Source organism: Epinephelus fuscoguttatus, linkage group LG24 (genome assembly GCF_011397635.1).
Source record: "Epinephelus fuscoguttatus linkage group LG24, E.fuscoguttatus.final_Chr_v1".
Lineage (NCBI taxonomy): Eukaryota > Metazoa > Chordata > Actinopteri > Perciformes > Serranidae > Epinephelus > Epinephelus fuscoguttatus.
In genome coordinates this window covers 14,079,052-15,164,301 of record NC_064775.1, presented here as the reverse complement: position 1 = coordinate 15,164,301, position 1,085,250 = coordinate 14,079,052, and the positions used below count along the sequence as shown (strand labels likewise).

Below are 1,085,250 nucleotides of genomic sequence, written 5' to 3'. Positions count from 1 at the left end.
CGGTGTCGATTGGCTCGGGCTGTGGCTTTTCTAACTTGCACTCGTTCCCTCTCAGGGTCCACTTGACCCAGTTTCCTCGTCTCTGTGTGTGTTCATGCCTGTCATGGATCATTTGGTAATGTGGCCTTGTCTCAACTTAAACCATTGTCTTCCTTAATTGACTCAGTGGTGTGTGTGCGTGTGATTAAAAACAGCACAGGGTATTTTTTTTGTTTTGCCACCACCGTACACTCCTGCTGTTTTGGAGATGGCACATTTCGTTGGTGTTACCCACCGGCTCTGACTTGAGCGTGTCACAGCTTGAGGGTTGCTCCACATAACAAAAATTTCAGACGGAAAAATTTAGCAGCGCACGGAGAGAAGTAAGCAGCCTGTTCTCCCCAGAGTGTACCAGAGGCGACACGTTTTCTCGTATTCATTATAATCAACGCTGATGTTTACAGCAGCTCCAAACAGCCGACAGCCTCCATCACACCACTCTGCTGTCTGTTTCTCGCCCAGTTAAACGCAGCAGTTTGGTGGATGCTCTCCCTTCACTGTTTCACAAAAAAGTGTGGATTAGAAAGAAGCAGACCAGTTTGTTAAACACTTTTGTGTCCTGATTTTACAAACACAAGTTGTTCCCTGATGTTTAAGTGTTAAAATAATGTTGTCACAATAGAATTGAGAGAAAATCTAAACGTGTAGCTGTGCAGCTTTAATTTAAATGGTCGCTCAAGAGATATACGGTGGTATTGCTCTTAAATAAAGCTGAGAGACCTGCGAGAGCAGAAGTCACTATTGCCGCAACAACTATGATTCCTGTAGGAGCCAAGTTACGTTTATACTTATTTTAGTTCACTAAAAAAGCACAGTCTGTATTTCGTTTTTAGGTATATTATGCAGGAATTGTCGATTATTATTTCTGAAAATGAAAGTAAACCCTAGCTTTTGCTGCTTGGCGTTTCACCTCACTATATTTGTACTTTTTTTTTTTTTTTTTTTTTTTTTTTTTTTTGGTGTTGCGTCCGTGATTTTTGTAGCTGACTCTTGGATGGGTACTGCTCACAGTCTGGCACCTGGTTGCTACTGTTTTATAAAAAAAAAAAAAAAAAGGTACCGACCTCACCTTTGTGCTGTTTCCAGGAACAAGCCGAACATGCCAAAATAAGAAGAAAATACAGGCAGGGCATGGGCAGATTATGACACAGTGGGCCCCTGGGCACAGAAATGCAGAAGGCCCCACCATCTCTGCAACATGGGAGCAAGAGACAGACTTTGTGATTGTTTAGTGGCTCTTTGAAGTAAATTTGTGTCTTAGGTCATTTTGTGTCTTTTTTGGTCCTTTGGTGTCTCTTGTGGTCATTTTATGTCTCCTTGTAGTCATTTTGTGTCTCCTTGTGGTCATTTTGTGTCTACTTCCAGTAATTTTTTGTCTACTTCCAGTAATTTTGTGTCTCCCTGTAGTCATTTTGTGCCTCTTTGTAGTCATTTTGTGCCTCCCTGTGGTCATTTTGTGCCTCTTTGTAGTCATTTTGTGTCTGTCTATTGCATGAGACAGAGGGTGTCTTACTTTTGTATGAGTCTATACATTGTTTTGAAGGAAAATCCTGCATAGTATACCTTCAGTCGTATATGTAAATTGAGATAAATAAGTGATTTAATTTAGTAAGTTGATGGAAGTATATTTTGTTTGTCAGCCTTCTGTGAGAACAGTAATGTAGGTTCCCGCTGCTTTAAGAGAAAAAGCCCTCTTATGCACATTGAAGTGAATTCATTTTTTGCTCAGTTGAGGCTCAAGAAACAACTGAGCCACATTCCATCTCAAATTAATGTACGGGTGTTAAACCAAGGCATCTTTAAGCTTCTACTCCCACAATCCCTCACTGGCTTCCCACCAATGAACATTAACATTCGTTTCCTGTGGGACTGAACAGAAAAACCTTCTGATTTAACGTTTTCTTCTTTTTTATTGAAGGAATATCATTATGAGCTAGTTTGAATAATACATATTCATCATGGACCGGGAATTGAGATCCCAGTATTTCCAGGGAATTCTCGCCAAAATCTGCTCTGTTTCCCAGGAAACCAGTTTGAAATGGATGACGTTAAGAGGATCCAAACATCCTCTATAACTGGTGGTGCTTCAGAGAGTGAACTTTTAAGAAGAAAAGAGAGGTTGAGTTTTCCTGCGTTTCTCTCAGCACGTCAGCTCTGACAAGAAGCTCAACAGCTGTTTCCCTACAAGAGCTGCTGCAGCCTTACTTGCCCTGGGTGTGAGATGATGGACGTCTTCAAACCCGAACCCCAGAACACCCAAAGCATGTCTTTTCAACACCCCGTGATGAGGCTGAGAGCTGACGGAGCAGAGTGGCCAGCCTGGGGTGAGATCTCACTGACGGTGTCCATGCAGCTGAGTCACTCATCACCAGCAGCAGGAGGTTCACTTCAATTAACTTCAAACTTTGCAGCGTGGAGAGGTGAAACAAGGCGCTGTGCTCTTCACGCCAATGCTAATTTCTCCTATCCCCACAGGTGATACTGTACCTTCCATTTTGGCTCTGATGGTACCCACAGTTTACCCACAATGCTCCACAGTGGCTTCAATGTGGAGCCACTGTGTATTGTTTGGGATAAAATTCTGAAGTATTTCTGCAAGTTAAGTCTGCTCAGCCCTTTAGCTTTGCCTTGGATTACTGCTGTTAGTTCAAGAATTTAAACAGGATGTGTGTGCACGAATGTGCATAAGTGTGTGTGGGTCTGAAGCTTTCATAAGAGGTGTGTCTCCAGCCTGGCTTTTATCAAGCAATTTCCAGACTAACTAAAAACACAAACAATGAAAGTGCAGCAGGATGGACATATATCATGTTTCTGTTTTGCAGGCCTGAGGTTGGTGCTTCAACACCTCATCAGCTGGGGCCTCAACACATACAGTAATCTTACACGGGGACACTAAATCTTAAGAGCCAGGAAAGCAAATTTCGCTCAGTCACCCACTTCAACTGTTATCACTTGATTTATGGGTGTTATCAGCCGATATCAGCCTCATTGATATGAGGTATGGGGGCTGCAGCTAGTGGCGACCTCTTGTGGCTGTAGTAGTTATGATGGGAGCACAACAAACAACAACAAACACAGGACTTTGACACAGGAGACCTGGGTCTGTGTCTTGTTTGAGCCCCAAAATCAATGTTGAATTATTTCAACTGAAAGTTTATCACATAACGTTAAATTTAACGTAACCCAAACCATGCTCTTTTTTTAACCTAAATGCCAAGGGCGTAGGTTTTAAGACTGAAGACTTAATTTCTATTTTTATGCACGAAATTCTGTCTTACTTTCATATTTATATTGGGAGGGGGGACAAATGCATATGTTTTAAATATTGAGGGGGATGTATCCCCTGTGCCCCCCCGGAAATATCCACCTATGCTAACCACGTAGTTGTGGTGCTGAAACCAGAGTCCTGCATTGGGTGGAGTACCCAGCGGGTGAACTGTAAAAAAGGTGATTCACAAGTGGTATTTTGTTTTAATTTTATTTCTGGGCTCGGTTCAGGGTGAAAAAAAAACATGCAGGTCAGATTGGTGTGGTGTTGGATGATGAATATATTGCATTGGTATCTCCTCTGCTGTCCTTTCTTGTTTGTCTATTGTACCAACACACCCAGGACAAACTTTTTTGTTGCCCTATGTAGGCACAGTTTCACAGCAGCCCTGGGACTTAACATGATAAATATATCACAATAAAATTAGAAAAATAATCATGTAATGTTTTATGGTTTTAATCATCTGACTGCTGGCTGCGTGTCGACTCTGTCTTGTGCACCAACTGGTATTTGAGTGCCACTTTAATCAGGTGTGTTACTGAGAGACGCATTAACTGTGGAGATGAGAATAAGCAATAACTGTATTTCCAGAATTACCTTTATTTTAACATTGGGGTGGCTGTGGCTCAGAAGGTAGAGCAGATCATCATGATTGGAACACCAGCAGTTTGATCCCTGGCTCCTCTAGACCGCATGTTGCGTTGGTTGTTGACGCTCTGGGGCACCGTGTCAAGTTCTCTTCTTTCAAGATTCCATTTCACAGAAAATTTATATCGGTACAACTCTGTGAATTGACTTTTTTTCCTTCAACAACAAACACAAGTGGTTGGGTTTGGGAAAAAAGAACAGGGTTTGGCTTTAGAATCTTGCATGATGCGAAAACCACTCTTGGATGAAAGTCCATTCGGACTTTCGCAACCATAACTTTCGTCCTTGTCCCACCATGTTTCCCTCTGAGGCCGCCGGGTGCAACCTGCCCAAGTGTCGTATTTCGACGACTTCAGAGTGAGACCGGGCTCGCCGAACCAAATTAATGGAACACCACATGGTTGTCAAAGGATTTGTGGTTTCAGATCAGGCCGCTGATCTTGTGTTGGCGAGTCAGGTTGCTTTGTGGAACTAATTTGTCATGTATGGGTGGGGAAGGTGGTGCAATATTACTTGTTGTGGTTGGGATTTGGGATCATTATCATAACTGATAACTGCAATTTAATGGGCGGATAACAGCCTTCTGAAACAACTAGCAGGGTTTACAGGCCCCTTCTAACATATATCAATGAGGCTTTTAACTGACACCCATTCAATCAAGTGAAAACATTCAAAATGGGTGGCTGTACTTTACACTTTACTAATGTAGTGTATTTAAGTACAATACTAGGCACATTTCCTTCCACTACATGTATTTGATAACTTTGGTTACTTTGCAGATTCAGATGAATGATGAACCAATGAAGTCTGATGACGACTGTTGAACCCCTGGGGGGAAATTCACATACAACCCAGCATTACATCAAATAATCAGCTGTTACCAAAGGGATGCACACATGAATGTATGAATAATTATAATCCAATCCAACATACATAATTCTCTAATGAGCCACTCTGCATAATGAGGGGCTGTAAAATGTTTCCTTGTGTAAAATTTTAAATGCAGAGCTTTAACTTGTAACAGTCAGTAGTTTTGCTATTTTTACTAAAGTCAAAGAACAGACTGCTGCTTCCACTGCTGAAATTATCCGCTCAGAGCACATTGTACCTCCAGGACACTGCAAACCTCTGGGCTCTGTGTTTCTTTATCGAGGCTGCAGCAGCAGTCAAATATTGGACTGGGAGAGAGCATCAACTGACCCCCCCAGAGTAAATGTTAATGTATGTGTGCATGTGAGCACGCTCCCAGGAATGCAGCGATGACTCGTCAACACCTTCCCCTCACCATGGAAACTATGTCAACACATGGGTGGGGGATGGTGAGAGAGGAAGAGTGTATATGAGATGGGGGGTGGCATTGTGTGTGTGTGTGTGTGTGTATGTGTGTGTGGTGTGTGATTTATTATTAGGTAGAAGATATTTGACCTCACTTCTCCATGAATCACTCTCTTGTGCTTTCGCTCTCTCTCGCTCTCACACTTACACACACGCACACACACACAGATATGGACTTCAGAGCAGTTAGATCATTTTCAGAGTCTCTTTCATCTTCTGTAGACTTTCACTCAGTTGATTTATAAAACATTCAAACTCAGACACATTAAGAGAGTTACACTCAGTCTGATAGCAGGAAAAGAAAAGGGTTTCAGCAGGACAGGATTGTACTTTTATTACAAATCAGATGTGTCCCAGTCAATGTTGTCCGCCTCTCAGATGATGCATATGATGCAGCTTAATTGATTATTTACTGTAGAATGAATCACTACTGCTCTGGCTGGATGCAGAAACACCTCAACCTTATTAGCCTCCAGTGAGAAGCTCAGATTCTGCACAAGAGGAAACATTTTATTGTGTAACCTAAATTATGGACCTTGAATGAGATATTTTGATGGGAATGTTAAGATTTAAAGAAACAGTCAGATGCTTTCGGAGCCATCTTGTTTGTGAAGAGTCTTTTGAAAGTGTTGGGTCTTCAAATATGACGCTTATCATCTAGTATGTGTCATACAGGAAACCCTTGAGCATATGTGATGCATTGTGTAACTTGTGAAATGATCCCTTTTATGTATGGGCAACAAACCTGCTTGGCTAAGCATGTAAAAGCGATCATGATCAGCAAAACGGCGCTGACTTTTGGTTTCACACGGGACACAAACTGCGATCTCCATGGTGAAAGTTTGGTTTTGTTTGAGCCATCCATCACCGCTCCTTCCCACCCTAAACAGACTTTCTGGCTCCTTATACTGCATCAGATGCTCGCTGCCTCAAGTGTTGTTGCAGAAGCGACATGTTGGAGGTAAGTGAAAGCCTGGTGCATCTCATAAAGCAGCTGAAGGGTGTCTTTGGCTTCAATACGTTTTTAAGTGAAAGCACTACATGTGTGTACAAATCCACCCAGTCCAGGAGTTTGTTTAAAGTTCGAGCAGTCCTCAGAGCTAGCAACCCTCAGACTTATCAGAAAAACACTCCAACACATAACTGCAGCTTAAACAATCATGTCTCATTTTATGACCCTCAACATAAGGCATGAAGTGCAGCAATGTTTTGTGGTCGTGCCACTGATTGTTGTCTATAAGAAGCATCACCAGCATTTTTTAAACAGCACACACATTCGTCACGGTAACCAACAGTAAACTGCCTTGACCTTATTACTGGGCCATCTATACACCACCTGGGTTAAACCGTCACAGAGCTGCAGCAGTGCCACCCTGCAGACAGCCTGATCCTGCAGCATGACTTGTCCTTGTATGGTGCTGTGTCTTCAGCATGGCACCGCTCCAGCTCTTCACCAGGCACACATCCACATTATACAAACACACACAAATAACTGGTACTGTAGGTATGACTCCACATTATCTCCCTCTCCCTCTCTGTGGCACCGTGCCAGCTAATATCTCTGCACCAACTGCTGCGCTCTGATGCTGCGAATTACCTCAGCCTCCAGATGGGGAGTAAAACTCAACAGGGAGAGACAGGGAGCCATCTTTGGCCTCTGAGGACCACTGAAGGGAACTTGTTACAAGTATCAATTAGATCTAATCTGCCCTCCAAAATTATATGACTTAGAGGGACTTTTTGGAGCTGTCTATTAAATATATTACATCAGTGTATTGTTATCACTGATGTGTTGAAATGTGAGCGTTAATCCCTGACAAATAAGTCTCATGGGTAGACAAACACTCACACTGCAGGCCCATCACAGAGGTGAAGGAGGCTTTGCTTTAGCGACCCAAAACACAGTCTGCCCTAAATTTGTATTATCAAAGCCCTTAAAATATGTGCAAAATAATGATGAGTGCTCCAGACACACACACACACACACACACACACACACACACACACACACACTAATCACCAACAATGTGTATTGGCATAGCTGTAATTCCGAGGCTGCAGGGATCTGAGCTAATGCTTCACCAGGGAGCATTAAAGCAAAAAGGGATAAGAGAAGTCAGAAAGACTTCGACATGTCTGTGTTTGAAGTTGTTTGAAGCTGCGAAGACGCCGCGACTGTCGTTTTCTGCAGACTTAGGTAGCCCCTGATCAGCTTTTTCACGCTTTAGACGCTTAGTGGCGACACGTTTGAGTTCATGCTCAGGAGCAAACTGAGCAGTGTAATGTCCACAACACACAAATTAATTTAAAGGAGTCTGTTTCTCCTGTTTTTAAGATCAAGGAATCTGGAAACAAATGCAGAATAAAGCAAGTGGCTTGAGCTGGCAGGTGCAGTAAACTGCGTTCATATTAGTTGTAAACTTCCTCATAAAACCCGACTCGACCTTGTGATCCTCGATCACTTTAAAAGGCCCACAACTCATCGAGCAGCTCGCCTTGGCTTGATTTACACACAACATCAGATTTGTTTTTGATAGGAAAATCCCGGCTTTATTGAATCCTATGCAGCGATGCAGAGAGGTCAGCCTGCTCAAGTCAGGTCAGTGAACTCATCACATAACTGCATGCTTTCTGCCTTTATACTCAGATCCACAGGGCCAGTGGTGGAGCTTCCTATAAGCGACATAGGCAGCTGCCTAGGGCGCCACATGGATGGAGGGGGTGCCAAACTTGCCCCTATTACCAACATATGTAAAATTAAAAGTAACTTCCACTTTGTTTTGCTGTTTTTGACACATTTTAAAAAATGAAGAGTGACCTGCAAATGCACCCCGAAGTGTGAGTTAAGAGACTGATTCTGCACCTGAATACACAGATGAAAGTAATGAAAGCAACACACACTCTCTGATAAGAACAAAGAACTTAAACTGGGCCCAACAGCTCTCACACACTGCTAACAATAGCTGCAGTCACTGTAGTTATATGCGATAAGACTGTGAGCATGTGAGAGCGCTGCAATTTGTGAGCTGAAAACTTTAAGTTTGTGCACATGTGTGGTTAAGTGTTTGATATGACCCTCAACTAACTGGATTATGGCATGTTAACATGGCTGCAGCTGTCGAGTCGAGGGGGTGGTCCTGCTGCTGTAGCACAGTGTAGTTTTGCACTTTCTGTTCTGTGGATTAACAAACAAACAGTCAGATGTGATGTGTAACCTCGTGCGACCCAGATCTGTTGCTTGTGCCATGTTTGGACAGCAGAAGCGAAGATGTGGGTCAAGTCATCTTCAAAGTGCGACATGGGCGTTTGTGTGTAAACATAGTCGCCGTACGTGTCAATCACTGCACTTCACGGTCACATAAACCAGAATGAGGGAGGAGGGAGAGCAGAAATATGTCACACTTCAAACACAATCACCAACCATTGCATCTTGTACATTATTACACATATTACACACACTCCCTGCTCATGCATGACAGCACAAGAGGACAACTGTCAATGCAATATACATGGAAGTGCATTCAGACTCATGTACTGAATGAATCAGAAGAATATCATCACTCAAACAACTGCTTAAACAGGGATTTATTTTTGTCTTTTATCTCTGTTATAGTCTCGACTGGATTTTTATAAAGATCACCAAGGATGCAGGTTTCAGATTTTAAAAAAATGTGGGCCTTTATTTACCCCCATTTTAAATGACACAAAACAAAAGTGAATATTGTTTGCATTAGGCCCTAAAAAAGGCTGAAATATCCATCAATGAACTTCTTTGCTGCAGCAGGTGTTTGGTGCATTCCTGGGCCCAGGTGTTGCCATTTATCACTGCTCATTGCACCAGTCAAGTCTTTGCATGGTGGAGACTAGGAGCAGCAGCACTGTAACTCATAAGGAGGATAATATTGAAGGGTGAGTTCTGTATTTTTCAACCTATACCCTGTTATCCCATGTTTTGTGTCTCATTGACAAATATGGGAACAATTTTGGTTTTGGCATGACGTCCATCAGAAGTGCTTGTTTTTGCCATTAACAGGCTCAGATTGTTATTCTAAGTGTTTGTGAACATTTTGAAAGGATCCCCACACAGATAAACATTTTTGATAAAGAGTAAGATCTTTTTTGTTCAACCAGAAACAGCTTCAAAATTGCTATCACCCACCAGACTCCATTTTAAAAAAAACAGGGATTTTATCACCATGAAACACACTTCACTCAAAGTTGACAGCAACAAAATAAAACTCTCAAAAGCCATCTTGGTTCATATTTCCACTGTTCCTGCAATCACCAACTCTGTTTTGGTTGAAATAAACCCTTAATTCACCTAGTTAGATGTGAAATAATCCTGGCTTTATACACGCTTAAATGACTGTTTATTTAAATGGAGTCTGGTTGGTTTGACAATTGTGATTTCAGGGCTGTTTCTGGTTGGACAAAATGGATCTTACACTTTAAAAAAAAAGGTCTGTCCCTGCAGAGATCTTTTCCACAGTGTTGTCAGACAATTGAAATAATCTGAGTGATGAAATTGCAAAAAGTGAAAATAATGAATGTCAAAAACCTGCATACAAAATCAAACAAACTGTCAGGAGAGATCACATTACAGGTGAAAATGGGCATGAATTTACTGAGGATGTTAATCTGCTAGTGTGGCCCACAAAAAAAACCATTCTGAGTTGGTCCAAAGCCGAGTTTTATCTTGTGGTCATGTGAGTGTTACCTCCAGCCACACCCCAGTAAAACAAATATGTTTTTTTTCCCGCAGGGAAAAAGAGAATAAATGCATCATTTACGTACATTACAACAATTTCACCCTCCACTGAATCATGCTCGGCCACTTCCTTCATCCGCTCCAGTTTACACCTCACAGAGCAGTGTATATGTATTATACACACAGAGTGTCAGATCCCATCATTATCACGCTGACCCTTTATTATTCTGGCTGTTATGATGCTCTGTGGATGCTCATATTCAGCCTGAGGCCAACTTACATTAACCTCTTTTCCACTGAGAGTTTGACCCAGAAGTCCTGCTTCTTTACTTAATGAAGAGAGTAGGGTCGGGTCACATGTGGGTAACTTAATCTCAGCTTCAAATGGAAGAAGGAAAGAGGTGATTTTTTGTGTTTTCCTGCTGCTGGGTGTCTTTTTTTATTGAGCCTGTAGTTACTCACAGGCTGCAAAATGTAGCATTAGCACATGTTTTCAGAGTAGTAGTTTGTTGAGTCAGACTGGAGCAGATTGATTCTAAAAGCTTCAGTAGGCTATATTGGAGCTGACGCTTAACACAGAAGTGCCCTTAAAAAGCAAATAAACCTGACATAAAGTTAAAGGGAACCTATTATGCTTTTCCTTATTTTCTGTATAAAGTTACAATGTTGGATGTTCATATTGAATGTGGCCAAAATTTCAAATAATAAAGTAAACATTTGAAAAAAATAATCCCTGTGCGCAAAAACCTCAGGCTTGAGACCACTCTGAATAATCTGTTTCCAAAGTTTTTTCTACTTCCGTGACAGATTTCTTTATATGGTCATCTGCACCACGCATGCCACTTTTGAGTCCCGCCCTGATGTGCTGTGATTAGCTAGTACTAACCCTAATCATGGCCTCTTTGCCCGAACCACCTTCACCCTTGACGCCTCGATGTGACAAATACTCGCCATGCACAGTCGGGCAGGACAAGGTGGAGCATGCCTGGGGAAAAAAATATGCCTGAGTCACTTAGGCTACTTTCTCAGCTGGCCACCAACATCATTAGATTTGGTTGAATTCAGGTTGACGTTGGTTGATCAAAATACAATGTCAGGACAACGTCTAATGCCAACGTCAGTTTGACATAGAATTCTGAAGATAGATGACTTCACGATTTTGTTGGTTTTAAGTTGTGTTGTAAAGTAACCACAAGCCAGCGTCTTCCAAACGTCTCATATCAACATCGTCTTGACATAGCAAAACAACGTTTAGTCGTAAGGTATGAAGAACAAAACCAAGCTCCTGCAAAACATCACGTGAACATCCATACAATGTGAAATTCTAATATTGGTAGAGATTTAAAATATCATCAGCTCAGTTTTCATGCCAACTAAAATTTAATATCTTTCCAACAGAAGAGTCCAGTGTTTCTCTGACGTCAAACTGACATCCAGTACCAGCTGGGCTGTACCATGTAGCTTCATGCTAATATCAGGGAAATGTAATCTTGGTTGCCAGTGTTAATTTCCCCTGATTGTGGATCATGTTCCTGCTCAGCCTTGCAGAAAATATCTCTCAGTGGCCACTTGTGGTATTCCAGCGAAAAAATCCCTGCGGCCCAGAAAGCATTTTACTCATAGGCAATCACTGTAAAAGAGACATCTGTAAAACTGTTGACAGGATGCCTCGACCTCCAAACAAGGTTAATTAGGACTCATTCTATTCTGATTTTTTGATCCATGGAGGTTTAATATCTGTCGAACCTTCATCAAGCAGAGAAAAACGATTAAAAAATCTGTGACGTCACAATATAAGTCTATGAGCTGAGCGGGAACTTGCAAACGGGGAGGGTTTCAGACAGTGTGAATATGGGTGTTCCAGCAGCACCAGACAGTGTTTTTGATCATTAAAGCATGTAAACATTCTGATAGAAACCCAAAATACAAGTATGAACCTGATAATGAGCACAATAGGTCCCCTTAAGAGCATAATTCACTGTAATAAAATCTAAATTCAGCCTTGACGCGCAGTATTTTTATCCCTCGCACAATCAATAATATAACCTTCTTCAGTTGTCCAATAAATGTTTTCAAGTTGGATCTTTTCTTCGTCCATCCCTCATGATGTGAACACGCATAATTTAGCCCGTGTGCGGAAAGCAGCTGAGAACAAAAGAGAGCTCTGTACCATGAGCTGAAGTATTTATGAAACAAATCAATGAATGTGTTTTGGATCTCAAGGCACACCGTTTTCTTCCTGCAAAATTAAAGGTTATAGGGGTTCAATAATACCTGCTCAACAAAAAGCTCAGGGAGAGAGTTCAAAAAAGTTCAATATTTGCTTTTTCTTCCTCTGACAAACCAAAAGGTGTTTCAGAAAGATCCACATGTTCCACCTGCTTCTGTCAGACCTTCAGATACACACCCAAAAGAAGCAGCAATCAGCAACGATAAACCACTTTGAGTCATTTGTATCAACTTGCAGGGGCAGAGCCAGACACTGTAAACATTCAGGGACTCAGCCCAAACCTGGGGGGCTCCAGGGGCGGGCCATTGACAAGTTGGAAGTGAAAATGTGTTGTGTTATGTGAATGACACAAAACAAAAGCTATTTTAAAAAACATAAAAGATTTGAGGCTTTTGATTAAACATTTGGGGTGGAGCCCCAGAGGCCACCTCCTGCTCCGCCCCTGTGAACTTGCATTCTCTTTCTCATGTTTGATGATCCTTTAATGCTCTGATACATTTTGCAAAACTACAAAACGGACTCTACCTGACCCTGTTAGATAAGAAGTCAGGGGATGACACAAGTTTTAGAACGCATCCTCCGGAGATCATTAAAATTTCAGGGCGAGCCATCCAATATTTGGCAGGATATTTCCCTCCAGAGCAAAGCGGTGAACCCACCAACCGGCTAGCACAACCATCCCCAGAGCCCCACTGCTAGCATGGCTAACAATACACCAAACTCCATTAAATGACCCTCTGAGACACAAGATGGCAGCTCAGTGATATTACTTTTTAAAGAATAGCTCAGTTTGCACTTTAAAGTCTTCTTCTGTGAAAAGTTCACAACAGAGGTCATAAGAAAACCCATGTCACTTTAACAGAGGAGCTCTCCTGTCAACAGCGAGTGTAAAAACCTTCAAAATATATCATTAAAAAAAAAACCTCTCTCTTTGAATTCCTCTCTGCTGTATAACACTGCATGATAATCTATTGGCTGCAAATGATCAAGTGCAGCATCTTAGAGAACTGACATGGATAGATTTCTGTCTTCTGGGTCCCCCACTTCAAAATAAAAGTCAAACTGTGCCTCAGGTTTTTAAGAAACGCCAACCTCCCTCTCTTGCTAACATACATGTTCTCTCCTGGGTCGTCTCCTCCAACGCTGCGCTAGTACCGCCTGCAGCTACGTTTCAAATGAAAGAGCTGCTCCATGCATCTAAATGTTGTCCTGCTATGTTTTACACTTCAGCCATGATAAGAGGAGTGTTTGCTATGTTTTATTTTGCTGGATTTTAACCCCCATTTTTTAAAATTAAACTGTCAAATCACACAAAGAAAACGACTATAAATCTGGACGGCCTGCACCATGTTGACTCAACATTGTGATCACTTTCTGCAGGTCTGCGGATGACATCAACAGATGTTACTTTGGGTGCAGGGGGCCTTTTCACCACTGCAGGCAAAGATTACAAAGGTGAGTGTAAAATGTCTCCTTCAGAGTAAGACACTGTGATAAATACATCCAGTTCTGTCTGCGGTTTATATCTCTAACCGCCACTAATTCACAGAGTGGGTTCAGTCTTTCTAATCCTCGCTTAACCAGCTGTGTATTTACAGCAAAAGCCCCAGGCAATAACTGCACACTATAACCGGTCTTAGATTGTTGGCAGATGGAGGTTTATTCCAATTTTACCAATTGCCTGGATGACCAGAGGATATGTTCTAAACATGACTGTGCCCCCAGTGGCGCTCTGAGACCTCAACGTTTATCCTGAAACTCCCAGCAGCTGCAGCATTACACTGGATATGAATCATTCAGACGTCGAATGGTAGTTTTATGTGTCTCAGTAGTATGAATCACTAAAAGGTATTTCCCTTGGGGGGGTGCACTTAAAGGTTTCCCAAGACAAACTTCCATGTTCAAACACGTTGTGATATATCTGCCCTACATTATTGTCTGCAGGCAGTGGTGGAAAAGTATTTACATAATTTAAAGAATGAGTAAAAGTAGAAATACAGCAATTCAGACTTAAGTTAAAGTACATCAGCAAAATGTATCAGAGTATCAAAGGGTGAATTCCCACACTGTAACACTACCCTGTTCTACTTTTGTTGTGTGGTAGTTTATTCATCATAAAACAATTTTTCTGACACATTTGTGTTGGCACTATATAAACATAACATCAATTAAAGGTCCCATATTATGCTCATTTTCAGGTTCATACTTGAATTTTGGGTCTCTACTGGAACATGTTTACATGCTTAAATGTATAAAAAACACTTCATTTGTCTCGTACTGTCTGCCTGAATACACCTGTATTCACCATCTGTCTGAAACACTCCATTTTAGCGCCTGTTTCTTTAAGGCCCCCCGCCCAAAACCCCAGTCTGCTTTGATTGGTCAGCATTTCCGGGTCTTCCGCATCTGTGCTCTTTATATCTCAGCACTGCAATTGCAGCATTTTCTGTATTTATAAACCACTTCCCTGGATTTGCATTGCTCGGTAGCAGCTTGGGTTGTGACATCACAAATTTATTTTATTTATTTATTTTTATTTCATTCACTGAAAAAAAAGAAGAAAAAAAACATGATACAGTATAAACACAACATTCCCAAATCTGAATGAAACTGACGGATGTCCTGACAGTTTGTTTAAAGGCACAGTTTTTAGCGTAGTTCACACCAAACACTCACAACGAGAGGAAACTGTTGTTAGAACATTGCAGAGAAGAATTGCAGCCGTGTGAACTGGCCGGTCAGAGTTCGACTCAAGCCGGCTGATGGTGTCACCTGCGATTCAACTGGTTAAATTGCTCGTGGCTGGTTTTAGAATGGAAAGCATGTCACCTTTTTCAGCAGCCAGTTAGCTTGTAGTGAGTCCTCTTTTTCCATCACTCACTCTCACTATCCTGATTCATATGTGAAGAAGCTGCAAATTATATTCAGCCACAAAATGAGCCTGGAAAACTGGATATCAGAGCAGAAGTACAGAGAGTTGTTGCATTGAGATGATACACCGTCTCATCTAGTAGCATTGGTCTGAACCAGCAGGTTTTTAGAATGTTGCAGAACAGTGTGTTGCAAGTAGTTGCAAGTTTTAACCCATCTCATCGCGAATCTCTGGTCTGAAATGGGTTTTTGAATATGGACTATGTGCATTCATCCATGGACTGAGTGTTTTGATACTTTCACAGTATTTACACAGCACCTACACCTGCTTCATATTAAAAAAAGACATTAAAATCTGACAGGGACCTTTAAAATATTAAAGGTGTTAGAAATAGCGTTGACACACAGCTCCTCTACATGACAGAGCCTCAGGGTAGAAAAGCAGGAGCCACCTTAGGGCCTTTACCACGTCAGTTTATATTGTGCTTTAGTCACAAATGTGCAATTAATCAAACTGACACACAGATAACCTGGGGTCTTTGTGCCCCTGTGGGTCTGGGGCCTCAGGGGCAGTTGCTAGCTTTGCATTGCAGGAAATTCAGCCTTAGCAGGAGAGCTATGCTAATTCGAATATAGGCCATCCTAACCTGAATTACTTGTCAAACGATTTCCCAGTCACAAATAAATCGCCGATGTTGACCCTTTGTGTGTGTTCAGTGTGCGAATAATAATTCACATTGTCTTTAGATGTGAGAGGGTGTCAGACTTTAATCTTTAAAAGTCTTTTTATAGTCTTGTCGTGCATGTGCATTGGTGATAATAAGGTAAAAATATTTACTTATTCTCGAAGTCCAGCCGAGAGACTCAAACTTTTCAGTGAGGGTTTCATTTGTTTAAAGTTATTGCAACGAGCTCACAGTGTCTCAGTGTTTCCGCTAATGTCTCTAATACTGATGAATGATGCACTGATGTAAAAATGTTCCACATTAGTGCCTTTCTTATTTATAGCAAAGTCAATATGTGTATTACCGAAAAGAAGCTTGACTCTGTGGGTTAGAGCTGCGGAAGAATTGATTCTGTTCATGAATAATGACTTAAGTTTGCAGCAGAAACAAGAGTTCATCATGTCTGATATTTACACTCAACTTTATCTGTGTATTCAGAGAACGTTAATGAATGAGAATAACTGCTCATACTGTACACTGAAGACGTGAGGTTATTTGAGTCCACACACATTCAGGGTGACTGAGGTCGGGCGCTCTGCATACAGCAGCTGACTGGCCTTCATCACTCAGATGGTCTAAATGACTGTCTGAGGCAGGTCTTACTGGATCAACCTTTACACACACACACACACACACACACACACACACACATAGTAGGAGGCTGTTGGAGTCCTATTCCCTCCAAAGCAGCTATTGCTGCATTTGCTGTTGCCAAACCACCATATGCATGGACCACATACAGTAATGTGCAGTGATCTTTAGCAGGCTGACTTGTCCTGGTGCCTATTAGGTAATATGGCATCCTGATCAGTTTCAGAACCACTGTCTTATTTACATTTAGCTCAAAAAGCCAAAGAGCAAAAATTAGAATGGAGGGAAGGAGAGAGACAGCTTTATACCATACATGTACACTTGTTTTTATTTAAAGGAACAGTGTGTAGGATTTAGTGGCACCTAGTGGTGAAGACTGCAGATTGCAGCTTCTCCATGTGCCATGTGACCCAGATGGAATTCCTGTAGTGTTCACTGTTGAGAAGGTTTTTACTGGGAGCCATATTATCCACAGAGGTCAGTTCCTCAAATGCAGAAGGGCTGCAAGTCCAGCTCCTCCTAACGTGTGCTCACCTTTTTTCTTTGATACATTAAGGGTCCAGACAGTTAAGAGGTTTTTCCAGGGAGCTATATTAAGGTGGATTTATAGGCTACTTGTGTGTCAGCTCTGTGCAGACCCTACACCATAGCCTACGATGTTGTGAGCATTTCTACCTGTGCGGTGGTGTGTCTGTGTCTCTGCACTTACACCTCCAAAACACTAGTCAACACTGGGGTTTCTGTGAAGTGCTGTAAAGTTTAGTTGATTCAAAAGACACAATAAACATGGATAAATAGTGACAGATTCAAACACAAGTACACAAACTGGTTTCACTATAACACAGACAAACACTTGTCTCTATCTGGGCACATTTTCCCCACAAGTACAACATGCTAATGTTATTAGCACAAGTCTATGGCATTTTACATTGTATAAATTAGCCAAGTAGTTAGCTGACTTTTCCTCTGCTCATAAAAAACTAGGGACAACAACAACATTTAACAAAGGTAACATTGCAAAATTCAGCTCCATTACAACTCACAAGGTTCACTGACAAAACAACTATCATTTTACATTGTATAACTTGGCCTAGCGCCGACATGAAGCCAGGATAAATCACACACTTAACTTAAAATGCTGTTGTGTTGGGGCTTTAATGTCTTCACAATTTATTGTTTCTTATCTGTGAAATTAAAGTAAATAAAAGCTTCTTTTCCTCTGAGGGAAATGGTTTCAGCTTCCAAAAATAGACAGGAGGTCTGCGTCACTGCTACATGTAGTTACATTTCAGGGGAGGTGCACGTCAGGCTGCGGTGTAGGTGACAACGCACGGCGTTGATTCAAGGGAGAAGTATAAATCCTGCTTTATCTGTAGAGGTCTTTTCCTCTCCTTAACAAATGGACCCAGTGATTTAAACCATTTAAAACACTGAATAAAGCAGTTTCATCTTAAAAATCAATTTTTACCAATGCTGTTTGGCTCGTTATGGACGGGCTTCTAACAACAATGGCTGATACAAAAAATGCAAAAAACGTGAATGGCCCTGTCTAGAGTCAGTGTTTGGTTTGTCCATTCAAGGCTATTTCAGATACAGCAAAGGCAGACTCTGGACGAGGACCTGTTCCGTATGTGATACAAACAGCTTTTCAGGTGGTTATACATTAGAGAAAGAAAACATATTATATTACATTCCATTTCTGCCAATATATCCCCCTAAATCCTACACACTGAACCTTTAAAGCCGCATATCAATGTTATTTTTGTTTGCTGGCCACTTGAGGGCAGCAGATCTAGTTAACAACAAAACTCACACATTATCGCCTTGTTGAGTTGCTATGTCAAATTTAACCATTTTTGTTTCCTTGTAATGTTTTTCATTTTCTACTCTATTTCTATTAAATTGCCATCTTATGATATAAATGTGTAATTTCAATATTAAAATTCCTCTCCTGATTTCTTTGAAACATTCAGTTATGCCATGATTATCTCTCAGGTAGAGAATAATTCATTAACTGTTTTATTGTAATGTTCTTTTCTCTCTATTAATTTTCCTCCTGGGTGAAATTAGCATCCATATATTTGAGCGATTGGCTCGTTAAAAAACCTCTTACTCCGGCAGAATTTGTTTTCAGTGATGGCACAGAAGGATGGAGCCCTGCAGTGTAGAGATGTTATTGATTTAGAAAAGGAATGAGCTTTTTGTTTTATTTGCTCACAAAGGTTTTCATTTATAATTCAGTCGCCACAGTGTGTGTTGAGGAGTTGAAGCCCACATAACCACCTTTTTGTAGTTTGAAGTTTGGGGAAAGCTCGTGAGCAGAGAAATCACTGCTGACTGTTGGTTAAAAACTGGATGGGAACCACAGCCTCCAGCACATTTTTATTAACCATAACAACAATCTTACCAAACCATAACCATAAACTAATTTGCCATAACCACAGATTTCCCTAACCTGAACCACACTGTAGCTGCTACAGATATTAAAGACAGTCAGGACTTTGTCACCCCCTGTTAGCACTATGTCTCGTTTACACAGAAAATATTCTAACAAGCTTTTGAGATGACATCTGATGCATGTTTGTAGAAAAATATACGATGTATGGAAGCCTATTTCTGCCAAAATTATTTAAAACTTTTTGATCATTGTTAATGAGAAACTTTCTCAAAAAAAAAAAAAAGACTTGGTATCGCAAGCTTCTTCTTTGTCATTATTTTGAGATACAAGCTCATTATTTGAGGAAGGTTTCTCATTATTTTAAGATACTAACAAATTATTTTTGATTAAGTTTCTTATTATGTTGAGATACTAACACATTATTTTGAGAAAGTTTCTCATTATTTTGCAATTATTTATTTATTATTATTTATTATTATTATTATTATTATTATTTTGGAAACCTTTTTATTACTTTGTGAGATATAATTTGTTGTTTAAGAGTTATTATTTTTGAGACACCGAGTCATTATTTTGAGAAAGTTACTTATTATTTTAAGATAACGAGTCATTATTTTGAGAAAGTTACTTATTATTTTAAGATAACGAGTCATTATTATTATTTTTTTTAGATATAACTCATTTTGAGACATTTTCTTATTATTTTTGAAATATTAACACATTATTTCAAGAGAGTAACTCACTGTTTTGAGATACAAACTCAGTATTTTGAGAAGATTATTTATTTTGAGATAATAAGTCATTATTTTTTTAGAGTATTTTTTTAGAAATAGAAAAAGTAAATTTTAGAGTTTACTTATTATTCTGAGAACATTTCTCATTATTTTTTAGATACCAAATCATTATTTTGAGTCAGCTTCTCATTATTCTGAGATGGTAACATATTATTTCCATAAAAGTTCATTAAAATGACTAAACTGGGCATTTTTCATCACACAGGTGGAAATGTGCTTCCTTAATAATGCACTTGTTTGTTACTTTTTGGCAAACATCAGCCAAATCAATGTAAGGTAATGTCAGCATAGGTGTTGTGACGTCATCCTCCACTGTGGAGGGTGGGGAGCTGACAGATCAACCTTAATCGGCCCCGATGGGCACAGTTTTAGTTGGAATCTTTTCTATTAAATAAATAAGGCTATATGACCAATGCTGGAGGCTTCGCTGTCTCATTCAAATGGTTTTTCTAATCTGCTTTTAATGAATCACACTGCCCTTCCAGTAAAATGTTACCAAGTCAAATACATGTAAGCACACACTCTCACAAGTTACATAAGAGCTCTGAGCGCTGGTTCACTGCATCGCTTGTTACTTCAAAGAAAGGGGAAAAACAAAGCAGGAGAGAGGATGGGGTTTGTTCCTCCTCATTCGTCAGTCAAGTTCTCCCTCTCTCTGTTAAAAAAGCTGAGCTAGCATTAGGTGTCAGCATGTTTAGGAGTGTGTGTGTGTGTGTGTGTGTGTGTGTGTGTGTGTGTGTGTGTGTGTGTGTGTGTGTGTGTGTGTGTGTGAGAGGATCAGATGTCCCCCCAGACAATAAGACGCCCTTATTTAAAACAACTGAGAGAGGAAGAGAGACAGAGAGGAGGAACAATCAGGAGGCAGACTTTAAGAAAGAGTCAGAGAGATTAGATTAAAGCGTCCTTCTCTCTCTGTCAGTGTTTTCTTTTCTTTCTCTGTGACTTTACATTGGACCAAATTCTAGACAAAGCTAATCCCACAGAAATGAAAATAATTTGAGAGCAGAGGGAGACATTAGTTTCGCATTTAATCTGGGTTTTTGACACATTCCGAAGTAAAAGTAATGCCAGAATACTGCCTTTTATTCTATTACACCTCCACTCACTCTGTGTGTTTCTTAATGCCTTGGACTTCATTGTAGCAATTTATGCCCCCAGATCTCTGCACAATGTCAACATAACTGATGCAAATTATGGACAAAACTATAAAAAGTAATATTCTGGAGTTAGCCAATCTTTACAGAACCTCTCTATCATCTTTTTTCACAGCTCTCAGATGAGCTCCAGCTAAATATTTACTCTGACTCCGGGTTGCCATTCGACTATAAACATGTGATAACCTCTGAGTGTTTCTGTCTGAGAGCAGGCAGCTGGAGATTAGTGGTGTCCTCGTAAGAACCTTAATGTGAAGACTGTTCTTTCCACTTTGTTGATAAGACCTAAACACTAACAGCTGGTTCCAGAGTGGTCCTTATTTGGAGCATTTTGGGTATATTATTAAAGGATTCCTCAGAGCAGTGGTTTAAAAGTCAGATACTGTACACCCCACCTCACACACACATAAATGCAACATGTAAAAGGTACTGTTCATTTATTTAATTTGTCTATTATTACTCTTTGTCTTAATTTAATTTGGGAGATGATCATGCTCCATGATTTGGGGAATTTTTGGGGTGTAAACGGGAAGGATATAATGATGCCATGATATCAGTTACCTTGCATCTCGTATCTTGATGTGGGTAGTCCATGAAAATGTCTAAAATGTGCTCAGGCAAGTTCTGTAGTTACTGTATAAGGAGGGTCTTTTTCTGTTATTATTAAGTGGCTTAATGAGGTTTAGTCATGACTATAATATTCTCAGGAAGTGTAAGTCACCCTGACTATAAAAATTAGGGATGTCCCGATCCAGCTTTTTCACTTCCAATCCGATACCGATATTCCAGCCTTGAGTTTTGGCCGATACCGATCCGATCCAAGCGTGTATTATACATATTCACTTATTTTGTTGTCAGTCATGTTAGAAAAGGTTTGATCAAGCAATATTACTCTAACAACTCAACTACTTAATCGGGTTAGTTAGAATGATCCACAACAGTTGGTATGAGAAACTGACCTGTTAATTGTTTACAGGGTTAAAAAAAAAAAAAAACTTTAAACTTGAACATTAACATTAAACAAAAAATATAGCTGGTTTGCTTTGGCTGCTTTGGCCCCTTAATAAATAGAAAATAAATCAACACAAGAAATCTTTAAAATGTCTAACATTGAAATTAAAATAGCAGCAAGACTCTACACACTTGTGCTTTGCTCCCCTAATAAATTAAAAAAAAGATTAACACCACAAGACACTGTTGACATTTAACAAACAATGCAGCCTTTCCTTTTCAGTTATTTCAGTAGTGTCAGTGCCAGCCTGGTGCTGCTGTTTCCTGGGACCAACAGAGGGGACAAAAAACCACACACAATATTGTACAACTGTTTAAACAAACAATAGTCCATCCATGGCTCCAATTTCACTAACTGTGCCCAAAACAATGCCATCAGTGCTCTTTACTTAAACAGTAAGAGTGTAAACCAAATAAAAATATCACTCTCAAAAAACCACAGCAGAAAACAAATAGTCAGTTAACTAAATTGGCCGCGACTCTTCCTACCCTTCCCTGTGTGTGTGTCTGCCGTCTGCATGCTGGCCTGGTGGATTGATAGTAAGAGCTGGAGCGGATCACTGGAATGGACTGCTTGAATTGCGGAGCGTTGGGCTGGCCGGAAAACCTGGATCAGACTCTATGGAAAAACTGGATCGGAGTTCTTGGATCTGCATTTTTCCATGCAGTCCGATCCGATGCCAATGCCCGTTTTTTGCTAATATCGGCGGCCGATACCGATCCAAATGATCGGGACATCCCTAATAAAAATATATGCTTCATGGATGTGTATTCAGATATGATTTGAGTTATGACTTCCAGAAGAAGTCCGAATTTTGAAAGAAGTAATTTTCTCACCTTTAATTCGCTGTCTTTCTGCCACACACACTCAACTCCTCAGACCATGCCCCTCATGCTGTCAGGGGTGTGTTTGCAGAGGTCACAAAGTCATGTGTGTTTCTCAAGTTTCTCAGCCGCCTCTCTGCCCTCACACATACATATCACCATAGCAACGTTACATTAATTGCCCTGGCGACATCACACTGTAAATATGTATTAAAATTTCAGCAGCTCAGGGCTCACATCTTGTGTCCTGCTTGAAGTCAGTAGGCCTATTGACTTTCTCAGTATTAAACCACAATCTGTCTCTGACTTGATCAAGTTCTTAAAGTTGCCTAAACATAACCATCCATCCATCCATTCATCCTCAGCTGACACAAGTTGATTTTATGGGGAAATACTCTGATATTGATCGTTTTGCCTTGTTCAGCAGTTCTTTATTTATACTGAGCAAAAATATAGGCTGCTTTAAAAACATAATCAACACAATGTACAGCCTCGCTCTCACACCAGTGTGACTTTTAGTGCTGGTGTTACTCAAAATTCAATCACATTTTTCATTAACCCCGGGGGAATCATCTCCCCTCACACACACACACACACACACACACACACACTACAGTATACACGCTTCTTGATGATGATAAACATGTTGGAAGTGATTTTTCCATCTGCCTTTCCTTCCTTCCACCATCTGCCATCGCCAGCAACTCTCAGAGCTTCAGCTCTGTTTGTGTTCAAAGAATAATGCCCTCCTCTTTCTCCTCCTCCTTCTTCTTCATCTCTGTGCTGCAGAGAAATCCCTTTTTCCATCTCTGACACAGTGGCACCCATAATGACCCCCTGTTTATCTTTCTCATCGTGCACTGTACACATATTCTGTTCACTGTGGGTCAGTTAGTTTTTCTTACTTTTGATTAAACATGTATTTATTTCAGAAAATGCATGTAAGCACAATATCAACTGCAACAAAGTTATAAATGAAAAACAGATCCAAGCTACTTGTTTCCCTCTGTTTCCAGTCTTTATGTTGAGCTAAGCTAACCAGCTGCTGGCTCCAGATACAAATTCAGCTTACAGATATGATCAGTCGGCCATGCTAACAAGATGTAAAATCCCTGTGAGACGAATCAGTGGCACCGTCATGGAAGGATTACTGGGCAGGCAAACTGGGCAGAGGTCCATGGGCACAAAGCGTGAGGGGGGCCCCCTGGCCCTCACCTGCAAAATGTCACTCAAATTAACACACAGTGAGCAGGAAGAGATTCAAAATGATCATGAAGAGATGCAAAGAAACTGCAAAGAGGTACAAAATAACTACTAGAAGATGCAAAACAACCACAAAGAGACCAAAAATGACAAAAAATTATGTCTTGCTCCTATCTAGGAGAGGTGGGGGACTTTGTGCATATCTCATTATCCACCCCTGGGCACCTCACTCTGACATCTCCCCATGTAATGCATCTATAGGTCCTGTTCGTGCGTGTGTGTGTGTATTTTGGGCCTGTGTGTAAAAGAATGAATTCCCCCTCGAGGATTAATAAAGTATATCTTCTTTCTTCTTTCTGCAAACCATGGATATGTTGCATTTGTGGGTTATTATGAAGCAGGTATGCTGAAACTTTCAACAATGCTGTGGTTAATGTGTGGTTGGGTTTAGCCACAAGAACCACTTGGTAATGGTTGGGAAAAGATCACGTTTTGGCTTAAAGTATTCGCTTTTTGTGGAGTGATCCAAGCAGGAAATGCAGCAATGTCTTGGTAAAAAATAACCGCCTTAATGGCACAGTCCCAGCTGGAAACACAGCACTGTCTTGCTAAAAAAACAACCATGTTTGGTGGCCAAAAAGCCTCTGGAAACACAGAGATGACTTGCTGAAGAAGAAACAGTTTGGTTGGTTGTTGGTCTTGAACTTGTTGGTCTTGGTTGTTGGTCTGAAGGTTGGCAGGTGTCTTGCCTGGGTGACACACCATCCACCATCCCCTCCACCTCCTGATGACAAAGTCAGTTCATACACTGTCATGTTAGAAATGTTGATATGCTGCACACGATACATACAAATGTAATGTAGCCGTGGTTTGCAGAAATGATAACGGCAATATTTTCCTCTGGTGAATGGCCGATCAGGGGTTGGAAAACCAGCTTTGGGAAGCAGAGAGGAATACATTAATATTTAGAGTTTTTGTTAAAGATCATTTCATGAAATTTCCTTTTACACCCTGGCAGATGATTAATGATACTTTTCATTCTGCAACATAACCTTTTCAGCCTCTGTGTTAAAGCCAAAAGACATGTTGGGCTGTTTGTCTCCATCTGTCAATCAGCTGAGCACAGAAGTGTCGTAGACTCGCGGGGACGCTGAGAGATGAGATTAAATATAGTCTGTAAAAACCAACTTTTATCTGATGTTTTGGTTTTCCCTCAGTAGGGATACCCGTTTGTGTATATTTGATTGACAGAGTGGGTTCTTGAAATTTCAAGTCAGTGTTTCACCACAAAAATGGTCTATTAATATTTGACGGGTGAAGAAAAGAGAACAGTTTCTCTGTCTTAGTTTTTGTGAGCAGAGATTCCAAGTTTGAAGGGAAGTGGGAGAACAAAACATTTCAGAGGACGAAGTGACATTAAATCTGGTCATACTTTCCAACCCATCCCACATCCAAAACCAAAATCTTCTACAGTACTACAGGACTGTTCTGTTGTAACAGCATGTAATGCCACGCTGTCAGTTTAGGAGTCATTCTATGGAGCAGACCTTTCAGAGCACTGAGACACTTAAGAGGAATAAAACAGTAGAATTCAGAGCAGAGAGCTGGTGGTGCTGTTTGTTCAGTGGAGCAGTGGCGCCATCTGCTGTTAAAGACTTTAAACAGCACATTATTCCACAGAATAATACTCTGAGTTTACTGCAAATAACACCTAGGTGACAAATAACAACCCTACCTGTTCCTGACCTGCCTCTGTCCTCTCTTCCCTGGTAATCACCTCATCCATCTGTCTCTGACTCTGAGTCCTGCCTGCTTCCTTCCTGGTTCTCGTCTACTCGTCTCTGTGGCTGCATGGTGCTGCACCAATCCTGTTTACTCGGGTCTCCTTCAAGATCAACAATCATCATCTGAGTGAAAAAGAAATGCATGTGGAGCCAGAGTGTGCAGCATCTGTTTACTACTTTCAAAAATAAGCCAGTTTAAATCAACTGGAGACTGGTGTTCAGTAAAAACAGAAATGATAAAAGTGAAATAATAAAAAAGAGACATAAAATAGATTAATGCAATCAAAATATTTAAATCAAGAGAGCAGTTGAAATTAAATATCAAAAGCCAAGCTATAGTAAGAGCTTTAAGTTTATATTTTAAGATATAAAAAAACTCTTGTCTCAGATTCTGTTTGTGATATTCATGGACAGGATCTCAAGACACAGGTGAGGGGAGGAAGGGCTCGGGTTTGGTGACCTCAGAATTGCATCTCTGCTTCTTGCAGATGATGTGGTTCTGTTGGCTTCATCACACCCTGACGTCCAGCATGCACTGGGGCGGTTTGCAGCTGAGTGTGAAGCAGTTAGGATGAGAGTCAGCACCTCCAAATCCGAGGTCATGGTTCTCTTCCAGAAAACAGCAAATTGCCCCCTCTGGGTTGAGACTGAGTAACTGTGCCAAGCAAGGGATTTCAAGTATTTCGGGGTCTTGCTCACGAGTGATGGATCAGCGGTTTCGTGTGGCTTCTGCAGTAATGCAAGTGCTGTGCCGGACTGTCGTGGTGAAGAGGGAGCTGAGCCAGAAGGCAAAGCTTTCAGTTTACTGGTCCATCTATGTCCCAACCCTCACCTACGGTCATGAGCTCTGGGTAGTGACCGAAAGACTGAGATCCAGGATACAAGCTGCTGAAATGAGTTTCCTCTGTGGGGTGGCTGGGCCCAGCCTTAGAGATAGGGTAAGGAGCTCGGACATCTAGAGGGAGCTTGGAGTAGAGCTGCTGCTTCTTTGCATCAAAAGGGGTCAGTGTGGCTGAGTGGAAGCAGTGGGACTTCAGTGTTACCTCATGCTGTTCCAACAGTCAGCTGCAGCGCAGTGACGACCCACATTGTCTTTGTTGGGGAAATATGTCTCTTGATAAAAGGGATCTGCTGCGGCGGTGCGACACTTGTTGAGCTGAGTTTGACATTTATGCAGTTTTAAAAATTGAATGTAAAGTCATTTTCTGATGGTCAGATCAGAAACTGACTTTAGAGCTCCTTCACTGCCTGTTTTATGAGTATGAATGATCAGTAGTTCATTTTTCTTGCTTTGCTTTGTTTCTTTATCAAATTAGCATATCAAACAGTGCCCGTCTGGATTGCAATGTGTGATTTTAGGCTGAAAACTGTTCTTTCCCTGCTATGGAGGCAGTCAGGTTAATGGAAACTATGGGCACATTTCTCTATTGTGTGCCTCCTCGTCTTCTCTCTCCTCTGTCCTCCTGTCTGTGACCCGGAAATCAATCTCAGCGTGCCATCTTGAAGGATGTCTAAATTCTTGTCATGGCTAGATGGTAACTACAGACTTTCACGAGTCACTTCAAAACATTCTTGCCTCAAGGTCTTGTGAGGTTTAGGCTCAAAAAGCACTTAAGGTTGGGGAAAAATAATGGTTTAGGTTGATCCTCAGTTCTTAAAATGCATCTCGAGAAGGGAGGAGGCCTGCAAGAGGAGCTATTAGTGAGATTATGCAGGTGTTTCCTTGGTAAATGTCTCTCTAGCACCTGAGACGTAGAAGAGGTGTGACACACAGCTGGTGATGCAGCTGTGTCACACGTTATAATTAATTAATGCTGCTTTAAAATAATGGTTCTGAAACAAGGATATCTCCTTTCATTAAATGCCTCTTCTTTTGTCTCTTCCTTGCCTCCTCTGCTCGCTTCTCAGGTGGATGGATGGATTGTTAAACAGGCATGCTGGGTACAGGCCCAAAGCGTCAGCAGCCCCCTGGCCTCCAACTGCAAAATGTCACTCAAATTAATATGGACCCAAAAAAAGACCCAAAAAAAGGACACAAAATCATTTAAAAAAGACACAAAATAATGGCAAAAAGGAACAAAACAACCACAAAAAGACAAAGTCACTACAAAGAGACACAAGGAACCAGGAAAAAACACACAAAATAATCTCAACGAGGCACAACACATCTACAAAAAGGGACAAAGCAGTCAAAGTCACACAAAATGACCTCAAGGAGACACAAAATCACTACTAAAAGTGACAAAACATCCAAAAATAAACAAGAAATGACCCTGAACGACACAACATGAAATAAGACACTATAACTGCAAAAAGGGGTAAAACAATAACAAATAACTATAAAAGGAGAGCAAAAAGACACAAAATGATCTCAAAGAGACATAGAATAGCTACAAAAAAGGGTAAAACAACCAAAAAAAAAGATGCAAAACAACTACAGAGACACAAAACAAGCAACAAAATGACCTCAAGGAGACACAAAGGAACAAAAGGGATAAAACAAGGGCATAAAAAGGGCCATAAAAGCTAAAAAGAGACACAACATGACCACAAAATAATCTCAAGGAGACACAAAATTACTACAAAAAGGGGCAAAAAAAAAGAAAAAAAGATTCAAAATAATCTCAGAGACACAACATAACTACAAAATTGGCGAAACAACCAAAAAATAGACACAAAACAACCAAAAAGAGACACAAAATAACATGAAAGAGACACAAGAAAAAACTATAAACAGAGGCACAACAACAAAATACACAAAATGACCCCAAGAAGACACAAAATAACCTAAAAGAGACACAAAATAATGACAAAAAGGGGCACAACAAACAAAAAAAAGACACAAAATGACCAAAAATTACACAAACTGACAATGAAGTGACACAAAATGACAATTACAAAAAGAGACAAAATAACCACAAAGCCTCTGTATGTGTTTCCAGTATTATGGAGAAGAGGTCATGTGGCCTTCTCATGTCTGTGCCCAGGGGCTCTTGTCCCATAATTCTCCCACGGGTAGGAGGGATGAAGACATGAGGAGAGGGGGCGAGGAAAGGAATCAAGGATGTACAGGTGAAGTTGATGAGCCTTGATTAGTAGCTCCATGTTAGTGAAAACATGGTCAGGACTCCGAATACCAATGAAAGCAGAAAAAAAACTGCAGAAGAAGTGATCAGAAAAGTTAACAAGCTTTCCATTCTACTGTGTTGTTTTGTGATCGCAGCAGCTGAAGCTGGATATCTGGAAAAGCAGCTGCTCAAAATGACTGAGAGGCCGAGAAGGGAACAGAGACTGATGAGAAGCCAAGCTCCTCCAAATCTGGATCGCCTGAGTCCAGAGAGAAGGACATTAAGCCGGGATGGAGTCTGGCAGACGACCTCGGGTTCAGTGGGGAATTATATGATATTACTAAACGCTTTGCCACCATGAAGGACAGTGAGCTTCAAATACATGGTGAGTAAATGCCTCTACTTCCATGCTGCTGCTTCCAGAGCTGCGCATTGGCACCATCTTGTGGCTGAATACAGCAACAGCAACAATGTACGGAAAGAGACAGTCTACCCCAAACCAAAACTACACATATTTCATTTCCTCCTACTTGTAGTGCTATTTATCAGTCTTGATTGTTTTGGTGTCAGCGGTAGAGATGTCTGCCTTCCCTTGCATATAATTACACTGGATTGCACTCAGCTTGTGATTCTCAAAGTGCCAAATAAATGGATAAATGAATAAATGACACATTTGAAAAAATGTGTTGGTAGTCGTACCAAATCACCAACATGAAGCTTCGGTATTTGATTTGATTTTTGATTTGATTTATTCATTTTGAACATTAAAAAAAAGATAAAATAAATTACAATATATTGTAGAATGAACAGACTTATGAGAGACATAAATTCACATTTCATGGCCAAAAAGGAGTCGGAAGAGGCGACCTGCTTGTCTAGCCCTATCCCCAATCCGACCTGGGAATGAAACTCAACAATCAGCTACCTTTCTTCAGAACTGCAAACTGAACAAACACACACTGAATGTACAATTTAAAGTGGAGACCATTTTGGCATCTAGGAAAGCTTAAAAAAGCAACTTTTTTTGATAGATTTCTGTGTTTTAAAATCAAACCCAGGAACCAGGAAGTCCAAAGAAGAATCTGATATATTCTGATAATGCTGCAATTTCAAAGCCACATGAATACATTTAAAAGCTTGTGTTCCTGTACACAGTGCACAATTTATAGTAGGCATGATACAGCAAGTGTTGCCAGTGCAAAAACAACAAATTCCTTACCATCAGTTCCCTGACACAAACAAAAGTCAGAACCCATCGAACTCAGACCGTGGCTTATTGTTTATGAAAAATGCAAAATCATGGTGTGTGTGCAGAAAGTAGGACTTTGCTGTCACGTTAACGTCGCGCCTTTCTTGGTAATGGGTAATAAGGTGTTCATGGTCAACACACACACACACACACACACACACACACACACACACACACACACACACACTCTAAAACACATGCAAATAATATATTTTGATATACTTTGCATGCAAAACCCCAAAAAACAGTCACGCAGGCTTGAATGCAAAGTTGCATGCACACACAGATTTTTATGTAACAATACACAAACAAGCATGCAAACACAGCGCCAAGTCAGGCAGCGTTCACGTTCTCATGACTCACACATTGTGTGAACACTTGGGTTTATAAGTAACTGTGTGTGTCCTTGCGTGTGTGTAAATCCACATATATGTGTCTGTGTACTGGATACATGTGAACCCCCTGCAAGCTGCATGGTCTACTTGTCCTAATTGGGAAAATGTCAGTGATCTTTGGTTTACTCATCAATCCATATGTTTAAACTAATAGAGTGCGACAAGGAAAACAAGTTGAAGAATAACAGTAAAGGTAGAGACTTCTTGTCAGGAAGTGGAGGGGAAGACTCCTATTAGATATCTTGTGGAATATAATATGTGTGTTATGTATAAGTATTGTTATTCCAGAAGTTGACGAAAGTATCTTTTCTTTTAAACCCATAATATTAAACCTTTAAGTTTGTTTTCAGAGAGTGGTTGAATGAACTTTATCATTGGGGTCAAGATTTCTTGTTTTAGGTGTTCACTGTATGGTATGGGTTAAAATCCTGACAGGATACAAGTTGTCCTGCCATTAAAGGTCCAGGATGTAGGATTTAGGGGGATACACTGGCAGAAATGGAATATTGTATTACAAGTATGTATGTTTTAGTGAGTGTATCATCACCTGGAAATAAAAAATTGTTGTGTCTTTGTTATTTAAAATTGTTTGTCTACATAGGGAGCAGGTCCTCGTTTATGGAGATTGCCTTGTTGCACCACAGTAGCCCAGAATGCACGAACCAAACACTGGCTATAGATATGCCCTTCGCGTTTTTGTATTGGCTACTGTCATTAGAAACCCCTCAGCAACAATTTAGCCATTGCCAAATGTACTTGGGAAAAGGGGCCCCTGAAGGCCACTTTTTGCAATGACAGCTATAAATCCCCTTTACCTTCCATTAAGGCACTACAGTCAAGGAAGGATTATTGCACAGACCTACGGGCAAAGGCCCTGGGGCCCAAAGTGTAAAGGGGGCCCCTTGTTCTTCCCCTGCAAAACGTCACTCAAATTAACAGGAAGAGATTTAAAATGACCGTAAAGAGATGCAAACAGCCTCAAAGAGACACAAAACAACTACAAAGAGTTTCAAAACAATGACACAAAATGAGGCTAAACAACTAGAAAGTGTGTGTGTCTTGATCCTGTGTAGGAGAGATGGGGGTACCTTATGGATATCTGTGCCCAGGGGCCCATGGATTTATACTACGTCCCTGTAAACAGTGCACCGCCTCTCCCCGCAAAACCCCCCTAAGTGGGGCCCCTTCAAAAGATGATACCATTTCTTAGAACGTTCAGCTAGCTACCTGTCACTGTCATACACACAATGTTAGGTATGACCATCACCGGAACCATCAGGACCTCGATGGGCTTTACTCGGGGCCCCTCAGAATCTAGGATCGCCACTGGCAGCCGCTCTCTGATGGTCGACAAAGCTTTAGTAAAGACCATCAGTTGTGCAAACACAGTAATTATAGTGTCACCAGCACAACGCAAGATCTAGCTTCTCTGTCAGAGGGGCTCGTTCAGAGGCCCCAACTGAAAACTGAGCATTGTTATGCAACCGCCATGTGTAGCCTCAGGAGAGGTGGTCTCAGGTAACTAGACTTTTTTCCACAGTGCTGTGTCAGCGCCAACGAAAGGTCTGGAAACATATAATTATTCTGCTATGGGGGGAAATGCTGTGGCTTGTTTGTATTTGTTTACACCAATCACAATCATTGTGGGCTTTGCTAAGATCAGGATACCATGACAGGTGCCCTGCCATTAAAATGGCAAATGTTCTGCAAAAGAGAACACCGCAAAAAAACCCCAGTAATGACAATTCACAGTGTAAATGTCTTCAGTTTTGTCAGAATAAAAGTCCTCTGCTACTTGTATGTTTTTGCAGGGGGGGCAATTACACATGTTCTAAATATTGACCCCTGTCCCCCTGAAATCTACACCTACGGCAAGATATATGTGGCTCGTAGATGATATCCCAGAAGCTCAATTCAACTCTGACTGGCCGTGTCAGAAAACAGCTCAACATCAGCCACAAGAGTCCTGTGAAACCGAGTCTGGGCTTTTCTGACGTTGTTTTCATTGTACACCTTTACAACAATTCACCAAAAGACCAAAGCAGGCACGCCTCATAGTGGAGATTTTGAAAATGGTACACGCGGATAGTGGATGAGGGGCAAGAACTCCAGCCTAAATAGCCACAGTCTACAGGACAGGTATTTACTGTTAGGTTGATGTTGGCACATGGAAAAAGACAGGCGCATTGTGTCTTTGATGTCTTTATCATAGGTTTATGAAGGGAGAAGTTGATGCTAAAATTTTGCTTTTATGTTAGTTAATAAGGAGAAAGACTGGGTGGACTTCCTTACGCATAACTCCCTTAAAATCTAATAGAGAGACCTCTAACATATGCCTGTTTTTAGTATACATACTGTCCTGCTCTGTACTTGGCGGGTACCTGAAGGCATCACAAATGATGCCTTGTCTTTATCTATTTTTCATACCTGGAAAGATCCTAAAAGTAAATCCAGCCATGCTTCCATTGAAACCACAAAGCAACGACCCTTTTGTTCATAGCAAATCCACCCTTTTCTCTGTCTTAAAATTCATGATTTTTATGCAAGTTAAGGTTAGTTCAAAAACATTTAGGTGAAGTCTATTACCACAACTACTTCTACAACTAATAATAATAATGATAATAATAATATCAGTTTCTAGTTTCATTATCCTCCATCATTAACCGGTATTTATTCTTTTTTCTTCTTTTTTTGCGCACAAATTTGAGTGGATGCAGTTTAATCAGTGGTAAAGAGTTTCGATGGCTGCACAATCAGCAGTCACGTTAATCTGCACAGCATCATCATCCTCATCAGAGCGCGAGCAGCGAGTTTCCCCTCCACCCTGCAGGTGATGATGATGATGATGCTGCTGCTGTGGGCGGAGGCTTCCGCTCCTGATAATAGCCCGAGGACTCTGCTGTTCTCCAACTAGTCTGGGACTCAAACCAGCCTGACAATAAACTTTTCCACTGCAAAGACAAACTGGGAGACGACACAGAGGAGATCAGCCGCCCGGCAGGTGAGTCTCGTGTTTTTTACTTTACTTTGAAAGTGCGGCTGAAATATGGACATTCAAACGGTTTTGTGACCTGATGGATTTAATTAATAGGAGTTTTGTCTCGTATGTTGGTGTAAAATTTGTCACGGCTAATGCCCACAGACACGTTTAACTGTATAAATATGCTATTAAAATATTGTAATTAAAATAAAGGGCGCTGATCCACAGGAATTAAAAAGAAAAATATCAGAGGTTGAAAAGTGCAGTGGAAAACTGATTACTGAGTCAGCTGAAAAAGTCTCTCAAGGAGAAAAAGAGAGCCAACTTAAATTAATTAATTAAAACAGCATGAATTACAGCAACCATATATTTGAACATATCTGGCTTCAGTCATATTTTGTATGAAAACCAAACTTCTTATTATACTTTTAAGTATCACAAGATGTAAGTATACAATATAACTCATAATTTATTGAAATAATTAAAACAGCCACAATGAAATAAACCAGAGAATGAGAATATTATAGGAATATGATGGCAAAAAAAATCCTACTGATACACTCTGCAGAAAGTCATAATTATTAATATGATCACATCACACCATGCTTTACTTAAAGAACATGATGTAATGAAGTGATAAAGATATTCTGCATTTGAATATATAAAAAACAAAGGGACCTATATTATATAATTTTTGAGTTGTGTACTTACATTATCCCAAATGTTTCCAACAATGCTCAGAAGTCGGGCAGCATGACAGCTCCCAAAGCCTATCCTAAAAATGATTTCTGTCATTAAAGAAATAATGTTTACGATAAGTTCGGGTTTAATTAGCTATCTGATGCAATTAAAAAAGGGGTGTGACGTTATGATTGACAGCTGTGTGTTTCAACTGGTGTGCTTATGTTCAATGGCTCTGTTCACGAGTGGATAGGACAGGTTTATGGGTGGGAACTTGATACCACAGCTCAACTTCCCGAATGCTACTGTGCAAGTTCTGGCTCCAAAAGTGCAAAATTTGGCTGCGATTTTGTGCAGTGGAAGTAGAGATACTTTGTCCATCTTTTTATACAGTCTACATATCAAACCCAGAGAAATCTGTTTATCAAAACACAAATGAGACAAGCCAGTTAAATGGTATAAGCTAGATAGCTAGCACCCTTGCAATCTCTTTGCATCACTCCCCACCTAAAAGACTACCTCACTGGGAGGAGAGTGGGCTGCAACTCCAGAGATGGACCTTCAGTTCCACCGTGGTAACTCATATTTAACCATTGCAATACCCAGTCGCCGGTGGGGTCACAGCAAACTGGTGGCCAGTAGCAGCGCTGAGTGTAACCTGGGTAGTGGCAGTTTGCTGATCCGGTGGGGAGTTGGTCGGCTTAATTCAAGTTGTTACAGGGTACTAATGAAGATCCATGACCCCCACCAGTCAGCTACCACTGCAAATAGAATCTACTTCTGTGGGAAATACCGTTCAACACATGACGTTATTTTTAGTATGATTGTTTTTAATGATATCAGCACTTGACCTCATCACAATTTGTTGGCTACACTTACTGTATGGATAAGTGTTAGACAACTCATCTAATGCTAATAGTAAGTTAGCAAATTAAGGTTAGCTATTTTGTAGCATGACATAGCGTGATTGACTATAATGTTAAGAAACTTTTATACATTTTCTTGTCTGTCATTATGATTCCTGCCAGAGTTGTGTCAGATAGATTTTCCATCTGCAATATGGTGGTTGTTTAACATGACGACACACTCCCACAGTCCCGTGCTGCTTCATCAAAGTCTCTTTTGTTGAGAGACCCTGAGCAGCAGAAGGTACATATTGTGTGTTTAAGTAAAGGGTAGTTATGTAATCCTGAATTTTACAGCAGTAGTGTTAAAAGGGCTGTGTGTCTGGTTTCGAGGCTCCACACCCCCGTGGTCCACCCATATATGTCTTTTTGTTTATTTGCATATTGGATTCCTCATCAGGGGTTAATGTAATTTTTGTTGGTTTGTGAAGTTTGGTGGCTCTGTGCAATGCCAACATAACCCAAGAGAGTATAACCATAGTGAGCACTCTGCTCAAGAAGTCAGTTTTCCTTGTTCTAATTATTTTAAATCAATATTGACTCTGCTGCAAGTAGCAGGATTGATTCCTGCAAATAGAAATAAAGACAGTCCAAGGTCCTCTGGTGAGAAAATGTCACTGATGTTTTTGTTTCCAACCATTTACACGAGTGAAACATTTCCATGCTGCCTGCACAGAGCTAATTTAAAACTGTGTGGAGACATTTTGATCTTCCAGAGACTTGTATGCATTCACACAGTCAACCCCAGCTGTCCTCTACCGACCTGCACACTCTGGTCAACAACAAACACAAACACCAGCCCCAATGTAGGACCCTCATACTACAGTCCTGTATCAAAGCAGCATTGGAAACAGAAAATACAGCTAGTTATTTCTGGAGAGCAGCTGACATGTGATGCCCTACTTCTACACATGTCAATACATGCTTATATTTGCTAATTCCACCCAGAGCTTTGCAGCCTTTCATTCTCCATTATGTTACAAGCTTGGTCTACCACAGGAAATTAATATGCAACTATCATATGTTTAAATCACTACAATACTAAACTTAATATCTTTGGGTTGGACAAAACACCATCTGTAGGCCAAACGATTAATTGATTTAACTGATGAGATAATTGGCAGAATTATCAATAATAGATTACCTGCAGGCCTAACCCCAACTTGCTCTTTCAAAAACACAACAGCAGGACCAACATGCAAACATGCTCCATGGTAGTCATTCTTCATTCATGATGTTAAAGGGGTAAATTGATCTGGCAGAGGCCGAGATATCCAGACCTTCAGTTTCTTGTGTGGACCACCTCCCCATTATGCAACTTGACACCCTCCCTGCCCTGGAAACGCCCACACTACACTATAAAATTTCTGTTTGGCATGCAAGGACTTGCTTACTTGTGACATGATGCAAACTGGAGGAGTGAGTCTGAATACACTGAGCTACAAGGTTTTTATATAATCTATTAACAGCACGGTTGCAGGTGACATCAGGAACTTGTAATCATCGTCAAAACAGAAGGTCGAGGAAATGGGCAGACTTGGAGCTCGGGTCACCCAGCTGATTATCAATTTACTATTTATGGGGAGCATTACTTAGCCTGTGGAAACAGCTGTGTAATGTCTGTGGTGACTCCAGAGGGATTTTGTTTAGTCTGAGAAAACAGTCCCGGTGATGTTATAGTGATGTCATCAGGGTTAGGTAGGTCTCGGAATGGAGACTTAACTGGAAGTGGGGATGTGAGTTTGATTGTTCTTTCCTTACCTTAGAAACAGAACTTGACAAATCAAGGAGATGTGGTGACCTGGATGTTTAACGTGATGGTAGGGTCGAATGAAAAATGCAAGGTGACAGTGACCTTGACCTTTGACCTTTGACCTTTGACCACCAAATTCTCATCAGTTCATTTGTGAGTCCAAGTGGACGTTCGGGCCAAATTTGAAGAAATTCCCTTTTGTTGGTCTTGAGATACTACGTTTTCGAGAATGTGATGGACAAGGGCACAGTGACCCAGACCGTTGACCTTTGACCACCAAATTCTAATCAGTTCATTCTTGACTCAAAGTGGATGCTTGTGCCAAATTTGGAAAAATTCCACAAGGTTTTCTTGAGATATCGACAACCCAAAAACATAATGTGGCCACGGCTATAAAGAGACTGATTGCCTTGAAGGAATCTCAGTCCACTGAGGATTCAAACCTCTGACTTTCAAGGGACAACCCAACTAAAGTGCATTATAGGAAACGTAGGAACAAGTGTTTTTGGTGCATGCCCCATGCTAGGGATTAAACGTCTGGATATCTTGACCTCTGTTGTTTCCATTTTTTTCTCACGAGACATTCAACTTTTTTAGAGATCAGTGTACAGCCCTGTTGCTTACTTCTATGATATGTTGCATGTTGACACAAAGTTAAAAGCTAGGGTAAGCAGAAATCTGGAAAAGGCAAGAAGACTGGCAGAACTTGAAAATAAACCCTCCTCCCGCAGCTCTCCACTCTGCATCCTCCGCTCTCCATCCTAAGCCCCTCCCACCAGAGGACCACAGACATATGCAAGTGCTTCATACAGTAATCCAGAGTTTCCCATACATTGATCTATTAAATCTTATTTCATTGTAGAGTCGGGGCTGTCCAGAAATACATTTTACACATGTTGCACACAACAGGAAATTGTCTGTGTCAAAAGCGTTCTCACCCACTGGAAATACTCTTATGTGGTTTATGCGATGGGTGGTGCTTGGGTAGATATGCAGGAGGCAGGAAATTACACAATGGTCACGTAGCCCATTTCTAATTTAGTCATAAACAACCGAGTCTTCTGCCATTCTTTGAATTCTCCTGATGATTTTGGCATTGGCCCTTACTGACAGCTCTTCCAGAATCTTGTTGTCTCTTCAGTAACACATTCTTGTTGGTGTCTTCATGTGAATGACTCTTCTCCCTGCCACACTGCCCACCCCAGTTTTTAATGAGCATGTTGACATTCTTTCATGAAAACCAAAGTTGCAGGGACTGTAAAGTTATTTGGGGCTAAATGTAATTTATAGAGGCATTAGAGATTGTAGATGGAAATATGAGTAATTTTGTCTGTACATTTGCTTTTGTTGCAGGATTCATTTTACAAGCTGACAAGCCAGAACTTGGATTCATTGCCAAAGCTAAGAGATACTCCAACGGAACAAGGACCATTAATTTCAGGCTTTGGCTTGATAACTGCTTTATACTACACTATATGATCATGTGCAGATGACTGCAAATGATGATTTTGTTGCTCAGTTGAATACCACTGTTTGACACCCTAAAAAACAGGTAAATCAGGCATCTTTGGACTTAAATTTGTGCAAATTTCAGTGATTTTTCTGGACAAAACACACAGCTTTAGTTTAGTTCTGTTTAAGAGCTACAAAACTGCTCAAACATGGCCGCTGCTAGCATCATGGAAGTGGCAGACATCACTGTTGTAGTAATCTACTTCATCCTGGTGCTAGCTATTGGTTTCTTTGCCATGTGGAAAGCTAACAAGAGCACAGTGAGCGGGTACTTCCTTGCTGGTCGCTCCATGAATTGGGCAGCTGTAGGAGCATCTCTATTCGTCAGCAACATAGGAAGCGAGCATTTCATTGGACTGGCTGGATCAGGTGCTGCTAGTGGATTAAGTGTAGCTGCATGGGAATTAAATGCTTTACTATTGCTCCAGTTGTTAGGCTGGATATTTATCCCTGTGTATATTCAGTCTGGAGTCTACACCATGCCGGAGTACCTGTCCAAACGGTTTGGCGGGAACAGACTGAAAGTGTACTTTGCAGCGTTATCACTTGTCCTGTACATCTTTACCAAGTTGTCTGTGGATCTCTATGCCGGGGCCTTGTTCATTCAGGAATCCTTAGGGTGGAACCTCTATCTGTCAATCATCATCCTCATCACCATGACAGCTGTGTTGACAGTCACTGGAGGTCTGGTTGCTGTCATCTACACGGATACAGTCCAGGCATTCCTCATGATTGCCGGAGCACTGTGCCTCACAGGCATCAGCCTCTTTAAAGTGGGAGGACTTGAAGGTCTGTATTGATCTTATTTATACATTAAAGTTAAATCACTTGTACCATGTAATCAATTAAACTATTCAGTATAATGTATGCTAAACCATGTCCTGGCATGTCATTTTAAGGTGTGAGGACCAAGTACATGCAGGCTACTCCGAACATCACTGCCATCATGCTGTCTTCACCCAACCTGACATATTCTGAATCTTGCTACCACCACCTCCACCCGAAGCCAGATGCCCTGAAGATACTTCGAGGCACGAGGGATCCAGACCTGCCTTGGCCTGGTTTCTTACTGGGCCAGACTCCTGCTTCTATTTGGTAACTGTCCAGTTCTTTTCACATAGTTTCACTTCCTAACTGGTTCAATTCCATGTAGTTCTTTTATGTGTGTATGCCCCAAGAAGATTAATCTTAACCCACTTGGCCTTTCACTTGAGCTAGTGTAAAGCCTGCACAGAACAGCAGTAAAAATAGATTTATCAGCTTGCCACGAAATTTTATGAACACATCCATGCTTTCCAGAAAGGCTCCATACATTATAATTATAATTTATGGCGATCCATCCAACACTTGTTGAGATATTTCAGTTTGGACCAAAGTGCGGGACTGACTGACCGCCTAGCACTATGCCTGATCCCTGCCCACAATACTAGCCTTTGGAGTCAGTACAGACAGCTCAGGTAATGGGAGGTGAACCAGTGTCCTTGCTATAATGCTACTTGATAACTGAGAACTTAATGTTAAGTCTATGCATTTTTCCCTTTGTGTTCCAGGTACTGGTGTGCTGATCAAGTAATTGTGCAACGTGTTCTGGCAGCAAAGAACATTGCCCATGCCAAAGGTTCTACTCTCATGGCTGGCTTTCTGAAAATACTTCCCATGTTCATCATTGTCATACCAGGTAAAACCATTAATTGCTTTTTAAGTAACTGACACCTAAAGTCCCGACTCACTAAATAACTGATTTACTTATCATTATGATTCCAGGGATGATTTCCAGGATCTTCTTTCCTGATGAATTGGCCTGTATCAGCCCAGAGCACTGCATGGAAGTGTGTGGTTCTGCAACTGGCTGTAGCAACGTAGCTTACCCACGGCTCGTCATGTCTGTGATGCCTGTTGGTCTCCGCGGCCTAATGATGGCTGTCATGATCGCAGCTCTAATGAGCGACTTGGACTCCATCTTCAACTCAGCAAGCACCATATTCACGTTGGATATTTACAAGATGATACGAAAGAAGGCGTCATCGAGGGAGTTGGTGATAGTCGGCAGGTTGTTTGTGGTTTTCATGGTGATCATCAGCATTGCCTGGGTGCCAGTTATTATTGAGATGCAGGGAGGCCAGATGTTCTATTACATCCAAGAAGTTACAGATTACCTGACTCCACCTGTAGCTGCTCTCTTCTTGCTTGGAGTGCTGTGGCATCGCTGCAACGAGACGGGTGCCTTTTGGGGCGGGTTAGTAGGGTTTACCCTTGGTGCGTTGCGTCTGATTTTGGCATTAGTCTACCGTGAGCCTGGCTGCGACCAGCCTGATGAGCGGCCATCTTTCATCAAAGATGTTCATTTCATGTATGTGGCTGCCATCTTGTTTTGGGTGTCAGCTTTGGTGACTGTAGTTGTGAGTCTTTGCACTCCTCCGCCCAGAAAAGAACAAATCAGAAGCACTACTCTGTGGGGGTTAAACAAGAGAAAGAAACTAAAACAACAAGAAAAAGAGAAAACTGGAGATGCTGACAATGCTTTGAAGCCTCTGAACCATGCAATCCTAAATGGAAACAGTTTGCTTTGTGAAAAAAAGTGTCAAGACCTCCCAAACAAGATCAATGGGGTTGAGGCCAATCATGAAAATGCTAAACCAAGCAATGGTAATGCTGTCACAGCCAGTGACCTAGAAACACACCTTCCAATCCACAGTGGTTGCACCTCACCAATTTTTGATCCTAAAATGGTAGAAGAGGGAGAAGGGAGAGGAGTTAGGGATGAAGAGGAGGAAGGCTGCCTTGGAGAAGGAGTGGAGGGTGGGAGGTGTATGAAGGCTTTAGAGTGGTTCTGTGGCTTCCAAGAGAAACCACCTGAAGCTCAGGTCATTAAAGTGCAGGAACAGGAGAAGATTGTGGATAAGCTTTTACATGAACCTCCACAAACCAGAATCATCCTGAACATAGGACTGGTGATGATTTGCTCTGTTGGGATCTTCCTCTTTATCTATTTCTCCTTATAAGCTTGTTTAATTCCAAACTGTTGGACACTTTTGACCATAAACTACAAGCAGGGGTGTTCTGCAGATAAGCTATCCTTGAGTTTTTCTCTGAAGGGTTGCTTAAAAAAGAGCATGATGAACAGGAAAAATGTTCCTAAGAACATTTTGTCCATTGTCAAATTGCAAATTATGTGCAAATAACCTCTTTTAATAGGGTTGAAAGTATTGTAGCAGTGTATGACCATACGAGTACAAATCAAACCTTCAAGAACATTTTTTTTGCCCTGCGTCTCAGGCTTCCTTCTGAATAGTTAATGAGGATGCTTAGATTAACATATCATTTCACTGTCCAATCAAGGAGCCAGGAGGATGGGCCTACTTTGCTGCAAGTCTGTGGCAGCAACCAAATGACAGCTACAGAAGCTTGAAAACTAAGCATACATCAACACCAGATCTTCGCATTGTATCTTGAATATGTTAATCTGAGCATCCCTACTGGCTATTCAGGAAGTATGAAATGCGGGACATGTATTCAAAAATTAAATCTGTATTTTTTTCAGATTTTTTAAATTTTTTTTTTTACATATTCAAACATTTGAATTAGTTTAATCAAAATGATTTACACATTCACACAATTGATGGAATATATATAGTAAATACTTTCACATATTCAGATATGGCCATACACAGCTACAATACTTTTGACCCTACTTTCTTTCCAGATCTGGATACACAGTTCATCATTCTTCCGTTTCTTTTACCTGCAAAATTGGATGTAGAACCCCAAGCAGATTTGAAATATGCTTAGAGTTAGGCTGCGAAACCAACTCTTGAAAAGAGGTTTTGGTTGTTTTTTTTAAATAGTTCTTTGTTGTATTTTATGAAATTTATTTTTTACACTGTGTATAAGGCGGTAGGTGTCAAGGGTTCAGTATGCTTCAAACAAATTAGCTTGTTAACTCTTGATATTTGCACAATGATAGTGGATAAAACCTTTTTCTCTGGAAAGAAATCTGACAACTTTATGAAGTGACAAGCCATCAAGCATGGAATATCAGTTTGAAAGTTAATAAAATTAATGGAGGCAGCCGCTTCAATTCACATCAGAAAACCACTTTGAAGCATTCTCACTCCTTTTAGGAGACACTTGTTCTGAAGATAGTCTTTTACTGCTGTAGATAGTCTTTTTATTAGTTTCACTGTGTCATAATCAATCAATCAATCAACCAATCAATTTATTTGTCACATGACATCATACAAGGTACAGGTCCCATGAAATGTAATCCCTGTCGGCTCCTTTAACTTGTGCTTTGCAAGTCCCTTTTTGCCTCCTTTACTGGCGTTCTTACATTGTATGCTGCTGCTTAATAATTTTCCATGTTTTCAGACTGTAGCCATAAATCGTAGGCTGCAGTGTGTGTGTGTGTGTGTGTGTGTGTGTGTGTGTTGCAGCATACCAGATGGTTATGGTAATCCATGGTTTCTGGTGGTAAAATTATTTAACTGTTTAGGGTACAGGTTGCTTTTGTTGTATTTCAAATTAAATCCACCACAGACTCAATGAATTCACTGATACATCGGTGACGTTAACATTGTTGTCATGGAATATGCACCAGACTGCATCATGTTATGCAGACTGTAGGGTGGCCTCAAACTGGCTTGACAGTTTCTGGACCTTTTGCGCCACTATGGCCTTGCTTTGTAGGTTGTTTACATATTTTGACCTCAGCAAGAGGGCATTGTCATTCTTACCACATACTGGCAGCAATTGCACTCTGTAGACGCCTCTGAAAGGTATGTAGCAGTGATTCAGAGTGTTTTTATGGCTCTGCTCTGTTAATTGTCATGGCAGGAGGCAATATGTTTTCAGGTTGTGCATGCGTCCTTTTCTCACAAATGCAATATCTCAAAAAAGCCATTTTCTTCAAATTTGGGACAAGTATGAACTGATTAGTTTCATATGGTCAAAAGTCAAGGTTACTGTGACCTCAGCTGTCTCATTCTCAGGAACGTGATATCTCAAGGAAATCTTCAGGTAATTTTTCCAAATTTGGCACAAATGTTTGCTTGGAGTCAAGGGTGAGCTGATTAGAATTTGGTAGTCGAAGGTTAAGATTACTGTGACCTTACGTCTGTCTCATTTCTGAACAATATATCTCAAGATAGCCTTGTGGGAATTTCCTCAAATTTGGCAAAAATGTCCGCTTGAGATTAGAATTTGGTGGTCCCAGGTCAAAGGTCAAGATAGCTGTGACCTCACAAAACATGATTTTGGCCATGACTCAATAATTCATAAGCCAATTATGACAAAATTTCACACAAATGTCTTATAGGATAAAATTATAAAATGATATATCCAAAAGGACAAAGGTCAACTTCACTGTGGCATCATCATGTTCTGCAAAGACACTTGCCTGGCCATTACTTAATGTCATAACTCAGGAACAGAAGGGGCGGCGTTTGGACGCATACTTAATTGGTGACACTAATCTCGGGTGTCCAATGTGGAACTGTGCAAATAGTATAGATCTTCTGTGCTGCTGGGGGGAAGATGTGGCACAAGGTGAGCAGGAAAGGGACAGCATTTCAGTATTCCTACTGTCACACTAATCCTTATTCATCAGAAAGCGCATGCCTCCTCCTTTTTTTTAATGCCAGAGTCCTCTGTTCTCTCGGATCAGATATTGGAAAAAGAGTCACCCGATTGAATGGCGCTGTCTGGTGTTACAGGATTTAGCCAAGGTTTGGTGAAACAAAGGACATTGCAGTTCCTGATATCCTGTCAGAAACAGATGTAGGCCTGGAGATTATCCAGTTTCTTCTCCAATGCCTGTATATTGGTTAGCAGGATATTCGGTAGAGAAGATGCCTAAGGCTGCGACCCCAGGCGGTGTTTATGTGGATATGTAGATATGGATATAGAGATGGTCATACTTGTTTGTGTGGTCATAATTGTAGGTTTTGCCCATCTTCTCCACCTTTTTCCTCTGTGTTTACTCTGATGTTTACATGGTAGCAGAGTCGACAGGAGGACCGTAGTGAGTTGACTTCCCCGTCCTGTAACCATTCGTCATCACTGTTCAATGCAAATCACAAAAAGCACAAACAATATTTGTAAAATACATGTAAGAGCATAAAATTGCATAAATTTAGTGGAGCTGATGTAGAGGCGACTGGAAAGGTCCATACCACTCACTGAAATAAAGTCTTCCTCTTTCTAAAGGGGACGATCTGGAACCCTCTCAACAGTACAGAGGTCCACAAACTCCTGACTTCAGGAGATGAGCGCCGATGTTTGGTGGCAGTATGGCACCAAAAATAGGCGTCATGGTGATGGTAGTTATTTACATTCATCCATGAATTGGGAAAACTCCCGGGAATACTTCAGCACCCCACCATCTACCATCTGCTGTGACTAAACATTCACTTCATCAACAACAATCGTCATTCCATTGATTTGACTAGACAATCCACTTGTTTGAAATGCAGCTCAAGGCTGACTTGTAAGGGATCCGTTCAGGTAGAAGTTACTCAGGGGTTTTGGTGTTGGTTTCTTCACATAGTATCGATTAGTGGGGAATGCACAAGAGTTTATAAAGCAATATTGCCAAGTGCAACTTTTCTATTTTTTGTACGTCATCTGTCGAATCTCCTTTTGCTGTGTGGCATGTACACATAAACTAGGTGCCTTACACCTACATAACACCACTGTGCAAAACAGCACTGTGGCTGTAAACACTTTGGGGTTTTTCAGGAGAATGTACTGTTACTTGGCAGTCATTTTTAATACATTGGATTGTTATTATAACACATGAACATGATACTGTATGTGCTTGTCCTCAAAGTGTTGAAAAGTATTTTTAAAGCTGTCTACAGGGATATGTTGGGAAAATAAGCATTTAATGAGATCTTGTCTTTTTACTTTTCTGCACCTGTTATAGAACTCAAGGGCTTCCTCCACTGAAATGGTTAAAACGTTTTATGAACGTAGTTGTAAATGATGGTGTTATTGTGTTTATTTGTAAGAACTGATGTTAAGCCTGATTTCAGATGTGAAGGAGAGGGCCTCCTCTCCTGAATCAATTTGGTGAATATAATTGCAATGTTGTAATTATTTACCACTGAATGATGTTCAAAACCTAATCTTTGCAATAGAAACTGAGTCCAAATAACTTGAGTGGTGTCTCTCAATGTGGCTATTGTGTGAGTTTCCATTAAAGTTTTACTGGCTGTAAAGTGCTCGTACAGGTTTACTGTGGGACTCATTTTTGAGGATGTCATGACATTAGAAATATGCTACATATCACAGAAGTAATCGCTGCTGCACTTGACACCATTCTTCACTTGTAGGTTGTAAAACACCTAACCAAACTGGTCATTCTGGTCCATTTAAAGGCCTCCACCAGGCACAGTACATGAAGGTTGTTACATGTTAACTGTTCACAAACTACACACTATGACTTGTGGGCTTTCTCCGGACTGACGTGCTTGGCAGAGAATTAAATCAATAAACTGTGAATTTTTGTTGATGTATTATGACTGCTGGTTTATTTTTTTGTAAGTGGAGCATCCAGTGGCACGAAGGTCCCAGGAGGACAGATTCCAAACAAGTTTATCATTGACACAATCTCTGCCATCGAGTATACAAAAAAACACCCACCCATCTGTTCGTTTATACATCCGTACGTCAGTCTCATTCTTGTAAACGCAATATGAACGCCTCAAGGAAATTTCTTCATATTTGGCACAAACGTTCGCATGTACTTTGGTTTTGGTGATCAAAGGTAAATGTCGCTGTGATCTTGCATCTGTCTCATTCTTATGAACACAATTTCTCAATAAGGCCTTGAGGGAATTTTCCAAAAATTTGGCTCAAATGAAGTCCAAGTGAAGTCACGTGTCACTAGTGTTGAAATCCAAGGCGACTAAAAAGTCTTCTTTGATTTTGTTAAGTCCAGTCTAAAATCATCACATTTGTGACTCGAGTCCAAGTCATATGACTCGAGTTTAGTGCTAATTAGCAAATGTTGGTACGCTATCACACTTAACTAAGACAGTGATATTGATATGATGGTTTATGAGCAAGATTTTTTCTTTTTGGCGGGGTCAAACTACTAATTCTAAGGTCAAGAAATAACTTTTGGTGATAACCCTCAACATTTTGGGATTATTTTGCAGACATTTTGATAGCAATTAATAGTCTGCAGATCTGCTTACTATTAACATTTGGCCAACCTGGTTGCATCACCAGTTGCTCTCGCCCGGACCGTTGGTGTTCCTGTTACCTAGCAACCAGTTGTGCTTGATGAAAGGAGTAAGCTAGTTAGTTAGTTAGCCCTAAATCATGGACACAGAGATTATTATATATATATATATGTATGATTATTTAATACTTGAGAAGATGATTCGCCGCTTGAGAATTCATCATTTGATATATTTCACTTTGATGACGGACAGTTTTCGGGTAAACTTATCAAATTAAGATTGTTTAAGCTGTGTGCTTTTAGCTAACAGTAATGTTAACAACAGTCAACCGTTTGCTAGTTAACAACTGTTAGTTAACTTCACTTAATATATAATCGTCTCCAGCACACAATGCATTTTGGGAGAGGCTGGGCCACAAAGGATTCATCCATTGCATCCTCCAAATTCTTGGAAAGATGGCTGCATTTCTCGGCCACATTTGAAGGGGCCTTCGAAATGGGACAGCCTTGGTCGCGCTGATGTGGCGCAACAGGTCTTGCAGCCCCTGAATTGAGGCACAGCTAAAGTAGTCTTCAGAGTTTTACGTAGTTTTCTTGGTAATCTACCAAAAACTGTTCCAAATTATCTGACTTCACGCTACATGAAGTTACAAGTTACAAGTTACATGTGACAGTTACATAATTAAATTAAATGTAATTAGTTACAGTACAGTTACCGAGAAAAAATAATTAAATTACAGTTACTAATCAAATGGTAGTTACAAAGGGGTTACATATGAATATATTATTTTTGGTAAAAAGTTTATATGTAGGATAAAACATTAATTCTGTTGCTCTTCATCTTTTTTTCTGTGCCGGAATGTCTTCTTTTGGCATATTATTGGACAAAGCATTCAGTAAAGCCATTAGAACAAATTTGAGTGCAATATATGTGCAGTCATGTGTTTAGGGACTTCTCAGCTTTATTGCCCAGTTTAAAACATTTGTTAGAAAAGTTATCTAAAGGAAATCAAATGTAAAAGGGCCTAAACTACATTAATTAAATGAAGTAATTAAAATAGTTACATAATTCATTACAAATAATCTGTATCCTATTACATGTAAAAGGTAACCTTTCCAACACTTATGATTACCAAGTGATGCCTCGTCATTTTTCTGCCCTGGAAACCCCGACAATTTTCCCTCCACCCTGCAGGTGATATAGATGCTGCTGTGGGCGGAGCCTCCTGTTTCTCTTAATAGCCTGGGGACTGCGCTGTTCTCCAGCCAGCCTGGGACTCAAACGAGCCTGACAAAAAACCTTTACACTGCAAAGGCAAATTGGGAGACGACACGGAGGAGAGTCAGCAGGTGAGTCTCAACTTATTTACATTTTACAGTGCGGCTGAAATATCGCGATGCACAGTCAAACGCTTCTGTGACCCCCTGTGTATACTAACTAACAGACACTTCATAAAAATGTTTGCTGAATATTATTGTAATGCAGACTAGAAAATTTAGGTCACTGATCCAAGAAAAAAATAAAGAAATATTCCATGAATATTATAAGAGGCTGATTCAATAGAAAACTGTTGACTGCAATGTGCAAGACAGTCCCTCAGGGAAAAATGCAAAGCCAACCAGGCTGCATGATGGATAATTAACATTATAAAGCCACACAACTTACTTCATAACTATATGAGAATATCACAAGAAACGATTATATCTATTTTCACTTGCAGTTCCATTGTAAATCTATTTTCACTGTTGCAGTAAATGAGATAAATCATAGAGATTAAAACAGTATAAAGCACAGCAAGCATATGTGAGCATGTTTTGCTTCAGCCATATTTTGTATAAAAGCTACATGAATGTCACAATGCACCACAAAAAGTCTCTCTGTAGTATAAGAATAGTAGCTAGCTCACCGTCTATATTACAGGGTTATAATTAAAGTATCCTATACATTGCTGCTATAGTCTCTCCAGTAGAATATCATAGGTATATTCATGCACACGATCACAGTCACACCATGCTTTACTTTTTAAGTGAAAAGGAAGTTTTGTTATCTTGTGTTAACCAGCAGCAACTCCAGTAAGGGTTTATTTTTGACTTAAACACCCCATGGTCCACACCCATGTGTGTTTTTTTAATGCCTTGTCAGATCCCCTGTCAGATGTTTTTATTGGCTGTATCATTTTATTGATCCCTGAAATGACATTGTGCAGTCCCAATATAACTCCACCGAACTTTAACCTGAGCAGAGGTGGAATTAGCCAGAATAACTGGAAACACCTGTTGGTGCAGGACATCAGTACATTTGAGGGTCATTCAGAGGATAAAAAAAGGGCAAAATGCCATTCAGGTAAATATAGACATTCAAATTCCACAAATTGAAACAGTGTGGTCTAGAGAGGGTTGCACTTTTGAGTCCCTTTCTTCAATGAGACAGAAAAAAAATAGAGGACTTGTAAAAAATGTCTCCCGAACAAAGTGTTACGAAACCTCCCTGCAGGTCCAAAACTGTTTGGCAGAAGTCCCCCGATAAAACCAAGAGGAGGGAATAAATGCAGATGTCTTAAAGCTGGAAATGTCAAAACCTCTGTTTACCCAGCATTCCCCTTCTTGTACTATTTATCTTAAATTAGTACTCACTCTGTTGCAAGTAGCATCAGGAGTTAACCCTGCACATGGAAATACAGTAGTTCAATGTACTCTGGTGAGAAAATATCACTGATGCTATTGTTCCCAACTGTGTACACTCGTGAAACATTATCATGCTGCCTGCACAGAGCTAAATTAAAGTAAATGAGGCTGTGTGGAGAGATTTTGATTTTTGTGCTTCTGCACATTTATACCAGCCCCAGCAGTCATGCATGGACAAGCACACGCTGTTGAGCAACAAAAACAAATTCCAGTATTGATGCAAGATCCTCATACGTTCTTAGTTTTCTACATTAACCCTCTGAAACTTGGAGGGACATAATTTTTCTTGTGCTGCTTTCAAACCATTGAACTCTGAGCAAACTGGTGCGATTTCTTTCAAAAACAAGGGGAAAAGGTAATGAGCAACTTGGCAAAAATGTTACACAAATTGCAATAAAATAAGTAAATTTAGAAAATTATTTTTAAAAAGATAGTGGGGGAAAGCCAAGGAAAAACTATAATGATGATTATTGCATATTTAAAATTATTTTACATGATTATTATAATATTTAAGCTATTCTTCCAGGTCATTTCCTTGTTTGTTTTTAACTAATCTTCTTGTTTTTAATTTAATCTTTTTACTAACTTCTTGCCAATAGTTGTGGGTCATTTCTTTTTTTTCATTGCTCATTGCCTCCTTGTCATGTTTTTGAAATAACCCAAGCCAATTTGCTCAGGTTTCAAAGGGTTAATAAAACTCCCACAGACATGCAGGTTAATTGGGGACTCTTGGCTGTAGGTGTGAATGTGAGCGTGAATGAATGTCTCTATGTGTCAGCCCTGTGATAGTCAACCTGTCCATGGTGTACCCCGCCTCTCTCCCAATATCAGCTGGGATAGGCTCCAGCCCTCCCGCGACCCCTAACAGGGTAGGAGGTTACGGAAAATGAATGAATAAATACTTTTGGGTTGGACAAAACAAGACATTTGGCGATCGCTGTGGCCAGAGGCATTATGTTTTCGGGTTGTCCACATGTCCATACGTCCCATTCTTGTGAAAGTGAAGTCTCAAGAACACCTTGAGTAAATGTCTTCAAGTTTGGCACAAACATACAATTTGACTCAAGGACAAACTGATTTGATTTTGGTGGTCAGAGATCAAAGGTCAAGGTAATTGTGACCTGGTCTGTCTCATTGTTGTGAATGCGATATTCTCAATAACACCTTGGGGGGAATTCCTTAAATTTGGCTCAAACATCCACACGGACTCAAAAATTAAGTGATTAGAATTTGGTGGTCAAAAGTCAAGGTTACTGTTACCTTTCATTTGTCTCATTCTCTTGAATGCAGTATCTTAAGTGGGTCTCGAGGGAATTTCCTCAAATATGGCACAAACGTCCATTTGGGCTCAGCGATGAACTGATTAGAATTTGATGGTCAAAGGTCACTGTGACCTCATAAAACATGTTTTGGTGATTACTCAGAAATTCATATGCTAATTATGACAAAGTTTCATGCAAATGTCTAATACAATAACATGATGAAGTAAGGACATTTTATATCCATATCCATTGACCATCACTCAGTGTTGAATGTCAACTTCACTGGGACATCATAATGTTCTGCAAAAACACAAACAACAAACTCAACCTAATGGAGACATTTGGTCAGATACTGAATTGGTGGCACTATTCTTGGGTGTCCGCCTTGAAACTGTGCTGATTGTATAGATCTTCTGTGCTGCCAGGTTGATCATGTGTGTGAAGCATCCATGTTTTAGAATTTGTAGCTTCTTTGCAGCAACATCCACATTTGAAGCATTGTAAACCTCATGTCATGGCTACACATGAGTCTGGACAGACATGGATGTAAATTGTAATTGAAACTTGAGTGGTTCGTGGAGGAACCAACTTGCAGACATGCTCAATGGTAATCATGCTTCCATTATGATGTCAAACTGAAGCAGCAGAGCCAAAGATATCCTAACTTTTAGTATCTAGTATTGGCCACTTGCCCAGAATGCAACTTGATACCCTCCCTGGTGGCTAAACACCCACATCTTTCAACACTGCATTTCAGAATGCAGAGACTTTAAGAGGTTTGCAACTTCACTTGTAATTTGTTTATGCAGACTTGTGAATTGAGGCAAACTGGGGTGAGTCTGAATGCACTGAGCCATGGGCTTCTTATTTGATCTATTCCAGTTTAACAGCACTGTTCCTGGTGACATCAAAGCTGCTCTGTCACTCTTAAAAGAAAACCTGCAGAAAGAGTTAAGTGCTGACTACTCCACTTAGATGCAGCACAGACAGCTTTTTGTCACTGCCAAGCTCCTCCACCCTCTAAAAAGGCCACAGGGATGAGGAAACAATGGTCTTTATAAAAGGCTGTGCTGTGCAGATGCATCGCAAAGACAAGAGAGAAAAGAAAAGAAACATGTTTCCTGTGTTTACACAGCTTGCGGAGGTCTCGATATGACCAAAGGTTGCATTAATAAATAAAAAAAAAATCCATTCACCACTCTCATCCTCCTGACTCGGCGACCTGGCCAGTTGAGGTTTTCAAATGTAAAGCGAGTAAACATCAAGGAAAATGTAGACAAGTTGGGCACCATCTACAGTACTGGCATTATGTTTTCCCATTCTCGTGAACATGATATCTTAAAAATACCATGAGGGAATTTCTTCAAATTTGGCACAAATGTCCACTTGGACTCAAGAATGATCTGATTAGATTTTGGGGTTCATAGTTCAATGGTCAAGGTCACTGTGACCTTACATTTGTCTCATCTTGTGAATGTGATATCTCAAGAAGGCCTTGCAGGAATGAACTCAAATATGACACAAATGTCCACTTGGACTCAACAATGTGATTAGAACTTCAAAGAAGTTGAACTTCAAAGGTCAAGGTCACTGTGACCTCACAAAACATTTTTTTTTTATCCATAATGCAAGAATTCATACTCTAATTATGACAAATTCAATCGGCTAGCTAATAGGATAAAAGGTCACTGTGACCTGGTCTGTCTCATTGTCATGAATATGGTATCTCAAGAACATCTTGGGGGGAATTCTTCAAATTTGGCACAAACATCAGTTGTCCACTTGGGCTCAGCAATGAACTAATCAACGGTCACTGTGACCTCACAAAACATGTTTTTGGCAATAAGTCAAGAATTCATATGTTAATCATGCCAACGTTTCAGTGTAAAAGTCTAAAACAATAAAATAATGAAGTGATGACTTTTATATCCAAAACTCAGAGGTCAACTTCACTGTGACAACATAACGTTCTGCAAAAACTCTTCTGGCCATTATTCAGTGTCATATCTCAGGAACAGTAGCGGAGACATTTGGTCATACTGAATTGGTGACACTAAACTTGGGTGTCCACCTTCAAACTGTGTTGATTGTATAGAGCTTCTCTGCTGCCGGGTTGAAGATGTGAGTGGAGCATCCATGTTTTAGAATTTGTAGCTTTGCTGCAGCAACATCCACATTTGAAGTGTGTGAAACCTTGAAAATGTGCTGATTATATAGCTCCAATGTGCTTCGGAAGCGAAGATGTGTGTGACGCATCCACATTTTCTCAGAACGTGAACTGTAAGTGCAACTTAATAATTAATAATATACAACCGCAAAGTGGTAATTCTAGTTGAGGCACAAATAAAAGGAGCTGGTGAGATTACATTTCACTGGAATTGTATTGTGGCATAATATTATACAAATAAATTGATTGAAGTCAAAGAAATGAGCAGACTTGGAGATAAGGTCATCCAAAAGATGTTCAGTTTACCCATCATGGGGACTACTGCCCAGCTGTGACAACAGTTGTATGATGTTTTTGGTGACTCCAGTGTTGTGAAGATTAATGACCATATTGACATCCTCGCATAGAAAATGCTTTGACTACTCACTAAGCAGTGACCATCAAGGTAAGGGCTAAATGTACTTTGTAGAAGTACATGTCTCAGTCTTGGTTACAGCATGTCTTGCTGCGGGAATAAGAATAATTTTGTTTCTACATTTGTGTTTGATGCAGGACCCAGATGACCACTTTCTTTTGAGGCACCCAGCGACAGTACACCACCATTTTGCAAGCTGCCAAGTCACAACCTGCTTTGATTACGAGGGTTGAGGTTATTTGGAACAGGAAAACATTTTTTGGACATAAGCACAATCAGTGGTTTATACTGTATATATGAGAATGCACAGATGACTTTAACACTCTAAAACCAGATTCAAACAGGAATCTATGGACTAAAATTAGTGGAAATTCCATTGTTGGACGTGTAACCACACGTGCATTTTATGTCTGGGGTCATAACTAGCAAAGTGCTTGAACATGGCTGCCACTGCCATCATGGAAGTGGCAGACATCACTGTTGTAGTAATCTACTTTATCCTGGTACTAGCAATTGGTTTGTTTGCCACGTGGAAAGCTAATAAGAGCACAGTGAGCGGGTACTTTCTCGCTGGTCGCTCTATGAACTGGGCGGCTGTAGGAGCATCTCTATTCGTCAGCAACATAGGAAGCGAGCATTTCATTGGACTGGCTGGATCAGGTGCGGCTACTGGGTTAAGCGTGGCTGCATGGGAATTAAATGCTTTATTATTACTCCAGTTGTTAGGCTGGATATTTATCCCTGTGTATATTCATTCCGGAGTCTACACCATGCCGGAGTACCTGTCCAAACGGTTCGGCGGTTACCGGCTGAAAGTGTATTTTGCAGCATTATCTCTCATCGTGTACATGTTCACAAAGTTGTCTGTGGATCTCTATGCCGGGGCCTTGTTCATTCAGGAATCCTTAGGGTGGAACCTCTATCTGTCAATCATCATCCTCATCACCATGACAGCTGTGTTGACAATCACTGGAGGTCTGGTTGCTGTCATCTATACGGATACAGTCCAGGCATTGCTCATGATCGCCGGAGCACTGTGCCTCACAGGCATCAGCCTCTTTAAAGTGGGAGGGCTTGAAGGTCTGTATTGATCTTATTTATACATTAAAGTTAAACCACTTGTACCATGTAATCAATTAAACTGTTTATTTAGCATAATGTATGCTAAACCATGTCCTGGCATGTCATTTTAAGGTGTAAGGACCAAGTACATGCAGGCTACTCCAAACATCACTGCCATCATGCTTTCTTCACCCAACCTGACATATTCTGAATCTTGCTACCACCACCTCCACCCGAAGCCAGATGCCCTGAAGATACTTCATGGCCCAAGGGATCCAGACCTGCCTTGGCCTGGTTTCTTACTGGGCCAGACTTTTGCCTCTATGTGGTAGTTTTCCATGTCTTTCCATGCAGATGTCCTAGCTGGTTCAGATGTATTGCTTTTTATGTGTGTGAAGATTAACACACTTGACATTTCTGCTTAAACTGGTGTGATGCAAAACCTGTGAAAATATATTGAGGAGACTGCCATGAAATTTACTCGCCAATGTTTGCTCTCAACAGCGTTGCTAACGTTAGTGCAAACTAATGCATTACTAACAGGGAAAGGAAGCTAACGCTATCGGCAGTGCTAACTTGGTTTGTAGTAAAGTAAAACCAATACCTGGAATCTAAGCTGGTTCAGACTACAGCGTGTCTGTGTTCTGAACCTGTGTGAACCAAGATGTCAACACCATTGTTTTTCACATTGTCTTCAGCAGTGTATTACAGCTTCATTGGGTTTTTTTACCTCTCAGAATAGAAATCTAACTTAAAGTACTCAGAGCATTTGCTAAGAGGCAACTTAGCAAAGTAGCTTACACAAGTAACAAGTACATAGCTTCAGTATTTTCTATGTAGTCCTGTGGCTTCACCCACTTTTCTCCAAGCCCTCTCCTTTTTTGTTGTGATTCTGTACAGTACTGACATGGAGTAGTAGAGCCCAGGGTGCCCACAGAAGATGAAAATAAGTTTGTCCTCCATTTCTGATTCTCTGTGACATCAGGAGCTTAATGCTGATAGGCGTGGACTCCCATGCAATTGCATCACCCAACACATAATTTGCATCTAATTGCATTTATGCATTGATTTTGTATGTAATTGTGCCACAGGTAAAATATGCTTTGTATTTTTGTTTGAACACACCATAAGCATCACCCCTTTGTGTTCCAGCTACTGGTGTGCAGATCAGGTGATTGTACAGCGGGTTCTGGCAGCGAAGAACATAGCCCACTCCAAGGGTGCTACTCTCATGGCTGGCTTTCTGAAAATCCTCCCCACGTTCATCATTGTCATCCCAGGTAGCACCATCAGCTGCTTTTTAGTTGAGTCACACCAACAGTCCCACCCATGGGCTCACTAAATAACTGATTTACTTATCATTATGATTCCAGGGATGATTTCCAGGATCTTCTTTCCTGATGAATTGGCCTGTATCAGCCCAGAGCACTGCATGGAAGTGTGTGGTTCTGCAGCTGGCTGTAGCAACGTAGCTTACCCACGGCTCGTCATGTCTGTGATGCCTGTTGGTCTCCGCGGCCTAATGATGGCTGTCATGATCGCAGCTCTAATGAGCGACTTGGACTCCATCTTCAACTCAGCAAGCACCATATTCACATTGGATATTTACAAGATGATACGAAAGAAGGCGTCATCCAGGGAGTTGGTGATAGTCGGCAGGTTGTTTGTGGTTTTCATGGTGATCATCAGCATTGCCTGGGTGCCAGTTATTATTGAGATGCAGGGAGGCCAGGTGTTCTATTACATCCAAGAAGTAATTGATTACCTGACTCCACCTGTAGCTGCTCTCTTCTTGCTTGCTGTCCTGTGGCATCGCTGCAATGAGACGGGTGCCTTCTGGGGTGGGTTAGTAGGGTCTTCCCTTGGTATATTGCGTCTGATTTTGGCATTAGTCTACCGTGAGCCTCACTGCGACCAGCCTGACGAGCGGCCATCTTTCATCAAAGATGTTCATTTCATGTATGTGGCTGCCATCTTGTTTTGGGTGTCAGCTTTGGTGACTGTAGTTGTGAGTCTTTGCACTCCTCCGCCCAGCAAAGAACAAATCAGAAGCACTACTCTGTGGGGGTTAAACAAGAGAAAGAAACTAAAACAGCATGAAAAAGAGAAAACTGGAGACGCTGACAATGCTTTGAAGCCTCTGAACCATGCAGGTCTAAATGCAAACAGTGTGCTCGGTGAGAGAAAGAGCAGTCAAGACCTCCCAAATGTGCTCAATGTTGTTGACAGTCATGAAAATGATCAACCAAGCATTGGTCATACTGTCACAGCCAGTGACATAGAACCACGCCTTTCAAACCAGAATACTTGCACCTCATTGATTTCTGATGTTAAAATGGTAGAAGAGGGAGAAGGGAGAGGAGTGAGGGATGATGAGAAGGAAGGCTACCTTGGAGGAGGAGGAGGACTGGAGAGTGGGAGGTGTATTAAGACTTTAGAGTGTTTATGTGGCTTCCAGGAGAAGCCAATTGAAGCTCAGGTCTTTAAAGTTCAAGAAAAGGAGAGGATCGTGGATGAGCTTCTCCATGAACCTCCACTAACCAGAATCATCCTGAACATAGGACTGGTAGTAATTTGTTTTATCGATATCTTTCTCCTTATCTATTTCTCCACATAAGCTTGTGTAGTTCCAAGCAGTGGGACACATTTATCCTTGTTGGGTAACACCCTACAAGATCCCTCACCAGATTGGATCCCCAATGAGTATGTCATGTGATGTGAGGGTCCACGTGTGACCTTGTGTGTGCTTTCAAGAAAATATTACAGCTACAAGCGGGCAGGTCAGAAAGTGACCATTCTGAGTTACAGAAACATTGCGTGCGATAGTCCACCTTCCACTTTTGCTTCCCTTCCCTCTGTCACTCTCTCCTTCCCTCTCAAACACACATACACATCTTTGAGAGTGCCACTCTTTGAGGGCACCTGGGGAACCAACTTTTGAAAAGGGGTTTGTTTGTTTTTTTAATAGAGTAAATAAGTGCTTTGTCATATGTTATGAAATGGATGTGGTGACTGTTGAGGTTTCAGTAGGCTTCTAACAAACTAGCTTATACAACAGAAGCGTTTCCACAATACACTTCAGTTATGGTACCCATTGAACTCGTATGTAGTCCATACGGACATATACCCAAACCTTCAAACTGTTTCACTGTCTGCATTTCCACTGCTGACAGTACTCTTAAAAGTAGGGGAGTAGTTAGTTCAGAGCAAAATAAAAAAGGCTGGAGTGTGAAGAGTCTTTCCCAATCAGTGGGATATTTAAAAAGAACATTTTTGTGCATTGAGTCCTTGTTGAGCAAGAGTGACAACTCTCTCCTAAACAATTAACAGACTCCTGTGTTTCTAGTTTCATCTTTTAGATATTGGATCAGTGTGCAAGGTACCTTAGCAGAATGGATGTTGTTGGTGCCCTCAACAAAATTTTTGACAATGGAAACACAAAAGTAGCTATTCTGATGTGAAACAAATTGAACTAAACCACTGCTTGGTAGAGACAAGGTGCAAGTGTCAACTCTTAATGTTCACAGAGCGGTCGTGGATGGTACATTAATTGCAATATATTTGGAAAGAAACCTGGTGACTTTTGTCAAGTATTGATTATTAGTTTGAAAGGTACAAAAATTGATGGACGCAACTTGCCGAATCAGATGTCGCATAGTTACTGAACAAAAGACTATGTACAGTGAGACCATGTCTCTATCTGCAGTGAGACCATCTACACAAGTGTCTTGTGTAGATGGTCTCACTGTAGACAGTCTTTTGTTCAGTTTCACTGCCCCATAAGTTCCACTAAAAGAAATATAGTATTTGTCTTTCTAAAGGGGACTATCAAGAACCCACTCAATAGGACAGAGGTCCACAAACTCCAGATTTTAGGAGATGAGTGCAAATGTTTGGTGGCAATACAACACCAAAAAATGGCCGTTATGGTGGTGGTCTGTAAAATCTTCAATGAAATGGGAAAACACCCAGGAAACCTTGAGCACCCCACCATCTGCTGTGGGTAAACAGACACTTTATCTATATTAACAATCGTTATTCCATTGCTTTGACTTGAAATGGAGCTAAAGGCTAGCTAGCAAGGGACCCACTGAGGTCGAAGTTACCCAGAGGCTTTGGTAATGGTTTCTTTACATGGGGAAAGCACAAGAGTTTATATATGTAAGTGCAACTTAAAATGTTTTAAATATTTTTGTACCTCTTAGTGTCACCTGTCATATTTTGTTGTGTGGAATGTATATGTACATACAGTATATGCTTTACAACTATGTAACACCACTGTGTAAAACACAACACTGTGTTATTGGAAATGTATAAATAATCCTATTATGTTTTGCTTTTTCTTGGCAGTCTTTTATATTTACAAGGGTAGTCATCTTCAATACATAAGTACATGCCAGATGTTTTGGGAGATAAGCATTAAATGTGATGTTGTCATATGTTTTTTTTTCATTTTCTACACGTTTCGTAGAACTTAAGGGTGCCTTCCACTCAATATAATAATTTTACAAGTGTAATTGTGAGTTATGGTGTTATTGTTTTAATATGTAAGAAGTGATGTTTAGCCTGATTTCTTCTGTGAAGGAGAGGACCTCCTCTCCAAAAACTGATCCAACGAATGTAATCGTGTTAGCGTAATAACACTGAAGTTTAAACATTACACACTATGCCTTGTGGGCTTTCTTTCAGCTGATGTGCTTGACAGAGATTAAAAACAAACACACTGTGAGTTTTTGTTGATTTATTATAATGACAAGTCATGGGTTGTGCCTTCTCAAATAGGTTAGTGGAGATATTGAAGTTGCATCAGTTATATCAGAATTGGAGAGTATGTCTTTTATTTAAAAAAAAGAAAAAGCAAAGAAACTCAATTAAGATGTTTTCGCTTTTCTTCTGACTGACCCGCCGTGATAGACAAGTGGCTCATCACATCCCCTGCCAAGTAACAGTTTCCAATGATGGCTTTTCAGATAGCTTCCTTTAACAAACCCATCAGGCGCGTCAGGTTAGGGACACCGAGCAGCACAAAGTTTCCAGGTGGATATTCCCAGCAAGTTTATCGTTGGCATAATCCCTGTTTTAAACTATACAATAAAAACATACCCAACACTTTTTTTCACCTGTCATTTGGCTCAGACTGAAATATCTCAACATCTATAGATTGGAGCAAATTTTGGACCAGATGTTCATGGTTTCTAGAGGATAAATGTTGTTGATTTATTTATGATCATCTATTCCTTTTGCACCACCATGAAGTTGACTTGTGACTAATGAATTTTCATTTAACTAGCTAGTTAATGTGATGTAGGCTAGTTCAGTTTTCACCCAGTAGAGTCAACCATAGCTCACGTTTTCATGCTCTCACATTAGCTGGCTAGTTAACAGAAAATTCATCATAGTATATTTAAATATACATGTTAAATATTACACAATATAACCATCATATACTTGAAATAATGACACACATGTCGGTACCATGTTGATACTCAAACACTGTTCATCTGCACACACTGCGATGCCACACAGCTGGTTCAATATCAGCAAAGTTTCCCTTTATACTCATTGTCTTCTGTGGCAATCAGCAGTGATGTATTGGTTCACTTTTACACCGTGATCTGTAGCCTATAGTTGGGCTTTAGCTTCTAACTATCTTTGTCTTTTTAATCTGTTGTTGCTGCTGAGTCAGTTTGACATCCTGGATATATCCTTCAAACACAGACTGTAGACCCCTCTGTCTGCTTCTCTCTGGAATCACTGTTTAATTTTTCCAACAATATGATAATATTTCTTCTAAACACAAAGCATGTGTTAAAAATTAACATACAATGTGTTATTCTTAACACATCTGTTATAAGTCCAGTGAACCAGTCTTGAATTTAGACCAGCATGATGGGAGAATTTCCACAGCAAAGACAAACACCGATCAAATGGTTTCAAAATTTTAAGAACATACTTGTAAATTATGGTGTTATTGTGTTAGTTTGTGAGAACAGATGTTAAGGACCTCCTCTCCTGGATCAATCCAGTGATTGTAATGGCATTATTGTAATATTCCAACACTGAGTGAAGTTTAGAACCTAATTTACGCAATAGAAATTGATCAAGTCCAAATAAGTTAAGTGCTATTTCTCAATGTGGCTATTATAATGATTTTCATTAAAGTTTCACTGGCTGTAAAGTGCTTATACAGATTCATTAGGGTGGTCATTTTTGAAGATGTCATGACATGAGAAATAAGCTTTAACTAATAGATTCTTGTACAATATAATCTGCCTGCCCTAACTACATATTACAGAAGTAATCAGTGCTCCATTCTTCACTTATAGGTTATCTATTAATGGAAAACATTAAACCAAACTGGTCATCTGGCCCACTAACAGTTCCCATGATATGGTTAGCAGAGTGCCTGATAACCCCTTGAGTTTTGATTGAGCTTTGATTGATTTTATCAATGGTAAATTGACTTTAGATGGCTGCTCAGTAAGACATCTGTTAGATTCAGTAAACAACAGGCACATTGACCTGCACATCTTCATCATCCTCATCAGGGTGCAGGCAATATGTTTTCTCTACACCTAGGTGATGATGATGATGCTGTGGGCGGAGACTCCTGTTGATAGGCTGAGGACCTGCCGGTTTCCAACTAATCTCACACCAGCCTGACAGTAAACTTTCCACAACAATCACCAAGCAGATGAGTCTCCTGTTATTAACTGTTTAAAGTGTGGTTTAAATATTGCAATAGATGTCTAATTGGGTGCATTTTGTGACTTGCTTTATCTAATTATTTAGTTTTGTGTCTTGTATGTTTGTTTAATGCCCACAGACACATTAAGGTTCTAAACATGTAATTTGCATATTGAAAATTAAATTAAGGACACCAACATTAATAGAATAAGAAGAACATCACAAGACACTCATCCCTTGTGTATCCTTGAAAAAAAAAGATTCCTCTTGTGTCAGAAAACAAAAATGTCCCCATTGAAAAACTGCCATTAAAATGAAATCTTTTGACCAGCTTCACTCTTAAACTAATTACCAAATGTGCATTTTTTTATTTTTATTTTTTTTTTTTAGAATTTTAACCCTTTAAATGACAGTTTGTTTTGATAAAGCCACTGTTATTTTTTATGAAAACAAACACTGAGTTTTCACCCCTATTCTAAATGCTAAATGGATTTTTCTTTTTTCTCTTTTTCACAGTCTGGGGCATGTCAATGATAAGCAAAAACGATGATTTTAATCCATTTTTATTTCTGGTGCAGTGTCAGTTTTGCCTGACCCAGACTTAAAGTGGCACCACAGGTCTGTCAACAGTAAGTAACAGTAATAATCAATTTGATAGCACTGCAAACACAGCATCTTTCCATCTAACTTTAACGTGACAACTGTAAACACGTTACACCTACACCGTCAACATATGATGGCTTCCCTTTTACTCGGTTTACAAAAGATGACACTCAGTCAACATTACTCATGCACTGCAAGCTGTATCTCCTCTTTCTGTATTTATTACTTAATACAGAGAACAGACCGTGGTGCTGAGACACTTTGTACTGTCAAAAGATTCCCCTGGGCGTCATGTAGCTTTACAGAGATAAAGATGTAGATCTTGATCCAGTGTCTGGGTTGTCTGTTCTGGGCTACTGAAGAAACAATACAATGGATTCTGTGGAAGAGGACCTGCTCTTGTTGTAGATATAAATGGCTAATTCTGGGGTAACAATTAGCATTACCGCCTCATGATTGTTTGCATCCACACAGTATTCAGTTTTGTTGTAATTATCTTGAATACTTGAGTTATGGCGGAAAACATGTTTTGTGAGGTCACAGTGACCTTTGACCACCAAATTCTAATCAGTTCATTCTCAAGTCAAGTCAAGTGAACGTTTGTGCCAAATTTGAAGGAAACTAATTCAAGGCCTTCTTGAGATACTGTGCTCAAGAGAAGGAGATCTATGCAAGGTCACAGTGACCTTGACCTTTGACCATCAAAATTTAATCAGTTCATCCCTGAGTCAAAGTGGACGTTAGAGTCAGATTTGAAGAAATTCCCTCAAACCGTTCTTGAGATATTGCATACACGAGAATGGGATGGACGAACAGACAACCTGAAAACAAAATGCCTCCAGCTGTGGCTGTCACTGGCATAAAAACACAACAATTCTTATTTTGAGGTCAGAAGTCTTTATACCCGGTATACGTGCATATACCCCCACTACCCGTTCTGAATTTACTCCCTTTAAACAGCACTGATGACATCAAAGCTGCTCCGACACTTTTGAAGGACAGACTGGTTGAAAGGGTTAAGTCTGTCCTTAAGTGCTAAACTCAAACTTGCTAGACTCAAGACAGACAGCTGTTTGTCATTGCCAAGCTCCTCCACTCTTTTAAAAGGCCACAGAGATGAGGAAACAGGTTTATGAAAGGGTTCGTTAATTTGGGGACAACTTAAACGCTTTAAAATTGTTACAGTTTCAAACTTGGTTGCAGCATGTTCTGCATTGCTTTGGAAATAAAAGTAATTTTGTTTGTACATTTGCATTTGTTTCAGGACCCAGATGATCATTTTCCTTTGAGGTTCCCTCAGTCAAAACCCAGTGACAATGCAACGTCACTTTGCAAGCTGACAAGCCACAACCTGGACTGATTCCCAAAGCTGAGGTTAACAACAAAGGAACAAGGAACATTTAGACTTTGTCTTGATAACTGCTTAATCCTGTATATATGTGTAGAGATGACGGTAAATAAAGCTGAACACCACTGTTTGATACCCTAAAGACAGATTAAATCAACAATCTATGGGGTTAAATTAGTGGAAATTTCAGTGTTTTAGTGTATCTACACTTGCGTTTTACATCTAGGGTCATTTTACATCTAGATTTAAAGTGCAAAGATATTGCACCTGATAAAAACAGTGGTACTTAATTCATTTTGTTCTAATAAGACCGAAGAAAAGTGCTCAAACATGGCTGCCACTGCCATCATGGATGTGGCATTTTGCCATTGACTGCTCAAAAATATAAAGGAAACACTTAATCGTCACACTATAACACCAAGTCAGTTAAACTTCTGGGATATCAACCTGTCCATTTCAGAAGTACAAGTGACTGTGAATCAGTTTCACCTGCTTTGGTGCAAATGAAAGTGACAACAAGTGCAATGCAGAGGCAAAAGCAGACAGGTTGCTCTCTCCTTATCCTTCCTGACTGATTCTTCTCTAGTTTTGTGTTCTGCTAGTGTCCTTGTCACTACTGGTAGCATGAGGTGGCACCTGCAGCCCAAACAGGTTGCACAGGTAGTCTGATTCCTCCAGGGTGGCACATCTACAGTATACGTGTATTTGCAAGATTTGCTTTGTCTCCCTGCACAGGCTCAAGAGCATGGAGGAGATACCAGGAGACCAGCCGTTACACCAGGAGAGCTGGACAGGGCCGTAGAAGGGCATCAACCCAGCAGCAGGACCGGTATCTGCTCCTTTTTGTGAGGAGGAACAGGAGGAGCACTGCCAGAGCCCTACAAACTGAGCTCCAGCAGGCTACTGGTGTGCATGTTTCTGACCAAACTGTTAGAAACAGACTCCATGAGGGTGGCATGAGGGCCTGACGTCCTCTAGTGAGACCTGTCCTCACACCCTGGCACCGTGCAGCTCAATTGGCATTCGCCAGAGAACACCAGAATTGGCAGGTCCGTCATTGGTGTCCTGTTGTCTTCAAAGATGACAGCAGGTTCACACTGAACATATGTGATAGGCATTAAAGAGTCTGGAGACGCCATGATGAACGTTATGCTGCCTGTGACATCATCCAGCATGACCAGTTTGGCTGTGGACCAGTGATGATCTGGGGAGGCATATCCTGGGAGGGTCGCACAGACCTCCATGTCATAGCCAGTGGTACCTTGACTGATGTTAGGTACTGGGATGAAATCCACAGGGCAACCTTGGTGCAGTGGGCCCTGGGTTCCTCCTGGTGCAGCTGGCCCTGGGTTCCTCCTGGTGCAGTGGACCCTGGGTTCCTCCTGGTGCAGTGGGCCCTGGGTTCCTCCTGGTGCAGTGGACCCTGGGTTCCTCCTGGTGCAGCTGGCCCTGGGTTCCTCCTGGTGCAGTGGGCCCTGGGTTCCTCCTGGTGCAGTGGACCCTGGGTTCCTCCTGGTGCAGGACAATGCCTGGCCTCATGTGGCCATAGTGTGTAGGCAGTTCCTGGATAACAAAGGCATTGATGTCATTGACTGGCCCTCTTGTTCCTCTGACCTCAATCCAACTGAGCACCTATGGGACGTTATGTATCGGTGCATCTGACACCACCAAGTACCACCACAGACTGTCCAGGAGCTCACTGCTGCCCTGATCCAGGTCTGGGAGGAGATCCCCCGGAACACCATCCACTGACTCATCAGGAGCATGCCCAGACGTTGTCGGGAGTGCATACAGGCATGTTGGGGCCAGACACACTACTGAGTCACATTATGAGCTGCCATGATAACATTCACACAAGTTGCAGCCTGTGATTTAAGTTGTTTACTTTAATTATTGGTGTGATTTTGAATCCAGCCCTCACTGGGTTGATGCCTTTGGTTTCCAGTGACCTTTGTTACAAATTTTGTTCTCAACAAATTATACAGTGTACATTAGTAAAGATTTTCAACTTGAATAGTTTGTTCATCAAGATCTGATGTTTGATTTAAGTGTTTCCTTAATTTTTTCGAGCAGTGTATATTAAGTGCGGGTCTGGGGGTCCTATCCCTGGAAATTTTGAGTATCAAACACTTACTTTCCTGCATTGTGGTAAATTTTTCTGCATCACTTTTCTGCTCTGACACACAGACGCTCTCTGAGGATGATTTCTACATCCACGTTCTTCACTTAGATATGAGTGCTGAAGAGAAGTTTGGTTCATTTACATAAAATTCAGCCTTCTACAAACATGTTTCTTTGCTACATGCCTTATTGCAGGGCTTGTTTTAATTTTTTTCTTGTTACTTTCCCATCAGAACTCTGTTATTTCACACGTGATCCAGTTATTTATACACCAACATTTCATGCTGATGTATAAATAAATGATTTTCACATTTTTAAATTCAATCTGCCGCCTTAGAATTTGTAAACAATGATGTTTTATATCAGAGAAACCACAACAATTCTTCTAATTATCTTCTAAATACACTTTAGATATTCTTAACGAATCCCAGAGCACAGACACGTGCAGCCCCACGCTCTTCCTCTCCTCCTCCTGCGCTCTTTGTGCACAGAGTGTTCCTGCAGCACTAAACCCCATGTCAGATTTCTTTAAGTGAATTATCAAAGCCAACATATTGGAGACATAAACATTATTTCATCTTATCTTTTGGTTTCCAGAGACATGTAGAAGTGGGAAAGCAATTCGGCCACTGTCTCTGCTCACACTGGGCAGCTGGTGAACCAGAATCTGGTGTGGTTTTACACCACAGTAGCTTACTTGTTAGTCTGGCTGTACTGAGATGTTTTTATAGTTAATTAATTTCAATTACAAACAATGCTGAAGCTTAGGGCAGACATTAAAGTTAGCTGGGTGTTCATGAAGGCAGGTCAGGGAGACGTGATGCTGCTCTGCAGGGCACTCGATTTGTGTGTCTTAACTGTGATGGCTGTGACAAGGAAAGTCAAAAAGGGCAACACACTTTCAGAGAGTGATGAAATGGGCCAAACTTAAAATATAGAATTAGAAAAAAATCAAACTTGTCTTGCAAAAGGGGCACTCATCTAGTCAGAGGCCAAAGGTGCTGGTGTTTGAGCACCACCTGTATTCTATGTGTGCATGTTCCTGGTGTCGTCTGTCTGTCTGTTTGTCTTCCTCTGTGTTATTTACCAAAGGCGAGGCAGCCACGGGGAAAAGCGACCCAGCAGTCACATTTTTCAGTTTAGTAATTTAAAAAAATCCAGTTAGGTATTCTTCAAAATCAAGTACTCTTTATTACTGTAGACTGTTTGATTCTTCTCGGCCAAAAAATGTGCATTATTTCCCATAAACCTCTGATAAGTACCCTTATCAGTATTCTTAATTAATCATCAACCAGGCTACTGTAATTAAAATGACATCACTGGCAAGCTGCGACAGTTACTTGCAATTGCACTTATGCCATTTAGTCACTGACTGGAAATCTTAAAGCCATCGTAAAATGCAGCTTAAGATGCTTTCTAGTAAATCAACAAAAGGTGGAAGTAAAACTTGTGCCTCAAAGCAGAAGACCTGAGGCAAGGACTTATGTAATGACCCAGCAGGTCATGGTATGTGAGGCAGAATTCACATCCTCCAGTAAAAGGCACCACAACAAGTGTACATAGCACCACAGTCAGTTAAAATGCCATCAACAACAGCCTCTGCCGCAGTGGAAAGTTACAGACTGGAAGTGGAAAGTTACTGGGTAGACACATACCACAGTTTTTTTTCCCTTTCTGTCTTTGGTGTTCAAGTTCACAGACTTACAGCATGCAGCCTGCATAGTGTTTCAGGAAATGTCACTTTATTTTTTTTAATGAACTCATAATCAGGAAACTTAAAGTGAATAAAAGTGCAAAAGTAATGGAAGCAGTTGTTGCTTGTCCTGAAACAAGTAATAAGAAAGTAAGTTAACAAAGGGGAAATACTTGGTAATGCACGGTGTAAAATCAGAGCTTGAAAAGCGGCAGGTGTTACTAATATCATTAATGATGGCTCTGTCCCAGTAACTCAGCAGTGAGCCAGCATGCTCGATATCAGTGAAAGGACATTCCTTACAGAGTCAGATAAGTTTAACTATTTCTTTATCTCTCATACAAGACTGTAAATAATTTCCATTGTGTCTCCATCTCTTGAATTCCTAAACTGACACAACATAAACAAGTTGCACAGTCTGGTTTGACAACATTGTCGTTCAGTATCAGCTTGGTGAAGGCAGGTCCCTGTACTGTTACAAACAAAGCACGTGTACAAAAGTGTATCTCCAAAAAGCAAAGTGTCCTTCACTTTGTCCTAATTTTAATTTGAAGATACATCATGTAAAACCTCAATAAAAATTGGATTTTAGCCCCACTCTCTAACATTAAACTTTACCATGAAATATAAGAATTAGAATCCCTCAGAAATCTTATTTTTTTGTATTATTGTGTGATTCTATTTCCAATTTATGCATAAAATACATTTTCCTCATTGAAAATCCATATTATGTGAGTTTAAATACACATTTTAGTCATGTCTCCAGGTTTTCACTCAGTCATTCCCCCCTCTAAATATTTGGGACATCACCCAGTCACATGATCAGCAGGAAGTAGCCTCATTTGAGTCTCCTGAAGGCTGAAGTAAATTCTCTTAATTTATTTTCTGGATTTTTGATCATTTTGTAAGTGTGACTTGCAAATATCAATTTCAGCATACAGTCCTGTTACCTTAATTATTTCTTTGATGTTTTGTCAAAGATATCACTTGAGGGTGCTAAGTGTTGTCATGCTAGTAGCATTAATGCCTCGAGGTTACATTATATGTATTTGCTGTATGCTAAAAAAGCTGTCACCTTCAGCCCTGTCCCAGCTGACACACGACCGACCTTCAGCGTTGAAATGTGGTTAAAATTATGTCCGTTTCAAAACTGAACATTTAATTGTGATGGTCACCAAAATTCTTATAAATCAACACTGAAATTCCAGAAAGATCTGTTTCAGAAAATGGAGGGAGATGACTGGTGGCTCTGTGTATACACATATAGAACAAAGTCTTGTGTCAGGTGCTCGTGGACAAGACAGTTAAGGCACTCCTAAAATTATATTGTAAAACAAGGAAGGAAATATTAAAAAGCCTTTTAGTGGAGTGGCTAAATCATGAAAAGAGCCAACATGTTTCGACCACTGCAGGTCTTCAATGGGGTTTTCAAGACATACAACACAGGTATAGCCCCGCCTATATAGTGGCAGGAAGCCATCTCATGACCCATGACAGGTGAAACAAATAGAGAATAATGAAAAAAATAACAAGATAGGATACCCAGAAAAAAAAATATATTTAAACATATACACACACCTATTCTAACCCACAGGCTGTGAGGAAAAGGATGAAGCTTGTAGAGAATGATGACAAATCACAAAAAACAAAGTCTATATCCTCATTGAAACCAGGATGCTTTAAAGCATCCAGCTGATGGATCCAAAAAGCTCCCCTTTGATTAAATTTCTGTATTCTGACCCCATATGAAATTAACTGAAATGAATGAATGAAATGAAACATGTTGGCTCTGGAGGATTCTATCGGATTAGCTGTGTTGCACCATCCAGATTATAATACTGTGCTACTGTATGAGAATCAATGCCTACAGAACCTCACTCTTTGTATAGATTGTGCAGTGAATAAAATTTCCTGTGTGACCAATTTGATTCATACTACTCAATATTATCATGGTTTTCAATGTGAAGTTCATAAACTTTAAGAAATAATGATGTCAGACTATACCTGTACAGAATGTAGGCACAGATGGTTTATGGAAAGTTTGTAACAGCTTTTCTTGTAACCTCAGATGTTTCAGGTCAGTGTGTTCATATGAGTGAGCTGTCTATGAACTTGCACTTTAACAGCACCACACTTCCTATGTGTGTGTGTGTGTGTGTGTGTGTGTGTGTGTGTGTGTGTGTGTGTGAGAGAGAGAGAGAGAGGGAGGGAGAGTACAAAATTGATTCCCCAGTGGGAACTAACAGAAAACGTGTGTGTGTGGTGTATATGTTTATGGGTCACAGTTGAAAACCTACAGCGTGCTCAGAATTCATAGAGTGTTTAGTTTTGGTGCACCACCACCTCCAACCAATATGCCAAACCAGCTGTTGACGTAGGAGAAACAAATGTTGCATGTGTTGCGCTGCATCTAGGAAAACTGTGTGAGTCAGAGTGTGAGATGCAGCAGTGTGTCAGAAAAACCACCATGTATGCACATAATGGGGAATAAACACCAGCATGACTTCCACTTGAGTTAAAATTGACCATGTACTCTGTAAATGTGTCCAAATTAGAAATAATTCATGTAATCTCTGCCATTTAATCTGTGTCTTTCCATATCTGGTAGTCATCAACTAATTATCTTTGGTCTATGAAATGTAAAAGAATATGATGTCAACCATCTGGTGTTACTCTTAACCATCTTAACAGTAACACCAGACCTTAACAGTGTCTGATGCCCAAAAGCAGCTGATATACATTGATTAATTCAAGTTTCATAAAGAACTATTATTGTTTATTTTAACAGTTGATTGGCGCCTGTCAAAAAAACATTGTTACACTTCATGTATCTGTGGGTGTTAAAAGTGACAGCAGGGCTGCGGGGGAGCCGTCTGTTTGTTCCACAGATACAGGTATGCACAGATCATGAGAGGCCCATTATACATGTATGTACTTGCTGACAAACGCAGACAAAGACAGAGAGAAGGGGTTGGAAAGCAAATAATGCATGAATGATTACATAATATTAATAGGATTCTGTGTATTAGTTCCCCAAGAAGACATCTAGGGAACAGCTAGATTTTATTGTCATAAGTTTGGAAGCTAAATATAGTCTAAGGTGCTTAAGGCAAAAATGAACCCTCTTTCTGCTGGCAGCAGAGGGCCCCACTTGTGGAAACAAATAAAAGGCATAAATATTTGAATTTTAACAGCCACTGAATATGTCCCAATAGTAGGAGGCCCTGGGGCAGACCTAGAACACACTGGAGGGATTACATATCTCATCTGGCCTGCGAACACCTTGGGGTCCCCCAGGAGGAGCTGGAAAGTGTTGCTAGGGAGAGGGACGTCTGGGGTGCTTTGCTTGGCCTGCTGCCCCCGCGACCTGGCCCCGGATAAGCAGGTGAAAATGGATGGATGGCTGGATGAATACATAATACTGAAATTTAACAGCCACTATGAAAATTGATAGCATTTTTTTAAAGCCTGATCTAGGGTGCCCAGTATTTCAGTAGGCAGGGCAGGTGCCCCATGTATACAATTCCAGCCCATTGCCCCCTGCAGCATGTCATCTCCTCTCTCTTCTTCCCCCTTCACCCCTAAAACTGTCCTGTCATTGGAAAAAAAAAGAAGAAAAATTCGACAGGCTGGTTTGCAGATCCTGTCATGGGTAGCTTGGACGTTGCTGTTGATGTTTTTGAACTTGAATTTTTAGATCTGACTTTAACCAATCAAATTTGAGCAGCCTGTATCTTTTTTCTTTTTTTTTAAACTTTAATTTTTGGATCTCGATCTGTAAACACTGAAAAAATATACATTTAGTGTCAGCTGGTGAAAGTGCAAATCAAGAAATTTCATATTTTAATTTCAAAGAGTTGAATTCAGTACAAATACATTCAGATACATAGTTTTCAACATAAATATTTCAATACTATAAATTCAGTGGTGTTTAAATTTCTATATCATTCAGTGGCTGCCAAAACCAAAATACTTAAGTCTCTTACTTGCTTCTATACCCCTGCTGCCCCTTCCCTCAGAAAGCCTGTTCACATCATCCTTCAAAACTGAAAGTGTTAAATGTTTTTAAAAACAAGTGTGACTGCAGAAACAACTTGTGTCTCACATTTTTATCGAACTGGTTATGACAATTTGTGTAGTAAATGAATGGAAATATAAAACACAAACTGCAAAGGCAAAGCAACAGAGTGGAAACTGTCATTATCCAGTTCCACCACAAGTGGGAAGCATTTATCAAAGCACAGCCACAGACAGTCCTGAGATCCATCCTGCCATGAACAGGAAGTTCTCATTCATAAACTGCACTGTACTGAGCTGTAGATAGCCGTTTACATGCTGTAAAAATATGACACTCTCAATGGAGTCAGCAGCAAAACACATACAAATAGGCAAGCAAAAACAAGGGTTATGGTGCACTGAATTTCCACCACCATGTGTCAGTAAGGCCACATCCAACCAGAAAGCAACTGTCTTTTCTTGAGAAATTAAGTAAAACTTTCAGAATAAAATGTCTGATAATACAAGTGGTTATTTTAAATGTCTGAGGCAACCAGCATGCACACCAGCCAGAACCACAAACGAACAGCAACTTCAGGTACGAATCAAAGGCTAAACAAAAAACAGTGATGCTGGCAAAGCAAAACTGCAGGTAAAGCATCAGTGGCAAAACCCAGCTTGTTGCAAAATCCTAAGAACATCAAAGCCAGTGAGGGGAAAATATAAATGTATGCTCGCAGATGTATAGTGGATGTTTCAAGTGTTTCACTCTTCTGTACCTCCTGGATTTCCGTAACTGCTTCCGTCTGCCCCACACAGTGCCGTTTTTCATTCCTGTGGCAGCAGAAGTGCAGACATGGGTGTCCACAAAGCAATTAATGTGCCAGGAGTGAATAAATACTGGAAAATAATATCGTTGCGATGTAATTCATCCATGCCCCATCCACGTTATATTTGCAGCCCATGTTCAGTTAGCCAAATTCGCCCTAACGCAGGGGCGGATTAACAGGTAATGGGCACGGATATTGAAAAGGCCCCCCACCTCACAGCAGCAAGACACACTCTTCATATGCTGCTAAAAAAAAACAAAGGGAACACATAATCATCACAGTGTAACTCAAAGTTAATCAAGCTCCTGGGGTATCAACCTGTCCAGATAGGAACCAATACTGATTGTGAATCAGTTTCACCTGCTGTTGTGCAAACTGGACAGACAACAGCTGGAAAGGAAAGGCAATTACCAGACAACCCCTGTTTAGGAATGGTTTTGCAGGTGGTGGCCACAGACCATTTCCCTCTCTGTGTCCTTTCTGGCTGATTCTTAGCTAGTTTTGCATTTTTCCAGTGCCCTCACCATTAGTGGTAGCATGAGGCGGTATCTGCAGCCCACAGAAGTTGCTCAGGTAGTGCAGCTATTCTAGGATGGCACATCCATACACGCAGTGGCCAGAAGGTTTGCTGTGTCTCCCAGCACAGGGTCAAAAGCATGGAGGGGATACCAGAAGACAGGCCAGCACACCAGGAGAGCTGGAGGGGGCCGTAGGAGGGCATCAACCCAGCAGCAGGACCACTATCTGCTCCTTTGAGAGAGGAGGAAAAGGAGGAGCACTGCCAGAGCCCTACAAAATGAGCTCCAGCAGGCTACTGGTGTGCATGTTTCTGACCAAACTGTCAGAAACAGACTTCATGAGGGTGGCATGAGGGCCCAATGTCCTCTAGTGGGACCTGTCCTCACACCCCGGCACCGTGCAACTCAATTGGCATTCGCCAGAGAACACCAAAATTGGCAGGTCTGTCACTGGCACCCTGGTCTCTTCACAGATGAGAGCAGGTTCACGCTGAGCATGTTACAGACGTAAGAGTCTGGAGACGCCATGGAGAACATTGTGCTGCCTGTGTATCCTAAGGGGGGAGGGTCACACAGACCTCCATGTGCTTGCCAGGGGTACCCTGACTGCTGTTAGGTACTGGGATGAGATCCTCAGACCCATTGTCAGGCCATATGCTGGTGCAGTGGGCCCTGGGTTCCTCCTGGTGCAGTGGGCCCTGGGTTCCTCCTGGTGCAGTGGACCCTGGGTTCCTCCTGGTGCAGGACAATGCCCGGCCTCATGTGGCTGGATTGTGTCAGCAGTTCCTGGATGACGAAGGCATTGATGCTATTGACTGGCCCACCCGTTCCCCAGACCTGAATCCAATCGAGCACCTTTGGGACATCATGTATCGTAGCATCCACTGCCGCCACATGGCACCACAGACTGTCCAGGAGCTGACTGATGCCCTGATCCAGGTCTGGGAGGAGATCCCCCAGGAGACCATCCGTCATCTCATCAGGAGCATGCCCAGACATTGTAGGGAATGTATACAGGCACATGGAGGCCATGCACACTACTGAGTCACATTATGAGTTGTCCTGAGGAAATTCACAGAAGTTGGATCAGCCTGTGATCTGGTTTTTCCACTTTGATTTTGGGTATGATTCTGAATTCAGTCCTAAATGAGTTAATGATTTTGGTTTCCATGGATTGTTCTTACATTATTTTGTTCTCAAAAAATTACACTGTGTCATCAGTAAAGATTTTCATCTGGAATATTTCATTCATCGAGATCTGGGACATGTGATTTAGGTGTTCCCTTCATTTTTTTGAGCAATGTAGTTGTTTAGTCTTGTTTTGTGTTGTTGTTTTGCATCTGTTTGTCATTGTAATGCATCTTTTTGTAGTTCTGTATCTCTTTGTAGGTGTATTTTGTCTCTTTGAGGTAATTTAGGGCCTGTGTCCACATTGTGTCCTATGTGCAGTGCGTCATTTAAGAAGTGCTGGAAGCGCTTTTTCCAGGAAGAAACAGTCCCCAGCACCCTGCTATCTATTCTGTCGAAGAAAAACACCATGCGGACACACGGCCTAAGTATTTCTTTGAGGTAATTAAGTCCCTTTTTTGGACGTTTTGTCTCTCTTTGTCGTTATTGTAGTTACTTTGTGTTTCTTTGCAGTTCCTTTGCATCTCTTTGAGGTCATTTTGGATCACTTCCTGGTCAAAATGTTTTAATTTGAATGACATTTTTAAAGTGAAGGCCAGGGGCCCCCATACACTTTGCCCAGTAGGCCTATTCAGTGATCGTTCCATGCCGTTATGAGACAAATCATTTGCCTATTTTATACACATGCCCACTTTTTAACCTTTATTTGGAAACTCACTCACAAACCTGCTTTTCAGCCAGAGGTAAATTATGATCCTCTCACCTCTGAAAGCACTGACTGTGCTGCATGGGACTTCACTTTGCCAAGTTTCAATGCTTTTGTCACTTAGAGGGTCATCCTGACATCTAGTAGCCATGTGTTTGTTCAGCTCATCCTCACCACCTTCTGGAATATCCAAACAGATTCATATTTCTTCACTAAAATCCTCTGAAACATTGATTTTGGATGTCTCCCATTTACATTCATTCATCTTTATGTTAATGCGGCTTTTCCAATTACCTTTGTCACTGCTGTTTAATTCTTAGTGGTCACCAATGGGGGCTGAGAGACTGTTCACTGCAAGCATCACATCATTTTCGCAAACTTTTTCTCAGAGCTGTTTATACATGAACAATTTTGTAAAGTGTATGCCGACATAGGAATTCCCATATATTTGTTTATTAAAAAGGTAATTACATTAATTTCGCATCCTTTTCAAAGGCAAGTGCTGATGGTTAGAAGACAACGGGCAACCTACACCACATTGTGTTCAGTGGCTGTATCGCGACAAGCTGTGACGAGTCTCGCGGTGTTTGGATTAATAACATTTTAGATGCGTCGGTCAAGCTGCCTGAGGCGTTCCGGAAGTAAGGGAAATAAATGTTACATTGCAATTGACAAGATAAGATCAGATAAGATAAGAGATACGATAAAGTAAAAATATACTAGTAAAAAATACTGTATGTCCATGATTGATACTACATGATTAACTACAATTTATGAAACAATGTATAAGTTTTTTTTCTTTTTAAATTTACTACCATTAAGTAATTGTAGCTTATTTCCTGATATTGTATATGTTTTTTTGTGTGTGTTTTATGTATGTATTTTGATTTTCTCTTTACCTTTTTTTGGTCTCTACATATGGGAAATAATCCTCAAAAATGAAAAAAAAAAGGATAACTGAAATACACACATGGTGGGCAGTATATTTACTGTAAAGATACAGCAAGTGGTAAGATTGCACAGTAGGAAATTGCACAGGCATGTTACACAGTATAAATACAAAGGATACATATCTATCTATCTATCTATCTATCTAAAAAAAAAAACAGCCACACTTCCCCTCATCAACAACAACACGATGGTATTAAAACAGACATAAAATGAAATGTGTATAAATAGAAATTAAACTAAACAAATTATACACACACACACACATATATATTTATATATATTTCAACAAAACCAGCATACTTTTGCAGACGAATGAAAAATGTATTTTCATTAAATATAGATTGATATTCATTGATTAATTCAAAAATTGTCATTTAATACTATTTAATAATTAAAATGTTTATTATATATTTTCTATTTTTATTTTATTTTTTAAATAATTCATTAATTATTAATTCTATCATGCAGATTAAGTTATATTTGCTCAAATATAGCAAAATGTTACGTTGACTCATATTTATAGACTTTTATTTTGACACTACCAGATGTTTTTGTGTGTTGCATTCAGGCTCGCTTAACCAGTGCATGACGGCTTCATCTCAGCTTCAAGCTCAGGAGCAAACCGACATCAGCTGAGTTTGCATGAAGTACCATCCTTGCAGCGAAATACAGGAATTTATCATCACGCAAAATTCAAGACTAGCATTTTACAAAGTTACGTGTAACTGTTAAACCAATGAAATAACTGTCATCTGTCGGAACCACAGAAACAAGATAGGGGCAAAGGAGAAATAACATTACATCAAACCCGGCAAACAAAGAGGTCCTTTTTTCAGCGACAACATTTTTCCTCCATATTCTATAGTTATGAGTCATGTGGCCGTCGAAAATGTCCACGGTCTAGAGCAGCAGGTAAGCCGCCTCAGTTTGATGTGTGTTGCAGCGTCAGTTGGTAAAAAGTGTTATAACGCCAGGGATAAATGTTAGCTTACCGGCTACCCTGAAAACACCGCTAACGAGATGCTATCGTGCTAGCTAGCGTTGGGTGCGCTTCAATTGTACACCCGCGTGACCACGAGAGGCTGCGGAGCGGGTAACGAACCAAAGGATGTGGGAAAACATCGTTGTTCTCTCCGCATTTCAACGGTTTACGTAAAGATATGTGTGCTACACCATTAAGTCTTCTGGTAGTGATATAAGAAAGCTGTTAACTGTGATTGTTAGCTTAAAATGCGGCAGCCGAATGACCAATTGCGCCTGAGTGGTTCCGTCGGTTTTTCCGTGTGCACATATGAAACGCACCCATCAACTATTATCTTCACTGCGTTTGTCTTGCAGCTTGATACAATAATAAAATGGAGGTATGCAGAGATGGAGTTAGCGGGGCTGACACACAAACAATGCGGCGTTTGGCAGCTTAGCCCGCTGGCTTTCTGCTCATACGCAGTATTGCACAGTTTCTCTAAACTGCGTCCCGCTTAAAGAAATGCTCATTTCTTCTGCGTCACTAGCAACGTAGTCGAGCTGTGTCTGACTGGTCAGACAGTTGGATGGCAACAGAAAAGTACTGTATGTTCTCGGTTGATATTTTGGAAAGCTTGTATTGGTATCATGTCTACTGGAGCGTTGGATGCACAACATAACAAAAATTTTACATTTTTTCCAGCTGGGATGGAAAACATACTCTACTGGGAATTTTTTAAATGCAGATATCAGTCCCTCTTATGAGCTTAGTTTATTAAATATTGCTGCAGTAAAGTAGAGCATCCCATCCTTAATCGAAATTCAGTTTCTTTAAATAAGATCATAAAATCTAAAGTTGTTTCTGTGACAGCAGTTTCAGTCTCTGCTCAGAGAAAGATGGAGGCACCAGCAACAAATCTCCTGCCTCTCATCACTTTGATTTCCTCTGTTGTTGTTGAGTGTCTCAGACCAGCTGTGTGCAGTTTGCTGACATCACCATAATGGGATTCCTGCACCTTACGGTTAAAATATTTTTCAAAGTAGTGTGCAGAGTGGTCTGGTGCTGATATAAAAAACAGATTATCTCAGTGTCCTCTTCCCTTAAAGGTCCCATGTTGTTAAAGTCAGATTTAACTACCTTTTATTTTACATCAGGTATAGGTGCTATATAAAAAATACAAACCACAGAGGACTGCACTCAGTCCGTATTCAGAAACTGTGCCTTTCAACGAGCTGTCAGGACTTCCGTGACGTTGTGATGTCACAACTGTACAATATAAAGGTACAGATTGTTGCTATAGTGCCGTTAAGGGTTGCAGCGGTGTACGGTAGTATAAAAATTGATTGCTATCGCACCATGTTTGCCTATCTATGGTATTGGGAGAAAAATACAACCAGGCGAAGAATATTACCTATATTTTAGTTGTTTTCAAAAATTTTCCACATATTTCCATTAAAAAAAATTCAGTCGTTTGGGCTTTTTCTGTTTTAGACAGATGCTAAAACAGAGCTTTCAGACAGAGCATTTCATACGGGTCAATTCAGGCAGACATTATGAGGAAAATTAAGTTGTTTTTGTAAATTGAAGCATGTAAACATGTTCTAGGAGAAACCCCAAATATAGCTATAAACCTGAAAATTAGCACAATATGGGACCTTTAAATCTGGACAGTTTAGTGACTCTAGTGTTTAAAAGCAAAGCGTTGTAGTAGGCAGCAGCTTTTGGTGTCACCTGCTGCAAAAAACCTGCTGAAGAAGTATTCTCTAGACTCAAACATGTAGAACAAGGCTAGATATATTTTGTCTGCTGGAAATACCTGAGTTGTTGTTGTGCTGTTTTTCTTATAATTTGCGTCTGTCTCTCCAGCTCGCTGTCCTAGACTTGAGTGCGGCAGACGGACAAGGTGGAGGTACCAACCGTAAGCAGCCTTTGTTTAAACTGTGCATACACACTCACAAACCTGAACATTTTACCTCCACACATTATAAACTGTGGTTATATAAACAAGGAAGTACTCCACAGAGAATAAAATGGGAGGGGCAGGAAAGCAACTAAGGGGCTATTTCTCATTATTGAGGAGTACTACCATTTAAAACTCCTTTAAATTTAAAGCTAATTTATTCACTGATAATTCCAATTTAGTACAGTTTAAATGTGTCATTGACACAAGACAAATTTTGGAAATATCTATTGGATTTCCATGTTTTTTAGCTTTAGATGTGCACCATAGATCAATGAATGTTGGGGGTGCTTCAGAAATTTTCAACAACTTAAAATCAAGTCCTTAAAGTCTAATAATTCATCAAATGATATTGGACACTGTCTCTCTCTGTCTGCAGGGCGATACATTCCTCCACATTTACGGAACAAAGACGCTTCCAAAAATGGTGTGTAGCATCAAGTTAAAGCTGTCCTGTGGAGTTTTCTTGTAAACAAACAAAAGGCGTTACGTCATGTTTACATTTAGTGTCACTCACCACAGCACTTTGTGTGAATCCTTGAGTGTACTTCCCTCCTCATAAAGCAAGCGCACAGCTGATTTGCTCTGAATATTTAGTATTATTTACATCCATGTTAGCCTTCATCTTCCTCTGTGCCTTTGCTGGTGCATCACTACATACCTTTGCACATTACATTACTTGCGTCAACTGTTGATCAGTGAAATAGTGTGAAATTGGTGGACGTATGTGTATCAAGTCGCCGCATGCTTGTGTGTCTAAGTATGCATGCACGATAGAAACAAAATGGAGTCCCACTTGTAAAGACATTACTCTCTAATGCTACCAGGGGTCAAAAACTCCACAGGGTACCTTTATTAAGTGCATTTGTTACTGATTAAAACCATGACTGAAACACTGTCTTCCTGTCCAGCAGGAAATGCCTTTGCTGCCGGTCGACAGGGTGGCTACACCATAGCGCCCGCAGCTAACTGTAAGTTCATCTCTCAACTTCTAATAAACTCTGCTTTGCAGTTTGCTGCCATGCACTGCTGTTCATTCTGTACTGATTAGATAACATCACTCATCTGTATTTTTCCAGTTTGTTGCCTCCTCTCAGTGAGGTTATCACTTATCGATCTACAATAAGAATTGGTACAGTAATGTCAGCAGTGATGAGTAGTATTCCTGCACATGTGGTGTTTTTGAAAACTCGGATCACTTAAATTTAATTTTAAATGTTTAATCATTGTCCTTTCCATCTTTAGATGGTTGGGACGGGGGGCGCAACAACTTTGTCAATGGCTACCATGACAACCGCATGGCTGGCGGCAACACGTTCACCCGCGGCCCGCCTCGCATGGAGCGCGGCAGAGGTGGCGTCGGAGGAGGTTACCGTGGCAACAGGGGCGGAGCTTTCAACCCCATCAACCCAGCACAGCAAATGGCCTTTGGTGGCTACGAAAATAAAGGTGGGGTTTCAGTTTACTGCATGACACTTAAAACCATCTTTCTTATAAAGTGTAAGATCTGCTCTGCAGGTAACATGTACGGAGCCCCCCAAAGCTCAACGGGAGATCTTTATTTATTTTTTGCCGTTTTATTTATATTATATTGCTTTTATTTTGTAGGGGTGGGAATCACCAGAAAATCCACAATACAATATTATCATGAAACGTCAGTCACAATTCAATATTGCAATAAAATATAATGTGATATATTACCTTTTTTCAACTGTAAATTATGTCCCCAAAGGAAAATTCTGCCAACATCTGTTTTATCGAATAAGATAAAGTTTTCAGTCTGTTCATCTCACTTGAGCCATTTTTTTTTTTTGCAGCAAAGTCTATCTAGTGGACTGGAAAAGCAATTGATGATATGATTCTAGTAGGCTACCTAAAGGTTAATTTGCATTTTTAACATTAATAATTTATATAATGAAAAAAAAAAGATACTTGCACTGTGTGACGATTCATTATTGCCACACAAAAATAACATGATACTATGTTGTATCAATTTTTTCCCCACCTCTTTAATATTTGCAAAATGTTGGGTTCCCCCATAATTAGTGGTGGGCAATATCGAGAGGAGTTATTGTCTTAGATGGATATCATAATCTTAAGCCGGGTACACACTACACGATATCAGCCCGATGCAGCATTGTATGGGGTCGCCATGGATCGTGAATGACAATGAGTGTTGTATGCGATAATCCATCCTTTTATCTCGTATGGTGTGTCATAGTAGACGACAACCGATACCACGTCTGGGACGACCTCATGATGTTCCAACAGAAAGTCTGGCATGTTTGATTTTCTTTTTGTTGTTCACGACTTCTCCCGTCACAACCATCACTTTGATCAATAGAAACACAGTGCGATCTGCTGCCGTAGTTAACTGTATGACAACAGCATCCCAGGGTTTTTGATATTTCCTCGAGGGATATTATCATGACAGAGTAAAAAGGGAAGATTATGGCGTGAAACAGCAGAGGCACTTTATCAACCCGATGATTACTGCCATTAGCATCAGGCTAGCAGAGAACTTTATTTCTTTATAATGGAGACAGACAGAAAGTGTCATGTCTGTCGGCCAAGTCATGATGCGATTTAATTGCGTAATGTGACATAGTGACTGTTGGAACAGACAAAAATGTTGTGTAGTGTGAACCAGGCTTTACTCGTATCTTAAGATGTGCTGTGATTAGAGCCAAAAGGAGTCAAGACTGTCCCCTCTTTTTACCTGCAACCTGTACGTACAGTAGACCTATCTATAATGTTAACTTCTTATGTTTTTCAATCTTAAATGGAAAGTTTGTGATTAACTGCTGACGTTTTCACCTTTTTCACTGCAGTGAGACTATTGTAAGGGAATGCAAACTTGTTTGACCCTTGGGGGTAAACATCCTGTGTTGTCTTTCAAGGAGAAAAAATACTCTTAAAATAAACTGCTTTATATGTTGCACCCTGTTTGTGCGTATATCTTCATGATGGTCAGACCAACTGAAGTTTTCTTCACACACTGATGAATAAGTAGTACTAATACATACTATGAAGTACTAATAATACTGTATTAAAGTGCCTTCAAATAATTTTATGTTCATTCTGCCAGATACAGGCGGCTGGAACACTGCCAAAGATGCCTATGGCAGTTTTGGCAACAACCGAGGGAAGTCAGCATTCTTCAACGACAGAGGCAACGCTAACAGAGGGAGGTAAGGAGATGAGACACGGACAGACTGATAAGCTGCTGTCACAGTTTTTTTTGTCTTTTTTCTTTTCTACCTCTTGTGATCCTTTGTGTGTGTTACACTGTCCTGGTGAGAATTTTTGTTGTTATGTAAAAAGCGGGTGGCGTGACTTTATGTATGTCACGGTTGACTAATGGCTGTTGCCTGCCCCTGGCCAACAGAGGGAGCAAGACGCAACAGGGACTGCAGTGTGTGGCCAAGTGGCTGTCCAAAAGATTTAAAATACACAGTATGAATGAAATAAGACTGCTACTTGTCTAATGTAGAGTTGGAAAAGATCGCAGCATCATCCATGTTGCATCATCGTCCTTGTGTTCCCAGGTTTGAGCATGGTGGATTTGGTGGCGGAGGAGGAGGAGGAAACAGCCGCTGGGTGGAGGAGTCCAGAGATGACGGAGATTGGTCCAAACCAACGCCACGTAACGAACGCCTTGAACAGTGAGTCTGTGCTTTTATTTTCACAACAGGAAATATCAGGGAAACTGTTCAGGAAGGTGGTAAAATAATCGGATTTATACTGGAGGCACGCGTCATGATTGAACACATAGATTGTAAAATCAACATTGCACTATTTATGACTTAGTGTTTGGGTTTATTTGGTCATAGAATAACGCATGATGACAACTGGATTCCTGAAACAGCTAGAAAATTGTCACTTCATCCTTGAAATTTATTGTACTCATAGGCAGATGTCAAATCTTACATCACAACAACAGTATGCCAGTGTGAAAGCATCAGTCCATCTGGCTCTGAAAGTCAAGTCAGAATAACCAGAATCACAAAAATATTCATCAGTTAGCTGATGAACAACTGTTTTCTCATGTTCTCTCTTAAAAATGGCACAACACACAACCCTGGTAATGGTAAGAAAAGAATTGGTGGATTCACTGAAAGTGAAAATAATCAGTGTTAAAAAATCTGCTGAGTAATCCAACAGCAGTGAGTGATATTGTTTTAAGATAAGACAATAGTTCCAAAGAAAAATGCATTCAAAGACATGTTTTTTAACAGCTGCATATATTGTAAATCTTTGTGAAATGTCATGCGTTTTCTTCTGCTCTGTTCCTCCGTAGTGAGTTGTTCTCTGGCAGTAACACTGGGATCAACTTTGAGAAATACGATGACATTCCTGTTGAAGCCACAGGACAGAACTGCCCTCACCACATCGAGAGTGTACGCTGCTCTTGTTAACTCAACATCCAGCAATATTACATTACATATCAGCTCTCCACTGCTCTTTTTATAAATGTCTTTGACTGTGTGTGTGCTGTGTAGTTCCAAGATGTGGACATGGGTGAGATCGTCATGGGTAACATCGCTCTGAGTCGCTACACCAGACCGACCCCTGTCCAGAAATATGCCATTCCAATTGTCAAGGCTAAGCGAGACCTCATGGCCTGCGCACAGACAGGTAGGACACACACACACATCTAGATTGTTGGGATAATGCTATGAAATGATGTCTGTACTGAAGGCACGTGGAGATGGATGAGGTTGATTTTGTGTCTTTAGGTTCTGGGAAGACTGCAGCGTTCCTGCTGCCGATTCTCAGCCAGATCTACACTGATGGACCAGGAGAAGCCCTTAATGCAGTTAAAGCATCTGGACAAGTAAGAGGAAATAATGGCGCTTTATTACAACACATGGATCAATTGGAAGGGGATTAAAAAAAACAACACAAATTAATGCTAACGTGTTGTGTTCAAAGTGTACGTCTTTTAGATTAGACAAGTAGTATTTATTTTCAGAGCAAAATAAAACAGACTGCAGTGAGAGTCTCTCTCCATGGGATGTTTAAAAATAGTGGGTTTGTGAAGTTTATAAAATGTTCAAGCATAGACTGATGCCACCATTATTAGAAATGTTTAAAGTTACAATGTGTAATTTACGTGGTTGTTTATTAGCAAATATCAACTATTGCTTTGATAAATATATATTTACTAAAGTGTAATGCAATTCACATACAAATGGAAGCTTTCTCATAGGCTTAGAATGATTTCTCTATATATACACAGGCAGGGCGCGGTCTGCTAGAGGCTGCCCTCTTGTGTCGCCATATTTGATACAGTGGCAGAAAGGGATATACGCCCTTCGCATTTACCTAGAACTTGCCGTCACTGGAGAAGGTGAAGATCAATCCGGGGCGATTCTGCGTGAATCTGCTTTGTACTTTTATGATTCTGTCACACTTTAAATGGAGGAGCATACACACATTTTGCCCTGTAAGAGGGAAACCATGCCACCAAATAAAAGAAAAAGATCAGAGAAGCGAGGACGGGACAAAACGCGAGTGAATATCAGCGTTGCTTATTTTATTTGAACTCCTGTGGAAGAACACTCTGGAAACGCATATTTTATAATCGTACCAACCTATATTTGCCGCACTGTGCCGTGACTATCACATAAAATGTGTTATTTTAGCATTACTGTGCTAATGTTTGCTCATGTTACCAAAACAATTAGAAATAAAACACTCATAACATAACATAACATTATATCTCACAGATAATCTATATGTCACTGGTAAGCTATAACATATTGTAGCATCCGCCAGGACGTGTGGAAAAGATGACGCAGTTATTCGGCAAACCACCGTTAATTACTGAACAGTACAGGTTACTGTTGGCCGTAACTACGCCAAAACAACCAACAAACAAGAACTTAGCTGTAACTCCAACTGTGCACTGCTGCTCCCTCCTCCAGCTTGCTCATACACACACCAGCACACACACTCACACAGCCCTCGTCCCCGTCACACTCGCACACAACATTGTAACATGGTTTAGATTCCTAAATAAATATTCACCTCGTCGCTAGATAGGCCTACTTCTGAAAAACTCGAAAAACTCGTGGATGGATCTCTGCTGTCTGCGCAAGGCTTTTTATCCTACGAGGCCACCGTAACTTACCCGACGGGAGGGGCGAGCGAATGAGCGCAAGTGAGCCCTGCAATCTAGAATTTGACTGTTGATGTCACTGTTACTCACCATTTTTACACACTGAGGCTTTAAGGAATCTTTTCACAATGGAATCCTTCCAACATATTTAAGGGGAGCACTAATCACTTAGCTGCCAAAACCGGGCAAACTGAATAACAAATGTGAAAACTTCAGGCCAATCAGTCTTTTAAATGTGGATTTAAAAATTTTGAGTAAAATAATAGCCAGGAGACTTGAGAAAATAATTCCGAATATTACTGACAAAGATCAAAATGGCTTTGTACAAAGTAGGCAAGGCTTCCATAATGTTAGGAGAATTCTAAATATATTATTTGAGGAAAAGGGAGCAGCAGATACAGCATTACTGTCATTAGATGATGAAAAAGTGTTTGACAGAGTGGAATGGCTCTATTTATTTGAAATCCTCACATGTTTTGGCTTTGGAGAAAACTTTAATAAATGGATAAAACAACTTTATACAGAACCATATGCTGAAATCATGACCAATCATAACATATCCAAAACCATTAAGATACAAAGAGGATGTAGACAGGGAGATCCCCTATCCCCTCTGCTGTTCATTATGGCTTTAGAACCACTGGCAATAGCGGTAAGAACACACCAAAACATAACAGGCATATCAATTGGACAACAGAAACACCGTCTGGCTCTATTTGTGGATGATGTAATAATATTTCTTAAAAAGATGGAAAAATCCATTCCTGAATTATTAGAACTCAATAATGTATTTGGAAAAATCTCAGGATATAAATTAAACAAATCAAAATCATCAATAATGTTCTTAAATCAATTAGAAGTAAAAGTCCTCCTAAAATAGCCACTCAATTTAAAATTGTGGATTGCTTTACATATCTAGGCATTCAAATTGTCCCACAACTTAAATATATTGCAGCCAGTAATTATGAACCATTACTGCAAGAAATCTCAAAGTTACTGGACAGGTGGACACACACATACCAATGTCACTAATAGGAAAAATAAACGTCCTTAAAATGAATGTACTGCCCAAACTATTGTATTTGTTTCAGAATCTTCAACTTCCTCCTACTTCTTCCAAGTAACCCGTTCACTCAACTTAAAAGATTGTTTGTTAGATTTTTGTGGAATAACAGACGTCCCCGGACACGACTGTCACTATTGTACTTACCTTATGATAGAGGGGGACTCACATGTCCCAGTCCACTCTGGTACTATTGGTCAGCACAATTAAGAATACTTCACAGAAAGAGATGCTCCTCTCTGGAAAGAAATGGAGGACCTCCAGCTAAGTCTGCCCCTCCCAATATACCTGTACTCAGCAAGAACTAAAATCCTTAAAAAGAATACAAAAAACCCTATTGTGAAAAATATGATTGTCGTGTGGCATCAAATTAAAAAATATCTGAGAGAAATGCCCTCTCCCTCTGTCTTCAGCCCAGTATGGGGGAATTACTTCTTCCCTCCAGGTAAAATAGATGGGGGATTTAAATATTGGGCTACTAAGGGGCTGGGAAAAATAGGAGATCTTTACAACTCGCACAAGGTGCTGATGACGTTTGGAGAAATAGTTGATGAATTTAACATACCCTGTAATGATTTTTTTTAAATTCCTACAGTTGAGAAATTTCATTAGAACACACCAAAATCAAACATTATGCATCCCTGAAATGTCTACCATAGAAAAATTAATGAATATGAATTGTTTAGGGGAGGGGTTTAATTTCCAAAATTTATAAATGCCTGGTAGATGGAAGTACAGAAACATCTGCAGGACGGCTGGGGGCATGGAGAGAGGATCTACAGGAGGACATCCCATGTGACATGACATGATGACATGTTTGTTCAAGACATGTAATTGTATTTCTTTGTTATGTTGTGATAACAATAAAAAGAATGTTGGTTAAAAAAAAAATAGCAGGTTTGTGCATTTAGTCCTTCTCAGGCAAGAGCAATGTTTAGTGTTGCCGTAGCCCACAGGAACGATGCACTGCTACGCTGTTTTTTACTCTGTGTGAGGATTACAATAGATGCCGTCCTAGTTGAGGTTAATATATATATAAATGCTTGAAAAAAGTGTATGTCATATAAAAACTAAAGTAATGGTCAAAGTTATCCCAGTGAAATTCAAGGTGTGTTGTTGTTTTGTCGTTGTCTTAAAGGAGAATGGAAAGTATGGGCGTCGTAAGCAGTACCCCATCTCACTGGTGTTGGCTCCAACCAGAGAACTGGCTCTGCAGATATATGATGAAGCCAGGAAGGTGAGCAGACACACAAACACACACAGGAGCATGAAATCCTTTAAGATGACAGACATTTACCCATGCATGTCCTTAACCTTTTTGTTTGTGTCTTTAGTTTTCCTACCGCTCCAGAGTGCGCCCGTGTGTGGTGTACGGAGGAGCAGACATTGGGCAGCAGATAAGAGATCTGGAGAGAGGCTGTCACCTGCTGGTGGCCACGCCTGGAAGACTGGTGGACATGATGGAGAGAGGCAAGATTGGACTGGACTACTGCAAGTAAGACATGGACAGGTGGAGGGAGTGATGGATGGAAGTAGGATACAACCTCTAACACTATTTGCAGGGTTGCCACTGCGCTCTGGCCAACTGGTGCATTATCCTAGATGCATGTATCTATATTAAGAAGAGAGGGTCACACTCAGAAATCTATCAATCATAAGTTTCAATGATTATTTGTCTGGCAATTCACAGAACGTTTTTGGCCATAGAATCTTAATCAGTGAGGCCAAAGGCTTCAACCTCTTCATCTTCCTTTGTCCTCTTAACTTCAGCTACCTGGTCCTGGATGAGGCAGATCGTATGCTGGACATGGGATTTGAACCCCAGATCAGACGCATCGTTGAACAGGACACCATGCCGCACAAAGGCATCCGACAAACCATGATGTTCAGCGCAACCTTTCCCAAAGAGATCCAGGTATGTTTGTGTTGCATTTGCAGTGGCACCAGGAATACAGGAATATTTTTGCCGTATTCTCGTTAGCATGTGATTGCGACCACCATGACCCACCTCTTCACGAGCATGTTGAAGAACTGGATGAGAAATGTGTGAAAAAGAAAGAGATGTGTTTGATCTCCAATGGCTCAGGTGTAAATAACACCATAGCGCTGCACAACACTACTTCCACAAGGGTCCACAACAGTCAGCTCCAAACATACGTGCAGGGGGTGTTATCAGGAGAGACTCTATCCAGGGGCAAATCTGCCATCTGCTGTTGTTACACTGTATTTTTCTCTTAGAGATGCTTTGGATAAGCCTTTGTTTCACACTGTTGTAGCAGTAAAATAAAGTTTTGTTTTCCACAGGGCTTATTTTCTGCAATAATCCAAAAAGCCAGTGGAATAATCCCATAGGCTTTTTTTTTTTCTCGAGGCAACCAGGCGGACGTTAACTTTCCACCACACCTGAACTGACAACAGTCCAACCATGAGCACTTAGCCCATGCTAAAACTCTATTTATAAGCACATTTACTGCTCCTTTTCCAGATCCTGGCCAGGGATTTCCTAGAGGAGTACATCTTCCTGGCTGTGGGCAGAGTGGGTTCCACCTCAGAGAACATCACTCAGAAAGTTGTGTGGGTAGAGGAGAGCGACAAGAGGTCTTTTCTCCTGGACCTGCTCAGTGCTACAGGTAAGACAGTCACATAACAATAACAGCGCATTACTTTCAGATGTGTGTTAACACTGCAGGTCCATGACACATCAAACAACTTCAGTCTGAATTGATTTTTGTACATTGGATAGCATTAGCAGGAGCAAAAGCTTTCAGCAGGTTTCATCCAAAGATCGACTATTTTCTTAGCTCCAGGAAGGCAACAGTGAGGATGTTCCATAAAAAGAAATGTCATTCCCACTTTGTAATTTTCAAAGAATATTTTATTTTTCTTCATTTCCAGTAGAAACCAATTTAAAGAGCCACCTTTGTGGTTGGACAAATAAGCCATTTTCCTGATTTAGTATAACAAATTTAGTGAACTGAGGCAAACAGGAACATCAAACATGTACAGTTGGTTTTCTGCTGCTGATTGAGTGCAGTTGACATGTCGATGGTTTGGTGTGGTTTTATCCCAAGTCATTCCCAGCGAGGTTCAGGACAATACAGGAGACAACATAGAGAAACCTGGTAAGATCCTCAGTGGGGAAACTTATATCTGTCATGTCATATTTAAAATAATTTTGCTTGCCCTTTGATGTTCCTCTCTGTGGATGGAGAGTCCTTCAGTTATTTTTGGTTCTGTGTACCATTTCATGGGTCCGGTTTGCTGACCTGAAAACAAACATGCCTGCTGTATTTTTTTTTTTTTTTTTTTGTGGTATTTTTATGTAAATTATGTTGCTGTGGTGTCTCTGTCAGACCCAAACAGCCTTGATGGAGAGAGTCTGGTTATGTTGTTGTCTCAGCAGCTAACCAGTGGATACAAATGTGGGCCAGTGGCCTCGCTTCATTTTCAGGTAGTGATGTACACGGCGCATTGAGGAAGAACTGTGACCACACTCTTTCCATCAGTGGCTCGAGTCACAGTACCTGTGCAACAGCACAGTGCTGCTCATACTGTTAAGCTATTGTTTGGTATTATTATTTTGTTTTTTTTCCCACACTGCACTCCCTGCTTCCTGTTGCACTGTTCTGTTCATAGAGAAAATGTACTGTAATGTGAACATTTTATCTAAATTAAGGTGCATGTTTTTAGGATTTATGTGTCACACCTGGAACTGAAAAGCCTTACCAGAAGACCTCTAACCTGCTCGTAAGGCTGAAAGAGGAACTGATATGATTTGTTTATACACGGAAGGATTTGCATGTCGGGATGTCCGTATGATGCAACATATATTGTGCCTACAGCCCTTTTTTAAATGGCAAATGAATGAATAAGATACAGTGAGATGGTGAATTTCCACTCAAGCGTTTGAAGAACTTTTGTCTCCCCCCTCTGGCCATGAGAGTAATTACACAAACACATGATTATAACATAATGCTTGCAGGTGAGCTCACTGCATCTCCCCTGCCCCCAGGAGTGCTCCCTTCAAGTCTTCTTGTGCAAATTATTCAAACTTAGTCCTTCCTCTGAATGCCAACTTTCTGTGTATGCCTTTTAGGCATTCTGTTTTCGGGTCTGTGTGTCCCCTTGTGGTGAACACAATATCTCCAGAATTTAGTGCAAACGTCCATTTGGACTCAAAGATGAACTGATTGCATTTTGTTAGTCAAAAGTCAAGGTCATTGTGACTTTGTGTCCATCTCATTATCATGAATGTGATATCTCAAGAAGGTCTTGAGGGAATTTCCTGGAATTTTGCGCAACCATTGACCTTGTATTGGACTCACTCTCTTGAATGGAATCTCTCAAAAATACCTTAAGGGAATTTCTTCAAATTTCGCACAAATGTTCACTTGGACTCAGCAATTAACTCATTGGATTTAAGTTCTTAAAGTCAAGTTCATGGGCGCCCAGTAGCTCAGTGGGTAGGGCAGGCGTCCCATATACAAAGGCAGTGTCCTTGTGGCAGCAGCTGTGGGTTCGATTCCACCCTTTGCTGCATGTCATCCCCATTTCTCTCTCTCGCCCTTTCATGCTTAATTTGTCCTGTCAAATAAAGGCAAAAAGCCATAAGCATAATCTTCAAAAAAAGATGTAAAAGTCAAGGTCACTGTGACTTTGAGTCTTTCTTATTTTTGAATGCAATATCTCAAGAACACCTTGAGGGATGTTCCTTAAATTTGGCACAAATGTCCACTTCGACACAGCTGAGACATTCACTTGGACTCAGCAATAAACTGATCAGATTTTAGTTGTCAAAGGTCACTGTGATCTTGGGTCTGTCTCATCCTCGTGAATGCAATATTCTTGAGAACACCTCAAGGGAATTTCCTCAAATTTGGCACAAATGTCCACCTCTACACAGCGATGAACTGATTAGATTTTAGTGGCCACATTTTAGTGTTTGTGAGGTCATAGTCACTGTAACCTCACAAAACATGTTTCTGGCCACTATTGAAGAATTCAGAAGCTAATTAGGACAAAATTTCACTCAAGTAGGATAAAATGATGAAGCAGTGCCATTTTATATCCAAAAGGTCAAAGGTCAGCTTCACTGTGACATCATACTGTTCTGCAAAAACACTTTTCTGACCTTTACTCAATGTCATAACTCGGGAACAGAAGAGGAGACATTTGGTCAGATACTGAATTGGTGACACAAATCTTGGGTGTCCACCTTGAAACTGTGCTGATTGTAAAGATCTTCTGTGCTGTCGGGGGGGAGATGTTTGTGAAGCATCCATGTTTTCACAGTTACAGTCACAGAGGCATATAGTCATGAGACAGTAATTCTAGTTTGCCATGTCATCAGCAATCTCCAAAAATGATGAGGCCATCTGATGTGTTCATCTCCTAGGTTCAGGGCAGGGTAACATGTCAACAAAAGATCAGTGGGAAGTTTTATATGCATTCAATTTTGTATAGCTACTAATCTCTATCAAAATATTCCTCATGATTTTCGTGACCACTCTCACCTTTCTACTCTGCACTTTTCAAAATCTGTGGTGTGAAAACAGAGAAACATGCAGCAACTTTATTCTCAGCAAGTTAAAATCAGCTCTCTGTGTTATACATTTAGTGACCACCTTGAATGATTAACCTCGGGTGTCTTCTTTCTCGGCCCATCAGGTAAGGACTCGTTGACTCTGGTTTTTGTGGAGACCAAGAAGGGCGCAGACGCCTTGGAGGACTTCCTGTACCGGGAGGGCTACGCCTGCACCAGTATCCATGGCGACCGCTCCCAGAGAGACCGAGAGGAGGCCCTGAGCCAGTTCAGATCAGGAAAATGCCCCATTCTGGTGGCCACAGCGGTCAGTAGAAATGAACAGTTGCTTGTAAAAATGGTTAAACCTGCCTAAATACTTTATATTTCACACTCATATGGCAGGAAATATTAGAAAGATACCGGTCTTGCTTTTAGAGACTCATATCAGTTACAAGTGCATAGTATCACTGCGTGTGAACTTGTGTGAGTGACCTTTTTTCCCTCTTTTGTATGAACTTAGGTGGCAGCTCGCGGTCTGGACATCTCCAATGTGAAACATGTTATTAACTTTGACTTGCCCAGCGACATAGAGGAGTATGTCCACCGTATTGGACGTACAGGAAGAGTCGGAAACCTGGGTAAGACCAGAGCTAATGTCAGCCAGTGGTATGAAGCCCAGTCATGTGTGGTACATAATCTGAATTAGGACAGACTTGAAGCTTTTTCACAAAAGCTTTTTTTTTCCACAAAAAGCTGTGATTGAATGCTACTGTTACTTTTTAACCTGTAGGACTGGCCACATCATTCTTCAATGATAAAAATGGAAATATCACAAAAGACCTGCTGGACATTCTGGTGGAGGCCAAACAGGAAGTGCCCTCATGGCTTGAGAGCCTGGCCTATGAACACCAGCATAAGAGCAGCAACAGAGGACGCTCTAAGAGGTATTCATACACACCGTCTCCTCTTAATAGGTAAATGTGTTTTCTATGAATGTTAATGCCATTTACGGGTCTCAACCCATCAGTGTTTTGTACAAATGCAGTGACGTTCACTTTGTGTCTGATGTAAACCAGGTTCTCTGGTGGTTTTGGAGCACGTGATTATCGACAGACGGCTGCTGGAGGCAACGCTGGAGGGTTTGGAGGACGTGGAGGTCGCAATCAGGCAGGACATGGAGGAAACCGTGGGTTTGGAGGAGGTGAGCATCTGGTCTTTGGGTATGACTATTGCCGCAAAGTCGAAGTTACTTGTGACCTTAGGTTCATTGGGAACATCTTTACTTTGTTAAATAAGTATTTCACTGCTAGAAAGAAAACAGTTTTTTTATAAAACTGGGCTGTCCTTTCAGTAAATAGACAAAAATACTTTTGAAATTGGTGCTGTATGACCAAAGAAAACAGGAAAAGGGATGTGGTATTTGTTTTTGCTAAAGAGGTAGAAAACCTACAACCTACACCCGAATGCACTGTGCCACAGCGGACCAATAAACAGTCTCTCCAGGATTTCATGGGCTGTTTTTTGGATTATTGCAGCCTGATGTCAAGGCAACTTCTCCCCCCCCCCCCCCCCCAAAAAAAAATTGCAATCAGTGTTGCGATACGTGTTTTTTTGTTGCAATGAAATTGCAGCCAATTGACACAGCGTTAAAGGACCGTCCTTGTGAAATCCTCTCCCTCTGCTCCTCTGCTTGGTGAGCATGAGCTAACATAGCACAATGCGATCTCATCCCTACATATTTTACTGCTTGAGCAGAAGCCTCACAACAGCGGTTAACATCCAACACCAAGCTGTTATCTCACACCAGAACGGCTGAACTCTGCTATTAAACCGTTGATTAACTGTTTGGTAACATTAGCTTTGTGATGCTAACAGTTAGCCCTGTCACTGTGTGTGTATTTGTATGTGTGCGTGCATGTGTGTGACTCTGTTCCAGGCACAGAGCTCCGGTCCTGCTGCAGTAGTCTCATGATAATCAGAGAGAGACGGGCTGAGCAAATCAATACGGTGCACGCAGCTTTACATTGAAATGAGATTTTACCTGTTTTAAGCGGTGGGTAGCGGAAAGCGTGCACATCTGTTTTTACACAGGAAACAATATGGCGGCTGGCTGGTAACAAATGATCGGTAAGCTAAAATATGGTTCTGAAAAAATTTGAGGCGAACCAGGCGACACAGTAACAGAATTTTTGTAGTTAAGTCCCAGGTTTTTTTAGACTCCATTTTTACAAAACAGGAAACAGTATTGCATACACCTCCTGTTTCCAAATTCTTTGATTACAGCCAAACAGTACACTTAAATAAGTTTGAATTAAGACATTTTAAGTGAGAAATAGGCAATACAGAGACATAATCTATTTTTTTTTCCATTAACACTGTCTAGTTGAGTCGAGTTTGAGAGAGACAGAGAAAGGGGCATGTTTCTCTCTTGATCCGCTTCTATGCTCTTTGTGTCCGTGGTGGGGAGCATACGGAAATTCAAAAGTACAAACTTAAGTTTGAGCAACAGCCCTAAAACCAGCAGGAATTTGTCTAATGACACAAACTGAGTCACTCAACAGATTTGAGCTGGGAGATCTTGGTGCTGGTAAGGTGAAGGGAAGTTCACTTCATTCACACATACTACCCACACTGTTATGATACAAAGCTGGTTAAAAATTGTCAGAGTGTCCCTCTAACTTTTCTCCTGTGTTTCCTCCCTGTCAGGTGGTTTTGGCAACTTCTACACCAGTGACGGCTACGGAGGGAACTACTCACACTCTCAAGTTGACTGGTGGGGCAACTAGGTTCCTCCTCCCCTCCTTTACTCATCCCTCTTTCTTCCTCTCACTCATCCTCCTTCCTTTCTCCATACTGTTGTCTACACTCCATCTGTCTCCTCCCCTTCATTAACCCCGAGAACCCATGTGCATGTTATTAAACTATTTATACTCATTTATATAGCCCTCCTTCCATCCCTGTGCACTCAGATCTTTTGATTATTTGACTTTTCTCGTCCTTTCCATCTCCATCCTCGTCTTTACGGTCGACCATCTGTTTTTCTTTTGATTTCTTAATTCCTGGTAAACCTCACCTCGTACAGTAGGCCACATTATAAAGGGATTCTTCAATTTTAGGTCGTTATTTTTTTTTAACACATCCTTAAGTTCCAGAGGATGTTTTGAAATATTATCCCTTTGTGGCAAGTGCTTGAAGAAAAATAACCAATTGAATTTAAGTTTTAGGTCTTCCTTTAACCCCTTAAGTTTAGATGGACATGTAAGATTTACAGTGACTTAGTCCTGTGAGACAACTGTAGAAGACCAGGAGGAAATCTTGTTGGGTTTTTTTTTGTTTTGTTTTGTTTTGTTTTGGTTTTTTTTTCACTTTAGATTTCAGTTTTGGCTTCATTGTGTTTTTGTCTGCATTCACCCAAAGCCAGCCAGGCGTCCTGTGTACCTTCACATGTCATCTTTGTATGTAACGCATGGCCATGTTGTAAATCACCGGCCAAAAACTTTTCTAAAATATAGCGCAGAGATAGGCAAGATGTCAATTCTGAGCAAAATATGTCTGCATATGAATTCACAAAATGGGAACTGGCTGAAGTTTTCTTCATTTACATGATAGATACTAAAAAAAAAAAAAGCGGCCACAGAAACAGAAAAATGTTTTTTTATTATTTTTTTCACCTTTTTAAAACATATTGAAGTCTTGATTTACAAAGATCTGAGAAAGACGTCTTACAGAGACAGCAGGGACAAGGGAGCTGGACAAACTGAAACACCCAGCCTGTGGGACGCCAGCAGACGTTGTCACCCATTAGCAATGATGCTAGCAAACAGTCTTTGGACTGCGAACAGCATTTTCTTTGTTTGAAACAAAACATAATGAAGGATCATTTGTTTCTGTACTGTGCCTTTAAGAATTTGAACTTTGTCTCTTATTTCCGTTGTTTTAATCGCCATAATACGTAAGTGGCTACAAGTATTGGCCAACTGTGACAAAAAAAAGTGTATTTAATGTCATGTATGGGTTTAAACATGTTTTTCTTTTATTTCTATTTGGAAGGAAACAAACTAGGCTTGAACTAAATCAAACCTTGGCAAAAAAAATAAAATAAACAAAAACTGTGATGAGGAAACTCAAAGAAATTCCTTATCTGTTTATTGGAGTTCAAATTCATCAGGTCTCTGATGAGCCGATTCCCAAAAGCATATTACCACTGTAACCATATTTACAGATTCTTCTGATATACCCTCATCCAGAGTGACTAAAATAAGTCAAAACAAGACATTACATTTGTTTTATGCAAAATAAGAAGTTAATTACAAAACTACTAGCCAGTGAGCGCTCATAACAACAATGGTTTTATGCTTTTGGGAACCGAGTCCTACTAATTGACCTATATGTCACATCTACAGCTCAGGTCTGAGCATGAGTTTGAGTTTCCCAAAGGCATCTTGTCACTAATTGTTGGGTCACATAACATCTCAGAACAACTGAGAGAGAATTAAGCCTACCGGTGTAGCAGCAGTCATGTTACTTCTTCTACTATTCAGACATGTGGTTGTAAATAAAAATATGTTCCAGGTTTATTTCTTTTTTTTTTTTTTTTTTTTTTTTTTTTTTTCCGATCCAGTGCGGCATATGAGCTTAAACCGGTTTGATTTTATGCAAACTGGCTGAACTGACATTTGTCATTTTGAAGCTAACGAAGAGGTGTTCTAACTGGCCTACGCTTGTTGGCTGTTAGAACATGATGTCGTTATGTCCTACTCGGGAGCGGCTGCTGAGTCAACTGGGACACCTAGTAGTAAAATTCAGAATACTGGTCCGGTGCCTTAATGTCAAACCGGTTTTAAAAATCTTACACTGCCCCAAACCTAATAGCAGTAGTGCTCCTGATGACATTAGCGAAATTCAGTATATTCATAGTATGATAAGTATCTTTGCAGCGAAATAGGAAAGAATATTTTGACCACATCCAGCAATGATGTGAGCAATGCTGCAGCATATTTGAGGTGTAGAAATTAAAACCAGACTGCTGCTGCAGCAGCTACATAATGTAACCAGCTACTCTCGTGCTGACTCTTAGTGACACCGTGCTCTTGGGAAACAGGCTCCGCCTCCACCACAAACACTGAAACCCTTGTTTGCCAAAAGCTTCTTTCAAGGGGATACACAACTAAAAGGCTTAAAGAGTTCAAAATTTTCTCGCTCACTCTATCCTGGAGAGTTACATGAAAAGTCTTCTCTAAAATAAGTCATTCCAGTTTATTCGTTATGTCTTTGAGATCTGTCGAGGTCAGGGTTCAAAGTAAAGACTTGGATAATTTAGCCTAACCCACTTCACAGCAGAGAGAGCCGGGGCTTTCCAGAGGATTTAATGCCACGCTGCCATAGCACATTTTAGGCATGTCCTCATCTTACTGTTAGGTGAAATGTGATCACGTGTCCTTTCCAAAGCACTGGCAGGGAAAGGGCATTACTTACTTGGGACTTGTGTTAGTTGTTTGAGAATTTGCCCAAAATGTGACTGCACCTTTTGAGTAGTTCACTTGTGACGCTGTCTTTACGCTAAATATAACTAGGCTTCTGCTTGAGATTTGTATACACTCCTATTCCTTCTATTTATTCAACAGTGCACTTTGGCTAGCACTAGGGCTGGGTACGGGTACGCAATACCTCCAAGGTATTGACCAAAATCATGTAGTAACAAGAAGTAACAGATCTTCTCCAGTCAAATGATTATTGGTCCTTTTTGTACCAAGATCTGGTTTTGCTTGCAGCCAATCACTGCATGTGTTTGTCGATTTATTGCAACATGCGATTGGCCCAATCGGCCCACATTGATACTGGTATTGTCATTTTTTAACACTACTCAGGCCTAGCTAGCACCATACCTTATGAATGTTAAAAGGACACCGAGCTCGGCATAGCACAGTAAGACAGAGGACCAATAAAGTGTGCTTGTAGAAAAGTGGCGCAACAGAACTCAAGATCTTTGGCTACAACGTGCAAGAAGATCAATTTATTTATTTTTTTGTGATCCCTGGTCAGCCCCAGTCGCCGCTGCTGTGGAACCAGACGTCCATGTTTCATCCCTGATTGAACCTCCAAAAGGAACTCCACTGTACATTTGGACGCTTCAGTGGTAGAAGTCCGATCCCCCCGCTGTGTTAAATAGCAGCAGAATAAGCCCCAAAATGCTCTGTTGCTACCTGGTGGGAGAAATTGTTAATCTTCATCAGGGTCTGAATTTGTTTTGTTTATATGAACAACTTTAGTGAAGTGAAAATATAGATTTAAATGTAAATAGTTAAACTCTTCTTAAGACAAAAAGAGAAGAATCTCCACTGAAAAAGAATGTGAATTACAAGTGAAACAACTTGTGTAGAAATCACGTCCGATCACTCGATGTTGGACCAGGCAGTGTCTGGTATGCTTAGCTCAGTGGGCAATTTGAATACTGTCATCAGATTTTTTCTTTATTTATGGAAAAGGTGTAAGGGGAATTTAATTACTAATCAATCAATTCAGGAACCCATCAGTTACTGGTTTGACGACGAAAACTACCTGGGTGCAACATTTCACCAGAAGAATTATGGCTGATGGGTTCTAAGATTACATTTTGGGCAGTGCGTCCCGTCTTTTTTGCGCTCCACTGTTTACCTGCATGCAACCAAGCCTGCTCAGTCGTGATAAGGCGATAATACTTTGACTACAAACGGAAACCAATTAATGCTCACCAGACAGAATACCTCAAATTGCCCACTGGTTTTGGCAAATGACAAGGCTGGACCAAGACAATAAAACATATGCAAGTGTTGTTGTTTTTTGGTCAAGGAGTTAATGAACGCCAAGCAAATAGGTACAATTCTACGGCAGGCTTTAGTTTTGTTAGAACTCTGATTTTTCCCGTCATCTATGATTTTGAGACTTTTTAACTTTCAAGAGGTCGTGTTCGGGCCAATCTATTTCCTTAAAGAACAGTTTGTCTGGAGGTTTAGGATGGATTTGGCTTGAACGTGATTTTTTGGAGAATTCAGGTTGAGTAATGCTGAAGGACTCAGGATTCAAGCAGACAGCAAGTCACATACAAACTCGATTTCCTGGTGCAAAGGCACCGGCTTTTGTGTCTGAATTCATGGCGGGAGAAATGAGTTCAGGGATTTCTCAGTAACTTGGTTCACCTTCTTATGGTTGAGGGGCCAGTTTATGTTCAAGGACAGTTGTCATCGGATGCAATGTTAGGAACTAAAATGAAACTCCACCATGTAACCACTCAAAAAGCTACCGAACACAGAAGGTTAGTTTGCATTATCTTTTGGCCACTTGCGATTTAATTGTCAGATTAACTGTCTTTGTTGCGTACAGCATTATTATGTCGCTGTTGTTCAACTTCAAGTCAAATTTGGGCTAAACTACCATGAGCAGCAGTTAAAACAGTGATTGATTGTTGACCAGAACTGTGTTTGAGGTGTCCCAGAAGATGATTTTAGCAACCAGTCAGAGAATTTGTCTGTGGCCATGATATAAACACCAAACTTTAATTTTTCCTGCAGCATCTCAGAGAGAACTGTTGCTGTTCAGTGTGAAGGTATAACCAGCAGGAAGATAAAAATCAGTAAGAGGACAATAAGTCAAAGATAACATTGCAAATGACAATCAGTTATGAAGGATTTACTTAGTTTAAAACTCACTTTACACATCAATAAAACTCTTTCAGTTGCACTTTTTTGATAGTCTTTGGGGACACCTTCACATGTAGGAGTTTTCTTAACCAGCTGTCTTGTTGGCAGTTGTATCATAACTGTCAAATTTTCCAGTGTGTGTCCCCCATCATGGAGGAGACGGATCTGCACAGGCAGACGAATGCCAAACTAATGCATTACCTTACAGTTGAATTTGCACTCTTGGATTTTGTTACAAAAATCAGAGAGTCCACCTTTTAATATTGACTGAACAACAGTTTTAATGCCTGACTGAATTATCAACTGACACATTCCCTGTGTGAGAGGAGACATTGTCAGCGTTTGTTACTTGAATTCATGGCTGTTGCCAACCACAGACTTAGTATGCAGCTAGTGCAGTCGCTTGTGTTTTAGTAATAATGCTAAGTATGCTAAAATCAAAGGCCTACAGTGGGAGGCAAAGCCACTTGGTTGAATCTGGTTGAGTGTGTAGACATTGCTATGCCTTCTACCAGCCACTAGGGGGCAGATAGAATAACCGTGAATAAATGAAAGGACTGAGAATTTCGCCTGCAGTGATAAATATTAGAATTGCTGATATAATACAAGATAAATGCTGGTTGTTGACTGCTGATGGTACAGATAGGAAGTTGTGCAGCAGAGTCATGGAAGGTTAAACTTCAGTTTACCTCACTTTTTCATCTTGTTGGTAGAGCAATCTTGTCAAGTAGTGTCGTTCAGAGTTCGCACATGTATATGCAATGTATTTAGGTCTTTTACTAAGGCAGACAGATCACATCTGTCAGCTGTAATTACCATTGAACTGTGTTGAAGCAACACATAACTACCACTGTGCCCCAAACTCCCTTCCCACTTCGTCAAAATGAACCCAACTTCTGCAGAAAGTGCAATAGAGATCAATTACTTGTGGCTTTCACTTTGCTGTCATCAAGTTTTTCTGCGCGAGATGTTTTCCGTCTGTGCTCCATTTGGATTAGAGCACAAGCTGGCACAAGTGAATTCAGCCCAAAGTCTGACATGTGCACGGTGCCTTGAAGTGACTGAATCTCTGATTTACTTTAGACTGAAACTTTTTGGTTAGGGCTGGGTATTTTTCAACACAGATGAAAAAACCAAACCATTAGGGACTGTTCTTTATTTATCAGAGCAGAGGGGTGCCTGGGGTGTGACTTTGTTTTTATTTTTTCTTTATTTTTTTGACCCCTGAATCTACAAATATTTTTCCTTTAACCGGATGGAAAATGCACTCTCCACTCTCCGCCATGAATTATTATTATTGTTATTAGAGACTGAAAGTTAAAAGTTGAAGACGAAATCCAGAAGTTGAAAAAAGCCGTGGATTTTCACTCTTGTCATGCATATCAGTCAGTTCGTGCAAACTTTTTTTTTTTGCCAAATATAAAAAAGACTCGTTTTCTTTAATAATCTGCAGTAAAATAAATACAAAATACAACCACTTAAACTTGTATGCCCCTTCTAAAAAATAATATGACATGCCTCTCCTTTTGCACCACCCCCATTCTCTCATAATAATGAACAGTCCCTTACATAAATGATTTCTTTTATAGTAGAAATATAGGATACAGTAGGGGGCATGCGTGTGACATCACTGTACGTTGTCACACACTTTGGGTCATGGCCAAATACCTGCAAAACTGATACTGTTGCCATTAGCATCATCTGTACTTTGTAGTTAGTGCTAATTAGCAAATGCTAGCATGCTAAACTAGGATGGTCCACATTACCTGCAAAATATTAGCATACTAGCATTGTCGTCGTGAGCAGGTTAGCATGTGGATATTACCATTTAGCTGTGCCTACGTACAGCCTCACAGAGCAGCTTGCATGGCTGTAGAGTCTCTTGCTGTTCGTCTTGTTCAAGTTAGTATTTTGCCATTTTTGGTCTGTTTTGCCACTCGGTAGTGTCGAAGGTAGCATCATGTTAATAAATCCACACCCTCTACAGTAAATGTAACATTTGTTTGGATCTTCAGCTTCACAAATCAGACAGTTTAATTTCCTCTGGAAGAAAAGTTCTTATTTAGAAATGCAGCACTTTAGTTTTTGAAATGTTTTAAAAACCTTTTTGATGCCTTAAATCCCAGGGTGATACCCAGCCCTAATGGAGCAGATAGTTGGTTACACTGTATACAGCATTACCATGGCAACAGACTCACTGACACTGACAGTGTCACCATGGAAAATGATTCTGCGTCACTACGGTAACTAACTTTCCAGCCAGAGTGCTTCTATTGTCAGTGAACAATTAATGGTGCTATGCTCCCATTGCTGCGGCCTGCAGGCCCCTCTGTTGTAGTAAACCCATCGAGTTTTACAGAAAATACTTCAGTTACTTTGTTTAATGTTCAACTAAAGTCTTCTGTAGTACATGTCCTTCAAAACCTCCGAGAGGTACGAAGGAGCAAGTGAGAGTGTTTGAAGTGTAGCACAGCCAGGTGTCAAAGAGAGAGGTTTCTCCACAGTTTAGTGCGTGATGTGTGTGTGTGTGTGTGCACGTGTGTGTATGTATCGTATGGAAAGGTTCTTCCAGATATGAAGCCGTTTTATTTTTTGGGACCAGGTGGAGTTGTAGTTAACAGCAACCGTAGGAATCAGCTGTTTGCACACAGAGTTCTCGAGTCTACTTTCGCTGCTAGTTTGTGTAATTTATCAAGCATTTTTGAGAAATATTTATTTTTATAAGCCTAATACAAAAGTTGATATTTTACAAAGTGACTTGACCAAAAGACAGTAAACAAAAACACTGGCACTTGAATGTTGAATGTCATTGGTATGAGTGAAAATTTCTATTTTTCTGGGGTAGTGTGAGCTTTTTAATGTTAAAGATGCAGCGTGTAGGGGTTTCTCTTTCAATATGTCGCTGTAACAACTTGTGATGATGTAAGTAACAGATTTTAAAAATCCAGAATCTCACATTGGTACCAAAACTGATTCAATCATCTGTTAATCAGGAATCCAAAATCACCAATTCCCTGTGCAAGGGTGCCATGCCATTGTTCTGACGTTCCGTTGGTCCGAAAAATATCCTGTTGGACTGAAAGTCTATTTCACTCACAGTCCATCATCCCAAAAACAAAAGCCTGTTGTTCCAAAGTCCAGTTTCTCTGAAAATAAGATAAAGTACAATTCAAACATTTTTTCTGGGGAATGGGTTGTCACACTGCAGGGAGGATATATTTTTGGAGAAACTGTACTTCGAAGCAATGTACGTTGGCTTTTTGGGATAACAGACTGTCGGAGAATGGGTTTTTTGTCCAGTAGGACATTTTCCTGACTAACTAAGCTGCAGAACTTTGGGCCGTCTGAACGATGGGCAGCCCCCTGTGTAAGGTCAAGACAAAACAACCCATGCTATGTGTACATCTTTTCGTGTTAAACCAGACTGTTTTTGCCAACCCAGTCCCAAACCCCAGAACAGCGCAGTGTCTGAACCTGCACTATACATTTTCCTTAAGTTTAAACTGGCTTTTGTCCATACAAAATTGGACCCTAAATACTTACAAAGTAGCAGCACTCCTCACACAAGGCCACAGAGTGAAGACAGTTTTATTACAGCCGATGCGACTGTGACATATTAAGAGAAACATCCGACACAGGTTACCTTTAAAGTCACATTGGACTCAGTATCAGATCCACAAACCTGTGCGACAGGTTCCATTGCCAATAATGATAATCAAACACAAACAGCCATTTTTAATTGGCAGACAAAATTTGAGACAATACCACCATATATGCCAAGGTTTGGATTAAAAAAAAAATTTAACAAAACGTCAAGATCAAAGACCATTTTGTAAAAAAACAAACAAACAAAAGAAACATGCAGTACAAAAAACAAGTGTCCAGATTCTCTCCAAGTCAGATGTTGTTTTGTTTTGTTTTGTTTTTTTAAATTCATTTGAGTCTTTACACTTTTTCCTTCCCGTTAATACCCTTGTTGTGAATGTCTGGCAAGTGGTGATCTTTAAAGTCTTCATAACACAGAATTAACTGTGGTTCTATTGCTATGTTGTTGTGATTTGCATATTTTCAGGCGTTAGGGTGTTAATGCTCATACGGGGGGAGCGCCTGGCCAATCAGAAATGAGGTAAAGATGACCTGACAATGCCCATACAGGTTCCTTTTATCCATATGAGTCTACATCGGTCTCTTGCATGAGACATTCTGCAGTTACACGGGGACAGAATGCAATGTGGCCCCAGCAAAGCCACGATTAATGACCGATCAAAGTTCATGCCTCTTCTCTAGTTGTGAACAAAAGGCATTCTCATTGAGGAATAATTATTGACTGAACTGAAAGAGGGAAAAAGTCCAGTGCTGTCCCCATTACTGACTGGCCAGACTCCTCAGTGTGGAGACGTAGCACCTCCAGCCTGGTAGTTAGTATTTGCTTTATGTATTAGTTTAGCAGTTGTGCACGAAGAGGAGCACTGCACGAAGAAAAACAACTGTCTATTCTGATTTTACCACAAATAAAGGTTTGGATTTGCAAATGTAAAAGTGTTTCGATCCATTTCTTCTTCTTCTTCTTCTTCTTCTTCTGTGTCTTTAAACGTGTACAAAATTAGATGTTTGAGAAAAGCAGGTCAAACACTTTGAAGTTATTAAATAATCAAGTTTATTTGCAGTACATTCTACAGAATGACATGATAAAGATCTCTTAACAATGTGTATAAAACAAATGACTAAAATGAACTGACAGTCTTGTTGAATGTTAGCAGGAGCTGGTGTGTTTACATGTTCTGAAAAGTTACAGCCGTCTGTCTCATTTCTCTGAGTAATCTCATTAAGTGCATGACAATGTAATACACGTCTTCCCTGTTTTGAGCTGACCATCACTACAATATGTGGTCATTTGATTTTTGAACTATGAGGGCAACGCAGCAAAGGAAATAAGACAACTGCTATGCTCTTTAACACCAGCTGAATCAGTAATTAATATCAAAATAAAGTGCATTCATTTCCAGGTGAAACTTTGGTTGACGGGAGGCTCTGCCTTCCTGTTGTCTGGCACTTCAGGGCCTGTTGGTCCAGCGATCACTTACAGACAGTAGAGAATAAAATATGCTGTACAGCGAGACTGATGTTCGCTTATGTGTTCAGTAGCTGTTAGTTAAGACGTAAGTCAGGCCACTTATTTGTTGGTGGCTTGTTCAAGCTTGCTTCTGATTTGTTCTTGGTCCTCGCTCGGGTCTGACCAGAAGTCTGGGTTGTCTTGGTACCATTTGACTGAAAGACACAGATGCAGAACACAGGGATTAAAAGCACAGACTACAAAGAAGGAACCACCAGCACCAAATTATTATTATAATTTAATGTAGGTAAATACTGTGTGGTACCGTGAACTAGATAGCTTACACTTGTGTACTATTGAAACATACGGCCAATTAGCTTTATTATTATTGAAAGTATACGGACATTCTTGTGAACAATGGATAATTTTGTAACATTTTCAAATGAGATTCTGACATACCGTCCACCTCAGAAACCACAGATGAAAGTACAGAGGGTGAGGCTAACACACCTAGCCATGCTACAACTGCTACTGACTTAGAAGTTACCGTCCCTTTGCGCTTAGGTGTCCTTAGCCTGTAAAACCCTCAACACTCCTGATTTAGATGGACAATTTGGGCTACAACATGCACCTTTTCAAGATGAGGCTTAAATGTACTGGTTTATCTCCTCGCTTTAAAGCTGGGGTAAGCAGTTTTCTCTGTCCTAAGCCCCTCCCACAAGACAAGCACGGGCATATGCACGTATGCTTCGTGCAGTAACCTGTATGAGCCCTGGTCATTGATTTTAACCATTGTAATTGTGATCCTGAAGCTGGTACATATGCTGTTTTCTTTGCAAACTTTTGGGCCTCTAAAACCCTTTAGATATCACACTTTAAACCAAGGCTCTAGCTAACGTTAGCTACATAAACATCGACTTAAAGCTGCAGCTGTGAGCCTTTGACTTTTGTTAGCAGAAGGCTAAACTACTCACCCCAGCTTTAAATTAGAGTTTTTTCGTGTGTGTTACTGTACCAGTCTGTCTGATGCCTTCAGCCCAGGACACCTCTGCTCTCCAGCCCAGCTGCTGCAGCTTCTCACATTTGATGGGGTAGCGCAGGTCAACACGCGGCCTACAGAGCAGAGGTTAGAGTTCATTAAGCTTGTGGAGGCTGTTTTTTTTAATAGATTTCTCAGGAAATATTTGTTTCCACTCACCTGTCAGGCACAAACTCAAGCCAGTTGTTCACTTCAGAGTCTGTCACGTTCTTCACCTAAAGAACAAACAAAGACAGTTTATTGAACACCTGCTACCTCCTGCTGTATGATTAAATTAAAAGAACAGTTCTTATACGCACCATCTTAACAAGTTCCCTGGCCAGCTGCACAATGGGAACCTCACAGCTTGTTCCCACATTGTAGATTTCTCCCACAGTCCCTTTCTCCAGAACCAGCAGGAAGGCGTTGATGGCGTCATCGACAAACAGGAAATGGCGGGATTTCGGGAGGGTTCCCTGGATGGTGCTGCGGCAGAGCGGAGACAGAGAAACCCAGGTTAGAAACTACACATACTCTGCTTTATTTTTGTCTTGATATCAAACAAGTATTGAATCTGATTTGTCAGTGAAAAACAAAAAGAAAGTCAAGCCTACCATTTCTTGTTCATGCGTAAGAGGGTGAGAAACCTTGGAATGACCTGAAAGATTGAGAAGATGATTGCTGGCTTCAAAATGGACCAATCTGATCAAGATGTCACAGTAAAGTCTGGGTGCTGTACCTTCTCAGTGTACTGCCTGGGGCCGTAGATGTTGTTGCTCCTGGTGATGATGATGGGAAACTGGTAATAAAAAGACAGAGCAGTTCTTAACATGCAAAGTTGTGAGGAACAAAATCATGATTATTGCATCTGTTATTAAATGTCAAAATGAGCTAACCTGGCAAATACAGTGTATTTCCAATCGGATAACCACGATGATAAACCTTAAAGCTTAATTGCATCTAATATTGTCATAATATTAACTATACATCTTTAGTTTCAGCCACTTTTCTGCCTGTGTGTGTGTGTGTGTACCTTGTATTTGTCCCAGTAGGATCTAACCAGGTACTCTGCCGCTGCTTTAGTGGCAGAGTACGGGTTGGAGGGCCTCACTGGACTGCTCTCATCAAACACCTGCAGACAACACACACCCAGTATCCACATCATTACGACTCATGACCCCATGATCCACTGAACGATCTGTCAACTAACTCACTGTCCACTGACCTGGTCCAGACTGGCTCCGTACACTTCATCGGTGCTGACGTAGACGAAGCGTCGTGGCTGGTGTCGGGCCTGATGGGCGGCTCCCAGTAAAACTCTGGTCCCATCGATGTTAACGCGCTGGAAACTAGACGGAGTTTCAAACGAGGATTCTGAACAAGGGAAGAAAGAAAGAAATATAATTTTCAGAAGCTGATTATGAATACATGACCAGTAAAATCAGCCCGGCAGATGAGTGTAACCTCAACTCCTGCTCACCAACGTGTGTTTTTGCTGCCAGGTGAAAGATCACATCGATGTTTTCAGTGTTGAAAATGTGATTTACCAGCCGCGAGTTACACACATCTCCCTGTTAAAGAAAGGAGTACCAGTATGTTATGTTATTTTAATAGAGATCACTACACCGGACACTGTTGATCTCTAGTTTTACAATATTAACGCAAGCAGCTCTCACCCTGATAAAGGTGTAGTTGGCTCTGTCTTCAACACTCTCCAGACTCCTGAGGCTGCAGCAGTAATCCAACTGGAAAAGATCAGACAATGAGAAATCCTACAGTACATACATATCGCATACTGGGATATATTGATCTATATATTCATTCATCCATTTGGAGTGTCAGCACGACCAAACACCAGTAAGAACTTACGATATCCAGGTTAATAATTCTCCAGTCAGGGTGTCTGTTGACCAGCGAACACACAAGATGGGAGCCACTGTAACAGAGATGGGGAGGTGGAGATGAGAAGAAGATGACCTTTTATTTGACAGCTATCGAAGATTAAAACCCATAATAATTACTCCAAAGTTCGTGCCGCCAGAGCAAGTCTTCTTCTACAGAGATCTCCATGTTGCACCACCATGTTTCTTCAGTAGTCCAGAACAGACAAACCGAACACTGGCTCGAGATAGGGCCATTCGCGTTATGACTTTTTTGCATCAGCCACCATAGTTCACAGCCCTTTTGTGACAAGTGTCAGAAAAACACTTTTCTTTTAACATGAAACTGCTCTATGTAGTGTTACCGGTTTAAATCACCGGGACAGTTTGTGTCAGAGAGGAAGAGACCTCTGCGGGTAATTCGGCTCCTGGTAAAAACCTCCTGAACATCTGGATCTCAAGTAATCAGAGAAAAAAGCTGAGCACACATCAGCAGGTGCTTCCCCATTTCTGACATGCCAAACAGCATAGGATAAACACTGAGTTTTAACTTGAAACTACTTTATTCAGTGTTTTTACCAGTTTTAGTAACCTGATCTGTTTATGTCGGAGAGGAAGAGACCTCTGCGGATAATTTGGCTCCTGGTTAAAACCACCTGAACATCTGGATCTTAAGTTATCAGAGAAAAAAGGTGAGCACACATCAGCAGGTACTTGCCCGTTTCTGACATGCCAAACAGCATAGGATAAACACTGATTTTTAACATGACACTACTTTATTCAGTGTTTTTACCATTTTTATCACCTGGTCCGTTTATGTCAGAGAAGAAGAGACCTCTGCGTATAATTCGGCTCCTGGTAAAAACCTACTGAACACTGAACACTGACTAACTGGGAATTTCAGCTTTTTGCAACCTGCAGTCCTCACTGTTAGATGACTCTAAATTCGGTTAAATCTTACTAAGGTTGCAGTGATACCGGTTTCGAGGTGTAACGTGATATAAAAGCTGACTATTGTGTACATTTGCTTACCTATGATACTGAAAAGAAAATACAACTGGATGTTGAATCTCCCTTTTTATGTTAGTTATTTTCAAAGGCGAGACTTTTTACACAAACTTCCATTAACAAAAAGCTTTCAAGTTTCAATTATAGTGATAAAATGTTTGTTCAACCAACAATAACCCTTTAATTTTCATTCCTTTGAGGGTCATTCTGACTGATGATAATATAAATTCTGTAATGTGATACAACGATATTTTGTGAGACGGTTATCTTACTGTGAAGAAGACTGGTTGCCTCATGAGACTGAATGATGACCTGGTACAATTACCTGAATAACGGTGAGTCATGTCTTTATTATCAGTTTAAACTGATTGAATAAACTCACATGAATCCATAGCCTCCGGTCACCAGAACAGTCCTGTTAAAGTCCATCTTCCGGTCATCACACTGAACACCGACAGCTGTCTGTTCACATTAAAGTCTCCTATAAACATAATAACGACATCTTCGTCGTTTCTAAACTCCGTTATCTGTCCTGCTACCTGCTAACAAGCAGCACTGAACTTCTTTATTTTCGTCAGTACACTACCTACATTGTGTAATTTACGACAGTCGATGGCCACTTTACAGCAGTGTTGACACGTTGAAAAGGGGCGGGATATCTAGCGCATGTAGACGAGTTTCTGATCTCTGATTGGTTGTCGTGTCTGACGGAGAGAAATGCGCGCTGTTTGATTGGGTGAATTTTAAATCAGTTAAACTGTCAATAGTGCCGATTTGGCATGGCAACAGTGTAAAGTGAACTACAATACATATGGAACTTCCGGATTATATTTTCAAAATAAAATTATTTGTTAACTAAAAATGTATTTATTATCGAAGAATAGGTGCTTTTTAAAGTTTATTTACTAGTTTATTACATTTGCAAGGGTGAGTTGATGTTTTGACGTCACTCTGTACACCATAAATCTTTTCTTTTCTGTTTTATTATTTTATTTCACTTAATAGGATGCAGAGATTCTGTATATAATATGAGGCAAGCATTATTTATTTATTTATTTAATAATTACCGATTTTCAACTGTAAATTATGTCCACGAATAAGGATCTGTTCATCTGTCCATTTCACTTCAAGATTTTTATTTTGTGCAGCAAAATGTGTCCAGTGGTCTGAAAAGACAATTGATTATATTATTCTAGCAGGCCACCTTTAATTTGTATTTGTAATATTAATAATTGATATAGTTAAAAAACAACAACAACACCAACAAAAAAAATGGCACTGCGTATGATATGATACTGACACACAAAAATATTGCAATACTATGCTGTATCGATTTTCCCCCCCAACCCTAGTAATGTTATTTATGTTTATGATATTTTCCTCATTGTTTTGAGGGAAATATGGCAACAAAGATGGTGTTATCGCTGGATTTCGAATTTATGATTAAGTGATAACCAAGCCCACAGAATTTTTCAGCTTTACAAATTATTATTAAAATTAATTAAAATATACAAACCCTCCCAATCATCTTTTTTTTTCATTTTCCAAAGTGAGCTCTTATGTGAGTGCAGAAACACCTAACTTCCGGTCTCATCTCTGCTAACTTTGAACAACTTGACGCAGCTGGTTTACTTCTGGCTTCGTGGCTCATTGAATCCAGTAGCAAACGTTTATTTGTCGGTAACGTCAAACTGCAGCGGGGGAAAATGTCGTATTTATTAGCTACACTTGTCGCCGCAGTGCTGCTCGGTTCTGAGGTTTTGGGGAAAACTGTGACGGGACGTTTTAGGAGCGAAGCGGCGAGACAGCAGAATGGCCAGTTCATCACTAAATTCATGTACCAAGGTAACGACACTGATGTAATGATGCTAACGTGTCATTCAGGCACTCACTGGGCTAGCTCATATTCACTGTTAATTTTTAGCATGGCGTAACAGTTGTGTTTTGAGTCATTTTACTGTATTATTTCTGTTTTATTTTCTCTTTTGGCTCTTGTTTTATTTGCCACTGGCTCATCAATGGGTGTAACTAGGGTGTCATCACTACTTTATCTGATTATATCTATCTTACATCACTTTCAATAACCTGAGTTTGTCCATCCTCAGTTTCCGTATTTGTGCCGCTTTAAAATCACAGCAATCTCTTCCAGCATCAGCAGTTACTATTTTTATTTTGAGCATTTTCTGAATCAGGGTGTCTTCATTCAGTTATTTGCTTCAAGACAAGTTACACGATGTAAATCAGCCTGCTCAACCAATACAAGTCTTCTCCTACCTCATCCAATAATCTGGACTTTCTACTGCCCTTCCAACACCCACCAAAGGTCCAAGAGTGAGGTCAGAGGTTTGCTGGATCCCACTGAGCTGATAGGGTCATAGGTGGATCATGAACCAACTGGTTCCTGCAGAAGGCACCACATAAGAGCATGACACACAGACTTTATAGTTATTTAGCTTCTTTTTGTTGTAGTTTTGCATCTCTTTGTAGTTGTGTGACTCTTTGTGGTCGTTTAGAGCTTCTTTGTAGGTGTTTTATGTATCTTAGTGGCCATTTCAAGTCTCTTAATAGTAGCTATGTGTCTCTTTGTCGTCATTTTGAGTCCTTTAATAGTAGCTATGTTTATCTTTGTAGTCATTTTGAGTCCCTTAGTAGTAGCTATGTGTATCTTTGTAGTCATTTTGAGTCCCTTAGTAGTAGCTATGTGTATCTTTGTAGTCATTTTGAGTCCCTTAGTAGTAGCTTTGTGTATCTTTGTCGTCATTTTGAGTCCCTTAGTAGTAGCTATGTTTATCTTTGTAGTCATTTTGAGTCCCTTAGTAGTAGCTATGTTTATCTTTGTCGTCATTTTGAGTCCCTTAGTAGTAGCTTTGTGTATCTTTGTCGTCATTTTGAGTCCCTTAGTAGTAGCTATGTTTATCTTTGTCGTCATTTTGAGTCCCTTAGTAGTAGCTTTGTGTATCTTTGTCGTCAGTTTGAGTCCCTTAGTAGTAGCTATGTTTATCTTTGTAGTCATTTTGAGTCCCTTAGTAGTAGCTATGTGTATCTTTGTAGTCATTTTGAGTCCCTTAGTAGTAGCTATGTTTATCTTTGTAGTCATTTTGAGTCCCTTAGTAGTAGCTATGTTTATCTTTGTAGTCATTTTGAGTCCCTTAGTAGTAGCATTGTGTTTTTCGTCGTCATTTTGAGTCCCTTAGTAGTAGCTATGTTTATCTTTGTCGTCATTTTGAGTCCCTTAGTAGTAGCTTTGTGTATCTTTGTCGTCATTTTGAGTCCCTTAGTAGTAGCTATGTTTATCTTTGTAGTCATTTTGAGTCCCTTAGTAGTAGCTATGTGTATCTTTGTAGTCATTTTGAGTCCCTTAGTAGTAGCTTTGTGTTTTTTCGTCGTCATTTTGAGTCCCTTAGTAGTAGCTTTGTGTCTGGTTGTAGTCATTTTGAGTCCCTTAGTAGTAGCTATGTTTATCTTTGTAGTCATTTTGAGTCCCTTGGTAGTAGCTTTGTGTCTGGTTGTAGTCATTTTGAGTCCCTTAATAGTAGCTTTGTGTCTGGTTGTAGTCATTTTGAGTCCCTTAATAGTAGCTATGTTTATCTTTGTAGTCATTTTGAGTCCCTTAGTAGTAGCTTTGTGTATCTTTGTAGTCATTTTGAGTCCCTTAGTAGTAGCTATGTTTATCTTTGTCGTCATTTTGAGTCCCTTAGTAGTAGCTATGTTTATCTTTGTAGTCATTTTGAGTCCCTTAATAGTAGCTATGTGTGTCTTTGTAGTCATTTTGAGTCCCTTAGTAGTAGCTGTTTATCTTTGTAGTCATTTTGAGTCCCTTAGTAGTAGCTATGTTTATCTTTGTAGTCATTTTGAGTCCCTTAGTAATAGCTATGTGTGTCTTTGTCGTCATTTTGAGTCCCTTAGTAGTAGCTTTGTGTATCTTTGTAGTCATTTTGAGTCCCTTAGTAGTAGCTATGTTTATCTTTGTAGTCATTTTGAGTCCCTTAGTAGTAGCTATGTTTATCTTTGTAGTCATTTTGAGTCCCTTGGTAATAGCTATGTGTGTCTTTGTAGTCATTTTGAGTCCCTTAGTAATAGCTATGTGTGTCTTTGTAGTCATTTTGAGTCCCTTAGTAGTAGCTTTGTGTATCTTTGTAGTCATTTTGAGTCCCTTAGTAGTAGCTTTGTGTATCTTTGTAGCCATTTTGAGTCCCACCAGTTTGCAGGTGAAGGCAAGGGGGACTCCAGACACTTTGCGCCTGAGGCCTGTGCCCTGATAGGCCCGTTCAGTAATCTGTCCATGGGTAGATTGTCTGGCTGCCTCCAGCTGGGTGGATACTTAGTGGTGGGTGGGTTAAAAAATAGTGGAGCATGAGAGACCATTTTTATTTTGCTGCGACTAACTGATAGAAATCTAATAAATGAAGACGTGTCCGACCCTTGTCCCGTCTCTGTCTCTTTATAGGTGATAATGGTCTGTTGGTGTGCAGGCTGGACAACTCTGGTCTGGCTGCTGAGAAGGAGTCCAGGCTGCTGCTGTATCAGGATATGGACTCCACGCTGGACAACCTCAGCTGCTCTGAGAGGCTCGCTAAAGCTGAGTTCTCCAGTAAGAACCAGCATTGATACGATGGGTGTGATGCAGCTGTATTGATTTTTATCCTTGATATCCGTCCATACTGTCACCTCACACCACTGTGTTTGTCCTTTTTGTCCTCCTGCTTCAGTTTCTCTCAGTCAAGACGAACACAACCAGACGATCCCTCGTCAGTTCTCTCCTACATCGTGGCGGGCCCTGTATGCTGACAGATATACATGTCAGGTAACTTCAGACATTGGTAACCCCACCTTAACAAACACATACATGGACATAAAATCTGGAGGAGGTGACTCAGGTTGTAACAGCCGCTGTGTACAAATGTATGAATGTGACCGGATCAGGGCTGCAACTGATTATTATTTTATCATCGATTAAGGTGCCCATTATTTTTTCAGTAATTGTTTTGCCGATAAAATGTCAGAAATTGTGAAATGAAAGATTTCCGCCAAACAAAACCTTACGCTTGTAGAGTGAATATCTCTTTGGCATTATGCAGTTGCAGCCCAAAACCTCCAACAAACCATATCACAACATCTGAACAGTAGACTAAACACGACTGATGCTGATAAAGTAAAGCAGAGAACATTTAGAGAGGTTTTAGTAGAAACATGTTACAGCAGGATCTCCATGTTGGCCATTTGGGTTCATTTGAGTACAATTTGTGCCTTTTGAAATTTTCTCTGGTAATTATAAAACTCATTTAATTTCACGTACATGTCAAGACGTGTTGAAGTGTTGCTCAAGTGCTCCTTAACATAGTTACGTCGTCACAGGCTTGTGTGTGTCTGCTACTTGCCAGAAACCACCTCACCTTGACGTCATCTAGAGTTTATTGTCTCATTTATAGTTGTGTGACTACAGTGACAGTTACAGTGACAGTTTTTAATGAAAGTTACCAACCACAGCTTTAATACAAGAGTTAATGTAGTACCATGATTCAGCCACTAGATGGAGACATAGACCATGAAATGAGCTGAAGACTGACATACTCAGATGAGTCTTCTTGGGGTCATTTCCCATGCAAGGGATAGAGAAGTTGGAATATACACCAGAAATAGACTTAAAATAGCCTACAGTCTTATTATTCAAGCAGTAATGGATTTATGTGATCAGATCAGACAACTTTCATTGAAAAAAACAGCTAAAATAAGACATAATTTATGGCTATGGCTGTATTAAGTGAAGTATATTTTTGCTCTTCCTCAGCTGCCAGGTCAGTGAAATTTGTGTATAGTGATTAAACACATACCATTGGAATCTGTTGAGCCTCAGCTTTGTGTTGGCAGTGAAATTAGCTATTGCAACCCATGCGCTTATGCACCGTTAGTGTGTTTTTGATATGAGAATTATAAACTTTATTTATGTAGCATCTTTCAAAACATGGTTACAAAGTGCTTTACAAAACTGAATAAAAGACAAAGCAAATAAAATAAGATAAAAGCAGTAAAAACAGAAAACACACAACAGCAAACCACGCGATAATAAAGCTGTTAAAATAAAGGCAAATTCAAACTAGGTTTTCAGAAGTGATTTAAAAGATGAGACAGAATTTGCCCTGATCTTCTCAGGCATGTCAGTCCAAAGTTGTGGAGCTCTGGCTGCAAGTTACTCGAGTAACTAAATTTACAGTACACATATAGCACATAACAGCGTCACTGCCAGTGTGAAAACTCCAAATAAATAAATATACTTAACAAAACTGAGCTGGAAAAATAACAACAAACACCCACGCTTATACCAGCAGTAGTAATATTAATGTCAGGGTTCAGAATGTATGAGATTCCTTAATAATCTTTATCTATTTTCAGTACTTATATTGGTACTAAGAGCAGTCATTTGTTACTTAAAACTTTCCTTCTCTATTTCCTGTTTGTCTCTGCAGGAAAGTGCAGTGATTCCAGCTCATGCTGATCTTAGTTTTACCATCTTGCTGTTTAACCCTGACTCAGCTGGGAATCCTCTGGAGCACTTCAGCGCGGAGGAGGCAGGTCAGAAATAAGGGCGTTTTTTATTTTGATATATTAAAGTGGGGAATCCCAAGCCCTGATTTTTGTTTGACAAACCATGTCGACCCTTTTTTCAGTCTAAATAGAGTCATCCAAAACCACTGCTTTATGCTTGTGTGGTGCTGTTAAAAAAGATGTTTATGTTAAATATTTAAAGGGAAGAAAGTGCATACACATGCTGTCAAATCTCTGGTACTCTCACGCTGCTCACCTGTGACATTATAACAAGAGGTTATGATTTGTTCAAGATGTAGAGACCAGTCCTGAGAGATCTGCATCATTTATGTGGGACAAAATGTTTCCTCTTGACTCATCTTATTCTCTCTCTCTCTCTGTCCCAGGTCTCCACAGTTTCTACTTCCTGCTGCTGCTGGCCTACTTTATCGCCTGCTGCATCTACATCCAGCCTCTGTACCAGGCTCTGAGGAAGGGAGGTCCCATGCACACCGTCCTCAAAGTGCTGACCACGGCGCTGGCGTTACAGGCCTGCTCCGCTCTCTGCAACTACATCCACCTGGCCAGGTAGAATCTGCAAATAAAGATATAAGATTTCCTTTTCAATTTAATAGCTTTTAGTCCCAAAGAGGTAACACTCCAGCGTATCACAAGAAAAATTAACAGAATTAGAAATAAATGCACATTTGTGCAGCAAAATTAGGTTCTTTTCGAACTTGTATTTCATCTTGCACATGACTGGAGCATTCACACCCATCAAGGCAGCCTCTTTTTACGAAACAGTCATGCATGATGGGTGTCTTGATCTAGTGAATACAGGATTTAGATGAAGTGGAGAGCAGCTTTCTTCATTTTCCCCTTATTATATTTATTAACAAATTTCTTACCAATTCCACATATAGTTTTTTAAGCAAGGAGCCTTTGAACTTTGCAATTAACTCTGTTGTTTTGTTTCTTTTCTTTCTCCTCTTGTTATATATATAACTATGGCACTCTATTGTCTCCTGTTCCCTCCTCTTGTGCTCCGCAGGTATTCCAGAGATGGTACTGGTATTCCTCTGATGGGCAGCCTGGCAGAGTGTACGTTGTCTCTCTCCATCCGTATTTATATCTACTTCTGAAGCTTGATTCAGTTAGGGACTGTGCCCACCCCCAACACTGTGCCCACCCTCCAGTCTCCCCAGATGCTTGAGCCACAAACACCCTTTAGCATTGTTAACTGTGTAACTGATAGCTCCATTAGCATCGTCAGCACAGCAAGCGGTGCTAAGATACCTTACAATGCTAAAGGGGTTTTGCTGCTTAAACTGAAGCTGCTTACTCACCAGGTAAAGCTGGGGGGAGATCGAAGGGTGGCCACCATGTTTACACAGCAGGATGGCGTTGCTGCATAGGCGTTCCTTACACATGATGCGTTCAAGAACTGTCAGAAATGTGGAAATTCAAAGATAATTTCTGTTTTTACAGTTTTTAGCGATGATAAATGGTGTCATTTTGGTGATTTTTTTTAAAGATTATTTTTGAGCTTTTATTGCCTTTATTACAGTGCAGCTAGAGAGTGACAGGAAAGGGGGAGGGAGAATGGGGATGACACTCACGAAGGGCTGCGGGTTGACACACTACTTGCTGAACTAGAGGCTGCCCCCATTTTTACTTTTTTTTTTTAAAGAAAAATTGCCTTTCAAACCAGGCTGTGTGTTTTGGGGTTCAGAGGGTACTTAAATAAATACAAAATACTACAATTTAAAGTTGTATGTCCAAAATTAAAAACATAAGTTCCTCCCCAGTGCCTAAAAAATCATGACATGACATGCCTCCCCCATTTTTTCACCACCCCCATCCTGTCACATAAATAACAAACAGTCCCTTGAAGGCATTAGATTCTCTAATTTGTAAACAGACAAGAGATTAATTTGTTAATTACCTTCCTGTTCCCTGTGCAGTCTGGGATATGGTGTCCCAGGTGTCCATGCTGTACATGTTACTGAGTCTGTGCATGGGCTGGACTCTGAGCCGGGGCAGGAAGCCTCAGTCCAGACCTCTACAGTGGGAACAGTCTCCGGCGTCCACGGCTGTCGCTGTAGGTGGAGTGGTTATACAGGTACGCAGGATTACACTGAAAACTAATACTTCAGGGTGATAGTGAATTTGAATGTAAATGAAATGTGGTAAGATATGGTTCAGGTTGAAGTTATCCTGTATACTAAAAGACACTGACAGTGACACAGTGTCATTTTCAGGGCGTGTTGCTGCTGTGGGAGCAGTACTCCGAGACAGAGAGTCAACACCACAGCTACCACGCCCAGCAGAGTCTGGCAGGTCTCCTCCTCATGGCTCTGAGAGTGGGCCTGGCCCTCCTGCTGGCCTCTGTCCTCTACCAGATCATCTCCACCGAGAGGAGCACCCTGAAGAGAGACTTCTACCTCTGCTTCACTAAAGTAACATACACAGCACACTAATGTACCCTCAAGACACACAGATACTCACCTACAGTTCCTCAGGTGGTCATGTGGTGTTCCTTGTGTTCTGCAGGGATGCTTCCTGTGGTTCCTCTGCCATCCCGTCCTCTTCCTCATGTCGGCCATCTTCAACGAGCACCAGAGGGAGAAGGTTTGAACACACTAACAAACCACATTTGAAGTGTAACTTATTAATAGGTCTGAGCTGGAGTTTTCAGGTAGGGGAAAATGAGCTTGAAGCAATGTAGTTTGCCTGCGTCGCCACAAGTTCTTTGGTGTCGGTTTGGTGTGTCAGGGCCTTAACTCTCTCCCTCTCTGTAGGTGGTGACTATCGGCGTGATCCTCTGCCAGTCCATCTCCATGGTGATCCTCTACCAGCTCTTCCTGTCTCGTTCTCTCTACTGGGAGGTCTCCTCTCTCTCCGCTGTGTCGCTGCCGCTCACCATGTCCAGGACGAACCACAGAGGGCGCTACTGAGCGCATCCACTGTCACACACACAAGCCAGGGAGAGCACGCTATGACACGGAGGCTTCACCTCCCGCTACCTCCCACTGTGTGCGAGGTGGGAGACCTCCTGAGCATGAAGACAGGAAGTGCTGTAACACTGCAGGGACTGTTCTCCTTTACTGTTACTGTTTCCTGGGAGACAAGTAGCAGCCACTAGCAAACAAGTCAACAGGGAACTACAGCTCGGGTCACTAAACGACCAGAGGAAGATATTTACAGTAACACCCTACCTCTAGAACCAACATTGACATTACTGAGCAGGAGGAGAGATATTTAAAGCAGGACGCCAGGCTTTCTGTGACACGCTGGATGTCAGAACTAACAGCCAAAGTACAATTTCAGAAGAAAACACGCATGATGAAGCTGAATTGCCAAGATTCAGGATTTTAGGATGCATCTGCACATTGCAAACACTGACTCATCATCAGTGTCGCGGAGAGATTATTGTTTGGACCTCAAGGACACGGCCCAGGATCAGGATCAGATCAGAGGGGTTTGTTGCATCTGAGGAAACTTCTCTGCAAGGACACAAATGTGCGTCTTTGTGCTCTTGGCTTCAGTCACTATTACTATAAGGGAAAATGCAAAGCACAGGGAAGCGTTACACCACTGATTAGCTGTGGTGTTAGGGATGCAGGAAGGGTTCTAGTCATTCAATGAAACTTGGATCAGATCGCCAAAGACAGAGCTTGTAAGTCAGATGTCAGTAAGGCTGTTGTTATTCTGTGTTTTTCTTATTGCCAACAAATCCCATGAAAAGACAAACACAACAATCACCTTCACCTCACCTGAAGAGGTAAATCTTAAGCAGCAACTCAGTACTTTCTGACCTCTCAACTGCAAGTCCAACATGTCAGAAATATATATTTTCATTTTCAGAATCAGCTCAGTAATTTCCAACAGCTGGGCACTGTAGTTTTTTGTAAATGTTAGTTAAACTGGAGTAAATGCTGCATTTGTTTGGGACTACTTTCAGCTGTGGATGCATACACATTTGGTCTCAAATGCACAGTTTAAACAGAGTCTCTTACCTTTAATTACACTACATTTTCTCCAAAATAAGTTCTCATGGTGGTCCATTAAAACAGGAGGGACTTTGCCTCTTGAAACACTGTAGGCTCTGGTCTTTTCACAGGATTTATTTACAATAAGAGAGCAGATTAACATGCGTTGATTAATGGATCAGTATGTGGTAAGATTGATATGTTACTCTGGATGAACAGATGGAGGTGGAGAGTGAACTGGACGGACTTACAGATGGATGTACTGAGGGATGGACAGATGGAAGTGTGGAGGTGGTTACAGTATGTCAACAGGTAAAGTCTCCGAAACACAAAGGATGAGTGCGCTTCTGTGTTTGCACATGCAAAGTGAGCCAAAAAAATCAGTGTGTGCTCCCTTTAAGTTATTTCTTTACGCTTGACATGAGTTTACGAGCTGACAGCATGTGAAACCTTGAAATCATATGAACTTCATGTAGCTGGAGACACACTGCATGACATCTTTTTTTAATGTTTTATTTTCCATTCACTGCACCCTGAGCTGGAGCGCTCTCCTGGGCCAATGATATTCCTGATTACACACTTACAGCCTGGTGGGAACAGACCTGTGGGTTCATTTAGGACTGACATACAGAAGAAAATAAAATTCCACTTCTGACAGCTGACGTAATAGGTGACATATTTATTATTTGTTGTGTATTTATTTCTTTAAAGTGAATGTAGGTGTGTTATCTGGGCAGTATGTACTGTATGCACTGTACTGTCTATTTTATTCGACACTATGACACTCCTAGTCTACTTGGGAAACAACAAAATATTTGGAACAACATTTAGTCCTCAGATTGTTTCACATGGATACGGTTCAGGTTATATTCGTTTTAAAAACGGGAAAACAAGTTGTGTCCAGTCATTCCATTTTTTATTTTTGCAGTATTCAGACTCCAGTGTCCATATGTCACATATATTTATTTTCTAGACAACCCAGCCTGTGGAAATTTGGGATCTGTGATCATTACAGCTGTAATAAAGCAAATGTAATAAAATACATTTTGAAATAACGTAGCTAATCTTAAATGCTTGTGTTCTGGCTAATGTTCTTCATGATGTTATGCTGGTTTCATTATTAGAATATACACCAGAGTCATGGGGCTGTTTACTTAAACTATGGAGGCAAAAAAGAGGCACAAGTATTTTAATTTTAACAACCACTGAACACTTATTATTGAAATGTAAACACCATTGAATTCATAGCATTGATTTTTTTTTTTTTTACTTTGAAAACAAAACATGTACCTGAATTTATTTCTGCTGAATTAACCTCTTTGAAATTAAAATATGAAATATATTGATTTGTAATTTCAAAAGCTGAATGTTAATATATTATATATTATTATTATTGTAATCAGATAGTTTCACATCTGTTTCATTATGTGCAAATACATTTTGAGGGTACCCATCCACTTCCTGATAGTACATTTATTTGACAGACAACATCACAAGATTGACCACTTTTTTGTGTGTGTGTGCAATGAAAATATTTATACACTAAGATTATCCCCCACAAGGTCCATGTTAATGGGGTAGTATATATGACACATGATGGTAGGAGCTTAAGAACTACCAAGGAACACAAAATGACTACTTAGAGACGTAAGTAACTACAAAGAGTTTCAAAATAACTACAAAGAGACACAAAATAACCACTTAGACACAAAACAACAACAAAGAGCCTCAAAATAGCTACAAAGAAAACACAAAATGACCACCAAGACACATAAAGTGGCTACAAAGAGCCCCCAAATGGCTGCAAAGAGACACAAAATAACCACTAAGACACATAACAACTACAAAGAACCTCAAAATGACGACAGAGACACAACATGACCACAAAGAAACTTAAAACAACCACAAAGAGCCCCAAAATGACTACAAAGAGACAGAAAACAACCACTTGAGACAAAACCACTGACAGAAAAAAAAAAAAAAAACAACAAAAAGGATGAGGCTAAACATCTATATAGGCTGAGTGTCTTGCTGCTATTTAAAACTCGTGGTGGGGCGTTCTGTGTGCCTGTTGTCTCATCATCTGTCCATCAAAGTAATAAAATGTTCAATGTAAAAACAAACGAAAATTCGTCACGAACAGGATTCGAACCTGTGCGGGGAAACCCCATTGGATTTCGAGTCCAACGCCTTAACCTCTCGGCCACCGTGACTACGCATGCCTACCTCGTTTCGACTTTGAATTTAACCATGGTAAAGGACGGATAAAGACTAGTTATATATGTATTGTTGTTGTTATTATTATTATTATTATTATTATTATTATGTATTGTGTAATCAAGAATTTGAATATACATCGCGCCGTGTGGGCCGGGAGCGCCATCTTCTTCACCTTGAGAGGTTCGTACTCTGTTATCTCTTTTACCAAAGTGTACGCAGTCAGTCCAAGACGGAAATGATATGCAGTGTCCGAGTATGTGAGTCGAGGACGTGCATCGCGGTGAGTATGAGCCAAAAGGATCCAAAGCTCCAGTATTTAAAACAACCTTTTAACGAGTGCTAATCACAGCATCTTCCATCCGCGTCTCGAACTTTCAACAACATACGAGTTCTTCAAGAGAAATGATGCCTTCATGTGTAATGGGAATGCAAATATTATAGCAAAAATACACAATACAATTAACTAAGAAACATTGAAAACTAGTTTTACAATAATAACAATACAGTTCAAGAAATTTTTCATACTTAAATTCATATCTATCACCGCGAACTCCATATATATATGTTAATGCCACAAAGGTGGATCATCACTTGAAGTTCCTAAACTAAAATATTTGAGTCCATCCGTTACATGAACGCAGCACTACTTACGTTCAACAGAGCCTGCATTTCAATTGGCCGGTCACTGCAAGCCCCGCCTTCTTCAGAAAGCATTAAAACCTCTCTAGCTGTCAAAGTGAAGGAGAAACTTCTATACTACAGGCGCCACAATGATTAACTGGAAGGTAAATAAACTCTAATTTATCATTTTATAGATACATTATGCATGATTTGTTATTAGTGTAAAAGCTGTTTCGCATGTGGTTCTCTAATAACGCTTAGGTTGTCTCAACTGTCACTAGCATAATGCTAACGTTGCTACAGCTGAGTGAGTTTGTGTGTCTCGCGTTATCTGCCACAACTGTCACAAATTGGTTATATAATAAAATAGAAGTTTTTGTGGATGCCTTTCATGCTGTCTCTCTGTCCCGTAATTTGGCTCTGTTGTTAGAGTAGTCGTGAATTTTAGGCAAATATAAATGGGAAACCTTTGCGACAGTCCGCTTGGAAATACGTCAAGATTAACCTTATGATTAAATTGACATTAACGGATGATGCAGTTATAAAAGGTAAAAAAAATAAATTAAACGTGTTCGTATTGATGGCTTGTGTGTATGCCGAATTAGTCTCTGTACTGTAATGATTAGGAGCAAATCGTGAAATTTATCATGCGTTACCAACTTCGGTCAGTATATGTTGCAATTTAAAAATTGTCACTTTTTTGAACGAGGTCTGGGCGACAAAAACTGTACCACTGCAATCCCAGAATGCACATGGCTTGCAGCTGCTTCTCTCTTTCACACATCTCCTCCTCTCACTGTGACCAAATTAACTCCCACCTCCTGCTTGAACAGCTGAGGCCACTGGTGGATAAGAGGAAAGGGGGCGGGGGGAGAAACCGCTTCAGGATGCCTGAATGTTCCAGAGCTGTCTTTTTCTTCTTTCATTTCCTATGGATATAAAGTAGCTCTTTTTTTCTGCAAACATTGGTAAAATTCTTATGTTTGGAAGAAATGTGCTTTGCTCTCTATGATTTGTCTGGAAGCAGAAAAATGCATAGCATTCCTCAAAAATAAACTCTGCCTATCCGCAGGTTTTGGATAACGTCCCCATCCTCCTGTACATCCTAGCCCTGAAGACAATGCTGCTGTGTTTGGCGTTCGCCGGGGTGAAGATCTACCAGAGTAAGAAAGCTGATGAGGCCCTGAAGAAGCAGCAGGCTGAGAAGAGGAGGCTCGCCCAGCAGACGCAGGAGCTCATAGACAACAAGAAGGAGGACTGAGCAGAGGAGAGAGGCAGCTGTACACAGGTACTGCACTGTACCATGCCATAAACATACAGGGATGCTTAAGTAATCAGCTGTTTTACAGCCAGTAGTGATTCATTCATTATACTGTTATACAGAATGGCTTGAAACATCTGATTATATTGGAGATATTTTATTTATTTTACTTTTTATCGCAATTAGCAAAACTGCAAACTGGTGACTATACGGCTGGCTTTTTAGTCACACAGCCAACTACACCAATTAAGTATTTACCACACACTGTTGCACCCAGGGGACACCAACACTTTGTAGATTATTCATAAATTGACAGTGCTGCTTGTTTCAGTCATGGTGGTCATTTTCAAAGAGGTCATTACCACATGATGTAAATATGTCATATAGACCGATTACTGATTGTGATCCATCTCACTTAGTTAAATTCTCTCTCTCCAGGGAAACATGTTACAGACCTGAGCAACAAGCCGCTGTCTCCACATACGAGCTAGATGTGCGACTCTCAGCAGCGGGAGGACCGTCCTGTGTTTCAGGAAGGGTTTGTGGTTCGGGTGAGACTGAGACACTGAGATAAGGGACTGTTGTGTCTTTTAAACGGACGTAAAAGAACCACAGCAGGCTCAGCATCAACATAGTTTTTCCCAAACATCCACTCCTTTCTGGGCCTCATCCTCTGCCTTGTGTATACTCTTATCTGTCTCAACACTTGAATGAGCTCCACTTTGTACACTGGATAGTGTAGGATCAAAGCATGTCAATTTCATCTGTATTTATTCTGTAATATTCCTTGTAAATTGTGAACCAACTTTGTGCCAAACCTTTGTAATTTATATTAAATAGTTTGTTCCACATGCTACAATGTTTGGTTTGCCTTTATTTCCCAGAATTCCTGGAAGTATGTAACTCCTTTGCTCCTTTGTTTCGAAGCCACAGCGGAGTCACGTTGAGTCTTCTCTCTCAGTCATAATATGTTCCAGCATTGTGAGTGCAGTCCAGATATCACTAAACCAGGGTTCCCACGGGTCCTTGAAAGTTTGACAGGGTAAAATCAAGGCCGTAACAATTTTTCTAAGTAGACAAAAAAGACGTGAAATTGCCTGAATTTATATATTTTTGTGCCAGAATAGGCTCTGTTTAATAGTTGTCCGAAGCCTGCTACTTCTCAAAATAAAAATCCGCAGTTTTGTAATTAAACTAGATCCGTGTCAGGAACTATGCTGTGTTGTGTCCTTGAATTTAAAGGGAATTGGGTGGTGAACCCCGCGCAGAGCTAGTTTCGAGCAGCGCAACCCGAGGCGCGCGAAGTTTGGTAGTTTGGCAGACCGAGGTGCGCTGAGATGGGTGTGGCGACGCAGCAGGGGGAGGTGTCGACAGATCCAGCTTTGCGCAGTGACAGTTTCGTGCCAAAAGGCTTCGCCAAAGGTGCGCTAAAAGCTCGCCATCTGAAACCATGTCTACTGTCAGCGCAGGTGGAGCGCAGGCGGTGTAAGCCGAAGTTTGGCTGACCGTGGGACAGTGCACACACGTCACCAAAACCTCACAGGCAGGTTTCCAGAATATCAGGCACATTAACAATAAAATAAATAGCCACAAAACCACTATTCAATGCAACTATCTGCAATCAGCACATAAATGTATCTCTATACCGACTGTCCCGTCACATCTGATGTCAGATCAAAGGGGATTGGCACGTTTGGCACGCGTAATGGAAACCCAACCTGATTTGATTAACACAGCTGCAAACTAATGAGTTCACGTCCCTCTCAGCCAACCACAAACAGCCACAGCATCAGATAGGGAGTATATATTCAGCATCTGTCATCTTAGAAAGTCAAAAGAAAAGAAACAGAGTGAGACTGCGAGAGAGAAAGAGAGAGCGTGCACGCACACGAGAGAAACGCAACATTGATTTACAATTGTGGTGACCTCCTCCCAGGCTACCTTTGCATCATCAGCCCGTGGAGGTCTGCTCGCAGTTCCGTATATTTGGACACTGCGAGCTTCGACCTCCTGGACCAAAACAAAAGCTTCCTCCTGGGAGACGTTTGGCCATCTGACGCTGCTGCTCTCTTCTGCCATGGCAAATTGAGTAAACTCTCATTACACCTTCGCGCGGCGCATTTAAGGGCGAGGAGAGGGGCTCATTTGATTGGTGTGATGTGTGTAAAAACCCACTCCACGCCTTCTCTCCTCCCTCTTTCCGACTTGTGCCGGTAGGAGGGACAGAGGTGGGAAAGAGGAGTAGCTGCGCCAGCGTGCACGGTGCGCCAAACTTACAAAATCCGCCTGGCCACACCCAGTTGGCGAAGCGCAGGTGCGCTGCGCCCGGTCTGCGAAACTAGAGCCCTTTGTGTTTAACTCTCTGAACTATTGCATATCGTCAGGAACATTTGTATCTGTTTCTCAGAGAATCAAACTCTCCTGAAGCTGTCTTTGTTTTGTCTTTGTTCATTTTTGTGTATTTGAAATAAACGTTTGTTTTATTCTTCCCGCAATTTGCAGCAAACATTTTGTTGTGCTTTCGTTATTTTTTAGGGTTTTTTTTTCATATACAGGATTTTTAATGATTATCTGCAATTACTTTATTGTATTATACGGTTTAACAAGATCTAACAAGATATAATTTAACATCTCTACACACTTAGTAAGTTTTCTTTGACGTTGATAATAACGGTGTAAACGAAAGTATGTGAGTGCCTCTTTAACTGACTTGGACTGGACTGTTCCACTGTTCCAGAAGGGAGACGTCACACGCTGTTAATACAGGGTTTCAGAGCAAAATAGCATCATTGGCAAAGTCACTACTTTATTCGACATTTCATTAAACGATAAGTGAAATACTTACAGGCGTTTACGTACTCCAGAGATCACCTTTGCATCGTAATTTTTATAGTGAAACCACCACGCACAGAGATAATGGTTTAACCTGCTCACCTGCAGCTTTTTGGATTTAAGCTTCATTTTATACAGTCTATGATCTAAGCAAAGCAAGCTTAGCAACAACATGGCTAACGGTGCAGTCCTGTGTCTCCTTTTTGTGTCGGGGTTCTGTCAGAAAGGTAGGATAAATATAAATAATATTACATAATATTACACATAATATTTCACGTATTGGTTGGTTTGAAGTCTATTTGTTTTGAATAGGTTAAACTGCATTCACACGTGATAACACTGTTCAGTTAATAGCATTAATATTAGAGTGCTTTCTATTTAGCTAGCTTGTCAGGTTTAATCACTGACTTGTAATTGCTTATTGAATTACAAGTCACAATGCTGAGCAGCCAGCAGAGATCTGTTACAGAGACACACAGTTGTTTCCCCTCATAACTGTCAGTTCATTTCCGCCCTGCAGGTCTAGCAGCTGTGATAGAGACTCAGCAGACTGTGATGGCAGCAGTGGGAGAAGAGGCTCTTTTAAACTGTCAGCTGATGCAACCTAAAGATGTTCGTCAAGTGTCATGGCAGAAAGTTTTACCTGAGGGGGAGCAGAATCTTGCATCTTACAACAAATACATTGGTCAGAAAGTGAATGATGGTTTTCGGGATAAGGTGGAGTTTAAAGATGCTGGACTGCAGAACTGTTCCATAGTTATCAGGAGGGTGACGGAGGAAGATGAAGGATGCTATCAGTGCCTGTATAGCACCTTCCCTGATGGAGCTTTCATAGCTAGAACATGCCTCCAACTCTATGGTAAGAACCTTACAGTGTTATATTAGGGACATGTTCATCCTCTAAGTTGTGATTATAAAAACATCTTTCCAGGAAAATAAAAAGTTAATCCTTTCCTCATCACACTTCAACATGACAAAAAGTATAATGTCAGAAGCTGATGTCTTTGTAACGACTTCATTCATGTGATGTTTTTAAATGTGTGGTGTGTGCAGAGCTGCATGAACCCGTTCTACATGTCAGAGAATCAAACTCTCCTGAAGAGGCAGTTGTGTCCTGCTCGGCCACAGGTCGACCTGCTCCCACAGTAACACTGACTGTCCCTCACTACAACTCTACCAGTGTCACCAACACCAACGCTACAGTCACTGTCACCGCTACAGCCGTGCTGCCTCGTCTCCATGGCAACAGCACACAGGTTGGATGTGCAGTGCGAGTGCTCTCTGGTCCTCAGATAGAGGTGTTTACCATGATTCCTGAGGTCACACTGTCGTCTGCTGATGGTGAGAAACACCTCGGCGTCAGTAAGTGAACCTTTATGTGGTCTCATGTCAGTCTCACCATTTCATCTGTAGTTGCTTTATGAATGTTTACTAACTTTCCTCTTTTTGTAGACTTCATTTTGATCACTGTGTTGGTTGTGGTCATGTCCTGTGTTTGTGTTGCTGCTGCAGTCATCACCTTGCTTAAACGAAAACATAAGAACGGGTATTTTTAGACTTTTAACTCAACACCTGTCTTGTTGTAACACCAGTGTCTCACATTTAATAGAATAATGATTGATTTTGATCTTTTCAAACAAAACCCACAAATAAATGTTTGTTCAGCACTGACTTTTCTTAAATCCTTCAGGCTGTGACACAAAAACTGTGAGGAGAACAAGGCGTACCAAACAAGCATCCAAGATATCAAAGAGTAAGACACTTTCCTACCGTTGCAATTAATGGTAACGCTTTAGATTACAGCCCGCAATTTAGTTACAGTGTAGCCTGTTGTACTAATGGTATACCAGTGTAGTACGTACCAATACATATATGTAGGTACAGGGGAACAAGATGTTAAGTTATGGAATAATTTCACAATTCGTGAATTTACAGAGAACTTATACAATAGGTATTTTTAACTACTGGGTACCTCTTCTATTATAACAGGGTATGTGCGATCTACTGATCAATAATATGGAAGTTTGGGGGGAATTTAGAGAGAACATAGGGTACTTATTCTATTATTACAGGGTACAGTATGACAATAAATTGGGGGGAAGATGGAGTGATGATTTCTGCGGTAAGTAATAAATCAGATGTGATTTTATTTCAAAATGACTTAATTACAAACAAACAGGCAATCTACATTGTTCCTTTATATTTTTAGGGGGTAGCCTACACAACTACAGGGTACATCTGTGCGTTTACTTTGGAACAAAGGTCCAGGTGACAGTATGTTGTCATGGATACTGTTGGTGTCTAAAGACCGTCTCAGCTGTCCCTCACCTCACCAGCATTAGCCTACATTAGCCTACTGGACGTTTGTTTATGGCTTCATGACTCCGCTTGCCATCGGCAGACAGAATTCACCCACCCTAGATGTGACTCACTTGTGTTTTGGTGTAAACACGTTGACAATTTTTAAGTCATTAAAATGTTGCAGGTATTCTCCCTGGCAACTGTGTTCGCCTGGCATTACGGCTCCTCAACATGCAAACTTACCCTTTTCCAGCTCTGTGCACACTCTCCTTTCATCCCAGGAAATAAATACAAATATAGCAAGATAAAACACAACGCATGAATCACAACACATATAAATGGTTAATATGTTTTACTGTCAGCTTACTGTGCAGTTAATTTAGTTTGTTCTTCCATGTTTTGAGGCAAGTAAAATCAAAACAAACCTCTCACATTGTTCTCTGTATATACAGAACAAGTGATAGGCTATATGCAGTGGTAGTTTTCCTCTTGTTACTTTAAATTACAGGGTAAGTACAGGGTATGCAGGCTGTAATATTAAATGTTAACTGTACATTGTGTATCATATAAAAACAAAATATTACATCCTTACTTAAAGCCTTTATTTAAAGAGGCAACAGATAGGATTCTTTTTTTTTAGCTTGGCGCCACCTAGCGTCAGCGGTGTTGCTCGCACTGTCGCAACGACCAAATTGACCGTGGGGATCAGAGATAATCAATAAAATGTAGGCTGTAAAGCCACCAGTATACCGCTATGTATATGTAGAATGAGAAGCTGTGTGGACCTTATACTTAATAAATGAGCAAAGAGACTGAGCACCAATTATCAGATTTATCTGAAGAAAAAACAAATATTAATGCAAATAATTATACCAGAATGTACAGTACCAGTACAAACAACTCACAGTAAATTATACCAATATGCACAGTATCAGCACAAACAACAGTAGACACGTAAGGGATAGAAAACAATACTCCAATACTTCCATAGGCTATTATTGATCAGTAGGTCGCACATACCCTGTTACAATAGAATAGGTCCCCAGGAGTTAAAAAAACCTATAATATAAATTCTCTGTAAATTCACGAATTGTTAGCCCCTTATTCCATAACTTAACATCTTGTTCCCCTGTACCTACATATATGTATTGGTACGTATTAAACCTGTACACCGTTAGTACAACAGATTACACCATAACTACCCAATAGTTACGGTGTAAATTGCGGGCTGTAATCTAAAGCGTTACCCAATTAATTAACACAATTATTTTCACAAATGACTTAAATGCTCTTTGTATATTTGAACATGGAGTCATTATTGTGCACTCATTGTCAGCATTTTAGTCCTCATATTCAGATGAATAATATTTGTAATAATTAACTATTTAGTATAATTATATAGTTGCAATCATATAATTATATAGCAATTATATAGTAAATTATAGTTATAGAAATATGTACCATATAATGTAATTATTTGAGTCTCTTTCTACTTCAAGGGCCCACAGACGTGTAGACATGAAGGACAACAAGCAGACAGAACAATGGACAACTCCTGAGAAAAATCAGACCAGTGACAGCCCAAAGCTGTCACCTTCTTTTCTAACCATGCCAGCAATTAAGTGACACTGCAGATCCTGTGCAACATCCATTTGCTCAGAGAATCAGATACATCTTATCTCTTTTATTTCTTGATTTGTAAAACTGTAATGTGCATTGATAAAACAAAACCGATTCCTACCTGGACACAGGTCAAACTACTGTCTGTGTTTTCACTTCCCATGAAAAGCAGATGATCTAAGTGTAACTGAATCTTTCAGTCTTTGTGTTTAACTCTCTGAACTTTTGTATGTTGTATTCTGTCAGGAACAGCTTTGTACCTGTATCTCAGGGAATCAAACTCTCCTGAAGCTGTCTTTGTTCATTTTTGTTTATTTGAAATAAACGGTGTTTTTTATCTTCCCACAATTTGTTGTTCTTGCGTCATTTTTAAGTTTTTTTTCTTTCATATACATGATTTTTGAGGATTATCTGAGGTTACTTTATTATATTATATGGCTAAACATTCACCGGAAAGAATATTTAACAAAAAAGAAAATGCGTACATTTTTACAGTTGTACACACTTGCTGAATGTTCTCTGACCTTAATAATGACGGTGTAAGAAGAAAACGTAAGTAATGTGTGAGACTCTCATCTCTGTCTCCGCCTGACTTGGAGTGGACCGTACCACTACGCGGTGCAGTAGGGGACCATTGAGACGTCACGCGCTGTTTATACAACGGATAAGAGCAAAAGAGTATCGTTTACCAAGTCGACAGTTTATGTGATATTCAACTGAATTAATAAGAACATTATTACAAGGCATATATATATTTTCTAGGGACTACCTTATGGTATTTTTTATAGTGACACCCACGCACAGAGATAATGGTTTAACCGACCTCCTCACCTGCCGCTTTGAATCTTAACCGCTCTTTTAGCAACAACATGGCTAACGGTGCAGTCCTGTGTCTCCTTTTTGTGTCGGGGGTCTGTCAGAAAGGTAGGAAATATAAATAATATTGCACATAATATTTCACGTATTGGTTGCTTTTAAAGCCATTTGTTTTGAACAGGTTAAACTGCATTCACACGTGATAACACTGTTCAGTTAATAGCATTAATATTAGAGTGCTTTCCATTAAGCTAGCTTGTCAGATTTAATCACTGACTCGTAGTTGCTTATTGAATTACAAGTCACAATGCCGAGCAGCCAGCAGAGATCTGTTACAGAGACACACAGTTGTTTCCCCACATAACTGTCAGTTCATTTCCTCCCTGCAGGTCTAGCAGCTGTGATAGAGACTGAGCAGACTGTGATGGCAGCAGTGGGAGACAAAGCCTGCTTAAACTGTCAGCTGATGCAACCTAAAGATATTCGTCAAGTGTCATGGCAGAAAGTTTTACCTGAGGGGGTGAAGAATCTTGCATCTTACAACAAATACTTTGGTGAGAAAGTGAATGATGGTTTTCAGGATAATGTGGAGTTTAAATATGCTGGACTGCAGAACTGTTCCATAGTTATCAGGAGGGTGACGGAGGAAGATGAAGGATGCTATCGGTGTGTGTACAGCACTTTCCCTGACGGAGCTCTCACTGGTTCAACCTGCCTCCAACTCTATGGTAAGAACCTTACAGTGTTATTAAAGACATCTCCATCATCCTTAAAGTCTGGCCTGTAAAAACTTGATGTGATGTTTTTAAATGTGTGGTGTGTGCAGAGCTGCATGAACCCGTTCTACATGTCAGAGAATCAAACTCTCCTGAAGAGGCAGTTGTGTCCTGCTCGGCCACAGGTCGACCTGCTCCCACAGTAACACTGACTGTCCCTCACTACAACTCTACCAGTGTCACCAACACCAACGCTACAGTCACTGTCACCGCTACAGCCGTGCTACCTCGTCTCCATGGCAACAGCACACAGGTTGGATGTGCAGTGCGAGTGCTCTCTGGTCCTCAGATAGAGATGTTTACCATGATTCCTGAGGTCACACTGTCGTCTGCTGATGGTGAGAAACACTTCCAAAGATCCAATGAGGAATCTGCGTCTGACAAAGGTGATTTCACTAAGTGAACCTTTATGTGGTCTCGTGTCAGTATCACCATTTGATCTGTAGTTGCTTTATGAATGTTGAGTGTTACTAATTTTCCTCTCTTCTCACAGATGTCACTTTGATCATTGTGTTGGTCGTGGTCATGTCCTTTGTTTGTGTTGCTATCATTATTGCCAGCCTGCTTATTCAAAAACATCGCAACTGGTAATTATAAACTTTAAACACCTGTCTTGTTGTAACACCAGTGTCTCACAGTTAATATAATAATGACTGACTGAGATCTTTTCAGACAAAACCCACAAATAAATGTTTGTTCAGCACTGACTTTTCTTAAATCCTTCAGTGTGTCACACAGAGACTCTGAGAAGAACAAGACACCACAAAAAACAACCAAAGACACTGAAGAGTAAGTCACTTTATTCATTTTTCATTTGTGCTTTCATCTGTACCTCCCTAACTAATGTGTTAACATATTTGTGAAGTCAACCATGATACACTGTACTCTTCATGGACCATTATGTGTTCATAGTCAGCATGTTTGTCATCATTGTTGTTCAGAGTGATTTGGAAACCGACTAATACCTTGTTTTATCTGAAGGCCCAGAACACCTTTACTGAGTCAAGAGAACGAGGTACGGCAACGGATGTCCACTGGGAAAAAGGAAGAAAATGTCTCCCTAAAAGAATCATCTCTGAAAGCAGGGTGTCAGCGACAGCTGAGTCAGCAGTTCACTGACACACAATGACCCCTAAGAGTGTAGTGCCTGAATGAAGACAATTGGACAAAGGTGCCTCAAAGCCTAAACTCGTGTATAAGATGAATGTTTGCGTACAACACAGAGAACATGTCTGTCCCAGTTAAAAGATAATGGCCCTCATTTATCAGTCTTACAAACCAGCGCAAATCCAAGGACAGAAATCATCTTATGATAGGGTTTGCTTGTAATTCAAGAAACGTTCTTATCTCGCCAATCACAGCATAGGAATGATCAGGTGTTGACATGGCAGCTAAAAACAATCGCCAAAAGAAAATCATCACTCCAGTCAGCAACTCAATGGACAACTGAACTCGATGTGGGAATATTTAATTCATACATCCATTATATTTCAGTCTTCATATATATGTTAATATGAAATATGAAGTGACAAACACCGCACTGGATATAGTCCAATAACAATTTTCCTCAGTTAGATCTACTAAAACTGCGTACAGGAATAGAGACTTGATGTGAGATCTGACCGAGGCTTCCACCTGTCTGTAAGCTACTTAAATTTACACGACCATTAGAAGCATATCTACTGTAGTAACGGCTCTTATGTAAAAAGGTACTGGGTTACCCTAATTTCCCTTGGGCATTATAATCTTGTGTATCAATCTATCTATCCACCCACATCAACATTTATGAATGCTGAATTTAGGGTGTAAATTTCTGTACGCTTAGTTTTCTGTTGTACATTTGTTTCATAAATGAGGTCCAATGATTCTATGCAAGTCAAGAACAGCCATGCTTGCAATTATTACTTTTGCTACAACTTCACAACTTTCATCAAACTGTAGCCCCAATACTGAAGAAACTTTACATTTAAACCTATTAAAAATTATGAAGTTCATCACTGTTTTGTTTTTTTGTTTTTTTTCAAAAACTGTAAAACTTCTTAAACCTATCTCCTCCCACAATTTTTGCTCAATTGACACCAAACTTACTACAGAGTATCTTCAAACTGTCCTACAAAAACTGTTTCTCAGATTTTTGACTTATCAAAAATTGAGCCTACAGTGCATCAAAATGTTTGACTGTAAACGGTACTGTAAAAATATACATGCAAATTCTTGCTAAATAAATCTTCAATGTTCATGAAAAAAAAATTACAAAATTCTAGAGTCATGGTAGATGATGTGTGGCAAATTTCAGAATTTTATCTCAAAAACTGAATTTTTGACAGCATTTTGAATTTTGCTCTAATGTGAACAGTTGGAGTCAATGTAAAAATGGCAACTTTAAACATCAGTTTTTCACTGATGGAGCAAATCAATCACTGTTACAAACAATGTCTCCATGCTGTCTAGATGCAATATGAGTATTTTCAGATTTTTGTTTTGATAACTGAATTTTTTACAGTGGTTTGAAATCTGCTTTTCCATGCAAGGATGGCTGCTAAACCTGCACGTCTGGCTTAGTCAATTTGTGAAGCTACACATGACTTTTCACTGACTAATTAGTTCAGTGAGATCCTTAGTCTCAGAGGTTGTGAGTTCAAGCCTCAGCTGATGCAAAAGGCAGATTGTGTTGCTAAAATCCTAAATGTCTTCCAATTCTTCTGCTTGTTGCTCAGAATTGCCTAAAAATGCCCGCATTCGACCCATTGCTGCGCAGCAGCCATAATTTGTGATGTATTTCTTGCAGTTCACTGAATGTCTGTAGCAGATTTTTAGCAGCACAAGCACAACATGGCCACCGGAGGTCATGCTTTCCTTCAGTTTACCTAAAGAAGAGTTGAAGTCTAAAACCCCACAATTTAAAACTGAACTTTTAAAATTGAAAATAAAACATTTGTGTTTCTTTGGTTGGGAAAATAAATGCAGTCAAAATGGTAATTCTGCCACAATCTCTCTTCCTTTTCCAACCTATCCTAGCTTTTATCCCTCTGTCTTATTTTAAACAGCAGGACTAGCTCACCACGCCCTTTGTACGAATCACCAAAACACACCTTATCAAAGGATGAGGGTGGTTTTGACCTGCCACACTCTAAAGTTTACTACTGGACGGCTCACTTAAGCATCGTATCATGGTGGGAAAAGGGCCCAGCAGCTGACTCAAGTGGCTGCCCAGTATGGCAATCACTAGAGCGTGTTCTTTGCTTCTTGCCCTTCTTAACAGCCCCACCAAAACGTTTGTCTTGAAAGTGTGCATAAATGCTCCGTTAACTCTAGACGGTGATACTATTTAAAACAGTGCATTGGCTGTTCTACTCCAAAGACAGATTGCATTAGACTTTCCCTGATGTTTCCCCCCTTTGTAGAAGATACAAATAGGCAGATGGGACATCAAGACATTCTCTTTGGACATGTCAGAAATTGTTTATTTACTGGAAAAGTATACTTGAATGTTTCTCTAATGCATTTGAGGGGAACTGGGAACCTAACCCACTAGCTGCTGTCCTAGGGGCCAGCAGGAAGGAGAACAGCCTTTCCAATCCTGATAGGAGAGGAAGGTGGAATGACAGGAGATAAATTAGACACACCTGTGAGCGGGGGAAGGGGGAAATCCATCAACAAGCTGCATGAAGGAGAATGGAGAGGAGTTAGAGTGGCTCAAGGAGAGGAGAATCAAAATTTACTTCAGTTATGGACATTCTTTGCTCAAAAACCTTAAACGGAGAAGCATAAAATTAAAAGTAGAGTGAGCATTAGTTAAATCAAGGATCGTCTGAGCCACGTAAACGTTCTGGATAACAAAGCTCCTTGAGGAAGTGTGCTGATCCCAGATGAGGTGGAATGAAAGGACTCTTTATCTAACTGTGTCACCTGTTTGGATGTACCGGTGGACTTCTTTGCAGTGTCTGTCTGATAAGTTCACTTTTACTGCCCTCTCCTAGCTTCTCCCTTACTCACAGTACTTACTTCTGCGTTGAATTGACGTTGCAACTAGGCGTAGACTCTGCGTCAACATGGAGCCTTTGCTGTAAGTTGTGGCAACACAGACCTCCTGTCTTTTTTGTAAGCTGAAACTATTTCCCTCAGTGGAAACGAAGCTTAATTTCACAGATAAGAAACAATAAATTGTGAAGACAACAAAGCCTCCACAAAATAGCATCTTAAGTCCTGTGTGTGATTTATCCTGGCTTCATATGAGCAGAGGAAATCTCTGCTAGCTACTAGGCTAATTCATACAATGTAAAATGCAATAGACTTGTGCTAATAATGCCAGCATTTTGTATTTGTTTGGAAAACGTGTTTTGTATTAGACAGTTGTTTTGTCAGTGAACTTTGTGAGTTGAAATGGTGCCAAATTACGTACCATTACCTTTGTTACATGTTGCTGTTGTCCCTGGCTTCATGTGAGTAGAGGAAATGTCCACTAGTTGTGAGGCTAATTTATACAATGTAAAATGCCATAGGCTTGTGCTAATAACATTAGCATGTTGTATTTATGGGGAAAATGTATTTGTCTGTGAAAGCTGCGAGTTATAATGAAGCCAATTTGTGTACTTATTAAGCCATGTTTAATGTGTGTTTTGGGTGTGTTTTGAATCAACTGAACTTCACAGCACTTTTTTCACTGCAATGGTCTAACTGAGTAGCAGTACATCTTCTATCACTTTGTATATGTATTTTATTTAACTAGTAATAGTTTATGTTTTTCTACCTGCAAAGATATTTGTGGCTGAGTTGATAAACCTTAATCATAAAATGAAGGTAAAAAAGTAAAATTCATCAGTTAACTTCAATACCAGACTCCAATACTAACAAGTTTTCTTTATGAGCAAAATGCATGTGTGTGGGATGCACTGAGCAAACAACTGGATAGGAGACTTGGGTTATACTGCACGAGTTGTGTGATAGTTTGTAAACAGATGTTTGGATTTAGTTTTGCTGCTGTTAACGGTTCCTGATCAATCAATACATCAAGTGACTACAGGCCGGTGGCACTAACGTCACATGTCATGAAGACATTTGAGAGGTTTGTTCTCCAGCACCTGAGGACACTGCTCTCTGCCTTCCTGGACCCCCTGCAGTTTGCTTGCTCACAAGGCCCTGTCTCACTTGGAGAGTGCTGGAAGCACTGTGAGAGTCAAATTCTTTGACTTCTCCAGTGCCTTCAACAGCATTCAACCCAGCCTCCTGAGAGACAAGTTGCTGGATATGCAACTTCACCCGGACATCACTGCCTTGACTTTGGATTACCTCACGGGCCGGCTGCAGTATGTCTGGGTGGATGGCTACGTATCTGAGGTGGTGTCAAGTAACACCGGGGTGCCCGAAGGAACTGTTCCACCAGAGGCAACCTGCCCCAGCCACCATCCAGGGCGAGGAGGTGGAGATGGTGGACTTGTACAAGTACCTTGGGGTCCACATCAACAATAAACTGGACTGGACTCATAACACAGATGCCCTCTATAGGAAAGGACAGAGCAGGATGTTCTTCCTGAAGAGACTCAGATCGTTTGGCGTCTGTAATGGGCTCCTCAAGACCTTCTACCAGTCTATGGTTGCCAGTGCACTTTTCTTTGCTGTAGTGTGCTGGTGGGGTGGAGTTAAGACTGGTGAGGTCAACAGGCTCAACAAGCTTGTGAGGAAAGCTCACTCTGTGGTGGGACTGGACCTGGACAGTCTGGAGACAGTGGCTGAGAGGAGAGTGAAGGACAAAATCTGTGCAATCCTGGACAATCCTTCTCACCCTCTGCACAACGAGCTGTGGCTGATGGGCAGCTCATTCAGCCAGCAGATTATCCCACCCAGGAGCAGAACTGAACGATTCAGAATAATATATATTATTTATATAATATTATTTGAAAAATTATATCACATAATATAATATAGAGTAATAAAGCATAAAATGATATACAATTTAATACTGTATATGTAGTACATGTTATTATATTTTTGTATTCTATTTCATTATTTTATATTAATAATACAACAACAAAACCTTACATCCAATTAATTAATTTATTTTATTTTATATGATATCATTCAATTTTATGTTATTTTAGATAATCCAATTACACATGTCAAGAGTAACAAAAAATTATGCCCATATCATGATGACACTTCCCTCAAGCGGGCAAGGAAAAACTCCCAAACTCACCCTTCACGGGAGAGCTGGAAGAAACCTTGGGAAGGACCACACGAGAGGGAACTCCCTTCCAGAGATAGTGTAGTGTCTTATGGGCAGCATATCAAACAGACAGTCATAACAGACGTCTCCTGTGCAGGCGTTACTTACCAACCTCCTAACGACCTGATATTACCCTGAACCGTTGATCTGTGGTCCTGATCCTTTGTCCTGGATCCGTCGTCCTCCGTCGTCCTCCATTGGCCTCTGTTGTCCTCCGCTATCCGCCGTGGCTCTGGTGGCCTGCCACTGTCCAACAACAACAAAGTTTAGTTATGCCAACTTCTCAAGTTTGCATAGCAAACTTTCCGTTACAAATTTTAATTCTCACAAGTATCAGACCTAAAGTTTCTTGATTTACAATCAGCTGATCCTGAGCGTGAGTTGCATTAGAAGAGCTTACCTGCACGTGAAGGTGCACCCTCAATCCAGGCTCCTCTCTCTCTTTTTCCTCTGTGGAGGAGCTGCAGTCTGGATTTCTGCACACATCAAAACTTGTTTGAATCTCTTGAATCATAAAGTCTAATGGGACAGACCGACTAAACAGGGATGTGACGCAACACCTACCTAATTGGACACTTTCCTTTTCCTCAGAGGTCTGGTTTGGGCCACTGTCACCGGAGAGGATCTTTTTCTTGTTTTTTTCCTCTTTGGAGATGAGCAGTCTGGGTTCCTGCAAAGATGAAATGTTGTTTAAATATCTTGAATCCTACAGTAACAGCACAATCTCTTTAAAACTGGGAAGTGACAAAATACAAACTTTTCGATGATCTCTGGATTTTTGGCCTCACTGGATGATGCCTGGTTAGATTCCTGGCACTTCCCTGTGGGGAAAAAAAGTTTTAAGGTTTCACCAAAACCACCTGCTTTGTTTTTAACTGAGACTGAGACCCACTGAACAGGAGTCAAAGATAAGCTTGCTTTTCTTTTGTGTCTCAGACTCATCAGTTGGAGCCTTATTTGAATCATGTGACTGGCTCATCTTCCTCTTCTTCCCCTCTGGCGAGCATGGAGTTCTGCATAGATGAAATGTGTTTGAATGTCTTGAATTTAAACAGTTGGCATAAATAAGTTCAGACAAATAAAAGAACACTTACCTTAACCCAGGGTGCGAGGCTACAAAGGTCGCCCACGTCCTTTTTCTCTGAGGTTTAATTTTGGCCTCAGTGGACGGAGCTTCAGTTTGGGTCTTGCTTAAAGAATCCATCACTTTCATCTTCCTCTTCTTCCTCTCCAGTGATCCAGTGTATGGATTTCTGCATAGATGAAATATGTTTGAATGTCTTGAACTTGAACAGCAGGCTTTAATAAGTACAGACAAATAAAAGAACACCCACCTTGACCCAGTGTATGAGGCTACAAAGGTCGCCCACGTCCTTTTCCTCTGAGGCGTAGCTGTGGCCACGCTGGATGAAGCCTTGGCTGGAGTCTCTTTGAAGTTTCGTGTTGCTCTGCATAAAAGGAAAAATGAAAAATATAAAGTTATGATGCTTACAATGCTTCAACATGTTATTCATTTACAGCTGATCTCAAATGTGTGCTGCTATAGATGATTCTACCTGCATGTGTCTCGATTAGATCCATCCTCATCCTCTTCTTCGGGGCTGGGCCGCTCTCCAGACTTCTGCATAGACCAAATACAGTTTCAGTCTTTTCAATTTTAACAGCAAATATCAGGTAATCTGTATATATACACGTATACTGCAAAGTAAGACCAGGAAGGGTATACAACACTCACCTGTCACCGCTCTGTGAGGTTTCAGAAAACCTCCTCTTCAGTTTCCTCACATCCGATACTTTGCCAGTATCGGATGTAGTCACGGAGGTGGTGGGCAACTGGTGCTCTGGCGTTGCCTTTCCTTTGGCAACGGAACAGCTGAGTTGCTGTGGCCGTGGTGGACTCTGGTCGTCACAGATGGAGAGGCTACTGAAGATGGCCAATGCAACCTTCAGTACCAAGGGAATGCTCCTGGTGATTGTGCCAAGCAGGAGCAACCTGGCTGGGGGTATTGTGCTGGTCCAGGGTGGCTGTGCTGGTGGAGGCCTGCGGGTTGAGCCATGAATCCTGTTCCATGTCTTCTGATCTCTGACTCTGATCCCGACAGACTTCCATCATCTCACAAGCTGATTTGGTGCTAAGAGAAGATCAATAATTAAATCAACATTCGTCCATCCGCACCAGCACAGATGTTCTACACACAGCATTTTAATGTAGACCTACTAGAAGCTGTTGGGGTAGCTGTCAATGAGGTCAGTCATGGTGATGAATGGATCCTCAAGAAGAAGGCTGGGCGATATCCGTTTCCTTGGGTCCAGATAAAGCATCTTCTTCAGCAAATCAATGAAGTTGTCCACGTCTTCAACTTGTGCCATGGTGTCCTCATCTGACAGATGGCAGACTGGTCTAATCTGAGAATAAATCAGAATAAATCACAAAGGTCAGAAAAATCTCTGTTTATCTTAATGGTGCTTATGATTTGTGGCGAATGTACTCATTTTTAAGAAGAAAAAATAATCTGATTTGCCAAATGCAACTTCCTAACTTCTTCAAATCATCCAGGGAGTTGAACTTGCTATTGCCCCTGGTGACTTGTCCATATTCCAAACGTGTCTGAAGAGAAATTTCATTCGATTAGCTTAAACACAGTGAGCAGCATAACAAAGACAAAGACACTGATGGATACAAAGATAAAATGGAAGCCATTCTGGCTGAGAGTCACTGAGTGTTTGTACCTTCAGTCTCCAGCGGCGTCCATGGCGTCTGCCACTGCAGAAGAAGTCCCTTGTTTTGCTGCCATTGTCCAGAAGTCCAAGCGGCAGCTGACCCTGGGTCTGAACCATATGTCGTAGCTGTTGGCACTACACGAAGTCACAAAGTCAGTTACACTTGGTCAATATTAAGATTTCTTTTTGTTGTTTTATTTGTTTTGTTAGAGGAGTAACTGCAAAGTGACACACTACTGCACAAATATAAATGCTCATTACAGCAGAGCCCATGGCCTAGCCTCTGTGTAGAAATGACACACAAACATAAATCCGTCTTTAGTTGTAATACTGACCATGTCATACTCGCTGCTGCCAGGGTACAGGGCATAGCCTAGGAACAACTCCGCATCAGTGCAGCCTAAAGACCACATGGCAATGGCTGCTGTGCAGGGATGTCCCAGGATGACCTCTGGAGACCTGAGAAAGAAATACAAATACATTGTTTAGGTTATTTGTTTTAGTTGCTTTAGTAGATATAAAATCTAAATCCTGAACTCTGCCACCTGTTACTTACCTGTAGTAAAGCGCCTGCATTTCTTCACCACTCTTCATCTGGGAAGCATGACGGGACAAGCCAAAGTCAATCATCTTAACCTTCAAAGGCTGGTTTACATGGTCCACCATCATGATATTGTCTGGCTTGAGATCTGTGTGCACGAGTCCAAGGCTTCCCAGGAGTTGTAGAGTCGTGGCCATCTGAAAGTCACGAATGAATCATGTTATAAAGTCAGTCGCTGTATACAGGTCAGTTTTTGTTTCTGAACATGGGCTTTGCCAGGCTGAGGGCCCTGTAAGATCTGAGCTGAGTATAATTTCAGAGCAAATTAGTTATTTCCAGTTGGTGGAACAGAAACAGAAACACCTGACAATTTAATACAGTGGATTTGAGTCCTGTACAATATGGATTATAGTCCACCTGGTGGACAAAATAGCAGGAACTCCCTATATTTAAATTCACCAGAACAGTGTGCTCCAGGGATCAAAAATGCAAACTTATTCCCAGGTTTTGAGACTCTATATGACAGCACCACAGAAATACCCTCAAAAACACTACTCTGGTTGCCAAATAGCAAAGTCCAGTCACACCTTGGCTATAGCGACATTGATCATAAACAGGTGAGGAGGCTGACCTTTAACCTTGGACATGTTGCTTTAGCCTCAGTTTTTGTATTTTAATGTGACCATCTCCTGTATGCAGTACATACCTGGTGCAGGATGGGGCGGATCTCTTTCACAGAGAAACAGTTGCGAGGTCTCTTATGCAAGAAATTGCACAAACTCATGTCCAGCATTTCAAACTCAAGACAAAATCACTCTTTTATCAATCAGTCACTTTATTTGTCCCCAGTGGGGAAATTAGTTTTGTAGCAGTGGGAGCAACACAAAGTACAAAAATACACAAATACACAGATACACACAGCATAATAAACACATTGTGGACAAGCCTAATAAATACTCACTCATACTCATGTTAAAAACAAAAAGAATTAAAAAAGTGAAGTTGCAAAGTTGTATCTGTCTGAGTCGAAAGCTCTCAGTTGTTTAAGGATGGCAGCCTGGGGAACATATCAGATGTTAGATTTCAGGCAAATGATTTAAAGTACATTTGAAGCATCGCACTGTACAAATGAAACCTTTGATACCTATCTCGTTCAATGCCTCAAATTTATAGGTGTTGTTGATGATCTTCACAGCCACTGTTTCCTTAGTGGCTGACTTGGTGCACTTGGCGACTTTTCCAAAGACTCCCTGCCCCAAAAACGAGCAGATCAAGTAATCTGAGGAGGGGGAGGAGAGGACGCTAAGGATGACCTGGGACTCATCATCTGAAGATGAGGAGGGGGATGTGGTGTCCTCTTCAGATGTTGTAGCATACTGTTTTTGAGTATTTCACATGCGTATTTGGACAAGGTACCCTGTGACAAGAGGACTGAGTATGGTACCAGGAGTAATATGCCTATTCTTAGTGTATATGAGTTGTTATGTGTACGATAAGATGTATTATGGTTATTGGTATTTGTTTAAGGTGTAATAGGGTATAGGATAGCAGTATAAGATACATCAGCAGCTGACAGCAGCAGAGCAGAAGTAGCGGCCAGTACAGGATGAGTGAGTTGCAGTGTGCAAGCTACAGAGAGAGCTCTTGATCTGAACTGTTTTCACATTTCCTACAGGAAATAATCGTGGTGCACCAAGAGTGGGCGTGGCTTCATTTGTAAAAGTGTAACACAGTGTTGACTTATTGTTGTACTGCTTATTGAGCTGTCACTTTCAGTGTCTAATACATAAACTCTCCGACAACAATGTGTCCATCTACCTCACATACATAACACCATTACCTCATCAAGACGTCTGACTGGTTATTGACTCAAGGCACAGAATACAGAATACAAGGACACAGTGTCACTGACAAGAAAACTTCAATTTATTTGAGCTGTAGCCCCAAAATGGGGAGGAAGGGGTCCGGTTTGTGACCTCAGAATTGCATCTCTGCTTTCGCAGATGATGTGGTTCTGTTGCCTCATCACACCGTGACCTCTAGCATGCACTGGGGCGGTTTGTAGCCGAGTGTCAGGACCTCCAAATCTGGGTGAAGAGGGAGTTGAGCCGGAAGGTGAAGCTTTCGATTTACTGGTCTATCTACGTCCCAAACCTCACCGATGGTCATGAGCTCTATGTAGTGACTGAAAGAATGAGGTCAAGGATTCGAGCAACCAAAAGGACTTTCCTTCATGGGGTGGCTGGGCTCAGCCTTAGAGACATGGTAAGGAGCTCGGACATCCAGTGGGAGCTCGAAGTAGAGCCACTGCTCTTTCGCATCGAAAGGGGTCAGTTGAGGGGGTACAGGCATCTGATCAGGATGCCTCCTTAGCGCCTCCCGCTGGGCATGTTTTGGTTACGTCTCACTGGTAGGAGGCCCCAGGACAGACCCAGAACACACTGGAGGGATTACATATTTCATTTGGCCTGCGAACACCTTGGGGTCTCCCAGGAGGAGTTGGAGAGCGTTGCTGGGAAGCTTGGCCTGCTGCCCCCGCAACCCGGTCCCAGATAAGCGGATGAAAATGGATGGATGAAAATGTATATTATACTCAAATGTGGTAGAATATGTAGTGGCTGTTGTCATTTGTTTTGATGACGTGATTGGCTGTAGATCCTTTTGCTCAACCTAATGCTGAGGCATGATGATCTAACCACTATCAGCTGTGTGACTGTGATTTGCTCAACCTAATGACCTAATCACCTAATCATCATCAGCTGTGTGACAAAGGTGTGGTCCATATAACAGATCAGTGTGCCCGTGTCTCAGTATGTTTGTTAATCTTGAAGAAGGCCCAAAGGCTGGATCATCATCAAAATAAAAGACCTGCATATGGAGCCAGAGTGTGGGACACTTGTTTTCCACAGACAAGTCTATTACCAGTGATCAGCACCTCATTATAATTGTTGATGTGCATTACTTTTATACATTAAATGCTTTGATGTTTTGCCTCTAAGCTGCCATTCATCTAGTTGGTGTGTCAGCATCAGCTCACCTCACCACAGCTTGAGTGTTTGTGCTTTTGCTGTCTGATATATTCAGACTTTGGGCAACGTGAAGCTTTTCTAGCTCTGTATTTCAGCTCTTAGCTTCTTTAGGTAAAGCAGCTCAGCTTCCAGCTCTGCCAGATTTATATCTTGTGTCTTCAGTCTGTATTAAATCCAAACACAGGAAATAATCTGGCACATAACCCCCCTGTAAAACAAACTGTTTTCACACTGCAGTTTTGTATGTTCACTTTGGACAGAGCCAGGAAAGCTGGGGCCTGTATCATGAAGCAGGATTAATGTCTTAGCGAGGTAACTTCAGGGTTAACCCTGGGTTTTCGGTCTCACGAAGCCGGTTCAGTTCTTATCGGGGTAGATCACCATGGTAACTTACTCTGAACGGCTATCCTGCTCCGGAGCAGGGTAAGTTCAGGGTTGAATCTGATCCTATAAAAAGCACCACCCACTGGCCAATCAGCTGTTCAGAAAAAAATGACTCCGCTGACAGAAATGCAGCAAGTCATGACGGGAAGTTTAATTCATTTGATTGATTTTGATTTGAAAGTTTATTTTGAACATTAAAAAAGAAAAGAAAGCAACAACAACAGACAATGAAAAGACTGTTCAAAAAGGAGTGGAAAGAAGTCGAAATGTCATAAGAACGAAACTGATAATTTGCGGACACTTAATAGCACCATTAATTAGTGCCAACATTTTGTTTTGTTGGAGGAAATGATCCCTGTTAAAGATAATGGGCCTAATTGACAGTTTTGCTGCTGGAAATGTGGAAAGTAGCCTATCATGTCTACACTTCATGGTGTTTGAGGGATTTTCAATGGGAGTTTTTTAAAGAGGGAAACTAGGTATATTTTTGCGCAGCTGTTAATTTCTAACACAGCTCAATACCAGGATTATTTTATTCAGACTATCAACTTGGTGTTGATAGGATTTAATTGTGGCGTCAGCTTTAAGCTTTATTGTAGCATATATAACGTTATGACAAAGAAGACCAATTAATCAGACGCAATGATGTTAGACGATAATTGTAATACACGCAATTCATCTGCACAGCATTGATTTCATGGGATTCAAGGGTGTGATCAGTGTCAGATGTACAGGTACAGGTACTGTAGCTACTTGAACCAGTGATGAGTAATTTAACCTACACATCATTTTATTTGCTACCTTGTTTTGTCTTGATTTTTCCCTCTCTCCTCCTCTATTTCTTCTTTCCTTACCCGTTTTTTTTTTCTTCTCTATTATGTGATTTCACTGATGTTTTGACAGGGGAATTTCTTTGATAAGCTTTTAGTGGCTTCTAACCTCTCCGGCACTTTTCTTTTTTAATCCTGTAAATTCTATACTGTCTGGTTTTAACATTATGTGCAAATAAACTAATCTAAACTAAAACTAAACATTATTCATCCCGTTATGCGTTGCCATGCATGTTTCACATGTGACATGCGGCGCTCTGTGAGGACGCTCAGTGACGCTCAGTGACGCTCAGAGACGCTGCACTTCTCTCATGATTGTGATTGGTCCGCTGTGTGCACGTTCGCGGCTCTTGATAAAGCAACCCTGGGTTGAGTTACTGAGTTAATATCCATTATCCTGATACCAATACCGATTATCCTGATTGCCATTGTTAGGGTTAGTCAACCCAGGATAGGTCTGGGTAACCCAGGAAAGGTTGATCTCGCTTCGTGATACAGGCCCCTGTTTCCCCCTGCATCCAGTCTTTATGCTAAGCTAAGCTAACTGTCTACTGTCGTCAGAGATACTGGATGAAGCGAGATACCCAACTCAGCTCACTTCCTGATTCAGTGACATCAGCGCCACGCCCCCATAGGAGACTTGTGGCAGCTCTGGATGTATTGTCGTCAATGAGGAAAATGAACGTGATCACAATTTATGGTCAATTCTTTCGCCCTGTAGTCACAAAGGTAAATATTGGGTTCATTTTCCACAAGTCACACATCTTCCCAATATTCTGACACTAAAGCTGCATTTTTCATCCGCACAGATCAAGCGAAAGTTAACTTTGTTTGAGCCCTGTCCATCTCAGAAAACAAGTTCTCGCGAGATCTTGTGATCTTGATAAACAGTAAAATCACAGTTAGCTTACAAACAGTTATTTACCGCTAGTAATAAATAAAAAATGCCCAAGCTTTCTGCAACAATAGGCTGCAATAATAGGAAGAATGTATTTACATTCCACCTGTTTGTCTGTCTGTTTGTGTTCCTCGTTTTGTGTTATTCATTCATGTTTAATCTGATTCCTGTTTTATTTTGTAGATTCTCTCCTCATGTGTCATGTCAGGTTTTACTTCCTGTCTTTGTGTGTTTTCCCACCTGTTTTCTGTCACACTTGTCTCGTTAGTCCCTCCCTGTTCCCAGAGTCTTCCCTTCACACCTGTTCTGTATTAGTCTTGTTTGCTCCACCCTTGTTGTTAGCCAGTCTCCCTCCTTTTGCCCATGTCTTCCTACTCCAGCTGTGTCTCGTTCTTGTGATTAGTTTCCTGTGTATATATACCTGTGTGTTTCTCTTTTTTGTCTTCTTTGTCAGTTTGTCTGTGTTCCTTCTGGGTGCGTTCTTTTGTTCATCCTGCTTTCATCCCTATTCATTGTGTTTTTCCCAGTTGGTTTTCAGTTTAGTTTTTGTTCAGCTTTCATTCAGACTTTGAGTTGCCTGCCTGTATTGGATGTTTTCAATCAGCGACATTAAAGCTCACTTTTTGTTAAAAACTCAAACTGTCTGTTAGTCTGCATTTGGGTCCTCCTCTGAACTGACTCGTGACACTAACTCCTGGACCTGGAGAGCTTTTTCATCAAACCATATTTTCTGGTCTTGTCCTTTTATTCAGACTTTCTGGAAGGAAGTCGCAACAATCATTTCAAAAGCTTTGGCTTTTAGTATCAGTACAACATTTACATCCCTTTGTCTATGACACATCTCTGATGGACTCAGTAAAGATTATATCTATCTACTCAAGATCCTGCTGACAGAAAGTAAAAAGGCCATTACTAAAATACTGGCTCCAGAAAAACTGTCCCACTGCTCGCCTCTTTATTATTACTGTTAATCACTCACACCTTTTGGAACAGATGAGATATTGTAGAACATGTTTTTTTAGCCAATGAGACAGATGTCACATGATAATTGTATGTACCATATATGAAACCTTACTTTAGGTTAGTGTTCATAAATGTTCATAAACTAAATGCAATAAAAAAACTGAGCTATTTACTAATTGACACGCTTGCCTGACATGACTGATTACTGTTGATCAGGTGAAAACAAAAAGTCCCACAACTTCTTCTTCTTTGATGCATAATTCAACCATTCAACCATTCATAAAAACAACATTTCACCATTACATTCAGCAGCCTACACCTGACTTAACATGGCCTGGCTTTGTGGTCAAAAAACTGTTCAAAATACTGTTTCTCTTTACTTTTCGAAGGTACTGCAGCTGCCCATAAAAAGTATATACTGTTGCATGCAATATGCACACAATTGGAACATACTACTTCCTCATTATGTCACGCCCTAAACTTTTGCCATGTTTGCCTCTTTGCCAATAAACAGAGATCACCTCCGAAGATATATCTCCCTCTTTATATCTACACAACGGAGACATCACTAGAGTCCAACAGTTACATAGCAACACCTGTCCCTGAATAAATGGCTCCTGCCTATGTTGACAGATACTCATGATAGAACAGTGGCCCCTACAGGACAAATTAGCATACCACATACATTTTACACCAGGGATGACTTTATTGAAAGTCTGATTTTTGTTATGCCACACCTATGCGCGCAAATTATTGCTTTGTTCAGATTTGCTTTATTTACTTTGTTGAACCAAATTTATGCTTTCAGCTTGTTGCAGTAAATTTCTACTTCAGTGAATTCATGAGCATTTTTTTAAATTTCTCCAGGTCGACTTTCTTCATGATGACAGCCTTGTGTTTCTTCTTGAGCAGCTCCATGTAGTCAAGCACCATCATGCCTCGGGTGTAGGTCCCCTCCAGCTCCACTGTAACTGCGACCTGGAGGAGGAGCATGAGACGTTGTTGGGCAATGACTTGAGCTGACATGTTTTGTTTTTTAAGATATAAAAGCAGCAGATACTCACCTTTTCACTCTCAGTTATGAGTGTGTCATCGATGGCGGCAGCCAAGGCATAGGTGTCACAGGAATTAAACCCTTTGCCCGCTGTAATCTCCTTCTGATATTCTGCTGACCTCGCTTTCTGCAGAGACAATACATGATGAATTCATGTTAGACATGTTGTAGTCTCAGTGGGCGGAAGTTCGCTGCATAGATCAGCCTCTCATTGGGCGGAACGAGCCACCCGCTGAAGTCCCGCCCTACCACATCCGGTCGTGTAGCAGTTTTCAACCGTTTTCAACACGTCCTTTACTAACTTTTGCGGTGTTTGATCTTGCGGGGATGTAGCCATTTTTCTGCCATGGTTCACGTCCTGTAGCAGATATTTTTTGTGGGTGTGTTACACCAAAACCTGTTTCCCCCGGCAATATTTTTGCAAGCGCACCTTTGCTGTGGCACCTCCCAGAACGATTGTGATTGGTTGAAAGAAATACAAGTAGCTGGGGCGTTTTTTTCCTCCAATCTCAAAGTGAGAGTCGGCCCAGCCAGACCTTTCTTTTCTTGAGAAAGGTCTGGTGAGGGAGACCAGACATGTTGTGACCCGACACTGTTTTTTTCCCCCTTATTTATTGTTATAAATCTTTTAAAGATACACTTGATACATAACATTCTATGGGAAACCCATTTCCACTAATGTGATGAAAAAAATACCCTGTAAGTCACAATAATGAGAAACTTTCTCTTAGAATCTGACAATAATGAGAAACGGTACTAAGTTATGACTTTGAGAAAGTTTTTGATTGTAACTCACTATTTTTAAGATACTAAATTCTTGTTTGAGATACAAAGTCATTACTTTGAGATAATTTGTCATTATTTTGAGATACTAACTCATATTTCAAGAAAAATTCTTATTATTTTGTGAAAGTTTTTCATTATTTCAAGAAAGTTTGTGTTATATTGACTTACTGGATCTTTTTTTTCATCACGGGCTTCCACACAATTGTGTCAATCATATCTAGATATTAACAAAAAAAGAAGAAGGTTTGTGGGTGCAAACTCTTGGGATTAAAGGGGCCTGTACTGTGGATGTACCTTTATATTTTCACTTGTGATTTTTGGGGTGATTTAGCTTTTGCTAGCACATTTTGGGGTTAGGTTTGGAGAGGATATTCTGCACACAGCCCAAAAAGCGTAAGCAAGCCTGGCAAGCCTTTTTGAAATGTTGTATAATGTAAGTATAATATAGTATAAGCAAAAAGAAATTAAATAGTACCCGTAGGTTATATGGCATAATCACCCGTCTGAAAACATTGCATACTTGTCTCAACATGCTCTGTGGTGCATGCTGTACTATAAGCACAGTTTTCTGAGGCTTACTGTCAGCTTCCACAAAATATGACAATTTTCCTCGTATTAACACAATATGCATGTAAGAGTGTGAATATTATAAAGGTTAATTTAAATATCATGCAAATAAACACAGTCAGCATGTCTGCATCTTACTTGTCTCAACATGCTCTGTTGTGCATGTACTATAGCACAGTTTTCTAGAGGCTTACTGTTTCACAAATATGACATGTAAGAGTGCATGTAAGAGTGTGAATATTATAAAGGTTAATTTAAATATCATGCAAAATGAATTCCCAGACATTATATAAACATATGTAAAAAAAAACAAACCAAAATGCATGTATGTTGAATTTTGATAATGACGCTCCCTTTAACTTTTAATTTATTTCTGCATTAGGCATGGGAGCACATCGTTTTCTATGGTGTGACCCAGCGTGATTTCAGCTTTTTCAGTAATCGTTTTAATTCATGTCAGACTGAAGTTACTGTACCTCCAGGTCATGAATGGCTTTTTTGATATTTAGAGGGAATGCCACCACAATGCACACTCTTACCGTCATTGAAAGGTGTGTAATCTTTTTCATGAATGCAGCCTTCTCGGTTTTCATGTCCAGCCAAGGGTCACAGAAAGACTGAGGGAGGTAAACAGACAGTGTTCAGCATTATTACGTCTCTTTTCACATGACTTTAAACTTAAATTCTGTTGTGTTAAACCTAAGAAGGGAAGTCTTTACCCTCTTAGTTAGCTCAAACTCACCCACGGCAGGCTGTTTCTGCAGGTGAACTCCCATGTGGCGATGTAGGTGGGGCAGGTGTAGCGGTCCAGCACAATGTAGGCAGCCTCAGAGTCAGCTACAAAGTTAAACTCTCCACACGCTGTGGTGTTACCCCTGGCTGCACATACACATACACATCATTCTCTGTACTCATACACTGTTAGTGAATAAGAAACAGATTGAATATATGTCAGAGTTAACAACAGATTACATACATTCCATGTTTCCTCCCATGATGTAGAGCGCCTTCAGTTTCTCAGGGAGGGAAGGCTCCAGTTGCACTGCGACAGCCAGGTTAGTGAGGGGCGCCGTAGCCACTAGAGTCACCTGTAGACAGCAACAGCAAAGAAACACAGAATTAGTGTAGGAACTATTTTCTCTCTACCAAACTACACCTACCAACTGCATCACTGCGCAGACGGAAGTATGCAGTTTAACTAGCACCACTAAGCTAGCCAATGTTAAAGCCCAGCCAAGGAGGACGCCATTACATCTCACGCTGTCACAAGCACGAGCCTCTTGTCCATGAGTAGATGTACGCTTCCTTCTGCGCAGTGATATGGTTTTAGGGTGTTACCCTCAAATTTCATCATGTTAACAAGATGTTGGATGGAGTGAGGTCTCACCTCTCCAGGGTTCGCTTTCACCATCTTGATCATGGCCTTCACAGCGTTTCTCTTCTGCAGCAGCTCCAGACCTGGAGCATCAGGATCTGGGACGTCACCCAGCCCGTCCTTCCCGTGGTAATCTCCAGCATGTTGTTTATGGGCCAGCAGGGGCTTTGAGCAGCCTTTATACACTGGGATCTGTGGAGTATGATATGTTGTGCTTTATGCGGCATCATGTGTGGGTCATATCTTCAGTTCCAGCTACACATTAACCCCTTCAATACCCCAAACTACCAATTTCTGTTGAAACACCAATGACTGAAGTTACAGTCCGCTACAAACTTACATCCAGCCTGTTGCAGACTTTCAGGACACGCAGTGTGTTCTTGAGGACATTCTCCAGGGGTGTGTTGCCATGGCAGCAGGTGATTCCCAAAATCTCCACATCGGGGGCCGCCAGGGCCAACATGATGGCCTGGGCATCATCCACACCTGTGTCCACATCGAGGATTAACTTCTTCATCCTTTGTTTAACAGCAAGAAAAGGTTAACACTAAAAGAGTATGTAATTACACATACTTTACGAAAGGTTTAAGTCTTCAAATAGAGGACTCAAGATCCTGCTGTTCAGGAAAACACAGTATGAAATAAACAGATTGAGCCCGTTCATGCTTGAATTCTGACTTCTTCAGTCAAGATTTGTTCCCTATGTGTTTTTATTCCTCTTTAGGCATGAAAAGACAAATTGACGTTCATTTTTTAACATGCATTTTTCCACGTCCACTTGTGAAAACCTTGCTTCTGACCCTTCAGTTAACCATAGATCTTATTTCAGGCATCTAACAAAAAACTCACTGACTTCAAGATGAGGGAACCAGGAGTGCTAAAATGCTAACTCATTCCTGGGGCAAACTATAACTTCAAAACCAGGCCCCCAGGAAGTGTGCTGGGCTTTGAAGCCAATTTTCACAGTGGACGAACAGTGAAATTACAACTTCCGAGCCCGTCATGTGATGTCAGTGGGTCCAAACCTTTTCCAGTAAACTTATATGGCAAAAGAGAGGTCCGTTAGTCAGTGGATTCATTTTTTTTTTTGCCTCAAAGCCCCACAGAATGACCCGTTTTAGTATCAGAAATTGATTTATACGGTCCAGTAACATTTAGAAAGTCTAGAGGAGTTACATACTCTCTCTACATGACACTATACGTGTCAGTCCACGATCAGCCCCTTTCGACTCTTAGCCTGAAAGCAGAAGCTCTGAAGAAAATGCTAAGTTAGTGTTTGGCTAGCTACGTAGGATTAGCTTAAAAGAGAGGCTGTTAAAGTTAATGGTTAAAGGTTGCATCTCATACGTCTTCACATATAATGAATTAAAATTGGATTATTGCTTTATTTGGCCTCATAACTGTTCACGATGTTGTAGTGTGGTTCAAATAGCATTTGGCACAGTTTGCAGGGGTGTGTCTTGTCCGCTACCAATGGAATGTGCCTACAGCTATACATGTCTCCAATGATGATGTGTCCAGGGACACAATAAAAAGGCTGAGCAATAATTGCTGTAATCATGAGCAGCTGGTGTAATATGAGCAACATACCATTAGGTGTGGCAGGGCAGAGAAGAGCATTGCTCAAAAGATTACATGCAAACCATTTAAAGTAGTTCTAAACACTTCAGAAAGTTGCAGTTAAATATTTGAAATATTGTATAGTTAATCTTATTTGATATGGATATTATAATAGCATTAGAATTGTGCATTTATCCACAAGAATCACATGCACTGTGTTTAGTGCAAAATGCTACTTTGCAAAATCTGTCCACAGGAGGTTTTTTAAATGTTAAAATACATCTACACTAAGGACAAAATACAATACATTACAATACTCTTGCTTGCAGACGACATATCAGGGGATTATTGTTATTTCTAAGAACTGTCTTTTAAAAGTAACCATTGCAGGGCTTTACTTGTGCTAATACACACTTTTAAATGTCTGTGGTTTGAAAATATTGGAAAATTCTCACCTGGCTAGTAGATCCTGACGGATGTTTACTGATATGTTGACAGCGGAGAGGCGGCTGCTGACTGCCTGAACCTGAAGCACTGCCTTTTAAAGGTCAGAGACACACCTCAGGGGTGGTGCAAATAAGACAATCCCCCCACTCCGAGGTGTGTTTCTGTATGCGAGAAATACCTAAAAGCCTCTCAAGTAGGTGGCTTTCATTTTCGTAAGTTTGGCTCACATTTAAATGGCATGACTTAACCATCAGTGGTGTTTTGTTTCACAAACCCCCTCAAGAGGATATCTTTTTCATTTTTTCATTTATTCATCAAAAAAAAAAACCACTTGAACATCTTGATGTCTTTGCTAACCACCAATGTTGGTCATATATGACTGCAAACCAATCACCACAATTAATCTCCCCAGCAGGTATATCTGTCATAGTCCCGTCAGGACCACTCTTGGGTTCTTGCTCCATTTCCTCCCGCTCCATTTCCTCCATCAGCATTGCCAAAGGCCACCTCTTCTTCCTCACTGCAATAGAGCCATCATGTTCCTCAGCCTGGACCCTGGCATGTGTGTTTTCAGTCAACTGAAATATTGTTGGGCTGAAACACTGGCACATCTGTGGCTCACTGTAGAAACATGACAATGATCTGCAGTAGATGCCGTTTCCGTAAGGTGTGATCTGATAGATTTTCCTCGTTGCTGGTACGGGTTTTAGTGGTTGAGAAAGGAGTGCATCATATGTCTGCATGTAAGCTTCAGTAATATGATAGAGATAAGTACTGCGCAGGCTTTTCCCAACCAGCTCATGAAGGATCTTGCCATCCACAATGTCATTCCCCTGTAGTAGAAGGTGGTCTGCAGTCTTTTTCACAGTTCCCCCAATGCCATCTGGAGTTCCCTTCCCATGTTGGGTGGCGAAGAAGTTCCAGGTTGTTCTCTGAAAACCCAGTGTTGGAGGGACACTGCACAGGAGAAACAAGTTTTTCTTGTTTTTGTATTGCTTGCTGGGGCCATCTGACCAAAAGTGAATGCTATTAACATTTGGAAACTTTAAACAAATATCCCTGAGGACTGGTTCCATTTGTGTCCAAATGGCAGACGCATCCTGTCGCTTGTATTCTATACTGTACAAAACCCTGTTTTCACTTCTTTTGTGTAGTACATGCCAGTGTGCAGATTGAGCTGTGGGAGGTTCTGACCAAAATGACATGACTGTATCTCAGAACTATATTTGCATTTCCATGCCTCAGAAAAGTCCACATGCACAATTACTGTGTTTCATTACAGCTCTGTATCATGCGCCTGTATTCCCTGGACTGGTTCTGAACCAAGCACACGTGTGGTGTAGTTTCACTCTTTAGTTTGTCTTCATTCAGTTTGATGAGCTCTGCCAGTGTGCCATTGTGTGTCACAAGTCTTGTATTGTAGTAAAGTCCATCTGCTGTGTGGTCCTGAACTCATTCCCACTGCTGCCATTCAACATCCATGCACTCCTGCTGTAGTGTGGGACATGTTTGCTTGTGGAGACACCAGGTGTAGGAGCGCAGAAGACATGCCTCGCTTGTCTGAGAACAACACACAAGTTCAAGACTATCCTCCAATTTACTAGACTTTACAATACCATTTTAAAAGATTTTTTCATATTTTTTTATTAAATTGAACTGACAATTTCTTGTCTGAGGACAACTGATTTTGAGGGTAATGAGGTGACATATAATCATATAATTCATTAAATTAAAATTTAACTCATGAAATAAGTTTATATTTGTGTAAAAGACCCTCAGATGATCAACTCTGATTATTTTATTCATGAAAATGTTATTTATTTTTAACAGAATTAGCACTTTTCTTAGTGGGACATGTTTTATCCAAATTCTCAAGAATCAGTGACTTGCTAGCTAGTTTCATGCTAGGAATAAACCCACTCCTCCTTAATAAGAACCTGTGCTCACTATTGCTTTGCACATATTTTTATAATCTTTATTGCTACAAAATAAAGAGCAGGGTCAGGGATGAGACAGTGGGCCAGAGGCCAGCAAGGATGATCATGCAGGGTCTTCACAGGTGAGGAGAGAATATAACTGGCTGAGAAAAAATATCTGTAGCATAAAAGTGACTTTGCAATTAATTTCCACAGCTATGTCACCACTACTATTCTTAATTCTATTTCTAAATTTTGCTTTGCACATTTATTATCTACACTGAACAAAAATATAAACGCAACACTTTTGTTTTTGCTCCCATTTTTCGTGAGCTGGACTCAAAGATCTAAAACTTTTTCTACATCCACAAAAGACCATTTCCCTCAAATATTGTTCACAAATCTGTCTAAATCTGTGTTAGTGAGCACTTCTCCTTTGCCGGATAATCCATCCCACCTCACAGGTGTGGCATATCAGGATGCTGATTAGACAGCATGAATATTGCACAGGTGTGCCGTAGGCTGGCCACAATAAAAGGCCACTCTGAAATGTTCAGTTTTATCACACCGCACAATGCCACAGATGTCACAAGTTTTATGGGAGCATGCAATTGGCATGCTGACTGCAGGAATGTCCACCAGAGCTGTTGCCCGTGAATTGAATGTTCATTTCTCTATCATAAGCCGTCTCCAAAGGCGTTTCAGAAAATTTGGCAGTACATCCAACCAGCCTCACAACCGCAGACCACCTGTAACCACACCAGCCCAGGACCTCCACATCCAGCATGTTCACCTCCAAGATCGCCTGAGACCAGCCAGCCGGACAGCTGCTGCAACAATCGGTTTGCATAACCAAAGAATTTCTGCACAAACTGTCAGAAACCGTCTCAGGGAAGCTCATCTGCATGCTCGTCGTCCTCATCTGGGTCTCGACCTGACTGCAGTTCGTCATCGTAACCGACTTCAGTGGGCAAATGCTCACATTCGATGGCGTCTGGCATGTTGGAGAGGTGTTCTCTTCACGGATGAATCCCAGTTTTCAGAGCAGATGGCAGACAGCGTGTGTGGCATCGTGTGGGGGGGCGGTTTGCTGATGTCAACGCTGTGGATCGAGTGGCCCATGGTGGCGGTGGGGTTATGGTATGGGCAGGCGTATGTTATGGACAACGAACACAGGTGCATTTTATTGATGGCATTTTGAATGCACAGAGATACCGTGACAAGATCCTGAGGCCCATTGTTGTGCCATTCATCCACGACCATCACCTCATGTTGCAGCATGATAATGCACGGCCCCATGCTGCAAGGATCTGTACACAATTCCTGGAAGCTGAAAACAGTTCTTGCATGGCCAGCATACTCACCGGACATGTCACCCATTGAGCATGTTTGGGATGCTCTGGATCGGCGTATACGACAGGGTGTTCCAGTTCCTGCCAATATCCAGCAACTTCGCACAGCCATTGAAGTGGAGTGGACCAACATTCCGCAGGCCACAATCAACAACCTGATCAACTCTATGCAAAGGAGATGTGTTGCACTGTGTGAGGCAAATGGTGGTCACACCAGATACTGACTGGTTTTCTGACCCCCCCAGACCCTCCCAATAAAGCAAAACTGCACATTTCAGAGTGGCCTTTTATTGTGGCCAGCCTAAGGCACACCTGTGCAATATTCATGCTGTCTAATCAGCATCTTGATATGCCACACCTGTGAGGTGGGATAGATTATCTCTGCAAAGGAGAAGTGCTCACTAACACAGATTTAGACAGATTTGTGAACAATATTTGAGGGAAATGGTCTTTTGTGTATGTAGAAAAAGTTTTAGATCTTTGAGTTCAGCTCACGAAAAATGGGAGCAAAAACAAAAGTGTTGCATTTATATTTTTGTTCAGTGTATATTATTGCAATAGATAGAAGAGGGACAGGGAGAAACCAGGCAGGTATTTGGCATTTAATTATCTGGCTACTTACCCTATAGATGCTCGAGGGTCATTCTGTGTCATCTCAACCAGTTTGGCAGCTAAAACTTTAGATTTTGCTAGTATATAATTTTAAAGAACTAAAGTCGGTCCCCTGGTGCTGTACTGTGGCTGTTTGTGGTTATGTGGTTCTTTAGCCGCTAATGAGAGGTGCAATTGAATGTGAGAGGATGATAAATCACTCAATAGACCTCTGAACAATATGTCCCCCTCACTTCTGAAATGATGGCTACACCCCTGACCCATCCATCCATCCATCCATCCATCCATCCATTTTCATCCACTTATGCGGGGCCGGGTTGCAGGGGTAGCAGGCCAAGCAAAGCCCCCAGACGTCCCTCTCCCCAGCAACACTTTCCAGCTCCTCCTGGGGGACCCTAAGGTGTTCCCAGGCTAGATGAGGTGTGCAATCCCTCCAGCATGTTCTGGATCTACCCTGGGGCCTCCTACCAGCGGGACGTGTAATAACCTAGATAAATGGAAATCAATCAATCTTACCAAAAATGGTAGTTGCTCCTAAGTTTAACGACAAATCATTGATGAAACCAGTAACGATTTCTACAGGAATTTTCAAGCAGTATAATCAGATAATGAAGGACTATTTATGTAATGGAAAGAAACCTAGAATCAGCATGCAAAAGCTTGGATGGACACAAAAAAGAAAAGGAAATCACAGCCCCATTCAAACCAACTGAGGCCTTGTCACAGAATGCTGTGGGTAGTCTAAGTAGTGAGGAGAGGAATCCAGTCTTGCAACGCAGTGTGGGCGAAGTAACATGAGATGGTTTCATATCTCATTTATCTGTTATAATGCATCTATTTGAATAGGGCTAAAAACTTGTTTGTGAGATCCTTGCTGGTGAAGGAATTTGAATAAGATTGGAGACCTGTATTCAGGATAGGGGATTTTTGTAATTTTAAGAGATTAGTGAGCATTTCAGACTGAATGAGAAGAGAGATTTTTGGAGGGACCTTCAGTGAAGAAATAGTTTCAGAGCAAGGCAGTGATTTTGCAATATACTGAGTGTAAGAGCCATTTAAGCACATATTCATATTAGGTAAAAATGTCTGTGTTGATATGACATATCATATACGTTCTGATAGTATTTAGGTTTGCACATCAGTTTCTATATATTTTGAACAATGTATAGAAGTGGACTATGCTAAGGGTATGTTTATATTTCCTTTATTTCTGTGTGAGAATACAGGCACAAGTAATTTACGACAGGCATGGTGCAAAGAGGCAGTTTAGTGTGCATGACAAAAGGAGATTGTTTACAACGTTGTGTGTAAAGGTGACGTGAAGTCTATTTTTGAACAAACACATTATACTGCTGGAAAATATCAATTATTTTTTCCCATGCTAAGACAGGTGTAAGTACCGAATGTGTCTGGGCTGCCAGATTTGTCCGGGGTCCCGTGCTAACTGATGACATCACGCATTATGATTGGCTTTATGGCAGTCACAAATCCTGATTGGTTGTAGCCATGGTTGGGGCTGGAAGTTTGAGGAAATGGTTGTAGCTAACGTTAGAGAGTTTGAGGAGAGAATTAAAAATAATAAATCTCAAGTTTTCTCTTCAGCTGTATGCTGAATGAAGTATTAAAACATTAACCTGACAAGCGGCAAACATTAACGAGATCGGCTCGGTTCGGATTAGCCTTCTTACGAAATCAGCTGGGCTCGGATTAGCCTTCTTTTAAGTTAGCATTAAGTTAACGGCTAGCGGCTAATAATAAAACGGCTAAAAAGAAGAGAAATGCATAAGAAACATAAGAAATTACTATTAGATTGGCTCGTGGTCGGAGGGTGTCTCACAAATCAATGTACAGTGTTTCACAAATCCAGGGTTAGTGTATCATATACTATATTTATGTGTAGGCTATCTGTATACAGTATGAAAAATAAATAAACATAACAGCATGTAATTGTAATTAACTTTATGTTATTTCTTTCTTTGTTTTGGGACTCTGAACACTGGCTGCACTGACCCTTGGAGCAAAAGGTTCATTCGAGATGAGCCAGGCCTGCGCAGATTCGATCACTGGCAATGGGCTGCACCGACTGCACCGCCTGGCTCTCATCTGATCTAACAGCTGATTGGCTGAGATGTCATCTCAACAAGGTGACATTTTTAGATACAGAGTCTACTGTATATTAACACTGGACTTTTTAATTATTAAAGTATTTAGCAACACAGAGACTTGTGGTCAGTGGGATGTAAGGATTCTTAAAATAACATCAGATGTGAAGCCCTGACTGTATCTGACTGAGCCTTAATGGAAGCTGTTGCCTTGTATTTTTTTTCCTCTGAAAATATTAATCTTATAGTCAAGCACTGTTTATTTAGCCCCTGTAGTTGAGGGGACAGGTCAAACTGATATGATGCTGATTTACAGGAGAATTCATGTAAAATGGAGGATAAACCATGAACATAAACTACAGATCACCTGTAAAGCATTTTAATAAATGAATCTATCATAATTAAAACAACTGGAGACTGAAAACAAACTGATATATGGGTCTGATCACTTTTTTAATGAATTGACATCGTTCCAGACAGGATGTAAGCGTGTCTGTGACTTCCTGTACGGACTGAAGACTGCTGGAAACTGTCGGGAAACTGTCTGACTTCACCACTTTTTGTCACCGCCCCCCCACTGCACCCACATGCTCTGATGTACTTTCCAGGTGAGGCGCCGTTCATCTCGAATGAGTCTATAGCTGTTATGCTGTCAAATACACATATTTGTGAAATATTGTACACTGATTTGCCCTCCGACCACGAGCCGATCTAACAGTAATTTCTTATGTTTCTTATGCATTTCTCTTCTTTTTAGCCATTTTATTATTAGCCACTAGCCATTAGCTTAATGCTAACTTAAAAGAAGGCTAATTCGAATCGAACCGATCTCGTAAGAAGGCTAATCTGAACTGAGCCGATCTCGTTATCTCGTTTGCCGTTTGTCAGGTTAATGTTTTAATACTTCATTCAGCATACAGCTGAAGAGAAAACTTTAGACTTATTATTTTTATTTCTCTTCTCAAACTCTCTAACGTTACAACCATTTCCTCAAACTTCCAGCCACAACCATGGCTACAACCAGTCAGGATTCGTGACTGCCATAAAGCCAACATAATGCGTGATGTCATCAGTTAGCGCAGGACCCCGGACAAATCTGACAGCCCGGACACATTCGGTACTTACACAGGCGGGAACTGCCCATTGGTTCGACAGCCCATTGGTTCGACATCCCATTGTTCCGACCATATTAAACTCATTGTTCCAAAGTCCGTTCCAAAATCATCATGATGCCCTGTGGTTAAGGTCTGGTTAGGTTTAGGCACAAAAACCACTTGTTCAGGGTCAGGAAAAGATCATGGTGTGGGTTAAAATGAAAAAGAAAGTGACAAACACATAAGCCGTGAGCCTGCTCTGCCTCAAGCCGGTCGCGGCGCACCATATGCCCGCCGCGAGCCGTTCAGCACCACGGAAAGTCAGACTAATGGGATGTCGAACCAATGGCCTGTCGATCCAATGACATGGACCCACACAGGCGACCATGCACCACCGTCCAAATTAATCATTAACAAATGAATAATCACATAATCATAAATAAACTTCACAAACTACCATTATTATTATTACTGCTTCTAGTATTCCACTCTACTGCAGTTCTGTATGTGGTTTGTCCAAGTGGCGCTGCCGTACATCAGCAGCAGCCATTGCTCGACTACTAGTATATGAGTGTTTAATGAAGTAGTCCTTTGATTTGTCTTGGTGTGTTGTGTTAGGTAGGTGCTGAATCTAAGGTTTTTACATACAGTAACATTTTGGGTGTGCTTGGGGCTACTTATGTTAAAAAGAAAATCATGTTATGTAACAGATTATTTGATAACCGCATTATATAACCATGTACTGTATATATGGCCCTGTAACAGCTGCAGTGGAGTCTACATCACCGGCACTTTGACATTTTGTGGTCTCACAGCCCCTGTTGAAACCTGCAACAAGGATGGTATGTCAAGCTAAAGGCTGTAATTTGCATTATATTGTGCTTTCACCAGAGGCAAAGGAGAACATGAGGAACCTGTCTGATGACTCTATACATCTGAGAGACTCCCACCTTATACATATGAACAGACTCACCCTGATATCAACACAACTTTTAAACCTACCTTCGGCTCAGATTTTGCCAGAACATGATCATGGTATTGATGCAACTGTGGGCACATCATTCCCAGCACTCACATCATGTTCGTGTAGCTACTGGAAATGTTTTCTCTTATGTTCAAGCTCATTATTGAAGGTGCAAGAACAGAAGTCTCACCTACAATTAAATCGTACTGTGTGCAGAAAAAGCAGTCATGACCTGTTCAAAGTATTTCTTGTCTTATGACACAAAAGAACACAAAAGTGCAGAATGTCTTTAATAGTAAAAAGATTTTTTTTAAAAAAGGATAATATATATATAAACTTTATTGCTTTGATACAATGTGGTAGTTTGATTTGTTCAGCTTCAAGGCGTGCTCATTACAAAGGGGACCTATTATGCTCACTTTTAGGTTTGTCTTTATATGCTTTAATGTCCAAAAAGCTCTTTTTCCCCATATTGTCTGTACTGGAACACCTGTATTCACCCCTGTCTGAAACACTCCTTTTTAGGGCCTCCTCCTGACCAAGCCCAGTCTGCTCTGACTGGTCCACGTTTCTGGGTCTTCCATATCTCGGTGGCTCTGCACTGTCTTTGAAGCCGGAGAACGACTGTAATTGAGAATAGCGGCACTTTTCACTGTGAAAAATCACCAATAAAATCTTGTAAACCAAAATCTTCACAACTGGACATGTTACGGCAGAAATATAATCCAATATCAGGGAGAAATTAAGAACATTAGGAACCAAGATTACATGTTTCCCTGACGTTAGCATGTAGCTACATGTAGCGGTGTACTTACAGCTGGGGGAATGGAGTACAGCAGCACTCTCCACTGTGAAAAATCACCAATTAAAGCTTCTATATCCACAAACCGGACATGCTCCAGCGGGAATGTGATCTGAAATCAGGGAAAATTAACAGCATCTGCAAAAACTATTACATTTCCCTGGCATTCACATGTAGCAGTGTATGTGATTTAAACGCTCGCAATAGCATGCCTGGAGCAGATGACCAAAAAGAAATCTGTCATGATTTGACATCAGCTTGTAGCCAAATTTTCTAAAAAAAAAAAAAAAAAAAAACGTATTGAGAAAGCTCATTTACCTCATTCTTTGAAACTTTGGCCATGTTTAATATAAACATTCGATATTGTAACATTATATATATTTCACAGAAAATAAGGAAAAGCATAATAGGTCCACTTCAAGTTAACATGATTTTATTTTTTAGGAGAAAAAACAAATATATTATCACATCTTGTCATTGGCATGAAAACAGTAACTCATCCGCTTATAATTCGACCCAAATTTCATGTCCTTTTTTTAAAGTCCATTTGATCAACAGGGGATTTTATTCCCCAGGATCCTCTGCTTCTTGTGAGGCAGGTTTGGGCTTGGCCAGGTTGGCCCTGACTCGAGCCTGGTCCACAGCGTCCAACAGGTTTTTGGAATCCAGTGCCAGGGTGTGGGCGGCCGCCAGCATCTGCCGCTGACATTCCTCCTTCAGCGACGTTACGGAGTTCTGCTGGGCCAGTCGCATCTTGTTGATCAACTCCCCTAAATCCTTGTTTAGCAATTTCTTAGTGCCCTCGATCTGAGGCAGAGAGGAGCGAGGATCACATTAAGCAGTGTGGTTTAAGTTCAGTTTATCCAGGTTATTAAGAAATTCTTTTTGGTAAGTAACTTCAGCTGAGCAGGATACTGGATTTGAAAATTTCAGCATTTAACTTTGAACTAGCAGGTACCATATCCAATTAAGTAACCACAGTATATCTATTGACTGCATTTATGTCCACTGTCACAAATAAAGAAGACAGACAATAGCTCATGCAAAGAGAGAGAAGTGAGGCCTACCTCTGTTGTAATGGAGCTGTGCAGAGAGGGCAGGATCTCGTCAACACTTTGGATCAGGCTACGGAGAGTGATACCAACCGTCTGAGGGTGGATGAGACAACAGGAGAGAGTAGGGAGGATAGAGTGAAGGAGGGCAGGAGATGGAGAAGGAAGAGATTACCATTTCTCAGTTTACTGGGGTATTTGTTTAAGACCTACAGACATGTACAAAAATTTGACCTTTACACAAGACAAATAAAAATGTAATGATCAGGTTGCAATTACATTTAGTAAATAGATATAAACGCCCCAGAGCATAAGCTCTTTTCAGTTTTTTGGCCACTCCATGATTAGATGTTTAGGTACCAAACTTGGTACTTTTAAGGGCACCAACCAAATTACATCGGTACTACCAAGTACCAATTCACGTTAAATCTATCAGTGCCAAATTTCAGTATCAAAGAGCAGAGAAAGTAAGGAACTGAAAAGGGTATACTTGGGTACCACAACTGAATTCCAGGTACTGTAACTGGTACCACTATAAAAATGTATACATCTGAGAGACTCCCACCTTATACATATGAACAGACTCACCCTGATATCAACACAACTTTTAAACCTACCTTCAGCTCAGATTTTGCCAGAACATGATCATGGTATTGATGCAACTGTGGGCACATCATTCCCAGCACTCACATCATGTTCGTGTAGCTACTGGAAATGTTTTCTCTTATGTTCAAGCTCATTATTGAAGGTGCAAGAACAGAAGTCTCACCTACAATTAAATCGTACTGTGTGCAGAAAAAGCAGTCATGACCTGTTCAAAGTATTTCTTGTCTTACGACACAAAAGAACACAAAAGTGCAGAATGTCTTTAATAGTAAACAGATTTTTTTTTAAAAAAAGGAAAATATATATAAACTTTATTGCTTTGATACAATGTGGTAGTTTGATTTGTTCAGCTTCAAGGCGTGCTCATTACAAAGGGGACCTATTATGCTCACTTTTAGGTTTGTCTTTATATGCTTTAATGTCCAAAAAGCTCTTTTTTCCCCCATATTGTCTGTACTGGAACACCTGTATTCACCCCCTGTCTGAAACACTCCTTTTTAGGGCCTCCTCCTGACCAAGCCCAGTCTGCTCTGACTGGTCCACGTTTCTGGGTCTTCCATATCTCGGTGGCTCTGCACTGTCTTTGAAGCCGGAGAACGACTGTAATTGAGAATAGCGGCACTTTTCACTGTGAAAAATCACCAATAAAATCTTGTAAACCAAAATCTTCACAACTGGACATGTTACGGCAGAAATATAATCCAATATCAGGGAGAAATTAAGAACATTAGGAACCAAGATTACATGTTTCCCTGACGTTAGCATGTAGCTACATGTAGCGGTGTACTTACAGCTGGGGGAATGGAGTACAGCAGCACTCTCCAAAAATCACCAATTAAAGCTTCTATATCCACAAACCGGACATGCTCCAGCGGGAATGTGATCTGAAATCAGGGAAAATTAACAGCATCTGCAAAAACTATTACATTTCCCTGGCATTCACATGTAGCAGTGTATGTGATTTACACGCTCGCAATAGCATGCCTGGAGCAGATGACCAAAAAGAAATCTGTCACGATTTGACATCAGCTTGTAGCCAAATTTTCTAAAAAAAAAAAAAAAAAAAAAACGTATTGAGAAAGCTCATTTACCTCATTCTTTGAAACTTTGGCCATGTTTAATATAAACATTCGATATTGTAACATTATATATATTTCACAGAAAATAAGGAAAAGCATAATAGGTCCCCTTCAAGTTAACATGATTTTATTTTTTAGGAGAAAAAACAAATATATTATCACATCTTGTCATTGGCATGAAAACAGTAACTCATCCGCTTATAATTCGACCCAAATTTCATGTCCTTTTTTTAAAGTCCATTTGATCAACAGGGGATTTTATTCCCCAGGATCCTCTGCTTCTTGTGAGGCAGGTTTGGGCTTGGCCAGGTTGGCCCTGACTCGAGCCTGGTCCACAGCGTCCAACAGGTTTTTGGAATCCAGTGCCAGGGTGTGGGCGGCCGCCAGCATCTGCCGCTGACATTCCTCCTTCAGCGACGTTACGGAGTTCTGCTGGGCCAGTCGCATCTTGTTGATCAACTCCCCTAAATCCTTGTTTAGCAATTTCTTAGTGCCCTCGATCTGAGGCAGAGAGGAGCGAGGATCACATTAAGCAGTGTGGTTTAAGTTCAGTTTATCCAGGTTATTAAGAAATTCTTTTTGGTAAGTAACTTCAGCTGAGCAGGATACTGGATTTGAAAATTTTAGCATTTAACTTTGAACTAGCAGGTACCATATCCAATTAAGTAACCACAGTATATCTATTGACTGCATTTATGTCCACTGTCACAAATAAAGAAGACAGACAATAGCTCATGCAAAGAGAGAGAAGTGAGGCCTACCTCTGTTGTAATGGAGCTGTGCAGAGAGGGCAGGATCTCGTCAACACTTTGGATCAGGCTACGGAGAGTGATACCAACCGTCTGAGGGTGGATGAGACAACAGGAGAGAGTAGGGAGGATAGAGTGAAGGAGGGCAGGAGATGGAGAAGGAAGGGATTACCATTTCTCAGTTTACTGGGGTATTTGTTTAAGACCTACAGACATGTACAAAAATTTGACCTTTACACAAGACAAATAAAAATGTAATGATCAGGTTGCAATTACATTTAGTAAATAGATATAAACGCCCCAGAGCATGAGCTCTTTTCAGTTTTTTGGCCACTCCATGATTAGATGTTTAGGTACCAAACTTGATACTTTTAAGGGCACCAACCAAATTACATCAGTACTACCAAGTACCAATTCACATTAAATCTATCAGTGCCAAATTTCAGTATCAAAGAGCAGAGAAAGTAAGGAACTGAAAAGGGTATACTTGGGTACCACAACTGAATTCCAGGTACTGTAACTGGTGCCACTATGGGTTTAAATGTGAACAGTACCCAACCCTAGTCCGTGACCTTTTGTCTAGCACCAGAAACTTCCTCAAACAACCTACTTTGACAGCGTTGGGATACTCAGAGGCTGGCAGTGTGTTGACATCATTCTTCAGCCGGACCACCTGTTTCACCATCGCCATGACGCCAAGGTAAACCTGGTCACCTGATCGGTCCAGCTCAGCTGTGGGCCGAGGCTACAACACAAGACTTACTTTTTAATGACCAAATTTAACACACAGCTCAATTTCAGTACAAAAAAATGTGCAAACCAGTTGAACTTTTCTCGTCATTGTTGCAGCTTTAATGATTCTTTTCATAATGACATAACAAAACCAAAGAATATTTTACCTGTGTGATTGTGGGAGGCATTGGTGGCTTCTCTGGAGGACCTGACAGACAGAATTTTGTTGACTCACACATTTTCAGCACTTATGTTTGACATAGCAGAAGACTTTGAGTGTGAGTGTCAATATTCTATCCACAATATATGTTCTAAAAAATGTATTCTTTAATCTTAAATATCTTGTTCACAGTCTTTCTTTTTGTCTTTGAACGTACTGTTCATGCTGTAATTATTATTTTGGGACCATTTATGCTCCGTAATTCTGCTTGTAAAAGTCTGATATCAGATATCAAAGGGTCCTTTGCAGATAAAACATTGTGAGCGAGAAAGAAGAGAAAGAAAAGCTTGATTCACAAAGAGCTCAGCTGAAATGAGGTTTCTTAATCTGGACTCACCATTTTCTGGGCTTTTTTTGGGTGGCTGCAAGAGAAACAAGAAAAGAGAATGTGACTTTATCACTTTAATAAGTTTGAGTTTCAAACATCAGGTCACGTCAGAGCTGGTGGACCAAACTACATCTTTAACTCTTGTGTTTAACTTGTAGCAGTATAAGGTGTGTCTCTGCCCTCTAGTGGTCAAAAAGTGCTTAATGCAGCTTTAATATCCGTCTCAAATTAGCACAAGAGCAACATCACTGTACCTTGAGGTGTGTATCCACTCGCACACCCAGATCCTACAGAAAATACAGAAACAGAAGCAGATGTCAGTGAATGCAGCAAAGATCAATGGCTGTGATTGCGTAATGTAGATGAAGCGATCATTTCTCTTCTTCACGTGTCATGCGCTTGCCAAAGATCTTCCGCTTTCAAGACGCATCACTCCCGTCATTTCATCACACTGCCGAGGCCACAAACTACTCCCTGCGCATTCTTTGCTGAGCAGTGCAAGGGTAAGATATCTGTGTGTGTGTGTGTGTGTGTGTGTGTGTGTCTGTGTGTCTGTGTCTGTGTGATCCCTCACCAGTTGTCTCTCCTCTTGCTCCAGCCACTGTTTATCCATCAGCATCTCTCTTCTTTGTCTTTGTAAAGTGTCCTCCACTTGCTCTTTCTCTTTCTCCCACACTGGCCGGGTATCTCTGTTTTTTCCCTACACACACACACACACACACAGCCTTTAAATGTCAGTATTTTCACTTTGGTACAGTTGTGACGATATAACTTGGCAGTTCGTATGATCTATTTGGACTTCTTTGTCTTTGTGTGATTTCTGTAGCTTTTTTACTTGATTTGTGATCAATTATTTTACATATCAAAATAGACTTTTTTTTCTCTAGGGTATGAACTGAAAAAGTTTAGTCAGTTTATTTCCATGTTATTGCTTAATCATCCAGACTTTACACTGGCCTTATAAGTTGAGCTGCGGCTGGCTTTGCAGAACATGACTCAACAACAAACTTCCTTCCCTTTTTTTGATGTCATTTGGGAGGTTCAGACATTGTATGTATAATATGTTGACACAGAACCAATGCGTGCCAGACTTTCACTGCATAATTTTCAATACTACAGTGTGTTTCCTCTCTGTAATGGAAGAAGAAGTCCCAGCGGGGGCTGACACAGTTCAGTTAAACCTAAATTTGGTCAGATATGAAGCTCAGTGTGTGTCTTTGTAGCATATTAGCCTAAGTGTGTGTGTATGTGGACACCTGTATGTTTGTGATTCGAGGAAGGGTGTTGCCTTGTACTCTGGATGGCTATAAGAGAGAGAAAAAGAGGAATTTAAGTCATTTAATAGAGGGATATTGGGTGAAAAACACAGCCTGTACTGGTCGTATTGGAGTCTACAGCTCTTAGCTACTATTTTATCATTATATTATTAATCAGAGATCCACATTTACTGCCAAAAAAAGTGGTTTGGTTGTCTCTCGTATCCGCGTTAAAAAAATAACAGGCATTTTAAAATTGCAACATACCAAAACATAAAAATCATACATCAAATACGAGGGCTGAAGGAACTGCTTGCTAGCTAACTAGGCCATCAAACCTCTTGCGACCAGCAGTACTGCAGTACACTCGTGGCAGGTATCTAGACGTACCTTGGGTGGAGGCTCTGTGGTGAGGTTTGGGTTAAATGTCAATGCGGTGGAGCGCCGTCTGTCTTGCCTTGACCCCTGCTCCAACTCCATCCTGTGGATGTCACTATCAAACACACAAACAGACTTCAGTTAGTGTGTGTGCTGGTGTCCTCGTTTCAAATGTGTGAGCAAAAATAACATTTACAGTTAATGCAATTATATCTTGATTTCATACATGTTGTTAAAGGTAAACTTCTGTATTAACTGACATGATTTCTAACCAATAAAAACATATTTTTGGTAGGTTGTTAGCCCCTCATAACCATGTAAATGCTTAACCCCATTGTTTTTCTCTGATTGGAATGAATATATTCTTGCTGCGCATGTTTACCCCACGTGACAATAACGTTAGGTGATGCAATATGCTGCACACAACATGCTGCAACTGCATTTTCTGTGCACCTCCCTCTGCTGATTCTGACAAAGAGTAATTCATAAATGTAACAAAAAGATTTGAGCTTTGCTAGTGCTATGTTCTTATGTGAGAGCTATGATTAAAAAACTTACTACTAAATTGTATTAACAGGCAGAAACACTTTTTCTCCTTCCATACTATTATGTATTGTTAAATAAAATTCAAAAAATATAATATAATATATATATATATATATTTAAAAAAAATATTAAAAATAAAATATATTAAATGTAATACAGGACTTTCACTCATAACAGACTGCTGCTTTTACTTCTTTTAAAGATCTGAATACTTCTTCCACCACTATGTGTACCTGAGGGAGCAGACGAGCTGGCTGAAGGTGGGCCGGCCGTGCGGCTCGTAGGACCAGCAGCGGGTGAGCAAGGAGTAGACCGGGGGCGGGCATTGCTGCGGTTTAGGGAGTCGAACTCCAGACTCCAGCTGGTTGATCACCTGCCCGTTCTCCAGCCAGAAGAATGGCTGCTGGGCCATGGAGAAGATCTCCCATACACACACACCTGGGTGAACACACACACAACCAGCTAAAATAACAACTGTCACTTGACCCTGCCTGACTCAGTCTCAGTGAAAATCAGACATGTTTCACAAATTTAAAGCATGTATGACATCATGAATAGCTTTATATTGCACACACATTTCTTCCTCTGGTTGAGTATAAGTTGATATTTATGTTCAGATATGTGCATGCAGACGAGTGTGTTTCTCACCAAACATCCAGACATCGCTAGCTGTGGTGAAGCGTCTGAAGTTGATGGACTCTGGTGCCATCCATTTGATCGGTAATCGACTGACTGAGGCTGCACACAGAGGGGACATATGTGATAAGAAACACAGATACAGATTGGACATGTGTCTGTACTTTAAAGAGGCAAGAAGAGTAAGTGTAGTAAGTGTAAACACTGAAGTGCGTTTCTGCGACATTGTGCTTCTCTAAAATGTGGACCTCAGACTTCTGTGTGTAAGTGCATGTGTGTGTGTTAACCTTTGTAATACTCTTGTTCGTCAACATAGCGAGACAGACCAAAGTCACCAAGCTTGACGCATTCAGGAGAAGCCACCAAGATGTTTCTCACCGCTATATCTCTGCAGCACAAGAAGAGGAACAGAAACCAGACCAGACTATTATCTATCATGAAATACACAGGCATTAAAAATAGCAGAGTGTCTGTTTTTAGGTTTTCTCTGATGAGTCTATTACCTGTGCACCATATTGAGTCCCTCCAGGTAAGCCAAGGCTTTGCAGATTTGTAAACAATACAGGATTAAAGTTGCCGTGGTCAGGATGTACTTCTCCTCCAGGAGATAGCTCCCCAGCTGTCAGCGAAACAAACACACCCACTTCATACAATATAGTTTGTATTCATATGCGTCTCACCTTTTGGTGAAACCTGAACTCAGCAGATGAGCTGCAAGTTCAGCTTTACAGTTGTACAATTTCAACAATAATGTACAAATCAGCCATTCGCACACACGCAAACACACACCTCTCCATGCTCATAGAGCTCCATGACGATCCAGACAGGATCGACCTCAATGACTCCGATCAGTCGCACAATGTGGGGATGATCCAGATTTTTCATCAAGCCTGCAACAGACAGAGCAACTGGGATCAATAAAATATCTTACTATATCAATAAAAATGGTGTTTCAGAGGAAACGTGTTGGGGGCAGAGAGGGGAATGAAATGCAACAAAGGTCTTTGGCAAGAGAAACAACCATTACTGTAGATGGTATGTCTCTTATCCACGAGGACACCGGGCAGCCCAGCCGCCAGAAGAATGTTGGTATTGTACATTACTGCAAACCACGGATACATTACATTTGTACGTTTCTCACTCTGGCTTTGTCACATATTGACGTTTTTTTTCGTCTGTGTCTGACACTGCAACTAACTGCCCAAGCACTGGATTTTGACAACTTTGGAGCGAGTCGCTCTCAACATTTCCAGCCTGACTGTGTCATCAGTACCGGGTATTTTATGCCAAAACTGTGATGATTCTCTTTTAGTTTTGGTTTTTGGGTGGATTTTTGTGTACTCTCCCTTCCCCCTTGCCTTGCTGTTTCTGTTCCTGCCAGGCTTGTGTGTGGCAGGGGCGTGGCTGGCTCTTTCCACTGCAGCTGACGAGGCACACCTGTTTCTACTCAGCTCATCAACCTGCCTACATATACCTGGTCTTCACTCCACTGCTCTGCCAGATAAGTCCCTCTGTGTTTGGTAATGCCAAGTATACTCTTATCCAGTGTTGCTTCTTTGTGGGTTTTGGTTTTTCTAGCTGGCCAGCACCCTGCCTCCAAAGTTTCAACATATCTGGTACATAATAGTGTACAAATGTTACGTGTTCATGATTTGCAGAAATGTACAATGCCAACATTTATCCCGGGCCAAGATCAGCTGATCCATCTTACTTTTGTGCTGGTTTTTCAAAGCAACATTGGACTGAATCACCCTGATCCAGATACAGACCTTTCAGGGTTACCAAATCTGGATAGCCAGGACCCTAAATGGGACTACACATCAAAATGAAGGCAGCCTGCCAACGAACACACTGCAATTAGCACTTGCTGCCATAGGTGCTGCCATAGAAAATGAAACCTGATCTTTGAGATCATACCTTTTCAATACTTTTTGTTTGATTTTGACAGCTATTTGGGGGATTCTTTTATGGGGACCATATCCTTTTTTTGACTTTACTGTATAGAAATGCTCAATAGTTAGCTCAATGTCTACTTTATTCACGTAATCACAGTAACTGTTAATAAATCAAGTGCAAAATATCATTAGATGTATATATTAGACCAATTTGAAGGTTTCTTATTATATTTTGTTCCTGGAATCCACCTTGAATCTACCCTTCTGCTGGGATCAGGATAATCCTGATTTTTTGGATCAAAGGTAACCCAACACTACTAAAGTTTTGATCGACACATACTGAAGGTTTGATCCTGAGCAAAGCCAAGACTAGGTTCCATGATCTAATCCAATTTCAGACCCCTTTTCTTTTCTTTTGAACAACCCATTTTCAGGATTTGATCCTGTCTGATAGCTGGAATACAATCAGATTGCCTCTGACCAGCTGGGTCCTGATGACGTAGGTACAGCGGGACACCACAAGCTTTCAGTTTTAGTTGACAGGAAAACCTTTATCACAGCTTTTACCACTGTGTTTGTGTGGTAGAGCTTGGGGGAGGGATAACTTATCTTCCTCTTGACAAGAAATATTTCACACCTTCTCATTTGTACTTTTATTAACCAAAAGCAATGGCATCTGGTTTCAGTTAAAATGCCTGCTGAATGCTATCTGTTCAGAACCAAACAGCAGAAAACTAGCTGTGGAGCATTTACAGTAGGAGCTAAAAGGACCAGACATTTCCCGTAAGGAGTTGGTGGAGACCAAAACAAAGCTAAAAGGAGACTGACTACTGATTCACAGTCATCAGGTGGTCATGAACAGGATTCTGAATGAATACTGGTGTTGTTCTGTGACCGCTTTATATGGAAATTGGTATTTGTTTACCGGCAAATTCAACATAACAACTTCACAAGATGATAGTCTGTCAAAGTTGGGGTTAAAACTTGTTTCAGTAAAAGGCAAGACTATGTAACAACACATCCTGTGCCTTAATCATGTAACAATATCTTATAATTGTCATTTCAGGCTAGAGTTTCCGCTGCTCAGCAAAAGATACACATCTTACTTTAAAGCAGATTTTTTGGGATTCGTGAAAATGTTTTTGTGGCACCATCAGATCAGAGTTTCCAATTTGTGCTCAAGAAATTTCAAAACATTTGTGAGTACAACTTCCCAATAAATCCTATGACCTTTCTTACAGCAACCACAAGAAAGTTTCATTTTGTGTTGATTTTGACGTCATACTGTGGACAAAAGCAGTAGTGTTTTCATGAGCAACTGCATCATGTTGCAAAGATTTTGATCTGGCAAAAGCATGCATTTGTTTTAGGAGCGAGTGAAAGAAAGACACATATTATTGTGAGCAACCTATGGAGTACTATTTATGTCCACAACATTGTCAGCAAATGTAGATTGTTATTTTTTCTAAACCTGCACTTTGTCTGGAAAAAAAAAAAATCAGATAAGGTCTCTTGTCTCAGCTGGAGGATACCACAGCCCCCAGTCTGAGTGTTTCACAAAACCACGACCAGGCAACAGGAAGTCGACTACAGCAATATTCTGACTGATGAAACACGTAAAACCCTCAAATGTTCCAAGCTCATGTACGTCTACTCCTGTCATCACATTATACCTTTAAATTGCTCACCGCTGCCATGTGTTCACTGTGATTAAAACCAAAATCAGTCATATTTTTATGTAAGAAAAAAGTAACAACCAAAAGTGATTTTTATTTTTATGTAGTTAAGGAAGAGTTTTACACTTCCTGTTATTTACATCTGCCAGATTTTCCAGTTGCATCACAAATCTCCACACAAACCCTGGGGGCTGACATACAACATACTGTACTCACCAGCCTCACTGAGAAACTTTTCCTTCACCTCAGCCGAACAGTCCTTACAGGTTTTGATGGCCACATTGATCCTCTCTCCAGTCTACAAACACACACATTAGTGCCATGCTTTCATCACATGATTCAAATATTTTATCTGATCCTTTAGAGTAATGTTTGGACCATAGATGAACTCACGGGGCTTTTATAAACTCCATCGTGAACCTCTCCGAAGAATCCCTCACCCAGGATTCGACCCACGACAACGTCATCTCTGGAGATCCTGTACTTCTCTAAACACGCAAACATTAAAGGGACAGTTCACCCCCAAATCAAAAGTATATATTTTTCCTCTTACCTGTAGTGCTATTTATCAATCTAGATTGTTTTGGTGTGAGTTGCAGAGTGTTGGAGATATCGGCCATAGAGATGTCTGCCTCCTCTTAAATAAAATGTAGCTAGATGGCACTCAGCTTGTGGTGCTTAAAGTGCCAATAAAATACATTTGAAAAACTCAACAGCAATGTCTCTTTCCTGAAATCATGACCCGGTTACTCAAGATAATCCACAGACCTTGTTGTGAGCAGTTTCATGTAGGAACTATTTTCTTTCTACTGAAGTACATTCAACTAGAACACCACGCAGAAAGAAGGGTGCATCTACTGCTAGCTTGCCAAGCACCACTGAGCTAGCTAAAGTTCCAGCTCAGCCAAGGAGGACTCCAATAATGCTCATATCTCAGACTGTCACGAATGCGAGTGTTCGTCCGTGAGTAGATGCACGCTTCCCTCTGCCCGGTGACATGATTGGTAGGTGGAGTTCAGTTCAGAGAAAAAAGGTCCGACATGAAACGTGCTTTAAACACCACAAGCCGAATGCCATTTAGTTCCATTATATTGGAGAGAAGGCAGACATCTCTGTGGCTGACATCTTCAAGACTCGGCAACTCACACCAAAACAATCTACACTGTTAACTCGCACTTAAGGTAAGTAAATGACATAGACACTGACATTTCTTCACTGATTGCCTTGTTTAAGGGCTTCATAGCAACATCTTGCTAGTTGATGTGAAGGTTAATTGTGAGTGTAACATGACTCACCACCAGTGTCTGCTGTGCCCTCTGGAATCTCAGCATAAATGTCCGAACCTTCAGAGTGAAACACGTTGAAATTAAAGCTGTTTACTTTGCATTTGTAATTCAGTATACAGTCACAGGAGATCAGAAGAAACCTCAGAAAAAAAATAGAAATGATTGTTGCATGATGTAAATTACAGAAGTCCAAATCAGTCATTAGATTCGCTCAAACCTTTGCTTGGACCACTGGAAACAATGCTGAAAGAGAAAGGGAGACATTTTGTTTTAAGTGTCTTCTTTGAAGCAAGCAGTCAGTATCAACTACAAATCAGCCTGTGCTTAAATATCTGTGACATTTCTGTCCAGCACACAGACAAGAAAATGAAAATTTGACTGCAAAGGAGGAGGAAGGTGAGAAAATGAAACCCCACACAGTGTATGCCTCCGCCACATGACTTTCCAATATGATTCATTACACACTCACGGTTTTGGGATGTCAGGTAGTTTCTGTCTTGCGTCTCTACCTGAAAGAATCAGATCATTGGTTTAGGGGTTTGTCCAACATGATTTATCTCTGAGGTTTAGAAAATTAAAGGAACATTTAAGGGTTTTTATAACTGGTCGTACTTCGGTACCTTTGGACATTGGACATTAGCTTAATCGTTATATGGAAACCCTTTATTTTAACTGAGAAAAAAAGCAAATGCACCTGAAATTATGTGAATTTAGTGAGTAATGTCATCATGATTCATAGACACTTAAAGCCAAAAGTACAAAAGTATCCCAGGTTGTGCAATAATAGAAATGGTGCAGGTTGGTGTGTCACAACATTTTCGCTCAAGTGTACCTTTGCTGGGCCGGGTAATGAGCGACCTCTCAGAGCTGCCTTCCAGCCGACAGTAGCCGTCGATCAGGTCGGCCATGTTTTCCGCCATAGCCAGAGAGGAGGTGTTCACTGACAGCGGCTGGAGGGTTGAAGATACAAGATAGTCAGTCTGTCTCCAACTTGCTTTGCATTTAAACCACAACTGACTCTTATAGAGCTGCTGTTCAGAGGCCAGGCCACATTTAGCATGTGTGAAAAAGGTTGGAAACAACTTGTCTGACCGGTCAAAATATCTCCTGCAAGTCTCCAGGAAGTCACAGCACTTACAAGAAACAGTTCCAGCATTTATCTCCTCTTAAAACCAAAACTTGTCACTTTAGTTTTTGTACGGATTAAACAAATGGATTCCTAAAAAAACTATTCCTTTATCAAGATTACCTGTTTGGCTCCCTCTATGTTTACAGTGAGCAGAGCCCGACCGTCACTCTCAGCAGAGCAGGAGATACTGCGCACCTGAGAGAATGTGGCCAAACAGACAGGCTGCAAAAGAGACAAATACGTTTATTCCAATATATATAGATACACACTGTGATAGATCTGCCTCTGCAAATAAGGCTCATTGTTATATTCTTGTTTTCCTATGTTGCAAGTGCTGTAATCAGCATGCTAAAATCTGTAGTGTCTTGTAACTGTATGCATCCTCTTATCATTTAGCACATCCTTCATCCAGACAAAGAGAGTGTGAGCTCACCGTGGAGTTTTCTATTTGCTGACTGATGCCGTCAGGGCCAATGACCAGGTCTATTGTTAGACTCCAACCGTGCTGTTAAACAGGACATACACGCACAAACACTTAAAGAAAACACAACATTCAGCTTGAAGTATGACAGAAAATAACCTGTAAACTGTCTCACCACTAGCTGGCAGGCGAAGCTCTCCTGTGTGTAGCTGTGGCATTGAGCCAGAGTGGTGAAGAACCGGGCCATGCACTGGTCCTGCTTCAGAGTGGAGTAGCCCTGGAACGTCTGCTGGATGAGTCGACGTAACTGTTTGGGCTGACAAACACAGACACACAGCATTTATCAAATTAAAATGTTTGGTTTTACTGTATTTTGTAACTTGAACATAATACCAGCAGGTTTAAGCAGATAAAAGTGACACTAAAACAAGACTAATGACTGTATAGGAGTTGTTTCAGCGCTCTACCTTCATGCTGTCAATCAGCTCTCTGGGAAAGAACAGGTCCAGCCCTACGTCCTTCCTAAAGGAGGAAAGGCAGACCACCATCAAAAAACAAATGCACCTCTTTAATAGCACACATATGGAAGCTGAGAATGGCTGTGCTTGCAATATTTCAAGAAATCGTACTTGTGTTTTCTAGAGAATCTACATAAAGAAAGCCGTTATCATGAGAAAACAAGCTCTGTTATCTCGAAACGAACAGAATCGAAACTACTACTCAAAGACACACAAACCAGGAGCCTTCCTGCTGCCAGGAAATGTAACCACACCTCAAATATATCTGCCACCAAGGCGCAAAAGTCCTGATTTAAAAGACAAATTGCTCATACACAACAGTCACACATGACTTACTCTAATAGCTCAAAGTTGGACTTTTTCTCCAGTCCATTTGGATTCATGTCTTTGTAGAATCTCCTGCAAACATGATACATGAATACAGTGACACAATCAGCGTTTGATTTTTCATTAAGGATATTAAACTATCTCTAATCTTCTCTCTTAGATCTGGAACACACGCACCTAATTTCCAGACAACCAAGCTGTAGAGCCATCCCATCGCTGACTTTTGAGGCATACTGCTGCATGTAGTCACTTCGTACCTGGGGATAAGCACACACACACCTCCATGGACAACAGCCATGTAAAAAATTGAACCTAATCTAGAAATAAAGAGTTAAATGACCTCACTACTATAATCTCAAAATGAGTTGCAGTGGTATTACTGACCTGCTGGTAAAAGTACAGCATTGTGGTTCTGTCATCTTTAAATTTCTCCAAGAAGTCTGATGGGATGTATCTGATCCTCAGGTCGTATCTGGACAAATAAACATCACAGTAAGCTTTGCCAAGTCATTTCTCTACACACATGTAGATTTTTACCTCACTTTCTTGAAGTAAGACAATGCATGCAACGAAGACTGAAGTACTGACCTCCACTCAGCTTCTAGGTGCTGCTGCTCGTAGCGCTGGGTGAGTTCAGACACAGTCAGGTCTGGGTGCAGCCAGTGTATCACCGAGGACTTGAGGTGTTTGAGTAGAAGGCCGTAGCATAAGGTGTATTTTATGTCTGGACCCACACAGCCACTGGACAACACCACTTTAACAACATCCTGGGATAGAAGTCATTACAGTAATGTCTCTGAGATGTTTCAGAATGTGAATGTGAGCAAACATTTTATTTATAGTTAACACGAAAGAACTCACAGTTAGCCTTGTCTACAAATCATTTTCTTAACAATGACTGTGCTAGTCTTATCTTCTTTAACCTGCAGATTTCACTTCCTTGTTTTCTTGTCTTGGAGTTTGGTGCAAGCAAGTCAGCAGAATACTGCTTCGTAATGTAAAGATAAACAAAAGTGTGTTAAAGAGTACAGCTAGATACAGACAAGTACAAGGAAATACAGAAAATGCAGTTGAAGAAAGACAAGTAGAGCACAGACAGATTATAGAGTACAGTATAGAAGAGCGCAGTAAAGTACATTACAACACATTAGAGTACAACAAAGAGCAGCTGAGTAAGTGTGTTCCCTCTTGGCCATCTTATATGCAGACATATAAGTTTCCATTTCTACGCAGATGATACTCATGTCTATTTAAGCTGTGATCCAACAAATAACTATCTGATAAATTGCCTTTGTGACATTCACAAGTGGATAACTCAAACCTTCAGTTTAAACAAACATGTAAATTCAGTAGTTCAATCCAGCTTCCACCATCTCAGAAATATCTCTGGGATCAGATCACTCCTTTCCAACAAACATCTGGAATTCATGCATTCATAACCAGTCAGCTCACCCAAAACTGTACTCAAAAAACATGACCACATCACACCAATCCTGGCTTCCCTACACTGGTTACCTGTTGGTTTTAGAATTGATTTTAAGATTTTACTGATTACTTAAAAAGCCCTTAGAGGCCTTGCTCAAACTTACATAACAAATCTTTTATTGCCCTATTCTCCTTCTCGCACCCTGAGATGCTCAGATGCATCTTTTCTTGTTGTTCTGAGGTCTAGATTAATTCACAAAGGTGACAGAGCCTTTGCAGTCAGAGCTCCATATCATTATCATTAGAGTATGGTATAATGGATTCAAGCAAAGTAAAGACATCAAAGTGCAGTAAAGTAGCCTACAACAGCCTGTAGCATAGTGCAGTTAAGGAGAGGATATGTTATCGTACAGTAGGGTACAGTGGTCCACAAGGAGAGGAAGAAGACTGCATGCGGAAATTCTATTTTTTTTACTCTGATGTTGTGTACACACAGGCCCGAAATACACACACATGTACAAACAGGACAAACAGGAAAGTAAAAAGTACAGCCAAGTAACAACAGAATAGCACGTGAAGTACAGCAGAGTACAGTGTAATATACCTTGACAGTCCATCCCTCCTCGCAACGGACCAGTTTGAAGTTCTTGCCCAGGTTGGAGCTGTTGCTAAGGAAACACACTTTGATGATCTTCACCGGGAAGATGCCGTCCCTGGTGACAGTTGCCGAGGGAGACAGATCCGAGGAATCTGACTGGCTGGTGGGAGACACGCTCCTCCAGGACAGGGTGCTGGTGTCACCCGACATCACACACACACACTCAACACATACACACCCAGACACACACAGCGTGTATGCTACTGCTTATAGACATACATTGCTGGCTCACCAATATGTCACTCTCTTCCGTCACTCTCATACGGTCTCATTAAACACACACGAGGAGATGCATTGAAGCTGGAGACAGACAGGAGATGGATACAACAATTATTATATGATCATGCAGTTGGATTTGAAGAACATTCATGCCTCAGTAAATGGTTCAGCTTCTGCTGTGATCTCTCTGTACTCACCAGTCTTGCACAAGCTCCACGGCTCACCACCAGAAATTTATATTATCAGTCCCAAGAAGTGAATACAAGCCAGTGCCAGCAACTAACTGTATTCATGTTACTTTTTAAAGTGTAGATTTGGTCTTTTTTGTCAGATTAGCAAAGCAGACTTCTCCGAAGCTGTGCCTGGTGAAGAATCGCGGTAAGCGAAAGAGGAAACGGTGCTCACGGGCAAATAAGGAAGTTGAAGAGCAGCAAACAGAAAAACTGACAGGACTGATGAAACCGCCATGTCACCCCATGTCTCACATGCAATGGCACAGTCCAGCACCAAACCACAACCCACCCCTAACTGAGCAAAAGAGGCACAGCCTACAGTGCACTCACTTACTGAGCTAAAAGTTTTGATGAGCTAAAGCACAGTACAGGTAAATACTGGGGATCTGGGCCTGAAGGGACATATTTTGTACAATATCCTTATCAACTATTTCAAGTAAAACAAGCACAATGTGTTGATCATTTAGAAGTTTGTAACCACACTATGCCATGTACATGTGGTTCAGACATTCATGGTCCTCAGAGGGTGACTCCAACTCATTTTGCCAATCCTCTTACTTTTTCTCTAGTGCCACCCTGAGGCTGACATTTTGGGTTTTGAGTAAAAAGTTTCCACGACTATTGGATTGATTTTTTTGAAGTAGGGTTTTATGAGGTAGATGATGGTCAATGCACCCTGGATTTGGAGAGGCAGACAAGAATACCACCACTGAAGCTAAGCAATGTACAGCTGTGGATGGGGGCAGAAGCAAAACATATTTTTTGCCACCTAAAAATATCAGTATCAGTTTAAGAGTGCGCTATATTTAGAATATTTCCACTGCTTTACCTCACCCCTTTTTGACAGGGAACTAAACTGAAAGTGAAACTTACCTATGCTCTCTTCAAAGCCACCAGACTCCACTGACAAAAACGGTAATTTAACCTCGCTGAACACAGGAGCTGCTGGTCCACTGCTGCCTCCTTTTTGGTGTTACTGTGTGATTTTGACACCAAAGTCACCCAATAACACAAACAAACTACCAATCCAGGCAGTGGTAGACCAGCAGCTCCTGTGTTCAGTGAGGCAAAATTACTCATTTTTGTCAATGGAGTCTGGTGGCTTTGAAGAGAGCAATATAACAACTTTGTCAGTGGGCCGTCTGATGGCTAAGTAAAGTGGTGAAAATATTCTAAATATAGCATACACTTGAACTGATACTGATTATTCCAGGTGGGACTTTTTTAAGTGGCTAAAATGGGTTTTGCTACTGCCCCCATACATTGCTGAGCTTCTATGGCAGTACTCCTGTCTGCTTCTCCAAAGTTGGGGCAAGCTGCTGATGATACTGTAGGTACCTCATACAACCCCACTTCAAAAATAAAAATAAAAAACATTTAACTACTGTTACTGGGGGGTGGGTTTAACCTAAACAGCCATGGTAAATATTATTTTAGAGTCATTTGGGGGTCTAATCAAATGCTTGTTATTTTGAACATTATTCTATTATTAGATAAAAGATGAAAAGCATCTATGCAAAGCTGCAGCCTGACTGAAGCTGTTCACATGCAGTGAGGCATACAGTGTGGTGACCATGAGGCTGTTGGTGGAAAATTCTTTCTGTTCTTTCAGATTCAGCCTCAGTGGTTTTTTTCTGCCTTGGCTGACTCTGAGGCAGAGACAGGCGCCTCTCTTTAAGCGTGTGAGTGAGATTTGGGTCACAGATGCAGAAAGAATATGACCGTGTGTCACAACAGAAACAAATGTCAGGAAAAGTGCAGCCTTTGTTATTTTCAGAAAGCAGTTTGTTTCTTCTTTTGAATCAGTTTGATACTACTTACTGTCTTACTTTCATGGTGATAGTATTTGTAGGATAATGCAGACACATAGATGGGAACTCACCTGTCTGAATGTTTAATCAGTGCAAATGTATTCTTGTATCAGACAGTTATAGAGAGGAGAGACAGATATCATGAAGTACGTCTTCATTCCTGTTACTGACAGTCTTTACACTTTCAAGTGACACTGTTCCACGTATCAGTACTTAGTGTGACATCCTGTTATGCGAAGTGCATTATATTTTTCACACTCAAGACCCAACCTATTTTGCCATGAACCCAGCCCGAGCTGAAACTGTACTTATAAAGCATTAATTTGACAGGGTGAAGACAAAGGGGGTGCAGAAAGCCCAAAGAGCATGGTGCATGATGAGAATTACTAACAAAATTTTTGCATTAGAACTATTAAATTAGTTGCTGTGTTAGTTACAGTTCCTGAACTCAATTAAAAGCAGTGTTCTGCTACTTTATAATCTTGTTTTGGGGTTACATTTGCCTAATTTCAAGGGCAAATTTTCTTCTCTTTATCTTTGTTTCTTGTCAGAGAAAATAAAGTAAAATAAAAAATAAAGTTTTGCATGGAGCTGATAGACCTCTCTTAAATATCACTACATAATTTCAATAATCCATGGTTTATAGGGAGTTTGTGTCCAAAAGTAATGCATTTTCATACATCATTGCACTTTTTATTCACTATATTTTCTTATGACGACATGTTTTCTGGCAGGGAGTAATCCTTTAAGAGTGTCCAGTGTCTTTGCTTGAGTAAAATGTTGCAGGATATGTCACTGACATAAGGTTATTAATTCATTGACAACCTAATGTGAAGTGAAACCTAAACTGTCCGACAGAGGGCGCCACAGTCCATTTTGACACGCTTGATAAAAGGCTTTGAGTCAATGAATTAATAATGTCACCCCCCTGCAGTCATTGGAAGAAATCGACTTAACACGCAAGTTACGGTTCGTTGAATAAATCAGTGCATTAACACAAATTAGACCCACGGCTGACATGTTCTCAACAATAATGAGGCACTCTTCATTATTCTGTTATCGAGTAGACGCTTGATTTAATTAAGAATATTTTAATTAATTGGCTTCTTCCATCAAATCGCAGCAGTTGTACAATTTAAGACTTAATTGTAAACAATACTGAGACTAAATGTGACGACAGTATTTTGAGTGTTACATCACCGTGTGGATACATCGGATACATCATTCATTTTTGAGTTCATCTGTCCAGCATATCTCTGGAAAAACAGAGTAGCCTGCCGGAAAGGGAAACACTGGTACATTTCATTTACAGCCATATGGGAATTTAATCATCTATTTTAATCTCTGACTTTATCAGATGAGGCCGGTCGGCCGTCTTCGCAGTGTGGTTTAATTAAGCTGTTAGTCATCAATGGGACGGTCCTGTGCTGCGCTGCGTCAAACTCATCAGTGACAGCAATGGATGAAGCGGAAGTTAGATGGGGTTGTCTTCAAAGTAAAAGTGCAAAAATGACTGACATCAAAAATTAAAGTGCTGCATTTCTGAAATGATACGTATCACACACATTTTCCTTATTATTTCCCATTAAAATTCGGTGGGTTTTCCCTCTGTCATTTTAAAAAAGTAAACTCAAAACAAAAGTAAAAAGTAAAAGTAAACTTAAAAACAGAACAGATTTACATCACTTAAAACTCAGTGACCGACAAAATACATATATAAAGGAATACAGTATGGCGCCATGAATAATATATAATTTATTTTGCAATAATTTTGTAGATGGTATGATAATAGTACATATTAAATTTCCTTATTTAAGCCTTCTTCTGTAACTAAATAGTGTTCAGTTCAATTCAGCTTAATTCAAAGAACTTCATTTTTCCGTCAGGAACTTTGTCTGTGAAGCGCGACAGTGTATATTAGACAAAATAAATACAAATAGATAAATACAAATGTTAAAAAGTAGTAGTAGATATTTACTGTACCCTCCTGGACATGCATAACTTGACAGCAACTACTCAGCTTACATTTGTATGTGGGGCCCATGTGGGTAGTAAATGGGCTGAAAATTGGGCCCTGTCCATGTGTTCCATATTGGCCCCATGCCAATTGCCCACATGGGTGGGTTTACCCAAGTGGGCTACGGATAAGATGCCCATTTCAGACCCATACCCACTTTGTATCCAGGTAGCCTCATCAGATATCATGGCCCACTTGGGTAAACCGATGTTGATAAATGTCATGGGGCCAATATGGAACCAGTGGACAGTTCCATATAGGGCTCATTTTGCAGCCCATTTATTCCCCACATTGGCCCCACATACAAATGTTGGCTGCGTAATGGTTTGACGATATAGTTTTCAGTCTTTTCACTGAAATTAATTTGAATTATATTTCTCTAATTTCAGTTTCAATTTACTGTGTCGCTGCATGTTAAGACATTTGTGTTGCCAAAACATGTCAAATAAAAAAATGTGGATAATGAAAAGGAGCAATCATGGTGCTACAACTGGTTAAAAACAAATTGAGCTCAGATACATGCTTTTAATTGGCAAAGTGTGAGAGGAAATGGTGTATTACAGCGTCTGTCTTGACTCAGTGCTGCTGCTACAGTTGTGCACACAAGCAAAGGTGATGCCAACATCCGCTGAGACAGAGAGCAGTGCGGGACAATAGGAAGCTTCTAAAGGAAGGAACCACCTTTCTCACTTCCACATCTATTTCTTTTTCTATTTTAAAACAACAGCCTGTGTGATCCAACCAGTGCGCGCTGACTGTTATGTTCCAACAAGGCGGGGCTGACCCCTCCTGTCTCATTTGGACCGTCCACAAGTAGGATAGCCTGGACACTGAGGAGTGCTGCTGTTGCTGCTGTTGCTGTTGTTGTTTTATGACATTAGAGACTCAGGCATGAATTCGGCCGAACAGACTGTAACGTGGCTCATCACACTGGGGGTCCTGGAGTCTCCCAAGAAGAGCATCTCGGATCCAGAGGCTTTCCTCCAAACGTCTCTGCAGGATGGAGCGGTGTTGTGCAAGCTGCTGGAGCGACTTAAACCCGGGACGGTGGACAAAGTAAGTGAATGGAGGGGTAGAAGACTGAGGGAGAAGAAAATAACCCATACTGAACTAACTATTAGACATATGGGGTATTTAAAAACATGGGGAAATACGTAAAAGCAGAAACACTGAGAAATCCCCTTTATCTACATGATGATTCATTAATAGTTAACATTCTTAGGCATAAGGGCACCTGAAAAAAACAAAGTTTATCAGTAAAATATTTTAAGAATTTTAGAGTACCAGTGCCTTAAAAATAAGCAATAAAATATCCCAATTACAACACATTATTCATAAGAAAATATTCAGCGAGCTGAGGCTTTGAAGTGTTTTTTTCTGTTTAAAAAAATCTAAACTGAAAGGAAATGAACATTTTAGGCACTTGTAGATATTGAAATTGTTGTCGTATTACATATAAATCCACCATTTACTATATTACCTACCTGTTAACGCTACAAACTCAATAAACAGTCTATAGATAATCATAATATTGTTTATTTTTACTGTAGCCACATTGTTATGCTTACCTTTATGTGTTTTTCTTTTAATGTCATTTGGTTTAATTCTTATTTTTCACTACTATTCAGGTTATCTGACTTTTTACATATTTATAATTTTCTCTTATTTCTATTTATTTTAGGGGAAAATATAAAAAGGGACGCACATGCATGTTCCTGCAAAAATTAAGTTATGCAAATACATTTCTGTCGTATTTATAATAGGCTACCGATAGAAATACTGCAATACAACTTGCATTATTAAATGTATGGGCTAATTCTACCACTAATTCGGCCACTGGCTATCAGAGCTCATAGATCCACTGGTCATAACAAGCAGTGATATTGCTATAGCCTCCTACTTTACTGCATATGCTTCCTGTTGCTTGTTACTGCTGGGGCTGTAATAGGCTTTATCACATGCCAGTATTTTGAATCTCTCTCTCTCTCTCTCTCTCTCTCACACACACACACACACACACACACACACACACACACACACACACACACAATGGACCATGGACCTGTAACGTCATATCCTCCTGGCTTATCCAACTTCCCTGAGAGATTGTAGATCTCTATCAATGTCGCTTCAGTTAGCTGCAGAGTGAGGCAGTGCTTCTTTCAAAATAAAAGCATATCACGCTATAGGTATATAAAATATTAAAATGATACCTCAGAATTCACTGAAAATGACAGATATCCTTGACCACAATAAAAAAAAGTGTATAACTACTTACAATGGTAATGTATTTTTTTTCGTGAAAGTATAATTTTAAACACAAAATGTTTGAAACGTCTCTCAATTATTGCTTTACTTTGAAAGTTGTAACCGGAAGTTATCTTATTACGCTAGCTAGCTTGATACTGGTGAGCAGCAAGTGGCAAGTGCACTAGCAACGCCTGTAATAAGATTGTTTTCATGCGGAAAAATCCTAAACACTTTTTTAAGAGTTTATTAATATTTTATCTTAGTATTTAAAGCTAATTCAGGCACTTTTTGTGTGTAGTTTTTCCAGGAACCGAGGGGCGAAAGCGAGTGTCAGAGGAACATCACCGAGTTTATTAAAGGCTGCGGGGCTTTCGGTGTGGAGGTGAGTTAATATATCAATAATGCATTACTTACACAGCATGAAGCCTAGAAGACAGATAACCCCATACCAGCAACTTACAGACCTATTTATCCTGTAAACCACCTTGTAAAAAATATCTGTCGTTCTGTTTATGAGTGACGTCTTTATGTTTGGCCGTTACTCCTGTTAACGGCACGAGACAGCAACAGGTAGTACACTCACGAGCGACCTGTATGGAGGCAGTTACGAGTGAATATGGCTTTGTTGGGATTTTTCGTCACAATATTCGTTTAAAATGTGCAATTAAAATACAAAAATGTGTTTGTGTTAAACACTTTGTATTGTATTGTCTACGTGACGAACACAAAGGTGAGCTCCACTGAGTGATTCATAAGATAAACACAGACCATAATGTGTGTTACTCATATCCTCAGGAGCAAAGTGGGAGTGTTTTTAGTACTGCTTTCTGATATGTGTTTTAGTTCTTACAAATGTTTTGAATGCTCTTCTTCTCTGATAGGAAGCAATCAAAACAGGTAGTAGGGTGCGTGCATGTGTCTGAGTGCTTGCACAACAGTGGGATTAAGCCAGGCAATGCAGCCTACTATTTCAGGATGTGTTGTTGTTGTTGTTGATGTTGTTGTGTTTACAAAATTTATTTCACAATTAATCAGGGCCCGATATATTGGAAACGTTTCTTTGTTCGCATTCAGGTGTGACCACATGCCAGCCCTGTGTCAGGGGTGCAATGATATTGCTGAGACAGTTTGATAACCATCTCAGCAAATATCGCAGTTTCATAGTATCGTGGTATACAGAAATACAGAGTTATCATTATTAAATGAATGAAAACAGAAGGATTATAAATGTGTAAAAAAAATCTGACAGGCAGTTAAGGAGGAAAGGAGCTGTGCATGTGCAGGTGAGATTCTCTGTCACTGGTTGTATTTCTTAATATTGTAGATAAGAAAATGTACACAAGGTGATATTCATATATTTTTGACCACTGATGCAGACTAACTGGTTTGTTATGGTAATGTCACTGGCCAGTATGGGGGTTGAACCCATGACCCTGGTGTTATTAGCACCACGCTCTAACCATCTGAGCTAACCAGCCTTCTTTTTGTTATGTGCTTTACGAAATTAGTTTCATAAATTAATCAGTATGATAACACTGTCAGTAAATATCATGAATGTGTTCGGGGAGAGTGTTCCAGAGGGAGGGGGTGCTTATGGAGAGGGCTTTGTCACCCCAGGTCTGAGGCTTGGTCCTGAGTGGTGGAGTCAGGAGGTTGGCGTCGAAGGAGCAGAGACTATGGGAAGGAGTGTGGCAGTGGAGGAGGTTGGTAAGGGAGCTAGGAGGGGGCATGGTTATGGAGGACTTTATAAATAAAGAGAAGAACTTTGAATTGGATGCATTTTGGGACAGGGAGTCAGTGGCGGTTCGGGAGGATAGGGGTGATGTGATTGCAGAAGCGGGGATCGATGAGCAGACATGCAGTGGAGTTCTGGAGGTACTGGAGTTTATTTAGGACTTTGGATGATGTACTATAAAGAATGCTGTTACAGTGGTAGATCAGATGTCCACAGTATGACATTCTATTTTCTGCTGCAGATGCATAAAAATAAAATTTATTTTTGTTGGGCTGTTATCACTGGCCAGTATGGGGATTGAACCCATGACCTTGGCGTTATTAGCACCATGTTCTAACCATCTGAGCTAACTGGCCTTTTAATGGTTTGTGTTTTACGAAATTTGTTACGGAATTAGTCAGGGACAAAACAAAAAAACATTGCATTCATTTTGGATGTTTAGTCAAGTGTGATCACTATCCGGGTTAGCATGTGTGGAGGGTTTATATCGTAAACTGCTTGGCTCAAATGGGAGTTAGTTACCCACAGTGTGCATACTATTTGTTTCTGGAGAGCAAAATACTATGTATTATCTCAAAGCATTACAGACTTACCCCAATGTGTAATGTTTGCATTTTGCAAAACAAAGTGGCATTCACAGCACTATTCCAGCCACTCTCTTCACCATGGTACTAAGGAAACATGAACAAACATGAAATTTCAACCACGAAGGGACTCGAACCCTCAATCTTCTGATCCGAAGTCAGACGCCTTATCCATTAGGCCACGTGGTCATGTAAAAGCTATTGCTTTACAATTGAGCAATAGCATTTTTCCCCAAATATTACATAAAAATTGTGTTTAGTTGATTTATGTTACTAAATGTTTGTTTCTTAGCCATTCAGACATCTAAACTCTTTGATATAGTGTTAAATATAAAAGTGAAATGTGCTCAAGAGCAGCCTGGAAAGGTTTTTCTTATGAGTAAATATGGCTGTGGTGAAAATTTATTTTCCAGTCAGAAAGCTGTGTAGTTTTGCAGAATTGTTTGGCACAGAAACTCTCAGCTATAAAGTTGGAAACATTGAAATCGACACAGTATGTTTGGTATGTTTGTCAAAAAAAATGTCTGTATTGTTATCAGAGCTCAAAAACATAGGGTGTGTGCCTGTGTCTGTGTGTTTGCACAACAGTGGTCAAGCCAGGTTATGTCCTGCCCCGGAGTGGGTGTGTAGAGAGGGCTGGTGAGTAGTGTGGTACAAAATGACAGCACACACTCTCTCACTCACTCACACACTCAAACACTATTGATCTTAGTCATGGAAAAAGCCATGTAATAAATGGAAAAGAGCAGATTATGCAACACAGGAGTCCTGGGCTGTGGAACTGTAACAAGGTTTTGCTCCCAACTTGGAAAATGATTTTGGTGTCCCTGAAAGCCCAGTCAGTAAAAAAAAAAGCACTGGCTTTGAGCCAAATCTTGAATCTGTGGCAAAGGAGAAATGGAAAGAGTATGAAATGATGAAATAGAGGAGAGGAGAAAGGGTGGGCTGATGTAATGCGACACGCCAGGCAGTCAGTGGATTTTCCAATCAGGTTGATTAGAGGCATGTCAGCCATGTTGCTGGAAGCCAAGGCCTCCATTACCAGCAGCCTGACTGACATCAGCGTAGTAACTCTCCCAGACAGTCATCGGACAAGCAGAGGACGAGCCAGGCTGTCGGTCCAATAGCGCATGAGTACAGAGTGGGCTGCAAGTGGCAGTGTGAGTGTGGTTGAGTTCTGACTTCATGATAATCAGAGCAACACAATTAATTGGATCATAAATTTGGCTTCTGCTATTAATTAAACTTAATCGGGTGGGATATTGATTCTGTGCATTAAGAGTCTGCTGCAGTAAATCAAGCGCTCCCTTTTGTCAGGTAAGCCGCACAGGCATTTGTTTTAAGCATGCTGTGATTATATGCTCTCTGCTTCTCACAGCTGCACGTGCACAACCTGCAAGATGAAAATAGTTAATAATATCTTTTATTTGGTTGTTAACTGCAGTGCCATTATTTATACTACTTATATTTAACTTCATAAAGACATTAATTTCATGAAAACTATTCATTTTCATTCAAAAATGTACATAATTAAAGCAAGTTTTACTTTATTAAGTACGATGTGAAGATAAGGACAGTTCTCTCTCTCAGGTGCAGTAAATGTAATGTGTTCTAAAGATGAAAAAATAATTTAAATAATAAATAATCTTTTATTTAGAATTAGAGGAATGTAACTCATTGTAATACTTGACTCTGATCAGAAATCAGCAGCAGCTCACGTAATTGAAATTCACGTACAGGGTGAGATGTCCTCTGTGTTACTGAGCCTGTTGAGGTCATGTCTTACTTCGTGATAATGACCAATTGTATTGCATGAAATCTAAAATGAAACTAATTTTTGCGTGGATCAATAAAGTGTGATCTAATATTTCAATATCAAATGGACTTTTTCCTCCATTAGTGAGGTATAAGATCCTCTGCAAATGCCTTGCTGTGTCACCGACACTCTACATGTGGTTCTCAGATTTCAGTCATTTCCATTGATACATTATTGTACTTAAGGGAGCGGCAGCTAAATATCCAAAATGTGTGCAAACGTAACTCAAGCGCTGATACATTTCTACTGCGGCAGTGACTCAAAAGCCTCATGTTGTATCTCGGACCAGTGCCAGTGGGAAGGATGGAAGCGTGTATTAACTGTTGGGTCCATACTGCTCTGACTACTAATCAGCCTGTGAATATAAATCAGATGAAGTGGGTTCTTAAAAGCAGGACTACATTAAACACCGGTGTAGTTTTATTGGTATATTAAAGAGACACAATCTGAAAAGAAATTGGGATATAGGAAATCTTAATGTTCAGCTATTTCTGGCTGCTCTCAGCATGTAACCTTGGACATTTAAAGGAGCAGTGTGTAAGATGTAGGGAGATTTAGTGACATCTAGCAGCAAGGATTGCAGAGTGCAACCAGATGAAAGTTCTCCTGGTTAGAATTCCTTCTGTGTTGTTGAGGAAGTTTACACGGGAGCTGAATTATCCACAAAGGTCTCATACTTATATACCATTTCTGCCAATATATTCCCCTAAATCCTACACACTGGACCTTTAATTTGAAAAAGCTGTCAAATCAGGATGTTTCAGCTCTGACATTTACGCAACATGTTGCTCCACCTTCACACCTTGGGAATGTAGAAGGCAGTCAGTGTGTGGTATACACAAGATTAGGGGCTTCAGAGGTATTTTGATTATGGCTGTGTGTGTGTGTGTGTGTGTGTGTGTGTGTGATGGGGAGATTACAAGGGGAAGCTCAGACTTTTAGTAATCCTGCTCCAGACTGCAGTTGGAGCAGGGATGTAAACCCCCATGAAACTCAGTATTTCTTTATTTTTAGGTTCTTTGACTGTAAGTTGTCATGATGTAAATTTGTAATGAGAACTGATGCAAGCTAATTAAGGATAGGGTAAAGAAACAAAACCACGATTTTTAAACCATATTGACATGATGTGTTTTAGAAAATTGTTTTTATTGTAGTTATAATGATCATGACTTAAAGGTCTTTCTATTCCCACCACATCTCTGCGTGAGATACTTGCATGCAAATGTCAGGAAGGTTGCTTTGTGTCCTTGCTTCATGAATTTTATATGAATGTTTGTACACTACATGCTTTTCTTTTCTCTTCTTTCTCAAACTCCTCTTCGCTTTACTGCTGTTTTAAAATGTATATTATATTATTGATTTTGTTTTCTCCCCTTCAGCCTTTTGAGGTCAATGACCTCCTGCAGGGACTCAACTTCTCCAAGGTCCTAAACTCCTTGGTTGCCCTCAACAAAGCTACTGAAGGTAAGATGGTTGTTTTTATGTGTATTTTTTAAGGCACATTTTCACTGTTTTCAGTTTTCTTCTTTAGTTCTCCTTATTTTTTTAATTTCTTATTTATGATATTCTAATATATGCTCTGCTCTTTAGGTTTGTTGTTAGTGTTAGTATCTTTACCTTACCAGGGTCTATATTGAATTTTACATCTTTTGATTGTTTAACTCGACTGTTAACTGAAGCTCTGTGTGCAGATTTAGGAGTTTCTGAGGACAGTGTGTGTGTGCCGCACTCCTCCCACTTGAGGATCAAGTCATTTGACTCTCTGAACACTCAGAGTCGCTCCTCCAAAGTGCTGCAGCCTCAGTACCGCAGCCTGGTGAGTTACCATGACAACGACAGCAACACATCTCATGAGTATTTTGACAGTAGACAAACACTGAGTGGGGTCAGATGTACAAAACTGATACCAGTCTGTTATGAAAACACAGATCCACTGAATCCACAGATTCAGTCAGCTCGTTGTAATTCTCCTCTTCCTCAGGACATGTCGGAGGGCAGTGGGTGCGGCCACGTGCTGGTCAAGGCGCGCTTTGCTTTCCAGCAGACCAATGAGGACGAACTCTCCTTCTCCAAGGGCGACATCATCAGCGTGAGCCGACAGGAGGACGGGGGCTGGTGGGAAGGCTCGCTCAATGGCAACTCTGGATGGTTCCCCAGCAACTATGTACGGGAGCTGAAGGGAAGCGGTGGGTGCAGCTAAAATAAACATTTGAGTCACACACTACTGTATATCAAACATTATAGTACAGCCAATCCTTCCAGTATGAATTTGAAGTGTGTGAAATTGTCTCAAAGTGGTGACACACACATGTAAAGGACATATATTGGGCTAATTATCCTTGAAACGTACTGTAACTGAGAGCTAATTTGTATGTAGCTCGCATTTTGGATCATTAGATGAGACATTTTTCACTTTTGTAAATCTTGAGACACAAACATATCTGAAGCTTTCAACTTATTTTGATTTTTGCGTCAAACAATTTATTTACAAGTGTGATTTTTTTCCATCAGAAATGTGAGATAATTGCTGCACTTGCACACTTTGCATCTCTGACTTCAAATTGACCACAGTTGAGGCTGCTAACTGCTGCCTCCCGTGCTCATATCCTTGTGGTCTGATTGTGATGGTTGGTTGTGCTGCTTTCTGAGGAGGGAAGGCAGGAGCGAAGGAAGGAAGCTCCACAAGCACACAAAGACAGGAAGCGTCAGGCCTGCTGTATAGAAAGGCACTTCCTGACTTGAAGCTTACAGCTGAAAACAAGGACCATGATAACAGCGCTCTGAGGAATGGCAGTAAATTCATATGACCGGTGGGAGTTGTGTGATGTGAGAGATAGCAGACTAAAATGTATGATAGCTGTGGTTGTCTGTCAAGTAAACAGCGGTGAAATGGAGGCTGTGTGTTCCTGTTGTCTGGCACAAATTATTGTCACTGAGACTGACACATGAACAGAGATGCTATAGGTTATATAGCAGTCTTTGGACCTTCCTTTGTGTCTGCTCTAATACACAATCAAAAGAAGATCTAGGCAGAGGATATCTCTTTGTTTCTGTAACTGCACCCTAATTGTAGTTTACTTCCTCTCGTCAGTCAGATAAGTCTAAAAGTACATTAAACGGCTCATTATTTAGGAAACACTCGTCGGTCTTTCTGCTCTACATGGCAAAGTCTGCAAAGGACAATGAACTGAAGGATATGACAGCATGCTCTATTATTGGCCATACAATGTTAAAAAAACAAAACAAAAAAAAAACAGGACAGTGAAATGACATGTTGGAGTCAGTATGGTAAAGAGTTCAGTCATTGGTCATCCTACATTTTGTACATTAAAGGGACACGACATCATCCTGCAACCCAGTTCTTATATGTATTCCAAACCAAACATAAACATGTAATAACTGACATGTATAGAGACGAGCAGAACATGTGCTCATTTAAAATTTTTAGCACTTAAGGTGTAACTTGCTTACACCTTGTTCTTGTCTCCATTTGATATTTGAATTGTTTTCTCCTTCTGTCTCCTTTTAGACAAGACATTAGACAAGCCAAAGTCTGGGACACTGAAAAGCCCCCCCAAAGGTTTTGACACCACCATCATCAGTAAGACCTACTACAATGTGGTGAGCATCATACACTTATAAAAGTGTGTGTGTGTGTGTGTGTTTGTCTGCATGCATGCATGACCAAATTTTCTCACAGTCATAGAAAGAGGAAGAAAATCTACCGTTTCTCAGTTCTACCAGAATAGTTTCAGACTATAATTATCATGTTGAATTTGAATTAGGTCTGGTTTATTCATGATACATGTTAGACTTCTGGGGTAATTAATTCTGAAGATATCATTACCCAGAAATGTAATAAACATCTCCTTATTTATGGTTTCTATCTCTCATTAGAGTGATGGAGTGAACCAGATTAACAGATAGTTCTCACACGTGTGTCTGCTTCTGTGCAATCAATTATTTTTCATCTGCACATCCAGTAATGATTGTGTAGCTGCGTCTGTCTGTCCGTGTGTATAAGCATGTGATGGTGTGTTGAGTGTGCATGGCACCCCTGTGTGAGTTTGTGTGAGAGTGCAGCAGATGTAATGTAGGTTACTTCTTCCATCCCAGTGGTTTCTGGGGCAGCCTTGCCCCAGGGTTGGCTATGGCCTGTGTGTGTGTGTGTGTGTGTGTGTGTGTGTGTGTGTGTGTGTGTGTGTGTGTGTGTGTGTGTGTGTTTTAATAATGCAACAAGCTGCCACAGTCTCTCCAGGCAGTCCATTTTCATTTGGGGTACCTGAGTGTCTCTCACAGACCCTGCCTCAAGTCAAAGCTGTTCTCAGACTGAAACGCAAAACAAAAAATGATATGAATAAAAAAGTTTTTGTCTTTCTTCTAATGGACACAAGAGAAGCTTGTATAAGTCGAAGATGTAGCCTTTGGGCTTTTTTTTTTGTGTGTGTGTGTTTGTGCTGTTTTTTTAAGACCATGCTATGACCATTTCAAATTTGAAAACACCAGTGTTTTTTTAAACCAAAATTTTGTTCCCACTGCCTGCACTGAGCTCCTCTCTGTATCCTCTTACACATCAGTTGATAATTTGATTTAAAGATAAATAAAATCTGTATACCTTGATGATGCCATTCTTCTTGTAGCTTATACCTCTTATTATATTTCGGCAGAATGTCTGCCGTGTATCCATGCGTCCAGGATGTTGAAATCTTCCTGGACACGTGGACTTGCATCAATTTGTCCTAACAGAAACCCTGAGGGGAGACACAACACGTGTCTAGAACGCAACAATTTATTACCAGATCCCTCATTCCTGAGAGGCTGTGATGTTGTGGAGAGATTAGCCAATTAGCCTGTAGCATCAGACGCATGGAAAGCAACTCGAGCTGGTGTTACAGCTCCCATAGGGTCTGATATCGCTCTCCATTATGCATCTCCTGGTAATAATTGAATAGCTCCTAGAGTCATTTTGCCTTAGCAGGATGTTGTTGGCAGCAGGTCTTGTCTTACTTCTGGACGTGTATTCATATTGATGTCAACAGCATAATGAAAACAAATTGTTGGACTTACGACTCTAAAATATTAATATTTTCCTTTGTACTAATAATTAGAAAGGATGTTTGGAGTAATGTTACAGTGTATTTTCAGTGTAATATGTTAAGTTGCTTTAAACCGAGCATACCTGGTGCATAAAAGTTGTATTATCAACTGGGTATTGTTATAAGCAAGAGCATACACCACTGCCATTTATAACTGCACTCATATCCCTCTCCATTACTTATTCTGTATATCACTCACTCCATTTAATATTAAAGCCTCTGTGTGTATTTGTGGTCCGTGTCTCGGTCAGGTCCTGCAAAACATCCTGGAAGCAGAGAGTGAGTATTCGAGGGAGCTGCAGAGTCTCCTGGGCTCTTACCTGCGCTCACTTCACCCCACAGACAGGTGGAGTTATTTTTACACTTTTTACTGTTTTATTCAACACAGTCAGACTTTAGAGGCAGCGCTACGCACACTGGCATATCTGTTGCAACACCTATATTATCTGTCAAGTTCTAGAGAGTGTAAGAACTCATATATGCTGCATATTTAATGCACATTTTACAAAATGCACGAATTATTATCCTTATATATTGGTGCCCCTCTCCTCTTTTCTCCTCTCCTCCCCTCTCATCCGTTTTGCAGACTCAGCAGCATTGACATCGGTCACATTCAGGGAAATCTGGAGGAGATCTCGACCTTCCAGCAGATGTTGGTTCAGTCCTTGGAGGAGCATACAAAGTCAGTGCACTGATCTGTCTGCTACAGATGCCACTGAAACATGATAAACAATTTCTATGATACTATAATGGACATTTTTCTTTATTTTCTGCCAGGTTACAGACCAAATAGTTAATTTGTCATGAAAATGATTGGTTGATAGTTGATAGTATATATATCGTACTAGGTTCACTGAACACAGTTTGACAGGTGAGCATAAAAGCTCTCATAGAGTATCAGACTCTTCTCTCTGAAACCTGCACAAAACCCTGATAAACAGCTCAAGCTAACATCCTGTTTAACTTTCAAATACATCCTCTGGCTTCGCTTCAAAAAGGAGGGGGGCAGGCAAACTGTAGCTCAGACCTGATAGTGGCCTGAGTAGAGGCAGTTATTAAAGCTACAGAGACATCTAGTGGTAGACTCATGTAATAGTCTGTTTATCTGAGCCCTGTGTGATCGCAACGTACATAGAGAGACTTCTTTTTAAAGGAATGAAGAAAATTCAATTCATGTTTTACTAGATTTTTCCTCTGTATTACACATCCTGGGTTAAATCCCATAATTATCATCGTTTAAATCTTTACCTTAATGTGTGATTTATTGCTGACAGTGGCAGTCGTTATCTAATGGATGTCATTTGTGTGTGTAGGCTCCCAGAGAACCAGCAGAGGATCGGGGGGTTCTTCTTGAATCTGATGCCCCAGATGAAGATCCTCTATGTGGCCTACTGCTCCAACCACCCGTCTGCAGTCAACATACTCACACAACACAGGTACAGTCAGAGATGTGCTGTGTTTTGTGTTTGCAGGCCTGTATTTTTTCTTGTGAATATATATTGTATATTTGTATGTGTGTGTGCATCACAGTGAGGAGCTAGGGGAGTTCATGGAGTCAAAGGGGGCGTCCAGTCCTGGGATCCTCACTCTGACCACCAGTCTGAGTAAACCCTTCACCAGACTGGAGAGATACCCAACGCTGCTGAAAGAGCTGGACAGACACATGGAGGTTAGTTTAAACCTACCTGTCTGTGTTATTGTCCAAATAAACCAATACACTAAAAAAAATCCCATTGATGTGTTCCTATACTTTCTTTTTTCTTTGTCTCAGGACCAGCACCCTGACAGAGCTGATCTCATTGCTGCCATGATGGACTTTAAAACCCTTGCGGTAAGATACAAGCACACAGACACATAGATGGATCCTATGCGCACCAAACACCAGAAGACTTTGAAAAGGCTTTTAAAAGACTAAAGTTTGATATTGTCTCATATCTAAAGTCACACACTGTAAGATTTTGCAAAGACTGGGGATCTTGCAGGGTCATTATTTGCAAGACAACATTTATTAGACAACATTTGCATTTATTTGTCTTTGAATGCTTCTCTGTATGTGTGCTTAGGCTAAGTGCCAGGAGGTGAGGAAGAAGAAAGACCTGGAGTTGCAGATATTAACGGAGCCAATCAGAAACTGGGAGGGGGATGACATCAGAACCCTCGGCCCTGTTCTCCACATGTCCCAGGCCACGGTCCACACGCAGAACTGTCAGGTACTGATCACAGTTTCCAAACAGTTGACCCAAGGAGGCTTAAAAGAGAAGTCATGGCATCATATAGTGTGATATAACAACACATGCACAGTCACACCTGGTCTGCACATGTTGAGAGACTCACTAGCTACCGCACGATCATACAAGATGGGAATGATTGGATCATTTCACTGAGGGTCGGTCGGCCTTGGGTCACAAATTGCCTTGAGTTTTCCTGAACAGGTGTAATGTGAATGTACGTAAAAAAGTATGTTGTTTTTGATTTTCAGGAGTCAAACGAACGCTACCTCGTCCTCTTCCCTCACACTCTGCTCATGCTTTCTGCTAGCCTGAGAATGAGTGGATTCATCTATCAGGTAAGTTATACTTTCTCGGCAGCATACACATGTGGTTTGGTCCTTGGTCCACTAATTTATACACTGTGTGTTTGTGTGTGTCACCACAGGGACGGATGCCACTGACAGGGATGCTCATCTCCAGAATAGAAGACGGGGAAACCCTGAAGAATGCATTTGAAATATCCGGTCAGCCCTTTCTCTTTAGCTGGTTCTAATTGTTTAAGACAAGATCACTTCATCCTGATTTTAGCATGGCATCACAGGCAGGTTCCTGTTGACTGTGCTTCCTTTATACTGGAATCTGTGACATCTTTAAAAGCAGCACCATCACTCAAGTAAGAAAACAACTGTGTGTTTGTCTGTGTAACCTCTGCCTGTTTGTTGCTCAGGTGGCCAGTGTGAGCGCATGCAGGTGGCATGTAACAGTCAGCAAGAACTACAGGACTGGCTCGACCTCCTCACCAAACACACACACACTCCAGCCTCGCACACACACTCGCACAAGCCCCAGTCCGTCTGTCACACAGTAAGTCTCAACGAACCAGTCGATCAGTTGAACCTCATGCAGTATCTGTCTCTCTTTCCTGTTTTCTACAACCTCTCCTCTGCTTCTCCCAGCTGCCCTCTCACCCAGCCACTCCATCCAGACACTCGGAGTCTCGTGGAGCGAGTACAGGAAACACCTACCACACTCTTCCCCATCCTTCTTCATTTGGGTCCACCCTCAGCAGCAGCAGTCCCATGTGGGGGCCCCTGGAGCAACCGAGCACCCCTAAACCCTGGAGCCTGAGCTGCCTTCGCCCTGCGCCTCCACTCCGGCCCTCAGCTGCTCTCTGCTTCAAGGAGGTGCTCAGCACTGGCATATCAAAATGTGTCCTAAGTGTTTTTGAGGATGTTTTTGAGACGATAGGGAACAGTTTGATTGATTCCTCCTGTACATATTTCTGTATCTTTGTTTGTAGGATATGAGTAAGAGTCCAAAGAACATGAAAAAGCTGCTACCTAAGAGAAAGCCAGAGAGGAAACCTTCAGAGGAGGACTTCACTGTCAGAAAAAGTAAGTATGCAACTCAGCAAATACACCACCCCAATGGCAAGGGGAACAATTTGTCCTCTAACTGTTAAGAAAGCTGTGGGAGATGTTCTTTGAAATTCACTGGTACAACAAATACGCTGTCTTTCCTCCCCCTTCCTCCACCATCTCACCTCTCTGTCTGCCCTGTCCTTGTGTCTCAGGTACAGCGGCTCTAGAGGAGGACGCTCAGATACTGAAAGTGATCGAGGCCTATTGTACCAGCGCCAAGACACGACAGACTCTCAACTCCAGTGAGTGCACACACACATCCTCGTACTCATATACATGCTCACGCACTGTCTCATTGCTAACCACTGTTTGTTCTCTGCTGTCAGCTCTAACAATGTTTTCTCTTCTCTCTCTTTTTATGTCTTTCCTGCTACCCTCCAAATATTTCTTTCATTAACTCCTTCATCCATATGTTTGGTTTCATTGTCCTTCGTTTATTCTGATTGATGTCTTACCCTTGCTTTCTTGAATTTGACATGATTTTTCCCACACAAATTGTTTTCATTTTATTTCAAATGTCCCGTCATCCTTTATCCGATAATCCTCCATTCATTCCCCCCACATTTAATTTGGTTTGTTCCAACCCCGTCTATTACTGGTTACGTTATGGTACAGCCTGGCAAGGGACCGACCTCATGCACAACCATGTGCTCGCTGACACCAGCCTCACCATCGCTGGTTTCCCCGGCAACCTGCCGTGTTCAGACCAGTCAGAGGACTCGGATTATGACAGTCTCTGGACCGCACATAGTTACAGGACTGCCTCATTTTCTCGTAAGATATCGGTGTCCAAACAATAGACATGCTAGTGAGCCGGCTAGATACAACTTAGGATAGACGTATATAACTGTGTATCTTCCCAGCCTTTGACCTGCTGTGTGTCAAGTATTTGTCTTAGTGTTTGAGCCTGTATGAGCCCTATAGTACAGTCTATTTAATGGCTGGATGTGTTGTAACTGCAACCTGGAACCCCATCAGTGTCCAAGCCTATCTATGATGTCATCCCCTTTGAAGTTAAAATGTATGTGTGTGTGCACATGCATGCGCAAGGTTTAAAACTTACACTGTTTTCACTGTTCAATCAGGGTCCAGCAGGAAGGATGTACACATGTTGTTCCCGGACGAGGAGAAGATCATAGTGGAGGAGACCAGGAGCAACGGACAAACTGTGGTGGAGGAGAGGTGAGAGACGACAGGGGAAAGGTGTGCTTATTGTGTGTTAATGCAGGTAAGTGAGGCTGTGACAGTGGTCCCTGTGGAGAAGAAGAGTTGCTGCAGCAGCTCTAGTACAAATATAGAAAGGGTTGCCAACTGTCAAAGTGCAACGTAGAACATAGCAAAAATACAAAACATGCAATATATGAAATGAGACATTGTGTGAATGAAACTGCAGTCAGGGTGTGATACAGTAAAGCTGATGTGTTCCTGCAGGAGTCTGGTGGACACTGTGTACAGCCTGAAAGATGAGGTCCAGGAACTCAAACAGGTGAGTCTGTAGTTTATAAAAGGTGTCACTAACTGGGACTTCTCCTTATCAATTTTCATATTTGCTTTTTTCATACTGGTGCTCTTTATCCTTTCATCCTCCTGTCCTCTGTCTTCTGTCTTTGTCTCACGTCTCCAGGACAACAAGAGGATGAAGAGGACACTGGAGGAGGAGCAGCGAGCGAGGAAAGAGCTGGAGAGGATTGTCAGGAGAGTCCTAAAGAGCATGAACGACCCAACCTGGGACGAGACTAACCTCTGAGATCAACATGTGTCTGATCATAACGGACGAGACCCACGTCTGACTTTGAAATGACCAAATGAGCTGTTGTTCATCTGGCTTGGACACAAGCTGCCAATACTTCATTCAACATGTCCTCACTTGCTTTGACCTTCACAGTGACCTGTCTGTACCAAACTGTGGACCAAGAGGAAACACCTGCCAGCCATTAGCAAAGCCATCCCAACTGACCGTAAAGCTGTGATGCCAAATTAGCTGGTAGGCATGATGACATCACTTCCTGTCACACTCCTTTACTTCTTTCAACAGCCTTCTGTGGAGCACTAACAAACCAATAACTTTCCCTCATCCACGCGTGTTTGTGGTAATCCCTCCTTGTGCTTATTTGCATTAAGTATGAGATTTAACCAGTATTTTATTGACTGAACAGAAGACCTCTATTTCTATTTTATGATATAAGTTACTGAGTCGAACAAACTATGAAGTTAGTTTATTTGTTATATCAAACACAAATTGTTGTAGGAACCAAATTTTAAAGTCAACCTAAATTTACCAGCACTCTTCAGTGACAGGATGAGATTAAAGTTCTCTGTGCGATGTAAAGATCAGCGCAACTGTGATGAAGAACCCCAAGCTTTACATTTTGGAACAGACTACCAAATTACTTTGTGGATCCACTGCATTGCTTCATGGGATACGAAGCAGATACCACGTCTCAAAAATGTGACGTACCGTAAAATCATCTTGTTATTGTCAAAGGGAAGCAGGAGGGAGATCTTCTCAGGAATTTACTCGTCCATCAGGGAGTTTCAGCTTTCTGCTCCAGATTAACTTCTATTTCAAATTTCATATTTTTGCAGATAGACACTCCAAACAATATTTAAAGGTTCAGGATGATTTTGAATCGTGTTATTTTCAAATAGGGACACAGTAAGAAACTGCGCTGAACTCATACAGAGCACCAAGTCACACAGATACCATCACAGCTCATTTTCAGTTTGTCTTAACCTACAGTGACTCAGCTCGCTGCTCTTTCTGGTCCTAAACCAAAGCAATACAACACTGGAAACTGTTTTTTTAATGATGTTTATGATGTCAATATGCAACTTACTGTAGAATGTTTTCTTATTTTTATATTTGTGATTGTGTTTTTACTCTTATCAGCTGCTTTTGATTTGTAACACCACTTATTTTCTACTTGACCTGGGTGATCACACTAAAGATGATTTGTACAGAGAAGCAGCCTATTTCTCATCAACGTCAGGAGATGTGCCTTTGGGAGAAGAACATTTCCTTTGCTAAAGTTATGAAGCATCAAAACTTCACCAACTGAAATAGGCCTATAACTGAAATTAGAAACCACGCTAATGCAAGCTATGTAATACAGTATGTCAATTATTGATTCTAACTTATGTATTTAACTGAGAGTGACTGATGTAAATGTATTGTGTGTTCAGTTGTTACAATAATGAAGGTGATTACAGTAGTTACTATGACAAGAATCATCCCCCCTCTCTTTATTTATTTCACCCATTTGTCTGTGAATAAAATGTTGACTCAAACAGTTGAATCTTCTGTCTCTAGTAGATCTTTATCTCTGTTTTGTTGTTCAAATATTTTTACTGAGGTAATATTTCAAATGCAGGACGTCGACTTGTAACAGAGTATTTTCACAGAGTGGTATTAGTTACTTTTACTAGAGTAACGGATTTAAATACTGAAAGACTCCACTCACATAACATACCTGCTGCTGTCAGAGAGCAGGTGAGATAATAACACACTGTTAAAATCCCCAAACGTGAGCCCAGCAGGAACAGGAGGCCAAAAGAAAGGCACTGAGGAAACGGTCTCATGGCGCACGGCGGGCGCACATCCACACATTCTCAGATAGTGAAATTATGTGGGGACAGCAGGCAGAACAGTCGTTACACACTGTGGCAGGATCAGAACCTCGTACAAATACGAGCAGAGTCTGAGAAAGCTGCAGCGCATGTATCGGCTCACTTCGGTGCGCTCCCGCTTACAGTTATTAATGCAGTCAGTTTCCTCTGCTGAGCCAAGTTTATCCAAAGCTGCGTTCAACCATGGGACAGCAACGTATAGGTGGTCTTGCTGTCATCAGCATCGATGCAGAATTCGCTCAGACACACACACAGGTGACATGTGACTGTGAGATCAAACGTGCACAAAATGGAGGAGAAGGATTCCATGGTTGCTATGGTTTGTCTCCAGGTGCATCATTTATACAAGATCATCATTATAACACAAACAAAACCGAGGACGGTCCACAAAAGTTTTTCACGGGCTTCAGTCGACGATTTCTTCAAAATTTCATTTTAACAGTGACTCACTGAAAGACACTCAACTCACTTCCATCATGCAAACTGTAAGATTTATACTCTTTGACTGCTTTTGTGTTTGTGTGTGTGTTTCAACAACGAGACTGTAAGTTAACTAACACATTATCAACAGGCTCTGATCTCCATATAGATCTGAATGTGTGAACACTGGAAAGAAAAATCACATTCAGCTTTTAAAATGCAAATAAACACATTTAATATTTAATATTTGATATTTAAATAAATTCAGATACATGGTTTTCACAGTAAAATATTTCAATGCTATGAATTCAGAAGTGTTTACATTTTAAAATGAAGTATTCAGTGGCTGTAAAATTAAAACAGCCTACACTTTTTTTCTCTTACTTGCTTTCACACACTCCCCCCATTCCATGTGTCACATGGTACACAAAATATATTGAAGAGGAAATCAATATAGCCTATATATTATATTGATATTTATTCGTTGCAGGGAAAACTGTACTGATCAATTCATCTGCTTAATTAAAAATAACAAAAATCAAAATGCCCGCCTCACTGATGAAAATCATTTAACTGTTGATGTTTCTCATGAAAATCATGAAATAATTAAATCATTTAAGTGCAGTAAAGGACTAACAGGCGAACAAGCCTCAGTCTAACATGAGTGTGTCTTGTAGCCGTGTGTTGTGCAGAGACTGAGGAGGTGGCGTGTAGCCTGCAGGAAGAGTTCATGCTGCAGCCATGACCAGGTCAGACATTTGATGTCCCACATTGTTGTGAATGTAACACTTAATAACTAGAATCAGACAGCTTTACAAATGTTTCATTTGACAAGGTGGTCCTCTACAGAGCGTCTGATGTCTTTGTCTCCTGTCAGATTATAAAAGTATGTTGTTAAATAACAAGTTTACTGGAGCCTGACATCCTCCTGTGTGTTGCTGACCTTCCCCAGGTGCACCAACCCTTGGCTTCTGCTGCTGCTTCTCCCCAGAAGAGGAAGAGGAAGAGGACCTCCGTGGCTCGTCCTTCCGAACCTTCGGAAGCTGACTGTTTCCACGCCTCAGCCCTCCACATTGGACACTGACATGCTGTCTTTTTTTAAATCTGGTCCCCAGGCCTTCAGCCACCATCTCACCTGACGAGCTGCCAGTGTGCTCCGGTGTGGCCCCCGGCCCCCAGCCCTCCACTGCTCCGCTGCCTGATGACGGCCCTCTGATGATCCACAACCGCTCCGTGGAAGAGTACCAGCGGCTCTACCACGAAGTTGTGGACCCCATGCTGAGGTGTGTTTGAGTCAGAATCATCTTTCAGTCAGATCATCATCACCTTCTTCAATAATTATTACTTCAGAATCATATTGAAGCTTTTTAATCACATGTATCGTTATGATTTAATTTCTGTTTCTTCTGCTCCTCACAGGTACAAGGATGGCCGGCTGCGTCCTTACAGTCTGACGTTGGGGAGGTGCATCAAGCAGAGGCTGTGGGAGCGACTGGAGCATCCAACGTTCACAGAATCAGTCACTGTGGACGTGTCATACGGGGTTGAACACCATCCTCCCCTGTATGACGTGGACACTTCAGGAGAGCCCGAGCCCTGGACACCGCCACACGCCAAACGAGCTAAGCACTAAATATTAGTCCTATTAGCTCAGATATGTAAATAGTTCTGTAGTTTAAGTTAAGTGTTATAGTTTAAGTTAAGTGTTGTGCTTTAAGTTAAGTGTTGTGCTGCAACAGAGCAAATCTCTCTCCACCTCTGTCACTCTGCTGCACATCCAACCTCTGCCTCCACCCTCTGACAGCAGCTTTTACCACCCAACTGCTGCCCCATGCTCCACCTGCTAATTCTCACACACAGTTAAAGACACACCTCCACCTCCAGCCTCTCACTGCTACCTTCAGGTTTAAACTCTGCCACCTAGGCTATACTGTACAGCCTCTGCCAGCAACCTGCAGCTGCCGCCTCCACCTGCAGATTCTGGCAGACAGCTGCAGCCAAACCATCTATCGACTCCTTAGTGTCCAGCTCCATCCTACACCGAAAAAGCTATGGCCAAACCTCCACCTCCAGCCTCTGCCAGCAACCTGCACCACTACCTCCACCTGCCAGTTCTAGCAGACAGCTGCGGCCAGACCTCCACCTCCAGCCTCTGCCAGCAACCTGCAGCCGCTGCCTCCACCTGCCAGTTCTAGCAGACAGCTGCAGCCAAACCATCTATCGCTTCCCAAGTGTCCAGCTCCATCCTACACCGAAACAGCTACGGCCAAACCTCCACCTTCAGCCTCTTCCAGCATCCTGCACCTCTGACTCCTGCCCTGTCCCCATGCGAAGACCTCAGTGGAACAGCAGGGACCAGAGATACACACGTAAATATAACCTTTCAGATAAAATGATAAAACAAAGCTTTGTAATAACAGCATGCCTGGCCTGATAAATTAAACCCACCTTTCTGTTAACTATCTGCTGACATCATCTTCTTCACCTCACAGGTATTTCAGACGGTGTGTGAAAGAAGAGCACACACCTGTCAGCATGAACCTGGCTGAACTTCATCTACCAGAGACAGCTCCTCTTCCTCCACTCGTCTGAACTCAAGGTAGTGTGGAGCAGCCTGGTGTATAGCACTATGACATATTTTGTAGTTTCTCAGTGTGTGGTCATGAATGTTCAGTTAATCTGATCTTTGAATGCATGTTAGAAATGATCAAGTCTGTAGAAGTCACTGAGTGAAATCAGGGATGTTATATATCTGTGTAGTAGAAGGTGTTAGAATAATATCTGAGGTGGGAACTCTATGTGGTTTTCTTCAGGCCCTGATGGACTTCAACATCCACCAGGAGCTGATCAACGGCGAAGAAGACTGGAGATGATTATGCCTCCTCCCTGTGCAGAGATGCTCCCATTCTCCCTCCCTTCCACTCTCCCTCAGTCTAACTCCCACACTCAGTGCCCCCTTCTCTCCCTCCATCCATCCACCCCTCTCTCCTCTGTCACGCTCCTCCAACCCAACCGGTCGAGGCAGCCAACCATAGCGCCTGGTTCTGCCTGAGGTTTCTGCCTGTTAAAAGGCAGTTTTTCCTCGCCGCCGTTGCCACAGTGCTTGCTCATGGTGGGAATTTGTTGGGTCTCTGTTAACTAAAGAGTATGGTCTACACCTGCTCTATATGAAATATAAATAAATTTGACTTGATTTGGCTTTAAAATGTTTGTGTGTCTTTCACTTAAGTCATCATGTCCACAGTTAGAAATGTCAATATGCCATAAATAGAAAGTCGTTAGTTTTTCAGTTTCTGATGAGCCATCAGCAGAAGCTAACAGCATGTATAAAATAATGTTATAAACCAGTAATAAAAGATTCCTACAGTAATCCATTAATCTTGGAGTTGTAAATGTTCATCATTTGTTTGTAAATTGATTTTCTTCTTGACGCTCTGCAGCCCTTTTCCACGAGTTAAGTGGTCAAACATTTAACTTGTGTGATGACTACAAATGTTTAATAAACTCAAAAAGAAAAGAAAAATAATAGTCTAAATACAAACAGTTGCAATGAAGCAACACATAACGCTCAGTGATGGTAAAACGTACAGAGTCTACCTGATCATATGAATTTTGATGGATATTTTAAAATGTATTTAAACTCAATATACATGTTACATTTATACATAGTTACATATGGACTTGATCTCAGGTGCTTTGCAGGCTGATTGGATCAAACTATAGATGAGGGGAAAATCACCACAGTGACAAACTTGCACAACTCAGCTACGGTGCTTAAACAGTTATGAATTCTTAAGGATTTAAGACGATACTTTAAGTCTAATTTAATTCAACTATAGTGTCACTCAATATGCAAAAAAAAACCCCTTTGACTGAATACTGAATACTGAATACCAAGTCAAACAGCGCCCCTATGTGTCAGTGGTCAAAGTGTGGTATTACACCCTAACAGAAATCAACGGCAGGTGAAAGTTGCCTCTCTTAATTAATATACAGTGAAGTATCAAACAGTTCAAAGCGGCCTCTGTACGGACACTCTGACACCTTAACGGACACGTTCCCGGTAAATAAACTTAATAAAATAGCCTTTTACACTATAAACAGCATAAAGTTAACAACATAAGTTACTTTACATAAAGCAACAGTTAGCTTCCAGGTAGCTGTACTGTTAGCTAGTATTCTAGTGTTGCTAATGATATCGGCTAACATGCTAAGCTAGCTACATGTAGCAGCCACAGAGAGAGGAAACGAAGACTGTCAACGAAGAAATTGACTGTCAAAGCGGAAGAGGACTCTGTCAACAAACAAACAAATAAAAAGAGACTGTCAAGATGAAGAAGACTTCTGTCAACAAATAAACAGAGACTGTCAAAGCAGCAAGTGCAGTTGGACATCAGTGTCTACTTCATCTCCATGACAGAAAGATGAATGGACTTGAACATCAAATGTAAGTCACATACACTCTATCTGTCTCTCTGTCTGTCTGTGTTTGTCTCTTTGCTTTATTTCCCGATGTTTAAATGTCCCGCTGTGGTTGCTTCCTGTGTGTGTTTAACTCCTTGCAGTGTACTTGCTGATGTTATGAAGGTTGTTGGGGCTGTTTGTCTGAAGGTGTTGTGCTGTTGCTGCTGTCTGCAGAGGCTTTGAATGATGTGACATCTCTCTAGTTTTGCATTATTTGGTTGTTTAATCAGTCAGTCACCTATTGATGGTGTCTAATATGTGAATGGACCTATGTGGGAATTGCTTTGTTTTTAAACTTTGCTGCATTATGTGTATTGAGCTAAGTAACTCTATAGGCTTTATAAGCCATACGTTGTGTACCATGCAGACAGATAACAGTGTGTAAGTCATGTATTTGATACATGCATTGATACTTTTTGATGTGAACAAAAGGTTTTAGACCTGTGGATGTTTCCTCAGTATTGAGGAGTACCTGCAGCTTTGTAGTACTGCATATATTTCTATTGTTTGAGAAATCATACAAACATGTTTAAGTCATGTAGCCTATCTTTGATATGTGCATTATATTTGATGTGAATATCATCACTTTGTATTAAAGTTCTGCTAAAATGAGGCCTTTATATCAGTTATTTTAAGTGGCTTGAGTCTGTCCCCTGTGGATTAGATGAGCTAGAACCACTACCAGGTGATAAAACACAATCCACAAAATGTCCTTGAGCAGTTTGGTAAAACACCTCAAATTAGCCTTTTACTATTTAATAGCATTTTGATCAGTTTAAATATCCTGGAATCAGCTGTGGTGTCGCAATCAGTGACATTGTGATGTTACACCTTGCTGTGCTTTTGTTTTTCTGTGTGTGCGGTACTGAATAATTAGAATTTTATTTCTTAATGCTTTGCATGCCTTGTCATATTGGTGAAAATGCTCTTAACATTTTCATGTTTTCTTCAGCTCTCTCTGTTTTCCTGCCTGTGTGAAAACAGTGTTATCTGATATAAGTAGAAGGAGCTGAGGAAAAGAGGGAACTTTAGATATGTTAGAGTTGTTTTGCATGGTCGGGATAGGTGTGAACAGCAAGGTAAAAGGTGTTGTATACTTTGCTGAAGTCTTCTGTAGCTCTTTATCTTACTGGTTGCTGTTGTTGTGTCTCCTTGCACTGTTCTTCCCTGCAATTTTTGAAACAGATCCACTGGCCAAGTGTCACAGAATATGTCTATATCTTTATTGTGTGCAGTTCTTGTAGCTGTTGAAAAGTGACACAGTAAACAGTGAGACTTCTGTCTGTTTGAAATGAAAATATGAGCAGGAATATATAAAACTTTAAGCCACTGAGACTCAACTTGCAAGTGACTGATTTATGGAGGCTGTATGGCTGTACGGTGACATTTAAGTACAGGATTAGAGACGACGTGCCATTTTAAATTCACATCATAAAGGTTTTTGTCAAGGCCATACTGCAGGCTATTGATGTCAGTGTGCAGGACACCAAGATAGAAAGTGGATATTTTAATTTGACAGTAATTACCAGTGGTTTCAGTCAGCTACAGTACGTTAAAGGTGAGACGCCTATTGTACACATTTATTCATTGTAAAGCCTCCATAAAGAAGTTTATTCTTGGATCTGATCACCACGCATTCACTTGTGATGCTTCACAATGCATCACTGACAGTTTGATAGCTTCCATGTTAGATGTCTGTTATCAATGCAATCAATAACATCACATGGCGAAATTGCCAACAGGTTTTGGCAGGACACCAGTGAAAAGCATTATTCCCATAACAACAGAGGAGAAAGGAGTCTTTGTGGAGTTGTCCTTACTAAATTGACAAGGCCTTTTACAGCCTTTGATACAGGGCTGGCTGCCTCGCACAATGGAAGGCATATAAATTTGCAGATGTCGTCTGGAAAGCTCAAATGTCAACGCTTTTCACAACAGCACCAGGGCCCTGCTAGAGGAATAATTGATTGGTTCACCTTTTGTCTCGAGCCAAATATTCATCCAGGAGGACAAAAACAGTAGGCAAAGCAAAAGATGAAAGAGCATCTTCTGCAGTCAGTGTGTGCTGACGCTATTCATTTCTTTCCTTTTAAGAATAATAGTATTTTCCCCCCATATTTTACAGGCCACTCATGTAATACATGGTTTGGTTAAGGCTTTTCAGCTTCATATCAAACACTTTATCGTCCCTCCTTCTGGTACATCTGGTTTTGTGAGACTAAAACTCGCACCAGTTACACAGCTATGTCTGTACCATAATCATAACGTACTGTAGCACCCAAACCCCTGAGTGAACTGAATTCAACAAGGATGTGTTTTATTGTTTATAAATTCAACTTTTTTTTTCTTTCAAAAATCCAAGAAATGTTTGCGTAGTTGGAAAGTGTTGTGGGATCTAGGTTAGCACCTTTCCTGCTGGAAGGGAGGTTATCTCTTCATCCCTCAAAACCAAGTAACTTATTACTTCATCATTTATCTGTAATACCTAGAAGAACAAATAATGAACTTCATTATTTCCAGGGCTTACAGTTGCTTACAGTTAATGGACAACATTAATTTTTACATCTTGCACTGTCATGAGCCTCTTGTCCATGGGTAGATGCACGCTTCCTTCTGCGTAATGATTCAGTTGGTGGGTGTAATGGAAAGAAAATAGTTCCTACATGAAACTGCTCACAAATACATCTGTTGGTTATGTTGAGTAACTGGGTCATGATTTCTGGAAAGAGACATGTTTCAAATGTATTGTTTTAGTGCTTTGAGCACCACAAGCTGAGTGCCATCTAGTTCCATTAGGCTATATGTGAGCAAAAGCAGACATCTCTACATCTCCAACTCACACAAAAACAATCTAGACTAATAAATACAGCTACATGTAAGAGGTAAAACATGTATTTTTGATTTTTGTCCCTTTAAAGCACTCACACAAATCAGAGCCAGGATCTGAGAAGCAATCATTAATTCTACCAGCATCTCTACACACACCTAGAGGTCTGCAGAACAGTGAACTAGAGACACACTGTCGACAGCCTCATTGTAGATTAAATGACAGTGAGTTACTGGGGTTGTATTGTTTTTGGCCATGAGCCCAACAGGTGTGTGAAAGGTACTCTCACAACACACAAACACACTAAACTCCTCTGGAGTCGTACAGTACCTTTCTGTCTCCTCACTGTGTTCAATAGCTAGTGATAATTTAGATTTGACTTGTATTGTTGCATTGTGGCTCCCTCGTCTTTCTCCCTCTCTTTCCCTTCAAAGCCTTGCCATGAATTTTCAGCCTCTGCAATTTTCCTCTCCAATAGCAGAAAGGAGCAAAAGAAAAGAGAAAGAAAGATGACAAAGACAACACAGGACTCCTCTCTTCCCCCGGCCCTGTTATTGTACAAAATAGCCAAGCAATAGTTTTTTTGTCATTGGTTTACTCCTAAAAGCCCATTTGACGTCGGCCCTGAAAAGAAAGCAATAAAGAAACCTTTTCAGTGGCGTTGAATGAGCGAGAGAAGGAGGAATGAATCCCTTTGGGACGTTGCGCCCAGAGAGGCCTTTTTATTGTCTTTGCTCTGGTAATCAAATGGAGCTGAAATGAAAATGGAGTTTTCTATGAAAATAGGGGCCTTTGTTGGCTTTGGAAGGCTAGTAATTCATAAACAATAAGCCGGCTCCTTTTGTTTGGGTTATAATATATTCCTGCTGCTCTGAAAGAGGTCTCTCTCCGCACACACACATACGCACACATGCACACACACACACACACACATTGAAGCCAGGGTAAAAGCCAAAGCGAGGCAGCAGGGGAAGAGAGAATATAAAAGGAGGCAGAGAGGCAGGCTTTCCATTCATCCTCCTGGCTGAGAGACGGCAGGATGCTCGACTCCTCAACTCTCCATCCTTCACCTCTCTTTCTCTGTTCGCTCCATCAACCTCTTCCTCTCTGTTATGACTAACAGCCTCTCACACCTCTTAGTCGTTTTTTTTCCCCTGCAAAAGTTTAATGGGGTTGACTGGGCCAGCCAACAGGTGTGTGCTGATCACTTTTGCTTTTTCCAAGGAAAGGACTTCTCCTTCGGTCGTTGGATTGTGTGTATGGGTCAGAGCATCTCTGATTTAACTTTTTTTTCTTAATGCTGTCTCTGGTTATTGAATTTGCCCCTAAATATTGGAGACACAAAGGAAGACGAGTGATGCAGCCTCTGAGATGACAGAAAACCTGCAACATCAGCAGCATGATGAGATGACGCCAAAGTCCTGCTGAGCAAAAACATGGACATTTTACTGTTCTAACTTCAGTGGAGCAACACCTCAGTGTGAAGAGAGTCATTCGTCTGGATGGTTTAACCCAGAGACGAGACAACAACATGGGTGTTTTAGACAGAATGACACCTGAATGAGTTTGTTTGCCAATGGTTGGAGCTCCAAACAACATCTTTTCTGAGTGTCTGGAAATCAACCTGGTGAATTCCTTTCTTCAATGGAAGAAGACACTGAAACACTCATATTGCCATACTTTGCACCCTCTGGATCAATTGAAGTTTGCAGATCAGAACCAGGCACATTTAAACGCAAAGGGATTTGGATATTTACAAAAGTATGGATTTGGAATGAGCCAACATGACGTAAGTGCGGCATTTTGCGTATTTCATATCCTGTATTTTTATTTCATCTCAGCATTTCTTTACTTTCTTTTAGTCTTTAGTCACCAGAGGGAGTGGAAGAGAAACTTTTATTTCCTCAGATGTCCACAGTGAAAGGGAAGTGTCTTTTTAAATTGAAGTAATCTCAAAAATTAGAGCTGCCAAATGCAAGTTCCATGTGTTCTCTCGATGATTTTTGCCAAATATGTTTTAGAGGGAAATATAGTTGCGGTCAAGGTGGTCATGATGGATAATGAGTGAACAGAAGTCATGCTTTAAGTCAGCGTCATTTGAACTCATACCACACAGTCTTTCTGAAATTTTAAAGTGTATTGAGTTGCCTAAACATATTAATATTAATCATGCTTAAGTTGTAACAATTGTTATGTTAGCTAAACAAATGATCGTTATGCAGATGCTTTTCAAATTAACATTTTGTACGTTTGCAGATTTGTCCATGACTATTATTTGTGCTCATTTGGTGTTGCAGATTAGTTCGAGCAGATCTGTGTGCAGCTATTTGCTTCCTTGCTCAGCCACTCTTTAGTCATGTGACATATGGTGCCATGTGGGCGTGTCTTTGAATGAGTTTGCAGGAAGCAGTTGGACCCTTTTTAATTAATACAGACGGGAGACAGTTCCTCTGCTGCCTCCGCCCCTCTTACAGTCTAACTTCTCATAGAAGGCTACATGCTTTACTTATGTTAACATAAGCTGCTGTGGCATTGTAGCCATCAGATGAAGTTTAGACAGAAAAATAAACCAGACGGGCCGTATCCAGGGGTTAATAAGAGACTTTAATCAAACTGAGTCAATAAAAAAGGAATAAAAAGCGATGGGATGATACCTGGAGCTGTGATATCTTTCAACTGTCCTGCAAGATAACATTATTACCTACCTACCTTTCTCAGGATAGTCACAGCCTGGTGAATGGGAAAGATGAGAGGGAGAGACCACAACAAAATACTTACTAAACAAGAAATGTCAAGTATGGATTTAATAAAACAAAAAATATCTGCACTGCATGGACGAGTAAGAGATGTTTGCTTTGGACAATTCACATTTATAAAGGGTAGAAAGACAAATCTAAGCCAATGGTAAATAAATGTGCAAACTTAACCAAATTTACAGCACTAATATTACAGACGTATAACTCAAGTAGAAATAGAGCTGCTTTTCTGATGTATGCTGCAAACTACTGTGCTGTTTTTACTGTAACAAACTCCACTCCTTGTCCTTGTTCATTCACTCCTGAGCCGTCCAAGGTCATCTTAACATGGCACCAACAATGGACTGGTTACTGTCACAAGTGCACAATTGTCACAACTGTACAATTTGGTCAGTTATATCAATTGTTTGAAGTTGCTTACCTTATTCTGTGAAGATCTGAGATTTGATTAGCAAGCCAAAACTTTAGTGATGACATTTCCAGCTGCTCTCCAATTCACACTGCTACCACTTGAAGATGATGTTCTAGAACTCATCAAAAAAGGCTTGAATTATGTGTTTAGCCTCGTCATTTTCAGTATCTATGCCTGATAAATCATTAAATCTGTGTGTTGCTGTCAGTTGCTCTTTCCAAACCTTGGTACTTTCTACTCAAAGACTGTGGGGTGGACTTGCAATCATCTTTAGTTTTTTGTGTTTAACGCCTCTGAACACACAAGTTACATTGATTGTTTTCTGAATCATTGCAAATACGTCAGCTAAGGAAATCGCTCACTTAAATGAGTTCAGTTTGTGTTTGTTGCAAAATAAGTGTTTATTAGAACATGTTTGATGATGTAGCCAGCTGGGATCTCATTTGATGGCTGGTTCAGCTGGTGGTGGAAATGTTGGAGAGGTTGTAACCTGGTTACAAAAGGGCCACTTATTTCTGCACTAATTGCTGCATCTCTGCAACCCTTATTTCTTCTTCTAGCACCACTTTAAATTATAATAACGTGCTTTTACAAATGGCTAAAAAGTTGTCCATTTACATGTCTGTCATCCTCTGTCGGGAAAAGAGCAATTTATTTAAGTGAGAGGAGAGAGAATTAACACAACAGCAACCTCTTATCTGAAACCTACATCTCCTGATCATTTCCGCCTCACAGTTTCTTGATGTTTCATCTCTGAACTAAGTGTGTTTGTGATGCTCTTCTGTGTGATATCACCATCATTTCATGGCTTCCAACTGACTCATTGTCTTCCTCTAGTCGTCTGTTTTATGATGCTACGACTAAGTGACTTCTTTTAATAATGCAAGCACAGATCTGATATGTAGTTAATTTTATCTGCATCAACTTTCCTGATCGTGGAGGTCTTCTCTGTTCAGCCATGCGCAATATATGGACTTTGCTATGAAAGTCCAAACTGACTTTTGCGTCTTTGCTACTTGCATTTTTACAGATTTCTATTATCTAGCTACTAACTGTACAAACCTTTATCAGTGGTGATTGGTAAATACAGTCTTAGATAAAAGAAAAGAAAAAAGAAAACAAATGGACAGAATTAATTGATTTGACTCGGGATTGACATGTTAATATTGGAAACAATGCTGGTAAAGATGATGAAGAAATGGTGCAAGTCCCAATTTAACCACTAGATGGCAGCACAGTCTAATGAACAGAAACTCAGTGGTACTGGTGCCGCCAAGTCACAGTTGACTTTTCATTTTGTCTTCACTTCTCTTACATGTAAATGCACATTTGAGCTCTAACACATTCTTAAATATAATATTCATTTTTCATTTAATATGACGCATTAATAATTAATTTACAACTAGTTATCTTGCCTACTTCTGTATCTTGAGCCCCAGTCTTTCTATACACAGATTTGAAACATACAACCCGTGGAAAAGGTCAAATATTTATGTATGTAATCAGCCACCTCAGGAATTCTGGTTCATTATGGGGTTACAGTGATAACCTTAACTCTGTAGAGATGAGCCTCAGTTCTCAGATACCATAGCCTCGGTAGATAGTTTTTTTTTTTTTTTTTTAAAATACTGAGGTCAAGAATCCTACTCAAAGAACATGTTGTTATAATGCAAAACAGGACAACATCAGATTTGTTTTGTAGCTTTCTTATTACTCAAAGTAAAGGCGGGTCAGGACTTTCATTTATATAACGCCAAATTGTAGCAAAAGTTCTCTCAGCAGGTCTTGATCAAAGTCTTTAATGTACAGAGACCCAATAATTAAATTAATTCCCATCAAAGTAAGCTGAAATGTGAAAGTCAGGCCTGTTTCTTAGAAATCCAAATTAACTTGTTAACTGTTTTCTACACATTGACATTTGAGACCATCAGCGGTCCGAGCACAAATAACGTTCAATGAATGGCATTGAGAGAACTTCATCATTGTTCTACAAATGTAATCAAAGCCAGTTAAAAGATTGGGTGACAGTAGCTTAGTTGCTGGGGACTTCGTATGGGAACTGAGGGGTCACCGATTCAAGTCCCTGTGTAGACCAAATTTGGAGTGTGGACTGAAGGGATACATTTCAGCGACCTTGTGTGAATTTCCTTGTGTAAATTTTTTGTGTGACGATTGACGAATGACGAGTTGATCCTGTAACACACATATTTGTGTCCAAGATTGCCCCGTGATAAAAAGCTCTGCTCCTTCAACTTTTCTTTAACTTGCCTTGAGAAAGTGATGCTCAGTGCATGCATACTTTTTTCTTTCATGTAGCCATATACAATGTAGAAACTGTCCACTAGAGGGAGCTTGATATCCACTTTAAAATTTTGTCATTTAAACCCCAGAGAGCCCACTGAAGGTTTGAGAACTATTAGTCCCCAGTGTATATAAACTCTGTAAACAGCTGTTTTCCAGACACTAACTGACCGTGAGCAGAAAAATCAAAGCTTCTGATTTACTCAGTCGTTCTGCGTCTAACAGGCAGTAGCAAAAAGCCAGTGGACAAATAACATAAGACAAAATATAAGACAAAAAATGATGTGTGGTACTACTTTTACTTACTGTAGTTTAAGAATTGAATTAACTTAAGTTTTGTGTTTAATTTAAGAGTAAAGAATCTTTTGTTATTTGACTGTGAAAGTTCAAAATTGAAGTGCTTTCCTGATTAAATTTGTGTGGAAAATAAATTGAAGGGTATTTTAATTTTCTAAATAACCAACAGAAAAATAAACATTGACACCACGTTTTCAACATGATGTGACTGATACTGTAATTTTGACATCAATAAATAGTAACCTGAAAGTCACCATGTCCACAAACCTTGTTTGACTGAGTAAAAGGGGCGACAAACACAGCAAATTCCTGCTCTTGTTGCCTTAAAATGCATCAACTCAGAGCAAACGATCAGCATATTAATTGAGAAACATTCACATCACAGGGTCATGGTAGTAAGTTTCTTTTTTTAATTTTACATTTTGCAGTAACTAAGCTACTGTGAGATATGAATCACACGTATTGGTGGATTCTGGTCGCACACAGTAAAAGCATAAATCTCCTCCACAACAGACTGTATGGGCTGTTTTTTCCAGAAGCGTAGAGATTTAAATATGAATAGACAGATATCACTTCTTCACACTATGCGGGCATTATGCCATTTCTTCAGCTGTTATTTAGACTAACTGTACCATAATGGCCAAACAAGCTTGAGTGGAATAAAGACTGCCATTATGTGAGCTCAAAGTCTCGACCTGTTGATGCACCATTAGCTTCACTTCTCAAATGTGTCTGGATTGTTCCACTGTGTTTTTCACTCCTTGCAAAGACTTAAGGTTAACTGGGTGTAAAGACAGGAGGGGAAAAATAAAATGGTAGAGTGTGGTGTCGCCCAGAATGCAGCAGGAAAGTCTGAGCTGTCACTGCTTTTATGTGGAGGAAACTCTTTTGACTTTGTAACTTTTTGCAGTTAAAACTAGGTTGGGCAATATATTGATATTATATTGATACTGTGGTCTTAGATTTTGGATCCTGTAATATTATAAGTGTTGTCTTCTCCTGGTTTTAAAGGCTACATTACAGTAAATACATGTAATTTTCTTAACTTACCAGACTGTCTAGCTTTTCTATTTTTTTTTTTTTTTTGCATTTATCTACTTAGTCATTATACCCACATTACTGATGATTATTTACCAAAAATCTCACTGTGTAAATATTTTGTGAGAGCACCAATAGTCAGCCCTATATCATTGCAATATTGGTAATGAGGTATGTGGTTGAAATTATCATATTTGATTGTCTTCATGTCCCCCAGCCCAAATTAGGACCCATAGAAATAAAGACAGCTCTTGACTGCACACTGCATAATATTGCAGTCATCTTATGAATGATAGTTTTAATTTTAATGTATTTCACCATTCATTATAGCAGATTGGAAACAAAAAAACATCAAGCTAGAGGGTAATTTAAAACAAGTTGTATTCAAAGACAGCAAAATTAGTATTTTAACACCTTTTTACCACCCCATTTGGAAATTATAAACAATAAATTCTTAGTAAATTGTTAATAATACACTGTTTTGTCAACAAATATAAAGACATTTCTAATTTAAAAGTATTTATGTACTTATGTCATTCACAGGCAGCTTTAAAGCCACTTATAAATGTGTTCAAACTCACGACGACATGTTGAGCTTCAAGGTTTACTTAAGCATGACAGAAACCCCTTCACTCAAGGTCCACTAATTTTCTCACGTGTCCTGGCCTTTATCAGTGGACGAACTTTGCTCATTTGTTCTGTGACATAATTATGAATAAATGAATAATTTAAATATTCTACATGTGTCTATGTGCTGTTCTTATCTTAGTGAGTCTGGAGCTAACGATGAATTGATTAGTATTCAACTATGAAATTAATCACCAATGTATTTGATTATTGATTTAGCGGTATTAGTAATTTTTTTAAGAAAAAAAGGCAAAATTCTCTAATTCTAGCTTCTGAAATGTGAGTATTTTCTGGTTGGTTCGCTCCTCTATGACAGTAAACGATTTGGGTACTGGACAAAACATGACGTCTGTTGAGGTAATCTTGGGCTTTGGGAAACACTGATTGACATTTTTCACCATTTTCAGACATTTTAAAGACCAAACAACTAATCGAGAAAATAATTGACAAATGAATCAACAATGGAAATAATCATCAGATGCAGCCCTAACTGTGTTCATAGTTTAAACACAGAACGTAGACTAATGTGTCGCCTTCCTTGATTAAATCAATTGCAGGATGTCGGAAAATGTCCTCAGTTCTAATGATGGTGAAGCTGAGGTCATACAGTACTAATTGGACCAGAAAATGCTACCAGCCATTTTAACGGCAAGATAACAAATAGTTTGAAATCTTTCTGCAAATTTTGATTCAGATCCAGTTTTGATGACCGAGTGGTAAATTTAACTGCAGACTATCAAGGCATTACATGGCCATCCTCACTGATTAGTTGACCCTAAATGTTCCTGATTAATGATGGGGCTCTGCTGGTTATTCTGAGGTCTCGGCTGGTGACTAATCGTGCAATTGCAGCCAAAGCAATTTAACTTTTTTGACTTCTTGGTGAGAGTCTTGGTAAAAATCCAAGATGTGTCTTCTAATTTTACCCCTTCACTTTTGCCATTTTGTTTCCAGTGTTTTTGCCTTTTATGTTTGCTTTTTCAGTTTACTTTATTGTAAAAAGTGCTGTAGAAATGAGATTATTCTATTATTATAGTTGCTTTTAGATACAGCATGAAGCACACTGAAGAAAATAATCTCTCTACCTGCAGAACATCAGCATTTTGTGATTGTTCAGTTACTTTTGGAATTTCCAGAGGAAAGAAACTGATGTGAGATTTTTTAATTAGGCCTAACAGCGTCCAGTTTATCTTTAGATTTTTGAACACGGGTCAACACCGCTCTCTATGCCCAAGTTGATATTTCACTAAAAGACGTAAGAGCAATAGCAACAAAGACAAAACAAACAGCTTTACTGTAGAATTCAATAAAACAGCAAAATCTACCACCAGCACGACTACACAGGAATTGTTTTTAAGTGGCGTGCAGCGTTCCGAACCATTTGCAGAAAAAGCAGGGACCAGTGGGATATGAGAGCCTTCCTGTGAACTGAATTGCCTCAAAGTGCCAGGCTGCTATCAAACCGCATTAATGTGATGGATATCCGGCATTCTGCATTCATTCTCCACGCAGTAAATGTGGGAGCTGACAAACAGATCCTGGTGAGAAGGCTTCCAGCACAGAGCAGCCGCTCAGGCGCTCTCTGCCTCTAATGCATTGACAAATATAGCCTGGGTTCAAGCACATTTTATGTAAAACTCACACAAATAGACACACTTTTCCTTAACCCAATTTTTGCAATTTCTTAAGAGTAAGCAGCTCAGTCCTCCTCTTCTCGTTCTGGTATATGTGTGCGGACGGCAGTCAGTGTGATCAGGCTTGTGTTTATCTTCAGGCAGAGTGGAAAAGGTCACTTTATTGCATTTTTTTGTTTGTTTGTTTGTTTGTTCACATTCATAGTGTCCAATCACAAGCAAACCTGAGCTTGCAGAGAAGGCACATGACTTACAAATATCTATTATTTTATCTTTTTGTAGCACAATACAGTTGTTTCTTTTAAATACAAAGCTGTGAATTCATATACAAATTTAAGATGCATTTACTTCTGACTGTAGAATCAACCAGCGTCATCTGATGAGTAATACAATGTTAAATTTAGAATTGATCAGGGCTCTCTCCAAGATTTAGATAACCTTAAATCTTTGAAATTTTAGAATTTTAAATGTGATTGCTATATGCTTGCTTGCAGTGCCAGAATGTATTTGTTTCTGTGGGAAGAGGAGCATGAAAACTTCTCAGATCATTTAAAGGGTATACATAAGTGTTTAGGGGTTTAATATTTCACCCCCACAAAGATGGGAGGCTTGCATGAGACACATTTAAAAAAGGCAATCCAGATTTGCAGCTGGTTTCCCATAATGCAACCAAATAGCCTTTTTCATTTGGCTTTCCCTGCCTTGCAAATGTCTACATATTTTTGCCTGTATGCTCCACTTTATGTGTCAGGCTTTCTGTCAGAAAGAATTATTTGTTCAGAAACTGGGTCCACACTGCACAGGAATACAGCTGACTTTGGGCCGTACAGTCGTCAACAAAGCCCTGATTTTTTTGGTGATTCTAAAGATCATCTTGCCAGATTTTCTTGTGGTGTAAGGCAAATTAAACACGTTTAATATTTACAATCTGATATCTTGTTGTGAGAGGGGAAACTAAAGGATCACCAGTGGTCCTGTGGGTCTCAGAGGATTTTAATGAAATATCAAATGGGATTCAACTCGCAATTTACTCACCTCCATCTTGCACTTTAACATGTGCAGTCCATGTCCTCTCCATCTCCATGACTTTCTTTGTCAGTTTTCTTTAAAAAGTGGCACAAAAACTAACAGCTAGTTCTTCCTGCCCATAGTTCCTCAAATTTGTTTACTCTGAAGTCAAGTTTTATTGCAAGAGATATCAAATTTTGAGAGTCAAGAGTCGGGACGCCATGTCATTGCTCTCCACATACTATTGAAACAAAACTGTTAAATTTATTATTACATGTCATTATGTGTGGGCTCTCTCCCATTTTCAACATCTGTAAGGTTTTGAAAAATCTTTTACTGTGGGCTGCTCTTTCAAAGCTCTCTCTAGATGTGTAAAGCTGGTGAAATGCCCCTTTAAAGCCCCCCAAATTCAAAGAAGCAATACCAACTCAGTGGTAGCTATGGCCCTGTTACTGGAGTTTGTTTGTTCTGTTTTGATTCTATGGTTACATCATCCCAATACGGCGCTGAGGATTTCAGACAGCAGGTGTGAAGAGAGAACCATGAATGTAAAAGTCTTAATGAACTGTTGGTTAAGTCAGTATTATGTGTAAACTGTGGCCAAAATGACATTTATTGATAAAAAGTTGGATTCTCACTCCCAAACACACACCTCAGAGGAGAACAGAAGTGCTTGGTTCAGGTCGATCTGCTAAATGACACATCACGTCCCTGCTGCCTGGTTGACGGGCATCACAAATGCAAATCTGTCTCTGTGTATATTTAAATAGGTTTCTCCTCCATTCACATGTCAGTGCTCCTCCCATTACTCAGACCCCCTCACTATGAAGGAACTATGCTGCCATCATCACACCACTACAAGCATTACACAAGATATTCAGTCAGACTAAATGGTCCAACCAATTACATTGATTTTAGAGGAGCTATGTTGTTTGCATTAGCGGAGGAAAATGGACTGCCATTTTCCATGTTGTTGGGTGGAAATTGAGAATTGAGCCCTCTTCAGGGTGTATAATGGACAGAATACCAATCAGCCGGCTGATGTAACTCTCGCTACACTCTTTTGACCACGTATCACATCATGCACTTACACCATTAGAAAGTCTTCTCAATGCATTTCTAATTACATGTGCAAATACATTTCAGTGCTAGTGAGTGTGCCGGGCTGGAGGGAAGGCAGTGTGCATGCTGGTTTGGAATGGAAAGACTGTATCTCTAACGCAGACCTATTCAGCTGGTGCCAGCGGGGGACCAGTTCCATTTACAAATTAATAGAGTTTAAAAACTCGAAGAAGGAAAATCACGCAAACAACAGACATTTTCAAAATAAAAGTTTTGAAAATGTGGTGGTACGTTGCGTCAGTTGTACATACATACTGAGAATAATGACTCAGTGACTCAGCCCCTGAGTCCTTAGCTTTCTGAAAACAGTATTCCCACTGTCATGAAATTCCTCGGAAAATTATCAAATTAAAACTGTTTTCCAGGCCTTCAAATTGTTCAGAATTAATTGAATGTTTTGGAAAAGTTTTGAATATATGTTATTTCAGCTACTGTTAAAACTATGTTCATTAATGTCACATGATACACATTGTCAGTTTAGTAGTTTGCTTATCTGCAAATGTCGGGTGCTGTCAGTGTTTAATAATGTATGGCTTTCAAAAGACAAATATAACACGTAGCTCAAGAGAGACGCCCTACTCTGAATCAAAACGTTAAAAGTTTTGGTGCAGAGTAGAATAGGGGCCACATTTAGTCCAGGGTAAATGTAGTGTGAGTAACTCTCCACATTTGGAATGCGCCCTACTTCAATTTGCAGCTATTCATAGGTGTCCAGACAGACTGTTTTAAACTGCTAAAATAATGGCATGGAAATGGGGTAAAATGTTATAGAAAAAGTTTTGAAAAGTCATGAGTAAAAATGTTTGGGAACCCTGTAAAAAAGTGGCCCCATGAAGTTGACTAGCCGTGATTTACGTACATTGATAACATTGAAATCTATGACATTTAAACAGAAAATCTATACAAAATGTTTACACATTTTAGCCCAGCAATACAAATCCAGCATTAAAAACTTGTATAGAGAGTGGGAATATTTTCTTACATTGAGGCACCTTATAATATATGAATGCTTGGTCTGAGTTATAGTAAGAAGTAGTGTGGCTTTTATAATCTTACAGGCTCTTTTTCAATTAAATATATACCCTTATTACTCTGATCTGAAGTTTGCTGTAGAAATGCGGCTTGTCCTCTTTGGTTATTTATCAATCAATTTCAACAATTTTAGCACCATTCCTGACGATTGAACCAGCAACAGATTACAATTTTAGGAATTTAAAGTCTGATATTCATTTCCCTCTTAATTTTTCTCAAAGCAAAAGGGCCAAATATTCTCAAATTTCAGCTTCTCAAATGTGAGGATTTGCTCATTTTCTTTATTTTTTGTAATTGTAAAATTAATATCTCTTGGTTTCAGGTTTTTGTCTGGACAGAACAACCAGTTAGTAGACATCACCTTGGACTCTGGGAAATTATGAGGGGCATTTCTTTTTTTGACTTTTCACTCGCATTTTTTCTTTTTTTTAATTGGAAGGAAAAAAAAATTGACACTGAAAATAACTGTCAGCACAGAAGAGGCACTTGTCTTCCAGAAAAGGTTGCTCATAGTTTTGGTTATGTAAAACAGACAGGACATGTTAACGCCAGCTACCGCTTACACGTTTAGATCTTTCTCCTCCAACTGACACACACAGAGACAGACACACATACACACCTAAAGCGGAGTGCCTCTGAGTGAGAAATCAAATGTCATCTTCGAGGCCAAGTCGATTTCAATCTCTATTTTCAGCTTTTTCCAAAATCTATAAACGCAGCTCTTAACACATGAGTGTGAGCTGGGTGAGCAGAGGGTTAAAGGGGCTCCGGGCCTCTGCAGGGCTTGGGTTAACTGCCGTGTCAAAGTGGCTTTTGTCCTCTGAACAGCGTGGGGATGATGGTGCGTGGCATACAGACGGTTGCTGGTTTGAATCTTCACAGTAAAAGGGACGAGTTGCTGCTGCTCAGGAGCCTCTGATTCAGCTGCCAGAGGGTGTTTTATATCAACCTTTGTAGAGGAACAAAGTTCTTTTTTTTGCTTTAAAAGGAGCAGGGGGATGTTTTATAGGCCTTGTCACTCAGTAAAGACAAATATCTGGTTGTGTACGTTGCTGTTGTATGATCAAAATGCATTCGGGTCTTATAGTTGGCAATAACCACAACAGAAATGCCTCTCCAGCCACGTATCATAGCTGTCTCACAACAAGCCTCGCCTCAAAATAATTTCTTAATCCATTAATTGGCGTGGAGCAGCATTCGGGGCAGGGCTTTTTGTTCAATATGTTTTTCAGAGATGCATACTAATCATATAAAGTGATCCTTTGTACTCAGGTTGACAGCAGCGACGAGGGCTTTTAGACGCACACACACGTACACACACACACACACACACGCCGAGGCATGTGTCTGGGAGCGCCGACGGCAGAACGAGTGTATTATTTTCCCTGAAGAGTGTTATTTTCCTGTCAAGGCTTGATGGCAACGTGCCAACAGATGTGACAGGGAGCGATCATCCCTCCTTCATACTGTACAGAGAGAGAGAGGAAGTGAGGAGGGATGGGTGAGGACAGAGGGAGTAAGACAGACAGACAGACACACTAGCTGGGTTTCCATCCAGGCATTTTTATGCAAATTACAATATATCGAACTTGAAAAACATCAGGGAAATGGCAAATTCTAATGAAATTTTCTCTCAAAGTTTTTCGCTGGAAGTTGAGAAATCGTTATCTGAAATTTATTCGTCAAATATAGGCTGATCTGTCCACCCTGATCTCCCAATGATGGACTGCTGTTGCGCCCACAAAGGCTCATGTATCCATTAGTTGGTACTTCAAAATCCTGCTTAGTGATTTCTTTAGATTAAAGTTTAAAACATGGTGTTAAACATATGCTCATATGAAAGCCTCAGTGCGATTAGAACATTTGAGCTCAGTGGAGTTTTACTTTTGGGGACCATATATTAGAGCACATTGGTTATATTTGGAAAAGTCAACAACTTCTCGTCACTAAAATTAGGTGGGGAAAAATGGATATATTGCTATCGGTATCGGTTATAGGCCAAATAAGTTGTTATATGTCGGAATATCGGATATCGGCAAAAAATCTATTATCGTCCATCCCTTATCTTGGGTGTCCACCGTGTTACTTAGTTGTCAAGGTTTCCAAAGTTGTCTGTTGTGTGTTTCTGCATGCGTGTCCTCTGTTTGCACGTGGGTCCTATCTGGCCCTGTCACAGTGCAGTTATTATTTTTGGTGTGGAGTGTGTGTGAAAAGTGTTTGTAGTGGGAACATGATACTTGAAATTCTCCCTCAAATACCACATGTACAAGCCCAGACCAGTTTATTAATGTATCAACTGTAAATTCCACAGCCTTAACAATACATATTAAAGCTCCCAATAAGCCTCAGAAAAATTTCTGGCAGCTCCAAAATGATTTTTTTTGCTGCAGTCTGTGGTGGAGAAAACTATTTTTTCTTTTTGGTCAGGGCTGCTGATTTACTCCTTTACCGATGATGTGGATGGCCATTAATTGAGTGTGTTTGTGTTTGAGGTGACAGACACTGCGAGCACTCAGCTTTGTCAAGTTGTATTCATGGTTCTGCTTTAAGGGGTTACGTGTGGGGCTCCATATCTGACCACATTTTGGAGCTACTGTACAGTGGCTATAGAGACTGCAAGAGGTGTGATTGGTCAGTAGTCTTATCTTTTCACTGAAACCCTTTTCACACATGCAGTCTGAAATGCTGTTTCTTATATGGGGTCATGTGTAAATTGGAGCAGGTATTGATTTTCAGGGAATCTGTACTACCACTTTCCCACCTCAAGACCTTATAAAATGTCAGGGAAAATGCAGGTACGACTGTATTGTAAATGAAAGCATTAACATCACAGTGATGAGCATGTAAAGGGTTATGTCTTTCCTACAAAAGACACTTTAACATTGAGCAAGCTAACGGTGCCTTGTTTATCATTAAGCATTTACGGCAACGCTTTGGCGAGTGAACTTATATCTTTAAAGATGTAAAAAGGACATGAATGACATCAGACAAAAACAGCTTCCAGTCCATCATGTTCCTGAAAATGATAAGAGATGTCTTCCTCCACATACATGTACATCTGGCCATCTTCTTCTTTTTCTGGTGAGTTTAATGGCAGTTGGCATCCGTAAGTGTTGCATTACCGCCATCTGCTGCACTGTGAATTAAGTTATTTTAGTCTTCGACTCCAGATGCTGCAAGAGCCAGCAAAACATCCTTTCATTTCATAGTTACAGTTTTATAATTAAACTCTCCATGGTATGAACAGTGGTTACAGAAAAGACTGAAAACCAGCCTTAACTCAGCCCTGAGCAGAGGGACCGTCTGCTATTGACCAATCAATGGACTACAGTGTTCACAGCTCCACCTTTTAGTACCAGATCCGTGTGCTAGGTACCCCAACAGATGCTAGAAATCTGTGGGACTTGAATCACTGTTGAATGTTACTCCTTCAGACTAAATTTGGAATCTCACTCCTGAACTTGCCTCAGTAATCTGATCTCCTGAGCCAGCTCCTCCGGAGAGGCGCACAGTGCCTCTCAGATCAACGCCACTATTCACAGCTACCTGATAAATAAGAGCCGCTGCAGATCAGATTATAGTGTGTGTGTGTTAATGGCACTGTTCTCTTTTGTCATGCGGTAAAGTCTGTAAGTAAACTGATTCTCTCCGTTATCTCCCTCTCTTTCTGTGTTCCTCAATCTCTCTCTCTCCCTCTGCTCCTTTACCCTCTTCATTTACTTCTTCTCTGACTAAAAAACAAAGAAAAAGCAAAACAAAGCAGAAGAAAACAAAAGGAAAGCAAGAAGAACATGTCATTACTGGTTTTGTTTCTACAGCGGCACAATACCCTGACCACCCTCATCAAATGATAGAGAGAGATTGCGTGCGTGCAGGCGAGTGAGAGAGAGAGAGAGAGAGAGAGAGAGAGATAGAGCCCCTGTGTGACGAAAGGCAGTTTAATTTAGATAATTATCTCGCAAATTAACCACAAACTCCTTCCCTGTTAATTACCTGTCTTGGGGAGCAGTGCAGGAAAACAAAAAGCAGAGCCAGGGAGGTCTTTGTTCAGATCTTCTTGGGGGGGCCATAAATTGGTTACGCCCCTGCTGAAAGGCCAGATAACCCTTTGAGGGAACAACCACTAAAGCATTTGATAGGCTAATGGGGAATACTGTTAGCATCCTCGTTTGTAATTGGACGTCATAAATCTGGAACAGGTGATGGGGAAACAAAAGAGGGGTTTTGTGCGGGTGTCGAGGCCACGGCGCGACTTGTAAATCCTTCCCCCTGCTGAATGGCGCTATCTGATGGTCCACATATGGCTACAACAGGAGATGCACGGCAATTGGATCTCCCACATCGATCCTGTGGAGTATTTATATGCGTGCAGATACACAACCATATGTATGTGTGTTTGTATGAGTGTGTGTTTGCCCCAGCAGTGCTAATAAAAAGACCTTTTCTTATCTTGGTGTCTGCTGAAGGTGATTCTGTCAGCAGCTATTAACCTTGCCTTTATAATGACAGCTCGCCTGATTAGTTTCAACACTTAAAGTCCTGACATTTTCAATTTCACTCTGGTATTTTTCTTCTTCAGGTCTTTGTCACAGTGTGAAATACATTCTGTACACCATTATCTTCTCTAATAATGACTTATTAGTGTTGTTAGCGCACCTCATTAAAAACCAACATTAAAGCTTTGTTGTTTTTACCCTTTTTTTGGATCAGGTGTGGGGGAGTAACAAAGTTTGCTTTATGTAAACTTTAATACTAAACTTATTTTCAATGTGCTTAGCAGAAGAAAATCAAAAGGTAAAATAAATGTTTCATTAAATTTAAAAGTGTCTTTTCAAAGAGGAAACACAAAGAGGCACAGTAGGTGGTCAGACCACTTAACAAATCTGGGAAACAGATTATATTTGAGCATGCATGAAGAATTTGACAAGGTTAGTGGTTTGACAAAACTCCTCAGCTTAATTTCCCTTTATATCTCCCTCTTAAGTGCTAATAAGAATATCTGTCTTTATCTTTGGTCAGTGTCAAGGAGGTATTTTGTTATCTCCTGATTTCAATGATTTTGGAGACACAGTTGTACACCTCCAAGACACCTCTGAAATCCCTCATCCGTCTGAGCTGGAAGGACACATTTAATGTCATCCTCTTATTACACCGGCACAATGTTATTGCTTCTGTCAGATGAAATGTGTTTTCATTCTCCTCTGATGGCTGAAAGATTTGGACTCATGAAACCTATTGAAAGTCCCTCAAACAAACACAAAAATGCCCAGTGGTCAGACTAAGGTGAAGGCTGATTATCCTCCATAAAAGCTGACATTTTAGATTTTCCAGATGTCACCCTGAGAGGGCAATGTCCTTTTGCACATCAGGCGCATCAACTGTTAAAAGTAATTTATCTACTGTGTGTGTGGTCTTTGGTTTAACTAGATTGCTGTGGTGCTTCTGCTCTGTACTTCTCAGACATTACCTGTCAGTCCCAACAGTGTGACATCACTGATATGATCTGGGTTTGGTTTGAAAATCAGTTGCCAGTCTTTCCTGTAGCTTTTTGCTCAGCGACGTTTTAAGCCTTCCTCTGAATCACTCATCTGATTATATTTGCTTGGATTTCTTTTGCTGCAGTTTGAGTGTCACTTGGTGATTGATTAAACAAAACAACTATTGTTTGTTGTTTCTCTCCAGAATGACAAACATAAGCCTTTTCTGATCTGATGCCCCCATCAGCATTACATCATTTTTCTGTGCCCTCCAAATTACTAATCACTGTTGCGGAAACAGAAAAAAAATTGGTAACACTTTCTGAGAAGACCACATCTATAATGTGTTATGAGGGCATTAATAATGATATATAGTTATCATATCACAGTTATCTTTATTTAACACATAGCTATAGTTAGCTATGTGTTAAATAAAGTGACATACGTATTGATGCATCAATCATCAAAATGTTTTATTGTTAGTGATAAGTAAAGTGTGCTGCATTTCCAGATGGTGTTTATAGATGCTATAACTAGTTTGCTAACCCCTGTAGGGGCTACTTGCAAGTTTATTGCAGATATTCCAGTGGCTGACGTTAGCTTACAAGCAACCTTGTTTGAAATGGGGAAGCTAGCTAGCTAGCTATATCATAACCCAAACCAGGACTTTTTCCTAACTGTAATCTAGAAATCTCTCTCTCACAAAGCCCTCCGGGGAAACTCCTTCGACCTGCCAACAATTTTTGAAATTGGTCCAGTATTGAGCAAGAGTGCTGCAGCCAGAGGCGGTGATCCAAGCTGCACTGTAACCTTTTGGGGCATGTGCATCCCATCAATTTATGTTCATCAAAAGTGGTTGTTTTTGTCACTATAAGGCTCAGATTCTTATTTTAAGTCTGACAGCACAATGGTTAAGGATCCCTATAGAGATAGACCCTTTTTGTGAAAGAGTAAGGTCCTTTTTCTTTAAACAGGAACAGCCCTGAAATCACTATTGCCACCAGACTCCATTTAAATAACCTGTACCGTACTGCTTTGTGGACACAATCTGAGCCTGTCAGTGGCAAAAACAAATACATTTAATGGACGTACGTTGACAGTGTGAACATGCCCGGTGTGGTCACATTTTCTTACCCAGTACTAGACCAATTTTAGAAGTTGTCTCCATTTGTAACTTAGACATAAAAACATGGGAAAAGTCGAGGGTGACAAATACTAAAGTAACCCTCTGAGGTTAGGGATCAATCATGATCATAGTTAAAAGAAACCAACCCTTGGAAACTGGACTCTAACAGCTGTCTCCCATGTCAAAGTCGAGCATTTATATGTTTGGCACACTATATTGTCTTTTGCTCCTATTGCTCTGAGGGCCATGGTGCTGATCACTTCTCAGTCTACCTTTATCTATCACCAACTAATTTTTATTTTTACCTTTGTTACAGATAAATGTAAATAGAAAAGTAATAGAAAAGAAAAAAACATTACCTCTATTTACAAGCAGGTTATTATTCTGACCCTCACAAAAAAACATCTAAAACTAAAAATCCATTTTGATTTAAATATGTTGACCTTAAACACAAGCTAAACAAGAAGCAAGAACCAGCCACTTTGAATTAAATTCTCTTCGTCTTTCTATCCGCGTGGGGACATTTGATAGAAAACCACACACACAAATTAACACACATGACGGTGTAACTGTGACGACAGCGGTGGTGCTAATCTGTAGCCACGTTCTCCAAACCAGGTGTGCGAGACATGAGAGCGCACACACAGACACACACACACACACACACACACACACACACGCTCCTCATACTTAACACACACAGCGAGGGGAACATCGGAGCTGCACCAATATTTGTGTTTTGCGGCTGTCACGTATTTGTCCAAGTCCTTGTGGCTGCTCTCCACATCTACCGGCAGCAGGTGTGAACAACTCTTGTGCTGAGAGGGACGCACTCTACCGCCACCCTGTCAGAGAGAGACAGAGAGACATAGACACAAGGCCGGGGGAGGAGAGGGGGGGGAGGCAGAGGGAGAGATCAATAGTAGTGAGTGTGGAGTTTGGATAATTACAGTTGTTAGCAGGGAGAGGAGAGCAGCTATAGTGGCCTCTCCACTCAGAGTCTCTTATCACTCTCTGGCCTGTCATTACAGCTTTAAATGCTGCTGTAGCAAAGTGGCAACTCTGTGTGTGTGTGTGTGTGTGTGTGTGTGTGTGTGTGTGTGTGTGTTTCTGCCTTTTTTCCTCTCCTCTCCCCCTCTTTTTACCTCCTCTCTTCTGCTCTGTATTTCTCCTTTGCTTATCTCCTTCTTGTTTCTACTCTCCTCTTCACAGAGTATCTCCTCTTCTCTTTATCTCTTCTCTTGAATCGTCTCTCCCTCTTTACGTCTCCTCCTCATTTCTCCTCTTTGCTGTTTTTACCTCATCTTCCACTCTGTATATCTCGGCTCGTTGTCTTTTCCTTCCCCTTCTCTTCTCTCTTTTCCGTGTCCCCTTTGCTTTTTTGTATCTCCTCTCCTCTCCTCTCCTCTCCTCTCCTCTCCTCTCCTCTTTTTGCTTCCTCTTTTCTTTCTCCTGTACTCCGAGCCCCCCTTTCCTTGTCTCGCGTCCTTCCCTCTCCTCTTTAAATCTTCTCTCCTTCTCTTTTCCTTCTCTTCTTATTTCCTCCCCTCTCTTCACCTTTAACCTCTTCCTCATTTCTCCTCCTTTAATGTTTTTACCTCATCTCCTCCACTCTATATATCTCCTCTCCTTGTTTCCCCATCCTCTCCTTTCCTCTTCTCCTCCTTTCTTATTCCCTCGAATCTCCTCTTTTACCTTCTTTCTTCTCCTCAGCCCTCATTCATATCCTGTCTCTTTCCATTCCTCACCTTTCTTCTCCTCCTCATCCTCTCCTTTTTTCCTTTTCTTATCCTTCCTCTTCTTCAGATCTCCTCCCCTCCTTTCTTTTCTTCTTTTTCCTGTTAATAACTTCTTTCCGACTTTCTAGTTCCTCACCCCTGTTCTTTCTCACATCTTTTCTGCTTTCTCTGTTTTGTCTCCTCTATATATCTCCAATCCTCCCCTCCTTTCCTGTCTCATCCCCCTTTTTTTATTTCCTCCCCTTACCAAGCCTTTGGTCAACTCCTCTTTCATGTCTTTTGCTTCTGGCAATAATCTCCCGTCACCTCTTCTTTTCCTCGACTTTGTTGTCTTTCATCTCCCCTCCTCTCCCCTCCTTTTTACTCTTCTTGCCTTGCACCTTCTCCTCTAATCACGTCCTGTCTTCTCCTACAATCTCTCTGTTTATCCTAGTTTGTTCCTCCTCTCCTCTCCTCTCCTCTCCTTTCCTCTCCCTCTCCCTCTCCTCTTCCTTTTCATACACCAAAATTTCCAGACTTTTCTAACCTATCAAAGAAACCTCTCTACTCTGGCAGTCTGGTCACTTTCAAGGTGGCTAAGTGTGTTTGACCCAGGTTCATTCCTCTGAGGCAGCTGGATGTGTCTGTTTAAGCCTCCCATGGAGAAACGCAGAGTAAAGTGCATGAGGCTATGTTTAGAGCAGGGAGTCACTGTGTTTCTGTCGGGCTGAGGAGACTCTTCTCACTGGTGCAGCAGTGACTCACTTTAGACGAAATGTTTGATGATGGGGTTTTTATTTTTGGTCCAAAATGTTGTGCAGCGCTCCAGCTGTGTTTGTCTCGTTCATTTTCTAATGGGTTAAAACTGAGCATCTGGCTGAAAAGGACGCTGTTCAATAAACTTTTCTTCTCATTAGGTTGTCATATTATAAAATGGTGATAAATAACTTCATGAATCAAGTTTCTTTATTTTCCACTCGTCCTTTCTTCACTTTCTTACACTTTCTTCCTCTTTGTCTCTCTTCTATCTCTGCTCCTCATCTCTCCTTCCCTCTGATCCACTCTTTCCATCACCTCCTCTATACAATAATCTCTCCTTCTCCTAACTTGCTCTCTCCGCTCCTGTTTTCTCTGCCTCTCGTCTCCTCACATCCTCCCGTACATCTCCTCTCTCATCCACTAATCTCTCTTCATCTCCTATCTCCTCTTTCCCGCTCCTCTCCATTCTTTGTCTCTCCTCCTTCCTCCTTTTTCTGACACCCTCGGTGGTGCCAGAAAGGGGAATTTATTCTGGAGTACCACGCTCTAATTTCTCAGAAAGAGACGGAGAGAGGTTTTGACTGTCCAGCCAGACAGGATTTTCTTAGTTGTTGAGTCTTGACACGCGACACTAAAATAGGCCTGGAGAAACTGGAGTTAAATCCCCTTTGGATGGCTCTGTGGTTGTTTCAACATCCTCTCTCCACACTCACTCACACACACACACACACACACACACACACACACACACACACACACACACAGTTGCGGTTTTGTTGATCTCCACTGATGTTGAGGAGCCTTGTCAGACATAAGAAGGAGATGAGAATGATGGAGAGAAGGATTAGATGGGCCCAAAACAACGGCGGTTTGTCCCCCCCCGGGCTGTTTGCTCTGATTTAGATGGAGCAGGATTAGCTGAGGATGAGGAGATCAGAGTAGTGTGTGTGTCAGTGTATATGTGTGTGTGTGTTTGTGTGTGTGTGTGTATTGAAGAGAAGTGGGCTGGTGATATGTAGACGCTTGAGGCAAAGCTGTCAGATATTCGACCGATTTTCGTGTTGTGTTCCGTAGGTGGTGCATGGTACACCATGAGAACGTTGCACACACACACACACACACCATGCACTACACTGCAACACGACAAAAACAAAAATAAAGTTGCAAAACATCAAACTCCACCAACATATGTGGTTCAAATTCTTGTCTTTTTCTAAAAACCTGGACAGAATGTTCATAAACCAGTCGAAATGAAAGTTTATGGCTTTCCTTTCCACAATATTCTTGTAAATATTCAGATTTTGGTGTCAGTGCACTTGCAGGTGGTCTAAAACTGTAAATGTGTCAATGGTGCGCATGTTATTGAAGCCGATCGGGAAACGGAACTACGTGAATGTGGTTTTGATCGTCAGGAAGCGCTAACATGGCGGCTCATGAAACCAGACTGTCAGCTGTCTCTCAAAACCCGCCGTGCTATGTGTGTGTGTGCATGTATGCGTCTTTGTGTGTGTGTGTGTGTGTGTGTGTGTGTGTATGTTACGAGCATTGAGTCGAGTATCACAATGAGACAGGAAATCACTGCGAGGATAAAAATTCTCTCTCTCTCTCCTCCTCATACAAAACACTCACAAATAACCCGCTAATCTCTGCCTCTGCCCGCGTGCCATTCAAGGCTTCCTCCAATTAAAAAGCATCAGGGAGTCGAACCCGCCATCTTATTTATCATATTAATTAGAAACTCCCCTGACAACAAAGAGAGGCCTACAGCTGTGGAGCAGAGGAGAGGCCTGGGAAATGAAGGATGGTTTGATTTGTTGTCTTGCTAATGTGACACCTATTATACAGGTTAGGCCTCAAATACAAAGACGCCACAACAGCATATGGTAATTGTAAGTGTGCACGTGCATGTGCAAGTGTGTGGGGCGAATGCGTTGGCATCAAAGGATCTGCTTTGACTAAGAAGTTTTTGTATTTAGTTAACCACAGCTTGTGTTATTTCATATTGGTAATACATCACTCATACCTCCTTTTATGCTCATTTTCAATTTGTGCATAATAAGCCTGGGTGGAAAAGCCAAATTTGAAATAATCTTGAAATAAGGCAAAAAAAGTTTTTATATGCCCTGCAAGCTCTCACCATTATTACTGGATGGCTTTTAGCACACTTATACACACAGGGTTGTTACCAGAACTCTTCCAAGTGTACACAGCTGTAATACTAGTTCTTCAAACTAACATCATTGTTTTCCTTTATTCAAGTTTTGACTGGTGCTCTTTTAATGATGTCATCTCTTTGCGCCCTCTTCCTCTAATGGCACCTATAGAATTAGGGCTACCTACTGCTTATCTCAATGAACCAACGCCCAATATTCACATAACAGTAGTGGATTAGAAAGAGCATAAATTCACATTTTCTTTTGCTGATTTTCTTAGAATTCTACATTCTGTAAAATTTTTACTACAATTAGACAGAAACTAGAATGTGGAGCTTTATATGGTCGCCATAACCTATCACACCATACCTGAATGGCACTTGTAGGTTTCAAAGTATCACATACAACATGTGTACATGTTAAATAATGTGGCTGATACATCTCACACTTGGATATAACTTTAGACAGTCAGTTTTCTACATCACCGTTTCCAACTCATACATTAATATGTGGCGGCCTGCCACAATATCAACATTGATTTTCTATTTTTGGAGCTGCTCACACTCTTTCTTTCTTTTTCTCTCTCTCAAAAACATTGACTACAGACCGACCTACATCTATTGTTTTTCAAACTTTCTTTAGATGAAATTTGATGCTTTTCCATGGAAACAGCAGCCACTTGGGGGCTTGCGAAATATGACAGCTACAGTAGCTTGGAAAGGTGCTTAATTTGACTTTACTGTTAATCAGACCACAAATGTAACAATAATTAACTCCCTCCACCAACAGCAGCACTGGGGCTAACCTGTGTAACGGCAGTGTGTTCATATTACAAATCTAATTCTCTCCATAATATACTGTACTGGGAATTCCACTTGTTATTCTGTCCGCACTGCAAGAACTAGGAACGATCGTAGTTGATAGAATGCTGTTTTGAGGGACTTTTATAGCCCCTATTTCAGAGTACTTACTCTTCCAGCACAAGTGGAACCATGAATGACGTAAGAGTTCGGAGATTGGTTGAAACAAGGCAACCGGCACAGGCAACAGCCATTTTTAGAAACCTGTGCATTAGAACAGTAGATTGTTTTTGAATGTCCTACAAAAGCATGTTGCTTTACTAACTGCTGGCTGGCTCATGTCACTTCAGCATTCCTATTAGCGGTGAGAATGCAAGCCAAAAAAAATCTCCCTTGAAGATATATACTTCTTGTGGGTACACTCATGGAGACCTACGTGACTCAGAGGATACAGAGAGATAATGATGATGGGACGAAGGTTAGTGTTCAATTACTGGATGGAGACCATCTGCCAGTCGATGAGGTCCACCTCATATGCTGCTCTTTTTTTGATGACGTATTCATTTTTGAACAGTAGGTGTTAATTATAAAGGAAGCTTAAACATAAGACAGTGAGTGTAAAAGTGTTTAATTGTGACTGAAATGCTATTTTAGAGATTTTGGTACCACTCTCTATTGAGGCACTTTTTGCAAAGTGTTGGTTCATGAGTTATTACGAATTGGTTAATAATACATCTTTGTTCCCAGTCTTTGTGCTAAGCTAAGCTAACCAGCTACTGGGTCCAGTCTAATTTTTAGCTCACAGATATGATCATCTTACTCTCTGCAAAAAGAGTAAGACAAAGTTGAATTATTCTTTTATTATATTTCCACAAGGTTTCGACATTTGTAGCTTCAGTCTTAACAACGAGTACAGTAATCCCATATCTGACGATGCCTCAGAGAGAAGACCAAGAGGGGAGATAAAGAGGTTAAAGACTGATAGACAGAGAGTGGTGGGGTGATGTGCTCTGTGATTACGGGTCTATTAACCTGCCCTCTATACGTCTGTGATGGAGCTCGAGCGTTGCCCTGTGGAAGATAGATGCTCGCCATACTTGACAGCTGACAGGTGTGTGTGTGTGTGTGTGTGTGTGTGTGTGTGTGTGTGTGTGTGTGTGTGTGTGTGTGTGTGTGTGCGTGTGTGTGTGTGGCAGGGCGTTGCAGGGCGTTGCAGGATCATTTTTTTCTAAGCATGTCGAAATTGTGCATTTCAGCCAGAACTTATGTGAAAAATCCTGAATACTTGTAGCATTGAAGGTGTTCTGGAGGTTTGTGGTCGCTTAGAAACTTAAGACAGTTCATGTTGATTTACTTGTTTTATTTGTCACCCTTCTGTGGATGCAAGTAGCACAGACGTTCACAAAAGTGCATTAAGTTGAATAAAGCTTGTATTTATCAAACAAATGTTACCTAAACTTTGGCCTTACAGTGGCGCCAGAGGGATTATGGGATCTTCATGAGCACTGAAAGCGAGTCTGGGTGTTCTCTGCCAAATTCATGTGCATGTCACAGTATCAAAAGCTGTAGCACCATTTAGTGCTTGGCGCTGTAAATATGGGCAGAAAATATTGCCTGCAAAAGAGAAGGCATAAGTGTCGCTGACCATGGTGCTGAAGTTGTGAAGGAGCTGTCCGCAGTTGTGAAACGGTGGTTTCATCTCGAGGCATGTGGCTCTGTGTCACCTTAGTAGCTGACAGGAAAGGAGAGATAAGCTGAAACAGAGGGAGATAAAGAAATGGAGGGAAGAAAGAAGACAGTGTTGAATGGATGGAGGTAGAGATAGATGTTAGATGGGAAGAGACGATGATAAATGAGTGGAGCATATCTCAGCTTTGAAACAAGCCTCGCACTCTGTCTCTCCCTACAATATTTTTGCTTTGAGCCACCAGCTATTGAGATTTGACAGACACTGTCAAATGTGTGTGTGCATGTGTGTGTGTCAGTCCAGCCATCTGGTTACCAGGGCATTGTTTACTCTGTCACAACTCAATATTTGCCCATCCATCTCTCATCCCACTGCAAACCACGAGTGTGTGTGCTTGTAGTAAACTGTATATGTGGGTTTTTGTTGTATTTTGTGAAGGTGAAATGTCAGTTTTATGTGTTAAAACAAAGGTCAGATTTCTCCAGACAAATTAAACCTTTCAAATGTTTTAAATAAATTTGGGATTTTTTTTTTAAAAAAAAAATCATATTAACCATTATTATGGACTAAACTCAAAGGTCTAGTGTGAGGGATTTAGGGGGATATATTGTCAGAATTTGTATTTAATATAAAAAGTATGTTTTCTTTAGTGTATAATCACCCAAATATAGGAAATTTGGGTGTTGTCATGAGCTAAAAATATGTCATTTGACTTGCTTCTTGCTTCAGCCTCAAGTGGCCATTAGAGGAACTGCAGTATTTGGCACTGATACAACACTTATTTTCAACATGAAAGTGTTTTATTTTGTGTTTTTACTGGTTTTAATCACCAGATCAGTTTGTTTTAGGTAGGAAGAGACCTCTGCAAATAATTTAGCTCCCAGTAAAAACACCGTGAATGTCTTGATCTTAAGTTATCGGAAAAAAGGTTAGCACACATTAGCAGGCGAAGAACGTCAGAGAAGCATTGATTTGTAACATGAAAGTGTTTTATTTAGTGTTATTACTAGTTTTAATAATGGGGTCTGTTATTTTGGAGAGGAAGAGACCTCTGGGAATCTGCAGTCCTTTCTGCTAGATGCCACTGAATCCTACATACTCTGTGTGTAGAGCCAGTGCCTTGGAGTAATTCTCCATTTGGCTGCTGGACAGAAAGATGTATGTTGGCAAGACAATCTACTTATTGAAGTAAACACACACACAGACACACACACACACACACACACACACACACACACAACCATAAGACCTTGCTATAATATAGCTTTCATGTGTTTGTATGAGCATATATCACAACATCAGACTCAATGCACTGCTTTGACATGCCCCAATAGCAGTGCACTTTACACAGAGAGGGAATCATATCTTTGACGCTGATGTTATTTCTGCCATGGATCTCCATCTCTGTCTTGCTACTGCTGGAACACTCTCATCCCTCCATCTACATTTCCTTTCTCTCCTGTCTCTTTGTAATATCTTGTTGCTTTTCCCTCCATTCCCTTTCTCCCCCTGCCTGTCTCTGATCTCCTGCTGCCGTCTGAGCATCAAAGGTGTTGAAGAGGTTTGCCATCTCACCTTCCTTGCCACAGATCCCTTCATCTTCTTCAAACAGGGAAGTGCAAAGGCTAACCGTGGGTTTCAGACATCTTCTGTTCTGTCGCTCTCGCTCCTCTGCCCTGGCCTTTGCTATGAGCAAAGTATCTTGACAGAACTGCTCTCTGGGTGTAGAAATGATCGAGACATACATGACCTGAGCTCTCAGATCATCAGAGCCTCAATTTGTTTTTGCGAGGCTGAGAGGTGCCATGCTGATAAAGTTTGTCAAATAACTGACTTGTTTTTATAAATGCATTATTAGTTTATATGTCTGTTACTATACTTATATTAGATATTTGAAAATGAGAGTTAAGTTGACTTTTCCATGATATATGCATCATTAGAGTCAGTAGTGGGGCTAAAATGGTCTGTGTTACATGTGTCCTACAGATGGCGTCAGAAGAAAGGTCATGAGGTCACTATAATCAGAGAGCATGATGTGTTTATAAACTTTTATTGCATTCCAAAATCAACCTTGCACAGACATAATACCACCCCATTTTTTTCTTATACTTCTTAAATAGACATTTATAAACATTGTGTATTCAGATCTCATGGAGAATCCACCACAGTACACAGCAGCTGAACTGAAAAACAAACACAAACTCCTGACATTTCACATATCGTCCTGTTTTGGGATGCAGCATGTACAAAAATTGATAATTTTCAGTCTCTAAGTGTGTGTAAGTGGGTAGCCGGTGATCCTGGCAGCTGCTCTTCACTGTGTAAACACACACTCACACACACACACACACACACACACACACACACACACACACACACACACACACGATGGTCAGAGCAACCCTGTGTGTTTGCTGACTGCACAGTATAAGCACCTGTCTGCAGAGCCATGCACAAACACTTTTAACATTGTGCTGAAAGTTAAAGTGGAAATCCTTTAGATCCTCCGTTTTTCTATTTAGTCACCATCTGTGGTGCTAAGAGCTCATCGCTGTGGTGTTTCTAAACTGTCCCAACAGGAGGCTGGCTGTCAGTCAATCTGTGTGTATGGTACAGCGACGACTTTTACCTTACCTACCTAATTTGTCTGGTCTTCCTGTTACTTCGGAGATATCCAGCGTGAATTACAATTGAAAGAATTAGGTATAAAATAGATACAGTGTGTAGTATTATGTATTTGTATAGGATTATACAGGATTAAAGGACATTTGGGCATGTTAAACCCCTCGGTGTGATGTTCCAGAGGGCCCAAAGGCCTAGACCTTACATGCTAAACCCCAGCAACCTCCCCCCCCCTCCACACACACACATTTCAACCTTTACCCTAAACCCATTCCTCATCTCTGCAAGAGCGGACTCTGAGTGAATGGCCTCGCTAAAGGCTTTTTAATAGACTGCTTTGTGCGGGGAAAACTCCGGGTGACAGGGGTGAGTCCCAAGGGAGATGTGGGGGAGGGGGGCAGAGACACACAGAGTGAGAATGGCTCATTGAAAAACTAACAGAGCAGGGAATCAGTGTTTGCTGCCCTACTGATCCTTAAACACCTTATTTAAATCCAATAAATCACAATTACATCTGTGACATTTCATAAGAACAAATGTCTCCGCTCTCCTGTAATGTGTTATGACTGACGTAGCACAAACATAGATAAAAACCAAATAACCTCTCACACACAGCGTATAATCACAACCATAAAAGCTTTCACATTTGCTGCTTACCTGGTGACCACTAAACAAACCTGATGTTCTCCACATCAAACCTTCATTTGGTTTCAAGTCTGTTTTTACTCGTCAGAGATTATACAACATTCAGGCTTTAGAAATAGCTTGAAATAGCTCCTCTAAAATGCACCCACACACACACACATACACACACACTCTGAATGCCCTTTTTGGAAAGAGTGTGTTGGATCATGTTAAATGAAATTAAATGAGAAGCAAATCCATTTACACTGTAATGTAATGATAATATATGCTATTTATTAATTGTATCTACAGTGTTTAAGTTGCTGTCGGAAACCATTAATATGTGCTCAAAAGGTACAGGACAGGCATGTCCACAGGAAACCTTTGAATGGTCCCTCATATGCAGATTGATTGTATTCATACAGTGTTTAAAAATGTGTCACCAGTGGCTGTGATTAATGCTGGATCTCTGCTCAGTGTACTAAAAGACTTCAACAATTGGCCAGCACTTGGAAAGCGTATTCGTATTCGTAGACTGTAATCTAGTTACACTGCTATATTTACTTTTACTTGTATTTTGTTATGTCTTTTTAAATCTCTTGCATTTATGCTTGCTTTTTTGGCTGATTGTACATGCATGACGATAACTGATAATGAATTCAGTCTCATGTCATGATATCTGTTTAAAGTGGGAGAGCAGGCTGTACATTAATTGTAGTACGGTTGATGGTTTGATTAACTGCTCCTCCTATCCATGTTTCAAAGTGTCCTTGAGCAAGACTCGTAACCAGGGTTGGAAATTGCGGAGCAAGACACCTCCTTGCGTTGCAGCATGAGCCAGCATTGGTAGGCTAAATGTTTGTAAATCATTTATCTTACCCATGTAAATGTCGTCTATTTACATGTGATGCAACTCACGAGTCTTATCTCAAATGATACTTTATTAAATTACAAAAATAAGGGTAATCTTGTTATTATTGTCATTGTTGTCATCATAATTTCTCAACCTCATATGAGGGGAGTGGGAGGGTGTGGGTGCGGGTTTAGTATCGGAACTCATGTCACTAAATGGTTTTGTGACGACTCCTAAAATGCAAACAAAATGTGATCATGAAAATAAATTAATAAATAAGGGTAATCTTTTCATTACTGTATCAAGAACCGCAGAGTGTATAGACCCAAGGGTGACTTATTACGTAAAATAAGTGATATCCAGACAGAGATGTTTATCAAAATGTTTGAATTTAAAGCCCCCTACACTCAAAAATGTGTTTTTCTTTTTTATGTGCCCTATAAAATGTCTGATTTTGACTATAGTGACATATATATGTGCAAAGTTTGTCACATGAGAGGTGTTTTCACATCCCTGTATTTCTGTATTCCTCAACCTGAGATTCAAACATACCAAGGGCAAGCTAGATTATAGGTATGTCACTCAAAGAAAAGCCAATCACTGTCTCATATGGAAAACACATATCATCGGGTGAAGGGACTTTGATACAACACAGGCAAAGAAACCTGAAATTTCCAGCACGGAGCGGACCTTTCAGTACAGAGAGCAGAGTTTGCATGAAAGTTCTGACAGAAAACATTGTAGAGGGTGCAGTTACTCCTCGTAGCAGATACTATTGTGTTTTATAACCACTCATGTGTCAACCACTAACTGACAAGCTAATAGACAACATAAACAACAGGGTTGTTTATTGGGGCATCTGTGGCTCAGAGGTAGAGCGGGTCGTCCACCAATTGAAAGATCAGCGGTTCGATCCCAGGCTCCTCCTCCATGTCGAAGTATCCTTGAGCAAGATACTGAACGTACTGAACCCCAAATTGCTCCCGATGTCTGGTCCATTGGTGTGTGAGTGTGTTAAAACTGAGTAGCAGGTGGCACCTTGTATGGTAGCCTTGGCCACCAGTGTATGAATGTGTGTGTGAGAAGAAAATGTGTGTGTGAATGGGTGAACGTGACTCGTAATGTAAAAAGCGCTTTGAGTGAGAAAGGCGCTATACAAATAGCTATACAAATGCAGGTTCATTTACCATCCAATGGTCATGGATAACCTGGAAAAGTCATGGAATTTCATAGTCTCCTTTTCCAGGCCTGGGAAGATATGTTTGGATAGGAAAAAATGAATGTTGTGACATGGTGATTTAATGTGTAGGGTCATTGATTCAAAAGTTTGCGTACCTATGTCATGCCCCACTATTGCTTTTCAGTTGTACTGCATTTTTGAATTGGAGCAATGTTCATGTTAAACATTGTGAGTGAGTGGTTATGGAAATTTTATTACTGGTCCTCGAGAGGTCATGGAAAACCATTCTGATAAGCCTACTAGTTGCCGATTGCCCAACAGACTCCTCATTTGAGTCTGGGTCTGGCTCTGACATTGTATGGCTAATATTTTGTGTATCGATAACCATCTTCATGCGCACTGCTCTTTCACTGGTCAACCTACAGCGAGCAGCACTGCAGAAAGCAGAAAACGAAACCTTGTGAAAGTGGCGACAGCAGGCAGGTTGGAGGCTAAACCCAGAATTTCTCAATGAGTGAGAAACAGTAGATCTACTTCAGGCCCCTTTTCAGAGTTTTATCTTTAACTATTACGTGGGAAAACCATGTAAAACAAAATTAGTATAAGTAATGTACTTTAAAAAAATGCCTGGAGGGGGACTAAAATCAGGGGGACATCAATTTTAATCAGATGTTACACCAAAATGTGAGTATTTCGTAGAGAAGGTGTTGATTGGTCTAAGATTGGTGCTACAATTTCAGGTCAGTACAAGGTGACATGTTTGACTGCATCATCCTTGGGAAGGCGATATGTTTGTGGTTGCCGTGTATTCCTGTCCCCTCTCTGCTGCGGAGTGTGTGAATGAAGACATTTATTACAACAGAGACACAGAGGATTAGCAGAGGGCTTAAACCATTCTCATGGTAATGTGCGGAGCTGGGAGTGCGCAGATAAACACAAACACTCACCTTATCAAAACACCCAGACCTGAAAGACTACTCCTTAACAGCACCGACAGACCGGCTGAAAGACACTGACAGAAAACAGGAAACAGACAGAGAAAGAGAAAGATGTCAGTTAGCTGTGGCAGATTATGGCCTCATTCAAAAGTAATGTTTGGACAATGAAATCATTCAAGGGTGCACCCAGCAACACTCAAATGCAAAAGGTATGACGCTATTTTCCAAGTTAATACAGAAAAACAATTTCTGACATGGAAATGGACATGGACCTTGGTTGGGTGAAGCACAACTGGACATTTGAAGTAGTACTGCTGGTTTTTGTAATTTTAGATGCGTCATCCAAAATACAGTTCATGAGTTTGAATGTGAAAAAACATCAGAAGACCTGCTGTTGTTAAATGGGAAACCGACCGGAGAGTTTGTCTTTTTTATTTGGTTTTTTTTGTGTGCACTTTTTCCACCTTTTGTGTAACTGTCGCTGATGAGCCAGAATAACACTTGTGCTATTTGGTGCCTGTTGCCTTGGAAGAAGTTACTTTAATTCTGAGGAGAGAAACTAATGTTGCATACATCAATGGCCTTCAAGTAGATACTGCCATGAGGACAAGCACTCCATCATCTCTATCATTTACCGGCTAGCAACGGTGACGGAAGCTGGTTAGCATGTGAAGTGCTATTAAGAGATTTGCATCAAATTTTAATGAATGGAGGACCAAACTTTGGTGTCAGCATCTTAAATGTGAAGATTTGCCGCTTTTCATAGTTACACAAGATAGTCAATTGAATGTATTTGAGTTTGGGACTGCCTGCCTGTAAGGAAGAGAGGCTTTGCCCTGATAGGCTTTGAGAGAACGTTTTCTCCTCCAGTCTGTTTAGATGTGCTGAATTTATAGCTCACAGCAACTGAATACGATACAGTCTCTGACTTTTGTCTGATATGTGTTGGCAAAAAGTTAGCTGACAATTTGCACATTTCTGATTTGTCGTTAGCATAGTTGGTATGTTTTAGTTTGGAGGGCTAGTTTGGCTACTTTACAATATGACGTGAATGTCACTGTCACCTTGAACAATCGAATATTTGTGTTGAACAGCCAAATCCGATAAACTGAGGCATTTTTTTGTCTACTTACTGTGTGTCCATCCATTCATCTATCCTTTTCCCAACCCAATTGCCAGAGGAATTGTTGGTGTTGTACATTTCTGCAAACCTAGTTAAGCTATTTTTGTACTTAAGTATGTAGCAGACAAGTTGAAACTTTGCATTTCTTTGTTTTCCAACGACGCTTTGGTTAATGTGTGGTTTGGTTAATGTGTGGATTAAGGCACTAGAACTACTTTTTGCAGCACTATCTCTGGTGGAAAAACAGTAATGGGTTGCTAAAAAAACATTTGAAGGCTAAAATGTCACTACAAACACAGCAATAACTTGCTTGAAAACAACCAAGTTTGTTGTTTGTTGCCTCAGATGAACCTTTAAAGCCAACATTTTCTTTATGCGACTGGACTGTTTCATATGTACCTGACATTTTTGTCAGTACATGATTTTAATTTATCTGATGAAAGCTTTTTTTTGATTGCCTGATTGATTTTTCATCTCAAGCTATAATAATCCTGCGCCAGCTCATGTGAAAGACGGAGCAGAGAGAACCATAAGCTCCCTGCCACTGTAATCCACAGTATCCTCTCTGCTCCAGGCGATCCGATCCACTGTGTTCACTTGTACCTTCTCAACATTGTAGTCAGACAACAATCTCAGCCACCAAATCCACGTCTCTCCAAATCTTCTCTCTTGGCGTCAGGTTTGTTTTTTGGCTCCTTCAAGAGAAGACGGGGAATAAGCTGAGCTCTGAGGATTTTTATATCCCTCTTTTCAATAGACTCTTCCTTTTTGAACGTCACACTGTAACAGCATATCATAGAGAGAGCAAGACTCCAAGATTCTTTCAGCCATCATATGCTGATAAAGGAGCGCTGTGTGCATGTAGAATTTGACATTGATGATTTAAGCAAGCAGTATTTTTGTATTTTACTGTCACCAAAATGCCTGAAAAAGTCATCAGTAATTGTACTTACAGCTTAAGCTGTTTTAACAGACAAGTCCAGGTCAAGTCTCAAGTCTTTCAAGCCAAGTCAAAAGTTTTTTAGAGCAAGTCTCCATTGCATCAGTTTAGTTCTATGTAATGTCACCGGTATTTTAGGGCATGTCCAAATCAAGTCTTAAGTAATTTGAAGCAAGTTCAATTCCAAGTCATTCAATGCCAGTCTCACTTCTCAAGTCTTTCAGGTCAAGTCACAAATGTTTTAGCAAGTCTACTCTCAGGTCTTTCACTGCAAGTCTTGAGTAAAATCCTTTACGCCAGTTCATGTCTTTAAGACAAATCCAAGTCATCTCAAGTCATCCAAGACAAGTTTAAGTCAAGTCTCAAGTCTTTCGGTGCCAGTCTTAATTCTCATGTCTTTCAAGTCAAGTTGCAAGTCTTTAAAGGCTAGTCCAAGTCAGATCTCAAGTAATTCAGGTCAAGTCCAAGTCAGGTCTCAAGTCTGACACACCAGATGTCTTCCGTAACATCTCAAGTTTTTCAGTACAAGTTTTGATTCAGGTCTCAAGCCCATCAGTTCATGTCCAAGTCAAGTCACAAGTTTTTTGGTAGGTCTTTAGCCATTTGAGACAAGTCCAAGTCATGCCGCAACTCTTCATACAAAAAATGTCTTTGTGAGTCTGAAGTATCAAGAGTTCCTTAACAGCATGACTTGAAACAAGGGACAAGTTATTCAAAGGTTTTTTTTTCTTTTTTCTTCAAGACTAGGGGAAGGTGCCATTAGATACTACAGTTTTACTTACCACCTGCATTGGTGTCATGCTCAACAGTTTGGGACCCTTTGGCCTTCCTGATGCCATCAAGAAGAAATCTTTGCACTGAGCTTCAGTCCAGTCCACAGGGCACGTAAACCTGTAACCTTTGCAGTGTCCGTGCCAGAACCACAAGATATACAGTACATAGACACATGCTCCTCTTCCCCTGTCCAACTAGTCTTCCCCTCAGTGACAGAGATGTAGCTTCCAGATCTCTCCCCTGCCACCTCTGATTAAGGCCGGCGTGGGCGAGACACACCTGTACAGCTGATGGGAGACAATGCCGCCGCTTCCTCCCCGAGATTGATTTTCTCCATTAAAACGGGCCCTTTGTCTAAAAACCCTGCACCCCTTTTGTTATGCTAAAGAGAAGATGGAAGATTTCCAATTCAATTTGGGCTGAGCCGAGGGCCGGTCAGCTATATGGGCCTCCATTGTTCTGGCTGAGCCCGCTGGGACGACGCTAGCGTCTCCCAAACGCCAATTAAGCCGGACGGAGAGACGGACAGGGGGATAATTGACAGGCAGGAGAAAGGCAGCCTTCTTCCTCTCTGTCTCATCATTGAAAAAGAAAATCAAAGAGAAAGAGCAGCAGAGAGGAGGAGAAGTGAGGGATGAGAGGGATAACAAGGAGGAGAGGAGTAATGACCTGTAATATGTTGCCCAGAGCAAATTCAGATTACATGAAGTGTTTAGCTCACGTACACGACTTTGGCCCAGCGGCACCAACAAGGCCAAGAAAAGACAATGACAGCCATGATTAAAAGTACAGAGTCAGCTCTGATGCTGCTTATTATTGGTTGATTTAATGTTTGTGAAAAGAATGCAAAGCGGTCATATAAATTACACTAACTTTCAGTATCTTCATCCTCCATCATTAACCTGTCACAGGTCTGCTCACGTATTAATTACTTGAAAATGTATCTAATTAAGACTAATTTAACTTAAACTGTTAAATACGTCCTGCTATCTTTCTCTGTGTCTCAAAGAGAGGTGTCCCCATGAAAACTTATCTTAATAATCTACAGCACATTCTCCTCATAGTGAAGTGGTTTCAGTTGAGATGAAATGCTTTTGTAACTCCTTTAGATCACATTCCTGGTCATATTGTGCTCCTATTTAACAACATATACAATAATATAACCAATAATGTCATTACATCCTACCATTAGTCAGTCTGCAACTTTTGGCCGCACAGAGCTAAGATTCATTGGTTAACTAGGTCGCAACAACATGGTATGTTGGTGTGACTTCGAGTGTTCACCACCCTAAACTTAATGATCTTTTCTTCCCAAAATGGTCAAGGGCCTGCTGGTTAGAATTTTCTCAGAGTACGCAAAATGCTACCCATGACAGTTCCAGATTATGTGCAAGGCATTTTAAAGTTGACTGCTCAGGCAGCTAACGTTACATAGAGCATATGGTGGGCTTCATCTCTCTCTGTGACGAATGCCGTTATCTCGTCGTTGTACACCACTGGGTCCTCGGCATGTTTGTTATGACACGTCCACTTTTCAGCAATAAAATCAGATTCCTCTCAATGTTATATCCACCTGCTTATCCAGTTTCACTCAGAAATACAACATGATACTGAAGCTAGATACTTGCTTTTTCATGTGGACTTTTCAGTTATGCAAAGGAGTCAATTCTTTTCCATCAACCATACACATAGCTCCCACCCACACCACACCCTCTTTCTTTTAATGAAGATTTCCAGTGACAGTGAATTTTTAAAAACCATTTGCATCTAAATAGACAATACAGGTGTATTGGTAAATTGTGGCTGCAAACTATAAATCATAAACATACTTTTTGGATGATGTATTCTACAGAGATTTTGGATGTATTTTTAACTATGCAAGGGAAATGGCTCTAGTGATTGCAATGTTGGTCTGTTTGTTGGGCGGTCCATCATGTTGGTCCAGATTGCCATTGATGGGTTGCTGTGAAAGTTGGTACGCACATTCATAGTTCTTGACTTTGGTGTCCTCCTGTATTTTAGGTTCACTGATAAGGCAGTAGGGCATGCAATTGGTTGAACTGATGTTGAACTTTAGGAGTGCCAATTGTGGAGCTACTAGGAAACAGTGCTTTGTGCTTTATAGAAAATAAAAAATCAATCCAAACAGCTTATTACAGTTTAAATGTTTATTCGGCAGGGAGCCAGGTCCAGCCCCCATGATGTTCTCTACTACCGTTTTTCATTATTATTTCCTGTTAGCCTATACCTTGGGCCGTCACAAGTTAATAACAAGCACCCTCAACTCAGGGCCGTTTTCTCTCAGGGGGCCCAAAGCCCTCTTTTTGGGACGTTTCTGGTGAAATGATGTAAATGCAAATATTAGGGCACTACAATAGCATATATAAGGAGTATCCTTACACAAAGGGGAAAGTAGAAAAATAAGATTATTGGGCATGCTGCTGTTACATTTCAAAATATCACACAACACATCCCCAAAAAAACAAAAAAAAATGACTGTCCATTTGACAAATTCTCATCAAAAATAATTATTTTTCATGACCTTGTGTTTAATATTACTGCTTCACTTGAAAATAGAAAACTTACCAATGTTGCAAAAAGGGGGTTTGGGCCCCCTGAGACCAAATGGCCCTGAGTTGGGGGTGCTCGTTATCAACTTGTGATGGCCAAAGGTACAGGCTAACAGGAAGGTAGCAGAAAACATCATGAGGGCTAGATTCTGGCTCCCAGCCTATTATTTTTTCCTCACATTGGAACAAAAGCTTCAGTGTTGAATAAAAGCGACAGCCCTATGGGTTACACAACTCAAGCAAGTTTCAGGAGTATGTTTTTATATTGTATAGAGTGAATGGAAAACTAATGTAGTGACCTGGAAAAGTAGAGAGAATATTCTAGGGATTGGACTCATTAAACATTTAGGGCACACTGTGTATTGACCTCACAGCGGCCTTCTACCTGTACATTTCGGTGTATCAGCAGCACCTGCTTTGTGTTTCATTACTGTCAAATCCAATTAGCGCTTCCTCCATTGTGTTTCATAGTAAAGTAAAAAGAGCATCTCTTTCACTACTTTCTTTCCTCCAGACGTCCTTTTTCTCAGTTTATCGCGCTCTGTTTCTCCATTGCTCAAATCATAATGTCTCTGCCTCCCTCCCTCCCCCCTTTTCTCTCCCCCTCTCTCTGCTGGCTCGTGACAGACGGCCTAATAGGATTTAATAAGCCCCATTTGCATGTCAGCCTTTTAGATTTTCTGTAAGAAAGAAAGGCGATAGGAGGGATGGGGGGTGGACAGGGAGAGAGAGGGAGGGAGGGAGGGATGGTGTGAAGGAATAGAAAGGAGGAGAGAAAGAAAGAAAGGAAGGAGGGAGGGATAGGGGTGAGCGTGACGATGGATGGATTGAATTAAGGACACATTTCGCTTTTGATAAAAGTAGAAAAGCATAATACCAACTGCTTTAAAAATATACTAGAGCCAACATTGGCCTTTCTTTAAAATATGATCTCATGCAATATTATTTTTTTCAATCTTTTTTTCTAAAATCGCATATAAGCAGAGAACTCATTCAGTATGCACTGGTAGTGACAATTATTGTGTCTTTCAGTGTATTTTGTGGTCTAAATGTTGTTCAGAGGTGTCTCTGCCTCTACAAATATTAGATTTTGGTGGTAAATCTATGTTCAGCTGGAGCGAGCGGCTTCATGTCATTTCCACTAAGTGGCTTTTGTCTTTTTGTTTGGATTTGTTTGTTGTTTAGAGCAAATGTGAAGAACACAACGCAACAGGAAGAGAAGGTTCTCAAAAACTGATTGATAGACAATGAGCTATCTGGTGTTACATGGCAATCATATGTCATCATGTTGGAAGAGCTTATTGTTCTCATCCACACTGCAATTGCCATTTTTAATTTCATTCACTTTATAGACCTTTTTGGTCAGTTTTGGTGATTGCAGTGGTAGAATGTCCTCACTAGAAAAACAACAGCAATGATTGTTTGTTTTAAATACTTAAAACCATCTATGTTGAAGCTTTGTTGACGTGTGACCTCTTGGACCAAGAAGTGTAGTTTCTTAAGCCTGACAAAACCTTTTAACTGTAGAGGTGACAGATCAGAAAAATAAGTTGCTCAGTGGCAGATAAAGCTAAATAAGTCTCTTCATGGTTATAAAATTACCCAAAACTCCGGCATCTATAAGCCCAGAGAGCCATCGCACTAGCGTTTTCTTTAACCCTGCCTACCAACCACTTGGTTTTGGGCTCACTAACTTCAGCAACAGTTCGTAAAAGTGTTCGCAGTGAGAAGTAAATGTACCTAAAAAATAAAAAATAAGATCTTCTGATTTACTGACATCTCTTTCACATTACAAATCTAAGCAACAAAGTCTTTTTGGCCCATATGACGAATGCAGAAGTTTTAATTCAGCGGTTGGACCACGATGCCAAATTGGCTTTAAATCCATGATTAACAGATATCTTTTGTCTACTCTCTAATCGCTCTTGTTCGAACATCGTCCACAGCTGCTAGGTGTTTTTAGACTTTTAATTTGTGATTTGTTAAATTAGTTTTTATGTAATCAGTTGCTAACAAAGCTAGCTATTATAGCTGTCTGTCATGTTGCTCATACAACAGTCTGAGTGACTGTTTAGCAAACAGCCTCTTTTTCTTTGACTCTTGTGGGCTCTTTGCATATGTGTACCAAATTCATTACCTTGTCAAACCTCCCATAAGGAAGTAGTTTTTAGGGTTCCCACAGTCATGGAAAACCTGGAAAAGTCATGGAATTTCTCAATCTCATTTTTCAGGCGTGGACAAGTCATGGAATCAGTGAAAATCATTGAAAGTTTTGGGAAACTAATGCAGTTTTGTTGTTTGTAATGAAATTAGTTGTTACAGTAATCTTCTGGGGATAACCTTCCACGCAGTGTAACATAAGGACGAATTTATTTCACGCAAGTTTGCCGTTAGTAGCTCTAATATGCATCAACTTAGGGATGCACAATATATCGTTTCAGCATCAACAGTGTGATGCGCAAAAGTCACATCGAAGAATGTACAATGTCAAATATGGCTAATCAACTCAAACAACTCATTTAATACTTGATACAAATGGAAAACTTGCATGGTTTCTTCGTTTCACTGTTTCTTATGTGAAGCGAGAATCTCTCCTGCATATGTTTGTGTAGAAAAGTAATCAGGCCAGCACGTGCAGTAGACACAATGAAGTGCATGCTTTTCTATACTGAAAATAATATAAGGGGTTCTTGAAAAGTCATGGAAAAGTTTTGAAAGTCCATGGAAATGTGTGGGAACCCTGAATGATCTATCCCCACTAACTAATTTGACAGCTAGTCTGTACTGAACTAATTTAAATTCACTTTTACAAGTAAATTTAAGTTGAATTTAAATTGATGATGAATGAACGTGCACTGGTTAACCTGTAATCTTTTGGCATGGAAATTCAAATATAACGATTTTATGATGAGTTGGCATGAAATAGCAATTTAAAAATATTGGTACCAGCCCATAAGCCCAGATTGTACATTATTTATATCAGCTGATATCTATTCATTATTACAAATGATTAAAAACATCTGACACATTTCAGGAATGAGCCTTTTCCTGAAATGTATTATTTTGTTGTACAGTATATCATGCTTCTCCAGTCCTTACATGGATAGTTACAGAAACCAAATATGTACGTGTGTGTGTGTGTGTGTGTGTGTGTGTGTGTGTGTGTGTGTGTGTGTGTGTGTGAGTGGCAGAGGGAGACTGTCGCTCTGTAAAGGAGGATAAAAGGTCCAGCCAAAAACCATGAGTGTTGCACACATCTCCACACACACTCACACACTCAGTAATCCCCATGTTGGTAGCTGATGTTTATTGCCATGTAATAGGATCAGGATGAGGCAGCGTCAGTATCAGAGCAAACATCTCACACACACTCACACACACAAACACATGTGCATGCACGCGCGCGCACACACACACACACACACACACACACACACACACACACACACACACACACACACACACACACACAATCGCTGATCAAACATAGCCCAGGAAACATTGTGATCCAGGAGAGATGAGAGGACTAATCCTTTTAGCCTTCTAAGAAGACTCTCCTCCTCCTCCTCCTCCTCTTCTCTTTTTTTCTTCCAGGCTCGCTTCCTCAATCATTCTTCTTCCTTGACTCTCTGCCTTTCTCTTTCTTCTCCTCTTTTGCTTGACAACATTGTTTTCACTCTCCCCTTCTTCCACTTTTACTGACAAGGACAAGGCTAAAGAGAGAGAGTCACTGAGCTAAATATACATACCATGTGTGTGTGTGTTTATCTATGTGTTAAGAGTAGATTGATCTGCTTGGTTTGCTGAGAGATTAGACCTGATAAATCCTCCTTTTTATACCAAACCAGGCTCCCTCCTCAGCCTCCTCCCACCTACACTCTGCATACGCCTGTGTGTGTGTGTGTGTGTGCATTCCTTCAGGTTTGCACAATGATACCCATCACATGTTAAAATATCAGCTCAAGCTATTCAAGTTCTGAAGGGTGAAACTGATTTTTTAAACCATAGCTGATATGTAGGGCTTGTTTCTTGCCAGAGGATGGGGTTTGGGATGTCTATTGGTTGGTCTGTCTGACAGCTTGATAGAGATAAGTTATCTCTACAGCTTACCATGAAATTTAAGACTATATTTGTGGTCCTCCTGACCATTACGCCAATGTTACCCTTTGACCAATTCTTTGGTACGCAGGGTATCTTAAAATGAATAGTTTCGTAAATTATTTTGTGGGAGTCAAGTGTGATAAATTGCATCTCTTTTTGTCAAGAGATGACAGGATTTGAGTATAGAGAGAGATGGGGATTGCCACTTACCATAAACAATGATGCCTCCAGCTTGCTTTCAGCTAGGGGATGCTCTGGTTAATGGTGAGCACCTGATACTTCTTGTCCACTAGAGCAAAGCCTTTAAAATGCAAATAAAGTTTTCTAAAATATACAGTTTTTCTCCATTGCTTGGACACGCTTAAAGTAACTAGGATCCACCATTGGTTGCACACAAATTTCAACCCTTTTTCAAAGCAGTTATTAAAGATCTCATAAAGGGTTTCAAAACTTAATTGGATGAACCGTGTTAAGCCTCAAAAATGGACATTGTTTTGCATGATTCTGTTATAATAGATCCAAAATATGAACAAGAAGAGCTCGAGCATTCATTCTTTGTGCAGCAGAGAGACAAGGCTTCTGTCTTCCCTGTTATCACGTCATGACCTTGTGTTACCTCACTTTACGTGCTGTGCCAATGTGGGATTTTGCCGTAATTACGCCAGAATTTCTGTCATGGCCACTGGAGATTGTTGTTTGAATAATCCTGTATCTGTCTATCTAAAATAAAAATATAAGAGCGAGAGCATTCATTCTTTTTTTGCAGCAGCAGAAAGCTAAGGCCTCTGTCTTCCTTTAATCATGTGGTACGCTCATAATAAGGTCACAAGGTCGCAATGGTATGTTTGGTGCAAAAAACACAGAGGCGTGGGAGGAATGAATGACAGGTCCATAACAACTCCTTTGCACCCTGCACATTGAAAAAAGAGTATATCTCAAAATCAAATAATGCACATAGTTCAATAACATATCGAGTGTTGGGAAATATTTGTTTATGTTTCTACATTTAGAAATATTTTGGATCATTTTTTTATGACAGTGTCAATACTTTTGTTGCTGATAGCTTACTGAGTGACTTAACCTTTTAGCTTAGGTTGTACAGATTTAAGGGATAAAAAGCATTTGAAGATACTCTAAAAAATGACATCACAAAAAGCCAAACTTCGAATATAGGCACTTTTGAACCATCTTATTGCAGAGTTCAGAAGGTTTAACAAAATGAAACATCAGTTCAAAGCTGATAGAAGTTACCTGCATAATTATGACTCTCTAATGCACCTTTGTGAAACTCACAATTCTTCAACCAGCAATCAGTCCTTTTCCATCTGTAAAAGATACCGCCTCTTTGTTACTGTTTGTAAGCGTGGATCTCAAAATGTGTAAAAAGTGAGAACAAAATACACCTCATGTAATATGCTTGCTTGCCTTTTTTTGGCACCTACTATGTAAAGTAACAAAAATAGCACAGGCATGTAGCACAGATTAAGGCTGAGCTGCTTCATATTGATAGCTGTATTTTGTATTTTGTTGTCCATTGTGTAATGATTGATTGAAAGAATATATTAATTTGACCACAAGCTGTGTTATATGATAGAAAATATTTGCTTTTGTTGCATGTCTTTAATGTTTCGTGAGTGTTGGAGCAAACAAAATGTGTCATTTTGCCACAGTGACCTTGAGTTTATATGTGAACAGTTTTGAAAATTTAACATCTGAATGGACAAATTTGTTCAAATTTGCAAACAGATTGCCCTAAAAATATAATATATATTTGTTTCTGTATTGACCAGAATATAAAAATAGTTGTATGCAGGAAATGTGTATGAAGCAAACAAAAATAGCTTTCTCCAGTTGAGTTCAGTCAGTTCATTGTCCAGTAGAAGGACTTAAAACATCATAACATCTTCCACATGAATGGTAATTTTCCCCTCTCCATGTAATTGCGTTCACATAATATTACAGTACTTTGTATATGCTGTATGTCTTTGTCAGTCTATTTTCTCTTTTTTTTTCTATATGGAGCTTCTCTTTTGAGTTTCCTTTTACATCCTGTTTAAAGTTAGGAGCCATTACAGTCGTGTCACATTTTTATGGCATGCTTTTCTATACAAGGCGACTTGTTGTGCTTCTTTCTTCTCCTGTTAAACACAGGCTTTCATTTTATTTACTCAGAGTGAAGCCATGCCCCTAAATATATACTGTATGTATCTATAAAAATGACACAATGTTATTATTGCATATCACATTCACAGGTTCATGTAAATGCTCACTGCTGCATACAGTTCATGCTTGTGAATGTGTGTGTATGTGTGTGAGTGTGCGTGTGTGTGTGTGTGTGTGTGTGTGTGTGTGTGTGTGTGTGTGTGTGTGTGTGTGTCTTCAAACAGAGCTGTGAGTGCTTAATGAATTTACTTTGCTCTGATTGGAAATTAATTAAAACAGCCTCAAACAGACAGCCGCCCACAGGGAGCCACTGGCAACACACTGACAGACAGATTACTGCTCTGTGGAGGGAGGGAAGGAGGGACGAAGGGAGGGAGGAGGTAAGGGAGTTTACAACTATCTGATGCACTCCCTACGACCCCACGTGTCATGGATTAATGCAACCTTAGCCTCATTATCATCTTATTTTATCTTTCTTATCTGCAGTATCAGTTAAACAGCAGCAGTCTGGATCCTATACAGGTGAGCAGGTGGCTTTCTCATCTCTAAGCTTTTGATAGACATGTTTATAACTGATGCCAGAAAAAAAATCAGGTTCTGATGCAGGAAGATGATTTGATTCTTCAGAAAAAAACAACTTTTCTAGGATATGTTTAAGTGACATTTTGGGCAAATGTGTTGCCTGTTCCCATAGGCCAAACCCCAGGTATTAGACCCTGCTCAATGTATCCACATATGACAGTTTGTATAATATCTTAAGTAACACATATACACAGTTTTGTATTATATCTAATGATTTAGTGCCCCACAAATGGTGTTGTCATGTTATGTACTTAATGTAAAGTTACATACGTTAGGTACAGGCAAGTGAAAAATAACATAGGTTAGGTTTAAAAGAAGAAACATGGTTGGGTGCTACGAAGTTATGTACTTAACATAAAGTTATGTAGGCTAGGTGTGAGCGAGTAAAGTTACATAGGCTAGGTTGAGGAAGAGAAACATGGTTGGGCGTCATCACATCACATACTTAATGTAAACTTACATATGCTAGGTTTAGGCAAGTAAAAAGTTATGTAGGTTAGGTTTACGAAATGGACATGGTATGACATTCGCAAGTTAGGTACTTAACATGAAGTTACATAGGTTTCGAAAGAGACACATGGTTGGGCATGGTTATGTAACAATTTAACAAAGTGACATAGGTTAGGTTTAGGCAGGAAAAAAGTTACATAGGTTAGGTTTAAGCAAGTGAAGTTACGTCAGTCAGGTTTCGGAAGAGACACATGGGCCTCTAGTTTGGCAGACCGGGCGAGGCAGAGGCGCAGTGCACCTGCGCTTCGCCAACTGGGTGTGGCCAGGCGGATTTTGCAAGTTTGGCACACTGTGCGCGCTGGCGCAGCTACTCCTCTATCCCACCTCCGTCCCTCCTACCTGCGCAAGTCGGAAAGAGGGAGGAGAGAAGGCGTGGAGTGGGTTTTACACACATCACACCAATCAATTGAGCCCCTCTCCTTGCCCTTAAATGTGCCGTGCGACGGTGTAATGAGAGTTTACTCAATTCGCCATGGCAGAAGAGAGCAGCAGAGACGGCCAAACTTCTCCCAGGAGGAAGCTGATGTTTTGCTCCAAGCTCGCAGTGTCCGAATATACGGAACTGCGAGCAGACCTCCACGGGCTGATGATGCAAAGGTAGCCTGGGAGGAGGTCACCACAATTGTAAATCAATGTTGCGTTTCTCTCGTGCGCGCGCGCTCTCTCTTTCTCTCTCGCAGTCTCACTCTGTTTCTTTTTTTTTTTGACTTTTCTAAGATGACAGATGCTGAATATATACTCCCTATCTGATGCTGTGGCTGTTTGTGGTTGGCTGAGAGGGATGTGAACTCATTAGTTTGCAGCTGTGTTAATCAAATCAGGTTGGGTTTCGATACGCGTGCCAAACGGTGCCAATCCCCTTTGATCTGACATCAGATGTGACGGGACAGTCGGTATAGAGATACATTTATGTGCTGATTGCAAATAGTTGCATTGAATAGTGGTTTTATGGCTATTTATTTTATTGTTAATGTGCCTGATATTCTGGAAACCTGCCTGTGAGGTTTTGGTGACGTGTGCGCACTGTCCGCTGGTCAGCCAAACTTCCACTTACACCGGCTGCACTCCGCCTGCGCTGACAGTAGACCTGGTTTCAGCTGGCGAGCTTTTAGCACACCTTCGGCAAAGCCTTTTGGCACGAAACTGTCACTGCGCCAAGCTGGATCTGTTGACACCTCCCACTGCTGCGCCGCCACACCCATCTCAGCGCACCTCGGTCTGCCAAACTACCAAACTGAGCACTCCTCGGGTTGCGCTGCTCGAAACTAGCTCTGCGCGGGGTTCGCCACCCTGCGCTGCGCCGGGAAACTAGAGCCCATGGTTGGGCATGGTTATGTAACAATTTAACAAAGTAATGTAGGTTAGGTTTAGGCAAGTAAAAAGTGACATAGGTTTAGTTTAGGCAAAGAAACATGGTTGGGCATTGTCAAGTTATGTTCTTAACGTGAAGTTACGTAGGTTAGGTGTAGACAAGTAAAAAGTAATAGAGGTTCGGTTTCTTAGGTTAGGTTTTGGGAAAGAAACATGATGACGCAACCTTAAAATAATCCAACGTCCACCTGGTTTCAGACTGGACACCAACACTTGTCTCCTGGGGGAAAGTCCTGTCACCAACCCATCCTGCCTCCTTAAGCATACTGTCGTTTTTTATACTACTTCCTTCTTTTCTCCTGTCAGCGCATTGGTCATGTGATTGCAGCCTTTCTGATTACGTGGATTGTATACTAATTCTGGCGCATTACTTTTCGAAGGTGTATGTACAAACAGTGCGGAGAACAGCCTGCCCGGTTTAGTGTGCAGTTGTATGTTGCTAAACTTCAAACACCCATTTGATGAAAAAAATTATCTGTGGGAACATTTATATAAATGTACCAAGTCTTTCTTGATAAAAGGACACCTGTGCAACATTTCAATACATTAGCATAAATGTTTTCGATTTCCAATGATTTCCATGATAGAATGAACTATAGTTGAAGATTAGATAGTTTTCTTTTGGCTTCATATTTCAATATTGTCACACGAGCATCTCATCTTACTGTTTTTTTGTTTTGTTTTTTTCAATATATCAATCTTCAAATATGGGTAAAACAGTAAATAAATTAATTTCCTTCGAGTTTAAGATATTTGCTGCTTCTCCTTTAAAACAGAAGTAAACAGTGGTGGTGGTACAACTCAATAAGCGGTTTGGGAAGTTGGTCATTAAAAAAATGACAGTATGGGAGGGTGTTAATACAGTTTATTAATCTGTAATTGCAGAAGAATTGAACAAAAGTATTTGATTAATGTGCGAGACAGCTGGAGACTGAGCACACGTCAGTGAATGATTCCCCACCAGCCCCTCAGGGAATGTGTCAAACACAAAAGGCACAGAGGAGTAAGACAAACAACAGGCACATCAATAATGACAAGTTATGGTGGTGAAAGACTTCATCAAGAGCGGCCACATGTCAGCCTCTGAGTGATTTCCTACCTCCACTCAAATCAAACAATCCTTTCAAAATCAAAATCTGGCTTTCTGCTGTATATCATTATTGTCATGTGAAAATGTGAGGGTTTTTTAGAAAATAAGAAGAGCCTTGAGCTCATGTTCAACAATGTGTTTCGAAGTAACTGATTTTAAAAGGTTTTCATGAACCAAGTATTCTCAATGTTGTCATTCAGTCTGTGCCAATGCTACTATTAGCAGGTTGTTCCAGCAACTTCGTCTTGCACTTCCATAAAGTTCGGGGACTTGGCACGAGACAGATCGAAAAAATAGCGGTTAAAACTAATGTAGCAGAGGCCAAAGTATCCTTGCTGTTGTTCCATAGTTATATCAGAGTTATAGTAATTATCAATTTCTGACTTGTAATGTCAACATCCAAGTTGTATTTATGTCCAGAAAACTCTTTTTTTTTTAAAGTGACAATATCTTGTTGTTGCCTAATTATACGGAAGCCACCATGGACACTTCACATCAGATGGTGGCGCAATATGCAGCGGCCAGAGTCTGGTGAAAATGGCACAACAGCAGCTTCACATCCTAAGAACACACAGGAAAGCCAACCTGCCACTACAGCTGCTAATGTCCTTTTACCACTGCTCCACTGAGAGCGTTCTGACTAGGGCTACACAATATCAATGTTCAATGTGGCATTATCTGGGGAAGAAACGTGGCACATCGCCTGGATGATAAAGCACCATTGTCACTTATATCATTGAATACAGCATCTGCTGTCACAACAGAGGTTGGGATATTAGATATTAGGAATGTCTGAAGTAATATCCTACATACTCGTGAATTTGGGTGTATTTTTGAACCTTAAAATACAAGGTGATTGTCTGCCAGTGGTCCCCGGGAGTCAGATCTGTGCAGAGTACCAGAACAAATACACCAACACGTCACATCATCGATATGATAATAACATCCAAAACACAAGTTTCACTCTCAGTGGTTTCTGGGACATGATAATTACTTTAAAAATTAGTTGAGTCACCTGACGCCACTGTTTAAACAAGGATTGGTTGTTCACAGTCACTTCGTGGCATCTATATCCGGGCATCTAGGGTGGTAGGGATCCATCTGATTGGCCAGATATATAGAGATGCAGTGTGTGAATGCATGGCACATGTTAATACTAATTATCACAGTTCAAGCAGTCTTTGCAAAACCTTTATGGCGTATGCTGATATCACTGGAAAGGTAAATTTTTCATATATTGTGCAGCCTTAGACGTGATACATGGGATCCCTGGGTGGTTTGGCAATAGTTCTGCGGCTGACAAGAAGGCTCTGCAGAGAGTCATCAACACAGCCCAGAAGATCACCACCACACATTTGCCTGCCCTGGAAGACAAATATCTATAGCTCACATTGCTTGCAGAACACATCCTGCATCTTAAAGAACCCCTCTCACCTGCCCATCACTTGTTTGTCCTTCTGCTCCCAGGAAAGTGATACAGGTCCATCAAAATACGCACCACAAAATTAATAGTTTGCACCTTGAGGCCATCACCACACTAAACTTTACGCTGAAAGAACACCCCTCACAGACAATATTTATACTGTACAATACCTTGTATATTTGAGCTCCACTTAGGCAGTGCACCTAAATTTCATTGTATGGCCCTGTACAATTACCGCAAAGAAATTCTATTTAACAAGTCAGTTAAGGTTTTTAAAGACAGCCCTTCAACCAACAGCACCTTATTCTTAGACAATTTTTGTAGTCTCTACAGTTTGGATACATTTGTTCTAGATCATGTGCTCCAGAACAGTTGCTAAGTAGACCTTGAGGTGCTGTTTCAAAGCTCAAGATTAAAATTTCAATCTGAACTTTTGACCCAACATGAGCGAAAAGTTCAGACAAAAATGGAAATCTGAATATCTGTAATTTAAATGGACTTTGAGGGAACACTGTTTTGTCAAATGATAAAATACACTGAAATAACGGGCTAAATTAGGTATAAGGTGATGTGACGTCTCCTTCACATAATGCTCTGCAGTAGATACATTATATTCCATTAAAAGGAGCCAGACCCCAACTGTTGATGCGTCTGAACCTCTCAGCTCTGCCTTCGGTTCAGGAAGTGTTAACCGGTCCAGCTCCCTCAGGCAGACAATGATGTTAAAGACTAATTGACGAGCACTTTAAATAAGTCCTAATTAGAGCACGGCTGGTAATAATTGGGCAGGCGGTCTGAGCACTAATTAGCGTTTTAGAAAAAAGCCCACTGTGTGTGTGTGTGTGTGTGTGTGTGTGTGTTACCGTGTGGATGAATGATCTCTACAGGGGGGCTGATAAAGCCCATACTTTCAAGAAGCAGACAGAGCAAAAGAGAGCAAGTGGGTGAGAGAGGTAGCGGGAGAATGGAGCGGAGAGAAAGTGGGGAGATAAACCACCTCCCCTCCTCGCTCTTTTGTGATGCCGTATGGTTTGTGGGTGGCCCTCTCTTCATGGGAGGGACAGGGTGGAGGGCAGGTGTGTGTGTGTGTGTGTGTGTGTGTGTGTGTGTGTATGTGTGTGTGTGTGTGTGTGAGTGTGCGTGTGCGAGCTGAACTTACTCCTAACAAGACTAATTGATTCTGTAGCCTTTCTTTATCCTTTCCCGTCTTCCCCTCTCACACACTGTTTTTTCTTCTCCTCTCTGCCTCTAATTGTTTGTGCTGAGAGGCGTCTAGAAAACAGCACTAATAGATTTCCCACCTGCTGCAGAGACACATTAGTAACACACTCAAATGACTTGTTTGCCTCTCGCTCTCTCCCTGCTGCCGTCTATTCATTGTTTACTGCTGGGCCTTTCAGCCGGCGACCCAGGTGTACTGATCCCCCCTCTGGTTCTCAGCCAGGCTGCATATTAAAAACACAACCAAAGTGTCACTCTTCTCAATTTTTATCATTTCTATTTGATCAAATTTCATTAGTGTCATGTAGGGTTTGAATGCAGCGTATTAAGGGCTGATATCAGTGATTTGTCCTGTCATTAAAACCCAGATGCTGTCGAGTCATGAATATGATTTAGCTTGATTGATTCCTTGTTTCGTATAGAATTAATTCAGTGATGAACACATTTTGTCTGTGGTAAGTCATTTTGGTCAAATTACACAAATTATTGTAAACTACTGCTGGTGGTAGCCTGAAATTTTTTGTGATATGTGTGTTCAAGGGATGGGCATTTAAAGTAACATCCATATTTAGGTACTCACATGAAAGTTAAAAGTAAGAATAAGAATGTAAATTGGCCAACAAGGAAAAAAGTCTGCAAACTTTCTGTTGCTGCCGTCACCATTACATTGATTAAATGCAGCACTGAAGGACTGTCTCTGAGTTGCTTTCCTCCAAGTCCAATGTCTGCCCAGTTAGCAAGATCTAACACCGCAACAGTGGCTAATATCCGACACCGAGCTGTTTAACAGTCCCAACAAACGGCTTGACTCTGCTGTTAACTCATAACTAACCGTAAGTTAATGCTAAGCTTGTGGTGCTAACTCACTCTGTGTGCAGAAGCAATACACTGCATGCTGCTCTAGAATAAAATAAGATTTTAACCATTTTAGAGTGTGAAAAAAGAGACTTATGCTCACATGTGGGAGGTACAGGGGTCAGTACTTTATACCTTGAAGGAACACTGATGTCCAAATTAGTCCTCCAAAACATAAAGCCGATGTCTACTTTTACACCTTTACAGTCTGATGCCATCCAATACAACTGTTCTGCCATACAGTCTACTTTTATTCACTCTGGAAGAGGCTGCAATGCTATACAAAAACCATGAATCAGACAGTGCTTTGCAGGTGTTTCTTAACAGACAGCCACCCACAGTATATAGAGTATATAGAAGTTTCAGTCTGGCAAAAAGTCAGTGTCAACTGGAAGAAACAATGTGCTCTGCTCAAACATTTTGATTTAGTTAACTGCATATTTGAAACTAGTATGTGTGTCTGAAAAAGTCTAAACAACAGCACAACCTCTCTGAAGAAGCGAGGAGTCTAAGGGCTCATACATATGTTGTGTCTTTAGGCGCAGGGAGGCAGGTTGCGCCAAGGGCAGGGAGGCAGGTTGCTCCTGATGTTGCTAAGAGACCATAATCAGCATACTTACCAGAAATCCTGAGTTCAGGGCTAATCTTTTTCAAGGCATTATTTTTTAAGTTTATATTAAAATACAGATGTAAAGCTCTGGGTAGCCCTGCAGTTAAATGATCAACTTTTCTCCCAAATTTACCATCAACTGATAATTAGGTAAGAAAGGAAAGATATCTGCTGACTGTGATTGGTTGTTCCTCATCACATGACATATAGTGTGAGACCCTCCATGTTTAAACTTCCTGGTCAGCACATTCTGACAGAACAAGCTTTGAACAGTCATCAGTGAACTGGGTTCAACTTTGAATATTTTTATAACTTTGATCACAGTGTGTAGGTGGTGCACGACACCCAACCTTTAAGGAGGTAGCCCTCCTCAAAGGTTGCAGTGTGATTCTTCTGATCAAGCCCTGGAACTTGTGTCCTACTGGCCACAGCAGGATTCATCACTCAGACAGATTTACAATTGAAAATTACTTCAAATACTAATTAATGGCACAGCAGAGCCAATCTCAAATTGGCAGTCTGGTTTGAACATGCCAGATGTACACTTGGTGGTCTCTAATTGCTGGTTAATTAATTAAATATCCAGTGGATTAGAGGAATTATGGGCAATTGTCCCTTAATGACCCTTAACGAGGTCTTGATTAGGGTCTTCAGCCATATCCTGTGGCTAAAATGATCCTTCAATTAGTCATGGAAAGCTCATGAAGAGAGAGCGTTGGAGGATGAGAGGTCACTTGATGGACAGCAGACATTTGCAGTTACTTCAACCAAATGAGGGAGAAGAAAAAGTTCTGAGGGGTGACACATGATATCACCATCCAAAACTGGTACTTTTTTAACAACGGAAAGTCACATATGTCAAGTGAGAGACGTCACATGTAACATTTGTGACATCATATACGTCGCATCATGACACAAACATGACCTCACATACGTCATCTCACATACTTCACGTCACATCACATGCGTCATGTCCAATATGTCACATCACACACATCCCGTCACATACGTCACAGCACATACAGCACATCACATACGTCACATCAAATACATTACATCAATATGTCAAGTCACATCCGATACGTCACATCACATACATCAAGTCACATACATCACATCACATCCAATACGTCATGTCCAATAGGTCACACCAATACGTCACGTCACATACATCACATCACATCACATCAAGTCACATATGTCAGGTCCAATACGTCACATCACATACATCACACCCAGTACGTCACATCATATACATCACATCCAGTACGTCACATCACATACATCACGCCCAGTACGTCACCTCCAATACGTTACATCACATACGTCACGTCCAATATGTCACATCACATACATCACGTCCTGTACGTCACATCACATACATAAAGCCAAATACGTCACATCACATACATCACGTCCCGTACGTCACATCACATACATCACGTCCAAAACGACATATCACATACATCATGTCCAATACGTCACATCACATACATCACGTCCAATACGACATATCACATACATAAAGCCTAATACGTCACATCACATACATCACGTCCAATACATCACATCACATACATCATGTCCAATACGTCACATCACATACATCACGTCCAATACGTCACATCACATACATCACATCCAATACATCACATCACATACATCATGTCCAATGCGTCACATCACATACATCACATCCAATACATCACATCACATACATCATGTCCAATACGTCACACCAATACGCACATCACATACATCACATCACATCACATCACGTCATTTCACATGACACATCACATCACATACATCATGTCCAATACGTCACATCACATACATCACGCCCAGTACGTCACATCATATACATCACATCCAGTACGTCACATCACATACATCACGCCCAGTACGTCACCTCCAATACGTTACATCACATACGTCACGTCCAATACGTCACATCACATACATCACGTCCCGTACGTCACATCACATACATAAAGCCAAATACGTCACATCACATACATCACGTCCCGTACGTCACATCACATACATAAAGCCAAATACGTCACATCACATGCATCACGTCCAATACGACATATCACATACATAAAGCCTAATACGTCACATCACATACATCACGTCCAGTGCGTCACATCATATATGTCACATCCAATGCGTCACATCACATACATTACGTCCAATACGTCACATCACATACATCATGTCCAATGCGTCACATCACATACATCACATCCAATACATCACATCACATACATCATGTCCAATACGTCACATCACATACATCACATCCAATACGTCACATCACATACATCATGTCCAATACGTCACATCATATACATCACATCCAATACGTCACATCACATACATCATGTCCAATACGTCACATCATATACATCACATCCAATATGTCACATCACATACATCACATCCAATACATTACATCACATACATCATGTGCAATACGTCACATCACATACATCACGTCCAATACGTCACATCACATACATCACGTCCAATACATTACATCACACACATCACATCCAGTACGTCGCATCACATACATCACGTCCAATACGTCACATCAATCACGTCCAGTATGTCACATCACATACATCACGTCAAATACATTACATCACATACATCACATCCAGTATGTCGCATCACATACATCACGTCCAATACATCACATCATATACATCACGTCCAATACGTCACATCACATATATCACGTCCAGTACATCACATACATCACGTCCAATACGTCACATCACATACATCATGTCCAGTACGTCACATCACATACGTCACGTCCAATACGACATATCACATACATAAAGCCTAATACGTCACATCACATACATCACGTCCAATACGTCACATCACATACATCACGTCCAATATGTTACATCACATATGTCACGTCCAGTACGTCACATCACATACATCACGTCCAGTATGTCACATCACATACATCACGTCCAGTGCGTCACATCATATATGTCACGTCCAATACATCACATCACATGCATCATGTCCAATACGTCACATCACATACATCATGTCCAATACGTCACATCATATACATCACATCCAATATGTCACATCACATACATCACATCCAATACATTACATCACATACATCATGTGCAATACGTCACATCACATACATCACGTCCAGCACGTCACATCACATACATCACGTCCAATACATTACATCACATACATCACATCCAGTACGTCGCATCACATACATCACGTCCAATACGTCACATCAATCACGTCCAGTACGTCACATCACATACATCACGTCCAGCACGTCACATCACATACATCACGTCCAATACATTACATTACATACATCACATCCAGTACGTCGCATCACATACATCACGTCCAATACGTCACATCAATCACGTCCAGTACGTCACATCACATACATCACGTCCAGCACGTCACATCACATACATCACGTCCAATACATTACATCACATACATCACATCCAGTATGTCGCATCACATACATCACGTCCAATACATCACATCATATACATCACGTCCAATACGTCACATCAATCACGTCCAGTACGTCACATCACATACATCACGTCCAGCACGTCACATCACATACATCACGTCCAATACATTACATCACATACATCACATCCAGTACGTCGCATCACATACATCACGTCCAATACATCACATCACATGCATCATGTCCAATACGTCACATCACATACATCATGTCACATACATCACGTCCAAAACGTCACATCACAACTGTCACGTCACATACATCACATCCAATATGTCACATCACAACTGTCATGTTACATACGGCACACCAGTATGTCACTTCACATACATTACGTCATTTCACATACGTCATATCACATCAAGTCACATACGTTACATCACGTACATCATGTCCAATACGTCTCATCACATACATCACATCCAATATGTCACGTACAATACGTCACATCACATACGTTACGTCACATATGTCACATCACATACATCATGTCGCATACTTCACGTCCCATATGTCACTGGCATAGTATGTTACACATACAAGTACATTACACTAAATTGTCATTTAAAGAAGTCAGTGTTGACCTCTGGGCACAAACACCCATCCGCCACCCCCCCTTCCACCCTATAGGGAATTCTTAGATCCTTGTACAACATTATGTGGACTTTGTCACTTCTAATACTATGCCACCTCACTTTTTTATTGAGAACTGTTACTATTATTATTATTATTGGAAATGAATTAAACATATTTTCACACCTCATTACACCATACACTGGTGATCAACCCATCTTTTTATTCACCCTGAGCTCTGGGGTTGTTTGGTGAAGATTTCATTGAGCTGGAACAGTGATTTTTTTTTCTTTGATTTTGATGTCGGCATTATGTGCATGCATGTCAAAGTTTGTTCCAGCTTTGATAGAGGAATATGGTTAAAATGTAAGGTAAATCAATACATTCTTTTTACCAAATAAAACATATGTTTGTATTTTCTGTTAATGCCCTAGAAATACTGACCCATTTGGAGAGCTGCTCAGGAAAATAAGTCTTCTATTTTTGTTGAGAATTGCAGGACTGAGGCAGGGAACAAAGTGTGCATCACTTTCAATTTGGCCTCTATTCAGAATAATCGATTTTAACCCATACTCCATTTGTGCAAGACATGTTTTTGTTACTCTGCATACACATCGATGTGAAACCATGTGTTGCTGAGACCTTTCACTTGATTCTCGCACGGAGTGGTAGTCTGTATTTTCTACATTTCCCTGGAACATTGTGGACATTAAATGGGAGAGCAGCAGAGTTGGTGCACTATAGTCTCAGGACCATGATATTCAGCATGACGGTCCTGCATCAGCACTGTTAATAACTGTGTTTGAGTGCATCCATGTGTATGTATAAAACTGGTGTGTGCATGTGTGTGGGGGTCCCTATATTTCATGTTTCTGACACAGTGACAGGAAGATTTCTATGGCCTCTGCAGCCTTGTCAGACAGATAAATGTTCTCTAGATCTCCCATCATGCACACACCCTCAGACACACACACACTGGCTGTATGGAGATAGGAAGGTGGCTGACATTTGTGGTGTCTCGTGTGAGGACATGGCCTTTTCTCCTCATTTCTCCTGGCCAATCACCCAGACTGAAAGGGGAAAGGAAGATAAGGCCCTTTGTTTGGCCTGACAATGTCCTACTGATACTGCCATGGGAGACCATTCAGTGTTGTAGACAGTGTGTGCGTGCATGTGTGTGTGTTGGGTCTATCCCATCCCTTTAAGACAGGGAACCCCTCGGAGAAGTCATTATTACAGAAGTACACTATCAGAGATTCACACACACACACAAAACTAATGACCACACATGTGATCACAGAGCTTACATACGCGATAGCATAGAACATTTGTCTTACTTTGAGGAATTTGCGATTGCAAAACTAAATTATATTCACAAACTTTTTATTAAATTGTCACCACTTTTTTCACTTATTAATGAATTCATAGCTGCAGTTGATGCAAATTCCTGGTAGATTGCTTTCTAATATGATCAAGGTGATTCCTCAGTTCATCTCATGATTGTGGCAATGGCGGATAAAATGATTGTTGCCAGAGCTTCAAAATCCTGTCTCATAGTATTAGAAAAAACCCACTGGCAACTTTGTCATCCAGCTCATGTCATGTACTTGAACTGCGCTTTGTGTGTTTTATCCCAACCTTCTCTGTTCTTTGTTGTGGTAGCTGGGGTGCCTGCGTGTCCATGCTAGTGCATATGAGTCACTCCCTTCATGTCCCAATGGCTAGCTAATGGCTGCCGCTCTGCACTGTGCTTAGCCTATATGGTGGTTACCGCTGATAACAGTCCCGACCCTCCAGTTCCCCCACACATTAAAACTGTTCGCACAGTTAGCGTGACACTGAGCCACCTCCATGTTTGCTTGTGTGCTCAGAGGTGAGAGCTCTGTAGGTCCTTTAAAGGGGCAATAAGCGAAATCGTTTCACTGCTAGGTTCGCTGTTGTGCACTGCCTGTAGAGCAAAACAAAGTGTGTCATGAGCCACACCTCCCTCTACCTCTGCTCTCCGGTTGGATTCAAACGGAGAGCCAACTGGCTGTGCTGGCAGCTGAGTGAAGTGGAGCATGAGGAGGAAGCACCGGTTAGCCCCGCTTTCACTGCAGGCAGATTCACTCGCCACAGGGGCGAGGAAATAAAACCTAAACAGCCGACTTAGTTTGGCTTAGTTTAGAAGTTAGCGATGTCTTTCACTCACTCTTGGTCTCTGCTGTGTTCAGCTATTTCCCTGCTTTCCTGTTAGCGTTAGCACTACCCGGCTGCCACGCTAACGCTCCAACTCCAACTGAGCCGGGAGCCCGCCAGGCTCATGGTCTCACAGAGAAGAGTTGGCATGTTAGCATGGCAGCCAACTAGTGCTAACGTCCCTATGCTTCTCCGCCAGGCTCAGTGAACCAGAGCCGAGAAGCGTGGGGACGTTAGCGTTAGCACTAGTCGGCTGCCATGCTGACGTTCCGGGAGCCTGCTTCTCGGCTCACGGAGCTTGCTGGAGCCGAGAAGCGCGGGGACGTTAGCGTTAGCACTAGTCGGCTGCCATGCAAACGTCCCGGGAGCCTGCTAAAGCGTGGGGATGTTAGTGTTAGCACTAGTTGGCTGCCATGCTGCTGTGAGACCATGCCGTGAGACCGTGAGACCGCCCCGGAGAAGAGAGAAATGTTAGCGTTAGCTCCCAGAGTTAGCACTAGAACTACTACGGCTACTGGAGTAGCTTGCAGCTATGGAGCTCCTCTACCAGCTTTTCTAGTCACTGAGCCTCGCCTCCATTTCAGCAAATATATTACATTTATTACAGGTACCATCATCATTGAAGTAGGCAGGGAAATAGCTAAACACAGCTGCCGGGCTGCCCACCGGGCTACATTTTACAATGCTAATTGCAAATGTTAGCTGGGCTGCCGAGCTACTTACCTAACACAACCGTAACGCCTGACCCATTGCTGGGACCGAGCCGCTAATAACTCAAGCTCTGGACATTAACCCATGCTACGATTGTAACATTAAATTTAATTGAATCGACATAGTGACATGTGCTTAATGTTACTGTAACACTAATTAAAACACATCACATGAACGCGCAGCCAGACCGGCTTGTAAACAAGGGGCTGGAGATCAACACAGAGAGAGGGTGTGTGAGGTCATGCTATACTCCACATGAAATTACACCTCTAGTTCTTCACATTGCGATTTTTTAATTCCTTCAATCTAGAAATGATGAATTTCGCTTATTGCTCCTTTAAGTAACTCAGCTGGAAATCGATGTTTCCCTTTCTGTGCTGAAAACCATTATCTGTTTGTAACTGACAGGTCACAGCAGGCACAGATTTTGGTTTCCCTTGTTGCCTGTTGTAGGACCTGTGAACAACATTTCTCACAAAAATAGATACGTTCGTTTCAAACAATGTAAACGTCGCTATTCTCATACTTCCATGCATCCTTTAGGAATGCATAGCTACAGCCAATAGATGGCACTAGAGGGCATAGTCAAAGTCTGAACAACAATCATAGCGACCGTGACGGAGGTTGTTATAATGAACCTTTCAACAGTGGCAGCATTGGAGACAGCTATGGTCTATGTGGCCATTAAATACAACCCGACATGTGGACAGAAAATTCACTATATTATTGATTTTTTCCCCCATTTGTTAAACATCTTTGTTGACTCCTATGGCCGTTTCTTGAAATATACCACAGTGCCCCCACAGTCTCTGGTAGTGCTGTTCCATTTCATCCATATCCGTAAGCTGTCAGAAAACGTGCACGAATATGGAAAAAGTGAATGCAGTCTATGGACAGAAGACTCTTACCATGTTCATGAACAGATTTAACATTGAGCATAAATGAGCCCTAATCCAACAGATTCGTCTTCTGTTAAAGATGCTTTATTTCATTCAGGGGTGTGCTATTTGTTTAAATACCAAACAAAAATATGGCACAGCGTCTTTTTGTGGTGTGCTCCGGTGTGTGTTGCACCCTAGATTTGATTTTTATCCCCAAGGTTAGAGTCAGAGCATATATCATAACCTAAACTATAAACAGGAAAGTAGACATGCTAGGCTCATTATGTGCCAGACCAGCGCTTCACACGCTTTGGACACCATGCTGGGGAGATGCCGTCCCATATCACCTTGTTAGCAGTAAATGGTGTTAAGATAGTGTCAGGTGGGAAGGGGGAATGCGCTCATTTAAGATGATATCACTCCCAGAAAAAGGGGCAGCAGCCAAATGCAGGAAGATTAATAATTTTGTCAAATTGCCTGTAGCACTTTGAGGCCTCGCCGTCAGCTGCCGAACATCTTAAAGAAGATCCTGGTATAATATATGAAGCCATCTTCATAATGTATCAAAATTGAATGGCTGGAATGCCACTTAAGGTAGTGGTGGTGTAATTGGTACTCAAAAAATCTTAATAGTATCATATATCTTGAGCTGGGCTTTTAAAAGGATCTATTGTGAGATCTTGCCTTGATCTCTCTCTCTTACACACACTCTCTCTCTCTTTCTCTCTCTCTCTCTCACACACACACACACACACACACACACACACACACACACACGGGATAATGCATTCGAGACATCACTTCATCTCAGAATTCCCAAGCGTATTGGGACACCACATGCTGTAATGATCCTCTGTAAATGGCTCGGTGGTTGGACTGCTAACTTGTGTAAATAGTGCAGGCAGAGTCTAATGTACTGTCTTGTAATAGGGGGAAATTACTCGCCTATTACAGGTAGACCCACGGAGAGGGAAGGAGAGGAAAAAGGAGGTGGAAGACGAGGAGACAGGAATAAAAAAAAAGGGAGGATGATGAGATTGATGAGGAAGATGAAAGGAAGTAAGGAGCAGAAAGTTTCTTTTGTGTGCGAGGGAACTTTTGATGTCGACAAAATCTAACAGAAGCAGTTTAAGGGTCTTGAAGGGAATATCCATGCACAAAATATTGCATAACACAGGACATGTCTGTTTTCTCTCCATCATCCTGTTCTCTGCTTGTTCCAAAGACCTTTTTCAAACTGCGTTCTTCTCTTTACTTGGGTTCTTGTGAGCCTTGTAAGTGTTAGGTAACTGTCCCAATTCAAAGTCAGCATATAGCCAGGAATACTCCAAATAGAGTATTCGGTCAATTCATTCAGATAGTGCTCTCTTATCTTGGCAGTGCTTTTCATAATTTACTATTTATCGAACTGTAGTGGTTAAGATATGAGAAATATTTCCTTTTGGAAGATTCATTAGATTCTCCAAGAGTTTAAATTTAATATTTGTTGCGGGGCAAGTTAATGTGGCTGAAGGTTACGTTTTATGTGGGTTTTTTGGGCAGTTAGTTAACATTGAACAACAGCATAGCTATCACCCAGTTAGGTCAAAAAGTTTGTTCCTGTTCCTGAAAATTTGGACTGAAGAGTCAAATTGTCGGAGATTGAACTCCCATGAATGCGAGTGCAAACTTTTGTGTTTTGTATTGCGAGAGACCTTGAGTGTGAAACAGGAAGCCAAAGAGCTGCGGGAAAGAAAACTGCAACAAAAGCCAGGGTTAGTCAGGGTTGTGCTGTGTGCAAGAGCAAATGTTGGCAAACTTCTGAAGGATCATACGTCGAAACAACAGAGCCTCGGAGTATCTCAAAGATCAGCTTCATAGGATTGGAGGAACTTGTGCCCACTGGACTAGAGCTGGTGTGGTTGACTTGGTCTTAAAGGTGTTCATTAGCAACGCAGTATTTGCCAAGAAAATTCCCTCTTTTATTGTGAAATAGTAAGTAACCACTATGCCTTTAAAATGAAGATCAAATTAAGTAACATGGCAAGTAGGAACATAGCATCCTTGGTGTCATTTTTATGCTGTTCTTTTAATCATTTACAACATCCTCCAAGGAGATTATGTGGTCTGTTTGTCAGCAGGAATACAGAAAACGATTGGCCCAGTTTATATGAGACTTGGTGGCAGAATTGAACAGGCGTACCAAGCACAGGGGCCCGAAGTGTCAGAGGGCCCTCTAGCCTTTAATAGTAAAATATCATATTAACATGGAATGACCAGGAAGAGACCCAAAATGAGCACAAAGAGATGCAAAGAAACTGCAAATATGGGCAGAACAACCACAATGTGACACAAAATTAACTCTTAAGAGACCAAAATGACTACAGAAGACACAAAACAACCAGAATGAGACACAAAACATCCAAAAATACCAACACAAAGTCTGTGTGTCTTGCCTCTGTTTTGGAGAGGTGGTGGGGCCCTTTGCATATCTATGCCCAGGGGCCCATTGTCTCATAATCCACACAGTTGCTGTGGTGGAATGTAACAAAATATATTCACTCAAGTACTGTACATAAGTACAAATGGCAGATAGCCTACTTGTACTTTACTTTTGGGTATTTTCTTTACCTGCTACTTTATACTTCAGTTCAGGGGGAAATATTGTTCTTTTTACTGCACTAAAATTATTTACAGCTTTAAATACTTCACTTATTAAGATTGTTTGCATACAAAATATGTGAAAAGCATGTAAAATGTTGTACATACTATATATGTTATATATGTTGTATATGTTATATATGTTTTGTTGTAGAGTAACCTTCTCAACAGTGTATTTAACTACAGCTGAAATAATTAGTTGATTAACAGTTAATTTATTGGCAAATTATTTTGATCGTTTGAGTCATTATTAATGCAAAAACATTTTGTGTTTAAATTTTGAATACTTAAGAGTTTTTTCTGCATTGAGTACTTTTACTTCTAAGTACTTTTTTTAGTACAATTTCCTGAATATACCAACATACTTTAACATAGGCTAATTATTATTTTTTCCTTACTCCAACTTTCTTTGATTTTGTCAACAAATAGGAAAAGGAAACTGCACAGATACCTGCATGGCGTGAGGAAAAAAAAGTCGATAAAAAGGTTAAAAAAAAAAATGAATGTGAAGTAAAATAAAACTAAACTAACATAAATGAAAAATTAAAGTTACAATAATAATAATAGCGGGATCATGTGGAGCTTAGTCAGATGAGGGTCTTGGGGATAAACAAAAAAAAAAAGTGTAGTTCAAGACATCTATCCAATGGTGTATTAAATAAAGGAAACATGGACGTTCTTGTTTCTTCTGGAGTATGTCTCAAGATTCTGGGGAAGGTCTATGAAACATTTCCAGCGCAGGACTTTTACTTGAAATGGAGTATTTTTACAGTGTGGTATTAGTACTTTTACTGAAGTAAAGGATCTGAGTAATTCCTCCACCACTGCTTGGTGAAGGGGTGTAGCATGGGCCAAGGAAGAACCTGTAAACTTTTGGAGTGGATTTGAATCACAGTGCGGCTAAACTAATTATTTTTCAATTTTGTTAAAGTGCAAGAGAGGGAATGTGGCCTGACTGGAGGTCTGTGCTCTCCAAGTGCCACTGTAGATGGATGTTTGGATGATGATATAAGTATTCAATCATGGAAAACAATGATTATAAGTCTTGGACTAGTTGCATAACATTTTATGTCCTTTTCCACATTATATTGAATAAGCAAAACTTAAGGAGGCTCCACTGATTGAAAATGTTGGGTAAAAAAAAGAAGTATATGAATGTAAGTTCCCATAAAGGCCTCATAAGTGTTAATTAAACAGTTGCAAAGGGCCATTCAGGATGTTGTGGTTAATTTGAATTTCATTCTAAACAAAATATGAAGCTTCATAAATCTCCTTTTCAAATCTGGATTTTGTTTGCAGACAGAATTCAGGCTTTATAATACCAACACCATGTTTTGTCATGCTTCTTTAAGGAAATTAATTGAAAATCTCTGCAGAGCTGGTTGTAAAGCACGCTAATTTCCTTCAGCTATTGGCTAAGCATAAATTGGCAAACATTCGCATAATGTGTTCATGTGAATAGACAGTTTAGATCGCTGTTTGTTAACAATATTTGTTTGCTTAGTTATTGTATTCATGGGGACAAATATGAGGCATGTCTTTTTATGCTGCTTCATTTCTTGTTAGTTGTTTGCTATTATGATAACAAGGATCCATTTGATGTCAGCAGGCCTTTTATCTTCAAATGAGCCATTTAAATGTCATTACTGTAGGGATGTGTGTGTTTGCGTGTGTGTGTGTGTGTGTGTGTGATCATTACATTTACAAGGCCCATTCATGTCTCGTCATTTTTCCTACAATGAGAAATTACCAGCATTCACTCTCTCTGATGCCGCAGCAGTAACAATATTCAGTTTTTAATAGTTATTGTTCAGTGACATAAATTCAAGCTTTTGTCCATTTGGCTGTCCTCAGTTGTTTACTGTTTATGCAACAGGCCATAGCATAATGACACAGGAAATTAGAGTCATTATTCACTAATATGGTCAACAGTAATTTTGTTGTTTATAATGCGTAACATGATACGAGGTTTGGAAAGTCAGTATCACTTTTTCAAGATCAAACTTGTCGGTAGCTTATCAACATAAGGATAGTGAGGATAAAATAGGGAGTATGGGCTCTGTGTAGTTAGTTTTTCAGAGATTCAGATTCTGTACACTATTAGTAGTTCAACAAAAATGAAATCTTCAATCTTCTACAAATTTAAATAGCTCTCAGGTACAAACATGTCCCCTGGGATCTATCTATCTATCTATATATACATATACATATATATATATATATATATATATATATATATATATCAACAGAAGATTTCTTTCTCTTTTAGCAAAATCCTTAATGACAACAATGAGTTGTTTTTTTTTTTCCACCTGGACCTTTATGCTCTGCCATTTCTCCTCTAATCATAACGCTGTAACTTGTAACTATTGCACATTCACATATATGTAGTTTTTTGTTGTGTAACTTGCTAAAAGAGTCTGAGTAATCCGAGACTGTTCATTTGGATATATGGAGATAAATTGTGTCTGTGTTATACTTTTAATAGTCATCAGTTGTTTTAATTGAAACATTTGATGTCAAATGTTACGTCTGCCCCAACATGCAGGAGTGATTATAAGAGCATATGTGGTATGAGAGGCATTTTATTAAGCGAAATTCGACATTTACAGCAGTGCACAAATGTCTAAAGCCCTTGTCCTAACAGTTGATGTGCTAAATATCTTCCAGCAGCGCAAAATTAAAGTCACACACTTCAGCACCACTGCTGGATAATTCAGTTTACTGTATAGACATGCATCATTACAGAAATCCTCACAATTGGTGTTACAAATTGTAATATACAAAGTCAGTACTAACTATGGCTGTCAAATACACATTGATAGTGTTGCAGTTTTGTCTTAATAGGTGGGTATACGCTACTGTGGCTTGTCCCCAGACTTGGAGTACTTCCTGTTTGTTGCTTGGGAGGATGCACTGCCTTAAAGGCTGAAGTCAGCTAATTGCAAAGATTACATGAAAGATAGTATTATGTTTGGCTGCAGTCTTGCTCTGTAAAGCCCCTTTCCCCCTGGACAAAAAACCCACAACACCCACTAACATCTGACTTTTGTCTGTAATGGGTAAAGTTACAATCAGCATTCATTCTCGGGCCAAATGTCTCTACAGTCTTCATCGCCTCCAGCTCCAATCAGCAGTGATAGAAACATGACACCCAGGTGGACATGCAGAATTTTGCCCCCTTTCTGGTGCGACCGTCTGTAATTTCTGCAACTCTTTGTCATCTCAGCTACAAATTCTGTCCATCTTTGTCCATGCAGCGCTAAAAAATCATTTCAGATTTGTTGACGCTGAGTTTCAAAAAAAGAGACTGAATAATAAACATATAAAAAAGACTGTAACCTTCTCACTGGCCTTTTTACTACTTTCTCTTGTTGTTTAAGAAACCCTGTTTTCAGGTACATTTGTGATGTCAAACTTGACACACCACTAGAAAAGACACAAAGGCATACTCTACTAGTAAAGGGCAAACAGTCATCACCTGTTTTTAAAGGGTTTTCCCATGTTATTAAAAGCTTGTGCTGAGTTTGTGCTGATTTTGTTGGTATAAGGTTGGACAGAGATACTTACTACTACAGTATTTTAGAACTGTACTTAGTTACAGTACTTGAGTAAATATACTATTACTTCCCTGCACTGCCTAATCAGCTCTGATACCAATGCTCCAGATGAGCTCAGGGCACCTAACAGCGGACCTCCTCTCTGACTGAATGATACGTGCTTTTAAAGAAAAGCTAATGTTGGCTCCGTGTCCTGTCTAACCTTCACAGAGAGAGTGCTGTCTCCATCTCTTTGCTGGAGTGGCAGATAAGCTATAGGGCAGCCCTCCCAGTGCACTACTGGTAATTTAGGAAATCCTTACTGGCAGGTTGAGATGACACGGCCACTGTGTTTGTGGCAGCGCTCTGTAATTTGCTTGTTTTCCACTCCGCCATAGAGCTGACGCACTGCAGGAGCAGGCAAGCCAAGGAGCATCTCTCTCTCTCTCTCTCTCTCTCTGTCACTGTCTCCCTCCCTATCTCTTTCTCTTGCTCCCTCGCTCATTTGCTCCGGATTCGCTCTCTCCTATTGTTGTCATTGTGTTATTCAGCTCAGCTCTGTGGCCTCCAAGTAAAAGGAAAAACACAGGCTGCAACCACCACAGAAATCAGAGCCTAATCTCTTACAGCGATGAAATCCACTGCAGGAGTGAAAACACAGTCCTCTGGCACATTTGAATACAGGGATTTTTTTAGTTTTCAGAAACTGAATGTGAAATATAAATGAAAAATAAATATCTGTATAATGAGTAGAACTTTTAACAAAACTGAAACTGCCAATCATCAGTCTCTTGTGAAATCCTTTTGATTGAAAGGTGATTTAAAAAGTATCTAAATATGGAGCTGGTGTTTAACTGTTAATGTCATTTCTTGTGTAATTTCCATTTCCTGAAAATGCTATTTTTTCACATATGAAAAATTGCAAAAAAAATTAACAGGATTTGGTACAAGCGCCTTCCTCTGTCTCGACTAATGAATGTATGTGCCTCTCTTTTGGCCTGGAGCATTGTAGGGAATTCCTGCCCGGGATATTTTAACAGGGTTATTTTTCCTAAATGAAGTGTAAAACATAAATTCTAGTTAAATGTAATTAATAGATGTTTTATGAACATTTTCCAAATCATGAAACTGCCAGTCAGTCTCTGTCAAAATATGGATACAGTATTGATGCACGTCTGTTTGTCAATTTTTATGTACTCTTCCTAAAAATGCTTATATAACACCCAAAAGAAAACAAACAAAAAAATGCCAAAAAGTGACCTGAGTTTGGTTAAAGCTTGTTTCTTGATGTCTTTGAATGAATCATGAATCTTCTGTGTTCTGCACAGTGTATCGTTTTCCTCCCTGTTGCCCTGGAGCATTGTGGGGAATTCCCTCCTGTCATGGCGTATAGTTTTCTCCCTCTTTATCTACTTTCATTAGTCTCTGACTTGTAATTGGGAATTGTAATTGTTTTCTGAGGAAAAAGCAGCATCGGACACAGGCTACATTTGTGTATGTGGAGAGTGTGCGTGTGTGTCTGTGTGTGTGCGCGCATGTGTGTCAAAAGAACTTTGACAAACAGCTCCCCTGTTTACCATGGCGACGCCGTGGCCTCTGTTCTCTCGTCTCTACGGTAACCGAGGCCCTGAGCTCTCTTATTGGCTCAGCCATTGAACTCCCAGCTAGAGACAAAAGAGAAGGACCCAGCGCTGGTAATTTCTTATCACCAAATCCCATTAGGCTCAGGGTTTTTCAGGGTTTTTTTTCATTATACCACACAAAAGTAAAGTGGAAATCACCATACTCAGTCAGCGCAGCCCCTACTGTGCGCCTGACTAGGCCCCCTAATAACATCACTGTGCTCCAGCTCGTCTGGATTAATACAAGAGATACATGCAAAAAGTGCATTAATAGAATCAATCCAAAATGGAAAATAAAAAGCTTTGGTTGTATTTTAAAAGTGCAATACTTAATTATCACATTAATCCTGATGCCTTTGTGAGAAATCGTTGTGAACAAATGAGAATGGCAGACAAAGATAGCCTCTGTATTATGTAAGTGATACTGTTAATTAATAATTTATTTGTTTCTATAGACGGGTAAGGGACACCCAGAGATGTAGAAATAAATTATCTAAACATAAATAACAAAAACCTAAGAAATAGATAATACTCTAAATCTACTTTTTTTTTCTTTCTGGAGAGGTGAATAATAAGAAAAGGGATTTTAACACCAGCCTTTCACTTTGTATACCATCCTGTTGGTGTTTGCTGGTGGCTCCCTGCATGTAAATAACATATGATATGATCCACAGATTAAACGTCCAATAAAGGAACACTCTCCCAAAGTGATCAGAGAATGTGTATGGGAACACATCATGGGCCTGGGAATTTTGAACATCAAACAATTTCCTGCATTCTATTAAATTTTATCAAGTGGCAATCTCCGCGGCTAAAAAACACGAAGCCTGCAGTTCCTCTAATGGCCACTTGAAGCTGGCTCCAAAACAGAGTAAATCCCCATAGACCCCCATGTTAAAATGCCCAACTTTACAGCAGAAATAAACATGTTTATAGCCTGGTACAAAAAAACAGTTTTGGTCTCTTTAGCTAATTTCAACATTCATGACAACTGTATGGAGGTGATTTTTTTATATAACACACCCATTTTCATTTTATTAAGGCTTAAAATTACCATAATTTACCCCTCGCTCCTCCACAGCTCCACCCTCTCATCCAAATATGGTCATTTCTGGCTCCAAAAATCCAAGATGGCCACAGTTGAAATGCCAAACTCGATGCTTCTAAACGTGAATCCACAAACCAGTTGCTGACTAAATTGCTGGCGTTCACATGGGAGGTTGGGATAGATCCAAGTATAAGTGTTGTAAAAAATGATATGTGGGAAACCTCAAGCAACACTAAACATACAATGCTGCTAACAAATTATATCACATTTGGCGCTGTGATTAAACACCAGCAGGGTCATTACATCAATGTATGTTGAACCATAAAGTGGATTTTACAGCCAATTCAACCCACGGACATAAAATGCAAAATGCAACACTGAACTCTCAGTCTTCAACAGTGATCTTGTTCTTTCTTTTACAATAATTATACTAAAATCTCAAAGTTAATGAGGTAATGGCTTCGTTAAAAGCATGTATCACCTCTGAGGAGTGCAGGGCCTTAAGTGCTGTTTTGAGCATATCTCAAAGTGATCTTGTAAGAGGGAGGAAATGCTAGGAAAAGGAAAAGCTTGTATGTCCAAGAAACTGGCCAAAAAACAGTTTGTGCTTTCTACATTGTTTTAATTTTGTGCTGAAAAATGCATAAAACTTTATTCCACAGCAGAGTCGGCTGATGATCTCTACTGACATCTCAAGTGCTTTTTCTTCCCGTATTTCCTGTCAGAGTGAAATTTTCACTGTGCACAAAAATATGTGATTGTTAAAGAAACAAGAGTAAATAATGCCAATATATTACTTTCTCAAAAAGTCCTTTCTCAGAGGTCTGGAACAATAAAGCCTACCATAGTAATACTGGTAAACTTGTGAATACCTGCCGTCTTTTTGACATTTCGGCCAATCCAGTCATCATTTCTCCATCTGACACCTCTCAGCCCACTGAATGGGCCTTATATACCTACAGCCATAATCACTGACGTTTCTGCACGAGTGTGTGTGACAGTAGGTGGTGGTTAGGTGTATCTGCTCGTGTGTGCGCGTGATAACCGCCTCTATGAAGTTGGATTGACAGACAAAAGCCTAATCGCTCCTCAGCTCCAGCAGCCAAACAGCTCAGAGGAAGTATTGACCCAAAAGCACCATAATCCCCTTCACCTAACACGGGCAATTTCATGTAATACCTGTAATAACACGCATTTAGCTCAAAGTAGTCATCAAAAGAGCTCTGAACATCTGATTTTGAAAGGTGAGCTGTTTGAATAAAAGGGACCTGAAGAGTATATCAATCTGTAATAACAACATCGTGGCCCGGACTCGCTTTCTTTTCAACTCCCCTTATCGCCGCTCCTGTGAATCACTTTCACTGGCGTTCTCTCACTCTCTTTGTCTCTCTGTCTAAATGTGTTCCTCAAGTTGCTTTGTGCTTTTCAGCTTTTTGGAGTTGTTTTAAAGAAACATATGGAGTCTCGCATGGTAAAGAAAAGCTGTGTCAAGTGGAGGTTTCACTTTCTTTGTATGCGTCTGCAAGTATGTTTCCTTATGTTTGACATTTGAAATGCCTTTGTACAGTACAGTTTGCATACTTCTTGTCATTTCTTGTTCTCTGCTGTCAGTAAGGGTCTCATACCAGCGTTCAAACATCATGCTAATACAGCAAGACTGTTGAGATTACTCTAGAAGTTCTAAAGTTCTCACGTTGTCCAGTTCATGAAAGACGCGGCATGTGTACTGCCCCTTAAACCTCCAATAAAGGTACTATACAGTGCACTGCTGCTGCTTCCCAAACCCCCTAAGCTAGCTACCCTATGAGAGCTGGATACTATTGGTTAGGACAGAGCCTTGATTACCTGGGCCCCCCCAAAATCTAGGATCGCCACTGCTGACTCCTAATCTGGGAACTACTGCATTTAAAGTATTTAGATCCTCTGTGGACAGGAGGGAAACTAATTAATCTTTGCTGCTGAGCAGCTAATAAAACACTGAAAACTTATTTTCTGTGTGCACCATTTCTCTCTCGTGAGATTTAGACAATTGTTGTTTTTCTAAATACCTTGACAGAAATGTGTAACTGTTTCTGCAGGTCTTATTGTTTGTCTTGATTAAGCTCATTATGAGGAGTCATCAGGTCAAACTGTATTAAAATAAAAACAAAAGGAAGCACACACGGTCAAAGTAGTTTTAAAAGCAAAATGTTTAACTTTTTACTTTTCAGATAAACAGGAAACACAAAATCCACTTTTTCTAGCTGGCTGTTTGTGGCTGGATGCCTCTAAAATATTTAGCAGTGAACTTATTTTTGCCAACAGTTCACCAAACCTCACGGCTGAGATTCTTTCTTTTTGTTAGCACTTGTGTATTTTGCTGCTGCACACAGAGTGTGTATAATGTGAGGCTTAGCGAGGAGAAGTGGTGCACATGATGGAGCACATGGTATTCTCTGTTTGTGTTGGGCTACATACACACACACAGCAGTAAAGGTCAAGAAAAGAATCACTAGAATGTTTTTGGAAAACGTATCTAAAAAATACACAGAGGTACGTTCAGGGTCAGTGTTGTGGAGAGTTTATGAGTTTGGAGACTGACTATAGGTCGAGTCATTTATCTCACTGAAGTGAAGTGTAGTGCTCCTTGTTTATTCGAATCCAAATATTCAGATTCTGGTTTAAGTATATATGTTTTAGGATCAAAACCTTATTTTCTCAAGCTCTTCGAAACGTGTTTTCCCACATGACGTGGTGGAGGTATCTGCATAATGACATTGTTAAGTATAAACCCTCTAACCCACTAATGTGCCTCTTCGTGACTGAGCCAATCCTCCTTTGTGAATTATGTGTCATCGATCTTCCAAATTAGCTGTATTCCGTCCGTCAACATGAACTTCTGTCTTCACAGGAAACGTTATGTTTGGCAACAATAATTCTTGGTTACATTTAGAAAAATGATCATGGTTTTGGTTAAAATAACCACGAATTTACAGTTACTTAATGAGTATTTCACTTGACGATTATTTCATGTGACATACACCAGTAACTATGATTTGTGGTTAAAAAAACTAAAGATGACTTTTGGTTTCACACTTAAGCAGCAGCGTCCTCTGTGAAAGTCTGGTGTGTGTTTGACCCATCCACAACAACTCTCTCCTTCCCTAATCAGATTTTGTGCTCACTCTTCTAGAGCTGCAATGATAAATCGATTAGTTGTCAACTATTAATTAATCGCCAACTAGTCTTATAATCGATCAGTCAGTTTGAGTGTTTTATTTAAAGACAAAAAAATCTCTTTGGGTTGTGGACAAAACAAGACATCTGAGGACATCATCTTGGCTTACATTGATCAACATTTTTCACCATTTGCTTACATTTTTAGAATGAACAACTAATCAATTAATCAAGAAAATAATCAAACATTAAAATAATCTTTAATTGCAGCACTTATTTTTATTACATAATTCCTGCAGACTGGATTACATTCCAGCCCGGGGCGTCTCACTTTGTGAGTCAGTAACAGAAGCTGAAGGCCACTGACCAGGCTGCCATATATGACACCTGGGGAATGACGCAAAAGTCACACGATAACACAAACTAGCTAACCAATTGAGGCAGCGGTAAACCAGCAACTCCTGTGTTCTGCTAGGTAAAATTACTCTTTTGTCAAAGGAGTCTGGTGGCTTTGAAGAGAGCGATATTATACCTTCTCTCCACTCCATCTCCACTCTTATCTACGTCACTGATCAGTTGAGTGGGCATTTCCATTTTAGAAAACCCGGAAAAGAACGCAGATACAGTTGACCTTTAAGTTTTGAAACATATTTGTAAGAATCACATTCTGTGACAAATGAAAAGTTGAATTCACATGCAATAAAACACACTAATGATCAGTCCAACAAACACAGGTTGGTTTGCTGGTACTGTCTTGTCTGGTATGTCCAGAAGCTAACGGTTGCTAACATTAAGAGGGGCTCTACTCTTTGTCTTATAAACTTTAAAAAAGAAAAAGCATTTTGATATTTTTTGTGCAGGAGATGATGTATTGAGTCTGAAACCTGATCTGATTGACTACTGAAGAAGTGGTTTGTGTCATCATCATCACAACCTCAATCTTTGCTGTATGCATTCACTCACACACACTTTTTAGCCTGATTTGGTATTTATGTCACAGCGATTAATCAACCTCATCGCTGTCACACACTGATACACTGTGTGTGTGTGTGTGTGTGTGTGTGTGTGTGTGTGTGTGTGTGTGTGTGTGTGTGTGTGTGCCTCTATCACCATTCTGCTTATCTGCATATTAGCGCTGGACCATCCCTTTAATTTCCTACAGCAGCTGATAACCATCTCATCTCTCGGCCTCTTAGTCACTCCCACACAGCACTCTGAGATTTTATATGAGTGTGTATTTGTTTGTGTGTGTGTGTGTGTGTGTGTGTGCGTGTGCGTGTGCGTGCGTGCGGTTGTTGACTAATACCATCAGTTCTTTCTGTTACCCAACACACACACACACACACACACACACACACCGGGACTGTCAGACAGGCATTGACATCGTATTGATTTACTTTTCTCTTTGATAAGTGAAATGATCTGTGTGCCATTAAAAGGAGATGTAGAGAGCGGTGGGGATGAGACAGGAGGTCAAACAAGCTGTGGGAGGTTTAATGATATTGAAATGGTGTGCAGGCCATCACAGGGCACTAAAACTCTCCACCAAAACGCAGGTTGATAACAGTCTGAATTGTAATTACATTAGATTTGCAAACTTTTACATTCGCTTACTTTGAATCTGTTAAAAACGTCTCAATAGAATCAGTTCTTTTTCGTTCCTACTATAGATGTCCAGTGTGACAAACATTGTTTATCACGTGATGATAAAGCCAATCTGACAATCAAACACTTCCCAGGAGTAGGATATGTTGACAGCTGCTGGTCAGTTTGCAATGAAATTTGGTCCACATGATTTTCAGTTACTTCTGACCTTGTGTGTTAACATTACATACACTGCTACATGTAGCTACATGCTAACATCAGGGAAACTTGTAATCTTGGTTGCCGATGTTTATTTCTTTGAGATCTTGGATCATATTCCTGCTGGAACATGTCTGGTTATGAAGATTTTGGTTGAGAAGCTTTCAATGGTGCTTTGTTTACGGTAGAGAGTGCCGCCATACTCTGTTACAGTCATACCCTAGCTGTGAGCACACTGCTACATGTAGCTACGTGCTAACATCAGAGAAACATATCATCTTCGGTGTTGTTATTGTTACTTTCTCGCTTTTATCAAATCAAAAACATGTCCCATTGTGTTTCGAAGCTGTTATTAGTAATTTTTCACAGTAGAACCCAGAAACGCTGAACAATCAGAGCAGACTGGGCTTTTTTGGGAGGGGGGGCTTAAAGAGACAGGTGCTAAAAGGAAGAGTTTCAGACAGAGGGTGAATACAGGTGTTCCAGCACAGACAGTGTGAGGAAAATAAAGTGTTTTTTGAATGTTAAAGCCTGTAAACATGTCCAAAATACAAATATGAACCTGAAAATGAGCATATTAGGTCCTCTTTAATGTAACTGGCTCTGGAGGAAGCAAATTAAACAGCACAATGACTGTCAAACCAAAGCAGAGTGAATAAGTATAACACATCCTGTCCACAAACAACCAGACAAAGATACATTTTTAATAAAACATAGAAAGGACTCGAAGCTTTAGAAACTTGCAGTGACAGGTCAAGTGACCGCCGTTAGTCTGCAGTGGGGGGACTGAGTGTCTTGTATGCATGTAGCCTGGCGGGCGGCTCACATGTATGGTATTGATTTTTACCTCTGATTTGGTGATGAGATGGTTGTTTTGACTGATAAACAGTCAGACCTAAAATTACATGATGTACATAAATGATATACAGGCTTTATATAGAAATTAGTGATTACGTTTTCATGTGACTGCAAAGTGTGTGATTGGATTAATGACATTTTAATATCAGGTGTGAATAAGGGATGAACTGTGAGTCAAATTAGCTCAGTATTATGCTTTTGATGTAACTCTTATGGTTTTTGTGATTTTAGTTTATCCGTAATCTGACTAAACGCGACACATTCATCTGTACATTCAAGTGATCCATTCAGGAGATAAAGTGTGTGTGTTGCATGCTGCAAAATGTTTGCGTAGGTGTTTGTGTGTGTGTTACATACTACATATGGTGACAAGAGTGTGTTTGACAGCTCCACAGCAATTATTGCTTCACCTTAATTAACTCTGTGAGGTCTAGGCGAGTGGCCTTGCAGCAGCCTGTGTGTTTGCGCGTGTGTGCACTGTGTGTACTGAGTCACACCGCATCGTGAGGAGGCGAATGCTAATCTGCCATTTGCTATTATTCTGAGAGACCTTGGGTGAGACGAGAGGATGGAGATAGAGATGGGGGGAGCAAGACAGCGGGGGAGAAGGAGAAGAAGCAGATAGGGAGGTTATGAATGAAGCCTTTGTGTGTGTGTGTGTGTGTGTGTGTGTGTGTGTGTGGGTGTGTGTGTGGGTGTGTGTGTGTGTGTGTGTGGGTGTGTGTTGGTTGTAGACAAGAGAAGTAGTGCGAATTAGAAGTATGAGAGGAGCGAGCGCCTGTATGTGAGAAAGAAGTGAGGCGGTGAGAGGCGTCATGTGTCTGGCGCCCATTATGTACATCTGCACCTCACCAAGGTCGCTGAGAAAGAGAAGAAGTCTGTTAAAGTTTCTTTAAGCACAAATATGTTTGATCAAGTTTGTATTTTACCGAGGACTCAGGTGTAATGGATTTACAGTAGCGTTGTGGGATATCTGCTTTTTGTCAAGACATTACACTGATGTTTGTGACAAAGACAGTTGACCATGGTGTAATGACTCAGCTCAAAGCCAGTTCCCTGACCAATCATAGGTTAACAGAATTGACAGAGTTAGCTTGTGACCAGAATACTGGTGGTTCTGTCCTCACAGTGCCATCACTAAAGTGCCTTTGAGCAAGGCCCTTAACCCCACCTGCTCCAGCAGAGCTGCTCTGTAACCATCTGATACAACTGTGTGAACAGGGCCTGACAACAGTGGTTGCAAGGTTGCCATTGGCAACTATTTTAAGAAATTGGCAACCAGTGCTTGGCCTTTGGATGCAATCAGTGGCAACCACTTTTTAAAATATGAAAAATAGTGACAGCAAACAGCAAAATGTGCACCCCAAAATAAATCAGTGTCTAATATGTGTTGCATTAGTGATCTTTAAGTATTGCTGTTACAGTCAGCAGTGGAACCTGACAATGCTGCACATACGTTGGAGTTAAGGCTGCACACATTAACTGATGACACTCAGAGGATCAGTGTGCAGGATTTAAACTGGTCCTTTTTCACAGGGCACCCTCTAGAAACAAAATATAAATAAAATTGTGCCAAAAATTAAATCAACAGAGCACTGATCTCACTTTCATCTTGTCTTACATTCCTGCTGATTAAAAGAAAATCATTGCATCAAAATCAGACTTAAAAATCAGATTCTTCTTCACCTGAATTCAGTGCATCTCCTACGGCTGCGTCTCTGTCACTGTATTATTTTTTTTACAGCAGTCACGGTACTGTGGCTGCTCTACAGCAGCTCTGTTATGAATGTTTGAGTTGACACTGGACAAGGACGGGGATTCAGTGATTCTTCTTGGCCTTCATGCATTCATCACACTGCAGATTGTGGTGTTTTTTTCAGGGAGTTTAACAAATTAGTTACCAGTAGTTCTATGTATATGATTTGTTCTCTCCTAAATCTGAAATACTTCCAAACAACAGATGATGACGGTTGTTGAATGGATGATTTTCGTTTGGCCTGTCTGTAGTTGCAACATTTCAGAAAGTTTTTCATAGACTGTAACTGCAGTCTATGAAAAACTATAGGTTGCAGTTTAGGGAGCGCTTGATTTGATTTGCAGCAGAGTGGGGCACACATTTTAAATTTCAATATAACAGCTGATCACGTTTATTTAATTGTGGGAAACCAAAATCGTGATTGTGATTAAAATTCGATAAATTGTGCAGCCCTAATTCATAACTATGTTTTCATTACTGTATAATCATGTTGTCATCAAAATAAGAATCATTGTTTTTCATTAACGACTATATAACTATATAACAAATGTTTATATCTACATACGGAGTGGCTCCTCTTCCATAGAGTTTGCCATGTTATCTCTACAGTAGCCCAGAATGGACAAACCAAACACTGGCTCTAGATAGGGCCATTCATGTTTTCACGTTGACCACTGTAAGTCTCCTATGTGCTTGGCACACAGGAGATGTTTCAGCTGGTTGTAGTCTGAAACGTCACTTCTAGTTGCCACTGAATCCAACACACTGGACCTTTAAGATTAGAAATCTTTAAAGTTTAAGATGAAACATAAACTATAAAGAATTTTTAACTGTGAGTGTGAAAAAAAGAGCTTTTTTCTGTCAGTGAAACTTTGGATGAGTAAAGTGTGTGAATTGCACACAGCAGAACATCTTTATCAGACTTTCGTTTTTTTTCACAATGCCTAAAGAAAAAGAAATACATCCTCTTCCTCTCTTCTACTTCTTTTTAGCTGCTAAGAATCCGTACTGAAGCCCACAAAGATCAGGTGTTCCTCTGAACTGCTTTGTTGTTCATATTGAATTTACCTGCAGAAATCACTGAATGAGTAACCGTCTTTTATTCCTCTGTTTCCCAGGCTTGACATGGCATGGCGACTTAGCTGAAGTTGATAACAGAGACGATCAACACCTCTGAAAAGACGCAACCTGTGCCTGATGCTGACCATCCTTTCCAAAGGTGAGCAGCCTTCAATCAACGTGTTAGATCAATCTGATAAACTTAAAGCAGGCTGTGAAGGTTGCTCTTATTGACTGCATGTTTTTATTGACTCTATAAAACTCGGACACATCATGCCGTCCTTTGTTTGTAGCAGAAGGATACATACTGCATGACCCCCACGTTGAAGTGCAAAGTTTGGTACAAACGAAAATCCTGGTGGTAATTTTACTTTGACATTCAAATTGTTACATTTTAAGATATGACTTTGGGCTTTTGTACGAATTTAGTTAGATCAACTGCATCTGTGGCCATTCGTTGCATGGACCTTCCCGCTACAAAAAGTTTTTTTTTTTCATCTCTTTCAATCCTCCCAAGGCTGATACCGAGTGTGTGTGTGTCTGAGTATGTGTATGAGTGTGTGTAAGAAGCTTTCAATGAGATAAACACTTGAGCTACAGATTCTTTGCGGAGGGAAATCTATAATGTTTAATACCAAGGTCAGAGTTATTGTTTCTGTCTCTCTCTGCCTGTACGCTCTGCCACAATAGGCGTATTTTTCTCCCTCAAAGAAGAAAAGTTTCCAATCAAACCCTGCAGCTGAACGCGTGCGCGCAGCATGGATGAGGTGAAGTGTCAACACCTCCATCTGCACCTTAAATCGGCAACTAATTATCAGAGGCCCTTTGAATGAGGACTTCTCTTAGCAGTATCTGGATAAAGCAGGATTTAGTTTTGTCTGATGAACAATACAGGACTTCTGCTAAAGTGAGTTTAACCCAAGTACTTTGTGAACACACTCACAGACAAGCAAGCTTTGAAGGACGAGGCTGGTAATATTTAAAAAAAAAAATTGCCCTAAAAGAAAAACCCCTCAAAACCTCTTCTTGTTCCTCCGTGCCACAGAGCTCTATTTTTGTCCAAGAACTATTAAAAACACACCAATGAGCCACAATCCTGCTCTTGTTCCATCATTACAGTGTCACTTTATGTTATCATGAATCTAACATATGCAGGATTACCTTTAAACCATCTCATGTTCATTGTGCTCATTGATTAAGTCAGCTCGGGCTGAAACTAACAACATTTTTATTACTATCATTGAACAATCTGCTTATTATTGTCCTCTGTCAATTTATAGTTTAGGAAAACGTTTGCCAGAGAGTCCAAAATTAAAGATATTCAATTAACTCTCATATATGACACAGAACAGTGTCAAGTCCTTAAATTTAAGGGGCAAATATTTGATCATCTTTAAATACAAATGTGACAGCTGACACTTAAATTTAGCTTCTTATATTGTTGTCAGTTGACAGAGGCATTTTATGTTTTCACATGTTACAGGTTGATACCTAGAATCTTAGGTATTTGTAAATCTGTAAATCACTCTAAAGCTACTCATAAAAAATGGAAGTGGAAGCATTCTTACTAAATTTTGAATAAATAAAGTATTTTAAAAATAAGTATGTTTTAATAGTACAAAATTGTAAAAGAAAAAAAAATCATGATACAAAATGTGTACATTCTAACCTGTTATAAAATACCTTCAGAATCAGAAAACCTTTCCTGTCCCTTGCAAGAAGCAATGGAAATGTGTCTTTGACATGCTCACAGATGTACATAGAATAAAAACACAAGTTAAAACACAGTTTAAACATAGGACGTCAATACAGAATAAATACAGTGAGGACATTAAAAGATTTCATTGTGAGTTGTTGATGATGTTGATGGCGGATGAAATGAATGATTTTTTTGACTAAGTTTATTCTTGCTCGGGGGACCGTGTATCTACAGCCTGAGGTTTTGGTGTCACTGCTTAATTAAAAACAGCAGTTCACAAGCACTGCCCACACCATCAGATAATATTTGGATAAAATATTTTTCATTGGATATGAAACATATGAGTTGTGACTGGCAGATGTGGGCTAGGCTTAAGGTAGGATCTACCATAACTTCAGCAGACCCCAAGGGACCCTATGAGAGACAACGAGTTTTTAGGATTCTAGGACACTCAAGGTTTAACCCGGACGTCTGTTGGAGGGTCCAGGAGATCCTCTCCTGGCACTTAGCCCTGATAAATATGCTTTATTTTGATGCCTTGTTTGCAGTCGAAGTCCACAAAAAGTTCTTAGTGCAAACCAATTTATTTTTTATTGTGGATTATAAAATGGTTGTTGGGCCACACGTTGAGTATCACTGTGACAGAGGGAGAGTAATGAGGGTGGTGATGGGGACAGGCAGTGCAGTGGATTTATAGAAGTGTTTGAAGTGAGGTCCCTCTCCTGAGCGTTGGTTCAATTATCTCAGAGTCAAGAGGAAGGACTACACCGTCAAATAGGACGAGAATATACAGTAATAGTTGTGTTTGGTGGATGCATGGTTCATTTCAGATGCTGTAGTGTGATTTTATGTTCCTAAAAATACGCTTATGTTTTCTGCCGGACTGAAAAACTGAATCTTATCAGTGCAGAGTGACAGTATGTGCTACTACATAGAGCGATATATGTAGTGTATTTGTGAGTGTGTGTGTTTTGTGTGTGTGTGTGTGGCCCAGAAGGAATAGAGTGCTGACAGCACAATGATGAGATGATAATGTATGTTCTTCAGACAAAATGATGGACACGGCTGCTTCCTGCTCTTATCCTGATCATCTGTCCAGTTCCACTGACTGAGCAGTGACGCTCCGCAGTCTTTACCCAGTCAACCTAAATACCTACCTGACAAGCACGTGGAGGACGGTGTGTGGTGTGTGGAGGGATGAATGATGTATGAAAACTAAAAGTTACATGATGTCAGTCAGGACGGCTGCAGGGACAGCTGAATGATTTTTGGATGTATTTTCCAGAGCAACCTCCAAACTAAAATATCTCAACAGATATTGAATGGATTGCCATGAACATGTGACCCACACTAGGAATAAAAAGTTAGGATTTCTCACCCTCTGTCACCACAATCTTTTTAAATACTAGATATTTTTAATGCAGTATCTTTAATTTCCAAACTGTCTCCTTAGCGTTTCCCCCCCACCGAACACCTCCCACCGTCCTCCTGTCATGCACTCGATCCCTCCACCGCTGTCAAGTCACTGCTTTTATCTCGTCACCCTAAGCAACACCTCTCCATCTTATTGTCCCGCTGCTGCTATCTGCCTCTTTGTTGCTCTGATGAGGGTCAGCGGGTCAGCCGGAGGGCTTGTCATTAGCTGGGAGTGTGCACGTACATGTGCATACATGTGAAGTGTGTACACAAGATAATAAGGTCCTTTAATGACCGCTGAGAGGAAATTGTAGCAGAGAGGAAAAGTAGCAGGACAAAGCATTTAAAGGAGAAATAAATTAATGTATGCGGAAAACAACACTACACGCTCAGCCTTTCAAAGTACTTTGACTTGCCTAAATATAACTTCAAAAACATGATCCAGATGACTTTAAATTTACTGTTAAAAATTAGTTTGTGGAGACAGACTTGCTGCCAGCCCACATGCCTCACTAAATTTAACTCCGAGACACTTAACCCTCAGAAATCGATGTAGAATCATCACAGGAAAATGATATTTTAATGCTATTTTATCAGCTGATATCCTGTTTAAGCATTTAGCAATTCATGTGTAAATAAAAAGTAAAGAAATTAAATTCCTTAGATATAACATGCCGTATAAATGAAGATATTTATAGTGTGTATTTTCCCCTGACACATGCAGTCACTCTGCCAGGCGTCTCCCTCTTTCTGTTGCCTTCCATGCTGACCAGTTGATGTCTCTCTCTTTCTCTGTGGTGCTTTATCTGTGTCAGCCCAACAATAGGCACCAATAGGAAACTGCTGATGCTGTTGTGGTGGTAGTAAACAAACAGCATCCAGAGCTGTCCACCAGCCTCCCATTCGATCATTTACTGCTCTCGCCTCTCTTTTCTCTGGGTAAATTTAGCACATTTCTATCTGCAGTGAGCCTGTGCGATGTTGGAAATAAAAACCTATTTACAGATATGAATTTTTACCACAACACATTAACTATATTAAGATGAATCTAATGTTAAAGTGTGCTGGAGGAGAGTGTGTGTTGCTCGCTGGCCTGTCCCTCCAATTTATTGTGTAATGAAAGACTCACTGGGTATTGACCATGTAGCTCTTCTGTCTATGTGTGTGTGTGAGACCATAGCTTATTGTGCTGGCTGGTAATGAGAGCTGCTTGGCGTGTGCTGCTACCGTCGCTGGGCCTGTTTGTTTAGGTGCTGGTGTCTGCGTGTGTGTATTTACATACACATGTGCACGTGTGTGTTTGGATGCCACTATTTGTTCAGCTTCGCCTGCTTTCTCAAGGTTGCCTCATCGCAGCCAGGAGACAAGCATAATAGTGGTGTGTGTGTGTGTGTGTGTGTGTGTGTGTGTGTGTGTGTGTGTGTGCGTTTGCCTGGGGGAATAGAATCTAGAGTAAACACACATGTCCATCTCTTTCCCAGGTGGAGTTGGATGAATGAATGAGCCGACAGTGGTATTGACAAGCTGACCCACTGCTCATGTATGTGTGTGCTGTGTGTGTGTGTGTTGCTCTAAAACATGGACGCATGGGAGAGAAATTTGAGTTGCAGCTTGCACACACTTGTTCTGTATTTCAGCAGCAACAATTGTCAGTTTAACTGATTAGAAATCAACTTATTTACCTTTATGGATTTTATGGATTTTTTTTAAACCGGCAAATTACAACATTTACAACTGACATTTTCGGTGAGTAATTAAAGTCCAACGTCTAATTTCAGTCCACCATCTATTTTTGACAGATAGCTTCAGTGTCTGGTCTACATTTCCCATGAGTGAATCTGGCAAAAAAAACAAACAAACAAACAAACAAACACTGATAATCTACTCTGAACAATATAAGGGATATTAGATATTATACAAGTGATCTAAACATGATATATCAAGAAATATGCAACTAGTGCTTTCACTTATGTCAGTCATGTCAAAACAGAGAGCAAGAGAGACGAGCAGTCACACACAAACACACACACACACACACACACACACAAGCAAATGGAGACAGAGCTTTACGTGTGATTAGAAAGCAGGGGAGCAGAATCGCTTGCTGACTGGTGCAGAGAATCAGGGTGCTTTTGCACCCAGTGTGGACATGGCGTCAGGCTGATAAGTCCAGTAGTTGTTGTTTGTAGATACGCTCATTCACACACACACACACACACACACACACACACACACACACACACACACACACACAAGTATGCACACAAACAATGAAATGCAAGATCCCAATGTGAAATAATGTGCCTTTCTTTTATAAATGAAAAGTCAAAATCATAAGCAATGAAATGCCAATAGCTTATAGTGGCAAATGTTTGCTTATATTAGCATACTTTAGATCGATATTACCTGGTATTAATGACTCAGTTCACTGACTTCATGACTCCTTTCTACTACGTCACAGTGCTCGCCTTGGCTCACTTTAACGCTCGATCCCATTAATCACATAATGAATCACATAGTGGAATTCCATGAAAAACTGAAATTAAACATATTCAGAATCACAAATAGTTCTGTCTGTAAAAAGTAAGATGTGTAGTTAAGGACTTTAAATGCTGACTATGTTTTACTAAGACTTTAACATTTAAAACAGAGGGTCAACATGAGAACAGACCCAGATTAAGGTGATGAATTCTGCCATCACAACCTGTCCGATGTTGACAACTAGGGCTGGACTGATATGCTTATTATTACTGCGATTTTTCAGTACTACAACTGTACAAGTACCATGACTCAATATTAAGATTATTTGCAATTTATTTTTGTTTACTTTTTTAACACCAGGCCACTAGGAAAAGGTAAATGATGCACTTTTAGAGACTCTATATCATGAGACATTTTAAAAAACCATGCACATCTCATGTCAGTTAGTCTTTGTGGCGGTTTGTGTAAAAGTGTAGAAAACTTTCTTGCTTACTAAAATATGTTATATTGACTATAAAATGAATGAAAAACATACTTTTCTTTATAAAGTAAACTTAAACTGCTACAATAAGCTGTCCCTGTTCATCAAGCCTGCTGTGTTTCCCATACATTGATTTATTTGTGGCGGCTGCCTCAGTATCTCCAGCAGGGTGGATCTAATTTGTGTCACTGCAGCAACAGAAAGTTTGCTGATCCGGTAGGGAGTTTACAGCGGGCCGGCTGGATTCGAGTTGCTTATAGCAGCTTAGGGTTTGTTCACCATTGTCTGCTTTCCTACTTCCTACATATTCTCTTTTCCCACCTAAGTGATAAGCTAACGATATGATGTTGGGGGGGGGTTTGCACTGAAAATGTTCTTTTGCCCCTTCAACCAGCAGTTTTAAGCTAAGAGCAGCAGGTCAAAGTTGGAGCAGGAAGTTGGTCTGTACACTGGGATTGATGGATGGATCTGGCCTGTTTAATGTATTTTTAATTTTAGCAGTTAACATGGTGATTACTGTGTTAGTATTTCTGGTTACGACTGTGAAAATAAGAGCTCAGTTGTAATAAAACCCAATCCCCACAGTCAAATGTGCACCATGGTAATGCATATGCAGTCATCAATTTGTGTGCAGACAGAAGCGTATGTGCTCACTGTTATCAGTCATTACTCACAAGGTAAGCTAAGTGTTAGCATGTAGCACTGAAACCAGTTTTTGGTACATTCTCTTCTCTTCAGACGATCTATCAAAGTGTAACAGGGTAAACAGGGACACGAGAGAGAGAGAGATGATGCATCGAGCTGCTGTGATAACGTCTCTCTCTTTCAGTCTCTAAAAAGAAAGGGATAAAGGGCCTTTTCTCCATCCCACATGCCAGGCAACTCCCAGCGGCCTCTTTGTTGACACAGCCGCCACAATGGGAACTAAAGGCCTCCCAATGCCTGCCATTATGAGCCTAACCCAGGGCCCAGTCGCTGCGCTGCAGGGTTATCCAGTGCAGGCCAGCCAGCATTGGCCAAAGCCCCCTTGAATATCAGCCTGGATATATAAGACTACCCCCCCTGCCCCCTGCTGCATTGTTCAGCGTTATTCTGCTCCCACAATGGGACATCACACTTTGGAAGTAATTTTCAAAAAGGGGAAGCCAATCAAAAATAATGGCACTTATTGTTTCTCTTTTGACACACATTGCTGAGCGGCCTGCCCCTCCCTCGTCTGTCACTTTCTCTGCCTGTGTAGCCCTAAACCCCGGGGTTCATTCACGTCTATTATACGGACAAATTAAATAAAACCCAGTATGGGTCGGAGGGGAGCGGAGAGCCACGCTGGCTGTCGGCAGTGGTGCTAGAAAGAGTCAGGGATGGGAGGAACGCCATGGAGGTAAAGACTGAGGAGTGGACAGGGAGAGCAGAGCTTGAGGAGGGCAGGAAGGGACGCTGGAAAAGACATGGCTGCTGAGGGTAGGGACAGAGTCCAGTTTGTGTTGCAGCAAGTCATCAGGTAGGGTTTCAGTTTCAGCTGTTGATGGACACATTAGCTCTGTGGGAATTTAACTGAAGATGTGATGCTGCTAGGCTGAGACAGTGAGAACCTGTGAGGAGTAAGGGGAACATCACTTGGAGACTGTACACTTGGCTTCCATATCTTTCTCCTGCTGTACTCCACGGGAGGAATAGAGTGTGTAAATGACATCCTGGATGGACTAACCGATGGATATATCTCCTGCTTTCTGCCATGGATAGATGGATGCCTGGTGACAGGAGGGAAGGTATGTTGCTACTTACCAAAGGGGGGAGGCCCTATTGAGACATGAAGGTGTGCATTCGGTGGTTGAGGTTCATTGGCTCATGATGATTGCTCTACTTCTGGGTTTTAGGTTCAATTCAAATTTAAGATTAAGCTGATAAATGTAATCTCACTGAAAATAATACAAAAAAGTGGATGACTTGTCTTTTGACCATGATGCAGAACAGTAACTTTAACTACATGTGCACAGAAATTAAAAGAAGGCTTTCACGTCATTTGAACATTGGTGGAAAAATAATAACATAATTGCATCCACTTGTAGCAGCAGGGTCCTGCACAGAGCTGCTGTACAACTCTGCAGCTACAGAAATGTTCTGGGGTGTCTGGCTGTTTGATGGCTGACTGCAGTTTCTTGATCTGTTAGTTGGAGGTGGAATTAGAAAAACACCGGTCAGGTTTAGTTGATGTTTTGCCTTTCAAAAGCTCTCCACCTGATTGGATTGACATGAGTGCATGAATGGGTTTAACATCACGAGTGGTGTCTTTTTCAAATCTCCTGTTGATCTAAATGTTGGTCAAGACGTCTCATGGCCCTGATGTGACCAAAAAGTTTTTACTCTTTCGAGGTAGCAGGTCAAAAGACGTCTAGACTTGGTTGTTGCTTCAGCCAAGCCCTGCCTACTTGTGACCTCCTCCTGTTGGGTTGCACATCTGTGAGCTATGAGCAGTGAATTAGAGTTGTCGGATTGCTTCATTTTAAGAGGTAAAACTGCCGCAAAAGTCGGAAAAAAGTAAAGACAGTTTTGCATAGCAGAAATGTTTCCTATCATGTTTGTCGTCTTGTGACCTCTCCGATTAATCATTAGAACCCTAAGGGAACCAGACCCACAGGTTGGAAAACACATGTCCGGAAGTCTTGATAAACATTTATTGGAAAAAAATTAACTTTTGAGACGTCAAGGTTTGGTCCCTCTAGGATTGTGCGACTGTTTTTAGGATTGTTGTGGCCTAAAGTCTTGCTCAAGTATGAATCGTGCAGTGAAGAGCAGGAAAAGCCAAATATTACAGCTGTAGAAAAATAAAAAAGGAAAGGTATGAAGACGAGAATGGTGCACCTGCGTGATAGAGAGGAAGCACGATAAGAAGAAGAGGAGAGGAAGGTGACGTGAGGGACAGGACTGGAACGAAAGGAAGAAGAAAAGGTTGTTGAGGGACGGGAGGAAAGGGCAGGAGGAGGAGAGCTGCTCTTTGGGGTCTTTGAAAGCAGCAGGTCCCGGCCGCTAGCTTGACCCCATTTAGGAGGAGTGAGGGACACGGAGGAGAAGTGTGAGGCAGGAAGAGAGAGGGCGAGACACTCCTCAGCCCTGCACTTAAAGGCCCTCCCCAGGAAGCCCTCATTCTTCCCCTGAGCCCGACACCCCCCACCAACAGCAGAGAAGATGGAGGAAAAAGCCCTCATTTAAGATGAGTGGAGCAGAGAGAGGACCCCCATCCTCCTCTGAGGGGGGCCCTCATATCAAAACTTTCCCTCAGCAGGATGGAGAGAAATGTCAGAGAGAAGGAAAGGTTTAGTGTCTTTTATCATTTGATCTGGATATTGATTTGTGTCTGCAAAGCTTGTCATCAACCCCTTTGACCTTTTCAACATTTTGTGATGTTGAATTCAAAATTGAGCGAACTATTGTTTGTCACTGATCGCCATGATATACATTCAAAAAACTCAAGTTGTACAGCAGAAAATAAGTGTTTCAGATCAGTGTAAGTCAGTGTAGCCAAGTATATTTATTCAGGTACTTAAAACATTTATTTTGTGGCCTTTATTCCTCTACTGAGCCACATTTTAGAGGAGCATTTGTACATTTGCTTTAATACGTCTGTACTTTTACTTAACTAGGATTTTTCATGTGGTGGTATCACTGCTGTGACTTAAAAGATCTGAATATTTCTTCTGTCGCTGCATTTTGGTGCCTAAATTTTGATTCTGTCAGCATTTCTCTTGTACCTGTGTGCTTGTATGTGCTCATTACACAGTGTTACCTTTCTGTTTTCCTAGTTCTGGCCACTGTACTATTGGTCATGACATTTAACTTGTCAGTTTCATTGTAGAGACTCAGACACTACAGTCAGCTTTAGGTTGAGTTCAGATAACTGGTTCCAGTTTAGATATATTATCATATAGGTATGAAATAGTTCAGTAGTATTGTTTTTCCATGTCTGTGCTATAACGTCGTGTTGTGTTTTTGTAGCTGCAGTAATTGTAGTTGTTTATATAGTGGCATTTTTCTCACAACTTTACTTTATGGGCACTTAAAACAGGTTAAAAATGTTCAAGTCTGTCTCAAAACAACTGTCTGATGATACGAACATTGTTCTATGACAGTTCTTGTTGCTCTAATATCTCCTGTTTATCCTGGACATTAAATGACCCCTAATAGAAAAGCCATTTTCACTGTTGACATGGAGATAGTGAAAATGTGTTTGTGGCTTGAGATGTCAGTGTGTGTCATTATGAGGCATTACAAAAGTGGTGATGTTTCATGCAGTGGCAGACGTAACAAAAATAGTGCTGGTTCTAACCTTACTAACAGGACTTTTTACATGTTTACACATCAGTGATCAGTTACCCTTCGACAATACTGAGGAACAGTATGATAGCGTATTTTCAGGCTTCTGATTGGCCAACATCTGCCTCTGCTTCAGGATTGCAGTTATATTGTCTCCTGTTGGTTTGGTATGCTCTTGACAACACTGTAGCTGTGTTTTTGCGGTTTCACTTTGACAGAGATTTTTCTATAATAGTGTGTGTGTGGACAGGATTTTTTGAGAATGAAAACCCAGTTTTCAAAATACTGGTCCATGTGTGGACCAGGCCACAGACAAATCAAGCTGGTATCTCCTAAGCAGGGCTGTAGTGGTACACTGTGATTTACAAGTTGATGACTGTGAACCTGTCCTTTAAAATGTCAGTACGACAGGTGGATGTGGTTCTTTAAAAAAAGTCTTTCTGACTGTGTTGTCATGTTCAGCTCACAGAACTTTGTGCTCTACAGAATCATTTTCAGATGTGTCAGTTAAAATCAGACATGATGGTGCTGCTGGTGGTGTTGGGGGTTGAGTGGGATTAGCTGGTCTTGGCCACTCACACCAATGACACACACACACCTACAATTCTGCCAATGTTGCACAACAGCAGAGAAAACAGCTGACTGTCAACTAGAGAGGTTCAACGTGCTGGGCTGACACCTCTGTGTGTGTGTGTGTGTGTGTGTGTGTGTGTGTGTGTGTGAGAGAGAGTGAGAGTGAGAGTGAGAGACTTGTAAATGCTCCGAGCCAGGCAGACACGACTAACATTGTTATAAAATCATTTTCAAAGTAAAACAGAGCTTAAAATGAACTTACACAGGACCAAAGGTCTCACTGTGCTGAGGTCCATGTGTGTGTTATGTGTATATGTTTGCATTAGTCAGACAGGTTGGACTGATGCTGATCACTTTAATGTGGTCATTGTTATTGTGTGTGTGTGTGTGTGTGTGTGTGTGTGTGTGTGTGTGTGTGTGTGTGTGTGTTTGCATTGGCTGGGACTGGCTGCTCCCTCAGAGGGACTATCATTGCTGGTAATCCTCTTCATGGTCCACTAATCTGTTTTCGCCGGGGTCACTCCATCGCAGTCCTTCCCTCCCTCCGTCCTCTCTCCTTTCCTTTTTCTTTTCACAGCTCCTCAGTGGGGTTCTCCCATCTCTCTTTACCTCATCCTGCAAAGGTCAATCCTTCATTCTTTCCTCTGTCTCACCATGTTTCCCTCCATCCTTCCTCCCCCTCCTCTCTGGCTGCCCTTCTCCCTTTAATAACACTAATCTTGTTACACAGAGAATCAAAGCTTTCATGTTTACCTCCTGTTCATCAGAAAATCAAACTCATAATGAGAGATTAGGCATCTTCTCTCCTCCACATCTACCCTTTCCTCCACATCACTGGTTAAGTTATGGACACTGATACCAACTTCTTTTAGGCTAGCTGAGTTCACCCAGTCTTGATGCTAAGCTAGGCTAACCATGTCCAGGCTGCAGCTTTGTCCTCTTGGGGGGAAAAAAGGGAATTCTCCAATCTGTTACAGCCATATTTTAGAATTGACCAATTGTGTGGCAGAATTGACACAATCTATGAAATTGATGTATCAGCTCCTTCCTCCCCCCTCCGTCTTCTCGCATTCTCTTGTATCCTCATATCCAATCATCCCCTCATCCTTTTTAACCCTTCAGCCTACCTCTGCTCTCACCACCAACAAAACCACAATCAGATTTCTTCATTTCCTCCCACCTCCGACACACACACACACACACACACACGTAAACAGGGGAACTCAAACATGTGGTCTAATCATATTTCCTCCTATCTAGAAGCAATCAGTGATAGTGTTGGCTGCTTGCGAGCACTTTGACAATACTGGCAGAGAGGGAGGCTGCACATTCTCTAATTAAATTAAATGTATGTGCTGGTGTGTGTGTGTGTGTGTGTGTGTGTGTGTGTTTGGGGGGCTTTGATGAGGGAGAGGGAGGTCCAAATAAAATGCAGCCGCTGCATCATCACTGCTTGACCCGCCTGTAGCAGATGTAAGGATGATGGGAAACAAAGGTTTGATGTGAAGAGCTCAGCTGAGAGTATCAAAGGTCAGAGCAGGATGCTGATCAGCGCTGCTGTGCACTAATATATCATCAGTCATTGTTTTCAATCATCTGTTTTAGCACAGCGTTTCTTAGACATAGCATTATATTTTAGTCATTACCAGTCCATGTCAATACTTTACTCTTTAGTAGCTTACATTGAATACATTTCTCAGCTACTGCGTCAAACTGCGCTCTGCTGACAAGCATCTGTCAGGTTAGGAATGACAACTTGTAGAAAGCTGATTGTATAGCGACTTGTGGCACCTTGTGAGTGTCGCAGGCATTACTTTGTGTCATCAGTGCCAGTGCTGTTAGCTACAGTTAGCGATTTTGATGGACATCTCGGCAGTTTAATGTGGAAGTGAGATGGAAAGGATCTTTTGTTTGATATGTGCCCTTCTCCTGTGCAGCCCTCAATCACATGCTGGTTCCTTAAAGTTGCACTCGATCATCATAACTTTGAGAACCCCTGGTACAGTACAGATATGTCTATAGGCTATGTCTGTTATTGGAGCAGGAGACACCTTAAATGTCTTCAAAGTGTTGGTAAATATGTCTCTGTTTTCTGTCCAGACTGCTGAATGCCCTCAGGGACTTGAAGAGCCTGGAAGAGACAATGGATCGCATGGAACTAAAAATTTGGTAATTAATCAATTTATTTGATTTCTAACTTAGCACACAGCCTCCCTTCTGTTTCTATAGCAGTGGTTCTAGTATTTGGAATAGTAGTTGTTGTTGTAGTATTTGTGGTAGTAACAGTAATGGTAGAATTATATGAAAAAGTAATTTAAAAAGGTCATAGTGTCATATGTCATGGTATTATACCAGGGTTCCTGCAGCTCGAGGCGAGTTAGATTCAAGACTTTTTCAGGCTTTTTTTTTGACACTCAGAATGAAACTTAAGACCAGTTTTACAAAAACCAAACTTGAGAAGAAGGAAAAAACATGAACTATCACCAGATACCTAGGGTTAGGGCCAATTTTGCCCAAACTGATTGTAGGCATACACTCAAATAGTGTTTGGAGATCTGTTGCTGCTGACCCTGGTGTTGATATAAGAGATGTAAGATGTAAGAGATACTTTAAGATTTTACAATTTAATATTACAAAAAACAATTCATAAAATCCTGTGTTGTTTAGGGCTTCTGAATGACTGATTTGTGATATTATAATATCAGTTGCCTTATTTTCTGACTAATGAATTAAAAGCCTTTTTATGGATGTACAGAAACCCCGAGTTTGCCTTCTAAAATGTCACCAAAAACAGCATTGTGAAAAGATAATCCATAAAAAAAGGTCAGAAAAATACCAGTCATTGTAAGGTACTGCGAAACAATGTCATAAAAAAAATTGTCAGTACTCTGGATCAAACTTGAATGAGTAAGTTTCATGTATTTATGCAGTTGTCAACACATCAAACTTTTTAAAATTCTGGTTTTCTGTGCCATAACCCCTGCATTTCATTTCCCCGAAACACCGGGAGGAGACACACGTCTCAACTCCCTTTCCACAGTGGAGCTCTGGACACAGTGCCCTCACAACGGTGAGAACCGAACCCGGCTCTGGCGCCTTCCAAACCGGGAACTGACAGACCACGCCACCATGCCACGCACACTTGAAACTGTTCTCTTCGTGTATTTGTCTTCTTCATTTTGGGAATGATGTCTCAAAATTCACTGCACCAAATGAGTATTGAACTCTCAACCTCCAGTCTTCAGACCAGTGTCCTTCCTCTCTGAGCTATCTTATGAGGTGCTTCACTATGGTTTAATAGCATATGTCTTCTTCACTTTGGGTTGTTTGACTACAAAATTGAACATACCAACTAAGTATTGAACTCATGATCTCTGGTCCACAGACCAGTGTTCTACCACGCTGTGCTATAGAATCAAACATGCTTCATTCACTGCACCAAATGAGTATTGAACTCTCAACCTTCAGTCTTCAGACCAGTGTCCTTCCTCTCTGAGCTATCTCATGACCCAAATGATTAATGACTAATTGCGTATTTGTCTTCTTCATTTTGTGTCTTAGACAAAATTCACTGCACCAGCTAAGTATTGAACTCTCAGCCTCCAGTCTTCAGACCAGTGTCCTTCCTCTCTGAGCTATCTCATGACCCAAATGGTTAATGACTAATTGCGTATTTGTCTTCTTCATTTTATGTCTTAGACAAAATTCCCCACACCAGCTAAGTATTGAACTCTCAGCCTCTGGATTACAGCCCAAGTCTTCTACCACGATGTGCTATCTGATCCAACACACTATGATACTTTTCTGTTGTGTATTTGTCTTCTTCACTTTGGGTGTTGGCCCTTAAAACCTTTGCCTTCTCAGAAGTCTACTAACAGCCTGAACTACTTGGTCATACCATTTCCACTCAACTCAAACACACAAAACCTCTGGAAAAACTAGTATCTGCACAATGTGAGAAGGAAGTAGTAACAGAGGCTAAATGTCTCAGGTAGTTCAGTGTGATAAAAGATTTGTTGGAAGACTGGAGAGGGTGCGTTTAATCGCGATGTAATGTAGTGAATTTGAGGTCCAACACCCTAAGGAAAGAAGACAAATACACTATGGGAAAGTTATGAAGCATGTTTGATCAGATAGCACAGCGTGGTAGAACACTGGTCTGTGGACCAGAGATCATGAGTTCAATACTTAGTTGGTATGTTCAATTTTGTAGTCAAACAACCCAAAGTGAAGAAGACATATGCTATTAAACCATAGTGAAGCACCTCATAAGATAGCTCAGAGAGGAAGGACACTGGTCTGAAGACTGGAGGTTGAGAGTTCAATACTCATTTGGTGCAGTGAATTTTGAGACATCATTCCCAAAATGAAGAAGACAAATACACGAAGAGAACAGTTTCAAGTGTGCGTGGCATGGTGGCGTGGTCTGTCAGTTCCCGGTTTGGAAGGCGCCAGAGCCGGGTTCGGTTCTCACCGTTGTGAGGGCACTGTGTCCAGAGCTCCACTGTGGAAAGGGAGTTGAGACGTGTGTCTCCTCCCGGTGTTTCGGGGAAGTGAAACGCAGGGGTTATGGCACAGAAAACCAGAATTTTACGTTATCTGAAGTTATCATTGACACCAAACAAAGCACTGTGACACTGCAGAACTGAGTCAGTAGAAGATGGCGACAATGATGTGAAGAAACTTGCTAGCTTCAGGTTGGTTCAGAAGCTGGGCACTTATCTGGGGAGAAAAGAAGAGAAGGATGACATCAGAATTGGCATTAAAGTCACATACATATCAGTGTACATACTAAAACTACAAAATCAATTAATATTACAAAAACTTGTTATTGTTTTGTAGTTTTTTTTCTGTGAGTGCTAACTTAGACAGCCACAAAGGAAAGCTGTACCCTGTGGCATACTATCCACCTTATTCCTAGGGGGTGCTACTTGAGAAAAGATTATTGGTAAAACCTCTGGTGAGATAACAGAAGTAGCGGTAAGCTAGTTAGTCCCATTGACTGACATTGATTGTTAGCTTCATTGGCTAATCATGGTGACTAACCACCAACAGCAGTTCTTCTTTTATGTAATTTGCCTTCAATTTAGCAAACGCTGCTTTGTTTGTCAATCATTTAACTCAATTAACATTAACTAATTAGCATTTTCTAAATGTTCTTGTGGAGCTCTGGTACCTGTTGCACCTCTACATTTGTAACGTCACTAACAGCCAGACAAAGCTAAATTTGTGGATTCAACAACAGTGTTGAACGCGCACCACGAACAAAAACGGATTGTTCCTGTAACCATCGCCTAGGAATAGGCTGCCACCTGTTCTGTATAATATCGGATTGTCCCGTATTGAAAAAGTAATTAAAGTGTGCCTTATTGAATCAATATGGGACACAATTGGTCCAGTATTTTTGTGCCTACATTAGAAAATTGCCGGTCATAAAATACACTGAGCAGCATACCTTGAATTGTGTTATGTCACCTAGGCTGAGAATGTGTTACTGATTTGCTGTATGTCTTTCATATCATATAAAAATAAATGCTTGAAGTTATACATTTTACACTTTATTTACTATGACAGATTTTTAATGTTGTTGATGTTTAATTCAGCAGAGCTCAGATTTAATAAATTAAGCAGTGATTAAACTGTGTAAACTGCGTCGTTAGCTGGGAAACATCACATTTATTCATGGAGCTAAAATTAATACTGAATTATGTTAAATGCTTGCCGAACGTTAGTGTCCGTTCATGAGTCACGTGAAATCATAAATCATCTTTTAGAAGCAGTAGATGCAAACAGTCAGCTAGCGCAGCTCTGTTAAGGGGAATGTTTTAAGGGGAATTGAGCCCATGTTCAAATTCATACATTTTGTTCTCATTGTCTTAAGCCCAGTTCAGACCAATAATTCACTGGTGGTGTGTTCCACATGTTTTATTTCCCAATCATCCTAGGAAGAGGATTAGTGTGCAGTTACCAATGGAGAACACTGGTTGCGGTTCAGCAACCAGTGTTCTCCATTGGTAACACTGGTTGCGGTTCAGCGCTGTAAGTCACGGGATAATTCATGCAACATATCGTGGGGGCTAGGAATAAGGTGGATATTACAACATTTTTCAATTACTTTTTATCACTTTTTTAAATTAATGGCATACTATACATGAGACTTCTACAACCACTTATACATCAAGTACATGACAACTACAACATCAACTACTATGACTACAACTACTGGTACGAGTTAATTTCATAGGTACCAAATTTTGGTTTGGTGCGCACCACTTGCCGCCTCCTCTGGGCCCTTCAAGTCCCTTTGTTCATTCAGCAGACTGTACATAAAACAGAGACATTTTCACCCATATTTACAAAACATATAAAGTCTCTCCAGATCCAAACCCTAACCCATTTTTACACAAATCTTTTGCATCAGTTTTCATGCAAGATACATCAAAACACAGGTGTATATATACTGGGACATACTTGATAATCTGATGATATAATCAAATGTTCCTGGTGTGATGGTGACAAGGTGTTAAAAGTGATTTCATCACACATAAAGCCCTTTAAGTCACAAAATAGCTCACAATGATAAAATAGAGACTTTCACTGTCTTTCAGTCCATTCATTTGGTCACAAGTGTGACAGAATAGAAAATATATAAAGAAGAAAGAAATAAAACATTCCTGTAAAAGTTCTCAAATGGCAAAATGCCGCAAAAATATCTTCAACACAAAACACATAAAAAAACTTGAAATAATAAAGTATACAAAGAATATTTTGCTTACTGATGTTTCCTTACTCTGTGACTTCGTCTGGCATCCTCTGCTCGTCTTTGACCTTGTCTCAGAGGCAGCTGAGCTGCTTCTGAATAACTCCCTGTGGTTCTCTCGCTGCTTCTCCAGCATTGTCTGCAAATGATTAAACATATTACCGACACACAATCATTCAAATATCAAAATCATTTAATCGTATGGTATGCCATAAAAATGGCATAAAAAATGTAACAGTATGCAATAAAAAATGTAAAAATAAATCGTAAAGTATGTCATAGTAAATGAAAAAAAATGTCATAGTACAGTATGTCATAAAAATCCTCGTATAGTAAATCATAAAAATATCATAAAAATGTTTGACATTCAATAGAGAGGCAAAGTTCAGCACACTCCACCCATGGAAACTTCGGAAAAGCAATTCTCCTGCAGTTGATAGCAATAGACATGCCATGAATTACTTGTTTGTCAATTTAAAAGAAAATTTTGCAAGTTGAGAAAGTCGCAGTTGGTTGTAAGACTGCGAAAATACGCAACAAGAAAGAGAACACAGGCCACGTAAGTGACGTCAAAACTTCTCCCTCTTGCTGAAGCTACAATACCTGTGTTACGTACCAGGATGTGCTCACAGAGGGTGACGTAACAGGTCTTGCTTGTTCTTTTGCTTCCAAACTTGTGCCATGTCATTATTCAGCAGCTCATTTTTCCAAAACTCCAATAGTCTGAAAAAAACAACAACAACAGGACATTAGGACAGACGGTAGGATGGACAACCCGAACACATAATCACAACCCAAATATTTGTTCGCATAATCGCCGAAAACAAAGGCCCACTGCTCTAGTGGCCCATTGCTCAAAAAATACAAGCTCTTCCTGTAGTTAGAACCACCAAATTCTAATCAGACCATTGTTGAGTCCAGATGAATGTTTGTCCCAAATTTGAAAAAAATCTTTTAGGGTGTTCTTTGAGATGGATGCAAGGTCACAATGATCCTGACTTTTGACCACCAAAATCTAATCAGCTCATCGGTGAGTTAAACTGGGCATTTGTGCCAAATCTGAAGAAATTTCGTCTGAGTGTTATTGATTCTCCAGCTCATGGAAAGGGTTACTATGACATAGAGTGATTACATTAATCTGTGTGTCACAAAAAAAAATAATAATGGTGAGATTAACCAAGAAAAAAAGATCCTGAGGTGCAGCCCTAATTGGCACCTGGGAAGGTCTGGTGATCTGTTTGAAAGAGTGTGTATTTTACGAGCAATTGGTGTTTCTTTTTGTGATAACTGGCAGTTGGACAAATGGTCTTTCGGTTCAATGGATTACTGGTGTTTAGGAATAATGAGCAGCTGGAACATTGCATTGTGCTGAAGTAACGGACGCACTGTATGGAGCAGACACGAAGACAGTTAAAAATGCAATCAAAAAATTATTTGTCACTTCCTTTTGACTACGGTTCATATTTTTTACTGAACAAGGTCCCATGAAGTACACCTGAAGGGGAGGGACTTGGTCTCTCTATACACTACTTGGCTACTGCATCAAATTCACCCTTTGTTGGCCTTCTGATTGGTCTACTGACCCACCAACTAGAGTGCTCCTCCCCATAGCAACAGTTGTTAACGTACTGGGATTCGCCAAACATTGCCCCAGGCTGTGTTCTCCCAGGCTCGTTGGAAATGGCATCATGGTGAAACGCAGAGCTTTCTGGCTGGCAAACATGGATAAATCAGTGTTTTATATTATTTTAACATGATTAAAAGCTGTGCTTGGGGTGTCTGCAACAGTAATTCCAGATATCCAGAACGTATTCCCGGAGTAGTTTTTATTCCATTTCCAAAACCTAAGGGAAATCATGTCTCCTTTGGATTTGACTCTGTGGACGACCACAATGGCAGTTCAACACATCGACTGTCAATAAGTATACTTACATATGCTCGAAAATAAGAGAAGCAATATGGTTTTCATATTTTATAATAAATGATGTGATCCAACAATGTTTCCCTAGCTACAGACTGTTGTTGGCTCGCTATGCTAACCTGTTGGGCAGGCCTCAGACAGGCCCACCTCGTATTAAACGTTAACTTGCTGGCAACATTGACATTTGTAGAGGACAACATTGCTATTCATATAGCGTCAGCTAACTGTTACTGTGGTGTTCAACTTGTAAACACTCTCAATATAACGTTAACGTCAGGCAAGAGAGCTAGCAACCGCGGAGGGACAGCTCACGTTAGTGGCCATGGCTACCGTCAGACATCGGGACAAAACAACGATTTTCACCAGTTTTCGGATATGTCATGTAATGCCCGTTCACTCAACTGTAGCCACATTTGTTCTCTATCACTGACACCACGTTTTGGACAGAATGATCAATTCAAATTACGAGAAAGTTAAATCTCCCAGTATTTTCCATTGTTTCCTATGGGAATAAACCCCCGCGAGACTAGTTTTGTCGAACCTAGCAACAGTAACCAAGGAGGGCGGGACCATGGGCAGGTCTTGACAAGAGGTGAATTGCAGTTCCTTTAATGAGCGTTTGCCAGGTTAGGAATGACAACTTGGAGAAAGCTGGTTGCATGGCAACTAATGGCACTTCAGTAGTGTAGCGTGATATATATTCTGTCATCAGTGCTCGTGCTGTTAGCTTAAGTTTGTGACTTCAGTGGACAACTTTGCAGTTTAATGTGGGAGTGAGTTGTAAAAGATATTTCGTATGACACGTGCACTTTTAAGACACTCAGTCATCAATACTTCGATAGCATTTGCTGTGTAGTGAGTGATATGTAGCACTCATGATTTGGTCCATGTCTGCACTGTTTTTTAAGACATAAAAACAATCTTTCTCCCACTAGTTTCAGACCATTATAGAAGGAGCCTATTAGCGATGAGTGATGTGGCTGCTAATTGCAAAAGTACTCGGTGAGAGATGCTGTTGAAAATGACTGAAGGGCTTATTTACATTGGGAGCTCAATGCTGAGCTTCCCTTTTTCAGCATACACAAAACTGATGTGAACATGGATGTGCTCTCCACAACAAGAAAGAGCAGCTCAGAATATATATATTGTTGGGTTGGTTTTGTCTGTTACAACAGCTCTAAGTATGTTACATCTGTGTGAGAAATGACAGAATGAATAGTCTTGAAGCTCTGGTGTAAACGCAGACTTCTCTGCCTAAAGCCTGGGCTGTCTGGCAGACAGGCAAAACCCATTAGCAAGGCTCTGTTAGCGATCGTCTTGTAAACCGAGACCCCGGGCATTCATTAGGCATCAATCAAAGGACGAGGTGCGATGATTAAATGATGAGTGCAAATGCTTAACAGTGTTCGGTACACCAGGCCACTTTACTCTGACACTTGAAAGTGGGGGAAAATGGATGGAAGAAAGATGATGTTAGTCTCCGTGTAGATGGCTGCAACTGGTTAATTTATTCATGGAAGTTATTAAAGAAAGTGAATTTCAAAACCTTGAAGTCAAAGCTTGATGATGCCTCCAAATGCTGTTGGAGCAAAGGGAATTCATTCGCATTGGCTCCCAGTAATCATCATTAAATTGCACTCAATTTAGGAATTCACAGACTTTGTTCCTGTTTCAAAGCTCAGAGTATCAGCAGGCGCCAGATGAATGGAACACGACCACCAAGTTTGAGATCTGTGATACACTAAAAACTTGAACACGCTTAGGCATCCATCCATTTTCATAGCAGCTCATATGGGTCAGGGTCGCAACGATGAAGAGGCACCTGACTTAGAAATAGGCCAGAATTTTTTACTGAAAGGTAGTTTTAAGGCCTTTATTGTTTCAGTGAATATTGAATATTACATGGTGCAGTTTAAATGTGTGCTTAAAGTTTAACTGAGAAAAAATATTAGCATTTTTAAGATATTAGAATAGATGTCTTTGTTTTGACTTATTTATGCTTACCAAGAAGAAGAAATTTAACTGTTCTGCAGTGATAGTGCCCCCTATATTGGTGTTGACCAGAGCGTGTGCATTATGGTACCAGTGTTAGCAATTACATTGTCCAATCTGTGTTTTGAGCGCTGCCTACGTTAATCCATCTGGAGATAAAGCCATACTGTCATAAAAGTTTTCATAATACAGCATGCCATGAAGATTTCATAAAAAAGACATGCCAAAAATGTCACAAAAATTCACAATACAGTGTGTCATTAAAAAAAATGTTGGTTGCAGAACTCACAGCCATCCAGCTTCTTCTCATCAGGTGTTTTCTGTGTGCGCATATTGTCCAGGTTCTTCTGTGTTGGGCTTTTTGTCAGTGCAGTGTATTCCTCCACCTGCAGTGAACACAGGTGAGAGCCATATTGGAGGTCTGCTACAACATCAGAGTAGTGGTACGAAAGTCATTGTATGGTATGTCGAGAAAAGCCATAGTAAAGTATGCCATAACAAAGTCATAGTATTTCACCAAAAAAATGGTGTGGTAGGTCAGAAAAAATGTAATAAAAAAAAGTCATAGTAGAAAGTGTCATTTAAAAAGTCACACTATGTCAAAAAGTCAAAGTCAGTGTATAAAAGTCAGATCACAATGTAACAGCTCTCCCTTCACAGCAGAAATAAAATAGAAATACCTTGAGTGACAAAATACACAGCAATAGAAATTACACTGAGCTGATATCTGACAAATGTGTTTCATTCCTTTATGAATGGAGAGAACATAGGGCTTTCAGAAGATATAGTATTTTGCCAAGAGACTACTGATCCAATTTTCTATTAAACGTAATCTCAGCTCTACCAGTGTTATTAGATATGCTGAAAAGAACCTTTCAGTTTCAACAAAATACTGTTGCAGTACTATTAATGACTATTTTCATCATCAGCTGTGTGAGTGCTGTGGGTCATATTTAAAGTTCAGAAGGTCTGACTGTATTTCTGAGCACTTAATGTGACATATGTCATAGCTTGTTGTTGTATGTATGTATGTACTGTATGCATGCATGTGTGTGTTAGTGTGCTCCCTGCTCTGTCTGTAAGGCTGAGCTCCAGTGGAGCTGACAGCTTGCTGTGACAGAGAGCCTTAAACAAACCCACTGGGTCGGCTGCTGCACAGGAGAAATGCCTTTGATTCTATTAGGCCTGTGTGTGTGTGTGTGTGTGTGTGTGTGTGTGTGTGTGTGTGTGGCCTGTTGGCTTAGAGATTTCAGGCCTAATAGCAGTGTGAAGACGTGAAGAACATCCTTACTGCTGTGTTTATCTCCAAGCACTCTTTGATCCTGTGCTATGTCCATGAGTGTGTGCTGAGAAAAACAAAGTAGTGATAGCTAATGCGTGATTATATGTATTGATCAACATGATTGGTTTAGTTCTGATGTCTCTGACTTTTGGTGGCAGTTTGGTTACACTGAGTTTCGAAAAATTCAGTTTGTCCTTTTTTTCTCAATATAATTCCTCAAACCTTTTGGTTTATGCTCAAAAAGATTTCCACCTCATCTCATGGTTCACTGAGCAAAAGACCATGCGTCTGGATTCTCTTCACCATATATTGCACCCAGAGATCAAAAGTGATCTTCCACCTATAGAATGATGGTTTGACTTGTATGGGTTATTTATATGTGTGAGCTAAAGCTGCAAATACATGACTCATGCATGCATTTGAAAGCCAACAGCTTCTAAAAATGTTCACAGTTCAGGACAAAGTGTTAACCAGGGGGAAGTGGAGGATGGGCGCTACGCCTCAGCGACAACACCATCCCTATATTAGCAGTACCCGTTGTTTAAGCGCAGTGCAAAGCAGCTGCATGAGCTGGCAAGTGGAATACACACATGCACTAACATGCATGCTCAGCCGGACCTGCTCACCACAACAAACGACAGAGAAGCTCAGACTGCAACACACACTGATAACTGATAGTGTCCATTGTGTCATGGTATCTTCACATGGTTTACTGCTATACTAATGCTCTGAATGTCTCATACAGAACACCAGCAATTAGACCTGTCTACTGGAAGTTGCTTTTTGAGTGGCAAAGACCTGGTGCTGCCAAACAATTTCATTGATGAGCGTAACTGACCTAAGCTATTAACTTCCTAGATGTGAACATTTTACAATGCAGGCTTCAGAATAATTTAGATTAACAACAATAGCTATTTATATATTTTGTATAAGTTATTAATTTAAATAGATTCATTTTGCAGCTCACACAATTTTGACTTTTTTTTTTAGGATTTATATCTACTACTGGGGAATTCTTATATTCAACTTCAATAATTTAATTTATGTTGTGAGTTATTTTAACTGATATGATAATCTGCATTTTGTTGTTATGTTTTTCAAATTTTCTATTTTATCTTTGACTGTATTCACCTGAATGGTAAGACTTTGATAGGGTCATTATCTACATGGCATCATTAACATTATATTACAAAGAACTTCAGTGTAGCTCAGACACAGCTTACACAAGGTTACATTACTTGCCTGCAATTTGCAGTAAAAGCCAAATAACCCCTTGAAACCAAGGTTAAGTCAAAGTAACCCAGAGCAGCAGAAGTGCATGCAGTGTTTCCAGCACTGTCCCATTGGTCCACTGACTGTCCTGTTCCACACAATACCTGTTACAGTTCTCTCTGGGTATTTCCAGTTAGGCTACGCTGGCTCTACACTGCTGCCTGCTGAATATCTACAACATGTGGGTTACTTGTTCATTTTATTTTAACTACCACACAGGCTGTGCTTAAACTCGTGGAGGCAAAAAAAAAATATTGCAAGTTACTTATTTTAAGGATTTTAAGAGGACTGACGAGTCAAAATTATCTATTATTTAACAGTTTTACTCTCTAGAGACAAACATTTGTAACAAGCAGGATCAAATTAACCCAAATAACCAAATCACACTATTTAACTCTGTTGTACCATGAGATATTAGAGGACAGTTATAAATGATGCCATGTATTGACCTGCATTAGCTGGGTTTGTCAGTATTTGATATCTGTGCATATGTAAATACAGAGAAGAGTTATTGTTTTCTGATTGTGTTTCCTGTCCCTGCTGCTATCAATTCTTTTCAGCTTTATCAAAGATACTGTTTTATTGCAGATATGGAAATCTCTGCTTCACAAACTTCTTCAGGGAAACTCTGTGGAAAGACGAAATCACCCCCAGCAGAACAGCGTGTTTGGACACAGTTGGGAATAATCAGTCCTGCAGGCTTTCATTGATCTGGAGCAGAAGCAGAACCTGTCATGGAGCTCCATCTGATGTGTCACCATCCAGCTACAGAGACACTGAATGGATAAACTCAGAAACTCTGCACAAAAATACCATCTTACTATCCAACTTCTGTCTGCTACTTCTCTTTAAATCATGTGTCCCATGTCCCACAGACAGACAGCAGCCTGCCTCCTCTCCTTCATATGTAACTTATGAGCACATCAGCTTGTTGAACAAGCAACCAAACACCAAACAAACACTAGATGGCCAATAAGCTGCATCACATTGAACAGCATGTAAACACACCTGTACTTCTTCTGTTTTAGATGCTGTTAACCACACACTGTCTGCCCATGTTTGTTTACATTGACTGCAAAGAGGGATGACTAAATATGTTTTTAAATAGACTTTGATCAACCCAGTACAGACTGCAGTTCCTTCTCTCTCCACAACACAGAAGAAACATGCAACTTTTTTAAAAACGCGATACTGAATCAGTACTATTAAAATCAGAGCACCTCTCATGTGTTGCTTGATTTGTCTGAATTACTGTCTCAATCATTTTGTAATTGCACTTTGGATATATGTGTAAACTAGAGCTGCAACAAATCATCAGTTTACTATCATCAGAGGTGTCGTGCATAATTATAGTGGGTCATTTTGAAGGTTACGTAACCAACTTTTCTGTCCTGTTTCCTGTTCAAGCACTGAAAAAATGTGCATGGATTTCAACCAGATTATGTGAACTACAAATGTTCTATTTCCTCACTTGGAGGAAAAAGTGTCGGATTGTCTTTCCAGCAGCATGACACCCCTGGTTGTCAACTATTAAATTAATCACCAACTATCTGACAATCAATTATTTGGTTTGAGTCATTTTTTAAGAAAAAAAAAAGTCAAAATTCTCTGATTTCAGCTTCTTAAATGTGAATAATTTCTGGTTTCTTTGCTCCTCTATAACAGAAAATTACCATTATATTTTATAGACCAAACAACTAATCAATAAAATAATCAACAATGAAAATGATCATTAACCATTATCACTTATATAAGATTATGCCATCGTCACTCTTAAACATTGTAAAGTTGGTCAAGACACAAGTGCAAAGGTTTGTATGAACCACCTGGTGGTCAAAATTCACAAATAGGTCCACTACACTCAGCTCATCAGGAGCCATTTGAGACCCTCATTTCCTCAGCAGTGTAATTCAGCTGAAGTAAATCAGCACGGCAAAAAGCATCGCACATGAACCGAGAAAACAATAAAATACAAAGAGCTATGATGTGACAGAGCCGATGATGGTGGTGTCCTTCTTTCTGTTCACTTATCAAACAAAGCCAACACACAGGCGTCGACTCTCAAAGGTCAACATGTCCGAGACAGTGTTGTAAATGATCTGAATCTGAATGTCCCTGAAAATCTTAATTCTCCATATCAGCTGTTAATTCAGTAATCTATAAAATGCCTCAAGACTGAGAGTAAATTCAATAAGACTCACAATGCCACAAAGTCTCGGCACATGAATCAATAGATGAATAGACAGCACATTAGAACACTGAGCAAAGTGTGCTCACGGACAAGACATTATTATTTAGTCAATGTCAAATATTTCTGTCCATTCGCTGATTTGATTTCCACCTAAAGGACTAACAGCTAAATTTTCATGATATGTTGTACATTTCAGAGATACAATGTGCTTGTCTCTGTGTGTCCATGTGTTTCTGTGCCGGATGCAAAAAGGCAGAAAGAGAGGAGATTGTGAGTAAAACAGATCATACAAGCCACTTAGCAGCACTATAGCCGACTGGTACAAGGGAGCGAGAGGAAAATCCAGCCATGCCAGCATGCCAATATAGTTTACAGCTCGCTGAGAGGCGGGCCGCACCTGACAGATGCCACTTGGGAGCATAATCCCAGAGGGCTGAAAAGATCCTTCACATGACGGGAAGCCAGTGAAGCAGGAGGAGACTGGAATACCAAATGACAAATCGCAACGTTAAATCAAATATATATCTCTTCCTTTCTTTTCATTAGAGCCAAATGCAAAGAAATTAAAACATTTCAACAGAGCAACTGTAAAATAACAAGGTGCAATGATTAGTGGGTCAACAAAAATAATAATCAGGGACTACTGTGATGATGGATGAATTTTCTGAATTATTTCTTGAGCAAAACACGAAATATTTGCTGGTTTTAGATACTCAAGTGTTCAGTTTGTCTGGGTCCCTTTGTTTTGTATGATTGTAAACTGAATATCTGAATGTTGTGGACAAAAAGCTCTTGGGAATTTCGGTCTATGTGTATTAGTAATATTAATATTATTGGCAGTAGGAGTATCAGACGCAGGAATAGAAATAGATTTAATATAATTTAACAGTTTAATAACACAGGTATTTTTTGACAATGGCACACTCTCCTTTCCAGACTCAATAAAATTATATCTTTCAGGAGAACTGCTTGGCAGAATTGTCCTTGATCCTTATTATCAGAACAGGAGCATGTAAGCGGTCTCAGGCCTCCTGCAGCAGGCCCGCAGCTGCAGGTTTATGGCGCCCACATCATATTTCATTACATTATTAAAACGTTATCATGAACAACATATATATTTCTAACATTTATGATAGGATTACAGTAGTTTTTCTAGGAGGGGTTAAATCTCTCCCTCTTTCTCTCGTGCTCTCCCTCAGCTTTGGTGAAACAAACAAAAGGGGCGCTTTGAATGGCACGTGCTCCGGGCGTCAGTCACCTGTTTCCTAGCAACGGGCACAACAGAAAAGCACCTGTGGCTCTGAATAGGAGGCGGTGGAGCCCTTAGTTTGACAAAAACCAGGGAGAATTTTTTTTTAAATACATAGTCCTTTCCCCACAGATAATTATATCTATAAATTATATACCCTATTTCTGATTAGGTAATGAGCTTAAAAGGCTACTTGAGTGTTTGTAGTTATGCCCCTAAATTAGCTCCCGTACATTGTGAATATAGAGAACAGCCTATTTTAAATGTAAATATTGTGTACCCAGTTGGGAACATTTGTGCTTGTAGTTGTGATGATGAAGATGATAGGATTATTAAAGCTCTGATGAATCATTCTGCTTTTTTCAACAGCTTCCATATTTACTTTATTTTGATTAAATTCATCTTACTTGTAACATATCTGTTGTTGCGCTGGAGCCAATGTCGTTCTCATTAAACTTATATTTTCTTTGCAGTGAAATATCAGAGCGCACAGACTCTGTGTAGGACATGCGCAAAATTATGGGAATTAAACTGTTTACATGATGTGTGTGTTTTTTTTTGCCACACACACCAGCTACACACGCAAAACAGATGACAGAGGGAGTAATTTTTAGGTCTCGCGCTCCGACGTCACCAGAACCTCGAGCATGCAAATCACGTCTCCACTCGAGCCTCTCCATTGGCCGTCTCTCGCTCATTTAGCTGCTGTCAAAGCGCGCGGCCCGGGCACGCTCTGGTAACTTTTCCCAGTACAGCTTCAACCAAAGTAAGCTCAAACAACTGGTTTCTATTCTTCGCTGCGCTCGCGGATGACAGGAAAAAAAGGCGAAAAGGGGAAGTGAGGAGCAAGTTTACCTCTGAGTGGATTTCATCCTGAGCACCTTTTCATCTCCCTCCGTGTCTTTCACTCTTCGTCTGTCTCTTCCTCGGAGGTTTAGCTGCGCGCGGGCCAGCCTGAATGTTTCTGTGTGTTTGACTGAGAAGTGTTGTCCTACAAAGACGAGGTGAATGTACAGCATCATGATGGAAACGGACTTACATTCCCCCGTGGTGCCCCAGACCAACCCATCCAACCCGGGGGGACACGCGGGAGGAGGAGGCGGGGGGCCCGGCGGTAAGGTCCCCCAGGACAGAATCAAGAGACCCATGAACGCCTTCATGGTGTGGTCCCGGGGCCAGCGGAGGAAAATGGCACAGGAGAACCCCAAGATGCACAACTCGGAGATCAGCAAGCGGCTGGGTGCAGAGTGGAAGGTGATGACCGAGGCGGAGAAGAGACCATTCATCGATGAGGCGAAGCGGCTCCGGGCCATGCACATGAAGGAACACCCGGACTACAAGTACCGGCCGCGGAGGAAGACCAAGACGCTGCTGAAGAAGGACAAGTACTCTCTGGCCGGCGGGCTCCTCGGCTCACCTGCGGGTGTAGGGATGGGCGGCGGGCAGCGGCTGGAGAGCCCTGGTGGGGGGCACGCGGGGGCAAATGCGGGCTACGCCACGCACGTGAACGGCTGGGCAAACGGCACATACTCGGGCCAGGTGGCTGCTGCAGCGGCGGCTGCTCACGCGATGATGCAGGAGGCGCAGCTGGCGTACACGCAACACCCAGGCACCGGAGCTCACCCGCACCACCCGCACCCGCATCACCACCCGCATCACCACCCGCACAACCCGCAGCCCGTGCACCGGTATGACATGAGCGCCTTATCTTACAGCCCCATCTCAAACTCTCAGAGCTACATGAGCGCTTCTCCGCCGGGCTACGGCGGGATCACCGGCTACACTCACCAGCACCAAAGCTCCGGTGTCTCCCCAGTGTCCGGAGCGATCGGAGGGACTTTGGGGTCCCTTGTGAAATCTGAGCCTAGCGTGAGCCCCCCGGTTTCCACCGCACGCGCACCACCGCCGTGCCCTACGGGGGACCTGCGGGACATGATCAGCATGTATCTGCCGACCGGAGAGGCGGCGGGGGAGTCCCCCGTTCATAGCAGACTGCACGTGCTCCACCCGCAGCACTACCAGAGCAGCGGCTCCACTCCGGTAAACGGGACGGTTCCCCTGACTCATATTTAAATCTCTAAATGTACTATAAGCACTACAAACCACAACCAAATATTTAAAAACTTAGATGTGGGCGCAGGCTGCTGATGAATTGTAAATTATAGGCGGTTATAGCCATAAAAATGCAATCACTTTGAACAAACTTTTTTATTGTTATTTTTATTTTCTCTCAGTGATGGATTTATGTCTGTCCGAGCTAAAGGAAGGCGCATCCGATTTACTTTTGCTCTCTGGAACAGAGCATGCCAAGTTTTGACACGATTTAAATTATAATCCGTGAAGGCTGGTGCATTTTGAAGGTTATTTTTTTCCGACTTTTTCTGTGGAATTAAAAGGCACCAGCGGTGTGTTTGAGGGATCCTGAAAACCTGTTTAAAGAGGGAACCGTATAATAAATGGAGGGCGGTGTGGAAGATGTGTTTAAAAAAAAAAAAAAAAGTTTCTAGGCTGCAATTTAAATTGATTTCCAGTTTTAATGCTTGTAAACATGTGAGTCAGTCGGTGTAATTTGAATTTGTTTTTGTTGTTGTAAAATCTTGTAAATTGTGAATAAATAGGCCTACTGAAAACGCTTTAATGCAAGTGTACATAATTTACAATATACCAAGCTTCTTTTTCGGGTTCAAACAATTTTTGCGCTGAGTTTAACACATTAAAAGTGTGAGGTTTGTAGGTTTGTTTTATATTTGCAGGTGGTTTAAAAGGCTCATGGAAACTGTACTTCCGATAGTTGTGTACATTTAATACATTTCTAAAATATATTTAAAAATACTGACAAGCTTATTGCATCATGCGGGTTAAATGAAATCGTAGCAAAAAATCTGGTCAAATTGTAAATGACAAATAATAATAATAACAGTAATAATAATAAGAACATTACAGGCAGATATGTTTTCTAGGTGATGCCCTTTTTATTTATCGGTCAGGCTCTTAATTAATTATTTCTCCTAGAATTAAAAATAGCCTAACTGAAACATTATATTTATCTTTTTTCCCCTAATGGAAAAAAATGTTAAACCCTCTAATTACCCTCTTTTTAGTTTGCATAAATCTTAATAATAGGCATTTCATCAACATAAATTCACGTTGGACATCAGAATGGGTGATGTGTAAGAATATGGTCTTTTAATTGGGAAAAAGTATATGAAACAGACTACATTTTTTCCTGTAATTATTTTTTGTTTTTGATATTTATATTTAAGTTTTCTGTCCACAATATCCATGATATCTGTAATTGCAGAATTATGTTTATCAGATATAAGATTAATACATTCAGTTTATCTGACAGCCTGTCCTAACACTTGTTGGCTGAGGATTTTCTCCACAGAGAGAGGAAGCTAGAAAATATATGCCTAATAATGTCCGAATTTTTGCATAAAATGGGGCCACATTTTAAATCTACACTCTCGTGGTTATTATTCATTAATGCCACATGCAACAAAGAAGAAGGAAACAAGAAACAAAACTGATAACAGGGATAAATTCCATTTTCATGAATTATGTTTTGTTATATATTGAATTCCTGTTTCTCTCTCTGTTTCTTGCATTCTTGCAAAAGTGATAATGTATTGAAGATTTTTCTTTCAAAAGCTAAATAGCCTTTTCTATGAGCCAGCTGCAAATATGGAATCATCTACGTGATAAGAAGGCCTCTGTGTCGTCTTATCACAGTTAACTTATTTTTGCAGAAATTCTAGCACAATTATTCATCAACTTGATCATGCATCATCTGAAATTTACTTCAGATCCACTTCCACATGTTGATGTTATGGGTCTGTCTGTATATTAGTGCACTCACAGGCCAGTGAGTTTCTTTTTTATTTACCTGCCTCAGGGTCATGACCTCAGTGATTTAGATCTCAAGCAAAAGTAAATCCGTCAACATCAGTATCCGCCGGTCAATGAACCACTAATTCTTCAGCTGGCCTCGACTGGGCCCACTTCAACTGTACCTCCACCTCACAGGTCCTCCAACCCTGCCCCGTTCCTCTCCCTCAGCATCAAACGCCTGCACCTATGTGTGTGCAAGTCTCCTGGTTGTTAAATTATTTCCTTCTTTAAATTTGATGGCTGAATCACTGGAGGCCCTGGGGTGGGATGAGGCAAGGAGGGAGGAATGAATGAGAGGAGGAGGAGGAGGAAGGTGAGGAAAGGAGGTTTTTGTGTTGGAGGAGAATGGGGATTAGTCCTGGTGTAAGCTGGGGCAGCCCGGGGGTCACCCCTAACAAAAAGCCCGGCAAACAACACCCCTGGTTTTATCAGACTAATTCCCACTCGGGTCTGGACTTAAAAACAAGAGGGCAACGTGGATGCAAATCACATATAATAAAGCTGTTTCCATGGATGTCAGCTGTTTAAACTGAAGGTATTTATTAGCCCTGAATGATCCCTGTTGGATTTATTGTAGTTAAATTCAGATTGCTTTTATTTTTGGGGATTGTTTTTGCTCTTAAAAGTTGGATTGATACTCCCTTAATACATAAAAATATAACATATACATTTAAATTAAAGCCAACAAACCTGTACAGTTCTGAGGATGGGGTCATTTTAAAGAAATAATCCATAAATATGTTTTTGTAATTTGTGGAGGTTGTTTAAAAAAGACACATTTCACCACCTTTTTAACTGCATTTTACTACTGCATGACTGATAATTAATAAATGTTAATTATTGTTTTGTCATTGTTTTTTCCACACATTAATATATATATCTCCTGAGCTAACAGGACAGGGATCATTTAAAGAGCAACTTCAGTGGCAATCAGTATCCATGGCTGCTTATTAATCCCTACATGAATTCCACATTTACAGTGATCGATACTTGATTAATTGATGTGAAGGAAATGTACGGCAAGATTGAAAGGCTGTCAAAGATTTGTTGTGCAGACTTCAAGACACATAAACTGACACTAAAGAGTGTCAGGCGATATTTGTATCGCTGAAAATACAATTAAAACGGGTGCCAGTCATCTACGTTACAAAAAGCTAAGAAACCTACAAGTAAAACACATAAGTGTCTGTGTGTCGAAGAGAACGCATCACCTCTCTTCATTTTTAAGGTTTTTGGAGCATCTATATCCTTAAGTTTATTGAGGGATCAAAGGGAATTTAAAAGAAAAAGGCACTCGACTGTTTAGTTGTCACTCATTACAAGTGAAAAGGTGATTAATATTAAATGAATGCCTTTAAATATTGCTTGAGTTGGACTTTTTTAGTCTTCATGATTCAAAACTGGAGGATCAAAAATGGACGGATTTTGCCACAAAAAGCGTTTACTGTACAGCTACTGTGAGGAGCATCAGTTCACTAAAGCTCAAGGTATGTCGAGAGATTTCCCTCCAAATACACCAAATATCAAATCCATGAAAAGATATTATAATCTGAGAAGTGTGATGAATCAAATTATCACACCACATGACATCAGGCCTCGCTGCAGCTCAGGTAGGAAGAAACTTATGCAAATGAGGAATATGTGGAGCACTTTAAGGCAAGACTCAGTGTTTGTACTAAGATATTTGGGACTGATCAGTCAGAATTAAAGCTCAGTGGCCCAGGATGCTCCCGTCACTCAGGCTGGGGGTTGGACCCATCCACACATGTGTCTGCAACTTTTCATCCTCCCCTCATGTTGTGCTTGGCACATGCTTGGACACCGCTGCTCTGGCACTTCCCACTCCATAACCCTGTGCACCCCCCTCCCCATCCCGCGTGCTCCCGGTGTCCTAAACGTGGCTAATCGGCATCAGTTTATCACGCCTTCGCATATTTCCCTCCCTCTCCTCCTATAAAAACCCTCACCTCCGACGTTGGACCCGGTTCTGTCATGGGAGATTACGGGGGACCGATTGCACAAGACCGAATGTGGCGCGAGGAGATTAGCCGGGACGCCATAGAAAATAGCAACGGGGCCAACGGATTCCTCGCGAGGGGGCCTTATCGTGCAATTACACGTTGACACGTTTTAACCATTTTTCAGCCTCTTAATCCGAGGGCCCCCTCCTCCCCTTCCCTCCCCCTTCTCTCTCCAAAAGCAGACCTATTGGTGCTGAGGGAGCCTCGCTGCTCTGTCTGACTCACTCCATCACTCTGCTGCTGTCTGAAAAGTCTTTTCTCTCTTTATCAGCCACTGTTTATATTTCAAAACATTTAAAAAGGGAAAACAAACCAGAGAGTTGTTCACAGTTTGTGTCTGTCTATCTCTAGCTCTAAAACTTTAAAAGCTGAATTGGGGGGGGGGAGTTTACTCAGGGTTAGAGTTACAAAGTCACTGAAGAACACTGATGACTGAATGAATAAAAGGTAATTACACAGATCAAATTAAACAAGACTAAAAACAGAATTAAGTGCAAGACAAAATCTAAACATGGGAAAAAGAAACTTTATATACACTGGCATCGACTTTGCAGCTTTCACCAGACCCCAACATAACTGAGTCCAAATTTTACCACTTGTTATTTAATATCATCAGAAGTGCAAAGTGCAAAATTTAATCTTAGAATATGCATATAGGACGACTCTCAGCTCTGCTTGCCACCGTGTTATTTCTACAGAAATAACACTTTGTACATTTTGTTATTTAACTTCTTTGTTTTCCTTAAAAGATTTAGCTTTTTGTTGTGCGCTGACAAGCGTGCTTGGGCCTAAGTAAAATATATTGTCAGTCTCAAGGGTGTAGGCTGCGTTTCAACACTGGGGGCAGGGCACATATAAAATTGGAGTTTGGAAGTCCACTTTTAAGCATCAATTTTTGCCATTTTTTGCATCGATTTATGGTGGAAATGTATTTAATTTAGTCAAAAATAATAGCCCTCTGCTCATGTCATGTTTTTATTGGAGGGGAGACATTACATGTTCTAAATACTTTAGGGAACATGTGCCCTGGGTCCCCCCAAAAGCCACGAATATTATGGGGTCAGATCAGTCTCATAATGAATGAACTCACGCAGGGTTTTTCACGAATGCACATGCTCTGGTTCACAGTTGTATTTCGGACTCACTAATGCACACGATCTGTTTAGCAATGCACACGCTCTGGTTCACAAATATAATGTTTATGCAAACTTGTAATATAAATTCGGAAATGCACACGATCTGTTTTGCAAATGCACACGCTCTGGTTCACAAATATAATTTTAATGCAAACTTGTAATATAAATTCAGAAATGCACATGCTCTGCTTCACAAATATTATTTTGAAAATAAATTTAAATTCACAGATCATGCAAATCGCTGAATGTGCATTTACAAACTGCTTCTCATTTGTGAACCACTCTACATTTGTGAGAGAAATCTGTGTGGTGAATTTTGAGACTCCCCTGACGTTGCAGGTCAACGAACGTTACCATTGGCTGATAAATCTGTCAATCAAATTTATGACTGTGATTGACAGATTCATCAGTTAATCAGGTGTGTTTGCTTTCAGCCAGTCGTATGGCTCCTTACATTTTCTCCACACTTTTAAACCAATCGCAGAGCTACTGAGCTACTGTTTGCAGTGTTCAATCAAGATGTGCTAGACTGAAACGGTGGAAGAGACATGGATCAATCTCAATCTGTAAGTAACACATTTATCTTGTTATCCCCTCGTTGTAAATCATGTGATGTTATTGAATTATAATGAGTTGAAGCGTTCTGCTTAGCCAAGTAACATGTTTGAATGAACATAAACTATGAATACACCCTACGTAAGGAGCCATACGATTGGCTGAAAGCAAACACACCTGATTAATTGATGAATCTGTCAATCACAGTCATAAATTTGATTGACAGATTTATCAGCCAATGGTGATGTTCTGTGACATCAGGGGAGTCTCAAAATTCACCACATAGAGTTCTCTCACAAATGTAGAGAGGTTCACAAATGAGAAGCAGTTTGTAAACGCACATTCAGCGATTTGCATGATCTGTGAATTTATATTACAAGTGTGCCTGAAAATAATATTTGTGAAGCAGAGCGTGTGCATTTGCGAAACAGATCGTGTGCATGAGTCCGAAATACAACTGCAAACCAGAGCATGTGTATTCGTGAGAAACCCTGCGTGAGTTCATTCATTATGAGACCGATCTGACCCCATAGAATATGGTCAATCTCTCCTTATACAGCACAAAGGATAGAGAAAATTGCTTTTTTTCCCAGTGCAATGATGTACACAATTAAAACAAGTATATGAAATGGCTACAAAAAAACAGAAGACGATGATACAATTCCTAGGGTAAGTGCAATGACTGTTGATTTAGTGCAGTCTTACATATAAGATGTGTATCACTTCATTAAAGATCACTGAAAGACAGATGAAGCACATTACTTTTAACTGCTCAAAGAAGTGACAAAGCAGTATTTGTCATAATGATGTCGTGGTTTCTCACCATACATTACTGATGAACTTCAACTGACATCCTGCAGTGGGTTTTGCAGTACCTCTTATAGCAGTCTAAAAGTCAAAGATGACACAGTTCTGTATTAGTTGTAGACGATGTAAAAACTTTTCCTACATTAATCTCAGTGTAGACTTTACACTGCAGCCACTGCCTTGAGGTTTTTTTAACATCAGGCATCAAACGGACTGCATGGTGTGTTGTTACACCATGCTGCTCAATTCAATTAAGGCCTTTCATGACAATCAATTAGGGAGTACCCCCTGGATCTCCCCAGGGGCCTATAATCATCACACACCGTCTGCTCAGACAGGCACTGGGGAGCCCCGCCCACCAGTGGCAAGGACGCCTCGGTGCTACGTAACAGGGCCACTGAGAGCCCTGAGCAGACAGTTTGTGCTTTAATTCAAGGCATTTTACTTCAGATTATGTCCCTGTTTTCTTCACTGGCTGTGTGTTGAATGTAGATTTTCCCCCTTTAAATTTTGCTCGTCTGCACCAATTTTCCTGCGTGTTAGGGGTTTTACCGGGACTGCCTCTTTTTTATGCTTTGGGTTTGTGATAATTGGTAATCACATCCAGGGGTTACAGCTTTGTTGTCTGAAGTGTTGCTGACTGAAACTGCACTGATCGGCAGAGTATTTACTGAGAGATTGAGGTAACTAATAATCACTTTACTGGAGATTTTATACAAAAATACATTCAGTATGGGCAGCAGTGATGGACAATAAATACACTTACTTAAGTACTGTGCTTTTGTACATAATGAGGTACTTGTACTTTACTTTAGTGTGTTATTTGCTGCTACTTTCTACTTTTTACTTATGTATTTGACGGCTTTAGTAACTTTGTGGATAAAGATTTCACATACAAAACTGACAATCAGCTTCTAAAATGTGACAGACTGTTAAAGCTCTAACTAACACATACAATTCGCTTCACCTCCACCAGCTGCAACATTAGACAGGATCTCAGTTCAGATCAGTTTGACATATTATAGGTCAGTTCACCAGTGATGGAGAATACTCAGTAGGGGTGTAACAATAAACATGTTCATACTGAACCATTCAGTACGAGGCTTTCGGTTCAGTTTGGTACGCATTACAAATGGGCTTGCAAACAATACATTTATACTGAAAAGATGCTGGTTGCATTATGGGAAATGCAGGATCTAAATTCATCCATACTCTGAACTACAAGCCAGGATATGTCAGCCTCTGCTGTGCCATTTTGAACATTCTTCGAGTACTAGCAGACTTTTTTTAATACATTTGTATGTTTATCACTACATGTCGTCACTGATTAAAACAATGTTGTTTATACACGTAGGGAATTATTTTTCCTTGGCCCCTCCACACACAGCTCAAAGGTCATTGTCAGCTAGAGCAATGGTTCCCAATCTTGGGTCAGGACCCCTACATGTGGTCATTAGATCAGTCTGAGGCATCATGAATGGGACAGAAAAGAAGAAGAAAGATAATGTTCTGGCACATTTCCTTCATCTTTGCTGCTTTCTTGATAATTACTGGGTACTTTATAGTTATTCAGATAAAACGATGTAAGAAAATAACTTTTTGGGTAAACTTCACCCCACTCAAGGACAAATTCAAGCTGTGCCAAAAACATCATAAACCCCCAAGGAGTGGTGGAGATTTTACCTCAAGGCTGTTTCAGAGGGCTGCATGCTTTCAGGTGTGTGAACACCTTCTGACTGACTGCAGGATAGATTTGAATTTTTGAGCATCAAATCCTAGCCAAGGAAAATCCACCTTCAAATAGCAGCCCTGACTTCATAAATTTCTTTTCAACTAGGATGAACAAATGCTCACTATCTTTGCTATTCAAATGTTGAAGAACTAGACAGCTTTATAAATAAAGTGTCTCATAATCATGATTGAAGCAGGATCACGTCGCTGACCCCCAGTGTACTTACCAAAATGTTTTCATTATAGTTTCTGCAAACCATGAATACATTACATGAGCACATTTAGTACATACATACTAAAATGATGTAATATATAGTATGGGCTGACCTTTGTCATTGGGATGTGGAGGGGACGATAAAATGTGTGTTAACCTAGGCAAGACGCCTCCCAAGCTGCAAACCGCTGCAGATTACTGTTCCCCAAAAAAACCCAAAAACGGTTGTTTTCTGGTGACATTTCGCATTCACATTTCATTTTTAAGTGAAAAGGTCTTTTCCTAACCATAACCAAGCCTAAACCTATGACCAAAACCTTGTGACCCATGCAGTGTCCGAAATAACCAGCCAAGGGGACTGGTAAAATGAAGAAATCCACCTGCCAAGCACATTTCCGACCAGCCAAGATAACAGTTGCAGACCGACAGCAACAGATAGTTTAGTTTATATCGAAAAGGTATATTATTTTTTGGCCAAATTGTACGCACATGGATATGACTGTAGTATTTAACTATTTTAAAACGCTGCTGTAGAACAACTTCACACAGAGGTACCAGGGGACCTCTGAGACAAACCTGAATTATCCTTCAACTACCCATCATTAGTGCTGACTGTTGAGATGTTTTGGTAAGTGGAGTCACTTCAAAAGTTTCCACTGGAAAATCAATTACAAGACTTGATTCTCTTAGCTCTCCTACTCTATATACTACTCGCATATATTTTTATAACTTAAATTGGAAAACATACAGTAAACGTAGTTCTTAGAGCTGTCCAGGTGCTGAAAAAAACAAGTTGCAATAAGCCACAGGGTAATAATTCTACTACTTCATGTCATCTAATGGACCTCACAGAGTACTAAACACGACTTCATTTAAACCACTTCAATAATTATAAGATATAATTATAATTGTTAGAGCGCTTCAATATTCCCTGCTGGTCTAAATGCACTGACAGGAAGAACACTATGGTGAAAATGTGTTAAATTTACATGTATATAATTTCAAAATCATAAATGTATTCTTCCAAAGAAAATAGCAATGTTTATGTTTCAAGTCATACATGCAGCAGCTGTATCCTACCAGCAAGAAAAGTGAACATTGGACAATAGAAAGCAGGAAAAGCTTCAGTGTTTCTACTTTTAAACAAATTATAAATGCAAGAGCAAAAGTGAGGTCTCCTCAAGCCAATTACCTTGAACACCACGGTACTTTTCCTGGAGAGTTAAGGCAATTTGGAGCAGAAAGAAAGAAAAGAGGGAGAGAGAAAAGAGGTAGGAATGAAGGAGAACAGGAAACACTAACATGATTACAACTGTAGCTCAGGCTCAGGTAATCACTGGAGTTAAAAGGTCTCCTGCCAGCCCAGAGGCCAATGAACCGCTCCCTCCCTTTCACCTCTGCAGAGGGGAACTCTGTCATTTGCAGATTGCAGGTGAGATCTGGTTCACGTCTCTCCAACCTCCCACCAGTCTGGCCGCCAAAAACACTGGTCAATTAGTGCCAATCATCAGCAATGGTGCCATAATTATTTAGTGGTGTTTGACATGGGGAGACCTGTGTGTGTGTGTGTGTGTTTGTATTTCACAGATTCAGGTTTTTAACAGCCCATGCAGATGTATTCTAAGTTGAAACTCCAAAAGGCTACAATTCAGTTGTTTTAAATTATACTTTAAATCTAAAAGACTGAAAGTTGTATAGTGTTGAGGGGTCTATATTCTTTAAATCTGTAAATCCATCTGTAAAAAAAAAAAAAACAACAACTTTTTTTCTTCCTTTACCTCCGGAGGCACAGCCCGGAGTTTTTAAACTAACGAAAGTGCAGGGGCCTCGGAGATCGCTCAACCCCTTCACTTCCAGCGGTGCCCCCAGGGAATCGCCATGTTGTTTACAAATACTTTGGGTAGAAAACCAGCAGAGTTTAGCTATATATCACATTTTTCAGGTCACTATATCACCGTGTAGACTAATCTGATGTTTGTTAAGTCTGTAAACATAATGATTGAACAAACGTTACTATTTGTGTGTGCACGTTTTGTAAATAACATGGTTATCGTAGATTAGCTGGGCTAACCGTTAGCTGTTAACGTTAGCCGTTAGCGGTGTCTGTAATAACCATAGACTATATAAAAATAAGGTATTAACTCAATAAAAGGTCTGTGAAAAAAATATTTTTTCCAGCGGATATCTTAGTTGCAACGTGATTGAGCTAGCAAAGCAGTTTTGTGTTGCTACGTGTGGTATTAATTCAGTTATGGGAAATCACGATGTCTAGAAAGCATCAGTGGCTGCAGCTGACAGGGACAGTTAGCAAAGCTAACATCAGGATGTCATCTGTTCAAAGCCTCCCGTTTTCGGATACGACATGAAACTACTCCAGTTAGCTCAATCATGTTGTAACTCAGACATCCCCTGGAAAAAATTATTTTTTTCATGTTGACGAGACGGCGTTTTGGGTGGAGCGGTCACTATTAACGCAGAGCTTGCTGTTTATACATATACATGATCTGTGTGTGCTGAGTGAATGAATAGCTTGACTTCTGTACCAACTCGTTAAAACTCACTACAACCAAGGTCTGCAGAAGACCATCTCTGAACCAACAACACATCGAACCTTGAAGCAGATGGGCTACAGCAGCAGAAGACCACAACAGGTGCCACCCCTGTCGCACGGGCTCACCAAAACTGGACAATAGAAGTTTGGAAAAACGTTGCCTGGTCTGATGAGTCTGGATTTCTGCTGTGACATTCAGATGGTAGGGTCAGAATGTGGTGTAAACAACATGAAAGCATGGATCCACGTCCCCCACCCCACCCCCCACTGGCTCTAATGGCAGTGCAGCAGCAGCAGCAGCAGCAACAACCAGTTGGAGCCGCATTGTCTAATTCTTGCCTTAAATGACTTCAGAAACATGTTTTAGTGTACTGTTGGCTGTAAACTAAAATAAAAAAAATAAAAAACCAAGCCCCGTCCACCAGCCAGAACAACATTCTCATTTTACAGCTAAACAGTACACTAAAATATATTTCTGAAAACATCTCTAGGGCTGGGCGGTATTGACTAAAATGTGCTATGGCCTATTCAAGTGCTGGAATTTGTTATTTACATAACAACGCCTGAACACAGGCTCCCGTCTGTTAGAGACTCCTCAGCTCTGATTGGTTGTTTTCATTCACATGCGTAAGGCCATTAGAAGCAAATCAAGGGGGCAGAGGAATATGACTGCTTTCATAGATCTTCTGTCACATGCACTATTGTGTGAATACAGTGACAGTTTCAACACATATGACAAAAAGTTATATTTTAAAAGTCACCAACTTTAGGTTTAACCTACTCAACAGTATGTAGAAGTCACCAACCTTAAAATGCTACTTAAAGTTTACTTAGAGTTTAATAATCCTTTAATGTCTGGGAACACAGTGGCTTTGCTACAGCACATTCAGACAGGCTTTCACTAGCTGTTTGTCCAGATAATCTAAACCATGTAATTTGAAGGTAAGACTGAGAGTGCATCAAAAAGTCAACCAAGGAGAAGACTGAACACAGGTGAGGTTCACGACCATACTAACTCCCGCTTTTCAATTGGACCATATAGCTTTAAGTGTTTACATAGGAGAGCTTTCATGCATGCGTGTGTGTGTGTGTGTGTGTGTGTGTGTGTGTGTGTGTGTGTTTGTTTGTGTGTGCATGCTTGTGTGCGTTTGGGTAAAACAATATGCTAATCTCTGGCGTGGAGTAGAGGGATTTGCTGTTTAAAGGAGAGAGAGAGGAGTATGCTTGTTAGCGATAGCCTGGCTGAAGATTCCTACACACACCCACCTCCCTGATCCACTTCCACGGGCCTTCTAGTGTGTGTGTGTGTGTGTGTGGCTGATCTGTCGGAATATATGGTTTCATCTATACATTTCCTGTTTCTCAGTCTTTTGCGAATGTTGCATATTGAATATTGATATCTGTATGTGTGTGTGTGTGTGTGTGTGTGTGTACAGGAGGATGATCTGTGTTGGCAGCCAGTTTTTGTGGACTCAGATTAAACATGGAGAGGGATTCAGTCTGAGGGTATTTACAGATTCTCATTATAGACTCAGAATATGAGCACGCACACACACACACACACACACACACACACACACACACACACACACACTCTCTCTCTCTCTCTCTCTCTCTCTCTCTCTCTCTCTCTAATCTTATCACCTATATAGCTTAATCTGTTTACTGTGATTAGCCGAAATTTGAATGTAACATATTTTACTTTTTCAACCAGGTTTCTCTGGAACTTCAATGTACACAACAATAAATTCAGATGGTAAAAACACAATCAGTGTTTCAAGACAATGAATACATGACTTGTCATTCTTGTATAATGTGCGAACCTTATCTGACCTCTGGCCTCAACTCACTCATGTATTTCAGAAACTTGTAACCTTCATTTTTATAATCAAATCAAAATGATTTTTAATAATAAGTTCAATTCAATTAGAAAAGCTAAATGACTCACTTAAATGCATAATTTCTCTTTCAATCACAGTTAATTTCTTTTCTTCTCTCACCTCACTCTTAAACTAAAATTATACTTTTGATGTCCACATAGCTTCGAGGGTCTGAGTGACGTATCTACCCATGGCTGCGAGGTACGTGTGAACACAATATACCTATGCAGACATGCAATGCAGTGGAAAGAGAACTGCATGTATGTTGACTGGCCGCAGCTCTTTTTGAGTACGGTCAGCAGCAAACTCTAAACAAATGGTAACAACAGTGTCGGAGAATCTCTACCCCTCAGTAACAATAAAGTAACTTGCTTCCACCCTGCTCGCACCCTCTGGACGTCACTCCCTAAAGACATCAGAGACTCCTCCTCACTCTCCACCTTCAAGAAAACCCTCCAAACACACCTTTTCAAAACTGCCTACAACCTCTAATTTCAGTGTACTTTGCCCTTTCAGCATTATTTCCCTCTCTACCACTTAGCATTCGCTTCATCATCATTATATTAGTTATAAATCCTACATGGCCACAAATAGAAACATTACCTCATCACTATGAAACAGCTGTGTTTAAAAAAGAAAAAACGTATTACAAATAAATTGCATCTTTCTTTCACTCGCCTCCAAAACAAATGTGTGCACTAGCCAGATCAAAATCTTTACAACACGAGGCACCCATGCTCATGGGAAATGCAGTATTACGCTACCGCTTTTGACCACACTATCGCAAAAATCAACACAGAAGTTCCTTAGAGTAAGATAAAATTCCATCCATTTTCATCTGCTTTTCCAGGGCAGGGCCATGGGGGCAGCAGGCTGAGCAAAGCACTCCAGATGTCCCTCTCCCCAGCAACAGTTTCCAGCTCCTCCTGGGGAATCCCAAGATATTCCCAAGCCAAATGATTTATATAATTCCTCCAGCATTTTCTGGGTCTGCCCCAGGGCCTCCTACCAGTTGGTCATGCCTGGAATAGCTCTAATGGGAGGTCGACCAGGTGGCATCTTAATCAGATGCCCAAACCACCCCAACTGGCCCCTTTTGACGTGAAGGAGCAGAGGCTCTATTCAGAACTCCCTCCGTATGTCTGAGCTCCTCATCTTATCTCTAAGACTGAGCCCAACCACCCTACAAAGGAAACTCATTTCAGCTACTTTTATCCTTGATCTCATTCTTTTGGTCACCACCCAAAGCTCATGAGTGTAGGTGAGGGTCAAACTATGTTTAATTATGTGTTATAAAGCACTACTATTTAAATCCCAGTGTAAATTAAATAAGGAAAACCCTGCTGAGCCACGGCAGATGAAACCCAGCTTGCAGGCTCCACACTCATGTCAAACATCCTCAGGGGGAAACTTTACACAATGCAGCTGCTGTTTAGACACAAACTTTTTCTTGTTTTTTTAAAGTAGACAACTTGGTTGGTGGAGTGGAGAAGGGGAAGGAGGGAGCGATGGCGAGGGATGTGGAAGGATGAGAAAAAACTGAGGGAGGGGAGAGCGGTGCTGAAACACAACGGGAGCATCCATCCTTTAACCGGTGGGGAGTTATCGCCCGACGACAGAGCCTTTCCAAACGCTTTAAAAAGCACATTTGAAGATGTATTAGTGCATCCCTGAATCCACTTGCTGCCAATAGGGGGCTGTTCGCTGGGCTTTGTGCATGTCTCTGTGTATATATATGTGTGTGTGTGTGTGTGTGTGTGTGTGTGTGTATGTATGATTTTTTTTTTTTTTTTTGTAGCTCCCTCCAAATTCCCTTAGCGAGCGTTGCTAAGGTGCTTTAGGGATGGGATTAGCTGGAGGCTCATCACACATTCCATAACAGAAAGAAAAAGTATGAGGAGAAAGAGAGCGATAGAGAGGAAGAATTAAAGGAAGAATGCAAGAAAGAGGAAAGGAGGGAGGAAAGAGTGATGAAAAAGAAATGATGGAAAGGCTGGGAAAAAGAAAGCAAGCAATCAATGAGGGAAGGAGGCAAGAAAGGGAAGGAGGGAGCGATGAAAAAGAAGGAATGGCTGGGAGAATGAAAAGAAAGGAAGGAGTCAAGAAAGATGAAAGAAGGGAGGAAGCTGTGATGATAAAGAAATGAAAGAAAGACGGACGGCAGGAACGAAGAGAGAGAAAGGAAGGAAGCAAGGAAGAGGAAATGAGGAAATAGTGATAAAAAATGAAAGAAAGTACAGAAGAAAGGAAAGATAGGAAGGAAGGAAGGAAGGAAGGAAGGAAGAAAGGGGAAAGAAAGGAGGAAAGAGTGATGAAAAAGAAGTAATGGAAAGACTGTAAGGAAGGGAAAAGGGGAAGGGGGCATGAAAGGGAAAATGAATGACAAAGTGAAAAAGGATGAAGGAAAGACTGGATAGAAGACATAATGAAGGACAAAAAGGAAGGACAAAATAAAAAAGACAAGGCAAAAAAAGACATCAGGAAAAGACAAAGAAATTACAAGAAAGAGGACAATAGAAAAAGGAGCAAGGAATTGATTGGAAGGGAAGAAAGGAAAAAACAAAAACAGAGTGACTGGGAAATAAAGAGGAAAAAAGTGACAAAGGGTAAAATGGCACAAAAAAAGTAGAGACAAGAGCAATAATAAACAGTGTGGTAGAGAGAGGAGGGGGAGACGTGGGGATGAAAAAGAGGGGAGGAAAAAGAAGGAGGGAACGGTGGAGAAAAGAGTAGGAAGAAAGAGGAGGGGAGCAAAGGAGTGAGCTTGCTGACTGTTGCATCAGCCTGTTAACCGAGGGCAATATGATGAGAATAAGCTGCATAATGAAGCGTGGAGGCAGCTGTAGAAATGTGTCCAGGAAGCCACCTTGTCTCCTCTGCTGTGATGTTTGAAAATCCATCAGAGCAGCAGTCTGGCAGGTTTTGGCATCCTGGTTCACACGACACTGGAGATTAAAGACACGCGGGCAGATGAAACCGCTAATCTTCAAGATCCTGGTTTATTTTTGGTGTGATGTTTCTGTGCTGCACTTCGAGAGATCACCTGTCAATCAAATGGTGTGGGCGGTGCTGAGATGTCTTTGTTGGGTTTGTGGAGATCTTTGCCGTGCTAGCCATCCGACCAGTTCTCACTCCCAACTCGTCAAATACCAAGGCTTGGTCAGTGTCCCTTGGTGGCACATACTGATGACCTAAGGCACCCTTAAGCATCTGTAATAGGGCTGTAGTCTCCTGGTCGACTAGTTGGTCACGATGCTCTCGTCCAACCAAATTGTCATTAGTCGAATAATCACCGTGTTACTTTATTAAGAAAAAAGTGCTACATCAATAGCTTTCCTGGATTAAGCGACAGGCCAAGTTACCTGTGAAAATGTTGTTGACAGAAAGTTGAACTCGCCCACTCTCACGCTCAGCATCGCGGTGAAGCAGACCTCCTGTCAGCTTCTGTGTACCAACACTATTTCACTCAGTGGAAATGAAGCTTGTATTTACTTGTATTTCACAGATAAGAAACTATAAATTGTGAAGACAGTAAAGCCTCCACAAAAATAGCATTTTAAGTTGTGAGTGTGATTTATCCTTTAGGGATTTGTACTTCGGGATTTATCGTGGCTTCTTATGAGCAGAGGAAATCTCCACTCGTCGCTAGGCTAATTTATACAGTGTAAAATGCCATAGGCTGGTGCTAATAACGTTAGCATGTTGTATTTGCTTGGAAATCGTGTTTAGTATAAGACAGTTGTCTTGTTGGTGAATGTTGTGAGTTGTAATGGAGCCAAATTATGTGCCGTTACCTTTGTTACATGTTGCTGTTGTGCCTGGTTTTATATGAGAAGAGGAAAAGATCGCTAGACACTAGGCTTATTTATACAATGTAAAATTCCTTAGACTTGTGCTAATAACGTTAACATGTTGTATTGGTGGGGGAAATGTGTCCAGATAAAGACAAGTGTTTGTCTGTCAGTTCTACAATTTATAGTGAAGCCAGTTTGCGTAATTGTGTTTGAAATTGTCCCTATTAAGCCATATTTAATGTGTGTTTTGAATCAACTATATAAATAAAGTTTGATTTGAACTAAACTTCACAGCACTTAACACAGTCCTCTACTGCCGACTAGTGTTTTTGAGGTGTAACTGCAGAGTGACACAGACACACCAGTAAAAAAAATAACATGCAGATGTTTTTTCCCCTCACGACTAATCGATTAGTTGAAAATTATGTGCGACTTTAGTCAACCAAGATTTACAGCCCTAGTCTGTATGAGACGCACTGGGCCACATCATTATTTCGCTGTCTCTAGTAGACTATAAAGAGCCTTTATAACCTTAATATAAAGTCAGAGGAAGGAGGGATGATAGATGAGTCAATCAAACAAACACAGAACGTTCACCCAGAAAGCCGCTTGTGTGTGTCCAGTGTAAAACTAAAATCAACACGCCTTTTATAGGAACAAAGCGGAATATGTTGTACGACATGTCACATACACAATACATACGTCATCTTACATTACATTAGTAAGAATGGTACTTATTTTGTTGGATTGGAAAGAGGGGATGACATGCATCAAAGGGACATAGCCTTAGTACATGGGTTGCCTGCCCTACCAGGTGAGATACTGGGTGCCTCGACTGGTACTCACTTTAACCCAAACCATAACCTTTTTTCTAAACCTAACCACGAACTTTTGTTGCCTAAGCCCAAGGAAGTAACCCTAAAAATGAAACACATCTATGTTGGAAGCTTATTTTGAAACACATCTGTATGTATTTAACATGCAACAACCAAGCACCTCTCCTGCATCACAAACTTCTTTGTAAGGAGGCCAGGGTGACTGGGTAAGTCAGCAATATGTGTGACTTTTTTTGCATCAATGGTAAGCATTGGTTTCCTTTAACCATGACCATGATATTTTCCTAATCTCATCTATCAATCCATGACCACAACCAAGGACTTTTCCATCACTCCTATGCAGTCTGCAGTTTGGCAAAGTTAAGAGAGCAGCTGTGAAAAACTTTTTAGCTTGCTGTTGGGTTATCCTGTGTTCTGTGTACAATTACACAATGAAAAAGAACAAAGTCTGATGCTTTAACTGGAAACGTGACATTCAAATCAAGCTATAGACTGTTTAGGGTAGGGCCTAGTTTATGTTTAAGACCTTGAAATGCCAAAAATATGTCTACAAAGTTCCAAAATTAAGAGCAAAAACACAAAGAAGCAAACAAAACCTGCTTTTTTTTTGTCTTCTCTAAAATCTATCGATTAGTCTGTTAAACAGTTATGAGCTTCAATTTTAGAGAGCCAGGGAAAAAACAGCTAATGTCCATACTGTACATCCAGTGTGTTTCTAAGTGTGTGCATGTGAAGCAGGGGGATAAGGCTAATACCTGTTGCATAGGTGTGGTCTGTTAGATCTCCTGTTACCTGGCCCTCGATTGCAACCTGAGTCTCTTCTGTTTGGACAAATTGACACAGTGAACCGAGCTGACAGGCAGCCAGATTTCCCCCTCTGTTTATTTCCATCTCTCTCGTTTTCTGTTTATCTATCACTCACTTTCTCTCTATCTGTTGACGCATGGAAATAGAATAGAGACAGAAATATTCTTTTGAAGAAATGACAGCATAATTTTTGATAGAAACATGTTTTTTGTTGTTGTTATAGATATTTGAAATGTTATTTTGGATCAAACGTTTGATAGAAATTCAGAGACTGCTTCTCTTTTCTTTTTGATTCAGGAATAAATATTTACAGAACTTTTCATAGCTGTTCTGCCATTTTTCTTTCTCCTTCTCTCTCCTACTATGTCTCTATGTCTTTCTTTCTCCCTCCATCCATCCGTTTAGGGTTTCCATGATCTCATTATGTGTCTATGAAAAGGGACAGGTAATGCAATCTGGCATGGCGTGGCACGACTTTGTGTGTGTGTTGATTACCTGAACAACAGTCAACAGAGTCTCTATTTCACCCACTTATCTCGTCTAGAAATAATCATCTAATCAATCGTGCACACACACACACACATGCATGCATGCATGTAATGTATATTAGTGTGTGTGTGTGTGTGTGTGTGTGTGTGTGTGTGTGTGTGTGTGTATAAGCACTTCTCTGCAAACTGTGCGTGCACAGGCTATAAACAATCAAGCAGAAACTTGTCATGGCACAAACTTGTTTAACTACAAACAGTTTTGCATTGACTTACATTGACTCCCTGGACACTTAGCTTAACCTTAAAAGAAATACTTCAACACCCCCCAAATTACCTCTTGTATATCAGCTTCACACATCATGTTACATTCAATGTATGAACAATGCTGGTTTTCTCAGTATTATCAATTTAAGAACATAGCAGAAGAGGGGGAGAGACGCTGTGCTGCTGCCAGAGGAGCCGCTGAGTGAGTTCTCTCTGTGCGATAACTTACTAAAAGAGTCTGAGAAGTCTGAGGCTGTTTAAAAAACATTCAGGACACCCAGGCCGAACAACGCCAGTTTATTCCACGTTACTGAAGCTGCTCCTCTTTTTGGAACCACCGCAGAGTCCGTGGTCATTTTTCTTTCAGCCATGCCTGTTGTTGCCGTGATTAACAGGTATGCAAGAATAACAGTTTTCTTCACGAAGTCAACACAGGATGAGTAATTTATATACAGAAGGTCATTTGGGGGTGGAGTATTCCTTTAACTATGAACACTAGATGCCTAACCCCAGCTTTCACCCTCAGAGCATAAGGGTGTAAGAATCTATATTTTCTTACTGTGGACAAAGACCAAAGCCAACAATGAACTGATCCTACGAACAAGTATTTTCTGGGCAAGAGTACAGTTTGGTTTAAAATGGAAGAAAAGCAATTTAAACACCATTATCATTCCAAAATTTTAAGTTATTTATTAAATCATGGAATATTTTGCTGACTTTGATATTGTATTAACTCGTATTTCTCTGGTACATGAACAAAAATACTAACTAACACACAGCTAAGCATATGTCCACAGAAAAAAGAAATTAAATGTAGACAACTGATGTATTAAACCGACATGAAAAACAATTATTAACACCCACAGGCACTAAAGGTAGTCTAGCAACCAAACATTTATTCATTCATTTCATGCCAACATGAGTCAATCCCCCACACACTGTCGTGGTAAATACGTACCATTTATTACCTGTTTAAGCAACATTTGCTAAAAATTATAGGGTCCAGCTAATGTAGGCAAATTGCTAAACCTTTTTAATATATATAAACTGAATGTCCTCATTGTCGAGACAAGTCTTAGACAAAACTTACTGACATTTAAGATACACACAATAACATTAGGTGTATTGTTTCACCCTTCCCTAACCCTAACCAAAAACCAATGCTTAACCCTAAATATTTTAACTGGATACATTGTGGGAACCAGCTTTTCACCTTCTAACAGGAGTGGAGTCTCCATAATATGCCTGTGTGAGCAGATTAATGTCCCCACAACATGATTAATACAGGTACCACACACACACACACACACACACACACACACATAAATGAAGATACATTACAGCTGTCTGTTGGCCTTGCGCTGAAAGGCTCATTTGAAAACATCCTTCATCTCCCTCTGCATTATATTCAAAGCACAAAAACAGCAAATGATTCATAGAATTTCATTTTCAGCGACTTAAAGAGGTATGTGTTTGTGTCTCTCCAACATAATGCTCAATTGGCAGGTGCCTTTGATATTAAAAATCACATATTGAACCGCAGTAAACACACGACAGCTAGAGAGCTGAAAAATAGATCAATCATGCTGATGGGAGAGAGGGAAAAAAGCAGTGAAAAGAAAGGCAGGAAGGGGGAGGGAGGCCGATCGACTGTAGTTTTGACCTCTCGGCACTTACAAAGCCCCCCTCCCTCAAAAAAAAAAGCCTCAGAGCCCTCCACGGCTAGGGCATTTTACTGTATCAATTGCCCCCCCACTCCTGCGCCCTCTCAGCCACCCAACCCACATGGTTGGACAGCCGATAAGTTGGAGCCGAGGACTAAAAGCTCCCGCAGGGTGTGCGACAATAGGACTCCTACAGCCAAGGAAAAGAGAGTGCCCTCTCTCTTCTCCCTCACTTTCTTCCACACTCACTCACTCTCTCTCCGTTCGCTGTAGGGACACATTATGAAAGTCATTATTCTGGCCCTCCAAGTTGCCACAGAAGCTTCGGGGCTTTGACCTGGCCGTTGTGTGTGTGTGTGTGTGTGTGTGTGTGTGTGTGTACATGTACATAAGCCCTGCAGGATGCCTTCCAGCCCCACTGAGTGTGAGATGAGGAGAATTAAGAGTAATTTTTCCTCAGAGTCCCGACTTCTTTCCCCACAGAGGAGCAATGTCACACATTTTACATTAGTCCTGGAAACACTTTGATATGCACACACACACAAGCGCCTGGTATGAGGCAAATACCTCAAAGGAGTTCAAATCAAACAACGTGTTTCAAAATAAAAACAGAAAATGCACTGTGTAAAACTGCAGCAATGAGTGTTACTATAAACATCTAATATTGCTACCCACTGAGGATTTTTCATGTCTTATATTGAAATAATATGCATTAAAGTCAATAGTTAATCAACATCATACTGATGAGTCATTGGAGGTGGAAGACAGAGACAAAACAGAGGCTGAGAGACACTAAAGCTTCCCTGGAAGCAGCCAAAATACTGATTTATTGATTAAGGATCAGGTTTCTGGGAATGTTTCGTTAAATTTAGTTGCTTTCTTTTCGCTCTGCCTCTGAGTCGCCACTGAAATCCATTGTAACCTCAATGAATCATACTGATTACAGCTGCCAGCTTTTAAGAACGAGCGAACCTTAAAACATTTGAAGCCATTTTCAAGACATCGTTCTTTAGTTTTCTATTTTTGTCCAGTTTGTTACAGATTAAGCTTTATGTTTAAACCAACTGGGTGCAAGGTAAGGTTGGTACAGGACATATGAGGACGATGTATTCGAGAGCTGTGATTGACAAAGAATAGACACATCCTCAGCACATTGCTGCGGTGGATAAAGCATGTGAGGTTCACCCAGGTCAGGTTATCTTTGTGTTGGTTCGTGCAGACTGCGTCTCTGTGAAAAGCTTTTCTTCCACTGCCAAAATTCCAGTTTCAGTACCAGTATAAAACCCAGTTGCTGCAAATTAACAGGGAGCATTAGCCATCAATCATTTTCTAATACACAGAATTTGACATGGAAATCATGGTGCCATAAGCCGAGGTGAGCAGTTATACAGAAGACCAATTCAGATGTCATGAGGATTGATGTACTAACTCTGTAAAGGACCGACTTTGACATAATAAATTTAGAGTCAGTACCAATTACAGCCACCTAATCTAAATGTTACAGCCAGGTGAGGTTGGCATATCGCTACCGAACAAACTGCATGGATGAGCAGGGGAACTGTATGTTTGCCAGAGAGGAAGACGTATCCACATGCCGATTTTTACATTTTACATCTCCACAAAATTACATGGTTTGTGGATTATCTTGTGGATTATCCCTGGACTATTTTGTGAAGATGCATCGTTACCCTTGCAATGTAAAACTCAGCAAAACTAGACAGTAACTATTAGTATTTAATCATATCTGATGCATTTAAAATTTGAAGTTTAATTCTGCAATATTTGTCAGAAACGTCCTAATTTTTTGTCCGAGACAAAAATGATCATCATCCCCATTGGATCACTAAATCGTCATCATCACCTCTAATCTTTATTGCTGTATTTGTCATGTTAAATATTGTCATCAGAGGTTTCTTTCTGCCGTTATCAGCTCTGCCATCGTCATGATCACTAGCACCTTTACTGTCATCCTCATCATCATCACTGCTGTTGTCGCCCCCTTCATGATGCTGACCTCTCCGTCACTTTCCTCTTTAGGGCCTTTGATTTTTTCTGGACCTCTTGTCTCTTTTTTGCCAGTGTCTGGAGAGGGCCTTTAGCTTTTAGGCTGAGCGACTGATGGTTAGAGAGAAAAGGGGATAAAAAAAAAAAAAAGACGAGAGAGGACGGAAGAAAGAGGGGAATCAGGATGGAGGCTGTAATAGGAGACACGCAGCAGGAGGGCTGTTTACTGTCACTGAAGGAGGAGAAGAGAGAGGTGGGGGGGTGAGACGGAGGGATATGGACAACGAGAGGGAAAGAGGGAAGATTAGGGGAAGATGAATATAGAGGGGCAACGTTCATGGAAAAGACAGACTGCACAGTGATGGAAAATGTTTCTTTAGGCTCACAGAATCTTTCCATACTGTCACATTCACTGTACAAACGTAACTTCTATAAATTGGCCAACTTGCCAGTTCTGTATTATCACAAATATTACGAGTTTTTCATAAGCTTTGAGCTAGCACCTCCATGGCATATTATGTACTGTACCTAAGGTGGCCAGACCCCAACAAATCAAATGTGGGACAAAGAGTACCTTTGTGTGAGACACACCTGGTGCACAGTCTGTATACAATCACGTTTTTCTGTGCATTTCCAGTATTAACTCTTTAACCAGCAGCTGCATGTTGGATGTTCAGTAAGACACAGGACACAGAGAGGTAAGGACTGTGCACCACAGACAGCACACAACCCATGTGTGGCTTTTGACACACAGAATGATAATCTGACCATTTTATCTCATGTCACTTTTTCTTTCATGTTTCTGATTATGTGGCACTGGTTTGTAACATAGTGGTTAAAATCTGTCTGCTCTGCCACTCGTAGCTGGATTTAGCTGTGTGTACTATATGGAGAAATACACACTCACACACACACACACACACACACACACACACACACACACACACACACACAAGCGCATACACACTAGCTGAGTATCTTCTTCTTTTGTTTCTTTTGTGGTACGCCACTATGCTTAGTAATGCTGCCTTCACCCGACAAAGTGTAATTCAACAAAGAAAAGTATGAGCTTAAGCAGAAAACCATCTGTCCTGCAGTGGTTTGATTTTTGAAAACTACAGCCAATCAAATCGCAGGACATTGTCTAAATATGTGGGACGTGGGACAAGACGATGTAGTGCAGTCCGGCATAAAACAGCACCTAACTGTACCTGAGCTTTTAACTGTGTAACTACATGACATAAGGTTAAGACAATGCTAGCTAAGGGTCTGTAACCACATAGCATTTTTTCCCTCAAAGCCAGTGTCTTTTTTCAATCGTTCCCAATGAGGAGAGAGTGTACTGTTGTCATAGAAACAAAACCTACGCAGCGCTCCAGAGCGCCCCGTCACTGCTTTTCTGTTGAAGAAAAACATTATGTGGACACACGTCCTAAGGCTAAACCTTGCTAACACTGGAGAAAGACTAGATACTAGGTTGCAAGAGGTCACTTGAATAATTCTAGTAAAGCTGCTCATTAGGCACATACATCGAAAGATTTCTGCATAGGCTACCAGCATAATGAATGACAATTAATTCCACCTCCAACCTTGAACCTTTGATTCATTCCTTCACCAACTTTTCTTTTACTAATAATTAACCATCCATTTCACACTGTTTAACCCAGTCCACATGGCAACAGGCTAAGAAAGGTAGCTCTATATCCTCTGTAGTTTTTTTTAACTTGATGGTTTTGTGCGTCAACTTTTGTCCATGTCCTTTCCTATTTTAGCACACCAGCTCTCTGACTCTTTTCAAGCCTTTCCCATCACTGGCTCCTGAGCTGAGACCAGCAAGTTAACACCTGCTGCCTGCCAAGGAGCAGTTCTTTCTGTTCTCCGGCTCTGAACATGAACTGGCACCTGGCTTGTTCAAAAGGGATATCAGAGGACTCTGTGAGGGATCTGTGAAGCGCCATGACCAACTAAAATCCAAAGCATTTAACCCGACTATTCAGTACCTAAGCCTCACTTTAAGACCCACTGCTCTGACATTTACTGTCAAATGTCCATTTCGATGAGATAAACACATGAATTTCACATTGTGAGCAGACATCGCCAGAAGCCATGATGTCGGCATGGCGCCAATGTGTGAGGCATGATAGGAATGGCATAAAGCATTGCTTACTGTAATCACATTTTGAGGTTTTCAGGCTGGCCCAAACTGCAATAAATACCTGTCACCTGCACCTTTTCGCCTAACCAGCCAACTTGTGGCTGCATTTTCTTTTTCACTGTCTCTCACTGTGGAATTAAAGCAATCTGCCCACCACAAACTAACAAAAACATAACATCAAAATTAAATGTAAATGTTCAATTGATCAAGCACTTAATAGTCAGTTAAGTAAGCAATGATATAAGTTCCAATATAAGAGAATAATGGACAAGGTGGAAGCAAAGAGCCTCACAGTGTGTTTCCTCCACAGAGTCTATTATGAGTCAGCCATGTAACTAGTGAGAAACTGTCGGCTTAAAAAAGCACACATATTGTCTGCATGTTAATTGCTTACTGAATATTTGTCCATGAAATGACAAATCAAATGCTGTGTGTTTTTCTCACAAGACTCCAGAGACACAAACAAAAACAAAACGACACTTAGTACTGATTTGGTGATGAACACATTTGCAGTTCTGTATCTGGAATGAAATAATTTGTGTACCGACGCTCTTAAGAAAATGTCTCTATGCTGCATCTCTCGCACACACACACACACACACACACACCTCGAGCATGTCTTCCAGACGCTGTTGGGAACATTCACACACTGACACTAATGTATGCTGCTGCTTTGAAGATAGCTGAGCAATAGAGTAGGAGGGAGGAGGGAGAGACAGAAAAAGAAAGGAAATTGGTGAGAGTCTTACTGTGCTTTCTAGCAATCAATAACAAAAAGTCTTCCAAGAGTAAGAGGAGTCGTTACTGACATGTTTAGCTGTAGCTTCTCAGTTAAAATAACGTCCACTGTGTACATGCTGAAAATCTAAAATTCAACATGCAACGGTGTTTACTGTGTAAAATTTGTCGACTTGATCTTTACTGTGGCCACGTCTGTCTAAACAATGAAGGATTCTTTCAAAAATATAGCTTTGGGCATTGGTGCAGGACAGGGGTGCTGCAGCATCCCCTTTTGACAAAGTGTAAAACAACACAGTCTGCAAATTTTTGGCTATTTTACCATAACTTAGGGGCTATCTGAACATCTGTATTAATTTTTTTTTACAGTACATGATAGGGTGCCTGTAAGAAAATATATGAAAAAAAGGAATCACTGATGTAAGTATGTCTGAGAGCAGTTTTCCTGTAGCCCCTGTGTGAGCATGTGCACATACATAGTCATGCGGACACATTGGGCCTCATTCACAAACAGTATGTACACAGGAATCTGTGCTGAAACTGTGCATACAAATGTCTAACAGAAATCTGGGATTTATCAATACTTTCTTACCTCAACTTTTTAATACTCTGCAAACAAATTTAGAACAGCCTTGACCATACATACATACAAATGATAAAGGCCAAACTGTCTTAGAAAATGTTGAGACTAGGGCTGCACGATTCTGGAAAAAATGAAAATCATGATTTTTTGGCCTATAATTGAGATCATGATTCTCTCATGATTTTTTTCAACATAAAGATTTATTGTGCTTATTTCCTGATACAAAAGGAAAAGTAACAAAAATTATAAATAAATAATAAAATAATATCATTAAAAAACAAAACCTATGATTGTGCCTGATACAAGAGACACAATGCACATAAACGCTGGTTAGCAGAGAGGGAACACTCCTGTTTTTAGCTTAAATGCAACAGCTGACAGCCTGACACTGACCGTAAAAACAATAAACTTTAGTCTCGTCTTCTCTTATAGCTTTTGAACAATTTTAACAATAATATCAATGTTGAACAACATTTTTCTGAGGTAGGTATTCTAGGCCTGGAATTAAGTCATTTTTAGGGCAAGGCCACTTTGGCCTTTGATAAATACAAATTTATTGGGGTATCACGGCCAAAATGTGGGGCACCAAGGCCAAAACCAATGGCGCAATAACAATATGTGCTAATTACACTGAATGAAGACAAAACAATAAATGTGTTGAAAAACAGTACTGAGTTTATTAAAACTGTAAACTGAACATTTGACTTTTCCACAAAATGCTGTGTGATAAATGTTATTAAAATTAAATTAAAATGTGAACAATTCATAATATTCATTGTTATTGTTATGATAAAATAAAGTCTAAATGGACTAAAGAAGATCAAAATTAAACGTTTCAACACCATGCATTTGACAGGAGTATTCACCTAACATGGCCTACATATCTTTAATTATATAATTATTTATATGTTTCTATGTAAATCTTTACATAAATCCCCAATATTTTATTTGCCTTTAAAAAAAATCCTCTTCCTTCATTTCATTTGACAATGTTTACTGTATTGTATTATATGTATTAATTCTCTACACAATCTTGTATGTTCTTTAATGTGTGTTCAATTTATTATAAGAAAAAAAAAAAGTTTTGGTGAACCCTGCAGCAAAGTGAGCCCTCTTGCTCAGAGAGGATCTTTGCCTCCCAGTTTGTTCCTGGCGGCACAGCAGAGGGAACCGTCTTTCTTCTCAGAGGATCTTCGTCCCATGAGAGCAGGCAGATTTGGTGATTTGACAGTCACTAGAAGCACATTATGACCCTTTGTAAAAGTTTCTGTGTGGTACCTGTGTTGTACATGAGCAAACGTTAGCGGCTAAGGACTGAGAGGCTGTCCAGTGTGTGTGTGTGTGTGTGTGTGTGTGTGTGTGTATGTCTGTCTGTCTGAGGAGTGTCAGTACGTTAACTTGTAAGGGGTCCTCCTCATGTTGTCGGCTCTCTCCTGCTCTTGCTGCTTTCCAAACTGCCGGCCGGCTGTCGCTCTGCATCACGTGGTATAACGCTGCGTTGTTGGGAGCGCTTGTTTTCATGCAGATGATGTCCTGACTCCCGGCACGGACGGGGCCGGCAGAATGGCCGTCATTGAAAAATTAGATCGCATATGCATATGAATCAAGATCACAATTTTATTACGATTAATCGTGCAGCACTAGTTAACGCACACCATTTTATTTGATGCACAACATATAAAAACCGTAATTATTTCAATGGGTTTCATAGACAATATTTAAAACTGTTAATTTACAAATGCTTCTGTCAAATGTATTAAACAATTATAAAATTGACACCCTTTCATCCTCATCTACAGTATTGCTAATTAAAAAAAAATCAACTATGAAAACATGTTTCCCAGTTTTTATTTTATGGATAGCCAACTAATTACTTGGTAGCCTATTACTGTACGTTCACGGCAGAAGCTTCCAAAGAGGCAAAGTCTGTTGCAGACGCCCAAGAAGCATGACTGTCAATAATATTTGTGGCAGCTTTGGTTGCTCTAGTCGCTCATCGTGCGAATCATTGAACGTTCGATCGTCCTTGTCAGTTTAAAGGAGACACAAAGTGGACTACTGGCTTGAAAGCAGCGTAGTTGCTGCTTGCTGTTGTCCAGTGAAAAAGCTCATAGTTGGCCTACAGAAAGTTATGTTTGGTCAATGAAAACAGAAAACATATATCATCCCATTCAAACCAAGCAAGGAAGATCTGCATGCCAAGTCGCAACATTAGCCTGCAATTCTCTCCTCTATTACCAACATTACACACTTTAAAACTCACCAGACCAACCAACTACCTCCACAACGCGGTCCCAAACCTCATTCTTTTATTTTGGTCTCTGTAACCAAACAGCGACACATAATAAAGGACTGAGGGGGCGCGAACACAAGTAATCAACTTCTCGATATCCATTGTCGGAACAAGTGTGCTGTAGGAACTGAAGTTACATGGCTTGTTCTCTGGGACCCGCTTCATTGAAGCACATCAGCAGTCCGACTGGTTGCCGCCAAACCGCGTCAGAGCTCATTACCATAAAGTCAAACGAGTTTTAACTCCCCTCCGGAACCGCTCCAGTCGCTTGGTCACCCAAGACGTGCAGCTGATGGCCAGGCCACCCAAGGCTCTCATTGAAAATGAATGACTTTCCGCCGCTCTGATGTGAGTTGACTTGTCTAAATAAAGAGCTGAAATCTACTAGATTCAACAGGTACAAGGCCTTTTGTTGATTTTCTTTATGTAATATTGTACATTATTTTTCCAAGAGAGACAAAATACTGCCAACACAAAGTTTACTTAAGTCTATTTAAAGATGTTCTACCCCAAAATACAAGCAAACAAATAAGCCACGACTAAAAAGACCCACTGTGGACACTATGACTGCATTCTATAGAAGCCGACTGGCAGCGTCTGTGAGTGGGAAGCTGGTGAGGGATCATGTTTTTATTGCTGCTCTCCTTTTCTGCAAAACTCTTATCCTTTCTGCAGTGCATCCTTCATAGGTCGAAGGTGAGCAAGAATGACGGCAGGAGATTTCTTCAGAACAAACTGAGAGAAAACTGAAAAATACAAGAAAATTAAAGGGAACTGCTTTCAAGAGGTAAAGTTAACATTTGCACATTTTGCACTGACCTCCGAAACTAAGCATGAAAGATTCTGCATTACATTTATATAAACTGCCATCATAAAAAAAAAGACTTGGTCAATGATGATGAACTGCAGGTCACCACTTAAAATGGTTTTTCACACTGGGTTGGAATATCCTTGGAAGCCTCTAGGTTTAAGAAGAATAAAATAAGAACATTTCTTTAAAGGAATGGGCTACTTTGAAAGCTTTCGATGACATATAGCATACAACCTATACAGCCTTTTCAGAAGTCACGGAACTTCATGTTCAAATGACCGTGAGAACCAAGTGCCCCCACACTTACACTGTTAATAAAAAGATCTTCAAGTATGATGTGTTTGGGCTGATGCTTCATTTCTGTCAATGTTATAAGTTAAACTGTAGAGTAGTGGCTTTTATGTTAAAATACCAGGACAGTGAAATATAGCTATTTTATTGTCTGGACTTTGATTTACTGTGTGCAGTGTTTTGACAGTACAGTGCACGGTATTACTCTACTACTCAGTCAGTTCATGTTTGAACTCCTAATGTACTACAAGTGTAATTTCATGCACAGAAGTCAGAAAGTTTCACTTCTGTCAGTCTCAAAATTGTTGTGTTAATGCTTTCTGCACAGCTATTTATCTGTCACACTTATGATACTCCATACCACCACTGAAAGTTGTCATAACAGGTGTAATCTAAAAGCAAGGAAAGCCTCCACTGTAGGTGTATCAATTAATCATCACAGTCTCCCTCAGTCCAGGGTGACAGCTTCAAACGTCGTCCTTTTGTCGGACCAACCCCAAAACCCAAAGACGATTAATCTACAACACAGAAAAGCCATGAATTCTCACATTTAAGAAGCAGAGTACATTTGGCTTTTTTGAACAATACTCCCAACAATAAATTACCTTTCTGCCAAGTGACTGAATGCTTAAATGGAAACTTCAGTATTGTTCAACCTGGACCCTATTTGCCAAGTTTTTGTGTCAAGGGTACAAATACAGACAACAATTTAGTCCAGCATTGAGAGAGAGCACTGCAGCCTGCAACTGTGAAACAGGCTGCAGTGTAACCACTCAAAGCAATATCATGATGTCAATGTATGTCCATGAAAAGCTTGTTTTTGCCACTGACAGGCTCAGATTGCTCAGACAAAAACTATGATAAAAATCTTTTGTCAACAACCTTTTTTCCATGACGAAAACAAGATGATGACGAGCTAGATAAAGATCCTGATAATAAAAACCAAGACAAAATCCATGGGCCATTTTCGTTGACGAGACGTGATGAAAATATTTGTGGTCAACTACTCGACATTGAAAACCGAGAACTGCAGTGCTTGTAATTATCTTCAAATGCTGCATGAGCAACAGGCTGGTAAACTGCAAATGGTCTGCACCGGGATGTTTTGCTAGCCAGCAAAAACACTCACACAGGAGCAGCGTCAGCCGTTGGTGCAAGTTAGTCAGCCGTGTGTGTCTGACTGTGGATGGTGGAGCTGCTGAATGGATTTGTGTAGTTTTTTAGTTAGTAGCCGCTGAATGGCAGCGGAGCAAGCAGCCACTGGCCACTGGACTTCACAGCTGATCCCCGTGGGACCCCACTCAGTCCCGACTGTCTCAGGAAGGTTCATGGGTTGATGCTGTTTGACAGGCAGGTAGGAGGCTCAGTTATCTGTGAGTGTAGCTTTACTGTAAGTTAACAGTCTGAACTCTTATGTCTGACAGGGATAAAAGTTTAGTTTTAATCAAAAACTCTGTCAGATATAAATTTAATCCTCCAGGCTGTCATGTTGCAGATTAAGAAAGAATTCAAGCTTTAATTAAATTATTTTTCTCCTTCTTAACAGTTTGTAAGTGTTCAGAAATTATTTGAAGCATAAAAAAAAATGTCTCCATGAAATGTTTATACAACCTGTCACCTTGATTCTAATTTCTGATATATTAATTAGCCTGACTGGGTTAGTTTAAAGATATCACTAAGGGAGAAGTCTCATTCTGAAATCTCCCATTACAGGCCAAAAGTTTGGACACACCTTCTCATTCAATGCGTTTTCTTTATTTTCATGACTATTTACATTGTAGATTCTCACTGAAGGCATCAAAACTATGAATGAACACATGTGGAGTTATGTACTTAACAAAAAAGGTGAAATAACTGAAAACATGTTTTATATTCTAGTTTCTTCAAAATAGCCACCCTTTGCTCTGATTACTGCTTTGCACACTCTTGGCATTCTCTCCATGAGCTTCAAGAGGTAGTCACCTGAAATGGTTTTCCAACAGTCTTGAAGGAGTTCCCAGAGGTGTTTAGCACTTGTTGGCCCCTTTGCCTTCACTCTGCGGTCCAGCTCACCCCAGACCATCTCGATTGGGTTCAGGTCCGGTGACTGTGGAGGCCAGGTCATCTGCCGCAGCACTCCATCACTCTCCTTCTTGGTCAAATAGCCCTTACACAGCCTGGAGGTGTGTTTGGGGTCATTGTCCTGTTGAAAAATAAATGATCGTCCAACTAAACGCAAACCGGATGGGATGGCATGTCGCTGTAGGATGCTGTGGTAGCCATGCTGGTTCAGTGTGCCTTCAATTTTGAATAAATCCCCAACAGTGTCATCAGCAAAACACCCCCACACCATCACACCTCCTCCTCCATGCTTCACAGTGGGAACCAGGCATGTGGAATCCATCCGTTCACCTTTTCTGCGTCTCACAAAGACACGGCGGTTGGAACCAAAGATGTCAAATTTGGACTCATCAGACCAAAGCACAGATTTCCACTGGTCTAATGTCCATTCCTTGTGTTTCTTGGCCCAAACAAATCTCTTCTGCTTGTTGCCTCTCCTTAGCAGTGGTTTCCTAGCAGCTATTTGACCATGAAGGCCTGATTCACGCAGTCTCCTCTTAACAGTTGTTCTAGAGATGGGTCTGCTGCTAGAACTCTGTGTGGCATTCATCTGGTCTCTGATCTGAGCTGCTGTTAACTTGCGATTTCTGAGGCTGGTGACTCGGATGAACTTATCCTCAGAAGCAGAGGTGACTCTTGGTCTTCCTTTCCTGGGTCGGTCCTCATGTGTGCCAGTTTCGTTGTAGCGCTGGATGGTTTTTGCAACTCCACTTGGGAACACATTTAAAGTTTTTGCAATTTTCCGGACTGACTGACCATTTCTTAAAGTAATGATGGCCACTCATTTTTCTTCAGTTAGCTGATTGGTTGTTGCCATAATATGAATTTTAACAGTTGTCCAATAGTGCTGTCGGCTGTGTATTAACCTGACTTCTGCACAACACAGCTGATGGTCCCAACCCCATTGATAAAGCAAGAAATTCCACTAATTAACCCTGATAAGGCACACCTGTGAAGCGGAAACCATTTCAGGTGACTACCTCTTGAAGCTCATGGAGAGAATGCCAAGAGTGTGCAAAGCAGTAATCAGAGCAAAGGGTGGCTATTTTGAAGAAACTAGAATATAAAACATGTTTTCAGTTATTTCACCTTTTTTTTTTTGAACGGATGGATTCCACATGCCTGGTTCCCACTGTGAAGCATGGAGGAGGAGGTGTGATGGTGTGGGGGTGTTTTGCTGGTGACACTGTTGGGGATTTATTCAAAATTGAAGGCACACTGAACCAGCATGGCTACCACAGCATCCTGCAGCGACATGCCATCCCATCCGGTTTGCATTTAGTTGGACGATCATTTATTTTTCAACAGGACAATGACCCCAAACACACCTCCAGGCTGTGTAAGGGCTATTTGACCAAGAAGGAGAGTGATGAAGTGCTGCGGCAGATGACCTGGCCTCCACAGTCACCGGACCTGAACCCAATCGAGATGGTCTGGGGTGAGCTGGACCGCAGAGTGAAGGCAAAGGGGCCAACAAGTGCTAAACACCTCTGGGAACTCCTTCAAGACTGTTGGAAAACCATTTCAGGTGACTACCTCTTGAAGCTCATGGAGAGAATGCCAAGAGTGTGCAAAGCAGTAATCAGAGCAAAGGGTGGCTATTTTGAAGAAACTAGAATATAAAACATGTTTTCAGTTATTTCACCTTTTTTTGTTAAGTACATAACTCCACATGTGTTCATTCATAGTTTTGATGCCTTCAGTGAGAATCTACAATGTAAATAGTCATGAAAATAAAGAAAACGCATTGAATGAGAAGGTGTGTCCAAACTTTTGGCCTGTACTGTATATATATATATTATATTTATTGATTGGGCTCATTTTATACGTGTGTGTGTGTTCTGTATTTATTACTGTCTATTTTCTACTGTTTTATATTTCAGGTATGGCACAGCAAATTTCGTTGTACTTCTTGTGCAATGACAATAAAGTCTATTCTACATTGTCAAAATCAGCTAAATATTTAACCATGCCATTAAAAATTATTTATGTAACACGAAGATATGGTTTTTGCACTCAAACAACAACAAACCGTTCCCAGCACTCCTCTCTCCAACTTCCAGTAATTTTTCCACTGTTGTCTTCAAGTTCATTAGTCTTCCACATTTTTGGGCCAAGTATTGGGCAGATTTTTTCACTCAGAGCCAGGTTAGCTGTTTCCTCCTGCTCCCGGTCTTAATGCAAAACTAATCATCTCTGGCTCTAGCTTCATTTTTTGTGTATAAACTGCAGAATGGTATCAGTCTTCTCATCTAGCTCTCTGAAAGATGCTCTGAGAACAGGTGCTTCTGGTAAACACTTCAGATGCTCTTAAAACAAAATTACCGCACCATAGATTAAAGAGCACTTCCTACTTGTTCACAAAAACGCTCTCAACCTCTAAGATTGATTGTTGTTAGATAACGCAGCCCTGCACTGTACAGTACCCATGCCTCACTTGTCCACACAAATACATCCACTCAAGCTCTCACCTGTTGAGCTCTTCCAGTGTTCTTTACTTGCCGCTGGGACCGGCTCCAACAACTGTCAATTATCCGTAAGACAATCCCACAAGCGATTGACAAGCCAGTAGAGCCAGGGATCGGGTTCAGTCTCTTGGGGATCTGTGTGTGTGTATATGAGTGTGTGACAGTCAGTGTGTGTGTGTATGTGTGTGCCTGTGTGGAATCAACCAGCGACACTGCTAAGCTCTGACTTCAAGCAGCTCAGGTTGACTAGAAGTCGATGGGCTGATAAAACCACAAAGTGTGTGTGTTTGTGAGTGTGTGTGTGATATAGGCCTTGTTGTCTGAAGACAGAGACCATGGGAACACATGGACACCGCTAATCCTTTAACTACCATCCAGAGAAACCACATAAAACACACACAAATAGCCTGTTAGCCCTCATTTAGCGCCCAATTTTGTTGTGTTTGTTTCATGTGAAGTTAGTTATGTTACTTGTTAATGCAGATTTATAAAACATAATAACTGAATACTCAAATCACTCAAAAAGCTGTTCTGGACACCAATAGTATGAAGTAGTCTTTTGTTCTAAGACAAATTAACTGTACTTGTCAGATAAAAACAGCATCAGTGATTTATTCAGATGAGTGCTGTTGTTTCAAATGACGTGTGGTTACTTTCACTGGCAAAACTTAAAGTAGTGTAAAAGTATGTACAGCAATTATGTGACTTCTACACCGTAAACTATGGTTCACATACTGTCTCCTACCAACAGTAAAATGTTTCTTTTAAACAATCTTTTTCTGAACTTGAGTCCAACTCAAGGTGGACTTAACCTGGAGTCATTTTCATTACGTAAATGTGATTATAGGGGACAATAAATCAGTAAAATCATGCATAAGTCGCTTTAAAAACAGTCAGATGGGACATCTTATAAGGTGCTGCACTCACATGTCTGTTCTGATTTCTAGTAGTGATGTAAACGAGAAACCTGGTTTTCAAAATTAGAACACAGGATTAGAGAAACACAGTGTTTCCAGCTGGACAAAGATTATTTCTTGGCAAGGTATGTGCATAGCTGGGATTCCTGAGAGACATCCTCTCCAAAAGCTATAACCAGGGCTGGGCAATTGATTGAAAATTAATTGAAACCGACTTTCAGAACCTTTAACCGATGTAATCTTGCCCATGTCACTAATTTCCTTTTTTTTTTTACATTCTGTTATTGCCTTCCCCACTGTGTGTGTTCATGTACTGACCCCTTAAAAATGTACTACTGAGTGTGTAGTCAGGTGACTCCACCCCGTCCAGTCCACAACCTGGAAGCAATATGGAGGAGAACTCAAACACTGAGCCAACTGAGCAACTTAAGCAGCTTGTACCAAATCAGCCTGTATACTTCAACATACAGTTGGGGATAGGGAAGAAATTATATCACTGAACTGCTGCACATAGTGTATATGAACCTTTTACAGAACTCCTTAAGACTGGTCTTAACAAAGACCGTTACGACCAGGCGTAAAGACCAGTTGGTGCAACTGGCCCCAGAGCATGTAAGCACACTGTGTGGACATGAGCACCCTTTGTTACATGTTGTGAAGGAGGAAGGCCTATCTTTGGTATCAATTCTTTCTCAGATTGCCACTGTGAAAGGCTACAGAAAGATCTAACCACATTCAACTGAAAATAAAGGTTCAAAATGACAGGAAATACACACACTTACCTGGATAAATACTGAGTTTAGAGTTCTATCTGAAACTTTAACCATTTCCATTGAGTTTTCATGCACCACATGTTATAACTGGAATGATGCCAAAAACAAGACAATGTCAACCTGAACAAAGGCTGGTTGGTTCTTAACCTTCATCTTACAACTTGTTTTGGACTTAATTTAATTACCCTTGCAGATGGAAATGGAATAAAAACGATAAATGCCAACAAATACAATATTGTGGGTTGAAACTTTAAGCACATTGCATTTCTATAGGCATACGATATTTCTCATTACAGCAGCAACACAGATGGCTGAGAACAAGACAATCATTGCAGCTGGATCTGCGGTGGAGGAGGAAAGAACAACTTTGGCAGTGTGGACGAGGTTTGTTGCCTTGCACATCACGTTGCTGTATTGTTCACACAGGTGATATTCTGACAAAACATACACTGTGTGCAAAAACTACCTTTTCTGCTCAAAACTAGCTTCTGTGCATTACATAGTTGAAGGCTGAGCAGAATTGTGTAGTCTCTCCTTGTAACCATGACTATATAGCAAAGACTCTGAGGTTTATTGAATTATACATCTCTTGAGTTTTATTTGATCTTCAGTGCATTATATACACTGAACAAAAATATAAACGCAACACTTTTGTTTTTGCTCCCATTTTTCATGAGCTGAACTCAAAGATCTAAAATGTTCGTTCTACACACACAAAAGACCATTTCCCTCAAATACTGTTCACAAATCTGTCTCAATCTGTGTTAGTAAGCACTTCTCCTTTGCCGAGATAATCCATCCCACCTCACAGGTGTGGCATATCAAGATACTGATTAGACAGCATGAATATTGCACAGGTGTGCCTTAGGCTGGCCACAATAAAAGGCCACTCTGAAATGTGCAGTTTTGCTTTATTGGGGGAGTCTGGGGGGGTCAGAAAACCAGTCAGTATCTGGTGTGACCACCATTTGCCTCACGCAGTGCAACATATCTCCTTCGCATAGAGTTGATCAGGTTGTTGATTATGGCCTATGGAATGTTGGTCCACTCCTCTTGAATGGCTGTGCAAAGTTGCTGGATATTGGCAGGAACTGGCACACGCTGTTGTATATGCCGATCCAGAGCATCCTAAACATGCTCAATGGGTGACATGTCCGGTGAGTATGCTGGCCATGCAAGAACTGGGATGTTTTCAGCTTCAAGGAATTGTATACAGATCCTTGCAACATGGGGCCGTGCATTATCATGCTGCAACATGAGGTGATGGTCGTGGATGAATGGCACAACAACGGGCCTGTTACGGCCGCCGCTCTTTCCACCTCCATTGTGCGTGTGTGTGTGTGTCAGTCGGGGCGGCTGACTGTTGGTGGCAGCTCGCCTCTTTGCCTGATAACTTTGTGTTGTGTTGGTTAGCCCTCTGATAGCATTTGTAGCTTGTCATAAGCTTTTGTAGATTTTTGTGAACTTTTGAAGTGTGGCCAGGTTGTTAGAAATTGCTATCCTTTTGACGGATTCGCCACACACGCTGTCTGCCATCTGCCCTGAACAGTGAAAACCGGGATTCATCCATGAAGAGAACACCTCTCCAACATGCCAGACGCCATCGAATGTGAGCATTTGCCCACTGAAGTCGGTTACGATGACGAACTGCAGTCAGGTCGAGACCCCGATGAGGACGACGAGCATGCAGATGAGCTTCCCTGAGATGGTTTCTGACAGTTTGTGCAGAAATTCTTTGGTTATGCAAACCGATTGTTGCAGCAGCTGTCCGGGTGGCTGGTCTCAGATGATCTTGGAGGTGAACATGCTGGATATGGAGGTCCTGGGCTGGTGTGGTTGCACGTGGTTTGCGGTTGTGAGGCCGGTTGGATGTACCGCCAAATTGTCTGAAACGCCTTTGGAGACGGCTTATGGTACAGAAATGAACATTCAGTTCATGGGCAACAGCTCTGGTGGACATTCTTGCAGTCAGCATGCCAATTGCACGCTCCCTCAAAACTTGCAACATCTGTGGGATTGTGCTGGGTGATAAAACTGCACATTTCAGAGTGGCCTTTTATTGTGGCCAGCCTAAGGCACACCTGTGCAATAATCATGCTGTCCAATCAGCATCTTGATATGCCACACCTGTGAGGTGGGATGGATTATCTCGGCAAAGGAGAAGTGCTCACTAACACAGATTTAGACAGATCTGTAAACAGTATTTGAGGGAAATGGTCTTTTGTGTGTATAGAAAATGTTTTAGATCTTTGAGTTCAGCTCATGAAAAATGGGAGCAAAAACAAAAGTGTTGTGTTTATATTTTTGTTCAGTGTATATTTTAACCTTGAGCATCAGTGGACAATCAAACATGTAAAGAAAAGGCACATAGGGACATCAAAGATGTTTTTTAGGAGCTTATACCAAATCATTTAAGTTATAACTATTACTGCTCTCACTTCAGTTTAACCTTACAATAAATGTGTATACCTTGATGTCAAACTGACTGCTGTGGTCAAGGAAGAAGTCTTGCAATAACACAGTGGATGACACCAATTGGCGTGACACAACCACACCCACCATGCCAGTGCAACAAAGGCCCCACGGGCAAAAAGTCAGTAAGAGTCATTTATAAATCCATGCAAAAGATGTACAAACAACGTAAAATAAAACACTTGGTGGGATACAGTTATTTCAGATAGGCTCAGGCTAGGCTGCACCAAGGCAACAAACTCCCTGAAAGTAACACTGGCGTAACAAGCCACACAAACTAAAGCACATACTGTCTATGGCTCTACCACTCTACAATATTTGGATAACTCAAAGCCTCGTTGTGATTTGTTGACTGTGGTCGGGACGTACATGCACACTTCAGGGCTAACCCCTTCATAATATCGATATGAATTTGATTATTCGTTCAGCCCCAACTGACACTGTTTTAATCTCTATAATCCTTGAAAACTCCCCGAGGTTAGAAAACTTCACCACAGTACCACAGCCTCCCAGACACGGCCTATTGTCAACAGAATAGCGCCTCTCAGAAGCATCCAAGGTTGGAGGAGAAGAAAAAAAATGGAGCTGGAGAGGCATCGAGCGAAGAAAAAGAGAGAGATGAGGAAGAAAGACGAGAATGAATGCTAACAAAAGTGAATACAGTTTTCCAAGGCTGCTCAGATTGGATCAATTCAGCGGTGACTGAGGACTGTGAAGAGAGGTAAACATGTTAGATGGTGTGTGTGTGTGTGTGTGTGTGTGTGTGTCTGTGTGTGTGGAGGAGGTTGAATTCAGTCAGTGAGGTCTTTGTCTTCGAGTGAACCCTGTTAAATGCAAGGACGAGGAGCATTATATATCCTCAGTCCAAACCAATTGATTACATACAAGGTTAGCTACTGTAACGGTGAAATATTACCTAAGATAGGCAGACAGACTGGCAAGACTAACAATGATATCAAGAGCCTGTGTTCTCAGGTCATGCCTCCTTGCTCCCTCATCGCTTCTCTATGTCTTTCACAATATTTTCTTTTATGCTTCAGTCTTGGATCACTGTGTACAAAGAGGTCAAGAAATCCTACTAATTCACAGGATCTTCTCCCATAAAATAAAATCATGAAACCTATTTTATCATTCAATTAGGTGCTTTTGTGGTATAGGACAATCTAGAAACTTGACTCTTTGAACCTTGACTCGACCCTTTAATGCTGTCCGCCACTAAACGATCTCCTGAGAAGATGAAGGCTCAATTTGCGGCACAAAGTAAGCGCATCAACCACTGCCCAACTACAACAGAGAGAAACTATCAGTAGCTATCCCCAGTAAAGTTTGACTTTTGACTTAAGTTAGTAGATCCCATTTCAAAAACATTTTCCTGAGAGACTAGCCTCCATGTCAAGGCCACATACACTGTAACAGGCTGTCCACACATGACCAAAAACACAGTCCTCTCCTTCTCAAAATTTAAGGAGACTATCAATCCTTTCCAACATTTGAATGTTAGGGTCAGGTTCAGCCACTTGAACTGGACCAAAAACCAGAGGCCTTTCATCAGTAAAACGGCTTTTACTTTTTTTTTTCTTTTTTACTGTCTCCGCCTCACTTCCAGATCTTTTCTATTTTTTTCCTCTTAAAGGAATAGCTTGTCATGTTGGTAAATACAGGAACTCGGCTGATCAATACCAGGCAGGAGAAACACGCCAAGAAAAGTGTAGCAATGCACCAAAAGAGATGAGAAAGACGAGGACTGCAAATTAAGAAAGATGACTTTTTGAATATACTGTATATATAATAAACATCCTGACTGTAAACATACTTGTGAACATTTTTTTCTATAAATGCATTTTTTTGTTCAAGGTTTTCAATGAGGAGGTTTTGCAGCTTCTTTCTATTTTACATTATTGTGTATCTTTTGTGTTGCTAGACAGACGTTTTGACATTTTCTAGACTAAAAGATTACTCAATGCATGGAAAAAATAAAGGACAGATTAGGAATAACAAAGACAGTTGTTACTTTTTGTTAGTTGGATGCACTGGTTCAGACCACTTCACTGACAGAGGAATGAGGGCACCAAAAACAATGAGTGCTTCCGGCTATTCAAGTGTTTTCTGTTCAGGACACATAAATCGTTTCCCGATTGCCGAACTCACTAATCTGCCATACAGCAATGACATCACCAGCCTATAACTTCGATTGTGTGGTTTTCATCATGCAACCACTGACAGAAAACTATTTGAAAGTCTGGAGATCATTTTGGACCTGTAATGCCTTTTTGACATACAGTATATTTGTCACACTGACAATAATGTGTTAAATTATGTCTGAATGAGTTTGGAAGGTTTTTGTGGCAAATGATTTTCAGTGAGGAAGCCTGAGCTTGTCAGAATGAGTTTAATACTTTAATTGTATTCTGTGTTAAAGAGGACTTTTTTTTAAGTGTTTTTGGGTAGCTCTTCATTCATGAACAAAGAGAGTGACATTGGACAAACAGAAAGAGTCTCATCTCTTTCATTTATTCAGCCTGTGTGTGTGTGTGTGTGTGTGTGTGTGTGTGTGCGTGCGCACGCATGCAGTATACATTTTTCAAACCCAGTATGATTCAGACAGAGGTCCTCTTGAATTCATTGGAATTGCCTTCTTGCTTTCTTCTTTCTCTGGTTGACCTGGCCTAATTATCCATGTAATGATATAACCCTGGGGGGAAAGGGGATCTCCCTCTGTCTCTCAGACGCGCACACACACGCACACACACATACAGACAAATAAACTGGGCCTCCCCATTCCCACAGAAAACCAAAAGCCTCCTGCTGAAAGAAGCGAAGGCAGGGAACGAATTTCACCCGCTAATTAGACTTGACCCTGCCTCTTATTCACAGCGAGGAAACAACCTGGTCATGAGAACACAATATCGCAGAGAAGGAAAGGTACGGTCCATCCAAAAAAGGACTTCATGTGTGCATAACTACTTTTATATGCAATAAATACTTTACAGAGTTGACAATGATACTGCAGTAAATCGAGAACAACCAGATAAATGGGCAGGGCCTGTTGAGATGCGATAGACAAACGTGGACCTTCAAAACTCTGGCTTCATTGATGCACCAGTTTTTCAACTTGTTCCATGCATGTATCTAATGTGATTTTTTTAGTAGGTGGGGTGGTTTTGCCTGAGCTAAAATGTCAACATTAAACACATAAGCTCGAACTCGGGAAATTGGGTTATTCATATTCCCCGTATATATCCTGGTTTCTTTCAGAGTGCTCCAGCTAGCATAATCGGGTTTCCCATAAACGGAAAATGGTGTTTACATGCTCAAACAAATAAACAGGATACTCTGGACCTCACAGGTCACTTCATGGATCGCATTCATTCTCATTGATACCTGAAGCAAATGCCAACATACTCAAATACTTTATTTTTCCCTTTTGTGTTGTAGTCAACGCAAGAGTTATATTGTGTTGCTACACATTTGAAACTAGAACCAATTAATTAAAATAAATAACCATGAAAAACACAGAACACTGTGATACATTTGGCACAGCAGCTGAAGTACTTTTTTTTTTTTTTTTTTTTTACAGAACACACACATCCATCAGCATGCCTCTGACAGCTCAGGCTTTTGAACAGTGAGGCAGGTCAGAGCAATTATATGAGATCGATAGCAGCTACACTTAAACGCACACACAAATACATAGTGGGACATCAGAGAGAGACTGACAGAGTGCTCATGGTTAGAGACAGTGTATCTCATGTGTCTTGCTCAAGTGTCTTGGTCTATTCATCACTGGTATGTTTGACAGTAACTGTGTGGTGACACAGCAGCTAAGGTTAGTGAATCCAGTTTGTAAAGCAGTTGTGGTAAGGAGTCATGGTCAGGAAACTTTTGTGATCCCTAACAATATGTGAGCCATTTACTAGTGTTCGTCTTTATTTTATTAAAAAATATGTAGCTTCATAAAACAGACAAAGGGCACTTTAGGAAGTAAAATCACCAACAGGTGTGTTCTTTGTTTATTTTCTGAAACATCATGGGTTACTCTCAGCATGCCACTAGAATTTTTCTTTGTCAAATGTTTTTTAAAAATGCTGTTTTACCTTTTGAGAAGCTACCACGAGGAAAGCAATCCACAAAGACTGAATGATGTTGTTTTTTTCTGTCTGTGAAATTGAGGCAAAGACACTGGCAGGAGAAACAGTTTGGCACACTGTCAAATGGTAAAATATCTGAACTCATTTAAATGACAGTAACGCTGAAACAGAGCAAAAATGGCCTTAACTGGATTTTCTAAAGATGTGTGCCGCTTCAGGTGCAATTCAGCAACTGGATTTATTGGGTGATTTAAAATATTATCTCAGCATGTGGCTACGTCTTGTTTATATCCTTTACCGACATATCAACAAGGGGTTAACTGTATACAGCTTCGTAGCATAATTGTTACAGTATCAGTTTCAACTAGCAGAAGTCACTGAGTGTTGATGATATTAACCAGGAGACACAACAAAGAAAGTGAATACTAAACTGCCAACTTTCTGACTTGGTTGAAGTAAGTGTTAGATGGCTGATGAGCATTTGCTCCTTTATGAACGAAGGCATATTTTTATATAACTCACCCGTTTACATTTTTTATCAAGGCTTAAAGCTACTCATAATTAAGGGCATAGCCACTTTGACTGATGGGTGGGTGCTGTCTGTTGACAAGTCACGACCACGGCAACAACATCGGTTATGTAACGTAACGATGACATAAACCCAGATACACAGAATATAAGCATAAAGCTGTATAAAAACAATAATACCAAAAGGAAACCATGTGGACTCCTCATGAAGTGTGAAAAACTAAGACTGAATTCTACTGCTCACTCTGCTGTATATGTGTGCATGTGCGTGCGTGTGTGTGCCTGAGCAGGGACAGAGGACAGCCGACATTTATTGACAAAGGCTGCTCCGCTCGATAAGAAGGGGCATGAAATCAATCAACCTGATTGGTGGACAAGAGGGACGGAGGATGAGACTACAGAGGGCTGGGGAGGAAGTCCTCCAGCACAAAAAGAGGGCTTAATATCAAGAATAAACAGCAGAGGAGGAAGAATTCACATACTCCCTTCAAGTAAAAGTAGAAATACCACTGCGTAATAATACTCTGATACAAGTAAAAGTCCTGTTTTTAAATCCTAATTGAGTAAAAGTACAGGAATGCTGTCAACTAAATTTACTTAAAGTAGTAAAAGTTAAAGTATTTGCTTTGCACAAAATCAGCGGTACCAAACCTGGGCCCCTCCAAAGGGCCACAAGGTAAATCTGAGGGGTCATCGGGTGATAAAAACGAGGGGAGAGACGAAAAAAAAATATGTTCTGATAAATAAATCTAAATTCATTTTTCAGACTTTGCTCTAATCTTTGATTTTTTTTTATTAAATACTGGAGAGAATAATATGAGATGATTAGAAAGATTTATCAGAAAAGAGGGTGTCGGAAGAAGCTGTTGTTACCCTGTGGTATTTTACAAACACTTCAAGACATAATTCAGTATGATTCAGTTATTGGTGAAAAAAAAGGGGGAATGAGTTTGTAGCTAACAGCACTGGTTGGAAGAACAGCAGAAAAATGTCAGCTTTCTGCCACTGGCACTTGGACTCCATTCAGCACTGAGAAGGGGGATACACGCTAATCAGATTAGTTTGTTTCTGCACTTGTAAAAGGAGACAGTCAGCAGTGTGATGCAGTCTGTGTCCCATATTTAGCCTCCGCCAACATGAAACAGGCTATCACCTCTCGTCTGTTCTGTGACAGCTCTGGCCCATTTAAACCACAGGGGCCAGACTGGGGCCAGCTGCTAAATTAACCCTGAAACCAAACACATGTTTACAGGTTTGTGTTCACATAATGATAATGCACGTATGTATATTCTCAGTATCAATTCATACTACAGAAGCAGATGAGCACTGAAAACTGAGAAAACATTCACAGATCTCAAACTTTTTCTTCACATCAAAACAAATCAATGCATGTAACAAATACATGTCTTACACACTCTTTCCTAATAACAAGGGTGGATTAGTGAATGGGCCAACCAAGCACACACCCAGAGCCCCAAAGTGTCAGGGGCCCCACTGACCTCTTGCAATATGTCACACAAAATTTACGACTTAACCTACCAGTTAGAGACTCTGAGTGACTACAAAGAGACACAAAAGACAACAAAAGATAGTAAGGAACTGCAAGAGGCATGACTACAAAGAGGCACAAAACAACAACAACAACGACAATAACAAAAAAGAGGCAAATCCACCACAAAGTCTGTGTGTCTCACTCCTATGTAACAGAGGTGGTGGGGCCTCTTACATAGCCATACCCAGGGGCCCACTGTCTCTTAATCCGCCCATGATAGTAAACAGAGTAGAGCCTAAAAGATAGCCTGGGTGTCAGACTGAAGCTCCCAGAACCTTCACCCGCCCCCACCCCCGGCGTTCATTGGTCCGTCTATCATTTGGACGAGATTAATCACAAATTCATTGAAGTATGCCAGACCAGAGATGCAAGCCTCAGTTGAGTGGGCGGGGTCTATGGTCTGGAACCAGGCTACCTAAAAGACCCTCTGCAGCAGGAAATAAACCAGCGAGCAAAGAGACAAACAGCTTATCTATCTGTTTGTCTCTTTGACAGACAAAAGAGATAGACAGAGAATATGTCTGACTCACGTTTCATTGAAGTCAGATGGAGATGTCCACTGATGTCTAACTGCACTTGCTGCTTTGACAGTCATTTTGTTTGTTGACAAAGTCCTCCTCCTCTCTGTTGACAGCAATTCTGTTCGGGTTTTTTTTGGTTGTCTGTTGACAGTCGTCTTCCACAAGTCGTCTTCCTCTTTGACAGTCATTATTTGTTTGTTGACAGTCTTCGTTTCCTCTCTCTTTTGCCGCTAGCTTAGCATGCTAGCCGCGGTTAGCCGGTATCATTAGCAACACTGGAGACTAGCTAGCTAACGGGTAACTGCCACTGGAAAGCTAACGGTTTTTTCATTACAATTAAGTTATTATCCTTCTCCTATTTGTACTGCGACAGGCTTCATAACTCACCACAGAGTGACAGACCACAGACAGCAACGCGTCCGTTTATAGTTCCGTGGTGTCTTTACAGAGGCCGCTTTGAATTGTTTGATACTTCACTATTTTTTAATCAACAGATGACGACTTTCACCTGGCAGCAACCTCAGGTAGACCTTATTAAGCTGCAATACTCCTCCTGACCACATGGACTTAATATAAGCCAAGGGGGGCGCTGTTTCACCGTTTTTTAAGAAACTTAAAAAAAATTAAAACTTAAAAATAACTTCAGAAGAAAAATAAAAGAAGTGTCTGTTACGTCAAAATTAATAATCTTTTTTGTAAAATTAAAGCGATACTGAATAGTGAGGGAGAGAAAACCCCCAGCTGTCCTATTTTAACATACTGTACGAACAGCAAGAAACAACACAACAGTAAAACCACACCCAACGGTATCACTGATAATAAAGACCGACAGTTTTTAAATATGTGTATGCAAAGGCATAGGTGTCATTTCAACATTGACAGGGAAACATTTCAGGGGTCAGGGGGTCTTCTTGAAGGAATTTTTGAGCACCACTTCATTTCTTGTATTCTGGTTTCATTTTAAGCACCAATTTGAGCCTTTTCATAATCAATTTATGATTCTTTTTAATCAAAATTATCACTAGGGACAATTCTGAAGTCACAGGATATTGTCATGTCCGCAGTATGTCTTAATTTTACGCAACATTTTCTGCATATTGTTACATGTGTATTTGTGTAACATTATATAGTAAACAACAGGAAACAGAAAAAAAAACATTTTAGATTCTAATTGAATGCGAGTAATCTGTGTTGTGACCATCCAGCCTGCAGTGTTACTTTAAAATCGAGGATGTAAACTCCAGTATTAACTGCCTATTCCTTAAAATGTGTAGCCTATGAAATCATTTGCGACCCCCACCTGAAATGGAAAGGCTGTGGCCTTGAGTGAAGAGAGAAAACTATATGCACACAGTATAATGTTCCTGTGGGCTCCAGATGACGCCTACAGCCCCTAAAGCTTTCAGCTAACTACAAGTCTTTTAGGCTTAGATTGTCTTGTATTGTGTTTTATTTGTTTCTATTGTGTGTCAAGACATTGATGTGAGTGACAAAGAAGTGACAAGACTGGAGAACAGATGGAATAAAGTTTCTGCACAATTTCCCTCATTTGGAGAAGATGTAGACTGGAGGTGAAGAGGCAGAGATGCGAGGAGCTATGACAACAGAAAATATATTTAAAACGTGAGATCTTCCTTAAAATTTCATGTTTGTGTTAATGCTTACTAAACACTATCAAATTAATTCATAAGCCTCACTCTTGGTGAGTGTGTGTGCATCCATCCTCAAAGCATCTCCCTTTAAAAGCCAGGCCATATTAATGAGACAGCCCTTTGTACGGACAAAAGAGGAGCCCCCGCCCCTCTCCCAAAAAACAATGTGTACTGAGTCATAAACAATTGGTGGCAAATAACAGCAATTTCACAGCTAATTCGTAGATTTCACGTGTGGATGCCTCCATCACCTCCCTCCATTTAATGTTGTGAATAGAGACACGCTGACATTACAACACAAGGCGAGCTACAGTGTGTGTGTTTGTGTGGTGAGTGGAGGTCTTAGGTCTAATTATTTAAGTCTAGTTTGAGTGTCAGAGCTGCTGCTGGGCTCAGACATGTGCAGGAACACACACACTTTGTTGTTACAACAGGTGTAAAAATGACTGTAGTGGAGAGGAGACTGTTAATTGGTAATCAAATAAAACCCACACATATCAATCCCCTTTGATTCTTTAGATTATTAGCTTATCCTGAGTGCATAATCATAATATAATACACAGCTCACATGAAATCATGAAAGCCTTGATATCTGCAGCTTTATATTTCACCCCAGACATAAAGAAGGGTCATAAATCTAAATGTTCAAAACAGTTTTTCCTTTAATTCTCTGTAAAGAGATACTTAAACTCTTCCCTTTATTCATGATAATTAAAAATATATTTCAGTCCTACCCAGAACACTTTGAGTACAGGTGGAGTGCTTGAGGATCTATTGAAAAAGTTTTGACTTCAGTACAACCTGAAAGTTGCTGCAGAAGATAAAAGAAGAGAATGAGTGATTCCAAAACTAGGTGAGTGGCTACATTACATGACATAAAGTAATAGAAAGTTTTGAACTGGATGAGAGAAGCAAAGAAGAGCCACTGAAATGAAGCATTCTGGACTATCTACAGAGTAGAGTAAGAAAAGGAGGGAGCCTAGGATGGAGCCCTGTGCAGCCCCTTTTTGCATGCAGCATGGTTCAGACAGACCTTTTTCATGTCACATGGTAGGACAAGTGTGCAGAGGGTCTAACCCTGAATATTGGTTTGTTGAGTGTGAAGCAACAGCACCGGTTAGCTTAGCTTTGTATAAAGATTGGAAAAAGGGGGAAACAGCTGGCAACAAGTCCAGAATTTTTTCACCAGGACTAGTAAAACCCTCCTTGGAGTCTTTGCAGCTTGCCTGCCAGAAGAAATCTTTGGGCAGAGCCAGGCTAGCCATTTCAGCATGTGCAGTCTTTGTGCAAAGCTAAGTTAGCCTTCTGCCAGCTGTAGCTTCCTACTGTAGAATATGGACATATAAGTGGTCCATCTAAGACTTCGCAAGAGCAAATAAGCTTCTCAAAATGTCAAACTTTTCCCTTAACCCCCACCTCTCAACAGAAGAGGATTTTGTGCATGGCACTTTACAGGATTACTATTGAACTCTCTATTTTTAACAGTCACCTGTTTGTTACTTATTGCAGCTTCAGACAGATAAGTCTGACTCTTAACATGATGGAAAATGAACCGATATCTACTTGCCTTTGATTTCTCTGCCAGTCCCATTTCTGTCTCCACCGTTTCATCATGTCTTCTCGATATGTTGACTATTTTCATATGATTGGGGGTGTAAATGCATCTTAATCTAACATACTTTAGTACATCCTCACAAACACCTACCTTAAAAAGTGTTATCATGTCTTACTATTGGGCCTCAAGCAATCTAACCTCAAGCAGTTTAAGATGCCTAAATTGGTAGGAAGAGGTTGTAAAGGACTTGGTTACACCTTGAATTACACCTCCCACCTCTCTATATATTTTAAAATCTATACTAAGTAATACACCATAAACATGAAATTACAGGTAAACACGTTGCATATTTATAGTTTAAGTTTTTAGCAGTGTTTGATGAAACAGGTGGTAAAACATTAAGACTTTGGTCGTTCTGCTTTCAGTTTTAAAATGATTGAATGAGTCATTGCAATTTAGCTACCTGAAAAAAAAGCCATCTCGGGGAAAAAGAGGTCTGTGCAACCACAATGAAAACACACAGCCACTTTTCACCATCTACTTTTCATATTTCTCCCTCTTCACCAGATTTCACCTCTGACAGTCTTGCCCTAGATATTTCTCCATCCTTGTCAGACACACTAGCAGGTCTCATCGGCTGCCAGCTGTGGAGGAGAGGACGTGGAGATCAGCGCAGATGAGAAGTGAAAAGGATGAAGAGAATCCAATCGATCCAAAACCTCCATCCTAATCTTGTTGACGTCTTCAGATGGTGCAGACGGCAGCCCTGGAGCAACTTTGGGGAACACATTAAATCTAAAAATTGTCTCCCTTTTTTTTTTTTTTTTTTTTTTTTACATTTCCTGTCATTTTCAACACAACTGGTAGTTTAGATTGAGCAGCATATTAAGGAAAAGGTTGGTTAGATGCTCTGAACTTATCATGAAATATCCTTTTGGTTGTATCTTATCAGCTTCAGATATTTAGAAACTCCCCAGGTGTGGTCAATTTTGTCAACTTAGATCTTTAAAAGGCCTCAAAAGGGTCTGACACTTCAGAAATACTCTACTGCAGCCCTGTGGCTGATGCATGAAGTGCAGCTGCAAATAACCACATTATTTCAGGTTGTCATATTTCCACTTCTGGCTTTTATTTTCAAGCAAATGTACAGTTTGTTTGCCATTGATAGCTACAGAAAGGTTGGCAAAAATCCACAAGTAAATCTTGATATCACTCTGTTAAAAACTGTATATAAAAAGACCCCAAAACTGTACATCAATTAACATAACTACATTTATATACTGTATGTACTGTATCTGAGTATACAGTCATTTATAGATACTGTTGGTTATGAGAACACTATACAACAATACATTGTAAAAGAGAACGATAACATTCTGTTCGAAGGCTGTCAGTTTAGGTGGTCTTGAAAGATCAGGACAGTTAGGACAGGAGCGATTGGTACAGTAAGACCTTAAATCCACCATTAATGGCTTTGAAAGTTTCTACAGCAAAGTGTCAATCATCAGACAAGACGGTTCAGTGCAGGGCTGTATGTGAGCTAACACCACAGAAATCTTTTTGAAGCATTAAAGCTATGCATACATACATGTCCAATGTTGTTTTGTCACACAACTCAGTTTGGTTGTTCCAGTACTCTTCTACATAAATAAGACACACATCAAATACTGTCTCCAGAACGTAAAAAAAGGTAGCATGATCTCTGACGTACAAAAACGCACTACAGTAACAATGGATATTATTTGTGATTCATTCATTCATTCGTTCAGTAATTTATGTTCATGGTCCAATAATTAGAACTGATCCTATTGTATCTCACAATAAAGGATTTAGTGGATTTGTTCATGAATAGAGAGGTAGAAACTTTAATGTCCAATAAGAGATTCCCGATTGTGACGGAGGGATCATACATGACTTCTGAATGCAAGACCAAGACAATTGTAATACTTATCCACTGGAGTGTGGATGCCTGACCCGAGCTTGATGGGACCTGATGGGCCAAGCCCGGGTTGGACAAATATTCACAAATAATGTTCGGTTTCGGCCTACTTGACTTGGTCCTTCATATTTTGCCTCAAGCAATATCGGAGGACAGTGCTTGCCTTAACTGTGTAGGACTAGGGTTGGACATTAAAAAACAGAATGTCTGATGGGTCTGGGTCCGACTCGGTTACTACTCTTGGGCTGAGGTCGGGTTTGGACGTTAACAAAACAGAACGCCTGTTGGGTTTGAATCGGGCTGGGTTACTACTCTCTAATGCTCGGGTCAGGCTAGGCTCCAACTCTTGTGGACTTGGGTCGGCACTCTGTCATCCACTACCACATGGCTAGTGCTCTGAGGTCAGGTTGGTTGCAATGGGTCATTTACATCCAAGGCAATATTTCAACTTGAGCTGTCTATCCATGCAGATACTTTTGTTTTAGTTTTGTTTTTCTTGTTGTGCGCTATCACTCTGGGATTTCTGTCTCCACCCGAAAACAGCATCCATGCTACTCTGGATAATCCACAGACTTTTACTGTGAAAAGTTTTCATAGGAACCACTTCTTTAGTAGAAACAATTTCCAATCTGCAAGGCCAGATACCATGACAGGTGAGAAAATGTGCTTTTTTTTCTTGTGTAATTTGGGTGAAATGACCCTTTAATATTCAAATTGAAGGATGAAATTCTGTGCATTTTACCACAACAGTATAAGAACCCCTTTGCTTTACCATTATTTTTACATAAACATTGAAATAGAAAACCAGAATTCTGAGAAGTCAGAGATGTTAAATTAAAAGGAAAAATACACTGAATAATTAGTAAAGAAAAACTCAGTTTGTAACATTGATAGATCCGAGGTCTTATTAAAGTAAAGATTAACATCACATCAGACTGAGATATTTCCAGTGTGCTCTGACCGCTCAGTGAGACCTTCACTCACTAATGTGGTAAAGGGGAATTTTACACATTGCACGCAATAGAAAACAATAAAAATAACATTTTGAGACAGATGCCCTCCTGGACATATATAAAACATTTGGAATATAAACAATAAAAAACAGATATTAAACATAACTTGAATGTTTTGGTGCAATAAGTAATTATTTGTTCACTGATTGTGCATCATTTGTAATATTTTAGTGCTGTGTTTGTTCCTTGGACAGGATAACCTGTGTAAAACTGATTTTTTACATTCACCTTTTCACTCACATATCCATTCTCTCAGTCACGTATCCGTTCATACATCATCTGCGGTGCTTTTACACGATCCAGAAGTCTAATATTAGGTGTAAAGTTACCATAAAGCGAGCAAAGACAGTTCAGCAGAGACAAAGAAACTACAACAAGGCACCTAATATTAAAGCAGCTAAAAGTATCTCTAGCAGCAACAAGGCTTTGGTTCATAGAAGTAATAAAAGTAGAATAAAAAACATCATTTCTACTCTGTCTTACAATGATAGATGGATGGATGAATGAAGAAGATGTAGAAGGGGAGACACGTTAGGATGATGATGATCAGACGGGTGGCTCTCACAGAGGTAGGAAAACTTCCACTTCACCAGAGAAAGAATAAAAGAAAGAGAGAAAGAGAGAGATGGCTAGAAAGAAAGAGAGAGGATAAAAGATGAAGCAGACAAAATTCAATGCACTGCAAAGGCTCTTTTCAAGGTAGAGAATCACATTAGAGTCTTTTAACAACATCATAAGGCTTGTAAGAGCATTAACATGGAGCTATTAGATGCTGTAAACTAAAATACTAAAATAAATGAATGGGTATCATCTAGCTTATCAATGCATACCTCTGGAAATAGTTTGACATTTGGGAAATTACCAGCTATAGAGGTGCTGCTAAGTGGACCTGCTTCCAGTCTTTATGATAAGCTAAGCTAAGCTAAGCTAAGCTAAGAGGCTGAGATCTCCAACTTCACACTGTGTTCTCATCAACAAATGGCTGCATGTCAAATTGATCGAATCTCCCAGTAACTGCATATCGATTTAAGGCGACAAGTAGTTTGGGGCACTTGATGGAATCCTTCTGTTGTGTTGTGATTATCTCAGTAAGGACGTGCTATCTTTTAAGGTGCTTTGAGGAAAGTAAACATAAGTAAGGTAAAACAGTATGCAATTTAGCCCCCAAAGCTCGACAGCTGACATGCACCCCACATTTCAAACATCAGATTTAGACTGTATTTTTCTATCACCATATTAAAAACCATTTCATGCATTAATTATACTTACTTGATTGAATAATTCATGCGTGAAAAGGTTAATGGCGTTTACTAAATGTAATATTCTTTGTGGTGGCCACTCTCATTTAACGTGTTTTACAGAACCATGAGTGTGTACATTGACGTACAGGTCACACACTTTACCCAGCACTACACTATATCCATCAGTTGTCACATTGTCTTTCTGTTTCTTTGGTAGAAGGTCTCTGTGGAGGACAATGTGGTATTTACAAGGTGATTTAAGGCATTGAGAAACAGCTGGGAAGCCATCATGTAGCCATTTGTTCTATTTCTGTCATTTCAAAGCCATAAAAACTTAGATTAGTCTCTGTATATAGCGTTACAGATACATATAAGAAGAAGGTTGAGAGTTAAAGTGCTTTAAAGACAATAAGAAAGACGGGGATCCTGCCGAGATAAACGCGACATACACAGTGACATGACTGCTAGCTATTAGCACATATACACACACACATCTGTTTCAATGACTCCAGACTACCTACAGGTGAAAGCTTAAGTGTTGGATGTGCAGCTAAAGTCGGTCTTTCTTTCGTTAGGACATAACATACACTGACTTGTGAATCAGGAAAAAGGCCGACTCAGATCCACCTCTCCAACACTTAGGCTTTACTGCTCTACTACACCCCTCCTTACAATGTTGTAGAGTCCTAGGGAGTATTTCGGGATAATATGTTTGCACACAGGCAACACCAGTTACACCTGAAAAGAGGCAGGACAGACAGAGAGAGAGAGAGATAAAGAGAGATGGTAGGAATGAAGAAAAGAAAATGTTTGGTCAGAGAAAGCTGGAGTTGGCTTAAGCACTGTTACTGTCCTCATCATCATCATCATCATCAGCAGCAGCAGCACAATCACAACACATCATAACTGTTTTTTAAAAAGTACACTCGTCAAGTACACTTCAGCTGCCAACTGTCGAAGCCAGGCAGCCTTAAAGGGCCAGTGCACACATTTTCAGTGATTTAAGAAATCAAAGCTCTTGATTCTTGTTTGTTTGTTTGTTGTGACATCGATACGCTGAGCCCTTTGCACATTGTGGCGGCGAGTGAGGCCCTTTGGATGGAGTCCTTCCCAGAGCCGTCCCATAGTGCTTTGTGCCGTACTTGGCTGCTGACTCGGGAGCAGTTGTAAAGGTCACTTTCATTGTAATCCCTTACAGCTGGATTACCTGCTATTAGCAACATAGTCAGTTATTTGACTCCAGTAACGTAACTACACCAGTTACTTTTGGGCAACTTTACTTTCCAGAGACCTGATCAGCTTCTGGACCAGTTTATTGATGCTGTTCTATCTGATATCAGAATTATAAGACTAGAAAAACACCCGACAGAAATAAATTAAACTGAGGTCTCAGGCCCCGCCCCGCTGTAGGCGTGTCCCCGCTTTGTGTGACGGGAGCCATCGGCGAATCGGAGGAGAGGGGTGAAGGTGCTGTAGTCTGGCGTTTTTTGCCAGCGTGTGAACATGATTTTCTTGGTAAAGGGTGCAGACCTTCGTGGGTTCGGGGCGTTCCTTTGGTTGCCCGAGCCTCGCCGGTGGCTGCCAGCTTTGGATGGGGCATGGAGAGACGCCAGGGGGGTGAACTCGGACAGCTGGCCCTTGTAGAGTTTATCAGCATTCTGTGAGAGTGTAAAGAGGGAGGAAGAGGAGGCAGAGGGGGAGAGAGGAGATATAAAGCGACAGAGAAGATGGTTACTGTACTGTAGAGGGCTCTCTGAGAGAAGGTGGAGGAGACATTTCTATCCCAGCTGGCCAAAAATCAAACTGTGGATATATTTGTGTACTTTTAGTCTTCTAGTTTTTATGGTTTGGGTTAAGCCTTAGTTCCAGTGAATGGAAATCTTAGTCCTACAATACAGAATGAGACTTTATACTCTATGACATCATAAGTTTGACACTTACTTCTCTGGTTTCTGGCTTTGACAGAGTAGCTCATATTCATGAATATTAATTAAACTTTCCTAGACCATGAAAACAACATGCTGGATGTCTTAATTTAGGTGGTTTTCCCCTTTAATGCATGAGCATCAGGAGGTTACAGCTGCAGGGACAAAGGCCAAATGATCTACTGCAACAAACAAGACACTTTCCTCTGCCAGTAACCTGAGCCTAAACACAAATCTGCCTCAGCAGACAATTCAATTATTTATATGATTTAATTAATAAAGTATTGCATTGCCTTTAATCTAATTGGCCAGCTGTGATGAAAGCATCCTGTCCATCCTGTGCCGACACAGGCGACACAACCCGAGCAAATGAAGTACATGTACAAGAAATAAATACTGCAGCACCATACAACACCATAACAGAACGAAACCAAAACATGCAAATGGAAACATAACTTAAAAACATGCATGAATATTCAGCCCCAGTGTGTGTAAAGTCTTCCAACTCTGCAGCAAGGCTGAAATGTGTCACTAGAGGGCGCCAGAGCTCCATGTACAGAATCACCCAACAGGATACAAGTGTTTTATATATACATACCTGGAGAATTTTGGGTCATCAGACTTTTATGACTCTTACAAACACTCACACTATACCCATGTGTTAGTGAGATACAACTCTCAAACCTGTGTAGCCACACACCACAGCAGGATGTTAACACCACCCACCAATACCATTAAACACACACAGAGAGTGGCGGGGTGTGTGTTTTACCGTGCTGAAGCCCTCTAGGCTTCTGTGACAGCTAATCCATCTAGTAAGGAGTCAGAACTGTGGTAGGTCAGGGTCCTCTCAGACCCTCTATTACCCCGCACACGCTGTGGACACACGCAAACACACACACACAAACACACACACACACACACATATAGACAAACACATTAAGGGTCTACCACATACATGAAAACATACACAGCCTAACCTAAGTGTTGCAAAAGAAAATAGATGACTTAAACAAGGAGTCATGAAGGCCACACATCACATGCCACATTTACAGTACACTACAGGGTAAATCCAGATGTTGACGCACTGGCATGCAAGAAGAGTAGAGTCCATTCATGCAAAATACTGGCAGGAAGAAGCAACAGGACGCAAAAAAAAAGGAAAACAGAGAGAGAGAGAGAGAGAGAGAGAGAGAGAGAGAGAGTGAGAGAGAGAGAGAGAGAGAGAGAGAGGGATTCTGCACAAAACAGAAACAGGAGGAAAGGCAGAGGGTCACCTCTAGGAGGGCAGGGTTAGAAACTGATTCTGCTGGAAGTCTGAGACAGCATAAAGATGGTGGAGGGCTCAGAGGCAAGGCACCGACGCTTAGTCTGCCACGGAGGAGGAGGAAGAGCCAGGAGTTCAGAGGGAGGAGGGAATAAGGAGAGGGAAGAGTTAAAGCTCTAAATCAGTGAGACCTTTCCAAATGCCACATGATTAATTTACGCAAAAGTTCATATTTACTGAGATAAGAACATAAAGTCTGTCTTCCAGGATCAGAAATATCTCGACAGGTTCCAGGAGGTCGGTTATTAGCTCTCCACAACCACAGTTATTAGGAAGGTTAAAGGAAAGGAGCAGTTTAAGACATGTAGGAAGGAATTAAGAAAGTTCAAACCTCACTGCAAACAAACACATGTAACAGGCTACACATCTACAACACCCTAAAAAGGTTGATGTCACTTCAACAGCTGATCCAACTATCAAAACTCAATATAATAATAGCGCAGCGTGGTGGCAATTGTCCTGCACCTGCACCTAAAATAACATTAGTGCTGTGCTTTTCAGTAGTTCCCCTGTGACTAGACTCCAGAGCCGGGGATGGCAGCCACTCCCAGCCTCTGCAGACGAGTGAATAACAGCTATGATGGCTGCATCTCTGATTTAGCAATAAAGAAGCACTGCACACAGACAGAGAGGCTTACTGACTTACATCCAACAGAGTCGGGACGTAGCCAAAGCCAGCGTACATCTGCTGACCCACAGCCATCAGTTAGATATTTCACACACTGCATCATCACAGTTCATAAGCAGTATTATATGTTAGTCTAGAAAGCTTTAAACAGATGATTTACAGCAAATATTACTCAAAAATATCTTGTTCTTTACAAGGTAAAAGTCATAAGCAGGTCAATCTCCTAAACTGGTTATATAAAACACAACAAGCAGAGGGCGCTGTTCTCCCTGTGTGACCTAGAACATCTTCCAAAACAATGAAATTATTTTGGCAAATATGTTCTTTGGTTTTAAAAGTCAATAGTGCAATTCATTGTCAGTTATCTGGTGGTAAATACCTGCTAATCAGAGCATATGTGTATGGACCCACCTGTATGCGTTCGGTTGTGGTGGGCCACAGCGCCCTCCAGATGACCTTCTTTAACACATCTGGCAGCAGACTGGCTGTTATCAGAAGGATTATACTGAGCCAGGCCGGACCACTGGACAACATCTGCATGAACACATAATACATCCTCTGGTAGTTGAGGAAGGGCCTGGAAGAGAGGAGAGGAGAGGATACAACAAAATCACAAAATATTTCTCTCATTAGCTCTCTAGGTTTCAGGCTTTGACATAAAACTGAAATTTAAATATATATATTTCTCCAAAACTTACCAGATGATTCCTCCCCACAGCAGAGAGAAGACCACAAAGAAGATCAGCGAGCCCCAGATGACAAAATGGTTGATCCAGGTCCAGTAATGAGTATCTAGAGCCAGCTACAAGAGAGAGAGATGAGAGGGGAAACCTTCCACCTGTCAAATGTCATAGCTCACTTTAATGATACAGCTGAGGTTTAATCCGACCTTGCCCCGGTGCTCCTGTGAGTGCAGATACTCTGCAGACCGTGTGTCTGTATGTGTGGTTACCTTGAATGTAACAGTGAAGACGAGCACAGTGAAGACCAGTGTGCCAAATGTCCAGTTTCCAAACATCTGCGGAGGCAATGTGACAACAGATGCCGTCAGATTTTTGGTTTTGTTAAATAAAATCCAATTTGAAAGCTGTTAATTTCACAACTAAATGCACTCAGGTGGTTTGAGAGCAGCCTACAGGCCTGGTGTTGATATGGTACACAGAGATAAACTTAAGTGCACATATTCAATAAGGAATCAATCAATCAAACAGATGGCAGGGTGCTCAGGTGAAGGACAGACTATCAGGTGACTGATGGGTGGGAAACAGGTGGGGTGAGATGGCTTAAATACAACCAGAGGAAGTGATGTGCATGTCAACCTGACATGGAAACATAACGTAACTATTTTTGTATTGCTTGACATCGCAAAAGTGAACTGCAATTTAACCTGCCCTGAAAAACTTAATTTCTGGGAATGGCAGAGAGTGTAATAGAAATATAAAAATCTATTTCAGCTGAGGAGAAATTATGTAAAAGGCCTTCTACTCTTCACGGCAATGGGATTTAAGGGAAATGTGGTCTTACTTAAGGTCTTATTAACAACATACCTCAAAATACTGTCAACATAAGACAGATCTTACTGCTTAGTCATTCATTCATTCATTCATCTTCTAACCGCTTCATCCTCTTGAAGGTCGTGGGGGGCTGGAACCTATCCCAGCTACTGCTTAGTCATCTTTACAGTAAATATACCAACGTGTGTTAGTGAAATAACCATAATGATATTAAGATGATGACTGCCACAGTGTCAAATGCTAACCCTAAATGTTCACTGAAACTTTCACCCTGGCTTAACCTCGTACCCTCACATGCACGAAACTTTCAAACATTTTAATTTTTGCCATTGTTTCCTTAAATGTGCCTCATCCATGAGAGAGAATTAAAAAAAAAACAAACATAAAGACAAGCATGATAAGTTAAAAATGAAGCTTTTTATAGGCCACCTGAATATGTGGTGGTTGTGATGTTGACATGACAAATGAAGCATGACAGTAATGAGTTACAACAGACATACTATTTACCCCAAACTGTTGTCTTATTATACATTATCCAAGTGCCAAGACAAAGCCAGTGGGTCTCAAAGTGTTTGTTGCGGTATTATTAGTAGAATAAAAGAGATATCAGGCACTTTTCTGGACCTGAACTCTCCTTTTCATGGCAGTTTGGCTATTTAAATGATAGCTGTATATATTAGCGAGTTTGTTGCTTGTTTTCTTCTTCACAAAATGTAAGGTAAAGAGTTTTAAGCATATATTGATATCGGGATAATGCAGCGTTAATTGTGAGATGACATTTTTATATTGCCCCATGCCTACTTTCATACTTTGGTTACACTGGTATCATTTTCTAGCTGCCTGTTGTTCTGACTTGTTGGTTCCTGAGAAAATAACTTTTTGATTATTTTCAGACAGATTATAATTTGTCAAATTTTAAAGTCTAACGAAAAGAGACACTTTTATTTTCAAACTCTACAGTCATTACTAATGATGATGAATTCACACAAATATCTTGGATGGGGAGGAATGAATGTGGACACTTAAAAATGGAGTTTGGTCCATTTACCAGGACCCCTCCGAAAAATTTGTCACCAGTGTCTCCTGTATATGGACAATCACTGGACACATTTAAGTGTTTCGGGTCTTCACACAATCACTTGGTGCCACAGAACAAATTCCACAGCACTGATCTCTGACTGAAAGACAGTTTTCAATGCACTTAATTCACATTTTACTTTCTCTACACGTATAAGAAGCTTCAGAACATCACTCCCAATTTCCTTGGTCCTGCTGGTGCTTCACCTCTGTTAGCTCTTTACAAATAAGCCTTTAAATAGTCCTGATGGTTCAGAGAGTGACCGCAAATGTGACAATGTTCTTCTGCTCTGAAAGAAGCTCCATCAGCTGAGGGAGAATTAGATTAGAAAGATGGCTAAATGTCTCGAATGTCATATAATGGAAATTAGAGTGCAACTATTTTCTGTCATGATTTATCCCCTGGCATCTGCCACACACACACACACACACACACACACACACACACACACACACACACATGCACGCAATGCACACAGAATGTAAAGCCAAGGTGTTCAATCACTACGTTAACACCTGGACACATGAGCATAGGTCACTACACAGAAGCCTACAGTTGATGTGTCTACAGCAAGCACTAAGGGGCTGGACATGAGATGAACAGTGATGATGAGTGGTTTGGTATCAGGCTGTGTGACGGGACCAGACAGGAAATTGGAAACTAGGGAGAGATGACAGAGAGACAGGGACAGGCTTACCATCTGTGTGTTGGTTGTCATTAGCTGGGAGGAGGAAAGAGAAGCAAAAAGAAAAAGCAACACAAAGGTAAGGGAGAGAGGAAGAAGAAGAAGAAGAAGAAGAAGAAGAGGAGAAGGCCAGAAAAAGAAAATCAAAACAAAATAAACAACTGTTTTGTGGCTGGAGAAGAATAAAAACCCAATGCATAAATAAAAGTGAAGTTGAGCAACTCAAAGCAGTCTGAGAGGTCTCTGGGAGAGTTACGCTGCTTGGAAATGAAAGGAAACAAAAAGAGAAACACAGAGGAAGATGGTGGAAACCCGCCATGCTGTCGCGTTTTGAATGTGAAAAGGGGAACATCTATCGGCTTTTAAAGTACAGACAATATGAACAGGTGTACGACCACTGAAACTCTCTTCCTTTTATTGTTAACTGATCTTAAACTGAAGTTTGGGGTTTATTTTCACTATTAATCTAATTTACTAACCTACAAAAAAACTCTGGGCAGCAGTTAACACAAATTAAACCTGAGGGATTAAAAAAAAAAGTGGTGGAATAAGCTGAAATTCACAGCGAAAACTTTCCTACATCTATGTACATTAAAAAACTTAAAACAACCCAAAAAGACAGAAGGAGACAAATGACAAGCAGCAAATTATAGATATGTTTTAGAGAACTGTGTCACAACAGGCCAGAGCCTGTAGAGAATATGCAAACTGACAACTTATAAAAACAGGGAATCAAAAACAAAATGTGTCCGACTGACGTATGCAGCCTCCAATCTAATATAAATTTAAATGTCGTCATGAGGCAGCCTGTGAATATTTTGACTTTAAAGGACTGAATTACAGGAGCTGTCTTTGACACGTGGACGTTACCTGTCCGTTGCTGGTGAAGGTGGTGTTGTCAAACAGGAAATAAGCACCGAAGAACATCACAATGGCGTCATACACACCCAGGATGGTCCAATATATGAAGATGGGCCACCGCAGCAGAGAGTTCTTCGCAATATCTCTGTGAAACACAAGATGACGGTAAACAGTATGAATGACCACCTCTCATACGAGCGATCACAGTTCCTGATCAATATTACATTAGCTGACTGCAATGAGACATTCTAATTTGATTTAGCATTCATATACAAATATTCTCGAATACATCATTGATACAGGCGCCATATAAACACTAACATACTGAATGACCTGAGACCATTTATGTGCCCTCAGAAGTCGAGAGTGGGCATTTTGAGGGTCATCCCACAAGAAAAGGAGAATTCATCCTCCTCCAGTCATGTGAAAAATTGAGCTCTGACCAAACTCAATCAAACCAAGTTATTAAAGTGGGAATGCTCTGCCCTCTGAGGCCTGATCTGAACGCACTGAGCAAACGTCTCCTTTGCATGGACCAAAAATCAATAAAAACTGTTTATGCCTGCAGTTTATTGGAGTCATATTGAGTTAGTGTACTCTTTTGCTTTGGAAAATATTAAATCTTCTGCCATTACTTTGTACATAAACGATCGGGTGGAGGGTATTATGAGTGGAAATATAGCCTGGTTAGTCTGGAACCTCTTTGTTCATTATCAATATCCAAGGGACGTTATTATCGAAATTGAAATCTATATGTGTTTCTTTTGCTCAAAAGGCTGAAGTAAACACTGTCTCTGAAAAAATCCAATCAAACACAAAACATTATATTACATCATGTGCTGGGAGTCATATTGATCTTGTGCTCGACCTGTTCCAGGAGGTTAAACACCAAGCTGTTGTTTACTGTTGGAAACTCTTCATTTCCACCATTAAAATTACATAACACAACGTTGTATCACTGTATGCACGAAGCTTACATAATAAGAAAAGAGTGTCAGGTAATAGTTGTAGATTTTGTGTTTGCACATTACCAGATATCGACACAAACCTGTAGAGAGTTGGGTCCTTCTTCAGGATGTCCATGTTAATGTGCTGCTCTATGAGACTGTAGAGCAGAATGGGCAGCGAGGTGAAGCTGATGTTGTACAGAGTCAAGTAGGCTGTGTCATACAGCGGCTGGGGAGAAGGGCACACAGCATTTAAGTGTCTTAGTCTTTCGTTTATTCTTTTATTTGCTTTGTTTGTTTGGTGTGTGTATATGTGTGTGTGTACCTACTTGTTGTGAGAAGCCACAGAAGAACTGGTACAGGAACTGGGGGAAGATGAAACAGACATTCTGGGGATAGAAAATGAGAGGAGAAAAGCAGGAAGCAGGTCAGTAGATGTAAAAATGATGAAAAGCAGTGCTTCCCAACTGGTGGGTTGGAGTCCAAAAGTGGGGCGTACCACCTTTCTCAAAAAAACAACAACTAGAAACTAAATATTCAGTAACTAGGCTGTAACTTGGCAACGTTCTCACAATAAAAACAACCCTGAAGAAATAAAATTAAAAATGTAGATAAAATATACATACAAGCTGCATGCCTTAAACAAACACAGTTCATGTAATAAGCAGACACACTACCTTGTAGAAGAAGTATTGCACGAGTTCAGAGATGCGTATGTAGTAATAGTGTCCGTGGACGAGCAGCATCTTCTTGAGGTGTTTGAACTTTGGGATGGCGTAGTCACTGTTCCTCACCGCCTGTCGACCCTCCTTACCCATGATACCTGGGAGAGGCAGACGAAAGTTTGTCATTGTAATTTAACATAATTTTAACACCTTAGTTTCGTACTGCAGGATGGAGTACTAACCAATGCCAACATGGGCCTCTAGGATCATGCTGACATCATTAGCTCCATCTCCAATGGCCAGCGTGATTGGGTGCTCCTCGGAGGCTTTGATCAGCTTCACAATCTAGAAATAAGAGAGAAGTGATGATGTCACACCTTTAATGGATTGGCACGAAGCATCACTCCAGGGCGTGACTCATATTTCAACTCAGTCTACCTGTGCTTTCTGGAGCGGTGCCATTCGACAGCAGAGCACGGCGCTGCAGTTACGGCAGATTTCTAGGAAGATCTCTTTGTAGTTCCCTGAGTTGGAGTCCTCCTGGGCGGGCCTCATCACCGCAGAGAGCGTGGCTCCATCGATGATCAGTCCGTAGTCCGTACAGTCACCTGATAAACTGAACACAAGACCTGTCAATACAAGTCTGTCTGGCGCTCAACTTGCTACGAGTTTTAACAAGCTGGGGGTGTAATCACGTAAACACACGCACCCAGAGAAGGTGTCCCTGGTCATGCCTCCATGCTGCCGCAGCACAGTCCTGCTCAGGTCAAACAGGACGTCATGAAGACTCTGCTCCTCAGTGCGTTTGGTGGTCAGCTCCAAGATCTGGGTGTTGCGGTGAAACAGCTTGCTGGCGTAGCAGGTCGCAGCTGCCGTCTCCATCTTATCCCCTGTCAGCACCCACACCTTCATACCTGCCTTGTGGAGAGACTCAATGGTGTCTGCCGCTTTTTCCTGGAGCCTGTCATGAAAGGAAGTGGGAGAAAAGACAAAAAGTATTCATTAGAGGCAGGACAGAGCCATACAGTGAATCATTTTCACTCTGCCTCTTTCTGCAGCATGAGTTGACTTGCAATGCCCTCTGGGTTGACAATCCCTTTAAAGCCTGCGCTGTAATTGCTTTAGTAGCGAGTGTGCTATCAGAGGGTTGAGCTGCCTCTTGCCGGTGCCCAGTTACGCTCACTAAGAAGTGGGGCAGCACTTGTCATGGTAGCAGCTTGCATAAAATAAAGAGTTATTGTTTTGAAGCACAGATCCAAAAAGTGCAGGCCCAACACCAACATGGTAATAAAAGACCAAAGGACTAGATTTCTTAAAGAAATTGAAAGAGATCCTCGACCTGTCCTCCACAGCAGTGGCTCCCAGCAGTATCAGGTCTTTCTCAATGAGGTCGTAGGCCTCGGCCAGGCGTTTGTCTCGGTCCTGAAGTGCCAACTTGGCCCCGTTCAGCAGGTGGCAAACCTCCTGGTACTGTTCAGGGCTCAGGGGACGATAGGCAACACAAAGTGTCCTCAGACCCTCCTGGAGGAGAGGAGAGATTCAGACTAGGTTAGACTGGTACATCAAGGGACAGTGGGCTTCTTTTTACATGTTCTGTCTAAAATGTGTGTTTTTAAATTCTGAACAAACAACAAAACAGAGATATTTGTTTGAGTTTGGGCTTTGGATGTGAGTGTGTGGTGAGTGGGAAGAAAATGCTCTTTCTAGTCGAACCTCTCCAGTACAACGCCCACCACAAATCTTTCTGTTTGGACTAAACAGCTACGATTCATCTGCAGCAGCAACCACAAGTCTCACTGACCTGGTTTCCACTACAGCTTCATCTCACTTTATTTAGTTCATCTTTATGGGTGAAGAGAACTAAAAAAGTTCTTACAGATACTTTCACAATCAACTCATTATATTTGTCGTCCATTTTGGGAACTATTTTGAAATTGGGTGTTGCAGTTTGCAGTTATTGTATGAGCTTTCCCTCCGCCTGCCTCCCTCTACATCAGCTGGTTATTTCCTTCATTTCCCAGGAGACTTTTTGACAATCAGTTGATGAATAGGCCACTGAAACACATACTGCGGCTCCACACTTCCTGTCCTGTCTATTCTTTCTCTCTTTTGATTATGTATAACCTGGTTAGTCACAATAACAACAGACAGAAGGAGTGGAGAAATGAGATCATAAAATACATGTTATCTCACAGCTGATGAGAAAAACTGGAAGGGCAAGTTTTGTCTTCTGGCTCACCACACTGAACCTTAAATACAAAACAACTGCTTAAATGAAGTGGGCCATGTTCCACTGATCTACTTTGGTGGTAACCATAGAAACCACGGTGGTCATGTGCTCCAACTATTTAAACCACTGAAGTCACACAACCTTTGAAACTCTCACAAGGTGAATCGTGTGAATAATACTGCAACGGAAAAATTGTTTTTGTCATTTTATGAATCTATAGTAAGAGAAGAATTGTGTGTGTGTGTGTGCGCACGTGTGCTCTCACCACTGCGTTGTGCTCCACCCGAGCTCTGACCTGTTCCACCTTGCCTGATATAACCCTGGGGAAGATGGAGGAGTCTGCACCTTTACAGAACAGATAAAGCTCACCTGCTCTCACACACACACACACACACACGCACACACGCACACACGCACACACAGGCAAAAAAGAGAGGGGAAACAGTGTAAGAGAAGAGTGACGCCATACACCTACAACCTAACCATATACATGCATATTAACAGTATGAGGTCTATTACCAGTGTTGGACCTGACAATGACGCTCATCCTCCGTCTGACTGAGTCGAATGTCAAAACCTCCAGCAGCTCAAACCTGATAAAAACAAGACACAAACATTTAAGTTATCTTGCTACATTCAATATATTATATATTATATTAACACTCACAGCTGGAAGGCTGCTGGTTTCGGCAGTTACTAGGCTGCTCCCACTTATTGCAGTGCCATTACAATAATGCACATGCAGATCAGATCAGCTCTTATCACTGCTCTATATTCATACACTGGCCATAATGTTGCTAATAAAACTATGTAAGTTATGTATCATTGCACACTGAAGCTGAAACTAAGCTTGTGAGTCCAAAATGGCCAACAAAACAATTGAGAAATGACCAACATGGATAATCTAATCAGAGGTGTGAGTTAAAGTTATAAATCAAAAGCTGACAGGATACTTGTGGCAGAGGATTAAAGAGATAAACAACATATTATATGGGGCACACTGACCTCTCAATCTCATCCTCCCTGTTCAAGATCTCCATGTGACTGTCCTTGAGTCTCAGATAGGTGAAACCGAGCCTGCGGCACAGAGCAAAGCACTGTTACTGGAAATGGAGTGAACAAACTGAATGTGTGTATGTGAATGACAAAATAGAAAAAGAAAAAGTAAATGCTTCTAAATGCTTTGAGTGTGTGTGTGGTCTACCTCTTCATGCCCTCCACCAGCGCCACCTCGTCTGGAGATGAGGAGATGTAGAAGGAGGTGGACTTGCCCTGGTGGATGCCGTGCTTGATCCCATCCACCGTCTCCTCCTCCTTCACCTGCACTGTGTGGCACAAACATAGCGCCCGGAAAAACAGCTCCTCGTGTTCCTGTTGTGGACAGCCAGCAGTGTTAGCCCCTCAACACACATAAACACACACACATATTCAAACTGAGGCTATGCTCACCCTGGCCCCGGGACCTGGCGATGTGTCGATCATGTCCATACCTGCTGCACCAGGCATCACCTAGCAACAACACAAATTAAGGACATTAAGATATATGGCATAGCCCCAAGTACAACACAAGAGTAATCTGAGTAAGAACATACAAAGCTAAAAATGTACCTGTCCGTTACAGATAACATGAGGTACGTAAACATGTCCGTCCACACAGCACTCGATGAACTCCATGTTGTTCTCTGTCAGAGTCCCTGTCTTGTCTGTAAACACGTACTCCACCTGGAAACAGCAGGAAAAGCCTCTGCATGACTTCTCTTTATGGTACAGTAACATTTAGCTTGTTTCAAGTGTTGTTTGTTACCTGTCCCAGCTCCTCGTTCAGGTCCGACGTGTTGACCACAGCTCTCTCTCCCAGCTCCTCGTCAAACATCTCATCGTCCCACATGATGAAATAGGAGCCCAGAAACTTCTGCATCTCCACTGTGACATACATGGAGACGGGGATGATGTAGTTGAAAAGAACCATGAAGGCCAAGAAGTCTGTGAATGCCCTGATCACCTGAGGAGGAAGAGGAGGAGGATGAGAGGGAGGAGAGAGGATGAAGAAATCATTTTACCTCCTGATTGAGGGAGTGTGACCGACTCACGATGTGTCTCTGTCTCTCTGCCTCTGTCCTCTCGTTGTACCACGGCTCGTCTCTCTTGGAGTCGGCCTGCCACACATATTTCAGCACCGTGTTGATGAGAGCCTTGCTGATGAGGATACACAGGTAGACCACCAGGTAGGCATTCATTGACCTGCAGGGGGAGACAATGAGAAGAAACAAAAGTGCATGGATTTCAAAAGGAGGCAGCTTGGACTGTAACACACTGTACTTAACAGATACTTGTATTAAGAGAACGGCTAAGACATTTACACCTAGCCAAGTTCATTTTGGCAAAAGGAAAACAAATGCAATTTCAATGACTTAATGAGGCGACGCTGTTGCCAAGTGTAAATGTAATCCACCTACAGACAGTTATATCTACAAGCCATCTGGATACAAGACGCATGTCAACGCCAGATGGAAAGAAAGTGATCCAGTCAGAGCAGCGAGCCAGAGAGACACAAGGCCGCTCAGTTAGCTCATAGATGGATGGGTAAAAAATAGAAATATTATCTAAGCTCGCTTTAATTGATGCTGCCAAAGACTGTACTGTCTGTGTGTGGGTGTCAATCAATGCTCATAGCTTCTCCTCCACAAACAACTTAGAATATTTATATCAGCAAACTTACTTTTCCACTGCAGACCGTTTCTGAGACTTGGACTGGTAGTTGAGAGCCATCTTGGTTTCCATGCCTGTGTAGATGGCAACCGCTAAAAAGGAGGTAGAGGTGAACGTTGAACACAATAGTTTATTTTTGACCAATAGTTTCACAAAGACACACCCCAAAGGTCTAGTGTGTATTATCTAGTGGTATCTAGTGCCATATGCAGATATAAACAGATCATTCTAAGGTAACGAAAACAACGTTAGCAACAACATTTTTTATTTTCAGGTGATTATACGCAGAGGAAAACATACTAATTATACCACTCCCATTTCTGCGCCAGTATATCCCCCTAAATACAACGCTGGACCTTTAACTCAAGGTCCATTTAGTAGCTTTTCCCAGAACCTTTTAATCACATCTCATAGTTTTTGTCAGTGGATAAAGTTTGCAAAGTAGTCATGGCCATATATGCAACCTTATAAACTTTTTGTGACTTAAGTTTTATACTTGCACCAACTGAAAAGAGTTAATAGCTCTGGAAAAAGCTTATACACGTACTTTGTTTGACAAAAAATCTTAACAAACACCTTTTCCAAGCATATTAGTGTATTTCAGGGGACATTACCATAGATGTACTCCGTGTTCTTGAGTGTGGCTCCTCGGAGCAGCAGGTTCTCTGCTCCTAATGGCCTGCAAAGAGACAACAAATCATTTTCTGGCTGTTTCATCAATTGTGAAAGTTCTGCTGTATTCATTTATTCTTGTACACATGTTCTGTTACACCTGCTAACAAAGACCTTATTTTGAAAGTAAGCCTCTGCTCAGAAACAAAAAGTAATTATAGCTGCTGCGCAGTAATGGTTGGGGCTGGGCAATTTTTTTTTCATATAATTATGGTATGCCCTTCAAATTGTGGATGAGTGGCTGAAGTGATCAGACTCATAATATACAAAGGAAAGAAAAAACTCAAGAACAAGAAAGTAAGAATAACATTAACTGCTAGCAATTATGAACAAACTGGCCTGATCTAGCTTAAAGCTAAACATTATCCATGGTGACAAAGATGAAAACATTTTTTAAAATATAAAAGTAGCTATTGGATAGACTCTGCATATTGACTGATAGCTAAGCCAAATAAACAGGGAAGAGAGACAAGGGATAACAGGGAAAAGTGTTGATGAAGAGTATTTGTCTCTCCACAAAACTGCCTGGATCATAATTCTTTTAACCTTGGTAGTCTCTAATCCACATAGCATGATGCCTGAACATAGGACTTTCACATTAGAATGTCCGTTCTGCCTTAGCTGAGGCTTGAACTCACAACTTCTGAGACCGAAGTTTTGAAATTTAGAGGCTTTCTATAGCGCCACCATCAGGACTATTGTCTTGTGTTTCCAGTTGAGGACATCTGGCATGAGACTGGACCTTTAATAATCTTAATATTGAAAGGAAACGAAATATACCCAGATAAGGTCGGAGGTCTATATAGACCTCATTCCCTTTCAATATTAAGATTATTTAGAAAAGTGTCTGAAGCATTTTCAGGGCTGTTTAATTGATTATTTTGTTTTTTAAAGTGACTGCGTGATGCAACTGCAGCACCTGATATTGCAAATTGTAGGTGGCAGGTCTATTAACAAATAAACACGTCTATCCAAGCCTAAGCTACAAACACGAACAAAACAAACCTTATCACAGTGTTTATGAAAGGGATCAGTAAAATACTGTGGCGACCCTGCAGTGAATGTTCTGCTGTAACATCAATGTTCTGTGAGCGGGGTGCGAGAGTGATGAGGATGAGGGCTGTGTGAGTGCGCGTGCTTGTGTGTGTGAAGCGAGCTGGAGGAGAGAGCAGCAGCGCATGGTTCGAGTTAACGTTACAGCTTAGTCCTTGTTTTGTGGTTGTTTTGGCGTGCTTACGGCCAACAGTAGCCTGTACTGTTCAGTAACAAACGGTGGTTTGCCGAATAACTGCGTCATCCTTCCACACGTCCTGGCAGACGCTACAATATGATGAGTGACGTGCAGCGGAGAGAGAGAGGCACAGCGGCTGCTGCGTTCAAGTGTTGCCGTTTAAATCGGTTAAACACAAACACACACCTCTCTAATTGGCAGGTTAAAAAAAAGCCAGAGCCCGGCCCGTGTCCGAGGTAATGATGTGGTAATTGGCCCAAAGCCCGGCCCTCGGGCTGTCGGGCTGTCGGGCCCCTCGGGCCTCGGGCTCCAGCGCAGGGCTCTACTTTGCTCAAAGTTTGGTGATTTTTCGCGCATGGGATGTATGATTTCCTCAGAAGAAGATGAAGAAGAACATGCAGCAAAACAATTGGGTCCTGGCAGCTTAGGCTGCCTGGCCCCTAACAAGAAACAAACTCAATTAAGGGACAAATTTTGCAATGCTGTTTGGTGTGTTTTCAGTATCAGGGTGAAAGTGCTGCCACTAAATATGACTGAACATATCTGGAGGACTAATATGGAGTTTAGTGATTTTTGGAAAACTCAGCCTAAACTGATTAACTGATCTTTACTGGGGAAAAATGATCATACTCCTGTGGTATATTAGAGCTTTTGAGTTACCTTGCAACTGGCTCATTGTCCATGTAGAAGTTGATGCGACCCACGAATCTGTGTTGGACAGATGTAACAGGAAACAAGACACGTTTCAAACATTCATTTGCCAGGATTGTGTTTTTTCAATGTGTGTGTATGTGTGTTGCACTGACTTGTACAGGTCCGGCTGTGGTTGTTCACATTCTATAGTAGCATGGATGGAGTCCACCTCCTTCTCTGTGATGTAAGCTTTGGTGTCCTGAACTGCATAGTACGTCTAGAGAGGAGAGAAGGTACAGTATGGGTGAATAAAAGAGCCTAAATAAGAGGCTGGCATGAAAACTGCGCACAAATACTGTACACACCTTGTGGCTACTCTCTCCGTCCAGACTGGCTGTGGTCACATAGCAGGTCCCATCATCTCGAGATGTGGAGAGAAGGATGAGGTCGCAGGGAAAAGACTCATCTTCTTTCACCAAGACGACATCTCCAACCTGAGACAGACATCTTGTTTTTATTTTAAAAATGCACCGTGTCTGGCACTTGCAGATGCAGTGTCTCCAATCATCCTTTTAGTATTGCTAATGGACTTTATGCTAATGCAGTTTGCCTAACAAGCTAACCTTCTGCTTTACCACCTGTAAACCGCTCAAGTTCAGCCAACAGTCACCAACATTTGTTCTCTCACGGGACATTTGATCCTGTAACAGATCCTCTACATCTGGTATTTCAGCTGCAATTTCACTCTCTGAATACATTACATAACGTACATTAATATAACACACTTTAAAAGCTCAACTGCTCTCAAATATAGGCCTACACACACACACACACACACACACACACACACACATACACACAGCTCAGTGGCAGGAAAATCCCTCGGCATGAGCCAATAAAACAAATGCACCAAAGCTCTGTTCATGTTATATGGGGTGAGAGTGATTTATCTCGTGACATACACACGTACCCTGAGCTTGCGGCTTTGTTTGCGGACCACTTTCCCGTGCTGCACCACATGCACGGGACACTGGTTGACAGAGTTGTCTGCTTTGTGTCTCAACCAGTCCTCATAACCCTTACAGAGAGAGACAGAGACAGAGGAGGGCGGGATGTAAAGGTGCTGTGATGAGGAGTGTGTAGGTTTTGCTTGTGGTGTGGTGTTTAATGTCAATATCCCACAAAGTAAAGCAAAGTGAAATTAAAACCTCTGGGTCTCACCTGTTTGATGGCGGTGACTGTGATGACAAAGAAGAGCGGCAGCCCGCTGGTGATTGGACTGGTGGGAGTGTCGATGATCAACTACAGTGACACACAGAGACTGACAGAATTAAATGGCCGGCATAGATTTAGGGCAGAATACTACATCAAAATGACAGACAGCTTTAAAAAGAGATGCAAAGTAATATCTGACCTTTACCGGCCTCTACGGGGAGGTAATAAGAAGTAGCAAAGTATTGATGGACTTAATCACCACCCATCTCACACCCACAAACAAATAATGGTTCATTTAATGACAGTGGGTCAAACTTTAGAGCTGCAGTTCTTTTTTTGGCTTGTTTTCTTCATGTTAATTGTCCTTGGTTTATGTGAAAGGGTTATTATTGTTGTTATTATTATTATTCATGGTGTTGCACGTTCTCCCAGAAACCATTTAATTCGAGCATACAGTAGAAGCAGCTTTGCAGGAACAAAACTAGTGAAAAGACAGGAAAATACACTTTAAATATCTGTAATTAACGTAAAAGTAAACAGAAAAGGGTTTTACCTGAACCAGAAATATGATGAGAAAGTAGAAGTTGGCGACTCTCCTAAACTGCTCGAACATATTCTTTGGGATGAAGTTCCAAAATGTGTACTGGAGACATGAGACAGTTCAAATGATACATTGAGCGTCAGTGTTAAAATCCAAATGCATGAAGGGTCTGAACAAAGTAGATGATAAGATGCTTTTTCATTGATTTTACCATAAGTAGGACTAGGATATTTCAATAAGGGCTTCAATATAATCCAGTATAATGGAAGAAATGTAAATCTAACATTAACCACAGCCATAAAAAACATTTTACAAAACTAAAAAGACATTAAAATCATCAATAAACCACTGTCTAAAATGGCAGAACAGATTGAATTTAATAATTTAAATACTGAGAGTCCCATCTTATAAATACAATAACGGCTCTTCCAAAATCTTCCTCACAGTGTGTGTTCTTACCAAGAATAACTCACTCATACAGCATAAGCCCGGACAGTGCTACAGTGAAAACTGTTGTTTCCTGTTGTGTGTTTTTCTTCTAGTATCTATGCTGTGTGTTTTGATCTGTGTGTGCGTGGGTGTTTTCGCTGACCTTGGAGGAGACTATTCTGTTGTCGGGGAATCTTTGTTGTATAAAGGCCTCCGTTCCTGGAGGAGGCTCCTTGTGTCCAATGTAAATCGTCCTGCTGTCCACCCAGTTCTCCTCACCAACACACTGCAGAGGGAAAAAAGACATGTTTGAGTGTGTGCGGGAGCATACATATGTTTGTGCATTTCATTTAATGTCAGTTTTTATTTTAACTTGTGTTTTGAAGTTTGCATTGATGATACAGAGCTCTAAAGAGCTAAATAAAACATCAAACATTTGTACAAACAAACCTAATTTGACATTTTTATTGGACTCCTACATTTAAAAGGGTAACTTTGGTATTTTCCAACCTGAACCCTATCTTCCCATGTCTTTGTTTCAAAGTAAGGAATGGGAACAAAACATTTTTTACCCAGTGTTTTTGGTCCAGTATCAAGTAAGAGTGCTGCAGCAAGTAGCAGCAAATCAGGCTGCAATGAAATCAGTTTATGTTCACGAATAAATTGTTTGTTTTTGCCATTGACAGGCTCAGATTGTTATTAGGAGTGTCTGGCAACATTATGGAATGGATCCTTATGGAGATAAACCTTTTTATCTCCATAAAGGGGGAGGGGGGGGGGGAGAGAGAATGACATGCAGCAAAGGGCCACAGGCTGGAGTCAAACCTGGGCCACTGCAGCAACAGCCTTGTACATGGGGCGCCTGCTCTATCCACTAAGCCACGAGCACCCCAGAGATTCAACCTTTTTGTTGAAGAGTAAGATTCTTTTTGTTTTACTAGAAACAGACCCAAAATCGCAATCATCAAAGCCACCAGACTCCATTAAAAAAAAACCAGCCATTTAAGCGTGTAAAGATCCAAAATATTTCCACATCTTACCGGGTGAATTAAGGGTTTATTTCAACCAAACTGGAGCTGATGATTGTTGGAACAGTGAAGAGACAACCCAAGATGACTTTTGTGAGTTTTATTTTGTTTCTGTTGTCGTAAAATAAAGTGTGTTATACTATGATAAAATCACTGTTTTTTTAAATGGAGTCTGGTGGGTTTGGTGATGGCGATTTTAGGTCTGTTTCTAACTAAGCAAAAAAAGATCTTATTCTTTCGCACAAAGGTCTTTCTCTGTAGGGATCATTTCAACAGCGTTTTCAGACACTTACAAGAGCAATCTGAGCCTGTCAGTGGCAAAAACAAACACTTTTAGTGGATACAAATTGAACAAACATGCAGCGAGTGGTTACATTGCAACCTGCTGCAGCACTGTTTAAAAAAACACTGTTGTTTCCATTAGTCACTTAGACACAAAAAGTTTTCATGGGAGATAAATAAATGTATGATGATCCAATGTGTTCACATATACACACACCCTATCAATACACTCCAACACACTGATAACAGAACACAGTGACACGGTGAAACAGATTGCAGAGAGTCAGAATGAATGAGTAGTTTCTCCCCCATGAATGAGAGCTTTTGTTACCACGGATACACGGACCTGCATGTGACTCAGACTGGAATGCTGAATACACACACACACACACACACACACACACACACACACACTCACTCCTCCTCACACACATGTGTATGTATACAGACTGATAAGACACCTGAAAGCTTTTGTTCTTCTGACATCTCTTCATACTCATTTTCCTGCTCCTGATGGTAAGGATCTCCACAATTCCAAGAATTTAGTTTCCTAATAAAGAATGTCACATGTCTTATAGCGACTAATCCCAGGAGACAGTTATTTAAAGAACTAATAGATATTAGACTGAAGAGGTTACTGGTGTGATATCCCAATACTCCAGTTAAACCTGAAACATGCAAGTAGGATCTTTGAGCTGAAAGTATTCAGGACAGGCAAGACTGGGCTTGCACTGGAAATACACACACGCTTTATGGCCTGCTGGTTCTGGGAAACGCACGCGCACGCGCGCACACACACACACACACACACACACACACACACACACACACACACACACACGTGTATTATCTCCCTGTGGTCCATTAATCCTAAGAAAACACAAGGGCTGCAACTAATGATTATTTTACTTTTTAATTAATTATGGATTGCATTTACTTACATCCTTAACAGCTCAACTCTTTTGATTTATACGTTTTTGTATGTCCAAATTTAAAATGTACATACAAACAATGGCTGCAATGTTTAGAAATGAGAGCAGTCACCAGTCAAACAACAGATTGAACCTCGTCCAGAGGGCTTTCATGTTCCAGCAAGCCTCAGCCATCTCTAAGCACCTGGTCCTGTTGAACTGCAGTGACCAGGATGAAGGGCAGACAGCTCACCGTCTCTCACTCTTTCAGGCATGAAACATTTTCTACACTGCAAAAACTCAAAATCTTACCAAGAATATTTGTCTTATTTCTAGTCAAAATGTCTCATTTCTAGTCAAAAATCTCATTACACTTAAAATAAGACTCATCACCTAAAAAGGTTTTTTTTCTTATTACAAGCAAAAAAAACTTGGTCCACTGACAGATTTTTCTACTTATTTCAAGTGAAAATTTATTTGAAACAAGTGAAAATTGCCTAAAAACAAGTAACTTTTTAGGTGATGAGTCTTATTTTAAGTGTAATGAGATTTTTTTGACTAGAAATGAGACATTTTGACTAGAAATAAGACAAATATTCTTGGTAAGATTTTGAGTTTTTGCAGTGTATATATGTCTGATGGCGGCTGTCAGTCACAAAGAAATAGACCCATTTCCATCTTCAAACACACACACACACACACACACACACGCTGGCTAACAAGAGGTGACAGTAATCTGTGGCAGGTGAATGAGATTGAGTGTCAAGAGGCTGCATGGCCCAGTTTCTACACTCTCTCTGTCTCTGTCTACCTCACACAGTAACACACACATGCACATTATGCACACACACACACACACACACACACACACACACACACACACACACACACACACACACACACAGTAACCGTTTAACTCACTGCTCTAAGATTACCTTGTTGAAGATGGAGAGCTATTTATATCCTGTGACCTCCAACTATTTATAGAAAAGCAAAGGATGGAAATGTAGGGAAACCTCACGTACAGATAGAAATCAATATCTTCAAGACATACATGCAGTTCATCATCCTTACTTCCCTGTCTTCTCTGCCCTCTTCGTTACCTTTCTGAAGGCCAGTATTGATGCGTTATTGAGAGCGCACCAACATCGCATCCATCACATCAGTGAGGGACCGCACCAACTGACTGATCTCTGATTTACAGTGAAGGAGGAGATGAAAACCAGATAACGCAGACAGCTTGCCAACTCTGTCGCCCACACAGTGTTGCTGTTCCTCCTCTTCTCTCCCACCTGCCTGCTCCGTCTGCTTCACCTAACACGTTTCTTACACACTTCCTGTTGATCGTCGGCTCATGGAACAGAGCCATGCATACACAGTGTTACATAAACATACTGTCCATTATGGAGACGCTACTAACTGGTGGTTGCTTGTTAGATAATTGGCCGTTACTTCTTTTATTGGAATCACTGAACAAATGAGGGATATGGGCCCGTGAGAACCTCGTGTTGACATATTTGATTACATTTCTGTAGAATGAAGTCAACCTGCAGTAGTATTTTAGCTTGACTTTGCAGGATTCAGACTGTCCATCTTATTTCAGGTATTGAAGCCATTTGTAAAACCATCTGTTGCCACAGTACAGAAGCATCTGACTCTTGGTGTTGTAAGCACAAAAGCTGCACAATGCATTTTGTTTAGTAATGAGCTGCAATGATTAGTTGATTGAAACAAAATTAACTAATGCCGAACGATACGAAGAAAATCGACGATACTGTAGGGTTGCCTATTGGTGCCTTCTCAAAATATTTACATCATGACTTTTTTGATGTACACTCATCATTCATGTGGATATAATGTAGGGATGCACCGAAATGAAAATTTGTGGCTGAAGCCGAAGCCGAATAATATTAAACGCTTGGCCGAATACCGAATACCGTTGTTTAGTTTTTCATTAGTTTTTGCAGATGAACCCCCTCCAGATTAGTGTTGTCACGGTACCAAAATTGGGACCCACGGTACGATACCAGTGAAAATATCATGGTTCTGAGTAGTATCATGATACCACAGCGAAAATGAGGCAGATGTGCCTTTTGTCATTTATAAAAAGATAAATCACTTTTCTATAATACATCAATGATATTTCAATGGAATAAATTACTTATTGACTTATTCATACTTCAAAAACAGCATCAATAAGTGATTAACATAGGGGGGATCAAAATAAAATAAATAAATAAAATAAAAATCAACCAGCCACCCTCCTCACCTGACAAGTTAAGAACAGTCCCTAAAGTGTGGTGAGGTTTGTGGACCGTTACCTGCCACAAAGAGAGAAATGTGAACGGCTCGTTTCTCCTCTGACACGTCACATACCTGTGTGCTGCCAAGACGCCATGAAGAGGACATTATTGGAGCCGGACTTCTCCGTCGCCGGTAAGCCGTTATCTTGCGCCACGGAGCACTATGGCCGCCGTATTTGACAGGAATACGTATTCCTGTCTGTGTCTGTGACCCCCGTTCAACCCACAACCGTCAGGATTCGCCTTTCGTTTCTGCTGCTGGTTGAAATCTGTACTCGCACAGCGTGCTGAATGATTTATTTTGCTTGCACAAAACTATTTTTAGTTGCAAATGTGAGCGCGGTGACGGCGGAGTAAAATATCGCCACACTGCCGACATTTTACTCCGTCCATCACCGCACGCTGTTTGACAGCGTTATCAAAGCATGCCGCTATTATTCGGCCTTGCTTTTCACTTATTCCACCGGATACCGAATGTGTTTTTTTTTTTTTTTTGCAATATTCAGCCGAATATATTCGGTTATCGAATATTCTGTGCATCCCTAATATGATGACTAAGTGGGCTACAGCAGTCTGGTAAGTTCAGAAAATTACATCACTTTACTGTAATGCAGCCTTTAAAACAAGGGAAAGACAACAATTACAATGTTACGAAATCCAATATCTAAGACGATATCTAGCCTCATATCACCATATCAATATAATAGCAAAATATTGTCCAGCCCCAACTATTTTAATAATTGTTTAACTCACTTATCAAAGCAAAATTGCTCAACTTGCTGATTCCAACTTCTCAAATGTTTTGCTGCTTTTCTTTGTTTGGAGGTCACTGTAAATTTATTATGTTTGGCACCATCCTGGAAAATGTGACATTCAATATCGATAAGAAACTTATTTGCAAAAAATAATAGATAGTAAAGTGTATTCAGTTCTGCCTTTCTGCTACTTTCAGTAATCTGCTAAAACACAATATATTCCATGTTGATTAAAAAATGAAAGAAGTACCAACTAACTCAAAAAATCAAGTTGACATTGAGATGACGATAAAAAAATAACAATATATTGTGTAGCCCTATCAACAGGTTAATTGATAATAACAATAATGGTTGCAGCCCTAGTGTTGTTGTAAATGTCACTGATAATAGTGATGAGGAATGTATCACAAAGGCAAATATTATCATTACCAGTTCTAAAAAATGGTCTTCTGTCAATCATTTTAATATCAGCAAGTGCAGTGATTTGCATCCAAGGGTCCGGGTACACCCCCTGGGTCCTTGGGGGATTATTTTCACTATTTAACTCACTGAAACTTTCACTTTAATGCACTCCCCTAATGTGAGTAAGAAACTATTCTGGTCATAGGTTTCACTTCCTACGTGATGAACTCCCCAGCTGTAGTTGGCAACTATAGAATTCTGGTCTTAATCACAACCAAAATCTTTTTAGACTGAGGTCCCCAAAGTAAAATCTTATCAAATGGGGGCCTGACCTGATGTGTGTCAAGTACTCTGGCTTCCTCCCACAGTCCAAAGGAAAGCAGGTTAATTATTGACTCTAAATTGTCCGTAGATGTGAATGTGAGTGTGAATGGTTGTCTGTCTCTATGTGTCAGCCCTGTGATAGTCTGGTGACCTGTCCAGGGTGCACCCTGCCTCTCACCCAGTGTCAGCTGGGATAGGCTCCAGCCCTCCAGAACATCTGTATCACATATGAGCAGTGACATCATTATGATTATTACATGTTACATGATCAGAGTGAATGGAGACAGATGGCACCGACTGCGAATCAGCAGGCCTCCTCTCTAACTGTCATCTCTTCCATTTTGCCCTTAATGCAGCTTTATTGGTTTTCTCACCTCTTTCCTCTCCATCTCTCACCACAACCTGGATGGCCTCTAAGCAGACAATCTCTCTGCTATCGATTACGTTTAGCTTTCATCCGGATTCAAGCTTTTTACATGAAAGCCTGTCTGTGTTTAATCAAATAAAATAGCATCTTCACAAAATAAAAGCCGGGCTTATAAAATAAAACTGCTCTATATTGGCTTGGGCCTTCAGCCTTTAGATGTAATGGGAGACTTTGGGCTATTCTGGACCTTGATAATCACTTTTAGCGGCGTTTCATGTTACAGGACGCGGCAGGTTTCAGGGGTGTATTTATAGTTGGAAGGGAAACATTTGTGGTCAGGAGAGAGGGATGGAGAGAGCTCACAGGCTTTGTTTCAGTCTGTCTCACTCAGCGCCCACATCCATTTTCCTTAAAGCCACATTAATAGAAAGCGCAAGGAGCCTTTCAGAGATCACACACACACACACACACACACACACACACACACAGGCAAATGCATCCAGCAACATCAAACATGTATGAGAGCAGGTCTACACGAACAATGACACACAATGTTACCTCTGTAGTCACTGGTCCACGGGATATATTTAGCAGACTCCTATTCTTCTTGTCAGTTATGTGGTGTGTGTGTTTTTCTCTGTGACTTTACTGAGACAGAAAGACATGGAAATTCATCCAAAGTGACAACAATACAGTCGGGGAATTTTTAGAGTAAGAATGAGGGTTTTTTAGGGGAAGTTTAGGGGAAGGATTAGAGCGTGGATGTACCTACAGGTGCATGGAGCTGTCGTGTGTTTTAAAGAAGTGAAACTAACACATCAAAAGTTATTTTCAAATTTTTAACTGAGTCGTGTTTTGTATGTCAAAGTTCTCAGAATACCTTGAAATATAGAACTCATTTTTCAGTCTTTTGAAAATCAGCGAATGACAGGAGTTATCATATCTGTGTCACTACATTGGTGCTTCAAAAATAACACTCATTATTCCAACAGGACTTGAACACAGCATCACAGAGCTAGAAACTGAAGCCCCACTGTGATCAGGAACAGAGGACCATATTGTAAACAGGAAGAGCTGGACCCACCCACTCACTCACACACACACTTCCTGAAATAAGCAGGCACCTCCCCTCCTCTCCACCCCACCAGAGACACAGAGAAGAGAAAGATTCAGGGATGAGAGAAGACAAGAGGAGAACAGTATTTGATGTGGAGAATCAAATGGAGGTGTGTCTGTTAGGCAGCCAGAAAAGAAAAGCTGCACTGATGTTACTCCGATGTTATTGCCTCCAGTACTTTAAACAAAAGAGATACGATTATTATCAAAGAAAACTTTGAAGACATGCTTTAAATTTCCCCTTTGAATTAGATTGGGTACACTTCTATGTTTGTGCTCAAGGAGGAAATTCATTTCCACAGCCAGGCAAACACAGATACATCCATTAAAAAGCCATGATTACACCAGCACATGACTCACAGATTGACACACATCAACAACACACCATTGCACAGCAGCAAAATAAACCATCACATATGTACATCCTAAGATTTGCAAAACTATTTTGTGAAATATGTGATTTAAAACAAAAAAAATGATGTTCAGTCTCTGCAGTAATACTGTAGTTAGTGCTGTATGATGCCTGGCAAGCAAAGATAACATTTACAGGACAGGAAAGATGAATCACTGCAACACATACACACAAATGACTATTGTTTGGCTGAGCTTTTGTTCGACTGATGACCAGTCCCAAAGTATTTTATCTCCCGCTGCAACAGGCAGCACTGAAAATAAGTCTCAACTAAAAGCCACGGACGACAACCTGCTCTCTGCGATACCGCTGATGGACACACACACGCACACACACTTCTCACACACTTTCACATCTAAATACTGTGTCATATATCAGGCTTGCATGTGCAAACACGCGGAAAGAGTGTGTTATCTCTCTGCTGCCACTGAGCTACGGAGATAAGAGAAATGCTGTCCCCTTCGCTAAATCACCAGGAATTAAATACAGACATATAGTGTGTGTTTGTGTGTGTTTGTGTGTGTGTGTGTGTGTGTGTGTGAGTGTGCATGTGTGTGCGAGCATGCGTGTGTGTGAGAGAGAGTCTGCCTGTTTACTACTGCACTTGAGATTAGGTGGAAATGTTTTGGCCAAAAGGGAAACAGGGATAAATAAATGCAGGAGTGTTGAGACTGGTAGCAGTCCCTCTGTTTACTCTCAGTGTCATGAATGGATTACTGAATGGCCCTACCAGACACAGGCCCTGGGGCCCCAAAGTGTGAGGGGCCCTCTGGCCTTCACGTGTAAAATGTCACACAAATTAATTGGTACTGACCAACTAGAGACTCACAATGACCACAAGGAGACTCAAAGGAACTGCAAAGAGACACAAAATAATTACAAAAATGGGCTGAATTAAAAGACATGAACTTACCTCAAAGAGACACAAAATTAACTCAATGAGACAAAAAAATGACCACATAGATACACAAAATTACTACAAAGCAACACAAAACAACTAAAAAAAGACATAAAAGTCCCACAAAGAGGCACAAAACAACCACAAGGCGACACAAATGACTACAAAGACACACAAAACGACTACAAAGAAACACAAAACAACTACAAAGAGACACAAAACAACCACAAGACACAAAATGATTACAAAGAAACACAAAACTACAAAGACACACAAAACAACCACAACAAGACACAAAATGACTACAAAGACACTCAAAACAGCCACAAGGAGACACAAATGACTATAAAGAGACACAAAACAATAACAAACAGACACAAAACAACCACAAAGAGACATAAACTGACTACAAAGAGACACAAAACAAACACAAAGAGACACAAATTGACAACAAAGAGACACAAAACAACCACAAGGAGTCACAAATGACTACAAAGAGACACAAAACAACCACAAGGAGACATAAAAAGACTACAAAGAGACACAAATGACTACAAGGAGACACAAAACAACCACAAGGAGACACAAAACAACTACAAAGAGACATAAATGACTATAAAGAGACACAAAACAGACACATGGAGATACAAATGACTACAAAGAGACACAAAATGACCACAAAGTCTCTGTGTCTTGTTCCTTTGTAGAGGTGGTGCTGGGCCCCCTTGCATACCCGAGCTCAGGAGCCCACTGTCTCATAATCCGCCCCTGCTCAGTTTTTAGAGCAGTAGTTTTAGCACAGCATTTCCCAAAGTCACCACTTTCTTCATGGCTGCTCCCGATGGACTCAAAGTTTAAAAAAGGCACTGGGGCAGGTTGAAAATAGCAGCGAACACATACTGTCTTGTGTTTTATATGCACGTGGAGATCTTGTGCTGTACGTCAGCTGGCAGGCTGGTGAGAACATGATGAACTGCTGCAGTATCTACATCCACAATGCACAACGATACTGTGGAGGATTAAAGAATTATAGTCAACCTGCCTGCGCTGTGTATATTGTTATCTTTATACGTGATATTCTGATAGGCGTCCTGATATCTGTGTGTGTCAGTCTGGGCGTGTGTGTTACCTGAGTCACAGATTAAATACCAGCTGTGCTCCCCATCTGTCACCATGTCGCTCAGCCTCACCCAGGGCAACAGGCCAGACCAAATAAGATAATGATAAATCCTCATCATCCACCTCAAAGCACCACTCTGTAACCTTTGACCATGACGGTGTGTTCGCACTGTGACGGACTGCGTCATCAGCTGAGTGTTTGGAGTGGAGTGTCCAGGAAAAGTTGAAGGATAAGTGGACGCTCTAAAAGCTGTCTGGGTGATAAAAGCTGCCCACAGACAAGCTTCTTGTGACCGTCAGCAGCCAATCAGAGCTCTGTGAGACAAAGTAGTAGAGGTTTTTAATTCAGCCTGAATGCAATGCACTCATGATGTGTTCATTATTTCTTTTCTAATAAAAAATAATTATAAATAATAACAATAATTAAAGGAATACTTCACAAACTAATGCTCTCCAGCGCAGGCAGCTGCAGACCCAGACCTGGGATAAGTCTGGGTGAGATGGGAGGCAGCTGCCCTGAGGAAGAGAGGCTTTGCCCGGTCAGGCCCCATAATTCAAAGTTGGGTACAGTCCTCTCAATAACTCACATGTTAAGTTTGTTCTTGCATGCCTCTCCTCCTCCTGCGGTATAATCCAAGTCTCATTTGTCCAGCTGCATCTTTTAATTACCAACCACAAACAAAAACATCCAGAAAATAGTGTCATGGAGTCAGCAGAGGGAGGGGCAGGGCAAAACAAATCCCCAGCAGTGACCCCGCGGGTGTGGTTATGGGCATGTTACACCTTATTAGTGATGCTGCTGGCTGGCAGAACATGAGAGCACTGCTGGTATTAATCAGAGTCAGACTTTACGATTCAGCATTTGTACTGGTGTGTGTGTTTCTTTGTGAGACTCTACACCTGCATATCCTCACAAGCCTGAAAAACACAGCTAAAAAAAAGGCAAAGTACAGAGAAATACAGGGAGAATGATAGAGAGAGAAAGTCCTGCAGATTGTTTGATGAAAGTTTTAAATCATGATCCCACTTCTGTTTTCACTGCGACCACTACAACTCCTCCTCCTTCTTTTAACACGACTGGAAATATAACAACAGCAATGCTACAACTGCTCCTCCTGTTACTCCTGATGTTTATTCAGACTGCATTTACTATCTTGAGTAAAGTATCTTAAGGACAGCTTGTTCATGCAGCAAAATGCATTCAATAAAAACCTCAGTAACTGTCTCAATCAGCAACTCTGTGATGTAACAGCAGCTCTTTGAGCAACACCCTCAGTCATTAATCAAAGCGACAGGTGGTTGATCCAACCCTCACTGCGGAATGCCAAACACATACACACTACATATCAACACACCTGGATCATACCGATAAAAAATCATAACAACATGTGGGAGTGTCAGTGGGAGGGATCGTGTCATTAAAGTGGCATGACTACAGCAGTGACTGGGGAGGTGATGTAGGTCACTTTGCACCTGCTCGGCGTGCCAGATGGTGAGGTAATGATGATGATGTAGTGATCTAATGATCTATTCTAATAAATGTGGCTGTAAAGATTTGAAGCCTTTGGGAAAGTATCTGAGCATAAACAGCAGGACTGCAGCTTCTCTGGAGATCATCTCACAGACATTCACCTGCTTCCATTACCTTGTGTTAGGGCTGGGCGATTAATTAAATTCAATTTAAAATTAGGATTTTGGCTTCCAATCATTATGAAGACAAGATAACTAAGTAAAACGATGACTGAACCACATTCTGTTTGGCAATTGTGCTTAATTATGCAGAACTTTAAGCCCTAATAAAGAATTTATGGGTGAGTTATATAAGATTCACCCACCGTACACTTGTCATGAATGGGGAAATTAGCTGTAGAGACCAAAACTTTTTTTAGTAGGCTGTAAACATGTTTATTACTGCTGTAAATTTGGGCATTTTAACATGGGGGTCTGTGAGGGCACTTCTGTTCTGGCTTCCTTTTTTTTTTTTTAGCCCCAGAGGTTGCCGCTTGGCAGTGCCTGATGTGATGGAGACAGAAAGCTAGTTTGCTAGCTAATGTTAGCTAGCTTGCTAAAAATACCCTGCATTTTCTATTTTCTTGTCATTTTCCTGTTCCATGTCTGTCTCCTAACTCACTGCAAGCCAGACAGCATCTCTCATGTGCAGCAGTTTACATTCTTCATGGCCAATATTACACAATATCAGCTGGTTAGACATGGCAACAATCAGCGTTTCCTCCACACATATTTCTTTGCTTTTGGTTGAGGTTATGACTTCATCAGTCAAAGTTCACTAAAGTTGAACATCACACCATGTGAAGACGCAAATTTGCTTTGCCACCGGAGGAAAATGTTTTATTAGGTTCTCTGCTCACAGTGAAGGGAAGTTAACGAGAGGCAAATAATCTGCAGCGTTAATTTTGCTCACATGTGCGTACCCTTGCAGCCGCACACTCAGTGTTGCCAATTTTGCACTATTCTGAACTAGATTTAGGGATTTTCCAGAACCCCTCTGGGACTTTATTTCTAACAAGGGACTAGCAAAAAAAAATTAGAGAAAAGGCAATAAATACACTCAAATATATTATAATTACTTCCTACTGACCAACATAATCATGATTATGATTTTTGCCATAGTCGAACAGCCCTTCTATGTAGGTTAGTGGACCATCATACGACTGTGTGTGTGTGTGTGTGTGTGTGTGTGTGTGTGTGTGAGAGAGTGTGTGCTTGCTTGTTGTGTGGTCTGAACCACTGTGTGACTTGGTTTTTGAATGCAGTCATGTAACTAATATTAGTTATAACTAACAAGCACCTGTTCACCTGAATACTTGTTGTTGTATAACACCAGGTTGCTGCAGCCTGTGTCTCTGTTATTTCTTCGTGCGATGACGCAACTTCTTTAAAAGCATGAATTGAGTGTAATTTCATCTAACACAGATACATGTATGGAAATACAACACACACCACTCCTATAAGACAAACCCTTCCTCCTACATCACTGCTCCCCTCTTTGATAAACTACTGAAACTGGGAGGAGAGGAGAGGAGAGGAGTAACCTCTCTGCTTCTGTCAGCTATACACAGAAATTCATTAGCCTGGTTTCCACAGAGCAGATCTCAGTAGGGAACTGGGATAATATGGCTGCTTTACCACACTGCCCACACGGCTTCTGGCTCTAAATTAAACGTTCACCACTCTGATGACCCAAAATACCCACAATTACAAATATTCAATGTTCTCCCAAGGTATTGTATTTGCCTCAGAGTCGGAGCATCTCTGTAGCAGCACTGATAGCTACTACTGACTTGTTATAAGCTGCTTGACGCACTCAATGAAGTAGATGCAGGATAACGCAGGATAGATGCAGAGCAGGAGGCAGAGCAGCTAACAGGCTAACCACTGTGCGTCTCCTCAGAGCTCGATAGAAGACCATTGTTGTGGATTTCCTGTGGATAAACACAGTCATTCTTCGGATGTCAAGGGAATAAACTTACACTGTTCATACTGGTATCATTGTGAGCATATGCGAGAGGGAGGGACCGCTGAGGGTCACATGATCCCCCATGACTTGACTTAATGCTGCATTCAGGCCACATGGGAACAAACAATGTAAAGGTTTGATGGTTAACAATTTGGAGGCTTTCAGTATTTTAGCTGCTGTTCATCACTTTATGTCAGCTCAGAATTCAGAATTCAGTAAGCTCTTTGTTAGCAGTCTTTTATACAGCTGAGACAGACAGTCTTTTTGTAGGATAATTACTATAATTTCCAGCACACACAAATGCAGAGCAAGCTCTCCAACTCTCGCTGTTCAGCAGTTAGTGTATTACAAAATACTAATGATTCAGCTCGCCGTGAATGCACCTCGACTCCCAAACATCACATGAAACACATCACCAGTCTGACTGAGACTCTTCCTCTGTCTTCCCAGCATTAAAACCATTAAGCTAGCATACATTAGTACACACTGTCTTTGGTTGATGGACACAGAAACACAATGAATCCAACTAACTCCAGTTAATACTCTATAATAATCAAATACTGTAGTGCTTAAATGCATCTGTGACACACTCTTCAGTTAAACATGTGTGTTTGTGTGAGCAGCCAGGTCACACTGAGTGTCTGCATTGATCTGTGGACACTCTGCTCGCTTTAAATAACTTCAACACTGCCATTGAAGGGAAGTGGGCTTTTATCGGTGAGTAACCCCACTCAGCTTTTGCAGGCGTCCACAACTTTTGCATTTAGTATGTTGAAGAGACATGAAATATTTAGTGGATGCAGCAAAATACATTCATGTTTGAGCAGGATATGGTCTGGACAATGACTTTTTTCCAGTTGTGGCAGAGGATAAAAAGCATCTAGTCGTAGTCAGGCACAGAAAGATGCTGAGAGTTAGATTGATATCACTCTCATGTCTGTCCTTTAAATGGGAAGCTCCAGCCAGGAGACAGCTTAGCTTGGCACAAAGACCGTTTTTACCGATATCTAACTTGACTCATCACCTACAAAGCACTTAGGGTAGAAGCATTATTGCTGCTGAAGTATATTATTGGTAACAGCCTGCGTTCCCGCGGGGCTTCATCATGTTTGTCCATTCATTTCATCAAGCATTTTTATTCTCCTTAGGGCGACAGTCCCATTAGCTGCTAATCTCATGTACATATGTTTCATCTCACTCCGTTAGTGTTCTCACTTCCTGCTGTAAAGCAATGCTGTCTGCTCGTCCCCCAGGAGCTCAGAGAAAAGTACCGAAATGCTTTCAATACTTTTCATCTTCCTCCAATGTGTTTATTTCCCAACTTTTCATTCTCTCCGCCTCTCTCCTTCTCGTTAATGGGGGCACTTCTCGGTCTTCCCTAATGTTTGTCCTGTAGGGACACGGCTGCTTAATGGTGTTTATTACACTGTTTGTGTTGCCGGTAATCGTCCCCACACTTGACACACACACACACACACACACACACACACGAAGACACACATACACACACTACAGAGTATATCAAAGCTGTTTCTACTGCTGCACCTCAATTCCTTTCATTATCAACTACTCCGCTTATATTTCTGTTTATTCAATTTACTGATTAATCATTTATAAAATATCAAAGGTTACTGAAGCATAATGCAGTAGACCATTAGCAAAGAACTCCAGACATCCCTCTCCCCAGTAACGCTTTCCAGTCCTCCTGGGGGAGCCCAAGGCGTTCCCAGGCCAGACGAGATATATATTCGCTCCAGCATGTTGTGGCTCTGCTCTGGGGTCTCCTACAAGTTGGACGTGTCCGGATAATCTCTAAGGTGGGGCGCCCAGGAGGCATCCTGATCAGATGCCTGAACCAAATCAACTGGCACCTCAGGACAGGAATTACAGAACTTAACACTGCAGCTTCACACAGCCAACTGATACTGCCTTCAACATTTCTGTAAACGTGCCAAAAGCTGTGTGAGATCAGATACCTTTGAGATATACCATTAGCTGTCTAGGTTACTGTGATCCTGGTAAACCTATGCCACAGTTACGCAAGGTCAAATGACAACTCTAACTTGGGCTCTACCAAATACAGTGTGCCAGGGCTGACATCAAAACCCGGAAGTTTAGCATCGCGCTGGTTCCCGGAAGAGAAAGTGAATGTGATTTTTGCATTGCCTTTTGGATTATGTCAGAAAATAAGCTCTGTGGCTAACACAAGTTTATGATACTTACAGGTTTTGTTCAGCGAGATAACACATATGAACACCTTTCATACCGCATTTGAAGCTTAAATGCCATCGCCAGAAGTAAAAAGCTAACGTTAGGCTTTAACGGACTACATGACTACTCCACGGTCGCATGACTCTTGACGTCACTGCCACTAAGCTTTCAACTGATTTCGGCCGCTTTATTTTAAAAACATTGTATAATGGGGAAATCGGACTGTTTAAGCTAAATAAGAAGCTGTAATGGCGGACTGCCAGCACTCTCGCCTGTTCGGGGGTGATGATGTTTACTGTCCCCAACAGGTTTTGTAGTCGTATTGAGCAACTTGTTAGCAACTGCCTTTTTTACGACACGTAAAAGCTTCAAAATTCAAAAGTAGGGTATTTACTGACGTGTTTTATGTCGTAGAACAAAACCTGAAACTCGCTTAAGCTTTTGTTAACCACAGACCTTATTTGAGGCATTTTACCAAAATCCCATTCAAAAAACGTATTGACTTTTAGACGAGAGAACTGGAAGTGCTAAAAGCGCTAACGGAGTTCCGGGTTTACTGGCACACTCTATAGTTTCGTTCCTAACATTGACACCATACATAGTGCCACCTGCTACTCAGTTATCATTCATGCACACTCACACACCAATGGAACAGCCATCGGGAGCAATTTGAGGTTCAGTATCTTGCCCAAGGATACTTCGATGTGCGGAGAGGAGGAGCCAGGGATCGAACCGCCGATCTTCCAATTCGTGGACGCTCTACCTCTAATCCACAGCCGCCCCAGTGCTACCAGTCCCACAGCACTCCTTTCCTGTCTGTTTGCCAGCTGAACTGACTGGTGGCTGGTTGGTCATAGCTGGTCCTGGCTCCAGGGACTCTAAATCGGTCACATGATGATCAACTGATATAGAACTGCAGTCAAATCCTACTTCAAGTCTCTCTCTGCAGCCCTCCTCTCTTTGCTCAGTTTAAATCCACTTTTGAAATGCTGTTGCTCAAATATTAGCGTTTCATAGCAGGCTGTCAGTAAAATGATGTTTGCTCCAGCTAATGCTCTTCTTTTTTTCCTGACGACCAAACAAGCAAATGCACTTCAAAAGCACAAACTAATGGGTACTTTATATTACTGATGAAACAAAATGTGCAGCACGTCTTTTGGTGAAGAATTATTCTGAAGCTTGACATTTACATTTTATGATTCTGTTTTTCTCTGATTTGTGCTTTTTCAGTTTATTTCCCTTCAGTTTAATTTTGTCCCAGCTGAGCTTCACTGCTTCCTGTTCTGTTCCTAGTGTTTCATTGTCACATGTCCCCATGAATCCCGCTGCCCTTCCATGTCAGCTGGGGAGACAAATACACACACACACTCTGAGTGTAAGTGCGAGAGGGTGCAGGAGAGGAGAAAATTACTATATGGTCAGTTTGTTCTTCATTATCTCCTTGACAACCATGAGATTAACAATCTCCCTCTCTGTGTCTCTCTGCGCTCACTTCTACCGTTGACTTTAATCTCGCTGTCTGAATCGTCCTTTCTCTCTGTAGATTTTATCTCTTCTCCATTGATTCCTTTTTTGTCTGACTGTTCCTCCTTCTCCTTTCCGTCTGACTCTGAATGACATGTGTAATACTGTCAGGCAGATTAAGAGCTATGATATTCTATGGGCAATGACAGGAAGGACACACAGTCAACTTTTTTTTTTGTAGTCTATTTTGTTATTCTCCATTCCTGAAATGTCTTGGCAACAAGTATGATTATCAGATCTCAGTGGGAGGGGAAACATCACAGGGCAAATCAGAGGGCTGAGGGGAACCTAATGGCATCATGTGGCCCTCATGAGACCAGTCACCTGACTTAGACCAAGCATCATGGTGGAAATGAATTCCTAGAAGTTAAATGAAGTCCAAGTGCGGCAATGTTTTCATGCATATTCACAATTACAGTTGCACAACTTCAATGATACCTTTTAATCGTCTGTGGCTGTGGGATTTAATTTACAATGCAATTAAACGCACTCAGTGTTTCATACGGCTGCGGCTGCAGGACAAAATAATTGATCACGAGACAAAGTGAAATGATTCACTGAACAGAATGCAGTTAAAATATACACAAATGCACTTTGCCCCAGGCGATGGCAGAGCACCACGCTGGTTTGATGCACAAATCCTGGAAGAGCGCCAGTCAGTCCGCTGAGCCCTGCATCCACTCCACTCCTCCCATCATTGCTAGCCTCAACTATTTATAAGATGCTGCAGCTGCTGACTTTTGTTTACCGTATGTGAATCTTTACAATCACTGAAAACTTCAGAGGAATTTACTTTACAGCAACAAAAGGTCTTCACCCTTAAATATATGGAAAACACAAAACTCTACACCGGCAGAAGTTACTATTTGTACACTGTATCGCCAGTGAAAGTAAAAGCCAACTCCTGATTCAGTTTAGATCTCTACATTTGCATTTTCGTAGCTTCCTCTTAGATGTGTACTGTTCACCATCTGGCACCTGGTCTCAACTGTGTGCTGTGCCCAGAATGTCCTGAACACAGCACAAGAGGGAGAAAATCACAAAACACAGGCAGAAGGCAGCGTCTCTGCAGATAAATACACTGCCACACACTGAGAGTGAGCCATGAGTGATGATTTAAAGGGATTACTTTTGTTTGAGTCTTTGAATTTTTGTATGATTCCATCTAACATTTAGTCTACTGCACCACTGTAACACCCATGCTCATGATGATCAAAATTTAAAAGTAAGAGTAAGATGCAGACACAACAGCCCCAACAAATGACCTTGAATAGTGAGCACTGTGACCTTGACTTACCAAAGCATGGCAAGCCTGACTTTATAACAGACTTTGTTAAAGTAAATGAAACATTCACCAGCAGAGTTATAGTAATCAATGGTGATGAGATCTCCAGTCGGAGTTTTGAAACAGGGTGACAAGGGAGACTGCTGAAACAGCTAACGACAGCAAGTGTTTGTGTGGACAAAATCATTTTTAAAATGGAGGGGAAAACTGTACATTTTTGTATACATGTAGACATGGCCCTAGTTTTGCTTCTGATGGCAAAAACAGCACTTCACTCCTGAGTTTGTGTCACTTGCGTCTACTTTCATGGTGCAAATCAATCCTGCCGATTTAGTGCTGAATCCAACCTGGTAACACACGATGTAAAAAATACTGCTGGGTTGCAAATTTAGCAGTGGCCTCTTTTGTTTGTGGCAATTATGCTCAAATATTAATGTGGTGATTATTTATTTATGTTAAAATGCTACACAAAGCACATTTAAGGGATTTAGTGTTGTCATTTGGGTTCACTCTGTAATGCTGCACTCAGAGAAAAACATATTTATGGGACCATAATTCCATTATTAATATTGTCCTGCCGTTATACTTCGTCTTTAGAGGAGCTTCTATTCTTAGGTTTAGTGCTCAACATTGCATTAGCGTTATATACTGCAGAATACAGACAATGTATTTGAAGCAAGCTTCCAGATTGATGTCTAAATTGAATAAATTTAGTCTTATCTTCATCTAGCGAGCAAAAATGAATACATCTATAAAGCCCATTTTGTCTCTAACTCGACAACATGCCATCTCAGTTCTATCAGAGATATTTCCAAGTGCAGTGATGTGTAATCTCAGTATTATATCACTTGTTGTTGCTCTGCTCTGGCACACTGACAGTGTGTTAGATCACAGCCATCTACTTCATGGAGGCTGCCAAAGTGCATTGACAACATTACAGACAGAATAATCAACGCTGTTTCATGTGCGTGAGTTGTTCAGCTATGGAAATCACTTGAGTGCTCAGTAGTTTCAACTTGATACTGAACATTCATGCAATTCACTGCCATCTATCATCGACACTTCCAGGCAATCGTAGTAATAATAATAATAATAATAATAATAATACAAATACTGGGTTGTAATTTGTCACCTGGCAACAAATACACTTTCAGAGAGAGGATCTTTTCTTAGTTGTTGTACTGCAGCTCGCTGCTAAAATGGCTTCACAAGAGCTCCCTTTGGATGCCACCGAAAAGCTTTTAATCCAGCCTGAGGAGCTCCATATTCTACAATAAACCAGCCTTCTGTGAAAGGAAACACTCAAATGTCAGTATTATTCTTATATAACAAAGATGCATGAAAACAAGGATGAATGTATCCGGTGACTAAGTACAGCCCTACCACTAAATTATTGTAACTACGGAAAAATTTTGCAGATGCAACAGGGAGGACAGAAAAATATGCCTCTGCAGCAGCCAAAATGGAAGCTTAAAGCCTTCCTCTTGGTTATTTATGTGGACCTGAGACCTTACTGTCGAATCAAATAGTTTGAAGCTTCATTAAAAACTTTGACATACAAATTCTAAATCAATATATGAATGCTGCCCAGTTCTTGTTGCTGTTGTTTTCCAGATGTATTAATTCTGTTTAAACCAGGTACTTCAGCACAGTTGCAGATAAAGATAAGGCTACACTAATATTACAGCCTTGTGTCCTAGAAACTACGTTCATATACAACTTGTTTGAAATAGAAAATAGGTTTTGAGGGCAGCACGATGCTGAGCAAATTACGTTTTCTATCAACGTAATGAGGAAATGCTGCTAATTATCACATCTAGCAAGTCAAAAGTTGTATCCACTTGTAACGAGAACAGCATTTTTCAATAAAATTTTTAATAAAATGTAACTAAAATTACAAACTTCCTCTAACCTTAACCTGAGACAGGAGTCTGGACACAAACTCCAAGTTCTTGTGTCAACATCTTGGACTTTGTACACCTGCCATCCTCCCTAAACACCTTGTTGCAAAGCCTACGCAGTACATGAATGTGATGTTTCATTACCTAAAAGAAACATCTCTAAACATGGGCGGCAATTACGTTGCCACAACAACATAATTAAGAAAACAGTTTAGTTACATAAAACATAATTTCTAGGAGATAGGCTTGAATATTTTTACATCATACTATTTGTAGAATTTGATAGCAGCAATGACTGCGAGGATTGATTCTGACTTCAAAACATTTACACATCATTCCCTTGGTTACAACCCCATCTTTGCACAACGAGGGAGTGTTAGTCATCTCAAAAGTAAATCAGATGATTACTGAATTTAAATTAAGCATTTTGTCTGAGTGATGGTGTCAGAAAATATGACAAGTTTAGCTGCCAATAAAAAAAAAAATCTTGAAAACCTCAATAAAAGCTTTGAATATAACAAAAATGACACACAGCCCCAGACATAACAATAGTCTCAAGAGGCATGTTATACTGAAATATACTGATGTAATTCCCTTCCTGCACTTGAATGCAGGACCTGTAATAGGTTAAGTCTATACATTAAAGCAGGAAAATTATATTTGAACTTCTCACTATTTAACTTAAGTGCTGCATTAACAGGAGCTGATGCAGGTACATCACACTGTGGCATCAGCTTTTAGAGGTATACAGTCTCATCACTCCTCGAATCAGGATCATCACAAACAGAGAGAAGGCAGCACAAGATGGATACAACTTCACTCCAGGCTGCACCAACTGAAGCATGACAGCATTTTCTCAAGGTAATATTGTTCAACCTGAACCACAAGTTTGCCCGACGCACTGAAGCAAATGCCAATCAGCTCCAAACACTACAAATGTCTCCTTTGGTGTATTTACAGGAAGAAAACAGCTTTCCTTCCAACACCTATCACTGAAATCTACACAAAAAGTTTATAAAATACAAATATCTCAGAAGATATTGGAAAAAGCGTCTCATCATATCCCACTGACAGAGGAAGGCAAGAGCCAAAACAGCTGTTCCTAACTGTTATATTATGGATAGATGTTCGTCAAACTACCGTTCCTAATGGGACTAATGGGGAGAGGTCAACCAACAGCGATCAATTCTTGCAAGTAAGCAAAATTCTGCTTCACTTCCTGTGTGAACGTACAGTAAGAGGTGAGTTCTATAAACCAGTAATCCAAATAATCAATAGTTCTATAATGCTGTCCTGCTAATGGCTCAAGCAAACGAAGCGAAGAGAGGGGAAAGGGGGAGACGTTCGGAGCTAAAAGGAAGACAGACGAGGGGGTTGATGTCTGCAGAGTGCACTGTCAGCGCTTAGAAAGAGGGGGTGTAGGCTCTCACTTCACTTTTCTTCCTCTCTCTCCCCCTCAGTCTGACATGAGGACCGCTGGGAATGGTGTGTTCCAGCAGCGAGTCGACCAGCTATCATTCCCTCAGATAGCAAGAACATTAAGGTGTACCTGCCCCTCTCAGCACTTTCACTTGCAACCCGGAGCAATGTTATTATGATGACCCAAGTTCAAACAACATCTTTCTCTCTCTGTGTCGGTCTCTCTCTTTGGATAGAGCCCTGCACGCACCATTAACCCAGGGCTATCCATCATCTGTCTCCCTGTTCAATGGGCTGTAATACACTGTTAATGTTACTGCAATGACACTGATACAAGCCCTTAATGGAGCGCACACTCTTCAGCAGGTACTGTTCGGGCAATGTGAGCAGGAGATAACCGGTATTAAAAAGCAGTTATACAGGAATCTTTATGTCTTTTACATAAGCAGATCCAGGAAAGAATTCCCACATACTAGCCCATTACTTGCAATAAACTTTATAAAGCAAACAACATTTTCATCGTCAGACCTCCGTCAGTCACCTGATGACGCTGTTTGTTTAACAAAGTTTATTGCAAGTAATTCCGACAGTTTGTGGGTATTCCTTTTTCTTTATCTATGGACAGTTTCCTCCTACGCACCTGTCTACAAGCATTTCAAAGTGTGCATATGCCTCCACATTCATATAAGAAGATCCGAAATCATATCTCTCTGACCTAGTCATAACACAAACATACACAACTGGTGACAATGGATCACAAGTAGAAATTCCTTCATTGTAAAGGGGTCACAAGTCAAACAAAGGTTGGAAACCACTACTTTATGTACGAGGGAGATGCCCCGTAAAGCTCTATCACGTATACCAAAGACTTTTTGTCACACCGACAGCCCAAAAAGCAGTAAGTCCTCACATTTAATAAACTTGTTAGGCATACCTCATACAAAATTGCAGAATATAGATGCAAATGAACATTATAAATATACTCCATGACTTGGATGTCGTGGTGAAGAGGGAGCTGAGCTGGAGGGCAAAACTTACAATTTACTGGTCCATCTACGTCCCAACCCTCACCTATGGTCATGAGCTTTGGGTAGTGACCAAAAGAATGGCATCACGGATACAAGTGACTGAAATGAGTTTCATCCGTAGGGTGGTTGGGCTCAGCCTTAGAGATAGGGTGAGGAGCTCAAACATCTGGAGGGAGCTCGTAGCAAACCCGGTGTTCCTTTGCATCGAAAGGTGCTCGTCTAGGTGGTTCGGGCATCTGATTATGATGCCTCCTGGCTGCCTACTGTGAGAAGTGTTCTAGCCATGTCCAACTGCTAGGAGGCCTCTGGGCAGACCCAGAACATGCTGGAGGGATTACACATCTCATTTTGCTTGGGAATGCCTCAGGAACCCAGGAGAAGTTGGAAAACATCGCTGGGGAGAGTCTAGAGTACCCAGATAAGTGAAGGAAAATTGATGGATGGATGGACTTGGACGTTTTAGTAGTTCAGCTCATTAGAAGATGTCTAATGTTTGATGTACTAGAATAATAATCTTCCTTCAAAGTGCAAATAAATATGTAGAATACAGTGAATATGATTCTTGTTGTGTCTTTATGTAAACAAATACAGGAGACTGCTGCTAAATGTGATTGAAAAGTGAAGCAAGCAGTGAAACAATCCTCAGACCAAGTGGCTTAGTGAGAGCCTGTAAATCCTCCAGGTAAAGAGGTTAACCCTGGTGCAGTTAGTGGATTGTGGACAGTATGGAGGGGCAGGTGTTAAATGATTAGCATGAGGCTGAGAGGAAACCTGTTGGCGTGTACACACACACACACACACACACACACACACACACACAAAATGCCATCATACAATTTCCCAACAACATAGATATCCTTCAAAATAAAAGGCTATCTTTCCCCTTAGTCCCGAAAAGGAACCTACTTAAATAACTTTTGATGAAATGCTATCGCTTTTTTTGTTTTACTATTTGACCTTTTTCAATCTACCACCCCATCATTGTTAATAATACTAACCTACACTGTATTTGACTGTGGTTAGCGATTAAATACTTGTGGGGACTCCTTGGCATCCCCCTCAAGCACCCCTGGTCATCCCTGGACCCCACAGTGAGCAGCCCTTCTGTGTGAGGACTCCATAAGAAGCGACACAAACGTCAGCCCACATTGTCAGCCAGTCTGCTTATGAATTATTGACAACTAGACAGAGCCAAGGAGTTCATGTGATCCGCTGCCCTCTGCGTCACCTGGCTACTACTGAATTCCACCTGCCCGCTTAACGGTAACACTGCAGAGACAATATGATCACCAGCCACTATTCACTAACTCTGCACAGTTGTTCATGTCTCATATGCACAGATCAGTTGACATGCTTCATGCTCCAGCCTGCTGCTATACTGAAACTAAAGGAAAACTTCTGTAGCAACTTGAACATACAGCAGGTGGTAAACAAGCAGTTGATAAGTGATTGGCTTAGATTTCAAAGTATAGCTGTAAAATGGATTAAGTGTGTGAGGGTATAGTGAACACCAGTAACCCTTTAATCCACTATGTGAAGGCAGGAAGCCAGACAGAGACAGAAGAGAGGCACTTCCTGTCCAGGAATCCAGATTTGTCAGCAGCAGAGGAATGCTGCCCTGCTGCTTTTACCTCACCTCTAAACCGACACCACATCTCTAGTTTGTTTCGTTCACAGCTGCGGCTGAGCATCGATACTCAATACCATCAAATTTTCTCAGGTCAAGCGATACCTGCATTCAATCATTTTTGTACCTGGCTCTAACCACCGCACCGATTAAATGCAACATGTGATTGACCAACCAACAGCAGCTACAACCCATACAGTCTGTAGTGTGGTGAAGACGAACACAGTGTATTTGATGGAGACATTACAGCGTGCTGAGATGCTTTCAGGGTACTGGTATTGTAATTTTTAAAAAGATATCCAGCCCTATTCACAGCTGAAGGCTAGCACTGCAACTGCTTATCATGCATTGAATGTTTTACATTTCAATATTGAAAATTTTGATAAAAGAATGACATTAACTATTTCAATAAATGCTCAAAAGGTTACATTCACTGTTGCTGACACTGAGTTTATTGGGTACTACTGTATTCTCACCATCTGGATAACAAAAAGCATTTCATCCTCTTTTATATTTTCAAACAAAAATAAGGCTTTTATGGGTTTTGTTTTTTGTGCCAAACAGAGTGAACAAGGAGATATATCCGGACAGTCACAAATTGGGAAACAGGTTGAAAATATTATAACAAGCACAGAACAGATTTTTTTTTTTTTTTTTATCTTGATGGTTGAAGAGTCTCCAGAAAAATGTTAAAGGAATACTTCACCCCCAAAATGATCATGTAACTCCATCATGAATTAGAACAAGGACCAAAATTGTCTATCTGCTATAATCTGGGTGGATTCTTTTAACAAGAATAAGAAAGTGGAAGTGGAGAAAGAATAAGAGACATTAAAATAAAGAGATGTAAACATAATTTGTCTCATTTATAACAAAATAATCAACAGTAAAAATGTGAGAGACAAGTAACGGGGTATCTGAAGAGTTAGAGAAGCTAAATTAATGAGATCTTATGATGAACTTATTTTAAAAAACAAAATATAGAAAAGCAGTTAGAAAAGGAGCTGTTTCTTTGGACTGAACACAAGCAAAATAATAAGGAACGACAGGAATTTAACTGTAAATGACTAGACAAGACAATAGAGCTGACAGGACACACAGGTGGGTTATATGGTTGAAATACAAAAGGACTAATTTTAGCACTGAAGTATTTTACTGAGGACCGCAGAGTGTCTGTAATTTAGAACAGTAAACTGTACTTCTAAAACTTCCAGAGCCTAAAAGTGCCCCAAGAAGAGAAGAGAAGAGAAGAGAAGAAGTGAGACGAGCCAGCAGAGTGACTGAGTACAGTACGAGTACACTAGGTCTCAGTGCTCTGACTTGTCACTGTGATTACATTTTGTTCTCATTCAGCCTGGACTGGGGCGACAGCTACAAACTCTACATGTTACACTTTTAAAGCTATCTATAGGCTTACATAACGGCCTCTACCTTCTTACTTCACCAGAGATGACAGCGACTGGAGAGACCAAATAACTGCAACAGTACAACTGGTATCCAAGTCGTAAATTCGTGGCCTCGGCTAAACTTATTTAGGGTAATTTAATTTTTAGGTCACACATGTTTTCATCAGAGTATTGTCACATTAAAGGAATAGTTCACCCACAAAATTATTGTATATCAATTACTATTGCCAAAATTGTGAAGAGATTTGCGTTTTTCTTGCATGCCTCGATGATGAAGAGAGATTTTAAAATTTTGAAAATCTTGATGAATTGGAGTAAAAGGGGGCCGCGTTCAAAAACAGCATGACCTCATCAAAATATCAGTTAACGAACTTTCACTTTGCTTCATGTAATGCGCAGGAAGAGTTCAAACTCATGCTCTTGTCTTGGCATGCGACTCGTAAGTCGTATGTGTTTTAAACTGTCAGGCCTTAGCAAAATGCATGTGTTTGGGAAGCGCTGAGCATATATGAGTCGTAGCTGTTGTTAAATGCAGACCCTTTTCATTCAGTTCAAAGATTTTCTTTATTGGGGGAGTTTCTGGATTCTCCATTCACCGAGGAGGCATGCAAGAAAAATAAAGTTTTCTTCACAAATTCAACGCAGCACTCGGTGAGTAAATGATATAAAAACGATCACTGTGGGGGTGTATTTTCCTTCAGGTCAGGGGTCGGCAAACTTACTGTCAAAAAGAGCCATTTTTGGCCAAAAAAGAAAAAGAAAAAAAAAATCTGTCTGGAGCCGTAAAAATATTTTAGCCTCACAATAAAGGTAACACAGTCGTTTAAGTCAAATTCAGCCCATCGACTTTACCAATAGTAAAAAAAGTAAACAAATTTGTCCACGCACTATTAAAATCTCTACAATCTCCTGAGACTTTCCCTTTTTGGATTTGGAATCCGCAGTTGGCCTAGCTAGGAAGACTCAAGACCATTGTAGGCATGGCTGGTGATGTTTTTAGAGGAAAAGGCGTCAGGCGATAGACACATGACGCACATGTTGGGTGACGAAATGTTTAACCTTTTTTTTTAATTGGTATATAGTTAAAGAATGTAAGAATCACTTAGCGCCTACAACAATAAATGACGATTATTCATTTCCATATAATTTTCGGTCAAAGCTACAGGGAGCCACTAGAGAGGGGGTAAAGAGCCGCATGTGGCGCTGGAGCTGCAGGTTGCCTACCCATGCTTTTAGCAAATTAGGCTACGCTTACACAGATATCTGACAATACTGATGCTGTATTTTTTAATTGACTTGAGAGCTAGGCAGTGATTTATAATGTAGGATTACATGCATATTTAAAAGGCAATGCTCTGGAGCTGCAACTCAAAGTTATTTTTGTAGATTAATCTGCTGATAATTGCTGAAAATAATGATAGTGACAATTCAGAAACCAAAGACATTCAGTGTATGCGGCCCCACAATTGAGATGCTGAAATTACTAGGTAATATCTGACATTTTTGCTTGAAATATTATTTAAAAGATGAATCGATCATCAAAAATTTGAGGCCATTAACTTCTAACTAACTTCAGTCAATTGAAAAATATCTGGTGAAAATTTCATACCTCCAACATAAATTCTTTAATTTTATTTTTGCAACAGAAACAATAAAGCTAAATAATTTCAGTCAAGGGTAAAACAGATTAAATATGGAAGAGATCAACTGTATCATAGCCATCACAGTAGCATATCCAGACTGACTGAAGTCTGATGTGTGTGATAAGGGCAAAATTAGCAACTCCAACTCCAGTCAACTCCATGCTGCGAGCCTGTTAGAGAAATCTTGCTTTTTATTCCTGCCATCGCTGCACTCATCAGCATCATTTCATCACATCACAGACAGCGATGCACTACTTATTTTTGTCTTGTAGACTTCAAACTATGGTTAATTGCAGGTAATAACCAATTACTTTGATCTATTATGTCGTCTTTGCAGAAATTTATTATCAGGGGTGATAAAGTCTAAGTAGGCAAGGTGACTTTTAATTCTTATTTTTGCACATACCCTGAGCTTCCTATTGGCTCTATTATAAACAGATGCATTTAAGTAATTTTTGGGATATGTCGGACAGTGAAGATGCGGATTTATTTATGCTGAATTCCAGATTAGATTACTGCACCACCCAAAGAAATATCATGAATACACTGACTGAGAGCATTGTGTTTATTTGGGCAGAAACAAATGTGCATTAACTAGTTATTAGAGACATAAATTCACATTAACTGCACATTAACTGCTTCAACAGAATCACCTTGATTGTATTCTGGTCTTCATGTGAATCACAACTATCTGTTTACTGATAACAGACAAATCTCAACATGCCCGGAGAGTAATGGCTGTCAGCCCACAAAGCGACAAGTGATGCTGCTTTAATTGGCCCCATAAAACAAAGTCTTGTCAAATGCAGAGATTTTGGATGCATTTTTCAAGACTGGAGATCACTGACATTTCACGAGCTTTCTGTAGAGCATAGCAAATATGTTAGGGTTTTAAATAAAGACTGAATTTCTGATTAGTTTCATTTACAGACGCACTCAGAGGGAGGATCCTCCATCATACCACTGGCTCCCAGTACTGACTGATATTTCATAAAGCCCCAGTATTGACATCCAGATAAATGTTCCTAACCCTCATCTTAAGCATTCAGCAGTGTCTTTGCATCCGGATTTTTGCAGCGGCAGTACAATCAATTTAACCCCAACCCATTTGTCTAAAGCAGTTTTCCAGATCAATTACAGCAGCAGACCTCATCAGCATCCCACATCCTCCCAGACTCGTCTCTGCACGTTTCTTACTCTGAGGCTCCATTTCAGCCTCCACACAGCAGGGGGTTTTATCTAATCAGCCATTTGCAACAGTTGGGAGACTGTGTCTAAGCCTCAGCTGAGCATGGAGCCGGGGTATAAACCTCGCTGGCTCTCATGTGAGCAGGGGTTTGCTCTGCCGGGATTATTGTCAAACACATTACTGTGGAGCCTAATGCAACTCACAGCCATATAGAGCGGCTGCTCCACTGCTGGCCATCGATTTCACTAGCAGGGGGAAAACAACTGGATTACATAATTCATGTGACTGACTGTAGTGTTGTTCAACATAATAAATCACAGTGAATAGCGCACACGTGAGTCCAATGATTTAAAATGAATGATATTTGCTGTCTGCCCGCACCTCTTGGCATGTTCTGTCATGACTGGATGTGTTGCCTGCCCTCCAGAATGCTGCATTACAACTGGTGATAATACAAGGTGACTCCACCTTTCACTTACTTCAGCACCTCTCTGATTTGTTGACTTCTGGTTGCTGCTGGTGCGTCTGAACATGAGGTGCTACAAGACCTAAATTACTACGTAAGATGCCAAATCATCATTACAAGAGTTGGTGTGTGCCAAATCTCATTCAAAAATATGTAGTTTTAACATTCTTGGTGACCAAAAATTGCACTTTAAATATTAAAATAGCATTTTAAATAGGTTTCTAAGCCAGCACAGTGTATGCTGAGATTGAAGATGAGTTTATGAATGATAGGATGTTCATTATAATGTTCAATAAATGATATTTGGATAGCGTTTTGCGTTATTAGAAGGACTATCTGCCAAATTGCTACTGTTTAATATGGGAATAATCACATTACACGCCAATACTACAACTTCCTGTAAGATTTAGTCATAGTAGGTTGTGTGTTTTCAGCCGTCACATAGTTTCCCAATCATTTCCCAATGAGTTTCTTTCCACTCCCTTTCGCGAGTGAAACTTAATCCGGATGAGTAGCTGCCTCGGCGCAATTTCAAACCAAAAGTGCTGAAAACGCTTCGTGTTTATCTTGGTGAATTGTTTAGAGCTTTAGTCTGCAGAGGATAAATGAGTGTGGTAAAAACTTACATATCTGCTGATGAGGGTCCGAAGAGTGCTGAAATCCATCCCCATCCTGCCCCTCTTTCCTCTCCGGACGCTTCTTCGTCTTCTTCCCGAGGCGTTTCTCCTAAAGGTGACTTTACTGTAGGCGCTAACTTCTTTTTAATGCTCCTCCTTTGTCCATGACTTACTCTCCCTTCTCTTCTTCCTGAATTTAAAAAGAAAAAAAAAAGACGCTCGGTCCGACGGAGCAGCTCCAAACAACCTGAGCTCACCTACTGGGTGCTGTACAGGCAGTTAACACACTTCATACAGACACAGACAAGTGGGCTACTCCTCCTCTGAAGCCGGGACGAAACAAGCACCCTTACTCTTGCTCTCCCCCTCTCTCTCTCTCTGCGTGTGGACTAATAATCTTCTTGTCTCGCGCCGCGGCCAAAGGAGCTTTTCTCTCATCTACGTCACGAGGAGCCAGGTGGTGGCTGTGGCTGGAGGTGAGCGCATGCGCACTCTAGTGTTTTTGGGGTGTAATTGATTGGATGTTTCAGTTAATTAGGGTATTGATTTGTTTGCTCGGGACGGGGCGTCACGGTGCACCACAGACGAAATTAGAAATAACTTTAATTAAACTGAACAAAGAATTTACATTTGTGCGTGTGTGTGTGTGTGTGTGTGTGTGTGTGTGTGTGTGTTGGGGGGCTATCCATACATGTGTATTGCCCCCCCCAATTGGTGCTGTCCACCCAAATGGTGCTGAAGTACATAAATAAAATTATTATTAAATTCAATTATTATTATTACATATTCCAATAAAAACATTTTGAACTATTATCTTGTGCTTTTATTTTGAAATAAATAAATAAAAGAATATATTTAATAATATTCCTCTGCTATCTTAAGTCCAGTTCCTCAGAAAGGCAAATTAGCAAGGTTTAAAAATATTCTACATCCTAGAGAAATTTTACAAGTTATTGCCACAAACAGAAAATATGCTTACAAGTACAGAGCGCATTATTAAGCATCAGTTTGTAAGTATTGACTTGTTTTGGTGAGGTCAGAAGGGTCAGAACTAGAAACCATGGTGCTGTGTTTCCAGAGGGGAATATTTTCATTCATTTGTCCATCCTCTGTTTCCTGGAGACGCTTTTCGGCGGGTTCTGTTGAAACACCAACGTCAAGGTCACTGCAGTAACAACCACTATATCCGGCTTTTACCTTCAGAATAAAACCCACCATGAGACATAACGTTTTCCCTTAAAAACCTTTGCCACAAACAGTACAGAGTAATTTAGACACTGATTCTTTTTCTTTTTTTAATAGTAAAATTATTTTAAATTGGCATATTGTCATTATTGTATTTTTTGCCATAACTTCATAGAGCCTATTTTGCATTTATTTAAAGTTTGTCATACTTGTAGCCTACTTGAGTATTTTTGATTGATTATAGTTGGCAAAATTTTTGTTTACATTTCCAGCCTTGCAAAAAATACTCCTGTACAAGGGCTTAATTGAAACCACTTGTACTGCCAAAGCCAGCATAGACCAAATACGAGCTCTGAGAACAAGATAGTATTTATCTTGTCACATAGCCTGCACCTGCATTTATTGACGCAATGAAGTGTTATAGTTCACAGGAGGTCCATTTCAAAAAGTCCAGTGTGCACAATGAGACACAAATCAAATGTATAGATAGCACTTTTAAAGAATAAAACACACTTTAGAGGCATTAAAGTTAAATTCCAAAGAAGCCATTTTTTCCAGCCCTGTTTCAACTTCTTAATGTGCAGAAATAGATTCAATTTTAAGATTAAGTTTGTCTTTCTGTTGCCTATCGTCCACTCAGGCCTAAATGCCAGTGGCTATTGTCAGTATTAATTAGAGACAGTTATCACTGTTAGTGAATATACAGCTCATATGTTGTATAATCCAATTCAGAAGAACTTTGTTTATCCCAAAAGAAATTCTTGTGCCAGAGAATACTTCAAATATAGTAGTTTGGGGGTATTAAATATCAGTCAAAAACGTTAAAATTTACAAGATATAAATTGCCACAATTTACAAAAAAACCATCTGTGATCCCTTTAGTAGTAATCTGACAGTAAGAAGAGTTGAAAAATTGGAAAAGAAATACAGTAATTAATGAAATTTAATTTATAGATTTTGACGTAAAATTTAGGTGTCATCGACTTGCATGTCTGATAATACACTATTAACTAATTTCTGCTTTAATCAGTCTAATTTAAAAGTAATTTAAGTTTAGTTTAATATTTTACCTTCATTTATTCAGCCTCTTTAATAGTCATGCAGTTGTTTGCAAACCAAGTGGGAAATTATATGCTCTTACTTTGAAGGAAAAGTGGAACTGGTTTTCGTCATATCCTTCCAACGTCGTGTCGGCTTGACTGAACTTGTCAAAATGGCGTTGTTGGTAGTAGCAGACTGGAGTTAGTTCACATTATTCACTGCCATTTATTCGGTTATTGGGCAACACACGCAACATTGGCCGCGACAGCATGGCGACCCTAGATCAGAAATCTCCCAACGTGCTCCTCCAGAGCCTCTGCTGCAGAATCACGGGGAAAAGCGAAGGTACATCAGTTGACGTTAACGCTAGCATGCTGCGCGCTAGCACGGGAAATGTCATAGCGAACCTAATTCAAAAAACTGGCACTTTGTCGTTGCTCTTCTTATAACCAAACGTCTGTGATTTACACATAAAGTAAAGTTATCGACTGAATCTTTTTCGTCTACTGGCAATTTCGGCTTATCATTTTTACACCAGACAGTTCAGATTTTGATAATAATCTAAGTTTTCTTAACTGCTTGCAGCGGCCGGGCTTGCTGTTTTTGTGGCGGAAAGTTGTATAAATCCGTTGAAATTTGACTGGAGATGAAGCTGCTTGGTCTTGTGGACATATGCCGAATTGAAGAGAGCGTATTACTCATTTCTTAAAGGGCGTTGCGATTTAATAAACACAATTTAATTTCAGATCACATAGAGAGTAGAGATAAATTGAGGTTTGGTATCGCCTCAGCTGTGTTGAACAGCGATACGTAAGTTAGCGGGGCTAGGTCCCCGTAGCTGTCAGCCAATGGGCTTGGCTAGATACTGCACATCCCGCTCAACAGCTTCACGATACTTCCAGCTGTCACGATAACGCACTGTTAGCTTTGGATTAATAAAGTTAGCTGCTCTGTTCAGTTATTTATGAGCTTGCTAGCCAGTTAGCTCCCATGACCAACACACTGTTTGCCTGGTTGTTGGATGCACTTGTCTTGCTAGCTGCAGGCCCCTGCTGGATGCAGGCATCTCAGAGTTGCACATTTTTAAGAGACAGCGGATGAATATTAATATGATAATTGTTTTTACTGATTTTGATGCGATTGCAGCTTTAACCCTGTGATCAAAGACACACTAAAGGTTTGCAGGCAATGCTCACAGACATATTACTTGTATTTTTGTATTCAAAACCACACTAATTTTGTCCCATAATTCACAACCCTTTTCAAAGCAATAGCCCATTCACACCAGTGTCCAAGTGTCTTAAGTTGAAAGTGTTATACTGTGCATGTACAACTTTTTGAGGCAAAATGAATGTAGGAAAATGGGGTGTGATAGCAGCAAAAACTCAACACTGTTGGTCATGTCCATATTACTTCAAAGTGCTGCTCATTTGACTTTAAGTCATTACCTGTTATTTATTTCTCCAGCTGAAGTTGCCCACCAGTTCCAGTATGCAGTGCGAGTCATTGGCAGTAACTACGCCCCAACTATTGAGCGGGATGAGTTCCTGGTGTCGGAGAAGATCAAGAAAGAACGTAAGTGCCCTTTGGACAAATATTGTCCCCCAATGACCACACATTCATACTGCACCAATAATAAGCGACCTTGAGTATATTTCTCCTCATCTGCCCATCTCTGTTGCTGTCAGGTGGTTTTGTATATATGCTTTTTATGTTGGACCCACTCCACAAAACAGTTAAAATCTTTATTTCACCTTAATAGAAAACTCCAGTGGGCTTGCATAGCAGCCAAGGTAGCACCATTAGTGGGAAAACATTGATCAAAGCTTTGACGTAGAAAATAAAACTAAAATAGAGCAGCACTTACCGTACAGCGTTTATTTATCCCAGGTCTGCAGGTGGACTTATGGGAACCTTTGTTAAAGGATTTTGTAGGGTTATGGAGCTGCCGTAAAAGTAATGGCCCAGCTCTTAATCTCTAAATTTAAGACATCAGAATTATTAGCGGACTTTTCCCCATTCACTGTGTAATGAAAGGTTTCTTTGTGCTGCAGCACAGAGCAAGCTGTGCAGCCTGGAAGACCTCATGTTCCTCAGCAATTTATTTTGCTGCTTTCTATTCTGTCTTACACTGCAGTTTAAGTTAGCCATGTTCAAATCCCAAATAGGCTGTTTGTGGAAAAGTTCATTATTTTGTTTCGATTTTGTTGCAGTGCTGAAGCAGAGGAGAGAAGCAGACGCTGCGCTGTTCTCAGAGCTGCATAGAAAACTACAGACGCAGGTGGGTAATGGTGTTTCTTTCAGAAGAAAAGCTTCTGAACCATAATGAGACGATATTTACTCAACTCAGATGACAATGTAGTTGTAGATATTAATTTTGGATGTTCTTCTGCAGTATCCCCAACAAATTATGATGTTTAGCTGATGAGATGTCATGTTTCCTGTTTGACAGAGTGTTCTGAAGCATCGTTGGTCTGTTCTCTACTTGCTGCTCAGCCTGTCTGAAGACCCCCGCAAACCCTCCAGCAGGGTGAGACACACTGTTAAATACTTACTAATAACAGAGGTATAATAATAAAGTACATGGGTGATACTGACTCCATCCCCTCACCTCCTCATTGCGTGTTTCTCAGGTTGGAAACTATGGCGCACTCTTTGCCCAGGCTCTCCCCAGGGACGCCCACTCCACCCCCTTCTACTGCACCCGGCCCCAGAGCCTGGCCCTGGGCTACGGGGAGAGGAGTGCCGGCCTGTCGGCGAGTGTGGGCACCAGCGGCATCTCCAGTCTGGGAGTCTACACGCTGAACGGGCCCACGCCAACACCTCAGTCACTGCTGGCTGGGTGAGACAAACACCTGTTGAAGACACAATATAATGCCAGTGACAAAACTGGTAGTCTTTCAAGTTATTAAGTAATCAGACGATGCATTAATAGAGAAGAGAACCAACTTACACATTCAGAACTGAGACACGCTTATCAGCTGTGTTTAAGCAGATTCATGTGGAAGGCTCAGGGGAAAAGAGGGTTATTTATCTGATGCTCATCCTGTAAAAACACCCAGCGCCACATAAAGAAAGCATCAATTAGCACCAGAAAATGAACCTGCTTCTCAGCCCGACCTCTTATAAATCTGTTTTATGAGGCATCAGAAGGCCATTTAATTCCATTTATGCTTATTAATAATGCAGATGTTCCTCAGCTTCAAATGACCATCGAGCTGTCCGGGTTCACCTTTTTAGTCGTGAAAGGGCAAATCCTTACTTCAAACATAGAAAAAGATCTCAAGGCATTGAATAATAATTTATACTCCAGAAAACACACGATAGTGGTGCTTGAATGAACAAAGATGTACTTTGGCTTGTTTTTTATTTGTTTATTGTTGTATTGCTGTTTAATTTTTGGTCATATCCAGATGTTAGTGCAAAATATTAGAACCTTCAGAGCAACTGTAAAACTGTGTGTGTGCTTGTGCTTCAGTCAACCCCCTCAGTCTGCAGCAGGAGGCGGGCAGCCTCTGGGTTCTCGACTGGCCTGGGCTCTTCCTGTAAGCTGCTCCCCTTCCTCCGCTCTGGCCCCACTCGCCACTCGACCACCCCTCGGACCTCCAGTTCCCTCCTCCAGAGTGGTGCGTCCTCGCCGCGATGGTGAGTGATATCTGTAAACCCAGAATGACGACAGGTTACAGGCTGACCATAACATCATCGACGGAATACCATTTTTATATCAGTTACTCACCCTGTGTTACACTGAATTTGGGAAGTAAACTGTGTACTTATGTACAGCAAATTCTCTGTCCTCTCGTCCTCTGTGGGTGCAGGTGAGGTGAGTGAGGCGGCGCTGGTGCGGGACATCCTCTACGTCTTCCAGGGAATCGATGGCAAGTTCATCAAGATGAGTGCCCAGGATAACTGCTACAGAATAGACAGCAAGGTACGTGAACCTGCATCCAGCCCCATAAAGCTTATAATGGACTGATCAGTTGAGTGGGCTGCACACATTACCAAGAGTTACCTCTCAGTGCAGCTCAGCATCAGCCAAGAACAACTGATACAAAGCTGACCGTGTGTTTTAAACATAATTTTTCAAACATGGAGAAGCTGATCATTAAAACTCGCCGTTCACTGTCTTCTTTCGGGAGACTTTGTATTCATGTTGGATAGTGTTTCTTATAAGGACTGAAGTACTCGCCACCACATATCCAGAGTAGACAGTATGATATCAAGACTGCTGTTGTTGATTGGACTTTAAAAGAAAGATTCAACAGATCAATACAAAGCTCTTTGGCTCCGAGCCACATCGACCCCTCTTTTCACTTTTCTTTGTCCGTCCTGTCAATTTCTTTTATTCCCCTTTCATCCTCCTCTCTCGGCCTTAGATGAAACCTGTCCCGCATCCTCTCAGTGGTGCTAAACATAGACTTGTGGTCAATCTGCTGTCACTGTCCTGATGGAGAAGGAGCCACTGAGACCAGAAATAAATGAGTCAAGGATAGAAATATTTTGGGACTCGTCTATGGCCACTTAACTTCCCTTTGCAAAGCTCTCTGGATAAGAGGTTTTGTTTAAAGAGATAAAAAATTAATGCATCGTTAAATTTAAATCTTTCTCAGCCAGAAAACAAATCTGTTGCTGTGAGACGGCCATGCCAGTAACCATGGTTATAGCACAGTAAATTACAGGAATCACCATGAAATTCATCAGAGCTTTCAATATGACATTTGTGACGACAAACTGCACATCATATTATTTCTGTATGAAGCTTATAAATATTTGAGTTGTGGACAAAACAAGATATTTCAGGACACCATCTTGGGCTTTGGGAAACACTGATCGACATTGTTCACTATTTTCTGACATTTTATAGACTAAACAACTAATCAATTAATAGAGAAACTTATTGTTAGTTGCAGCTCTAATTGCTCATGGGTGTCTTGTATGTGTTGTAATGTGTGCTGTTCCTCATCAGGTGGTGCTGTGCAAGTCCCTGAGAGACACAAGCAGCAGACTGGCCGAGCTCGGCTGGCTCCACAACAAAGTCAGGAAGTACACCGATGCCAGGAGCTTGGACCGGGCCTTTGGACTGGTCGGGCAGGTGTGTCTGTGTTTTCCTTGGATGTTTTTTTTTTTTTTTTGTATCTAATCTCATTCGCTGATTCATATCTTTACATCTGTGTGTCCTCCTCTCTCTTCTTCTCCACTCAGAGCTTCTGTGCATCGCTCCACCAGGAGCTGAAGGAGTACTACAGGCTACTATCTGTCCTCCACTCCCAGGTACACAGATCAAACAGGGCCTGGTGCTGACAGGGAAGTTCATACATTAGTAAAGACAGTGGATAATGAAATTGCCATGATTGTGTCTGTGTGTTGTAGTTGCAGGTGGAGGATGAGCAGGGCGTGACCGTGTGCACAGAGAGCAGTCTGACCCTCAGAAGGCTCCTGGTCTGGATGTATGACCCCAAAGTGCGACTCAAAACTCTGGCCGCCCTTGTCGACTTCTGCCAAGGTCGGAAAGGAGGTGAGCTGGCCTCAGCCGTCCATTCTTACGGGAAAACGGGAGACCCGCAGATGCGAGCGCTGGTTCAACACATCCTCAGCCTGGTGTCACACCCCATCCTCAACTTCCTTTATAGGTGGATCTATGACGGGGAGCTAGAAGATACCTACCACGAGGTACACACACACTTCTCTGCGGCCCTAAATACGGTGTCTGAAGCTTAATGAGAGATTGTGCTTCCCAGAACTCCAGCAGGAATTTACTGGTCATTTCTGGAACATTGTTCCATTCGGCTGCTCTGACGTTTGACCCCAATGAGAGAGAACATTACTGAGATGAGGAGGGAGGAGGGAGGCAGAGGGATAAAGAAAATGGGGAGAGGCAGGACAGCTTCTTCAATGAGGACTGATGAGAGGAGTGTAATGGAGAGGCCGGTGATGGATGGTTCTCCTTTACTTCTTCCTGCCCTTTTCTCTCCTCTTGTTTCGCTCTCACACACAGTATTTATGTGTCCAGCGTTAAGCATTAGTCATGACTGGACTCTGGGCTTAAGTGCAGTGTTTAAGAACACGGGCACAAAGTTATTGCACCTTTCAAGAGGGAAATTACCCGGGAGATCACACACAAACAGTCTGTTAAAACACATGCAATAAACAACACCTGTAAGTATGGAGTGAATATGAGATGTTACGCTTTGCAGATCAGCTGCCTTATATTTTACTTACAGTACATGTTTTTTAACATCTCCCTGCAATAGTGAAGCTGACAGTTGGAGTCAGCATACATGGAGTGCGCTGCCCATTAGAAAGCCAGTTCAAGCTACTGTAGTTCCCTCTGAAGTAAATGGACAATCTAAGTGAACATGACAATGGATGAAAACCTCTGTCATGCACTGTACACTCCGCTCATAGAGCTGTTTATTCAGTGTCTCTGTTAACTTGATTTCAATTGCAGAGATACAAGATCTTGGGAAACTTGTATATTTCTGCAGACATTTTCAGCCATAAATGTCAGTTCTACAGTAAATAAATATGTAATTTCTTTTTAGTTCTTTGTAGCATCAGATCCCAACGTGAAGACAGATCGTCTGTGGCACGACAAGTACTCCCTCAGGAAGTCAATGATCCCGTCATTCATCACCATGGATCAGGCCCGCAAGGTGTGCACCCACACACAATCACGCATCTTATTGCCGCAGAATACATGATCAGATAAGAATGTTTACTTTGAGTCATAATAACTCATTATCTCTCTCCCGCTCTCCCCTAGGTTCTGCTGATTGGTAAATCCATCAACTTCCTGCATCAGGTTTGTCACGACAGAACACCGCCGGGGAAAATCACACCAGCATCCACGTCTGCAGACACACCCAAAGATGGTAAGAGCCTCCGTTTCTCTCTCCGAAGCAAATATTTTGACATTAAGAAGAAGCAATATGATGCATATCTATAAGTTGATGGCACTGCTGGCTTTATTTGTCTCTCTGTTGTCTTTTTTTCTGTCTTCTATAGCTTTATTTTTCAAGCACTGTAATGACATTGACCAACAAGACATCTCCTTTTTTGTTTCGTCCTCATCATATTGATATTGTTATATTGACATAGGCTCGTGGACGGGCCGTGATCGATGCTCTTACCGCTCACTGGCCTTGTCCTCCTCTCCTTTTGACTATGCAGAGCAAAGAGGTATACTTAGCTGTGTTTTATTGATTCAGTCTGTAGGACTACATCTGACCAGTTTGATCTGTAGCTTTTACTGTAGTCGCTGAAGGACATCGCGCTCTCTTCTGTGCAACAGCAGCATAGTTGGACCAGAAATGGATATTTGCATACTTGACCCTGAATCTAAAAGAAAAACATCATTGCATGGCACATACTATAACAGCACAGAATCCATATTTCCTGTAAAACCCAACATTAAAAGTTGAAACTCCAGTTAACACCTTTCTCATCTCCTCATAGCTGCAGAGCTGCTGTCAGACCTGGAGGGGGCGTTTCAGGAGAAGATTGATGCCGCCTACTTTGACACCAGCAAATACCTGCTGGACGTCCTCAACCGCAACTACCTGTTGCTGGAGCATCTGCAGGCCATGAGGAGATACCTGCTGCTGGGTCAGGGAGACTTCATCAGACACCTCATGGACCTTCTAAAGTTAGCACTTTGAATTCATCGTGATCTACTACTTTGTGTGCAGAATCATAGCATTTAGATATTAAGACGTAATAATCATCTAATGGTGTCCTGACTGTTTTGTCCCAGACCAGAGTTGGCGCGTCCTGCCACCACTTTGTATCAACACAACCTGACTGGAATCTTAGAGACGGCAGTCAGAGCCACGAACGCCCAGTATGACAATGCAGAGATCCTCAAGAGACTGGATGTTCGCCTGCTAGAGGTAATGTGTGTGAGGGTGTGTGTATGCTGCAGGATATTCAGCATGTCCTTATATTTTGACGTGTCTTTTGTTGGCTCCAGGTGTCTCCTGGTGATACAGGCTGGGATGTTTTCAGTCTGGACTACCATGTTGATGGACCCATTGCTACGGTATCACACGCTTTTAGTACAGTTCCCATCAGTTGTCTGTATACAGCATTGTGCTGTGTCGTAGTTTTACATATCTGTGTGTTTCAGGTGTTTACAAGGGAGTGTATGGGCCACTACCTGCGTGTGTTCAATTTCCTGTGGAGGGCCAAGAGGATGGAGTACACACTGACTGACATCTGGAAGGGACAGATGTGTAATGCCAAGCTGCTCAAAACCATGCCTGGTACGTAAACACACTATCTGGTGGTACCTTTATAGATCTGCAACACTAGTTTTTTTTTTTTTTTTTTCCCCCCAAAGTGCAGACTTGTCTTTTACCTGCCGTTGTGCTTTTTACCCTCCAGAGTTGTCCGGCGTGCTGCATCAGTGTCACATCCTGGCCTCCGAGATGGTCCACTTCATCCACCAAATGCAGTACTACATCACCTTTGAGGTCAGGCCATTAGCGGTGCCGTTACCATCACAGGCTGTAAAACATCAGTAAAAAGCAGTAATTACCACAGGAGGCGATCTGCCGCGTCTGTTAAATGCAGCGCTGCAGGACTCTGATTTACAGGATCGAGTGCAGCCTTGAAGTTAGTGAGGTTAACTCAATTTTAGAAGGTTGCAGGTTCAAACTATGCTGAAAGTCAGAGTAAAGAGCTTCTTTTAGAGGCGTTAGCAGTTCTTTAATGCAGACTGACACTGTGTAAAGACAGGAACGATTTTTGTACTTGGATATCTAATTAAATAAATATAGAAATTAGAAGAAAACCATATTGACTGTGGACAGGAAGGCGCCACCATTGAACTAAATCATATCTGATTTCTTATAAAAGGGTAATACCATTCTCGTATACCTGTGCTGTGTGTGTAGGTGCTGGAGTGCTCCTGGGACGAGCTGTGGAACAAAGTGCAGCAGGCTCAGGACCTCGACCACATCATCGCTGCCCATGAAGTCTTCCTTGACAGCGTCATCTCAAGATGCCTGCTGGACAACAACAGCAAGGTAACACACATGATGATCTCATCGATATGATAAAATGTCAGATTGTATTTTATTTCCACACACTCACTTCCTTGAGCTCTGTTTCTATCTGTCCGCCCAGTCTCTTTTGACCCAGCTGAGGGCCATATTTGATCAGATCATCGAGTTCCAGAACGCGCAGGACTCCCTCTACCGCTCGGCACTGGAGGAACTCACCCTGCGACTGCAGTTTGAAGAGAAGAAGCAACAGAGAGAGGAGGAGGTATGAGATGAGCTAAATACAGAGAGAAGAACAGTGGGAATGTTCAGAATGTAATGGCGTTTACGTGAGTGACGCTATCCTGTCTGTCGATCCAGGGTCAGTGGGGAGTGACAGCCGAACAGGAAGCAGAGGAGAAGAAGAGGATTCAGAAGTTCCAGAAGACTGTACCAAACATGCACGCCCAGCTCCGCCTCCTCACTCACGTCTACCAGGTACCGGCTTGAGCTTGTCATTCAGCACATCCTTCAATGCAATCAGATGTTTTACTGTATCTTTCTTGTCTTTGTTCCTCCTCACCTCCCTCTCCTTTCTTCAGACCATCGTCCAGCAGTTCCTGGTGTTGCTGATGACCAGTTCGGATGAGAGTCTGCGTTTCCTCAGCTTCAGACTAGACTTCAATGAACACTACAGGTTTGTCTTGATCACCAGTCTTTCAGATAAAAGTAAAAGTATCATAAATGGTATACTGTATATTAGGTAATTTTGCTTGAAATTATTGTTCTGTTTCCTCTGCAGGGCCAGAGAGCCAAGGCTGCGAGCCTCACTAGGTGCCACCAGGGGGCGACGACCGTCAAATATCTGACATAATGGCGATGGCATCAACAAGTGAGGCTTCCAGTGATTGGAGCGTGGGGTATGACATCACAGTGGGCACTCGTGACATCACAGAGATGGGCCAGCCAGCAGACTTGAAACAAGCTTCATGTTGTGATGATGTCATGCCTTGGAGGAGCGACCCAGCGCTGCTCCGGTGTCGCGGCGGTCGCCAAGTGATGACATCACAGCAGACGGCTCTGGCAAAGTCAGCCGTGTGGAATCACAAAGGAATAAAGTCCAGTAAATAAAACTTTCCGAGCTCGTCGTGACGTGCAGAGCAAACACCCTGAACAGACTGCTCGAATATTCAGCAAGTATTCTGCAAAACATGAGGTCAATTTGGGAAAACGGAGTGCGAGGAGGTAAATAAAAGCAGCTGTCAGACTGAGCTCCCCGAGTCACATGGCATGCCTTATTAATGAGAACAAACACTTTCTCAGCACGGTTGCCAAATCTAGTCCCAACTCTCACAATGTATGTACATAGAGTTTATGCAAAAATGTACGTATGTGTATAAATGCATCTTTACACGTCAACACTTGTGGCTTTGCATCTTCGCACTAGGATTCAACCGATATAGGTGTGATATTTTTTCAACTTTCTATTTGTAGCAGTTATTAAAATGATCGAATTTGAGCGTTTTTATTGCAGTTAATCCGTACGTGGCCGTGTTTCTGCTGATTTGTTTCCGTTAAGGTGGAAACAAACAGCATTCACAGTTTGACTCAGTCTTCAGCATACTGAATACTGAATATGATCAGTATTGGCACACCAGTATATCGGTCTAACCCTAGTTCTCCTCTCACCTCTTTAAAATCCAGGGTTTTATAGTGTCAGCTGTCCAATCACAATCATACACAGGATGTAGAATTACGCACACACACACACACTTGCTGACAATTCTGCTTCCATTGACATGAAGACAATCTGGCTCATACAGACAAAAAGCCAACTTTGTTTACACCTCGTTTTAGTAGATTTGTAACTGTTTGCCGTTACACAGGTGAGGCTATAAACATCTGGCGTCACCTCGACTGACACCGACCGATGTAAAGAATGTTACTATGAGTTTAGTTTATGTGGTTTCCCTGTTTAGTTTACAGTTGGTGCTTTTGTGTCTGTATGAGCGATGGATCATGTCAAAGAAACTCACAACAACCACAACAACCTCACTTCGTCTCATCGCATCAACAATAGGAACTATAAATGTTCAGATGTGTCTTTAAAAAAAATGTAAATATTTCTAAATGAAAGTCCATATTTAAAGAATTTAATGGTTATAAATGTGGGCGGTTTATTTTCTGAAAACAAGTCAACGTTATCCAGAGGAAAGCAACAGTAGTTGTGTTAGTAAGTGAGGTTTGCTGTGCGTATGAGGTGAAGATGCTGTTTGAACAGTCGCCCAAATTGTTACTCACATTTCGTTAATCGGACCTAACTGTTTGCTGGAATTCCTTTGTAGTACACAGTCGAATGCTTTTGCTGTTCAAAAAAGGCCAAACGTTTGTTGGTATTGAAAAGTCAAGTTGCAATTTAATCATCGAGTTAAACAATCAGCTGTGAGCGTTGATCTCACTTTGTAGGAGCTCTGATCCTGGATCAGCGAGGGCATGTTTCTAAGAGCAAGGAAATAAAATTGATACGCTTAATGTAGTACCATAGATTCAAAGGTTAAAAACTATTACGTCAAACTCTGAGAGTAAACGTGCATCAAAAGTATTTGCATTTCACACTTTTTTGTTTTGTTAGTTTCATGGGGGAGTATTTACTTCAGCAGATGAACAAACTATATTTCAGTTTGGGGAAATTCTCAGCCGGAGCTACAAAACCGTTTTCATTTAGCAGCATGCACACTGAGCTCAGGAGCAGATGTTCCTCAACATCAGCCCTGCAGTCTATGTGCACAGACTGACTCATAACGATCCACATGTGTGCAGTGATGTTCCCGCTCTGATTTTTGTCTTTTATTTTTACTGTCGATGAAACAAACTGGTGCTGCTTATGGTCACTGGACCAGTTAACTGCTCCTTGACAATGAGTTCCTGAAGTGAAACACTTAACTGAACCTGGGTCAGCACTCCTGCATCGTCTGTCTCTGTTTGTCCTCGACATTGTATAGCACATAATGTATAGAATATAGGGAAACAAACCATCCCACTTCTTCTTTAATAAAATGTTTTTTATTAATGTGTGTGTGACTTCTTACTGCCATGAGTGCTGGTGATGGGGTACTGCTCTGCCTCAGGGTGGATGTGAATTTGCTTGAGCGTACTGCCACCTACAGGCAAGACATCAGAGATAATATTTCATCATTTCAAGATGCACTTTCCAGATCAGAATCAGAGTCATACATAAGGAAATTGCTTTGGTGCATAGACAAGCAACATAAATGTAGAATAGAAAAATCCAAATGAAATATGTGCAATGTAACTGTTTAAAATAAGAAAAGCTAAGCAGGAATATGCAAACATATTCTCGGGCAGTGTTAGTGGAGTTATGAGGAGGTGTAGGAGGTGTAGGAGTAATCATGCATAATTCCTAAAATGATTATATTATAATAAATGTAATAATAATGGAAATTGAAGTTTGATAAACCACATTTTGTATTCAAGTATCCTATTTTCAACTCCAGAAATGTCAGCTGCCACAACAAATACAATCATGTTCACTTCTACGTTCTTATGTGATACAGGGGGTACTCTGCTGAATAACATATTTCAAAGGGGCACATTATTTTTTTTAAAAAAAGAAGGGAAATACCGTTCGATATGATACGATACAATATACTTTATTGTCCCATAGGGAAATTTGTCTTGGACTCATAAGCTCTGCATACAATAAAAACAGAGAGAAACAGTATAGTAAACATAACAACAAATAACACATACCCCCTCCCCAGTGCAATACAGTAGGCTATAAATAACATCAGATAACACATACCCCCCACTCCCAAACATATTGCACATGTCCCATAGAAACGTAGGAAACACCATGGAGCTATTTCACAATCCTACTACCTTTGGCAGCATCATTTAAGAGTTGGATTGAGATTAGCACAAATGACCATGTTCCAGGGGAAGTGCAGAGAAATCTCTCCTGAACACTCAATTCTTTTGTCAAACAATATCACGATTAACGTAATTCAATATTATCAGCAACAGGTTAAATATTAGTTCTACAACTGGTCTTCCTCCCATCATCTGAGCCGTCAAGTTCTACTAAGACTTCCCTTCACTAAATTAATTGTTTTAAAAGTCATTACTTAAAGAGGTACACCAGAAATTTAGTATCACACCTTTATAGACTTGTGAGTGACAGACTTAAACTACAACGGTCAAAATGTAAGTATCAGAGGTTGAGATATCCAGACCTTCAGTTCCTAGAAACAGTTCCTACATTTCCCATAATGCAACTCAGCTTATGCTGCCTTCAAATGGAACTTGTGAGCTTGTGGTTCCAACATGGCCAATCATGCCTGGCATTTAAGTGGTTTAGGAGCAGTGTGTAGGATTTAGGGGGATATATTGGCATAAATGGAATATAATATTCATAACTGTTTTTATTAGTGTATAATCACCTGAAACTAATGCTGTGTCTCAGTTCGTATTCTTCCATACCTACACTGGCTGTTCTGAGTGCACAAGTGTGTTCATATTGACGAGTATGGCTAAATGCAGTGCACTAACTGTACCAAGATGGTGCACTTATAATGGTCAGAAAGTTAATGTGTGGAACACTGGTCACTTCTTACCATCAATGGTCGCCATCTTGGCTACGTAGCACAAGGGTAGGGACAACCAGACTTGTGAAAATGGCATCCAAGGAAGCTGTTGCAGATGCGGTCACTCTGGTGAACAAGTAAACAAGCCGGCAGATATTTTGCCAGGCGACAATTGTGGTCAAATGTTTGTGAAATTGGACTGCCTGGTTGCAATTTGCAATAAAAAGTAGGCAAATCAAATGTTGCAACTGTCATTTCTGTAAGTTCACACTAGCCATGTTTGAACACTGAAGAATCTGAATTCAGACACAGCATGAGAATCATTATGTTTTCTTTAGCTTAGAATGAGGCTTTCATACCTACAAAGGGAGCAGCTCCTCTTCCACGAAGTCCACCATGTTTCTACAGAAGCCCAGAACAGACATACCAAACACTAGGTGTTTCTCAAAGTCAAGGAAGGATCCTTTAATGGCTGAATTTCAAGGCTGCTACATCATTAAATCCCACCTAAGGACTGTTCCAATGTCAAGGATCCTTCAAATTCTACTAAGGACTGAGTCCTTCCTTCATTGAATTTTCAAGGATGCACCTCAGCAGGTATAAAATACCCACAATTCTTTGCACATTCTTTGTTATTTTTAAGTATAATCTAGAAATATATTCTCCCTAACTGTCATGTGACTGAAAATACTGCTTACATTTGTTCAAACTGTACATCAGCATTAGAGAGTGCCAAAATGATCACAGTATCCTGAACCCTCTCAGTCTGCTGAGGGTTTATGACTTGAGATGAGACACTTGTTAGCCTGTTCCAATGTGTGTTCACTGAATGCTAAGGAGGGCTCTTGCCTCTGTGGGATCCTTCCTTAGAAGATCCTGTCCTACCAAGGAAGGATCCTTGACTCTGAGAAACACCCACTGGCTCTAGAGAAGGCCTTTTACATTTTTGCGCTACCTGAATGCCACCATAGACTTTGAGGGACAGTATGTGGTCCACTTCCTGGTGTTTTGGAGCTGTAAAACGCATCTCTTGGTGTGGGTTCAAGTAAGTTCAGTCAATAATCGACAGACATTTTTGTACTGTTTGTACTTTAGACTTAACTACACAAGAGAAGAACCACTAGAGGGAGTAACAGCTCCTCTTTTTCTAGCTTCCGTTCTCTCCACCCTCAGCCTCTGTGTGTGTGTCTCTCTTTCTCACAAAGACACACACTCTCGCACTCACACATTTAATCATCCTGGCTTTTCATTCTTTGGTGTGAAGTCCCTGCAATCAAAAAGCTGTTTAGTATACAGAACCAGACCATTTCACTGTCTTTTGTACTCACATTAAGTTATTCCGTGGGGCCTCTGTAATTCAGACGCTGTCATGGATAAAAAACGTTGTTCTCGCTCACTCGTTGTTGGACGTTGGAGGAAGATGTTCGCACAATGCAGAGGCAGGAGGGAGAGGAAGGTGTGAAAGTCCTGTCACACACATACAGTATCACCAGGGCCTCTTTTTCCTGGAGAAATTTATTCTGTCTGCTTTCATTTCTGTCTCAAAAAGCAATTCTTTCAGCGATTCACTCAGTCGTTTGATTGTGCAAATGTGCATTCTGTGTGTGTGTGTGTGTGTGTGTGTGTGTGTGTGTGTGTGTGCGTGTAGGCACCTGTTTATTTGTCCAGAGAGCCATCTCTTCAGGCCGATATATAACAACCTCTCGTCTTCGTGGATAACACTTGGAGAAAATTGTCAATTTGGAAAGCTGGAGAGGCTGAGAGTCCTGACTGCTCAGCCGGAACAGACAGACTACGGGGATCTCCATTTTTCTTTTCTTTTCTCTCCTTTTCTTCCCTTCATCTCTGCACTCTGTGTGTGAGGTGTCTAAGTGTGTAGAGGTGTTTGTCTGTGACAGCGAAATGGTTTCTGATCACTTAAGACATTTTTTCCCAGTATTCCCAACGCCCCTCATGTCATTTTCTTTCAACAGAAATAGCTTTGCTCTGCTGACCTTTATATTGAGCAATACCTCCCCGACAAACTGACCTGGTATCAGTTCATTCTGCATGTGTCAGTGGTTTGGGGAGCGTTTGACAGCCTTGGACATGTTCACTCGCTGTAAGCTGTATTTTATATTTTGGAGTGAACTGTCCCTTTAAATAAGTATTCAAACTTAAATGTTTTGTATTCTTTGTGAACATACTTTTTATCTGGCCTGACGATATTCATGATATATTTCAAATGTGTGTCTGTGTGCACTCCATCCTCTTTGCCCTTGTGCAGTGAACCCTCACTAATACCTGAGAAACGGATCCAGCTGCCCCTCACTGCCACATCTGCACTTTGAACAGCCTCGGGGCTCAAGGTCACACAGAGGTGACAGCGAGGACTTCCTGCTTCAGCCATAGCTACCACTGAGGGCATATGTTTGGTATTTAGTGCTGAAAATTCAGGGATTTTAGCAACCTTGGTGGAGTTTGCATTTTTCAGTAATAAACTTTTACTTTATTGAATTTGACATCTTTTAGTAATCTTAATTAAATAACTAAAGGATTCAGTGCTCTTTTGCTGGACTTTTATTTCTCGCAGCAGACTGTTTTGAAGGAGCATTTGCATTTTTATGATGTGATATAAAATAGTCATACTTTAATTTACAGGTCTGTTACTGCCTGATACATTTCAAGAAAGTTTCCTGGAAAGAACTGCATTTTCTTGTATTAATTACAAGGAAAATGGACACAAAGTTCTGGTAAGTTGTGTTTTATGGGGCTTTATTGTATTATAGTCTGTGTCTTGTATTGTTCTTCTTGATTTCAGACTTTTTTATTCTCTTATTGTACATATTTCTTTTTTAGTTTTGTGTTTTGTATCGTCTTCTGTGTATTTTCGTGTTGCGTTTTATGTATTTTAAAGGCCCATAGGGAGGGGCATTGCAATTAGCTTCGGCTATAAATGCTGTAATGTGTGGTATTAGTTTATGCTACATACTTGTCCTTATACAAATAAACTAAATAAATAAATAATGTACTTTTAACTGCTAATTCTTGGTACCATTAAAGCAATAGTTTTTTTTGAGTAAATATGCTTATTCGCTTCCTTAATAAGAGTTAAATTAGAAGACAGATACCACTCTTATAGTGTGTCTCAAATCACATACTTCTATTAGTACACTTCTATGTAGTATACTATGTGCACTATGTACTCATTGGCATAGTGCACAAATTTCGACAGGGTAGTGTTGTCTCAAACCAAACACGGCCGTTGTGCACTCACCGGAAATGACGACCGCAAATTAGCTAGTTAGCAAACTAGCATTAGCATTCGCGTTACCAAATGATTACAGACTGCTAAATTAACCCAATAAACATACTGGTGGCTTATACCCGACAATAGTATAGTGGTGCTTAGTGCAAAAACACATGTATTTGAATAATGCAGCGACGTTCAAGGTCGCACATTCTTCGGCCGCTATCTCCAGTTTGAAAAGTGGTCCCTCCCCTTCCCCTACATAGCCAAGATGGCGACCATTGAGAGTGAGAAGTGTCCATAGTTCCACACTCAACTTCTTGACTGCTTTGAGTGCACCATCCGGGTACTCATAGTGCACTGCATTTTTCCATACTTCTCAGTGTGAACACACTTATGCACTCAAAATATTAAGTGTAAGTACAGAAGTACGAGATTTGAGACACAGTGTTAGTTACAGCTAGCATACTGTTAGCTTAGCATAAAGACTGGAACCAAGGGGAAACAGTGACCTTTGTTTTGTCTGAAGATGACAAACTCTTCCTCTACAGCTCAGTAATTAACATGTTTAAACAATCCCTTCAGAGTTTAAGACATTAACTGATTTTTTTTTTTTTTTTTACATTAGAGACCTTAATAATCCCCTGAAAGGATCATAAAAGTTGTTGAATGAAAACAGGACAGCTGGTTAAATTTGGGGTTCTTGCCCAGCAGAGCCATTTGGATGACACATGCCACATTTCCACAGCAGTCGGCTCTATTCATCTCTGTTTGACCCACTGATACAAAGCAACATGACCAACTGTCATATCCCATCATGTATTAGCCATGCCGAAAATGCATGAATGCGAGCCGAAGAATAGTCCGCCAGCCATTCTGTCCCCTCACTGTTCCCCATTATATTCTATGTGAATGTCATTAAAGAAAAGGCTGGTTCATTTCCCTGCGACTGACTCGAGCCCTGATCCTCTTTTGTACGACCTTCTAACACTGTTCTGAGGTGAGACGCAGAGAAAAAGAACGCGTGTGTGTGTTGTCAAGCCAGGAACAGACAGCTGACATTTTAATAGCATTTCTGGCAGCAGGTGTATTTGAGAGAATCTTATCAAAAGGCTGAATTCTTGTTACTTCTTTTCATCCCTCTTGTCTCTCTGTTTAGCTGTATCCACAGTTTGCTTTATACACAGTTTAACACAATGCAGGATGCACAAGCTGATGTAGACACACTGTAATGTGCATGTAACACAACAGAACCGAGCTACAGCTTTTACATTTCTGCTTCTTGAAGGCCGCAGTTTGAAAAACCTTGCATTGTGTCCGAGACCTGCACCTCCTTTGTTCACAGTTTGCTTTAACAAGAGTCTTGAGGATAGATTTGCGGCATTAATTGGACATTTGCATTTATGGGATTTTAATGAGGCTAATTAGGCCAGAAGATTGTAGTTAAGTCTTATAGTTTTGCCCAGATACTGAACAAGGTGTGAAAAGTGCTCTCACTGGTGGATAATTGTCCCCTCATCCAAACTTTTACCTTTTGAAGTGCTTTCCCAGGTCAGATTTTCACTAATTGTGACCTTCTAATTAATTGTGAAACAAAACAACGCTCTGCGGGAACCTTTTGTTGCTGTTTTTCCTTTGATTATGATGCGAAGTTTGGTTTTCCAAAATTAGACGAGATGAAACAACGAACATGTCGCTGATATATATCAGGCCCTCTTTTGGCTTTCAAGTTTAAAGCGCTGACTAGGCTGGAGTACAGTTAGGCCTCTTACAATAACTACTTTTGTTTGACAATATATTGTCCATGAAATAATAGTGATAAACTGTACCATTTTCATTTTGAGGCCAATTTATGCCACTGATGTAATGATACTATAACTGCATAATAAAGACATTAACCCCTTTCAAAGAGCAATTAACTTAATGCTAAAGATATTCAGATACTGGAATTGGATTGGAAACATTGATCTTTAGAACTTAGATTAAAAAGACTGACTGTGTGGTTAAAGAAAGCTTGAAATTATTGCACTATAATATGTAACCCTCCACCGACTTCTTCAGAATAAAACCTGATACACGAAGAGGAGCCAGGACTGAAGTAATTTCCTCTCGGTAAACACAAGTCGTGTGCTTGTTGACAGCTGAAATTATTAGGAATGAAGTATATCAGAGAGCACTGCGAGACAACATATGAAAGGCCGACTCGAGAGAAAACAGGGAAACAAAAATGAGACGACTCACAAAGAGGGTCAGGTCTGAAAGAAGTCGTTCACCAGCACATCTCGTCTCCATCTTCTCTTCTTCTAACACGCCATCTCGTCTCAGCTGCCTTCTGAGTTCAAAAACTCGGGCAGGTGAGCTCACTTCAGCTCGGCTGGATTTCTTGATGTTGCAGCAGGGTTACTTCTCTCTGTTCAGGCTCGTCTCTGCTCCTCTCCTCTGCATTACCTGACTCCTCCGCACATCCACATCTTGACAGCTTTGCTCTGTAGTTCTCTATTTTGAATTTTAAGCAAGCCTCACACCCGTACCATCCACTGGCAGTCCCGGCTTCTTTGAGACACTCGTGTCTCAGCTGTCTCAGCCACTTCTCTGTCACTCGGATGAAGCAGTGAAACTTTGCCTGGTTCCTGAAGTATTTATATAAAAAAAATGTTGTGTTAATATTATACTAGAAAGGTCAGTACGTTCGGGTGGAAAAACCTGGACACCAATTCATGGCACAACATCCTCTTTCACACAGAAAGAACAAACACTTTAAAGTTTTCATTTGCCTCCTCAACTGCTGCTTTTTGTGGAAAAGTCAGCACTCAGGGATCAGGCCATCTCTGCGGGCGGCCAAGCATGCAGACAGGAGGGAGTATTCAACACAAGGGACAGACGACATGTCGACAGTTCCAGCTGAGCTGCCATCACTCTGGTCAAATGATTTTTGGTTGTTGATGGTGCTGTAGCTCCTCAGTGTCCAGAGGACAGCAGAGCTGCCCATCAACATGCTGCAGAGAGACATGACAGTGCAGTTTTGGCTGGAACTTGACTCTTGTTATGGTCCTGGCTACAGTACGCTGTGTCTACCAGGGCTGTGTGCTGGCAAGCATCTGGCAATACAATACAGGAGTTAGGATTTAATATACTGCAATATTATGTGTTACTGTAAGCAGGTTAATACAGTATGTTACATTTTATTTAAGGGGACCTATTGTGCTTTTTTGTACTTTGTCTTTGGGTGCTCTCAGACCTAGCGTTGTCTTGCTTTGGTCTGAATCGGGGACTAATTTTGTTACAAATTTGCATATTTGCCTAGAGTAGGTTCGTGTTTTCACACCAGCATTTACAAGCGGACCAGATAAAACGCTTGCATGAGAAAGCTGCTCTTGATTGGTCAGAATTTCCATTTGTGTAACGTGACTGCAGTTGGTTCAGATCGAGGTCGAAACACATTCTCACCACAAACGAACCGCACCAGGGTTTGTTTGTAACCGGACACAGACCACCTCTTCAAGAAGGTCTCAGTCTGGTTGTTTTGGTGCACACCGAGTGCGATTGTGTTCACACCTGCCCAAACCAACCGCACTTAAGGCTAGTTCACATTACACGATTTTCACCCTGATTTTGTGTCACGGACACTATCGTAATCTTTTGAGTGTTCATTCCTGGTGACGTGTGTTTCTGTCAGCGGGAGTCTTGCCAACTGCGTTACGACCTGTGTGTGCACACCACAAGATTTCTCCACCGAACCCTCGCCGACAGAGCCCCAGATAACACGGTGATGTCACCGAACTACATTTTTTAACTTGTGATCCTGTAGACACCGCCATTGTTGTTGTTGCTTGCCGGGTTGTCAGTGTTGCCAGATCTTGGGAGAGAAACAAGCAACCAGGGCTATGGAAACAAGGCCAAACGAAGCGACTATCATGCATTTAAATAACTTATTAGATGGATATATATATAGAGAGAGAGAGGAAGGTGACGTTTAGAGAGCAAGCCCAAATAAGCAGCTCCACTTTAGAAACAAGCCCTAAGTCACGGCTAATAAGTGGACCTGGCAACCCTGCGGCTTGTCCTCCTCACATTTCTTCCGTCCTTCTGCATGCTGACGTGGGACGTATCCCGCCTCTCATTGGCTGATGCTCTTTCTCAGTCGTGTCACGCTTCTCCAGTTTTCTAGCATGCCAGATGTCCAGTCCCAGTTGCAGACGATGGGGCATCTTGCTCGTAGGCTCGTTCACACATGAGGACTCGTCGTGAAAGATTATCTGCCGACTCACCTCCAACCCAAAGCCGCTCTCGAGATCCTCTGCGATGTCAAAATTTCAGTGAAAATCGTGTAATGTGAACTAGGCTTTAGGGAGCAAACGAACTTGAGTTCAACAGAACCGACCAAACAGGGCAGGTGTGAAATCTTATACATGTAGTGTTCATATTAAAAGTTGTCAGACTTTCAGATAATGAGGCAAACATACAGAAGTAAAAGTAATAGACCACTGTGAACCGTTTTTTCTACTCTGGCTACAGTATGACGTCATGTTGTGCCAGACTTCCCTATATAGTCATCTGCTCAAGCACGCTACTACGAGCTACATGCTCACGTCAGGGAAACATGTAAACTTGGTTGCTAGTGTTGTTATTTGCGTCCTGATTTCGGATCATATTCCTACTGTAACATGTCAGGTTGTGTGTAAGTTTTTATGTGTTTTTTTACGTTACAAATTGCCGCTATTCTCCATTACAATCATTCTGAGATTCTTAGATCATTAAAGCACTTCTTAAAGGGAAGCATGGTCACTGCTATGATGCTCAGTCAAACATACTGTAGTGACCATCCAGAGACATATAAATGTCATATAGTCTGAGTTATGGAGTCATGAGGTTGCCACTGGATTAACTGTAGGCCTTTGCAGTGTTTAATTGTAATCAATTAAAAGATTTTAAAACCAATCATAAATTGCACACCCAGCTCCTGCCACCTGTTCTTATGTGCAGCAGAAAGGGGGATGGGGGTGGGGGAGCAATTAGAGCTCCTGTTGCTGTGGGTTGGATTTAATCTTTTACAGTGATGATGCCATGAAAGCTTTATCAGGAAATATAACGACTTGTTTGCAACAAGCAATTATTCATACATTTATATTTAAAATATCCTACTCCGGTGGCACACTCCACACTCCATACATGTCATGTATAACAACATTAAGAGACAGATCAGTCTGAAACAGATGCTGTACATCATCAGCAGCTCATTCTGGAGCAACATGTTTGTTATTCCTTTCAGATCCTCTCCCTCCTCAGCAGTCGTACGAGCTGCCTTTAGCTGCAGCACTGTGTGACATTTTCACTGCCATTGCCCCCATAGCTGCCCTTTTCCTGCCCGTGGTTTATCAACCTTGTGCATGTGCTCATATGGGAACGATGCAGTTTCGCTGTTTAAATATTCCAGGGTAAAGTGCATGAGACAAATCATCTTCTGAACTCTCCAGGTGTAATACCTTCAAAAAGGTCATGCTGGTGCTGACTTGAAAATGTAGATTCTCTCTCTTTTTATGCACATTCAGCCTCTGAATGTCTCCATGTGCAGGGTCACGTGTGTAGAATTTGTATGCAGTTGGTTAATCACAGCAGCACACCAAACAAGTGTCCAAAATGGGTTGATCCTCTGGGGAGCATGAATATCAGTACATGGAGCTGACTGACAGGGGTCAGCATTAGACAATTCAGGTAAAGTAGTTGTTGAGATATCTTGCAGTGGACCAAAGTGCTGGATGAACAAACAACTGATGGACATTAAGCCAGTGTGATTTCAGTTATTGAGTGTGACATTTCAGCCTTACAAGCTGTGGCCGCTTTACAGATATTTATTCAGCTTAGATGGTCAAAGGGATTGATGGACACATTAAGGGGACGGGCAAAGAATAGTTTATTAGCCCACTTGTATTCATACGCATGCACAACAGTTCCGCCGTCAGTCATGAGGCCTGATGGGAGAAGCTGTCTGCAGGCTGGAAATGCCACCGTCTCCGATATTGACAGACAGCAAAAACAGAGAGAGAGCCAGATCGACGGACAGAGGGACGTGGGAGGGAGCCAGAGTGGGTGTGTTTGTGTTGTTAATGTTTGATGAAAATACTGCAGTGATTTCATATTTTAGGCAATGAAAACTAGACAGTGTGTGTCATCTTTATTCTTCTACTATCTGGTACAATGTCCAAGTCCAATGTAGTCTATATACAGATTACAGTATGAGCGAAATATATGTACAAATAATGCAACATAAGGTCATTTTTACACTAGTTTGCAGGGCTACTATAAAAAGCAATCAAAGCACCAGCTGTGCTTAAGTGCTGTTCAGTAAATATTAGCATACTACATTAAGATAGTGAGCATAATGTTATTGTATCATCAAAATATCAGCATGACACTTAACACAACGGAGCATTGTTTTGAATATATATATGTACTATTTTGATGTCTCATATCTTTTTACATGCTCATTTCTGAAAGGAAACTTCACTGCCAAACACAGGACGTCACCTAAAGAAAGAAACATCGAAGTCATGTGTACAGAAGCCCTGAGAGGTAAGCGAGAAAAAAAAAAAAATTCTTGTGATCCAAGTCTAATCTTAATTGTTTTTTCTTAGTCTCCAGGTTTAAAATAAAAAGTTTAAACAGGATATTATTTTCTTTTATCTCAGCTGTGAAAACAGATGGGGAAAAAAAAGTTTGGGGAAATGATTAAGGAGGATTATTTTACTAAATGAACATTTCTTTTCACCTGTTTTCACAGATGAAAAAAGGTAATTTAGAAAAACTATTCCGGCTTTTTTGTTTTTACCTTTTTTTTACTACATTTTCATGTTTGACAGGAAACTAACTACCACAAAAATAGGACTTGGGCTCCAGAAACACAACATACAACTAATTTATACGGAAGTTCTGAGAGGCAAATGAGAGAAAAAAATTCTGTTTTCTAGGCCTGATCTAAATTGTCTAAATTCTCTTGAGTTTATAACTTAAAACAGATTTTTTAAAAAAGTTTTGCAAGTATAATTGGCAGTAGCTTTTTTTTTTTAAAAAAAAAAAACCCCTGTGAAAACAGGGGGGAAAAAAAAGTTTGGGCAGGTGAAAATCTTTATTTTAATCTTTTTTTTTTGTTGTCAGGATCATTGCTCTAAATGAAGCTTTCTATCTAACCTGTTTTCATTCAATTTCACAGATGAAAAAAGAAATAGTACCTGAACAATTATCCTGGCAAAACCTTTATTCCACCTTTTTTAAAAAAAACATAAACAGGAGAGAAAATGATTCACATCAGACTGAGAAAATGGATCACCAGAAATCTGTAAATTTAGTGTCCCAAGTTAGCAAATTATTAACCGTAAAGCAAAAAAGAAACAATTATGACATGATGCAGCCACCTCAAAAACACCAAGAGTTACTGCAGCAGGCACCCAGGGTGTAAAGAGTCCAATAAATTAATCTATAAAATCTGCCAGTTTATCAATAATGCTTCCCCTTCAATACCCAGAAACTCAAGGCAGAAACACTATGAAGTGACATGAATATGCAGCAGCTGCCTTTCAATCAGAGGTAACACTACTGTGTTAATGTGTAAAGTTAAATTGTACTGGATGGAACATTTTGTGCCCTCAGGTTGAATCTGACTGCACAAAATGTACAAAGACAGGCCACTGGATGTCTCCCCGATGGCCTCATTTGTTAACAGTAATTACACTAATGTCTTAAAATGAACAAGGAAGTGATTTATTGGTGTTAAAACGCTACATGTAGCTCCACTGTGACGGCTTTGGACTCTGTAATAATGGAGAATTTTAATTTCAAAGACAAAATGTGATGAATGTAGCTGCTAATTCCAGCTGGTTAGTGGACTGAAACACACTGAAGCCCGATTTCATCTCATGATCTCGACGACAGCTCAACTGAGAGGTTAGACAAATGTCAACCAGAGCAGGTTAAGTTTATTTCTTTTTTTCCCCTATAATTTAGAGTAATTGCCGTAACAGCTGCCAGCACACACCTGGACAATTACCTTCTGTGAATGCTGAAATGGCTGAATTGGCTGAGTGGCGGCAGCACCCACGGGTGAAATTGCAGACATGCCTCACACTATGATCAACTGACAAAACTGTCTGACTCATCAGGCTAAAAAGCTTTTCCCAAATAAAGGTTTATTGTGTGAATAAACTAACTGCTCCAACAGCTTTTATTCTGAAGAAAATCTGCCTTTTCTAGATGTGCATTTGTAAGTAAGGTATCGATTTTCCATTTGAACATCTTGACCTGCCCTGCATGTGACACACACACTCCCATGCACACACTCCAATCAAATGTTCTGCTCCATTGCCAGTTGCCAAGGTCACCAAACCTGCACACCTACTGCTGCTTAAAAGCAAAGAAAAACACTTTATTTTTTTCTTGCGCTTTGTGCTGCAGTTGGGCATTGATCTCTCTGTCTGGCTGACTCTCTTCTCTCTCTGCTCCAGTCCATTTTTCTCTTTCCGTACCCGCAAAGAGGTAGACAGAAATAAAGCGGCCTATTCTCAGAAACCTCCAAAAGGAAGTGCTCTTTCTCTCCCCTGCTCTCTCTCAAACCATGGAGCTGTGACTTCAAAGCCACTCTCTAAAAATGGGGGGATAAAAAAAACGCTCGATATGGCTCCTGCCCGGCATCGTGGGGTTGTTTTGTGAATGAACCAACATGCTGAGTAACCTGTAAGGCCCAAAAAACGCTACCTCTTTTGACCCAGCTCTGGCTCATTCTTCTTCTGTTCCATTCACATCCATAGTCCTCTATTTCCAATAAAATATGAACTGTTTCCACAAGTTTCAACAGTCATTTTAACTTACAGTGGTGCTCTGGCTTTCTCAGCCTTCAGAAACTGTAAAAGCCTATCTGCATAGACACAAATATACATGTTCCACACACTATAAATGCAGATTGCGGCACATACTGTACACAGCAGACTTTACAAACCCCAGCCCTCAAGAGCGTCTTATTAGTGGGTTAACAGCTGATGAGGCAGCTTCATAACAGGAGACTAGAATATCCCAAATTATAATATGATGTTGGTGTGTGTTTGTCAGATGAGAGGCAGCCAGGGAAATCATATTCATATGAAATGCAATATTTATGAATTCGGATATTGAAGGCTTCTTTCTGACTTCAATATTAAACCTGCTGAGGTGCCCTTCAAAATCTTGTAATAATCCACTCATCCTTTTCTCTGTTCTCCCCATCCGTCTATCTAATAATATCTTACTTACACACAGATATCCAAACACCAAGGAGATGCGCACTCAGTTTAGTGTTTTAAAAGAACATTTCCTCACTTTTCCTATTGTTAACATATATGTGCAATAAAGTTACACCATGTCACAAAGATCAGGTCATCTCAAGTGTTTCTTGAACATGACAATGAGTTCACTGTACTCCAATGGCCTCCACAGTCACCAGATCTCAATCCAATAGAGCACCTTTGGGAGCTTGCAGTGGAGCGGGTGATTTGCATCATGGATGTGCACCCGACAAATCTGCAACAACTGTGTGATGCTATCATGTCATTATGGACCAAAATCTCTGAAGAATGTTTCCAGCATCTTGTTGAATCTATGACATGAAAAATAAAGACAGTTCTGAAGGCAAAGGGGGTCCTATTTTCTGGTGAGGACAGTCTCTGAATACCCAGGGTTTATCACTAATCCAGATTTTTAAGGCCACACTTGTTAAATGTTAACCCAGCGATATGACAGTCAAGGGTTAAACCTGGGATAACACTGCCTGGTTTTGTTTTAGCACTCAATAATCCCCCAAATTTCCTCCCGGCTTACTGCTGATGCTTTGAAAGTGAATACAGACGACTGAAGTGATGCTCAGAGGGGCTGAGTGCAACACAGTGCTCATGCCAATGTTAATTTATACCAAAGGTTTATTTTATTCTGGCAACACACTTGACCTGTGCTCGTTGTCAGTAATAATCCTTACGAGCTGGTACTAGAAATCGTGATTTACCGTCAACACTTGACTGAATTCTGCCATTTTGATCACTTCAAAAAAGACTGAATGTGTGCGATGGTCAAGCTAAACACGATGCAGCTCCACAGAGACGATAAGTGACGCAGCGGTTTGAAGTGGACGTGATTACTGTGAAAACCACCCCATGACTCATGGCTTCATGAGTGTGTGTGTGTGTGTGTGTGCCAGCAACAGCATGGCTCAGGGGTGCGTGGTAAAACCTAAATCTTGGGGATTGGATGAGTAAATAGGACTGTTTGTGTAGTGACATGCAGCAGTTCTGTACTTTAATACACTCTATAATCACATTCTCTGCAGTGCTATACAGTAAGTTATTGTTTCCTGATGTACTGAGTGTGGATGACACCTAATTCAGAAAGTTTAGATTTAATGCACACACTGACACACTGGATTTAAAGCACACTCCTTGCATCTGGCTCCATATGGGATAATAAAGCACGACTTCCACTGACTATCTCTGTATGTGCTACTCATCTCTCCCTGCATTTCTCAGTCCACTGCTCCTCATTTGCATGACAGTTGAGAACAATATTGCCAAAGCAGCGAGACAAAGGCTCTCCCTGTCTTTAATTTTGCTCTCTTTCCTCTCTTTCAGGGCCTCTGAGATAATTAAATGTTTCACAGTCACCAAAGTGTGTCAGACATGCTGTTGCCAAAGTACAGTCCAGAATAAAACCAGCAACAGGCTTGATGACATTTCCTCAACAAAATGACAAGTGATAATATCATACTTACAATTAAAGTTACAGTAATCAACTTCACTGCAAACCAATTGGCTGTCGAAACAGGTGACAAGCGTTATGTCCTAAAACCAGCTGCCGGTGATTTAACCAGCTGAGTTGCAGGCGACATCATCAGCCGGCTTGAGTCAAGCTCAGACCGGCCTAGACTCACAAGTCAGTCTTTAGACGCTTTGCTTAACTAAAGACTGATGACTTTCTCCCTGATTTTGTGTTTAGATGGGCGGATACAATTAATGGGCGGATACAATTTTTAAAAAAACTCCCTATGTTGCAGAACCAATAGTAAATCTGCAGGGCGGTCCTTCTGTGGCTCACTGAACTCTTGTTCGTAAACATAGTCCGACTAGAAACACATGCAGCGGTAAGTCCTTCATTTCCACAATCTTGTGGACTGCGCACACATTTGATAAAACAGAGTTAAATCTCTCGGCATCCATTTTCAAGCTCTCTGTGTGTTTGTGTCCTTGCAGACGAGAAAAGGGGGAGTGTCCTTTTCAAAAATGCAAGAGGCGTTGCTTTGTTGCCGGCCGTTTTTGCCGGTGTGTTAAACACACTTCAGAAAGGAGTGTCCCCAGACTATCAGAAGGCGGAGATCTCTGATTGTCTGGTGGCCAGACTAAGACCGGCCAGTTACCACCAATGCAACTTTTCTCTAAAATGGTTTTATTTCATTGCAAATCATTGGTCTGAACTTTGAATGATTTAAAGCATGAAAGATGGCTGCCAAACATAAAATAATCACCATAGCAACCAGTCATCAAAATGATCAGTTCAACAATAAAACACATTGTGAATATTCCTCAAGATGGAGGAGATAGATTTTTCTTTTTCTCAATTTAACACATGCACACTCACACACCGAGGCACTTCCTCCCTCTCCTTTCAGCTATGATGCTTTCTTGGTTGCCATGGCAGCCAAGGAGTGTCTCTGGTGCCAGGCAGAAATGGGCTCTGATTGGTTAATCAGTATTCAGACTGCGTGTTTGCTTGGCTAGATGCTGCTCTGCCCTACTCTGAGTGTGTGTGTGTGTGTGTGTGCCAGTGCGTGTGTGTGTGAGTGTCCATCAAATGTCACTTATCACCTGAGAGATAAATTATTCCTTTCTCTCCTCCCGCCCTCTCTTTCTTCATCAACCTTTTTCTTCCCTTTCCTGCTGTTGTGAAGAAGAGGAGAGGAGGAGGAGTGATGAATGAGGGGAGGGTGATGATGAGAGGAGATGTGAGGAGGAAAAGAGGTGCAAATGGAAGAGAGGGGGTCAAAGGGGAGGAGCGAGCAGGGAACAGAAATGAAGACGAATGAGTGACAGCGACAGTATGACGACTCTGACCTCTGACCTTCACCTGTACCGTTTCATCTGAGGAGGCTTAGGTTGACAAACGGAGCCTGATTTTGAATTCTAATGAATCGTTTGGGTCAAATTTAATCCAAATAGACATCAGGGCATTATGTTATTCATTCTAATGATCATCAGTCTTGGTTTCAGTGCAGACTTTTAATTTCCCGTGATATCTAGATTTTATATGAGAACATGAAACGAAGAAAATTAACAGCAAAAAAACTTTTTTTTTTTTTTTTTTTTTTACATACATCAAATAACGCTAATGAGACATGGAAGCAGTAATTACAAAAGAGTGGGGGGTTTGATCTTAACCTTTTCAGAGTGATTGACAGCAGTCTGGTTGCCATGGGGACATCATGAAACTGCAGGCTGCCTTACATAATGCTAGTGTTGTGTGAAAACCTCATATTGTTGCTAATTTTCATGTTTCAGCCTCAGTTAAAAGATCTCACGCTCCACGCTCACGCGAAAATTCCAATCACACGTTGGTTCATGAGATAATTTAAAAACACCACTGGATAACTGGGAAGAAAAAAAACCAAGGGGCTCAAGCTGCACTGCTTTTTTAGTTTCACAGTTGTTTGGAGATACAAGGTTTTCATGAGACAGCAGTGGTGAGGGACGCTGGGGCTTGAAGTGGCCATGATTACTATGAAAACCATCTATGACGCATGCCTTGTGTGTGCATGTGCATGCAAGGGCGTGTGCACGTGTGTGTGAGCATGTAAGTGTGTGTGTGCATGTACTGGAGCGCCTGTTGTCTTTGATGATAATGAGGCAGACAGAAACAGGCTCTCAAGTGAGCTCTCAATGCCACCTCAAACACACTGCTTCAGCACGGGTACTGTCTGTGTGTGTATGTGTGTGTGCATGCGCGTGCGAGTGTGCGTTTGTGGCAGATAAGAGACCAAAAATCCCAACTCGATGCTGTTTTAATGAAATTAATCAAAAAGACGGGAAATCGAAACATTTTGTGCTATGTGATAACAAAATGTCATTTTGCTTTCCGGCTATAATTGGCTGCTTTTTAATAAGAGATTACTGTTCAGCCATTTTGCTTTGTGCATAATGGAGTTTTAGTTTTGCTGGTGGCCAAAGTGATCTCATTGATTGAGTCAAAGCACACATAGTGGAGCCAAACAGGGCCGTAGCCAGGATTTTAAAATCCCAGACTGTCACATAGTCAGAAAAATAATGTCCTATGTCTTTTCCTAAACACTTAACCTTGATCTCCATGGTAACGTCATGAGGTCAGGGAAAGGTGTGAAGGTGAATTGGCCACCATAATTATCGCACAGATGCAGGTTTTGAAAAAATGGGAAAACACACTAAAAATAAGCAATAGATTCCTTTCTCATTGCCACTAGACGACAGCTGGGTACAGGGCTCTGCAGTAGAAGAATATTCAACGTCATGAACACCCTGGAAAACAGGTTAGTTACCAGAAAGCAGCATGGAGGTCAGAGAAACTTGTGACTTCTGCAAAGTTATTTCTCCCTGGAATGCAATAGTAACATTTCCTATTAAAGACAAAAGCCGTGTGTTAGTGGGCGTTACTTGTGTTTTGTCCAGTGGGAAAGGGGCTTAAGAGAATCCGACTGCACTTACACAAGGCTCCATAATTGATGTGACATCAGATGTTATTGATGTGGGCCTGCTGTGGTGAAACTATAATGTTCCGAAGATGGAAAAGCACATCACCTTGATTATTCTACAACAGTAGCGCAATGTCCAAATTCACCAATTGGTTTCACACATTGTTGAAAGTTCAAAACACAAAAGCATGTTCGCAGGTTACAGCATAAGATGGAAAATAATTAATAAGCAACAGTGCATTTACATGAATTGTAGCATGTTTCCATAGCATAGAGAGAATTCTAAAAGCTCTTGTCATGGCTGCCATGTAGATAATTCTGGCTTGTTTTACTCAGTTAGTAACCTTTCTAAACAAAGATGATTTCACCAGCTGAACCTCATCCATGGTGCCATTTTCATCTTGTTGGACAGTCCACAGTAAAGAGGCAAATGGGACACTATATTGAGACTTTAACCTAGGTGTCCTCAATAGTAGCTATGGTGCTGAAGCCAAAGAAATGGCGACTGGAAACACTGTCGGGTCAAGCAATTTGTCATATAACCATAGAGAAAGAATGACTTTGTGAAAAGTAGGACACATCTTAATACTGATATTACAGTATGGGGCCCTAAAAGAACTAATGATTGTATAATTCATCTTTTGCTTCAATTCAGAAGAAGTATGAGAAAAAGGACCGAGCATTCGCTTTTGCTCAAGAGGTAGAAAACCTACATCTACCAGAATGCACTGTGCCACCAATAAACACTCCAATGGATAGGTAACATAATGCAAGTTTGTCTATTCTGACACAGGAAATAATATGGTGGCCAGTTGGTAACAAGTGATCTCAAATTACAAAAAAGGTTGAGCTAAAACATGTTTCAGAAAACAGTTTAGGTGAGAAATAGACGATGCAGTGACAGAATCTTGGTTCATATTTGATCAGCTGCTCTCTTTCTCTCGATCTGCTTCTATACTCTGCGTGTCCATTTTGGCAGTCGTACAAAAATGCTGAAGTACAGTCTGTAGTTTGAGCAAAAGCCTCAGAGCCAGCAAAAATCCACCAGATGACGCATTTCGCAGGGAGATCTGGGCACTGGCAAGATGGAGGGAAGTTTACCACAGTTCATTTACACACACGACCCACACTGTTTTGATACAAAGCTGGTTGAAAATCAGCAGAGTATCCCTCTAAAGGGTTAAAAGACATTAGACTGTGCTGACAGAAGGACTCCACAGATCTAGATCCTGTCATCGACTCCTTCAATGATCAATTACACGGTCTGCAGAGGATGCATGTGTACGTGATGGATGTTTGCACAGAGAAAGATAACGACTAATAACAGATCCATGATAAGGCCTTTGCAGCATATAAATTGTATCAGATATATACATGACCATGGAGGAACTACAAATTAGCAGCTGAAGCTATTCTTAACATCACATTGCTCACATTAAAGCGATTGCATTTGTTTGCAGAGAGATGAATCACACAAGCGCAGAAGGATGACAAAGTATGGAAGTAAAAACCTAAATTTATGCAGCAGGCTACAAAAGATGTGACAGTGCACATGATGGCAGAACAGATGGTGAAACTAAATACTTAAAATGACAGAGAGTGACAGGAGGAAAACATTTTAAGGAAGAATTACTGCAGGAAATGAAATCACGACCAAGTCCACAATCCTAATACTTTAACAAGTGATGAAAAACATTACAACGATCATCAGTTTGAACGAGAGATGAAGCATGCAGTGTTTCATTGGATATAATTAAAGTTACAGTTCTTTATAACCCCCATCTTGCTAATTAAACACCATGTTGCCCTTTAAAGTACACCTAATTTACATTAAATTTACATATGCAAATCTTAATGACATCCACCTAATTACAGTATTTGCTGGTTCATCTGTCATTTAAAGGAGGCCAGGCAGTGCGGTGTGATTGTGTGTGTGTGTGTGTCTGTGTGTGTGTCTTCCTGCCTGTCAACCTGTCTGAATGTGTCTGCCGAGCTGTCTCCACAGCTCTCTCCATACATGTCTGCCTGATAGTGGAGCTGTTTAATGGTGCTTCCATCAAACTCTGCTCTGTGGAAACTGACTGATGCTGCTTCTCTCTGTGTCTTTGGTTAATGTGGTTTAAGACAGAGTTAATTACACTTAGTTGTCTTACTTAGTTGGATTCTTTTTTTCCTGTGTGAAATTTAGGTACACTAATCTTTTACACTTTGCATCAAAATTGAAGCTCCTGTCTGAAACTATTTCATTTCTGGGATTTATTATTCAAAACTTTTTCAACATTGTTCAACATCTATGTCCATGGCAATATTTGCAGTAACTCCTCTAGGTGTTAACTTAAGTAGAGCCCAAGTGGACATTGTCTCTTTTTACTCACTTCTGGAAGGACTCTTCATGTCCAACATATGGACACCAGATTAAGGATGTAATGTATTATTTACAAGTGGAGAAAATCTGTTGTTTTATCAAAGGATCAACCACATGCCTTTTTGCCACCTGGCATTTTCAACTTTTGTGGCAAATATAGAAGCTTAAATATAGAAGAAACACAGGTTAATTAATTTGTCATCATTATTAATTATTTATTTTTTCTCTTCTAACTCTTTTTGGGATTCCCTCAACTGGTCTTGGATTTTCATTCTTATTGGTTCTGTGTTTGTCTGTTAGTACTTTGTATATCTTAATTGAATTGCTAATAGTGACACCTTGTTTAAAAAAGATTTGCAGCCCCTGCATTGTTATAGTTTTGAGGGGCCTGCTGTCAAAATGTAGTGTCAATACCTTAATTACTTCAGTTGATTTTGTTTACAGGTGTGAATTGCAAAATAAATTCATCAAATTGCCACAAACTAATTGCAGGATGATATACATATGTATGCCAGCAACACAAAGCTACACCCTTACCAACAATGGCACTTAAATGTAGCCAGTTACTGAACCTTTATTGCCGTTGAACAAGGTTATTATGGTCAACTTAAACTAAACTAAAAACTTACTAAACTGTGACTAACTAAATCAATATTGTGCATTTCAAAACTAAAATAAAACAAAACAAATATGAAACATATATTTTCAGGGTTTCATAATATAAAGGTATTGACAATAACTGCGATAATTAAAAATGAAATATTGATGTCATGTTAATATTGCACATATATTTACATATATTTACACTGTGTACATAATGTAATCTAAACATAAAATATTTACAGTGTAAATAATCCAGCGCCTCTAAAGTAATTTCCATTTCTTTCTGTCTGCTTTGTCTCTCTCCACTAACGCCAACTGATGGCCCTTTCACTATCCATTAAATGTAATTGCTCCTTTTGCCATTACAGACTTTCTCTTCTTTTATAAATTTTGAAATGATATTGTAATTGTGAACTCTTTTGGTTCCAATTGTCGTGTGGTGAAAACCTTCTCTTGTGCCAGCCCTTGTCTTTAGGTCGTGTTTTCGTAAGTTTGGTCACAACAAGCATGAGGAGGCAACAACTGCCTTCACAAAGTGTTGTATTGTTTGTATTGTAATAACTATTTCAAACTTCTTAGATATGTCCCCTGAATAAACAAATGGCCCACATATTGTAATAAAAACAGTAAAACTACTACTGAAACTGACTGACACGAAACTGAATTGAAAACAAAAACTAAAAACAGAATGAAAAACAAGAACTAATGATTACAAAACTATTAAACTCTGTGCTGAAATGGGTGACGACAAACAGCCCGCCCTTCAGTCAACACAAAGCATGAATGGTATGAAGAGTAAACCTATAAGTGAAGAGTGCTTAAGTTGAATGGATGAATAAAGTCAGTGATGACATCTATGAAAGTTTATCTTATACAGAAATAAACGGATGAGAGAGAGACACACTGTGCAGTAAATCAGTCCAGCCACACTTCCTTTCTATAAATCCTTTATTCAATATTGTTTTCTGTGTGTATACAATGGATTGGACACAAACTGTACAGTGCAGACAAACTGTTTGCATAATATGTATGTAAAGGTAACTGTACATTTACTGACAGACAGAGTAATCTCCTTTAAGGTAAACACCTGGGACACATTGCATCTGGCTCATAGCATGGTTTGCATTAGCCAGACACAGAAGGTTGTGAATCTACGGCTTTATTCAATGTGTTCTCCATCCTGCAGTTAATCACAGTCTCACTTTGAAACTGAACATGTAATTATATGTGTGCACTAGTTTTCATTAACCCCTGATCCAGGACTATGACACTACATATCAGTGATATAACCCGGACGTTTAGGTCACACAGTTCCTCTTGACATTGGGCACAGGGAGAATGTTGGAAACCCAGACTCACTCGACGGTACACAATCTCCTTTATGATTAGAAGGTGGGAAAAAACAGCATCAGGTTATGTTTTTTTTCATTGATGTCAATACAAACCATGTTAAATCATTCTGTGTTGCTGTAATACAGCATGTGACCACCAGTGGCAGCACTGATTGAGGAGGAAAACCTAAACCATCTCTCGTTAGTTTACAGCTGCGTAACACCATTTTTGCCCACCTTAAAAGTCACAATATGTAATACTATATGTTGTGTGACGGTCCTTAATCAGGGCATCTATTTCTACATCTACCAGCATCTAAAATAACTCCCTGAGCACAATCCATCATTGTTAAATGAAGCAGCAAAGGAAATCAAACAATTACTTACTGTTTTTTATAATTTTCCTGCTCTCAGCCTCCAGAATTAAATATTGATGCTCTGCTGAAAGTATTCCACGCAAGACATGCATTAGTGTAACAATGTTAGCGATATGAAGTAATTTTGATTCATTCTTCCTTTGCTCCATTAATGCAGTGATGGATTGTGCTTGGAAACAATGTGTCTCTGTGAGTTGTTTCTGATGCCACGGGAAAATGTAAAAATTACACAAACATCAAAAGTGGCTGCAGCAAACCAACGAGCCAGATGCAAAGTTTCACTGGTGCTACACTGTAAATGTTTGTTTTGTTTATGATAACACATTTCCTAAATTACCACATGCATTAGCCCCAGTCATCTTTCCTCTTTTAAAAAACATGCAACAAGTGGGAAACAGTCCGAACAGAGAGAGGAGGAGGAGAAAAGAGGAGGTGGGAAGAAGTTCTCTGGCTGCGTGATTACAAAACGAGCAGAGAGCAAAAGCTAGCATAGTTACAGTGAACAGAAGATTGGGGATCAAAGGATAATTGAAACGTAAAATAAGATGAAGAGTGTGTGTCTGCTTTGTGTGTTTGTGTGGGATGAGTGTTGAGAAAAAACAACAACAGGAGAGTGCGTTTACTGTCTCGTTTCAGATTCAGATGTAATAAGGCAGTCTTTTGTCAGAGGAATAAAGTGGAATGGAGAAAAAAGGAAAAAGAAAAGAAAACCTGAGGGAGACCAGCTACATCATGAGTACAGTGCGAACCATTACATGTCCCTGTGTCTCTAAAGTGCACCTGTACTGCAGTGGTCGGGTCACACAAGCCTTTTTGTCCCATTATGTTCTCGTGTCCATTTTCTGATTTCAGAGCTACAGTTCATGCAGGACAAAGTAAGATGGCTACATGTGTACCTGCCATGAGAACACAAGTGGTACTTGTATGTGGAAATTAAAAGTGACCCGGGTTGTCATGATTGCTCACTTCTAATTAAATCAGCTGCTCTCTTTCCTGTGCAGAGCTCGCTGTTAGATATCTCATAATTGTAGCCTTGGTACCTGGCGAACCACCAGTGGAGAGAAATCTCTCAGGAGACACTGACAGTAATTGCGCCGTCGTTGTTTGAACCAGTAACTGTGATTACCAGCCTGGAAACACTATTGTAGCAGTGTCTTTGGTCAGCAGCCAGGAAACCAGGCCCCTTTTTCTCTGGCCTCAGCTATCATTAATTCTTGAGCATGTGCCACAGATCTTCAATAGCTGCTTTCACACGTGGACCCTACTTCTAACCTAACAAGCTGGGCCTCTTTGAACGGAGGAAGATTTGGTTCTTTTGCTAAGTCGATCTTTTTCCTCTGCCAGCAGTGCAGACAAATTAGCTGCTTGATAATCGTTCAGTGGAAAGCAGTTGCTGTCCTGGATTGTATCTCTTAACGTTTGCTCAGGCAAATACAAAAACATCATACTCTATGCTGTAATTAAAGTGGCTTCTTAGACACAAGCAGCGGAGACAACACAGGACACATTAAAAAATAAAAGTTTACAGACCTGATTGTCAGGGTTTGTTTTTTTTTTACGTAGTAACCCCTACTGTGACACAACATTACATCCACATTTCTTTGACGTGACACAAGCACAACACCGGTTAAAAGACTTCTTCCACATTACCGTCATCCCACTTCGACAGAGCTGGAGTCAAGCGACTTTGAGAATTTGGAAATCTTGGATAAACCCTGCTGGAGCCCAGGACGGCCGAGTGTTTAGCATAAATCTGCAGCCACCCTGGATCTCACATCTCGAGCTTGGCTGGGGATGAGAGGCACTCACATAGCAAGAATCTACAACCAGCAAACATTCTCATGATACATGTCACGTGCACTTGCAGATTTCCAGGGTACACAGAAACTCTGATCTTTCTTTTATTTCACACATATTTCACTGACATCTTTCTTTTATAAAATACCTTTATATCAAACAGTAGCTATGGATGTGAGACTAGATATGTTTACGCAATGTGAGCTGCTCAGCCACACATATTTGAAGGCAAGTAACAGCTAATGAGAATCAGAGGAGAGAAAAATGTGGTGAATGTGAGGAACAAATCTGAGAAATGCCAATTAGAAACACTGTGAGCTGTCTTGTATTTTCACAGTCTCTTCAGCAGCCGAGTGTATCCTCTGTACAGTACAACACAGCGTGACAACATGAAACATGTCGGAGAGGCTTGGCTTGTGTGCAACAGCCGCAGTGTTTGACCTGCTGCACAGACACACACCTGTTGCTGAGGCTGGGGGTAGCTCGTTTAATGTCGGAACAACTGTGAGGATTAATCATACAGCCTTGTGGTTTTGTGTCTAGGGCGGCCGCTTTGTCTTGTCTCTTTGTAGTTTTGGGAACGTCAGTGGAGGTCATTCATCTTCAGCAAATATGACAGTGTTTCAAGGATCTGATTAAAATGCAAAGTGGTTACTTTGCTTAAAAATCAGGATTCAAAGTGAGAGAGACGCACAGTTTGTGTTTCTTACTGAATATATTCATTCATCTGTGCCTCATTGTCGCTGACACTAATATGAAGTGTGGGATCACAGTATTAACATCTCCTCAGGGATATGACGGACTACTGGTGTAACTTTCTGAAGAGTTAATTGGCGTCTAGTCTTGCTGTCTTAGAAAGACGAGTAAACAGAGAGCCTGGGTGTCGAACAGGATTCAAGTCCAGAACAGATTGGTGCCATGTTGACTGTCACAGTGAGAGGGCAAAGCATGGGAATCTATTTGGTTTAATTTCATTTCAAGGCATTTGATTTTCTGCCCTGTAGTTCGAAACATTTCACTCAGAGCTGCATTTCAGTGGTGGGATTTGAAACTGCAATCAGTGTGTGCTGTTTGTTTTTGGCGGTTACACAAACCACATTTCTAATACTGTTTTAGTAATGTAACCTGCTGGTATAGGACGCTGTGCAGGCCAATTTAGAGCCACAATGTGAAGTTCACACCCTCTGTCTTGTCAAAAAAATATATTTCCTCCTGAAATTAAAATACATATGATCAGATCAGCCCTGATCCACGCAGACATACTGGCCTTGTTCAGACTGCAATCCCAAATCCATTTTTCATTATATCCAGATTGTAATCAGATTGATTTTAGAGTGTGTGGACAGCAAAAAAAAACACATTTGGAGGTGATTTGAAATGCGATTTCTCAGCCTGGACGCTCATATCGGATTTCAAAGTATCTTTTGCATCACTGACAATGCGTCACACAATGATGACGTCAAATCCAGAGGGACAGAAGTGCTGAGCAGAATCCATTCTGCTTCTAGATGAGCACTATGGACGAGCATGTGTGGTACAACAGAGTAGTTCTGCACCACGACTTCAAAGTTTGATTGTTTGGTGGTCAAAATGGTAGACCTCCATCAGGGGCGACGCTGGATAGTCAACGACTTGACGATTTGATCTAAGGAGCCTGATTCAACTGCTAATCTCACAGTGGAATCGTCATAGCTGCGGGAAAATGTGGTTATGAAACAAAGGATCATGCCATTCAGCTCACGGTGGTGCTGACTGTCTGATTTTTACATAGAATTGTTTGGGTTAAATCATAGCTTGTTTTGGTAGCGCTAAATATTTTTTAGACTTCTCAATGGTTCTGTCACAATAGAATCAGTGGCTTGCATCTTTCTGTCTCAAAGTTCTGTTTACAGCCACAGACAGCAAGCAGAACCCAAACTAAGTGGCGTGTTCTGTCTGTCTATCGATCTCTTATGTTCGCTCTTTTTACTGTGGACATCGCCACATGTACACACTCACCCCGTACACACAATATACAGGGCTGAATGGAAGATGTATAATTATAAAACAAGTTCTATTTCAAAATTAAGAACATGAATCATTTAGCAAAAGAAAACAAAACATGATTTGACAATGAGTCAATGATCGGCAACACTTGATGAATCAGATTCGACTTTGCAAATTCTTAGTTGGGGACACCCCTAACCTCCATTTCTTATGCTTCTGCGTTGGAAAGCCGCGTCATCAGCATAGCCACGTTGTTACAGATGTTGTTAACACACACTCTGTACACACAACTCTAATCTGATCACTTGCAAATAACAGTGTGGACAATCTGTCTTAAAAATTTGATTTGCCTGCAGTCTGAATGCAGCCAGTGACACACAGATCTGCATCCACTTGTGCAAAGTATCCACATACTGTGTATATATGCTACTTTAAAACTGTACTCCTCTAAAATTAATATTTATTTGAGAGCTGTAATAACTTTGAAGATTAGGACATGTGAAGACCTGGCGTGTATTGCTGTCTACCTAAGTGTCTTTTTTGAAAGAACCACTGGGCAGTTAAGTTCAACACAAAGTGGCTTTAACATCATTTACCCTGTTCATTTTTACCCTCATTCCTACCTTTAACTTCAAGTACTTGGGAAGGCAACAGAAAGGAAAAATACTACTGACCGTTCTTGAGGTTTGACCCTCTGCAATTTCTGCTACTCCATGTAAACACTGACTGCTACCATGCTGTTTGGACGCCAGCATGCCTCCTGTGCACTCCGTGTTGCTACAAACAGGGAATTTGTGGAAATCGTTCTGGCTTCAGCTACGCACTAATTTGAGCAACTTGATACCAAAACTCCTTACTTGACACGTCAGCTGTTCTCCTCCTCTCCTGAGCTACACTTGTGTCAGTGACGTTATGGAATTCAAAAGGGGACAGAAAAAAAAGACAGAGAGGTAGACACTAAAATCTCTTTTGTGTCTGTACAACAACGTAGCTCGATAATCACTAGTGCTCTGTGTATGCAGAATACAGTAATAAACCATCCAACAAAAAGATAACAAAGGCATACTGAAAAGACAAACATGCTTTAAGCTATGTGGTGTCAAATAAGAACTCTCTCTTTTTAACAGCTCGTATGTTCGTATCGTATGTGATTAAAATCAGGGACATGTCATACGATGGGTTGCCTTGTATATAATGCAGAGGGCCATTTTCAAGTACATTTCATTATAAGCTTAGTAGAGAAGGTCTTGTGCCAAATCTTAATTGATCGATGACTAAGCATCCTCTGAATCATCAGTGTTTGGTATTTAAAGCATTCTCTTTGCCCGATGTTTGCTTTAATCTGTTCTTTATTTACTCAAAGATCGAATCCAAGTGGTCGATTTTGGGTAGGAGTTGTGTGCATGTGTGTGTGTGTGTATGTGTGTGTGTGTGTGTGTGTGTGTAGCCACCAGCAAGCAAGCATACCTGGCAACAGAAAACAGTACTATCAGGAGAGGAAAAAAAAGGGGCCTCATTCTTACAGATTGTCACAGAAAAATACCGGTGAAGACGACATTTTTTTCCATTTTTTCTTTGTTTTGTTTATACTTTAAGAAGTCATTTCGTGTCCCACATGAGGGCTGTCCCAGTTCCAAAATATCCGTCTGGCATTGGCCTGACTTTACGGTCTTCATCCTCCTCTTCCCCCCAGCCACCAGCCGCAGTGCTCTTCCCCACAACATCGGATCTGTCCAACAGGGGAAGAGCTGAGGCGGGACGTGCGGCCCCACTGCTGACCAGTCAGAACTTGAGCTGTTGTTTGTTTGGTTACCTTTTGTTGCAGTTTAGTTTTGTGAGAGCACAGCAGCGGGGCGAGTCTCTGGCTTTTCCTGGCCTCCGGTTGGCCAGGGGAGAGTTAAACGGGGGGCTGGGTTATGTCTCCTCTTTGTCGGGTTTGTTGACTGGTTTGCCGCCATTCATGACCACCGGTTCGCTGGTTGTGCTTTTGGAAGGCGGGCCCCCGGCGAGTTTAGGCACCGCCTCCCCTACGTCGTGCAATGAAGGCTCTCGGTACATCGCAACTAGTGGTGGGAGAAAAAGGCGGACGGGGAAGTGGGAGGAGGGTGAGGAAAGGAAGGAAGGAGAGAGATTAAAGAAAGTATACAGGAGAAGGAGTGGGAAGAGAGGAGAGTAACAAGGATTAAAAAGGGGTAAAAGACAAGATAAGTAAAGCATGAATGAATGAAGGAAACAAAGAGCAGGAGGACAAGATTTGTCTTTATAATCTCATAAAACTAAAAAATAAAATAAAACTTAAAGCAGCATTATGCAAGAATTGGTATTTGCCTGAGTGATCTGTCTCACAGCTACTGGAAAAACCAAGACAATCAGCAGAGTGTACATCCCTGCCAATATTATTCATGAAAGATTGCTAACTAAGACTGTAACTTCATCAATGTCATCCCTTACTCATGAAGCCTTGTGCCTTGTGTTGACAAGCTGAAGGATTAAGAACCAGTAAATACGACGTCAGAAGCCAAGGGAACATGCCAACTAACAGCAGGGTTTCCCACGTATTTATTTATTGGTGGCAGCCCGCCACGATACCAACATCTGCCGCCACATATTGATTTTATATTTCTGGAGCTGTAGTGTTCATTCAGAGTTATTAATTGCATCACACTCTTGGAGTGCAGATTGTACTCTGAGCACAGACGGAGCAGCAGAGCGCCAGATGCAAGTGAAACTCAACCGTATGTTATGCTAGGTCGAATAGTTTGCTTTCACTTGCCTCTGCAGCAGCTGCTCCTCTCGTCCACTGATCTGATCAGCTCTGGTCGCATAAACTGATCAATCATTCACCCTGCAACTCAAACTCCTAAATAACAGTGACAGGGATGCACACTCTGTTGCTGGATTGTTGTTTTCCCGCCAGTTCCCGTCAGGAAAGTATACACAGTTTGCAACCTTTTATTAGTTGGTTCAATAACAAAGCATAATTAATGCATTCGTAACAGTGTATGAGGTTTGGATTTTTACAACAATGGTTCTTTTATTAATGTCCTTTTAGGCCTCTTTGCCTCTGCCATGATGTCAGTAAAAAGTTTACAAACACTTTGTGAGGACACCTTAAATCTAAAGGTTGTAATAAGAAAGATAAAACTGAGCTAGCTTCTTATAGCTAGCTAGTGGTGTATGCCATCGTGCTGTAAAGTGTTCCACTCTTCTTTGGGAGATCCTATCCGCTCATTAAAGTTACAAAGTACAAGAACAGCCAACGTTGAAGCTGTTATTTAAGTGAAAAGGTTGCATAATGTTTCTTTAACATCCACAAGCATTTTAGCAAACAAAGGAATCCGGTCAAAAACCAAAAATGAAATAAAACTAAATAAATTAACCCTGGATCATGTGTGTGTGAATGTGTGTTACCTTCTATAGGTTTAGGCAGGAAGTGTGCAGCTGGTTTGGTCTTTTTGACCCTGTTGCCCTTCATGGCCTGTCCCTCTTTATTGAGGCCCAGAAACCAGGCCCGGCCCGACTCCTTCTGTCTGTAGAGCATAGAGCTGTAGATCACATAGTAGTTCTCGAACACCGACTCCTTAAACTTACACTCGGCTGTAAACAGTTCCTGAGGAGACAGACAGACAGACAGACAGGAAGCGATATGGGTCATATTATGTTGGGAAAAGGAGTATTTTAATAATTATTGTATGTGGGAAAAATGAATACTACACAAACAAGGATTTAAAAAAATATATATATGTGTCAGTGTGCCAATAAATCTGACATAAGAAAACAATGAAACCACACTGCCCAGCCACAGACAGGGAGGAGCAGCACAGCACTGACTGAATGATGTGCTGCTTTAACCCATGTTACTCTCCCCAGACACTCTCTCTCTGTACACACATGAATAACAAACTAAACAGATAAAAAAGCGGATTGATTAGGGTGACACAAAGCCCAAAAGATCTCACCCTCCCGCCCACATCAGCTCTGCTGTTATGTGTCAGAACTCTTTTCCATGGTCGCAGGCGCCTCCAGCGGAGCATATTTCAGCTCTGAATCAAGGTGTTATTCTTACTGGGAAAAAAAATCCTGTCTCCCTAGTGTCCTCTTGCACTACTGAGTCACAGCAAGTACAAAAGGCAGCCTGAGATGAAACATTCTCCTTTTGCGGAGGTCAGAATCGAGGCAATCGGAGAAGTCAGGCTCCAGAAATCAAAAGAATTGCAAATACTCGAGCAGTATTTACAACTAAAAGATGGAGCTTTGTCAATGAAATGTCATTTTTAGTAGGGATTTTCTACTGTTTTCTTATATGACATCAACACAGCATGACATCAGGCTGGGATAGCAAACTTCCATATTAAGACTGCAGCTAATGATTATCAACTGATCTAACTGTCTTTGAGCAGGGTTTAAGAGCTTCTCAACAACACCAGATATTATTACCTACACAATCATTTAAAGCTGCATCTTCTGGTTCTTAGAGGACTTGGGAGGTGCGTGACATACTGCAAACATCTGACATATTATCACCTTATTAAGTTGATGTGGCACACATGTTAGCAGGGAATTGCCAATTTGCACATCAAGCTGACTCTGGCTTGGAGGATTTGGCTCTGTCACGATGACAAATGGTGAAAATTTAAGACACTTTCTAGCTGCTACTTTTTCCACTTCCTTCACCAGCTTACTTTGTCTGTCTGACATTTGCTACTTGGCAGGCAGGTTGGGTTATCAGACCTTTTTCTGTGGATTTGTTATTACGAGAAGCACTTTTCACATTACACACAGCAGCCAGTGATCCACTGTTAATATGAAATATGTAAAATAATGTATCTTTGTGCTATTGCATAACAGTTATCTCCCATGTAAATCAGGTATCTCCTCTCTTAGGGCAACATTTCATAAAGGAACTTTCATAATCATTAACAATGACTGACACGTTCCCTCTTTGAGACAATTGCTGAGGATATAAATAGTGTTAATAAACTACGCCTCATATGGCTGAGGAGGCTCCTGCCAACCCAAACAATCACCCTGGAGGTCCCCAGACCCCAGATTGGGAAGTGTTTGTCTAGACCGTCTCTTATTGGTTGTTGTGGGCCTCTTGCCAGAGCCACAGACACATTGTCATTCAGCTCAGGTCTGTTGGTCCGAGTCTCATAGCAACATGAGGAAGAGAGGCGACACTGTAGCCGTGGCAACCAACCAGCGCTGAGAGGGAGGGGTCAGTGGGTGGGTGGCTTGTGAAAGGGGGGGGGGGGGGGGCTGCAAGAGTGAGAGAGTGAAATACACACAAACACTTGCATTGGTAATTTAACGTATAATGTGCTGTAACTCATGCTCTAATACATCCACTCATGCTAACATAGGAAGACACTTATTTAAGGCTGGGCTGGGTGGCACCGACACGCAGCTGCGAGGGATCAGACACACACACATTTGTGGCTCTAGGGGATGAATGGAGGGAGGTGCAGGGGGGCTTGCTGGGATATGAAACGTGACTAAATGATTGGCTGGCAACAAAACAAGACAAGGTTATAATGAATGAATGCTCTATTTATTGGCAATGTCAGTGACACACATAAATCAAATGGTAACCATGGTTTTGTTCTTTGAAGAGCTTAACATTTTTCATTGCTGGATTAAATTAACAAATTCATAATATATATTTAGTCTTGACCTGCACACCGGATTCATTATTCAGTTGTTAAGGAGGTTGATCTTTGCTGGCGTGCACAGAGCGGTGCCAGACACTTATTAATGTTGGCCAGTGAGGTCATACATCATTTAATGCTGCTTTTAAAATTAAAGATGTTTGATGTCGAGGCGTCTCTCGGTCTCGTCTGAAGAAGAAACATTTATCCCCGGCTGAATTCAGAGAGAAAAAGTGAACTGTTCGAATTACTTCAGATGAAAACCTCACAGCCTTACAGGTGAGTCATTTTAACAACACTGCCTGCCTGAATGTGTTTCTGTCGTCATTTCTAAATAGCTATGTTCACCAGCTGCCCACAGAAAGAAGACAGGGAGAAAAGAATGAATGAAAGAACGGAGGGTGGGGTGGTGGTGGTGGTGGTGGGGCTGGAAATTGGGACATGAAGGAGAGGAGGGAGAATAAATCACCCAGTGAAGAGGACGACGCCTCCTGATTGGAAAAACAGCAGGGGGATTCTCTCTCTCTCTCCCTTCTCTTATCTTTGTGTTTCTCTCGTCGCTTTTCTTTTTTCCCCTTCCCTCTGTCATTTCTCCATGCTCTGCAGAGATTTAGTGGAGGAGAGTGCGCTGCACACATGCATGCACATTGTTATCTTTTGAATTACACACACACACGTGCATGCAGCCTGAACAGCAGCCGCGATCAGATAGAGACGAGGCAATTAACATGTGAAACATTGTGCTCCAAAACATACCAAATTGATACAGGCAGCACTTTGTTCTCTGTCCATTTAAGACCTAAAAATAAGAAACTTAAAACCAGAGTGGGAAAAGCAATCTCCACTCTTGGCACGGCACAAAGCTGCACTAATGACAACACTTGGCAACTAGAACTACCCAGTGCTACCACAGCGTGACTGCCGGCCACTGGGAGCTCCCCAGTAGAAGCAGATTCACAATACAACAATAAACCGTTTTAATAATTAGTGTTCCAGTGCATTTCCTTTGGTCTGTTGTAATTTACTAAAGCCTTTAATCCACAGACAATCAGCAACATGTCTTGTTGAAGGATGAGTATCATCATCATAATAATACACTGACAGATCAGGCCCGTGACCTCACTGACCAGGGCAAGTTCTCCCTTCAAGATCTGACTCGCTGGGCTGAAGAGAGACTGACTGACAGCCTGAAGCTTGATTCATTCTTGTGCATCATTAGTTAACAACAAAGCCCACACATGTAGCTACACCATAGCTAACTTGCATCTCCTCAAAAATGCAAGTTAAGGAAGCCATAAGGCTTGTGATGACTACAAATACACCATGTGGAGTCCACAGGGTCAGCTCAGGCCGCTTGTGTTTTCTTCCACAACTTTCTGATACAGCTAGAGATTGCTGATAATGAATCCAGCAGGAGCAGGTTGCAGAAAGCCTCAGTGTTTGCCTATTCAGTAACACACATCTATCATTTCTACTGCACCTTTTGCATCTTGCAATTGAGTTTCTTGATCCCAGTGAATGGAAAAACAAACACCATTAAAGGATGCTTTGCAGGAGGAAAACAAGCCAAACCTTTATATTATTGCTCTACATTGAAGTGGAAATAGACAAGTTTAGCTTTAACTTATGATTATGAGGTAAAGGTTGATTGCACAATGTAATGACACCATCAGCGTTAAGATGGGGTCCCTTTAACACCTCTTTATAACGGGGCATGATACTAATAAGCAACCATTAGATTGGTTTAGTTTTTCCCAATGAAAATGTCCTAACCTGCTCCATGCGTCAGGGAACAGGCTAATTCCTGTGTCTTCAACAGGGGGTCCGGGACCCCTAAGAGAGGGGTCCTCAGAGTTACTGCAGGGAGGCCACCAAATTACTGCTTGATAATTTGAATTTAATTTAACTTAAAATGCGTCTGCAAATACACATAAACATGAATCTAACATATCATCAGTGAAGATAAATTGGCTTATCCATAAAACCCATTTAATTTACAGTACACAACCAGGGTTTTCCCTGGGTTTTTTCGAGACCAAGGTGGCAAAGGCCTGTGGCGGCCCCCCCCCCCTTCCATTAAATATGAAAGGAGGCCCCCACATGCTTGAGCTTTACACTGCTTCCTTGTATAATCAGAACAGACATGTCCTGTGATTTTCAGCCTTCTATGATTATATTTACCCTTTACAGCAGGCACATCCTGACAGCTGAGAATATTACTGTCAGGTATTGTCCCCCCTCTATTTAATATGAAAGGAGGCTGAAAATCACTGGACATGTCGCTTCTAATGATACAAGTCAGCGGTCCTGAAATGTGTGTTTCTCTTCTGTAACACACATTCTACATCTCGGAGGCACGTCTTTCCACATACAGGCTTCCTTCGCCTTTCAAACGGAGCAGAGCTCCACGGGAAACAGTAGGAGAGACACCGCCCAAGGGGGGAACCGGGATCTGACACAACACCGGAGGGAGAAGCAGGTCATGGAGCTGTGCGCCAGACGAAAAAACAAGCGCGTCGCACCGAATGCGTGCCGCTACAGCGTCACTTTGGGTTGTGAGTGCACATGATGCGCATCTACATTGAAAGTAATGGGTTTGAGCGTTCAAAAGACGCTCCAGAAAGAAACCATCGACAAAAGTGCAGAGGGTGAGGCTAATGCACCTTTGCCACAACTGCAGGTGACTGAGCAGCTACAGGCAAGTGCAACAGAGAAAACACGACAACTTGGCGTCCATGCTCTGTCTCTCTTTCAGCTCAGGGTCCTTAGCCTGAAAAATGTTGAAGACCCCTGGGCCTACTTTTAAAACTGCTCACCCCAGCTCTAATTTTTTAAAGCTTTGCACACCTCCAAGCTAATGGAGGATGCAAGCTGTCCATACCTGGACACTTTTTCATGTCCAGTCCACCAGGGTTTCTGTCTCCAGAGTCTCAAGAAAATTAAGGCTCAATTTATGGTACAAAAGGAAGTGCACCAACCACTGCACAACCAAAACAGGAAGAGGAAAGCGCCTCAGTGGCTATCCCCAGTTACCAATGAGCATTAATGTAAGTTCTTTACAGTCACTATTCCCAACAGCAGAAATGGTGGACAAGGGAAAAACCTGTGGAAAGTGTTGGTCTGTTTCCACTTTAAGTAAATGAAAGGATGTAAACAATTACTTAGGGGCAGATAATTAAAGAGTGACAGTACACAACACAGCTAATGTTACAGTGATGGTGCCCAGGAGTGAAATGTGATGCTGAACTGTGAATCAATCACTATGGCGGGACTACAGTACACTGTCATGCACACGTGTAATTCCACCTCGCGTAACCTGTACAGTGTGATCTTTCAGAGGTGAGCCTCACAAAGTCCCAAACATTCCACAAATCTTCCGAACTAAATAACAAATACATTTGTCAGCCTCCAAACATATATAGACCTTTATCAAAATGATTCTGTTTTCTCATCTGTTGTTGCTACAGTTAATTCAATTTAAGCTCAAGAATGATATGTTTGAGTTCAGGGAGCAATGGTTAAAACAATGCTGATGACTGCCATGTCCGAGTCTTGTTGACCCATCAATCCACCCAGATCTCCTCCCTTGGAGGTTTTGCAGTGCCGTGATAATGTCAGACCTTTTTCCTGACAGACTAGAGGGCCTTGTCAGGTAAACATGAACACGTTGTTGTTTCTTTTGTCTGGAGAACTCCAAATGTCCCTTGTTTGTTTCTGATGCTTGTCTAGTCTCTCCCTTCTTCTTGCTGAAAACCCCCTAAAATACTGCCAATTTCTGCTGCAGCTGAAAAATGAAAAATGGACTGAAAGTCACACCAAGCAACCTCCCCGCAGTTTATTTTCTTCAGTGCTGGCAATGCAACAAAGAGTCATGATTCTAGTTATGGCTGAGCTTTCTGGTTTAGCTGTTTTTTAAATGCACCCTGTGTTTTTTGAAGACGCCTGGCTGTCATTATTTCCTGTTCATTATAACCAAGAAATCATGAACTGGGACTGAACTTTTAAGGCTGCTTGAAATCAACATAAGAATGTTAAATAGGGCTGCAACTAATGATTATGTTTAGTATCAGAATCAGAATCAGAATCAGAAATACTTTATTGATCCCCGAGGGGAAATTATTTATGTTACAGGTGCTCCTTGCAAGAGAGGAAAGATACGTGAAAATATAAGAAATTTAAACAGTAGTATTAACAAATATATAGTTAAATAAACAGGAATTATTAACAAACATAAACGTAAAAAAAAAAAAAAAAAAATATATATATATATATACACACATATATATATTGTAAACAAGTATCGACTAATCTGCTAATTATTTTCACAATTCATCGTTTAGTCTATAAAGGTTTATACCTGTTATTATCATGTGTTTTGGGTGATCCGATCACAAGTGGACAGCTCTATGTCTGTCTATTCATACCTGGCAGAAGAACACGTCTCCACATGTGTCCCTAGTGACCACTTGTGACCGGATCTCAGTTCCCCGCTCTGTATGCAAATAAACATGTGAATCATTTCCGTTTGCAAAGACCAAATGTGCTGTTTTAAACAAGCTTTGTAGTTCTATTTGTACACTTACAGCCTTCACCATTTAAACGAGTAAAATCTTATCTAATTGTAGGGCTGCATGAAGCATATTGACAGCCCCTCTGTGCCTCTATCTCTCTCTCTGTTTATCAAGTGCCACTAGGAGCCTACTGTGGTGCAGTGTGAGCTGTGAGCACCGTGTTGGGGACAACTGCACACATACAGTGACAGGGCTAACTGTTAGCACCACATGGCTAACATTACCTAGCAGTCATTAAAGGGTTTGACAACAGAGTCGAGCCGCTTCACTGTCAGTGTGAATTTGTTGGGACCTTTTAACAGCAGCTGCTTACTTATTGGTAATAATGAATTATCATCCAGCCTTTGTTTCTTATTTTAAACCTTGATGAAAATGTGTTTACTTATGAAAAATGACAACTTTGCACATTCCTGCTTTATAAACTGGAGGAAGCATCGTTGAGATTTGCAGTTGCTCTACTTGTAAAATAACTTAATGCGACTAAGCTTAAGGAAGTTGTTTTTCATCCTAATGTGTATGTATATATGTGTGTCTGCGTGTGTGTGTTTGTGTGCAGTGCTCAGTGAGTGGGTGTGTTTGTTTCCAACACCAGTTATTATCACAGCGCTAATTACCCAGGGGAATTGTGGGTAAACAAATCATTCTAAAGAAAAGAAAGCCCACAGACAAGAAGGAAGAGGAGGAGTGGAAAGAAAAGTGTCAGCGTATGAAAACAAACGTGGAGAGGGCACTTTGAGAGGGGACTTAAAAGGATGTCCTCCAGCCCAGACAGACCGAATCAAAGTGCACATCTGACTCCAATCACGGCCTCGATCTCGGCGTGTCAGGAACACCACGTGCTCTGCAGCCACTCCAGACCTGCAGCACCTGATCCAATTACCCTGTTATGAAAATGTGTGGCTCCTAATTGGATCAGGTGTGTTAAAGCTGGAGCAACAACTCAGAGCACAGGCACTCCTGAAGGACTGGTTGGGAAACAGAGCTGGTGGATAGTATCAGGAGGATATAAATAAATATATATCTAGACACCTGGAAAATCATCTGTTGTTTTCTAAATCTTAACATATTGATGACACCAAGTGAGTGACCAAGTCGGGGTTCTGCTCTCAACATCACATACCTGATAATATATTTGAAGGTGACAGCCACTACAGAGTCCTCTGTTTTACATTAATACCACCATCTCATATCATGATTTTCACAAATGCACACAAAGGCTGCGTGGAAGCCTGTTGAGTCAGTTACCAGTGAGACAATAAAATACAAGTTTGAGTACTTACTTACAGGCCTGTCATAATGCATGTATACCTGTCTGTGAAACTCCAACACAGAGCAGACGAGAGGACAGAAAGAGCGCGACCAGAGATGACAGCAAAACATGACTCAGCATAGGTGTTTTTTCCCGTTCATTCTGCTTAGGTGCCGTGAAAAAAAAAGCTTAGGCACTGCGCCCAAGTCTAATGATCGGGAAAACCCTGCTGTTTATTCTGGCATCCTGTTGGCTGTAATGTTGGTTAGATTCTTATGGAAACAAATACACACATAAACACAGAGCAGTACCGTACAGCATGATATATTGACATGACCTTGACAATTTTTGCTGACTTCAATACGTCGATAATTATCAGTACAGGCCTATCAGCAGCAGAATGCTGCACAGGGGCTTATAAATACACTGAGGAAGGATTTTACATTTCTGGAAAGGTCCAAATTACACTCGGTCTAATCAGGTCGGATAAGGTTTTTTGGCACCTGTGAAAATAGAACTTTTAATTATTTCTATAAATTAGTCTTTGAAGCATATAAACAAACTATTTTTGGATTAATTTTTATTTGTCCTAAGAAGATTATTATCATATTGCTGCACTTTTAACCACAGCGGCTTGTTAACTGCTGGTTCTAGTGTTGGTGTTCATTCTCTGTGAGGGTCTGTTCAGGTCTGGTCTGACTGGGTCTGCATCAGATCAAGTCTGTCTTTTTTTGTTAATTTATTTGCGCACATTGGGTTTGGGAAGATTTTCCACAGGCACCAGGATAAAATGGCAGCATCAGAGAAACGTCAGGATTTTGTTGGCAGCGATTCAGTTTACAGATTTCATCAATTCTGCAGAATTGAATTAAACTTCAAACAATAAGCCAGCCTTTAAGTTTTTATTAAAGGTGAATATGTCTTTGAGTGTGTGTGTTTCAGTAAACCACCTTGAACAGCTAAACAAAAGGTGCAGACTGTGATTCATTAGAAAAGGGCTGGGAAGGCTACATATACGCAGGCAACGACTGTCAAACAATAGATTTGTTCAAACCTGCAATTTGAGTGTGATGTCTGCCCTGTTGTGCTTCAATACCACGATGCACAGAGCGACATCTTTGAAGAGACATGCCAGCGACTAATTCATTCTCTAGTCACCAGAAAATGTGTGTGTCTGTGTGTATGTGTGCCATGATGACTCACATGGCTAACATTTATTCTCTCTGCCACTCGTCTTCCTTCTCATCTCTCTGAATGTAGACATCACAGGACTCACTCTGTCTGAGTGCTGTACCGACTGTGTTGTGAATGGATGTACACGCCCACGTACACAGACGTGCGGCAGACACACACACACAAGCACATACGTAGAGCGCGCACACACACACACACACACACACACACACACACACACACACCAACATTTGTTGAAAACATCCTGTTGTAAGAAAACATGCTGTGGCTCAGGAAAAGAGAAAAAAATATGAGTTGAAATGAAAATGGAAGGACGAATCCTCGATAAAGAAAAGGGCACGCAAGGTCTCTCCATCTTGTTTTTTTTAATGTTGTAATGAATAAAACAGAGCTTAAGTGGTTAGTTGATTAGTTGATAATTAATGATCATTAATGATGACTAATCAGCAGCTATTTTAATAACTGGTTGATTGTTTTAGTCATTTATCAAGCAAATTCCTCGTTATCTGGTTTTATGCTCAGAATTTTTGGTTATATCGTAGTAATCTTTGGGTTTTAGACTGTTTGTGGGATAAAATGAGACATTTAAGGATGTGATGTCAGGCTGCAGGAAATTAAGACAGGTGGAGAAGAATGGCCATGTGCGTAAGTATTGGTAAGAGTTTATTTTACCATTATTTTTATAGTGTAGTTAGTAATGGTAAAAGTGTTTGGCACTGATTCATGTAAATGTAGATTTTGTCTTGGATCTATGTATTCAGTCTTGTCCTCAGGGGGCTGTGTTTGTGTGTTTTATATTTCAGTTTATTTATTTTTCCATTGTGGGATATCTCCTGAAGCGCTGTTTTTAGGAGGTATATTTATTCATTTATTTTGCCTGGTTGATGTTTGGGATGTCTGAGTACAGAGAGTTAATATACTGGAATGTTAAGTTTGTTATTGGCTCATGTGTCTGATTAGTCCCCTGAGGGATGGGTCCTAAAAATGACCAGACATGAAAGTAAAATATTTAGTCTTTTATTCATTCTGTGACCATATTGTTTAGTTGTATGTACTTCTATTTTTTATGTTATTTATCTGGTGTACTAGCCGTCTTTCCAGCACCGGGAGCTGTCCACAGTATGACCCAGACAAAGACAAAGTCTCCACATGGGGGTGTTAATTATTGGAGGATAAATTCATGTTATTTTTATTGGGATTTAAACGGGCTTTGGACTTCTACTGCGAGAAACGCGCCCGACCTTCAGATTTCCTTCAGGGGGATGAAGAGTTTTTGAGAAGGACCAGATTTGACCACAGGCTATTTGCCGTCCCTTACTTTAAGATGTTTCTATGACCTGAGGATACCTGGGCTGAAAGAGAAGGGGGAAGAGAGAGGAGTTTTAGCACAGACACAAGCGAGTGAAAAAGATAGATGGAGGATGGAGTTGAATTGATGGTGTTCAGGCTCTCAGGACCTATCCAGCAGAAAGACTGGGGCTCTAACAGTCTGACTCACAGGAGCTGGCATGGAGGAATACATTTCCATTTCTAATCTTGGCTGGTGGACAGTCAGCAAAATTCAGATTTCAAAAACAAGCAGATTTTCGGGGGGCACTGGTGTACACAAGCCTCAGTCATGATCTAGGTACATTATCCTCTCTTATCCCTCCCACATTAATTGTCTGTCATCTCACTCACAGTGTTCATGTAGAAGTAGTAGAAGAAGATAATAATAATGATAGTAGGAGTGGCAGTTGCAGGAAACGTGTCGCTTTTCTCTTTCACCTTTCAGCTGACATCCTGACACCTCCACCTCCACCAACCACCCTGATACACACACACATATTCACATACCTACCAAGGCATGTGTTACACACACTTTGGCATACACTCCCATCACTCCGAGTCTCATTCACACACAAACACACATAGTCCCAAACTCATCAGCACTTTTTCTTTCCCTCACTTTCCCCAGCATGCTCCATAATTATCACATAGCAGCTCATTGCACACTGTGCCATCTGTTAGTCGCACACATGCACGCCCAAAACACACACACACACACACACACACACACACACACACACACACACACACACGTGCGTGCGCACCACACGTATGTGCACAGCCACACACTGCCAGATGCTTGGGATCTGGGATTAATAAGACAGTCCTACCATGTATAACTAAGTTTGCAGCATATCATTAACAATTTGCAATAAGAGGATAAAGAATCTCACTGGGAGCTGAGCAGCATAAATTTAGGAACAAGGCTCAACTCGCTCTGTCGCATGGAGAACGCACTATAAAAGGATATTTAAATTTTTGAGACGGGGCAGGCAATATAGCTGAAAATGGTAGTACAATAATTATTTCAGAATTATCTTGATAAGTTGCTATATTGACAAAAGTATGAAAAAAGCAAAAATCAAAATCATTTGATTAGGGAATAAGTAGAACTGTCAACAATTTTGAGAACTCATTAATCATTTATTTATCAAACAGTTGCTGGTCCAGCTTCTCTAGCTCTACGTTATATAACTGAACATCTTTGGGTTTTTAATAAATTTGACAGTGTTCCTATGAGTTAGGGGAAACTGTGATGTGCTTTTTTTTTCGTCATTTCTGAGATTTTATGGACTGAATAAGTGTTATCCAACTAGAGATACTGGGGTGTGTGGGAAAGAGATACCCTTGGGGGTATTTCTGCCGTTACCAAGGCATACATGCGATATTGCAGTGCAGCTACACTAATTCGGGGGGGGAAAAAAATCTAGTTTGATTAGAAAATAAAAAATAAGCAGTATATATCCATATATGGCGTCAGCTGTAACTTGAATGTGTTGTAATTGTAAGTGCATGAAAAGAAGATGGCAAACGAGCAGAGAAGTCTAATCAGTAAGGTAAATGTGTTGTGTAAATGCTTAAATACAAGCTAAATATAATGAGTGTACTGTTGAAATAGATAGCTAACTTAAAGTAATGGATAAATAGCTAAAAGAGTTAACTAAAAGTAATGGATATGCAGTTGAAAAAGTATTGGCTAAATGGTTAAAATATCTAAATGCCAACCTCTGCCAGCCGTAGTACAAATGTAGACTTGACCAAACTAACCTTGACATCGACAGTTTATATGTATGAAAAAAATACTCTAACAATATTGTAAAATATTGTGAATAATGCCGTATAATATCCACTTAATGATATATTGTAATGAACACATTTGGAACCTGACCAATAGTATTGATGAAGGGGTACATGAGCTCATCTGATGCGTTAAAGAAAAAGTTAGGAACCTCCAGACTAAATGACTGATAAACTAAATTATCAATTGATGATGAAAAATAATTGCAGTTCTATATATACTGTGACACATTTTGGTAAGGTTCATCTTGTTATTTTGCCTTTGGTAATGAGAAATATGAGCCATAATATCTCAAAATAAAAACGTAACCACATGGTGCCAATGAGCCAAATTTACCCTGGGTTTTGGATGCAGAATATACGTGACTGTCTGTCTGCACTGTGCTACATACAATCATGTCCTTTCATCATTTAGACACATAAAAAAGATATTAAATGCAATTAAAAATAACAGCATTAATAGCATATTTGCCCCCCAAACACTTTGTCATGCTATACTCAGTACATCATGTTCTGATCATAATGATTGCAGTGCAGTCACAGTGTGCCTGAGATGTCTTACTCCATGATGAGTGTTTGTTCCAGGAGTATTGAGTTATTTTTGTTAATAAAAATTCTTCCAAGGGCAAAATGCAGCCTGATCTAACATGTTACAGCAAAGACTGCTGATAAGTGCACCATGTTTAGTTGAAGGTACAGGAACTATAATCTGATTTGTATCGACTTCCTGACACCTCCACAATAACTAACCCGGCAGGATGAAAGATAATCCAGACTGTGTCCGATAAACAAGATGCTCTCGGTCTGAACCCGAACCAATTACACGCAAACACAAAGGGGAACGTCACCGCTGTGGTTCAGACCAGGATAAAACAAAGTGTAGCTGTGATAGCACCCTCGTAATGTTTAATGAGTATCTCTTCAGGCACAGTGCTACCATCCTTACCCACACACTACAACACACACTACACCTGCCGGGACCTTTGCAGCAGCCAATTAAACATCAAGCGCCGCTGACATCATGATAAATTAGACCTGCTGTATGTAATTTATATATTCGTTATCATGTAGCTGCCTGCACATCACTCACAGAGCTGGAACATGATCACACAGCCTCACTTTCCCCTCTACGCAGCTTTAGAGGGGATTTCTACTGTGTGTGTGTGTGTGTGTGTGTGTGTGTGTGTGTGTGTGTAGGGGGGGACTCCCCCTCTTCAATTATTTACAGGAAGCCCTCATGCATCTGTGACTTTCAGCGACAGGCTGAGAAAGCCCAGCAGAGCAGCACAGATCTCTTGTCTTTCTCCTCCCGATTACTCCTCTCTCTTCTACACCTCCTCTCTCCATCCTATTGTCTACAACATTTCTCCGTCTACTTTTCCATCTTTTATTCTGCTCCGTCTGTAACCTCTTTCCTCCGCCGTCTGCATCCTCTCCTCCTCTGTCTACAACACTTCCCTCCTTCCTCTCCATCTTTTCCTCCTCTATCTACAACACATCCCTCCTTCCTCTCCATCCTCTCCATCCTTTCCTCCTCTGTCTACAACACATCCCTCCTACCTTTTCCATCCTTTCCTCCTCTGTCTACAACACTTCCCTCCTTCCTCTCTGTCTTTTTCTCCTGTCTACAACACTTCCATCCATCCTCTACATCTTTTCCTCCTCTGTCTACAACCTTTACCTCCTTCCTCTCCATCTCTTCTTCTCTTGCCTGCAACCTTTTCCTCCATCCTCTCCACCTTTTCTCCTCCTGTCTACAACCTTGTCATCCTTCCTCTCCATCTCTTTCCTCCTGTCTACAGCCTTTTTTTCTGTCTTCTCCATCCTCTTCTTCCTCTGTCCACAACCTTTTCCTTTATCGGTTTTTCCTCCTCTGTCCTCAACTTTTTCCTACATCCTCTCCACCTTTTTCCTCCTCTGTCTACAGCCTTTCCTTCCTTTCTCTCAATCTTTGTCCTCCTCTGTCTACCTTTTCCTCTTTCCTCTCTAGCTTTTAACTCCCTCTGTCTACAGTCTTTTCCTCCTCCCCTATGTCGTTTTTCCTCTCATTGTCTGTGTCCTATTTCTTCCTCAACTCCTTTCTTTGCCTCCCAATGAAGTCTGTCCTTTCTTCTCCCCTCTCCCTCTTTCTTTCATGATTGGCCCTGGCCTCACCTTTATTCACCTCTCCATTTCATTCCCCCCCTTTCATCTCCTCCCCTCCCAACCATTTCTATTCCCCCTGTCCCCTTGCTCCGTCATCTCCCCTTTCCTGTCTTCTCCTCCCTTCACCTCCTTTCCCCTCCTCTCTGGCTCCTGTCATCTCCACCCCAAAAAAGAAATGAAGGGGAGGAAGGAGGGATGATGTCAAGGAGAAGCGACGCCAGTGAAAGAGTGTGAACTCTCTGAAGAGTCAGCATGGAAATAATTCATATTCTGCTCAAGCAGAGCTCCTAGCAGCCGGCCGCTGCTCCTCTACCTCACTTCCCCTCCACTTGCACCTCCTTCATCCTTCTCTCATGTCAGTGATTTGACAAAGGTTTGACTAATTTAGCTCTAGTTTTTAAATTCATTTAGCCTTTTTCATTTTAAACCTTATTTTGTTTTCATTATCTGGATCATACACTCAAGGAGGAAAAGCCTCTGGAATGGCATTTACGGACACTTAGACATGCTTACTTTATACATACCTATACATAATCCGACAAATATGTTTCATTATCATCCATTAAAAGCAATTATCTCTGTCTTCTCAGCTCTCTCCCTCACCCTGTCTGATGCACCTGTCTCCTGACATGAAAAAAGCTTTTATTATATCAAGCATGCTTCAATTCTTTGAGTTTAAAGCTAAATGCAAGTTAGTTATTGTATAATTTAGAGCAAAATTTGTCTGTAACTGCACTTTGAGGTGATTCATTTTGCCTCATTGTGCTGCAGATAGAGCAGGAGAGGCTCTGCAGACAGACGGGTCCCCGGACACAGTGAATGTAATGGTCTGCACACCGGCTAACTGAAGGGAGTTGTACTAAAATCACCCAGTGGTTCTTCTGAGCAGCATAATGAGATGGGATGATGAGTTTGTCATGTTAACTGGCTAATGATCCATTTAGCTCGGCTAAGAACCTGTCTTCAGTGTGCGGACAGCTACACTTTGCACAAGGGCTGAAACAGGAAGATCATTCTGCATCAATTTTGGTAATCGCCTTTTAATTTAAACAGAAATGGGTTACAGAAAATAAATCACTGTTTCAAGCCTCTTTAATAGGAACATTTTTTTCATCTTGTATGACAATAAACCAAATATTGGTTTTGGACTGCATATTGGATGAAACAAGCTATATGAAGGGGTCACCTTGGGCTCTGAACTTGTGATGGATTTTATTTACTTTTTACAGTTTATATATCTATTGGACCACTGATTAATCATGAACATAATGGGCATAGTGACAAAAATTATTAGTTGCAGCCGTCCTTTGCTGTTTAATTTTGTTTCTGACAACTAAAGTCAACAGATGTGCCTCCCTGAATCACTGTAAGCCATTTGTCCTTCCTCCTGTGGATAAAGTAGGGTCTTATAAATGACCAGAGATTTGCCAAAATGGGCTGATACTTCCATTTGTGTCCGACAAAGAATTACCACAGCTTAAAACCAAACACCCGGGACTTGGATGAGCAACACATGATTTGTAATTAAGCCCCATAATTTTCCAGAAACAAACATTAAGCTCTCAGCAGGACTGCCCACTGCACAAACAAAGACCAACAAAAACAGACACGTGAAAATTACCGGAACAAAACGTCTTATGGACGCTGTCCATCAGGAATTTCTCATCCTTGTGTGTGTTCTTGACTACTGTGTGGTGTGTGTGTGTGTGTGTGTGTGTGTGCGTGCGTGCTTACCGATGAGTAGAGGTGACCCTCCCCGTTCATGGCGATGTAGAGGCCAGTCTTGACTGATTGGATGGCCACGACTCTCAGACCCACAGGAATTAAGTTAAACAGAGCTGAGGAAAAAAACAGACAAACTGAGTTTACGTGCACATGTGTGTGCTTTTTTCCTCTTGATATACGCTGCTCTATGAACTGACGTGTCAGTTGGTTTGTTGCTCACTTAGTTTGGATATCTCTTAAGGTGAAGAAAGAGCTCGGCCTGTGTATTATATTTGAGCTGAGTAATTTTTCCACAACATTTTAATATCAGCCTGTTCTTGTTTATGTTTTCAAAGGCACAGTCATGCTCTCAGCTCCATCAGGTCAGTGTTATTTGAAGAACAGCATTCAGTGATGGCACCCGAACAGACAGCTGATCACACCCTTATAGCCTTGGGCAGGTATTTTAAAGGACAATGCTCGTGTCACTGCTGTTTTTGTTCACTTCTTGCAGTCCCCTACTGTTTTGTGTCTTTTAGATTTGTTTCACTTATATGATATATTAGCTCTTCTTCTTTTATTACTAATATTTGAAGGTTGTGACTGTCAGATTTTTAGTGACAGTAATAGATTACATTTTTGGAAGAAGAAACCAAATGGATGTTTTGTGTTAACTTTGAAAATGGAGGTGTGTGAAGAAGCCTAGCTGGAGTGCTTTATAAACATCTATCATAATAGCCTATATGTGGAAAAAGTCAGAATTAACATTAAATTAACATAACAAATAAGCAAATATTCCAATCAAACTATGAAAACCTCTCTACTTTCAAAACTCACATTACACAATGATGCAGGAGCTGCTATAAGAGAGCAATTACCTTTTTGTTTTAAAGTGTAAAAAGATAATAATGAGGCTTGAAAATTATTTTAATATTGCCAAGGTGATGTACGTCTGTATCTGTCTTCTCTCTAATGTGAAAATGGGACAAATATTACGCTGATTATTGGCCATCATTAGCTGTGACCTTTCAAGGTTGTTGACAATCTCCCAGACGTCTCCCTCTGAGGTCAGTTGAAATGTTGCCTCTTTAACCTGAATGCCTCTTATCATTACAGACTTATTGATTAGCCTGCTGACAGCACATACAGTCAAGTTGTTATGACAGAGACAAAGTCAAACTAAATTCAAGGTGAATCCTGCCTCTGTCTGTACATTCAGGATGTTTGTGCAAATTTTAGAAAAATCCAGCACAATGTTTTAATGAAAAATATTCCAAGGAACGAGCATATTTGCCAAGGTAAATGTGTTAGATGTTTATATTACCAGTTGCAGCTTTGTTGAAGCTGCAGCATACAACAAGGTCAAAATAAATCTCAGGATCAACCTGTGGAGTGAAGTGAGGATGGGGTGCAGTAGATTCTGAGTTCATAAAAACATGTTTTTCTTTTGGAAGCAATGCAAAATACTCCACAGCATTTATAGCCAACGCTAGTTAAGCATTTTAGGGATGTTTTCATCAATTATTGATGGTGTAATTGTCTCAGGTGTTTGACTCCATTTTCGGTTGGTGGTTGCAGCCCGTGGCTCGAGTATAAAGACGTTAATTGTTTCATGTTGTGAGTGTGATGCCTGGAAAAAGCTGAACTGCTGCATTGTCAGTAAACTTGGTGCTGACAGTGTGTGGGGAATTCATTGCTTTCATTTGCCTGGCTTTTGAAATAACTGCCTCCGTACAATGGAGATGAACAGAAATTTGTTCATGCTGCTCAAAACATAAAAAAACACAAAACATTTGCAGAGCTCATCTGCAGTTTGTCCTTTTGAAAACAGTCCACGTTAAACTCAATAATCCACAGACCTCACAGTGAACAGGTTTTATTTGGAATATTTTCAGTGAGATCATTTTGTCCGATAACATCTGATTAGCTTACACAGCTAACTCATTCATGTGTTTCAATTAATCCTCTAAAGCTAAACTATGAAACTTTTTGAAGGCTGTTGCCCTCTCTGAGAGCATGACTAAATTAAAGCAAAGATGTTTGTTGTGATATGTTGAACCGAAGGCAGCTGCTGCAAAACTTTAAAATGCACAAGCTGACAGCGAAGTATTGACTGAAGCTGTTGATTTTAATGAATAAAAATCCAGTCATATTGGATCGATATATCAATTCAATGATCAACGATCCATATCATCATCTTTAGGATGCACCTTTATCTTGAAATTCTGTGTCACAGTCAAACAGCTCTAGGCAGATAAGGGCAAGCAGCCAAGAGAAAGATGATGAAGATGACATTATTTCATTAGCGGTGTGGGAATATTTTGGATTTCGAATATAGGATGACAGATGAAGTACATGCCACATGTAAGCAATAGGGCTGCAACGAATAGTTGACTAATCAATGACTAATCGACTATTAAAATAATCAGTAACTATTTTAGTAGTCGACTAATCGGTGTGAGTCATTTTTCATAGAAAAGTACTATAAATGTACCCCAAAATACTCTTATTGCAGCTTCTTTCGTTCAAATACTGGCAACTTTACACACTCTCCCATGATGGTGAACTAAAACCCTTTGGCGTGAGTACGAAACAAGACATTAGATGACATAATTTTGTGGTTTGGGAGAGACAGACAGCCCTAGTAAGCAATGCCGCTATGAGATAAAATACTCAGGAAACAACATAGCTACCTTACTGGGCATCTCACTCCGCTAACTTCTCACAATGGCAAAATGAGCTGCTCTGTTTTAATAAGGTTCGGCTAAAAAAAATGTGCATACAGGCTGAAATCTGTGCTGTTCTATCAGGAGACACAGTGACTGATGCCAAAAATGAGTGAGAAAAAGTATAAATAATACATGTTATTTGTTAAGCTATAAGTAGAGTAAAACTCCTAAAACCTAAAAGTGCTTAAGCTAATAATGAGTGACTAGCAAAACACAACTGTTGTGTCTACAAACCTTAACAGTTATTTTTGGGGCTTGTTGTTAGTCTGTTTTATAGCTGTTGGGAGAAGTTTGCCTCCAGGCCTCCAGATTTCTTCCAGAAAAAGGCTTTCTGGCACTGTAGACACTGACCAACTTAACTGGTTAAAATTATTTATGTGTTGTTTTTTATCTTTGATAGCCAAAAGCAAGAAGACAGAGGTGGCAGCTTCATGATGAAACTCGAGATCTACACCCATAGTGAGAGTCATCCTTTGAATTGACTTTATTGACACTGTCATGGATGCTGGGTACAGTATGACAAGCTGATCAACATTTCACAGCAGCAGAGGATTCTCCAGAGACAGTTGATGCAAAAGGAAATACACAGGTAGTTATTATTGTGTAATTGACGTGAAATCACAACACACAGAACACAGAACAATGACCTGTAATGAAGGCCGTAAAAACGGACGTGCTATTTGGGACCAACAGCCGTGCTGGTTTTCTTTCTAATCAAGGGCTGATTACACCTGGGATATCAGAGCCCTCATTAATCAAGGTTACATAGAAATGGTCTCGAACAACCAACGTCTACAGTGTTTAGATATGAGCAGCAGAAATTTAAATGTGCGCAAGTACACCTGCAAGTAATCATCCTCCATAAATATCACTCTTTCCAAACCGCCATCGCGCTCATGCACAGCCTTCATTAACATAAAGATATGCACCCAGCTGATTAGCCATGGTGACGACCCTCCTTTTAAATGCTGCAGGAAATGTCACTGATGTCTCCCCTCTGCTGAACATGGCTCAGCCAGAGAAAACTGACAAACAAATGAAAAAAAACAAAAAAACAAGCTTGGCTACAAGTGAGAGCTGCAGTAAATTCTGTTTGATCTACATGCCGAGCTGTGGCAGAAATTTCAAAAATGATGATGGGAAGACGTTCGCCAAAAATTGATGTGAAGACATTAGCCAGAAAAAAGGGATCATAGTAAACAAGTGGGACATTGCTGCAACACGCGGATGGCAGAGAGCAACCAGCTCAGCCAACGTCGAGAGGACCAGCGAGCTGCCTGCTGTAGTGATTACTGATTAGCATTTGATTTTCTCTCAGCCCAGCACATCAGAATATAGCAATGGCTACATTAATCAATAAGCCATCCATCTGCAGCTCCTCCCTGAGGGCAGCGTTCGGGTGCAGAGGTCTAATAAACCAGGCCTTAAAAAACTAAATCCTCTGAGCAGCCACTTGTCGCTTTCAGCCCAACAGTTGGTGTGCTCTCTGAAAACACACAGCCTGCCCTGCACAGTGTGAAATGTCCCCTCTATGAAAACACCATCGCTGTCTCATTGCTGTCTTTCTGACTGCATATACTGTGAATTTCAATCGATGCCAACAACTGTCAGTCATTTAGATCAATATGCTCGTATGATAGATGGTGTCGCAGCACAATACGTTTATAATGTCCTTGTAAATGGGGAAACTTGACACTACTTTAACCTTTTAACTATTTGTATGATAACTATGATTCATTAGATCCTTCCTGCTGTTCTCTCCTTTTCACAGCGAGGAAAAAAGTGTCTCTCGACCTTCACCAAATCAGATGAGGACGAGAGACAGACATGTAATCTCTAAATAACTATTTGCCCTTGAGAAAGAGAGAGAGAAAGAAAGAGAGAGAGAGAGAGAGAGAGAGAGAGAGAGAGAGAGAGTCAGAGAGTCAAGGCTTTTCTTTTGCAATGATGAAATTTAGGCCCTGGTGAATTAAACTGACTAGTTATTGTAGTAAATGTATTACAGGAAATCAGCAGCAACAGGGCGCTCAGTTTTGCCCAAATTTACTGTAACATATTGGCACACCTGATTACAGCTGGATGATTATGGCCACAATGACAATCAAGATTATTTATCACAATTATTAATTGATGACGTGGCTGCTGTTAGTTAAGGAAGCGCTTGATTTGATATGCAGTGGAGTTTTTTTTATGATTAATACATCAACATCGCAGTCGATCATGTTCATTTAACTGTGGGAAGCCAATACGGTGATTAATATTTGATTAACTGTGCAGCCCTACACCTGATTGTGTGTATGGTATCCATCAGTGAGTCCACTTACAGGAGTTGGTGCTGTCGTCTTTGGTCCCGTCCAGACTTCCATCCTGGCCCATCTGGAGATAGAAGCCCTGCCTGCAGAACAACCTGGTCACTATGCCCTTCAGCTGTGGTTCTACGCAGACACAGACACAGACACAGGGAAGAGAAGAGAGATCTTATTATCAGGACAGCCTTTAAACATGAACACGCAAATGAAAATAAAATGAAGCAAAAATTGCTTCAGCAGAATGATGTATCCACAAATTCATCCCCACAAATCAATTTCTGCACAAATCCTGCAGGGCACATTTGAGATACACCACAGTTTGGCATTAAAGAACAATGTGACCACATGCGACCCGATGCATCCTGAGGGATTTCCTGTGGGGAGACTAGTCAGGCACATCCAATCCATTACAGGATTCTTGGACTAATCCTTCCTTCGTGGTCATTGTTCCACTTGAATAACGCTGATAAATTATTTCTGAACCTTTGATGGTGTGGAGCAGCTTCATAACGGCTTTGTATCTTCCATATTCTGTTCACTGTTTATCCACAGACCAACATATGCATTTGTATATATTACTCCTCTTATCAAAACTCAGATACAAGTGTGTATACCTCTGATGGCTTCTCCCCACCTTGAGCTGTTTGTCTAGAATGTTACAGACAGATAACTATTGATTGATGCTTCAAATTAAGATGTTTAAATCCTTACAGATCTAATATCGCAAACACAAGCAAATCACTGTTGCTCTAATGCTAATTTTCTAATTCTTAGTCACTGGATGCAGTGCTCTTGGCTAATCCATATTGCTCCAATTAAACAGCAGTCACATTTGCCTCCCACTGTTTGCATCTCAGCAACAAATACAAAATGACTGATAATAAAAGAAAATGATTAGAACTACGTGTGACAAAGGGGATGTGAAGGAGCCAAGGGACAAAGACTGACTGAGTCACAAGATAAAGACGGAGCGTGAGAGACTGATAGAAGGATAGAAAAATACAAGTCTGCCTGGATCTGCGTCGTACAGGTACAGACAGGCATTTGTTCCGTTCTGTCATCATTAGATCGAGAGCACGGTTTTTCCACATAAACATACACTCGCTGGTTGGTGACACTGATTATTTAATATGGCTCCTCTCACACACTTACATGTGACCACACCCATTTTCCCTCTCCAAAACATCAGTGACTTCGCCTTTGTCGGCGCAGCTATAGCAGGGTGGAAATCCCCTTTGAACGTGTGTGTGTGTGTGAGTGGGAATGAGTAAAGGTATACTCTAATGCACACAGACAGAAAAAAGCCAACACTGACCCAGTTTACGAGAAGTGTGTGTGTGAGAGAGAGAGGCAGGGGTGTTTTCCATCTTTGTGAAGGATCCATCTTGTGCAGCAGGGGAGAAGCAGGGAAGAGGAGCTGTGAAGCTTGCAACCAGCACTTCAACTGACTAAACTCCCAGCACACTACTTACTGTGGCATGTTGTGTGGTGCAGCCTGTGATAAATCTCACTTATATTAAAAGAAAGCTATTAAATTTGATGGCAAGGATCTCACACCACCATAAAGAGGACTGGACAGTTTGTCATTCTTTATGACACATATATATCCACACACTAATTGATAATTAAAATACTTGATAGTTGCAGCCCTGCACAGACACACTCCTCCCCCTGCTGCCCTTTTCTTTTCCTCTTTCCTATAAATACAGTGCAGCACAGTCTGTATTCTCTTGCATTAAGTAAACATCATTGCGACTGACAGCTGTGATATTTTCTTGCTGCTTTATGATTCAAAGTTTACCTGCCCAGCACCCATCTGTCAGAGCAGAACAGAAATCAGCACACGCTGCCCACTGCAGAGCGACTGAAATCAGTCACATTTCAATCTCTCTGTGCTTGTTTCTGTGACGCACAACCAGTGGAAGCTTCTGGAAATTTAATTTATTGTCTCTTATCTTTTTTCTAGAATGTGTGACATGTTAAATGTAAAAAAAAAAACATAATGTAAAACATGATTTATCTTTAAATGTTACTGAATTAGACATGGAGACACAGCCTGGCTTTGTGTTTATACATCTGTCTTTCTGCTGGTTTCTATCTGTCTGATATGGATATATATTCCAGCAGGTGTATTTCAGTGGTGACATGTTACATCAGAACGCCTCTCCTGGCTGGTGTTATGACTCAGCTGATGAGAATTTTCCAGTCCAGGCAATTCATTTTTCAAAAACAGCTTGAAGAAAAACATTTATATTTCTGAAAGTTAGACATGGAGAGACATTTTTTTGGTTACTCTGACTTAAGAGTAGACAATAAACCAAATGTATGTACTTACCAATATTAAGGATCTTCTTGTGTCAACCAATATTTACTCAAATTTAAATCAACAGTTTGTCTGAAACCCATAAAATTAAACTGAGAATAACTAAACAAGTGGGGCTGTACAAATTGTATTTCAATTCAAATATACTGTACCTATTTTTAATTATGATTTGCTCATACTTTTATTACAACTTTATTCTACCCTACATTTGTGTCCCTCAATTTTTTGCAATACTTGTATTTATTTTTTAATTTCATTTTTTCTTACTATGTTTATGTAACACACCGATACACTAAAGCAAATCCTTGAAACCTGCTTGGCATTAAACTGGATTATTATTCTGATTTCATTCTTTACAATTGAAGCTTCAACTGGTGTTTTCAGATGAAGTTTCTAATCTCTCTCTTTTTTTTAAATCCTCAGTTTGAATAAAGTGCTTCATCAGATGAAATGAATGTGTCTTCCTTAAATCAACTTTCCTCAATAAATAAATGGTGCTGTCAAGATTGCTGCGAGACCATCTTGCTAATGCAGGTGTGGGCCTCCCTTTGTGTGCAGCAAGCAGAGGAGCAAATTGTTTTTTGACTGCAGTGAAAATATTGTTTATGAAATGCTTAACACCAACAATTGTGCAATAAACCAGAAAAAAAGCAGGTTGTGAATTTTAGAAATTATTACATTTATCTTTTTTCAAAAAAATTTGATTTCTGGACTTTTCAGTCCTCTGGAGTTATTATTACTATTGTTACAATGGTTCGTATAATACCTATCCAACCACTGCCCCACGGATGGTGCAGTCACTTTACGTACTTAACATAAAGTTACATAGGTTAGGTTTCAGAAAGTAAAGTTACTGAGGTTAGGTTTAGGAAAAGAAAAATGATGATGACGTACCTTAAAATAATTCAAAGTTCATTTGCTTTCACACAGGACACAAACACCAGTCTGGGGGAAAGTCCTGCATTTGTTTGACCCATTCACCACGTCAACCTGCCTCCTTACACAGACTTTCTCTCTTTATACTATTTCCTTATTTACTCCCATCAGAGTGCAGGCCACATGATCGCAGCCTTCTCCAATACATTAAAAATAGATTTCTGGTCTATGATTACTTAAGTTATACAAATAGTGGTGCTTTACTTTTTGTGGGTATACATATGAACAGTGCATGGGAACAGCCTGACTGGAAGCTAATAGTTATAATACTAATAATATTAGTGAAATCTTTTCTGCAACTGTGCAGAAATACTGGATGTGAGCATGATGAATACCCAAAAAAGAAAAGCAAATGAGCTTGGTTTATAATTCTAATGTCAACATTATAAATAAAGCTTCCGAGCTTCGAACTGTTTGGTGCAGCCCTACTAACCAGAGGTTTAACCAATCAATTCACAGTCTATTCCAGTATCTTCAACTGGCCATACTGTAATTGATTAGGACTGAGCCAGCACATGAAAGGAAATTTAATGCACTGAAGTATTTATCTTATGTGATATCATTTATGGTGCTATAGATTTTTAATTACGTCCTCCAGCCCTATTACGAGTACAATTACAGACTCAAATGGCGTTATTGTTGGTGTTTGCATAACCCCCTGCTGCACTGGATGCAAAATCGATACTTCTCTACAGGGGACTGTCCTGCTGCATCCACTCTGCATCAGCTCATCATCTATTTATGTGTCTATTCATCCATCTAACATCCAGTTATCCATTTATTCATATTCCAACCTGACGTGGCCAGCCGTTGCCACGGTGACATTCCCACAGTCGTCAAGGTGATATTCCCACTCTTCCCACTTTCTCCACGTCCTGTCTGTTACTAGGGAAATTCCCATTCTCGTGTTGCCACGGCAACAGTCTCGTGATTCCAGACTGTTCCAGTGGAAGGGTATTCCCCCATCCACACAGATACACACACACACACACACACACACACACACACACACAGAGCTGTATTTTCATCATAATGTGATCTGATTCAATCAGTCAGCCCGTCAGGTGGCCACGCTGATTTGACATGTCATATTGTCTGTTAATTCACCCCAGTCTGAGTCTGAATACAGTGTTTAACACGGTATAAAATACCAACATGGGTGTCTCATACAAACGATGCATTAAAGACCTTCTCTCTCCTTCTCTCTCTTTTTCACACATCTCACCAAACAACAGCACCCAAGTGAAAAATTCACAGGCAGCAACTGAACGCAGCCATTTCATCCTCATTTCCATCAGAGTGATTAGTGATTAGAGAAACACTTAGGGTGCTGAAAAGCATGGATTTCTTGTTAAAACACAGACCATTCAGATCTGGTTCAGCTCCAGTAAATGTACTTCAGCTCTAACATGGCAGCAATGACGCAGCTCGTGCAAAATCTATACTGATAAATAATAAAGATCCTTAACCTAAATTTGTGCCAATGAGACATTATATTCCGGTTTTACACAGGTCTGCACCACTTGTAATCATTGAGGCTTTTCCACCCGTGACAAGAATACATTTCTGAGGGAAATACTGGTATCGATTGTCCATACATGCTTATTATTATGAATTGATTGAAAGCAAGGAAACACCCTGTACAGACAGCCAGTCCATCACAAGGATAACACATAAAAAACCAAGGTGACAGTGTTAACCACAGAGCTACGTATTGAGCTAAGTATTTTATTAAGTCAGAGTTCCACCAGGGTATCTGTACCAGGTGCCTGAAAAAGCACAACTGGCTTCTATCAACATGAGGAGCAGCAACTCGACTTTTATGTCCCCCTGCATCACTAAACTCCTCATCTCTGCAGTGAATCCCTATTTTGGCATATCCTTAATCTCATCCTCTCGGTCACTACGCAGAGTTCATGACCACGGTGAGGGCGGGATACAACATCAATAAATCGGAAAATCAAGAGCTTTGTGGTTCAGCTCCCTCTTCGGCCGCAGTGACCAGCCGGCACTCAATCTCATGCTCCTTGTTAGCGTCACATAAAGATACGCCGCAGAGACACTTAACCTCCCCAACACCCCTCCCACCACCACAAGCTTCCTGGAAGTGACACATAATTGGGGTTTAGGGGTTTGTGAGCCTCGGTGAGCTTTGAGAAATGTTTTCTGAGAACTTGTGCTCCTTTTAGGGATGTCTGCGGCAAACTGGTGTCAGGTAAGAGGCCAGAACATTTGAAGCCAAGAAATATCATGCTCTGCTCTGCTCAGACGTCCCCACTCAGGGAGCAGGAAAGGAGCAAACCAATGTCTACGAGTGTGACAATAAATTACATGACTATTTAACTAACTAACAAGATGCCTGAATACATTGTCTCGGGCGGTGGGGAAAAGGGGTTTCATAGACTAAATTAGTCAAAAGAATTATTGACATTAATTAATAAAGAAAACAATCATTGATGCATCCATATAGACACACACTCCTCTATTTTACTGCATTCTTCCTCTTTCCTATAAAGACGACAAAGTCTACACTTTTCATCCATTAAGTAAACATCATTGCGACTGACAGCTGATATTTTCTTGCTGCTTTATGATTCAAAGTTTACCTGCCCAGCACCCGTCTGTCAGAGCAGAACAGAAATCAGCACACGCTGCCCACTGCAGAGCGACTGAAATCAGTCACATTTCCATCTCCCTGAGCTTGTTTGTGTGACGCACGACCAGAAGAAGCTCCTGCAAATGTAATTTACTGTCTGTTATCTTTTCCTAGAACGTGTCATGTCCTTTATATTTCATCTACGACGTGGTGATTTATAAAAAAAATAATGTAAAATGTTACTGATCTAGACCTGGATGCACAGGGGAGAGCGTGCCTTCCAGCCCGGCTTTGCGTTTATACATCTGTCTTTCTATTGGCTTATAACCCTGTCTGATATGGATATATTACAGGTGCTTTTCAACAGCCGTATGTAATATCAGAACACCTTTCCTGGCTGGTGCTGTGACTCAGCTGATGGGAATTTTTGAGGCAGCGTGATTTATTTCTTGACTGAAGCCACGAAAAGCCAATATTTTGTGGCAGTGATTGTCTTTTAATTTGGCGGGGATCTCCCGTCCATCATGTTACAATGAAACTCTCCACTCAAAGTCAGACTGGTGACGTGGTTGTAGGTGGGGTAGGCTGATTTCACTGCATGATTTGAATGCTGTTGAGTAAAAATCCTCCCACACCAGTGCCATGAACTCTCCGCTCAGACGCCTAATTACTAATAATAACAACACACTGAGACGAACTGTGGACAAGAAGGAGACTCTGTCATATCAAAAATGGACTGATATCACATTTTTAATAAAAAGCCAATTTTGGTTCCATGTCAGTCTAACTCTGGCTGATAAAAGCATGCAAATTTGAGCTGTATTGAACCACGTCTTTGATCGAGTAATGAAGGCTGCGGATCATTTTTAGTCTGCCTCTCCTTCACAAAACCTCTGGAAGACAGTAGGGGATGTTGGCAAATCTCTCTCACACACACAAACACACATACACACGGACGTTGCCAAGCTTTCACCAGCAGCTCTCACAGCTGGGAACACAGAGGGTGAAGGAGGGAAAGGAGGAGGTAGGGAAGAAGGGAGGGAGGAAGGAAAAAGAGGGAGAAAAAAGTAAAATGGAAAAATCTATATGGGGAGGAGTGGGTGGAGAGGAGAAAGGTGATGAGATGAAGGTGAGGAGAGGAATGAAGGTAAGACAAGAGAAGAGGAGAAGAAAAGAAAGAGGAGAGATAAAACACAAAATGATGCTGGAAGAAGGGAGGTCCGAGGTAGGGAGGGAAGATTAGGAGAGAAGGAAGAGAGATGAGGAAGGGAAGAGTGGAAGAAAGGAAGTAGGGAAGAGGGGTGACCAAAAGGGGAGGAGAAGGGAGAAAAATGCAAAGCAACTGACGGTAATACAGGAGAGAAAGAGGAAGGTGAAAAGAGAAATGAAGGAGAGGAAAGGACAGGACAGGACAGGACAGGACAGGACAGGACAGGAAAGGAAAGGAAAGGAAAGGAAAGGATGCTGTTGTATTCTTCCCAAAATTGTAAAAAGGGAATGAGGCAAAAGGAGGGACAAAGAGATCTAAGGAAGGAAGGGAGGATTGGATGATATAAGAAGGGCAGTAGGAAGAAGGGTCAAAAGGAGGTGAGCTGGAGGCAGGAGGAGGAGAAACAAGGGATGACAAACAGAGGAAAAGGACAAGATGGTAGGAATGAAAAAACAAACAGAGGAACTACGGATATGATAAAAAGAGGACCGTAAGAGGGAGAGAGGAGAGGAGGCCTTCATTTCCTTCCTCTCCTCTCCTCTCCTTCCTCCTGAAGGGAACATGGGTGGAAAAGTAGAATGAGGCTGGAAGAAGGGATGGAAAGATCTAAGATAGGGAAGAAGAACAAGAAAGGTGAGAAGGGGGGGGGGGACAAAATGGAGAGGAGAGGCTGTTGTTGAAGGGTGGAAGCACAAAAAGGGACACACAGTAAGTAAAATGAAAGAACACAGGGGCGAAAGGTGGCAGGAGGAGAAAGGAAGAAAAAAATCCAGAGGAACTGAAGCGAGAGGAGGTGACAGAAAGAAAGAAAGGAGAGTGAGGACCTGGGATGGAGCTCTCACGCCCCAGTATATTCCCGTCAGCCACCAGACCAAACTGGTGAAAAACAATTCCTGTCAACATGACTCCTCACGTTCCCCTCTCCTCTATCTCCTCCTCTCATTTCCTGCCTCCTTCTCTCCTCCCTTCATCCATCCCTCTGCACACCGGCACCTGCTGGTTTCTCACACAATCAATTGATTACAACAGCACTTATCGCCTTTGCTATATTGAACGCTCACCATAGCACACAATCACAGCATTCTCATTAATCTGCATTCACGGCCATAACCAATCAATTTTCGGCGCGTTGACGGCGAGATCTGTCCCGTGATTGAACAATGGTGTTTGAGTGGGACTTGAAATGTGATTTTTTTTTTTTTTTTACTTTTTGACCTCCACGCCAACAAAAACCTGTCTGTGTTTTTCGTTCCAAGAGAGAGAGAACAGATGAAGCAAAGTGTGATTTCCAAACAAGAGAGAGGTGTTAGTTTTGTTCCTGTCCTTGTGTTTTAGTCCGACGTTCTGCTAATGTTGAGGCAAAGTCTCATGGTGGTGACAGGGCTCTCTGAATTATGAGCCCAAAATGAGAGAGCGGGGTAGAGATGCACAGAGAGACAGATAGAGAGAGAGGCTAGACAGACTAATCTGAAGCTTCAATAATGGATGTACCTGGAAACTACTGAACCATAGGGCACTACAAGACATGACAGTGTGTGTGTATGTGTGTGTGTGTGTGTGTGACCACAGAGGAGAGAGAGGGGAAAAAGAGAAAGAGGGGCGAGTCTGTCATTGTGTTTGTGCATGATTCGGGTGTGTGTGCGTGTATGAGCGCGCGCGAGTGTGCACCAGCCAGGGCGTGCATGTGTGAAGGTGGTTGTGTGTGATTGTGTCCGCGCGTAAAAAAGTGTATATAGGCGTGCGTGCATTCCTGCGTATGTGTGTGTACAGAAGCGCGCGCGCATCTGCATATCAATATATAGGCTATGTGCGTGTGTGTGATTGTCTGTGGTCATGCATGTGCGCGTTTGTACGCCCCCCATTTCCCCCCACACCTTGTCTCCGTAGCCTCCTCTTCTTCAAGCCAAATATCCGGACTTTGGAGAAGATGTCGACCAGGTTCCCGTTGCACAGCCCCTGCTTCTTACCGGGGCTCTTCCGCCGCCGGTGTGTAGTCGGTCGGTGGGCGTGTTGCTCTCTCGCCTGTCGCTTCTGCCGGATTAAACCGCTGGCGATGGCCGCTGCCATGTCTCCGCCGAAACAAAACCAGCCCCGTCTCCGTCCGTGTCTCCAGTCTCTTCAGCTGTGTCCACCGGAGGGGACGGAGCGCAGACAAAACCAGACGCAAACCTCCAGTCTCCGCTCTACCGGCTATACCGACCCCATACTTGAGCCACAACGCGGTAAAGTCCGAGATAAACACACCACTTCGCCTTACAGCATATCCTCTGTTGCCGTTATTCCCCAGGCCATTGATTTGAAACGCACAGCGGTTTACCTGTCCGTCACGTTTCACCGGTCTGTCTGTCAGTCAGATAACAGCTGTCACTGAACGGCTCCTCCAGCCGATACCACCGGAGCCCGTTTGTCACTTTGTGTTCCCATGGTCAACAGGCGAGACACACACAACCGGGAGAAAAGGAGAATAGTGCCTCAGAAAGCAATTCTGTCCTCTGCTCTGAAAAACGTCCGTTTGTATTCCACTGACAGAAGCGCGAGGCGCGCGTGCTGCCGCGAGCCGCTCCAGCTGCGTGAAACTAGCGACAGTTACCCGGAGCATCACCGGAAACAGGGCGGGTTGGCTTTCAAAGTGAAAGCTTCATGGTGTTTGTGTTTTTTTAAACCCATTACGTTAATGACTCACTTTACAGAAGAGAATTTTAAACCTTCAGCAGAATGAAAATTTACTGTATTCATAGTCTATTAGTCCCCTTTTATCTGCTGCCATTTCACTACTTGTTGCTGCCATCAAGTGGTCAATATTCAGTCAATCTACATTATTTAGGAAAAATATTATTTTAATCTTACTAGAAACGCAACTAACAGTTTAAACTCTAGAAAAAAATAATTACACCCGTTTATTACAGGCAGACATTTAAAAAATGTATATCAGCCACACGAATACGAATATTATTTTCTTTTAAATATCATTAATATTGGCTATAGTTCTCCTGCATTATCGCAATGTCATCTTGTGTTTTAAGTGGAGATTTAGTGTCATTATCTTAATCCTCCTTTATAAAATGTCTGCTTTTATTTAGCGTCACTATAGAATTTTTTCCCCCAAGCCAACAGGGAATATTAAAACTTATGTAGCATATCTTACATTATCAATTATATATATTTATTATTTTGAAAGTAATGACCGGATGTCCCCGTGGTGCCCATTCTAGGTGGCTTGACGTTGGAAGGCGCGAGCGCTCACTGGAACCACACCGTTGCTGGAGCCACGCGCCGAGCGAGCAGTCACACACGCGCTCCCAAAAACAACCTGTCATGCTCATTACGGGCCAGTGGAGGGGTGTGTGCGGGGTGTGGGGGCGACGTCACCGGCGGACGGTCGGCCGGAACCGGTAGCAGGTGCCCGGGTGGGGCTCAGGAATGAGACACGGCAACAGCTCTGTCCTTTAACATGAGTGCAAAGCATATGCAATGTGGCTACAGTGAAATGTTGAAGCATTTTCATCCCTATCATACTGATTTTATTTCAAACTGCATGCAGACAATGAGATGTGCTCCACTCATCACCTCCTCCTCCTCCTCCCATACATCCCCACTGTCTGTATGCATGACAGGTTTTCTGACTGACTGGTTTAAAAATGCAAGAGGTGGGCTAGATTGACAGGCTGATAAGGTGGAGGGCTACCTGCCTCACATGTGGGGTTGGTCTACTGTACACGTGCCTATACCTTTCACAGACGGCTGTAAGATAACACCACAGGACTGAGTACACTCATTCCCTCCCTTATCTAACAGTCTGTGGGCCAGTGTCAAGTGTAGCACTGTACTGAGTGGGTATGTTTAACACTCAGTTTTAAATGAGTGGGGTTACTGAATCAAATAAGGATACAATAGATATTATACAACCAGACAAAGTCAAACAAAGTATTATTATTTCTGAAAAGTTATGTTCGGATTGAAGTTTTGCCTGAAATTTCACAAGCCAGCATGAATTTGTCTTTTGTCCAGTGCAGCATGTAGGTCAGCCATCTCTCCAGAATAAAGAGCTGGGCAGGGACCCAGCTGGACACAAAGAACGCTGAAATGAAATTTTCCTTTCTTCTGGGGGAAACTCATATCAAAGAAAATCCCCAAACCTTTCCCAATCTATCTGTCCTTATAATGAACAATGGACAGCAGGGTTTGGCCGTGTGGGTTTTTTCAAGGCAGGGTGGAAGCCCCATCATATGCGTGAAATTCACTCACCACATTCAAGTGCCCACAGGGGTGAACTGTTTCCATCACTGCCAGTCCCAAATGTCAACTTTGCATATAAGATATCTCGCTGTCTCACGGGCTGATTGTAATTCAATATGCTGATCACAATCAGTTCCCTCAGGGGGTTAAGCCCTTGGATCACAATACAGATTGTAGCTATTCTGTAGTATGGCTGTGAGTGGGATGTTACATGTGTTCGTCTGGGTGATCACAGGCTTGCAAGAAAAGAAGTTTAATGGTACTAGCAGTATCTGTAACCTGCATTTTATTGGTGGTATTTCTATGGAAACGAATGGTTTCAAAACTGTTCTGAATAAATGAAAGTCCTATTCATTTTCAAGTATTTTTATCTTTGTTGTGTGGATCCAAAAAGGACTTGAGTGCAGTGGCTGAAGCATATGCGATTAAAAAATAATCGGATGCCGCTTTGAGGCTTGGTGACGTTGGAGGCAGGTCAGGGCACTTTAACAAACATATCTCAGCACCATGGACAGAGAACATCCTCTCTCTAACACTGACTAGCTCTGCCTTTGTATGTGTCTGTGTGTGCTATTCATAGGCAGATACACACTGACGAACAGACAGTTCTCTCCAAGGTACCACTGGGATGTAATGCACGTCTTTCCTCATGCCCACTAGGTGGCACCAGAGCGTGTCTATGAAGATCAGCCCAACAATAGGAGCTCACTGATAACAGTATTAATAGTGGTAGCACATCAATAACACAGTGGCAGCTCACTGTGTGTGGTACATAATGATCAGTAGCAGTGTGGGACTCCCGCACAGACAAGATAAAAGCATGCGTGATTGAAGAACCTGCTCATTTAAAAGCTACAATAACCAAATAGAGCTCTGAACGCAGACAGGAGCTTATCAGATTTTGGTCTTTGTGTGAACTGAAATATGTCAGTGCAGTTATTGTTTGTCTCATATTCATCCTAATATACTTTGCTTAGCTTGGTCCCATTATGGCCTGTATTCATAGACTCGTATAGATAAAGCAACAGCAGCAGTCTGTCATCCTGGATATTCATTTTTTTGCCTTTTCAGCAGGTAAATCGAAAATCTTCGACAGGCTTCCCTTCTTTTGTCTTTGATGTTGCTGACACATTATTATTTAGATACAGAAGGAACCACTGCTTCGCCCTTGCTTGTCTCTCACAGACAGCAGAAAAGAGAGAACAAAAAAAAAAGATGTGTGTGTACTTGTGTGAGCGAGGAGGGGGGTGTGTACGCTGTTTTATCCAGGTCAGTCCAAGCTAAGGAGTTATGAATAAATCAAAGCTTCATTTACATTAAAATTCATCTCCTCTGCTGCTTTTTATAACATCGGAGGAAGGCGGGACACAGCTCTTAAACTTCAAAAGGAAAATTCTTCGTACCTCATCCCTCTTTCACCATCCATCCCCTCAAAAAATAAAAACATCTGCCCATCCCGAATCCTTCTGCTTCACAGTACGTGACTTGCATGAGAACACTCTCTCTCTCTCTCTCACGCACGCACACACACACACACACAGATAAACACACAAATTGTGCATGTCAACTGAAATATGTAATAGTGTACATAAATTAAAAAAAAAAGAAAATGCTTTTAATACCAGAGCTCTCTCCTGAGAGGACACACACACACAGACACACACTCCTATTCTTTTCTATTCTATTTGAAGCTCTTTACATGTCTGCGTGTCGACACAGTTTTCCTTTGGGTCTGCACAGAGGCAGCAGCGCCCTCTACAGGCACTCAAGGAAAACAGCATTCATCCACCACCACTTTCTCCTAAATCCTCTGCTCCTTCACTCTCTGTACTTGAATGAATTTTTTCCACACACTAATCATTTTGTATTTCATTAGATGTCACTGCTCTGTGACTTTTCTATCAGCCTTCAAGACACTTTCATGATTTCTGATGACAGGGTAAAATAATTCCTGATAATTGTAATGCTCAGCTGGGGGCTTCTGGTGGCTGCTAGGCCGTCACTGAGCTGCTTAGTTCACTTATGCCTGAGACATGTTGATGTTGAAAGACCGATGGAGCCACAGATCTTACAGCCACCCACTAAGAACGCCATCACTCTATTAAATAGGCATTCATGGTGGTTATCAGCCTTATAGATACAGGTTACAAGACTCCTAAGTTCAGCAATTACAAGGTAAGACAGCTGCCAATGCGGCTGAACATTGTGCAAGACCAACAGACCGAGACATAGGGAGACATTGTGGCGTATCCAGCTGTATTTCTGCCCTCAAACATGGGTGTTTTTTAGAGATCTGTTGCTGCATTTCCAGCACCATCTGTACCCACGAACATTGGTATTTTAACATTGGTGAGTCGTCGCTAGGAGTGGGGGAAAATTGATTTCTTAGATGCATGTCATGTGGACCTGGACAGTTTGGAATCAATTCACAAATGTCAATAACTGATTATCTAAATGTTTATGAAGTGATACTGACGGAACGAAAGATGTGGAACTCAACCACAAGGGCAGTGTGACAATACTGACACGTTCCAGTTAACTCGTAATTCATATTCACAAAGGCGGAGGTTGCAAGCATGTTTTCATTTATTGTCTGAATAATTACACTGGCTTGCTGAACGTTAAATATATTGTGAATACTTTCTACGCCATGACCGAGAGAAGGAGCAGAGCAGCAATCAGCAGTATAGTGAACAACAAACGCTGCAGCATCAAACAACTTAAAACAACTTTGTGGAGAAGAACATAACTCTCTGCTCAGTCTGTTTCACCTCAAAAACACTTTGCCTGGCCCCCTCAGTGGCTGCTCTCATTACGTTAATAACAACACAGCACAACACTCCTCATTTTGTTATTCTCACACAGGCTAGAGACTTAAAGCTGCTTTCAAATGAATTAAGTAACTGTTAATGCAGTTAACTTTTCAAAGTAAAAATGCTGCAGACCATTTATTATTCAACAGTATGTGAACTGAATACTATTTCTGGTGAAATATTAGAGTATTCAAACACTGAATGCTGGCAAAAATATCCTACAATGGGTTACTGTGAGCAACCACAGATGGATATAATCCAACTATCACTCCCTGGTTTGGGTATTGAAGCATTTTGGCTTCTATATGGTTGAATGGAAAAGTGACCTGGTCAAGAGCTACACTGTATGCAAGCAAATCCATCTGTTTATTTAATTATGGACCACTACAAATACAGTATGGTATATTTTAAAGGAAGCATGCAGTCACACAGTAAGGAAAATAAGTCATGTATATAATATATAAATTAAAAAAACCCTGATGCTTCAAGATGCATTGATAATCATTTTACAATTGATTTGGAGCCCTCTGAACTGAATATACTTGTGAGGTGCCTGGAAATTGCCACCCTTGTCGTTGCTGTGTTTCCACCAACTTTTCTACCATCAAACTTGGGTGTTTCTAGTGATCCATCACTGTGTTTCCAGCAGATTTTGTTACACCAAATGTGGGTGTTATAAGCTGAACCTGATCTTTTCCTAACCATAATCAAGAGGTTTTTGCGCCTTAATACAGCAACATGTTTACCATAGCATTGCTGAAAAAGAAATTTGGTGTAAAGGTCTGCATACTGCTATCTAATAAGGTGACAACAGCATTCTATACATACTTGTCTGTGTAGCAAAAGCCTTCTAACCTGTAACTTTAATGCTGACAAACACCACCAATGCCAATGTAATGGAGTGAAAACATACAAGAGGATCTTAGGCTGCTAGTGCCCCTCTAGCGTGACATCAGGCTTAAAATGAAGCATCTAAGTGTCCCATTAGGGAAAAGACATATCCTAATTAAAAAGATTTCAAACAACATGCAATTTGGCACTCGGCGCAAAATAAGCAGGAATGGTTGTTATTGGCGTCAATACAGTCACATCTATTTGCTGTAAGTTGTAGCATCGCCTTAAAAAGCAATTCAACGCAAACAAACCCAATGAACCAGCCAAAAATGATGGATGCTGAGAGCAAGACTGTCTTTGTTCTCAAACACCAAGAAAGAAGTGCTGCCTACGCTGACAAGAAAAGAAGTCATTGTACAGTACAGGCACCAAAACTGCTCAACTACCTTGAGACAAGTACTGAACATGTTGTATGTGGGAGGCTGAAGATGACTGTTTGGTTCTGATCTTTGTTTTCTGTGCGTTCACCAAGAAGCTCAAAGATGTACAGTACAACAGAGGGACTGTGCTTGGGGCCAGATGGGGAACATTTTCTCAGAACGTTTTTAATTTGTGGCACTTTTAACTTGTTTTACAAAAAGTGCTGTCTACATACTTTGAGTACTTCATGTCTGGGGCTGTTTTGGTCTATGTCCTATAAGATGTAAACATTAATGGTGTTGTCCTCAGCTGAGCTATGACTTTCGCAGGCTAAGTGGTGCTAGGTGAGCTAGCAGTAGATGCACCCTCCTTTCTGCACTGTGATATGGTTGGCATACAGCTATTTTCTGGTCCTTGGAAGGTCACAGACACAAAAGTTTTAATTAAAATGTTTGCTAAGTTAAAACATAAGTCATGAACTTTTTTTGGTGAGGGTAACTTTTCAGTTTAAAAAAAAAAGTGGTATGTGGCCTAAATGATTTATAAAACTATGTTAGACAGAGATATTGGAAATGTGTTACTTTTCGTTAATAGACATAAGAATTGCCACATTTTAATATAAGATTTGACAGACTGTGAAGAGAGATGGTCACATGGCAAACATCATTTCATCACAAAGTTGGGTCAAATGTAAGCAGGGTTGGTTGGCACACAACTGTGAATTGCAAAATTAAGAGCTGTAGCTGTAACTGTATTTTGAGAGATTAAAACTGTTTTGAAAGCTTAAAAATACTAATAATGTTAGTAAGTTATGATTATTTTGACTGGTGAATGGTTTGAATAAATCAGATGTTCCGACTGATAAATTGTTTAAAAATGTTGCTTAGTTTTAGAAATGGGCAGAAATTCTTTTAAATTTTTGTGTTTTCTGGTTCTTCTTTGAATTAAATGTTAAAATTGTTTCTATTAAATGCATCATTTGTGTTGTAACATGTGCAAATCAACCCTGTGATGGGGCTGGTTGGCACAAATGCACAACATGACTTGAATCACAAATCACTTTTTAGAAGACATTTGTGTACATTAAAACACGTGTTTATATCTGAGACCTTTCTGGTAGGATATTCAACATTAATTATGCCAGAGAAGTGTGGCAGAGAGTGAAAAGTGTGCCAATCAAGCCTGGTCTCTACTACAGATAAGAGGTAAAATATGTATTTTTGATCTTAAAGTGAACTGTCCCTTTAACAAAGGTGGGAACAGCTAGCCTAAAAACTGTCTATTAACTTGGATACTCGGCTAACCACCTGACTGCATCTCTGCACTTAACACACCCACACATTAAATTTGTATCCTTTCATCTCACTCCCAGAAACAGAATAAAAATGTTCTAAAATGTCAAAATATTCCTTGAAATGTAAGATTTACATGGTGAGATTGGCCCACAAGAATAAGGCTTCATTAACAATCTCCATTTCATCAACAAAAGCTAGACTTGTTCCCAGGCTTGTCGATCAAACAGCATCTCTGCAGGTGGCGCTCTTTGTTTGATCGTGGTGACTGCGGCTGCTCATGCTAATTAATGTGTTCCTCTGCTGCTCTGAACAAACACAGCCTGCAACAGGTTCATCACATTCATGAAGATACACTGAATCAAAGCGCGGCACATATCTGTAAAGTCTTGCCAGCAGAAGAGAAGAGTTGAAAAAGAGGGGGTGATGAAGAGTAGAGAGGAGAGATGGAGTGACAAGAAGAGAAAGAGAGACAGACAGGGAGGTAACAGATGTGGGTGGGTGTTCCCCAGACAGAAGTGTGAGGATAGCCACTCTGAACTGAGCAGGATGAGTCATAATTCACGCTCAGACGCCCGCCCACACCAGCACACACACACTCACAGAGGCAGAGACACGGGGAAGTCCACTGTTGCCAAGGTAACGAGTGATTAGTGACGCAGGTGGGTCTCCGAGTGGAGGGGGAGAACACCTGCTGAATGCTGAGAGGATAACACACAGACACACACAGACACACACATCTGGCATCTATTACATTCATCGTACTGCGTCTTTGACTTCATCTTACTGCTCTGTGTACGGGTTTGTTGCTCACACACACATATACACACACCAACACACACACTAGCTGAGTTGCATAGGTGTATACACACAACCAAGCTAAACAATGGTGGCCTCATTTTCTCTCCTCTTGCTTCCTCTAATCTCATCTTCTTTCCTTGTCTCCTCTCCTCCACCTCTCTTCTTTCCTTGTCTTCTCTCCTGTCCTTGTTTCCTCTCATCCTCTCCCATCTCCTTGTTTCCTCTCCTTCATACTTCTTTTCTCTCTCATCTCCTCCCTTCTCCCATATCCTTGTTTACCCTCTTCTATTCTCTTTTCTAACCCCCTCCTCTACTCTCCTTAACTTTCCTCTCTTCTCATCCCCTCTATTCTCCTTGTCTCTTCTCTCATCCCCTCTCATCTCCTCTCTTTGTTTCTTCTCCTCTATTCTTCATCTCTCTCCCCCTCTCTCATCTCCTCATACTCTCCCCTGTATCCTTTCCTGGTTTCTTCCCTTTGTTCCCTATCTTCCTCTCCCCATCCTTCCTCTCATCTCATCCCCTCTCATATCTCTTTTCATCTCCTTTCCTTGTTTCCCCTCCTCTCTTGGTTTTATCTCCTTTCCTTTCATCTCCTCTGTTCCCATTTTTTGCTTTCATCTCATCCCCTCTGCATCATTTCTAATGTCCTTTCCTTTTCTCTTCTCCTTCCTTCCCATTCCTCTCCTCTTGTCTAATCTCCTCTCCTTTCCTTTTCTTTTCGCCTCTCACCTCCTCTCATCTTGTCTTATTCCCTTTCCTTCCCTTTTCTCCTCATCTATCTTTGTAACATCACCAACTCAGCAGGGAGGAGGAGAGAGGGAATGGAGAGACTGAATTATTCATTCACATCCCCTCTCTCTTTTCTTCCATCTCTGTCTGCTGCCTCTAGTGTCTTGAATCCCCCTCCCCTCTTTCTCCTCTTTCTCTCTGTTACACCTATTTCTCTCTCATCCTGAATTTCTGCAGACGTCTCTCTTGCTTGCAGCACAAAAACCATTGAACAGCTTTACATCTCCTGGGTGTCAGAGAATTCACAGGGATATGGGTATCACAGGAACAGACACAGTGAGACATATACACTGTTTCTGTTTCCTTTATACTCGCTTGTCAGTCAGGGGCAGTTAAAGTAAACTTTATTATCACAAGTTTAACTTTCTGATGCTTAAAATGACTATGACAGCAAGATGAGCCAGCCGCTGTAACCTAGCAACTACAGACAAAGTTATGCACATCAGTATTTTTTACTGCCAATTATCCACTGTGTCTAAATGGAAGAAGTGGATGTGTTTGAGGTTTCATTATCAGTTTAAAGAGAGTCTGTGTAATTTAAGTTTAACAGCAGTATGAGAAGAGAAAATCATAAAGTCAGCAATTTGAAAAAGATAAATGCAAATTTGGCATGTTTCCATCGACTGGTTTGGAGTCAATAAACTAAGCTAAACTAAGCATAGTTTAGTCAGAAGTTGGAGAGAAAGGCTACACTTTATACGCAGTTGTAATCTGCTAATAAAGCAGATAAAGTAGAGGGTGCAAACCAAAAACAAAACAAGTCACCTTGGCCATCTAACCGAGGCCTCCAGGAACAGTGCCGGGCCATAAGGCCGATTTGACACAGTGGCACCACACATCTTTCAAGTGTTGCGTGCTGCCATGGGCCCACAAAGACTTTTCCCCATGGACTTTCATGTGAAAGAGGTGTCTTTAAATCAGCAGATCAGCTACTATTGGGCATGTTTCATGTTATCCAGACACAAAGACAAATTATGTCGTTATGAGAATATCCTGGAAGATGCTGAAAGTGGAGCCACCTGATCAGTCTTGTGAGTTAAATGTTCACAACGTCAAAACTTAATCGTCAAAGACATTTCCATATCCCTTTTCAGCAAAGGCCAAAAGCTGACTGAATTAACAAAAGGGAACAGGAGATAGACTGGAGAGATACTGAAGAAGGCAGAGGAGAAAAAAAACTGATTATATGGAGAGACTAAAGTGAAACCACTGAATAAGGCAAAACACCTTTGTGTGGGCTACTTTAGTGTACCACAAGACTTAAAGGGGCAATAAGTGGAAATTCATCATTTCTAAATTGAAAGAATTAAAAAATCACTATGTGAAGAACTAGAGGTGTAATTTCATCTGGAGGATAGCATGACCTCACACACCCTCTCTCTGTGTTGATCTCCAGCTCCTTGTTTACAAGCTGGTCCAGCTGCGCGTTCATGTACATTCATGTGAATTGTCGCCTCCTCCCTCTTCTCGGAGCCCTTGGCCCCCCCTCCCTATAAAAGGCTACAGCCAGTGAGCAATGGCAGTGTGTATTTTCGAAGTGAACTGGCGGAGAGCAGAATGAAACGTTCACCTGAAGACGACCAGGATCTGACATTACCTCTAAAGAAACAACGGTTATTGGCGAAGAAGTTGTCGGATAAAGAAAAGGACAGAACTCGGATTAACATTGGCCTTGCATTTCCAAGGTGGAGAGCACTGCGAGAGCTAAAGGGACTACAATCTGACTCGGAGCTAGCTCTTCTTCTCCTGGACAGGTACAACATAAAGTCAAATGTCTGTTTTAATTAGTGTTACAGTAACGTTAAGCACATGTCACTATGTCGATTCAATTAAATTTAATGTTACAATCGTAGCATGGGTTAATGTCCGGAGCTTGAGTTATTAGCGGCTCGGTCCCAGCAATGGGTCAGGCGTTACGGTTGTGTTAGGTGAGTAGCCCAGCAGCCAAGCTAACATTTGCAATTAGCATTTTAATCTCTAACTCAGCTTGGACCCCCGCGTCCGCGCTCCCTCCCTCCTCTGTTAAATGGTAGCAAAGGTAGAGGGAGGAGTGGCTCATGACACACTTTGTTTTGGTCTACAGGCAGTGCACAACAACAAACCGAGCGGTGAAACGATTTTGCTTTTTGCCCCTTTAAGTTTTGGCATTATTCTATGTTCCCCTACTTTGGTTGCAATATAGTTGCCTACAATGTGACAAGTGGCTTGTTTTAACCTCTAAAAAAATAGCTCAGATTGGCACAAAGCAGGATTTGTTCAGAGCTTCGTTTGAGCTAAACACTGAACTGTCAATCCCAGAAGTGCATGAATGTGTCAGTGGTCTTAAATGCTTTTGTTTGTGGACTCTTCTATTCACACCGACAGGAGTCAATTGCCATAATTTTGAAAATGCAAAAACAGTGCATCAGTCCCTAAACTTTTGTCAAAATCTGAGAAATGTTTCTGTGACCAACATGCAAACACAGCAGCAGATCCATCCACAATTTCCTCCACTATTATTTCCAACTGGGGAATAAAACATTGTTTTTGAGTAAACAGCATTACGTAATATACCTAAGTTGTTGGACATGTGATGGGAATTTCTGGCTGTTTTGTGGCCCAGAACCCTGTATATATAAAACAATATCAGTGTATCAAGAACTCTCCCATCTGCATATCAAGTAACCACACATGGGCCGACAACCCGAGGTTAAGTACTTCAGGCTCTCCACAACAGCAGGACTTGGATGTTAGTAATAGAGGGCTTCCTGGACTGTGGTCCTCTAAACACCTCACATATTACTATGGATCTCTCCTTAAAAGCTCCCTGTTTCAGGCATCAGTGACATTTCATGGGGATTTCCCCAGGAAGTGCTGCTCTAATATTACTGATGTTGTTGGTACTTTGAAGTGTGAAGTAATAACAGCGAAAGTCAATTCCTATTAGTCATGCTTTGTCCCCCAGAGTGACCCACTGTAAAAGGACTGGAGACACTGGATGTGTATGAAGCTTTCTTACAGCTATTTATAAAGCATTATTCCAATAACATGAGGTTTCAAGCTACTTCGCTCCATTTTTGGATATTCAAAGAGAGGTCAGGGGTCACAAGCAGCTGCTATAGCAGGTACACTAGGAGGCTCAACTCATCAGTAACAATTTTCCACGCAAAATGATAACACTTCAAAATGGAAAACTCCTGCGTCAGAGCGGTTACATAATCGCTCCAGATCTTTCCCCCAAAAAGTCAGAACTACAGAGGAAGATGAGAGGAGGGGGAGAAGAGGAGCTGTGGGGATGGGGAGATATAACTACAGAGACTGAAGGGAGAAATCCTCCATGCAAGTTTGAATTAAGGAGGTGCTGAGAGTCAAAGATGGGTGGCGGACAGCTTGAAAATATGTTTATATAATGTGAAAATGTAGTGTTGTGGCACAGTCTGAAACAGAGTTAACAGCTTTACTGTTTAGTAAGACACCATCTACATTTGTTAGACTACAGCTAAATTTGGTTCTGTGATTTTAGAAATGAAAAATATGCATTTACAATGACTTTTTACATAACTTTTGTCACATTATGTAAGTTTTGAGTGTTAGTTTTAAGTACTTAATGAGCAGTCTGTAAAAAAAGGGGGACAAATATCAACTCACAGAAATGAATTTAAAAGATAATATGACAGAAAGTTATCAAATTCAAACAATGTAAGAAATAAAAAGAATGATTATCCCTGTAAGCCATGCATCAAAAGCTCATGTTGTTTCATTCTCTCTAAATCTCACTTTAAATAGATCTTGCAGAGCCGTCAGTCAAGCTGACTGCCATGATACCTCTTCATCTCCTCTATTATCCAAACACTTAACCTACACATCATGACTGGATTCCATTAGTACCTGGAGAGCGTGTGCCATCACTATATTTCTATTAGTGACACCCAGCGTAACCACCACTTAGATCCCTTTATTCTCTATGAATGGCACAATAAGTCACAATTCACAAGGTCACAGGAGGTCCTTGTTTGGGATTGTTCAGTGTCGCAGGTGGCTGAGGCCTATTGAGACAGAGTGTAATGTGTCATACTCTGTAAACCATGGCCACCAGAGGGGAAAACAATCAGTGCCACAATAGGAAACCGAGGGTTGAAACTATAACAGGATACCTGTGGCTTCCTGAAAAATTTAGATTTAAGATCGTCAAAGGATTATTTTCCCTTCTCCTTACTTTGCTTCACTTGGAGAAATGATCTCAGTGAATGGTCAGAAGTAAAATACCTTGACCATTTCACCTGACAAAGATCAAAACCAGGCCTTGCATGGCTTAGTGAGTTTCAGCCTCTACAGTTCGTCCGGCCAAATGAGTAAAATGCTTGCTTCACATGCATACTGAGTGTCAAGATCCCTACAGATTTCCCATTCTTCCCGCCAATGCCTTTGTCATCTTATTATTGGCTGTATCTAGGCCTGCACGATTAATCGTATTTTCATCATCATCGCGATGTGAATGTGCGCGATAAACACATCGCAAAAGTTGGTCTGACATGCAATAAGTTTTGTTTACATGCACCATGCTTTCACACTCAGCATGCTGACATTTGGCCAATCAGATGGAGCCCTGGACGCATGGGCCATGCATGCACACCGTTTAGCCAATCAGATGATGCCCAGCTCCGCTCACATTCCTGCAGGATAATTAGGAGTGAGAGGAACACAGAGAGATGGCGGAGGCAGGAGAGCAGAGCGGTGAAAATGCGGACGAAACGCTTGTGCCAAAAAGAAAAAGCACCTCCATGATTTGGCAATACTTTGGATTCAAGCGAGACTTACAGACTACAGATTTACAGACTCAGGTACTGTGTAGGACCTGCAGAACGGTTGTAGCAACATCTAGAGGTAACACCACCAACCTCCATCACCACCTGCTGCACCACCATCAAGAGCTGCACGAACAATTCAAGGCCAGTCAATCTAGAGCACAAACGTCAAGCAGCAGTAAAGTAACGCTACCATCACTGCAGCAACAGTCCATTGATCAGAGTTTTGGCCACAGGCTGCATCTTGCTATCGGTAAGTGTATTTTCTGTACGTGAAATTATTATCAGAGATTTAAGTATCACCCGAACTTGCTCAAGAGCAGGATGCCGTCTGAATATTATTGATCTTAATAAAAAATAGCAAATGCAATCCTTTGATGTAAAAGTTATATAGTTCATTTCCCCCACTGCATGGCCAGCCCTGAAACCAGGCTTTCTGGCCACATGCACACTGTACCTGTCAAATAAATTAATAATTTATTGATTTTGAGCTCATCCTTCAAATTAAAATATTAGTCTTTTTAAAGTCTCAGTTTTCACTTCGGCAGCTTCTAGACTGTTTCATGGGAATTGCATTGACAGGCAACAGCTTGGGTCTATGTTTACTTCCTGTCCGCTGATGTCCTTTGTGCGCATAAACAATGGTATGTATCTTTTTGGAACGCTGAACTGTAACTACAATGTCAAATCCAGAGAGCCTCCTTGCTAGTGTGAGATATGAAAATAAAATAATAAAAATATATTACGCCTAGCAAAGTGAAATCTTATAATTAGGGGTCGGGCAGCCTAAGCTGCCAGGACCCTATTGTTGTGCTGCATGTTCTTCTTCTTCTACCGAGGAAATCCTACTTCCTATGCGCGAAAAATCACCAAACTTTGCACAAAGGTCCAGTCCCAGTTGCCTCAGCTGCAAAAACAGGCCAATAGTCCTGATGGTAGTGCTGCAACAAGCCTCTAAAGTTAAAAATTTTGAAAATTCACAACAAATCAACCATATGTGCTACAGATTTGCAACTTTCACCAAAATGTAGCGCCAATACTGAAGAAACTTTTGTACATTTAAACCTATTGCAAATTATGAAGTCCATCACTCTGTTTTTTTCGAAAACTGTAAAACATATTAAACCTATCTCCTCCCACAATTTTTGCTCAACTGACACCAAACTTGCTACAGAGCATCTTCAGACTGTCCTACACAAATGATCCACACAGATTTTTGACTTATCAAAAATTGAGCCTACAGTGCATCAAAATGTTTGACTGTAAACGGTACTATAAACATATACTTGCAAATTCTTGCTAAATACATTTTCAATGTTCATTAAAAAATTTTTTCGAGTCATGGTAGATGATGTTTGGAAAATATCAGAATTTTATCTCAAAAACTGAATTTTTTACAGCATTTTGAATTTCGCTCTCATGCGAACAATTGGAGTCAATGCAAAAATGGCATTTTTAAACATCAGTTTTTAACTTATGGAGCCAATAAATCATTGTTAAAAACAAATTACCAACATCTCTATGCTGTCTAGATGCAATTTGTGTATTTTCAGATTTAGCCTCAGCTAAGGCAGAACGGACATTCTAATGTGAAAGTCCTATGTTCAGGCATCATGCTATGTGGATTAGAGACTGCCAAGGTTAAAATAGTTATGATCCAGGCAGTTTTGCGGAGAGACAAATACTCTTTATCAACACTTTTCCCTGTTATCCCTTGTCTCTCTTCCCTGTTTATTTGGCTTAGCTATCAGTCAATATGCAGAGTCTATCCAATAGCTACTTTTATATTTTAAAAAATGTTTTCATCTTTGTCACCATGGATAATGTTTAGCTTCAAGCTAGATCAGGCCAGTTTGTTCATAATTGCTAGCAGTTAATGTTGTTCTTACTTTCTTGTTCTTGAGTTTTTTCTTTCCTTTGTATATTATGAGTCTGATCACTTCAGCCACTCATCCACAATTTGAAGGGCATGCCATAATTATATGACGTAACTTCTATGTTGTGATATGCTTTGTTTTAGTGTGTGTGTTGCTCAGAATTGCCTAATTTTGCCTAAAATTGCCCGGCCCCGACCATTGCTGCGCAGCAGCTATAATTACATTTACACTGAAACATTAATGACATTACAGAGCTGACATGGTCACTGTCTATTAAGAAAGTTCTTATCTGTCCTATCTTTGTCCTATCTTTCTGTAATACTGTAATACTGCATACTGTAATATTTCAACAGGAAATAATTCAATGCAATTCACGAACTATCAGTTTTATACTAAGGTTTCTGGCATGCTAGAAAATCTCACATAGTATTTCAGAGTACTAAATAGTGTAATAGTGTGGAAATTTGGACATTTGTTCTGGGTTTTTTGCTATGTTGGTAGTGCATCCCACCACACAGCAGCTTTTAGGCATTTTTCTGTTGTTTGCTATCAGACACAAATGACAGAAGGCCCTTTCATGCAACACAGAGTCAATGGGGAGTGATGAATCCCCCCCAGAGGTGTGATTAGGATTTGATTGCACTCTGTTTCTCTAGTCCAGCACGAGTAGGGCAAAAGGTAAGGTACACCCAGGACAGGTTTCCAATCTATCACAGGGTTGACTATCACATTTAACCTGACCTTCTTGAGCACTTTGCGGCATCTCTCTTATAATGCGATGCTCTCACTGTTAATGCTGCTGACCTTTACACTCTAGTGTTCATTTGAGGTCACTTCAGTACAAATTAAATGTTTCATATGTTTAAATCTAATTTAGACTTCCCTTTTGTTGCATACCTTGCGCCAGTTTGTGACAAATCTCTGCTGAGGTGCAAAATGAATGTGCAGAGCAGTCCTGTGCAGTACAATCCAGTGCAATCACTTGAATACAGTGTAGTGCTGGAGATGGATAGTACTGTACTGACTGGACCATTGACAGAGAAATATAATGCGTCAGTCGATACGAATTAATTCACTCTCTTCCTCTGTGTGAGTGTATTGCGGTGATCTCGGTCAAAGAAGCACTTAGAATTAAATGATTTCCCTCAACAGCCACACCGCTCCACTCAGCTCAACCACAACCTCCAGCCCACTGCTCCTCTGACAATAGTACTTCCCAGTGTACCAGCCCTTTGATGACTAATGACAGATTTTATTCTCATGCCTCTGCATTTTCACATCACTGTAAACTACTGGACTCTCTGTAATGAGTCAGTTACGTATCCGGCGGGTCATTTGTTTGATTGTGCTAGCAATTCTGTCAAAACTCTTTGGCATCATATACAACTCGACTGTGCTCTGTCTTTGGCGTTACAAATTAAAACATTTTTAAAATGTTTTGTTCTGCTAGTTACAGCAAGAAAAGTAGTGACAATATGTCAACTATCTGCTCCATATTTTCCCAAAGAAGGAGATTAGAGCCTGTTGATGACAGATGCGTTACTTTTCAGCGCAGCCCACTGAATAAGAGACAAAATTAGTTTTGAATAACAGGAACAGAGAGCGTAGGTAGATAATGTGACAAGAGATAAAACTTTGCTCAGCATTCAAAACTCAACAAAGCAGCATGTTTTCAGTGCCACCCACAGTCGTGCACATGTTGGGCGAGAACTTGAGCTTATCTTTCTCTACAGCATGTTCAGTCAGCTGTAGTCTGAGTACAATAATGCCTAATTTCAGCTATTTTGTTGTGAAAAAACGTGTTATCCCTCACACCTCTCGCTGAGTGAAAAGTTCACAGTTGGATAGACGAGGAGGATGACCAAGGAGGTAGTGAAATTTTGGACGAGGATTTTTGGCGCGGTTGGGGGGGAGAAACTCAAAAGGCTAACAAATTCAACAAAAACTAACTTTTACTCAAAATCTGAGGTGATACAGCAGATGTCCCTTTTCCTTCTGTCTTTAAGTTAGATAACTAACAGCGTGACATGACAGTAGGCTGTAATAACTGCTGAAAACAGCTGACAATAACGCTGAATAGACCTGTGACTAATCCGTTTTCCCCACTTTGCTGCATTAGAGGCACCTTGGATACAGTATGTGCATGTGTGTACAGTAATTCCTCTCATCCTCATTCAACCCAAGAGGCCAACATCACACTGCATCTAATCCAAAGCGAATACAGATCTAAGAGCAACAGTCCTCACAGGTAAAGGTGTGGTTTGAGAGGGAATACAGCACATCAACACTGGGCTTTGACAGCACTGATTCTATACCCATGCTATGTCTGCACCCATTACCTAAAGCCTTAGAGTACGGGCTAATGGATTTGAGATGACAAAGAGTGTTAGCATGGGTTACTTACAATTCATTTAAAATTAGACAAAAAGGCATGAAATTGCTTCAAATCTTCTCATTTCACAAGAGCGAGTTTATCAGCGAGTATTAACCAACAAAATACAATATAAAAAGCATTTTTATCAGAGGTGAAGCCTTTTAGTTTCTCATTTTGCCCTGTCTAATTGCTCCGAGTCAGCTTCAATGACTTTAGTTTTTACTGCCATTTTATAAAAGTTATAATAATAGTGAGCGTGGAGCTGAGAGCCAAAGGAAAGTGTTGACACTGAGAAAAATTCAGCAGGCCTGGTGCAGTTTTACCCTCTGAGTCCATCCTCCACCCTCAACCCAACTGTTTTCATTTGACCTTATTGGTTAAGTTTCTCTAACTGGTGGTGTGTGTTGGTCAGCATGCACTTTTTTGCATACTGGTGCAAATTCTGCAGTTTTCCGATTTAAAAAGTTTGCTTTCCCGGTGAATAATCACCTACAGTGACCTATGTTGGACAGTATTCATGGAGGTGTTTGCCACCTCGTGTTGAAATTCACTATCACAGCATTTTTGTGTGATATGACTCTGCTGTACCTTAGTTACCATAGTTTAAAGTGGAGGATTTGGTGGACTTAAACCAGTGTTGCCAGCTGGGAAAAGTAGGATTATCGTACCAGAGACTCAGAATTATCGTATTTTGAGGGAAATTATCGTACATCCGTCATAACCAAAATAACAATCCTACTGATGCGCTATAGGCAAATATAGTCACTCTAGTGTTTCCTTTTTTGTTTGAATCTCATTCTCGCTCGACTTCCTGCCGGGTCCTAGTGCCTCGTGGGGCGGGTACAGCTGACCATTCAGCCAATCGTGCTCATTGTTCAGAGACAAACGTCACCCGTATCTCACGCTAAGCAAAGTGCGATTGGCTGGAAACATGTCACATGGGAACAGATGCCTTCAGGGCTCACAAAAAAACTCTGGCATACTGATTACAACCACACATTCATGAAATGGTCAAATTATCATACATTTGGCCTTTTTTGGGAATATTGATGTACATCGTACAGAGGGCCAAATTATTGTACAAATACGATAATTATCGTACACCTGGCAATGCTGACTTAAACTAGTGTATAACTAGTGTACACTGTATGGAAATGCAATTCAGCCATGTGACTTACATCACAAAATATACGACAAGAAAATGGAAAAAGAAAATGTATTTGCTAGCAAGGAAGCAACATATGAGCAGCTTCAGTGGCGAACATCATGACCTTATCAGTCCATCACACACACACAGACCTCCAGACAGAGGCTTAAGAGTGACGCCTCACTTATCAGCTACCGTTGTGTGTGTATTCTCATCATCAGTACAAATTCAGCAGCTGTGTAAGAACAGTGTTGGACTCAGGAATCATAGTGATCATGAACTGACACTAAAATCCCTCCACATTTAAAATCACACAGCAGCACCCTAAATCCTGTCTGGGTAGGATTAGTTTAGCATCGGTTGGATCATTTATGCCAGTCCCAAAAGCTGTCACATATCTGCTGTATTTTTGGACTGTTGAGAAATGACAGCCTCTTTCGTCTTGTGCATCGTCCACACACCGCATAGAATTATTTAAACCATCTAATTAAAACTCAAAAAAGTTACTTTAATTAAGTTTCAATTATATAAAAGCAAATAAGAGACAAAAGTATTTTAATTTCACGAACCGTTTAATGCTTAGAATTTAAATTTAGGTATGAATGTGAGCGTGAATAGCTATCTGTCTCTATGTATCAGGGTAAATTAATTTACTCTCTCTTCCACTGTGTATATGTCTGGTGACCTGTCCAAGGTGTACCACACTACTCGCCCAGCATCATTTGGGATAGGCTCTGCCCCCCCAACGTGATAAGTGGTTACGGAAAATGATTTTCTTGAGCTGCACTTTTAAAAACCTGAATATCTTTTTCTGAAATTCTGACACTTAATTTTTTTGGATTGGACTCGAGATTCAGCTTTGAATTTGCAAATCAAGAAATTTCATTTTCTAATTTCAAAGAGGTGAATTCAGAGCACATAAATTCAGATACATGGTTTCCAAGCAAAATATTTCAATGCAATGAATTCAGTGGCTGTTAAAATTCAAATACTGATGTCTCTTATTTGTATTTTTACATGTTTCTTCTAACAAACTGTCGAATTAATTTTCAGCAAAATTTTGGAAAGTCACAAAGTATATCAAATGTATACATTTAAATTATGATGAAGCCAAAGTGTAAATAAGTTAATATACAACCACAGTTTATACCTAAAGCTGTATATTTGGAGAACCGCATCAACGACATTTCTGGGAGATTGTTATGTATAGTTTTTTGAGTCTTCTCAGTGATTCCCTGTGACGGCGGCATGATGGTGTGCTGGTTAGCATTGTCGCTTTACAACAAGGGGGTTCAAACCCAGGGTGGGGAGCCCGTCTGTGCGGAGTTTGCATGTTCTCCCTGTGCCACTGTAGGTTTACTCTGGGTACTCCAGCTTCCTCCCACAGTCCAAAGACATGCAGCTTAATTGGTGACCCTAAATTGTCCGTAGGTGTGAATGTGAGTGTGAATGGTTGTTTGTCTCTATGTGTCAGCCCTGTGATAGTCTGGTGACCTGTCCAGGGTGTACCCTGCCTCTTGCTCAATGTCAGCTGGGATAGGCTCCAGCACCCCGCAACCCCCAACAGGATAAGCAGTTATGGATACTGAATGAACAAATGAAGTGACACTCTCTCAGGACAGATGCACACAGCTGTAGCCAGTGTAAAGCATATCTTACCTGGGTCAGCTTTGCCCAAAACAGCCTTTAGTCTCTTCTCTGCTACCCTCAGTATAAACTCATAGTCCATGGCTAACACACCTGTTAACACCAGCCCACTGAAAACTCACTTCTTAAACCGCCTGGAGTCACCCCCAACACGGCCTCAGACGAGGACACACACACAAACACATGCACACATAGTGAGTGGGACAGATATGGCGATTATGTCATGCAAGGCTGTCATCAAGCAAAAGGTTAACCCAGACAAGGGAAGAGTAAAAGTCAGCTCAAGTGTGTGTGTGGGGGAGAGGTGGAACAAAAGAAAGGAGGGGAGATAAAGAGACGAGGTGCCAAGAAAAAGCAAGAGTGGGAACTCATCAGTAACGTAAGCCGCTTAGCTTTCACATCAGTGTTTACATTGTTTTTTTCTTTTGAATGATTAACTGTTGAGGCCAAAAAGTCTGAGATGGATGACAGCTAATGAGCTCGTATGCCAACATCTGTGTGATATGGTTGAAAGGTCTAGGGAAAGCTAGTAAGTACACCTTAACTTTAATTTATTTATTGAGTCTAAGAATAGAAAATCACCAGCCTGATGCTATAATACCGCAGTATTAAAATCCAGTAACTGTGTATATTCGGCATCTCCAGCCTCGCCAATTAAACACTTTTTATGCAGAGAGTCAGAGAGGGAGACTGAGTTGTTGTCAAGTGTTTCTCTGCTTCTTATCATTCAGTCTGCGAAAACACTTCTTAGTGAAGCCTTTGATGCCCTGCTGCTTTTTAAGTGCACTTGGAAAAATAACACTCAGCACTCACTCTCTCTTGACAGAAACCTGGAGCGAGAGCCGTGCAAACACACTCACACATTCTCTCATTTGCCTTTACACTTTTACTCATTGCTTCATTTTGAAAATTATAGTGTTTCCACTGCTCAACAGTCACACTATAATCAACAGTGCAACGCTCTCATAAGGTTTTTTTCTTTGTTTGAGACCCCTCAATAACCACAATCATTTACCTTGATACTATTTACTAGATACTAGAAACTGTTTGGGAGATGACAGATTCAGGGTCTAAACATTTGTAGCAGTAATATGTCAAGAAATATTCGGGAAGGAATGAAATTTGAGTCATTTCTGAGTGCTCTCTCCAGAATCTAGAGTTCTATGCAAGTTTATAGTCCTGTAAACTGGGTAGACAAGGTGGATAACCAATGGGACTTTGTGTTGTTGTGGTCAGTCGTGACTTCTGGCTCTGCTGGGGAAAAATGAAACTCAGAAGGCTATACCTGAACTTAAATGGCCTGGAGTCTGTGTTGAATAGAGATGCAAGTTAGAAGATCTGTGCTCCACACACACACACACACACACACACACACACACACACACACACACACACACACACACACACAATGTGCCCACAGCACTGAAAAATACATTGGCAAATCTCAAAAGCAACTCGCCCTGTCCCTGTTGCCCTGGGCGGTCTACAGACCTCACTGTCAACACATTTCATTGGAACTGCTGTCCACCAAAAAAGAGTCCCACACCTTTATTCATTTCTACAACATTTTTCTTTTTCATGTCTGGTTGTTTGCTGACCAATTCAAAGTTCCACCCCTCTTAGTTACTGTTGCTAGGTTGGACAAGCTTGGCAAAAAGAGCCACGCCGATTCCGTATAGCTGGGTGCCGCAGTGTGTATTAGGTAGTAAGAAGCAGACAGCAAGGACTACAGCGTGTGATGGAAGGATATATTAACAAGGGGGTGCCAGACGCAAATCCAAATAAATAACACCAAAAGTTACTCTGAGGCAGTATGTAGCACATAACATACCTAGCTAAGTATTAAAGAAAAGGGAAAAGTTGACTGTGGTTCTGCTGGACACCAAGTTTGTTCAACTATAACTGGAGGAAAGAGCGGAAAGGGGCAGGACTTTCAATTGCTTCTTTGCATATAATGCATACAGTGGTGCATTGTCCAGATGGAGGGCAAGAAACTGGAGGCAAAGACTACTAACACTGCACAAATGTCTATGATTTACACTGTTTACGGTTGCACCAACTGATCAAATTGGAAAAATAGGGGCAACTTTAGGTCCCAAAAATACTACATAAAGGAGAAATATGGAGCATAGAGTTTGTACAAGCAGTCTTCACCAACTCCTCAGGGAAATATGTTCTTGTGCTGCTAAATGTTCCTTTACTTTCAGCTAGCCGCCAACTTTATCAGTCTGCTATTAGGTGCTGAGCAGGTAGTGCATGGCAGATTTATCATAGCTTGTTTCACTAAAAACATTTTAAGCTTTAACAGTGCATTTGATAAACTAAACTGTACTAAAATGTGTATAAAACATTAAAAGAAGCTAAATCTATCACTATGACTTGAGAAATACTGAATCATTTTTGTCTTTTACCTGAAAAGTTCAGTGCAGTTTGGTTTGTTCTGGTGTTGTTATATAAATGACCTGTGTGACTGCACTGTATGTGTTTGTGACGAGTGTGAGTAGCTGACAGCTTGTGAGCGTGTGAAGTATGACGTGCACAAGAGTTCAGACGAAAGCAGCTCAGACCGGCAAAGTCATAATGTTTTTCTGCAGACTCAGTGTGTTTTGGACAATGAGGCCATGAACTAATGAGTTCACTCACAAACATACACACACACACACACACACACACACATACAGGGAGCATATTAGAGGACTGCACCAAAACCCTCCATGTGACCTTAGAGGACAGACATCACTATGACTGTCACTATTTTGTCAACTCATCACTTTTGGACAATGTAACAGCACGCAACTGAGAAACAGAGTCAGGGAGGCACACTTTGTTGCAAGCTTGAGAAAAAAAGAAAAAAATAAATAAATATATATATATATATATATACAGTACAGGCCAAAAGTTTGGACACACCTTCTCATTCAATGTGTTTTCTTTATTTTCATGACTATTTACATTGTAGATTCTCACTGAAGGCATCAAAACTATGAATGAACACATGTGGAGTTATGTACTTAACAAAAAAGGTGAAATAACTGAAAACATGTTTTATATTCTAGTTTCTTCAAAATAGCCACCCTTTGCTCTGATTACTGCTTTGCACACTCTTGGCATTCTCTCCATGAGCTTCAAGAGGTAGTCACCTGAAATGGTTTCCACTTCACAGGTGTGCCTTATCAGGGTTAATTAGTGGAATTTCTTGCTTTATCAATGGGGTTGGGACCATCAGTTGTGTTGTGCAGAAGTCAGGTTAATACACAGCCGACAGCCCTATTGGACAACTGTTAAAATTCATATTATGGCAAGAACCAATCAGCTAACTAAAGAAAAACGAGTGGCCATCATCATTGGCCATCACGAGTGGCCACTTTAAGAAATGAAGGTCAGTCAGTCCGGAAAATTGCAAAAACTTTAAATGTGTCCCCAAGTGGAGTCGCAAAAACCATCAAGCGCTACAACGAAACTGGCACACATGAGGACCGACCCAGGAAAGGAAGACCAAGAGTCACCTCTGCTTCTGAGGATAAGTTCATCCAGTCACCAGCCTCAGAAATCGCAAGTTAACAGCAGCTCAGATCAGAGACCAGATGAATGCCACACAGAGTTCTAGCAGCAGACCCATCTCTAGAACAACTGTTAAGAGGAGACTGCGTGAATCAGGCCTTCATGGTCAAATAGCTGCTAGGAAACCACTGCTAAGGAGAGGCAACAAGCAGAAGAGATTTGTTTGGGCCAAGAAACACAAGGAATGGACATTAGACCAGTGGAAATCTGTGCTTTGGTCTGATGAGTCCAAATTTGACATCTTTGGTTCCAACCGCCGTGTCTTTGTGAGACGCAGAAAAGGTGAACGGATGGATTCCACATGCCTGGTTCCCACTGTGAAGCATGGAGGAGGAGGTGTGATGGTGTGGGGGTGTTTTGCTGGTGACACTGTTGGGGATTTATTCAAAATTGAAGGCACACTGAACCAGCATGGCTACCACAGCATCCTGCAGCGACATGCCATCCCATCCGGTTTGCGTTTACTTGGACGATCATTTATTTTTCAACAGGACAATGACCCCAAACACACCTCCAGGCTGTGTAAGGGCTATTTGACCAAGAAGGAGAGTGATGGAGTGCTGCGGCAGATGACCTGGCCTCCACAGTCACCGGACCTGAACCCAATCGAGATGGTTTGGGGTGAGCTGGACCGCAGAGTGAAGGCAAAGGGGCCAACAAGTGCTAAACACCTCTGGGAACTCCTTCAAGACTGTTGGAAAACCATTTCAGGTGACTACCTCTTGAAGCTCATGGAGAGAATGCCAAGAGTGTGCAAAGCAGTAATCAGAGCAAAGGGTGGCTATTTTGAAGAAACTAGAATATAAAACATGTTTTCAGTTATTTCACCTTTTTGTTAAGTACATAACTCCACATGTGTTCATTCATAGTTTTGATGCCTTCAGTGAGAATCTACAATGTAAATAGTCATGAAAATAAAGAAAACGCATTGAATGAGAAGGTGTGTCCAAACTTTTGGCCTGTACTGTATATATATATATTTGATCCAAAGATATCCACTGATTTAAATTTAAACACAATATCTTTAAATAGCATAGATGTGTAGAGTGTGTGTGTGTGTGTGTGTGTGGGACTTTCACTGACAGAGACAGATCCGAGTTGGCACGAACACCACTGCTATACTCCAGTGTTTAAATAAAATATGAAGCATGCTGCCTTAATGGCAACTCTCCAGGGGAGCTGAGCAGGTATGTGTGTATGTGCGGTCGTGGGCAAGCACGCCTACGTGTGCTATAAAGGAGTCAAAGTCTCTATCTGGGTCATGTCACATGAGACACAAGACATTGAGTAACATTGCGCCTTATTCCTTTTAACAATGAATGATACTGATGCTGGTTCATCCGGAGGAAACAGCTGGAAGTCCATTCACACAGTTTCAACTCTTTCTAACAGAAAACGCTTCATAGAGGAGTGAGTTTTTATTATGTCAGGGATGAATTTAAACTTAATCTCTCTGTGGCTATTTTATCTTTGAAGTTATAATCAGATTTTTTTTTTACTTTAAAAGGAACAGTGTGCAAGATTTAGGGGGATTTAGTGGCATGGTGAGGATTTCTGAGTGCAACCAGCTGAAACTTCTCCTGGTTCCTTCAGTGTTCATTGTTCAGGAGGTTTTTACTGGGAGCCGAATTACTCGCAGAGGTCTCTTCCTCTCAGAAACAAACCTGGTGATTTAAAGCGGTAAAAACACTATAAAGCAGTTTCACATTGAATAAATCAGTATTTATTGAAGATAAAGATATATTTTTTGCGCATTTTGCCATTAATAGACAGAACAGGTAAGTTGGGGGGGGGGTGACACGCAGCAAAGGGTGGACTCGAACCCGGGCCGCTGCAGCAACAGCCATGTACATGGGGCGCCTGCTCTACCACTAAGCCACCGACGCCCGATAAATCAGTATTTTTGTTGTAACTACAGTAACCAACACAAAAACACAAGAACACAGATGGCCCTTTCTGGAGCCAATGTTTGGTTTGTCCCTCCTGGGATACTGTAGAAACATTGTGGTGCAATATAGCAATGTCCGTGGACGAGGACACTTATGTAAATATAAAAGGCTCATTCGAAGGTAACAATAACACAGTGATTATTATTTTCAGGTGATTACACACGGAAGAATGCTAATGCTAATGCAAACTGAACATAATGCACAAAACACACCAAGCAGTGGTGAAAGTGCAGCTAGTAATGCACCCAAATTTGTACATATCCCACATATTTTGAAAACCCAGGATCATGTGACCAATGCGTGAAAGGAAACAGGTAAGGGTAGTGGATGGGTGACAAAAAACATGTCCTCTCTCCCCTTGACTTTCCCCTGAAGATACATGTTTGGAACTATGTGAACTTTAAATGAACTTCAAGTCATTCAAAATCACGTTGTCACCATGTAACTTTCCCTAAACCTAACCACAGTAACTTTACTTCGTAACTGTACATTGAGGATGTAACAACATTCGTGGGGCACTAATGCGTATCATATGAATCATTCTATGAGGACGTGTTGATCATGCAGCGTCTTTGTAAAGCTGTAGCAGCAGCGCCGAGCTCAGGAAGGCGGCCATTTGATTCTGCAAGGAAGGCCTACCAAAGTAAAAGTTGGGGATAGTTTTAACTTTAAGCTGCAAGTTGCGGCCAGAGAACATAGCAGCCAATCGGTAAACAGAGTTCTTTTACTCCTGTGGCTTAGTGGCCTATGTGACAAAGGATGTCTTCCTGCTTGAAACACATGAAAACGCCTCAGACAAAGAAAAATATAATTATTGCGGCGAGACGGACTTTGCTGCTGCTTGGTGTATTTTCACAGTAAAGCGTTCGACCAACAAATCATGAGGTGGCTTTTTTTTGTAAAGCAGCCACAGGGTATCCCATATATTTCTCACCAAGGTCAGCAGTAATTTGTCAGCAATGCTATTTTTCACTAAAATGGATCTGCACCACAGGATATATTTAGTGACTTTTGACAGTGAATCAGTTTAATATTGCCAGGGAGGAAAGAAGAAGACCTTACAAGAAGAAACAAGGAAGATGTTTACAAGTCCTTCCTTTACCATAAAATTTTAGGGACTGAATAGAAACCCATCTTATTATAACAATGCATACTTTATATACTGTATAATACAACAACACCAACTGTAGTAAGAGCTGAAACTTCTGGCTTGCTTCTGATTGAATCACACAGATACATATTGATGTACACACACACATCCACACACCCTAAACAAAGCTGTATCTCTCTCTTCCCAGTAGACTTTCACTAAATAGTGCAATTCAGAGGAAAAACAGCAACAAATCCTGAGTCAGCAAACTCTGCCTCCTTCCCATCTCCAGCCGGTCCATATTTCACCACCAACTGCTGTGTGTATCACACATAAACACACACTAAACTCCAAGGGAGGGAGTTCATACAGTACGTTTTCTTTAATTAAAAGAGAAGGTGACAGCTAAATGGTGCTGGCTGCAATAAATCTCTGAGCCTGGCTGCAGGATGCTGCTGCGAACTTACTCGTGTACAGAACGTACTGACACTCCTCTTTGCATTCTCACTGTGTGTGTGTGTGTGTGTGTGTGTGTGTGTGTGTGTGTGTGTGCGCGCGCGTGACTGTGAGTGAGTGGGTGGCTGAGATATTCTTTCATTAGCTAATCACCTCACATGATGCAACGACATATGCGAAAGCCAAGTTTCTGAGCTCCTGTTTGCCATCGCTTGCATGTATCAGTGCAGTTGGCATGACACCAGGAAATAAGAACTAAACACTGAGTCACTTCACCATGATATAATGACTTCAGAGGTCATGTCAAATAAATGTTGAGTGGTTTGCCTCATTGGTGCAGAGGATTAGATAAATGTCAAGAATGTATGATCAGTTGCATCCGTCTGTTCACTTTTTGGTCAATAAAATGTCAAACACATGAAACATGATCAGCTGAGTCCAATGTGATGTCTCAAAAAGGCATATTTCATTACACATGCAGCTAACCTAATAAGGTATTCTATTTGCAATTACATGACAGAGAGAAGCATTTTATCTTAACTTGAATGGTAAAGTAATAAAAAAGACTTCATTAGTACAATAAATTTATCAATTAGGCTAACTAATCTTGCAAAATAACATTGAAGGGTAACCACGACATTTTCAACCTGGATCCTATTTTCCCAAGATTTTGTGTCTATTATGCAAGACCACTGCAGCTGACAGCCACAAAACAGGCTGCAGTGTAACCACTTGGGGCAACTATGCACCATCAACTTATGTCCACGAAATGTTCTTGTTTTTGCCACTGACAGGCTCAGATTGTTATTGTAAGTGTCTGACAACATTATGGAAAGGATCCCTACAGAAACAGACATTCTTGCAAGAGTATTTAACCAGAAAACAGACCCAACATCGCCATCGCCAAACCCACCAAACTTCATCTAAATAAACAGAGATTTGATCATTGTATAAAGAAACAGGTTCATCTTTCCACTATTCCAACAATCACCAACTCTGGTTTTGTTGAAATAACCCTCAATTCACCCAGTTATATGTAAAAATATGCTGTATTTATACATGCTAAATTACTGGCAATAGCAATTTTGGGCTGTTTTAGGTTAAACAAAAAGGATCTTACTCTTTAACAAAAGGGTCCATCTCAGTAGGGATCCTTTGCATAAAGTTGTCCGACACTTAAAATAACAATCTGAGCCAGTCAGTGGCAAAAAATTAATAAAAAAATTAGTAGCTGTTGCTTCCATTAGGCACTTAGGCACAAAAACATGGTTACAATAGGGTCCAGGTTGAAAAATACCAAAGTTCCCCTTTAACTCAAGGTCCACCTTCCCAGAGGCTTTCAACCAGATGATGGTTTTCATCAGCAGGTGGAGAAGGCTAAATTATCATCACATCAAGGGATTAAAAAAATCTAAGATCATGTGATGACAACTGAGCCAACTCTATCCATTGGTTAGGAACATGAGATGTGGCCGAAAGCTCCAGGAAAAAGCTAGTAAGTAGACTTTGAGTTACAATTACACAGCTTCCTTGGTCTAGAAGGAACTTTCACACTATATTGACTAATTGTTTCAGCATGATTCATGTTGTTATGACCCATGTTATAAGACCCTGAACTCTACATACTGACACTTTAAAATGATAATAAACATCTCTATACTAAAAACAAAACTGCAGCTCAGATTCGGTCCATCTAATGCCATTACACAGCCAAAGAGGGATTCTGAAACTGCAGGGGAACTATGAGTAAGAAGGTTATGCTCGGTATTGTTAATATCCCTGCTTATGTATCACAGGAGTGCACGCGCTCTCTCATAAATCCAGCTCGCCTAGCTTCAAGCCAATTCATCAAATAAGCAAAGAGGAGCCACAATATAAAAGGGAATGAAAGCAGAAACACAGAGCCCAGAGGACACAAAGAACACAACCAGTCATGTGACACTTTTTATAAATTGCAAGCAGTGGCGTGTTGGCAGGCGGTGAAAAGGAGCTGTGAAAATTTTGCAGTTAGTACAACTGTTCAGTTCTGTGTAGCAAATTAGTCCTTTCACCTGCACCAACACATCAATATTGATTTTGTTTGTTTTCAGGGGTTTATGTTTGGTGCTAAAGTCTTACTGCTCTAGTGTTTTCCCAGAGATTACTTTTCGATCACTCGTGGCAGATATACGCCTTTTTTCTTCCAGTGTTTGTTGGTAAAGAACAAACATACTTCACAGGAAAGATCTAGCAGCCTCTCATGAACTCTTTATAGGTCTATTCATTGTTATACCAGACAGTGATGCAGAAAAAAACACACATTGTGTATGAGAAATGCTACAGATTAGACGTACTACTTTGACATGCTCTCCTGCAGATATTTATGACTTGAATTTCAAGCAACCTCTCTTACACATCCTCTTCCAAGGGGCTAGAAATGACTGAGGTTCTATATGCCAGTCACTTCAATGACCAAAGCTGTCATACAGCATGCTGCTGTGTTTTACAGACTTGATTTATTACGCCTTTGTCCTTTTTATGCATCAGCTCCAAACCAGAGGAACACTGCTTTGTAATCACTCAAACTACTGAAACTGACTGTTAAGCACTCAGAGACAAAGAGAAGACACAGCATTAATGTCTCTGACCTCACCTCATCACTTTTCAGTGCTGACTGTCTGTGGTTACTCAATTGTTTACTCTGTGCCACTACAAAGTGATATTTATGCATAGAGAAATGCAGCAAAGCACCAAGGGAAACATTCAAGTGCCCACATAATGACAATTTTACATTATGCTCCTTCTGGGTAAAGTGTAAACAGGCTTGTTGATACGTCATAGAGAGCATGGTAGCAGGGTAGAGCTTTCACTTGACACTTTTAAAACTTTGTCAAAACTATTTCCACTTATGCAACACTCCATACGACTACAAAAGAAAATTTTGTTGTTTGCCTTTTCCCTAAATGCTTCTAGATGCAGGCTGGGAGAAAACTCAGACATAGAAATTTGGTTTAATTTTGGCTTAAAAAGACATCTGTTAGGGGTGAGTTTGCTCGATTGGCGGTGGCTCAGCTTTTCAAAATCAGGTCTGGTTCCTGCTCAGCATCACACAGCCCTCCCACCCTTTGCCCAAAATATGTTTCTAGGCACCAAACAACAAGGCAGTGACACTAACTTTTCAGACCAAAAAGTTCTGGGGTCTTCCTGAGAGGGACTGCCCAATGAGGAGCTCCCTTGAGAATGATATACTTTCAGGGGCTTTTTTTTTTGTTTGCATTTGCATTATAAATAGAAATGCTGAGGTGGTGTACTGTAAGCACGCTGACGGTTGGTATAGCACCGTCACTTTCAGTATGACGAGTCAAAATTGCATTGTAGTTCCATTTTCTTCCATTTTTTCTTTTGTTACAAACTGTTGTTTCTGTTTTGAGTTGTCTGTTGTTTACACTGCTAACTGTTATTTAAAAATGGCGGATGCTTGTGACATAAAGTCCCTCAAAAGGGCATTCAACGAACTCTGGTCCGAAAACTTCTCGTGTTTGAATCCAACCAATTTAAGGTTGTTTGCAGCAAAGCAAACATTAAGACTGGTTGGGTCAAAGTTTTAAAAAGAGGAGAAAAGACCCCAGTGACAGGCAAGTAAATTAAACTCCCTGAGAGTTGGGCTAATTTTCTACTGGCCATTTGGTGAAGTGGTGCACTGTTCCTTTAATCAAGGCCTGGTGGCGTGTCGTGGAGCAAGACACAGCATAATGACCAGCTGCAGAGTGACCTGCCTGTGAAATTAATTGTCCTTTCAGTTTAAATGACAAAAAAAGCTTTATCATGTCATAAACTACAAAGATTAATGTCAGGATTCGTGTTCATAACCATATCCAATGTTTGCAAACTGTCATAACACGCCACTGTCAATATAACAGCTGAACTGACCCCATATTAAAACCCTAAACCCTAATTTTCTGGCACTGTATCTCTCTAAGAGCATCCCACATAATGCAGCAAATCCAAGACCAGGATGAGGCCAAATCTGTGTTAGTGCTCCACCTGCTGGTTGTCAAGGAAAACTACAACTACAAGTCCATGAGAAAATGATGGTACTTTTTTAACTGCAGTTCAGGCTTATGTGTATTTTATAAAGCATCTGCTTCACTTACCTTGGATGTGTTACTGTAAATGAATGAGTTCATTAGATCACAGACGATCAGGTCTACCTCAAAACACACAGACATGTTGACCCAGAGATACCAAAGCAGGCGTTCTCAAAGTTTTGATGACTGAGTGCCAATTAGGAAGCCAGTCAGTGGTGTAGTTGAGGGTATACGCAAGTATATAGGGGTATACTCATGTCTTTTTCTGGAGGTTTAAAGTATACCCACCTATCAGCCGAAACAGCCACTGGAACATAAAGAAGTTTATACTCACGTCCTCCTTGGTAACTACCTCTTGACTTAGTAGTACACCCACCTCATCAAAAATCACCACACCATCGGAGCCAGCATTTGATTGTGGGCTGAGGGCTGCACTGGAAGTCAGAGGGCTTGAGATTGGTACAATAATGGCATTTAAATTCCTTAAGCACCTAATTCACCTGTTTGCAGACAAGGCAGGTCGTCAAGGCAGATCGTCCCCCAAGGTTCGACGAGTGAATCAATTTTTTTCTGAGACCTTTTTTTCCTGACTGCAGCCCAGGCCCTTTCCTACATGTTGTCGCTTCTATCTCCTCTGCCATCCCTGTGTCCTTCTCTCTGACTATCAAACATAAAGCAGAAATGTCCGAAATAAATAAATAAATTCAGTCATGGCTTTTCTATCTCACAGTGAACTATGACCTGAAAAATGCCACTCAAAAATCAACAGGTACCAAGCAGGTGGAGACTCAAAATGACCACAAAGAGACACAAAACAACTACAAAGAGATGCACAACAGCTGCAAAGAGACTCTCAATGATGACAGAGAGGGGCAAAAGAATCATAAAAAGACACAGACTACAATGAGAACGAGAATAAATATGACAACACAGAAACTCAAAATGACCACAGACACATACAAAATGAGTACAGAGGAGTCAACAGTAAAGCTTTGATTGAAGAGGAGTATCCCATGTCACACAGGCTGTTTTAAATTACATCTTGTCGTGCTAGAAGAGAAACAAAATAACCATTTGAATTGGAAATACAACATGTGACAGAATCTGTTTTACGCTCCAACAGAGAAATGACAGGACACAGATATTCATTTTCATTTTATCCTGCACTGTTCAATTACAGTCAAAGTGACACAGAAAGAAGAAGATGAAAGAGCTTGCATAGAGTGACGAAATTTTATTTCAGGAGAGAAGTGCTGACAAACATTCATATTCAAAAGTGAGGTGGACTGTACAGAAGAGTGGTCGGCTGGGTTGGGGTTAGATGTGAAGCAGCCCGGTAAGGCTCAAAACTTTGGTACATTCTGATGAGATGGACACAGGGCAGTGCATTAAGTGAGGGAAATTATATTATTATTTTCATCATGACAATTATTTGATCCCATTTGAATTGAACTAAATTCACACATGAAAATGTAGCCAAGAGTTAACTTCATATTCATAACTTCATATTCTGGATAAGAGCACATTCTTTAAAAGTGTAAACAAAGAAAACAGTAGGTCCAGGACTTTATCAAGATCTGTTTTCTATGAGTGCATAATAAACTGGACTTTAATGGCATCTTAAAATCAAAATTGTGTTTTTGACACCAGCTGTAGCAGCTAGGGGACATTTTTCAGTTCTGATCGAGGTGGTTGTGGCATGGGCGGATCTAGAGGGCGGCATGGGGGGAGCAGCTACCACCCTGACGATGGAGATTGTTCATAATTAGAAAATCATGTAATATTCAGTCACCTCGATGTCCCTGAGCTGTCCAAACTCAATTAAGTGTTTTTGTGTGCCTAAACCTAACCACTCAAAGTGTATTCATTACATAATAATGTAAAAAGTTACGTAACCGTGAGTTGCAGAAACATGCAATGCCAACATTCATTGTGACAATTGGGTTGCCACTCCAATAGTACCCGGAGTAGTTAGAATTAGCATTTAAAATTAGCCTCACCTACTGTAAAGTGATGTACACACACTTTAATCCATAATTATAATCCAAAATATTCTGATGACTTTTTAGTTAAGTGTATTTTTTTTTGCAGAACTTTTGATTACAGGGGTGTGTAGCTAAGATTTAAATAAAATACAGCCTCTTGCACAGCAGTGGTTCTACCCTATGAGATGACTCATCTTGAGTTATTTTGATTCACTGACACTTGGAAATGTACCGACGACAGAAAAACCCTGACCCTTTGAGAGTGCTCGTCAACAACTGTCACTTTGCTGAAGGAAAAATTATGATATTAAAATGATTTTAAAAGATGATTTTCATAAATACACAAGTATAAAGATACCAACACCTAGATATGTTTTGTACTTAAGGTGTTTAAGGAACTAGTGTTTCCTAATGATAGTAGTCATCCTGCACCCACTCTGCCCACACTCATGCATTTCCACTGCCTCATGATGCAGGATGTAGCCTACACTAGACCGTGTTTCCAGTTTTAACTTAATGCCCTTCCATGCCAACCTGTAGCTGCAGGCTCCACACAACTGCCTAAATTACATGATTCTTGTGGGACATGATGAGCAGATTGTTACCGGTGTTGACCCTAGACTCTGGGGGGACCCCGAGCAAAGAAGCCTATTGATGCCCCCCTACACCCACTGGTGTCATTTTTCCTCCTCTTCTTGTTTTTTCCTCTTATTTCTGGTGACCAGAAAAGTATGCTTGTTATACATACACATATACCTGAATTCTGCATGTGCTGATATTAAATCTCGATACTTGTAGCGAGCAGTTCAACTTCTAACTTTGGCTAAATCAGCACAGGCATTAGCCTAATGCTTTATCGTATGTTGCCATGGTATTGGCAAAAGAAAAAAAATCACGTTAGTTTGGTGACCTAAAACCCTCATGCAGAGTTGCCACAAAAAAACAAACAAAAAAAAGTATCGCAAAAATTGAAGGAATCTCTCCAGTGTCCAGGACATGATACACATGGTACACTAATGATGGAGCCTTGGGAAAACCTCTATTCTGTTCTGTTTTTGTGATAGCGATAGCTTGACTCCTGTATCCACTGCTGTTACAAGATTTGCGAAAAAGGACGACTACAAATTTAATTGTAAGAACTTATGAGTTATCCTAGTCATAATTTGAGTACATAACTCAAATATTGAATACCTAAGAATCACAATCAAAAGATAGATGAAACTACGTCTATTCTGCTGTAAATGTATTCTTATTTTTTCATTTGCACTTGAGCTAACTAACGGTTAACTGATGGAGGGTTTGCTAATACATAATTAGTCATGCTATATCATTGTACTGAGTTATCCTTTAGGCCTATGTGACTGCTAATTTAGTTTTGTCATAGTTAAACTTTTAGCTTAACTTGCAGAAGTAGTTTGTATTTTTATGTGGGGACGCACCACCCTCCCATGCCACCCCTTTGCCAGAAGATTTCCAGATCCGCCACTGGTGGGTGGACATTCAATTTACTTTATCCATTTGGATAAACAGTTTTCTTTCAATCTCCACCTGTTGAATGTAGATGATTTTTAGCAAACTTTAAAAAACAGACCTGGGTCAAAGTAAATCAATCAAATACAATCAAAGTAAATGGATATGGTTACATACTGTATGTTAATTACTTACCATTAACACATTGATAATGTGAGTGGGGGGCCCAAATATTTTTTGCCAATTAATTGAGATCTGGTGCATAATCACTTCCCACACAATCTACATCATTAAGTTACATTCAAATCACAATATGTCACTGCCACATCGTTAGAAAATCACTTTTTTGTTCTTCATTGAGATGAAAATACTGTAACAATAGCAAAGCTTCTGTCTGGACTCCAAAACTGGCTGTAGAAGAAAATTCCATAAACTTTACCAAAAGTTACATCAAGCGGTCCTCAAAAGGCTTTGACAAATGCCTGCATGGGTGCAGTTACTCTACAGGCCACAGGGAGGCGCTGTACAACAATGGGGGTGTCACTGGACAGGCCGTATGATCTGAGGTCCATCAACACCAGAATAAAGACGCTGAGTCCACTCAGCTTTTGCGGTGAAGGCAGTGATTGCTTTTTCTTTGATGTGTAGCCTTATACTCTAATCCTCTGGTATCAAAGAGAAAGTAACCAAAAAAACAAAACAAAAAAAACAACAACAACAAAAAAAACAGCAACAATCCGGTATCCACATGATCAAATCCCGGCAGTTATGATTCTGGTCCCAAAGGCAGTGTGGGTTTTCATTCGTCAAATCACACAGGTAAAAGCGTGTGTTACTAAGTAGGTGTGAAATACGTGCAGGTGCGACAAAAAAAAAAGTGTTTACCTCTGTACATGGGGCATTTCAAAAGGTCAGAGTGCAGCTTCATGGATCAAAGGTCTTATCAGCCTCTGATATAAAATTCAGCCCAGTATAAATTAAACATAAACCATAACTTGGACTTTAAATCCAGTTTTTTGAACCTTTGTCCATCATAGCTACCTCTCGTCACTACTACCAGCAGTCCTTGAGGGGTAGACAGAGGTCAGCTGAGATTTGGGTTGGCGAGGATCATTCCAGCCCAAAGGTGCTGGTCTCCTCCACGGCCGTCAGCATCTTCTCATACAGCATTGAGAAGGACGGGTATGGTGGCAGGTCCAGCCGGTTGAAACAAGTATGAGCTCTGGAGAGAAACCACAGGACGTGATATCAGACAGCGTCTGAACAGAAGGTGTAGAGTGAGCAGCACATGTGTTCCTTATTGCAATTATCTACACAGTATTATGTTCCTATCAAATTCCACTGAGAATACATTTGGGTCATTTTTGAATTAATGTTTAAAATGTGGCCTAAATAAAACCCTGTTGAGCTCAGTGTGTTTACCTGGGCAGCGCGGTGACCTTCCCCCACTTCTCCACACAAAACCTGCGAGGTCCGTTGCTGCCTCGCAGAGAAGCAAAGCCTTCGTATGGAATACTGGATGTCCCAGTCACAAACTGAACAGGCAGACGGGAAGGAGGGACAGAGAAGGAAAGAAAGAATAAGAAGACTAAGATAGAAGTCAACCTACCTCAAACATTTCACATGCACACGCACGCACGCACGCACGCACGCACGCACGCACGCACGCACGCACGCACGCACGCACGCACGCACGCACACACACACACACACACACACGCCTACCTGCAGGAGTCGTAGTCTCTGTTCATTGTTGAACCTCTCCACTGCTGCCCAGAACCACCGGATCACAATATGGTTGTCATGGTAACCTAAACATAACACATCATGTCATGTAACTATGGCGATGGATCGTGATGACTGAAGGCTGAGAAGCCAGCACCAAGGACAGCTGCCGTGTCCCGAGCTCGTCTGCACCACCAGGCTCAGGGACGGCTTCACACCACAGGCCAAAAGACTCACGACTCTTTTACTTGTGTGTTTTTTCCTTCTGATATATACTTAAATGAGCATTGTTGGAGGGAGCCTGACAGCTAATATTTTCATTGCCAGCGACTACTTCTCTCTAACTGTTGTGCATATGACAGTAAAGAAACCGAACTTGAATGATGATGGTGAATGCAGTGTATCGAGACCAAGACAAGACCAAGACTTTCAGGGATTGAGATCAAGTTGCACACTGCAGTACACACTTAGAATAAAATGTGGAACATGCAAACCATAGGCACTGCTTATCATCTGAAAGTTCCACATTCCCATAAAAAAAAACACCTATAGAATACAGATGGGGGGTAAAAACGCAGTTGAGTCCCAGAAGAGAGAATGCCTATGAATTAAGACTAAAATAAAAATAAAAAGGAAGAACATACCTCCTCTGTACTCGGTGTTGTTCCTCCAGTCTGATAAGTCAATCTCAGCTGTGCCGGCGATCACCAGCTCCAGCTCCCTTGCATCAAACACTGACACTAGCCTGGCATCCACTACCTGGAAAACACACACAACATATCATACAGCCACTGAGTGTCACATTTTCCACAGTACAGTTTGTGAAAGACTATCATAAAGGTGATTATATTATGTTACGCTGAGCCATACCTCGTAGAAACCTCTAACCAGGCTGTCAGTCTGCTGCACCACTCCTCTCTCTATCCTCCACTTCACCATCCGCTCGATGTATTCCTTTTTGTTCTTCTCTGACACAGGGATGTTGGCTCCGCCGGGTTTGAGCTCCCTTTCTGTTATCTATGGAAACACAGGCAAAAAATAAATACATATATTAATCCTTTTTATCACTTTTTCCTTAAGACAAAACAAAACAGAAGACTTTTTTTACAATCTCAGTCCGTCCTCTTTCTCCCTCTGTCTTGCCACGTGTGTATAAATGTGAATACAAACACACACGCATAGAGCCTAACCTGTCCAAAGACTTCCTCATTGACGGTGAAGGTGAGGTCTAACATGTCCTCTATGTCGTTGTCCTTCATCCACTGAAGGGACTGGTGAAACTCCTCATCCAGGTACTCTAGGTCACTCAGGTCACAGGGACTACAAGGTGGGAAATGAGAATGAATGAGTGTGCGTTTGTGTGTGTGTGTGTGTGTGTGTGTGTGTGAGACCTGTGACATTCCAGGTCACATTTAGGACACACTGGCTAACAAAGATAAGCAAATGTGCACTAGAATGCTCCAATATCCAAGTTTATAAACAGGTCAAATGACTTTTAAAAAGTACATATTTGTGCATACATCTGTGTGTTCATTACAGTACGTACATGCGCAGTAGGCCTTTGTAGAAGGGTCTGGTGAAAAAGGCATCCAGTAGGTACTGATGGATCAGAGCCAAACCGAGAATGCGACCACTGAACCGGAACCTGCAACACATCAACACATAAAAGTAATCAGGATATTAAAGATCATATCTCAGCTTCATTGTCTCTAGTATGTATTTGTGTGTGCGTGTACAGTGAACCTCACCATTCATGGTGATTGTCTACGAAGGCAGACATGGGGCTTATCTGGACGGTGTAGGTGTCGTTGGCAGAGTACTCAAACAGACCATAATAAGGGTTGAAGAGCTCCCTGGAAACCAAGAAGAAGAACTCTCTGGAAGGCCCGCTGTAGTCCAACCTGCAACACACACACACACACACACACACACACACACACACACACACACACACACACACACACACACATTCGGATATCAGTCCTTCCTACATACAATACATGACTGTAATAGTGGCTAATGTTAAAGGGATGACTACTGTCTGTTGCACACATATGCACATATGTTATGGGTTTCATGCTTCTTCTTCTCCCCTCCCACATACTCACCCCTCCTCCCCAACAAAGCTGACGTAAAGCTTGCTGCGCTGCAGGTCTTTACGGGAATAGCACATGATCTGGTTGAAGGCATCTTCCAGCAGATGGTCGCGACGGATGATCAACCTGCGACACAAACACAAGTGTGAGGGCAAAATGAAACAGAGAAGAAAGCTCTCTCTTCAGACGAACCCATTCCACCTACTTTAGCTTCCCTGGTCCTTGGCCGTAGCCTTTAGTTTCCAGTTTCCTGTAGAAGTTGCGCAGTTTGGCCTCAAAGTCTCTTTTGTAGGGTGCTGGAGCTCTGGCATTTGCTCTCTGAGTACCTACAGGCAGAGAGAAAGGGAGAGGTTGTACTCCTTTACGCGCTGACATATGTCAGCAATCAGCACAGGTCTGTGCATTCCAGTGGTTAGTTTATAATCAGCACTGTGGGTTTTTGTTTGTATGCTCCCTTCCTGGTTGTTTTTTTAGTTAAATTATTTCCAGATGTGACTACTTAACAAATGTAGACATGCACCTATGGATAGTGATGACAAAATGCAGCTTTTACCTGACACACTGTGCATTGTATGGTGGCCTTAATGCAAGTAAAAGAAATGTCTCTGTGTCTCTTACCAGGCGAGTTTTGTGGGGAGGAGACAGGTGATCCCCGCGGTGACTGGCAGTAGCTGGGGTGAAGTAAGGCGTGAGGAGGCACGTAGGACATTACTTCATCTTCAAACAGACTGCAGAGAGGAGAGAAAGACAGGAAGACATTGAATTAATTCAATAGAGTGACTTAAGTTGAAAGCAAGAGAGAAAGGAAAGAAATAAATTAGAGAGGAAACAAGGAAGTAAAGAGGCAAAGTGATAACACAATAAGACGTGGAGGGGAGGTAGAGGTAAAAGTAAGAAGGGAAGTAGATGACAGAAAAAACAGAAAGGTTGGCAAGAAGGAAAGGAAGGTTGAGGACAGGGAAAAAAGAAGGAAGTAAAGAAACAGGTCTCACCTTAGCAGCATGACAAGGTCAGCATCACCTGACAACCTGGCCAATCCTGACCCTCCGTCTGTGCGTATCAGCTGCACCTTCTCCCTGTTGTCACAGCAACATTACAGACAGATGCTGGTATCTGGTATCTGTATAACCCTATATCTTGGGTGGAGATAGTGTGTGTAATTATGTGTGTGTGTACCTGAGTGAATGGTTCCTGCTGAGGTCAGGCTGTCTCTCCTGCAAAATCTCAAAGATGTTTGGTTGTCGAAGAAACGCCACAATCTTATCGTTGTAAGCTGGAGGAAAAGCAGACACACTCATGTAAGTCACTTTGGATCATTTCTGGAGAGTTCTGTGTGTGTGAGTGTGAGTGTGTGTGTGTGTGTTTGTACTGACCCACTGGCACAACGTCTTGGCACTGCCCCCTGCTGGCAGAGGTGAAGGTGCTGGAAGGCCGTGGCAGGACGGGTGGACCGGCATGACGAGGGTCTTCACCCACCTACAGAGAGAGGAAACGGAGGTTATATTTTTATAGTTTCGCCAGCCTCAGTCTGCTGTTTGCCACACCTCTAAGACACCTGCGCTTTTCTCTGTCTTACCAGTCGCCGTGGGCTGACCTCCCCAGCACTGTGGCTGCGTTGGCGAGTCAGGTGTTGGCGGTGAGCCAGGAGGCTCGGGGGCCGAGTGCTCTGGAGAGGCAGCCGGGGGTCGATGAAGGTCGTCGCACGGCAGTTATGGTCCACAAAGAAAGGCTGCATATGTACACACAAGAGAAGACTGTCACATGTGGCCATCACAGTTTTATTTCTGTGCAAATAAGGTTGAATGGAATATTCACAGTATACCTTGAATTATGTTAATTTAATTTATTTATGAATTTTAAAATCTGCATGTATTTCTGAGTTTCTACTTTTTTAATTTCTGATTTTCTGTCTCTATGTTAATGAGGTAGGTGGGAGTAACCTTACTGTAAAGCATAATAAATGACATTATACATAAACGCAGAAAATAAGAAATGTAGAGGTAAAGATATTAATTTTGCAATGAATTACCAGCATTTATGTATTTTTTAATATTAACTTATGCATTAAAATATGTATTTTTATGTTCAGCTTCATTTAGTCTTTTATTTATTGATTGATTTTAGCATTTAAAAATGCATTAAATTAAATTATCAAATTAAAATTAAATTATGTGCTCTTGTGAAGAAAGCACCATCTCATGGTGACTCCATGCAATTAAATGAATGGTCGTTTTCAAAGTAGAACCTGAACACACCCTGTCAGGAGACAGGAGGATACTCCCAGTGGCTGGGAACTGACTGGTAGTTGGCTGGCAGCCAAAAGGCCTTCGGCAGGGGAGGGAGACTCAAGGTGGCTGCATCTGCATGTATCTGCACAACACTACAACCTCTGAACTGAATTTAAAATACTATACTCTACTGTTTCCAAAACCATTTAAGCCCTTGAGTTAATAATATGTGAGACTTTATATGGGCGTGGTCCCCACCTTGCCGGTGTGGTCGTGCTTCATCTCCCAGCCTCTGGGCAGCTCCAGCTGTTTGTTGGCGAACATGTTGAGGAAGGCCACCAGGTCCCTGTTGTGCTGGTAGCGCTCAAAATGGTGAGCATCCCGACGAACCTTACTGATCATATGCTTCAGACACGTGTTGGTGGTGAACATACGGTAGGCACTCTAGACACACAAAAGAAACAGGAGATAAATTATAGTAAGGGAGGAGGAACCACATGCACCAGAGAAAGATTTTAAGTTTTGTTAATGGGGCTCAAATTCAGAGTGAGTTGTCTGGACACGGTTCTCAATATGGGGGTGGCTCCTCTCATTTCTCTTTGTGCCTCCCCATCTCCTCTCTCCTCCATCCTTCTGCCTGTGACCTGGACATTTATCACAGTGCACCATGTTGACGGATGTCTCAATTCCCAAAATGCATCTTTCAGAGAGGAGGCTTACTGGAGATCTATGAGTGAGGAGGGACAGGTGTATCCTTTACAGAAGTCTTTTTGGGAATTGTGACACATTTAAGAGGCATGACACGTTATATTTAGTTGACCTCACTTTGTAATGACACCTCCAAAAGCATGGATGTCTCATTTTGTTACATGCTTGTTGCTTCGACTCCTCTCTCCTTGTGTCATTTCCCTGCCTCCGCCTGCATCTCAGGTGCGAGGAACTAAAACGTGAGGGGAGGAAGCAAGGCAAGGAATCGAGGATCTACAAAGTAAGAACTGAGAAGAGGGAAAGGCCTTGCAATTTCCTAAAACAAACAGCAGAGGGCAACCTATGAGAGTAAGTTAGGGGAAAGAGAGATGGATTGGTTGAAAGAAAGAAGAAAGAGATGAAAAAAAGAAAAACAACGGTTGTCCGTACAGGGTTGGAATGCAGCACAGTGAAGAAGTCGGGGCTGGTAAGGAACTTTGCGCTGGGGGACTGAAGCAGGAGGGTGAGACGAGACCTGGAGCTGGACTGAGATACACTGTTGTCCCGACGGAACTCTGAAACAGACACACACACAGAGTCAAACAAAACTGATCAAGTCTCCAGGACATGCTTTACAGACTACATAAACCAGAATGCAGAGCAGTGAGAGGATTACCCGGGATGGAGGGGTGCATGTCAGTCTCATCTGTTGGCAGCTCATTGGCTGGCTGCTCCTCTGGTCTGCTGTCACTGGTTATCGTCCTACGTATACTCTGATACCTGGTAAGGTGTGCATGTTTGTGTTGATCACCATGGTGACAGTTAAAGTAAACAAAGAAGTGTCAAAAGTGGAAAAATCAACTACATTTTGTTCTGACCTGCGGTTCAGCTGCTCCATCTGCTGTATGGAGTTGGACCTCTGGAGGGTCTGTGGGGCGGGGGGAGCGGTGGGACGCTGCCATGTTGTGGTTCTGTTCACGTGGTCCACGTAAAAGATCCGACCGTGGCTGTCGATACGAGCCTCCCAGTCTGATTCAGACATAGACATACAAATTGACATAAGTAAGTACACACACACAATAGTAAGCCCAGTGCTGAAGAGGAGATTCAGAGGCTTAGTATCTAAACAAACCTGTGATGGTGAGAATTTCTTCAGAGATATAACGGAGTGAACACCCACTGAAAAGAGTAATGAATCCATTGATTTGCTTGATTACACTACCAATCTTTCTTCTCTTAAACTGATCCAAAATATGCCATATTTTGAGTTGTCACAAAATTGTTGTTTTTTTTTGACTGAGCCAGTGGAGACACACTTCTAACCAATTTACGACTTAGTGTGAGCTGAAGTGAATTGTGAATTTGTGTGAGCAAATCACAGTAAATCATACAAAATACTAGAAAAACAAAGTGATTAAGAAACTCTAGGCCAGTACACTGTAGATCATAGTAACCTGCTGTTAAAGCTAAAGGCCGTGGGGATTCACAAGTTTGCCATTAAATGGGTCAATTTTTAACTCTTGGGAAGGACACCGACAGTAGATCGGTAGGGCCATTTTCCAAAGCTGAAACTATACGTTGTGGGGTCCCTCAAGGGCGTGTACTGGGCACACTTTTTCCCTATTGTACATTAATGATATGAAGGTAGCCTGGCCATCTGAACTGTTTCTCTATGCAGACGATTCAGCTTTTTTCGTCTCTCATAAAGATTTAGCCGGTGAACAAAATTCTTGGCAAGAAAATCAGGGTTGTTGGACCGGTAAACACTTAAGACCTTGGTCCAAGCATTGGTTTGATGACATTTTAACTATGCTGCCATCTCCTGGTTGATTATTACACCACATCACATTAAAAATAAACCCTGGACTGCACAAAACAAGTTAATCAAGGTAGTGTTTAAGTTACCTCCTTGAACCCATTGTGATTCAGCACATTTTCTACAACTTCATCGGCTTCCAGATGATAACAGAGGCACACAAATTGAGTAAATAGTAGTAAAAGTATATTGAGGTCCCTAAATATCTGTCCAACAATTTTAATCACCTCAGAAACAATCACAACAATTCAATAACACATTCTATCTATCTATCTATCTATCTATCTATCTATCTATCTATCTATCTATCTATCTATCTATCTATCTATCTATCTATCTTCTCACACACTCACACACCCACACTCACTAGGTGGTAGCGGCTCGTCCACTCTCTGGTAACGACTGATGTCATGGCGCACAGACGGCAGGGAGCGAACGGACTGGTGGCCATTGACCTGAGCTGTGGCACCTGCAAAACATTTGGCCATGCATCACTTTGAATAGAAGAAAAGGTAGAAAAGTCCCCTTTTTATATGTAAAACCAAAGCTGCAAAACCTGATGACCTTCCAAATATAAGATCCTACAGCTGGCTCATATCCTCACTGCACAGCCTACTACTATCTACAACTGTCATAAGGTTAAATAGCACAACTGTTCTTTTTGGCAGGTGCAGAAAACATGATCTCATCTGAATAATACTCCAGTCTTTTATTAAATACTGCCCGATCCCCTCTGTTCTGTGATGTGGAGAGATGCCAGTCCAGATACTGCATGTCAAATTTGTGGCAACATACAATAAATACTAGTCATGGGATCATTCTAAAAATAACAAAAATGATCTGACTTGTAGATACTTAAAGAAAAAAATAGATAAAAAGTCAGTGAAGACTGTGTGGAAATCTGTAAGTGTTGCTATAATATTTATTTTCTTTCATTTTTATTTTACTGGAAAAATAAAGCAAAAAAACACCCAAGATCATCCTGCATCTCACCTGTCTCTCTCTCCACCCCCACTGCCCCGTTCTGACTCTCTCTGGCTGAGCATGCCTCCTGGTTTTGGGTCACGCCTCCGGAAGCTTGCATGGACTGCCTCCTCCTCCACACCTCCCCATCCTCCTCCTCCTGACTCCTGGCACTTGCTCCTAAAATTAACAAGATGTTTTTATGAGTGTAATGTAACAAGGAGGCAGATAAAAGCAGCAGAGTGAGATCTGGCTGCCTGTGCATGGTCCTGGCAGCCATAGTATGTATGTATATCATACCATATGATATCGTATGAAGGTAGGTTTTCATTCCTGATTTCAGTTTGTTTACAATTAATATTATTTTGTTAGTATTATAAAAGTTGTCTGTTCAAATGCATGCACCTAACACAGTGGGGTTGATGCTGTCATTCCTGACTATTAAGGACAGAGCAGAGAGGCAAGCCAGAGCAGGGCTCCAGGGCCACAAAGGCTGATGGGCATATGATTTTCCAAAGGGTGATAAGGGGCCTAGATGGCCAAATTCCTGTTCTGACTGTAATGTTTAATGCATGTTTTTAAATGTGGACCCCAGGAAGACTAGGCCTTAAGGGCAAAGCTAATGGGAATCCTTACAAAGAAACAACAAAAACATTTACCACCTACCAACTTCGGAGGTCCCTCCTCCCTGGTCAGCTATGATGCTGTTCGTAGATGCACCAGCTGCTGCTGATGGTCCGTTGGCCTCACTGCTTGATGACTCCCCTTCCTCCTCTGCCTTAGGAGCCACTTCTTTTCTTGTCTCCACCTCCTGAGGAGAGGACAGGAAAAAAGTGTGGAGAAGAAACTTTGTAACTTTCCATCTGACACCCAAGATATGTACTGTTTGATCACCAAACTACAGCTGCTCACCTGAATGGGTGAAAGTGGACCAAGTGAGGGAGTGAGGGATACTTCCTGGTTTGCACCTGTTCTGCTACTCTGCTCCTGACAGGTACATTCCCCCACAGACTCCATGGGCCCAGCTGCCGCAGCTGCCTCAGCCCCTGATGCCTGAGATGAGCTGGAAGCTGTGGAGGGTTCTCCAGTGATGTGTGCAGCCTCAGCTGATGCTCCAGCAGCTTCTCCAAGCCCAGCTTCAGTCTCAGCAGCAGCAGCTGGTGTTCCTTCCTGTGTTTGGACTGCACTTTCAGCAGCTCCAGCTCCAGATTTGGCCCCTGCAGGCGTCGTTCCAGGCTGAGCACTGGCAGAGGAATCTGCCTCTGTTGTGGCCCCAACTCCAGTCCCAGTCCCAGCTCCAGTCCCAGTCCCAGCCCCAGCTCCAGTCTGGCCCTGCGGCTCCTCTTTTGAACCCTTGTTCCTTTGTTGAGACTCCGATGTAGCCGAGTTCCTCGATGAGGCTGAGTCTATGCTCTGCTGTGTCCTCGTCTCCTGTGTTTGCTCCCTGTGCTGCCCTGCTGTCTCCTCATCCTCATCTGAGTCTATGTGCAGCATGGCATTGAGCCGTGTGTCCGTTGGAAAGCTAGAACGGAGTTTCGGCGAAGGCCCCGCAAGAGGCCGGTCCCCGGGGCTCCTGGGAGCCTCAATGGCATCCAGGTAATCGTTGAGTGACACCTGCCGGTGAGTGTGGCCGCCCAGAGCCACAGCAAGCAGATCTTCCTCTGCCATCTGCCCAGGCTCCCGCCACACACTGTCATCGCCATAGTAACAAGCACCGTTAACTAAAAGGGAGCCCTCGTCCGATCCTGTGGGAGAAGGCCCGTATGCAACGCGTGAGGAGGAAGATGGGTGAGGGAGGTCTTCATCGTCTGAGGGACTTCCAGGGTCACCGTTCACTGAGCTGCCTAGGATGGTGCCCACAGCATCTGGGGAGGCTTCTGAAAGAAAGAGAGGATGGGGGAGAGGTAAAAGAAGATTGGGGATAAATTGGGGATATTAAAGATATATTTTTATGGTATTTTTCAGCCTAGACCCTATTTTCCCATGTTTTTGTGTCTAAGTGACTCATGGGAACAATAGTTGGCTCAGTGTTGAATGACAGGGCTGCAGACAGCAGCAGTGAAACAGGCTGTACTGTAATACCTGCTGTCAATTTACAGCCACTAAAAGTACTGACAGGTTCAGACTGTTATTAAAAGTGTCTGATAACAACACAGGCCAGGACATGTTCAATAGTCCTGGATTCTTCTGCCAAAGAATATGATCCAGTCATCCAGTGGGTATAAATAACAAATGACTTTATCTTAACACTATCTAATGCCCCACCCCATTTATTCTGAAAGTCAGGTGTCCATACCAGAAGTTTCATTGTTCCCATGAACACAATCTGACTGAGCACTCCTCCAAATACCCTCTAAGTGTATTAGTTTGTCACAACTGAACATCTTGTTTATTAAAAGGGTGTGTTGCTCATTTACATTACCCCAGAACATTATAATACACACACGTACCTTCATGTCCAGTGGAGGTGATATCCACTCTGAACTGAAGCTGCCCACTCACATGGTCCGTAGGGAGACGACGACACAGGCTGTAGCTGACTGGCTGATCGCTGCACACACACAAAGGAGTTAAGACACATTATCAGAGAACACACAGTCACACGAGACGGATACACATGTTTACACATGCACAATGTCTCTGACATTTATCTAAACTGTTGAATATATGTACAACTGTCGCTGTTTACGTCCTATTACCATTAACTGTAAAATGTGCACATACTATACACCATGCTTCACGAGAGTACATAATGTCCTGAGCTGTGGATCAATATCAAATCAATGCCTGAACAATGAGCTGATTAGGACGCATTGATCGATATTGACTGCACACTGTTGAGTCACTGTGGTTAAGTGCTGAAGGTCAGATGACTGTGCGACCTCCTCAGACGTCCCCTTGTTCTGTCTGAGAAATCTTGGTTCAACCAAAAATAACCCTTTCATTTTCATTCCTTTAAGGCTATGATAACGTGAAACCGTGATATTTTCAGACGCGGTTATCGTACCGTGGAAGTCTCATACAATTACAACCTTATGTGTGTGTGTGTGTGTGTATGTGTGTGTGTGTTAACTCACTCAGATGTCGGCCCCTCTAGAAGTCTCTGCACGGGGAGGATCAGCTGACCTAGAAATCTCTTGATGATTGGTCGGCTCTTGGCAAACTTATCCTTCACCTCGATCTCCAACACATCAGTCATCAGAGCCACAAAGGTGTATTTCTACAGGAAAATCCATAGTAAAAACAATATATTTTCAACATGTGGAAATTTCGTATATTTACAGTTTTTGTTTGTTCCTTTTCTGCTTTTTTTTCGCTGTAACTTCTGGTCACTATCCCTGGCAACAGTAAACACGTAAAGACACAATAGTGCCGGTCCATGATGTGTGCTTCTGTAGGTGCATGTGTTCGTGCTGACCTCCCCATGCCACACAGGGTTGGTGGTGTTAGCTATGATGGAGGAGCGTCTCTCCTGGCCATGGTGGGTGAACTTGGGGAGGCCGCTTCTTTTCCCAGGCTGGATTGACATCTTCAGGTAGGGGTCAGGGTTGAAGAACATGCCCTTCTTCAAACCCACTGCTCGCATGTCTGCAGTGCAAAACACACATCTGTAAGTATGTGTGTGTATATTATACTGGGCCACAAATACACCACAGTTCCACTGAATGAGTCCTTGTACCTGATAAGGTGAAGCTGACTAGTTTCCGACAGTGTTCAGTCCCTGATTGGTCCTCGACTTGGCCTTCACTGCCCACCTGATGAGAAAACAACCAATAGAAGAACAGTGAGTGGATCACTTGTCCATCCCATTTTTAGAGTGAACTGATTTGACTCTTAGAGAAAAAAGAGAGTTGATGAAACATTAAAAGGAGGGACAACAAAGAGGGAAGAAAAATGCTCTTGATTCAAGCTGACTGCTTAAATTTCACTGACTCAACTGGAGTAAATGTCTCTCCGCTTCAGTTTGTGCTGCCAAGAGCTCAGGGACATGTACTTTCTTCATTCACTTCCCTCCACTGACTCTGACTGCATCCCTGCCATCTCTAAATTTGTTTCCAGCTTTGGTCTTAGCTGAGCGGAGGCCAAAATATGTTACCCAATAAATTCTGGGGGTTAAAGGCAGCGGCTAAGAAGATTCTCTTCTTAAAGCAACCTGTGCTGAAGTGGACACTGACATGCCTTTATTTAGTCACAGTGTAAGTGGAAGAAGAGGGAGGATCTGCAGCTGATAACCAGGTACTATATAATGTACCAGAATCCTTTTCAAGGAATCACACTGAGAGCTAACCTAAGGCTAAAAGCACCTCTACCTTTAAGATATTCACAAGGCCTCCTGACCTAACTTTCAGCAGAGCAAGCGGAGAAGAAGGACGTGACACTGCTGTTAAGCAACGGCCGCAGAGTAGAAGCCATGATTGTAGTTTGAAATGTTAGGCATTGGTAAATTTCTATGAAAATACTGGCACTGTACGTAACTGCAAACCCATGACTATGTTACATTTATATGTTTCATATGTATCATATCAACATTTCTAATGTGACGTAGTATATGAGACACCTGCAAACTGCATTCCACTGCAGACTACTGGTCAAGACCAACAATCAAACTGTTTGTTTTATAGTGACCCTTCGCTGCTTGCAGGGCGGCAGTAGCTCAGTCCATAGGGACTTGGGTTGGGAACTGGAGGGTCGCCTGTTCGAGTACCTATCCGGACCAAAATATGGAGCGTGGACTGGTGGCTGGAGAGGTGCCAGTTCACCTCCTGGGCACTGCCGAGGTGCCCTTGTACAAGGCACCGAACCCCCCATCTGCTCAGGGCGCCTGACCAAAGGGCAGCCCCCTCACTCTGAGATCTCTCCACTCTGCATGTTCAGCGGCTTTTTAGCCCCCAAACGTGGCTGATTTTTTGTGACCTGTGGCTGTGTCTTGCAGCTTTTTAGCCCCCAAACTTGGCTGTTATTTTGTGACCTGTGGCTTTTTGACCCTCAAACATGGCTGTTTTTTGCAACGTATGGCTGTGTGTCCTTTGGCTTTTTAGCCCTCAAACATGGCTTTTTTTTGCGACCTATGGCTGTGTCCTGTTGCTTTTTAGCCCTCAAACATAGCTGTTTTTTGTGGCCTAAGGCTGTGTAATCTGTGGCTTTTTAGCCACCCAAACGTGGCTGTTTTTTGTGACCTGTGGCTGTGTGTCCTCCAGCTTTTCAGTCCCCATACATGGCTGTTTTTTGTGACCTTTGGCTGTGTTCTGTGGCTTTTTAGCCCCCAAACATAGCTGTTTTTTTGCAACCTGTGGCTGTGTGTCCTCCAGCTTTTTAGTCCCCATACATAGCTGTTTTTTGTGACCTTTGGTTGTGTTCTGTGGCTTTTTAGCCCCCAAACATAGTTGTTTTTGCAACCTGTAGCTGTGTGTTCTCCAGCTTTTTAGCCACCAAACGTGGCTGTTATTTTGTGACCTATGGCTGTGTGTTCTGTGGCTTTTTGGCCCTCAAACTTGTCTGGTTTTTGCGACCTGTGGCTGTGTGTCCTCCAGCTTTTAAGCCCCCAAACGAGGCTGCTTTTTTGTGACCTATGGCTGTGTCCTGCAGCTTTTTGGCCCTCAAACATAGCTGGTTTTTGCAACCCATGGCTGTGTGTTCTGCGGCTTTTTAGCCCCCCAACCATGGATGTATCTTTGCGACCTATGGTTGTATGTTCTGCGACTTTTTAGCCCCCAAACGTGGCTGATTTTTTGCAATGTATGGTTGTGTGTCCTGCAGCTTTTTAGCCCTCTAAAAGGTGGCTTTTTGCGACCGGTGGCTGTGTGGCTCCCAAAGTGGCTGTTTTCTGCTAACCTGTGGCTGAGTATCCTGTGGCTTTTTAGCCCACAATAGTGGCTGTTGTTTTGGGACATGTAGCTGTGTCCTGCAGCTTTTTTGCCCCCAAACATGGCTGTTTTTTTGCGACCCGTGGCTGTGTATTCTGTGGCTTTTTAGCCCCCAATAGTGGCTGTTTTTTCATGACATGTTGCTGTTTTTCTACCAAGGATAGTGCCATGAAAATTGGGGAACTGCCCATTGGTCCGACCGCCCACTGGTCTGACATCCCATTGTTCCGACCATATTAAACCCATTGTTCCGAAGTCCCGTTGTTCCGAAATCATCATGATGCCCTGTGATTAAGGTCTGCTTAGGTTTAGGCACAAAAACCACTTGGTTAAGGTCAGGAAAAGATCATGGTGTGGGTTAAAATGAAAAAGAAAGTGGCAAACACATAAGCCGTGAGCCTGCTTCGCCTCAAGCCTTTCCCAGCTGACCCAGAGCCGGTCGCGGCGCACCATCAAGGCAGAAACATGCCCACCGGGAGCCGTTCAGCACCGCGGAAAGCTCCCCACACAACCCCAACCCCAGAGTTAATAACAGGAGGTTATGGTGTTTCACTCTCTTCTCTTTATGGCACTTGTACCTCGACCAGTAGCCTTCTTTTGTTGCGTTTGCTGATCCTATGGTACACAAATACAGTATAGCCTAGTATAATCACATATCGGAACAACGGGACGTCAGACTAATGGGATGTCGGACCAATGACATGGACCCGAAAATTGAATGCTGTTTTTTACCAAGACACTGCTGCTTTTCCAGCAGAGATTATGCCACCAAAACTGGATATTTTAAACCAAAACATGATCTTTTCCTAACTATAGCTAAGTGGTTTTTGTGTCTACACCTCACCACACACTAACCAAAGTGATGTTGAAACACAAAGAAATGGAAAGTTTTAATTACAATTTTTTTTACAAGTTTTAAAAACAATTAATGTACAATTGTAACGCATCTGTGGTTTGCAGAGACAGACAATGAAACATTTTTCTGGTGATTAGGTGTGAAAATACTAAATGCAGCAGTTTTTATGTGTAGGTCTCACATGTATGGAGCAAGACAAAGAGCCACTTCTGAAATGCTTGATAAATATGGTCACCAATTACTGGCCTCTGGAAGCCAATCAAATGGTGGATTAAGGGCGTGACATTTTCATAACTGGGATAGAGGTCATTATAGAAGACAGAAAAAACAAAAAGGAGTAGAAACAAACTAAGTGGGATGTCGATGAAACACACGCTAACATACCGGTACTCCAGGGTTCTTGACTGTGATACAAGGTGTTGTTGCTCTTAATGCTCCGCTTACACCATGATAGTATTTAAAGCAGATCTTAGTCTCCGCTGTGGAGAAAACACACAAATAAAGACACTGCTGTGACATCATGATGGTTATTTTCTCAGACTTGACAAAGCTCTTCCATATCCACCAAAGACATTACACAACTGACAAGTAAAATCAGCAGAATACTTTATCAAAGACAAACACAGCACTCATGGGGTCCACTCACGCTCCATGAAGTTGGGTTCCGGCTCTAGTCTCCACACGATCTGTCCTCTCTGGGTGCCATTCACGCCACGATTCTTGGAGTCCCACACGTTGGCCACACACGTCTCATCTGTTTAACACACAAGCACATTTATATTCGCAGGCTGTTCCTCTGTGTTTCTCTGTCATCTGTTTTAATAACACACACATGGCCTAACAAAGCTTATGTAAATTAGGCCGCACAGTTGTTAGACATTTAGTAAGGTCACAAACAGCTATGTCTCGACTCACTTAATGAGGCAGCAGCATGGGCAAACACTTCAGCAAAAGATTATTTATGTGAACAGAGGAGAGAGTTGGAAGTTACTTTTTTTAATCCAAGAGTGGTGTGCCAAAAACTGTAGTTCTTCTAATGGTATCTATAGGTCTGCCTGGAGACAAAAACAAGACTTGAGGACTCAATTACAGGTTAAAATTACTTAATGAGATGGAAACAATTATTTAAAAACCATGTGAGAAGTTCAGTGGAGAAATGCCTCTTTGGTGGAACTGCTAACAAGTCAGATATCGAAAATGTGTCAAAGAGCTACAGCCATGGCCTTCCTAAGGGCTCACAAATAAAGGTTGGGATTCACTAGTTTAATCTTCAACAGGGAAACTCTTCCCTCAGGTCATAAAACACATCCCTGTCTGTGCCTGTCAAGCCATCAAACATTTATGTGTACGTCCAGTGACAAATGGCTCGTGTCCTAATGGATCAATGCCGATGTCAGCCACACACACGCACAGGCACAGACACATATACAGGACACCCCTTGCCCTCTGTCACATCAGGTCACCATCAATAAACCATGAGCCTTTACTGGTGACAGCAAATAAGTATTCCTCACACATAGATACACACCCACACACCTGTCTGACCTGATAACCCTGCAATTATCCAACCCGTATAGAAGTGTGAGAGGTGTGACACACACACACAGGAACCCTTATACACACACACAGGTCAGACAGCAGGGTGAGGTTATGGAGCTCAGGCGGCTCCAGGGGAATGTGGCCGACAGCCAGGCTGGAAACAGTGCCTTCCCCTGGGGAGAAAAACCCTAGAAATCCCCCTGCATTGGTCAATACCATGGAAGAGCTGCAGAGAGGTTGGAGGGATAGAGAGAGATCACCTTTCACTGGCTCTCTCTGCCTCTCTGTCTCAGATAGAGGATTGTCCACAGGCACTCACTCTCACTCACACACACACACACACTCACACACAAAATCAGTCACCTGTGGTTTGAGATGGCCTTAGCTTTTGTAAAACGGTGTGTATTTCATTGGCTGCTGAAAGCTGCTCTTTCACACCTGAGCCTGAGAACTGCAGGGCATCACCGAGCCCAGCTGTTAACACAGAATGGCTTTTATCTCACATTAAACTCATGCAAACATATCAAAATAAACACTACTAGCCACTGGGAAAATACATTTGGATCAATGCTATAATGTAGAGGAATAAAAAACACTTGCATTTACTATATAACAAACTGAATAATACTTCTTGTAATTGGGTGACTGTCCCTTTAGATATTTAATTTTAATTTAACATGGATACACAATCGTAAATTCTTTATGCTTAATTCATTTTCCGGAACTGCTTATCCTGTTGGGCGTTGCGGGTTGCTGAAGCCTATCCCAGCTGACATTGGACGAGAGGTGGGGTAAACCTGGACAGGGCTGACACACAGAGACAGACAACCTGTCACGCCCACATTCACACCGACTGGCAATTTAGAGTCACCAATTAACCTGCGTGTCTTTGGACTGTGGGAGGAAGCCGGAGTACCAAGAGAAAACCCACACTGACACGGGGAGAACATGCAAACTCTGCACAGAAGGGCAAGTCATTGCGGTGTTTAGAGCCTTTAAGGTGCCAAACATAGTTGTTTTTTACCCACAAAGAGCTGTTGTTTTTTTACCCAGACATCACTGTTTTTCCTGCCAGGATAGTGGCACGAAACACATATGTTTTTCTACAGAGACATCACTGCTTTTCCAGCAGGGATTATGCTCCTTAAAACCAGGTGTTTTAAACCCAAACATAATCCTTTCCTTAAAGTTTCAGTGTATCTGCTCCATAATAACATGCAAATGTAACCTAGCCTTGGTTTGCACAAACGAACAATGCCACTTTTTTTCTGGCAAATGGATTGTCTCTTACAATAATGGCAGCTCAGGATTGAGCCTTCCACTACAAAAAATAAAAAAGAATAGTGAAATGAAAAGAACCCATTTTCTGATGCCGATAATGTACCACAGTCCCCTGAGGTAAAAAAAAAATGTTGTATTAATGGCATTCAAAAATTCTCGCATATGTTTGTATTTTTGTCGTATTATTATGGGACAGACAGGCTGCACTTCACTACACGCTCTGTCATTCACCTGTACATCACTCTAGGACGAGGTACTTGAAATGTGTGTGTATGTGTGTGTGAAAGAAAGAGAGAGAGTGTAATATGAGAACACAAATACTGCCCTTAAGTGCTACTGATGCTGAGTCAGCATCACTTTTCATCAGGATAACCTCCCCTCTTCTCTCACCACCTTCTCCACACACAACCCAAGCCCACCATCCATTAGCCAGTTAATGCAGCAGCAGCGGGGCTGATGCCATGCTCTGATCTTGAGATGAGTTGCAAGTTGTAATTTCTTCAATGGCAATTCTTATGACAACACCAGACAAATAGAAAAAAAGACAAGTGGACAGACAGGCAGGGAGACAGACAGAAGGAGAGACAACATGGAAGTGAGAGACAGGAGGCAGGAACACGGACGGCATGATGATGATGACGATGAGCAAGCAAGAACAGACCACAAGGGAAGTCCATTTGAGAGCCAGCTGTGCACAACTAATAGCTTGCTAAAAAACTTGCTGTGCTTTGGATTTTATAGTGATGTTACAGTAAAATTAATGGTTTAAAAAGACAGTTTAAGGTAAAGTGACACAGTAAAATGTTGTGCAATAGTGGTGCAGATTGTTTTTGTTGGCCAACCCAGTAGTTAACATCACCCTGGTTCCCTTGTCAAAAAGCACATGGGATTTTCCCATGGGATTTTGGATTATTGCAAAAAAGGTTAGAAAACTACCACCACCATAAGGCTGCGAAGCCATGTTCAGGAATTTATTAACAATTGCCTCTTGTAAGACACAAAAAAGCTTAAAAATTCATGAGTGGGGTATTTACTGACGGAAGCTATTTTATGTCGTAGAACAAAATGTCTCTTCAGCTTTCATTAACAGCATTTTATTTCAGGCATCTAACCAAAAACCAATTCAAAAACCTACTGCTTTTGAGATGAGGGAACCGAAAGTGCAAAAACGCTAACTCATGGTGTTAGGACTCATTCCTACACCACTGTATTTGGCCTCTAAAGCATTAGGCCCATCAGACCTGGAAATTCATAGAGGCAAGACTGCATTGATATGCTGACAAGATGTTAGCGGTGAAACGCTTCGTTCATTAATCATCTAACTGTTCGAAAATCCCTCTTCCTAACAGCACTTGTCCAATCATAGCTTAGCAACTCTTAACTATGCAAGGCTATCATGTCTTCTTCTGATTATCAGCTGATTAGGATGCTGACTCTTTGTCTGGGACATACAGCACAGCCTCGGTCTTTTAGCATGATATCATGTCGCCATCCAAAATCCCTTGTATTAAATGAGTCAGCTGGAAACATTAAAAGTTGGCTATGGAGTTTTCAGCCAGCTTACAGAGCTGATGTGAATTAGCTCACCAGCAGCTGGTGTGTAACAACAGTATCGAAAAGGGATGAGGCTTAGCGAAAGGTCAATGAGGTTACCAGCATTTCTGCTAGAACTTAAGGAATATCTTTAAATTAAAATATTTGTATATTCTACTGATTCATTATGAAAATAATAGCTTTGCTGCCTGTCACAGTAAAATCTGAAGACATTAACTTTGGCTCTGGGAAACTGATGGCTGTGTTTCACTACTTTCTATAACTTTACAACCTAAACGAGAAGTTGTTTCAGCAAAAGATAACTGAGGGGTTAACTGATATTAGACATTAATCACTAGGCACGGCCCTTGTTGTATCATATCAACGCTTCCATGAAATTCAGAACATAGATCTTGAGGTCGCCCTCCAGAAGCAGGTTTGCTCACCGATGTGGTACAGGCCGATCCAGTCGGTGGCATCCACTTCCTCCTTGATGTCCCAGGAAATCACCAGGTGGCTGTGGCCTAAAGTCAACTGGTACGTAGACGCCGTGAGTGATGAGCGGCTGTCTGATGTCACCAGGTCTGTGTCACTGTTGGCCCTCTGGAGTCCCACCCCTGCCGTTTCTGATTGACTCCCTGATGACATAGCAGAGGAGGACGAAGAGGTGGAGCTCCCGCCCTGTACCGACAGACTGCGCAGGTTGTCCGGACCAATCGTGTATGGCCGAGTGTGCGGGGTGCGCCGACGCACCGCCAGCAGGTGCTCCCGGGCGCTGCCGTTGGGGGAAGGTGATGATGAGGGAGAGGAGGAGGCGGTGGCAGCCATCGCCATAGTTCCCGCAGAAGAGGAGGCGGAGAAGGGAGGGGGCGAGAAGCGAGGGAGAGAGGAGGAGAGTTGGTGGTGGTGGTGGTGATGGTGGTGGTGGTGGGGGGAGTGGGGTTGGGGGTGAGGATGGTGGTGGTGATGATGATGGTGGTGGGGGGAGGAGGGGGCGGAGGAGGAGAGGGAGGGTGAGGATGAATGGGGGCGGGAGCGAGGGGGGAGGACGGCCGTTGTGAGAGAGGGGCGAATGGTGGAGGCCAGGTGGGTGAGGCAAAAAACAAAACAAAGGGGGTGGGAGGGGGAAGGAAGTGAGGGAGGAAGGAAGAAAGGAAAGGGACACTTGGGCCCTTTAGCTTAAAAGTGAACCAGACCAAACTGAAGAAGCAATGAATGCTGGGAAGATGAAGCGAGGACAAAAGGAGAAATGATTGAGGTATAGAAGTATAGACAGATGAATGGAGTAATCACAAGAGAAGCTGTCCAAAGCAACTTAAAAAAAAGATTTAGGGTTCCTTGATGTACATGTCCTTGGCCCTGCTGGCGTTCCCTTGGGCAAGGCACTTCAGAACTCCCAGAATCCACTAGTGGTCAATTGAGGTGTCACGAGGCAGTTTGAAACATAGTTAAACTCTCTTAGATCAGTCATGCATATCACGTTTCCACTGTGAACACTGATGTTGATTTATCTCTCTCAACACCCTAGGACGCCTGTCCACCCTGAATAACACTTGAGTGTCAACAGCAGAGCAATGCCTTGCTCTAGGGCACTAGAGTACTTCGTAAATCATCCAGGTATCCATTATGATACAGGGGAGGTGGGAGATGGGCAGAGAGAGACGAGGAATTAAGGATGAAAGGCGATCCGGTAATCCTTCTGCTGGTCTGTCCAGGAAGGAGGGGGTGATGACAGGGCGATCCTATGTTCCACAGGAAGGAGAGGGGTGGAGGGAAGACCTACAGGAGAGACAGAGAGAGAGACAGGAAGTCAGAAAGGTGATAGGGGAAAGAGGAGGACAAGGGGACAAAAAGAGGGATGGTGGTGAGTATTTTACGGTCAATACTTTGTGTATGTAGTAAATAGTCACTTTTAATTTTATTCTTTTAAACATCAGTGCCATATATTTCCTTTTCTTCATTACTTAAAAGGGACAGTTCACCCCAAAATCAACCAACAGTAATTTTCCATGCCACTAATGCATCTAAATCAGCCTGATGGGCGCCCAGTTTTGCTTACAAACTGTTTTCAAGGGGGGGGGGAAGGTCACACTGTTACTGTGTGTGTATGGTTGTTTACTGGATAGTGCAGAGGTTTATCAGACGCTATGATCAATGCTTCCGTGATCAGTATGATGTTTAGAGTTTCAGTGTGTGATTGTGTCAACTGGTGAAAGGTACAGAAAGATGGCTGTTGTTATTCTTGTGAGAAATATCACAAACAGGTGCGCAGAATCTCTTTTTACGACAACTGCAGCGGCTTAATTCTAAATCCTATATTGACGCCATTTGCTATGAGTAAAGTTTAGCCTGCTGTCATCTGAGTTTCTGCAGAGTTTCTCTGACATAAGACGTCAACCACATGCCTGTCTGGTATGTTTCGATGGGTAACAGCAGGAGGTTTTCACATTAGGTCACTTATATCCAGAATTTGAGGGCCTCTCAAGGGGACTTCCTCTCAGCATGTTCATAAATGCAAAAGGTTTCTAGTCCTTCTTTGCTCTTTATGGTTTGGTTTTTGCATTTTTTAGCTTTTTCAACAGCTAACGGCTCTCAGTCTTGATGCTGAGCTAAGCTAAGATAAACAACTTCATGCTCTAGCCACAGATAAAGCACCGTGAGTGGTATCCATGTTCTCATCTAACTCTCAGCAAAAACATGAATAAGGGTATTTCCCAAACTGTGAAACTACTGCTTTAAAAAAAAAGATAACACATTTCACATTTACAGAATAATCTCCTCAATCTACAAAATTACACTGAAAATTAGGGATGTTTTGGGCACAGTTTGTGAAATTGGAGCCAAGATGGACTACAAAAACACTACTGAAATAACTGAAAAGGAAAGGCTGCATTGTTTGTTAAATGTCAACAGTGTCTTGTGGTGTTAATCTTTTTTTAATTTATTAGGGGAGCAAAGCACAAGTGTGTCTTGCTGCTATTTTAATTTCATTGTTAGACATTTTAAAGATTTCTTGTGTTGATTTATTTTCTATTTATTAAGGGGCCAAAGCAGCCAAAGCAAACCAGCTATACTTTTTATTTAATGTTAATGTTCAAATTTAAAGTTTGTTTATTTAACCCTGTTAACAATAAACAGGTCAGTTTCTCATACCAACTGTTGTGGATCATTCTAACTAACCCGATTAAGTAGTTGTTCTTGTTAGAGTAATATTGCTTGATCAAACCTTTTCTAACATGACTGACAACAAAATAAGTGAGCTTGGATCGGACTGGTATTGGTATCGGCCAAAACTCAAGGCTGTAATATCGGTATCGGATCGGAAGTGAAAAAGCTGGATCGGGACATGCCTACTGAAAATAACCCACAATACCATGGGTTTTTTTTTCTGTAGCTGCACCACTAAACAAAATGGATTATTTCTGAATGGCTTGTGTATCACTTTCCAGACATTTCCCCAAATTTCAAACTGTGACAACATGAATTAACTATATGTTTCGAGCTCTTTTCTTGTCTATCACTTTGATACCACCTGCACTGACTTTAAAACACAAACGTAGGCCACTGTATTTGTAAAGATGTCTGCACCCGCATCAGAGGTTAGCAGGTTACATTCCACTTCCTGAATGGACACAAATAAATCCAAAACCTGACCTTTCCCAGCACACACACCCATGACCTCTCCTCTTGATTATCTCTTTTCTCTCCCTCTCACACACATGCACTTCTGTTGCCATGGTGAGAGGTGATTATGCCTAACCATGTCTCAGCTTCCGCACCAGTCACGTCAAACCTACTGATCAGCAGCCACTCCCCTCCTTCCTCTTCTTCTCTGCATTCTTCCAGACAGAGTGGATGTGCACTCACAGACAAGTATACCATCCCCCGAGGCGTCTAAATTAGCTGTGTAACGTGCTACTGACAGAGTTAGAGGGAGAGGTATGCAGAAAACTGCAGAGGAAGAGATAGAGTATGCAGGGGAGACAGACCCAAATAAATGATTGATGAAGAGAGAGAAATGAGACACAGGGCATATTATGGAGGATTTTAAGGCCCCAGATGTCTCGAATTAAACCTGCATAGCGGATTTTTTGACCACTTGGGGGCAGAGCAACAAGCTGTAAACACTACGCTGGCATATTATCTAATGCAGGGCTGCAGCTCACAATTATGTTCATTATCCATCAATCTCCCAATTATTTTCTTGATTGATCCATTCATTAGTTGGTCTATAGTACACAGAACAATGACAAATTCCGAGAGGCCAAGGGGGACACATTACGGTAGTTTAAGCTCCTACTTAATTAAACTTTTTCCTGTTTACATTCAGCCTGAGTAGCCTCGTGGTGACACAATACCTACAGCAATCAGCACAATACTCCCCATTGTCAGCTCCACTGATTAACTAAATGTAGGCTGTCGTCATGTTTTGGTTGGAGCACAGCATGCAAGGCCAGTCCCATGAACACAAGCGTCTGTCCGTCACTGAGTGAGTGAGTGATGAAGTTACACCACTGGTGTAACTTCTGGGAGTGAGTTGTGACGGGAGTGAGTTGTGATGCAAGTGTTGGCTGTTTTTCTTCGGAAAGGAAAACAGTGTGCCATGGTAGCCTGGGGAATTTACAAGCTCGATAGCTAACTAGAGCACCTCCACATGAGTAAAATTTAACAACTTCACCACTGTAGTGATTGCATAAAAGTGAGAAGAGAAGACAAAGAGAAAAGAGAAAGTGGAAATGGGATGTTGGAACAGGTGCCATGACCTTAGGAACACCCTGTAACTAGAGGCTGACCAAACGGTTTGGTCGATTAAGGGCCAATGAGACGTTTTACAAACTATCGTTACTGGTGGAAGCTAGGCTTTAATGGTGGCTGATGACTTTGCAGCCTCCACCAGCCACATGAGGCCGAACATCATCTACTGGAGCTGAGGACGGGAGGGTTGTGTTATGTGTATTTGCTCTTCATTTTAACATGCATTACCATGATTTTTTAAGCTAGATCAAGGACAAAGACCGTGACTAAGTGAATGCTGCCACCCCCTTTTTCAAATTAAAAGCCCTCCAGTGTGTTTTTACATGGTCCAGCCATGTGCTAGGTTTTGATCTGGTCTTGTTATATCCACTACTGCATGTCACGGAAATACTAGGTCTTTAATTATTCAGCAGAAAAGCAGACTATGAACACCAAGCTACAGTATGTAAAATTCAGAAAATCAATATGAAAGCTGACAGTGGCAGTCTGTATCTCCAGTTTCCATCTATTTCAGCAGCATCTCACAGGTGGAGCATGCCTCTAAGATGCCAAACAAAAGATTGCCAGACATTTCTGTCACAGCAGACTATATTCCATGGAGAATATACAAAGCTATGGAAACTCTTATTCACAGGAACACTATAAAAAGCATTATAAAAAACACGACAGGAAATGGTGAAGAAATGAGACGTGACTGATAACCTGTGCAGAGAAATACATAAAATTACTCACACTTTATGCATGAGTGTTGCCTATAAATAGGGTAATTTTCATTGGAAAAATCCAGGAAAGGTTGCTTCCTGTCAGTTCTGCTACACACATCCAACGACGAGAAGTCAAAGCGAGTTTAAGGAGCACAAGATGCATCATGTTAGCTGAGAAGTAACACTTCCACATAATTCCCTGTCAGAATAACGATGCAGTTTCCTGGCTTTTCCAAAAGAAATGTCAAGCTTTACTGTGGAACATCCTCTAGATTCATCCTGTATTTACACACACACACACACACACACACACACACACACACACACACTCACGCCCACACATCTGGACAGATTTATAAATAGCTCAGGGGAGAGGCCATTGCTGAGCATGGTGCTGCTGGCAGAGTTTAAAGCCACTTGTGCCCAAATAGCTGCCACAAACCCTCACACACATACACACCAGCACAAACTCTTAAAATTGTGCTGAATAGCATGCTATGGCCCGTCAAATTAAAGCACGCACTTTACTCTTTGCTTTTCCGAAAACACTCCAAAAGCACCTGCACACTCCATCCTGAGAGCCAAACGAAACCCTGCTCTGCAAACAAAACACACACAGACCCACTGCTGCCTCTTGTCTTTATGGAACTAATCAGAATTGCACACACACATACACGCACAGGCACGTGAAGCTCTCGGGAAGTAGGTGTCCTTGATTCAGCAGCGGGATTAAAACAGAGAATGGGGGGGGATTTACTGTTGACAGAATGCCTTCTCTAATCCGCTGCATTACCACACGGCTTCAATCTGCAGCTGGAGCCCTCTGTAACTATATTTCAGGGGCATTTAATGATTTTTTTCAAGGTGTTTTTCCCCACATAATTACACCTGAGCTTGTGTTCGGTAAGTTATGTGCGTTGTACAGGGTCACTTGATTTGTCTCTATTTGAATAACTTCTCGCCTCGTCTGTAGGATTGCTTCTTTTCAATTGTGAGCATACACACATACCTGTTGTCACATGGTGACAGAAGGTCATTGGACCAAAATGTATCTTAATAAATTGACTGTAAGTGTTGACAGCTTGTGAGAGTTGTTGTGATGTGTCCTCCTACGCACCTGTTGCCAGTGGTAGACTGTAACCAAGTACACTGACTCAAGGACAGTACAGTTTTGAGGTACTTGCACTTTACTTGCAACTTTACACTTCTACTCAATCTCAGGGGCAAAGGTACTTTTTACTCTATAACAAATAACAATAGGGGTGTCGGTAGCGTAGTAGATAGGGCCGGCGCCCCATGTACAGAGGCATTGCCTCACTACAGCGGCCGCGGGTTTGAATCCGGCTCGCGGACCTTTGCTGCATTTCAGTTCCCACTCTCTCTCTGTCTCACCATTTCACCTTCTGTCCTGTCAATAAAGGCAAAAAGCCAATAAAAATAATCTTTAAAACAAACAAAACAAATAACAATAGCTTTAGTTACTTTTCAGATCACAATTAGTCATACTCTTCCTGTCCAGTGAAAACCATGCATCTCCAGATTTGGTGGTTTTGATTGTGAGTGTTTCTGATAAACAAAGGGATTACAGCTTCCTTTATAAGCTGAGACAACTCGGCTACTTCTTAAGCCAGTTAAACTAATCAAAACCCCTCTTGGATTAGCTGGACAGTGCATTGTGTTGAAAACAGGGCAGTACTCTGTTCTAAGTCAAAGTCCCGCCCTGAAAATGTTGCTTAAGCAAAAGTACTTAAGTACTTTCCGCAAAACGTCGGTTACTTTAAGTCTAAAAAGTGAAGGTAATCAATGTAGAATAAAGGTCCCTTTGAGTGTTACTGTTGTCAAGGTGAGGCCACTTTTAACTATTTTATATACTGTTATATTTGCTTATATTTTAGTCCAGTGGTTCCCAACTGATTTCTCCTTGGTCATTAGTTCAAGGTCCACACAGTTTAATACATAAAGCATCATACTTCGGCCATATCATCCAGCTGGTTTGCTATCCCTGTCAAGGAGCTGTCTATTAGTCACTCAATCTATGGCAGGAAATGACACTTCAAAATACAATCTCTCTGCTGGAAATTCACTGTACCTAAAAATAAAGGGACCATGACTATGACCCACCAGCTGGGAACCACTGTTTTAGTCTATAAACCACCGTCATATTTTATAAGATCATCATATTTTTTGGATGTATAATCTTTATTTGTACAGTAATTGGTAATTAAAGCTGTCACTTAAATGCAGTGAAGTAAAAGTATATTGTTGTGCAATACTGTTCTGCTTTAACTTCAAAACTGTACATTTTCTTATCGTTTTGTCTTTGCCTGTATACGGTATAGGAGCAACCTCAACATGTCTCAATCCAACTCTGGGGATCAAAAGTATTTCTGATATCTGATGTTGCATGTGCCTCTTTTTTTGTATATACTGTACAGTACTTGAGTAAATGTAATTATTTAGCATCCCTCACCAAAAGCCCAATAACAACCTGAAATCATCATCATCACTGTCATTATGTATGACAGTTTACATTTAGCCTTCGGCCTGGCATTGAAGGTCACATTTAAAGGCTGAGCTATTAATACCTGACCTGTAACGAAACCTCGACCCTCCACATATCTCCTCCCTACCGACCCCTCGCAAACCCCCCTGTCGTCCCCTCTCCTCCCTGTCTCGCACATGCGCAATGAGATGACCTTTGACCTTACTCAGCCTTGGTTTTAAAACCGAGCATTCCACATTAGGCATGCACTCAGAACTCTACAAACGCTTAACACTAACCTTCTTTAAGCTTCAGCCAGTGCCAGGCACCACATTCATTCCCCAACTGAACATTGAACTTACATGTGAAATCTCATGTTTAGTGTAAGTAAATCACTATAAATACGTAACCGTCGTCACTTACGTAACAGCTTTCACAAGACTTTAATCATGAAGCTAGGATTTAGGAAACAGTTAAGAAGTTCAAGTCTAGTTGTTGTCAATTAACAAGCAAATTCACTCAACTGTAGTAGAAACGTACCTATTAGTCAATTAATTGATAAGTAGATTTACAGAAAAATAATCAGCAAATAATCAGACAAATTGATCAAAAATAGATTCGGGCTTCGGTTGGCAGTTGCCCTCTGTAGTTCTGCGTCCTATTTGACAATAGGTGACTAATTGGCGGCTATGGATGTCTTCAAACATAAACCAGCCAATCATAATCGAGGATTGGAAGTATATGTTTCGTAACATTCATTTCATATCATGTAATATGTCACAAAGTCTTTAAATAGTGATATCATTTTGTGGCCTGGGATCAGTTTGGCATGCTGCAATTGACAAATGCATTTCTGTTTCATATTAGATTGACATAACACAACAGGTTAATATTCCTAATGCAATTACACTGAAGATGTCTTTTAATTTAATGAAATTACAGCTATTGTATGATGGATGGAGGTAAAGAAGGCAGTGTGTGGTTGTCAGAGGCAGTCAAACTCATGATAGGAGCATGTACTTGTCCACCGTTTAACCACAGAGCCGTGAAAATCTGCCATCAGAGGAAAACAAACACAGTGTGAGTTTCCACAGAAGTCTTCTGCTTTGCACAGAATTATCACGCCCCCCCCGCCCCTCCTTGCAGAATGTCATGTTGTATTTCCACTTCAGCAGACTCCAACTATGTACAGACTGAACTCAGTAGCAAGAGGTGGTTGGTGGGTAGGGGGTACTGGCGCCGTACTGTCAGCACACACTCACACATACACAGGTGAAATCACACACGCTGACTTTAACTAACACACACAGGCAAAGGGACACAGTAAGTGGATTGATGGAGTGTGCAGACTAGATCACATGGCTGACTCATCACTGCCCTACTGCCCCGCCGTCTCTAAGACTCTAAGTGTGTGTGGTCATCTGAGCAGGGTTGTGATTTAGGTGTGTGAGATCATAAGCTGTAATGTAGGTGAGCTGCTGCAGTGCCTGGGCTACCCCATTAGCTTAAAGGTACACTCCCTGATGTGGCTATCTTGTCTTCAAATCCCCAAACATCCGCCCAGCTCACTGCTGACTGTGTCATGTAGAAAACTACACAAGTACATGTCAAAATCTGTGTCTAAGCCCAACATGACCAATCAATAAATCGACACATCACCTGATAATTGATTAATAGTTCAAACTTGATTTTTTTCTTTTTGTCCTGTTGGAGACATCACAAAAAGCTTTGGGAACTTCAACAAGTGGCAAACATTGACATATATATTTTAGACCTGTGGTTCCCAACTGGTCCCTACTGGTCCAGCGGTTCTCAACTGGTCAAGCAACAAAAGCATTTATTTAGAGTCCTGTTTGTGTCTACCTGATGAATTTAACTCCAATATCCACTCCCTTTTTGCTCTGTTTTTGGTCTCCATCAACTCCCGAGAGATATCAGACATGACAAGACCAAAAAAAATTCAATAAAAATAATTTAGTAACTTCCGAAAATAAATATTTTCTCGTTTGCTAATTATCTGACAATTTTTTCATTCTTCAGTTTGTCCATGTGGGCCCCTATACCTGTTACATTGTGTGACAGGCTTTTGCTTTATCTATTTTTTCGTACCTATCTTTATATCTTCCTGAAATTTCAGAGCTATAGCCTTATAACTTTATGGTATATGACTGTGCGGCACAGCCCAACGACCCCTTCTGCAAGCTCTCAGCTTTTTCCTTCTGATAAATAAACAATATAAACCCACAATATGTCAAGAAATATAATATTCTTAGACCCATTTTCCTGTACACCAACTGAATTCAAGTTTCTCTCTTTAACCTAAGTGACGTTAGCTTATTTGCGCCTTGTTAGCTTAACTGCCTCGTTAACTCATGGTAAAACACACTGCATTCAAACTGGACAGAAAGAAAATAAAACTCCCAAAACCAGTCTTAGTTAGTCATGTCAGTCGTCTAGTTAGTTAGTCCACTGTTCCAACAATAATAATCCCTTAATTCACCAAATTAGATGTGAAAATATGGTGTTTTCCCCTGCAGTCTCTCTCTGACATTGCGGCAGTTTACAGTCCTGTGATGTTATCGCAACAAAGCACAGCTTTCTGTTCAACAAGTACAGACTGACCTCTGGTGGCCCAGGCTGTGCGCTACACCCTTAAAGGAATACTTGCCCACAAACTTTTCTTACCTTGAATTCGTGAGGGAAACGTTGTTTTTCTTGCATGCCTTGACAGAAAATGGAGAACATAATGATTAAGTGTTTGATTTGGGACCACTTTAACAACAGCAAAACTTTATCGAAACATCGGTTTACAAACACTCACACAACTCCTGCAGGATAATCCAAATCTCATTTATTCAGTCATACGCCCAGTACTTCCCTAACACATGGATTTTTAAAACACCTTGGTATTGGAGTCTAGCTTTGAGGGAGAGCATAGATAAGTTTCATTTTCAGTTCAGTTTTAAATAGTAAAGTTTTAATGAAAATGGATGTGTTTCGGAAACACTGAGCATACAACTGAACAAACAAGACTTGTGTTACAATGTATAAGTTGAGTGAGAGTTAGTAATTCAATGTTTTGACATAGCTTTTCAAGCGGGGTCCCCAGTTAAACAATAAATCAGTATGTTAGCCGTTTTCTGTGGAGGCATGCAAGAAAAATTAAGTTTTCTTCATAAATTCAAGATATTAGACATGACTTATTGATTTACAAATGGTCATTTTTGTTTTTTTGCTGCATCTCACAAGCAGCAACGTCCGGAGCTGAAAAATGAAGTGCAGTTCCTCTAATGGCCACTTGAGGCTGGTTTTAAAATGTCCAACTTTACAGCAGAAATAAACATGTTTACAGCCTGGTACAAACAACTTACAACTGTAAGAGGAGTGAATTTTTATGTAACTCATACATTAACAATTTATTACCAAGGTTTCAAATCATGAGTCCAAAAACCAATAAGTGACGTCACGGTAGGTACATACAATATTTTTTAAGTCTATGGTTCAACAGAAAGGGGAGCATCTGTATTTTTGACAGCATTAAAAATCATTCGGACTGGATCTCTATATACCCTGGTATATTGTAATACCATGATACTGTCTGAGTCTACCATGCGAGACACAGTAATTGCAATCATCACCCTAGCAGCAACCTCGAAACCCACTGGTTATCATCTGACAACAATAAGCGATAGAGATTTCCCCAGCAGCAGCTCCAAGTCTGCAGGTTTATTTATAAATGGTGAGACTTTGTGACTAAATATAAACACAACCCAGTGAAAACAAACCCAGGCACTGACATCAATACACTGTCAGCTAGTGGTGAGGGTGCTAGACACACAGTCTGTGCTGAAGTATTGCACATACACCCCAAAACCTGTGTTTGGTTTGGTCCTACTTTCATCCTATGCTAAGACACAGGAATGATGGGTAGAAGAGCGTACAAATTCACAAGTGTTTCCCATAAAAACTAAATGTCTATGGGCTGGACAGGAGGAGCATTTTATCCCTCTGACTCTGAAGCTCTCCACTGAAATCAAAATGCTGCTGATATTCTTCTAGGTGGGGCAGTGCTTGCTTGGGTTATGTGTCTGCACAGAAAAGGCTGCGTTATTGAATTATGTAAGTGTCTGAGAGCTTAAAAGCTGCACCAGGCAAGATTTATAAGAAAAAAATAGTTGTATCAGCCTAATTAAATCACGAAGTGGAGCTCCACTGGAGAAGGCTGACCCAGTCCCTGAAGAGATGCCAGAAATGTGTCCTATTTGCCCAAATAACGGTGTGGTGTGGGGCTGGTACACTTTTCAGCCCGGAGGGAGAGACACAGCCAGACATGAGGGCAGAATATAAACTGTCCCATTAACTGCTAACTTACAGGATTCGTGTTAGGTTTGGTGTAATATGGATGACAAATTAAAGGCCTATTAAGTTAAATTTACTGGTATAAATCTAGAAGGTTCGTACAAAAGCAGCCTTCTGAGATAGGACCATTATCACACATGCTGTATACACAGAGAGACAGTCCTGAAATAGCTGTAGCGTGATTGGAGAACAATGAGGCGGTCCCGTCAGAGGCGACAGCTTCCTGTCCCCAACACACCCATCACATTCCTCTGTGCCAGTTTGTGTGTGTATGTTTGTGTTTCAGTGCATTCTTCTACTTTTGCAGACCAAAGTGTCCAATCCAATCTGACAGACGTGACAGCACTCCACCTACTCAAGACATTTGATTCAGTTTGTGCCCAAAGAAAAACGACTGGTTAGGGGTTACGGCAAACTGGGGATATGACATCTGAAAGATGTGGGCACTTGGGTTGACTGAAAAAGACTACTGGGTTGCATTTTGGGGCTTCACCCAAACTAAATACCAGGATATGTCCGCCTCTCCTTTTTCAGTTTTGACCATTCTTTTTTAAAATCTGTCTGAAGTGCAACATACAATCACTTGACTACCACTTTATGTTTTGAATCATCACTTCCTGTGGGGAGAACAAAGCCCATGACATTAGGATCTGGGGGCAAAGGGAAAGAGTCAACAGAGTCTTTTATCAGTGTTGGCAAATTATTCTTTGCTGTAGCCAAACTCTGAACTAGATTACATCATTTTCAAAGGAATTTGCTACTGCAGCTTCAACATCAACCACCTATTGACATATCAGTGCCTAATCTGGGTTTTCATGAACTGAAAAAAGTTGCATATGGGGAAATATGTTAGTTTACACAGTGTGGTTGCAGTTTTATCCAAGGACAAATTAGAAAGGTCCTTTCAGATGTACATCAGGGGGTTTAAGGTCCAATGTGTAGGACTTAGGGGCAGGATTTATTGGGATTAATCATGTAAAACCTTCATAACTATGTTTTCATTCATATATAATCACCTAAAACAAAGAATCAACATATTTTCACAACCTTACAATTAGCTGTTTATACCTACATTATAGATACCAGATACCAGATATTGACACTAGATACCAGACCCCAAGATGGTGTCTATTCAGTCAAATGAAACTGTTCGCCTGATGCATCTGTCAAAAAGAGTTTCTAGCTTGCGGACTTTCAGGGTATGTGGCCCACTGAATATGCTCAGTAGGGTTTCTCTCTCCTCTGGACCTTGACAAATATAAAACCTGCATGGATCAAAAGTTCATAATAGAAAGAGTCATAATTGACTGCAGTTCAACAAATTCTGTCACGAGCTTTTATAATAGTGGTCTATGGGGAAAATGCTTTGTTGGGCTGCAGGGGATTTTTTTCCAAGCAATACTGCGAGTGGCCACTCGGAAAAATTGTTAGCAAGGCTGAGCAGTGTGTCTGAGGGCCTGATCCACATATGGAGTAGGTCCTCCTTCACGGAGTCCGCCATGTTGTTTCTACAGTGGTCCAGAATGGACAAACCAGACACCAGCGCTAGATATGGCCATTCGTGTTTTCGTGTCAGCCACTGTAGTTCTCCAACATGCTTGGCAGTGGGATAAGTTTCACCTGGTTGCAATCTGCAACCTCACTGCTAGATGCCACCACCTATTAGCGCATAAGGTTTTTATGAACTGATAAAGTTGCATATGAGGGAATTTGTTAGGTCACACAGTATGATTGCACTGAACAAATTAGAAAATGTCTTTTTAGATGTAGATCAGGGGGTTTAAATCATGGAAAAGCAGTGAGCAGGATGTACTGAGAATGAAAGTGATATCAAATATCAGGTCAATAGGCGTAGTAGTCAAAAATAGGCTTAATACGCTTGAGAATGTTTTGGAGTGCAATGCCAAGGTGCAGCTGATAATGTATATTCTACAATACTGTAACTTCTACTGAAAGGTCCCTGAGCAAGACACCAACACCCCCCCTGCTCTGATGTCAGTGAGGGAAAGGATAAATGATATTCCTCCTACAGTATCGCCCAAAATACTACTGTATCATACACTGAGGGATGCTACACATCCAAACTGAACTGTTATTTTGTTCAGCAAACAATGGATCTGATTATATGTTTTGAATGATAAACACACGTCTGCAAGAGAACTATTGCTGCATGCTAAAGAAAGCCACATTCTCATTGTCTGCCACAGGTCTTGGACAAACACAATGAGGAGCACCCAGATGACCTCCTAGTCATTTTCCTGATGAATTTTACCTCGGCCTACACTATTATATACGGATAACAATCAGTTTCAAATCCTACATAAAGCTATTAGGGAGGAAACAGGAGATGAGCTGTCCTGTTATTCTGGGATTGATCTGATTGTGTGAGCAGAGCACACTACAGCTCTGATCAAATTCTTAAACTGTGTGTGTGTGTGTGTGTGTGTGTGTGTGTGTGCGAGCAGCTTGAAATCACTGCTGACTTTTCCCTTTCTGCACAAAGCCTCTTTTCATTCTGACAGCAAGGCAAGATGCTGAAGATGTTATTTAGGCTTTGTTGTTGTTGTTTCTATTAGGCCTTTATTTGTCACTGTTGCTTATGCGCTCGCCATCACACATCAGAGCATGACTTCATCAGCTCACAATACCAACCCAGTCGGAGGCAGCCCTTTATAGAGCAGCAGACAGATTGATGGGTGAGAGGGAAATGTGTCAAATACATTTGCATGTGTGGAAAACGCCAATTAAAGGCTTGATGGCAACATGTGAGGCTGCAGATCCCCGTCACAGTTATAACTATTATTGCATTTACATCTGAGACGCCTCACTTACCTTTGCTACGGCAATTTAAACGTCGTTTGCGACCACACCTGCATGCAAACAAATCCCCGAAGAAGTCGCTTAATTATAGACGATGGACCTCCATACGGCCCAGGAACCACCGACCCTTCATCGGCTTCCAAGCGGGATTCGGCGCTCCAGAGCCCGGGCGCAGCGCCGCTGCCCCTCGGTAGTCCAGCCTCCGTTCAACGCGAAACCTCCCTTTGTAAATGCTTGTGTTTATTCCCGTCTTTAAATCATGGTTGCCATCTCTTCCTCGCCACTGCGTCGTTGACTTCTCCGTGATGTTGCCAGGCTGAGTAGAAATCCGTTCATATCTTATTTATTTGGCTGGACCACTTTACATCCGCCTCCCTGTTTCCGCCGCTTCACACACTTTATTCCCGTCCTGCTCGCGCTCCGCCATGCTGGAGGGAAATAAAACCGACCGCAGCCTGCTTACAACAACATATTTCCCTTAAATGCTGGGTAGGAACTTTTTTAAGAAGCCAGGCCTTGTTGTGGGAGTCCATCCTGACCGAGCTCAGCATCAAAATAACTGATTTAACACCTCCCACCACCCTCCCCTTTGTAGAGCACGGATTACCAAACTGAGGTTCGGGGACCTTCAAGGGGTCGGTGCCTCACTCACCAAGATACCCCATAATGGTTTGTTCCATTGGTATTGGAAAGTCGGTATTTCTGAACTCTCACTCAGAAATTTGAACTGAAAGGCTCTGAAATCGGAATTCGACTCAGAAAGTGGCAGGAACGCAGGCCCCCAGGAATATTGCACAACCATATAGACAATTTTCCCAGCGGCCACTCACAGTATGCAAAATTCCCCATCGGCCAAAAGCATTTTCCCCATAGGCCACCATTATAAAAGAGACATCTGTAAAGCTGTTGACAGGACACCTTGAACTGCAAACAAGGTCAATTAGGGAAGTAAACCTGAAGCTAAAAACTGTTTGGTGTATGCGCCAGGTGAGCGACTCCATTGGCATGAATAGGTGCCATCTTGGGATCTGGTATCAAAGTATTATTATATGTCTATGACAGTAATATGCTGTTTACGAGCACTTCTGTCTCATTGAAACAGTCCTCTGCACCAGTGGTTCCCAATTGGTGGGTTGGGGGTCCATTCTGAATGGACCGCAAGTGTAGTGCGAACATGTCAAGTTTGTAAAAAACATGCACTGTGAATTTCCCACACAGAGCTTTTATTTTGAAGCTCTGTTTCCTGCTGTAGACTGAGTGACGAACAGCCACCCACTTGACAGAGACAGCAAACTAGCTTGATGACATGGTCAAACACAAGTATGACACAGTGTATTAACTTGTGTGGACCTTGAACTGTTGATGAAGGAGAAATCTGGACCCACAGTCCTGTGTAATTTCTATCTGTGGACATGTTGCTACAGTGTGTGTGTGTGCACAAAAGACAGTGAGCTGCATTGATATTAACTGGCTGACAGTGGCTAGCCGGGTCTGACCTGGTGTTGCTAAAACATCTTGGTTGTCAGACTTGTAGTGGATTGCAGAAAATTCGGGTGATGTCATTCCCTGCTCCAACCTCAGACTCCTGACTTCCAAGATAAATGGAACGCAGCATAAGATCATCCCCTACTTTCTGCAGCAGCACCTGTGACTGGTAGACAAATTTCTTCCCCATTATCTGGAGAGACGCTGGACAGGACACAGACTGACATATACTACATTATCATGTAGGTATCATATGACAGAAATATCATACTCACTTTTTAGTCACAAAAAATGAACCTATATATGGGATATGATTAATCACTTAAGCAATAATAGAAATCACAAACTAGAATGTGATTCTTTAAGTAGTACAGTATTTCCAGCTTACTGTAAGTGACTAAACTGTCCCCCATATGTTCCAAATCCAGACAGATATTCCAGGATTATTACAGTAATATCATACAGGGCTTTAAATTATAAACTGTGACCTAGTGTTCTGATATTTTTTTATTTAGTAGGCGAACTTTTGGCAGCTTCTATACTGTGTTTTTGAACAATATTACTGCTTACATTATTCAGTGACTGGGGACGAGGGCTCACAAACAGCGCCCCACCCCCTTCCACCAGTAGGCCTGTCCCGCCGCTGGCCCTGGCCTAGATGAAGTGCAGTGACCCAGGGAGGAAACATGATGGAAGCAGATGGTTAGGATAGGAGAGAGGGAGGGATTTGGCAAATAATCCGACCGCCTTAATCCCTGCAACAACAAAAGAAAAAGTCTGTCCTTTCATCTTTTTGTCACATTACTGTAAGGAAAAAAACCCCAAATCACAGCAGAGAACATGACCCGAGTAACATCATGCTCATTTTTATGATTTAAATATACATAAACAACTGAGGCTCCTACAATGAAAGTCTTTTATCAAAAATAGCATCCTCTTTACAAAATGAGTTTTAACAGCAGTGCTGGTTTAAAAAGTTGAATTTTTACAGTATCATCAGGGCTGTGTGTACATGTACAAATAATACAAGTTAAATCTAACCAACAAGTCTGACAACCACTGACATGGCGCTCAATCTGAAATATATATCTGTGAATTATTTTTATATATTATTCATGAATAAATCACCTTTAGTCCTCCATATTTTTAAAAGGCAGCACTTGCACAGACTGAGTCTGAGTCTCAACATTCAAAATCAAAAACATTTTCACAGATGATGAGGCGTTTGTGTGCATTTTCAAACGATGCAGTATGTGTTGATGAGCTGGTGGGCCATCCGCATGTTCCCGCTGGCCTGGTAGATGAGAGAGAGGTTGAAGGCGATCTCCCTCCTCAGATCCACCTGATCGTCAGGAATACCCTGCAGAGAGGACCAGTGGTGAAAGAACGAAGAGAGGGATACACAAACAGAGGAAACAATACTGTGAGGCTACATTATAGAGGTCTACTGAAAAACTGTCAGTGCACACATATTGGACAGACAAAGAGCTGTGGATGTAGGTCTGTTCATGAATGTCCTAAATAACAGAAATGTGTCTAAATTGGGTCACGATTGATACAGCAGGCTGAGTGCTCAATCATAGTCGTCGGGTTACTGGATAGGAAGAAATAAATGTTCGGGTGATGTTGTATATATACTCTGGGTTTAAGCATTGCAACTGGTTTTTTTTTTTTAGATCTTTTAACCAATTTTTTGATGTCTGAATCAATATAATTCAAATTCAATAACTGCTTTTATCGTTGTAATCTATGACTAACGTAACGTCATATTAGTTTCAAGAAAAACAAAGCCAAAGCAAGATGGCAGAAAATTGCAAGTGGTCTGAGGACAGGGACCTTCAATCTTTAGCAAATCAAATTCAGCTAGCACAAACCTCAGCGGCGGGCGTGTGACCCCAAACTGCAATGGCTCTGCTGAATCAGCAAAATTTCTGTTGCTGCTGTTACACAGGATAAACCCAGCCTGCTGTGACCCCTTGGCACTTGCACCTGAATTTGAGTTGCTACACTTGCTACCACTAAATGAATGTCCGTCTGCTGAGGTACAGCCCACGCTTTCCCAGCAAAGTATTCTTCTAACAGCAGGGAGAAAGACAGAGGGACCAGCAGATGAGCTAGCTACGTAATTCTTGTGCCATTTGTGGTCAGATAAACAGAGAGCATGAGCGAGAGTGGGGCGAGGGGCTCGACAGGATGAGTCATGAAACATTTGAAACTGTTTTACCTGGTCTGGCGTGTGACCCCAGACTGCTGTGGCTCTCTGCTGAATCAGCAAACTTTCTGTTGCTGCTGTTACACAAGTTAAACCCAGCCTGTTGTGTCCCCTGGCACTGGAGTTTGCGCCTGAGTATCATGATAGTATGGAATCGGAAGATAAGCAAGTGGTCCAAGCCCTGATGTATACGCACCTCAAGTTTCTTAGGAGGCATTGTAAGAGCCTTCTGGTAGTAATGTAAAGCCAAATGTGTGAGGCCCATCTGGTGCAGCGCTCTGCCCAGGTTGTACATGCTCTCCTGACACTCTCCACGCAGTTCCACATACCGCCACAGGAAGGAGAAACCCTGGAAACACACAAATATTTAAAAACACAGAGTAGGTTTCTAACTATAAAGCTAAGAGAGCGAATACGACACACAAACATTGTACCTGCAGCACCAGCGTATGTCGTTTGGCGACATACTTCTGAGATGCCATGTGGAAGAAGGTGAGACCCACACACAGGCTGTGGAGTGGGTTGTTGGGGTGAGTCTGGAAGGCCTGAACATACTGACCTGAAGACACACAACATGTGTTACATGAATACCATGGGAAAATCATCAAAATATTTTTCCTAATCTCACTACCTTTTACATTTTTTTTTTTAAAATTAGCTTGTCTACTACATTAACACTAGCCACATTAGCGCCACATCCTCAGTGCGTGTGTTTGTTTGGTACCCAGGGCGTGTTTGAAGCTCCCAGACACCATGGCGTTGTGTCCGCACAGGACACACAAGGCATGGTTGTCAGGATGTTTTAACAGCAGACGTAGACAGAAGCGATGGTGACGCTGGTGTTGGGAGGTTATTGTCAGCTGAGGGGAATAAAAAAACAGACATTTGTTTATGTCCATAAGAACAGACACACAGAGACAGAGACATTAAAGACTATTATGTATTTTTGTCACTGATGAATGGTCTTTAAAGCTTTGATGAGGTAATTCTTGCACACAGAGACAGAGGCAGACCTGGTTGAAAATGTTCCAAAGCTGAGGCAGATCCACATTTTCCATCAGCATCAATCTATTGAGAAGAGAAAAGCAGAGGACAATTTATGTTTTTCTTTCAACTCCTGACAAAAAAGAAGCCGACTGATTCTCTGCATAATTAAGTCATAGATGTGAGTCTACCTAATGTAGTTGTAGGCCTTGTAGTAGTTGTGGTCGAGGATGGTGGCGGACAGGCCGAAGAACTCCATCTCCTTCCTCCTGGGCTTGTTGTCGTAGAAGGAGTAGAACTCCATGGCGGACTCGACCAGCAGCTCGGCCTCCTCGTAGCGCTGCACCTCACACAATGTGAGCACGCAGCTCACCAGCAGCTGCCACCAGTCTTCTTTGGACAGAACATTGGTCTTACCTGAGCACAGGGACGGGATTATACCATCAGTATAGCATAAATTCTGGATTAAAAAAAAGATCACTGATACTGGCTCGGACGTCAGCCGTTTCACAACATTTGACATTACATAACACAACATTTTCTACGTTTGTTTGTTGTTTGTCTTCCAGGTTTAATTTCATAAGGGGATGGCTCATGAATGCAGCACTTTGATAAACCATACTTTATGCTTTTTATAGTTTAGTGAGCTAAAACATGCTTCAAATATTGCCCCGTCAGAGAGAAATAAACAGCTTGTTCTCCACATATGGCAAATATGAATAAGTGCTGACAGTGACCAATATCTGGCCAACTGCTCTGTGCTGCCCCTGCCAGCTCCAGGCTCTGTACATCAGCCAGACAACCAGGTATGAAGACTTGAAGCTCGGGTAGGCAGTTTAATTTTGGCGTCACTGGGCAAAAATTCCATGATTAACTTTGAGCATTTTGTAAGTCAAGTGGACTGAAAGAAGACGAGGCTTCTGCCCGTCTGCTTCGCTCTGCATTCAGGCTTTAGAAAATCTAGCTTGTGACAGGAGACTTTGGCCAATCATACTGCCAATCACTGCTCATGATCTGCAGTCAGCCTGTATAGTTCAGTATAGTTATATGTATATCCTTACCAGTGTTGTCCAGGTAAGCAGCTTCATGGTCAGCGATCTCTGGCAGTGTGTCTTTGGCCTTCACCAGTCTCAGGTGACTCTTTCCTGACGCCATTACAGAACGCACACACACCTTGGCTCGCTGCATGGACACCTAAGACACCGGAAAAAACAGAATTGTCCCTCAATGATGAAAAAAAAAAAAATCTTCCTGGATGAGACATCCTCAGTGCATGTGGGTGTGTTTATTCGTGTTACCTTAAGCAGCATGGAGATCATAGTGATCATAGCGTCCAGATAGTCCTGTGTTTGTCCCTGAGTCTTCAGCAGTGTGGAACGATGCAGCAGCAGCTTCAGTTCCTACAGCCACAGCGTATACAGAGATAGTTTACACACAAAGAAACCAATCTTGTCACTCTTTTACAAATCCAAACATGAGGAAAGCTAAACTCAGGTTTTTAAATTGTTCAGTATTTATTATGTATGGGAGTCCACTCACCCCAGACAAAACATCAATGTATCTTATTTTTATTTTATTTTTGGAATTGCTGTGTGTCCTCAAGTGTGATTTTTAAATGACACAAGACAGAAAATGTAGTATATTCTTTTAAGGACTGGACACAAGATGCAAGATGCTCTTGCCTTTTGTGAGGCTGACGAGTCCTGCGCCAGCGTGTCACTGTCATACATGGACTCCAGGGCTTTGAGGGCGCACTCTGGCCGGCCCAGCTGCTGTTGCAGGGTGGCCAGGGAGAGCCGAGCCTCCAGGTGCTGCGGCGCCATCTCCACCACCTTAGTGTAGCTCTGAGCTGCCGCCTCCATTTGGCCCAGCGCCTTCAGACACTCTGCGTGGGAGACGTGATGAAGGTATTTATGCAACAGTGGTTTTCATTTTCTCGACTCAAAGCTAAACTGAGGGGTCATTTCAAACCCTGTCTTGCATCTTAGCATCTGGAGATAAGCTTCTCATCTACCAGGATATTTCAGTTTCAACTCTCAAATTTGTCTGAGCAGGATTATGGTTAGTATTTACACCATCAATGTTTGTTTCGATATGTTGTGAATTACCTAGTTGGGGCTTTTAAAGCATTGTACATGTTTACTCGATCTTAAACTTTTGCTTTCTGTTGGTCCCACCTGCGTGTCGGAGCCAGACAACAGCCAAGTTGTACTTCTCCGATATGATGAGGGCAGACAGCAGAGGCAGGGCAGTCATGTACTCGCCCTCCTCCAGGTAGGCTTCACCTACATCCAGGTACAAGTCACCAATCTCCTCTGGACTCTGCTCCATCAGTGTCGACACGAGTCCCTGCGAGGGGGAGGGTACAGAGCAGTGGAGACAGGTGTCATTAGCCGTGCTAGAAATCAATATTTTTGGCTTAAGTTTCTCAATGTTGCACCTGTGTTGCTAAGAAAATCTCCTCAACTGTGTTTACCTCCAGGGGTGTGAAGACATGTAGGTGTATGAGGCAGACAATTAGCTTGGCCCTCAGGTCCACTGGGACACTGTCTGGTACCTGCACATCCTGAATGTTACCTGGAGACACACACAAACACACACACCCTCGGTCAGCGTTACTATGCTCCAAAAATAACAAATATGACTACAGTTTCTTCGCTGACGGAGAGGAGTGTGAGAATTGTGAGAAAATTCACAGCTAAGGTGTGAAGGCTACATTTCCACAATAACACAACAAACCACTGTGGACCTCTTCTCTTTGTGTTTGTTTGTTCCCAACTGACTGGTGAAATGAGATATTGTTACTGCATTTCACAAGATGTTTTAAATTTAACCTTACAGGCATAGAAAGGCAACCGTAAGGTCAAAGAGAAGAGAAATATTTGCAAACTGATTTATGTTTTTGCAAAGAGCCACTCACCGTTCTCTTCTGCAGCTAACTCCTCTACAGTCTTCGACTTTGTGCACTCTGCATTCTTCTCATCTTGTTCCTCAGTCGTACTCTCTGTCACTTTGTCATCTTGTTCTGGTACTGCACTCTCTGATTTGGTTTCATCCCTGACCAGAACTATACTTGCAAACTGCACCAAGACCTGGGACAACACACACAAAGCACATGCATCCATTGAGACACCTTGTGATTGCTTTTTCTCTCTCTGAATGACACAAACGAGCTTTTGCTTCACTGCACACAAACACACACACCAAGGTCTACCTGCAGGGCCTTGTTGTGCTGGCGGTTGGCGATATAGAGCTCAGCTGCCATGTTGATGAAGTCATCGCTGACCAGGTCGGGGTGTCGCGCCAGAGCTTCCTCTATTACACCCAAAGCCGAGGGCAAGTCATTACTCTCATAGTAACTCCTAAACAGGACACACACACTCTTAATTAATAATTAATTCATTTTGATGCAATTAATGAAATCCTGTGTTGGGCTTTTGTGGTTGAATGTGTGGATCTGTGCATTACTGTGTGTACTCTACTTGGCCATGTCCTTGGACAGCTGCATGAAGTGCTCTCCGTCCTCCAGTGGCAGTAGTGAAAGGATCCTGCGGTAGCCGTCCATGCACTGTTTGTGCTCACCCAGACGCATGTGGAGGCTGGAGCGCTCCCACACGTAGCGCACATTGGTGGGGTCGTACTTAATGGCTGGGTAGGCAGAGAGCAAGAGGGAATGGAGTACAGTATTATTGACAGTAGGGCTGCAAATAACAACTATCGTCATCATTGATTAATCTAATTTCCTTAATTGATTGCTTAATCGTTAGTCAATAAAAATGACCAAAGTAAATTGTATTTTAGAGACAGCAGAGTAAAATGTGGTGAGAAAGAAAAGCTTCTTAGGAACAAGAAGGTGTGTCAGAGTCGCAGAAACCCAGTCACTGTGCATTATCCTGCCCACCCTGGTGTCATGTTTCCAAAAATACCCCTGACTACTACAGTGTCACAAACGACAGAGTTGCAACACAGGGATGTCTGGGTCACGTGGTTGTGGTCTCTGTTTCAGAACCGTTACACGCATACAGCTGTATACATTTTAATCTTTGACTTCTGAGTGTCACACTGACCCTTTGAGTAGCAGACAATGGCCTGTCGGATGTTGTCCTGCTCCAGAGACATTTCTGCCAGTCTGATCCACTCATCACAGTCCGAGGGGTTCAGGTGAGCGGCGATCAGACCAAACTGCAGCGCTTTCTCCATGTCTTCATCATCCTCATAGATCATAGCTAATGTGGAAAAAGGCTCATAGGCCAGAGGAGCTGGAAGAGAAGGGAGAGATCATTTAGATAAATGATAAATGTAAAAATAGGTAACTCAAAAAACGCACACAAGTTGTTTCATACCCTGTCGTATGATCTCCATACACATCAAGATGGCATCCTCTTTCTCTCCTCTGGCATAGCGGATATTGGCTTCTCCCATCAAGCCTCTCAGAGCTCTGGGCAGCTTGCTGCGATGACGCCGCTCCTGGACACACACACAAGAAGTCATAAACTAACACACATTAAGAGCTGGGGAAAGGACACCTGCACACTCTTCCGTCTGCCTCCTCACCTTCATCATCTTCTTGTTTTCTCGGTTCAGCTCCATCTCCAGCGCGAAGACGTCCCCCACTGTCACATCCTCCTCGTCCCCGTCCTCATCCAAATCTCTCCTCTTCCTGCCCCTCCGTCCTCTCCCTCCTTTCCCTCTTCGCTTCGGCCTCTTCTCTGTCTCCTCCACCTCCTCTTCCACCTCCACCTCCATCTCCATCTTTGGCCCCTCCTCTTCCTCCACCTTGTAATCCTCATCATCTTCATCATCAACATAGCTCAAACTGTCCTCCTCTTCCTCCTCCTCTTCTGAAGATGGTGGTTCTGGCTTTTCTCCGAGCATGGAGGCAAAGGCGAGCTGGACCCCCGGGCTGACTCCCTCTTCTGGCGGGAGGGAAGAGTTGTGTCAAGTGATGTCATCATCAATAATAATAACAATAATAACAACCATTGAGAGAAGAGAGGAGTCACTGGAGTCACTTTTTATTGTCATTGTGCGCAGCAGCAATTGTTCTGTGGCCATTTTTATCTCGGGTTTCATCTCTCAGGCTATATTAAGGTTTAATATAACAATACTTTTCTGTATCACCTAAATAAAGCATTGTCCTTTGATTGGTTTTCATGTACAATACAATAATTTAAGTTACACAGCACTCTATTTAGTAGAGATGCAACTACAACATCTATCCAGATTTGCATCTAACGTCCATCAGTAAGTATCAGGTTTCACTGAAGAAAACTGATATGTCAAAAGCTCCTCAGTTATAGCATTTGTGTCACTGATCAGCAGTAAAATGCAAATTTAACCACCGACTCAGTGTCAGAAAGACAGTAATTTTACCGATTTTCCCTGGGATCTGTGCAGAGGTTGAGGGCTGAGCATCATCCTCCACATCTTCAGCATCAGCAGATACCTCTGACTCCTGGGAGGGGAAAGAAAATACTGACCTTTAGTTAAACAGCTATGAAGGGGGTTAATTTTCGACATGGGGAAACAGTATTGGACCCCCATTTTTAACAGTCTAACTAATGTTATATCAAAAAGGTATGGAATATGGAATGGTTTTTGTATCTTATAAGTAGTAAATTACCCATAGAATGAATAGCAAGTATGGAAATGAGAACTTAAAGACTCAAAATAATTTTAAAAGTCTGTCAAAAATTTTTAAAAGTGATAATGGAATCTATTTTAGTGGAATATAGTTTTAACATTGTAAGAGGAGATGACACGTAGGGCAAATATCAGGGCACTATTAGTACAATTGTGAACTAAATCCAAGCGATAGGAAAAAAATGAAATGAGATTAGGTTGGTACCCCCATCATCTCCAGATTGGTTTTATTCTGCACTATTTCATCTATGGGTTAGTCAATACAGTTTAATTACTTTTTATTTTGCTGTATTAAATATTCTGTTATGACCATCCATTTCATGAAGAAGACATATCAAAATGATTTCTAAAAAATTGTAGTGTTTTGCTCTTCCTTGGGAAGATGCATCTGTGTCTGTACTTAATGTAGCCACTTTGCCACTGCACAAAAAAACACGAACACCTGATAACATCTGGCTTGTGTATGTAATGGGAAAGGTTACAATCGGGATTCACACTTGGGTCAAATGACTCCGCAGAAGTCATGGTTGTTTATCAGCTCTGGCTCTGATCTGCGCTGCTTGAAATAAAACATCCAGGTGAAGACACTTATTTTAGCTCCTTTACAGATGAGATGCAATGACGTGGCACCACAAAACTCAGTCCGTTTCCATTCAAGCAACCTTCAAACATCGCTCCAAATTAGTCTGCACCAAATTTGAACAAGAGACCGAATAAGTAAGACATATATGAAGTCATCAACACAAAGGTTTCACTGACCTCTATGCTGCTCTCTACTGTTTTCTAACCTATTGTCCAGACTGACAGACACTCCAGTATCAACAACTAACAAACAAACACATGCTCTTTGCAGCAGAGCCATGTACACGCCACTAGTTTACTGACAATTGGTCTTTTTTTTTTTTTTTTTTTTTTGGAAAAGGGAGATGTGTCCCCCTGACCACTGAAATGTAAAGCTCGCCCATGCAGCAATGTATATTTCAAAACAGACGTTTAGGTATATTATTGGACTAATAAAACAGTCCATTATTTTTTTTTATCAAACAGTCCAGTCATATTTCAAAATACAAATATAGCATGACGACATTAAATTGTTGTAAAGTCTATGAAACGTACAGGGTGATGCTGCGTCAGCTAGCTAACGTTAGCTATGCTAGCTTAGCTCTGCTCTTCTGAGCTGTGGAGTGTCGCCGGTTTCGCGCTTAACTCGCTTACATATCAATAATTTGTGATGTACCTTGGCTTTCCGCTCGTCTCTCCGCTTGTCAAACTCCTCAAATGTTATCCTCCCCTCCAGGTACTCTATGAGCTCAGCGCTGAAACCAGACATCTCTCTGTCTGCTACGGTTAACGTCTGTCTCTGGCTGAAGCTGACTGACGGCACAGGAGTTGCTCCCTCAAACTAAATGCGTCATTTACTTTAGAGCAGTACCACAATACAAACTGTTTAGAATAAAACACATCCTCAGGAGTGACTTCAGCTCCACTTCAAGTAAACACAAATAGCCCGCATGTTGCAGTCACGTGACCTGTAACAACTTCCGGTATGGAGCTATCAAAGTGAACCACGGAAGTGTTTTGGCGACAACTAGCGGTGAAAGACGGGAACGCACACAATACTTCTGTATATGTGGCCTTTATTTTAGCCTAAATTGAAAGCCTAAGCTGAAATATTACCCACCAAATGTTATTTTCTAAATTATTTATTTTCAATATTAAAACTATATTGACCATTAATCTAAAACCTTTCTCTGGGTTTTACTCTGAAGACATTAAAGTTGAAAAGGTGCTACAATGTGAGGCAAAATTACACAATCACATGCTTAAAATTTTATTTCTAATATTTTTTTCTATGTATTTAACATGTCTGGAGGGGACTTTTTAATGCACTAGATATGAATTAATTAATTAATTAATTAATTAATTAATCAATCAATATTTCATTTAAGTATTAACAGCCACAAGTTTTTTATTGTTCTTTTACCTCCCACAGTTTATCATCTTGTTCCCTTTCACAAAGTTCCGTAAAAAGTGATTTTTTAAGAGGAAGTTTTATAGAAATACACACACTGTGGTGCAATGTAGCTCAGTAAATTTACTCAAGTACTTGTACACTTGTACTTCCCTATAGTTCAGAGGGAAACATTGTGCTCCATAACATATTTTGACAGCAATATGTAGTCTATAGTATAAATATATTATTTGTGTTGAAAAGATGAAATCAATTTCTTCTCAACCAACGACATCAATAAAATTCTACAGGAGGCATTTTCCTGCATTTTTTACTGCATCATGTTCGTTTACTTTTGCTACTTTAAGTAAACTTTGCCAATAACATAGTGCTGTATGTTTTTTGTTTATAGATATAATTTATAATTCATGCAAGTGCACTTGTTTCTTATTTTAGCCTCACATCATGTATGCTTTACACAACATGTTTGGCTTTTGCCTTCATTGTTCTTCATGAAATTTGTTTGAAAGTGCAGCTTGAGCGTACATAATTGAAAAATTAATATAACATGTTTGTTTTGTTATGACCATGCTGGGGATTTACGTCAATGCATATCAGCTTTTTCCATTTCACCCAGATCCAGAGCAGTGTGGCAACTGCTGCTGTTCATTCAGCAGGTTAATGCTTGACGTGTTCTGCATTATCTTTTTATCTCCCATGCAAAAAAAGAGAGAGGGAGCAGAAGAAGAGAGAGGGACCGAGGGAGAGGTGGAGGGTGTGGTTTCATCCTGGCAGCTGATGCTCCTCCTGCTTCTTTCTCAGTTTCCTCTCAGCGTGAGATCTGATGCCTCTGTTCCATCAGCTTCGCATTGTTTCAGTGTCCTGGATGTTCTGGATCTTCCAAACCGTGGGATGACTGCAGCTGAAGCCTAGCACAGGTGAGCATTATAATCCAAACCTGAAGTGTTTTATCAACCAAAATCAGTACTTATGCAAGAATTTGTCCTGGTGGTATTGATTTATAGACCCTTTTTTAAGTTCATTTACCATAATTTCTAAGGGACTGTGTGGTAAATTATTAGTTGGAGGAGGTGGGGAGGTATTTAATGTTTGTTTCTTTTTGCAATCTATTATATCTATCTATATTATATCTATTATAGATAGTTGTTGCCTTCTCTTTAATCTTATTTTATGTAACAGAACTAATCTACAATTAAATGTGTAACAGAGTTAATATGTAAAGAAAGTTTGCCCGCAATGAAATGAGTGCTGCAACTTACAATCTTTATGATCAGTTCTCCTGTTGATTCTTTTTCTTTTAAGCGATTCAACATATTGTCTGTGAAAAGTCCACAAAATAGTGAAAAATGCCAAACACAGATTACAAGGTGACTTCTTAAAATGCCTTGTTTTGTTTGACCAACAGTCCAAAACCTTGAGATAATCAATATTTAGTTATACAAAACACAGAAATGTAACAAATCCTTACATTTTAAAGGATGAGAGTAACAAATATTTGCCAATTTTGTGTGAAAAAAATGAATGAAATGATTAAATAAATTAACTGAATGAAAATAGTTTCTGATTAATTTTCTGTCAATTGACTTATGAATTAATTGTGTAATCTTTTCAGCATAATGCAGGTTCAATCAAGGGTAGGTTTTGCTTTAACACTGTATGGACTGACTCTACTCATCCAAGAGGCAGGAAAATTGCAAAAAAATTCAGCTGCTGCTGTTTTTTATTCCGCCTAATTTGCTTAAATAGCAGGGAATCCATCTATTTACATGTGCGCAGAGCAACAAGCAGCAGGTTTTAATACATATCCATGTGTGTACATAGTGAACACTTGGGTCTCTGTATGTGTGTGTGTCATTGTTTTCATCCCTTATCAGGAACAATTTTCACCGCTCAGTTGGTCAGCACAAAGGCCACAGGCTGAGCTTCATAACAACCTCTGTTCCTCTCTCCTTTCATATCTTCTTCTCCTCAGATAAATTTAGTCTGCGTAATCAATGTGAGAACTAGAAACTGCTCTATGAGCAGATCTAATTAGGTGGATGATTTGCACACCTCTTAAAAATTATTTTCTTTACATATGGTTTAAATGCTGAAGTTTTCTCAATTTCTACCCCTATTTCCAGGTTTTCCAAGACTGTGGATCCTCTGTCTCCCTCTCATCATGAATGTGACTCCTGTCAGCTGTACGGCAGAGATGCCATACGGCTACCAACCTCGTCTGAAAGGGTTCTACATCGCCACCGAGCTCATCATTGCAGTGCTGGCCATCACAGGCAACTTTTTGGTTTGTCTGGCTGTCACCCGCAACAAGAAACTTCGCACCGTCACCAACTACTTCCTGGTGAGGAAATCTGTTTCTGCAAAATCTGGAATTCTTAACACACAAACCTGTGGCCAAAGTGTTTTACTCTGTCTCCATGTGTGTGAAGATATCATTGGCTGTGTCAGACATCCTGGTGGGCTTGGTGGCCATTCCCTGTGCGGTGCTGACAGACCTGGGTCGACCTCGCCATAACCTGCCCCTCTGCCTGGTGCTGCTCAGCATCCTCATGGTGCTCACACAGGTAGGGACATTAACCTGTAGGCAAGAGCACCACCCATAAATATGCTCAGTGTATGTCATCAAGCTAGAGCTGCTCTGTTAAGTGTTGTCACTTTTTTTTTTGGGGCTGTTGCCTTTAATGGACAGGACAGATTGAAATGGGGTGAGAGAGAGAGAGTGGGGGTTGACATGCAGTAAAGAGTTGCAAGCTGGAGTCAAACCTGCGACCGCTGCAGCGAGGTGTCGCCTCTGTACATGGGGCGCCGGCACTATCCACTACACTACCGACACCCCTAAGTGTTGTCACTTTGACCAAGAATCCATTTTGTGATGCCTGCTAAAGACCCTACCGTATATGACCTTTTAAAAACCTTCCTTTCTCTTCCAGAGCTCCATCCTGAGCCTGTTAGCAGTAGCAGTGGAGCGTTACACGGCCATCCTTCTGCCCTTCCAGTACCAGCGCATCATGAGCCCCAGGAACGCCCACCTGGCCCTGCTGGTCACCTGGGGCCTGGGAGCCATCACCGGCTCAGTGCCGCTAATGGATTGGAAACGACAACCGCCAGACTCTGAGTAAGAGAATGAGGAGGGCAGATGGATGGATGAATGGATGGATGGGAGGACTGCAAGAGAATGAAATTAAAGAAGGGGCATGTGTGCATAATAATTAATGTATATATGCCTCCCTTTCAATCTAGCTACTGTATCCTCACTTGTGTGGTGGACATGAACTACATGGTCTACTTCAACTTCTTCTGCTGCCTCCTGGTGCCGCTGGTGGCCATGTTCATCATCTACAGCCACATCTTCCTCACCGTCCGTCGCCAGCTGAGATGCATCGCTGTGGCTAGGGGAACTGCAGAGGACATAACATCTGCTAGTAGTGGGTGCACTGGGACAGACAATGGGAGTTCTGCTGCTGGGGGAACTGCAGCAGGTGGAGCAGACATGGGGGCAGAAAAAGAATCCAGCAGACAAGCCGAGGAAGGCTTGTCTGCTGGGCAGAGGGAAGTAGAGTCTGGCATTGGGTCTCTTATTGAAACTGAGACTACTGCTGTCTTTACAAAGCCAGGGCTCAGGACTGCTTCTGCTGGACCTCCCACCTGCAGCTCTGCTCGTGCCAACACCCGTCCAGAAGAGTCCAATGAGGCCAAATCCAACATTCGCAGCCGTCAGGATATGCGTAAGGCCACCTCCCTCTTCCTGGTCCTCTTTCTCTTCATGGTGTGCTGGATGCCAATCCACCTCATCAACTGCATCCTGCTGCTCTGCCCACAATGCAAGGTCCCCATGTCGGTCACACTAGGAGCCATTTTGCTTTCTCACGCTAATTCGGCCCTCAACCCAATCTTGTACGCATACAGGATGAGGTCTTTCAGATACACTCTGATAGGAATGTGGAGAGGATTGAGGAGTGTTAGGCCAGATTCCATGTAGAGCAGCACTGTGGGTCATAAACAAACACTCAGTGCTGAGGGTCAGGGTTGGTTTGTGGAAAACTTCAACCAAGGGGATACAACTTTCACTGTAAAAAGTAGGGCTTTTTGTTAAATGCGAAATTCAGAGGGTATAAGTTGTCTGGATACAATTCTCAATATGGAGGTGGCTGAGCTGGTGGCTAGCAGCTAACGGTGCTAACTGAATAAACAGCATTTAACAACAGCAACAGTGCTGACAGAACTGACGGTGTTAACCAGGGGGGATCCTGAGGGTGGCTGCAACTCCTCCGTCGCACAGTTGCTGGTAACCACCATAGGGGCATAGTGCAAGGCAGGGATGATAAGCAAGCCAGTAGGATATGCACATAAACTACCATGCAGCCCGACCGACTTACCACAACAAAGAACAGAGAAGCTCGGATTGCAACACACACAGAGGTTATGTGACTTAATTCTCTGCTTAGGACACCATTACTCTACAATATCTTTACATAACAAAAGTGGTTTGCTTTATTAATGCTCTAAACGTCACATACAGAACCTTTAAAGCTCTTGAGTAAGATTTAGTGGCATTTGGCGATTGTAGAAGCAACATGGCAGCCTTTGTGGAACAGGACCTGGGGGAGTGACATGCAGCTAGAGTCACATATGTTTCTTAGAATTTATTGGAGACCAAAATAGAGTGAAAGGGAAAGTGAATAATGAACTTACATTCATTAGGTGGACACAAACATGACTCCAAATGAATTCTTGCGTTGAACTGTGTCTTCTAGATGTGGAAATAAGGAGCTGCTTGCCACCATGTTCGCCATATCATTTTTTAAGGCTGCACTGCCCCCAGGTGGTGTGGGAAAAAAAATCAATTTATGCGTCTTTGAAAGATGCAGATATACAGTAATGGGTCACATTTTATAACAAACTTGAGTCTTTTAATAGATGTCAGTGTGTGAAATTTAATAGAATCAGAAAATTTTAATCTTAATGATATTTTCTGATATTTTTTATTAGACTTTAAAAACTAATAAGGACAGTTATGGTCAATTGGCTTACTGTTTGGAATCAGAGGACTTTATAGAACTCTAGTTTCTGTGCAAATATGTTCATCTATTTAAAAAAAAAAAAATCACAATTTTTTCTTATTGTAGCGGTGAATTTTACATGGTTGTTTGATTGTTTACATTGTACATCCGGAACATGTGTGTGTGTGCTTGCTTTATGACTGTAAAAGTTGAATAAATGAGTTGTCCTGTATGGACTTCATATGCGCAAAAGTATTTAGGTTGCAGCTGATTGCACTTTGTCCCTTATTTGAGTTCATGTGTGCAGGCATGTACTACTAAACTGGGACCTTTTTTTTGTGGACCAGCTTTTCAAAATAAATATTTTTGTGCATTTATCGTTCCTTGCATTTATTCTAATCCTGTTGAAAGCAAACAACAAAGAGCAAATCAAAGAGGTGAGTCAACTCAACATAACTGCGTGCTTTATTGATATACAGTAAAGCATTTTATAATACAGTAGTAAGGCATATATTTGGTGGAATCTGATATGTTGTGAAGTATTGACGCGTTATTTGAAAAATGATGTGAGAATGAAAGACAAACGTTAGAAATGAAAAACAAACTAAGAAATCAATCAAATTCAGTGTCTGGATCAAAACAAAACCCTCCTGGATCATGCTGCAAGAATATGATGCCAAAAACAAACGAGTGTATAACGCCACGGCGCTCACCGCGGACTTCTCTGAGTGGTTATACATTAAATAACAATGGAGTTTATTTAGTCACACATGCTAATATTTTAACACCTCACACGGCACAAAACAAAATACCTTTTTAACCAAAGACAAAAAGACACTTCTAGAATAAACGCATCCTCCACACAGGAAACAAATATCTAGTATGTCCCAGGTATGACAGTAGTGCACATGGATTCATTTGATTTGTGTAAAATGCTAATTTTTCAAACTTGAGTTAAATCTCTGACAGAGATGAGAAATGCAGTAAATGCATCTGAACATTCAGACTGGAGGCTCCTACAGTGCAGTAGAACGTTACAGAGTGATTAGGATATTTGACGTGAATCAACCATCCAGCAATATTCAATTAATAAACAATCAGAGGAGCGTGGGGTTGAGTACAGTAGAGAAATTGCCTCCGAACCGGACTTTGACAATTCAGACGAGGTAGAGCTTACGTTACTGGGCTTCCTAAAACCTCCTAAAATATTTCTCTGTTCAAGGTCAAACAGAAAAATTCCTCAAAAATAATCTCAACAAGCAGCCTTGTAACACTGTAGTGCTCAGATTCAATTAAAATCACATTCTTCTAAGTTCCTCTTACAGTACTTCTGACAAAACCAATACACAGTGTACTGTGTGGACTCAACAGGCCCTAAAGACACTTAGAAAGCATCTTAGAGATTCATATGTTCATAAAATCCTTATTAGACATGTACCAGTGCAATAATCAGGACTTTTTTTTTCAAAAAAATACAGTTTCTTTCTGTGTGTCTGTAGAGGCCCGATGCAGAACTGAAGAGAAATGTTTTCACAAACTGATGACCAGTTTGGATATAAAAGATACTGATAGACATCCAGTGGTCTAACTCTGTTGCAGTGATGTAAAGGAGTACTACAGGACATCATGACATCACTGCTGGGTGTGCTTACAGGTGCAACAAAGTTTCAAACCTGTTTTACCTCTGACACACCCATCAGTGATGCTGAGTGAAGACATGAAAATTTACTGGGCATCTACAAGGCAGTGAGGGTCTACTGAGAGACGCTATAAAGTTTCATGATGGGAAAGGTGGGATCCAGTGTTTTTAAAGCCACACTAGGAACAAAAGTCCGGATATCTCAGCCTCTGCTCCTTCAACTTGGACTTTTTTTTTTTTAAAAAATCTGTCTCTTGTGAATCCCAACTTCATGAATGTGCAATGCCAAATCACTGAACTGACCCTTTAAAGGAGTAGTTTGGATATTGTGAAGTGGCTTTTTGGGAGGTTAGTTCCGCATCTATGCTCTCGTCAAAGCCACCACGCTCCACTTACAAAAGCAGTAATTTTAGGTCGCTGAACACAGGAGCTGCTGGTCTTCCACTGCCTCAATCAGCTGGTTTGTTTGTGCTATTGAGTGACTTTGCGAATGTGAACTAACTCTTAAAAACACCAAAGTCACACTATAACACAAACAAACAAACAGATCGAGGCAGCAAAAGACCAGCAACTCCTGTGTTCAGTGATGTAAAATTACTGTTTTTCTCAATGGAGTCTGGCTTGAAGAGAGCACTATAACTGCTTCAGTTTCCCGTTGAAAATTGGTGTCTGACAGCAACGTAAAGCGGTGAAAATTTTCTAGATATAGCATACATTTAAAATTATATTGATTTTGTTTCTGTCCCCCTGCCTGCTTCTCCAAACTAGGGGTGTGCCGACTGACATCTACTGTATGTAATACACAAAACTATAGATAAGTACCTCATACACCCCACTTCAAAATGTCGGAACTATCCCTTATTATCAAGTTTAAAAGATAATGCACACACATATATGTATCTCAACATACTATGCAAATAGTAAATATATTCTTTCATCAACAGGGATGACAAATGCAGGTTGACTTTTCCCCGCTACATTAGAAAAACGAAGTAGTTTGATGATTGTAGAATGGAATCCAAATGTTTTCCTATTATGTCAAATTATTTCCCATTATGTGCATTAGCTTTAAATGTTAAATCAGTTCTGAATCGGGCCTATTACAGCATCTGTTTATGCACACAGTACACTGTGCTGAAAACAAACACAGGGAGAAAAACTGTTGCCATAGAGATGTTAATCACAGGGATGATGAACAGATTGATGGATGGATAGATGGACGGATGACTAGATAAATGAATAATTCAAATATAACATGAGGGCTGTCAGCCAAAGCCGACCCCCCCCCCCCAAAAAAAGCTGTAATGTAATGTGGAAATTAGGCACCACCACACGAACACACACACACACACACACACACACACACAAACTCACACACAGTCTCACAGACAACGTACTGTAAAGATCCAGGATGCCTGCATTACCTTGACTGTAGTGTACGCTGTTATAGAAAGACATTTTTCTCTTAGAAAGCACCCTTATGATTACAATCATTCTTTTTTTTTGATACAAATGTCTGAAATGCTTTTGCTGTTTCCCCAATTACAAAGAGATGGCAAATATTCGACCACACTGAACACACTTATTTGTATCGCATCTCTCTTTACCCCCATCACCCCACTCTTGTTTTATACAATTGCATAGAAGTTTATAAACCAGCCTCTGTTAATAATAAAACAACTTCAGGACGTTTTAAGAAACTACTGAAATCTACAAGGTATAATGTTTTTCTTTTGTTTGTTTTTTTTACGCGTCGTTGCTGGAACCGCAATCCTTCACAAAAATAGACGTTATATATTCTCTTTGTAAACTGTGTTTCCAATCCAGTTGTTTTGACTAGAAAAGCATGCGATAGGTAGGCAGGGAGGAGAGAGGAGAGGAGAGAGAGGACAGGGGATGAAGGTTGAGAGGGGGTGGGATCAAAAGGGCAGGGCCTCGTGCTGTTCGGCGCTCTGCTCGTCTGTCATCACGTTGACTAGTGACTCCATGGCACGGCCCAGATCATCGGCCATGTGGAACAAACTGCCAATACTGGGACCTGGAGAGAGAGGAAGGAAATGCTTAGACATGACACCGTCGTTCATAGTGATGGACTGAAAGCTACACAGATTAACATGAGCATACAGACACATGATGGTAAAAATGGGCTAACGTGTGTGCTACCTATGGAACAAAACATCTACAGCCACGCCAACAGCTCTGTGAGGCTTTAATTAGGCAACATAAAAGAACAAGAGGTGACGAAAGCTGCACATGAACACACCAGAGAGACTACTGTCATCGGGCAACCAGTGTGTACATTCTGCACCTGCATAAGAAGAAATAACTGTCTACAACAGCAACCAGTTAGCACGTTAAAACAATCCAATGTCGAAAGATTAAAGCATATTTACTGTGTGCCAGTAAACCATCAGGAAACGTTTTCTACTAAAGAGCCAAATGTCTAAAGAAAAATAATCTTACCTCATGTAGCAAGTTTGTTTCAATCTGACTCCCTGTTGACTTTTGCTGTCTCTTTACTTTCCTCACTTCCCTTTCTCTTCTTGTGTGCTGAGCTGAACTGCCAATCAAATGATTTCATTCGCTGACAATTCAACGTGCTGAATTGGCTGAAATAAAGCTGACAGGGACTGACGAGGGCCAACAGGGTGGGACACACCGCAAAGATGGCGAGCGAGTGAGCAGAGCACTGCTGGCTTAAGTACACCACCATAATATAAAGGGTGAGTTGGATGGACAGTATGTGAGTACAGTGGTGATTGGAGGTGACTACCTAAACTATCTTGCAGGCTTTGCTTCATGTATCAGTGATTAAGAGCTCTGCACAGGCCTTTTTCAAAGATACCCTGCTCCAATCACCTGCACCTACCATCACATCTGATTTGTAAATTCTGATTGAAAAGCTTTCCCTAAGATTCCTTTTTAATGTGACCAAGAAATCAGCAATGATTTAAGCCCGTAGCCTCAGAATAAAAACCCCATGATGCTATTTGGATCGTAAAATGTCAAGCAAACTCCCTCTTGCTTAGGTTTTGCTTCAAATGTACAATGAGACCAGCTTGGTTCCAGATCTATGAATCACCGCCCACATCTCCCATTTTTTAAGCAAATGAAAAAAATCAATGGAGTGAAAAGTCTGGTGATGAGGCTACAATGGCACCCCTAGTGGGCCAAATACGAGCACAAAGGAACATGCAGAAAATGGCACAGCGGTAAACAAACAGGTCGTGTTTTAAATTCACTGTTACACTCGGACTGTTTTGAATGTTTGCAGGAACAAATAAATCATTATAAATATAACATTAATGACACATTTTACTACACTTTGTGAAATGAAACATTGTGGGAATCCACCATTTTCAGAGAAATACAATGTATGCCTCAGAAATAACAGAACATGACAGACATCTAGCTGTTTTTTTTATCACATTAAATTGTGGTTGCATCATAGGGTGAGCCCCACACTGTGAACTGTAGCGTGGCATTAACACCTCATCCCAAATCTACATGCACACAGAGATGCTCTATGCACACACACACACACACACACACTCATACACACATCACTACTCCCTACTGTGCAGAACAGAGCGTCAGTGTGACAGAGGACAGAAAAGGGAACGGAAATTAAAAACAGGGACAGGGAGGGAGGACATAGATGTTTTTTTCCACTGCATCACTGTACCATGACATTTCCACTTTTTGGGATGTTTTATGCAGAGTTCTACTCACGACAACATCCAAAATTCAGTCCCCTTATTAAGCCAATAATTAGATTTTTTTTCTCATGGTTTCGGATTCTGATAGAAGCCAAAGTGGTACACACATGGTACTTGCATGAAATGGAAATAATCCTTCGAGGCTAAGGTAAAAAAAAAAACAGAAGTAGGCTGAACTAGACAATCTAAGTATATTTAATATACTTACAAGCAATGTACTAAAAGTGTGCTATTTTCGATGTACTAAAAATCTACTTGGTATGCTAGTGGTGCTATTTAAGATATAAAAATTGTTTCAATTTGATGCACTTGCCTGTTTTATTATGAGACACCACTGAAATGTACATAAATATACTTAAGTACAACTTTCTAATAGTGCTGTAGTGTTGAAAAATGTACCAGTATAAAAAGTTTGATTAAAGAATATTTTTAAAAAGTACAGCATTATTAATAAAAGATGTACATAAATAAATTTAAGTGCATTTTAATGGTGCCTTAAATAGTACAGTCAAGTCCACTTAGTTTTATTTCAATATGTCTTAAGTAGCACTTATAATATATTAATTATATATCAAGTACATTTCTAATACATTAAAAATAGCACACTGTTAGTACATTAATCAAGGGCTCATGGAAGTGTTATAAACTGAAGTGTACTTCAGTACTTTTTTAAATTTGGTGGTGGGGAAATGAGATGAGACGGTGGGGGAGAGAGAAAGCTGAGCCACTAACCTCTCATGGGTGTCCCCTTCTCCCTCCTGGCTCACAGAGAAAAAGAGGGAAGGAAGAAAAGAGAGGAAGAAAGAGGAAACACAATCAGCCTCGTGTCGGTAACAGAGAGGAAGAAAAACAAGTGAAGGGCAGGTAACGCTTTACTTTAGGCTTACAGCTGTAATTAAGTTTAATGAGAGCATTTGACTGGAAGGAAAAAGGTACACACATCCAAAAAACTCTTGAGCAAAGCAGGAAGAAAAAGTACCATGTTATAATTAGCAATTTTGTTCTGATTTTATATCATGCAATTTCCATTTTTCTCTTTACACTGTAAAAAGTGCAGTGTGGTCACCCAGTGTATTTTTTATCCCATAGGCTAAACTATGTATTTATCCTGGATGTTTTCTGTTTTACTGAGTTCTTCTCAGAGCTGATAACAGGAAGTTTATTAGGTGGCATCCTGAGGAAGACATGTAGAGAACCTCCCAGCATGCAGTGAGGCAACAGTGATCAACATAATTGTCATTCTGTTTGTTTCTTTTGTCTGACTGTTCATGTTGTCTGATGATGGTTTCATTCGCATGGTAATCTTGACCTACAGCCAAAGCCTTTTAAGACGAGACAACAGAATATAATGTGATGTTGATGCTGCTTGTGTCTAAAAAAGATTTGATCGATGAAAACCTTGTACAGCCCCTGTGAGTAGTGGGAGCAGAGAACAGAACTCCTACGTTTCCCTGACTAGACTGGGGTTTGAAACCTCTGAGTGACAATGTGGACAATGTGCGAGACACGGTGGTGTTGGTGCTCCATACCCTGGCTATGAGGAAAGGAATTATTGAGCTGTTCCATCACTTCCTCTAGTCCAGATGCATCTTGGGAAGGGCTGGACAGCTCATCATCACCTGAAACAAAAAGGAGATGACGCTTTTCCACTTTCAAAAGTCAGGCTGCTAAAATAATGACCAGTCACGTACACACACACACACACACACACACACACACACACACACATTTCAACAGTGCTTTGTCGTCAGATGTACAACACTATCCAACAGCATGGTCTGTACAAGCTGTGAAATCAAACACCTCTATTTATATCCGTGCTTTTAAAAGGGTGGATGCATATTAAAGGATATAAGTGTGTGTGTGTTCTTACCCATTGTATCAGTAGTCTGGCTGGCAGCCACACGGAGCAGAGGGAGGGAGGAGTCGGAGCGCTGAGAGGAGGTGGAGGGAGAGGACAGTGCTGTGCCGTTCACCTTGGAATCCGTCTGACACACACACAGGCACACACATGCATTAGATACACAACAAATTGGCAGCCACGCCGCACAGCTTAATTAGAGGAGTCAAAAGGGAAGTGAAGTGTGTGTGTGGGACCAAGGAGTTGGCCTGATCCTCTGTGTGTGTGTCAGCTGTTACTGGCAGTCAGACAGTGTGGAGGAAGCTACTTCAGTCTGAGCTCACTGGTGGGAACTTCACATCAACTTAAAGGCTCTATTTTTTTTGGATCCAGGAAAGGAGCTGGCTCCTCTGCTGCTGGTCACTATAGCATGTGAGGGTTCACTGCCTTGCTCAAGAGCATGTGGAACGTCAGATGTTGGACAGGCAGAGGCTGTTTTGTAATAATTCTGTGCACAGTCTGGTGAGGGATCTGAAGCAGCTTTACTAATTGCACTCACAGGATTTGCTTTTCTTATTATCTCGGTCATCTCTGTAGTTATATCTGACTGTGGGGCTGTTGCCAGCTTGTGCCAATGTGACTTTCCACCTGACTGTAACTGGACTGAAACACTATCTGCACTTACATAGACATTTTCATGGACATTACATGGACATTTTCTGTAACTTTTCTATTCTATATTTATGTTCTTCAGTGTTGAAGTGCTTTGAGTTACTTTTTATTCATCTTAATATGTTTATTGTATGTTTAATGTATGCAACAAAAACCAAAGCAAATTCCTTGTAAGTGAAAACTTGGTGATATATCTTACTCTGATTCTGATACTGATTCTAAAACAAGGGGCTCTGATAAGATGTGTGTTTATATGTGGCAAAGTATTTAATCAAAACATAACCTTCTGTGATTGGTGCAAAGTGGTTCTACCTGCTGTGAAGTGCCTAGTTTTTTTTCCAACTTCACTGAAAATTTAACTTGTTTAATACATAAAGTAAATCAAGTGTTTCCACCTGTTCAACAGATCAGTCGTAAGTACCCTAAGTGTAACCCAGGTTATTTTCTGCAGCTATAACGTACAGATGTCCCCTTAATTCCTCACATGCAGACTATCAGTAGACACAACAATTTACCAGTGTTCTCTAAACGTCATATGCAGGCAACTGGTAATGTTAGTGACAGATTGTTATGACCAGTGACTCCATTATTCAGCCTGTAACAACAACATTGCATAAGGCCACTGTTTGAAAATCAAAAGCAGATTTCCGAATCATTTTTGAATTTATGAACAATTCTCTGCCAAAGTCAGCAGAGGGAAGATCTCAGAAACAGCTGTTGCGGCATGTCATATGGGGCACATGCAGCAGCTACTGGACGTCACCTAATGTGAACCTATGTGGTGCAAATGTGCAAAAAGAAACCTGACATCTAGCAGGTCTCATGATATGGTTAATAATCACACGTGAAAATCACGTCTTTTAAAAACTGATGATTATCAATGTGAATATCCTTAACAAGTTTTTGTTCAGGATGTTGTTTTTAGACAAAGAGCTGAGGCATGTAGGTTAATTAAACAGTTGATTTGAGCAGCTACACATATCAGACATTTATATTTGGTTAATGGACAAAGTATGCACAGCATATATATGAGTGTGCCACAGTTTGTGAATGAGTCCGTGTTCCTGCTGGTGTGTACCTGCTCCAGCAGCTGTCTCAGCCTGTGCAGTTGGGACTCCAGCTGTTTGTTGTGGTCCTCCAGTATCTGCATCCGTGCCTCCAGACGTCCTTTATGCTGCCGCAGCAGTTTGGCCTCGGCGATGAGCTCAGCGTCGCGTGCGCTCTGAGGCGACACCGGGAGCATCTCCGGGGGCGACGGCAGCGGGGACAGGCCCTTCCTGTCGTGGGCCTTCTTCAGACGGTCGTACTCAGATTGCAGCTTCCTGCGGCGAGGGCAGCAGAGGAATTAATCCGCTGCGGCAGCTCTGATATACATGTGAAATACCAAACACCTACTGCTGGGGAAAAAATGTGATCTTTTGTTTTATTGATTATAGAGGGGAAGCTGGGTCACTGCAGCAACACAGTGCGAGATATAAATAAAACAGTGACAGTAAACATCCATCAGAAACAGACATCCCCCATGCATGAGACAGTCACTCTTTATCTTTTTGTTTCAACAAAATCCCCCTGTTGGAATAAACAAAGGGAGGGCTGAAAGAGGAAGCCTATTAAAAAACACCATGTCTGCTGCAGACGTCAAATGTTCAGTCTTTATTGATTTCTATTTTAGGACATTTGTATCCTAGGACTGATTAAATCCGAGGCAGAGAGGAGGACACTGGTACTTGGCTGCCTGCCCTTTCACAAGAACATTTTCACTAGGGTTGAAGATTCATATAATTAAATCATAGACATTTTCAGGCCCGTTTAAACCCTGTCAGAAATACACATAAATCCAACTTAGCACTTAAAATAAACATGAACATTAAAAACTTGATCTATGTGGCTGGGTGGAGTTTTCACTAGAAAATGGGACATGGCAGCAAAACAGTTTTACAGAAGGATAACACAGGATTTCTCTCTGGCTGTCGGGTAATTACAGTATGAACTGTAAGATTAAAGAGAACGCACAAGTTGCCTTTTCCTCTAAAGCTACACTGTCTAATTTTTGAAAGAAGAAATACCGCAGTATTCTTCCTACAAATGAAAAGTTATATTCAAGCAACTGAACACACCCTTGCTCATTTGAATACACTCAAGGGTTATACAGCTACAGTCTTAATGCTACCGTACACTAGAAGGCTTTGAAAAAACTTTGAAAAGACTTAAGTCTGATGCCCGCTCACATCTGAAGACAAGGTGAGTTTTTAGTCACACACTATAAAGTTTTGCAAAGACTGGGAAACTTGCAGGGTCACTATTTGCAAGACTACAATTAGATTCTGCTGGAAAATATTACACCAAACTCCCTTTAAGAAAATGACATTTAACAATTCGTTACGTATCCACAAAGACACATAACTCTAGAAACATAAGATAAAAGGCGTCATATGTCAACAGTATTCTTGTCAATTCAGCATCAATATAATCTATAAAGACAAACTGTATTTGTGTCCAAAGGCTCCTGAGGCATTCCCAAGCCTGATGAGATATATAATGCCCTATCAGCTGGACCTGCCTGGAAAAGCTGAGGAGGCATCCCCATCAGCTCCCTCCTATCAATCTCACGCTCCACTTTACCTCTACTCGTAAACAAGACCCCAAAGGACTTGAACTACTTAACCTGGGGTGCACGAATCAGAGAACTGCCAACTTTATTTATCGGAGGGGTTTGTGACCCTGTGAGCTTTGATGTTGGGGGCAATAACCGCCAGTAGGGTCTCCCAAGGCAAACTGGTCCCAGGTGAAGGGCAAGACTGCTACCCTTTTCCACCAAAATTACCATGTATGCCTTTCTTTTTTTAATCAGATATCATAAATACGTCGGAAATCTGGTTAGTAAACAACAGAAAGCAGCATGGAGGCCAATGAAAATGTTACGGTGGTTTCTTTTTGTTTTTAATATCTGTTACTTATTCAGTCTGTCTTTCAATCTTGGTGCGAATGGATTTGTAGCGCACGTCCCAGGAATTAATGTCGATTGTAACCTTTCCCATTAAGAGAAAGGCCAGATGTTAGTGGTTGTTGGTGGGTTTTGTCGAGTAGGAATGGAGCTTATGACCAATTAACAGAACCCATATGAATCAGCTAAGAGGGAGCTGAAGCACCTCGTCAAGAACAAAGACATCATGGCCCCCTGCTGGAGCCAGACCCAGGAGGTGAGCTTGCCGGCAAGCATCTGATTGGACACAGCCGTAAAGAACTATATGAATCCACCACCCTGCGGGCTCACAACTGCGTGCGGTCACTTGCATCGTCAGATAGGTGGTAGGCAAAGGCGTGGATCTAGACATACTGACCCCTATTTTCAAGGTTTCAAGATGCAATATTAAAATGTGAACCCCAGACCTCTGAAAAACCTAGCTTATAGAAATATGACTGTTTCAGATTCAGGGAGCTCTTTGTCATTTATGCATGAATCAAGTCTCTTTAACAACAGATCCTGCTAGAGTTAGAGCCAAGTTCAGGTTAGAGTAAAGATGCAGCCAACAGGATTTAATAACGAAGGGTACATTCACTGACCTGTTCTCCTGCTCCAGGTCGTTCAGGACCCTCTCCAGCTCTCCCTTCTCCTCTGTCTCCATGGAGATGAGGATCTGTGCAGGGCTACGGGGCTGGCTGAGAGGAGAGCCTTGGTTCAGAGACTGGCAGTAGTGCTGGATCAACATGTGCTCGTCATCACTGCAAATGCACACACACGCCAAACATAAACACAGACAAAGGAAAATGGAGAGGGGGGGGGGGGAAATCAGCAACTGACTAAAAGAACAGCGGAACAGGACTGCACCACAGAAGAAGAGTCTAAAACACAGCGGGGGACAGAGAGAGGGCCAGAGCTGTCGTCTTTACAACACATTTGTCCTGAACTCTGTTTGCAACACTGGATATTTTGGAGCGATTCGATTAGCCACACTCTGCCAACTCAGACCGATCACACACGTGGCCCGCGGAGTTTTGGAGGGTTTTAATTAGGCCAGGTATTTGGATGCTGCTGCGTTCACTGCACTGCTTTCAGCTCAGCCAATCATCCACTCTGAATACTAAAGGAGCTGCAGATATGTGCTGGTGAAAACAACAAATCCCCTTTAAGACGACTGCCGACTTGAAAGTAGAACTCATTATGGGAGGAGTGTGTAGCTCTCTGTGCTCTGGTTTAAAACAGCTTCTGGATGCTTTCTGCTCACATTTTTCACTTCATCAAGCAAGCAGAGTTTTAAAGTTATGTTGATGTGTTCCACTGGAGCCGTTCTTTTGCTTCAAATTTTAATTACAGGCTTACCTTTGCATGTCAGATTCCATGTGCAGTTATTACAAAGAAGGGAAATTTGTCTTGCAGCCATACAAAATATAGAATGGGTGCATGGATTTGAATATTTGATACATAAATAACACTATAATACATGGACATGTTTTACATCTGAATGCATCTGGAGACTATTAGCTGTTAACATCTGTGGGATTAAGTCTGATTTTAAAGTTTAGAGTTAAGTTTAAAGCCAAAGTTTCTTTTTAGCTTGCTGAAAACAGTAATTTAAATAAAATCAGAGCACACCTGGTGACTGCATCTTCTTCATTTGAATAAAAAACAGATGTTATGCATATTACACAGTAATACATTTTGTAAGATGAAGAAAAATATTACTCCGCTTTTACAGTTTTGGTTTTGGGGTTTGACCCATGTTGTGGACGAAAAGTAAGGATTTCTCAGCCTTTGCTGCTTTGATTCAGTTTCTCATAAGCCACTTTCAACTTTATGGAAGTGTAATATTAAATCGCCAACGCACTACTTCAATCACTTGTCACTTAGTTTATCAAATATTACATGTAATCTACCAATGGCCACTCAAGTTACCACAAAGTTACCGTCAAAGTACATTACACACTAAATGATTTGGACTCATAAACGGATGACTGCAAAGAGGATTTACGTTCAATAAAACTTTAGAAGCAACAGTTTTATTTTTGCTACCATTTTTCACAGGTTTAAGTTAAAGGTCTAAGACTTCCCTGGTCCTTAAAAGACACAAAATTTGGTCACCAATTTCTTAAAATTCATATTGGTAAGCACTTGTTTTTCCAAGACAATCCATCCACCTGACATATCAGGCATATCAGGATGCTGATTAAACAGCATTGTTACGACACAGGTGTGTCTTGGGGTGGTCATGAAGGCCACTCTAAAATGCAGAGTTTTATCACACAACACAAGTTTTAAGATAGCATGGCATTGGCAGGCTGACTGCAGGAATGTCCACCAGAATTGTTACCTGTGAACTGAATCTGAATTTGGCAGTATATCCAACCGAGCTCACAACCACAGACCCCTTGTTACCACACTAGTTCAGGACGTCCAAAGGAGAAGTGCTCAATTACATTGTTTTAAACAAATTTGTGATCAAAATTTGAGAGAATTGAGTCTTTTGTGTGCACAGAAATGGTCTTAAACCTTAAAATTAAATTCGTGAAAAATGAGAGAAAAAAACGAAAGCATCGTTTCAGATCATCTGGAGACTTTGGCTGTTAAGAATTTCTGTCAAAGGAATTTCAGCATCGTGTTTATGACTGAAATCTAATTTTCAGAACCCACAGATGTTGCTTGCTGGTTAAATTGAGAAATGGAGAAGAGTAAAGCACCAGTACTTAAAATAAAAAATACGAAATGTTGCTATAAAAATCAATGCATTTTAATGGAATCACCACGGTCTGTGGATTTTCTCACTCACAAAGTCGATCCGAATTTTCAGATTAACTTCTACTTTGGAGAACTTTGACCCACGAGTCTGGTGAGAACGGACCTTAATGCTAAAGGCCAAGATGCTCACCGTGATTTAAATTATTACGATTTTGACCAGCTCTAATAACTAAACAGCAGAGTTTTCTGTTCCTCTCTCTGTACCACACAAAACTTCCTGTTTAACATAATTAAATTCCTTTGTACTATGTGAATACAACATTTTTGAAGACAGGGAATCAGTGAAAGCAAATGCATAGTTACAATGATGAGTTTAAACAGAGTGTGGACGTATATGCTGACATATATACTGTACATTTTACTAAACTTCCACTACTTGGGATGCTGGGATTTTGTTAACGAGCTGCATATGAATCTAATATACCAATCATAATCACCCAGAGAAAATCTTATCCCTGAGGACAATATCAATACAATACATGAGATGTACTGATATTACCTGGTAATATCAGATAAACAGTAAATCTGTATGGGATACGATGGTGCAAACACAAATGAAACCATAATATGTATCCAGAATATTGAGCACAAGTAAACACAGTCACTGACAAATATCACAACCAGCCAATGAAAACAAAGAAGACAGAGCCAGTTCACACACAGTGAGCCAATCAGTGGGTGAGGAGGTTGGCAAAACAAAGCAAACAAACAAAAAGCGGTTCTCACATGCTCTCATTGGGTGAGATACTGTCATTCAGATAAGAGCCATTACGATTCTCCATTTCTGCTAACCTGCGGAGGGGGGAGAAACAGAGCAGTCAGTCCCAAAACCAAACGGTCCAGCAAGTAGCAGATTGTGGAGGGAAAATCCACCTCAAAACAGAATTCAGATATTTTACTGACACGATTGTGTTTTTGTTTTTTCAGGGTGTAACCTAATGTGCAGGTTGTCCTGTGATGGGTAAACTCCAACTCTGTGGGAGCTGATTTTCACAGAACTAATGGCAGAAAATGTTTCCTGATGGGAGGAAAATGAGGATGGGTGTCTCCAGTTACACTAGTTGTGCGAACAGCAGCGGGACTAATGAGGGAAATTTTGGTAATCATGATGTTTTTTGTTGTTGAGACTGTTGGAGTTCCTCTGTGTTTGGCATGTTGTTAGCATTTTACCCTTTCAGCTGTAGGTGGTAACTTTTATATGAACAACTTTTTTTCATAACTGCTGAAACTGTCACTACATCCGCACAGCAGTACATGAGAGAGATTATCTGTGAAATAAAAAATCATGTTCCTCTGCCTCCTTGTAGTGCTTCTTATGTCGTTTGGATGAATCCACTGCAGCTGAAAGAAAACAATCAGAGCTGAAGAGTCTAAAACGCAGCTGTAAATCATGTAAATCGTAGCTCGTGGACTGTGATCAAACTGGGCAGCGCTGATCAAACATGAACCAAGATTCTGTTACTGAGTTGCCTATTTCTCACCTCAAAGGTTTCCAGAAACATATTTTAGTGTACTGTTTAGCTGTAAAATGAAAACGCTTTTAGAGCTGCCCCCTGAAAGTCAAAGATTTAAACCCCCATTCAAACTCTCAAACTCTGGAAAAAAGGAACAAATAGTCATATATATTTGTATTGAACTGGCAAAACCGATTCAACTGACATAATTCTGAGTCGGGTATATCCCTATAAGTTTGTGATGCGGCTTCCATGTTCAAAAGAGTCGAGCGAAAATGAAGCACTGCCCACTGGCTGGAGCAAACTTTCTCATTTTACAGCCAAATGGCACAATAACATATGTTTCTGTAAACATTTGAGGTGAGAAATGGGCAACTCAGTAACAGAATCTTGGTTCATGTTTGATCAGCGCTGCCCAGTTCGACCGTTTGACCACAGTTCACAAGCGGTGAATTCTTGCAAATGCCATGAGAAGCACTTTAAGAAGGAGGAGGAAGATTATCTGTCTCATGTACTGCTGTCAGGATATAGTGACAGTTTTAGTAAATATGACAAAAAGTTAACATGGTATGCTAGACACACTGTGTACAGCCCTCTGTATCCTGCTGTCTATTGCACTTTATTTTATAGTGTTTAAAACTGACACACTATAAACTAAAGCTGCACCTTCAGAATGTGGCCTTTTTATATTTTATACAAGTTGGCTCGTATTGTCTTGAAAGCTGCTGCCCTATAAAAGTGGCAACTGGCAGATGTCTAACACATAATACTGCCATTTGGTCTGACTGACTTGTGTAACAGCCTCACTAACTGTGATTTACAGTGGTCACATCTCTGGTGCGTTTAACATATGTTAAACACAGGATCCAGGGAGGGTTTAAACAGACAGACGTTGGTTTCTTGCAAAATACTATGGTTTGTTTTTGTAATTCTTTAAAAGGAGTAATTCAATATTCTATTTGCTTTTGGCAAAGGTGAATCTCACACTGTGTTATCTATCAAGCTAAAGCCAGGAGTCGACTAGCTTAGCCTAGCATAAAGACTGGAAATGGGAGGAAACAGCTAGCCTGGCTTAGTCCAAAGCTTAGAAATATTTGTTTTTACATTTCAGTTTTGTAACAAACATTAAAAGACACGTTTATCAGAGAGCTTTAGAGGTTGTGGGAGTTGTTTTCTTTGAACATTGGAGTGAGCAAAGCAAGCTGTTTTCTCCTGCTTCAGTCTTTATGCTAACCTAAGCTAACCACCTTCAGACTCTACTTCCACAATGACCAGACATGAAAGTAATACTGAACTTCTGAGTAACTTAAATTACTAGCCTAGTTGTATCTTTACGAAATACCTTAACATTTTAGGGAACTGGCTATTTGCCGTTGCTCTAGCTCCATATTTAGCCTACCAATCTTCATGTTTCATTCTTTGCAAGAACCTACTTTTATCATGTACAGAAGGTGGACAGATGGACAAATGTCTTTTACAGAACATAAGCAATGCACTTAATATCAAATAGTTTTGTTTTATTTGTTTTATTGTTGTTTTATTCATTTTGTTTTGAGATATCTGTCTCTGATATTTTAGTTTTCATAGAGACCGTTTTTTTTCTCTCGCAGAAAGTAGTTCCCATAAAAATACACTGCTATTTAAGCTTTAAGTGTCAATTTTTAAGGATGTTTTGAGCCCTACAAACAAAATTCTATTCATCTCCATTGTATTTGGGTGGAGGCAAGGGAGATAAATATATGCATGGCTAGATACCATTAGCAATAACTGAGAAAATATGTCTTTCATAGCTCTGTTGAACTGATACTTAAACCCTGGTATTATGTTTGAGAAACCAGAGTCTGGCCATTAAGACGGCCTTGTAAACAAACCTCCCGGCTGTGCTTCTCAAAAGATCCATCATGATAAAACAGCTATGAGCGAAAAGCCAAAGATTTAAATTGCCCTGTCGCTATCTCCACTAGATCAGTTTCCTGGTGGTGTGAGTGTGTGCCCAAAAAGTAAAGACATTTTGGGGGTTTTATCAGTGCTCAAATAAAAAAAAAAAAGAAAGAAAGAAAGCTTGGTGCTTGGCAGTGAGCATTTAAGCAGATGGACTGTGACAGACTGGCATCTGCCCAGGCCTGTGTATTTGTACTCATAAGCTGCTGCACGCTACAGAAACAAGAGATAACCTTGTAGTTTGGGGGCCATCAGCTCACTCAAGGCTTAATTATGTTACTTCTTTGCCCTACCACCTTCCTTTAATCTGCTGGATGGTATCTGGATTCCGCCAGATCTTGACACGACAGGGGCTGAGAGCACAGGCCTGGAGGGAAGCATGTGACTCAGCATGTGCGTCCGTCAGCATGTGTGTATTTATATATATATATGTGTGTGGTGTGTGTGTGTTAGCCTGAGGCAACAGTGAGTGGTGTCAAACACTCTCTGGCAGGGATCAAAGACTTGGCCTGTGGCTCAGACCTCACACTGACTCTACTGAGAAATGCCAACAGTGGCCGACTGACTGATTCAATGACCGATTGATCAGCTGGTTGATTGACTCATAGTTTGATTGATTTGACTGCTTCTTGTTCCTCAGCGGTGGGTTTCGGGGAGCAGTTAGGATCACTGCAAACTGCAGGAACACTGAAATGTTTTGGTGAATAAGCTCTGATTGACTCAGTGTGGCACCACAACAATATTGATGGGTATCCTCTCCTCTGAGTCCAGTATTGATGAGGTTTTCGAGCGCACATGCTGGCGCACTGGATGGCACAAGCAACATCTCAGATGCATTAGCATATACTGGACTCTCACTGCAGAACGCTTATTCACCAAAAAGTCAATGCATCACTCCATCATGTGAACAGATTCAGTTTCACTGTATGCAAAGGGATATCTTGACATTTTTGTTCAGTCGTATACTATTTGCTTCCCTGACAGAAAAATCATTCAGTATTTAACCAATGGTGCAAAAAGTTAGATGTAAATACTGTTTTTCTTTGATGAGAAAACCCCTGCAGTTATAATACGTACAAGTAAAGAGTTTCACATAAAATGGTAAATACTTTGTGGTACAAAGAGTCACATGGAGTTTGTCAAGGTATCCCATTCTCCATTGAAAAAGAAAAATCAACAATCGTGCATAAACTAATTTCAAAGCACTGTCATATACAGCCATAAATATCTGGAGTGTTGATCTGGAATTAAATGTTTCAGATGTTAAAAGGTACAGGTTACTCATAATTGTGAGACTGTGGCTAAATATGCAACACTAGTGTTGTTTTGCCAGCAGGTCTTAGAAATGTTATCAGTTGCTGTTAAAGGGTAACTTCAATATTTTTCAACCTGGACCTTATTTTCTCATGGTCTTTTCATCTAAGTGACTAATTGGAACAACATTTTTTTTTTTAAATTGGTCCCGTATTGAGTGAGACTGCTGCAACCAGCAGTGTCAAAACAGGCTGTAGTGTCATCCATGGGGGCAATTGAACACTGTCCACTTACGTCCACAAAAAGTGCTTGTTTCTGACACTGACAGACTCAGATTATTTAAAGTATCGGACACGATAATGATAAAGACCCCTACAGAGATAGACCTCTTTGCAGAAGAATTAGATCCTTTTTGATTAACTGGTCAAACTCACCAGACTTCATTTAAATAAACGGGGAATTCTATCCTCTTACACACTTCCTTCAAAGTCAACAGAAGCAAAACAAAACTCCCAAAAACCGCCTTGATTCATCTTCCCACTGTTCCAACAATCACAAATTCTGGTCTAGCTGGAAGAAAAAAAACTTAATTAACCCAGTTAAATGTGAAAATATGATGGCTCCAAACATACTTAAATCACTGTTTATTTTATGGCGTAGGCGACTGTGGCGCTGTTTCTGGTTAAACAAAAAAGATCTTCCTCTTAATCAAAAAGGTCTACCTCTGTTAGGATCATTTCAATTATCTTGTCAGACACTTATAACAACAATCTGATCCTGTCAGTAGCAAAAACGAGAACTTTTAGTGAACATAACTTGACAAAGCTCAATTGCCTACAGGGATTACACTGCAGCCATTTTTGCACTGGTCTTGTTCAATCCTGAAAAAGTTTTATGTGTTATTGACAGTCATTAAGTCATTCGTATTTTAGTTTAGAGAGGTGCTGATCAACTGTATGATCATTTTGAAGGGAGGATTAATTACAGGACTGTTGTCTTAGACTGCATTAAAGGTGTACCTAATAAACTGGCAACGAAGTGTAGTGAAATGTACCGAAATGCAGATATGTAGACACAATTGAGAACTTAGTTTCCTGTACCTTTATCTCATCTTCAGGGGAATATAGAAGATTTGTGACCATTGTCTCCTGTATTAAACCACACGCAAAACCAGACAGTTTTTGGACTCACTGTATATGACATGTGCCTGAAAGGTCGGTTCACATCTTTAGTGTTAGCATTTAATAGGGTTGCTCTGGCTAAATTACTAAAATAGACCCACTGGGTTGCGAACAATTGCATTCACACATGCCTGAGTGGGTGTGGAAGCTTTCACTAGATGAGAATAATCTGACTTGTTCTGGGGTAAAAATACCTCTAATATGTGACTAACAGCTTTTAAATACCAAAAAGCTCTTTAATGATCAGCTTTTAGGTCTATTAAGTGGAATGAACATGAGAATTTGGACTGCAAGTTCCCCGGAACGGCGTCAGCAAGGAATTAGGGCAACCGATCCCCTGTGAGTTAACGGCTGCGTGAACACAGTGGGGGGAAGACAGACAGCCCATTGCAGGAAGTGTGCTGTGCTTTAACATTTTCTCCAAATTCATTATTCCAAATCACATCAATCAAAATGTTTCTGGTGTCTGAGAGAGCTCTCTGGAGGAGCCATTATTTGCAAAGCTCACAGGGCCGAGGATAGCAGCAGGGAATGCAAAACTGGAGCACGAGGAAAGGTTATTTCATTGCATCCTGTTCGCAACACTGTGAGTCTACACTGCAAGGAGCCGCTGCTGAATGCAGATAGTGTGTTACCGGTTGGCGTAGTGCTCGATCCGAGTATGTGTGTCGTCATGTGAGAGCTGTGGGGATGATCCGGGCCTGCGACAGAGAGACAGAGAGGGAGACAGGAAAAAGAGAAATTCAAGAATCCAACCAGGAGAGACTCATTAATCCCAACACACACACACGCGCGCGCACATGCACAAGCTGCATGAATCCAGCTATGAGGGGAGCGACAGTACGAGGCACAGATGTGTGGTGGTGTGAAAATGCTCTGTAAATAAGCTCCCTGCTTGTATCCTGCACTCCTGGCTTGGAATACATTTGCCTTCACTTCAAAAGATGCGTCGGATCTGAGATCTCACACCTTGTCTGCCGAGGGAAAGATCAGTATTTTGACATCATTAACCATGAGTCTCTGAGGATTCTACAACTTTTCCTGCAGTGTTTTAGTCCTTGAGAAATTAGGGTTTGACTCTATAAAATCCTGAAAACTTCCCTTCACAAAGGCACCTTGACGTTTGGAAGTTTTATCTGTCAAGAGGCAAACAGATGAGTTTTCAGCACAAAGTAAAGGTAAATGAAAGAGGAAAAATGTCAGGATAATCCAAAAACATGAAATTATGTCTTAAAATAAAATATGTCAGGAGGTTGTTCACCATAGAACACTTTGGTACATCTTTCTTTACTACAATTCTAATGCTTGATTCGAAGATATATGCCACTTACTGGTGTGCAGCTACCATTTTACAGACTTATGGCCCTTATTAGCATATCACTTATGTTAAACTGATGCTAAGTGACATTAACTGCTGAAAATGATGTGTTGCTGCTGTTCGTGCCTTATAGACATATTGCCATTCACGTTTCACTGTCAGATAAGACTTTTCACAGACTCACTGATGATGTGACACTTGTGTTTTAGTTGATGCCATACTTGCCAACCCTCCTGATATTTCTGGGAGAATCAAGTTTTTCATTGCCCTATCCGGATTTCCTCCAGAGGTCACAATTCTCCTCCATTTCTCACAATTTATCACTAGACACATTTTGTCCTTTGTGTTATGACAATCTGTTTCTGAACTGTAAAGCAAGTATATACCAAGCCCTACGACTCAATGTGTCAGTGCTCTCTCCAACCCTCCAGAGCCTAGGAGGGAAGGGAAGCTGGGGGACGGCTGCCGGGGGGACACAGTGTCTCTGTGTTGGCCGCTTTCGGGACGCTCTATTGGGGGTTTTAGGGGTACCTTGAGAGTTGGGGGCTACCAAACACATAATCCAAGCCAATACTGAGTACTGGTGTTATGAATGTTTTCTGATTGTTTAGGTAGTGGGTCTGGCTGTAGACATATCAACCCTGTACGATGATCATATTGAGTGTAGTCTTGGACAAAAAACTGGCCCACAATGCTAATGCTATTTGCTAATGGACATTATGTCAAAGTGTGGCATCTATCAGTGGAACAGCAGGGCTGTTTAATTGGCTAACTTTCACCACTGCAGTATACCTTAACATATATCAGTCTATGAAGCTGAAAAGTCATATATACCAGTAAAAAGCAGTGTACAGAATACTAATATTCAATACCACTCAGAACTGATACATGACACTTTACCACAAGTGGCACAAAAGTAGCCATTTTTGAGTGTGAGCGTTGCTGCGATCTAGACCAGGTGAACAGGTAGATTTCGAATCGGTCAGAAACTGGTTAATTAACGTTAATAATCAAGTCATTATTTTACAGTTTTTCCTGGCCTTGATAGTTCTTGTCGAAAGTCAGAATCAGAAGAGTGAATTATCCTGAATCTCAGATGTGCAGGTGAATGTGGGGTCAAGCAGCAGCAAGAAACTGTGAGATGTAAACCACCACGACTACAAACAGAATGGCACTACACAATGAGTGTGAAATGGGTGGAGTTGAGAGAGTGTGTGTGTGTTTGTGTATATGCAAGAGAGTGCAACTAAAAAAAGAATTTGTGTGTATAATTAAAAGAAGAAAATATAATCATGTGTTTGTTGCTGTATTTGAGCAAGAGAATATTTGAACACAAGACTGAATGTAGATGTTCAGTGTGTGTGTGTGTGTGTGTGTGTGTGCATGTGCCAGCCAGGTACTCACGCATGGTCTACGGGCCAGAAGTTGATCAGAGTGACAGGACTGAAAGACAAAAAAATGTGAGATGATGACACAGGAAGTGGGAGGACACTGCACAGCAAGGCATGATGGGGGCTGTAGTATGACGGGGCAGCAGGGGGGCGGACAGGGAGGAGTGTGAAACCAGACTGACACAAACAAGACATAGTGATAAAACAGGAGTTACTGCATAGTGCATGTCACACACATACACACACAAAACAGACACACAGTTACAATTAATACTCTATACTATTTCAGATATAATTAATAAAATACTCATAATATGTGATGTATCAAACCTTCATGTGTGCATGCACTTACACGTGAGTGCATTTGTCTTTAAGAAAGTGAAGTCAAGAACATCTATCACACATACACAATATGAAGGGGTGTGTGTGTGTGTGTGTGTGTGTGTGTGTGTGTGTGTGTGTGTGTGTGTGTGCGCGCGCGCTGTTGCATCGCAGAAGGACAAACACAATTCACAGTAACACATTAATCCTGGATGAAATGACACTGCGCCTGTATATCTGTATATGTGTGTGGGTGTGATCACTCTCACATTTGCGTCACCCTTCAAGTCATCAATCGCTTTAAAGACCATAAGTGCCTACAATTGTAAAGCCTTTACAATATGGAGTATTGCTGTGTTTCTTCTTTCATCATTTACATTACAGAGTCTTTGTGTTTCAGGTGTGCAGATATTCATATCGAGCCTGCAGCACTGAAAGCTCGGCCTTGACTGAATAACAGAGAGACATTCATCATTCTTCTTCAAGTGCCATTACATCCGTTATTACTGACTGTGTAGCTTCAGCTAACAGTCATATTAAAGGTCATCCGGATTTCCATAATCATAAGTATTCAGCCCGTGTTTAAAGCTGGGGAAGAGAGTTTCATTTTGGCAATACTGGACAAAAATATCAAAGTAAACTTTAAGCATATCGTTATTCGAGTGGACTGAGAAGAAACTAGACTTCTGCATCTCCCTGTGGCTCTGTTTTCAGGCTTTAGAACATCAGACTTCAGCCAATCACAGGTCATTTTAAAATGCAGATGCATGTGCACTTCCCGTCGCTAAAAGCCTGATTCAATGGCGGAGAATCCTGCAGAGAAAGTTGCTAGTCCAGCATTGGCAAAAACTGCCAACACTGCAAAGCAACCCAACAATGGAAGACGGATTTATCAACAAGGGAGTCTAAAAGAGAGTCTGACAACAAACAAAACAGAAGACATGTCAATATTGGCAAAGGGATTCAGAGGTGGAGAGAAAATACTCCTAATAGTTTAGCCTTCTGCTAACTGGAGCCAAGGGGTCATGGTTGCTGCTTACAGTCACCACAACTTCTCCCACATCCCTCAACAATAAGAAGCATAAAACACATAATTGACACGGATAAACAAACTACTGCACACACTATCACAGATAAATATGTTCTGAGACTGCAGCTACACTGCATTGCATGTCAATACATGGTAGTAAATGTGTGTATATATGCATGGATTGAAATTAGATCAGAGAGTTGTGAGCTTTCAGTGTGTTTTTGTCTACTTCAGGTCAATAAATGGGAGTGTCTCTCAGTTTGTAATAAAACCTAATTCTCTTCGTGTGTGTGTGTGTGTGTGTGTGTGTGTGTGTGAGACTCACGTTTCCATGTTGTCTCCCTCCAGGATGGTCTGGACAGGCAGGTAGCCCATGCGTGGGTGTTTGGCGAAGTAGCGCTTAGTCCTGAACTTGTTCTTCAGCACCTTGGCAAAGTCCCTGACATCCTCCCCTGATGTAGTCTGGTGAGGCACAGGGCACAAAGGTGGCTTTGTTTACACCATGGGAGTGGGGCACGCTCACACACATGCGCACACACACCTTGCAGAACACACTGCTAATTTATTTCAAGGCCCTTTTACCTTTATTCACACTTCTAGTGAGTGCAGTTAATGCCGTCTTTGTCGGGCCCAAGTGTGTCATTACAGTAAGAAGAAAGAGGAAACAGATTTATGACTCTCAGCCAGGGCTTCAGTGTCTTTATTTCAGCCTCAGGTTTTCCATGACTTTCTGTGTTATGTCAGAGATTGTCTACGACCAAAAATATCTAATTTCTGTCCTGGTGCAGAAGCTTGGTCTGTACCAACTCATGAGAAAAATAGCTGCAAAATGCCCCACTATAATCTCATTTTTTTTTCATCTCTATTGCTAATTTCCCTGTGGCCACTTTGGGTGACATTTGGGTACCATCTGATTATGTCACTACCACAGCAACAATGGTGGTTAGGTAAAATAACCATGGTGTAACCCCAAAATCACAGAGTAAGTTGTACAAAAGATGTGCTAAGGAGTCAGATGTTCAGTTTTTCCAGGAAGTACATTTTGTTTTAAAGGTTTTAAGCCTGTTTTTTATTTTATTAGCATTAGCATTATCACAGTTAGCCATAGTTGTAAATGAATGTAAAAACCAAACTTGAGGCTTTAAAACAGGAGTCCACAAACCAATGGGTGATGTGACTACAGTGGCTATGTCCATTATTTTATACAGTCCATGCTGCTCACCAAATGAAAGGTGTGTTGAAGGCGCAGCCAGGATGTACACTGGGAGAAAAACGCATCCACATTCTCCACTCAAGATTAATTTACTGTGGCAAGCTTTTGGCTTCCACTTCATAACTGGAGGAAGAAAATTATTCGACTTTCTGGCACCTTAAAATTCACATCTTCACCGTTTTCATTTACACAATGCAGAGCAGGAACATATAAATGTATTCATACCGGAGTGCAGTACTCGACCATGGGGTACTGCATCTTGTGTCCCTTGGCGACGCGACCGGAGAAGAAGCAGCTTTGGCAAATGTCATAGTTGAAATGTTTCAGACTCCGATATCTGGGGGAGAGAAAGAGAGAACGAAGGAGGGAGGTCAAGAAAGCAAAAGAAGACAAAAGGACAAGGAGAGCGGAGACGTGGGAGGGAAAAGAAAAGAGCGCAGATAAAAGAGAGCAAAAAGAAAAAAAGGAGATGGCGGAGAATCAGGAATAGAAAAAGGGAGAGAATCAATAAAAGAGGGGAATTTACGGTTCTGTCTCCAGGGCGGGAGTAGTTAAAATTCTTTCAGCTCTGTACCTAAATGAGATATTTATTCTCTGGCCCTGGGACACTTCATTAAAATTTATCACTGCTCTTGTAGTGAAGGGGCCCACCAACAATAGGACAGACACACCTCCCTTTCCAGGTCCCAACCACTGGTTGAGGAAAAAAACCTCTTGGGCTTCACCAGCATCTTAAGGGCTGAGGTTACAAATATGACTGCAGTTCTGTCAGTATAATCAGATCATCAATCATTCACATGTACAAGCGGGCTGCTTTACTGCTCCGCTGTTGCTGTTGAATTAGATTAAGGAGACAAACAGGATCACAGCCTTTTCCACAGCTGGATCTCAGGTCTCTTAACTCTGTTATAATAACCCCGAAAAAAATGTTTTATTTTTACTTGAGAAAACTCTTAAAAGGAAAATTGGTGAATGTGTCAAATTCTCTTTAATCCCTCTTACGAATCTGGTGAGTGCCTCTCACATGTGGCCCAATATGAGCAGAAAATATGATAAACAAGAAATATAAAACTCACTCCCCTGTAACATCAATTTGGCAATTATCAATGCAGCTTCTCTGAATAGCTGCTGAAGCTTCGAGTTTCGAATAGCTGATTATAAAACACCTCACGGGCGTCGAGATAAAAAGAACAGCTTTGTGGAGCAAACTAGGGAGCCATCTCTCTTTTTCATTTGTTCAAGTGTCTGTACAACACATAAAAAATAAATATGGATACCTTGCTTCTCGTCTACTGCGCAAAATAAAGAAGAGCACTACAGGGACAAGAATGCTCACTCTTCTCTCAAAATCAAAAGTTTTTCTATATTATCTCCATGATAAAGAGCAATGTTTTCTCCCTCTGACATTCATTGGAAACACTATGGTGAGATGCAAATATGTTTAACTCTTTAAAGTAAAGGGTTTCCCAGACAGAAAAAAGATACAGTGGACACAGATTTCCTCACGTGCTCCGTCGATGACCCCAAGATACTAAAATCAAAGGATATGTATCATACTTGGGATATAAGATGCAATTTATAATAATAATCTGTTTCTTCTCAGATTACATTGATAACATAACTAATAAATAATGTTTTGAGAAGGAATAAGTTAAAATGTTGTTATGATGGTTGTTTATTACAGTCAATCATTCAGTTGATAGTCCTTGTATGTTAAATATGTTGGTGTGATAAGGGTTAAAATATATACATATAGATAGCTAATGGGCTGCTGATATATGCTATAGATTAAACATGGATAGATGAAAACATATTTTATCAAGTCCAGAAGCCAAGGATCTCTATGTGCACTCAAATCCAGTTCAACCCTCCTGACAATGGAACCTTGAAGGTTCTGTACTGCACCACAAAAGAGCATAATTCTCATTTACGTTCATTTGGGCTTAATTGAAAATGAAATTAATTCTGTGTTTTATTGCCCACTATGTAATGAGATGAAGATTATAATGCTCTACGGCAAAATGGCTCTGATTTCTGCTCATTTCTTTTGATTAGACATTCAGATGTGCGGCTCATAAATTGGATTACATATGGAACATTCACCTATGAAGCCAGAGACAAAAAAGTGAACTCTTTAAGGCACGTTTGTACTGTAAGATTAAAAGTGGTTGTGCTCCAGCTGTACCTGAATCCTATGATGGGACACTCCTTGCAGATGTTACACTTGGCCTGGTGCTTGGCGGTCTCGGCAGCAGCGACACGGTGCAGGACAGGTAACCACACCATGGACTGAGGTTCCAGGCGCATCCAGTCCAAGAACATGGCCGCTTCCAGCTCGGGTTTGTTGTTAGCCTGGGAAGAAGAACAAATTACATGTTGGCATTGTTTGCAAATATAACAATGAATAAATTAATTAAATCTTTCTGTCCCACACAACACAATCCTAGAGCACCATTTATAAATTAATCCGTCCCTTAAAATAGTCCAAAACAAATTCTGCAATGCAATTTCCTGATATTTGTAATGTTTGTCAGAAACTACAGTGACCAGCTGTTTAGGAAATCACTGAGCCTTTTATCATATCTCGTGCTCTAAATGAAAGAATCGGACGGAGACAACATATTGGCTTCATCCACCCAGAAGAAGGATGCCGTGTTCAAGCCTCATAATAACTGAAAATGAAAGCAGATGCCTTCTGTTGGTGACAATGATTGAAATTAGCACTGACAGACACAAGTGCCAGAACATAATTTATACATATTATGTCTGCAAAGATTTCTCAACTTCTAATGCCACTGAAAAAGTCTGTGATGCTTCAAGGTACAAACAATCAAGGAACCAGATTATTATAACCACAAAAACATGAAGGCTTGATGTTGACAGCTCACATATATCAATGCTTTTATTAGCGCTTCTGTCAATCAATGTGTGTGCAAAATGCCTTCAATGAAATCATCGCAATAAAGCAGACATAGACAGGAGGCTCCACATGCTGATTTTTATTCCCAGGGGACTACGATTCCAGAAATGACAATTTGATGCTTGCTACGCCTGCCTAGCTCTCCATTCTTGCATACCACATGTGCAGTTAACGATGACAAGCATTGCAGATTTACCACTTGAAATTCTTAGTCATTTTCAAACCAATGGGTATGTGATTTCAAGATCAAGAAGAACAAGACAAAAATAACTTATCATTTCTGGCTGAGATCATTTTTGTCACTGCAGATTTTACTGGCTGTAGCTAGCTAGCTTATTAAGATATTGATATCAAAGCTCTCTACATTGTAAACTATCTTGTTTTTTGGACTGAGCACATACACTTGGTAGCAGAGGTTAACAGATTGTGTACCTCACAAGATTGCGCCCCTGTCCTACACAGCCTGACATATAGAGCTAGCTAGTCCTAGTACAAGTCTAGTTTCATAAGAAAGTTTGGAGTGTTGTTTTGTTCTAACATAGCCCTTTTTAGCCACTTAGCATACATACTCACATAAAACAGCATGTTCTCACTGTTAACATAACAAAAGAGAAAGTATTTAGGAAGATGACTGACCAACGTGTCTATGAAAGTAACACTTTCTCAAGTAAGAAGTTGGGCTGGAGCTGCTGGAGTGTGAAATCTAATTCCAGTAAAGACAAAGCCGTTAACGTTAGCCAAAACTGATATACAAAGATCCAGGAGCAGCTGCCTCCCACACAGTGTAGAACTGCTACACACTGGATATGTTAGTCTCGGCTCTAACACACAACACATAACCTCACAACTTGGTACTGAATTTAACTTTATTGTACCATCACTGATCCTGGTTTCTGGCTATAGTGTTCATTACAACATTAGTTATTTTTTGTTTCCAGAGAAAATCAAGTCATTTTGTCCTCTTGTCTCCCAAAATCTGTGACATATCTTAACCATGCTCGCAAACTGCATGGCAACATCCGTAGAAATAGTGTAAGTAGAAATAATACAAGTTCTGGGTTTTATAGTAATCTGTCATTTGTGCAGGTGTTGTATTCAGGCTGCACACCACTTCAACATGTGTAGGAATCCAAAGCTTGACAGGCTTGGTCAGTCTTGGTTGTTTAATATGAGATTGGTCGATTGCTGTATGCGGGAGGGTTTTAGCAAACTGTCGTTTTCCTCAGTATTCCCTCTGTTGAACACATAACAATGGTTTTGCTTTCAGAATACATTTGAGGAAAAGAGCTAAATTCGGTGTCCAAAGCGGGGACTTTAAACATGAAAATGCTGGATCATCTTTTGGAGATTAGGGATAATCCAGTCAGACTGCAATTACTGGAATCCTTTGGAAAAAAAAATTATGTGAATGCTGGATTTGCTGCTTGTTTTGTGGCTCAAACGTTGATGCTGTCTGCTCCCAAACATCAAGAAACACAAAGGGAATGTTGGTCTAAAGAGCTGGCGACTTTCCTTTCCTCGCCTCTCGGTGCTGTCACACACTTTATCATTTAAGCGCCCATGCACAGATAGATATATGGTGTTCATTCTGTCCTGTTTGTTTGTGAGATTTCCCCATGTTTCCATTCCAGCAACATCTCTGCAGCAGTCAGCGATCATTTGTTTGATCCCGTACAGGCTGCCATTCACACGAAGACACTCTGGCCCTGTTTCCTGGAGTCTGTTGTGCACTTGTTGTCCCTCTTGTTGTTATCATCCTTGTTTTTATCGATGTTCTGCCCTTTATTTTCTGTAAAGCTCTGTTTTTTTCTGTTTTTCTGTAAAACAACATCCAGCTGCTTCCTATAAATAAACCTGATTTAGCCTGATATAAACAAACCCTCACACTTGGTGGGGCTATGCTAATATGTAGCCTTCATCTGGAAGACCTCAGGCATCAGCGCAAATAGACATGTGGGCTATATCAGCATTTGACTGTCCTGTTGCTATAAATAGCGAGTACATTCATCATGACTGACCATAACTCTAAAAATTCATCTGCTAACTCAAAACAAAATGCTTAAAAAGAGGAGTTTGTGTGGGAGAGTGTGTCACGTACAAACTGGAAGCAGCTGCGGACGGAAGGCTCAATGTTGGAGCCGCCAAAGGAGGCGACCTCGCCAAGCTGTCGGGGGATCTGGATGGAGTCGTGGAGGAGGAGGCCTAGACGACGCTGGTCACAGAAACCTGTCGCGCTGGCAACCTGTCTGAACAAGACTTAAGGGTGGAGGGGGGAGGAGGAGAGTGAGGGGATTACAAAGGGAAAGATGATGGTTACAATATAACCACAGACACACCTCTACATGTTATCAGACAGGCCGTTTATAACTCAGTATTCTACCTGTTTATGCTTCTGTATCTCACCATTACAACATGATGTCACCATTAATTACTCGAGATACAGCCGGATTATGACTGGAAGAAAGTGAGATTGTTGCAGCTTGACAAAAAGCTTCAACAAACTATTGTTTTATTACTCATTCTGCACTAATTGTCCTGACAAAAACTACACCAACTGGCTGCACATTTGTGGTGCTGTGTGTTCGCGTCCTGCTGCTCTGCAATATCCAGACAACAATATGAATATGATTTGCTGGAGAAGCCAATTCATTCGTAGAGCCATTGCTCTCATGCTCCACTGTGATTGGCTCAACTGTGTCAGAGCGATGACAGCAGTGATGTCGGGTTTTTCCTGCACAGAGAATTATGAGACCCCGACTCCCTCATATTTCATCCCATACGTGTGAAAACACGGCGGGTGACTGGTTCAAAGTGTATTTAACAATCACTACACCCCCCTGTGTGTGTGCATTACTTACATCTGTATTTATCCTCCAGGTGAGCCTTGCAGAGTGAGATGATTCCAGTTTTGAATGACAGAGTCCGGATCTTTCCGGTGCGACCACTACGACCAACAAAACAACATGTCAGAGTATGTTAAATCTCACCGATATACTGGAAACTCTTCTCCGCGTGCGCAGTGCGCTGCACGTACGTGTCGTAGACATTGAGCAGCCAGTTGAGGCACATGTCCACACAGAGCGGGACGTTGACCAGGTGAGAGTGGCTCTGCTCCAGCCGCTGGTACAGGCTGGTCAGACAGGTGACCAGCTGGGAGATGTCCAGCAGCTGCTCGTTCTGCTTCAGGCCGTGCTGATCGAACACCTCGCATGCCATCGGCATGCTCAGCAGGTCCACTGCAGATGGAGAGAGCGGAGGACCGTTAGCTAGCAGACACAGACACAGACACAGACACAGACACACACACACACACACACACACACACACACACACACACACACACACACACACAGAGCTGAGAGTGTCCTACTGCTGAGCTCACACTGTCCTTCAACCGGACCTGCTGGGTTCAAATTCTCTGTGTTTAAAGTGTCCCTGAGCTTAATGCTGCTCAAGGACGGTGACGTTACTCCAGGGATCAATAAAGTATGACATTATTCATCTTTAGCTGCCTTTCCAAACACTTTAGGTACAGTACCTTTTCAATGTATGGAACCCATATGGACATATACCTTAACCTGAGATCTGAGTCCTCACAAATCAACACACTGCAGTGTTTCTAGCTCCACCTTTTAGTATAGTGTCAGTGTCCTAGGTATCTCAACAGATGGGTAAAAAAACAAGATGAAATAGTGTGGTGCGATTGGTACCATGCACAACTTTTGACAAAGGAAACACATAAATAACCATTGTTATGAGTAATGAACTGAAGTGAGCCAGACTGCTTGATGGAAACAAGGCTTTAATCATTCATGAAGTCCACTAAAGGACGGGCAGACAGGGGAGAGAGCCCAAACACTCCTTAAATTATCCTGGCATGGTCAGTGGACGGTGATGGAAGTGATGGGATGAAGGCTACAAACTGAACTACAACTTCAAAAAAAAAATCATTTTGGATCATTTTACAGACAAGAGCTGTGATCAAAACCCGCCAGTGTTAACTCTCAGACGCTGTCTTGCAAGTTTGCTGTCTTTGTGAATTTTGTGACTCATAAAACTGTTAAGTCTTGTTTTTGGCACAGCTGGCCTTTTTCTCTTCCAAGAACACACAACATGGTGGACAGCAGGAGAGAAGCAAACTGAATCGATACTGATGAATCCGGGATCTCATTTCAATTTATAATTCAAACTCCAAGTCAGACTTGAAAGATATTAAAATATTGTAAAATTCTAAAATCTAGATATGATGCCATGTTCACTGTAGGGTAGGCCACCTGGGATGCATTCAAATGAATTACAGCCAACTACACATTAGTTTGAATTTGTTGAAGCTTGACCTTTTGAAAATGTTGCAGTTTGGGGGTTGCTTGCTTACTGTTTCCTGGCCTTTGTGTCCTTGTGTATCTAAATTCAAAAGTTTTTGCTGGTCTGTGAATGCAGCACAGGCAGAATTTTTTTTTCCCCCTCAGCAGCAAGTTTTGAGTCGTGGGGTGGATAACTGATTTGTCGATTTGATCAGGCCTGATCAGATCAGACTGATGGATGAGAGAAGCAGTAATTTTAAGGTAAAGGAATCTAAATAATCCATAAAAAAGGTGGAAAAATAACTGAGCTAGATTAACCTGGTAAAGTAAAAAGAAAAAGAAGAAGAAACAGAGAGTATTATTATGAAGATGGAACGGCCCATCCAGTCTGCTGCCGGGAATAATGTGAGCAAGGGGTTAAGGAAATGAAAATTTCACCACCATGCTTCCGTCACCAGTGTTAATCACAAAACCTGTTCATTTTTATTTTTAGAAAAATACCTTCACATAAATAGTACTTCTGTGCTATACAGTTGCAGCCCGCTATACACCTTAAAACATATCACACACTGAACAGCATGTAGGCGGCTCACACTCTCCAGCTTCACCAGCGAGAGGGATGAGTAAACACACATATGGATACACACACATGCAGACTGATGGCAGAGCAGAGACACAAAGAAAAGTGAGTGAGAAGAAAAAGAGGAGGAGGAAAGAAGAATACACAAAGGAGGAAGTGAAGAGGAGACGATGGAGAAGAAGAATGCTGCAGCAAATGAGGTGAATTAAGAAAAAGAGTGAGACAGAGAGATGTAAGAAAAGAAAGAACAAAGGAGGAGTGTAGGAGGGCTGGAACACAATGAGAGGAACACTCGTGACGAGAGAGGAGTGTATTTCACGCAAGAGATGAGAACCCTATATGAGACACACGTTGAGGAGAGGTATGCAAACTATATATAGGCTGAGGGTACTTACAGCAGAGAGCCTTCTGAAGGCGTCTGAGCTTCATGGCTGTTCGATAGGCCGAGAATCGAACATTGTTCAGGTCAGCTAAAGGAAGAGAAACAAGAACGGAGATGAAACGGAGTTAGAGGTGAAGAAAAGGGAGATGATGGACTTAAAGTAAACAGCGTCATAATTTCTACATTTCATCTTGTCATTCATGAAGTGATACCGCATCTTAAATCACAGTCATGCAGGTCAGGAATTCATGACAACACATGACTTTTCAATCTCTTACCCAGAGACTGGTAGAGCTCGGCCATCTTAGGATGATCCCAGCATGTCGTCTGGGTCTGGTGGCTGGAAAGGGACAAAAAGAGACAGAATGGTCAGATGCCGAGTTGATCAAACAGGTCATTCACCGAAGGCTAAGGCTCAACTAAATAGTCATGAAAACATTACTCCAAGCTAAATGCTAGCACTAGCCCTTCAATGCAATATGTTGATGTTCAGCAGGTTTCAGGTTTACCACGTTAACCATCTTAGTTTAGCATATTAGCATGCTAATTCACACTTAACACAAATGATGCATTCCATTTCCACTGGGAAGTTGGAATTTCAAGTTTCCAGTTGAAAATTTCAACTGGACAGCCTTCTGAAATCAGATTTCTGACTCTGAAAGTCAAAGGAACTTCACCAAGCCATCCCATCATGGCTGCTCTGTGCATCAACAATAGTCAAAGCTGTAGTAATATACTGTTAATTACCTCTTCTGTCTTATCTCTGTCTTATTAAAATGTTGCTAGAGTACTGGATGTGTAAAATACAGCATGGTACGCTCATATCAACTGATATTGCTAACAACATCTTGGTTTTCAAACTTGTTGTACTGGAACGCAATTCAGGTGTGATGTTATGTCAAGCTCTGACTTCCAAGGTAAATGAAACGTAGCAAAAGAACAGATGAGGCTGGTGATAATGTCATATGCTTTTCAGGTATTTGGTTATAAATCAAAGTGCTGGACAAATGAAAATCTTGACCTGATACAGGAAAAGTTTAGGTATAACCACGTTATTACAATTCATCCTGAGGGGGACATGACTGTCTGAACCAAATACATCTAATAATTGACACTGACATTTCCAGGGACCATTAACGTCCCCCTACCCTGATACAACATCTACACCCTTGCTCCACAGTGACTCACATACCTCTGTCATCGTGTATTTATATTTTGATACCATCATTCCCTTTTTTGCCTCTCAATGTAAGGTCCTCTGCTTTCCTATAGTGTGTTACTCTGGATAGGACCATCAGCTATACACACAAAATGTAAATTAAACACACTTAAACCAACTAAACTGATGGAAATCCCTCTGTAAGAATGACTAGTTTCATGTCAAACATTTGATACAAATGTTTCACAAGGAAACTAGAATACAATGTCCATACAAGAGCATTTGATTAATCTTTGATGAGATTTTTGAGATGCTAAAAAGATTTTTAATGATGTTTGTCAGCTTAAAACATAAAAAATGGCTCTTATTTCTGAGGAGATATCATAATAGTTGCTCTGCCAATAGCTTTAAAGTCCGATTAAACCAAACTAAATGCTGCCATCAGAACAAAGTTATCAAAACACAACTCAGTTTCTTCACATACAGATGACTTGAAATAAATCTGAACACTGGTTTTGTACAGTTGACATATAAAACCCTCTGAATAAGTAAATATTTAGACAGATGCCTTTAAAACAGCGTTGTAATGCCAAATGACTTCCTAAAAACCCAAAAGGAGATGGAAGGTCCTTTTGGGTAAAACTGAAATGAATCTCAGTCTCTGATGAATTAGATCAGCTTCCCCAAAATCCAACACTATGACATTAATCCTGTTGTTTGTGTGTTTCTCCTCTCCATCTCCTAATCTTAGTAAATAACAACCCACTGTGGCACAAACCCATACAGGCTCCATCCTCCCTGCATCACACAAGTGTGATAGAGGAAGAAAGAAAAGAGGCAGAGGGAGGAAGAGAGATAGATGGCTGCTGTGTCATTCTCCCCTCACACATTCTCTCCTCGTGACTGCTGCTCGCCACTCACAGGAGACTTGGCTGTGCATTTGTGTGTGTTGGAGAGAAACAGATCGAGTGAAAAGGGAATCTGTGTGTGTGAGATTTACGCCCTCAGAACTGCAATGAGGGACATGCATTTTCTCGTGGAAATGAATATGAATGATAATGACGATACTTAACCCGTCCTGTTATTCCAGCTCCTACTGTCCTGCACGCTCCATGTCAACCCTGTATTGTGCATCTGTCTACCCATGGGTTACAACTAATAAGACAAGTTAACCTGTCACACAGTAATTTGAATGAGGCCATCAGAGGCCTAAAGAATTCAGAAGATGACACCTCAAAGAAATTGACAAAAATAAATTGTCTTTATCAAAACATGGCTGGATTAAGCAGCTCCAGGGGCCCCTATCAATCCCCAGCTCCTCCTACTCTCTATACATTGTGTACAGTTTCCTATGCTGTATTACTACCTTGCCAAACATTAATTTAGAAATGTGAAACACACATGCAAAATTTAAGTAGCGGAGGTCTTGTATGGATGCAGAAAAGGGCCATAAAAATATGAATGTTTATATACAACTGGATTCCATACTGTGGAATGTATACACTACTGAATACTCAATGTTATAATATAAATACCACAGCATGAAATTTTTCGCTTTGAAGTCTCTTGGATTCCTCAGAGGTCGTTTCAAATATTGCAATGTCTAGACAGAATTACCGCCTCGCAGTTGTATGCCTCTGCCCACCTGTCAAGTTGCAGTTACAGTTTGTATCCATGTTTGTCCAGAGCCATATGTAGCCATGACAGCTGACAGTGCTTCAAATGTGGATGTTGCTGCAAAGAAGCCACAAATTCTAAAACGTAGATGCCTCACACATATCTTCAACCTGGCAGCACAGAAGATCTATACACTCAGCACAGCTCAAAGATTAGCGTCATCAATTCAGTATCTGACCGAATGTCTCCCCTTCTGTGTTGAAGGTATGGTGTTGACTAATAGACAGCAAACATTATGGTGTCATGGTGAAGTTGACCTTCGACCTTGTGGATATAAAACGTCATAACTTCATCATTTTATCTCAGTAGACATCTGTGTGAAATTATGTCATGGTTAGTGAATGAATTTTTGAGTTATGGGTGAAAACATGTTTTGTCTTTTGACCGTTTGTGCCAAATTTGAGAAAATTTCATCAAGGTCTTCCTGAGAAATCCCCTTTATGAGAATGGGACAGATGGACAACCTAAAAAACATAATGCCTCCAGTAGGGGTGGGGAAAAAAAAGAAAAGAAAACTGATACAGCATAGTATAACATTTTTGTGTGGTAATATCATATCACCACACAGTAGCCCCTTTTACACTGCCAGATTTTCTGCAAATGTTGGGCCATTTTGCCAGCAAGCTGCGAGCGTTTAGACACACAGAGCCGGATTGACGAGTTGATCCGAGGTGCCCAATTTTCTGCCTCGTAGGGTAGACATATTGGCGGTGGATAAACAGGAAACAGCTGATAGCAGGAATTAGCGAACAGCTAGTACTAGTGGCAAGAGGGAAACATAAACCTGACAGACACTGTAAAGATGAGCAACTGGGAAGACAAAGAATCGCGTGCCCTCCTTGTCCTCGCAAATGAAGAGGCCATTAACCGGCAGATGATGGGGACGGTGAAGGACGGGCCAACTTATGAGAGGATTGCCAAAGGACTGACCAGCTGCAGCTTCCCTCGGAGTACATCACTGTTAACGTCACACGCTGAGCTACTTTTGTTACTTGCTCAAAAGGCGCGTTCCGTATAAACAAAAGTAGGCAGGTGGCATTTTGCTGCACTCCCCAATTTTGTTTTTATACTGCCAATGCTGAAAGAAGACTGATTGGGCTTTCCTGCAAATTTGCACAATTCCTGTGAAAAAAGGGCTTGTGCCGAGTATTAATTTTTTATTCAAATACAAATTAAACTTAAGGTAGCCTACTAGAATAATACAATCAATTGCATTTACAGTCCCCAAGACACATTTTAATTCAGCCAAAAAAATGGCTGACATTAAATGAACAGACTGAAAACTTTATCTTAGATAAAACAGATGTTGACAAAACTTCCTTTAGGGACTTCATTTACAGTTGAAAAAAGGTAATAAATCGCAATATGTTTTGTCGCAATATTGAGCATATTGCAACATTTTTTTAAATTGCAATAATACTGTATCGTGACTTAAGTATCGTTATAATATTGTGGATCCTCTGGTGACACCCACCCAGCCATGGCTGTTGCCAGTGCAGAGGCGTAAAAACTACATTCAAGTCCCCCAAATTAAATGAGTCATTTTTTGGATCTAAAACATGAACATCCTGCCAGTGATCTGCAGTCGAGTCAGGTCACATTCTGTCAGACCAAGAAAGAGAGGTCTTTTTAACAACCGGAAATCCATCTCTCTCAACGTATATATCCAAATTAGTGAACTTGAAATTACTTCAAACAACATAAACTCAGATAAATGGTTTCAAGTAAATGGTGAAATTTTAGTGATATTCAAGTGTCAACTTACTTAGTAGTGGTTAAATTTCACAGTTAAGTATTTGAGAATAGATATAAATCCTTTGGTATATCTTTGCTTCCATACTGTGCTCACATATTAGTATTACATTCAGTTACTGTGTCTTTATCATAACCTGTTAAAAGGTATACCATGAAAAATTGATGGTAAAGGTTTGAAAACACACTCGTGACAATGAGAGTAAAAGTCAACCCCAGATTCACTCTGATTTGACATTTCACCTTGCTATATTTGCTTCTTTTTTTGGAGCAGTCTTTCTTAGAAGTCTGCTGTTTACAGCCTGGCACCTGGACCTTTTCATAAAGCCCTGACCTCACCTGAGCACTGCAGGGTACACGCCCATGAACATCTCAAACACAGAAAATAAGAGAGTACAGGCAAAGGGCAGAGTCTCTACAGAAAAATACACCACCACACACTGATTGAGAGGAATTAATATTGCACGACGTTCGATATGGAAACTCATACAGGTACAGAAGCTCTTGAATTAAGATGATATTTTATTGCTGCTTATTTATTGCTTTATTACCTTAAATATGGTGTCAGTATTTGCAGTCATACAAAAGCCAACTCTCTCCATATGTCCTCCTGACGTTTGCTGTTTAATCCCAGATGAATTCATAGCATCTTTAAACACCCACTTTGAATTGAAATGCCATCTAGGAAACATTAACTCTGCTTACATTAAATGGCAGCAAAAACTAATTGTGTTACTGTAAAGCAAAGAGCTGATTTTCCTGGTCATTAGTTCCACTTAGCTGCTGTTGCAACAATTATGGTACTAACATGATAAGAAAGTCTGGACGGCTAATTCCAGCTGCATTAATAACAAAGTGTCTCCATTCGAGCGAGAAAAGAGAAGTTCTGTGCCACGATAAATACAAGTGTGAAGTGTCAGATCGACGCTGCTGTAAATGTGATGGTAATGCGCCAGCTGCCTGTTTACATAAAGCTAATGGAAGCCACATGTCTTAGCAGCGAGGCAATTAAGGTTTTTTGTTCAGAGCACATCAAATATTTGAAAAGTCCTTCACAGGAGACGGAGAACAGTGGAGTCTCAAGAAATGGTTTCCAGGGCCTTCCACTTTATACGTCAGATGGTTAATAAATAGACAGTTGTCTCTCTGCAATCCTGTAAAAGAAAGTGGCTTCTTAATAAAGTGTGTGTGTCAATCAATGTGTCTGTGACACTTTCGCCATTAAGTTGGATATAGGACAGTTGAGTGTCTATTCAGTGCCAGTTAGAATGAAATATTAAGCCATTTCATTGCTGATGTGAAGGTGAAAATGAGACAAGAGCTGGAGGTGAAGAAAGAATTTAAAAATATTCTTAGTCTTCTGTGAGACCACACATATTTCCCCAGTACAGGTGTGTGTGATCAGACTAACATACATGTGGATAGTAAGTGTGCAAAGTGGTGGGTGTGAGTGGGAGTTGTGGGTTAGTGGAAAAAAAAAAGCGTTCCTTCACAGACAAAGTGCTGTTTTCTGCTTTATAATTCTGTCCTGAGGCATGCTGGTACACACTGTAACCCTTCCCAGCTTGTTATAAGCACACGTCGAGTTGGTCACACACAAGCGCACCTGCAGTTAACCTTTGTCTGAAAAGCAGACAAATAATAATCCATATGCTGTGTTTTTTCTCTGCATTGCCCTTGTTTTTCTCTCTACTGCCTCTCTCCCACACTCCCACTCCAGATAATGAGGAGAGGGGTCCCATGGTGAAGAGCTACTTAAAAATCCTCTAAGCTCAGAGTCTGTGCAAACAGTAGCTCAGTCACTCAGCTCGTCATTGGTGTGCCGCTTCAAGCCACTCGGACAAATGCTTCTAATAACCGTGCAGAATCAAACATGCAGCGATGCGGGGTTCTAACTGGCTGAATCCGCTGGGAAAATCTGACAAGACACCCTCGAGCAAGACAGGTAACTTGCAGCTGTTTACATCAGCTGCTCAGAAGCAAATAAACAGCAATGAGGAGCACTTCTATTTCCATACAAAGCTGAAGTGATCTAAGTTGCCGAATCTCACCCTGGGGTCAGGAACCAATTGATGAGTCACAGAACAATACATCTTCCTGTGAAAGGAAAAGCTGTTTTATTGAACCTGGTGTCCTGCTGGACAAGAAAACAATATACTGTAAAACAAAGCATTGACACAACATTTAATTCGTACTTGATTTTTTACTTGGCCTGTCATCTTCCTTTTGTGGGGATTTTTATCATATTGGCCACAGGGACTGGACCTGAACAATCTGCTGCTAAGAGCAGCGTTGGAGTCAAGACCACCTAAACCAAGACCAATTCATGACCAAGAACAGAGTGTATCGAGACCAAGACAAGACCAAGACTTTGAGGGGTTGAGACTGAGTCAAGTACAAGACCAGACCAGTGAGAGTCCAACACTTCAGAACACATAATAAAATGTGGAACACGTGAACCATAGGTGCTTCTCAAGTTGTTCCAAAAGATCTACAAATCCATGAAAACACCCAAAGAAAACAAATGAAGATCCCTCCTTATTCACCAATTTTATTGCCATACTGTGTGTGCATGTGCATATATAAGTGTACCCTGAAAAATATCTTCATAAAATAATCAAAAGGCAATGCAGAGGTTAAGTTTATGTTTGGGAATTATCCTTTGTTTTCTATGAGCAAACAAATACAAACACTAAGGAGCTGAAATCAACTAAAGCATCTTAATTCAACACTTGATATCCCTGCATGGTCTTGACCGGTCTTGGAATAAAATCCTGAGTCCTTTGTCTGAGAACGAAATACAACAGAGTAAAAATGTGGCTGAGTCCAAGACGAGACTGACACCTTCAAAAAATGTTCTTGAGACCAACCGAACCCCAGTACTTAGATTAGATTCGTTTTGGATTTTTCCAAATGACAGAGGAGAGTAAGACGGTTTTGAAGCCTTTGGGGTAACTTTTATGTAACAATTCGAATTGCCTCTTAATTTAATGTATATATACTCCTCAATATCTATACAGCAGATTCACAGGTACATTATTTTTGTCAGGTTCTCAAAGAATATCTGAGGGCAATCTGTTATGTTTATGCTGACATTAAAAACTACAACACTTCATTTGTTGCAGTTGTGTTCTTGAAATGAATACTAAAATAATTTTCAGTGTTTTGTCATATCATGGAGAATGTCATTATTGCAAAAATACCTTGACATATTGTGATATTATTTTAGGGCCAAATTGCCCACCCCTATTTACAAATGTGGCAACATATAAAGGGAATTAAGTGCAAATTTATTCACTGGGCGATTAAAGTGTCTGTCAGAGCACAAAGTTCCAATGTTGGGAAACAAACATGGAAAATAAAAAAGCTTGGCTGTGAAGACCTTACAGCTCTTGGGCATGTTCTTTCGTTTCAGCTCATATGAGTCCGTATTTGTTGCATTCTGGAGCAAGATGATGACAGAGGGCTGCCGATAAAGGCTCCCTTGATTTATAGCAGAGAGTCTCCCCTACGGGTGCAACTGTGTGTTTGATAGCTATGGGAAAGTTACGCTGGCGTTGACACTTATTCAGCTTTTCTAATTAGATTAGATAACGGACATAAAAACGTTTGGAAAACAAAGTGTCGTAAGAGTAGCGTGGGTCCTTTCAGGAAAATCTCAGTGTGTGAAACAGTGTTTCGGCAAACTATCTAAAGGTTTATTGACACTCTTTTGCAGACAATTGCATCATTTCAATGAGCAGCCACTGAAATTAACAACATGGACTTAGGTCTGGTTGCAGAGCCAAACACAACAGCACCGCTGTGTGGCATGAAATAAACAGCAGACGACAAACTGTTAATTGCAATTATTTGGTTGACAATTTGTATGACGATTAATCATAAACTGAAATATCATGATCGTGACAGCCCTAGGAAGAGGAGGATACTGCACAGTTACACACACACACACACACACACACACACACACACGCCAAAACACCTGACAAACACATTGTTCCAATATGTCTACACCATCCAGAACTGCAGTCCGACCACTTCCCACCAGATGCCCCATTGGGATTAATGAACAAAAAAAAACAACATGAGAGAACAACCATGTATCAGTGGTGGCCTGCAGGAACTAAGCATCTCTCGTTTTGACTCTTTTTTTATGCTCTTTGAAAGCCGACACTGTCTCCCTTGGAAATGTATCATGGCCCCGGGACAAGCCAAAGTGTTGATAATGCATCGTAAACTGTCAAAAGATAAACTACTGCACACTGAGCATCTCCGGCGGAACAGTCAGGGATTCGCTGCCTTGCTCGAGGGCAATCTGATTGAAGTTGATGAGGGAGGGGAAGAGCGTTCAACATTCACATCCCCCACCCACCATATCCCAGTGCGAACAGGGATAGAAACCAGTGGAAACAGTGATGGTTCATCTTAATGAGATGAAATAGCGAGAAAAAACACAAGAAACTGAAATAAAGATCAAAGAAAAGTCTTGTTTTTCACAATACATACTGTAAATGACCTACATGTTCTACAACTCCTTCGATATTTGAGGAGCAGGCCTACAACATGCTCACAATTACAATACCGACTGTCAGACAGACTGATGAAAAGCAGGAGTCATGCTCATCATCTTGATTTAGTGTGTTAGCATTGCTAACATGTGTGAAATAGTATATATTTCAGCCTGGACCAAAGTGGTGGAAGGACTGTCTGACAGACATTACACCTTCTGCAACAGCAGAAGGTGATCCAAATTAAAATAAAGTTGGTTTGAAGCATCTATTAAGAAACACTGAAAGCTACTGACAAAAATTAAAACATCCCCTTTTGGCCACTTTGCATGCACTTTTGAGACAGTTCCAAACTTCAGCTGGTCCGTTTAACTGTCAAATCACTAGAGCTGCATTTGATAACTTTAAGGTATCCTGCCAAATAACCCAGTATCAAGCAGTATCAAAACTTCTCCAGTCAAAATGATACCTACATTTGATCCCTTTTGTACCCAGAACTAGGAAAAAACGACATGTGTAAGGTTTTGCTTGCAGCCTATTCGATTGCTGAGATGCCACCAAAATGTTCGACAGTAAGGCAAGGCAAGTTTATTTGTAGAGCACAATTTGTACACAAAGCAATTCAAAGTGCTTTACAGAACAAGAAAATGCATTAAAATCACAATACAAAATAAAAATATAAATAATCATTATAAAATGAACTTTAAAAGAGAAGAGTGCAGATAAGATCCTTTCAGTCACATGCACAGTGAAATAGAGCTGTTTTGAGCCTAGATTTGAACATTGTCAGAGCAGAGGCCTGTCTCACATCTTCAGAAAGACTGTTCTAGATTTTAGCTGCATAAAACTGGAATCCTGATTCCCCATGTTTAGTCCTGACTCTGGGCACCAGCAGGAGGCCGGTCCCTGAGGTCCTCAGAGTCCGAGATGGTTCATATGGCACTAACATGTCAGAGATGTACTTTGGTGCTAGGCTGTGGAGAGACTTGTACACAAGCAGAGCTGCTTTAAAGTCTATTCTCTGAGCCACAGGAAGCCAGTGTAGAGACCTGAGCACAGGACTAATGTGCTCGTACTTCCTGGTTCTGGTCAGGACCCGAGCAGCAGCATTCTGGATGTACTGGAGCTGTCTTACGGCCCGTTTGGAGAGGCCAGTGAGCAGGCCGTTACAGTAGTCTAACCTACTAGAGACAAATGCATGGATAAGTCTCTCCAAGTCAGGTTCAGACACTATACCTTTAATTTTGGCAATGTTTTTTAGATGGTAAAAAGCTGCTGATGGTATGGGCAATATTTTAATGTCAGCACTTTCAAAATGTATTTATGCTAAAGAAAATGGATCAGGAGGAGTGGTGGTGGCATTTTATGAAAGTGCCAGGCTTCAATAGCTGATCATAAGATCGGAATAATAATACTAATATATATAATAATACTAATACATATACTAAATAAGGAAAATCGGCCGGCTTTATACTGAATTGCACAACAGGTAAACAAAGGCTGAACCTCTCTGAATGTCTATTTCTATTTCACGTACATGTTTTTAGCCTACAGTGGTGATACTCAACTTACAGCCCACCGGCAAAATCTGGCCCTCAACAGGGTGCTGGGTGACCCCCAACCATTTTCTCACTCAGAATGAAAATAAATTAATTCATGCTGGGAGTTTTTTGTACTCTGATTGTAAATAAGGTGCCAGAGTGCATTGAACAGCATCAAAATAGAGCTTGTTTGATGAAAAAGTGCCATGGGAGGATCCCCTGGACCACCTGACAGAGTTTCAGACTAAGCCTCTAATATCCTTAAATTCCTAGAAACGCCCTTGCACACATCTGACCTGTGCGACCCCTGGCCTCCTGTCATTTTGCAAAGCAGCCACCAGGCAAAGTAAGTGGAGTATCCCTGGCCTGCAGTCTATTTTTTTTTTTTAAATCTGGGCAAATCTGCTGCTTTGGCTGCTCCTGCTCACACTGCACACACAACAATCACTCGATTACTAATTATACTGAATCTGATCATACTGTTTCTCAAGGCCTGCTTTTGTCCAGGAAATATAAAGTGCAACAAAACGTAGGGTTGGATTGAACTACAGTTACTCTTTGACAGACAATTACGCGCACGTGCCGTCACACAATGACACACCCACACACGTGTGAACACACAATACTACATATTGCAGTTAAAAGGCAGCTGAATAGCCTATTGCGGCGGTGACAGATAGGCGTTTTAAATAATGGATCCATACAGAGACACCAGTGTCACTTTCTCACTGCAGTCAATTATGGCTCTTGGATGAATGATTAAAGGTGGTTTATGGTCTACGGCGATGTTTTCCAGTGCCTATCAGCAAGAGTGAGCCCTGACAGAATGTCTCCTGCACACCAGGCATCTGAATGATCTCAAACAATGGCCTTCAGGGATGTAATGTGATCAAGAGAAAAAGCGGGCTAAAAGGCATAAAAGCCATATTCATCAGCTGGATATTAGAGGAAGCTGTTTGTGAAAGAGAACCTAAAAGTACAGCCAAAACCTGAGGGATCACACAGAGCTGAAAGATAACTGTTATTATGTTTCTTGTAATAATGTATCATAATGATGAGTTACTATTTTAGACCCATGATTAGTTCTGCATCTTAATTAAACATCATGAGATTTTCAATGGATAATTCTGGTGTTCATATTTATTTTAGTTATTGTAAGCAAATTCGATAAGAAGACCATTATCCTGTTGAAATACTTTGTGATCTATCTGTATTGTCTTTGGCTATCAGCCTCAAGCCCAATGGTTCCTAGTGAAGATGTAAATCTTTTAAAAACAACTACAACTACACAGTATAATTTTTTTCATTGAAAGGGCAAAATTATAACCTAAAACTGCTGGACACTGTAGTCTCTAATGAATACTGGGGTAAACAGTGCATTTCATGAGGTCTATTTTCAGATTGACTGGTATCAAGATGGTGTATGGAGGAATTTCTGTGAGTTTCACAGAGTTCAAGGGGACGTCTTCAAGTTATGTGTTTTTGCCAAGAGTCCAAAGTGTCCGTCCATCAACGATATACCGCTTATCCAGTTCAATGAATCCCACCTGACATTGGCCAAGAGGGGGGATACATGTAGAGACAGACAACCTTTTACGCTCACAATCACATCTATGTACAATTTACAGTCACCAATCAATGTGCATGTCTTTGGACTGTGGGAGGAAGCTGGAGAACCCAGAAAAAAAACCCAGAACCCTCTTAGTGTAAGACAACAGTGCTAACCACTGTGCCACAATCTTAGAATCCATGGGCTATTGGTCTGACAATGATACAGCCTCTGTAGGGAACAGCCAATATTTTGGGGGTTCCAGTGAAGCCAGCAGATATTTGTGCCAAGACTTTTTTGTGCACCTGTCAGTTTGGCAAATCGCTATAAACAGATATCTGCTCATGAAAGCAGATACATTTTTTCCCTAGCTAATAAAAAGCTAAATCGTCATCAGCCTCTTTTGCTCCTCATAAAGCTGTTTGCATGCCGCTCGAATGTGGTTAGTCAATACTACTCAGACCACAAATAGACTATGAACGAAAACCAGAGTGCATCCCATACCCATAGTACTTTGTACATGTCATGAAACATGTCTGGGGGGGTCTTTAATCTCTGGTAATTGATTAATCGATTTAAACTAAATGCTTGTAGGTACTGGTGTGTTGATAAGGCAAAATAAGCAATTTGATGACATCACTTTGGGTTTAAGGAAATTGTGAGTTCACTTATTTTACAGACCTGAAAGACATAGTGATCAGTGATCACCACAACCATGGGGGGGTTAGTAAACTTTCTGTTGCTGCCATTACATAGGCTAGACCCAGCACAAATAAATGTCTGTGTGAGAGACCCTGCCCCATGTCATATGCTTTGTTACTTAATCACAACCATGAGTGCTGCACTGGCTGAGCTTTATCTGCAGTATGAACTGAAGGCATACTAGTTAAAGTGGCTTTGTCACAAGTGTCATTTATATATTAACAGCTGCACGCACAGAAAAAGAAGAGGGGGCTGCCCACCCTAAACCTCATGTAATACAAAAAACATACAGTCCTCATACTGCAGTGGTTCAACAAAGAGATGATTGAACCCAAATGGAAGAAATTCATTTCTCACACATTTTACTTTGTGACCTTTGGCGAATCTTTTGTTTTCACAGCCACTGCTCGCTGTAAGAATCAATGTGAAATTGCATGAAAGGCTGGGGAAAAAAATCTTTTGATGCTTTTTGCTTCAGGAGGTTGAAACCACTGGTAAATATACGTGATTATAGATATCACTCGGAACAACTGTTCCCTCGTGGAACAGCTCATTGACGATTTTATCAGCCCTCTTAAAAACACTGAAATCTGTCATTGGCATCATCGTCACCACAATCAGATCTGTGTACAGGCTGAGTGCAGATTATCTCCCCAGCAAGACTAAATGCTTCATTAGTTTGACGCTCTACACACAAGAAGTAATTTTTCATCATTTTAAAATACAACCTGAGGCCTTCAGAAGGGAGAAAATTACTTTGAATATGAGTAGATTCATGCTGATAACCGATTCTGCACAGAAGCAACTTTTGTACATGAAGTATGGGATGAACTTTTCCTGCAGTAATGGTGACTCTGGCTGGCTCACACGTCTGACGGCTCCCCCACAAAGTCTGGAAGAAGGGAAACAGAAGCAGCTCTTTTTTTTGTTCTCTAGTGGCGGACATTCATATTAGACATTTTGGGCTGTGAGCTGAAAGGTTTTGGCAGGCTAATTATCCCCTGAGGACTAAGGAAGATGGTTATTAAGTATCATCTTTAAACTTTTCTGACAGCTTCTGGTTTCTCTCTCAAAACCAGTCTGATCTGAAGTCATTCCAACTAAGTGAACACATTAATGCCAGAGTTATCTGTTCTCACATGCTGATTCAGAAACCAACATCTTCTTGATGCTGCAGTCATCCAAGATCATGTATTATAAGTCATTCAAACATGATACCCGAACAGAAAAGGCATGCAGCTTGAATGTGGTCAACTTTATTCCATCTCTACCTATCAACGCAGAAATTCACCCCCTGAAAACAAAGATCGGGCTGAACTAGAGCTTGTGGTTGATAATCATCGACACCAAATACAAAGACAGCACACACATGAGCCATAACAATCATGCCCAAGCACGTCAGCACCACTATCCAGCAACTGGGGTTGAATCTATGTGTGTGTTAGGCTTTTTATCCATCAGCTGTATTTAATCAGTGCACACATACACACACATACACACACACACACACACACCTGCAATCACATTGGTGCCAAAAATCTGCACCAGCCAGCCCGCATCCCCTGCTCTCATTTAACCAACTCCTGAAGTGCACACACACACACACACACACACACACACACACACACACACACACACACACACACACACAGACACACATATATACATAGAGGTCCATGTCATATCAGTGCAGGACAACCTCATCCCACTTCACAGTGGATCTGCAAATGATCTGAACCGTGGATGAACACCACACATGAACCTAAAAACCCCGCTGTTTGCACTGAAAAATGAGGCCTGGCGATATTTTTCCAGCCGAAAATAGACCAACGCAGCACATCAAAATCGCCGTGCACGGTGCGCACACCTCCGCACGCACACACCGTGCAAAAACGCACTGATCCAGACACGGGCTGCTTTGCTGGCACGGGGGTGATTGTGTTTGCACCTCCGTGTGTGACTGGTTTGTGACTGTGAAGGAATGCAACACAGTGATACATTGCTGCTTTGCTCGGCGGGGCTCTTTTCTCATGCAAAAACTCAGCCAACGCACCACACACACACTCACACATATCGCTGTCGGGCCAAATTCAAACACATACGGGCAAATAAACGCAGGCAGCACAGAGCTCCGTTTGCAGCCTGCTTTAAAGCATTCAATGCCCTTCTTATTCCAACATGGCAGCAACTAGCCAGTTAAACAGTGCACTGGGAGGCTTTACAATTAGGAAATGCACGGTTCGGGTATCCGGAGGGAACAGCGGGTCCAAGAGCCTCACTGGCCGCACACCTCGCCTGATTCCCCGGTAACAATCACAATCAGCAGCCGCTGTGAAGAAAGGGGCTGGCTGGGTTTAATGGCTACCATATAGGACAGTTTTCCTCCCTTTTCATGGAAAATTAACGTCCTGTTTTTCTGTTCATACGCTCAGGGCTCCATCCCTGACATGCAAATACATATGTTTACTTATACCAGTGAATATTTTTGCAGTATGCTTCAGATTTGTCCAGAAAATTCATGTGAACATGCTATGTGACATTCATTCGTTATGCATTTTGGATGGTCTTGCAGAAATGGTTTAACAGCACACAAGAAGGGAGAGCATCTAACGTTATTTCTCCATCTGGAAAATGTAATTTGAATGAATGGTCCAGTTTGTATGCGTATTTTTGCGCAGATAGTGACTACTGCTGGAATACTGTGTGTTTCTGCAGAGTGTGGGGGATATCTGTGCCCCTGCTCTCCGCCTCTCTGCTGCCCATGAAAACCCACAGCCAGTGTGTTGTCTGTGTGAACAGGTTTACTGCATTACGACCAGCACAATTACCATCACCATTATTAATCACCACCACTAACAGTTCCCAGCCCAGCACTCACTTCCGAAGCTGCTCCCGCATCACCGGCCGATCAGAGAGCTCCGCGTCCGGCAGATATTAACTGATTCCCGGGCAGAACCGAGGCGATATCCCGACCCCTCCGCGGTCCGACCAAGCGTCCTCTACCACCGGCGAGAGGCGTCCGAGATTACCGTGTGAAGTCTACGTGTGTGTATGTGTGAGTGTGTCGGTGTGTGTTCCTCTGCAAGCGGCAGCGGTGGGTTGCAGAGGCTGACTGGCCAGCGAGACACGAGGGTCAAACAACCGTAATAAAACAAAGACCACTTCCGTTTAACGCTTCAAAATAAAAGCTTCAGTAAAAAAGATGCAGTGCTTTTGTTTCTTGAATAACCACACGTTAAAAATCTGTTAACAGAGATACTGTGGTGTCATCTAGCATTAGGTAGATGGAATAATGCAACATCATCAACGCAATCTCTGCAGGCTTGATTGTGATTTAACTGTCCAACAGGAGGTGAGCTGGCTTGCTACCATAAAGAAACTGGACATGGTTCAGGCCCCTAAGAATGCTGCTTGACTTGGCCTCCAATTTTTTCCCAATGGCAAGTCATGGTATTGCAGCGACAAAATCCTATTCAGGGAGCCACATACCCTGGAAGTATACCTGACAGCTAAAAACCTGCACTCTTTCTAATGGCCAGCAGGGGGTGATTCCACTGGCTGCAAAAAGAAGCCTAGCCCCTTTAACACTGCCTGTTCATGGCAGGAACATTGCACTGTTATCCCGTCTTGCAGTTCTGTATAAAAGGTATGATGGCGGAATGGGGGGACAGAGTTGTCTCTCCTCGGAGCCAGGAACGGAGGTAGTGACAATGCCGAACCGATGTCTGTATAAACAGGATAGCTAGCAGGATGGAGTCATGGGAGGCATGGGTGTGACGTTTTGATGACGTGTTAAGCGTGTGACCCATTGCTTGAGATTTAAAAATGAGATGATAGCAGTTAGCGGCTAACTCAAAGACGAATAGAAGCGGCTGAGACATATAGCAGAGATGGTAAATGATTGTTATTTCTATGTTGTGCCAATGTTTTTGTTTATAAAATGCTGCTAACATGTATACTATATGTCAGACTAGAGGCTGAGGCTGATGTGTTGCAGGTTGTGTTGTGTTATTATTTTTCCAACTAACAAATAGTAAACAAATTAACTAATGACATTTAATTGATAATATTAGTTACCCCAAAAGCAAATAACTTGTTACAACCTTATTTTTTGTTGTCAGTTCCCTTCTGATTTAAAATCCTACAATCCATTGAATCCTGGAATTCCTTTCCTCATCATCATGCATGCAAATCACAAAGCAGTAAGCTTGCTTGGAAGATGAAAATGCTTGCACTCTGCAGCTAGAAAAATCCCCATTACTTTAGTATTTCTTCCACCACTGATGGCTACGCAAGATATGTTAAGAAAATGGCATGTTAAAACTGAACCATCCAACATATTTGCCACCTTTATTTTGAAATCTAACTAAACACACTTCCGATCTAAGCCTGTCTGCCTCTACGAGACTTGACACAGCTCAGATAGACGAGGCGGAGCTCAGGCTCCCTGCCTCCCTTCCCCCAATCCCGCTGTTTCTGAAAGCAAAGGAGCCTCGACACCATCCGAGGAGGTTTTTCACCTCCCTGACGAGAGAGAGAGAGAGAGAGAGAGAGAGAGAGAGAGAGAGAGGGAGGGAGACTCTTTGCTTTTCAAGGCACACATATTTCCACATTCAAGGCCATAGAGAGATAGAGAGAAGAGAAAGAAAGAGGGGCAGAAGAAGAAGAAAGACAGAAAAAGAGGAAGAGACAAAAAAGCAGGGAGGCAGAGGAGGAGAGAGGAAAAGGGCGCTTTTTGCTTCTACGAGGAGCACAGGACAGAAGAGAGGAGAGACAGGAAGAGAGAGAGAGGGGTGGAAGAAGAGGAGGAGGAGGAGGAGGAGGAGGAGGGGGGACTCTTTGCTTTGGGAATCAGTGTTCAAGGCTTGAGAAATGTAGGCTATGTTGCACCAGCAAAGAGAGAGAACAGCCTGTAATTTATAGGCAAGTCTGAACTGTTATTTTATCCCACCACAACAGTATGTCTTTATACCTGAGTGTGTGTGTAGGTGTGTGTGTGTGTGTGTAGCAGAGAGACATGACAGATTGAGACGCAGAAGAGGACGGAGAGGGATGGAGTTAAAACATAAAACAAATCCCAATTACCGATTTCAAGATTTCAGATGTCCTTTTGCATCTGACTGTGTTTGTGTAGGAGGTCATTGATCTAAACTCACCGTGGGGAGCATGCTTGCAGTGAGTCGAATCAAACACGCCCTCACAGGACAGGGTGGGGGGTGGGGGTGGGGGGGGACAAGGTGGATGTTGCAGGTTTGAGGAAATCATCTCCAGAAGCAGACACGCAATTGTGCACAAGAAGCAGTTGGCCAGCCATATGTTGTCGCGCTGTGCCCTGAATGTTTATGAGAGTGTGTTTGTATGCGTGACACAGTGGGGGTGTTTTGCCAAGTGTGTGTAGGCTATAGCCTCAGTGGTACAGTGTGTGAAATATGCAATGTGTGCATGGACACTGTATGGCTCAAAGTATGCAGACATCCCTGTAAACATTGCATACTTTTGGGTTGGGGCTTGTTTTCATGGTGTGGGCACTTTAGTTCTAATAAAGCATACATTGACAATGAAAAGGGATAGTTCCGGTTTTCTGAAATGGGGTGTATGAGATACTGATCCATAGTCAGGTTATCACAGTAGATGTCAGTCAGCATGCCCCAGTTTGGAGAAGCATGACGGAGTCCGACATGGAAGCTAAACAAATGTATTTTAGCCACCCAAAACAAGTCAGTTTAAGCGTACGCTACATTTAGACTATTTTTACCACTCTACCTTACTATTAGACAGTGATTTGTGACAGGTAACTGAAGCCGTTATATCGCTTTCTTTAAAGCCACCAGACTCCATTGAGAAAAACAGTAATTCTGGCTTCCTGAACACAGGAGTTGCTGTTCTACCACTGCATCGATCAGTTAGTTTGTGTGTATTATTGTGTGACTTTGGCATTTCAAAAGGTTCGTTTGGATTCACCAAAGTCACACAATGACAAAAACAAGCTAACTGATTGAAGTAGCGGTAGACCAGCAGCTCTCATGTTCAGCAAGCCAAAATTACAGTTTTTCTCAAAGGAGTCTGGTGGCTTTGAAGCATAGATGGATACCTGAAACTGTGATGGGCCTTCACATCTTCATGTCACTGATCACAGTGGGTATTTAAAGATGGCGTTTCTGTTTGTATCTTATTACAAGTCTGAGGAAGAGCCTGCATTGCTCGAAATGTCACTTGACAGAAAATAAATGGATTAATGGGAGCTCTATCGGTGTGCGGATCATCTTTTCCTTTTTTGATGCATGTTAAGTTTATGATCCAGCACCCTTTTAATTTTTCTTTGGGATGTGCGTGTTATTATCTTTTTCCTTCACATCGGAACAGGCTGTCTGACAGAAAGGTAAAGCGGTGATAATACTCTCAATATAGCATAAACTTAAACTTAAATAAAGTGTTTAGGTGGGACTTGTTTAAGGTGACTAAAATACATTTTGCCACTGCCCCCACCCACAGCAATACATTGCTTAGCTTCTGTGCTACTTCTCCAAACTGAGGGCATGTTGACTTCAAGATATGTGAACCGTCCCTTTAAGATGATAATATGCAACAAACTTGGTGGCTCTTGATTTTGCCAGTTTGGTGTGGAAGAATTTGACTGGCCTGCAAAGAGTCCTGACCTCAACCCAATGCAACACGTTTTGGCTGAACTGAAATGCTGAAATGTCTTAGCACCAAACATTAATAGTCAACCTCACTAATGCTTTTGCAGCTTGAAGGCAGTGGCTGAAGAAGTGTTCAGATCTTCTACTGAAAGGGTATTGCACATCCACGCAGTGTGGGGATTCACAAGAGACAGATTTAAAAAAAAAAAAAAAAAAAAAGGTCAAAATCAAAGCAGCACAGGCAGAGATATCCTGACTTTTAGTTCCTAGTATAAGTCAGGGCTCCAAACCATTGGATCCTACATTTCCCACAATGCACTAACTGCAATTATGTCTTTCATTAGATCCTCTCAGCCTAGGAAACTCCCACAACTACAAACTCGGTTTGTAACGCAGTTATTTCCTGTATAAACATGTTCTCTACAAGCCCAAGCTGAGATGAGCTGAGACATCATCAGGGATATATTTTTTTCCTCATAGTATCAAAAGTAAAAATACTTGTTATAAAGGCAGAATGACCTCTGCAAATATAAATAAATTTTCATATACCATTGTATTACTATTACTTACTTGTAACCATAGCTGTCAAATAACTGCAGTGGAGTTAAAAAGTACACTTTCTCCCTTTAAAATGTGTTTGCATGCTGCATACAGTAAGGGGATGTTTATGTGTGTGGACAGGTGTGTGCGTGCGTGCGTGCGTGTGTGTGCATGTGTGGTCAGCTGGCACTCACAGGGCCTCGGTCGTCTGGTCAGGTCCAGCTTTCTCACTGCATGTGGAGAGGAGAATCTGTCACTTCTCTTTCCCTCCCTCCTTCCTCCTCTCTCTCTCTCTCTCTTTCTCTCAGGTGAATGCGTTTCTCTCACTTACAGTTCCATGTCAGACATGGAATCTCTCTCACTCAGTCATTAAGGGTTAACTCAAACACACCAAACTGCTAGTTGCTGATTACCAAACCCGTGCAATCTATTGTATGAGCTCTCTTGACTGCAGAAGAAGCAGGAAGTGAGGTTGACCAATCACATCGTGGGGTTATTCTGACCAATGAGTTAGGAATGTGAGGTGGGGAGTTAAGCCGAGGCCACTGTTGCTACAGTAACGATGTAACAATTACAGGATAAAGGCCTGGTTACATCAAAAAAATGCAACAACTACATTCATCCTTGTGTATTTGCAAAATCCATGAGCCTGGAAGCTTGGTGACCCTGGGGAAAACTCACTGCACACTAACAAACTAGAGTTATTAAAGGGGAACACGCATGCTATCTGTCAGTTACCAACATGTATTCATTAAGGAACAATCCAGTCGCAACTTAGGGATAATGTACATGGCCACTCTGTTGCTTTGTCGCTCATAGTGTGAACACACACTAGGTTCTGTAGGTCTGAACAATGAGAGGTCCGGCAGGAAGAGGTTAAAGCCCCTCCAGATTTATCATAGCTTCACTCTAAAGTACTCAAATTAATGAGGACAACACTGCTCAAAGGAAATCAAAAAAATCATAAAATGTTTACCAAATTATCTCTCATGTTTAACCCAGGGAAATATCTTTGCTGCACCAACTCATGAGCAGTTAGACGTCTGAGGCACAAGCTGTAAGACAGTACTTCCAACTGTGCTAACACACCCCACCTCCAAAACTTCTGCTATCTGCTGATGAGTAGTAAACAGTTTTCCAGCATTCACCACTGCAGCACAACTCAGTTGCTCAATGAATAATGAAGTAAATAACATCCAAAAGTTTTACCCACCATGCAGTCTTTTGTCAACAGCAGAGTTTTGATAGGCCTATAAGTCTTTGCACGTTTGGAGCCTTGTGGAGACGATCATGTTATAGTCAGCAGGAGGGAAAAGCTGAGAGCGTACAGCTAACCCATGTGGGTAAATTTGCATCATAGTTTTAACTGAGTTGCAGAAATACATTAAGTGTGACGATGACTTCAGCCCCTTATGTTGTGCTGATCATGTTAATGAAATGATTCAATTATTCTAAATTACAAAATATTGCATTTGAGTGGATGGATGGATGGATTGTAAAATGTCAACAGATAAAGAATTAAATGTACTAAATGTGGAAGCACAAACAGCTTCAAAGAAAGACAGACACAAAGACTAAATGAATGAATATTAGATGCCATTAAACACTAAGAGATACCACCAAAGCCAACAGTTAAGGACTGAACAACACATTTTGCAGACACGTGCAACACTGCATCAGTCCAGCTCAAAGTATTAAAAGTCAGGATGAAACAACGTTTTGGCTAGATTTCACTTCCTTAATGTGACTGTGCTGAAACAGGATGTTGGGACAGGACATCATACAAGCCAATTAGACATCCAGGGGCTGCATTTAAAGGCCACCATGTTATTTCAGAATTTTGATAAGTCCCCTTCATGAAATGGATGGTTGTAACAACAACATTTTATACAGTGTAAACTGATAAGAAAAAGTTATGGGAAAACAGCGTCCTGATATGTGCCCTCAAACCTCAAAGCAGTATGGATACGACAATGTGCTATAAAACTAGAGCCTACAGAGGCTTTTAAATACAAAACTGTTAAAGGTAGAATTTTCACAGACACCTTTTTTAAAAAAAAAGTCATTTAAACTTCAGGTAATATGATGGTATGTTGGTGCAATTCAGGCCACATTGATTCAGAATTTTTTACGTAAAAAAAAAAAAAGTGCAATACAGCAAAATGTGTAGAGTGAGGACTACAATGGACTTTTTTGCAAAAACAAACTTTTTTTTTTAATCTCTTTTATATTTTTGGAGATTTTTCAAGAATAAATGTTTTAACTCCATTAAACATGGAGCTCAAGATTTCAAAATGTATCTCCTCCTGAATGTTTAAATTAGACACTCCAAGCCCCACTATAATAAACACTGTGACCACTTTAAAAGATTTTAGACAGATCTGGAAAATTCATTTTAGTTGTTATATCATTTTCATTTCCCATTTTTAAATTTGCTACAACTTGTAAGATAAAAAACTTTCCAACCTTCACACCTTCAGAACTACAAACGGTTGTGTGAGGAGAGTCTCTTTAAAATAACTTGAGTACTGCCTTCTGAAAAATGCAGGGGACATGTTCCCCAGCTCTGATCGGCAGTGATGGAAACGTGGAAACGACACCTGGATTGATGCTCTAAGCACCACCACAAAAAACAGTCCCTCTCTATCCAAACAGTGTTTGAATAGGGTTCCAAATTAGTCTGAGTTTAAAGTATAAGTGGCTCCATCACTGGCCTCCACGTTGCTATCTACTGTTTACTAATACGTTTTCTGGCGCCTTCCGGATGCTGAACATGACACACCAGAAAAATAGTATAAAGACCTACTTGTCTACTACAGAGCCGACTCTGGTCGACTGGTGATGAGAAAGGAGTCAGTTCAGTTTATTTCAATTTACTCCTTTTCCAGGAAAAAAGGTTTCAAGAGACTTACACTGCATTTTGAAAAATTACTTTTAGAAAGGAGGTTATAAAAAGTACAGAATTTGCTGCTTTTAATTTTATAAAAGGAGATTCCAACTTTTTACCCACTTATAGGTGAAGATAAAAGATTGTTTTTGCTAACGAATATTTTTGAAAAGTTGGCTGTAATATTGTATGTTTTGTATTTATGGTCATTTGTATGTACAATTCTGTAACCACTAGGTGAAACCAGAGATGTCCTTCCAGTAGATTCGTAGAAGGACCAACCAGGGGCCGATAAAGATAAGACTGTCTACACTGTGGTGCTGGTGAGCTGCTGCGCCCATAGTCAGAGTCCTCCCAGGTGTCATCGGAATACGTTAAACGGACATGACCTCTTAACAACGCATTACGTGGTGGAGCTGACAAAAACAATACCAAAGCAAAGTCAGTGAGGATCTTGATCATGGTGGACACAGGGATTAAGTATAAAGAGTGAGAAAGTCTGCATTGTGCTGTATCGGTCAAACCAACATGGACTTTCAACCACAAGACCACTGTTTGTGTCACCTGTAAAAGCAAAAGTCAACATACTAGTTACATGACTTTACAGACTTTCGATAACTGCACAAAGTACTTTCCGTAGGTCCTTAATGTAACAATGCAAAGTAGAGAAGTATATGTCACTAATGTCTCGTATGTACGTAGGTATTGTAACTGAAACCATGATCATTTCCTAACTCAACCAAGTAGTTTTTGTTCTCTACAGCTGACCAAGGTTTATCTTTACCTAAACGTATCCAAAGTGTGACCGTTTCAGAACAAAATTGTGACTGTTTGTGATAGACTTTGCATTGTCATTGTTTTCACGTTACCAGCACATAATTTTAGCAATCTTTATTCCCACCACCACTTACTGAATTGTTTAAAGGTCATGTCCTTTCTCTTCCATGACACTTTGTTGCTGTGTCACTGCATTCAATCAAGTCAGAACACCAGTCTCTGACACAATCCAAATGAAGGCAAGATAGCCTCAAAGTGTTTGGTGAAAAACAGCTCTAACAGATCCACAAACACCCAGGAATGCTTAATGTTGAGTCCTAAAATTTTTAATTTGCACTTTCTTGGCTTTTCATGTGCAACATCATTTGACTCAAACTTTTTCAAATACTTTGGCTTAGGCTGGATTGCTGTAGTGTCAATGCACAGCACACACCACTCTGTTAGAAGATTAGTGCACTCAAGTTACAAATTTGTGCTCCTTTCATGACATTTAACCAGATCATTAGCCAGTGTCCAGCATCAGCATCACCAGAACGAGTACTAACTAATGAGGTCAGAATTTGTGTGTGGACTGGTGGAACTGTTATATAAATAGCAGTGAAGAGATGTGCTGGCCACAGCTAAGAGGTCAGTACTTACTTTATGTAGTAGGGCACGTTGTTTGGGGAGATGCCCTGCTCGAAGGGGCTCTCTACAGATCCTGCTGAGACAGAAAAACAAGGGTCAAAACAACTGTTCAAACTGTCTGCAGGCGTTTAAACTTTTCACATACACATTTTACTGCAGGATCAACATCCTGTAGGTCTAACAAGAGCATGCACATCCAGGAAGTGTGTATGCAGCAGTTACCAAAACATCACGCGTAGTGAAAAGTTTTCTTCAAAGTAATATACATGATAATGAAAAACAGCAGAAAAACAAGAAATATTGCTAATTATCTCACTTATTATGCCCACAAGAGTTGGCACACCAACCATTAAAGCAGACTGTGCTTTCTGGGAATTGTCAGCACAGTTGGAATGCATCTCTGACCAATCAGACTGCTTGGCTGAAACTACCCGCTGTATAAGCGTTATTGTGCCCCACGGGTAAAATTTGCTGCAGTTAAGAACAGAACGATGCATCGTGGAACAAACTGCCAGAGCACATGCGGTGTATATCAACACAGCAGTTAGATATGAGAAACGTGTACATTCTTACTGTTCTCACATTATCATCTTCACTGTCATCTTTATTATACCCCATCACCATCTCTGTCTGTCGGGCTGTATCTATTACAGCTTCATTATCAAGCTAGAAGGACCATTTATATATGAACAGATGTGACATTGTAAGTAGTGCCTCATCCCCAAAGACTTATTACCTCCAAGGAATATTTCAATCTATGTTTTGTCCTTTGATAGCATATTTGACAAATGTAGTTGCTGTTCTCCTATTTTTTTCCACCATCTTACAGAATATCAATGCTATTTAACCTCTTCATTTGTATCTGAAGTGTCAATTTCACTTTTTGTTTCTTCCTTTTCTTATGTTGTTCTTACAAGCCCCCCTGTGGTTCGTCAATTTTAATCACCGCCATGAGCGTGTGAGCGATGTTGTGATCTTTTGTTATCTGTGGTCTTATAATTACTCTGCAGATGAGCTGTAATTAAACTAAAGAGAATTGGTGAGAAAAGGCAGCCAGCAGTTTGATGAGTGGCTCCAGGTGGACATCCTTAAATGAAAAAATATCATCCTTGTAGTATTATACTTTCATACATCATTAATCTGCATTGTTTAATGTATTCCAAGAGTCACTTTGTTTTCCTCTTGGATGCCACTCCAGCTCTGGTTTCTACAGAACGTCTGTCCTACATTTTTACAAGCAGCTGTGATATGTCAGTAGAGAGAGCGATCTTGATAACAAGAGAAGAAGTGATAATTGTTGCTTGTGGCTGCTTCCTTGTCTTTTTTTTCCCATTCTTGTCTATTAATCACCAAGCCCTGCTTAGCGAATAGCCAGAATGAGTCACCGTTGCCATCCAACTTTTCAAGTCAAGTTAATTTTATTTATACAGCTCTGATATCACACATCACAAATTTGCCTCAAGGGTCATTCCTAAACTGCACAAAATTTACAATGATAATGATGACAGATATATCACTCGTAGTCATTTCTGAAATAATATGTCCTTCACTTCACACAGAGACTTCTTGTTTCTAGCCAGCAACCGCAAAATCTTGTTGGATGACATGATAGCTGTGGCTAGCAGATTTTATCGGCTCCAGCAAGATAATTTATACTAACATAATGATTAGGTTTTCTGTTTTTGGCTGACCCATTCTTAAAAAAGAACCCTGTAAAAATAGTCTTACATTTGCACTAGAAGGCTAGATAACATCTAAATGAGCATACTAAAATACGTTCTGAATCGAAAATCTCTTGTCCCGGAAGCAAATATCTCCTGTGCACTAGCCCATAAGTTTGACTGACTGATTGAAAGTACCTGGAAAAAGAGACAAGACAAATAAAAATGAACACAAATACAGTAATGTATTTTGGGAAATGAGCTCTTCAAGTTATAATTATTAATTGCTGCCGGCTCATTTTTGTTAGGGAGGTCTCATTCCTTTCCTGTTTGGCTGACGTGGCACATGGTCATTAGCTGAGCATCAATCCACTGTCAAACAGCCATGACAGTTCTTTATGGAGAAATCTCACATTTCCAATATGATTTACAGTGGACATTTGCTGTTAATGTGTTCAACCCGCAATTGCAGAGATGGACCTTGAGCTCCACGAACTGCGGTACCTGGTACAGCTACGGGCAGAAAATAACCCTTTGGTTCACGCTGCATTTTGGTGAACTTTCAATGCTTTTTGCACATGTACTAAGTGCCTAATTTTGCACAGCTTTCTCACTCTCAAAACATCCTAATTAAAACTACCCGAATACATTATGAGAGGAAAGACAGAATTAAGTTTTTAATAAATTCTCCTACGTAGGAGATAATATCCTGTATGTAGGAGGAGATGATATCTTGTACGTAGGAGATAAACTTTGGTTTTGCCCAACATTTCCCACATTCTTTTCCCACCTTGCCTCTCAGAGCTTCCATAGATAGCTGTTTGGCAAATGTAACACTATCTTGGGTTGCTGGAGTGTAAACTTCTCATAAGAGAACTACTAACATCAGCCGAAACTCTAATTCAGCAGCATTTTCACTCTGACACAATAAATGTGCTGATTGGAAATGGGGGTTTTCTAATTTAACCTGTAATGTTGTTTGCTAATGTTATGCTCCTTGGCCTGATAGTAATGCTAGTTTACCACTGTAAACAATGAACGAGTTTGCAGCTCATGTTAGAGCCAAAAAACACACTGCTTAATCCATTCCTTACACTTTTGTTCTTGTATTTCTGGTTTGGGAAAGGCTGAAGAAAAAGACACGACCCAACACAACCTTAACATACAAAAACAACAACAAAAAACAACAACACAGACCTAATGAGCAGCCAGAGGAGAGAGAGAGAGTCTTTATGTACTCTTTGCCTGTTCACTTATTCAGTTATTCAGTGACCTGTTGACAGTGGAGTGCTGTGTCACTCTCTCTCGCATGCTAACACGTCACTTATTGAGTGTCACTGAGCGAGATGGAGCCAGGAGGGGGATGCCTCATCTCCTCTAAGACATTTTGTCTTAGTTCTTTCTTATACGCGCCTTACACGCACACACACACACACACACACACACACACACACACACACACACACACGCTGAGTGTTCTTGTCAACTGTCAACAGTCTGATGTACGCAGGTAGGTGTGTGTGCACATGTGTGTGAGTGTCTTTTACTCACCGTGCAGAAGGCCAAAGTCCCTGTGAGCGTCTGTCAGCTGCTTTAGATGTTCATTGATGGAGATCTGATGGAGAGAGATGGAAAGAAATGAGATAGATAGATTCACTGTGTCCTCATGTGCTAATGAATATGACAACACAACAAAAGAATCAACCGTTTTGTGGCCATGAGTAAAAGTTCAGCCTTTATGCTTCCACGAACTAATGAATAGCTTTTTAATGCGATGGCAGGGACACACCGGGGGGTGATTTTGTGTGTGTGTGTGTGTGTCACTGTGAACCATGACACATGATATACTTAAAGAAAGAGCAGTAAGTTGAAGTACAAGGATGGGCAGAGGAAGGGAGAGGAAGGGAGGCGGGGGAGACACAAAGACAAGCATGGAAGAGATAATTGAATTTGTAGTGGAGGAATTAGAGAGGATGCAGTCTCCTGTGAGTCTCCTTCAGCTCTGAATGAGCTGTCTATCTAGATGGAGTTGAGATAATTGTGCCAAATCAGCAGAGCTCTGTAGGTACACACAGCGAGGCGGGGCTAAGCCCAGGGGGTGCACACACTTGTCTCCTGGCTCACAGATTTCCATCTAAACAGCAAACTCTGAGCTTGTCATTCATCCAAATCTAAACACCTATTTTGTATGCTGGCACTGATTTCACAATATCATCGACTTTATGTAAAGTACCATGCATCACTGGCATGAAAATCCTATCTTGATGATTCTCATGTTTAAACTTTATTCAACACCTGGGGAGGGGCGGGGGAGTAGAAAAAATATCTTTATCCTGGGACATTGTCAACAAAACTTAAACAAAACAATATCTGTTCAACAGACTTCTAAAAACAGCAGAAGGCAGTTACTAACAGGGTTCAATGAGTGCACAAATGTAAAGTGCTCTCGATAAAAAAAAAGTGCTATATCGATGCAGTCCATTACATTCCATAAAATATACATTGGGGTCTATCTAAATTAATTGGCCTCTTCACAGCTGCGAGAAATCGCATGAGCTAATGTCAGCCATAATTCATGCAGTCTGAAGAAGATAACCAAGAAATCTGTCAACACTTAAATAGACCAACAAATGCTCACACATCCTTAAGAGGATACACAAATTATTTTTCACTTTCTTTTACTTTGTGAGATAGGGCATTTGGCCTTGGTGGAATAAACACCATACATCTTAAAATCCAGTCGATGGTCGTCAAGTTAAATCGTGACAAAACAACCAATTGTAGAGATACAATGACTCCATATCACATCCACATTCACAGGTACCAGTAATCCTCTGGGGCAGGGGCTTTGTCACATACAAATGTGAGTTGTCGGCAATAAACACAGTGTGAAGCTGCCTTGATGTCTTTTGACTCAAGTAAGAACTTCTTCCTTGTGAACATACAGTTTGTCGTAACGACTGTTTCTGATAACAAGCTGCTTTGTTAAGGATGTTATTTCCGTCTTCTGGTTTTCACGAATGTATGAAAAGTATGCTAAATATTTCCAACTTAGAAATCAATTCATAGCAAAGATAATAAGGCGCCAACCAGGCACAGCTATATTTTGACATAATTAATCAAACATAAGTGTTAGAAAAATACCCAGACATATATTGTGGTTGTGCTACTTTCCGCATACCATATATGACTGGACTATTGGCAATGCAGAGGTCTGCCGTCTCGTGGTGCCTTTGGAGGTTTCCATTGTTTTTCTTGTATAGCATTAAAGGCACTACAGCTGTATTTTGTTTTGCAATTCTATACAGTGACAATAAAATAACCTTGAACCCATAGGTGCAGGAAGGTGGGTGCAGCACCTCCTATTGACAGAGGGTGGAACAATACAGTCTGTGGATAGTTTACAATTTTACCATAACTATCGGAATATTCGTTTTAAATTTTGAACAGCATACAATAAGCTGCCTGTCAGAAAATACATACACAAAAAGATGTTTAAAAATGCTGAAGTTTAATTAATGTCTCTGATTTGACTTGACAACATCATCACATAAGGTCAAAGTGCAAGGGTCAGGGTCATCCATGGAACAGCTAAACCAAGAGTTGAACACTGTAAAGAAAATTGCCAGAAGTGTTTCGCAGCTGCTTTTTAGATCCATGAAATTCAGTGAGTGTCGCTGCAGTGGGACTTCCATTGCCAACGGGATGGAGTTTTGTAGCAGCTAATGACGGAGCGAACGACAAGCTGAGGTATGATTTGCCAAGAGGGTGTGAGTCTCTTCAGCAAAAATCAACTGGATGTCCGACACTACTCAAAAGGTATTAGAAATTGTGACACATGCAGTCCAGAGAATAGTGGTGTTTAGGGTGAGGGAGCACACATTATTTGGAGTAATGGCTGATGTAAGCATGTTTGAGCAGTTTTCCTGTAGCTCTTGTGTAAGTGTGTGCACATTTCTACTGTGTAGCGCTCCTTAGTAAAACTGTGTTCCCGTGTGCATACTTCACGATCACTTTTTACCACATATTATTCCTCAAAATCTGCTGCTTCCATTAAGCCTTTCTAATCAGATGTATAATTCACATAAAAAGACATCCGATGGTTGCAGGCATGATTTCAGTCCAGCATCAGCACTCGACAGCAAGCTGCAACCTGACCGTCCCCGGAGGAGCCACTGTGTGTCTATAACCACTGATGCTTCCTGACACAATGTTCAATGATCTGATGTTCCCAGGCAACACATGCAGGTCTGGCCGGCATGCAGAGCTTTGGCAGCTGCTGATTAGCAACAGACTTTGTTCCAGGAAGTACAAAAAGTGAATCATCGGAGGCTTAAAGGCGTCTCAACTTTCTGTGATAGAAGTCTTGATGCTGAGGGACTGAGAAGGGTTATTATCCAGTCTGAGTGGACAGATTGGCTGATTGACCATCCAATCTTTCATCCATAACCCAAATGAGAAGGCTACTGATGAGACACTGTCAGGAGAGCGTGTGTATGTGTGTGTGATTTATGGTATGGGATGAAGAACAGATAAGGATGACAATATGACAGAAATGACCAGTCCTTTTTGTTTGGGCTTCGATGTGGCATGAAACCAAATGATGAGATTACCTTTGAGTCCACCTCACCCAATCCATTTCTGCCTGAGTTGCCTTTCCCCGTATCCACGGTAACCTAATTAGAATTGTACAAATGACAGGAGTGGGGTTGTTGAGGAAGAATTTATCGAAATTACTTAAAGTGCTCTGTGTCCCTGCATCAACCAATCAGTGTCGACCTTTTAGGCACGACAAGAACACTGTGAACCAACTAAAATGACCTGAATGTGCAGGTACCACACACACACACACACACACACACACACACACAATGACATCAAATGCATAAACACAAGCACTCACCTCAAAGCCACATTCTCAGTCTCATTTAAGCCACATTAACTGCACCAGAAAACATGAAATCACAAACACACATTGGACACACTCAGACTACCAGGCAGTGCTTAAGCAGGCGCACACACACACACACACACACACACACACACACACACACACTGCTATCCATCACCCTGCCATTATAAGTGATGCCAATATTCCCGGGCAAACATCCCGCTCCCAATGAACCACCTGCAATGGAAACTGACTTCTCAAAAACTGGCAGTAAAATCCTATCCTCTGTCCAAATTAAATACTTAATTCTCTTCTTACCATTTTATATCAGCGCATGCATATCAGTCTAAACAAAGAGGGTAATCTTTTCCTGAGTGAAAATGAGACACGTATCTTGCAGTCTTTGACCAAGCGCCATATTTAGAAGTAAAAATACATCTTACTCCTACTTGCAAACTTAAGAATAAAAGCCATTAATCAAATTGAAGAGAGCTCCAGAGGTCTTTTAAGGCCCGGGCATGTGAGAAAGCGTCACAACAAAACTGGTGTGGCTGGCGAGCTCACCACTAACCCATTAGCCAGCTCAAACAATAGTACTAGTCAGGTACACCAGTTCTCTGAGCTCTTTTCTGTCCTGGCGTGGTGCTGTCTGGACTCTACATCACTTCACTCAAAACAAAATAGTGTGCTAACTGCCTCAGCTATGCAGCATTCACATGTTCCTCGGGTCGACTTTAGTGTGTTCATGAGCTTTAAGTTGTAATGTGGACACAACATAGACGCTACAAAGATGTGTTGTATATTACTCCATGAATGTAGGGTTAGCAAGCTTGTTAGCTCGATCGCTATCAGGACAATGACTCACTTCCACTGCATAGTTTGGCTCAACTCGACTCTGCCTGACTCACCTTTGCCTTTTTTTTAATTGCATTTTCCACTGCAGATAGTACCCTGTCAATATGGGTGGGACTCTTATCCCACTGTCATAGTGACACCACATGAAACTGCTGGGATATCATCTTCAACATGACACAGCACTTTATACAAAGAGATTAACTAAAAGTAAACAGTGCAACACAGCTAAGAAGATATGACAGCTTCCTCCATCTTGGACTCTAAAGGTAAATACTGTCAACTTAATTGCTATTAACCAACCGTGCAAATGCACTGATCAAGGTGCACCAAAGTTTAACTCTACGCAAGAAATTTGTGTGGATTTACCTCGCTTCTACTGGTGAATCCATGGAGTGATTGTTATAAAAATCACATAGTTCTTTTTAGCTAACTACCTGAGCTAAAAAAAAAAGTATATACAGAATAGGGTAGTTTCTGCGTAATTTTTTGTGTCTTCCTTTCTTCCTCTCCCGCTGTCTACATCAACTACACTGATGTTCTCACCTTCACTACAAGATAAAGGTGTGTGTGTGCGCATGTGTGTTCAAGCATCTGGTCAGGTGCTAACTTCAGAGAGACCGGCCGTCTGGTCCCGTCACCGTGGTGTCACCACGGCACCCATCTCTGCCCAGGACTCCTCTGCATTAGTTGATCTCTCTGGCAGCTGATTGGCTCTATCTGTCACCCCCGGTAATAATCACTGTCTGACTTCCAGCATGGCTGCCAGTGGGTTTATTGAAACTGATGGCGGCGCACCCTGTGCTGCCTCTGATCACCAACACATGGTGTGTGTGTGTGTGTGTGTTTTGTCCTTGTTCCAGCTTTCCCACAATGTAGCACGTACAAACCATCGATGTGGTACACCAGGTACAGACTGTCTTTTTTGTTTTCGAGAGTGAACCAACCTGAAAAGATGTTTGGCCTGTTGGTCAAAGACGTCATAAAACCTCAACAGTCACTACTACATCGTCATAGTTTTGCAACTGTACCAACACAAGAAGGGTGGGAGGGTTGTGTCTTTTGTTTTTTTGTAGCCGAGCCACAAACACAACGCAAAAGTGTAAGGAATGCCAACAGTCAGTCGCAACAAAAGAATCTGAATTTCTCATTTTATTTTAAACAGAACCCAGGAGCCTGAAGATTCAAGAAACTGTAATCCCTTGAAAAAAAACACGATACAATAGTTATGACATTTTATGTAAAGTTTATGTACATAACTTCAGAAGATATTAATGTCTCCACACTTGAATGAGTTTAAGTGTGTGTGTGTGTGTGTGTGTGTGCGCGCATGAGTATGTACCTGGAGCAGCCTCCAGCGCGTGTTGAGATCTTCGATGCGTTCCAGGTTGCTAGGTGACAGCTGGATGTCGGGTGGACCAAAAGTGGAGGCCAACTGGTTCATATGTATTACATCATCCTTAATTGGAGCAATTTCGTCCTGAAACTCCTGTAACACACACACACACACACACACACAAATTCTCGGGTCATTTGTATTGTGCTGCATTGTTTACAGTGGTGAGCGGACAGATGGGAAACACAGACAGGTTGTTAGTAGCCCTCGGTTCACTCGTTTCTCACCTCAACTGCTCTAACAGTGAGAAACAGATGCATCCATCATGTAAACTCCACTTTTTCTGCTTGTTTAATGCTTGCTGATGTATGGAAAACACTGACAGGCTTAAGTAGGATAAATGAAACGTGGCTACCGCTAACAGTTATAACCCATAGATGCAAGGTGGGCTCACTCCTCTTCCTCTTCAGCTGTGATGCATGCAGATCAAGGAGAAGGTAATGCACACGTGTGACTGTTACAGATGGCTTAAAGGTGCTTTTGGAGCACTTGAACACAGATGAATCATTATCAGATTATTCACACCTTGGTACATTTAATTCAAACAAATGAGAGGGTCATTGAGAAGTCGAGCAGCCTATATCAACATCTAGTTATCTGCTGTATTGCTTGTTGGTACAAATAAGGTTTGTTGGCTGTTGTGTCGATCCATTTTTTGTGTCGATCCATTTTTTGCTTTGAATTGTCGACTAGAGTCCTAATTCTCAATAATCTTTGAAATGTTAAGGTGTGCTTTTTTTGAAGAGGTTCAATGAAGACTCTGTAATGTCATACTGATTAAGTTTACGTCAGTCAGTTTAGTGGCTGCTCAAACGTTCCAAAGTACAAATCAAAACTTCAAATTAATCAGTGACGGTTCTTATGAGCTTCATGAATATGCACATAATCAGGGGCAGACCTTTGATTTCAAAGGGGATAAACTGTATGAAAATAATAGATGTAGCTACAGTGATGTCACCCATTGGTTTGTGGACTCCTCTTTTCAAGCCCTGAGTTTGGCATTTTGGGCTGTCGCCATCTTGGTTTTTTGTATGACCAAATTTGGATGAGAAAGTGGAGCTGTGGAGGAGGGGTGGGTCTGACTCTGGATCTCTGAGACTGTGGTGACGGTAAGAACGTGGCTTGTCTCTCAAAGCGGCCATGCCTTAATGAAACATAAACAGGTGATTACATAAAAATTCACCTCCCATACAGACCAGGCTGTAACCATGTTTATTTCTGCTGTTAAGTTGGGCATTTTAACAGTGAGGTCAATGAGGACTGACACAGTTTTGCAGCCAGCCTCAAGTGGCCATTTTAGGAATTTTTGAAGTTTTTGGCACTTCCATGTTGGCTTCATTTTTCAGTCCCGGAGGTTGCTGCTTGGTAGGAGACAGAATTACAAACAAATCCTTGAGGACTTTTTTAAGATACCTTTACCTGGGGTAGAACAAAACATTAAATGGATGCTCATAAAACACTAAACAACTATGGGTGATGAAATTGATCAATATGTTGATCTCTCATAAAACTAGAGGCTTGAAGCTTTTAAATACAAAGTTGTGACAGATGGAGATTTCAAACAGGCACCTTTTTAAAATAGAGTTACTTGTACCTCAGGTAATATATGATGGTATGCTGGCACAGTTCAGGCCGGCACACTGCACAAAAACAATAAAGGTGGTGCAATAAAGCAAACTGTGTAGAGTGAGGAGTAAAATGCAATTTTCATGGTAATATTTAACAAAGTATGCATAAAAAAACTGTTTTTATATCTTTTTGTACTTAAGAAATACCACAAATAACATCTTAATCCCATTAAACCCTATGAAGCTCGAGATTTCAGAATGTATCTTCTCTTACAGCATTTAAAGCGCCACTATAATAGATACTCTTACCACTTTTAAAGATTTTAATACAGATTTATGATCTATGTAACTACCTTCAACTTATAAGATACAAACAGCATTCTAACTTTCATACCTTTTTTTATTGGAATATTTGTGGACGGTAAGAAGTGAAGGGGTCACTGCCTCCTGAAAAAGTACAGGGGGACATGCCTCCTGTGTACCCCATCCCCCTCCACTCAATCTGACCTTGACTCTTTCGATGTGCTCCGGCAGGGAGTCGATCAGCAGGTCACCAACAGGTTCCCACGCCTCCTTCACCATCTCAGCCTGCCTCAACTGTCCATCCAGCAAGTCCTCCGCCTCCTGGAGCTCCATCAGTCGATCCAGTGCTAGCTCCAGCCTCCTCTGCCATTCGGCTGAGTCGTTATTGAGCCTGTCCCACTTGTTCACCACATCGTCTGCCTCTTTGCGTAGGATTCTCCCAACGTTCTGAGCACGCTCCTCTGGGCTGATATCTGGGGGTTGTGGAAAGAACAAGTCCTGATAAAAACATCTGGTGACAATAAAAGCAAACTGTATCCTCACAGGCTGCAACACACAGCTCACATCATAAATCATCATCTATAAAATCTATTTTTTCTCAACCCATATATTACATCTAGTATTTAATGCCTATATTCATATCTTAGGATTAATTAAAAAGCCTTTGATCAAAATTCTGATGGCATGGGAGGGATGGGAGAAGGGGGCAACGGTTTTAACAACAAGTTATCAGTCAGGAGTTCATGGTGGGATGTATTCTGGGCTCTATCCTTGTCAGCCTTTATATAAATTAAATTACCTTTTCTGTGTATGACTGTGAAATTCATTTATGTGCAGACAATGCTGTTGTATATGGGCAGATAGCTTTTCACAGCTAAGAAGCTACAACTTCATTTTTGATTCATATGTGAACTCTGACTGGTGCATGGCAGTGGGTGACAACATGTTCCCTACTGAGCACTGCCTACTTCATACCAGGGGGGAAAGCAAGGACAAAAGCATGAATCTATAATATCTCATGTGAAATAACCCAAACTGTTCAGGACCTCTAAATAAAAGCATGTCTACACATAATCCATCATCAACTATGGCAATTAATCTGTGTTCTCATAAAACTTTAGAAGATATTAATTTGTACAGATCTGTGGGATTGAATGTAGATGAAATTACTAAGTGTGGAAATGTATGTCCTAATGAGGAGAAAATGTCTGCTGCTACAGAGAAGAAGAAGAGTTCCTGCAGTCCTATTTCGTCCTGTTGTCTCCTGACTGTCTTTACCTGTGCACAACTCTAACTCTGTGTAAGACTTGGCCATTTCAGTTTAAAAGCCTATTTCCTCTTTTAAAGTAACCACAAGCACAAGCAGTGGCTGTGACAAAGAAGACCAGCTCCTGAGAGACTGTCTTGCTTATATGTCAAAGCACTCAGGCTGTTTGTGGAGACACAGATTCTCTTTTAGGAAAGCCAGGTGAATTTAAACCAAGCAAAATGTCATATACTGAAAAGCGCTGTGTTAATTCAGCTTTTTAGACGTCCCCAACCGCTGCCGATTTGAAGGTCACATCACAGAAACATAACAACTTTCTAAGAGGAAGTAAATGCTCCTGTCCCCCAGTGCGACAGCGATCAGCAGCTGGAGTTCACCTTTTCTTTCTGTGTTCTCTGTCTGTGTTTAACTTGGCAGCTGAATGGGTTTAATGGACCACAGTTAAAGTTCCACTATTTTCTACAAGCATGGTAACCAGGCTGCTGCCATGGTGTTAAAGGTGCTGCAGGAAATTCTGCGTGTGTGCTGACCCCTGTGTGGTTGTTACCAGGCTGTTACTAGGGTCCAAAGTTCACTGTGTGAGTCAGAGATGAGAGGAAAGGGAGCTTTACATCGGGGTAGGAGACAGGTCTGTTAACTTCATTTCAGATTTTCCTTTTATGTAGGATTTCAAGTGTTAGGGGTGATCACGGCACTGCTCTGGCAGGAAACATCACTAATTAATTAACTATTTCTGATGGTTCTACATTCAAATGGCAGGCACATAGTGTGTTCAAATGCAAATGCATCTTTGTTATAATATCCTTATTGATAATAACACTACAAAAGAGCTCATGCTGCTCATAATACATACATTCTTAATCTATCTAAAATTCTCCCCAGTTTAGAACATATTCCTCCTGGAACATGTTTGATTGTGTTAAGAAGCTTTTATTGGTAATTTTTCACAGTGGCCTTTCTCTGTTACAGTTGTTCCCAGGCTGCAATGACGGTGGAAAGACGCAGAGATATGGAAGACCTGGAAACACTGACCAATCAGAGCAGATTGGGCTTTTTCAGGAGCATCTAAGAGGGCGAATACAGGTGTTCCAGCATAGTCAGTATGAGGACAATACAGTATTTTTTGAACATTAAAGCATGTAAACATGTTCAAGTATCCATGTGGGTCCTCTCTAACCCCTGTTAGAAAAATGGAGGAGAGGTTATATGTAGCATTGGGTAGAATGAATCATTTTGGCAATGTGTGTGTGTGTGTGTGTGTGTGTGTGTGTGTGTGTTACCTCTCTTCTCAGGTGATGGTGTGTCTCGCGGTAGCTCAGACAGAAAGACTCCCACATCATCCAGCGCCTTGGTTACAACCGGCTCTTTAGCTCTCAAGTCCCTCCTGAAGCCCTATTAAAAAAAAAAAAAAACCCACACACAACAATCTTAATTTATCTGTGCCACTAACAGGAAATGTGTTATTTATTATATGTAAAAAAAAAAAAAAAAGGTCAGATGTATGACATGTTTTAATGAATGTCTTTGCCTTCTCTTGATTATAGGTTCATGTAGATATTATGGTGGTCAATTACGCAATCATGAGCTTGGATAGCCCCTGTTGCAGAGATGCAGCCTCAGGAGTCAACATATTTTTTACAAGATGTAATACATCAAGTCCTTTACATAATTATGATGAATGGAATGTTGAAAAGGTTGTTGCTGAAAAGTTTTCATGTATTCTTTGCATGGGTAGAGTTAGGCACAACACTGTTTCTGTTAGATTCAAGGGGCTGTGTATCTGAGTGGTCCCTTTAAACTAAAACATGTCTACTTTCATTAAGAAATGCTTTGACTAAAAGCCTTTCCCTAATGCATATCTACAGGAACTCCCCATTTTGCAGACTCATTGTAGTTTTATACATGAAATGACCAAATCAGCAGAGCCAATCATCTCGCATTTTTGCATAAAATGGTGCATAAAAAGGGTTTTTCATTTAACCTGCATGACTATACTTTCCATTTATTCTGAGTCTTTGATTTGCATAATGTGAGTCAGAGAGACATGAAGTCTCTCTCCAACATAAATGGCTGCTTTTGCAATGAAACCTCACAACTTTTTTATTACAAATGAATCAAACACTGACTTTATTGGTTGCTTACTGCACTGATGCTGACCTGAAGGTTTCTAGAAATGTTTTCTTCTACTGTGACTCTGAGCAGCACTTTCAGTGAAGGTGAATGCCAAAGTATTCCAGTTCATTTCTGTGATAAGCAGTGTGCTAGTCAACTCAAATTTATCAGTCTAGATCATTTTGGTGTGAGTTGCCTGGTGTTGGAAATATTGGCTGTAGAGATGTCTGCCCTCTCTCCAATATAGCTGAACTAGACGTCACTCAGCTTGTGGTGCTCAAAGTGCCAAAAAAATACATTTGAAAGACTCAACAGCAGTGATAGATAGATAGATAGATGTATAAAATATTGATACAGTCCTACATCTGTAACGTCTCCAACTGTCTGTAAACAATAAGCTTTTTTCCAAAATGTTGCACTTTTGCATTAGAAATAAATCTCACATGGGATTCCTGGAATAAAATATGAATCTTGGGTGATTAAAAGTCCCTCCTCTGTTTCCCCAAAAAAGCGTGACTACCCTTCGTTAAACAAAAACAAAAAAAATACGTAACCCTCCCCCAAACAGAACAGAACAGAAAGCGACTACACATGCCTCGTATTTTCAGCCCAACTTCACAAACACCTCTGAAAAAACACCTCCAGAATCAGCAGAATGTCACATTTTCCAACAAAAGATGCAGCAGAGACAAACAGTGCGTCTGTCAGTGTCCCACATGGTGTGCGTGTTCACTCCTACCCGGTGTGTGTCCAGCTGTGTCTGCACAGCCGGGACGTCACCCCCTACAGGCGGCTCTTGTTCCAGCTGTTGACTTTTAAACCTCAGCCAGTTCAGCAGCTCCTGCAGCGACATGTGGAGCCTCTTCCACGGGGCCATCTCTGAGTCCAGGTGGGCCCTGGAAACACAAACAGATTCTGTTTCTTGTGCTTTATATAAACTCTATGTTTTTACAGAGAAAACCTGAGCATTTCCAACATCCCCTCACCTCATGCTGAGGGTCTTGTTGCGCAGGTCGTTCCAGCGCTGGCTCATGTTATCCAGACGTCTCTGGAGCAGAGCACCGTCCTCCGAGTCCCCAAGCGAGGTTACGATCCTCTGCCCATTCTCATCCAGGGAGTGATACAGCTCTGTGTGGCTGTCAATCTCTGCCTGGAGGTCCTGGTAATACACGCACATGAAGACTCAGTGGAAAAAAAATCTATTGCAGCACACATAGCAGCTGTCTTTTAGGAATTCACTTTTTTCATTGCTCGAGTGCTCAGTAATGGGATCAGGATCTGAGAAAGTGATTTACTCTCTAAAAGCAGCGACCACCAGGATTGAGGCATAATGTAGGGCTTAATATATTGTGGAAGAAACCTTTTGTAGCACTGAAATGTCAAGATGTGCCATTCAGCCTGGAATCAGTTAACTTCCAGTAGTCCCACCTGTGTACATCTTTCCTACAGACAATCCATTACTGAAGCTCTTAATATTCCTGATAAGTCCCTGGAAAGGAAGAAAGTACTTAACAAACCAATCTTCGTAGAGTGCAAAGGAAGTAAAGCTTGATTTCTGTGAACGATAATCCGAAAAATAATAAGTATTACCTGACTGAATCAATTGCCACATCTTAGGGAATCATGTCAATATATCTAAATCTTTTACCTGGGCATTTAAATTTCTGTCATGCTTACAGTAACGTCTTTCAACACTGTGCACATAATTCCTCACAGAAAGTCTCTAAAAGATTTTAGCAGTGGGTTGCCTGTGATTCTTGATAAAGAAATTTCACTTTCAAAACTTCAAAACAATTTATATCATCATTTCCCAAACGCTTACTAAGTGTTGTTAAAGGAAAAGGTGATGTAACTCAGTGGTAAACATGCCACTGTCTCAACTTTTTTCCAAATAAACGATAAACCTGTTACGTGATATCAGAGCGAGCCATTTTCACCCTTTTATATGTTAAAAGTTGACTAAAGCCATGAAAAAAAGGAAAAGCATCCTCTTAAAGAATGTTACACCGGCTGGAAGTTTTAAGATAAATTAGATAACATGAAATTTTAATGATACCTGCAGGGGGAAAATGGGTCATTGCACCAAAGAATAGGACACAGACAAGAATAGAACAAATAGAAAGCACTGAAGACACAGTGAAGGTGGAGTGCAGGATAACCTGCTCCTAAATTAAATGTAGTTCCAGAAAGTTTCTTCGGTGATCTAAATGTCCTCTGATCCCTTTGAACACTGAGTCAATTCGAGCCCTGTGCCTTCACATGAACCTAAACTTTGATGTCTTTATTTTTAACTGATGGTTTCATATTTTATTCTGTTTTATTCTTTATATTTTATCTTTTGTGAAAAAAAAAATTGAACAGAAATTTAAACGCAACACTTTTGTTTTAGCTCCCATTTTTCACAGGTTTAAGTTAATGCTTTGAGTCTTTTTTATGCACTCATTAAGTGTATTTCACTCAAATTTTGGTTGAAAAATTCGCTTAAGTCTTTTTGAGACTACCAGAGCTGTTGCCCGTCAAATGAGTGTTCATTTCACGACCATAAGCTGTCTCCAATGTCGTTTCTTTCTTTGAATTTGGCCGTACACAGTCTGTGTAACGACATCAGCTCAGGACCTCTACATCCAGCATCTTTACCTGCAGCATCATCTGAGACCAGCTGATGCAATAACTGGTTTGCACAATTTGTCAGAAACCATCTCAGGGAAACTAATCTGCATGCTCATTATCCTCACCAGGATTTTGACCTGAAAACAGTGTGTCATTGATGGTGGCAACTGCTCACCATTGATGGCATCTGGCACTTTGGAGAAGTGTTCTCTTCACAAATCAATCCCGCTTTACACTGTTCTGAGCAGAAGGCGTGTATGGCGTTGTGGGGATGGTTGCTCATGACAATGTTGTGAACAGAGTGCCCCACGATGGAGGTGGGGTTATGGTATGGGCTGGCATAAGCTACGGACAACAAACACAAGAGCGTTTTATTAATGGCCTCTTGAATGCACAGAGATCTGTGATGAGATCCTGAGACCCATCATCAAATGCATTTCTGTAGTGCCAGTCATGTGAAATCCTCATCCTTTTTCAGGCTAAACCACCTGTCAAGCAGATGGATTATCTTTGAAAAGCAAAGTTTTTGGGCCAAAATTGGAGAGAAAAATATCTACTGAGTGCGTAAAAAAGTCTTAGATCTTTAACTTAAACCTGTGAAAAATTTAAGCAAAAAAGAAAGTATTGCATTTATATTTTTGTTCAGTGTATTCCCCAGATAGTTGACCTCAAACGCCTCACGAAAAGCTAAACAAACGTACTTTTAGACTCGTAGTTTATATTAAAACCTCATTTTCCACAATGTGACAAGTTCTCGTTGAAGAAGCAAAGCCTGAAAACAGCAGAGTATCCCACTGAACTGATACTTAGATATATAGATCTTCAAAAAAAAACAAATTTCTTATGTTGTAACGTCAAAATTCTTACAACTTCTACGCTACTTAACTAACACAATACTTTGAAAAAAAAAAAACAGTTCTTGATTTTCTTTCCCAACCTGAACATGGTAGACCTTCCTCCGCAGCATCCTCAAAACTTTACCGTGGAATCCCAAAACTCAACGTCGGGTAGAAGAAGAAAAAGAAGAGGCATCATCTTCTGCCTCTTCTAGTCCCTCAAGAATAACTCACAATGTGAGTGCATAAGAAAACCCTCTGTTTAAATGTGTGTGACAAAAAGAGAGATTTGGAGATGAAGAGGAAGAGAGGGAGAGTCGTTGAGAGATGGAGGGAGGGTTAGTTACCCATACAAAGAGAGACAGAGTTGGAGGGTGTGAGTCTCAGTGAGTTTGAACGACAGAGGGGGTGAGACGGAGAGGAGAGGAGGAGAGAGGCAGGGAGAACTTGAAAGGGTGCGTAAAATGATGAGTTTGCTCATTTTCCAATTAAACGTTATCTGTGTGCAGCGTTGTAGCCCGTGAGTGTGTGCGCTCCCTGGATGCTATGTTGCGTTGCTGTCCGCCATTATAATTGGACACAGAAGACTATCTCAGCTCTGCATACAGTGCTGCTGTTGTACTGACAGAGCTGTGTGTGTGTGTGTGTGTGTGTGTGTGTGAGAGAGGGAAAAGGATGTGTGTATTTGAAAATGAATTTCCAAAATGCTGTGTGAGTCCCTGTGTGTTTCCTTTACAGTATGTACGTTGTTTGTGTGTGTGTGTGTGTGTGTGTGTGCGTGTGCGTGTGCGCGTGTGTGTGCACGCGTGTGTGCATCGTACATCATGCACACGCCGTTCCACCACAAAGCTTGTGTGGGTGCAGGGTGAGGGCCGAGGGTCAAAATATGTTCTCTCACAGAACAGAGCCTTCCCTTCAACACCCACAATGCAGTGGGGGGATTTTTGCATTTGTTTGCCAGGCACCAACCGGCCAATGAGATCTCTTTATGCTGTCATGTCAGCATTCCTGTCATACCAGACAGGGCAGCGAGAGTCAAGGAAGAGAGTCTTAAACTCTGGGTCAAAAACTGGAGATGCACAGTAATGGATGTCTGATAGATCCTGTATGACAAAATGTTGCAGTCATTCACATTTTCATTGTCTCGATCACGGCTGTGGTCAAAAGAATCACTTGTCACCTGTCAATCAAACTCTGTTGGCAGGACAACAACATCTTTTTCTGTTGAGGTTTGAGGGTAACACTCTATAACACTGGCTGTCAAACTGTGGGGTGGATAGAGCCGCTTCAGGTGGGGCGTGGGTAACCAGGGCCAAAATATGGAGTTGCAGGGAGGAATTGTACAAGATGGAGCCGACACAGTGTGTATGATGTCAAGGTAAACATTTACGTCACAGTGCTGTCCTGTGGAAAATCATTCCCACTGTGCTCACACGACTTGAATGGCCGCTGTTGCTTGTGGCTGAGCTTGCTGTGAGTATCCCCACTGCCTTAAAAATTGTTTAAAAGGCATACAGAAGGCTTCAACTGGACAGTTCAGGTCAGCCTTTCTGTGTTCTCCTTTTTCTGCACAAAATGGCTCCTATTTTCGATGTAAAAATAATGGTTAACCATGGATAACATGGATCGGATACTGTTAATATGACAGCGTGAGAAGACTAAACTTCAGAATGATTCAGCTTGGACTCACAATTAATTTACTGAATTCATCAATCTCCAGCAGAAGGTCAATAATTCCAAATGAGAAGCACATTACCACTGTGTTACAATGCAGCTGTTGCACGCACTGAATTCAGTCTATATTCATATGTGAATGTAATTTATGTTTGCTTCAACTAGCAAGCTGTCTGTGAAGGTCTTAGAATAAGATTAAAGCTGCAATGGAAATCAATGTTGTAATAACAAAATAAATAACCAGGTCACTCACTTACATTTTAATATGAGTGACCTGAAAACACCCCAGTGGAGCTGTGCACAGTCGGGAGAACAGGAATATATAACAGTGTGTCCTACCTTCCACTGTGCCAGCAGGTTCCTGGCTGCCTCTGGCTGCTCCTGCATTCTCTCCTTGTTGGTGGCGTCTATTAAGACGTTGCAGGTTGTCTCGGCCTCCGTCAGCCAGTTGAGGAACTTCTCCAGGTCGAGGTAGAAATGCTGCAGCAGCCTCAGAGCTGCCTCCAGAGCCGCCTCCCTGTCTGAAACGCTGGGGAAACACACGACAAAATACATGTTACCAACTAGCAGTTACAGTATGTGGAAAACGCAAAAACCTAACAACATTTTTATCCAAAATTCTGTATGCGACATTCACAGCATTTATACAGCAGCAAACCACTATTTGCTATATAAAGATATAGTGGAGTAATGGTATCCTGAGCAGAAAATGAGGTCACGCTAACTGTGTGTGTGTGTTGTTATCCAAGCTTCTTTGTGGTTTGTTGTGGTAAATCTGTCGAAACATGCGTGCAGATTAGTGCATATGTGTATCCCACTGGCTAGCTCATCACCGCTGCTTATACGCAGTTACTGCTGATATCGGGATGTTGTCATCGCTTGAGCATAGCGCCCACCCTCCGGTTCCCCCCATGGTTAACGCCATTACACTCCGTAAGTACTGTTGCCGTTGTTAAGTGCTGTTTATGGAGTTAGCACCGTTAGCTGCTAGCCACTGACTCAGTCACTTCTCTGTTGAGAACCATGTTAAGAAGACTCACTTTGAATATTGCACAGAGCGCCTTGTTTTTTTATGTATTTATTTTCAGGGTCAATATGATTCAAACACTGAAAATGTTACTTATATTTTCTTATTTATTTTTATTTTCTTCTGTTCTCAAAGACAGCAGCTTAAAAAGTTGCAGACAAACAATACAAAACCATGCAATGGATTAAACAATACTAAACGCAGATAAAAAAAAAAAGCTAAATTAAGGCTAATACATGTGTTAAGAAGAGATTTAGAAGTAATTCATTTCCCCTAACATTCACACAAAATTCTTGATATTGCCTGAGATATTAGTGCCACCAGTGTAATCCCTTTGCAGACTACTTCGAATGGATAAATCAGAAAACATGGAGGATTTTTTTTACCATCTCCGTACGTATATTAGCAAGATGCACACTGAGAAATAAGTTTGCAGAAATACAATGGACAAAATGAGTTTATAAATAAATACACCAATGACTCAACTGATGTATGGGCAGAAAACCTAACATGTGGAGGCACTGTTCTGGGATGCATTTATGAAATTAAACTCAATTTTTAAAGCTCAGATTGCCAGGCATTACAGACAGACTGTCACAGATATACAAAGCTGCATCATCTGCATAACATTGAATATAATTTCCATTTGCAGTCAAAGTAAAAATAAAAGTGGACTGAGCACAGTACTTCATTAAGTACAGTAAGGCAATTTGAACTGAGTGCAGCATCCCTACAATGAGCAACCTATACTTCAGTAGGGCACAGTATCAGTATCAAAAGCTTTCTTTCTTGTTTCTTAGGGGCTCACACCATATTGGTTGCTTTTTGAATTTGTCTTGTGTTCAAACAAGCTGTTGAATGGTGATTATTCCACAGTAGTGTGTGTCGTTACCGCCTGTTGATGTGTGTCCAGGTGGCCATCATGTTGTCGTTGACTTGGGTGACCTTGTGTGTGTCGTCATTGGCGTACAATGTCAGCAGCTTGTCGGCCAGTGCGTTGGTTTTGTCCACCTGACCTTGCCACTGCTGCAGCTCCTTCACAAAGAGCTGAGGAGGGAGGGAGAGTGAAGAAAGAAGAATTCCAATTTAAAATGTGATGATTCACTCTCAACGCCTAAATGTCCTTTGAGTCATCCCCAGTACAAATACAATCATATTTCTAAACCATCTGTTTATAAATCTCACATGCAAGGTGGAAAAAATGTGCAAATCTAAGTTTTGATTTTGTTAAGTAAAAATGCATAACATAAATATGAGCACAAACATCTTTAAGACATTCTTGCATAGTAGATGTTCAACTCAACCTTCAGTTCAGCATTTTGTTTCTTCAGTGCATCCATCGTGTACGTGATTTCCTGCCAGGACTCAAGCCTCTCACTGGCCTGCTTGATGTGATGATCCACTCCCTTCTTGGCATCCAGCCAGTCGGTTGAGTCCTGCAGCATGTTGTGGAGCTGCTTTGTCCTGTCGGAGAGTTTGGTCTGTGAGTCTTCCCAGTGAGTCTGAAGCCTGTCAACTGCAATGACAGAAAGAAACCAAACACCAAGCATTGTTTTTGCTTTGCTTTTTTAGAAAAAAGACACTGCTTTGCCTTTTTTGTTTGATTTTTATGCAGCATTGTCCCATTGCTGCCATGTAGTTTTTGATTACCACCACTGGAGGCTGCTGAATGTTTAAATTTCTTTATTTCGACACTGACTAACTTCATGTACTGAAATATAAACGTGCCACTCAAAATCTAAAAGGGATGAATCATAATAGGACACTACACATTGGACGTGCAGGTGGGTTGCGGGTGGCTGAAATAAAACATCATTGATGAGGAAAATATTACATTCTCTAAAATGTGAACATAGCAAAGAGCAGGGCAGAGCTGCTGTCAGACTCCCCGTTAAGAAAAGAAGCTGTGCACATTTATGCACAAGTGAAAACAGCTCGGGATCAGGTGTTATTTAGCTGCTCATTTACACATGCAGTCTTAGTAGTATGTTTATACACATCCTATGTGCTCCATGTGGGTGAAATCCTGTCAGTCTGCACAACATCAGATTTTGTTTTATAATGAATTATGCATTGCAATTTGTGTAAGTATATTTGTTGCACCAAGCCTTCCTTTTAGAAGGCCAAGAGTCAGACATGCTGCATACATTAGGATGTGACATATGTAAATCATATGCAGATAAGGTAGTGGTGTACCGCATGCTTGTTTCGACAGGTGACTTAGATTTATAAGTCTGGTATCAAATCAGCTCTCTTTTGTTATCTTGTTTTACCAATAACATGTGAATAGATATGGATATCTGTGTCATTGCTTTCATTTGCTTTAATTTCTGAGAGTCTGGAAAATGTCTGTGTGTGTGTGTGTGTGTGTGTGTGTGTGTGTGTGTGTGTGTGCGTGAGAGAGAGAGAGAGACATACTGCGTTCAGTGATAGCGTTGCGGGTCTCCTGGTTGCTGGTTTTGTTCTTCAGGTTCTGAGCTGCTGTGACTTGTCTCTCCAGGAGGGGGCGTCGCTGGTCCAGCTCCTGCAGAGACACCTAAAAATGCATAATCAATATTTGTAATTTGGTTTATTAACAGAATAATGAATGTTTTTAGCAGATACAAATATTCATCACACAGATACACACATCTGTGTACACACAGATGTAAACAGATATGATATATCTGTTGGCCCGGCCCTATTTTCACACAGCCCATTGAACTATTGAACACTGTGGCTGCTACACCTGCACAAATAAGACAAAAACATACTGTGTAATTCTCAAAGCTTCCGCAAAAATTGAAATGCACCCCTAATTGTGCTGCCAAGCAAATAGCATCTCAGTGCTCCTGTACTATTTGAATATATTCAAATAAGGTAATATGCATAAAAGAACAGCGCTATTAACCACACACAGTTACAGTGAAATTATTAGCATCTTAAGAGAGTTGGTGGTAACTGAAGTGCATTTGTACATGGTGTCAACATCCATACTTTCCAGTAATCATATTCATTGCCTGAAGTTTTGAGGAAAGCCTCTACACTTCGTCAGTCACATTTTTTTTTCTGACCGCCATTGTTTTGCCTGCTGTGTTCTTGGTGCAAAGGCAACACATATACTTGATAATTAAATCAGACCCTGAATCAGGACAGATAGCGTTTGCAAGTGATGCGCAATTCATGGTGCTGTCAGTAGCTGCAATCTTTGCGAATTTGCCCCACAGTGTTTTTTCTGCTGGTAATCTGGTTGGAACAGTAATCTCTGAGGACCTGACCTTGAGCCTGGTGATGTTATCGTTGATGTCGTCCAGGTCAGCCACCACCACACGCTTGTTCTGCACCATGTTATCCAGCATTGTCAGCCAATCAGTGAGCTCAGCCCAGGACTTGTTGAACTGAGCCAGCGCCGCAGATTCAGGCTGGGAACTTCCTGTCAGACTTTCATCTGACACACACACACACACACACACACACACACACACACACACACACACACAGAATGTTTATTTATTCATGTCCAGTTATAGACTGGGACTCTCCCTCTCTTTCTAGCTCATTTTCTGACTCAGTATAGAGGCTTCCAAGGTTTACTTGGATTTCGGGAGAGAGTTCCCACTGGAAAAAAATGCACATAAAGCCACAAGTAAACCTGCCAACAGACCAATGGGAGAGCCCTGTCTAGCTTTATCTTCCAGGACAATTTGCACAATAAAACCAAAGTACTGAGGGTTTATGAGTTGTTTTGTGTTTTAAACTCCATAAATCCCAAAAGTAAAAGGTGGGAAATGTTTATTACTGCAAGGTGTATTGCAACCTCCCCGTTAGCTTAGAGTACAGAATTATCTCTTAGCTCCAAAATATCATTATCTCTTAAACTCAGATCTCTCTAAAACACATGGAGGTACACACTGACTGACACACCCACTGAAGAAAATTAAGTCTTACTGGCTTTTTTGGCAACTAGCAGAGCAGCTGTCCTCTCCCTATGCTGCCGCAGCAGCTCCAGGATCACAGTCCAGTCTTCTCTTAGCTTGACATACTTCATCTGTTACAACACACACACAGAGTCACAGTCAGTGTTGAGAAATATGAGTTTAAAGATAACTGAGTAACACAGATGCAATCAAAGGCTTTTATTTTGATATGGCAACTTTAGGTGGGGAATATGAAAAAGCACATATGTCTGATATATGCGAGATAAATCACTGACAGCTTGTTTGATTTTCTCACCTTGTCTGGTTGGCTGGGAGGACTGTCCCTGTACAAGTGATCGGCTCGCTGCAAAACTGACTCCACTTCTGGCTTCTTCACTTGCACTTCCTCACCAAGCTGCAGCCAGCAATAAATGGAGAGGCAACACAAATGTAAAATATAGCATGTAAAAGATTTTATTCAAAGGGATGGACATTTACTTTCTGCATTACTGCACCATTTGTGCAATATATGTAATGCCATTCATACTCATTTCGGTCAGTTTGGGCTTTAACCCTATGGTAATTAAGGGAAAATAGTGTGTAAGTGTGCTTGTGTCTTACCCTGGGTGGTGGCTCCTCTGGGCTGTGCTCTAGCTTGGTTCGGGTGGTGGACGCCCAGCCTGACAGGTCGTCCAGCTGACCCTCAAACTTCTCCAGCTCCCTCAGCAGACCCTCAATCTCCAGCTGACGCTCAGGCAGAGCCTTGGACACCTAAACAAAGACAGGCTGTGATTTATTCAGGTGCATTACACTCTTCACAGTCGACAATGACTAAGGATAGTTTGGCTTTGGTTGACTCATGACTCATAATTGTTGTGATATTTCAGGTATGACTTGTAATATCAAACCCATTGTCGTGAGGAGTGCTATTCAGCTTGTGAAAACAGTTGTATAACATCTCCTATGGCTCTGGATAGTTGCCAAGTCTGAGAAAATTGGCTGTGGTCTTTGTGGTGTGTTCAGGTGCAACTTTTTAGCCAAGACACTGGTGACGCGAAGCTGCGCAACATTTGGCCTTCATCACTGCTAATTCTCAGATGTCGGTTCTCTGAAGGTGGACTTTACTATGCATGGAGGGTTTAATCAAGTTTTTTTGGAGCTTGACCCATACAAGGGAGTCAGATAAGGACATCACTGCTGCCTCAATTCACATTCCCCACAGAGTGCAATTAAGAAGCTGACTGAAAAAATACATTATTGGGACCTTTAATATGGTATCTTGTTTGCACATCAAGCAGACACAGAGTAACATTATCCATCGATCGGAGTGGTGCTTGTGTCCACCCGATGATGTAAACCCAATATTCACTCTCTTTTTAGCTCTGTTTTTGGTGTACATGAGCTCCTGGGAAAAATCTATTTTGCTGCTTAATGCTCCACTGGCCAAATATTCACCAGCTATTTTTTAAATGTGTTTGTCAGATGTTTGGTGCTGCTACAGACAGCATTATGCACCGAGTATGATTTTACAGCCTAGTGCAGCTTTGTTCTGACCAGAGCAGATGAATATTTACAAATCAGTAGTGTGTTGTTGGCTGTGGTGTTCACAGTGGCGGCTGCTGACCTGAGCCCAGCGAGCGTTGATGATCCTGATGTCTTTCTGTCTGTCAGCAGGAAGTGTTATCTGTTTGTGTCTGGAGTTCAGATCCTCCATCGCTGCCTTCTTGGCAGGAAGCTCCTCCACACGTGCCTGACACACACACACACACACACACACACACACACACACACACACACAAGTCTTACAGGCTGAATTTAATAAGACATCACTGCAGCAGCTCAATGTAGGACACACGCTCTTTCAATCTAATTATGTAAACTCACACAACCAAATACACACACGCACACATACACACAAACAATAAAGTGTTTTCAAGGTTGAATTTCAGAATGAAACATTATAGCATCTCATTGGAAACCATAATACCCTCAATTAAAACAAACCAACACACACACATAAGCACATGCAAATGTTCTTTTAACGCTAGGTGTAATAATAAAGAACCCGTATCTCATTTACACTGTGATAGCAGCTAAATGAAATTACACTGATCAACACACACCCACACAGGTACACAGCCACACACAGAGAGAGCTCAGAGGCTCATTAAAACTGCTGTGTTGTGTCTGTAGGGTACCTGGACTTTGCCCAGCGTGTCTCTGATGTGCTGTGGCTCTGCAGGCTGCAGAGGGATGGCCAGGACACCGTCCGCTTTGTCCAGCCAACCCAGCATGGAGCCCATGTTCTCCTGCAGCTCTGCAGTTGCTGTGCGCGCCTCTGCGGACCTGCAGAGAGTGGAGAGAAAAAGAGGAAAGGGTGAGACAGGGATGCCCCCATGGAGCAAAGTCCTAATGGCTCAGCTTGATAAGGCCCACAAAAGAGTGGGTCTCACTTTCAGACTGTGAGTTAAACAAAAGCAATTTAACTAAAATAAATTCAACACAGATAATAAACTATACCTTCCTGTTCTATGGCTTAGTTCTCCTCTATATGAAATTATTGTTTCTTTAAATTTCAATTAAGTTAACCAGTTAATTTTGTCGTGGCTGCACTATGCAGCATTGTTCTGAAGAGTGGGCCCACATTTCGTTTGTGTTGTGCACCCACATGAGGACGCACATGCATGTGCACAAACAATGGGCAACAAGTTCCAGATTCCTGCCAATGGTTTACACTATACTAACGATCTACAGGTGGCTGTTATGGGCCAAGAAAGCAGCAATGTGCCAACTAAAGGCATTGAAGAAGACTACTTGTAAACAATGTAAGTTTCAAACTTTTAAAGGGGGACTAGAACTGATTTCACATCAGCAGGTGTCTCCAGGTGTTTGGGAGTAGTGCAGCAGGCTTGACAATGAAAAACAATGTGTAGAATAAAAAAGAAAGTATCTCCTTTTCTGCTGCATTGATCTGGATCCTTTAAAAAAATCCATCATTCACAAAACACAAAAGTCCATCATGAGTGTGTTATAGAAGGGCAATGCTAAATCGGTAGAGGACAATCATTTACAACACTACTGCAGAACTGTTTGTAACCAGTGTGTGTGTTTGGATAAGGAGGCAGCCTGCGAGAGCGGGTGCTGAGGTAAGCTCAATATTCTATATTGTTAGTCCACACTACAACTGGCTCACAATAAATAACTCCCTCTGTATCAGTTCCATCCTGATTCTGCCCACTGTGAACTCTCAGATACAAGCAAAAATACCAAAAAGTGCCTATTACATGACCCACACAGACAAATTAAAGAAAGTATTCCATGAGAGAGGGGGATTTTGAAAGTGAGACAAACACGGATTATCCATGACCAGCAATCACACATACACACACACACCTCCTCTTGCGCTCATTCAGCTGCTGGCAGACGTTGGCCCAGCGAGTGTTGAGGAATTTGAGCTGCGTTCGGAGCTGTGAGGCATCATCTGGTGTGCTCAACTGGCTGATGTCCTCTCCTGCAGAGTTCACTCTGCTCAACACCACTTCCTGTAGAGGTATGGCCTCCGTCAGGTCCTGCAACCACACACACACAATGAATGATTAGCTTTTTCATTATTTGATTTGAGTGTTTACACTGTAGGACTTATTTTAAGGTTAAGGCTCATGCTAGGAACAGACTACATATTTGTGTCAGTGTCACAATGACAACTGTGTCAGACTAGAGGATTATAGAGTCACAAATTCTTGCCGTGACTTAGCCAGGAGACTTGACTGCAAAGACTGCAAATTGGTCCCTGAACCAATAAAAGCTTGTCATCTTTCATGAAGGAGATGCTAGGAGCTGAATTCCAAGAACAATAAAGTAACCAAACAGTGGCAGTGTGTATGATGCTGGCTGTGTTTGGAAAAGCCCAAGAAAAAGAATGAAAAAATGACTGAAATTACAGCCAGGAGGTGGTAATCTTAGTTAGCTTAGCATAAAGACCTATAACAGGGGAAACAGCTTGCCTGGTTTGGTCCAAATGTCAAAAATTAATTAACCTGTTACATCTTGTTTTGATTAAACCGACATAAACGGAGAGGTTAAAGTCACATTAAAGTGACAATCTGTGGTTTTATTGGGAGCTACATACTGGAACTTCTTGTTGACCTGGCCAGTGGTTAAGCTAAGCTAATCGTCCACAGGCTTTATATTTAGTGCAGAGACATACAGTGGTGGAAAAAAGTTTTCGGACACCCCGTGCATTTGTGAAATAATGCATTAAGAATCACTCTTAGGTCTTCAAGTGCAATTTTTTTTTAGTACAGTCACAGCCAAAATACTAAATAAATCCTAAAAAAGCCATTAAAAACTTAAAATTGATTGGTTCCATAAAAATACATAAGAAATTTTGAGTATTGGGTCATTTTGGTACCAGTGATGAAGGTCGTTCTTTTTATTAAAAGACACAATTTTTGTTGCCAAGCTTCATGTCTACATAAAGCCAGCACATTTGAAAGTTCTTCAGACACAAAAATGGCTAAAACAAGGAACCTAACGCAGGAAACACACCTGAAGATAAAGATTCTCAGCCAGGAAGGGTACAGCTGCCGCCAGATAGCCAGGAAGTGCAGATGCAGTCCTTCAGCAGTTGGATACACTCTGCAGAAATACAGACGAACCAACAGCTTGGAAGACAAACCAAGATCTGGGCGTCCAAGGGTTTCTTCAGCAAGAAATGACCGCATCCTGATCCGCATGTGCAGGCAAAACCGCTGAATGACATCACAGGAGCTTCAGCAGCAGTGGTCAAACCAAACTGGTGTCCAGTGTTCCACCCGCACTGTAAGTGGCCGACTTTTAGATCATGGCTTAAGGTCCTACAAGGCTATCAAGAAGCCCCTGATCAATAAAAGACAGAGGTTAGCTCGGCGTCGTTGGGCCCAGGCACACAAGAACTGGACAGCCAGGAATTGGAAGAAGATTTTGTGGTCAGATGAGTCCAGTTTCCAGCTTTATCTTCCTCCTACTAATGTGAGGGTACGCAGAAGGCCAGGCGAAGCATTATCTCCAGCATGTACAGTACCTACTGTTAAGCATGGTGGAGGCAGTATCATGGTTTGGGGATGCATGAGTGCTGCTGGTGTTGGTTATCTCACTGTCTGTGATGGCACATTGAACTCTACCAAGTATTGTACCATTCTCGAAACCCACACGTTCCCTTCTGCGCGTGTACTATTCCGTCGAGGTAAAAACTGGATGTTTCAACAAGATAATGCCCCTTGCCACACATCCAAGGCCAGTAGAACTTGGCTGCAGGAGCACAGTATCCAGGTCTTAGAGTGGCCAGCTCAATCCCCGGACATGAGCCCCATTGAAAATCTGTGGTGGATTATCAAAAGGTCTGTTTCAAAGCATAAACCAAAGAATTTAGAAGAATTAAAAGCAGTAATTCAAGAAGAATGGGACAAGATTACCCCTCAACAGTGTGAAAGGCTCGTGGGGAACATGCCAGCCAGGAGTAGAGCTCTACTACGTGCCAGTGACAGGACTACTAAATATTAATTTGATGATGTGATGGTTTATTTATTTTTTGTTCAGTTTTGAACACATTCTCTGTTATTTGTTGACTTTGATACCGACAATGTTGAGAACTGACATATTGAAACTGTCAAGAATTTAGTTTTGTTAGTTTTTCTTGTAAACAATAAACAAAAAAATATAATTTGTATTTGTTTGTATCTGTCTAATGCAGCCACACCTTTTGAAACACAAAAAAGATTTTTCCACAAATATTTCATGAGATTGTGTAAAATTTTAAGGGTGTCCGAAAACTTTTTTCCACCACTGTAAGATTGATATCATTCTTCTCATCAAAATCTGGCAAGAAATACAATAAACTTGTTTCCCAAAACCTTGAATTATGCCTTTAAATGCTCTTAAGTACTAAAAAAACCTTTTTATTTTAAATAAACCAACCATTTAAGGTTAGGGTAAGTCTCCACAAGTTAATATAATTCAATACAATGCCCCCCATAAATGTATCAGTGCCAATTCTATGTCTGAGTGTGTGTTAGTACACTTGGGGATCAGGATTGGTTCAGGTGGCAGCTTGTGATTTAAGGTACCAGATGGTTCTCTGTCTCTCTCTCTCACACACACACACACACACACACACACACACACACACACACACACACACATGCGCACACACACACACACTCACACACACACACACACAGAGACACACACAGGTTGGTACTTGAGTGGCACTTGGACACTGTATCCTCATCTGTGCAGGTGGACATTGAGAGCTGATCAATGCAGCCCAAAGTGGACTGGGCATATCTGATGATGCAAACACACACACACACACGCATAACAATGCCTCATATCCAAGGTTGAGTGCATCAGTTTAACCGCCGCGACTCAAACTAAAAGTCAACTCAGCAGCACATCTGTGAAAACAACGGCTCGTACGTTTCTACTCTGTGAATCTGATTCCTCATACATTATTCATCTAAGTCATGGTGGTGATGTAAAAGCCTATTGTTCTACGCTGGTATTAAATTGCTTTTCATAATCCTTCAATTTCAGTTTTTTGGGGTTGATGTAACATTGAAATGTCAAATTTGATGACATAATATTGTTACATAAGGTCTAAAAAAGGAAAGAGTTCTGTTTGTATTGAGGCTGACTGCACTGTCAGACACTCACTGCCTTTTCCTCTTGACAACTGCCATCTGTGTGCCAGCATGTGTGTATAAATGTGTGTGCTACTGACCACACACAGAAACTAAACGTGTTGTGGTGATGTCATATCATTTCACATCTTTTTTTGGCATGTTATTTTAGGTGTTGTTGTGTCATGCAATATCAAAAAAATGTCCATCAATATCTTGACATGTCATGTTTCATCACGTCATGCTATCAGAGGAGGGTAGTAATGAGTCGACACTTTACTCCATTTCATGTGGATAGAGTTAGCACACCACTCGGTCCCCCTCAAGGATGTTGCAATGGCAAAACTGCAGCAATTAACACAAACTCAAGCCACCCCTGTGAATTTTTTACAACCTTGCAATTTTGTTCAATCACTGTGAGTCAACCAATCACTGTGTTTATTTTGCAAATTTGACCAGATGCTGACATATTCATACTGTTTTATACATTATTTACTATAAATGTGTACCCTTGTACTTCTTGTTAGATGGTTTTAAACACCTCAACAATTTTTCAAAAGATTGCCATAAAATGTTGCACACACATTCATGCTCCCCTCAGGGTGAACTCCACTCATAAACCCTTTGGTCTCTGCGTATCCCTCTGCCCTCAGATTCATCTGTGGGGATAATTATTGAACTCACCATTGTACCTTGAGTAACAAGGTTGGGTGGTTCTCTCTGGCAGAGGCGCGTGACATGCACTGGCATCTCTTAGTTTATAAAGCCATTGTTGGAGATTTGCCACCTTATATCACCTCATTATTGCACTGAACCTCTGGCCCTTAGCGCTCCAGTGATTGGCTTACACTTAAAGTTCCCAGAGCTTTTAGCTTCTACGCCCCATACACATGCACGCCCTACAGTGTACTTAAATTAAAAATCATTGGTACCCATTGGTCAATTTAAATCCCTAACAACCAATCATTTCACTCCATCTGCAGTTGAATTTCTTGTAATTATTTTGTATTTATCATGTACAGGAGATTATAATGTGATGTTGCACACAAATAGACCATACATTCACTGTGATGACACATTTTGTTATCATGTGTGCCAAATTATGTCTTGATATGTCATGTTAGGCCATGATATGTCACATCTTGTCAGGTCATGTCATGTGCTATTTCATCATACTGTGGCAGGGAATTTGTATAATCAGTTTGGGCAGAAAACTAAGAAAAAGAAAGATGAAAGTGCCGACAGAAGCAGTCTGGACTTGTGTGCTTTGCTCAAGGGCACTTCGGCTGTGTTGGTGGACACTGGAGACGAAATATGACTCAGACTCAGCTGGAATAGACTCAGCAGCTTTCTGGGTACAATTAGCCTTGTGTGTGCAAACATTTTCTTTATATCTGTACAGAAATGCCTGTGTCTCTGGTTAAGTGTGTGTGTGTGTGTGTGTGTGTGTGTGTGTGTGTGTGTGTGTGTGTGTGTGTGTGTTACCCTGAGGTGCTGTCTCTGTCCTGCTGGGTCACTCTCAGCCAGTTTCAAAGTGTTCTCAGCATCATTCAGCCACTCCTCCATCGCCTTCTGATCTGAAACAAACTTCTGCCACTTGGAGTTGCAATCCTGCCAACGCCTTGATGTGCGCACACACAGACACACAAACACACAGAGATTTTCAATCAAAGGTAGGCACAAAATGAGTCAATAGTCATGCAATCATGTACAGTACATCCCTCTAGCCCCTCCTTACTTGAGTCTGTCCTGGTAGAGCTTGTTCAGTTTGTCCCAGTTGGTATTGAGGAGGGTGGCTGTCTCCTGGATCCTTTGACCTTCCAGAGGCCGAGCCCCAGACACCATCTCCTCTTTGCGGGCCAACGCTCCCTCCACTGGGCCTCGCAACTTGTCGATGCTCCCCTTCACGTCCTGTGTGGTTGGTGGAATTTGTTACCTTTGGACAGAGCCAGGCTACCTGTTTCCCCCTGCTTCCAGTCTTGCTATGCTAAGCTAAGATAGCTGGCAGACATTAGATTGGTATCAGTCTTCTTATCTAACTGCCAGAAAGCAAATTCGCATGTTTCCGAAAATGTCAAACTATTTATTTGAACGTGCATTTAGTTCACAGTCTCTCTCTTATCAGCATCAAAGCCCAGTATCTCACCCTCTCTCTATCAGCAGTGAAGACCTGACTGTGCTTCCTCTCACCACATACTGTACTGTACTTTGGTTATTTCTTAAGTCGGGATATTTCACGAACAACAAAATAATTTAAAAATTAGCTGTACATGACATTATTTCCTGAGAAATGTTGTCTAGTCCTCTCAGAAACACCAAAGCAGTGCTGACCTTCAGGCAGTGCTCTTGCTGAGGCAGGTTATAATAAGCTGCGGACCAGTATTCAGGAGAGTTCAGCTTGAAGTCCGTCTCTGACACCGAACGCAGCAACGCCTGCAGCTCTGTTAGGTAGTCCTGGACACCCACACACAAACACACACACACGCAAAGGAGGATGTAAGCACCAACACACAAAGTAGAGAGGTGGATCAGAAAAAAAAAATATTAAGACTTCATACAAAAAAACGAAGTATTCCAAATCATGCGTGTTAATCTCTCTAATCAGGCAACATATAATGGCTAGCTTAATGGGGAAAAATATTTGGATTTTCAAGAAACTTATCTGGAGCTTAAATTGTTAAATAAGTTTACTGGACATCACTGAATTTCCACATTAGAAGTAATTCTAAAATACATGACGTCAATCTCAATCAGATCGATAGAGGACACATTTTCATGATATAAAAAACCTATATTAATTAATTATTGTCGATACATTTTTGATGATGAATTCTAAACTCTGACAAATGAAGCACCAGATTGTTTCAAGGCCATCGGATACCGTGTGACCTTTCACAAACTCCTCTCCAAACACATTACTAATCCCTATTGTATATCATGATCATATTAACTCAACTTTAATTTATTTAAGCCTTTGGTTATAAAGCAACTCTTAAAACAGCAATTGAAAGAAAAATTTGTATTTCCTCTGACCATGACACACAATACTCAACATGGCAAATGAAACTACCTCTACCACTGATTGTCTTCTGCAGAGGTACCGGGGCACTAACACTCAGCTCTGTCCATTTCACCTCGTTGTCACCTGGGCAATCACTTCTCTCGTTAAATTATCCCAAAATAAAATGCACAAATTGGTATTATTAGCATCCTTCCTTTGCTTTTGCCTGGTGTGGCAGTAAGAGTCTCTGTAACAGGTGGGGTGGATTGCACAAGCTGATTCACACACTAGCTGGGGGTACAGCTGTTCAGTCTAGCGGCTCCCTAATTTTTTGGCAGGAAAGAAATAGCTCGGAATCACCTGAGATTCAGTGTTGCACTTCCATAAAGTTTGAGGACCCAAAGAAAAACAGAATGGTCAAAACTGAGACAGCAGAGACCAAGATATACTGATTTTTGGTCCTTAGTGAGGGTCAGACACTAAAAACCTACATTTCCCACAATGCAACTTGACAGCATCTTTCGTTAAACTCTCCCAGCCTGAAGAAAGCCTACTTTCAAACTCCATACCCAGGTTTGTAACGCATGTAGTTGCCATATGAAGTGAAATGGAAGACCAGAGTTTAGTATGTCCCAGTTTCCCTGCTGACTATATTAGCATTGTGTCTGCTGCAGACAGAGAGTTGTGTCACACTGGGTTTCAGCTGGGTGAAATACAAAGAGTAGTGGTGCAGGTATTAAGGGAATAACTTGCTATTTTCCTGAGGGCTAGATAAGAAGATCAATACCACTAGCATGTCTTTGCATTAAATATGAAGCTAGAGCATGTAGCCAGTTAGCTTAGCTTAGCTTAGCACATCTCTTTAGTTTTTGTTTGGATAAAACAAGTAACATGTTACAGGTTAATTTGAGACTTTTTTTATAACTATGGCCAGGTCAACAGTATACTAAATGTTTCCACTGCCTTAAGCCTTTATGCTAAATTAAGCTAAGTGGCTTCAGCTTCATATTCAGTGGTTTTGATTTCCTCATCCAAGTCTCTGCAAAAAAAGTGAGTCATTATTCCCTTAACTTTTATAGTAATCCTCCAAACTAATCTGTTAATATTTAACTCACTGCTACAACATCTGTTCTTTAACTGGTTAAGGAAAAGCTACTAAATTGACTTTGTGCTTAAGTTGTTTTGTCAATGACAATCCAAAAGAGTTCATGAAGACATCTACAATTCCATGAACAATAGTGCCATGTGATCTGATCAGCTACTAAATTGATGATTGTTAGGTGGTTAAAGGAGAAGTTCACATTTTTTCACATCTGTCTTAAAACAACACTCACATGCCCGTATGTGCAATGAAAGCTACTACTTTACCCAAGTACTGTACTTGAAGGGACTGTTTAGCCCCAAATCATAAGTCCATATTTTTCCTCCTACCTTAAGTGCTATGTACCAGTCTAGACTGTTTTGGTGTGAGTGGCTGAGTGCTGGAGATATCGGTCGTAGAGATGTCTGTCTGTCTATAATGGAACTATATGGCAAAAAAATACATTTAAAAAACTCAACAGCAATGTCTCTTACCGGACATCATGACCAAGTTACTCAAGGTAATCTGCAGACCTTGTTGTGAGCAGTTTCATGTAGGAACTATATTCTTTCACCCAAACTACACCCACCAACCATGTCACTGCATGGAGATACAGCTGGCAGGTGTAGTTCAGTTGAAAGAAAGCGAAGTTTCATGAAGTTCCTTCATGAAACGCTCACAAGCTAGTGAGTGAGTGAGTGAGTAACTGGGTCATGACTTCGAGAAAGAAACATTGCAGTTGACTTTTTTGAAACACCACAAGCTGAGTGCCATCAAGTTCTCTTATACTAGAGAGGAGGCAGGCATCTCGACGGCCAAAATCTCCAACACTCGGCAACTCACACCAAAATAATCTAGACTGATAAACAGCACTACAGTCAAGGGGAGAAAAAGGTATTTTTGATTTGGGGGTGAACTGTCCCTTTAAGTATAATTCTGAGTATTTGTACTTTAATTTAATGTATCTATGTTCTGCTGCTTTATATTTTTACTGCACTATAATTATCTGGTGTTACTTGTTACTTTGCAAATTAACATTTTACGTACAAATGATGCTGTATGATACATTGTTACAACCCAACAGTCAACAAAGTAGTTAATATTTGTTACACCTAAAGCTACAACAGGAAAATGCTGTTAACATGTGAATGCTTCAATAATAATGATCCAGCAACTTAATGATCTAACTCTGATATGGTGCATTCTGCTGTATAACAAGTACTTTAATGTTTTACTTTTGCTCAAGAGAGTACTTATAAGAGCAAGGGTGTCTTCTTGCTTCTGAGTTTGACTTTTATGAGAAGAAAACTGTAATTTCTTCTGTAAAAGTTACATAATCTGCATTTGAGTAAAGGATTTAAAAATGTCTCATATAAAAAGTAAAGTACCAAATGCCATTTTTTGTTGCTATCCCTCCACTGCAGCTGAGTAAATAAGTAATGTCTGTGGAAACACAAGGACAGAATTTGGTACCAAACAGGACGTAACTCCAATAATTCCCACTCAATTATTTATCTACTACATCTGAATTTTTACACAGATCTGGGGCTGTGGATTTTGTCCCCCATCTCTTACACTTAAGTTAAAGAAGGGACAGCCAGTATGGACAGGAGGAATGAACACAGTTACCAATTTTTCCTTTAACATACATACGGATGCCTGAGTACTGTTTAATAAATATGTGAACTAATCCTTTAACATTATTGGGAAAGACTGCTAATATAATACTTTTTTTTCTTTTAAGTGTTGGGGTGTCACTCAGCGATTTAACCCAGTGTGACAAACTCACACATTATCTCTCACTGAATTCATCACATCCATAGTAAAGGCCCAAACCTCACACGCATAGACCCACCTGCTCACACATTTAATGTTTCGTGTGGAGCCTTTTTTGACATTGTGTGCATGTGTTTGTGATTTCAATCTGTGTTGCTGAGATATGAGAGCAGAGCAGATCCAGGCGATGAGAAGGAGAGGCTTTAAGTAGCATGTCTCAGAAAAGACATCCTCAATTTAAATAAAATTGGCAGGGAAACAATAAAGAGGCCTGTTACTGTGTGGGAATTAGATTTAGTTCCCAGGTTAGTTGGTCAGAAATGTCTCACTTTCAAGAGAAAGTTTGGCTCAAGCAGTTATTCTCGTCTTGTTTAGATGTCTTTGTCTAGACTGCCAGCAAATTCTGACTCCTTCCCAGCATTTTAAAACTGGACCAGCGTAGGTGGGCATTTTTTGGAAATGCCTGATGTCGCCACTCTTTCAGATACAAAACCTGTTTTGACCAAAATAATACTAAGCCAGGAAATATTAGAAAACTCAAAATAGCTCCTACTCTCATAATCTGGTCTGCTCTTCTCTTTCTTCTCAACCACTTGGACTGAATACACATCTGCACTATTTGTTTTTAGTAAAACCGTTGTGCGAGAATATGCAGCAAAACTGTAGCGTCTGACTTAACAGTATGCTACATGTCATGATTCACTGCTGCTCAGGCACTGAGACGAGATGAAAATGACTAAGGGCTCTATTTTGGTGCTGGCGTGCAGTTAGGTGTGGCACAGCAAGGTGGCCTCTTACTGGGGTGCACTGAGGCTGTTGCTTCGTCTTATACTCGGTTCTGTATTTTTATTATGACTGCTAATCCAGCAACGCACTGCAGCCTTGGTACCAATGATGACTGTTGACCATCTTGAAGCAGATCAGAGAGTACTGCAATGTTTTTGTCACTCATTTGCAATTTCAGTCTATTTTGTTCATGTAAAAGTTTCAAATCTTACAGGACTGAACTCACAAAAGTTGAAACTTCTTGTTTGATTTCTGAGGCTCAAAAACTGCTGGAAAAGCAGGGACAGAGTCGGTGAAAAGCACCCAGATTCAGTGGCTCAAATGCCACTGGGAAACAAGGTGACATGCCAGAAATTACGCCCAGGTTTGCTGCCACAAACGCTCCTGGGAAACGTGACACATAAACCATCAAATTACGTCACTTTAGAAACATTGATATGATACATATAAAATGTGCAAATGTAACTTATTTGAGGTTTGCAGAGACATATAGTGTTAACATTTTCTTTTGGGACTAGGCTGCAAGTGAAGTGCATGTGTATTACATAAGTTGTGATGCTGCAGTCCATGGGAAAGGAAGTGCACCAATTACTGCTCAAGAGTCCTTAAGCAATGCACCAAAGTTCCTAAACAACTCGAGTGGAGCAGCTTAGAGGCCTTACTGTATCACACTGGAGCACATCATCACTGAGAAACAGTGAGTGTGTTCAGTCTGCAGTCTCTTGGGACACAAAGATAACACTAAATATGAGCTCATGATTTCTCTCAGTGCATCCAAAGAAATGCTGAAGTCTGAACCCTGACAGTTCAGATGTGTATTCGTCCAAGCTGGTAGCATGTGGTGTAAGTGTCCGTGAGTTGATTTATGTAGTTGGTTGACAGGATACATACATCTTCAGTGATTGGCAGATCAGGGAACTGCAAGGGTGTAATGTGATTGGTTGGCAGGAGGCAGCATGCGGTGACACAGAGCCAGACAGAGCAACCAATGAGATTCAGACATGTGAGCGTGCTTCACATGTATACATAGGACATGTTAATGAGTATGCAGCAAAGAAAAACAAAAAAAGCAACTCACATTTTATTTTCCAGGGAATAGTCTAATTCTGACTTAAATCTTAAGTATCTTTTTAAGGTAACTGGGGGCTAACAGTATTTGATGTACGTCACTAATAGTTAAGGAGTTAGGATAAGTCTGGTGATATCCAATGTTTCTCTTATTGTCAACAAATCTTATGAGACCAACAGTGAATGTATGTAATACAAGCATTGTGTGTGTATCAAAGCCTGATATATCTTCTTCCTATGTGCCGTAGAGCTCCACTCTTGTTTAAAACTAATAAAAACACATCAATGAGCCACTCTACTGAGTGATGTTCCTCCATACCATGAACACACACACTGTAGTTTATTTAACTCAATCCCACATACACATGTTGCCCTAAATACTCACAAAAGCACCAAATGTGGATTAATCCGCAGTTCAAAACAGTCTCCAAGTAAGCACAATTTTCTCCTGTCTGGGTAACGGATAGAAGTTAAGACATTAAAACATTGTTGGGTTTTGGTGTTTTAATGGGATTTGCTGACAAAAAGAAAATATAGACTATAGAATAACACCAGACTTTGACCTTTACGTAAGACATTTATTGCTATAGATTAGAGATACTCAATTTACGGCCCATGGGCCAGATTTGGCCTGCGGTAGGGTGCCAGCTGTCCTGACGATCATTTTCAAATTCACAATTAAAATAAACTGATTCACACAGGGATTTGTTTTGTAAAGAAAGTGCCTGAAGTGCATGAAACACGTCCAAATACAGCTTCTTTATCTATTAAAAAAAAAAAAGTTCCGGAGGACCCCCCCCCAGCAGACGAAGAAAAATAAGGAACAGGCGATTCATTTCTTATATACACTGACTATTATTAATGTTTGTTTATTAACTGGCCCCTGGCCGTCTGTCATTATGCAAAAGTTGCCTCCGGGCAAAGCAAGTTAAGCATCCCTGCTATAGAAGAATGTAGAGAAATGTCTTCTTCAGCTAACTTAATTCGAGTATATTCCCTACATTTTGCAAAATACACTTATTAACTTGCTCTTAAGATAGATAATAGAGAAGATGAATGGTATGAATCTTTTAATTTAAGTGTTGCCAAGATAGCCAATAGATGTTATTCCCAAAATGGGATGACAGGTGTTGGCATCATTATTAGCCTGCACTCAGCTCAGAAATGAAACTGCACAGTTAATTAGAATACACATTGACTGTTGATGGAGCCATAATTGTTTTTTGTTGCACTATTTTGGTGGCTTTAGGATTCTATAACTATTTATAAACAGCCTGCTGCAGATTGCATACCACATTTCAAATGGGATTCAGTAAAGATAGTTGTTATTAGAAGCTTTTCAAGCAAGTCTCATGCTAATAGTTAGTGAAATCAACTGTTAGACCTGCTTAGAACGTCTCACACACTGTCTATCAAATGTTTAGATCTCAGAGAGTAGTATTAGTATTATGAACTGGTCTGATTAGTATAGTTTTTTCTGTTAGTACTGTAGACATAGAAGTCGTGCCTACTGAAACTCACACATTGTCTTTTGAAGGGTATGAACTTGCCCTCCACCTCAACCCAGCGTGTGTTGAGCTGGAGTTGGCGGGGCTCCACTAGATTGGCGGCTCCAGCTTCTGAGAGCTGATTGGCTAAGCCCTGCACCTCCTTAAGCTCCTCCTTCTTCTTGTCGAACTCTGAGCCAATTTCCTATTGGACGAAATCAACCAGGAGGTCACTCGCTATTGGCTGAACCCGGGGGGAGTGAGCACAGAGAGGCATGTGGATGTCAAATAATACACATTCATACACGCACACATACACTGACAATTAATACATAATAAAAATAATAAAACATTAATTTACTCACTAGCACACACTCAGACCAAGACACAACACATTAATAAAAGAGACAAGATATCATGTTTGTAAGTGTCAAACATACACAGCGGATTCATACTGTATGATAGTATCTCCATTTCAACAATCCTTAGAAAATCATGACGTGGTGCTATAAGTAGGAGGCGCACACTGCCTTCAGACTTTATTTACATTGAGAAGGAGTACAATCACTGGCCTTTTAAATAAGTACAGAGGAGTAAGTGCAGTGTGTGAAGTGGGAGGTGTGAGCGTGAAAAGAAGCATGGAGAGACAGAGAGACGGATAGATGAGCAGACAGACAGACAGACAGCGAGGAATCTCAGGTGCGGCAATGACAGGTGAGTCTGAGGCGAGCGAGTCAGACGTCCGCTTAGCGAAATGTCATAGTGATCATCTGAAAGTGAAAGACACACACACACACAGTCAGGGTGGGGGGCAGAAAAAAAGGTGGAGTGCAAGGTTTCTCCGTCAAACCTTTTCCCTCATCAACACATTCAAAATTGAGCTGCATCAGTATGTAGCATTACCATCAATGTATCAATGTTTAACTAAAGTCTAACTAATGTGGAAGCTATTTATAACACACATTAAAGTGGAAACAGACAACTTTTTTTAAACCCCTCCCAAGAGTTTCAAATGGTATCATTGTTGGCGCCACTGTCGCAAAGACAACCAGATCGCTATTTCTTCTTTAAATGGGTAGAGATTCCACGGTTACTTCGATTGCTCCTCCATCCGCAGTTTCTGCCTTTGCTATTCTTTGGTAAGTGTTGCCTGGGTCCAGACCTTTTAATTAGCCCACTCCACAGAGTTCAAGTTGATTGATTTGTCTGGCATCGTGACATTTAACAACAGTTTCCCGGGTAAAATCAAAAACCACCAAAGAGCAATTTGGGAGGACTGATTAGTAAATTAGCTTTAGTATTACGCCGCAACCAATCAATGAGAATTAATAACAACAATGGCAAGGGCTAGAGGCTGTTTGGAAAAAGCAATAAAAAAACTTGTCTATTTCCACTTTTATATATATATATATATATATATATATATAGATAGATATATATAGATATATATATTTATATATAATGTCATATGAAGCATCTTCAAATAGTTTAGATCCTTATATCCACTTACAACTACAGTAAACCAGAGTCTGTTACAGTGTACTATAAAGTATTAATAAATTACTAATACATTTATTATAAATGCTATTGCCATGTTTTCTTTTATCTTGACCAATTATAATAATAATATTAATTGAAATTCTGCACTTTGATAAAACAATAAAACACAGAGTGCAGGTCATCAGCTGTAGTGAGCTTTAATAAATAATAATTATACTGCCGTTTCACAGATATTTTGGTAATGATTTATTGATGTTAAAATGCTACACACAACAGTGTTTAATTAGCCTCTTTCTCACTCTGGGCCTGCCACAGAGAAAAAAAACAGATAAAAGCTGCAGTCTTCTACTGGGGACAAAAATTGATCTGCAATTATTTCTTTAAATAGATACAAGGATGATGTCCTGGAACAATTGCTCAGAAAGTGAATTATTGCAAAAGCCTTGACACCAACCCATTGTCCAAAAGCGGGGGAAGAGGAGCGGTATAAACAAAGGGAAAAGAGAGGTTTTTCCACTGTCACTGGGAAAACGTAGAATGAGAGATGATTAAAGACACAGAAAGTGTGAGACAGACAGCGGGAGATGACGAGGAAGGCAGAGATAAACAGCAGGCTGGATATCAAGCTTATTTGTCAACATGGCAGAAAAGCAAAGATATTACTGTCTCTGTATACATGTATATATGCACATGTGTGTCTGTTTATTATGTATGTGAGCATGAATGTGTGTGTGTGCTATCACCTTGACCCTCTCTCCTTCAGGGGGGTCAGGCAGTTGGTCCACGCTGCGTTGGATGTCATCCAGCCAGGCCAGCAGGTCATGTGACTTCCTCCTGTACTGGTACCACTGGGGGGCAATGGCCAACGCTTTCCGGTTTCTCAGCAAACGCAGGTCCTTCACAAACACACACATACACAAGACACAACATGTTAATGAACAAGTTTTAGAGGTGCTGGTCAGAGACTTTTGTTACCTTTAGACTGACCAAGTCTAGCTGTTTCCACTTGTTTTCAGTCTTTATGCTAAGCTACGCTAACTATCTCCTGGCTCTCACTTCTTCCTAAAAGGGAAGCTATTATGCTAATTTTCAGGTTCATACTGTCTGTGCTGGAACACCTCTGTCTGAGAGTTTAGCCCCCGTCTCTTTCAGCCCCACTCATGTAAAAGCCCAGTCTGCTCTGAGTGGTCAGCATATCTGGGTCTTCCATATTTTGGTGCCCAAAATGACTGTAAAGGAGTATAACAGCACTTTCTACCTTAAAAAAAAATCACCAATAAAAGCCTCTTAACACAATCAACATGTTACAGCAGGAGTATAATCTAAAATTAGGGAGAAACTGACAACATCTGCAACCAAGATGACATCTTTTCCTGGCGTCAGCATGTAGCTACATGTAGCTGTGTAGGTGACATAACATAAACACTTGCAGTAATGTGCCTGGAGCAGATGATCATAGGAAGAAATCTAGCGCCGTATATGTTCTTCTAGTGGATTTTAGAGGCTCAAGTAAAAATATGCTTGACTTTTGTATCCAAGGCACAATCTTACCACAAATCAATGTCAAACTTGGCCCAGGCAGTCAGTCAAATCAAGCAAGAGTCAAGGTTTACTAATGTTTTAATGTCAGTAGATGTGGTAGGAACAGTGGGGTGATGGCAAATGCAGACAAGAAGTTGATATTCGCGGTATTTAATTACAATAAAGCTCACCCATTATTCAAATCCTAATCATCGAACGCATGCATGGAGTTGCATGAGTAGTCAGGTGAATCTCTGGTGAGTTTAATACCATTTGCGATGCAAGTAAATTGGCTCCCTAGCTAGTTAGCAGTTGAACCTTGAGAGAGCTATGGAGTATGTGGGGGAAGGGAGATTTAAAATTTCATGTAATAGTTTCATGTAGAGGCAGAGAAGGAGAAAGAGCGAGCCATGGAAGACTACAGGAGATTAGTTTGTGTTTGTTTTTCTGTTAATAACATTGCATTGCCTGGTTGCACATGCAGCCCCGCTCCAAAGGTGCGCCAAGGTGTTTTACCTAACATACTTTGCCAAGGTGTTGCCCCTGTAGCGACACATGTTGGTGTGATTGGGGCCTAACCCTTGGCAAGAAAGTAAACAAGCGTCTTTGCATTACTTGTTTGTTTCATTCTAATAGTATGTGTGTTTTACCTTGACGGTGTTGTACTTGCTGTTGAGCTGGTTGTGCTTTTGTCTGATCTGCTCTCTCTTGTCCTGATCTGGGACCCTCTTCTGTAGATTCTCTCCTTTCAGTAGTAACTCCTTCACTGCACCTTCTTCACAGTCCTGCACAATACACACATTGTTTAGAGGTGCACATATAATAAGGAAAGGAGGTCAAAATATTCATCTCAGTGTGTGAGACCTTGTCCTCCTGGAAGTCCTCCTCCTTAAGGTTTTCCCCCTGTTTGACTTCCTCCTCCAGGAGCTCCAGCCAGATCTGTGCTTCACTGTGGTACTGCTCCAGCTCCTTGGCCGATGCTGCCGTCTGCCACACACACACACACACACACACACACACACACACACACACAAATGTGCACGCACACACCCACGGCAAAGATGCACGGGCGTACAGACACATGAAAAAAAGAGAGATCATTAGTGGAAGTAATTTAGTCGGAGAGGTTGGAGCAGATTTAGTGAGAGTTTGAAGTAAATTTACTGTGAGAGTTTGAAGCCTGTTAAGTGAGGGTTTAAAGTACATTTAGCGAGAGAGTCTATTTAGTGAGACTTTGAAGTAAATTTAGGGAGAGTTTGGAGTAAATTTAGTGAGCTCGGAGTATGTTTGGAGAGAGCTTGAAGTAAATTTATGGGGATGGCTGGAATATAGTATTTAGCGAGAAAGATGAAAGAGTCAAAATGACAACGACTGACATATTAACTCAGTCGTATCAGACTATGTGTCACTGCTGTTGGAATTTTAAAATAATAGTATTCAGAGGTTATATTGTCCTTTTTCCCTACCAGTCCAGAGGCGATGCGTTGTGCGATGGTGTCAAATCTCTGGTTGAGCTGCTCCACTCTGGGTCCCACCTGGGCCTGGCAGTTTTCCCCCCTGGTGGACATGAGCTCCTGGGCCAGAGCCCTCACCTCCTCCACCTTACCCCTTGTCATCTCCAGCTCTGCACGCAGCACCTGTGAGACAGAGACACACAGAAAAAGAAGCCTTCCTGAGGCTTGGGAGCTGCAGCTTCATCGCTTAAAGTTCAAGGTACATCTAGAGCAAGGCTTGAGACAAATCCTGAATATGTTTTATGATATAAATGATGAAAATTATGTCCCTATTTTAAACGTCTATCTGAATTTATAGGATCGAAGAGCAAGATTAAAGTCATTTTTTTAGGCTGTTCCACTGAATTAAAAAGGTATTAAGCCCTAAACAACACTGTGGACTGAACACTTGCTGCCTCCCATAGGGAACTAACTAAAGATAAGTGTGTATTAATGACTTATCACTCTCTCTCACAGCTAATAACAACAGGATAATTATCTGTACTTTCAAGCAATACTGCATGTCTTCTCAAAATCGACCTCCCTCTCAACTAATCTACAAACACATTCAGATAATTAGTGCAGAACAAACACCAAGTAACATAGCTTAAACGCGACATACATAATGATAGACATTACAACCTTAAGCACAGCGTCGTTGGGTCCCTGGCTGTCCATCTCGTCCATCTTTTTCTCTGCGCCGTCAATCCATCCGTTCACTTCCTTTATCTCTCCATCCAACTTCTGCATCTGCCGCTGGTAGTCCTGAGAGACAGAGGAGAGAGAGAGGGAAGAAAGGATTAATTTGTTGAGGCTGCAAACAGTGACACTTCTAATGTGTTATTTATAGTTTGGTTTAATTTTAGCACTGATAAGACAGACAAATTAGTATTATAGGGTGTTTTAAATTCTGTTTTTTTACTGTCTCTGACCAGCAGCAGGTTGAGCCATTCTTCTGCTCTGGATGTCACTGCAATCCAGTTGCAGCGCAGCAGGCTGACTTTGTCATCCACCAGGCCCCCGTGGCCTCGCAGCACTGCCTTGAGGGCCTCTGCAAGGTCCACCACAGCCTGCAGCTGCGGCTGACGCCTCTCTGTCTCCCCGTGGATGGACTGATGGGATGAAGAAAAGGACACAAGAGGAGAGTTAAGTTACACATTAGATTCTTAAAGGTCAATTACACCTATTTTTAGTGTGAACTTTATATTTCTGTGTGTATGTTCCTATAGACCATTTTAAACTTTCCCCATTATATTTCGAGATTTCAAATAAACAGTTGCCTGTGAGTTTCATACCTGTGCCCATGCCACCTCAGCCTCCAGGTCACTGGGCATACCATCCACAGCAGAGCGCCTGGTCAGCTCAGCGTCAGTGGTGGCGAGCCACTCTGTCAGCCCGTTCAGCTCCTTACGCAGCTTCCTGGACAACTTCAGACTTTTCTCCAGCTCCAGTTTACTCTCAGTTACCTACACACACATAAAAAACGACAACATCTAAATGTGACGTGACATGTATCATGTGTATCTAACTATGTCTGTGTGTGTGTCTTCTAACCTGTGAGCCCAGCTGGTTGTAGAGCAGCTTGAGGGCGGTCACCCTGTCGTCCAGCTCTTTGGGCTGTTCGGTCTGCTGCCTCTGGACGATCTGCCTGCCTGTTTTTATCACCGTCTCCACCTCCCCTTTCACTTCACTCAGCACCTTGTATAGCTTCTGTTGGACACATACAGAGAGCATGGGGCTTAACATCGGTTCAAACCATCCATTTATCCATTTATCTGCCACAAACCCACCATGCACTGATCCAGCTGCGACTGCACCACGTCCTGCTCCACACTGCGAATGTCCAGCACCCCCACCTGACTTTTGACCCCACCCAGCAAGCGCTCACACTCGGCCAGCCGAGCGTCAAAGTTTGCTGGCTTCTGGAAGAGCCGGAACTTCGTCCACACGTCTGTCAGCATTTTCTGTGAGAGGAAAACAGAGATCATCAAATACAGGCTGAGCGCTTGTGCTGGGCAGTAGCTATGGGAAAAAGCTTTGGTGCTGTGGTACTGAAGGAGGGCACATCAGTTGGGAAATTAAGTCAATGATATAAATGAATAGACAAATAAATAAATAACAAGACAGTTAAGTGCAGACTGCAGAGGCAGAAGCATCTTCCGTGTTTCCAATGGATTTTGTATCCACCTGCTCAGATCAATTCGTTGGCGGAGGGTCACACACACACACCTCTCCTGCTTATGTTACACACAGCTGGCACAACTGGGATACCTTCATTAATCATTTACACTTCCTGACAAGACACCAGGATTTATTGCTAATAGTTCAACTGATCTTTCTTACGCTGACTAGCAAATCTTCAGGCCCCATCTTGAATTTGTTTGCTTAATGGTAAGACAGACCCAAAAAAATAGGATTTTAAGGGTTACAGGGAGTCCAAGGTGCTTAATTAAGGAGCTGAGGACACACTGGCTGCACGTTTATACACCATGTGTCTCCATCTCTCTGTGTGTACCTGGGTAAGGTCTATCTGTCCCATCATCCTCTGGGACGGCTCTTTGTCCTGGTTCTTCTTCCTCATGTCCTCCAGGGTCGCGTCATGGCCGCTCAGCTCCGTCTGGATTTTCTGTTAAACACACACACAAAATATCTCTCAACTAAAAATGATTTTTTTAATATCATTATTATAAAGTATAGAGAGTTACAAAATTGAAAAAGATCTGTTCTGAAAGTGTAAGTAAAGCCAATAAAGTTTAAGTGGATTGAAAGTGTACCTCCCTCTGCTGACCACAAGGGGGCAGGAGACATCAAGGAGAGAGGAGAGGAAGCTCAAAAGTTTAATCATCTGTCATCCTCTCTCTCTCTGTAACACACACACACACACACACACAAACACACAGACACACTTGGCCTTCGTCACCCATCTCTCTTTTTAAATACCAAGTGCCCTGTAATCACATATGCTCATCCACACCACTCTAATCCAATCATTCTCTCATCCTCCTGTGTGTGTGTGTGTGTGTGTGTGTGTGTGTGTGTGTGAGAGAGTCATCCTTTGCACTTGTGTTCTACAACACACGTGGAGGTAATCTCGCCATCCCCTCCTTACACACACACAGACACAGACACAGACACAGACACACACACACACACGCACACAGACACGCACACACACTCTTGCGTTTCCATCACTTATTCTATCATCTCGGGTCGTTATTTCAGGATCTACCATCTGATTCGTCTGGAGGCTTTGTGTGTGTGTGTCAGAGAGATAAAGCAAGGAGATATGGTGACGGAGTTAGAGGAAGAGACAGGAAGAGTGTGCAAGTGCGTGTGTGTGTGAGTGCGTGAGTGAGTGTGTGTTTGCTCCGGCTGTCCGTGTCCAAAGCAGCTCCAGGCTTAATTAGGACCACGGGGAGAAAAAGAGCAGTTGCCATTCTCTCTTGGGTTACTCTACGCACACACGCACACACATACATGGAAAATCTGCGTATTATATTTCCGCACTGCTGTCCTTCTCCTCTCTCTATACCTGTCCACACAGCTGTCTCTGACAGTGCTGAAATCTGTCACAATAGTCCAGGTATAATGGCTCACCTTTCATTCTTCTAAGCCCTTAAACACACACACACACACACACACACACACACACACACACACACACACACTGATGGCTACCTGAGCCTCCTGTGGTATTTGCTGGGCGTCGATATGGTCAGCCAGGTAGGCAGTGAGGTGGCGGTCGGTGTTGGCCAGCGAGTCCTGGATCTGTTTCAGCGACTTGTCATTCTCCTGAGCCCATTGGACACTCTTCTCCAGCTCCTTCTGCCTGAGCGCCGCCTGGGGAAACAGGAAATGCATCACATCTCGTCAAAAGAAACCCAGACAAACACATAAAGTAGACTATAAATACAGGAAACACATCAGTAGATGTTTTCATGTATTCCTACATTAAAATTTCTGACTCATGTATATAAAAGTAATTCCCCACAAACAACAGCTTGAATAATCTCTTAGAAATTCTGGATAACGTACCCATGAGATTCAGACAAGATGCATTTTTACAGAATCCTCAGGGGAAGATTGGGATATTTCATTCACATACCCAAACTAGTGTACTGTTAGTTTTTGCAGTCAGTGTATAAAAAGCCTATGCTGAGTGACATCACAGCCTCTACAACTGTGTGCACACAAAGCCAACTGCATTTTAGAGGCTGAAATTAGGCCAATAGATGAGTTAAAAATGAGACTGCCTCTCCAATCTGGTAAAGGTCAGGCATTGAGGGCTTTTGGCCATCGCCATCTCATTCTTGGAGCCATTGTTGGCCATTGGAGGAACTTCCGCATTTGCTTTATTTTTCAGCCCAGATGTTGCTGCTTGTCTGGGACATGCTGGCAACAGTCAAATTTTTCTGGACTATGTTGTTTATTCTCTCTCTGGTATTTTGTTCTCATGATTGTACATACTTTTATTCAATAAACAGTCTTATTGCAGAGGGAATAAGCAAACCTCAGAAATGCCTGCTAACTGTCAATTTGCAAGCTGGTTGATTTGGTTGCTAACAAGGCACTATGTTCACACATTGCGCATTTTTACCATCAGCTCAAAACTGTCTGCAAACCAATTGCTTTTCTATTGAGCAGTTTGTAATACTATGTGAAAAAGAGATTCTTAATTTCAACTTTTTCTGCTGTTGCTTTGGAAAAGATGGCTTCTGATACTGTCTGTGGCAGTGCAGAGAACTGCTTGAAAAAGCAATTATCTGATGGTTTTCTTTGTGACATCAAAATGCCAACATGCTATAAAGCTCCTGTGCACAACTAACAAGACCGAAAATTTAAACCTTCAGTTTCATATTACACCAGCTGAAGGAGAAGGTGGCTGGCGGCCATCAGAAAGGATCACATGATCACAGATGGGAGTGTCAAAACAGACCCTGGTCCCCCAAGTGTGAGAAGTCTTACAAGTCGTATAGTACTGGAATAATAGTTATACCATTACTCTATGTTGATACGTTTGGTCTTGTAATTTGGCGGTCATTATAGGCCCAGGCCTGGCCAGTTACTTTAGTACTTTACAGTACTTTAACCATACTTGTAGGTATGTGGTATCATGTTAGACAACCCAAGGCATCTATTTGTTACCAACCATGTCATGCTAGCAAGTGCGAGGGTGCGCTTCCTCCCATATCTTGCCTTAGAATCACCAGAAAGGGCTTCAAAGTAATCAAGGGCCACGTTGGCCTCAATATTCTGTAATTAAGAATGTAATTCAAGGTTGTGAAATTAAACTTGAACTTGAGTGTACAGACGAGAGAATACTGCCCCCCTTTTCCCCAAACAAAGATGGCAGCGATTTTGTGACGTCACGTTGACCGTGGTAATTAAATTAAAGTAAATGGTGCAATACAGCAAATGAGCTGCAGTAGCTTCCTCCATGTAGAGTCTTCGGCCCTTCCTCGGCTGGGTTGCTGCTGATCAAAGGTGCAAATTTGCCATGTCGATTTCACCAAAGTTGAACTTGATGCTGAAAATTTGTGCAGATTTCCTTTGCTTCCACAAATAAATCCACCAATTGCAGTGATTCTGTTGAAATGAACTGGTTTAGCTGCAACATTTCAGCATTCCTGCAATTCCCCTCCATGTACCTACAAACGAGCAGACACACACAAACACAGGCACAAGATGGAGCAATATGTACACACACCCCAACCAACCATCACACACACAAACACACAGACACACTCCCTGTGTGTACCCTCTTGAAGGACGGCCTCCGGGGTTTTTCTCTCATGTCGTCTCCGTGTGACCGACCACATCAACGTCGCTGTCTTCACCAACACAAATGATCTTCTGATGCCTGTTGTTGGCAAGTGGCAAATGCTCAAGTGTTTCCTCTCTCCTTTTCCCCGGTGACTGCCTACAAGATTAACTAGTGAACTGACCTGTTACATCACAAACCTGTATGAGCGCGTATGTTAAAGAGAGATAGAGAGGGTGTATGTGGTTACAGGTGAGCATGCTAAGCTCATGTGGAAGGATAACGACTCTAAGTATAGCGCTGAGCCTGTCTAACCCCAACACACACACACACACACACACACACACACACACACACACACACACACGTTCTCCTAATGTTACCAGTGGATGTGTCTTAGTTGATAATGTATGAAATGAGAAGTTGAGTGAGATTAAATATTTAGACAAACATTGATAACAACCTTCCCTGTGGCCATGTACTCCATTTCCCTGGCAATTGTCGGCTCATGAATACATATTCTCATTAAACACTCAGTTTTCCCTTATTACTTATTTCTCTCACACACGCAGACACGTAGTCACGAATGCAGTGATTGTGAACAAGAGAGATAGAGAATCACTGTTTGCTTAACTGCCTTGTGTCGGAAATGCCGTCGGCAAAGCGCAAGCAGCATTCTCTGCACCACACTTCCTCTTGTTGGTTTTCAGCTGTTACAAGAAGCTGAAATTAAAATGGCAAACATGCCTCTTTGATCTGAAGTCGTGCAGACGGAGATGTAAGACAACATTTTTTTTTTGCATGTGCGGGCTGGATTTATCTCCACATGAGGTTTAAAGTGGGACATTGATATAATAAGATTATGTACTTATTTTACTGTCTCTGCATTTACTTAGACCCCTGCACTCCGCTGAACTTGGTTCAATCTGATGCTGGGGAAATGTTGACATTCAGCTATTTGACTCTTGAACTTATAATACTTTTCTTTGGATAAGAAGTAGGGAACAGATAAGAAATAGACTTCTTTGATGTCTAACTTTGAATTGAATGACATCTACAATTTCTATGCATAAAGGCAATCAAAACAGTGTCAATGCCAGATGGAGTGAGGAGGCTTTATCCTCGTCAGGGTTCCTGCTCCACATACAGCTACAGCAACTAAAAGGACTGACACCTGGCTGGTGGCTGCAAAGCTGCACCATTGTTTAAGACCAACAAACAACAGTACTGGTTGATTTTAGTGAGACACTGGCAGCATTTCCAGCCCTGATTATGCCATTAAAAACGGATGTTTTATATCATGATATCAGCAGCTTTTCTAGCAGCAGTTGTGCCAGCAAAAGCAGGTGATATTTAGCAGGACATCAGCGGCATTTCCAGCCATGATTTTGCTACAAAAAGCAGGTAATTTATAGCAATAGAAAAATGGGACTTCCAGTAGCAACTGTACCATGAAAACAATCCTGTTTCCGCAGGAAATCAATGGAATTTCCAGCTGTGATTGTGCTACCAAAAGTTAACGGAAAATTGGTGGAATTTGCAGCCTTGACTTGACTCATCAAAAACTGTTTTTTAGAGGGACATTGGCAGGAATCCAGCTGTGGCTTAGGGTGTTTTTTTTTTTAGCTAGAAATCTTTTTTATTTCCAGCGACAATTATGCCACCAAAACCGTGCATTTTTAATGGGTCTTTGCATTTCCAGTGTCATTTCAAATGGCATTGAAATGGTGATTGTGCCACCAAAAGCAGGGGATTTTTAACAAGACATTGTCAGCATTTATAGCCTTGAGCGTACCACCAACAGCATGTATTTTAAGCCAAAATGTGATCATCAAATATGTTTAAACATACTGTAAAGAGAAATAAAGTCGCAACATATCTGCTACATAATAACATAACAAATGTTATTCTGACGATTGGGTTGAATATAGCAAGGCCTTTTTCACAGAAGACATTTCTACATGTTATCACAGGAAAAGCACTGGTGCTATTAATAACTTGATTAATGGCTGCATTCCACTCAGTGACAGGGCCCTGGTAACACAGCCATAATTAAAGTTATTAGTTATGATATCATAACTCCTCTGAGTAATTAATATATTACATTGGCATTTTACAACAAAGCATAAATATAGTGCCTTTTAATTCTACAATTCTTACAATTTAAAGGTGTTAGTTTGATGTAATGTATTAAGAGGGCATTTAGGGTTCTTGTTTTAATTAATAAAAGATAATTACATCGGATGTCAATTTGTTTCTAAATGAAATGAGATGTCTAGTTTTCATCTTAAGTGTCTGGAGAGCTAAAAAATGGCTGTCACTAAAACTGGCCCACAAAACGATCCCAGAGATTTGATAATGTGTTCTTCAAACAGCACTGATCAAGAAAGAAAAAACAGATTTAAAAAAGAAATTCCCTGGATACAGTCCCCTCAGGTCAAAAAAAGGAAAAAATATTAAGGCAATATTTTGGTCTCAGTGTGCTTTTGCTCCTCCATCTGTCTTTCCAGAGATACTCACAAACACCCGCGTCCTGTCTCTGAGCTCCTCGTCCCCTTTATAGATGACAAACAAACAGGGCTCGGAGCCGCCCGGCCTCACCTCACATGCATACATGCTGACATACACACCGAAACAAAGGACACCAGCTTCTGTAATGCTTTCAAACACATACGCACAGACAATACACACAGTGACACTTCCTCCCAAAAAATACAAAAAGTCTGAAATAAAAGACTGTGCCTCACACACACACATACACGCACACACACCGTCTCTGATGGGTAGACAAACAAAGGGAGGCTTATCAGGCTGCAAGGAGAACATTAATCTGGTTCTATTGTGAGGGAGGATCAACCCAGCGGGCAATGAGCATGTGTCGCTATGTGTGTGTGTGTGTGTGTGTGTGTGTGTGTGTGGGTGCAAGTGTGTCTAATCTGTCACTGAGCATCACCACAAGAGGCTGAGAATGTATTGCTGCCGCTGATGATGGCTAGAAGGGAGGAAAGGAAGATGTTGGGAGAGGAGGAGGAGGAGAAAGAGGAGGAGAATTAGGAAGAGGAGGGAGGACGAGAGAGTGAAGTTGTTGAGAAGAAGGAGAAAGAAAATGAGTAAGAAAAGGCAGAAAACTCAGGGGGAGAAATGGGGAGAAGAGAAGGAGGAGAGGGTATGAAATAAAGGGAAAACGGTAGAAAGGAGGATGATAAAGTTCAAGAAGAAAAGGAAAGGTGTGACAAATGGAGGAAGGGGAAGATGAGAGGAAAGGTGGGGGATTAAGAGTGGAAAAGAAATAAAACAAGTGGACGTGCTTGCGCCTTTGGTGTATGTGCCGAGGTCTCTTAATTAATGTGTATTATGTAAGAATACTGTTACCGGCAAACAAGCGTTGTTTTTGTATCGCAGTTACGAGCAACTTTCAAATGTGTCACTCTGTCCAATCATATTATAACATAAATAAAGATGTTTTTCTGTTGTGTTTTCCCTGTTTGCCTAAATGGTGGTAAACAGGGAAGCAATTTATCTGCATTGTTTTCAGATGTTGCTCACACTGAGTATACCTCATCACTCCACACACATCATGTGTATCTTTAAGGTTAACAAACATGGTATCCCTACCCCTTGTTTTCAAGTGCCCATTTGTCCCTCGAAGGAGAGTTTTAAGAGGCAGTGGTTGAAATCTTTCCCGATGAAATGGGACAATCTTTCAAGGCCTTGATAATAATAACAACAATAAACTTTGTTTATATGGCCCTTTTCATACAAGAAATGCAGCACAAAGTGCTTTACAATTAAGACATTATAAGCACTGAGTGCTACACATGAAAACAGATGAACATAAAACAGACAAACAAGGCAACAAATTAAATATAAAAGGACACTTGAAAACAGTCACTACCAATCAGAGCCTATAATTCCCAATGGGCAAAGACTCACCAACAGACACTGATTAACTGAAATGAGCGTATTTTGGATTACCCCAGAAAGTCTTCTCAAGACTTAACCACATTGCGGGTATGCTGGGTACAGTCCACAGCTGCCACAGAATCTGCCCTCTTTGTGGCACTGTGGATCAAATAAAACTCACCACAGTCTTTCTCCAATAAATCCACCACCCACTGATCAAAGCCAAACAACAAATCTTAAAATCGTGAAAAAATCACAAAATGACCTAAGTTACAAAATGTCCCAGAATCATGACATCATACAGTCATAGAATTGTAAAAGCATAAATCATAAAATCAAGTAAAGTTAAACATTTTAAAGAGTTGCAGCAGCGTGAAACATAAAAAGAAGAGTTTTAGACCTTAGGAAAATTAGAGCTCCTTAAAGGCTAAGTGAACACATTTTTAGCTCTCTTTTAAAATGTTTAGAGAGCTGGCTTTCCTGATATCTATCGATGATGTGTTCTATAGCTTTTAAATGACAAACACAAATGTGTTATGTTCAGCTACAGTAGAAAGGTCTGTTATGGCAGTTACTGAGTTTGCCATAATGTCAGGGAACGTGTTACTCTTAGCAAAGTTGTGTGTATTTAGATGTTGTGAGGTATGTAATTCAATACTAGCACCTCTAAGCGACTAGCAACAAATCTAGCGACTTTTTCTGATGTTATTGAAGACTTCTGGAGACTCTGTTGTGAGAGCACGTTTCATTCTTATTCTTCTCAACGAGCAGTGGATGCTGCTGTGGGCCCTTCCCTCGGCCCAAAGCACTCACAGACAGCCCAGTCCTCCCTCCCAGCAGCAGTCAGAGCAGGAGATGTTAACCTCTCTGCATCCAGACTGTAAGTGAATCGCGCATGTGCGGAACCGCCGCTGGCTGATCCCGACCTGGTTTACAGTCAGGGTGGGACATAAATGTAAAATTTTCTTTGGCTAATATAAATCACTGAAAGAAGGTTCATTTGTAGTTCTAAACATATTCAGGGTGTTTTTACTCAGTTTTTGTCTCTCCCACGACGTTATTCCTCTCTCCTACAGCAGCCATTACAATTACATACATATGCAAAATTATGCAAATTGGGCGATGACATCATTTAGAGACTTTTAGTGACTTTTAGGACAGCCAATGGCTACTTTTCTTACTGAGGAGTTGACAACAGTGACAAGAGCCTGTGTAAAGTCAAGGAATAAAAAGCCTCATTGTAGCCTCATTGTGAAGGGACGCTACAAAATGAATGAATTACTGAATTACTTTATTTCGAACCAAAATAATGATATTTGCTTTTTATCTGATGAAGCATGGACACTTCTGGTTTGTTCACAACTTAATTTAGCTTCATTATCAGGTCACTAGCAGTGGTCTGGAGGCTAATTTAGCAACCTGTGCTTCAGCATACCTTGCCATTAGGCCCTGATATTAGAGGAGCGCAGAGGAGTTTAGTTAAATTTCAGGCATCATATGCCATTATGGGAGGAATGCGATATGGAAATATGTCAAAATGTGGGACGGTTATGCACAAATCAGCAAAACAAATTAAAACTAGCTACCTGCCTAGTTAGCTTCTTGCCTAGTTAGCTGCCTGCCTAGTTAGCCGCCTGCCTAGTTAGCTACCTTCCTAGTTAGCTTCTTGCCTAGTTACCTTCCTGCCTAGTTAGCTTCTTGCCTAGTTCGCTACCTGCCTAGTTAGCTTCTTGCCTAGTTAGCTTCTTGCCTAGTTACCTTCCTGCCTAGTTAGCTTCTTGCCTAGTTAGCCGCCTGCCTAGTTAGCTTCCTGCCTAGTTAGCTTCTTGCCTAGTTACCTTCCTGCCTAGTTAGCTTCTTGCCTAGTTAGCTTCCTGCCTAGTTAGCTTCTTGCCTAGTTACCTTCCTGCCTAGTTAGCTTCTTGCCTAGTTAGCTTCTTGCCTAGTTAGCTGCCTGCCTAGTTAGCCGCCTGCCTAGTTAGCTACCTTTCTAGTTAGCTTCTTGCCTAGTTAGCTTCTTGCCTAGTTAGCTGCCTGCCTAGTTAGCCGCCTGCCTAGTTAGCTACCTTTCTAGTTAGCTTCTTGCCTAGTTAGCTGCCTGCCTAGTTAGCCGCCTGCCTAGTTAGCTACCTTCCTAGTTAGCGTCTTGCCTAGTTACCTTCCTGCCTAGTTAGCTTCTTGCCTAGTTCGCTACCTGCCTAGTTAGCTTCTTGCCTAGTTAGCTTCCTGCCTACTTAGCTACCGAGACATCAGCATACCACAAGCGATTTGTTTGTTGTAAAAGGACCTAAATACATTGAAACAACATTAAACTAAGATAGAATGATGGTTATTGTAAGGTTTTATTATTTTTTTTAAAGATTTTAGTAATAATGATTACTCATAACATTCAGTTTGGAGTGTGCTTCTGAAAAGTATCCCTAACACTTTACCTTCCCCCTTTATCCCAATTAGAACTGGGACACCCTACACCTAGACCTGCGCATGCAAAACAGAGGGGTAAGGGTTAAGTGGTAGGGACAAGGTGTGTATTGGGATTGAGCCATGATCTAATAGAGTACCTCTTGATGATGTCATGGGTTAAATATTCTCACAGGAACAAAAAAGACGAGGTTTGTTACAAGATAAATATCCTCAGTGTGAAAAGATTAACTGTCTTGAAGTGGCTGAGAGAAATTAAAACAAATCAAAGCACCTCAACATCTTACCTAAGATTTTTTATTCGAGAAATGTTTTGGAATAAAGCCTTCAAATGATGACCGTCCTTGTCCTGGACTGTCCTTGGCTGCAGCAGTTACATGAATTCCTGAACGGAGTAGAATTCTACTTTAAAGATTCAAAAGAAGGATTTAAATGAAAAAAAAAAAATCTAATCTGTATTTTTACAGTATATGTATTTTTTAGTGTGTGTTTTGACCTGTATCAGGATGTATAGATTTTTATAGACATTTATTCGTCTAAACGTAAAACAGAATCACAATCACAATAAAAGATGTAGAACTACTCTGCCACTTTGTCATCACATACAGGGGACCTTGGCTGTGGAATATGGACCATTTTGTTGCAACTCAGTGAGGCAGTCCAAGCAGGTGGGTGCTGTGCTAATGGCAGCTCTATAGGCAAGCCTTAGGCCCCCTCGATCGTGTGATTTTTGGCTGTTCCAAACAAAAGGCGACTATTGCAAAAGAAATCTTAATCAGAAAAGAAAATGCACAGATTCTGAATGTGTGTTTATCTTGCAGTCACAAGCATCTCCAGCCAAAAAGTACATGCTGTGCCCAAAGCTTTGTTCTCTTTGCTGGTGAAAACTATGGTTGTCAATCAAAACTCTGGTCCAACAATGCACTGTAAAACCAAAGACAGCCTGCAGCAACAATCTGACAGTGTCAGAGACGTGGGACCAAAGTCTCACAATGTGACTGTTGTGACAACTCATGTTCACCAACCAACACACCAGAACACAATCTGAAGTGATGCAGAATGCTCCTGCTAAAAATATATTAAACCCAAACTCTTAAATGTTACTGTATGTCTTACCCTTGCCATGAGCTCATCCCATCGTGTATTGAAAGCATCCAGTTTTTGCTGTATTAGTTCATCCAGAACACCTCCGTCCATCAGCGTCTGGGCGAGCTCCCTTATCTGGTTCCTGTTGTCCTCAGGGTGCCGCAGAAGAACCTCTAGACTCTGTACACACACAAGACATCATCAGTCACACTTGGCCACATAACGAGTAGTTAAAAATTCTACCGTGGTAGCTTCCATTAAGTGAAACCACAGAAAAATATGCACACACAGTGATGATGTTTTGTTTGAAGGTGAGTCATGATGAGGCAGCAGCAGCATATTGAAAATTATGCAGGATAAGAATATGAGGTGCTGACATGTAGAGGCTAAAAGAGGTCAAGCAGCCCTTGTTCGTCCGACCTCGGTGCTTAAAAGCTTTTCACATCTTCTGAAATCCCCATAAAGGTCTCTTTGGCCGATGTCAGTAGAGCATTTAGCGTAGTAGAATACAGCTGAGTGGGCAGTTATTTGCATTTTGCTGCTCTGTACAAACCTAAATGAAAGAATGCATCCGTGGTCTTGAGGCTTTAAGCTTTTTGCATTGTTTAATCTCATGAAATCCCTGGATGTAACATCTAAGGCAATCTGCAAAAGCACAGTTTAAGCAAATTAATGAGTTAGGGTTAACACATAAGCCTTTTACTTTATTTCCTCGGGAAGGCCAGGAAGCCTCAGTGTCTCTAATTGCAAGATTCAACATAAATTCCATTGGATTCAAGATTTCTTTTTTTTTTTTTTTTATCTGTGTGTCTTACATAACATCAACATCCTCAGAGAGGCCAACACACTCGATCTCTTTATTCCCTAACATAATCTCTTTCATATATGCTTTTATCTGATGAAAATCACCTTTTCCAGAAATATCTCACATCACATATTTCTTCTTAATGTTATCTCTCCCCACTGACTCCTCGAGGTATGAGGAGAAAAAAAAGTCTCTTTTCCTCCTTAAAGTGTAATTGTCCTTTCTTTGCATCCCACCCATACTTCCATCCGCTGATATGTTAGTTTGAGAATCTGATTGTGTTCAATGATTACCATAATTTTGTAATTACTCTAGGTAATGGTAGGTCTCTAGGTAAAGTATAAATGGAAAAATGAGAATGTTTACTGGCCTTATGGCTTCACATAAACCTTGTTGGTTCTTTTAAAATAGTTTATTCTGAAATAAAGGCACATATGCCTTTTTCAATGGAGGACAGAAGCTGCCAAAGTAAAAAATAATTAAATAAATTACTTGATAAATGAATGAAAATGCCACTGAATGTACCAAAATTAATATTAAAAATAAATGTAGGCATTATTAATGGATAAAATATTACATAAATGGACAGTTCTGTTTTACTTAACATCGTTATTTATTAATTCCCCTTTTTATTTACATTCCTATTTAGTTTTCCCTTTTATTTATCCATTTTATTTTTTTTTAAAAATGTATTAATGCACGTTTGCATTTATTTGATTGATTTCAAATGTTGTTGTTTTTTTTACATTTATCTATTCATTTTTATCTGTATTTATTTAAATAATTAATTACCTAATTATTTAATTGTATTTTATTTTGGCAGCTTTCATCCTCCACACTTTACAGCTCAATCCCGCCTTCTATTTACCTATTCATCAGTCTTCCTAATATTGGTTGTTTACTCATTTCATTGTTCCCTCTCTATTTCCTTTTGTCTTTTTTTGTTTTTCATGTTTCCTCAACATAAGCCTTTTGGGTTCCTTGGTAGGGTGGCGGGTGTTCTTTTCGTTTTATGGTGGTGGTAGGGGTTGTATTTTGGCCAGGCTCATAGCTGAGGGAGGCCTGAGCTCTCCTAGTAATTGTTGAATTAAAAGAAGAAATCCCTGTGAAGCCCACAAGGATCAAACTCCCTCCTTGATGGTCTGGTGTCTGTTCAGAGTGGGAAACACTTTTGCCTCAAAGTGGTCAGCCTCCTCAAAATCCAGTTTTTTCAATACAGCTGAGCAATCTCATGCCAAGCGGAGCCGTGAGCAACCACGATGGTTGAGCTGTGCTGGCACACTTTGAGTGTATTTGCACAACACAGCAGGGCACAGCGAACGTTGTAGAAGATGTGTTCAAGTGCTGGTGCTGGTCCCAAACTGCATTAAGAGCCTGCTGCCTGCAGCTCTTCACCTAAAAGCTTGTCTAGCTGCTTCTGCTTGTACTATCCCTGTCTGCAGTACTTAAAAACCAAATATGTCCTCATCTTATAATAAATTATAATGTTAATCTAAGAATAGCACCGCTAACAACAAGAAAACTAGCAGTGATGGAATGTAGCTTTTTACTTATGCACTATACTTAACTACAATTTTGAAGTACTTTACTTTAGCATTTTAATTTTATGCTACTTCATACACATTATGGTGTATTATTATTGATTAAACTATCTATAAATATATAAAGTGATTAGAAATAGCCCTACATTAACAGCTGCACTGTTAAAGTGATGGACACATTAATGCATCACTAATCACAATCCAATTACATCATTTAAGTATAAAGCAAAGAATCTCTGTATGTTTTTTTGTCCTTCACATATCTCAAGAATCACCCGATCCGATCCACTTCACATTTGGCGGGTGTATTGCTGGGGACCCATGGATGTGCAGTGTCTAAGTTCGTAGACAGGGGACACATTCAGTAACAAAAACTTTGACTAATCAAGTGGACAGCGCTCCGTAGGACTTTTATGAGTTAGCTTTAAATGTATGACTTTTACTTGTAACAAAATATTTCTATAATTAATACTTTCACGTAAGTAAAATATCTGAGGACTTCTCCCACCACTGGAACCAAGAAAAGCTCCTGCTTTCATCAGCAGTAATTTCATACAGCTCCAATATAACTGAAAGCGATCAGTAAACAGTAGAGGAAGACTGATATGATGAAAGATGAATACAGACAGACAGGGCTTACTCTCTAGTCTCAAGCACAAACACAAATGTTTACAGCCAATCAGTTTAGCGCAAGACACGGCTTTGCTTTGCGGGAGGAGACGTCCCAGGTTGGCTACAGTCGGTCCTGCTGTCTGAGCCCAACAGCTGTGCGCACTGCTGTGAGGGCGCAAGGGAAACACATAGGATCACTGATGTGATCGGCTCTGCAGGATTTAAGAAGGCTAAACCCTTAGCACAAGGGTCTGGGTGGGAGCTACGCAGGAGCATCCCTGCCTCCTGCTTTATAGAGGGGAAAAACAGAACCTGCCTCCTCCTTATCCCCCCAGTCCCATTATGACACGTTTTATATCATAAAAACTTCTTGCATTTTCTCTGCAATATAAAACTTGTGCACTGCATGCATGTTCACTTCATTTCTCCTTCTCTTCATACTCACATCCAGCGCCTCCTGCAGCTCCTCTGCGCCTCCTTGAAGGTTTTCCGTCTCATCCAGTTTCTGCTCCAACTGGTCCAGGAAGGCATTCTCCTGCTCTAGGTAGGAGAGCAACTCACACCAACACGCCCACACCTCCTACAAAACACACACATATACAACACAATCACCAGGAGGTACAGACAGAGATGAAGAGGAACTGATTGATAAAAAACAAACAAACAAACAACAAAGACAGCTGGACATCAGCAGAAAAAGACAAACCGTGAGAGAGATAGAGTGTCTTCAACCATAAAGTTGAATTACCAAGAATGCCAAGACGCAGAGGTAATTATGTCTCAAGAAAATGAGGCACAAAGGAGAGTGGAAAGACAGGGAGGAGACTCACGTCAAGGGAACACAAAGAGAGAAGAAGAGAGAGACAAGGATAGGTAGCAGCAGATAACTATAGATGCCACTTTCTCGTGGTGTTTGGGTTTTTTTTTTATTCACGTATTCAGCTTTGGCGCAGGCTGTCATAGCAGCATCTGTTCAACATCAACATGTTTGATTAGTTTGTTTCTGCCTGCAAATTAGCAACAGTTGCCTCTGTCTGGCTGAAAAGATTGAATTGGCTTCCCGGAATGTAAAATGCAGCTAAATCTGGAAATATGTTCAACAAAAGAAAGCAGATTTCACACAAACACATAAAAAGCAAATTGTAAAGGCGTTAGCCAACATTGTAATGCACCAGCTGATGGCTGTAAGACATCGTTGGTGGCAGCATGTAGTGTATAGCATCAACAAGTGGACAGACATTTTGACAGCAGCTTTTCATGAAGCCAAAAGCTTAGAAGAGAAACCCACTTGTGCTCACACTGCCCGAACAGGCTTCTTTTGCAGACGGGACAATGTCTGGATGTCAGGCCTTATTTCAATTATCATTATTATTATTTTTAACAGGGGGCTCTTTTCCTTTTCTTGCTCTGTGTCATGCGCCTTCTGAAAGGGTGTTCCCTGCCCAAAATGTTTCACCCATCATTCATCAGAAACATGTCGTCAGATATTACAACTATAAAAAATTAAGTATCTGTTAATGGGAGGGTGTGAGGGTAAAAAAAAAGACTCAGTAGTAGAGAGGAGAAGAATTAAAATAAGATTAGATCACTAAATATAACCCAGGCTTCTGCAGAAAATCTGATGTACTGTGAGTAAAAATGTTGCCTAACTTTGAAGCATTATTATATTGTCATATAACACCAATATTTTCACTCTAGTTTTATTTGGTAGCCTGCCTAACATTAACTCCCCACCTCCTCACGTTCAGCTTCACCAGACATACCTGGTGCTTCTTCATACTTTTTTTTTTTTTTAGCCAGAAACTTGCCCCTCTGCTCCTCGAATTTCAGCTTTTTGAGACCTTTTCAAGATCATTTTAACATTTCAAGGCTGAAATTTAAGATTGATTTTTAGACAAATGATCTTTTTGTTGTTCAAGTATTGCAGGTAAGTATAAAGGTAGGAAGTGTCAATGTGGTCCTGTGCAGAGGTGGGTTTTATTTAGGAATATGGTTATTAGAGTGAGTTAAATCAATCTACACTTTGCCAACAGGAAAGGGCAAGTGTGAAGTAAAATGACAATATTAGGTTAAGTGGTAGGTTAAAAGATTTGTAGCATTAAAAATGTGGACTTCTAAACAGCAGACCTTGACTCATTTTGACAAAAAGAAATTAAAAGATGGATAAATGAAATTAGATAAAGTGTTATAATTCACAAATTCACATTTAGGACTATTTAATGACTGTTGAGGCCTAATATTTATATAACTGAACTGAAGACATTTTAAGACTTTGAGAACCTGCAGACACCTGAATGGTCAGTGATAAAAGTCAGTAAGTAAATTGCTGTTCTTGATCATTTAAGGGTCAACCATAAACCTTTCTATGGACCCCCCCTCCAGGACGTGGGCTGGAGTCATCTGTACCCTGTACACCATGATAATAGCTTGGAAATACCTGCAGCCATCACACAGCAGCAAGAACAATACAAGCAACTCCAAATAAGAGGCACTGTGCAGAACATTTGGTGGACATCACAGAGCAGCAGTAACTTTATGTATTATTCTAATCTAACGGTAACTGAGCTTCAGACAGGGAAGATTTTCTCCAGTAAACACATTTGAAACATTGCAGCCATCCTCAGGATGGGCCCTGAGTTCCATCTGAGTATTTATGGGTGGACTGACTCTTTTTACAGTATTGATTCCTTTGAGTTGATTCATGTAAACAGATCAAAACGTTCTTGCTTTGACACTTTTTGCAATGTCTTTTTGATGTTCATGACACTTTGTTGTAGTACAAGCACGTTTGACTCTAGTGCTGCCCGTCCCACAAAACTTCTCAATACATTCTCAGTCATCATGTATAAGTTTACATTAATAAAGATAAAATATTCAATTTAATGCATTGATTCAGCATTTAACTTTTACCTAGGTGGGCTATGTAAGCTTACTATGATGTTACACAAATGCTACTGACCAACAATCTGTCCATCTTTGAGGTGCAAGTTATATCTTAAATAATAATAATCTTAAAAATTAGTTTCCAGTCATACGCCATGGCTCACCTGATCAGTTTCTTTTGCTCGACACTATCAAGGTGTGTTTAAGCGCTCTGAGCAGAGAAAATACAACACATCTTCTTTGTAGCGGTAATACTGTTTACAACTTAAAGCTCATGAACACACCAAAGTCGGAAGAACGGCCATCTGAGGAGCACATAATACACCATTTGCTTTTGCTGAAACTAAAAAAACTTTACATAATAAGCACTTTAATAAGCCTATTCAAAGACACACAAATTATTAAAAGACAAAAAATCCCATGACAGTGGTACCTGGCCATACAAATAGCTTTCAGATATCCGCCTCTGCGATTTCTGCCTCCAAACCATAGAATATACTGTCTATGCTTTTCACAGGGAATATTTTCTGCTAACATGTATTTATCCAGCTTGTATCTCCATCATATTTATCACCTCCAGCCTGAACATTAAACATTAAAACGTTGAGCATTCATTCAAATTGACTTGTTTTTGATAACACTTACAATTTGAAGGTCATGAGGTAACATCTAAAATGCAAGAAAAAGAGCCTGAAACGGTGTTGCTTGGCTGATCTCCTTTACCCTCAGCTCATCTATAATAAACTATGTGCACTCACACAGTCATCTACCCACATACACAACAACATACCCTCCAGAGCTGGCACTGATGTATGTGTGCACTACGGCCTTGACACATCATGTAAGGGTGTTTTTACCTTGGGCACACACACACACACACACACACAAACACACCCTCCCATCCTTTCCCCCTTTTAATAGTTTGTCATTACTTAAGCATGCCGAGGTTATCCATTAACACTTCTAAATGAGCAGAGAGAGTTTGTACCTCCAGAGTTTTACATTTCCCATCCAGCCGGCTACACAGGCGCTGGTAGTTGGCCGTCAGCACGTCCAATTCAGACCGCAAGGCATCATGGGCAGTGGGTGGGGCTTTGGCGATGAAACTGTTGACACTGTCAGTCAGGAGTTTGACCTTTAACTCCTTGGAGTGGACCTCTTCTTGGGCCCTCTGATGGAGAGACAGAGTAAATGAGTTGAACAGGAGACACTTTAGCATCTCAGCTGATTTAGTTTGTGAGCATGAACAAGTCTCGTCGTGTCAATAAAAATCCTAAAAGTGAAAGTGGACAGTGAAAGAAAAGAGATACAGGTGGCAAGAGATAAAGAGCAAGAGGAACAGAAAGAAAGAGTAAGAGAGGGTGTAATGGATGGAGGGATGGATGCACAAACAAATGAATCAATGTATCTTCTGTTGACAAAGCCACCGAGTGTAAAGAGACAGAGAGAGACGGAGCGAGCAAGTAAGCCAACGAATCAATGAATGAAGGAGTGTAGCTAATACTTTCCCAAACGAGGGAGGGAGGGAGCAGGAGACGGGGGGATTAAGAGAATAAGCGAGCGAACGGATTCACGAATGGAGTTTCCTTTAAGCTCAGAGTAGAAAGGGGGAGTTGAGGAAAGGAAGAGGAGGTGAAAGGAGGGAGGAGTGGGAGGGGGGAGATTAGCGAGAGCAAGCAGAGTGAAATCAATTTTTAATTTTCAACTCGACTCTCAAGCAAAGTTTTTCAGGCACACGGGTGAATGGAAGGGGACTACTACTGCCAAGGCTTTTTGGGTATATCAAAAAGCAAATAAATTTACATCACAAACACATTGCATTAAAGTTATGAAAGCTCAAAAATGTACAGCCCTGAATAGGAGAATTGATGCAATTTTATACAAAATTGAAGAGCGGAGGGAACGAGAGTGGAGAGGGGGTTTGAAAAAACAGATTCGAAGCAGTGAGTGAGGGGAGGAGATAAAGAGAGGGCCAAAAAAAGAAAGAAAGAGAGCTGGTTTTCAACTTCAACAATGACAAGAGAGGCAGCAGACGGGGGCGTTATCGACCTGGAATTAACCGGGATCAGAAGAGAGTGACAGAGCAAAGCAGTTGCATAAAGTTGGTCAGATGTGGGCCTCTGCTGTGAATATAGAGAAGACCAAGATCATGATTTTAATGAATAGGCCCACATGTCAGGGAAATCCAAACAGGGCTCCAGCAAACTCTACATATTCAGAACTACAGCTAAGATACACAGGCAATTTAAATGAAGATATGGATGACCCTGGCGAAAAAGGAAAGACGACTGTCCAAGCCATGAAACCATGCAGACCTTTTCAAACCTGGCAGACAATATTCAGTTCAATAGGGGACTGTATGAAAAGTATTCTAAATTATTATTCTGCCAGTTTAAAAGAGTAAGGGCTGCCAGAAAGCCAAAATACAAGAAAAAGTACACAGGTGTAAAAATGGACAAATATTCAGTGAGAGAAATATCAGTATAAAGTAGTTCAGGGTTGAAAAGAAATTATTTCACTTTTTGTAGACACAGTGAAGTGTCAACGGGTCCTTGGTGGAGGAGGTGGAAAGTTTCAAGTACCTTGGTGTCCACATCACTGAGGGTCTGACCCGGGCGCTGCTCAGGGATGAGAAAGGCAAGGCAGAGGCTGTTTCACCCCAGACTGGGAGTGTGGTGCTGCTGCCACTTTTTTTCATCAAGTAAGGACAGACAATAATCTGGTTGAAATTCATATAGTGTTTCATTGTTTCAAGCGCTTGAAGATCCAATTATTACTAAAGTGTGTGTCATGCAAGAAAGACAATAAAAACAAATGGAGTGGTTTGTTGTCATATTGACATTTAAGTTGCGTTGACTGATTCATGACGTCAATTCATGCATTGAGTTATGTACTATAAAGTTGCCGGTAGTTGCCGGCGGTAGACTTTGAGCAGCAAAGTGAATCAAATTATTTTTTTATCAGTCTTCAGCCAGCTGTTAACTAGTAAAGATGAAAAGGCAGCAACACATCCTTTCATTTTATGGTTACAGTCGACTACTCTGTGTAAACTTGCCACCGTAGGAACAGTGGTCATAACCTTCAAAAAAAAAAAAAAATAGCCACAAAAATAAGGCCTGGAGAATCATTAAAGATCCCAGCCACAGGGATAACTGCCTTTTCTCCCTGCCAAGGTCGGGAAGAAGGAACCGAATATTCCAAGCCAGTGCTAAGAGGCTCAGGACGAGCTTCTATCCTCAGCCACTTGGATCCTAAATGAAGACGCTGCCAAGGTCTGCCCAGTCACACACATATATACATTGAAGAGACTGATGGGAAAACATTTCACTGTAAATGTGTCTCATGATTTCATGTGAAAGGTAAATTGCTTGACTGGTTGACTGAATGAGAGAGCAAAAAAGTAAAGGATAGAGGACTTGACTACCTGGTGGCGGGTGAATGCTTGCTGAAATGCTCAAGATTTTGGTATTGGTACTGACCCGTATCAGTTTAGCCACAAGCGAAGGGGATAGAAATGTACTGCATGTTCTGTTCACGCACACACCTTGAGCTCCTCCACGGCCTTGCGAAGCTCTTCAGGTGTCTTGTATGTGAAATCTCTCTCCAGGTAGTCTTCCTCTGCCTGGTTGATCCATTCTTGCATCTCCTGCATTTCCTTCCTCAGAGCCATGGTCTTATCAAGGCCGCCTTTCAGAGCAGACTTCTTAGCGTAGGCCTAGACAGAGAAGAAAATCCCACATAGCAATGCAAACACTCAAGGTTACATGTACACATTAAAGCAGGAAAAAACATCCTCTGGATGAAGGTTACACACCTGTTTGCAGACCATCTCCCACTGGCCGTTGAGCTCGTCTAGTTCTTTCTGGATGTGGATGGCAAACGGTGGCTCGGCCTCTTTCTTTAGGTACAGACCCACTTCATTGATGCCGTTGACACTGGGTTGGATGGTGTGGATGTCGTTCACCAGAGCCTAACCAATCACAGTGCAGGACAGAGGTTACGCAGGTGAAATTATTACCATCATAATTCCAGTCTTAATGAGAAACCTTTAATTTCTTTACAAGTAGTCATGAAAAAAGTCATGAAAAAAAGGTGCTTGCTCAGTTTCAATTGCCTTTTTACTTCACTGAGAGATATTTTATAGACTCTGGGATATTTTATGAATTCCCTGAGGCATTTTTATTCCAAGAAATTTCTGAGGAAAAAAAGGAACTTCATGGTGAGAAACAATAGTTTAATGTCAAGTAATGTCAAGATGCATGATTTCCTTACTGTGCACTGCTCTAACTGTTTCTCCAGAGCTTCAGAGTCTCCCAGCGCCGGCCATTCCTCATTCAGAAATACATCCACATCTGCCATCCACTTCTTTAAAGTCTTTACATCATTCTGGTCAACAGAAAAGAAATGGGTATTAAAATAAAGATATGTCCATGAGCAGATCTAGCAACGAATCATACTCCCTGTGATCAGTCGCACCTCAAACTGCATCAGTTTGGCCATGAGCTCCTGTATTCTCTGGGCGTTGTCTGCCAGCGTGGTGCCAAGTCGTCTCCAACGCGCCATGACGGCATCCATTTCTATACGATACCTGCAGAAAATCGAAGAGGCTTATTGGCTTGCGTCTTCATTCCTAATACGCTGTTTAGAATGCTAATAAAAATGAATACTCCTTCTAATATTCTGATTTACATGCATCTGTGCATACTCCAAAAATATCAAAATAAGGAAACAGCTCTCCCTTGTGCCAGGACATTTACAAAGTTTTCCACCAGTGGCGGACTTGTTTGACCATGAGAACACAGCTTCCCTCTTTAATTTCTCTAATCACCTCCTTGAGAAGCTCATCCTTGCAATATTTTAGCATACCAAAAAAGCCTGTTGATATCCGTCTTTCATGAAGTTTAAAAGTAGGTGTGTTTCTCCTTCAGACCAGAAATGTGGGCTTTTCTTTTGGGCATGCATTTCTACCTCAGCCTTGCAAACAGTTGGTTTGTGTGCAACACATTCATGTCAAAGCACAGAGGCAAGAGGCAGTGTTTCCCTCAATGTGGTAAAATCCCCAGTTAAAACATATATTCTGAATTTGCTGTATACATGTCCAAAGAATGCTCCCAAAACCAAAATACTACCAGCATATCCCACATGTCCAATGCACCAAATTCATTCTTGTGTCAAACTTTCCTTCAGTGGATTACATAGCACTCTGTTATTTTCCATGTCTCACTTTTGGCTGATGTCTGGTGGAGCTTTCTGGAAGACCTGCTCCACAGCTGATGTTAGGTAGTCCACCTCCCCCTGGTGTTCAGCCAGAGCCACCTGGAGGTTCTGCAGGGGTGAAAAGAGACATGGTGGAAAAAAGGCAGAGGCAGGGTGGATGGTTGGGGGAAGCATATAGAGAGAAGATATAAGTCAGAAGAGCTCTTTTGGCCACTTTGCCTGACAGGTGGAGGTTGTGTACACAGTGGGAGGAGGTCCAGATGTAGAAAGTAGGGTGCTGAGTTGGGCCAAGACTAAATAAACGGATAAATACAGCGTTTGCTGCAATAGGAGGAGATCCAGATGTAAAATAGATTCTATTCTCCTGACTGTGTGTGTGTGAGGATCTATGAAAAGCAGGGGAAATAGCAGAGTGAGGGATGACGAGCATGAGAGGTTACAGGGCTGCCACTGTTAACATTTTGTAACGAAAGCCTTTTCACACTATTTGATTTTGCTTACCCTGCTGTGCAGGATGAATTACAAGTGGATAGGTGAGGGAATTCCTGGTGAACTTTAGGTGGGTTGCAGTGGAAGATTTGGGGCAAGAAAGCCTCGTTCACACCAAGGTGGCTCAGAGGCTTAGTTTAGCTTAGTTCAAGCACAGCCCCTGGACAGGACATCCGTCAGTTACTATGGCTTACCCACAATCCTTCTGCTGCAACACTGAATCCCAAGCAGGGAGGCATTAGAGACTATTTTTGCTCAAAGTTCTGGCTTTTTCTTTTCTTTCCTCCCCCTCTCTCGCTCAATGATTTGTATCCAGCTCCAGTGGAGAGCAGGGAAACACATGGACGAGCCTCTTTCTGTAAACTACCACTTTCACTTCTGAGCTCTCTTATTAAAGATCCAATGGAAAGGTGAGGAGGTGATACATCACAATGCAAAATAATACAAAAATAATGCCTGTGACTCTCTTTGAACCCATGACCACCTATTGATGGACAGCCTTCCACCCACAGGGTTGAGTAATAGGAGAGATGTAATATGATATATACCATTAGACAACAGAGATATTACTATATCACAGTCATATGTAACTCTGGTTTTATGCTGCCTCCTACTTCAATGGTGGAGGGTCTTAGGGTCATTGCTGTGGTGGCATCTCAACACTGTAATGAATGTATATTGTTTTCATGCACCTTTGACCAGCTTTTGCAAAGAAATATATCCAGCAGACGCTAAACAACCTGTTACACAGTCATCAAAATGGCATTCACACAAAGGTTAAATACACAAACTGCCTTTTGAGGTTCACTGTGTATGTTTGATTACAGTGTAAGAAATCATGGATTGTAGGATTGATGATTTATACTATCAATGCTCGTAATGCCAGCTGGCGTGTACTTCACAGCACCTTTACATCCAGACTGTGTCAGTCAGACAGAAGCAATACATTTGTGTTTTTTCTTAACAAAGCTTGTGTCGTACTCCAGTCTCACACAAGTGTTTTGGGACTGTCTCACGCTAACTGCACATGGCTTCATGTTGATCTGAGACATGCCTGACCAAATCAATTTCTCATCCTCCTTTCACAATCCACCAGCAACCAGATAACAAACCACAATCAACCCAGGCATCTTTACTTTCACTATCAGACAAAATGCTTTCAATTCATTTTTTTGTCTGTAAGGGATGAAATTTGAACCGTGGGCTCCAGTGTCCAAGTCTCTGGCTTTGTTGACCCAAAATACACCACAACAACAAGGCTTGGGATATATTCCCCAGCCCTATTGTGGTGTGATACTATATCGTGGTATGAGACTAGATGTTGTCTGAGACTAGATATTGTCTTAGATTTTAGATATAATAAGTGTTTTCCTGGCTTTAAAGGCTGCATTACAGTAAAGTGATGTAATTTTCTAAACTTATCAGACTGTTATAGCTGTTCAATTATTTGGCTTTACCCACTCAGTCATTCTAGCAATGTTACTGTTGATTATTTAATGTATCAAAAATCTCAATGTTAAAATATTTGGTGAAAGTACCAAGAGTCAGCCCTACAATATCGTTATTGTGCTATTTGATAAAATATATTGTGATATTTGATTTTATCCATATCGTCCAACTGTACCACAATGTCCTACCTAAGAGTTCTTCGGAATGCTACAACGTCACGCTTGACAACGTTCATAATTCTTACTGCCACATATGGTCTTCTTTAAGCAAACATGAGTTATTTCAATCATTTTAGCAAATGACCAGTGCTGTTGTTTCTCTTGAGAGGACAGTCTCTACTGAGTTAGCCACCTTTTTAATATATGTTGGTCACTGCTGAAACAACATGTTGCAGTAGTTTGCTAATGGTTCTACTACATTTGTATTTGCATGGTGATTCAAGAAGATAAATTACTTTTTTATTTTTTTTTGTATAGTAAATTACTGAAACTACAGACAATCTTATACGGAGCACAGGAAGAGACATCTAAAGTTGAGCATTCTGTCATGAGTAGTGGGGTATTTTCTTTTCTTTCCCTTTTTTCTATTATTTTTATTAGGGATTTAAAAGCACAACAACTCAAAAGAGTATCATGACACAAAGTCCCAGAGGACAGCCCTTAAAAGCATTGCTAAAAACACGTATTTCCAAAGTGGTTCTTGGTTAACTTTTTTGTATGACCTGTGAATAAGTGGGCACTTTTTGCATTTAACTCAACTGTGCTTTTTTGCTGGCATGTGACTTTTCTGTATTATATTTTGTTATAATTTCAAATCCCATGTAAACTGTCAAGATGATCTTTTTTTTTTTTTTACAAAGTAGTTTGAGCTACTTTCTCGAAGTAGCTTTGGTTGACCAAACTACATTTTATCCTGAGGGCAGCTTTGTTGAAGTTCACCTTCTTCCAGTGTAAAGTAATTAGTAGCTTGCAAAGGTATATTTTCAAAATAGCTTCACCAACACTGACAATCCAATCTAAATTACAGTTTACCTGGGAGAATGTGACTCTCAAAACTGCAGTCTTCAATCAATTATCCATACAATCAACCCCTACTCACTTCTCACTACATCACTACTACAAAGTCACAAATCAATCACACAATGTAATAACACCAAAATAATAAGCAGTGATTGAATGCTGCAATCAGCTCTTTAATAACTTCTCCCAGGTGCTGTTGATGATATTAATAATCATCTGTCATGTGCTTCAACCAATCAGGGCTGTTTTAATATCTGCTAGAGTTCTGTTTTCCTAACACTAGGTCAGGATTCAAACCAAGTTCCCATCCGACAGGAGCGCTCATTACTTTAATGAACAAAGTAAGTCGAGAGAAACGTGCTACCGTCACCTGGGTAAAGGAAATGTTTCCAACCACACATACGTGCGCACACACGCGGAAGTTTCTTTGAGTGACGAGAGGGGAAAGACTTGTGCTGGAAATTAATGACAGCTTATCAGTATGCAGAATGAATTCTTAATTATTATCTACAATCAACTTTAATTAATCTCAGGCTACAAGGCTTGATCTCCCTGCTATGCTACAAGACCATTATCAAGTTTAAAGAGGGTGCGCTCACACACACACACACACACACACACACACACACACACACACACTTTTTCCCCTATTGTGTAACCTTGACTTTAGTCAAAGATAGAAATAAACACTTTTAAAACAACATGAATCATAAAAAAAACGACCTTGTATGATTTTGACTGGAATTACGGATTAAAACTGACACAATGGAAAATGTGTATGCGTATGTACTCACCTCCGTATTGTATGCATACTGACACAAACTGCACTGGCGCTCTGTGTGTGTGTGTGTGTGTGTGTGTGTGTGTGTGTGTGTGTGTGTGTGTATCTGTAGGTAGATATTGTGATAAACAGAGACACTGATTTGCTCCACTGGGATTTTGCTCACCCGCCTCTCATAATTGCAGAGTTGTAGACAAACACACACCAATAGCAGACTGGCTCTGGCCTGCTCTCTGCATGTTAATGCAGATGCGAGTCTGGCTTCAGGAAATCGACGATTTTCACTGAAATTGAAATTCTATCTGCTTGTTTTTAGGCTTCTGAATGTGCAGTTTAGCTTGCTGATGGAGCTGCTGCTTTCAATGAAGACTGCTGTTGAGGATACAGGACAGCAAATATGGTGCAAGGTGTGAATGTATACTGTTTGTATAATGATAGCTTTAAAGTCTGATGAAAGAGGATCTTATGATTGTATTTTATTTACATTTTACAAAATACTGTGATGTGAACTGCACATCCTTTTTATACTTTTATACTTTGTAATGTAATTTTAACTTTGTACTGTGGGCCTCAGTTCAGTCCTTGGACAATGCACATTGCTGCCCAAAGTACAACTTCTAAAAACAGCACTACTCTTTCATTTTTATTCAGACATACAGTTCCTATTTCATAGTATCTTTTCATGTCTTTATTATAATTTTCCTTTTATGTCTGTTTCTGCACTATGTGTGTTACTTGTATGCGAAAACTTACTTAGCAGTAAACCGGATTATTATTCTGATCCTGCTCAGCATCTTGATTTGTTAATTCACTCTTAAAACAGGACCAGAACATAATTTAGAGAGGGGCTGAATTTACACTTAAGGTAAAAATGATGCCAAATAAAACAAGAAAATCAAACATTTGCATGACATAATAATGAGGGTTCTGTTGTTCTCTTGAAAGCGTCTACACTTCCGGTACATGTACTTAGTTGAAAGAAATGGAGCACAAACATCTCCAGCAAACCCTTAAAAGCTTGTGGCTACCCAAACTGAGCTTTCATTAAAACAGCAACAACATCCAGCAAGAACACCACAACCACATGTGGAGAAAACAACAGATGCAACAACTCTTTCACTACCTACATGGGTAGTGAGGTGAGTCTGTGTTGTGTGTTTGGTTGGGGTAAGTATGTTTGTTTACATATACATATATGTATGTGTGTGAGGGTGTGAATAAATAAATGGGTAAAAGGAAGAAAAAATAAAGAATCAAAGTTGTATTGGGAGATGGAGGCAAGATGGATCAGTGGGGTTACAATTTTGTAGTTTCCAAAACAAGCCTGGCCAACAGCCTGGGTCACACAGGCAGGGCAGCCCAGTCGCCAGAACAAACCACAAATACATTACATTTTTACGTTTTATATCTATCATGTCAGTGTTTTTAAAGTGTATATAAACTGACATTGTAATCGGGAAGTGGAGGGGATGGCATGTAACCTCAGTGAAACACCTGCCAAGGTGCAGATCACTGCAGACCACTATTTGAGACCAGCAAACAACAAAACTGGTAGTGATTTTGTGAGCCATTGCTGTGTTTCCAGCAGTTTAAAGGCACCAAACATGGGTGTTTTATAGCACCCCATTGCTGTTTTTGAAGGGGGTATATAGTGATTAAAAAGCAGAAAATGTTTTCGGAGACATTGCTGCATTTATGACTGTATTGTGAGACCAAAACCTGGTATTTTAAGCCGAAACTTTATCTTTTACTAACTATAACAGAGTAGTTTTTGTGCTCTATCTGAACAACAACATCGCTGACATGTTAAGTTTCATTACATTTTCATATAATAATATGCAAATGTAATGTATCTGTAGTTTGCAGAAATGTAAAATGCCAGGTGAGGGGAGCACTAAAAGGGGAAGTCCACCCCAGAAGTATAATTATAATATTATTTGTAATAAGTATAATAATATTACAAACAGAACTTAGGATAATATATCTGTACACTGTATTGTGCCACCTAAAAAGACTCCTTTGCTATTAATACTGGGTTACATTTCAAGCAAACTTAGTTTAAAACGACCTCTCCTTTTTAAAAGGATACTCCAGCTGCCTTAATGATTCGTTCTACAAGGGTTTTATGTTTACAATAGTGATTTGGGGATGTCCTAGTGTATCAGATGCATGCAATTTACTCAGTAGGTTGTGGGTATGAATCAGACTCTTGGTTAATGGGGCATGTCATCTGTTTTCTCTCCCTTCTTTATCCTCTGTCTGCTACCTCAAAGAGCAGCAGAGAAGCATCCTTTAAAAGAGTGCTGCTTTGGCAGTTTGGCATCGCCAGTGGCCATATAACTTTACTACACGCAGTAAAAACTGATTACAGTGTTATACAGCCCCACAGGATTAGAGAGCCAGCACCATTTTGGCACTTTATGGGAATTTGTAAATAGATCTGAGCAGCAGCATTGTCAAGAGCACACAGAATGATACAGAGCAAATCCACCTATCAGCTGAATCACTGTTGACTCCTAGTGGATGATGGGATTAGAGTATACCCACTTAACAGCATAATTACCTCTGATTCATACCAGATGTGAGGTGCTATTATACCAGCCTCTAACATTACACCATACTACATGATTCAAGCCCTGATAAGTTAAAGGGACAGTTCACCCCAAAATCAAAAATATATATTTTTCCTCTTACCTGTAGTGCTGTTTATCAGTCTAGATTGTTTTGGTGTGAGTTGCCGAGTGTTGGAGATATCAACTGTAGAGCTTACTGTCTTCTCTTGAGTATAATGGAAGTAAATGGTACTCAGATTGTGGTGCTCAAAGTGCCAGAAAAATACATTTGAAAAACTCAACAGCAATGTCACTTTCCGGAGATCATGACCTGGTTACTGAAGATAATCCACAGACCTTGTTGTGAGCAGTTTCATGTAGGAACTATTGAACTGAACTACACCTGCCAACCGTATCATCACGCGTGCATCTACTCATGGACGAGAGGCTCTTGCTCGTGATGGTGCGAGACATAAACATTAATGGCAACCTCCTTGGCTGAGCTGTAACGTTAGGTAGCTCAGCAGTGCTACATGAACTAGCAGTAAATGTACACTTCCTTCTGGGCAGTGTAAGGTTGGCAAATATAGCTACATAGAAAGAAAACAGTTCCTACATAAAGCTGCTCCCAACAAGGTCTGTGGATTATCTTGAGTAACCAGGTCATGATCTCCGGAAAGAGACATTGCTGTTAAGCTTTCAAATGTATTTTTTTAGCACCACAAGCTGTGTGCCATCTAGTTCCATTATACTGGAGAGAAGGCAGACATCTCTATAGCCAATATCTCCAACACTCTGCAACTCACACAGAAACAATCTACACTAATAAAAAGCACCACAGGTCAGTTGTTATGTGAGCAGTGACGGCAGCAGTTACTGTACAAGTTGAAATCAAAGTCAAAAATCTAAAGGTGGCTGGTCAGGTGGCATGTAACGGGTGAAAGTGGTTGAAGCTTCAGTGAAAGTGTAAGAAACCAAAGCAAGAAAGGTATGAAAGGGTGATGTGTGGAAGCATTTCTCAGTTTTATTAATTAACTGTTGTTGTTCCCCCTGTTCCTTGTGACCCTGATCAACAGTTCACCTTTGCCCCCATTTTGGCCTCTCAAGTTAAGAAAGCACTCATGAGCCTAGATGTAAAAAAAATCTTCAGGTCCAGACAAGATAGAGCTGTTTTTCTTTAAAACTGCTGCAGGTGTTATTGCAGAGCCTATTAATCTCAGTCTCTACTCCAATGAAATACCCAGCTCATGGAAATCGGCTTTGGTCCTCCCTTTGTTAAAGGGCGGAGACCCTTCTGACCTAAATAATTTCCGCCCTATTTCCAGACTGTCGGTCATGGCCAAAGTTTTTGAATCACTTATAAATGAGCAACTGAAGACGTTTTTAACCGTAAGAAATATTCTCAATGAGTCTCAGTCCGGTTTTAGATCAGGCCATAGTACTACAACAGCAGCCATGCTAGTCACAGATGATATTATCAGATGTCTAGACAGTAAGAAACACTGTGCAGCATTGTTTGTTGATCTGTCCAAAGTATTTGACTCTGTGGATCATGAACTACTACTGCACAGACTTTGCTGCGTAGGCCTTCGTGAAAGGGCTCTGAACTGGTTTAAAAACTACCTATCTGAAAGAACTCAGTGTGTTTCAGTAGAAAACTACACCTCAGCCCTTCTTAATGTAAACAAAGGTGTCCCTCAAGGTTCTATTTTGGCACCTATCTTATTTTCAGTTTTTATTAATGATTTAGGTAATGGAATAAGTCCAGCACATTTTCACTTATATGCAGATGACACAATTATTTACACAATGGCACCTTCTTTAAACCAAGCCTTAGAGTTCCTGCAGGATGCCTTTCAAACACTACAGCACTCCCTGCTGAAGTTAAAATTGGTTCTAAATTCAAAGAAGACCAAATTTATGACCTTCATTCGCTCTTGTTCCAGTGTAGTTGTTCCTACGATCTCGACATTGGACGGTACATGTCTTGAATGAGTACTTCTTATAAATATTTAGGTATATGGCTTGATGACAAGATGTCTTTTAATGTACATATTGACAAATTGCTGAAGAAGCTTAGGCCGAAACTGGGTTTTTTCTTTCGTCTAAAAAAATGTTTGCCATTTGAAGCCAGAAAGAAACTTGTGCAAAGCTTGTTGTTATCTGTTTTGGATTATGGAGATGTGATATATATGCATGCAGCGTCTTCCCTGCTTAAAAAGCTGGACTCTGTTTATCATGCAGCAATCCGTTTTGTAACGAGTGCAGGCTCACGCAGACACCACTGCAACTTATATGAATCGTTAGGATGGCCCTCCCTATACCAGAGGAGAAAAGCACACATGTTGACTTTTACTTTTAAAACATTAGTAGGTAAATTACCATCTTATATCTCCAGACTTCTGTCTTTTTATACGAACACCTACAGCACTAGACGAGCAGCAAATGGGATGCTTTTAAATTTTCCCCAGATGCAGTCGGATCTTGGTAAAACCTCATTTTCTTTCTATGCCCCCTCATTATGGAATGACTTCCCTCCCTACTGTAAATGTGTTTAAAGGTATTTTAAAATCAGCCCTTCAGGAAACATGCAGTTGTTTTAATTAATGTTCACTTAAGATTGCCCTTTACTGTTGATTTTTTATATTTCATGTTTTCATCGTGGGCGGCACGGTGGTGTGGCCTCACAGCAAGAGGGTTGCCGGTTCGATCCCGGGTGTGGGAGCCCTTCTGTGCGGAGTTTGCATGTTCTCCCCGTGTCAGCGTGGGTTCTCTCCGGGCACTCCGGCTTCCTCCCACAGTCCAAAGACATGCAGATTGGGGACTAGGTTAATTGATAACTCTAATTGTCCGTAGGTGTGAATGTGAGCGTGAATGGTTGTCTGTCTCTATGTGTCAGCCCTGCGATAGTCTGGCGACCTGTCCAGGGTGTACCCTGCCTCTCGCCCGATGTAGCTGGGATAGGCTCCAGCCCCCCCGCGACCCTCAAGAGGATGAAGCGGTTAGAAGATGAATGAATGAATGAATGAATGTTTTCATTGTATATGTATCTTTTATTGTTTTATGTATGAAACTTGTGTGTGTTGTCCTATTGTTTTATGTATGGAACTTATGTGTGCTACTAAGTGTGTGTGTGTATTTACCTGAACGTCCTTCAGTCTCTGCTCCATGATAGGATATTCTGTAACAGCCGTGGATGGGACAGCCAGCTTGGCCTCGCACTGTTGTAACCATGCCAACAGTGTTGATATGGTTTCCTTATAACGAGCCGGGGGCAAGCTCTCTAAAACTAGAGACAGACAGAGAGAGATATATGTCAGTGAGGCAGTCAGGCTATCAGTGCTGATGTGGCGCTGCAAACTGCAGAGACTTATAAAAACTGATTTATACCTTTTAATTGAGCATCCAAACATGTGGACAAATACCATCCTGAATACATATTTTCTTTTGTTCAACCTTTGTGTACAATTAAAAAGAACAAAATCCATCTTTTGCTAGGATGCACTCTATTTCAGTTTTAACTAACAGGCTGAGTTGCTGGGCTGGACTTACTGGCTTTGTCCTGAACTGGTTCTGTGCTTCCAAACACAATCATCTCTCTTCCTTGGCCATAATCAGGTTTGGGGTGCCTCATGGGTCAATTTTGGGTCCTATTTTATTTTCCCTATATATGCTTAATCTGGGTGAAGTTATCAAACACCATTGAGGAACATCAAATGTTTATGCTGACAACATACAGCTATGAGTTTCAATAATGCCCACTGACCCTGGTATGCTGCACATTTCAGCATACTTATGTTAGGGCAAGTACAGCCATTAATGGTGTGGCTGTAGACCAGTGGTGGAATGTAACTAAGTTCATTTACTAAGTACAGATTTGAGGTATTTGTACTTTACTCCACTAGATTTCAGAGGCAAGTGCTGTACTTTTTACTTCACTACATTTATCTGAGAAGATACAAATTAAGATTTTTTTATAGTGTTTTCTTATAAATTAACTGTCCCAACAGTAAATACAAGTGCAGCTAAAACAATTACTTGATTAATCAATTAGCCATTTGATAGCTATTTTGATAAACAGATATAACAGAGTGTGGTATAGTACTTTTACTTAAGTACAGGAACTGAATACTTCCTCCACCACTGCTGTAGATTATTTTATTGTGGTTATATTGAGTTGGTTCTAGTCAGTAACATCCTTTGTAAGTTTTGTTAAGAAAAGTGCATTGTAAATAAAATCTAGTATTATTATTATTTGAGTGAAGTTATTCATGTGAAAAACGATATTACATGCCAGGGCCCCGACACATGAAGCCAATGGTCGGCCAAGTAGGGCCGCTGGTGGGCGTTACTTCATTTTTTGCGGTGTGTACTGCACTGTTGGCACCAGTCCGCCCTTGTTGGCTATTGCTGAGTCATGCTGAATCAGTGTTGGAGCTGGCGGAGCCCAGCGCTAAATGAAATCCTTCTGCTTGGCAGTTCAGCTCAGTACACGTGAAGAGCAGAGGAAGTGAAGAAAGCAAATAAGCAACTAGAGTCAAGAGGGCGTGAGATTGAAACGAACTTGTTATATTAGGTAAGATTATTTCTTTAGTCACTGAGCTCTTTCGCAGAAATAGTTCCTAATTGTTTGTGTTAGTGTTCACTTGCACACAGTGAATAAATTTTGTTCTTTCAACATCTTGTTGTGTTGTTTATGTGCTGCCTGGCTAATTAGCACCTTGAGTTCAGCCTTTGGGTCTTCTAGTTTTACTTTCGAATGACGAATACAGACGACTGCTGCCTGCTGGTACGGAGAATTATTTACTCTCATGCAAATGCAGAACATGCAAGTGAGTTGGCCACTGGCTGATGTCTTTTTTGTGTGTTTACGTGCAACTTTGCCGATGTGCCGAGACACAGACGACATGAGGTGATGCAACTGTGGGCCTTCGTCGCCGGTAGTTCTTTGATGTTGCTTTGTCGTGTCTGGGCCCTTATATTTAACATCCCTCATGAAATATCTGGAAATCAGATATTTCTATATCTAAATGTTCCACATGTGCAGTGTTGTCCTTATTTTGAATACTTTCAACTCTTACATTTACAGCAATTTATGACTTTCATATTTTATGATGTACTAACCTCACCTCATAACCTTTGAATTCGTTCCAATTAAGGTATTCTGATTTGATCTGAAGTGACTTCGAGAAATGTGCTGACCTGACCTGATCTGACTTCCGAGGCAGAGAGAGAGGATGCCACAAAAGGAAAATGTCTCATTTAAATAAGTGCTGCATCTTTTCGAAAAAATCTTTTCTATATGTTCTCAACTGCACTTGAATTCAGCACAGTGCTCTGTCTGTGTGTCCTTACCCAGTTCATGTGTATGTTGGTAATCTCACCCCTGGCGTGGGCGAGAAAAGCGCAGTGTGTGGCACGATGGAAGAGGCTGTCTGAGTGAGTAAAAAAGTATAGTTTGTCTGGTTGGCTGTCAGCATCTTTTCTTCTCTCTCTGTCTTTTGTCCCACCCTCTACATCTTCCTCTCTCAATGTCAGCGTCATTTTCTCAGTAGCTATATTCTTTCCATTGGTCTCTACCCCACTGATATAAATAGCTATCTGCTCTCATTTTGTTTCAGCGTCTGTCTGATTTAGCTTTTCTTGTCTTGATGGCCGCAGCTTTCAGCTTCTTTTTTTATCTCATTAATTCTCATTGTCACAGAGAGCATCTTAACACACACATGCACAGAGAGAGGAGCACTACAAATTTAACTAAATGACTCACTGTCACTAGCTGCTTACCATGACGACAGGTGAAAAGGTCTAACCAGGTGAGCACTGACTAACTGTTTACACATGAGTCACTCGCCTTATAAACCAGCTCTGAAATTGGCCTTGTGATGTGATGTGAGCGTATGTAGTGTCAAGATGACACCCACAGCTCTTAAAATTAGAACCTTTGAATGACATTTTCATTTGACTTGAGAACGTAGATCGCTTGAAACTTTACTGCAAAACCTGATAGCCAGGAGGAACTGTCAGAGCCCCGCAGGTGCTCAGAGAGGTAAATCAAAACCTAATTTTGAATAGTATTACCTTCCAAAAAGCATTTTCCCCACAGACCTCCATTATAAAAGAGGTGTCTGTAAACTGTTGACAGGTCACCTCTGACTGCAAACTAGAACGTCTTTAGCTTCTGTTGACGCATTTCCCAGTGAAACTAAATATTTCAGCAGACGAGGAAGGGGAAAAAAGTTAGACCTCCGCTACATTGTTTTGGAAATGAAAACATGCATAGGTTTTACCCATTGACATTAAAAACACATCTCTTCCTATCTCTCTCCATACTGTTCTGTTAGCTACAACCACCTGTGTTGTATCAAAGTCTGTTTCCTTGTCGAAAAGTGTTTCTTCCTGTTAAACTGTAGCACTCCCCTTGGTGGTTAGAGAGGGAATATGGTTCAGGTTTGGTTCAGGTTTCGGTAGGGGAAATAAATACCAATGGGTAAACAGTCATCGACACAACACCGGCAGACAGTGAAGTGAGGCTAGCTAGAAGACACACAGTCTTCGTAGTTATTGTTAAGATTTGTTTCTAGCATCACAAAATCAAAGAATGACGTAAATTCCCACATAATTTAGTCAATTTTTTCATTTATATGGGACACAAGTTACCTGTTTTTATACTTCCTGTGAATTAAATCCAGTTAATCTCAATGTGTTTTGTATACACTTTTTTTTATCACAACTTGTTCCTGCCCCAATGTCACACAATGTTTGTTTTAGATCACTCTGTTTTTGTCACTCTGTTCCATTCAAGGTTGCTTAAGGTCTTAGTAAACATGTTCTGCTTCTAACCCAACCTTAAGGGTCAAATATTTCGAGGCCTTTTCGCCACCCCAGTCGCTGAACCCATTGGCGAACCACTGCATTAAAAGGTGGACAAAGTTACACGTGTCCTGGGCCATTTCAGTGCATACCATAAAGGTTAGAATATGGGGGAATTCCAATTCCTGGCAGCTGTTTTGACCACAGGGAAGTGAGCTAGCTGTACTAAGTCTCGGTGAGTAGCACAGATGTGTCTGCAAAGTAATGTTTAAAAAATTACTTAAATCTATTTATTCTTTTTACTTTTTTGAACACTGGCCTGATCGTGCAACTGGCCGATTGTATTTGCTGGCCCGACCAAACTTTTTACTGCCCCCAGGTCATCAGGCAATCCTTACTGTTAGGCTCTGGTTGATAATGAGCATTTTCATCTAAGCGTGTGTCCAATGGCAGAATTGTTTCTCCTCAGGAAATCTACGCTTCATTATGTTATTGTGTCCATTTGCAAATACCCATTAGATATTTTTTGGGGGGTTGTCAACATGGAGTCTGGCTTGAAGCTTTTCCTTCACTGTGAATATCTTCACTTGTCATTTCATGCATTTAGATCTCACGACAAATGTATTTAGTTGCTTCTCAGAGGCATATAAAATGTCAGGTACATCAGGACTTTGGCCCAGCATTTAAATATGTGTTTGATGTCAGCGTAAAATCGAATAATGTGATTCCTGACAGATCTCAAAATAGAAATTCTCTTTTGTCTTGCCCTCTCTAACAGACGTCAGCGGTCAGTGTGAGCATTAATTCAGTACCAGAGCTGACAGAGATTCAGTGTTCTGCCCCGAGGATACGTCAACGAGGTGGATGTTTGTCGCAGCCAGGTCATAAAAGGCAGTCTTACCATGCTATTGTATCGTTTTGAAAAAGGCTTTTTATAGCGAGTGTTGTAAAAATGTTTGCATTTTTGACTTTGATTCTCAGCCTAGGCAATAAAATAATGACTGTAATATAAGCAGCACAGCATAATGAGTGATGTTTCCTGGCAGATTAATTTATTAAACAGCCATCTACGTTGCACCATGCTGTGCTGTACATTAATGCCTTGTGGAGGTAATTGGAGAGCAGATCATATGGAAACAGTACTGTATTCATTCTTGCATCTACCCACACTGAGCGACGTCGCTGTAGGCTGCAGATCTCAATGCATTTGTTCCGTTTTCAAACAACCACAGCTGTGCATGTACTAAACATTGGGTGGTTGTTGCTGTTGTGGGTAGAGACATTTGCCACTCTAAATCTGTCTGATACAGTGTGTGGGTTACAGCCGGCTGTCAAGGCTGACTTTCTGCAGCGGGAAACTGAACAGTCACTTATGTCCTCTAAATTGCTGAATCCAGAGTCCTACACAGACCTGGGAACAAATAGTACTAAAAATATACTGTTGGTTTTTCAAAGATTGAGAACTGGAACTCCACATCAATCTCAGAAAATCCAAAAGAAGTAGAAGTCCCGGTGTCATGAGAGGGCCACTGAGTGTCAGCCAAAACTAAATTAACAGCACTTTTTTTATTATAGGAGATCCACCAGTTCAGGTGGGTCTGTTTCCGTTTCAAAAATACTATTTACCGGTAGAATGGAATATGTGTGTCCTCTAAGTGGTCACCTGTGACAGCTAGGTTTAGGTTTTTGTGTACTAGTTCATACTTTGTACATGACTCCAAAAAACAAGGTATAAATAAGGAGTACACACTAGTAAATTGAATAATCCTCCATACCCTGAGATGAAAATTAAACTGAGGAGTTCCTGGGCCAATCTACAGGAGTGAGATTAAAGCCAATCTGAGCATTTTTGTATTAATAGGAACTGATATTAAAGCCAGATGTTCATTCTGGGAACAAAAGCAAACTTGGGGCAGCCCCTTAGTATTGGGATTGAGCCAACCAAGAACTGTTGCATCTCTTTCTTCCTTCTTTCCTATCATTTCTTTCTTATTGCTGTCTTAAAATGTCCAAATTATTATCATTAAAAACTACCCAGTTGCGCCCTGTAATGGGTCTACAGCATTGTGAGGAAGTGACCCATCAAGCCATACGATACAGAAACAGCAGCCAACAGCTACACTTAATGACAAGACAGCACAGATCATCAGTGTGAGCCGCTTTGAGTTTAAAAATGGCTGTTCTGTGTCTACTTCACTGACTTTCTGAAGGTGAACCACATCGCCAGTGAAAACTTAATACTAAAGTTGAAAGGAGTCTGTCTTTTTAATTTTTTTGTCTAATCTTTCTTTGTTTTGCTATCTTACAATCTTCTGAAACATTGTTTAAACTCGGTCAATAACCGCAAAACAAATTCTGTTTGGAATGCAAAGTTTGTTTTTATGTGACACCTGAAATAGCTTGTTTGATAAAGTGCCCAGGCTTTTACAGATTTTTCAGAGAAGTTTTATATCCATTTTGAAAACAACTCATTACTTCAAGTTTATTGTTTAACATCTCTAGGCCAGCCAATTTGCAAATCTACTGTCATTTGTCATCCAAAGATCCAAGGATTTGTCTCCAAAAGTTAAATACTTGCTGTTAAACTTTATGTATCAGTCAGAAGTGACTGATTGTGCTGTATTGAGAAAAGCAACTGAAATAGCCTGGAGTCACTGCTGAATTGTTTTGGGTAATATTGCCTGTTTTTATTGTATTCTAGTCTGATTTTAAATTATATTGTATTTTAGGTTTCAGTCTAGCTTCTTCACCACATGTACCCACATGTGGCTGACAGTGTTGGGGTGGCGGGTGGTACTATAGGCTTAGTAATGTAGCGACTAAAAGGCCAGCTGGTAAACCACTGTAGCTGTCGAGCTAAAGGCTAACATGCTAGCCAGACAGGAATATGCTACAGCAAGTCGGCCAAAATCATGATCAGGGCATTTATAACCATGTGTACCAATGCGACTTGCAAATATGGCCCGCACTATTTTGATGTGATTTTTAAAATCATAACAACAGGATTAAGCGAGGACTGGCATGAGTGTGTTACTTTGCAAGTGACGTTACAACGTCTGCTCTGCTCTGCCTGTGTCTGTCTCCAACTTAAGCAGCAGCTGGTGTGGAACAGGAATGCAAGTGACGGCTAGCTTGTTATATTGTATTCACAGGAAGTGTAAAACACGTTACCCGTGTCCCATATAAATCAAGAAACCTCACTAAATTGTGAGGGAATATTACTTTATTGTTTGATTTTGGGTTGCTGGATAATCATCTTGACAATGATTACATTTCAGTGAAGGATATTTTGACTACTGAAGTCTGACAGTTGTGCACCACCTTAAAATACCTTATTTCTAAAGATTTGTAAAGACTGGTAAGTTCAGCTATGATCCCAGCAAACACCAGCAAACGTCAGAGCCAAGGTACCAAGAAGACTTTTTCTTTAGCGCAACATATTGTTCTGCCTGTAAATGTTTTATTTACTATTTATATGTCTGCAAACATGCCTCTGTTGTGGAGCAGTTTAAATAGGACGGGATGTTTAAACACAGCTGATAATCTATGATTGCTTCTACCATTTTAGACTCTGGCTCCTCATTCCCTCAAAGTTGAACACTATCAAGAAGGCTTACTCTTCATTAACTCAAGTCATTGAACACTTGAACATTTTGTGCTGATTGATTTTGCTCATCTGAGCAATCGTAGTGATTCTTTTGAAATTCATTATTTTACAGCAAAGTTTTGCTGTTTTAAAAGCTTTCACATTCATGTTTTGGTGGTGGGTGATTCACCATATGTCAACAGTCAAGTGTAGTGTCATAAAGGATAAAAATGGTGTCCAAAAATAAGACCTGTGTTTTGAAAAATGGAAAATCCTCAGGCTTTAAAGACTGCAGCACTTAGCTACTAACTTCTGAAATAGAAGGGACAAAAGCAGGGGCCAGGAGGTGTAGTAAAAAAGTTCAACTCCGCACAAAATGCATTGCTGGCATTAGGTTTTTTACGGTGAATCACCATCTCTCGTCTCTCACCCAGTTGTAACTGCCTCTCTCTGGCCCTCAGATCCTCCAGGACTTTGTGGTAGTGCTCTTTGAAGGCATTGATGTCGGCGTCCAGGAAGGCTGAAGGGTCCTCCTCTCCTTCCTTCTCCTCCTTCAGCGCCTTCAGCTGCTTCTCCAGGAGGTCCACTTGAGGCTGCAAGGAGGCCAGGCGAGCGACCTCCTCCTGTTCAGACAAGATTCAGAAAACAGTCACATTATGGAAGACTGTTTTCTATGTGCCTTCATAATTGGCTAGAGTTATAGTAGTCATAATGTGCTGCGTAACCCAGGACTCAGACTCGTAATGCATTATAAACGTGACCTTCATAGAAAGTATTACCCTCCATTCTAATTCAATAAAAACTGATCTGAGGAAAAGTATTGTGTTTTCATTTTTAAAGCTCCACTCCATTTGCCTTTTGCTTAATCAGTTGTATTTTACAGAAATGTTTAAATACACTCTCAACTGTTAATGAATATGAAGCCAAGCAGGAAATTGGACCAGCTCAGCAAAACCGAAATGTGAAACTTTCCCTCCTCGACTGTAGGAAGAAATCACTGCTTTGTCATCACAGGAGGAGGATTGAAGACCAGAGTGTGGCTGAATGCTTTTTTCTATACTTTTTAACATTTGGTTTGTGTTGAGCAAGCACCACATTAAAAAGACAAAGTGTAAGTTAGAATCATGATTTGATGTCAAACCAGTGGGTCAAAAAGAAGACAAAAATCATTTCTGGAAGTCAACCACTGATACTGTCAGCTGAAATGGTGACAATCTCTGACTGATTGTTTTAGCTGTAGCTTGTTACCTAATTAAACCATAGATTTTAATAATAACTAGATATCATACTCTAAGATGGTGCCAGTTCACTCCAGTGGAGTTGCTCCCTTAACACACAAACCAAAAAAGGTTTCTAGCTTCTGGATTTACTTCTGTGGCATGGGTCCCACTGAATATGCGCAGTAGTGTTTCTCCCATCAGCTTGAGGAAAGTTTCACGAATATAAAACCACCCTGGCTATACAATGGAAAGATTTATTATTGACCTTGTTTGCAGTCCAAGGCGTTCTATCAACAGTTTACAGATGTCTCTTTACAGTGTGGTCTATGGGGAACAAGCTTTTTTACGCTGCAATACCAGAAGCAGCAACTAGGAAAAACTGGGCGGCTTTAAGGGGGTCTATGAGCTGATGAAAATTCCATCATGCCTCCAGCTGATATGTATTAAAACAATATACTGTGTAAAATAATGGACAAAGCCACTGACCTCACCGATTGGTTTGCAGACTCCCGTTTTGAGGCCTTGAGTTCAGCGATTTGGCCGTTGTCATTGAGAGGGTGGAGCTAACCCATACGCCAGTTGCTAGCTTGGTAAGCACAGTGGATTTATGGCTTTAATTAACTGTGATAATGCTAGTGCTAATTTTCGTGAGGAAAAAACAGTCTTAAAACCATTAAAACACAATGTACTTACCGCAAAAACAGACTATCTGAGATCTAGAGGGTCTTTAAGTTCAACCAAACGCTGAGCAAGATTATTTTAGGCGACCAAAACCTTACTCTCATGAACTGGAAACACACTAAAAATAGAGACAGCTACAATTACGTGGCCACGCTGTTAGTTATACATTACTTTAAGCCTTGATAACATTTAAGCAGGCGAGTTATACAAAAATCGTGGAGCAAAGTAGAGCAGACAAACTGTTAAAACCATTATCTAACTTTTTACTATTGTTTATTTCAATCCACAAACATACAGACATAAACTTCAATCCCACCCCACCTAACCACTTAAACTTGTCTGACATTTGTAGAGTTAAAATGCTATCAGCGACAGATAACACTGACATAGAGTGGCAGTATCAGTAAAACTGGCAGGAATAGACTGAAAAGGCCTGATTAAAAATATTGAGCTGCAGGGCTCTTTGTGTACCATCATTTGTAAACTACCATTATCATGAATCTTCACCAGAGCTAAATACAATGTTGTTTGAGATCAGTGTATTTAGTTCATCATTTATCAGACAACTCACATTTGCCTGAACATAGAGCCTCATCTGAATGGAGGCTGCGGTGAAACCCCCCTTGGCATTTGTGCACCGTCAATTTACATCCACTAAAAGGTCTTGTTATTGCCACTGACAGGCTCAGATTGTTATTATCAGTATCAGAAAACATTATGGAAAGTACCCCTACAGAGACAGGCATTTTTGTTAAAGAGTAAGATCCCTTTTGTTTAACCAGAAATTGCCATCGCCAAACCCACCAGACTCCATCTAAATAAGGAGTAATTTACTGTAACTGGGTGTAGAACCTGCAAATTTTGACGTCTAACTTTGTTAATTAAAGGCTTATTTTAACCAAAGCAGGGTTGGTGATTGTTAGAACAGTGGAAAGATGAACCAAGCTAGTTTTTGTGAGTTTTCATTTGTTTCCGTTGACTTTAAATGAAGTGTGTTTTACGATAATAAAATTACTGTTTATTTAAATGGAGTCTAGTGGGATCAACAGAGGCAATTTTAGGGCTGTTTCTGGTTAAACAAAAAGGATCTTATTCTTTAACAAAAAGGTCTATCTTTGCAGGGATTATTTCCATAATATTGTCAGACACTAATAACAACCTGAGCCTGTTTGTGGCAAAAACAACCACCTTTAATGGATATGAACTGATGGTGCAATCGCCCATAAACATTACACTGCAGTCTGTTTCACAGCTGCCGGCTGCAGCACTCGCCTTAATACTTGTTAGTGGGATTGTTCATTATTGGTTTGCATTTTAGTAAGATTTGTTGACAATAACAAAAACACAATATGTCACCAGGCGTATACTTTAAAGCAATGAATTAACTTCAAGTAGTTTTCTTGAAATCACATAAAAAGTGTGGAGGATCAGTCCAGCTGAGCTGCCGAAAGTAGCAGGTAAGGCGGGTTAATATTCACTGAACTGTTTGGGGATGAAGGCTCTGAATGCAGCTCAGTCTTATCCCCTTGTAACACTGAGTAAGTTAACGCTCTCGCCTGGAGCCAAGAGACATACTCCTGATTCATGAATAATGTTAGAAAACACAGGCTTTTATAACCTCGATAAAATATATTTTCATAAGCTGACAGTTGGCGGCATGGTTTTGCCGATGGGAAGGTTGTTTTAAAAGTTTCAGTAAATATTTTATTTTCGCTGAAGTCTCTCCTGTTTAATATAAAGATAGGAAGTCAGAAAGTATTCATGTGTGGGGGCAAGTGTGTGTTCTTCATTTGTGTCTATATGTGGGCGCACTTCTGAGGGAAACCTTGTTTGTGTGAATTTGTCTGCAGTGGAAGCCAGACATATCTCCCAAGAAAAATCGAATTTCAGCACCCCATCTCTTTTTTCCTCACAGCTTTATCTGCTCATTTCTCTTTCCTCCATCCTTTGTCCATCTTCATTCTTTTTTCTGTCTTACTTTAAAAGCTGTCTCCCTTTCTCTTATGTCTGTGGCATTTACTCCTTTCTGTTTAAAGTCCTGTCTTTCACTCTAATTATGCGTCCCCTCCTCTCATCTCTCCTTTTAGAAGTTTGTTTTTCCAAACCTGCTTGTCTCTTCTCTTCGCCTGTTGTTTAGATGTTATCGAAATGAACCTATTTGTGTGTTTCATGCAAGTCAATACTCCTGCTCTTTAAGCAGCCCACTCATTTGGACACACATTTGGTTTAAAGCAGCAGATTTCAAAGTCTGACACTCCCTCCAAATTAGAGCTTTGATCGGGCACAAAAAATCAGAACTGACCCGACATGAACTCACATAGTTTCTGCCCAAGTCCAAACCTCAGCAGCATGTTAAGGTGTCTTTGTCTTCGAGTGAGCACAGTGGTCTAAAGCAATACGGCGTGCAGATGATAATCACTGCTTTGCGCTGCATGTTACATACATCTCTCCCACTGCTCGCTTATTCTCTTTTTCCCCCCCAGTCCAATGTAACTCTTGCCATTTATGCACATGGACTGCCAGTTTCTTGCATCTCGTTTGCAGTGAACTGGAGTTCGTGTACAGTATTTAAGCAAATGACCCCTAATTCTAATGTTTTTCAATTTAAATCTAATCTAACTCTCAACATTTTCATTAGTTATAATGGGTTGATGGCCGCCCACACATTATTCATGAAACCACACAGAGGTAACGTCTGCCTAAAAATACATAAATTGATGGATAAAAATTAAAAAAGTGGTACAGAGCCGATCGGATTCAAGCCTGAGGAAATCTTTATAAATTACAGCCTGGAGCAGCCTGAGCCCACCTGGTCCAAATCATGTCCAGACAGGCAGAAAATCAATTCTCTGTTTCGAAATACAAGATTGGCACCATTAAAGGTACGCCAAATTACCTAATAGTGGTTCCTTTTTGCAGCGTACTTATAAACGTACAGAAAACTATTATTGGATTGCTTTAAAGAAAACTTAAAAACCTGATCATTCTCAGGCAAGTTAGGGAGTCATAAAGAGTAATTTTTAATCTGGGATTTCTAATTGGATTCATCAATATTTTTTTTACAAAATGTGATATCGGAAAGTGTCTCAGTGTAAGTCACACTGAATCTAGAAATATATGACTCATCCATGTGTGTTGAGATCTGACTGAGTTATGACTCCAAGGAATGTAATTTTTGACACAAATTCACCTGTCATCTCTCCCCTCACACCTCCCTCTGCACCTCTCCCATGCTCCCTTGGGGAGGATGCCACCTCACAGTTAGCTGAGAAGATCAATACCATGATTGATCCTCATATCTGTGCAAAGTTAGAGCCAGGAGACAATTAGCTCAACCTAGCATAACAATGGAAACAGAGAAAAACAGCTGGCCTGTTTCTGTCCAAAGTTATGTCTGGTTTGTCTGATGTGTACACCAATAGAAAAGTATTAATAAAAAGTTGTTGTTTTAGGTCAACTTTGGACAGCGCCAGTCGAGCTCTCCCCCCTGCTTTAGCTAAGCTACGTGTGGTACTTGTAGAGACAATATTTTGGAGGGATAATTCTGCTGTTTCTAACAAAAGTGGGAACACATCACTGGCTGTATTTTCTGTAGGAGTGGGGGAAGTGTTCAAAGAACAAAGTGGAAAATAGGGAAGAAGTACACTTCATTTAATCTGTGTTGGAATTAATAAATAACTCAAAAATACTTACAGAAAATTGCTGTGACAAACAGATGCATGAAAAGAAACAGAAATTCAAACAAGCCAAATAAATAAAGATGCTGTATAAATAACAAATGAAGACACAAAAAATGGAACAAAACAAAAACTATGCAACAACAAATGGACTTCAACAAAAACACTACGACAAAATGAAATGCTTGCATGATGTTAATCAGTGTGGGTCTGAGCAGAGAGTACTGGATCATCCTGGAGACAGTTTGGTCTCGTGATTTCACTCACCCGGCAGCGGTCCAGTTGTACTTTGAGTGGCTCTGGTTCTGATGCTGGAGGCGCCTGGACTTTGAGCCAGTTCTCACTGCTGTCCACAGCCTGCTCACACTGCTCATACAAGCTGTAGAAGGCCAGCACCTGCAAGACACACACACACACACACACACACACACACACACACACATTTTGAATGAAGGTGATAAAAAAGCCTCCATTCCCACAAAGACACAAGCAAACACCCACACAACATCTGTCTTGTTTCATGAAAACTCTTTCCTAGTTTGCAGTAGAGCTGCATGATGAGTGTGAATGAAACTCTCTCCACACCTGTGATAACCTGAGAGTGAGTCATATCACACTGCAGTTCTAACTCTGTACCTGGGTAGCAATTTTGATACTTAAAATCTTTGTATACAGTAAATCAGTGCTATTCACCTGCCTCAAGGACACCTCCAGGAATATTTAAGGCCCACCGTTAAAGCATCCTGTCCACATTACAAGAGACATTTCCTGAATTACTGATATCACATAAATAATACATATATGATAATAGCATGTGAATAATCCAGCTTTCCTTTAATCACTTCTGTTTCTTTTCCATCTTGCTTTGTCTCCCTCCCCCAACACCATCTGCTTGCCTTTTCACTATCCATTAAGTGTAATTGCTCTTTTTGTACAATTTTGTTCAGTTATGGTGACGGACTCTCTCTCCGCCACCCTACGCTCATATTTTGAGTGAAATCCATTTGCCAAAAAGAAAAACAAGAAACAAAGTTGAAGCTACAGTTGGTAACTTTTATGACAATAACTCTTTGTCATATTTGCTGAAGCTGTCACTACATCCACACAGCAGCACATGAGACAGATAATCAGTAAAAAGATTAATGTTCCTCCTCCTCCTGGTGCTCCTAATGTCATTTGCAAGAATTCACCGCAGCCGGGGGAAAACAATCAGAGCTGAGGAGTCTCTAACGCAGCTGTCAATCATATCGATCACCTCTTGTGAAACTAGGCAGCGCTGATTAAATATGAATCAGGATTCTGTTACAGCATTGCCTATTCCTCAACTCAAATGTTTTCAGAAACATATTTCAGTGTACTGTTTAGCTGTAAAGTGAGAAAGTTTGCTCTGGCCAGTGGGTGGTGCTTCATTTTCCTGACTTCTTCCAACAGACTTCTTCTTTTTGGCAGCTGGGTCACAAACTTTGTCATTTTACAGCTAAACAGTACACTAAAATATGTTTCTGGAACATATTCAAGGCAAGAAATAGGCAATGTAGTGACAGAATCTTGATTCATATCTAATCAGTGCTGCCGAGTTTGACAGTTTGGCTGCATATCATGAGCCATGATTGACTTCTCGGCTTTGACTGGTAGTTTCCATTCATGTGCAGTAAGGCCATTAGAAGCACTGACAGAAGGCAGAGGAACATTTTTCACAGACTATCTTTCTCATTTACTGTGGGGTGAATATAGTTACATTTTCACAAATATGACAAAAAGTTATTTCTTTTAAGAGTAACCGACCAGCTTTCAGGATGAATTTGACAATATTTTGTGTTTTAAATTTTCTACACCTATTGCGGTAATATCGTTACTATAAACTCTTTTGGCCATTAGACAATAAGTCACTTAAAATAAAGGAAATCTTCACCAATTTTACACATAAGGATCACTTTAGTAGTCCTGTTGAGTGCTGTGCAGCTTGTGAAAACAGTATCATATCTCCTATAGAGCTTGATACATAGTGGGGATGAAACAGAATATTTCATACTGTGCAGCACATATTTGTATGATTCTTTCTTAAATCTGTCTCGAACAGGTCCCTCAACATCATGGAAATGCGATGTTGCATGCTAGAGTATGGCTTTAAAATGCTGTTGTTTTTGTTGTTCAGTCATTTGTCATTGTCATGACAATCCCATAAAGCTGAATTTGTTCGTGCAGGTGTCCGTTTACAAGCTGTTCAAGGGATTTTTGTCACTTTCTGGAGTGGTATATTTGCCAAAGACAAGGTGTTACGAACATCAACTTATATCATACTGAATTTGGTGAGTGAAACTGGTTTACAGCAGGCAACTGTGGTTAAAAGTAAAGAAAAGAAAAAACACAACAGGGGTGGACATGTATGTACGTGTGTACCTTTGTCTGATAAGCCAGCCATGCCAACCTTTCTGCCAACAGGGCACAGAATCCCACCCAGCGCTGGTTCAGCTGATCCGCTGCCTGGGCAATGTCATCAGCACGACTCCCCTCTGGAGGGGGCAGACAGAGAAAAAGGGCCGGCTGTCACACACACACATACACACACACAGTGATACATGCTTCATAGTTCACATGAGCACGACTGGCCTCTCTGTTGGGGACAGACATGAATACACACACACTCCATGCGCACAAAATGTGGTGAAAGTCATCTGTAGGAGAGATGAGGCGAGCCATCAATATTCTGCACAAAATAAGAGCTCCAGAAACTGATTATCTGCCTGCCCACTGAACACAGGGGCACATACACACATATCGCTGTGCATTCACGCTCAGCGCCAACATTTTTTTGATGTAAATGGCCAATTTAAAGTGCACGTAAAAGTCCGATGCCCGGGAAATGAAAACCTCCATGAGGTTCCAGGAGGGAAAAATCAATGCTAAAGTTGTACAAAGATGAATTCACGCTCCTGCCTCTAAAAGGGCAAAGTGAAGCCCATGGGCTGGATGATAATTGAACCTGCAAGGCACCGTCCTGGCTCGCATGACTCAAGATTGCTTCTTCTTCTTCTTGTAATCGCACCTCCATTAGGTTCCATTTAGATTTACGTCAAGAATTTGGCTGATGCTGGTTTCCAGTACAGGTTACTATAAATACAGCAGCATAGGCTTAATGCTAGACAAGTGGCATTACATGTGACTCATTTCCTCCTGTTTGAATAACGTTTGGTAAATAAATAATAAATCATATAATGGTTTGACATTTTGTAAAACATGCTTATCTGATTTCTTGCTGAGTGTTGAATAAGTAGATCATTAACTACTCTCATGTCTGTATGGTAAACAGCCAGCAGCCAATTATCTTGGCTTAGCATAACAACTGGAAGCAGGAGCAATCAGCCAGCCTGGCTCTGTAACATCTCATTTCTTTAAATTGTATGTATATGCTAGAGCTTTATGTTGAACAGACAGATTTGAGATTGGTATCGAACTTCTTATCTTCACTCACAAATAATGTGAGTGAGCGCATTTCTCAAAATCTCTAACCAGGGCCATAATCACCATTTTCAGTCTACACCCTCTGTGACACAACCCATAAGGGGGGTCTGGTTGGGATTCCCCCAATATGACACAGATATGACACAGCTAAACCATTTTCGAGCATTTTGACACAAAAATCTTTAATCAGGGGTTCTTAAAGATTTGATGACTGTGTGCCATATTTGTGTGTGTGTGTGTGTGTGTGTGTGTGTGTGTGTGTGTGTGTGTGTGTGTGTGTGTGTGTGAGATTGGGGGAGGGGGTGTATTCAGTGGAATAAGTGAAAAGCGAGGCCGAATAATAGCGGCGTGTTTTGATAACGCAATCAAGCAGCATGCGGTGACGGACAGAGTAAAATGTTGGCAGTGTGGCGATATTTTACTCTGTCCATCACCGCACTCGCATTTGAGACTAAAAATAGTTTTGTGTGTGTTAATATTATTCGGGTCCAGCCACAAATTTTCATTTTGGTGCATCCCTACAAGAAAGTGCCCCCACCATGACTCTCTGACCTTTTAATGCCTTTTTTTAATTAAAACACTATCACATTACAAAAACTGTAACAGCTGGCAATGATGGCCAACCTCAACGACTACATCGAGTTGGGTCTCTCACAAAACACATATGGTATTTTCCTGTTGAATTTTGGATTACTGCAGAAAAAACTCTGAAAACAAAACTGCCACATTTTGTTCAATGAGATAACCTTCACAAATGAACACCACATTCATGACTTCTCAAGTGTAAATGCACTGGCCCAAAGTAAAAAGTTAATGTTAGGCTGTAAATGAAGTGCACCACAGTCACATATCTGGGCGTTGCCACTACAACAAGGCTGTAAAGCCGTGTTTGATGACATTATGTAGTCTCATTTAGCTACTTGTTAGCAGACACCTGTTTTTAAGACACATAAATGATCAAAAATCTCTCAAGCTGGTGCTAACCCCAGACCTTATTTCAGGCATCTAACCAAAAACCCACTCCGAAAACCCACCAACTTCAAGATGAGTGAACCACAGGTGCAAAAATGCTAACTCATTTATGGGCTTTGGGACTCCTGCACCACTCAATGCTAACTTCTAATGAGGTGATGTTTTTGGAGCTTTATTCATGAGCTTCATCAAAGTTCGCCCTGGGTTTAACCACATTATTTCACATATTAACATTTCTTTTAGTCATATTACATTAAAACACATTATAGAGTAAATATAGCACATTACATCATATTTATTTATGATATTATTTGCACACAAAAGCATTATTTTTTTCTTTCTCCCTCACTTCCAAGCACACAGAGACTCACACACACACACACACACACACACACACACACACACACACACACACACACCATTCAGTAAGTTGGGGGATGTTCTGGCATGTTCTGTTTGGATTGTGGTTAAAGCACTAAAAGTGAAAAGTATAAACTGAGTGCTTTTCTGCTTTCAGAAGCCCCAACAATTGCACAAGGACAGAGGAGAGGACGGAACGAGAAGAAACATCTCTCTCTTTCTGTCTGTTCCTCTCTCTATCAGTGTTTCTATGGAGACAAGGAGAGAGGGTGGGACAGGTGGAGGCGTTGCCATGGGGACAGACAGGGTATGTGCGTGCGTGTGTGTGTATGCATGTGAATGAAGTGTGTGTGAGTGTGCGAGTGCACGTTACCCTGCTCGACCAGGGTCTGTGCCGTGCGCGTTGCTTCCTGAAGCTTTCGGTACTTCTCTGGCCGCTCTCTCTCTATCGCCTATGGCAAAGAGAAAGAGAGGTAGAGGGAGAGTGATGGGGCAGAGGAAGATAAAGGAAGTTAAAGGACAAGAGACAGACAAGGAGAGGCAGCAAGACAAAAAGAACAACAGGCTGACAGCAAGAGAATTATTATTTATTTCAAGGAAAGATTCAAGAATCTCAAGAATCAATGTCAAATTCAACAGATTGTTACTCTCCAAGAAAACAAGCTCCTGCAGCTTCCATCAACCTCTGACACTATTCTGCTGCAACATTAAGACAACCTGAGCATGCCTGGTATGTTTTTGGCAAACAGTGAAAAGGTCTGAGGGGAACAGATTGGTCCTTGATCACTTAATAGCATTATTCTGAAAAGTTAAAGATTTTCGTGGGAAATGGTTTGTACTATGTGAAAAGGAAAAGTTCAACACTTTCAGCAATAACCTTTTCAAATTCTTATGTCAAGGATGAGTAGAAAAAAACATTTAGGGAGTTAAAATTTCCTGTAAGCTAACACCAAAGCTCAAATGGTAAATTCATTGTTCAACATTCAAAATTGTTCAAATGCTCTGAACATAAAAATTCAAAACGTCTTCTTTGTAGTGTCCATGCTGTTTCCATGTTATGACTAAAGCTCATGAACACACTGAAGTCAGAAGAACAACCATTCAAAGAGCATGTGAATGCACCATTGACCTTGGCTGGCGGAGGTCTCGACTTGTGTTCAACTGTTTCTCGCTCACTCGCCATAGTAGGCAACGTGAGCAGCACCTCACAATAAGAGTGAGTGGGAAGAGTTGACCTGGTACGCGCCGGACAGTTCAAAAAGATTCATTCATTTTCGCCTTTCACTACTAGTAGTGCAGGGATTGCAGTTATATCCACAGGCACCACAGTTATCTATACAGTGTGTGTGTGTCTCTGTGTGTGTGTGTGTGCGTGCATGTGTGCGTTTTAAAGGATTTTGGTTACAAATTATTTAAACTGTAAAGAATACAGCTGAGTTAAGTTATGAGGACTTAAATATCTCCTCCGTTAGAGAGACCCAACAGCTTTAGCATGTGACTCGAGTAAAATCAAGACTCACTTTGCTCCCTAATACTGTGTTCTAAAGGAATTTAATGTTGTTTCTTTTATAAGCTGCTGCAGAGAGCCGATCTGACAGAAAAGTTGAAGAGGCAACTGAGATCAGAGGAGATTTTGAAGAATCTGCCTACCTAAAATTCATCTCTTTGCATCTATTACCACAGTGTGTGCATCACTTGTAATGCCAGTAGTTAAAGTTTCAGATTTTGTTCACAAACAGTGTTTAAAGGCTTCATACACTGTTTATGGGGGCTGCAGTGGATTTGAGTTTTACTCATTTATTATGAATGATTTGTTGGCACATTTATAAATGCTGAGCAGTCACACAGTTTGTGTTGTGCCTTATCTACAGCTTTAACTGTAATCATTGACAAAGCATGCATCAGCACATTGTGAGCCCCTTATAAGCTTTATCTATTTATAAGTATTTCTCATTCATGATGAATGTAATTACATGAGTAAATATATATAAATTGTTTTCTGCCTCTAATTTAAAGTTGCAGCAAATGGTTCATGTCGGGGACAAGCACTAATTTAGAAAAGATAATATAGTTAGTTATCAAGGTGTTTTAATTTCATGTCAAACTAATGGTTCTTAATTCTTACAAAATGTCAGTGTTCTTAATTTGATTTATTTAAAGGGTGAATCTGGTGTTTTTCAACTGGACTCTGTTTTCCTTTATTTCTTTTTTGTTTTCATGTGATGAATGAGAACAAAGATTTTCAAAATTGGTCCAATATTGAAAGAGAGCTGCAGCCAGCAGCGGCACATAAGGCTGCAATGTAACCACTTGGGGCATGTTTGCACCGTCAATGTACGTCTGCTAGAAGTGGTTGTTTTTGTGTCTGCCAACATTATTAAAAGGATCCGTAGAGAGACAGACCTTTCTGTTTTTGTTCAACCAGAATCAGCCCCAGAATTGCCATTGCTAAACCCACCACATTTCATTTAAATCAACAGTAATTTAAGTGTGTATAGAGCCAGCATGTTTTCACACCTAACTGGGTGAATTTAAAGTTTCAACATACCCACAGTTGGTGAATGTTGTAACAGTGGAAAGACAAACCAAGAAGGTTTATGTGAGTTTTGTTTCTGTAAACTTTGAAAAAAGTGTGTTTTCACAATGATAACATTACTGTTTATTTAAACAGTGTCTGGTGGGTGGCAATTTCAGGGCTGTTTCTGGTTAAACAAAAAAGACCTCACTTTATCTCTGAATCCTCTGTATCCTTTCCATAATGTTGGCAGACACTTATATTAAAAATATATGCCAGTCAGTGGCAAAAATAAGCACTTTTAATTGGCATAAACTTACTGTGTGGTTACATTGCAGCCTGTTGCACTGCCGTCTCAATACTTCATCGATTTCAATGTTGTTCCCATTAATCACTCAGTAATGTTAAAGGCATTACTCGTAGTGGTGAGGCCACTACATCCAATCAGCAGCGAGACAGAAATGTGAATGTGCAGATATAACAAGCTAAGCTATGCTGTTGCTTTAGCTTCATAATTAGCATACAGATATAAGAGTGCTATCAATCTTCTCATCCCACTCCTGGTCCATAGAGCTGCATTCCCCAAAATGCTAAACTATTCTTTTAAGCTACTTAGAAGTACCCATTTGTATCACAACAACACGCTGTTGCTATATTTTTTGTATTTGCTACAGTGAGTAGAACCTTCATTTTCCTGTTTATCATGTTTGTGTTGCCCTTTAGAAGTCAAACCTAGCAAGTTGACATGCATAGGTAGCTGCTGCAGAAAAGTTTAAAAACTCCATAGTCATTATGGACACTTTACTGCATCTCATACTTCTGCCGTGCCACATCAGCGTTGTCCTGTATGCATAATCACTGCTCAGAATGTCCTCACAGACATGATTGCTATATGGAAGGTAAAATTCATTTCTAACCCAACTGTGTGATGGAACCTTGTTATTTCAGCATCACAGGTCTCAGCAGATTAAGCTCCGCGGGGCATCGCATCACACACTCACGCGCACACACTCACACACACACACACACACACACACACACACACACACACACACACAATGTGTTTTTACCTGCACTTTGTCATGCAGCTCCTGTATGCTGCCGTCCTTGCGTGACACGGAGAACTCAGGGCTCTGTAGGATGGCCTCGCCGCGGGTCATGTAGCTGTGGACTTCTGTGAAGTCCACGTCAAACCTGAGAACACAAACACAGACAGACACTGTTACCTGCTATGCTGATATTTTTGAGCACATATGATACTTGTTGCTGCTGTTTTCTATACATTTCAAGATTGCATCCTGTGTTGTTCCTGTTAATCTGAACAACTTGAATTGTATTCTAGCATTTAAGTTAGTCTAAACTCTACAGTTCTGAAGTCATCTGCTGTATGTAAACACAAAAAACTACCCTAACACAGTGGTGGAAGAAGTATTCAGATCCTTTACTTAAAAGAGTACTCCAGATACTTCATATTCCATTAAGTTTAGGGACTTTTTTTTGCTAAAGTCAGCAAGAAGCACCCAAAACCTTGAATCCTACATTCGCCATAATCCAATTTAGCAGAATCTTTTTCTTTGAACCTCCCTGCCTAGTAAGCCCACATCTTTCAAACTCCCGCAAACCTCCCTGCCTAGTAAGCCCACGTCTTTCAAACTCCTGCTCTTCAAACGTTTCCTTAATATGTAAAGTAGAATTTCTGTTATAAATTTATACACTTTAAGTCCAAGCTAAGAAAACCCTGATGACATCACCATAACATCATCAGTTATTTTCTCAGACATACACATGATGATACAACTGTTTTCACAGGACGCCATGTTCACACTTGAGGTGAAAGTACCACAGTATGCCGACTGCCAAGCAAGCATGCAGCAGTCTGGCTGTTTTGAAATTTTCTAATCACATGTAGAGCTCTGTCTCTGTCTGTCAGCTTGAGTGTGTGTATGTGTGTGTATATGTGTGTCTGCTTGTCTCTCTTGCTCTGTTTAGACACAACTGACAAATTCGTGGAGTAAGTTGGAGGGGTAATTTAAAGAAAACAATCACAAACAGCAGTGATACTAGGCTTATTCTTTCTTTTTTGTTTGATTATTTTGGGGCTTTTATTGCCTTTATTTTAGAACAGCTGGAGAGTGACAGGAAAGAGGGGACAGACAGAGGGAATGACACGCAACAAAGCATTGGTATCAAACCCGGACGCTCTATGTGAGCTAGAGGTTGCCCAAACACTAGGGGTATTATGTATACCATATGTATTTCTGATCAATTTCATCGTGGGGGTTAAAAATTGGGAAGAACAGCAAGGAGAGGGATCAGAATATCTAACCATATCTAATATATCCTTTATATCCTTCATAATTAGATTATCAGTCTGTTTTCTTGCCAGGTTCACTTATGGCTTTCAGAGAAAACAGACCAGATGGCGAAACTATTGCCGCAGATCATGAGACGGCCATGGAGCTCCGCGCCGGTCCCGGGGGAATAGCTCAATTAGTTAACATGGCTGCCAAAAGGGAGCAGGCAGGGCCCTATGGAAAACTGGGGTACTTCGGCGTCAAGTGTGAGCCTGGCGTGATGAGTATTCCTCTGACCTTCAGTGTTTATTTTATATATTTTTTTAAAGACATTTTTTGGCATTTTTATGCTTTATTGAGAGACAGAGACGTGTGAAAATGGAAATACTCTATTATAGTACAAGTTCCCAAAAGCTCTAGTGAAGTTCAGTCCTTGAGAAAACACTTTCCACCACTGCAGAACAGATCCTCCTCTAAGGTTTCCTGCTTCACTACTCTACAAAACGCAAAAGGATTTCCAACTTCTACTTCACTATTATCAAAGGTTCTTTTTAAAACGGCCTCTATTACTACCATCACAAATACTCATTATCAGTATCTGCAGTGTTTCATCACCTACCTGCTGAGATAAGACAGCAGAAAGGGGTGCATGTAACTGAACATTTCACACAAGTTAGAAAGGAAACTTAGGAAGTCATAACACAATTCAGAGTACACCTCCTCAGTGTAGCAACACATGCCCACCTTTTCCTGAGTTCTGAATCCACCACGACTTGTCTCTTCTTCTGTGGTGGCGGTGACTCTCGGGTCTGGCGTACAGCTGACACCTTCTCCCTCGTCGTCACCTTGGTAACGGTCGTCGTGACAGAGTGGGTCAGCTCAGACTGCTGGGCCACGCTGACAGCTGATGATAGCTAAATGTGCACACACGCACACACAAAAAACATTTAGACAAACCGCACACAACAGCAGGCGCTGTATCAGTTTACAAGGACCTGTCAAAACTATACAGATCCCAAATCACCACTTAGCACACTCTCACATCTGTCTGAGTGCCTGCACGCACACACACACACACACACACACACACACACACACACACACACACTCAGAATGCAACAGTGTCCTTGAGAGGCGATGAGTCAAAGATCAGTTACATCAATCATACATTATCTCAACAAATATATAAGACGTGATGTGTGCGGAGTTTCGACAGCTACAGATGTGAGGATGAGTGTGTGTGTCACTGAGTGAGTATGAACTCAGACAGCTGTGAGACGGTTAAGTAGCGACTTGGGATTTCTGTGACTCTGACAGATTGTAATGGCACAAAAGGAGGGGTGTGAGAGAGATATTACACAGAGTGCATGTGCATGTGTGTGTTTTTGTGGGCGTTGTATGCTTAGATGAAGGTGTGTGCTTATTCAAATTCTGAGCAAATTCTGTCTTCTTGTGATAACGTGTGTGTGTGTTTGTGTGTGTGCGTGCAGGTTTGTTTCGGCAGGGAAGTGCCTAATAACAGTTAAGCTGTGAGTACAACTACTAGGATAGCCTTGCTACCATGGAAACATGTGTGTGTGTGTGCAGCTGAAGTGGTGGAGAGTGTGTGTGCCTGCAGAGGTCAATCTGCTAATTATCTGACTGATTATAATGGACATGTAATTGAGAAAGAGAGAGAGACAAAGAGAGGGGGAGTGGGAGTGACAGAGGGATGGTGCAAGAGTCACATACTGTACTTGTACTTTAGTTTATTTCAATTTAGAAAAGTCTATTATAGGTGCACCATGCTTAGGTTTTATTGATTTCACTATCATTCCGTCTTTGAGTGCTTCTTAACGGTTCCTACTGAAAAAAAATCCTTTAAAACAGCTCACAAATACATAGTTTCATTTTTTAAAAAGGCTCAATAGTCCCCTAAAACAGCTTGTCATTGTAGTTTTTAGCAAAAATCAGTAAAACAGAAGAAAATAGCCCATTTGTTGGGACTATTTACAGCGGTGGATTGATCCACTCTAGTGCTGAGGGTTTGCATGAACTGCATGAAAACACTTATGTTTAGACAATCACTTTAATGTCTCTCTGCTCTGATATGAACCTCTCAAGCAGTGTTCAAGGAAAAGTGTCACATTTTCTGACAGGTAACAAAAACCAATATATCGTTTTCTACAAAGCCAGACTCCAATGAGAAAAACAGTGATTTAACATGGACACAGGAGATGCTGGTCTGCTGCTTAAATCAAGTAATTTTTTTGTGTTATTGTGTGACTTTGGGGTTTTAAATGGTTGATTTGGATTTACTAAAATCACACAGTGTCACAAACTAAGTGATCAAAGCAGTGGGAGACCAGCAGCTCCCTGTGTTGATTGATGTAAAATTGCTGTTTTTATCAATGGAGTCTGGTGGCTTTGACACAAGCATAGACGGGTAACTGAGGCTGTAAACCACTTCCCGTTGGAAAAGGGCTCTCTGACGGAAATGTAAAGCGGTGAGAGCACTCCCGAACTGTTATTGTTTTTGGCTTGGGTTTTTTGCAAGTGGCTGAAAAACGTTTTGTTGCTGACCCTCTCCACAGCTTCAGTGTTGGCATTCTTGCTCATGACAAACTGAGGGCATGCCAGTTGACATCTAATATGGGCAACATACTGACAATGGAAAAGTATCACATGAAAACTATCCCTTTACAAAGAAGTGTATTTCCAAAGAGTTACACTGCTCCTTTAAGTCCAAGCTTTTGAGCTTTTGAGAACAGTGAGTGGTGCCTGAGAAGGAGCACTCAGGGCATAAATGTTCCTTTGCAAACCTGTAATATAAATAATTCCAATCACTTACTCAACTCTCAGTGTGAAGCTGCCCACAGGGAGCATAAAAGTACCATTACAGTGCAGTGTCTTTATCAACAAAGTCCAAAACCACAGACACACTTTGTCTTTATCTTATCAGTTGTCACTGAGCATGTCAGTTTTAAAAGCACAGATATGACAATGGAGATAAAGACTGAGAGGAGCTGTGTAGTTACAGGAGGAGATGAGAGAGCAGCGGGGAAAAGTGACAATTGAGCAATCAAACATTATCAGAGAAGTGATAATGAAGAGTGATCATCATCACTGTGTTTGTGCTCAGGACAGTGCAGATGCCAAAGGATTGTTCACACAAGTGTCAGTCCTAATTTCACCTTTCCCTCCTCAGTATTCTCCACAGGTTTGTAACATTAACCTCTCTAGGTGTTCAGTGACCTCTGTCACCCAGCCAGTCCATTTATTTCTCTCTGTCCCTCAGGCTAAACACTAGCAGCCACCAGGACTCAGTTTGTTCACAGTGTTCTTCTATCTAGCGGGACAAAATGTGACCGCAGTGCGTCTAGATGCTACATGGATTTTGTTTTGACAGAAAACCAAAGTGAGTCATCTGTAGGGCTATAAAGCAAAACAAAACAGTTTGGTGAACCAGCAGAGCACACTGACAGCTTTTATGTTTGAGTAGAAAAAGAGGAGATAGGACTTGTCTTAGAAAGAAGGCTCGTGGTTCATGTTTTCATAGCCTTTGTCTACATTGGTGACGCTCATTCTGCCTTTAATCGTAACTTTCTTCTTCCGTTCAAGCTGCTGTTCTTTAATCAGCCCTTTGTTTTTTAATCTCAGTCCCTGAGTCGCAACTTCCTGCTGGTTTTCATTCCGCTACCTAATCACAAACTGATTAAGGCCTGGGACACTGAGTGAATGAAATGAAGTGCAATCATCTAGTTGGTAGGATGGAGAAAGAGCTCAGCAGAGTCTGAGCCGTGAGGACCACAGCTGAGACTGACCTGAGCAGACAGCTGGCAAAAGGCTGAAGCAAAGTTGTTCTGACTTAACTTTACTTTAACCTACGACTTAAACCCATGAGTCACGAACATGTCCGCTCTATGCTTTTGTAGCATAATCTTCTTCTGTATGTATGTATGTATGTAGTTGGTAGGGTGCACACCAGCAAGCAATTACAAGTATACAAGTTAATAGAAGCTTACGACGATCATCTGTGGACTCAGAGCTTTGTATGTTAACATCAGAAATCCTCCCTCGCCAAAGACAACGACACAATGTATGTATGAGGCTTGAGTTATAATGAATTAATGTTCTGTGTTTTTGGCTTGTTAGCTAGTGTAGTTCAGAACTCAGTGATGTGGTTGTTATGCAAACATGAATTCCGCCTCTGTTTTACTGTAACACAAGAAGTTTTGATTGTGTCCTCAGTCCAGTGGAAACCAGAAAGAGTGACCGTGCTAACTGGTGACCCTCAGCTGAATGCGTCCTTGGTTGCTCATACTAACTTGCGTAAATGGTTACTGTGGATAATAAACACAGAGGAACATGTGTTTAAAAAAACAGCTGCTGTCAGTACAAGTAACCATGACCCATTAGGTGAGTCACCAGCTAACACACCTGATGCCCACAAATGTTCGAAATTCTGTAGAACTTGAATTCACTGTTGGAAAATCGATTCTGACAACCTAACACACAACAACCAAAACATGTTTCAGCTTTTGACAGAGCAAAATGCCACTTCATGCACTTACTTTTGATGATGTCGGCTGAAAAATGGTCCATTGTTTATGGAAAAAATGCTGTAACTATTTCTTGGCTGGGCGCAGGGTCCTCCGCTGGTTGCCCGGCAACCTTGTGGCAGCCAGTGTTGGGCAAGTTACTTAAAAAATTAACTAATAACTCATAAGTGATTTAATCTTAGGGTAGGCTTTCTAGTTGTTAACATTAGCGGGCCAGTGAGGAAAACACAACAAACAGGAGTATGAGACTAACCACTTCCCTCCATCTCAGGCCACTGCACCAAGCTAGCACATCCAGGACCAGTCTGTCCAAGTGCATATAATACTGCAACTGGGCACCACTTACAATACACCTAAACATGTCCTTGGCAGCCTGGTATATAAATGCTAAAAAACCCAACTGATGTACCTGGGAGCTGCTCATCTCCAGACTCTGTATCAGTCGGTCCCAGCGCTGGGCGAAGCTGTCTAGTCTGGCCTCCAGTTTGTTGGCCACCTCTTTGTTCTTGACGCTAGACAGCAGGTCCTGACTCATGGAGCACAGCTTGTCCATGGTGGGACGCTTCACCTCCAGGTCTGCCTTCACCGTCTGATACACACAGAGGATGGTGATTTAAACATTTCTGTTTTTTTGTGCAGGAGGACTTACGCTGAAGTTACTTCATGTTCGTTCCTCCTTTTTCCTTAATGAAAAATTCAGTAGATCTGTTACAGGGAGACTCACAGCAAGACGGCGGAGGCAGGCCACCATCTCTGCTTGGTCTTTCAGGTTGGAGGTCTTGATTGAGCGAACCAGCTCCTCTTTCTGAGTGAGCCAGGAGTCAAATAAACACTGTGAGGAGAGGAGAGGAGAGGAGAGGAGAGGAGAGAAATGAGGAGAGGTGATGAAGGGAAGGAGAGTGAAACAAGAACAAAGTAGGGGTAAGAGGAGCAGAAATCCAAAGAGAAGAGAGCGGTAGAACACAGAAAGAGGAGGAGGAAGAGTAGACGGATGGCAGAGGGGGAAGAGAAGGGGAACGAGAAGACAGGAAGAAAGGGAGCAGGAGGAGAAACACATCTTATCATGTGGGAGGCGGCACACTTGAGGCCATTGTCTCCTGTTGGTACAGACAGCTCTTGACTGCAGCATCCTCCTCAGGCCTATTGTCTGTGACAGCATCTTTCCCTGTGCCCGGGATTACAAGGTGAATATTTCTGTTATCAGTGCACGGACAGTTCATTTGCAACCAGAGCCTGGGGCGCTAGTTCAACAAGCATTTAGCCAGAGAACGGGGGAAAATTGAATTCAATGTATTTCCTGATGTTTTGAATAATTAATCAAATTAAATTTGGGTCTTATGGATGTCTTGAAGCCATTGCAGCCAATGGCACATCATTATAAAACACAGTGGAGAGGTTATTTCATGATGAATCTCTACTTCTCTATGTAACTAGGTAATCACACTTAATCAAATGGGCGCCTGATGCCCCGAGTCTCACATTTTATGCACATTAGGCAGAGCTGCAATGCAAATATAGACACTTTTTAAAAGTGAGACAACAACATGCAAAAACAGATTTATCTAGATTTTATTATGGTGTCACTGAGCAAAAAAAAAATCAGGAAAGCAATTATTAAATCACTTTTTTTGTTGTAACAAAGGTATACTGATAATAAATAATATTTGAGTTGATTCCTGCCAACGTTAGAGCATTCATTTGCCTTTCTTTTTTCTAAATACTTGAACAGTAAACAAAGGCTGACTGTGATCCAAAGGGCAGCAAAGCAAATCCAGTTTTGGACTTTTAATTAAGGCTGATCAGTTAATCGTGTATAATCCGATGTTGTGATTTTAGCTTCCTCAATTATTAATCACAGAACATGAGCAAATCGGATATCATGACACATTTAATTTCCTTTACAATGTCTGCTGTGGCTAAAAATATGAACTGCAAAGAGGCTGATAAGGGACAGAGAAAATATGATGGCATGAAAGTCATTAAAAAGAGCATCTAATTAATAATTCTGATCAAAATACAAAATGAGATAAAGGTGTCGTGTCCTAGTTGGTCTTCAGATGAAGGTATAGGTCTGCAATGTTTCATGAAAAAAAGCATTTACACCTGTACTCATGTGACAGAGCCTCAACCCACAACAGTCCGATCACCCCAAACTCATTTTAATGCAAGGCGTAAGGGAGGTGTATGTGACTGGGCCACCCACATCCCATCTGGATCACACTGTGATCAGATCTTTGCAGGTGTAAATGCAATCCATACAGCATGATTACATTCTTAAGAGAAAATCCATCCGTCAAGTTGAAAGGTCACTTAACTCTTAATGTTCCTGGTGGTTTAAGATAGTCAGGCAAAAGCTACAAGTAAAAGCTGTTGCTATAATTCTGCCCTTACAAAAAGTGAATGATGGCAAGTCATGGTCTTGCTTCCCTTGATGTGGGACTCCAGACATGCCAAGTGCACCAGCCTTGTTTAACTCTTACTTAATCTAGATATTGCGAACATCTTGGTCCAGTGTGTTAGCATTCTAACATTTGCAAATTAGCACTAAACATAAATTACAGCTGAGGCTGATAAGACTGTCAAATATAATGTCAACAGATTGTAAACTATAAAACAGATTTATCACTTTTATGAAGCACAAAGATGTATTCTAAATTTTATCTGAAGTTAATATGAGACTTTAACAGTGTGAGTCAGACAAATTATGTGGTGGCTTCCCAAGTTACAAACATTTAAGAACAAAATTCACTCTTTTTGTTTCTTTCCCTCCATGAATATGAAGTCTGCTACAGCTTTAAAGTTCTCTTAAAGCCCGCAGAATGTGGGAGTAGACACGATCTGGATGATCTAATCTCATTATATATGCAGCAAATACTGCTGTGATCCTGTCTCAGCTCCTCACACACACACGCACACGCAAGCACATACACGTGCACACACACACACACACACTTGTGCTCATACCTGTTCATTAGTGAAGTGCTGCCATTTCAGTAAAATCTCTTGAAGCAGAATCCAGCGTTCTTCTGTCCATCTACAAATGGCTGCCCAGCGGTCACCAAGCACCTGCACACACACAGACACACACACACACACACACACACACACACACACACACACACACACACACATAAATCATCTATTAATGTCTGCATTAGCACAAAAATTCCTTTTGGATTATTTCCCCTGAGGGACTGAAACATTTTCATCATGTTGCCTCAAAGGCTGATGGATTCACATCTTCACTTGCCAGTTTAATTTTTTTAGCTGCCAAAAATGCAGTTTGATTCTCGTTCCTCTCTCTCCCAGAGGGACCGGGCTGATCATGATTGTTGAAGGGCATGAAATTCAGAGACGACAGGGACAAAATATCTCTTTATTCAAGCCAAGTGAATGGAGTGCAATAACTGTACAAATAAAATATAAACAATGAAAAATCTGGAGTTTCATAATGATCAAATAAAGGATAAATAACTGGATGTTAAGAACACTTTTAATTCATCAAGATCCATTTCAAGTTGTGCTTTTTCAGGAATTTTAACAATTTTTCATATTTTTAAGTGCTAAACATCTGCAAATTTTATTCCACTGATCTTTAACAATTCAGGTACTGAACAATATCTGGCCAAAAGTATGAGGACATGCTCATAAACATACTGTTCTTTATACTGAAAGTTTTCCATACACTTTTGGCCATGTTCTCACCAGACTGCTTTGTCAACATAATCCACAAGATTCACCCAAACAAATACCACAGTTTTAAACTCATGTGACGGGGGGGGTTAAAATAATAATAAATGATAAAATCAATAAGGATTCGGACAATAATAACAATTTAATTATGTATTAAACATATAAGTAACATATATAAATATCAAGACATCTCTAGACTGCACTTATATAGCACTTTTCTACCTTAACAGACACAGCGCTTTATAATATGCCTCTCATTCACTGATTCAAACACACACACACACACACACACACACACACACACACACACACACACACACACATCAGTGGCTGAGGAGCTGCCATGCAAGGTACTGGCCTTGAAGCAATTTGCGGATCAGTATCTTGCAGGAGAATTGAACCACCAACCATGGGATAAATGGACGACAACTCTTCCTCTTAAAATAAATAATTCAGTGCTATAAATTCAGTGGTATATAAATTTGACATTAAATATTCAGTGATGAATAAAATGTGAATCAACATATAGTTCCCATTGCTCGTTCCTGTCTTTTGGCCATATTTCATATGATATACTGGAGTTGTTTTACTGGGTCCAGCCTCCAGATCTGAACACAGTATGTGCATTAAAGCATGTTGGCGCACTGACACACACACTAACACACACAGAGGCTGTGAGCTGTAAAAGTTTATTTCTCCTGACTCCATTGTATCGGCATATTGGCAGCTGGCTGTTAGCTGAGTCAAATGGGAGAGACACTCTTCCGTTCCATTTAACCGGCATAGACAAAACCCACAGTGTGACCACTGAACAAAGTCATCAGAGTGACAGAGAGAGGGGAGGGCGGTGAGGGAGGAGAGGAAATGAAAAGACAATGAGATGCAAAAAAAAGTGAGAGACAAGTGAGCGGGTAAAGACAGACTTGGAGAGAGAGGCTCAGCAGGTTAATCTTAAGATGAATGGCCTGTAATTAATCAAGCGACAGTTCTACAGCGGGGAGAAACCAGGGAAGGCACCTTCTATTTGCATTTTCACATTCCAACACACACTACTCTCTCTCATCTATTCATCTCTGTTATCTTGTATTTAGTAATAAACCGCACTGCAGGAAACAGCGCCAGCAAACCTCCAGAAAGTCAAACATAAAGTTGTATTGCTAATGATGTTAAGTGTGATTATACTTTTCCATGCAGTAATGTGTCTTCTGTATTGTGATTTCTTAAAATAAAACACAGCAGCATTGTGTCTTTGATATATTAGAACAAATTACATTATTCTTTCCTTTTTTTCGAAGGTATTTCTGACTTGAGTTTTTAATTTTCAGCTAATCTGCTGTCAGTATGGAGCAGAATCATTTTATCCACATCTCCTCAACCCTGCTCTCCCCAAGGAGGAGCTTCAGTCACATCCAATTATCCAAATTTCTTCATTTCCTCTTCGCCAGTGATGCCCAATTCTACCTCAGCTCACTCACTCGCACCTTCCCCAATGATAACAGATTGAACTTCCCAAGACAAAATCACCATGACCTCCCCTTTTCTCCCCACATCAGCTTCCTATTTTCCACTAAGGCAACCCTCCATCACAGTTCACATCATATGTAGCTCAACGTGGACGCTTCAGCTTTCATCTCTAATCCCGGCTGCAGTTTGACATTGCTGTTAAAGTATTGTCATTGGTGGTACATCACTGATCTCTGTCCTGTTCCACATCTCTCATACTCTGATGCAGTTCTTTTGTGGTGTGAAAGCAAAGCAGAATGACCACAGGAGTCTGTGATGACTGAGGTATGAAATAAAAAACTAAATTACTATTAAATCCACCTGGTGATTGTTAACTGTCAAAGTAGAGATTGGTTTAAGCCAACTCATGTAGTAACTGAATGCTGTGTTACTTCAAATGACAAGTGATTCTAGTGCAGAGCATCAGACTAGATTTACAAACACACCCTTTATCTTTTTATCCCTTGGTGTGGACCAAATGAACCAAACTGCAGGTGTGACAGAGACCAGAAAAAGTAAGTTTCCATCCACCTGTTTTTACATTTCACATTTCCATAAAAACATCAGATCTGTGTGGAGCGTTGAGTCGACTGTAACCTTCCTCAAATTAAGACACAAAATCATCATGTTTATCTCAGGGTTCTCTTAAATAATGGGCGTAGACACTGTGATATCACCTACTGGTTTGTAGACTCCTATGGCTTCAGCTACACCCATACTCTGTGAGTCTAGGGTTATGCCATGGTTACATTATGTGACCAATTTTGTTGCTGTGGCATCAATTTGTCAACAGACGCAGGCACCCACCTGTCAGTCAAAGTGGCCACCGCCTTAATCATGCATAACTTTAAGCCTTAATAAAATGTTAGCAGGTGAGTTACTGTACATAAAAATTCATCCCTCTTACAGTAGTCACAAAAGGTGAAAATAACGATGGAGACCAAAACCATATTTTGCACCCGGCTGTAAACATGCCTATTTCTGCTGCTGATATCAGAAACTACAGCCATACAGCCAGCCCTTCTTTAAACTTACAAAACTAAACCCTTAATGCAGCAATTATTTATTGAGCCAAGAGCATAAAAGATCTTTTCTTTACCACAGCAAGGTCAGAGGTCAAGATAGAAGCACTGTAGCTTGTCAAGAAGTGCTTCGGCAGTCCAGACACTAATCTACTTGTTTATCCAACATTCTTGTATCAACAGCACATCCAATCAATTTAAGAGTGAGGAACCTTCCAGCACCTAAATCCTGGACAAAGACAGCAAAAGTGTGGCGGTGCTTTAACATGAAGCAGCATGCTATAATTAAGGCTAGTGTATTTGAAAGCAGTGGATATCAGCAGCTACAGTTTTAATAGATTTCAGCTATATTGTTTGCAGTGTATGGGAGTTAACAAGTGGAACCAAGGCCCATACATCAGACGCCTAGACAACCGTGGAGAATTAACCGCACAAACAGGCAGCGAAGTCTGGCTCCTGGCTGGAGTCTGTGTGATGATAACTTAGAGTAAACAAAATCAGCAGAAAGCAACAACACACACACATACAGCACAGGCCCATCTCGCTGGCAAGGTCTAATTACTGCGCAACACCAAAGACAAAACTATCTCCCGTTCAATCTATTTTCCCTGAGAAACAACAAGCGGAGTGTGCTGAGCCCACTGAGAGGGGGAGAGAGAGAGAAATATTTTATAAGAAGAGATGAAAAAGGCCCACAAGGTATTTGTCCTTCTACGAAATTTCCCCGAACGCTCTGTGTGATCAGCAAAGTGTGTGCAATGTGAGCATGTTTGGCTCAGATTTTAGTGTGTGTGACAATGTGCAAGCATGTGTGTCTGTCCTCACCTGAAGTTTGCTCTCTAAAGCAGCGGTGGCGCTGTCTCCGCTGGTCTCATCCACCACCACCACCATGTGGGTCAGTGAGTTCACCCTCACCTGCTCCAGCTCCAGGTCTTCCTGCAGGAGCTGCAGCACAGGAACACATGCAAAGTTTTAATTATGGTGACCCAGTGACAGAGAGTAGCTGGCAGCAATAGAAAGTAAACATTGTTGGTTTGCCAAAAGACCGCAGGAGTTGAGAACAGAGCAATGTTTCAAGTATATTCCCTAAACACAGGCAGTAAAGAGAACATTTACAGTCACCAATACAGATACAAACTTTCTGTATTTAAACTTCAATATGTTCAGCTCTTTATATAAAGTGTTTGCATTAATATATTAGAAAACTCATGCTGTCTCTCAATGTCATATTTTACGCGACAGCACGAGATGTGTGACAATTTCAATTTTAGCCTTCAAAGCAACAGGTGACTCACTGTCACTTCAAATCCTTACAGCGGAGGTGTGGACTTGAGTCATACAACTTGGACATGAGTCAGACTCAAGTCAAAGATTTGATGACTCGCCCTGACAAAAATCAAAAAGGACGAGGGTTTTAACACTGATGACTCATGACTTCATTTAGACTTGAGTCTTTTGGCTTGAAAATACTTCATACCTTCCCCCAAGATCAGGGATTAAAACATATGTTATTCAAAAAAAGGCTCCACGAGTCACGTCATTTCCCTTCATTTCCTTAATTGAAAGCTATGAAAGCACATTATGACTTGTTCAGGACTCACAACTAAAAGTTTAGGTTTTTGGACTTGACTCAGGACTTGACACTTGGTTGTGACCAGTGACTTGGTCTCAACTCTGCCTTTCAGGTCTCATATCTTTATCTTTCAACCAAAAACCTCAGCTCTTCTAACTCCCACAACTTCCACTGTTAATGCACAGTTTATCCTCACTGCTTTTACACTTCAGCCAACACTTGAACTGTCATTTTCTTTCAATTTATACACCCGCAGTGGCACTTATTTCTTTTAGGACACTCATTTTAACTGAGGCCTCCAGCTGAATTTATCACTTACACTTTACTTTTCAACTCCTTTAAGTGCTTCAACTTAATCCTCCACTTCTTTGGACACATTCATTTAAATTGATGGTTTATTGTCACTCACGGTTCACTTTCAAATTGACACTTCAAATTCATCCAGCCCTTCCATTGAAACTGCCGTTTCAGTGTCTTTTAGGTTTCTTTTTTAACTGCCACTTCAACTTCTTTCAGTATTTTAAATTTAGATATTTAACTGAGCAGCACACATGCAAAATTTATTCAATTTCTCCACGTTTTTCTGATATTAATAATATTTGTCCAAGACCCAGCTAATGTTTGGCATTTTTGCTTGAAAAATTAGCTCACTCAGACAACTCATGGCTTTAATGTGTATTTCAACAGCAGAACATAGTCAGAGTTTAGCGTCTAGACTCAGGCCTCATCGCTCCCCCAGATATGTTTATATGAGATATTTAGGATTGATGATTAAATCAAGATCAATAAGATTTATACTGTATACAACAAATTTCAAGATGATAATGCGACCAATTGCAACATGGAATTAGAGGTATTTCAGCAAGAAACTAAAACTACTAAATTGCTGCCACAGATGTAAAAGTGTTTGTTTAAACCCCCTGCTGCTGGTAACAGGATTCAATTCAAAGCCTCTCTGAAAGCTTCCATTTTCTCAAAATGATTTCTCCACTGGTTGCAATCCTAGTCAGAATGAGATTCTCGAGTGCAGTAGAGGAACTAGTCACAAAACCAACAAAAAGTGCACACATACAAATAAAACACTATCTGAGTCTACTGTGTTTGTTTCTGTGGCAAACCTGTGATTTCTCAGTGAGTGTCAGCATGTTGTTTTTAGCATCTGTGTTTACTCTTGGGGTAAAATTGTACAGCAACATATGATTGGTGGCAATTTAGCCAATTAGAGTGCATTTTCTATTTTCCCACCTTCAAGTGGCAGGAAAGCCAAAACAAAGAGATATAACCGAACCTGCTGATAACAGGTACATCTATGTTTTTGTTTTCATCGTCAGCACTCTTAAATTTAAGTCGGTGTACTGCTTAAGTGTTTACCAGTGAACTTATTTTTAGCAGCTTCTGTGGGGTGGCTAATTGTTGTTTCCCCTCAGCCTGAGCCACCGCAGCTTTGCTGTGTTGAATCTAGTTTGAAAGAGCCTCCTGCTGTGAGAAGAAAGTAAAACCTCCAAATCAGGCATGGGTTTGACATGAGTTTGTAAACAGTCGGCTAATTTAAAGCTTTTTAGTTGTCAGGGATCTTTAAAACTGCCACATGAACATATGGAGTGAACGTGTGCAGAGCAGCCTCACACCACTGATGTGATAATTCATTCTTGACCTTGGAAACAGTGCTTGGCAAAATAACCTGACCACAAAGTCAATTTAGTGGCTGTGGAGCTTCCAGTCCTGTCCCAGCTGTCATGGAAATACAGATGTTCAAATATTCATTTTCTTCAATAACAACACTAACAAAAGCTTTATTTGAATTAGGGTTGGGCGATATGTTAAAAATTTCCAACGGGCCACCATCAGCCCATCCACCGGTGGTTGCCGATATATTCGGCAGTTGTGTGTGTGGCGGAGGAAAAAAAAAGAGGGGGGATGTTGCATTCATGTGATGTCGGAAAGAATCTAAAAATGACTTTCAGAATGGGATAATTCACATGAACGCCACCTCATGTCAGAAAAACAACTCGGCAACTCGGATCTTCTGACACCACTTGAATGCAGCAAAAAAATGCAGCGTGCTTTGCGAGCCGACTCATGTCCAACACGGCACGGAAATATCTGTGCCTACCGGCAACAAGCACGCCATCAGAGAGGGTGTTTAGCACGGCTGGTAACATTGTTAACCATATGCGCACTTTGCTTAAGCCAGATAAGGTTCACATGCTCGTTTTCCTCTCCAAAAACATGTAAAACACTGTGTTTTTGAGTTAAAGACAGCGCAAAGGGACTTTATTATTTTATGTGATTTTTGTACTTTATTTTTCCATTGTTCTTCATTTAGCCTATATTTATTATTAGTTGTATTTATTTATTCAAGCGATAAGCCTACGAGAGGCTTTTAGAACAGCTATAACAGCTTAAGTTTTTTTTGCCATGTCCGCAACGGCATTATTATAAAGACAGCACAAAGGGAGTGGACATCATTATTTTATGTGATTGTGTGATTTTTGCACTTTATTTTTCCAATGTCCTTTGTTTATATTTACTTATTTGTTATCATAGGCTACTGTTATTGTGTAACTTTTGTGGACTGACCAACTGTTTATTCTGTTTGAATAAATTTACCTGCACCTTATCCTCTGACTGTGGTCTTTAATGTCAAAATTATTGAACTGAAATTTTACTGAAACATACAGCCTATAGGCTATACTCTTATTCATTTAAAAAAAGTAATAAAAAGAGTAATAAGCTGTAAAGATGGGCTGAAGACGACTGTCCGACACCATTTTAAAAAGAGTCTGATGGCTGCAGAAGGACGCATTCGCTCACAGCCTCTAAATCAGCAAACAGGTGGGAGATATGGATAACACATTCATTTCATTTTATTTTAATATATTTAATATCTAACTTCCAAGTTTCAACCCACGTTTCTTGTTTTTGTTTGTTTTGTTTTTCCCACCCAGGGCCAAACCCAAGAGTAAGATATACACAAAATGTCAACCTTCTTGCCCTGCTCTCTCTGTTTATCAGATCACCTATGAGACAAGAATTAGCTAGCTAGCCACCCCCTTCTGGGTCCATCTCTAGTGCTCTTCTCCTGGCGAGGTGGTCAGTAGAGGCAGGGGGAGTGAGGCAGAGGGCAGATTGTGATTCAAAGCTTTAGCTGACATAGCAACATAAAAGTAAAAAACTATTAGCAACATTTTCCATCTATTTGTGATAAGTTTAGCCAATACTGACACTTTCATTATTGCGTTTATTGTCAGACTCTCTTTTAGTCTCACTCTTCAGTAAGTCTGTCTTCCTTTTTGGGGTTGCTTTGCAGTGTAGGAAGTTGTTGCCAATGTTGGAATTTCCTCTGCAGGATTCTCTGCCACTGAATCAGGCTTTCACAAGAGGGACATGCACATGCATCTGCATTTGTAGACCAGCCAATACGAACACCCTCTCTCTAATGTTACCTGCTCTTGGCTTAAGTCTCCCATTACAACCAAGAAGAGGTGCAGAGGTCTTGTTTTCTCAGTCCAGTTAATTTACAATATGCTCAAAGTCTATTATGGAATTCTGCCCATTGACGCCAAAATTAAACTGCCTATCCCAGCTTTAACAGGGTACTTCACAGAACAATAAAACATTACAATATCCATTACAAGAAGGGCATACGATCTATACACATATGAAGTATGATAAAAATGGTGACATGTTGACTATGTTATCATGATGAAATGTACATTATTTTGGATGATATACCTTAAAACTGGACAAGGTTGCAGTTCAAAATTTGCAACTGAAACATTAACAATAGCATATAATACTCCTTGAAGTTGAAGTGGCAGTTTAAATGATGAAGGATAATGAAGTGAGCGGTGAATGAAGTTGAAGAAAGTTAAAGACTCTTGAAAGAAGTTGAAATGTTAAAGGGATAGTACACCCAAAAATGAGGAGCACAGAGAAGCAGTCAAAGCTGCAGGCTACAGTGAGGCTAAAAACAGAGTTCACATGATGTTTTTCGAAACAACTTTTTATGTCGCGGCTGCAGCACACTTGGATCACTACGGATGAGCAGTATGGAGATATTTTGTGGATTCAATTTTGTGTTCTTGGACGTTAGTCTGGGGTGCCGTCAGCCATTAGGTGTGCTAGCCGCTCCCCCCGCCGATCTCTGCAAGGGATGTGAGAACTCTAAAACTTCACCAGGACCTCCATCGGCATATGGGTGAGTAGATAATGGCTGAATTTTCATTTTTGGGTGCACTATCCCTTTAAGTGTCATTGAAAAAATGAAAGCAGTATAAGTCAGGTTAGAAATTTTGGCTGCAGGGAAGTAAAAAAACAACAACCCCAAAATCAATCCTAGTCCCTGAATTTCAGCAAAGTGTTCTGTACCTGTCTTTGCTTTCCCAATACCAGTAACAGCACATGAGATAAAAGCTGAACGTGCAAGAATCCAGGCCACAGTTTGGTCAGTTTGCTGCGCTTTGCTTTCAAAGAACGAAGACTTGCTCGCATGGATGGATTACTGACTATTGGACTACTGGGCACAGACCCAGCAGGGGCCCAAGGGATGTAGTACATTTTATTTCTTTGGTATTTTGTATAATAGTTGGAGAGAGGTGTCAGTGAGGATCCTTTGCAAGAGGAAGCTTTAGAAGGGATTTAGACAGCTTCTCTTCTCCAACATGAACAAAATACTGAAGTACGTGGGGCAGTTTTCAATCAACAGCAGCACTCAGAGTTTGTTAATCTGCATGTCACCACTGAAAAGACACTTTGTAATGAACAAATTGAAAGAACTGGTGAGACTACATTTGACTGGAGCTGCGCCTTATATGATTACATGTGACAAATTGAATGCATTGCAATTAATGGAAATTAAAATTGGGTGGGGGGCTGGTGAGATATGTAGGATAAGGGGGCATGTATCTTGCCCAATGTCTTATTATCTGCCTCCTAGTTGTCACACTTCTACTGGCAAGAAAACTTATGGAATATATGGGTTCAAGCAATAAACAGGAGCAGTGTCATCAGCTTTCCTGTCAGTAGTCATAATTGGGTATTATCACCTTTAACAAACTGCTTTATGCATTTCTAATAAGGCAACTGAGACTCTCGCACAGCCTTGGTGTGATGTATGTTTAAATACCTAGCTGTTTAAGGTCAATCCAGGATGCTGCTACACTCAAAAGGGTTCTTCCTGAAGGGCTGAGATTCTAACCACGCTTTTTTTTTCTAGAAAAGCTGGATGGAACCATTACACCAAAGAAATGTGTCTCATACTGGGCTCTAAGTGGAACCTTTCACAGACGGTTCTAGACATAACCTGTTAAGTTAGGTTCTTGGTAGAGCCCTCTGAAAAGGTTCCAGGTGGAACCTTTATAAAAGGCTGTATAAAGAACCAAAACAGGCCTCTGAGTTCAGGCCCAAGGACCCCCTGTGGTTAAACTTTGGATCTTTATGTCTAAAAGTGTACATTAGTGTTTTGGCTAATGTTAGCAGCTCTGACCTGCTCTATATTGGAACAAGGTTTGCCCTCCAGCAACCCCAGCCAACATTAATTAATATAACACTGCCACACTGGTTATTAGAGAGACAAATTATCCACTCAAGTCTCAGATTTTAACTGGTAAAAACACTGGATAAACCAGTTTCATGTAACAAAATCAGTGTTTTTCTGAAGCTGCCAACTATAGTGGCTGACACAAAAACTAAAAAAAAAAAAACTAAAAAAAAAAAAAAAAGGCGAATGGCCCTTTCTAGTCAGTGTTTGTTTTGTCCATTATGGGATACTGTAGAAACATGGCAGTACAACATGGTGCACTCCATAGCCAAGGACTCACTCTCTATGTAGATATTAAATCTCATTCTAAAGTGACAAAAACACAACAATTCTTCTTCTTCTTCTTTTAAGCGGATGATACACTAAAGAAACCCTAGTTATTATATTATATTCCATTTCTGCCAGTATATCTAGCTAAATTCTACACACTGGACCTTTACGGGCCTTTTTGCATAGTTTTCGTTTTCAAACTAGTCAGCTGGAAACATTAGAAAGTCACACAGAGACAAAGTTTTAACCAACTCAGGGAACTAATGTTAGCTTAATTAACTAGCTACCTAAAGTTGATAAAATCTGATAACTGGCCATACCTGATTTTGTTTACTTCTGTCAGAAATCAGCCAGCATTTATTTCAAAATGTCAAAAAATTTGATGGTAAATCTGACACTGTTAACAATGTACACTGCATTCGTATCCTGCGAATAAAGAAGAGCTTGACAGACTCAGCAACTGTCAATCAGCAGGATAATTTAAGCTCAATCACAACATGTTAGCCTGGATTAGTTAGGTGCCATCTGAAAATCAGGCCAGCAGCTGCCCACCTTGTGCTCTTCCACTTGGTGCTTGACGTCCTCCAGGTCAGGTCCCAATGGTTGAGCCCCCATCCTCTTAATCCGGGCCTCCGTCACGTCCAACCAGTCTGTGAGCTGCTGCAACTGCTGGTGCTGCAGGTCCATGAGGACCTCGTGGAGTCTGGGGGTGAGAGACAGTTCAGTGAGCTGTCAATCTCATGTTGATACTGCAAGGGTTAGCCATCATCAAAAAGAGTCTTGCTCAAGAACAGTTCAGAAGGGCAGATGAAAGTCTGGTTAAACAAGCTCATGCCCCGAGCAGTGCTGCTGATTTAATTGGTAGAAATGGTAAAAGCCACCTAACCTGCTCTTATATGCACCCATGCTTTATAGCAGACCCTCGCTGTATTGTCTAAGTGGTATTTGGTAGTCAAGGCCATGTCTGCACAGCTTTGTGCTTGAATCAACAAGATTATCAAAGAAGATAGCTGAACAGTTAATTAAATTTGGCTCAGTGTCAGTTATCGTTGGATCCACCATAATTAGAAAGGCCGCTGTTCTTTGTATCCATGAATGTTGGGTACTGTGGAGATCTTCATTGTGTCAAAGAGATGAAACTTTATTCATGCCCCTAAATTAAGATCGGATAAAACATGTGAAGCTATGTGTGTGTGTGTGTGTGTGTGTGTGTTTGAATGTGTATCATTATGTCTCAGTGGGCAAATATATTCTGACACACTCCCTGAGCTTTTTGATCTTTTCATTGTCTTCTTGTTTATATTCCCAAAACATGTCTTAAAGACCTTTGACTCTATAGCTTCATCACATATTCGTAATAATTCCAATTCCTCAGACTGTGGTTGCAATATATCATCCAGAGCAAGCTTTCATCACCACGCCCCCTTTTGAAGGAAAAGAAGCCAGAGTTCAGTATACACAGAGTAGGTTGAAACATATCTCTACATTTCTACTTAAAACAAACTGGCCTAAAAAAATAACACAAGCCCAAGAGTTGCTGTGTAGTTGGGTGTACCAACAATAAATTTGTTTCCCTGTCGTGTTGTTAAAAAGACAGAAGATGGCAGCTCCAAGCTACAGACTAACTGGTTGACATCACATCATTGCCAACTGCGTGTCCCCTTTTGGTGGGAAAGAAATCCGCTTTCACATACAGAGAGAAATGGGATAATGCAGAGGAGCTGTTGTGTATCGAGTTAACCAAGACTATAACACTGAGATTTAAGGCACATAATACACATGAATTTTCACTGTCATTGTGGTAAATGATGCTGGTGAAAGTTACTACTGATGGATAGCTTTTCGTTAGCTTGAATGGGAGCTGCTGCAGTTAGTTTCAGTCTCACATTACAGCAGCATGATTCGTCTCAACTAAATCTCTTTAACTTAAGGTATCGTTAAAGCTCAGGTTCAGGCAAGGTCGCAAAACAATTATTGAACAGTCTATAAAACAAACATTTGTTTTAAAGAAATTAATGCATACAGACGTGTTAAAATCATAATCCAAACACACATCAAACTGCATTGACACGAACATGATCTTTGGCTCTCTATCCCCTAAAAGAGGGCACAGCCTTGACCCGAATGTGTGCTCCAGGTGTGAGTTCTAAAACCTGGAAATGAGTTTACATTTTAGTAGTCCCCTCATATTGAAGTCAGTGGGTTTTTTCAATGGGTTTTTGGTTAGGTGACTGAAATGAGGTCTGTGGTTAACACAAGCTGAAGAGACTTTTACGTTTTGTTCTACGACATAAAATATGTCAGTAAATTCCCCACTTATGACTTCTGAAGCTTTTATGTGTCTTAAAAAAGGTGGTTGCTAACAAGTGGCTTAACGAGACTACAGAACATTATCACGACAAAGACAACTTTACAGCCTCGTTGCGGTGGTGATGTTGAGACATGCAACTGTTGTGTAGTTTTAGTGTTGTTTTATTAGCTTTTTACTTCTGGCGACTGAATTTAGGCTTCAAACATTGTTCATTTGTGAAGATTATCTTGCTGAACAAAACATGTAAATATCGTAAACGTTCGTTTGCCACAGAGCTTATTTTCTATAATGATTCAAAATCCAATGTCAAAATCCAATTGTCTTTTGAAGAGGGAGTCAGGGCAACACTAACATCGACCTCCAGAAAAACGTCATCCCTGGAGCACTCTATTAGTGCAGTTGAGGCTGAAGGAAATGTCATTAGTTTTACAGGTATTTGATCATAAGCCAAAGTATAAAATTTTGACATGATGACGATCAAGGTAATGGCAATTGATCCTGAAAGAAACATGGATATCCATACCAAATTCTACGGCAATCCATCCAACATTTGCTACGATATTTCAACTAAAGACATACACACATAAAGACCAACTTAGAAGCCCTTGAAAGAATGTTATCTACCTGCTCTGTCTCTCCATGCTGGCCACTCTCAGGTGCTCCCACCGGGAGTTGAGGAGGTTCATCTGCTCCCTAACTTCCGTGTCCTCCTCTTCACTCAGGTTCCCCTCCCCCAGCAGGGCGGCGCCGGCTCGGAGGACCCGCCCCACACTGCCTTGGTGGGTGGTTAGCTCCACCATGTACCCCTGGCGAGAGACATTTCACACACATATTCGCAACAATTCCACTCATTTTGCCTAATTACCCCTCCATAAGAAGAGAACTGCCTCACATCAGTACTCCCCCTGAACGACCCTCATTCACTTTAACTACTCTCAAAATACATTTCCACCTCTCACCTCACTGCTTAATCTATTTCCTCCAAGCACACTTATAGGATCCTTCTAGGATCTCACACAGCAAAATGGTCAGGGCTAATTTAATTTTCAGAGCATAAAAGTCGATAGTAAGCCCGTGGTCCTGTAAGTCCACATCCATCAGAGTTAATTCAACACTTACAGTTTGCTGTAAAACAGCTGCACAGTGCTGGAGCAGCTCTGCAAGTAAACAACTTAAAAATTCACAGATCAATTCAAAATAAGTTACAAAGACTGGAATATTTCACTACCTAAAGGAGACTCATCTTAGTATTTTTAGGAATTGGCTAAATCCCTAAACTGTTAATTTGGAAGATTCTTGTTACAGTTTACTGTTCTTCAGTGTTCTGCCTTTTTCAGATGTTTGTTCGTCTTCCATCAACAAACAGCAGAGATTGTTTTTTGGTGATGGGCCACTTTACACTCATTACTGCAGTCTTTTCAAGCCTGGCCCTTCAGTGGAGTGGAGGGAGGGAGGCTCATTCTTTTCTTTAACTACACAGTTCTCCTAGTTATTGGACATGGTATGTTGTTATGGATTGATGGCTGCTATTACTTTAACTTCTTTGTTGTGTTTTTGGCTAGGTTTCGGCCGTGCAACACTGACTTAAAGGCAAAAAAACAAGAAGACTGTGTATTGTGTTTGTTTACAGCTTCCAACAGGGGCACATTATTGCTGCTCTGTTACCACTACAAGAATCACAACTCATTATATAACTACAATTAACATCTCGTTATAGCATCGTGCGTGTAAGAGCCCTGCCAGTAGTGTCAAACTGATGCTCTATTAGGGAAAAACAATCTTAAATAAATGCTTTTTTAATATTATAACTCATTACAGCCCCATAAAAATGTCCAGGACTTCACTGCAAAGTTTTGCTGGATGATATTTTGTGTTCCTTAATAACATTACAACGCTTATAACAACTCCTATAAAGGCAAATATTTATAAACCACTAAAATTTATGCTGCTAGTTAGGTATTTTAACAAGGGGGTCTATGGGTACTGACTCGCTCTTGGAGCCAGCCTCAACTGGCCATTAGAGGAACTGCAGTTTTGGCACCATTTTCAGCCTCAGAGGTTGCTGCTTGGTTAAAATTCAGAAAAACTTGGGAGTAAAAAAAAAAAAAAAAAAAAAAAGCAAAAGCATTTTAGGAACACTAGATGTCATAATGAAGTGCTTTTCTGCTAAGCATCATGGATGAACTGTTGTTTACAGTGGAGTGTTAAAACAGATGTTCTGCTAAAAAAAGGCTGCTCCAGGAGCATCACTAATTACAGCCCCCCTTGTTATACCAGGAATTCACTGCTCCAGCTCTCACCTCATGTGTGTGGAACTGTTCTTTCACCTCCTCCACATTGTTGGAGATGGGAGGTTGGCCCTGGAGCCCATCTTCAGCCGACAGCAGCCATGTCAACACCTAAAAAAATTCAAATTAACACGACACACAGAAAAACAATCCAGTCACCAGGATAAATGTTTGCACTGTATGTTTCTGAAAGCTACAGATTTATTACATTTGTACATTTCCTTATGTTTGAACAACTCTGGAGTAAATGATTGGTTCAGCTTAGGGCACAAAAAACACTTGGTTATGGTTAGGAAAAGATAATGTTTTGGCTTAAAATACTCAGTTTTGGGGGCACAATTTCCACTGAAATTACAGGGAGGGGCTGCCAAAGGATAAGTCTGCTGATATTCTGCTTTTTCTATTGTCAACAAGTCCCTTTAAACATCTAAACCAACACTGTGTTAACATTTCTAAATACTGTCCGACTTCACTATCCTGTCTACAGCTCTCAGCCCCAAGACCACTGTTCCTACTGAATATGTTATCTTTTAAAGATGCCTCACATATATAGTTTCTTTAAAAAAAGGAGTCTGTTATTTCCAAAACATCTGGTCACTGTAGTTTTATCAAATACAACTCAAACAGGAGGAAATAGTGCGCTCTTTAGGGACTATTTTCAGCAGGCAGATTAATCCATATTTGGTGCCCTAGTGAGAATTTCAGGAAATAGGACAGCGTATGAGGGATTGAGTCAAAATGAACTACAGTGTGTGTTTTCATGGGAATGAAGGAACATGTCACCCTGTACAACCGTGTGGCTCATCGATGTGTTTTTAATAGCTTTTGGACAACAATAGAGCTCTATGGCGCAGAGGAAAGAGATATATCAGGCTTTGATACACACAATGCAGCTGGATATATCTATTGTTGTTCTGGCCCTGCACATGGGATGTGCTGACAATAAGAAAGATATAGAATATCACCAGACTTGTCTTTTAACAGAAAAGTACATTAAATAGAGGATATGAAACATTTTTTATCACCACTGTAGTGACATACCTCCTCCAGTGCAGCCTGGTAGCTCTCCAGGCTGGTGGAGCCTGGAAGCAGAGGACTGAGGCCCCGCTGTAGCTCCTCGTGACCAGGACTTAGGAACTACAAAAGAAAGGGATGGATGAGAGATAACAGACGGAGATGGAGCGTGATTGTGGGGAGGGATATGAGGAGAAGCAGAGGGATAGAGGATGTCAAGGTTACAAGGTAGGATGGAAATAGGGTTAGGAGAAGAGGGAATAAAAGAAGGTTTCGAGTGAGGAAAAAGGGGGCAGGGAAGCAAGGAGATCAGTAGGCAGCATGGAAGAAAGGTGGGCAGAGAAGATAGACAGAGATGAGGAGAGGCCTGTCAGTGTTAGCCATTACCGGTGCTGACAAGCAGTTCTGGCCTTTGTCCAAGCTCAACAACTTGTCCTCTTTCTCTCTGGGTCTCTTTCTCCCTCTCTCTACCCGTATCTCTCTTTGTGTGCACACTACTGATCTGGACACTAACAACTTCTCTCTTTTTATCTCGGCTCCACGCTCCTCCTCTCGCTCTATTCTTCTGTCTGGTAATAAGGTCCTGAAAAGATACACAAGGCCCATCCACGGTGCTGATAACTGTCCAGCCTCAGTCAGTGCCGTTCTCTCTTTATGCCTCTTTTGTATTACAAATGTGCTCCATTTTGTCTGATGGTGGAGACTCAGAAATAACTCTTTACTGACAGAGTTTACAGCTTGTGAAGTAATCAAATATAAAATAAATGCGGAATATTCAGCTCCCTGACAGTTTAAAGCATGCTCTTTCTTTCAAACTCATCTTTATATACTAAGCTGTCCATATAAAACATGTTTGACTGGGGCAAACTGAGGACAGTGCATTGTAAAAGTCTATTCCTCATATTCTCAAGGGGGTACTTTGGTGAACCCTGTTGCAATGAGACCGGGGTTTTTATCCAAGGTTCTGCTTTACATCCTACTTTCAGAGAACAGTGGGGTGTGCTTGAATACAGCTTATCTGACAAATTATCTTCTCTTCTTGCGATGCCTTTTAGGTGCCAGCCAATTTAAGTCGAGCACCCTGCTGTTATATTAAACATTTGACACAGTCTCTGAATACATTCACTCGAGCCGGAGCAAATTATGGGCCACATTTAGTCACGCAGCGCAGGGTGACGGCTTTGAAAATGCATCTGAACTTTTTGAAATGTCATGTTGGGGAATACAGGGGACGTATCAAAAACAAAAAGTACAAGATGAGTGGATGCACATTAACTGTTTTTGTGTTGCAGGGTGCTGTAAGAGCTGTTGCATTAACTGGTGACAGATAAGAAGCAAACTTGTCAGTTTGTTTTTGGTTGTAAAATGAGGCACAGAGCAACCTTTTCTTAGTTTAGATTAGCAACAGTTCAGTAAAAGTTTCCAGTTTACCCTTCCTTCTAATCTTTATACTAAGTTGAGCTAATCAACTCCTGGTTGTGGCTTAATATTTTAAGGTTCTGTGTGTAACTTTTTACATGTATCAATTGTTTTTTGTTGCTAATGGGTGAACAGGTCATAACTTCAAAACGGGGACTTTCCTCAACTTTCTCAATTGCCTGTGACAGCCCATGGACTGACCTCTATGTAAAGAAATTTTCTGGGAATTTTCTCTTCAGTTCTGCTACAGCGCTAACAGTGTGGCCCGCTAACGTCAACAAACCACTGGCACCCACCACAACACAGAGTCAACGCAGGGTGTTTTTCCACGATATACATTCTGCAATGGTGGTGCAGTGAGAAAAAACTTTATTTAGCAACCTGCAGCAACTCGAATTCAGCCAGAGTAAGACTGAGTGCCAGAGTGCTGGGGGTCTGATCACGAACTGCCTTTCCGAATACCTGCTGGATCAGCAAACTTTCAGGTGCTGCCCTTACATAGGTTGGTCCCAGCACTGCAAACAAAGACAAACTGTTTGCTAGCTAACTTAGCAAAATACTGTCTTTATTGATTATCGCTGTGTAATTTATTCAGACTCAAGGGTTGATATGTCAGTTGACTAACTTGCCAAATTACTGCCCTTAGGTTATGTGATCCATTATACTAACTTATGCATATGACGGTATTGATTTAGCGCTTTCTACTAGCCAAGAGCAGTGCAGGGGTTGCCTATAAGCTAACCTGAACCTGAGCTAAGGTTAGCCAGCTATCTGTAACTTAGCTAATTAGTTGATTGCTTAGTAACATTAACTGATAAAATAATTTGCAAATGGCAAGCTCCTTGGATACAATGGTCCGAATGAAATATCACAACTTTGCAGACAGTAATGTAATTTATTTTACGGTCAATCAGTCATGGTCAGTTTCTTGTTGGCACTGTTTTTGGCCAATTCCCAAGAATGCCAGCACGAGCAACAGGATGCTAACTGCAGTTTACTTAACAGCCTAAGACATAGGGGGTCACTATATACAAGGCTTTTCTGAAAGTTACACACAGAACCTTTAATGACAAAGTGGTATTGATCTTGAAAAACAGGACGTTTATCAAATTTTGATTCATTATATAAATATCATAATTATAATATTGCTCAACTGCATTGATTAAGAGGGAGCCTTGGTATCACTACTGATAAAAAAGACGACCTCATGAGCATAGCCAGTACCTCTTCTGACTGGATTGTTAAAATTAATGTATCACATCAAGAGCAAAATAGTTTTTAAACCATGAATTACATGAAACGTAATGTGATTGACAGGCATGAACAAAAAGTATCCAACTCAACAAGTCCTGTAGTTTCATATTCAGTCTTAAAATACTGTTTTTCTTTACCATAAGTTAAACAATTCAAACATTAATTCCACTTTTCAATGTGTTTTCACTTGTTGCAGGTACCATGGTAGGACAAGGTACACCACCTCTTAGGCATAAAATTATATACAGACTTGGTGTGATGGACAATTTTTGTCAATGACACAGAGAAACAAGAGCAGACAAAACAACAAATGTGCAGCCAAAACATGCACAGACAGATGGACGCTTGACATGGAGTGTTAGCACTGCGAGACACGGACCTGATCAGTAAAACGCCTCCTCTTTTGCTCGGGCGACTTGACATATGCAGCCTGGGTGTAGGCATAGCTTTTATAGCGAGGCTGAGGGGAGGGACTCCGCACTCGGCCCTGAGCCACACTCACTGTGATCTGAGAGAGATGGAGAGATAGAATGGGACAGAGAAAGAATAGGACAGAGGAAGAGGGAGAACGAGTTGGCAGGAGAGGCCAGAAAAGAGGAGGGAGAGGGAGAAAAAGAGAAGCGAAAGGACGCAAAACATGAAGCAAAAAAAGATCCAAAAGCCAAATTATACAAAGGAAGAGGAGGCAGAAAATGAAGAGGCAGAGAGTGAGAGAAATGCAACAGGGAGCGAGTGGTGATGAGAAATTAAGATGAGGAGAGATGAGAAAGAGAAGCAGAAAACAGGAGAAAAAAAAGGAAACATGAATAATCACACATAAGCTCTGTTTCCATCCAAATGTCAAGCTAATTTTAGGTGAACTTTCGAATCGACATGAATAAAAAATAAATCACAGATTATGTGTGTTTCCATCAACAGAGTGTCAAAAAAACACATTTACAAGAAAAATGGAAAGTCTCCAAAATTAAAACGGGCAAGTAGTTATTTACTTTCATCTCAGGAAATGTTATAAATGTTGCCATATCTAATGCTCTCTGAATATGAAAACAGAGATATACTGCAACAAACTAAACTTTATCAGGCATCTTACGCAGCTCAGGAAGATTGTGGTGGACTCGTAAAACCCAAAGTCACTATAATGAACTGTTTTAAAAGTAGACTGAAGCATTTATTTAGATAATTACGCAAAATGTACTTAAAGTCAGACTATGTAACTTTGAAATAAAGAAACAACACATTCTTCTTCTTACGAGTGAAAAGTTCAAAAGCAATAAATGCTCATTTCAAGACACTCATGACAACTTTTAAAAGAATACTGTTGTGTATTGCACATAACTGAGTCAGTTTGCTGACTTTATGACTCTTTCCTGTAATTTAGCATTTCCTATTATCTTGCTATTGCCACCCGTGGCAGCGTTGCTCCTGCACATTACATCGGATTATTGTTAGTGATGCATTCGTGTTTAAGTAGCAATTTCCAGTGAACAATACATCCTATTTTAGAGGCGGATTTTCCATGAAATATAATCATCAAAATATATTTTTCTCTGAAATGTAGTGGATTTGAAGTATAACAGAGGTGAAAAAGAAAAAACTCAAGTATACTTTCTACCACTGCTGATTATGTATTTGTAAAATGTATAATGGCTTTCAAATCTGACACTTCGAAAAACTCCTTGGATGGAAACCCGGCTACAGATAATGCAGACATGAGAGAGCGCAGAGGTAGAAAGAGAGAGAGAACAGATGTGTTATGCAGGAGATGTGGACAGAATGGACAACAGACAGTAGCGCAGAGTCAAAGCTGATGTTGTTGTGAGCAGCTCCCGTTCAACAACCCTCCATCCTCGAGATCCACCACACCCATGCAGACACTCTCTTTCTGCCTGCTGATGTTTAAAATGTCGACAGTTTTACACTTTGTTTTCTCTCCTGGGAAAGAGATCACTGGCCTGTTTGGCATCTTCACACTCACTCTGGCACATTTATCCCTAACTAGCAGCAGCTCTGTAGAACTGCAGTCCTAAGCAATTTATCATCACCTATCATTTACTGCCTAACAAACAACGGACTGATTTTTAGTTTCATTAGATCTCATTACAGGTTTACTTTGCGAGAACGGTAAGAATATACACAGTCTTCTGATCTACGGTCCCTTGAACTCACCTCAAGATATCTGAAAGAAAATGGGTTCTATACCCACAAGTCTCCCATTAACTTTACTTCCCAATAGATGTTTTTTTTTTCCTTACAATCAATCTGCTCCTTTTAATTAAAGCTGTATGTTTGTCTTCATAAGGAAAAGGACAACCAGCCTACTCGAATAACAATGATGTGTATCAGATAATTATTAATATTACCTGTAAAAAAAAAAAGTCAAATTAATGTGTGATTGCTTAACTGTCATTTTGATATAACTTTCAGCTAACCTACGGTATATACTACATCAGCACAATGGAATTCCTGAAATTCAATCATGGCTGTTAGTTTTAGTGTGCCACTCAAAGATTTTCAGTGGCCCCATCTGGTCACCCCTATGAAAAAATTCTGGGGGCACCACTGACTATGAAACTGGAGTCAGGAGGCAATTTGCTTAGCTAAACTTAACTTAGCTTAGTGTAAAGACTGGAACCAAATGAAAGGAGCTAGCCTGGTTCGGTTCACTGTTTAAAAATATGTCGACCAACAGCTTTACAGCTCACTAATTAACACATATTTTGCACGTCAAGCCGTTTCTCCTGATTTCATTCTTTTTTCTAAACTAAGCTAACCAACTCCCAGGTGTAGCTCCACACTATAGTTAACTCTCAGACATGAAACTGGTACTGATCTTCTTATTTAACTATTCACAAGAAAGCAAATAAGCATATTTCCCAAAACGTTGAACCTTTCCACTAATTAACAGCTCCAATATATAAATTTTTAATGGTTTTAACATGCAAGTAATTCATAATCAATTTAGTTATTCAACAGTACCCCAGTAGCAAGTTAATGTAGTCTACCTTAGCATTTGGACTGGGGTTAGGGCTGCAGCTTTTAGCAGTAGAGTGAAAGTCCAGGAAAACAATGTTGACCAGGAGTGTAGGTTTGCTGCACATGCTCACAAATGTTTTACATTAAAAATTCAAGGGACGGCTTATTGAAATCAGTCCACTAATGAGTCATTAAGTGTGGTGCAAACACTGTTTTCGATGAAGCCTTGTGGATATGCTTCACAGTCAACTGTAAAACTATTGTACTGTATGAAGTTTAGATATAAAAGTGGGGAGGAACCTTTCTTGCGTTTGGTTGTGCCTCTCAGTCCTGCCTCTTCATGTGTATTAATGCATCACATGGTCTATCAAAGACAGAGGCAATTACACAAATACTTCATTACTCAGTCTATGACTCAACAGCAGACATATAAAATCTGTAAGTCAGAGCAAAGCCATGACTTTCAAGATTTATTAAAAATCTTTTAGTTCAGTCTAAGTAAATGAGGTCTCTTATTAAAAAATTCTCCATGACTGACAATACTAATTCCATCTAATTTTGTCACTGCAGTGAAGGCACTATGTAGCCAAAAGTATGTGGACACAAACCCACATGTGATTGCTGAACACCTCACTCCAGAACCATGGGAAATAATATGCTGCTCTAACAGCCTCCGTTCATCTGGTTTCTGGCTTCTCAAAGACTTTTAAAACATTCTGCAAAAGCACATGTGATTAAACATGAAATTAAATCAATAGTATACAATATATGAATAGCATTAAAATATAAAGTGTGATGAAATAAGAAGAAAACCAAAAAGGAAACCAAACTAGTGCAGGGAGGCGATTGTGCTGCTGGAAAAAGAGGCACGGTGTAACATGGGAATTTAGCACCACGACATTAAATGCAGGTGGATGAATGTGTGCACTGTTTAGGATTTTACCTGTAAAATCACACAGTAGTCAAACTGTACAGGTGCCACATTTTCAAACAGCTGAGCTCTTGTTTTGGAGGGACAAATAACTTTTAATTGACGACTAATTCTCTCACTAGTTTGACATTCCCAAGCTGCCTTTCCGATGACAGCCGAGTGAGCTGCTGCATCACTAACACCAAGTCAACCATTCCACCTCAGACATCATAAAAGTTTAATCTCTCGCTGTCTCGGCTCTTTCTCCCCAGCTATCAATCTCCCCTTTCACCTCCATCCCCTGTCTCTCTTCTCTCCCCTTGCTCTTTTTCGTCTCTTCACCTGTCATCATCTCTCTGTCTGTCTTCCTCCTCTGTTTTACCCCTCGCTGTTTTCCCCTTTCTATCTTTCAAGGTGGATTAGGTGTTTTTCTTGCTGTAAAGAGCAGACAGCCAGAGGCGACCCAGCCCGGGATCAAACGCTTCCTGGCAAATAACTCTTAGCGTTTGTTTGCACCAGCTCGGAGCAGCAGACGGGTGGGGTTTTAGAGCATCAGGACACCTCAGATAATGTCACAAAAAAGCTGACTTTTCTAATTTGAAACAATTGTCTCAAACTTTGGATTTAGTCATTTTTCCCACTCTATTTCCATGAAAAGCTCCCTTCCTCCCTGGGTCCCAGGTGGTGGTAGTATGGTGTTGATGTAAGGAGGTGGTGACAGCACCGCTTTGATGATGACAGATGAGGGAGGAGGCAGATAATAGCCGCTGTCAGTAACTCCTTTTTTTTTCCTCCCATCTTTCCTATCCCTCTCTCGTTTTATTGCCATCTGACTTGTTCCTCGCACTCCCTATTTGTCTGCTCCATCTCACTCTTCATTTCCCCCCCTCTCCACCTCTTCATCTTTCTGTACATCTTTATACATCTTTACACCTCCCCACTTCCTCTCTTTGCCCTCTTATCTTTCCTTCAAAATCTATGCCTTTCTTTTCCATCTCTTTTTCTGTCTGTCTAATTCTCAGAGGGAAAAGGCCTGCAGTTTCCTCTACTCAGATAACTGGGGGGGGGGGGGGTGGCGGCCATTAAACTGACTGAGATAATAATATTACCAGCCATTACTCCAGGAAGCTCACTCCATCCTGCTGCGATTCAGCGCGATAGCATGACACTGACCTCTTCTTAACTCAGCTCGAAAGGTCAGCACTGGTGGATCTAATTTGTGACTTGAGATTTGGTCCATTTTTTACAGCACTTTCATTGAGAGGTTCTGTCTAAATTTAGCCGTCAATTTTCATTCCGATGCTCACAAATTTCCGAGAGTGACTGAAAGAACAAGATAGGAGATTTGTCTTCTCCTTACTGAAGGGTGACTACATCTCCCTGCATACCTGGTAGGGCTTGGGAATCCCAGCAGGAAGAAGTTCTGCCTGCACTGCTGCCTCTGAGAGCCTAACCTCAACATGTGATGACTAAATGGAGGGATGAGCAGATGAACGGACAGATGGTGATTAGGTGGATGCTGAATTGAAGTTTTATTTCAAACTCAGCTTTGGGAACATAAACTGTTAATGCTTTGTGTGTCAAAGGTCTTAAGATGGTCCGTTACTTTAATTCTATTACTGAAGAAGTTGTGATGCCAGAAAATGCATTGCTCTGTTCCAATCTTAGGTTTACTGCAGAGAAGGGTTGGGTGTCATTGTGGAGGACATAGCCACCGTGACATCACCCACTTGTTTGCACTCCTGTTTTGAAATCTCCAGTTTAAAATTTGGGCCATTCCCACCTTGCTTTTTTGGAGCTAGAATTACGCATATTTGAACAAAATGGCAGAGAAAATCCTAACGCTAGCTGCTACCGTAGTTAGCAAGGTGCATTAAGGGCCTGCAACTGTGATAATAATAATGCTAATATTTATTTTTGATAGTGGAAAAATAAACCTTAAACTATTAAAAAAATGTTAAACTGAGTGATTGCCGGGAGGAGAGCTGCTTGAGAGACAGTAGCAACTGACAGTTTGCTGATCCGGCAGGGAGTTGGGACGGTCCAGGGTCAGACCACCAACGCAAGGTACTGATATGCAGCCCTACTACAGAGCAAATCAGGTAATATTACTTTACTGATATAACATTCCTGCTATATAATAGTTGATATTGAAAGTGCTCTTCATCAGCATTCAGTTGCAAATACTGTATATTACAGCTTTTTCCAAAATTCTAGAGGCTCGAGGCGGAGATAAAATTGTTTATTTTTCAAAGTACTCCCACACAACAATGCCACTCCACAAAAAGAGGCTGACCTGAAAAGGTATTTTCTGTCTAATACAATTTCAGGAGCAGTAAAGCTGAGAGGTTATTGTCTTGTGGCAGATCTTTTCTTTTTTTTATTATTATTTTTTTTATTTTGGCTCTCTGTGCCAAAACGTCTGCTGATATAATCATAATATTTACATAAATTTGCAGCATTTTCTCCTCTTAATCACGCCTTGTGATTAAAATGGTTGTGATAATCTGCTCCTCCAGGAAACCTGCTCGCAGTTTGTGGCACCACTGAGAGGAAAATATGCTCTCAAACTGTTCGTTATCCAATTTAAAAAGTAGAATCCGAACAGTGATTCTCTTTTTAACTATGCTGGTGAGCGTGTGTGGATACTGGTTAGCGCCTTCATTTTATTTTACAAAAGTACAGGGATAGATGGAGTTTCAAACCTCTCTCTAATGTTTTTCCTTTACTGCTTGTAGAGATGTAAGAATGAGGTGTCCTACCTGACCCTTCATTATCTAAAAGATCTCCAAATCTCTGCAGAGTTTCTTTGATTAATTCTGTTCTTGCCATACAGTGCTGATTTAGGACAACTTAGTGGATATTTGATAGCAGGGATCATCCCCTCTGTTTCTTTCATCCCCTTCAGTTTCTCTGGGATACTACAACAGACAGAGGGCCCTGCTGGGAATTCCACAAGCTCACTTCGTAATCTTGATAAAGTGGCAGGTTGGCAGAGTGGCGGGACGGAAGTGTTGATGCTTCGAAGGAGTGCAAATTCATTTTGTAACTAGGTTAGAGAATCCTGTTCTGGAGCTGATAATATGCAGTGGACAAACAACTGCAGTAATTTAGCTGTATGATATGCAATACTACAGAGCCTACTTGAGTATGATTATGTAGTGTGGGCACTACCACAACAACAAAGCAATGAAATGTAAATGTGAAGCTCTATGACCAAGTGAGTGTACAGCACAGACACAATGCATGCATAGCAAAGGCCCATGGGGAATCAATCATGGCATATTGCTATCATGACCACATGAAGCAGTCATGGTAACAGTGACGGCAAATTGCACAGACACAATGACAAGAATCACTGGCATGAAGCTGCCACTATCACCATTCAACTAGTTCCCATGATCTGTTACCACAGAAACAACAATGGCACATTACTATGGTAACAGGACGCCGAGCTTCTATGACAATATCTAGGGCACATTCATTTTGGTTTCTTTCCTTCCTTTCCTTTCTTCTGTTTCCTAGAGAGATGGCTGTTATGACTTGATTTAAAGTGGGACTAGACAACTGTTATAATTGTTGGCGCCTCTGTCACAAACACAACTGGATCACTTTCCATTTTTTTCCTCACAGCCTGGCAAATAGTCACAATAATACCGGGGGTTTAATTATAAATATTAACACAGTTACCTTTAAGCTTTTCCTCACAGCAATAAACAAATGTAGTATCGCTGAATGGTGAAAAAAACAGGAAAGGATAAACAATCCTCAAAAATATCAACCTTAACAAATCTAACTGAAACTACATCTTGTGCTGCGGCTCATAATCACAGCAGCTCTGATGACATCACTCAGGTGAGACAAAGAAAATTACAATCAGAATGAAGCAAATAAACCTGTGCTGCAATACACAGGCAAACTTATTACATAACAATGCGTGCTTTCTAACATGGGATAGCTATCAATAGCTACCATGGAAAACGTGGTATTTCTGAAAGCGCTATCCACTTCCTGTTTTGGATGAGTAATGGTTGATGCGCGTCCTTTGTGCTGCACATGGAACCTTCATTGCACAGACAGCATTGCATAGTGAAAGTGAGGTTTAGGGGGAATAAATCTAAAGGTTGATGGTGTCATTACTCAATAGCCATTACATTGTACAATCAACATTTTCTTCATAATGATCAGTTAAGTAAAAAGCTTGTCTTTTTCCACTTTAATAAAAGTGATGAAATACAAGAACTGTTTCGGAGAAAATTCAAAAATCAGTGAGGTGTAGCAGTCCCACGTGGCACCTTTAGTGACAGTCAACAGAATGCAATGGCAGGAAAGACTGACAACGTGTGTGTGTGTGTGTGTGTGTGTGTGTGTGTGTGTGTGTGGTTCCACCCGTGTCTGTGTTTGTGTGTCTAACCTGCTGAGAGAAACGCTGCTGGGTCTGGATCTGGTAGTGCTCCTCTGTTGTCACCCGGGAGATGCTGGCTGTGGTCGCCCGTGGCAGCGTCTCCACCTCATGGATGGCTTCCATGGAGACGCTTTGGGGAAGCACCTGGAAGAGTGATGTCACGTACATGATGACACTCTTCTTGTCAGGGTGAGGTACCGCCACATCTGAAGAGTGGGAAGTTAGAGAAGGAAAAAAAGTCATTTTAAATTTCGAGGGTAAACCCTTCAAGATTAACTTTCTTGTTTTTACGGGAGCTTTAGACACAGAGGAAAGTTACATTCACATAACAAACAAATAAAGAAAAACAATGAGGAAGGAAAACCCAAAACCACACATCATTTTTAATACCTTCATTAAATATATATCCAGTCACAAAAAAATCAATTCAAAATAGGATTTTAAAAAATGGAGAGGGACATGTACTCAAAAGAAATTATGCAAGTCCTCCAAATTAAACTGATTTCCTCAATAAAACCATAGCCCAGCATTTTAAAAATATCTTCTCTTAGAACAGTTAAAAACAGAAAAAAATGTAGAGAGAGAGATCACATTTTAAATTTACACACATTTATATTAATTAATTCCATAGACCTTATGAAATAATGGACGTGGCCGAGTTTGGCATTTTGTTCAGCTCCATCTCAGGTTTTTGAAGCCTAAAGTGAGCATCTGTGGAGAAGAAGGTGGCGCTAACCCTGATGCTAGCTGATAGTTTAGCCTCAAGTGGCCATTAGAGGAACTACAGTTTTTGGAACTCTGCGTTGGTTTCATTTTTCAGCCCGGGAGGTTGCCTCTTGGTAATATCAGATAAGCTAGCAAGGAAGTTCTAAAGTAATATAAATGAGCAAGTTGAAACTACTGTTTGGTGGCTGATCGACAGGAAATCCATCTGCAACAAGAACTACGTGATTCAGTAATTGTTTAAGTAATTTTCTCTGGATCCACTTTCTAAATGTGAATTTCTTAACTAAATGTTTTTTTGTTTTAGACTGTTGGTTTGACAAAACAAGAAATCTGAAGATGTTGACTTGGGTTTAAGAACATTTACGTAGAGAGGCATTTCTTAGTATTTTCTGTGGATTAATCAGAAAAATAATTGGCAGAGTCGTAAGTTGCAGCCCTAGAAAACAAATCTGAATCCATTGAGGAAGCTGTTTCAGTGAGACGGAGCTTGAAAATGAATTCAAGTATATGATGGCCTCTTATAGGGCATCCAAGAGGCTGCAGGGTAAGGCAGCCGATGTCTCGACTGCAAAAACAGACATTTTTCTTTGTGCTCATGAATAGCTGTAGGCCTCTTCTTATTTCCCATAGCATCAGTGTGCATCCGCCTGTCTGCCCTCAATCCTACAGCTAAATTAAGTCCGAGCAAAGTTTTCCAACAGGTGGAGGACAGATATAACAGCGATAATTTCAGGAAAGGTGGCCAAGAGCCTGTGGCCCGGCCAGTCAACCTGGGGCAAAACTAATAGAGACAGATCACAGCAGCGCTGAGACACAGCAGATAAATGAAGAGATAGAGAGAGGAGAGAAGAAAGAGGGCGAGCTGAGGGAGAGGAGGCTGAGAGCAGAAAGGGAGGAAAGAAAGACAGACAGAGAAAGACGCAGAGTGCTAATGAACTGATGGTGGGTACGTGGTTAGCTCACGACTGTCGGAATAATGAACAAGAGAGAGGAAGACGAAGACAATGGAGAGGAAGAAAAAGACAGAAAGAAAAATAGCCAGATGCAAAGCAACAGAAATAAGTGTGTGCCAAGAAAGATATATGTGTCAGTGGATAGATAGATAGATAAAGCTCGTCATATATTTGGCTGTGGAATACTGATTTATCAGCATCACAGAAATCTGAGGATGTTATTGTTTGTCTGAGGAAGACAAACAGCTCCGTAAATAATGCAACCAGCTGCAAGTCTGTGTCTGAGTGTGTGCACATCCCTCACTTGTGCAGTCCACTTTGTTTTTCCATCCCATCATCTCCATTTTAGTCATTCCACAACAGCTATATGTGTGTGCGTACCTATGAGGGACTGTGGTCGTCTTTGTGTATGGATGTTGGAGTGTGTGTTTGCATGTGTGGATAATTGTGTTTGGGAGTACAATTTTTTGTGTGTGTGTGTGTTTTTTGTGTGTTATGTTATGTGTGTGTATAAGCACGTCAGATTGCCAGACTGTCCTCCAAAACACGATCATAAAGGTCATTTTTCCAAGCAGCAATTACAATCTATATTTAGGCTTACTGTTAGGTGTTTGTTACAATATCAATCAGAACATTTTATTACATTTTTTGGTCAAGTTATAATATTACTGGGTTTTCTGACATTTTCGATCAGATGAAGTAGACATTTTACTACATGCTACATGGTCATATATGAGCTCTGTCCATGGGTAGGAGCGTTAATTTTGGAAAAACTCCTGAGTGTTGTAATCAAGGGTAGAAACACATGACCTATGTATGGGCTGTATGGGTGGAGAAGTTGTTGCACAACGCGTTTAGTGTCCACATTTATGCTTATTGATGTGTGTGTCTGCATGTCTTTTTTCCATGTTGCTTCACAGGTGTCTATATGCCTCTGCTTGTATGAGTGTGTGTGTGTGTGTGTGTGTGTGTGTGTGTGTGCGTGTGTGTGTGTGTGTCCCTGCCCTGCAGTGATTACATCTGTCTCTGTAAGCACGCACTGTAGAAATGTCATTAGTTTGGATTAAAATAGCTTCTCAAATAATTCCCTAGAAAATATTCGGTTTCCTCCGTGATATTTAACTTATGATTGAGAAATTCTATTCTTGTACAAAACAAACAATAATATTCCATTCATGACTTCTCCAAGTTGCCACGACCCGTGCGAGGTCACATAAAACTTTACAGAGTCGCAGCTCGATAGAAACATGTCTAACCAATATTCCACGCTGTGCTGATGTGTTCAAGGACTATGTGAAGAGTGTGGTTTCCAAAAAAGATGGAATTTGAGACCCAAGCTGCAGCGCAGCAGCTGGATGTCAGCTTTGATTCCAGGCTAAAGAAGTGAACAGAGGAACAAAGCAAGACAAGACAAGAAAGAGGAGTGAAAAGGAAATTAAGTGGGAGAAGCTGGAGAGATAAATACACAATATATATCCAATATATAAAATACAAGGATTTGTCCCACTAACAACTGCAAATGACCAGGTGTGTTATCACATCCCTCCCAACTCAGTTTTAAACTCCCCAGTGTACTGGCTGAATAGTGTTTACTGAGCTTCTACCTAATGTCGACCAACAACAATGAACACAACAGCTGTGCACGTGACTGGCGAGCATGCCAAACGTTGGGGTCAGTTCTGTATCCTCTGCCGGCCGTGTGGAGATCTATAATTCACAAGGACAACACAGTCTGTTTGAATCATATAATCACTAGTACACATGTGAATTACAAATTGGTGCTACTGCTGCTGTTGACTAACACAGCCCGAGGGGTGTTTTTCAGCCTAACATGCTGAATGATGGTCTGAGCTTCAACTCAATTTTATTTATTTCACCCAAAAACACTAATCACACATTTGTCTTGTTCCCTGCTATACCCTGTGAGCATATATGTAGTCTGAAAAGGGAAGTGGTCTTTCATCTGGCCTTAAACTCGAGGGGACAGAGTGTTTGCAGTCAGGGCCCACAGCCACTGAAATGACCTGCCCAAGTAAATGAAGCTGTAGATACCCACTTTAGAAACTGGTGTGCGCACCAGTGCACATCATTCATGGCTTATTGCCCTTTGTCCTGTGTGTGTTCTGTGTTTTACATTTAATATGTAGTCATTGGTTATCTGCTGTGAACCCGCACAGGACTCACTGGAGAGTGAATCCCTGGGGCACCAACTTGTATTGAAAAGTGGTGGGGATAAAAAAGACCTTTTAAATTGTCTTCAAAATATGTGATGTTGGGGGGGGGGGGTATCAGTATGAGGCCCAAGGAGATAATTACAGCAGGTTGGGGGGAAAAAAGCACAACAACGCATCAAAAGGGTCTTGCAGTTCAGGCAGCAGGTGACAATTCAAAATACAAAACTAGAATGAAATGTAATACAGTAAGGCTCTCGGGCATTCTGTATTGCTTCAAATATTTATCCTCCTGTAGATGGACCTTTCTCATTTAATGTTGTCTCTGCTAAATCAACACACATGCAGACATGATTTACTCCTACCTCCTCTTTTGTCAGGGGAAGTCACTTTTTTAAATGTGCACATGGCACATATTCACATCAATGACAAATTAATTTGTTTAAATTAATTTATAAAGCCCTGGATTTTATTAGCTTTTATGCGTTGTCCGGTTCACAGGGAGAGAATGGAAAACTTGAGCATGAAGAAACTGTGCCAGCACTTTGTTAAAGCTACTGATCAACGCATGTGGATTTTTGGGTTATTTTAGAATCAGTAGGGTAGGGGGGGATTTTGTTGTAGCTGATTTTACTTCTTTGTTTCTTCGGTCTTTACATTGCATTGTAAGTTTTCCTGATGTGCAAATGAACTCTTGTCAAAGCGTTCTCATTTATTAACATAACATAACACAACAAGTTTTCTCTTTTTGGTTAGTTGCAGGGAACAGCAACTAATGAATGTAGTAAATATATTAGTAGTATTGTAGTATTGAAGCCATTTCAAATAAACTGAATCATTATGTATCAGTTAAATTGATATTTTTGACATCAGTGCAAGCTGTGTATTTCACAGAGCAATTCTAACAAATTGTGCTTTATGTCATGACCCATCAAGCTCCCTGATTTCATGTTTATTTGTCATCCTCGTGTTTCCTGTTTTATTTTGGTAACCATCGTCTCGTCTCATTTCAGATCCCACGTTCTGTCAAGTTTTCCTCCTCTGTAATTACTTGCCCTAATGTTTACCTCCGTCTCATTGTCTCTCTTGTCTTTGAGTATTTAGGTCCTTGTCCTCCCCTCCTTTGTTGCCAGATTGTCTTTACCTTTGAGTGAGAGTTGCAGCATTTCCTAGTGTTTCCTGTGAGTGTATGGTTCAGTTTTTGCCTTTTGACCATTTGTCCTGTGGATTCGGATACTTTTGCCTGTGTGAGTGATTACCCGTGTACCAACCTGAGCCTGATTAAAGACCCTGAACTTTTATCCGAGTCTGTGAGTCTGCTTTGTGGGTCTGTCTCCAGTTTGTGCTAGAGACTTTAAAAGCGATGGGGACAAACTCGACCATCCATTTTATGGAGTGGTGGGGACATGTCCCCATTGTGAATGACGCCTATGGTTCATCCTGATAATACAAAAAGAAATACTTTTGTATTATATAAGTTGTGTGCGATTTTTGGATGCCAGTAGGAGGCTTACTGACCAGTGAGGTTACTGTTCCTTTCAAGTATTGCCAAGCTGTCTATATAAGAAGCCAAGATGTTGCTGCAGTGGCAGAATAACTAAAATGTTATGAGTAAAGGCAGCCCCATTTCTCACATCAGACATTGACTGTTCTTGCTTTGTTTGAATTGGCTTTTCCTCACTGTAGCCTTAAAGAACTGTAATATAGTTTTGTCAGGGTATATTTCCAATATCTCCTAACCCCATGACCTTACATCTACCCTAGTCAAAAGTACATTTTCAGTACAAAAATATTTACAACTATAATATAGTTTAAACATTTTGTTTACAGCTTTGGTAATAATCCCCCTCTAAACAGCCAGCAAGTGATTTAACTGGAAGAATAAAGAGACATGAAGAAAATAAAAAAGCCAAGGGAACAAGGCTGAAGTTTATGATTACACCAAAGTATCCATCATCACGGTTTGACGGCTAGCAAAACTACTGATGGCATCACAGACAATGAGCTGTTTCAAAGGAGTAAACTTCAAACAAGCGTCCAACTTCCTAAATCCTGACAGCTCCTCTTCACTGAGATATGAGCCAAACAATCCTCAGACAAACACAACTTGAAATCCTTTATAGCATGAGAAACTGTTCAAAAAGCCCAGGTGGGGGGTTAATGGGTTTTTGCGCATTGATGCACGGCATAATAATGATACACGTTCACCCCACTTGCTCAAAACTGGCTATTGTTTATAGTAAGATCAATGGAAATTCATCTGCCGTGATGTGTCGTTTCAAGGCTTAAGCGAGCTGCGAGGGATTACAACATCCCCTATCGTGCTGGCTCAAAAACTGAACACAGCACTCACAACAGGGGGGATTAAAGGGGAATGCCTCTCAATTTCTGGTTTCACATTCAATCAAGACCAATCCTAAAAGCCCAGTCAGACATGTACGTGGCAAGATATTAAGAAAATTGATAAAATACTGCACACGTGGAGAGGAAACATTTTTACCATATGAAAAAAACAACCCTAGTTTATTCTATGGTAATATGAAAAATATAAAATGTTTATATAAGGATACATTGAAAAAAAATGCACAGTAAATAAAAGACAAGGAAGGACAAAAATAAAGGAAATCCATACAACAATGTGTATTGTATTTAATATTTAACTGAATTTCTTTATTTGATCTGATTTATTTCAGCATATTAAATCTTCCAGTTCATCACAGCTCATACACCTTACGCAGCTAGAATGCTGCTTACTGGGTATTGTTTACCTCAGTTCCTGAGTTAGTACCATCCTGATAAATTTAGCTTTCTACATGATGCACCTGTGAATAAAAATGCACAACTTCAGTAACATTTTTGCTTTTAACTGGGAGAAGCGAGGGCCAAGTTAGAATTTGCATTAGCAGCTAACACTAGTATTACTTACCATATATTGACTGCTCCTCTCTGTAACCTGGTTTTTGATCTGCCTCCATAATTTGCTATTTGATACACACCACCCACCCCAACATTGATGCAAACCAAGCGCCCCCTCTCATGGCAACAGCTCTTCCTGATGGCAGCGGCCCCCCTTGCAGGACACAATCTGATCAAGCATCTTCAAGATTTGCTGTTACCCAACATCGCAACTCACAGGACCCAAGTATCTGCCGCCAACACCCCGGTTCCAGATACCACGGGACAATCCCCACAGGACAAGTCAGGGCCATGTCTGATCTACCTCTGGGGTATGGCATGTCTCACAGGTGCTCATTTTGATTTTTATCTAGGGAATTTGGAGGCAAGGTAAACACCTTGAGTTTTAGCGGTGTGGCATGACACACTGTTCTGTTGAAGGGGCCACTTCCATTGGGGAGTGTCGCTGCCATGAAGAGGTATACTTGGTCTGCAGCAGTGTTTGGGTGGGTGGTGTGTGTCAAGTGGCATCCAGATAAGACAAATAGTTACATGATCAAATTATTAAGAAGTGGGAGAAGACTATTTTAAAAGAAATAAATGTCATAAAGAACATATATATTTGTCCTCTGATGAGGAGGGTGACAAAAAAAAATCATTTTTTAATATTAAATGGTTTTATAATAAAAGGAAAATTTAGATATACAAACTTTATTCAGGACTGTGGCCCTTTCACTTACATTGATCGATCACTTTGCCTTCACCCGACTATCGATCTCTCTAGTTTTCTAAGAGGCAATATCACTGACAATTTTCCTGGTAAGTGTAGTAAATCTAGGCCCGTGTTTGCAAAAAACACCACCAACATTTATCACAGAGAGCTGCCCACCAAAGACAGTGTTGCAACAAACTTTGACCCAGCTTTATTCACTTTACCCCTGCCTGACAGTTTTTATTAAGAGTGTGTATACTGGTCTTAGGTCACAGCAGCAACCCTGGCAGTGATGGATGCCACAAATGTCAACAAATCTGGAATGAATACACTTGTTAGGAGGTGTGTTATTTTGTACAAAATCAAAGGGCTTTTCCAGGGAGGTGAGCTCGGTCAGTTTGTGCATCACTGATCAAGTCCTTCCACCAAGGTGACCACAGTTATCACTATAGCAACACCCAATCACAGCATGACACATCAAGTTAAACTGGGCCAATTAAGGTGCATGATTGGAAGGCGTGAAATGCGATGAGAGCCGTAACTCACCTCAAATATTCTTCTCTGGAAATATTGTGTGTGTGTGTGTGTGTGTGTGTGTGTGTGTGTGTGTGTGTGTGTGTGTGTGTGTGTAAGTTACCCTCAGGGTCCAGCAGTCTCTCTATCCCCAGGTGTTGTTCTGCCTTATTAAAGGCGTGTTCCAGTCTGTCGATCGCAGACGTCTTCTTCTCCACTGAGCTCCAATCAAAAAGCTCAGGTCTGCAGAGGCAAAGGGAAATCAGCAAGGATCACTTACACATATTCTCCGTTGCTCAATGTAAATGCTTCAGCACATGTTGAGTAAAAGGGGACAAAGAGCATTCTTTAAGTAAAAAGACTGACATTGCAGTAATGAAAAATGTTTTTTTTTATTACACAGCCTTTAGATTAATTTTCTTAAATGTGAAATACACTGTAATTAACTTACTTCAGCTGATGCAGTCAGGTTTATTTTTGGAGCAACTTTAAGTCAGCAAACATGTGACCATTTGTTGCACAGTGATTCTAAGCTGCACTCTCCAGTCAACCACCATTAAACAGTGAAATTAGACCATGATAATGCAAAGCAGTGTGTTGATTGTGTATGTTAATTGATTTAAACATTTGCTCTGTGAAATCTGCTGTAATTCCACAATCAGTAAACAGAATGCTATTGGCATGGAGCAGCGGAGGAAATGATCTGCAGGGTGATGGCTTTGTCGTGTGTGTGATCTTCCACTCTGTATTCTAGTAAGGACACTGCAAACAGATGTTCTTTCAGCTAGCCAGGATTTAATTCATAACTACATGAGACCAGGCTTGAGACCAAGACTCTCGTGAGAAACCATAGAGGCAGATAAACACTGTTTCTCCTCTACATGTTATGTATTCACCCAGCTTTCATCCATTATCCATTCATTGATTCATTTAGTTATGTATTTATTCATTCATTTGTTCATTTAATCATTTAGTGTAGCTTTTCTATGTAATAATACAACTTCACTACACTACATAAGAAATTATGCTAGATATATAGATATATCCGAGGAAGTATCCGAAGTAAACAAGTTGCATTACTGCAGTAGCGTCTCCCTACAATACACATATGTTTGAATGCAAGCTGTCCTACGAAGTGTAGAATTTTCTGCTTTTACTTCTACTTTCTACTTTAAATGCTACTTTTGACAACATTGGGAACAACCTATGTAGTTCTCAGTTGCTCCAACAGTAGTGGCAAACTTGGAAAAAGGATTGTGAAACAAGTAAAGTCAGCTAATGTACTGTAACACTGCCTTGCTATCTTAGCTAATGTTAGTGGGCTAACATGACTGTCTAGAGGCTGTGGTGGTCCCACAGAATAAATTAAGTCAATCAAGTAACAGTAGCAGTAAACAGTAGCTGCTCTAACTAAGGCAATGACCACAAAGGAAAACATTTGGCTGGCATCACAAAACGAACAGGCACAATATTGTCTGGTGTTTCGTTCTCAGCCGAATGCGTGGTTGCTCGTAATAATGACAGCTGTTGAAAACATGATCAGATTTAAGTGTCCTTGTAAAAGCCCCAATTTTTCTTGAATCAATTTTAAACACTCATCTGTGTTTATCAACTTCGCCAACCATTTACGTAAGTTAAGCAACGACAGATACATATGGCTAAAGTCACCAGTTAAAGCAGCTGTTAAACCAAAACACCAAGTCAATAATGTCTACATTTTATGCCACAGTTTGTCATCAAGTAGTTGAGATAATCTGAGTATCTGCAAGCTTTGCTGCTGTTACTGTCAGCAGGCAGCCGCAGACACTGCCACTTGCCACAGTGATGATAGCCGTGCAAGAACACACAAATTGGTTGCCAGAATTGTCCATAGGCTACAGTATACTGGCTCACTGGCTTGGAGTCTTTTTAGTGTCCACCTTATAAACAGCTATGGTTTTAATGGCTTCCTATAGCCGTGCACCACTAATACCAACTGGCACTACCTGACATATTCTGTGTCTTTCCTTTTCTATTTCTCTTTTTCCTTTTGTGAGTAGTTAGTACTAATTCTCCACATCCAAGAATATAAATGTAATAAAATGTGTGAACAAGACCTCAGTTTAGGCAGCCAAATAAATTTCATAATGCGTCTCCCTTTGTACGCCCTTGACATTTCCCTTTCCTTTTCCACTTCCTTTTGTCTGTTGCTTTGTTTTCTTTCTATTTCTCTCTCTGCTAACACACACACACACACACACACACCAGCACACTACCTATTGTACAATACCTGTGGCTGTGGATGAGGGCATTGAAGGCCAATCCATCATTCCAGCTACTGGAGAAGTTAACCACATTGACCTGAGGACAGAGATAATGGATATTAAAGGGCCAACCTGCGAATGCAGTATGACACCGTCTGTTGAAACACGATTGCACCAATACTGGTTTCCATTTTCATGGGTATATTAGAGTGAAGGCATCTTTTCTCTCTCAAATTGCCAGTCTGAGCTTTTAATATATGACCTGACAGACTGCAATGGCTAAAAATGGCTTTTAAACATAATACAAAGCTGCATGGAGCTCTGGAAGTAATAAGAAGTGAGGGAAGTGAGGACACAGTAGTACCTAGAGGCAGCCCTGATATCTAACAACGACCACTGTTTGTGTCGGCTGCAATGACGATTGTCTCCAGCAGATGTTAGTGGCAGTAGCTAGCTAACATTAGCTAATTCAACTATGAAAATGTGCTGACTTTTTAATGTCAACTTGGTTTAAAACAAGAACCCATGACATGATATTATGCTAAAGAACACTAAGTAAACCATAGGTAAACACTACCATAACATGTTAGGCTCCTTACATATGGCTTTACATTAAAGACTAACTGATGAGTTTGGCAAATGTTATGCTAAAAGCGGCAACTTTTAGCTTATATTCAGATCGTAGCATCCTGGCTCCCTTGCAGTGAATATTTCTATCTGAAGAGGATTTTTTCTTACATAACCAGTAACCCAAAAAGTTATGTAGTAAGCTAATAATATGCTCCTTAGCTATGGAGGTAACCCACGTTATAACTGTAATGTTAGGTAGCACGCTAAGCTAGTTAATGTTAGCCAGACAAGCTAACGTTTGTAGCATACAGTACAGGCCAAAAGTTTGGACACACCTTCTCATTCAATGCGTTTTCTTTATTTTCATGATTATTTACATTGTAGTTTCTCACTGAAGGCATCAAAACTATGAATGAACACATGTGGAGTTATGTACTTAACAAAAAAAGGTGAAATAACTGAAAACATGTTTTATATTCTAGTTTCTTCAAAATAGCCACCCTTTGCTCTGATTAGTGCTTTGCACACTCTTGGCATTCTCTCCATGACCTTCAAGAGGTAGTCACCTGAAATGGTTTCCACTTCACAGGTGTGCCTTATCAGGGTTAATTAGTGGAATTTCTTGCTTTATCAATGGGGTTGGGACCATCAGTTGTGTTGTGCAGAAGTCAGGTTAATACACAGCCGACAGCCCTATTGGACAACTGTTAAAATTCATATTATGGCAAGAACCAATCAGCTAACTAAAGAAAAACGAGTGGCCATCATTACTTTAAGAAATGAAGGTCAGTCAGTCCGGAAAATTGCAAAAACTTTAAATGTGTCCCCAAGTGGAGTCGCAAAAACCATCAAGCGCTACAACGAAACTGGCACACATGAGGACCGACCCAGGAAAGGAAGACCAAGAGTCACCTCTGCTTCTGAGGATAAGTTCATCCGAGTCACCAGTCTCAGAAATCGCAAGTTAACAGCAGCTCAGATCAGAGACCAGATGAATGCCACACAGAGTTCTAGCAGCAGACCCATCTCTAGAACAACTGTTAAGAGGAGACTGCGCGAATCAGGCCTTCATGGTCAAATAGCTGCTAGGAAACCACTGCTAAGGAGAGGCAACAAGCAGAAGAGATTTGTTTGGGCCAAGAAACACAAGGAATGGACATTAGACCAGTGGAAATCTGTGCTTTGGTCTGATGAGTCCAAATTTGAGATCTTTGGTTCCAACCGCCGTGTCTTTGTGAGACGCAGAAAAGGTGAACGGATGGATTCCACATGCCTGGTTCCCACTGTGAAGCATGGAGGAGGAGGTGTGATGGTGTGGGGGTGTTTTGCTGGTGACACTGTTGGGGATTTATTCAAAATTGAAGGCACACTGAACCAGCATGGCTACCACAGCATCCTGCAGCGACATGCCATCCCATCCGCTTTGCGTTTAGTTGGACGATCATTTATTTTTCAACAGGACAATGACCCCAAACACACCTCCAGGCTGTGTAAGGGCTATTTGACCAAGAAGGAGAGTGATGGAGTGCTGCGGCAGATGACCTGGCCTCCACAGTCACCGGACCTGAACCCAATCGCGATGGTTTGGGGTGAGCTGGACCGCAGAGTGAAGGCAAAGGGGCCAACAAGTGCTAAACACCTCTGGGAACTCCTTCAAGACTGTTGGAAAACCATTTCAGGTGACTACCTCTTGAAGCTCATCGAGAGAATGCCAAGAGTGTGCAAAGCAGTAATCAGAGCAAAGGGTGGCTATTTTGAAGAAACTAGAATATAAAACATGTTTTCAGTTATTTCACCTTTTTTTGTTAAGTACATAACTTCACATGTGTTCATTCATAGTTTTGATGCCTTCAGTGAGAATCTACAATGTAAATAGTCATGAAAATAAAGAAAACGCATTGAATGAGAAGGTGTGTCCAAACTTTTGGCCTGTACTGTACGTCAAAGAGTTCTTCTTCAACTACGGTCCATTTTGGTCTGAGAATTTTTAAAAAATCTGACACATATTTACAGAAATATATTGATATAATATTTTTAGTTATATAACACTGACACTGTCATTTCCATTGCCATATGTCACATTTTTTATAAAATATGTTAGCTTGCTAATCCTAATGTCCGTTTTAGCATTAGCATTAAATATACACAAAATACACACTATAAAATGTTTTCTTAATATTTGTCCATTCAAAGAAAATATGAGCTGTTTGGAAAGGACAGCCAACAAAAATATTTCTTATTTCAACAAAAAATTACCTCAGTTTTTTTTCTTATTGCCCTCCATGAAGCTAACTGTCCTCCTGCTGTGCGCTCTGACTGTCACATGACTATTGCTGTGGTCACCAAAAGACTTCCCTGAATTTACATTTGGCACAGTGTGGAGGACACGACAGTGACTCCAGGGGACAGGTATTCTTTTTGTATCAAAAGACATGAAATACAACACATGATGTATTTCATTAAAATGGGCATTTATGTATTAATTGTTTCTGAAGTTAATATTAGATCACAATTAAGGTCAAAATTAAGCATGGTCTAAAATCTGGCTCTGATACAAAGGAAATATTGCAAAAACCACACACAAAAGGCCACTTTTTATATAATAAGAATAATATTTTCATTTACGTATGTTTCTTTTGGTGTCAAGTAAGTGTGCCAACAATAAAAAATAATTAAGGTAATTCAGGACCCATTTTGCTAAATAGGAAATCAAGCACTTTAAAGAGTTGCACCTTGGAGAATATATGAAAGAAACTATATAATGTCACATTACGAAAAAAGTGGCATAAGCTGTGTTGTCAGTGCTCTTGCATTTTGGATTAGAGGCTTTAATACAGTAGTAAACAGTTCATACCAGAAGTTACAAAAAGAAATGGAGAAAAAACAAAATGGACTGTACAAACTTCTATAAATACTCCAAAGGAATCTAAAGAAAATTAATTAATTGGATTCTTTTTCCACCCTGAAAACATATTTTTAGGACTTCGGCTCAAGTCTTTTAATTTCATATGTAGGGCTATAAAATGATAATCATCTGATGGCACTAATCCCAGATCTGGATCACCACCAAAACCTAATCCATTATTCCTTGGCCCCCAGCCTATCTGTCCAACAAATTTCATGAAAATCTGTTCATGAGGGGTTTTAGTAATCTAGTCAGACAGATAGACAGACTACTGGAAAAAAAACATAAGGTCTTTGGCTGTGGTAAAAACATTCTATACCGCTAAAGATGAAACAGAGGCAGGACCTGAAGCTACTGCTTTTAAAAGAAGACATGCTCTACATACATGGTCAGTTAATAAGGCAGCTTTTTTTTAATGGTGTCACAGGACTAAAGTTTCCTGAAAACACAGAAGAGCCTGCATTAGAGGAGAAGTTCGGTAACAGTGGGGCCAGTGTGACAGTCTGCAGACTGAGAATAAAACTGAATGAGTAAGGGAACAAACCTGAGGATACTGGCGTGTGTTCTGACGAACCCAACTCAGCAGAATCTTCTCACTGTTGGTCTGCTGTAGGCCCGCCATCACATCTTTCATCACATCCTTTACCTGCACACAAATACAAAGTACAGCTGGTGTAAACACACACTCTCACACACAAAAAAAGTGAAGTTTGTTCATAGGACAGCACTGGAGGAAAGTAAATTGGTATCACTGAAACAGTTTATACTCTGAGAAGCATGAGAGCTTGATCAATTTAGGAATCTGGGGTCAGCTGCACAAAACACCTTAAGTTAATATTATCCTTAAATTCCTGGTTTAGGTTTCCTCAAAATAAAATCAGTTGCACAAAACACCCTTAAGTCTTCTCCTTAAGATTACCTTGGAATGTTCACTTAAGTATTAATGGCTTTCTCTTGGTCCACCATTGCACAAAAGACTTTAGCAACCAAAGCAAGGTAAAAAAAAACTTAAAGTACCTTTGACTCTATCTTTTGCAACATGACTGAATATATGGTGATGAATGAAAAAACTAACACACCCTGGGAAGAGTGTTCTGCGACCAGGAGAACCCAATGGATACACTTTTGATTTTACACTACAGATCTGAATTAATTAATTTTCAACATGACTTCCTTCCACCGTTTTCTGTTTTCTGGTATTTGGGGATTGAATTGAATTTGTAGTGTGTGTTCTCTAAGATTGTTTTCCTCCAGAAGTCTAATCTTTTCCTCCTCTGACCATTGTGGTTTTCTTGTCTTCTTTTCTTATGCAATTTTTTCACTATCTAACTATAAGACAGCTAAGACAGGTATCACAAGCATGGGTCCAAGCAAACAAACAATCTCCATGGAATCTTTTAGCGCTGTAAAATCTCTTTCAACGCAGTGACTGTAACGCTTTTTTATTAACTAAGGAAATCTTTTAAGGGACTCTGTGCAACTATGTGAGTCCCTCAGCTAAGGAGAAATAAAGCCTCGAGTGTCATACTTAAGGAAAAAACGTAAGGTGTTCTGTACAACCGGTCCCTGCCCATTAGATTAAAATAACATTGACTTCTGGTTTCACACTGGACACAAACTGGGGTCTTCTCGATTTAAGTCCAGTTTTGTTTGAGCCATCCACCTCATCTCTGTCCCACCTTACGCAGGCTTTCTTACACCTTATACTACACCAGTCTCTCTCACCACCAAGTACTGCCAACAAATAGGTTAACACTGGAGGTATCTGAAGGCCCAGTGCATCCCATAAGGATGTGAAAGAGTGTCTTTGGCGTCATACGCCAGCTGGCGTGGTAAAGCAACACCCTGGGAATAAGAACTGGCTGTGTATACAGTGTGTGCTAAATTTTGAGGCTTATAAGTAAAGTTTTTTATGTTTGTCCTCCAGCATTTATCATTCGTATAAAACACATGCAAACAGTGGATTTGTCAGTCAGTTGGAACAGGATAGTTGGCTGTAAAATACACACAACAAATCCTGTAGAAACACAATATCCACCAAGAGAGAACAGACACGCACAGTTAACAGTTGGCTACTGTTAGCAGTTACCATCAAACACACCCACAACCACTCTCTCTCCACATAACTATAAAGAGCCGTTTTTAAAATATCTGCTGCTTTCTAGCAAAGTTTTGGCATGGCCTGTCAGTGGATACTTTGCATATTCACATACACACTGGTACCTCCACATGGCAGCAGACACTCTGTAAAGTGCACACAGTCAAAGGATACTTGTGTACACACATATCCAGGCACATGCCTGTGTGTGGATATGGTTTCATCCTCGCAGGCTGGATTTTGGCAGTTGTGAGTGACAGTTTTGGAGCACTTGTTCAGGGCTCAGGGGGAGAGAGGGAGAGAGACATTACACTTTTCACTGCCCGGTTGTGCATTACTTATGCATATCTTACCCTCACCTTTCTATCAGCCACATATGCTCTCACACACACATACATTCTAAAAAAGGCAGTTTTTGTTCCCCTCTACTCCTGTCTTTCTCTTTCTCACCCCACTGTACCACTAAACCCTCTTCCTCTGCCTCGCTCCCCTCACTTTCTGCACTCTGGCAAACACACACACGCACTCATGCAGTGAGGTAGTACGATGAATGTTAGCAGAGCTCAGAGCAGCGGCTGGACAGATGGGACAGATGAGTAGAAGACAGAATGAGGAAAAAAACGAGTTGAAAGCCTCGAAACAAGTCAACAAAACATCCAAAAAACAATCACAGTCACACACAGTTGCACAGAGAGATGTAAAGTAATAGAGGAAGAAAGATGAGGGGAAAGTTTATTACACACTCACAGACACACACTCACACAGAATGTGCAACTAAACCTATTAATAGAGCTCTGTGTAATTCGGTGTCGAGGTGAATTCCCAGCAAGGGGACTCTCACACACATACACACACGCAGGTTTGTTAGCGATTCCTCACTGAATGTGGCCTGCCGGGTAAAAAAGGGACTCATTTGGGAGTAGGTCACTGCATGCATTTCCACTTTAATTGGAGGGGCGCTTTGACAAAGACTGCTGATTACACACACTCACAATGACACACACACACACACACACACACAGATGCACTCACAGACTGGCATACGTGCCCACACACAAGCAAAAGATAACCTCTAGGGCGGTGCAGCCTTTGACAGGCACATTCACACACACTATATACACAGACACACACATACATGCTACAGATAATCATGCGCACTCAGCCAACACACACACACACACCTCATTATAGAAGTGTGTTTTGCTATTAATCGCATCATTAAGTCTATGCCAAAACTACCGTGATTGAGACATTAGCCTCTATTCAACTTAATGAGGAATGAAATACAATTAAAATGTATCGTAATGTAAGCTATTAAAACTACTGACTTTACATGAAGTTGGTTTTAAGCATTGAATCTATTGTAAAATAGATAATGAACTTTAAATACAGCTTAAGGGGAGTAATAGCCAACAGGCATATTGTTGTTCTGAATTGGCAAAAAGATGAAAGCTCCATCATGAAAAACAAAAATATTAAAGGAACTTTGGAGGTAAGGAAACAATATTCAGTCCAAATAGTAACAGCTCCCTGAAATGCAGCCGGAATTAGCTGCAACTGCAAACAACAAATGTCATAACTTAATATTGGAGGCACTACCAACATATGAAAACTCTTATTGCCTCCAAAATGCCTTCAGAGCAACCAACACACACTCACAAAGACATACATATGCATGCACACACACACACACCTGCCAGTGGAGAATGATGCTCCAGATGAGCCCGAGAATCAGTTTGTGATTCCCATCAACGATGTCTGCCGCTCCGATATTCACCAATTCAACCTGGAGGAGAGATGAACAGAAAGTCAAATCTCATGGTGGGATCATTTTAGAAAATACAGTCTCCTTTCTTCCTCTGACTCAGTGGTTTCCAATCCTTTTGGCTGCTGAGCAAAAGTGTACGAATTAAATAGTGTGTTTGTTGGCTCTCATGCAAGCTACCAACATTAGCACGCCGAGCTAACTAGCTGACTAACACTAGAATTACTATCATAACCAAGGACTATATCCCTGTTAAGGACCATATATTTCACTGAATTTAAGCCAATATGCTACTACTGTATATTAGAGTTTAGGCTAACTTCAGCGTCTCTAACAGCAACTTGCCGACTTTGTTGGTCAATCCTAATCCTCAAGGCCTTTCCTCTTGTAAAAGTAACACATATTCTTTGACAATATTAACAAAAAAGAATTCTCTTAGCCTCTGTGTTGCAAGTCTAAGTATGTTTTTCTGAAGAAAAACGGGACTGTGTCGTCATCAACAACTGTCGCTGCCATTTTGGAAGGTAAAGTGGTCACACTATGAGTGACACAGCAACAGGCTGTAATCAGTTTTCAAAGGAAGTAATTTGAGTTTGTTTCTAGCTGTGGTGCTGTGTTATTTATCTCAGTTTGCTGACACTATGCTAGTTTTCTGTGCATTGCGGTGTACACTGAGATGTAATGGGGCAGCAAAAAGTGATGTCAAATTGTGGCTCCAGCACTAATCAAAAGCAGAGATATTTAATGACCAAATACAAACTTCATATGACATTCAGGCAAGGTGCTTTATGGCAAATAGCAGACACAAACAAGCCCATGACGATGTATCTACGTTAATGAGTGCTTGAGCAACACCTTAACAATGACTCTGCGATAATGTGGCTGGGTACACTGTTGCATTGCCTCTCATAGTGGGAACACAGCATAACACTGCCATCCGCCGGTTGTTTACTGTAAATAAAGAATTGCTAAACAAACAAAAAACTGTAAAAAGATTTATAACATTAAATGTATTATGTTGTACAATCAGACAGAAAGGTAGGTTAACATTATGTATTTCATTTTGTTAGATCAATTATGCATGATTAACTGACATTTTGTTAGCACACAGTTAGCATAACATTGGCTAGCTTATCTTTGATAAGATAATGTTGCTTGTATTTGACTTGTAAATCAAAAGGTCCTGTAGCCACCTGTTTGTAAATTGGACATGGTCCCCAAAAATTAAATGTTTTTGATTTGCTGACAGGTGTAGGCACTAACACCAAGCACCAGAGAGACATCAGGGACCATAATGTTAATGGGTGGCAAGCTGTCAAAGTCTGTAAGGATCAATATCATTAACTAAATTCAATTTTGTAATAGTTCGCTCCTTTGCTTTCATGGATCGAGAGCTTCTCTCCATATGGGTCTTTGGAATGTAGTTTAATATTTCTGACGATTAACAATTGACAGATGATTAATGTTGCAGCAGCTACCATTGCTAGCTATTAAGGATGGTGTCGCTGTCCCAGAATACTCTGCCATTCCCAATCCTTTTAAGTAAAAAGTGTCACAAGATAACCTCTGTTGTAAATTAGGCTACATAAATAAATCTGAGTTGAAAACTGAATTGAATTGCTCAATCAACTGCCCACTTTTATCACTGTAAACTATATGCCGTGCTGGAGTAGAAAGCTTGATAATAACAACAGTAAGTAATGGGTCAGGATTAAGTGGACTGTCAGTTCAACCAATAAGTTCTTCCTCTTTCACTGAAGACTTTAGAAGTCTGACGAGATGACTATTTCCAATATTTCACAATTTTTAAAAAAAAAAGAGAACAGAGTCACAAAATTCAAGATTTCTTTTATCCTCTGGTGACTGCTCAGATTTATCTTTGGATCCCTACTATTTGCTAAACTTAAGTAAAAAATATAAATATACGCTTTTTTTTGACTAAAATAAGATATTCTTATATCAAAGGGAAATATCACAATAGAAGTAAAAGCACAGCAGGGCAACACAATGAGAGACGATCAAAGAAGTAAGGCAATAGAAAGATTGTTGGAAGGGAAAAAGCTCAACACACATATGTGCACAGTAGAAAGACAGTGATATAAAAGAAGGAATGCTTTTCTTAGACAGGAAAGTAAAGGCATCCTGCAAGAGATGATGGTAAAGGTATATGGAAAGACAGATAGAGAGGAGATAGAGGACCAGTCTACGCACTTCACTGTTTGCTGAGTTTAACCACTGATTCATTTAATGTATATTAATGTAGTCAAATCCATATGATATGAAACTCTCCTGCACAATAAAGGGGAATATGTGTGTGTGTCACTGCACGTATACTCACATTGTTCTTCTGCAAGATCTGCAGAGCACGGTTGACATTGTTGAGCGAGTGAACGCGCGTGAATCCCCTCTCCAACCTCACCTACACACACACACACACACACACACACACACACACACACACACACGCACAGCCCAGACAGAGGAGATTATTGAGGCATAAACAGACCTTGCTCAGGGGCATCCATGAGCGCTACAAACAGCCACATTACAATAAAAGTGTGTGTTTGTATGTGTGTGTATGCCATTATAATAAGGAGATAGTATCAAACAAAGGACAAAGATGATAATGTCTCTCCCCGAGATAGAAGTGGAGGAGAGGAGAGAGGGAGGAAAGGTGGAGGAGACAGAAAGAAGAGGAGAGAAAACCAAAAAAGAGATAAATAAAAAATAAAGAGAAATGGTTGAAGAGGAGGGAGAGAGAGAGAGGGATTCCAGCAAACAGACAAGGTGGAGGAGGTGGGGAGAGCTGGAGAGGAAAAGAAAAACAAGGTGGGAGTGGAAGTTTGATTACAGTAAGGCCGTGGGCTGCGCTGGTGTGTGTATGTGTGTGTGTGTGTGTGTGTTCCCATCTAAGAGCCAGTTTAGGATTTTAATCTTGGCACTTGGCATTTATTTTCCAGTTTTCATTTCCTCAAGTGATGATTTTAACATTAAGGTTAGAAATATGATTAGGTCAAGCTGAGGTTAATGCTGTGTACACACTGTGTGTGATAGAAGATGAAGTGTGATGTGAAAGTTTTGCTGATTTGGTTACAACTTGCCAGAGTAAGTCAAGTGGACAAACTCCAATGTCTCACAGAAGTGCGTGAAATGGCCAGAGTGTCTTAACACTGCATTACATGGTGGTGACATGAAAGCACCAAAACTACTTGGTTGTGATGTGGTTTCCATTAAAGTAACTAGATTTATTGTGTATGGGGCCAAATGGTTGGGTTAAAGCACCAAAACTGATTGGTTAGGTTTAGAGAAAGACTGTGGTTTCAGTTGAAATAACTACATTTGTTACGTATGGGATCTAAGTATGTCAAAAACTGGCATAAGTGTCTTACATAACGTGATGTAACTCCCAAAAGGATGTAAATATGTGAAGTTCAAAGAACTCAGTGTTGACTTTTAGTTTACAGGGGACACGATCAGCTGTTTCCTTGTTTGTTTTCTTCAACCACCACCCATTATGTGACGTCGTTGAACTAGGAAATTTGCGTATCCACCAAGGATCCTGATAGACTTCCCATCGGCAGTGATTCCATGGTGCCAGCATGTAATTTTGACACATTACATGCCATTTGTCTGAAAAGAGATATTCGCATGTCCAACTGTCTTGGATGCAGGTGCGCCAGAAATTATCACTTGAGTTGAACAGAAAATCACGCACACTGCTTTTGCTCAGCTTCACAATTTATTAGTAACACTAACAATTCAGACCTTCTGGACCTTCAAGACCATAATATACAACATTGACCTTAAATAGGCCCACCCATTTTGCAGGTGTGCACAGGTGTGGGGGAATTAATCAGCTGTGGGTGTGTTACCCAATAACTGAAAACAGCATGTGTACCATATGTCATATACCCCACCAGCGAGGCGGTAGCACTGAAGAAATACTTAGCAGAAGAGAAGTATACTGGATATTTAATCTGCATGGCATGTCATGCTATAATGGCTTTGTGGATCTCAAAAGACCAATTCATAATACATGGCCTAAGAGTATATAATGCTGAACATTTTGAATGATTAATGAAAGCTGCAAGGCCGATGTGTTCATTCATAAGATGAACATTTTCTGTAAATAACCTTGTAAATAGCCTGTGGAGCCTATGGTTTTTCCTGTGTTTTTCTTGTTCCCTGGATCTTTCATTTGTGAGGTATGTGACACATGGTGTACAGGTTGTTGTCAACTATTGGGTAACGCACCCACAGCTGATGAATCACCCCCCACACCTGGGCACATCTGCAAAAGCATCTTTTATTTAAGCTCGATGTTGCAAATAATGGTGTTGATCACTCTTAACGAGGTCCTGGAGGAACGAAACGTTAGTGTTACTAATAAATTGTCAAGCTGCGCAATGTGCGGGTTTTTCTGTTCAAACACATTACATGCCACCATAATGTAATGCGCTGTTAGGTTGGGGTCATATCATGCATTTCTGTGGGACCAGGTTGTTGGTAGTGTTACTAATAAGGAATATAATTACTATGTTGGATGAACTGTTATCTGGGATACAAGTACCTCTGGTTGAGAAGCACTGGTACTTATTTCAAAGCCTGCAATATACCATCTCTTCAGGAATTTCCTCCATCAGTACCACCCAACATACACAACCGTTATATATGTATTGTTTTTTTTCTTTCCTTCAATAATGGCTGTTTTAAACATAGCTAAAACAACAATTCAGGCACCAAATATATTATTAACATCTGAAACCATTTTGGCCCAAAAAGAAGAAGAATTAAATAATTCATACTTCCATTTAGCTGACGTCCCCACAGTGTTGCATGACAGGGGAGAACAATGTTGGAGCCATTTATCCTCAAATACCCTTTGATTTTGAATTTGTTCTCCTGTCCAGAAAAGTGTAAGTGACCCTCAATCATTATTGAACCACAATGGTGGAGTTAGGCTCGAAATTTTTGGGAAAGCCACTTTTTTGTGGGTGGGGGGTGGGGGCGCTCTGCAGTCTACCAAGAGGTTAGATTCAATAGGTTTAAACTTTGATTTGTCAGCCCAAAGTATGTTCAGCTGATATTCCCCTCAGCAATATTCTGCCTGGAGTTTTCATGTTCTCCCATGTTCTAAATGGGTTTTCTCCAGGCTCTACAGCTTCCTCCCACAGTCCAAAGACATGCAGTTTCGGTTAATTGGTGACTTGAAACTGCTGTAGGTGTGAATGTAAGCGTCTCTATGTGTCAGCCCTGTGATAGTTTGGCCTCTCGGGCTGTGGGGAATGGTAATCATTACTCAATACTTGTAAGGGGCATTATATAAATGTATTTATTAGTTGATTATAATGTTGCAGTCATGTCAGTTATGTGGTGGTGGTATATTCATACCAGCTCATGTCCTGACAGCCCCTCCAGCAGCTCCAGCAGACGTCTTCCATCACACAGGTCTGAGAACAGATCATCCACAGGTGGTTTCCCTGTCTAAAACACAGATACACACACAATTATCAGTTTAGCTGAATATATTAATGTGCATTAATACTTAACATTCACAAGATTCTACAGGTTTATTAATATAAAGTTACATTTCTTTAAGTCTGCAGGCAGTGACATGAGGTCAGTTTACCGCGTAAGGGTCAAAACTTCAATCCACGTACTGGAGACTACTCGTAGATGGCCAGAACCACAACAGTTTTTGGGAGTATAAAGAGACGTCTTTTGAGTAAGCACAAATCAGCCCTGTGTTAAATGTGAAGATAGCAGTTAATACCCAAGAGGTTGTTCTTTATCAGTGCTGATAAGTCTGGGATTACAAGCTCGCAGTTACTTCACACTGGAAAACACTTCAGGCTGAATACAGTGAATGTCTTCTCTGGGCCTTCACAGCAGCCAGAGTGAAGGGAAAAGCAGGAATCGAGGAGCTATATTTCAATTAAATAAATAAATAAATAGTTTTTTCACTTTGCAGCCAAGAATAGCAGGAAACTACAACCCATCACACAGTCCATAATAACAACAAAATACAACCCCCCCCACCCATCCCACCTGTAACCAAGAGGGGTCAACCTACCAATAGATATATAGATATACTACATACATTATTAACCAAAGAGACACCTGACAGGGCCTAATAAATATAATTCTTTAAGTGAGCTAGAAGAGATATGTATCTGGAGATTTTTTTTTTTTTAATGTATCACCAGTTTAAGTTGATGTCATGAAATTTTTTCCACCACTATACTGTGTTAATAACATGGACTGTGTAAAAATAATTAACATAGCCAAGTCATCCATTGGTTTGCGGTCTCCCATTTTCAAACCTTGAGATAGGGGATTTTGCTGTCGCCATCTTAGATTTCTTGGAGCCAGAAGTGACCATATTTGGACGAGGATGTGGAGGAGAGAGGGGTGGATATGACCAGCTTGCTGAGGAGATGCTTATCAGCAGGCCCACATGGAATCTGCGTCCACAGAACTCCGCAGATTTAAAAGTTGTTGTTTTTTCTTTTGCTTGTTTTTTATTAACAATATCACATTACAAGCAAAGTTTAATTATGGATCGCCACTGAAATTAAGTAAACAAATCTGTCACTCAAAGCAGCAACCTCTTTAATTATGCATAATTTTAAGCCTGAATAAAATATAAACATGTAACTTATAGAAAAATGCACCCACTGAACAGCTGACATGAATAGGGAAATTAACTTAGTAGACCAAAACTGTTTTGTTTTTGTTTTTTGTTTGTTTGTTTGTTTGTTTTGTTGTTTTTTCCCAAGCTGTAAACATGTTTATTTCTGCTTTAAATTTGGCGTTTTAACGTGGGGGTCTATGGGGATTGACTCACTCTTGGAGACAGCCTCAAGTGGCCATTCAAGGAACTGCAGTTTTTAGCACTTCTGTGTTGGCTTCATTTTTCAGCCCTGCTTGGTTTATAAGGAGTACGCAGGTATAAGGCACAACTCAGCGATATAATCACAAAACCATAAAAATAATCTAAAATCAGTAAGTATCTTATAGAAAACCCTAAAACATCGCTATTATTTCTCCCATATATTTCACCTCGGTGGTCTTCACAGGGCTACAGCTCTTAACTTGAGGCTGATCAATTAGTTCAATTTAACTTGCATATTGCGAATGACCTTCACATGCCCACGGTTTATTAGAGGTGTCATAACAGATTTGAGATCGGCTAATCTGGACTAATTTTCCAGCACCACTTGATTTAACATGGTGAGCAGCCCTATCGTATTATTTTAAAAACTGAGAAAAAGCTTGCTGAAGTCAGTAATTATGAGCAAGTGTAAGAAGAATTGGTAAAGACAGGAAAGGGGCAAGGACACAGACAAAAAGTAAGTAAAGTGAAGCTTTTCTTCTGCATGTTTTGCCAGCAGCATCATGTACAAATAGCATCATGAATCTTCCCTGCATTATTACTGTCCTGGTTACTGTGGCAGAGATCTCTTTTCCTGCATCGATCATGCATTATTACAACGATGGCTGCCATGTAGTCCCCACTCCTGCATCTAGAATGCATTAGCACCGGCAGCGAGACAGAAAGAAAAAGGTGGAAATGACCCAGAACTGTGGGGAAAAAAATAAACACAATACAGAAAGAAAAGTGAAAAAGGAAAAAAAACACTTTTCTATAATGACAAAATTCAGTTATCAATCTTCTGAGAAGCAACTTCTTCCTATCACTGTCTCATTTTCTCACATTTTCCATTCATTTCTGCCCTCACCCTCAATCTTATATTTTACACTCAGTCTCCTCCAAACATTCTCTCACATCTCATTCTCTGTCTCTTATGTTCTTATTTTCCTCCCTCTGTCTATCGTTCTCTTTTTCCATCCCTCTCTGCCCTCGACCTACGCCTCTCGGCATTGTCCTGAGACTGAGCGTTATTGAGTCATTTTCCATTTGCCAGAGCAATGTGTGCAAGTGTGTGTGTTGAGAGTAGATGTATTATTTGAATGGGCTGTGGACAGTGTGTGGGTGTAGGTGATAAGTGAAGAAACCACAGGCCAACACAGATAAAAGAAAAGGAAACAAGGTACGAAAAAGAGGCATATGCACATTTGAATATTGCTGCTGGAAAACAGAATACGCACAAACGAACACTCACTCCTGCCCACTCACACCCATTAAAAATCCCTCTCTTGTCCATTTAGTGACGGCCTCCTTCAAATTTCCAGTCCACTCCAGCAGTGAAGACAGTTCTTCAGATATTCTTTGGACTGAACTGATGTTCCTATAATTGCAGCTCTCAGAGGAAGCACTTGAACCTTTGAAACTGGTTTGTACTTAAAACTGAGGAATCATCAAAAATGTACACAGATGTATCAGACTCGCAGACTCCATCCAGAGCAGATGTTTTATTGACATTACAGCAAGTGTTTTCTATTTCTCTTGCTTTTTTCGTGACGTATTGTTGCCTGAACAAAGCAGCACTTACTGGTGGCCTTCAGTCTGAAGATTAAAGTATCACTTAGCGATATAAGCTGGAGGGGCAGCTCCACAAATGGCCCTGACCTCTGACCACCCGCAGAGACACTGAATGAAAACAGAATATTCCTTGGGGCAAAAGTGAAATTTCAACACTCTGACACAGGTGGCCAAAATAGACCACATCACAAGGTTGGTTTACAGTAACTTCTGGGAAGAAAATCTCATGTCATGTACATAAAATAAAAGCAAACCCTGCCTCAATTAGTTATTTTTTTAGCCACCTAACTTAAAAATCAACATCAGTTGAATTGTGCATTATATAGAATATTTTCAAAGCTTTACCTTGCCGTCAGACAACCCTTTCCGACAGTGAACTTAAGCTGTTATCTTAAAGCCACCGGACTCCACTGACAAAAACTAACTTTACTTTACAGAACACGGGAGTTGCTGGTTTATGCTACCTCCATCTGTTAGTGTCTGAGGTAAAACAGAGAAAATATTCCAAGTATAATGTACAATTAAAATGATACTGATTTTTTTTTTTTTTAAAAAAAGTATTGCTGTGGCCCCCATCCACAGCTTCCCCACCATTTGATTCAGTTTATCAAAGCAACACAGTATATAAAATAAGCACAGCAGAAACGTCAGATAGGAGGATCAAGGCTATATATCTTTACACGTTACAGTTACAGCTGAAAATGACAAGCAAGAAATAAACATGTTTGCTGATTTCACATATCTCCACAATTGAAGTCAATTTCCAGTTGCTTACCTAAGTGATTGTTGCTGTTAGCGCAACATTCAACACATTCTCATCCCAAAACATCACATATGGCCACTTTGTTAGTGGCTTTTCACATGTACATATTACATGCTGGGTATACTTCTGCGTCTGCTATTGACCTTATAATATCACCGTGATTATTGCTGTTCGGCCATGTCATGAACTGAAGCTGTCTGTCTGTGATCATACTGCTACTGAAATCACTGACAATGCAGCGATATTCGATGACCTTGGAGTGAGAACAAGCTGCAACATCACGATGACTGATTATATTTCTATATTTATGCTTTTTTTGGTCTAAAAAGACAGTATTCAGCATGTGGGTACAATTTAATGTTATGATTTTGTGACGCCCCTCCCACTGTCTTTGAGAATGTTTCAGCCAGTCTCGTCAGGCAGCTGGCTAACATGGGAGGGTCGTTACCTTGATTAGGCTCACCTGGGCTTCCAAGCTATAAAAGCTGCCTAATCTGTTCACTTGGTCTCTCCCTTCCTTTCAGCTTACGTCCACTGAGCATCTTTGGTTTTGGGTTGCACCTTCAACACCTCCACAGAACACTTGACACTCACCCATGCATGGCTTTCATGACTGACTTTGCTGATCTACACACTCCATTGATTATTAAGTTAATTTTAGTTTAATAAATTTGGCTTGTTTTAAGTAAATCTTTTGTGTGGATTCCCTAATTGTCACATACTCTGAGCCAGTTTGTGACAAATGGGGGCTCGTCCGGGATCCGTTAGTTCGTGACCAATGGGGGCTCGTCTGGTTTGTGACTTGTAGTTTGTGAATGCTAAATTGAGTTTACGCACTTTTGAGGAGTACAGTTTAAAGTGTTTTGGTGTTAGCATTGTGATTGAGACTTTTGGGAGTATCACACAAGGATTTTTGTTTTAGTTCTTTGTGGTTCATTTTTGTGGATGTTGGAAGGGAGCAGCATTTGTTTCCCCCTTTTCTTTGATTGCAAACCCATGTGTTTGGAAAACTGAAAAACAAAAGTACTGGTGCATGTAACTGGTGAATACAGCCACATTAGTTTGAAGAGCCATGCATCCCCTCTGCAGGCTGAAGTGGTTGATCTCAACAGGAAATCAACCAGTTTGTTGTTTTCACTTAGTGTGGCAGAGAATGTGGTTGAAGACATTGTCTTGGGAGCATTTCCCTGGTTTCCTGAAGGTCACCAGTTTCTGGTTGCCTTTTGGGTTCCAGTGGAACCAGTGCATAAGTACCCACCACCAGTATCTGTCCAAAGACTAGGTTTGAGATTAATTAGCTGTGACCAGTTAGAGCTGGGAAGCCTGAGCTCTGTGGTTATTTGATTTCACCATTGCACATGTTCCTGTGAACTTGTTTTTGTGGGTTTGTAATTTTAAACTGTGCCCAGTTTTGCTGAATAAATGTCCTCTGTCTCAACTTGATGGTAAGTTGCACTATCAACTGTTTGAGCCTGACATGCTGCAAGATGGCTAGACATGTGGTAGAATTTGATTTGGTTGGTAAACAGTGGCGGTGAGTAAATGGTTGACAAATTTGTTGTTCATATCTGCAATTTGGTAGCTTGGCCTGCTAATTTTGGTGATAAGTGCTACAGCTCATGCTTTGTTTGGTTTTGCATGTGAGCTTTGTTGTAGCTTGGTTCTCGTCTTGGGACGACTTGGTTGGCTAGTGAGCCTTTTGTTGAGAGGAACCTTTGGGTATGCTACTTTGGTTTAGCACTTACGTAATACCAGTTCAGTGTGCTTTGAGAAGCTGTAATTCTGAATAGGCAGAGCATTCTGACCTGTGCTTTATCTCGTTGCAGGGCACCTTGTAAGAATGTGATGAGCTTTGGTGCTCATTCTGAGAGCAACATTTTGATGTGTACTTTGGGTTGTGGGTTTAACAGTCTCCTGCTGATTCTACCTCACTGCTTTGTACCCACGTTACTGAATTCGTGCAAGCTACAAATTTGCATTCTGAGGTGGGTATTGTTCCAAACATTTTCCATAAGTCTTTGTAACTAGCCATTGGTTTTGCTGTGACCCTTTTACCATGCAATAGCTTCTGATGCCAGTAAATTTCTCATTCTTAAATTGCTCCTCTGGATCCAAGATTGCTGGGTGAGGGATTTGATCTGGTAAGAGAGAGATTTAGGTCACTGTAACACAGAAGTAAGTTTGTATGATGGCTCATCCAATGTAAAGGGGGACACTTGGTAGACTCAAGTCAAAAGTGGAAATGTTTCTCATTGTTTCAAGTTTTGTATGTTTCGTGTTCCAGATGTCAAGGTGGAACCTTGATCTTAAGAGGGGGGGTGTGACGCCCCTCCCACTGTCTTTGAGAATGTTTCAGTCAGTCTCGTCAGGCAGCTGGCTGACATGGGAGGGTCGTTACCTTGATTAGGCTCACCTGGGCTTCCAAGCTATAAAAGCTGCCTAATCTGTTCACTTGGTCTCTCCCTTCCTTTCAGCTTACGTCCACTGAGCATCTTTGGTTTTGGTTTGCACCTTCAACACCTCCACAGAACACTTGACACTCACCCATGCATGGCTTTCATGACTGACTTTGCTGATCTACACACTCCATTGATTATTAAGTTAATTTTAGTTTAATAAATTTGGCTTGTTTTGAGTAAATCTTTTGTGTGGACTCCCTAATTGTCACATACTCTGAGCCAGTTTGTGACAATTTTAAAACTTTAAAACTGGAGATGTGGCTTGCAGGATGTTACAGGTCATTTCATCTTCTGTGTAACATTGTTTGCTACTGCCATTTATACGCTACTCCTTATATCTATACTTGAACGTGCTCACTAAATATACAAAATCTGGTGTCCATGTACCAAGTCTACTTTCTGAGCAGAAATGAGTGATAGAAACAGAACAAGAGGTTTTAAAGCAGGCAACACACAAGTCAGAAATGCACTAAGGCTTACTGCATGATTTTTCTTTCTGGAGGCCAAAAATGTCTTCAAGGACAAACAACATATTTGTCAAGTACAGATTCGGACAAAAATCCAAAAAGCCCTCTTGGCCATTTTTCATGCACTTTTGAGACAATCCCTAACTCCAACTCTAACTTTAGTTTCCTGTGTCTAATACTGGATCATGGGGTAAAAAACAAAACAACTGCCTTTGTCAAGCTTCTTTCTGCAGTGCCAAAAAATCTGCTGAAACTTTATCATCTTAAAAAGTTTTTGAGAATGAACCTGGCTGAATATGTCTCGCATACCATAACTTGTAACCATACCCTGAGTGTTTCCATTCAAAATGACAAAATGAAGCATACGCTAAAGCCCAGCAGGCATATAAAATGGTTCGATTTTTCAGGGTGGTCTTGATGGACACTCTCCTCCCACAGCGAAATACATGATGAAAATGGAAGAGTTATTCAAAGTTGATTAAAAAAATTGAAATAGTGGATGGTGAAACAGTCCCTCAGGCAATAAATCCTCAGGGGAAAACAGTTACTTGCTAATTGTTAAACACCTAATTTCCATAATTTCCTACAGGAGACTTTTAAAGACTAACTACACCCGATTTAAAAATTCAGTTTGTCTTACCAATTACTGGTGACAAAATGCTTTTTCCACAACATAGGCAGCACTGGTTCAAGAGGCTTATTGTACCTTTCAGCCCACAGAGGTCAATGCCAGTGGCGCCCACAGAAATTTTTCATAGGGGCGGTCCAACATGGGCTGGCACACCAAATCCAAATCCATAAGTGAATTACAGGAATTTGATTATGCTGTTGAAGTACACAGGCAAGCTAAAAACTATGTCAATGGGGAGTTCACGGAATCACGTACTGGTGTACTTGGTTTCTCATTTTCCATTTAAAATTACTATTTAGTGGATGTGCGTAGACTCGTACAGTTAACCTTTCAAGTTTTTTTTTAATGTGTTACGCATCTATACAGTACATGTTAGGTAATTCATTGTTCTTCAAATAGGCTGCTTGTCCTTTTCCTTACATTGATTGTAAGGAAAAAAAACATTTACTGGAAACAAGCCCTTTCAAGTTTAAGGGAGAATCATAGGTACCCATAGAACCCAATATCATTCAGATAACTTGAGGTGAGAGTTCAAGGGACCCCTTTAAATGGCCATGGCAGTAACTCCCTCACCGAAATTTTACCTAAATTTGGAGCATTTTTTCACCCCTTTCTGACAAGCTATGCTGACATGGTTGGTGCCAATTTATGCCTTAGGTCATCTAGTTTCATAAGATACCACTACATTTGCGCTAGCTTAAAAGAACATGTCACAACCTTTTAAAGACAGGAATGCTGACCTCCAAATAGCTATTGTATCATGGTGGCCATGGCCCCCCTTGGCTCCTCCTTGGGAACGCCACTGGCCAGTGCAGCTATGTTTTTCCTGCTTCCAAAGTCTAGTGCAAAGGTACTCCTTTAATGCAAAAATGTCAATTATAAGCCCTTATGACTCCAGGAAGTCACGGCTCCCAGCCAAAAAATAGTCCTTTATAATGGCAAACTGTTTTTACACTTTAGTGTTGTAGTGATTGAACTGTGTATATATATAAGTTTAACAATTTCAGTGCATCCTAACACAACAGTTTGTTTAATATACTACAAATTAGTGCCCCACAAAAGGTGTAACATACTTAACGTAAAGTTGTATACTTAGGTAAAGTTAGAGAGGATAGGTTCAGGAAAAGAAACATGGTGACGATGTACCTTAAAATGACTCAAAGTTCACTCAAAGTTCACATGGTTCTGAGCACCAGTCTCCTGAGGCAAGTCCTATGTTTTGTGACCAATCCACCACTCCAACCTGCCTCCTCACAGGACCACTTCTTTCTTCACTTCCATCAGCACACTGGTCACGTGATCTAAGCCTTCCAGTATTAGACAAAATTCTGGCTCATGATATTGATGATGATATTCATGATGGGATATGTAAGAATTTTGGTGCATTACTTTTTGCAGGAAAATGTAAGAACAGTGCATGAGAACAGCCTGGCAATTTATACAGTGTTGAAAACTACCATTATTTTGAAGAGCTACATTGATATAAATGTAGGAAATAACATTGACGTGATGTGTCGAGAGCACTGTAGCTCACCTTACAGTCTGCTGCTATGAGTGATGATTGGCTACATCGCTCCAAATAAAGAAAATCAAGAAACATATTTACAAAAATAAACCCTTCTTGATGTACAAACAGACTGTGTCTGTAGTTTTGGGGTAACGTGAAGGGCAGCCTGTTCTTTGCATCTGCTAACAAATAAGTGTGAAATCACAGGCTGCTTCTGCGGCACACTCAGCCCTGATTTGTTTTAGCACTTATGTATCTTTTTATCTTCTTCCAACACAAACTGGGATTTACATCTGTACACAAATACAAACACACACCATCAGTATTCCACTGACACAAAAACACGATGCAGAGACACAAAAATACATTTTGAATCTGTCTAACTATAAGGTGTAACTGCATGACAAACCCCTCCCATACACAAACAAGCATATTTTCATTTTCAGACTACAATTACCTGCCAGCATGTGACCACAATGCCAAGCTCCACTGACTCATTTCTCACGTGTGTGTGTTAGTCTTTTCAAACCAGACATCACAAGGTGACTCCATCTGTATCAAGGACAGTGTGTCTTTTCTCGCGTTTAAAGGGAAAACACGTGTCATTGCTGGGTTACAATTTGAATCAGGTGAAGCTTAGAGTACGAACAGAGGTTAGCTAATTAGAGACAGTAATGTCTATGATAAGGACATGAAGTCTGTGTGAACTAAATTAACTTTCTTCCCCACTTGTCTTTCATTTGCATGTCAAAGTGTTGACCACAAAGAGGCTGTCTGACCAACAATGTAAAACAAAATTCTGTTTATTGTCACATAAGGCAGCTGGAGGGCGAAACTTAGAGGACACAAAGCCTTTAAAAGTGTTGACAATAGTAATGATGAGACTAAAAACTGTTTCTAATATGTGTATGATACCACAGTGCATCTGTATTGGACAGCCTGTTTAGTAGGGGTGTAACAATAAGCTCCCATCTGTATCAGTTTATTTCACAATATCGAGGTTCATACTGGTAGTGAATTTATACTACCAATCCAAACAGCAGATACAATTTTGGCCTTGTACCTTTATGTAAAGCATGAATGCAGCAGATACATTGAAACTTTACACTTCAACAATGCTGTGGTTATTATCATGTGGTTAAACCTAGTCACAAAAACAACTTGGTATTGGTTGGGAGAAGACTGTGTTTTGGCCAAACATACCCAGTTTTGGTGGCACAGTCTCAGCAGGAAACACAGCCATGTCTTGGTAAAAAAAAAAAAAAAACACACACTGATTTTGGTGATACTATCCTGGCAGGAAATGCGGCACTGTCTTGGTAAAAACAAATGTAGGTCATGGCCCTTTACTAGCTGGGGACACAGCAGTGTCTTAGTAAAAAGCAACCACTTTTTGTGGCATTGTGCCCAGTGGAAACACAGCAACAGGTCACTAAAAAATATTTGGTGTTTGGTGACTAAAAATCTGCTGGAAAGATAATGATAACTCACTAAAAAACAACCGGTTTTGTTGTGTGTTGGTCTCAAACAGTGGTCCGCAGCTTTGCAGGTGTCTCGTCTAGGTATCACGCCATCCACCATCCTCTCCACCTCTGAATGACAAAATCAGCTTATATACTACATCAGTTTAGAGACACTGATGTGATTTGTATGAAATGTACAAATGTAAAATATCTGTTGCAGAAATGTACCATGATAACATTTTCTTTTGGTGACCGGATTGATATTGGATATACTGCTTGTGTGTGTGTGTGTGTGTGTGTGTGTGTGTGCGTGCGCACGCGTGAATGCATGTGTGCGTGTGTGAAGAACTTTAGCAACTCACAAAATATGAAAAATTACATCACATCACAACAAAAAAACAGAAAAAAGTCAAAATAAATGTGAAGAAATTACAAAATTGTGTTGGGTGATACTGCATGATTTTTCTCTCTCTCAAAAACAAAAAGACAGAAATTGTGTATATTATGGGAGAAGCTACAAATGATAAAGGCTGGTATGAGGTGCCTTTGATGAAAAAAAAAAGAAGAAAGAAAAAAGCTATTAACCAATATCTAAAAAGCTCTTTTGGCCATTTTGGTTGCACTTTTTAAGATGGTCCCTAACTTCAGCTGATCCGCTCCCATCCACTGTCAAAGCACACAAGATGCCAGGCTTCAATATGTGATTATGAGGTGAAAATAACATCTGTGGAACATCTGTCTAGCTCCATTCTGCTCTGCCCAACTAATCTGGGGTAGGCTGATGAAAAGTTATGATGGCTTTTTTTTCTGTAATTTCTGAACAGATTTATGGACAACTGTTGATTTTATCAGATCACAGCGTATATGATGCCTGTGTGTTTTGATTTGACTGAGTGCAGACTCTGAAAGGACGTGGTGGGATGTTGTAAACAAATAGTGCCTATTGTTTAGAATGGGAGGAGAGCAAAATATTAATGCAATTCAGATGCTGTTTGTAATCAGAGCACATTTCTTTTCATTCTCAATGCATGACAACAACTAAATCAGACAAAACACTTATGAGCCAACACTATGTACTGTGTGTGTGTGAAAGGTGAAATCTGTGTTTGTCCTCTGTTCTCCATGCCAGACACAAACTCACCCTCAGCTATGAAAACAAATCAGAAGCAGGGATGTTTCAAGATGTCAGCTTCTATAATTGAATTTTGTAACAGGACCTCCTACGACTTAACTCTAAATCACAAAAAGGAAAGATGACACAAAAGATGGAACCTGCACAATCTGATCTGAGGACAGTTAAAGGAAGACAACCTTGCAACCAACTGGAATGCTTCACATACATTTTTTTTAAATCTGCCGAGGGACCATTTCTCTGCATTCTGAAAGTGTCTGGATTTCACTGAGATAACAGTCAACGTGACACATTTAATGGTTATGTCTTGTTTTGAATGGCTGCTTTGAGTCATCACTATTTTTTGTTAGCGACATTAGCTGTCTGACTGATCAGTTAACTGACTCCCTGTGTTAGCATTATACACTCGAAGAAAAACAGGGTTCTTCCTAAAGGGCTGAGGTTCTACCCAAAAAGTATTTGCTTTTAAAGTGCTTTTTTTTTTTTTTTAAAGAGGTGCCCAGCACTTGGCATTTTGTACTTGCTTCTAATCTGGTTCCCAACCTGACTGCACTATTTAAATAGTAAAGACTGTAGAAGTAGTCATATATTTTTTTTTTTTAAAATCTCTGCCTCTTATAAACATGTCTGTGAACTATGAGTGTTGTGGGTTTTGCTAGACTACATCAGCCCTGCCCCTTACAGGAGCCTCATGGAGCCCAAGGCTGTTGGACGTGGTTCCCTTGGCCCAAGATTAACCTGTTAAACTAAAAATGTGATTAGTGGAGATAGATCTATTGGTAAAGAAGAACCCTATATCCTAGTTAGCACCTATATTTCTAAGAGTGCAGAAAAGAATTACAAAATTATAGACACTGCAAAGTGTCTAGATACTTGAGCCCCAAAAGCCTCAGGTCTGTAAGTAATTAAATTAATATAAAATTTAATTAGATTGTCACAAGCTAATTGACACAACAGCCAACCTGGGACCAGCAAGTATTCCAGGACAGAGAGAGCTGGTTGGTCTCTGACGCAAAACATATCTAATATGCCATGTGTGTTCTGGTTCCGACTTGTGTAAAGAACATGGGTCATGGAAAAATAATTTTACTTAAGCAAGCAAACATATAGGGTTTCATAATTTCAGTATGTAGCCCAGACTATATATAGCTATGGCGTGCCTGCTTTCCATTCTCCCAATGCTTCTCTGATAACAACTAGTGATTATATTGGAGGCAAAACTGACATCAGAAATAAACAAAATATCAAAAATGATCCAGTCTCAATTTCCTATAGGCTGGAAATTTGGCACACTGTATCACATGTACAATTAATTGAGATGATCAGAAATGAGGAAAGAGAAAGATGGGGAAGTAGCAATCTCTGGGGCTGAAAAATAAAGCCAATGCTAAGTGTCAAAAACTTCCTCAAATGTTCCTCAAATGGCCACTGGAGGCTGACTCCAAAAATAAGTCAGTCCCCACACACACCCATGTTACACCCAACATTTTGTTTTGATGGTTTTAAGCCTATTTTTCGCAAGCAAAAATTGGAATTAGCATTATCACAGTTACCCATAGCAAATAGTAAATGCACCATGCTTATCAAACTAGCAGCTAGCATTAGGGTTATTTCCATTATCTTGTCAAAATATGGTCACTTCTGGCACAATGAGGTCATTTTATTAATTGTAGGCAAAACACGACCACCACAGGGCTGTGGGCTACATCAGGGTCCTTAAATGTTGTCTTGTTGTATCATTGGGAGACAGAATAGAAGGAGTCATGGCTCATACTAACCGTCACTGACCGGAACAACAAAGCAGACAACTATCGTTAAATGCAATAAGACGAAAGGACTGGATGAAGGCAATCGTCACAAATGCTCCCATGTGCAGCGCACACTTCATATCAGGTGCAGGAAAAAGTATTTCCTGTTGTAGGGATGAATAACATTATGTATATTAAGTGTTATCATATCACCTAATCAGAAATTGGGGAGGTAATATAGTTAAATTATTAGTGCAATAGCAAATGTTAGCTTCAATAGCAAAACAAAATGGAGGAAACCATTAAAGTGTTGTTCTCCTTTGTAAGATTGGCATAGTAATCGACCACAAGGCTTCCTGTGACATCATCCATCCACTGAGTGAGAGCATACGGGTCGGCCAGTCTGGTCCCGTTGGTCAGTGTTTACTTAGTCAAGTAACACTCCCAATTCTGGAGAGTGAGTGACCTGACATGGAGTCAGTTCAGTCTGATTCTCCATCCTAAAATGAGAGCCCTGTTGCTCAAAGAAATGTAACATTCTATTTCTACATGAATTAAGTAACAGTTAAGTTAATCAAACATTTACTCTGATCAATGCTCTGCTGCTCTGTTTTCCAAGACAGAGAGCCCAGAGTGCACTCTGCCACTCCGAGAGTGTGGTGCTCTGGATAACCAAACTGTATATTAAGACAGCTCTACACATTTACAAACAGTCCAGCAAGAGTGTGCTCTGCCACTCTTGCTGGACTGCCAAAAGCCAACAGAACTTGCTAGCTAGCGCTAACTAACAGTAAAAGGGTCTATAACAAAGGCCCTCAGCTGGACACAAACCAGGGCTCTGGTTCCTGGTACTTTATAAGGACAAATGAAATAAGAAGAAGCAAATTTTACTCAAATAATTATGTAATTCTTTAAAGTTCCCTGTGCACCTCACTGTGCTGGGTTTGTTTTCACATTCATCTGTGGAGGGAGGACGTTCCTCTGAGATCACTGTAAATCTTTTAATACCTAGACACACCTGTAGGATTTATGCCTTCACAACTAGCCTGGAGTCGACCATGGTCAGATATGCAACTAACAGAAGTGTGATGTAGAAACCTGAAGCTTCCAGGTCACATACACAGAGAATTGGGCCATGAGAGACTGTACTAAAGAATCCTTTAGCAGGTTTTTTAAAAAGTATGGAAATGCGAGGTAAGTTGGTTATCTTAAGCTGCACCTACATGAGACATTTGAACAAGCAGGCCTCCAGGAAATGGGAAGAAGGGCAGTTGATCTAATATTACAGAATGCATCTTTACAGAGCAGCTTTCTAACATATAAAAACAAATAAGATAGCTTTAGTGTCTTCTGACAAGATGTAAACTGAAATGATGCACAGAGGTGAGCTTCACTGCAGAATGCTATCAGCAATTTCACAGGCAGGAAGCTGTGAAATGTATCTATTTAATTCATTTCTCTGAGGGTTTCAGAGTTTCTCTCTATAAGCCACAACACACACAGAGAAAAACACACTCATACACAGCGATTTTCCAGTCAAGGATCTTGCTAATTGTCGTTTCCAGACAGATTTTACATGACTTTAAGCAGCAACATTTAACATGGTGTCTAGTGTGTATCCTTTAAATCAGAATTAAACAGATTCAGATGCTCTCGTTGCCTCCAAATACATATTTTTTTCGGATTAGATGACTCATGACTAAATCCCAAGATTTCACGCAGATTTCATGCTTTTGTTGTACAACCAAAATGAACATGTCAACCACGATAAAATCTTACCCTGAGGTGGCTGTATTCTCTTCATTTTTTAGCAAATTACAACAAATAGAAGTTGGTAAAGGTAAAGAAGAGAAGCTAATTAGTTTGTGTCAATGAGGAGAAAAACATTCCTGTGCTCGACTATCCAATGCAACACCTCAAAATATATTATATATAAAATATATTCTCATTATAGTATATAATGTACTTTCTTGAAAAAAAATCAAGAAAAGCTCTGATGTAGGGTTGTGACCCTAGTTTGTTAGGTTACCAGGAGACAGTATCTCTGGAAGAAAAATTATGTTTAGACAAATGCATGTTGAAAAGAAGATAAGGAAAAGAAATCCATGCAATAGAAACAAAGGAAGCCCTACCAGTGAAATGTGTGCTGTACAGTACGTATAACAACCTCACTTGACAACAAATTTTTAAACACAAGCATTTTCTAAATGTCACAAAGTGACAGTCTCTGTGTGATTTGATTTTGTAGTTACTCACAAAGACAAATATAAAACTGTTCTGTTTCCGCCCTGTCACTCGTCTTTCTATCCCAATTATTCCCACAAGTTGTTTTTGGGCTCTTTAGTATAGAGACAAAGAAATTGTCAGTAACAACAGCACTGGAAGTTGCTGTCACCGATGGCTTATCGCAGGAAACAGTTACATTTCAGGTTGTAAGCTGCAATCCAGCCCAGATGCTAGAAGAAAATGTTGGCATTGTACATTTCTGTAAACCTCAGATATATTACATTTGTACATTTCATATTTATCATATCAACACTTCTAAAGTGACAGTAAATGAGCTGACTTTGATTTTGGACGTCGACAAGACAGCTGTCAAGCAGCAGACTCAGGCCAACAAACAACAACACAGGTTGTTTTTTAGTGACCTGTTTCTGCTTTTCCAGCAGTATTTATGCCGTTAAATATGGGTGTTTTCCAGCCACCTGTCAATGCTTTTCCAGCATCTTTTATGCCATTGAATGTGGATGGGTTTTTTTGGCCAACCATCTACGCTTTCCCAGCAGCTTTTATGCTTAACTGGGCGGTTTATAGCCAGCTTTCACCACATTTTCAGAAGCGTTTGTGCTGTCGAACGTGGTTATCTTCAGCTAAAACATACTCTTTTCCTAACCATAATTAAGGGCTGTAGTTTCGCAGATCGGGTGCGGCGGGGGCGCAGCGCATCTGCGCTTCACCAACTGGGTGTGGCCAGGTGGATTTTGTAAGTTTGGCGCACCGTGTGCGCTGGCGCAGCTACTCCTCTTTCCCACCTCCGTCCCTCCTACCAGCACAAGTTGGAAAGAGGGAGGAGAGAAGGTGTGGAGTGGGTTTTACACACATCACACCAATCAAATGAGCCCCTCTCCTCGCCCTTAAATGCGCCGCGCAAAGGCGTAATGAGAGTTTACTCAATTCGCCATTGCAGAGGAGAGCAGCAGCGTCAGACAGCCAAACTCCTCCCAGGAGGAAACTTATGTTTTGGTCCGGGAGGTCCAAGCTCGCAGTGTCCGAATATACGGAACTGCGAGCAGACCTCCACGGGCTGATGATGCAAAGGTAGCCTGGGAGGAGGTCACCACAATTGTAAATCAATGTTGCGTTTCTCTCATGCGCATGCACGCTCTCTCTTTCTCTCTCGCAGTCTCACTCTGTTTCTTTTCTTTTGACTTTCTAAGATGACAGATGCTGAATATATACTCCCTATCTGATGCTGTGGCTGTTTGTGGTTGGCTGAGAGGGATGTGAACTCAGTAGTTTGCAGCTGTGTTAATCAAATCAGGTTGGGTTTCCATTACGCGTGCCAAACGTGCCAATCCCCTTTGATCTGACATCAGATGTGACGAGACAACCGGTATAGAGATACATTTATGTGCTGATTATAGATAGTTGCATTGAATAGTGGTTTTGTGGCTATTTATTGCATTATTAATGTGCCTGATATTCTGGAAACCTGCCTGTGAGGCTTACACCGGCTGCGCTCCCCCTGCGCTGACAGTAGACCTGGTTTCAGCTGGTGAGCTTTTAGCGCACCTTCGGCGAAGCCTTTTGGCACGGAACTGTCACTGCGCAAAGCTGGATCTGTCGACACCTCCCACTGCTGCGCCGCCACACCCATCTCAGCGCACCTCGGTCTGCCAAACTACCAAACTGAGAGCGCCTCAGGTTGCGCTGCTCGAAACTAGCTCTGCGCGGGGTTCACCACCCTGCGCCACCTGCGCTGCGCTGGGAAACTAGAGCCCTAAGTGTTTTTTGTGCCTAAACATGGTCATACATTAACCACACCACTATTAGAAATAAAGTGTCCATATATCAGCTACATAATAATGTACAAATGTAATATGTCCGTGGTTTGCAGAAAAGAACAACGCCAGCATTTTTTTCTGGGGATTAGGTTGTGCCACGGTGAATAACTGAAGGCTGACAGAAGTGTTATTTGACATATGAACTTCAGACTGAAGTCTATTAACCCAGGTTTATTTTTGGAATAGTTTTAGGTATTTTGAGTCAAGTATTTTGACTCAAGATTCATTATTTATTGACACTTAAAAATCATTTGTGTTAGCATGCGGACCTCTTGTTGTACATGTTTACTTCAAATGAAAACCCAAAACACTGCATGCAGTGCAGCCTAAATTAGCATTTAGATTCAAAGTTGTTACAAGTTTTGAGGTAATGCCAGCAGCCTGTATCACTCAACAGTGTGTGCTAAAGTGTTGACATAGATCACCAGAGCAAATGATCAACTGCGGACACACGGATGAGACTGCTGCATTCTTCACGAGGTAAGCTGCCCGACAGAATAACTTGACCAAAACTTTGCATTTTTTTTTAAAGTTGAAGCCACCCTGAGCGACGAGTAAGATTTGATTCTGACAGATGTGTGTATCTTAATATGCTTTTACATGCTGTGTGATCAGACAGTGTGTGTGTGTGTGTGTGTGTGTGTGTGTGTGTGTGTGTGTGTGTGTGACAGAGCTTAGCTGTAAATGCAAGCAAAATGGAATTTGGGAAGATGTTGATTTTTTCCTTGCGGTAAGATTCAAACCCCAAGACAGTGAACACAAAAGCTATAATATTAGTGTAGTTTAGTTTAATTTCACCCTGGTGGCTCACTCCTACTTTGGACTGTACCTTCCCCCTGATGGTAATCAAACCCTCCAGTGCACCATCCCCTGGAATACTCTGTATGTGTGTGTTTTTGCAGCTCCAGGAACCTTTTGTTTAAACATATTTTTGTGAAGTAGCTTGTTTCACACACAGTTAACAATGTCTTTCCCTCTCAGTTCCCACGTATATTTTTCACTTAGACTTCTATGATACTGTGAAATATTACAGAGATGGAAGATGTAATACAAATGTAATTTAAGTGCCTAACTCGTGGCATATGCAAACAAGTATGCAAGCAAACTGTTTTGTGTCATTCTTACTGACAAAGTGTTGGATTTAATCAGCTAGGCTCCACTTTAAAAAGCATGAACCATGACAAACAGACTCTCCCAGTGTAAAAATCAAGTCAACAACTTCCTACTGATTGTGGAGTTTACATAAATTGAAGCGACCTAGTATCACGGAAAGAAGAGCAGAAACAATTTAGAAACAGAGCTGCTCAAAGATACATGATTTTGAACTATTTTCCACAGCGGTTTGCCAAAAACACAGTCAGCAGTGATCCAGTGGAAATTAGTTCTAACAGCTGCCATTCAGAAAACCCTTAAAAAAGCACACTCACCTTTTCAACTAACTTCATCCAATGACCTTTAAATCATCACATCGCACGTTATGAACAAGCAACCAATTCTGCCTCACTTCTCCCATGCTGCTCTCCAGTAGTTTACACTAGTTTTGACTTGGGAAAGGATCACTCAGATGTTGTAGCTGTGTGACAGCTCCTAATTTTCACAGCTTGATTCAGACTCGACACAAAAGAAAGAAATAATTCATTAGGGATGCCAGAAGGCTAGCAGTCAAAGAAGAGCATATTAAAGGTAGTGAATAAAATAATGGCTGTATCTTCATTCAGCTTCAGTGTGTCCCATGTAAAACTAAGGTACAATGTCACAATGTTTGTATTCCTGTAACACCCTGTCAATGTAATAATGTCCACAAACGTAATTAACCACAAACATAATAAAAATCTGCAGCATTTAATGTAATAAACCCACAAATGAAATAAATATTCCACAACCGTGATAGCCGCTGCCTACCACAAACGTAACACGCGATTTCCCACAAATGTAATAACTATTACGTTTGCAGGGATTTATTATGTTTGTAGGGAAGTGAAAATCTTTATTGTAATAACTTCCCACAAATGTAAAAATACAATGAATAATGGTCATTGTGGTTGTTGTTTGTTTGTTTGCCTATACACCTACTAATACTACTGACTGTGGGTGCTATCACACAACGGATCCCCCCGGATGCCATATATTTGGATATTTCTTGATTATGGAATTTTTAATGAGGGAAAAGGATTTTAACAAGATAGGGGCCTACTTTAACTTTTTGTGTGTGAAAAACTATATCAGTCACATTGTTATTCAAAGAAAAGTATTTATAGGCTAAACCTTGAAACATGTCTAGAAGGAGTCTTTAATGATTGCATTTTGTTATTTATTTAGCTAGGCTACATCACAAATTGATAACGGGCGGGCGGGGGATCCGTTGTGTGATAGTGGAGCGGAGAGTCAGCAGCTGGATTTTGCACCCAGTCAGTAGTATTGGTAGGGTATAGGCAAACGAACAAACAACAACCACAATGACCATTATTCATTGTATTTTTACATTTGTGGGAAGTTATTACAATAAAGATTTTCACTTCCCCACAAACGTAATAAATACCTGCAAACGTAATAGGTATTACATTTGTGGGAAATCGCGTGTTACGTTTGTAGTAAGCAGCGGCTATCACATTTGTGGAAAATCTATTACATTTGTGGGTTTATTACATTAAATGCTGCAGATTTTTATTATGTTTGTGGTTTATTACGTTTGTGGACATTATTACATTGGCAGGCGTTACAATTCCTAAACCTAATCTATGTAACTTAACTTTCTTAAACCTAACCTACGTAACTTTACCAGCCTTAACCTTACCTACATAGCTTTACTTGCCTTAACCTAACCTATGTAACTGTACTTGCCTCAACCTAACCTATGGAACTGTACTTGCTCTAAAATAACCTACATAACTTCATATAAAGTACATAATGTAACAATAATTAGTGGGGCACTAATTTGTTAGATATCATACAAACCGTTGTACGTACATTTCCATTAGGTATATGAACTGTTGTATGAGGATACATGCATGGTCATACCTCTCTTTCTCTCACTGTCTTGCACATGCAGTCTGTGGATCTACTGAATCCATGTTGATATGAAATAGCAGTCACAGGTTAATCTCTAGTATAATTCTATATAAATCTCACTGATAAACAGTAGAGTCTTTTCTCTCAAACGTTCTCATTCTTTTTCTCCGTCTGGAAAACCACATGTTTATAAAGTTAAAACTTCAAGTTTTTGTAAATGTCAACAACTTAGATATAGGGTGTTATTAAGTTACCTTTAGCTGTGTTTATAATTGGATTTTTGGACAGAGCCAGGGTAGCTGTTTCCAGTCTTTATGGTTAGATAACTAGCAGCTAGCCTTAGCTGTATACAAGGGTGGTAGCTAGGCAAGCCAAATGATTATTTTTATAATCTACCACCTTTCCCTATTATCATTAACCATGATCATGTTTCAAACTCTTTTTGTTTTATTTTTGCAGATTCTTGAAGTGAATAGTGGTCAGTGATTTGTTGAAAAGGGACAAATTGGAGTATCACGCTATCAAATATCTCCATCTCAAAGGAATGTCACCATCTGAAATCCACCAAGATATGCTCAATACTTTACATGACAAAGCCCCTTCATATGCCACAGTCAAACGCTGGCTACAAGAACTCGAGCATGACAGAGAGAGTAAGCAACCTGAAGAGTTCTTTTCCACTGGGATAAAGACACTTCAGCACCGCTGAATTGTGTTGCCCTTGAGGGGGATTATGTTGAAAAATAAAAGCACTGAAAAATCTGTATGTGTGATAGTGGTTCTTTCCAGATTCACAGTGTTTGCAAAGCTAGTTAAATGCTCCCATGCCCCTCGGATGTAATGTCGGTCTTTCACGTCAGTAAGTGGATGAACACACTCAAACAGTTCATTGATTTACTAATAAATCTTGACAAATGTCCCTTTTCTTTGGAACAAAACAGGAGCAAAGCAACACTGACCAACACTTCAATCTGTAGTCCTTTTTTCCACCTCTGAAAGGCTTAAATGTAACACAGATGATGTCAAAACAATGGCAATGTAGTACAAACACATCACTAAATGTGAATGCTACAGAGTGATGACCCACAACAACCATCAGGCTGGGTACTGTGTAATTATCAGTAATGCAATGTGGGGAGCGTTATTCAACAAAATTAAGCCTGTATCATCAGCATAACAATGCATCTTGGAATACTGATACAAGGAAATTATGCCTTCCTCACCGCTGTCTGTGCTCTTAATCCTTTTATCTCATCTCACCTCTCCTGTTCTATTCCTTTTGGTTCTTCAGCTTCTTTGTCCTCTCCTGCTCCCTCTTCTCCCCTATCAAATCCTCTCCTATCAAATTTATTCGGCAGTTTTTGAGGACCTGAGCAAACAGTGACAGCCAGGGTGTGAAATTAACACCAGGCACTGGACGAGTGCTGCCTTCACCTCCATCTGTCACCCTTTCCCTCCATTCCTGGCTCCCTAATGTGAGTTTATTTGTCCACTCTGTCCTTATGGAAAAAAGCACCTAAATGACCAATACCAATCAATTAAACTTTTTTCAAAGAGTTTCTTCACCGCTTTGTACCAAAGAGATTGTTGTTAGCTTGCCAACCCCTGGCAACGAGCCCATCAATTGTAATTTTGGGGCCTGTACACATGCAGTATTTTTTGCGCCCTAAAATCCATTGTTTTTAATGTAGAATGTGGCTGAGTGCTGAGATAAACAAAGCTCAACAGCAACACACAACACATGTAATGTGACAAGGAACAATCAATCACAGCTGGTAGATATCTTCCCTTTCTTCAGTAAATATCAGTCTGTGATAAAAGAAGTCGATCATTTTAGTTTAGGGCTACCCAGGGCTTGTCCCATGGACAATATTTGATTATAAATTTAAAGTGAAAAACAACACCCGGATGAAAACACTCCAAACTTGGCATTTCTGATAAGTAGGATACAATGCTAGTTATTGTCACTTATCAACCACTGACAGTTATTTATACTTTCTTGTAGATATTAACAGGTGTTCATTACTCTTCAAAAATATATTAAATATTTTTTCATATCCTAATTTCAATGTCTAAATATTCTTATGAATCAAATTTCATTACTCGCTGAGAGGGTGCACTTGCATCACTGGGATATTTTATTATTATTATACCAGTGGCATAAAATGGTCTCAAAATGATATTCCTGGGACAATATATTATCAAACGAAAGAAGTTACTGTGGCAGACTTATCTGTGTGTTGAAAGTGGAATGAAAGTGTCAGAAAAGTAAATTACAGGTGACATGTTGCGGTGTATCCTGCACTGGAATGGAATCTGATACTCTTGAATAAAATACCAGCTAGGGTTGGTAAACAACAACAACAGAAAAAGGCTCAGTTTCCTGCCTTGGTGACGGATCCTCATATATTCCTGAAGTGCCTCTTTTTATGGTTTGCTGAGTAGCAAATCACACTAAAATCAGACACGACGCGGCTTCACTGCCAGGCATCTCACCGGCTTTTTTCTCTCCATATTTCTCACGCCTGCCGCTACCATACCTTCCACCTCCTGCCATAACTCGTTCGCTCTCCCCTCTTGTCCCTGTCTGAACTTTTGTTTGCCCCTCACTCATTCTCTATTGCTTCTCCACACTCTTTCCTACATCCTTCATCTCCTTCCCTTACTCCTCTCATTTTCTCCTCTCCTATAATCTCACTTTCTTCCATCTGCTGTCTCACTACCTCTTACTCTCCTGAGGCTGGTGTATATGTGTGTGTGTGTGTGTGTGTGCGAGAGAAAAAGAGAGAGAGACGTAGAGACTCATCTATCTAGGATGGGGTACTCATTATGCTCCGCTGGGTTTGGATGGATGAGGGGATCTCTCTCCTTTCCTCTACTGCGTATCTCTATCCCCCTCTTTCTATCTCCTTGACTCCCACTGCCAGATTTCCCCCCTCCTACTTTCTCTTAGTTATGGTTAGAGGGGATCTGGCAGGCTGGATGGACAGGATAGGAGGAGGGAAGACAGGAAAGTGGAAGGAAGGAGAGGGAGAGAAGAAGGGAAGGCAATGAAAGGCAAGGAAAAGCAAGTAGAAAAGAAGGAAGGGAAGAAAGAGGGTGAAAGGAAAAGGAGAGGAATGAGGAGAGGAAGAAAAGAGAGGAGACAAGAGGAAGGAGAGGAGACCTCTCCAGCCTGTCTGTCCTTTTCCTGGCTTTAATCACCTTCCTTGGATCAGACTTGTTTCAATAGCTTTACTCACACACACACATGCACAAATGAGCACCAGCGTGCACACAAACTGTATGCACACGCACTCACCTAAGTCTCCATCACCATGGCAACAGCACACCTCTAGCACCCTTGTAATCAACTTTGAAATAGGGACAGAAGTGATGTGTCGGCACGCACAAAATACACATACGCCACAAATAAACACAGGCACATAAACACTGAAATGTAATTAGAGTTACATTCAAAACAAGTCCACACCCACCCTACTGGGGTGGGAGGTGGGGGGTGGACTGAGCAACTGTTTTGCAGGACAACAAAGTGCAGGAGACAACGATCAAGCAACAAAAATCTAAAGAGATAACCAAGAAATCCATATTCATTAAAACAATCCCAAATACAGCATGGAGAATGACAAGGAAAAGGGGAATGTGAAAAATGTGCAACACTCCCCTGCCCCCTTTATCCTAGCTTTACCAAACCCACTCTCCAGAGAGAATGGACGTGGCAGGAATAACCTTTGTGTGTTTGTGTTTGTGCGTCTGAATCACAGCCGTAAAAGGAAATGCCTCAGAAATTGTCCATGACTCTGAGAGACGAACAGAAAACAGCCCCAGATGAAAGGAGGTGGAAGACGCTGCCAGCGGTTAAGAAAAACAACAACAACAAATCCTTCCCTCCTGTTCGTTTTCTTTGGAAAATAGGAGGAGAAAATAAATGAAAACAAAATAGAGGGAGGGAGGAAGACGGAGAGAGGAATTGAAGTAGACAGAATAAAGAGGCAGGTAGGTGTTCTCCCTGCTCCCCCACACCATTGTGCATGGATTGTACCCCACAAGATGGACAGTATCTCATAACACACACAGAGACCTGCTTCATTCCATTAAAGGTCCCGTACTGTAAAAAGTCAGATTAAAGCAGGTCAAAACGCTCCACCTACAGACATAGGCACACAGTCCGTATTCAGAAACTGTGCCTTTAAACGAGTCATAAGGACTTCTGTAGAGTTGTGACATCACAGCTATACCATATACAGGTAGAAACTGCCGCTACAGTATCACTACAGTCATTCTGCGTCTGCAATACCAGCACATAGACACAGAGAGCACAGATGTAAAAGACCTGGAAACAGTGACCAATCAGAGCAGACTAGGTTTTTTTGGGGTGGAGGCTAAAAGAGACAAGTGCTAAAACAGAGCGTTTCAGACAGGGTCAGTTTTTTGAACATTAGGAGTTCACTAGAGGGCACACCAGAAAACATAGACAGTAAAGAAATTCAGGATTTGCATGATGTAAATGATAAACATGGCAGATCACAGATCATGGTAGAAAATGTGACAACAGCGCCATTATAGGTGTTATGTATAAAGCATATCTTGACTTTAGTTTCTTTCTCTCGTTCTGCCAACACTCTCCCGACTGTTCGTGTGTGTATTACATCTTGCGAACATTGAGGACGTGCACAGCCAATGCTTCAAACAGACGCAGGTGACACAAGGCAGCCATAATGTGCACACACACGTGTAGTTAAAAGTAAGTGTATCTCCAACCAAAGGGTCCATTTTCAAAGCAATGGGCTTCAGCCATTAAAACAAGAGATAGAGACAGAGAGAAAGAGGTTCCAAGAAACACTGAAATAGTATTGAAAATGAAAGAAACCGATCACAGTCCAGTTGGTGCAGACAGGCGATAGAAGGTACAGTACAAGGAGTGGATAATGGAAAGAAAGCAGGAAGCTGTCTTACCTTAGCCAACTGTGAGTTTACCCATTTTGTGAAAGTCTTCTTTTGAACGTCTTCTCTTTCATCTGCCGGAAGAAGAAACACAGACAGTCAGAAAAAAGGAGCTGTACATGTGTATGTGTGTGTGTTTGTGTGTGTCATGTCAGATGTATGGCAGCGAGTCAAAGAGAACATGAAAAGGGCACATTTCCACTTTAATAAATACCAGTACATACAAGACTCCAATCTTCCTGACTGACTGGTTGACAGTCTATCTGAGTTCAGGCTTCTGTCTCTCTCAAACACACACACACACACACACACACACACAAAACGCGAGTGGTGCTTAGCACGATAAGAGGCTCCTCTAATTTTGCTCAGGGCTAATTGCATCCTCATCATATCAATCAGCGTGCCACTTACAGGCCTTCACCGTCACATCACATGACAAACTGGAGTGAGCCTGCACTGTTTCCACTTGTTGCCCTCACAGAACAACTCCCTCTGTACTATTAAAATATCATTACAGTGATCACATAGTCACTATGGCACTGTTTCCTATTTGCTGGTGTTTCTGAATGTGTTTTAATTTGGTGAACTGTTTAGTTAGAATAGGTATTATTACTTTGTATCCAACTTTCATTTTGGAATCAAACCCATTACATTAAGTATTTACTGCACCGCAGAATTATCTAATATGACATTTAAAAGTCAGTTTGTACCAGAAACCCTTACTTTCCTTCAGCCTCAACTGTACTTTGCATGCAAGGGTGAAAGCAGGTTGGTAGTGTCTGCTACTCTGTACCACTAACAGCTTCAGGGAGAGTTTAGTGAAGTCGTAAAGATATTTACAAATTTGAACTTCCCGGATCAATAACTCATTAAGCGAAACGCTGTTAAAACACAAACAAGCCTCTTTTCAACAGTGGTAAGGTAAACAGCAAGCTTCAACTTAATCTTCATCAAAACAAGGTGTCCTCCGAGCTGAGCAGGAACGTTGATCTGTGTGTGGCTGTGAGACGAGTGCAGGGACCGTCTAAAAAGTGCAACACCCGAAAGAGGTAACTTCACTCATACTGCAATACTTATTTTGGGGGAAAAAAGTATTAAATTTACTGATATACAGTATAGTTTAAGATTTCAAGCTTCAAGATTTAGTTTATTGTTAAAAATTCCCATTAAAAATACAACCATATTCTCAAATATTCAATAACCTCACTCTTAGAAAACTGTTTTTATGTGCCAAATGTTCTGAAAATTCAAAGACTTCTAAACTGTTCAGCTGTTGTTGATGAAATTAGTTGTGCCTTGCTGTTTAATTAAAACAAAACAAATCATGATTTTAAAGTTTTCACAAATTAATTCACAGATTAATTCACAAATGTATTAAGTTGCGCCATTTAGAGAAGAGTTATGTGACATTCGGAGCATTGACATAGCAGCAAATTGGTGTTTTCTGTGTGAAGATAATGCAGAGTAATGGAGTCACAAAGTCACACTACTGCACCTCTGTGTGTGTTGTAATCTGAGTTTCTCTGTGGTTTGTTGTGTGTGTATCCTACTGGCTCACTAACTGCTGCCATTCTGCACCATGCTCATTTGGAAGGTACCGCTAATATCAGGACAGCAGTGTTGCAGAAGCATAGTGCCAACCCTCCAGATCACCCCCGAGTAACACTGTTAGCTCTGTCAGCACTGTTGCTGTTGTAACATTTTTTTCTTGATGCAATCCTCCAGCTAATTATCAGTTACTTCACCATGATTGTTAGAGACTAAAATGAAACCAACCCTTGCATCGTCTTGATGTAACTTAGTCTTGTTTATTGGCAGTTGGTATTTGGCACACTCCACTTTACACAGAAAATTCACACAGCAAAACATTAGTCTGCCATCAGTGAGAAAACACTTTCCGAGTTTTTGGAAGCTTTCTAACAGTCCACTGTCACTGCTCTCTGAAATGTCAACTTTCTCAGGTGCCGAGAAAAACAGCTCTGCTTTTACAACGTGACGGCATTTTCAAGTTTCATGGGCTTTCAAAGGGATTTAAAAGGAAGTTGCACAATTTTTACAAGCAACTAAAAAGCACATAATCTTCCCAGGAAGTTAAAATTTGAACATTTGGAGGCTTTAAGATGATGATACTGAAACATTTGTCCTAACTTAAAATGATAAAGGCCCCAATAAAACATATATATGATACAGGAACAGGTTTACTGAGATACTGAATGATGATTTTCAAGGCAGGATTGTGTCTCTAAAATCTACATAAGGTGTTCCACAGATGCCTATGTGGCAGGGACATTATCCTCCACTATGGAGGTTTTTTTCCTCTGCAGCGGAGCAGCGTGGTGTGGCCTGTGACATGCATTACAATGCAAATGCCGACATGATGACTTATAATAACATCTCTCCCCCTCCTCTCTCATTTGACTGGAAATGGGGTCACTTCCCATTACTACGGATAATAAATTACACCGTCATCCTGAAACAGAACATCAGGTTAAATATTATACCAGCCCAGCTAACAGTACTCGATCAGTGTGTGTGTGTGTGTGTGTGTGTGTGTGTGTGTGCGCGCATGAGTGTTGACACCACCCAGGCATTGACTAATGGAGCTGATAATGAAAGTTCTCCCTTAATTAAAAGGTCCCGCGTTGAGTAGTGCACTGTGGTGAGACGCCGGACACACACGCAGGTATACACACAAACACTCAAGTGTGCAGGCACATATATCTGATGTGAGATAATGGCACGCCGAGCGGTGAAGCATGAATGAAATAGAAGCATGTAGCAAACAATCTCATCTAAAGCAGGTAATCCATCCACATCAATGTACAGTGTGTGTGTGTCTATGTGTGTGTGTCTGTGGTTCTGTATGTGTGTATGTATGTGTCTGTATTCCCATGCAGTGCAATGTTCTGCAAGTGTGAGTTGAATGACTATTTTCAGATGGGGGGTGTGTGTGTGTGTGTGTGTGTGTGTGTGTGTGTGTGCCTGAGGCCAGAAATCCACAGTTCCTTTTATAGCCAAAGTGTTTTAAGATATTTTAAATGTGTGGTGTGTGTCATGACAACAAAACTAAAAGAAACAAAATGTTTTCATCTTGCATCATAAACCTTAGTTCAGGCCTAACTTACAAAAGGCCTGCTTTAAATTAGAGAAGCTATTTGTCCTATAGTACTTAACATCCATAGAGAGTGTGTCAGACAGACTCTCTTCAACCTCAGCATTAACAAAAAAAAAATACTAGAAAAGTGCACTCAGAGTGCAGATCTCTGCCAGGTGGCTGCCTGAGCTGATCATGGCCATTCGAGACAAATCTTGTAATTCCAGCAGATGCGGCGCAGCGCATTTCAGAAGCGTCCCGAAAGCATCCCAGATGTGTTCCATAAGCTAATAAAAATACATGTCTCATCTATTTTTTACGCAGCCAGGGCACACTGCACAGATCAGATCAAGTCCTGCTATCAGACATTGTATGTGAAATAAAAGATAGGATGTCATTGTGAGGATGAATGTATTTTTCATCACTAAAACACAGCCACTAATCTTTCATCTATATCATTCATTACTGGACTTTTAACAGTATTAACCTTGCCTGTAGGCTACAGCACAACAAAGTAGGAAATAACAACAATAAACACAACTAGAACATACAAGGAAACAAATAATTTAACTAATAAGCCTACTTTCTTACTTGACTTTCTCACTGGAACAAATATCAAGGTGCGAAGCAACGGTAACCGGAATGCTGTGCACCTGCGCTCGGTGGAATTGTCCCTCCCAGCTTCCTTACAATCAAGAGGGTGGTGACGATTAGAAAAAAAAATAAATAAATAAATAAAAAATCAGTTGACTTATTCACCTCGTATCATGCCCAAGTTTAGTGGATCAGGTATGGAATTAATCTGCAAGGTTCAAAATGAGACCAAACTTTGCTATGGAGGTCACTTTTTCAGCCACAACGAAGGCCAAAATATTGCCTACAACAGTTGGTAAAGCTTGTTGTTTTAGTGGAGACGATTTCCTGAAAACTTGTGGCTTATGAGGAGTCAGTAGTCAGTGACTGTATAAAACAGCCAATAAAACAGGTTATTTAACAATAATGAATCACCGCAACCACAGGAGGTTCTTGAGCATACAGTCAAATGTGTGCACAAAATATCAGGCTGATAGGTCCAGTAGTTTGTGAGATTATGATGATGATGTTATCTTAATGGACAGCTGTCATTCCGTTAGCCAACATCTGGATTTACAGACACTTGTCAGACTAAGAATACTTAAACTGGCCTGACTCCTGATCATTTGAGCGCATGTTTAGGATGTAACGGTACAGTCTTATTTCAGTTTTCATCATATGGTGATATGATGATTGCATTGGGTTTAAGTAGCCTGGTAATTGATGTCCCTGTATATACAATTATTCCACAGATGTGTGAGCAAATTAACTGTGGGGTCATAAAATGAGAGTCAGCCAGCCATTTCGCTTAATGATATGATGACAAGTCAGTATCAGGTGTATAGTGTAGCATCAGCAGTGGATTTATTTAGTTGTAAAATGCACTGGATGTCAATGCAACAGAGTTTTAACAATACACTGGACATGGTGGAATTAATTACACGAAAAGGTTATTTGTCTTTGTGTATAAATGTAAATGATTGACAGTTTCCCTGCATCAGTACGTGGATGTTTTCTCCTGTACATTAACATGTCCTTGTGTGTTTGACAGACTGTGTGTTAATTTGCATATATGTGTGTGTGTGTGCTGTCAGGCAAAATGAGCCAGTGTGTGAGAACCGGCGGGGAGGGCAGGAAGCCGTCACAGACTGACAGAGAGAGAGGCACAATCAATAGTCCATTTAAACTGTTGTTCTGCAATTGAAACCTTCGGCGTCCTCACAAACACTGATACATCATGATGAGGCATGCACACAGCCACATGCATCTCATTAAAGAGGCTGCAACATTAAGAGCTTAATCTCGGTTCCAGAGAGGCGTCAGAAAGAAGAGTAAGAGAGGAAATCAAGTGGAGAGGTAACACGAAGGAAAGAAGGAAATGAAATCGCAGGAGGATGAAACAGGCCTGAAACAAAAAGGAGGAGGAAAGAGTGTAAGGAGAGGGGAAATGAAGAGAGAAAATGTGGAGAAGACAGCATGAGAAAAGGAGAGAAGGCCTGATAGGGCAGAGAGAGGAAAGTTAAAACGGATAAAGAGAGAGCAAGGACAGAAAGCTGGAGGACACAAAGTGAAAGACTGAAAAGGAGACGGAGGATCAGTCTCAAACAGGTCTCCATGACCACAGGCAAAACTAAAAAAATATCTATGTGACTGCAGAGAATCATTTTGCCAAACTGGAAAACAGCCTTTAAACATGCAGTGTTTCAACTATCATGCAGCCTGTGCTGTAACTAGAGCTAACTGGATTTGGAGAAAACTTTGAGGAACACATGTACAATCTTCTGAGGATAAAGTACCCACCAGTTCTTTGACTAAGATTACAGTGTCACAGTTTGTGTTGACAGAATTTGGACGACAACAGGATACAATGCAAACCAGCCTGTAAATATAGGCCCGCTGTGCATTTACTATTGCATGCAGAATCAATCCCCCACTTGATCAAAAGATAGTTTCGCTAAATGTGCTCCCACATCTCTGAGAAAATCCGCTGAGTTCATGTCGAGCGGTGTATCTCAGCCCTGCCTTCCTTTCATGTTTACATCACAAAGTGAACGCTTCAAAAGCACAGAACGACTTCAACACTGTTTCAATACGAGTGCGCCTTCCCTATGAACTAGCTGGGAAAATAACATAATATGTCTAATAATATATCGTAACAAGGAAAGGACAAAGAAGGAAAACGTGTTTATGAATGCATCCAGTAGGGCAGGGAAAAACTAACTGTAGCCTGCTCCTCGTCTGTGCTTGAGGCAAGAGGCTTGAGGCTATATTAGCCACGACAAACATAACACAACAGAATCTGAAGACTGAACTGTCAGTCCTCGAGTTGCATTGCGGGTAATGCAGGTTTTGACAAGGAAGAAGAATGTGTGGAATAAAATAGACAACATCTCTCGTTCTACTTTTAGATTTTACTGTCCATCATTAGTCCAACAATGCTATAGTAGTATGGGAGAATGGGGGTTGGTTGTCACTCTTTTTACTTTCATTTTAATCCCTCGAAAACTATCATTAATAGATTGCTTCAAATGTGTAACAGTAGCCTGGAGTGTCAGGTAGATGAGGACCGTCAAATACGTCATGTATACTTACTACAACCATCCCCATCATGGGGGATGATTTCAAGATGCTTCTAAAAGTCCATATCTTTTGAACAGAATAAGCTTAAGGAGAGTAAGGTCACTCGATTCCTGACACTTCAGGCTTCCATTAAGCATTGAAAAGGAATCTGTTAAGAATATTTACTTGGTCTAACCTTTAGTAAATATGATACAAAAAGGTTTTTGCAACATATGCCGCTTAAATAGTGCCTGCTTGTACGATACTCACTGGGCTTTCAACAAACTCCAACGTGAGTTAATCTGCGTTATTAGACGTTCAGAGCAACGGACCTAGTATTAAGAGCATGAATGTCCCCTTGAATGGTGGTGGATTGGCACCACAAGCACAGGACTTTTACTCAGGAAACCGGTGTTTGTGTCCTGTGTGTGACTAAAAATCAACTTTGACTTATTTTGTCAGTCGTTAATCATGTGAGTGACTGACTAATGTCAACCATGATCTTTTTTTCAACCCTAACCAAATAGTTTTGTTGCCTAAACATACGTGCCGACCACCTGCATCAAGATACAAAGCAAAAGACTGCCCCTAGTGCCACTATAATAATGCCTGGGGCTTCTGCTGGTTGGAAAACAGACATTTGAAGATGTTATATTGGGCTTTAGAAGACTGTGATGGCCATTTTTCACTATTTTTGATGCTTTATAGACCAAATGATTTATGACGTCCATCCTTACATCTCACTCTGTAAGATGCTCTCAGATGCTTTGTGAAAATATCTTAAAACAAACTCTTAGTTTCACCATTCAGGAGTATTTCTTGTGGTAATACAGAATACTTATCGTATATAGCTCTGGGTGGTTTCTTAGTGAAGAGATAACAGGATCTGAAGTGATAGTGAGTTAAAGAGTTAAATGGAATGAGAGACTTTTCCAGCAGGTCTCTACCCTGCTGACTGAATGATGGTGAGTGCCTGGGACAGCTCCAGGATCAGCACTCTGGACACCAACTGTGGCAGCGCACTGGCCTAACAGTAGATAAAACTGATCCATCAGAGCTGAAACATTTAGTCCATTAATTGATTTCAGGACTCAACTTCAGTTCTCCTGTTTGTTTTAAAAGCTCTGCACAGTCTCCCTCTGAGTAACTGTACACCAAGAAACTCAATTTCCCCACAGTCATGTTTGTTTCTGAGGTTTTCTCATAGGTTTCCAGCCATCCTATAGTGCAGTCAAGAACTAAGTGTAGCAGCCCTGAGATAATGGAATAATTTCCACAATATGATGAGTTGAATTCATTTGTCAATTTCCATTTTTTTGATCCGACAGTCATTTAGTAATGTAAGTATACGGAGTGAGTATTTTGTAATTTAAGCGCACAAATGACTTTTGTGTCAAAGAGATTTATCAAAACATTTCTCTACACACCTACTGGGCTTCATGTTTTTCAGAACAAAACTCTTCAATTGATCTCCAAATATACTGTTTTTTGTTCCCTCGAGAAAACAGTTGAACACCTCCCACTGCGAAGGAAGCTGTGCTGGCAACACAACTTGCAGTTAACTAGACGGTCAGACAGCAGGAGACAGGCGTCCGGACCTGCGGCACACCTAACGTCTGCCAAACCTCAGCACTTGACAAACAAGTGACGAAAGAAAGGAAACGGAAGTGCGGAGATGCTGCTGCCCCCATCAAAGCAGCTGTCCAGCTAATAGAGTCTGGTGAAACTAGGTGGGAGTTTGATCCAACAAGGGGTGTGCTTTCAACCCATCAGTTTCTCAGCTAATGATGGCGAAAGAAACTGGAAGGTTGTTTTGATCCATCATGGGAGCCAGCTGGAGCCCGTCAACAGCGAAACTACAGAGGCCTGGGAAACAATTGTAAAAACAAAGACAAGGAGGAGAAAAATCTGAGCTCTAACCTCGACTAAGTACAGAGCTGATAGTCATGAAATATGGATGCAGATTTTGTCCAAACCTAAAAAACTGTGTGGTACACAGCGGTGGGTAGAGTGGTCAAAATGTGGACTCAAGAAAAGCATCATCAGTTCGGAATAACAAGTAGAAGTAAAAGCAGTTATTAAAGGAAGTGCAGAAAAGGCAGGCTATGTACATTCATTTATAGGTCATAAATTTTAAATATATCCAAAACATTCCCAATGCAAGGCAGAATATGAGGTCAAGAGATTTTTAAATAAAATAAAAAAGACAAGTGGGAAACCTGAGAGAGAAATCAATTCATTGAGGCTAATTGGTCTGTTTGCCTGTTAGCTGTGGTAGATTAGCAAGAGCTGCTAGCACTGTTTGCCTGCCATATTCAGGCAGGCTTTAAATATGTTTTAAATATTGTTTTACACCTAACACACTACAAAAAAGAATATTCAATTAAATAAAATAGTACAAAAAATACAAAGTGTGAATGTCAGACAAAGTGATGATATGATGTTAGCCTGTTAGAGAGGCTAAAATTTATGCTAGCCCTATAAAACAGATTGAAACACGGGTTCTAATATTATATATCCTCTGGAAAAAGTGTTTAATTAAGTAAACTAAGTAAATTGTAAAAACTTCCACCAGTATAAGAGGGCAACGGTACAATAACTTTTGGGACAAATGCCTCGCTAAAGTTAAATGATAATGCTAAGTACAAACATGTTCATAAAATAGCTAATATAATAACACCATTATCTTTGAATATATTCAAAACATTATTCATGCGAGAAAAAAAATGCGACAAAGAGTAAAACTTGGATGTTTTGTAGACGGCAAACCAGATATCATATCAGTAAACAAGAGCATGACAGTAAAATTAGGTGAGACCAGCAGAGAATACCAGCAAGGTAACAGTAGACAGCATTAGCATTTAAAGTTAAAATATTACATTTTTTTCCTGTCCTCTGTGTCAGAATAACAACCGGATGTTAAGTAGCTCCTTCACACAAGGAGAAAACAGACAATCTGGACAATATCTGAATTTTGCCAGAGTAACTACATAAAATAATAACACAAAATATGTTTTATTTTATGCCATTCTTTGTAAACAATATGGCATCAGCATGGCACATGCATGTTTCATTTTACCGTCCTGCCATTCAGTCAGATTGTTCATTTGTTTTCCCCATGCTGTCCAGAAGGTGTTGTTCATGTGCCATCTACCGTCTGCCTGATTCCATGTGAACACAGCATATGTGCCTAGCGAGGAGCACAACTACGATGGCTGACTTTTGGCTCTTTTTCTAGAGCTGTTGTTTGATTTGTCTGTCCTGGGCAACTGGTTAAATACCATGGTAGTCTCTGTGGAAAAGGACCCCCTCCATATCTAGATATAAACGGATCATTCTAAGGTAAGAAAAACACAAGAGTTCTTATTTTCAGGTAATAATATGCATATTATATACCATTTCTACTAATAGATGCCCCATAGTCCTACACACTGGTCCCTTGAAACTGCACATAAATAAAACTGCACATAAAATCTTCCCTGCTCCATGTTGCCTGAAAAAAAAAAAAGTTCAGAACAAATAAAGTGATTAAAGTTTGAACACTTCAGCAACACTGGCATCATTTTTGTCTTCCCTAATGGCTTTTGCTTTCAAAATGGAAAAGGACAAAGAGAGCACTCTCCAGAGGAAGCAAATACAAATCCATAAATACATTTTTAACTTGAGTCATTACATTCCATTTACATTTTAGGCATTTAGCAGACGCTCATGTGGAGGATGGCTTACCAAAGTGCAACAGTAAAATAAGCTTAAGGTCTTGGCTCATAAAAATTGCAAATGGGGGGAAAAAAAAGACAAGACAAAAGACAAAAAACATCCAATGAAATGATTATGTAATATTAAAATATTAAATCTCAAAATAAAGCAGGGACACAGCAGAAGTAATATTCTCCTAAATAATTTTGATCTTGGACAAAAAGAAGGCTGTTAGCCTTGAGAAGTATTTCACAAAAGGGAGGGAGGGGTGCTGGGTGTCTCACACCACTGCCATGGACACCAGTGGTGGTTTCTCAGCTGTGCAGATAATAGACGTGAGAGGAACTACTGTTTGAGCCATCGCAGCAACACATTTAAAGCTTTCATGTTGAACTCCAGCAGGCATTGAAGAAATGAGGTCCCCGGAGAGGACACACTGCCTGTAGTAGTGTTTCAGATAGTACAGTTTGTAATGGAGCCCTGAAACTATTAAAGCATGGCCTAGTTATTGTCTGGTCTGTCACTGTGTCTGTTCACCTGTCGGCTAAAATAAATCTGCAGCTCTGGAAGAATGTAACACAGCCTTGCTACGGCACAAAACAGTGCTGCTCAAGAAACTGTCAATGCCATGTCCTGAACTTTTCAAAATGCTAACTATGGAACTACAGATGGATTATAGAACAGGCCAACCGCACACAGACCCAGGGGCCCAAAGTGTCAGGGGCCTCCCTGGGGTTCACCTGCAAAATGTCACTAAATAAACACATACCAGCCAGGAAGAGATACAAAATAACTGCAAAAACACAATGAAATGACCACCAAGAAAAACTGTCTTTGCTGAGAACATATACATTTCCCCATTTGCAATGGTAATTGGACTGCACTTGTATAGTGCGTTTCTAATCTGTGGATCACTCAAATCCCTTTTAACACGACATGTAACATTCACCCTTTCACACACAGATGGCCAAGGCTACTATACATGGCGCATCCTGCTACAAAGTAACCATTTACACACACTCATGGAACATTTGGGGAGCGATTTGGGGTTCAGTATCTTGCCCAAGGATACTTTGACATATGGACTGGAGGACGTGGGGATCGGACTGCTGATCTTCCGATTAGTGGAAGACCCACTCTACTCCTGAGGCATGGCCGCCGCAACAAGTTTTCACACAGTTTAGTTCCACCACACTGCAGTAAACCTCATGCCAGCCTTACACCAAATGACTTAAAATAAAAATCTAAACATGGTTAATAATTAAGTTTTTAGTCTTGGCTCATGCAAACACTAAAGTTCAATGATGTGAACATTGTGAACAGCCAATAGCTGTGCTCTCTTCAGCACCAAAAAGAAGACAGCAAACTAGGTGGACAGTAAACATGGGGGGGGGGGGGGGGACTTGGGGGAGGTGCACAAGCTCTTACACAGTCTCAGTTCTCTTGTACTGTGAACAAGAGCCAATGTTTAATTCGCCGTATAACTGGTCCACCAACCAGCACTTATTTTAGTTAGAAATCTCCATTTTTTTTTAAACAGTGTGCTTCTCATTCCTACCATCCCCTCCCACTAAAGCAGCGGGGCTAACCAACAAAGACTGTTTGCGAGTTGTACGCAAGTACAGTTTATCTTTATTGATGCAGAACTGATTAGAATACTAACATGTCACGCCTTTTATCTTGTGTTTCTCGAGTTATGTGTTTTTGTGGATATGTAAGGAATTGTTAATATATCATATTTCTTAAAGAGAGTCTGACGTAATATTTTCAAGGAACACGATGGGAAATAATTTCAAAAGGGATCTAATTGTAGTCTTGCAAATAGTGTCTGACTACAAACTCAGATTGTCTTCAGATGTGAGAGGGTGTCAGACTCTTTTCAAAGTCTTTTCAAGCTCTTCTAGTGTTTGGCAGGCATTTTTTGCTTCAACTACCTGATCATTGTTAAAGTTAAAGTTGTGTTACGCTGAAAATTAAACTACAAATCTCCATATATTAGTGGCCATTTCTCTAACAGTTAACGTAATCCTCTTCTGCTATGCATTTGACATCACACTAGGAGTGATGCCTCTGTATCTCTTAGCCTGCAAAGGCTGCCGTGATGCACCTGATTTATTTAATCTTACAGCTATAAATCTTTGTAAGTATAAGAAGTCATCCTGTGGTATTTTATATTCAAGCATACCGTTATTAAATCTTCTCCATCATGTATGTAATACGCTGTAATTCATGTTTATGGCTCAGCTGCTAGCAGGCAAACCTTTCCATAGCACTACTGTATTCTCAGCAGAAGAGCCAAGATCACATTCAAATGAAATGATAATTAACTGAGACTGATGTTAAATGTCATTTATATGTCACATATCTGCCTGGAGATTATCCAGGATCTGTACTTATCATCCTAAAATGTATTTCTAATAGACTGGCACTCTGTGTGATAGATGGATAAACTCCGGGCAACTCCATCACAGAGGCCAACCTCAACAGTCATGTCACCTGTCCTAATGGAGCTCAGTAAAAATGTAAGCAAAGAAGCCCCAAGAGCGCAAACAAGTGATCCGTCTCCGTTGTCAGCGTGGCCCAGCGTAACAGCCATGTTTGTCGCTGTTTTGGCACAGGCTGCCTAGCAACGGTCACGGCCATTAGCCACGGAAGAAATCTGAGACCAAATCCAATCAGATCAGGTCATTACTGAGAGATGAGACAGAGAGGAAGTGATGGAGAGAAAGGGAGACAGAGAGGAAGATAGCCCGGGGAGAAAGGGCGGAGCTGGGAGCAGATGAAGAGGAGAAGGAAGGAGAGAGAGGGAGAAACAAAATGACCAAAAAAAGGGAGAGAAAGAGGGAACCAGGAAGTGACAGCAGGAGAGAGGGAGATGATTGGAAAGTGAGAGGCATGGATGACAAGCTTATGTCAGCCTCAATGTCAATTAGCACCATACACACTTAGGCAAGCACACACATTCTTACATACTCAAACTAACGTCAGCCTCAGTTTTTGTTAGTGCCATACACACTGTTATGTTCATCTAGTACTGGTGGTGCACAAAAAGGCACACACTTTCACACACATCATTCTGCCGGAATGTGGGGTGTACAGTGTGTTTGTGTGTTAAATTTTAAAATACGGCTGCCACAGATGTACTCCAGCCCTTTCTCCTCAGCTAGAGAGGCACAGATGGGCCGGACCACTGCTATAATGCTGCGTGCATGTGTGTGTCAGTCAGTGTGTGTGTGCCTGCAGCTGTCCAGGAAAAATACATTTACAAGCTCCAAAATGTAGAGCTGATACCCATCATCTGCAGCCAGAGAACAGAAGAAAAACAAACTGTGGAAGGGATGAGCTGACAGAAATGTACTGCGCTTCAGAGAGGGGAAACTCTTTCCACTCTCCTCTCTATTTTTTTAAAATACACGTCCACCAGCTGCCAATACGCCACATTGTTTTTATCTCGGAAATCTAGAACATACACACTTGCCAGAGTGTAGTTCATCTTCTTAGGTGGGAAAAAATATATGTCAGGAATGTGTAGAGTAACTAAAACACAAATTACCACAATGCAAGTTAATTTATTCTCATTTTACCACACAGGGTTGCACAAAAATTGCAGTTCTAGTCCCTTAATGCCACACAAGGAAAAAAACAGCTGCTCTGTAGTCTGGTGGCACCACAGCAGATACTTCTGTATCACCTGCCTGACGACAGGAGGGTGAACAGGCTGTGGATGAGGTGAGTGTGGTCTTTTAGTATCCTTCAGACTCTGTAGACACCTCACCTCACCAATAGTAGGGTTTCCATCCAAATGTTGCACAAATTTTAACAGATTTTTCATAAAATTGGCAAAAGACAATGCAATTTTATATATTTTTTCCATCCACTAAAGTTATACAGATATTGAGAGTTGATGACATAAAGAAAGCAATGGATGGCTTATAACAGAGAGCACACTGAACACTGGAAATAGAGTTTTATACAAATGAAGCTTTGCATTAGCTCATGCAGTTCACGGGAATCCTACGCCCCAGTTGACAGCCAGCTGATTGGATCATTGCTTCTAATCAGTCACAAACCAATCACAGCCCATTCTCACAACTACTCACTCATCGCTGCTACCCCAATGCTGCTACACACAAAACTTTTTTTTCTGTAGATGGGTACCAATGATGTTTTGGGCGGTTTTTATCACCTGCTTCACTTGCTCCACTGATGTGATTGTCTTTATCTCCTTTTTTCTAAAATCAACAATCAGCTCCTTGGTTTTGCTGACCTTGAGTAGCAGGTTGTTCTCTGCGTACCACTCAGCATGACTCTTGATTTCCTCTTGATATGAATTCTCATCGTTGTTTGTAATCCGTACGATCAAGCTGTCATTACTGCTGTGTTAAATGACTTGTAAAGGCAAATGTGGCACATTCGCGTCTATTTGTTTATATAAAAATGTTTAATTTTTGAGGGCTTTTGCCAAGAAATCTTTCCATCAGATTCCTTAGACCATTACCCATGGCAAGAAAAAAAGGTTTCAGGGACATTAAGGACCACAGAGACCAACACAGTATGAACAAACTTGCAGAGATGCCCACCACCATCTTCCCACAGGTAACAGACAGTAAAGCCAGTAGAGGTGACACAATCACAGTCAATAAAAACACGGTGCACGGATTCAGCCGTGGTATAAAGTTAATAGCTCTCCTTCACGTTTTGATCTGATTTGATGATGATGATCTTGGTTTTAATGAGGAAAGACAAAGAAAAAGAGAATGAATAAGATGGAAAAAGAAGGGAAGAAGAATAGAGGACAAAGAAATTGGGGAAGGGGTGGACAGACAGTGAAGAGATATGGCTGAAAAAGGGAGAAAAAGAGGGAGACAAAAAGAAGTGATGAAGAAAGAAAGGTAGAGTAATAAATGAGTGTGACACAGGAAAAATAAAAAAATAAAGGGGATGTGTGTCAGAGAGGGATGAGTAAGGACTACTACATCCACACCCCCACTGATGGAAACATATGGCCCTGTGTGAGTGTGTGAGCAAACATTACAGAGAATGTGGGAGAAGGTGCAATCTCTAACTGCGGGACACACAAAGAGGTGCGTGACAAAGTGAGTGAGTGTGTGTGTGTGTGTGTGTGTGTGTGTGTGTGTGTGTGTGTGTGTGTGTGTGTGTGTGTGTGACCTGCAGCCAAACAGTTAAGGCAGAAAAATATGACTTCAGAGCAGAAATATTTGATTCTTCTGCTATTTCTGTAAAAATGTTGATGTCAACAAATTGAACCCCCCTCAAACACCCAGACACACATGCACACATACACACAAAAAAAGGAATCCAAAGCTGCTGATAGACAAAAGTAACTGAAACCATTACACCTGCTAAAGCAGCACCAGGCTAACTGCCACCTGGCCCTTTCTCTCTGGATCTCTCCAGTCGTTCCCCCTCAGTTCATATCAATTGTTCCCTCACACATTGGATCCACATGTACACACCAGTGGCCACAAACAGCTTTGAATTCCCCGCAGAACAATTCAACTTAGCAAAACCGAACAAATTAGCTACACACACTCATTTCTGCTCCTGTTTATTCATCAAAGTTTGGAGTAAACAGACGAACTTTAGAGTAAACAGTGAGAGCCACACTGAATCTCAAATCAATTTATTGCAGGGGCGAGTTTATTTATACAGTACATTTAATATATCTCGCCATTAAAAATGTATTAAAAATTGAAAAAGATGTCAAGCTTTGGGGACCCTGTGTGTTAAAGGGATAGTGCACCCAAAAATGAAAGTTCAGCCATTATCTACTCACCCATATGCCGATGGAGGCTCTGGTGAAGTTTTCACCAGTCCTCACATCCCTTGCGGAGACCGGCGGGGGGAGCGGCTAGCACACCTAATGGCTGACGGCGCCCCAGACTAACGTCCAAGAACACAAAATTGAATCCACAAAGTATCTCCATGCTGCTCATCCGTAGTGATCCAAGTGTGTTGCAGCCCGACAAAAAGTTGTTTCGAAAAACGTCATATGAACTCTGTTTTTAGCCTCACTGTAGCCTGTAGCTCTGACTGCTTCTCTGTGCTCACGTGTGCGTGCCCAGGGTGATCGGTGATGCACGGTCTCTGAAGAGCAGCAGTCTCATCAGTACTGATGTCCAGATTGTCAAGTGCAGGCATCACCAATCCCCAGTCTGAGCAGCAAAGACTTTCCTCATCCGTTGGCATTGCTTTGCATTTGAAACAACTACACCACCAGGTTTCCAGTGCTCGACTCCGGTATTCTGCGGCTGGCTGATGGTTAGGCTCATGAGCTGCGGCGGCTGCTTCGTCCAGTAGCCTGAGTTCCGAATTTTCATTTTTTGGTGCACTATCCCTTTAATGAATTATTACCATGAGCAATGTCTGGTGTCGGGATGAGCGAGTACAGTTATCTGTATCTGTTTAATCCATACTCCAAATGGGCGATGTTCAAACCGTAAAGGGGTGGGGCTTAAAGTAAAGTAGGTGTGGTGTAACCAAAAGTTGCTCTTTTAAGTCTAAAATTGATATGGTTTCATAAGAAGTTGCTATATTTATTATTTATTAAAAAAACAATTCACAGAACAATCTCAGAATGGCGGTCCAGGCTGAACACAGCTAACCAAATGAGGATTTTACTAGAGCTGTAGTCTCCTAGTCAACTAGTCAATTATTTGGTTGCTATGCTCTCGTGCAACCAAATTCTCATTGGTCGAATGATCGGCGTGTTACTTTCATAAGGAGAAAAGTGCTACATCAATAGCTTTCCAGGATTAATCCATTATTTTCTGCAGCGGGAGGGACAGGCTAAGTTACCTGTGAAAATGGGGGTGTTTTCAAAACACGCGTTAGGGTGGGCGAGTTCAGTGGTGTGTACTCGCCCACCCTAATGCTCAGTGTTGCAGTAATGCAGACCTCTTGTCTGTTTCTATATTCACCTTATTTTTCACGGAAACACAATTTACATGGTTATTGTAGATTAGCTCGGTTAACCGTTAGCTGTTTGCCGTTAGCTGTGTCTGTAATAACTCAATAAACGGTCCGTGAAAAAAATATTTCTTCCAGCGGATGTCTTAGTTACAACATGATTGAGCTAACTGTTTAATGTCGTATCCGACAACGGGAGGCTTTTAACAGATGACGTCCTGATGTTAGCTTTGCTGCTAGTGTTAGCTGTCCCTGTCAGCTGCAGCCACTGATGCTTTCTAGATATCGTGATTTCCCAAAACTGAATAAATACCACACACAGCAACACAAAACTGCTTTGCTAGCTCAATCATGTTGTAATGGCTGGATGGTTGATGCGTACAGAGCCGATCCGCGCATCACTATGGTTTAATAATCAACTTAGTCAATAAAAACAACCCGTCCTGTGAGTGTATGTCGCTGACAGAAAGAAAGAAAGAAAGAAAGAGAAAGAAAGGGAAAAAAGGGAGAAAAAAGATAGAAAAGCAGCGTACACCTCACATATTTATTTCTCACAGTTGAGCACACGTTTGGCTGGCAAGCAGAAGCACCGTCTGTGTGTCGAGGGTGCAAGCAGCAGCTTCAGCTGCTCGGGTAGAGAGGCTGTGTAGCCCGGTGTGTTTTTTCGCTGATTCGGTTCTGAAGGTTCTCTGCTGGTACACTGGAGACGGGATCAAGCGGTTTGTCTAACTTGGGATATATTGTGCTTTTTTGGTTCATAGTTTTTGATCAACGTGCGATTTATTCGCATTTAGAGGGAATTATTTTTACCGGTAGTTACCGGATAACGGAAACGTGGGCACAGTTATCTATATAAAATACACAGACTAACTAACTAACTAACTAACTAACTGATTGACTAACATAAACAATTTATAACTGAAAAAAATTAGCTTGCACCATTAGCTCCTGTAAGGGAAAGCGGCTGACCGAAAGTCATGCACAAAAACACGGAAGTTTATCACTATTTACTTCCGTGTTTGAAAATAAGGTGGATACCTACACCGTTTTCCTCAGTGGAAACGAAGCTTGTATTTACTTGTATTTCACAGATAAGAAACAATAAATTGTGAAGACAGTAAAGCCTCCACTAAAATAGCATTTTAAGTCATGTGTGATTTATCCTTTAGGGATTTGTACTTCGGGATTTATCCTGGCTTCATATGAGCAGAGGAAATCTCCACTCGTCGCTAGGATAATTTATACAATGTAAAATGCCATAGGGTGGCGCTAGCATGTTGTATTTGTTTGGAAAACGTGTTTAGTTTGACGGTTGTTTTGTCGGTGAATGGTGTGAGTTGTGATGGAGCCAAAGTGCCGTTACCTTTGTTCAATGTTGCTGTTGTCCTTGACTTTATATGAGACAAGGGAAAGATCACTAGCTGCTAGGCTAATTTATACAATGTGAAATGACATAGCCTGGCACTAATAATGTTAGAATATTGTATCGGTGGGGAAAATGTGTCCAGATAAAGACAAGTGCTTGTCCATCAATGCTGCAATTTATAGTGAAGCTGATTTGTGTATTTGTGTTTGAAACTGTCTCTCGGTAATTGAAAGATCAGCAGTTCAATCACTGGCTCCCTCTGCGTGTCCAAGTGTCCTTGAGCAAGACACTAAAACCCAAATATGAGTGTGTGTGTGTGTGTGTGTGTGTGTGTGTGTGTGTGAATGGTAAATTGAGTAGCAGGTGGCACCTTGGCCACTAGATGAATATGTGTGTGTGAAAGCACTTTGAGTGGTTGGAAGGTGAAAAGGGGCTATACAAATGGAAGTCCAATCACCAAGCATCTGTCATCAGTAGAAACAGACATGGATGCATGACATAAGGACGGCTCCACATACTGCGGGTTTGACGCATACTTCAAACTGTAATCTTTACATTATCTTTGTGTAACACACAGCCCATCTGGAGGCACTCATTCATTCACTCCTTCGCCCTGCTGCAACCAAAACCAAGACCTTCAATCAACACAAATCAGCAATAAGTGATGTATGTAATGTGGGTATTATTGACAAAGGTTGGAATCAAGGCTGTCCCTTTAAGAGTCCATTAATCTTAAGTACATGACTGTCTGCCATGAAAAATGGTATGTGGGCTTGTTTAAAAGGGAACGAAAAGGGTACTTTAAACATGCATGTATGATGTTTTCCACTGCACCATAGAAGCTGCATCAAATGCCCGTCCACAGCGGCTTGGACAAAAACATCCAAAAGTGGTTATGCTTTGACAAAATTGAAAAATAAAATCTACAATATCATAGTTTCTGTCCTTAGACCAAAAAAAGTGAAGAGAAATCAAATTTCAGTCAAAGTTATTACACTTAATATTGACTTTCTGCCAGTGCCAATTCGATCCCCAGACTGGCAGGATGAATCTGGGCAGGGAGAGTAGGCACTGCGTTACCAAGCTTCTAGATATTTCCTCTGTTGTGTAGGGATGTACTCTATTGTAACACTGACTGGTGTGACTGAAAAGTTGAAAAGTTTTCTTTTTCCTGAAACCAACTTTACTTGTTACACTGATTTATTTAATTAGATTTAATTAATGCATTTAGGTCTAAAAAATATATAAATATTTTCCAATTATCCTGAATAACAAATAAAAAAAAAATCACTCCCCACAGTTTTGAAGGTGAGCACAATCAGAGTATGAGAACACAATGTGCAGCTCTCTCAGGATCTAAGGTGAAACACGTGAATGCTGAGAGTTAAACGCGATTTACTGTTTATGAAATTACGACAATCTTTGTTTCAAACTAAGGTGGAGAAATGCTCTTAAACACCTGTCCATGCATAAAGCTGTTAAAGCCTTTTTCTGCTGTCACATCATTTGTGTGTACGTGTGTGTGTGTGTATGTGTCTGCCACATGACACAGCTCCCACCTGTTCCAGATTAACCCAGTGTGCTCCTTTGCCAGGTAAGGATTAACCTCACTACAAACGCAGATTAAGCGCACACACACCAGCACACACGGACACAGGAAGCACTCAGGCAGAAAAACTCTCTCTCTCACAGACACTCACATGCACTCTCATATTACTAACAGTGGACAGTCGTTGTACCCTCACCGAGTGATGACCTCCATTTCTGGTCATTTTAAAAAACATCAGGCCACACACACATGCTGTACAAAAACACAACAAAAAATATGTATTGGAAAGATACACAGAGAAAAGGGAGAAAGTGAGACAAGTGGGACTAAAGACATCTCACACACACACCCACACCCACACACACCCACCCACACACACACACCAGTCTATTTTGTCAGTCATGATAATTCCTATTGACAGATTACAGAGGCCGTCTCTCTGCCATAATATATTTTCTACTTCCTCATTACGTCCCCCATCTCCCATCTCTTTCACATACCAATTTATACTTTCATTAAAGCAGACCTTCTTGTAATTACCTCTTCTATAAAGAAAAGTAATCTTTCCTCCTGCTGTGTTTTATTAGACAGGAAGCCTTGGAGGGCTTTTCTCCGCACCGACTCTTTTTTTTCCGTTGAGTCATTTCAAACACTAAACAAAACTGTTGCACTTGCACAGCTTGAAAGGTAAAACTCTGTAATTGTCAATGACTGACTGTCACCTTTTCAGACATCTACACGCACACAAAACAATCAACTTGTTCCCCAGTCAGACTGAAACCTGCGCCTCCAGGTTGCCAAAACTTGCCGAAGGCCAACGGGTCACGCACCCTCCTCAGCACATCGCTGAAAGTCAGCTTTCAATTCGAATTCAAGATGTATAAAAAAAAAAAACAAAGAAGTTGGAAGCTCCCATTTTGCTGTTCCTCCAGGTTTGTTTCACTGCAGCTGTCTCGATCTGTCTGCCAGTCTATTCACACCGTATGCTGTTTCATTCTCGAATATCTCTCCTCCGTTGACTCATTTTCATCATCCAAGAGCGGCTCTCTGCATTTTCTCATCCCTGTAATTGGAAAATTGTTCAGATCTGCTTTGAATGGGGATTACTGGTACTGGCATCAGATTTCAGGCCCATATCAAGGCAAAATAAAAAAAAAAAAAAAAAAAATGATTTTATCAGAAAATTGCCCAAATCCAAAAACTGACACCGCAAGCAATCTGTGATACAGGAAAGCAAAATTACTTATGTGTATTTGTACACATTCTGTGGAAGCAATTTTTGGGTTGCAGAGCTTTCACTAAGGTACACGTAAGAGCTTGCCTGTGCGCAGCCCTGCACAGACCTGTTTAGACATGTGAAATGCACAGTCATAACCTCAAGCTTAATAGAGAGTACTGGCCTAAATGAGTTTTTTGTCCATCTCTGGTGGCGAGCAATAACTTTCTATTGACCTTCAACTTTAATTTTATCTAGTGCCTCAGCAGAATTTTTTTAATGGACTTTCAGAAATACCTCCCAGATGCTTCAAAAAGCAAAGCAGTGGAGAAATACACCAAAGATGTTGTTTCTCATCTGTAAATGTCTTTTATATCAAACTGCATCAAAAAACACAGAGAGGCATTTGGCAACATTAATATCAAACACATATGTAACAACGTTCAGGGGACTCCCTAAAAACACGGTATTTCACCCTCAGGCAGTGCCTTACAATAAATTCGACAATATTCCTTGTGTGTCTGATGTTCATTCTGGACAGCACACACTGAGTCGTCTTGCCTGCAAATTTTTAAATGTTTTTTACCTGACTGTAACAACTTACCCCGAATGTAGAGGGGCTGGAGCCTATTCCAGGTGACACTGAGTGAGAGGTGGAGTGCACCCTGGACAGGTTGCCAGATTATCACAAGGCTGACACATAGAGACAGACAACCATTAACACTCGCATCCACAGTCCCCAGTTGACCTAATCTGTATGTCTTTGGACTGTGGGGGAAAGCCACAAGCTGAAGAACCCGGAAAACCTTGAGAAAACTAAGGCAGGAAGAACATGTAAACTCCATATAGAAGGGCCCCAGTTGGCTGATGGGTTCAAACCTGGAACCTCTCACTGTGAGGTGACAGTGCTAATCTTAGTTAATTAAAGTTAATTCTAACAACCATAATCTACCCAGATGGGGGGTCTGTATTCTGATATCAATGTAGTATCTTGGATCAAACAACTGAGTTGATTAGCTTCACATTGCATGAAGACCAGAACAGTTAGCCTAGCTCTCTTCAAAGTCCAAACATTTTACTTTATGTACAGATACTAAGCTTTAGAGGTGCTGGAAGGTTGATCTTTTTTTACCTTGGACAAAGCCAGGCTTGCTGTTTGGATCTTGCTGAGCTTAGCTAACAGTTTCTCAGTTGCGGCAGCAAAACCCCTGAGGTGGTAAAGGGATGATGAGTGTTAGTTTTTCTTTCAAAAGATCAACAGCTACTGTTCTGAAAACAGTAAAAAAAAAAAAAAAAAAAAAAGCAGAATAATCAAGCCCAGTATGTTCTGTTCAGGTTTCACAGCTTTATAGATGCATAGACTTGTTTTCTTACCTGTTGACTCTGGTACAAATGAATCGTGCTATTTGTCTGGATGAGTGGGGGAAAATTGCAATGCAATTTGCAAAATGATTACTCTGTCTTTAAATGGCAAAAGTGGCAGGTGCAATTTGATTTGTCTGAACACTTGAGACAGAATTTATTTCCATGTGCAAAAGCACATAATCACAATGACACAAGTTGATAGGTGAGGGGGTTCATCCTCACCGGATATACAGTGCAATGTATGTTTAGGCCGACAAGGATGTACATAGAGTTAGAAGAGAGGAGCTTTTGCCTTCAGAGAAGTCAATAATCATTTCTGGTAAATACAAGGAATACCTCATACTACTAGTAAAGTAAGTGGGGCATGACAGTGGCTGCTGTTATCTATCACTATTAGGCTCTATAATATCCGATCAGTGGGTGATTATAATGGTTTTAAAATGGTGTTTTATGTGCGCTTGGCTTGTGCCCCAGGTGTGGGAAAACAACAAAGCGCATGCCGAAAGCCTTTGGCAATGACAATGGAGGGCACAGATGTAATGTTCAGTGTGGCTGTCATTATCAGCAAGTAGCTTACTGTTGACGTCATTTGCTCTTCGTTGGCAAAAGTTAGTATTTCTTTTTGATGAGATAGTAACTAGGGTAACAATGTACGCTGTGGATATCTTCTTAAGTCTGCCTTTTAAAGAAAACTTGACATTACACACTTTAGTACCAAATCAAATGTCTGATAAAAATAATCAGATTTATTCTGGAGCGGCTCTCCATGACATCATGACTAACTGCAAGCTTGTGAAAGACGACGCTTTTCATGTGTGTTTTTGTTCGGTGGGGATGATGCCTGGTCAAGAACAGGCTTTCAGCAACTTGAGCATCTTTCTAAGAGGATTACCAAACATGAAAGCTGCAGGACAACACTGTAAATAGGGCAAATAAAGCTACACAAATTAACAGTGCATACAAATAGGGAATTAACAATTTAACAGCAAGCTTAGGAGAACATGTACGTGCCGATTCCGAATATCACCTGTGTTACACTATATGAGGAATGTCAAATATCGCATTATGTCAAATAATAAAACTGTGTAATTTCCTGGTTCTGTATCTGTCCAAAGAAGTTGTTGCCCCACTTTTTTTTTCCACCTAAAAACGCCAACACCCATGTTTAAGTGAGAACACTGCATTGATGTCAAAAAGAGCGGTAGCTCTACTGTGATACATGTGAGAAGGAGCTGGTTATTTTAGAAAAACTTCAAGTTTATAACTGTACTGCAGTCAGCTGGAGTCCAGGATAAACACAACTTCACACTCAAACACTGGGCACACTTCAGCAGTGTTTGCCAATGAGTGGTAAGGGAGGAATGTATCTTTGAGATGAAGGGGGAAACATTTACTGCTGAGGACTGTGCTGCATAGAAACAGCCAAGAAAAAAAAAAAAAGAAAAGAAAAAAGCATGGCACTTACTCTGTCAGAACTCCAACGTGTGGATTGGGTGCCTCATAATTGCTGCCACTGACTGTTAAATTCCCCGCTGGCTGCTCTGTGGCTGTGTACCATGATAAGCATAAATATCAGCTAACTTTGTCATATTTGCGTTCGCATCATAGATTGCCATCACTGCTGTGTTTGCATTCATTTACAAAAAAGTGGTTTTGTTCCTGGATTTCAGCTCAGCGTATGGCAGGCATGAATGATAGACGTGGGTGCTGAGTGTGCTGCATTATAAAAATATCAGTATATAATAAATGTGTAATGTTTTTTATATGTCCATTATCAAAATGTGTATTTGCCTGTAATTTTCCTTTTTCAAAGTGACAGCCATTTGCAAAAAAGGTGAGATAGATATGATCATGGCCGTTCAAATGAATGCAATAACCATTAACATTGTGCAGCAGTTATTAGATAAATCGGATAGCCTTCCTGGCTGTGTGCTCGACTAGACAACTTGTGCTTGTGTATGAAGTGCAACTGCACATAAACTGACTTAAATGATAACCACTGGGCGTTTATGAAACATGTCTGAGGCAACAGAAGCGTGCTGAGGTGCAGCAAGCATGTCTTTAATCTGATGATAGAGAAAGCAACCGATGACAAGCACCCTTTATAACAACACAAGCTTCCACAAACAAGTCTCTATCAGGCAAACACACTCACTGTGAACACTTATCAGACCGAAAATGGCCTTAGGGAGCATAGATATACTGTGTTATTGAGTATGTCTGCATGTATACAAACTGCGTATATTTTCCCCTGTGGTGATGTGGTACAGCTCTTAAATCTTTTTTCTGTTCTGTTTTCTGTTCCACGTGTAGCATCTGCGTTTTCCTGTGTAGCTGTGTGTTAGCTGGGGGGGCTGTATCTCATGTGATACATCACCCAGCATATGGGAGGTACATGAAAGTGAGCGCACACATTTGTAGCTTGCAAAAACAGTTATGCATGGGCATGCTTCTCTGAACACACATCTGTTTACTCTCTTTCTCTGTCCTCTTGTTCATTTCACCTCCCATCTTTCCTTCCTTCGATCTGTCTCCAACCTTTTTCTTCTCTCCATCCTCCTCCTCCTCTTTCCCTCTGTTGCTAGCCATCCCCCAGAGAGATTAGCCAAAAGACCAATTTGCTTCCTGATTTTCACTTCTCTAGTCCCTAATTGGCTTGAGGGGATCTGGGGGGGGATTTGCGGAGGGGCGGAGCTCAACAGAAAGCAGACTCCCGACTAAAAGTTGACACAAATTATAGCAGAGAACTGACTTAATAAAGCCTCCAATCTGTAACTGCAGCATGATGCCCTGTCACCCCATTACTGGGTTTGTTTACACTTTGCTTTATTGGATTTAAGACTTTGGACCTCAGGGAAAGTGAAAAAGCCAAAGAAGTTGTGTTTTTAACCCACTTGTGTGAAATTTGGTGTACAGTCCTTTGTCCAAGGAACGACTGATTGGATTTAAGTGGTGGACTTGAACCCAAATATGTTTGCATGGTGAGGAAATCAATTTCACTTAAAATTTAAGTGGTAGGAATGCAAGTCAGTGTCAACCACTGTCTTTGAGACAAGTTGGAAACTGATCTTCTATTGTCTGTTTGTCTGTCTGGACTGCAGTGGAAGGTAAACAAGATAACGAGGTAACTATGTTTCACCAAATTTCGGCCTGTCCCGGTAATTATGTTATCGACTTAATATACTATATATGCTCATGACCTCTATCATTTTGTTGACTTTGACATTGCCTGTTGTGTTTTACATAAGAAAGTCACCTACATTTTAGCCAACATGATACCAGAATGAACAGCAGGGTTTTCCCGATCATTATAAGACTTGGGCTCAGTGATTCTCCCTTTTTTCTATTTCTACGCCCGCCCACCTTGCAGAAGTCCGAAGAAAAATATAACCCTTCAAAGACGACACAGCGTAGCTGACCAGTAGCCAGTAGTAGTATCAGCTGCACTTTTGGAGTAAGAGCCACATTCCTGACAGATGTTAGCTTGCCAACCCCTTGCAACGAGCCAAAAAGTCTGTCATTCATAGTTCTACCCTTCAACAACTTCATTGTCCATTCTGTAAAACCACCAACAAACCTTGTACCCAGGCATTCCAATCCAAGGACCTGACCGCAGCACACCCGCAGAATTATGGAAATAACTGCGATGATCCCAGAGCTTCACTAAGCTTGTCTGTTAGTTGCAAGAGACACGTTTTGTTGGCCAACTTTTATATTAAAGGCCGAGAGTGTAGGATTTCATGGCATGTAGGGGCGACGTTACAGATTGCACTTCTGGGCTTGAGAAAGAGTTCTCCCAGAGAGGGCTTTCTGGCAGAAGCTTTCCATTTTAACCCAAACCATGATCTTTTTCTAAACCTAACATAGAAAAAAGGCTGTCTGAAAAGCACTGGAGGCAAACAAAAACGCAATGATTCTTAGATTATGTGATTATACACTGATGAAAACAGTTATGAATATTATATAACATTTCTGCAACTGTATCCCCCTAAATCCTACACACTGGACCTTGAAGTCTCAACCTGAGTAATTTTGGACAGCTCCAACAGAGGGTACTATTATTTTATTTATACTTTCTTGTATATTTACTTTTTTTTTTTTTTTAAAATTATGTTAAATAATTTCATATTCCTATTCCACTGTCTAAATAATCTTAAGAATTAATAGCATTCTGAAAGGGTGTGCTTGTTTTATTGTGCTATTAAATTACCATTATATCAGTGGCATAACATGGTCTTCAAGTTTATCGCAATTACTTCTGGGACAATATATCATCCAACATAAGTAGGCCTAAACAAATTCTGTAGTAGGGTCTTCTCACACTCCACATCAGTTATGTCTCTTTTCCACCTAATTAGCTCTGGTTCTTGAGCTGGTTCTGTTCAGGATTCTTGGCACCTTGGTGCTATCTAGCAAACCAGGCTGTGTCTCCACCAGTTTGGATCAGAAACATTGTAATCAAGGATGTGTCATCAATAGAGGTTGTGGCAAGTAGTGCACTAGTAGCAAGATGGCTGATCAACAAGCAAACATTGACCAAATATTAATTAGAACACCCCAGGCTCTTTTTTTTGATGACTTCTCACTTAATGTGACACACCCACTGATGTCGTCACGGTTCACACTAGGTTAAGAAAAACAAGTTCCAGCTGGGAACCAACTTTTCAGATTCTGGTCAAAATGCTCCAAACGATTCAAATTAGTTGGGGAACCAGAATAGAAACTGTTGCATGTTAGTGGAAAAGGAGCATTAGTGCACTCAGACTTGTTTCCCAAATTCTAGGATGCCTCATTTGGCCCCCTATTGGAACATTGTATCCTAATACTATAGCACCACTTTATCCTGTTAACACTTAGCAGCCATTAACCCACCACCCACTTGTGCTATGCGGGAGCTACACTGAAACTAGCAGTCAGACTGTAAACACCGCAGGAGATACTTTCAATAAAAGATCACAAAGCATGTAGCTAGACTTGAGCCCTTGCATGACAATTTTCTTTCCATGGGGCTTTAAAATGAACGTTGGCACTAAAATCCAAAGCATTAATAAGGTTGACATGATGGAACTGAGTAGTGAGAGGCATAATGTCTCAGTCAAATCCCATATGTCTGAGATAATTCAAGGCAGACACATGAATGATGAGTAGAAACTAATCCACGCCTCTCCCAAAGCTCCTTCAGAATCTCTCTCTATATATACAAACTGTCCACACATATACCCATGTGAATACAGAGCTGACAAATGACACTGAGTATTACATGACTGTGCTCCTCTTGAGTTTTTACAATCAATGTGTAATATAAAACATTATATAATAAGACAGACAGGCAATCTGGTCTGACTGTACTCACAATTCCCTTAAAGCATGGAAAGCCGGTGTCTTTGATTACTGGCCAACTCTTGTAACCACAGACTGAGACAGAAATCTCATGTTTGCTTAATCCTATTTGTCAGTATATACTGTATTGAATATTATTCAGAAGTATCTCCATGCAGTGCATGAGTTATGAAATTCACAGTACCAAAAGCTCTTTGCTGTAGCTACAGTATGAAGGCCATGCTGCTTACAGTGTCCATGAGTTTAATATCACAAGGCCCTAAAGGCTTTGATATGACTGCACAGGCCAGATCTTATTACAGTTTGATTAGACTCATTATAATATTATGTAATATCAAGTGGCACCCACATGTAATTGTAAAAGAAACATGTTTCAGTTCGGCTGATTGATTATCTCTTCTCAGGTTACTAAACTGAACACACAGCACATGAGCCCGCAGATTGATAAATTACAGCAGTTTGTTAATTTCTACTGAAAACAATTATCTTTATACACCAAACAAAACCAAATATATGCTTGATTAGCTGCCGCTGAACTGTGAAACGGAAACCAATCCACAGGCTGTCATATAGCACATAACAGGCAATCAGGAGGGATAAAGGGAATGAAAATACAACAAAACAAACAGTTCAGTACACTACTAATCATTCAATTTGACAGTCTATATGTGAGAAATTCTTCATGCTAAAAATCCAACAGTCTGTTTTCATCACTGAATGTGGAGCCACTTTCAACTGTCAGTTATTTCCTATACACAAATCATTCACATAACAGACGTAGGAGTAAGTATTTATTGGGCCCATTGTGTATTCATTCAATTCAATTCACTTCCTCATAGGGCTGTAACGATTCTTGTATTTGTGTCAAACGATCATGGTATGGGGTCCAGGTCACTTTTTGACCTATTTGCCGAATACAGTGATATTTCTACACCAGCAAAAAAAAAAAAAAAAAAAAAAAAGGCAGTCAGCCCAGGGTATGTGAGCAGATGTTGATCAGTACAAGTGTTTTAACCATGACAATGACAAACTTGGTTGCTAAAAAAGGTACCACTTTGCCCATCTGGCAGCCTCAAGTTTGTTTGGTAGATAAATCAGAACTTTTACTTTTTAAGCATGCTATGAATGCCATTAGCGCTGACGCAAATCAACCACTGAGACCACTAGGGCTGTCAAAATTGCTCAAAAATGACGTCGAATATATTCCTTCTAAAAATAACTCATAGGTTCGAACCATTCAATTTTTTTTTTCGCATTATGTCCACAAGAGGGCAAACTAATACAAGGAAACATACTTGTATATGTATAAATTCAAGGAAACATAACTACTTGTAGGTATTTTTATTTCAACATAAACGTCTTTGAAAACATTTACATACCTACACAATAAAACACATAAAACAATTATCTATAACATCACATTATAAACGACCGTGGACCTCTCGCTCGCCCCCTCTCTCTGACCTGTCATGCCAGGGCCACACCGCCCGCGGAAGCGCTGCGAATAGCCTCGAAGCGCCATGTTAACTGATTGTGTCATCCACACCGTGGCCGGCTCACACCCTGCAGCGATCGTTTCGGCATCTGGTCTATTTTCTGCGCGAGCCGCAAGTGAATGCGTCAAGCAGTGCGTTCAGTGCAGCGGCCCAGGCCAACGCCCACTCGCAAAGAGGACAGCTACAGTGGTGGGTTTTTTTTTTCTCCACAGTCGAATATCAATTTTCACATTCGAAGGTCCATTTTTTTTTTTTTTTTCCGAATTTAAATTCGAATTTAGAATATTCGTTGACAGCCTTAGAGACCACCATGGCTGACTGCCATCACTGATGAAAGAAAGCATCGTCCATCAGCCAACCTTAATGCACATAATGCAGAACCAAATTTCACAAGCGTTGAGTTCCCCCCATAAACTTAAATCTGCCTGTATGTTGTTAGTAACATTTGCTAATGTGAGCAATGCAAGCCAACTGGCGTTCAAGTCAGTTATATTATAACGATCGCAAATCAAATGCCAGGGTCAGCTACAACAGCAACTGAGAGAGTTGTGTATGAGTCGAGGAGGGTATGTCTGTGTTGCTCCACTGTTGTAGGGACTGTGAATGGAAACACATCCAACATGCTCATATATAATCCAGAGGTGCCATATGCCAGTGTTCTGATGGCCGAAAAAATTCCTGAGCCCCATTGCTTCCAAGAATGTCCCAATGGGCCAAAACCCCCTTTCTCAGGCAGTGCATTATCCCACAAACAAATGCCCATTGCTCCAAAGTCCCTTTTCTCTAAAAACCCACACTCCCTGCAGTAAGTTTCAGTTTCCCAGCAGTGTTTAAGCCACCTATCCCGGGTGTTTTACTGACCTGTCTCTGCTTTTCCAGTGACTTTTGAGCCTCTAAATGTGGGTGTTTGAAGCCTCATATGATTTTCTCCTAACTTGTTTTTTTGCTGAAACCTGACCACAGCGTCTCTGACAAATGTGTCCATAGTTTACATAAAAGGAAAAATTAGGTGGCTTGGTTGTCTAACTGCAGGGAGTGTTTACTTTTGGAGAAATGGGAGAAATACGCATTTTTTTTGGTGTAATGGGCTGTCGGAGGAATGGGCTTTTGATCCAATGGGATTGGCAGGGTTTCAGAATTTTGAGCAGTCGGAACGATGGGCGGTCCCCTCACCAAGATGTTGCAATCCCTGGAACAAGGAAAAAACAACCCATATTTTGGTATTTTCAATATCATAGCATAAGAGATACTTTTCAGTTTTTACAGCCTGTCATAACTTGTTCCTTCCTTTTAAGAAAGTATTTTTTCAGTGTTCGTACTGTACTAGTATGGTACTTATTGACAGAAGTGTTTGAAATGTTCCTTATTTATATAAAAAAAAGTTTACCAAAGTTGCCAGTGGGCAAAATATTACCTCAGTCCCCAGCAAGAAAGTTTTGTCTGTCTTTGGCATTTTTACTGCTGTGTGTTTAAAAAAAAATAAGACACAAACTTGTCTGTATGCATCTGTACCAAACTCTGGACCACTGAACCATGACTCCTAAACCAGGATATGAACCAAACCGTGACTTTTGTGTACAGTTACATCCAGACTTCCTCATGTTTTTTAAAGATTCCCTGAGATGGATGAGAGAGCTCTGGTGTGGGATCCCTCTCCATACATTCTAATTTGTGCTCTGCCATCTAATTGTTATTGCTACACCTGATTCCCAGCTGCACTGTGTATATTAGAGGAGAAAACTAACTCAGAGAATAATTATTTGCTTACTACTTCAAACCACCATATGTCCACAAAAAACTCTTTTGAAGCAAGTTAGAAACAACCACCGCTTACCAGCATCAAACTTCTGACGGGTCATTACATATCCCAGCAGTACTCTTTCTTTTTCCCTCTTCTTTTCTGACTGCCACTTCAAGTCTATTTATTTAAATGAATATTTCGGAGGATGCTCCTTTCACTGTCATAGCATACTATGAGTGAATCCGTTGGTGTAGTGTAAGTGGCCCCAGCGGGAACAGAGCTAGCCCAGGGCAGTGATGCTCTGCTACAGTGTTGAGTTAAACAAGACAAGAACCATTCTCTCCGTCCTCTATCTTTGCTGTGTTATTTCCGTTTTCCCTCCTGTATTCATCTCGATATATTTCATTTTGCTTTTCTCTACCAAATAGCTATTTCAGTGGTCGAGTCAAGGGGCTGGGCTGACATTTTGTTGCTCTCCTAATTACATAATGTTGCTGTGAAGGAGCCTGTTTGAGTAGGCAGTGGGTGACTGATAGGCAAGCTCTTGCAGCGGCAGGAAATTACACCGGTGCAATGCCATTTAACTCTGTGAGCAGCATTGTGCTTAGGTAGAACCGCGAATCAATCTTGCTTCCTGCCTCCCTTCCTCTGAAATGCCAATGTGCACTTTCTCTCTTTTGGCTAATGGCTGAGAGACTGACTGGCCTGCAGGGCAGAATGCTGTGTTAAGAGACTCGCTGATGGTCTGCGAGGTGGGGAGAACCAGGGCACTGTGATCTGCCCTTTTTGTGAAAATCGCACTATGTAGAAAGCCGCTGCAAACTATGAAGCATGAGAAACTTTCAGAGGCAACGGGAGTTTCTTTTTTAAAGTGTAGAAGACTGTTTGCCATGATAAGAGCTGTTCAAATTCTCTTAATGTGAAGGAAAGGTGCTTCAATGCTTCCTTTCTTATCTCCTTTAGCATAGGATACACTGGAACATCCTTTGCCAAAGAAAATGAGATAATGCCGTCCGACAATTCTTTGCAGCAGCAACATTTAAAGCAACTCACCATTCAGCCATTCTGCACATCCACAGCCATAACAACTTCAAAGCACAATCAACTCAACTTGTCAAGGTGTTTACCTACATGCACCGACTTATAATCAGATCTTTGCCTTGAATGTAAATATTTTTCAAAAACATATAATTGTATTGCTTCTTATATACCCATTATGTTACGATAACTTATTATATTTTATATGCATATATATTTACTATTCTTATTGAGCCTTTTACATATTTTCACAAAAGTATTTCACAATTGTAGTTGTGAACCAAAGTGACACTAAGCATCTCTACAAGATCATAATCAGCATTTTAACTATAGCGCAGCAGTCTGTGTTTCAAGAAAAAGGTATGTTTTAAATTCAACCTGTTTGAACTTAAGCAAGTACAGCAGTAGATTTATGAGCCTAACATGATATGTCAATCTTGCATAAATGTAATTATTTTCATATAATCATTCTAATTAGATTTTATGTTGATAAATATGGTGGATAAGAAGGTTAGCTCCTCTCAATATCACAACTATTTTGTTTGACTTTTGTGACTGGTAGCTGTTATTCCTTTATTATACAAATTTCAACCTTGGCAATGAAGTAATATTTTTCACCAGGTTGTACATGTTTATATATGGTGCATTAAAAAACATGGTAAGAATGAATGGGGCTAAGTATCTAAGATAATAATAATAATAACTGTAACTGTTTATCCTATTCAGGATTGCAGGGGGGGCTGAAGCCTATCCCAGCTGGGAAAGAGGTGGGGTACACACTGGACAGGTCATTAGTCCATCACACGGCTGCTGCAAAGAGACAGGCAACTTCTCTATCACATTCACACCTTCAGGCAATTTAAAGTCACCAATCAACCCGCATGTCTTTGGACTTTGGATAGAAGCCGGAGAACGCGGAGAAAACACACGCAGTGACAGTGATCACCACTGCACCACCACGCCACCTTTATTTTTAGAGCAATATAAGATCCATGCTATAAAGTGCTCCACAAAGGCAGCAACAGATGTCATAAAATCATCAGGTTTTAAAAGAAAACTGATTTAACAAGTGGGTGTATAAAAACCAATACCAGACCAACATCAGGGACATCTGCTGTCGCGTAATTACAGAGCCTAGTGTAAGTGCAATCATATTCTTTCAGCACTGTGGCTATCTTTTCCTAACTCCTTGTGCATTCTCCCTCACATCTTTCCTTAACCTCATGATGTTTTCAAAGTCAAAGAAAAGTGGTTAGGAAAGGAAGCCTAAGTCTTCAGTCAAGTCAGAAGTCAGAAGAAGCAAGTGATAGTCAAGTCTCAAGACTGACAGACTAAGTCTTAAAGGTCCAGTGTGTAGGATTTAGCGGGATATACCGGCAGAAATGGAACATAATAAGTGGGTTATCTTTAGTCCGCCACATTGTTTGTACAGTAGCCCAGAACAGACAAACCAAACATTGGCTCTAGATAGGGGCATTCGCGTTTTCACATCAGCCACTGTAGTTAGCAACCCCTCCATGACGAACAGCATTGGAAAAACACTGACATATTAACAAAAACCTTCTCTATTCAGTGTTTTTACTGGTGTAAATCAGAGTCTGTTGGTCTTAGGTAGAGCCCTAGGAATCCAAACCACTCTCACTCCATTGGTTACAATCTGCAGTTCTCACCAATAGATGCCATTAATTCCTTTACACTGCTTCTTTAAATGAAGTCTAATGCATGTCAAGCCAAGGAACACTGAATTCAGGTTGGTACAGCAAAGCTGGAAGTGACGTAAGAGAGTAGTATCGTCAGGTTGGCTTTACTTTATTATTGTCTCCCATAGAAGAATTGTCTCGGCTTAAGGGACTTGCAACATCCAAACCGCACATCGCCATAAAAAACACATGTAATTAAATGTAAACAAAATCCCACAGGTAGCATATTGCATCAGGTCAGCAAGAATTAAATCAGATCATGCGTCAGTAACAACTTTACTGACTAAACTAAATTACTCCCTCCATCTTATGCCATGGGAACATGGGTCTCTAATTAGAATGGAAACAAAATTCTTGACAAGCACAGCTGTCCATTTTAATCCTACACCTGTTTCCAATCATTGAATGCTAGGATGAATATGTTTTTTAAAGGCCTTTCTTAACTTCAAGTCTGTCATTACACCAGCAGAGACCATTTTGTACCCAGCTTTGGGCGTAAGAGGAAAGCTGTCATTTGTTCTCCCTTTCTAGGCACAAAGAGCCGCTTTAGATATGTTATTTTATTCCCTGGCTGGTCTTAAAAGCACGCTGGTTTCAGCACTTTAAGAAAACTGAGTGAAAAAAGCTGCACTTTTCATCTTTCTCATTGTCCTGCATCTACTTTGCTTACATTTTCTCTATGTCTCACATCGACTTAGTCCCATTTCCATACACTCATACCTCTCAGCCTCACTACCTTTCAGTCTCTCACCACGTCACTCTATCTTTCCCTATGATTTTCACTCCATCTGTCTCTCTTTCATTCTCTTTCTCTCTCGCTCAGCTGAGATATACTGTAACAGGACCTAAAAATACCAGCACTCCTGCCAAGTGGGGAGGAAAGAGACAGTGATGCGAGTTACTTCAACGTGAAATATCTTTACCATTTCAGCTGTCTCCACCCAGCTCTGTCAAGCCCTTTATGAAAGCCGTCTCTTCTCATGTTGCCCTCTCCACCCCTCTCAATATCTCTCATTATTCTCATTTATTTCTCTTCCTCCATCTTGATCTCTTTCACACTTAATCTCACAATCTTTCTCTTCCCCATGGCCACTCTATCAAGAAGAACAATAAAAGCAAGGGTAACACTAAACATGTTGTTTCTTATGAATGAAGCACACTTCTTCCAAACCAACAGGCATTATGTCACCCAGGTTTGACCTCGGATTGTTGAAACTCTATTAAATGCTGGAATTAAGTGAAATCTTACTGCAGATGCGTCATTGTTCTGTACGAGCTTAGATGAAAAAGAACATTATTTTTGGACAATTCTGCAAAACGTGGGCTTACATTCCATGTAAATTTTGGACAATCAGTGCCAACATTTTCTAATGAATTATTTATTTATGCGTCATGGCTACATCATGGTTAGGGTATCATTAAAGCTTCACTCCACTCCATTTAGATCAGTTTATAAGTGATGGGGAGAGGAATTTGACAAGTCTGGGAAAATAATCCTAATGATGTCATAGTGGTGTCATCTGGGTTAACACAGCTTAGATTTGGAGACTGCAAATGTATGACAGAAAGCCTAGAGATGTGAAGTTTGAAAGGCATTTTAAAAGGCAGGGAGGGTATAACAATTGATGCTATCAAGAGTTGCATTACGGAGACTAAATCTGAGGATATCCTGGCCTCTGCTGCTTCAATTTTGCTCACTTAAAAAAAAAAGCCCTTGAAAGTTTATGGAAGAGTGATATAGTGATATTAGATCTCAGAATTGCCTCTAAAAGGTTATGGAAAGAGCATTGTCATGATTAAATATTTAAAAATGCCTCTGATTACACATGGTGTTCTTTATGTGGTACATGCCAATTCAGCAGCCTCCACACTCTTTATTTTTGCCAAGCGGCAACCCCCTGGGCTGAAAAATGAAGCCAACTTAGGTGGCAAAAACTGCAGGTCCTTGAGGCTGGCTCCAAGAGGGAGTCAATCTCTACAGACTCCCATGTTAAAATGCCCAAAATTACAGCGGAAATAAACATGTCTGGTACAAAAAACTGTATTAAAGCTTTAAGTTATGCATAATTAAGGGCGTAGCTACTTTAAGTGACAGATGGATGCCTTCCGTTTACAAGTCGTTACCATGGCGAGAATGTTGGTTATGTAACCTTGCCATGGTGTAGCCCCAGATTCACAGAGTATAGGTGTCATCATGGTGGCTATGTTCATTAGTTTATACAGTCCAGGATTAGAAATGCTAACACAGCAAGAATATTAGCCTCCACATATACATATTATGTAAATACCATCATTTAACCCCTCCTTTAAACTTTAGTGCAGCTGACCATGAAAATGTTTTTACATTCTGTCAAGGAAAACCGAAAACTGGGCACATTAAGTACAATATATTCAAACAAGATGCTTGTATCCACAAAAATGTTCACTACAGGCCCCCAGGAAGTGTGCCTGGCTTTGCCAATTTTTGTAGCAGCCAAACACTGGAATTACAACTTCAAAGCCCGTCACGTGATGAGCTTTGGCCCAAAGAGACTGTTTCTCATAAACTTACATTGTGAAAGAGATATCTGTAAATCAGTGGATACATTTTTTTTGAGTCCCTTAAATTGACTCCTTTCACTATCAGAATCTCCATTCAAGTTCATGGAGCGCTATACCAGAGTTAGCTGGCTGGGACGGTGGCAGTCTCTAGTGCGCCTGCTCTATGGACCCAATGATGCGGGAGTACTGCCGATTACCCAGGTAATTTATACGCGACAGTTTAACTGTTTTGGCCTCATGTGTTACTGAGCAAATGAACAGGGTCCCACCTTCAACGCTGTATCCAGGTCTCTTTATGGTTCAAAAATAAAAGAGAGTAAGACAGCACTTTGTGAACCTCTTCTAGGAACAGAAAGTTAAGTAAGAAAAAAAAAAGTAAAGTATGGAGGCGCACATCAGATGCAGACAATATAGTGTCTGCTCTGCTGTGAAGTTCAGTTATATATCAGCTCAATCTGAGTCAGACAGCCAAAACATATAAAATACTAGTCATAATAAGACAAGTATCACCACAGTTTATAACACAGCAGTCATGTGGGAAATCAGAACCTGAAAGCCGCTGATCGTTCAGGCAGTTAATCAGGCGATGTGACCCCTCAAACTGCATGTCAACAAGCTTAGCCCACTTCTAAAATAAAATGGGGTGACTAAATTGGGGTTAAAATCTGGCTTTATCTGTACAGTGTCTGCCTGGTAAAAGGAACAGCACAAAACAAAAAACAAGACAAAAGAAAAAGGCAGCAGGTGTAAGTGTCAGATAGGGAAAATTGTTGCAATTCCTATGCAGACAATCCAAGCTCTCCCAAACGCTGTCTTGAAATTAGAGATCACACTGTATCTACCCAGGGATGTCTGACTGAGCTCTCCTGCTCTTTTGCAGTGACACCCTGCTTCCCACAGTAACACCAATTCTAACTTGGGACTTGCCTGTCACAGCCACTTGACAGAGGCTGCGAAAGGAACAGGATCATGCCACAGTCACTATCCTTATGCAGATTTTCAGTGTCTGTCTAAGATCCGACCAGAGGGACAAGGATGCTTGGGTAACCCCTGAGCCATTTTAATGTCTCGCACTCCAAAATAAACTGACATGGGAGTCCTTACATGTTTGATAAAAAAATCACTGTGGCGGATGAAGTATTCACATCACTGCCTCAAAGAAAATTAAATACCACACTGTACAAATACTCAGTTACATGTAAAGGTCCTGCATCATTCTTGGTCATTCAACATTTTTGTGCATTTCTTTAACTGGGAACATTTCAAGGGGCAGGAATCACCAGAGACTCCACCATACGATATTATCACAATACTTAAGTCATGTCATGATACAATATTATTGCAATTTTTAATGTTTTGCAACATGCTGAGTATTGAGATGACATATATTATGATATATTGAGATTATTACCTTTTCTTCAATTGCAAATTATGAGATAAAAACAACATCTGTTTTATCTAATAAGATAAAATTCTCAGTCTGTTCATCACACTTGAATCATTTTTATTGCAGAAAATTTCAACTGATAATCATTTTACTGTTGACCTCTTCTTCGGGAAGTCTGTGACTTCCCGTAAAGCTTAATCTCCTTCACAACCACAACAGACTGTTCTGATATTTTGTACAGTTTTCTCCACCTCCTCCTGCCCAGCCTCTCCCCACTCTTCCCTCATTGTTGTCGCTGCCAGCACAAATCACCTATACTGATGACAGCAGCTGATCAATAGCCTGCTAGTCCTAGTCACGCTTGTCAAGTCAATTTCCCACTAATGAAACCAGTTCGACCGCGATCTTCTTTGATGAACTATCTGAAGTTGTTTATTGTGCACTTGCCGCATCACTGCTGTGCTGTTGGAAACGGGTTACACAGAGAGAAACTCATGATGATGCATCTCGAGTTTCCAGAACCCAATTCATTGTTTTCTTGACGAGTTCTCCTATTGCTGTGGCTAAAACGTACAACCATCGCATCCCATCAAGATATTTACAGCAAAACAGCAATGGAGTTTGATAGCACTTTTAGCAATTTTTCAGCAATCTAAAACATCAATGATAAATGTCAGGGTTTGCTGTCAGCCTCTCAGAATCAAAGCGCAAGGGCTCCTTTCTAGATTAATCATTTTAAACGGGTATTTCACAGACAAACAGGGAGAAATCCATCGTGTAAGAGGCATATATAACACTCTCTCCACTGACACTGGCCTTAAGAGCATGCCAGCAATGTCAGCTCAAGGTAATTTCAGTTCTGTAATGACTGTATTGAAACATATTGATGTTTAACAGTCTACAGTAACAGAGTGCACTGTGTATTGTTTGTATTTATGGGGAAAATGGAGAGAAACTGAGAGAAAATGCTCCCCAAGGATCCATTTAGCCCTCACAACAGCAAATAACAGCATATGGATACAAATGTAGAAACACTACAAAACCGCTTATTCAATACAGTAGATGCAGCATTTCATCATACACAATGGCTATTGGTATGTACCACACAGGATTTGTAACTTGCTATAGGACCCTAACCTCCAGAGAGGCTTATCTGAAATACAGTGTATTTACTCCACGGTGTCCCTGTGGTAAATGGGCGAAACACTGGTTAGAAAGGCAAACACCCAAAAGCCTATTAAAGTTGTTCAGAATATAATAGAGGGTTTAGAATGAGCCTCTCAAACAAGCTGTAGCTGTAGATATGTAGCAATGAAACACCTGAACGCCCAAATGCAATATCAACAATATCAAATATCAAACACTGGGGTAAGAAATAAAAATACAAAAGCCTGCAATGAAAAACGTTAATCAAAATAAAGTGCAATAACTCCAGTTGCAGGCCTGGTATTGTCTGAAATCACATACACACACACACACACACACACACACACACACACACACACACACACACACACATATGCATCCATTCCAAACATTGTCCACAGAATCTCCACATTGCTGCCTCCAAACCAAACCTAACTGCAGGCTTTCTCTCTGGTCACCAGCAGCCCTATTCGGTAGTTTAGCTCCCACAGGGGCTAACGGACCCATGAGTGTTCTCGTGGCTTGTGGCGCTATTTGAACAGTGGTGGTCTGTCGTATGACAAGATGGCTTGTAGCAGCCATCGTCTCGTTGTCCTGAGGACAATAGCAAATGTGTTTGGGATGCGCAGAGATCTTCCCTGGAACGCCTCAGAGGATGCACATCCTATTGTGATGTGCAATAAGAGATCCACTACATGTGAGCCAGGGTCGTAAAGTGGAGTGGGACAATGGCCATTCTCGACTTCCTACCTCCCACTTCCAGCACCCTTACTCAGACCACACCCATCTTCAAACTCTGCCTTCATTTTGATCTCAACTACACACCTTTTAAGTTTTGTGACTGCATCTTGCACAATTGTGATGCTATTACGAAATCTGTTAACAAACAGACAGACGGACATATACTTACCACCTGGCAAAGAACTCAAAACCACTTTTGTGGTCGTTTACGCAGTGTATAGGTGTCTCTAAGACCACATTGTGCCACACATTCAGACTCACAAGGTCAAAAATAATACCAGATGCCACAACACTGTCACAGTGGATATAAAGGAAATAAAAGGAATAATACTTTGGGGAAAAAAAAAAAAAAAAAAAAAAAGTCTTTGCTACTAACAGGTATGTTTGGTGTTTCTTCACTGCAGAAGCACCAGATGGTGTGAGGGGTGCAGCTATACTTCATGCCCGTTGACTCCATTAGCAGTTTGTGAACAAAAAAAAAAAAAAAAAAAAAAAATCAACAATACAAGAATATTAGGCACCACCATGCATGCTGAGCATGAACAACAACATCCCTGTGTCAGATCAGGCTGAGGAGCTTTGTTGCATGTCATTCTCCACCTCTCTCTGTTTATTTCTTGCCACCTTTCTGCTGTCAAAAATCTCCAACAGAGGATTACAAACGCACAAAAAGAAAAAATCATGGGTTATGATGAGCATTATTATACCTTAGTATAGAGTGAACAAAAAACACACTTTGCATCTACCTCTGCCGGCATCAAGAAGGCTAAATGACCTTATTCAAACATCCCGAGAGTGTTGTCAGGCAGGCGCATGCTGTGTCTGATGGTGGATCATCCAGCAGTGTCTTTAATACAGCCTTTCTTCTATTCCTCAGAATAACTGTTCTTTTTTTTCGTCCACTTTCTGTCTGCCCATCACTATTTATGCCATTTGAGTAATGCTCACAATACCATAAATTATTTCTTTGTGAGCTCTCACTGACTCCAGAGAAGATAAACTACCAGGCTCGGTAAAGTGCTGCATGACTGGTGCGCAGTCACCAGAGTTTCCCCACTCTGATACAAGTCAATTTGGGAAACTAAAACTTCCTTGTATTCTTTCCAGCTCATGTTTCCAGCACCACACAACAATGAGCTACAGTAATGTATGCACACACAGCAGGGGCACTTCTGCAGCAGCTCCAGGACCTCTGCATTTCCAGGCTGCACAATTCATCTGAATGAAACATAATCACAATATTGAACTTCTGCACCACAATTCACAAGAGGCTGTAGATTTCATGGTAGCAGTTTACAACGGGTCGCATTCTGGTGTACTAATTAGTGCATCTACCCATGAAAAACCATTGCATGCACAGAATAACACTGAGCTTGTACTGAATGGAAAAATCCCTCCAATGAAATTAAATTTGGGGATTTTTGTTCTTGTGTTAGTAATACGGCTCTGGAAGCTGCGAGGGAGGATTTCAAAGACTGATTTTTTTTTGCTTTGATATGATTGTTGGGGAACAAACTGTACATTAAGTATTCCAGGAATAGCTGGAATCGGGAGTTTGTAGCAGGAATAAAGAGAGCGATGACCAAAGAGGCTGAAAACGATCACAGCTTTCATGAGTGTAATACTGAGAGACTTTATATATGAAGGTGCTGATGAAGTGTGGACACACTCACACATGCGCGCACACACACACACACACACACACACACACTCATAGTGTCCCTGTCACTCTCTTTCACTTTCTCTCCCCTGTGTTTCCTCCCACTTGTTCTGTCTTACAAACAAAGACAAACACACACTGCAGGGGTGTTTCCCAACGGGACACCGAGTATTGAACGCTCTCTTTTTCTATTTCTTCCTCTAACACACGCACGCACGCACACACACCACACACACACACACAAATACAGAACATCCCTGCTCACACACACACACTTTGCAGGGGCGATCTCCATTGGGTAACCTATGATTGAACTCTCCTCCGGCCCGCTCCCTCTCTCTCACACCCCTGCCGTGACCTTATAATGATCTTCCACGCTGCACCACACAAACACATGCGCGCACACACACAGCCATACACAGGCACACACACGGTGTCTCTCTAAATTCCCACACTGGGTCTGTAATGATCTGCCAGGCACTCCATGCTCTGAATCTTTTAACAGTCCACTCCTCCACTAAGTCTCAATAGAGTACTCCGCATGTATGTGTGTGTGTGTGTGTGTGTGTGTGTGTGGGTGTGTGCGTGTGTGTTGGTGTTTTGGGATGTTTGTAGTGACCGTATGTATGTAATTTTCTGTGATACACTTTGTAGCAAATATGTGCACATATTGTTTGCCTGCTTTGCATTTTTTTCCATTAGATGAAAACAAGTGTGTATTGTGTGTTTATTATGCATATGCATTTTTCTTAACACACACACACACAAACACACACACACACACACACACACACACATCATGGCAGATAAGCTTTTAATCACTGCAGCATGTCAAGGGAGTGGTGAAGTTTTGCTGCTGTGTATTCAGTATTAATTTCAAGGTCTTCTGAAGTTAGCATTCATTAAATATCTTTGTAGGACTCTAAAGAGCATGACTGTGATAAAACATCCGAGTGAACGGGGTGAGCTCTGCTGCTCATTGATTATATCTCATCAGAGGTCACTTTAGATATGTCTTTTAGATACATCTAAATAGATTAAAGCAATACGCCACCAAAAATCTCTGTATTGACTATCAACTCACCACCTGTAGGATTGAAAGCAACGGCAAGTGCCTCAGTGACTGAAGTGGGTAGATGGTACCACCATGGGTTGGAGGCTAAGTGTATAACCTTTATATATGCATGTGTACAGTGGTGAAAGTACTGTACAAAGTACAGAGAAAGTTGCTATTCCAGCATTGGCAACAACTGCTGACACTGCAAAGCAACCCAAAAATGGAAGACGAATTTATCAAAAAGAGAGTCTAAAACAGAGTCTGACAATACACAAAATGAAACACATGTAAATATTGACAAAGTGTTTCAGAGATGGAGAGAAAATGTAGCAAATAGTTTAGTCTTCTACTAACCTTAGCCAAAGGCTCACAGCCACAGCTTCAAATTCATGTTCATGTAGCTAACGTTAGCAAGAGCTTGAAATCGCAGTATGTCCTCCACCTCACTCCCCACTGCTTCAGACAACCTTGCCGTGTGGAAAGAGGGGAGCAGCTCTGGAGATAGACCCCCAGTCAGCAGTCAAAGCAACCCTAATTCAGCCATGGCAAACCCCAGCTCTAGGGGACCAGACAGCCCCGACTCCCTGCCAGATTAGCAAACTTTCTGTTGCTGCTGTTACACAGGTTAGACCGGAGATGCCACTGGATACCAGCCTGCTGTGACACCCGGTCATGGGTGGTTTGCGCTGGCCAAATTCAAGCCACTACAGCTGCCAACCAAAGTCTGTCTCCCAAGCTGCTGTCCGCTCTCCTCCCAACAATAGCAGTCCACAGCGGCGGAGAGTGAGGCAGAGGGACTGTGGGGTGGCTAGCTAGCGCATTCTTGTCTCGTTTGTGGTCTGATAAACAGAGAAAGAGAGGATGGGGTGAATGAGCAGTGTGCAATTGTACATGTACAATGAAACACAATAAAATATACCAATGTATGGGACACACTGTTACTGTATGGAGTGTTTGCACATGCCCGAAGTTATCTGGTGCGAGAGGCTTAGGACAGAGTTTTAATGTAGCTGTTTTTATGCCTTTTCCAGATTTTTGCCTACCCTGGCTTGAAGATGCAGTATTTTTAACATGGTGTCCCATAGAATAATTGAATGAACAGGGGCGGACTGCCTATCAGTGTATTTAAGTACAAATGTATTACAAGCTCAGTATCATTAGTTAGTATCATACTAAGCATACTAAGTATCATAGCTTAGTATCATTTCAATTCCTCTGAAACACAATTAATTCAGCAGACACAAAGGTGGAACTTAAGTGCTTTTGGAAATGATACTAAGTGAGCTTTCAGCATTTGAGAATGTCAATGTACACATTTGTTAATGCAAATCTGTGTGAGTGCTGCTGTGTTTCCTGCTGCAGTGGCGCCTGTGTGTGGTGATCGTGTCTCGTGTGTGAGTGCACAGATGCATTAGAGCCGTGCAGAGGCAGCCCCTCTAAGTCTGAGGCATTCCCTGGACATCTCTAAGTGGTTTTCTTTGAGAGCCACAGCCTGGCAGTAAGACCCCTATTACTGATACAGACACACTGTAATAAGGCAGAGATGCTCACACACTCAAACACAGACACTCATATATAAAGGGACTTTATCTCTACGATCAGCAGCACATAAGAAGCAATCTGCACGCAAGGACAACAACCATTGTTGGGGCAACGTTAATGACACTGGATCGAGATGAACATATAGTGCGCTCATGTATGTACTGACAGTATAGACTTGTGTGTGTGAATCTCAGAAGAAGTATGGTAAGAGAAGAAACAGAGCTCACAATCTGTCAATATGATTCCATATCTCTTCTTCATCTCATTTTTCTTCCTCTCTGTTTCTCTTTAGTTCAGCATCCCTTCCTCTGCGCAAATGTTTGTAATCAGAGATATTGAGCGGCTGATTGATGGCCACTTTCATGTCTAAATTTAGCCGGACACACACTACACAGCAATAAGAAGAAGATAGATGCGCACAAACACACAGAAACACCATTGTGCTCCTGTCATCTCCCCCTCTCTCAGACAGATCATTATCAGGCAGGAGATCGTTCTGTTACAGGAAGGGACCCAACACTCAAAGGACAGGAAATGAAGACGTGGTTCAGCCTATCAAGCTCCTCAGGAGACGAGAGGATAAGAGAGGGTGTGTATCGCCCTATCAGTGTCTCTAGGGAAAGTCATGTGACCGAAGAGGCAGGAAGTGGGTTTTTAATAAAGTCGTGCCCAGCCGGGCAGATAGGGCGTCAAGGATGAGTGGGTTTATAAACAGCCTTTTTCCCCCCCGGAGTCTCTGCTGACCTTTGACCTTCTTACTATCTACCCCTACCATTTTTATTTAGTTATGTTTTTTTATTTTAAAGTGTTGATTAGCACATTATACAGTAAACATCTACTCAGATTAGACAAACAATCATGTCCCTCCACCCATCCCACCCACTGAAACATACACTCACCAAGAAGAGCATAAAAATTAAAAGGTCACATTTAGCCATACCCAAGGTCAATATCAGAGTCTACCTAAATATGTCAGAGCTGGTTCCTAGATGGAGAAGGAGCCCCTTATTGAGTATTTTATCTTCTCTAACTGTTTGAATAGCATAAGGTCAATTATAAAAGTTCAGCGTGTAGGATTTAGGGAGATATATTTTCAGAAACAGAATATAATATAATACGTATGTTTACCTTAGTGTACAATCACCTGAAAATAAGAGCTGTGTTTTCATTACCTTAGAATGAGCATCTACATAGAGAGCGGGTCCTTGTTCATGGAGTCTGCCATGTTGTATCCACAGCCCAGAATGGAAAAACCAAATACAGACTCTGAAGAGGACCTTTCTTGTTTTTGCATTTTTGTGTTTTAACGTCAGCCACCATAATTAGCAGGCCACTGTGACAAACATTGGAAGAACACTGACTTTTAAACTTGAAACTGCTTCATTTGGTGTTTTTATCAGTTTTAATAACCATGTTTAAGTGTTTTGGAGAGGAAGTGACCTCTGCAGATAATTTACCTCCTGGTAAAAACCTCCTGAATGTCTGTATCTTAAGTTTTCAGAGAAAAAAGGTGAGTGGAAATTTGGAGTTGCTGGGCTAGAAGCTCGTCTACGACAACCTGAGCTGCACTGGAGAGACAACGGTTTTTAACACGATGCACCGAATATTCGAATATATTCGGCCGAATATTGCAAAAAAACACACATTCGGTGGAATAAGTGAAAAGCAAGGCCGAATAATAGCGGTGTGTTTTGATGACGCAATCAAACAGCGTGATTTATGAATGTATTCCTGTCAAATACGGCAGCCATAGTGTAAGAAGATAACGCGCAAGATAACGGCTTACTGGCGACGGAAAAGCCTGGCTCCAGATCCAATAATTTCCTCTTCTTGGTGTCATGACTGCCCAAAAGGACCTGGACAGCCGAGCCGTGGCGGCACACAGGTACGTGACGTGTCAGAGGAGAAACGAGCCGTTCACATTTCTCTCTTTGTGGCAGGTAATGGTCTCTGCCGTCCTTTAGGGACTGTTCTTAACTTGTCAGGGGAGGAGGGTGGCTGGTTGATTTTTGGTTGATTTTTATTTTATTTATTTATTTTATTTCGATCCCCGCTATGTTAATTATTTATTGATGCTGTTTTTGAAGTATGAATAAGTCAATAAGTAATTTATTCCAATGAATTATCATTGATGTATTATAGAAAAGTGATTTATCTTTTTATAAATGACAAAAGGCACATCTGCCTCATTTTCGCTATGGTATCATGATACTACTAAGAAACGTGATACTTTAACTGGTATCGTACCGTGGGTCCCTAACCTGGAGGGTGTTCATCTGCAAAAACTAATGAAAAACTAAACAACGGCATTCGGTATTCAGTACTCGGTATTCGGCCAAGCGTTTAATTTTATTCGGCTTTGGCCACAAATTTTCATTTCGGTGCATCCCTTCTCTTAATGACCAGAGGCCTGTACTAAGAAGCAGGATTTGGAGTTAGCGAGGTAAATTTGGTGTTAACTCAGGGTTTTCAGTACCAACGAAGCTAGCTCTCTTTTTACAGGGATAAATCACTGTGGCACATTATGCTGAACAACCAACCTATAAGGTAAAAAAGAGTAGCCTTTATGCTGTTACAGGTCAGTAGAATTATTTCATTGTTCCAGGGCTCTATTTCCACTGGTTTTAAAACAGAGCCTCTAAAAGAGAGAGAGAGAGAGAGACTGTTTACACACTAAACACATGATTTTAGCCCTGTTTCAAATTATGCAAAGTGTATTTTAGTCCTCAGTGATAGTGCTGCTACTTTTACACTCTGATTCCATCACCGCAGCTCAAAATAACATAAGACACCTACGTGATGAGATCTAGGATAAAACAGGTAACATTTAATAAGTAAAATAATCCACACACTGTTAATTGGCTCCAGTTTTTATAAATGCCACATTTCGGTCAGACAGACCTCATTAGTCATTTACTACTTTTCCACCCTTTACTTCAGCAGCAGAAACAGTGTGGCGTCACTTTAAAGTCTTTTTACGTGACATATTCAGAGTAGTATTATTATCCGCCACTGCCATTTTAACTACTTTATCTACTAATTGATAGTTTCATCTAATGCATCCTATAATATTATTGATCATATATTTTTATGTTTAACATCTGATTCTACAAAGTTGTAAGACAAATGTAGCAGAATAATGAGTTTAATAGTGTTTCTTCTAAGCTCCCCATCCCTGCCAGCAGAAGTGAAGTAGAACTATGCAGCTGAATAACCAAAAATTATTCCAGTAATGTCCATGTACCTCACAACTGTGATTAAGCATAGAAAAAAGGATTATATTAACTGACAATATTAGATCTTTTTTTTATGAAGCCAACCACACTAAGTTCCAAGGCTGGATTTTCTGTTATTAATATACAAATACAAATGTCTACTGAATTTTAAATGAGTTTTCTTACTTCTTGCTCTCTTTATCTAAGTAAACAGAAAGCTTGACCTCTGTACTATTTTTTTTTAAACCAATATGACTCACAATAAGTTAAATTCAGATCTAAGAGATGCATTTAATGCAATGATTAAAAGAATCCCTATGCAGAAACACAGCTAGACAATTGCATGTTAAAGTTTACAGAGGCTTCTACCTGAAGGGTCAAGGGCTATATAAAAGCAGATATTTTTTAGCATGTTCCACCTGCAAATACACAGAGAACTGATCCCCTGAAACTGTCAGGAGGTAATGTTTCCCAATACCCATTGAGGAAAATCTGCCAGCAGCTGTAACCAGTTGTCTTTTTTGATGATTAATTAATTTGTCAAGGGCCGCTGCGCCATTCTATTAAATTTATAACAACGTTGACTTTATGTCATCGCTGAAGGCAATATAACCCACCTAAATCGCCTCAAACAGGCAGCGGTCAAACTGAATCAATAACCAGAGAAAAAATATGTGGAAGCGGCATGTGCTCTCTTGGACCTGCATATTATTGGCCCCTCTGCATAAATGCAAATCAAGTTGAATTCTTGGCAATATTATCTGAGGAGAAGAGGACACTGACCCTCCACTTTGTATCCACAAGAGAAGTACGTGCTCTGTGTACTACTGCTAGTCAACCAATTTTGCTGGAAAAACAGAAGGGGAGGCGGGTGAGCAGCAGGCGGGAAATATAAAAGTCAAGCGGGAGTATTAGGGGAAGGATGGGAAGTAAAGAGGAATGGCTGACACGCAAGATGAGACAGAGGACAAGAGATGAAGATGCATGAGCAGGGGTGGTAAGATGCAAAATAGATGAATAAAATGAGGTGATACACACACATGCAAGATGTATGCATTGATTTCTTTAGACAGCATTGAGTGAAGACCAGGAGAACACAGTATGATAATGCCCTGTCTTCTGCCAAAAACATGATTCCACACATGCACTACACACGCAAAGTCGTGCTCCTGTCAATACAATAGATCCACACTCTTTTCCCTCTTCCAGGGTCACTTCCTTCCCTGCTGTCTCTCATGCACACATGCCAACACGCACCCATCACAACAAGCACAAACTGACTGAAATGGCAATGAACCTCGCCCTTGTCAATCGACCGGTCGACATGAAATCAATACACAATCAGCCTGAATTAGGAGGGCTTGGTGTAATATCTGAACCCCAATCAGATTAAGTGACAATCATTCCAGAATAATCTCAAGAATTTATCGCTTTTTATTCACCACAAAATGAAGCAAAGCAGATCTGGTCTAGAAATTCCCCTACAATATGTGTGAGGCGGCCCAGGCTAATCTCTGGATAGCATCTGTTTGCAATGAGGTTTTCGTTCCAAGCCGCTGAGTCACGACAAGCCCTGGCCAGGCTCAATCTACAACACGGGAATGAAATAAGGAAGGAGCAACCGTGGGTGGGTGTAATCTCTAGATTGCATCTGTTTCTGTTGAACGCCGGGCGAAGGGCATCATATTTACAGAACATTTACTATAGGACTGTTGTTGTCATCCACACAGTGAGAGGGAGCAGAAAAGCACAAAAAAGTCACCTGCAAAGACATGCAAGTTCAATACCTGTGTTTGTTTCACATGTAAAAGCTTAGTAAAATAAGAAAAGAGGGAATTCAGAGGGGGAAATGTAACTGTTACTCTGGAAAATTGAAAGTGTCAGAAAGTGTAATCTGGTTATTTAGCTCCCTGTTTAGAAAACCAGGTTTATGATTATGCCCGGGATTTCTTTTAGGTACTTAGAAATGGCATAGTTGTGAGCATGTAACTGCATATGTCTCTACTGTTCCTAAGATGTTCAACACCTCAAACTGCCAATTTTAAATGAAATTGTAAAATAATTATAAAATAAACTATCAACTATGTAAATACAGGTAGAACCTATATTATATGAATGAAATTTGAATTACATTTTCAAAAATGAGATATCAGATCATTAGTTGGTGTTTAAAAAAATCGAATAATCATTTAATAACATCACATAAATGTATATTAATGCAGCGATTCTCAACACTGGTGGGTCTCAAAGCAATGCCATCTAGTTGGCCATGGAGGTAATGCAAATTGGTTGTATTAAATTCACAAAACAAACTGGTTATTTGCAAAGTTAGTTATTTTTATATCTAAATGTGGTGTAGTATTTACATAAAAATGTATTTATTTATTTAATACTGAACACTTTGGGCTTCCATACAAAATGGCCATCACATGTTGAGGGTGATGTCTAGCATACAGTGTGTACAGTTATAGTGCAGCCTGTTTGTGCCATAGTTTAATACATGTGTTTCTTTTGTTTTCGTTAAAATTGTACATTCAATTTTGCTGAGGGATACACACAGACACAAAAGGGAAATGATTTCATCTATGATTTTTGATATTTTTAGTGACGCCTTTGCAATATTGCTCTTTAGTTTCATGCCTGTGTAAGACCCTGAATTGAAAATAAATTGAACTTGCCGGTTGGGAGGGAGGTTCGCACTGAGCACAGTTATTAATCAGGCAATAAGCTTGCAGAGAAAGCGGAGCCGACGTCTGTCTTTATAAGGTGAATTTCCCGATTAAAACAGACGCCACCCTCTAAATCAAATACAGACAGGCCATTTCAAAGGGTTCCCTTGTATTACATATTTTCCTTTGTAGTCATGTCTTCCTCATGCTAACCACACCTATCATGGTGATAATGAGACGTCCTCATTATATATTCAGGCTGATAAAGACCAGGATACCAATCTTTTTTAACTTGAAAGACTTTTTTTTAGATGACTATTTCAAGTGGCGAGGAAAGACGCCTGTCAGCTCTGAGGCCAGACTCTACGTGTGTGTGTGTGTGTGTGTGTGTGTGTGTGTGTGTGTGTGTGTGTGTGAGAGAGAGAGAGAGAGAGAGAGAGAGAGAGAGAGAGAGAGAGAGAGAGAGAGAAAGAGGTAGAGAGGATAGGAAGGAAGGAAGTCATTCTATCCATGGTCTCCAGGGGATGCAAGGCAATTTGGGAACCCTGTGACAGCACAGATTTTAAGTTTTATATCCATCCCTCCCACATCCCTCTCTTTGTGCTGTTCTCTTAACATCCAACTTGCTCGCTTCTCCCTCTTTCCCTTCTACTCTTCGCCATGTATCTGGATACGCTTTGATAAACTTTGCTTTTAAAGCACATTGTTGAACACAGAGTTCATGACACAAGACTTTCTCCTCCTCCTCCCCCCCATTCACCCCAACACTTCCTCTCTTCATCCATCACTCCTTTCTGTCTATTTCCTCTGTTTTTATCTCCGTCTGTCCCTCTAAGGGTCCATCTCTATCACTCACTCCACCATACCCACAGATGCATGCACACTCAGACGCTTAAAAATTCTGTCCACGGTCCGCCACTTACAGACACAAAGGAGCATTGCGAGCGCTGGCCGGGGGGCTAAAAGCGTCATCTTTGATAGGAAAAGCAATTTGAATGGTACTGAGTGATGCAGACTGGGCTACTTTTCTGCTACACACACACACACACTTAAATGGACATACTGGAGCACACAGGTGCATAGACACAAAAACATTCACTCACACATACATAAATGTAAGCCACTATCAACCAAAAAGTGCTCTCACACCATTAATGGACATCACTAGAGCGGACAGAATATGTAGTAGCCTGGATCACATTGACAGACACCAAAGTAATGACAGCAGGCCACATTTGGCTCTCAAAGCATCTGTTGGCCTTTTGAAAGCTTCCAGCAGCATGATGAGATTTTCAATATTTTCTGTTGATCAGAACTTCCATTAGAGCACCTGAATTCTTCACAGGGATCATAAAGTGTCATCTAATACATCTAAGCGTCAGATCGGGTGTCAGATTTTTGAGGTGCGTTTTTCCTGGCCTGTAACGCATCACCGGTGGTATGTTTCCTCCTTCAGCAAACCACAACGTCCAGATTGGACAGCCCCCAGGAAGAAAATCAGGGCAGACCCCAAAATGTATTCAACATCATAGGACCATGTTCAACTCCACTGGAACTCCTCAGAGCAACACACTCACCCCAAAAAAGAGAGAGAATGAGAGAAATGTAAAATACCGGTTCAGAGCTGTTCTGTGGAGCCTTTGCTTTGATCTACAAGGAAAGCCTCTTTAAAAAATAACCACAAACAGGCAGGCTGCCTTTCAACTTCTCTCCTGTTTCTCCCATCTGGGTCTACCTCTCTGTTCTGCTCTAACCTGGGCAGGAAGTTGGGACGAGAGCTTTTCCTGGCGACAGAAATGTCTGCCAATTTAACAGCAACTCATAACAGGCCAGATAGGGCTCCATCTGTTGAGTCGGTTCATTGATTGGCCCTGCATACATTTGTATCTCATCCCGCTTTTCATCCTTCCATCCAATCATCTGTCTATTTATACCTGCATGCATTGATTTGTTCATATTTGTACTGTCAACTGGATAAATTACCGTTCCTCTAATCCACTCCGAGTTGCAGTGTAAACAAAATCAACATTAGAATGACTGCACTATGATTTCAGACACTTCAGACTTAGCGTAAATGTTAATTTCGCCAAAAGACTGGAGTCAAATATCTGACAGCAACTCTTCCTCCATGTAATGTTTTAATAAAGAATACTCCAAGGATCACAGTGACAGACGCTTAGTCAATTCCTCCACGCTCCAACAGCATGAAGAAGACGAGGCAAGGGGAGGAAAGATTTTAATTTCACTCCAAAAAAATAAAAAATGAGGCAACACTGTGCAACGGGTTAGCTTGCGGCTAGCACTTCCACTGGGATCGTTATCAAGCATGCTGCTCCTTGGGTAATAGAAGAGGGTGGTATGGAAACTGTTTTATTCCCCCACCCCCTGCCAATGTAAGCGATGAATTCCTGGTGAGGAACAATGGCAGACATTCATTTGATACATGGCATCCCCTGTGAGCCACTGAGACTCATGAGGGTGCAACAAGATGAACTGATGGATACATTTAAAATCTTGGAAATATCTTTAAAGTTATGGTGAGAGTTTTTACATAATATGTATAAACTGAATAACACTGTATGGCAAAGTCATCTTCTGAAAAGTTTCTTTAACAGTTAGTTACCTTCAACTCATTACTTTGACACAAACATAAAATATGAACATCTTAACTATTCACCTTTTTCAGTCTGACGTTAGATAGAATCTTGAGAAAAACTAGAATTACCGCACCACAGTTGTATGCCTATTGACGCCTTATTGTTGTCAAGAATGGTAGCCAATGGTTTCCAAGATGATTGATTGCAGAAAAAAAGGACTACACTATGGATGGAAGGATAGCCTTACATTCTTAACTTTTATAAACAAGGCAAAATGGCACGACTTGAGGCTTCTGGTGTCAACGAAAAAGGAAGAATTGAGGATGACAAGACTATCAGTCAACATTGCTCCCGCATTGATGGGTATGTGTTCCCTTTTTCCCTTAAAGGGATGGTGCACCCAAAAATGAAAATTCAGCCATAATCTACTCACCCATATGCCGATGGAGGCCCTGGTGAAGTTTTAGAATCTTCACATCCCTTGCGGAGATCAGCGGGGGGAGCGGCTAGCACACCTAATGGCTGACGGCGCCCCAGACTAACATCCAAGAACACAAAATTGAATCCACAAAATATCTGCAACATGCTCATCCGTAGTGATCCAAGTGTCCTGAAGCCCTGACATAAAAAGTTGTTTTGAAAAACGTCATATGAACTCTGTTTTTAGCCTCACTGTAGCCTGTAGCTCTGACTGCTTCTCTGTGGTCACGTGTGCGCGCTCAGGGTGATCGGTGATGCACGGTCTCTGAAGAGCAGCAGTGTCGTCAGTGCTGATGTCCAGATTCTCAAGTGCAGGCATCACCAATTCCCAGTCTGAGCAGCAAAGACTTTCCTCATCCGTTGGCATTGCTTTGCATTTGAAACAACTACACCACCAGGTTTCCAGTGCTCGGTATTCTGCGGCTGGCTGAGGGTTAGGCTCATGAGCTGCGGCGGCTGCTTCGTCCAGTAGCCTGAGTTCCGCATCCGTATACTCGGGCTCAAACAAATATGGCTCAACAAAGAAATGCTGTTCCTCCTCAATTTCAAAGTCTTCAGACATGTCGGGCTGTCCTTTGCTAAAAGACCATAGTGCAAATTATTTTTTAGCTACCATGGTTACTGTTGTCTCTCCCTGTGGTGCACGTGTCACGTAATGTAAACACGGGTAAGCAAAGCTCATGCTTTCGCTGGTCTTGCGCAAGCACGCACATGTGAGCGCGGAGCACAGAGAAGCAGTCAGAGCTACAGGCTACAGTGAGGCTAAAAACAGAGTTCATATGACGTTTTTCGAAACAACTTTTTATGTCGGGGCTTCAGGACACTTGGATCACTACGGATGAGCATGTTGGAGATATTTTGTGGTTTCAATTTTGTGTTCTTGGACGTTAGTCTGGGGCGCCGTCATCCATTAGGTGTGCTAGCCACTCCCTCGGCTGATCTCCGCAAGGGATGTGAGGACTATAAAACTTCACCTGAGCCTCCGTCAGCATATGGGTGAGTAGATTATGGCTGAATTTTCATTTTTGGGTGCACTATCCCTTTAAGGACATCAGTAAAGTACTCTGTGTATTTATTACTGACTATAGACAATGGTGCTAACGGAATGTTATTCTGTCTTCAATGCAGAAAGTTACTTTGGGGTGGCATGTAGTCATGCAGACATAATATAAACAAAGGAACATTAGCCTTGATCTTTTCTAGCGAACAATGACTCATGTCATGTTAAAAACATGTCAGCAACCAACCTATCTGTTCCAAGCTTGTTCGACTGTTATGGGAGCATAGGAAAAGGGGGCAGGACTAAGGAAGGGATAATTGATTTAAGATTGTTAACTCAATGTATGCATGGAGAGATAAAGAGATGCTAGTTTGATGTGTTAAAAACTAATTTTGGCACATTTGATTAGAAAGCAGTGAATGTAGTACCTCTCCTTCTGTCTAGTACCTACTAAGTGGTTTGTCTGCAGCGAGGATCTCTCCCCTGTTCAGTGGCCCAGTCTCTATTCACACTGACCTTGATGAGAAGAAAACAGGAGAGAAGAAATGCAAATGCAGGGTGGCCGCATTGTTAAGCTTTAGCTTGGGAGACACACACACACACACACACACACACACACACACACAGCACAGGTAGGATTTTTTTATATGGTTGAATTTATGCTCCTTGCCAGCTGAGTTTACACTGTGAAGGCTTCTGAACCCTGTTCTGTGACCACACCACAGCCTTATAGACTAAACATTATGAACTCATATGCTGTAAAATCGATTAAGATCCCCAAAGAGAGCAAAAATACAATAGGCCATATAAATGCAGCGCAGTGCTAGGCAGTTCTCAATCCAGGCACGCTTCCCCTTTAGTTTTCATCCTTGCATCATCTCAATAATGAATGAATCAGCTCTGCCGTCTAATTGTTGAAATGCACCAAGGTCCAAAAGCCCTGTAGCCCATCACTGTAACGTTAATGGCGGCAGTTTATATGAAAGAAACTGTCAGAATGGTCTGAATTAACATTTAAAGTTAAGTGTTATCAACGCACTTAAAGGCAAAGGATGACAATATGAAGTGATCATTGCTGTGGTGTTACTACAGCTTTTTCCTTGTATTTTCTATTAACCTTTTGCACTGATCAATGCGGTTTTGCTGCCCTCAGAGTGGACCAACTGTCATAAAACATTCAAACTGAAATGGACTAATATAACACACATACTGATGAATCAGTAAAGCCTTGTCTAGTGTCTACTGCACGTAAATGCAGGGGTGGTTAAAGAACTGTAAATCCATACCCAAGTAAAAGCACAGTTATGTCATAAAAAATGACTCAAGTAAGAGTGAAAATTACCATTTAAGAAACCTACATAAGTAAAAATAAAAAAGGTACCTAGATAATAAATTACTAAAAAATACATGCTTCTTTTAATTTAATATTTTTAAGGGTGTACTGGTGGTGTACTTTAAGAACACAGAAATTAATAACATGAACAATTGGAAGTACTGTTAACAGTGTTCTGCAGTTATCTTTTGCAACCCCTTCTCACCCATCCTCACCCACATGACAACAGCAAACAAGTCGAACCCCAAATATGTCGTTAGTAACTGTAATGTAACATGTAACCATTCTTTGTGTACTAAAATGTATTTTTTTGTATTTTTGTAACAAAAACCCTTTTTCCTCTTCCAGGATTTTTTTATTTTTTTAACACCACCCCAAACCAACAGCATTGCTGTGACAACATCATGCCCATCTTCCAGTCTCCCTCCAGGTCATCAGAGTGAGTAACCCCCTTTAGCATTGTTAACTTCAGCTCTGTTAGTACCGTTAGTATTGTCGGCACAGCTAGTGGTACTAACAATGGTAAGGGTGACCACCATGTTTCCACAGCAACTCTAGCCCACTGGCAGCTAGCTCCTACCTGACCCGGCTGGTATGCAGTGCAGAGTGGCCAAGGCTAGCTAATAAGTGGAAACCGGGATAGGTGGTCCGCACTATGTTTCCTCATGTTAACAACACGGCTAGCTGGCCGTCTGTCAGCTAAAGCAACAGAAAACGTAAAAAAAAAAGGCAAGCCAGGTACATCCCAAAACATTAAAATGTAATCACCCTGAAATGGATAGCACTTTAAAATTCAGCACCACAGCTCGCTGAGTCTTTAGAGTGCTTAACCACAACAAAAGGCCTCTTGTATTTCACGTCATTTTGTTTTTTATCTGGTTAGTTATTGGTTAATGGGTGTCCAAAGCAAAATTAGCCTAAATTCACAGCCCTAATACCAAACAAACAATTTTGGGAGCTAAAAACTAGACAAAAAGGGGGGGGGGGGGGTTCTATTTGAAACAGTAAATATGACAACGTACGTGCTTTAATTATATTGTGCTGCATTACTCATTATAGAGTGAGACCAAATGGTATTTGTTGTAGGGTATTACTTTAAAAGATAATCAAGCACCTGAATTATGGGACATTTCTCCCCGTCACCCTCTCTCCACCAGCTTTATTTTTCCACCTCACGCCCTACCACTCTAATTATCCATCTCTCTCACCCTCTCGCTACCTCCGTCTGTCCATTACACACAAACACACACACACACACACACACACACACACACACACACACACAGAATAAGGGCTGGAGGGGTTAATGTGAATGTGTGAGTGTGTGATGTCATATAAACAGGCTCACAGGATGAGGGGCCAGGTGATTTATCAAGGGCTTCAGTGCCGCCACAATAAGCTAGCTGTCAATACAATCACGGCTTCTGCCAGCGCGAACACACACACACAGTCAACCGCTAAGCTATTCATGGCTCTATCTCTTTCCATTGCTCTATTCGGCTGGCTAGACAGACACACACACTTCCATCCATCTGCTTTTCATTGCTCTATTCAGCCAGCTGGTCAGACAGTCCAGCAACGATAAACACGATTGAGGAAGAATCCAAGCTCTCACTTTCTACCTCTTTCCACTATCTGCCCTCCTCACCCCTTTCCCCGACTCTTCCTCTCAAACCATCTTCCTTCTTTCTCTCTCCATTCCCAAACACACACATTCATTTTAGGGAAACACACATTACCTTGCACAGATGCACAACATTCACTAAAAAACTCATCAGACTGTAACATGGTATTACACTGTAACCATCATGATAAAGGACTGCCCTTCCCCTCCAATCTTATATAGTGTGGCAATCACTGTGGTGATGCACAAACACATAAACAAATCATATTTTCTGGTAAGAGGACGGCAGCAACGCCACACCTGACTTACAGTGCAAGTGTTTAACACTTAAGGAATGCCAGCTTTTGCTCTCCATATCTGTTGTCATCCGAATATTTTGCGATTTAAATGACAGAAACAGCAAATTTCAGTGTGCATGGTTACTGGTACTTGTATGCATCTCTCACATGTGTGAGAAGGCCCAACAGTGCTGTGAACTGCAGGTTGGACCGGCTCCCCAACCCGCAGGGCTTTGACGCAGCTCCCCTTCAAGACACCCACCAGGTGGGCTGAGTGATGGGGTGAAAGGGAGCACAGGACAGGGCAGTGTAACAAAGGATGTGGAGGGAGAAAGTGGGGAAATGATGGTGAATCAACTTTAAGGAATATACAGTGCCAGACCCCACACCAGCTAGACGGATGAGTGAGGCAGGGGGTGACACATTACCTACTTCAGCTCGAGGCATCCTCAGGGGTGCTGGACAACCCCATGGCCCAGAAGAGACAGAGAACAGGAGGACTACGGGGACCAGTAACACCAACCAGGCAGGCACAGGAGACCAGGGATAGTGGCACAGTTGTACACATTTGCAAGTTGAAACAAACATTTATATATTTATTTGGATATAAAAAAAATAATTGCCTTTTTTCAATTTTTGACATTTGCTGTCCTCACTGATGTTTGCCAAGAGGCATATCCAGTTGCAGCAGCACTGCACAGCGCATGTGTAAGCATGGGTGTTTCTAGGATTTGAGACCTTCCCTGACATTTAAAATGAAAACTTTAAACTTGAAAGTGACACTTAAAACTCTAATTGGGTACTTTATAATGCCCTCTGGCACTTTATTTACATTCAAAGCATAAAAATTTAACAGTGTGAATCAATTTATTTTCATTGTGAATTAGAAAATGGTCGGTGGGCCACCCAGCCCCCTATTGTGGACCAAATCTGGTTCATGGGCCGCAGGTTGAGCATGACTGCAGTGGAGGCTCGGCTCTTTTAACTTTGACTTTAAGAAAGATACTTTTACTCCCTGGGACTTTTAACTACTTTCTTATTGAACTGTTACTCTTTCAGAGGCACAATTTTAATGTCTTTGGATTATTTTTACAGGGTTCCCACAGATCCTTTAAAAGTCTTAATAGGCGCTGAATTCATAAATGTAATAATAAGGCTTTAACTGGTGCTTTAATTTTATGCAAAAAGTTTTTCAAACTCGACAAATGGGAATCAAGAAAGTGGAATTCCACATGCAGAGTGAGAAACACAAAATCACCAAGTCATATTTTATATTACAACAAACAACTGAGCAAAATTGTCCCTAAACTAAATTAACTGATGTCGGTCGATGATTTTTTGTTGTTTGTTTATCTTGCTTTGTTTTTTCTAGTTTTGGTCATTGTGAAATTGGTCATAAATTTCATTTGGTGCGACATTAAAAAAGTCTGAATAATCTAACTTGCCTGAAGCTTAATTGAATTTATTTATAACAATAGTTTGTAATGTTTTGTGGTGTTTTACTGGACAGGGTTCTTTGAAAGCCATTTCTATTTTGGTATCAGATAATATTCTTGACAGTGAAATTTTACATTGAGGGAGTTCATTTAATTGCCTGATAAAATCTTACATGCATTTTTGAAGTCTGCATCGCTCATCAACCACTGACAATAATCTGCTCTGCGTGAGTCAAGCAACTGAATGGATTCTGATGATACTTTCTGCTTTCCATCCAGCATTTTTTAAATATACTAATTATACTGACAATTACTTGTTGCTGACTGGCCCACAGAGGCATGACAATGACAAGTTTATTGCCACCTTCCTTTTTGTCATGACACTCCATAAGTTAGATTCACATTTGCTTTCCAGTTAGATGAAAACCCTTCTTCGCTTTGTTTCATCACCCTCCTCTGTCTGCCTGTCTTTTAACAAACACACACACACAGACACACACACACACACACACACACACAGAGTCTTAAGCATTGCTTGCTCAGTCACGGCGGGTCCCCCAGGACGTGACAGGGGCGTATTAGGCGGTGAGAGGTAGACCGCCAAGGGTGACAGAACAAGAATCATGCGCTGCAGTTTAACGGATGGCCGGATGGCAATGTTTTCTTTCAACAGCAAAAAAAAAAAAAAGAGTACAAAAATAGAACAAGATTCAGGTAGACAGAAAGGTAAAAAAAAAAAAAAAGAGGAGAGAGGAAGATGATGCAAGAGTGAGACAGAGGGAGGGAAGAAGGAGGAGAGGGAGAGGGGGGAGAGAGAAACAGAGAGGGAGATTACGTCCGTCCTTGTCCAAAGAGGATAATGAGGTGAGTGGAGCTGAGCTGACCCAGTGTGGCAAATCCCAGTGTGCACCTGGTGCCTGGGAAGCATTGCACAGGACAAAAGCACAGCCTGACACACATTTGTATGACAATACTTGTGAGGACCATGCTTTCCTGACTATTAAAGTAATGCTTCACTTTGCAGGAATATCAACAGAGTGCAGCAACACAACATGACAATAGTACTCAGAGGTCAGCTACAGAACTGCTATTGCGAACTTGATCCATGCATAGGCATTGTTAATTTGATCATTGAAAACTATGACAAATAATGTTCATCAACAACCTTTTTTCCATTACTAAGATGAGACATTGACGAGCTAAAAGTGACAAAATGTATGTTCTGTGTTGTTTACAAGATGAGTCAGCTACTGGACTGTATGAGCAGTATGAGATTGGAGTGCCAACAACAATGGCAGTAAACACTCCGCACCAGGATGTTTTGCTAGCCTGCAAAAACACTTACACCAGAACAGCATTGGCCATTAGTGTGAGTTTTGAGCTGTAATTCGCCAGTAAATAAGCAGCCGTGTGTGTCTAACTGTGGATAGTGGAGATGGATCAATGGATTTGTGGAGTTAGTTGGTTGCTGTGGTGGCTGTTAGCTTGACAGGCAGGTTGGAGGCTCAGTTCTCTGTGAGTGTAGCTGTGCTGTAAGTAAACAGACTAAACTCAACTGCATCTTTTTGAGAATCTCATCATAACTAGAACTCGTGAAGTACATCTGAATTACAGCCCAGCAAAACTAAAATGAACAGAAAAAGAAACATTTATTTCAGAAATGTTTCAAAATTTCAAAAAACATTCAACAGGAGGATTGGCCTGAAGTGAAACGCTTTCATTTCAAGTCAGTCATTATTAGCCATGAAACACAGGTATAAACACTCACAGTAAGTGCTCTCTCACACACACAGAGGTCAGGCAGAATAAAGTCAAAACGTGACCTTTATAATAGCTGCTTTTACCCACCCAGAGTAAAAACTGAGCAGAAATGCCACATTTATTTTAATGGGATAAGAGCAGGATAACTGCCAGTTTATTAAAATGCTGACCCAAGGTAAATGTTACTCTTATCCATTCTCATTCCTGGGTCATCAAATACAGCAGCTTGGTCAGTGGCCCTAAGCATCTGATACCAATGCACAAGGCACCCTTCAGCATGTGCCTATAAAAGACACACTAGCTCTCAGCTTTCAACTAACTCCAAAGTCAAACCATCTGCAGCAATACTGGGCACTCAGAGCAACTGATGTAGTATAGACCCTTTTACTGTTAGTAAACAGTATGATGTTTTTTTGGTGGGTGGGGCTTAGCTGGATCCAAAACAATTCTCCACAGACATTAGCTAGTGCTAGCTAACAAGTTCTTTTGGCTTGTGTTACATAGTGGTAGGAGATGATACAAGTGGTGCATTCAGAAATACTCATCCAAGTGCCGGAGCACACTCTGGAGCAAACTGTAGTGTTCGTAAATTCAGAGCACTGTCTGAATGTAGCGTTCGGTTATCCAGAGCACCGCACTCTGTCTGTAGAGACAGAGCAGACAGAGCAGAGCACCAAGCCGAGTGAATGTGTGATAAACTCAACTGCTCGTTAATTCATATAGAAATATGAAGCTCCGTTTCTTTGACCAACAGGGCTCTCATTTTAGTGTAGAGCGTGAGACTGAATTTACAAACGCACCATGTCAGGTTACTCACTCTCCGGGACCGCCGCCAGTGTTACTTGAAAAAGTAAACACTGACCAGCGGGACCAGACTGACCGACCTGTATGCTCTCACTCAGTGGATGGATGATTTGAGGGGCAAATGCGTCCCGTATAAGTTTGCGCATTAAAAGTGCTTTTTTTCGCCACTGACCGGTTCAGATCACCAGTGCTATCTCTGTAAATAGCATACTAAGCGTTTCCCTGACCCTTCACCTCCTCCCAGCTGTGACATCATCTCGCGAGAGCTTTGCTTGTTGACGGAAGAAAAAAGGGTACGATATATACGAGGGCAAAGTATGCAACAGTAAATGTGCGTCTCGGAGACAATTCTAGGTATCAGTATTACATGCATAAAGACATATTAGTAATACTTACTCAGGGTCTGACGTTAAGGTTTTTTTCCTACTTTCCCTGCCGGGCAAGTACTTCTCAAATCTACTTGCCCCATCTAAATTCTTACTTGCCCTGCCTAAGAGGTTCTTTTTCTGGCTGTGTGGTGCATATTTTCGCTCATGACTTGTATCTTACATCAGCAGAGACACTCAGCCAATGGAGGCAGCTGCACATAAGAAAGCAGCACACTGCAACTGGCCCCTCCGAGGACAGAAACAGGAAAGGAAATACACGATTACAGGCCTGGAGTTAAGATATTTTTAGGGCAAGGCCACTTTGGCCTTTGATAAATACAAATTTACTGGGGCATCACGGCCAAAATGTGGGGCACCAAGGCCAAAACCAATGGTGCAATAATAATATGTGCTAACTACATTGAATGAAGACAAAACAATATATGTGTTGAAAAACAGTACTGAGTTTATTAAAACTGGGTGTGCATGACTGAGGATATATCTCGTTTCTTGTTGTTTTGATTCATGTCCCTTATTTTTTAAGTCTTTGAAATCATTTATTCTTTTGTTATCTCCTAGTTATTAAGAAATTATTATTAGAAAAAGATTCTTCATTGTCCTTTCTCAGCACATTACATACATTGAAATGAAATTTGACCTCTGCATTTGACCCATCCTACTGTATACACTAGGAGCAGTGGGCAGCTGCATTGCAGCATCCGGGGACCAACTCCAGTTCTTTTGCCAATGCCAGTGGTCAGGGTCACTGACAGGACTATTCACCTAACATAGCCTACATGTCTTTAATTATATAATTATTTATATGTCTCTATGTATATTTTTACATAAATCGCCAATATTTAATTTGCCTTTAAAAAATCCTCTTCTGGGGCACTGGTGGCTTAGTGGCAGAGCAGGCTCCCCATGTACAAGGCTGTTGCCGCAGCGGCCCAGGTTCGACTCCAGCCTGTGGCCCTTTGCTGCATGTCACTCTCTCTCTCTCTTCCCCCTTCACGCTTGTCTGTCCTATACATTAAAGGCTAAAAAGCCCCAAAAAAATATCTTTAAAAAAAAAAAAAAAAATCCTCTTCCTTCATTTAATTTGACAATATTTACTGTATTGTATTATATGCATTAATTCTCTACAGGATCTTGTATGTTGTAACGTTTTGGTGAACCCTGCAGCAAAGTGAGCCCTCTTCCTCAGAGAGGAGCTTTGCCTCCCAGTTTGTTCCTGGCGACAGAGCAGAGTGAACCGTTTTTCTTCTCAGAGGATCTTTGTCCCATGAGAGCAGGCAGCATGCTCTCAGAAGTCACTAGAAGCACATTATGACCCTTTGTAAAAGTTTCTGTGTGGTACCTGTGTTGTACATGAGCTAACGTTAGCGGCTAAGGACTGAGAGGCTGTCCGGTATGTGTGTGTGTCCGAGTCGGTGCTGCTTGCCCAATTGGGCATGTCTGAGCAGGGTCTGCTGGGCCGCTGGCTATTTTTACTTGCCCCGGGCATTCAGGCAACCGTTAATGTTGGACCCTGCTTACTTGATGGATAGTTGACCATTTGGTCCCTGTGGTTTTGGCCGCCTCCTCCAGTTTATTTTGGGCACATGATAAAAGGTATCCAGCACTGCCCTGTTGATCAGAGGGGGGAAATCCTCTAACATAGTTACACAGCATTTGGTAGTTTCTGTATCATCCCAGGACACATCGAGACCATGAATATTGGGCAGCAGGTCCCACTCATTGCCACACAGACATTCTTCCTCTGTGGGCATGGAGTCACAGCAACCACAGGAGCACCACCAGTCCTCAGAGATTCACGTTCGTGCAGCCGCTGCTTCACCCTCGTCCCTTGTCTGCTCGTTGGCCCTCTCTCTCTATCCTCGTCTGCTCTTCAATTTGTAGGAGCTCCTCCTCCGTATACTCGGGCTCAAATAAGTACAGATGGCCATCGTAATAAAAGGGCTCATCCTCATTCTCGAAATCGGGTAAATATGCAGCCATGATACCGATGCAGTAAAACTCTCAACTGTACTCTGGGACAACCAGCGCCACTCTGAGCGGCGCTCTGTTTTCTTCCGGCAACAAGCAAAGCTCTCGCAAGATGACGTCACAGCCGGGAGGAGGTGAAGGGTCAGGGAAACGCTAAGCTAAGCTAAACGCTATTTACAAAGATAGCACTGGTGATCTGAACCGGTCAGTGGTGAAAAAAAAGTACTTTTAATGCACAAACTTGTATGGGACGCATTTGCCCCCATATCTACCTCGCAGCTGCCGGCTGCATCTGCCTCCCTCAATACCGAACCAATTTTAAAACGAGTTGTACCTATGAATCATACGCACACATACACATGGGGAAATAGGGCCCAGGTTGAAAAATACCGAAGTTATCCTTTAATACACATAACGTTATTTATCCCTACAACAGGAAATACTTTTCCCCTAACCTGATATGAAGTGTACGCTACACACGTGAGCATTTTTGATGATCACCTCCGTCCGTTTAACCATAGTTGTCTTTGTTTTTGTTGACGGGCAGTGTTGGGTGGTATGTGCTAAAATTTAAGTTTCGAGCCATGACTCCTTCTATTGTGGCTCCCAATAACACAACAAGATGACATTTTAAGACTCCTTTGAAGCCTACAGCCCTGTGGTGGTGAGTCGTGTTTTGCCTCCAGCTAACAAACTGATATCATTGTGATGTCGGCCCTAAAAGGGTCTAAACATAGTGAGAGAGTCTGCACAGGGAGGAGGTCAGGGTGGATGGGTGGGTCAGCATACACAGGACGGTCACCCAGGAGACAGCTGTTCATGTCCTGTGTGAAACCAAAATGGAACATATGGAACAAGCAGACACGTCCGAAACTGAAACAAGAGGAGTAACTAGAGTGTCATAGTTTGAAGCTTAGTGCCACTGACATAGCTGCTGTATTTGATGGGTTGGAGTGAGAAAGTTTTGGTTCCACACACAAACAAAAAACACATGCATACACTGTGGATGGTGTGTGACCCAGGAGAGACGCCAGTCATTGCTGTTTCCAGCCAGGATAGTTCCACCAACCTGGAAATTTTAAGATAAAACATGATGTTTTCCTTACAAAAACCAAGTGGTTTTCGTGCCTAAACATAACCACACATTAAGCACAGCATTCTTGAAACACAGATTTTCAACATATCTGCTAAAGAACTGTAACAGCCATTTATCTATGTGTGTGTGTATTTATTTATTTATTTTTTGTTTGTTGCAAAACATTTTTGTACTGTGTGTGGCACTGTGGCAACTTCCTGTGGGAGTGCACTTATTTAGCCAGGTTAATGAGGCCAGGTGTGTATGAGTAGAGGCAAACAGTTTTTTGACCATGGCTGAGGCGCGGCTGATGTGTCTGCAGATAGGAGCAGTATTAAATATTAGGCTACCTAATTGCCACAGACCAAGGTGCTGTACCTTCTTGTGCTTAAATTGTGGAAGCAATAAATGGAGCAAAGCAACAGGAAACGTCTGGACATTGTTTTGTGAGAGCCAAGCCTGGCGTGCGTCAATTAATTGCACCTGCAGTAAGTGACAGTGGAAAGACACTTACAAGAATAATGTAAAAATGTAACATATTCATGGTTTACAGAAACGTACAACATTTAGTCTCTTCTGGCGATTTGGTTGGTGTGTTCATCAATAAATGCAAGAGATCTCTCACTTACACACATGCAACATCTTTGTGGTGCAAAACACAGACACCCACATTAAAGGTTTTTGGATTAAGGTGTGAAATACGTTGATGTCCCTTTTTTTCCAGAAAAATCACATTCAGGACTGGTCTCACACACACACTTGCTCACACACACTCAGTAACTGGGCCCAGCATCTCCCTTCCTTCCCTTTTATCACAAGACGCTTGATCCATCATCCAACATCACTCCTGGATGTTATCATAGGAGCGTGAAAGGGATCTTACATCTCTCAGCCACGCACAGACAACCTGCGCGCTAATAAGCCTCACCTAAAACGACCAGGCTCAGCTGGCGCTGTAGTGTCGCCAAACCCTCCAGCGATCTGTGGTACATTTACACTGACAGCCCGGGGAGAGGGCTACAAACAGACAGGAAGTGTGTGTTGTTTGTTTACTAGTCACGGTTGGCTCACAGCCATGGGGCTACCGACGGAGAGTCTCAGCTGCCCCGACAGCCAGGCACACAAGGCAGGGTGAACCCATTGGCTGGCTGGCTTCATCAGTCCCTAATGGAAAAATGACTGATATAGCTATGGTACTACTACAGGGAATTTACAGTGAACATCTTTGTCTTGAAATACGATAAGCGCAGGGCTTTGTCATTTACAATATGGGATAAAATTAAGAAATGATGCAATTACTCTGAACAAAACAGTGCAGTAGAGACTACAGACCAAAAATATTACTGAACCTACCCTTTTTCACAAACACTATCTTTTTACCATCAAAAAGTAACACTGTTCCTGCATACGAATCCATTTTAATGCATATATTTTTAAGGTGAGCTATATATTTTCAGTTAATCTCCATTTTATATTATTCCTCTTCATCATTTGTTTCTTCAGCATTCATATTCCTCTCAAGTCATATAAGTTTTCTCTCTTTTTAAATATCTCTTGGATACTTTCAGGTTGTAATTTGTTTTTGACTTTATACATGATTTGTACCATCTGAAATAGTCTCAGAATTTTACTGCCTTTATTTTAAAGCCCCCCTCCAGTCAAAAATGTGTTGTGCTTCTTGTTTCTTCGCTGTGATGTTTGAGCTTGACTGTGCAGAATGATGTATGTGCCGTCTGTTTTTACATTCATCTGCTGGAGGCAAAATGTCTTTGCTCTCATCTGAAATCTCAGTTTATAACACGGACGTATCAGCAGGATTTGTGACATCACAACGAGTTTGGAGGATATCATGGTCCAGTAGGTAAATTACACAAGTGCAATGTAGAAACTTGAAGTCTCCAGGTCACATAGACTTATAATGGACTTAACAGTGAAGGCAACATCTTGTGCCCAGCTGTTAAAGATCTACTATGCAGGATCTTACAATGATTTTACAACATATAGACTCATACAGAATGACCAGCCAGAAGTGTGTTGCGGTGTATTTATCTGCAGAGACTCGTCCCTCTGCCTGCACTTTCTTCTTATTTTGCTGTGGCTGGGACGTTTATGGGCGCGTAGCCTACAGCCAATAACAGCACTCAGACGATGTCGGGACATTATAAAAATGTAGTGCCCGGATCGTAGGCAGCACACATCCAAGAGGAAGCTATGAAAATCACAGCACAGTACAGAAAAAAATGCAAATATAATGAGGCCCAGTGCCAAGTGGAAAAGCTCATTCCAAAACGAGAGTGAGTGTGGGGCTGGCCTTTCACTTTGAAGTTTGCTGGCAAGCACTGTAGATAAAGACCAATGCAGAGATTGTTTGCATTGTGTTGGATAGGTAGGTGCCCGCGAGTAGCTTAGTAATCCGACTAATCAATTGGCTTTTCCAGTACAACATGTGACATTTCTACAATAGTAGCTAGAGGTGTACGTACAAGTAGTGTAGGAAGCAAGGAGCAACCCCCAGAGCAACAAAAAAAAAAAAAAAAAAAAAAAAAAGGCAATTCCTTAAATGGTCACTTGAGGCTGGCTCCAGACCCGTCAGTCTCCAAAAAAGCCCAACTTTACAGCAGACATAAACCTTTTTACAGCCTAGTAAAAAAAAAAAAAAAAAAAAAAAACTTGCCTGTTTACATTTCATGAAGGCGTAAAGTTGTGCATATTTAAGGACAAGGCCACTTTGAGTGAAAGACTGTCCACCAGGTGTCACCGCTTTTCCTCCAAGTATGGTCACTTCTGGCTCCAAAAAACCAAGATGGCGACATCCCCAAATGCCTGACTTGACGCTTTGAAACAGCAGTCCACAAACCAATGGGTGATGTCAAAGTGGCTACATCCATTATTTTATAGAGTCTAGGGAGGAGGGGCCAAGTTTGAATGTTGTGTTTACAAACAGTAACCAACAATTCCTGTATAGTTTACCTTTAAACTTTCGAAATGAACGATATTACTGTATTCTGGAATGTGGGATTTTTGCTGAGGGAGAAGGAGAACATGTAGTTTAAAGAATTCTTAATGATGTGACTGAACTTTTTTGCATAAATTTGTATTATACATGTCTTAGATTAGATTTCGATCAGATTAAGATTTACATGTAGATTAGATTTAAATTTACTTTAAGACGTTTGACTTCATGCACCTTTTATTTGATGGAAGATGTTAGTTCTTGTTTTGTTTGCTCTCATGGCTCCTTTGAACTATAAGAAATGATGGTGCATTTGTTTCATGTGTTTCCCGAGTGACTAAAGAGTGATTTTCTGATCCTTAATATGTTTATCTCAAAACAGTTTCCACTTAAACTGTATTTATGTCCCAGTAGGGTTATTTTCAACTCTTTTTTTGCACACTGGGATAGAGTCACCTGATGTTACTTTATGTTATTTCTGTCTGGCACAGTGCGGCATCAATATGCCTTATGGGCATGGTGCTCAATATTGGCTTTACATTAGCCTTATGGTACTTGCAAGTATTTTCATCTGCTTTGACATATAGGCGTATTATGACTTTAATCCCTGTGTGAGAGTTATAGCATATAGGTGCTAGTTCATAGTGAGTTTATGTGATCAAATATCATTTGTGCTGTTTCCATCTCCTAAGGGATTCCACCTAATGTTTCTACTAGGCCTCGCTTTGCTGTGTATTCTCAGTATCCCTTCATATTTAATCTGCTACATAATAGCCTGTATTAATTGGCTGTCAGTCCAGGTCTGAGATTTAGAAAATAATTTCTACACAAAAAATCAAGCTGCTCGTAATTAGTATTTCAGGATATGGAAACAGAGCTCTTTTGTTAAAGAGTTTATTAAATCCAGTTCAACCTTTATTCATAAATGTGAGCAGAGTGAGCTGTCATTACCTCGTGTAAAGGGTAAACAAAACAAGAGATAAATTGGGGGGGGGGTAGACATTGATAGTGTGGGCGAGACAGGACACGCACTACACACGCGCGCATGCACACGCGCACGCACAGTCTGGATGTCCTCAGTTGCTAAGGCTCCCTCTTTAAATGTAATGACACTTAATGACAAAACAACATGTGTTGCCAATAAACCGATACAGAATCAATTAATGTCCTATTAGAGTATTAGCAGATGACTTGCAATGATGGCTGCAAACACGCACACGCGCGCGCGCTCAGACGCACGCGCTAAATGCTGAGGAATGTCATATCTCTTGCATGCCTCGCAAAACACCGCCCCACCTGCCTGTTGTCACACAGAGTTTATTCCTAAACAACATGAGGGTAATAAAGCAGCAGAATTCACCAAACTCACGGCAGGACTCACATTCCTGTCTCCTGTCAAAATGAGCTGACAGTCGCGTGCAGCCGCTCTCATGACAGGCACGTCTGCTGGACTTGTTTGACTGAAATAAATTGCACCCAAACCGCAAGAAACGCCAGCGGATGGAATGACTTAAAGTGTGTGGTGCGCATTCTCTCCACAGTCGTCCCAGCCTGCTTTCCAGGGTCTTACCTGAAAACGTGCCATTCTAGCCGCTTTCCATCTCAGCTGCCTTTAATCCAGCCGAGCCGAGCCGGGCTGAGCCGTTGTGCAGCTCGGCACAGCTGAACAGGTGAATGCCGGAGGTGTTCTCCAAATTCACCAAACCGTGCGTAACCGACCCTCTGCTTATCCAGGTGAACGCGCAATCACGGCTGATGTAGGTGCGTGTGTTAGTGTGTGCGTCTGGATGTAAGAGCCGGACACGGGGGGCTACACTGAAGTGAGTCAGAAGGCTCCGTCCGTTTCTCCGCTCGCTGTCAATCACAAATAGTCCCAGTTATGTCCCGGTGCTTGAGAGCCCCCCGGTGCCGCTTACAGAGCGGCCGAGACTCCTCCTCCTCCGACGGCGGCGCTCTCACCGTCTGGCGTGGTCCGGTGTACAACAGGCAAAGTCTCTCTCTCTCTCTCTCTCTCTCTCTCTTTCTCTCTTTCTCTCTTTCTCTCCCTCCCTGTGTGTGTGTGTGTGTGTGTGTGTGTGTGTGTGTGTGTGTGTGTGTGTGTGTGTGTGTGTGTGTGTGTTTCCCTCGCTCCTCTCTCTGTTTCACTCCTGTGTTATCCTCCCCTCTGAGATGGTTCCCAACATGAGAGAATCACTGGCTGACAAACTGAGAGTTCAGCAGGGGGTGAGAGTCTGAAACCCCACTGTCAGTGCTGCGTAATAGTGGCAGTAGTACCACGCAGTGATGTAATGAAATGTGAGTAAACAACAATGATACAAGAACAATCCTAAAAGTCCTGCACTCACATTTTCCATCACTGAAAGTTCTATCTGTTGCAGAGATGCAGCCAGGATTTTGGAAATATTGAGACCAACAATTCAAAGTCCACTTTGCATCTCCTCTATTCCTCTATTTCAACTAACAGACAGAAAACGTGGGGCCAGTGAGGGAATAATACTGAATTGTACCTAAAGCCTTACTACAGCAATTTACAGTTGCACTTCTAAAAAGTTAGGGTTTTGACAAGGGTCATTATGAGCTCCAAAACACTGGATAATGCAATTTGACACCATATTTCATTGGATGCCCTCATTTTACAAAGTGCACATTCCTCAAATGTAATGCAGGCTATCTGTTCAACACATTCTCACTCCGACCTCGTTACATATCCGCATTTGGACAGGGAATTTCCATGTCCAGATACAACGTAGAAGGTGCCCTGGGTGCGTTGGATGTTGGCGATCTGGGATGCTGTGTTAAGTTATGCCTGTTATATGCATTGTCTTCTTTCAAAATAAACTTCAGTTTTTACAGGAAATTTACTATTTACATACAGTTTCTTTCAAAATAAATGCACTACATTGGTACCCTAGGAGCATTGGTTTTTAACGCTCTGGGGCACTGTCAACTTCACCCTGTAACACACATTGTCAGTTTTCAAAATACACTTTCATTTTCACAAGAAATGCACAATTTGACGCCAGAAGTCACTGTCCAAGCGCCTGTATTCAACGACTTTTGAGTGAGACCTGGTTGCACTTCAACCAGCTCAGTGGCCTAGTGGTAGAGTGTCTGCTCTGAAACTGGGAGGTTGGAATTGGGGGGTTAGATCATCACATGATTCCTGAGCGCGGCACCGCTGCTGCTCACTACTCCCTCAGGGGATGGGTCAAATGCGGAGAACAAATTTCACGCACTCAGATGTGTTACAATCAGTGGGACTTTAACTTTAATGGCCCGAGACATTCTTATTAGGGGAGATATGCTGCAGCTTCAGAAACACTGCCCAGAAAAAACACATGACAATACAAAACAACAACAAAAAAGCTCATCCGGTAAACATAACAGAAGTTCTCTTAGCTTTAAGGGGGAGAGCGCTGTGCGGAACAGCTTGATTTTTGACCTAAGAGAGATAAAGGTGAGAGTAAATAGAGTAAATAACTTCCACAGGAAATGGACCATTTACATACAGTCTCTTTAAAAAAACAAACGCACTATGTCCGTACAATATTGCAAACTGACTTTTTTTTTTCCTTCAACAATCAACACATGTGGTTACTTTTAGCCAACACACGCATATGGTGAGTTTAGGCAACAAAAGCACGTGGTTCGGTTTAGGAAAAAATAACACCACTCTCCTGGGTGAAGTTCCTGTCCGGCTGCGTTTCCCTCTAACGCCGCCGAACGCCATTAAACTATAACGAAGACACACCTTAAAATAACTCAAAGTTCACTTGGTTTCACCAAGACAGGAGCACTGGTCGTCTGGGGGAAAGTCCTGTGCCTGTTTGACTCATCCACCACCGCAAGACTTTAGCTCGTTATACCACTTCCTTCTTTACTCCTATCAGCACGTTGGTCACATGATCGCAGGCCTCCTGATTACCTGTGTTACATACGAATACTGATGTATTTTTACAGGTATGCAAACAAACAGTGCATGAGAACAGACTGGACACTGATGAAGTGCCCCTTTAAGTACAGAACTTGAGTTAAGGCACAACTAAGTGTCAGATAACTTTAGTGGGACAGTGTACAATATTTCCCTCTAAAATTTAGTGGAGGAAAAGAGGAAAGTAGCACCCAGTAGAAGATGGCAAGCAGTGGTAAAGCAGAGAATATGAGCCAGAGTTTCTTCTCTACAGCAAGAAACCAGAAACAGTTTTATTTCTCACCACAGTTAATGTCTCATCAATCAGCCTTATGGGCTTCTTTTGGACAGCATTTGATATCAAAATCATTTCAGAGTGAAAACATTCCAAACGCAGCCCATCAGCTTGACTGATGATGCATTAACTTTAATGAAAAATTAAATTATTTCCAGTTTCTCTCTATCCATTTTGGTTAGCTGAATGTTTAGGTGGTTGTTAGGCGACTTGGTGTTGTGATAAATGGTGTTAATTTCTCAGCTTTTCCCAAAAAAGGATTACATTATCTAAAGTAGTGTATTTCGTAAATAATCGCCTTCACACCGCTAATGGCTTTAATAATGAGCTATAGTTACATGTAGCTTTAGTTTCTTGTCACAATCATTCAGTGAGAGAGGGTGTACATGTTTTCGAAAGATGAATGTCTCATTTTAAAGTCAAGTTCTTCATTTTATTAGAAGCGGGGAACAAATTGCGGCCGGGCAAATGCAAGCTGTTATTTTCACAGGCCGTCCCTCCCTTGCTAAATTTCTGATTTATGCATTTACTGTTGTCTATTGACTTTTAACCACGTCGGACTGCCTCTGTGAGAAGCCCTGCAGCTTTCAGCACTCTGAAACATTCATCAAACCCAACAGTTGTAACCCAGGAAAATTCTACAAAACGGAGTTTGATTTTGGAATATCCAAATGAGATAAAACTTAAATGAGGAACAATTATCGAGCGTGAGGATCTGCACTGGGGTGACTTGATCTCCACTCGGCTCTGCAAAGTGTATTTTTCTTCTCATGAATAGAATATCAGCTCATTTCCTGGGTCATCTGCTGCTCGGGTAATTGGTTAAAGGGCTGAGAGCATACTGAACACATCTAACCTCCATATCCAGGGAAAGGACAAAAAAAAGAAAGAAAGAAAGCACTGTTTGAGTGTCACTTAAAAGCATATTAAGGTCTTAAATATTACAAACAACCAAACTACACTGCAGCAAGTACAATCTATCATCTTAACCCATCAATGGATGAAAAGGCTGATTGCTTATTTTTCAATACAAAGCAGCCAGCTCTGTACTCTTTCAATCTCTTCCATATTTATGGATAAGCCTAAGTAATTTTCAAGTCAATCTAGAGTTCCAAACTTTAACCATTTCTAAATTGGGCTTCTTAAAGCTATAATCCTTAAAGTTCTCATGACTCCAATTCTGTTGTTAATATAGTCAGATAGTAAAATAGTCATTCAATTTATTTATATTCTGTAATCATGTCTCTATATAGTCTTTATAATTGTTAGTGGCAGGATCCGCCATCCCATGAGGAAACGATGCATGATGTGGCTAATCAAGAGTTGCTCTTTGTGATTTAATCTCATTGATATCAGCCTCACTGTTTACTGTTCACTCTCCTACAGCTGTAACACAGCTGGATTAGGTTACTGCTAAAGCTAACCCAACATTTCCCACTGCGGCTGCTTCCCATTAGAAGCTTTTAATTGGAGAAACACAGTGTGGGTTTTTTTGAGAAGGAGTCACAGGAGGCAGGAGTCTATTTTTCACAGAGGTTAGCGCTGACAGCGAACGTTTATCAAAAACATATCTAAAAACGAGACATGCTTGCTTGACTGTCCTGACATGTCAGCTTCATTAAAAGTATACAGTATCTCACATAAGTGAGTACACCCCTCCCATTTTTGCAAATATTTCATTATATCTTGTCATGGGACAACACTATAGAAATGACACTTTGATATAACTTAAAGTAGTCAGTGTACAGCTTGTATAGTAGTATAGATTTACCTTCCTCTGAAAATTACTCAAAACACAGCCATCAACATGTAAACAGCTGGCAACATAAGTGAGTACACCCCACTTATGTGAGATACTGTAGCTGCAAATTAAAAGCAACAATCGATGTAAAAACACAGAGACAATACATCTGTCTGAGCATTTATACCTCCGACCGCGGCAGCGGCTGAAAATTATACATTTTGATACATACAGGTAAGCTATACATATTGCAAAACTCTGTAAAAGTACACCAAAGCATACATTTTCTTTCCAAATATTTATTTGAAAACGAAACCATTCATACAGTCAATAAAAAAACATTTTGTTAATAATAAAAAACAAATGTAATCTCAATAGTGACCGTGCTAGCCGGCGGGACTGCGGCTAAACCGCTTCCAATGGTCATTCATTCATTCAATCGCGTGTTCAATGTGTGTGTGTGTTGTTAGTATGTCAGAGAGGAGGAGTATCAATAAAAAAAAAGTTTCCACTAATTATTTCAGTGTTTCTTTCTTTTATTCTCATCATCTTTTATTTTTTTTCATTATAATGCGTAATATAGCCAACAATATTATAGACCAAAAGTTAATCTAATTTATTATTGTAGAATGTATTTAGCAAATCACCACTTTCAACTGGAGACAAAGTACAGCAGCAGCAGCGCAGCAGCAGCAAAAAAAAAAAAAAAAGGCATTATAAAAAGCCGACAAATAGTGTTAATTAATTGACATGAGACATTGGAGAGGTTGTCAGTCCTATTCTATAGTCTGTATTTTTTTTTTTTTTTTTTTTTTTTTATCATAACTTCTCGGAAATTACTCAAAAATGCATTCATTGTGTGCTTCTGAGTAGACGGGCAGCATAAACAATGAAGTTACATATGATATGTCTGGCAGATCGTTGCGGTGCTTGGAGGCATTTGACAGTGACAGTTTTTTTCAGCAGCCATTTTTCTTCCTACCAATAACCTATGGTTGAGGCAGCTCCAGCTCCAACTCAGCTCAGAGGCTCTGATTCAGGCTTCAGAGCCTCTGAGCTACAGCAATAGATGCATTGGCGCTGTCCGTGGTGCTTTACACTAGGACCGCCAGGATTACAGCGCCCCTCCAAGCGCCGCAGTCCCACCGGCTGGCACGGTCACTGTTGAGATTACATTTGTTTTCAAATAAATATTTGGAAACGAAAATGTATGCTTTGGTGTACTTTTACAGAGTTTTGCAATATGTATAGCCACCTGTAGGTATCAAAATATATAATTTCAGTCGGCGATATAAATGCTCAGAAGTCTAGTGCGTTTCATTTTTGTAACTTATAGGCTTCAGACACATTTTTAGGAAAAATCATCCGAAGAGAAGCTTGTAGGTTTTATCTAAACAGAGTTATTTGAGTTATTAGCGGTTCTAGGACAAGTGCACTTACATTGATCACTTCCATAAAATAAAACGAGAAATTGGAGAAGATTGAAAAAATTGTTAAAATTAAATAAGGGAACTGATCACTGATGCATTGTGTCTGTGTGTTTTTACATCTATTGTTGCTTTCAATTTGCAGCTATACTTTTAATGAAGCTGACATGTCATGACAGTCAAGCACCACCCTGCAGCCCCAGACTGTAGAAAAGTTGCCAAGACTTGTGTGACATGTTTTGTTGGTCTTTTAACAGTAAAGTGGAGCAAAGTAAAATCAAACTACGATAATGCGTGATATTAAGAAGACATGTTGATTTAGAACAGCCTTGATAGCAGCATGTTATCAGTACTTATTGGTTCCAGCACACCGCTTGACACTTGACAAAGGCGTTGGTCCCACTCGCGGTACTGATTGGCAGGTATTAAAGTCAGACAGAGGCGCTGCGTCTATGTTACCATCGGCACTGCAACTGATTATAGATTTATTGATGAGTGACATTACTTTATTACATTCAGTATATACCAAAAAAAGCTATTTTTTACAGTTACCAAATGTTATAAGTTATTGGGCTATTTGGGGTTAAGCAGTTAAATGCTGCTCTACAGTAAGGCTTGTGCTGCCAAGTGTGTAGTTAATCATTGTTTCAAATTGCACTGCAAGACTCTTTATAATTAAAACAGTAAGGCAGTCTCATTTACTTTTTTCATTTGGCAGTATTAACAAGAGGAAATAAAAAGGGACCATTAGGAAACCATTAAAAGACAAAAAAAAAAACCTACTTGTATTTCTTTATTAGTTTTCTTTGCTTTTAATTCAGAATCATATTATAGTCAAAGGTGATGTGCACATCGCTATTACTTTTCTTTGAAAACACTGCTTTAAAAATCTCTTTGATTCCCAAGTTCAAATCTTAAGTCAGCTGTCCTCATTCATATTGTGCATTGTCCTTGTGGTTGTGTGTCATCTCACTTGTGTAATGCCGCTGATGATAAGACACAGGCATGTTTCAAGTAATGTCACAGATCAATAGATCAATAACACATAAATTGCAAATAATTCCCAGCGCTCAGAAACAGTGCAGTGGAATACAGATCAAACACTGATATAAATAAATCTAATGTTGCAGGCTGACAGATTAAAGTGAAAAATCCCAGCTTTATGAGGTTAATTCTTTTATGTGCATCTTTTCCTGCCTGCTCATATTGTATATAAACGTAACACATTCAACACTGGATGAATACTGAATGAACACATTTGCATTATGCTTATTGAGAATTCCTCCTAAGGTGATAACAGCAGAATGAGTGTTAATGCGCATCCTCCCTGTATTAGAGCAAGAGGAGCGGCCATTATTCACAGCCAGTGATGAAGGCCGGGATGGTGAAGCCGTTTGTCTGCAATGGGAATAAAGCGATCCGTCATATAAAACTAGTTCTGTCAAGTGCAGCCTTATCTATTCAACATTAAATGCTACTGACAGGATAATGCACTGACTGGTCTGAGCGCAGCGGACTGTGCGTGACAGCGAATGTCCCCAGCGAGTTAGACATCATCAAAAACACTGGAGCCAAAGTTAGAAAGACTCTACACTTCTGATGAAAACAGGTTGTTGTTTACAGTGGCGGAAAGGAGAGAGAAGGTTACATTCACACACTCACACATGAGAGATGCCCAGTATAACCACAGTTTTGTTCTATTGGCCTCTGAGCTGAGCCATCAGGTCTTATGAATATTACAGTAGGTGCTTCGGTCAAGGTTATCAGGGACAGTGTTTCTCTTTTATTGTTACTCCCCAGATGTTTCCAGGTGACTGGAACTGAGTACAGTCCGGTAATAGGCGTACTTGTCTATCCCAAGCAGAGATGTTAATAATTCACCGTTTAACCATCAACAGACATATCAGTTAAGTGATCAATGATCCAATATAATTGATGCAAAATGAAAACATCCATCCTTATCATAATCTTTAGGACACACCTTTATTTTGAAATTCCGTGTCACCTTCAAACAGCACCAGGCAGATGATGGCAAGCAGCCAAGAGAAAGACAATGAGGATAATGTTATTTACTCAGGAAATAAATCAGCAGCATGGAATTATTTTCAATTTCGGAGAAAATATGGGTCAACAGACAGAGCACATGCCACATGTAAACAATGGCGTTACGAGATAAAATACTTGGGAAACATGACATACTGGCCGGGCCGAGGATCTCACTCTGCTTCTTGCAGCAACATAGCAACATTAGCTGCTCTGTTTCAACAATGTCAGGTTGAAAAACGTTATTAAACAACATTAGCCTATATTGGAGCCATGCTTGCGTTCACCTGATAAATAAAAGCCCAGTATTCACTCTGTTTTAGCCCGGTTTTGGTCTCCACCAACTCCTGAGGAAAATCTAGATCATAAGCTGCTAAATGTTCCACTGTTTTCACCAGCTAGTCTCTTATCATGTCTGTCCTCTGTTTGATGCTGGGCAGGAAGTGTGCACTGGGATTATGTGAGCTTTTTTTGCTGAATACAGCTAGAAAAGAATTAATGAGAAGGGTGAGAGTGGCTGGACTGAAAAGAAGAGAGAATTTACAGTCATACAGAATTCTCTGTGGGTCCGTCGCTATAAACAACCCCTTTCATATTACTCATTACTCATCTGATCCACTGTAATATAAATATAAAATAATAATATAAATATAAAAATATTGTGCAGCTTTAAGTAATTTGGGATGAAGGACTTTTAATGGTAACAGATGTACTGAGTCCCTTCACTTAAGTGAAGACGTTGAGTACTTCTTTCACCCTTCTCTTATGCAACCAACTGCCACTTTATCAGATTTATAGTTGCAATTAGAGGGACCTGCAAAAAAACTACACCATTTTAGCATCCAAGACTTCTGCTGGATCTGCTGTCACCAGAAACATTCAAGACTCTAGGCATTAAACTATGTTTTAATGAAAGAGAAAAAGACATAGAGAGAAAGAAAGACTGGTTGCACTATAATAATCCCCACTGGGACATAGCAGCTCAAAACTGGTAGAATTAGTTGATAAAAAGTGGAAGTAAGATTTCATTGCCAGATTAGCAAACTGACAGGACTGACAGAGCCTAGAGTTCTCCAGGGTGGCAATTATTCGTGCGGGAACATAAGAAACTGCTGCACAGGTGTTTTAATGTGAAGATATGTGCTCATATACATGTATTTACTCAGTATAAACTATGGAAATGACACTGATGGAAACCAGCCTTTGCTTGTAACTGCATTTATTTAACAGAAATTTTACATTTTTGCTGTGACACATTCTCAGAGAGTTTTTCCTGTGGCCTTAGATTCCTAAATGTGTTCAATGCACCAAAGTTATGAACCCTTAAGAAATAATTTTCCCAACACATTCCTAAGGTCAAGCTTGTCAGCATCACATTTTCATCATTCCACCAAGCAGAAGGTGTCCTTCACATAACATTACTGGGATGATAAATTGAATCACCAACCCTTTTATTAATGACGGGGGGGGAAAACACCGTTTGGGCTAAATTGTTCAAAGTCTGGGGATATTTGTAACATAATAAATCATCTGAGTTTCTTAGACAGGTATCACTTTTAATGTGAAACAATCCCGAGCTGGACCTAACTTTGAAAAGGGAGAGTCAGCATCAATCAGCCTCGCTGACAGAATGCCAATTTCATCTTTTCAAAAACAGTCCTCAAGTGAGATACAAAGCAAACAAAAGACAGGCAAAACGGCTTAAAGACAAACAACGGCTCAAGAGAAAGTAGACTGCAAATAGCAGACACCTGTCTTCCTAGTGGGATTTAAGCCTTTTCAGTCAGTAAATCAAGGATGAAGATGAAGACAATTATATTCTGTCACAGTGAAATCTGTGTTTGTAAAGTAAAGTATGTACTTCTTGGCTGATTGACTTGTTGCTGAATATTCTGTTCGGTGTTTGGAGTTCTTCCCCACTGAAGTGCTACTCAAAAATAAAGCTGGCAGGTCTGTTGAAGTGAGAGATATGAGTGCAGAGTCAAAAATTCAAGGCTAATTATAAAAGGAATAAACACAACCTCAGTAAACACATAATGTTGTTTATAGGCTATCAAGACAGCAACAGCAAGATGGACTTTAACAAATCAAATATTAGCTACAGGCGTATAGTATGATATCTCTGCATAGTGTTAGCAGTCAAGTCTATACAGAGCCAGGTTTGTGTGCTACTTTGATGGAGAGTGACAGAGTGAGAATCGACCATTCAGTAAAACCTGCCTCTCTTACTGACTGTTGCTACAACTGTCAAACTTGGCATTATCACATATATACTGTGTGGTTAGTAATTAAAACAGTGAGACATTAACCATTCCTGATTCTTAGGACTAGTTTTTATCTGCAGGCTCTTCAGACAGAGGTAGAAAAAAATAGACTTGTCCTTTCTAGTCAGCAACCATCAATTTTGCCAGCTAAAATGATAACCGACAACAGCAATCTAATTAAAGGTTCAGTGTGTAGAATTTGGAGGCATCTTTTTGTAGAACTAGTATATAACATTAATAACTATGTTTTCATTAGTGTATAATCACCTAAAAGTAAGAATCGTTGTTTTTGTTACCTTAGAATGAGTTGTTTATATGTGGCCATTTTCTTCAAGTGCCCAATCTGCAATGTGCATATGCATTTCTCAACAGAGATGAGAAGGAGGCAACATGATTCACTCCTTAACTACTCCCATCATCAGCTCTGGAAAAAAATGTGTATAATTCTATTTTATCACTTGCCCATAGCACAAGTGAGTTGCTAGATTTGCTAGCCTGAAGCGGCATTTTACTTGCCCCAGCGATCCTTATTGCTGAGCCCTGCTCAGTTCTGCAACCTCACCGCTAGTTGTGATTAAATCCTACACACTGATCCTTTAAGCTTATGTTAGCTCTATGAGCTGAAAACACTGTCTCAAGCTGAGTTTTAATGTTTCCAGCTGACTTGTTTTAAAATGGGAACCAGGATAAAGCATTGTTCTTGTAATGCAGTGGAATTAATATCTCAAAAGTTCAAGATGAGACTTTTATTTCATTTTGATATCGGCATGTTTGGCTACTTGGCTTACCAACTCGGACAAGTAGATGTTAAATGTTTTATTGTTCACACTTTTAACATTACAAAGACAGTGTTTATGGAAGAGGATAAACAAAGTGTTAGTGCAAACTATCACAAAATCTGTTACAATTCAGATGTGACTCAGTTCAGGGGCCTGGTGTCGTGGAAATTTAAAAACAAAGCATATTTTAAAGATGACCAAATATACTGATGTTTTCACTTTGCATTGATGATATTGGATCATTGAGAATTTAATTGATTGATCCAGATCCATGTGTTGTTACATCTCCAGAAGACATCAGATCTTTAAGAAAAACATTTCGGTTTTAATACTTAGCTAAATGCATTTATCTTTGTTTCTGTCAATTATATATACAGTTGAAACAGTAATTTTAGTCTCAATTATACAATAAAATCTGAAACCAAATCGATGCCCTTGTATAAAAGCCCTATCATTGTTGACCACAATGTGCCTTTCCATCATGTTCCAATGTACGGATTATTTCTGACCAGAATATCATTGAATGCTTCATTACATCAAGGGAGCATGGGTGTCATTTATATTCTCAGCGCATGTATCCTGTAGCTCCACAGTGAAGTGATTGGCTGGATGATGCAAAGTGATGGGAAACAGGACACAAGCTGAAAAGCATGCAGAGTTTTGTTTTAAGGTTCTCCAGGAGACAGGTCAACCCCCGAAGTGGAGAGGATTACCAATAACCGGAGGGCAGCTGGATTGATCTCGGGCGCTGCCTGGAGGTTGTATTCCAGCTGTGATCTGGGGACTGGAGAGCGTCTGGTTTTTCATCTTGCTGTGCCCACTGCGACTGCTGATCAGCCCCGGAGCGAAGCGCTGAGCCCCAAATTGCTCCAAGGATGCTGCAGACCCTGCTCTCTGCTGTCTTTGATGAGACTGTTGTGTGTTCAGAGCTATGCATGTATATATCTTGTCCAGTGTGAGGCTTTCAATACCAAATTCTGTGTCCGGTGATGTTCAGGATCCTCTGTATTCCTGTTGAGTATTATAGTATTGTCGGTGCTGCCGGGCTGTAGTGTTTTTCCCCGACTGTACTCTCATTATCCCTCAGCGGACCTGGGAATATCATAATTCTATTCTGGGCTTGCTTGCTCTTGCCAACTTCACGCCTGCCAAACCTGTAAGGGCAAAACAAAATCCTACAACACAGTGCATTATCCCCAGTAGCTGAGCAAGTCTGCCTACATGACACACAACCCTCAAATTGGCGCGTCCTCAGCTAGCAAACATATGCCTTTATTTACAGCGATCACGAGCGTCATTAAGCGTAGCCATTAGTCAGCCAGCGTAGGAAATGGAAGCGATCCCGTTCACTCATTGGCTGGGGAACCTCTTTAAGGGCTTTTGATTGGCTTGACGATGACCTCCCTGAGTGTGTCAGCGTGTGTGAGAGTGTGTGTGTGTGTGTGAATTGGCGGGGGTGACAGATAGGAACACAGCCGGACCAGCTGGCTGAAAATCACCGCAATCTGCTGCCTAGTTTAGCTGGCATAAGTACACACACACACACACACAGACACACACACACACACACACATTTGTGCACACACATTCACACACAATGCACACATACATTAGCTAAAGACTTAAGTACATTCAATTATTCACTACACATTATACACGAAGAGTGCCAATTAAGTGCTTGAAACGAGAAAAAACTGAAAAGAATATAAGTCACACATGAAAAGTATCTGGAGAAATACAAAAACTGATTACTTCATAACATTTAAATTACATAAAGTTGATAAATATGAAGTCATCTGGAAAGGGCGGTCAGCAAATGACCGTATACTGCAGCACTGACTAACACTCAGGCGCTAAAAATGAAACAGACTGATTTGTGTAATTTGGCTCTGACAGTAGCAATACACACTTCCCTTCCTTCCCCTGGTGAAACCACTGGTGTGTGTCCTCTCTCTTTCTCCCTCTCTCTGTAGAGAAGCAAAACCATTTGCAGGTCATTAAAATAATTTATTACAATTCTCAATATTCTCTTAATTAAAATTCACTTATCGCAGTTGGGGACTTGAGAGCAGGGCCATTAAGGAGACTGCTCTCTTGAGTGTACGTATAGGAATGGGTCTAGGTGTGTGTGTACAACATGTGTGTGCTAATACCAGCACCTGTGTGTGTGTGTGTGTGTGTGTGTGTGTGTGTGTGTGTGTGTGTGTGTGTGTGTGTGTGTACTGTATCTGCAACCATGTGTGCAAGCATAGCAAATGGGCTCTTAATCACAAGCTTTCTTGATTAAGCCATACTGTGAGGTAATTCATTTTAGGAAATATTAAAGTTTGCCATCAGGCGGTCTCTTAGCCCTTTAATCACCAGATATGGAGACTAAAACACACCATGTTTTAATCATGAATAACAATTCTAGTTAGTGAACAAACAATCTACTTCAAATAAGTTTGATAATTTACCGTAGGATCCCAAAAATATTCAAGGAAAATAATATGAGTGGGAGTGCTGTTGTACTGAATATCAGCATGGCTGTGATTCAGTCATGGGCCAAAGATAATCACATGCAGGGTAGGTAATTAGCCCGAGCCTTACAGTACAGCATTATGAATAACTAAACCAAAATGTTATTTTGCTCTAAGATAAACCTGCTGGATACTCAGTTTACTATGAAAACACACTTTTAACAAGCACTGCAGCACTTCCATCAAGTGGCAACCCCGTTCACATTCGAACCAGTGGGTAATGTCACGGTAGCTACATCTGATGTTTTTACAGCCTATGAGTTTGAGTCACAGCAGAGTGAATGCATTTCGTAAACAACCAACATGGCTACTGATTTTGAAACTGCTATGGTAAATGTGTTGAACAAACTGTAATGTATATTTTCTTTAAAAGAAAAAAAGGATGTATTTGCCGTCCTTCCTACGGGGTTTGGCAAAAGTTTAATTTACCAACTGGCTCCGTTGATCAGGAAAAAGATGGGGCTCAGTGAAAACCCAGTGGCTATTGTTGTTTCTCCGCTAGTTGCTCTCATGGAGGAGCAGGTCAGGGAAGCGACCAAGCTGGGAATCACAGCCATGCAACTCGGAGTCCACAGTGAGGAGGAAATCCGCAAAGACGGCAACACTCCTTCCCAGACATCATCAAAGCCAGCAGCTTGCTGGTCTGTTTACAGTGGCCTTGTGCTATCCTAAGTCACACGTTTTGTTTACTCTGATTGGTTTTCCGTCTTTCCAATTGTGTGAAGGGGCACTTTGAGTGACAGCCATTGATTCCGCCCCTCGGGAATAGAGGAAATATACAGTCCGTGTCCAGACCCATTCGCATTTTGCGAATTGGGTCTGGCAACACCAGGCTAGATTAACTGATCTGTTTAGCAAAATAGTGTCCACAGCTGATTGTAAGCCAACAAGTACTGCAAGGTGACAACTGTCGGTACTGACTTGGGCAGTACTAAGGTATTACAGTCTACCAAGGTATTTAGTAATCCCAAAGGAATGACTTTCAATACCATGAAAAAAGGTCTTCTTTCTTTTAATACAGAGATGTGTTGAGTGCTGTATTGAGGTGATGTATTGTAGAACACAGTACACACCACCAGAGGTCAGTGTCTACTGGTGGAACAGGCAGCTAAGCTGAAAAATAAAAAGGCGAACTTGAGAGGTGGGGATAGTTGGGGAAGTTACAGGACAAGAAAAAGGCGTCTGCCCCTTTTGGGGAATACTGCTACAACTTTATCTTGAGATGACATCTCCAAACTACAAAAGCAGTTTATAGTCACAGTCACGCGATTTTATTCAACACATCTTCTCTGCTTAGCCCACTGATATGTTGGTATCCGTCGCAGCATTAAGTGTCAACCTGTCCTCCAGGAAGAAGGGCACTTATTTCCCATCTTTTCATAATTCTACATGCCATTAAGTATTTAAACCCAGCAAGACTGAAATTCATATTAGACGCAGCTTTTGTATTTCTATCTTTTTTTTTTTTTTTAACAAAAATACCATTACACATCATTCACCTGGTGAAATGTCAGAAAGGTATGAAAGAATAGATACTACCCAAGCCTTGTAGGTAGTAAGCTGAACATGCTAACGTTTGTTGCTTACATAACAGCAGACAAACTCGTTCTTTATTACACTACTTACAATATTGCTCTTCTATTTTTGGTTTTGGGAAAACTAATAAAAAGCCACAACTCTTTGCATACCAAACACCAATCTAACCAGAACCCCATGAAATCATCTTGGGCATACTGAGAAATCCATGCTTCATCTTTTATCACTTGTATCATATTCACTGCCATTTTTGTACTTCTTCTTTAAAGCCTCTGGAAACCCAAATCCACAATAGCCTTCTAACTATGCAACTTAGGGTCTTATGTACATAATATTAAACATGTAAAAACAATTATTCGATATATCTGTCTTTTATGTTTTTGTACATTCTTGAAATTGGGTTTGATTTGGCCGTGGTTATCTCTGAGATTTATTATGCAATAAATTCCAAACCAATATAAATCATCTGTCAGTTGTCTCATCCCGTCCCCCAGTTAAAGCTAAATCTGCCTCTTTGAGTCTGAGCCAACAAACAGCTTTCTAGTCTGATGTTTAGAAAATACAGATCGTAAACTGGCTGAACCGCTCGGCTGCGACCCAGTGGAGGCTCTGCCTCCGGCGGGCTCCCAGCAGCACTCGAATCAGGAATCAGGTTGACTGGCTCCAGAGCCCGGACAATCCGAGCCTTTGCAGCTCGTGGAGCTGCAGGAAGAGGCGGCTTGTGAGCGGCCGGGCTTGCCCCCCGGGCCCGGTGCCGGTGTTGGCTCGCGGGGAAGGGACGTAATGTGCACCCTTCCTCACCCCTAACCCCAACCCCAAGCAGTTAGCTTTGCTACGCATAAACATATCCCCAATCGCGGAGGTGATGCTGCGGGAAACAACACAATTTTAGTGAGGCGGGCAAATACTTCTACACAACGCCAGAGAGACGGCCGGCCTGCACCAGTCTCTCCCGCTTTGAGGGTCGGTGTGTGTGTCAAAGTAAAGACATATTTAATCTATTAAGACTGGATGTGTTTGAATGAAAAAGGCTATTATCAGAACAACGGAGCAGATTGATGTTTTCAGTGAAAACTTATCTCAATGAAAAAAGGCAAAGCGCTAGCCTCCCGTTGTCACTCATCTCAGCTAAAATTGCATGTAAAAGTTATGCTAACTATTCTAGGAAGTAACATTAATATGAATCACAAAACATTTTGAAACTTAACATTCAGTGACCACCTGAAAGGAATCATTTCCAGCTGGCAGGGCTTCTGCTTCGTCCTCTGAATCATCAGAGGGCTCGAACATGTATGGCTGGATTAAATTTGTGGCAGCCATTGCTGAGCCAGGGAGATGTCAATCAAAACGAGGGAGCTGTCAATCAGAGCGTTATCTGCCACGCCCACTCTGTCCTGGCAAGTGGTCTAAACAGCAAAATGAGCTGTATTTAAGTCAGGTTTTCTAATAGTTATGAATGGTTATTTTCACTCAGACTTTGGTGGATGATTAATGAGACACTTGACTTTGATATAATATATGCATTTTTACTATTTCAAGCTGTGTTTCCAAAGGCTTTAAATCTTATTTCTTTTCTGTACTGGCTCCTTTGGTCCCAAATTTTACTTTTTACTCTTTTACCCCATCTTTCACAGATGCAGAGTTTCAGCTGTAGCACAAAAAGGCATTCATTCCTTCAAATACCTTTTTATTGAGGGTAAATTCTCATCATTTCAGCAGTTACGCACTAAATTTGACATACCACATACTCATTTTTTACAGGTACGTAACTTTTTTAGGCAAAACACGGCATCCTTCCCTAATTTACCAATCAGTTTGCCAACTGAATCTATATTTCTATCAAACCCACTGATCAAAGGAGGCAAGACTGTTATTCATAATGCCCTTTCATTTTAAAACTATTTATCTATTTCTTTTCTTTTTTTTATTTTTTTAAATAGAATGATAAATAGAATGGTACGCTTTACTTGTAAACATTTTATTTTGCAAACTTTTTCTATACATGTATGACAAACCACCTCTAAGGGTATTTTTGATCTTCGACTTGCTGAATATTACAAGAAATTCAGTTTCCACTGCCACGGTTGAAAACCCCAATAAAAAGAGTTGGAAAAAAAATTGTTTATCTTTAATCTACCACGCTTGTAGTGATGGCACCTTTCGTACCTGAATTAATTTCTCGGTACAATGCTTGCTTTAATGTTTTTGATTAAAGCAACTGATCAGAAAGTTCATTTTGGCTATGTTTTGGTTGTTATGTGATCGATATGGAGCTATATTCATTCACATCACATCAGAACAAATGATGAGCCAAACAAGGCATCAAGAAAGACAGATCAATAACAAGAGATCAAAGACTTTATGAGTGTATTTTTTCAGGCTGCTTATGTTCAAACGTATAAAAACAGTCACCCCCAAATCACCCAATACAATTAATACCATATTTTACAGCCACTATGTGCAGTTTTTGAAAATGTCCTGCTTTGTACACCACTGCCCCCACGCTCGAACTATCTTTATTGGTATCATTAAAGAGGACTCCTGTGGGGACAGCGATATCACAGACTTTGCTGCTGTAGAAGTGGAAAAGGTACCCATGCACTCTGCACTCATCTTCCATACTTCTCCTGGTTTGCAGTCCTTAAATAAAAACATGCCTGTTGTCGTTATCTGATTGGCTGAGTGTGACTTCAAAAACCCCACTTCCACATTCCTAAAGTTCAGAACTAGATTCTCTCAAGTCCCTATTTCTGGACCAAATATATTACAGTGGGCAAATGAGCCTATCACATTTTATAGGCGTATCAAACAATCCATTGTCCACAAGTCATTTCTGTAATGGAGTCGTCAGACTTCAACTCATCAAGTCCGCACATATTTCACATGGCATAGTATTTCCCAGATATGGGCCTCTATGCTGCTAACTGGGTGTAACTGACATACTGTATGTAAGGATGTATTATATGGACATGTTTACCATTATCCTGGTGCACAGTGTGCAGCTGTCTATCATACATTTAAGCTTTAAGGTTCAGTGTGTAGGATTTAGAGGGATATATTGGCAAAAATGGAATTACAATATAGTACCCTGGAGAACTCTAGGCTCTGTCAGTCCTGTCAGTTTGCTAATCTGGCAATGAAATCGTACTTCTAGTTTTTAACAACTAATTCCACCAGTTTTGAGCTGTTGTGGCCCAGTGGGGATTATTATAGTGCAACCCCACTTTCTTTGTCTATGACTTTTTCTATTTCATTAACATAGTTTAATGCCTTAAGTCTTGAATGTTTCTAGTGACAGCAGATCCAGCAGAAATCTTGGTAAAATGAATGCAAAAAAATGCAACTTTAAATCTGATAAAATGGCAATCGGTTGCATGACAGCAAGGGTTAAAGAAGTACTCAACCTCTTCACTTGCACTTCTGCAGCTTAGCACTTTCAGGTAAAAGTGCATCATTCAAAATCACTTAAAGGTCCGGTGTGTCAGATTTAGGGGGATTTTGGCGGAAATGTAACAGAAGATAACTAGAGCACTCGGAGAGCACAGACCTCCACCGAGCAGCTCGGATTTCCCACCATGTTATTATTTTATCCACTTCGCCTCAACCGATCACCACCAACATTTTATCATCTGTTCCTTGTCCCATAATCAACCTTTCCTGAAAATTTCATCAAATTCCATTCAGAACTTTTTAAGTTATTTTGCAGACAAACAGAAAAACAGACCAACGCCAGCGAAAACATGACCTCCTTGGTGGAGGTAATAAGTATGTTTTCTTTGTATAATCCTCTGAAAATATGAGTTTGTTACCTTGATATAAGGTAAGGAGACTGGGGAGGGTCCTTGTCCACAGAATCCACCATGTTGCACCACAACGATTCTATAGTGACCCAAAACGGACGAACCAAATACTGGTTCTGGATAGGACCATTCACATTTTTGCATTTTTGTGTCTGGTCTACCTTTATTCAGTGTTTTTACCTGTTAACATAATCAGGTCTGTTGGTTTTGGAGAGGAAGAGACCTCTGCGGATAATAAGTTGGGTGAGCCCACATTAGCATGTGCTAAGCCAGTGGCCAAACAGCATCAGAGAAACACTGATTTGTAATGTGAAACTAATTTATTCAGTGTTTTTACTGGTTTAAATCACCAGGTCTGTTTGTTTTGGAGAAGAAGAGACCTCTGCAAGTAATTTGGCTACCAGTAAAAATCTCCAGCACAATTAACAGTGAAGGAATTCTAACCTGGTTAATGGTTACAACCTGCAATCCTCAGTGCTGGATTCCACTAAATCCCCCTAAATCTTACATACTGCTCCTTTAATGTACTTGTGCTATAAACCCATTTAATTTTAATTCGTGATTGAAGCTGAACATGCTTTACTTAATCTGACTTTGTTTTACTTTCTTTCCTTCTCACGTTAACTTACATTCTAAACTTGTTTTTCTTTAAGCTGTACATGCACAATTTTTATGCTGCTCATATTGCTTTTATTTCAAAAACAGTGAAGGAAGCCTTGTGAAATTACATTTTCCCTGTGACCAGATCATTCATTCATTCAAGCTGATAGGGTGTGCAAATGGATCATTACTTTAGGTCTCTTTAAGACTTTTAAACTGTTTGGTTAGGTTGCAATGTATCCTAGTGGGTTTTCCCAGTTGATTTAGTTCATTTAGGTTGGGGTGAAAGCTGTCCATTGAACTCTGGTATGGATCAAATGGGTCTACTTACAGACAAGTAGTGCAACTCATATGTGGTGTGAAAGCAAAGCAGACCGACTTGTGGATTTTGTGATAAGACGTGATTGTAACATAAATTCAAATGCTAAGTTACTCTTTAATCCATGTATTGATCACAGGAACTCTCAAAGAACAGAAACTCAAGACCTTTCGGTAAACACCATAAAAGATCTGCTTGTCCTCACACCTCCAGTCATAATTTAAAAACTCAACCCTTCCATCAATTTGACTCTCTGTTCACTTTTCATCAGCGTTATTGTTTCCACTGACACTGATTCTGCATTACAAGCTTTTCTGCTCGGCTTTAAATTCTCTGTATTAACAGAAACTGCAGCGAACAAAAAGATGCTGCAGGCAAACATTCAGCTGCAATTTCAATCATAAAAGCTCTGAACGGGGTTTGTTAGATACAACGGCTCAACAGTGGGGGCAGACAGAGGGAGCCGGAATCTGATGCTCTCCTTTCTCACACACACACCCTCTGAACACACACAGGGCTTGCAGGGCGTGTGTATACCACTGTAGCCATGTGTCAGCTCCAGCTGCCTTCAGGCTCACAGGGAGTTTTTGAGGAAGCGCCTGGGTTGCCAAGGACCTCGCGCATACTGTATTGTATCCCGGCTACAGTTGCTATGGCATCTGTATTGTCGCGGTGCCAGCAGCGATAAATGTATGCATGTTTCCCGCAGAGAGCAATCCCGCGGAGGGCGGAGTCATTAGCTAAACGAGCACTGCTTCAATGACACACACAAAGACACACAAGTCACATAGAAAGACACACATTCCAGTGTGCGCAGACCGACCTGCAGATACACACATCCAAAAATACTCACTGTTGTAATTACCTCTTTACTGGCAGCATGATAAACAGTTAGTCAACTGGAACGTTTTGTCTTTTTATGCTCCAGTGTGTGTATGATCTGTTGTGTCCTTGATGTGTGTGTGCTGTCCTGCTGTGAGTTCATGTGTGTGACAGAGAGAGGAATAAAGGGAGAGATAACCGTAGATACAGAGTAAGGCCTCTGTAATCTACGCTGCTGATGTTTGATTAAACTAGCAATCCAGGGGAGTTCAGATCACTGTCAGCTCTCAAACATTCCCAAGTTGATCAACCAAATAAACTCAAAGCCTGTTTGAATCATACGACTGCCCCGAGTCAGACGACCTGTAAGCTTACCCAATCGTTTCATTTGTTTACTTATTAAAGACTTTTACAAACCATCCCAGAGTGAAATAATCCTAGGGGTAATTCAATTGCAGGTTTTGTTTACTTATTAAGAGCATTTTCACTCCAAGAAACGTTGGCCCAGCTTCCCCTGGTGAGCAAGCAATTAACCTGCGTGACAGCCTCAAGTCAAGCCAACTGCACTGTAATAACTTCCTCTGTATTGTGTGCCTGTCTCAGGGATCATTTGAAAACATTAACTCACTCCTCTGCATCAGTGTGATAATTACAATTATTGTTATTATTATTTGAAGAAAACGTTCACCAGCTTCACCAGCTTTCGTTTTTTTAATTAGTTTAATTAGCATGTACCTGGACTATCTGCTGAGTTATGCTCACAGAAATGAATCATTTTCTGTCCTTGAAGTTCACTGAGGGATTTTTTAAGATTTATAGAGGATGCATTTCACTAATACGTGTTTACACCTAATATCTGTAAATTTTACTTCAGCAGACTTTTTAAACTCAAGCAACTGAAAACATGATTAAATTCTTAATGGCTACATTTAAGCCCTTGAGCATTGTCTTGATTAAATATTGAATAAGCCAAAAGTGACTTGAAGCAAAGGTTCATTTAATCAAAGACTGAATTAATGTTTCCCAAACCTTAAAGGTCTAGTGTGGGGGATTTAGTGGCTTCTCATGCGGCCAGGTTACAGAAGTGAAACTTCTCCCAAGTGCCAAGCGTGTTGGAGAACTACAGTAGCCAATGCAAAAAACATGAATGGCCCTATCTGGAGCCACTGTTTCGTTTGTCCGTTCTGGGCTACTGTAGAAACAACATGGCCATCTCTCTGAAAGAGGACCTGCTCCGTATGTAGATATATAAGGCTCATTCCATGGTAACACAAACACAACATTTTTTAATTTCAGGTGAATATACACATATGAAAACACAGTTACAAATATTACATTCCATGTCTCCCAACAGATGCTCCTAAATCCTATACAACCGACCTTTAAGTATAGCTAGAGCGATTTACTGGTTGAACAGTTTTATTGGTCAATACTGGCCAATCACAGATATATCGATATGTAAAAATAAATATGTTTTTACAGAATATAATGCAGACAAAGATGCTTGGGCAATTTGGAAACAGTGTTTGTCCTGCAGAGCGTGCTCCCACTTAAAATACTGTGGCAAGCAGCGCTTGCTTGAGACAAGAAGCAGCTCTCAGCAGTGTCAACCCACAAATGTCATTCAACACAAAGGACAATAAGTTAAAAACAACCTACTGTATTGTGCTTTCCATACGGTCATATATATATATATATATATATATATATATATATATATATATATATATATATATATATATATGTACACACATACATATAATGTTAAAATATCATATGTTCATATTAAACAAGTTCAATGTATGTAAAGTTCTCCTATGAGCAAAAACCTCAAGTTTCCTAGCTGACATCAGACTGTGACAGGTTTCTTGCTTTTGGTCATCTGTTCCAGGCACACCACTTCAAGGGTTTACATTTGCACACTGCTACATGTAGCTACATGCTAATGTCAGGGAAACATTTAATCTTTGTTGCTGCTGTTGTTAATTTTTCCCCAATTTCTGATCATATTACTGCCGGAACATGTTCGGCTATAAAGACTTTGGTTTGGAAGCTGTTACTGGTGATTTTTCACAGTGGACAGTGCCACTGTTCACCATTACTGTCATTCCCAGCTGCAATGAGAGAGAGAGAGGAGAGGCAGAGATTCAGAAGACCCAGGAATGCTGACCAATCAAAGCAGACTGTTTTTTTTTTTTTTTTTTTCAGGAATGGTGCTTAAAGAGAAGGGAGCTAAAAAGTCCACATTACCACTATAATAAAACAGAGTGAGGCTGTTAGTACCGCAGACAACCTTTGCCATTCTTGAAAATCACAGGAGGACTCTAGGTAATAGGAGGCTTAAAAACAAAGCTTTAGCTGATTCTGCTGTTGTCAGCTAATATGTTCTAAAAAGTCCTCAAAAAAGCCTTTCTTGATAGTGTACCAACCCAAATGTGACATGAATGGAGTCCATTCAGAGCTTCTGGGTGACGCCATGCGTGTGATGGTCGCATAGATAGTTGCTCTGATTCAATCAGTCTTAAAAACATCCCCTCCACCCGAATATTGTTCCTCGAGGACGTCAAAAGACGAGAGATGAGCAGGGGAAAATCACAGAGAGGTCAGAAAAATCTGAAAGGGCGAGTACACGAACAGTCAACGTCGAAAAAAGAACATGACGAGCCCAGCGACATGCTAGTTAGCGGAGAGGATGCTAGCGAGGACGCAGAGGAGCTAGGTCTGCTCCGTGAAATCTCCAAAGACATTCGTGACTTCAAAAAAGAAATAAATACGGCGATCTCCGAGCTGAAGGGCGACCTAAGAAAGGACCTGAAGGAAGAGCTGGATACGTTTAAACTCGAGCTGAATCAGAAGCTAACGGAGGTGGGCGCAGCCCTCCATGATCAAGGTCAAGCTATCACCGAAGCAAAGCGGCGCATCTCGGACATGGAGGACAGCGGGATGGTAACTAAAGAGGCTCTGCTTTGTCTGCTTAAAGAACAACGCAAGCTGCAGGAAAAAGTAACGGACTTAGAGAGCAGATCAAGAAGAAACAGTATCCGTGTGGCATACCTGAGTCGGAGATCCTTCATTAGTAGCCAACCATCTTACAGATCCCAATAATCCCTGGATAACAAGTGCTTTAAAAACATGGAGTGGTATAATAAGCAGGCACCAATTGAAAGGCAGGGTTGAAATTTTTAAATGGTTTGCTTACGACCCAGTCTTTAGACCGGGCACATATGATACCAGATTCAAATGTTGGACAGAAAATGGGCTTACTGTGTATTGTACACTTCTAAATCAGGGCGAGGTTTCAAGCTTCCAGGACCTGAAAGACAATTTCAAGCTTCAAAATCAGGACCATTTCAGATATCTACAAATCAGAGACTTTATTGGAAAGAAATTTAAAAGGAAGGATAACCAAATTCAAATGGGACATGAAATACTTGACATTTTTCAAAAGGCCTATAGAGATGCCAAATATCAAAAAATAATATCTAAATTATATGTAGCTTTACAAAATCTTAAAGGAGACAACACTTTGGCTGTCAAAGCAAGATGGGAAGCAGAGGGCAATATTACAATAACACAGGAAGAATGGAACAGGATCTGCAAACAGCAATGGCAAACGACAAGTTCTCTCTTCTGGAGAGAATTTAGTTGGAAAAACATGTCTCGTTTCTTTTCTACTCCAGCGCAAAAGACTAGGTATTCTAATCAGACAGCTTGCTGGAGATCATGTGGCAATGTAGTAGCTAACCACTTTCATATTTTTTGGAATTGCCTCTCTGTGGCTCCATTTTGGAGAGCTGTCCACGGTGTCCTGGAAGCAGTCTTTAAGAAGAAGGTCAAACTCAATTTCAAAACCATGTACTTTGGTGATCTAGAAGAACTTTGCTGGGCAAAGCCAGGTAACTATCTGATTTGAGTGCTATTGGTTGCCTGTAAAAAAGCCTTAACTAAAAAGTGGCTGAAAACGGAAGTGCCAACTATGAATGAGTGGATTGATATAGTTTATAACATATACACAATGGAAACAATTACAATCAAACTAAGAAATCAAGTAGATATCTTTGAAGAATATTGGTTCAAATGGTTTGCTCATGTGTCAACTTTAAGGCCTGACTTTGTATAATATATCTATGCAAAGAGTGTTTGTGAATATGTAAATTCATTTTAATTCCATTTTGCTGTTTCTTCCCCCCCCCCTCTCTTGAATGTAGACTTGAGAATGTAAAATGTAATTCTAAGAAACAATAGATAGAAGTGCACACGAACATTTAAGTACAATGCCAGATATACAAAACTCAGACCCTCCAGATCCTCCCCAGGATGTTTGTTCTTATGTTGTTTAGTTTATTGTTTTCTCCCCCTCCTTGTTGGGGTGTGTCTCTTTTCATTTGTATGAATACCTTACATGAAAACTCAATAAAAAGTAAATGACAAAAAAAGAATGGAGTCCATTCAAATGTACATTTGTTTTAATTTTGTGCTTCTTATCATTTTGTAACAACGAGTGTGTCTTTTGTCAAACGGGGATGATCTTAATTTAGAACAAACATCTTCTAACATTTTTTACCAAAGAAAACTTAAAGAGGACTTTTTTCCCTCTTTTTTCTTGTTGATCAAAGACACGACACTCAAAGTGGTTTTGAATTATGTTACAAAAGCATACAATGGATTCAAACAACCAGAGGGCTAATTAAATTGTTTAGCCTGTCTCATATTTATCCTCTGAAATGTGCCTGCCACAGTGGTTGATTAAGCGGGGGGACTTAAAGCTAGCTTTCATCTGGGACATGACAGCAAGAGAATGTCTATCACTACTGGAAAACATGTAAAGAATGAAAATGATTTGAATAAGTAATCATAATAAAGCTAAAGAAATATGTATGATTTAAAGGAATAGTTTGACATTTTGGGAAATACGCTTTGTTTTCTTGCCCAGAGTTAGATAAGAATAATATCAGTCTCATCACTGTCCATTAAAGCTGCTCTGATCAGTGTCAAATTAATACCAAATTTCTCAGGCTACATTCATTTTTCCAACATGGTGGCTGGGTCACAAACTTTCTAATTTTACAGCTAAATAGTACACTAAAATATGTTTCTGAAAACATATGAGGTGGCAAATAGGCAATGGAGTAACAGGGTGATCAATGAATAAATAAGAATATGGATAAACTTATTCTTAGCAGACTCATATCAAAGTAGTATTAATCTTCCCATCTAACTCTTGGCAAACGATACGCTTATTTCCCAAACGTTTGAACATTTCTTCAATGATTACAGTATATTCTCTAATTATGTTTCCATTGTGTATTCCATCTTGTGCCACTGTAACTCTTGGTTCAGTTTTGGCAGCAAATTTCTATACTTCTGGCAAATTAAGCAATACTGATCTCTTGATCCCTGGAATAAATCCAACAATCCCAAGCTGACATGGCATCTGCTGACTACTTGTTCCTTAGTGCTAAATGCAATAATCCCCATTAAAAAAAAACTTATTCAAAACCACCTGTACTCCACTGTTGGTCTAAGAATTCTGTTGAAAAGTGACAGCAATATTTTGCCCTTTCCTCCCCCTCATGTGCACTCTTGTGTCCAAAAACAACATACATAACCACTCATACTGAGTGCTGAAGCAACTGTTGCATCAAGTCCAAGCCCCTTAATGAATTTAATTGTAGCTTAAGGGTGTGTAAACAAGTCAACTAACAGAGTACCAGGCCCTGCAGCTAGAAAACTGACCAGCCAAGTGAGACTGGCTCATTAAGACAAAATTCTGATTGATCTGCACTTCTGCCCGGGTCAAATTAAATCTAATGGAGTAAACTGAGCAAGACAACCACCACAGTTGAATTGGACAGTCTCTAATTAAGCTCAAACTATCCTGCAGAGATGTGTACATAATCAATGATTGAAAAACATTTGCATCAAACTGTTGCGTTTGATGATTTTGACAATTGGGCTCATGATGGTGGTTGATGGAAACAGCTGAATAAAAGTGAGCAAGGCTGCTATTCAGCTTCCTATCCAAGGCCTCCTCTTAAGTTTCATCCAGCTCATAAACGTTATTTAAATCAAATGACGGAAGACAACAGATGGTGAGTGTCTCTGTGGGAGGGAGTTGCTACTCAGTTTTCACAAAGCCATAAAAGTTCGATCACTCTCACACTGCATTTCCTAAACTGTAAGTCAGGATCCAAAAGAGACCAGGAGCTTGGGTTGTTTTTGGAAATGTGCCTATAATGGCAACCGCGCTCACCATGTTTTCGTGACAATACAAGCCTTCAGTAAATCTCTACCCTCCAATGTTTCATTTTTATTGGTTTAGTTTATAGCACAGGTACATCAGTGGCTTCAAGGTCTATTAAAAAACACTGTAAGGTTTTGCAAGAGGTAAAGGAAAGTGTCATCAGCCCTTGGCTCACTTCCTAAAATTGGACTGTTACTGGATTTTTGGAGCCCTATATTGACTACATTTACATGCACATTAATATTTCCCTACTATTCCAAATGTGACAATATTCTGAATTTGATATGGGTCATGTAAATGGCTTATTCCATCTGGACATTCTGAATTAGGCCTTTTTCAGAAAGGAGGATTTTCTAATTAAGACATGTGGGATATGCTGGTATTTTGCAATGTCAAGGTGGCTGAAGTAGAGTTGAGTGATAAATCAAAATATCCTCAATGTATTTTATTCTATGTGGGATGTATAAAATGACTATATCACAAACACTGAGTAGCCGACAAATTGTCATGTTTTTTTTTAGCCACTGGCATGAGACTTGCTTGGGAATTTCATTTTTCTTGCTCTTTCCTATGGCTCTTGCACTCTCACAGACCCACACAAGTAAAGACTCACAAACATGTTACTTCACACACAGTCCTCTACCTAACCAGTCCACTTTCTCCTAAGCAATAGTGCATGAACAAACATAGCTTGTGTCTATATATCTGCAGAGCTCAAGACCGCAACTATTTAATAGAATTCTGCGACCACGGAGCACCACTGCAATTTGCAAATATTATTTATATATAGACTGTAGAGCTGTTGGTTGGTTTCCAGCTTACAATGAATAAATCCTCACGTTTAACAGCACTGTGGTATCAGTTAAACTTATTAAGTTTAAAAATAGCGCGCAGAGACGACGCATGTGTTTGTGTACCTGCAGGACTCCAGACCACAACTACTTAGTCGCATTTTGTGACCATGGAGCATCACAGCGACCTATAAATATTACTAACATGTGGACTGGAGAACTGATAGTGTGTTCCTAGCTCACAGTGAATAAATCCTCACATTTAAAGGTGTAGCAGCAACAGTTTAACTCTCTGCTAACTGCTTACGTCTTACATCCAAATTCACAGCAAAAACATCACATCAACACCCACCCGAGATGAGCCTGGTACCTGGTAAAAACACCTGTGGTTTCGCTTTGACCTATTTAATTACAAAAATACAATATTAACATGATTATAGCAGTACTTTATTTTACTTTATTGACAGAAGCTACTGAATTAAACTTCACTGAAACTATCATTCATTGAATAAATTTTAGTAGTCTAGAGTAGATCTAGAAGACATTTCAAAATATTGAGATATATAGTGTATCGCAATATAGCCTGAACATAGTGGGATATTATTTCTACGTCAAACTGCCCAGCCCTTGGATAAAGTAATGAAAGAGGGAGGCTGTGGTCATGCAGTAGAACAAGTCTGCCAACAGTGGAAAATTCTGAAAAAATCCTATCTTGATGCGAAGAGGCAAAGTGGGAGAAGCAGCTCAAGCCATTCTTCATTTCTGTTTTCTGATGTGATATATGACATGTTAGAGCACTTAAATCAGAGTATGCGTGGCTGCATCTACAGGGGTGTATTAGTAGAATATTAATTTTCATTAGTCATGTAAACAGAAAATTATGTGCATGAAAACAGTCAGTGACACTTAAGAATAATACAAATCAGATTACAATATATAAGCCGAGACTCCTTTTGAAATGAGCACTTAGTGATACAGACACATTTGTGTCAATATATTTTACAGTTTAACTTTAACATCGAGAGAGAGATTACAGTGACCGTAAATGTAACAAAAAAACAACAACATACTGAAAAGGAAACTTTACTAAAAACTAAAGCTGAACAATCAATTCGTTGATCAATAAGAAATTAATCAACAGCTGTTTTGATAACTAATCCTTTCAGCAATTAAGAAAAAAAAAGACTTCCAACACTGAGCTTTTTATCATTTATTTAGCAAAACTTTCAAGGGCAGTGGATGAAAGAATCCACCAAATGGCTTTTGATTTAAAAAAAAAAATTGATAAATCTGTGATTTTAATTTTAAGATGTAAACTGTGTCAGAGCAGGTGTTGGTTTGAAGTCAGCACCAGACTGCTGAATTTGACGCAGTAAAACAGACTCCCTGAGCAACGACACAGAGAATAAATAGATTGTAGAGGGGACAAAGATATCACACAGGCACATAAAAGTAAGGAGAGGAAGAAAAGTTATTTATATGGCGTTGGTCCTGGCTCCCTGTTCCTCCTCTCAGTCTTATGTAAGTTGAAAAAGGGTCCCTGTCTGATTCAGAGGCGTGGAGGGTGCAGCGGAGGTTCTGGAATATAATCTATTTGCTAATTATAAACCAAGGCTAAAGCACGACCAAGCTGCTGCTCCGCTGAGCTCAGGGCTATACCCAGAGGCTGGGGAAGAATTAGCATAGTCTGCACACACACACAGAGATGCACACATGCACAGAGCCTCAGAGTGATTAGACCCGCCCTGAATGTGAACAGCAATTAGCTGCAATCAGAACCCTGTCCCTCTCCTCCCCAGCCCTCCCACCGTCTCTCCCTGTGTCTCTCATCCCTCGCTCTTTCATCTGCATGTCAGCCCTTTCACTTGTTTTCATCTTGATTATTCTTAAAGTGATCCCTTTACATTTTTTATTTCACTTGGCATCTTTTCTTCAGAACACACAGATCATTTTGCTGCTGGAGAAAACAGTTAAGTCAGTCCTTTGGCTCTTAGACGCTAGAGAGAAAAAACCTTGACATAGTAAAAAAAAAAAAACATGGCAATTGAAAAGCCGCACAAAAATATCGTCATGTACTGTATACACTGGTAAATTATCAGGAAGAAATGAAAAAACTGATACCACGTAAGCCTAATTTCTTCACTGTTGTATTGCTAATTTTACTTAAAATGTTAGTAGGCTCAACCACTTTTATTTAACATTGGTTTATTAGAAAATTTGAACAGGTTTTCTTCTACTCACACACAATTTTCAGACACAATTCATACAGTGTAGTGATTGCACTGTTCACCTCTCCATCATCTGTTGCTGTCCATCTGTCTAACTGAGTTTTCACCTACGGTAAAATGTTGTTAACCGTTTCAATTTGTTTTGTAATTGTAATTGTTCATACTCTATTAAACTCCAAGGGGGAAATTTAGTGATGTCACTCCATTGTCATAAACATAGAAACAAAGGCCCAAAATACACACACACATGCACAAACAGGACCCTTTTACATGCATTAAATGGATGAGGTGAGGGGAGAGAGAGAGAGAGATGCCCATGGACAGGCTCCCCAAGCGGTTTGGGGTTTTGGTGCCTTGCTCAAGGGCACCTCAGCAGTGCCCAGGAGGTGAACTGGCACCTCTTCAGCTACCAGTCCACGCTCCATATTTTGGTCCGGGCGAAGACTTGGACCATCGACCCTCTGGTTCCCAAGTCAAGCCCCTATGGACCGAGCTACTGCTGCCCATGCCACACCATGACGTTATACAAAGTGAATTCTCACAGTACACACTGGGTCAGATCAATATAACTCTGCAGCTGATCTGATGTGTTTGGGGCACAATCTACAGTACCTTAACAGAAACAACAAATAAACAAAAAACAAAAACAAATCATTGTCTAGATCTAGGTCGCATCTTGCCTCTGTTCTATTCATTAAAGATACAAAATTACAACACTGCCAGCTTCTTAAAAAATAACTTCTCAAAGTGGAAAATTATTCAGGGTCAAGAAGAAAAAATCTTTAGCCCCAAAAGCCAAAGTCTGATAGGGCCTTACCAGTGACCTGTTGTTGCAGTGTTTCAGTGTGAAAATTGTTTGGACAGCAGAAGAGCATGAAGCTAAGGGTGAAAGCATGTGTCACACGCCAAAAGTGTGAGAGTTGGCAACCTTAGCAAATGTTGCAACACAGCTGAGCTACGGTAGTGTCTTTTATTTTGCTCTCTCCAGGTCTCTGTTCCCTCAAATGTTGGCATTGTCAGTGCAGTTTGCTATTGGTTAAGGTTCACCAAAGTTGAACTTGACACAAAAATGCAAGAACATTTAGGCTATTTTGCCTCTGCAAACAAAACCAAAAATAAGAGTTTGTGTATATCTGGTATTAATGTGTGTTTTGGTGATCTGAACACAAGCAGAAAGCCTGGACACATCGTCTTTCACATCTGTGTGTGTCAGGCGCCTTCAGCTGACCACTTATGTTAAGATGTTGTTCCTGCCTACATCCCTACATTACAGGGTCAAAGGCCTCCGCACATAGTTATTATGTCCACACTCTCAGTAGCTGCTCACTGGTCACATTATTAGCTGTGTTGGTACAGCTGGAGATATCGCTGTCAGCAGAATCCAATATGTCTCCTTCCATCAGGCAAAATGATGGATGGTAATGAAACATGTTGTCCAACTTGTTGTTAAGTGAGCAAGTTTTAAAGTGTGGGCACGGTGTCAACAAAACAACCACCATGTCTGCACTGATGACATTAATGACTTGTCAGGGATGAATCACAACGCATTAACATTTACTCTACAAAATATACAGTATGTGGTCAAATGCACCCCAGACCCCCTTGGCAAGTGGTTTGAGTGATCGTATTATAATGCGTCTTGGTGGCCGTTTACACTTGTATTTAGTTCTGTCCACTTGTGATCAGATTGTCAAAGATACATGATAATACAAGGCGTTAATAGACTCCAGAGAGTGATTCCATTGAAATGATCTGAAATCACTGCAAAATTTAAATGCTGCTGTGAACAGACCTTCAGGCTGAACATTCATCTTTTGAAGAGACTCCTAAAATAACAGCCTCTCTCCACTAATTCAAAAAAAAAAGCTCTTCTACTGTAACATTCAGTCAGTTTCTCTGGTTGCATCAGGATATTGCAGAGAATGTAAATAGAAATTACAGAGTGACAGGGGGGAAAAAACAAGATAGGGGGAGAAGAGGGAGGGGGCATGCAGTGGGTGTTGAAACTGAAGGCGCAGTTGCAGCATTTATCCAACAAGACACCCCGCAGCCCTTTAATGAAACTCAGCAACATTAAGCCCATGCTTGGGGGAAGTGTCGGTCATGGCACGTCCACAACCAACAACAAACAGCATTAAAAAGAGGTCTACATTGTAAAGAGATTTGGTTTTCAGCACAAGATTACACACACTGGGCTACATTTCAGTATGCTTTAAAGATAAGTTAAGCGCACTGGTCCAAATACTCCCCGAATCTAATGTCTAATAAAACATTAACACATCAAAGGCATTAATTAAAACAGACTCCGCTCTGACTCTGATGTGCAACAGTTTCTTCTAATTACCTCGCTATGGTTACCTAGAAAGGATAATCTTGTTGATCTTAGATATGAAAGTCAATTTCCACTTCCCTCAGTTCTGTCAGTGGTAATATTCCTGCTTTTAGTCACCCTGTCACAAGGTGTACTGTTCCACACTTCAGACCATCTCCACCTGCTATCGTGACTCTTCACAGGGTCTAGCAGAACTTTTAATCAGTGTGCAGCACAGGTGAAAAAAGGTTGGGGTGATTGAATTTCTAAAACCAATCAGAATAATCAAGTGCTGGCCTAAAGGGTCCAGGGTCGCCTGGTGAACTGAAATATTTTGCAGAAGGCTAATTAAACTCATGCCAAATTAAGTTACTGTGGAAGGCTGTAAAAGACATGCAGTTAATAATGTCTGCAGTTTTATTTCCTTATGATCATGTAATAGGTCATTTGTGATTTGTTCGTCACAATGATAATAAAATCATTCTGACAGTTTTATAGTGGAGGTGGGCCACCTTGCCTAAAACAATCATCACCACCACATTATTAAAGAATTGCACTTTTATGAACTCAGAAGGAAAAGATCAGAGGTACTATTTCAGCAAAGGCCATATCTTTGATGATTACCAAAGCCACTTTTCTGAGGTGGTGTTTCTGTGTTCTTGTTCGTACAGTTGTCGCAAATTTATAATGTGGTTCAATGCTATCCTTCAATAAATTGATGCTATATAAATTAAATAGATTTGATTTAACTTAAAGAAATACTTTTACATTGTCGTGACGAAAGTTTGTGTTATTGTGTGATTTTGGTTTTGAAACATGGTCAGTTTGGATTCACCAAAACCACACAATAACACAAACTACAAATTAATGCAGTGGTAGGCCAACAACTCCCATGTTCAGTGACGTAAAATTACTGTTGTTGTAAATGGAGCCTGGCTTTGAAGAGAAGACAGGTAAGTTTCACTTTCAGTTCAATTATAAATAGTAAGGTTTTAGCAAAAATGCATGTGTTGTGTCAGAGTTTACAAACAGGTCTTTTGGTATAGTTTTGCTGTTAAATGTGGCCTCCTTTTACTTTAAGACATCAAGAATTCTGTACTTCTTTGGATTCCTCTTTCAACAGAGGTATGCGAGAAAAGTTTAGTTTGCGAGAAAAGTTTAGTTTTCTTCAAAAATTCAACGTGACAAGGGTGAGTAATTGATATACAAATAGTCATTTAGGGGGTGGGGTATTACTTTAAGTGGTGTAACTCTATATTAAAAATGCTCTGTATCACGTTCGTAAGGATGATTGTCACATAAAAGTTAAACATTAATTTAACTGGTTTCCAGCACTTTCTTTTAGTTGTTAATGCTGAAAACAACCATGTTTTAGCTAATGGGACACTGTTACAATGTGTTTTCTACCCGTGCTGCATGTGGGAAACCCATCCATGAATCACACAATGAGATATGACAATCTGTTGGCATTACGACCTCTGTTACCTTATATTATTATATACACTTGGTTAAGACATACATGATATAGTACATATTCTACATACTCATATACATAAAATACGTGTGTGTGTGTGTGTGTGTGTGTGTGTGTGTGTGTGTGTGTGTGACATTATTTCAATAAGCCAGGCAACCCTGCTTTGCTGCCCAGCCTTAAATATCTTGTCAAAGTTTTCCATCATTAGTATGTAGTATGTTATCTCCAGCACTAGCAGTTGTTGCTCTGACAGACTTTGAAAGTGGCAACATAGAGGGAAGAGAATGAAGAAAAAAGAAAAGCGTATTTGGCCAGTGGGGGGGCTTCTCACAGCAGTTCACATCTGGTGAGTCAGACTGCCTGCTAACCAGCTCAGAGACCCACAAAACATCCAAGAGACCCTCACTGGTTCCCATATTTACAAAACACAACTCTCATAACTCCAAATCTCTCCGTCACGCCCTCCTTCCTGCTGGCTCCTCGGGTGCACTGTACTCTAGACCTTCAAAAGTGTCATCATTTTCTTTTTCCCCTCTATTTCACCATCTTCCCCCACTACCCTGTTCCTCCATCTGGTCCCATCTTCCCCATGGCCTCCTGCTTCTCAAGTTCTACACCTCTAAATCCGTCCATCCAAACAGCTCCAGGAAAAACTTGTGTGCAGCTCTCCTTGCTATCTGCACTTTCAACCTTCTCCAATCCATACCTTCATCTTTGCCCTCCCAAACCTCTGGGCTCCTGGAAGGTTTTTTTTGGTTTGTTTTTATTTTTTACACCTCCCCATTCCTCCATCTTTTCGTCCTTCATATCATCCATTCAACCTTTCAACCTAAGTGGCCCCATCTGCCCTCCGGCCATCTGTCTCCATTTCTCAGAGTTTTTCTTTCACTCTCTTTTTCCTCATCTGTATTTTCTGAATCATCTCTCCCATTCCATCTTTCCTTTTCACGACCCTGTGACACAATTTTAGGGAGCAAAAATGAAAAGAACATTGCTGACAAAACAGAGAGAACGAGAGAAGGGTGTGAGGAATAGAAGAGAGTCAAGAAGCAGAGATGGTGTGAGCAAGTAAGAGTGAATGAAACAACAAAATGGAAATGAAAATCACGAATAATGTGGAGACACATAACTATTCAAGAGGAGATAATACAGAGTAGAAAAAACAGACATACTGTGACAGAGAAGGAGAGAGTGATAGATCAAACAAGTGAGAAGGAGAGCAAATAGCGGAGAGAGCAAAGGCCAGATTAAAAAGTGCTTGGCTGAAACTGAATCAGGGGAACTGTGGATCTATGACCTGCTGAGCTATGAGCACACATATGGAAAGAACTGGACTCACTGAGCTCACAGTCCTGCACATCTCCTTGGACATGCATGCACATGTGCCGTCAAAGGCACTGAAGTAACACTTTGCACAGAAGTGTAGGCTTTTTACAACTGGAGAGTTCCATCGACACAGGCTCAGTCATGCCTGCATTCAGGGGCAGCCACCTCACAGTACGAGTGAGTCAACTCTTCCTTGCTTCATGCCATTAAATTAAAGCTCAATATTTTTATACTAACAATGCATTAAATGACAATGTGTATGTAAAACACCCACAGAGATTTAGGCTCTACGGATCCTTTTAGTCACTTTAGGCACCGTCCACAAATTTTCTGTTTTGGTCACTTTCATCACTCTCATCAGTGTCATTTCCAGTTACAACTGACAACATTTTTTTTTAAGAACTGATGGAAAACGAACCTAAGGTGGCTGACAAGGGCAAATGCGTTTCAAGAGCCCAAAACATTTACATTTGGAGAAATGTGTGAGAAACAATGCCAATTCAAAAACACAGATGAAAATCCAAAACAAATACAACACCAAAAACACGCTGCAATTGAAAAAATGTGCTGCAGAAAGCCAAAACAAATATATTAAGAGCAAAATCGCTGCAAATACAGAAACAGCCAAAATCAAAAACACACAAACACCGAACATAACTGCAACAGAGAAAAGCTGCATACCCAGTCAACCAGTTTTGGAGAGTAACCAAGCAGCAATCTCAGAGGCAGAAAAATAAGGCCAATGCGCAAGTGCCAAAAACTGCAGTTCATTGAAAGGCCAATTGAGACTGGCTCCAAAACACAAGAAAATCCCCTTGACCCTCATATTAAAATGCTGTGTAACTAGTTACACGTAAAAGAGTTACGTACTTAAATTACAGAATAAATGTTATGGTAATTTGTTATGGTAAGTGAAAAAAAAATGTCTTTAAAAATGTGTTTTTTAAATCACAATATGTCAACAAGTGGCCATAAAATTCAGTGAATGCAGGTGTTACTTCATGATGTTCTTCCTCCATGTGATGTAAGAAAAAAAGGTGAATCATTATTATACAATCGAATCATACAGCAATAAAGCATCAAACTGCCAAACAATTATTACTGTGAAGCAGCTGCAGGAAGCGTTGAGTTAGCATAGCTGAAGTAACTAATGAGTAAATGATTGAAAGAAAATTATACAACATGTCTTCGTTATTGATAAGACATTTATTAAGCTACGCAGTGGGCCTCATGAAAGAACATATCTCCTGTTTTTCCAGTGACCCTTGCTCGTACGTTTGTTGGAGTTCTCCAAATCAGATAGGCCAAACTCTCAGTGCAAATACCTATTTTGGTGTTCAAAACACATTTTTTCTTGACTTTGGTAACATATTTAAACTCCAAATTTATTCAGATCAAGCTCCAATGATTCCTAGTTCAAACAAGTGTTTTTACCTTGTGAAATGGCAGACTCTCTGTACGAGACTCTTAAGACAGGTCCACTGAACCACTCATGAATTTACACTAGATTGTACCAAAGATAAAGTTGGAGAAAAGTATTAAATGCCAACAGTTATCATAAATTTCTGGAAAGTGTTCCTTTGAAACAAATTTCTTTGTATTAATGGTTCTTTGTATTAATGGCTTGCATGAGGATAATGCCTGGTTCCAGTTTCTCAAATATGAGGAATTATGATGAGCACTTTCCTCTGTGTTCTGACATTTACACATAACAGTAGCCGGCAATGAAACACTCATCGATTGCAGCCCTAGATAACGTGATGCCGGAAAACACAGCCTGTATATACTTTTGCTTTTTATGCAAAGCGTGGCATTTTCACGTTAACATAAATGCATAAACACTGCGCTCCCTCTCATTCATTGAGAGGAAGGAGGTGTTATTGAAGCACTCCCATATGTTCTTTTTCCCATGCACAAGGGTACATACACACACATATACACTGAAAAACACTCTGCCAAGGCATTTTAAATTCTTGGAAAGAAATCACTGCAGGTTTTGAGTCAAGTATTGAAGGATGCACTTGGAAAAGGAAGACGCAGCAGGAGTGCAGATGGAAGGTGATATCACTCTTTTAAATTAAACTTGTCCCTCTTTTCCACATATTTCCTATCTCCTTCTATTTCATATCATTTATATAACTTAGCTTGTTATTTCCATGCAGGGTACACAGTCTAAAGTGAATAATATGAGAAGCGGGGTATATTACTTCAAAGCTTCCTATATCTTTCCACCATTACCACAAACAATTTAAAAGTATCTTATTACTTCTATTTCACCAAAAAGCCCCAGTTTTATTTCTCTGTGTATTTCCGTCTCTTGTCTAACCTTTGTTGATAGCTTTTACATCCGTTGTGACCTTTACCCCGTTGGCAATGTCACTATCTGCCTTTTGTGTTAATAATTCATATTCAGGAGGACACATTTTAGAGTATTTTGTGTATGTTTATGTTCACTGTTAGATGAAAACAAATCTTAACCTTCAAACAACAAAACTTTTTGGGGCATTTTATGTCTTTTAGTAGACCGTCCCCAGTAGAGAGATGACAGGAACTGAGGAGAGGAAGAAATAGTGATTGACATGCAATAAACAGGGGAAAGTGCGGTTTATTCCTGAAGTTACCAGGCAAACAGCCCTTTGATGGTTTGTCCCAAGGTATGGATGGGCCAAAGTGTCCTCATTCCAAGGTCTAAATCTCACATAGGTCCCCACAAAGATAAGCATCCAACAGCACACACATATACAGAGAGTGTCTGATACTGATGCAGCAGAGAAGATCAAAGTGGAGCTGATCTTATTCCTCCATCATCTGCGTTTGATGATGCTGGCCTTGTGAGTTTTTCCCTATGTGTGTGAGTGTGCATGTGTGTGTGTTCTTGCACTTTCTACATAGCAAGGACCAAAACCCATTTTTACAATCGGAGTGAGGACACTTGTGGAAAATAAGGACATTTTGGCCGGTCCTCATTTCTTCAAAGGCCTGTTTGAGACTTGGTTTTAAGGACCCGGTTAGAAGATGGTTTAGGCTGGGTAAGGGGTTAGGTGTTTAGTTGTGATGGTTGAGGTCAAGGACCAGACATATCAAACCAACATCAAAGAACTGTGGTAATGAAGGCTGACTGTTGCGTCATCTCACCGTGCCTGTGTCTGCGCCAAAAAGTTGCACATGAAGACATGAAGACTGAAATATCCCCAATTGAATCAATAGCGAATGGAATCAGAAATCGAATCAACTCAAGAAATCTGTGGCAATACCTAGCCCTAGTTAAAAATAATAATCTTACCCCATATAACAATTTATTTTCAGTCTCACACTCTCTTGACTTTGGCTGTTTGTTTACTTTCCTCACTTCCGTTTCTCTTCTTGTCCACTGAGCTGAACTGCCAATCAGGGATCACTCATAGGCTCCCCTGTCTCCAACACTGATTGAACATGCTGAGTCAGCCGGCAATAGGTGTAAGTGTCAACAAGGATTGACAAGGGCAAACGGGCCACTTGTGCCACTGGTGTGGGAAACACCACAAAACCCAGGGCGACAGACACTCATTGATGGCCAAACCCAAACTGATGGCTGACCGTTGGCTTGGTTTGTTGGGGCCTTTGGGGAAAAGGCCTTGGAAATGCATTATGTCAGTGAGGGTCCTCACAAAGACAGAAGCACAACATGTAAGATGATTGTTTGCTGACATTAACAGAACTACCTACTGATCCATCTCTACAAATAGTACTTTTGCTGATTTATTAGTATTTAAAAGACAACACCACTCATCTTTTTTCATCCTCTCTTTTTTTTGTACTTCAGAATCATTCCTGTCACTTTTATTGCCCGTCTAAAAGTTAAAAACTATTGATCCACACTTTGACAAGTTGAAAATCCAAAGTAATCCAAAACCAGGCAGAATTCTGATCCTGAGCTTGTTGTGAGTGGAAATATTTGCACTGAGGTTCAGGAGTCACGCCCTCCCATTACCTCATCCTCCTTTTGACAGCAAACAAATCACGCAAAGATCGACATGGTGTTCTCTAATGACATCACACCAATTGTCTGAGATTTGTGATGATCACGGAGGCTTGACACATCAATGAGGCAAAATAATCTGTGTAAGGAGGATCACTTTTTGTGGCTGACTTCAGCCCAGCGTGACTCTTCCACCTGATTGATCGGTGGCCATCCCGCTGCGAGCTGTTGACCCACTTCCATGAGAACGGGGTGCAACCTGATTCTGAAAAACCCACTTTTCCTGGCGTTACTCCTCCTAACCCAGAAAAGAGGTTTTGTATGCTCAGACGTGTGCGTACGTCTGATTGAGCAGGGAGGGGGTTCCTGTGGGATCCTCGACTGCCAGATTCATTACAACACACACATACACACACACACACACACACACACACACACACACACACACACACAGCCTCCTCCTCCTCCTCTGGCCTGTAGTGACCCAGAAACTCCATGTGGGTCAGATCATACACTGAACCCTCCAGTCCATTCTGACTGAGAGACAGAGCGTGTGTTAATATCTGTCACTGCTCGATCATTTATTTCACCAGTCATCCTTTTCTCCCCTCAAGAAAACAACAGCTGCATTTCTTCTCCACCATCTTTCTTGTTTTGTGTTTGTTTCCCCCCTCCATCCTCCCCCTATGTATCAACCCAACCTGTCTCTCTCTCATACGGAGCCAGACTCAAATCTCCCAAGAACAGGCGGATCTGTCCCCACACATTCATCTTCATTGCCAGCATTTCACACAGTCTCTCTGAGGACAGTTACAAAGCCACTGGCTGCCTCTGCTGCCATCTTCTGTCCATAAATGTCATTACCTACATACAGAGACACTGACTCAGAGCTGGGAGTTAAAGTTTCAGGCTTGTAGTTTTCAACTGTAAATTGTGACTTTGTAGTATTTTCTCCCTAAAAGGAAACAATGTTTAACAACCTGGAACCACAAAAAATTATGTCACATTAAATGATGTGCTGTTTGACTTTGGAAACAACACTGTGTTAATGTTACCTTACGTAAGCTAGTTAGCCGGACATGCTAATGTTACAACAGATAAACTCACTGTTAAATTTGTTCTTTACATTTTAGCTTTGCTTGCTCATTTTTGTTTGTTTGTTGTCCCTATTTAAAAAGAAATAAAACACCTTTATTGCCACTTCCAGATGATTTTATGTTGGCTCCATTTCCTCTTATTGACTCTGAATTAAAAATGTTAATTCTTGCAGAAAAAAATTTGAATTTAATATCTACTTTGCAGAGTAATCAATATTTACTTCTGAGATATAACTGATTTTTCATGCAAGATTTTGTGTTTTCAATTACATCAAGCATTCTACTGACTTCAGAATTTAATTTCCCGAATGGTGTTCCTCAGTCAGGCTTGAAAAATTAGCAATGTTTCATTTTCATCATTTCACTGAGCTGGAATCAACACTGTACAGCTGTTCTTCTGTCAGATCAGAACACAGCGTGTTGTTTGTTAGGGCAGTGGTTTGTTTGGTTGTTTATTTGTTAGTTGTTCACTGTCTTTCTGATTAGTTTGTGGTTTAAAAAGTTATTTATCCACAAGTATCTAGTTAGTTGCATGTTTCTTTAATTCTTTGCCTGTTTAGGTCTTTACTTATATTGCCTTTTGTTGTTAAAGATATGCAGACAAGCAGGTAAAATAAAGTTTGATTCATTATTAAAATGTGTTCTTTTTATCTCCCTATACTCTGTGCAGAGTGGCTGTTTTGTAAATGCAAAATGAAGGCTGATATTATCTGAAAGTAGGGAGCTCTAAGTGGTGTTGCACTAAATTGTCCCCAGACACTGTGGCTGTACTCAGATCTGTAACTCCCTCTGTGCTGCTGACAGATAAGGTTAATACTTAAAAAGCACTGAGGGACAACTTTTATCCCAGATCAATGGTGTGTGCATGTGTATGTGTTCTAGTATTTGCCTTTGAGCTCTTTAACTGGTTTGACTTCATGGGGGGACACGGACCAGGTGTTCTGAAGTCAAGGTTCTGCAGTTTATACGCCTGCCATCCTCCCCAACCACCTCTCTACGAAACCTACGCTGTACATGAATGTGGTGTTTTGTTGTCTAAAAGAAACATCTCTGAACATAATCCAGGTAGCAATTACACTGGCACAACAACGTAATCAAGGAAGAACTTTAGTAACAATTTTCTAGGAGGCAGGGTTGACTGAGGTAAAGTGAATTCTTCAGAAGAGATGAGATAAAGAAAAGTGAAGTAAAATGACAAAGTGAAGATGAAAAGACACAAAGTGAAGTGAGGGCAAAAGATAAGTAAAGGTGAAGAGCACTGAAGTGATGTACGATGAAGAGAGACAAATGGAAGATAAGTAATAAGAAGGAAAAAGAACAACTGCAGAGAATAAGAGTGAAGTGGAATGAGAATTGACGAGAAGTTATGTGAAGAGAAGTGATGTCAAGTCAATCAAGGAGAAGTAAAAAAGTGGAGAGAAGTGAAGAGACAGACCAGCTGCCAGACGAAAATATTCATTTGTACTGTATCAACATTTTTTAAGTAATGAACCATTAGCTAACTTTGTCACTGGGAGGTGAAGGGGATGGTGGCTTTTTCAGCAGCTTTTTGGCCACCAAATGTGGGTGTTCCTACTTAGAACAGTGCCACAAAAAGCACATGTTTTTTACCAAGACATGGGCCAGAAAAAGGTGTTTATAGCCAAAACATGATCTCTTCCTAACCATAACCAAGTGGTTTTGTAAACCTAACTACACTTTAGACAAAGCGTTGTTGAAATGTAAAGAATCAATGTGTCCACTACATAATAATGTACAAATGTAACATATCTGTGGCTTGCAAAAACATACAATGCCAACTTTTATTCACAAGTGCAACTGGTTTTAAAGCGAAGTGATAACGAGTCAAAGAACAGAAGCAAAATGATATGAAATGAAGATAAGAGACGAGAATATGTGTTTTGTTTGGATATAGGTGTTGGCTTTCTATCCTGAGTACAGGTCCTCTGAAGAACCCTGGTATTTCTGGGTGTACCCACTGTGTTGCCTATCACACAGGGGTCCTTAGGGTGCGGTTGTCCACAGTAACGCCTGAATTTACCTGCCTGCTCCAGTCAGGATTACTATACAGAGATCTGTGCCTAGGCAGGGAGTGATGGGATAAGCGAAGTGGTTATGGATCTGCGGGGTGTGATAACAAGGCAGACATGGCTACACATGCAGGAACACATACACACGTAGATGCCTGTTCGCACACACACACACTCCCAGCCCCCCCACACCCGATGAAAGGTTGTCAATGTTGATAAATTCTACAATTTTAAAACCAATCTACAAACATACACAGACCCTCCCACGGCATTACACCCTGACACACACACACACACACACACACACACACACACACACACACACACACACACACACACAGCCTGGAGTGGGGATAAATCAAGTGGGCAACATGTCATCGACTGCATACTTTCATACTCCTAGGGGTGGTATATTAGACCAAATTGCAGATCATGCTGAAAAATTCAAAGCCACAGACAAACTGCATCTATCTATCCATCTATTGTGAATAAACGTAATTAAAGGTAAGAATAACGTTACAGTTGCAATTCTGCAGCAACGCAGGAACTTCAAAGATATCTTTAATATTTCAAACACATTCTGGGAAATCAAAATGTACGTTTTCTGTAAATGTTAGAAAGCACAACTAGTACACAGGTGCAGAGGAGAATGACATCATGCAACAGAAGGTCGTGACTTCCTGCACGCTGTCAGCACTTTTTCAATGATTTTAATGTTGACAGAAAACATTTCAGGCACCTGTTTCTTCAATCAGTGTTTAAGAAGTGAGATCCTCCGTGAACTCCATTAGACTTTTTGAGGGTTAAACTCTTAATAAATAATACTAACAGATGAACACTGATTAATAAAATTGTTTAGTTGTGAATATTAAATGCTACAGAAAAATACTGAAGATCTGACGTATTTTTAGGGGCTTCAAATGTATTTTGAGAAATCCATTTCATTGTTTAAACTGTACTTTTGAGGTGCCTTAATTAAGTAAAAATATGGTCTAAAGTTGAAACGATTAGTTAATTAATCAATTAGTAGTTTTGCTGTGAAAGGAATACTTCACCTGCAAAATGATCAGATGTATATTAGTTACTCAGAGCGTGTTATGCCAAAGTCATGAAGAAAACGTTTTTTCATGGACGGAGAATCCAAAAAAGATGAACATTCTACATGAGTTGAAGTAAACAGCAAAACTATATCGAAACATCAGTTAACAAACTCTCACACAACTCCTGCAGTTTAATCCAAATCTCATTTATCCAGTCGTATGCTCAGTACTTCCCAAACACAAAAACTTCATGATTTGTCCTTCTTTATCATTTGATTACTGTGCCAGCATTTGCACAATATTATTAAATATTCACAATAAACATATAACTTCTGTATTACATTTTTTTTGGTCGTACCATATGCTTCATCTCAACATCTTACACGTAATTGGAATGCACTTATGTAGCACCTTTCTAGTCCTCTGACCACTCACTGTACTTTTTACAGTACATATAACATTCACCCATTGACACACTTTCACACACTGGTGACCGAGGCTACCACACACAGTGCCACCTGCTACTCACTAACCATTCACAAGCTCTCACACACTGATGGAACAGCCATCGGGAGCGATGTGAGGTTCAGTATCTTGCCCAGAGATACTTTGACATGCTTTCAAATAGGACTGTAACACTAAAATATGCATTAAACTTTAACAAGATAAAGCAAAAGGCCCTGAAACGGACCATCCATGAGGTTGGGGGTAACAGACAAAGATAGCGTTTCTGCTAATTTAGTCTTAACATGCTTATATGTACATTATGTGCACTTAAACTGACACACAAGTTAGTTCAGTGCCATGTAAAGTAGCAAAATGTTTCAAATCAAATCCGCTTACAGCCCCCAAAAGTCTAGGGCCGGCTCTGTGCAATGTTAATGACAGTGAAAAGTAATTTGTATATCAGTCCCATGATTCAGATCTGCTCCTCTTTGTTGGCCCGTGCTACACTGTTCCACCAAATTTCATGAAAATTGTGCCAGTAGTTTTTCCGTAATCCTGCTGACAAACAAACTCCTTAGCAAAGTGAGAAAAACAGTCAGCGACCATTTTGGTCATTTTCCAAGCACAAATCCCAAGCATTCATTAGTTCGCTAGTAGGGCCTGTACAGAAAGAAACAGTCAGTGAACAACAGCTGGGTGTTCAAATATGACTCATGGAAAGATCGGGGCAAGGACACATTAAAAAAAGAGCCAGAAAGCCCCAAAAAAGACAAAGATATCTGAGTGTCCCTGAGACAGAATGCAGAAAAGGGGAACAACAAGGCTGATGTTAGGGAGCAAACAGAGGAAGAGGAAAATGTAAATAGACTGGAAGATGGAAAGAGGCTGTGGAAAGACTGAAAGTAATGAACGAGGAAAGTGGACTGCTGGGAAGGGGGAGTAAGAGATCGAAAGAGAAAACACAGAGCAGGCGGAGGCATGGCAACATCCCAAACTAAGCTATCTGACACCAAACAACAGCCGTCCGTCAGGCCAGCTGACCGCTATTTCCAGCGTGAGATGACCCACCAGCTGTACCGTGGGGGAGAGGGTGAGAGACATGCACAGAGACAAGAGAAAGTGGGAGAAAGAGAGGGCTTTATTTATTCATTGAAGCGTTACTTAAGCAGGTGGGTCACTCAAGACTAGAAGTTATTTACACAGACAGACAGCCGAGAGGTAATTCACCTCCCAAGGAAGCAGCAGAGGGAGATTACCTGTCCCAGTCCTCATATGTATTAAGAAAACTTGACCCTACTGTCCATCTGTCTGTCTCAGTCAGTCTGTTTGACTCTGTGTCTCACCGCCCAGTGGACCATTCCAGGTCATCCAGTATTTACAAGAGCTAAAACAGGAAATCAAACCTCTACGGCCTCTAACTCATCTCAGCATGCTATGAGAGATTCAGTGTCATGGTCACACATCACACAAACAAGACTTTCCCCCAGATCATTTTTAGCCCTGGGGTGGGCTATAGGTGGCAAGTTAGCCCAGAAACAATTTAGTCCCGATTTAGTTCTACACTGTACTGTTGACCTTAAACGCAGCAAGGTGAGGACAGGGTTATACTGACTGGATAGTTCAGGGCTAACAGGACAGTAAAGGAGAAGTTTTATGGGAATGAAATGAACCCAATGTGGCACACAGGGTGCACAAAACATAAATGCAGCCTTTAGGGAACAACATCACATCACAGGGAGTGGCAATGTTTTACACTACACATCTTTATATTCTTGTATTTATAGACTCAGTGGTGGAAAGAAACCAATTACATTTACTCAAGTACACCTTCGTACACTTTTGAGAGAGTTTAAGATATTTCACTACTTTGCAGAGTAAAATATTGTGGTTTTTCCACAACATTATCAGTCAGCTGCGTTTCAGAAAATGATTTTACTTAAAAAATACATCATCTTATAAAATAAAATGCATCATTAAATATTCAACATTTTTCCACATGCTCTGAGCCAAGTATTTCCACTTTAGTAGCACTTACATGCACCAAACTGTCCAGTTTTATCTATATTCTGAAGGCTTTGCATATTTAAACATAAAATCTTAGAAAAAATTTTTGTCTAGAGTTAATCTAAGTAATCACCCGGGGACGGTTCGTGGTGATAAGTTGAATTTTATTGACATTATTCGTCTTATTTTTGGTCTATAAATTATGGAATTTTACAATACATATATTTAAAGGCCTTTCCCTCAGAATGAGTTTTTTTTCCTCATACTCTGAGTGAAAACTTTCCACTTCAGTAGCACTTACATATACCCAAGTGTCCAGTTTTATTCTTATCTGTATTCTGAAGGGTTTGCATATTTAAATATAAAATCTTATAAAACATGTAATACAAAAAAAATGTCTAAATGTAAGTTACCAGCTATGGTGATATCTATGAGTTAAAAGTTTTAACCTAGTCACCTGGGGTGTGTCTCCCCTAAATCTACAGTGAAACTGTTTGAGGTCCAAAAAGGTCAGATTGTCTAAGACTTCAAAATAAATAAACAAATAAATAAATACATTTAATTACTTCCCAACCCCTTAAATGTATCTTGTGACCATCTGGAGGGCCGTGACCTCTAGGTCAGGAACCACCAGACTAAGTTTGCTAACTGTATATAAAGTAGTTAGAAATATGCAGCTACAGTAAAATGACACTTACACACTGATGCATCAGTATTAATAATCTAATGATGTCATATATAATATTACAGTTGTCACAGTGGACATTGTACTGCACATTTCACAACTTACTTAAAGTGTACATTTGCTGATATTTCATCTGTTTTTATACTTAAACAGCATTTTGAATGCAGGACTTTTATGGACTGGAGTATTTATACATTGTTGTACTGGTCCTTTTACCATAAAGGACCTGAGTAATTCTTACCCTACAAGCACAACTTACAGTGCTTTAATTTCCTTTGACTTGGGTTTGTGCACTAGAATTTTTATTTGCTAGGTATATTTTTTCAAGCATGACAATTTTTAGACTTGGTTAAAAAATGCACTACCTACAGCATTATTATACACTATTTTATTAGATGAGTTTTACCATTTGATTTTATTACTGCTTTTTTTCTCCTTTGTAACTTGTGTAAGAGTGGGTTAAAATATTTTTACTCATAAGTGCCAGTTTACTAGTCACTGTCTGAGGCTCTAGGGGATCTTTGTCACGTCTGACAAAATAACCCTTGGTGATGTCATAGTGCTGTCATCTGGGTAGGATCTCAGTTTGAGCTTGGTGACTACATTTTTAAGCTTGCATGACAAACTTGAAATGTGGCGTTTGAGCTGTTTATCATGCAGAGGGTCTAACGTGGAGACGCTATTACATTGCATTACGAGAAATGTAGGATGCCGTATTTTTGGGCCCATTCTAGTGCTCAAAGTCAATGGCTATTCTTTTTAAAATCAGTCTCTCACAGATATGTCTCTCATACTAAATTGCTGAAGTACCCCTTCAAACACACACCTAATTGTAGATTTGGTAAATACTTACTACAAGTGAAAATACTTATGTAGATAAAGACTCTTAAAGTTTACTTGCAACTTCAAGTTTAATCAGATGGTGATTCTACCTACATTGGAAAGCCTTGAGATCCACTGTGCAAACAGCAACGCTGAACTGTATATGGCACTGAAGAAAAAGGTATGCAATTCACCTTTTTGTCTTAATTGCTCACATTTGACATTTCATTCATCTATAACTGCAAGTATATACTTCACTTCAACAAGCACCAAGTCAAGAAAACCCTGACAAGGTCACAGGCATCAGCTGTTTTTAGATCTGATAATGCCCTGTGTCAACATCCTCTTTGCAAGAGGAAGAAATAGTGTTTTCAGACACACGCGCAGTGACAACATCATAGTGGAGGCTGGAAGGGGTCTTAGAGCAATGTCTAAAAGTAGCCTGCACTCTGTGTCGTCAACATTCCCCAAATACATAAAAAAAAAATCAGAATAAAACTATGTGGAAAAACACATACAGACACAGCACCCCTGTGATGACACTTCCCCTCAGTCTCACACCTCATCATAATTACATCTCTCACATGCAGACAAGTACTCTCTCTCTCATTAGGCCATTCCTGCATCACATCTACACCAATCAACAGCCAAGACAGAATTCATATTTTAGAGTTTTCAGCTGCTTATTGCTGTGACACGTGTTAATGGAAAAGTTTGTGATGATGTTTGAGGTGCTGTCAGCGGTACTGAGCATCCTCAGCAGGGACTTTAATATAACATACACAAGCATATGGTCTCTCTCCCGTGCGCAGAGCGCGCGCGCGCACACACACACACACACACACATATACACACACACACACACACACACACTCGGGCAGCTTTGATGTCTTACCGGATCGACACTTGATGATCTCTCCAAACTCGTCCTCCACCGGCTCGTCGCAGTAGTCCTCGGGGCGCACACCCTCCGCCATCGATAACAGAGCACCGGGTGTAAAAAATGGGCTGGGGGTGACTAAGAAGAAAGATTAAATCCACCAGGGGGGGAGAAAAGACCAAAAGTACAAATCCAAAACAAGGCAGAGCGCACGATGTGGACACAAAAATTGAGCTCCGGTGAGGAAGGAGAGGACGAAGGCAGGAGGACCGGCCGGTCTGTCAGGCAGGGACAGACGGAGCGGAGCAGGTGTGCAGGGGGGGCTGGGTGTCGAAGCATTCCCACCTCTAAATAGTAGGATGCGAGGAGGTGGTCTCCGCGGGCCCGAGTCCCGTTTGGCGGACGCCATGCGTAAAACCCGACACCCAGCGGACGCATCAGTGGACGCTTATTTCCGCACTGGGGCAATGAGGTAGTTGCAAAAGCATCAAGGTGAGTCAACCGAGGAGTCAACTTTAACCTCCGGTGGGTGGGGGTCACGTGACGGGCCACAACCAATGTGAATAAATTGATATTGAAGCATCACGAGTTCCCCTATAACCCAAATTGATTTAGTGGGTTACTGCTCACTTTGATGCTCATGAATTTGGGTCACAGAGCGACACAGAGGGATGGATGCATGTAATAAATATAACATAAATTAAATAATATAAACTGAGAGCCTGATTTCCAGAGCCACAACTTGAGAAATAAGTTAAAATGTTATTTACTGTGTTTTTTGTTTGCTTGCTGTTCCTCTGTGGAGAGGAAGCGCCTTCTGGTCAGATGTCGGCGCCGTTACGCACTTACTAATATTAGATCAGCTGAAAAACTGATACACTCACTTTGGATTTCCTGGCTATTCAGAAGTGGGACTTGGTTACTGTAATGGCTCCATTACGCACGATGCGCTACACATTTAGGAGCCTGGGAGTTGCTATTATTAGATGAGATGGTGTGATGGATCCAGGCGCGGCTCTTGGCCACAGACTCCTGGCTACTCACAAGCCTGCGGGGTGCTGTAAGTGAATGAGGTGTTCCAAAAACAGAAACCTCGGCACTGACTGGCATCCCAAGCAGCCGCCGACTGGACGGTCTGTACTGTACTGCTGTCTGGACAGGGAGAGGTGGAGTGTGTGGGTGGGCTGCTGGAGTGGAGAGGTGGAAATAACTTATGTGGTTCAGCTGTTCTACTTGGTGATGTTGACATGAAGTAAAACTTGTGTTTTGTTGACACTGGCTTTACTTTCTCATTTGTTTTTTCGCTGGCCTCTGTTGCACCTGTCACCACATCCAACAGTGACGCCCTGGAGTACATGATCACTCATCTCTGCAGCAGGGTGCAGGTCAGGAAAAACAGATTTTTAGGGGTATTTATAAGTTACACTTTAAAGGTGTACATTTTTTTCTTTTCATCTGAACTTATTAAACCCCAATATGTAGGAACGTGACACTTCTCTTTACCATGAGCATGCATGTTTGATGAAGGTGACAGAATACAGAAATGACTATAAGGCATTGCTATTAACTAAATAAGTAAATACAGTATTTCAAATTTAATATGTTATGGGGACGTTTGCATGAACAAGCATATTTTTCCTTTGTCTCCAAGAAGAAATTCAAATCTAAGTATTTGGGATTCTGGGAAGGACTTGGACCACCCGGGAATACCAAGGATTTTCATATGCCTCACACAGTCATTGTAAGTCCACTGTCAACTACTGTGTAAAGCATATGAAACTTCATTGAATTTCACCAGGATTTATATCTGGAGGCTCTAGTATTATTCATGTTAATATGCAATTCTCAAAAAAAAGACAATCTTAAACAAATAACCAGAATGGAGGAAATGAAGTGTTTGATGCTCAAAATCCCCCAAACCAAATGACATCTTCAACTTTAACAGGGGGGATAGCGTCCCCCCTTAAAGGGATAGTGCACCCAAAAATGAAAATTCAGCCATTATCTACTCACCCATATGCCGAGGGAGGCTCAGGTGAAGTTTTAGAGTCCTCACAACACTTGCGGAGATCCAAGGGGAGAGGGGGCAGCAACACAACTTCACCTAATGGAGGCTTACGGCGCCCCAGATTCAAACGTCCAAAAACACATAATTGAAACCACAAAATATCTCCATACTGCTCGTCTGTAGTGATCCAAGCGTCCTGAAGCCCGACATAAAAAGTTGTTTGGAAAAACGTCATTTGAACTCTGTTTTTAGCCTCACTGTAGCCTGTAGCTCTAACTGCCTCTTTATACACCACGCTCACGTGTGCGCTTGCCTGAGACGGTGAGACATGGGCACCGTGTTCATCTGTGTTCACATGCTTTCGCTGTGCACAGAGAGGCAGTATTTTGTGGTTTCAATTACGTGTTTTTGGACGTTTGAATCTGGGGCACCATCACCTGAGCCTCCCTCGGCATATGGGTGAGTAGATAATGGCTGAATTTTCATTTTTGGGTGCACTATCCCTTTAAGTCACCTACTGATCATATTTTATATGATCAGTAGGTGTAATATTATTTTTTCAGTTATAGAAATGTTCAGACATGTTTAATTCTTCAACAGTCAAAAGAACATGAAAAGTGAATTTTAAAGACATGACAACATAATGTTTTGCCAGGAGTCTTATTGTCACAAAAATATTACTCATGTTTTTCCTGAGCGGTTAAAGATTTAAGTAACTAACGGTTAAAATAAGAAGGTTCGATATTCGTGGCCTGCATTCACTTTCAAATAATGACAGTGATTTATACATAATGAGCATTCACGGCCTCACAGCTTATTTTTCTTGTTCATAAGACTGTAATTGTTTGTATGGTAGCTTACACGTGTGGTTTGTGGTGCTGATAGCATCTCTATGGGATTGCTGTTTGATGCAGTTTATTGTTGTTTTTTTTAGTTATTTTTTTTAAATGCAGTTTTTTTCTTTTGTGTTTCCACCATTTGTTTTGTGTCTCAGTGGACTTGTGTCATCTCCTGAGGATGTTTTTCACGTTTTTGTAGCATGTGAAGCTCACCCAAAATGATTTATTCCAACTAGTCTGGACTGGAAAGACCATTTTTCCAGTATATGAACATCAGGCTCTATTTTACTCCTCCTGCTGTGTGCCAGTTTGACTTTACATACATACTTATAAGCACTGTGTCCTGTACACTGTTCAAAGAAATCAAGTAGCCTACCTTTGACATCATAATGTTCATTGAACACTTGACAGCCTCACTCTGGTCCTACTCCCTTCCTGGATATCTCTCTGAAATTATAAATGAAAGTCACATTATAGTAACAAGGCAAGTTTCAAGAGAGTGGGTTTTATTCTGATTTAAAATATAGAAAGTCTTGACTTTCAGAATATTAAAACCCTTTTAAAAAGCTATGACCCGCTTCAGCTAGTTACAAGCGGTTTTTGCTCTCAAATATAACAAAGTATAACATTAAAAGTTTGCTACACACCCTTAGCTCCATTTCCACAACTTATTGAAGTTCAACTATGAGCACTAACATAACCTTACAAGTGAAACATGAAAAGCAGAAAAAAGTGCTGACTCCCCACCTCTGAAGAGGTCTTTAAGTCCAATTAAGTGTCCGTTTCTCCTTTATTTTATTCATTTTGTCCGTAAGGGTCCAACGATAAAGATTCAAAATAGTTTTTCATTAAAAAATGCATCCAACCGGTGAATATTATCGTGTGAAGTAGTTGCTAGCTATGTATGCTAACTGCGTCAAACGGACCGCAATTATTTCTCCGCAGTGCTGTGGGTATGCTTGTTTTAGTTACCTTGTAGGCTCGAAACTAGAACTGTCGACTATCGTTTCTGAGTATCTTTTCCTCTGGGACAGCCCCAGCAGTACAGCATGCGCTCCCAGCTCAAGAGGCCAACTGTCGCTGTAGTGTCTTTTTGCGGCCACCGTACTCCAAACTTTAATGGCCGCTGTCTCAGCGATATCGTATGGTGACAGTCGTAATGTAATGTGACGTATTTTTGGTCATGTTTGGAGTACATAAACAATATTGATATCATTAGAAAGCTAATAATCTCCTCTTTCCAATATGGCAACCTTTTATTAACTCTATGGAGAATCTGCCATCCCATATGATTGAATGACTGTCTGTATGTTTTCTCTATTGTATGGTCTATCATAATACTAGTAGTACTATAATACACTATACAATTGTGGATAAGACTACTCTACCCCCCATCCCCACCTGCATTTTTCCCCTACATTCTTGTATTGTATCACCTAATTTTATAAGTTATATTTTTATTTGCATTGTTACATGCCAATTTATTCAATTGTCTGTTTGTGTACTGTCAATTTGTGACTGTAGGCTTTGTATATTTTGAAAAACTAAAATAAAAAGAAAGGAAATCTGACTGAAGACCCCCAGACTACACAAAACCATGGCCTTTAACAAGGAGGATGGCTCCCCCTCCCTTCGTCACTCCTTAAATCAGCTTATACATACTACAAGATTCTTTTTCAGTTATAGAAATGTACAGACATGTCTAATAAAACATGAAAAGTGAACTTTAAAGACATGACAACATAATGTATGGCCAGGGTTATTATTGTCACTAAAGTATTAAATTGTGATTGTTTTTTTAATATGGTATCGATAAACCATCCCTACCATTAAATGTCAATGTCAATTGAAACTTCATTAAGAGAAAGCAAAATGTGTCTCTAAAGATTTTTCCCCCCCAAGATCTCTCTAGTACGGAGCTGTCAGTCTTTTCCAATTAATTGCACAGCAGTGAGAGCCTCCATTTTCTTTATGTATTGCATTTTGTAAAAAGAGTGTCTGCATACAATACATACTGTGTTTTTGAATAGGCTATACTTAATTTTGTGATAACAGCCATATTACATACTGAAAACCTGTATGGATTTGGGACACTCTCAGTGGGAGGCTCTGAGTAGTCATGTCAGGATGTAGACAGCAGGGGGCAGTACAAGCACATGTGAGGTGGTACAGTGTGACTCTCTACTGTAAACTAGGCCAGTGAGTCTTGGAAAGATGTTTTTTGAAGATGTCTCCCTCAGGGCTGAGTAAACAACAAAGGAGCTGTAGTTGATTGTAAAAACCTAAATGGAGCAAGAGGTAGAAATGATCCAGTTTAGTATTGTATTATGCGTTACTGTCAGATCAGTCAGACACCTCCTGATTGTGCGTTTAATGGTAAATGACAGATGTTGATGGAGGCAGATGTTAGGTATACTTATTATTTTGATGAGAGCTAATCCAGGCTAACAAGGTGAGCTGCTCCTGTAACCAACCCCTGACTCTCCTGTAGGGTTTTGGCAGCAGTATGCGGGGCAGAGAAATCATTTCACTGCTGGAGTTTCCAGATCATCAGCTGTGCTATAAAATAAGCTCTTACTCGACTCAGTAATTATGCTGTATCTGCTTTTTCTTGGGAATCTGTGAATAAGCAGCAAGGACAGGTGAAGAAGTCACTGTTTTACTTTTCAGAGGCTGAAAGTGATTTTTAAGACACTCAGCAGTCAAAAAAAGACCATTGTTTCAAAATCCCATTGACAGGTGACAAGAGCAATATATTATGACCCACGATGACATTACCGACTCCTGCTCCAGGGAGCTGCTGCTTTAACACCAACTTTGCAAGATCCTTTCTCTTGCAGAGATCTTGATTTGTCTCCTGCAGTGAAGTGCTCCTGTCACAGCAGCAATCACAAACCACTTCACTTCAAATAACACCTCTCAAGCTCTTTTTGTCACTCACAAGCTGTTTTCAATTGCAGAATATAAAAACAACATGCCTCTCTGTGGCAAAATGTTGAAATTTTGTTTGTTTTTTTGATTTTTTTTGCTGGATGCAGTAACCATTGTTTTGGTCAAGTGGTTGCTCTGACTCCTCAGAGCCTTTCCTTATGTTGGTAATTGGCACTTCAACTCCTAATTGGCAGGAGGAGTGTTTGTGAAGAGGTGGACTTGAGAGCAAATTCATCAAAAACTAGCAATAGATATAATGTGTTCATTTAAGTGATTAGGGAAAAGCAGTCCTCTTCCTGGAGGAATCCACATACCTCAGAATTCACTTTTGATATATGGATAGATGGAGTGAAGGTTTCATTTACTTATTTAAGACTTTTCAGGGAGGAACCACCACTGGAAACATTAAACTAGTCATTTAAGTTTTTTATTCATTGAGATCAAAGACCTAAAAACAAATGAAATACACTGACAAATGTTACCACAGATATCAGTTGAACTTTAAAGTTTCTCAGTGGAAAGAGTGCCTCTAACTTGAGTTTGTTTTGCAGCCTTTCCAGTCGTAAGGTGCATATTACTGGACATCTGTCTGTCCCAGGTCAGAGTTGGTACAAGTAACTTTTGAAGCTAACCTACCCTTTGATCTCATGTCATAGCTGTTTACTTACTTTGCACTCAACTAAAGATATTGATGAGTAATCTGCCCTGCCCTCTATTGGCTTAACACCTTACCATGTTGTAGTGATGTTCAGGTGTACACTAGGGCGTGTCAGTATGCCATGTCATCATTTGGTGCTTTTCCAGCCACCTGTTTTTATGGATGTACTTAATTTTTGCATTAAAACAATGGTGTGGAAACACTGGTAAACCTGGGAAAAGTTGAATTATTACCAAAAAAAAAAAAGTTTTGAAAAAAAAAAGAAAAGTTGAAAAACACAGTTTTATAGAAATTCACTTAAAATATGCAAGTATACATTTGGATAGAAACCTGACTGTAGTGATATTTCTGTCATTAAGGAACAAAAAGCTCTGTTCTGGAATAAGAGTGTGACTAATGGGAACAACAATTTTTGAAACTGGTCAAGTATTGAGTGAGAGCGCTGAAGTCAGCAACAGCAAGACAGGCTGCAATGTAACCACTCAAGGCATGTTCGCACTTAGTTTACGTCCACTAACAGTGCACCATCACTAATCCCACCAGACTCCATTTAAATAAACAGTAGTTTTACCAACACGAAACACACTTCAGCCAAAGTCGACAGAAACAAAACTAACTCACAAAACTGATCTTGGTTCGTCTGTCCACTGTTCCAACAATCTCCAACTCTGGTTTGGTTGAAATAAACCCTTACTTCATTCAGTTAGATGTGAAAATATCCAGGCTCTATTCACGCTAGAATTACTGTTTATTTAAATAGAGTCTGGTGAGTTTGTTGATGGCGATTTTGGGGTTGTTTCTGGTTTAACAAAACTGACCTTACTCTTTAACAAAAGGTCTATCTCTGTAGGGATCCTTTCCATAATGTTGCTACTTGCTAGACACTTATAATAACAACCTGAGCCTGTCAGTGGCAAAAAGAGGCACTTCTAGTGGATGCTGCCAGCTACAGTGCTCTCGCTCAATGCTGTACCAATTTCAAAAACTGTTATAAAGACACAAAAACATGGGAAAATAGGGTCCAGGTTGAAAAATTCTCAACATACTCTTTAAGTATATATTAAGCTTTACTGTATCAATTAGATTTCCATTATTGTCGTTGAGTTTAGAACTCTGGTTTGCAGTACAGCCAATGGCATGTAAGATTACATCATCAGCATAAAAACAGGCATTGCAATGAAAGGCATACACACTCAAAATGAATGAATTGCATTACCATATTAATAAGAATACACTAAATTTTAAAATAAACATCCTCACCAGAATATCTTGACCTAAATATATTCTCTAAAGTCTGAGTTATCCCCCTGTGTGCACCTGATTATTCCACCATGTGGTAGCTTTTCTTTCTCAGGATGCTCTTGCACTGTCTGACAAATCTAACTCAGCATACCTGGAAACTGCAGTGCATTACTGTAGTGTATGTTGGGCTAAATTTAGCGAACTGCATCTTTGGCTCTGTAAGATAATACTGGAAGTGAAACAAGCATGACAGCAGTCATTTCAGAGCTGAATAGAGATGGCAAAATACGGAGGACGTGACAACAAAATGAGACAGAGAGTGAGACGTTCTGTTCAGTGCTTTAATGTGCCAACGTACAAAGAGATAAATGCTGATTACTGACATCTCTACAATGGCATCTAAAACATGCCAACACACATGCACACACACACGCACTCTTTTTCTCTTGGTCAAACGCACGTTTCCTCTGTCATTCACACACACACAAACACACATCCATACACACTTACTAAATCCCTATGCACATCATTAGACAGTGTTTCTCTCCAGTCTACTGGGAGATGATGCATAAAACAGAGCTGTCTCTGTTTGCGAGCCTCTACTTTTCATCAATAAATTAATAACCAAACAAATGCTAATAACTACGAGTCAGACCTGGGCTAGAACATACAAGGACCCAGCATGGCTCAGACACCCTGGGGCCACAAATAACGGGTACAATGCATTAGGTTAGTTGGGTTTTTGTAGCAAGCTCATGTAGCTCCCCGTAGAAATCACACTGAGGGGCCTAACACAAATAGTCTTATTTACCAAGAACCACACTGAAGTGCTTCATTAAAAATCAAAGCATGTAGGTCATTTTTGAAACTGGTGCAAACATATTTACATTGTCATTTAGAATCAGAGACTCGTAATTACAACTGAAGAGACATTGATTTCCGCTCCCAATTAAGAAATCACAACACTCAGAGACTTTAAGTGCTTCCGCTCACTCCTTAAGGCAGCAGCTATGAGAAGTTAAGGTATGTTGGATTTATGGATGTAGTACTGTCACTTTGAATCTTGGATAAAAGATGTACTAATAACAGCTGCTGCACAACGTAAAACTACCTGTAAGTCTTTGATCTGAAATGATCCATCAGGGGATATATCTCCTTCAGAGTGTTTATGTGTCTGGCAGGTAGATTCAGAATAATGCCAGACGGTAAATCAGCAGCTTTTCCAGTACATCAAACATCACTTTAAGAGTTGCTGCTGACAAATATTCAGCAAAAAAACACACACACAAACAAATGCTAGTTATTGATTATGAAACTATTAAATTGTTTTTTACACCTGCCATTAAAAGGGAACTCTGGTATTTTTCAACCTGAACCCTTTTTATTTATGTTTTTGTGTCTAAGTGACTCGTGGGAACAATAACAGTTGAAATTGGTCCAGTATTGAGAGAGAGGGCTGAGCCGGCAGCAGCTAAACAGGCTTTAATATAACATTGATTAAAAGTGCTTATTTTTGCCACAGGCTGAGATTGTTATCATGAGAGCCTTGCAGCATTACAGAAAGGATAACTGCAGAGAAATGAAATGTTTCTCGTACCTTTCGCTTGTTCTGGTCTGTTTTCAACACCTAAATCGAGAAGTCATGACCAAGACCAGAGTGTATCTAGACCTAGACAAGACCAAGACTCTGAGGGGTTGAGACTGACTCATGCACAAGACCAGACCAGTGAGAGTCCTACATTGCATGACACACTTATGATTAAATGTGGAGCAAACCATAGGCACTTCTCAAACTGATCTGAAAGATCCACATGTCCATAAAAACACCCAGAGAAAACAAATGATTCCTCTTCACTCATCTCTTTTATTGCAATACTGTATACACGTGTATATGTATAAGTGCACCATGAGAAATGTCTTGATAAAATAATAAATGGCACTGCAGAGGGGGATTTTATGTGAGGGGATTTTCCTTTGTTCTCTATGAGCAAACAACTCAACCACCTTTATTCAAAACTCATTTTCTGCACAGGAAATGTCATGACATTGCGCTAGTTATGGTCTTGATTGGTCTTAAAATAAAAGCCACCTTTGTCCAAGACCATCACAAGTCTGAGTAAAAATACAGTTGAGTCTAAGATGAGACTGAAACCCTCAAAACGGGTCTCGAGTTCAATTCGAGACTTGCTGTGAAGTCCCACGTGAGGTGAGTTGTTGCAAGAAGAAAACGATGGAAAAGCAAGTGAGAGATGTCACAGCTGAATATTTAGCTGACTTTGACAACGTGAAAAAGTGTGAGTTTTCAGACTGAGACATCTCCAAGCAAAAGGTACAGAAAAAAATGTTAAATTTCTCTGTGGGGTCCTTTTTTGTAATGTTATAAGACACTTAAAATAAAAATCTATGCCTGTCAGTGGCAAAAACAAGCACTTTTAATGGCTGTAAACTGATGGGGCGTACCAGCCCTGAGTGACAAATTGATTCACTTGAACACAAAAACATCGGTCCAAGAGTTCCCCTTTAATACACATTAGGATATTGGAAATGATTCCTGTATATTTTAACCCAGGTCTGTTACAGTGTTAGTGCCTAAGGCTCCTCTACACCACCAAAGCACAGAGACATTTCTAGGTAGCAAAAACACCCTCACTAAACTGTGATAATACAGTATTAAATACAGTAGCGGACGGCCATATCAAATATCATACTGGTGGTTATGATCTCTATTATAGCACTCCCTCATTGTGTCAGGACTTCTTTTCTGCTCTGCCCGCATAGAGTAACAACACATCGAGTCAGGTGACACAAAGTGCTTCGTCCATGATCCGACAGAAAACCCAGTGACCCAACAAAACTGAACACTGAGCAACCGGAGCCTGACCGCTTGGTGCTCGGTGAGGCTGTGACATCTTTCAAACTGATAAAATACCAAAGAGATGGGTCACATGCTAAAAAGCACCCGCTGACCCATATATCTGGTATGACTAATGGAATAATGGCTGTAACAGTGAGCGCTGTTTCTGTTTTCACTCAGTGCCAAATATAAAGATGGGTTAACTGCGACAGTCACTTAAAAAAAAAGTCAACATAAAAGCTTTGAAGTTAAATATTGTCTTTCCCTCAGATGACCCTACTTTCATGTAACATCCATCAGATCAATACAACTAATGAGAATATACACTGTGAATTTACAGCATGAGGTTAATGTCAGCCTGAAACGGCTTGTGAAGTGGGATTAAGTGGTTCCACTACATCCTGCCCACAAGTTTACTCTTTAGTACCACTTTACATTACAGCCAGCAAATTACAGAGTAAATATTTCGTATATGCAGGGTACCACTGACAATATTTAAGGGGTTATCTAGAAGCTGCTCTGGGCTCTTCTCTGAGAAAAGTTCTGTTTGTTGAATAAATCCTCCACTGGATCCCAAAGCTACACCACTGTTCCTGAGTATACATACATCTTTTGAGCATAGGTATATTGGTACACTCACCTTACTGTGCTTTTTAATGTTTTGTTCCAAGCAACAATAATTTAGACTGTCAAAGAGTAGTTGGACATTTGTCTTTCTCACCCAGGGTTAGATGACAAGTTTGATTCTACTTGCATGTCTGTACACTAAATATGAAGCTACAGTCAAACAGCTGGTTAACTTTTGTTCACATAAAGACTTGGGGAAACAGTTTGTCAATGAAACAAGACCCTTTTCCATTGTTGCTAGGGTTCACAAACATTTTCATGGACAAAATTTCAAAACTCTTTCATTACTTTTCAAGGACCGATGATGAAACTTCCATGCCCATTCATTCACCATTTATAATACGAACATCGCTCCATCTCAAAAATGCAGTATAATTTAAAAGCAGTAGTGGGGCATAACAAAGGTATGGAAACTTTGGGATTCATGATCCTACATGGTAAATCACACTGTCACAAAAAATATTCTTCTCCTTTTTAAACAAATAAACTCTATTCATACATAGTTCTGCAAATTTGAGAACATGAAGAGACAGAATACGGGGAGAAAGTGAAGAAACGTACATGATGGTAAACAAAATGTCTACGCTATGGTTGCCACTCGTATGCACATATTAGAGCTACGATTTGTCAACAGGTACATAACATAAATTTGGTGCTGTGTTACATTACGTCCACACACACACACACACACACACACACACACACACACAGACAACAGAATACCATGACTTTTCCAAAACTTTCAAATATTTTACTAATTCCATGACTTTCCCAGGCCTTAAAAACTACAACGTTAAATTCCATGACATTTCCAGGTTTTCCATGACTGTGGGAACCTTGTGTTTCTAGTCTTTATATTATGCTAAGCTACGCTAACCAGCTGATGGCTGCAACTTCATATCAGTGTACAGACATGAGAGTGGCATCGATCTTCTCAACTATCAGTAACTCGCAACAAGAAAATGATTTTCCCAAAATGTCAAACAATTCCTTTAATAATATATTTTAATAATAAGTGTTCCAAAACTTTACAATGTTTTTCCAGTTTATTTGTATAAAAATAAATGATAAGTTTTAACCCTCTAATTCCCTAACCTTTTGTCGTCTTACCTATTTATGACATATCTATCCTGTTATAGAAACCTGGTAAGTACTGATACCCTGTATATATATGAAATCACTGCACTGTAACTTGCATGCTGTAATCTCATGCATGACAGAAGCCATCTTCTAGTCGCATCAGATCTCAGTTGTGAACAACTTGAATAAGCTGATATTTGAAGTAATGCCATTGTAGTAACAGGCAGAACCCATCGACAACAGAGGACATGATTCTGTCTGTGCTAAACATCATCGTGTCACTTTATATAAAATAAATGGACTTCTGTCAGCTGCATGAATCGCGTGGCGGCTGCTCAGTCACACATTTGTTAAGGAGGCGAGGGAGGCAGCCTGGATGCTATTTTTGGGTGATGGTTGCTTGACAGCTCCACGTTAAATATGTGACAATGGAGAGCTACAGAAAAGACGCTGCTTGTGTCTCCAAAATGTCATCTGGAGAATTCTTATTTTACATTCCACTACCTGTGCACTTTGAATGTGTTTTGAAGGGAGAATGGAGGTCACCAGGTTAGGGAAGTAATTCAGCACACAGGGCTTCAGCTAAGAGAAAACATAAATAGGATTTTGCGCAATGAAAGCAAAAATTAGCTTTATCACCTGCTTTAATCGCCCAATAAAATCTGTATGGAGGTCACAATATTTGCTTCTCCATCTGTATTTACACCCAAAAATTGCACTGGACCCATGGCTACCACCCAAACAACTGGTGATTAGAGCCAAACCCTGAGGGCAGGGGAAACAGAGGAAATTAGATAAATACTGTTTCAATTCAAAGCAGCAAGGTGGGGCATGAAAGCAGTGATTATCAGATGTTCTCTTCTGTAAGGTGGTGATGCTTTTAATGTACGATACAATCCTGCTTCTTGTCTTAATGTGTCTGAATTCCACTAACATCTAATAATACTGACATTTGACACTGGCTGATATTGACATTTGCTTTACCCATGTCAACAGACGCATGCCAGGCTCGTTTTCCACCCAAATCTACACACTCTGGGTGCAGGGCTGGTCCCTGACATTTACTGTAGACAAGGAGACAGCAGTCTGGTGTTAATGAAGCGTGGCCTAAACTTATCAGTAGATACACTGATGCTATTTATAAATAGTCGGCTTCAGTTGCCATGTTTACATGCACACAATAATGCATCGATTGCTCATACCTAGAGCTACTGTCTGATTGTGTCCTTGACTGTAATCCTGTTGTCAGGAATTAAATACTGTTTTAGATTATAAGGGGACTAAAATGTGAGCTGGGTACCTGTGCAACTAAACATCAAAGAGTGATATTTGGGTAAACACTGAGCTTGTCACTGTAACTTTTTACCTCGCCATCCAATCATAAGCCCCTTCCCCCTTCCCCTTCCTTTTGCCTTTAATGGGAAAAGTTACAAGTTACCCTGATCAGCTGTGATCAGCAGTGATGTAATACTCTGGTGGATGCACTAATTTTCAGCTCTTTTCTGGTGCTTTGCAATGACAGGTCCGTCCTTACTCTGACATCATTCAAAATGAGTCTGCACAGAGTTTGAAAGAAATACTGAATGGGGGGGGGCAATGATGCTGACCACACAGACTGGTGGGTTTGTCTTCTCTCCCTATGTGCTTCAGCCTTCTCTTTACCTTGTGCTAACATTTTTACTTATGTGGACATTCCGTATCACAGCAGCCAGAAGCTAATTCAGCAAAAATTTGGTCAACCAACCAATCAGAAGGTGTCAGCTTTACCTACTAACTTTCATAAACTATTGATGTGCATGTAAACATGTCCACTGAGAGATTGTATCTGCCTGTGGTGTGTGTAGCAGACACTCCCACTGACAAGCAGGATGCAGAGGAGCTGGACAGGAGGAGGAAGGATGCTCCGAACGTCATGGTGCGGAGAAACTCGCCTCATTGGGAATCGAAATTTAGCAGACCCTTGGAGGCAGCTGAGCGCAGTCCCGTCTCACACCTCCGACCATGGCTAATCAATCATGACAGCTGCATGTGCACACCCCATGGGTTGCCGCGGTAACAGACAAGTGGGTCGATAACAGAATATTGAGCGGGTGTCTTTACTGTATCCCCCCCCCCCCAGGAGGAATCTATCTGTCTTATGAAAAGTTATGAAGTGCAACCGGAGCGTCTGATCCTCTTCCATGTCCTTGTGAAAGTTTAAGCGCTCCAGAGGACTCTGAAAAACAAAATGCCACAACTAAGCACTAACTAAGCACTGACAATGATGCATGGATGGAGCAGGAGTCGGGGGGGGGGGGGGATTTTTGAAGCCCGGCCCGAGGACATGATGTTGACAGGTGAAGATACACGTGCCTCTGCATGTGCATGCGTGCGTAAACGTGCAGTACAAGCCTCCCAGTCAGACATCCTGTTCCTTAAGTAACAGAGTCACAGGCAAGAAAGGACGGATTGTTACCATAAACCTCCATCCTTTGCTACTGCAGGGTTGTCAGTTCTCACAAGTCCTAGGAATAGAATAGTAAGACTCCTTCCCAACCCTCGACCCCTCCCCAGGACTGACCTGGTGACGCTGACTGTAAGTTCAAACATGTAGCCTCAGTGCTCACTTCTCTGGTGACTGAAGCAGGAAAAGAAATAAGCCAGCTTCACCACATGAACTCACCCCAGGAGCGAAGCTTGTGGCGATACAGTTATTGGCTCAAATACAGTTTATAGTATTCCTTACAGTTCTTTTAATTGAGCCATGAAAGACAAAAGAAAAAAAGAAAAAAAAATCAAAATCCCATGCTCGCCCCCTGAATACCTCTCCCAACATGTGGGGTTCTCATCTTGAAATGGAGCTAGTAATACTCCTCATAGTTCTTGGGGTTTAGGCAATAGAGGATTCCCCCACCGAAGGAGAAGATGGTTCCCCCCCAGGCCAGGCCATAGCCCCAGTTGAACTCATGGTAGATCCTCAGGTTGATGCTCTCGATGAACTTGATGGGGAACAGGACCAAGCTGCAGGCCTGGAGGACAACTGGAGGAGACATGCAGACGGTAAGTACAAAGTGAAGTAGAATTTCTTAAAATTACAGCTGCAGGAAAAGTATCACTTCTACAAATGGGTTTCCAAGAGACATCACCGTGGGATTGGCTTGCATGCAGTGAGATGAAAACAAATCTGCCTTAAACTGCAGAAATCACAGATATAATGGATGAAAACCTTAGCTTCTAACGTCTAGCAATCTCATCAGAGCACTGGATATCAAAAAAGTAGTGGATAGTTTTTCACAAAATTAGGTGAGGAAAAAAATGCTGGCATTAAGGCAGAGGTGTTGCCTCGAGTTACAGGACCTAGACTCAAGTCAGACTCCAGTCACAAATCTGATACCTTAGACTCTACGTGAGAGAAATCCAAAAAAACTTGAAACTGACTTGGACTTTAACCCTAATGACTTGTGACCTAACTTGGACTTGAAGAGCCTTTTGATTGGAGAACATGTGACACCTTCCCCTACAAGCCCATAGATTAAAAAGAATGTTATTTAAAAAGTGTGCCACGAATCAATTAATTTCCTTTCATTTCCCGAATCAACTAATGTTAAGGCTATTTATTCCCAACAAGTTGACACCTAATTCCCCAGATCCACTCTGTTTGAGCCAGTCTGACAGCAGCCACTCCATTTGCAGGAGAGAACCATGAAGAACTGATGTTACATTACTGAAAGCCAGCTGGAAAAATTTCTGGCAAAATTTTTTTTATTTGTGTACAAACCTTTGCGGGGATAACAGAAAACAAACTGCAGCATGCAAAATATGTGGGCTGAAAACTACAAAATTACAGACAGAAATACAACAACTTCCAACTTTGTCATTTCAATTTCCACTAAGAACGGTTAAGTCATGGCTAATATTAACATAGTTCGGAAGCTAAGGCTTAGCTAACATGAACTTAACAGCTACATCTGGTGAAGAGTGCATTATGACTTGATTAGGACTCAAAACTCAAAGCTTGAGACATGAGACTTGACTCGGGACTTGGTGCAAAAACCTGAGATTAACTAGCACCACCCTGAGAGTGACATTTTGTAGTTTACGAGCTATCACAACAATTATTTGATGCATTATTATTATATGTGGTTCAGACATTCATGTCCGCCTCTGGATGAACTGTAATAACTTAAGTAATCCTCTGACTTTTTATCTTGCACCATCATCGGGTCTAAAATTCAATTTGTTTTTTTAGATGGACAAATACCTGCAAAAGTAACAACATTCCTGTCAGCCTCAACTTTACTTTGTATTTAGTGCTAATTTGCAAATGTTAACAACGCCAACAAAGATGGTGATACCTGTTTAACATCAGTATGTTAGCATTGCCACTGTGAGCATGTTGATGTTAGCATTAAGCTCACTGTGCCTAAGTAAAGCCTGACAGAGCTGCTAGCCTGACTATAGACTTTTGAAAATATCCATATATGTGCTGTCATGACATTGTGGTAATGGGATTTCTACCCCACTTGTCAATAACCACCATCAAAACCAGTTTATAGATCATTAAGAAGGTGAACTAGATGGTGAGAAAGAAAAGCTAGAAAAAAATAAAAAATAATTTAAAGTATCTTGTAGTCAGTATCTATATTTAGTATAGCTGTTCCAGCAAGATCCCAACCTGGGTGCCAGCTGGAAGAGGCAGAAGGGTTGTAAATGTTGAAAATATTTATGTAGTGTGTTATTTATCAATTTTAAAACAACAGCTGTGCAATAGCTCAAATATATGAGTCGACATGGAAGAAAGATGTTTGTGCTCAAAGCTTTACACTGGTATATTACACAGAAGGGGGGGGTCAGTATTTAAAATTTCTATTAATTATTAGTTCTAGAATCAAAAGTACATTCTGAACAAAACTTCCTGTCATGTAAAATAAGTCTGATGTTAAGTTTAATGAGATCGGGTTCATGGGATTTGGTCACATGCAATTTTGTTGTACATTTTTTAGCAGTCACGCACAAAGACAGTTTGGAAATAGAAGAAAAATAGCAGAAATTAGCATCGACTGGGTCGAGAAGAGAGACGCAAGCCCAGGGGAGGGATGTCATTTAGCTCTGTTTAGTTCATTTAGCACACTTTGGAAAAACAAAATAAATCAAATATGATCAGGCAAGAGGCAAGAAGAGGTGATGATGGTGGAGGAAAGAGGAGAGGGGGTGGATGGAGGAACTGAGAGAATGAGGCAGGGGTGAAGGAACAGAGGTGGACTAAAACGTCAGAGGAAACAGGGTGAATTTAGGGAAGGATAGAGGGATGAGGGGAGATAGGAACGGGAGAGGGACGGACAGAGAGAAAGATGTTTAAAAAGGGAGGGGGGAGAGAGATAGATGGATGGCAGTGGAACAAAGGAGAACACATCAATCGTTAATTCTTCAAAGGGAATTCATCTTGTGGGAACATAAACACGCTCTGGCACCTTCGTGCATGAAAAAAAAAAACATGGAATGCATAAAAACCAAAAACATGCAAATATTGACAGAGATGATAAGAAAATAGCCTTACAGAGGAAGTTAGTTGTCAAGAAGTTTGTATGTGATCAATCCTTCATCGAGGGGTCGCTTTAAAGTCCATCCGAACACACCTTTCCTCTGTGCTCAGCTTTTAAGATATCATTTAGAGAGGCTGTTTTGTGGCCCATCACGGCACAAACAACTACATTCTGACAGCTAGCATTTTTTGTTTGCATGTTAAGTATTCATAGATTCCTGATATCTGTATTCCAGGCTCTCAAATGATAAATTATATAATTATTTTTGCTTGAAGTGTTGATTATTATTGAATCAAAGCTGTGTATTTCGACCGTTTGCAAACTAAAATGCTTCTCTAAACTTTAGGAGCACATTTTGTTCAGGTTCAAAACCAGCTTTTGGTTTCTTTATGGTAGGATCAGCCTTTTAAAATCACTTGCACTGCTATTTTTTAAACTTACTATCATTATCAGCTTCACTTTATTTATTTATTCTGAAGTTTGTAGAAAAATGAGATCTCGTTAAAACTTAGCAATTTTGCATTGCTGTCTGCCACTGTACCACTAGGAGGCCCTAAAGTTGAACTCCTTTACAAACATCACAGTGTTATTGCGTGACTGGATTCTTTTGTATGGCAATGGCAGCTGAGGTTTAGTATCTTATGCTGCATTCACATGCTCTTTGGATGGTCCCATTTTCTGAGTTGAGAAGTCGACCTTCCAACATTTGTGTGTTCATATGCATCAATTTTGGCTGGGACACAAGTGTCCTCAATATTTAGAACATTAAAAAACATTAAAGTAGCAGAGGACTTTTACTTTCATAAAACTGAACACATTTACATCATAAATAGCTGCAGAGAAGGCACATGAAAATTTACCAGAATGCAGGAAATTATGTGTTTGACACTCAGAATTTTCTGACAGGTGATCCCCAAACCCCCCTTTACATGTTTCAGTGATTGAAACGAAACCTGCACACTTTAGTGTGTTCATGAGCTTTTACATCATAACGTGGAAACATCACAAATGCTAAAAAAAATTGATTTTATTGCTCAGTGCATTAAATGTGCCAATGAAGTTTTGTGTTGCTGGCTATACATGGTGAAACAGTTTAAAGCTTTATATTACAAAGGGATTTTGTCTCAGATCTGTTATCGGAGTTAATGCTAATAAATAACTTTTCTAACTAATCTAGGTCATGCTACATGGACAAGAACTAACGGTTTCGACCTAATGTACAATACTAAAAAATTATGTGTGAGCAAAAATTAATATGCAATACCTGAATGAATAAAAATTTTCTGAATGTCAACTTTTACTTCACTTGTTTTTGCATAATATGACGTCGACTAGACAAGTCATGTACATGAACCTATAATATTGTTACATCCTCCAGGAGACTCATGTTTCTATGCTAAAGACATTGAAGATATCTTACGGAAAAGGTTGAAATGAGAATTTACAGTTGGGAGAGATATTACAAGAACCAGTGGCTCTTCTCACATCTTACCTCTATATGTATTCAAGATGGAAATGTCACACTGTCTGTTTACTTTGCAGAGGCTAAAGACGGAAAAGCTCCAAAACCATCACGGCATGCAAAATGATTTTATTTGAATGAGCAGTCAAATGTCAATCCAAACATAATAAGGAGGTTTAATTCCAATCCGTTTATGCATTTTCATTTCTCATACATGCTTTGAAAGTATTTTTCAGGATGAGAAGACCATAAGAAATCACACAGCCTCTGTAAATCTCCTCACCGTCCCTTAAAATAAGATTTCCTCTTTATGCTGTATCTCACTTCTGTGGTTTGCACAGCCTTATTGAGAAGCCAAACACATCCAGCTTTGAAAAATGAAACATTTCACGCCTAAAAATAAATAAATTTTCCAATTATTCCGGGAGGTTAGAATGGGGGAAATGTGGAAACTTGACAGTTGTCCAACTTGAGATTGGGGCTAGCTGGGGAAATTAAAGGGACAGGCGTGACACTCTGCTCCGACCCTGCCGGGCCCGACTCATAAAAATAGGATTTTCTCTAAATGAGTTTGAGGGAAAGAGGAATTGTGTGTGTGTAGTCTGTGTGCCTATTTAATGAGTAAGTAAGGATTATCATTTAAATGCATGTCAGTTTTCAATGTGATTACCCGCAACCTTCCAGTTACCTTGTCTAAATTGGCTAATTAAGTGTGTGTGTGTGTCATTAGCTGTGTGTATTTTAGCACATAATGAGTGTGTGGCCTTCGACCCAGGACTGGCGTGATTGTGTACAGACTACAGTTTATTGTGTGTGCACTGACCTGCAGCAAAGAGCATGAAGGCGACGGGTGCGTAGAACCGCCGTCTCGTACCGATGCACACGGCAACCAGAGCGACCAGGAATGACATCAGCACCAGGGCTCCACCCCCTAGCAACAGGGCCAGGGTAGCAACCTGCCAGTCTGGACAGGAAGGCAGGAGGGAGGTGGAGGACAAGAAGAGAAGAAATGAGGGAGGAAGATGGACAGAGAAAGTGGTAAAGAGAGGAAGAAAGAGACAAAGGTGAGCGGGTACGAGGAAGCAGCATGTTGCATAAACATTCAAAGAACATTCATGAATAAATGCAATATAGTGAACGCATACCAGAGCCAAAAATGAAATGCACAAGACCTTGCGGGTGGCCTGGGAGGAGAGACAGAGCCACAAGAGACATATTATTTTATTTGACATTTTATATTACTGGCTTTTCCACCATCAAGTATGTAGATCAGAGGGAGAACGAGGGAGGAGGTGAGGACTGAGTGAACAATGAAATAGGAAGGAGTCTAAGGAGAAAAGAAGGAGGAAAGGAAGGAAAAGAGCACACACACATTGAAGAACAAATAGATGGAAAGTAGACGAAAAGATGGGATGTAGAAGAAATAAGGGGGATGAAGAGGAAAACAAAGAGGGAAGAGGACAGGGAAGACACAATGAGGAGCAACGGTGGTGAAATCAAGGAAGCGTAGACATAAGAAAAACTACAAACCCAAGGCAAATGGATCAGGAAAAGTATATGAAAGTAGAATTTGAAATTTGAAGAAATTCCCGCAAGGTGTTCTTGAGATATCACCTTCACGAGAATGAGACAGATGCAAGGTCACATTGATCTTGACCTTTGACCACCAAAATCCAATCAGTTCATTGTTGACTCCGGGTCAACAATGAAATTGGACAGTTCAAATAAAGGGAGAAAGGAATGGGATGAAAAAGGTAAGAAATAAAGAAGATGGAGGGAAGGTACTACAAAACAAAAAAAAGGAAAAACAAAGGGTAAAATGTGTAGAGAGGAAAGAGGGAATGGGGAGGGAAAGGAACAAGAAGAAAGGGAAAGACATGGGAAGAAGGAAGCAAGGAGGAAATAGGGTAAGAAAATAATACTAAGAATAAAAATGAAGGTAAGACAGGCAGGATAGAAGGCAAATGAATTTAGGGGAGAAAGGAAATAGGGAAGACATGAAAGAGCAAAGGAGGAACAAATGAGTGTGTAAGAACCGCAAAAAACAAAGGGAGTCGAGGAACAAAGGAGAGCTGAGGGGAAAAAAAAGACAAGACAAGTTAAAGTGAGATGAAGAGTGGTTTGGTGGCGACGAGGCGGTGAGCGTCTCCGAGACGCTGATGGGCGATAAAAGAGGAAAAACATGCAAGTGGAGAGGCACCAGCATAATGTTACAAGGACGTAGAGAGGGCAGGATGAAAATAAATGCCAAAAGGAGGAGAAGAGGAGAAGGGTGGTGGTGGTGGTGGTGGTGGTGGTGGTGAAGGTAGAGGGAAAGAGAGGGGAGGAGGAGGAGGAGGAAGAGGAGTGGAGGAGGGCGTGAAGGGGCTGGGGACATAGCAGCGCTGAGTGAAAGTAATGAAGAGAGAGAGAGAGCACTTAGTATACCTGAGCTGACAAAAAGCCTTGGCTAAAAAGCTTTACTGGCATGTTATCAAAAATCTGTCCGCATTTATATATAGGGAGCACTGTGGCTTGATGCACACTGAAATAGAACACACACACACACACACACACACACACACACAGATACATGGTCACATAAAGACACACCCATACTTGGTACTCTCATCATATCAAACTCAAGATATTGTATTCTACACATAAGCTACCTGATCTGTGCATACTTCACTTACTAGCTGAAAGCTAATGCCTGCACCGTGGGGGCAGAGGCTGTTTGCACGAATGTATAAAGGGAACTGGACACAGGATTGGAGGCGGGGCTCAGAGCATCCCCATGGAAGTTGATCAGTGGTGCATGAAGCCAAAAAAAATTTGAATTCCCAGGTATAAAATTACCTGTACCTTCCACATCGCTGGGTCCACAAAGGAAGTGGACACCCGCCGGCTGAGTGGCTAACTTAAATAATGGGGATAAAATGGCCTGAAGTCCCAATTCAATGGAAATTATAGTGTCTTTAGCTTCTTTTCTGTGACCTACTTCCCACTGAAATAGTATTTGATTGGTGTACAGTTACTAGAGGGATTTAAATTCAATCCATTTGATTGGAGCATAAGTGGGCAGACTGAGGTTTGTGCAATATGGAGCTACAGTGGACTGTTGGTTCCAAACACACCTCGTAAAGCGTTAGATCGGGAGGTGGACGAGAGAGAGATGACTGAATGAATAAATATGACTGAATGAATAAATCAGAACCGAGCCGCAACCTCCAGGGCTGAAAACTGAAGCAAACGTGCCAAAAACTGCAGTTCTTTGAATGGCCACTAGAGGCTGACACTAAGAACCAATCCCTACGACCCCCCATGTTAAAATGTCCAACTTTACAGCAGAAATTAACATGTTTACAGCCTGGTACAAAAAAACAGTTTTGGTCTCTGTAGCTAATTTCCGGATTCATGACAACTGTGCTGGGGGTGAATTTTTATATAACTCACCCCAAACATTTTACGTGTAATTAGGAGTATGGCTGGTTTAAGTAACATGCTAACTGCCAACAGTGTCCTTAGCTTCTCAATCGGATCCACCCCTCGCTCCTCCACATTTCTACCCTCTTACCCAAATATGGTCACTTCCAATCTGGAAATCCATCGGTAAAAATAATAATAATAATAATTTTTTTCTTCCTTTACCTCTGGATGCACTGCCCGGAGTTTTTCGACTAGAGGGATCGCTCACCCCCTTCACTTCTGGCGGTGCCCCCAGTGTTACATTCTTACCTGCAACTCGAACCAAACGGCGGTAAAAACGTTGCTGCTAATACCCTTTTTTTCCTGTCGTGAGGAGTGGAAGGTGTGCTGGTGAATTCACAACGCTTGTAAGTTGTGCTCTTGTCCATGTTTTTCACGTTGACTTGACGGCGTTTTGGGTGGAGCGGTCGCCATGGACACGGAGCTTGCTGTTTCTGGGGGCACCTGCTGTTTCCTGGGGACACCTGCACGTCTCGGCCCTGCCCCCTCCATTGTGATTGGCTAAAGCGCAGCATTGTTCAACCTCAAAGCCCTGCCCTCCCCGACAGATTCTACAATATAAATTGCAGAATCTGTCTTGAGAGATTAGGTCACTTCCAACTCAGAAAACAAACAAACAAACAAACAAACAAACAAAAAGATGGCAACGACTGTAATGCCGGACTCCAGACTTCAAAACAAACCAATGGCTGACATCATGGTGGCTACATCCATAATTTTTACTGTATGTGGGTATGACTAGCTGCTTATGGTGGCAAATGTTAGATATATCAGCAAACTTATTCCTGTGTAGCTGGTAAATTCAGAAAAATTAGTTTGTTAATAAGTCTTGACAACTTGTCAAGTTAGATTATGTATTAGTTTGCTGACATTATGACTCCTATGTTTAGCATGGTGTAGTATTTGTGCTATTGTCCTGATATCCACATGACAACAGTGGTCACTGTTCAGCAAAAGTTACACAGTCTTTACACTTTAAATGAAACAGTAGAGTTACTACAGCTAAAGCTGCAATGTTTCCCTCCATTTTAGGACTGTCTGTTCCCTCAAAGGTTAGCACTGTCAAGACAATTAGCAAATGGTCAGCTGCTCAAATTACTGCGCCAAAGTTCACTTCAATTCTCTGCAAAACACTCAGGCAGATCAATTGGGATGGATTGATTTTACCAAGATATTTCTCTATTTTATAAGCTAGTGTGACTGTGTGTTTAGGAGCTGGACACACACACACACACACACACACACACACACACACACACACGTGTCAACACCTAATCCATCTGAGCTCAGGGGGAGAGAAGAGATTTGACCATTTCTCTAACCTTTTATTCCACCTGTCTGCCTTCACACTGTGATCAGATGGGATGCTGTCAAATTGGCCTGGCTCATGTAAGCTGCTGTAAAGCCTATTTCTGTACCACACAGCTCAACTCGGAAGTGCTATATTACAAAATACATAAATAAATAAAATAATCTGTACTCCTTGAAGATATACAGCAGCTCCTAAAAGGCAAACTTCAAACTGATAGATCTGGATAAAACATCAGTGAAGTGCATCTGATGCAGAAATGTAGCTGTCAGAACAGATGCAAAGCCATGCACAGTAGCTGGCATCTATGGTATACTGCAGGGCTATTAAGGTGAATGTATTTTTTATTTTACAGCTATTTAAGTGGTGTCAATACAGGCAATGCCTAAATTTACTGCTCCAGCGAGGTAAAGAAGCTTATGAAAGATGGATGGTGGGGGGAGAGATAAGGAAAAATGAGCGATTCAGAGGCAGAGGGAGGAAGAGACAGAGATAGAGGTGAAAGATGAGATGCAGAGGTGGATAGTGGGAGGCAGAGAGGGAAGGAGGAAATTAAAGATGAGAGAGGAGAAAGTGGGAAGGAAAGAAGATAGAGAGGGATAGAGAGCAGAGAGGAGAGATAAAAAGAGAGGCATCTTGTATTACAAATGCAAAACAACAGAAAATTTTCAGTTTGAGTGATACTCCTGATTAGATCATTTTCTGGACAAACACCTACACAGCTTTATTAAAATGTTTCCTGGCAACAACGGGTTCCTATATAAAAGCCCAGAGTCTGGTTTCTAGCCTTTGACTCTGCACATGTCTTCATCTGTTAGCTTCATATTTTAGGTTAGGCACTTCAGGCAAAAATTCTGTATTTCACTTAAATCAGGTCAACCAAAGCAACGAGGCAGTTCTGTTGCTTGCTGAATTGTGGCCAGTCGAAATAAAATAAACAGAGAGGGCATTAAACTTTTTGCCATGGTATTTTGACCACTTAAACAGAAAATGGCAATGGTTGTTAGCTGTTATGGTGACAACACTTGTTAGTGATGGCGTAAAATGTGTCACAATCTCTAGTTTGAGAACTCAATTTTGGCCAACTGCTGCCTATTAGTGATCACAGGTATTGACATCTTTGCACAATGAGTAGATGTATTTATATTTATATTTAGGAGTGTCAGAGGTACTGGGTTACAAAGTAATCCAATTACTTTTTTTTGTTTTAGCAAGTAACATATCATATATTACCATATTTCCCTGTTTCTTTTGTTGCCATTAACTGCATATTTGATAAAACATGATGTACTGTTACTGTAGTTGCCTCAGAAGAACGAGTGAGATTCACTGCTCAGTGGACAGCTGGGAGGCAGAGAGAAACACGGGATAAACAATGTGCACATCAGCATATTTTCACATCTAATTCGGTGAATTAAGAGTTTATTTCGACCTAGTCTCTATATGCAGACTCTACATTCAGTGAATGTAGAGTCTGTAGGCAAACCCCGGAGATCTTGCCTCCGGAAGAAGAGCGGAAGAGCCCTGGTTTCCAGTTGTAGGCTGTTAGTAGTCCGCGGTCCCTGCGGTGAACTAACGAGGCGGAACATAATTGGCGTCACTGCAAACTCTGAATCCATCGCAATGGTTCAGCATATTTACTTATATATAAACGGAAGTCGGAAATGGAAATTCGCCTGCTCTGCCCAAATCAAAGCAGTATGCCAAAAAATCGGGTGTCTGCCCCCAGAGGCTGTATCACTGTCTGCCGGAAGTCAGACGTCGAATACAGCCGATGGGTTCTGAGAATGATTTCGACCAAACCAGACTTGGTGATTGTTGAAACACTGGACTGACTAACTAAAGGACTAACAAGACAAACTGAGACAGTCTAGGTCATATTTCTTTTGTGTCTGTTGAGCTTAAATGAAGTCTGTTTGAGTTAACAAGGAAAGCAGGGAAACGAAAATCTCAGCTCAGCTGCTGCATGTTTTGTACTATTACTCCACTGCTCCTTTGGTCGTTACTGCAAAACCTCACCTCAGTGAGTTCTTGACTTACTGCAAATCGACTTCTTAATACGTAAGTGTATATAGAAGTTAGCCCACTACAAATGCTGCACCGGGCCAGCAGGAACCATGCCAGGCTTTAAAGCCAACTTTATCAGAGGCCAAACAGTTAAGGCTCTCGCGTGATGCCATATGGCCCAAAAATACTTTTTTCCCATTGACTTACATGGTGAAAGAGACGTGTAAAAGAGTGGGTACATTTTTTTGAGCATCACAACCCCCCGCAAAATAACTTGAGAACTTCATATTTTAATCCATTTGGTCAGATAACATTTGTAAAGTCTGCAAGAGCCAAACGATTAATGTTATCCCCATTCATGTTAGCAGAGTGCTAAGCTGCTGGGCTAGTGGAAGTCCCTCATCTCTAGTCTACAAATTATAATTTACAAATGCCTCCGCTCTGACAATCCCGCACTGTTGATTTGAATGGGAATGTCTGTTCTATTCTCATTCTATTTCTATAGTTATGGCGCTTGCAGAATTTTATTCAATGTGGTTGAGCTACCTTTAAATCACAGTCTTAAAATGTGATTTACTTAATATTACTTTATTAAACTTGCTTGTCAGTTCAGCCAAGTGCATCATTTTTTGAATGTAATGTTGTTTGATCACTTGTTGTATTTACATTTCTGTTCCGGAGTACATACCACAGTATATGACACATCTACAGTAACTTGCACTTCTCTTTCTCAGTGTCACACTCACAGATGTACAGTCACTACAACTGTTGCAAATACCTCGCCCACTCATTCTTACTCCTTCACACACACACAAACACACACTGGCTTATACTGTAAAACTCTTTGCTGTTTTATCTTTCATACACATACAATATGCTAAGCCTTTTTTTCTCTGTCTCTCTCACGCATACATGGCTGGTTTGAATTTTTTAAATTGCATCATAGACACACATAGGCAACCGTAGAAATCGCCATATGTACCGTATAAATCCTCCCACTTTCTCTCACTCGCACACATGCACACACTCTTTGGTGTATGTAACATGCTAATTAGTGCTTGCACCAGTTTCTCACAAAGAGACACAGACTGCGCTGTCCTGTGAACCTCTCTTTCTCCTTCTCACTCACACCAAGAGAAATACCTCTCGCTGTAATGTGACTGTTTGCCATGTGACAGGATTACTGTGAGGCACTGTCACTTTTTTTCTTTACTGTAAAGCCACCCCAAGCTGTCACGCTGATTAGCTGCTGTAGTACTTTGGGTTCCTCTATCCAAAACAGAAGCCACCAGTCCTGTAGCTGCAAATGCAAAATTCAAGAGTACGCACATACAGTACAGCTGTCACTGTAACGTTTCAACAGGCACAAGAGATACATAAATGAACAATGGAGAGTTGTATGTAGATTGCGGAGGCCCCCCTCTGGCACACTGTGATCCTGTGATGCTCATTATCTTTCAAAATGCAAATACAGTATCACTGCAACTAGTCATCATTATCAGTTATTATATTATTTACTATTTTGATGAGCCAATTAATCATTTAGTCTACAAAAAGTCCCAAAATAGCTTTAGTAATGTCTTCAAATGTCTTATTTTGTCTGACCTGCAGTCCAAAACCCAAATCAGTTTATGTTTCCTAATGCTGACTGACTAATGAACAATTTCTTTCAGCTCTAACATAAACTAAAGAAAAGAATAACCCCCTGTACTTCACACATTGGATTTAGAATGTTCAAAGAACAATTTTCAACCGAAATATGAAAAAAAAAGGGTGAAAAACAAGCCTATTTCCAAGTGAACATGCAGATGACTGCTCACAACAGCCCATTCGCCAGAGGAAAATGTAGGAATTATACGTTTCTACAAACCACAAATATTAGGTTTGTACATATGTATCATCAACCTCTCTAAAGTGACGTAGCATATGAGCTGTCTTTGTCACTTGGAGATAGAGGGGATGGTGGATGGCGTGACACCTAGGCGAGACACTGACCAAGGTGCAGACAACTTTTGGAGAACAACAAATGACAAAATCTAGTGAGTCATCGCTGTGTTTCGAAGGGCTTTTTAGCCACTGAACTTTGGTGTTTTTAGCCACCTATGGCTGTTTTTTCGATTGGATTGTTTGTTAACAGTCGGTTTATTTAAAAAGAATACAATAATTGCAAGATAACACCAGAGGAATATGATTGTATTTAAGAAAATTCTGTTCTTTTATGTCTCCAGATCATTTTGAATTTGTATAATTTAAGACTTTTACAGGCTTTTTGTGAGCTGCCACATGCTGCTACTACGATACTGTAAATGCTTTGAAGAAAGCTTGATTTGCATCCACCAAAAGGATTATGTGTGTTTGGGCACATGCACATCCTTTTCCCCATCATGCCCTCAGTGTGTGTGTGTGTGTGTGTGTGTGTGTGTGTGTTTTGGGGATGGCAAGTGGGAGCTGCAGGTTCCTGGCTATTCCCCTGTCTGTCTGTCTGTCTGTCTGCCACAGAACTGAATGCCACATCATTTCCCATTCCTCGTTCAGCCGCTACAAATAGAACGGGCGTCTCTGGGGGCTGAGCTCACTGTGAGGAGAGATGGAGTCAGAGGAGAGGAGGTGGAGGCAAGGAGGGGGGTAAAAAAGGAGGAGAGGGGGGGGGGGCGCCTTGACCCTGGAGAAATGGAAAGGGTACATGGAGATGGAGGAGGATGAAGAGGAGGAGGATGGTGAAATTACAAAGGGAAAATGATTAACATTAGAAATGTAACAATGAAGCCCTCGGGGAGAAGAGAGGGACAGAGAGGAGGGAGGAGAGGAAGAAAGGGAATGAGGAACAAACAAAAAGGAGATAGAAAATATAAATGGGAGGGGGCAGTGAGCATTGAGAAAAAGACAATTCATTTAAGAGTACAGATGAAAAAGGCCGGGGGAGTAAAAGCAACGGATCGATCGATCGATAGACTGATAGAGAAAGATGAGAAGGGCAGAGCGCGAGGAGGCAGCGTTCGTGGAGGTTTTTAGGTCTTCAGTGATGACTGATCTCAAATCTGTGACAACTAAGACTCATGAATGTGAGGCAGAAATGCCACCACTTTCCACCAAATTTGTTTAAAATCATACCTTTCTACAAACTTGAGTGCATCTTTTGGGATTTATTCCTAAATTTTTGAATACAGTACATGCGATAAACTGAAAAAGCTCACTCATTTTCATCATTTTAAACAAATTACAACGGTGTGAGAAAAGAGAAAACATAATATAATTGCTGTGCTTTTAGTAATCTTTTCTCAGCTACTGCAACCAAGTCTGACAGTGAGCCTGGGAAATCTTCTGTCAAGGTCAGGTGAATGACAGACCTGTTAGTAGCAACAACACAGCTTTTGTTCTCAGGCATTTAGTGTACTTCTGTTTCATTTGAATGTTTTGGTGTTGCATATTTTTATCTGAAACAGATGCATTTGTTTATGGGACTGAGCATGAAACCTGGGTTATTAGAAAACACAGGACGAGAGGAATGGGAAGAAAGGGTGGGGTAGAGGGAGGGCAGATGAGAAAAGGAGGAAGATGAACAGGAGGGGTGAATGAATATAGGAGAAAAGGAGGAGGTGGTTGAACCAGACACATGTCCAATTCCAGTCTGGTCTCACCCCCAGGGCAATTACGCCACTTGGCCAGACACACTGGCCTTTCCACAAACTTGTAAACCCATTCAAGTCATTATTAGACGCTCAGAGCTGAGGATGTCATTTAAAGACTGTGAAAATCCGCTTAGGTGGATGGGTCCAACAAACGCAGGACATTAATGCAGGAGACCGGTGTTCGAGACCAACAAACATTGGCTGTAGCTTTTGTACAACCCCAAAACGTATGTGTCTACAGGATCCATTTTCACGCTTCCCATTCATTGTCTATGTAAGCAGCTGTGCAATGCATTCTGGTGAGAGATGACTAATTCATGCAAACCAGGGGCTGCCAGTGCACCTCGCTGCCTCTGGAAACTCGCGAAAAACTTTTAACCTGACTGCTGTTGAACTAAAATTAAGACAGATTCTACAACTGCATGGCTTATTTCTTATCACAAATATTTTCAGAAACACATTTCAGTGAACTATTTTCATAATGTAAGAGGACGTTGCGAGCCACAGTGTGGTCAGGTTTAAAATTTGGGAGCAGAGAGCCCACATGCCTTGTGGCACACCCATCAAGCATCCAATCCTGGGAAGTGATGAGACTCCTCATGTCTAAAAATGTCCATGTGGACACATACCTAAAGCCAGGGTTTTTTGGTGACACACTGCAATCTTTTTCGAACCATAACCAAGTAGTTTTGTTGCCCAAACCTAACTGCCAATCCAACCCTTCTTACCGCCGGCCCCATCTGCATCAAGATACAATACTGCTACAAAAAGCTGCTGTCAATATAATAACGCCAGGGCTTCTGCCAAAGTGGTAAAATAGGACAAGTAGGGATGAGATCACATTGCACATGCCCACTATAAGATTTTTTTTTTATCTAGACTCATGTCCCATTTGCCAAACATGAGGGAATTCAAGGATTTCTAAGTGGAGCTGACGCTGGTTGGTGGTTGACTATTCTAGTATATACTGAATGTTTTGTGGCTTTTTTTCAGACAAGACAAGGGATTAACAAAAAGAGGTAGGTATGCATGATGTTTGGCACCTGGTGGCACTGCTAGAGAACAGCGCCGAGTTGGGAAGTAATGACACGGAGGAATAAAAGTGGCTTCTGATCTCCCACACATTGCATCAGTGATGGATTTTAAAACCTGTTTTGTTGCTGTAGCCTTGATTAATGACTAACATGAGTGTGAGGGATGCCAGCTGCCTCTTCTCATAGTTTCATCATTTTTTAGGCAATTCTGTTCCCATTCTAATGTCTGACAGAAACGGCGTCGAGCTGCGGGGAGCTTCAGAGTAGGTGGATAATTCTCTGTGGATTCGTCTACAAGCGACATCCTTCTCATTACACAGAGTCATTTGAATCACTGTTAATACAAAATATTGTTTACAGCAGTTTTAAGTTAGAACTCATTTAGATCCTATTCTTTTTTTAATTTGCTTGATATTCAAAATTCCATACATGCAGCTGACATGGATAAAAAATACAGAGGGAGTGCTAGTCTGAATTTATTTATTCATTATTTGTATTTAATTATAGACTGATCTGGCATGAGAAGAATCTCAACCTAAAATGAAGGCGCCTTGGTGGCCCAGGGTTTATGAGACGTTAATGCCACATTACAGTTATACATCGTGTAAAACAGCACAAATGCGAACATCAAAACTGTAATCATGACTGCAAAACTAAGATTTTTGGGAAAGCTCCAAGACATCAGACTTGGCACTTAATAAGAAAGAAGATTATGAAAACCAGCCACAGGTGGTGCCTGATGTCAGCCAAATTTGTTGTTCAGTGTAATTAGATATATTTTAAACCTCGCATGACCACTACTGCAAGTTCAGTCATTTCACATGTCTTCTCTACATTTAAATCTCTAATAAAGCAGAACATGCCTCATGTTACTAAGACCTAGTAAGACTACTGTTGTGACTTCTGCCATTATGTATAAAGGTACATGTGTGAAAGGGGCTTAAGATACCCTGCAGTTACCTTGAAACTCATATTCCAACCACTACAGCAATCGTTCTGTTCTTCTACAAAGTCAAAACGTTCCTTTATGCCTTTATTTTTCCATCTCAGTCCAATTAATTAGAAGCCATGCAGTGCACGTTGTGAACTGAAGATTTCCTCCTCTGATTGAGGTGTTGCATGATCTGTCTTTGCATACATTACTGCATGTTGCTTGTTGTTAGGGGTGAGGCATTTGTGTGAAGCTTATAAGTGTTCCCTTGTCTTCGGTGTTTAGGGCCCTGGCAGGCGCCACAGTGCACCTTGTCTCTAAAATTTCAGAGTGTATTTAGAGAGCTAATGTGTGTCTTTTTTGTCATGTATACACAGGCATAAGGTGATAGCAGCCAAGCAGGATTTCCTGTTTTGAGACTGAAATAAAATGACAGAGGACTATTGAAAATATAACAACGTTATATTACAATAAAAGGTATTGCTATTTTAGCTTGGTTGCTATTGGGACAACGTGTTCACACAGTTTATTCAAGAGATGCATTTTTATCATTGACTCCTGTGCTATAACTTTGCACAAACCTTTCCTCTCCTGTGAGACATTTTCTAATCCAACAGAGGAGGGTTGTATTGCACTGTTCCTAATATATGCAGTTCTATATCAGTGGTCTCTCCATATCTTTCTTTCTTTGTCTTTTTCACAGTATGGTGGCCTCAGGCAGCAATCTCTGGGGCTAAAAATGAAGCCAACGTGAAGTGCCAAAAACTGAAGTTCCTCCAATGGCCACTTGAGGCTGGCTCCAAAAGTGAGCAAACCCTTATCGACTCCATGTTGTACTTTACAGCAGAAGTAGACATGTTTACAGCCTGGTACAAAACAGTGTTGGTCTCTATTGCTAATTCCCCCTTTCATGTCAACTGTAGGGAGGTGAAATTTTATATAACTCACCCATTTAAATGTTATTAAGACTTAAAGTTATGCGTAAAGGGCATGGACGCTTTAGATGACAGGCTATCGGCAGGACGTCTCCACAGTCTACCCCTTGCTCCCCCATAGCTCCACCCTCTTGTCCAAATATGGCCACTTCTTGCTACAAAAATCTAAGATGACAAAGGCCAAAGTGCCAAATTAGAGGCTTCAAAACATGAGTCCACAAACCAATGGGTGACATCACAGTGGCTACATCCATTAATTTCATACAGTTTATGGGTGGCCCACAAGGTTCAAAAATCCGTATGCTGAACTATCCATGAACAAGCCCATAAATAACTGCCAACTTCAGCAAGGGCTCTGCTATAGCAGCCCTGCTTTCTAAAGAGGAGAAGGTGAAAAGACAAATTTCCTGCAGCGATCAATTCAGTTTCACATTATCACAAAGAGTGAATCATCACAATGAATGAAAAGGGCGAGCTAAATTAGCAGAACCCGCTGCTTGGGTCTCATTCAGGTGCTGGGATGTGCAAAGAGAGCGGGCACAAGCAGAGATACATTCTTAAGATCAATGTGTGTGTGTGTGTGTGTGTGTGTGTGTGTGTGTGTTAAGGCTCACACACACCTGTCGCGCCAAGACATCTAATTAGGGAGTCCTGGTCTGGCGTCTAGATGTGTATGTACTGAATGTGTGCGCGAGGGAAAGAAAGAAAGAAAGAGAGGGACTGCTGAAAGTTGCGGTCACAAAGTGTGTCAGTGAGTGTGTGTGTGTGAAGAGGTCCTAAGAGAGGAGGTGCGGAGATGCAACAACAGAGAAATCAGAGTGTGACATGAAATATTCAGCTGGGCTTCAGAGGAGACTGTCCAGAAATAGGTCAGCTCAACGCGGTAGCCTCTTATTGGCACACACACACACACACACACACACACACACACACACACACAGACATACAGACACCCAGACTCCCCTTCTGTCTCCCACACACACTCACAGAGTCATTCACTTGCATATAAAGATATAAAGACACACTGCACAGTTGCTACAAACACACACACAATCATGATGCCTTCCCACCCACAGAGAGTGCAGCTCTGCAGGTAGACAGAGTGTGTGTAAGATAGATAGATAGATAGATAGATAGATAGATAGATGTCTGTCACAGTTGCTGACAGTTTAAAGACCTTTTAACTGATTCCCCTTTAAAGCCCCCAAGTGTAATTAGCACCAGTCAGCTCCCAGCGTCACTGTGGTAGTAAAGAAAGCCACTTTCACCTCGATTAATGTAACGCTCATGAACTCTTGTTTCCCTGGAAACCAATCCAACATCCAAGATCAACATCTCCTCTCCTGCCCAAAACGGCAAGACCTCTCCGGGGTGTGACAGCAAGGCCGTTTTCTAGACAACAAAAGAAGGGGGAGGATAATAATAATAATTATAATAAATTAAAAAAACAGACAGGGTGAGCTCTACATCGAGCCTTTATTCTCCTCCCTTCCATCTCCTGTTTTGACAAATGAATTAATTGGGTGCAGGTTGGTGTCAACACCCAGGAGAGTTGATGTACTTCACCATGGAGGTGGTGGCAGTTTTGCTGCGTTAATAACCTAGACGGTGAGCATTGTGAAGGAGCAAAAACAGGCTGAATATGCACATTATAGCTCCTGAGCAGCATTTATTTTATTTTTATCTCCCCAGAATGGCCCAGCAGCATGTTCAGGTGCATACACGTTGTTTAGTCTCATAAATGGGAGAACATTATTGTAATGCTCTATCAGACATTATAACAAGAACATGCTTTTTCACCATTACATGTTAAAATAATCATTTTGGGCCTGCAACTTTTTCATTATTTTCATATTCAGTATAATCTGCCAATTATTTTCCAGCCTAATTTACATATTAAAAGGATGTGCCTTGTTTAACTAACAGTCCAAAACTCAAACATAATCATTTTACTCATACAGAAGAGTTGGAAAACCAGAAAAAAAATGTTCTCAAAGCTAAAAATACTGGATTTTTGATTGAAGAAAAAACTTAAATATTTCTGTCTAAATGATCAACTTAATGTCTTAGCTGTAATGCATTCATAAACTGTTCGCAGCCCACTGGTGGAGGTTCACCTCTTCCTTGCTGCTCATCTACCTCTGTTTCCCCTCAGTGAGGCTACCTGACAGACCTGTGGCAGTCAGACACATGTGCGCCCATTAACATCAGGGTTAGTATTTACCACACGTCTGTGTGTGTGTCTCTCTCTCTTTTTTTTTTTTTTTTTTTTTAAAAAAATGTCATGTCTGCAGCTTTTTTGAGTAGGAAAAAAGAAGGGGTGAGACGGAATGGGAAGAGATTTTTGGCAATACAAGCCTCTGGTGCAGGTATAACAAACTGCAAACATTTTGTTATGTGTATGATCAATTTTTCCTTCACTTTTTAAAGCAAAAATAAATTTAAAAAGATGAGAGTGCACTCCAGCCTGGCAAAATTGCTTCATTTCACCTCCACAATAATTAATGTGGATATCCCAGTGGAGTCACAGGTTGACAGCGACTGTCAGTATGAGGCTTTGTTATGGTTGGATAGAGACTGTGGGGAGACACAATGCTGGCTAGGACAATACCTGCCTAGGCTTGTGGATTATTTTCCTCTAGGAATGCCTTTCCAGCGGTGAGGAAGCATCCCTCCATCATCATCAAGTCATTCAGAGCAACTCTTTGTTCTCTACTGTTAATGCATAATAGAAGACACATGGTAACTACCCTCTATCCTGTCCGGTGCGCCCGGGACAGATAGATGAAGCGGTTGTTGTGATTTCATAAGCACATACATTGTGACTTCCTCCCCTCTTATTACCTGTACCCAGCGTGCTGGTGCACTGCCAGTTCTCGGTGCTCGCCGGCTTCCAGCAGGACTCCCACAGGGACAGGTAGTACTGGTCGTCGGCAGTCACCCACGCCGGGCTCATCACGGCTCCCACATCCAAGCAGAGCGCCAGGAACACGCACACCAGCCCGACCAGCTTCAGCGGCGTCAGCGGGGAGCTGCGCGCCGACTCCTCCGTCTCGGTGACAGCAGACGACATGGCGCGGCTGGAGAGGCGAAGAAGGTGAACCGGTTCAAAACCCAGTGAGGATGCTGATGTGTGTGCGTGGATGTATGTGATGATCGGATAGATGTGAAAGTCGGGCGGGGAAGTCTGAGCTGAGTGTTGTTGCTGCTGCTGCTGCTGCTGCTGGTGCCGCCGCAGCCGCCTGCGTTGCGCGCTGGACGGACGCTGCGCCTGTGGGCACTGCTGCCGCCGCGCACCGGAGATCTCCACCGTTTACAGCGCTGACGTCAAGGCTCCGAGGGATCAGCAGGTGCTACAGGGTCCTAGAGAGAAAGAGAGAAGAAAAGACAGGACCACCCTTCAGGGCCGTAGCCAGGATGTGAGCGGTACAGAGGTCCTGAGCCCAAACTCAAAGACAGTGTGACCAGCCACCAACCAAACTCTGTGTTTTGTGAGTATCAAAAACATGCCTGTTCATGGCGGTTGAATCAGCCATATTTCTATAACATCTTTTTATTTATGTGTCTTTTCCTCCAACTGATTTAGTTTTTGTTATTGCAGGCCTGGTTGTATTTGCATACAACAGTCACATTTTACAGTCGGCCTATTACTTAAAGATCTCGTCACATATTGACGTTTGGTCATGAATTTTCCACGTCCACATATGACATGCAAAGCACCCTGGGTGTGTTGGTTGTTGATGTTCTGAAACACCATGTCAAGTTCTGCCTGTTACATGCATTGTGCTATTTCAAAATACACTTCTATTTTCACAGGAAATTTACAATTTACATACAGTCTCTTTCAAAATAAACGCATGACATTGGGAACTCATGTTTTTTTCCTTCAACAACAAACTTGGGTTGGGTTTAGGTAACAAAAGCAGGTGGTTAGGTTTGGGAAAAAAGAACAGGGTTTGGCTTTAGAATCTTAAGAGACACAAACACTGCTCTCTTGGGTGAAAGTCGGTGTTTGTTGGACCCATCCACCACTCCTCCTGCTCGCCTCAGTTGGACTTTTCACCGCCTTAACTTTCGTCCTTGTCCCACCGTGTTTCCCCATGATGCCGCCAGGCGCCATTGTACTTTAACCAATGTTAAAGGACACCTTTTTTTGTTGGTTTCTGGCACCGCAAGTCACTGCCGAAGCACTGGATTTAGACAACTTTGGAGTGAGACCGGGCTCCAAAAACAGGATCTATGCATGCGTTAAATTCAACTACCAGTTGAAGCTTCATACTTGGTATGGAAGGGGACTTGAGCCAGCGACACACTGGTTCCCAACCCGAGTCCATATGGGCTGAGCTACTGCCATCCCATGGAGATACTGCAGTTATGTGTGTGGTTTGTCCATGTGGTGTTGTTGTACCCCCGCGAAACATGGTTCATGGGCGTATTAAAATAACGTTAATGTCTTTATTGTGTGATATATGTCAGATAGCCCACATAAAGTCAGAGTAACGTGTCAATAATGTTGCGCTGCATGTCATCTCCATTATCCCTACTTTTAATCTTCCTTTTAAATTAAATGGGCTATCTTTGAGTTCTGGATAAAACAAGACATTTAAGGATGACGCCTTCTTTGTCAGATGAAGAATGTGTTATTTCTTGATTCAAAATGTACATATTCTTCCTTTAAATTCCACTTGCTTCATTTAAGTTTGTCATGTTTAAATACCGGAAAATACAGAGCATGACTCCATCGTTAAAAAAATCCCCACTGATTTAGGATAAGTGATCAATGGTAAAAAATTACAAAGAGTTAGGGTTGGATTTGGGATTCATTGTTAGATTAAATATTAAAGAAGCAGAAGAGAAAAGGAGAGCAGACACATTGATGGAGCCGGAGAAAGTAGGAGGCACATGAAGGAATATTATTGTTTCTTCTGCATACTAATGACAAAGCCAGAGATGAGACAGAAGAGACAGAGAGAGGGAGAGACAGGAGGGGGGGAAGGCCAAGAACGCAGAGGTTAGCAGGTTTAGGGAGGCAGAGCCATCCATATGTTTATTCGAGCGGAGAGAAAGGAGGGATGGAGAGACTGATGGGAGGAAAAGATGGCCTTGTTTACTCCCCATCAGGACAATAATGAGCGATGATGAGGGAGAGACAGAAAGAGGCAGGGGAGCAAAGCAGAGAGCAGAGGAGAAGAGAGGGGAAGGGCAACAGATAGAGGTGAAAGAGATGGAGGGATGGAAGCCTGGAGGAATAAAGATAGAGAATGGATAGATAGAGGTCTTAATGAATGGACTTACTGTTGATCCACATCAGTTATTCATGGCTTAATAAGAAAATACCCCCCGGTACTGTTCTATCTTCAAAACACAGACAAAAACATCATCTTCCTACTCCTGAACATTTGTTTTTATCAAATAAAGAGTAGTTAAATGGTGAGCAGAGGTGGTATATTACTGAATAATGAAGGAGTAAGGCCAGTGAGGGGCAGTGGCTAGTGATATTTATTATTGTATTACAGAGCCCACCTTTTTTGTGGTAAAACAAAACAGCAGAATAAAGTTACATTCAATACTTTTAAGAAAAGTGCAATTGAGGTAATCCTCTTCCTTGAATGCAGCTTAATCAAGGACATTTCTTATTTCCAGTCCGTTATTGACGTTCAGTGGAAGAATAATGAAGGTACTCGACAAATTGTATTTATGTTCTTTATGAGCAGACAGATCCAGTTTATACAGGCTCAGGGGACGAACATACAGTATGGTCTTCTGCTGATTGTAGCTTGATGAAAAACTCCAGGGACAGTCAAAGATGTTCAGTGGAGTTTTCACTCGAATTTTCAACCTAAATGTGTCAAGTCATCAAGCTACAGAAAATGCTTACATTGAATTCTTTTTTTTAGGGGGGTGGGCATCGCACAGTAGGGAAGACAATTACCTCAAACCAGAAACAAAAAGTTAGAGCACTTATACTATACATACTTTATACTTTAGATTAATCTATACTTTCACTCTGTATTAAAAACAATATAAACATATAAAAGAAAATCATAGTAGCAGTACTCAAAGTGCTGTGCAGTGTGTAATAGGCAAACAGTTAGCAATGTACAATCTACATTGCAGCAACACAAGATGCAAACACTTTTCAGAGCCCAGTATCCAGAAGAAAATGTTGGCATTGTATGTCCCTGCAAACCACAAATACATTAATATCATATGTATCATTGTTTCTAAAGAGATGTAGTATATGAGCTGACTTTGTCATGGGGTTGCTTTTAGGAAGTCATTGCTACACTTCCTGCAGCTTTTTAGCCCCCACAGGTGCTTTTAGTAACCCGTTGACCCATTTCCAACAGGGATAATGCCATGAAATGCAGTTTTTTTACCAAGACATCACTACATCTCCAGCCAGAATTGAACTTTTGTAAGCTCCGCCCCTTTGTGATGGTCCGACAGCTGTCGGAGTAAGCATGGAGCCCACACTGTAACTAACTGCACTCTTATGAAATATTATTGTATTTTTGGAAAGATGAAACAGTGATTCCAGAGAGAAGCAGACAGAGGGGTCTAGGGGAGACCGGGGTAAGATGAGCCACTTTTCATATTCAGGATCACTACATCAAGGATATTATAGTTTTGTTACTAACTCATATGTGTATATATTTCAGGATGTTGTGCATCCATACAAACAAACAAACAGAATGAGTGTGAACATAATTGTTTTGATAATATAGCATGTCCAAAAAAAGTGGTCTCGTGTCATAACTTACCCCGTGTCTGGGTATTCCACAGTTTTACATGTCTGTACTGAATTAAATAATACGCTTCTTCAAATCCATGCGTATTTTTATTTATAACACACAATTCAACAGGTACTAATCTTTTTTAAAATTATCATTGCATATAACAACTTTAAAACATTTTAACATAGGCCTGAGAATGCCTCAAAACGCGCTTAGAGAGAGAACCTTAACAGCTGTGTTTTTGGAAAGAAAACACTGAACTAAATCTGTAGACGTGAATCCTAGTTTGGAGCGCCAGTTGTGGAAATTAAGGTATTATAATCATTTGAACTTGTTTATTAACACATTTGAGCATACCGAACCAAAACTCTCATTTTCTCATCATCCTTCCTCTATACGTCCTCCTTCATCCTCTCTAAACTCCTCCCTCCATCATGGAGGGAGGAGTGGCTCCCTCAGGCTCAACTTATCTCTGTTCAAATTGCTCAACTTACCCCATAGCTACCATATTGACTTTATTAGCCCCCACAGCTAAAATGGTGCACTTTCATGCTAGCTGTACTACCTCATTTTGTCGCTAATAGATACCACAACTGATGTATAAAACAAATTAAAGATTATCTATTTTGGTCTAAACACAATCCTGTTTTTATGATAGACTAAATTCACTTTCATGAGTGAAAAATGCTTTTTTGGACATAAATCTCTAACTACTTAACCCATGCGGTTCTTACCTTCACAGACTCCATGAAATGATGCCTTCCTCCTAAATATTTGGTCACATGCTCAATCTTATTTACGGTTTCCTAGCAACAAGGGGCGGCTCAACTTGCCCCTATGCTCAACTTACCCCAGTCTCCCTACAGTCTGTGTTTGAAGGATATATCCAGGATGTCAAACTGACTCAGCAGCAACAACAGGTTAAAAAGACAAAGATAGTTAGAAGCTAAAGCCCAACTATAGGCTACGGATCACAGTGTAAACGTGAACCACCACATCACTGCTGATCGCCACAGAAGACAATGAGTATAAGGGAAACTTTGCTGATATTGAACCAGCTGTGTGGCATGATCACAGTGTGTGCAGATGAATGGTGTTTGGCTTCGCCCCCGTGCCGCTGCCAGCACCCAGACCTTCGCCACTGGATGGGCAGGGATCTCCGGGGGAAGTCAAATAACATTAACCTGCACACAATGCCGTGACACACAGCTGGTTAACTAACCCTACGCTTTTCAGGGTTTGATTTTGGTTTTGGAACAGAGAAGAAACGTGTATCTTTTTCCCAACCTCTCCAGGTAACGAGTATCATTAATACACGACGTGCCCCAGGCACAACATTTAGCTCCAAATCCACAAAACCAGCCTGAAAATGAAGGAAGTCTGTAAGTGATTGCATTAGAGTTAATGGAGCACAGCTGTGTTGTTGTCAGACCCTGGTCTGAACCGGCCTGATGCTACTTTATGATTGGCCAGTCTGTGTCCGGGAGGCAGGACTTAGCGAGGTGTCAACTGTGCTCCAAAATTGAGTATCTGAAGCCAAAACATGATCTTTTCCCAACCATAGCCAAGTGGGCCTTGTGCCTAAAGCTCACCACGCGTTAACTACAGCACTGTTTAATGTAAAGAAATGTAAAGATTTATAACGTGAAAATGTAACATATGGGTGGTCTGCAGAAATGCACAATGCCAACATTTATTCTGGTGATTGGGTTGCACCAAACTGCTGCATCCATGCACGCCGCCATCATGCTTATGCCAGAGAGCTCTTAGACGAAGTAAGGCTGACCACTGTAGGTTTATAAATTAGTTAGTCAGGCCATGCTTACTTTTACAGCTTACAGCAGATAAACACACAGTTTAATTAATTGCTTACACTTCAGCTCTCATACCTCTGGTAAAAAGGTAAAAAAAAAAAGATGTCATGCTTTGTACAGTGTATAGATGTGTGTTTCAACTCCTTGAGAAATTACTTCAGTGTAAATATTGGTATAATTTGGCTTTATCCAGGGCTAATTAAAAAATATTGTATTTAAATATTCTGTATCTATCTCGACTTATTTATAACCCCAATGTATAAACCAAAAGGACTCAAACACCATTTGGCATGTCTTATCGTAAGAGTTCTGAGGAAGAGACAGAACAAAGAGAAGACTGACTTAACTCTGACTTAACTATCAGATCAATAAAACGTTACATTTTATCAGTTAATCTTACCATTTAACAAAGCTCTGTTGTAAGATAGTGAATTCTTTGAACAATTGGATAGTAAAGGCACAGCTTGTACTTAGTATGTGATAATCTGTTTTTTCTTCATGATGAGATAAATGTTAACATTTTGAATACGGAATAGCAAGTTTTTTTGACTTTCAGAGAAAGTTATGAGTAAAATAAGCACTCTCGTGGTTGCACTGTGATGTGCCTCAAATTAAAGTAGTTATGGTATACTGATGTTGTGTATTATCAAAGCCCCCAAAATTGCCAACAATCCCACGGTACATTTGATTGGGCAGTGAAGACAAGTGAGCTGAGTGAGACCAGAGTTTCTCTTCATGGTATTCGATGTGTTTATTGTCTGGTGCTACTCCAGAAGCCCACTCTTTTTTCGTATGCTTGAGTGCCTGTGAAGACACAATGGTAGAAGAGGTGGAAGGTCAGGTTCATAAACTGTAAATAAAAGTTTTCACAGATTATTAAATTGTGTCAGAGAGAAAATGGAATACTTTTACATCTGTCCTCTCTTCCATTCCATACATAACAGAGTGACCATCAGCCACTTAGAGCCGTGTAAAGATTAGACACTGAAAGTCTTCCAACTGTTTTTAAGTGTTTTTCCACGTGTTGGGAGACCTTGTATGTGATGTCACTTGAGTCAGTGTCAGCTGTTTAGGAAAAAAAAAAAAAAAAAAAAAAAAGACACAGACGTAGAGAGGATTCAATTGACGAAACCTCTATAGCTCATCTCTGCTTCCAGCTTTATCAACCACTACTAGCATAACACACCAAATTCTCTCATCAATCTCTGGGCAGCAGAGTTGCATTGTGGGTAATGAAGGCGCCACAGGTTTTGGCGAAGAAAAATAATGCTTGGAATGAAAAAGACAATATCTCTGGTTTTGCTGTATCAATTTTGATCCTTAATATAAAGAACTTGATTATGAGTCTGACAGTGTTACAGGAGTGCAATGCTAAATCATGGGAGTACACCTTTAACCTTTTTAATTTATACTTGTTGATAAAGTGCAGGCAAATATAAATATTTTGAGATATAACTAGTGCAACAATAGAAAATGTTTTCAGCCTAGAATCAGCCCAGTGATTCTGACACCACTTATTTGTCTATACATTCAGCCATAGTGAGTTGTTGGATGAAGTACGACAGGCTTCACACTTCCAATTTCAACTGACATGCGCAACATTCAATCAAATGAAGGTTCCTCATGGCATCATGGAAAAAGGTCAGCTGTTGAGTTGAATTGTCTATGATACAACAATTTGATTTTGTTTGGCAGCACTGTAACGAGATACATCTGCTGCTCTTCTGTTAAATTTCTGACAGTAGTAGTAGCTGTTGCTGCTCAAGGAGTGTTTGCAGCCGGCAGAATTATAGGGCCTGTAGTATCTTGCTGAAACTGAAAATCCCTCACCTGCCAAACAGATGAAGTAAAGGGGATCTCCACATGGAAGATCCCTCCAGCGAAAGTGGCCGCTGGTGTCGATGCCACCACAGGGAGTGGTGAGTTGCCAGATGGACTGTGTCTCCCAGTACGCGTAGTTCACAGAGTCATCAGACATCCAAAACCACTTGCCATCCATCAGGTACCTGAAAATGATGTCTTAATATATTTGAACTTGTAAGTGAAGAATGATATCAACACAGCTAGGCATAGTGTACAGAATGTCAGCAGCTGCAACAAAAAGGCCTTTGGATGTGAAATGCAAAGGCCACAACAGTGGGAAATATAGCAGATGTTCTCTCGTAGATGTGGGTCCTTCCTATTAATACGGCACTTTGTCACAATCTGATCTTATTGATTGTGACTTTTGTTTGATTATCATCGCTCCTTTAACGGCCTGTTGTTAACGTACCAGATGGTTGTCTGGCAGTGCAGTGGTGTTAGAAATGGTCTTGATATCAAACTAATAAGAGTGAATTATCTTTGAGAATAGAGGAATCACATGTGGATTGGGCATGATAATAACTTTTGTTCATCTGTCCCAAACAAAAATATCTTATGTTTTTTTTTCATTATCTAATTAACCTTAAAATATTTTCAACTCCATAAAGTGTCATAAAGAAAGCACTGTGGAGGTGTTCAAACCTCTTGACCAGATGTGAAAACATAAGCAGGGAGGTTGAACATAAAACTCCCCACTCCTCTAACTACTTCCCGTGTACTCTTGTACAGCCGACAGCATATGTGCTCAGAGGTAAACATGGCAAATTGTTATACCTGGTAGTGTCCAAGTGTGAATGCATGTCAGTGTGCGATTTTAGAGACAAGGAGCTGCTTAAACAGGACAGGCTGCTCACTAAATCTTCCCTGGATCAATAAAGGTGGAAAAACAACACCACACTATTAACTCTGCAGTCCTGCCCACTGCTGAGTCATTGAATAAATTGTTAGTGTTTGGAATGCAGGAATGGTGGAGCGAGTGCATAATGTTTTAGTTCTTTTACTTTAAAATAACAGTGCCAAATCATTTTGATGGTATACTGACTTGTAATAGGAAGAATGGCGCCTCTGACATTCCCACTCTGCACCCTGAATGCCAGTTCTCGTATTATGTAACTTTGGTGAGCAGGTAGGACTAGTGCATAACACTTTGCAGCAATGTTAAATATGAAAGACTGCATCATAGTCTGAAGCTTAACGGTATCATCCCTGTCTTATGGAGTTTTGTAGCTTGAACAGGCACACGCACACGCTAACAGAGTAAGAGCAGAAGTGCTGAGAAATGCACATCTGGCGGAACAGCCAGGCAACTGCTTCTGCATCCAGCGTGAACCTTTGGTTTGCAGGTTATCACCTGAAAACCAACCTTACACAGGGCTAAAAGCTGCCGACGTGAAATGGCGATGTCCAATTCACACAAGTTTTTCATTATGTCATCAGTATGTGCATGATTCATGTTAACATTGTAACATAAAGTAAGCATGACTTACTGAAACCGTGTGTACCTAGCAGCCTAGGTAATTTAAAACTGTAATATGTCCAGGGAAGACTTACTTAAAGGTGAAAAGTTAGACGTCTTCTTTTCATTTCTTTGCTGCTCTCTCTTTTTGATTTTTCAGCATGATATTATTTTAAACAAACTGGCACAGCATCTCAAAATTTCAACTTGATGTCATAAGTCTGAGATAGTAGCATTAAATATCTTTGACTCTGTATCAAAAACTTTAGACTTACTGTACGATAATACCATCTCATAAGTTTGGGTCTTTGTATGTCATAATATTGATAAAAATAAATGTATGAAAAGTCACAAACTAACAAAAAAACAGGGATACAGCCACCCATTGTGAAATGGACCTAGTCATTGGACAGAGTACCTGCGCAGTCCCAACCAAACATGTTTGGTGAGGGGAAAGGTGGTGTTTCCTAGCACTTGTTCCACAATCCTCTGCTCCTCCTCACTGTGTATGCTGAACAGGTCCCAGTAGAAGTCTCTGCAATAAAACAGGGCATCCGACCAACACAACTTCTTCTTCACCACAACGATCTGCCTACCCATCACCTCCTTACTGTAGGAGGGAAAAGGAGCAGTCAGTTCTGAAAAAAAGCAAACAACATTACATCTGGTTCTTAGATACTGCAGCAAAGACAGCCTTGCTATTCTTCTTTTTTTTTATGTTTTTCTGCGACAGTTTTCCTGTTTCTGATTTGATTTGGCCATTTTCAAAATTCTGCATTAGGGTTTATAATATAATATAAACACATATCATCCTCTGTCGAGAAAAGATTTTTGGATTCAGTGTCATGCTTTGGTTGACTTACCTCCATACACTTCCACCTCACACAAAGACAATATGCTTTGATGTCCACTGAGAGTCACACTGACTTACCGACCTATCATTCCTCCACAGTTGAAGGTGCTGGTACCTCCACTTGGGATGGACGGAATAACGGCACAGCTAAAAAGAAGACATAAATACATACATAAATACATAAATTGCAATGCGACCTTGTGGTGAGATTATAATGTCAAGTACAATCTATTTATTAAAGCTTGGAGTGATGGACAGAACTACAAAGTACTGTTGTAATAGGTTGTAATTATCCAGTTTTTTTATAAGGGCTGCTAGAGTATAATCAGGACAATCACCACAGACTTGCATTGAATGATGAAATCTCATTTTATCCACCTTCTCAACTGGAAACGTAGATGTGAGTGGAGCAGAACATTTTGAGCACTAAACATTTAATTTCTTGCATTCTGGTGAATTTTTGTGCACCAGTTTTGGCATTTTCTGCATCAATTTATGATGTAAATGTCTTGTATTTTGTCAAAGTCCTCTGTTACTCTCATGTTTTTACTGGGGGGACAAATGTGCACGTTCTAAATATTGAGGGGGACGTGCACCCCTGAAATCTACACCTATGCTTTTGGCTCTTACATATTAAATTAAGAGTACAAACATATTGTTGAAATATATTTCATGCTCAGGAAGCTTTATGCTCAGAAAGTCATTAATTGCAGCTGATGTAGTACATGGTGAACAGTTGGCAGAAACTTCCTGAAAAATAATACAGCCCAAAAAAAAAATCATCATAATGACATTCTCCAGGATTACATTGGGTTGTTGCTACCGCCGTTCTCTTGGGAATTCCCAATCCGGATCTTGGCATTATTGATCCTGTAAGCCACCCGATATCTGTTGGTAATGCTAATAGATGCGATCCTGTACACGGCCGGCAGGAGCAAATTCCACCAGTGGCTTGGTCCACTGACTGTATGGCTGCAGGATCCAGCGTAGTGGTCTGGGTTTTTATTCCCGTCAATTGCTTTTGAAGCATTAGATAAAAAATATGTTGATGACTGAGATGCTATTCCACTGCGCGCCACATTTGGCAAACTGGTAGCTTGGTGGTGACCAGAACAACAAAAAGAGAAGAAAAAAAAGTGAATAGTCTTACACAAAACTTCGATCTCCAACATGTACCATTTTTATTTGAACTTAGATTTCACTTTAACGTCAGTTTCTCATGCAATGCCCAACAAATTTAAAGCAATTTTACATTTTGACATTTACATTTTTCTTTATCCATATTCCTGCTGTCTTGAAATTTATCCAGTTTAAGCAGCCCTACATAAAAATGTATATTAATAAAACAAATCAAAAGAACCAAATATAATGAGTATCACAGAGACCTCAAAAGAAAGGGAGGAAATTCTCTCAAAGCCATCTGGAATTAGGCAGAAGAAATTTCTTAACTTTCGACATGACCAGAAAATATGAGTGTGGTTGCCAATTTTGGGTCCACATTTTTCCAGGACTTGTCTGAGCTGAATGGGCTCCACTTTGCTGTTTTTTGTGAAGTCTGGAGGTATCTTATTTTTACTTTGCACTTGAATTCCCTCCAAGTATTAGATTTGGTCACCATATTCCTTGTTATATTAAATACCCTGCCGAGGTTATCTCTATAATATCTCCCCAAAATAAATCCAGTTTAGTGTATGTAATAACATCATTTCTCTTTTAGCTAAAATGGCTGTTAATATACAAACAATAATCAACTGGGTCACTTCATTCTTTGAGCATTACCCCTATGGTCGATACAGAGAGGCGAAGTCTCTCTCCTTCTGGTGTTCATCATGGGAGCCCCCCCCCCCCAGAAAAAATATGCACGGTTGATCCCGTTTAAATTGTGCCATGAATTATACATATGATGTTAGTCAACTTAAAAGGTAATCTTGCAAGTCAAATAAACTGTAGTTTGTTGTAAGTTTGTCATAGTAGTGTCATTTGGTTTTGTGTGAGACTGCTCAAGGAACGTCACATCTCGTCTTGCACAGACTTCCAAATCACCAGCTAGCTACCTCGCAAGGTAACTTAGCTGTGTTCCAAACACAAATGTAATGTTACCAGATGTGCTTTATCAAGCAATTTCTGGTCTGTCTGTAAGCAAGGAAGCAGAGTAAAAGAATGTTTTGCACATCTATTTCAAAGTAGATGCGTAGGATGTTAAGGTTGAACTGATAGGACTCAAGAGCAGGACTCGACTCAGGATCAGTTCACAACAAAAGTCTTTAATGAAAAAGGCTGGTTCGGTACACAGGAAGGCAGTCAGACAAGGCAGAGGTATCCAAAAAACGCTAAGGCAGAGGCAGGGTCCAAAAAACAGAACTAGATCATACACTCTTGAGACTCACACTGGGAAAAAGGCAGGGACGCTTACAGGGAACTGAAAAGACGAACTGGCAGAGACAAAGGGATGCACACAGACTAAATACACAAGGGAAGGTGGGATAATGAGACACAGGTGACACTAATCAGGGCGGGGCAGGTAATCACACAAGGCGGGAAACACAGGAGGACAGGAGGTGAGGATCTGGAAAGACAGGAAAATACAAAAATAAAACAGGAAGTAATCAAAATGCACAAAGACAGAAAAACATAATACTCAGGGACTAGATGTTACATAGGAAAGGGATGAGTACAACACAGTTTACAGACAAAGTCCCACAGACTGTCTAATCTTGCAAAAAAATTAATTTATTGCAATGTTTCAGTAATTAGACCTTCATCAGGTGGACAGTTTTGTGACAAAGAAAAGCCCAAGCGAGGGAGCAAAAGAATGTGCTTACATTCCAGTACAAAACAGCGATTGATAAAGTTATGATGTCGCTTACATGACTTTTGTTGTCTTTCCGGCCACGTACTTTCAAAGTGGTATGCTTCAGCAGTTTAACAAAAACTGCCACCTTCCTGACTTGCAAAATTATGTTTGAAAGTTACAAACATCATATGTGTAATTCATGGCATGATTCAAATGGGACTGAAAAATTATTTGTTTCTCACCACTGTCTACTGTACATATTTTTTCCAAGATAAGGCCCATGGTGGTCCACTGGTTGGGGAAGAGATTTGCCTCTCTATGGCATTCAAAGCATTGAAAAATTTAATACAGTAAACAAAAGAAAAAAGAAGCTCAACAGTAATATATTTAAAACATGAAATGATTTAACTGGATCTTACCTGTGAAGCCATAGAGGAGCCATAACTGGAAGAAAACACCTTTAAAACAAAACAGATTATAGAAAGTTTGTGAAGTTTGAGTTACAATGCACCATTTTTTTTAATCTGTCACACAGGTTATTCTGTGATATGGACTAAAAGCCACAAAAAGAAAATCAACTGGGAGAATTTTAAGTCCCTGTGGTTAAAAGCAAATTGGAAGATGTGAAGAAGTTAAAGCTCTCAGTTTACATTTAACGGATTTCAGTGTCACAGTAGTTAAATATGTTGTCCTTTGAATACAATAAATACATAGTATTGGCAGTGGCAGGTAAAAGGTGCAGTATCTAAGAGAAAGATAGTTGAGTGTTGAGTCTTATTCCCAAATTAATGGGGGAAAAAACACGAGAATGTCAGCTGAATGGCAATTTTCACAGACAACTTTAATGATATCTAAACTCAGGTCCACAAATTAGATACTTATATATCAAAATTATAGGAAATACCAGTATGCTTTTCTTCATATTAGTTGAAAATAGCTGTAGCTATGACAGTAGACAAAGCTTCAAACGTGGATGTTGCTGCAAAGAACCTACATATTCTAAAACATGGATGCTTCAAACACATCTTCAACCCAGCAGCATAAAGGATCTATACAATCACTACAGTTTCAAGGTGGGCACCTAAATAATGGTCAAAAAAATGTTTTAGCAGAACATTCTGACTTCACATAATGTTGCCCTTTAACCTTTAGCGTGCCAAATTTGAAAAAATGCCCTCAGTGTGTTCTTGAAATATCACATTCTTGAGAATGGGACGGATGGATGGACAGCCCGAAAACGTAATGCCTCCAGCCACAGCTGTTAACGGTGCTGAGGCATAAAAGTACAATATTTCGGAATGTAAAATAAAGTAAATTATATCTGTACAGCGTAAAATTCCAAATTTATCTCAGGGGGCTTCAAAATCTGACAGTACTTTGAACGCCCTGTATCCTCAATGAATAAATACATTTATGAATAAAACTGCACAACAGAAAAAGTGTAATATCCCTTTACAAGGACATATGCTTCTACCTCATTGAAAACACTTTGTTGGATGATATCTGATTTGAGTAACAGCAGACAAAAGGTCTGCCTTGAGGACCGCCGTCAGATTCTATTTTAGTCTATATGAAGACATACTCTCAGCCTCGAGCTCGGTCTCAAGTTCAAACAATTTTTGTAGACAAAGCAACTTTGTGTGCTCATCTAACTAGGAAACAGTGGATTTGCTGTGTTGAAACAATAACAGCTGCAAAGGCACATTATCAATGATCTTGTTAAATGTCAGTGCTGACTAATATGCATTTATTCTTATGAACTAATAAAAAATACTTGAACTTGATTAGTAAAACTAATCTCTTCACAAAAGTAACTGCAGTTAGTAAATACCATGACATTGTTAAATCAAGTCTAAAATATGTAAAAGAAAAACTTATTTTTTTGTAATTTAATCTATATTAACTTTAAATAATACAAAAATAAAAGACTCACAGTAAACATCTTTGCAGGTTATTGGCCTCAGCATGCTTCCAGCGTCAGAAACCCCACTGATCAACTGCGATCTGTCCTCGATCTTACAATTTCCTAAGGTGGAAAATTACTGTATGTAAATCACCTCAGATGATTTGCAACGGCTTACAAAACTCATTTACAAATCAAAATATTTCCACAAGTGAATGTGGACTCCCTGTTTCTCTTGAACACCTGTTACACAAAGCAACCACCAATTTACAAGTACACATATATTCTATAAGTAGGCTGAAAGCTCTCAAGGCTTAAAGTTTAAAGTCTTAAAGTCAGGCTTAAAGTCAAATCTGATGCTTCACTGCATGATTCTCCAAACCAATGGATGATGTCACTGTGGTTATGCCCCTTGTTTTTCTACAGTCTATGGCTATAACATAAAGCAACAGTAAACAGTGGGTGGAAAACCACATTGAGCACTCGTGTTTTGCTGACTTTTCAGGAATTCTGTTTTAATTTACACTACATACAGATGGAAACTTAACTATAGACATCTGAAATGCCACAAGGGGCCTTAACCATCACTGATTTTTGAAATGGGTCACAAGTCAAAAGGTTCAGAACTACAACTTAATCTTTAACACTGTTATGGATTTTATAAGCTTATCATTTTTACTGTATTTTCCCTAAAATGTAGTGAAGTAACAATATAAAGTTACTGGACATACCTTGATATAGCATGTTATTACAGTACTTGAGTAAATGTACTTTCCATCTCTGCTGATCTGGGTGGTTTGTGTCTGTTTCACGCTCACTCATATCTGGACATAGCCATATTCATTATTGCAATATGCAAGTGTTTACTGTAAATGACACCTTTGTGAAACTAACAAATCCTGACACTAGTTTTGCACATGAAATAAAGATACGACATGGAGCAAGTGTGAGGTTTTTTTTTTTTTTTCGTTTCGTTTGTTTATTAAAATGCCACTCTGTGCTATTTTTAATTAGATATTTTTTGCAATTAGTTGATGAAGGAGCACTACAGTTTATAAATGTAGCTCCTGGTGAGCATCAGTAATGAACCCTCTTCAAAAGGGAAATGGCTCTCTGAGGGTCTTCAACAAAATGAATCGCTTCAAATAAAATCCCCTTTATTTCATTTGCGACTAAGGTAACATGCTGAAAGATTGCACAGTATATGAACGTCTTCATTTTTTAGTTTGATTACAGTGGCTTTGTGATGTGTACATATTTTCATATTGTGTATAATAACAAATCTGTCCCAAAGAGTATTCATTATTGAAATGAAAACAGGCTGCACGTCACACTAACGTGACGCTGTTTGGTTTTTTTTCAACGAGAAATAAACACCGTTTCCAGAGGCTTTTGTTTTCTGTTTTACGTGATTATGAAGAAGTTTGAAGAAGGGTCTGGGAGTCCAGGGGCTGTATTCACAAACACCCTGGGAGTACTCTCAGAGAGCTCCTGACTTCACCTGAAATTTCTGGCAAGGAGTCCTAGCTGAGGAGGGATTGGAGAAATTGACAGTGCAATCTGAGCAAAGACGGGACAGAAACTATTTCAGTGAGGAGTTGCGGTTGACCCTGTTGCTAGGTATGACACTTTCTTTTAAAAGGTTTGATTGGTTGATCAAAAAAAAAAAGGTGTGGACACCCACTGAAAATTAAATGAACTGTGCCACAGTATGAGACTGTGAAAACGCTTTAGTTGCTTGTGTAATCAATCTGCAGATGGAAGGCTGCGATAGACCCCAGTCATCACTGCACTGTTGCCAAAATATCTTAATGTTGTAATCACCTTTATTTCTGGGGTTAAAGCATTATTGCCTTAATTGGGAGATGTGAGCGCATCTCTAAAGAAACATCCCAACACAATCTGATCTGAATTGTTTCATGAATTTACTGTCAATCAGCCATGAGAGAATATTTCCCCTACCTCTGTCTTTCCATAATTTTCTCCTCTGCAGAAGAAACTCTGAGGAATCCCCAAAGTCCTCTGAGTTTTTCACCTTAAAAGCTCTTTTATGGGCTAGGGTGCTTTGAAAATAACTTTTATCATTACCAGGATCTAGTCCTAACTGCAAGGGGAAATTAACAGAGAACGACGAGCTTTGTGAATCTGGCCCCAAAATGAAGCGGCATTTTGAGAGTATCTGGCTTCAGTAGTGTGATGTACTTCTGAGTCAAACAGGATAGGCAGGTGGGATATAACATTGGGAGGAATTTGATTTGATCATTGAAAAGGCGTGTCAAAACACATGGAGAACTACAGTCCGTGTACACCGCTGGGATAGCAGTATCTGTCAGAGACAAAGAGGACGCCCATCAGCTTCATGTAGTTGCAGATGCAGTCCACTGTAAAACTTCTTTCCTCAAAGGGAATGAATTCTAGCCAGCAGGCCCATGACCACATTATTCTGGGGCAACAGAACGTAAAACACACCAACACAATATGCTGTCGTGAGAATCTTTGCTCTGTGCGACTAAAAGTGGCAGATTGATTGAGGAATGTAGGTCATGATATTATTGGTTAAAACTTGTTGGTATAAACATACGTAAGCACAAATCATATTTTGTTTTACAGGAAGATGACGATTGGATTTGATAGAAGAATAAGAACTTTTTTTTGTATTGTTTTTTACATGATGGCTAAATAGGTACACTATGTGCATATCAGCAAGTACATAAACCTATATAAACCTTTATTTAACCAGGTAAGTCCTGTTGAGATTGAGATGTCATGAGACCTGAGTTAAAATGTACAATATAGCATTATCTATCTATCTATCTATCTATCTATCTATCTATCTATCTATCTATCTATCTATCTATATGTATACACTGATTAGACGTGACTAGATTTCTGAATTGAACCATTGGAACCAGAGTATCAAGCTTCAAAGTACACAGCAATTCGTTCCAGGTGTTCAGTGCAAAGAATCTAAAAGCCATCTCTCCCAAATGAGTGTTAGTCCTAGGAAGCTGCATTACTAACTAGTCCTACAAATGTGTGTTACATGTTCCAGCTCTCCAGCCAACAAGTCACGTCAAATATGAGGGCAACTTCTGGAGAAGTCCTTTTGGATATTCTTGATGCCTGTTATTTAAAAAAGTATTTCACTGCTGGAAAGCTGGTCTTTTTGTAAAACTGGACTGTCAATGCTGTGGAAAGATGCAAATACTTTTGAAATTGGTGCTTTATAACCACAGAAAACAGACGAAAAGGGCTGTGGCTTTTGTACAAGGGGTAGAAGACCTACAACTACCAAAACGTTTATTGGTCCGGTGCGGCACAACAGAACAATAAATGCTCCTGCTAGTGGCTAGTGTAATGCAAACCCATCTGTTTAACACAGCTGGCCTGCTGGTAACCAACAATTTTGTATTACAGTTAAACAGTATGTTAAAATATGTTTCTGAAAATATTTTAGAGGAGAAACAGGTAATGCAGCAACAGCATCTTGGTTCCTTTTTTATCAGCGCTGCTTAATTTTACCTTAGTTTACAATATGATGCCCACTTCCTGTTCACACACAGTTGTATTAAAACAGTGCACTAAAATATGTTTCTGAAAACATTTCAAGTGAGAAATAGGCCAAACAGTTCCAGAATCTTGGTTTCTATTTGACCACTGCCTAATTTAACTGTTTGACTAGGATCTGGTCCGAGTCTGAAACAGAGACACAGAGAGAAGGAAGGGCTGGTCTCTCTCTCAGTCCACCTCTATACTCTTTGTATCTGTGGTGGCCGCCGTACAAAATGAGGGAGTACAATCCGTAGTTTTGCAAATGAGCAGGGAGATCTGGGAGTTGGCAAAACAGGCAGAAGTTTACCACAGGTCATTCACTACCCACACTGTTTTGATGCAAAGCTGGTTGAGAACTGGCAAAGTACCCCTTTAAGGATATTACTGGTTTTCAATAGGATGATTTAAATATGTTTTTAGTCTCTTAAAAAAGATTTCATCTGCCTCCACAGGCTACTAAGTAATACCCAGAAATGTTCACTATTTTCATTTTCCCCTGCTGTGTGAGGCGTGGTGGCTTTTATACTTGCTAAATGTGTGCACTGCAAGAAATAAACAGCTTAGAAATGTTGTTAATGTAGCTGAAAGACTTTGTAAGTAACCCAAACTGTTCTGTGTTGTTGGTGTGCGGCCTTAAACAAAAGGAAATTACTTTGTTTCCCTTATGATTGATTTGTTAATGCAGCTTGGACAATCCTGATGTAAGTACTTTTCCTCAAAACCAGAAAATGTTCCCCCTGGTGAGGGTAAGATAATTTCAATTTTGTCTGGAAATACGGTTGGTAAAAGACAAAATCCTTTGCAAAGTCTTTCATTTTCTTTCTGCCGTGTGTGTGTGAATATTATTATGTTGGGTCATTAGCATATTTCATATTCTGCTGCCGAGTGTTTTCAGCTCTCTATCTGTCTCCATCGGCAGCAGGGACAAGACACAGGTGCCGGATGCTTGCTGAGGATAGCTTCATGAGAACACAGCGCACACTGAGATGAACATCCAAACAATGCTGGCTCATCATTCACTAAGACAGGCACACACAACCATCAGTCAGTGTAAGAGCTTCAAAGAGTGCAGTAACACGTTTAAATGAAAGCAGACGCGCCAGCATGTCATACAATGTGTCAACTCATCAAAGCTGCTTCCAAATGTGTCACGCAGCATTCAACCAAACCAGACAAACACATGCCAGCTGTCCTTCACACACAAGTGCTGCTTTGTCAAACACCCGGGTGCAAACAGAATGATAACTCCTACAATCAGCAGCAGCATGAAATATGTAACAATGTCTCACACACTCGCACACACAGATACACTCACACACATAGACATGATGATTTTTTATGTGTCAGAGCTGAGTTTTCAGGCAGTAAAAAGGGGGAGAAGATGAAAGCAGGGTTGAGCAGCTTGTTCTTTCTCCCCGTCTCTTCTGTCATGTTCACCAGAGGGAGTTTTGATAGGTGTACGCACACACTCACACACACACTCACACTCATGCTCAGAGGCAAAAATGTAGACACACACATACAGTGTTAGTGGTGAAGTGCCGCAGCAATAATTAGATTTCACTTCAAAGAACCATGCAGTTGTTTCGGTGGGAGACGGGGCCGATGCGTGATTGGCTACTCTATCTAGCAGGTGAGGGGCTGTGGGTGCTTCAGGATACCGGACCGTTCTCCTGTTAATACTGCAGGATGGGCTGTGTGCTTTGATATGTGTGTGTGTGTGTGTGTGTGTGTGTGTGTGTGTGTGTGTAGATATCTGACTGACAAGTAGGTTCACATTAATTTACTCCCCTGGTAGTAAGTTATCCATCACTTTAACATCAAACTAAGCATGCAGGTAAAAACAGGAGTCATGATTAAGAGGTGGGAAGACATATGCTCTGACATCTGGATCATGGCATTTAAAAACAATGGATCTGTCATGTTCCACTGGCACGACGCGGCCAAAAGTTTGCCCACAGTATTGTGCGTGTGCTACTGCGGTCATTTAATCCATCTCCCAGACTGATTTAGAGTAGCACGTGTAACATACAGACTGATGTCGCACTGTAGACTAATTAAAAGACAGATTAAGCAGTAGTAGCACAGTGTGTTGCTGGAGAACTTCTGAGTGAGTGAGTGGGGCAGAGCTGAGCGGAGAGTGTGAAAGATGAGAGATACACACTAGTATGCGTTATGTGACACAACTTGACCCTATATTGATATAAACGGTGTTATCTAAATCTGTATCTTGCTTGAAAATATACTGATATGTCGTACACTGTTGTATATTGCCCAGCCTGCTGCTGTGTGCCCGTTAAAAAAGCTCATGTTCTGCTGAACATAATGACATTGTCAATGGGAGGTTGAGGGGATGGTGGCCGGCATCACACCTTGGTGAGATGCCTGCCAAGCTGCAAACTACTATTCAGAACCAACACACAATAAAACTGATTGCTTTTTAGCAACCCATTGCTATTTGTTCAACGGCTTTTAAGAACACAATGTGTTTTTTAGCAACTTATCACTGATTAACAAGCATTGTTTTTTTATTTTTTGCAACCTTTTACAACCTTTTACCGAGACATTGCTGTGTTTTCTGCCATTGTAGTGCCACGAAAAGTGGGTGTTTTCGGCCAACACATGACCTTTACCTAACCATAACCAAGTGGTTTTTGTGCCTTAACCTTATTACACGTTAAGCACAGCATGTTGAAATGTTGCATTTCAACTTATCTATGGTTTGCACTTTGCAGCAACGTACAATGTCAACCTTTTTTCTGGCAACTGGGTTGAGCACACACAAACAACGTATCGTAATCAGTGGCATAAGTCAATGAAAACTGGTACATACCAGAGAAAATTGGCATTTGTCAGTAGCACAGGAGTGACATACTTTTTATACCATAAGCGCCATAGGCCAGGAGAACAGCAGTAACATGCAGATAATCAACAGTGACATGTCTCTTAGAGATGGCATTTGCCACCCAAACAAAAAAAGCATAATATCAGCCACTTTTTCACCTGGACAATGCTGAAAAAATTTTGGGGGCATTTATAAGGTGGGGGTGTGGGGGTGGTTGGCTGTTAATATGGTTATGCATTTAGGTTTTGATGGTACTTGCATGCACAAAAACCTTTATCATGGCCAGTGTCAGAAAAGACTGTTAGCCTTTTTCTTACTTGCAGTGACCCAGTTTCCCTTTAGGAATCAATACATTTCATCTTAAAGTGCTTTAAAATGAAATGGAGGTACAAAATCAATGATATAGCAAAGTGATAATATTTACGATACGTTTATACTTTTACTGTTATTACAGCAAACATAACAGCTGTGTATGTTGGTTGACACAATCACGTTGTGTGACAAGCGAGGATATCAGACACACTGACAAAATTTGACGAATCTGTATCCTCCTCTTACTTTTTCATCACCTGCTCTCTCTTTCTGTCAATATGACAAACAAACACACACACACACACACACACACACACACTTACCCCTTCTACTGGCAGGCTGTCAAATAATTTTGTGTGCATTTCAGGGAGAAACAGCCCCTGCTTAATTACTGCCATGCTAATTGAATCCCACTGTGAGTGATGTATGGGGATAGGACTCTCTGTGACAGAATGAAAATGAAATGGTATTAAGCAGCCAAGTAGATAATCCATTTAGGAATGTCTGGGAAACAAGAAGGATTAGTTAATGCAGCGCCATATGGCTCGCCTGTCAGAAGACATCAAAGTTGTTTGAAATCTAAAATGTTTTCATTCTCAGCTGCTCTCTTTTTTTAAATATGTTTTTTTTTTTGTTTTTACCAGAATTCTTAAGTCCCTGACAAACTAAACAAACATGCCCCTGGCACATCAGAACATATTGTCAGTCTGTTGCTTGCTGTTGTTGGATGAATCGCTTTTACTGTAAACATCTCATTAAAGATGATCCGTACCCTGAAGGTCTTTTAAAACAGTTGCAAACGGTGCCACAGAGGTAGGTCATGTGAGGTTGGATCCCAATTACTAGTATTTGTTGGAAGAGGAGTGAAACAACTGGCCCTTCAAAAAGGTCAGTATCATCTGGTCAGAAAAACATCAGAACACAAACAAACTGCAGTGACAAAGAGGTCCTGCAGTCAACTGTAACCACTATGTTTTGACAGCATTTGCATAAGTAATTTAGTTCCTTAAAACATTTAATATTTATCAAGCATCCTAAAGTCCTCACTGGCCAGAAACTCCCACAGTGATGTAAACTTGGACAAGGACAAGGAGTAAAATATTTTATCAGCTTTCCTATCTTTGGAGATGACACCTATCTCTTGCATAAAAGATAATAAATTACTGTATTTAAGATACAGTTTTGTCAAAAATAAAAACATTTTACGATTGACCTTGTGAAGCACACCCTCTTTTTGCAACTTTCAACAACAGGGGGAAAAGCAGCTTTGCAAAAGTGATGATTTGGGTCTGTCACAACCAACTATTTCAACAATAATGGCTGTGTGTAGGTAAGAAAGGAGCCAGGGTCTGAACTTGTCAAAACAGCATGGGAGTGGGACCTTGATTTGGCCCTTTCAGATAACAACTGGGATACTGTTATGGAGTTGGTCCGCTCTTCATTCATGTGTGCTCAAGTGGTTCATCAGATTAAGTTTTCTAAATTAGTCTAAAATTTGCCCCCATGTGAGCCCCATTCATGACAGGTGTATGAGTGTAGAGTGCTTGTTAATCCACATGTGTTGGCTGTGCCAAAGATTAGAACAATTGTGGAGGACTGTTTCAAAATCTCCACAACTCAAACAACTGTAATTGAGCCAAATCCCCTTATCACTCACTGTGGAGTTCACCCGCTGGAATTGCAGCTATCATTTGTGGGGCGTGGCACCCTGGCATTTGCCTCTTTTTTAGAACATTGTTAAATTTGACTTCAGTGGAAGGAGCTGCCCAACCCACACATTCCCAGTGGTTTGAAGTCATATCGTCATGCGTAAAACTGGAAAAGATTCGGCACGTAATGCAAGGGTGAGAGAAAAGGTTTCACAAGGTTTGAGGTCTATTTCTAACACATTCTGCTCAGTCCTCTAAAGTAGTTTCTGAGTAGTGCAGTATTTTCTTCTGCACTTACTCTGTTCCAGGATGTCTGGTCCTATTTTCCCTCTTGCATAATTTTGAATACAGTTATTCATTTGCATAATTTATGGATGTGTCATTCTTTGACTCCTGACATGGGGCTTGGAAAGGCTCTAATAACGTTGCCTCGAAGCATGTGTCCTTTTACCTAAGCAAACAATGGTATATATTGCTTCTATACATTTTGCTCGCTCCTTATAACTAATTTCCTTCCCACCTCTGAGGGTACATAAGTTAACAAGAAGTGTCTCTGAATGGGGCACTGAACAGCGGGAGAGAAGATTCAATATTCTCCATGGAAAGGGTGCTCAACAGTCCAGAGAGGTTACACCATTGCTGTGTTTGCAATACTGCACAATATATGCAAGATGTAGTGCTACGATAGGCACTGTAAAACAATTTGAGGGCTGACATGGATAATTTCACTAATACATGTACATTTATTTTATGAAGCACAAACACAAGTGGCTTGCCAGTATTTAGAGCTTACTATGCAAAAAGCTTTGTTGTAAGTATGTCAATCTCTATCTAACCCTAACCCCAACCCTCACTATTTCTTTTGGCATCATATTTTTGCATATATAACGAATACAGCTTACCCTAACCTTCAGTCATGAGAGGATGAAGAAGAAGAGCTACCTTGAGGGCTTATCCGTCATGTTAAAGATACAGTGCCTGGTTAGTGAAACAGTAAACACAAAGGCTATATTCACATGTTTTTGTTTTAGAATGCATAACTTTAAATAATGCAAAAGATTACCTAAAGCTCTTGGCAAGTGACCTTTACCACCATACTGACCACACGTTGGTGGCAAGAAACCATAATTGGTGGCTAAGAAGCAAAACAAGAGTTAGGTAGCTGTCTACATTGTGGTGGCTTTCCCCCAGTGGAAACACTGGTGAGTAAAGAGATGAGGTTGATATTGAACTTTCTTTTAGACAGGTAAGTAACATCAAATGTTGGCAGATTGCACCTTTAAGCAGCGCTACATTATTCAGACAAACTATAGCCTTAAAATTTTCTCGAAGTAAGTGAAGTTAAACTTTGAGTGTCTTGTTTTGCACAAAGGTCACTGAATTTGCTTTGATCGAGTTTGGTATGTGAGCACTTGGCGGCCTGTCACTGTGATTTCATTATTGTGAGTCTGACTTCAGTGTGATCTCTTGTTACTGCAGGCAACATAACAGGCCCTCCACCAATTACTGTTGTCTGTTGCTGGGGCAACGCATCCGCAGAGGAAGGCAAAAAAGCAAGCTCATTTCCGCAGGTAATCTATGGACAGAAATCAACGGCCACACACACTCTTTCTCTCACAGACAATATGCAAAACACATGCAGGGAGCGTCTTCCCTTCATCCTCGACCTAACACCTGCCTTTTACTGCTCACTTTATCTGCTGCTCTCATCTTTTCTTGCTCTCCCTCCCCCTTTTGATCCTTCCATCATCTAGTACTCCAACTATATCCTTTACCTTCCCTCCCTTGTGTCCTTTATTACTCTCTCTCTCTCTCCATCTTCTATCTTTTGCTTCAATCCTCCATCTTTCCTCTCTCCTCCAATCCCCACTCCCTCTCTGGGAGGCTTCCTCTCTCTCTTCCCCATCCTCGCCCCAGCAGGCTGCAGATGGTGCTTAATGGACGCATAACTGAGCATAACTGCCTCGTGAATAATTCCACAGGCACAAGGTGAGCCATAGGACAGCTCCATATGTGGACACACAGAAAAGTAAGCGTGCGTGCACACACACAAACTACAGAGTGAAACACTGTAACATGACTATCAAATTTTAAACAAACTTTAAGGGTACTATGACTGTCTATAAAATTGTTTCCATCATAAACAATCACTTTGTTTCATTAAAAAAAAATCCTGACAAATCGTCTTCATGTTTATATGGTCTGACAACATCCAGAGGTAGATTTAGTGTGGCATTTTGGACACTGATTAACTTTTTTTTTTGTTTGTTTTTTAAAGATTTTAATATTTCTAACATATTTTGGCACAGCAACTCATACTATCAGCTGTTGTTAGTAAAAATCTCTTTTGGGGTGTGCATGCAGGTTGCTGTCCTGTTGCATTCTACAGTGTAACATCACCTACTGCACAATATTCTCTCGTCTAATATCTCTGTGATTGTCATTTCCCCTTGACTGCCTCTCACATTAGTTATGGACCCCTTTGCTTTAAGAAGACCTTTATACTGTCTTACTTTATGTCCCTTTCCTCTTTTATGTCTGAGGCTGTCACAGTACAGCTTGCTCTGATGCCACGTTGTTGGCAGCTGTACTATTAAAATCTTTTTTAATAGCCCTCTAGCACCACTGACACTGCTTAACTTATATCTTTTTGTCTTAAGAGTTTGGTGAATCTGACTTGCAACCCCTCAGAAAGGTTTAGGATAGGGATGTGAACATGTTCTTGCACGAGGCTCAATGTCATGCTGGAAAACAAATCTTCTCCCCAGCGGCAGGTTTCTTTAAGACTGCATCAGGATTTCCTCCAGGCTCTCCCTGTAATTTACTGCATTCTTTTTTACCCTCTACCCTCACAAGCCTGCTGCAAAGAAGCATCTCCAGTGTATGACACTGCCACCACCATGCTTCATGATGATGTGCAGTGTCACATGGTGTTTCGTCTGATGCCCCAAAAAAAAAAACAGCTCAATTTGCTCTCATCACACCATAGGATCTTCCCCTAGCTGACTCCAAATCTCCCACTTGCAGTGGAGGTGGCTTTCTTGTTGCAAATCTCCCATAAACTTGCTACTGGTGAAGCATCCAGCCAGCTTGCTGTTGTATGCACAGTCTCTCCAGTCTGAACTCTCAAGGTTGAAGCTTCTAGATACAGGTGAACTCAATTTAATTACTGCTTATGTGACTTTTGAAACCCATTGGCTGCACCCGTAACGATTTAAGCGTGTCCTATTAAATGGTGAGTAATTATGCAAACAAGTATTTTAACTTTTATATCGGTAATAAATTTAGATCAGTTTTTAGAGACTTGTTTTTACTTATTATTCAGTGTCAAAGCCACATTAAATCTAATTTGATTCAGTGCTGCAAAACAGTAAAACATGGAAAGTTCCAAGGAGGGTGAATACTTTTTTGAAGACACAATGGGGGAAAAAATCGATTAACTTGAGAATCTTTAATTGATCTTTTTAATGCCTGAATCAATGTAATTCAAATGCAAAGGTGGAAATAAGTTGCTGCCTTTATTGTGGTAGTGTGTGGCATCATATCCATCTAGAGAAAAACAAGGCCGAAGCAAAATAGCAGAAAATGGCGAACATTCCAAGGACACAGACCTTCTGCTGCTCAAATAGCAACTCGGCCAGACCAGCGTAAACTCAGCGCTGGGGTTTGTGCCACCTGAATTTGGATTGCTACAGCCGCTACAAAAGCTGCCCGCCCTAGTCTCAGCAAGGAGTTTACTAGCAGTTGGAAGAGACGGAGGGACAGCAGGGTGGCTAGCTATGTTGATACTGTCACAGCTGCCCAACACAAATGTATGGGATACACTGCAAGCTTAATGAGCTGTATGTAGCAGTTTGAGTTTACTTTAAAAACTAGATATTTATTATTATTTATTATTCATTATATGGCATTAAGCAAGTAAGTAAAGTTTATTTCATATAATACCTTTCAAAGAGCAAGGTCACAAAGTGCTTAACTGAAATGAAATTGTTAAAAATAAAAGCAAGAGTCTATGCAGTATATGATGCTGCTGAGATGAAAGTCAGAAAGACTGGATGATGTGATGCACTGTTTCTAGAAATATGTCTGATGATGTACAGCATGTAGAAGTGTATGATTTATCTGTTTCCCATGGTTTGGTGTTAAAAAAGTGTACAAAAATGGCAATGAATTGTAACATTGAATTGCAATACTTCCCGGTCATAGCAGTATATTTCAGAAATTTAACTAAAATTTAAAAAATCCATTGAGACTTATTAAAAGTTGTTGATTGAAAATGCAGTTACAAATACAAGGATTTACAGTAGAGTTTAACAGCCATGTGTGCTGCTGTGTGGGATGCATTTGTATGCACACAGGCCCACACACTGGACAACCTCTTAAGGGCTCATGTGGTTTGATTTATTAAATAGAAGATACTGAGATTTTCAGAAAGGTTGCAGCGTATTTCAAGGTTGTCCTGGTTAGTGTAATATAATATGGGGTGGCAATATGAGTCTAACAGAGTATCATAAGGGAAAGGATAACTAAAATGAAGTTGGTTACATTTTTACTTCAAATAGTCTCTCAGGCATAATAGGGACACCATAACCATTACGCCCATTTATTGCTCATCATACATCTGATACCTGCTGAATGTGTAAAACTTGAGGGACACCAGCTCTTTTCATGAATACACTGATTAGGTGAACCCAGGAAAACGCCATTATCTCTTTTCAATTTTACGTATTCAATCTATAATAACAATAAAGAAGGATAAGAGGGTTTTTTTTTTTTTGCCAACTCTAGTGTAACATGTAATATGTTACAGTGTGACTTGAGGATGATTTTGGAGAATATTGTTAAAATAAAGGCATTACTTCAAGGTTAATGACATGAAGCGACACATAAACAGTGATGAACACTGATTTAAAATCAAGTGAAAAAGACTGGGTACATTTTATTTTCAAATTTATGAGTTTTCAAAAATGATGCTCCTTTTCTTCAACTGTCCAAATAACACTTCACCAAACCATTAACACATTTCCAAAATAAAAAAAGTTATCTTTTTGAAGGTGACATTGCGTGGTGCATGTTGCTGGACAAAAAAAGCAACTTTGGCTATAAGTCAAACATAAATAAGTCAAAAAGGAAATTAGACAAATTGATGATCCTTAGCGGTTCCGAGCCACAAAGTTCCGTTGCTGTTCATTGGTTGAACAAGGCACAGAAGCACTGCCATTAGATGTGGTACAGATGGGTGGGGAGTCACGAGTGGTTTTCCCTCTCACCTCGTAGGTCCACTTCATGTCTGCTGCCTGTAAAAAGGCCTCCAGTCAATCACTAAAATTTATCCCAAAGTTATCACCATAAAACAACAAATAAACACAAAAGTCGATGAGATTATCAGAGAATAAATCACTGAAATACCTGGACGGTTAGTCTTGCTCTGTGCTTGTTGTACGTGGTAGGTGTGAAGGACACAGTGATGAGGGCTCCAGTAGAACCAACAGGAGGTAACATCCCTGCCACTGGAGTCACTGTGAACTCATTGCTGCTGCCTGGTAAGAATGCTGCTGTGAATGGCTCTGGCCTCCTGGAACAAAAACTTCAAATTTATGACTAATCCATCGTGCTGCCCAGAGGTAATTCGCATCTAATTGCATCTTTACAATGACTTTACATGTAATTCACTCATGCAAATTGCTTTACTCGCGCCTGGTATGAACATAACACAACAGCTGACCCTATCTTGCAAAAAACACAAGCAGATGAACAAATGATGTATGAACATTTTAGACATTTTCTACCACAGGAACTTTCTTTGTGAAACAAGGACTTTTTGAGGATCTTGGGAATTTTACCTGCACTTCAACCAAAGGAACCAGAGGGCTAACATTAGTTCCTCCACAGTGGTTCCTGGTGCCAAATAAAGGTCCCTGCCGTCAAGGGTGGTACCTTCTAATGATCAAAGAACTACTGGAGTTTGTATGGCTGAATTATGCTGAATTGACTGTGATGTTTCATGTTTCAGATGTGATGGAAATGCATAAGGGAATTTAGTTGAATTCTTGACTTCAAAAACTCCTGGAAATGTTACATCAAACAGGGCTTTATTGCTACTGTAATGTTAGAGGTGAGGTGAACTGCAGATTGTATTCGATTATAAGGAAACACGAAATGAGGGCAAATGAAAAAAAAGCATAATGAGGCAAGTAAACAAACACAGACCTGGTGGTGCTGGTCAGACGGAAGCCCACAGCTGAAGTCTTGCCCAACTCAGTGGCTTCAGTGAGAATGACATCATCTACTTGAGGCTCTGTGGCGATGAGAGTGATGGGAAACTCCCAGATCCTGCCTGGCTCACACTGCACTGCAAGGACCGCTGAGCACCTGGACCCCCCCCCCCCCCCCCAAAACACACACACACACACACACACACACACAAAGTTAGAGGAGAAGAGTGCTTTAAAAGGAATATTTCAACCACAGAATGATCACTTGTAAATCACCCCGTTTTAAACTGTGAGCACCTCGATTAATTCCAGATGACCTCTATGAAAGACTTGAGCCAGGTGGGAGAAGGAGGTGAGAGAGGATAGAAGTTGTGGATGAGAATATGTGGCAACTTAAACATGTATACATAGTGAATATACAGTATCTTCATGTTTGTTTTGTTTAGGGAAATAAAGCCTACTAAACCAGAGTCCTGCATGGGATATTTGTCTCAATTTTATTTTTGGGGTTGGTTCTGAGCTACAGTTTATTACAATTGCTAGCAAACATTTACCTTTAAATACCTTTTTAAAACATTTACAGTAAGCTATACGGCAGGACCATGTTATGTAAAAGGCAGTGTTCACACTCTGACACTGGCATTCTATCCTGAACATATTTTTTTTGTGGGTCCATGTATTACTTGCTATTTTTAAAATGGCAGGACAAAAACAATTTGGAGCATGCAAAGTGTGTGTGATGAAAGGCCAAATGTATGCAGGTTTATACTTCAACCTGTGAGTGCACCAGCTGATTTTACTGATTGACTTCATCCAGAGAAGAGGAACTAATCAACAAAATGAGCTGCATTAGGCTTTAACTGGAATGAAAACCTGAATACAGTTGGCACACAGATGAATACCTCTGAGCTTGTCTGTTTTTTATCGTCTGTTTTCTTCAAGTCATTCTTCCACTCTAATTTATCTTTGAAAAGTGTAATTTGAGCATTGAATCATTCAAACACGATTCACTAAACCGGTCTTTAATATTCCCGCTTTCAGCTTATGATACTTGGTCTCCTCATCTCACTACCCACGGCAGAAAAATAACATGTAGATAATGGAAGAGCCCATTAGCGACACCACACCCCCTGTCATTTCCTCGTGGAGAACTCATTAGCTCTCAGAGGTATTGATTCTACCGGGGCACGCGTCATTAATGGACTCCACAGATGAAGACAGGAGCTGATAAATGAATGCACTCTTCACTCAGCAGGATGTCACATGCAATGTACAGTAAGAAGGACAGTACAGAACGGGTAAATTGTGGCTTTGAAAGGTGAGATCATGCACTATTTTTTCATTACATACAAGTTTTAACTTCTAAAACCACTACCGGCCAGTTTTATTGTGAGTGGGACCAGTTTTGTTTGTATTGTGGAATGTGCATTCCTACCTATGGCCTCACACTATAGTAAGTAGTGGTAGTGTGCCAAGAAATGCAGCAATGCACCAGCAAAAACAGGGAAGATGAACACTGAAAGCAAGTAAACATGGAGGTAAACAATGCAGGAATTAAATTTTTAAAAAAATCAGCTTTGTAAATGTTTTATGAGTAAGGAAATCTATTCAACACTTTTGCTGGACCTCAGGGATGCACACAATGTGTTTTGGAGAAGTGTGTTTTGGTGAGTAACACTTAATGTTGTGAGTAACAACTTAATTGGTGAGTAACACTTTATGTGTTTCTCACCAAACTTTTGTTTGTTTACAAGAAATCTCCACAGGGCAGTAGAATTGAGAAGATAACCAAACTGAAACCATCTGCAGGTGGCAGAATACGTATAATGATTTTAGATTTCTAGCAATGATATTAAACATATATCTTTAATGTCATTTAGAAACTCCTTTTTTGTCTTATGTTAAACATTTTGACCTGCCTTATCATTTAAAGGTTTATTTTTCAGCTGTAAAATACTTATCTTGATCACATCTCTGAAATATCTATGGTATTCTTATTAAAAAAAGGTATGAGAAAGTTAAAACAATGAATGGCCTATGTTCATGTCTTCTAAATCACTCCAAGGATATGATAAAAACTAGCAATCACTACTTCAAATGGTTGAGAGTGGCCATCCCAACAGCAAAACAGCTTATTCTTGACCATTGAAGAGGAAATGAATCTCTAAGCTCTCAATAATGGTTTAATATGTTTTGCTATATCTCATATACAAGATAAAATGATAAGATGGACATCTTCACAGTGCTGGGAAACCATTCCTATCATAACCGCAACTGTAACACAACGAGAGTAAAAAGGCCAACAGGGGCAGAGAGAAACAAACACTTGTTCCATTAATCTGCCAGGCATTTCACTCAAATGTAACTGGGGTTTTGACTGGTGTATTAGAAACACCCCAGTCACTGCGCGCATCTATCTTTTAGTATTTTGCCTGTTTTTGTTTGGATAATTTTTATTATTAGGGTTCAAGCCATGGAGGGTAAAAACCCTTATGAGTTTGTGCCAGTTTGTTATTTTTATTTTTTGTCTTATACTGTGGCTAAATTGCTATGAGCTGGAATGAGCTGGAAACATTAAATAATTATATTATAATACCTGGAAATAATGTGCAAATGCTTCCCAAGAAATATGACTACAATTTGCCACATGATGGTGCTTGGAGGACCATAGGTCATAACTCAAGTTCTTTTGGAGCAATCCTGCTAAAACTCAGTGAAGACATCTAGTGCTAAATCCGGTGTGAATGACATACCAAGTTTCATTCACACCGGATTAAGCGGCAGCAAATATGTGCAATTACTGAAATGATGAATACACTGTAATGATCAAATATGTGGGTTATTGGTCTCATTCCTTCTTTAGACAAAATTAAACCAGAAGAACTGACTTTGTTCAGCTTTGGGAAGCCGGAAATCCACACCTTGCTTCGTGTGGCTTTGAGTTAGGCAATTGAGCTGCTACCTACCGTTGGCTGAGAAAGGGCTTGAACCTGGGATTACTGCTTGTGGCTATGTTTAAAATTAGTTGACCACAAATTCCCCCAAGGATTAAGCATGTGTATGTGATTGTTTGACAATTCAAACCTAAGAAGCTTAAGTCAAAAGAATATCCAAATGCTTTTCTCACTGACTGCCTTACTAAGTGATATTCAAAAAGTCCTGCGTGGTTTAATTAGAAAAGCATGAGGAGAATCCCTGGTGTTTTAAACCTAAAAAAGTATCAATGTGCTTTTAGGTCACACTAAAGTTAATGTCTATAGGGATCAGACCTAACATGGCAAATACTGTTAAAGCAGAGGAAGCTAATAAGCTGGGTTCCCCCTTCACCTCTGAGAGAGCACAGCAACCTTTAGCTACAAAGATTAAGACTCAGCACATGTAGACAGTTAGTAATAAATGAATGCGGAAGCCACACCCACCTGAGAGAGAGAGAGAGAGAGAGAGAGAGAGAGAGAGAGAGAGAGAGAGAGAGAAGATGGGAAAAAGAGTGAGATACTGGAAGAAGAGACTGTACTGTATAGGGAGAAGGACAAGAGATAAATGAATGCAGTGTTTACTCACAAAGCTCAATGCAAGTGTGTTATCTGCAAAGAGAGGGAGTGCAACAAACTGATTGTGTTCATGTGCCTTCCTCCCTGTTGTGTGTCTGTGTGTGAGAATGTGCCGGTACTGTATGTGCTGGTTTTGTTTTTCTGTCTTATTATTAGCATACGTTTGTTTTGTTTGTTTTTTTTTCCTGCACAGAGGAGGTGTGCATATTTGTTTCTCTGAGTGTGTACAATTTGTGTTTTTCTTTGCGTGTGTGCTTTTTAACTTTTGAGATGCTTGTGTGCCTCTGTCAGATTCTGTATAATATTCTCACTGTGTGTGTGTGTGTGTGTTTGTGTGTGTTTGGTTCTCCCTGGTAATGAGTGTATGTGTATGTCTGGGTCTCTCTGTGCCTCAGTGTCTGGTCTTTTGGCTTTTAATTCAGTGTGTGTCTGTAGTTTGCGTCTGAAAATGTGCCTGTATGGTTTCTTTTTATCTGTGTGCATTTGTGTGTATACTGATTTCTCTTGAGTGTGCAAGGTGTTAGTTTGCTTTAGCTGGTAACACCACCAATGGAGTGGTTTAATAAGGAGAACAGGATTGAACTCAAAAGCTACTGAATCTCTACAACAAAAAGGCACTTTTCTCAGTGTGTATTTCATTTTCCGGCATACTTGTCAACGTGTGTCACACTTTCTTTGAACAGGTTTGTTTGTGTGTGTGTGTGTGTGTGTGTGTGTGTGTGTGTGTGTGTGAGTTATTGTAACCTGTATGGCCTGAGGGGAGTGTAGACTAGATTAACAGTGAGTGTGATGATGCCAGTCTCTGGGTCCCTCCTTGCTGCCTCTGCAGTAGCAGAAAGGCAGTCCTCCACCTCTGAGCGCTCTGTTTCACTGTCTGAACGAACCGTGCACAAGAAGTCTTCCTCCATCACCCAGGAACCTGCCCAGAAATAAGAGGTGGGAAGAAGATGATTGAGCATGGGCAAGGACCACCAGAAAAAACACAGAACCTACTGAGCTGCTGTACTTGAGCGGATTTGGGCAACTACTTTGATAAATTAATTGATCAACTGATAAATTGTCTGCTTGTCTGCTTTTTGTTAGTCATAAAATAGACACACCAGTCCACTGTTACAAATAGAAATGCACTCAATGGCTTTAGATAGTTACAACAGGCTTTAATGCATGATGTTACAAGATATGAGGTGCGCACACACGCACGCACGCTTATCTCATCTTTTCTTACTGTCGCTTTTATGTTTGAAAGGCATGCCTGCCTGTTCAGCTTGCAGACGTGTTCAGCTCATCAGTCTTGACAAATTTTGCACTTAAACTTGCTAACATGTATCGTATTGTCTCCTCACATGATCAGATAGAAACTTGACTTTGGACAACATCTACAAATTACCCAGCAATCATCAAAGCTTATCTGTATATGATAAAAAGAAAATAAGATTAAAAAATTGATTTTTTGCAGTTTATTTACAGTTTACAGAAGTTTAGTATAGTTTCTGTAGAATAAACATTTAATTTTTTTAGATTGCTACTGACTATTTCACCACACATACACACAGAAAAAAAAAAGAAAATCATGACAGAGATGAGTCTGCATTGTCGACATGGCAAATGGCACTGCTTTTAATTTAATGTGACAAGTGTATTTTGGAGTTGGAAATTGGAATCACTCACAAAAGCCTGTTCTCCGCCCAACTAACTGTTGAAGGGCCTGTCCCCTCCATGGGCCCCTCCATCCCACAGGCCCCAACGCAACCACACTGCCTACACTGTTTATATTTATGCTCTGGATGCACCAATCCAAAATGTCTGATCAGATACTGACCCCGATTTTGACCTCATCAGGCATAACAGGTATCGGCCAGATGGAAACACTGCACCTTAAATACTGTTTTCTTTCCTGCCCTGTTCATATGCTGTGGTAAGCAAATTTCAATGTGTCAAGCTACTGTTTGGACTATTTCCACATCATGCATGTGATTCACAATAAATACTAATAATACTAATGTGACTCTTTAACCCCGTTAATTTCGCCAGCAGTAAATGAGCTGCAGTGCTAAGTTATGAACGGAACGACCATAGTATTGAGTAGCTCTGATGGTCACCGGTGGTCATGTGACCTGCAGACAGTGAGTCTCCTCAGCAGCAGAGGGAGGAGCAGAGAGGACAGGAGGACCAATACTGACTGGTGTCTGTGTTCTTTATTCTTTCTAAACTTCACTCAGTATTTTGATGTCAGGAATATGATTTATAGTATTGACATTTTTATTTTGTTTCCACTGAGATATTAAGTTAATACTGCGACTTTACTGTTTTGATATTACTGTTGCTGCTCTAGAAACATGAAGCCCTAGGCTTTTATTGCGAAATGAGGTACTGACAATGCCTTTGGAGTTAGCTGTTAACAAAAATCTGAAAAAAGATGGAGCCACACAGAAATGAGGTGGTTAGATGAAGAACTGTAGAAACATGTAAATAAACTGAACAACACACTTAACTCAACAAAGTGCAACATTCATTTGCAGCAGCACAATGCAGTTTGTGTTACATGTGTTGGAAAGGAAACATGATTGACATGATGTTCATCCACCCTCAGGTCAGAATAAAGGTAAATATTCTTACTGAGGTTGCATTATGGCAACACAATGCAAGCAAATATGAACTAATTTCAACTTCATGCAAACTCTACTAGGTAAATAAATGGCAATGTCATGTCAAATTATGTTCTCACACATCCCCATCTGATTGTGGCCTGTTGTCTTGATTTTTCCCATCTAAAAATAATTCAGACTGTTCTGTTTCCAATTGCAGTGAACCACTCTGATTAATTACTGCAAAGAAAAAAAAAATCAACATTACAATCAATCAATCACCTGCTGAGCTGAATCAGATAGATCCTGACACATTTAATCTCGTTATCTGTGTAGCTCTTAGATGACAGTTAAAACAACGTCCTTATTAATAAATACACAGCCTTGGCTGTGTGATGTAGTGCCACTACTCATTTCAACAGCCTCATTTCAATTCACGCAAGACCGATTACAATTAATTTGATGCAGCAAGAAAGCATTATACATATTTTAAAGTATACACAAGTATTGACAGAAATTCTAGGTCTATCCCTTAATACTGTGGTTTTGATCAAATGTCTTGCAAGGACTACAAAAGGTGATATAGTTTTAGACCATTTTCAAGTCACCATAATTGCTGGTGTTGAAAAATGTTCCTCTTTCAGCTCTTGGAGTGCCACTACCACTCTTTCCACCTGACTCTGATGACCATTCCCAACTACTTAACAATGTCAGAATTATCACAAAATATCCCTAATAGTAACAAGGTTTTAAAAAACGATCCTAAAAAGTGTTTTCTGTTATCACAAGATGACTTGGACTGTAAAAAGAGTAAAAATCACAAACTGGCACACACCTTTATGTCCTTTCCGGTCTTGATTCCCCGGCACACATCCAGTGAGCAGTACATCCACCTTCCTTTCCAGCTGGCAGCCTGCTTCACAGTGGACCACGCCAAGTGGAGAGTTCTCAACAGGCACCTCCATGGGAATCCCACGGATAGGGTAAATCCAACAGATGGTTGACAATTCCTGCTTTGACCTGAAATGTTCATTTTGATATTGAGTGCATTTTTACACAGTATTTGGAATTAGCAATGAACCAGAACTAGACTTGAAAACGTTCCAAGCATCTTACTAATGCAAGATATCTGTGACTGGCCAAAATCTAATACCAGACCAACAGCTGTGTACAGCACGTCAGAAATCAGATTTGATTTTTGCCTTTTTACAGAGCTAAGGAGACTGGCTGCTACATGTATTTAACTGAGGAATAAAAGGATTGAATAGTCAACATAAGTCACTATAGAATTAAATTATTATACAAATTGTGACTTTTTTTTTAAGTGCTTTGGCTTACTTTTCACAACAGAATTTCAGCTAGCAAAACCCTTAACCCTTAAGGTACTGTACAATACTATAAAAGCAATGATTATGCTGTCTTTGCCTACTTGGCTTCCCTCCACGTTTCAAGGTGTTCAAGAGAGCGTGAGTGTCTTTGTCAGTGTGTTAGCCTCGTGATAGACAACCTGTGAACCCTGTACCCTGCTTCTTGCCCAGTGTGCAATGGGAAAGCTACTTGTGATCCTGAGGGGGTATGAAAAAGGATGGATGGTACATTCTAGCTACATTATACTGCTCCCACTGTGTTGTCTTACCCGCACATAGCACAAATATCACGTATGGAATAGTACATCTTTAATGAGCTCAAACACTGTAGTGAGCGTTTTCAACACATACCCATTTTGCTGACAAGTAAAGCTGACTTAACACTTTTGTTTACAGTGACAGGCTATGCCAGAATATGTCTGGATGTAGCAATAGCAGAAACTAATGAGCTTTACCAAATGTCTAGAAACTTGGGCATAGATTCAGATATAGCCTCCTATGTAGACAATGAGACACACACACACACCTCAGGTTATTTGTACTGAAGGTATTGTTGTTGCCTGGGGTGCTGCAGGGCTTCATAGTGATGCAGAGCCAGGCCTGTTGTAGCTCCACAGAGTTAGGTGCAAACACTACAGGCACATCAAAACTGGCTCCTTCAGAGATTTTTAGACCTGCAATCATGAGAGAGGATAGAAACACAGTCACCAACATTTTTTTTTTTACATTTTCTGCCTGGTTCCAAATAAAATATACAAACATTCAGTCTAAAAACCATGGTTAATTAAAATACACTGGTTTGCATGTGGACATCTGCTAAACCACTGAGGCTGATATCAAACTAGTAGTGCAAGTCCTGTTCAAATCGTGGCTGTTTGGAACAGGCTGATTTTTTGGCCTGCTCGCAGCTTCCTTGAGTACCAAGTAATTCAAATAACTTCACCCGTAACACTGCACTTCCTTGGGTCCTATGCAACACATCTGCCATGAAATAGTTGCATACCCTAACAATGCTAGACTAATGTGTCATTTGCTAACAGTTGGCTATTTGGGACCAGGCTATATCTGGGAACTAAAGCTTTCATTCTAGATGTTACATTGCTAATGCTTGAACAGTCTGAGCTTGCTATAATGTGACATTTGCTGTCTCTCCAGTCTCTCTGTAGCGAGCAACAGAGAGTGAGCTGTCCCCAGCATGCAGTTTGGCAGTGTTGCAGTTAATCAGTACCCCCTCACAATACACCACACAGTGTGTACATAATGCACTCCAATAAATATGTCCTGTAGATCTCAAGAGCTCTCACTTCCTTGGGTCCTAAACAATACACCCACAAAGTGTGAAGTCAAACAGATGAACAGTTGTTGAGAAATTTGAAGGACAGACATACAAACAAAAAGAGACTCCATCCATTTTGGTTAAATAAAAAATGAACTTCGACTATCTACTAAAAACAAGCATATTTCCTGGAATGTTCTCTCAGGTGGGTTCATTTAGAAGCTAATAAAGACTAAAAGCTCTCCACATTCGTACTATCAGTTAGTTTTGCAATGAACAAGGACAGCAACACACAGAAATAAAGCAAAATGCATCTGGGGTGCAGTTCAAGATTACACATACATTGGTTATAAGATTGCAAAGTGTTGTGGGAATAACACATCTCCCTGTTTGAGGACATGTCTATGTTTCAGTAGCAATGATCCCTAAACAAAAAAGGTTAATAGAAATAGGGGTCAGTCCACACACATGTCCAGGGGAGGGGTACAACAGCTTCGCAGAGTAATGCATAAGGGGTCAAGGTCATGTCTGTCCATCCACTTCCCCACAGTTTACATGGCCTTAGTTCAAACTCAGAAGGAGGAGTTCATTGTATTGCAAGCAACAGACCCTTACACAGTCATCTTGACATCCTCTCTTTTCTGCGAGCATGCTGCAGCAGAGGTGTCGCACTGCCTCCATGCCCCATGTATTTCAGCCGTTAGCTTCTACAATTGCAGGCTCAGCCCCCCTGCAATGGCTGTTCAGGGGATGGATCCTCCCTGTGGCTAAATGCCCCACAAAATCTTGTCCTGTCACCTACAGATTCTGCTACATATGCAGATGTCTGTTTATAGAGATTGCTCCAACCATGAAGTCAAGGCAGGATGATGAACACTTCCAACATGACTCTGTTTATATGAAATTCTGACCTCAACAGAATGCGAGGAAACATATCCACTTTGTTTACTATCACTGGCAGTCAGGAGGAAATGAAACACAATAAAAACAATGAGCTGAAAGACACTAAAAAAACTGTAGAGCGGGAATCTCCTGAGGCGAATGATAATTCTCTGTGGCTTCCTCACAACAGTTGACTCATTTTACATTACACAGCCATTTGAGCCACAGATAATGAATAAAATATTGATAAGAGCAGCTTTTAAGCTAAGTTTAGCTTTTATTTTGTTTCAAAGAAATTATTTTAAGATGATTGTGATGAGAACTGAGTTTTGGGAACTGTTTGTGTTGCCTGGTAAAGTTAGTTTATTTAATATTTTTCTATCAGTTAACGCACCTTCAGTGTGGCTCAGAGGGATAGAGAAGACCTTGTTGTCTGAAGGGACCTGACGGCAGTTTGGGGCCCCATTTGGGTCCTCATCTGAGACACAAAGAAATACCAAGTTCACACAGTGTCGCAAACATGTCTGAGTGCGTCACATGTATGCAACAAGAACAAATATGTGACAAAGTGGCTGTTAGAGAAAGACAAGAAGTGCCTGTGACCTGTGAGTGAGATACTGAGAACGACCACAAGCTCAGTGGGGTTTGTGAAGGGAATGGTGATGGAGGCGCTGGAGCCAATTAGGGATGAGATGCTCAGAGGCTCCTCGCTCTCTGGAATAAGGCCGCACCCACTCAACAACACACACCATTCCTGGAACTAAAGAAAGACAGAAACAAATTAACACACACAGAAAGAGCCAGTGAGAGAAAATTGACATAAACAATGAGAAAGCATGAAGCAAATGCAGAGGAGGGAAGACAAAGAAAGGGTGTGGTCAAAAGATGAAACTGAGAGAAAATGGCTATAACCATGAATCAAATTTTTAGATTCATGTGAATGACTGGGAGTGATGAGACAGTAAATAAGATAGGTGTACCTGTTTATACTAATTTAAGAGGAAAAACAAGTTAACTATCCCTGCATTCTGGTCTGTCATCATGTATTCTTGTGTGTGTGTGTGTGTGTGTGTGTGTGTGTGTGTATGTGTGTACATGTGTTAAGGCAGGGGACAGTGATTTATGTCATCCATTTTCTCTCTGTGTTTGTGTGTGTATATACACACCTGAGGGCACTTGAAAGTGATCTTTGCCGTGTGGTTCCCCTCTCCAATGGATGAAGGACTAAAACGGACACCAAGCTGGGTGGAGGAGTGGGGCTCGATAATAAGCTGGAACACACACGCACGCACGCACAAACACACACACACACACACACACACACACACACACACACACAGGAAATAGCTTGCATGGGGACAGTAAGGGAGGATAAACACTCATGCTCAAAGAGACAAATCACACTGCTAGGCAACCCACAGCTCTCCATCTAGTTATACAGCAAGTATTCCCTTTCAACTGACAACAGTGACTTTTTGTTTTAGGATATGCGTAAAAAGACAACAGCTGTGTTGTCAATTGCCTTAGTATACCGTATGGTTCTTTTATGAGAAGAAATCTAAAGCTAACACAATAAAACATTCATTGAACTACAAACAACATCAAAAATAACGGTAAATCAATTTCCCCAGGAGAACAAATGAAGCTTTATTCTGAAATAATGGAATGCTGAGCTGATAAGAGCAAGGATGAGGCACAAAGGTGCGTGTGTATACTAACAATACTTCCTGATTCCATTTCCAGTGTGTAGTTTCTGGGATTACTGTTGGCTACAATCAGCTCCACAGGCTCAGCTGTTGGGTTAACCACAGGAATGGTCAGGCTGGTCCATCTGACACACAAATACACAGACACAGTTTTATTTAGCAAGGTGAAAAATACACAATAACATCAAACAGGTGGAACAGAGATGTGTAGGAAAATCCAAATTTTTAAATATGAATATAATTTTCAACATGTTTGGTAGTCTGCTCAGTTATCTCATGATGAACAAACTGTTATGTGCTAACAGGGTGCCTACAGGTATAAACAAGTTAAATTTTAAATACCACTAAATGGAATTCAAGACCAAGCTTGTGATGGAAATATACACCAAAAGTGAAAATATACTCTTTCCAAGTAAACACATTGATGCCATTTCAAAATGAACAGTAAGGTTAAATAACAATGATGATGCACTCTGCTTACCACATAGAAAAAATAAACTAAAAAGTAAACTAACTAGCAAGATTAAGATCATTTTAGATACGTTACGGCTTTTTTAACCCTGGATAAGTGATGCACTTAAAATCAGTTTAGGTAAGACTCATCCTGCTGTCTGATAAAATTTGTCTGACCCAATTGCTGCATTTATAATTTGCTGAGCTAATTAGCAGGATGCACAATTGATATGCAGCTATAATCACGATTCATTAGTCTGTTAGTGTGTGAAATTACCTCTCTGTTCATTAAAAGTCCTGTTGTAAACTCATGGCTGTATAATATACTTTTCCTCTATCTCTGACTGCTAGACAAAGTAATTCTAGTCACTTGTAAATTCAGCACCTTTGACCCTGTTATGGGTCCTGTTGGAATGAGGACTATATTTTTCCTGGGAGCTGACTGGTCAACAGGTGGTTTAAGCAGAACTCAAATGAGCCTGCTCTATGGCAGGTTAGCCATGTATCTTAGATTACCATGGTGATTCATGAGATTACCATGGAGGCTCAAACAGACTAGCAGTATATTGCCATTTCTTTTTTTTGTCCAAGGATGCATAAGAATTGTTTAAGATGCAGGCATTATACTGGCACACACACAGCCATATGTTTGGATCCTGGCTGCAGATGGAGGATTTTTTTGGACAGGGATTTTTGACACCCTTTCAAATGTTTGTGGCACAATTATTGATTCAAACCCTCTGACAGCCATATTCAGGAAGATCATTGGTAACCATGCTACAGTTGGGGCTTTCTCTCCACTGCTTGCTCGATAACAGATTCCCCTCAAATTAAGAAAGGACTGTGTCAACATTTCATAAATGCTGGCGAAAGGATATAATGGCACACCTCAAACTCAAACAGCTATGTCATGTATGCATGTCCGTGGGCTCTAGTTAATGAAAATGAAATAAAAACAATTTAAATTTAAGTTACTATACTTTTTCCTGAAAATGATTCTTAAGCAGGCCCCCTTTTTGTTTTAAAGCCTATTATGGGATGTTTCAAAGTCCTTAGCCCACATTATTGCTGTGTACCGTACAGCATGTGTGCAAGCATACCTAGCCAGTAACCCTGCAGTGAGATATTGTATATTTTGGTGAGAGTGCACCTACTTGCCCAGCTGACAGCAGGCCTGTGGTAGCATGATGACTGGAGGAGGAAGAGCATAAAGCTCCAGCTGATACCAGAACTCTCCCACCAGCTCTGACTGGAACACCACACTGGCAGAAAACACACACCAAACCTGTGAAAATACTATAGATGCACCACAGATTGATAATTGTTGATATTTGTTCCAAATAGAAAAATAAATAGCTCTGTATATATGACATTGCCAAGTTCATCTTGAGGTCTACAGCTTATTCTATTCCACACTATGAACTGTCAGGGTGGCAAAATTGTCTCAGATTCAGGGGAATTATGTCTTTTTAGATCATTCACACAAAGCGTTAAGTGAACAGGAATCCTCACTTAAATTATAAACTGTGTTGAGAAAATTTTTTACCTCTGCCTTTAAAGGCGGTCGGGTCAGCTACAGTGCAGCGAGTCTTACCTGCCTGTGCTCTTCCCTACTCTGCCAGGGGAGAACATAACTTTGTAGGTGAGAGTCCCCCCTGGGGGAACTGAAACCCAGTTGGCCCCATTCAGGTCGTCTCCTTCCAGGTACACATCCAGCATTAGCAGCTCTCCTTGAGGGTTTCTGACAGGGATCTCTATGGCAACTGAGCTCTGGGAACACAGCGTTTCAAAGATGGCACCTGTTTTTTTTTTTCCTGTGATGTTCTGATAGTTTTTTGATCTTAGTGTAGAAGGAAGATTAACTTTTCCTGTAACAGTGGCTAGCAGTAGAAGTATTTCTTTGGGGTCTGCATGCAATAAATGTAATAATAATAATAATAATCCTGAACTGAATTAACTTTTTTTTTCTTGAACTTTTATTTAATGTAAATTAAACAGCCAGCTACAGAGAACTACCCTTCAGGAAAGTATGAATTAAGTGTCTTGCTTAATGACAAGTGGATTGACTAGGGTCTTCTAATCTCTACCGACAATCCACACATTCAAGTCTTGTTTGTATGTAACAAAGGAAAGTTATGATATAAGACAATAACATTTGTGCAATTAGGCTACAATTACCGTGTGATGCTGTACAATAAAGTGTTTCTATTTCTACTCTGTCTGAATTCCAAAAGTTGTACTCTGATGTGCATTTGCATTCTTAACTGATGAACAAAAGTAAATTAAATTGAAGGAAGTAAATGTCATCACACATAAAGCTACTGTACTTTTCCAAGCATAAGTTTTAGCCATTAGGTCAAAGGTGCATGGGTAGAGATTTAAGAATTTGTGATTGCTTCAAATTGCGTCAAAATGGAATAAAAGCGACACTGCACAAAGGATCTGAGCTGCAAAATATGGGAGCAGGGAATGGAAATGACTAAAAATGACCTCTGCAACTGATTTGTCATTGCAGAGTGATCACTGTGGCAAAGGAAGCTGTCTGAAATTTAATATCTATGAAAGTTTTTTGTTGAGTGGCACCATTAGATCATAAAATATTTTTCACATATAAACTTCCCTCTTAAAGAAGTATATACTCTAACAACTAAAAGTGTCTTCTCTTCAGCCAATATTCCTAATTAAGCAGCAGAAAAAACATAATCCGATGAACTATGGCTTTGCTCATCTACATCTGAGTAAATTTACATTTTCGTAAATATTCTTCTGAACTGGAAAAAATGTGGTGATGCTTATTTCTGCAGCCCTGAAGGTAATTTGTGATGGGGTTGGTGAGTATCTACTTGAGAGTGCAAGTGTGTTTGCAGTACTTACCTGAGCAGCACACTGTACATCTATGACCTTGATGGGCACTGCTGGCTCACAAATTATCTCCAGAGAGAAATGCACCTCGTAGCATCCAAGTCGATTTCCTGGATGAAAGCCGTACATGTATAAATGCACACACGTATACACACACTTGACATTCTAATCAAGTCTTGGGCATAACAGACTTCAAAGTGAAGTGTTTGTGAAGCCCTATGAGCTCTGAGTGGTTCATGTAACAGTATGGTACAACACTAAGCATACCTTTGTGCTTGTCTGCCTCCTGCATGGCATCAGTTTCTATAAATGACAAACAGCCTGCAAGAAAAGTTGTGAAAAAAGGGTTCCGTTTATTTTATTTTTATAATTGTAATCAATTCTTTATTTAGGTTTGTTGTCATTTTAGCTTTATCTAGTTGGTACAATTAATGAATCCATCCTAATGAGCATTTTTTACACTCATACCCTTGAGAATGTACAAGCATAAAAATTCCTTATATTTTCTACTTACCATCATATCCTTCTCATGTGCCTATGCAAACACACTGCAGATGTATACACAAATATAGAAATACAAGTTGTCCTTCAGGCAAGCAACACTAACACTACTATACCACTTACATTACTTTACACAGTAAAACCACAGCATTCAGACGTATGTGTTAAAACAGGAAACTAAACAACAGACACCAAGAGTGTATCATTTTCTTTTATCTAAAATTTATTTCAACCAGGAAAGGATGAGATTATTGAGATTAAAATCTTTTTTCAAGAAAATTCAGAATCCCAGCATACCAAAAAAGCAGGTCAACATATCCTGGATCACGTAGAGGCATATATTTAGTCAAAGCATCTACAGCTTGATGCTCCTTCCTCCAACTCCTTCAATCTACTTTTGAAAATGCTTAAAGAGAGCAGCTCCCCAGGACCTAAATCAGTCAGCAGCAGATTTCAAGCTGCAGGACAGCAAACCTAAAAGCCCTTTTCCCATTTCAAGATGAATTGCGGAAATAGATAGCAAGAGTAGGTTTTGTGAACATGTCACAGAGCGTAGAAGGTAGCTTCCAGCATTTTTCTGATGGAAAAAAATGCATAGATAAGAAGGAAGTAGGTTAGGAACTGCCTCATAAATAAGGACATGTCACTGATTAGGTCTATGGATGGACAATGCCAGCCAGCTAACCCTAGCATACAAAAGCAAAGGTAAGTGAGGGCCTTCAGATTTGTGATGAACCACAATACTCCAAGAAGTGAGGGCACTGAGAAGATGCATGCATATATAAAACATCACCACGCTCAATCAGCAGTGACAAGTTTTCCTTAATCTCCATCTTAATTATTTCCGATAGCCAATTTACAACATTAATGGTGTCCCCTTGGTGAGGCCTAATATTGTTGTTCTCCACATAACTGGTGCCTCTGTGTGACACCCTAATTTATGTTCCCAACAGATTCAAATCGACTTCTACTCAAAAACTATATCATCTGCATATAATTTGAAAAACAAAGTAAGTTGACATTTGAACCACCTTCTACGTCACTTACTAACCAACCACACAAAAGGCTCTTGTAGGTGACAAAGAGCCTGACAATGTGAAGAAGCAGAGCAGTAAACAACAGTGTGGTCTGTATATAATTTGAAAAACAAAGTAAGCTGTCAATTTAGCCACCTTCCACATTACATACTCACGACCCACACTCCCCACAATAACAAACATGTAGCAGGGGAAAAAACAATCACCTGTCTGTTTTCCTCGTTTCCATGATGACACAGCCAAGGTGTATGGAGCATTGTGGCCAGGTTCCATCTCTAGGGAGGGGGGGCCACTTACATCAGGTAGGTCTGTCACCACCTGTGTGTATACAAGTATTCATGCACACAAACACACAAGACACATAAGAACCAGAAATACAGGGGAAAAAAGGAAATACATGCTCTAGAACACACACACACACACACACACACACTTGCAAATGGCTCATGGCTCAACACTGTCTATGGGGCTGTCAGACCACAAAGAAATTCACTAATCCTATCACTGAGCTGAGTGGTGATAACTCTGGTTATCCTGACTTTTCAGCTTGTGCAATCATCAGGTCAAATTTCAATGTGTCCAATACTTTGTTTTATGACAAAAATACATCTGTGTATCCTTCCTTCGTTAATATTGAGACTGATCTGACTCCATACTGTTTATTTGATTCAACCAACAGTCCAAAACCCAAACATAGTCAGTTAACATAAAAATGAACCTTATCAGCAAGTAACAGCAGTGTGTGTGGATGCTATTTGCATGTGTGCTTATACCTTCAGAGTGAGTTTTTTCTGGCCGTAGTTGGGGACATCTATCTGTGTGTGCATGGTTTGACCTACAGAGCAATGTAATACCACATGGTCCACAGGCAGGGGGCGCTCTCCCACTCCTCTAAAGGTAAACACGTGCTCAGCACCGTCGCAGTCATTATGTAAGGTCAGCTTGCCCTGTGGGGGTAGGGATAGAGTCCAGGCAGTCAAACACACCCACAAACTGGTGTGAAGTGTGCACACAAAGGAAACATGGCAAGCTGACGCGTAGCTGCAGTCAAGCATTCTCACACTGACCTATGACTGTGGCTGATTACAAAGAGCCCAGGACAAGTAACAATAGGACACTAATGTTTTTCTTTTAAAATTGAGGTCTTAAACCCACACTGCAATAAAGGGACAGGATGGTATTCCCTGCACAAAAATGTTTCCTACACTTGTGTACCCAGAACACACAATTTCCTCATTTGGTCCATTCTACAAACAGTTAGCATTTAATGAGCATCTTCAACTTTAATTCACAAGAAACTAGGTGTGGTAGGCAAACAAAGCGAAAAGACAACTAACAACACACTGATAGCTTGCAGCAGCATGTTTCCTATTTAAGCTCCACCTCCCCTACATGACATCAGAAATGCATTGGTGGTTCAGTGGTAGAATTCTCGCCTGCCACGCGGGAGGCCCGGGTTCGATTCCCGGCCAATGCAACACATCTTTTCCCCTCTCTATTACACATTTAAACAAAACAGATAAATAGCTGTATATATGTGCATATACAGTGTATATTTATTATGAATTTGTTTTTCATATATTCATCACAATATTTATTAATCCCTGTTTTCATTTCAACATTTGCATTTGTATATATTTATGTATTGACAACTAGATCATTTTTCATTTTCTGTACCAAGTGAAATTTAACTTTCTGTGGGGGAAATTAAGATGTGTAAGATAAATGAGGGAAAATTCAACAATCTACACATCTATAATATAAAAGATTTTTATGTGAACATATTTTTTCTGTATATTTTTAACTTCTCACTTTCAAAATAACTTCCAACTTCAAGTCCTCTGATGATTAAACAGATAAATCACTCTGAAAAGAAAAATAATATTCTTTGAACTGCTCTGCGTTCTCTGTATGTGAAAGACATAGTGAGGCAAGGCATCAACTAACATCCTAAATTGCACAACACTTCTCAGAAAGAGAAAGCTTAGTTACAGTTTGCCCCTGCCTGTGCCTCTGTCCTGTTTTTAGAAAAGCACTGGAAGATGAGGCTGGTCACAGAGAAAGCTTAAATTCCCAGATACCATCTTAACAGCCGCACAGGCCAGACAGTGTGCTGCTGTTTGAGGCTTCCAGATAAGTGTTCATACTTGAGCCGACTGTTCCCTGAGAGGATGGAACCGAGGAGGCTAATGAGAAGAAAGGCCAAATATGAGGGCTTGGTGGATGAGCATTGTTGGCAGGGGATTTCAAAGTGGGCCTGCTCCTAAGTGCTGCTTGAATAATTCTGAATACACACAAAGTCAAGGCCACCACACTGAAGATTTTATGGTGTGTATATTGAGCAAGGACATTAAATGGCAAGAATGTGACAAAGGAAGACAGAAACATGGAGACACCTTAAGACAACAAGAATCAATGAAACCACAAGGGGAAAAAAAGGCATTACCGTGACAATGCATAGTGCAGAAGGGTGGAAGGTGAGGGGGTAGCAGGCTCTTGTCCCTGCTGGCACATTCAAAACTGGTGGGCCGGAGAATCCCTCACCATAAACCTCAGCTTGCATTTTCCAGTCTTGGTGGGTCTTATTGTGCTACGAGAGAGACATAAAGGCCTGAGAATTTGATCTGAATCCACCATTGTTCAACATTTTCGCAACATGTTAAAAAGCAATTCTTTGAAACTACCATCATAACATGATCTACTTTTCTAACCTAAAACTTTGAATATGTTAGCTTCAGTCAAGTGATATAATTAGTCAAAGATAAATTTCAGCCATGCTTTATGGTTGCTGTATACTAATGACAACCACTCTCTTCTAAAAAAAAGCAGTTTCTCATTATCGAAGTGATATCTAAAATGATTCATGATTAATCAGATGCTTTTAGGATAGCCCTTAATAAGCAGCATACACATGCACACTGATAAATGCATTTTCTCTTGTCCCTCACCAGTGGTATGTCCTGTGTGACTGATCGGTGAGCAGGTGAACAGAAGTCCAAGTGGACGGATCCTCCCTGCAGTCACAAATGATATGATTTTAGTAACATTAACCATTAACCACATGAACCAACAAGTAATTCAGCATTTACTTAAATGAATACTTCACCTCCAAAATGATGGTCATTTGGGATTAGACTGACAAAAAAGACATCTAAATACCTCACCTTGGATTGTCAGAAACTGGTGTGGACATTTTTCACTATTTTCAAACATTTTATAGACCAAAAAAAAGATTAATGTAAATTAATCAATGATGAAAAAAATCATTAGTTGCAGCCCTATAACATTAACAGGTTTATTAAGCTGTGATAGCTGATATCTACCTGTGAAGTAACCAGTGCCTCTAGCATATAGACCCTGGTATCACACCAGGATCTCAGGACCACCTGACACGTAAATTGCCCCACGGTGTCTGCCTGAAACCGTAGTGGGATGTCCACACAGCCACAATCTGTTGAACAAAGTGAGGAGAAGAATCAGGGATGGGGGGAGATGGACAATCAAGTGGTGTGGACAGTTTTAATAAATAAATTAAATGAACATGAGTGAAACTACTAGGGCATTTCAGTCACAAGACCTTTTCCAGGGGGTAAAGGACCTTTGAGGCACAGTGTTACCCACATTTCCACCAGAGCAACCAGTAACTACATTTAGAACCTTTCCAAGGTGTAAAAAAGGTCTCTTCTCTGAGGTTAACTTTCAGTAGTTTAGCAACTATCAAGTTACATTCTTGTCAGTGAAGAGAGAATAAAGTACCAAAAAATGTACTGGTTGGGTGCTGGTACCTAAATGTTTATAGGGATCCGAACATGTTTTCTCTTCCTGACTAGTTTAAGATAAACAGAGAAAGAGGGACTGAGTGTGCAAATGAGCTGCGAGCACCAGTGAACAAGAGAGGGCAGGAGAGGCAGTTGACAGAGCTTACGAGTGAGTGAGAGACGGGTAGTGAAGATAAGAGAGTAAAGCGAGGGAACAAGAGAAATTAAATTTGGTTTGCTAATGTTTTATTGTGAGACAAATTTGTGGGAGATTTCAGTCTCCTCTGCAAGTCTCTTTTTCATTCATTTATTGCATCTTCCAGCAAAATGATTTAGATATTTATATGTGTGTACCTGCAGGATTTTCCCATGGCATGTTGGTGTCTTCCTTTATAGGTATTGTAACAGTACTGGGCAAAGCAAAGTATTGTGGCAAAGAAACTTCCACACTGTACTCAATCCCTTCACTCTGGGGAACGCCTCTCAAAAGTTGGGCCTAACAAGAGACAAGAGAAGGGGGAAATTAAGTTCAATATGGACAACAGGAAAACATTTCACAATACTGAGTTGAAACCCCCCCTGCTTCCCTGGCCACCAACCAACCACACAGCTTCCCACTGTAAAGCCAAAGGTCAGCTTTCCAGAGTGAGTATGTGAGTGTACCTGTTGTTTCAAGAGCTTACGTACAGCTGTGGTTGCCCTCAGGGTGCTGCTATGCAAAGTGTGTGTGAGCATCCGCCTCCTGTGTTCATTTGCACTCATGCTGCGCTGACCCCAGAAGGCCAGAGCTTGCTCCCGGCCCATATTGATCAGTGGCACACGCACCACCTCCTCACACGCCTGCCCCACGTTGCAGTGCAGACTTAGTACTGACACACACACAACTGGGTCTGTTGGTAGAGAAAAATATCAGTGTTGACATTATTTAATCTGTTATTCACTATGAATACACTACTTTATATTCAGGTGACACAGCCAAAGAGAAATTATCACTACTGGTACTTCCTAAATGTGACTATGCTTTTCTAACATTGACATCAAAAATGACATGAACGTATGTCTGCTGACTTTTCTTTTCTTTCTTTTTTTTTTTTTTTGGCTTTACAACAGGACCAATTTTGAAATTAACAGCATTTACATGTTTAATGATTAAATGATAACTGATGTTGGTGTTCTGCAATGTTGAGTAATGTTCATAAACTTAGGGTTAATGGAAAAACAGCTATAGTAAGTAACATTTAGTTTCAGATTGTGCTATGATGCCCTAAAATACTTTAGAAGCAACATTTGGGTGACAGACTTCCTACCAGAGTTGCTGGGGATGGAGACTATGTTAGAACTGGGCCTGGCAGTGAGAGGGGAAGGAAGAGGCAACTCTGCTGTGGCCTTCACCATATAGACCATATCTCCCACCTAGAGGGACATACACAGAGACAGACATGGCTGTGAAGAAACAAGGGTCACTTGCCACACTGGTAATGTTTGGAGATCCCATACAATCAAACATGAATACCTACTTTATACCTATGTTAAATATGCTATCGTTTTTTGCCTGTTCTCAAACTTTGACTTTGCTATTCTGCACACTGGTTATACTGCCCTGTCAAGGAGTTACCTTTATTCAAAACTATACAACGTGAATTGCTCCAATAAATACAAGGTGGGATTTTTCTTGATAGTATCACAAGTGTCACAAATTTTGTAAAACTGCAACAAAAGCACAAATGACCGATACACACAACATAGGCACAATGTAAGGCCTCAAAACCACTAGAAACAGAAAATGCTGGGTCACAGGGTAAGCATTGCCAGCAACCAGCTTACAGTTATGCTAGCTATCAGTTAAATGCCGTTAAATGAATTTCCTCCCTGAGGGATCAATAAAGTATATCTTATAAAGTGTATTTTTCAGCAAACCAAAGAACAGCTACTTTATTCCGTATTCAGGAATGCAAACGGGTGTATGGTCGAAAAAGAAAGAGCTTGTCGAAGCGAAATTCTGAATATTAAAATACACAAACACTAATTTGGAAGAATATTGTGTATTCCAAAACAAAACAAATCCATTGAGCCATCATGACCATCTCGCTTTAAGTCCAAATCTTTATACATTTCTTCATGCTCTTTACATTGAACAAAGTGGGTAGATTGGCCTACTACAAATAACATGTCAGTTTCAAACTAAGGGCCATCTGAATACCGCGGGGCAAGTGCCCTAAAAGGGATAGTGCACCCAAAAATGAAAATTCAGCCATTATCTACTCACCCTCATGCCGAGGGAGGCTCTGGTGAGTGGCGGCGGGGGGAGTGGCTAGCCCACCTAATGGATGACGGCGCCCCAGACTAACGTCCAAGAACACAAAATTGAAACCACAAAATATCTCCAACATGCTCATCCGTAGTGATCCAAGTGTCCTGAAGCCCTGACATAAAAAGTTGTTTCGAAAAATGTCATTTGAACTCTGTTTTTAGCCTCACTGTGGCCTGTAGCTCTGACTGCTTCTCTGTGCTCCGTGCTCACATGTGCGCGCTTGCATGAGACCAGCGAAAGCACGAGCTTTGCTTACCCGTGTTTACATTACGTGACACGTGCACCACAGGCACAGGGAGAGACAACAGTAACCACATATCTGAGAACAACACCATTGTCATACACACACACACACACACACACACACATACAGTACAGGCCAAAAGTTTGGACACACCTTCTCATTCAATGCGTTTTCTTTATTTTCATGACTATTTACATTGTAGATTCTCACTGAAGGCATCAAAACTATGAATGAACACATGTGGAGTTGTGTACTTAACAAAAAAAGGTGAAATAACATGAAAACATGTTTTATATTCTAGTTTCTTCAAAATAGCCACCCTTTGCTCCGATTACTGCTTTGCACACTCTTGGCATTCTCTCCATGAGCTTCAAGAGGTAGTCACCTGAAATGGTTTTCCAACAGTCTTGAAGGAGTTCCCAGAGGTGTTTAGCACTTGTTGGCCCCTTTGCCTTCACTCTGCGGTCCAGCTCACCCCAAACCATCTCCATTGGGTTCAGGTCCGGTGACTGTGGAGGCCAGGTCATCTGCCGCAGCACTCCATCACTCTCCTTCTTGGTCAAATAGCCCTTACACAGCCTGGAGGTGTGTTTGGGGTCATTGTCCTGTTGAAAAATAAATGATCGTCCAACTAAACGCAAACCGGATGGGATGGCATGTCGCTGCAGGATGCTGTGGTAGCCATGCTGGTTCAGTGTGCCTTCAATTTTGAATAAATCCCCAACAGTGTCACCAGCAAAACACCCCCACACCATCACACCTCCTCCTCCATGCTTCACAGTGGGAACCAGGCATGTGGAATCCATCCGTTCACCTTTTCTGCGTCTCACAAAGACACGGCGGTTGGAACAAAAGATCTCAAATTTGGACTCATCAGACCAAAGCACAGATTTTCACTGGTCTAATGTCCATTCCTTGTGTTTCTTGGCCCAAACAAATCTCTTCTGCTTGTTGCCTCTCCTTAGCAGTGGTTTCCTAGAAGCTATTTGACCATGAAGGCCTGATTCGCGCAGTCTCCTCTTAACAGTTGTTCTAGAGATGGGTCTGCTGCTAGAACTCTGTGTGGCATTCATCTGGTCTCTGATCTGAGCTGCTGTTAACTTGCCATTTCTGAGGCTGGTGACTCGGATGAACTTATCCTCAGAAGCAGAGGTGACTCTTGGTCTTCCTTTCCTGGGTCGGTCCTCGTGTGTGCCAGTTTCGTTGTAGCGCTTGATGGTTTTTGCGACTCCACTTGGGGACACATTGCAATTTTCTGGACTGACTGACCTTCATTTCTTAAAGTAATGATGGCCACTCGTTTTTCTTTAGTTAGCTGATTGGTTCTTGCCATAATATGAATTTTAACAGTTGTCCAATAGGGCTGTCGGCTGTGTATTAACCTGACTTCTGCACAACACAACTGATGGTCCCAACCCCATTGATAAAGCAAGAAATTCCACTAATTAACCCTGATAAGGCACACCTGTGAAGTGGAAACCATTTCAGGTGACTACCTCTTGAAGCTCATGGAGAGAATGCCAAGAGTGTGCAAAGCAGTAATCAGAGCAAAGGGTGGCTATTTTGAAGAAACTAGAATATAAAACATGTTTTCAGTTATTTCACCTTTTTTTGTTAAGTACATAACTCCACATGTGTTCATTCATAGTTTTGATGCCTTCAGTGAGAATCTACAATGTAAATAGTCATGAAAATAAAGAAAACGCATTGAATGAGAAGGTGTGTCCAAACTTTTGGCCTGTACTGTATATATATATATATATATATATATATATACACACACACACACACACACACACACACACACACACACACACACATATATATATATATATATATATATAGGATGCAGTATGCATGGACTTATCAGCGTTTCATAAGCAACCATTTCAAAATTACTTTACAAATACATTATATTTACTGCCCTTGAACTCTACCAAACCAACTAGCTCACCAAAAACGTGGAAATAATAAATGAATGAAGAAGCTGCATATAACCAGCCATTTTTCTTTCACTGTAACAGTGCTGGTATGCTGAACAAGATCTGAATAAGAACACATTTCACACAGAATCTGAATCTGGACACTGCCTTTGAATCATCCCCCTCTTGAAGTTCAATCTTTTAATCTTTATTGTAATCATTCCACATATCGCCCACTTGTTAGCGAAATAGTTAAAGAACCTCCATTAATCGTGCAATTTAAATGTGATAAGTCTCATTGACTGACCGTCACTTGTGTGTATGCGGAGAAGGAGAGGGGCGGAGGGAGCGGAGCTGTGGAAACATCCTGCAGTCCGACATACTATCATGCATTTAATAACTTATTAGACAGATATATAGAGAGAAAGGTGACGCTTAGAGAGCAAGCCCAAATAAGCAACTCCACTTTAGAAACAAGCCCAAAAAACCTCAACCTGCGACTACCAATATTTGTAAGCGACACTACAAAAAAAGAAGCCCAAAGTTGCAGCTAATAAGCGGACCTGACAACCCTGCCCTACGCCTAGCGCTCTATTATCTTTGATCCAGCAGCACACGCAACCCCTCCCTCCTCCCTGAGTTAGCATTTTACCACTCCATTTGCCACAGAGCTTATTTTCTACAATGATCCAAAAGCAAAATATACAAAAATATTGTTAACGTCATGATATGACCACCTACATATTTATACAGCATTGTCATTATTGATTTGATAGGCACAGCCCTGATTCTCATGTGGAAACACTGTCATGGAAACACTGTGCTAGATATGTGTGAATTAAAACCTGCTGAATGTATCACTGGGTGTGCAGGTGTTGCACTTAAAAAATTACATCTATTTATATTGAAACATGATTGTTGATGCAAAATGACACTGTGTTAATACAAATTTCAGTCCTTACAGTCTGTGTGTGTACAAAATTGGCAACAGATATTTTTTGTATTAGCTCAAAGCATTTCCCATTTTGCACTCTGCTTTAATGGAACTAGAGTGCTGTCTTGCAGAAATTAAACTACACTGACATACAATTACCATGTAAACTTGCACACACAAACACACACAGACACTATAGAAAGATTTCATTCAACTTATTCTAATTTAATATAGGGTCTGAGAAACTAGATACTCGATGCTGAGCTTCAGTTAGTGTTTATAGCTGTCTGCAGTTTCTAAAATGCAACTTAACAGTCAATTATTTAAATACAAAACTCGTTCAATTGACAGACGCCCCAGACACACACAAGCACACACACGCACACACTTACCTGCGGGCAAACTAGCAGCACAGAGCAGTACTTGGTGCCTGGGCAGAAGGGCAGGTAGTCGAGGTTCAGAGTCTCTGCTTGGCTTGGCTTCAGACAAACACTCCTTACTGTACACAGGAACTCACTGCCATCACCATCTGGGCACACACACAAACTTTTTATAGACCACAACCAAGCAGACATGAATTAAAGGTAGTATACTCACACATGTGTATAAACAGTAATTAGGGCAACACAGAGTGCACAGTGCATGTGCATTTGTGTGTTCGTACTTACTGACATCTGAGCACTTCCCTTTCATGTGCTCCCCACAGCTCTTGTCTGAAGTCATCTTCCTGATACTAAAAGAAGAGAAAAATCATAATCATTCACCGTATATTGATATCAGACTACATAACCTGATTCAGCTGCACCATAGATGAACTCAGTCCTACTTCAAATCCTCACAGTCAACTCCTGATTAGGAGGAGGAACTGGAATGATTGGCTTTGAAGATGTCTCAGGTGGTGGGAGATGCATATGAACCAGCTATTCTTAATGACAACCCATCACTCTCCAGAGGAACATCCTCTTACTTTACCTCTCTTTAACTTTACCTAACTTCTGAAGTAGTAACTAGTGGGAGGAACACCCTGTCTTTTTTCCAAATTAACTCCTCTGAATAAGTTACTCTAAAACAACTGTATACAGATGATTTCATGAGTAATTCAGCTTTCATGTGGAGCTGACTTGGAAAGTTTGCTGAAGTTCTAGCAGTGGTATTTTGACAAGTGGCAGATTAGACTAAATTGTGTGTGTTCTCTTGTATTTGGGTATTATTACTAGTTATTATTATTGTTTTTTGCAATTTTAAAAAATCTAGTAATTTATCCATATTTACCTTGAACAAAAACATAAACAGGCGAATATTGGATTTCAAAACTCTATTCAAAATGCTATCTATGATGCAATCCTGTAATCTCACAGGTTATCATATTCTGAGCACTCTTTTACCTCTTCCTCACATAAAGCGAGCAAGTGCATTCTGGTTGATTGAGCACATGAAACAGACATATTGCAAGCAACAACAACATGCAGAAGCCAATCGAGCCCTGAGCGAGGCTTAGCAATCACTTCCTATTTCTGACTTTTCTGACAGACTGTGAGTTCAACCCCTGCTGACATCAAAAACTCATTAACACTTCCCATTAGTGCTGTAGTGAACAGCAGAACTACATGTAACAGCACACTTTTAGTTAAACCTTAGAGACCTGCTTGATGTCTTATAGACATAAAACCCTCTAGATTTCTACCAACTACTGACTTGTAATTTTACTTCAAAGATGGCTTTATAAAACATTACATCATTAGTTTATAACTTTTTGCATTCTATTAAAAGAAACTTGGCTTGATCAAACTGTGTGCAGCGAACCAATTGAGGCCTTGCCCTCTAACTACATTTTCCTGCATTGTCCAAGGTCCACTAGAAAGGGAGGATGGGTTGCTGTTTTATATAGTGACTTTTTAAATGTAAATTTAGAGCTGAGCGCAAATGGTGAATGACCAGTCTACAAGTTGATCTTGAAATTTAGAAAAATGCAACATAGTCTCATAACACTGAAATTTAAAAAAAAAAAAAAAAAAACAGGGCTTCCACGATTTACAAACTCATTAATCTGACAAGATCACTTCCTTTAGAATTTGCCTCCCCAAACAAATGTAACGAATTTGCATCCTTGAAAACCTTGTTTACAAACACGTACTTATAGGTACAATATGTACCAACCAGGTTTCAGATCACATCACAGCACTGAAGAAGTCAACAACCTCAAACTGAACACAGATACTTAGAAACTCTCAGTTCTTGTATTAACTGGACCTCAAAGCCATCTTTGACACCATAGACTATGAGATCTTTATCAACACGCTCCATGACACCATTGGGGTATCAGGCATTGCTTTAAACTGGTTCTCCTGGATGCTGACCTTCATTTTGAAAATTGCATATCAAATACTACAAGATCATTATTCTACCACCAAAAGAAATATATCAAAAGTCTAAGATTAAAATCACAACCTGATGCTGAGAAACTGGTTCATGCATTCATTTTGAACAGATTAGATCACTGCAGTGCCCTTTTCGCTTGATTATTAAAACATTCAATAGGAGATGTCAACTCATAGAGAATTCAGCTGCCAGAGTTCTAACCTGAACAAGAAAACACCATTGTATTACTCCACTTCTTCTTCATTGGCTTCCCATTAGATTGAGATACAATTTAAAATCATCCTACTGGTCTTTCAGGCACTACATTGTTAAGCTCCCCAATATATTTCTGACCTGCTCACTGACTACACCCCATTCTGATCTCTCAGATACTCAGACTGTAGCTCTTTGTACCTAGAATAAGATCTGGAGCTGGTAAAGATGTTTTTAGTTACTGCAGACCTGCCCTCTGGAATGGTTTGCCTAATGATGTGTGAACTATAAGTACTGTATCTCTGTTTAAAGCTATGCTCAAAACCTTCCCGTTTTCTCAGGTCTATGATCAATATCAGCGTGTTGCGTGTATGTATGTGCGCCTCTGTATTGTCTGAGTAATGTGTGCACGTGTGTTTGGGTATTATGTGTATGTATTCATGTATGTTATTTTATTGTATGTCATTACATGGCATTTGCTTGATGTTCTTTTTATGTTCCTTCCATCTTTTTAAAATTCAAAGCACATTGGGTTTCTTGTAATCAAATGTGCTCTATAAATAAATAATTCCACAAATAAGCTTTATTTTTTGCTGTTTTTTGTTACCTTTGGACAAAGCCAGGCTAGCTGTGACCTACTGTTTCTTCCTGGTCTTTATGCTAAGCTTTTCTAACTGGCTGCTGGCTGTAGCTTCATGTTTAACACATATGGGAGTGGCACTGATGCTCTCATCTAACTCTTAGCAAGATACTTGAAAGATGCTAAACTGTTCCTTTAACTCTAAGTGTACTGTGTGGCTATACAGTTTGTGTCTTTCATTGTGTGTGAGTGTATAATTAGAGCTGTGGACAGTGCATGTGTTACTTGGCTTTGGAGGAGGCCTGTTGAACTAGGCTGTCACTTTTCTTTTCAGGCTCCAATGGGTTGAATGGAGACTCCACCAGCACCACCCTAAACACACACACACACACACACACACACACACACACACACACACACACACACACACACACACACACTCACAGTAAAGAGGTTTGAATACAGCAATACAACACACAAAACAAACTGTACTGGGACTTTGTCTCTGGAAAGCCACGATGCTGTTAACTAACTTCAAATATTTCTTTTTCTTTTACTTAAACCCTTACCTTTGTGTGAAGAGGGGATTCTTAACAGTTACAAATTTTGTACATGCATGTGAACATGGACATATACACCCACCTGAACTTAGCTTCTTTACTGAAAGGATTAGTTATGGGCACTTTGATTACTTTTGGCTGGTAACATGGAGACTTGCACTTGACAGTGTTCTAAGGAGAGACAGGAGGAAGAAGAGTCTTTCATCTGTAGATTTAGCATGGCAGTCAGTCCCCCCCATTAAATTCGTTTTACTCACTGTGGGTGTGATGTGACTGACGTGGGTCTTCAGATTGAAGGTGAGCGTGGTGCCGCATAGGCCAAAAGGAGAGCTGGAGATGAGCAGAAGGACTGCCTCCATGGGTTGGATGTTGAAGCAGCTGAACTGGACAGTCAGTTCAGTGCTTGCCCTGTTGTAATCACCACAGCCATCTGATCATTTCTGCGGGAACCAGAATGTCCTCCACACTGCTTTTACAGACCGATCACTTTATTGTGCAACCTTCAATTTTTTAGGTTATAATGATAATGAATCAGCAGATTGTTAATACTATGTTTCTGCATAATGCCATTGTCCTTAACAACAGGATTTCTGAGAGTAAAGCTGGGGATTCAAAATGGGACATAGGCTATTTTTATGGTGAAGCCTCACTTGAGAGCAAAACTGGTGCATTTTAATGAGCTACAGTCTCAAGGCAAAACCAATTTTACTCAACTTGGACTCTGCTTTGAATAAGTTGAGAGGGCTTTTTCCTTTTCTTTGCTGGGTACAGGTTTGCCCCAAACAAGTTATTTTGAAAGTACAGATGCAAAGACAGCACTTCTTAGCTAACAATACCAGTTTTAGTAATGCATTTATTGTAATGTAAACTACAAAGGCATGCACCGATGTTTCATAATTAGTTTCACTGCACAAGAGTTTTTTTTGGAAGATTATTCATGTTATCACCTGGAAAATATGTCTGTAGACACTTTGTTGTATACATATGTCCTAAGAAGACCATTCTTAGTGAATTGCATTATGTAAAACAAATTCTTAGATTAAAATGGAAATAATGCAAATTCTAATTAGTCACCCAAGGAAGGCCCATATCAGTTGGAATCCCAGGCTAGTTATGTGCCTAATGCAACATTAGACTACTTGCGCGTCACTGTGTTGGCAGGTTTAGTTCCATTACTACCATAAAAAGAGGTAGCGTACTGTGCATCAGAGCTCATAAATTACATTTGTCCAAGGCCTTGAATTTGGCCTGTCATTGTTCAATAATTTTATTAACAATTCTTTAATAAAACTACTTCTGTAATACAAAATAAATAAAATGAAAAGTAAATGAAAACGTGAAATGTTTTTAGTAAAAATCCCAAAATATTAAATGAGAGATGAGTTTGTCCCCATTCTTGCATGAAGATAAGGCACAAGTCCCATGCCATCTATTAAGGATGGAAATTAATTTAAGCTTCACCTATCCAAAACTTTATGCAATATAGCAGCATATCTGTTAGGACTGAGGACGGACGCAAGGACTGAGCATCGCAGCACGCATTTGTGTGAGTTTGAGAGACAGATATTGAGGGAAATGAGGAGAAGGTGGAAGGTGGGCTATTGCATGCCATATTTTTGTAAGTCATTAATAACTAAGTACATTATTATGACTACTTTGGAGGTTGCAAGTTATCCTCAACACCAGAAAGCATTTTTTTCCTCCTCACATTTTCTGAATTTATTAATAATCTGCACACTGGATGGGAAGCTTTGGCGAGCTGCATGTGACTCTCAGGCCTCCAGTTGATCACTGCTATACATACAAGTTAATCATTCTTGAATCTAAAGTCATAAAGTATGGCAGAGAAGGATAACTACCGTACTGAATGAAGGTCAATCTTTGTGACAAATTGCAGGAGATCTGAAAGTCTCTTTCAAGACTATGAAATGATTTGAAGACAATGGCCCTCATGGGGACTAAGTTAAGACCAGAGAGGTCAATGATGGTCTCAGAGCCACAGCGAAAAAGAACTCTGGCTACATGTCCGTAGTGACTAGTGCTTTCAGTCTCCGCAATGTAAGATCAATTTAATGTTAACAGATTTTTTGGAACTCCTGTTTCACTGTGTAAATTTTACGGTGTTTTAACCCTTTGAATCAAAGGATTTTTGTTAATCCCCTTTATTTACAGGCATTAAGCAGAGTGACTACATGCCTTAGCCAGGTATGCCATACATTGGTATTTGGTATTTTGTGTGATGACTTTCATTTTCAAGGTAAAAAACATACTTTGGAGGAATGGTGACAGAAGATCCATCAGGGAGGCAGAAGAAATGTGCGTTCTCTCCTAAAAGGAAGGCCTGGTATTTGATCGGCTTAGAGGATGGGCTTTTCAGGCGCACCTGAAGCACAGTCGCACACGCACGAACACACATGCAGAAACACACAGCGATAGCCACATTTTTGTCCAAGCACAAGCACAAACACACAGACAAATGCCTCTGCCAGAAAACAATACAACAATGAAATCCATCTTTCTTAACAGCACAAACTGACATCTATTTTTGTTAGGCTTGTAATGTGGCTTAACCTGACAATGTGGATCATTACCCAAATGTATATTTGTCTGTGTTTGTAATCCTGTTAGTGTGTGCGTGGCTGTGTCTATAATCCTATTAATGTATGTGTGTGTCTATAATCCTGTTAATGTGTGTCTGTGTGCACGTCATTATCTGTCCAGGAGCTTATTATCCAAGCCATTGTCAGTCTCACAGCCCTCATTTATTTGATTTGCAAGGCATGCAGTTAAATTTTATTTAGGTGTCTTTTAAGACTTCGTCGATGCTATACGTATGTGTGTGTGTGTCACCTGTTTACTGAAAGTGCTGTGCAAGCCTCCTGATAGAGTGATGGTGTGCAGTGGCAGGTACTGAGGCAGCCTCTCATACAAGTGAACACACAGCATTAACATCTGCACTGGATTGGGGTCTGACAAATCTGTGGGCTAGACACACCACTCAATCAGAAACAGGGAGACACAGAGACAAAGAAAGTTCTGCCTAATCTCTGACATTATCATCAGGATATATCAAACATCTGCTGTTATGCTAAATAGGTCATTAATTAAGGTGATTAATTCTGTAATTAGTTAACGTTTCTCTGTCAAGTAATTGCTAGCACTTAAAATGTACATGACATTTAATTTAGATAACTTGTGGGATTTAGTCTCTGTAAATTCAGACGTAAAATAATTATCATAATTATATATACATTTTCATACAGTATAGTATATCAATGTGCACATACAAAATACCTGGTGTGTGTGAGTAGTAACTTTTGCATTATATTAAATGCTTTCTGCATGTCCATCTTTGCTGAGAAAGCCTAATTCAGGCCTGTCTGAGTATCTTCATGAAGTTACTACACGTCAGAGAGGTGTTTCAATAATATAGACTCAATTAAGTCTGATCCAAGAATTGCATGTTCATGACTTTGACACACAGACCTTAAACATCAAGCACAGATCACATCAATTTACAGAGAAGCAACCAGAACTACAGAATTTACTATCAGGTATTTAGTGTATTTTATGGCAAAATGTGGTCCTGGAGACACGTACTGCAGCAAAAACTTTGAGTACTTTGCCAGGTGTTTATATGTCTGTCTGTCTGTGGACAGATTTGGTCACTGTGATAGCCCCACCCCTCCACCACAGTGACAGGATGACTGGGTAAAAAGTGTCAGGAACCAGCGCAGCGTTTTACCTAAAGATGAACATTTTTCAGCTCCAGCACCTTGTCATGCTGCTGGCGTTTATAGCATACTGTAAATATGCAGAAGAGGCACTAGGAAAAAATGCTTTGGTGGACACAGGCCCTAACCCACATGAATCTCCAAACCAAACTGTTGGCAGTCAAGTTGCACTGTGGGTAATGTAGGAGCCAGGTTTTGACGAGGAAGAAGACCGCTTGGCTGGCTGGCTCATTGACTGTAACACTGGTTAAACCTGAAAAATTATCTGACCAAGCCTGGTTTAACTGGTAATCTTGCTGTAAGAAACACTTTTCTGGTCCTATCTGGTATTTACCTGCACATCTAGGTTGAGACAAAGTGCAGTTAAGGCCTGAACCACTATGATGTTGTTGTGAAGGATCTGTTCCAGGCTTCCAGTTGTAGTGTACATCCTCCTAAAGTGGCTGCAGATCTAATTAGGAGCAGGAAAGAGGGAATTAAAAATCATGATAAGGTTTATCTGTAACCACAAGTTTCATTTAGATCTCTACTTGGTTGCCTGTGACTTATTGCTCTGTAGCAATATGCACTCTTTAAATTAGATTTTTAAATCACATCTTGGCATAAAAAAAAGTTCAAACTTTGGGTTTTGACAGACGTTTCTGAAATTTAGGCAAATTTTCCCTTTCAAATCCTTGCAGGCAAAACACCACCACTAAAATTCAGTGAGCTGCTCTCTCTCTCTCCCTCTCTCTCATACACTTACATACACACAGAAAATGGTGCTTAGCATGAAAGAGGCTCCCCTAATCTTATTCAGGACTAATTGGGTCCTCATCACATCAATCACAGTGCCACTTAAAGACATTAACCGCCATCCCTCATTGCTTCACACACACTGAAGAGGGTCCGCACAAAATGAACAGCCACACTCAGAGACGCATGCACACACACACTGACCAGGTAAGGGCAGTAGGCAGAAAGCAGAGCAGCTAGCACCAGTCCATCTGTCAAGTCCAGGTCGAAATTCACTATCCAGCGTGCTGATGGGACACCACCTGCCAACCATTACCACATGGATCAAGGCTTCAAAAGGTACGAACAGAAATCTGGCCTCACGCCTTACAGCTGGATATTACAGTTTTTACAATAGGTAACACGCATTTCTCAATGCAAAACCAGTTCTTATTTGTAATTCTGTTGTTCTTATTTGTATAATTACTATCCATTCATTGCACATTAGCCTTTTTACTAAAGCATCAAGAGTAAACTCTGCATATCACTGCACATAGTTTATAAGCATGGGACAAATAAACCCTTTGAACCTTGAATCTCAAAAGAGTTGTTTGTGTGTGTGCAAGCTGTGTATTGTACCTGTTCCCCACACAGTGTTCCTCATGTTCTGGTAATGCATGTTGAGCCATAAGAGCAACTGGAGCTCGCACGATGAATAGATGTTACTAGCCAGTGGCTGTGAGCTGACAGGGAGGAATCCTTCTGTGTCGTCATGGTTCAGAGTTTTGTTTGAACCAGTTTCCGTCACACGACGCAATACCAGCACCTGAGCATAAGCAGGAAATTATTTAACATTGGCATTTAACAGAATGAGACTGGTGTTTTTCAGCATTTCTGTGCTCTACATTCGCACAGGTAGACACACTGACAAGCTGTTTCCAAGTACAGAAATCTCCTCAGACGTCAACTGAACTTAAAACATGAAGCGATTTCCAAAAACACACAAATAATGCACAATGTAATCTGATGAGGTGGAAAGTGGATGAAGAGAAACAGCCAAAGATTGCTGGAATTAGTTTTTCACCTTGTATGTTTGTAGCAGCACATCGGTCCAGGATCGCTTGCTCAGAGACTCAAAGTCAACAATGCTGTAGTCCAGACCATGCTCTTCTTCCTTTGACTGAGATAAACACACGTCTGTCATGTATATAGTACAAAATCTCTACATATGTTGTGTGTGTGTGTGTGTGTGTGTGTGTGTGTGTGTGTGTGTGTGTGTGTGTGTGCGTGAAAGACAGACAGTGAGTGAGACCAGGTTTTTTGTTGTTAGCAAAAGGCATCACTAAAGCAATTGTTTTCTGTCTCATGTAATTCTATTTACATGACGTAGGTCTCGGACCAATGTGTTGTGTGTGCATGTGTTTCTGTACCTGCAGAGAGCACCAGTGTTTGAACTCCTGCATGTCCAGCAAGTACTCTGGTCTGATGTGAGAAAGGCAGGCTCCTTGCACCCTGAACACAGATAACAATAAACAGAAAAACTGACCGGAACCCCAAAAAAGTTTCCAAAATTATAAAAATAATAATAATAATAATTAAACCCTTTTCAGACAAGGACAATGTAACGTTGCTGGGTTCATTTATCTGTTTAAGTTGTGGCACTTTGCCATTCAAACATGCAGTAGCTGTCATTTACATAAATGGTCCTTACAGCTTCGTTTAGACATGACAGGCCATTAAAGGAATGAGCCACAACGCTCGCACAATATTAGAGTTCAATGGCCCATTTCACCAAAATGGGCAAAATTAGTAACATGACACATTTCACCAATCGAAACTGAAACTGTAGTTGCAGTCCATGCATGACTGTCTTCTTCTCATGGCATGCATTTATGTTTTACCTTGTACTGCTGACATCATTTATGTCATACTTACATACATAACATTACATAAATGTTACTGGGTCTAACCTCATGAGATTGCTGTTGTGACTTTTACATAAATGTTACTCAAGCACGTACTCAAACACAGGACTAAAATGTAAAATTGCCCGCACATGTCTGTAACAAAATGCATGTCTGTAAGGCGTGTTAATCAAACAAACGATGTCAGCAGCATTGTAGAATGGAATCAATGTGTGTAAGGCCTACCGGAGAAAAGCAAGCATAGCTTCATGCTGTTGTAGCAGCTGATTGCTGCGCTGGTCTATATCACTGGAAAACGTCTGACAGCGAGGAATACCAGGAATCTGTTTGCCAGTGAGATGATGAAGCATGTCCACTACAGATCTGGACACAATAATACAAGAGTTATGTCCCGCCTTGCATCTGGAGCCAGATCAATGCACACTAATACGAAATTAAATCCCACCAGAGCTTCAATTCTAGAATATTTTACTATTTCCCTTGACCCATTTTAAGTGTCTAAATAATCAATAATGACTACAAACCAGATTAAACTATCCGCTGCCATTTAAAAAACAGACTTATTTTAACAAACAAGATAATTTGTATGAGAGCCTCTGTCTAATCTTGAGATCTTCATATAAAATCAGTATTTATTAGGCAGACTGCTTTCAAGGTGCACACTTTCAATCCCTTTCAATTGCTAGTTTCATCATGGTTGTTGACTAGATTTAATCACCCAGTTCTATGTGATCTTGTCATGATATTTGCTTTATCAGCCTTCACTACTTTTCAGCATGAGGATGACTCATTTGAAACTTCTTAGGCACCAAACCACAAAACATTTTTAACTATCTGCTCTGGGGATTCATCACACATATACACACCTGGAGTCTTTATTTTGACTGACTCGATAAGCCCGTCCACTGGAATGATCTGTTTGAATTTTTGACACAACTCTGGAGGGAGAGAGGAAACATACATTGTAACAGAAAAAGCCCATAAACGTGAAAGTCATCTGCATTGTCCCGCCTCCAAATGAGGCTCCTGAGCCAAACTTTTATCTTGGACATACCTTCTGAGTGTGTGTGGCACAGAGATGGGGTGTGGTCTATTACGCCATCCAAAGAGGCTAAACCACCTCTCCACAGCCAATAATACATTATGGTAATATAGTCCTTCCTCTGAGTTGGCAGCAGGGAATTCTGGGGCACCAAGATTGACTGAGGTGTCTCTGTTAGGAGAGACATCTGTGTCCCTGCTGGCCTGACCACTCACACTGTCACTGTCTGGAAAACAGTCTGACAAGAACGGACAGACACACAGAGTACTGTACATAAAACACAATTCTGCTCAGACGCACAAGAGATACACAACAATTACAAGTAAAACACAGTTGCATTGTACATTTCATGTTCTGACCTGAGCCGGAGTTCTTGTTTGTTGAGCTATTGTGATCAAACGAAGAAGATGATGAAGTCGGACCAGAGGTAGGACTTGGTGTGTGATAGAGCTGAAGGATTGCCTCAACAGCTGTGCCACCTAAATGGCAGTCACATGAACCAAACACACACAAGGAGACAAATGTTGAAATATTACACTCTCTATTACACTCTCTCTCTGACATTTTATAAACAAACCGACTGTTTGAAAAGTGGATTAGGTTAAGAAAAGTGCAGCCCTAATATTTTTTTCTGACTTTTGACTTGTAAAAAGGTTTCAAGTGTTTGTGGTTTCTGCTCAGCCCTGTCCCTATTTCTTGACACTGGGTGCGGTTACATGATGGCTTCTCATTCAGAATGAAATAAATCTAAATGAAATCATTTGGATTTAAAGTGTTTCCAGGTAGTTTACATGGGAAATAGTCATTCCGAATGAGGGTTTACAAGGGAGATCAGTTTAATCACCTTTATTCGGGTGCGCGCAAGGTTTGGGGCAGGGAATGTTTCTGACTGGATAGGGGGCAGGGTGGATGTTACGTGTACAGGAAGAAAACTGTAGTCCTCGCTCCAGATAACAAGATGCTTGACGGCGCCATTCTTAGTGCCTTTTTCAGGCTTGTTTTGCTTATATACTTGAAGCAGCAGTATGTCAACAACCTTGTTCTGCTAATGCTTCGTCTGTTGAGGAGGAGAAGGGAGGTAGAAGGTCGGAGAAGGGAGATAGAAGACCGTGCTTAGGCGAATGGAAACTGGTGAGTGCAACGAGTCCGAATGCTCTATCTCAGCCCGTTGCTATGCACGCTGTATACGTCATCGCGCCAGAAGGGCAAGGAAACGAGCATGCGCAGAAACACCGGAATGAACTTAAAGTCTGTGTAAAGCAAATTCTGCAATTTTCTTCTAAACACATTAAATAGGTCATAAAAGTATTCCTCAAAATGTGTAAAAAAGCCTTTCAACCATTTACAATTGAACTGTGGAGCCAGGCTTCACAAACTGTGTTTCTAGGTTTCTGTGTTCTGGATTTAGTGGGCGAGCCTTAAATCATAGCCGCGTTATGTAACGGAGCTATCCCTGCTACAAACACGCCCCCTGAGGCTGTAGCAGTGTAAACAGAGGGAATCGCCTTGTTGTTTACAAATACTTCCGGGTAGAAAACCATATATATATATATATATATATTCTAGTAGTACCTGTATATACCTCTTGTTTCATTCTAATAATTTTTAGTATTATTTTTTTTTTAACCACCCTATTAATCTGTATGTCCTTTTGTCTTTTATTGTTGCTGCATCAGCTGAATTTCCTTCTGGTGCTCAACAAATCCTTATCTGATCTTAATTTGGCCAAACAATGACAACTGTGCAGCTATGAAATAATGTTTACACAGATTAACATTGTTGTGTTTTTGTGTATATATACAGTACCAGTACCAGTCTTGAGAACTATCTGTTGCTCGGAGCGGTGCAGGGCCATGTAGGGCCAGACTGTCAACAGACAGTTGTCAGCGATACCACACATCTTAACCTTAAACCTGGCAGCAGAGACAACAAGAAAAAAGTCAAGTTACCAGACTGAATCAACTTTAAATATATGGGTTTGAAGGATAATGCTGTTGATATTCTCTGTGTTTGTTTTCTTCAACAAATTCCATTAAAACACCAAACCAACAATGTGTTTAATGTGGGGAGTGTGTCAAATGGAGAGGGGAGAAGAGGGATAGAAAAATAGAGAGCTGCAACAAATTGAGAAATAGAAGGGATTTTAACTTTTTTGACAACGGTATGTGAATGGGATGAAGAAGGAGAGTAGGCAAAAAGTCAAACAGACAAGAAAAAGAGATGTTAAGCGTGGTGATTTGGAATAAGCAGTTACCTGTTGTGGAGGTGGTCAGTGAAGGTGATGGTGGTGCAGACAGAAAGTGGGACAGCAGAGATGAAGGACACGATGCAGTTTAGAGAGGCCTCCTGGTTCTGAACACCTACTGGGTGTCTCTATGGTTGAAGATAAAGTGAGAAACTGGGATAATTCCAGATCACAATAGTATTTCTGTTAAAGTGTCAGCCAGGAAAATCAGTTAGACTTGTCACATTAATCCAGTTTTAGTCATCTGAATGACGAATGCTGAGACGGATCTGGATGCACAAAATTTGGTTTTTATTGGGCTGCTTCGAAAACTGACTGGGGAGACATCGGCCTCATGTTGTGACTGGAATTTATATAAACATGATGGTGTCAAGACTGTGTGAATATTCTGTAAACAGCAATATAAAATAGAGACAGTGTGGGAAAAAGATACAGATAAATACAACAATGGCAGATGCATAACAGATCTTTTTAGGCTTAGTGTGAACCCATATCAATACAGTCTTGGGAAAGCAACTTTCTCAGTCAAACTACAACTAATCACAGTTACAGTAGTATTTTAATTTGCCTACTCATCCACAATAGAATACCTCCAAAGGATGAATTGCATTCATTAATTCTAGTTGTAGACCTGATAATACCTTTTTGGTGAGGACAAAGCCCCTCTGATACCATAAATCACCACTGAAAAAAACCCAAATTCCTGATGACAACATTTGGATCACATGCCACAAAACTCTGCACTGAGGCAAGTAACAGGAAAATACGCTTTTTGGACAGATGGTTCCTCCATGACTTTTTATAATAGTGGAAAAAGTACAGGGCTGTACCTGATCCTGGTTTTGGACAGGGATGCTGTTACCCTCTGGAAAGATAACAGAAACAGGCTGTATCTTTGTCCCATCTTCCAGTTCCACCTCATCCACTTCAGCTGATACCATGGTTCCACTGCAAAGGTGGGCACACAGTGGATATGTAGAAAAAGAACATCTCCTATAGATACAGCATTTCATTTTTTTGCTACCATGCAATATTATGAGAAACCTTCTCAATAGTTTGTGGGCTGTGTGGTGGCTGTGTGTGCCAATCAGTGTGCTTGCGATCAATCGTCTTGCTCACAATTGGTCAGACGGGAGAAACTCTATACCGTTGAAATTGCTACTGCTGGACTCTGGCTCTCAATGACATCACCAGTGCAGGATAGCAGCAGCCGTATCTGGGATATTTTGGCTTACTTTTGGTACAGTGGGAGGAAGAGGAGACGTGTTTTCCATCTTCACATTAAGCCATTGGTACAGAGAAGTCATTTTGTATTGTTTGATGTAGATACAGCGTGTAAACAGTGTCCTAGATAGGTTTTCTTCAAGAAATGCACTATGTTGCTCAGTTCAGTCAGTCACAGGGATTTGGGTCCGAAAATGCTGCCAGAACTGTAATAGTGCAGCCAGATTGCTGTCCACTCTGAAAACGGAACAACAACATAAACCACTGAGGAATGTGGATTAGCTAGTTGGCTTACAATGTAAGCAAAATCCAACATGAGTGCAGACCTGCCAGTTAATGAGTCCTGGCTTGAATGATAAAAATCCCACTGAAATGAATAATGTTGTCATTTTATGTGTGTGGTAGTGTTTCCTCTGCATTCATTTAGCTCCAATGGCTCAACACAGCTGGTAAACTGCCACAAGCTAGAAAAATGTAAATACAATAAAAATCCATCAGTGTTATTGCACAGCTTACCGAAAAGCTGACGACTACGACTGTGATCGCAGAGCAGTTGTCCGTGAGTCATGATCCAAATAATCAAAAGTGAGGCATTCATAAAATTTAACAGTTACTGGACCAGGTTTTGGCCTGGGGTGAAAAGAAAACACTGTGTCTGTGTGTGTACATAAACCCACCTACGATATCCTGAGGCCAGCAGGGTGAATTTGGCAGTTGCATTGCTTTCCAGGGGTACTGGTGTAAGCAGAAGTTGAGGGGGGTGAATGGTGATACAGGGGAGCTGGAGGGTAATAGTGATGGACAGCTGTCTGTAAGGTTGATGCTCCTGCTCTCGTCCTATACCCTCCCCTTCCTCGTATTCCAGGTAAAGAGGGAGGGACAGTTTGGTCACTTTGCCAGACCCTAGAATTAAATATACACATATAGATCAGTCAGTGTAGACTAAAGGTGACTTTAAAATTGTGCATCAAGTACAATGTGTAGGTTTGTAGCCAACATAACCACTGGGAATGATGTGCACCTCTACAAACACACCTCTACACCTCAGGGCTAGAGAGGTGGCAGAGAGAGTTTGAGCTGCGTGTGTTTTCTCCAACAAATTTCTGATGCCAATGCAGATTGTTGAGAGCAGAAACAACATTCAGCAAGTAAAAACTTGATAATTTCCCCTTTTCAGTAACACATCTAGCAAAACTATTGCCAGTGCAAACCCTCTTCTCAACTTGATCACTGCTCTATATCACAGTAAATGAAAGAACATAAACACAGCAATTGCAGGGCAGTAGTCTCCTACTTAGTATTAAGACAAGTTGAAATAGAGGTTACCTGGATGTAAATCCAGTTCTGTAAGTATGAGCATGGCCCACTGTTGCTTAATATCATAAAATTAATGAGAAAATGTTAACACTATACATATTGTTGACACGATGTTAACAATATACAATCTAGTGCTGTGGTTGTGCTATCAATGGGTATTCAATCAGTACATGTCAGCATCTACAATTCATGAGGTAAAATCAGTTTACAAGGAAATTCTGGGAATATTACAACGAGGCATATTCCCCATCAGGGTTCAATGCTAAGGTTTTTTTTCACTTGCCCAGTCGGGCAAGTTGGTCACAGATCTACTTGCCCGAAATCAGTTTTTACTTGCCCTATAAAAATTGTTTAATTTAAGTGGCTATCAATTAACAAGGACTGCAGTTATTTTCATGTTATGTAATCTTTATTCACACTGTATTTATTAATTAAAACAACATATGTCATGTATTGTAGCTTAATTCCTACACAAATATGACAGTCAGGGCTTAAAGTGAAAAATGTGTCAATCATTCTCCGTCTATAATTTTCCGCCCATGCCCACCTCTATTTATTTTTCACCCCTCTCTCCACACCGAGTTTAATATATTTTGCTTCCATCTCTCTGCCCTGCTCTACTGTACTTCAACGCTACTTAGCTCTCCCTCTACTCTACCAGCAGACTACCACATCCACCTGTTGCACAAAATGCACACAGCAGTGTTTCCCCTAGGATGGATTTGTAGCAGTGGAGGTGAAGCACACACATGAAATAATTTTCACATGCGTGAAACTTTTTTGCATGCTTGCAAAGCACAGCCTGCTGGGATGTTTCTGTGTATCTACTGGTAGGCTACCAGAAGGGCTCTTTAGGACTAAGTACATACAGTACATGTGTGCACAGTATGAGCAGATGAAATGTCTGTCTAGCTTACATATGAGGTGTCTCAAGATTTAGGAACATACAATTGTATTGAATATAATAAAAGTAAAAAGTCACATGACATGCTGCTGTTTTGTGCTATGACCTATTTAAGTGCTGGAAGTTGTTATTTACGTGACAACGCCTGAACGCAACACAAGCTCAGCAAGAGTGCCGTGGTATGCTGCTCGGAGTGCAGCGTGTTTGTTCGTGCGTAACAGCAGTCTGTTGATGGTTATTTACACAGTGTCCATTTCAATAACTTTGTCAGCTGACAAACTGCACCGGGCTCAGGGTCAGGTTTGGTCAGGAAAATGCGGCCGAGCCGCTCTAGCGTGCTCACCTGTGTGTGTGGCGGAATTCCGCCGTGCGCAATACAGAGATCAGAGGAGAATTGTTAATGCATGACCATGTAGAGACAGAAATGACACGATGACATAACACCATAAATAGTATGTTGTTATGTTATTATATGAAGCGTTCGTCGCGCAAAATAATATCAATGGGCACTGTGGGCAGGACATTGTTAAACAGCATGTGGCTGTGACTTCAGGCAGAGAGACCACTGCATCAGAGCCGAAGGAGCACGTTTTAAAATACATTTATTTTATCAATTAGTTATTAACTTTTACTATTTTTAGCAACTTGCCCGATCGGGCAAGTGAGTTGTTAGTTTACATGCCTGACCTTGAGTTTTACTTGCCCCGGGCAATCGGGCAATCCTTATTGTTGAGCCATTGTGACTCGGCAAACTGGTATTTTTCTTGGGATACATTGAGATTATTTCCTTGACTAAGCTGGCTTGGTATCTTGAGGGCTTGTTTTACCTTTTGGCAGTCTTTTCCAGAAATATTGTGGCATCAAGTTTGCCGGCTTATTAGGTACCTCTGGTTTAGGTTAGTAGTAGTTACCATGGTTACAATGTAAACTAAGGCATGCATGCACTGATGACGTGACGAAGAAGTCATTTGATTGGACAACAAAAATGTGATGCTAAATCCATTAGATCCATTTCACACTGGCAACTTTGAGCCCGATGTTTAGTCGACTTTGTAAACTCAAGGGTAATTTTGCTTCCACTCAGGGCCAGCAAGCCTACAGCTAAAGTTGGGGTTAGCCCACTTGGAATGTGTTAGGATTGTGTCAGTGTTAATGCTTTCTTAGTCCTAGCTCACTTAGCCTGGGGCCAGGTGCAGTGTGGAAAGGGCTTTGGTGACTTGCCGTGTGCCACAGTGGGAGGAGAGGCGTGGTAGAGGGTGTGGCGACAGCAATTCAGCGGTGAACAGCAATCGTAACTCGACTTGACTCGTAAAAAATAACATACATCAAGGCAAGCTGTACAAGCCTTTATGTTCTGTGGGTAGAAATGTTATATGGCATCCAATAGAATAACATCTAAAGATCTGTCAAGCCAGAAGGAGGTCTTATGTCTTCTAAGGCTTAATGGCTATACTCTGGCATTAGGTTGAAAAAGGAAAGCGTTCTTTCTAAAACGACTGGACAAAATGGAAAAGTACCACCAGCCTGTTTCTGGTGGCCATAAGGTTGCAAAGATTAAGTACTGCCTTAAGATGCTGGCTCCCAAGGCGAAACATATTTCCTTGTTTATGGTCCGTCACTAAAGATTATTAAGGCCCCATGATTTAATGGTCTAAGCTGCATGACAACATTCTTTAACTGAGTATTATTTCATTTTAGACTTAGTTATGTTTCACTTTCTTAATTATGCCCCTTGTGAAATTATATTTTGAGGGATGCTGCACTCAATTAAGCTTTGACATATGTTGTGCATTATCTAGTTTTCCTCCAGACATATGTGTGTGCGGGAAGAAATGGGTCAATTGATACAAACTGTGATGGTGTGATCTGAGTATGTCTGTAAGAGGAAAAAAAATGCTGTGTATTTACAATGACATGAGTGTGTATTCGTTTGAGAGGGGCAGGCAGGATAAGATAAAGTAATCCATCATCATCATGTGTGTTTGTGTGTTTCAAACATTTCTCACCTGCTGTGATAGCCTCAGGGATGATGCTGACCATCAAGCAGATGGACTGGCCGGGCCCCAGACTGCCTGATGATGGAGACATCACATATAGCTCTCTCTCTCTTCCGTGCTCTGTTGTTGCAGCTATTGCTCTGCAGTCAAACCACCAGTTTACATGTTTCCTGACGCCCCTTCGCCAAAACACACTGTCGTCACTCACTGCTTTAAGCTCCACTGTCTGCGGAGAGGAAGAAAGAGAGAGAAATGAAAGACTAAATGGGACTAAAAGAACAGAAAGCAGGAGCACAAATTTGAGAGAAAATGAAACAAGCAATCATTTTAGTTGTCAGAAAGTGGTATCAGATATTCATACTGCAAGATGTCAAGTAGAAGTGAAAGTGAGGATAGCCAGTACAAGTGCAGGGAAAGCTTCAAAAAATTAAAAAAATAGAGGGAATATTTAGGAATGGAAGGAGGCAAGAAAATGATAATCTGCAGATAAACCCTTGTTGATACCTTAGTGTAAGCATCAGAGGGTGGTGCCAGGGGTTCCACGAGGAACTGTAGGCTAGAGGGGGACAATTCCAGTGGGGCGCAGAGCACTATAAACATTTTAAAAAAACAGCACAGGAAAGAAAAACATTACATTAAATTGTAGACCTTGTGCCATGTGTGACATTTGTTCTGTACACATTAAATGTAACAGTAGTTCCAGCAGGAGAAAGATGGTGATTAGAATTTAAAATATAGATATCACTCACTAATACACAAACACGACTCTAACTCCACATTAATGACCCCACCTGTGGCCTGTATGCGCTGTAACCGTTGTGTCGCCATGGTGACAGACTGGTGAAGAGGTTTGACGACATGCTTCCTGCTGCCAGCTGACAGCAAGGAGGGGGTGGACGAAGAGGATGGAGTGGGGAGGGGAGGCAGAGAAGTAGTGGGCCATTTCACTCCATTGACCATCAGTGGCAGGTCAAAGTCATAACTGGCCACCTGTGGGAAAACATTACCCTGACTGTCTATCTTCTTTGATATTTTAATGAACCACTTTCACAAACACACATTTTAAAACTTTACCATGAGAGGGAGCAAGGTATGTAATTGACCGTTCACTAAGCCCTGCCCCCCTTAGTTACAGTTGCTATGCTTGTATAGATTTTGTAGTGGTTAGCCATGATTTCCACTCCATTTCAATTCTGCATGCAAAACAGCGCATTATGCCAACTTAAATCAACTTGCTCTTCTCAGCGGGATATAAACAAAACACCACATGTACTAACAGCAGTGAACAACACATATTTCAGATGGCTTATTATGGCTAAATCTAAATGGAGAAGGCATTGTGTCATCTCTGCCAACACTTACAAGCTTTGAAAAGATAAAAAAGTTTACTCCAGCATCTCTACAACCTGCTACTGTTTGATTATCAACTGCTAGAAATTCAAGGTCATATTTGCTGCCTCTTATGCCACCTGAACTGCCTTTAGCTGTGTTGGATTGATATCCAGAGTATAAACAAAGTCATGATGTTACACACTTCAGGAAAAAGGTAGCAGCAAGCACCTTTCATATTGGAAACCATTGGCCCTTGAATTCAGACCTAGGTAGACAATAACAGGCTTTGCATTTCTAGCAATCTTTTATCAGCTGTAGCTAGCAAGCTAATACATGATATTGTTTTCAGTTTTAAAACATATTGCTAAATGACTGCAGTTACTAAAACTGGCATGTTTACTAAAATGTTGATGAATGACAATTTTCTTTGATAATATTTAAGTTAAACTAAGCCTATGTTAGTCTTAAAAATGCACGTGTGACAAGGAAACGTGAAAGATCAAACTGTTATTTCATTCTAACATAACCCTGTTTGTCTGCTTAACTTATATTTTCAAACAGATAAATTCATTATAGGATGAGTACTATTGTAACACTATCTCAGTTAACAGGTTTGGCTGGGGTTTTGTAGTGCAAAGTTCCCCAAGTCCAATAAAAGGCAGGAAAGAACTAATTATGCTAGCCTAAACTCTGATAGCATCCTGGACCTCTGGCTTCGACCATGTGGGGATACATTAAACAGAAGAAGTGCTAGTCATTTTTTTAACATAAATTATTTCCCCATGAATGTAAAACATGTAGTCAATGCTCCTTAGCCTTGGAGGTAAATCTAGGCTAAAAAAATGACACAACCGTTAGACTTCTCTGAGTATCTGCCTTACAGACTTATACTTAGAGCCTCATACACATGACTTGAGCAAGGGAAGAAAATCCAAAGCTTGACAGGCCTGCTTTGCCTACTAAAGGTCGCTAAGCTATGATTGGACATTCACTGTTAAGAGGAGGGGTTTAGAGAACAGTCAACTTGCTGATGCTAAATGTGCATTTGAACTTTGCCCACTCAGTTTCCCAGTGGATGCAACACTGAGTCCACTGAGAGATGTTTAAACTGAATCCACTGGGAGATGTTTTGTCAAATCTCACCTGGGTGGGGGAGAAGACAAGGGAGCAGTCTATTGTGGTTTTGCCCTGGACCTGCACAACACTCACACCTAGCTCCTTGTCTGTTTGTGAAAATGCACAGAAAAAAAAAATCACAAAAACAAAAGCACACATAGTCCAAACCTCAACACAATAACAAAATAGTTTGCTGTGTATTTTAATTGCATAAACATTTTCATCTTGCATACTGTAATTACAGACAACACAGACAGCAATACAACACTATTTTTCTTCTTAGGAGATATTGTGTAAGTACGTACTTGCTAAGGGCTGAGGGAGGCGTAAAGAGAAGTCTGTGTATTCTGCCAGGTCGAACGTAACCCTGGCTGCAGCTGTTGAGTGGTTTGTCAGAGTGAATGGTATCACTCGCTGAGAGCCAGCATGGACCCCGTAAAACTGGAAATGGGACTGAAAAGAGTGGGGACGAAATTAACAAAAGTAGATATAAGGTGGATATCTTGAAACCCCAGAAAATTGCATGGACTGTAAGGCCTGATACCAGCATTGTTGGTGTATTGGATGAATGAAAACAATAAAATTCTATTCTAATTGTCTTATTTAACATTTCAACGGAGTAAACAATGATACCAATATCATACAGAAAGGGGAACATTGTTAACTTTCATTGTACTTTAACAGAGTCTAGCTGATTGAATTCCTTTCATGTTAAATTTGAGGGAGAGAACTCTACAAACTCCACTCTTGAAGTTACAAAGAACGTAAGAATCACGCTTTGCCAAGAAACTCTGTTCCAGAACCTCAACTGCAATAGCAAACAGGAATGAAAGAGAACTGCTTTAAACGACGGGAGCAGCACAAAAGCAGAGTATCCTTCACTTCATTTCTTTCAAAGGTGCAACCCCTGCTGTTTCAAAAGACACACACACACACACACAGACAGGCACACACATGCTAACACTCTCTCACACACATACACACCCTTTGACACAAAGTCTAACGTCTTTTCTTACTCCTGACACCATCACTCCCCCTCTATTCTTCTGTTGTTGTTTTTTTTACATCTACGAGTCAGGGTGTTATCACCTCTGTGGAGAATAGTAATTATAAAAACCATGGGAATGATCCAGGAGTCCATTTCAAAATAGAGTGCCCCAGGATCCATGGCCACAAATTCAAATGTGTGCATGTACGTGTGCAATATATTCTTTGAGGTGTTACTGGGATATGACAAGTGAGCTTTTAAAAAATTAAACCCTAACATCAAACCACAGAAACATTACAGTCCAACACCGATTACATATTCTAATGACATTAATATGACAAATGAGATTACTGGAGGTGTAAATGGGAGGTAATAATTGTCATGTGTTGGACATCACGCCATCCATTTTCATCAATGGCAAACCTGAAGAATACAGTACCTTTCAGTTATTAGAAGTCTTTTTTTTTCTGTTTTCCTCTATATACATATTTATATTCTTTTCTCTTTACTGGATGTTCTTATTGTCTTTCATCTATATGTCAGCCAATTGATGAAAAAAATTGCTGAATTTTGCTACCCTATCAGACAGCTAATGATGTGTTGCTAATGCCAGCTCTGACAAGTTGAAGTAAAACTTAAAATCTGGGTACATCTGGCTTGTCCTCTGATACCCCTTAATTGTAGGTCTATCAACTTGCATCAAGAAGAATTTGATCTACAGCTTTTTTTAACGCCCCCTGGAAATCGAACAATAAACAGAGAGGTTCCACCCAGGGGAAAATTCTGCTGCACACAACCATCTTTTCTTTGTCTCAACATAAATAAATCACCTTATTTGGTGATTGCTAAATTCTCTGACACTCTTCTTTTGCTGTGCTTAGAGGCGTCTCAGAGGTTTCTCAACTCTGTGAACCGATAAAATACACAAAGTTGAGACTTAAATTGAATAACAGACAGATTTCTTGAATTGTGCAGGCTTACTTATAAGCCAATCAAGTTTTCCTTTGAATCTTACTGTTATCTCAAGAACTGATTATTTTGGAGAAAAGGATTACTGCAGTGAGAGAGGCATAAAAAGCATTATAAGGTCTTAAATCTGTATCAGACTGAGACAAGATGAACACTTCTGTTCTCAGGCTGGATAAAGAAGAGATCTTCTTTTGAATTGTCCTTTCCTCTGGGCAGACTAATTCACATTTGCGAATTGGTATGGCATTATCAGGCTAGAAACTCACCACACTGATGTCTACATTTGGAGGCTCCACCGAACCGCCCACTCTGAGCTCAATGGACTTCATGTTCCTCAGAGCAATCTGTAATATACACATGCTTAGTGTACATCAATTCCTCTCTTCATTGCTCACACACACACACACACACACACACACACACACACACACACACACACACACACACAAACAAATCATCCCAATATGAATTTAAATGGCCCTCTCGCTTCCTCTTTCTCTCACCTCCACTCTGGTGTCAAACTTGATGACAGAGTTGGGGTTGAAGTGGATCTTCAGTGCAGCCTGCCCCCCACTTGGCACCACGCCCTCAAATGGCCTCACCACCATGCCTGGCAGAGGGCACATATCAAGCACCTGCAACAAACAAAAAGAGACAAAGAGCAGAGAGAGACTGACTATTTTTCTTGTTTAGTAAGTGTGTGAGCAAAAGCAAGTATCATACGAGCGTGCCTGTAAGTGTGTGTGGGTGGTGATGGGGCACCTGGTAGTAGGCATGGTTCTGTCCAGTGTTGTGTAAGACTACAGTTCTTACAGAAGGAATGTTGAGAGGCACTGATCCAAATGTGACCTGTTTCTCTGCCAGCTGGACACTGGTTGACCCAGTGTCCAGCTGGACACTGGTTGACCCAACCTGAGAGAAGGACAGTGAGGAAAGAGGAAAATTCTCAATGTTTTATATAATTGCTCTGTGACAATAAATCCATAGCACTGTATTATTCATTCGTAGTTCACCCACTCTCCCTTGACCTGTCTTGTCTAATTCTACTCTAGTCACTGATTTCTCACATTTTACAAAGTGACTTTTGACAGCCCCCTGAGCGCATGTATTTGGACCATGTGTACAACTCAGAGAAGAGAGCAATAGTAATGATGATGATGACTGAGCAGCAAGTATGAGTGGGAGTTTTTCCATTGAAAAAAGCTTGAAAGTCACAAGCCGTACAGTACTTAAAACACAACATTTCTTGCTGCTGAATTGTGTTCTGGTCTACTGAGGCTGCTGTCAAGAGGAGAAATCGATATCTGCCTCTTTGATGGATTTTGCCTCATATGATTGCTGAGCTCTGGTTAAATAAGGAGTCTACAAAGACATTCTTTCTATTTAATATTTCATTTCACTTATCACTAATGTTTTAAATTGTTAAAAGTCTTTTTGCTATTCACCTTAATTTTAGCTGTCTTGAGAACAATGTTGCAGGGCTGAACTGATAAAGATTTCTGTAGATGTTCTGATACCTCAGTGCTTCGGTAAAAACTTCTCACTACTGACCACAGACTTTTTCTCTATGTGACGAAACTGACAACAATGTTATTACAGCAGGTGGTTCAAGTTTACATTAATACTCGAATGTTAGATTTTGGACCATTATGAGTTCGCTAAGACAGAGCTGTTCTCTAATGTGTATAAACAAACCCAGGTGCACCCCCGAAAACTCCACAGGATTGCGTGTGAGGGGAGCGGACTATTTGTTTACATCTTGGTAAAGATATGAGGGCTGGGAACAAACCCAGCCTAAAAAACAATGATCTTCCAGTGCTGGCTGCTGGATGGCAAAGATGTAAAGTGACGCGAAAGGACATCATTGTTCAACTCCGCTTCCTCCCCCCACTGCTACCATCCTGACTGAACAAACAAAAAGCACAAGGCCTAATCACTTAGGAATTTAGGAATGACAGAGCACTTCAGTTTGCTTTCTCTGTCAACTGTGAAAACCTCACTTTCTGTCAACTACAAAAACTAAAGTAGGAAATAGACTGCACAGAAGAAGAAACAGGAAAAAATAAAGATAATTCACCATCTGTTGTTGCCATTGATTATTCCATGCTGTGACAGGTTCATTTTGAGGAAGCAGGCACAAGTTTCTCATTAAGTCTGAAGTTAAATTTTTGTATCTGTTTTCTCTTTTGGGATAATAATAGATCGAGCAACAATAAAGTATGTTAATGAGGTTGCAGTATTTCCAAAAATAAGTTTCTGTCCGACACCTCTCTCCTTCTGTCCATATATATACACACTTCCCATCTCTGGTTCGCCAAAACGTGCATGTTTTCTGTTCCTCTCAATCTGTCTCTCCTGATGATATCCACGGTTCTGACACATCTATTATGGCCAATGTATCAACACAATAAAGAATGAGCTGACTTTTAAACTAAAAATAAATTAATAAACGTATTTACTTTCTTTACTTACTCACTCACTATTTATGTTTTGACACTTAGAAAGCATTTATGTATTTGTTTATGAAAATGTGTTTCAGCATTTTCCAAGTTCACTTGTTTTTTAATTTTAAAATACAGGTATAGTAACAGTACTTGCTGAAAATGTTGCTTGGCATGCAGTTGTGGTATGACCCAAAGCAAACAAGCAATAAATACAAGTTGTTTATACAAAGTAATCTTCCCTATTGTAGGGCCAGACCTGAGCAATACAGTGCAGGCGTTGCGTGTTGCCCTCATGGACACAGAGGTCAAAGTCTCCTTCTGAAGGGTAGGAGAAGGAGGGATGCCACACCACCTCACAGTCTAATTCCCTGTATGGCTCCACAGTACCTGAGGAGGTTGGGGGGTAGATTTGTTGTATTAGCCCTAATTCGGACAGGCAAATCTATTGATAAAAAATACGTATTAACAATAAAGCCCCTTAAAAACAACCACAACAGGGAGGGATAAGATGCAAAGTGATATTCTTGATATAAAGGCTTTGAAAATGCTAACCCAGGTACTTACACCCTGAGACACTTAAACTGAGCTGCACTTTTAGTACCTGTCGCTGGTCGCACGGAGAACAGGATGCCACTCTCTGTGACCAATGGTCTCCATGTGAATTCTGCAGCAAGGTTACGCCGGTTTCGAAGGGTAACTGAGCTTCTGTATCCTGATTGGGCAAGCAGAGAAGGGGTGGGACGGAGTACCAGCAGGGTGGTGGACAGCTCCAGAGCCAAGGGGACAACCTGGGCCTGGACCAGTATCTGACCAAGATGTTGCTTGTTCACAGAGTAGGATACAGGCCTGGAGGAAAGAAGTGTCTTTATATAGCACTTGAACTGCAATAAATAATGTTCATAGCAAAAGTGTGTTGAGCTGCCTCCTCCACCAACCTGTAGAAGTGACCCAGCTTGTTGCTTTGAAATGTCAGTGGTAGGGTGTTGAAGGAGTGGGGTGGAAGGACGTGGGAGAGGGGTGAGGAGCCCTGCAGCTCAGAGCAGTCCACTTCCAACTGCACCAACACGAACACTGACAGATGATTGATCAACTCCAGCTTCTTAACACACACTGACTGCACACAAACTTCGCCAAGGTCCACTAACAATGGACCTAATAAGGAAATAATGAGATTTTTTTTTTATACCTTTCTCAACATAAAAAATCATTCCTCTTCACGTAGGAATTGCTTGACAATTCGTACATTATTTGATCAGATGACTATCAAGAACACACAAAACCCCAAGACTACTAATCACACAAATAAATTGTACACACACTTTTATCAGAAACAGTGACTGCTCTGAATTGAAGCTCTAACCTATGACAACTTGGTAGAGCTCCTGAGGTGTCAGAGTCCTGTTGCAGTCTGCCACCTCCTGGCTGGTAGAAGGAACTGCATTTATTACCTGGTGAGAGTGGAAGAGATGGAGAAAACTCAGTCCTGAATTGTGCATTGGATTTCCACTTTGTGTATTAGTTGATTGATCTGTTACTATTCTTTAGACAACCTTTGATCTGACCTGACTGTTAGCCTGCTGAGTGTCTGATGTCACGTCTTTGGGGCAGCAATTTTTAGCTGCTGGAAAAGCAGAGCTGTAGTTTGGCTTGGTATCTGAGATCTTACTACTCTCCAGGTCGCTGATGTGGAGTGTAGGTGGAACAAGCCCTTGAGAAGGAACAATCCCAATATCCACTTCGTCCTCTGCTTTTTCCTCCTGTCTAATAACCCCCCAAAAAGGTCCAACTGCAATATTTACTTTACTTCATGACAAAACAGTTTGAGATGGGCCTTTAAGTCAGCAAACAGAAAATTCATAAGAAGGCCTACCTCTCCTTGATCCTCAGCAGGCGTGTTTGTCTGAGCTGTTTGATGAAATCTGTGTAAACCTGTCGATGGCGCTGTCTCTGCTCCTCCTCTTCCTCAGTGAAAGCATAGTCAGTGTCCACGTAGCGATAGCGGTGTACACCAGTGAAGATCGTCCTGAGCACGATAAAGACAGGAACCAGTTACTGTGCAATCTTTAAACTTGGATCATTTTAACAACAACAAAAGTAAAATTTAGTGTTATTAAGCAAAAAGCCCATTTAAAATAAAGTATAGGAAACCACAAAGTCAAAATTTAAACTTGTCAGTCTGCTTAAAGGAGATAAATAATGTTTGAGTTGAAAGTGTTTTTAACAAGTACTTGAATGTCCATTTAATACTTTTGGGAAGAAATTGATTTGTTGTCTTTGATTATTTCAAACACATTTCACTTGCCAAACTGTACTGAGCCTGTGAAAGAGTGTTTCTTTTTTTCTGTTTTTATTACAGTGCAGCAGGGGATTGACATGCAGACTGACATGCAGCAAAGTGCCGCAGGCTGAAATTAAACCCCGGCCGCTGCAAAGGACTCTAATATGGGGCACACATTCCTATCAGGTGGCCTGGCTGCCCCAAAAGAGGATTTCTTTGAACTTTACCTGTACTGTCTGTTTGCAGACGCAGGCCTGATGCTTGTCGCCCGGTCATTAGGAAAAGCCAGGAACTCCATCCCTTCTGTGTTCTGACTCCTCTTCCTGTGATGTTGGTGGATTTGTGTTTTGTCAGCGCACAGGACAGCAGCACTCACCATCCCACGACAACGTGCCAGTTCACTGGACCGAATGTGTGGTAGTGATCCGGTTGAATTGGTTACTGCTGGAGTTATACCTACAAAGCAGCCAATAAGAGCAGGATAGGTACATCTATCAAAATCATCTAATTTAAGTCTGATGATGTTCAGTATTCTTCCAACTGTTAACAAATCCCATGAAAAGACCAAAGCCAACAATATATATGTACATCTAACAATTACTGTGAGTGTATCAGTGACTGATATATCTTCATCCTTTGTGCCATAGAGCTCCACTGTTGTCAAAAACACACCCGTGAGCCACACTGTTGCAATTGGTGACATGTTCTTTCATTACAATTAACAAACAAATTGTAGTGTATCTTTCATTTACTTTTATTTCAGGAGGTGTTGTCATGTTTTGTAGGATAATGTACAATGTTAAGAATGCACGGTGCAAAATGCCACACATTTTAGTGCAGTTTAAAATACGTTTTGGTCATTGAAACAATTTCAAACATCTCTTACTGCCTAATCTACGCAATATTTTTTCAGACAACCTTATAGATTAAACTTTGCTCAATTTTGACTGTGTGAGCATTTTCTTACTTTTAGATAACGTTTAAACTCATGTTTAAACATCAGGAAAATCTATTGTTAGGAGCATCCCAAATTTGGATAAAACTGCTGTTGAAAATAGTCCCTTGCAAATGTGCTATTTCCCCTGTTTGAGTAATATTTAGTCGTATTTAAAAACTACAATGTCGGCTATTTTAAGAAATTACTGAGCATTTATTCTGTGAGCTGTTTTAAAAACCTTGTCTGCAGCAGACAACAGCCTAGGACTGAGAGCCACAGACAGGGCGGGGAAATCAAAATAATAAGAGACAGATGCATTGTTGGTTTTCATCTTTTCATGGGATTTATCCTTCAATATTTACCAGGATTCAGTTTGGGTACGGGGTGTATCGTCTCACTGCGGCAGACAGCAGACAGGTGTAGAGTGAGGGTGTGGAAGCTGCAAAGCTTAAGTCCAGTAATATCTTCAGCAGTATTGCCACCCCTCTGAACAACATGACCTAAGACATCTAGCGTCTGACACACACGGAAGCTCCCTTGCTGCCGTGCGGTGAAAGACAAAACTACATCCTGGAGAATGCAAAAGAAAAAAAAAAATTCCCACATTTGCTACTCCACTTGGGTTTATAAATAAATGAACTGAATCAATCACCATCCTTACCTGACATTGCCCAGGCGCTATTGTGCCAGTGGGGGGCTTGGTGGTGAAATGTGCTACCTTGCGGAAGCGGAAGTTGACAGGGAGTTGAGGGCAGAGGTTCTGCAGAACACACAGCAGGTCCACATGTTGGCCTGTCACACAGGTGAGGAAATCAAATCTTTGAGAGGGACTTGGCACCAGAGACACAGGAAATCCAGAGCCTGTCACTGCCAGCTCCACACTGCTGCTACCTAAAGAGATAGGGAAAAAGATAGGTTTAATCAAAATATCAGTATCATTCAGCTTTAATTATCAGTTTATCAGTTAATAAATCAATGAATAATCTGCTCATTAAATCATATGAACTGCTGGCTCAGAACACTTCCTCTGTGAGCTTGCAATACACCTTGTGTGTGTGTGTGTGTGTGTGTGTGTGTATGGCGTGAGTACCATTGTGGTGAGTGAAGCCATATCTGCTTCCCACTGACTCGAACAGCAAGAAAAGGCAGTAGTCTTGCCGGCTAGCTGAATAGTCATGTTTCTTCTCTTCACTTGCTCTGTAAGAGACAGTGTCATTCTGTTGTGGAAACAACAAAAGGAGGCCACGCCTCCTTTTTCTCAACTAGCTCCTCGTTAGTATAGTGGTGAGTATCCCCGCCTGTCACGCGGGAGACCGGGGTTCGATTCCCCGACGGGGAGTAACACTTTTTCTCTTTCCCCTCCCCAACAGTGTCATTACATTCACCTCATGTTTCACTCACTGCCTATGACATTAACCTTTATCTTGTTTCAATAGGACATTGTACTACAGGATGATTTTATTTTATTTTAACATAAATGTTTGTGTATGTTACATTCACTGGCATTAAATTCAGAAAAGTAGCTGTATTTTTTCCAGACACATTGATATACAACTTACCTCTTACAGATGGGGCTGAAGCACACTGCCACAGTGGTTTTTTCATACGGTTTAAGTTGACCCTGCTTGGGAACACATACCAGGACCTGAGAGACGTCTTGGGTGGCTGGACTGCACCTCTTCATTCTCTCCAGCAGGGCGGCGTCTGTGCTCTTCTGCAGGTCTGTTCCTACACAGCCATCACAGTCAAAGCATTGTTTCATTTTTAGTTTAGTACAACTGGTCTCCAACCTGTAACAATGCCTATTTGCATAGCAGCTGTGCAGGCTGGCAGCTACACCTACTTCCCCTGAGGGCATCACTCACCACCTCAGTCCCAGCAGCAGTGTCCTGGAGCAGGCAGACCCAGTCACATGCCGTGGGCGCTATTTCTCAAAACCACATTCTCCACACGGGACGTCCCAAAGTATGCAGGTCCAAACCACAGACAGGATAGTGGAGCCCCCTGTAAAACCGCACAGAGTTATATTTTGTTCAGCTACAAAAATAAGCACAAACATCTTTACATGAACACCAGTTAAAGAGATAAAGGATCAATGGATTATCACCATTAAGTGCTATATCAATTACACAGGAACCACTGAATTACCTGCAGGTCAAAAACCTCAAGGCGCTGGTCCACCACCTTAGCCCTTATACTGAGAACTACAGCAGGGTGATTCTGGAATTTCAGCCTGTGACAAAGAGAGGGTGAGGCATATGTAAAGTGGACGTGTACTTCAATGTACATTTCCCAGCATAAAATGATACAATTATTTTCCCGTAAGACTACTGGTACCCCTACTTACAATGTATTCTCCTTCACAAAATATCAAGAGCTAATTTTTTGAGCTTCTACAAAAATCTGCATCAATACATGTTGTCTGTGTTCACAATTATCTTGGACTGGTGTTGCAGAGCTTTTCTTACAGAGCCTTCTCATCAATCTGCCTCGGTCTGTCTGTGCGCAGTTCCACTTTAAGCCGCTGGGTGGCACCAGGTGCTATGACTCCACTGAAGGGTGAGAGTCTGACTGAGGGGTCTCCATTGTACTGCACCTGAAACTCACCTCCAATGCACACACACAAACACATGAGTATTTCCATGGACTGAATTTAGTAAATTGTTTGTACTGCTTAATGCAATCCCAGTACAGGTTTAAATCTGAGAACAGATACCTTCACATCCAGACAGTTCATGTGTTAACAGGGCAAACCTATTTTCTCGAACAACAGTTTATCAATGGCAATGTATTTAGCATAAAAAAAGCTCACTGCATCTAAGAAAATGAGAATACCAGCCCTGGGCAACATATTGTCTGTACCAAGTTACATGCACATGTGTATGTGGAACCGCGAATTACATGCACAGATCACATTTTATGTGCGCACAGTGCTGCATGATTTCTTTCTCACATAGTCCAGCATGAATATGCTATCAGACAAGATGTCTTTATAAAGAAATGCAAGTATATTATATCTTATCAACTACCACTAGCCTTCTTTTGTAATGTTGAATATTAGTGTTTTAAATGAGGAAAGGGTAAAGAATGAGGTCACTTGCACAACAGTATTAGATCAGTCTCCTCAATAAAAGCATTATATACAATTAACAGACTTGTTTGTCTGTTTGTCGTTTTCTTAATCAACTGTAAAATCCTTAAAATCATCTTTATCTGTTTTATTTCAAAACTCAAACTGTATTTTAAGTATTTACAGACTGTCTATAGTGAAAACCACAGAACACGTGGGTGGGTATGTTTTCACGTTATAAGCTATTGTACATTGTTTATCATGTGAGTGTTCTAATGTTTTCTATTCTTGCATCCCACAACCGTCTCTGCAATGTCTCTGACTGAAAGATTTTTACCATTTTCATATGAATTGGTTGATTAAGTACTCTGATTAACACAAAAGAGGGAATGACATTGTCAGGCGTTTAAAAAGGTTTTGATTAATACTTTAATTTGATGGGTCATGGAGCCTGTCTTTTAGAAAATGAGTATGTTGTACTGATGTGAGCAACTTAGATTCAGTATCTCCACACCAAGAAAGACACACTTGATTTACCTGGTGCTGATCCCTGATTGGTTATATGATGATGTTTGCTGATCACCTGACTATTTGCAGCAATACACCCAAAGTCTAGTGCTGAGTCCATTAAGAAGGAACAAGCCCTGGGAAACCTAGAGGAGCACATAAAGACAGACAGAGAGTTGAAATGTCAAAACACCGTAGAGATGTCAACAAATGTCGCAGGCAGTGTATTTGGTCCTAAATATTTTTACTATACTGTAATATGTTAATATGCATCATGTGTGTAGCCTTCTTACCCCAGCACTGGTATTTTTATGGTCTCTACATCATCTATATTAATCAGAAGGCAGGATCTGACCTCCTCTTCTTTAAAACTCCAGCAAGCCACTTACAGACAGACCAGGAGCGACCACCTTGGCTGCGCTGGATGCTGTTAACTTGAACAACTGCACAAGAAACAAATGGAAAAGAAGAAGAGGGAGAAAAGGGCATCAATCAAATGTACAGAATGAATAAAGGGCAGGGGAGAAAATCGATACAACGTTGCATTGTAGTATTGTGCATGGCAATATTGAATGATGTAAAAATGCCAAGTATTGATTTTTTTATTTTATAAAGATTTTAAAATTGCAAATACAAATTTAACTTTTGGTAACCTACTAGAATTATAAAATGAATCGCTTTTTCAGTCGACTAGATACATTTTGCAGCAAAAAAATGATTGAAATGAATAAAAACTTTACCTTATTAGATAAAACAAGTGTTGACAAAGTTTTTCTTTGGGTACATAATTGGCAGTTGAAAATGGGTAATAAATAGACATATATGTTATGGCATTACTCAGCATTTCGTCAAACATTTAAAATCTCAATAATACACTATCCTGATTTACTAATTGTGATAATATATCGTGATAATATTGTATCATGGGGCTTCTGGTGAGTTCCACCTCTTGAAAGAACAACTTTGGTACTGTGGTACCTTTAACATTAAGAGACATGCATTTAAGAGACATACATAAGCATCTTACTATTTAAATGCTAACACAGAATACACAGAGTATAATGTGTTAGCATTTGAGAGTATGCAGGGCAAAGTAAGGCTCTCTTGAAACATTGATAACTCTATTAAAACGAGAAAAAGAAGAAAAAGGTACTATCCTGCTAAGATATATGTAAGTAAATATATATGTATATAAATATAAAAATATACATACATATATATAATTATGTATTTATGCGTACAAATTCCTATTACCTAACAATTTGATTTTAACAGTAACTTAGTAACACCTAACTTTCAGCTACTAACGTACGTTAGACCATTGATAAACAGGATAACATAACCGTGAATAAATAAAAACAATAACTGATAGATAGATAGATAGCTTGGTTTATATTACTGGGCTTGGCCAATAGTAATCATTAAATTTCGCTAGCTAGCTTTCGTAATTTCTCGCACGCGCTAGCTAACAAGCGTCAACGAGCAATGTAGCTAGCATAAGCGCCAAACTCTCTAGCTAACGTCAATTACGTCATTTTATTTTTAAAGATTTCATATTACTTGTCAGTTCATTAAAAAACACCCCTGAGTTTACTTTACCTTTGACGCAGGCTTTTCAATTATTATTTTCTTCGAAGCTTTCCCAGTATTTGTCGCCGTGACTGTAGTCTTGTAGACCTGCCCAACTTTGACATCGTTGAACTCGACGAGCGGTGGGTCAACTCGAACACACCTTCCAGCCATGATATGACTTTTTAGTTACTACGTTACTGACTTACAGACGCCCCAACATATTCTTCTTCTCTTTAACTTGCGTTTAAAGGAAATTAAAGCGCAGTTTTGTCGACTTGTACACTCGCATACCGATGGTCAACTTTACTGTTGCTACCCAAACGTTGTACTACGCAGCCGTTGACTGCTCAGGTGGTTTCTAGGCGACGACTGACTCTGACAGTTGCGCTCGTTTAATAAACTAGAGCAGTCCAGGTGGAGTGCAGCTGCTGACACAAGGCAGTAAACCTTCATATGGAACCAAAACGTCTTGTTTATTATCGAGTAAATTAATGTTCTTGATACTGTAAGTGTCAGTTAAGACTCTCATTATTAAAAGGAGCTGGTGCTTTCCAAAAACAAGTGATTTCACAGTTTATCTCCGCTTCCTCTTCACCGTTTTCCGTTGGGTGTAACGGCTTAATTTGCTGTAAGGATAGTTGAATCAATCTAACTCTCATTGTCTGGCCTAAACTACAGTGAACGATTATGTTGCCACTACACTGCTCATAATACTTTTGTAACTGATAATATGATGCAATAAAGAGTTGTAATACACCTAATTATTATGGATTTCCTTTCACTTAATGACTCAACAGCTGCACGAACAAAACATAAACATATATCCCGAATTCAAGCTTAAAATATCATGAAACAAACATTTGTACAAATGTAAAGTGATCAACAGTGTTTGTGTTTTATTTCACATGAAAAAAAGACAGTCTTTAAGTATTGCATGATACAAAAATATAACTGCATATTGTTAGTCAAAGTAACATCACATCATGTAAAAAAACAAGATAGTCCTTGAAAAATACTAATTTCAAAGATTCAGTCTCTGAAAGACAAAACTGATTTTTATGCTTTCTAACAAAATAAGATTAATCCTTTTTCATAATTTCACATTTCACATAACAGCACCAGGGCTCTCCCATATTTCATCATCATAAATATTAGAGGTAGATCTGATTTTATCTGTGCCTGTCAAATAGAGGCTTTGGCAGTCTTTGGCAGTTGTCTCCTCAGCATTTTGGATTAAATCCCCTGCGAACTGCTGAGCACTTGCTCTTGAGTCCTCAGGTGTGTCCTTTGATGGTTCTGAGCAAGAATACTGGTCATCTGCAACAGCTTTAGTTGTTTCTAAATCCTCCTGATTACTAACTTCTGCTGAACTCCTCTCGCCACCACCCAGAGAGGTGGACCGAGGCACACACTTGGATTCCTCCGATGACTTCTCCTGCCTCCCTTCATGCTCTCCGGTTGGGATAGCTGGTGTGACTTTATCCTTTATCCCCTTCTGATTCTGAGGTTTGCTCTCCAGGCCAAAGAAGTTGTTTCGGACAATATAGCGCACACATTGCAAGAGGACATTCCTCTCATGGCGGATATCTGGAGCCAGTAACTAAACAAAGTGAAAAATAGAGATGCAAATATAAGTAGAGTGAAGTGTATTCTCTCTATTTAAAATCCTGTAAAATATGCTTGTTCAATCTTACCATCTCAAGCAGAGTTGCACGACGAGTCTGCGGTGTATCTTGGTGTCCTCCTCGACCACCCCTTCCTCCTCTTCCTCGTCCCCCTCTTCCTCTCCTGCTGTTAGGTGTGTGAAGGGCATTGTTCGGGCAGCCATCTTTATGAGCCACTGTAACCTGTGAAGAGGTTTGCGGGGCTCTAGAGGGTCCTCTGTCCTGAGAGTTCAGTGTAGTTGTGCTTAGGAGAGCCTGGTTTTCTTGCACAAGATCTTTGGCTCTCTTAATAGGGGTGGCTGAAACACAGGGAAAAATAATATTACATTAAAATATTTCTTCCAGTGACTTGCTATTTTTCAATGTGGTTTTTTGTCTAATGATTTATATACAACCCTTATGTGTTAACAGAATAAAACTAACCTACCTATAATACAGCCTGTCGAATTAAATACCCTAATTAAAGGTCCAGCTTGTAAGATTTAGGGGGATATATTGGCAGAAATGAAAACACACTGATGAAAATGTTTTCATGAGGTTGTTCCTCATTACATAAGCTGCAGTGCACAGTGCTGCCTTCCAAAAGCTAACTTTGTTTAACTCAGGGTGCAGTGTTTGCACTTAGGAACACGTGCGCGAACTTAAATGCACACTCAAAAGTGACAAAAGTGGATGTGAAGGCTCAAAAATGCAGCATGTGAAAGGCCTTTTAATCTGATTTCTACCATTTGTTGGATTTTTTTTTTAAATGACTGTGAAGTTAACGAGTTTTATGCCACTTTCTAAAATTTTCCAGACTCACGAAGAAATGCTTTTATTTATCAAAAAATTTAAACAAAGACACCCCTTCACTTAAAGCTAGCATGAGTCAACTTAACGTGTGAAATACCACTCAAAAAATTCAACAATGTGACTCAAAAATGCAGCCAGCAGTGCCAAGATGGCTGAGGGAATTCCTCTCTTGTTTAATGTTATCTGTATTCCTCGTGTCATATGCCACCGCTATATTAATGGTATAGGTAATATGCATGCTGTTCTGTAGCAGGTTGAGCATGTTGGTTAACTCACCCTCTGGTTCCTCGTCACTTTCACTCATAGAGCCATAGTTGGCGAGCAGGGAGCCCAAAGCTGAGCTCATCTGTTTAGGAGCCACAACCAGGCCACCAGTCCTGGCCTCAGGACCTGCATCCTCTCGGTCCGAATCTGGAAGCACAAGACACACATTGCAACACATATCAGTTACATTTGTTTGTTACATATTTCCAAAAATGTGGACAATATCACATCAAATTTCTTCCATGTGTTAATGACGCCCACAATCACTCACCATGGTCACTGCTGGCCAGCACTCCCAGTGGATCCCCATCCCTGCCGGGCTGGGTGAGGGGTGGAGATCTTCCTGTAACACTGCTGTCCGATGGGTGAGGGCCCCGAGGGTGTCGCCCATGGAGCCCTCTGTTCCCCAACCTCGACCCCATCCTCCTCGGCCTCTGCCTCTCATTCGCCTGTGAATGAAATATTAAAGTTTAGATTTTGTTTCAAATAAAAAAAGAGAACATAAAAAGATGCAGCGCAAAATACATCATTTACACATTAAACGTGTGCATTTACCCAAACTGAGCGGTCTCTAGAACAGCTCCTGTCTCCTCCCGCACCTCCATCAACTTTTTCTTCTTGTCGATATTCTGAAGTGTTGGGTAGTTTCTGGAAAGACAACACATTTTGCTGACTGGAAATAGACATCACAGGCAAAATCCGTGACATCATTTTATGGTGTAATGTCATCAATAGTTTATGGCTGCCACTGTTTTTGAAATGTATTTGTGGATACTGACTTGCGCTCCTCTCTCCATTTTGCAATCTCTCTGCTGTGTCCAGCTTTATTCTTTTGGTGCCTGGTGCATGGTTCTGCAGTCAGGATAAAAAAAGACTGCTGTTAGCAAGGGAATACACTGAGAGCATATGTTTCAGATACACAGCGAGTTGTTTGACTTACATTTTTCCAGTGGATGCTGACTAATTTCTCATGAGCCATGAAGCTACAGTCGGGCACACAACACTACGAAAGATATTTGATGGAGTAAGTCAGTGAAATTTTGAATAATGATTTCCATAAATAAAATAAAATAAAGCTAAATGTACTTGCAAAATTACCTTGACGTGTTGAGAGATATGTTCATCGATTTCTCCTGGTTTTGAAGCCCCGGTCACAGGTGTCACAAAAATGGGAATACTCTGGTTCTTTCTTATTTCTTTGCTGTGGATTACAAACAGATCAGTTCATGCTGTGGCTAGTTCAGAGTGCACTGGTCATGATTTGAATGGTAGTGTTCCAACAGATAGTTACCTTTTTCCCACGATTATTAGGGGCTCCGAAATTCGGTCTTCCACCTCGATGTCCACCTTGACCCCATTCACGACCAAAATTTTGACCTGAAGACAAGAATGAAGTTAGAGGCATGACATAGTAACACACACGCACCATGAGGACTCAGCATGCGGATACAGGTGTGTAATGTCTCCTGTGGCTCTGAAGGAGCTTTGTCAAGTCTGAGAAATAACCCTGATGGTGTCAGAGTGATGTCATCTGGGTTATCTGAGCTTGACGTTGGAGACACCAAACTATTATAACTATTATTCCCTGGAGGGTTGGAGTTTGAAAGACATGGGCATTTATCAGGCAGGGTGATTTAACCAATGCTACAACTGGCATTATGGGAAACGCAGGATCCAGTCAGTGATTTGGATCTTGTCCATTACTAAGGACTACAAGTCAGGATGTCTCAGCCCCTGTTGCTTTGATTTGGACCATCCTTTTTTTTTCAAATGTGTTTCTTGTGAGCCTCATAATCTTCTAGAAGTGTAACACAACTAGGAGTATCACTTAAATTCGTTCCCACTAAGTTTTTGTATTGTTGGTTTATAAAAAACGAGAAAACGTAATTTTTTTTCTGATTGTAAATTAAAATAATTATTTTAAGCTGCCAATAATACCTAATTATTGTTTTAAGGTGACTCATCACCTTAACAGACTACTGTATAGGCTATCCTCACCATATGGACGTTTAGCTCCATAATTTCCACGGCCTGATGGGAAACCAGACCCTGCCGCTGCCCCGTGTTGCCATCCCGGCTGATTGCTGTAGTCCCAGACGGGTTCGGTGGGTGTCTCGCTCCAGCTCCACATACTGGGCTGGAAGCTGCTCAAGCGGGACTGCTGCTGCTGCTGCTGTTGTTGCTGTTGCTGTTGCTGCTGCTGGAAAGACTGGATGGTATTAGGAGGGGGACAGCCGAAGTCCGGCGGAGGATAGTGTCCCGGTTCAGCCATACTCCACGCCTGGAGTTTTTCTTCAAGTCTAAAGTGGTGTCTAGTTGAAGCAAAGTTGGGTTCCTCACCACGCAGCTCTCACATGTGCATGTTTTGCTCCTGTTCAATCGGTTCAATCACAAGTTCGTCACTTCCGCGAGAACAGGAAGGACATAAAACGACGAACACAACCAAAAAAACAACATTAACGATAACGTTACCTATTATCATAAATGTATGATATTTTTGTGGAAATTACACGTCTTGTGCTTAATAAAGCTGTGTCCCATTCGTGTTTTTAATAAAAAAAAAATTATCATTTTATGTTTATGACAAGTTCTCGCGAGATTTAAACAACCCTCTTCTTGGATTGCCAGGTTGAGTTTTGTTTAGTACAAACAGTATTTTTACATTTTAACAATGCAACACTTAAATTTTAAAACAGACCAGTGTCAAATTATAAAAGGTAACTATTATAATCTAGTTAATAAACTACACAATATAATACAACAATATAAATGATTTAAACAAGAATAAATAAGCACTAAAATAAACAAAAAGTTGATAATCACATGATAACAGGCGCCACTACATCATAAGTCTTTTAAGATTATACATTTAAATTATTTTGATTATTCAAAAATTATACATTTGAATTATTCAGTTATCTGTGATGTTTTTAATCTTTTTTTTAAATCGACGTGGGGGATGTTTTCAATGCTTTTTTTTTTTTTTAAATCATTACAGGAGGGGAGTTTTAAAAAGAGTAAGAGTAAATAAACGAATATTCGGTTACTTATGGGGGGGAAAACGTGCAGAATATATTTTTTAATGGTATAGAAATGAGACGCCGGACACGTTTTGGTGACACTCTCATTAGTCAACTCCATTTTGCTGTTATTTTTATGTTAACAATAAAATGAAACATCTGCAATGTTAAACTATGTTGACAACGCACACTACATTAATGTGATATTTTATATTCTTAGAAAACACATGCATTGTAGTTTAAAAATCAGATGAAATATAGGTAAAGGTTTAAAATACTTTTGATATCGGGGGATCTCAAGTGAACGGACTTGGCAACCCAGCAGTTTCCGGCAGGGTACTATGTAGCCGCATGTGTTTCAGACAGAGTGGGAGCAGCAGCGTGGTGGCTTTGAGGAAAATCTGACGGCTCTCTACATAGAGAGTTTGAAACTTTGTAAAGTAACCGAGCCGCCGCCAAAATGCTGGTGTTATTTGAGACCGCCGCTGGATATGCGATATTTAAAGTATGTTTTCACTTTGTGTTTCCTGTCGCTTTAAGCAGATATAGTTATTACGCCTTAGCTAGCTGTGTTAGCTTAGGTTAGCCTCGCTGCTAGTTATCCAGAAAGCATGCTACTTTAGCTTTATGTAACGTGACTGGCAGTGAGCAAATTAAAATAATAATAATTTTATTTGTACACAGACATGTGTACGGGTTAAATTAATGTTTTGCGTGAGTGTTTTTGTTAATGCTCAAGCTAACGCGAGGTAGCGGTGTAAAGGCCCCGTGACCACGTGTGCATGTTGAGGCTCTAATAAGTGACTTTCTACTCTTCACATCACCATGTTCACATGCACACAAATCTTAAAGATGTTTACCTAGTAGTATTTGTCATTTCTGCCCAGATCTTTTGTTAATGCATGACACCTATCTAATTCGCTTCTGCTATATTCCAGGTCCTTGATGAATCCAAGCTGCAGCAGGTCGACAGCCTGTACAAGGAGTTTGAAACTCCTGAAAAGGCGAACAAAGTGTAAGTGTTGAGCGGTGCTTTCAGCCATGACATGATGGAATCAGCAAGTTGTCATCATGTGATACTGTGTGGCTCATGAAATTATGATAAAGCATGTATTAAATGTTTTGTTTTTTCCCCTTCCAGTGTGAAGCTGAAGCACTTTGAGAAGTTTCAGGACACAACGGAGGCATTGGCAGGTAATGAGATTTATCTTTGTCCACTTATGTACACAGTGAGAATGTGGTCTGTGATGTATGTCTGTGTCTGATTAAAACATGAGGCTTTCCACAGTACTCGTCACTACCACTGAGACCACAGTGTTTAAAGCTATGAGGTAGTTTAGATGGTGAACAAAGTTATTTGGCTTAGGCTTATTCAGTTGACTGTTTTCAGGTTTTACGCATCAGTTTTGTAAGGCGTGTTTTAATGCAGTGTTTCCATCCTTTGCCTCTCAGCTGCCACTGCCCTTACTGAGGGAAAAGTTGGCAAGAGTTTGAAAAAAGTCTTGAAGAAAGTTGTTGCCAAGGAAGCTCATGAGCAGCTGGCCATCAGTGATGCAAAACTCGGTGGCGTCATCAAAGTAAGGGGTTCAACATTTGCGTACATATTAGTAGCTAAGCACTATATGCAAGAGTGATGGCTTTAACGGGCTCTGGTTTGCAGGAAAAGATGGACCTGAGCTGTGTACACAGCCCTGCAGTGGCTGAACTGATGAGATGCATCAGGGGCCAGATGGAGAGCCTCATCACTGGACTTCCTCCCAGGGAGATCAGTGCCATGTCTCTGGGGTTGGCTCACAGGTAAGGTGGCACACAGCTACAGCATTGCATGAATGCGACTGCTGCCTATGATTACACTTGCTGTCTGAAACACTTGTGTAGATTTTCTTCAGCATTCGTCACTACCACTGAGGCAGCAGTCTCTACCTATCAAGCAAAGAAAAATGATAACTTGGTTGACGTGTGAAATGAGTCACTAATAAGTCTTCTCTCTGTGTTCTCCAGTTTGTCCCGCTACAAGCTGAAGTTCAGTCCAGACAAAGTGGACACGATGATTGTGCAAGCCATCTGTAAGTTGTGTTGTTTATGAAGTAAGAAAAACATTAGTGATGCTGCAGCAAATTTCTTTTCATTATCAAGTCATCAGATAAAATTACTATCACAATTGCCAACAAACGTCAAAAAATATATTAATTTTAGTCTATTTTTTTCCTTCCATTTTTTTTCTCAAAAGGACCATAAAATGATAATGGAATGACTAAATTTTTCATTTTTAATGATGATTAATGTCTGTTGTGTATTTGAATTTGCAGTCTGACATTTAGTATTTTTGTCTTTGTCCCCACAGCTCTTTTGGATGACCTGGATAAGGAGCTTAACAACTACATTATGCGCTGCAGAGAGTGGTACGGCTGGCACTTTCCTGAGCTGGGCAAAGTCATCACTGACAACTTGGCCTACTGCAAAGCTGTCCGCCATATTGGTAAAAAAAAAAATAAATCTGTATTTGCACTTTACTATTTTAAGGGGAACACACAAACACATTTCACCAGAAATCCCCTGCTTGGTAAAGCCCATGTCTTTTGAAGTTTTGATAGGCTTGGATGGTATCTATTCTTTCATATTTTCTAAGCTCCCTGAAATTTCACCAGGCTATACAATTTATGATGGTATCTCTGTGTGTCTCCAGGTGATCGCACAAATGTAGCTGGCTCTGATCTGTCAGAAATCCTTCCAGAGGAAATCGCCGATGAAGGTCAACGGGCTGCTGAGATCTCCATGGGAACAGAGGTTTCAGAGCAGGACATTGGCAACATCAAGCACCTGTGCGATCAGGTATGTCTGTCTTTGTTTTTTCTTTACACGTGAGCACAAGTGACAGTAGTGATGATGACGACAGTTGTCTTTACCCTGAACAAATCATGTGGGTTTTCAGTCACTACCTCATCTGAACAGTCGCAATTCATGGCTCCAGGTCTTCACTTCATAACTGCGTTGGCCTTTTTTCTGCTCGCAGTTGTAATGCAAACTGTATCTCTTTATTTTCAACAGGTTATTGAGATTTCAGAATACCGCGCTCAGCTGTACGACTATCTGAAGAACAGAATGATGGCTATCGCTCCCAACCTGACAGTAATGGTGGGTGAGCTGGTCGGCGCCCGGCTCATCTCACATGCAGGTGAGTCACAGAAAGGGACTGTGAAATACAGCCAAGCAGTGATGATGACGACATTATGTCACTTTCCTGAAAATGTCTGATGGTTTTAAGTCACTACCTCATCTGAGCTTGTGTAAAGAGACCCAGTGGGCAGGTGATGGAGGGAGCAGCATATTTACTTGTCTTTCTCCATGCTGTTTTTAAGGGTCCCTTCTGAATCTGGCAAAGCATCCGGCGTCTACAGTGCAGATCCTTGGAGCCGAGAAAGCTCTTTTCAGAGCCCTGAAGACTGCAAAAGATACTCCCAAATGCACGGTCTCATCTACCATGCCTCCCTAGTGGGCCAGACCACTGCCAAGAATAAGGGCAAGGTAAGTTCAGAAGGACCGGTAATTGGACTGGGTAGTGATCATCACTGTCTGGTGGTAGGAAAATAAACACAGGCTCTGTTTTTCCATCATATTTGTCCAGATCTCCAGAATGCTGGCAGCTAAAGCAGCCCTGGCTATTCGCTATGATGCCCTGGGAGAGGACACAAATGCAGAAATGGGAGCAGAGAACCGTGCCAAACTGGAGGCCAGGCTGCGCCAGCTGGAGGAGAAAGGAGTAAGTAAAACTACTCCGGTATCACAACTACCACTATACATAACACCACCTAGACTTTGCTCAAAGTTAATTCCAGTTTCTTTTTAGAATGCTTCTGAGTCTTACCTTGCACTAAGAATTAATTTACTCGTGTTTATTGTTACATATTGGCCCCAGATCATTTTCTCGTTTCATTCTTGCTGTGCTGATTAAGTAGGTAAATGTTTATCTATCTGGTATTTGTTCTGGGCTTTCTCTCTGCTTCTTATCTGATTTTTGTCTCCATTTTCTTTTCTCCCCAGATCCGAAGAATCAGTGGAACAGGCAAAGCAATGGCAAAGGCAGACAAATACCAGCACAAGAGGTGAACACTCTCGAACTGTCCCTTTTCAATAATTCTGTATTTCCACATGTAAATGTCAAAGATGTTAAGCACCTACTTGTTTCTCCACAGTGAAGTGAGAATGTACGGTCCATCTGGAGATTCTACACCTCCACCTCAAAGAAGAGGAAGTTTGAGGAGGTCGAGGAGGAGGAGGAGGCTGAAGAGCCTGTAACACCGGCAGTCAAATCCAAAAAGCCCAAAAAGGAACCAGTAACAGAAGGTGGGAAGAATGGGAATGGACCTAATCTTGTGGCTTTGCGTCCACAATGGAGCTAATGATGCTCAAAGTGGTTTTTTTTTCTGCATGTTTTGTAGAAGAAGCAGAGACATCCGCAGTAGCAGAGGAGACTCCCAAGAAAAAGAAGAAGAAAAAGAAGGACAAGAAAGAGGAGGCTGAACCTGAGGTGTCAAAGGAGGAAGAGGTCGCAGTAACAGAGGTAACAATCTGTTAGGAAACTTAAAGATCATTCATATGACATTTGACAGATTTTCCAGTTGTGTTGACTTGTGTTATCTCTCCAGTCAACAGAAAAGAAGAAAAAGAAGAAGAAAAAGAAGGTCAAGGAGGAGGAGGAAGAAGACGAGTGAAATAGCAGAGAGTGTATATATTTTCTGTTATAGTTTTATGTTATTTTAGTTTTGTGTCATATGTTTATGTCAAGGGTAAAACTGTATTGAATGCCTGTGCCTGTGCTTCAAAAGAGTTCATGTGAAAGAAAATCATCATTCGATCTCCTTTTATAACTGCAAACAGTGTGGTTTGAAAGCACGGATTATTTCCAGGTATAGAACGAGTGAAAATGTAAATCTATATTTTTTAAACAATGTTAAGTTTGTAATCTACTACTCTGATTTCAAAGTTTTATGTTGATTTTTATTTGTGAACACATCTGTATCAGACAAGCATCAAAGGCAGAGCAGAGTGATGAGTTGCTGAGGAAAGATTCCTCTGATCTCTTTGACAAATCTTTTTATTGTCTCAGACTGTGAAATAAACAGTTTTTGCTGTAATGGTGTCTTTTGATTGTGTACGCTGCAGTGGTGTAAATATAAAAATGTAATTTGATTATTCAGTGCAGGACTCAAACTGTAGGGTGTGACAATTTTACTTTGGAAGGAATGAACAGTGCAGCTTGTAAGCAGGAAAATGCATTCTTGCTTAATTCAAACACTTAGAGTGAGCCACCTCAGCCTCTGAAAGATAAGTGTTTCTGAAGATTTATAACCATGAGACAAATCTTACCTGCACACATAATATCCTTATGAGAAGGTTACATGCCTGCAGTTTGTTACATATAAGATCACAAATGGGCTGAATGTGACTTTGTACAATAAAGTACTGTACCAAAGGACAAATTTAAGACAGTAATTAAAATTTAAAGCTGCCTTTGTACCTACTTGACCACATTAATCTGAGAGCATTAGTTTCTGTCAAGATGAGGATTTTTTTCATACAAAACATACAACAGCAAAACACTGCACACAACATTGCATCAGCCATATGGATTTTGGGTATGCCCCCCTCAAATGTCGTGCCCCCCCATTAAAAACATCTATAGCAGGGGATTTTTGTTGTGACAAAGTTAAAGACACTGACACTATAAACTGATGAAAATATACCAGAACACAGAAAATTCAGTGTTTGATGCTCAAACTTATCTGGTTTAGGACAATCAAACACCCCAATATATGTGTTCTGCCAACAGTGATGTAGTGCTGGGTAAATAAAATGCAGGTATATGGGGCAAACCTACCTCTTTCTGTCAGATTACAATATACCCACCTATTGGCAAAAAACTAAAAAGGAATATGGACAGCAGACCCACCACCCCCTCGGTACCCTGCACCTCCTCCTCCCTAGAAATACACCCCCCTCATCAACCACCACTACAACACTGCCAGTCAATGTTAAAATGAAACTTGGGCCCTTGAAATGACTGACTGAAGAGGTGCTGACAGATAGGAATGTGTCACTGTAGGTAGATATGTATATGTAAGTACACAGGAGGAGGTTAAGCAAGGATATGCCGATGTGGATGTAAGGGATTGTATCAAGGAATCAGTACTTTTTTTTATTTATTTGATTTTTGTTTGTTTTTGTTTTGTTAAAAAGAGACAAAAAAGAAAATTAAAAAAAACCTAGGACCAATAATAATTATAATCCAACAATAAATCCAAGAATATATTTTATAGCATAATACTCACTGGGTCAGTTCTTTCCATCTCTGCATAATGAGTACTTTTGATACTTTAAATGCATTTTGCTTACAATACTTAGATACTTATACTCAAGTTGTATTTTCTGTGTACAATATATGTATATTTATAATGGTGTATTTTTTTAGCCAAGGATCTGAATAGTTTTCTCACCACTGGAGATAGCTGTTCCTGAATATACAGACTTATGGCAAAAAACCACCGCAGGAATGGTAAGGGCAGCCCATGGATACAAGTCATTACTAGAGGAACACAGATCCGCATCATCGATCGACTGCATCTGTGCTCTGCTACAGCGCCTAGCATTGGTACCACATGGCATGACTACATGGGAGTTCGATGTGTTATGAAGGAGCACACTAACTACTTCGCCATATCTTAGATTCACATCGCTAGTGGTCTGTAAGAGACACATATAACTAAAAAATGTCGCAGTTACAAGCGAGGTTCTTCACAGAGAACCAAAGGTACGTTTTCAATTCCCTTTATCTAAACAGATGTAAACTAACAGGGATGGCTAGCAGGCTGGCTAACGAGCTGTAACTTACAGTAAACAGTGCGACACTACTGTGAGACACTAATCTGCCTTTTACCCATGCATGTGTACTGTAACTCATGGCTACATCTCCTATTGCTATTTGCTTCTAAACGGTTCGTAGCTGTTTTAGCTTGTTGAGTTAGCTGGCTAATGCTAACAGTCCAAAGCTATGGCTTACTGCTGTCCTCATATAGATAGTAACTTTTATGTCAAACAAGTCAATTTAATATTAAATGCATTTGGATGGGTGTAGGGTACAAACTGAGAACATATCTGTCTTTACAGGTATGTTGTGGATGATGTCCCATTCTCCATCCCTGCTGCCTCTGAAGTGCAGGACCTCAGCAATGTCATCAACAAGCTGCTGGAGGCTAAAAATGGTACAGATGTGACTATTTCTGGCTCACTGAGTTTCCAGTCCAAGCAGGGCTATTACTATTACACTTTTAATACACATTTAACACCAATAATTGCAATATTTTGAACGCATGTGTCATTTTTTGTTTCCACAGCATCTCACAGCGAAGTGGAGTTCGACTTCCTGGTCAGGGGTCAGTTCCTGCGAACGCCGCTGGCCACTCACATGGACACAGAAGGCATATCAACGGTATGATCAGCCTGCCTGCTTAAACCTGCGTGAATATGCTTTGTGTTTGCAACGTTACTGGCACCAAATACTTCCAATGATTGACATTTGCAGACATCCAGTGTTTGATTTAAGTCTAAATCAGAAGAGGTACGAATGGGGACTTCATTGTTGGGAACTTGATGTTTATGCATCCGTGCATCTGTCTGTGTTTCAGGAAGAAGTGGTGGAGATAGAGTACGTAGAGCGGGTCACAGCTCCAGAGCCCGAGGAGTGCATGATGCACGATGACTGGATTAGCTCTGTGGATGCAGACACTGAATGGTAAGACGACCACATCTCAAACAAGAGCCAGCAATATGACATTATGTTTGTTTTGCTTACTTTTATTTGTTTTTAACTTACTTATTTGCAGGATCCTTACAGGATCATATGACAAGACAGCCAGGATCTGGTCTGTGGAGGGCAAGGCGGTGATGACAGTGGCCGGACACACAGATGTGGTGAAGGATGTAGCCTGGGTCAAAAGAGGTGAGTAGGACAGAATGGCAGATGTTCACTCTGCTAGTAATACGGCAGCCTTTCTTAAAACATCTGCTCCGGTGCAGATGGTCTGACCTCTCTGCTTCTGACGGCCTCTCTGGACCAAACCCTTCTGCTGTGGGAGTGGAACTCGAGAGGAACAAAGTGAAAGCCAGACACTGCTGTCGGGGACACACAGGAGCGTTGATACTGTTGCAACAGACCCAACTGGCTCAAAGGTAAAGAGGGTGGATAGTGGCAAATGGGGAAAATCAAGGAAGGAGAATGACTTTAACAGTTGTAATTTGTCACTCAAAGCATTTGTGTTGCTCCTATACAGTTCTGCAGTGGCTCCTGGGACAAAATGTTGAAGATTTGGTCAGCAGGTAGGTTGCCAGAATGACTTATTGCATGTAAAGCATGACTGAATAAAAAGCAACTCCCCAACAAGCTCCAACCTTGTTCTTACAGTACCCACGGACGAGGCAGATGAGGTTGAAGAACCTGCGGACAGACCGAGGAAGAAACAGAAGACTCAACAGCTCGGCCTCACTAGGGTGAATGATCCAAGACAGTCATATCAGTATGGCTAAGCTGCTCATATAAAACGAACGTATTAGGCAAACATGTTGCCGGGAAATTAAAAAAATGAGGTTCTAATGTTGTCATACTGACACAGACCCCCCTGATGACGTTATCTGGACACAATGAGGCAGTGTCATCTGTCCTGTGGTGCGACAGTGAGGAAGTTTGTAGTGCATCGTGGGACCACACCATCCGCGTGTGGGACGTCGAGACAGGAGGAATGAAGACTACACTGGTGAGAAACACATTGTAAAACAGAAACTGGGGCAACAAAGCTGTTTCAAACAAACTATTTTTTTATCATTTACAGTCAATAAAGGCCTAAAAGACAGTAGCATTGAACATCATTTGAACATAGGGCAGTAAAATACAGCGCTCTTTATATATATATACATACATACATTATTAAAATCGTTAGAAATCTGGAAACATTTTGACACTATTTATTTGTCATTTCCTAAATTAACTGACCAATGTTTTCATCCTTTCCCACAGACGGGCAGTAAAGTGTTTAACTGTATTTCCTACTCACCTCTGTGTCGGCGGCTGGCCTCAGGAAGCACTGACAGACACATCAGACTATGGGACCCTCGAACCAAAGGTACCACTTCCTTCAAAATACCACAGACGACAGACACTGTCATAGCTGTTTTTGCAGCATGGTTTTATTTCCACTCTCTGCGAGCACCTTTCCTCTTCACTGTTATAAACGCCTCCTCTCCTCTCCAGACGGGTCACTGGTGCTGCTGTCTCTGACCTCCCACACTGGCTGGGTCACCGCTGTGAAGTGGGCGCCGTCACATGAGCACCAGCTGGTCTCCGGTTCCCTTGACAACCTGGTCAAACTGTGGGATACGAGAAGGTCTGTGAAGCACATAGTTTTACTGTGTATACTTTGAAAAATGTGTGTTGCAATCAGACGTCGGTAACATAATCCCATCAGGACTTAGAGGATATTCTATAGTATTTTGTTTTTGTCAACAAATCAATGTTATTGTAGTCCATCGTCCAATACGTTATGACTTCCCTGACTGACTTTAAATCAGCCATTAACCCCAATTATTTCTTTAAGGTCATGGGAAGTTGGTGTTTGCACTCACGTTTGTCCAACTTCACTTTGCACCAAATAAATTCCAGTTCTTCCTCTTTTTTTTGCTACATTGAGACCATTTATATTTTGGTTTCATTTTCAAAAGCTGTCAGAGCATAAGCTGGATCATAACCTATGCTGTTCCAGGGTGAAAGATCACTCATGCAGACGTAGAGCAGGACATCCTGTTACTTCCAGGCATCTGAAAGAAAACAGCTTTCTGTCTGGACCAAGCTTCCTGTCTTAGGAAGCTCCCTGTTTCTTTAGCCTACACCCACTGCATCTCGTCGCTCAATTGAAATCTGCCATTTGTTGTATTTTGGTATATTTTTGTCCTTTTTGTGGTTTTCTTGTGTTCTTCGTTCTTTGTGTGTTAAACCTCTGTGTTAAAGGCATGCAGTGAATAAAGCTAATAGGTAAATGATGCTCTTATGTCTCACAGCTGTAAGGCCCCTCTGTATGACCTGGCGGCCCACGAAGACAAAGTGTTTTGTGTGGACTGGACAGAAAGTGGGGTAAGACTGCTGGAAAAAAGCAACAGTATACTGAAGACAAATATGCAGCAGCTTTAAATATTTCAGTTCAACAACATCTAACTTGCTGTTCTTTTGTCTGTGTCTTTTCAGCTGATGTTAAGTGGAGGTGCAGATAATAAGCTGTACACCTACAGATACTCAGCCTGTCAGACAGATGCGGGGGCGTAGGCTCAACATCCAGCATGGACTCCACCACATCAATCACCACAGACATAAAGGACGGGAGGATGGACAATATCAGTGTTGTGACAGACGGACAAAGCAGCAGTGAATTTGAATTTGAATTTTGTACAGTACAGAACTTTGCTTGCTTTGTTCTTTGCTGTCCTGGTTATTTTTACCCCTCAATTTTTTACACCTATTTTCTTACAGATTGTCTTTGTTTTCCTGTAACCTAAGAAAACTATAAATTAATTTTGTCTCCTAAAAAGTGTCCTATCTAGTGTTTCATCAGTTTTTCTGCTTGGCAGTTTATTTGTGATATTTCAATGGTGGTTTTGCAAATGTATGTTTTTGGCACATTGAGCACCACAAACCAAGTGCCATCTATTTCCATTGTATTGGAGAGAAGGCAGACATCTCTCATACCATACCAAAACAATTTGACTGATAAACAGCACTACAAGTAAGAGAAAAAAATGAGTATTGTTGATTTTGGGGTGAACAAACCCTTTAACTACTTTATAAACAGTAAGCTGGTTTGGTTCCCAACCCGGGTGGTGCACTCTCCAAAAGGTTGACAGACAAATCTGAGGGGTCATGAGATGTTTAATAGGAGAGGAAAGAAGAAAAATTCTGTACCTCCATGGTGGCTTAATAGACTACTGATGATAGAAGTAAGAGATCATTAAATATATTGTTTTTTACATTTAGGCTCGCAAAAGACAATCTTTATGTGTGGTAGATAACTGGACTTTTTCCTCCTCAGACTGGTTTGACCAGAGAGGGCGTAAAACGAAGAGGTGTCACTATGGAGTATTAATTGTACTACAAAGTCAAAGTGGGGTGGCTGAAAGTCTGCTTTTATGTCAAAAAGCGACAAATGTGGGTAATGCTGCTCCTTTATTTCTTCGGATGTAGACAATTGCAACACATTGAATTTGAGACAGTAGAAATTTCAGCTGGTTATACTGAGTTTTAGGCCACGTGTAGTCCGCTTTTGTAGCCTATTGTTAGCTATGAGTGACACACCCTTACAATAGACGATCTTCGGTATGGCCTGAACAGCAGCGACCCCTTGTGTCCAAACGGCGCCAAAGCTAGTTTGCATATCCTGTTTCTCTGACTCAGATTATGACTGCTATCGGCAGAGGAGCCGAGCAGCGCTGCATAGATGCTCGCACTGCTGGATAAAACTAACAGCAAGGTAAAGGTTTATTCACCTCATTAAATTATCTAACCATAACAGAAAAACCGGACATGTTTGAATTGCTTGGTCGCTTAGCTAAATGTGTCCAGACATTACTGTGTTTGCCACGACATTGCTACGAGCTAAACTGCTGCTAGCACACAAGCTCCTTCACTGACGATTTCTGGCAGGTTTTCTCGACCAACGTTACGTTTATTTCTACTTTTATACCTTAATGTGAATGTATGTACTGTATCGGTAAGTGCCAAAATGACTTTGCCGTTTCTTCCCGTGTCATTAAGGCAGCATTTGCTGTAACTGAACACCTGCTCCTCAGACAGCTGGCTCTCAGTATCTCCTGACTCCGTACAGTCGCAGGTGTCTGATCTCTGCTCCAAGAACAATATTAGATTAGCTTTTTAGCCTTTAGCACCGATGAGTTTTGTCCAGCCACAGATAAACCTGTATGATAACTCGATTATACCTGACTGGGAACAGCTGTCAGCTCTGTTTTCATGTTTGCCTTGTATGTATCACAGCAAAATGCAACAGGAAAAGCAGCAGCAGGTCATTTTGCAGTTATTTAATTCATTGTTAGAAAGTGACAGTCCCTCCTACTTAACATGAAACGGTCAGTCTTACACAAAATCTCTTCTAGATCAGAAAGTCTGCAGTGTTCATTGTCATGTCTTTCTGTGTAACGTTAAGGACCCTAAAAAAGACACATAAAAACCAGATGGACAGTCTTTGACATCAGTTATACTTTATACCTTTATGCAGGTTTTTAAGGTTCACCCTGTTATCAGTATTCTTTGTTTGTCTAACATCACCTCTGTATTTTTTGTTATTTTCAGAACAGAAAAGGCTGATATCCAATGATGGATGGGTATGTGCAAAATTCATGTTCACTTAATTACAATAGCGTATTGTAAAAAATATTGATGTATCCATACATATTGATTCTTATGAATTGAAATGGTTTCAGTACTACAGAATCGATATACCGTTGACTTTCTTGCTCTCTTTTATTGTTAATTTCTACAGTCAGCTACTGCTGTTCTCTCCAACTAAACGAGCAAATAAAAGCTATACATTTTTAACTTTATGCCCTCAGCATTAGGGGTGGGAATCAAGAACCTGTTCGAGTTGAGATCTGGTTTGAAATTGTGCAGTCTGTCAGAATCGTTAGCCTCCGAGCTTATCAATTCCTTTGTTTCAATGCTAGCATGTTTTACTGACAGTTCATTGCAAAACAATGATGTCAAACTGATGCGATGATGATGCTGGGAACTGACTGCAACAAGGAGTCATGCCGGAGAGGAGACAGCAGTGCATCTTAGAGAGATGACAAAAGTGTTACTTGTTATAACTGTAAAATGATGATTTCAAAATATGCTGAAACGTCTTACACTACGTACGAGTGCCACTTCTTTCCAACTGAGCAGTGCTTCCATTACTGAGAGGTAATTGTCCTATGTTATAATAATATTAGCACCATGCAGGTAGGATGATGAGTTTTTCTTTCTCATTTCATATACACTATGTTAAATCTGTGTAGCCTGACTTTTTTCCACTCGGAAAATTGATCAGAAATAAATAAGGGAATCAATAAAGAATCAGACCGAAATGCGGAATCAATAATGGCATCTGTATTAGTTAAATCCTATCAGTTCCCATCCCTACTCAATCTCTATCTTTCAAAGTATTCTGCCGAAGTTAGAGACAAGTATCGTGACAAAACTACACCGTTGTTATGAGCACAACTACACAGTAGGACACGTCACTGACTGAAGTCTCGGCTCCAGGTTTGCAGGGGACATGCTGAGCGGCGGCCGGGCTCTGCTTGGTGAGGACAGCTCGGTGATGGCTCGCATGCAGAAGAAGTTCTGGAAGACCAAGCAGGTCCTCATCAAAGCCACGGGCAAGAAGGAGGATGAGTACGTAGTGGCTTCTGATGCTGACCTGGATGCCAAGCTGGAGGTAGGACAGGAGAGATTTATTTAGCTGCAAAAACACAAGCTTTGTTTCCATGTTGCCTCTTTTTCCATCAATACTTAATCACTGCTAGATTTATTGTAATCCATTCTCCAGATAAAAATTAGTTATGGAAATGTTGCTTACTATTTTTATTGTCATATGTTTAAGTCAGTAATGTTCCCCTGTAAAGACTTACCACCACTTATCTTCCGTTGCGCCAACGTTGCGTTTTTCAAAGTGCTATCTACCACTTGTGGCTATTTAAGTATTATGTCTGTTTGATTTTACATTTGGTTAAAACCATTGCTTTAATTCACACCGATAACAGTGCCAAACACTTCACACGGTTCTATTTTATTTCCAGAATTGTTCTCGTATGTCTTACTGTGGAGCTTGTAAAGGAAAAACCATATTCCATCATTTAACTTGACACCTGTTTACCTAACCTTGTGAGATACAGGAAGTGACAAACAATGGCTAGCACCATTCCTGCCACCTCTTTGTTACAAGATAAATTCCTGCATCCAAAATCTTACTTAAGTATAAGTGCATTAGTGTTATCAACAAAGAGGCAGTGTGCATCTACTGCTAGCTCACCTAGCACTACTGAATGAGCTAATGCTACAGCTCGGTTGAGGAGGACGCCATGAATGTTTACATCTAGCATTGTCACGAGCACAAGCCTCTCGTCCATGAGTGGATGCTGCTTCCATCTGCGTGGTGAGAAGTAACCGATAAATGTATTCGAAGTGCAAAGTACAATATTTCCCTCTGGAGTGAGTAAATGTAATTAAAATGTAATTAATTACTTTCCAATACTGACACAATCATGGGAACTCGCCAGAGGCAAAGTCATAGGTATTAAGTGTCTGCAGAATGAATATGAAGAAAGGTTTTTCAGAACATCAACAGTGTGTTGGCACAAGGTGTCCCCTGTTTGCACAGATCTTTTCTTGCTGTTACAAGTTATAGGAGTTCAAATTATACGTGAAATGTCTTAACACCACATCCCAGCTGTGAGAAGTGATGTCAACAGTTTGCTCCTCTGCCTCTCAGTCATTTCTCACTCGCGCAACAAATGAGAGCGGACACTTTTGGTTGGTTGAAACCTGGCTGGCATTTAGTTGTGACAGGCTGTCTGCTCCTGTGAGACGGGGACGTGGTAGAGTTTCACTGAGCTGCTAGAGCCGCACTGTGATGCTTTGTTCACTCTGGAACAAGATCAGGCCTCTTCTGTCCTCCTGCTATTGTGCCTCCGTTTGTACCCGCTGAGACAGAGACAAATTCAGACAAGAGGGGAAAGTGTTAAAGACGTGAAGTGCAAGGCAGAGAGAGATTCACACGCAAAGATACCACATTACTGACATTTACAAAAAGTAAACTCGCAGATCTGTCTTGTCACTTTTTTGCTTTACTTAATCTCCTTCATAAATTTCATCTCGACTCCGAGCCAACTGTGAAGCAGCAGAGCACTAAAACCCACCAGGGCAGATTAGATTTGGAACCGCTTCTGGATGGCAGCCTTACAGCTAACCTGATTTTAACCTGATTTTTTATCACAACATTGCCTCAGTGCATGTTCAAATTTCATCTCTGCTGAGTTCTGATTTTTATTATTTGTAGTAGTCAGTATTTTTCTTTGTCTGGGTGACGGAGAAAATTTTGACTCCGGCACAGAAAATCTCAATTAGAAAAACTGAATGTAGAGTTGTTTGTCTGCACAAAGGCAGGCACGGATGTTTATCTCCATCTGCCTCTGTTTTTCCCCGGCCATACTGCTGTGACTCAGACCGAGCAGCTGCCATTAGTTAAACATGATCTTGATGGATTGATCAGTATCGGTCATCTCACTAATAAACATCAGAAGAGGTGCGCTGACCTGTACACTGCCAGAGATGTGACGCTAACAGGTGTTTGGCCACTGCTGAGGCAGCCAGACTGAAGGTAGTGACTGTTTATTCTGCAGCTAATCAGTAACTACACAAGTCACCTCCTCCCTTTGCTCTTTACAGTCTTACACCTGTCTGGGTGCAGGGAGAAGAAACTGGCAGTGCTGTACTGATCTTCATACGTTTCACTGAATGACAGAGTCTGATAGGTGCTGTTGCTCTGTCATTAGCTTAGCTTAACTCTACATCCAGACACGTCAAACTTTAATGAATATTTTCCCGGTGAACCTGCAGCATTATTATGGTGCGTTCCTCTGAATCACTCTTGGGATATGTGAGGTGACCTCCTCATCTATCTGGCTCAGCTGCCAATGAGTCAGTCTTCTTCCCCAGCAGACATTTTCCCTTGTCACAGAAGGAAAAACACAGGTAGCACTGATGACAGTAGCTGCATTCTTTTCAAGTGTCCCTGCAGGTCATGGCAGTGTGACAGTCGTCATAAACAACACCAGGACCCTGAAACTGAAGCAGCTAAATGGAATTCAGCCAGCATTCATTTTATAATTTACACCTATGCTTTACCAGGACAGAGAGGAGAGACCACACATCAGCTGTAACTAATGATTTCTAGCAGACATGAGATAACCCCCTTATCCTTTAATTCTTCCTTCCTATCGGATATCAGCACCAGAGTGGCCTCAAAATCTGTGTTGCTATGACACAGACAAAAACACGATGGATAACCCTTTATTTATGTGTGCTTGTAAATGCCCTATGGGTATTTAAGATGGCGTCGCTCCTTATTTATCCAGGGTCTGGTGCTCAAAACGTTACACAGCTTTAAAATCCTTCTAACGGGTGTGCGGATCTATTTGTTTCGGCTTTGCTATAACACACACTCATCCTTTAGTCACTGTTGTTGTCCCCCAGATGGGAGGAGAGGCAGCTGACTGCCAGACAATAAGCAAGGAAGAGAGAAAATATGTTGTGTTCACTGAGTGCTGCCTCACTGAAGCACCACACTGCAAAATAAAGTCTTGGTATTATTGACATGAAGTGGCGGAACATCTCAAAACTATGTGTAGCTTAAAAAAAGTGTTTTGAGAAAAGGTCTTGAGATGAAAACTGTCATAGTAACCCCGTATTCTAATCGTATTGTTTGTGTCTGCAGTTCTTTCGCTCGGTTCAGTTCACGTGCACAGAGCTGTTGAAGGTGATTGAGAAGTACCAGCACAGAATCACACGTGAGTGACAGTCGAAACTAAACCTGTTACATGACATCTCGTCTCTGACTAACAACAGGAGAGATTAATTTCAGACGTTACAATGTCAGATGAGTCAAGAGGCATACAACTAACCGTCTTTTCCCAAATAGAAGATGCAGTTTATGTCTTTTTGTGTTTGTTCTGCAGCTGCTTTTGTCCAAAATTTAAGACAAACTTGGGCTCTATATCCTGGTAGCAATATATTTACACATACAAGGCTTTTGGGAAACACTTCTTAAGCTTAGGATAGTTCATAAGAGGGAATTTACGACCATATTAGCCCTAAGAAGCTTTTGGGAAACACTGGTCTCCACTACTCAAAATAACGTTCAAACAGTGTTAATAGTATACTCACCTCTACAGTCATGGTATGAGGAAGTCAGCTATGAAACTACATCACTCATCACTAATCTAAAAGAAAAAGCATTTACAGAGATTGAGATGATCTTTGCTTTGTCTTTGTAAAAGATAAACTGGTGCCTCTGGGTTCAGAGGATTTTGTTGTAAACAGTCTGTAGTCTCATTTTGTTTTGTTCTCAAAGCCATTTGGTCCTCTGTGTACATGTGGGACTTTGACTGTGAGCTCTTTCCACAGGCTTGTCTCAGGAGGAGAACGAGCTTGGCCTGTTCCTGCGTTTCCAGGCTGAACACGATCGCACAAAGGCTGGCAACATGATGGACGCGCACCAGCAAGGCTCTGTGCACCTCCGCCAAGCAGAGGTCAGCGGCGGAAAATAATGCAACCAATGATCATGTGTTAAAAAGATGAATATACAGTGCATTCTATACCGTCATAAACCCTAAAGTGAAAAATCACTTTCATAATTTTATGAAATTGTATCTTTTCCTTATTCCGTAGGATGGCACTTTGCCCACCACTGCACCGTTTGCACCAGGAAGTGGAGACGTTCAGGCGTCGTGCCATCGCTGACACGCTACTGACAGTCAGCCGTATGGAGAAGGCCCGCACAGAGTACAGAGGAGCTCTGCTCTGGATGAAAGACGTCTCCCAAGAACTGGACCCAGACACCTACAAACAGCTGGAAAAGTTCCGCAAGGTAGGGGGGCGCTTGTTTGCGTGTATTAGGGTGCAAGTTGACACCCTCTTAAAGTGGAAGCAGACAACTTTTCAACACCCATCCTCCCTCTAGCATTTCCAAGTGGCACTATTGTTGGAGCTGATAGAGCCGAGCAACTATCAGCAACACAGGACACACTGCATTTTGTTTTCCAAAGTAACATTGGTTGTTCCTCTGTATGCCACTTCCGTAACTGGGACAGTGATATTAAATTGTGTAATCAAAGAAAAAAAACTTGTCTATTTCCACTTTAATGGTTTATAGTGTGTGTGCATGTTTTTCATTGTCTTGTTTTTTTTTCTGTTTTCAGGTCCAAACCCAGGTCCGAGGGACAAAGGGCCAGTTTGAGAAGCTGAAGAATGATGTGTGTCAGAAGGTTGACATGCTGGGAGCAAGCCGCTGCAACATGCTCTCCCACTCCCTCTGTACCTACCAGGTATGTGTCTGTCAACAGTGATTCTGTCACCATTATTACATCTTTGGTTGAAATATCAAAAAAAAAGTAGTAGAGGGACTCTTCCCACGGGTGTAATCAGCTAGGTTTTGAATAACACTCCCATCAAGTATCTGAATCTGTTTACCTTACTTGTCTTTGTCATTTATTTAATGTGCTACGTGTTGTCATGGCAGACCACTCTGCTGCAGTTTTGGGAGAAGACGGCCCACGCCATGTCAGAAATCCACGAGGCCTTTCAAGGACATGTACCGTACCAGTTCACCACACTCAAGGTACTTCAAATTTAAGAGACACTCTCGTGTTATCCCAGGGAGACAGCAACAGCACAGTATGAATACACAAATGTAACTGTAGCAGTCCTCTCAACGGAAGTGATGTGTTAGTACAAGTGTTCCTCCCTCCTGTAGGACCTGCGAGACCCGCTGGAGGAATTAACAGACATGCAGAAAAAAGAGGAGAAGAAGGAGAAGGCTCTACAGAGCAACACAGACAGGTGAGAGAACACACTAAACACACACTGAAATTTGAGGAAGGTAAAAAATACTTTTTATTTTGCTGTAGGATCCTTTCCATAATATTTTAAGACATTCATAATAACAATCTGAGCCTGTAAGTGGCTAAAACAAGCACTTCTAATGGACTCGAATTAAAGGCGCACCTGCCACAACAGTGCGTCTGGCTTGGTCGCTGTCCGCCATTGTCTGTCATGAACATTGTCATAACTACTGCGTTGCATTGTGCAATATTTATGCTGGCATAGTGTCCAATGATTGTATGCTGTAATATTCTGCAAGTCATGCACTGTTGGTTTCATCCTGAGGTTTGGGACATACTAAAAAAAATCATACATACTATTTTAGTGTACTAAATAGCATGTTAATACGGAATTTGCTACTCCTTTCTGCCCTGTCATCATGAACAGACACACACGCGCCTTTGTTGTCAGCTGT

At 40.8% G+C, this 1,085,250-nt stretch overlaps 20 protein-coding genes, 1 long non-coding RNA gene, 10 other non-coding genes and 3 pseudogenes across 65 annotated transcripts in view; 20 read left to right on the top strand and 14 right to left on the bottom strand.

The window, feature by feature from the left end:
* Positions 1–33,182: 33,182 nt before the first annotated feature.
* On the top strand, positions 33,183–45,344 carry LOC125885186 (sodium/myo-inositol cotransporter-like). Its single transcript, XM_049570712.1, has 5 exons — positions 33,183–33,297; positions 37,969–38,916; positions 39,027–39,222; positions 39,678–39,805; positions 39,892–45,344. Exons 2-5 carry the CDS (start codon positions 38,277–38,279, stop codon positions 41,127–41,129), a joined length of 2,202 nt encoding a protein of 733 aa, XP_049426669.1. The 5' UTR covers positions 33,183–33,297; positions 37,969–38,276; the 3' UTR covers positions 41,130–45,344.
* A 2,221-nt stretch (positions 45,345–47,565) lies between these two features.
* Positions 47,566–59,156, top strand: LOC125885185 (sodium/myo-inositol cotransporter-like). The gene is made up of 5 exons (XM_049570711.1): positions 47,566–47,662; positions 52,979–53,921; positions 54,036–54,231; positions 55,056–55,183; positions 55,277–59,156. Exons 2-5 carry the CDS (start codon positions 53,282–53,284, stop codon positions 56,518–56,520), a joined length of 2,208 nt encoding a protein of 735 aa, XP_049426668.1. The 5' UTR covers positions 47,566–47,662; positions 52,979–53,281; the 3' UTR covers positions 56,521–59,156.
* A 15,921-nt stretch (positions 59,157–75,077) lies between these two features.
* On the top strand, positions 75,078–102,334 carry ddx3xb (DEAD-box helicase 3 X-linked b). 10 transcript variants are annotated; one of them, XM_049570700.1, is made up of 20 exons: positions 75,078–75,396; positions 77,315–77,366; positions 77,788–77,835; positions 78,323–78,379; positions 78,654–78,857; positions 80,497–80,599; positions 80,957–81,073; positions 81,709–81,808; positions 81,911–82,046; positions 82,148–82,245; positions 85,734–85,832; positions 85,930–86,090; positions 86,366–86,510; positions 87,081–87,225; positions 87,667–87,717; positions 90,263–90,444; positions 90,640–90,757; positions 90,910–91,093; positions 91,196–91,320; positions 92,826–102,334. In XM_049570700.1, exons 1-20 carry the CDS (start codon positions 75,352–75,354, stop codon positions 92,903–92,905), a joined length of 2,250 nt encoding a protein of 749 aa, XP_049426657.1. In that variant the 5' UTR covers positions 75,078–75,351; the 3' UTR covers positions 92,906–102,334. The 10 variants fall into 10 exon arrangements, with proteins under 10 accessions (XP_049426657.1, XP_049426660.1, XP_049426658.1 ...); XM_049570703.1 differs by having other exon boundaries at positions 78,320–78,379; positions 80,503–80,599; positions 90,910–91,063; XM_049570701.1 differs by having other exon boundaries at positions 78,320–78,379; positions 80,503–80,599.
* Positions 102,335–102,430: 96 nt separating this feature from the next.
* Positions 102,431–107,355, bottom strand: LOC125885184 (dTDP-D-glucose 4,6-dehydratase-like). Its single transcript, XM_049570710.1, has 12 exons — positions 107,137–107,355; positions 105,736–105,802; positions 105,543–105,611; positions 105,347–105,437; positions 105,092–105,240; positions 104,900–104,998; positions 104,606–104,665; positions 104,481–104,524; positions 104,187–104,352; positions 104,047–104,102; positions 103,864–103,961; positions 102,431–103,063 (listed from the first exon to the last, which is right to left on the bottom strand). The coding sequence occupies exons 1-12, from the start codon at positions 107,181–107,183 to the stop codon at positions 102,969–102,971; spliced, it is 1,041 nt and encodes a 346-aa protein (XP_049426667.1). The 5' UTR covers positions 107,184–107,355; the 3' UTR covers positions 102,431–102,968.
* Positions 107,356–108,373: 1,018 nt separating this feature from the next.
* Positions 108,374–118,541, top strand: gpr180 (G protein-coupled receptor 180). Its single transcript, XM_049570698.1, has 10 exons — positions 108,374–108,599; positions 111,202–111,345; positions 111,464–111,558; positions 113,219–113,324; positions 113,684–113,864; positions 114,328–114,377; positions 115,241–115,398; positions 115,538–115,735; positions 115,830–115,907; positions 116,078–118,541. Exons 1-10 carry the CDS (start codon positions 108,461–108,463, stop codon positions 116,231–116,233), a joined length of 1,305 nt encoding a protein of 434 aa, XP_049426655.1. The 5' UTR covers positions 108,374–108,460; the 3' UTR covers positions 116,234–118,541.
* An 858-nt stretch (positions 118,542–119,399) lies between these two features.
* Positions 119,400–119,481, bottom strand: trnas-cga (transfer RNA serine (anticodon CGA)). The gene has a single exon. It is a non-coding gene; the product is annotated as a tRNA-Ser (tRNA).
* Positions 119,482–120,182: 701 nt separating this feature from the next.
* Positions 120,183–122,443, top strand: LOC125885180 (small integral membrane protein 11-like). The gene is made up of 3 exons (XM_049570697.1): positions 120,183–120,273; positions 121,182–121,397; positions 121,809–122,443. Exons 1-2 carry the CDS (start codon positions 120,259–120,261, stop codon positions 121,368–121,370), a joined length of 204 nt encoding a protein of 67 aa, XP_049426654.1. The 5' UTR covers positions 120,183–120,258; the 3' UTR covers positions 121,371–121,397; positions 121,809–122,443.
* A 1,498-nt stretch (positions 122,444–123,941) lies between these two features.
* Positions 123,942–134,343, top strand: LOC125885179 (OX-2 membrane glycoprotein-like). Of its 5 annotated transcripts, none has more exons than XR_007448822.1 (6): positions 123,942–124,429; positions 124,723–125,061; positions 125,256–125,564; positions 125,655–125,748; positions 125,893–125,955; positions 128,003–128,463. XR_007448822.1 is itself a non-coding variant. In XM_049570695.1 (6 exons), exons 1-6 carry the CDS (start codon positions 124,375–124,377, stop codon positions 130,842–130,844), a joined length of 1,035 nt encoding a protein of 344 aa, XP_049426652.1. In that variant the 5' UTR covers positions 123,976–124,374; the 3' UTR covers positions 130,845–134,343. The 5 variants fall into 5 exon arrangements, 4 of the variants coding, with proteins under 4 accessions (XP_049426653.1, XP_049426652.1, XP_049426651.1 ...); XM_049570695.1 differs by lacking the exons at positions 125,256–125,564; positions 125,655–125,748; positions 125,893–125,955; positions 128,003–128,463 and adding exons at positions 129,766–130,101; positions 130,209–130,302; positions 130,442–130,504; positions 130,697–134,343 and having other exon boundaries at positions 123,976–124,429; XM_049570694.1 differs by lacking the exons at positions 124,723–125,061; positions 125,256–125,564; positions 125,655–125,748; positions 125,893–125,955; positions 128,003–128,463 and adding exons at positions 129,329–129,667; positions 129,766–130,101; positions 130,209–130,302; positions 130,442–130,504; positions 130,697–134,330 and having other exon boundaries at positions 123,987–124,429.
* An 11,643-nt stretch (positions 134,344–145,986) lies between these two features.
* Positions 145,987–151,168, bottom strand: LOC125884877 (inosine-uridine preferring nucleoside hydrolase-like). Its single transcript, XM_049570135.1, has 8 exons — positions 151,102–151,168; positions 149,427–149,604; positions 149,099–149,278; positions 148,688–148,799; positions 148,454–148,590; positions 148,251–148,328; positions 146,369–146,485; positions 145,987–146,282 (listed from the first exon to the last, which is right to left on the bottom strand). Exons 2-8 carry the CDS (start codon positions 149,601–149,603, stop codon positions 146,130–146,132), a joined length of 954 nt encoding a protein of 317 aa, XP_049426092.1. The 5' UTR covers position 149,604; positions 151,102–151,168; the 3' UTR covers positions 145,987–146,129.
* A 9,183-nt stretch (positions 151,169–160,351) lies between these two features.
* Positions 160,352–177,484, bottom strand: LOC125884879 (protein-tyrosine kinase 2-beta-like). 3 transcript variants are annotated; one of them, XM_049570140.1, is made up of 30 exons: positions 177,269–177,484; positions 176,799–177,152; positions 175,358–175,536; positions 175,154–175,241; positions 174,947–175,026; positions 174,779–174,841; positions 174,392–174,446; positions 174,100–174,240; positions 173,937–174,008; positions 173,624–173,725; positions 173,207–173,324; positions 172,844–172,883; positions 172,592–172,617; positions 172,384–172,431; positions 171,482–171,576; positions 171,305–171,386; positions 168,307–168,407; positions 168,021–168,136; positions 167,805–167,905; positions 167,530–167,619; positions 167,115–167,319; positions 166,348–166,450; positions 165,958–166,005; positions 165,276–165,401; positions 164,956–164,988; positions 164,711–164,735; positions 164,321–164,361; positions 164,032–164,166; positions 163,434–163,514; positions 160,352–160,742 (listed from the first exon to the last, which is right to left on the bottom strand). In XM_049570140.1, the coding sequence occupies exons 2-30, from the start codon at positions 177,000–177,002 to the stop codon at positions 160,500–160,502; spliced, it is 2,841 nt and encodes a 946-aa protein (XP_049426097.1). In that variant the 5' UTR covers positions 177,003–177,152; positions 177,269–177,484; the 3' UTR covers positions 160,352–160,499. The 3 variants fall into 3 exon arrangements, with proteins under 3 accessions (XP_049426097.1, XP_049426096.1, XP_049426095.1); XM_049570139.1 differs by lacking the exon at positions 163,434–163,514 and adding an exon at positions 161,003–161,083; XM_049570138.1 differs by lacking the exon at positions 160,352–160,742 and adding an exon at positions 162,783–163,173.
* A 4,271-nt stretch (positions 177,485–181,755) lies between these two features.
* LOC125885042 (rho guanine nucleotide exchange factor 7-like) lies at positions 181,756–199,526 on the top strand. Of its 3 annotated transcripts, XM_049570410.1 has the most exons (22): positions 181,756–182,188; positions 183,681–183,764; positions 188,897–188,981; positions 189,209–189,333; positions 189,499–189,703; positions 191,047–191,138; positions 192,865–192,959; positions 193,200–193,295; positions 193,927–194,049; positions 194,144–194,282; positions 194,385–194,444; positions 194,677–194,823; positions 195,093–195,179; positions 195,269–195,347; positions 195,551–195,687; positions 195,780–196,007; positions 196,124–196,217; positions 196,397–196,486; positions 196,860–197,031; positions 197,340–197,426; positions 197,676–197,730; positions 197,869–199,526. In XM_049570410.1, exons 1-22 carry the CDS (start codon positions 182,024–182,026, stop codon positions 197,989–197,991), a joined length of 2,568 nt encoding a protein of 855 aa, XP_049426367.1. In that variant the 5' UTR covers positions 181,756–182,023; the 3' UTR covers positions 197,992–199,526. The 3 variants fall into 3 exon arrangements, with proteins under 3 accessions (XP_049426367.1, XP_049426365.1, XP_049426366.1); XM_049570408.1 differs by lacking the exon at positions 196,860–197,031 and having other exon boundaries at positions 195,072–195,179; positions 197,330–197,426; XM_049570409.1 differs by lacking the exon at positions 196,860–197,031 and having other exon boundaries at positions 181,757–182,188; positions 197,330–197,426.
* On the bottom strand, positions 184,787–184,860 carry trnai-aau (transfer RNA isoleucine (anticodon AAU)). The gene has a single exon. It is a non-coding gene; the product is annotated as a tRNA-Ile (tRNA).
* Positions 185,400–185,473, bottom strand: trnai-aau (transfer RNA isoleucine (anticodon AAU)). Its single transcript has one exon. It is a non-coding gene; the product is annotated as a tRNA-Ile (tRNA).
* trnar-ucg (transfer RNA arginine (anticodon UCG)) lies at positions 185,818–185,890 on the bottom strand. The gene has a single exon. It is a non-coding gene; the product is annotated as a tRNA-Arg (tRNA).
* Positions 199,527–291,859: 92,333 nt separating the features above from the next.
* Positions 291,860–309,870, top strand: LOC125885112 (uncharacterized). Its single transcript, XR_007448809.1, has 3 exons — positions 291,860–292,302; positions 297,518–297,586; positions 309,233–309,870. It is a non-coding gene; the product is annotated as an uncharacterized LOC125885112 (long non-coding RNA).
* Positions 309,871–312,802: 2,932 nt separating this feature from the next.
* Positions 312,803–314,696, top strand: LOC125885111 (transcription factor Sox-1a-like). The gene has a single exon (XM_049570554.1). It carries the CDS (start codon positions 313,093–313,095, stop codon positions 314,155–314,157), a length of 1,065 nt encoding a protein of 354 aa, XP_049426511.1. The 5' UTR covers positions 312,803–313,092; the 3' UTR covers positions 314,158–314,696.
* A 49,057-nt stretch (positions 314,697–363,753) lies between these two features.
* Positions 363,754–415,877, bottom strand: atp11a (ATPase phospholipid transporting 11A). 3 transcript variants are annotated; one of them, XM_049569967.1, is made up of 31 exons: positions 415,428–415,877; positions 385,871–385,993; positions 385,291–385,380; positions 384,744–384,824; positions 384,493–384,600; positions 383,888–384,016; positions 383,696–383,799; positions 383,550–383,597; positions 381,601–381,665; positions 380,997–381,078; positions 380,368–380,518; positions 380,082–380,279; positions 379,886–379,999; positions 379,727–379,786; positions 379,482–379,648; positions 379,283–379,354; positions 378,797–378,870; positions 378,543–378,646; positions 377,387–377,568; positions 376,757–377,008; positions 376,486–376,663; positions 376,290–376,392; positions 376,060–376,205; positions 375,712–375,771; positions 375,484–375,611; positions 374,445–374,580; positions 371,250–371,315; positions 370,996–371,099; positions 370,709–370,874; positions 369,115–369,218; positions 367,938–368,075 (listed from the first exon to the last, which is right to left on the bottom strand). In XM_049569967.1, the coding sequence occupies exons 1-30, from the start codon at positions 415,470–415,472 to the stop codon at positions 369,129–369,131; spliced, it is 3,426 nt and encodes a 1,141-aa protein (XP_049425924.1). In that variant the 5' UTR covers positions 415,473–415,877; the 3' UTR covers positions 367,938–368,075; positions 369,115–369,128. The 3 variants fall into 3 exon arrangements, with proteins under 3 accessions (XP_049425923.1, XP_049425924.1, XP_049425925.1); XM_049569966.1 differs by lacking the exon at positions 369,115–369,218 and having other exon boundaries at positions 363,754–368,075; positions 415,428–415,876; XM_049569968.1 differs by lacking the exons at positions 367,938–368,075; positions 369,115–369,218; positions 370,709–370,874; positions 370,996–371,099; positions 371,250–371,315 and adding an exon at positions 371,324–373,610.
* Positions 415,878–417,798: 1,921 nt separating this feature from the next.
* tubgcp3 (tubulin, gamma complex associated protein 3) lies at positions 417,799–429,688 on the top strand. Its single transcript, XM_049570234.1, has 22 exons — positions 417,799–417,989; positions 419,112–419,219; positions 419,858–419,925; positions 420,097–420,174; positions 420,278–420,486; positions 421,123–421,289; positions 421,463–421,575; positions 422,611–422,736; positions 422,847–422,915; positions 423,015–423,314; positions 424,187–424,297; positions 424,408–424,516; positions 425,100–425,289; positions 425,398–425,533; positions 425,614–425,682; positions 425,770–425,905; positions 426,027–426,115; positions 426,539–426,670; positions 426,771–426,911; positions 427,007–427,123; positions 427,228–427,322; positions 427,428–429,688. Exons 1-22 carry the CDS (start codon positions 417,914–417,916, stop codon positions 427,492–427,494), a joined length of 2,706 nt encoding a protein of 901 aa, XP_049426191.1. The 5' UTR covers positions 417,799–417,913; the 3' UTR covers positions 427,495–429,688.
* Positions 429,689–452,087: 22,399 nt separating this feature from the next.
* Positions 452,088–523,155, bottom strand: LOC125884950 (fibroblast growth factor 14-like). Of its 2 annotated transcripts, none has more exons than XM_049570258.1 (5): positions 523,018–523,155; positions 481,331–481,441; positions 476,308–476,411; positions 460,052–460,250; positions 452,088–458,703 (listed from the first exon to the last, which is right to left on the bottom strand). In XM_049570258.1, the coding sequence occupies exons 2-5, from the start codon at positions 481,380–481,382 to the stop codon at positions 458,555–458,557; spliced, it is 504 nt and encodes a 167-aa protein (XP_049426215.1). In that variant the 5' UTR covers positions 481,383–481,441; positions 523,018–523,155; the 3' UTR covers positions 452,088–458,554. The 2 variants fall into 2 exon arrangements, with proteins under 2 accessions (XP_049426215.1, XP_049426214.1); XM_049570257.1 differs by lacking the exon at positions 523,018–523,155 and adding an exon at positions 490,255–491,032.
* Positions 523,156–523,675: 520 nt separating this feature from the next.
* On the bottom strand, positions 523,676–573,525 carry LOC125884698 (E3 ubiquitin-protein ligase HECW2-like). 3 transcript variants are annotated; one of them, XM_049569806.1, is made up of 32 exons: positions 563,736–564,406; positions 563,177–563,331; positions 547,007–548,339; positions 542,854–542,961; positions 542,592–542,686; positions 539,167–539,242; positions 538,906–539,075; positions 538,565–538,707; positions 537,938–538,038; positions 536,400–537,364; positions 536,154–536,298; positions 535,518–535,667; positions 534,892–534,993; positions 533,587–533,737; positions 533,385–533,488; positions 533,159–533,283; positions 532,280–532,465; positions 531,370–531,522; positions 531,167–531,269; positions 530,970–531,066; positions 530,786–530,869; positions 530,412–530,521; positions 529,999–530,119; positions 529,806–529,919; positions 529,446–529,598; positions 529,244–529,342; positions 528,888–529,017; positions 528,568–528,714; positions 528,342–528,456; positions 527,698–527,783; positions 527,395–527,507; positions 523,676–527,194 (listed from the first exon to the last, which is right to left on the bottom strand). In XM_049569806.1, exons 3-32 carry the CDS (start codon positions 547,392–547,394, stop codon positions 527,083–527,085), a joined length of 4,746 nt encoding a protein of 1,581 aa, XP_049425763.1. In that variant the 5' UTR covers positions 547,395–548,339; positions 563,177–563,331; positions 563,736–564,406; the 3' UTR covers positions 523,676–527,082. The 3 variants fall into 3 exon arrangements, 2 of the variants coding, with proteins under 2 accessions (XP_049425763.1, XP_049425762.1); XM_049569805.1 differs by lacking the exons at positions 563,177–563,331; positions 563,736–564,406 and adding an exon at positions 561,693–562,224; XR_007448754.1 differs by lacking the exons at positions 523,676–527,194; positions 527,395–527,507; positions 527,698–527,783; ... (24 more) ...; positions 542,592–542,686; positions 542,854–542,961 and adding exons at positions 565,574–565,726; positions 565,812–565,936; positions 566,102–566,237; ... (13 more) ...; positions 571,735–571,816; positions 573,242–573,525 and having other exon boundaries at positions 547,415–548,339; positions 563,736–564,525.
* Positions 573,526–574,789: 1,264 nt separating this feature from the next.
* LOC125884651 (adenosine receptor A1-like) lies at positions 574,790–579,422 on the top strand. The gene is made up of 5 exons (XM_049569645.1): positions 574,790–574,893; positions 576,100–576,317; positions 576,406–576,540; positions 576,907–577,091; positions 577,217–579,422. The coding sequence occupies exons 2-5, from the start codon at positions 576,138–576,140 to the stop codon at positions 577,953–577,955; spliced, it is 1,239 nt and encodes a 412-aa protein (XP_049425602.1). The 5' UTR covers positions 574,790–574,893; positions 576,100–576,137; the 3' UTR covers positions 577,956–579,422.
* dmd (dystrophin) lies at positions 579,419–939,697 on the bottom strand. Of its 13 annotated transcripts, none has more exons than XM_049569632.1 (85): positions 939,627–939,697; positions 936,419–936,541; positions 819,705–819,766; positions 794,451–794,543; positions 791,398–791,478; positions 788,988–789,080; positions 785,741–785,842; positions 781,748–781,818; positions 779,603–779,721; positions 771,518–771,714; positions 763,600–763,728; positions 760,575–760,670; positions 759,546–759,644; positions 757,870–758,051; positions 755,487–755,637; positions 748,375–748,494; positions 744,296–744,397; positions 742,056–742,163; positions 741,741–741,920; positions 737,535–737,704; positions 735,567–735,690; positions 732,355–732,433; positions 729,588–729,700; positions 727,455–727,583; positions 722,040–722,232; positions 714,357–714,502; positions 704,931–705,031; positions 704,183–704,294; positions 703,979–704,092; positions 703,521–703,676; positions 703,251–703,421; positions 700,695–700,877; positions 697,269–697,403; positions 693,896–694,045; positions 684,373–684,534; positions 683,210–683,320; positions 682,485–682,658; positions 682,249–682,404; positions 681,990–682,160; positions 681,627–681,806; positions 681,337–681,459; positions 680,668–680,838; positions 680,066–680,188; positions 679,852–679,986; positions 678,424–678,576; positions 676,215–676,385; positions 669,313–669,435; positions 668,720–668,892; positions 668,467–668,602; positions 663,716–663,891; positions 662,521–662,668; positions 661,947–662,072; positions 660,944–661,093; positions 660,639–660,737; positions 660,354–660,453; positions 659,684–659,853; positions 658,845–658,962; positions 657,731–657,942; positions 657,319–657,473; positions 655,739–655,928; positions 651,266–651,438; positions 651,019–651,175; positions 649,448–649,559; positions 647,105–647,373; positions 644,976–645,122; positions 642,504–642,566; positions 639,442–639,505; positions 636,242–636,305; positions 632,133–632,168; positions 612,148–612,209; positions 611,883–611,957; positions 609,638–609,839; positions 609,462–609,547; positions 608,702–608,859; positions 605,869–606,035; positions 603,909–604,020; positions 602,796–602,932; positions 601,133–601,171; positions 599,046–599,111; positions 593,307–593,372; positions 590,411–590,569; positions 587,925–588,168; positions 586,208–586,322; positions 585,864–585,953; positions 579,419–582,653 (listed from the first exon to the last, which is right to left on the bottom strand). In XM_049569632.1, exons 2-85 carry the CDS (start codon positions 936,498–936,500, stop codon positions 582,535–582,537), a joined length of 11,031 nt encoding a protein of 3,676 aa, XP_049425589.1. In that variant the 5' UTR covers positions 936,501–936,541; positions 939,627–939,697; the 3' UTR covers positions 579,419–582,534. The 13 variants fall into 13 exon arrangements, with proteins under 13 accessions (XP_049425589.1, XP_049425597.1, XP_049425588.1 ...); XM_049569640.1 differs by lacking the exon at positions 939,627–939,697 and adding an exon at positions 585,067–585,092 and having other exon boundaries at positions 936,419–936,855; XM_049569631.1 differs by lacking the exon at positions 939,627–939,697 and having other exon boundaries at positions 936,419–936,855.
* Positions 939,698–944,430: 4,733 nt separating this feature from the next.
* On the bottom strand, positions 944,431–972,411 carry LOC125885048 (transmembrane protein 47-like). Its single transcript, XM_049570416.1, has 3 exons — positions 971,784–972,411; positions 956,450–956,590; positions 944,431–951,661 (listed from the first exon to the last, which is right to left on the bottom strand). Exons 1-3 carry the CDS (start codon positions 972,010–972,012, stop codon positions 951,483–951,485), a joined length of 549 nt encoding a protein of 182 aa, XP_049426373.1. The 5' UTR covers positions 972,013–972,411; the 3' UTR covers positions 944,431–951,482.
* Positions 972,412–998,017: 25,606 nt separating this feature from the next.
* LOC125884717 (cilia- and flagella-associated protein 47-like) overlaps positions 998,018–1,085,250 on the bottom strand; it is a 124,358-nt gene continuing 37,125 nt past the window's right edge. Inside the window, exons 8-67 of the mRNA XM_049569833.1 lie at positions 1,056,289–1,056,395; positions 1,055,860–1,056,089; positions 1,055,561–1,055,768; positions 1,054,489–1,054,717; positions 1,053,854–1,054,006; positions 1,053,546–1,053,744; positions 1,053,344–1,053,431; positions 1,052,919–1,053,135; positions 1,052,585–1,052,829; positions 1,052,240–1,052,370; positions 1,050,302–1,050,430; positions 1,050,043–1,050,174; positions 1,049,806–1,049,883; positions 1,047,888–1,048,035; positions 1,047,610–1,047,689; positions 1,045,926–1,046,124; positions 1,045,639–1,045,724; positions 1,045,144–1,045,360; positions 1,041,594–1,041,819; positions 1,040,523–1,040,640; positions 1,039,702–1,039,820; positions 1,039,260–1,039,360; positions 1,037,807–1,037,926; positions 1,037,460–1,037,685; positions 1,037,272–1,037,343; positions 1,036,631–1,036,768; positions 1,035,911–1,035,992; positions 1,035,565–1,035,660; positions 1,035,120–1,035,306; positions 1,034,706–1,034,803; positions 1,034,101–1,034,217; positions 1,032,883–1,033,017; positions 1,032,303–1,032,415; positions 1,030,290–1,030,440; positions 1,030,115–1,030,203; positions 1,029,758–1,029,844; positions 1,026,990–1,027,054; positions 1,026,714–1,026,850; positions 1,022,218–1,022,323; positions 1,021,574–1,021,800; positions 1,021,265–1,021,406; positions 1,020,476–1,020,603; positions 1,020,101–1,020,166; positions 1,019,599–1,019,742; positions 1,017,926–1,018,099; positions 1,017,359–1,017,470; positions 1,015,882–1,015,935; positions 1,015,627–1,015,724; positions 1,014,347–1,014,522; positions 1,013,907–1,014,014; positions 1,012,313–1,012,424; positions 1,011,760–1,011,864; positions 1,011,197–1,011,353; positions 1,010,988–1,011,071; positions 1,008,962–1,009,109; positions 1,007,904–1,008,088; positions 1,005,228–1,005,402; positions 1,000,928–1,001,089; positions 1,000,127–1,000,292; positions 998,018–1,000,014 (exon numbers count right to left, since the gene is read on the bottom strand). Of these exons, the coding sequence (XP_049425790.1) occupies positions 999,871–1,000,014; positions 1,000,127–1,000,292; positions 1,000,928–1,001,089; positions 1,005,228–1,005,402; positions 1,007,904–1,008,088; positions 1,008,962–1,009,109; positions 1,010,988–1,011,071; positions 1,011,197–1,011,353; positions 1,011,760–1,011,864; positions 1,012,313–1,012,424; positions 1,013,907–1,014,014; positions 1,014,347–1,014,522; positions 1,015,627–1,015,724; positions 1,015,882–1,015,935; positions 1,017,359–1,017,470; positions 1,017,926–1,018,099; positions 1,019,599–1,019,742; positions 1,020,101–1,020,166; positions 1,020,476–1,020,603; positions 1,021,265–1,021,406; positions 1,021,574–1,021,800; positions 1,022,218–1,022,323; positions 1,026,714–1,026,850; positions 1,026,990–1,027,054; positions 1,029,758–1,029,844; positions 1,030,115–1,030,203; positions 1,030,290–1,030,440; positions 1,032,303–1,032,415; positions 1,032,883–1,033,017; positions 1,034,101–1,034,217; positions 1,034,706–1,034,803; positions 1,035,120–1,035,306; positions 1,035,565–1,035,660; positions 1,035,911–1,035,992; positions 1,036,631–1,036,768; positions 1,037,272–1,037,343; positions 1,037,460–1,037,685; positions 1,037,807–1,037,926; positions 1,039,260–1,039,360; positions 1,039,702–1,039,820; positions 1,040,523–1,040,640; positions 1,041,594–1,041,819; positions 1,045,144–1,045,360; positions 1,045,639–1,045,724; positions 1,045,926–1,046,124; positions 1,047,610–1,047,689; positions 1,047,888–1,048,035; positions 1,049,806–1,049,883; positions 1,050,043–1,050,174; positions 1,050,302–1,050,430; positions 1,052,240–1,052,370; positions 1,052,585–1,052,829; positions 1,052,919–1,053,135; positions 1,053,344–1,053,431; positions 1,053,546–1,053,744; positions 1,053,854–1,054,006; positions 1,054,489–1,054,717; positions 1,055,561–1,055,768; positions 1,055,860–1,056,089; positions 1,056,289–1,056,395 (8,326 nt within the window). The 3' untranslated portion in view covers positions 998,018–999,870. The remainder of the gene's footprint in view (positions 1,000,015–1,000,126; positions 1,000,293–1,000,927; positions 1,001,090–1,005,227; positions 1,005,403–1,007,903; positions 1,008,089–1,008,961; positions 1,009,110–1,010,987; positions 1,011,072–1,011,196; positions 1,011,354–1,011,759; positions 1,011,865–1,012,312; positions 1,012,425–1,013,906; positions 1,014,015–1,014,346; positions 1,014,523–1,015,626; positions 1,015,725–1,015,881; positions 1,015,936–1,017,358; positions 1,017,471–1,017,925; positions 1,018,100–1,019,598; positions 1,019,743–1,020,100; positions 1,020,167–1,020,475; positions 1,020,604–1,021,264; positions 1,021,407–1,021,573; positions 1,021,801–1,022,217; positions 1,022,324–1,026,713; positions 1,026,851–1,026,989; positions 1,027,055–1,029,757; positions 1,029,845–1,030,114; positions 1,030,204–1,030,289; positions 1,030,441–1,032,302; positions 1,032,416–1,032,882; positions 1,033,018–1,034,100; positions 1,034,218–1,034,705; positions 1,034,804–1,035,119; positions 1,035,307–1,035,564; positions 1,035,661–1,035,910; positions 1,035,993–1,036,630; positions 1,036,769–1,037,271; positions 1,037,344–1,037,459; positions 1,037,686–1,037,806; positions 1,037,927–1,039,259; positions 1,039,361–1,039,701; positions 1,039,821–1,040,522; positions 1,040,641–1,041,593; positions 1,041,820–1,045,143; positions 1,045,361–1,045,638; positions 1,045,725–1,045,925; positions 1,046,125–1,047,609; positions 1,047,690–1,047,887; positions 1,048,036–1,049,805; positions 1,049,884–1,050,042; positions 1,050,175–1,050,301; positions 1,050,431–1,052,239; positions 1,052,371–1,052,584; positions 1,052,830–1,052,918; positions 1,053,136–1,053,343; positions 1,053,432–1,053,545; positions 1,053,745–1,053,853; positions 1,054,007–1,054,488; positions 1,054,718–1,055,560; positions 1,055,769–1,055,859; positions 1,056,090–1,056,288; positions 1,056,396–1,085,250) is intronic.
* trnag-gcc (transfer RNA glycine (anticodon GCC)) lies at positions 1,018,559–1,018,629 on the top strand. The gene has a single exon. It is a non-coding gene; the product is annotated as a tRNA-Gly (tRNA).
* trnad-guc (transfer RNA aspartic acid (anticodon GUC)) lies at positions 1,056,466–1,056,537 on the top strand. Its single transcript has one exon. It is a non-coding gene; the product is annotated as a tRNA-Asp (tRNA).
* LOC125884718 (nuclear fragile X mental retardation-interacting protein 1-like) lies at positions 1,061,237–1,065,354 on the bottom strand (annotated as a pseudogene).
* Positions 1,066,425–1,071,222, top strand: LOC125884711 (nucleolar protein 58-like; annotated as a pseudogene).
* Positions 1,067,319–1,067,406, top strand: LOC125885271 (small nucleolar RNA SNORD70). Its single transcript, XR_007448842.1, has one exon. It is a non-coding gene; the product is annotated as a small nucleolar RNA SNORD70 (small nucleolar RNA).
* Positions 1,067,919–1,068,007, top strand: LOC125885273 (small nucleolar RNA SNORD70). Its single transcript, XR_007448844.1, has one exon. It is a non-coding gene; the product is annotated as a small nucleolar RNA SNORD70 (small nucleolar RNA).
* LOC125885277 (small nucleolar RNA SNORD11B) lies at positions 1,068,960–1,069,042 on the top strand. The gene has a single exon (XR_007448847.1). It is a non-coding gene; the product is annotated as a small nucleolar RNA SNORD11B (small nucleolar RNA).
* Positions 1,069,293–1,069,375, top strand: LOC125885279 (small nucleolar RNA SNORD11B). The gene has a single exon (XR_007448849.1). It is a non-coding gene; the product is annotated as a small nucleolar RNA SNORD11B (small nucleolar RNA).
* LOC125884714 (ribosome biogenesis protein wdr12-like) lies at positions 1,072,717–1,076,699 on the top strand. Its single transcript, XM_049569830.1, is given in 15 exon segments — positions 1,072,717–1,072,895; positions 1,073,252–1,073,346; positions 1,073,479–1,073,573; positions 1,073,770–1,073,876; positions 1,073,968–1,074,083; positions 1,074,161–1,074,223; positions 1,074,226–1,074,273; positions 1,074,276–1,074,313; positions 1,074,415–1,074,460; positions 1,074,546–1,074,631; positions 1,074,754–1,074,894; positions 1,075,155–1,075,260; positions 1,075,389–1,075,521; positions 1,076,192–1,076,264; positions 1,076,376–1,076,699. Coding segments are annotated over 15 exon segments (1,266 nt in total). The 5' UTR covers positions 1,072,717–1,072,854; the 3' UTR covers positions 1,076,454–1,076,699.
* LOC125884709 (islet cell autoantigen 1-like) overlaps positions 1,078,493–1,085,250 on the top strand; it is a 74,688-nt pseudogene continuing 67,930 nt past the window's right edge.

Coding starts and splice junctions, on each gene's coding strand:
- atp11a (XM_049569966.1), bottom strand. CDS start 415,472: ATGGGGATGGATTTCAGCACTCTTCGGACCCTCATCAGCAGATAT. Junction 384,601..384,743: donor CAGTCACCGCCATCAAACAG/GTGAGACCCAGA, acceptor TCTCTCTGTAAG/GGTTATGAGGACTGGTTGAG. Junction 383,598..383,695: donor CCACAGCCGGACCTGTACAA/GTCAGTGCAACA, acceptor TGTCCAACACAG/ATTCGTGGGTCGCATCAACT.
- LOC125885184 (XM_049570710.1), bottom strand. CDS start 107,183: ATGGACTTTAACAGGACTGTTCTGGTGACCGGAGGCTATGGATTCAT. Junction 103,962..104,046: donor CTTGAGTTTGTGCCTGACAG/GTGAGTGGAAAC, acceptor TCTGCTCTGTAG/GCCGCGTGTTGACCTGCGCT. Junction 103,064..103,863: donor TGAAGGCATCAGACAGACTG/GTACAGTAACAC, acceptor TGTGTCTTTCAG/TCAAATGGTACCAAGACAAC.
- LOC125885111 (XM_049570554.1), top strand. CDS start 313,093: ATGTACAGCATCATGATGGAAACGGACTTACATTCCCCCGTGGTGCCC.
- gpr180 (XM_049570698.1), top strand. CDS start 108,461: ATGTCGTATTTATTAGCTACACTTGTCGCCGCAGTGCTGCTCGGTTCT. Junction 114,378..115,240: donor GATGGGCAGCCTGGCAGAGT/GTACGTTGTCTC, acceptor TTCCCTGTGCAG/TCTGGGATATGGTGTCCCAG. Junction 115,736..115,829: donor TCTACCTCTGCTTCACTAAA/GTAACATACACA, acceptor TGTGTTCTGCAG/GGATGCTTCCTGTGGTTCCT.
- LOC125885185 (XM_049570711.1), top strand. CDS start 53,282: ATGGCTGCCACTGCCATCATGGAAGTGGCAGACATCACTGTTGTAGTA. Junction 53,922..54,035: donor TAAAGTGGGAGGGCTTGAAG/GTCTGTATTGAT, acceptor TGTCATTTTAAG/GTGTAAGGACCAAGTACATG. Junction 55,184..55,276: donor GTTCATCATTGTCATCCCAG/GTAGCACCATCA, acceptor TTATGATTCCAG/GGATGATTTCCAGGATCTTC.
- LOC125885179 (XM_049570695.1), top strand. CDS start 124,375: ATGGCTAACGGTGCAGTCCTGTGTCTCCTTTTTGTGTCGGGGTTCTGT. Junction 130,303..130,441: donor ATTCAAAAACATCGCAACTG/GTAATTATAAAC, acceptor TAAATCCTTCAG/TGTGTCACACAGAGACTCTG. Junction 130,505..130,696: donor ACAACCAAAGACACTGAAGA/GTAAGTCACTTT, acceptor TTTTATCTGAAG/GCCCAGAACACCTTTACTGA.
- LOC125884950 (XM_049570257.1), bottom strand. CDS start 490,447: ATGGCAGCGGCCATCGCCAGCGGTTTAATCCGGCAGAAGCGACAGGCG. Junction 476,412..481,330: donor AGACGACAGCACCAACTCCT/GTAAGTGGACTC, acceptor TTTTTTCCTCAG/CTCTGTTTAACTTAATTCCT. Junction 458,704..460,051: donor CCTGCCTAAACCTATAGAAG/GTAACACACATT, acceptor TCCCACCACTAG/TTGCGATGTACCGAGAGCCT.
- LOC125884651 (XM_049569645.1), top strand. CDS start 576,138: ATGAATGTGACTCCTGTCAGCTGTACGGCAGAGATGCCATACGGCTAC. Junction 576,318..576,405: donor CCGTCACCAACTACTTCCTG/GTGAGGAAATCT, acceptor ATGTGTGTGAAG/ATATCATTGGCTGTGTCAGA. Junction 577,092..577,216: donor CGACAACCGCCAGACTCTGA/GTAAGAGAATGA, acceptor CTTTCAATCTAG/CTACTGTATCCTCACTTGTG.
- LOC125884879 (XM_049570140.1), bottom strand. CDS start 177,002: ATGTCGGGTGACACCAGCACCCTGTCCTGGAGGAGCGTGTCTCCCACC. Junction 174,009..174,099: donor GCTTCGCCTGCCAGCTAGTG/GTGAGACAGTTT, acceptor CCTGTTTAACAG/CACGGTTGGAGTCTAACAAT. Junction 166,006..166,347: donor CCACAGAGCCTCCACCCAAG/GTACGTCTAGAT, acceptor TCTCTCTTATAG/CCATCCAGAGTACAAGGCAA.
- LOC125885042 (XM_049570410.1), top strand. CDS start 182,024: ATGAATTCGGCCGAACAGACTGTAACGTGGCTCATCACACTGGGGGTC. Junction 194,050..194,143: donor AACATACTCACACAACACAG/GTACAGTCAGAG, acceptor TGTGCATCACAG/TGAGGAGCTAGGGGAGTTCA. Junction 197,032..197,339: donor TTTTCTCGTAAGATATCGGT/GTCCAAACAATA, acceptor AGGGTCCAGCAG/GAAGGATGTACACATGTTGT.
- dmd (XM_049569632.1), bottom strand. CDS start 936,500: ATGGCGGAGGGTGTGCGCCCCGAGGACTACTGCGACGAGCCGGTGGAG. Junction 703,422..703,520: donor GGGAGATGGTCTGCAAACAG/GTGTGTAACCTT, acceptor TTCTCTGTCTAG/GCCTACGCTAAGAAGTCTGC. Junction 645,123..647,104: donor AGCACATCGAAAGAGTCAAG/GTCAGATTGAGT, acceptor TGTGTGTTACAG/GAGTTTCAGGACGAAATTGC.
- LOC125885048 (XM_049570416.1), bottom strand. CDS start 972,012: ATGTCGTCTGCTGTCACCGAGACGGAGGAGTCGGCGCGCAGCTCCCCG. Junction 956,591..971,783: donor CACCAGCACGCTGGGTACAG/GTAATAAGAGGG, acceptor CTTCCTGTCCAG/ACTGGCAGGTTGCTACCCTG. Junction 951,662..956,449: donor CTTCATGCTCTTTGCTGCAG/GTCAGTGCACAC, acceptor TGTCTCCTCCAG/TTGTCCTCCAGGCCTGCAGC.
- LOC125885186 (XM_049570712.1), top strand. CDS start 38,277: ATGGCCGCTGCTAGCATCATGGAAGTGGCAGACATCACTGTTGTAGTA. Junction 38,917..39,026: donor TAAAGTGGGAGGACTTGAAG/GTCTGTATTGAT, acceptor TGTCATTTTAAG/GTGTGAGGACCAAGTACATG. Junction 39,223..39,677: donor CAGACTCCTGCTTCTATTTG/GTAACTGTCCAG, acceptor TTTGTGTTCCAG/GTACTGGTGTGCTGATCAAG.
- LOC125884877 (XM_049570135.1), bottom strand. CDS start 149,603: ATGAAGAAGTTAATCCTCGATGTGGACACAGGTGTGGATGATGCCCAG. Junction 148,329..148,453: donor GCAGAAACAGCCTGCCGTGG/GTGAGTTTGAGC, acceptor TACCTCCCTCAG/TCTTTCTGTGACCCTTGGCT. Junction 146,283..146,368: donor TCATAACTGAGAGTGAAAAG/GTGAGTATCTGC, acceptor CTCCTCCTCCAG/GTCGCAGTTACAGTGGAGCT.
- LOC125884698 (XM_049569806.1), bottom strand. CDS start 547,394: ATGGCGATGGCTGCCACCGCCTCCTCCTCTCCCTCATCATCACCTTCC. Junction 538,708..538,905: donor ACCCTGTGTGGCATGGGGAG/GTCAGCACGAAC, acceptor ATTTTCCTGTAG/AAATACACCTTTGTGGCTCT. Junction 531,523..532,279: donor AGCACGACCACACCGGCAAG/GTGGGGACCACG, acceptor GTACATATGCAG/CCTTTCTTTGTGGACCATAA.
- tubgcp3 (XM_049570234.1), top strand. CDS start 417,914: ATGGCGACCCTAGATCAGAAATCTCCCAACGTGCTCCTCCAGAGCCTC. Junction 419,220..419,857: donor GGAGAAGATCAAGAAAGAAC/GTAAGTGCCCTT, acceptor ATTTTGTTGCAG/TGCTGAAGCAGAGGAGAGAA. Junction 427,124..427,227: donor TCCTCACTCACGTCTACCAG/GTACCGGCTTGA, acceptor TCCTTTCTTCAG/ACCATCGTCCAGCAGTTCCT.
- ddx3xb (XM_049570699.1), top strand. CDS start 75,352: ATGAGTCATGTGGCCGTCGAAAATGTCCACGGTCTAGAGCAGCAG. Junction 78,858..80,496: donor TGGTGGCTACGAAAATAAAG/GTGGGGTTTCAG, acceptor TCATTCTGCCAG/ATACAGGCGGCTGGAACACT. Junction 86,511..87,080: donor CCTTTCCCAAAGAGATCCAG/GTATGTTTGTGT, acceptor CTCCTTTTCCAG/ATCCTGGCCAGGGATTTCCT.